Source organism: Dermacentor albipictus, chromosome 6 (assembly GCF_038994185.2).
Source record: "Dermacentor albipictus isolate Rhodes 1998 colony chromosome 6, USDA_Dalb.pri_finalv2, whole genome shotgun sequence".
NCBI lineage: Eukaryota > Metazoa > Arthropoda > Arachnida > Ixodida > Ixodidae > Dermacentor > Dermacentor albipictus.
The window spans coordinates 100,031,561-101,184,993 of record NC_091826.1 but is presented as its reverse complement, the minus strand read 5'-3'; the positions used below and the strand labels follow the sequence as shown (position 1 = coordinate 101,184,993).

The 1,153,433-nt window shown below is 46.2% G+C and overlaps 7 protein-coding genes and 1 non-coding gene across 47 annotated transcripts; 2 read left to right on the top strand and 6 right to left on the bottom strand.

Moving 5' to 3' along the window:
* Positions 1 to 5,633: 5,633 nt before the first annotated feature.
* Positions 5,634 to 157,161, bottom strand: LOC135913672 (sodium- and chloride-dependent glycine transporter 2-like). Of its 2 annotated transcripts, none has more exons than XM_065446245.2 (13): positions 157,098 to 157,161; positions 39,100 to 39,370; positions 23,105 to 23,236; positions 21,440 to 21,609; positions 20,668 to 20,720; positions 19,224 to 19,595; positions 17,682 to 17,809; positions 16,911 to 17,023; positions 16,293 to 16,421; positions 15,787 to 15,886; positions 14,706 to 14,806; positions 13,964 to 14,137; positions 5,634 to 11,527 (listed from the first exon to the last, which is right to left on the bottom strand). In XM_065446245.2, exons 1-13 carry the CDS (start codon positions 157,104 to 157,106, stop codon positions 11,318 to 11,320), a joined length of 1,962 nt encoding a protein of 653 aa, XP_065302317.2. In that variant the 5' UTR covers positions 157,107 to 157,161; the 3' UTR covers positions 5,634 to 11,317. The 2 variants fall into 2 exon arrangements, with proteins under 2 accessions (XP_065302317.2, XP_065302318.2); XM_065446246.2 differs by lacking the exon at positions 157,098 to 157,161 and adding an exon at positions 87,325 to 87,457.
* Positions 157,162 to 211,610: 54,449 nt separating this feature from the next.
* LOC135913675 (uncharacterized) lies at positions 211,611 to 331,531 on the bottom strand. 6 transcript variants are annotated; one of them, XM_070541115.1, is made up of 15 exons: positions 331,415 to 331,531; positions 309,129 to 309,302; positions 300,705 to 300,856; positions 299,055 to 299,310; positions 297,565 to 297,712; positions 297,412 to 297,477; positions 292,160 to 292,251; positions 286,185 to 286,343; positions 279,483 to 279,552; positions 236,705 to 236,960; positions 235,183 to 235,346; positions 227,672 to 227,763; positions 220,559 to 220,717; positions 219,395 to 219,464; positions 211,611 to 212,174 (listed from the first exon to the last, which is right to left on the bottom strand). In XM_070541115.1, the coding sequence occupies exons 1-15, from the start codon at positions 331,451 to 331,453 to the stop codon at positions 212,092 to 212,094; spliced, it is 1,980 nt and encodes a 659-aa protein (XP_070397216.1). In that variant the 5' UTR covers positions 331,454 to 331,531; the 3' UTR covers positions 211,611 to 212,091. The 6 variants fall into 6 exon arrangements, 5 of the variants coding, with proteins under 5 accessions (XP_070397216.1, XP_070397217.1, XP_070397218.1 ...); XM_070541116.1 differs by lacking the exon at positions 219,395 to 219,464; XM_070541117.1 differs by lacking the exon at positions 297,412 to 297,477.
* Positions 331,532 to 331,945: 414 nt separating this feature from the next.
* LOC135913673 (uncharacterized) lies at positions 331,946 to 495,139 on the bottom strand. 19 transcript variants are annotated; one of them, XM_070541120.1, is made up of 20 exons: positions 494,768 to 494,947; positions 493,147 to 493,415; positions 492,647 to 492,676; positions 490,134 to 490,237; positions 482,273 to 482,467; positions 479,260 to 479,288; positions 477,700 to 477,799; positions 474,433 to 474,532; positions 468,470 to 468,588; positions 464,631 to 464,741; positions 459,911 to 459,940; positions 435,944 to 436,227; positions 414,812 to 414,879; positions 404,987 to 405,063; positions 402,532 to 403,958; positions 383,857 to 383,920; positions 367,891 to 367,967; positions 358,751 to 358,822; positions 347,265 to 347,332; positions 341,557 to 342,410 (listed from the first exon to the last, which is right to left on the bottom strand). In XM_070541120.1, the coding sequence occupies exons 15-20, from the start codon at positions 403,729 to 403,731 to the stop codon at positions 342,332 to 342,334; spliced, it is 1,560 nt and encodes a 519-aa protein (XP_070397221.1). In that variant the 5' UTR covers positions 403,732 to 403,958; positions 404,987 to 405,063; positions 414,812 to 414,879; positions 435,944 to 436,227; positions 459,911 to 459,940; positions 464,631 to 464,741; positions 468,470 to 468,588; positions 474,433 to 474,532; positions 477,700 to 477,799; positions 479,260 to 479,288; positions 482,273 to 482,467; positions 490,134 to 490,237; positions 492,647 to 492,676; positions 493,147 to 493,415; positions 494,768 to 494,947; the 3' UTR covers positions 341,557 to 342,331. The 19 variants fall into 19 exon arrangements, 13 of the variants coding, with proteins under 13 accessions (XP_070397225.1, XP_065302332.2, XP_070397221.1 ...); XM_070541121.1 differs by lacking the exon at positions 492,647 to 492,676 and adding an exon at positions 484,189 to 484,335; XM_065446253.2 differs by having other exon boundaries at positions 493,151 to 493,415.
* Positions 495,140 to 501,635: 6,496 nt separating this feature from the next.
* Positions 501,636 to 687,960, top strand: LOC135913647 (uncharacterized). Of its 4 annotated transcripts, XM_070541114.1 has the most exons (35): positions 501,636 to 501,810; positions 503,245 to 503,426; positions 508,129 to 508,298; positions 510,137 to 510,265; positions 514,226 to 514,332; positions 518,865 to 519,032; positions 520,877 to 521,005; positions 524,962 to 525,068; positions 529,464 to 529,633; positions 541,284 to 541,494; positions 543,365 to 543,471; positions 549,027 to 549,194; positions 550,890 to 551,018; positions 554,984 to 555,090; positions 565,972 to 566,078; positions 571,786 to 571,953; positions 573,786 to 573,914; positions 577,869 to 577,975; positions 581,983 to 582,150; positions 584,008 to 584,136; positions 601,864 to 602,075; positions 604,704 to 604,810; positions 613,304 to 613,518; positions 615,921 to 616,027; positions 620,779 to 620,885; positions 628,865 to 629,044; positions 631,293 to 631,399; positions 646,554 to 646,723; positions 654,385 to 654,491; positions 657,928 to 658,034; positions 661,675 to 661,722; positions 664,222 to 664,546; positions 666,886 to 666,992; positions 667,361 to 667,467; positions 687,799 to 687,960. In XM_070541114.1, the coding sequence occupies exons 28-32, from the start codon at positions 646,640 to 646,642 to the stop codon at positions 664,296 to 664,298; spliced, it is 423 nt and encodes a 140-aa protein (XP_070397215.1). In that variant the 5' UTR covers positions 501,636 to 501,810; positions 503,245 to 503,426; positions 508,129 to 508,298; positions 510,137 to 510,265; positions 514,226 to 514,332; positions 518,865 to 519,032; positions 520,877 to 521,005; positions 524,962 to 525,068; positions 529,464 to 529,633; positions 541,284 to 541,494; positions 543,365 to 543,471; positions 549,027 to 549,194; positions 550,890 to 551,018; positions 554,984 to 555,090; positions 565,972 to 566,078; positions 571,786 to 571,953; positions 573,786 to 573,914; positions 577,869 to 577,975; positions 581,983 to 582,150; positions 584,008 to 584,136; positions 601,864 to 602,075; positions 604,704 to 604,810; positions 613,304 to 613,518; positions 615,921 to 616,027; positions 620,779 to 620,885; positions 628,865 to 629,044; positions 631,293 to 631,399; positions 646,554 to 646,639; the 3' UTR covers positions 664,299 to 664,546; positions 666,886 to 666,992; positions 667,361 to 667,467; positions 687,799 to 687,960. The 4 variants fall into 4 exon arrangements, with proteins under 4 accessions (XP_070397215.1, XP_070397213.1, XP_070397214.1 ...); XM_070541112.1 differs by lacking the exons at positions 543,365 to 543,471; positions 549,027 to 549,194; positions 550,890 to 551,018; ... (2 more) ...; positions 613,304 to 613,518; positions 615,921 to 616,027 and adding an exon at positions 655,301 to 655,516; XM_070541113.1 differs by lacking the exons at positions 550,890 to 551,018; positions 554,984 to 555,090; positions 565,972 to 566,078; ... (18 more) ...; positions 667,361 to 667,467; positions 687,799 to 687,960 and adding an exon at positions 563,901 to 564,104.
* An 18,049-nt stretch (positions 687,961 to 706,009) lies between these two features.
* On the bottom strand, positions 706,010 to 918,368 carry LOC135913648 (calcium-activated chloride channel regulator 1-like). 2 transcript variants are annotated; one of them, XM_070520909.1, is made up of 15 exons: positions 918,214 to 918,368; positions 901,675 to 901,972; positions 893,721 to 893,830; positions 891,537 to 891,710; positions 811,166 to 811,293; positions 806,461 to 806,575; positions 781,091 to 781,318; positions 751,434 to 751,718; positions 745,712 to 746,020; positions 743,444 to 743,662; positions 727,808 to 728,078; positions 723,292 to 723,354; positions 714,280 to 714,456; positions 708,439 to 708,696; positions 706,010 to 706,766 (listed from the first exon to the last, which is right to left on the bottom strand). In XM_070520909.1, exons 4-15 carry the CDS (start codon positions 891,558 to 891,560, stop codon positions 706,120 to 706,122), a joined length of 2,724 nt encoding a protein of 907 aa, XP_070377010.1. In that variant the 5' UTR covers positions 891,561 to 891,710; positions 893,721 to 893,830; positions 901,675 to 901,972; positions 918,214 to 918,368; the 3' UTR covers positions 706,010 to 706,119. The 2 variants fall into 2 exon arrangements, with proteins under 2 accessions (XP_070377010.1, XP_070377011.1); XM_070520910.1 differs by lacking the exon at positions 723,292 to 723,354.
* TRNAW-CCA (transfer RNA tryptophan (anticodon CCA)) lies at positions 707,442 to 707,514 on the top strand. The gene has a single exon. It is a non-coding gene; the product is annotated as a tRNA-Trp (tRNA).
* Positions 870,085 to 870,801, bottom strand: LOC135913651 (uncharacterized). The gene has a single exon (XM_065446195.1). The coding sequence runs from the start codon at positions 870,799 to 870,801 to the stop codon at positions 870,085 to 870,087; it is 717 nt and encodes a 238-aa protein (XP_065302267.1).
* A 54,129-nt stretch (positions 918,369 to 972,497) lies between the features above and the next one.
* LOC135913650 (calcium-activated chloride channel regulator 1-like) lies at positions 972,498 to 1,136,687 on the bottom strand. 12 transcript variants are annotated; one of them, XM_070541101.1, is made up of 17 exons: positions 1,136,602 to 1,136,687; positions 1,136,402 to 1,136,530; positions 1,136,196 to 1,136,315; positions 1,126,111 to 1,126,277; positions 1,125,001 to 1,125,298; positions 1,111,898 to 1,112,007; positions 1,106,815 to 1,106,988; positions 1,095,643 to 1,095,770; positions 1,080,855 to 1,080,969; positions 1,068,391 to 1,068,618; positions 1,045,387 to 1,045,671; positions 1,032,571 to 1,032,879; positions 1,030,310 to 1,030,528; positions 993,714 to 993,984; positions 982,593 to 982,769; positions 978,256 to 978,522; positions 972,498 to 973,192 (listed from the first exon to the last, which is right to left on the bottom strand). In XM_070541101.1, exons 4-17 carry the CDS (start codon positions 1,126,264 to 1,126,266, stop codon positions 972,546 to 972,548), a joined length of 3,384 nt encoding a protein of 1,127 aa, XP_070397202.1. In that variant the 5' UTR covers positions 1,126,267 to 1,126,277; positions 1,136,196 to 1,136,315; positions 1,136,402 to 1,136,530; positions 1,136,602 to 1,136,687; the 3' UTR covers positions 972,498 to 972,545. The 12 variants fall into 12 exon arrangements, with proteins under 12 accessions (XP_070397202.1, XP_070397203.1, XP_070397204.1 ...); XM_070541102.1 differs by having other exon boundaries at positions 1,136,597 to 1,136,675; XM_070541103.1 differs by having other exon boundaries at positions 1,136,608 to 1,136,675.
* Between the last annotated feature and the right edge of the window lie 16,746 nt (positions 1,136,688 to 1,153,433).

Below are 1,153,433 nucleotides of genomic sequence, written 5' to 3'. Positions count from 1 at the left end.
CCTGCTATCTGCTTTTCATATTTTCAATACACTGAGTAAGAACAAATAAGTTATCATCTAAACGCCTACCTATTCTGAAGCCATTCTGAAGTTCTCCCAAAATGTCATTATTCTCTGCCCAAGCTTGAGGCTTTAATTTGATTGCCTGCATTGCTACCCTGTATATTACCAATGTAATAGTCAACGGTCTATACGAGTGAATTCTATCTTTCTCCCCCTTGCCTTTAACATTAAATTCATTCTACTTTGTCGCCAACTTTCTGGTATTCGTCTACCCTTTAAAGTTTGTTCCACTGCTTTCACCAGAGCTTCCTTACTTTTTGGTCCTAGTTCATTAAAGGAAAGCTGAAGAGTCTGTCGAATTCAATAAGACGCTCATATACGGATGCGGGAACCTTATATACCATTAAGGTAAAATTTTGGGGGAGATTTTTCACTTAGGAGCGAGGCAATCGTCAGTTAAAATTGCGCTGTAGCTCCGCCCCCAGTCGTGCGCCGCGCGCTGCTGCTGACGCTGACGATGCGAGCGGAGACCGGAAACCGCGGCTTAGTGACGTCAACACTGGTGTTGCGCTCTTCGCAGTCTCCGCGACCGTGCCTGACCGGGCTTATTTCTGCGTGCGTGCCGTCCTAATCTGCTTGCTCGACCCTACATTCCTTTATTTGTGTTTGTAATGGAGTGGTAGTTGACGTGCGCAGCATCAATTGAACTTGTAGGCCGATCATGCCAGCTTTCTATGCAGCCTACGCTTGCGCGAACACCAGCGGCCACGACGATGTTCCGATGTTCCATTAGTTCCTGCAAGACAAGAAGCTTTTAGCTAAGTGGGAGGCTGCTGTGAAGCGAAACAGCTTCAAGCGCTCAAGAATAAGTGTTGTGCTCTAACCACTTCCGTGACGATTACTACCGGAGTTTATCAATAATGCGGCCTTTGGGTTCGACTAATAAAAAAATTTTTAGCACGCTGAACGGAAGGTGCATGTTTATCGCCCATCCTTGACGCAGGTTTCATCGCCAAGTGCCACGAATTTTCTATTTGCATGTGTGTTGTGAAACAGCCTGCATGCAGCTACCATAACGCAGCGCAAGCGTAAAGTTTGCATGTGTTGGAAAGCCTGCTCACGCCAAGACGCTGCACTCCCCCTTCTCTCGCACACATAAGAAACCGACCATCTCACGTAGCCGACGGAATTCGCCGGTTACGAGTAGCGTGCGGATGGCGCGCTAATGAAGGTTCTATGCCACACGTGCTACAACAGCCGGTAAACTTTTCCCGCGTTGAAACCGTCTGTGTAGATTGCCGACAGCTTCGGGGCAGCGCACAAATGCTGAAGATCGCATCACCGCTTAAGTTCTACGAGGAGGCATGCGGGAATAAAACACTACAGTTGTTTGCCTGGAAACGTGCTCACTAGAACGCTGAATGCAGCTTAGCAAAAAGCATACTCGCCAAAGAACATTTCCTATACAAGGAGATACTAACACTTCGCCTTCGTTCGCGTGGAAAGCAGTGCTTGCACCAGCATTTCTTGCTTCTTGGAGAGGCCGGCTCTTCGCAATCGGCTCGTACATGTAGTATGTACAAGTATGTACGTACGTGTAGTATGTACAAGTATAAACCCCTTACAAGTGATCTTGCACGCGACAGCGACAGCGCTGCAAGCGAGGCGATGGCTGTCGCGTTCACTCGTCGTCTGCAAGCCGAACCATTGTTGACGTCACGAGGCGCCCGACCAATCACAGGCGGAAACGAGGCGCGCGAGCTGGGCGTGTCTGCTGCTGCACTTTTCGTCGAAATAAAATATGTTTGCGCTTTCTTTCACTCAATTCCGATGCGATATTCGAATTGAGAGGGTTGAAAACCACGGCGTACTGCTCTTCACTCATTTTTTTTCTGGAAAATCTTTCAGCTTACTTTTCATCAGCCTAACGGGAACGTCGTCTAGCCTTGTGGCTGTGCGCTTAGGAATTTGCTCTTCCGTTTACTTCCAGTTGAAATTTGCCAGCACGAGCTCCTTTTCCACTTGGGTCTCTTTCATGCTCTTTTCTTCGTCAAATACAACCTCGTCGTTGCCTTGGAAAGATTCGGCTGTTATTTTTCGGATGTAATTTATTGCCGCTTCTCCTTCCAGTCTGTTTTCATCTTCGTCTAGGATATGTCGTATTGTTGTTGACTTCGAGCCTAATAATTTTATGTGGTTCCAAAATATTCTAGGTGCGGCCTTCGTTTTCTCACGTATTTCTGACAACCAACGATCACTTTAACCTTTAAATTTTGCTTGCACCACTATTTGAACCATAGACTTTTTCTCCTGGTATATTTCCCATTTACTGGTTACTTCATCCTGCGGCAACTGCGCCTTCTTTGCCTGCCTGTGCTCTCGATATGCTTTCTGTCGTTCTGCGATCGCTTCTCGTATCTCCCTGTTCCACCAGCTTTTCGGTTGCTTTGTTCCTTTCCAACGAACATGTTGTTTCTGTTTCCGTATTTCTGTCGTTATTACATATAGAAGCTCACCATATTCCCACTCTTTACTTGGCCATTTGCCAATTTCTTCCTCAACTGTAGTGACTATATTTGCTATTTGTTCAGCCTTCAGATTTGGACTGGCCATTTTGCGCTCCTTGCTCTCTTTCTCAACTACATATCCCATTTTTAAAATGATGCGTTTATGGTCACTCCCTATGCTGCTATACCCTTCCTCATCAATGACCATTTCTCTCAGCTTATCATGAATTCCTTCTGTCATCAGACCATAATCAATGGTCGATTTCCGGTTTCCCACCTCCCACGTGATCTGTCCTTCACGCTTAGGCCCTATGTTCACGATAAGAAGGTTATGTTGCTCACAATAGTCTAGCATTGACTTCCCGTTGTTGTCGGTATAGCCATCTTAATCCCTAATCAAGCGACGAGACATGCGCGCCGCGTAGCCTGAATACGTGCAAACTTTGCATTGCAGGTGCGCTGTATTCCACCAGGTGTCCCGACATATAGCAGTTGTACGCCACAGTTGCACGTAGCTGGGCCTGATTAACTCAAGCAGGCTAGGTGACTGTCACCACCTCATATGAAAGGGAATGCCAATAAATAATTATCATCAATAACAGCATCGTATAGTGCCAAGTGATGTGACACGTGCGCCGCGCAGTCTCGACACCTGTGCTTATTCTGCGGTACACGTTATGGCGACTCCTCGAAAGGTACGAACGTGAAGAGGCCCTTCGTAGAGCCGCGCGCGCAGCTGTAACTAGGCAGCATCGGGCTCAGAAAATAGCTATGCAGAGAGCACGAGACGCCGCAGCTCGCCGACGATGCCGGGCGGACCGTTTAGATCGCTCTCGTGAAAACGACGTGACGAGACTTCGCCGCGAAGACCCTGCTGTGTGCGGTACCGAAAATGGAGCTCCGTTGGAGCAGCTGCTGCAGCTTACGCTGTGAATGTGCTGCGCATGCCGAGCGCGCTTGTAACTTTAGTTTGTTTGTTCTGGGAACATTTACCGCGGTGTGTGTGTGTGTGAAAACTTTTATTGTAATGAGGTCCGGAGGCTCGACTTCTCAAGCCAAGGCCCACGTTGGCACTGTCAGGCCAAGCCTTTCAGGGACATCATGGGCCCTCTGGACTGCCCTTAGTTGGTCCTGAAACAATGGGCTTTGAATCCTTTTCTCCCACTGTGTCCATTCTTCAACGAGGTTGGGGTGAGTCGCGGGACACCCCGCCAGCATATGTCTGATTCCAATGATGCCATTACAATCATTTCAGTCCATCTTAATCTCCCTCTCTGGATATATTTTATTAATGGTGTACGGTGTGGGATATGTGCCCGTTTGCAATAAGTGCAGTGAGACTGCCTGCGCCCTGTTCAGTTTTGAATGTGGCAATGGGAATTGTCTGCGTCCTAAATAGTAATGTTTGGTAACATCATTGTATGTTATTAAATGATCTCTAGATTCCCTGGCTTGATGGTGAACGGCTCGGTTGTGACTGTCACGGTTAGCAAGTCCTCGTGCCAAGTCATGAGCAACCTCATTGAGGTTTATCCGAGTCTCGTGCACTTTCCCCATATGCGCAGGAAACCATCGGATTTCAGTTGTCATAATCACAATGTTTTCAAAAAGTTTAGCTGCAACTCCAGGTACGTAGCCTTTATCAAAACACTTTACAGTGGATTTCGAATCACTGTAAATGGAGGCCCACTTATTACTCCTGATGGCTAGAGCAATTGCCGCTTGTTCCGCCACCGTGGGCTCTTTGGTAAAAATAGTGAGAGCGTCTTGCACTTTCCCTTGATAAATTGATACAATGGCCGTATAGGCTTCCTTACCTTTCACCCAGACAGCATCAACTATAGCTGCCAGTTGGTTCTGCTGCTCTATTTCCTTCAAGAGTGCTTTAGCTCTTGCCTTTCTCCTTTCGACATTATATTCTGGATGCATGTTTCTGGGGAGAGGGTTGGTTCTGATCTTGCTCCTAACTTCAGTCCTTAATTCTACTTCAGCCTCTATTGGGCTCCTTGATGTATTCAGTTCTGCACCTATTGCCTGTAATATGTTCCTGCCAGCTTGTGACTTTGTCAATCTTTCGTGTTGCGCTAGCTGTTGGGCCTCCGCAATTTCTTCCATTGTATTGTGCACCCCTAGACTCATGAGTTTTTCGTTTGCAGCGTTACTGGTTTTCCCTAGGGCTACTTTAACGAGCTTCCTGAGCATCACATTAAGTTTATTAAGTTCTGCCTGCTTCAATTTGAATAATCCAGCCACATAAGTGAAGTGACAGAGAGCAAAGGCATGTATTTGCCTCAAAGCGCTGTCTTCTCCTAGGCCTCTGTGTCTATTGGTAAATCTCCTTAGTAACCTAATGACTTCATCTGTTTTATTCGAGATATGTTGTATTGTTCTATAGTTAGCATTGTTTCCGTCTATGTGATACCCAAGAACCTTGATTTTTTCAACTAGCCTGATTGCGGATCCTTCATGAGTGTATAAGCACACTCTTGGCTCATCTTCCGGAATGTAACCTCTTGGTTTCCGACCTTTTCTGCAATGTTTAATGACTAAGAGTTCTGATTTGGCTGCCGAGCATTTCAATCCCATGTCTTTGAGTGTGTTCTCTACAACGTATAAACTGCAAAAACACCTTAAGTGCTACGGTGATGGCGTTTCGCAGCACATGTCTAGAGCGCATGTTTCGAAACTGCTACCACTCAGTTTCTAGCAACTAGATGGGCTTTAAATGCTGCGTGACGGTTTCTGCGCTTATAAAAAAAATGCCTGCTTGAGTCACTCACCTAATTCAATTGCTAAATACCCGCTTATTGATCATATTGCCCATTGCCGCACAAATTTTGAGGCGCTGCAATATAATGCCTGGTCAGCAAAAACTTTGTTCACACACACACAATTACGTATGTATATGCTGTTTATTAATTGTGACAGGAGAAGTATAGCTACTGAGGATCCCGGTATTGTCTGAGTGTGTTGTTGGCTTGATATGAGACTGATCACTATTTGAGAATTCTAAAAGAAATGGTACTGCCACACAATAATATGAAGGAAAGAAGCCTGCTTACACTTACCATGTGAAACTTTCAAGCAATAGCAAGACAACACGCACCACGTCGGACCACCAGCTTAGTTTCGACATATTTTTTTTCTTTATTTCTTCCTTGCAATAGACGCAAGTGTGCACATTGGGGCCACACAATAAAACGCCACCCGTAAACATTGATGTCAATCTCCGCATAAGTACATGTGCAACCATTGCATACGTCACAAGTTGATTCACTACCACTACGTTGCTTGGTGCAGAATGGCGAATATATGTGATCCCACAGATAAACAAAACTCGGCTTCAAATAACATCGTTTGGATTCAACTATTGTTCTGTCTATAGCAAGTTTCTAGGATTTAATCATATAAAAAAATATCAATACATGTCTGCGTCACTACAAAAGAGGACATTTTCGCACAGTCGAACGTATGCGCCTGTCTGCCGATACTTCTGTACAAGATATCACAGGTGAACTTGAGTTACGTGGTCTCTTAAGGGAATGGCGACAGTCCAAGCTTCACTCTTAAACATTAAGCGCAAGCAGCACTATTACGTGAAGTATACATTCTGCACTGAGGACTTCGCCATCTCGATTATGTAGTGCAAACGCGAGAAAAGATATACAAGTCAACGGGTTATCAACCGACGATGATTGCACACTGAGAACATTAAGAACACTAAGAGCGTTGAGCAAGCATTCCTGGATTCGAATGAAGCTTGGACTGCGACCATTGTGGCTTTTGTTTAGCAAACTCTCACAAGCCGCATTCAAAGATTGTTCACGAAATCACACTTACCTAAGTATCAGAGTGTTGAATTCAAGTACTCTTATCTAACACAGACAGCAACATTAAATGTTCTAACTTACGTCGCTATGTTTCAAAGCATAGTGTACGAGAGCTGGTAAATTGTGTACCAAAGAGACGCCAGTATGAAATAATAAATTAAGCTCAATTGGTACATTCATTTTCTGCAATGCCACATAAATGAAGCCACCATAAGAGAAGGCTTAATAAATCCAGAAGGGATCTCGAAGAGGAAGGCGAGAGGTGATGCTAGCGTTCAATTTCCACACCAGCAACGCCTGACGTCATAAATTATGGTGCAGTCTGCTCGCCGCTCGTTGTGTGTTGAAAATGTTTGCGAGAACCCTGCACCGTATTCGAATGTGCGTAAAAACTAAACATGGCGTGTTATGGGGAATTTCCTTTATTCTGCGCGAAAATGGCCGAATTGTGCCATAGCACGTCAAAGCCTGCTATGCCTGCAGTGACGTCATCGGCGTCATGGATTCTGCAGGAAATTCAAAAAGCGAACTTCGGCCTACCTTATTGAAATACAGTTGAAACTCGGTTTAACGAAGTGATGACCGTGCTCGAATTATATTGTTAAACAGGGAAGTTCGTAAAATCGGGAAAGGAATTTTGCGGTCTTTCGGAATCTAAAATTGTAACTTAGTGACACGAAAAAGCTACCGCGGCATCGTATTTGCCCCGTATCCAGCCATCTGTCGCATAAACCCTGAAATAGCGAAAGCAACCACCGCCGCCCATACCGAGACTGTGTGGAGTCCGCTGTTCCGCGCATGTGTGTGGCCTACAGCCTCGTCAGACTAAAGCTAGGCCCATGACCATGGCGCCTAGATGATTTAGCGTGATAGCTCTAGAGCTATCATTAGAAAGGAATCACCGCTTTTTTTTTTTGCTCCCTTATTTCTGGAAAGACTTCGTTAAATCCAGTTCAGACAAGTTGGTGTAGGTAATTCGGGTTGATGACAACATCGAACCCTATGGGTACCTGCCTATGGGTACCTACGAACCCTATGGGTACGTGAGAATGGAAATTTTTTCGTTCCATTGGGAACTTCGTAAAATCGGGTTTCGTTAGATCCAGTTTTAACTGTAATATTGAAATATGTTTTAACTACCGAGAATGGTACAAAAGCACCGAAAGACAATCTTACCAGGTTCTTCTGATCTATTATTTCTTTTTGGTGTCTCTTTTTTATTGGTATGTACAACAACAACCCCATGGTGTTTGTAATGACCTGACCCTGTTTCAGCGTTACGCTCACGTGATCAAGAGTGACTTACTTTTTACCGTTACACACGTGCGATAACTACTTTTTATGTTTGTAACGTTTTCGCGAGCTCTTCTTGTGTAAGTTATGCAAAAAGAAGTACTACTTCAATATGATGGAAAGGTACTGTCCTTTCTCATCAATGCTTTCAGGCACTTCAAGACACCACACGCACAAAACAAAACCGAAATGTGTTTACATTTGAACCATGGAGGGTGAAAAAATGAATTAACTGCATTGCTTAATCACTAGTAGTGACCTTCAGCTGGCCAGTCATCCAATGCACAATCTCAAATGCACGCAACCTTAACTTCATGCTCCCTAGATCGCTACTAGAGGTGTTCGAATTAAGAAAAATTTCGAATTAAAGCGAATGCGCGTATGCGAGAGTGGAAAAAAATAATATGAATATCTAATCGTGTATAGCATACTTGTTTGCATAATAATGCAGAAAATATATGAATTTTGAAATTGCAAAGGAAAAGTACGACTCGCTTTTATTGCCTGCGATGCAGGTGACGCCATTCGCTAGTCTTAAACAGGCAACTCGCATGTCAGCGAAAAATAAAAATTCGTGACATGTTTTTGGTTGTCGTAAAACAAACACCTGAAGCATCAGATGCATCACCTGCATGGACATTTTTGCATCAAAGGCGGGATGCAATAATTCGTCATAATCCCGTTTGTACAGGCCCGTAATCTTATGTATATGAAAACGAATATGCATACAAAATTGCGCAATTGAATTGATGTTCTTTAGATCCTTTAGTCGATCCCTGTACACAACTAGTAAGATTCGCACATTCCTAGCAGTTTATATTTTCTAAAGTGCTTGTAATGGTGTATTCACGTTGACCTAAAGTCAGCCAAATGTGCAATCCACCGGTGATGTAGACATGTGCGCTCTTGCACTAAACGAAGTGGCGAAAATCCCCAGTACGTAAAAAAAAGGAAAAGCTGCCAGCCATGATGCTCAAGCTTCGCGAATCCCTCTATGCGCCGAATCAATGACTACCAAAAACCCTGAGCTATAGAAAGGAGTCAGTGAAGGTTGCATGCACTTGAGGTCCAATCAAAAAGGTAAGACGCCGATCACGTGATGAGCGAAAACACTGAGGAAAAAGAGTTCACGCAGCCATTGTAAGTTGACCGCAGTCATGCAGTCATTAAAGTGTGGACAGTGAAAGCAATGAAGAGCAAAACATGCAGGCGCTCAGCACGCATGACTCTAAGCGCTCGAACCGTGAGAGACTCCAGACAGATCAACGTGGCGCTGACCCTGCGATCCGTATCCGCCATTGCAACATAATTTTTCTCTGAAAGCGCAAAAGAAAACTGTAGCCCAATTTCGTCATCTTTTTCTAGGTCACATCTTCGTTACCAATATCCGCCTCAATTATCACACATGAAGCAGGAAACATCAGCTCAAGTCGTTCTGCTGCAGTGTGGCATTGCTCCTGCTGCTTAATAGGAATCTCCATTACTTACGCAGACGTAGAAAACGCAGATTCCGGGAGTCTCGAATATTTTAGAGCTTTATGAAATCAAACAACATTTGTTGCACAAGTGAACTATCACTAGGGCACCTGCAACTACGCCTCGCTTTCTTTTTTTTTGCGTCTTCGTAACGGAAGCAGTTTCGGAAATTTCCACGGATGAGAACGTGTTGAAAGTTCCGCGTTTTCTACGAATACGGGTTCACTGAAAACATTGCGCCACTCGGGCGAGCAACGAGATCGCCCACCGGCCGTATTTTCAATATTTTTCTTAGGCCGCAGCTAATCACAAGAGCTGGTACGAGCCAATTGTGATATCGCTCATATTATTAGCGGAGGGCGGCGGCCAATTACAAGCGAGTGAAAAGCTTTGGCGAATTCAGCTGCGCGACAATTGTAACTGTGCGGACACCCATGAGCCACAATTTGCATATGTCAGTTGACAGCGCTCACGTATTGGCTTCCCGTACTTCTTTCAACTGCGAACACTAGCAAGCATGACATCCTATAGGTGCCGCCAGGACACATTCCGCTCATGCTTCGCCTTTATCATTATGCAAAAAGGTAAGGCGTGCAGACAGGACACAAGAGAAGTGGACAACGCGAACACGGCGTTCGGAGAACACGAATACGGCGTTCGTGTTGTCCACTTTTCCTCTCTTAAGCGCTTACTGCGAAAGTAGGTAACAGAGGAACAACGTGTACAGTGTAGACTACAGTCTTCTGCCCACAACAAATGTTTCCTCCATTGCGTAAGTCGTAACCGAGAATGGCTTGCCTTATACCACGTAATCTGCAGTGAAAAGTGGTTCAAACATGGAACTAAATGTGCCTAGAATGTCCAATATCTTGCATCGTTCTGTTTAGTACACCCGACGCATGAAAGTGAAGTTAACGTTTAATTGAGACTGCTGTCCTGCTTCAAGTTGATGTCCGTCGCAACGCAGAAAATAAAGGATGCTGTGACGCCAATACCATGTTTTCTTTTGGTACGAAGCCTAAAAATAAGACTTCTCTGGGCCCCTCGGAAACGCCACATGTTGAAACATCCCATCGCCAACATCGCGATCTCGAAGGGACTTTTTCGAAACTCCTCGAGTTTTCCACTTCACTGGGGCCAGGTACGAGCGCAGGAATAGCAGCTTACTTCTCGAGTCTACACGGTTGAACTAGAGCAGGAGAAAGTTGACAAATGAAATAGAACCCAGGCGTTCTTGCACATTCACCGCTCACATATTTCAAAGCACTTCGACGCACACATAATGAAGTGCGGAACGCCCACAACCGAAGAATACACACAGTGGTATCTGTAACTCTCACGATTTCCCATGAAGATGTGCTCGCTCTGGTGCTTTGCTTGTTTACAAGGAACGTGCATTTTGTTGCACTCACACGCTTCCGGCACGTGTCATTGCTAAGTTCGTGTTTATCGCGATTTTTTGCGCAGCTTTTTTACGGCACAACCGCCATAACCAAACTTGCGCATAACTTCCCCATGTGTCAAGTGTGGCGGTCGAGACTGCTCCGCGCTACGCAGAGCTACTCGCTGACAGTTCTCGTGATATTGGTCATGAAGAATTGAGTTGGGGTAGCGAATTCAGGGCTGCAAAGTAGTGCGTAAATGGCGCTAACGATAACAATGATAGAGAAAGCACTCTGTCTGCGTTTCTTTTCGTGTTCCTGCGGTCAGTGCCCCTCCTGCGCTGGTTGCCTGCCACACGGGTTTTCTCTCTCGGCCAATAATTGCACTAGTTAATTCAGCACATTCAATTGGGGCTCACAGCTGATCTGCGAACGCTGAACTGCGGACCCGGCCGCCGGAAGACTGCTTGCACAGCCCTTGTTCTTAACCGGTTAAAGAGCCACGTGACCACGTAGCCACGTAGCAACACAAAGCTCTGGCACACGAATCACGTACAGAAAGAGAACAGAACTGTACACACACGAGGCACTTATGGCATCAATGACACGACGAGATAGATGGTCTGTTGTGGGGCAGCTAGTTCCACTGATTGCTGTCGCCTTCGAGTCCCACAGCACACACGCAAGTACGCACTCACACACTCACACTCCCACGCGGCGCGAACACGCACACACTCTGGACGTCGGCGTATCACCCGGAGAGGCAAGGCGGTCAGGCCACAGGCGTCACGACAGGCGCTGCGCTGGCTGCCCCCTAAACGTGCGGTCAGCGAGCGTCCCGTTCCGTGACGACGTACGCCTTGTTCTCGACGCCGTTGACGGTGTAGCAGGCGTCGGCCTGGGAGAACTTCTTGAGCTCCACCTTGACGGCCGGATGCGCCTGTCCCGCCTGTCCCGTTGCGGCCTTCCACTGCTCCTTGAGAGACACGTCGGACGGGCCCCAGTGCTTGGACGGTCGGCAGGCGTGGCGCATTTTCTGCGCCGCCAAACAAAGGAGGTGAATGAAAAGCGTGTTTACTTGTTTTTTGGAAAGAGCGGGAGGGTAGCGAGGAATCGAGAGATGACAAATTCAAAGCAGTACTGTCCTAAGATCTTTGACTATCGTTATTATTTTTCGTTGAGCGATGGTCCCGCGATGCTCGAAATCCCTAGCTAAACATACTGACATGCACCATGTTGGTTTAGGCTGGTTGGTGCATCTTGTCAAACGGCAGGTTTTCTTTTTCCTTTTTTGTATTCTTTTTTTTCTTGAACAGCGCGACACAGGACAAAAAAAGCGAACACATGACGGAGCGATGGCCCACCTGCCCCCCCCCAGGCGCAGGACGGCGCTGTATAGACTGGGCCTCTCGATCCTGTGTCGCGTTGTTTAAAAAAATATGCCGTTCCAAATAACGGCAAGCCTCCGCGCACCGCGCTAGAATCCACAGCCCCGACTCCGGAAAAAAAAAATCACGCGTAGGAGACCGGCACGTGGTTGCGATGCTACGGGGCCTCGTGAACACCCTTTCGGATATTATTCAGCAAGCTGCACACACTGCCAGCTCGAAGTGCACGGCACGTGTTGGATGCTCTTAATCCAGTGCTTCCAGGTCCCGAGTAAGGCCCATGGCTCACCTGCAGCCTCCTGTTCGCATAAGGACCACTGTCCCTGGATCGTGCCACATGACCTCAACGACCATCACCAGCTATGGGACTTTGGTGTCACGGCGCATCACCACACAGGGTGCAGTGCGCACATGGAGAGTGTTCACTCTCGCCTCTCTTTTCCTCTTTCTATTCTCCCTTTCCCTTTCGCCCAACATAATGCAGCAAACCGGACGCTGGTCGCGTTGGCCTCCCTTGCTTTCCTTTCCTCGCTTCCTCTCTCTCTCTCTCTTAGAGTACCCTAATATTTCAATATAACGTCTTTACCCGCCGCGGTGGCTTAGCGGCTGTGGCATGGTGCTGCTAAGAACGTGGTTGTGGGTTCGATTCCCTACCTTGGCGGGATTTCGAGTGGACCGAAATGCGAGAACGCTCGTGTACTTACGTTTATATGGACGGTAAAGAACTCCAGGTGATCAAAATTGTTGCAAAGAGCTCCCCGCCACCAGACACACACCCCTATGGCGTGCATCATAATGAGGGATACAATTTTTCAATCCATTCTCGATGGTTTGGGTCGTTTTTCTTTTTCTATTTGTCTCTAAGCTGTTCGCACGTTGGGAATATGATTCGCTAGAGTAAGCGCATGGCATGTCTTTCTTTGCTGTCTGCATTGGTTTGCGTAGCGCTGCTATGGCAACCATCAGCGATCTCCGACTTTTTCAGTTTTCCGACGCCACCTTCCTTCAGAGTTCTTTTTTTGCTTTCTTTTTTTAGTAATTTGTGCAGGAAATTAGCCCGACCCGTGCGACAGAGGTTTCTTCGAGACTTTCATCGTTACAGATATCACGAATGGCGTGTTTTCTTGAATTTTTGTTTGCTACTGTATCTACACAAACACTTGCATTTATTAACTTTGAAGTACATTAATGCCTTCCTAACCCGAAACTTTCGTACTTGCCTCTGTAGCCGTAGAGTCTAATACTACATAGTGTTGAAGGAAAGCTGGCACGCGATTCTGCCCGCGTTGCTAGCATGGCGGTCCAGGACTGTAACATTAGCTTGCCTAAGCTTCATTCTTCCGGCTTCAAATGACTGCGATGACCATATGAGCAAGTTAGAACAACTGACCATACTAACATTGCCGAAGCAAGTTTTTTTTTTCTCGCGGCATATTTTTATGGCATCAGCTGCTCTCATTTACCCTGAAATTTATATCATGGTTCGACAGTTGAGAACACTGCAAACAAAATAGGTGTTTACAATGATTGTGCATTGTGACACTGTGGGGCTGGCACGGCCCAGTAAGGTAAATGTTGGCCTGGAGCCGTGTATCCTCAGACAGTCTGTACTGTTGTTTAAATTATTTAATAAAAAAGAATCACCTAGATTCTGACGCACGCCTGGGCAATGCTGTCGTGACATATTCGGGTGCCGGAAGTTGCGCAATACATTAGATTATTCGTGTGCGGAAAAGACCTAAGTACTGTGCGTAAACACTGTGATATCAAGCTCGCTACACAATGGGACAAAAGAAAAAACATATGAGAGGTGGAGCACGCTACTTCGACAACTACTATCTGCCATATAACAGAGACATGCACATACTTCTGTAACATTTCTGGTAGTTGAACTACTGGAGACTCAGATTTTCCTCTAATTACCTAATTTAAAGGTTTGTCGCTCAGAGATGGCCTTCAAGGTCGAGAGCATCGCGCGGGCATCGCGACCAATCTTGGAAGCCGTGTTATTGTTTGGGTCATAGGCAGAGGAGTGAATATTGTGTCCCCATGCAGAAGATAGAGGTAGCCGACATTGAGTGTACCTGCATCAGGGTGTTCCCAGGCGCCCTGTAGACGGCGACGATGGCCCAGAAAGGTATTTGCAACATGACGAACAACGTGATGGTCCAGCCAATGCCGATGGCCCAGGGCGGGTACTCGTAGTCGCCGTACTTTACGGGTTCGTTTTGATCCAGCATCGAGAAGATGAAGATGATCTGCGAGATCAAGAAGCAAAGTTCAGTGCGATCCTTCTTATTTCTTCATTTTTCTTGCCCTGACGAAGACAAACCGCGATTACCGATCATAATACAAGTTTGTTTTTCGCAACAGGAACCCTGGGTCTATTTACCCACTGCTAATCAATGCAACTGTCCTACCTCCTGCGATCCCCCTTGTGATGTTTGCAGTTCCACAAGTCGAAGCTTCATGTACGAAGCCACCGCTGACTGTCGCTAGTTTGCTAGGCGTCAAGCGCTACAAACGCCGAGACTCGACTATAGTAAACCGTCCCCCAATCTAACATTCGTAAGCTGCGAACGATGATGCCTTGCCCACCACTTTGGCAAGAAACTTACTCTCGACAGTTTCGCTGGACATTCGCTCAGTCACCGAAGCACAGCCAACGAGCATATATTCTCCTAAGAGACTCAAGAGTACCGCCTTCAACTTTGCGTGCCAACAGATTCTGCTAGTGGGGTAAAATTACAAGGGACAGTGGGCAGTTTAACCTTCTAGTGGTAAAATATAACAGTAGTCTCCGCGCAATTACCGACTGCGTCTTACCAGGAGCACAAGTGGCGAAGTGACAGTCCACGTCACCTTCCAGTACCATCCCAGACGCCTGTTCAGCATAAAGTAGACGTCATCCGAGAACCTGGAATATCCTGCAAAACAACAGCATGCCGGGTGTGTAAACTTCAAAGGAATTGCAGACTCAGAAGCGGAAGTATTTTGCGTGTACAAATTGTCTAAATGTTGAATGTCTGCTGCAGCGCGAAGAATTGAGTCGTTCGCCAGACACTGCGTACAGCATTCAATACTGGTCACAACTGCATAATGACAATGCCCTTATACTGCCCATCTTATTATGCCTTATTACTATGCCTAATATACCATGTCATTGTCCGAGTAGCTAGCTGGAGTTCGGCTTAAGCAAACTATTGCCGAGGAAAATACGACGCGTTACAGATCACACGTTTCGATTAAAATTAAAGCTCGACTGCGCCACACCTGACAGCGCAGTCCCGTGAGTCATTAGAAATTAATTTTCCGGAAAAGAATGAAAACACGAGTATAATCTGTCGGATTGCTAAGAATAATTCTTTATGGGACATAAGTCCCTACTGTTGTCAGAGAGACAAGGGTCAATATAAATGTGTTTCCTAACAGCTGTACTCCAATAACCTTTTGTGTTGCTTGGCATGGACAAAAAACAGTTACCTTAGAGCGAAGCCTTGAGCACCCCGCAAGCACTGCCAAATTCGACTGATAGCTCATGCCAGCGTACTCACAGAAACAATTCAGATAAAAAACCGTTAAACACATTGTCAAAGCAGTCCTTCGCCTATCGCGGCACCTGTCCGTGCATCCAAGGTGCATCGCAACTGTAGCAATTTCGCTACTGGTTTTAGGGATTTAACAGAGACTCTTTAGAGGGATAAAGACTGTTTTTCTATCGTTCCCGCAATATTTAATTTTCTTTTCATTAAGGTGCGTCGATTGCAAAAAAAAACGCCCACTGTGGCATGTTCTCCGAGCGTTAATGAACTCTTCTTTAACAGCCCAACACTACAGCACTGTGAATCATGGCCTAATGTGCAGTTGTCCAGAACTACGTATAGAAAATGGCCCATGCATAACTTACCATATATGTAAATGAGTGAGATGACTTCAACAAGACCGATGAAAGTTAGCGTCGTGCTGCCTCCAAACCTGTCCACGATCTCGAATATATACTGGCCGCCCTGCGAAAAAAAATTAAAGCGATGTAAGGGCATACCCTAGCGCATTTGAGAGCGTAAGCATGACAGTTGATCTCTTTAAGATTAGGGCTGACGTCCCGATAAATGTGTGCCAACGTCGCTTCAACGTCGCGACAATACAGTGTCGTTTCTGCTAAAAGAATACGGAGGCATGGATGCGCCATAATGCAAAAAAAATGAATCTAGAGCTCGTCAATTCTCTTATGCATTTCATGCCACACCGTATCTCGATGAAAATGTCGCGTTTCTTGCACGTCGAAATCCACAGCATATAGGCATTAAGCAGTGTACAGTCTCTGGTGCAAGACAAGCTAATGATGTGGGTTTGTGGACATTGTCATTGACGGAAGTGTTCAGCACGTATAGAATAAAGAAACGACTCGCTCACCCTAGTGACCATCGGGAGACCAAGTAGGAAGCAGACGATGCCCATGACGATGGTGAATGCCCACTTGCGCTTTCGCAGAAACGGCGCCTGGTCGCAAATGCTCGTCACGAATGTCTCCAGGATGGCGAACTGTGCAACACAAAGACCACACCATCGTGTCTGATCGAACAAAACACTTAAGGTTGACCCAAATGAAACAAGCACTCAGGTAAGGTTGAAAACAAACTCATGTTGACGTTTCGGAACCGCTACGTTTTCCCTGCTCACAAGTTTATTTTCTTTCAACCGTAGGCGAGTGGTTGTTTTATTTCGGCAATGTATGACCCTCGCCAGATGAGTTTTCGTCAAACTCTGGACAACACCAAGTTTAAAGTCACCGACGCCGCACAGGAAAGGCAACAACCAACATTAACCAACTCTTCGTCTAGAGGGCTAACGAACAAAAAGGAGATAGCGGTTACTCAGGTGTCGAGATAGAGACAAGATTGAGCACAATGTTGGTACATTTATTCTTGTATCATACCTCCTGACACGTCTATTTTTAGTGACAAATAACCGAGCCATGTGACTGATCTATCGTGGTTAGGTAATTTTTCAGTGCGAAATGTTCCCGCTTACCTCCGAGTCGAGACCGAGTATGAATAGCATGAGGAAGAACAGAACGGACCACAGTTGTGGAACCGGTAACCGCGTCAGTGCCTCTGGATACGCAACGAACGCCAGGCCTGGACCTGTGAAAAGTATGCGATGACACATCACGATTCAGAGCCAGAGCTCTGAGGTGAGAATTGTTGTGCACTCGATGCTACAAGTAATGATTATTTCATTATTGTCTGTACTTTCTTTGCAATACGATTCGCTGTCACACGTAGGCGCGCACCGCTTGTGGGTGGGGCAGGAAGATCGGCGACTTTTGACTGGGACGACACAAATTGATTCTCCGGTAAATTAAAATAAAAACTTACATTAAATGTGCACAGAACGTTCGAGCAGTGGCTAAGGTTTTAGTATAGTAAATCAAAATAAAGGCCCGCATGAAGTACATGCTGATGCTAGTACAGTAATAAAAAAACCGTACGTAAGGTCCATACAAAGTATACTAAAAGGCACTAAGGATTAAGGATTTAGCAAAGAAAATTGAATAAAGGCAATGTCGGATACCTATGGAGTCCTAAAGACGTCATGTGGAATATGCAGAAAACTGAAAGGTCGGAGATGGCTGTTCTCAATTGTTATAATCTTTATGCAGTCGTAGTTTCCACAGGGTCTCCTGTACGTGATATTCGGGACCACTCCGGTAACGCTCGCAACGAATTCAGTAACTTTGCCAAAGACTGTGCATTGAAACGTTGCGGACTGTCTGCTGCAAATGGTATGACAGAGACGTACCTCCCTGCGCGACATCCTTCACATCGACGTTCCCCAGGTCGTGGGCCATGGCTCCAAGGACGGAGAAAATGACCATTCCCGATATGATGCTGGTGAACGTGTCGAGCACGCTGACTATCATGGCATCCCTGCGAGGCATCGACAAAGAAATTAGAGCTAATCAACAGTGCAGTGAAATGGACTTGAAATACCTATCAGTAGTTTAGCTCGAGTGCAGCAAGCAAAGTCTGGAGCTATAGAGAATATAGTAACAGTCAGTTCCACATTATGAGCAGGGAACCAGAGTATGATGGCCTGAAATAAACGTTTAGATGTTCCTGCAATAAAAGCAAATAGCCAAGCTTTACAATAGCCCCTCTTAAAGGGGAAAGCCTTAAGCGGCTCGTTGCAATGGCTCATACCCAAGAAAATGCGGCATCTAGTTCAGTGAAGCAAAAAATACCGTCATCAGGAATGGATGGCAAGCAAGAAAAAAAATGCAGTGGCTGAATATAAATAAAGAAAAGGAAGAACAAAGGAAAGAAAGAACGAACAAAGAAAGAAAGAACAAAAAAGAGAAAGCGAAAGAAACAAAGAAAGTAAGAAAAAAAGAAAGCGACATAAAAGATAGATAGATAGATAGATAGATAGATAGATAGATAGATAGATAGATAGATAGATAGATAGATAGATAGATAGATAGATAGATAGATAGATAGATAGATAGATAGATAGATAGATAGAAAAACAGAATGAAAGAGAACGAAATAGCGCATTAAGCGCTCACATGTGTCCTTGAGGAGGCCGACCTACAGCGCCATTTGTTCACTTCAAACTGCGGCTCGTTATGTTTTGCAAGAAGTCTGACCTCTCCGATTGTCTAACTTAATGCACTACCACGTGTGAGGCAGGCTTTCGTCTTCACGTGTTTACAGGAGTGTAACATGCTGCTAAATTTTCTTTTCCTAATTCGTTTCTATTAGAAGTCTCAATGTAGAAATAAATGTCGGTGCAAGTGTGAAGTGTGGGAAGCCGGTCACGTGGCAGAGTAGATAGTGGAGCTTAAGAGAGCGCGTGTATGGGCATATATATATATATATATATATATATATATATATATATATATATATATATATATATATATATATATATATATATTCCAACTTAGGGTGCTTTGCTCCTGACCGCCGTCGTTTGCATTTCGCTCCCTCTCGAAGACGCAGTCCATGTGCCGAGTGATCTCCTGAACAATACCTTGCAATGTGGTGAACGCAGTTTAAATCATCACTCCGGGATCTCAAAGCGGTGTGACGGATTGCTAACGCATTTCTCTGGCATTTACCGCTAAATCGCTACTGAATTGTCTCACTCTTTAGAATTTAGGCGTCTGTCGACTTATTGAGAAATAATGCCGGCACTTCTGTGGCACCGCCCATGGAAAACTACTACCCGGGGACAGCACCGCTGTCAAAAGCTCACCAGCACGGTTGGTTCGTCAAGTGTCTCACAAAATGGCGGGTTGTGAGCAGGTGCAAACAGGTAGCGGACCGCTGGATGACGCACCTGAACACGTTGTTTGAGAACTTGTTGTAGCTGCTGTACATGATGAGACCACCCATGGACAGGCTGAGCGAGAAGAACATCTGTCCCGCTGCGGCCTGCCACACCTTAATGTCCAGCAGCCGTTCGAAGGAGGGAGTGATGAAGTAGAGCACGCCGTTGATGGCGCCCGGTTGGCAGAGGCCGGTTATCATGAGCGTGATGAGGATCACGTAGGGAAAGGTGGCCGCGAAGTAGACCACCTTGCCCGAGGTCTTGATGCCCTTCACGAGGCAGGCGACCACGATGATCCAGCTGAGCAGCAGGCACAGCGCCAGGTCCCACTTGACGCCGCCCAGGTCTTCGAGGCCGTCGCTGATCTCCAGCACGTAACGCCTGTGGAATGTGCAGAACGTGGGGCAAGGCGAAAGGAAAAAAACGAACATTTTAACTGATTATTCAATGGCTGAATGAAAAAAAAAAACGTGAATTTCGTTACACATTGATTCCTTGATTAATGGCTTCGTGTGTTCTAACTCGGTGCACAAGTTGGATAGTCCATCTCTTCCTCTAATTAGCACCTTTCGATGCTGAGCTACAATCAGGAATCACTATATCTATTGGTATCAGCAAAACCAGAACAAGGTAAAAGCGGGAGCCAACGTTTAGACAAGTGTGCCTCTCTTTTCCAAGGAGACATATGCTTTCCTCCGCACTGGACATATAGGTAGGGTTCTTCTAAAGGGGACAGGGGAACGCGGGTCGCCAAAGAAACGGCTGGGGGTGTGTTAGCGGCGAGAGTGTAGAATTAAAAAGAAAGCTGTGCTATTCAACATCGCTGGAGGAATGTTTGAATAGCACACCTTTCTTTTTAATTTTATTAGTCGCCGCTAACATACCCTCAGTCGTTGCCAAGCCCATCCGGCTTACACCCTCTCCCCTTTAGAAGAACCCTGCCTATATGTACTGTGCCGAGGAAAACATATGTCACCTTGAAAAAGACCAGTCCACTTGTCGAAACATTGGCTCCCAGCTTTACCTTCGCCTCGTTTTGATCATCGCCTTGAACTTCGATCTCCCGCCTTCCCTATGCTTTCCCTACATCTATTGCTGATGGACACAGCTCGGTGAAAGTAACCGCCCAGAAATGCCCTTCGAGCAAGAAATCTCAGTTTTGCTGATGGGCATTGTTTTGTGTTTACGTAAGTCGGTCATGCAAACTTTGAAGGCTTTAATGGAACAGCAAAGGCTAGATCAAGATGGTTCCCGCAAATCCTGCATGTTCACGTGCACGGTTACGAGCTCATTTATTTGTGCGTGCTTGACACCTCACTGTGCGGCTATGCCACCCATTGGCTCAATTGCTCACTCGCAGCCGTCTCATTCCTCTACCCTAATTCTGCCACGGAGGATTTCGTTATGCGATAATATTCTCGTTGCAAATGCGGTGGTATGGTAATGTACTTACTCCCAGTAGACCTGGCTGGAAGGCTTTGTCACGTTCAGGTTAACATCCGAAGTCTGCAAAAAAAGTTGGATAATATTGAAAAGGTCTTTTAGATGAACGAACCTTTTACCTTTCCGAATTTCCTTTTACCCTACCGTTCGTGCCAATTCCGCCTATAGTTAACGTTAGTTCGTTTACCGTTCTGCTTGAGGATAATTGAGACACTTGGTCAATGTCTCTTCACCGCAGACGTGCAATTATCCGTATGCGGGCCTCTGCACCCTAGGTTTTGTAATGCTTTCGTTACTGTTTGGCGGGTACAGTGTAGGTATTACTTCCCACAGTTTCTAAAGACAAAGAAGGAACCGTTACGTTCCTCCAGTTTCTCGACGATCTCTCAGTTCACATATATCTATTCAGATAAGAGCTCCAGAACTAAAGCTTCCACAAAACCTCTTAACTTTAGAAAGAAATGAGCACAACGCGGAAGAACATGATTCGACAGAAGGATACGCTAACACGGCGTTTTTCTTCAGCCTTTGACCTCCGCTGCGCGTTTAGAACTTCCCGAGGCCTCCGCAGTTGTACTCTGTATCTTACCTTTCGACCAACGACTTAATGATGATCGTTGCGAGAAAAGTACTATACCTACGGCGACGCCGCGTACGTGTCTCGGCGGACCCCAATAACAGGTCTCGCGGTAAGCGCATGCACGACTAGTCGGTATTCTTAGGTCAAATAAGGAAACAGCGACGGCCGGGTGGAGACAACGAATAGCAGACGAGGTTCTCACGTTCTGCGACCTCACGAAGCAGGGAGTGTCGTTGGCCCACCGCGGGTCGCAGCGAGCCCACGGCACCTGCGACTGGAACGTGGAGGCAGTGTAGTAGATGGTGTAGGCCATGATGACGTTGTAGTACACCGCCACCACCATGGAGACGCACACCATGGCGAAGCCGACACCTGCGCACAGGAGAGGTACGGAGCAACGTACATACCTTCGTTACCTGCAGTATGAATTGCCTTAATTTATTTCTAGGGTTCGACGAGCCAAAACAAACAAGAAGACACGATCCGATAACGGGGCGAGCCGTAGTGGGGGATTGCGGATTCAATAAAACGCGTTGTGTTTGGTGCCTGAATAATTACTAGAATTGTGGCACCGCTGAAGACGGGTGGCGCCTGACGATGTTCCTTCTCTCGCCTTCTGAGCGTCAATTCTCGCGGTTAAAAGATTAAGGAATAATTTTGGCCACCTCAGGTTCTTCGACTCGCACCCAATTCGCGGTGCACGATGGTTCCTGCATTCTGCCTTCACCGGAATGCAGCGGTCGTAGCGGGGATCGGACCCCCTCCCCCCCCGCCCCCCCCGCCGTTAATGCTCATCTATCTTGCTCTAAATGCTTGCGCTGTCTTGTTTTGCTGTTTCTTGCTTGCTATTTTCTTTTTCTTTTTGTTTTCCTTTACTCGCGGCCATTGCTTAGCGGTTAGGGTGCTCTGCCGTCGATCGCGAATCCGACTCCCTGCCTCAGTGGCCGTGTTTCCACGGCTGCGGAATGCAGGAAAAACTCTGTACCGGTACCCCTCTGCATGCCGCGTTTCCTTGCCTATGCGTTGTTCTAGACCGTTAAGGCGCACAATTCAACACTGTCAGCGATTCCAAATTATGCTGAACAAGCTCTCGTAATGGCCTTTGCTCACGGCAATCGACACAGAAGAGAATGCACCGTGGCGGTGCAGTTCGTATGGAGGTCCGAGTTGCAGCAAAAGTGTGTGCGACTGCTATGCGCGGTATTTCATTCGGCTAACGAGTGGAATCATATCCACGGAGGCGATGATAACATCCACGCCTTATCGTGGCACTGTCGTCTATTCGATACGCAAATGAATAAATATCTAAAGCGATACGATGAACAGCCGATCGAGCATTGAGCGTGCAGACGCTACTGGAACACTGTTCTGGCCGATCCTCGGCCCAGAAAGCACTGAATTCACATTCGTGTTTTTTTAACGACTGGCTTGCGTGAGCGCCTTTGGCTACGTGGTACTGCACGCGCACGTGTGCACGTTCATCGCCTTCCTCTCCCTCTTCTTTTTTTCCCCTGATTCCCTCCCTCTGCAAAGGGTAGCCGACCAGACGCTTTCCTTGTTAACATTCCCACCTTCTCTTTCTTTTCTCTCTAAACCCCACAATTCTATCTTCGAAGTTTGCTCCAAATTGGATACCTGTAATGCATATGTATTGACACGTTGCTAGGAATCCCTTTCACAACTACTCCCAAGTTTAACGCTTAGGCGAGAATAAATTGTAACTCAATCTAAGATTTCTTATTGAGCACTGTCATACCGGCAACTCTCTCGTTGAGACCCCGTTAAGCCCTCTGCGAATTTTTTTCGCAGCTGTCACCCTTAAATGTCGCAGGGCACAGCGTGGGCGCCCGGGGCACAGGTGACGTACCTTTGCAGATGGGCGCGCAGGCCCAGATTGTGAGCGGACTCCGACCAGAGAACTGTCCGAAGGCGAGTTCCAGGAAATACATGGGCTTGCCGGCCAACGCAAGCATGATGAGATACGGGATGAGGAAGGCGCCTGCGAACAGAGACGACACAGCATGGAAGACGTGCCGACAAGTCGTCGAAGCGATGCAACACAACTGTCAAAAACACTCAAAGTTTCGCGTAGCTAAGTCATTGCAGTGATGACGATTTTCCATAGATTGTACATAAAGCGGGCCACAAAAGCTTAAATAAATCATCCGGTCTTGGTGGAGTGTCGCTACAGGAGGCTTTAACCTCGCGATCAAGGAAGGCAGTTGAGGTACTTGAGCATTTTTTTTTGTAACTCACTGGGGTGTGTCACTGCAGGTCCTGCAAACCACTCTTTCTTCGAAATGCAACTAGAAGACACGAAGTTTCCTCACGGGCTATAACGGACCGTAATGTATGCACAACACGTTGCAGACACGCGTGCGGAACATCTTTCTTATCTGGACTCTCAAGAGCTTCCATGTACTTTCTGCTTTCCGTTTCGATGTGGACACGGTGTCGGAAAACCTGCGAATCTTATTTATTTACTTATTTAATCAGTAATGCCAATCACAAGAATAGAGAGGAGATGCCCTAGTAGGGCGGCATGGAAATGAAGAGAATACAGCATACGCACAGGCAAAATGATGAATACAAAACGAAAAGCGTAATTTTCAGCTTTGCAAGGCCAAATTTAAAGCTAATCGCACGCAACTTAAGATAAGTGCGGACCAAATTCAACTTAACTGCTTTTACACTTAGAGCCTGACCTGAAGCCGTTTTATGTCGTTTACCATTGCGTGTGTAAGTGCTTCCATAACATGCCGTTTTGTTATGATTAGGCGGGGATTAGATAACCGCCGCTCGTCGTTTGTGCCTGTGCAGGCGTTTTTTAAATATCTCACTTAACACATTGCTTTCAGATCCGCCGCCATGGCAATCATGGAATGTCATTTGTTGCCAGAAAGAGAATGATTTAAAAAAAAGATCCGCCTCTTACCATCATCACAATTACGCCATTTATTCTGCCCGTGAATGTGCCTTCACTGCAAGACACGTGCACTGCAGTGCATTTTGTATAGCAGCGAATATAGACGTAAATTTCAATGTTGCAGTGTCTGGGCAGCATCAGTTCATCATTCTTGGCGCTTACGTTTTATCTGGCAATGCACTTATGTCATAAGCATTTTATATTCGGTTGATAACACGAACTTACTAAATAACCAAGTTTGGACTAATGCATGACCGCTTGCGTCTCCCATTGAAGAAAGCTACCTTAGAGATGATCTCATTTGTATGTTCTCTGATGTTTATTTCGTGCTTTCTCGTCCTTAAGGTCAATGAATTATTCCCACACACCATGATTCGGTTCAGAAGACATCTCTCCACGCAAGACGCCCTTCTGCAACTAAAGCACCAAATCATAGAGAATCCGGGGCGTTCGACGAGAGCCATCCTCGGGCTGGACCTGAAGAGGGCCTTCGATAACGTTCGCCACGATGCCATATTGCGACAAAAAGACAAGCTAAATCTCGGCTTGCGCACGTACAACTACGTCCGGGCCTTCCTCACAGGAAGAACCGCTCGCATGCGAGTGGGGCAACTACAGTCAGAGCAAATCAACATCGGCAGCTCGGGCACCCCGCAGGGCTCGGTGATCTCGCCAATGCTCTTCAACCTCGTCCTGCTGGGGTTGCCCGACCAATTGTTTTCAAATCGAAGGACTGCATCACACGCTTTACGCGGATGATATTACGATCTGGACGACAACGGGCAGCGACGGAGCGATCGAGCAACGTTTACAACAGGCCATCCAGTGCGTAGAAAACTACCTCGTGGGCACGGGACTCGCCTGCTCGGCCGAAAAATCCGAATTCCTGCTAAATAGACCAGTCAGAAAGGGGCGCCCACCTAATTTCTACACCCCCCTGGAAAAGCAAAAGATCAAATTAACGGCATCAAATGGCCTACCCATCCCGATAGTAGAGAAAATTCGGGTACTAGGAATGATGATAGAGCATAAGGGGGGCAATGTCGAAGCACTTCGCAAGATAACGGCAAAGGCCACCAGCGCAATGCAGCTCATTCGACGCATCACCAACAAACACGCGGGCATGCGCGAAGGCAGCGTCATCCAACTCATACAAGCCTTCGTCATTTCTCAGATAAGGTACACGGCAGCGTTTCACAACTGGACGGTTGCGGAAAAAAAACAAGCTCAACGCACTCATACGCAAGGCGTACAAATGTGCGTTGGGACTTGCGCCTGGAGTTAGCACCACCAAGCTCTTAGAACTAGGCCTACACAATACGCTCGAAGAACTCGTGGAGGCGCAACAAGTGTCCCAACTTGAACGCCTATCCAAGACCCGCTCGGGCAGACACGTACTTGAAAATCTCGGCATCACATACCACTCGCAACACGGCGTCAAAGTAGACATTCCAAGACCCATGTGCGAGCAACTATACGTACCCCCATTGCCTCGCAACATGTAGCCCTAACACCACACGGGGAGGCGTAAAGCCAGGGCACAACAAATGAACAAAAGTTACTCTAACGACAAGGAGGCGGTCTTCACCGACGCAGCCCGCTATCGAGACAGGAAGAGTTTCGTGGCGGCAGTTACTAGCCACCGAGGTAACCACCTCACGAGCGTCACCGTGAACACGGCACATGCCGAAGCGGCAGAGGAAGCGGCCATAGCACTAGCCCTCACACAAACCAAAGCTACATACGTGATCTGCGACTCGCAAACGCAATTCGCAATTTTGCAAATGGGCGCATCTCGCAAGAGGCGTATCAGATACTCTAGCGACATCCCATACACCAGGGAGAGGCCGACGTTGATAACCGAAGGCATTTGCTATGGATCCCGGCACACACTGGAATGAGCAGCCCCAACGAAGCGGCTCACGGCGTTGCTCGAGGCCTGACTCACCGAGCAGCATCGGAGGAAGAGCCCCCGCGGGGTACTGCCAACGTCTGGGCATTGGAGGATCGTATGACCAGTTTTCACGACATCACGGCACACTACCAATTACAAAGACGCATATACCCATTCCCTCACGCTAGGTTAGACAGGACGCAAGCAGTACACTTCAGACAATTACAGACAGACTCTTACAGAAACCCCAGACTCATGCACGCCATATATCCAGACATGTACACTACAAACAGATGCACATCGTGTGGCGAAGTTGCCACACTAAATCACATGTTATGTGAGTGTCGGGACCTAACAAAGAAGTCGGGCAGTGCCGACCCCTCCGTCTCTTCCACCGCCAGCCTCCAGTCACGCTGGATGACCGCACTGCTCAGCTCTGGCCTGACAGCACAACTCTGGGCCGTCCAGCGAGCCGAGGAAGCCGCTTCGAGACAAGGTCTCGGAACCGCGTCCGCGGCGGGTGCCCAGACCCACTAAAAAGACGCCGGACTCAAATCTTGCTGATTTGAAATAAACGTTTACGCTCTCTCTCGCCCCTAAGAACGTTATTTTCTGCATATTCAGTCTAATGTAACATTAATGATGCATCGTCAGCTTCTTTGTTGCCTTTGTCACCTAAAGGTGGCGGCAGTAGACAAGCTGCCAAAACCAAGATACCCCCCCCCCCCCCTCCCCTGTTATCCTCACCGCTAGGGTGCATTTCATTATGCACTTACGTAGTAAAATATAGCATATCAAATCAAAACCACCATAAGAATGTGTTGCAGCTACTTTCGAAAGACGAACGTTCAATTAGTAAAATGTATCCTTGGGCGAGTGTGACCTAAAAAGCAGTGCGCGAAGAGACGAGGGCACAGAGAACAGGTCAGGGGCCGGTAATGGTTTCTGTGATTCACGTTATGCGCTACTATTTTGCCAGCACGATGCCACTCCCTCGTGTCAGCGCCCCCTAATGAAATGGAAACAAGCTCCAGACCCAACAATATATAGAAGCCAAACGGCGTGACTGGTTCAGCATGAGCAATAAAGAGACCTCGATGTTCTTACCTCCGTCTGGGATGGAATGCGCGACCATGGTGCGCGTGAAAGGGGCCCTGAACCACTTTTCATCATAGTGAAGAAAGACATTTGAAGTGAAAATACTGAGGTACTTTCTGCTTTGCCGCAGAAAGTACTTCAACGCGTCCAGAACTAGAATTATTGGTAATCGAATGCGGCCTCCGCTGTGCTCCCGTTTCTTCTTCAATGCATTGCACTGCGAAGGCTACGGCGGAGCCGGGCGTGCCCACAACGCTCCGCCTTCCAGATGTCACCGTGGTGCGCAGTTCAAATTGTATTTCGGATGTTAACGTAGACGCCACAACTTCGGCCTTTGGTGCCTACGACGCGCAAAACATGGGCCAAACGCGGTTGTACTCAGCGAGCCGCAGTGCGCTTGGACTCGTGGCGGCATCCCGCGGCAGCCGCGGTATCTACGCCATGTAGCTGACCGCAGCTACCAGTAGCAGTCGCGTATGGGAATGCGCTTTGTTACGAAATGAAGAGTAAGCCTGACTGCTTTAAAAAGGTAAGCGAGCAGGCTTCTGTTGAAAAGAGAGCGTTTGAGAGACGCGGACCGCGCACGACAGCAAAACTTGGCTGAGATGTTCACAGCGGCGTATGCTACCCGCGGACTGTGTTACTCCACAAGCCCAAGGAGTGGTTCGGGCCCCTTGAAGAGCAAAATAGTATACACTCTACAAATCTGATTATGCAAGCGGGTGTCGTGACGTATGTGAATTCCGCGCTGTGCGACTGTATACTTTATTGTGCTTGCTTTCGCATGGGACGGCGTAAATATGATTCGAATGCCATTAGGAAGACCAAGTCTTCACTCGTTTTGAGTCAGCATTCACCTGTTCTGACCCATGTGAATTTCTAGCTTTGGAAACTTGACGTTAAATGGCATTGCGTTTTGCGGGCTTACTACGAGGCGTCTTGGTGAGAGTTTGTGCTCGCCTACAGGGTCGAATCCACCATGAAAGAGCCTAGACGGCAAAAAGCTAACAAACAAGATATAGACAACCAAGAAAATGAATGAATGAATGAATGAATGATGCTGATTACACTGTCAGGTCTAAAACGAGCTGTGCCCATCAGCCTCGTCTTGCCAGCCCCTCCCCCCCCTCCCCCCCACGCGCCGCAACTGAGTCGGCAGAACACAGATGAATATGTAAGGTTATAGACAGGCCCAAATAAACCAGTAAAATTATCTGGCTGTTATGCTAATGCTATGCCAAATTCTTTCCGCGTCTTAGACACACTCATGCTTGTAGACAAGTGCGCTGTGCGTTCCTTTCTTGCTGCTCCATCGCTACACTGTCGCGGAATCTTCTTCTAAACATATCAGAAAGATGTACGCCTTCCTCTGTGCTTCGTTCACGCGGAGCAAGCAACCCTGGCGACAGCACAGTCCATGTCATAGCTAATTAAGTGCAGCCTTTCAAAAGCTACATGAGTGCGTAAATTAAACGCGCAGCGCAAGAACACGGGACGGATAGCAATAGGCAAACGTAGTCCCGTGTTCGTGCAAGGTATGTATAATTCTGCGCCCCGATAAGCTCAACCTTTCACTCTTGAGGGAAGTGTAGCGGTCTTTGTCAATCAGAGGGCAAAGTGCAAGTTCGTACCCATAATAACTATGGTGGTGATGATAATGAGCATCATCACCATCTTTTGTATTCACTGCAGGAGGAACGCATCCCCTAGCAATCTCCTATAACCCTTGTCCTGAATTAGTTGATTACACCCTATGTCTTAGAATGTTTCCTCTCATAATCGCGCCTAATACCTACGCAGTCCTCAACAGTGCTGCCTTTCCATTCACCATTATCATCGTGACCACCAGCAGCAGAGTTAAAGGAACGTAGAGACTAAATTTGGAAGCTGAATTTCATATAGCATAAGCTTTGCATGCTTACGAAAAACGCTTTCACAAAGTGTGGCTTACAGCAGATGGCTAATAGGCAATTTATTACTATGTTAAAGTCGGGCAATGTAACGTGGCTTCCTTGTCCGGGCTTAACTCGATTGCCTTCATGAAAACGTCGTTGTTGAAAGCAAAGTAGTGCGAGTTAAAAGACTCTGGTGGCACCGTATTTTTAGAGCGGCTGCACGGGCAGCATTTACTCAGCATTTACATAATTTGCACCCAACATTTACCTAGTAATTCTAAAGTTATTCGCCCCTGCTGGCGCTGAGTATTGAAACGAGAAACTGTGCGGTAGAAATTGCGCGACATTTCATTACCGAGGACACGATCGTGCATCTGCCGGTCGTTATCACGGTTCCCTAGATGCGGCGCTTTACCAGAGAGTTAAAAATCGCCGCCCGAGAATTTGGTGTCTGCACTCCTTTAACCCTGTTGCAGGGAAAAGTTATTCCGTCATCCCCAGCACTGGCCAACCGACCCCGCCTTCTAAACTGGTGATCCTATTACCTTGGTCGCAATGCCGTTAGTACGTATGGCTGCTCTACTCATGCTGTAGAACAGCTCTACTGTTCTCATCCCAATCTCAATGAAGTTCTCATCTTTTGCGTTTCGTGGCTAATGCGCGCAGCTCGCATTCTGCATCATATGGCTGCTACTATTCTACACGCCATCTTTTCGCTGTGCAGTCCATCCAGTCATGCCTGAGCTACTACTGTGTAAACTGGGCCCCGTCGAATTCTTCTCTTCCTCTATTCCATACGTTTACTCCCTCCATCGCAGACGAAGGTCTTGCTTGGACTTACGCTATGCCGGTCACGCCGTTTTGTTTCGGTATGGCAGGGTTTGGTAAGGGCAGGCCACCTTCTGTGCCACTGCCCATTCTTCAACGCTCGACTATGTATCCTGAGAGCTAGTCTTAGATACTTGGATGGTCGACAGCTCACGGAGGAAATGATTCCGGGTAATCGGCGAAAGCACTCTTCGATGCGCAATGCCATAAAAGCCTGACTACTCTTCTTGAAGGTGACTGGACCGCGCCAACTCTTGCGACTGTCAGCAAACATTTCTCTCCGTGTATGTTTACGCTAACGCTTTATTAGCCATGTTAGCTTTCGTTTATCTGATTTCTCTTTTTGGCTACATCTTCCTCAAACTTAAGGCAGCCAACAGGGCACGCCATTGGTTAACCTCCTAAATTTCTTTCATTCTTTGTCTCTGTCTATTATTGCGGCATCATTGGAAATGGTGGCGCAGAAAAGGCAGCTTGGACCTTCTCTCTCCTTTCATTCGCTTGCCCTACCCCTTCCTCCGGCATAGGGTAGCCAACCAGACTCTTGACTGGTTAACATCCCTTCCCTCTTATATCCTTCTCTCTCTATCGTCTCTATCTATGTCTATCTCTTTATTTGCTATGAACAAAACATTTGTACTCACTTAACTTGCTTTCAAGTTCTTTTCGACATCCTTTCTTTTCCGTTAGGCTACCAGTCTCGTTCCCACACCATGATAGCTGTGTAAAGCAGGATGGAGTCACGTCGCAGTTAATTCAATGTGACTTTTGCACGTGAAATTCACGCCTTATCAGTTCGCGCCCATCAACCCACCTAATTGCACTGCCCTTACAGCCAACGCCCGGGCAAGCCACAAGAATTTAGCGCGGATCCTCGTGCTTGGAGAATTCGGTCCTTCTTGAGGCATTCCAGCGTCGTCTGGAAATGCGGATTCAAATCGGTGCAGTAACGAGAGCGCGCAGTGCTGCACCGATTTGAATCGGCATTTCCGGGCGACGCTGGAATGCGAATGCAAAACGCGTTCGGCGGTGAGAAGAAAGTCAACGCGAGAGAGAGAACGCGGCGAGGGACGACGACGTCGGGGTTTCCCGCGAGGGCCCTCCGCGAAGCAGCGAGCCAGACTGCGCCACTTTCGCCGACCCACTTCGGGCGACCCGCGGGAAGTGAGCAACCTCCCGGCGGGTGACTGAACCACCTCGCCCGATGGATCGGAACTGCTCCGCCGCGTCGGGATGTCGGCGCGCAAGGAAGGGTTGAGAGCTGCACGGCCCGTAATCGGCGAGAGAGCGCATGCGTAATGCCGCATTCATACGGGTCCCCGCTGTTTTCCTGTCGCCGCGGCAGACAATGCCTCGTGCTGGTGGTTGTGCTTGCGACGAGCCCCCGGAAGGCATCCTCTGTTGCGGCCCTCCTCTTGGCAATCAAATGCGCTCTGTGTTCATTGAAGCATCGGCACTATACGAATGAGGTTAGCTGTTGTCGACGCCGTCATCGTGTATTTGCGTGGACAGAATGCTTTCGAATCTTCTATTGTCAATATCTTCTATTAACCCTATTCAGTGCAGAGTAGTCAGCCGGACAGGTAATCCGGTGAGCCTCTCTGCCTTTCATCTTTTTCTCTCTCTCTCTCTCTCTCTCTCCAGTGTCGGCTTGCTACCATAAGCCAACAAGACGACAAAGCTCTCATGGAAGAGAAAATATTTACACTCTCTGGTGCACCGTCATTGGAGCGCATGCAGCCCTTTTTGAAGACGACAGGCTTACACGACAGCAAGCCTTTGGAGTCACATTGAATGCTGTTGTGTGTGCGCGTGCGTCACTTCTTATAGCTTCTTTTTTTTCCCGTCTTTCCCCCTCCGAAGATGTGGGGCGACAAACAAGATGCAACTTGATCAGCCTGCCACCAGCGAAGCAATATTTGCTATAGCCATGTAAGGAAGCGAGCGGATGGAGCGTACTTCCTGCGTAGTTTTCGCGGACGTCTTCGCAGCGTTTATCTTAGTCTGCGTAACGAGTGCGCCGTGATGCGGTCTGTAATGTGCTTCGTGTGGTTACTGCGACTACGGCAGACTGACGCTAAGCACGCACGCTGTAACCTCCGTCTTGAACCGAAGTTGTGTCATGCGAGCGTGCGTGTTCGACTGCTGGGCGTAATACTTGTGCAAAGCACCCCCTTCTTTCCACTCACCCTCCCACATCTATCCTCCCGACACTACCAAGTCGTTATCAATGCATTTATTTATATTTATTTTTATTTATAAATAATGCGTTCTTCTGCTAGACCTTAGCAGCGTGGTGGACGTGTAACTAAACAGAAAAGGGACAAGAACGGGTGAACTACATACATATTAGGACACGTTATTATGAGCGACATTAAAGGTACCACATAATTGCGGCTTCGCAAATATAAGAACATAGGTTGAAACCTTTTGCATTTTTCAACCACCCGCTGCGCTTTTACACCTCAGGGCGTGCACGAAAAAAAAAACAAAGATATTAAAATAAATAAAAGTATAATGAGAAGCAAAGCGCTCTTTCCGCCCATAAATCGATTGTCACTCCATCTCTTAGTACATTTCGAAAAATAACATGAGTATCTAGACTCGGAGGCAGGCAGACTGGATAATAAAATGCGCACAAGCGTTAGCCGGTCGTTGCCCAACTTTGTGACGTGTGGCTCTACGCGAAGGCGAATATGCAAGAACTCCGAGAAAAGCGGGGAAATCCCGGCCGCCTACGTCTGGCCCCGACGGTAGCACGCATTTTGTGCGCTACCTTCACTACCCCCTTCCCCCCTCCCTCGTGGCGACCACACATCGCAAGCCACACCCCATTGTCACCTATCTAGTCCGCTCCCAGGCTTATCGGCGGCGCATCGACAAGTTGAAAAGCATGGAACGCGATCGAAATGTACCCAAAATGTTTTTTTAGAGTGTCAAAAATATTCACAGGGTCTCTTATGTTACCCTAAGACGTCTTGAACGCGAAAGCCCAAGTGCCGATGCATTGAGAATGGACACGTGACGTACACATGCCTCTTAATTCGCTTAGTCATCCCTCTTAATTTGCTTACGCATCCTCTTATTTCGCTTAGTTTACTTCACTCAGTTATGCCTCTTAATTCGCTTAGGCATGCACTTCGTTTACTCATCCTATTAATTTAATTAGTTTAATTCTCTTAGTTCTCTTAATTTAGTGATCCGCTTAAATCGCCCAGTCATCAATCTTAATTCTATTGCTTTTACCTCGTCTGAGTCGTACGCTTAATTCGCTTAGCCATCCGCTCAATTCGTTTTATCGTCCTTCTTAATTTGCTTTATTATCCACTTTTATCAGAGTAACCAGTTGGGCTTGTTGGTTGAACATAGTAGAAGGTTACAGCGCGGGAACCGACCGAGACTGCGCTGTATCGACGGAGGCTATGGCGGAACTCCACCGAATTACGAGACTCAGTTACGAGCGACAGGCAAGCTTGTCTTCTCTGGTCTTCTCTGTGACATCGCCATCCTTTCATCGACTAGCACCATACACGTCGCCCTCGTTCTCCAGACATCGCTGCGTTGACGTCTCACAATGTGCATCCGCCTGATTTGGCAGCAGCAGTGTTCGGAAGAGCGTTTGCCTAAATGCTCCTGCATACTGTTACAGATAACCCTGGATCCTAGGACGACACCACTATAAACCGAGAAGCGCACGTTTTCTGAGGCTGCATTTCGACTCCGGTTATCAACTAAGAGTTATCAAGGACGGACGTCACCGGCTGGCATCACCTGGCGTGGCGCTTGCATCGACGCATCTGCTATAAAGCTACGGCATCGCATCCAAGACGGCACTTTGGCAGCAGCAGTGTTCGGAAGAGCGTTTGCCTAAATGCTCCTGCATACTGTTACAGATAACCCTGGATCCTAGGACGACACCACTATAAACCGAGAAGCGCACGTTTTCTGAGGCTGCATTTCGACTCCGGTTATCAACTAAGAGTTATCAAGGACGGACGTCACCGGCTGGCATCACCTGGCGTGGCGCTTGCATCGACGCATCTGCTATAAAGCTACGGCATCGCATCCAAGACGGCACTTTGGCAGCAGCAGTGTTCGGAAGAGCGTTTGCCTAAATGCTCCTGCATACTGTTACAGATAACCCTGGATCCTAGGACGACACCACTATAAACCGAGAAGCGCACGTTTTCTGAGGCTGCATTTCGACTCCGGTTATCAACTAAGAGTTATCAAGGACGGACGTCACCGGCTGGCATCACCTGGCGTGGCGCTTGCATCGACGCATCTGCTATAAAGCTACGGCATCGCATCCAAGACGGCACTTTGGCAGCAGCAGTGTTCGGAAGAGCGTTTGCCTAAATGCTCCTGCATACTGTTACAGGTTAGTGGCTTTTTTGAGGGGGGTGTTATTGTGTTGCTGCCGCTGCTGCTGCCAAAGGAGCGAACCTTGTTTATGTCAGTATGGAGTGTGTTGAGTGTGAACAAGAAATCTTGGATCCCAAAGAGAGTATATCTTGCATGACTTGTAAGCTTTCGTACCATGTAGGAAGCTGCGCAGGAGTGTCGGAGGCAACAATAAAATCTAAGAAATCAACCTACCAGAAATGGAAATGCCCGAAATGTAGGCTACCAACCTCACATGTTAACCAGGATGAGAAAGAAAAAGCACCGTTGACCGTAGAAGATATGTTGGTCGTACTTCAGGAGATTAACCGAAAACTTGATGTTTTGTTGCCACTGAAAGAAACTGTCGATGGTATTGAGCAATCGGTGCAGTTTATGTCCGAACAGATGACAGACCTGTTGACGCGCACAGAACAAAATGAGCGAGATATTAAAGCAATCCAGACTAGGCTCGCAAAAACAGAAATGAACAAAGAGCAGCTTGAATCGCTCAGTGTCCAACTCGATGACCTCGAGTGGCGCAACCGGAAACTGAACTTAGAAATTCATGGTGTACCACAAACGGAAGGCGAAAATCTTTTGTCCAAACTTAATGCTTTGGCTGGTGAAAGTGGATTGCCCCAGCTATCAGAACACGACATCACGGCAATTCATCGATTGCCGGCAAAGCGTGACAAAGTGCCTGGCATCATCTGCCGTTTCGCGAGACAGAGCATGAGGGACAAATGGTGGGCTAGCAGGCGGGAGTTGACCACTGCGGATGCCAATGTTCACATGTTGGAAAACCTGACCAGGCGAAATCGAGAACTGCTGAGGGAAGTGAAAGAATGGGCAAAAACAAATCAGTACAAGTATGTCTGGCACAGCAACGGCAAGATTCTGATAAGAAAGACTGATGGCGCGTCAGCAATGCCAGTGCAGCACTCTTGCGACCTTGGCAAGCTGCAATAAGAAGGGAGAATTGATTTTTTATTTTGTTTCCTGCCAAAAATGCAGACTGTAACAGAAAAGAATTATCTACTCCCAGAGAACTTCAAAGATTACCTTGGCCCGGTTTTCCAGACGTCATTCAAATGTCTTCATATCAATGCTCGATCTGTTAGACGTAAAGAAGCATATTTCGACACTTTCTTTCAACAACTAAATGTTCCCATTGACGCTATCATGATCAGCGAAACTTGGTCTACAAGTGATTATGATGTCTTTCGAATTCCTGGTTATGAGACATTTTTTCTGAATCGTTACGCTGGTATTGGTGGTGGCGTATCCATATCATTTAAGAAGTGGCGGCCTGAAATATTAGAGCGATTCACAGTTTCTGTGAAAGAATATGAAATCTTAACAATGTGTTTGAACAACACTATTTTTGCAGTGTGCTATCGTCCACCAAAGGGTTGCGTAGCCATATTCTTGAATTTTCTTGAAAGCCTGATTTCATTTGCAACCAGTCAGCATTTAAACATTGTCCTTGGTGGTGACCTAAACATTAATATGTTATCGGTTGATGCATCCCAAATGAGTTTAGATTTATTGATTAGAACACATGGACTTCTGAATGCAATCAAAATGCCAACGCGTGTTACGATCACATCTTCATCGCTGATCGATTTGTTTATCACTAACCATGACCCTAGTATGATCACATCTGGAGTAATAATTTCTGACATCAGCGATCACTTGCCAATATTTATGTGTGTTAAAAACATGTCTAAAAAGAAACGTAGTTCAACATATTCTTTCCAACTTATATCTGAAAAAACACTGTCGACATTTAGAAACTCGGTAGAAAAGAACAACTGGAGGCCTGTCCTTTTAGAAAATGACGCCAATAATGCTTACGAGGCATTCTTAGGTATTCTGAAGCCGATTTACGAGGCCTGTTTCCCAATATTAACAAAAAAACAAAGGCGTCACAGTCGCAAACCATGGGTCACACCGGAGTTGGTGGCAAAGATAAACACAAAGAACATCCTATATCATAAGTTTATTAAATCGAGAGCTGAATGTGATCTGACAGCGTTTAAAAAATATCGAAACCGCTTGAATACTGAGCTCAAGAAAGCCAGAAACGCCTATTACACAAATCAATTCACGTCAACTTGTGGTCGTGTCGACATTATGTGGAAGCGGCTAAACGCAATTTTGGGGAGAAATAGCAAATCAGGTGAATTAAATATGCTAAATATCGATGGTGTAAGTATAACTGGAAAAGAATTAGCAGATACGTTTAATACGCACTTTATTTGCGCTTCTAGAAATCAAGTCCCGCATAACAATCTCAGTGATGTCGTTCATATAAGCGACACTATATTTCTCAAACCGGTTGAAGAAGCAGATGTAACGGCAGCCTTCCACGAACTAAACAATAGCACATCCATTGATATTGATGGCCTCCAGATAAAGCCTATACGGTATATTTTTGACCTTATTTTACCATACATCACGCATATCTTAAACCTTTGTGTCAGTACCGCTGTATTTCCTCGTAAAATGCAGATTGCACGTGTAACAGTTATCTTTAAAAAGGGTGATAAAAACCAGCTCGGGAATTACAGGCCAATATCTATCTTACCCGTGTTTTCTAAGCTACTAGAAAAAGTAATACTTAGAAACTTTTTGCAGTTTGAAGAAAAACACAAAATTATAACAGCAGCTCAGTATGGCTTCCGTAAGCACCGCTCTACTGAACTTGCACTATTAGATCAACGAGAATATATATTGAACGAACTCGAACATAATAGGATAGTCATTGGTATTTTTCTTGATTTTTCGAAGGCATTCGACTTATTAAACCATACAATACTTCTTCGTAAACTTGAGCGTTGTGGCTTCCGCGGCCATGCACTATCGCTTGTGCAGTCATACCTCATGGATCGCAAACAGGCAGTAGCAATAAATGGTCTCCTCTCAGATATGCAATCTGTAGGCTGTGGCGTTCCACAAGGTAGCATTTTGGGTCCATTTCTGTTTAATCTTTACATCAATGACATTGTACATGCAACTCCATTCGTTAAATTTATCATCTATGCTGACGACACCAGTATTTTTCTTGCCGGAGATAATGCAGCCGAACTCACAGATACTGCAAACAATGCACTGAAGCAAATAGAAAACTGGAGTAGCAGAAATGCGTTGCGGATTAACACAGCAAAGACTAAAGTCGTTGTTTTCAGAGGTAGAAACAAGAAGGTCCGTCTCACTAAGAATATATTCCTTCAGTCCGTACCCTTAGAAGTTGTGCCTTCATTTAAAACATTAGGTATATTATTTAATGAAAGAATGTCATGGGATGATCATGTTAGCTTTGTAACAAATAAATGTTCACGTATTATTGGTCTTCTTTACAAGAACCGTGAGATACTACCGCGAAATGTAATGCTAATGCTATATAATTCATTGATACAATCGCATTTCAGCTATTGCCATTTAACCTGGGGTGCAACAACAGCAGGCAATCTTCAGAAACTACACTTGTTACAGAAAAAATTTCTAAGAATTGTTGAAAATGTTCCGCATACCTACCATACGGCCGCACTTTTCTTAAAGTATAACTTACTACCAATTACTAAACTTTACGACTATCGTCTGAGCAAGTGTGTGAAAAACGAGGTGTTGAAGAACATATCTTTTCTATCAAAATTAGCTGGTTTAGAAAAACGAGATGCAATGTACAGCACAAGAAACATAGCACAATGGAACGTAAAAACATACAGAACTTTCTATGGTAATCAAACATTAGAAAATAAACTACCACGACTTCTTAACAAACTCGCACAAAACGATATTGATCTCCAAAACACAACACGCCACAAACTGTTCGAGTATTTTTTACACTACACCTAACCTTTTTTTTTTTTTTTTTTTTCTGTGATTTGTCTACCCAATTCTTCTTTCTTTCACCATCATTGTAAGTTTTCTTTCCAGCCAGGACAATGCTGTTGATTTTATGCTGACTACTGTAACCGGATAACAACTCTGCTATATGTATTTTTTTTTTCCTTTGTTATCTGTATTTCCTGTATTTTCTTTTCTTTTTCGTGTGTGTGAAAAAAAAAGGGAAAGAAAAACAACCACTGTATTGCTGTCAAAGTGGGGGCCCGTGGCCTTGTCAAGCTGTCCAACGGCAGCTTTTACTACGGGTCCCCGCCATCATCTGTACCATGGTGGCAAAATAAAATTTGAATTTGAATTTGAATTTGGTGTTTTCCATTCCGGCATAGCTTGCGAGTGGCGCAATACATAAACATGACAAACGTACGAGAATACAGTTGTGACGTTCGCGATGAAAAAAAAAAGACATTGCATAAGGTTACAAGACGCGCAGCATTCAGTGAAAGTAACCGCAGTTGTACGCGTCGCCGTTAGTTGGGAAGTCTGTAATTACCACATATTTTAACATGCGTGTATGATCTACGTTATTTTCCTCTTGCCTTTCCGTTTCTTACGCCTGAGTAATGCACATGGGACTTTGCGATAGCCGATGCTCTTATCGAACGAGACCTTCCTTCCAATTTTTCTGTTGCATCGGGCACTTTCGATCGATTCCAATTGTGTTTGAGCGCGATCAAAAGCGCCCCGTGTAACCGGCGCACGAAACACTGAAGCGGAGGTGAACACCACGTGCTTGGTAGAACTGCCCGCGCTTCATCCACGCTTGGCAAGTCCGACGCTCTCGCTCCCATAGCGGACCTACTAGTGAAAATGGCGATATATCAGGGTACGATGTCGCAAGTCCCGAGCCGTCCCCGTGTTTTATTTTCGCCTTGATTCGTTCTCCTCGCTACCAGTTAATATGGTTTCGCAGTGCCGGCGCCCACCTCCTCCATTCTGGTAGGCGAGGTAGGGGAAGCGCCACACGTTGCCGATGCCCACGGAGAGGCCCACGCAGGAGAGCAGGAACTCCCAGCGGCTGCCCCAGTTGCCTCGCGACGTCACCGACTCCGCACGCTCCCTGGGGGGCGGGTGAGGCGCGAACTCGTCGTCGTCGCCATCTTGGCTCTTGTTCGCCGTCACCGTGGTAGGCTGCTGGTGGGCCGCCGCGTCGTAGCCGTTCAGGTGCACCGGAGTCAACGTCAGAGATCCCGAACTCTGCGTGAATGCGGAGGATGCGAAGCTCAAAGTTAGAGTGACGTAGAGGAAAAGAAAAGAACGGAGTGCTAAAGTACCCGCACTGCTAAGAACGTAAGAGCACGCGACCTTGTACAAGCCAATGATGACGAGGCTATCTTTGACAAAGAAAGGTGCCCCTATCGAGACGTCCAGCAGCCTGTCTGAGGCACTCCACCCCTATTTGTACAACTTCTATCCCACAGTGCGTTTCCACTTGTCGGCCGTTGACTTTTTTGGGGGGAATGGGGAATGGTAAAGGAATGTAAAGAAGACGGATTAAAAGACGACGTGAGATGAGCGCTGAGCGAAAAGTTTATTTTCCTGCACGTGTATGTGTTGCTGTGTCGCCATGCTTTACTATTCCTAACGCTGAACCAACAAGCCCAATCTCTATCCCCTGCAAACACGTCTTACCATACCAATTAGTAATTCATTTGCGGAACTATACACAACTGACCACTCCATCCAAAATTTCAATGACGTCAGTCTTGGCTGTGCATTGGGTTAGCAGCACTAAATCAGATTGTTGAAGCATCAAATTCAGCGTATCAGAAATAATACGTTGGGCTTTGTGGGGTTAAAACACTAAGTGGCGTTTCGATCTGTCATTGACATGGCAGAAGTTCCAGTCGAATACACGAGACAAGAATAGCCCCTCCAAACAGATGGACAGTGAGTTTGGGCCCCCTTTTTGCATTGATAGAGAGTGATTGTGGACCCCCCTGGGCCCGTGGACCACCACGTGGTCCCACGCTACGTCTAGACTCTCATGTTCTTTTTGTTCAGGATGTCGGCAGCCCGAGCCACCACAGCAAGCTACGATATGGGATCCGTACAGGAAAGCAGGACCTCCCAGTACTCCCAGCTTTAGATGGCGAAAACCGAAAAGGCCCGAAAAGCCGAAAAGGACAACCGAAAAGGCCCCTGCAAGACATGTATGCGTCGGAAGCACAGCCTACGACAGATATTGTGCAGGTCCCGACTCTTCTTGCAGGGCCTTCGGTTTGAACGACGCACAGTATGCGTGTACAATTGATATATGCCTACTTTTGAGGCAACATAGAGCGTAGCGCCATGAGTATCTGAGGCTACGAATCACTGTGTCTGCCTGGTAACGGCTACTTGGGCCTTTGTCAAGCTGTCTTCACAGATTTTAGCCCAGGTAGCCGGAACATCCGGTACTATGGGGTGAATAAGATGAAGTGGTTTGATTTGATTGAGACAGGCTCCGATAGGACTTATTTTATTGCGTAAGCATTCTTTGTCGAATACCCCACGTCCGTCGGGCGAAATTTGTAATGCCTTGTATCAGCAGAAGAAATGCGTGATTAGCGACGACCTTGATTTGTTATGATAATATAAATGTAGATTATCGGTACCTTTATACGCGATAAGCAACAAGGTAACGCATACTTGGAAAACTCAGGTGGAGTTTCTCCATTTTTTTTTCTTTTTCCGTTTTTCATAGCTTCATTGCGCAATCTTTCAGCGCGCAGGAAGCTTCATAAAAGCCTGTCTCGGACCATGCCGAATTCTTCTTCAACTGCGAATTTGTGTTTCTCACGAACCCGCGTGGGTTTCCTTTGTAGCGCCGTGCAGTGAGTTAGCTGGATGGCTGTTTTTTTTTTACCTTTTATACACCCTTCGCAATTAAATACGATTTTTTTTACGCAGGACGTGACGCAGATGTATATCTCAGTGTCGTTGAACAGCGCAGCCATTTATGAATGCCTAGTGCACGTAGCACTTCTGATGTCCACACTTTCCCGGAAGTGCTGCAATATGGAGAAAGTTCCTCGTACGTGAAGACAAATTCATGTGCAAGCCGAAGGCCACAGTGAGTGTCGAAATTTTGCAGTCAGTGCCTCCGAACCTTTGTCTAGGCTGTACCACAGTACGACAGGCCGGTTCACCCGGTGACGTGTGTGGACTTGCACCATCCATCGAAGCTACTCATCCCCGTTCGTTGAAGCTCGTCTTCATTTTTTTTTTTGCACAGCCCGCAAACTGAACGGCGAACTTGCGGTATATTTGCATTCATTTCCTTGAAGAAAGGCGACCACGGATTGAATTTAATGTGGCGGGATATCGTACAACGCTGAACTACGCACACTTCCTTCACAACGCACACCGATAAAGGACGTCGCAGAGTGGACCGCAAATGCAGTCATATCAGTGGGCGCCTGGAAGCAAGTGGTTAAACTACCTCGTAAATATGCCTGCGACTCCGATCGAGTGGGTGTTTTGCTAATATTATCAACAGAAGCTCTCTCTTCAGCACACGAGATAACTATATACATGCAAGAGAGGAACAAGGTTGGGGCGTGAGCGGAGTGCAGAAAAACAACGTCTGTGTGCATAGTTAGCTTGGCTTCGCTATATTTGACAGGCACCTTGGCACGGCCGGTTACAGGAAGTACGCCCACTATCAGACAACGGTCGTTTCCAACGTTGGTCACTGAGCTTGAACAATGACTGGCCTCAGCAAAGATATACACCCTATATTCAGACACGGTGCGTGGCTACTCCACAATCATTTTTAACCATAATAAGGATAGCGCTCTGAAGTGTGTTGTTAAGTCCTAACACGTATACCTGATAGTTCTTATAATATGATAAGTTGGTAACGCGCCTTGGGACGTTAATGTGGGCATTGATAAGAGTGCAGACATACCGTGGACGGTATAGTGGTCTATGTATACGGGAACATCAATGCTGCTTGCGACTCCTCGTGACACTGACATTAAGTACAAGTCGCCAAAATCTGTTTTCTTCTTTTTTTATGTATGAAGCGGTCTCTTTGGAGATCGAAATGCAGAAAAGCCTTCGTGATCATTGCGCAAGACTGCAAGCAAGTGCACCGCCTGCAGACAAGTGCAATGAACTTGTCTGCAGGCAGTGCAGACAAGAGGATTTTTGTTGTTGACAGGCGGTACAGACAAGCGCAGACATTTTTGATGCTGATTACTGCAACAAAAAGTCTGCCCTCCTTGTTTAAGCGCAGCATCGCAGGGTGTCCCTATGCCAGCTGCTCGCCCCCTGGCCTTCGGCTACAGCAGTAAAAGTATTCACTGGTGTAACTGACCGCCTCCGTAACTTGCTATGAATTTCAGCATCAGCAATATAACGATTTAATGAACCACGCGCGTGTAATTACTATATCTGTTCAGCAATTCAATTCAATGCGGCTTTCTGTTTTTACACGAAACATACTCGAAAGGGATATGGGCTAAAAGCTGACTCGCCAGCATGAGTAAAACCACAAATATTTACAAGGCAGTTACACACAACGCGTACGTGAACGTGAACATTTCAAAGCCACTGTACGCGTAACAATCAGAAGGTACATCGCAGATTAGACAGTTATAATTGTTATATTAACAAAGGACTGTTATAACTATACAAAGCTTATCATTCGCATATTACGCCACATATCCCAGACGATGTATGCCTAAATATGTCGAAATAATAATACAAATAATTCTTTAGGTTGTGGCAATGGGGCGCAAGCTCCTCGAGGGAGAAGCCACAGTTTTCTTCGCACCACTCAACTTCCATAGGGCTACGTAAAAACAAATCACGTACAGAAAAAAGATTTGCACTCGCGGGTGTTTAACGGCAACCAGCTACAGTATCATGTAGACAGGGTTGCATCGTTCAACGGCACGTGTTTTTCAAACGGCGCTGCATGATAATAAGATTCAAAGGACCGCATAGTCAGCTCGTAATGTACTGCCGTATCTATTCCGTAGCTGATCACCCTTCCTTGAGAGTCTATTGTTTGGCCGAGCAATCGACATTCCCGAGTGGCTTCGAGATGCGAAGCTCAGCTGTCAAACCGCAAGTCGATAAGATGATTGACGCAAATAGCGCCGATTCGTGACGCATTCGGCGGACGTGAACGCCCGAACGAAAACGGCGGTCTGCTTGAAACTCAGGGAAATCGAGAGCCCGGTACGCCGCCCTGGTTTGCTGTGGTAATAACCAGCGCCATTTCTACACTTTTTTTATAGTTAATAAAGAAAGAAGAGAGAGAGGAAAAAGGCAAAGGAAGGACAGGGAGGTTAATCAGAAGTTATCTCCGGTTGGCTACCCCGTACTGGGGGAGGGGCAAAAGAACGCAATAGGTGAAAGAGAGAAAAAGATTTTAAATAAAGAAGAAAAATAAAATAACGTACAACCTTATTGCGCTGGATGCCGCAAAATACCATGCGCGCTATTCAGGAAAGAATAAACCAGAAGAAGAAAGCGGGGAGAAACAAGCATTGCACGTTGCACAAACACAACTAACAAGCATACAAACAATGCATAGAAATACACGGTAAATTGCCGCGCGACGGGCCGGTCGAGGCACTTTGCGTGTATTCTCACGCTCGGAAAAACACTTTTATGTAGCACGTATCGAGCGACAGAAAGCTGTATCGGGAGTTCTTCTTGCTCTACAATTTTCTCATTGACACCTTTCATCTCAATATATTATTTCTGAAGTTGAATAATTAAGTAAGACTAATTATCTAGTTAGGTGGAATGAGAGGTGGAATGTGAGGTGGAATGGCTCAAGTTACGTGGGATACCCGTATACTTACATGCATGTGATTCGTAGGATGCACAATGATTGTATGAATGTTTTGCGTTTTGCTATTTCCACATGGTCTTTTTTTTTCCTTTATTACCCAAGTAGTGTTTCGAGCTTCGGAATAGCTGGTTCTAAGGAGACCTATACCTTGTCATGTTCCTTCGCTTATTAATAAATAATAGTATCGCCATGCAGGCACCGGCAGTACCCGCAGCAAGCTCCAGTGAGTAGGGCAGTCTCCTATCACACACAAAGGGTGCTCTATCCACCCAAAACATTTCAGGTGCAGCATGCGTGCTCGCCCAAAAAATTGACCACGGAAATACAGCGACATGTATGCGCTTATAAGAAATGAGTACAGCGCAGAGCCTACGCACGAGGAAAAAATCGTTCATAATTGTCAAGGGCGCCGACGGCATGTCTCTGCTAGTCAGAGCATGACAATAGCCGAAACAATTTGCTCACTGTGAGAGAACGCCTGTCAAAACGATGTGGCCAAGGTCACGCGGGTGGACCCGCCTGCTGGTGATATTCAAGGTATTGTATCATGACATGCTCCACTGCGGCGTCGGCGTTGGCCGCCGAAACTACAATCGGGAGGCTTCTTTCTCTGACGCGGCACAAAAGGTGAGGCGTGTAAGCTGCGTGTGAAATGCACGAGATGGGTAAACGTGTCGAACGTGCGGTCTGTCTTTAGCTTGGCTGGAAACCGCAGGAGCACCTCAACGCTGAGCAGCAGCGATGGCTGCCTGTTCTTGAGGCGGTATGTCAAGGGGAAAGCTTATGCCACAGTTTGCGCGAAACAATCTTTGTATCTGACACGTAAAATTGCTACGCCGCTCGTTGCGTTCTCCATACTGTCCTGAGGTTCGCCGCCTCCTTCGCCGGTGAGTTTAGCTCGCGCTTTTTTTTTCGCAATACGTCACCTTAGTACGGCGTGCGCTATTAAAAACAGACCTGATACCTGTGTTATTTATGAAGCTTCCAACCTTTTCCTATGCAGTTACAACTTCCCATTTCAGTCGCTCAGCCAGTACATTCAACACAAGACAAGCAAACGAACAGCTAGCTATTCCACAAGACGAACTTTACGAAAACAACATCCTCATCATCATCCTCATCATCACCAGCAGCAGCAGCAGTAAAAACAACTATAGCAGCGCCCTTTTAATAATAAACAGTTGTTTATAAACAAAACGGAAACAAGTAAAGGAAGGAAAAGACAGAACAAAAATTAATGTTTAGACACACCTCATTAGTCACACTTCAACCAAATGCCCAAAGACGCGACACAATCAGGTATTTATTCATTGAAAATCCGCTTCTGGGCTACACGACAATTTCCATCAAAAGTTATGTAGAAGTCACGAGCAAAACTACCGCCTTATTCGCAAGATTACTTTTTTTTTCTTGCTGTGTTTTCTTGCGATTTATCGATGCCTCGGATGGGATACTAACACTCGGTAGCGAAGAACAATGCTATCTCCGCCGACCCTCGTGAGACCCCAGTCACTGGAATCAATGGCAGGCAGAAACCAGAGCGAGATCTTGAAACCGGCTGGCCACTCGAAGAGTAGCCTAAATTGCTCTACAAATGGGAAACAAAAGACTGAACTTGGCTGGTCAAGCGGAGCAGCGCGTCATAAACGATTGCGTGTTAACAGTTGCGACATCCACCTGACGACGATAAACAATTGCCACCGTTCGTGCGATAGGCACCAGTGCCAGAAGAGATAGCGCGCGTAAAGGGGGACGCAGCTCTTCGAGACCCTCGTGACCCGCATTCCCGTGAGATACAATTTAGCGGTGAAAGTGATCGCAGCGAACCGCTGCCTCTTTGTTTCGTATTTGTTTTTGTTCTTTTGTTTTTCGACTTGTCCGCGTGAACTGAAGTACTGAAGAGTCCGCGGAAATTATGCCTCCCAGGTTACAAATAGGGCAGCCGGACGCCAGCAAAAGCATCAATTACTTGTTTAACGCTACTTTGTTTAGTTCAGTTACCTTGCTTTTGTTGTGGATTTAACTGGGTTAGTAATTGTAATATTACCCGCCGCGGTTGCTCAGTGGCTATGGTGTTAGGCTGCTGAGCACGAGGTGGCGGGATCGAATCCCGGCCGCGGCGGCCGCATTTCGATGGGGGCGAAATGCGAAAACACCCGTGTACTTAGCTTTAGGTGCACGTTAAAGAACCCCAGGTGGTCGAAATTTCCGGAGTCCTCCACTACGGCGTGCCTCATAATCAGAAAGTGGTTTTGGCACGTAAAACTCCATAATTTAATTTTTAATTGTAATATTCCTCCTGCCACCTGGTCGTGCATAGGGTAAATCATTGTCTTAGTAAATGAATCTGTTGTCGATCTCGAGCCCGCCGCAGTGGCTTAGCGGCTGTTGGTGTTGCCCTGCTATGCACGAGGTCACGGGATCGAATCCAGGCCGCGGCGGCCACATCTCAATGGGGGCGAAATGCGAAAACGCCCTTGTCCCGTGCATTGGAGGCGCGTTGTAGGTCCCCTGTTCATCAAAATTAATCCGGAGTCCCCACTAAGGCGTGCCTCGTAATCAAATCGGAGTTTTGGCACGTAACATCCCGGAATCCAATCCTACTGTTGTCGATGTTGTTTGAGTCTGCTGCCGCTGATGTTGTTGTTGATGATGATGAGACGATGCGCGTCATTTTATGCAGCTCGCAGTTACAGACGATGCTTCTGCTGATTACGTTGTTGTGTTTAATACTTCTGCCGAATGTGATCGTAATGACCTGGTTGTTTTGCGTTTATGAAGAAATTTGAAATACAAACTTTTGCCGCCCTGATGGAGATTTCCCTTTCACGACCTATGTTGATCACAAGCATGCAGTTCCCTAAGATTACAAAAAAAAAAATTCTCGGGTGTTACTTGCTAAAACCACGATCTCATTATATGAGGCACGCTGTAGCGGGGGGAACTCAGGATTATTTGTAGCCACCTGGGATTCTTTGACGCGCACCTTCAGATATATAAGTACAGGAACCTTTCTTGCATTTGGTCCCCATTAACATGCGGCGTGCCATAGCGTCTATACGACTGCGCGGGCACGTACAGTAAGGCCTACGGTTGAGGGGAACACGCAGCCATTTATTATCGCTGAGGGTTGGCACAAAGGCCCAGAGACCAGAATTTTCCTTCTATAAAATGTGCGTCCAGTTGATTACGTCCGTCATTTCGTTCAGATGAAGGCGAAGAAATATACGGGTTATATAGGCGTTTATCATCGCTTAGGTAGTCCACTTAACAGCGGGCCGTATTGTGCAGTTGTTATATTGCTGATCTAGAAAGCTATGCGCGAATGACTTACGCAAAGACACACGGAACATCTCAACGTGTCTGACCAAATAGACCAACGGTTAGTCCACCTGAAATGTATATCACTGCTTACGGCGTTAGAGCGGCGGCGAGAAGTAAAGGAAATTATCTATGTTACGTCAGCGGCCACTAAGCTGCGGACACCGCACCTAAAGATGTACGTGATTGACGTGGATGCGGGGGCAATGCGTAAAGGCACTGTCCGCTCCGCACAGCACTGGAAGAGCTCCCCGGAAGGGAAAGCGTCGGCGTCTGTACGATGATGCATTTTGTGTACACGGCGTTTTGCGCTACACAACACGAATCGTCGAGAAGGGTTTTTTCTCCCCACGACAACTCATCTTACGGGGAAGGCAGCACGCGCGAAATGTCGCAGCTGGGCCAGCATTTAACGCAATCGTTAAAGCGTATACTGAGGCGTCGATTTAAAGAAGCGAGGCGACCTTTATCCGCACTCCCAGAAGAATAAAGAAAAAACAAAAACAAAAGAGAGACCGTAATCTGCAGTTTGCGACAAGTGACTTCATTTTCCCTCTCGACAATTTGCGCTGCCTCTTAAGGAAGTCGTATGCACTGTCTTCAGTAAATAAGGTGCAGTTGGAATATATATTCAACCCCGACAATCATTCATCTGTGTTTATGGTGATCGTTCCTTATTGTGCGCACGATCTGTATGCTTCCGCTGCGCGCAACTGTGTCTCCATGAACGCCCGATGCGACTAATAGTTATGATTCAAAACTTTTCGTGCAGTGGAGAACATGCTTCCCTTCGAGATGTCCAAAGGATGTCATAAATTGCATGGAGCTTTTTAAATTAGGTGCATAACTAAATGACGTCAAAATAAGCCCCCTGGACCAGGTAAGAACAGTATACGTTATAAGCAATAAGAGGCACGCCACAAGTGTGATATCTTGGCTATTTCTTGCTAAAATCTATCACGTGGCACTCGGTCGGACATTAATGCCATTTAAGGCGAAGAACGCCGGTTAAATTCAAATTGCCGGAAGCTTCAAGGTTGGAACACTCGTGTTTTGAGGCTGCAGTTCACGTTAGGCAATCATATCAAAAGAAACAGGCATGATAAAAAACACCGATGCATCAGAATTCGAAAAAACAAGAACAATAAAAGAAAAAGAAATAAAATGTCTCGTCCCCTCAAAATCCGGTTCGCTACAAAATGCCACAGCGCTCAATGTTTTTAATCTATAGCAAGATTCACACAGATATATAAACACGCGCATGCGGTTCGTACAACGCTTCCACCTGCACGTTCAGGAAATAAGTCTGTATGAGTCGACCACAAAAAAGCAGAACATCTGCGGCACCCTCACCACGAAGCCTAGTATTCGCATTTATTTATTTATTTATTTATTTATTTATTTATTTATTTATTTATTTATTTATTCTGTTGGCCCGAGGGTCGCTACAGGGTGGGTAAACTAAACACTAGAATGTGATACAACACATGAATAAGAGACAGTATTTTAACCGAACATAATATAAGAGCAATCATAAACAGATCAAAATGTGCGAAAAGAAATCCAGTGCATAATATTCTACAGAGCAAATCCCATGCGACACCAGTCGGGAGCCAAAAAAAAAGATTAAAACATTGACAAGCTATCACATGCATAGTGCATGTGAAATCTTGTCAATTGCGCATTAGAGCAGCAATGCACGCAACAACACGCATCATCGAAACTTCAAATTCAAGAACATCCGTTGACGTTATATATGAAGAGCTGCGGGCAGTCCGACGTCGCGCCGAGAGGAAATACAGGCGAACTAAATTGACATCAGACTTGAGGACGTCACGCCGTGTGCAAAAGAAAATTCAAAGATACTTAGACAAGCTCGACAGGCAACGTTGGAGGTCATTTTGCACCAGCCTGGACCCAAGAAAACCGTTGTCCACAATATGGCATGTTGTACGAGCACTACCATCTCCTCCACAACAGCTACGTCCCTTCCGAGCTTTGGCTATCATCCAGACGCGCAGTGAGAAGGAAATCGCGGAAGATTTCTGCATACACCTCTCTGGATCTACAACATCGGTAGCTTCAGTGCTCAGGTGTGCTCCTCCAACAATGGACGATCGCCTCGACCTCCCATTCACGCTGCAAGAGCTACGTGCAGCGATTTCCTCCTCAAGACACTCAAGTGCGCCTGGTCCTGATGGCATTACCTATTCCACCTTGCGCCATCTAGGCCCTCGAGCGACTGAAGAGCTCTTGGCTTTATACAATCTCTCGTGGTCCTCGGGAACTGTGCCTACACATTGGAAGACAAGCAAAATTGTGGCATTATTGAAACCAGGCAAGACACCCCATGCTATGCTTTCCTACAGACCTGTGGCGCTTGCCAGTTGCATAGGTAAAACCATGGAACGCATCGTTTTGACGCGCCTGGAGTGGTTTTTGGAGAAGCGTAATATATATCCAGACGCAATGACAGGTTTCCGAAAGGGTAGGTCGTCAATAGACAGCGTCATTGACCTAGTAGCAACTGTTGAACATCAGAAACGTCGCCGTCGATTAACGGCGGCTGTCTTTCTAGATATCAAGGGTGCTTTTGACAACGTTCTCCATGATGCCATTTTAAATGCCCTAGAAGAATGTGGCGTCGGGGGACGTATGCATCAATGGATAGCCAGCTATCTTCAAGAGAGAACGATATTCATGACAACTCCAGACGGGGAATTAAAGAACCACCCCGTCTATCGTGCAGTGCCTCAAGGAGGTGTATTGAGCCCAACCTTATTTAATATCGTTCTCATCGGACTGATCAAAGAACACGCAGGCGCAGTCTCGGTCTCTGTGTATGCAGACGACATCTGTATATGGACCACGAGCTTAACGCGCTTACAAGTGCAAACGAAGCTGCAGCGCGCGGTGTCAATAACGTCGACATACCTAAACAGTCGCGGACTGCAGCTTTCACCGGAAAAAAGTGCAACCATGGCATTTACACGAAAGTCAATGGCCTGCTACCCCGTTATGATTGATGGGAAGATTATACCTTCAGTAACCGACTACAAGTTTCTCGGAGTCATCATCGACCGTGACTTATCTTGGTCGAAGCACCTCTCAGGATTAAGAAAAAAACTAGACAGCTTTACTCAGATCATTCGACATATGTCTGGAAAATCATGGGGGCCATCCAAGTCATCTCTTCTGCAGCTCTACCAGGCACTTTTTGTTGGCTACTTCCGCTACAGTGCGCCTGTACTTTTTCGGGTTAGTACAACTGCTGTACGCACACTTGAAAGTGCTCAGGCTCGCGCACTGAGAATTTGCCTAGGACTACCACGATGTGCATCTACTTGGGGCACTATTGCAGAGGCACGTGCATGCCCAGCTCGAGTTTATCTGCAACATGAGCCATTGCGAGTGCATCTAAGGGTACTGACTAGACACAGGAACCATCCACTCACGAACGTCACACGCGTACGGCCTGTCGCCGCCTACTCAGAAGCCGTGTTGTCGCAGCAAGACTTATTGCCGTCGGACTTCGAACCGTATGACATACCCGAAGTTCCACTCTGGACGATGGCAAAGCCAATGGTGAGGCTCTCAATCCCTGGAATAACGAAGAAGTCGAAGATGCCGCTTGCTGGCCTCAAGCATTTCGCGCTATCATACATTGCTTACATGTATGGATATTACGAACATATCTTTACAGATGGTTCGGTGACACAGACCTCATCCGCGGCGGCCTACACTGTGCCAGGAATGGGGATCGCACAACGGTTCAAGATAGGACACAGGACGTCGTCTACAGCAGCTGAGTTGACCGGAGTTCGAGAAGCAGTTCGCTGCATACTGCAACAAAGTCCCGAGAAGTGGACAGTGTTCTGCGACTCAAAACCAGCACTGCAACTCATCAGCAATTATATGAGTGACAGAACCGCATATAGTCCCCTGGTTTATGACATCATGTATCTGCTTGCTGAGGCGTCTCATTCCGGACATACCATCGTGCTGCAGTGGATTCCTGGCCATTGTGGAATAGCTGGAAACGAACAGGCTGACGCAGAAGCAAAACAGGCGCACACTGACGGAACTATTGTAAAAATTCATTTTTCCCGGTATGACATTAACGCCTTGCTCCATACCTCCCTTAAAACTTCTACGGCACAACATTGGGACAACCCCGAGTATCGACAAGAGCGCCTCCATAGACTTGACGCTGGATTACAATTCCGGCATCCACTTCGGTTGCGGAGAAGCCAAGAAACGCTCATTCATCGATTACGGCTGGGTGTGGCATACACCAACCGATACCTTCACAAGATTGGACAAACACAGGACCCTGAATGTAGCGTCTGTCACACTCTCGAGACAATAGCTCACGTACTTTGCGTGTGCCCTCAATATGCGGCCGAACGAAGAAAACTCAAATCTACAGTTGACAGCTTGGACTCCCGCCCCTTTTCAGAAGAAAAGCTTTTGGGCGCGTGGAGGAGTGTTGACTGTGCCCAACGTGCCATAAAAGCACTTTTGAACTTTTTAAGTGCGACTGGTTTAGACGATCGCCTCTAGAAGCTGTGAGAAGTGTAGTCAGTGCGAAATGTGTTTGCGCAAAACCTTTTTGTGGCAAGATTACTTTTTGTATGGACAAGATTAGTCTTAGTGTATTGCGTCTTTAGTGCGCATCCGCATATTGCATCCGCATCCGCATCCGACAACGTGTATATAGTATCTCATTGTACCATATCATAATCATCCGCCACCTACCTTTCCCTGTATTTCCCACTTCCCCATTCCCCAGTGAGGAGTAGCAGGCTAGAGACACGCTCTCCAGGCGGACCTCTCCTCCTTTCTCTCCATTAAAATTTACTCCTCCTCCTCCTCTGTCAATTTCTTTATCTTTTCCTTTTTATCTTATCTTTTTCTCTGCCAGTATATGTAAGCAACATCTTGATGTTCGGTTTCACTGACTACTGTTACAGGCTGCACAGAAACTGATCGTTTTCTGAGATCCCGTGGTGTGTATAATTTCGTGATTGACTGTACAATAACACTTCTCCACGTAAAACACTCAAAACAAAAGAATCGTATCGAAACGTAAGCGCAGTTTACAAGTGAACCTCAAAGGCGAGATGTATAACGTAAGTAAATAACACTGCGTGGTTGCGTTTTGCCAATTCGCAATAACTAGGAAAAGAGAACCACCTGCTCTGGGTTTGCCCTGCATTGAAACCGACGAGGCTCCGGCACCTCGTAGCAGAGGGACTTTCACCTCCTAATCCAACAATATTTTTCATTCATTTAATCATCCTTATTTGCCCGCATCCCATACCCCTGTATGCCCTGTTACATTCACCCTTTAAAAAAAAAGAGAGATGAAAAAAAAAACAATCAAATTGGAGGCAATATGACGCAACGATTCCGTAGATGCCGACGGGGTAACTTCGTATGCACCTTGAAAAGTGTGCACGATTCACTCCCTTCCATTACGCCAGCTACAGAGGTGCACTGATGTGGTTTTTTTTTTAAACGCGGAATATGATAGCTTAGTTTTGGAACGATGTAATTAGTACCAGACGTTTATTTTCTGTAAATTTCGTGACTTATAGCTTGGGGCGGTCACGTTTCAAAATATAGTTCTGAAAAACAAAGGTAAAATACCCGAAGGATCAGATTCTCCTTAATTGCATATGACTATCACTTACTTTTATGCGAAGCATATTACGAGAGCTCAACCCAGCTCCTTAGGCGCGGCGGTGTCGCCTTCAATGACCTTTGACCCCATGCCATACCACGTGACACCGTGACGCCACGACAGAGGAGAAACGGTGCTCCAACTCGCGCCGTCGCTCGCGGCGTCGCGGCGGTATATAAGCAGCTGCGCTTGTTTCTAGGTGGCTTTGGCTCAACTCTTGCAAGATGGGCTGGGTGGGAATCGAACCAGGGTCTTCGGAGTGTGAGACGGAGACGCTACCACTGAGCCACGAGTACGATGCTTCAAAGCGGTACAAAAGCACCTCTAGTGAATGCGGTGTTGCCTTAGAAACGAGCTGTTTCTAAGGCTCAGGCGTGCGTCGCTTGCTCAGGCGCACATATCGTTGCCGCGCCGAACGCTGCGTTGCTCGACGCTCACCGCGTCCAATGCGGGGCGCGTAGTCGCTGCGCCGTAGCCCATTGTCTTACACCCCTTGGCGAGTAGAAGAGAGTAACGCATGAGTTGTTTCTTCGTCTAGCCGAACCAAATATAGCCAAGCAACAGCAGTTCACCAGGCTAAACAGTGGTTCAACAACTAAAATAAAGGCTAGTATGCTTCGCATCCTGGGCTTAACCTTAGCTAAGCCACAGCCATTTTTTTTTTGCTTCATGAAGCTCGCAATGGTTAACACTTCCTATCTTGCTTAGCCCCACGCAGTCCAACCTATCATTCTGCATGAGCTCAATTTGGCACCTCCATACGTATTTGCGCGCGAGAAATGCAGTGCAAGGCTTATACAGTCGCTTTTATTATTTTTCTTTACATGCTGGAGCAAGTTTATTTCCAGGTACTTCAAGAAACGAAGGTAAAATAATTTGTTTATTGTACTAACTACTTTTTACGTGACAGATGTTCAAGCTTCCTTTCTTAAATAAAATTGCCCTCCATGGCCAAAACTATAGGCCAATAAGTTCTAATTTTGTACCTTGTGGTATGGTGCTGGACATTCTGGCATTAAAGAGGCAGCGTTTTCGTTATGCAAAAAAGAGGTGAGGCGTGCAGACAGGACACAAGAGTAGACAAGTGGACAACACGAACGCCGACTACCAACTGAAGAGAGCACTGAGCACTGAGCAGTCGGCGTTCGTGTTGTCCACTTCTCTACTCTTGTGTCCTGTCTGCACGCCTCATTTCTTTTTTGCATAATGAATCCTTACCAACTAGCTCAACTTTCCGTCGTTCCAGCGCTTTCGACCGCCGTGCACGTTAACACCATCGTAGAGCGAGCGCGTGCTCGAAATAGTTGGAACCCGCCGAGGTTGCTCAGTGGCTATGGTGTTAGGCTGTGAGCACAAGGTCGCGGGATCGAATCCCGGCCACGGCGGCCTCATTTCGATGGGGGCGAAATGCGAAAACACCTGTGTACTTAGATTTAGGTGCACGTTAAAGAACCCCAGGTGGTCGAAATTTCCGGAGTCCTCCACTACGGCGTGCCTCATAATCAGAAAGTGGTTTTGGCACGTAAAACCCCATAAGTTATTTTTTAAAATAGTTGGAGAGTGGTCGTCTCCCGCTAATATCGCACAGCGCAAACAGTGTTAAATTTGTTTTTCCATGCAGGACGCAGTCTCGTCCGAGTGCTCGGCAGACTGAGCCGAGCTTCGTCGTGACGCGGGCGAAGCAACACGCGACATTCACAATCGCGTTGTTGAAACACACATGGAAAGCAGGGGGTCGACGTACTGATTGCATGCCGACGCTCGGGTACAGCGGCGACGCGGGCGCAGTGCAAGGTACCGCCGTTGGGATAACAATGACGCACGACGGTCTTACGCCGGCCTTGTTTGGCAAGACATTGCTTAAGCCAGTTCTCTTTCGTAACGTTTGTACAGAAGTTTTCGCGACAACAGCGTCGCGATCTTGTATGTCTCACAACGGTTGGTAACGAGTTGCAAGGTTTAACACAGCGGCGTAGGTAGAATTATGGACTCTCACATGGCTGGGGTATTGGGGATTGGATGAGGGAGGAGTGGGCCTGGGCACGCGGCATCCTGGTACGCAGATTTTTTCGCGTTATCTTTTAGGGAGGAAGGGGGGGGGGAGCTTTATAGCATGCTGTGCATTAAAACTTGTTTAACGAAGTTGAAGCGGGAGCCACAACTATTTCGTTACATCCATCAAATCGTTATATAGGTTATTTTAGGTACCCCTATACGAATCTCTGTGATCATTTCAGCGATAATTTCACTTGCATCGTTATATCCCGTTTCGTTGTAACGAGGTTTGCGCGTTTCTTATTCATTGATAGAGTAATGGCAGTTCAGCCACCCGAGGCGCTATGAAAACGTCCTATATCGGACCGGATTCCGGGTTACTATTTATCGCCTAAGCTTCTCGTAGAACATGCTCCCAAAGCTTTCTGCACGAACGTTTCTACGTTACGCCTCCGTCGGAACACGGTGCGCGCTGCCCGTAGTCGAACCCTCGACCTCGTGCTAATAAAGCCTCACAACGGCACAGCCACCGAGGCGAGCCCGTCTCGAAGCGACGGCAAAATTGGGGCACTGCAGTGAATGCAAGCACCGCCAATTCGACACAGCGCTCAAGTACGCGCTATTTCGCAGACAATTTTGCAGTCGAGAAAACCAGAGAGGGGCACACGTACAAGGAATGTGCATGCAGGTTCACGATGAGCTCATATAAGCGCTCACGATTCCACAGGGCACGCAACATCTTTACTGCACATAATCACACATGAATGACGATTTATTCGGGGCGAATATTATTAGGTAGCCGTCTGGTTAGCTCAGATAGTAGAGCGGCTGCCTCGAAAAGGCGGTGGTCCCGGGTTTGAGTCCCTGTCCAGGAGGAACTTTTGTTCAACTGCGAAGCTTTTCTTTCGAGGATCCCGTATGGGTATCTTTTGTAGCACTTAGCTACGTTTGGGTGGATGTCTCAATTTCCCTTTATTTATTACTTCTCTCCCCCCTTGCGGGTTCCTGCATAACTATTACGTCATATAGCACAATCGCAATCCCTTGAGCTGAATTATCGACGCTCTCTGCTACGAAATTATTCAATCATTACTTCTACGAGAAATCAAAGCGATGGAGTGGTTAAATAATATGGATACACTAATTGTCTGTCTAATTAAAAGCTTCACGGCACATATCTTATTCTGAGAACTGTAGCGTTTGCAAGGAATATCTACCCAGGAAGAATTCTGAGGATGTCGCCGCTTCAGAGATACACGGCGTAACACTTGCGGTGAAGATGCACTGTTGTTCTGCTTACTTTTTTCAGAAAAGGCTGTTATATGCACTGAAGCACAAAAATTACAGGAACGCCAATGTATTTCGCCGGACAATATGAAAATTATTTGCTCGAAACTGGTGTAGTCCCGAAAATTCTTTCCAAATGGTCACGCCTTGCAACCTCACCGGCTATACTTCGTAGATTGAAATATGTGCCAAACTTTAATGATTTACGACTTAATTAGTTCAACTGTGCTAAGTATTCAATGGAGCATTTTGATTTCTTGTAGAAGTAATAGCCGCCTAAGCTTGAAATTAAGCTAGAGGGTTAGAATTGTGCTATCTGCCGCATGTAACATTTAAAATTTTTGTGCAGCAAAAAAGAAACAAGAAGCTTGGTCTACTTTTCTATGGCTAGTACTATAACGAGAAAGACATGGGCAGGTTGGACGGAGAGGAGATAACTGACAGCACATGCACTTGTCACGTTTGCGTGTTCATTACGAAAACACTTAGTTCTTCGCGTCAGCTGAAGCACATGACATTTCTTTTTCGTCGTGGTATACAATGATATTCACGCTCTTCGCCATTTCGCATGCACCTACGTAACACAGAAGCGACTGCATGTAAGCAAAGCCCACAGGACACGGTGTGTTAGCGCGACCAGACTTTCGAATAATGTGTATTAAGTGTTACTAATATCGTATAAACACTGAGCGCACTTCTATATTTGATGTGAATCTGTAGGGAACACCAGCGAAGGATTTTGCGCCGGAAAATAGCGCACCTGGCGTTGCCAGCACTCGAGATCACGAGACCCGCGCAGTCGAGGTCATAGCGTCACGCATGTAGGCCGACGTTTTCGATGACGAAATGCGATGGGACGTCAGCACAAACGCGGTGGGGTGTCGCGGCTTACTTGTCTCTGTCTTCGCTTTGTTGTAACGAGCCTTAAGCCAATTGTGTGATCTCACAATTAAGTAGTGGTGGCCGAAGGTTCGGAATTTCGAATGCGAATACAAATGGTGTGTAATATTCTATTTGTATTCCTGAAATACCTATTCAGTATTTTCGAATACTCAAAACCAACCGAATATTTTGCAACATATATTGTGAAAATCTAGGGAGTATACTCTATCTGCTAAACAAAGCATCGCGAATGACCACAAGTGAAACAAAGGCAAAAATTTTCGAAGCAGTGCGGAAACAAAATTAATAATGCAAGCTTTACTTCTGGCTTCGCGGCGGAATCACCTGTGACAGCTTGTGATTTGTGGCTTGTGGCAGTATGTAATTTATGCTGTTGGAAGTCTAGCCACGTAGTAGTTTTAACTTTTACACTGTAACCAGCCTTATTTCCCTTGCAATGGCCTCGTTTACATATGGTAACGGCATACTAGTCTCTCAGCAGCTTTTTGTTCTTTTAATTTCACACAGCTTCAAATCTTTTACCGGCAACCACTTATTTACGTTTTTTTTTGTAAAGCCAGCGGCAAGCTGCCATTCATTCTTGGAAAACTTGTTATCCTATGTGTGAAACTGAGCCTTTCTTCCTCATACTTATCTGACCTTTCTGCAATAGTCAGCGCAGCCGTGGTAACTAATTACAGCAAAATAACCATGCCTGCTGCAAATATACCCGGGTGTCTTAGACTAATCAATTCGATACAAGCTATTCGTATTCGATTCACATTCAATTCGTATTCGAAATAGTTGTGATTCTCTCGGCTTTATAATTAAGAGCTCAAAGGAGTTCCAATTAAACAACAGAAAGCCAGCAGTGAGCTCTCACTGTGACGTCAGATGGTAGGGAGACGATCACAGTAAAACGATCTTTTCGAAAAAAAGCTAATCGTGCTAAACTATCCGCCTGAGAGAGAAGTGCACGGGAATGAAAGCAGACGTTGAGCCTAATTAGAACTGCGTGATAGATTGTGAGCGTTTTATTGCCAGGGTCTTCGTAGCATTTGATAGCATTTGACTGCATAACTACTTTATACCTTCGTGTTTTTCCCATTATCTCTTATATCATCCCTAGTTCCTGCAACATAGAGTATTCGAGCAGAAAGTTACTCCGATGAGCCTCCCGGCCATTCATCTCCTTATTTTCTCTCTCCCTCTCTCTTAATGTACATGCCTCACGGGCCTTGCCTTATGACGTCACGATTAAAAGAGCCCAAGCCTCCTTTTATGTAGGAAGTGCTGCTCAGTGTCCTTGTGCATAGTAAATTGTGTCTTATTAGCCGCCGTCAGCGTTGTCCTCGAGACGACGCAGAAGACTGAAGCGCATGAAGGCGTCAGAGACTTTATAGAACGCTCAAGCTTACCCCCAAACTGGTTTTCTGTACGAGCGGCTCTCCAGTTCGGTGGAATCGATATCGAGCCGTCAAGAACGTTAGTGTCACGTGCCAGCGTCACATACTCGCCGGTATTACAGGCGCTCAGAAATAAGTAAAAAAAAAGCAATTCCTTCACGTTGCGATTAAGTGCTCCTTGGCTTTCCGGGGGTAGTTATTTTCCTTATAGGAGCGCCTGTATTATCGGCAAGTGTGTGTCGCTGGCGTGTTTCGTTTCGCTGAGCGTGCCAGTGTCCTCTGTCTCTTCGTGTTGCCGTGATTCTCGGTTTCAAAGGCCTGTCTCCCGCGTCGAATAACGAGCTCCCTTCCGAAGTCCGCGCCGTCCCCTTATTGTCTCGTTACGCCGGGCGACGCAAGAAAACTGGCGGGCGCCGATCAAATGGCAGCCTTGTCACCGTTCAGCTGTTCGACACGGGATCGCGACACGTGATGGACGACAAGAAAAAATGCCTCTCGATCGTCATCGTTGCCTAGCACCGCCCGCCCCCTAAATTTTACATCCCCCTTCTCCCTCTCTACTGACGAGCGCCCGGACACCGCGTTTTCTGTCGTCCGCAGCTCGAAGGTTGACTTTGCACCCATTTCCAGCTCCTTCTGTACGATCGTGTGACTTCGCCAAAGGGTGTGCCAACAGCAGTTTCTGAAACTGAATCTAATAAGAATAAAACAATGCCAGAGGCGAATACTCTTTAAATAGTTTTCGAATAATGAACAGCTGTCTTCACCATTGTTACGAAAGAGCACTGACATCCTAGCATTAGTAATTTTAGTAATTTTCTCTCATTACATTTCACGTTGTGAAAACTTGCTTATTAAAAGCCCAGCTGGAGCATTAGGACCAGTATGTGTGTGTGTGTGCGTACACACAAACGCACACACACACACACGCGCACACACACACACACACACACACACACACACACGACTCTTCGAGAACTCGACGCAATGATCTTTTTATTCGCACTGTGGCGTATTTGACTGCTAATACATGTCCTTGTTGTGTTTAAATATAAGAAAGACGGCTCGTCCATTGGGCTAGTGCACGGTGTTTTATTGTGCATTTAGAGGTAAAATTCATCTATCAACGAACGCTTTATCTTCCATGAAAACCAGCGCCAGGGGGACGTTCCGCTGTAATTGTAAGCTATTCTACGTTATAATGTCAATATTCGCTAAATTTGACATAAAAGCAGCTAAATCGGAAACACCCAACCGCGGTGGCTCCCGGGAATGAAACCCCGAATTCGATTTCCAACCGATTTCCAACTCTTCAATGCGACAGATACAAAACAGGACAGTGTATGGGGCGGATCCTTATTTCAGGTAGCCATGCGCTGTCTTCGATCGACTGGCCCTCTCGACCAGCAGGAAGATTACACAAACAACCGTGGGTTGAGTTTTCGTTGCACATTTACGACTCTCCGGCCTTCTATCTTGACCCGCTGTCATAGATCCGTGTGTATAACTTTGACGCATTATTTTTTTTACAGCGAAAGCTATATATGACTAAGCTTCCGTAGTTTTTTCGGAGTCCGGCAACAGGAAAAATCATCACGTAGGCCGATCCTGATGATAGTGCCAAACGGGTCCAAGCTCAATGACATATTAAAAAAAAATTAAATTATGGGATTTTACGTTCGAAAACCGCGATATCACTATGAGGCACGCCGTAGTGGGCGACTCCGGAAGTTTTGACCACACGGGGTTCTTTAACGTACACCTAAATCTAAGTACACTGGTGTTTTCGCATTTCGCCGCCATCGAAGTGCGGCCGCCGTGGCCGTGATTCGATCCCGCGACCTCATGCTTAGCAGCCCAACACCAGAGCAACTTAGCAACCATGACGGGTATGGTACACGCCCCTGTGGGCTCGGGAACCATACACACGAAAACAGGAACAGAGCTCTGCAAGGCGAGATCAGGCGTTTCGAAAATCACCACCTGCCTACGATAACCAAGACTTGCCAAGCACTACTGCAGGAACCGCATACGATCGCAGTTGCGGTATTGAGCAGTGAGAAAGATCTCTATCATGATGAAATCCCGAGCAATGTACCCATCGTGTGTCTTTCACAAACGTGGTCAGACTTGTTCGCCCAGCTCAACGGCTACACCCGACTCGTGTGAGTCGCGCGCTGCAGGTGTTGCTATATACGTAAAGAACGACATTCAGGGCCTTGGAGTTAACCGCTTCATTACATCTCATGTGGTCGCTCTGTGCGACCTTTAATTGCTGCGGGGGCCTTTCGTCTGTGGCGTAACCGCTGCGAGGCCGTTGCCGCGGGACATCGTCGCCGCGCTCTGTTAACCACTCCTAGAGAGGCTCTACTCTGAGCTACTGTCGTTTTTGTCAGAAGAGTTGTTCTTTCTACAGGAAGAGGAGTTCCCTCGACAGTGGTCATGACGTTTCCTGTCAGTGGCCGATGGACGCGTATGGCATAATTTTCAACCAGCCTGGTTTTTGTAGCCATGCCATCACATGTGTTCACTGAATGTGCATGTATGTAGGCTCCCGTGATATGTGTGCACTCGTATGGACGATCATATTTGTATATACACGTTTCATAGCATTGCTACAAAACTATGTAAAGTCCCATCATCATTGTGCATAACGATTGTGTACACTGTCTATATTGAACATCATTTTGTGTAAAGTTGCCATTAGATGTCGAACTGCGTTTCCGTGGGAGTAGTGAGTGTGGACTCTGACACTTCTTTCAACACGTACCATGTATGCAATGCTTTGTACTTTGCAGATATTATCGTCTTAGTGGAACTGTGCCGTGATAGTGCACTCGGTGTTCGTACCGTCTCTTGTTGAAATAAACGTTTTGGAAGCACAGCGCAGCCGTTCGATCTCAGGACGAACAGAATCGTCGCTGACTGTGCCGATGTTTGTGCTGTACAAACGCCAGAAGTAATCGTGATCTCGACGGTGTACATCTCGCCCGCTGCTTCCAAGTTCGAAATCAAAGCGCTTATGACAACGTATTTCCAGTGGGTTACAAAGGCTGATACCACACCTGTGATCATCAATGGAGACTTCCACGTCTACATTTCTAAGCGAGAGAACAAATGGTTCATGCAATACATGTTGGAAAAGTTTGGCATGCAGTGTTACTCTAACCCCATCATACCTACCACGCATCACCGGACTTGGATTGATTTGATTCTAGCCGCGAACCTCTCTAGGGTGGCAGTCGAACCACTGAGCGTATACCACTGTGATCATACAGTCGTGACTACCCTAACAAAATAAAGAGTCTATGTCGAACATCTGCCACTGTCTTTACTAAATCATCCATTCATACAGATCAACTCCCATCATCAGACACTTCGAACAAATGACAACCATTCCACTGCTTGGAGATGGAATGACAGCGAAAGCTGAAGACAGTCAAAGCTCTCAAACGAAAACTAAAGTGATTTCGCTGCCATTCCACCTTCATAGGCTGGAATGGTCTTGCTTTTTTTTTCGCGCCTTCACTTTATCTCTGCGCCATTTTTTCCGTCACAGTGCAGCTGGGGCAGCAAAGCAGAAGCTCCTCCGGTCAACCTCCTTGCCTTTCCCCGCCCCGTTTCTCTGTCTCTAGGCTCTTATACTTACGCGCATTTCATTATCCGCCTTTGTCCCTTTCCCCAAGCGTGGGGGCGAAATGCAAAAACGCCCGTGTCCCGAGCATCGGGGCACGTTAAAGATAGTCCGGAGGCCCAAAATTATAGCAAAGACGACCGTGTCCCGAGCATCGGGGCCCGTTAAAGATAGCCCGGTGGCCCAAAATTGATCCGGATACCCCAACTACACGGCGTGCCTGATAACCAAAATGGTGGTTTTCTGGCAAGCAAAACCTCAGAATGCAATTACGCCCCGACTAACGTCACCACTTAGTTAAACTTTCTAGGCACGATTCCAAGGGGGCACAGTAGAGAAGGGGGGGGGGGGGGGGGGGGCACAACGGGCGCAACACCGGAATCGGGCCGGACGTGCCCGAATGTCGACACGCTCGCTCGGGCCGGCACCCTCTCCATCACGCGATGCGCGCATCGAGGAGACTGGCCTTCGAGCGCGGACGCTGGGACACCTGCCGTCCGGCCTTTTGCGCGCCGTGTTTTCATTCCCACTCCGTTGTGGAACCAAACGAACAACGCACGCGGTCGAACGCTGAGCCAACACTACGCCCATGGACTCTTGCATAAAAGGCTCCCTGGTGCCGTCTCGCTCGTTATTCACCGGAAAGCGCGTACACCGGTGACCGAGCGCCCGACCCACTGCCGCCGAAGTGTATTATGGTCGTCGTTTCCTTTGCTTACGCGTTACAGCTGCTACCCCAAGCTTTAGGCCGAGCTATAGGCAGTCTTAGTCTCGCGGTTTTCTCGGAACGCAGTGACCTAAAAAAAAGACGCAGCGCGAACAACGTGTTCGCGACAGCGATCTCAATGGCGCAAAGTCACGAAAGCGACCGGCTGCTGCGGCGGCCGTGATAAGACTACGTAGCTGCGTATGCAGCTCACTGAGTCGTGTCGCTGCGATAAATCGTGCGCTTGTTATGTTGTTTGTGCGTCTGTTTATCGTGTGTTGCATGTGGTGCTTGTTCACTGTGCGTTGTTTGTGGGCTTCTTCTTCTTTATTTTTGCTCGATGAATTACAAGCGGATCGTATGTGGAAGGGGGAAACCTTTCTTCTGTGAAAGTATTTTTGTAGTTTGTGGCTGACACGGCGCGGTAGCCGCGTGGCTAAGACGTTGCGCTGGTCAGCTCGAAGTCGGCCGCGACGGCGGCATTTCGACGGGAGGTGAAATGAAAAAAACGAAAGCGGTCGTGTCCTTATATTTAGGCGCACAGTAAAGAACCCCAAGGTAGTCAAGACTAATTGCTGGTCCCCTCATACGGCAAGCGTTCCACACAATCAGAAGATTGTGGGTTCTTTTTTTTTCTTTGGAGGGGGGCTGTGGAGGGGGGTAAATTAGTTCCAGTTTGTGGTTCAGCATCCGCCGTCGCCCGTCGGAATTTGTTCTTTTTTTTTTTCAGTCGGCGTCCACACGTGAACTTGGTTGAGTCTCGGTTCAGACAGCTTATGAAGAAACCACTCAAAGCGACTGGTTCGAACGTAACCCGCATCGCAGGAAGTTTCTGATCAGCGTTCGCGATTGCCGTTTGCGCTCGCCGCCTATGCTTGCGTCATTTAGGTTGCTAAGCGCCAAAAGCACAGGAAGCAGCGAATTTTCCTTTTTTTTTTAATAAATGAATGTATGGTGTTTAGTGGCGCAAGGGCCGGGTATGGCCAAAGAGGGACATTCACTCCTATCTCTCGTCACACTCGCTACCGCAGCGACCCCGCCCAAGTAAACAAAATAACTATAGAGGACCACCTAAGCAGGACTTCGGCGGCGCCGCGCCATCAGCAGCGGTATTTTTTAGAATTCTTTTTGCGCTCGCAACGACAGGTTGTTTTCACCGCTCCCTGCTAGTCCGTGCTGTAGTCCTCGTTGCAATGTAGCAACGCTATAGGTGAAGCTTAGCAAACAGGCGGTGAAGCAACTTGCGCTGCTTTAAGGTGACGCTTAGGCCTCTGCTTCAGGGGCACTCACAACTTGCTGTCAAGAACGGTTCCAGATAGAGAGAGAGATGTTATGAGGGAAAGGAAGGAAGGTTGCGCCCGGTTGGCTACCATGCGCTGAGTATTTGTTAAAAAATTGCTTTTGTGTTCTGATTCAGAAAGGGTCGTTCGCGGGTTGGACGAGTTGGTTTCCCTTTTTACCGTACTAATTATATCTCCGCGCGTGCGTGCGTGTGTGTGTGTGTGTGTGTGTGTGTGCGAGTGTGTGTGTGTGTGTTTGTGTGTGCGAGTGTGTGTGTGTGTGCGAGTGTGTGTGTGTGTGTGTGTGTGTGTGTGTGTGTGTGTGCGAGTGTGTGTGTGCGAGTGTGTGTGTGCGAGTGTGTGTGTGTGTGTGTGTGTGTGCGAGTGTGTGTGTGTGTGCGAGTGTGTGTGTGTGTGCGAGTGTGTGTATGTGTGTGTGTGTGTGCGAGTGTGTGTGTGTGTGCGTGTGTGTGTGTGTGAGTGTGTGTGTGTGTGTGTGTGTGTGTGTGTGTGTGTGTGTGCGTGCGAGTGTGTGTGTGCGTGTGCGCGCGTCGCTTGCAGCAATAATTGTGCTCTGCAATCACCGCGAAATACCTCGTTGAAGACATTGAAAGCTTTAGAACCATTGGAAACTGGTTTACTATGACGATACTAGCTACAATATATTACGTATAAATTCCAAGTTTTGCCGATACAGCGCTATATTTGGCAAAATAAAACGCGTTTGCGCTAGTATGCTTTGTCACTTCCGTTGTTACCTCGTGACTGCTCGGTTTGTCGAAATATTCTTTGGGCAACATCCACTCAGTTTACGGAAAGAAACGCCGGTATTGGGCCCAAAGCAGGTCATGTGACTCAGCCTTGGGGGTGCACGTCGATGACTGCAAAACCGGTAACGGCTACACTGCAACTGTGCGGTGAAAGCTTACGAGTGATGCGCTGGCATGTCAATTCTTTATGATATACGAAAGTCCTCGTTCCATAATTAAAAGAGAGAACGAGAATAGAGGTGGAACGCTTGCTCGGATGTCTCAAAATGAACCCGTTATTATTATTCTCAAATTGCGGTGACGGTGAACAAACACTGCCAAGGGTGTGAGTTTTAAATCTAATACTTCGCGGCTCTAACTACTGCCCCGAAAAACAAGAGACACTTCAACCCCAACGATAGCACCTAGCACGGTCATCGAACCTCACTCAGCTCAAAGGTCAAGTCTGCCGTCGGCTGTTTTTACGTGTCTGCCAAACATTCGATAGTATAATCGCTCGCGCTAGCATGCGTTCAATAATTCAAAACACTTCTGGTGTCGCGGGCACAATCTGAGTATACAATTCTTTTTCCATATATAGAATAGACGACGAGATTAAGGGAATTCAGGATGGAGGTATGGTTGTTTGCTGCGCCGTACGATAACTTCGTAAGAGAAGTAATCAGGTAAAATACTCTCGCCGGATAACAGCTAGAACAATGCGTTGCGAACAATTGAAACGCGAACTAGAAGATGCAAAACAGAATACTTTTCTCAGGTAATAGCTCAATAACGTGTTCTGGCAGCGCTATGTACTTACTTATCCAGCCGCCTATAGGATGATACAGGTCTCACAATGAGCGCGCAAGGCAAAAGCACGCCGACAATATACGTGCTGGCAAATACGAAAGCGAAAGAATGCGTCCTAGTTAGTGCTAACTCTTTGGTGTGTCAATTGTCCGTCGCTGTATACGCGCCCCGTTACGATATTGCAGGTAGTTCACGGCTCACTCTAAGGCGGGCGCAAAGAAACAGCCACCTATGTCACTCCGGTTGATAGGGGGCACGCAACCTCTCATAGATTGCAGTCGCTGCGAAACACCGCCGCGAAACTGGAAAGCCTCGCATTATAATGCGCGACTGAAAACACGTAGAGGCCGCTTTCCATCGCTGTATATACCCTTGCAAGGAAATACACATGACATTCCATTGCGTGTCAACAGAAAGTATACAGAGGGCAACAAAACCTCAATAAAAATTCAATATGACTCGTACAGCGATTTTGGTAAGAGTGGCTTTCGCCACCTGGCCGCCACGGTTCGTGACGATGGCCCCGATACGGTGGTGGCCGCGCGTCGTGGCCGCGCTGTCTGTCCCAGCGTCGCGCGTAAGCATCACGTGACGAAAGGTCCATATAGCTCTCGCCGACGCTGCATCTCGTCCCTTCGCCACTCTGTGATCGTCGACCTCTAATTCCGTGCACCGTTGCTGTTAAAGCATGAGGACGCGTAAACCCGCGTCCAAGTTTCTAGCTCGAAAAGTAGTCATAGGCGAAATTGCTATGAGCTACGGCGAAAGTATTATAGGCTGCGTCAGAGTTGTCAACAAAGCTATCGACATTCCCTGCCACTCAACGCCAGTATCAGAGAAGCCTTCGAGTTAGGGCTCAGAAGTGAACGTGCATTGAACATGCATTGAAGTGTCTCATGGGACATTTCAATGCAGCTTCGAAGTGACACTCTATCGAGAAAACTCATGATCATCCCCCCTATTAAGGTGATAATTCTCAACCATCAACCAATAAGTTGGAGCACATCATCCCCTGTCCTAGCAAATTGTCGCGGTGCTGTGGGAACTGTACGCAGTGCATACGCAATAACACCTTGTCATCTTTGATCAGCCGCTTAGAAAAGAACATCGAGGAACAAGTAAGAAGGGAGACAGGGCACATCTTTCGCTCGTTAAGCACCTTTTCACAAATGAACCAGCACCATCTCGAGCAGTTCGCGAAGGCTATCACCGTCCTCGGCTGTTTCCCGTAACCGGTCACTCGATATGTCTCACGCAGATCCGAAACGCATAAATTACAAAAAATAATATATGGGGTTCGCCTTGACAAGTGACGTTTCCAGGAGAAAGACAGAACTAAACTTATATTTTCTGAAACGGTGATCCAAGTCAGGACCCGGTTCACCCTAGGTGGGAGGATTCCTTATTCCAGGAACCCTCTGGCTTGGCCTGCCTCCTTGGTAGTCCACGTCGTCAGAGAAAAGCTTGGCCTCCCACGTATCAGTGGTGGTATAGATCTGCGGTGAGTTGGGGCGCTCTTGTGCTTCTATTCGGCGACCTTCTTTGGAGTCGTCTTGTGGAGCTCGTCAGGTGGGGTCAGCGGATGTGTCACGAAGTGGGCAATCCTGGACCATGTGTTCCAAGGTACGTGGGACGTCGCAGCGGGCGCATGTGTATACGAGTGCGGCGTAGGATATAGTCTGTGCATGATTATCCCGTGTACGCAGCTGCTTGTCTGTAGGCGGCGGAGGATGACTTCTTCCTCTTTGCTCAGATCCCTGTGTGGTCAAGGGTACGTTCCTCTGCTCAATCAGTGATGCTGCAGAAGCTCGGAATATTTTGGGCCATGTCACCAACTTCGGTGGCCGGCCTGGTGTGGTATAACAGGAAAGCCCGGCTGGTATGTTCGCGCGCAGTGGCATGTGCCGCCTCATTCGCTGTCATGCCGTGATGGCCTGGAACCCAGTTGATCTGGGAGGAGGAGGAGGAGCAACATTAATTAAAAAGAAAGGACAAGCAGGTGTTTTTCTGCTTGTGCGGGAGGCGCCCTTAGTCCAAGGCTCCTGCGGCTCTTGCTATCTCCCGGGCCCGCCGGACAAGTTGCTGCTGGTTACGAGGGTCCGAACTAGTCAGCACGATCTGGGTGTCGGGGAGCAAGGCATGCGCGATGCGATCTCTAAGTATTTTAAGTGCGGTTTCTGGTATGCGTCCTTTTTGATAGTTCCAAACTGCTGCTTGAAAGTGTGTGAGCATTACTGCTACTTCAAGGCAAGTTGTTATTGCCAGAGCAATTGCCGTTTCCTCTGCAGTCTCGACACCAGGATTTTTCTTCTACCGGGGAGGTGGGGGGGGGAGGGGGGGGACCAACACGTGCTCGGTGTGCCGCCTCGTTGGATTACCAGAATAGCGAAAAGCGGGGCGTCCGTGACGCCTCGTGCTCGCCATCAACGGGACGCTCTGCGGAGTCCTGAACCCTCGTTACTGCTGCACGTAATTTGAGCGGCACGTGCATCCCGTCCAGCGCAGGGCTCTTAGAAGCGAGGGAGAGAGAGAGGGGGGGGGGCGAGGGAGAGTTCGCGGCGACAGGGGGGTCGTCCGGCCTCGAGGCGTCCTTGGCATCGCTCAGCGGCGTTGTCGGGATCCGGTTTTGCACCGGCGGCGGCGCGCGGGCGCGTAACATCATTATGCGGCGATGCCAGCAACGCGGCCACCGTCGTCGTAGCGCGGGCACGGAAGGGCTGCCGCTGCTGCGTCACCACTCGCCGGCGTCGTCGGAGCTGTCACCGGCATCCACAGGGCGAGAGCTTCGAAGCCGATTAGCTAGCCGTAGTAGGAAAGCGACAACAAGGGTGCTATGCAAGACTCGAATTCGGTCACATCGTCGAATTCCGCCATGTTTTTCTTTTTTTTTTTAGTTCTGACCCATTCGCACGGAAAGTAACTGCCCAGAGAGCCGATCAGGCCAGACAGGGTGCGCTATCTTGGAATGTGTCAAGCGCAGGTAACTGCGAAATAAAAGAGGTTTTACTGAAGAAAGAGAAGATCAGGGAGAGATGGGCAGCATGCTAGACTGTGATTGGTGTAGTTTTACTTGGTTAGATCAAGTAGGCTGGTTGACTATTCGTCAGCACCACGTTTCAAAGAGAACGCCAATGCACATCGTCATAATCGTCATTATCAGCGTAATCGAAATTCTGCCACAACACTTTAAGCCAACGTTTTTGTAGACCCGCCTCTAGCAGACGTCGAGTCGTCATGTGGTTCGGTACCCACGAGCTGCTTGCGCGAGCCAGTGCTGAAACGGTTAATCTAAATGAGTTTGCGTGTCGTGCAGTGCGTGGAGCATCTCACCTTTCAAGACACGTGGAAGCCAGCGGAACCAGAGGTCCGTCGTAGCCTCCAATCAGAACGGGCAAGATGGAGAATTCGAAAATACGCCCGAATTCCGAGTGCCGCGCAATTCGACAGTCAAGGCGTGTACGTGAACCCGAGAGAAGCGGGCCAGGTCGGCTTGTCGAATGCACGTAAACGCTAGCCGGTCGGGTTGAACGAGCGTCGAGTCGGGCTGAGGCAGCCCGATTGTTGGTTGACTGATGAGCGGCCCGCTTGCAGCGCGCGTGTAAACGCGCACGGGTCGGGCCTGCAGGCAGCGCCGAGGTTTCCGTGGGAGCAGCGTTCTGCGCTCCGGAAGCGGGAATGGTATCCGGACAAGGCAAGGACGAGCACTGTGCAATGCGATCCTCGTTGCAATGAAAGTAGCCACGAAACAGAGCTGTTGCAGACAGCTGCGGGAACCGGAAGCCCAGTTCGAACGCGTTGGTGTCTCGGCTCGACGCTGTGTGCCGTCGTTCGGGCACAGTCGCCAGAAGTGAGTTCGTGTACACGCGGTCATGTCGGTCAGGCCGACTCTCGCGTCGGGTTCATGCGAAAGCAGCCAGTACGTCTTCACTCGACAGTGTCTATGACAGCAGCCCCCAGTTCTGTTGACGCAGTATTTTAATGCGCGACCATTCTCTCGGCACTTCACGCACTTTCCGGGGGCGTACCTATGTGCGTATGCATGTGTCTACGCACGTTTGTATCTGGCCGCTCTCCCGCCTACCTGGGTCACAAGCGGTCCGCTGTCGAGTGTGCAGCGCGTCGGTCTGCTGCTCTGAGCGAACAGCGTTCGAAACATACAATCGGACCAACTGGAGTGACCGAGTATGCGGCAATGTGTAACACTGCGTGCTGCTGTTCAGCGAACCTCGTTGAAGCCATCATGGGTCGCTGTAGGTGCAGGGCTGGGTAAGTAGCCCTGTTCGAAGAAGCTCTTTGACGCTGACTTGGAGCGCTGGGTGTGTGCCACTCGGTCTGTTCTGGTCCTCAATTAATAATTTTCTATGCACACTTGGGTCACTGGGCAAGTGCCGGTAGGTCTGTGCCGCATTTAGGAACTTCTCGGACACTAACTTGGGTAAATAGGCATGTCTCACTGGTAATGTGCCGCTCTACAATGACGACGAAAGCTCCCTTAAAATTCTCTAGCGTTGCGCGGAATGGAACCCACGTCACAAAGATCCTCTAAGGACAGCTAGCAGCCCGACGCACTAGCACGCTACGCCAGAAATGCACTGGGTATGCATCACTTTTCATTGAACGCCAGACGCTTTAGCGACCTGCGCCATGGATGCACTGGAGGTGTGGCACTCTTCAACGAACGTCTCGTCAACCCGGGTCTCTGAGTACGTGTCACTGGGTGTTCGGCAAGCGAAGGAACTCTTATGAGCGTCCGCGCGCACCGGCACGCCACGCATTTCGAAGGCCACGCGCAGGCTTCGCGGCGGCGGCGCTAGGTGGCGCCGACTGTTCTTAGGGAAGCGCGAATGAGGTGTTCCGTGGCAGTAAACGCCTCATACGTAACTCATGTTCGACGGTGGGAATACGTTTGTCTCGCTACATTGATTCAATGCTAAATGCATTGCCGTCGACAGTCACGTTGGAATGGGTTCTTTGTTGTGCACGTGGGTTACTGTACCGGTCGTACGCCGGCGACACAATATAGAGCAAGTGCTCCCTCTAGCGATTTTTCGTAGGAAACTCTGTGGCCACAGACACGCCTCCTCGTCCCCGTGGCTGCTGCTGCTGCTGCTCTGGAGACCGACTAAATTACCAGCGGGGGTCGGCAAGGAGGCGTGCTCCGCGCGGCGCGACTCTGCAGTGATATATATAAACACCACCGTAGTTATGGGCAAAGGGTTCTCTGGTGGCCGCGCCGCTTTTATGGCCCAAAGGAACGCGGCTCATCCAGGAACGGCGTGTATACGCAAGCCTGTACAGTACCCTGTGCAGTTTACTGATCGTTTCACTAACTCCTCGCAGCGCCGCTAGAGCATACTACGTCGCGTCGGCAGCGTGTGTAGTGTGTAAACATACTGCGGAGACAAATTACGCATTTCTTGTTGTAGTGTCGTAGCATGCGTGCAAAAGTATAGATAAAAAAGTGAGCAGTCTGCACGAAGCCCTCGGGGATTAAATACGGTGATAAGTTGGTAAACGTTAGCGCATGTAAAGATAAGCAGAGAGAGATACGTCCGCTATATTGGTGCACACCCGGCAATTATCTACACGCGCAGGTAATTGCGGGGGTTTTGTAGGATAGAAGACTGCGTGATGTCTGGGAATGTCGTAATCGTGCATTTATTAAACATATGAAGCAGTTGAAATGAAAATCTTTCCAACGATGGTGAAGTTACTTAAATTGCGTATGCTGGAGAGTAGTGGCGGCACATGACAGCGCCCTCTTTCATTGGGGAATTCCCTCATCACCATCGATAGCAGCAACCAAGGTACTCAAACGAGAAGAAGGGCTTTTCTTAATCGACCACCGCTGCTCCTCCTGTGTGCTAAGCTCCATCGCGCGCCCACAATGGACAAGCCATGATCCCTCACTGATAAAGAGTCGTTTCTCGTTCCTGACGCGACTCGTAGCTATTGCTCACCGGCACGCGCTTCGAGAGACAAAGCAATGCGGCGCCTGGGACGCGTCGTATACGCAACCGCCACGATGTCGCCGCGGCTTGGGGCAACGCGCCTGCAACGCTCCTGAGCGCGCTAGTCCACGTGTCACGTGACTATCGCGGGCACAGGTGCTTCGTTGCTACCACGTTTTCATTAGAAGAGTCCGCTTTTTACGCGATACACTTGTATGTTAGTCGTGCGGATAATAGGTTTAAGTCCATCCTGTTCGTTGCGGTACGTGTGGAGCGAATGCTGCGCGGGCACTGTACGTTTTGTTGCAACGACCGCACGCGTAGAAGAGCTTTCTATATTATTATTATTATTATTATTATTATTATTATTATTATTATTATTATTATTATTAAGCCTTTCTTTGTCTATGCAAGGTTGAAGCTCCCTGAAAAAATTTGCGTCTAACGTCGATTCCCACAGTGTGTCAGATCTCCAGCGCTATATTGTTTTTTTCTTTTTCTCTCGCTTCTCTGATCAAATTACGCTCTCGTTCCTGACTCTGTATTCTAACTGCTTAACTCTTTATTTAGCCTTTTGATACATCAAAAATATCGAATGACGAAATGGCTAGAGTTGGTAGAACATGACTTCGGCATGTCGTTCACGTCTTTGTGACATCCCACAACCGCATACCGTAGTCGCATTCGACACATTTACAGGCAACTACTGAATGTATGTGCCGGTTTTCATTGCACGCGTGACCATCATTTCTGACGTTGCAGGAGGTAAAAATCGCCGTCCTCCTGAGAGAAAAACAACGAACCATGCGCAGCCGTGTGAAGCTCTAGAGACAGCGAGCGGGTTGTCTGTGCGCTTTTATGCGAAGCATATTACTAGAGCTCAACCCAGCTCCTCATGCGCGGCGGTGTCGCCTTCAATACCACGTGACACCGTGACGTCATGGCAGAGGAGAAACGGGGCTCCAACTTGCGCCGTCGTTCGCGGCGTCGCCTTCAAGGCTGACCACATGACACCATGACGTCACGACAGAGGAGAAACGGGGCTCCAACTCGCGCCGTCGCTCGCGGCGTCGCCTTCAAGGCTGACCACATGACACCATGACGTCACGAGAGAGGAGAAACGGGGCTCCAACTCGCGCCGTCGCTCGCGCCGTCGCGGCGATATATAAGCAGCTGCGCTTGCCTCTGCTAGACACTCACGAGGTGAGATGCCTCCTGGAGACAGAGCTGCTCGTTGGAATGAGAAGCGAAGGTTGTGGCGTGCTACAGAGACTGGGCGCGTTAAGTTAGCGCGCTCCGAACTCCAAAGGAGCACGCTCGAGTGCGCTCGAGTGCGACGCCTTCGGAGCTTAACTTAACGGCCATTTTCGCCGACTGTTTTCGGGTGCACGAACGTGCCGTCTGGCGAATGTTATGGTGCTTCCGCATCCGCTATTGCACTTCGCGCGCTTCTCGAAAATGGCCCCGCCGACCGTACTTCTGCAGCCCTTGTTTAGACGATGAAGAGGTAGAAGAACTTGACGCGCGGCGACGGAGGCAGCAGCAGCAGCTTACGATGCGATGCAAGCTCAATGCGCGCCAACACGTTGCCGATTTCGCCTGACAGCAGCTTCAGACGGCCGGCAGCGCGGCGGCGAGAGGAACGAGTGGGCAAGGAGAACGGACTTGCATTGGTGGAAAGAGTAGGAAAGACGTCATTTTTCCGGAAGCCGTAGCAGGTGCGCGCTCTCGCGCACCGTTTCCAGGATGGTGCGCGTAGAGCGCGCTCCGCAATCACGCACCGGAAGTCGCTTTTTAGCCGTTAAGCTTAAAAGAGCGCGCTCTGCTGGCTAGAGCGCGCTCGAGCGCCTTAACTTAACGCGCCCACTGTTTCTTGGTGGCTTTGCTACGGCGCAGCGACTACGCGCCCCGCGTCGGACACGGTGAGCGTCGAGCAACGCAGCGTTCGGCGCGACAACGAAATGTGCGCCTGAGCCGACGCCGACGACACCGGCTTTTCTGCAACACGAGCGCCTTGACGCTGTCGCGTTAAAATAAAGGCTAGTATGCTTCGCATCCTGGGCTTAACCTTAGCTAAGCCGCAGCCATTCTTTTTTTACCTACCGCGATGGATACAGCGTTGTTCACGAGTTTGCGGTTTCAGTGATGGTCAAGACTTCGCAAGGTTTAATGCTTGGCCGAGGATGCCGCGTTCCGATAGGAGACGGAAAGCAAAAGTCACCTCATACTTAAATTGAGGTATACGTTAAAGGATAGGACGTAATCAACGTGATCTCCCGCGTCCCTGTCGGCTATCAAATTTTACATCGCGTTTCTTGTCCTCCCCTATACATTCGTGTGGCAATGTGGTGCCCTTGACGCCTTTTACGCGTGGTCTTGTTTACAGCGGGTGAACGGTGATGTGCATTAGAGAGCTTTAGAACGAGGTACACGGGCCATGCCCCAACCGTTGGGAGACACAAGCTCCACCGTGGGCCCTCTGCACTCTTTTGCGCACGTTTTGCGTTAGTTCGTATACGCCAGGCGGTTGGCACCCCCCATCGCTTATGCACCATAATCTAAAACTGTTTATTAATACTCGTTTGAAGGGGCAGCGTGTGTTCTCTAAACAAATACAAGTACTTACACTTCGCTAAACATGCCTTGCAATGACTGCGGTTGTCAAGCTACTTTTATTCCCGTATAGCAATTATACGGATACTCCAAGCGAAATTTTCCCGTCGGCATAGCCGTGGGGTTCAGCATGTATTAGCGCGATAGCATTAAGGGCCCCGTGTTTTGAGGGCCCAATTGAGGCCCCTTTACAGCTGCGTCACATAGAAATGATAGCTCCACTGCAAACTCATTAACACTCGCATGGCACTCTTTGGCCATACCTGGCTATTGGACCACTAAACACCACACACTCATTCATTCATTCATACTGTCACCTCTGTGCGGGGCTATTATAGGAATAGATGCATACAGTGGTTGCGATACACTCAATATTTATGCAGGAATGAAAATATTACAAAACAATAGAAAAACATAACAGAACTTCAACATAAAATTTACAAGAGTGGATCACATTGACTTGGTTGGTTCCTCTGTGTTCTAAAAGCACCACTTGTCAAAATTTTACGATAATTTCAGTAACACGACGAGCTTAACGTTCACAATTGTAGTGTATGCTGAAAACAAAAAGAAGAGCATTTCGCCTTCTCGTTCTCTGCTGTTTTGCTTGCATTATCCCGCCGCTGTGCTTCTTACGACGACGAAATATCTCTTACGAAAAACGAACTGCGCTGCTACGCGAGCCTACACGTCGGACTGTCAACACGTGCCTCGTGCAAAGCGTTGCGCAAGCTCTGCACCCGTGGGCGTGCGTATCGATCGGGATCGAATCGTGGCAGCTTATCTCACGAGTGCTTTTGTGCGATCGCTCCTGAAGAAGCTTACGGAAGCTGTTTTTTCGTAAGATCAGCTTTATCGAACAAACACTCGAGTGGCGCTCGATTGAATGACGAACTGCGCGATAGGGAGATAACGCGACGGCGATGGACGCGCACGGTGAAGAAGTTACGTGAGAAAAGCTTTACGAAGTAGCTCATCGTTCGTAGAAATCACGGGGTTTATCCGAAGCAAAACATAGCGCACGGTTCCGTTTCTTAACACGTGAAGTAGAGAATGCGATAAGCTCTAATCTAAGGCTACCATACAATTAGTCGAATCGTGCGCTTTACCACGCCCAAACCCGCCGTGGTTGCTCAGTGGCTATGGTGTTGGGCTGCTGAGCAAAAGGTTGCGGGATCGAATCCCGTCCACGGCGGCCGCATTTCGATGGGGGCGAAATGCGAAGACACCCGCGTGCTTAGATTTAGGTGCGTGTTAAAGGAACCCAGGTGGTTGAAATTTCCGGAGTCCTCTACTACGGCATGCCTCATAATCAGAAAGTGGTTTTGGCACTTAGAACCCAATAATTTTTTTTTTACCACGCCCAACTTGCATAGGGCACTCTTTAACGTTACTATACATGGTTGTCACACTAGTATCTACAACTTTGGTGTATCTGCAGTTGCTAACGGTAAAGTTAGTAATAATAATGACTTAATAAGGTAGTGACTGTTATTAATGGGTCACCGCTACAATTCCAAAGGCAATTAGCACCACCGGATACATAGTTTCTAATCTAGAAAAAACATATCGGACCCACTCTGGAGTATTCCACAGCTGCATGCAGAAGTACCTCGCTAGGAGGCATGGTGAGATAGGTTAGAAAAAGAATATCGAAATATCGGTGCCCACTGCACTAAGTTCTCGCACTTCCTCGCCATGACGTCACATATTTCTGGCTGCCAATACGCGACTCTGGTTATTTATTAATCGTCAAAGGAATGGTATGTAGTACCCGCCTCGGTATAGGTCATTTGTGTACGAAATTTCGCTGCTAAATTCGATGCCGCGGGATCGAGCCCGGCTGGGGCGGCCCCAATTTGATGAGAACGAAATGCAAAAAAAAATAGAAAGAAGGACAGTGATGATGGGACGACGCTCTGAAAAATGCCACGTCACGCTCCCCTCCTAGTGCGTTCCCTTCCTCCGTGGTGAAGACAGAGTGGCGTGTTGGGAACTACTCTATCGGAAATATAGCATTGTTGCTATGTACGTATTTATTCCATCAGCCTTGTTTTGCTAAGTTCTATTCGTTTTGAATCTGTGGGACGAAGCCGTTTTCGGCGGTCAGCGCACGCACGTATCAAAGAGAGAGGGGCGAAAGGAGACGTTCGATATGGAAAACACACGCCTGAAAAAAAAAAAAGAAACACTCGGCAAGTACAGGAACAATCCGCTGTCCGTGGAACGGCCAATCGTCGTCGCCGACATTACCGCCGACAAGGAGACCGCGGTTGTTGTTTGCAGCTCGAACAATGGGTCGACGCGAAGCCTGGTTATCGAAAGTTGACGGCGCTGACCCCGCCTTCGTCGCGTCCTGGTATGCGGCTGTTGAGGCGAACCGTCGACGTGCCCCGGCGACGGTTTACCCTCTTATACGAATCGCATAGGTGTGCAGAGGCGATATCGCGCATTCCTGAGAATAAAAAGCTTCCGCGTTGTTTTTCTTTTCTTTTTTTGTCCATTGATGCTTGTTTACCTTACAAGGGCGTCACGGAAGGAACGGTTTTTTTCCACTTTCTCTCCGATAAACGCCAGTAGGCGCCACTTTTCTTTTTTGTGTGTATGTGTGTATTGTCCTTTGTTCACTGGGAATAAGCACTCGCGCCTTTCATTCCTACTGCTTAGCATTGTTTTGTGCTTTCCCTGCATTTCGAAGAGGCGGGGCATCAGAGCCTAATTTGACGTAATTCCTTATTCGAAAAGGCCCATATTTCCGGTACCATAATTCTGTACGGTCATATGGGTTTACATGTGTACGTACAGGTTTTCACGCAGAATTTTGTATAGTATATCGTATATGATTATGGGTACAGGGCACATGGGGGGGATACGTGATCTTTCAAAATGGGTTCACGTGTTTGTAGCAGACGTTGTCAAGTCCCGTCTGCGAACGCTGCTGTCGACTGCTCCCTACGTACAAGTACACAACATTACGAGTACGTAAACAGACAAAAAAATTATTCAATAAACAAAAGAACACGCAAAAGCAACGCGAAGTTGGAATATAAACGACGCGATGCCTGCAATCTCAGGCAAGCTGTAGCAGCGACAGCGAATGAGACGCTCACGGTCTCGTCGCCTCCATCTATTAGCTGTCTGCGTCACGGAAAAGGGGGCAATGTGTGAAGACTATCTTACGGCGCCTCCCTCCCGTCTCCCATCAATCAAAACGGAATTCTACAACTTTGTTCAAGCTTGGCCTGAAAGGGTGTCTCCAATGGGAAAGTATCAGTAGCTAATAAAAACCTCACGGCGATGGCACAAATTGGTTTCGAGTGTCCACATAATTGCTATCGCAATAAAATCGAAAGGACAATTTTTTAGAAGACCTCACTGGCAGTGTTCTCCGCTTCGTGACACGTAGCTTGCTATGAAAGAAAGAATGCCGCGGCTTGGGAGCGGAGGTGGCTGTTTAGTCCAGCCCGTCTCTTAAATGCTTGGCTATACTGCTGCTCTCAGGCTACAACTCGGTTCTCGGGCTACGCAGTTCTCGTTTTGAGAGCACGTTCCGGCAGGCCCGGCTATTCCCTTACACACATAACACTGTTTTACGCTTAACAGATTACGTTCTTTCTAGTTGGGAACTCTTTGCAGGCAAGCGAGCGCGTTGAGATGCTTGGGGAGTTTTCATTTGGGCTTACCGAGGCGCAGCTATAACGCACGCGAGTGCTTGCTCGGGTAAGGAACGCGCGGTTAGCGCGGGCTTCCGAGAGCGAGGGTGACGTGGCGTCGCGCCGATGCCCTCTCCCCTGACGCAACACCTGGCGCGCTAACGATGCAGCAGGTGCTCCCTTTCACCCGCTCGGCTCCGCCGTGGCGCGCTCGTTAGGTGGCGTCGCAGCCAGTGCGAATTTACCTGCTGTTTCGCTGCTGCAGACGACAGACACCGGCTTTTTCGCTCAATGGGCCATTTGACACTTTCGCCTCAGTAAATGCCGAGATAAGCGCAGAGCAGCACTCCGGCCAAGTTGGTAATCCATTACCTAAGTAACATTGCGCAACGAAAAACGACACGAACGTAAGAAAAGAAGACACACCAAGCTTGGTGTGTCTTCTTCTCTGACGCCCGTGTCGTTGTTTTTTTTTTTGCGCAATATTACTTGAGCCGAGACAACCACTGGTATTTCGCTGAGGCTGCACCCTAACTGGAAGCAGAGGGCGTACCTCATCGTGGCCCATTGCGGTGGGAAATAGCGCAGAAGAGAGCTGGCTCTGACAGTCATTGAAAAGGCCTTGCGACGAGGCCTGCCCCACATATAAACTATGTCCGCACTACGTTTCCTACATCTGGTACAACGCTGTGGAGGCTGGAGATAGTTTCTGCAGTGGCTGCGTTCGCGCGTGGAAATAGTTTGCCGTTCCTTGACCGACTTTTGTGAAAATTATCCTTACATAGGTCCTGCTTTGAATGAAAAGTAATAGGAATTCACTCTTAGAAAAACAAACAAGCCAGGTACTAACACTGCTGCTTTGACTGAAAAGTAGAAGGAATTCACTCTTAGAAAAACGAACAAGTCAGGTACCAACACTGCTGCTCAGACGTTATCTGAGATCAATGTGCTTCTCGTAGTTGTTTCATTTGCAGTACGTCGCGGTAGCCTCACCTGCATGCGTGCATGCTAGCGCGAGCAAACACCGCTGGCGCGCGAAGCATAGACGGCACTGGCGGAGTGAGAACTTTTTTTAGGTGACCAGTGCTTGTTGCGTAGCTTCCACAGCTTTGCTCCCGATGTACGAAATGGAGTCCAGTGGCGCGCCGTTGTCTACCGCATACCGCCGAAAGGTGCATACACTCGTCGCACGGATCGAGTGTTTGCCTGCCCGAGAAAAGCGAGCGATAAGGATTCCCGGGCTGTGAGTCAGTGCGCGCGGTCACGCTCACTGACCGGCCTTTGATGCTCGCTCGCTTTTATTTTTTTTCTAGCCTCCTCTTCCCCCCCCCCCCCCCCCCATCCGAAGACGAGGGCATGCAAACATCGCGTGCTCGCAGGCGGCGGCGGCCTGCGCGCTCTCGATTCGCGTTCCGAATGCACCGGCTGTACAGTTCTATGCAGGCGCCGCGCTGACAACCCTTTAACTAGCAAGATAACAAGTAAAAGCGCGACAATACTTCTTGCTTTTTTTTATTTGTCATTAATGCTTTTTTGTTCCTCTGTCTCTCTGTTCTGCTATAGAATCGTGCCTCGTCAATATCGAACACTTCTGTTGGCGACCACTATTGCGCATAAAGCGAGTCGCCCATTTAGTAACGTATGTTGATGGAAAAACCAGCGAACGTTTATGTAAGAAATGAAATTAGTTTGGAAGTTGCCTGTCGAAGACGTTCTGCGGAACTGCTAACTCCTCTTATCCTTCGTTTTGCGCTCTCTATTTCGAGAGCAGGGACGTTTTCTCTCTGGCCTTTCGCTGTCGATCCCGATTCACTTCTCTGTCAATTAAGGTTACCTTTCCCCCAGTTCCTAAAAATTTCATTTAGTATGAGAACTTTCTTTAGTGAATTCACTAGAAATATGGAAGATGCCCAAGGAATATCGCCCAAATGTTTCGGTGCTCCGCTCGCATTCTTCGCTTTCGTTGATACTTTACATGTACGTCATTGCTAAAGATGTGCTGCCGCTTATAAGAGGCACTTGCTACTACTTTACACAAAGACATATGCAAGAACACTAAAAAAAAAAAAAAAGCTGCACCACAATGCATGATAAGTAGCTCTTCAAACTAATTGTGCACGACGCGTCTAATATAAGTATACAGAGTTACAGCATACATATGCAAGTGGATCATACGGGACACTGTAAACAGTGATGTAAGAAAAGAAGTAATAAAAATGGAATCATGACCGAACCAGAAGGCAATGCTTCCGCAGGCTACCGTAAAACAAGCTTCGCTGGCGAGCCTGAACTCGATGTCTCCCGTGCGACTCCGCGCGTGCGTCCGCGAGGCCACCCGCTCAAGCTGTGCTGCACGAAATTAAGGGAGGCCGAGCGAAAGCGGAGCCCGCATGTGAACGGGGGAGTATTGGGGTCACTGCCTTTGCGTTGCTCAATGGACCGATTAATTCGCTGCGCGCGGTCGGTACTCTCTCGGGAGTGGACGAAACAGAAGGGTGGCCCCGTCGAGAACGTCGCACGTCGATGCCACCTTCGGCGATCGCATTTATGGGCACGCAACCATAGTTTACTGACGAGCGAGGGAGAGAGAAAAAGAAAGAATGGCACAGTTTTGACTGCACTGTGGCACAGTAGTGCGCGTTCGAAGATTTTTTAAAGATGGGGACCCGAGAGCTTTTGAAGAAGAAGGGGGGTCGGTGTCGGGGTGGCACGAGAGAACTACGAGAGGCTACAAAAGCGACTACGAGGTGTAGTGCACAGGACATCGCCGAGAGAGGCTTTCGTCCTACGGTGGATATAAAATAGTCTCACGAAGGTGATAGCGATTCAGATGGTGACAACGATGACGGCATGTCGAGAACAACACGTGATCGCCATACTTGCACTTTGCGTACGGGCGATATGTACAGCGCCAAAGTTTTCACTGGCAGTTTTTGTAGCAAATTCTATGTCCCGAATACTCTATGCCAGACACTAGCAGTGGATGTGGTGCAAAGTAAGGAGTGCATCACGCGCGGATCCTTTCACGTTCGTCGGTGTTTGCTCACGAACGAGCCAAAACGTCGCGCTTGCAAACAGCAGCCAGCGACGTCATGAAATTCCGTGCATCCGAAATGAACGCGCGCACATGAAAGTCCGCGAATAAAACTCCCCCCCCCCCCCCCCCCCCCTGTGCGCAAAAAGAGACTCCTCCCTCGGCTGCCCCAAATTCTCCGAATGCACGAATTCCTTCTGCCTGTACCACTTTGAAGAACATTTTGCATCTCGGCGCAAGAAGGAGAACAATAATACGCGCTAAATAAAAGCCAACAGTGTATACGTGCCGCCGAAATAAGGAAACTAACCGTCGCCCACCACGACATTCCTTTCCTTTTTTTTTCTTTTTTTTTGCGAGAGTAGTCGACAGACACGCGAGAGGCAATGGCCAACTCACGCGACTGCATACAAGGCACGCACGTATAAATCACGAGGGTGAAGAAAAAAAGAAAGAAGGAAAATCAAAGCCAAACAAAAGCGTGCCCGCGACGTTTCCAGGTAGACGGGTACCGTTTGCCTTTTTTTTCTTTCTTTTTCTTCAATGTCAACAAACGTCCTTCAATTCATCACACTGTCTTGAGAATGCGGGTGAGAGGGTAGCCCACGCTGTCGCGGCGTCCATTTGAGCGGCGCAAGATGAAGAACGAGGCCCCGAGTGAGACACGAGCCCGGCGCGCAGCAGACGGAGGGAGAGAGCGTGTTGACAAATCGTCGGCGAGATGGCGTGCTATTGCTCGTGAAGAGAGAAAAGAAGAAGAAAAAAAAAAAGGCGCAGCTAAGAAGATCGACTCTAGCCAAGTAAGCGTAGACGAGGCACGCCAAAGTGTCGAGAATGTCAGGCACGCCGAAGTACCGTTCGGCGAACGAGTTTTTCGCTTCTCGTACGAAGAGAGGGTCGACTCGGTTTCGCACTGTCACCGAGAGGCCATTGCGCCTGGCCTGGAAGAAAGCGGCCGAGGAAAACGAAGAACTCGCGTTGCGCGGCAACACCCGACCCCCTCCCTCGGCGCCTACATCACTCCCACCCTCACCAACTGCGACCGCGACGTAAACCAGTGACAGAGAGAGAGAAGGAAACAAAGCGAAAGAGAGAGTGAATGCGTACGAAGAGGTGCGAGGAGGAATGCGAGTGTTGTTCGTCATAACTTCGCGCAGGCGCTCGGTCGTCGACGACTGCTCGCTCTCCGGAGGGACGCGTTCGTCGCGTCGGCTGTTCTCGTTTTGTGGTCGTTGCTTCTTTCGACGCGTGTCGTGCGACCACGGTTCCCGCGTTCTTCGAACGGGCTGTCTCGTTTGCTTAGTATTCCTCTCGCTCTTTATTTGTGTTCTTGTTCTCTTTGCCGCATTCTCTAACGCGGCTGAATTTATACGCGCGCGCACGTGTGTGTGTGTGCGTGTGTGTGTGTGTGTGTGTGTGTGTGTGTGTGTGTGCGTGTGTGTGTGTGTGTGTGTGTGTGTGTGTGTGTGTGTGTAGGCGCGCGCATCAGGCCACCGTCCCCCTCGGCTCACCCTCGCGCTCGTTCCCTCGCACCCTCAGCATGCAGCGCGCGGGACGCGATAGGACCTTATCCCACTCGGACTTTATGTGGAACATCACGGCGACGGCGAAAAAGTGCCTAGAGTGTTCGTAGAACTGCTATCACGAACCCGCCGGTTGCTAAAACTCCCCACCACCAGCTGCTATCGCAGTAAAAGCTACCTCGCGCAAGAACGAGAGAAGCAAACGATCGCGGCTTAATGGTGAGGGCATCGGGCTGTTTAAATATAGGATGCTGAAGTTCAGTTCCACCACTGGACACTTGAAATCTGGTTTTATTGAAGAGGCTCGAAACGATGCGAAACGGTTAGTTGCCTGCCTGCCGCGAAGTGTGTCTTGCCCGAGCCAACGAATATTTAGCAATACTAAAGAAACGAATGCAACTGCTTTTTTTTTTCTCTAGCGCTCGCAGGACGGTTCTCTCAGCGCGGTCTATTAACGGCGGTCCAACGATACGACCGCCGTTGGAAAGATGAGGAATTCCACTTGGCATCCTGCGCCCTCGGTCCGGGGGGGCCCGCCTTCCCGAAAGCCGGCCATATAAAGGAGTGATCGTACCCTCTCAGCTGTAACGCCGAGACACGCGCGACCTGACAACGGCGACACCTATCGTCGCTGCCGGTCTGACAGCGCTCGTGATGGATGCTGCCGCGGAGATGAGCGGGGGGCGCGTTGACAAGCAAGGAAAAGGGGGGCTGGGGGGGGGGGGGAGAGAACAGCCTGCTAGTCACTTGCGCGACCGCGGAAGGCGAAACGCAAGCGCCAAGTAGCGGCCCTGTCTCTGGCTTTCGGTGGCTTCCCCTTCGAGTTGGAAGCGGCGGGTGGGTGTTTGTGGGTATCCCTTACAACAACCGATATACAGCTGATGTTGTGTCTCTGTTGACTTTCCGCTGTCTTCTATAGAACGCTCGTTGAGATGCGATCGAATGTCAAGTGATTGTTTCGGCGAGTGTGAAAAAACGGGTTTCTACGATGCCTTTTCGTGTGCTCGAGATAAAGCGAACTCTGATAACCCCATTAGCCTTTCTCCAGAACGGGGTCACTAACCGGAAATATGCACGGCTTAGCGCCACTTATTTCCCCTTTTTTCTCTTTAGGATATGGGGCATAAGCAGAGGGTTATGAGATACGCCACGAGGGGGGGGGGGGGGGACGGCACCAGACTATCGACCACCCGGGGTTCTTTAATGGGCACTTAGATCGAAGTATATGGCAATCGAACTATTGGGCCACGACGGTGAGATTTGTCTCGCTTATATATATATATATATATATATATATATATATATATATATATATATATATATATATATATATATATATATAGATATATATATATGGGTGTGCGTGTGTGTATGCGAAGCATTAAAGCATTCCCTCTGAGTGTGGTATGAATGTGGTATGAAGGTAGAGTACAATATAACGTATCGCACATGTAATACATCTACTTGCTCTTGCTATAAACAGGACAGATGAGCAAACAGAATCGTGAATGGTCTCTGTCTGACACTGGGTTTCCCTACACATAAAAACCTCATTACGGTGTGCATGCAAAAGCACCAAGTTCAACTAATGAACTTCACACAAGTTTAGAAAGAAAAGCTTCAAGTATCGTGTAGTGGCATATACCCCGTCTTGCGTAACCGCACATCTTGATCAAGCTTCGCCGAGGTTTTTTCTATAAAATACCTTTTGTGGTATTGCAAAACATGTAAATCACCGAATAATTACAGTGCATTTCTCTTTCGGCACAATGACTTTAGCCTAATTTAAGGAAATGCGAGGTATCGCGATTAATGGAACTACAACTTTTGCAGGTAAGATTATTATAGTCGCTGAAACGAATGGCTTGTCCCCGTAGCTCCTACCTGAATAAGTGAGAACGCTTCAGTTGTTTTCCGCAACAGCCGCTGCACATATCTTGGTTACATTCGTTGCATTTGAAAGAAAATGTTGTGACTGAAGGAAACAGATTGTTTATTTAGGCAGTCGATGTTTTAGCGAAATTCTGGAAAATTTCGAAACTTCAAGAAACTCGACTGTCGAGTTTACATCTCTGTAACTCAGGAACATAAAGAAAGGCTATGTGACAATTTTCTAAGCTCCCACTAATAATACGTATAAAGCGGAAAGGAATTGATACAATATGCACCGATCTGAATTGAACAATTGACACGTGAATGGGGCTCTCGCGAAACCGTCATGTACACTGTCACAACCTTACGTAAGTAGGAAATTCATGTATCAAACTTGGCTGCTTTAGGCACTCTGAAGGATATAATTCGTATATCTGCGATATCTGTTTTTGGAGCGAAGCTATGTATTTAAAAACGCTGAGGTTCAATTTTTTTTACTAACACCCAATTTTTCGCGAAACCCCGTTCTCTTTTTTTTCTAATTACATGCCCCAAATTAGAATCCTGCTTCCGAGACTCACTAGAATTAAGGTTTCTTTTTTCTCGAGCACAACGACGTTTTATTCCAATCGTCCAACTGGTTATCTCGTCAAGGCATTCCAGCGTTTAACATTTATTTCAGTAGGGTGATCGGATTCGGTTCCGAGGTAAACTGTCTTTTCTAGGGGACGCTTTGTTTCGTGAACAGACCCCCCGCGGTACCGCGGAAAATGCCACGCTTAATCACGTGGCGACGCGTACGTTGCCAGTGCCTCAAACCTGCCTCCTCCCTTTGCGGTGACGACGTATGACGTCGGTGTAGCTCACGAAGCCGCTGCAAATACAAATGTCGTACATTGACGCTTTCGAGCTCGTCGCACCTCCAGCCGCTGCAAGCTTCGCCGCACGGCACGCCTACTACGAGGCAGGGCTAGAAGCTGCTTTCCAAGGCACAGTGATGAACAGTTTTTGCCGCCGAATTAAATAAGAATTACAGGTCCTTATACTGTTCTCCGTCCGCATTTTTAAATGCGTTAGCATTAGGAGTGTCAAAGTGGAGGAAAAAATTTATCTGGGTGGAGCGAGTGTATCTGAGTGAAAGTACGCATCTATGGGTCTGCTCTGGGCCACCGTCACATGCGATTCGCTCTTCGTAGAGGGAGGACGTGTGCCCAGTGAGTTTTTGAAGAAGGCTTTCCAGTGTAGTGAATGCGGTTTAAATCACTGACCCGGGAACTTAAAGACGTGCAACTGTAATTCTAACGCATTTCTCTTCCATATATCGCTAAATTACCGCCGGACATTATTTTTTCTTTATTTGCCATTGCATTTACAGGCACAAACCACACCGTTTTTCTTTTTTTTTTTGGTCCGATGTCACTACAGGTTGCTCAGTTTCTGCCAAATTACGCGATTTGTTTTCACCACATTCGGCGATTTAGAGCATACGTGTTTTCGAGTTTTGTAGGAATTTTTAGAAATGATGTGATATCGGTCACAGAGCACATACGAACGAACAGTGCACTTTTTGTTTGAGGCAGACGATCACATAGTTTATTGGGACTTAATGTCTCAGTCAGCATCATACAGGCTATAAAACATATCGTAAGTAATGTGGGAGCCGAGGACTCATCTACACAACCTGGTGTTTTTCAATATACTCCTACATCCAAGTACACGAGCAATTTCTTTTTTTAAAATTTTCATTCCACCTTTATGGGAGTGCGACCTCAGCGATCGGGAATCTAACAGCCATTGAGGCATCGCGGGATGTCTTGAAACCAGAAATTGCTGGGCCCGTCGGAAGCGCCATCTCTGTGTAGCGAGTGAACTAGTCGGTCGTCGTTCGGCGATGCAAACATCGTCAAAACGGACATGGAAATTTGTTGACACCCACGCGCTTGCACAGTGCCTATGGTGGTGCGCTGCTCAGCACGAGGTCGCGGGATCGAATCCCGGCCACGGCGGCCGCATATCGGTGGGGGCGAAATGCGAAAACACCTGTGCGCCTTAGATTTAGGTGTACGTTAAAGAACCTGAGTTGGCAAAAATTTCCGGAGCCCTCCACTACGGCATGCCTCATAATCCGAAAGTGGTTTTTGCACGTGAAACCCCATAATTTCATTTTTTTTTATTTGTTGACTATCGCTAGCACCGGCGACCTTCGTTTGTGCTTCGCAAAAAGAAAGAAAGAAAAGAGCCCACTCGTTACCAACCTCCAGTACATAGGCCACGGCGTCGGCAACCACAATATAATTACGTATTTATAATCAGTTCTCGGGTTTTTCGTGTCGGCAGCACTATTTGATTATGAGGCATGTGGCGTAGTGGATTAACTTCTGAATTAACTTTGACCGCCTGGGGTCGTTCAACTTGCGCGTGAAAATAAATAGCGAACGCTTATTTTTTTTACCCCTTACCCGCATCGGAAGCTGGACCTCGAGTTCAGCAGCTCAATGAGATAATCACTGGCACTAACGCGGCGGGCGTGGATACCGACCGGGAGGTAAATTTTTGTCTCTTAGCGGCGAGAAAGCCCAAACTCTTATCCTGTGTCAAGGAAAATTACAACAATTCCTTTACTTATATTTCTGTGAATTGAGAGTAGATTTGTAATACCCGAATCCAAGAAAACAAATAAAGGAATACAAATAACGAAGTGCCTGTTTAGTAAACAAAAAAAAGCCTATTAAATATAGCTGTTCATCAGTAATTGCTTTTCCGAACTGTCCGCAAATGAAATTCAGCACCAACATATCGAAAACGCTGCTACGGCCCTTGCATTACCTACCTCCCGCTTAAGTCATATTTCTCAGTCATCGAACTCGGCGTGTAGTAAAATATAATACGCTGAATTTTGGGAAGCTTAAGGGAATTGAAAAGAGCCGGGCGGTACATAAACGCGGACACACATACCTGTTTCATTGTGCCGACAGACCCACTTTTCCTGGAGCCGTCTAAGGAGGGAATGAGATTCTCGTTGCGCTTGCTCGCACGGTCTGCGCGCGTGTTAAGGTGCGCCCGCTCGGGTGGCCTTTCGGGAACCGAATGCCTTCCTTTTTCACAAAAAAAAAGAAGGCAGGAAGCCGACTAGGTCGGCGCGCCCGTGTCCATAGACAATGCCCGAAAACCTCCTCCACCCCTGGCGCGCGAGCCTCAGCGCCACGATATGCAACGTCTTTCTTATCGTGACGTTCGTTGCGGGCTCGTCGAGAGGCCGTCACAGTTATCGCACCGAACGCGTAGCAAACCGTCGCGCAACGAGGCAGGCATGCGCACCCATCGGCAGGCCGTGGCGGGCCCATAGCGTCAAAGGGGAGGGAGATGGGGGAGGGGGGGCAACATATGCGCGCGTAATGGGCCTGATAACCGACCTCGCCCCCGAGCTTCCCGGTATCGAAAACAGGGCGTGCGTATGTGTCAAGGAAGAAGATAGATAAGGGAATCTGGGGATCGGGAGGGTTGACGAGAACGAACAGTATCTTTTTTTAAAAATTTTTTTTGTAAGGCGAACAGTATCTTTTTCTTTCTTTTTCACTGCTCTCGCGTTCGTCGTCGTCTTCCTTCACCGGTGGCTCCGATGCCGCTCATCATGCCAAAGAGGTAAAGGTAAAGCTAATGAAGATAGAGTTAACTCAGGCACTCGAACGCACGACCTTCGGTGGGAGTCGAACCATCGAGCTTACGTGGAAATCGGACAAACGACGTTTGGCGTTAAGGCGAAGTAACACACTTAATTATTATGGATATAATTAAACCAATCGAACCCACAATACGGGTTTTAATTAGGATAAAGATAATTAAGGCACATTTAATTAGTGTAGCGTCAATTAAGGCACTCGAAGCCACGAGCTCTGGTAGGAGAAAACAAGAAGCAACAACGCATCCGAACGAGAACGCCTAGTAATATAATGAATGTTTCTTGAGCGCGCGTACCTTCGCCTACACCATCTTTGGCCTAACTAAAGTAATGTTTGACAGTCCCGGAAGAGAACAGCAGTTTACGATAGGTAGCGAGGCATTTGAAGTGGTGAGGGAATACATCTACTTAGGGCAGGTAGTGACCGCGGATCCGGATCATCAGACTGAAGTAATAAGAAGAATAAGAATGGGCTAGGGTGCGTTTGGCAGGCATTCTCAGATCATGAACAGCAGGTTGCCATTATCCCTTAAGAGAAAAGTGCATAACAGCTGTGTCTCACTAGTACTCACGTACGGGGCAAAAACCTGGAGGATTAGGAAAAGAGTTCTACTTTAATTGAGGACGACGCAACGAGCTATGGAAAGAAGAATGATGGGTGTAACGTTAAGGGATAAGAAAAGAGCAGATTGGGCGAAGAAAAAACCCGAGTTAATGGAATCTTAGTTGAAATCAAGAAAAAAAATTGGCATGCATGGGCAGGACATTTAATGAAGGGGGAAGATAACCGATGGTCATTAAGGGTTACGCACTGTATACCAAGGGAAGGGAAGCGTAGCAGGGGGCGGCATAATGTTATGTGGGTGGATGAGATTAAGAAGTTTGCAGGGACAACATGCCCACAATTAGTACATGACCGGCGCAGTTGGAAAAGTAAGGGAGAGGCCTTTGCCCTGCAGTGGGCGTAACCAGGCTGATGATGCTGATGATCTTTGGCGTAGTTTTTATAGTTGGATATCTTTTTTTTTGCCGTGTCCCATATTCCGGTGTACGCAGTGGCGTCTGCGTATCACGGGCTTACCGCAGACGCAAACGTGAGGGCCGCGACCGTGGCGCCACCTGGTGACGCAGCGCTCCGCGAAATAAAGTGGTATCTGCAGCGCCCGACTGGTATGCAACGCCCCCAGCTAGGTGGGCTTGTCGCTTGTTCATCCGTTTCGGCATCGCGCTTGGCGTGATTGTGCAATCTGTCGTTCTTCAATCAATTCTGTCGTTCTTCGGCAGTTTTGTTGGCACGTTTCAACGCCGTGAATTCTCTTCTTTGTTGCTGCAGTAGTAGTTGTTGCCTATCACGTATGTGGGTCTCCCAACCACTATGGGGGCCCGACCAACGAATGGATGGATTATCTTGATTTATAGTGAAGAATAAAATTTCCGAATATCTACGCATTTAGGGCTGTAGAACGTGAACGTATGCGTTAAAAAGTAAAGTCAGATCGAATAAATAATAAATAATTTAAAAAACAAGAAAGAAAAGACAGAATTGAGCAGGACATTCGGTTCGATTTCAAAATACATTTTTCGACAGCGAACCAAACGTCCCTGTGGCTGAATCGCAAGGTTCCCCAAACGGAAACAATAACATGCTCTGCTGAGTCCACGCCGAGCCTTCGAAGAATTATTCCCAACCCTCTTTTTCTTGTCGCTCTAACGAGGGGACAAGACAGAAGAGAGTGGCGTATTCTTTCTTTCCCATCACGAAAAGAGCAGAGGCAATCGTTTGGCCACATTTTCTTCTTCGGTCCACTCCCGCTGTCTCTGCCGGCGAGCTCGTTGTGGTTCGCTGTGCTTGCCGCGGCGAATCTCCTCTTTACACATTTCCGACGACGATTCCCGATTCACTTTCCATATTAGGACGAGGAGGAGGAGGAGGAGGAGGAGGAGGAGGCTGTGCGCGCGGACCGCGCGTGTGAGGGAGCTTCGCACAGACAGAGGCGAAATACTGAAGGTGGGTATGCTAGCAGTGTTTTCACACACACACACACACACAAAGAAAGACAAAAGAGATGTACACAAAAATGCTACTTCAGTAATAAAAACGCAGGGATGCGGAGAGCTACGTTGCTCATAATTTATTAGCTTTACGTCAGCCCCATTCTCGAATTTTGCTGTGTTCTTTTTTCGGGAGCTGCAGCATACAACCTAAGACCTCTAATATTATACTGGAAAGCCAAGCGCTGCATGGCTGTCTTGGGCTGCCTACTTTTGTGTCTAACATTCTGGTTGATCGGGAGTCCGGAGTTATTACGCTGGAATGCAGATTTATGCAACTTAGTTTCCTGACTCCTGAAGTTTTACGATGCATCCCTCCCTCATTCGCAACCCGTTTTCATCAATTCTCCCCGCTCATTTTTCAGAACAGCTTGCGGCGTTACCGACAGCCACAAGCTGATTTTGTTCAGGCGCTGTTATTAAAACTTCGAGTTCGTCTACGTAGCCTTATTTCTCCCAAATCTAATTTGTTCAAGGTGAAACTGATTTTTGGTGATATTTTTCCTAGATACGCAAAATTTTCTGCGCGCATACTTGAAGGGCTGCTTCAAGATAATTTTAGTCAATTTCTGTCTCACTTGGTTATTTCTACGGACGCAACACAATATTTAGAGAAGGCTAGCGTTGGCATTTTTTCAAATCAGCTGAAATGGTTTTTCACAGAATTTCTGGCATTTATTCCAGCCATCCGAAAATTGAGGCCACAGAAATTTAAAATAATAGTTTTTACACATGCGCTTTCGGTGTGTGCATATTTAACTTCTACTAATCGATCACGCCTGTTGAGTATATTTTCGACTGCTGTACCAGACAATGTACAATTTGTCTAAGTCAGCCTTATCTGGGTCCCCGGACACAGTGCAAACTTTTTAAATAAATCTGATCACTCGCTCGCATCCTCGACATCACTGAATGTTCCGGTCTTAAATGTCCTTCCTGATTTCTTTTTTCTCATTTCTCTTTTATAACAGGCGCTTTAGACGTGTTTTATTGCTGAATTGTAATTAATCATCTATACTTTCCGCAGATGACTTTCGACCTCTAAAATTTTGATGGAAGAGGAGCAAAAGCCTTTCGCGCCACTTAGAGGTGACGTTATCAAGCTTCTGCTGTAGAGTTCCCCACCTAAATGTTTACCTTTATAGATCGCGTTTATCCATTACTGACTTCTGCTCCTTGAGTAATGAACCAGAAATTATTGGCTCTTTCTTTCTTCCTTGCCGGCGCTTCTCCTCCCTCCGCAGAATCTTCCTCATATGTCCAACTGGTAATCTCGGTTTCGCACTTCCAACATGAAACATTTTGTCCTTTGGTGTATGCCAATTAGGCACAAGCCATGGGTCGATAATGACTGCTCTGCAAAAGTTCATTGAAGCATCCGTAATCTTACGCTGCCCCGAGACACCTTGTTTAACTTTTTTTATCCTAAGTTTATGTCTAGGCCCTCTCCATATGTATGTTATCATTTAGTTGCCTCTAATGCTTCCGTTTGAATGTTTATCTTTACCCTTTTGTATGTTGGGTGTGCACTTGATTCATCCAGTGTAGCCATTTCTCCTCGCGGGTACGAACCATGTTTTGAGTCAACAACAACATCAACTTGTATACCTTACCCGGTGAAATCAAGAAAGCTATGGCACTAATTTGGCACCGCACCATTTGAACAGGGATGCCAGTAAGTCGTCATCATAAGCGCGAGAGATGAAGCCACCTGCAGTATACGACCCGTACATGACGTGTCCGGGTGGTGGGAGTGCGTTTTTGTCGCTACGTTGACGTTCATAGTGACAAAGTGTTGCCGGAAATGTTTGATTGCTTTCTCGGTAGATGCTCAAGTACAACGTACGCGTGTTTATAAAGGAACAGTTGATTTCAATGAAAGACGATCCGAACACCGAGTCACAATGACGGCACAATTTCCGCCAGGACGATAACATACAAAGTACGAAGCATTGTGTACCCGTCTCAAAGAAGTGTCCCAGTGCACATCCACGGAAGCGCAGAGTTACACATAAACAGTTTGTCGCATTGTATAAAATGATATATGTGTCGAAGATGATACCCAAGGTAAATATACCTGGTAGCGAAGCTTCCACAGAAGCCCATACATTCTAAACATGGCGGTTCTTCGGCGGTTCGTGGGGCTTAGCTAGCGCCATCTGTACGTGGATGGAACAAATCCGGCTGAAGAAAGAGCAATGTGACGCGATATCCATTAAAAAGAAAAGTGACGTCATCTTGTTCTCAAAGGCGTGAAACTTGTTTCCGTAACCTGCCATTAGAGCTGTGTATTCAAATACCCCGCCATTCGACCTTTCACCTTTGATACGCCTAACAAGGGTACCCCGCAGGGCTCGGTCACTTCACCAATTCTCTTTAACATCGCGATGGTCGGGCTAGCCCAGAAACTGAACGAGATCGAGGGCATCCAGCACGCCATGTATGCGGATGACATCACGGTCTGGGTAAATCAGGGATCGTTGGGCCAAAAAGAACAAAAGCTTCAGAAGGCGGCAACATGCGTCGAACGATTCGTCAAGGAGAGAGGCCTCGCGTGCTCAATTGAGAAATCAGAATTTCTGAGGATTGGAAGGAACACAACCAAGGAAAAGATAGAAGTGTATCTGAAAGGTCAAGTCATACCAGAGAAGGACATAATACGCATCCTCGGCATGTGCATCCAGAGCAGCAAACAGTGCGGACACACGCAAGGCCTGCTCAAGCAATCGACGGAGGAAGTCAGCAGGATGATCACGAGAGTGTCACAAAGACGGAGCGGCATGAAGGAAGGGGACACGATGAAGCTGGTCAGAAGCCTGGTGGTCAGCAGCGTCACGTACTCGCTCCCGTACCACAACAAGACGCAACAAGAGAGAGAACAAGCCGAGACTCTATTGAGGAAAGCGTACAGAACGGCGCTGCATCTGCCCAGAAACACGTCGAACGACAAGCTACTCAAGCTAGGTTTTCACAACACATTTGAAGAGCTGAAGGAGGCACAACCGGGTGGGCAGCTGTACAGGCTCCAGCATTCAACCACCGGCAGGGCGCTCCTTAAAAGATGAGGCTATAAAAACATAGAAGCAACGGAGGATAGAATGGCTAACATACCAGACTCTTTTCGCCAGAGACTGAAAGCTAGTCCCCTATCGAGGAATATAGAGCCGAATCCGTATGCGGCCAGAAGACAGGCGCGAGCAGAATATGTAGAAAAACACCTGGCCGCTAAAACAATGTGGTAACACGGATGCAGCCCTATACCCGTGGGACCACAACGGCAAAGATCATAGAGCTGCGCAGTGACCGTGGATCACATGGGAGAGCTGATAAGCAGCGCAACCCTAAGGAGCTGCACGGTGACAGAGGGGGAAGAAGCAGCTGTGGCTCTAGCAGCGACGGAGGGTTACCGTAGAAACAGATCCTTAATAATATTCACAGACTCCAAAGAAGCATGCAGAAACTACACGGCAGGTAGAATCAGCAAAGGGGCGCTGCGAATCCTCCTCGAGGCAGGTCTTCCGAACGAAAAGATACGGCATACGATTTTCTGGGTGCCGGGTCACACCGGTATAGGGGATAACCAGATGGCCGACAGTCTAGCTCGTGAGCTAACATACCGAGTGGGACGGTCAATGGACCCGTATACCCCTATGACGGTGGAACCAACTTACGCGGAAATACTAAACCATCACAGAGGCAAACGGATAATATGTCTACCACCCCACCCATCTTTAACACAACACGAAGCAGTCGGCTGGCGAAGGCTGCAGACAGGAACATTCTCCAATCTACACATCCTACATAAAATGTTTCCCAGTCAATACAGGGACACATCCCCATGGTGTGGGGCTATCCCAACACTATATCACATCGCATGGGAGTGCAGAAATAACTTCTCTTTCCACAAAGAAAAACATCCCAGTGGGGAACAGTGGGAGGGCCTGCCCACCAGCGGCGTGCTCACAGTCCAAAAAGGATTGGTGAAGCACGCTTTCGAAGTGGCCAGGCTCAGCGGTGCTCTGGAATAGGAGCGCCGAACACTCAAGACAACGGAGACTTCAGTAAAACATGAAGACCTCTGTTAGCCGCCCTTACTCACTCACTCACTCACTCACTCACTCACTCACTCACTCACTCACTCACTCACTCACTCACTCACTCACTCACTCACTCACTCACTCACTCACTCACTCACTCACCTTCCTTCCTTCCTTCCTTCCTTCCTTCCTTCCTTCCTTCCTTCCTTCCTTCCTTCCTTCCTTCCGTCCTTCCTTCCTTCCTTCCTTCCTTCCTTCCTTCCTTCCTTCCTTCGAGCTTTCAGCGCGGAAAGCGATGCAACAAAAGGTCCGCCTTAGGGGTGTCAGAATCGCACCCCTGAACAGAACATACTTTCTTTGGAGCCAGACAAAACCTCTAGGTGTAGAGTGCTGGTTCTATCTTCCGACATTAAGACCATTGGCCTGCGCAGTTGCACGAGAACAACCAAAGTAAGCAATTACGTGGCAGTCGTAACTCACTACTTTTGACTGAACAGGTTGAGAAACGATGAAGCTACCCACGTTGCCAAATTCAGACAAAATACGACAAGCAAAGCAGCGCAACGTGCGAGGGGGGCGTATTCTAACATGTGAACTTTACGAGTGCTCCTTCTGCACACGTCACGACCTGCATTGTTTTGCAAGCGACAGCGGCCTCAACGTCGCCTCTTACGATGGGCGCTGAAAAAGGTATTGATAATGATAAAATATAGTTGTCCTTTATTTACTCGTCACGCATATATAAAATTAATTGATTAGGAATTTTATTGTCTTTGAATAAATCTAACTGTGTCTTGCCTTAATTTTGTTTTCATTCCGAATGTACGTTCCCTCCAAACATAGTCGCGCTTCAATCGCTGCTCTCATTACCAGCCTTGCTGATGTCGGCGGCTATTTGTTCTGTACCGCTTTTTGCCCGAAGACTCGCGAGGTATTCGCATTCACTTCAAGGTACGAGGTGAGGCGCCGGAGCCGACGTCTCCACGGCGATCGCAGGCACCAGGAATATTACAGACACCTTAGAAGGCCTGGCAATCAGACTAGCATAACGAACCGTTTGGTTAAGAATTATAGAAACGCTACTCCTGAAGCAGCACTGGACAATGAACACTGGGCAGACCATATACTTGTTAGGCAAGCGTCTCGTATAAGAAGAGATTTACCGTAAATATGGGTATTTATTCTACTAATTATGTAATTCTGTTGTGATTAACGCCATTTCAAGGCCGACTCTGCGCACTACGTTAAGTCGGCCTTGGAATGGTGGAATGACACGCGGGTACCCAAGAGCCACAGAAGAGTAAAAAATAAATAAACTGGTAGGGACACATAAGGCTGCTTAGGTGCGGGAATGCGCAAACATCCTAGCGTTTGCGGATGTTGGAATGTCATGAACGCGTTCATTTTATACGCTCATTACGTGGCGCCACCTCCTAGCCATTGGCTGCGCATTCACGTGCCCAATGACGCACGCATTAGACCACGCCTTTAGTAAGCCAGAAACGTGAGCCGCCTTGGCGCCGGAGGCCCGGGTTCGATTCCCACATGGAACGAAAGTTACCAAATTTTCTTTTCAAAGCCACTAATTTACTTTGATCACAGAAACTTCCCCTAGTAATATTATGCAAATCCGAAAATTTTCTTACGTGTTTTTACTCTTTGCGCCGTTGGCCATTTTTGGTACCATCTCTCGGTCACGCAAAAGGCGACGGATTTTCGCGTAATGGGGCATATAATGTTTTCGCATTGAAAATATTTGTAGAAACCATCGAAGATTATTGTCAGTGTGAGCGAAATAGGTGAACGCTGCCAGGAATGTATTGACTGTATTGATGTTAGCGAAATAGGTGAACGCTGCCAGGAATGTATTCACTGTATTGATGCGGAAGCGTCGCATGGCTCATTGAGCGAAGAAGGTGGCATCAAGCGCCTGTGTAGCAGCGTCTACATGCCCATTGGCTGCGACGCTACGTCACGAGCCTGCCTCCACAGACCAGAGTGGACGAATGTGAGCACCTGCAGCCCCGATAGCGCGCCAGGTTTTGCACTAGGGGAGAGAGCATCGCCTCGACGCCACGTCGCCCTCTCTCTCGCTCTCGTTAAGCCTGCTTATTCGCGCAAGCTCTCGCCTGTGTCCTAACTGCGCCTTGGTAAGACCAAACGAAAACACGCGAAGCATCTCAACGACCTCGCATGCCCGCGAGTAGTTCGTAACTCGCAGGGCCGCTCAGCGGCGTTCCATTGGACACTAATGCTTTTGCATTCCCAACTCACAAGGAGTGCTTAGGTGTCCTCATATTTTTGCAGGAATGATGCGCTTGAATGCGTCTATTTGTTACAAAGGGTGCATTAATGTAGCGTTTTATTGCGATAGCAAGTATATAGACACTCCAGACGAATTTCTGCCGTCGCCGTCGCCGTAAGGTTCTGTATGAGCGAAAGCGTGTGAAGGTGAACCGCCGAACGCGGTTCAATCTCGCGTGCGCAAGCGAGGAACGCAACCCGGATGGGAGCCCTCTCCTGCGGCGCGCGAGGCAGGGGGATGAGGCGAGGGAAGATGAGCGTACTTCTCCTGCGGCTGCTACGCTGCCTCGATGTCCTCCTCACCCGCCACTCCGTACAGAGTGGACATAACCACGGCGTCTACTACGGCAATGGCCACGCGAATCACGGACGCCGCGGTCGACGCCTTTGGCGGATGCCGTAGGGACGCGTTGAGGGCGCTCGCGTGTGTTGAAATCGGTATGCGACGTCGCTAAAGTGCGCGCTCGTGCGGGCATCATCTTCAAAGCGTTCTGCGATGCTTGCAGAGTGCGCGTAATGCCGGTACCTTCGTATGCGCTGTGCTCTCGACGTTCCGCACGCTTTGAAGCGAGAGATGCACGCAGGTCAATGGGCTCGCGGCTGCTGCCGTGATTCCTAGCTCCAGCGTTTTCACAGACAGTTGCCGCTGTGATCGAGCGATGTGTGTTCATGCTGACTTGTGCACGCGTGACACCGGGCTGGTTAATTTAGTTAAAACACGTTGACGCGCTAGTTCGTTTCAATCCATGATATAATGTGTAGGCACGACTGAACAAGGACGTACAAAGAAGCAGACACAAAATCAGTGCTGCCTCCGTGTGTCTATTTCTTTCTACGTCCTCGTTCAGTCATGCTTCATATTCTATCATTGTTAATTTAGTTAGTAAGGAATGTTTACAACTTTATACGGCAGATAAATCTACTATCATTACTTCGTACAGCTATCTACTAATTTGCTATCGCAATCGGTGCTTCGCCGTTCCGGCAGAACTGCGAATTTTATTTCATCAACATCATCGTCAGCCTGGTTACGCCCACTGCAGGGCAAAGGCCACTCCCATGCTTCTCCAACTACCCCGGTCATGTACTAATTGTGGTCATCTTCCTGCAAACTTCCTAATCTTCTCCGCCCACCTAACTTTCTGCCGCCCCCTGCTACGCTTCCCTTCCCTTGGAATCCAATCCGTAACCCTTAATGACCATCGGCTATCATTCCACCTCATTACATGTCCTGCCCATGCCCGTTTCTTTTTCTTGATTTCAACTAAGATGTCATTTACTCGCGTTTGTTCCCTCACCCAATCTGCTCTTTTCTTATCCCTTGACGTTACACCCATCATTGTTCTTTCCATAGCTCGTTGCGTCATACTCAATTTAAGTAGAACCCTTTTCGTAAGCCTCCAGGTTTCTGCCCCTTACGTGAGTACTGGTATAAGACACAGCTTTTATACACTTTCCTTTTGAGGGATAATGGCAACCTGCTGCTCATGATCTGCGAATGCCTGCCAAACGCACCCCAGCCCATTCTTATTCTTCTGATCACTTCAGTCTCATGATCTGGATCCGCGGCCACTACCCGCCTTAAGTAGATGTATTCCCTTACCACTTCCAGTGGTTCGCTACCTATCGTAAACGGCTGTTCTCTCCCGAGACTGTCAAACATTACTTAAGTTTTCTGCCGATTAATTTTTAGACCCACCCTTCTGGCTTTGGCTGTCCGATGGAGTGAACATGCATTGCAATTGGTCCCCTGAGTTACTAAGCAAGGCAATATCATCAGCCAATCGCAAGTTACTAACGTATTCTCCGTTAAACCTTATCCCCAATTCTTCCCAATACAGGTCTCAGAATACCGCCTGTAAACACGCTGTGAAGAGCATTGGAGAGACCGTATCTCGCTGCCTGACGCCTTTCTTTATTGAGATTTTGTTGCTTTCTTTATGGAGGACTACGTTGGCTGTGCAGCCGCTATAGATATATTTCAGTATTTTTACATACGGCTCCTCAACACCCTGATTCCGTCATGCCTCTATGACTGCTGACGTTTCGACTGAATCAAACGCTTTCTCGTAATCACGGAAAGCTATACATTAGGGTTGATTATATTCCGCACATTTCTTTATCACCTGATTGATTGTGTGAATGTGGTCTATTGTTGAGTAGCGTTTGCGGAATCCTGCTTGGCCCATTGGTGGACAGAAGTCTAAGGTGCTGGGGATTCTATTTGCGACTACCTTAGCAAATACTTTGTAGGCAACGTACAGTAAGCTGATCGGTCTATAATTTTACAGTTCTTTGGCGTCCCCTTTTTTATATATTAGGATGATGTTAGCGTTCTTCCAAGATTCCGGTACGCTGGAGTTCATGAGGCATTGCGTATACAGGTTGTCCAGTTTTTCTAGAACAGTCTGTCCACCATCCTTCAACAAATCTGCTGTTACCTGATCCTCCCCAGCTGCCTTCCCCCTTTGCATAGCTCCCAAGGCTTTCTTTACTTCTTCCAGCGTTACTTGAGGGATTTCAAGTTCCTCTAGACTATGCTCTCTTCCATTATCGTGGTGGGTGCCACTGGTAGACTCAATTTGCATAATCCAGGCACTTTGCGGTATAGCAGTAGCTAGGTAATTCCTGTTTTACCAGACTTCGGACCTCTGTAAAAAAAAAAAACTACGGTGATGTTTCACTTCGTCAACGCTGGTTACGGGCAAGCTTATGGTTGCCATTTATTCCCTTTCTTGCATTGCGCGTGGAATGTTTGCATTGGGGCAAGCCGCCTAGCACGTGCCTTTTGCCGATCTTTTTGAGGTCGTGTCCAGCGCTTGCCGACGACTTGGGGGTCGGTCGATTCGCACTCGACCTGCCACCGCTCGCATCACTGCTCCGCCTTTCTCGCTCGATGCTCGGCCTCTCGACCACGAGACTAGTGTTGGACAAACCGGGTACGTCCTCAGCGCACGGAGAAATCGTAACAATTGACAGAGGTCAACGTAGTGCGCCTCCACCTGCCCCCCTCCTCCGCGACGCTTCGGCTCCTTTCTGCTTCCGCGCTTCGCTCAACGTCACCAAAACATTCGTGTAGGTCGCGTTGCTTTGTCGAGCGCATATTGCTACACATTTAAAGAAGATACGCGACGAACCTGCATAGCAAGCACCGTGGCGTCGAAGTGCAAACGAAAGGTCGCGAACGCGGTGGCGGTCGCTACAGTGATGTCGACGGTGCAACGCTTCGTACAGGGCGCGCGATTGTCTTCTCCACCTCGAGGCGCCTTCCTCCTCCGACGCTCGCTTCCCTCTCGGGGACAAACATAATATCGCCGGTTTCACAGATAGGACGTGTACGTAATAAAGAACACCACCTAATCACTTATTATGAGTTATGATGCGAAAGCACATCAAGTGAACGCCGCTGCGCGGTCGTTCGAGTCATGAGCTCTTCGTGGGAAAGTGAACTTGTTAAGACGCTTGGCGCATTTTTATATGGCCTTACCGAGGCGCAGTTAGAACGCAGGCGAGAACTTACGCGGACAAGGATCGTGCGGATAACACATACTTCCTTGAGCGAGCGCGAGGATGTCGTGACGTCGCGGCGACGCCCTCTCCCCTCACGCAACAACACCTGGCGCGCTATTAGGGAAACAGGTGTTCAGTTTCACCCGCTCTGCTTCGTTGAGGCGCGCTGATGTCGTCGCATTGCACCGATTGAGAACTTACCCGCCGTTTCTCTGAGAAAGACGACAGACGCCGGCTTTATCGCTCAATGGCCCATTTCATGCTTTCGCATAAACTGAAACGAATGATCGATAGTTGAATGAAACCCCTCCCTTCACGCACAGCAGGGAAATGCCACTACGCCACGGTCGCATGCATACACTCCTCTGGTGCCAAAGCCGACAATAGCTTTTACAGCGAAGCTGTTTATGCGTGCACTATGTCGTCGTTGTCGGACTTCGCTAAAATCCCGAAGATAGCGCTATAGCCGGGCCGATCCGCGGCGGGGGTGACGCAGGCGTTAAGCACTGCCCATATGTGGGCCGATCCCGAAGATAGTGCAATGACGGGCCGATCCGGTATTGCAAAAGAAAAGGAAACACTGGGACAACCACAAAAATAAAGCACTCCTAAAGCACGATCACCATGGAAAGCCCGCAAAAGCGAAAATGAGGGGGAAGAATGCCGAAACAAAACATTGACAATATAGACTGCTTGCAAAGTTTCACGTATGGTGTAACACTCGGTGTAACTAACACAGCGAACCATCTTCACGGACTGGAAGGGGCGGTGATCTTTTGAAACGTTTCACGTGCCAGTTTCTCGTCTTCTTTCGTCGTGGCACCTCGCGCTTCGAGAAGCTGTGTTAGACATCACCGTCTCCGGGATCGGCCCACATTGCCCAGTACTTTCCACGTAGCAGAAACAATGTGATGCTGTACAACCTTTAATGACGGCCCAGGTCGAACAGGTTTTAACGTCTCAATCGCCGGAGCGCAGGTACCGTCGTCGTTCAACATACCCCACATGACATCGCCGTAGGTATGCGTGAGCGTATAACACGTAACATCTGATGACGTCACAATCCGTGTTTACACCGCATATACGTTCGTCCTGCCCCTATACGCAGAACCCAACAATGGGCATTTCGTAAGCTCGCGTCAAACGGGCGGTGTGGAAATCATGAAGTTGTCGCAGACGCTTGCGTCAGACACGTAGCTGTTCGTCTTACACGAACACGTTTGTCCACATGGTAACGCTTAGCGTAATCCCAAGCGATGTTTGGTAGCCGGCTACCAGCAAAAGGCTTCGCATAACGTCGATTCCCACAGTTCGTGGGATCTGCTTCAGTTCTTGGAGCGCAGCTCTTGGGCGCCTATTCCTGACGCGAGCGTCGGCGTCGTACACCGGCGTAACCGAGCGAACGAGCACAGCGAAAGATGAAAGCGAAGGTGGATTACAGCGGGGGATGGAAGACGCGAGGAGGAAAGCGGAGAGGAGGGTGCAGCGAGACTGTGAGGCGGAAAGCGGGCGAGGGTATGGCGAAAGCGTGAGAAGAGAAGCGTAGTGCGGCGACGATGGCTACGAGATGGCGTCAGAGTGGCGCAACGTCATCTGGGAGGTCTGTCGGCGGCGACTGCTGCAAATCGTGCCCACGCGTCAACCACGCGCTGCCTCTCGCAACCTCCTGATTAGCGAGGTAGGCGCGCCGCACTTCGCTCCGTTTGCAACATGCTGCACGAGACAGACCTGCCTCACCAGGCAATATATCGCGAAATCAAAGCGCTTATATAGACCAGAATACGCTAGCCTCGCACCCAGACTAATCGAACGCATACTCTCGCACCCAGATTGCCCGGTCGACCAGCGCCATTTTGTTCTGGGCTGCCAAAGTGTGTTCGCCGGCGACCAGCAGACATGGCTAACGCTAGCTCTAGGACTCCAAAGTGAGGAAATGTGCCCGTTCACGCGGATCCAAAGTACAAGAAGTCATCTGGGCATCGTTGCGTCGTGTTTGGATGCCAAAATAACCAGCGGAAAAGGAGCAGGTTGCTTAGCGCTGTTTGCGAAGAGCACAATACACGTAGGGAATCGGGCCGGTGCGGTGTTTTCAGCCTGCACCGATTTCCATCCGCAACGAAAAATGACAAGCGGCGCCACCGGTGGATAGCTGCAGTGAATAGGAAGAACTACCAACCCAGTGAAAATGCACGAGTGAGTATTCGATCTGTGTATATTTTGGTGCCAAATTCAACTTTGCGCCCTATGAACGTAATATATGTAACACGCAGGTTTGCTCCGAGCACTTTCTGGACAACAAGCCTACAAAGCAGAATCCCGCGCCGGTGCTTCGCCTTGGCTATAACAAGAAGGCAAGCGTGTTCGTGTTTTTATTCAGGCAGAGCTCCCGACGGTTAAGCGGAACAGATGAGTTTGCGGTTAGCGATACTTGCAGCTGGTGCACGGCATGACCATTAAGCGTGAACGACAAGTTGTAGGCAATAGTGTGTTGCCCTGCTGGCGAGCGTTATTGCTAATGAAAGTAAACCGAAGTCCGCTCGTCACGTAGCATGCGTCCACAAAAACGTAGACGACTGCTCGTCGCCGAAGGTGTTCTTGCAGAGCGCCTGTCTTTACGAGCTGGTGTTGCAGGTGTCATTCGTAACGAATTCATTTGAGCCTCCTGAGCTGTAAACTGCGTGCGGGCTGTTTGGCGAGGAAAATAAGGTGCTTAATCATTGTTGTTTTTTTGTAACACTATTTTGCTCGTTCTCACCAGTTTTTTTTACTGTTTTTTCTGAGGGAACGCCAACAATCCGATATGGCCTCGCGCAAGCGAAACAGGTCTGATACCAGGTAGCTGCAGTTGGTGGGGCTAATTTTGTGGAATGCAGGTGCGCTTGTTTTCTTGTACCAAAGGGGTCCCTGATGATGCAGCTTTATTTAAGTAGGAATGGTAATTTTATGTGCCCTGTCATGGTTTGTGCAACTGTACAACACCTGCATGTGTCATGCTCGCCCTGTTAAACGGGCTTTGACTGCACATGTAGTTGAACATTATAACTACTGTAGTTCCTCATTTTCCAATGAGTGCAGGTTTAGCATCATATGCTGCTTGTTCGCGTGCTGTAGGCTTGTGTTCTGAATGTTGTACTCTTAAGTGGTTGTACGATACAACTGGCCTGGTGCATTTTCTATTTCATTTTGAGAGGACTTTATATCTTCGCAACAGTGATGACATGGGAAAGAACTACAGCCCTTCTTACTATAACACCTATTTTGTTTTCAATAGGCAGGTGGTGAAGGGGAGGCGTCTGCTAATCAGGCAGTCAAACGACCTCGCCAGTTGGTTGCCAAATGCGGCCAACCCAGTAGTGACCATGACAAACAAGACCAAACTTAAAGTGCAGAGGACAATGTTCTGCGTGCTTTAATAAAATGTGGCACCAACACAGTGCTGTAAAATCCTTCACAGATTAGGTGCCAAAAATTGGCTGAGGCTTATCTTGGTTAAGCCTAGTCAGATGCGAAGCATATTGGTGGCTAAACTTGGTAAGTAGCTTGTCGCCGAGCCGCATACTGAGCACGTTGCTTGGCCAGACGTTCTTCCCGCTCTTCATCAGTCTCTGTAGCACGCCGCAACTTTCGCTTCTCATTCCAACGAGCACCTCTGTCTCCAGGAGGCATCTCACCTCGTGAGTGTCTGGCAGAGGCAAGCGCAGCTGCTTATATAACGCCGCGACGGCGCGAGTTGGAGCCCCGTTTCTCCTCTGTCGTGACGTCACGGTGTCACGTGGTCAGCCTTGAAGGCGACGGCGCGAGTTGGAGCCCCGTTTCTCCTCTGTCGTGACGTGACGGTGTCACGTGGTATGGCATGAGTACTCAAGGTCAATGAAGGCGACACCGCCGCGCCTGAGGAGCTGGGTTGAGCTCTAGTAATATGCTTCGCATGAAAGCTCACACGTGTTCTAGCATATAGCGCGCGGTTTCTACAAACGTAATAGCGTACTTACCCGATATATTCGCTTCTGCAGTGTGCACAGCACTCAGTGTGACCATTGCGGACTTGCATGAGGTCTTGAAGTTTGATTGAATCGAGACAGCGAAAATGACAGGTTAGAAAAAACGCGAAACACGCCTTCCGCCCAGCTAAAAAGCCCAAGTTTCGCTTTCGCGCCGGGTCGCATCTCCCAGCGTGGCAGCCCAGGCCTGCTACTTCGCGGCGATTGGGATAGATGGCGCGACCGGCGCTCATCAATATGGCGGCGCGCTTAGAATTCACGGGGTTCTGGTGTATAGCTGCGCTCAAATTTCGCATTACGGAGTACCGTAATCGTCGGTGATATTTTTTTTTCATCGCCTAATCCCGCAAGCAGCAAGGTTGTTAGCCAGCACCTATGTAGCTGCGTACACATTTATTTATTTATTTATTTATTTATTTACCTATTTATTTATTAGCTGCTACCAATCCCAATGGTGACTGTTGTAGGAGGGCAAAAGAAAACGAGAAAGAAAAATAATTACAGATAAAGAAAGCGTCTATACGCGGCTACAGATTTTATACAATAATATTTGGGGTTGAGGGAGCAAAGTTGTATGGCAAATACATTACCAACAGACACACATCACATAATGATCGCATTCTGTAAAGTGCGAAGACTTACACTAGTACACAAGTGCACAAGATTTTAGCTGTGGGTGGTAGTAATGTTAAAGTAATGTTACATTTTTTCTTTCAAATTGTTGCTATTTCGTATGATATATTCCATTACCTAATTGCGTATAAGAAAGAATATATTAAACACTTTGTGTTGAAGCGGTATTCTTGTAGAGTTAGTGGATGTTTGTGGCATGATCCTCTAGTTTCAGACTTAGATAGAAGCCTTAAACTGTGGATCTTAAACTATTTACAAATAGTTCGGAACATCCTTTTCTTTTTTTTTCTTTGGCGTGCGAATTCAGCGTGATTAAGCATAATTTTAAGAGTCCAGATCCTACAATTAATTCTCGGGGTGAGTCGAATATAGCATGCTTGTTGCAGACAATCCGCATGGCTCTTTCTTTGCACACCTTCCAGCTTGTTAACGATACAAGTCACAATTCATAAATAAATATTAACATGTAAGTCAATTCGTCATGTGCGCGTTCACACCAGTGGCGCGAGCGCTAGTATGCATGGTAGTTGACGACTGCCCTCCTCCTTTCTCGCCATACCTCCTCCCCATTAGGGAAAGTGCAACGGGCACAGCAGTTGGCTGTCATTCCTTAGCGTCCCAGCAGTGATAGTAAACCTTCAGACACCGCAAAATATTTCGCATCGAAAGACGTGCTGCCTCCCGCCAGCACGTCGCACCCGCCTGTCTGTCGCACCCACCGTCGGAGGAGTTTTAGCGCAACGCTAAACCTTTGCTATCGCTGACAATGCGTCGCCCGATGGGGCGAAACTGCCAGTCTTGCGTAAAAATTTTTTAAAACCTATTATTATTTTTTAAACTTATTCACTAAGTTTGTTTTCATTATTGCAATTGCCGGCCCTTCGGTACATATACTATCTTCCCAGGTTGTCACGCTCTTGATAATGGCAGCCAATACGTAGGCTGCCATTCTTTTCGAATTCCTACGAATGCGCACAACAGCAGTGACGGAGCTTAGTAATTACAGTTCAACACTCTTGATTTTTACGTATTTATTGCTTTAAAAAAGACTCCGCGTCCATAGCGGCCATTGAAGTGACTATTCAGCTCAACCGATTCCCGCCTCTGCAGCATACCGCGTGCCGCTTCTCTGATACAGTTGGTGATAACCTCAGAATAAATGGTCACGTGTCCACTGTCCAAATGAAACACAGTTTCTCATAGCTGCGCAAGCCATTCCTGTGACGTGAAGAAGTTTCGCGTGTTCTTCTGTTTCCGAAATATTGCCCGGCATGTTTCCTGCTCAAAGCGGCTGCTCTTACCGTATAGATTCATCATTGTGTCACTGCATTTAGCACGAAACCTGAACTTGAAACAACGAGCTTTTATCTTTCTGGTCAGTCGAGTGTTTACGTTAGCAAGACAATGGCTTTTAGCTGGGAGCAGTCCCTGCAGCCGCGTCCACTCGCATTCAGAATTGAGCAGCATGTGCTTTTCTGTGTGCTTTTTTTTTGTATGGGTGCAGAGCTTGTACTGAATTCTTATGTTGTCACCGACTATAGTTCGGTTCTTCCTCCCCTTTCAATTATCTCTCTCTCTCTATCAGGTTGCATACGGACTGTGAAAGCGGAAAAAGGTTATCAACCGGTTTGAAGAACGATTTTTTTTTCTCTCCTTGCCGCAACCTTCGCGAAGCGACACGTACCGGAGCTGAATGCCAAGGTGACGCGAAGCGACGGGAGGGCACAGCCCCCCGGCTGACGGCTTTCCGCCTCGATTCACCGACAAAGCACGCTTCCTCGAGATAAACGTGACCGCTTGCCAGCGCGAGCGTCGTTCGAACGTTCAAGTGCGTCTACGCGGAAACACACTCGACTTCGCTTCGTGACCGGGAATTAGCAACAGCCGAGGCAGCGCTTTGCGGGGGAGCTGCAACCCTATAGATACAGCGCCTGCACAACATACTCTCTCCACGCGACAGCGTCGCAGAGTCGACTCGAATAGCTCTAGCCTCGTTCCGGCACTTTCACTCTTACCCCGCACCGCGCGAACGTTACTTGTACATCCTGTTCCGCATCGACTTCCTCGGGTGATCAGGAAGCGGGCAGGATATGCGCATTCCGCGCTTCGAGGAGGAAGACGCGGGAGCGACGACGAGGAGGAGTGGACGCCACCCGACGCATGCGCACCGCTATCCGCGTCCTCGTATTATTATAGGCCGTTAATGTATGCGCGCAGCCCTTTTTATATATAGCGGACTCACAGGAAGGGCCCGATCACCGAATTGGAGCGCGAACTGTGCGCATACTAACGAGAGTGGCCCGACATCAACGAGAAACCGCAATTAGTGAAAGCAGAGCTATGCGCCGGCTGCATAGGCGCCGACTACAGGGGGCCCCGGGGCCCGAGCCCCCTGCGCAATTTACAGGGGGGGGGGGGAGGTCTGGCTGGCGGTATCGAAGCCTACCCCGCGCCCACCTAACGTGTCATTGCTAGAGTTTTGTCATCCACATCATTTCAGGTTTCTTTTGACTTGCCTCTACCTTTTCACTTAAAGTTCTATTGAGGCTAATAGCTTACTGCATCATTGCTGGCGCAGACCTGCACGGACTTTAATTGACACTTTGCTTTACTTCTGCAAATCCTGACTATATGAGAACACGCGCATTGCAAGCAATGCAGCAGGCTGCCTCATCCGTATTTTCTCACTTCAACAGTGCTTTATATTTCCGCTATAAACAGCATGCACATATACAATGTCTATAAATTTAAACAGGAAAATGTTTATTTTATTTTTAAGGAGAAGGAGGTAGCTAATTAACAATCACTTCTAAAAGTATGGATACCTTATGCCTAGAGAATGAATAAGTTGATGTGTGTTCAAAAAAATTGGAGGACGCTTAAGCTTCGCCTTCAAGAGTGGGACGTGATGGCGTTATTGCACCCCGTTCGCACCACCCACTCATTCGCTCGGCATGCTCTTGAGTCACACAAAGACATAGTTTTCATATACAATAATTCTAAGTCCACAGCACAACCTTTTTCTAATTATTTTTTCCAGGTGCCCCACGCAGACGCATGACTCCTCGCCAGCAGCACGGCACACCTCGCGGGGGACGTTTTCCCACCAGACGCCCTACGGCGCAGTTATCACGTCAGAGGCGTCCCGCATCGGACGCTGCACCTAGGAATCGCGCTGTGAGCGGAAAGAGAAGCCGCGTCGCCTGAACACGAGGGTTCGAGTGACGCGCTCTGGAAGTTGGAAAGCGAGACAGCGAGAAAACCTATTAAACGCAAGGGTATTGGGGCATCCCCGCACCGGTCCCCGCACAGCCCCAATGCGCTCAAACGAGCCGAAGGGGAGATGCGGGCGAGTGGCGCGCCACCTGTCGAGGCAGCGCCGTACATTGCGAGGGGAGGGTCTTCTGTGTTTGCCGCAAGATGGCTGTGCGTGTGCGCCAATCGCAGAAGAAATGTAGCGGAAACATACTTCGCTACTCGTTTAACTGCGACTTCTGTAATTTACATGCTCATAATTACCAATATACGCCGCAGTATAACTTTCTACGGCACGTTTCTAAGGCAATACCGCATTCACTAGATGTGCTTTTGTGACGCTTTGAACCATCGAACCCATGGCTGAGTGGTAGCGTCTCCGTCTCACACTCCGGAGACTCTGTTTCGTTTCCTACCCAGCCCAACTTGCAAGCTGTTTTTATTTACGAATTGCCATCCGGGATTTCTTGCTCACGGCCAACGCCGCCAACGCCGACTTTTCTGCGACACGGTCTCCATAACGCAATCGCGTTGAAAGTTATCCGGGACCGAGCTGTTTTTCTCACCGCACGTGTTTCAGAGAAGACCCATGCGAAGCGTGTTGGTTGGTCAAAAAGGAAAAAGAAAAGGGTTACCCAGGGCTACAAAGCCTCGCGCAGATGTCCCTAAATCGGCGCTCAAGTAAGTTGTCGTAGCCTCCGATATCACACGCGGCATATTAACGCGATAGCGTTAAGGAGCTCGTGTCGCAGAAAAGCCGGTGTCGTCGGTGTCGGCGTCGGGTGTCGGCGTCGGCGTTTGCGGCGTTGACCGTGAGCGATAAATCACGGCAGGCGCTTCATAAATAAAAAGCAACTTCCAAGATTGGCCCGGTGGGAATCGAACCAGGGTCTCCGGAGTGTGAGACGGAGACGCTACCACTCAGCCACGAGTTCGATGCTTCCAAGCGGTGCAAACGCGCCTCTAGTGAATGCGGTGTTGCCTTCGAAACGAGCCGTGGAAAGTTATACTGCGGTGTATATCGGTAATTATGAACATGTAACTTACAGAAGTCACAATTACACGAGTTGCGAAGTGCGTTTCCGCTGCATTTCTTTTGGCCGGTTCGATATGGAGAAGTTGTCGAGTAAAAAAAAAAATGGCTGTGGCTTAGGTAAGATTAAGCCCAGGATGCGAAGCATACTAGCCTTTATTTTAGTTGTTGAACCACTGTTTATCCTGGTGAACTGCTGTTGCTTGGCTATATTTGGTTCGGCTAGACGAAGAAACAACTCATGCATTACTTCTTCGCCTTCAAGAGTGGAACGCGACAGCGTTCCCGTCGACCCGCCAAGGGGTGTAAGACAATGGGCTGCAGGGCAGCGACTACGCGCCCCGCATTGGACGCGGTGAGCGTCGAGCAAAGCAGCGTTCGGCGCGGCAACGAAATGTGCGCCTGAGCAAGAGACGCACGCCTTAGAAACAGCTCGTTTCTAAGGCAACACCGCATTCACTAGAGGCGCTTTTGTACCGCTTTGAAGCATCGTACTCGTGGCTCAGTGGTAGCGTCTCCGTCCCACACTCCGGAGACCCTGGTTCGATTCCCACCCAGCCCGTCTTGCAAGAGTTGAGCCAAAGCCACTTCTCCTCTGTCGTGACGTCACGGTGTCACGTGATTTCATGGCGACACCGCCGCGCCTGAGGAGCTGGGTTGAGCTCTCGTAATATGCTTCGCATAAAAAGCAAGAAGTATCGCGTAAGTATACGTCGTTTGATAACTGACTATGTGGGAACTTATTGCTTCCTTAAAGACGCCGTTGCAACCCGCAGTGGTGGCACGGTGGCTATGACATTGTGCTTCCAAGCCCGGTCGCGGGTTCGTTTGCGGGTCATACATGGCATAGCGACTTTCTGATGACGGAGGAATGCAAAAAAAAAAAAAAAAACGCTCGTGAACTTGGATTTTACGCACCCGCTAAAGAATCCCGGGTGGTCAAAAGTAAACCGGATCTTCACACGGCGTCGTCAATGAATGAATCAATCAATAAGCCCAGGCGTATTCGCTCACAGTCGGGTAATAGACAGGTTCGTGAAAACGACCACAGCTGTCGCTTCGTAGCTTGAAACCACGCGAGTCAGGCCACTGCGTCAGCAAGACGGAACCGATCAATGTGACAACGAACGCGCGCGTTCGAAAAAAAAGGCCTCCGGTGTCGCTTTACTTGAGCGAGCGCCGCGTGATACCGGATGCAGCGAGTCTCCCAAGTGCGGGAGAACACAACACGGCCGTTGATACAAGATCACCGCCGGGAAGAGTCCAGTTAGCAACCTCGCGTCGGCTGCTCGCAACTGCGAACGTCCGTCCCGCCTTGCTCTCAGCGCTTGGCTGCGTCGTGCATCCGTGCTCGGTGACATTCGCCGTGAAGTGCTTGATCTATATCGCGTTTTTTTCTTTTTTTCATTTTGTTCACGTATGGGAGTTCCCCTGATAGTTTATAACTTTGGGGCTCCCTGCGTAATTTTGTACACAATTCCTTGTAAAACCGACATCGTTGATGAACAAACATGGGGACGCGAATCGCCTCTCCGCTCTCCTCCGACTCGTGTGCGAATTTTCGGCGCCCGAGGTTGGCAGGACGTCGTCGCGTAAGGCGCGGGTCCTATCGCGGTCAGCCGTCAGTTAAGAGAAACCTTTGTTACTCACGGTGCGTTACACTATGCGTCCGGCAGGGCCGTAATGAATACAAGAGGACGTACAACGGGGCTCGAGTGGACTTAGACGAATGTCTAAGGACTACTCGTTCTTGAGCTATAGTCGGTTCGTGCTGTGAAATTGAGATCGAGTGCTAATTTGAATGTGTATGGACGGAGGTAGAAACCAGTAAATGGGAACCGTTCATTTCCGACTGCATTATTTCGAAGTGTGGGCGTCCACTAGTAACGCATGCACTTTCACCACGAGAAGCATATTGTGTTCGCATAAGGTAATAAAGAAGGAAATTCGAGATCACAGGCGACGTTAATGCAATTAGCAATATATCTTACGGCATGCAATTTCCAATTAACGATAAATAATTTTTGTAGGTTATCATGTTTATTATGAGGAGCGGCACCCTGACGACCCGAGCTAGTGTGAAAGAGGTTCAGTGTCACGTGCCCATGACCCGAGTTTGTTTCGAACCCGGATATTTCAGCACAGCAGACTGACTGGCTGATTGATTGATTGATTGACTGATTGAGTGAGTGAGTGAGTGAGTGAGTGAGTGAGTGAGTGAGTGAGTGAGTGAGTGAGTGAGTGAGTGAGTGAGTGAGTGAGTGAGTGAGTGAGTGAGTGAGTGAGTGAGCACTCGTTTACGCAAGAGACACCCAGCAGGTCTTCCTATAAGCCAGTTCCCTTCTGAGTAGGCAACTACAGACACCACGACAGATAACCGGTGCGGATAATGCTGACCCAGCCGAGCCGCACACTATCGCGCTGTTGTCAACAGATGCGGTGTGATAGCCGCCACCTTCAAGAAGAGCTTTTTCGTTTTTCTTCCAACGCGGAAAGTAGGGGGGGGGAGGGTAGTAGTCGGAGAGGGGGAGACCAACAGAGACATTGAGCAACTCAAAGAAGGTCGTTTTAGGCACAGGGCTTGTCGGTAAGCTCGGGGCGATAGAAGATTCTTTTTTTAGTTGGCAGGAGTGCTTCCGCCATTGAAGCGGAGGTCTTCTATCTGCATTCCGCAGCTGTTGGCGAAGCTTCCTTGCCGACGCGACGTCGACATGTCGTCACGAATGACGTAGTCATCCGCGTGATGAGGACAAGTTTGGGGCTTCGCTTCAGTCAACTCGATTTTTCAGATGTAACTGAGCAACGAACGTGGTCAAGAAGTGCTCAGCTCAGATTTTGCCATGAATACGCGTACAGCTTGTACCTGTATCTCTTGCCTTAGGTATTGATGTCGCAGTCTGTACTCTGTGTCGCACAGGAACGTGGTTCGGAAATAGAATCGTGCTTACAGCAAACAGCACTACAGGACGCAACAATCGAGAAGCAACATAGGCACAGCGAGCTCTGTATGTTTCCTCGCTTTCCCCGTCCCTTAGCGCTGCTTCCCCGTAAACTTGCTTAACTCGCTCGGATTCCGTCATCATTTCTGGGGTAGCTAGGAGCAGTACAGCTGATCTCAGCCAATCAGCAACACGATCACGGCCGGCGTGTCTCTTCGAGTGACGGAGTGGTCCACTCATTCTCGGTAACATAACAGACGAGTCGACGATATATTGGACTTCTTGCCAATATTTCCAATTTACGACAGATAAATAAATAAATAAATAAATAAATAAATAAATAAGTAAATAACCAGATATATAATGGAATACCCCCACCTGCCACTCCAGCCCTGCTGGCGCCACTAGACACAACACACATTTGACGAATCGACTCATACGTATGTCCACATATAATATCGTACCACTATAGAGATGTACTGGTTGACGGCCATGTTCTGTACGGAATTACGCGAGGAAAAAAAAAACGGTACCTAAATATAATCTTTGCGAAAATCCCTCTTTTTCAATTTTTATTATTTCTCAATTCCATTTTCGCCAATAAGTTGGCGAAGCAAAATGTGTCTGGATGAATTACTGCTTCGCCCTACATTTCTGCAGGGGGGGGGGGGGGGGAAGCAGTAATTCATCCACACAGATTTACTTCACACACTTATTGGCCATAAGGCAATTGAGGAATAATAGAAATTTGCGGGAAAAAAACGAGGATCCAGTAGTTATTCCAATGCTTGTAATTAAGGATGGAAAGTGAAAGTTTCACCACACATTACGCTTAACAGCGGCCTTATTTTCATCGAAGTTAGTGTTCTGTATAGTTGTTTTAGGGCACCGGAAAACGTTGCGGATAACGGCTACATAATATCGTGGAATCCTTAAAAAAGTAATTTTTGACAGAATAGTTCTGCGGAAACCCGCGAGGTGGAGGGAAGTAATTAATAAAGTGAAAATCGGGCATCCACCCGTTCATAGCAATTGCTACAAAGGAAACCCATACGGGTTCTTTCGAAGAACCCGTATGGGTTTCCTTTGTAGCAATTGCTCTGAACGGGTTGATGTGTGAAAAACTCATTTTCGACAAAAGCTGTAATATTAGCCAACTCAGAATGTACATTATCGTTCGTCACTCACAACTCCTTGAGAAGCGTGGAAACCTTGTAAGCGTTTCACACACATATATAACACCTCTGAACAGGATGAAAACAATGGTTTATCAATTCCGATTTAACCCCTAATTAACGTATATACACGCTTCAAATTTTCTTTGGAAATCGCCCCTTACGGTCCTCACATGTCCTCCAAATGTGAGCTTCTTGCATGATTTAGTTTTCCGGTATGTTTGTATACTTTTTCAGAAAACCGTGAAACAGGCATATATATAACGTGCTTCTGCTCACATTAACGGCTTTACTACGAAAGAAGAAGAAAGTGAGAACAGACACTCAAACACAACAGACGATATCCTCCTATAGGCGAACTGTCACTCGATGTGATGATGGCAGCCTGTATACCTTGGGGTCATTGGGTTACTGGGAAACTGTCCTCGACTGTCATTGATGATTGTGCAAACAGACAGCGCCGCCAAAAAAATAAAGGCGCTGCACTCTCCGCCAACCCACTCACGCCTGCTTGCTACCCTCACGCAGCTTCAGGCGCTGCAGGAAACGTGCCTCACGGGCGTCCTCGTAGGAGCATTCGTAGAGGACACGCACGTCGTGGTTTACCGCACCTGTAGTGCACGCCGAATAATCCGCGCGTCTGTGCCGAAGGCAATACTGCGCAACCACGCTCCGGTAAAACGGTGCAGCACTGCGAATATCGGCGGATCTCGTCGGCCAGTCAAGCACAAATTCGTATTGCGGCGCGCCACTCCACCATACATATATACCTGGGCAGTCCGGGACGCTCCGAATGTCCAGTCCCCACAAAACTGCGCGCATCAACACACATTGGCTCATTCCCAGCAGTCCAGGACGACAAATCGAAGCGACCCAGTCTGCGCGCGTCTGCTGCCAAAATCGGCGACGAGCAGACGACACGTGCCAAGCGCGGCGCCATATTCCGGGCATTTATGTGGACGCATGCGATGCGATGGGCATATACGAATGTGCCCACCGAATGCGAATGCACGTTCGAGGCGGCACTGTTTTCTTTCGCGCACCTGGATACGCCCCGCAGCTTCCTCAATACTGAACGAATTTAGAGGGGATAAAGGAGGGGGAGTCCTTGCGGCTCGGCCTTCTTCAGAGCTCGCGGCAAGGTTACAACCAACGAAAGGTGGAGTGCGGACACGACCCTGACTAATTACGGCCCCCAAACCGGGCGCCATAGTATGCACGTGCACGTATAGCGTATGCACGAAGTCGGGTGAAAAGATGGCGGCCCTTGGCTAATGCACCCCTGAGTAACAATCGCGAGAGAGAGTGCGGCTGGCGTGATAAGTAAACGCCTCGCCGTGAAGCGCAACGCTTGACCTCCACTCGCTCGCACACACGGCAGGCTTAAGGGGCGCAGCTTTCTATAGAGAGATGTAGCGACTCCTCGCAGGTATGGAGGGTGAGGCTGGACATCTGCCAGGCGATGACGACGACGACAACGACCAAGACGAATACCACGCACGGCTGCTGTTGCACGCGCGCATACTCTGCAGCGCCGTTTACGGCAAACCTGTTCCCTCGGCCGCGCACTGCCAAGGGCAGCGGCCCGGAGCGGATGCGAGGAGCTACGCGAAGGACCATGCCCGCGGAGCGGAAGTACCCTCTTCAGATATCCGTGCGGAATTCTTGCGGAGGCGTGCTGCTCCGTTCGCGGCACTAGAGCATCACCGCCCACTACTGTGACTATCGCTCGAATTGAGTCGATTGCAGGACAAAGGCTTCTATATCTGTCTTGCGCTTACAAATTCAGATGGGCTTCGTGAATGGACATGGATACGATACGCCGGTCGCTTTTCCTGTGAAGTGAAGGCAACTCCCTCGACTCACGACGTGCAACGTCACCCATATAGGTGTATCGTATCCGAAACAATGTGCTTGCAGCGCCAAAACACACACTACTAATTCGAAGCGATGTTTTTCGGGCACGGCTGCGCGTCCGAGCCACACCTTCTACGAATGATGGATGGTAACCTGCAGCCATGCGTTGCCTGCGTCAGTGGAAAAGTACCACCGCGAAGGCGCTTACCAGCCGAGTCCAGCTGCAACAAATAATCGTCGCGCTCGCCTTTCGTCACAGATTCGAATAGATTTTGTTTCGATAAACGGCTATGCAAGTACGCGGGCATTTCAGGGCTCCCGGTTACAAACGTATCAATTGGGCGCCGACACGGAACTAGGGCGTTTGCGTTCGGCCTATCTTTTTTGTTGCCGCAGTAGTTTCCGCTGCCTTGATAAATTGATTTTGCCTTTTTTATTAGGCGCCGCGGTTGGGGCCTGTAGCCGTCGTAACTTGGTCATTCCCGTCTGTGTGAACTAGCTTTTTGAAGCACGGAATGTCTGTACGCGTTTCCTCTTTTCATACTCTTGTTCTCGCTTTCCGCTTTGTGAATCATGTCCGGCTGAATTTCCGATTTCGAATGGCCCATACTAAATGCAGTTGGACACGGCTACCGACGCGGTACTGACGTTAACTTGTCTTCAGCGAACTGCCGAGGCGGGTCGTAAAACCGCAACGCCGAATCGTGGCTTTCTCGTTCTTGGTGCACACGCTGGATTGAGGTACACTAAACGTCGGTTTCAGTTCGCTATGATCCATTGAAAATTCTTTAATCGCTGCGAACGCGTCACCGGCACCTCGTCAGCTGGGCTGACATCCATGCAGGAAGGAAAGGATCAAGATGGGGGCATCGCGCAACGCTATTGAAGCCTAACGTATCGGCCCAACCCGTGATCGTCACGTCAGAGCACGCGGTAGGATTTAGTGGTCCCGCTTTGGAGGCAGATGTATATTGCAGGACAGCCGAACAAGTGTCCAACCACTAAACACTACCGGGGATCAAACGGTCCCGGCCAATGTGCTGTCTCTCAAAGGTCACGTGTTGGACCGATCATCATGATCATCATCATGATCATCATCATCATCATCATCATAGTTACGCCCACTGCAGGGCAAAGGCCTCTCCCATACTTCTCCAACTACCCCGGTCATGTACTAATTGTGGCCATGTTGCCCCTGCAAACGTCTTAATGTCATCCGCCCACCTAACTTTCATACTACGAGGTAAAAAAGCGACAGGAATGGCTTCGCGGAGAGTTCGCTTGCTAACGCTGGCTGCGCGGCCTTTAATGCTCTCTCCTATAGTTTATATCTTCTCTTCATGCTAACATGCATAGCAAGGAATCTTCGCCGGCAACGTTGACACCCTGTTCCAAAAACATCTTGAACCAGTACTGACATGGCACTGACACGTGTACTTGTTTATCTTCATCGCGTGAGCGTTTTTTTCCGTCTAACAAATCTTAACGCTCTGCGTGGGACGCGCCCGCATTTACCGGAAGTTTCTCGAATGCTATCGATGGTTCTGTTGTCACCCAAGTTTCTGAAACCTGATAGCATGTGCGACACGAATTGTGTACAACTTTCTCGAAGACACTCAGGGCACCACCGATGGCTCCGGAACATTCGATGACTCGTACATAAAAGCCGACGCGCCTCACCGGCACATCAATTTTTCGGCAATCGCCGACTGGTTTACGGCAGGAATCCGACAACGACGCTCGATGCCATGCTGCCGCACGCCACCGACGAAGAAAATGACGTCGCCTCCTCTCTCCAGCCCGCCGAAGAAGCCCGACAGCTCACCCGCCTGCGCATCAAGGACCAGCAGAGGCCCGACAGCCGGAACTAAAGTCTTCGAAAACGCTACGTGGTATAGTAGCCTGGCGACCGTGTTTGGACCCCGATACGCCGACGAGGACTCAGTGAGCAGCTTTTACACCGCTCTTTCGGACATTACAAGATAATCCGACGCATTGTCGTACTCGATTATCAGGTCGTCCCAGGCAGCATTTCGTTATCACAGCGGCGCCGCTCACGACCTGAAGTAGTCGATGTTGCGCGACTGAAGCCGTTCTACCAGCGCCAACGAACTTTGGGACTTTCCATAGCTGAACTTTGGAGTTTCATTTTTTTTACTGCATTTCTTTGGTCTTTTTATACTTTTTTTTAACAAATGTCCTTTTGTTTTTTGCTCCCCTGCTATATTTGTAGCATTGGGACGACACTTTCTGAGATGGGGGCTTTGGCACTTGCACTTGTTTATCTTTTTCGAGTGAGCGTTTTTCACCGTCTAACAGACGTTATCGCACAGCGTGGAGCGCGCCCGCATGTATCGGAAGTTTCTCGAACGTTATCGATGGTACTAGTGTCACCGAAACTTGTGCGATCTGATTGCATGTGCGACGCAAATCGTGTATAACTTTCTGGAACACGCGCGTGCACCACCGATTGCTCTGGAACCTTCGATGAATCGTGTCATCATTACAGCAAATTAAAATCTTAGATCTCAGTGCTCTAGAAGAATGTACTGGCAAGCCTTGGAGAGCCCTGAATGATTTATTTTCAATGATTTAGTTTCTCTACAGCCAGTTTCAGTTTCCCTTTCCATGAGGATTCTGTATAGTGACGTCACGGCATGGAAGGTGGGTCACGTGAGAGCGGGACAGAGTCTTGGGACAGAGTCTTGGCACTCTGTCCAGCTCGCTCGGTGGTCTGACATACATTGGGTGTCGAGTAGCGGCACGGGAAACGACCGAGCGTCGCTCGTGGATGGACTATTCATGCAGTGTGTAAGGAGACCGGCCAAGAACCTCGACTATGTATACAGTATGGGACATAGCTCAATGGAAATGTAGTATATTTCATGAAAACAGATAAAAGTATAATACTTAACTCAGGTACGTTTTCATTGGGGCATTTTTCTGCTGTTTACTTTATGTAAGGCTCTCGAATTTGATACATACATTCAAACGCTGTTTCTTTCAGACTGATTGTTTTGCTGTTTATGAACTTGCGTTTGTTATTAGTAGTAGTACATCTTGCATAACGTTTTCTTTTTTTTCTTTTTTATAGCGAAGCGGTTTATGGCTAGGGTGCCGTGAATTTTACAGTGAAAGCTGTGTATGACTAACGTACCGTAGCTTTATCGGCGTCCGGCAACACAACTCATGTGGGCCGATCCTGGTCATAGTGCAGAAAGGGTCCAAGCTCAATAGCACAAACCCCCGATGGCTGGGGGACCTGTGACGCGCCCTTAAACTACGCTTGTCGTGCGTGGGACCCAAAGAGGTCCCAAGCACATGGGCAAGAACGTAGTTTCTTCGGCAACGAACAGCAACGAGAATGTAAACGTTCCATCTTCACGGAGTGGAACTGTTGTCTTTTCTTTTTCTTTCGTATACGTCAACAAATGAGCGTGAGCAAAACTGTCATCATCAGTAATGGCTCGTGCCACTGCTCGCGCGTTCGTCATCGTCGTCTCCTGCCACAGCTGGCTCCGTTGCCGCTCATCATGCCAGCGTTCCCGTGCTGCCCCTCCCTACGCGAAAGAGCTGACGCTACTGGCCGGCTGCCAGTCGGTGTGGTGATTTTGGTCTCAAATTATTTGCCTCAATACATCGCGAAGTGAAAACGCGAATGTACGTAACGAATGTATAACACGAATGAACGCGGCCGGACGTATAAAAATAAATGTATGTGCGTAGCTTTCGTCACGATCACCAGCGAGGAAGACAACAAATGCGTTCGTACCTTCGTTCAAAATTCTGTCACCTGTTTGTCGTGTACTACACAGCTTCGCTGGTCATCTACCTTCACAGAGTGGAATGGTCCTGAATTTTATTTCTTCTTTTTGTGCGCAATGAGGAATATTATTCTGAAGCCTTTTTACGAAATCTCCATTGTTGAGTCGGTGACGCCTAATGAATGAGTGAGTGAATGAATGAATGAATGAATGAATGAATGAATGAATGAATGAATGAATGAATCAGAAAGCAACAAATCAAAGGAACTACGACACACCTCCAATATCAAGGCTAAAGGCTAAGACCAATGTTTCAATGAATGAAATAGCTTATAAGAACTCGAAACATAAATTCCGTCACGAAACACACCGAAAACAAAACAAACGAAAAAAATTCTAGAACAGAAGGTGCCCACATTCACGCTACCACGTCAACCGCACTCAACCACGCCTTTCCGGTGGCAACGTCTGCCGCAGCAGGCGTCATACCTTTGCATCGATAGCCGTGACACTGCAGGGCCGCCTCAATTACCCTCGTTACGCAAGCACGCTGGCTGTGGCCGTGCCGCGCGGTCGTTCCTTGCTTCCCCCTCTCGACCCCTCGCCGGTTATCATCCCCCCCCCAGCCGAACTATCGGCGGCCATGCAGACTGTAGGGCTGCACGGAGGCCGTTCGAGATCGGCGTCCGTGGATCGCGCCGCCGAGGTCGCTCAACCAGTTGCCGACGCAGGCGGCCGGGCACGTGTGCCTGATATTATACAATATCACCCTCTCTCTCTCGCCTTCTTTCTTCATTGCGCGTAACTTGTTTGTGGACATCTTTCTAGCCACGCGTCGGCACTCACTCCTTACGGAAAATAGCGCGAGATAGACGGACGAGCGAGCAGACGACGCAGGAGCTGCTACCGTCTGCTCTGTCTTGGCGCTACTTCTGTGCGATATCTAACGAGATTATGCTCTATGCGCTTTTGGTCCTGTTCTGAGTATCTTGTTAGCATTCTCCCCCCCCCCCCCTCCTCCCCGCATTATGTACAACAATCTCACCAAGTCACGTTAATGCAGATGGAGAGAAATAAGGGGGACAAGGCAGGGAGGCTAACCAGGCTGAACGCGATTGGCTACCCTGCAGCGGGTGGAGGGTAAAGAAGGCTAACATATCAGCAGAAAGAGAGAATAACAGTTGACAGCCACGCACGCAAGCAAGCCTTCATCGGTCGGTCAGTCGCAAGCGCTTGTGCAAGCTGTTGGATCTCAAAAAACACAGCACCGTATCCATGGCTTTGTATAGGCCACCGGACCATCGCATCCGCTGGCCGGACGCGCGAGGGACACGGTTCCCAGGTTCTGCTGTAAAAAAAAATCCTGTCATCTAATTTGCATAAAACAATCCGATGGGCAGGACTTTGACGTACGTATGAAGGAGAGTCACAACAGACGCTTCAAGGTTTATTCAGCGTCGCATGAGTTAACGACCTGGACGATCGAAGAAACCTGCCAGTGCGCTTCTCCACACAGCTAGCCTGACCGAACCAATAAGGCGGACCTTGGGCTAGAATCGTAATGAAGGTGTCAACACGCGAACAGGTCACACGAATAATTCCTGTCGCCCTCCGTTACCCGCACCGTCCAGGCTTTCGAAACGTGTCTCTCACATTTAACAACTCGCGCAAACACCGTCGCATTGCCTAGGGCTGGACAGACGTCTGAAAAAAAAAAAAACTGCTTCGAGAATTTTTTCATACCGTCCAAATGAACCGCCTGCAGCTGACCACCTCTCCCATTGAGCCAACACCTTGCCCACTCACTAACCTTCCTGATCCTCTCGCTTCTCTCTACAGTGGTTGTCACGAACTATGAGCCAAAGCCACGGTTCCATATAAACGTTGCTACGAGGAACCGCGAAAGCACCTCGTGATCAGCGGTGGTGCGCTTAATTCTTCATGCGTGGCGTGCGCTCTTGCCGCTGGTTAGGCAAGTGGCGCGCAAGAGGGTACGTCGTTTTGTCGGGAGGGTGTAGGTGGCGTCGAGCTGTTTGGACTGCTTTCGTTGAACACGTGTCAGAGTCGTCCGCTTGAGCGTGACTCGCTCGCCGCGCACGAGGATGGTGTCTAGACGACGCGCTGCGTCCGTGACTGAAGGCTTCGAAACGGAGTCAGTCATCCCGTGTAGTGGCACGTGGCGTTTGCGAGCACTGTGTACACAGCGTGGCGTAGGCAGAGCGAGCTCGGCGTGCGAGAGACCGGTCTGGCCAGTATTCCAGCGCTCCCAGAGCAGCCCAAGTTAAAAACATGGGATTTTTGTTCATTGTTACCTGTGCTCAAGTAGATGGTGTGTCCAGACGACGCTGACTACTCCTTCACTCTTCATCGACACATGTGCGCTAAACAATGAAAAAGAACGCTTTAAACCGAGGAAAGAGAAAATTAATGAGGACAATTCGAAATTTCACGTGCACACAAAAACAAAAGTACGCAAGCGAAAAAAAAAAAACAAGTGGTCTTGAGCGGTTCATAAAATGCGAGCGTTTTTGTCAAACCACATATGGCACCCCGTGTTGTAAATTAAAGAAAGGGGTTTAAATAATGCGTATCCGGGTGAGCCGCCTTGCGCGATGCTGTGTAGCCATAACGCGGGAAAAAAGAAAGAGAAAAAAAAACGTCTTGAGCTTGCAATGTTTTTTTTGTATATTAACGAGATGTTTTCCCAAAGAGTGGATGACCTTGTGTACACGGGCTGCCTTGAGAACGCGGTGATTGCGGATTGGAAAATGCGTTCTCCGGGCGCGACCACAGATGTCGCCACAAGCGTACGCAGAGTACATTCGAAAAAGCTTGAGCCATGCCGGTTCCTTCCGATTGCGACGGGCAAAAGGAAGCAATGCGCATTAGACGCGCTAGGTTTCGGCTCGTTCTTAGAAGGAGCACGTTATGAGGTGAACGTCCGATAACGTTACAATATTCCCTCTGCCTGCGTCTTTTCTCGGTGCTTTTTTTCTCCAGAGACGTCGTGTCGTCATCGGTTTGCGTGGCTTCAGTAATCTCGGTTCCAAGAGTATACCACAAAGGTTTTTGCCAGGAAGCGTGCCACTCGATATTCGTCGGTGCCATCTTACCCTCGGTACATCACACATGCGGATTCACGTTTTCTCGTATCTGGGTCATCATTGCCCACAGGTGCTTGAGCAGGCAATTAACAATTTTTGTTATTTATCTTTAGTTTTCTTGCCACGGAAGATACTGGTACGCGGGGAATCATATGCTCCTTTTGGTGCAGCAGGAACACTTAGGTATGTGATCAGGAACTGTCCCTCCAAGAGAAAAGTTTATAACAGCTGTGTCCTACCAGTACTCAAGTACGGGGCAGAAACCTGGAGGCTTACGAAAAGGGTTCTACTTAAATTGAGGACGACGCGACGAGCTATGGAAAGATGAATGATAGGTGTAACGTTAAGGGATAAGAAAAGAGCACATTGGGTGAGGGAACAAACGTGAGTTAATGATACCTTAGTTGAAATCAAGAAAAAGAAATGGGCGGTGGGGGCATGGGCAGGACACATAATGAGGAGGAAAGATAACCGATGGCCATTAAGAGTTACGGAATGGATTCCAAGGGAAGGGAAGCGTAGCAGAGGGCGGCAGAATGTTAGGTGGGCGGATGAGATTAAGAAGTTTGCAGGGACAACATGTCCACAATTAGTACATGACCGTGGTAGTTGGAGATATATGGGAGAGGCCTTTGCCCTGCAGTGGGCGTAACCAGGCTGATGATGATGATGATGATGATGTCCCTCCAACAGTACGCAGCGTACCGTATTTTACAGTGACTAGCCACGCACGTGCGCTTGTGCCATTGGCCGTGCGCCATAACGTGAAGCGCACAGAGCCATTGTAGGCGACGGATTCACACTGCCGATAACAGGTTTACATTCGGGTCTCATTTTGTGCAAACTTGCGGACCAGATGCCAGACGACAGGTGCCGCCCCGTATTTTTTTGACAGCTGTTAAGCATGCTCGAAATGGCGCTTCGGGGTTGTGTGAAACATTGCGCACGCCAGAATAGTGTATGAACAAAAAATCGGCGAAAAAAAAAACGTGTCACACACCTCATTAAATTAAATCCGGAGCTTTGCGGTATCCCGTCTGGTCGGGGATGATGAATAAAGGAGATTGCGAAGGAAAAACTGAAAAGGACATTTCGGCTCCCATGCAGAAGCCGAAACGTCCTTTTAATTTTTTCGCTAGTTGTTTTTCAGCTATTGTTCGGCGTCCTTTTCCATTCGTCACACCTCATTAAACGCTGATTCTGATTCTCTCTTCTCGTTGCATCTCCGCTGCTAGTCGGCATATAAATTGACTCGCCATCTTGGCCCTGCGAAAGCAGATGTCCAGCGAAGCTGTTGCAAAACCACCACTAGAACTGCTGAGTGACGTATGCAGTGCTTTATTGATGTTTTGGATGCTTGTTTTGAGCTTGTTCTTTATTGAAACGTACACTGTTCTGTACGTTGTATGGGTGATTTCAATGAATGTATGTATACTATTCGCTTGACTTTGCTGAGTGCTTGTAGCCTCTGCTACACGCACTCATTGCACCATTGCATATTGCATATTTGCTTGAACCATTGCATATTTGCTGGCTTAGGAGGGTACGAGCCATTGCTTATTATGATAATTTTTTTTTTCACGGATGGACACGAAAAATGCCGACCACCTAAAGGCTAACAACTTTGCTGTAATATATGCGTAACGTGTTTTATTAAAACGAGTTCGAAGGTACAGACGGCTTGGTGTTTGTTCTGGGTGTCAGTATGTCGTCATGCAGCGGGTTCAGTTCTTTCGTTATTTGTCACTTTTCCTTTTTTCTCTCTTTTTTTTTGAGTGGTGAAATATACGTTCTACATTAGTGCTAGCTATGGAATAACCGATATTCTCACGGGTGACGCCTCAGTGGAAAGTCCTCGCATACCCAGTCCACATTCTGCAAACTCGATAAATCTCGCTGAAGAATTCCAAATTTTCACTCCGTTAGGATATGATATGAATAATCTCTATCTGCCCGACGGTCACTGCTGTTGGTTCTGCGGCTGATTGTGATCCAATAAATGTGCACAATACTTAATCTTCAGTATACAGAATTAGGCGGCACCAAAGGGGACGTTTGACATTCGCGTTCAATGTCGTTGCGCAAACGGGTTTACGAACTCGGGGGCCGGCTCCAACACGTGCGCCCAGGCGCGGCCCAATTTAGCACGCGATTACCGCGTTCCTTTCGGCCGATTTGATAAGCGAGCGGGTCTGAGAATGCGAACACACATGTGCTCGTCCCAGTATCTCGAGTCTATCACCAACGCGAGAACAGTCGTTGTCTCGGTAAGTGCAACACGTGCACGAACAAAAGAACCACGCCTCGTTTTGTTTTTTTTTTTAATTCCAAGGCTATCGCGGCGGTCAAAGACACCGCATTTCGTTAGAGCTTTCCATTATGTAGGCACGTATGGCCTCGACCGAACGAGTGTTCGGGGAAAAAATGCGCGCGATATGTCGCCGAAACGTGTGGCAACGCTACTCTATGACACGCCCGGTATTCAAATAATCGGTAATTGCTTTGTCAGCAGGGTTCAATGGCGCAAAGACAAAAGCTGCGATGAGGAACCGAGGCTGTGAAATTAGCTGCACACGGGCATCTTGCAAAAGGTGACGAAACCCGTGCTATTTCCGAACAATAATCGGTCGTGCTGTTTATGAGGAAGCCATAGCTCGGGCCCAACTCCGACGCCACCTATTCAAACGCATGTGAAAACGCGAAAACATTTTTCTGAGATAACGCTTGCACCGATTTTAATGAAATGTGTTGCATCAGAGAGAGCAAGTTAAATTTCAGTGACTGTTGGTCGCGGAATTCCTATTTAGGTCCTGAATATTGTTAAAAAGAATTTCAAAAATTCGAAAGTTTGAAAAAAAAATATATAAGCACGAAGTTTACAGATTCATAGCTCTGCATGAAAAACAGATATCTCGGTTCTGTACACGGCATCCATTAGATCACTGAAAGCGGACAAGTTCGATACGTCATTTTATATCTTACGTGAATTTGTTACGTTGTTTACAACGGTTCTGCAAAAGCTATATTTCCACATTATTAAATTTTTTGAGATTCATGTGTAACACAAATTTTGTCCGCTTTACATGTACTAACAGATGCAAGTCACGGAATTGCATTACCAATTTTCGTTGCTTATTTACAGAGTTATAAACTTGATAGTTTCGTTTTTTGAAAATTTTCGATTTTGCCCATTTTTAATAAAAGATTGACGACCTAAATAAAAAATCCGAAAACCAACAGCCACAGATTTTTCTTTTAAGTACAACAAACCTAGTCAAATTTGGTGCAGTGGTTGCCGAGAAAAACGAGTTCTCCTTTTACGTGTATTTAGATAGGAGCACCCGAGCTAAAGCTTCCTCTTAAGAAAGAAGCAACAACAACGATTGTGTAGCAATTTTTCCCGCTCGATTCTGTGAAGGAAAAAAAAAACAAGACAAGGGGACGATTACGTAGCGATTTCTACCGCTCTTATCAACCACACTTCACGGTCGTCTGATCTCGTTGATAACGGGGGCGGAGCGTCGGTCTTACCACTGACGAAGCGCAAGAAAATAAAAGCGGGAAGAAATAGCATCTAAAAAGGCACCGCTACGAAATCACGGCCCAAGATAACTTTGGCATGTGATTTTGACGAGGCTGCGATGGGAAATGTGGATACGACGCCTAATATGTTACCGGGATAAAAGAAAGCTTAATGCATTCTAGATACACGCCGTGCAGCTTCAGTAGGAGCGGAGACCATGCACCCACCAGCGCATTACAAGTGGCATAGGAGGTGGTGGAAAAATAGATGGAATGACAGGGAGGTTAGCCACTCCTCAGACCGGCTAGCCACCCTGTGCTGGCGAAAGGGGATGAGGGAATAGAAGATAATAGAAAAGAGATGTGAGAAGTGCCATAGCCTTCCCTTAATATGAAGGGCTGAGCTGCAACCCTCGGTTGACAGAATATAAGTTGAGGATACCGTTTCAGTGCCAGACTTAGTAAAGTGGGAAGCATCGTACGTTTCAACCTTCGGAACCATCGGGCATGGACATTTGTACAGTGGCCCAGTACTGCATGCCCGACGGTACATGTAATGTCGCTCGGGAGCAAAGGGTCTGCGAATTTCGAAAATTGCGTTGCTTATCATCCAAATGTCGTTGTGGGACACGTGAACCGTTGCAGTTGGAGTTCGAGTTGACGTGGATTAAAGGGTAGAGGTGTGAGTCTTCCCATTTCGAGCTGCGCTGTTTTATTACTATTCGCCATCCTTTTCTTCCGGCAGTCATCGGCTTTTCTTCGGCTTTTGACAACAAAAAATCGACACAGCAGAACTGGCTCATCCTCCGGTACGCAGGACAGGAAACCAAACAATAAAAAAGTTAAAAGAGAAATGTGATAAGAAGACGCTAACGCTCAAGTGGTCATTTATTGTTTCTAATTGCCGAATAAACGCGTGGGATATGAAAGCAACAAGGGCAAGTTTAGAAGTAGCAATCGCGTCGACGGTCTTTTGGGACGTCGGGACACGTGTTGCGACAGTTGCGGCCGTTATTCATTCACAGTAAGCTATGGTAGAGCGTGGTAAAAAAAAAATGGTATAGTGTGGCATAGTACTATATATTACAGTATGGTCTGGTACCGTATATACGGTACAATATGGTGCAGTGTGGCATGTTGTAAGGCATGCTGTCATGCAACATATTACGAAGGGTTTGATTTGTAGAGACGGCGCCGCGCTGCTCAACACGGAGTTGCGTGTTCGTTTTTGGGGGCGCTGTTGCCGAAGGCCGACTGCGTGTAGAGCGAGAGAGAGAGAGAGAGAGAGAGAGAGAGAGAGAGAGAGAGGCTCATGCACCCAAGATGTCGGTGCACATTGAATAAACCACGACTGGTCGTAACTGAATCACTGCAGCGTCCACTATGGTGTCTCTCACAATTTGCAGCTGCGCTCAAAGACGTGATCGCTTTGGGACGTAAACCCAAGTAAGTTATGACTACTGCGAGCGTTATATTCTACCTTTATCTTCATCATCACATACTCATCATCATCATCGCCAGCGTCATCCTCTTCAGAGCGCGGCCCTGCCAAAAAAAAGGCACTGAGGTAACAGATGTTTTAGAAGTGGTAGAGATCCTGCTGACGTTCAAGGGAGCCAACTGTCTGAGCACCGTGCAAGTGGCGTTTGCAGCGAGGACACTCGGGGCTATGGCGTTACGCGCACGCACGTGGACGTGCCCTCTTTCGCAGTCGCAGCAGCGGCGTCAAGGTCCCGAAATCCCAGGAACGATGACGGCGCGTGCAATGCCGAGAACTGCTGCTGCTCGGCCGAGCCACCGAGGGGTGCACGGTGCCAACGCGCGCGCGCGAAAAACCAAACAAACGCCTTCCGCTTATACACCGTCGCCTAAAACCCCTTAAACTTCGCAAAGTAGTGACACTCTCCTCCTCTGCCTTCACTCCTCCTCGTTTCTCCTCTCTTTCACGCTCCCTCCTCGACCGTGGCGCCGCCTACAGCGCTCGAGCGTAGCAACGGCGCCAACCTGCGCTCCTCGCCACTCCGTAGACGCTTCTCGAGCAAAAATGGCGCTGATGCACAGCGCGAGGGCCCACGTGATGCTATTAGGCCAATAGCGACGTGGCGTCGGCCTCGGCCAGAGCGCGTGAGGAGGCGGCGGCATTCTTCAAAGCGTGGCAGTACTTTACGAAGTTTAAGGGGCTTTACCGTCGCCTATGATCCCGCTCGCTCGCGCTAGTGGCTCTGATGGAAAGCGCCACCACCCACTCGAATGACGCAAACCAAGCGATCAACAGCACGCAGGGCGAAGAGGCAACTTCTCACGCGATTCGTCCCTCAGGAGGGAGAGAGAGAAAGGAGAGTGAGATGGAAGTTAGTTGCTAACTGGAGAGCTTAGCCTACAGTCGCGGGGTTGGCACGCAACTGCAGGTGTACCAATCATATGGTCCAACGTATGACGAAGGATGAAGGAAACCTCCGACTTGAATGCCCATGTTTCCTGCCTCCATAGCCGCGACGCGTCGGACCGTACACTCGGCCGCTGTGCAGGAAGGCGCGGCGCTTGGCGAGGACACTTCAGTGGTCAGCGGAGAGGCCGTGCCGAGGGTCAAGGCCGGGTGCTCGCGGCGCGTCGCCGTCGCTTATTTACTACGGCCGTGTGCCCGCAGGCTTGTCAAGGACGGTCGCTCCCCAATCGCTCGCTGTCCATTCGCGTCACTTCGGAAGGATGGAGTTCACCCGACTCTCTTCGATAAGCTCGCGCGCCCGGGAATCGCTCGGCAGCACTGCCACGGCCCCCGCAGCCACCTGCACTCTCGCGATGCGAAGCCACATTTATGTGTCGCTTGAGACTTGTCGTTGGTTGCCTTCGCCAATGCTTATTTAGTAATCCCGATGGTGTCGTTCCTTCCACGCACCGAAACTGTCCGTGCTGGCATAAGACGGCTTGAGGATCTACCTCACGCAGAGAAAAATTTCGCCACACCCTCCATGGCCTCAGGCGTCGGTTATGCCGAAATCTAGATCAAAGCGCTGACAACTCTTCCTACGATTATTCTATACTGATTCGTTGGTTGACTGATTGATTCAATGAGTGAGTGAGTGAGTGAGTAAGTGAGTGAGTGAGTGAGTGAGTGAGTGAGTGAGTGAGTGAGTGAGTGAGTGAGTGAGTGAGTGAGTGAGTGAGTGAGTGAGTGAGTGAGTGAGTGAGTGAGTGAGTGAGCGAGCAAGCGAGAGAGCGAGTGAGTGGAGCGACTTTCGTCAATTTATTGAAGCGGCGCGGTAAGATGTGGCAACGCGTCGTTGGCCAGCTTGGTCACGAAAAATGGGCAGCGCGACAAGCGTGACAGCCGAAGCCGACGGCAACTACAGTCGCTTACTGGCAATTAAAATTCTGTTAGACAGAACGCGCTTCGTCAGTGCAGTCGAAACGTTTTTGCTCGCCCAGTTTCCGATCACCTATCACGCGCGAAAGCGGTCAAAGAGAGCCAACCTATATTGGCTTTAAAAGCGCAATAAAGCACGATCGAGATGCGGCGCAGACAACCTTCTTTTAGCCGTCACTCATTTTGAGTATCCCAACTGCCATTCCATCCATAGCCCTAGTAGCACGAATGCCATCTTGTATGGGGGGGGGGGGTGGGTGGTGGTGGGGAGACTGAGTAACGCGAAAGCGCGCGTGTATATGTGCACACCCTCCCTAAATCGACGGAGAGTGGCTCACGCCACGCACTGCCAGTCATGCGGACCGGCACGCCGTCCCGGTGCGGTGCCCGGCACGAGACCTTGGCGCGAAATTTGAATACGCCAACGTGAGCCAGCGTGCCTATATACACGTAATTCTCGCAAATAACGGAAAAAAAGAAAAAAAATTCCACCTACAAACTGACCAGGAAATAAATGACCTGTAAGTATCAAATCTCATTCTATGTCTACCAGATTAATTCGGGCGTACATGAAGACAGCGGACCTTCAATTAAATTCCTATAGGAGCAGCGTGTTAGCGAAATGTGTCGTTCGAGCGGAATATGTCTGAAAGTCCGCTGGTATTCGTTAGAAATATACTTTCTACTTGTTGTTTTCGGATATTTTATCCGGGGTTGCGTTTCATAAAGAGAAGAAAGCATGAAAAAGAAACCGTGAATCACCGGCAGTCATTTTTCCTTACTTCACCAGCAGGCGCTGTGCATCATTCCGCCGACCCTTGAAAATATACTTTAACGTTCGGACACGAGTCAAGGAACACTTTCACGAGCCGCAAGCAATTGCTGAGACGAGTGAGAAGCTGAGTGAAGAGTGCAGTTCCGTTGCGCACCATGTAGCCATGCGAGTAGGATACAATCGAGCATGCACGAGCATCACCGTCAGCGCCTCTGCCTCATTTCATGCCTCATTGCCTGGATGCTTTAACAGCCTGCTTCGTCGACACCTTTCACAACCATCAGCGTGAGTCATAAGAAGATAAGCTTTCCCTCCTAAAAGATTGCCGCTGTTTCGAGATCGACAATGTACAGGTTCATTTAGCGATCGTGATGCGCTTCTGTACATATATGCCGTTCCCTTTCGCGGTCGTTTGCGAATCATCTGGCGATAGCGTTCGATGGGCGGTTATGGGCGTTGCCTTTTGCCAAGTTTCCCGTCGCCGCCAAACTGCCGCCGCCCTAAGTACTCTTTCTCAATAGTGTCGCGGGCCAGTGTCGGCAGGTGCGCGCCCAAATGATGCCACGTGAAGGCGCGTGCACATAGACTGGTATGCACACGGAGGCGTGAGCGCGCGCACAGACACACACACAGACACGCACACAAGGACTGCTGGAAAGCGGCTCCCAGGCACATTACGAACGCACGTGTGAGCACATGCGCACGGCCAAAGCGCCGTTCGAAAGCGGCACAAAACCGGGGTCCCGTGATCGACGGTCCCCGACGCGCCTATTTCTATTGCTCTACAGCCGGCCTTCCGGTTCTCGCCCAGGATTGCACAGCCGTCGCTCGCGCCGGGCGTATCTTATCCGCGCGCCGCGCCGTACACACTACGTGCGCGCGTAGAGCGAGTCGTCGAGGAAGGCGTTTAAAGAAGCCCCCACCCCACTGCCCCTTTTTTTGCGCAACCACAAAGACCGCGGCGGCAGTCAGGCAGTAGCTGCTGCTGCGTTGGTGGCTTCGCGCGTGTACGCGCAGCCTGCGGTAGATTGTGCAACGCACAGCACCACTGCTGCCGTCGCCTCCGCCCGTCACGTGTGTGTGCGCGCGCGCGCGGCGCATTGTAGGCGTGACGGGCCGCTTTTCACAACACCAGCCCCAGTGACAGTTCTTTTTCTTTCTTTCTTTCTTTCTTTCTTGTTTGCAAATTCACTGTGCGCAGGACGTGAATGGATCGGCTCTTCTCTGACGACGCGACGCATTCTGGGCCCGCATTTGTCCTATAGCGCATAGCAAAATTTTCGCGGCCATTTCGGGAACGAAAGGTCGAGCGGGGGGGAGGGAGGAGCTAATTTTCACTGCCTTTGTTGATTTCTTTTAGCTGCATCTGTCGACGCGTCTGCTGTGTTCGTTGACAGTTGAGAGCTTGCTGCCCGCTTCCGCGGGTGCCGGTTGTATGCAGTGCAGACGACCTCGTTTGAAGACGGCGCTTTGCTCTCTTCCGTTAATATTCTCCGTTATTCGCTCGGAGTTGATTTATACTGTCATAAAGACGTTTGTGGTCTGGAGGCTATGGCCGTGACTGCAGTAGAACAGCTGCTTCGTGCTCGTGTCGATCTCAGTTCTGTGTTTTGTGGCCCTGATTCCCACTCTACGGAAATATACATCTTTCACGCGGACTCTGCCTTGTGTGTTCACAACGTCGGCGTACGCTGTCCCCTCAGCAGCTAATGTCTGGGTAGATATACAACACCCCATATTGACGGCGCTGAAACAAAATTTGTTGCAAGTTCGAAGTGGCCACCGTGAGCAACGCCAACCTGGAACCGGGAATTAAGTGTTTTGTCCTCGCTTATCGACCTTCCGAGGAGTCTACTAAGCCAAAGTTGTTCAAGGCAAGCCGGAACGACATCGCAGTATGCCTCATCGCAACCCAACGAACACGCGACGTGCATCTTTTGGCTTTGTGTCGGCAGTGATCTTTGGCATGCAAATCAACAAGCGTGATTTATTTTAAGACGAGCACACTTCTTTTCTTTGGCATTGAATGTCTTCATGAACGTTCTCACGCGCGCAGTCACGGCAACATTTGTGACGCCGCGAGTACGTGTGCATTGCGTGTAGGGACATGAACCTAAATTGTTGTATTCGGCGCACACTCGAGCAACGGTATATAGGCGTGTAGGAAAGCGCAAGATGCCTACAACGTTTCTCTCCCTTTCTCTGAGGCCCAGTAATAACTCGCCGAGAGGTACCACGTCAACCCGGTAGCTAACGCCACAAATGATGAGGTGTTCGTGTAGTTCACCTTTAGCACTGTATATGAATTTATGGGCGTTGAGTGTCGTCCCTCCTCCCCCTATGTAATGACCATTGGGCTGACAGCATAAGTAAATGAAATGAAATTAGTGAGAAATGAAATTAAGAAAGGAACAGCAACTAACCATACCGCTCCTTTTCTTAACACAAATAAATATCTTCCTCTCTCTCGGTCTCCATCGAGAAACGTAGTGTTAAAGTGGAAAGTGGAAAGGCTACTCATAATCATCATCATCATACTCATCATCAGTCTGGTTACGCCCACTGCAGGGCAAAGGCCTCTCCCATATTTCTCCAACGACCCCGGTCATGTACTAATTGTGGTCATGCTGTCCCTGCAAACTTCTTAATCTCATCCGCCTACCTTAGTTTCTGACGTCCCCTGCTACGCTTCCCTTCCCTTGGAATCCAGTCCGTAACCCTTAATGTCTATCGGTTATCTTCCCTCCTCATTACATGTCCTGCCCATTCCCATTTCTTTTTCTTGATTTCAAGTAAGATGTCATTAACTCGCGTTTGTTCCCTCACCCAATCTGCTCTTTTCTTATCTCTTAACGTTACACCTATCATTATTCTTTCCATAGCTCGTTGCGTCGTCCTCAATTTGAGTAAAACTCTTTTCGTAAGCCTCCAGGTTTACGCCCCGTAGGTGAGTACTGGTAAGACACAGCTATTATACAGATTTCTCTTGAGGAATAATGGCAACCCCCTGATTTACTAAGCAAGACATTATTATTAGCAAATCGCAAGTTACTAAGGTATTCTCCATTAACATTTATCCCCATTTCTTCCCAATCCAGGTCTCTGAATACCTCCTGTAAACACGCTGTGAATAGCACTGGACAGATTGTATTTCCCTGCCTGACGCCTTTCTTTTTTGGGATTTTGTTGCTTTCTTTATGGAGGACTACGGTGGCTGTGGAGCCGCTATAGATCTCTTTCAGTATTTTTACATACGGCTCGTCTACACCCTGATTCCGTAATGCCTCCATGACTGCTGAGGTTTCGACAGAATCAAATGCTTTCTCGTAATCAATGAAAGCTATATATAAGGATTGGTTATATTCCGCACATTTCTCTATCACCTGACTGATAGTGTGAATATGATCTATTGTTGAGTAGCCTTTACGGAATCCTGCCTGGTCCTTTGCTTGACAGAAGTCTAAGGTGTTCCTGATTCTATTTGCGATTACCTTAGTAAATAGTTTGTAGGCAACGGACAGTAAGTGCAGAAAAAGTGCAGCGGTGGCGTAGAGGTAGAACACCCGCCTCGCGTGCAAGAGGTCCGTGGTTGGAATGCCGGTGCCGGCAATTTTCCTCCTGAATAATATTAAATAAAGAAAAATCCGCGTGTTGATAAAATTGCATAAACAGGCCTGGAGTGTGGCCTGCTCCCGGTGACGAGAACCGGTAACGCACTCCCTCACCAGAACAGGATTGGCCACCCTGGTGCAGTACTTGGCCACAACCTCCTAAATGAACAACACAATCAAAGGCTACTCAACAATAGGCCATATTCGCACTATCAATCAGGTGATAGAGAAATGTGCGGAATATAACCAACCCTTATATATAGCTTTCATTGATTACGCGAAAGCGTTTCATGCAGTCGAAACCTCAGCAGTCATGGAGGCATTACGGAATCAGGGTGTAGACGAGCCGTATGTAAGAATACTGAAAGATATCTATAGCGGCTCCACAGCCACCGTAGTCTTCCATAAAGAAAGCAACAAAATCCCCAAAAAGAAAGGCGCCAGGCAGGGAGATACGATCTCCCTAATGCTATTCACAGCGTGTTTACAGGAGATATTCAGAGTCCTGGATTGGGAAGAATTGGGGATAAGAGTTAATGGAGAATACCTTAGTAACTTGCGATTCGCTGATGACCTTGCCTTGCTTAGTAACTCAGGGTACCAATTGCAATGCATGCTGACTGACCTGGAGATGCAAAGCAGAAGGGTGGGTCTAAAAATTAATCTGCAGAAAACTAAAGTAATGTTTAACAGTCTCGGAAGAGAACAGCAGTTTACGATAGGTAGAGAGGCCCTGGAAGTTGTAAAGGAATACATCTACTTAGGACAGGTAGTGACCGCGGATCTGGATAACGAGACTGAAATAACGAGAAGAATAAAAAGGGCTGGGATGCGTTTGGCAGGCATTCTCAGATCATGAACAGCAGGTTGCCAGTAACCTTCAAGAGAAAGGTGTATAACTGCTGCGTGCTGCCAGTACTTTCATACAGGGCAGAAACCTAAACCTGGAGACTTACTAAGGGGGTTCTACTTAAATTGAGGACGACGCAACGAGCTACTGAATTAAGAATTCTAGGTGTAACGTTAGGGGATAAGAAAAGAGCAGATTGGGCGAGAGAACAAACGCGAGTTATTCACATCTAAGTTGAAATCAAGAAAAAGAAATGGGGCATGGGCAGGACGTGTAATGAGGAGGGAAGATAAACGATGGTCATTAAGGGTTACGAACTGCATTCCAAGGGAAGGGAAGCGTAGCAGGAGACGGCAGAAAGTGAGGTGGGCCGATGGGATTAAGAAGTTTGCAGGGACAACATGGCCACAATTAGTACATGAGCGGGGTAGTTGGAGAAGAATGGGAGAGGCATTTGCCCTGCAGTGGGCGTAACCAGGCTGATGATGATGATGATGATGATGAAAGTGGTAAGGAAAACAAGCATTTAAAAACAGGCAGGCGTGCAGTGTTCCGCCAGCTATCGCTGTCACTGATTGGCGACTCGGCCAATTAACGCTACTCGCAGTTTGTTGTCCCATATTTCTTTCCCTCCTATACACCTGATATCAATATAGAGACTTCGGCCTGGGTGAAGAGGTGCACTTTATTCGAGTGGCGCGCCGGGAACGCATGCACGGAGCTAAGCGATAGAGATGCACGTTGTCCCGAGGAGAGACGCGTGACGTCATTCGCGATTAGCCGACGCGACATCGTGCCGGGCGCGGTCGTCGCCCCCGCGACAGGCATCACCGATACGGGAAGCCAGGTGAGCTGTACGCGCACGATCGGAGCCCGTGGTTACGAAACACTCGAAACTGCGAGACCGTTTCCTCATCGCGTGTGGTCTGCGTTTTAGGTGCTCGCCAATAGTTGCAGAGACCGGTGGCCTCACAACACCGTCCGCGACGCGAAATCCCGGGGCAGAGATGATCTACGTTAGGGACTTCTAGCGAATATGGGGCCCCGATCCCAACTGTGCCACTCTTTCCTTAACTGAGCACGCGTATTGACTCTATAGGTCTCATCTAGGTGATTAGGGCCTGACCTGACGGGGTGGCTCGGCGGGCTATGGCATTCTGCTGTTGAGCGCGAGGTCGCAGGTCTGATTAATGGCCGCGTTTACGCGAGAGCGAACGTGTAAAAAAAAAAGAAAGAAGAGAAACACGGGCACAATTTAAATGTACATTACATAGACAATCAAAAGGTAGTCAAATTGGTGATTGATGATGATGGCAATTTCTTGGCGCTCACCCCGAAAAAAAGGCGTGGACAAATAGTCACCTAGCCTGCGTAAGCTAATCAAGGTAACGTATGCATTCTTATATGTTTAGCATTTTCCCAAACTATCCACACTCTTTCCTCTTTCTTAAAACCTCTAACTCAACCCATTACTGTTACCCATGCCTGTAACAGATCCCGTCCTATGAGATCTCCGGCCTGTTTTTTTTTTGTTTTCATTTTTCACCAATACAACAAACGACTCTCGCTTATCTCGACTGCTGACTGGTTGATTCCCCTACCACTCTGCTGTCTGCAGTGCCGCTTCAGCCATGTGCCAGCGTTCCAAGTGTTCGTTGAGCTGCACTATGCATGCGCCTGCATAGTGAATCCCAGATCCAGCACGCCCGACGGGTGGCAGTCAACGCAAACCCGGTAACGGTGTGCTAAAACTCCCCGTTATTCCGGCGTCCTCCGTTACGGTGTCTCTCAGAGCTCGGGGTGATACCGATACCGACGGGCAGAACACGTCGATCCCAGTTTCGTTACCGCTGACGTGACCCGTTAACGTGCACTGGTTAAGGCGGTGTCCGATAAAATGTTTTATCCGGAAAACGATCTCCGCTGCTCCTATTTTCGGCTTGCAGTGTCACCTAATACAGCTTCTGGAGTGCGATGGACGCTTGTGCGTGTTTGGGAGGGGAGGGGGGGCGTATAGTGATACATTACGCATTTCAACCAGCATTAGCGGTTTCATCGTGAGTTTCCCGACCTTTGGAGCTGTTTAGGAGTGTCCTAATGACAGTTATACTCTTACATTTCTTCGTTTGCCTCGACTTTAGGGACAAATACGCTCCTTTGAATAAAACACCAAATACAGCAGACGAGTGATATTTTTCACAGCCCGATTCCTCGGGCCTTCCCGGTTATTGCGGCCAACCCGCATCTAGCGCGACGCATTCATCGAACAAACAGTCCGCATTTTTTTTTTTAAACAGGCACCGAACATCTTCAGTGATAAAGGAATGTTTAGCACGTATAACCCAGGTTTAGTTACTCTTTCCTTCTCTTTGCTTCGACCGTAGTACATCTCTCAATACTTTGTGCTATACGAGCGGTCTTTCCGCGGAACCGCCTCCTCGCTGATGTGCGACGCAAACGACAATTGTGCAGACCTAACACACGCGCTGGCATCAATGAGAAGCGAAACACTCGTGAAGCGGTTAAATGAAATGCTATGAACGCGTGCACGTCTTCCGAACCGCATTTCGCGGAACAGCGATTACGTGCCCTGCCTGGGAGATCAGCAAGACGAGGATCTCCATCCCATCCCCCCCGGCAGTTCCGAGCCCGACTCAGGTGATCAACGTGACCATGAAATACGTTGTCCCCGGGATCTCGTTCTAGTTATCGTCGTAACTATAAGACCGGCCCACACTAGTCGGGAATAAACTGGTCGAGCAAACGCGCCAAACCCCCGACAATACGCGCATGGAAAGTTTACCTTTATTAAAGGAATTATCCGCTTGATGGGATATCTCAGTGCAATGATGACGTTTAGGTATACCAGTTGTGGTTTGGTTGCGCCATACCGTGGGGAACAGTGTCACCCGCTGGCACATCCGTACGAGTAGCGGTGGGTGATGAAAGAAATAAAGGAGTACCAATGGCCATATCATTATGCTGGTGTGAGCGCTTTCCCACGTGTAAGCTGGTCAGGCAGTTGCAGCGACGCGGTCAACAGATTCCGGGAATGTTCGCAAACGGAAGTATCACCGCGGTAAGTAACTGGGGCGGCAGGCGCACGGACGACCTGTCCTCGCGGCTTGACGCTTATCAGCGGACGCCTTTCGTTTTCTCCCATTGTTGACGAGAGCGGCACTTGTTGGGCGGGATGAGGACGCTGCACTAAGTGATAAGGTTGTCCGCCGGACGGGGTGCCGTGGATGTTCCTTCGGCACATTGAGATAGATACCTACGGGGACGCAGAAAATGCGATTGGAATAGTTCGGCACGATTCTGTTTTCTTTTTCTTTCGCAGACCATTCTGTTTGTGTTTGAAAGGTTCACATTTTTTTTGACACCTTCACACTTTGGACGCATTAATATGATAACATTTTGCCACGTCCTTTCTTTATTCTTCTTTCTAGCCTTGCTTTTGTTGTTTGTGAAATTTGCTTATTTATCTGCATTGATGATTGGTCTACCACGGACTGTGATTCCATGTCAGATAGTGTGCCGATGTCGAGCACTGATTTCAAGGGCTGCAGGCTTCGAAAAGCTGCCTCCCGGCAGCTTTTTTTCTTGTTTGTTTGTTTTGCTAAACTCCGTGCCATCTGTATTGTTGTATTTGATGAGAGCTGTAATTCGGTTTTTAGAGAAAATAAAGATCCAGTGATGGAAATACGCTTGGCATCAGTTGGTGTGTACTTTGCCCAAGCAGGGCTGTATGTGAAGCAGTAAAACGACAGACGCCGACCGAAAGAAGTGCTAAAAATGAATAAATCTTTAAGACGTTTCGGCTTCGCTACGGAACCTTATTCACAATAAAGTTTATGAACAAGGCTTCCATAGCGGAGCCGACACGTCTTAAAGATTTATTATTTTTTAGCACTACTTTCGGTCGGCGTCTGCCGTTTTATCGCTTCGTGTTTCATCCCGACCAGACGGGTTTCCGTCGAGCCCTCGACTTCATCAAGGGCTGTACGTATGACAGTATCGCGATAACTACCCTTAACAAGCTTATCACTGCACAAGAAAACAACGGTATAAAAGTAAACGTGAGTCGGAATTAAAGGTTTCATTTGAACAGAGCGAATGAGCTTCGTCTCTCGTCCTCGGAGGAAAAAAACAAAAAAGTTGAAGAGGAGTCTACGGACCGGCGTCCTCGTGGTCATCGCGGTCGACGAAACATGCCTTCAGCAACATTGCTCGCGCACGATCTAGTCTTGGGGGGCAGGCGACCCGACCGGCCCTCCCCCCCTTTTTTTTTACCATTTCTCGCGTCACACGCGCTCTCCTTCGGGTATAAAAAGGAGATGCAGAGAAGGGGAGAGGAGAACCGCCACGTGAGGATCGGGTTTCAGAATGAAGCGTCGCGGTCTCCCGATAAGTGCGCCGCGCGCGCCACGAGCAATTTGCGCGCTTATCGGTCGCTTCGGGGAGTCGTGCGTAGGCCGCGGGCTCGTATAATGTGCGCCGCGTCCAGGTACGGCCGAGAGCGATCTGCCCCGGAAAATAACCCCCGAGCTGGTTCGCGGCCGCGACGAAACGGCGCATTATAGTCGAGGGGGGGGAGGGGGGTCACTCAACCACTCTGCATATCAAGAGGGGCGTCTGCTTAACCAAGTCTCCGACGCTGCCTGCTTGCGAGAGGTGGGGAAGGGGGCAGAGGCGCAGTCGTGCGCGGCTCTCAACGGCGCAGATTGTATTCTTAGCTTCTGTACGTATTACCAGCGAGCCCGCTGCCCAGACGACCTGTTGTGCGGTGTGTTTTGAGTGTGTTTTGCTTCTTCGTTGCTCTTTCTTTCTTTCTTTCTTTCTTTCTTTCTTTCTTTCTTTCTTTCTTTCTTTCTTTCTTTCTTTCTTTCTTTCTTTCTTTCTTTCTTTTTTTCTTCCTTTCTTTCTTTCTCTCTCTTTTTCTTTCTTTCTTTCTTTTTTTCTTCCTTCCTTCCTTCCTTCCTTTCTTTCTTTCTTTCTTTCTTTCTTTCTTTCTTTCTTTCTTTCTTTCTTTCTTTCTTTCTTTCTTTCTGTCCTTCTTTCGTATAGCTTCTATTAATCGCACCGTTTCAGTGGAGGTTCTTGCGTGATTCGCAACGCACTTTACGAAACGGGAGAAACCAGGAACAAGACGATGATATTCGGATCCCCCAGCTTGTAGTACATACTTGGCCGTCTTTGCTGCGAGACAAGTGAGGCCAGACATAACGCCGCTTGCTGTGGGAATTGCCCTGCATTGCATAGAATATAGTCCCCGGAAGTACGCGTGGAGACAATACCGACGCAGAAATGTCTGAAAGGTGGGTTCGGTATCTATCCATCTGAAATTCTCCCGTGGGATATTTCTGTGCACCCAGGGAGAATGATTGCATGTAACTTTCAACTACGTCTTTTTTGACACTGCATGTCTACAGTTTAAATTCCCTTGTCGTCCTCTATAATTTTTTTTTTTTTGCCAGACCCTAACGGTAGAGGCGTTACCCGCGCGACAAGCAGAAGCACTCTTCAGGGCGTAAGCATTATTTACGGCGATAGGGGGCCAAGCCGGGACCGCCAGTGCACTGCATTTTTACCGCTAGTGCCACATTCGAGGTGCGTGAACGCGCACACTACATAAGAGCACAAGCGTATCAGCCTAGGCGGAGTGCGTACCCACCTGTACGAAGTGAAAAGAACGGACAGCGAACGTCGCGCCAACGCTGTGCGATAGTTCCCTCATCGCTGACTAACGCGCGACTGTCTGCCCCGTCGTCGGTCCTGTCACGTGCTGCGTGCACCGTGGAGGCGGCGACGCCCGCAACATCACCGCTGCCTGCGCTTCCCATATCGGGCCAGCGTGGTGAGACGCGTGGTGTATGCAACTGTCGGGACAGCGTTACTCGCGTCAAACAGCAGTTGCTGTGCGCGCTACGTCGCACCAGTAAATCGCCCCCGGCGTGCGGATGCATGGAACACCGTACGAGGAGTTCTGGCGCAGAGTTGAAGCTCGCTGTCACTGCTTCGCCCTTCGAGCGAAAGCGGCAATTATTTTCATTTATATAGTCTTCTTACACCCCTGCCATTCCCTTCGCCGCTTAGGCCAACGATCAATACTTTCATAGGTATAGTCTATTAATCAATTCATTCATGCATTCAGTATATACTATATCTCTTTCTGAGCACAAGAGGGGAGCGGACCCTGTTAAATCTATGAATGCTAGCTTAAGAAAACAGGGGGAAGGTGGGAGATGGAAGTTCAAGACGACGAGCAAAACGAGAACAAGGTGAAAGCAGGAGCCAACGTTTCGACAAGTAGATTTGTTGGAACACAGAACGAAGAAGAAACCAAGTAGACTTGCCACCCTGGGGAAGACAAGTCCACTTGTCGAAACGTTGGCTCCTGCTTTCACCTCGTTCTCGTTTTGCTCACCGCTGTAGCTTGAGTAGTTCGTGCGCAAACAGAACACGACCTCGCGTCTGTAGTTGTGTCGTAGATGATTTATAGGAACAGAGGAGACACTTTGCTTTCGTACCAGGTGTTTCGAGCGTACGACGACCGAGAAACGCCCCACTGTTCTGTCACGTGCACGACTGAATCCTATTGGTCAGATTTGGCATACACAGATTTCCAGCTACGGTTTCTTCCACTGTATATAACCGAACTCGCTGTCACACACAGCAAACACAGACACACACACGCACACACACACGTATGGGTGGCGTTGTTGTAGCGATACAGGAGATATCAGTACCCTGAAGGGGTTCTTACATGTTTACTGATATGCCGTGATTTGTGCGAACGTTTAAAGCGCCTCCTCGCCAGATTTCTCCTCTATATTAATGTCAATGTGAAACTCTATGCGAGCAATACTCTTTCCTATAAGAAAATCTCTACTTTTCAGACTGTCTTAACACGTCACGCTGTGCTTCAACGCGCCATTTTGCCGGCCCGTATTGTACTCGGTCGTTGACGGCTTCCCCACGTTAATGCTGACGTCACTTCCCCCAGTCAGTCTCATGATATTATTGCCAGAAAGTTATCTGGGAGGCCGTCCGCGTAGAAGCAGCAGGAAATGGACGCGACGTTTCCGCTAGGCTTAGACGCTGCATCACGGTGCGGTGCACGACCTGTATGCCGCATATCCCTTGACCTACATCCCGTCTTGAAGCACTCGCTCGCTATTGTCTCTCCAGCGGTCGTTTAATTGCAGCGTCGCCCCCTGCCCGGTTGCTTTGTCGCAACTCTCCGCGTTGAAGCTGGGATGGCTTGCACAATTCCCAGTGGGGCAGAGCGGAACAGCTTCCGTCAGCTTTGCGCAAGTGTGCGCGCTAACTGTTGGAAATCACATCGTGGAGACCGGCCAAAAATGTGAGGAAGAACGAAGCATACGTGTGGTTTCCACGCTGTGTAATATCGCTGGCGACGATCATAAGCTAGCCCCGTCCAAAACCATGTACCCGGCAAACATTCTCGCGGTGGCTAAATTGCTCTGGATTTGTAGCGGCAGATTAAATGTGCCAGGTTTCATTTCTGGCCCCGACGATTGGATTACGGCGAAGGCCGAAGGCGAACGATCTCGCGCACGTATATAGAAGTGTCCGTCAAAACAGCCGAAATTGTCAAAATTATGTCTGAAGCCCGTACTGCAGCGTCTCGTAGTGTAGGTGTCGTCTTGGCGAAAGTATTCAATGAGTTGTGAATTGTCTACAATGAACTACTAAGGTACTGCACTACTTCAGTACTCAACCTTGTAGCAATGCATTCATCCCTAGCACAAGCAACGATTCGAACCACCTTCCTGCCACCGCAGCAGCCATCCTGGATGCCACTGTTGTTAGACTGTTACACTGTCACAACACACTGTTGTTCCACTTAGCTTTTTAAAGCAACACTCTTTCAGAATTGAAGTTGTAGAATACGTGCCAAGAGAAGGGGAGCGCAGTCGAGGACGGCAGAAAACGAGGTGGGGTGAGAAATTTGGAGGCGCAAGTTAGAATCGGCGATGATGATGATGATGCATTGAAGCAGACAACTAACTGGAACGCCCGTTTATTTAGTCCCACACTTGGGGGGAATATTTCCAAACTGGTGCCGCCCTGGGAATTCAAGTGGATTAATGCTTCGCATAACCTCGGTTCCCCCAGTGAGTGATATCAGCGCAAATATTTAAATACTCGCTCGTAGCTGATGATGAGGTTGCGACCTGATGACGACGACGCGATCACCGATTGCGGGACGGCGCCATGATAACGAGAGCGTGACGGAAAGGATAGAGGCACAGATGGTATGCAGGAAACATTAGTCACTTTCGAAATTACATCTTCATGACAACGCGGTAGAACTCTCGATGACGCTGAGACCACGTCCGAGAGAGAGAGAGAGAAAACAAGGATAAGGAAGGCAGGGAGGTCAACTAGAACAGCATCCGGTTTGCTGCCCTACACTGGGGGTGGGGGAAAGGGGAATGGAAAGAGGAAGAAAGGGAGAGAGTAAGCGCTGAGTACGTGTGGGAGGGACACGATACACAAGGACAATATAAGCGGTCTCTTAAGCCGGTGCACTTCAAGTACTGCTCTAGTGTACGAATCGCTTTTCGAGCCAGTGACTGGTGTGGCCAGGTTCCGAGTATCTTTTGACTCGGTGAACGGTCTCGAGTCTAGTCGGCGAAATGAACGCAATGCTAGGGAGGCACGTGATACGCCAACATGTATGAATATAAGGACAACGATAATGTGCCAACGCACACTCGACACTACAGCCTATGGTTTCACCATCGGTTTTACGTGTCAGAACCACGATATGATTAAGAGGCACGTCGTACAGTGGGGGACTCCGGATTAGATTTCGACCCCCTGGGTTTCCTAAAACTGCAACCAATGCGCGCAGCACACGTGCCTTTTTTTCTGTATTTCGTCCCCTTCGAAATGTGGCCACCGCGGCCGGTATATTTGCGTGGTCCCACGTCCTCCGGCGTAGTAGCCTAATGACAACGCCATCGTGACACCACGTCGGGTGCACGTAACATTGTGAACCGCTTAGCGGCGACTTGTATGGAGCTAACCGCGTGAACACGACATATTGTAGCCACTTCTCTATAGCTCACCTGCCTTGACTCGCGGCCCAAGGATTTCTTCGCCAATTTCTACAACAAGGGCGTCTTAAAATCTACGCAGAACAGATGGCATATAGCCGTGAAAGAGCGTCGCGCGGACTAAACTTCAGATACGAGGGAGGAAGCGCAAGATAAAAATTACAGCGAAGAAGCGAGCGAACAAAATAGAAAACAGGAAGGAAAGAAATTAATGGCGCCTCACTTGCACAAGGAACGACTCCGCCTTTAGCTCGATGTAACAACTCGCACTTCATTTGCGGCACGGGCTCGGACACAGAGGGATGCCACGACCGTATCCGACTATTCTCCCAGAATTTTTCTCTTTTTTTTGGCGCGTCGTAATTGGCACTCTGTCGCGAGCATCATTACTCATCGCGAGCGAATGAAAACGAGTCAGATCGCCGCACGTGTGCATCTGTATAGCGCGCACCATAATGATCCCGGGCAGGCGCATTTATCAATAACCTAATAACAAAGTCAAAATTTAAGAAATGAACAAGAAACCGGCACGTACACTAGCGAAAGCAGCTCGATCGGGGAAAGAGGAGTCGTGACCGCAACACGTTGCTTGCTTTTTTTTTTGTTTACGCATTCGCGTACGCTATATTCAGCTGGATCGCGCTTCCGTCGGTGTACACCAGGCTCATTCGTGGGACGGGGTGTTTTGGAAACCGTCCAGCTTGTCGCGAATCTCTGGTGAGCCTAAAAGAGCAAAGGTTGCAGGCGACGACTTAAGCGCCACACCGGGAATGGGCGAGCTCTGTTTGCGCCTCGCCTGCTAAGTGAGCGTTCGGGAAAGTGGTCCCCGCAAAAACCGTGGGCGCAGTTGGCGTGGCCGGAGGGCGGCCTTCACTCGTTGCACCTGTACGCCACGTGCGTGACGCGTGCATCTCATTAAGTTGCGTGCGGTGTCGTGGAAGCTCACTCGGGGAGTCCCCGCGGAGTCGTTTAATCTTGCAGGCCGTCGCGGAGGCATATGACAGTGCAGGAGGGTTAATCAGTTGGCTAACTGGTATTTCATTATTTAAGAAAAAATTGTGCGAGAGCAACGAGATGCGAATATGACACGAACAAGCACTTTAATGTTGACTGTTGGCCTGTGTAGTCGGTGTACAACTCTGGTCTCTGTCGTCTGCGTCTCTCGTCGGTTCTAGTTGCTTTCTGCTGTTTTTTTTTTGAATAAGTAGGCATATAGTAGTTATCTACAACAAATTGCGGCAGATCCAACATTGAGCCAGATTCTCGAAATCTATGACCTTGCATTTTTTTTTGAAGTGTCAACACAACGTCGTACAGTCAACAACAATGTCAACACAAGGTACTAAACCACATCATCCACGTTACAAGCCGTCCAAACGCCGCACTTTCGCATCTGCTCTGGCGAGCGCGCACGCGCTCTCGTGCAGCCGTGTCACGCCACGCCACGCGCGCGGTGATCATCTCATACAGGTAGTTGGTGTTCGAAGGGCAATGGTGTTTTGTGCGATTGTAACCTAGTGGTTAGAGCACCGGACTGCACGCAGGGGGAGACCGAAGCTAGATATCACCATCGGGCAAGTAATTCGATGTCCTTAATTATGAGCCACTCGGCAAGTGAGTGAGAGAAAAGATGCCAGAAAGGCAGGGAGGTTAACCAGAGGCACTTCGGGTTGACTACCCAGCACAGGGGGAAGAGGCAGAGAGATAGAAAGACAAGGGAAGGCAAGGGGAGCGAGAGGGAGAGACGAGCACAAAGAATCCGCGCACCCTATGCAGCGGTAGCTGGTGGCGCACCTAAAGGCTATCGTGAAGGCTCGTAGGTCACAGGAGCCCTAGTAGCGCGAACAAAGCCATGTGCGCAGAGGTACTTTGGGAGCACTGGCCGAGAGATTTCAGTTGTGATAGTGGGCGATTACCTATAGTCGGTCCATCACTCTGCACATAACTTGCCTCTCGGCACTATAGCGCGGGCAGACACAGATGATGTGTGCGAGCGTCTCAACACAGCTGCATGTGTCTCCCGTGGAGCTGTCGGCCATTTCAATAAGGAAAGCGTAAGGGTTTGTAAATTCGACACCTAGCCACAGACGGCACTGCCTGGTCTGCTTGCGTCGTGGTAACCCAGGTGGTAGATGCATCTGTATATTCGGAGACAACGAACGCAAACGACACATGGTGAAAGCGTTCCGAGTCCCACAGATGCAACATACAGGGGTGATCAAAAGCTTCCAGGCCACAGCTTGCGTGAACACGTTGACTTCGTGCCCATTTGGCGTGTAATCTATCAGATTATAAGAGCCCCAATGTTGTGAAAAGGGTAAGGGACAGTGTTTCTCACCACCCGCAGCTTCCGAGTGGCAAAATTAATTTACGAGCCCCGCCACTTGCTTGAGAGTGAGCGCTTTCGAACACGCTGTGGCTTGGGAACTTTTGACCACCCTTGTACATTGACGGGACATTAGTCGCAGCCCAGCCACAGCCGAAGCACATTGACAACTTTCATGTACTGATCGGGCGGCTTCGTCGATGTGGTAATTCCCCCTGATGTTGCAATGTCCTGGAAGCCATTGAAAGTTTAGGTTGTCATGGGTTATTTCTGAGTCCATTTGTTCACTTGGGCCCGTGGCGCATTAAGCTTTGTATGCACTGAAATCACAGCCTTGGAATCACAAAAAAACGGTACATTGATGTAGTGGTTCCTGATTAATGAAATCAAGTGCAGCACGGAGTGCAGCAAGCTCTGCACCTCTCCATGTGGTCACATAAGAACTGCTTCACTTGATTTCTTCAGATTTGGCGGGAATAATGACTGGTGCAGCAGGGCTGTTGAGATTTTCCGAACCGGCTGTCCATCTATGTTGCCGGAATCTGTGCACGTTGTAAATGTGTGCCAACGTTGCTAGCTTTAAAGCTCGTAACTGCGCTCCAGATTTTTTTTTCTTATGCCCGGCATTATCAATTGTACTTTCGGCTTGTGGAGACCCTACAATGGCACCCGCAACACATTCGTGTAGAAGGCGTGAATTGTGTTGGAAAGTAGAAATGGTGTCGTACAATACTTTTGGAAAATATAGAATGCGGCGTCTTTGTTGGCAAGCAAGCAAGATGGTGTCAGGAAATCCGAGTCAGGTGTTAGAAGTGTGCTCTCAGAACATCTGCAGCAGTGCAGACTGTCAAATGACAATCTCTGGCAATGACCTCTGTCGCAATCCATGATGTGTTTTTGGTGGGAGAGACCAAGGCACATTCTGAGTGCTTGGGCTTGCACACTGTGAAGTCTGCAAATTTTTCTCGTGCCAGTATTTCGTAGCACAGGTAAGCTGTACCACAGGAAGCCCAAGAATAGAGCTTTATACGATTGCCACATTGATGCTACTATAGCGCCCAAGGACTTCCAGCCGAGAAGCGCGAGGAGGCCAAACGCTTTTGTCATTCTTTGTCATGTCCGAAACGTGAGGACACCAAGAGAAGACGCTCTCGATGACGACGCCAAGAAGTCGGTGCAGTCGTCTGTTTGGTAGAATTTGTCTATTAATCCGCAAAGCACACGGGGCCATCGCTTTGCGGGTAAAAGCAAATAGTGCCCACTTCTCGGGTGAAAGCTCCAGGCCTTGCTTTCTTAGATATGTTGACACTGCTGCTGAAGTCTCCCGAAATCGTGCGCAGACTTGTGCAAATGTCGCTCCTGACGCACATATGCGAATGTCGTCCGCATATAAGGGGAGCTGTATAGTTTGCGGCAACGAATCGGCAAGACCGACGGGCACCAGGTAGAACAGGGTAGGGCTGAGTACGCGGCCTTGGGGTACGCTGCGGCTGGTGTAACTAAGCGGCGTTGGTCCATCTTCAGTAAGTTCTCAAGAGAGAGAAGGGAAGAAGGAAAGGCAGGAAGATTAACCAGACTGAGTCCAGTTTGCTACCCTACACGTGGGGAGGGGAATGGGGACTAAAAGAGAGAGAAAGAGGGAGAGATAACATCAGTCTATACCGCACTTTCACACGCACTGAGTTAGGTTTAGGATGTCTATAGTAGCGCACTCAAGTCTGTTGACTCCAGGTAGTGAAAAAGCGCTCGAACTGCTTTCTGGGCTAAATAACTGTGAGGCCAGGCTCCCAAGATCTTCGCTTCTGCAAATGGCCTGTCATCCAGTCTATTCAAGGCACACTGGAGAGTCGTACGTTGGTTATTAAAGCGAGAACGGTGGCACAGAAGATGACTGTTGGGCTCTTCCCATTTGCACTTAAATTCTCAAGATAGCAGCGCCGCTTCCAGGGTCCATTGTCAGGAAACTCCGAGAAGGTTCGTGGAGAAAGCTTCGCATTAAAAACACCAGAGCGAACTCTGGCGCCATAGCGTCGGGGTCGGGCCAGTTCCAGGCTGCGTTCAATCATGTACGTCCGGGCGCGGGCCGGGCCAGTGGCTTGGTATCACGGGCCCGGGTTGAATTTGGGCTTACAAAGCGCGCTCATGCAGTACTCTACTACGGGATCTGCAAGTATGGCGCTTCAGCCAGCGTGCGAATGATGGGTGGGACATAGAGTTGGTCTAAGCTTCGTCCTTCTGGCTTTGAAGGGACTTCGTGAGTTTGCAAACTGATTATTTTCGACAATTTTTTCCGCTGTAAATTACAGGATTCGCGGTCATTATGCGTGTTCGCTGAAGCCGATCACCTTATACTCTTAAAAAAATGTTTGCTTCGAAATTTGGGCCAGGCGAAGCATAGTAAACAAAGCCACAAGCACGATGAGAGTAGTCCGTGTACAAACATTCATTTCCATGGTCGAGGAATGGTCACAGCACGTGCCTTCCTCCCAGTAGTTTTAGTGTAGTGTACGAGCTGTATAACATGGGAATGATGGTTACTACATGGACGTATCCCATCTTCGTATTTGTGGCGTCAAATGTTTTTGCGACGTTATAATTACGACGCTTTAACTTTCTAAATTTTTGAGCACTGACAGTTTTGTGAACGCAGCAAGGCAGTTAGTTTCTGTTCACAAGCGGAATCATTGCGGAATCTACGCATTCATAATGTGATAGCTTATCAGAAATGAATAATTAGTAATCTAAATTCACTTTAAGATATAACCGCTATTGAAGAGAGGAGGGAATGCGACAGAATAAGATGCGCTGTACAAAGCGAGATTCAGCCGACAGTGCCGCAGTGGAGTCTTCGCAAGCTTTCACTGAAGAACGATACACAGCTTTTATGATCACCAGGGCCCATGTTCACAAAAGTTCTTACGCTGAAAGCTTTCGTGCCAGTCAACAGTGATATCGGACATATTATTATCGAAGGCAATCAGCCATGAAGAAGCAGCATTTACGAACAAACAGCGTGAATTCGGCCCCAGTAGCCTTAAAGGGACGTCACTGTAGAGGCCACCTTTACATAATGACACTTGTCTGCGTCAGGTTATAACGACTACCTCGACGAAGCCCTGTTATCAAAAAGTGGGTTCCGGTGACATCCCGTGTTCGGTAAACAGTGATCAGGCCACCAACTTCCCGTGTACTTTTGTCCCGTATGGAATACCGCCTTTACGCATCCCAGTACTGGATTAAGACAGTCTATAGATTTCTTCTAGATTGATTCGGCTCTTCTCTGGACTAGTTCATTTTTTTTATAAAACGTCCGTAGACTGTCAAAAGACAAAAGTCCATAAACTGTCTACTTCTTTATGCCTACACCCACTATATGAAGTGTCTATAGACAAAAATCAACAAGGTGTATGTTTTGCCTATTCCTAATCTACAGACTATCTATAGACAAATGTCGATATGTGTTTTATTTTAGTTCGTACTTTCTTAGTCAACAGACGAAGTCGACAAGGCATCTAGTTCTGTCTTTTCCCAGTCCTACATATAGTCCACCGACAAAAATGGTTAAGTTGTCTATTTTTCAAATGCTGATAAGGTGGTCATTTCAATTTTTTGTCAATGAATTATAAAAGCGCACGCGAATGCGCCTTACGGTTGGCTCTGGACGCTGCAGCTCTGATAATTGTGCAGCTCTGGTTGCTTCACGCGCGAGAAAGCTGAATGATGACGCTACCGTGTTCTCCGCGAGCTTACGTTCTACGAGTCGCATGTCCTGCTGCGGTGCACCGAATTATTGGGCGAGTAGTGGGCGCGATTCTCGAAACACTCCGGGAAAAGTAAGTGGAAGGATCCGCCGCGTGTAAATGGAACACGCGCGCCTACATCCGTAGCGTACGTTCTTTCTTTTTTTTTCGCTAGCACACTTTCCTCAGAAGTGTTTTGCACTATTGCGCGCCATGATGAAAGAAACATGAATTTCGTGCGGCTGGGTTTTCCCGCAGTGGTACTCGAGCTTGAATCCTTTTCGCACCTGACTCGACTCCGCCTTCGGATATTCTTACCTAGATGGGGAACACGCGATTCGGGTCGCTATCAAGTTCCTTATCACTAAGTGCAGTGTGACAGAAAGACAATAAGCGAGCGATTCTAGAGGCCATCCACCTTATCAGGAAAAACAAATGGCCAGGCTTAGCTTGGTTAAGCCAAGAAGGCGTTGCATATTGCGCGAGTTGGGGCCCAGCTTTTCCTCCGGCTGTCGTGACGTCACGTCACGTGGTTGCGCTAAAGGTCATTGGTGGCTGCCCGGCCGCGCCCAAGGGCTGAACTGAGTGATTGCATTATGCAACGGATAAAAAAAGAAGTGCGCTAGCCAGGCTTGGAATTCCTCCGATGCTGTCATAAATGGAAGGCAGGGGCTAACGAGAACGTGCAGAAAACTTAACCTTGGCCGCCATTACAAATCTTCTTTCCTCGGTGTTGACGTACGCATGCGTGGAAAGTAAAATAGCAGGGAAGAGCAGCAGAGGCGAGTGATTCGGCGGAGTCGAGGGTCACTTTATTTATTTTCTTTCATTTATTTTTTTAAACGTGCAAGTCGACGCATGGATACTAGTTTGTAGTGTAATTTTCTTCAAACGAAATTCGATTATTAACAGTGGGAATGGCGTTTCAGTACGTTGTTTCTCTGCCATCGCCGAACTGATCCATGTAGTACTTGGATTTAAGGCTGCAGTTGAAGATTATTTGTATTTCTAGCAGCTTCATTGTTTTGTTTTTACAATGCTTATCTGTTACTCTATTCCTTTTGTAAGGTCCTCAGGCCTTGAAGCTATTCAAAAAATGAAGGAGTGAATGAATGATATCGCTGCCACCACACCAAAAACATGCACCGCGTCAGTGCAGGCTATCTGAGCACTCTTCCTAAAACCTAATTGAGCTTATTTTGCGGAGAAAGCTCAATTTGGAAGCGAAAAAAGAAAACAAAAGGCGAAATTCCAGCCATCTTTGAATTCAGCACCCAAATCTGCACCGCGCACAGATAGTCGCGAGCGAGCCACGAAAATGCACGCGGCACTGCTTTCGCGTGTCACGTGCTTGCAAAAATTCCTTGGCGTCACTCTAAAAAACTCCCAACACGAGTCAACGTACACTCGACGCTCAAGGGGCATTCTATCGTGTTTGCTTTATTGCGTTTTTATGCTTTCGGCTTTCTTGCCCGTTTCGTTCTCTGGTTTGAAGCGCGGAACGCGAAAACAAGTCCACCTGCACTAGAGCTCAAGGCAAATAAAAATTTGTCATCTCGTTGGCATGCGAGTATGCAAACATTAGGCCCCTCTATGTGTGTTTTCGCTTTCTTTCTTTATCTCTTTCTTTTTATTTATTTCTTCCGGTGCTTCCGTCACCACTGCCTTCCGTTCGGGGAACGACTGCAAACGCCCGCATGACGACACAAGAGTCATTGTTCGTTCTGTAGCAGAGCGCGAACAAAAGAAAAAGAAAGAAAGCGAAAAGAAACAAGAGAAAGTGAAAACATTGTTTGCCCTGTGTTCGTGGTGAGCAGTGCTATATTGAAGCAATCGTCTACGGTAGGGCTGCGCTTTAAATCACGAGTTCTTTTTCATCACCAGGCTGCGAACGCAGAGGAAGGAAGGAAAAAGTGGAGAAGGAAAGGCGGGGAGGTTAACCAGTTTAGCTTAGCCGGTTGGCTACCCTGCACATGGGAGCAGGATGGGGGATGACAGCCACCAATGGGAGGCGAGCGACCGCCGTATCTTCGGTCGGATACCGTCACACTGGACTCCGCTTAAAGCGATCGTGAAGGCGCAGTCTCACAAGGCGCATCGCAGCTCTGTAGTTACCGCGAGGAAAGGGAAGGATAAATTTTTGCATCCTCGTTTTTTATGCGCCACTTGTCACGTGACGCGCGCGACGCAGATAGCCAAGATACGGAACACGGAGGGAAAGGAAAAAAAGATGTGGTCCATTGGTCCGAAGTTTCGATTTACGCGAAGGACACAAATCACCCGAAATCGTTATTGCCCTAAAAAACGCGCTTGGCTATTTTCGTATTAGAGTGGTAAGAAATCGGTGCTTCGCTGATTCTAGTACAGCCTGTCTTTTTATGCGCAATGCTGCGTTCATGCACGAAAGGAATCCCAACGATGTTGCGTAGTCGTCACGTTCAAGATAGTGCTGCAGGCTTTCGATTGTACTTCTCCCCGCAACTACACCTCTGGTCAGGATATTGTAACGCCCACTGGAGCAGCAGTATCGGTTTCCATCTGTAGAAATATAGTCTTCGCCACAAACTTCACCGATAGTATTGTTATCAGTCAGTGTTACGCAGAAGAAACTGTTCAACGGTCTCTCCAAAGCAGATATCGAGTGCATCGTTGTATACGGCGCTTATTGCTGGCACTTTGAACGAAGCAGTAGTGACATCTGACTAAATTGCCTGAAGATCCATGCCTAAACTGTTGTGCGCTCTTCCTCCTAAAGGATCATTACATTCTTAGCGAGGTCCACCATAATAGAAACATCACTGCAACTTTTAGACACATTACCTTCCCCGCAACTGCCCGATATCTTATTCCTTCTTTTTCTTGTTTTACAGTTTATATTATCACTATTTGGCATCCCTGTAAGACTTCGCCGTTTCTATACGCCGATAAGGTAGGTGGTATGTTTCAGTTGAAGTTCCGCTAGAGTTCGAAAAAACTTTGGTTCCGTTTAACCTAAGTTTACTAACATTGTGCCTATGGGCGGGAACCAAAATTCCTAGCATTGTTCCGTTTAAACGAGTTTCGTTAATCCAGAGTCCAACTGTATTAGGAAACTTTGGTCAAGCTCGACATATGCCTCTTGCGCGTATTCATTAGCCGCACGTTCAACCCACACGACTGAGCTAGGGGCGCCTAATTGTTCTATCAATCTGCGCAGAAACTCTAAATAGAACCTGTCTCGTTCAACAAAAATGCTTTCAGCGTAATTATTTAATTCAAGAACATGTCACGTACAGATACATCACATGCTCTTGAAATAAAGAAACGCGTTAGAAGTACGAAATGATCATGGTATGTTACAGATGGTACTGTACACAGTACGCTTGCCCCTAATAACGGGAGATGTACGGCATAATTTTTTGCTATCTCGATTGTTAAACTGAGATTTTAGTATTATTTAGAGTAGCAAACCAGAAACTTAAATCTGATTAAATTCCCTGCATCTCTCTCTCTCTCTCTCAATATTCCCATTCACCAGTGAGAGGCGAATTCCACAGACAAAAACAGAAGGCGGTGAATCCAATTTTCTGGAAATGATTCGCGAGGTTAAAGTGATTAGCAGTGTTTCTTATGATGGACATGCAATTTGTGCTCACATGTTTTATATGTTATAATGATTATTGTGACAACTGAATCCCCATACCATTCGTGAATCACGATACAGTATGGACACATGAGCATGGCACGCGAAGTGGCTCAACGAGACGCCGAACATTACCACGACACAGTACATCTTGTAGTAACCACTGTACCACCAGTTCGGGATCCCACCCCAAATCACCGGTTTCGGCAGGCCGTGCATGGTGGACGATACGAAAGGAATTGGATCGACCAAAAATCATTATTGCGTTACACTGGTGAAGTCAAGGTTAGCATGCCAGATGCCGCATGTAAGCCCAATTTACGTTGCTAGCCTTGTTGTTCGAAAGGTGATCTTTCTTTCTCAAAGTGGCAAGGTGAAATAGCATCGTCGCAAACACAGAAGTAGTTATACCTTATCGGCGAGTGACATTTTTTGTTGTTATAACAGAAATACAAAACACAAATAGAGCAGTCAGAGACAGGCAGCAACTGCCTCCGGAAAATAAACGGCTACCAACTGCATCAGAAGTGAGATGATGCGGAGAGTACGGGGAAGGAAGACAGATGAATCGCCAAGAATAAGTCCACTACGGGGGCGCTGAATAAGCACTGAACAAGCAGCGCTCGACAAACGCATGCGGCAGTGAGCAGGAAACCCAGCGTTTCCGCATAACCGAAGTCTCAATACTGCAGCAAAAAACTCGGATGTATTGAGTCCCTCAACATCGACAAAAGCAAAGATTGCAGAAGGTGTGCTGGACACAAAAGAAACGTTCTCAGTGACCGAAGCGTTAAGTTACAGGGAAAAGAAAAGCAAGAAAAAACTGGGAGACGTTCAACGATTGAGTGCGTTTCCGTTAACCGAAGACATCCGCGACGAACACGTACTAAGTCAGTATTCTGCTTTTTCATTGGTTTGTTTTGTTTCCGTCTTTTTTTTTTCGTCTGAAAGAAACATTTACACTAACCGCGATTTTGGAAGTCATTGAGAGCTTAAGAGTACGAGTTTTGTGAACATTTCTCTTAATGCGTTGTGGTAATTGGGACGCCGTGGGAAACTTCTCGCTCGCAAACGACGCCAGCTAGGACGAGCAAGCAGTCGTCCCATTCATAATATCCGAGGCTGTCCTTAATCTTTCCTTCAAATTATGAGTAACTCCTTCTTCCTTTACTATGGCACCTTGAGCGCACCCTCTTCGTATGAAAACCTCTTTCCGGAAACGTACTGGAGCGACGCTCCCTCTGCTTCCTGTTGTCACTCAACCTCGTCCTGCTTGCTGCGTCGCGGGGGTTATCGACCTCGGTCGTCCAGTGTGATGTGCCCCGCACCTCCACCAATCTTGTAACGGATAGAAAGGGTTTGCTAGCAAGATGACAGGTGCGGTGGTTAGCCTACCGAGCAGCGTGACGAAATACATAACTCCACAGGCGCGAATAACGGGTAATCAACGTGCACCCGACGTGGTCGCATGCATATTGACGTCATTGTTTCGTCATGGATTCAGGTACTGACATACAAGGGCGCTATAGAAGTACACGCGAACCAAAAGCAAATATGCGGCATATTATGGCAAAAGCCAAGCGTTGCGTACGTCGCAATGAGCGAGGCCCTCTTTAGGAGACGGAGGCCAGTATTCCCAAAAAACGGTCATACGCGAGAACCATTCGTGAGGGCATGCGGTAGCCGAGATCGTTACGTTGCACACGTTACCGAAAGCGGCCAGCTGATGACAAACATAACTTAAGGAAGAGAGGCGTGTGAACGCAGCTGCTCAGCTGGGCACCCATGACGGGCGCAAGAAGTTTCCACCCAGTTTTATAAATAGCCCGAGTGACGTCGGTACACGGCGAACCGAACGTCCAGCGGACATCCCTCCAGGAATGTCACCTGAGGGCAGTTAATGTGGGTCGACCGGACGTCCGTGCTACACTTCGGACGTGCGTGTGGATCTTAATCTTATATCCGTCGGAAATAATGTTCCGTCTTGAGTTCAATGCACTGTGCTGTCCTTTCCTGTCCGCACTACACTTACGCTGCATCGCGGCAATTGCCTACTTACCAAGCCCCTTACCGGCCTGTATACTCTGGTTTCAATCTTGCGCGAAAAGAGGCGCCCGTTATCTTGCGATAAGGAGCCTATCGCTTTCCTTGGCAATGCAGACAACGATCACACAAACACGCACGCATACACACAGCGCAATTCGCAAAGAAAAGGAGCGTTAAGACGAAAGAGAATCCCAATTTGCGGAGGCGGAACGGAGCGATTGAAAATAACCGGACAGCGAGAACTCGCTCCTATGGATGGCGAAGTTGATGTGACCACATCGCGCGCACTGTTGACGGGTAAGCGTGCCCGTGTTTTGCAAGCGTGCATAAGTTATTGCTCGAGCTTGTTTAGAATAACAACCTCAATCGAGACACGCGCTAAGATTTAGTCGAGCGTTCTTTAGTAAAAAAGGTTCGATGCGATATAAGCACCGCAATTGGGGTTAAATTGAGGATACTGTATTTCATTATTACGTAATGAGATTGGATTCCAATTCAATCGATAATCCGGTGATAAATCAAGCCTATATTCCTTATACCGCGATGTCACACGGCCACTTCCGATCGCGATCGAGTCGAATCCGGATCGAAATTCTCGAGCGCGATTGGCTCCATCCCGCAGTTCGTGCAAAGGAGCCAATCGCGACCGAGAAATTTAGTCCCGATTGGGCTCGATAGGGTTCGAAAGTACGCCGTGTGGCATCCGTATTAGCATTTGATGTAGACGATCGAGTCTCGCATACCGATAAAGAAAGGAAATGTAGAAGTAATCGTATATTCCTCAAGAAGCACAAACAGCATGAGATGTGGCGAAAGCAACAGAACGTTTCGCAGAGGAAATGTGTGCGCTTCTTTCGACATTTTTGTTCCAGCACTTGCGTCCATCTGAGCGAGCCTACTGTCCAGGAACTGGAAATCTGGCGCAACCAATAGAAATCTCCTACACTAATTGAACTTTCGTTTTGGCAAACATCCCTTGCAAATATCACGCATGATATTCAACCGAATCTCAACAATAAACCAATAAACAGTAAGAAACGAAGTAATAAGGAACACAGCGCAATTCTGATAACAATTTTTCTTTGTGACGTAAATAGTTTAGGGACCCTCCAGCGCTCTTGTTTTCGTCCCGCGACAACGTAAGCAAGGTCTCGAAGAGTTTGATGCCGAAGCAGGAAGTCCATTAGCGGGCATTAGAAACTGCGAAAGCGACAAACATCGGGCGAAAGCGATCAGCGTATCTGATCGGTTACATCCTTCGCACGTCCGAAACACAACGGCGGCCACGGCGGATATCGCATTCTCTCGCTCCTCTATCGGCAGATGCCGGAGACACCGCTGAGGCCGGTCTCGATAGGCGAGGGCAAAAAAATGAAAAACGCACAGAAAAAGCGACCTCAATTCGATCCGCCGGGTGCACTTCCTGATGCCTGGCTAACGTTACAGGGCCGGAGAGAAATAACAAAAATCGTCAAATGAGTTCGCGTGGGCAACTGCTATGAGGTGGCGAGCAACAGCTGCGCGGAGTTGTTACAGAAAGTCGCTGCTGCAGCAGACGACGCGAACCGACGGAGCACTCCAGGTTGCAGACGGCGTCGCTGCGCAGCACCTCCCGACCAGACACACACACACAAAAAAAAACTAAACCGATACGAAACGCGCGTTAGGTTATTGACAGAAGCGCGAAGAAGACGCGGTACACATGACAAACCTCAACGTTCGGATTCTGCTCGCTAAGCTAATCCATGGAAGCAATGTTTGTGAACAACTCCGTAATGCCGCTGGTTTCGATATTTCCGTCGGCAAAATATCGCGTCACCAGCGGGAACAAATAGGCGGAAGTTTTTTTTTTGTTTTTCTGTTCACCTCTCACAGTTTATAAGCCTTAAAGCGGATTAGCCAAGCATAAGGTAGATAAAGCAAGTGACCAGAAAAAAAAATAATAAACTTCACTCGCAAATTTGTGAGAAAATATTCATTACGCGTATTACGACGAATTTCTGTTATATATAAGCGAAAAGGAATCAAGAGCTGCTGAATGGAAACATTTTATCTGTACAGTTTTATGTTTTTATAACAAGTGGCACAGCTGTGTGGCTGTTCCGCAAAACAAACAAAAATTCCTGCAACAGGCCATCGGAATTGATGCAGATATTCGCAAGCTCTGCGATAACGTTTCCCCGCGCCATACTAAATGGAATGCTCAGGTGCAGACGACACTGCAGTGCTATCAATCTCGTCGCAAACGAGAAATACACCCGGGTCCTTTGCTAACACCGATGCAAAACGCCACAGGTGACACAAGTGGCACTGCCAAAACACCAAGACAACGTATTGCAAAGCTCGGCTCTACGTCAGAAACTGCGCGCGCTTTCGAGAGGTCGGTCGCGCGGCGTCGAAAAACGACGCGCGCGAGCGGGAGACGACGTTTCGGACTCACCGTAGGCATGGCGGTGGCTTCGCCGGCGAGCTGCCTGTATTCCTCGGCGGCTGTCGACGAACAAAGCGCAAAACTCCTTTCAATTTTCGTCCCCATTCGCCGGGGAAGGGTTGAGAGAGCGCGAGGGGGGCATAAGAGAGGAGGAGGTGTCATTACCTCCTTCTCCTCCTGTAACGCACATTCTCTCCCAGGCTTCTCTCTCTCTCTCTCTGGCTTCATTCCTGATGCGTCGCGCATACCCGGCACCTTGATCGCTCTTCCCGTGTTTGCTCTTGCTTCGTTATTTTCCCTTCCGTCTCGTATTTCTTTGTACCTCTCTTATTCCGTCTTGCTGTGTCCTCCATACCTTTGGAAACGCAAGCGCGCGTGTGACGTTCTTTCGTCGCAGTGTCATTTTGTTCCTGAGGTCGTCTGCTTCTTGTTTGGACGCCCCCGTCTGTTTTCACTTCGCCCTCTTCCTTCGGGCGACGGAAGAAAGAAACAAAGCGAGGAACGCGTGTTGTGCATGCGATCGCATTTGTTCGCGTATCTTTCTGCTCTCTTGTTTTGTGTTTGTCAGCGCATAGGCACGCGCTCGTTGCCGCCAACATATGCCACGCCGCGGGTGCCACTGCTAGCTGCACGGCCATTACTTAGTCACAAGAATGCGCGTCGGCTGACAGGTGCGAAATAATGGCGGAGAAACAATGCGCGTGCTTCCAGCGTCGCATGCAAAGCCTTCGGGGCCGCCGAGGAGCTGGTCGAGGTCGTCGGCGGTATGTGGCCGGGAGAGGCTGGCGGCCCGACGCGATGGTACTTCGACGGACGGCTGTTCGCATCGCTGGCTCGACATATCGCTCTACCGTACAAAACGATAAGCTCAGTAACGTCAGAGATTCACCCTAGTTGGTTCTGAGTATTTGTAAGAATCATTAGTGAAGTACTACCCTAATACTACACCAGGGAATACAATCCCTGTTCTGGTGAGCGAGTGTCTTTCTTGAAGCGCAGTGGGCCTTCCTGATTTGGTTGCACCTCCAGTAGTGTAACTCCGCTGGCTCTTAGGTCCTTCTTTTTTTTTCCGTTGTCAGCGCCACGCCAAGCCTGAAAATTGTAGTGGACTTGACGAGGATTCAAACTTGCGACCTTTAGATTCGAGGCCCGGCGTTCTACCTCTGCTCCGGTAACAATAGTAACAAGCGCAGTGACAGGAAGTGGACATTGGAAAGCCCTGATGGAGAAAGAAGAAATTAAATAGATTTCATACTCTCTACCGATTCCAGTATAGTACAGGATGTAGAAGTGTTAGGTAGGGTAAAGGGCAATGACCATAGGTATGTGAGGTCCAGTCTTGCTCTGAATTTGAAGAGAAAAAGAGAAAAATTTGTTGAGAAGAAGCAAGTTTGCAGCTTTTGAACAGGAAGGTGAAGGTAAAATTGAGATACTGACTGAAACCATAACGAGGTTCATTTCAGAAGCAGCGATGAAGTGAGAGGTGAGGCACCAAGGCAACCAGTATGTAAGAGTTCACAAGTAACAAGGGACCTAATAAACAAATGACAAAGCTTAAATGCCTAACTCAGGAGATCAGAAAGAATCCACAGCACTGTCCAATGTGATGAACAGGAGGAATGTTAGCGATATTCGAAATTATAACGTCGGAAAAATTTGATATATGCTGGTGCTATGAAACGCCTCACAGAGAACTCAATGAGCACCACAAGTTTGAAACCATAATAAATCAGACAATATGACTGCACTGAAATAAATTTCACGGATCAGTTATGCGACGTTGTTGCACGCAGCTGCCGCTGTCCAAAAAGCAGATGTTTCTGGCACTGTGAGAAAGCCAGGAATAAACATAATGCAATCCGTGTCCAAGTGTACTTTGCTCTACATTTCTAGTACGCCTTTGTCTATAGTGTCTTCGTGACTAAATAACTAAATTACCTACAGTACAAGCTTAACAAACAATGTGTCAAGTGTAGCAAACTATGCTGTCCCCAGAAAGACTTCAGTCTACACATTCTCTTATAGCTTGCCCTGTGACTTCTGCCGCTTCTGTTGCACAGCCACTTGCTTCTGTCCCCCAAAGGCGCGGAAGTGCAGCCCACGCGAGGCCTTCTGCCACTTGATGCTTGCGGCTTGCCACTTGAAACGATATTCATGCCTTCGGCGCAACATGTTGACAAAGAAACTGCATTTTTCATACCCAGGAAACGCATCAATGGCGTGATATATAAAAGATTAAAAAAATCTTGATTTTCACAACACAGCACCTCTAAGTACTAGCTGTCACGAACAATGCAAGAATTTGGCGTGTGATGCTTGCGCCAGATGTTCCAGTAAGCGACTTTGGCGTGAGAGAAGCATGCGGCGTGATAGTGGGCTAACAATTAAAGCATTAATGCTCTGATTGTTAGCTCACTATAACGCCACATCCCACGATCACAGCGCTGCACCCTAATTAGTATGCTGCGCTGGAAGGCATGTATGACTTATAAGCCTGTTATTTATGTGGCCGTTTGCATTGCTTACTTCATGCAAAGAAAATGCACTTCTTCAAGCCACACAGGTACACCTTTAGGTGGGAGCATTAGAATAGCTAGTACTTCGGACATAAAGCAACCAGATGACATCGTGATACATCTTTCATTGTTGTAAATTTGTTTAATTTCTTTAATTCAGTTAGTAAAGTACAAGTAATTTCCCGTATGCTGTCTTTGCTGTCCTTGTTTGTTGGTTTCTTGTAATGTGCCAAAGCATAACTTTGGCTTGATCGTGCAGTTGAATTCTTCGTTTTTATTGATCACCTTAGCTTCCTGCGAAATAAAAATGGCTGTGGCTTAGGTAAGGTTAAGCCCAGGATGCGAAGCATACTAGCCTTTATTTTAGTTGTTGAACCACTGTTTAGCCTGGTGAACTGCTGTTGCTTGGCTATATTTGGTTCGGCTAGACGAAGAAACAACTCATGCAATACTGCTTCGCCTTCAAGAGTGGAACGCGACAGCGTTCCCGTCGACCCGCCAAGGGGTGTAAGACAATGGGCTACAGGGCAGCGACTACGCGCCCCGCATTGGACGCGGTGAGCGTCGAGCAAAGCAGCGTTCGGCGCGGCAACGAAATGTGCGCCTGAGCAAGAGACGCACGCCTTAGAAACAGCTCGCTTCTAAGGCAACACCGCATTCACTAGAGGCGCTTTTATACCGCTTTGAAGCATCGTACTCGTGGCTCAGTGGTAGCGTCTCCGTCCCACACTCCGGAGACCCTGGTTCGATTCCCACCGTCTTGCAAGAGTTGAGCCAAAGCCACTTCTCCTCTGTCGTGACGTCACGGTGTCACGTGGTTTCATGGCGACACCGCCGCGCCTGAGGAGCTGGGTTGAGCCCTCGTAATATGCTTCGCATAAAAATGAAAGACCATATATTACTAGTACCTTTACCAATAAAATGCTTAACTTGTGCGTATTTACAAGTTTGCTCCGCACATCTAGTTGGCAGTTTTTCTATGAATGTCTAATGAAACCAATTAATTTTCATGCAACTACTTATTTATTTCAAATTTGTTGCACGATCAAGAGTGTCATAATGCAGTGAAAGTATGGAAGCAAGGCATGGAAATGTTTATTTCTGTGCCTTGTGTGAGTGCCCTACTTTGACATTCAACAGCTTTGCCTTCATCGTGCTGTTGAATTCTTCGTTTTTATTGGTCACCGTAGCGTCCTGCGAAATAAAAATTAAAGGCCATATATTCCTAGTACCTTTACCCATAAAGTGCTTAAGTTGTCGTATTTACAAGTTTGCTCCAGACATCTAGTTGGCAGTTTTTCTATGAATGTCTAATGAAACCAATTAAATTTCATGCAACTACTTATTATTTCAAATTTGTGGAACGATCGAGAATGTCATAATGCAGAGAAAGTCAGTATGGAAGTAAGGCATGGAAATGTTCATTTCTGTGCCTTGTGTGAGTGCCCTACTTTGACATTCAACAGTAACTATCGAGAAATAATTTGGTGGTATTCTTGTCCTTAATATATGTCACAGCTATTCATGCTCATTTCATATTTTGAAGCAGGTCACTCTTATAAAGCTGTTTTACAGATCATGCAACTTTCTCTGCTATACAGCATAGAAAGCGCTGTGTTCTTGTAGTAAAGCGAAATATGAACAACACTGAAATAATATTGAGACCATTTTCAGCTAACATCCAAGTGCCCGTTGCTGGAAATCAACGTAATATGCAGAAGTCTTGGGCCACAATGTCTGGGGATACCCAGAAAATAATATACAAAAACAGAACTGAATACTATTGAAAGTACAAATATTTTAGCTAAGAAGTATGTACATTGGATATGAAAATGTGATTTGAATGAGTGAAACTAGATTTATTTCTTTAAAATACGCGCTGTGTAGGTACAAGGGCCGATTGCTCCATCACTCGCGCAAGAATGAAAGCATAACTGAAAGGAGACAGTCCTTCAAGTAATTTGTTCATTGTTAAAAATTAGGTTATGGAGTTTTACGGGCCAAAACCACGATCTGATTATGAGACACACCGTACTGGGGGAACCCGGAAATTTGGGCCATCTGGGATTTTATTAATGTGCACCTGAATGTAAGTACACGGGTGTTTTCGCATTTCGACCCCATCGAAATGCGGCCGCCGTGGCCGGGATTCGATTCCGCGACCTTGTGCCTAGCAGCCCAACGCCGTAGCTACAAAGCACCCACGGCGGGTAATTTGTTCATTGTGGTTTTAAAGAAAGTTTGTTGCGAAAGAGTAATGTCTGGACTTGAGCGTTTGGCCGTTATATCGTGCTGCCCTTTATCTGTTCTTTTAAAGCTGTCGTCTGTACACTAGTGTTCATGGTTATTGAATATTGTAGGCAAAGCTATGCATCGCCTCAGATAAGAGTGTGGGATAAGCACCCGACGAAAGATGGGTGTTTAAAGGGACTTGCTGTAGATCCATTTTTGCATACATGACATGGTTAGAGAGCACAAAAATGCAGCAGGTGCAATGAGTTGGAATCTATGTACAGCGAAGTTTTGTTTGAGTGCATAAAGTCGAAACACGAGTACACACACGCACACGCACATATAAGAGCCAGAGCGTGTACAAATTATACTGAGGTTTTTCTTAAACGGAGTTGCTAACTGCTAGCAAGTACGACAGACGCCTTGAACGCATCATGGTTTAAGGTGCAGCAGACGCACAAGTGCGTAGCGCAATTAGAATCCGTCTGTGAGTGCAGAAAAACCGCACAGACACTGGTGCCTGGCGTCTACAAAAAAAAAAACATTTTTAGCCAACCCCGCTCAATCAGGCAGAAGCCTGATCCCGCGGATTCTACTACTCGCTCGCCGTCAGCGTGCTGGGCGTGTCCTCGTCGCCTTTGTGTGACCGAAACATTGTGGCACGTCGTAGTGCGCTACCGGGCTGCCCCTCTAGTGAGGAAGCCGTGAGCTGGACGAATGGCGAAGCGCGGATGGCGGTGGTGCGAAGCGCACGCGGCGGGTGGGACTGGCCTGGTCGGGAGGGTATGCGACAGCAGAAGTGGCTAAAGCGTCAGACTCCAAGTAATCATGCTTCGGACCGTCGACAGAGGCCATATTTTTTCGGCCGTTCATGAGTAATAGGAAGTGTTCAGGTGCATGCTTGAATACTGTGAACGGTCCATAATACGGGGGCCGTAAGCGAAGATGCACAGCGTCGTGGCGCACAAGGACGTGCGTGCAGTTCTCAAGGCCAGGGTTTACGTACACACGCCGGGATGAACGTCGTCGTTGGGGGGGAACGAGAGTACGCACAGCGCTGCGTAGATGGTAGGCGTAGTCGGAAATGTCAGCAGGTACGGCGGGCGAGTTTACGAGTCAGAGACTTGTAAAGTGGTGCCAAACGTAAGCACGGCGGCGCTGGTTGAAGGGTCACTGCGAAGAACGGTGTGGATGCCAAGCATAACGAAAAGAAGGCGCTCGATCCATGATGAAGGAAAATCGAAGCCATGAGTGAAGCCTTCAGTTGGAGGTGAAAACGCCTGATGATCCCATTAGAAATGGGGTGGTAAGAGGTAGTCTTGATGGGATTGACGCCGAGTAGCCGAGCTAGAGTAGCGAACAATGTGGAGTCGAGTTGGCGGCCATGGTCTGTCGTTATGGTAAAAAGGACACGGTAGTGGCTAATCCAGAGCGTGATGAATACTCGAGCTATCGACTCCATGGTTATGTCCAGTAAGGGCATCGCTTCAGGCCATCTGGTGAACCTGTCATTGCTGGTATTGTTAACAGGTAGCGAAGGTTCCCTCAGGGAAGAAGAGGGCCAACAATATAGACGGGCAGATGGCTGAAGCGGGCGTCCGGGGATGGGAATGAGTCAAAGGGAGTAGCAGTGTGGCGATGCACTTTAGACTGTTGGCAGTTGAGACAAGCGCGTGACCAGCGACAAACGTCTACGTTTATACTGGGTCACACATAACGAGAAGTCACGGGTCGCTGTGTTGCGCGAATACCAGAATCAGCCAAAGAATAGAGGGCATCAAAGACGAGGGGCGTCGCACTGTCAAGTGGCTTCTTTGCTACCTCTAAACATGCGATCAGCAGTGTCATTCCAGGCCACGGGACTATTCGGTGTATTGAGGCCTGAGAGGTCGTGGAGACGCTGCAGTATATTGGCGTAGCGACGAACGAAGAGGCGGTAATAATTGACAAGGTGAAGAAATTCGCGCAATTGTCTGGTGGTGGATGGCTGGGGAAACTCATGGATGGCTGTGACACGTGTGGGGAGTGGACGAATGCCGTGTGCGTAGACGCGATGGCCGAGGAAATCTAACGCCGTAACGCCGAACTCGCTCTTCAGACCAGTAACGACAAGCCCAAAATTACAGAGTCTGGCGAGCACTTGACGTAGATGGAGCTTATGAGCTTCGGCAGTGGTGCTGCAGACAAGAATGTCAAGATAGGCAAAGCAGCACGTTAAACCATGTAATTCCTGGTCAACGAAACGCTGAAAGGTCTGGGCCGCATCACGAAGACCGAAAGGTATACGTAGATGTTCGAACAGGCCGATGGGTGTTATAATGCTGGTCCTCGGTATATCGGAGGTTTCCACAGGAATCTGGTGGTAAGCTTTCACCAGGTCGACTTTGCTAAAAATGGTGCAGCCGTGCAATGCAATTGAGCGGCGAGGCCCAAGGACTAGAGGAGGTATGAACGAATCCAAGGTCAAGCATGTGTTCAAACTTCTTTCTGGCGACAGCTAGACAATTCGGCGCGAGGCGACGAGCCCGGGCAAACACGGGAGGACCAGTCGTAATGATAGTATGTGTCATGCTGTGAGCGACCGAATACTGAGAAGAGTGTGGTCGGAAGACGTCCGGAAACTCGGCAGGGACGGCTGACCAAGGGTCGAGAACGGCCACATGCGCCTGGAGAAGCCGGAGAGGTGGAGCGCCACAGGAAAGTCCTTGCACAGTTAAGCTCGTCTCGGAGTTGAAGATGCGGCTGTGGCACACGTCGACGACGAGTTTGTAGTTCCAAAGTCTGCTCCGATGATGGGTGCGCGCATGGCCGCGACGACAAAGATCCAGCGAAAGGTGCGTCTGAGGCCGATGTCAAGAGTCACCGACTGTTTGCCGTAGGTCCGTATGGTCGGTCCGTTGCTCGCGGTGAGAGGAAGTGAGTCGGGAGGATGGCGGCACTTCGCCAACGTAGGAAGAAGGACGCAAGCCTCGGCGCCAGTGTTGACGAAACGGCAGACTTTGGTGACACGTTCACTGACGCGGAAAAGGCGACTGGATATGGAGCCGGGAACAGCGGTCACCGTCAGTGTTCGGCCCAACCGCTAACCACGTAGGAGCAGGGCTGGTGGGACTGGTTTGCGCGAGACCCATAGCAACGGTGGTACCACCAAGGCGTAATGGGAGGAGGAGAACGGCGTCCAGAGTGACCGGGGCGGGGGCGGCGAGGTCGTGACGAGAAACGCGGCTGGCGTGTTCGCATGGCGGCGACCTCAGCTGTCAGTCGCGCTACCTGTCGTGCAAGTTTCTCATTAGCTTCGAGGGGGCGCGCATAGCTGTCGCCAGTGACTGCGCCGTGGGACAGAGGGTCAGGAGGGTGATGAACTGCGGCCCCGGAGGGGAAACCAACCTCCATAATCTTGTCGGCCAACTGAGCCAGAGATTCCACCGTCGAGGATGACGACCCGGTCTGGATCCTGCACACCTGCGATGAAAGGCGCTGCAGGAAAAGTTTTCGGAGAAGTGCGCTGTTGGTTGACGGAGCTAGGTCTCCAGCCGAGGCTTGCATGCGAGGCAATAAGTCGGTATGTTTGCAGTGGCCGAACTCCTTCATTGCAATAAGTTGCTGTAATCGATGCGGCTTTGTTTCAGTGGTGCACTGGATGAGCGTCGCCTTAAGGTGGTCATAAGGGCGGTCGACGGACAGGCAGCGTTGAACATTGCGGACAATTGCAACAGAAGTAGGGGGGAGCGCTCCAACGATGTGGTTGAACATGGTCAACTCCCAACTGAGGGGATGGTGACGGAACAAGGATTCGATGGTAAGAAACCAAAGTTCCGAGTTGCGCAACCAGGAATCCAGAAGCTTGATAGCGGAAACCTCGGGTTCGCGGCGTAGTGGCGTTGACGGCAGTACTTAATCAGGAGAATCCGAGGCCATGACTGACTGGATATAAGGCGGACTGCGAAGACAGGGGGGCTTGAGCTCCTTGCGGCAGTAGGCCCAGCGAAGCGCGACGCCCCCGTAGCTGAGAGTGGCGACGTGAAGTGCGGAGTCCCCAATTTGTCACCAAAATCAGACGCTAGTGGCTGGTGTCCACGAATTATAGTTTTAGCCGAGCCCGCTCAATCAGGGAAAAGCCTGATTGCGTCTATTCCACTGCTCACGCACCGTCGCTGTTGTTGTGGTTGCTCTAATGAGTGACTGTGGCACATACCTAAAGGGGGGGATTGGCCATGAATTGGCTAGTTAAAGTCAGTGTCTAAAAACAAGCGAGTTAAGAATTTGAACGTTGGAGCTGAAAAAGTAAAATTTTTGTGTGTGAGAAAAAGACAGTCACAAAAAACGTGCATAAAGAAATACAATAAATAAATAAATAAATAAATAAATAAATAAATAAATAAATAAATAAATAAATAAATAAATAAAGGCTATGATGAGGAGAAAGGACGATCAGTCTAACATGGTAATCGACTGGTTTAAATTAAATCATTTTGGATTGCCAAGCAAACATTTGTGTGACTGAATCCAATAATGGAGGCTCCAAAAGATAGGATCACAGCCAATATGCGAAGCAGAATTTCCAGGAGTAGTTTATGTATAAATGAAAAATGCCTGCAAGACAACAAAAACTGGTATATTGTCTCCCCTTCGCCCCAGAATGAACATAATGGTGAGGGGACCAGACCAGACCTTTGTAGATAGAAGTTCAACGTAGGTTGTTACATCCCAACACTCATCCCAACAACAAAGGCGTTAATTGGACGCTTGTCCCAAGGCAAACACGCGCCCATCAATCAGTGCCTATCCAGATGTCAATGCAGCGTAGACACCGACTCTTGACGGGTCTCAAAAAGGCTACAACCCCACCATTACCTGGCAGCCTGAGCTAAGGATGAAAGGGGAGGGGGGGCATTGGACGTTGGGTTCGAGGCAAAACACCACCCATCCATGAGCACCTATTCAGAGGTCAACGCAACGTGGTCATTGATCCTAGACGGTTGCACAAAAGGCTACCAACCCCACCATGAATAGGGGGCGGGGGGGGGGGGGGTCATCCATGGCTGTCAAGCAACGACGGTGACCCTGAATTCGCTGGTTGCTGTCCTGCCGCTTATTCCATACCATTGGGCTTTGCAGGCGGAGTTACTGCGGAGTGTTGCCAGCATGGGCGTGGTATTGCAACGGAGTCGACGATTGTGATTTGCTGCCGGACAATCTTCAGATTTCCTAGTCGACTCACCTAGGGAAGACGACAGCATTAAAAGCGGAGACTTTTGGTAGGGGACAGAAAGGCTTGATATGAACTCGGACGTTTAATTTGCTCCCTCATGGAGTGGGCTTCCGTAACTGGAGCCGTGTACCTAAGCTAATAAACCCTTTTTCCTTCATTGTTACAACCTAACGTAGCAGTCAATGCACTTGTTGGATTCCTTGCCCTATCGCCACCCTAAGCCGCAAGAGGTGTCCATCACGAGGCACCGCAGCCTCGTGATGGACACTTTATTGTTTCGTGTTTGGCAAAAATCTCTGGACCAAGGGTATAGAAGACGTAGGTAATCCGTAGAGCTGGTAGTTGCGGAGCCTGATACTGCCTGCGTAATGACACTCCTGCGAAATCTAGCAGCGGTGACTTGAGCAGTCAAATAGCAATAAGGAAAAATCGGTCCACTTATCTATGCCTTGGCTAGAGAATCTGCAATATCATTTATAATTAATCCGTTATGGCCATGCGCCCAAATTAAACGCACGCTTCTCAACTACCTAGGCGCCAATGAATGGAACGTTCTCATGATGCTAGAATCACGAGAAGCAGTAAGGGGTGAGCACAATGATAACGAATTAGTGACTATCACGGCTGACGTAATTCATGGTCCTAATTTGCGTAATGCCAGAACCACTGCTATGAGTTCGGCTAAAAAGATCGGTGTAAAATCTGGCAGTCGAAGATAGAATGTCCATTCAAGAATCAAGGAAAATATTCCTACACCTGGGTCTACTTCACATTGTGAAGCATCTGTTGCAATTACGATGTTTGTCTGAAGGTTCTGCAGATGATCTTGTTATATACCGTGTAGAATGTGATGTGGAAATAATTTTGCATCATTAGGAAAAATATCATCAAACTGACTATTCGTGTTAATAGTTCTGTCCGGAATTCGAAATACATCACATATGAGCACGTCCACAGGGTCAATTAGTTTTTGCGCGAATGTAATTTGCGGAGTATGTAATCGCGTTCAGATGACATCAAAAACAGCGCAGGCTGTGAAATAAATATTGTTTGAGAATGTCGCTGCGCTGATTCATAAATTCTCAAGCACGTCTGCACTGTCAAAAGCCGGAACCTGCGCGAAAGAGTAGGTTAAAACACGTTGGCGGGCTAGTTGGTTAGAATTCATGGTAGCGTGTATAAGCGCGACTGGACGAGGACGAAGAAAGAAACAGATACACAGACACAGCGCTTCTGTGTATCTGTTTCTTTCTTCGTCTTCGTCCAGTCGCGCTTATACAGAGTACCATGGAAAGAGTAGGAACACGGGATTCTAGATAAATAACAGAATTTGCAACAAATTTAGAAAGATATAAACAGAAACGTAATACTTCCCTTCCTGAAAGGATTAGAGGACGATACTTGTAGGCCGGCACTTCAGAGAAGAGCACGCAACCAAAGTCTAATACAGGACGAACGTACATACGATGTATTATTAGGGGTGTTTCTCTTCTCAGTCCTATTCGACGATTCCTCAGCCTACTAAATATGCCGATTACCCGGGCACTTCTTTTCAGTCAGGTGGTCTATGTGTGGGCGCCATTTGAGGGAGGCGTTATAAATGATTCCAAGGTACTTAACAGACCCTACCTGTGGTATGTCTTGAAGGTGAAAAGACAATGAGATGTGCACTATGTCACGTATTGGAAAAACGAGAAAAGCGCATTTCCTGGCATTGAGTAAAAAGTGATTAACATCTAACCCCCTCTACGGAGTAGATACGTAAGTTTGCAGTCGTTGGTATAGCGTGTGGATGTTGTCTGCGGAGGCTAAAAGGCAAGATCGTCTGCATAAACATAAGTAGTTTCTTCATGTCTTCAAGTGTCTTCATGACAGGGAAGCGTGCTCATGAGAATATTAAGAAGCACAAAGGAAAGGACTTAGTCTTGCGGTACTCCTCTCGATTGTTTATACCTAGAAGAAAACGAGCCGCCATTGTAGCAGTAGAATTCTCTTTCACATTAAGATGAGTGAATCCGTGCTACTATATATCCATGAAGACCACAGGATGTTAAATGATTTATCACTGCAGTGTGCTCCACGCTATCGTGTGCTTTAGCGATATCGAGCGCTACTAAGGCAGCGCTTTGCTTATGATGTCGAGCGAGTTGTTCTCGGCTTTTTAAGTCGACGTCGGCATGCCAGATTGAGCAGCTGGCCCCGAAATCAATGTGACAGGGACTATGAATATAATTATCAGTCATATATTTCATGATACGAAGGTCAAGAAGCTTCTCAGTTAATTTTACTACGTTTGATGTAAATGCAGTGGGCCTCGTGTTCTCCAATATATACCCTCCTCCTTGTTTCTTAAGCATCAACATTACGTTGGCAAGCTTCTACTGCAGAAGAATTCAAGCGCTTTTAATTGAATAATTTACCAGGTCTAAAAAACGTTAGGCGATTCCGGTACCCATATTTTTAACATTGCATTTGTGAATCTATCAGGGCCAGGGGCTGTGTTCGGTAAGCATAGTGCAGTCTCATTTAGCTAAAAGGGACATTGGAATGAAGCCATCCGTAGGATCTAAAGCAAAATGAGTAGCCGGAAACCGATAAAATGATATTCTACGCCTTTGGTAATCTCTTCCAGGGAGGCGCTCAATTCTTGCGGGGTCAAAACGATCGAGTCTAATGCTAAGGGCATCGGTAATACCTTCCTAGCACGAAGAAATGCGAATAGGGCATGCCTGTTTTTTTTTTTAATTTGACAGATAATCGCAATGCCTATATCACATTCATCTTTGGCTCTATTAACAGTACGATTAAATACACCAGCGTGAAACTGGCAATTTTTCCAATTTGTCGGGCACTGATCATGCAGAATCTTTTTCCAAGTGACTTTTTCTTTTTATATACTCCCGCGTACACTCATCGTTCTACCAACGACAAACGGTGCCTTTCGCCGAAGAGATGACAAATTCAGCTTGCTTCCGGAAAACCCCTAGAATTGAGCGGATGTTTGGAGCGATTCCCTTATCATTGGCACTGGCAAGTTTCGAAACGGCCGAACGCAAGGAAGTCTCAAATTTATTGTAGTTCACAAATGTGCATGCCTGATATTCGAAAGATGTTATTGGACAAATGATTTCGAATGACACTGGAACATGATCACTGTTGGTTGCGGAATCATTCGCTAATCACGACAAAACATTGATGCCAGCGCGACAACATTTTAAATCTAACTCCGAACGAAAGTGACCACTAGTAAGTGTTACTTGTCCTGTGTTCTGACATGTGACTATCAATAGTCCACTCCCATAGTTGCTTACCACACAAATTTGCTTCTAGCTCCCACGACACGTGATGTGATTTTCTACAAGCAGCCACAACCCTATCAAGTTGACGCAGACTTTGCACACCGGTGGGAAAATAAACATCTATAATTGGAAATGGTCGATACCCTGGGAGACAGAAATCTATTGCCGAAATTTCGCAGTCGGAGTCCGTAACTTGAAAATAAATTTTTGCCTTAACAATTGTGACAAATTTTACTGGAAACAAGTGTCAGTAACCCTTCACCTCGTGAGTGTCGATCCAATCGGAAACACTCAAAATCTTTCAAATGAAAATATTTCTCCGGTGAAAGCCAAGTTTCTTAAAGAAGTGTGCCATCTGGGTTAAGTTGATTATATAGGCAAGAGAAATCTGTTAAAGCTGAGAATATAGAGTGAGAGTTCCACTCAAATACCTTCAATTGTACAATGGTGTTGACCGCACAGCAGCGGCAACTGCCGCCATTAGAATACGTTCTTTAAATACAGGAGATGGTTGACTCTTTCTGATTTTGGTTTTGTAATCGCACAAATTTGGGATCACATGCTTTTGGGAGCTCGAGTGTCAAGTTCCATATCTATAGCACTAACGGTGTCTGAATAAGATGGCCCACCCTCCCATGGTTGGAATGGCGGAGTAGTGTCTGTCGAGCGATTAATGTAGAAGGTGCCTCTACCTCGTTGAGAGGCTTCGAGGTGTGGCGTTAGATCCTGAGGACTGCATCAGTGTCTTAGTGGGCCGCATTATTTATACCACCTGACTGGAAGTAATTCGCGCCCTGTGAGCATTCTGGACGTGTCCTCGTCGTCTTTTTGTGACCGGATCATTGCGGCACGTCGTAGTGGCATAGTAAAATATTTATCGCGCACAATGGACAAGGACACAGTGAAGCGGGACACTCGAGCGCTTGTGTCTCCCTTCACTGTGTCTTTGTCAATTGTGGGCGCTAAATATTTTACTATGAATTCGTACCAAACCGCCCAACTATCAGTTCTTCTGCAGTTCATTGCGTAGTAGTGCGCATACACATTCTATCCGCAAGAAGCGTTTACTTTTTCATTACCGTGCATCTGCGGATGCACGAAGGCGAGATTTCTGGTTCATTTTTGCTTTCCCCCGCGCGGCCGGCGCGCTGCCGCGGCAGCGGAGGCCAGCTCCATCTGGTGATGGTGCAAGTAACCCCGTGGTGCGCGCGGTGCGCGTGCTGCACTGTGATTGGCTGGCCTATTCGGCAAGACAACAGCCACGCCGGATCTCACAGTCACGAAACCCGACGGGGTAAGCAAAGCAAAGCTTCGCTTTTTAGAACACACACAGTTGTGTGTAGGGTAGCACATGGAAGCTTCACACATACGGTTGTGTGTAGGAGCCAACATGGAAGCAAAGTTGGGCAGAATAGCTTTTACAAAAGAACTACGGGTGCTCCTAAGCAATTCTTGTGATGGTTAAATGCGAGAGCATCATTAGTCATTAAGAGGAAGCTTTAGCTCGGGCCCAACTCCGACGCGGCCTATTCAAATACATGTAAAAACGCAAAAACGTTTTTCTGAGATAACCCCTGGACCGATTTTGATGAAATTTGTTGCATTTGAGAGAGTAAGATAAATTCTAGTGACTGTTGGAAGCAGAATTTTTATTTAGGGCTTGAATTTTTGTTAGAAAGATTTTCAAAAATTCAGCAGTTTGAAAAAAATAGAAGCATGAAGTTTACAAACTAATAGCTCTGCATCAAGAACAGATATCGCGGTTCTGTAAACAACATCCATTAGATCATTCAAAGCGGACAAATATTATACGTCATTTTACATCTTACGTGAATTTGTTACATTGTTTACAAGGGTTCTGCAAAAGTTGTAATCACATAATAATACATTTTTTTAGGTTCATGTGTAACATATCAATTTTGTCCGCTTTAGATGTGCTATCAGATACGATCCACAGAATTGCGATATCATTTTTTCTTGTTGAGTTACAGAGTTGTAAACTTGATAGTTTCGTTTTCTGAAAATTTGCAATTTTCGTCAATTTTTTATAAAAAATTGATGACCTAACTCAAGAATTCGAAACCAACAGTCACTAGATTTTAAGTTTTTCTTTTAAATGCAGCAAACCCAGTCAAATTTGGTGCAGTGGTTGCCGAGAAAAACGAATTCTCGTTTTACGTGTATTTAGATAGGAGCACCCGAGCTAAAGCTTCCTCTTAAGTTCGCCACTTGTCTGCGCGTCAGGGATGTGGTGTGTGTGTGTGTGTGGGGGGGGGGGGAGGTGCACGTTGCCTCGCTGCAGCAGCTGCAGCTAGCCGTGCTCGCTCTGCCTTTCGCGTTGTTGGATACTTGTGTGGTGAACCGTGTTTGGCTGCAGCAGCTCGCTTCGCACGTTTCGCTGCATTTCGGTGTTCTCGTACTTTGTCGGTAGTCAACTGGCGCCTCCGGCCACGTTTTGATGTCTCGCTCTATAGTGTAGACGAGAGAAGTTGAAATTCGGACGACACTCCATAGACCAAACACTGGCACCACACTTATCATGTGCCATCTAGTGAATCGCCTGCCAAACATACTCCAACCACATGCACAGCCTTGGAGCTATTCATCACTGTCTGCATGTTGTAACGGTGGCGCAATAGAACGGATGCGCAGTGGTCAACGCGCTCGGCTACGGAGCGGTAGGAGTGGCTGGGGGCAGATGATTGAATCCCAATCGTGGCCATTTCTTTAATGCAAAAGCATCAAATGGCTCACTGAACGAAAAAGCTGGCGTCTGTAGCAGAGAAACGGCACAGAAGCTCCAATTGGCTGCGGCGCCGCGTCAGGAGCATGCCTCGACGAAGCAGAGCGGGCAAAACGGAACACCTGCTGCCGCGATAGCGCGCCAGGTGTTCCGGTGCGCATTCTGTGTCTCTCCCCCCCCCCCCCCCCACTACGCTTAGCTGCTGCGCGCTGCTGCCGGCCGTCTGGTAGCTGCTGCTTCCTCGGTATCTCGTCACGCAGGACGTCAGTTGCATGCGGCGTTGGCACCACAGGCTTTTGCTGCTTGCTGGCTTGGGCAGCACGTAACGCTATGGAGTTTGAAGCATATACAACGTCAGTGGCCGCAACCTCGGCCTGAGCAGGCACAGGCGAGGTACCAGATACGTGGCCCGCAGCAAAACACGAAAACATCACTCGCAGCGCAAAACTCGATGGACCGCTCAGTGGCCTTTCATGGGACATCAATGCTTCGCATTCAAAACTCATAAGTGCTTAGGTGACATAATCAATGATACACTGGGCATTGCAGGCCAAAAATCATCTGCACATTGAGTGCCTTTTGGCTTCTGATTAATTGATTTGGCTTCTGAATGATTAATAAAGAGTTGAGGGTGTCATATTATTTGATGGCTATCATACGGCTTTAATTTAGGTGGAACTGAAACTAAATGAAAAAATAAATTAGTCATCTGTAAGTAGGAATGTCTGTTCCTGGTGACCAAGCTGGCTCAATGCTAAACTTGAGGTATTTTCCTCAAAGAAATGTCGGACCCTTTTCGCTATTTCGTGACTGTCTATAAGACCTGATAGGCTTCGACTGAAGTTACAAAAAACGGAGCAGAATCCTCTTGGGGAACTCTTTTTCTCACAAGTGTACTACACTGTCAGTTGCACTATAAACAGGCACAACCTCGGGTGCGAACTACAACCTGTAATTTGCTTTAAAATCACTTAACATCTATTTGTGAACTTCGCAGGCCACTTCATGCCTGCAAGCTGAATGTGATTTAGGCTATCTCAGGGTCATGATCCATATTTTTGTGAACACCAAGAACGCATCCTGCGACTGAAGTTCGAGCATTTCGAGCCCACCTTTTTGCAATGCTTTCAGAGCGCAGCTCATAGGCGCCCGTTCTGGCGGCGAGCATCGCCATCTTTGATAACCGAGTGAATAAGCACAGCGAAGAGTGACAGAGCGAACGCGGAGAGCAGCAAGGGATGAAAGACGGCAATAGGGAAGAGAGCGCGAGGAGAAAAGCGGATAGCGAGGGTGCAGTAGAATCATGAGGCAGATAATGAAAGAGGAAGGATATGGCGAAAGCGTGAGAAGAAAAACGTAGTGCCACGCAAGACGGGCTCTGTGGCGGCGACGGCTACGAGATGGCGCCACGGTAAGCGCGCGTCGTCTGTTTGCCTATGACGCCACCGACGCCACATATGGAAACAAAGCGCTGCATGAGCCGAGGTCTGTTCGCGGCGGATGTTCTGAAACGCGCCCACACGCCGTCCACGCGCTGCCTCTGGAGATATCCCGATTAGCGAGGAAGTCGCGCCACACTTCGCTACATTTGCAAGGGCCGCACGAGACAGATTGTCCGTGCTATCCAATATATCGTGAAACCATCGTCGGTGAATTTTTTTTATGCGCTCTCTGTAGAAGACGATTTTTCAAGCTTGTTGACATTATATACAGTCATCCTAGAGCCAACCCTTGCTGAGTTGAGTTATTGAGTTCCATTATAGTAATTTTGTATATAGCACTAATGTACTGTGGTCACTATTACGCAGCAGTGGTTAAAAGCTGGTGAGAATAAAAAGTTACTAATTTGCCATAATATAATATAGAAAAGGACATTCTGAAGTTTGAAAAGTAAAAAAAAAGAACAAGTTTGGTCTCGACATTCACAACCACTTTAGCTGCTCGTAAATAATTTAAGTGCAGGCACACAGCCTCTACATTGTGTATGTGAAAAACATTGCTGGTTTCTTCTGGAGCATTGCGCACCTTAGTTTTGCGTGCAAGCCACAGCCGTTTAAACGTACTGCACCGCAATGCATTTTGGCGATGTGGAAAAGCTGTCGTTGTTTCATCGCTGTTTACTGTTATGCATGTCAACTTTGTGGCAAAGCCACCGCAATTGCACCGTGCCGCACGACAAAGCAATTCATGTATGCGGGAAAGCACACTTACTGAGTATTGTGCCTGCTGGATCTGGGCATTTTTAACGCAAATAATTGTTTCTTCATATAAAGTACTTTGAAGTAGGCACGTTTATGTCCCAGCTCATTTAGGTCTTGTCCACTGAGAAGAAAAATACGTCTGAGAGCTCGAACCTGTCTCCCAGCACAACAACCCGACGCTCTAACCATTAGGCACGGCCGTGCACGTAATTCTCGCTCGCGAATGCATAGATAGGTGTGAGAAAGAGGCACATGCATTACGGTGCATGTTATGTGTCATGGAATGTGTGTGTGTACAAGTTGCTTATCAAAGGGAGAGCATGTCAGCCTCTGCAATTGTTCCTTTGTGGCAGCATGTTGACGTGCTTTGTTTGACTGCACCACCTTAGGCATTCGACCACATTTCTCAGTCCCCTCATTGTAGCAGCTAGCACAAAACAGAGAGGGTATGATCTTTAGAACCAGTCTAGGTTGTAATGTTTCTTCACTGGAGTACAAAAGGAAATTATGCAGCTCAAACGTACATGTTAGAATCTATGTAAAGCGGTTAATCGAAATCTATAAAACATGCATGTCTAATGCAATGTTGCGATCTATATGATGGAAAGCGTGTTTGACTTAGCAAGGAACAGTTGCGTATGTCACAAGCATGTTACGTGGGGAAGCCGTCTCATCGCCTGTGCAAATAGGACCAAGAGGATAAGTGCTTGTTGAGTGCAGAATGTTGACGAGAGGTGTATCCACAGAAAGGTACGATACTTATCTTAATGCTACTTATTATTACGGTACCTTCGATAGATGTTCGAGAGGCGAGCCGCCGCGAGAAAGACGATAATGTCTTTGGGCTTTTCGAGCGAAAAAACGCCTGTCTGTCATTCTTGTTACAGAGTAAATACCGTATACATAGTCTCTCTTGTCTTTTCGCCTTTTCACACGTAACATTTTGGTGGAGATTTGCGATCCCCGTCATGGCCGTGGAGGTCCGCAGTGGTCGCTACATCAAGCTTGTCACCATGCGCCTCGGTGAAGAGACCGCACCAGCAACAGCTGCGGCTTGTGATACTGCTCCAATCGTCACGTTTTCCCACGATCGCGACCCTGGTGTGTTCTCTGGACTGGAGGGAGATGACGTTGACGATTGAATCAAGCTCTACGAACGCTTCAGTGCTTATAAAAGGCGGTACCCAACCATAAGTTTCGCCAATGTCATCTTTTATCGCTGCGGCACCCCACGCGTGGGGCTCCAAACGCATGGAGACGAGATAACGAGCTGGGACATGTTCACAGAAAAGCTGCGCGAGCTGTTTTGAGCAAGGTTGCTCCGAGAAAGGCTATTGCGACTCGTGTTCAGAGATCTGCTGAGCTGTACGTTCCATATATCCTAGACGTCTTGGCTATTTGCCGCAAAGCTGATGACAGTATGTCCGAAACTGATGAAGCGGATAACATATTCATAGAAATTGAGGACGATGCTTTCAATTTGCTTGTTTTTGGCAACGTCTTGACTATACACGCCATCTTAAAGGAATGCCGTTGCCTTGAACAAGCTAAGAGCCACTGTATCAAACACCACAACTCGTGGCTACCCAATACTGCTGCTATGTCGACATATGAGGTTCGACCACGTCAGCCCACCACCTATTCGCCAACCTCCTCCGCGATGCCTCCCGATCCGCCAGTAGCCACGATTGCGATGATTCAGGCCGTCTTCAGACAGGAAGTTGAGAACATGAGTTTCAACTCCGTGTGTTCGTCGACCCAAACCAATGTTCCCCAGTTCTCTAGCGGTCCTCTTCGTCTCGGCCAATGCTTTTCCGTCACATATCGCAACCCGTCCAAATGGTGCACCCTTGGTGAGAAGCCTATGTGCTTCCGCTGCTGTTGCATCAGCCACATGCCTCGTTACTGCCGCAACCGATGGCCACCACCTTCTCAGACATATGCCGGCGCTTAGTCTCGCACCTTTGGACCTACTGCTCCTGCCCTGTGCCACCCGCCATGAACTCACTGCCGCTGATGCCCCAGCTCCGAACGTTCTCTAGCGCTGCTCGCCTTCACCTCGACGCCATCAGTATCGTTCGCCTAAAGCCCGTCGCTTCTCTTCGTTGCCTATCGCCGCCCACACCCTGCCAAAAAACTAGGCTCTGCAGCTTCTCGAAATAAAGCTGCGCTGTCGACCCTGCCCTCAAATCATCTGCTCACGTTACCTACAAACCAAACCTAGACGGTCACGTTGACGGCTATCCTGTCACTGCACTGATTAATACAGGAGCCCATCTTTCTCATGAGTGCTGCCCTCCGACGACTCAGTAAGCTCCTCACCCTAGCGTTGGCACCAGTCGCCCACGTTGCGGATGGCAATATCACCTCTATGTCGGCATTTGCACGCCACGTGTCAGCATCGCCACCAGGCACACTCCTGTCCTTTTACCGTGATTCCTCATTGCCCCCACGACCTACTTCTCAGACTCGGGTTTCTCTCCGCGCGTGCGGCTCTTATCGACTATTCTGAAGGCATCTTTTGCCTTGAGTTGCCGATTCTCGCAGGACCTTCTGACGCTCCCCCATACCGCTTACGGCCCACGGGCTTTATTCGACTGCCACCAGAGTCATCAGCATATATCGCCTTCCCCACCCGTTCCCGGTGACGAGTACCTCGTCACTCCTCTGCCCGACATTGCACTGCATCATGACGTCACCGTGCCTCACAGTGTTCTTAATATTACTGCTAACTGGGCTCGCCTGCCTATCTTTGGACTAACAAAGCAAATTCTACCACAAGGTATTTGCCTTAAGAACGTTGATTCTCTCGGTGACGATCAAGTGACGGCTTTATCAACCGATGATTCTTCAGACCTTAGCAGGTCCCTCACGGCAGCGTCGGGCGCCGATCCAAACATAAGCAAAATGGTTGCGGTGCGCCCATACGCAGGCTCCAGTTATACCTAGCCGTCGTATACCTTTGAGATGTTTTATTGACCTACCGAGACATTTGAAACTTCGATGATCGCCTTCTATGCCAGACACTTGCGGTCAAGCATTTAATTCACGCTGGTGATGCTAAACCTATTCGCCGACAACCGTATCGAGTTTCTGCATCGGACCGCCGTGTAAGTCGAAGTAAAGCTAACAAAATGCTGGATAAAAACATCATTGAGCCTTTTCTAGTCCCTGGCTGTCACCTGTGGTGTTGGTTAAGAGGAAAGACGGCACGTGTCAGTTACCATCTTTGGGACAAAATTACCTCAGAAAGACGTCTAGTCGCTTCCACATATACAGGCAATGCTTTTGACGTCATAGTCTCTTCGCCAACGTTCGACACTCACCTTGAGCGTCTAGCAACTATACTTGATGACCTTAAAATAGCGAAGCTGCAGCTGAACTTGCCAAATGTCGTTTTCGCAGCCGCCAAATTACTGTCCTGAAAAATCTCGTCGACTCCTCGGGGGTGCATGCAGCCTAAGCTCGACAAAACTCGCGCTGTCCCAGACTTTCCAGTTTCGAATAGAGCCGCAGACATTAGAAGTTTTGTTAGGTTATGCTCGTACTTTCGTCATTTTGTTCAAGATTTCACGGCAACCGCTAGACCCCTCACTAATCTTTTGGAGAAAGGCGTACAACTCTCGTCTCGTCACTCTTCTCCCTTCGTCAGCCATCGTCGCCCACTTGGATTCTGATGCCCCTACAGAATTGCGTACAGATGCTATCCGTCATGACGTAGGCGCTCTCCTAGTCCAGCGTCAGCATGGCGAGTATCGTAATATTGTTTATGCCAGCCGCTTCCTGACACCATCGGAGCGCAACTAATCTATTACGAAAGGGAATGCCTTGCTCTTGTCTGGGTGATTGCGAAGTTCCGTCCCTACCTCTATGGACGTTGTTTGTTCATAGTTACCGACTATCATGCTCTCTGCTGCCTCTCATCCCAAGGGATCCTACAGGCCGGCTTGGTATATGGGGTCTGAGGCTTCAAAAGTTTTCATATTCTGTGGTTTACAAGCCTGGCCGCCTGCACAAAAACGCTGACAGCTTGTCGTGTTATCCTGTTGGCGACTGTGACCCCTCAAATACTGACAGTGCTGCTTGCGTTTTCTAATTATCACAGCTGCTTCATATCGCAGACAAGCAACGCCGTGATACCAACATCACTCATTGACCGTTTTGAACATTCTCCGTCCGTAGTTACTGTACGTCTCTCCGTCCTCCGCGACGGTATTCTATACCGTCGTATACCTTCATCCGGACGGCTCTGATTTCCTGCTTGTAATATGTAAACACCTCCACTCAACCGTTCTAGAAGAGCTGCACGACGCACCAGCGGTGGAACACCTTGGCGTATCTCGAGCCTATGACAGAGTACGCCGCCGTTTCGTATTGTTTTTTCTGACCGGGCCTTACCCTTTCCGTACGACGTTACGTTGCCGCTTGAGACCTATGCCAATGACGCAAGAAACCATCCCAGCTGTCCGCTGGTTACCTGCAGCCACTCGACATCCCGGTCGAGCCCTTCCATTGTGTCGGCTTATACTTTCACGGCACTTTTCCGCAATCTACATCAGGGAAAAAGTGTGCTGCCGTCTATGAGGACTTCGCGAGCCGCTCTGCCATAACACGAGCTCTTCCGACCCAGTTGCTTAACTGATTAAAAGCACTTCTTGTTGAGCTAGTTGGTAGCTGTTCATTATAAAATATAAAGATGCCAAATAAACGGGTCACAGACAAGAGAAAAGAACGGTACAGGGCGCTGATGTTGTGGACTTCCTCCTATGCGATATCATTTTGATGTATGGTGCTCCACGCCAAATACTCGCAGACCATGGCCATACGTTTTTGTTCAGGGTCATTGACGACATAATCTATACAGTGTTTGCTCTATACAGTATAAAATTACCGCCTCCCACCATCCACAAACGAACGGCCACATTGAGCGTTTGAACTGAACCCTTACACACATGCTATCTAAATACGTTTCAGCCGGCCACTATGACTGGGGCCTTGCTCTACCTTACATTACCTTTGCTTACAACTCTTCCTGCCTCAAAACTGTTGGCTATTCGCTGCTCTACCTCTAGTATAACCGAGATCCCACGCTACCATTTTTTTTCAATTGTTTGATTTGTTGTTAGCTATGTTTTTTGCTCCTGTTTTCGACATGTTGTTTCTCTTACCCCCCTCACGCAATACTCCAGTTGGAGCCTATGAGGTATGTGTATAAATAAATAAATAAATAAATAAATAAATAAATAAATAAATAAATAAATAAATAAATAAATAAATAAATAAATACCAACAGACGCTTTTGCCCGCGCTGACCATACTCGCTAACTTGCACGCACTTATTTGTATCTCAAGATATACAGAAGCACCACTACGACCTCCATCACCATGATGGACATTTTTCGTCCGGCCAGCTCGTGTTGCTTTGGTCCCCATGTCGTAAAGTTAGCCTTCGTGAAAAACTACTCTTTTGTTGCACAGACCTATACCGCCTGCTCCGCCAAGTGACCGATGTCATAAAATCGTTCTAGCCAGACCGCTGTGAAAACCAGTGACATTGTCCACGTCACCGGACTCAAGCCTAACAACTTTCCACGAGCCATAGATATATAACAGCATCGCGACGGTGCTTTTACCAATAGGGGTTAGTATTGTTCGATACCCTCGACAGATTCTCGCGAGACGAGTCGCCGCGAGAGACGATGAAGTGTCTTAGTTTTTGCGGGAACGAGTGTCTGCCTCGTGGTCTGGCTCCAGTTTAAATACCGTGTCACCCTTGTCTGTGTCTTTTCACACATAAGAATATAACGATTACATATTCCTTGCGTCACAGTCGCGCATACCCATTCTAGTAGACGGGCAAATAATAAGGACACGCCCATTTGCGAATACCGCATAAGCCAGTTTGTCCACTCGGCAAAACAGCAGTCACTCCAAAGTAGGCGGGAAGAGGCAAAGAAACCTTCATATTGCAACGATGCCTTTGCCTTCGTACTCTTCTCACAAAGCTTGTGTCATACATACAATCACTCACCATGCACAAACACGTTGGTCAACACTGCAATGATTAGCAGAAGCCCAACCAATGCTGCCTAAAAATAACCATTTGCCTTCAATAGGCTTCCCTTAACATAAATTACCACCGTGAGTCAGATGTACTTCATTTTTTTTTCTAGTTTATCATGAATTTGTTGCTGTAGAGGCCAGTGCGTTAGATAGCAATCTTTCGAAGTGTTCAGAATGTAGTATGGGGTATATTTTTTGGCTGTAAGCTTAAGTTAAAAATTACATTAGTTGTTAAAATATAGTAGCCAGTATTGAAACTACATATGTATTCAAGGCTGAGCCACAGTTGAGAATACGGAAGCGCAGAAACACACGTTGCTCACTTGGGTAGGCATTCTGTGCATCTTTACCAACAAGCCCAGCTATATGGCTTGCGTGTACAATGAGGAATTATTCTTATGGTAACTGCAGCACCACAGTAATATCACGGCATACCGTCGACGTCGTATAAAGGAGATACAAAGTTAAAAACCTGTAACTGCCATGAATCTCGCAATCAACCTTTATCTCTTGGTTTCCAGCAGCTGCAGATCAATTGACCATTGTAGCAGTCAGACATGCTGCATAGAGAAGGGTGCCAGGATCCACGAGATCCAGACAGGCTGCCACTTGAAGTCCCTTGGGTCAAATGATACCTCAAATGACACCAAATATTTCTATATTTCTATGAACCTTTAGAGAAGGAGGAATTTTTCAAGAGTCAAGTTGGTAGTAGCGTACGGTGAGGGGCTAGTTGGTATGACATTATGAGAACAAAGAAAAACTGCGCAAAAAAGAACAAGACAGAGAAAGAACCTGTGCCTGCGTCGTGTGGTTCTTTCTCTGTCTTGTTCTTTTTTGTGCAGTTTTTCTTTGTTCTCAAGTTGGTAAACAGAATAGTAAACTATCACTAAGTGCCGACAAGTTTTGTTTAACGTAAAGCGGGTTGCATGCAGTTTAAGTTCCTTACTAACTCTTACTTATCTATTTCTCCAATACATAACCACAATAAATTTAGTATGTATATCGAGTAAAAATGCATCTAACACTGATCCGGTCAGAAATAATAGCCATTTTGCTAGCGGGTAGTAGGGAGGGCACTTTGTCATTCCTTTCTCTTCTGTGTGATCAAGCTGATCAACTTCAACACAAAAATAAACAGTACAAAGATAAACATACTGCAATTCCCCGGATTCACATATGCTTTCATATGAAACTATTGTGTGCAGTCGTGCCTGTGGTAATGCAAAGCAACATAAATGCTATGTCACATGACTATTTGGTAACATTGTCAATTTCTAGTGAGTTGTGACTAATCTTAATGCTTGGCTGCTCTTTATCATGTTCTTGGTGAGATCTTGGAAGTTCAGGTGGACAGGTAGCTTTTTCCTGCCACGTGGAGATACTTGATGAAATTTTTCTTTGAAGTTCTCTTCAAAACCCTAGCAGCTACCATCATACATACATGTGAATTCAGAGCAATTAACGCTATACAGAAGAGTTCTGTCTCACCTGCCTTCTTTTTTTCTGACTGGATTCCTTGCTAAGAAGGTAGCAATGAACAGGTCCACAGCTTCCTCCAAACAAGATGCAAAATTCAGCAAGATACAAAACGTGCTAGAACACCGCTTATTTCTTTGGCGATGTTTGCTTGAGTTTAGCATGCCTCCAAAACAAACGCGCGTCCACTTCGTATTTGTCCAAAGTAGAAAACTGACGTAGAAATGACTTAAAATTACTAGCCAGAGTAGAAACTTAACGCACACCAATGTTTTTAAAAGGCCGTCAGTATTCTAAAGTGAGCATTGCCGCAGTATAACCATGCTATGCGGCAAAGCGGACGAGTGCTACAAATGCGGCTTTAGTTTCGTTCTAACTGCACCGCACAGGCAATTTTCGGCTCAATTTTCTTCAGAAACAAAAGGCGCCCGTTAGAATCGGGTAAATATCATAGTCGAACATTGTGAGCTACCGTTATTGCTTCAAAATCTTCCTAGTGGGGAGGGGGTCGAAAATAGGCATTTTTGAGGGGAGGTGACGTTTGTTTGGTGAATTCACTGTCCCGTAAGATGCGCTGACAAACACCCAGCTGCTAAAAGGAGCCGTTACTGGGGTCAAGTGCGTGCCTGCGGTCTCGTCAACTTCAGAGTATCTGGAAAATGCCAATTTTAGGATCAAAATAACGGTTAGGCCCACAGAAATGCAAGGGCGCCGGCCGGGACCTTCTCTCGTGACCGAATTAACCGAGAACTTCAATTACGGGATTCTCAATAACTGAAGTCTGCTGCATACACTTTTCTGTTCAACGAGGTAGTGCAATTTGAAAATGTAGCTTTCTTCTAACAATGTGGAAATTTCGCTAAATTTGGCATTTGTTCAAGTTATCCATTGTTCAAATTTAAAGTACAAGTTACAAAGCAGGGGCACAATTGGAGACCTAAAACACTTGTACATATAAAGGCAGGACACATTAGAACTGCCCAGTTAACACAAATTAGCTGTATTATGCGCACAGCATGTGGTTGCTTTTGGGGAACATGGTCATTCTATAAAATTAAGTTGCATCAATATATTAAAGTTTTGCATCCATCCATCCATCAATTCAAATAAATTGTTGAATCTACTGCTTGTGCGCTTTCCTGTGGTCTCTGTTCGGCTTGTGTTTTTGAATGCGCACTGAGTGACTGCAGTGTGAAATGCACAAGGCTGCGCTTTCTCCTGCAAGGAAGCACTTTGGCTTGCTGAAGGAGCTTTAACCCCTTCCCGCCATACACTTTTTTGTGCATTAAAAATTCATACGAAAGAGACTGACTTTCCTTGTGGATTTTAGAACCTGGCAGTGTTAGAAACAAAGTGTAGCTGCGAAAATGCAATTCACTCTAGGTATTGCAGCTAAAGCCGCTTTCATGTGCATAGTAATGTGCATGTAGTGCTGGCTATATCTTGCAAGAGCTCCAAAATAGCTTTCACCACAATGCTAGCTACACCACACTGTGTGCTGTGTTTTACAGAGAAGCTATTGTGTATTTTACTTATTTATTTACATCATACTGCAGGCCCAGTGGCCCAAGTCGGAGGGGCAAGAGAACACATCAAATAATACGCGTGCAAAAGGCAGAATTGCGCAACTTAAAACTTAAGAAAGCAAGCAGAATAGTACTAAACAGCAATTTTACTTAGGGAGTACTGACAATATGAGTTTGAATAGACTCAGTGGAGTTGAGATGATGGAAAAGTATGAGACTCCATTCTTCTATAGTTCCAGGAAAGAAATAAAATTTTAAAAGGTTTGTCCGGGCAACGTGAAGGGAGAGAGTGAGGGGGTAGGAATGATAGGTATTCGTAGATGCAGAAAAAGCTATGTGTGGACTAGAATCTAAAGGTAATTTATGGTTAAGGAACTTCAATCGTATTATTTTTCGTTTCGTTTGAAGGATTCCTAGAGCATTAGTGCGCAATAATTTAATTTCGGACTCTTCTCGGCTGTATTTGGAAGAAAACTAAAACGTATGGCTCTTTTCTGTGTCCTTTCATGTTCGTTAATGTTGGGTTTGGTAAACGGGTCCCAAGTAACGCATAATTATTCCAATTTGGGTCAAGCAAAAGTGGTAGAGACTCGTGATTTCAGTTCGTAGGATGCATGTTGAAGCCTATGGCGAAGTACACATAGTTTTCTAAAGGTAGGACGGGCAGTGTTAGCAGTGTGATTATTGCAGTTCAGGTTGTTAGCGATTGCGATTCCAAGAGCCTTCTATTCGCTCACTTCGGCCAATGGGCCGAAGTGAGCGCCAATGTATTAATAAAACTTCTGGGGTATTCTTTAGTTTGTCATACATAGGAGGACAGATTTATCAGACTTGAGTATCATTACCCACTTGTTATCCCCCCTTAAGAATGTTATTTAAAGCTAAATTAAGCGATAGTCGATCCTCAATTGTGTTATTATGGTTAAAAATGACACATTTTTTAGCGAACAGACGAGCAATAACAAAGGCATCTATTGCGTTAACTGTGTCGTTACAATAAATAAGAAATAGTAGTGGACCAAGCACGCTGTCTTGAGGCAGGCCAGGCGTTACTGAAAGAGAATGGGCCGCTGCCCAACAATCACTCCATAAACCCCAAACAGGATAAAGCTAGGAAGACCAAGGAATTTCAATTTATAAATTAATTTGTCATGAGGAACTGCATCGAAAGCCTTTTGAAAATCCAAAAATATTACATTTATATTGCCAACCTTGTCAAGGACACAAGCAAACGAGTGAATGACCGTGCTTGATTGGGCGACTGTTGAGAGCGCCTTCCTGAAGCCACATTGGAAAGGAGGTAAAATGTTACGCTCGTTTAAGAAATAATTCTTGTAGTCAGCAACAATGTGCTCAATTAATTTAAAAGAGCATAATATGAAAATAGGACAGTAATTCAAGAGGGAATTTGGGTCACCCTTTTGTTTAATGTAGGGAAAATACGTGCTACTTTCCAATGCAGCGGAAGTACCACGGAATGTAGAGAGGCCTGAAAGATTACTACAAGAAATATACTTAAAGGTTCCGCATAATGCCGAAGGAGGGTGTTGGCGATGCAAACTGGTCCAACCGATGATTTCACTTTTAATCGGAGGAGCATGTTAAGTTCGCCTTGATGAGAAATATCAACCTCAGAAGAGCAGGACGGGGAAGTTTGGAAGGAGAGTTCAGTAGTCTGGGAGAAGATGCTGTGGAAGGAGTCATTTAAAAGATTAGCAATAATCTTGGGATCAGTTATTGGATTGCCAGCGTCGATAATGTTCGTTATTAATTTATTTCGTTCTTTGACAAAGTTCCAGAGCTTCTGTGGATATTCCTTTATGAAATTTGGTAAACTGATACTGAAATAATTTTTTTTGCTCGTTCATTGGAATCAGAAAAAGCGACACAAACACTGGTTAACACATCCACAGCTGGGCCTTTCTTTATTAGGCGTCTAGGTGTACGTTTTACTTGAATAGTGCGCCTCTTCATATCATGACGTATGTTTTGCTGCCTTTTTACATTTGTCAGGTATAAACTGATCAATGCAGAGTCAACACATGACTTTAAACTTTTCGCAAAGCTCCGGAACGTCATTCTGGCAAACTTCAAAAAAAAAAATGAGAGCCGACATGGTCTGTTGTTTTCACATCATAAGCCTGCGAAAAGTTTTTCCCAATCGTAAGCGTATGTGTGTTATATGCATGTTTAACATTCAACGAGAAAGATACAACAATAAGTTCATGGTCAGACAGCCCAGATTCGATAGATGAATCATAATTGGAAAAGGAGCGCTCAAGAAAGACGAGGTCAAGGAGCGAACCAAGACCGTTTACAGGTCTGGTAGGTTCATTACCTACCTGTACAAGGTTGTGGTCGAGCATCATATCCAAAAGCACATTTGCATAGAGAACAGAACCGGCACGGGACATAATTCGATTCCAATCAATGCTTGGGAGGGTAAGATCACCTGCTATTTGTAGCTTGTTTCTAATAATTTGGGCAATGTGCTCACTTTTGCTTAATAAATAATCGGGAGCAATGTCTGATGGCCTGTACAGCGCACATAAACAAAAACGTAACCATAAATAAACGTTCAGTTTTACGAACAGGCTTTCAGTATCGCTTGACTTTGCTAACAGAATGGGCTGCACTCATGACTTCAAAACAACAGCCAATCCGCCACCCCTAGAAGTTTTATCTCTACGAATTATTTTGTAGGCAGGCGAGATTAAGCGCTTGTTGCTAAGTGCGCTACGAAGCCAGGTTTTTGGTTATAACTGCAACGTGCGGTGAGTGCGATAAAATAACTGATTCCAGTTGCATTTTTTTATTCACGATGTTACATGCTTCAATGTTTAGTTTTCTAATAAACCTCTCATTTATTGGTCAAGTAGAATGCTGAACAGTACGCGAACAAAAAGCGATGTCGCGTTGGTTGGTTTCTTCATTAAGGATAAATACATCAGTGTCAATACGTAGCTTATTGTGCTGATGTGAAACTTTCTTTCCGAGCGATTATCATGCCTAGCACTTTCCCATAACATCTCACGTTTCTTTAAATTGGACTACAAATAGTCGTTTTGAACGAAAACTTTTGTTCCCTTCAGTTTTTAGATATCGCTACTTTCTCATTCTAATTTTGGAGAAACATTACAACCGGTCTTTTAGAACCCGTCCTACCAAATCGATGAATACTGCCAATGGAGACGCATTTAACATCGAGCTTAATCTCGAGCGTTTCTGTATATACTTTGCGCCTAGGATCACATTTCGTTTTATTTGGCTTTTCAGTGATACCGTGAATAAATATGGTAGAACGCCTACTATCCTCATTATGACTGAGCGGCAAGCGTGAGTGTTAGCAAACTCCTGAAACATTTTTACCGTGTTTTAATTTAGGTTCTGATATCTGAGCTTGAAGTTGTTTAAACAGCTGTCTTGTTTCAGCTATAACTTTTTCTGTTCATGTTTTTAAGTCAGCTACGTCCTCTTGCAGCAACGTTTCACATTCAAGAACTTTATTCAATAATTCGGCATTACTGGGTCCAGGATCCTTTTGGCCAACCCCACAAAGCCAGCATTTTATAATATGAAAACACTCGTGACATATTTTAGAACACTGTCGTGGGCACCGCAGGATCAGCAAAAACAGACAGTCAGTGCTAAACGCAGACTAGCGAGAACTAACCTACACAAAGAAGAAGAACGGCTTGACGAGTGAAATCCCTCGGCCAAGCCCACCTGAAGATAAATTCACTCAAGATAAATTGATATCTAGATTGTTCCATACGGGCAACACATGACGACCTCATGAATCCAGAGGGAAGGGTGTTTGACAATACTGGAGAGGGGCGGTGTTTTCTATTAACTTGACTTCGTGCCATGCTGGCGTTTCCAAATATTCATCCGGTTGACGAAAGCGTGCTTCTATTTAACCATACGGTAACCGATGAACCGACGTCCTGGCGACCCAGAGAAGCGATCCACGTACAAAGCAGAAGACCGGATTGGTGGGTGGCATTCCTAGGCTAGAATAACCGTGCTCACTGAAGATAAATTGGTGCTCAGATTGCTTTCTATGGAGTTAGATACGGACTATTAGTTAGTATTGGTCAAGTTCTCCCAGGCCAACCACTAGCCGTCGCATTACAATTATCGTGGGCCGCTGCGCGTCGACCACTGTACCGGACTCGCCAGACAGGCTGGCTGTGCACGATCGCTGTAGCGCGTGGATCGTTTGTCTCCACCTCGCCCGCCTTGTGTGACGCTTCTCGCAAGTGTACCTGAAAGCCAGCACGATTCGAGGTAGTTGTCCTTAGTTTCGAGAAAAGCTGCTTCGCAGCACTGGAAGATCGTTGAAGGACGGTCAGGCGAGGAGGCGATGCCCGATGGATGCGGTCATCCAAGGATAGAGCACAAGGAGTATCCCAATTGGCCTAACATGACGTCACTTGCACGTGCCTTGCGATTGGATGAAAATGACGACCCCTGCAGGGGCTCGATGATTGGATGAAAATGACGTGACCCGGACGCAGTGAAGGGATTATAAGCCAGAGAAGCATCGGAAAAATAGAGACGTTTTTCTTGCCACGGGCCGCTGCCTACAATTTGCTGCCGGCCGTCGATGGAATTTTACTGTTATTTTACCTGGTTCTAAACCTGTACATAATGTAAATAAACATTCATTTCTCCAAGTCGCCCTCAACGTCGGCCAACTCCCGCACTCAAAAGGCTACGTTAACATTTAGACATTGGAAATTCTTAACATTAGTCCAATCGCACAAACATTTGCCAGACGAGTCAGTGGAATCCCCGTGACACATGATATGACTTAAAGTCTCCGGCAAATAATACGTTTTTCTTTTTGCAATACGCCACTGCGACATCAAGTGAGCGCACGTCTTGCACCCCAGCGGGAAAGTAGGAGTTAATTATAGAGGGCGGGCCGCAATCCTGAAGTAGTTATTTTTATTATTAGGATTTCACATTCTGATGGTATAGTATAATGTTAAATTTGTTGCTTGATGACAGAATTTTAGAGGAAATGAAACGAAAAGATAACACACCCGATCCGGAAGGCATATCGAATCGAAAACATTCATAGTTGCTTAAATGAAAGTTTCGGTCAGCGGACAAACGAGTTTCTTTAACGTCTGCAGATGGTTGGGAGATTATAACAAATGTGTAGCTGCAGAAAGTATTCATCAGCAGTTCCACTGCAGTGTTTTTAGGCACCGTATATTGATGGTAGGCAAACAGCCACGACATCTTAGTCCATAATAGTTTCTCAGAAGGTTAGTCTTCGTAGGTGATTCTTTCGAATTGTTTTTGCTTTAGGTTTAGGACAATTACTCTGTTTATTGTTAGGCGATCTTGTGCGTTTGAGCACTCGAGCGTTACATATCCAAATATAGATTGCTTAGAGAGTCTGAACCAGAATGGCATTCATGATCAATCTGGTGTAAAGCCGAAGGTCTTGCTAAATCTACACTGTTAGAACGAAGATTTGTCTGACACTCAGCCGACATTGTAGATAAGGCGGCGGAATTTGGTACGCTGTTCGTTATTGTGTGAGACACACCAGACAATGACGGGAATATTACTGCATCCAAATAGTCAGATATGTTTAGTAGAATCTTCTCTAATGCTTTTTATCTCTTTTTCCATCACTATTGCAATTGTCTGGAAAAGTGACGAGTGCGTGCCAAGTGACTGACAGGCTGTTACACTAGCATAACCCTGAGTTCTGCTCTGAGCTTCTACAAGAGCTTCTCGAGGAGAGCACCGCCTCCTTTCAATTCTTTCGATTATCTGAATCTTTTCCGACCTTGCAGGGCGGTTGGAGTAGTCGGCAGCACGATTTGCATTGAACAGAGCAGAACGAGTCTGCGACATGTAGTCGTCGGCAATGTGGCCTTTCTTGCATAAAAGGCAACGAACACTTGATCAACAGCCATTAGCGCTGTGTCCGTACCGCCAGAACTTGAGGCACTGTAGTGGTCGTGGAGCTAAGGCTTCAGCTCTGTAGAATAATTGGCATATCTTTTTGTCTGATGGAGGAACCGTCCCTGCAAATATTGCTACGATTGTTTATATAGGAACCCTCATATCGTGTGCAAGCCTGGTACTGCAGTACATGGAAATACACCTGCTCCAGAAGATATCTCTACTATTTCTGACGTACTTAAGCTTATGTCCACACCGCGGACTACACCTTTGCAGTAAGCTACGTGAGGAAGGATGAAGCAGTTCACCGGCTGCGTGGCAAAGTTAATGCATTTAAGCAGATCATGTACAGAGGCCTGGTGCGGTGGACAAAGAGGGTCTCCCCACGTTGAAACTGTCGGACCTCGATTACATGCTGGATATGCGACGAGATTGCCCGAAGCTCTGTTTGAATGGCCTTGGGCTTCTTCATGCGAATAACTCCTACATTCGTAGGTACCAAAGCCACAGGAACGCTACTGGTTCCACTCCGAAGGAACAATTCAACTGGTAGACTTTGCGGGGAAATGGAGGCAGACCAGAGGGTTGCCCTCTGTCCCGGAGATGAAACAGACATCAGCTTATCAATAACCTCGACTTTCAATAAAAAGGATAAGAAAGAAACAATAAGGTTAAGAAAAGTAACCGCCGGCTCCTTGTCCGCACACCCGGATGAGGTCCGGACCAGAGTGCATGAGAGCGGCAGAGCAGGAGCGCTGAACTGTCGCTCGAAGCACTTCTCGCCACAGGAGGCGGGAGGTGTTCCTTACGGGGGCATGAATGATTAATGATGACAACTTTCGACATGCTGTTCGCATTGTTGTATGCGTGATTAGAAATATTGTAAGCACTGTTTGCTTCACTTTGGTATATTCTTGTAGCCTGCCTTACGGGGTCAAGAGCCATTGCATTTTTTCCTTGCTAACGGGGTATGAGCCCTTGTGATGATAGTTTTCGTTGGCGCACTTGAAAAATACGCGGAACCCCAGAAATATACAGACTCGCTCTTAAACATAAAAGAACTCTCTATCGCTTCCTGTCACCGGTTTGCTGTGATAATCTGCCTAGTTTAGTTTTCCAAGCACATAGCCCGTAATATTTAGCGAAGCTATCATATCGGTGCCAAGAAGTGCTCACGCGAGCAGCGGGTTCTACAACATGTTTTCGACTGCCACAGGTTTAGAGTTCAGGCGCTATGAGGCGAACGTTGATTTTGGCTTTGCCTTGTGCCGTCATTATCGTGTCGCCATTGAGGCTCGAACAGACTGGTCTGACACATTGCTTGGCTTCACGGTTTGCGTGATGGCTGGAACTTCGCATTCGCGTGTAAACATCGGTGGTGCAGAGGGGATCCAGTGGCCAAAGAAAATAGAATGTCCAGCATTCAACCGTGCGACTTGCACGTAGACGGCGGCGACACATATCCCCTCTGTTTTCTTTATTGTGCTGGACAAGCCAAGCCAGAATCGCTTCGACTGAATTCGATATAAATATCACATTGAAGGTAAGTGGAGAGAAGGCTCATCAAGGTGGCCAAGGATGCTGCAAGGACCCGCGAACTCCTGCCCACCGTTGAGGAAGAAGAAGGAGCGACTCTCCATCGCCCCCTTTCTTCATAACCCCACCCGGATACAATAAAAGCTTCGCCTCTTTTTCTCTCTCGCTCTAGAAGATGCAGTACAAACATGGATGTAGAAGTTTGGTATGGCCAATTTAGAGTTTCTCACTGCAAGTCTCCTCGCTCGGGCACTCCCACGGGGATGGTCGCTAAGTCGCGGACTATATCTGTCTTGATAAATTCTTAGCCCACTGTCTAACCTAAAATTAGTCTGACTAAATTCCAAAAAAAAGAATCCCTTTTAAGCAAGAAATAAACGTCTTTTTATCATTCCATCCGACTATAGGAGAGAATACCGACAAAAAAAAAAAACAAACAAGCCACACCAAGAAGCAGATGTAACTATGCATCTTTGGAAAAGAAAACAAAAACGAATACGTTTGCGAACGTCTTCTGCTGAACTGAATGACGCCGTTGTTGCCAGTCGATTCACTTACCGATGGTGCCGTTTCGCGTCAACAGAGCGTTCCGATCTGTTCAGTGTGTTCGTGGCACACAAGTTCGCATTGCTCCTTTATGAGAAGCATTCCATGCCCACTATTAATAAGCATGACGTAAGCAAGAAAACTCCAGAATGTGCAAAGTCGAGCTGTCGTGACGGTAACAGCTGCATTCAAGGACAGCTGTCTCGCTATGTTCATAGGCAGAAAGGAAACAACGCTAGTAGAACATTCGCTGTTCTACAGTTAAATTTGTTTTCGTTAGAAGGCTTTTTGCTGCCCACAGTCAAATGACAAATTCCATAGCCCCTCTACAAAAACACTTTTTATATATATGTAAGACAATGTGTTTCTTCTTTTCCGTGTCGAGTATGTTTCTAGCCTCTATCGTTGGGCCATCCCAGAGATAGTACAGTGTGCATATTTGGTCTGATATGTGCTTTTGGGGCGACCGGTGGTCGTGACGCTGTGAATAGGTACACGTGTATCTTTAAATATATAAAGCAATAAATAAATAAATAAATAAATAAATAAATAAATAAATTAATAAATAAATAAATAAATAAAATAGTTTGCCTCGCGGTCGGATTCGAATAAAATCTCGATAGTGTAATCATTACGTCCCCGACGGTTTTCCCCCTTTACAGCGTGCCTCAGAATTGGGATCGTAGTTCTGACATGGGAAAACCCAGAAATTATTTAAAATGAACGCGTCATCATACGTCACACTGTTTTCCTATCCAGAACACAGGGCAGGCAATAAATTTAGGCAGTCCATAAGTTCCATCTTGAGGCGGTACATGCTGAACGACGTAGGCAAGCTATCGACGAATAAACTCAACGATCTTGCAGCTTTCGCTGTAGGTTGAGGACATGATTGATTCGTAGCCGCGTATGCGGAGTGAGTTTGATAATTTAGGCTCAAAGATTACGAGGATTGGGAAACGGTCCCAGTATACATGCTGGCGAAAATTAGGCATCTGACATCTAAGACCACTGGCTTTCTACTGAATAATCGTGCTTCTCTGACCTCTTTGCGGAACGACTGGTGATTGTATGATTTACGTAGGTATGTCAGTGTATGGTGCTTGTATGAAGTATGTTAAATGCGCATATATAAAATACGCATGCAATCACATGAAAAATAAAAAAAAAGAACATACGCTATGTTCCTGATGAAATGTATAATATATCATGTTAACTGTTGCAGACTATATTATGGATCAGGGGGCCAGGACCTTGTCAGGCTTTTTCGCCTTTAGTCTTTGCCTGCCGCAAGAAAATATTGTATTCTTCATCTTGAAAATAAACATGATGATGATGGTGGTGATTGTCACCCATGGTTCTACTCGAGGTCTGCAAGGACTGGGATCAGTGCATACAGCCCTTGCAGGACACTTTGAGTGGTTGGAGTTGCGATACTTGTAACTCTTTGATGACATTCACTAGGGACCACAGCATCGGTATCATCTGTCGGCGAACTCTTGGTACTTCATCAACCCAAGCATGAGTAGAAGTAGAGATCAGGCGGGGAGGCCCCTTGGCAGGTTGTATGCGCGGAAGCGCAGGCCACTCATCTGCGGCGTTAGACTTCTCCGTGTCACTCCTCTTCGTGTTTACAAGCTTACTTACTGAGTTGGGTCGAGTCTGCGTATTAACAGCACCCCTTCCTGTACCCTTGCTTCGACGATTTTGCCGACGTCGTACTCTTTCAGGAGCTTCTCTGTAAGACGAGCTGTATCTAATGATCTGTTTGAGAAAGGCAATTTCTCTCTTATTTTCGGGCATTCTTTGGACGAGGCATTATGGGAGCCCTCACAGTTGCCGCACTTTAGATTTGTTGCGCGGGAAACGTCTGCAGTGTGCAACTCGGCGCAGCGAGGACAAACCGTGCTCTTTGTACAGACGCCCTTGACATGGCAAAGCTTATTTCAGTTATGGCGCTGAAGTGACTTGGGGAGGAACGGGCGAACCTCATGCCGGAAGTGTCCAACCTTGATATGTGAAGGGCTGGAATCGCCCTTGAATACCAACCTTACGGAGCGGGTGTTACCAAGGCAAAGAGCATACGTGATAAGTCCTTTCATGGCTGGTTTGATGAGAATTGGTAAATTCGATTTCGTTATGGCCAAATCAATGTCGTAGATGACGCCCACCATGCCGGCTCCGTCCAATGGTACAATCGCTTGGACATTGATTCAGTGCAAATCTGTTATTTTTTGAAGCCTGTGCAACGTGCTTCCATTTGTCGCGTACACAGTGAGGTTATTATATCGCGTATTTAATCGTACTTCCCTTATTTTAGTCCGTGCGATCCCCTCGAGAAACACGGAGAGAGCTTCCTTGTTGAAAGTTTGAAAGCTGATGGAGTGGTTCTCAGGTGCGAAGAGGATGGTGTACGGCCAGCGCTCAATTTTTATTTTCATAGTTATGTCCTCGCTGGTGAAGACATCTTGGGTATCATGCTTTTGACGTTCCTGCTCATCACAGACTGTGTCGTCGCCTGTGACCGAGTACTGTTCGGTGTCCTCACCGTTGCTGGACCAAGTACCTCGTTTCCAGTGGCTTAGCCAGAAATGTCGTTCGGGGGGAGGGGGGGCTCACATTGCAGCTCGGCCTCCTCCTAAGAGGAAACATTAGGTCGGATGCTCCTATCTAAATACATGTAGAAGGAGAATTCGTTTTTCTCGGCAACCACTACACCAAATTTGATGAGGTTTGTTGCATTTAAAATAAAAACTTAAATGCTAGTGACTGGTTCTTTCGAATTTTCGATTTAGGTCGTCAATAATTTATTGAAAAGTGGCACAAATCAAAAAGTTTCCGAAAACGAAACAATGAAGTTTATAAATCTGTAAATCAGGAATGAAAATTGATATCAGAATTCTGTGAATTGCACATAATAGTCCGTCTACAGAGGGCAAAATTGATGTGTTACACATGAGTCTCAAAAAATTAAGTATTATGGAAATACGGCTCTTGCAGAACCCTTGTACATAACATAACCAATTTACGTAAGATACAAATAGACATATCGAATTTGTCCGCTTTGAGTGGCGTAATGGATGCCGTTTACAGGACCGCGATATCTGTTCTTGATGCAGAGCTATTAGTTTGTAAACTTCGTCCTTCTACTTTTTCGAAGTTTCGAATTTTTCAAAATATTTTAAACAAAGCTCCGGCCCTAAATCGAAATTCCGCTTCCAAAAGGCACTAGAATTTACCTTCCTCTCTCAAATGCAACAAATTTCATTAAAAGCGATTCAGGCGTTATCCCAGAAAAGCCTTTCTGCGTTTTACATGTATCTGAATAGGCCGCGTCGGAGTTGTGCCCAAGATAAGCTTCCTCTTAAACAATTTGCCTAGGGATCAAATACATGAATAATAACCGCATTGCCGTTGCCAAAGATGCTGCAAACGAATTCTTGAACGCTACGCACTGTCAATACAAGTGAAATATATATTTTTGCTATTATTTAAAAGTAGCCTCCATGAACATTCATACATTTGTCTCATTGACTAATGAGTCGCGAAAAAGACGTTCTAGACAGAATCCAAAATGATTTTCTGCGCCAGGGGGTTGCTTTGGTCGGCGGTGCATGGACAGCGCGAAAAAATTACGGAGGGGGCTGAAGCCCCTTAGCCCCCCCTCCCCCCCCTCTGGTTACGCCCCCTGCTTGTTTCCTCGACGAGCTCGCTATAGTTGACTTCAGGCCTGGCGGCACCGCAGTTGCCTCCACGTTCAAAGCCACAAGGTGTGACCATCGCTGATGACCACGCTGGTGCTGGATCAAGTGCGTTGATTTCGCGGGTGCTTGCCATAGCAGACTTCAGGCTGGGCGGGCCTGTGGAAGGCTCCGCGTCCGTCGCCACGAGGCAGCTGGGTGCAGCGTGCCCGTTGCGTAATTTCATTGTATGCGTGATGCGAATAGCATTGTACTTTCTGGAAAGCACGCGGGCACCAGGGATTACTCTGGAACTTTCTATGGCTCCTGTATAAAAGCCGACACGCTTGACCATCAGATAAGATTTTGACGATCACCGAGCGTATCCGCAGGTATCGTGCTTCGAGTGTAACTAGCTTTTTTGGGCTCAGGTTCGCCGGATAAAAGGTAAATTTAATCATTCACAGCTTTGCGACCGTTTTCCTCGCCGTCCCTACCACGTGAGAATATTTTCAACTACGTGCAGACAAACGCTTCATTCGCTATAAGTAACAATACGTTGGATCCCACATTACATATATTTTTAGAGTAGGATAATGGTATATTGAATTAGGGCAAGACCAGCGAAAACTTGTGTTTAGTTCGTTAGTTCCAGTACTTTATTCAACAATGGCGTCTATTTCGAGGTCTGTGCATAGCACTGCGTAAAAATCAGCACAGCATGTCCGGTGTCGTCACTTTCCGATGCTTTTCAAGCATGCAGCATACTCCACCTTATCAAGCAACCCTCAACCCTGTAGTCCATAGTTATGAAGCATATATAAATTGATGCCGGCAGCAGTTATCGGACCGGATAAAGTCTTCTCACAGGTCCGTAATGTCGGAATGACCTAACATATAGAAAAACGAATCTTTGATTGACAAAAGGTTCGAAAAAGAAACACAAATTGTGGTGAGTTGCTGCAAGAACATCCTTTTACATTGATCATTTCGCACAATCCCTAATTCCTGGGCTGTCTAGGAAGCAGGAAAACCACAAGGATGGACATAAGCAACAAAATATATTAGCAGTTTTTTCTAATTGTTCAATAATGGGGTAGTAAGTTCTGATTACATTCGTAGCTTTATTCTGTGTTTTATGTTCAGAATAGGAGCGGCGTGTTGTTAATAGAGCTGATTTGTGTTTTACAAAGGGAAGGTGATCGTTTTCACCAGGAATGTTCGTTGCATTTTTCATTCATTATTTGCATGCAAAGATTTCAAGACATAAGCTCCACAATGGCAAAGCAAGAGCAACAGAGTAGGATAGCCCCAGTGAAATTAGTGTGGCTAGTACAATTTGTCACTTTCGCATATTCGTTTTCGGTTCTGTCTCTTAAGTTTTGAAGCTGTATATTCTAAGGTATAAATTGCCACACAACCTACTTGCTTGCTTTCTTATTGTTTAAGATAATTCTTATATAATATACGGGACACATTTTCATAAAACATATCGCTGATGCATTCTGTGTTCGCTCGCAAAAAAAAAAAGCGAAACAAGAGAAATAATACAGGAAAAACCTATGTTCTTGTCCTGTAGCCTTTCCCGGATTCGTTTTTTAATGTTCGCTGCCCAAGCAAAGTTAGGTGCCACAACGCCCCCTTTTCAATCCTTCCGCATATCGCTCTTGACTAAACACAAATTGCAGGCGCTAATTGAGAATAATATTACCTCTTACTTTTTTTATTAACTTGTATGTCGGTTAAACGGCTTCATGAAGAAATGTCCAGTTAACCCTATCTTGTTAGAGCCGAAACCGATCTGCTGTGCCTGGAAAATTCCTAATTTATTCAATATTTCTTTTCGCATGGCTATCTTCCTATCCTCCTAATATAGATTCTGTGGTCATGGTAGGGGGAAGACAAACTGTTCTGCATGTCCCGCCCAATCTGGAGGATCATAAAGGAACACCGAAGGAAGCCAATCACTTGGAATCAAGGGATGGATAGAAAATGGTAGACGTATAACTTTAAGAGACAGGAGACAGTAGCATTAGGAATACAAACAAAAACGGGTAGATAAAATTTAAAGAATGTTCATGTAGAGATTAAAGAAGAAGTCACACGAGTGCTGTGCATACGCACTACCGTCACATAATTAGCTGGAGCAGCGGCTCTTTAAGAGCTCCATTTACGGCATCGTGCACTAAAGAGTAATTGCGACAAAGTCTCTTCGAGTCGTTTTCACGAGAGCGAGCGAAGCTGCCCGCCCGGCGTCGACGGTGAGCTGCGGCTTGTGCTGCTCTCTGCCCAGCGGTCTGCTGAGCGCGAAGTTGCTTCGTTGCAGCCGCACGCGTAGCTCTGCGGTTCGCTTCATCAGCAGCGGTTCGTACTCTGCGAGGAGGCGCCATAGCATGTGCCAAAGAGAAAAGACATGTAGTTATACAATGTGGCGCACGTGACGCATCCCTCGACCCGTGGCACGGTACATTGCTGTTGATGATTATGATGGTTTATGGGCATTCCCTTCAAAACGAGGGTGGTGAAAAATAGTCACCCAGCATTCATGAGTTACCCAGCTCCAGCTACATGCAGCATGTAACTGTTGTTTACGACTGCCAGATGACGGGACACCTGGTCGAATATAACGGAACTACAGTGCAAAGTTTGTGCGCATCGATGCTAGGTGGAGCTTATGTCACATCGCATGCCAAATGGCACAATATGATGCTAATGATGATGATTTAATGGTATTCCCTTTGAAACGGGATGGAGAGAAACAGTCACCTAACGCGCTTGAATTAGTCATGTACTTCATACGTATTTTTTGTTACATCAATGTCCGGACATCTGAATAATCTTTTTTCTTCCTCATGACTACCTACCTTGCACCGCTACCTATGCTGGATGAATGGATGGATGTTATGAGCGCCCCCTTTGAAACGGGGCGGTGGGGTGCGCCACCAAGCTCTTGCTCTTATACTACCTAATGTCCTACCTAGGTTAAACAATCAATAAAAAACAGTATGAACTCCCATAACCAAATTTTCTGATCCCGTATTGAGAACTGTGCCTTTTTATGTATCTGTTTTTGGTCGTTTCTCTACTTTTATTCCAGCTCTTACTAATCCCTATTGCGGACATGTTTAGTTTTCCACCATTTTCGCTGAACCCAAGGCCTTCAAGGAGGCCAGTGGTGCCTAAATCAACTGCTGGGTACACGTCTTCAGATTGTAATAAAACATGCTCCATAGTTTCCCTAGCTTCACCGCAGCAAGCACATGCTTCTTCTTCCTTCTTATATCTCTCTTTATAGGTGCGTGTTCTAAGGCATCGCGATCTCGCTTCGAAAAGTATTGAGCCTCCGTTTAAGTTATCATAAATTGGTTCTTTCCTGATTCCCCTTTTTCCTCTTTAGTAGTTACTCACGGCAGGTTTGCTTTCCATTGCCGTGCCCCATGAGATTATTTCGGCTTCTCTGACTTTCCGCTTGACGTTCTTTGTTGCTGTGTTGCCCACCCTACAGGTCGCATACTCGCTGGTAAGCTTCCTAGTTCTTTTCCTCCACTGTGAATCAATGTTTTTGCTGTACAGATACCTCAACACTCTCCCAGCCCATTTACGTTCTTTCACATTCCTCAGTCGTTCTTCATAATCAATTTTACTGCGAGCTTCCCTCACTTCAAAACTAGTTCATACCATATCACCCTGCACAGCTTCATTTGTAGTCTTCCCGTGAGCGCCCAATGCGAGGCGACCCACTGACATTTGGTACACATCGAATCCTGATTGTATCCCTGATTCAAAGCAAACAACCGCCTTTCCAAAAGTAAGTCCTGGAACTATACACCTTTCCACATACCTCTGAGCACCTCGTACCTATTGTATCTCCATAGCGCTCTGTGCTTTATTATGACTGCATTTCTCTTCCCCTTCACTGTTGCTGTTTTTGACCTATTGGCATCTCCTTTGAAACGCGTTGGTGAGATAGACACCAAGCCACCTTGGTTTGAAAAGTGGCACAATACGATACTAGGGATGGTCATGATGATGATATATTGACATCCTCTTTGAGACGTGGCTGTGGCACAGTCTCCTCACCAGCTTGATTGAATCAGGTATACAATATACATCCTTTTTTGTACATTCTTGTATGCGTCTCCTTAAGCTTCTTTTTTTTTTTCGTCGAACCTTAACTGCTACCCGCCAAACGCTAAAATGCCAAATGTTTCATGAGCAGCGAGTGCTCGAATGCTGGCCCTTAATTGTACTGTGTTACGCAGTTTTGTTAACACGTACCCTAGTCAGCGAAGTCACAGGAATTCATGTTATAGACCGATTCACCTGTTGGGTCCGTAGTGCGGGAGTCACGTAACTGGTGAGCACCGAAACAGCCTACGTATATCCAAGGGACAGACTGAAGATGGCTGTGGAGAGATTGAACCCGAAAGTGACATGCAGTGACAGCAAACTGTTTCTACTGCTCTGTTGATCATGTGCCCTCAGGGAGCACGCCGTGGACAAGGCAGCCAAGAGGAGGTGCATACAACACATAGCAATAAATTACCGATAAATAAATATTTCCCGCCACTGCAGCTCAGAGGCTTTCGAATTTCGCCTGAGCCCAAGTTTGCATTTGTTTCTCGTGCATGGTGGCCGTATTCTGATGGTAGCGGAATGCGTCTTGCATAATGAGATGTGGTTTTAATTTTACAGAATGCCCTCATCATCAAATGTATCCTGAAGCGTACCTTTATGGCGTCATCCATGCACACTGCATCTGTGAGATGCAAAGCTAAACCACCACATTCAAGTACTCAATCTCCCCAACTGCATAGGCTTATTTGTGGTCGTAACAGTCGAAAGAAAATCGTCCGTTTTCTTAGGAGGTGGGGAGGGGCGATGTGCCTGAATATTTATTGTATTTTTCAGAGTATAACCATGCACCCTCAGTTACAGCGAACGAAAAAAAAATAATTCACGCGTTTAACCCGTGTAAATATCAGCATAAATAACATCGAAATCTTTGTGAGAGCAGTCCACGTTTGCAGATGCATGACTCGTCGACGTTGTATTTTCGCCACGTGGCTCTATTCTTTCTTTTTGGTGATGCTAATATTCTTCAGCGCAACTCATTTAATTTTGAGTTCCAACTCGCCGGTTCCTCGTTCACTATTCGTTAAATACTAAATGCAAAATAGTGACCCGAAAGACGAGGAGTACGGGCGACCATGAAAGAAGGGTGAAGGGAGCCTCAACAGGCCGGGGTGGGGAAAGGCTAGGTGTGTCTAGGAGATAACAAAACTTTGATTGGCGGCGATCTTCGTCTTCATGCGGGGTTTCAGGGCTGTACGACGTGCGCTGCTGTGAAGCTAAACCTCAAGGCACCCTTCACGGTGTTGCAAAACGGCATCTCGATGCCAATTTCGTACTAACGGGCACGCTGACTTTACCGCAATATTTTGGGCACTTTTGGCGCAGGGTGTACGCGCACAAATGGGATAAACAATTTCAACAATAGACCCTTTCATAAATGTACAGCCAGTTTTCCTGTTGGACAGTTTGCCCAAGTAATGGCGGCATAGTCAATTTTGCAAACAGCATCTATGAGCACACATTCCTAGGCTAATGTCATGGAAAACATAGACGTGGTTCCTGTGGTGAAACCATGAATGCGAGACAAGCACTAGCATGCGGACCTGACACTCCATATCCACGTTCAAAATGACTGGCGCCGTCATTTGCTAAAGGGATACCAAAGGCAAATATTAGGTCAGGCTAAAGTAATGGATTAGTGCACGAGAACTTATAATGCGTCAATATTATCGCAAACACAACCTTAGTAATAAAAAAATGAGCTAAGTGCAGAACACGATTAGAGAGGCCCCCTCCGCATTCAAGTACTAACCTTATGACGAAGGCACTCTTCATTGTAGTACTTTCACTAGGCCTCATCCACTCGAAATACAAATAGCATTGCATTGCATTAACAAGACCAAATAAAATTCTATTTGTCAACTTCTCTTTGATTTGCAGAAAAGAAAACCCATTGACTTCACCTTGACAGCGACGCAGCCGGTCGAAAGGTTTCGTTTTATCCACTCTGCGCCACCCGCATTTGCGCGTTTCAGTAGTTTCGCTATAGCGAAGTGCTGCGTTCGTTTTGCTGGCACGCGAAACCCACACAAAGTGCCAGTAGGAGAGAATGAAATGTCCATGTGATGTCGCCGGTTTTCCGTACAGTCGAGGCCGATTCACCAATAGCAGCTGCAGAGGCGAATTGAACAGACTCTCTTGGCTCGGTTCCCGTACGTTCGGGCGTTTGCGTTTTGCGATGAACACCGTAGCTGTATACTTCACACGGGCACCGTTTCACTCAACGGTAGCAGTAAAGGGCGGTGATGGCGTATGCGACGTCATCACTCCCTGCTTGGAAGCGGGCGATCCACGTGCGGCAAAGGTATGCTGACCCTTCAGCGGCAATTTTCTCGTAAACTAAGTATTTTCATGGTGCGAAACTAGCGCTGCGAGGTTTGGGGTATGGTATTATAACAGCGCACAGCAACATTATATTTGCCTTTAGTGTCCCTTTAAGTAAATGTGCTGTGCAAAAATGCCCACTTGCAAATTGAGAAAGGGTTTCTAGCGGCGGCACCTTGGTCAAGACAGCGCCATCGACGCAGAAGCAGGGACGTGCAGGCTCGCGCTGCATGCGCTCGTGCTGAGGTTCACCGGCGCTCAGGGGAACTGCTGACGCAGTGGTACTAAATCTAATTTTCATTTGGACTTCACATCTCTCCTATATGTCCCGCTCCGTCTAAGTTCCCACAGTGGGGTGACCCGAAGGCTTCCGTTACGTTGTTGCGGGGCCATGTCGACTGAGTGTTTATTTATTTATTTATTTACCCTCAGGGCTATTCGGCATTAGAGAGGGGAGTGGGTTATACAACAAATAAGAAGGAAATAAATCGTAACCTTATACACAATATTTGCTAATTATACAATGTTAGCTGAAAGTATGATAAATGCAGTAATAGAACATGACATATAAAAGTAATATTAAACAAGAAAAAGGAAAACACCAAGAGAAGTTCGTACAAATGTTTGCTATTATAAATTGTTAGCTAAAGCTTTTCGAAAATTATCATTGTTATTATCAATTATCAGTGTTAATGGAATCAATGTCAGAAGGAAGTTCATTCCAACCTTTCGACGTACGTGGCAAAAATGAGTGTAAGAAGTGTGTCGTGTTACATGCACCAATTCTAACTTTATGATGATGATCAGTACGGTGAGATAGAGAGAGAGAAAATGATAAATGAAAGGTAGGGAGGTTAACCAGGACGGAGCCCGGTTGGCTATCCTACACTGGGGAAAGGGAAAGGGGGATGGAAAGATTAGAAGAAGAGAATGTCCACTGGAGATATCAGTCGGTCACTCACTCCGGATCACAGACGCTGACTCAATCCGGTCGCTTTAAAATATCGCAGCAGCGCTTTTGTGGCCTTTTGTAGCTGCGATATGCGAGGCCATGGTCCCAAGATTTTGTTCAAGGTGAACGGCTTTCCATCTAGCTGATTAAGAGCTGTGCAGAGGTCTTGCCTTTCATGTTCAAAAGATGGGCAGTAGCACAGTAGGTGTTCTATGGCTTCCTCGACACCGCAGGGATTGCATTCGGCGCTATCAGCCATTCCAATCAGAAATGCATAAGCATTGGTGAATGCGACGCCCAAACGTAAGTGGCACAGCACTGTTTTCTCATTTCGCGGAAGACCTGGTAACAGCCGCAGTTTCATAGAGGGATCGAGGAAATGCAAGCGATGTTGAATGAATTCAGGTGTGTGCCACTTCTACAGTGTCAAAGAGTGCGCTAACTTGTCTAAGTGTTGGGCTGCGTCATTCCGCGATAAAGGTATTGAAACAAGGGTTGCTCCTTCGTGTGCTTTTCTAGCAGCTTCGTCAGCAAGGTCGTTGCCGGAGATACCGCAATGACCAGGCAGCCACTGAAACACGACGTCTTGTCCTTTCGCGATCATGTGATGGTGCATTTCTCGTATCTCCGACACGAGTTGTTCAAATGACCAGCGACGAAGAGATGCCAGAAGACATTGTAAGGCCGCCTTCGAATCGCAGAATATAGCCCACCGATTAGCCGGTTGATTATTCATATAATCAACGGCGCCTCGGAGGGCAACAAGCTCCGAACCGGTCGATGTTGTCAAGTGAGAAATCTTGTATTGGATGCTTAGTGATCGTGATGGTATAACCACTGCGCTGGTGGAGCTGGTCTGAGTGGAAGAGCCGACCGTATATATGTGGACTCGATCAAAGTAGAAAGTGTGCAGCAAACAATCCAAATCTGCGTTCTTCAAGGCCAAGGTAGGCAGGTCGGCCTTCTTTCTTATGCCTGGAACCGTAAGACGCACTTGAGGTTGTTTTAAGCACCACAGAGCTGAGGTTGAACGTGCTGAGGGTGTGAAGCCCGGTGGTAAGGAGGCACGATGGATGCTGACCTTGTTGGAGAGGGACGCCTGTGGTCGTCGTCCTGGCAGGCACGCGAGAGAGCTTGACTGCATCCGTGAAACATGACGAACATGGGCTCTTAGCGTTTCGGTGCTAATGTAAGTCGTGATCGGATGGTCTTGAGCCATTATATAGGTCCCAGCTGTTGAGGCGCTGCGCGGAAGGCCTAGGCAAACACGTAGTGCCTGCGCCTGCACACTCTGAAGTTCTCGAAGATTGCACTTGCATGTTTTATCAAGCACGGGGAGCTATAGCATAGGAATCCGATGAACAGTGCTCGATATAACTGTAGCATGACGCTGATCGTCACCCCACTGACGATCACCATGTTTTGCCGGCGATGAACCTGAAGACGTGAACAATAAATGTGAGCTTCTTCTTTAAGTGGGCAACATGAGGGCTCCAAGTGAGGTCCCGGTCTACAATGACACCCGAAAACCGGTGATTTCTCTTGTAGGAGATAGGCTGACCATTGATGCATACTGGATAAGGAGTCATCACTTTTCGCGTAAAAGCGACTAACGCACATTTTTCTGTTGAGATGGTAAGGCCTTCTGTGTGAAGGTAATCAGATGCCTGTGTTGCTGCTTTCTGTAGCCGTGCGCGAACATGCAGGCGAGTGACCGCTGATGTCCAGATGCAGATGTCGTCGGCGTAGATTGAAAAACTCCGGTAGGGATTCGGCCAGCCCAAGAAGCGCGAGGTTGAAAAGAATAGGGCATAGAACACCGCCTTGGGGAACGCCTCGGCAGATGTAGTGGTCGGTAGTCGAACCATCTTCCGTACGTACGAACAAGGACCTTTGTGTCAAGTAGTTACTGACCCATCGATATACTCGCCCTCCTAGTTCAATTGTCAAAAGTGCGTATAGAATGGTTTGATGGGAGACGTTGTCGTAAGCGCCTTTCGCGTCAAGAAAGAGTGCTACTGATAATCGCTTCCGAGATTTTTGTTGTTCCACAGATGACACTTGATCGATGACACTGTGAATCGATGAACGACCGCGTCGAAATCCCACCATAGAGTCAGGGTAAATTCTGTGGTGTTCAAGGTACCATTGGAGACGCATGAGGATTATACGTTTGATGAGCTTCCCGACGCAGCTGGCAAGAGCTATAGGCCGATAGGATGCCAGTTCGAGCGGTGACTTTCCTGCTTTTAGAAGCGGTACCAGGCGGCTGCGTTTCCATTCCTGTGGGACGACACCATCCTGACATGAACTATTAAAAAGGCTGAGGAGTTCTCTTCGTGCTTCTCTGCCTAGGTGGCGCAAAGCAGTATATGTTATGCCATCGGGCCCTGGTGAAGAACACCTGCATAGCGCCATAGCAGCTTCAAACACTTCCATAGAGAATGGAGCGTCCATACTTGTCGTCCATACTTCGTCTGTTCCTGATAAATTGGCAGACTAAGATCAACAAATCGTTGGTATGATCAGCTCTCTGGTGAGTGCTATTCGTGTTCTTCTGGGCAAGCTACAGACACCAACAGCACGAAGTGCATTTCAAGTACTGGATGCCATCAGTCCGGTTCTGGCGAGCCTTCAGAAGTCCAGTGCTTGAGAACTCCTACAGCAGAACCATGGCTCATTGACAACAACGGTCGTTCCGGGATGATGTGCAAAGGGCCTCCATATTCCAATGGAATGCGAGAGGCCTGAGGTCCCGTATTTCGGATTTTCGACAGTTCGTATGTGAAAACCATTTTCCTATACTGGTCATCTGTGAACCGAACTTATCAGCCTCCATAAGACTATCGGGGTATGAATCTTTTGTTTCAAACACGTGTGTCTGTAGTAGTAAGGTTCTGGTTTACATTCGCAAAGACTTTACATATTTTTCCCAACACGTAGCGCCACACGACGGCAACCAATACGTCTGTGTTACTGTGAAAAAGAAGAAGCTGTCTTTTACTCTCATTGGCGCCTACCTCTCCCCAACAAGTCAGTTTGATAGAAAAAGACTGGAAGATATTATGGCTACTACGCCCGGTCCTTGGATAATAACGCTAATAGCGCTCGCCACCATATATGGGGGAGCTCCAGGATAAATTCGAGGGGAAGGTCACTAATATCCTTTGCATTAGGCCACAACCTGTGTCTTCTAAATGAGGGAAGCCCGACATTTCTGCGAGGAACTACGTACAGCAGCTCCCTTGACCTGTCACGTTGCCTGACTTTGAGCGTGCAGTGGTTCACTGATATCGAAACCCATGGAAGTGATCATATTCCGACCTATGTGAGAATAGATGGACTAGACGCTGCAATACCGGTTGTCTCTCGCCAAATCGACTGGTCAGTCTTTCAAGATCGCGTAGAAGACGCATGCAAGACACATTGCACGCAGATTAGAAGACATAATTGCAGACGCTATGCAAGATTGTACACGCTGCTTCACACATCCATAAAAGCGTACAGAGAATGACATTGAGTTGGAAAGGCTTCGTGCACTACGTCGCCAAGCTGAAAGGAGGTACAGGCGCACGAAGTCAATTCTTGACCTCAGAGAAGCTCGGCGCATGCAAAGGAAGATCAAACGCCGAATGGATAAGCTAGCGGATCAAAGATGGAAATGTTTTTGCGACTCACTAGACCCCCGCAAGCCATTGTCCCGTGTGTGGCGTACCCTACGGGGTCTTTGCTCAAGTCCCCAGCAACAACACCCATTCAACGTCCTTGCTCTCTATCAAGACCGCCGTGAGATAGACGTCGCAGAGGAATTTTGTGCGAACGTCGCCGGCGGCACTGTTTTAGTCCCTCACACGGCGAAAAGGACTAATACTGGACGGCCGGGAATGGTACCACTGGCGGTGCACATTCGCGTAGCGGCTGTTGTACTGCCATTAGCTGCTCGTACGGCTGGCGACTCGGCAGGTGTCAGGACCTCACGGAGACGGCTACAAAGATCTGATCGCATAAGCGACACCGGAGCACCAGTATCGATGAGGGCTTGAACGGGTACGTCATCAACAATAATTTCAACAATGCTGGGTCGAGTAGTAGGGGTCAGTAGAGGTGCAGCAGTCCGAGTCGTCAGTGCAGCCGCACCTCCGGGGGCTTCATTGCTTAGTTTCCCGAGAAGCGGCCCACGTAGAACGGGGAGGAGGGACGATGAGGTGTAGGCGAACGGAACTGACGGCGTTGCGGGTAGGGCGAGCGGCTAGTGGTGTTTCCCCGAGGTGGAAGGCCAGCATGATATGGTTCACAGAGGGACGATAGAGGCGGAGGGTCACGGTCGAAGTGGCGATCAGCATATGGCCGAGGCGAGAAGTACCAGTGGCTACTACGCCAGTGGCGGGACACGTGACTGACCCGGGAGCAAGCAAAGCAATTTGGCCTGTCATCCGGTGTTCGCCACTCAGAGGGGTTCCGATATCAATTCGGGAACGACTGTCGAGGTGCAGCAGAGGCAATCACAGGAGCGGTAGAGGTAGGACGGGGACGGACGGCGGACTGAATGTCCACGCTTGCAATTTCTTGGCGGACAACAGCTTGAATGAGCGAGATGGTGATGTTGTCATGGGTATGGGGGCAGTGAGAACGTGGAACCATTGCCTTAAGTTCGCGAACGGTGACCTGCGTCAAGCTTGGCGTTGTAGGCAGATGTGAGGCCGGAGGGTCGTTATTAGACGCCGGAGGGTCATTGTAGGAGGAAGGGGCAGCCGTATTTGGAAGTTGGTCGAAGCGTTGTACGATGCGTTTGCTCTTCGCTTGCTCGAAATTCCGGCATTCTTTAATCATGGACTCAACTGTAGAGGAGTTCCTGCAAAGCAGGAGGTTGAGCGCATTGTCCGAGATGCCCTTCAAGATGTGTCCGGCAAGATGTGTATCGGCTTCCAGCATGTCCGCGTCCGCTTTACGGCAGAGAGCCAGAACGTCTTAAATATACGCGCCCTTCGATTCTAGCTCTTGCTTTGCCTCGATTTGACGTCCCACTGGTCTTCCGAAAAGATCGCGTAGGTTTTGCTTGCAGGAGTCCCAGCTTGTAATGTCGGCTTCATGTCTCGAACTATACCTTCGAGGTTCCTCCCAAGTAAAAGATCACGTTGGGCAGCGAAAGTGTGGCATCCCGCTTATTGTGCTTACTGAAACGTTCATGCGACGTCCGCCAGTCTTCGACGTCGACCTTGCCAGTGCCGATGAAGATTCCCGGGTGATGTAGCTGGGTTAGCATTACTTCCACTGGTGTCTGAGCGATGGAGGCAGCCTAACGGGCGGAAGCGGCGTCAGTAGCCATAACAGCGGAACTGATGTGACGCCCGCTGCGAAGATCCACGGTCGGCACGTGGTGAGAGTACCCGACACTCACACCAGAATTTTACGGGGGAATAAAATATATCTATTTAAAATATATACAGTTACGAGGTTGTAGCTCAGTAGTCATACCACCATATACCGATTGTCGAGACACTTCCACCTCCTCTTCACCACACAACGTCCTTTCATCCACAGCGACAGAAACTCGTACGTGACAATATGCATAGGTGAAGCGTGTGTGCGTGGGAAAAATAATTTTTGCTGACCATCATGGAGAACATCGGAATTTGTACAGTAATCGGCGATATAACCAATGAACTTATTTTTAGCAATTGTATCTAGTGAGTTACTCTAGGAGGCTTTTGATAAGCGCAGAAACTGTAACCCAGTATTTAAAGGCCACCTAGTTGCTAGATAGAGAGTTGTAGCAGTTTCCAAATATACGCGCTATAAATTCGCTGCAAAAGACGTTCCGCAACCCCGCTCATCTCGGGAGGACATATCCAGACATCTAATCAGACGATAACTGCACACTATGCGGCACTGCTCACGCATCTCTTAGATACATTCTCCGGGAATGTGAGGTTATAGGCAGAGATAATGCGTGAAGCTGTGCCGAAGGGGAACAACCTTGCAGCGCAGCTCAAACCTCCAAGATAAACTATGGGCCGTCCAGCAAGCCCGTGCGGCGGCGAGAAGACAGGACCGGGGGGGGGGGGGGGCACCTAGGCTGGGCCGCGAATTTCCGTGTTTTCAATAAAGTTGTTACCACCACGCCATTTCCGCAGCACTTAACGTGTTTTCGCACCGCGGTGAATGTTACCAGGATAAATTGTAGCACCATTGGGTGGGCTACTGCAGGGTGGGAAGGTACACGAGAATGTACAAAGAAAAGAACGGCCGCCTTGGTGCCTTCTTTATGTTCTTGTGCCACTGTACTGTACCTAAAGCGCCCCATAAATGTTAAGTAGTAAAGGAATGCAGTTCTCGGAGAATTACTTCCTTAGCATTGGCCCATAAGTAATTAAACCTAAAACTTGACGGGTTGAGCTTGAATACTTTGTGGAAATAGAAATGTTTCGCAAAAACAAGTTCTCGCTCCTGTTCAACAACTTCTGTGGCCTCTGTTTTCCTGAAGGATTTTCCACTTCTTGTTTAGCAATTGCAAGCGTGTAGTACACACAATCGCAGGCTCGTAAAACATGAAGTCGTATTTCGCCATCGCCTACTGAGCGCAACATAAAGGTTTTCTTATCTGGTACATTCAGGCTTCTCGACAACCTCTTTCATTTGCCTGACCACTCGTATAAGGCAGCTCAGGCTCAGGAGCGTGCGGTTCGCCTACTAGAAAGAGTCGCGCACGCATAAAACACAGCCAGGAACACTTCAGCGATATCGATGGGCTGGAGTGCTTGATGCGTTACCTATTGAAATGTGCCTCGTGAAAGGTTCTGATTCTTCTTAAAAGCCAGAGGAATGCTGAATTTCTGTAGCACACATTATCAAGAGTAGCATTTCGGTAAGAAATATTTTATATACCGTTAATGCCACTAAAAAAAAAGAAACTATTTGGGGCTCGATCTTTCGGTACTGTCGCAGTTTGTCGCGTCGATCATCGAGTCCCTTCACATGCTGGAAAATTACTGGAACTTTTTGGCCTGAACAAGCTAGCATTCTAAATACGAAAGCGCCTTCACCCGACCACTTGCCTTTAGTAACGCTGAGGTCCGCTCCACTTGAATATAAAGATTTCAGCCATTATTGCATACTATGGAACTAACAGTTTGCGGAAAATCTTTTTAAGGCAGAAATATAATCCTTGCTATTGGTATGGCGTGTTAATGGAGTACTTACTTGTGACTTGTGTTATCAGAGTCCTCTGATAGGTTTTCAGATGAGCAGTAAAAGTCCTTGATGTTAGGCCTAGGGTTTCTCACTATATTACCTAGAGGGAAATCTGGCGCTCCGGCGCTGTGGTATCCGTGGGAATGCCGGTATATTGTGACTTCGGATTGGCATCGTTCTCGGAAAGCCTGGCAAGCACCGTTCTGTCTGACACAATGATTAATTTTCTACTAAACCAGAACGTAAAAAGCTGTATTAGCTTTATTATTACACATAAACATGTTTTGTTTAACTATGAGAACTTGTTATTGCAGGTAAAGTTATATGAAACGTAAAAAGTATCAGCCGGCCGCTAAAGTTCGAGGACAGACGACAAGATTCGTGCTCGCATTGAAACAGTTTGTCGTCGGTTATTGCTTCTCTTCGCTGCGTTATGCATTGTAGGTGAGTGAAGTGAATGAAAACACTTTATGATGACTCTAATTTAACATTGCGTTATTTGTGTAGCAATATCCACATTTTAGACGAAGCCTCTTACAACACCAGCCAACGCAAGCCTCGCAGACACATATACCGTCATTCCCATGACGCAACAGCGCCCCTTAGTAAGCTCCCATAGATGGTGGCGCCAGATTTCCCTCTAGGTGTTACAGTGAGAACCTCTATGATGTTAGGTATACAATCGTTGCGAAAGTTGGCGGTCGTTGACCATATTTAGGCAGAGCGTTGAATGTCATTTTGCTACTGGCTCATTGGCACTGCACCATTCGAACATTCTACGCTGGCGAACATGTCATTGGATATGAGTGAGAACAATTTGCACTGCACTTCAATGGAAGGCAAAGAAAACAAATTTCACGGATACCAATTTATCTGTACATTATTAGCATGATTTACATTCTGTGCAGGCAAACATCGCCCTTTTGAGCACTTCATACGCATTATTATCCCTGGAATTTACACATCTAGAATACCTACGTTAAGTGAGCTTTGAACTGGTCGCTGCAATGAAGATGTTTTAGCCAATGAACGTCAAGCATCCATTGCTCAAGGAACTGAACATTCGTGCAATTTCGTTATTCCGATTTCGCTGGTACTAAAACCGGCGAGGATCTTATACGAGCGTTCTTTATGCAGAAAACTCGAGTACACATTCTCTTAACCGAGAGGTTCAGGTATCGTAGATTACAAATGTTGGCAAGTACGAAATCTCTGCAAGTTTATGTTTTTCTGCACATTGCTCAACAAAAGTGCATAAAGAGTCAGAGACAGAAAGAATGTGAGAGGAATATCACATAGTCTTTCATCAGGGCAACTATTAACATCCACTAACAATTAAAGCAGTACGTCCGGGTCATCTCGTTCCGATGGCTTCCAAATCTGCAGCGCATACACCACCGCCCCACTGATCAGGCCCGGCAATCATGTCTTACTCGCTTATAGGGTAGATCGAAATGGTCGCGAACAGTGATTCTTCGTGATGAGGAATTCTTCGCACAGGTCCGCAATATCCGAACAACCTACGATGGAAGCAAAAAAAGAAAGCACATACTCGGCGTTTTGAATGAAGAAAACAGAGTTAAACTAATTAAGTACCGAGACATCCCTACAGTTAATCTTTATACGTTGGCTTGCCGTCTAGGAGTAGGAGGCGGCGGACAGAAATAGAGAAGGCAAAGATGTTAAGCAGGAAAGCGTCTGGTTAGTTACCCTATGCTGGGGGACGGAAATGGGGCAATAAAATGATGAGAGAGAGGGGAAGAAAAGTGTACGTTTTTAGCCATGACAGCAATAGGTCCAAGGCGTTCACACAGGTCAGTCTACCTAAGAAAATTGGCGGCGGTTTAGCTCAGCTAACTGTGAACTTGCAAAGCGAAAGCTAAGTTTACCCTGGTTAAGCTTTGGTTTCACTTGCTTAACCTTATATTTAGCTGTGATTATTACACTTAGGTATACAATAATCATTAAGACAGGTGTGACGGCTGTGCCTAGGTCGGTGGGTAGATATGTCTGCGATTAGGCTGGGGTAGACATGCATCGCTCGATGGTGCGACGCCTGTTCTGCCTCAAGGAAAGCGCAAGTGCTTGACATGCAAAAAGGCGCTGCGAACCTGCGCAGCGTCGGAGCGCAAACGGGCAGGGCGCGATCGCGGCCGCTACATTGATCTCGACGTAACGACGCCTGTTGTATTCAGGACCCTCTCCAGTGAAGCAGCTCGCCTGGCGATATCCGCGGGGTGGTGAGACGCCGCTTGGCTAAGGCGACTCAAAGCATAGAGTTTTATATTAGTATAACTAGAGGGAAATCTACCTCTGCGATTGTTCAAACATCACGGGAATGATGGGAAGTACAGGCTACGGATTGGCGTTATGTTGGCTGGCAATATAGTCTACAAGTATTTTTCGGCAGTTTTGGTTTCGCTCCAAGGGCTGTTGCTATAATCTGCAGTGGGACAGTGCAACGCAAAGCTCTCTGCCTTTGTTCTGTTGCTTAAAGTGGCGATAGCGCACTGGGCCAGCTGCTATCTATTGGATGATGTTTGTGTCGCGGTTAGAAAGGGATGGCATCGTAAACGTTGAAAGAACATGTTTTGACTGTTTGGACCTTGGTTTGTTAAGTGTGTTAGGTTGGCGCTGTAGCGTTACGTGCTTTATAAAACTTGAGAATAGGAAAAGGAAGGCACTGCTGATACAAGACATAGACACTTGCACTTCTAGTGGCTTGAGAATCAAATTTTATTGACAGATTCACTGCGCATTGCTCATTTATGTGCTCATTGAAATGCATGTTCAAGGACTTTGAGAACAAAAACCTACTTGTGGTAGGAAATGTTGCTGCTTCCTGGCTGTAGTATAGTATCGCAAAATGGGTAAGTGCAAAGCCGCGCCCTAACACTTGGGAAATGGTATGTAAATATAAAATAAAATGAAGCATACTCGTAGGAGGCCTCAAGCATCCCCACTAGCAGTCTAGCAGATCTGCTTAAATATACTTGAAGACGTTCAGCAATTGCGTCAGCCGACGCAACCTTTTGAAAGAGCGAGACAGCTCGCAAGTGCCGGTCGCCTGCGACAAAAATTGGAGGACGCTTAAGCTTCGCCTTCAAGAGTGGAACGCGATAGCGTTCCCGTCGACCCGCCAATGGGTGTAAGACAATGCGCTACGGCGCAGCGATCACTTACGAGGCGCCCCGCATCGGACGCGGTGAGCGTCGAGCAACGCAATGTTCGGCGCGGCAACGAAATGTGCGCCTGAGCAAACGGAACTAACCAAAGAACTCGGTGTCTCGGAGGAGGAAACGATCTACGCCAGCCGAACGTCGTGATCGGCACGGGCAGAGAGATAGATAGATAGTAATCTAAAGAAAGGAACGGTGCTTGAGCCTGCAACCCGTGTGGGAGAACGGCGAAGCATCGTCAGGGGAGAGGGAGTCGGGGCCGCGACGCGCCTGGCACCGGTCCGCACACAGCCGTGGCGCGCCACCTGTCGGGGCAGCGCCGACAGAGGAAGGGGTCTTCTGTGTTTGCCGCAAGATGGCTCTGCGTGTGCGGTAAGCACAGAAGAAATGTTGCGGAAACGTACTGCGCTACTCATGTAAATGCTACTTCTGCAAGTTACATGCTCATAATTACCGATATACACCGCAGTATAACTTTCTACGGCACGTTTCTAAGGCAACACCGCATTCACTAGAAGCGCTTTTGTACTTCTTTGAAGCATCGAACTCGTGGCAGAGTGGTAGCGTCTCCGTCTCACACTCCGCAGACCCTGGTTCGATTCCCACCCAGCCCATCTTCGAAGTTGCTTTGTATTTATGAAGTGCCTCCCGTGATTTATCGCTCACGGCCAACGCCGCGGACACCGATGACACCAGCTTTTCTGCAACACGAGCTCCTTAACGCTATCGGGTTAAAAGTCTCGTTTTCGCAGCGAACAGGCGTCGTAGCAGATGGCACTTACAGCATTCCTCTCAAGGGTGCAACACTTTCTCACAATAGAAAGTTTTCGTTTCCATAAATACTTGTAAACATTTTGTATAAGTACATGCACGGTTGTTGTTCCTGTTGTAAAAATAAATAATTATTCTCTGGTGTAAAATCGGGAACAGAATTGCACAAGAATGCGTGTCCTGGTGTAAACCATGCTTCAATCTCAAAGCCATGCAAAAATTATGTAACGTGTTGTGCATTATGTAAGACACTGCAGAAATAAAATCTCATTTTACGCGATGATATTTCAGTATAGCTTTGTTTATTGCGCCACAAGCAAACGGCGCTAGTTTAAAGATCGAAGTCAATCCGAAGCCTGCACTGCCCATCATTTCCACGTAGGTTGAGGCAATGCTCAGGAGAAACCCTGTAGACCCTAGTGCCACATTTACTTCTGGGGTATTTATTTAGAAATTATTGACTCCCAGCTTCCCACTCCTGCGCACGCTCAGAGAAGACGGCCCGGCCTCGCTGTCATCTGTGGCCAAGCTGGCACTGACTAGGCAAGCGCGGCGCTCCACTTAGCAAGGCGCGCTGCGAGTCACGTTGTCAGGCGGCGAGCCAGCTACCGAGAGCGCATGCGCCAAGCCTCCGGCGGCGGCGGAGCTCGACGCGTCGAATCACGTGATGCGGTGCCAAGGCTACGGCACAGTTTCGGTCAAATGAAGGTCAAAGTGCTGGCAACGGCGAAACTCAGCTCGACTAGATTAGTGAAGCTTTCGCTTTAAAACACCAAAGCGCCTTCGCACTCTCGTGGGCCGACGAGCGATAGGGGTGCTGTTCAACTAGCGCCTGCAAAGACAGCGTTCCTTCGTCCAGACGTCACAATGCGCTGGAAAGGTAGCACACAGAGAAACTACACGAAAGGAAAGGAAAGCCAGAAAGGAAAACGCAATTTTAAAGGTAAGCTTTTTTTCGTGGTTCTGACGAGTTCAGGACCTTGTTTGGTTGCGGTGGTGGCTGCACACTGGATTGATCATTAACCCTTTACTGCACAATTTTTTGCTTCCTCAAAATATTATTCATGGAGTTGTAGGGAAGCATAACAGTACCTGTACTCCCATGGAAACTTACTTTAGCGAATGTCTGTGGTTTCAATTTGCAGAAAAAGGGTATGTTGCACATTTGCAACAATGTGCAAGTAAAGAAGAAGTTGAAAGTAAAAGATACATTTAGTGCGATTCCTACTCAGATGCTTCTTTGCACGAGACAATCATTGGTGCACCTATGATTTAGTGTGGAACAAAGAGAAGCACTTGTACATGCTTTTGCAGCACAGGTGGTTCCCACACTTCGTGCAGTACGTCATGCAGATTCCCGTCCAGCCAGGAAACAATGCAGTGTTTTCGGGTTATTGTCAAAATGTAGAACATCGAAGCACAGACGTAAAGCTGTGCCCGTGACGACGTGATATGGCAACGTGCGGAGGCACAGCGTACTTTTGAAAAGAAAAAAGGAAATTCGACCAGAGAACATCTTGTCCACATATTGAATCGAAACGGACTTACACTCGTGGCTGTCGTGACTAATTGAATAGTCACTGCCTTCACTATCAGGAGGAATTGCTGGGCCATACCTGCGTTTCGGAGCCATTTCACTATTCCGAAGAAAATAAACCATGTACACGTTGTTGCATTTGTGCAACATAGCAACGTTCTGTCGCCAGGAACAAACTATTCCTAAATTACGATGTTTTTTTGAACCTACAGAGTCAGAAGGATGTGGAGCATAGCGTAAGAATTTTTTTTGTGCTTTGTCTTATGGAGAAATACATTTACAGTTTGTAAAACTTACCTATATCACTGCTCGCGGGCGCGCGCAGCCTCCGCCACGTTTGTTTTGGTAGAAGATGCGAAGAATTAGCACAGATTGCAGCACAAGGTGCCGCGTTTTACAGACCAATGTTGCGGATATGCGACAACGTGTACAGGCAGCTCCAAACTGACTTTGCTTCGGTTTTTAACGCCGTTCATCAGAATGTTGCGTAAATGCAACAAGGTGCAGTAAAGGGTTAAGCATCGCGCTCCGTATCGTCTATTCATTCTTCATTCCCACTTAGTTCGCTACGAACATCTTTTTGGTCAGCAGGTATAAACCTTTTCATCGGGCGAGGGGGATAGGGCGCGCGGCGAGCCTTTCCCTCTTCTGGCTTGGGTGATCCGGCGAGGCGCGGCTTCAAAGTACTGCTGGCGCTTGCTGCGGAACGATTTCGAGATGTTTTAGACCAAACTTTGTGAAATTTAAATTTGCGCCATGGCCGTTCATATAAGGTCGCCAGGGAAGCCTTTCGGTGCATTGGTAACTACAGTAGGTAGAAATATGTCTTGGGGGCACAAACATGTGACGCGTATAATCAGCCATTGTGTACACGCATTATCAGTCGCGGTGTGTGTATATGTTTTGAACTGTTTTGCTTATATCGGTTTTAATTCAACAAAGAAAAATGGTGCCTCTGCATTGCCACCATCAAATGGTAAATCAGCTCACTGATCGCTTGGCGTAGGGAGTAAAACATAAAACATAAGAGCGCATGCTCGTGCACGGCTAACCTAAGGCAACCAGGAAACATCTAAACGGCAGGCGTCCTTCACCGACATCGTTCTCACGCATCTCAAGTCTAGTAGGCTTCAAGTTACTATATGTCTACGCTAGCCTTCCTGCATGAGGCCGATGGCGCTGCTCAACACTGCGATCACTGCGGTTGGTGAAGCATCACGATACATATATAAGCTGTGTGCTTCGGCATTGCCTTTTTGGCCTGTATACAGTCATAATATATGAGAGGGATCGCATAAAAAGAATGCGATGGCTATTTTTGAGTACAAAATTTCTGTAATACGTGTGAGTGGGCCTAGAGAACGGTATGCACACAACCGAAAAAAATTTTGGTTATCATCCTCTTTCTCGAAAAAGCAAGAAAAAACAGGCTAACGCCGCAGTACAACCTCGAAAAGTGACGCCGCGCTAGGTTTATAGATATATAATCGCTGATACCGTATCTTTGGACCACGCACAATACAGAACAAAGATATCTGTAATCCAGCTCCTACCACTGCTTAGGAGGCTCGCGCAGTTCGTAAGCTGTCCCTTTGCTGGAGAGGCTTAATTCAGTCTTTAAGGTGTGCTGCTATTATTACCAAAACTGTTTTATTCATGCTTTGAAACATTATCCATCGAACCAAGTAGTCACGCAATGTAACCTTCAGCGGAAAGTTTGAACGCTTCTCAAAGTATAACAGCACAGTTCCTAGCAGAACGGCAGCCGCGCTGTTACGATTGTCGCGTATGTTTCATTTCTCCGAAACCGCAGCTCAGAACTAGAGGATAATACTGCAATAAAGTCACTTTAGTGAATGAAACATGCAAAAATACACAATTGATCTCCGAGGCTAATTGTAGGCTCGAAAGTATTCGCGCGCACTTCGCGCTGCATGCTTCATCCGCCTCAATGCCAGCAGAAAGTCCGGCCATGCGGGCTTAAACCACTTCAGTACGTCTCACAGTACCGTTCAGCGCGTAAAAGACGCACGTCATGCTAAATAGACCATGCGAGCGCGAAAACAAACACCAGAAACTATTGCAAAACGTATGCATGCCATGCGAAACGGAGCGCTCACCCAAACCAGTAATATGGTGGCACCCATGAAAAAACGGTGCATAGAGGTGGCAATATTGGCTGGCGCAAGTAGCGTCATCATAAGGTGAGGGAGCTGAGACTAGGATCGGTTGGTATAAGAGATGGTGTCATCAGATAGCGGCAGTGAAGTGGTCACGCACACAGGGATTGGTATGATGAACCAGTGTTCAGTCGGCTGGGGCGGCTGATCTAACGCGAAAGCTTCACTTAGTGCATGGGAACTGCGTATTTTTAGAACGCAGGTCATGGGTGCCCATTCCTGCCGGGAGCGTCGGCTTTCATTGTAACCGAGTGAACGAACACAGCGAAGGATAGCGAAGTGCAGCTGGAGATGAAAGACAGCGCGAGGAGGGAAGTGGAGGAGGGGCTGCTGTGGAACCAAATGTCGGAAAGTGGAGAAGGAAGGCATACCTGTCAAAATACCGCGATGAACGGGCGCGCCCTATTTCCGAAGCTTTCCACATCCATGTTAGCGGCGAAGCATGGGTAAGCCTGCCCTATATACCTTCTTCCGAAGGAGATTGACTTCTTATCGCATTAATTGCAAATCCCCACTGCGCATGCTGAATTCTGTTGATTTTGTGGTTTGAGATAACGGCGGAGTATATATATACTGGCTGAAATAAAGGCCCTTGGTTGTTAGCGCTGTTGTCTGTGTCCCTCTGCTCATCTTGTTGTTTAGCACTGTTCTTACTGCTCGTAATCATGAACCAACCAGCCCGAATGCGTACTCTTCTGTACGTTAACGGAATTACAGGAGGGCAAATTCCTGACGGGATCTTCCGCTACAGCATCGTATACCTCACTGGTTAGCTACAGGGCGTAAGATCTTACCGTCGAAGGGGATTGTTTTTAATGTTTTTATTATAGTTGGCTCGTTGTTGTGTCCTTTTATCCCAAGCCCACACTTTCATTGAAAGCAACAAGAAATACTACAATTCACAAAATTTAACGCTCATTTAGAGCCGGGCGTTTTAAGCAAACCATATGTACTCCTTTGTGAGGAAGGGGGGAGGGGAAAGGGCGAGGTTGTGTTGGCTTATTTTACTTCAAAAACGCAAGATCTATCGAGTAGACAGTCAATAGAAGAAAAAAAAAGTGCGACTGGCTCACCAAGGAGTCGTAAAGTACGCTCAAGTTCCTCTCTGAATATGTGCAACACTCTGGCGACACCTTGCTTGCCCTGCGCAGAGAAAAACTGCGTTGGAAAGAAAACGCCGCCATAAAATGCACACTTTCCAAGCACTTGGTAGAGTGCAAGCTGAGCACGCACGTGACAAACGTTCAAGTATAGTCAACGTTCAATGCACTGTCACAATCAGTGACCATTGCGCGTTTTCCCTCATGTGGAGAGTACTGTGCTAGGTTGGAGAAGCAAATCATAAATAGCATGCATAAATATTAAGCGAAGACTTCGCGCTGTGAGAACCTTTTCCGACATGCAACATTTCGTGTTTGCTAAAAGTCTTATACTTGTCAAGCAAACATTTTCATGTACACGCCACACGACGCAGTTGGACACGATTCCGACAGGAAACGTCCCGTGCAACGCAAGCTTGCACGTGGCAGTCCAGCACCACAGACATCACCTGTTACTGCAAACTAACTCGAACTCGTCTTGTATGAAGTGCTTTTCAGAAAATTTGTCTGTTCCCGTAAGAACGACACGTGCGGTCGGCGTACATTGCTGTTTCGTCGCAGCGTGCCTATGCTATACCCAGCTTCACTGCGAACGTGAGCACTCGCATTTCAAGCCGCCTTTCTGATGCATCTCAAGGCTGATTCGCTTCACGTTTCTAGGCGAAATGTCCGCCGCGTTCCTCTGCACTAGTCCCCGCCACTCGATGCTGCTTAACGTGGTTTTTATGAGCCACAAGGCACTCGTGTTCCAAACTAGGCTTCTATGCGCATCGAGGAAGTTTATGCTCCGCTCAACGCTTCTTCCGAGTCTGTCTCCTCAGCGCCCTATACACGCTTTGCCCACTCTTGTATGTTCTGGAAATCTTCGACTGGCAGCGAAGGATGGTTTAGAACGTGAATGCAGAATTGCTCGTAAATGCGAAACCAGGTCTCGTCATCATATGGAGTGATGTGACAGCTGCGAAATGGGACCATGCCACTTGCGACTGCGAACACGTGCTCGTAGGAACATTTCTTGCCGGACAAACTGACTAAAGTGACGTGCACAACTTATGTGCACGAGCCACCCTTGAACATGCCCCGAACGATCGGTGCAACGCTCCCGTAAGTTATCGAAAAAGAAGAAAACTGGCTTACGTCGTATGCGAGTCCCCACAGCACAGGTCGTCCCACGAATACCGCCCGAGCTCCCAGCGCGAGCGCCTTGACCACGTCCGCACCTGTTCGCACTCCGCTGTCCAAATACACTTCCATCTTGTCACCAACGGCGGCGACGATCTCGGGCAGGACGTCAATCTGAAATAATCGTATGCGGCTTCTAAAACGTATAGACGGTATGCAGGACGGTATGCACAGTTTCCGGCACGACCAATAAATACAATGACATTTGTTTATTTTCACAAAAGGAAATCCCGGCTCACTTCATAGAACGGACGTCCGGCGTAAGAAGCTTTCGACTGCTTTCGACACAGCACATGTGTCAGGCGGGAAAGCGATAACATGATAGCTGGATGAATATGATCACAGGGAAAATATACGACAGACGCGTGACCACTGTCGATTTGTGCATTCTCTATTCGGGCTATCGGTGCCACGCGACAGATCCTGCACTTTCGTTCTTTTAGTTAGAACAGTTTTGTTTTTAAGAACACCTGTGAAGGTTAAATTTCTCGCCTTTGATGTGGTATGATGTGGACGATGTGGCGTACAAATAACTTGGCCGCTTCATACGAGTTTGCTTGCGGAATAGCTTCGGTTTCGGCGTACCGGGTTAAGTAGTCGGTAGCAACGACTATCCATTTGTTGCGCGACGAGGTCACTGGGAATGGCCCAAGTATGGTATGGTATGAATAACTTTATTTAGGTCCAGAGGGATCAGTCTGGGACTGATGCGGGCCGCTCCCAAGTAGATCCTTTCCTATTTCTTGGAACGGTGCATGAGGAGGTTCCACATGGTGAGGAAAGCCAGCTGGTTTAACTGGTGGTCTCTTGTGGCACTGACAATCACGGCAGGTCTTCACGTACCGTTGCACAGAAGAAAAAAGCCGGGGCCAGTAATATTTCTGACGTATCCTTGCTAATGTCTTAGCGAATCCCAGGTGTCCTGCGCAGGGCCCATCATCGGAGGCTTGCTAGATGTCTTGGCGCAGCGCCGACGGCCCGACAAGGAGGTGCGCATTTGGACCGCTTCCACAGTTTTTCCTCTAAAGGACGTTGTTGTGCAAAGAGTACGATGATAATCCGCGCACGAGCAAGCGGGTTAAGACAGCTTCAACTCTTTGAAGGTGCTCGATCAGCGGCAGCAGCTCAGGGTCAGCGCACTGGTGCTCAGCCATCTTAATGGCGTCGATAATACCGACAAATGGCAAGTCATGGTCAGGATCAGATGACGTGGTAGGGAGTAGTGCGCGTGGCAAACAGTCAGCGTCGCTGTGCTTCCTTCCAGATCGGTAGACAACTGTAATATCGTACTCTTGTAAGCACAGGCTCCAACGGGGTAGTCTGCCTGAAGGATCCGTGAAGTTGGCAAGCCAGCACAGAGCGCGGTGATCGCTGACAGCCGTAAAGCGTCTACCGTGCAAGTAGGGTTGAAATTTACTAATTGTCCACACAACCGCTAAGCAATATTTTTCAGTGGTGGAGTAGTTTTTCTCAGTATTCGTGAGACTGCGGTTTGCATAAGCAATGAGGCGTTCCCCACCAGCTTGCCACTGCACGAGAACTGCACCGATACCGTTTTGCTGGCGCCAGTACGAATTGCAGTGTCAGCGTCTTCATTGAAATGAGCAAGTATTGGGGCCGCTTGCAAGTGCTTGCGCAATTCATTGAACGGCTGCTGCTGCTCGTCCGCCCAAATCAAAGGCACATCGTCGCGTGTGAGCCGTGTCAGAGGCTTATCAATTCTCGAGTATCCCTCGACGAAGCGCCTACAATATGCGCACAAACCAAGGAAGCGTTGGAGAGCCTTCTTGCCTGTGGGTGGCGAAAACTCGGCTACGGCAGCTAACTTGATGGGTTCTGGTCGGACGCCTTTAATGCTAACGACATGGCCAGGGAATTTGAGCTCTTGGAACCCGAAGTAGCATTTTTCAGGCTTGATCGTGTGGCTGGCAGCCCGGATCGCCGCGAGGACACTCTCGAGTCATGCGAGATGTTCGTCAAACGTGCTCGAAAACAAGACGACGTCGTCCAGGTACACGAGGCAGGTTTGCTATTTGAGTTCAGCAAGCACGGTATCTATCATCCGCCGAAAGGTGGCAGGTGCCGAACAGAGACCGGAGGGGAGAACTTTGAACTCATAAATTCTGTCAGGTGTCACAAACGCTGTTTTTTCACGGTCCTATTTATCAACTTCGATTTGCCAATACCCTGATTTGAGATCCAACGGAGAAAAAAATTTGGCATGTTGCAGACGATCCAATGCGTCGTCGATGCGTGGCAGTGGATAATCATCGCGCTTGGTGACACGGTTCAACTTTTTATAATCTACACAGAAGCGTAGTATGTTGTCTTTCTTTCTGACGGACGGAACGCAGAGGGAACGTAGCGGTAGTGCCCTACCTGCGTAGAACGGCACATAGTCTTAAGAAAATGGCTAGCCGGCTGGACACAAAAGTTATCTTTTCGGCACCACAAAAGCTGGCAAAAATATGTCGATTCATGGACCCGTACTGTAAGCCAGCTGCCGGATGCTCTACGAATAATCGAAAAGCACCAGTGGGTTGCGCAGAAGCTGTTGTTTATCAGCTTCCGCTGTCCTGTGGGAAAAGATAATACATCGGACAGGCAGGGTGATGTCTTAATGACCGATTATAGGAACATAGCTTAAATGTGAAAATGAGCAGTATGGTCATCTCTCAACTCACTGTCAGGAACGCGGCTGTGCGCCGGTGTATGGATCCTGCCGGCTTCTAGCGAAGCACAAAGATGAAGATGTGCGAGAGATTATTGAGGCTCAGGCTATCTGTCGTTATAGTGATACGTGTGTTAGTGCCCCTTAGGCCGACTTGTTAGATAAGGAGACGGTTTTTTTGATGGTTAAGATTTAGATGAGGTGGCGCCACTGTGCATGGCTTATATAGGTGCAGTTTCTGAAAATCAAGTTGTTGAAGTTAGCGCATTGTGGTGTCGTCTCCCTTCCGTCCTTGTTTCCTAACGCTAAAAATGCGTTTGAAGCTCTTCTCGCACAACAAGCCTAACGAGCTCCCGCAAGGCGTCGGTATTGTCCAAGGGCATAGCGAGAGGGTCACAGGATAGGCTCGGCACATCGCGGTTGTACTGCCTTGTTCGCTGCTGCAGTGCCTTTTTCATTGACATGGCTTCCGCGAGAAACTCTGCAATGGTCTTTCGGGGGTTGCGTCTTAGGCCACCGAATAACTCTTGCTTGACGCCGGGCATCAAGTTCCCGAGCTTCTTTTCTTCCGGTATGGATGAATCCGTGCGTCGGAAAAGTCGGCACATATCTTCGACATATATTGCGACGCTTTCATTCGGCAGCTATACTCTCGCCTGAATTGCAGATTCAGCTCGCTCCTTGCGATCGAAGCTGGCTTACGTGCTGATTAGCTGCCGTCGGAATTCGTCCCATGTCAATAGAGCCGCCTCACGGCCCTCAAACCATGTCCGCGCATAGTCCTCGAGGGCAAAGTAGGCGTTGCGTAGCTTGCGCTCTGGAGTCCAGCCGTTGAATTCCGCGACACGCTGAAAGTGATCAAGCCAGTCCTCAACATCCTCGAAGGTGTCCCCATGGAAGGATGTGGGGATTCGCGGCTGGTAAAGGACGGGCTTGGTCGATGCCGTTGAGGAAGAAGACGGAACTGATGTACTCATCCTTCTTACTGGATTGGGTAGAGGCTCGTGCTGAGGTGGCAGTCCTTGAAGTCGATGCTTGATGCGTACGTGAACTGGAGTCAGCTAGACCGGACTTCGTACTGGGCTTGTAGGCGGTGTTCGGTGTGGGAGTGCATGGTAGCATGTACCGCGCACCTCTAACAGAAAAATGTAGCGTAGATTGAAGACGGAGTCTTACAAAATAGGCTCTTCTCTTTAATGACGGGCCAGAAGAAGAACGTGCCGCTAACGCGCTTCATCGTTTTTCATGGCGCCGACTTACATGCGTGCGCCGTCCCGCGGCGCGGGAGCCCCACATCATTGTGGCAATTTGTATCTTTATTACAGTGTAGGAAAGAAGGGACACATTGGCACAACATATGGTTGTTTCTGCACCTTAGTTAAACGTTTGAGCAGTGAGTTTCTCCATGTCATAAATGGTTTCGATAATACTTCTTACTTCATGTTAAAATGAAGGCTCACTGAGAAAGTGAAGATGGGATAGAGATTCTACATTAAGGCAATTATTTCCTAACATGGTTTGCCATTGTTGTAGGCTATGGTTAACCATGGGAGCTTCTAACTTCTCCGGCAAACGTGGACACTAGGCCTCTTTCAGGGGACATTATTTTTGTTTCTGTACAATAGAAACTAGAGAAAGTTGGTGACTGCCATCGTACCGTGTGGGTGAAACAGTGCACTGAACGGGAATAAGCGGAGGGAATACGAGCAGCGAGTGACGTGTTTCCTTGTGTGCTCTCCGCAATGTCCAGTTCATTGCGTTGATTGATTCATGTGCTGTGATGTTAATTTCGGGTCCTTGGGCCCGTCCGAGATGTACTACAATCGCAGTAGGGGTCACGCTTCAACTTTTCCATGGCCCTAGACTATTGGGGTGGCACGGCACGAGACATACGGTGGCGCAACCTTCGGGTGGGACAAGGTGATAGGGATGAAGGGCGCGTTCCTCAAATTGGTTGCCGACTCTCAAACGAAGGACTGCGTTGGCGCCCTCCTGGACTGTTATGTAAGCTCCTTCGAAGTAAGGCAAGCTGGTAACTGCAGCATGACTGGTCCTGGGCACCCGCCGTGGTTGCTTAGTGGCTATGATGTTTGGCAGCTAAACACGAAGTCATGGTATGGAATCTCAACTGCGGCGGCCGCATTTCGATGGGGGAGTAATGCGAAAACACCGGTGTTATTAGATTTAGGTGCACGTTAAAGAAGTCCAGGTGGTGCGAATTTACGGAGTCCACATCTACGGCGTGCCTCATAATCAGGTCTTGAATTTGCCACGTAAAACGCTATAGTGGCTGTGACACACTCAGTAGGGGGTGTGAGAGAAAATCTGCGAACTTTGCGCCTTTAATATCTAACGTAACGTAGGCGGTATCGAAAAGAAGTTTCCTTGCCCATGTTAAGTGCGTTTGTCCCCTAGGCGTGCCGGCATTGAGGAGTAGGTTCGAGCTTGTTTACGCTCCGACGCTGGCTGCCAGCGCGGTGAAGCAAATGAAGCCTTGGGTACACACGCCCCATTTGGTGATCGCTGGCTCTAAAGGTGCGTCGGACGTATGCGATTCCGAAAAGCTAAAGGTATGTCGGACAGACTTCCTCGCGCCTGTGGCGCTGGTGCTGAGTTAGTCATGCCGGACTCAACCTTTCTCACGCCTTAGAAATTAAACACTCAACCCCACTCTGCAATGCCTGCACGCATAGGGACAAACGCCTAAAACACGAGCAAAGCAACTTCTCCTCCGTAGTACCTAGGCAGAGTTAAATATTAAATGAGGAAAAGCTGCTACAATTTTCTCCCGCACCCGCTCTTACTAGAGCATGCGCCGAAACGTCCGGTGTGTCAGCAAACGCAACGTTCCGCTATAGTTGATAGCCATTGTTCAGTCAACACCCGGCCGTTTTGCCATATCTGGAAAAGCATCTGCGTCGGCTACAGAGTTTGTGCTGCACTGTGTTTTCATGTCGTAGTTCGTGCTTAAGCGAGCGGCTGCGGGAAGGTCGATTTGGTCACTGCTGCTGCAGTGTTTCCTCACTGCAGTGTCTTGATAACGAGTTTCCTCGGTCATCGAGTGAGGTGTATTCATGCAGACTTGTGCATGCGTGGCACCATGCTTGTTGGAAAACTTTTTGTGTCTATGAAGGGAAGCTACGGGGGCAAAGCGCGCACAAGTGAAAGCGCTCCTGAAAAGAGTCCCGCGTTTTAATCTACGTTAGTTTAGGCTGGGGAAGACAAAGATAAACAACGTATTAGAAAGAGTTCAATAAGAGACAACACCCCACTGAGTGTAAAGTTTTTTTTTTTATTTGCAGTATTTGACTTCAGCGTCAGCTGGTACAACGGAAGACTGTGCGCTTTGCTCGATCGCCACGTTCACCGCGTTCGCCGCCTAAACTTTTGTCGAAACGACATCATAACGGCCGATACAGAGTCCGATACAGAGGCTTACAGCTTGGCAGTGCGTTTTTGCGCACTGCCGGTGCCACGATCGTCGCGACGGGAGGAGTACGTGCCGCTGGCACGTCGTATGCGCCGTTCCTGAACAAGAACCTAATTATAATCTGCAGAATATTTACTAATAAAACGAATTCGCAGTAACAACGTGCCTATAAGCATTGGTCTGCGGCATCTGTCTAACCGCAGCCCCCTCCCCACCAACCAACCCCGCAATTCTCTCCCCTTGGCAGGAACCTTCCGTGTCAGGCCTTCTAGTGAAGTATACGTAAAAGACAACTACTGCAGAAGTCAAAAAGGGATAGGATCTAATAGTCCCGAAACTAAAAAAAGCCAAGCTTCTTGAAAACTGCGATTCGAACAGAAGACCTGCCAGTAACAATTCGAACGCCTTGGCGCGGCACCACAAAAGCCGAAAGGAGAGCAAGCTTAACCCGAAGTATTTAACCACTGCCGCGTTCTTCTGCTCGGCTAGGGAGAAATGGAGCAAAGCGACGTCCTCTTCAGTGGGAGTGTGGTACCTAGGGAAAGGCAGATTCCGAGAAGCGAAAGCACCGAGTCGTCTCACTCGCAACCTATGCGTGGGCAAGACATTCGGTAAAATACGAAAAAAAAGGCATTCATCAACACAACAATAGCCTAGTGATCGTCATCGTCATCGTCCATCTTGCTTCTTTCTTTTGCCAGTTGAGGATAGTAGGCTTCAGCGGCCAAGGTTGGACCGAGCTCTCCGCTCGTATGTAAATAAATTATTGTACTTATACTACTCGCTCTTTTGTAGATACAAATATTGTCAAGCAATACGTGCGTTTCTTCTTCCTTTGTTTTTTTTAATGAGGGGGAAGGAGGACTGTACAAGTATTTCACCAAGTTCTAAGACCCTGGAATTTCTTTTTTTTTTACGCTCTTTGGTTTCATTGGTCACTGAGGTATTTTAAGCTTGATTCACGTACCGTGGCTGGAGTTCCATCCAGCTGGCGGCCTCCGTGGTTGGACACGATGACGGCCGCGGCGCCGTGGCTGTATGCTTGGAGCGCCGCTTCGGCTGGAATGCAAAGAACCAGTGTATAATTGCATCAGCTTAAGCGATTTTTTAGTTCGCGCCGATACAAAAAACGTTGCTTGCGATAAAGACGAGACTGGACGTCCCGTATCCGCTTTGCATGAGTTCGCGTTTGCTCTCATTATACAATACCCGATTTTTGTACTATACATACAGACACCTAGGAAACACATGCTACAGCAGTGCTCCGTATTTAGGCGCGTCAACTTGATTATAATAATGCCACCTGGGGTCTCTAGGCTAGCTCACAAACGATAAAGAAGTGAGCACGGACCAAGCGCTAGCCATCTTTTGTTTTACATCGAAGCTGTTAGCCTCTGGTTGGTCCGGACTTTTTTTGTCCGCTTGCGCGGTGCTCACTCAAAAATGTGTGTCGATCCCGGAGACGATGCAAAGAAGCGAAAAGCGCACAGTGTACTGCCTCTCCAAGAGGCATGACATGACATCATCAGGGGACATCATCACTTGGCGAAGACTTCATCGCGTGACGTCAAGTTTGACGTGATTGTGGTACCAGATCACTAGGTGATACTATCACGTGACGATTCCGGTATTCTCGTATATTCGAATTACATTCCCAGGCTATAATGTCTACAGCTTGTGTGTAAGTTGTTCTTTACGAATACTCTGACGCAATTTACTTTGAGGAATTCAGTTAGTTCAATAACGTACTTGCGCTTTCCGGAGGGCCTGTAAGAATGAGCATGTGTGCTTTAATCCAGCACACTTGGGCGCGTGCATGACGCACATGTGCACACAATGTATCTGTCTTAGAACGACAGTAAGCTGAGCTAGTTGGTAAGGATTCATTATGCAAAATAGAAGTGAAGCGTGCAGAGAGGACACAAAAGTAGAGAAGTGGACAATGCGAACGAAGAGATTAAGAAATTAAGTGCCTTCACAGTTCTTTCTCACGTAGAACGGCACGTGTACCCGATTGACACGTGGTGTTGCCATTCCTGAGCATGCGCAGATGAGTTTTCTGTCTTCTTTCTTTTTTCGCCTCAGTGCTCTCTTCAGTTAATAGTTGGCGTTCGTGTTGTCCACTTCTCTACTCTTGTGTCCTGTCTGCACGCCTCACTTTTATTTTGCATAATGTATCTGTCCTTCATGGATGTGCGCTGGGCCCGTCGCATCGGTCCCACAGCATGTGATGCGACTGCTCTCGACGTTATGGCAAATACTGTCAAAAAATCGTACTTGTCGCCAACCTCGCAGTGTGCATCGCAGTGGCCAACCTCGCAGTGTGCATGCATCGCCGCTATAACCTAATACAAAATATCCAAAGTTGTTAACCACACCAAGCTAATCCTTGCAACCCAGAAATTTGGAAGTGAGATGTGAAAAGCAAACAGGCAATATGAAAAGATGAGAGGAAAATAAGAAAGACGAGGCCTGGAAAGGACCACTGGGGGGCCCTTTGCTGCCAGGTGGCTCAAACTGTCGCAGGAGACGAAGGATCTGATCAAGAAACGCCAAGATATGAAAGCATCTAACCCTACAGCTAGAACAGAACTGGCCGAACTTTCGAAGTTAATCAACAAGCGTAAGTCTGCTGACATAAGGAAGTATATTATGGGTAGAATTCAGCATGCTCTCAGGAACGGAGGAAGCCTAAAAGCAGTGAAGAAAAAACTAGGAATTGGCAAGAATCCGATGTATGCGTTAAGAGACAAAGCCGGCAATATCATTACTAATATGGATGAGATAGTTCAAGTGGCTGAGTATTTCTATAGAGATTTTTACAGTACCAGTGGCACCCACGACGATAAAGGAAGATATAATAGTATAGAGGCATTCGAAATCCCAAAGGCAACGCCGGAAGCAGTAAAGGAAGCCTTGGCAGATATGCAAAGGGGGAAGGCAGCTGGAGAGGATCAGGTAAGAGCAGATTTGTTGAAGGATGGTGGACAGATTGTTCTAGAGAAACTGGCCACCCTGTATACGCAATGCCTCATGACCTCGAGCGTACCGGAATCTTGGAAGAACGCTAACATAATCCTAATCCATAAGAAAAAGGGACACCAAAGGCTTGAAAAATTATCGACCGATCAGCTTACTGTCCATTGCCTACAAACTATTTATTAAGGTAATCGCAAATAGAATCAGGAACACCTTAGACTTCTGTCAAGCAAAGGACCAGGCATGATTCCGTATAGGCTACTCAACAATAGATCACATTCACACTATCAATCAGGTGATAGAGAAATGTGCGGAATATAACCAACCCTTATATATAGCTTTCATTGATTACGAGAAAGCGTTTGATTCTGTCGAAACCTCAGCAGTCATGGAGGCATTACGGAATCTGGGTGTAGACGAGCCATATGTAAAAATACTGAAAGATATCTATAGCGGCTCCACAGCCACCGTAGTCCTCCATAAAGCAAGCAACAAAATCCCAATAAGGAAAGGCGTCAGGCAGGGAGATACGATATCTCCAATGCTATTCACAGCGTGTTGAGAGGAGGTATTCAGAGACCTTAATTGGGAAGAATTGGGGATAAAAGTTAATGGAGAATACCTTAGTAACTTGCGATTCGCTGATGATATTGCCTTACTTAGTAACTCAGGGGACCAATTGCAATGCATGCTCACTGACCTGGAGAGGCAAAGCAGAAGAGTGGGTCTAAAAATTATTCTGCAGAAAACTAAAGTAATGCTTAACAGTCTCGATCGGAAGAGCACAGCAATTTACAATAGGCAGCGAGGCACTGGAAGTCATAAGGGAATACATCTACTTAGGGCAGGTTGTGACAGCGGAACCGGATCATGAGACGGAAATAATTGGAAGAATAAGAATAGGCTGGGGTGCGTTTGGCAGGCATTCTCAGATCATGAACAGCAGGTTGCCATTATCCCTCAAGAGAAAAGTATATAATAGCTGTGTCTTACCAGTACTCACCTACGGGGCAGAAAGCTGGAGGCTTACGAAAAGGGTTCTACTCAAATTGAGGACGACGCAACGAGCTATGGAAAGAAGAATGATAGGTGTAACGTTAAGGGATAAGAAAAGAGCAGATTGGGTGAGGGAACAAACGCGAGTTAATGACATCTTAGTTGAAATCAAGAAAACGAAATGCGCATGGGCCGGACATGTAATGAGGGGGGAAGATAACCGATAGTCATTAAGGGCTACGGACTGGATTCCAAGGGAAGGGAAGCGTAGCAGGGGGTGGCAGAAAGTTGGGTGGGCGGATGAGATTAAGAAGTTTGCAGTGACGACATGGCCACAATTAGTACATGACCGGGGTTGTTGGAGAAGTATGGGAGAGGCCTTTGCCCTGCAGTGGGCGTAACCAGGCTGATGATGATGATAATAATATTCCACAACCATTTTGGTTTACTTTCGCAGGAGATCCACCTGGCATAACATCATGACGTAAATGGTGGTTACATCGGAGCAAAGCACTGAGACATCGTCAGATTTGCTTCAACTTGATCAGGGGTTTGCTATAGTGCTACGTAATGAACAGCACCATAGCAGATGATCTAGGAATCTACAGTGAATGCCAAGCTGTCAAGAAGCTATACTGCCATGTCATCTCCCTTCGTATCATCATGTCCTGCTACACACTTCTCCTAGGAAACGGAGCTGATGGTGGAAAAGCTTCTGAAGTAAATTATTTACAGTACTCTGAGGATCGTTAATATATTTTGTGAGGTTTGGAGCTCGAATACCTTCATTTAAAGCAAACAATGAAGAGTCAAATGTCTTCTCACAATTCCTGCAGAGCACCAAATGGCGGTAGAGCTGTTATTTCGAAAGCAGCCCCACCGGTCAACAAGTGGAGGTGCATTAGCGTGGCTGACAGTGGCGGCGAGTGCAGAATTTCAAAAGCGACGAGACATCATATATTCTGATGAAAATGACCAAGAATTATATATTTGAATTGCAATGGTGTTGGAGAGATTGCAAACTATTTGAATAGCGGGAGACGTGTATCACAAAATTTCCCCAGAGTGTCTTCAATTGTGCAGACTCTTTCGTAGGCCATACGGAAGAAAATTAATGAAAGGACAATCGGTACAGCTGGTCCCGTTTTTCAAGAGCCTAAGACGTGCCTAAAGGCAGAGGAATTGGCAATATTTTTTTTTGCTGCACTGAAATATGACGATATTTGGCGGGTATCATTGATGTGCTGCTTTGCACTGCCTTGTGCATGATCATTTAAATGGAAATACCAAAATGAAATAAAGTGGGAACAAGTTCCTAAAGTAATATATAAAGCGCTAAGAAATAAATACTGGAAAATTCATTAACATTCTTTTTGTGTGACAAGGCACAGTGCAACACGTTACTGGTTTCCATTATCGGTCTTCATTATTTGTTCAAATTGCATATTCTGTACTTGTTTATCACACCATTAGGTGAAATACCAATAAATGTGTACTTTCATGTGTCAATGGGTAGATAAATGCTCGAAGCCTACGCGGATATTGCAAGATTTTGCTACATTGGGGAGAGATATGTCAAAAAAGGAAACAGAACACACAAAATTTTATTTTCTGAGTGAATTTCTTAAAATCCTGTTCTGAGACGTTAAATGGCGCAACCATCGTGTTCGTAACCTTCAATATATTTTTGTGGCACCGGGCGCGAACCCCTAGAACTTGCGTGAACAAATGAGCATATCACATCCCATTCTGACGAAAAAAAAAGTTCTGTATTGCCTACGTTGTGCGTACCTTGTGCTTAACACCCTGCGTGATGAAACAAAACTAGACACGCTCCACGTTTGCCTAACGGCAAGCAAAGATTCCTAAATTGTCCCGTGGAAAGTTTATACCTTTATAATAAAACCGGCTAAAGCAATGAAGATGACATGCTCAGCGTCTCAATGTTTGCACATTATCGTTACCCTTGCGAGCTACATTTTACGTTGAATAAAAAAAACAGCTTCCAGTGGCCGTGTAATATGAAATGTCTGAAATCCACTAGACCAGCGTTTTCAAACTTGGATTTGCACCAAATGTGTTGGCTAGATTTAACCACTGTACATCGGTATGGCTATATGAGATTCAAGTATGAGATGAAATGGTTAGCGGTGCGTATAAGAGTGTTCACATATTTCACCACTATATCTTGCGCCATAGGTAACATCAGGCAAGTTGTTTAAAGAAAAGGAAATATTAAGAAATCACGGTGCCAAATACTATCGTAAGACTTGCGACGGTATGTTGTCAGAGGCCTGACGATCGAACACCGCGGGCTTTGAAGTCTTATCCTGTACCACGGTTTATAAGTATTTCCTTTTTTAACGGCTTGGCTAACGTTAGCTCAGAAATCTTGTAATCAGTTGCAGCACAACTGTTTGGGAAGTATAGTATCATATCACTCTGTAAAAAACTTACGTGGTGACCAAAGCATGTGCATACATCTTGTCTACAACATCAACTTTTTGCATAAAACAGGATGCAGTCAAATCTACCTCTTGCAAATATTCTTCAACTTCTTTATCCGTGTGATCCTTCCTAAAGAGTAAGCACTCGGAATTCCACTCTCAGTGGCACTTACCATCCCCATTCCTCTCTATTTTCTCTTCTTTCAACATTATATGTGTCTTTTCATGTGGATTAATCGAGCAATAATAAGTGCATGTTGGGCTAGTATTGACATAAAATGAAATGAAAATAATATTTCTTTCTTTCACAATTACAGAGTAGCCTGGATGAGCAGATGCAGGGCAAAACGCTGCGTCACGCAGCTTTAAGGCCATCATCGCAGATTTAAGGGCGCAACACATTACCTCACAATAAGCAATAAGACGAGTTTCATATATGCTCATTGGCTCATGGGCCGAATCGAACCGGACTGGGTCGCATTTTTAAATTGCTAGTAGGTACAGCGGGGTGTGGCGCTTTTGATGGCACTCGACGTTTCTGCGTCGGCTCGAGTAAGAGCGGGTGCGACAGAGAAAATCTGGGGGCGTTTGCTGATTGAATATGTGACTCTGCCTAGGCACTACGGAGGAGGTTTCTTAACGCGTGTTGTATGCGTTTGTCCTCTAGGCATACTGCCGTGGCGGAGTGCGGTCCAGTTTGTTTACGCTCCACTGCTGGCTGCCCGCACGTTGAGGAAGTGGGCACGGACGCCACATTTGGTGATCGCTGAGTCTCAAGGCGCCAGGTTGTTGTATAAGTCGCGGGTCGCTTTTTTCGTCGTGACTATGGATTCAGTTTTTTGCAAGCACTGCTCCAGGAGGGCACATGTAACCGGCACACGGAGGTCTCAGGAGAGCCTCTGATGTTATATTAAAGCAGATGGCGCAGGATCTCCGGGACACCCAAGTGGTAGCGGGGGGATCAAAGCTGGAAGCAGGGCGGCCCGTGGGTTGGGGCCGCGAAGGCCGAAGCGAGCCCCAACCCGCGGACTGGTCCGGGTTCTAGCTTTGATGTCCCCGTTGTCGCTTTGGTGTCCTGGAGGCGCCACCAATCATGCAAAATAATGACACGTTCTTTTAATTAGTCAGAAACACGATTGCATAAAAATAATTACGTCAAGCCGCCAACTTTCGATGACAAGTTCAGCACTACCCCGCCCCGCGACTTCTGCCGGCACGCCTAGGGACAAACACACACAACGTGCGCTAAGAAACTACTCCGTAGTGCCTAGGCACAGTCATGTATTCAAGGAGAAAAAGTCCCCACGTTTCCTCTGTCGCAGCGACTCTTACTCGTGCATGCGCGCAAACGTCCGTCGTCTCCGCAAGTGCCACGCCCCGTTGCACCTACTAGCAATTGGAAATACGCGGCCGGGTTGGGCCGAGCATTATTCTTTAGGACCAAGGCTGAATACGATCCAGGTTTCAAATCACCAGACCGCTCCTAGGCGATCCAACACACGGCACTTTCGGGCTCGGGCTGGGCCTGAATAAACAACCCCTCCAGTCCTCCAAGTTCGGGAGCACTGGAGTCCAAGTTCAAGACAGTCCAAGTCCAAGACAGTCATTATTCCTGCAAATCTTCACCGGCTGTAGTTGATTAGGGCTTTGCATTTGCACTGGTAAGCACGAGGCCGACGGATCACATTGCGGCCACAGCGGCCGCGTGTAAATGGGGGCGAAATGCGAAAGAAACCGTGTACTTAGCTTTAGGTGCACGTTAACTAAAGTTATACCCGTGTCCCCCCAATGGCGTGCCATCACATCGTGCCATCACATCGTTGTGATGGCACGTAAATCCTCTTCATTTAATTAATATGCAACGTTTCCCACTTGCAGATAGGAACTATCTGATCAGTCCTACGCCGTACGTCTGAGCAAGACTTCCAACAAATCCCGTTCAAGCAGTCATCGTTCATCGGTTGACGGGCTGCGTGGTTTGAAGCACACGTGTTCACCGTTTTACGGCTGCACACTACACAGAATTCGCAGCGCTGTTGAGAAACGATGGGCTTACCGGTGAGGACGCCCTTGACGACTACAGGCAACTTCGAGAGCCCGCGTAGCCATTCGATGTCGTTCAACGTGGCCGAAACCAAAGCATCCATGTCGGTGGAATACGTGTCTTGGAGCTTGCATCCTTGAAGCTCATCTGTAAATGCTGCCTGCATATTGGCGAAACTGCGAGAATACCACAGTTGTATACGGGAAGCAATATTTGTAATCCTTAATAAATATCCTAAATAAAGTAACTCTATTATTTGGTGGAAGATAACAAAACGTAGAAACCACTGATCAATGAGTGTCGCCGCGTTATCGAGAGATCCGTATTAGGTTAACGTTGTCTCCCTATTTTTATCTGTCTCTGAATTTCAGTTCGCCGCTTCACTTTGGTGATGAGGCGAGTTGATTGTGGGCAACGTGTTCTAAACTATCTGCCTCGATGTTGCCTGGAATGCCATAATGACTAGGAATCTACTGAAATGAAAATTAAGGTTGCAAGACTATCGCTGTTGCACATATCTTTTGTAGAGTAGAGCATAACCATTTTTGTTTAAGCTTGAAAAAAGAATGTTCATCAACAACAATTGAAAGTCGTAGGATCATGCATTTGACTGGGTGCGGTTGTGAGCAAATGAAGGCCAAGGTAGACATAACGGCGTAATATCTTGATGTAGTAGCAGTGGTAGCAATATTTGATTGTTTGAACGTTGTGTGTTGTTTCTTAAAGGGTATATGGAATGCAGACGTTGAACTTCAATTTGTAGCAAGCCGTTTGTGATTTGAGTGTAATCTCCGTAGGGCATACCAGATATGCCACATTGTTATTTGTTTCACAGCTCATTGCGGCACGTCATATTTCCGAAAGATACCCTGATGTTTGGTCAAAACTACTTCAATTGATAGAAGTCATGGAAGATAGTCAGCTTCTGTTGTTCAAAACATGCTCTGCTGATTGTTCTCTTCGTCTTTTGGTGTCGGCCTTCTCTTTTACCCTTCCGCCTAATTTACTTTTGTTTGGCCATTCGACTGCTCCGGCGTTCACCAGCAGGTGGCACAGTTGCGAAGCCACACACTCACCTTATCCCTTTCTTTCTCGCTAATCAATATCAAGACGCCATATTAAACCAATCAAACAACAACCCCGTTGTACGAGCGTTAGTGGAAGCGCACAAGCATTTTCTACCGCTTACCCTGCAAAGAATAATTGAGTAGGATATAAATTATGTCACGCATAAAAAGCACAATATTCCGCCTTATATCCCAACAAAAATGGTTACGCCTTAGTCTTTATGTGGTTCCCAAAATCATTGTCATCTCTATTGCGTGCGTGTTTCCATTTACCACTTTTCGTTTGCGGTATTTTCCTGTCAAGAGCGCTATGTCTGCTGTCATACCGTTCGTGAGCTGTAAGTACCGAGAGTACAAATAGCGCAAAAGATAAATGGCGAATATTGTTTAGGGACCAATTATAGAAACCTCAAATGAAGCAGGCTTTTCGGAAAAGTGAACGTGCGTTTGAAGAAACCCACAGATACCTGAGGCCGTGCGGCAGTTGTGCCAGATACGCGAGGTGGCACACGCCATCTCCAGGCACGGGAGAGTCAGCGGTGACCACAATGGCCGCGAAGCCGCGAGCAGCTGCCCTCTTGACCAGCGACTCGGTGATTGACCGGTTGCGGAAGATGTACGTCTGCTGCCAGAGAAGACATCCCGGCGCAGCGGCCCTCACGTCCTCCAGCGCCACAGTGCTGAAGCTGCTCAATATCATCACTGTACCTGCGCCCTGCGCCGCTGTTTGGATTTCAAAATCAACCGTAGAAGACGTGTTCGCTTTTGGAAGGGCAGCTGTGTGCTAAACATCTGTGAAGCGATTGATTAAAAAAAGCTTGTTAGGACAAGGACAAAGGTATTTGCTGAGCGCGCCGTATAATTAGAGTAATGATATAATCAGCGCGATAGCAGACACGCAACACAAAAAGAAGCGACAATTAAGAATAAGCGCTGACTTCCAACTGATGCTTAATAGAAAGAAGCTTGTAGATCTTTCTAATAAACGCCAGGTGGAAGTCACCGCTTGTCCTTGTCGCTTCTTGTGTTTCGTATCTACTTTCGCCCTGGTTATATCATTATGGAATATGAACTAGCCCGCTTGACACCTTGCTTCAGTATATTTAGAGTTCTGAAACTGCCTCCTACGCTACGCTCATCGGCTTTTCAAACGCGAACTGCGTTATTTGTGCGTGTTGGTAGCAAATATACCTTCCCACGTAGGAATCGAAGGAAATGAAGAGGGTGATCGGCTCACTTCATATTGCGCTCCTAACAACTGTGACTGCCCAGAAACCTTGTGCAGCTTGATGACAAGCTGCTGATTCGTCGCCACGTACTCAAGCAGAATCCAGACCAGCGCGTCGCAAATGGAACGGTCCCGCCCCTTGTTCGCGGTCGAGGCATTCATCGTCACGCTAGAGCACAACTACTCAAGCTGAGGGTTGGCTGCGTGAACGTGCACGAAGGCTTATACAGACAAGGACGTGTGGCAAGTCCGTCGTGTACGTTTTGTGGCTGCTGCGAGACCCTTCAACACCTTATATTTGAGTGGCCCCCTTTCAGTGCGCCGCTCATGTCGCTAGTGAGAGACTATCATCTCCTTGGCCTGCGGTGTATGACACTCGTAGAATGTTTGCAACCCAGTGGTTGTGCGTCTAAACGTGACCAGGCTCATCGCGCCCTACGTACGTTTCTAGAGTCAACTAAATTAGGTTCACGTTTGTAGCACCGAAACTATTCTATTCAACATTTTGTAGTAGCGTGACCTTCAGTTACCGACCCTACTGTGTGTGATCTGTACTGTGTTCTACTTTAATCTTTAGATTTATCCTGTTGCTCTTCCTTTTCCTCTTTCCTCCCCTCCTTCTTATCTTCCATTTTTGTGTGGCTGTCACCTCCCTTCTGAAGAGTAGGCAGGCGTTGTGCCCCTGCCGGTGGCAGTTGCCAGCCTGCTCTTCGGTTCCCCTATCCTGTTAAATGTATGTATGTGTTCAAAACAAGTAATAATAATAAAGAGTACCAGACTTTTACTCTAGCCCATGGTGAAGTGTCCTTTAAAATAGGCTTCAAGTAAAGCGCATTAGGCAATGAACAGGCTTCCCGACTCGTCAAACTTTCTTCAACAAAGTGGTGACGGCGAATGAACGTCTCTTGATTCGCAATGCGACCTCTTCCCTGCGAGCACGGGGCTTTTGGCCTGAAAAATAGGTACACACACGCATTGCGGAAAATTGATTAGATCAGAATTAGAGAGCTAGTTTGTATATTGTAACACAGATGCGGTGTCTTACTTGAATGCGCCGAGGCGCTGCTGGGACGCTAAAGTCAACGCAAGTTTTTTAAGTATATAGATAAATCACCTAGCGAGCACTGAATTTTTAACTTTCATGTAGCAAACGAAAGTGTCCACCACAAAAAAAAAAAAACATATGTTCGCCGTGATTAAGGACGACGTGTATCGTTCTTGTGGTACAAATCGTTTGTTTAACGAGGAAGAAAATGTCGTTGCACTCCTGAGCGAGGCACACGATTAAAAGCAACGTCATGTTCGGGGCAAACCTGTCCCTACCCTTCAGAGAAGGATGTGCCAGTAGTGCACATGGAGTTGTGCGCGATGCAATTCCTTTACTTTAAACACCACTAGCCGAAAGATCTCAGCATGGTAAAGCGGAAGCCTTCATCGAAAAAGTGAGAATTCTAGAGGCGTACAATACACAATGGGAGGTCTTGCCTTGAGCAGAGCCGATCTCTCCCGCAGGGTTCACCAACTTGTGAGCCGCTGATGGCGCTAGCCCCACTGGGAAGGATACTGGACGGCCCAGCACGGTGGTCGTGGTGTTCACCTTTTCCACGTCCACAAGAATACGCGGCCGTAAACGCAGCCTGCGCACACGTCCTAGATATCACTGTGGCTGAGTCTGAAGGTCTTTCCTGAGCTTAAAGGGCGACAGCATGCCGGGCTTGACAATAGGAAAAATGACCGTGGTCAGTTTCCATAAAAAAAAGATCAGTAACGTTTCTACAAAGACCAATTTCCCCACAAGGCAGCACCATTACTCGGATCGCAGTACAACCTCTACAGCGCACAAAACTACATGAGATATCTACATAGCAGGCATGATCGTTCCAATTAGCTCCAAATACCAGCAGGCTTGCCGCACTACGATTCAATCTCTTCACAGTTTCCCAGGGGGAAGGTGAAGGCGAAGGAATAGGGAAGTAACCTGGAGGGTGTGGTCATTCGCCACTGCAATGATATGCTATGGGCTTTGCTCCTCAGTAGGAACAGTATGAGGGATAATGTGTGGGGCGGAAGAGGTGAGGAAAAAAGCGACAGGGAAACGAATTAGCTTGAAGCTGTCGCCACACGACGGCACCTTCTTGGTTGAAGGAATCATGTGGTGGGGCCAGCGTCTCCTGCTATCTGTGTAATGTTGCAGAGTTTCAGTGTCGCTCAGTGGTTTTGTCGGTGTGTCGTTTGGGTTTATCTGGGTGGTTGGGTCGGCTGATCCCTGGGGCACGTGCAGTGGTGCGAGTCAATGGGGCGCTGAACCTTATGAGGAAGCCTCCCCACCTCACTAAAAATAAATGTTTCCCTTTCTGTCTCACTCTCTCTTCCAATCTCCTCATGTACGAAGTGTCACAGCATTCGAAAATGCTTATTCCTTTGCTAAAATAAAACTAAAAAAATCATGTTAAACAACGGGCGTTCTATGGTGACCATTGAACGCCCGCCCTCGCTAAACGCATCCTATCGCCAAGAATTGCAACATTAATGGTTGTAACAACACGTAAGGTATAAAACCATTGCTCTGTGAGTCTGCACATTTGGCCAATCTGAGTGCAAGCCACCTTAGGGTGCCGAGGGGCTTTCTTGTGAAGGAGAATAATTCGTAGACTTTTTCGATGACAAATTCATGCAAGTTTTATTCCAGAGACGTAGCACAATGTAAATTCATTCCTAAAAACAATTTTTAATGTAGCATGTTCTTAGTCACATGCCTACAAACAGATGTAATCTGTACGACATTCAGCTGCTGAACACTAAAGCACAAGTTCGAATTTCTGTCTGGAATACTAGCATTTGGTTGATATGAAACCGTCTTGTTCATCGTTTTGCGGTGTAGGTCGAAGAATTCAAGGTAGGCAAAATTGATTCAGAACTTCTACAACGGTATTTCTTGTAGCCTGGCTACTGCTTTCGGGGATGTTAAAGGCCACCAACCAATCAATAGCTGCATCAAGGGGCCAGGGTTGTGTAGTTCCTTCTCGATGCTTGCGCCTGATTCTAGGGTCGCTAGTCTCGGCATAGGTTTTCCACGTGGTGCGCTTACCCTGACTCCCCTATGCAGTCTGGAGGAACTCATACATTGTTGAACATGCACTACTCAGTATAACAGATGGTCCTTTTCTAATTATCTCTGCCAGGTGGAAGCCACATTTTTTACTCCTTCGTTGTAGACGAGTAGAGCTGATGAGTTTGTTTTCTTGATATGTGAGCCATTCTCCCTTTATAGTCTTGTAGCGAAATTGCATTCTGTCGTTCACCTCTTCTTCTGGAGCGGAGATGGTGCACTCTCTCCTTTCCATTCGCTGCTGCTGCAATTGGCGGGCTTCGGTTTCAAACCAAATCTTCCGGTCCAAGAACGCAGGACTAGACTTCTTTATTACGAAGCATTCCTCTCTTATTCAAATTGTTTTTTGTTGTGTATCTCGGCGCCTTCGTGGACCTATCCAGAACCAAGTCGCGCACATAAAAATATGCCCAGCATGGGCCAATGGCTCTTTATTGCTGTGTTTTTGCCCCTGCAGCCATTGGGTATTAGCCGCTTGGTGTGTGCCCTGGTGCCAATGCGTATGTGCCTTTCGTACATGCACAAGGATCGACCGCGGGGTGCGTGCCACTAGGTACTTGGTAATGATAACTAGCGTAATTGCATTCGATATTCAATTTGTCATGGGTTGCAGCGGTGGCGTAGAGGTAGAACACCCGCCTCGCGTGCAAGAGGTCCGTGGTTCGAATCCCGGTGCCGGCAATTTTCCACCGGATTTAAAAAAAAGAAAAAAAATCCGCGTGTTGACAAAATTGCATAAACAGGCCTGGAGTGTGGCCTGATCCCGGTGACCAGAACCGGTAACGCACTCCCTCACCAGAGCAGGATTGGCCACCCTGGTGCAGTACTTGGCCACAACCTCCTATATGAACAACACAATCAAACCCCGGCCCTCAGTCCCCAGCAGCTGCGAAGCAACTGACCACGGCGGCGGTCAGATCTGCGACGCTGCAGAGGGTGCTGAGAATCACTGGCTCCGGACAGGCCGCCATTGGAATATGAACCTGGCTACGTTTAACGCTAGAACGTTATCTAGTGAGGCGAGTTTAGCAGTGCTATTGGAGGAATTAGAGGGCAGTAAATGGGATATAATAGGGCTCAGCGTAGTTAGGAGGCCAAAAGAAGCATATACAGTGCTAAGAAGCGGGCACGTCCTGTGCTACCGGGGCTTAGCAGAGAGGAGGGAACTAGGCGTCAGATTCCTGATTAATAAGAATATAGCTGGTAACATACAGGAATTCTATAGCATTAACGAGAGGGTGGCAGGTCTTGTTGTGAAACTTAATAAGAGGTACAAAATGAAGATTGTACAGGTCTACGCCCCTACATCCAGTCATGATGACCAGGAAGTCGAAAGCTTCTATGAAGACGTGGAATCGGCGATGGGTAGAGTGAAAACTAAATACACTATACTAATGGGTGACTTTAATGCCAAGGTAGGCAAAAAGGAGGCTGGAGACAAGGCAGTGGGGGAATATGGCATAGGCACTAGGAATATCAGGGGGGAGTTATTGGTAGAGTTTGCGGAACAGAATAATATGAGGATAATGAATACCTTCTTCCGCAAACGGGATAGCCGAAAGTGGACGTGGAGGGGCCCGAACGGTGAGACTAGAAATGAAATAGACTTCATACTCTGCGCTAACCCTGGCATCATAAAAGATGTGGACGTGCTCGGCAAGGTGCGCTGCAGTGACCACAGGATGGTAAGAACTCGAATTAGCCTAGACCTGAGAAGGGAACGGAAGAAACTGGTACATAAGAAGCCGATCAATGAGTTAGCGGTAAGAGGGAAAATAGAGCAATTCCAGATCAAGCTACAGAACAGGTATTCGGCTTTAACTCAGGAAGAGGACCTTAGTGTTGAAGCAATGAACGACAATCTTGTGGACATCATTAGGGAGTGTGCAATGGAAGTCGGTGGTAAGGCCGGTAGGCAGGATACCAGTAAACTATCGCAGGAGACGAAAGATCTGATCAAGAAACGCCAATGTATGAAAGCCTCTAACCCTACAGCTAGAATAGAACTGGCAGAACTTTCGAAGTTAATCAACAAGCGTAAGACAGCTGACATAAGGAAGTATAATATGGATAGAATTGAACACGCCCTCAGGAACGGAGGAAGCCTAAAAACAGTGAAGAAGAAACTAGGAATTGGCAAGAATCAGATGTATGCGTTAAGAGACAAAGCCGGCAATATCATTACTAATATGGATGAGATAGTACAAGTGGCTGAGGAGTTCTATAGAGATTTGTACAGTACCAGTGCCACCCACGACGATAATGGAAGAAAAAGTAGTCTAGAGGAATTCGAAATCCCACAGGTAACGCCGGAAGAAGTAAAGAAAGCCTTGGGAGATATGCAAAGGGGGAAGGCAGCTGGGGAGGATCAGGTAACAGCAGATTTGTTGAAGGATGGTGGGCAGATTGTTCTAGAGAAACTGGCCACCCTGTATACGCAATGCCTCATAACGTCGAGCGTACCGGAATCTTGGAAAAACGCTAACATAATTCTAATCCATAAGAAAGGGGACGCCAAAGACTTGAAAAATTATAGACCAATCAGCTTACTGTCCGTTGCCTACAAACTATTTACTAAGGTAATCGCAAATAGAATCAGGAACACCTTAGACTTCTGTCAAGCAAAGGACCAGGCAGGATTCCGTAAAGGCTACTCGACAATAGATCATATTCACACTATCAATCAGGTGATAGAAAAATGTGCGGAATATAACCAACCCTTATATATAGCTTTCATTGATTACGAGAAAGCATTTGATTCTGTCGAAACCTCAGCAGTCATGGAGGCATTACGGAATGAGGGTGTAGAGGAGCCATATGTAAAAATACTGAAAAATATCTATAGCGATTCCACAGCCACCGTAGTCCTCCATAAAGAAAGCAACAAAATCCCAATAAAGAAAGGCGTCAGGCAGGGAGATACGATCTCTTCAATGCTATTCACAGCGTGTTTACAGGAGGTATTCAGAAACCTGGATTGGGAAGAGATGGGGATAAAAGTTAATGGAGAATACCTTAGTAACTTGCGATTCGCTGATGATATCGCCTTGCTTAGTAACTCAGGGGACCAACTGCAATGCATGCTCACTGACCTGGAGAGGCAAAGTAGAAGAGTGGGTCTAAAAATTAATCTGCAGAAAACTAAAGTAATGTTTAACAGTCTCGGAAGAGAACGGCAGTTTACAATAGGCAGCGAGGCACTGGAAGTCGTAAGGGAATACATCTACTTAGGGCAGGTAGTGACTGCAGATCCGGATCATGAGACAGAAATAATCAAAAGAATAAGAATGGGCTGGGGTGCGTTTGGCAGGCATTCTCAGATCATGAACAGCAGGTTGCCATTATCCCTCAAGAGAAAAGTGTATAATAGCTGTGTCTTACCAGTACTCACCTACGGGGCAGAAACCTGGAGGCTTACGAAAAGGGTTCTACTCAAATTGAGGACGACGCAACGAGCTATGGAAAGAAGAATGATAGGTGTAACGTTAAGGGTTAAGAAAAGAGCAGATTGGGTGAGGGAACAAACGCGAGTTAATGACATCTTAGTTGAAATCAAGAAAAAGAAATGGGCATGGGCAGGACATGTAATGAGGAGGGAAGATAACCGGTGGTCATTAAGGGTTACGGACTGGATTCCAAGGGAAGGGAAGCATAGCAGGGGACGGCAGAAAGTTAGGTGGGCGGATGAGATTAAGAAGTTTGCAGGGACGGCATGGCCACAATTAGTACATGACCGGGGTTGTTGGAGAAATATGGGAGAGGCCTTTGCCCTGCAGTAGGCGTAACCAGGCTGATGATGATGATGATTCAATTAGGCATTTCGATTTCTCTTTGAAGTAACGGCTGCCTCATTAAGCAATCTAGATTAAGGGTTAGAATTCTGCTATCTACAAGAATCAATCTTCTATAACTTAGTGCAGCTAAAGAAAGTCCTATGTATGCATATATTACCATAACAATGATATCACAGGCATCGTTACTTTCTAACTTTGCAACGCTTCGACGTGTGTATATAATGCACGATAATTGTTCGCTTTTATGAAATTTTTAAACATATCCTAGAATAGATAATACAATTTTAGTCCACGAGTACCATTATTCGGAGAGGCGTACGTTACTTGCACGGGAAATGGAAGCACATATTCCCCTAATTAACAAACACTGCTAATTATATTCTCCAATAATTATTTGATGGCACATATTGCAATTGATGAATTGTAGCTGGTGAGCTTGCAAGGACTATGCTCTGTTGAATGAATTTTCAGGATAACAGCAATTTGCAAACATGCGTTATCAAAGACCTGTAAAAATGCAGTGTTGTTCAGCTAACTTTTTTTAAGGAAACGCTATTTATGCATTGAAACCCAAAAGTAACTGGAATCCCCCTGTACATCATCCCGCACTTTGGAAAACATGTCTCGAACCTGGTGTCACCTTGGTAATTAATTTCAAACGTATAAGTCTCAGCAGCTACAATAGGGAAATTGCAGTATGCGCCGTAAAGTAATTAGTAAAGAAAGTTATTAGTGAATTTTTCGTTAGTTCATTTCATATATGCCTCAGTTTCTGCTGCCAGTAATTTCGGCCTCATTGAATAATCCAGGTCAACGGCAATAATATTGCTATCTGCCACTGGTGATTTCTAAAAACTCCACTACGCTTAAAAATGATCACCCTGTATCCTGCATAACCACCCCACGAATAATCTTTCGGGAGCCTTGGGCGATTGTGGATAAATTTAAACCTTGTTCTAAAGGAAATAATCACCCTTACAGGGGATAAAGCTGCGTCACCCTATCCTGGACATCTCATCCTCCCTCACGGCAGACATTCGCCCCATACGGCAGTTGCTCCTACGAAAGCTGGAGGGAGCTTTTACTTTCTCGACCGCATACGATTACGTAGAGATCTTTTTTTTTCTCTCTCTCTATCATGCATGGATGCAAGGAAGCCTCTGTACACCTGTGTGCGTAAAAATGCGACAATCACCGACCTCTTGAAGGCTTCGACGTTCTCTTTGAGGGTCTGTCCATCGCCTGCCCCGATGGCGATGTAGGCCCTTAGGCGTTCCTCCATCTTGGCCATGGCCAGGCGCTCGATATCTGCCACTGTGGTCACTGCCATTTGACCTGCTGTCGCAGTTGCTTGATACTTTGTCTGGCTGCAGTTGAAAGCAATTTACAGCTGCAATGTTGCCTAAGCCTTCATTGGCACGACCCGCTAATGTATGTCTCAGGCTACGCATTTCACTTTTGTTATCAGACAGGATGTTTAGTTTTATAGGAGTACGAATGTAGAGTTCGTAAATTATGACGAAAATGAGCTTGAAAATTACTGCTAGCAGGTGAATAATAGGCAGGAAGATCTTGGGACGTTGAGACATCCTGAAATTACTGTAGTACAAAACAGCACTCGAAAAGTCATGCCCAAAATAGGTAATTTGCATCAAAACACAAGTACAGCATGTGGAGGCGCTTCATGATTTGGCAAAAGTATCTGCGCTAACGCCCGTGTGCTTCGGGCCAAACTATAGCCTTTTAAATCGCGAAATATTTCACAGAAAGGCACTGTTGGCGAAGAAATTACCTTGCGCAGCAGAATTGCGGAGCACCATACAACCATAAACTGAAGCGTTTGCTGTCATTTATTTCAAACGGCTTGTTTGTTAACTACGTAAGCCCACACACAAAATTGAACTTTCTCAAAAATAACTGGTCTAACAAGGGGTGTCTCAGAAAGGAGCCTGACGTCTTCCGCAGTAGTCAAGCTGGAGCTCAAGACAAGAGGGCAACTGTTTCCTTTTAGACCCTCGTTTAGGTTTATCTCCCTTATCCCTAATAGAAGAGGAGAATGAGAGGGTGTGTTAAGTAGGGTGTTCAATGCAGTTCCTTGTAACGCGGGGGTAAGATGTGGGAAGTTGAATTGTTCTGTGCGGGAGTACTGTGACAGCTTGAAAACGATCGAGGGGAACATAAGGGGTTGTGCTGCCGGTGCTTTCCATAAGTAGGGGCGAACTAGTAATTATGGAGGATAAGTTCTACTTACCCCTTAAGCAGACCTGTAATGACGAAGGTCTAGAGACACATTTCTTTAACCATTGTATGCCTTATGTCCTGTCGTGTGGTTAAAAAGCTAATGCAGGGGCGTTAAAAATTGAAGAGCTATTCCTCTCTGTGAAGATATATGATCAGCGAAGCTGTAGCTCATCACACAGGGTTAGACAAGTGTAAAGTATTTATTTTCCTCATTTGGTAATAGCTTTGTCATCACCTTGACATACACTGATTCGTTCGGTTACTACCTTAGACAGAGTCTTCTGTCTAAGATCCACGATCATTGCTGAGTTGTTGAGTAATTTGGATTGGTGTGGCACTTCCAACCAAACTTTTCTAGCACAGACTGAGTGAACTATCACTTGTTTGCTTTTGAAATGTCCGCACTGACGTCCCCAACGATTATCACAAGTAAGCGTCATCGCGGATAACCCATGCGAAGTGCGTGTTCATGAACTTCTCGATATCACACTTCGGTGGGCCTGGAGATATATGCGCCGTGGATTTCACAATTCCGTCTTTCGTTTGTACGGCATAGACATCCCTCTGCACAGCCGCTGGCATTGTCCTCTTGGCATGGTCAAAATGTACTTACAATGTGCAGCCATGAACCTTACGGGGCTATGAGCCATCACATTTTTTTTGCTTACTTGCGGGAGCATGAAGCGTTCCTTGCTCGCTTCTCACTTGTAGCGCTTACACACTATTGGGGATTGACCAAGAAGTTGGCGGTTAAGGTTAGGGGAAGGGGAGAGAGAAATCCTGAACGGATAAGTAAGTCAGGGTGAAGTGTAACGTTCAAGATTTACGTTGCAGATGCAGAAATAAAGATATTTGTAAATACATTTGAATAGCAAATTTTCAAGTTTTTTTTTTGGGGGGGTGGCATTATTTATTTTATTTATTTATACATACTGTCGATATCCCAGTAGGGCTTCTAACACGAGGGAAGTTACAAGGCAATAAAATAGAAATAAAAAGACATAAAACATTATACCAAATGTCGCGCAATTGACGACTGTAAGGCATACAACAATGTCTACAAAAGTCACTTGCACAGACAAATGACATTGACACTTCCTTTGCATGAGGACAAAGGCAAAAAGAAAGCACTGTTTCAAAATTGCGAGGCTAGAATATCGCTTTTAATGAGTTTAGGAAAACGAGCTGAAGACGTGCTACTGGTAATGGAGGGGGTCAAGTTATTCCATTCTCCGATCACCATGGGAGAAAACGAGAATTTGAGGGCCTCTGTATGGAGATATTAAAACGTAAAGATGTGGCATTGTTTCTGGCGGGTAGTTGTTGCTGTGAATTGCTTAGTATAAACGGACATGTCTATATTTAGGTGTTTGTGTAACAGTTGCTGCATTACCTTTAAGCGCGCCGATTTCACGCGGTAATGGTTAGTAACGCAGATTTTTAAGCATTTCTGTGGTTGAATCTGTTCGGTTAAATTTGTTAAAAATGACCCTAAGCGCTTTTCTTTGAACTTATTCAAATTTTTTGTTAGTTTTTTGTGTTCGGAAACCAAGCAATGTTTGCGTACTCAAGGATGGGTCTGATAAGTGAATTGTAGGCAGTAATTTGTGTCTGGTGGCATTAGCTGTAATTGTTTTCTTTAGAAAAAGCAGTCTTTTCAATCCACTTGATGTGATGTATTGTATATGAGAATCCCATCGTAGATATTGTCGCAATGTGACACCTAGGTATTTATACTCCCTAACTTTAGGCATGTTAGTTGAATTATAGGCATGATTAAGGCTGGATGAATGTTTTATTCTAGTTATGGAAAACAGAGGGAAATTGTTTTTCGTTAATGTGCATTTTCCAGTCACTGCACCACTCTAAAACTTTCTCCAAGGCTCTATTTAAGGTGATGTGGTCATCATGGGAACTGATTTCTTTATACAGAATACAGTGGTCTGCAAACAACTTGCATCCGACATTAACAGATGAAGGCAGATCATTCACAAAAAGTAAGAATAATACCGGCGCCAAAAACTACACTGCGGTACACCAGAGGTCACCGGTATGACTAATGATTTCACATGATTGTGTTCTACGAATTGCGTTCTGTCTTTGAGGAAGTTAGTTATCCAGTGAAAAATTTGTCCCTTGGGAATGGTAAATTGGAGTTCCAGAATTATGTTGTTATGCGACACCCGGTCAAATGCTTTAGAGAAATCCAGCAGAATGAAAGCGATTTGTTTTTGATGATCGATGCTTGAGGAGACATCATGGACTAATTAGATCAGTTAGGTTACCATGGACATTTTCTGGCATAAACCGTCTTGAAAAGGTGATAAAATTTCGCATTCTTCTGGGTCATTAGTAAGGTGTTTTAGGGTTATGTGCTCGAACAGTTTGCGAACTGTACATGTTAAGAAGATTGGCCTCGAATTAGATGGTTCGCTCATATTTCCACACTTATGTATAGGGATTACTTTTGAAATTTTCCCATTTTCGTGATGGTGCGCAACGACATTGATCGGTTAAAGAGACATGACATGACAAGAAATTTGAGTCCTGAGGGACCGAGATCTTGGGGAGCCAAAACTGAAGGCTCCCGAAGATAAGGTCGGTGGCTCCGCCCACGATGGGACCGGGTGATGAAGTCCCGTCGCAATGTCGCGGGCCCACTGGACAGCCTGAAGTTGAATGTCGAGATTGCTGCTCTTGCGAGATTTCTGCCATGGTTCTTTCGTGATGGGTGGAGAAACGTTAAGGTCTGGGAGCAACCAGAGCATGTGTTCAAAAGAGCATGAGTGATGACCCATTTGGGGCACGACTGTGAGTGGTCAGGATATATACTGTTAACCCTTTTATGACGAGACATGTAAATAGCGAGAAAACATGTTTATTGTTCTATCTAAATATGCAAAACACGTCAAGAGTAAGCATAATCAACAAAAAGAAAAAATATTTTGCAGAAATTTTTCAGCAATAAAGGGAAAAACCCTAGGCAGGATACTGGAAGTGGGCTTCACCCCAATGAAGCGACCTAGCTTTATTTTCAATTTGTATAGACAGCTCTTATCATATGTGAACCATAGGTGCCCATTTCATTTGCTTTACATCAAATGTGCGACACCACTGCAGCTGCATATGTTGCATTGGCCTGTCTCTTATGAACTTGCTTGCACAAGACAGTGAGTCGCGTGCCAAACTTCTACTTCCTCGTCCAGTGTTCTTGCTCTAAACCAACAAATGACGCTTGCTGCCTGTCATTCAGTGTTGGCCGAAGACATTTAGCTAGAAACTTCGTACTCGGTACTTAAACTCGACAAGAAAAAAATTATTTTTTTGGTATGTTGCCTGTAGGCAACATTCGTCAATGAAGGGTTAAGAGACCGAGGAGTGGGATATGAACGGATATGGAGAAGTCTGAGTGCGCTAGCCTAAGGTTTGTTCAATTTGGGATGAGGGGTGGAAACTTCCTCCTGCCTAATCGATAATGGGAAACAATTTCGTGGAAAGTACATAATGGATCTTTGTGGATGTTGACCTCGTACCAAGCCTGGCTACACGCGACAGCGCGGTACGCTAAATTGCGTGATCTCCGGTGGGCCACCGAAGCCACCTTCTTTGTCAGATTCGATGAGCTGGAGGCCATTCTTTACGAAGAAGTCGCAAACAAAGCTTGTTGGATCTTTCTTGTAAACAGTCTTGTTCACCGATTTTGCCAAGCTGTCGACGCCGTCCAATAGGCACCTTTCCTCGTCTTCCGGACCTGCTTTCCTTGAAATTTGGCGGTTCGTGGCTAGCCATTCAGGTGGCTTCGTCGTTCTGCCCTCCGGACTTTTCAACGAAAAAGCAACTGCAGCTGTGCTCAAGAACTTTAAAAAGGTACCCGTGAAGCGTAATCGCGTAAAGCAAGCCACAATTTCTTTATGCGATAACCTAGAGCTAGCCAAACTGTCTCATGTTGTTAACAACAGCAAGAACGACAGCTTGTCTGTGTTTTTTTCCGCTAAAACGCACAAGGCTGATGTACCCTTCAGAGCCTTTGTTAGCGAGAAAGGCACATGGCAACAAGAAATTAGTATTTTTCTGCAGAAGCATTTGAACATGTTGCATATTGATGATCCTTTTGCCACGAAGAATTCGGAAGATGTTTTTTTGCTTCTGCAAACAGTTGACTCAATCGGTTCTGGGTTCTCAGTTGATGTAGAAGATTTATTCTACTCCATACCTCACCAGCCACTTTTTGAATCAGTGCGTAGCTGCATTGAAGCTAACGATGTCATTGGTTTCCAAAACTCAGCAGGCGTTTCGGTAGACAGTTTCCTGGCCCTTTTAGGATTTTATCTCAGTGCTATTTTTATCACCTTTGACAACCAAACCTTTTTGCAGCGACAGGGAGTGTGCATTGGGTCGTGCGTAGCACCAGTTTTATGCAATATCTTTTTATCGAGTATTGACCGCACCTTGTTTGGTGTACTTGACAAAGACAAAGTAGCACACGGTTTCATGTATGTTGACGATTTTCTTGTACTGCTGAAAGTACGAAATGATTTTATGTATGACGATGCTATTGCAGACATTTTAAATCTCTTTGAGAATAATGCCTTAGGTCTAACCTTTACACATGAGCTCCCTGTCAATAACACTCTGCAGTTCCTTGACCTCAAACTTACCTTTGGAAAAGAGCACGTTTGTAGCTGTTTCTGCCCTCGCACACAAAAACAACTATTACCATATGATTCAGCTCACTCTAAAATAACCAAAAGGCCCATTGCTGAACAAATTATTGAGCAGTCTTTGAAGAAGTCATGTACGCATGCCATGCAGGCTAGCTTCGACATGCAAATTTCCAGGCTGAAAGAGGCTGGCTTCCCTGATGTGGTTGTGCTGGCAGTAGTTGAAACGCTCGAAAAGAGGCTAAAAGCACCCCAAAATGTAAACTCTGATGTTGTCAACAAAGCTTCAAAGCCAGTTGTAATTCCTCATGTCCACAGAACAGCACATAATTTGAAGAAGATAGCAACCAAGCACGGTGTCCCACTGGTTTTCTCGGCTCCCTGCAAGCTGAGTCACTTTTGCGCCCGCATTGGGAGACATCACGCCAGAAAGAAGCAAGGTGGCCGTGGCACGAAACACAGGAACACCTATTTAGATTGCCAAGTTGGCGTTGTATATCACATTCCCCTGACATGCGGCAAAACCTACATAGGCCAGATGGGCCGTTGTTTGAACGTGCGAATCCGAGAACACGAAAGATCAATTATAAACCGGGAGCAACGTCATTTACCCATGCATTGCTTAGACCACAAATGCCGGCCTCTGCTCGACCAAGTTAAGATCCTGCGCAAGTGCCATAATGAAAAATCACGAAAACTTCTTGAATCATACTATATAAAAAAGAAGGGACAAGCATGTATCAGTGACACATCGGTCATGCTGTACAATAGGGAGGCACGCTGCTTAATATGTTTAGGTAAGGCACGCCATTGGTTTTTTCTTATTATGGGTTTTTTCTTCTGTTATGCTGCTGATACCCTGAAGCGCCTGCGCTGGCGTGGTGTGATATATAAGTGTTTTTTCTCGAATAAACCTCAGTTGTTAGTTTGCGCCTGTCCTGTCTTCTTACATGTGATTGTCTAGTAAGCGCAGCCAATGTTCCTAAATACAACTCCCAAAGAGTATTAGAAGATGTTTAAGTCTGTCTTGACTGTAATAATGCGGAAGCGACAGGGAAGTGCAGACAGTCATGCTTCTTGATATAAAGCATTGTTTGCTACAAATTTTGCTAAACCAAGACAATTCCGGAGAGCGTCTGGCTCAAGAAGAAGCAGGCCGTTTATTTTCTATGCTTACCCGAGAATACCACGCACCCAAATTCCAGTATCGGTTGAACGTACATACGAGAAAGCATTACCAGACTTTCACTGCGTAGGCCAGAGTGATGTCGGCCAAGTTTCCTTATTAAGCACCAGCGCATGTTACCCTAGATAAAATGATCAATATATGTGATTTCGCCAGCTCAGTTTTCCGTAGTGTGTTACAACTAGATTTTGGATAATGTCAACTTGCGGAATTATTTCGTGCCGGCATTGGAGAGAGATATTAACCGGTACATTCGATGAAAACACAATCAATGAACTTTTGTTGATATTATGTCACTTTCGAATATCTGCGAACGAAGATTCAAGCGTTACTAAGTATGAATGCAATGTTCTTAGTAATGAGCGAACATCACTCACAGACGCAAATGATGCTGTCATACTTGTATGGTATTTCACAATAAAATCCATTATAATAAAATGTCAACCAAAATAGCAGAAAGGACAGATCCATGGGGAACTCCTCCTAATCGACTATATTCTTGCGTCAAAAGGTGACGGTGGGAGCAATCAAATTTCCTATCCTTTAAAACTTCATTTATTCAATTTATAATATACCGAGGGAAAATCGTGCTATATAAAGCAATAAGGAGTATGACATGCTCTACGCTGTCGTATGCTTTAGCTAAATCAAGGGTCACTAAAACTGCATATTGCCGTCTGTGTCGACCAAACTTAATGCAGCCCTTTAAATCATCATGCGCGCACCATATCGAGCATCCAGGTCTAGATCCAATCTGAGATGGGCTTAATAATGCGTTATCATTTAAAACAAATATAACATGAATGTGCAATGCTTTTTCTAATAATTTCACAACATTTGAAGTTTAGACGTTTCGACTTATTAGATTCATTCCCTCTCCTTCGTTTTGAAACAGGGGAATAATTCTTGCGAGTTTCCGCTCAAGAGGTATCTATGCGTTCATGAAGGATTAATCAACTATATTGCAGAGGTCTTGCAGGGAAAGGTCAAAACATATTTCAGCATTCTTTGTGTAATGCCATCTTAACCCGGAACTGCACCAAGAGGCAGCCGAACAACGTGAGGAAACTCTTCCATTGTTACTCTAAGAAATCATCTCCTGACAGAGCCCCTATAGGAAGTTTACCTCCAGATGCGTTGTGAAGCGCTGTTCTATACCGTTAACAACTTTATCTAATGATTATAGCAGTTTTGGTGGCAGAAAAGCTGAGTCGATATTTATATGCAGGGGAATGGCCTTGCGAGAGCGAAGAATCCAACCTAAACAGTACTTTTTAATCACCACTTTTCGATGACAAATTTCACCGTTTTTCATCATAATTATCCTTCACTAATGAAATTGTTCTTTTAAACAGAGAATCAGCATACACATAATTAATCCAATTATAGCTGGGAACTGATTGAAAATAACTTTCTTCCATGCCGGTTTTCGGTGTCTACAATCTCGTGTGGAATCATTATTCCATTATGGACAATCATTACTCCCTTTTCTTGCTGAGACTACAACTAGCATGTTTAATTGTATCTTTCAATATTGCACAAACGCTCATTGCTTTAATATCGCTTTGCTTACCTGTCAAAGAAGATAAATTTGACTCTAAATTCTTTTTAAAATTTTGAATAGTCCACAAATGTCTGCGCAGGTATATTCAAAAAGAGGGGGGTTCTTAATATCAATGACAATCGGGCGGTGTTCCCAAATAGTGGTGACATCGAACACAGTCCGAGAAGATATGCACACACCTGAGGTAACAAATACCCGATTCCCAATAGACGGCGACAGCGAACGTAGGAAAGTGGCAACTTTAGCACTGAAGCATTTGAATTTGTTAACATTCATCCAATCCAATAAGGCTTTTCCAGATGAGTCAGTGCGGAATACCGATGACCCGTGACGCGAGTTGGTCCCCAATAAATATTATGTTCTTTTTGCAATAGGTCCCTGTGATAACAAGTGAGCATACGTCTTTCTCCCCAGCGGGAATGTAGAAGGTAATTATAGAGAGCGTGACGCAAGCCGGAATAGTTTTTCCCAATGTTAAGATTTCACATTCGGATGGTAAAGCGTGATGTGAACTGTTTTCTTTATCATAGCATTGACATGAAATGAAAAAAACCTTATCAATGCACCACCCCGGGAAGGTCTTTCCTTTCGAAAACACTTGTAGTTGTTTAAAGGAAAGTCTTGGTCAGTGGACAAGCAAGTTTCTTGTAATAGTAGAACGCCGGGAGATTGTTAGAAAATTAAATAGAATAAGTATATAGCTGCAGAAATTATTTATCGGCAATTCCACTGGAGTATTCTCTGTTAACGGTAGACAAGCAGCCGCAACTGCTTGGTCCCCAATACTGTTTTTCAGATAGTCAGTCCTGGTAAATAATCATTTCGCCCACTTTTTTGTTTTAGAGATTGGACAATTACGCTGTTGGTTGTTACGCGATCTTGTGCGTTTAAGAACTCGAATCGTCCGTATCCAAAACTCGATTGCCTTGAGACTCAGAATCAGAATTATATTAATGATGAACCGGATGTGAAATCGAAGCTCTTGCTAAACCTTCACTGTTAGAGGGAAGGTGTGTGTGACGCTTAGGTGACATTGTAACCAAGGTGGCAGAATTTTTCACACTGTTTGTTATTATCTGAGACATACCAGACAATTGCGTGGATATTACTGTAGCCAAACTGTCATATAAGTTAAGTAGAATTTGTTCTAATGCTTTTTCCATCGCTATTGCTATTACTGTTGTAATTGTCTCTGAATATGACGAGTTCATGCCAGATGACTGGTGTGCTGTTACACCACCATAACCATGGGCCCTGCTCTGTACTTCTGCGAGACTTTCTCGAAGGTAGCACCGCCTCTTCTCAATTATTTGAAAGACATGGACTTCTTTCGATCTTGCAGGGAGTAGTGCATGAAAGAGCGTGTCTGAGCCTGAGAGGTGCAATCGTTGACAGTGCTCGCTGCCAACGATTGTAGGGCTCAAATGGCAGTGCTCGTTGCAGTTTATGCCTTCCCCGCATAAACCGCAACGCGCACTACAACGACAGCCATTAGCGCTGTGTCCGTGCCGCCAGCCCCAGGCATTGCAGTGGTCGTGAAGCTAAGCGTTCATGGTCATGCCCTCATGTCTGATAGGGGAACCGTTCCTGCAAATGTTGGTATGCTTGTTTACGTGGGGACCCCCTCATTGTCTACAAGCCTGGTACAGCGGTTCACGGAAAGTACACGTGCTCGAGAAGACATCTCTAGGATTTCTGATCGAGTTAAGCTTACGTCAACTTCGAGCACTAGGCCTTAGCAGCAAGCTTGGTTAAGAGGGATGAAGGAGCCCACCGGCTGCGTGGCAAATTTATGGCATTTCAGCAGATCATGTACACAGGCCTGGTTTGGTGAACAACAGAGCATCCCCGACGCCCAAACTGTCGGACCTCAGATAGATGCTGGAAGTGCAATAGGATTCCCTGAAGCTTTGATTGAAAGTCTTTGGGGCTCTTCATACGAATGACTCCTCTATTCGTAGGTAACAAAGCCACAGTAACGCGACAAGTTCCACCCCGAATGAAGAATTCCACTGGTAGACCCTGCAGTGGGGGAATGGAAGCAGAGTAGAGAGTGGCTCTCCCTCCCAGATATAACAGAGGCACCCCTTTTTCAATAAACGCCACTTTCAATCAAAGGAATAAGGAAAAAAACAATAAAGTTAAGAAGAGCACCCGCCGGATACTTGTCAGCAAACCCTGATGAGTTCCGAGCCAAGGCCCACCAGAGCAACAGAGAAGGAGCGTTGAATGGTCGCTCGAACCGCTTATGGCCACAGGAGGCGGGAGGCACTCCTTACGGGGGTATGAGTCAGTGCTTACAGGGGTATGAGCCATTGATTATAACAGTTTCCAACATGCCGTTCCCTTTGTTGTATGCGTGATTAGAAATAATGTAAGCACTGTTCGCTTCACATTGCTCAATTGTTGTAGCCTGCGTTACGGGGCTATGGGCCATTGCATTTTTTTCCTTCCTTACGCGGTATGACCCGTTGATGGTGATAGTTTTGTTGACGCACAGGAAAAATGTACGGAACCCTAGCCATATACAGATTCGCTGTAAAACATAAAAGAACTGTTTATCGCTTCAAGTCACCGTTTTCCTGTAATCCTCTGCGTAGTTTAGTTCTATAAGCACAAAGCACGTATTGTTGAACGAAACTATCATATCGGTGCCAATAAGCACTCACGCGAGCCTCGGTCCTTACGACATCTATTCGAGTGCCACATGTTTACAGTTGTGGCGCTATGAGGGGAACGCTGATTTTGCCACTGTGTTGTATCGTCACTACCGCATCGCCGATTAGGTTCATGCACACAGGCCTGACACACCGTTTCATGGTTTGCGACATGGCTGTAATTTCTCCTCTGCGAGTGGACAACTGTGGCGCAAAGGGGACCCAGTGGCCAGATTAAATAAGAAGTCCAGCATTCATCCGTGTGACTGACGCGTTGACTGCAACGACACATGTCCCCTCTCTTCATCGTGCTGGACTAGCCACGCCAAGATTGGTTGGACTGAATTGCATATGAATAAGTATCACACAAAATGTAACTGAAGAGAAGGCTCCTATGCGTGGTCGAGGACGCTGCCAGGACCCACGGATTCCTGGCCGCCGCTAGAGAAGGAAGCCGGAACGACCCTCCCTCGCTCCCTTTCTCCCTAACCCCATCCGGACACAATGAGTGAGTGAAATAACTTTATTTCGGTCAAGAGAAGACGCAGGGAAGACCCCGCGCCACCCGTCTAGTCCCACGTAGGGACCGCCAAGCCGAGCTTGACGGCCCGATCGCGGGCACTCTGGACGGCCAGGGTTTGGTCGTGGAGTTCGGTGCTGCCCAAGAGCGCAGCCCACCTATCCTCGCTGACACTCCCACAACACATGGCCCAATGTTGCCCTCAGTCCACAGGCAGGGCAGTCCGCACTAAATGAAAGATTTATGCACATATTTGTATATATATAGATTGTAGTGAAGGCACTGGGCACTGGGCATAGTGCTTCTGAAAGTGAAGACGTTGAGAATAGCTGGCTTCCTCGTTTCGCCATAGTTCCGACCTCTTTAAACCTACCGCTACAACCTAGAACTAGTGCTGCTAGGCAAACGACCCCGTTGTAATATATATATATATATATATATATATATATATATATATATATATATATACATATATATATATATATAAATATATAATAAAGTGCCACATCCAGTACGCGGCACGTAGAGGCATACGAAGATCTCGCGCATTGCGGAAGAAAAGCAGAGGTCCCTGAGAGATCGCCTTCCAATTGGCCTGTAGTTAAAGTGCCCTGCCCTTTTTTGTTATCAGTTCCTGCTGCTCGTGAATTGTGACACTGGTGGAGGTGCTGGGTAAATGTTTGGGACGCCTGCCAACAGCCCTACATCAAGCCCAGGACGTTTTCCGCTTGTCGAAACACCCGTTTAATGATCTCCGACAGCGCCTGTAAATATCTCCTGTACTGGCTCACTTTGACGATGACGCTCCTACCATGATTCATACGGACGCTAGCAACATAGGTCTAGGCACAATGCTCGTGCAGTGGGAAGAGACAGCCGAGAGAGTCATTGCATGCGCAAGCAGGACGCTCTCACGTGCTGAGTCTAATTAATCAACCAAAGGAAAAAAATGCCTTGCGCTGGTATGGGCAGGTATGAAGTTTCGCGCGTATCTCTAAGGCCGTTCCTTCAGTGTTGTGAGCGATCATCACTCACTTTGCTGGCTGACGAAGTCAAAAGATCCGTCCGGTCGACTAGCACGTTGGAGCCTAAGGCTTCTAGAATTCGATATGACAGTGGTGTACAAGTCCCGATGAAAGCACTCCTACGCCCACTGCCTTTTAATGTCACCGATTGAGCAGGAAGTCCCAGCAAATGACGAAGACAAGGCTTTTATAGGTATTCTAGACGCGGCTACGACTGCTCATCAGCAGCGGGAAGACAGCGAACTGATTCCGCTTAGTAAAGTTTTAGAAGGCCGGATTACAAGCGCGCCCAAAACATTTGAAAGGAGCTTGCCATCATTCTGCATCCCTAATGATGTTCTTTACAAGAAAACTTCTCTCTAAGCGGAAACAGCCGCCTAGTGTCGCCCCAACGTGCCTCCGTCATGAGGTCGTGCAAGCCTGCCACGATGAACCGACATCTGGCCACCTCGGCTACACGCGCACAATGGCCCGAGTCAAAGAGAAATATTACTGGACAAGGATTGCCAGCTTTGTTTAACGTTACGTGCGCACGTACTTCGATTGTCAGCAACGCAAATCACCATATATGAAACCAAGCGGTTACTACAACCAGTCTAGGTGCCCACAACCCCATTTGCACAAATCAGGATGGCCCTTCTTGGACCATTCCCGACTTCCAATACTGGCAATAAGTGGGTAATAGTTGCCCCCGATTACCTGACACGCTATGCCGAAACCAAGGCCCTTCTAAGTGGCACCGCAGTAGAAGCAGCGCGATTCTTTATTAAAAACGTGGTTCTAAGGCATGGTGCACCAGCGGTGATATTAACGGACTTTACGGCTACATAATAATAATTTATGGCTACACTTCTAACGACAGTGCTTAGCCTAAGCGGCACGGCTCAGCGAATGACAACAGCCTATCACCCGCAAACGACCGGCCTAACAGAACGCTTGAACAAGACTATCGCCGACATGCTGAGTAGGTACGTAGACGTGGAGTACAAAAATTGGGATGACATTCTACCGTACATCCCATTCGCGTACAACACTGCTTAACAGGAAATAACGCGAAAGACACCATTTAGCCTTCTTCATGGCCGCGATGTGTCACCGACGCTCGATGCGTTGTTGCCACGTGAGTGCGGTGATATAGGCATGGACGCTGAAGCTTTCGCTCAACGTTCTGAAGAAGCGAGACAACTGAGCCGCATCAGAATCGCCCGACAACAGGACTACTACGCTCGACGCTACAATCTACAGCGCCGCTACATCACAGCCAGGTGACAAAGTGTGGGCTTAGAGTCCCATTCGTCTGCGAGGGCGTTCAGAAAAGCTACTCAGGTGGTACTTTGGTCCCTACAAGGTTTTACGGCGACTCAGCGACCTGAACTATGACGTCATCCCTGACAGTCGTGCTTCTTCCAGGGCGAGGAAACGCCCATCAGAAGTTATACACACTGTGCGCATGAAGCCCTATTGTTCGGAATGAAGTGCCCACACGTCGTCTGACACAGCATCCTGCCGCTAGGTGAGCATCGGGATGATGCTGTTTCTGGAGGAAGGCAAATGCCACATCCAGCACGCGGCACGTAGAGGAAGGCGAAGATCTCGCGCATTGCGGAAGAGACGAAAAGGTCCCTGCGCGATCGTTCTTCAGTTGGCCTGCAAATGAAGTATCCTGCCCTTTTTTTTTATCAGTTCCTGCGGCTGAGTCGTGACAATATATATATATATATATATATATATATATATATATATATATATATATATATATATATATATATATATATATATATATATAATGAAACAGTAGGAACATCAAATTAAAAGCACGGTTACGTCAATTTAGGGTTAATTTTTCTATTCCGGACATTCTCTCTCTGCAATTATCCTCCCTCGGACATTCTCACGGGGATGATCGCTGAATCGCCGAGTGTTTTCGTCATATTTCAAGATGATTATATTGATAAATTGTTAGTATACTGTGTTAGCTTTAATTTGCCTGATTATTCTCGAAAGAAGAAGCCACTCTCAACAAGAATTAAACGCCCTTTCATCATTCCATACGACTATAGGCTGGAATACCAATACAAAAGAAAAAGCTAGAACAAGAAGCAGAATTAAAGATGCATCTTTGTAAAAGAAAACAAAAACGTATAGTTTTACTAACGCTTTCTGCTGAACCGAATGACACCATCGTTGCGCATCCATTCACTTACCGTTGATGCTGTTTCGCGTCAACAGAGCGTTCTGATCCGTTCATGGGGTTTGTGACACGGAAGTTCACATTTCTTTGTTATGAGTGGAAGCTTTCCATGCCTGCTCTAAATACACATCACTTTTTTTAAATGTAAGCTATAAAGAAAACTCAGCTTGGGCAAATTCGAGCTCTCGCTACGGCAACAGCTGCATTCAAGGACAGCTGTCTCGCTGTGTTAGGCAGACAGGAAACAGCACTAGTGAAATATTCGCCATACCACAGGTTTATTTGTTTTCGTTAGTAGGTTTTGTTTCAAACTGAGTCAAAGGACTAAGTCATAAGCCCATAAAGAAAATAACTGCTGCGGTTTCGACAGAATCAAATGCTTTCTCGTAATCAATGAAAGTTATATATAAGGGTTGGTTATATTCCGCACATTTCGCTATCACCTGATTGATAGTGTGAATATGATCTATTGTTGAGTAGCCTTTACGGAATCTTGCCTGGTCCTTTGCTTGACAGAAGTCTAAGGTGTTCCTGATTCTATTTGCGATTACCTTAGTAAATAGTTTGTAGGCAACGGACAGTAAGCTAATCGGTCTATAATTTTTGAAGTCTTTGGCGTCCCCTTTCTTATGGATTAGAATTATGTTAGCGTTTTTCCAAGATTCCGGTACACTCCACGTTATGAGGCATTGCGTATACAGGGTGGCCAGTTTCTCTAGAACAATCTGCCCACCATCCTTCAACAAATCTGCTGTTACCTGATCCTCCCCAGCTGCCTTCCCCCTTTGCATATCTCCCAAGGCTTTCTTTACTTCTTACGGCGTTACCTGTGGGAATTCGAATTCCTCTGGACTATTTTCTCTTCCATTATCGTCGTGGGTGCCACTCGTACTGTATAAATCTCTATAGAACTGCTCAGCCACTTGAACTATCTCATCCATATTAGTAATGATATTGCCGGCTTTGTCTCTTAACGCATACAGCTGATTCTTGCCAATTCCTAGTTTCTTCTTCACTGTTTTTAGGCTTCCTCCGTTCCTGAGAGCATGTTCAATTCTATCCATATTATACTTCCTCATGTCAGCTGTCTTGCGCTTATTGATTAACATCGAAAGTTCTGCCAGTTCTATTCTAGCTGTAGGGTTAGAGGCTTTCATACATTGGCGGTTCTTGAAGAGATCTTTCGTCTCCTGCGATAGTTTACTGGTATCCTGCCTAACGGAGTTGACACCGACTTCCATTGCACACTCCTTAATGATGCCCACAAGATTGTCGTTCATTGCTTCAACAGTAAGGTCCTCTTCCTGAGTTAAAGCCGAATACCTGTCCTCTAGCTTAATCCGGAATTCCCCTATTTTCCCTCTTACCGCTAACTCATTGGTCGGCTTCTTATGTACCTGTTTCTTCCGTTCCCTTCTCAGGTCTAGGCTAATTAGAGTTCTTACCATCGTGTGGTCACTGCAGCGCACCTAGCCGAGCACGTCCACATCTTGTATGATGCCAGGGTTAGCGCAGAGTATGAAGTGTATTTCATTTCTAGTCTCGCCATTCCGGCTCCTCCACGTCCACTTTCGGCTATCCCGCTTGCGGAAGAAGGTATTCATTATCCTCATATTATTCTGTTGCGCAAACTCTACTAATAACTCTCTCCTGATATTCCTAGTGCCTATGCCATATTCCCCCACAGCCTTGTCACCAGCCTGCTTCTTGCCTACCTTGGCATTAAAGTCGCCCATTAGTATAGTGTATTTAGTTTTCACTCTACCCATCGACGATTGCACGTCTTCATAGAAGCTTTCGACTTCCTGGTCATCATGACTGGATGTAGGGGCGTAGACCTGTACAATCTTCATTTTGTACCTCTTATTGAGTTTCACAAGAAGACTTGCCACCCTCTCGTTAATGCTATAGAATTCTTATATGTTGCCAGCTATATTCTTATTAATCAGAAATCCGACGCCTAGTTCTTTTCTGTCCACTAAGCCACGGTAGCGCAGGAAGTGCCCGCTGTTTAGCACTGTATATGCTTCTTTTGGCCTCCTAGCTTCACTGAGCCCCATTGTATCCCATTTACTGCCCTCTAATTCTTCCAATTTTGTTCACTTCGCTTTGAATTACTTAGCGTTCCGATACAGAAACTCGGTACGGTCGTCGGTGAATAGGAGTAGCATCGCCAGGAAGAATCTGACGCTTGACCGCTAGCGTCTGGCCTAAAGGGCTATCTTCGAAGTCAAAAATATCTCTGTAGGATGATAATACTTGATAAAGGTCTTCAGCCTGCGCAGAAGACAGATCCGTCGCAACCATTTTCTGTATCTTCGGATCGGCGGCCGAGGCTGGCACGATGGGCCTGCTAAGCTCGCAAGAAGCATCGGTCGATAAAGATGCCACGTGATGGTTGCCGAGACAATCAACGTTGGTAAGGCAAATACCTGGTGGTAGAATTTGCTTTGCCAATCTAAACTTAAAGATAGGCATGAAAGTGCTGTCCGCAGTAATAGTAAGTATACTGTGAGGCACGGTAACGTCATACTGTAGTGGAATGTCGGACAGAGGAGTGAGGAGGTACTCGCCATCAGGAACTGGTGGGGAAGAGAAGAGTTCCATATAGGCTATCGATTTTGGCGGCAGGCGAATAAAGCCTGTGGGGCGTAGGCGGAACTGGGGTGCATCAGAAGGTTCTGCGAGAATCGGCAACTCAAGGCGAAGGGTGCTGGAAGAGCAGTCAATAAGAGCAGAATGCGCAGAGAGAAAATCGGGGCCGAGAATGAGGTCCTGGGAGCAATGAGCAATCTCGGTGAAGAGGACAAGAGTGTGGCGGTCGGCGATGCTAACACGTGCCGTACACATGCCGATGATAGGCTCAATACCGCCACCCGCAACGCGGACAACGCGTGCCGACGGCGGGGTGAGGAGCTTGTTCAGTCGTCGTCGGAAGGCAGCGCTCATAATGAAAGATATGCTCCTTTGTCGAAGAGTGCCGTGACAGGATATCCATCAACGTCAACGTCAAGAAGATTTTGGTTCGTGTTTAACGTGAGCAGAGGATTTGAGGGCACTGTCGACAAAGCAGCTTCACCTCCAGAAGCTGCAGTGCCTAGTTTTCCGGCTGGGCCCGGGAGGTGATAGGCGGCGAAGAGAAGTGGCAGGGTTGGGACGAACGAGACTGACGGCGTCGAGGTGACGGCGAGCGGCTGTAGTGAAGGTTCGGAGCAGGAGCATCAGCGGCAGTGGGTTCACGGCGGGTGGCATAGGGAACAGAAAGTCCTTAGGTGCGGGAATAAGTGGCGGCGTATTCCAAGGAGGTGGAGGCCATCGGTTGCGGCCGTGACGAGCGACGTGGTCGATGCGACAGCAGTGAAAGCAGATCGGCCTGTCATCAAGGGTACGCCATTCGTACGGGTTGCGGTGAGGTATGACAGAAAGGGACTGTCGGGGAGGAGGAGGGCCGGTATAGAACTGGGGAACACTGTCTTGAGATGTGGAACACACGGAGTTCAGACCCATGTTATCAAATTCCTGTCGGACTACGGCCTGAATCATGGCAATCGTTGTTGCTAGTGGATCGGGAGGCGTCGTGGAGGAAGCTGGCGAACAGGCGGCCTCGAGCTCGCGGTGAACAATACGCGTGACGTCGTCACAGGTGGTGGCCTGACGTGATCGACCCTCACATGTCGACGTAGCAGCGGTGTTAGGGAGCCGCGTGATGTGGTGTGTGATACGGCGTCTCTTGGCTTGTTCAAGGCGACGTCATTCTTTAATGATGGCATCGATTTTCGAGACATTGCCCAAAACGAGCAAATTGAAAGCGTCGTCGGCGATGCCTTTTAGGACATGTGACACTTTATCTGATTCAGACATACCATCGTCAGCTTTGCGGCATAGAGCCAAGATGTCGAAGATGTACGAAACGTACGGCTCTGTAGATGAGTAAACAGGAGACGCAAGAGCCCTTCTCGCGGGAACCTTGCTGCCAATGGAGTCGCCGAACAGTCCCGTAGCTTTTCTTCAAAAGAGTCCCAACTGCTTATCTCGTCGTCATGCGTCTGGTAACACACGCGTGGGGTGCCGCCAAGATAAAAGATGACATTGGCGAGCATAATGGTTGGGTCCCACCTGTTATTAGCGCTGTAATGTTCATATAGCTAGAGCCATTCGTCTATTTTTGGTGCAATTTTAGTAGCTATCCTTGGTGCAATTTTAGTAGCACACTTATAATGGACTGCTACGTACAAAATTCGTGTTCCACCTCTCCTTTGGTATTCTACCCTCTGGCACAAAAGTACCGACTGGACTTTTTGTTTAGGTCGATGTTCAAAAGGCAAACAGGTTTTCGGCACGACACATCTCCATCTTCCACACATGGCACTCATTCCATGCTCTGAATGTGCATTCATTGCCACTTCATCTTCTTATCTGAAAATAATTTGTACGACGTAGTTTTACATGTATATTTTCTAACTTACCCACAAGCTCTCTCACCTCATCCCGTACAGATACGTCTGTCAGTATTGGTCCCTGTGCTGTGCCTTCATTAGCGCAGTCATTGTTATGAAAGCTTTGAATTCATGAAATCGAAAGCCTATCCAATGCAAACAAGATACTTGCAGACAAGGGCATCTTGACAAACGAGATGAGAAGGTGGCACTATTCTACTTGTTTTCAGTTGTAATAGCACAAGCGGGAACACTTGTGCTGCCGCATGCTTCACGTATGTTTGAGAAATTCACATTTCAAGAGATGAGTGACGGCTGCACACCAGCAACATCTTCCTCAATCAATGACTTAACTACGTGTAGCAGGTCCAGCTCTGTGATAATCGGTATCGCTGAAGTGATGTATCATGCATAGTATCTGCAAACAATCTGATTGGCGAAAAGCATGCAGGACTTGGTTTTTGAGCTATTGGTTCAGTGGTGGCTTTCCAATAAATTGATTGTCAAAGAGGCAGATTTCACTTCATCGAAAGGTCCAAGTGAAAAGGAGCCTCGAACTAATGACACCAAATGATGTTGCCATGCATGACTGAAGAGCAACACGCAACAGAGCGATTACAGTGGAATTCATCTCACTGGTGTACAAAGAGGTGAAGCTGCGTTCAGTAGTTCAGTGTTGGTATACTAAACACAACCCTTTATATGAGTTGTTTGGATCGCGTAATCAATAAGGCCCCTCTAATATGTGATTGAAAAGGCTAAACATAAAGCTGCTGCCTCAGGTACTCTCATTGGTCTAAATTATGCATTCTCACATTCATCCCATAGTCCATAAATTTGTTTACATACAGGTTTGACATATTGTAACTGCAAATTGTGATAAAATTTGAATAAAATCAGCTGAATACCTTATAAAACACACTTGATTCGGTCTAGTTGTTGCGAGATGCCTTGATGTTCGAATATGTGCAGTTTTATTCACAGACACATGCACGTAAAGGCAAGGTACGCACACGTTTCTATTTACGTGTTACTGTGCGCATCAAATGAAGAGCGCAACATATATAACAAGACAAAGACAAATAATTTTTTACCGATCTAACTCTTATTAGTTACGCAATGATTACATTTTCCCACATCATGATCACCACCAGCCTGCCTACGGCCCCTGCAGGGCAAAGGCCTCTCCCATATTGCTCCAGCTACCGCGGTCATGTGCTAATTGTGGCTCTGTTGTCCCTGCAAACTTCTCAATCTCATCCGTCCACCTAACATTCTGCCGCCCCTTGCTACGCTTACATTATCCAGTCCGTAACCCGTAACGACCACTGGGTATCTTCCCTCCTCATTACACGCCCTGCCCATGCCAATTTCATTTTCTTGATTTCAACTGAGATGTAATTAATTCGCGTTTGTTTCCTCAACTAATCCACTCTCTTCTACCCCCCCCCCCCCTTCACGTTACACCCATCATTCTTCTTTCCATAGCTCGTTGCGTCTTCCTCAGTTTAAGTAGAACCATTTTCGCGAGCCTCCTGGTTTCTGCCCCGTTGGTGGCTATTGGTAAGATACAGTTCTTATACACTTTTCTCTTGAGGGATAATAGCAAGCTGCTGTTCATGATCTGAGAATGCCTGCCAAACGCCGCCCAGCCCATTTTCATTCTTGTTATTATCTCAGTCTGATGATCCGGATCCGCGGTGACTACCTACCCTAAGTAGATGTATTCTCTTACAACTTCCGGTGCCTGGCAGCCTGTCATAAACTGCTGTTCTATTCCGAGGCTGTTAAACATTTCTTTAGTTTTCTGGAGATTAATTTTTAGACCCACGCTTCTGCTTTGCCTGTCCAGGTCAGTGAGCATACATTGCACTTGGTCCCCTGACTTACTAAACAAGGCAATATCATCAGCGAATCGCAAGTTGATATAGTATTCTTCATTAACCCTTATCCACAATTCTTCCCAATCCTCGTCTCTGAATGCATCCTGTAAACACGCTATGAATAGCATTGGAGAGATCGTATTTCCCTGCCTGAGGCCTGTTTTTATTGGGATTTGGCTGCTTTCTTTATGGAGGATTACGGTGTCTGTGGAGCCGCTATAGATATCTTTCAGTACTTTTCCATACGGCTCGTCTACACCCTGATTCCGTAATGCCTCCATGACTGCTGCGGTTTCGACAGAATCAAATGCTTTCTCGTAATCAATGAAAGCTATATATAAGGGTTGGTTATATTCCGCACATTTCGCTATCACCTGATTGATAGTGTGAATATGATCTATTGTTGAGTAGCCTTTACGGAATCTTGCCTGGTCCTTTGCTTGACAGAAGTCTAAGGTGTTCCTGATTCTATTTGCGATTACCTTAGTAAATACTTTGTACGCAATGGACAGTAAGCTGATCGGTCTGCAATGTTTCAAGTCTTTGGCGTCGCCTTTCTTATGGATTAGGATTATGTTAGCGTTCTTCCAAGCTTCCGTACGCTCGAGGTCAATGAGGCATTGCGTATACAGGGTGGCCAGTTTTTATAGAACAATCTGCCCACCATCCTTCAAATTTGTTGTCACCTGATCCTCGTCAGCTGCCTTCGTCCCTTGCATAGCACCCAAGGCTTTCTTTACTTCTTCCGGTGTTACTTGTGGGATTTCAAATCCCTCTAGACTATCCCTCTAGACTACCATTATCGTGGTGGGCTCCACTGGTACTGTTTAAATCTCTGTAATACTCCTGAGCCACTTGAACTATCTCATGCATATTAGTAATGGCATTTTCGCTTTGTCTCCTAACGCATACATCTCATGCTTGCCTATTCCTAGTTTCTTCTTCACTGTTTTTAGGCTTCCTCCGTTCGTGAGAGCATGTTCAATTCTATCCATAATATACTTCCTTATGTCAGCAGTCTCACGCTTGTCGAATAACTTGGAAAGTTCGGCCAGTTTTATTCTAGCTGTAGGGTAAGAAGCTTGCACACATTGCCGTTTCTTGATCAGATCTCTCGTATCGTGCGATAGCTTACTGGTATCCTGTCTAGCGAAGCTACCACCGAGTTCTATTGCACACACCTTAATCATACCCATGAGATTGTCATTCATTGCTTCAACACTAAGGTCTCCTCCTGAGATAAACCGAATACTTGCTCTGTAGCTTGATACGGAATTCCACTATTTTCCTTCTTAACGCTAACTCAATGATCGGCTTCTTATGTACCAGTTTCTTCCGCTCCCTTCTCAAGTCAAGGATAATTCATTATCTGACCATCCTATGGTCACTGCAACGCACCTTGCCGAACACATCCACATTTTGTATGATGCCTGAGTTAGCACAGAGCATTAGGTCCATTTCATTGCTAGTCTCGCCATTTGGGTTGCTCCACGGCCACTTTCGGCTATCCCGCTTGGGGAAGAAGGTATTCATTATCCGCATGTTATTCTGTTCTGCAACCTCTACTAATGACTCTTTCCTCCTATTCCTACAGCCTTTGCCAAATTTGCCCACTGACTTGTCTCCAGCCTGCTTCTTGCCTACTCTGGCATTTAAGTCGCCCATCAGTATAGTGTATTTTGTTTTGACTTTACCCATCGCCGATTCCACGTCTTCGTAGAAGCTTTCGACTTTCTGGTCATCATGACTGGATGCAGGGGCGTAGACCTGTTCAACCTTCAATTTGTACCTTTTAATAAAATGCACAACAAGACCTGCCTCCGTCTCGTTAATGCTACAGAATTCTGGTATGTTACCAGCTATATCCTTTTTATTCAGGAATCCGACTCCAAGCTCTAGTCTCTCCGCTAAGCCCCGGTAGCACCGGACGTGCTCGGCTTTTAACACTGTATGTGCTTCTTTTGTCCTCCTAACCTCACTGAGCCCTATTATATCCTATTTACTGCCCTCTATTTCCTCCAATAGCATTGCTGGACTCGCCTCATTAAATATCGTTCTAGCGTTAAACGTTGCCAGGTTTAGATTGCAATGGCGGCCTTTTCGCTGAATTTCACTGCGAGAGACCTTCTCCAACCGCGTCCATCTCAGGAGGATATATCCAGGCATCTATTCAGACGATAACTGCAAACTATATGGCAGGGCTCACGCACCTCTTAGACACATTCTCGTGAATAAGAGGCAGAGAAAATGCGGTCTCCCCAGATGAAACTGACGCTCGGTGGACCACCCTCCTTAGTTACTCAAACCTACACGATCAATAACAGGCCATCCAGCAAGCCCGTGTGGCGGCGAGGAAACATGATCTGCAGACCTCCTCGGGGGCGGCCTAGGCCCAGGCAACGAATCTGCCGGATTTTCAGTAAAGTTGTTACCACCACCAACACGCCATCGTCGTAGCACTTAACGTGTTTTCACACCCCGGTAAACGTTTCCAGGATAAAAAAAATTTGCTCCATTGGTTTAGCTGCTACAGCGGGGAAAGGTACACAAGAACGGACAAAAGATACAACGGTCGCCTTGGTGCGTTTTTCATGTTCTTGTGCCAGTTTACTGGGCCTAAATCCTCCCCCCTCCCCCGAAAAAAAAAAGAAAATGTTACCTAGTACAGCAATGCACTTCTCGGAGAAAATCATTATTGACGTTCCCCCACAAGTAATTAAAGCTTCACTTGACAGGACACGCTTGAAATTTTTCTGAAGACAGAAATTTTCCGCAGCAACAAGTTCTCGCTCCTGTTCAACCACTTCTGTGGCGCCTATTTTCCAGAGCGATCTTCAACTCCATGTTTAACAATTATAAGCACGTAGTACATACAATAGCAGGTTCGTAATACATGCAGTCGTATTTCGCCATCGCCTATTGGGCACAATACCAAGACTCTCTCATGATGTACATTAGGGATTCTCGACAGCATCTCTAATTTGTCTTACCACTCGTATAGGCCGCTCACGATCAGGAGCGGGTGGTTCGCCTACCAGAAAGGGTCGAGCATACAAAAAACACAGCCGAGAACACTTCAGCGATGTCGATATGGTTAGCGTGTTTAATGCGTTACGTATCGAAATGTGCCACAGGAGAGGTTCTGATTCTTGTTGTAAACCACAGAAATGATGATGTTGTGTATTACACGTTATCAAGAACAGCATTCGGTAAACAAATTTTTCATATGCCGCTAACGCCACTAGAAAGAAGAAACTGTTCGGGGCTCGCTCTAGCGGTACAGGCGCAGTTTCTCGCGTCGATAATCCAGTCTCTTCACATGCTGAAATATTATTGTAACTTTATTGGCCTGGGAAAGATAACATTGTAAATCCCAAAGTACATTTACCCTACCATTTACCTTTAGTGACGGTGATGGCTCCGCCGCTTGAACATGAGCATTCGGCCATTATTGCATACTATGCAACTTACAGTTTGTAAAAAAATTTGCTCAAGCTGGAATATCATCTCTGCTATCGGTATGGGGTGATAATGGAGTATTACATGCGAGTTGTCTTGTCCCAGTCCTTTGATAGCTTTTTAGAAGAGCACTAAAGGTGTCTACTGCTAGGTATACACTCGGTGCCCAAGTTGGTGGTGGGTGCTCATATTTATGCACAGCGTTGGGTGTGATTTTTGTATTGGCTCATAGGCACTGCACCATTCGAATATTCCACGCTGGCGAACATGTCAATCGCTATGAGGGAAAATAATTTGGAGCACAGTTGGATGAAAAGCAACAAAATCAATTTCGACAAATTCCAAATTGTGTGTATATCCTTACTCTGATTTCCGCTTTTGCCTCATAATCAGAAAGTGGTTTTGGCAAGTAAAACCCTATAATATAATTTTAATTTTTGTGCAGGAAAACGTTGCTCTCTTCACGAGTTCATACACATTATGTGAGACGATATGGTTTATGCTTTCGATCAAACGACCCATTTCTGCTATTGCTGCCGTGCCCACGGTCTCTCCTTTCCGCTGACTCGGTCGGTTGTATTTTGATTTGCATCGACATCACATTGTATTTGAGAGAACTGCTATTGTTGTGCGGTGATATAGAATCCAACCCGGGACCTGACATAAACCAGATTGCCAAACAACTTAAGGACATAGCCGCCGACATTAAAGATATTAAAGAGGGACGCCTTGTTCAGATGGATCAAAAGTTAGACGTATTAACAGCAATCGAGGCAAAGGTGTCATTCTTTGAATGTGAGATAACAGATATGAAGGTGCGCTTGCAAAGACTTGAAGAGAGAGCCGAAGACTTAGAAAATCGGAGCAGACGAGCAAACCTATTAGTATATGGCCTCCCTGAAACAGAGGGAGAAAGCAGTGAAAGCCTAGAAACGGCTGTGAACGACAACATAATTAAGAACACCCTTGGTCTGGAACCCGTTGGTATTGAGCGCATCCACCGTTTAGGTAGATATTCAAGAAATAAAACCAGACCAATCATATTCAGGCTTCTCGACACTAGACATAAGACTCAAATATTGCGAAAAGGCTACAAGCTCAAAGGCTCCAACCTGTCTATCGGAGAGGATTTCAGCCGCAAAATGCGGGAGACTAGAAAAAAACTCTGGGATAGTGCAAAACCCAATCGGGAAAAACACGAAAAGGTCTCTTTATCCTATGATAAACTCTACATTAATGATCGCGTATTCGTTTGGGATCACGAAAAAAATGAAAGGGTGTCCCTACAAAAAAACATAGAAAGAAATCGTCCATCAACCCGAAGTCAAACAAATTTAAGACCCTAACAAAGAAACTTGAGACCCTAACAGTGCTTAACATAAATGCGAGAAGCATAGTAAACAAGGTAGAACTCCTGGAAGGACTGTTACTTGAACACAATCCGGATATAGTGGCCATCACTGAAACCTGGCTATCCCCAGATATCTTCAATCATGAGATATCTCCACCAGGTTACTCTGTTATCCGTAAAGATAGGCTGTCTCGTGGTGGTGGCGTGGCCCTACTTCTTAAGAATGATATTCCATTCGTTCCACTCCCGGAAGTCTCCAACGCGGAGGCTGTATTTTGTAAAATATTGTACAATGATACCGGCATATTTACTGGTTGCGTCTATCGAAGCCCTACTAGTGGATCCGAAGGCGTGCTTGCTTTACAGGAGTATATGCAATTTCATGTTCGTACTAGTAGAGTGATCCTCATGGGGGACTTCAATTTACCTGATCTGAACTGGAGTACCATGCACTACACTTCAGCCACATCCGCAGCACTTACCGATTTAATGCTAAACTGCAACCTCAACCAGGTAGTCGACCAGCCAACTCGCTCACAAGGCTCTACGAATAGCATACTTGATCTCATACTCATAAGTAACCATTTCCCACTTCACGCAATTGAGAGGACAATAGTCGGTGGTATATCGGACCACGACATACCTAAATGTAAGCTCTCGCTTGAAGGCGACATAAAGAAGCTAAACCTGGAGCGTGCTGTACTAGATTTTCGCAGAGCAGCTCATGACTGCATCGTCACTCACCTGGCACACGAGTTTGATGCTTTTCTCCAAGCAGCTTCAGAACCGTGTTGTGACGTCAACACTTTGTGGCATCAATTTAAGTCAGTCGTGCTACACTGCACAACAAACTTCATCCCGATGAAGCGTTGCAAACCACAAAAGAAAAACCCATGGATATCGCGTGAGGTCCTTCAAGCGAAGCGTAAAGTAAAAAGACTTAGACATACTATTAAAAGAAAAGGGCCGAATCAATCTCTGAAAGACAATCTGACCTCCGCTCTCGCTGACTTCAAAGGAAAGTTAAAAAATGCAAAACATCACTATTTCAGCACAACATTCCCCGACTTCATTACCAACAATCCACACAGGTTTTGGAAATACTTTCGCCCGTGTTTAGGTGTGTCACCCGAACGGTCTCTAGAACAGAAAACAGCTCGCGCAAACACATTCAACGAATTTTTCTTCTCGGTTTTCACTTCAGACAATGGCTTACTTCCCTCCCTACCCTGCCCACCTAAAACCATCGATTCATTGAGCATTACGAATGCCGGTATTCTTAATCTGTTGCTTAATATCGATATCAAGAAAGCTAACGGGCCAGATGATATCCCGAACGAATTTTTAAAAACGTATGCAGAACGGTGTAGCCAATACCTTGCCATTATATACCGCAAATCACTCGAGTCCGCACAGCTACCAGATGACTGGAAAAAAGCGAAGGTAATTCCAATACATAAATCCGGCGACAGCAACGAACCTTCCAACTACCGGCCAATCTCACTTATCAGCACATCTTGTAAAATATTGGAACATATTATCTTCAAACACATCACTACATTTCTCGAGCAAGAACATATATTAATACCTCAACAACACGGCTTTAGAAGTGGCCTCTCAACAGTAACACAACTAACCGAAGTGGTCCATGACCTTGCGCTCAGCCTAAACAACCGAAGCCAGACAGACATGATCCTCCTCGACTTCAGTAAAGCGTTTGATTGTGTAAGCCATGTAAAATTAGTTGCAAAACTGGAGGCTGCAATCGGAGGCGGTCAGATTACTGCATGGATAAAAAACTTCTTATCACATCGAACACAATATGTTATTATAGATAACACCCCTTCCAGGTCTGTAGCTGTCACCTCCGGTGTTCCCCAAGGGTCAGTACTGGGCCCATTGCTATTTTTGATCTTTATTAACGACATTGCTGCTAACATTGAATGTGACATCAAGCTCTTCGCGGACGATTGTATTATTTATAAAGAAATTCTCAGTTACGCAGACCACTTATTATTAAACAGAGCACTAGATTTGGTGTGCAATTGGTGTAAAGAGTGGCAAATGTCAATTAACACCACTAAATCTGTATGCATGTCCTTTACAACAAAAAAGAAGCCTTCAGAATTTTCTTACGCCCTCGGTGGCACTTGCCTGAATAAAGTAAATAACCACAAATACCTAGGTTTGACATTCTCTTCTACCCTTTCTTGGAACTTACATATTGACAATATTACCTCAGTCGCATTACGCAAGCTTTTCTTCCTTAGACGATGTTTACGCCTTGCACCGAAACACACCAGACTACTAGCCTATACAACTTTTGTTCGCCCCGTCTTAGAATACGCTAACATCATCTGGTTTCCACACACATCAACTAACATATCAAAACTAGAAAAGGTGCAAAGAAAAGCTGTGAGGTTCATTTTTAACAAATACAGTCCCTATGACTCCCCTACAAGCCTCTTAGCTGATGCAGGTCTTAAAACACTATCTGTTAGGGCCAGACAGGCCCGCTTAAAATTCATCTACCAACTAATGCACGACAGTTATAAGATAGACCGAACTAAGTACGTTACTTTGTCTACATCACGCCTGTCGCGAAAAAATCACCCATTTACACTAAACCAGTACAGTATTCGCAATGACACGTTCAAGTTTTCACTTTTCCCACGTGCGATCAGAGAATGGAATCTCCTCCACTCAGACATAGTTTCCTCTCCGTCGCTTTCATCGTTCATCAACCTACTGGAGACATCAAACAGAGAAGACGCCACTTAACACACCCACATATCTTAATCCTAACCCACATATCAGTAATACTTATTTCTGTGCGTGGAATTTATGCATTTCAAACCCCAAACTCGCCGCTTCTGCGCGGTTGTCTGTTGGCTGTATAAGTTCTGATCTTACAAGTGTCTTTCATTCGTTATTTTTTATATAAATTCTAGTAATACAATATTGTTATATTGTCATACTAACTACATTGTTATATTGTTATGGCCATATTGTTATACCAGCGAAAAGTATTGTACTAATGATGATTTCTGCAGTAGTTAAGGAAGCGTTTTTCCTTTTTTTTCTTTTTTGTACCATGTAACATGACCTGTTTGTTTCTTTCTGTAAAATTGTGCCCACCTGCTTTGGTCTCAACTGAGACTGGCAGTATTACAAATAAAAATAAATAAAAAAAATAAAATTATTATCCCTGGAATTTACACATCTAGAATATACACGTTAAGTGAGATTTGAATTCGTTGCCGCAGTATAAGGTGTTTTAGCTACTGAAGCATACTACTCTTCATCAAGCGTCTATTGCTCAAGAAACTGAGCTTTCGTGCGATTTCGTTATTCCGATTCCGCTCGTAGTAAAATAAACGAGGATTCAATATGCGTGTTGTTTATCCAACACACTCGAGTACACATTCTCTTGAACAAGAGGTTCAGGTACCATCGATTACAAATGTTGGCAAGTACTAAATCTCTGGAAGTTTCTGTTTTTCTGCACATTGCTCAATAAAAATGCATAAAGAGCCAGAGACTGAAAGCATGTGACAGGAAAATAACATAGGCATTCGTAAGGGCAACTATTAACATCCACTAACAATCACTGCAGCACCTCCGGGTCAGTTCGTTCAGATGGCTCCCAAATTTGCAGCTCATACATCACCATCCCCCTGAACAGGCCCTGCAACCATGTCTTCATCGCCTATAGGATAGATCGAAATGGTCGCGAACAGTGGTTCTTGCTGATGAGAAATTCTTCGCACAGGTTCCTAATGTCCGAACAACCTAGAATGCAAGTAAAAAAGAAAGCCCATACTCTGTGTTTTTAATGAAGAAAACAGAGTTAAACTAATTATGGACCGAGGCTTGACTACTGTTTTTCCTTCTACATTCTCGTGCGTATAAGAGGAGGAAATGGCGGACAGAATTAGAGCAGGCAAGTATCTTAAGCACGAAAGGTCTGGTTCGCTATCTTACGCTATGGGACAGGAATAGGGCGATAGAAAGATGGGAGAAAGGGGAAAAAGTGGCGGTAATTGAGCCATGGCAGCAATAGGTCCAAGGCGTTCACACAGGTCAGTCGACCTCAAAAAACTAGCTGGGGCTTAGCTCAGCTAACTCTGGATATGCAAAGCGAAAGCTTGGTTTAGCCTCGTTAAGTCTTGGTTTCACTTGGTTAAACTTATATTTAGCTGTAATTATTATACTTAGGTATACAGTCATCGTTAAGCGCAGTATGACGGCTGTGCCTAGGTAGGTAGGTAGATATGACTGCGATTAGGCTGGGGTAGACACTCATCGTTCGATGTGCGGCGCCTGTTGCGCCACAGAGAAAGCGGAAGTGATAGATGTGTAAAAATATACCGCGAACATGCGCAGCGTCGAAGCACAAACGGACAGGGCGCAAACGTGGCCACTACAATGATCTCGACGTAGCGACACCTGTTGTATTCCAGACCCTCCTCTCCAGTGAAGCAGTTCGCCGGGCGATATGCGCTGTATGGCTACACGCTCAAAACGCCTCAAAGCTTCCCACTCCTTCGGAACGCTCAGAGAAGACGGTCAGCCCTCGCTGTCATCTATGCCCAAGCTCGCACTGATTAGGCGAGCGCAGCGCTCCTCTCTGCTAGGCGCATGGCGAGTCACGTGGTGAGGCGGCGATGCAGTGCGGAGAGCATGCGGCGGAGCTCAGAGTGGCGAGTCACGTGATACGTTGCCACGGCTGCGGCACAGCAGTGGTCAAATGAAGGTCATATTGCTGGTAGCGACGAAACTCCGTTGGACTAGGTTAGTAAAGATTTAGCTTTAAAACACTGAAAGGCCTTCACACTCTCGTGGGTCGAGGAGCGATAGGCGTGTTGTTCGACTAGCGCCTGCCAGGACACCGGTCCCTCGTCTAGACGTTACAATACGCTGGATAGTTAGAACACTGGGGCGGTATAACGTAAAACTATTCCAAACTTTTCTATTCCAATTCTGCTATCGGCCCTCCACGATTGGTCAAAAAGTTTTTTCGACCGCACCCACTTTACCTGTCTGTCACGCGACGTCACAAAACCGCGATACCTCCCCATCTGATATGATGTGTAAACTCTGATTATGCATGATTTGACAGAAAAAAGAAAAACAGTTCTTTCTGATTTGACCCTTTTTCGCCATTAGCCCTCGGCTATTGGTAAAAAGTTTTCGGGCTGCACCCACTTCACCTGCCTGTCACGCGACGTCACAAAACCGCACAACATCACCGCGTCAAAGTGACGTGTACGCGATAAAGATGGATTAATATGCCGAACAAAACTGAATTTTCTTTGGAATAGCCTCAGGCTGCCCCGTTCCGAAAGGAATAAAAGATGGCTGCCGCCGATCGCTGAGGCACTGGCTACTCGCACCTGCCGGAGAGCGTGGGTGTATTTGCGTATCATAAAACTTCTTGCGTGGCCATGTAACGTTTTCGAGCCCTTTCATCACGTTTACCACCTCATTTTGCCAACTCTTCTTTGCTGAGGGTCAGTTTTAGAGTCATTCTTAAGCTTAAGCATAAGCCACCACAAGCTAAGTAAGGAAAAGCCGCCCAATCGCAGACGCCGGCTGCACCCTTTTGATCCGGTTATCGATTTTCAGTGCACAGGCTCTGCCCCAATGAATCTCTCTCTACTTGAGATTTCTCCTCGCTTCTTGTCAGCCAATTAGATACGACAAGCCGCTCAGTGTAGGCAATGTTATTCGTTTTTCAAGCAAACAAAAGTGACCTCCTATGAACGAGGAGAGCGTTTGATTGGTCTGTTCAGACAACCCTGCGGGTGACCGCCCGGTGCTTGCGTTGGTGGTTACGCAAATTTGACCGTCAGGAGATTGGAATAGAAACATATTGGAATAGTTTTACGGTATAGGGCCCCTGGGAAACTACAAGTGCAGCCAGGAAGAAAAAACGGACTTTTGCGTGGTTCTGACAATTTTACGATTGTGTTTGGTTGCGATGGTAGTGATTGCACAGTGGAGTGATCGTTACACATCGCGATCCGTATGGTGTATTCATTCTTCATTCCCACTTAATTGCGGTACGGACACAATTTCGGTGGGTAATTATAGATGTGGGGTGGCGATGGGAAGAAGGGCGGAGAGGCAATGAGCGCAGCCATTGGCTGGCACAAGTAGTGACGTCATGTGGTGAGGGAGGGTATTGGTTGGTAGAAGAGATGGTGTCATCCGATCGCGGCAGTGAAGTGGAGAGGTGACGTGCACCAGGATTGACATGATCCAGCAGCGCTCGATCTGTCGCGGCTGCTGATTGGACGCGCAAACTTCAGTTAGTGCATGTGAAATGCGTACTTTTAGCACGCAGTTCTTAGGCACCCGTACCTGCCAGGAGCGTCGGCGTCCATTGTAACCGAGCGAACGAGTACAGCACAGGATGCAATACCAAAAGTGAAGCGCTGTGGGAGATAAAGGACGACAAAATAATGCAAGGGGGAAAGTTGAGGAGGGGTGCACTGGAACCATGTGGCGGAAAGCGGAGTAGGAAGGTATGGGCGAAAGAGTGAGAAGAAAAGCATAGTGCCACACAAGGTGGGCTCTATGGCGACGATGGCTACGAGGCGGCACCAGAGTAGCGGACATCGTCCGCTCACCAATTACGCCACCGGTACCATATGTGGAAACAAACCGCAGCATGAGCGGAGGTCTGTCAGCGGCGGCTGCTGTGAACCACGCCCACGCGCTGGCTCAGGGTCTCCTGACTTGCGAGGCCGTCGCGGTAGTGTTCGCTCCGTTTGCAACGTGCAGCAGGAAACAGATTGTCAGCGGCAACCAATAAATCACGAAATGAAAGGACGTATAAAGCTGCGGCCATATTTTGCATTAGCTAGTATCGTAATCATCGGTCAATTTTTACTGCCTTTTTTGATCGTTAGCTAGTCGATAATAGCGCTCTGAGTTTGCTTACTTTGTCAGTTCAGTGCTCAATGTCAAAAGTACTTGAGGTTGTAAGACTTAGTGATAGCGTTTGTTTTGCAAGTCATTGCGGCAATTGCTTTCACCTGAAGTATTATTCTTTGATTCAGGATGTAGGGTTCACAACGGCGATAGGAGTGCGCGAGCGCCACAGGGTGGTGCCCCTAGATGCGGGTCTCCAGGAACGGGAAGGGAGGGCTAGTAACCCACAGGTACCACTGCAGGCCAGCAACCCCCCCCCCCCAGAAAAAAAAAAACAGCACCCAGTTGCTAAGGGCCGCCTCACTTTGAACATAGTAAAATAGTTCTTTTAATGAGAATAACAAAAATATTGGCACTCAAGCTGCAGTTCCGGAGCCTGGGCAACGGCGAACTCACTACGTACAGTTAAATTTGAGGTTTGCGATGAGTCCTCGGGAGTCGATCCCGCTGTCACGCCGATTGCTGCATTTACGCGGCACCGGATGAAAGGCACAAGAAAATCACGCCCAGCTTTTGCTATGGCTTTCTGCCACTGAACCCAATGGTTCTTTCCTCGTAGCTGTCAGCCGTATTCTCATGAAGGTGGAACGCGAAACTACTTGTTTGACAAGATTTCCGCTTAAGTTAACGGAATTGCAAGAGGTGAAATTCATGACGGAGCCATTTGCTGCAGCACCGCATACATTCCACTGTGCAGCTGTAGGGCGTAAAATTCTACCGCCCAAGGGGATCGTTTCTCGTGCTTTAGGTATAGCTGGCTCTTTGTTGCGTCTTAGTATCCCAAGGACACTCAATTTATTGAAAGTAACAAGAAATAGTGCAATTCTCTAAATGGGAACGCTCATTTGCAGCCGGCCGTTCTAAGCAAACCCTATGTACTCCTTTCTTATGAGAAGGGGGGAGGGCAGAGGGCGAGGTTGTGTAGGCTTATTTTACTTCACAAACGCAAGATATACGGAGCGGACAGTCAATAGAACAAGAAAAAAGTACAAGTAGCTCACCGAGGAGTCGCATAGTGCACTCAAGTTCCTCTCTGAATATGTGCAACACTCTGTCGACACCTTGCTTGCCCTGCATAAAGGAAAACTGCATTGGAGAGAAAACTTCGCGATAAAACCCACACATTCCAAGAATTTGGTAGAGCTCAAGCTGAGCATGCCCGTCACAAACGTTTACGTATAGTCCCCACTCAATGCAGTGTCATATTTAGTGACCATTGCGCGTTTTCAGTTCATGTGGAAAGTACCGTATTCGATTGGAGAAGCAGATCATGAATATAATGCATAAATATTAAGCGAAGACCACGCGCGGTGAAAACCTTTTCAGACACGCAACATTTGATTTTTGCGAAAGGTGCTATTCTTCTAAAGCGGCCATTCTCAAGTATAGGCCCCACCAACGAAGTTCGACAAGATTGCGGCAGGAAACGCCCCGTAAGACGTAAGCTTGCATGTGGCAGTCCCACACCACAGACATTGCCTATTACTGCGAAAGAACCCGGACTTGTCTTGTATGAAGTCCTTTCCAGAAAAGTTGTCTGCTCCGGTGATGATGGAAGAAGAAGAAGTCGACTATTGCGGACGCTTTGACATCGGCTCCAGCTTTCATCAACGTTCTCGAGTGGGTCTCCCTGCGATAACGGGCGAGTTATGCCTTAATCGACGTGGCGCGTCAAGAGGACCCTGCCGATACCGGATTTTCGTCGGTGGGAGGACATTTTGCCGTTCTGCGAGTGTTTGAAACACGGTGAGGGTAGGCTTAGGCCTACTCCCGCGCATGTGGGACTTTGAATCCAGGATGGACGTTGTGGAAGGAGAAGAGATTACTCAGGAAGAGGCATGCGACGCGGGATGGAAGTTGGTGTACGGCCGCCGGCCCGGCAGGCGCAGGGAACAATATTCTTCGGGTCAAGACGGTGGCAATACAAGTGGCAGACGCAGGGATGGCGGCCGCACCGCCGCACCACGCGACGCGATTCGACGCGTCACCGCTGCTTCGAGGCTGCCTCGACTGCCGAGGGACACTTTTCGCATCATTGTCAGACCACGCGACGGCCTCAATGTCAACAAGGTCAGTAAAATACGCTTTGAGCAGGCCTTGGCCATGGCGGCATCCTTGGCTCCAGCCGCTATCGAAGAGACACGATGTGTCCCAACGGAGTTCAGAACATTTTTGTCGTGTGTACTCCTCACGAGAAAAACGCGGACGCGTACGCCCGAGTGCAGCAAATCAGGCTCGGTGAAGGCACGTTTAGGGTGGCGGCGTACCTGGCCCCACCCGAGAATACGTGTAGAGGAGTCATAAGAGGAGTCGACGTGGAAGTCAGCGAGGCTCAACTCAGAGCGAGAATTGTAAATAATCGGAATCCGGGCGGTTTGGAGGTCAGGCGGATCAAGAACACTACAGCGGTGGTGGTACTTTTCGAGGGAATGAGGGTGCCCAACTACGTGGCATGCGGCGCGAGCATGTTTCGCTGTACCAACGCCACACGGAAGTCTGCTATGGTTGCGGAGGACTGGACACCGGGCTGACGTGTGTCCCAACCCGGGAAGCAACTGGTGTCGCACCTGCGGCAAACGATCGCCGGCGGAAGATCATCAGTGCGATCCGCAATGCACGTTGTGCGGTGGCCCGCACCCCACAGCGGCGAAAGAGTGTAGGGACAAATTTCAAGTACCATATATCGTCAGAAGAAGACGGCGGCAGCGGCGTCGACGCGCCGAGCAGCTGAAACTGGGAACCGACGTCATCACGGCGGGCGGCAGGAGCCGCTCGCGTACGCCAGCTATGCAGGAGCGCAGCACCGAAAGAAGCCGCTCTCGCACGCCAGCTGCGCAGAAGCGCGGTGCAATCACGGAGCGCTCCAGATCAAGAGGGCGCTCTGTGTCCAGCGTGCGGATCCAGGAGGAGCTTACCTGGGCGGATCGTGTCAAAGGGAAGAAGAAGAAGGAGCCACAGAGACCCATGGAGGTAACGTGGTCGGCTTCGCCAGAGCATGGTAGTAGGTCGGAGGTGGACGCATTACTTAAGGAAGTTAGGGAGCTTAGAGAGGAGGTACGCCGACTCAAAGCCGCCAAGGCCAACCCAAAGTCCATTGAAATAGAGGCGAGCGACCAGACGCCACAGGTAGTCGAACATATACCCCGCGTAGGACTCACTAAAGCAAAGCGTAAGGCCCCCCTTCCTAACGACGAGAGCGACTCGGACACGTCTGAGGGAGAGGTCCAGCAAAGAAAGATGTTGGAAGAACTACTTAGGATAAGTAGAGAAAATCAGGAAAGCGTAAAGCTTTTGATCCAAAGAGTGACCGTACTAAAAAAAAAGGCGGCGATTAAGGCCAAAGCCAAGGTCCGAGCGCAAAGTAAGGCAGTGAATCACTCCGAGGTTGCTCCGGCTGTGGAGCAAGGTATGTTGTTGTAGCATCATGGCGGGCGATCACAAAGAGCTGGTAATATGACAGTGGAACTGCGCTAGTTTTCAAAGGCGCAAGGCTCCGCTACGGCAACTTTTGGCGAATGAGGTGGAAAAACCGCAGATTTTGTTATTACAGGAGACACTATGTGACGATCCTACCCTCTCTGGCTTCAACACTGTGTCGGTCAGGAACGAGGGAGGCAGAGGACTAGCTACGATGATAAAAAAAATCTAGCCTTTATTGAACATACAATCCAATCTGGACGGTGTAAGATGGAGGCCCTTTTCGTGGAGGTTATACCACACGGGCGTCTCAAGCAGAGCGTCTTTGTGCTTAATGTCTATAGCCCGCCGTCAGACCAGAGACAGACGTTTAACTCCCTGCTTAGGAAGGCCACGTCGATAGCCAAACCCTCTCCTCTGATAGTTGCTGGGGACTTTAACGCCCCTCATAATGCATGGGGCTACGTCAGACGGACTGCGAAAGGAGAGAACCTGGCGAGGATCCTGGATGATCTGGTGTTTTCGGTAATCACGGACCCAGGGTTCCCAACTATGCTGGGCACGTCAGTTGCGCGAGACACAACGCCTGATTTGGCCTGTGTGAGGAACGTAGGTAACGTAACGTGGGACAATAAGCAGGAGAACCTGGGCAGTGACCACTTCATATTAGCGGTAAGATTAACGGTGGACGCCCTACCGGCGAGGGTATTTTGAGTCGCGGACTGGGACGAGTTCAGGAAACTTAGGAAGGAGCGAACGAGTACATTTTCCTCGTTTGACGAGGCTATCGAATCGCTAACGGAGGACGTCGAGAGGGCTACTAAGGTAGTAGAAACAGAAGCGGAGGTCGCAAGAATGGATCCGCACCTAGCGCATCTGTTGGAGGCGAAATCGTCAATTCTGATGAGGTGGAAAAAAAAAAGGTTAAATCGTAGGCTGAGGAAAAAGGTTGCGGAGCTTAATAGAGAGATCGAGAGATATTGCGCGGAGCTCAATAGGCTACAATGGGACGAGGTCTGCGCGGCAGTAGACGGGTCTATGCGCTCAGGAGGGAAGTGGAACCTCCTCAAGCACCTCCTGGGCGACGCACAGACAAAGCTTAATCAAAGGCAAACACTTAGTAAAGTCATACACCGGCACAAACAGGAGGGAGGTACTGAAGAGTCACTTTTAAATGCGATCGCGGATAGATACCTTCGTATAGGGCCGACGGAGGAAGAGGATTATCCGCAGATCGAGTGCGCGACGGTAGAGGAACTGGACGCGCCTTTCACAGAATCGGAGATCAGGCCGGTGATCTACAATTTAAGCAGCAGATCGGCTCCGGGTCCGGATAAAATTTCTAACAGGCTATTACGAAACCTGGACGATAAAGCAGTGGAACTATTAACTAAGGAGGTAAACAGGGTATGGGAGACAGGACAGGTGCCTGACGGATGGCGGTCGGCTATAGTGACACTCATCCCTAAACCAGGAAAACCCCTTGGACAACATGAGGCCTATATCGCTAACCTCGTGCATAGGCAAGGTAGCGGAGCATGTGATCTTGAACACGGTTTCCGGGTACATAGAGCGCAGAAACCTCTTCCCACATAATATGGTTGGTTTTCGGCCCGGCCTCTCGACGCAGGAGGTTATGCTAATGCTAAGGAAGCAAATCTTTGATAGCGGCACCCAGGACGTGAGAGGGATTCTCGCCCTGGATTTCACTAAGGCGTTCGACACAGTGTTTCATAGATACATTCTGCAAGCCACGGCCGGGATAGGTCTAGGTGTAAAATTCCAGGCCTTTGTAAGGTCCTTTCTCATGAATAGAACTGCTACTATTCAGGTGGGGCAGATTCAGTCGAGCGTGTACGGATTGGGAGCTCGGGGTACCCCTCAAGGATCAGTTATCTCGCCGCTGCTCTTCAATATAGTCATGAAGGGTCTATCAGATAGGCTGGGCGGCCTCCAGGGCATAGGTCACGCACTTTACGCAGATGACATCACGATCTGGTGCCCAGGCGGCTCGCTAGCTGAATTGGAGCAAGCTCTACAAGCGGCCTTGGACGAGACGGAGGCTTACCTCGCGGACACGGGTCTCAAGCTGTCTACGAGTAAATCGGAGCTGTTGCTTTACAGACCCGCAAGGCAAGGGGTTCGGGGTCTGACAACCCTCAACCAGCTACCCGTGGCATTATACGCGAATAATGGGGAGAAAATTCCTAGAGTCGACTCAGTTAAGATACTAGGCCTGCTCATAGACGCGAGGGGCTGTAATGCCAGAAGAATTACCCACGTTACAGCAAAAACGGAGAATATGTTGCGGCTAATTGCTAGGGTGTCCAACCGAAAGATGGGGCTAGGTGAAGACAACCTCCTTCGGATGTACAACGTGTTCCTCATGAGCCATATTAACTATGTGGCGTCAGCTCTACTGTGGACAAAAACGGAAAAGACCAAATTAAATACACTCATGCGCAAGAGCATCAAGAAAGTGCTGGGCTTGCCTATTGCCACGAGCTCCGACAGGCTAGATCAACTCGGTATGCACAATAGCATAGACGAGATTATAGAGGCACAGGCCACTACTCAGGTGGTTAGGCTATCGTCGACCCAAGCTGGCAGGCGAATTCTCGACGAGCATGGCTCCTAGGATAATGGAGGACCGGCGTATTACATTGACACGAGAAACGAGGGCAACCTACCTAGTGAGGCCCTTCCCGCGGAACGTACATCCGCAGCATAACGAGGGTAGACGTAAAGCCCGTGCTCGAGCCATATTGCAGAAAGTTAGAGATGAAAGAGACTCCGCGGTCTTTGTCGATGCGGCGCAGTACGGGAACAGGAGAGTGTTCGCGTTGTCGGTTATAGACGGGCGGGGGCGGCTTCGCTCCTCGGCCTCGGTCAGAGCGGCCACCGCGAGTATCGCAGAGCAAATTGCGGTTGCGCTGGCCTTGTGTGACCCAGAGCGTTCCTACAATTGCACTGACTCGAGAGACGCAATCAGAGCTTTTGAGTCGGGTAACCACGCACGAGAAGCGGCCTCTATTTTAGAGAAATGGACTTGCCCCGGTTTTCATTATATCACTAGGTTCCCCGCACACATGGGGACGAACGTTCTCGAGGGCTTCCCAAACCTCAACGAGCTTGCCCACGACCGTGCGCGAGAACTGAGGCGCCGCGACGGTCTGGAGGCTCCGGAGGGGCAGGAAGGGACTCAGCAGAACGATCCGCTCCTCACATTTAATGAAATTGCTAAACATTACCAACTTGGTCGGAGAATTTATCCTCTGCCTCATCCGAAGCTCAGTAGAGGTCAGTCAGCAACACTTAGAATGCTGCAGACGGGATCTTTCCCGTCGCGGGGATTCATTAGTAGGATGTACTCGGATGTGGACCCTAGTTGTCCCGACTGCACTGAAACCTTTTGCTCAATGGCTCACATGCTCTGGCGATGTCCCACGTTGCCTAACGACTTCCTCTCCAGCGAAGCCGGATGGGAGGAGGCCATCAGAAGCACAGTACTGCGTAAGCAAGCCCAGGCTATCCAGAGGGCCCAGGAAAGAGCGGAGCGTCACGGCGTTCTGTCCTTTACGTGGGCGCGGCCAGCGGCTACAATGGCCTCCCGTTAGGAGGTCCTGACAGTAGCTCCTCAGGATTAATTAAAGTTCGTTGTCTGTCTGTCTGTCCCGTAAGAATGACGCGTGCGGTATCCGTACAGTGCTATTTCGTCGCAGCCTACCGATGCTATACCCGGATTCACCGCGCAAGTGAGCCCTTGAAGCCGCCTTTCTGATGCATATCGACGCTGATCCGCTACGCGTGCACTAGTTCCGCTACTCGACGCTGCTTAATTTCGTTTTTGTGGGCCAACAGGCGCTCACATTCCAAACCAGGCTTCTCTGCGCATTGAAGAAGCTTGTGCTCCGCTCAATGCTTCTTCGGAATATCTGTCTTCTCGGCGCTCTATACTTGCTTTGCCCTCTTGTTTAAGTTCTGAAAATCGTCGATGCGCAGCGAAAGATGGTTCAGAACCGGAATGCAGAATTTCTCGTCAATGCGAAACCAGGTCTCGTCGTCATGCGGAGTGATGTGAAAGCAGCGAGACGGGACCACGCTGCTTGCGACTTCAAAAGCATGCTCGGAGAAGCACTTCTTTCCTGACAGGCTGAATGAAGTGATGTTCATAACAGTATAAGTACAAGAAGCGCTGCATGTTGAAGGCCACCCATGTTGAAAATGCCCCGAAGGCTCGGCGTAACGCTCCCGTAAAATATCGAAACAGAAATAAACCGGCTTACGTCGTATGCGAGTCCCCACAGCACAGGTCGTCCCACGAACACCGCCCGAGCTCCGAGCGCGAGCGCCTTGACCACGTCCGCACCTGTTCGCACTCCGCTGTCCAGGTACACTTCCATCTTGTCACCAACGGCGGCGACGATCTCGGGGAGGACGTCAATCTGAATCAGGTGCATGCGACTTCTAAACAGAATAGAATCATTGCAGGCGGATATGCATGGTTTCCGGTGCGGCAGAGAAATGGAATGACTGTTGAAAACTTTCACGAAGAAGATTCTGGCTTAGTTCATGGAACTGAAGTGCGGCGAAAAATAGTTTTCAACTACTTTCGACACAGCATGCCTGTGCGGTGCGAAAGCGATAACATGATAGCTGGATGAAAATGACCACACGCAAAATATACAACAGGTGCCGTGACAACTGTCGATTCACGCTTTGTCTATTCGGGCTATTGGTGCCGCCTGACAGCTCCTTTCCTTTTTTTCTTTTCGTCAGAACAGTTTATTTTTTATGAACACGAGTGAGTGGTTAATTTCTTTCGCCTTTTCTTTTGGGTTACCTGAAGAGGCGGACATGCTTCACTTGCACGTACGAAACGCAACGTCCATGCAGTTAATTAAAAAATTACTTTGCACTTTGGGGGCGTTCAAGACTATATTTGAATTTTTTAAGATAAGATATACGAACACTTTGATTCCAGACTCAATTCCAGCACAATTAAATATGTATTTTTATTACAATATAGAAAAGAGGGGACACATTGGCGCAACATATGATTATTTCTTGACCTTAGTTAATTAAACGTTTGAGGAGTGAGTTTCTCAAGAACATAAATGCTTTCAACATTACTTCTTACTACACGTTTATAGTGATAGTTCACTGGTAAATGAAGGTGTGATAGAAATTATAGATTAAGCAATAATTTCCTAGCTTGGTTGGCCCTTGTTTCTTGCTATCTTTAACTATGCGAGCTTCTAGCTTCTCCGGCAAGCGTCGACACTAGTCCACTTTTGGCGGACTTCATTTTGAGGTCTGTAATATGGAAAGTAGGGCGAGTTGGTTACTATCGTCATGCCGCGCGGGTGAGAGAATACGATGAGAAAACACAAGCAGCGAGTGACGTGTTTCCATGTGTGCTCTACGCAATCTGTGCTCTATCACGTTTTTGCTTAGTGGCTATGATATTGGGCTGCTAAGTACGAGGTTGGCGAATCAAATCCCAACGACGGCGGCCACATTTCGATGGGCGACTAATGCGGAAGCACCTGTGTTCTTACATTGAGGTTCACGTTAAAGAAGTCCAGGTAGTCAAAATTTCCGGAGTCCCCACCAACGGCGTGCCTCGTAATCAGGACCTGGATTTGGCACGTAACACCCCATAGTGGTTGTAAAACGACCAATAGCGGGTGTGAGAGAAAAAAAAAATCTGTGGTCTTTTGTGTCTTGAATAACTGACTTTACGTAGGCCCTACGCAGAAGTTTCTTTGCACATGTGTGCGCTTGTGCCCTAGGCATGCCGGCATTGCGAAGTGGGGTCGAGCTTGTTTACGCTGCGAAGCAGGTGAAGCAGTGGGTACGGACGCCCCATTTGGTGATCGCATTTGGTAAAGCTCCAAAGGTACGTCGGACGTTCAGGACCCTGAAAACCTTAAGGTATGTCGGACAGGCTTTCTCGCACCTGCGGCGCTGATGCTTAGTTAGTCATGCCGGATTAAACCTTTCTCACGCCTTACAGGTTCAAACCTCAACCTCACTCGAGCACGCTAAGCCCCACTCGACCCCACTCCGCAATGCCGGCACGCATAGGGACAAGCGCCTGCAACACGAGCAAAGAAGCTTCTCCTCCGTAGTGCCTAGGCAGAGTTAAAGATTCAACGAGAAAAAGCTCCTACATTCTCCCTCCCACACCCGCTGTTACCCGCGCATGCGCAGAAACCTCCGGTGCGTACACAAACGCCACGTTCCGCTATACTTTCTAGCAATTGTACAGTCAACACCTGGCCGTTCCGCCATATCTTGAAAACCATCTGAGACGGCTAAAGAGTTGGTGTTGCGCTGTGTTTTCAAGTCATAGTTCGCAGCTGTGCGAGCGGCCACACGAAGGTCAATTCGGTCAGTGTTGCTGCCGCATTTCCTTACTGCAGCGTGTAGACAGCAAGTTTCCGCAGTCATTGAGTGAGGTACGTTCATGTAGGCTTGTGCACACGTGACACTATAGTTGTCAATTCCCCGAAAACATTCTGCGCCTATGAAGGAAAGCTACGGGGACTATTTAGGACGCAGACAATTCCCATTGCCACATTCAAAACTGAACAGGGCTGAGGCAGTCTCACTGCGCTTATTGCAAACGGATACATATCCCACACCGTACACCATTAATAAAATATATCCAGAGAGGGAGATTAAGATGGAATGCAATGATTGTAATGGCATCATTGGAATTAGACATATGCTGGCGGGGTGTCCTGCGACTCTCCCCAACCTCGTTGAAGAATGGACACAGTGGGAGAAAAGGATTCAAAGCCCATTGTTTCAGGACCAACTAAGGGCAGTCCAGAGGGCCCATGATGTGGCTGAAAGGCTTGGCCTGACAGTGCCAACGTGGGAGTGGCCCGCCTTGGCTTGAGAAGTCGAGCCTCCGGACCTCAGTACAATAAAAGTTTTCACACACACACACGGGGACAAAGCGCGCAAAGTGAGAGCGCTCCTGAAAAGAGTCCCGCGTTTTAATGTACGTTAGTTTAGGCTGGGGAAGAGAAACATCAACAATATAATAGATTGGGCTACATACGACAGAACACACCACTGAGTGTAAAGCTTTACTCGTTTTGCAGCTTTTCCCTCCGGCGCCTGGAGAAACGCGAAACCGCCGCACGTCGTAGTTGCGTCGATTAAGGGTCTGCTTCGAGCATCCGCCGTGGTTGCTCAGAGGCTATGGTTTTGGGCGGCTGAGCAGCAGGTTGCGGGATTGAATCCCGGCGACGGCAGCCGCATTTCGATGGGAGCGAAATGCGAAGACACCCATGTACTTCGATTTACTTCCACGTAAAATAACCCCAGGTGGTTAGAATTCCCGCAGTTCACTACTAAGCCGTGCCTCATAATGACATGGTGGTTTTCGAGCGTAAAACCCGAAAACTTTGCGTCTGTTCCAAGCAACCAAAAGCACTGTGAAACGCTGACGAACATGCTGGCGCGGTCACACATGTGCACCAATCACGCACCCATTGCTTTCTCTGCGTAGCCACAGAAAGTTCTCCGCGAGAATAGTACAACTATGCTTACAAGTTTATAAGGCCGATAAAACTACTATTTAATATTTCGTAGAGCTGTCCTCTAATTCACTATCGCAATCGACGTTTCGCCTTTCGGGCGGAACTGCGAGTTCTTTCTGGGCACTCTAGCTTCTGGGCGCTTTGCTCGATCGCCAGCCCGCCGCTTAAACTTCTGTCCAAACGACATCATAACGGCTGATACAGAGTCCGTAATAGCGAAGCGCCAGTTGTTGTCAGTGGGCAATCTATGTCAATGTGGCGCATGTAGCATAAGGCTTACAGCTTGGCAGTGCGTCTTCGGCGCACTGCCGGTGCCATGATGTCGCGACGGGAGGAGTGCGTACCGCTGGGACGTCGTATGCGCATCCCATAACCAAGACCCTAATTATAATCTGCAGAGTGTTTAACAATAAAGCGAATTCGCAGGAACAACGTGCCTACAAGCTTGGTCTGCGGCAGCTGCCTAACCAGAACCCCTTCCCCAAATCACCCCCGCGATTCTCTCCCCTTGGCAAGAACCCTCCGTGTCATGACTTATAGTGAAATATACGCCAAGAACAACTACTGCAGAAGTCAAAAGGGGTTGTGATCTAATATTCCAGAAATAAAAAAAATGAAGTACAAAGCTTTTTGAGACCGGCGATTCGAACAGAAGGCCTGCCAGTCGCATTTCGAATTCATTGGGGCGGCATCACGGAGCCGAAAGGGGAGCAAGCTTAACCCGGCGTATTTAACCACTGTGGCGTTGTTCAGCTCGGCTCGGGACAAATGGAGCGAAGGGTCGTCTCTTCCGTTGGAGTGTGGTACCTAGGGAAAGGCAGATTCCGAGAAGCGAAAGTTCCGAGACTTCTCACTCGTAACCTATGCGTGGGCGCAACATTCGGAAAAATACGAAAAAGAAGGCATTCATCAACACAACAATAGCCTAGTGATCATTATCCTGATCGTCCACCTTCCTTCTTTTGTTTGCCAGTGCAGAATAGTAGGCTTCAGCGGCCAGTCTTGTACCAAGCTCTCCGCTGAAGCCAACACAAGATCAAGCCAACACAGCAGATTAGTATTCTCGGCCTACTACTTCACAGCGACGGAAAGGCACACGCCGCCATCACGAAGATCAAGACTACAACCGGACAGATACTTGGTATGATTCGGAGGGTATCAAACAGAAACCGAGGGTTTAAAGAGGACGATGCCATGCGCCTGGTACGCGCGTTAGTCGTGTCGCGGGTTACCTACTCCGCCCCGTATTTTCAGCTGACGAAGGCGAATAGGGACATCCTAAACACGATGCTTCGTAAGGCAACGAAACAAGCACTGGGCATGCCCATGTACTCGTCGACGCTAAAACTGCTAGACATGGGCGCCCGCAACACAGTGGAGGAGCTCATCGAAGCCCCCCTCCCTAATCAGAGAATCCGGCTCAGTCACACGGAACACGGACGAGCCGTCCTACGCAAGATAGGATGGCAGATCGAGCCAGTACCCATGAAGACGGCCCTTCCGGAAGACTGGAAAACGATCATTCAGACAAAACCCCTTCCCTGGAACGTGAGGCCGGGCAAGGACGACGAGAGGCGCACCGCGCGAGCCAAAGCCCTAGCCCGGAAGCTGGAAGAGAACCCCAGGGTCCTCTACGCGGACGCCTCACTCCAAAAACACAGTGACCGTGCAGCGGTGGTGGTTACATCAAAAGACAGGCTGATCGTCAGCGCGTCCCTGAAGACAACAGACCCCGCAGTTGCCGAAGAAGCGGCCGTGGCCCTCGGCCTCGCACAGCCTAGCGTGGACACCGTAGTCACCGACTCTAAGACAGCCTACAGAAGCTTCCGCAGGGGGGTAATCACCTCCGCGACCCGAGCCATTCTAGCCAAGCACAAGCCTCAGGGAAGAGCCATAGAGCTCGTGTGGGTCCCGGCTCACTCGCAGGTAGCAGGCAACACCATCACCGACTACCATGCCCGAGAAATGTCAATCCGGGCCGAGCACGAGCCGGAAGAGCTACCGCACCCGGTTACCAGCTTTCGGGACATTACCCGGATGTACCGAGAGGAAAGGTGCAGACTGCCAGAACCGCACCCCAAACTCACCAGGCAACAACAGACGATCCTGCGTCGAGCGCAGGCGGCATCGCTTGCGCATCCCGTATTGATGAACCGCATGTACCCTGCGGAATACGATATGCTCTGTCCTTTTTGCAGAAGAGAAAAGGGCACCCTGCCGCACGTCTTGGCAGAGTGCACAGAACTCAAGACCCCCCTCCTCCCCGTCTCACCAACTCCCCCAATCCCCAATTCCTTGAGCGATGGCAGACCTTGTTATCCAGCCCCGCCTTACGCATTCAGCTCGCACTGACGGACAGGGGCCAGGAGCTGCTGGAAACATATGGGTCCCGTAACTAGTGAACCACGCCATCTGGTGCCTGCGTGCACCACCGATTTATTTCGGGCCCAGTAGAATTTGCTTCATCATCATCATCTCCGCTCTTATATAAATAAATTATTGTACTTATACTACTCGCTCTTTTGTAGATACAAATATTGTCAAGTATCATGTGCTTTTCTTTTCCATTTGTTTTTTGAAACTGCGGTGCAAGGAGGGCTGTACAAGTATTCGCCTGAGTTTTCAGAATTCCGAAGTGTTTTTTTTTGCACGCTTTTTCGCCTTCATGGGACACTGAGGTATTTCAAGTTTCATTCACGCACCGTGGCTGGGGTTCCATCCAGCTGGCGGCCTCCGTGGTTGGACTCGATGACGGCCGCGGCACCGTGGCGGTATGCTTGGAGCGCCGCTTCGGCTGGAATGCAAAGAACCAGTGTATAATTGCAGCAGCTTAAGCAATTTGTTAGTTCGCGCTGATACAAAAAACGACGCTTGCGATAAAGACGAGACTGGGCGTGCCGTATGTGCTTTGCATGAGTTCGCGTTTGCTCTCATTATACAATACCCGATTTTTGTACTATACTGACACCTTGGAAACACATGCTACAGCAGTGCTACGTATTTAGGCGCGTCAACTTGATTATAATGCCACCTGAGGTCTCTAGGCTAGTTCACAAACCACAAAGAAGTGAGCACAGGCCACGCGCTAGCCATCTTATGTTTTACATCGAAGCTGTTAGCCTCTGGTTGGTCCGGACATTTTTTGTCCGCTTGCGCGGTGCTCACACAAAAATGTTGGCTCGATCCCGGAGGCGATGCAAAGAAGCGAAAAGTGCACAGTGCACTGCCTCTCCAAGAGGCATGGCATGACATCATCAGGGGACATCATCACTTGACGAAGACTTCATCGCGTGACGTCAGGTTTGACGTGATTGCGGTATGAGGTTACGTCACTAGGTGATACTAACACGTGACGATGCCGTTATTCTCATATAATCAAATTACACTCCAAAGCTATAATATATGCAGCTTGTGTCTAAGTGGATTTTTTACGAATATTCTGACGCAATTTACTTCGAGGGATTCAGTTAGTCCAGTAACGCACTTGCGCTTTGAGGAGGGCAGAGAAGAATGAGCATGCGTGCTCATTCTCTTTATTGAACACACCTGGGTGCGTGCACGACGCACGTGTGCACAGAATGTATCTGTCCTTGATGGATGGGCGGTCGGCCCGTCGCATGGGTCACACAGCGTGTGGTGCGAGTGTAACGGACGTTACGGCACACACTCTCGAAAAACCGCACTAGAGGCCGCGGCCACTCATATAGACCTCAAACGGCAGTTGGGAAAGGGTTTGTTCTTGAGTTTCCACGTGGTATGAATCCGTTTATTAGCAAATTCGAGTTAGAAACCAAAGCTATCGTGTTTGCAGCTTGTGCATAAGTCGTACTTTACCAATTCTCTGACGGAATTTACTTTGAAAAGTTGAATTAGTCCAAGAAGGCACTTGCGCTTGGTGGAGGGCCTAGAGCAATGAGCACACGTGCGTGAGCACGTGACGTATGACTGTTGAGGTGGTGGTGCTTGTGTACCGCGGTCAACATCAGCAACAGCTTCGCTGTACATCCGCTTTCACAGGGGAGGAATAAAGGCACATTTTTTAGGCTAACTGACGAACGAAGAAGAGGACCTAGCTGGGCCACGCGCCATTTCAAGATTGGGTCTTCGTGTCCTGCAGCCGTCAAAGTAAAGCTGTTGTTTCAATTTGGTGCGCGATAATATATCGGAAGGTGGTGTCTCCCATAAAAAAGGAAGCTGTTGTACGATGAATCATACACAATATTTCCTTTTCTCTCTCGCACACGCACGGATGATCATGCGTACAAAAATGAGGAGCGCAGGTTCCTGTAAGATTGCCCGCTTGGCCAGAAATGCGATGACGTCTCTGCTGAAAATGCAACTCTTCTATAAGGAGAACTTGAATGACGACATATGTGCGTTATGTTCGACTAGCAAGGCACAACAGAAGATGTGTTGTGTCAGTGGCCAAGTCAAGACGGGCTCCGCAAGCATATTGAAAATGCAATACGAGAGATTGGGAAAACATTGTTTTGAAGATTGCACACATTGTTGAAGCTCCGGAAAGAAATAACATTCTTCTTGCTGTCAAAGCTATCGGCTATACTGGCACTATAAGCTATAGTGCCAGTGGTAATTCCACAGTGCTGGAACAAGCTTGTAAGATGGATCCCCTCTTTGATATTTCTTTGGTGTAAGGGCATAATAAATGAAATATCCCCCGTGCAAACGAGAGGTGGCTTCGATGCGCAAAAGCGGATTGAAAGATGGCGGACCTATGCCCAAATCTGCCTCCGTTCAAGCATCAGATTCAATGGCTAGCGGCGTGTTCAGCTATACCATCGCTATATCGTGTGTCGAAAGAAATAATGCGAAAGTTGTTTAAAGAAAAGTAAATATTAATAAATCACGGTGCCAAACACTATCATCAGACTTGCGACGTTAAGTGGTCAGAGGCCTGAGGACTGAACAGTGTGGGCTTTAAAGTCGTAGCTTGCACCATGGTTTGTAAGTCTTTTTTTTATTTCAGCGGCTTGGCTAAGGTAAGCTCGGAAACCCTGTGCGTTACCGCGCAGCTGTTTAGAAACTATAGTATCACATCACACTGTAAAGTACATGCATGGTTATTAAAGCATGTACGTCATTTCTTCAGCATCAATTTTTGACGAAAACCTGACGCAGTCAAACCTGCCTGATGCAAATATTCTACAACTTCTTTATATGTATGATAAGACTAAGCACTCGGTGTGTCACTCTCGGTGGCACTTACCATCCCCATTCCCACCTATTTTCTCTGCTTTTAATAGTAGATGCGTATATTTATATGGACTAATCGAGCAATAATAAGTGAAGGTTGGGCTATTGTTGAAATAAAATGAAATGAAACTAAATATTTCTTTCTTTCACTATTACAAATTAGCCCGAAACACGGCCTGGTCGGGCTGGTCTTTAATCTTTAGGGCCAAGGCTGAATTCGAACCAGGTTTGAAATCACGGGGACGGTCTTAGGTAGTCCAATACAAGACATTTTCAGGCTCGAACTCGGGCTGGGCCTGCATAAACAGCCCCTCGAGTTCTCTGAGTTTGGGAACCTTTAAGCAAGACAGGGCAGCAATAGTACAAATTGAAGGTCGTACAGGTCTACGCCCCTACATCCAGTCATGATGACCAGGAAGTCGAAAACTTCTATGAAGACGTGGAATCGGCGATGGGTAAAGTCAAAACAAAACACACTATAATGACTGGCGACTTCAATGCCAGGGTAGGCAAGAAGCAGGCTGGAGGGAAGTCAGTGAGGGAATATGGCATAGGTTCTAGGAAAAGCAGGGGAGAGTTATTAGTAGAGTTTGCAGAACAGAATAATATGCGGATAACGCATACCTTCTTCCCCAAGCGGGATAGCCGAAAGCGGACGGGGAGGAGCCCAAATGGCGAGACTAGAAGTGAAATGGACCTCTTGCTTTGCGCTAACTCTAGCATCTTAGAAGATGTGGAAGTGCTCGGCAAGGTGCGCTGCAGTGACCATAGGATGGTAAGAACTACAATTAGCCTTGACTTGAGGAGGGAACGGAAAAAACTGGTACATAAGAAGCCGATCAATGAGTTAGCGGTAAGAGGGAAAATAGAGGAATTCCGGATCAAGCTAGAGAACAGGTATTCGGCTTTGACTCAGGAAGAGGACCTTAGTGTTGAAGCAATGAACGACAATCTCATGGGCTTCATTAAGGAGTGCGCAATAGAAGTCGGTTGTAACGCCGTTAGACAGGAAACCAGTAAGCTATCGCAGGAGACGAAACATCTGATCAAGAAACGCCAATGTATGAAAGCCTCTATCTCTACAGCTAGAATAGAACTGGCAGAACTTTCTAAGTTAATCAACAAGCGTAAGACAGCGGACATCAGGAACTATAATATGGATAGAATTGAACAGGCTCTCAGGAACGGAGGAAGCCTCAAAACAGCGAAGAAAAAACTAGGAGTATGCAAGAATCAGATGTGTGCGATTAGAGACAGAGCCGACAATATCGTTACTAATATGGATGAGATAGTTCATGTGGCTGAGGAGTTCTATAGAGATTTATACAGTACCAGTGGCACGCACGAAGATAGTGGAAGAGAGAATAGCCTAGAGGAATTCGAAATCCCACAGGTAACGCCAGAAGAAGCAAAGAATGTCTTAGGAGCTATGCAAAGGGGGAAGGCAGCTGGGGAGGAGCAGTTAACAGCAGATTTGTTGAAAGATGGTTGTCAGATTGCTCTAGAGAAACTGGCCACCCTGCATACGCAATGCCTCATAACCTCGAGCGTACCGGAATCTTGGAAGAACGCTAACCTAATCCTAATCCATAAGAAAGGGGACGCCAAAAACTTCAAAGTTATAGACCGATCAGCTTACTGTCCGTTGCCTACAAAGTATTTACTAAGGTAATCGCAAATAAAACCAGGAACACCTTAGACTTCTGTCAACCAAATGATCAGGCAGGATTCCGTAATGGCTACTAAATATAGATCATATTCACACAATCAATCTGGTGATAGAGTAATGTACAGAATATAACCAACCCTTATATAGAGCTTTCATTGACTACGAGAAAGCGTTTGATTCAGTCGAAGCCTCCGCAGTCATGGAGGCATTACAGAATCAAGGTGTAGACGAGCCGTATGTAAACATATTGAAATATATCTATAGCGGCTCCACAGCCACCGCAGTTCACATAAAGAAATCAACAAAAGCCCAGTAAAGAAAGGCATCAGGCAGTGAGATACGATTTCTCGAATGCTTTTCACAGCGCGTTTACAGGATGTAATAAGAGACCTGGATTGCGAAGAATTGGGGATAAGAGTTAATGCAGAATACCTCAGTAATTTGCGATTCGCTGATGATATTGCCTTGCTTAGTAACTCAGGGGGAACAATTGCAACGCATGATCACTGACCTGGAGGGGCAAAGTAGAAGGGGGGGTCTAAAAATTAATCTGCAGAAAACTAAAGTAATGTTTAACAGTCTCTCGAAGAGAACGACAGTTTACGATAGGCAGAGAGGAACTGGAAGTGGTAAGGGAATGCGTCTACTTAGGGCAGGTAGTGACCGGGGATCCGGATCATGAGACTGAAATAATCAGAAGAAGAAGAAGAATGGGCTGGGGTGCGTTTTGCAGGCATTACCAGATCATGAACAGCATGTTACCATTAGCCCTCAAAAGAAAGTACATAACAGCTGCGTCTTACCAGTATTCACGTACGGTGCAGAAACCTGGAGGCTGCTAAGCACAAGGTCGCCTGATCGAATCCCATCCACAGCGGCCGCATTTCAATGGGGCGAAATGCGAAAACATCCGTGTACACAGATTCAGGTGCACGGTAATTAAAATTAATCCAGAGTCTCCCACTACGGCATGCCTCATAATCACATTGCAGTTTTGGCACGTAAACCCCCATACGTCAGTTACCATGCAACATTGCCCACTTACGTGTAGGACTATCTGATCAGTCTTACGTCTTACGTTTGAGCAAGACTTCCCACAAAACCACGTCAAGCAGCCATCCTTCATCGGTTGACGGGCTGCATGGTTTGAAGCACATGTGTTCACTCTTTTGCGGCTGCACGCAGCAGAGGGTTCACAGCCCCGTTGAGAAACTATGCACTTACCAGTAAGGACGCCCTTGACGACTACAGGCAGCTTCGAGACCCTGCATATCCATTTGATGTCGTTCAACGTGGCCGAAGCCCCAACATCCATGTCGCTCGAATACGTGTCTTGGAGCTTGCAACCATGGACCTCGTCGGTAAACGCTGCCTTTAAATTGGCGAAACAGCGAAAATGCCACAGTCGGATATGGGAGACAGTCATTGTAATCCTTAATAAAGTTTCTAAACAACGTAACCGAGCTATTTGTTGGGAGATAATGAACTATAGAAACAGCTAATCCATGAGTCGTCACCTTATCTAGGCATCGGGATTAGGTTTAACGTTGTTTCCCGATATTTATTGGTTTCCAAATTTCAATTCGCCGCTTTAATTTCGGGATGAGGTAAAGGGAGTGTGGCCAGTGTGTTCTAAACTATCTTCCTCTGTGTTGCCTACAATGCCACTGTAACAAGGAATCCATTAAATAGAAGATTCACGTTGCAAGACTATCACTGTTGTATACATATTTTGTACAGTAGAGCATTACCATCTTTGTTTATGCTTCTGGAAATAATGCTTATTAACAACAATTCAAAGTCTCAGGATGACACTTTTGAGTGGCTGCGATTATGAGCAAATGCAGGTTAAAACAGATGTCATGGCGTAATACTTTGCTTCAGTAGTAGTGGTGGTGACGTTTGATAGTTCGAACGCTCTCTGTTCTTTTGTAGAGGATGTGTGGATTGCAGACGTTGAACTTCAATTTGTGACGAGCCTTTTGTGATTTGAGGGTAATCTCCGTAGGCATAGTAGATATGCCACGGTGTTATTTGTTTCACAGCTGATAGCAGCAGGTAATATTTACAAAAAATGCCCTAATTTGCGGTCCAAGCTATTTGAATTGATAGAAGTCATATGGGTAGTCATCCGCTGCTGGTCAAAACATACTCTGCTGTTTGTTCTATTGGTCTTTTGGTGTCAACCTTCTTTGTTACCCTTCCTCCAAATTTACTTGTCCTTGGCCGCTGGACTGCTCCGGCGTTGACCGACAGATGGCGCATTTGCGAGGCCGCCGACCTACTTTAACGTATTCTTTCTCGATAATCGTCATAATGAAACAATGAAACAACTGCCCTGTTGTTTTCGATCTTTTTCCACTGCCTACCGAGCAGAGAATAAAAGAGTAAAATATAAATTATGTCACGCATAAAAAACACAATATACTATCTTATATCTTAACAAAAATGTTTAAGCCTTAGAGTTTATGCTGTCCGCAAACAATTATTATCATCTCTATTGCGTGGGTTACCTCAATTTAACAATTTGTGTTCGCTGTAGATTACTGTCAAGAACATTATGTCCACTGACATACCGTTCGTGTCCTGAAAGTACAGGTAGCACCAATACCACGAAACATAAATTTCAAATATTGTTTAGGGGCAAATTAATTAAACCTCACATGATGCAGCCTTTTCTGAAGTGTGCACGAGCGTTTTAGGAGACCCGGTACCTGAGGCCATGCGGCAGTTGCGAGAGATACTCGTGACACAAAACGCCATCTCAAGGCACGGGGGAGTCCGCGGTGACCACAATAGCGGCGAAGCCTTGGGAATCTGCCCTCTTGACCAGCAACTCGGTGAGCGACCGGTTGCGGAAGATGTACGTCTGCTGCCAGAGAAGACAGCCGGGCGCACCGGCCCTGACGTCTTCGAGCGTCACGGTGCTTTGGCTGCTCAATATCATCACCGTACCTGCACCCTGCGCCGCTGTTTGGATGACAAAATCAAACCATAGAAGACACGTTCGCTTTTGAAAGAGGTGCTGTGTCCTAGACATCTGTAAAATTATTAGTCAAACAAGCTCGTTAAGAGAAGACCAAGGTTCCCGCTGTATATATGAAGTTCTGAAGCAGACTGGTACGCCGGGCTGGTTACAGTAGTCGACGGGCATTGTCTTCAAAGACACGAACTGCGTTTTTTCTGGGCGTTGGTACTAGAAATACCAGGATTTTCAGCTATCCCGTAGTGAAGCGTCCTTCAAAATAAACTTCAACTAATGCATATTAGGCAATGAACCCTCTTCACGTCTAGCCAAAATTACGTAATAAAGTGGTAACAGAGAAAGAACGCTTGCTGATTCACAATGCAACTTGTGGTCTGTGGGCACGTGGCTTTTGACAATAACTGTGCAAACACATTGCGTAAAGTGGATAACAAGGCAAATGGTTAGCTAGTTAGGTTTTGGTTACTCAAATGCAAGCCTTACGGTTATGCGTCGACGTTTTGCTTGGACACTAAAGTTAGTGGAAGGTAGCGTTAATATATCAATTAATCATGCCATTAGCACTGAGTTTTAATGGTCATGTAGCAAATCAAAGAGTCAGTGCTAAAACATTTCTTTACCATGCTTGTGCATGACCTGACACGTTTTTTGTGAGATTAATCGTTTGCTAAAAGGGCAAAAAAGCCGTTTCATTCCCGAGAGAGGCACGCGATAAAAAGCGGCGTCCAGTTAGTGGGAAATCTGGCCGTACCTTCCAGAGAAGAATGTGCCAATGCTGCACGTAGAGTTGGTTTCGACATGAATCATTCGACATGATTCATAAACTTACAACCTTTCACGAAATTACGTCACATTACAGACACAGCAGGAGAAAATTCCCTCCCCCCAGTCCGAAACTGAACAGGGCTCAGGATGTTACTTTCAGGCTTTTACAGACGAGATCATACCTCACCCCGAGAGCGCTTAGTTGGATAGACCCGAACTTTCCGCAATCGTGCTCCAAATGCGGTCACGCGTGCTGCTCCTTCGACCACATGCTCTGGCTGTGCCCGTACAACGCAGGCCCCGACTTTCATAACGAGTCCAAGTGGGACGCCTTGCTCAAGAGCTCGGATTTCACAAGCCAACTACAGGCCATCCAGAGGGCCCGCGACGTCGCGGAGAGTCACCATCTCCCTGTCCCGTCGTGGGTGGAGCCACCAACTTGATCGGGGAGCCTTCGGTTGCCCCCTAATCAAGTTCCTCAGGACATTCTAATAAAGTTATTGTCACTGTCACCGGGAATCGAAAGATCGTAGCATGGTCAAGCAGTTATAAGAAGCCTTCATAGCAAAACTGACAACTCTTGGGGCGTAGAAGACACGATGGAAGGCCTTGCCTTGAGCAGAGCCGATTTCTCCTGCAGGGTCTGCCATCTTGTGACCCACTGATGGAGACAGCCCCACTGGGAAGGATATTGCACGGCCCAGGACGGTGGTCGCGGTGTTCACCTTTTCCACGTCCACGAGAATCCGCGGTCGGAAACGCAGCCTGCGCACATGTACCGAATATTACTCTGGCTGAGCCTGATGGTCTTTCGCGAGTTTAAAGAGGGACAACATATCGGGCCAGCCCACAGAAAAGACGGCTCCGATTTGTTTCCGCGGAAGAGATTACACAAATTCTGACTTAGGCACGAGCTTTACCGTGTGCGAAACTACATGAACTATCGACAGAGAAGGCACGATCGTTCACATCAGTGGCAGTGCTCGGCTGCCACCACCGAGAGCTTTACAAGGTCGGCGCACCGCCTCCTTTTCCACCAGCCCACATCACGACTGAGGGAGGGGAGCTGTAGGGTTGGCCGACGAATGTCAATGTCGGGCTGCGCCGTGGAGACGGGCAACGTGTCGATTCGCTCCTCCGCCTTTTTTAAGGGCATTTTGGCTTGACTAGTAGTGTCTGTATTCTTGGCTTTAACCACTCTGGCTAGTCAGCGTAAAATTGCAGCACAAAAAATGGTTTCTGCATTGTTTTATTCAGCAGAGTTATTATTTCTGCGCAAAAATGCTTACCAGCTATACATCACATTATAAGTCACTAGTGAGTGACTATTTCTTGCAAGGAAAGTAATTTTATCCTAGCATTTGCTTCTTTTGTCGCATTGAAGTATGTGTCTGTTGGCAAAATTCAGTCAGTCACCATCTGCGCGGGGAATATGCGGCCGCGTGGTTGCCGTGTTGGTGCACAGTTTTCATCAGTTTCTGTTGTATCTGTTGCCAATTATGAGGGAGCAAAGCTCTTGGTTATAGTAACAGTGTGCTGCCACACTTCAGAATGCCTGGCTCTTGTGCTCCGAACTGCAAGTCTAACTATGACGCGAAGTTTTCAAGTGTACGCGGCTACAGGTTCCCGACTGATCAGCAGCAGACAGCGGCGTGCACAAACGCCGTTTGTCGTGAAAATTTTAAACCTTTGAAACATACAGTGATAAGCGTCGATCTTTCAGTTATGCTAGAAGTGTTTGTAAAATATTATTACGAGTTTGTCACGATGTTTGCTCTTAACTGCAGCGCACTAGCTCTCTCGTTTGCAGGGATTAGCATGGTCTAGCTTTCTTCGTGCTCGCTTCGAATTCTTCATTTATTATTGGGCCATGGAAGTATGTTCTTTACATTTTCAGCTCCGCGAGAAACATTTTGCTCCTGCAGACTCTGTAAAAACCGCAACATGAAGGAACGCGCAGAACAGCAAGGTCCTTGAAGGGCCTCTGGAGCACGTTCGCCTTAAAGAAACCGCAGTCTCCAGCATGTTCGTCAACTGCCCCGAGTATAAATCACATTCTGCATCTTCCGCTCGAGAGACACCAGAAGAAAAGGTCGATTAGAAACGGCATGTTTGGGAAAAGCTATTGAGCTTTCTGTTGCCGCATAAGAAGAAGGCTGGAAGAATAAAGTCGGTAGTTTCGCGGAGTTTTCCCGGGCTCTTTTAAACTTTTGGCAGACAGACTTGTGGACTCTGATCCTCAAGGAGTCAAAGGTCGTGTTTTTGGTACTAGCACTTCACCGTGCGCTAGCTGTGCATAGTTCAGTGACGGTGTCAGTTGACTTGGACATTGACATGTTTATCAGACAAACGGACATCGAGAACTTTCTCATTGTGAACGTGCCTTCAAGATAAAAGACTTCAGGTAATCAAGTAAAGTATTGCACTCTGCTAAGCAGCTGCAGATCAGTTCATCTGCGGATGGCAACCACGAAGAAATACACAGTCATTTCTTGCCTTGTCTCTTGCCTCTTTATTTGGTCTTTACCTGGTCACGCAAGTGATAATGGCCTTGTGGTCACTGAAATACGCCCCCAATGGGCGTCTGACGACACCGGTTAGGTATTTGGCTAGCGTGAAATCTATACACGAGCCTTGACGCGTCGTCGTGGCCATTTTGGGGTTGCTGTAACACAGCAGACTGAACTGTTCAAGCACAAAAAAGCCACCAGATTGTGCCCCTCATAGAGATCTCAATGTCGCCGAAAGGCTTTTACGACGCCGCTCTTAAGATGCAGGTATTGTCGATTCAGCTGCGACGCAGCGCCGTTTAGACACGCTGAATTCACTAATGTTCGATCAGCTTGAGTTGAGAAAGCGCTGTACTGTTTCATTTTTTTGTTCTCTCTTTCAAGCTGGGTCAGTGTGTGGCCACACCGGCTCACTGAGCTGTTCCTAGTTTTGCGTACCCAGACATCTAACCTTTTTGATGGGACGATCCGCAGTATAGCGCAGTCTAAAAATTTGGACCTATATCCTGAAAATAGTGCAGCCAAGAAAATGTGAGCCGATTCCGAACGTGGTGCAGTCAAAAATTCTTGAAAATTTATCTGGCGCTGGATAGAACTGGAGCTGTGTCACACGGGTTCAGTAAGCACAACAGCATGACACTGTAGGCTGCTGCTCCACTAATACTCAAGAGGAGGAATGCAGTAACTCTTGGAGTATGCACGCAACGGCAAGCCACACATCTTAGAGGCCACGCCACGACTTCGCGGAAGCGCCACTAGATGGCGCAGCATGTAGAGGGGAAGTGCGGGAGAGAAGCCTGGCTGCAGTACATGCCTCAAACAACATGAGTTACAGCTATTGCCGATCTTGGATATTATTAAAAATAAATCCTGAGGTACGCGACTATGCATGATCACATCGACACGATTACAATTCATGATGACAGCATGAATACGAACTAATGAAGAAGAAAAACTACGTCGATTAAGCGACAAAGGCGATATGGTGATGACGGTGAAACGACTACTTTATTTCGCAGGTGGAATGACAATAACATCATGATAATAGCTGAACGATGAAGCTGGAAATACAATGTAATGAACATCACGGTAACACGACGATGCCATGTCAACGAATGCAGGAAGATGACGCCTTACGAACGACGCAACGACGACGATGGCATAATCACGACTGAATGAGAAGGGCTTGGTCACGGAATCGTGGTGATGACGACATGGCCATATCTACAGACAACTGAAAAATATTTTGCTATGGTTTTGCATGCCAAAGCTTCGGTCTGATAAAAAGGAATGCCATGGAGGGGGGATTATGGCTGAACTTTGACCACGTCGGAATCATTAGCGTGCAGTCAGTGCATGGCACAAAGTCGTTTCTGCATTTCACCCTCATCAAAATGCGGCTGTAGCGACTGGGATTTGAACCCGCGACAGCGTGTTATACAGCGCAATGCCATAACCGCTAAATTACCATGGCGGCTGGCTTGCCTAGTTATCAGAGATTAATTCTGCCTGGTATTTTGGAACATCATATATTTACAAACAGCACTAGAAGCCAAGGCATATTTGGGAATCACAAGCGGTCAGGCTCACTAGAGCACAGGCAACCTCCGTGACGTCATCGCAGCTGTCTCCCGCCTCATTTCTCATGGCCTGTCGGTCAAGTCATCCCCTTCGTGGAAAGTAGGTTAGGGGCTGCCCACAATTTTATTCGTCTGATTCAGTTGTCTTTGCTTTGTATCTTCCTACTCGAAGGATGTAAAGGGTTGAATATACGACGTAAGCGTGCGCAGGGTAACTTGCTTCGGCGTATTTATTTTGTCCCCCTTGTTTGGCATTCCCGGTGACCAGTTCCACACCGCACATTATATTTGAATTATTTGTTTCATGTTCCTTTCCAGCCTCTATATGTACGCCTTATATGTGTACCATGATCATCATTGGTATGCATAGTATGACAAAGGGTGCTTTTTTCAAGCGAAGGCTGTATTCGCTCACAGGTTTTGGTGGCGATATGTTCGTGCAAAAACAAAGTTGCTCCCTGACTAGAGCAGCTTCGGGAAAGGGCACTTTGATAAGTATACAGCTGCACCGACACCGCAGCGTGAGTCACTAGCAAGAATTCCAGCTGCATAGGTGCACGCTCACGCCAAGCGCGCAACCAGTCAGAGCCGTTCCGCCGGGGAGGGAAAGGGAAGGAAAAGATTTCGCACGCGCTGTGCCGCCTTCCTTTTGTTCAGTGCATTCTTGGACAAAAGGCTGACGTGGTCACGCGTTCTGCGTTCAACTGAGGAACTGGCAGCCTTCGGCGAGCGGCAGCAAGAAGTCACCCGTGAAAGGGCTCGCCGTTGACGCGCACATCTAGCGGTTAAGGCTAAAATATAGCCCGACGTAGAGTGAGCGCGCACACAAGTTACATCTCGTTGGTGAGGGCAACAGCGTTTATTGTTCGACCGGTGGTTCGAGTCACTGGCGTCGCCTGCACGCCGATACTATAAACGCACCTTTAGAGCCGCCCGAGCCCAGGCAATCCGACAGCAATGAGAAGATCACGAGCTGTGGGAGAAGGAGGCTGAAGCAATCCGGCACCATTACCTGTCGGTTACTTAAACGTGACGAAGGTCAGGTGCAAGCACGACAAGCTTCGCTTACCCTCATTTTTTGGTAGGTGAAGGGGTGGTCATTTTCTTTAGTTGCCTGTGGCAGATAGCACTATTCTAGCACTTAATCTAAATTACTCGATCAGGCGGCCACATTTTCTATGAAAAAGTATTATGCTAGATTGAATAGGTATTAAAATCATAGTTATTCACTGTTTCAGATAATTACTTTACGGTACATATTTCAATATGAGAATTGTAGCTCGTGACCATGCAAGGCATATCGACTTCTAACGAATTCTGAAGATTGAGCCAATTTCGCGATAATAATTTTGAAAGCGTGTCAAGAAATACATGAGCAATCCAGTTACTTAGAACCCGCGACCTCATTTTGAGCAGCGCAACATAATACTAAGCTACCATGGCAGGGGCGCTATAACGTAAAGCTATTCCAAACTTTTCTATTGCAATTCTGCAATCAGCCCTCCGTGACTGGTCAAATATACTTTGGACCATCCCCCTTTCACCTGTTTGTCACGCGACGTCACGAAAACCGCGATAGCTCCCCATCTGATGTAACGTGTACACACAGATTATGCATGATTTGACCGAACAAAAGAAAAATAGTTAATTCTGATTCAACGCCTCTTCGCCATTAGCCCTCGGCTATTGGTCAAGAGCTTCCGGGCTGCAGCCATTTCACCTGCCTCTCACGCAATGTCGCAAAAGCGCAAAAACTCACCGCGTGAAAGTGACGTGTACGCGATAAAGATGCATTAATATTCCGAACAAAATTGAATTTTCTTCTGAATAGCCGCAGGCTGCCTCGTTCCGAAAGGAATAAAAGATGGCTGCCGCCGATCGCTCAGGCGCTGGCTACTCGCACCTCTCGAAGAGCATTGGTTTATTGCATGTAAAACAAATTTTGTGTCCCCGTGTAACATTTTCGAGCACTTTCGGCATGTTTACGACCTCGTTCTGCCAATTCTTCTTTGCTGAGAATCCGTTTTAGCGTCATTCTTAAGCTTCCGTTGCATGCCGCCGCGATTGTCGACGAGCCCCAGCAAGCTAAGTAAGGGGAAGCGGACCAATCGCAGACGCCGGCACCACCCTCTTCATCCGGTTATCGATTTTCAGTAAAGTGGCTCGGCCCTATCAAATCCCTCTCCACTTGAGCGTGATCCTCGCTTCTTTTGAGCCAATTAGATAAGACAAGCCACTCAGGGTAGGCAATGTTATTTGTTTTTCAAGCAAACAAATGTTACCTCCTATAAACGAGGAGAGTGTTTGATTGATCTGTTCAGCCAACCCGGTGGGTGAACGCCCGATGCTTGCGTCGGCTGTTCCGCAAATTTGACGTCGGGAGATTCGAATAAACAAATATTGGAATAGCTGAGAAAATGTTCCAAAAGCCAGGGGAACTCATGCTTCAAAGTGTTGTTTACACTGGCTTTACTCAACAAAGTATAACAAAAACATAGACGTTTCGCCACCTATGCGGGTGGCATCGTCAGTACACAATGGCAACAAATGAGCCACTCAGGGTGCTGGTACAACGTGCTGGTACAACGGAGCGAAGGAGGTTCGGTGGAGACAGCCGTATATCGCAAATCTTGCGATAGCGGGAGTGTGCTGAGTTTTGACTCTCACCACCCTATAGAACACAAACATGCCGTGGTACGCACTCTCCTGTCTCGTTGCGATGCGCTCTCGTCAACGCAAACTTTGAGGGAGCAAGAATTAACGAATGTGGCCACTCTTTTGCATAAGCGGAGTTACCCTGAGCACTTTGTCAATAATACGCAGCGCCGCATGCAAAAACCTCGTGAGAGCAAGGCCGAAAGGCCAGCTTCCTTTATTTGCATTCCGTATGTCCGCGGTGTATCAGAAGCAGTGCGCAGGGCTTTACGGCCTTTAGGTGTTCGAACTGTGTTTAAACCCTCGTACACGTTGGCAAACGTGTTCCCGAAGCCAAAGGACCGCACACCTCCGGACGAACAAAGTGGTGTCGTCTACAAGGTCAACTGCTCGGACTGTGATGCCAGCTACATTGGCGAGACAGGGCGGCGACGTCGCACCCGTATCAAGGAACATCTAAGAGATGCTACGAAAGCCACCCATGCTACACGTGCCAAGACAGAATTGGTTGATCATTGTTTATCAAAGGGACACATGTTTGATTTTAACAATGTAACCACACTAGCACGGGAACAGCGATGGGGCCCAAGAAAGTTCGTAGAATCATGGCTCATCCGTCGTAATCAATCTTCATGTAACTCTAACCGTGGCCCCCTGCCGGATGTTTACGGCACTTTCATAGATAAATAGGATGTATTTCTCATTTGTTGCCATTGTGTACTGACGATGCCACCCGCATAGGTGGCGAAACGTCTATGTTTTTGTTATACTTTGTTGAGTAAAGCCAGTGTAAACAACACTTTGAAGCATTAGAATAGCTTTACGTTATAGGGCCCCATGTCGCTTTGATACGTCATCAGATAATAATTCTGCCAGATTTGTTAAAAGTAATGTATTTACAACTATAGCATTAAAAGCAAAGGCATATTTAAAAGTGACGGATTACAAAACGACCGGAATCACTAGAGCAGGGCCAATCTGCGTGACATCATCACTGCACTCTCCCGCTTCGTTTTTCCCGATCTGTCGGTCAAGGCGTCCCTCTAGCAACAAGCAGGTTGGGGGCCGGCCACCGTTTTATTCGACTTATTCACTGTTCTTCGCCTTGTATCTAGCCGCTCCAAGACAACCGGAAGTGGACAACATGACGTTGCATCATGACGCAGAACCAGTAAAGGCGTAACGTAAACCCGATCATTCGGGGAATCTAGGAGAAAATGCTAGCTAATTAAGAGAGTGACATCAAATCGTCCATAGCTCTCCTACTATGAGACGATTCACACAAATTGTGTTGTGAATGATTACGATTTACTGAAGCTGTTTCAGGGACAATTCAGGGAACCGTTTCAGGGACCCTTTATACGAAAAAAAGATATATTAAAAGGTAATCCCAGTCTTGTTCCGGGCTAGGTGCCTGGATTAGGTGAATTGTTTCCCTCCATAATAGGTGCAGCGTAGCTGTAGCATATAACTCTGCAGTGTTCAGGGTTCTGCCTTAGAAGGAATAATTCGTTTAGTGAACCGAAGTTTAATAACAGTGAATGTTTTGCAAAAGCTCGACGGAGCATCTGCCGACACCCGTGCCGTCCTCAGAATTCGTTTTAAGTCGACATACCTCACATACTCACTAGCTACTATTCATACCTTGAAATATCTGCCATGAAGTAATTATTGTAACGGAATTGTTCTTGCGTTCTCACTACCTATTATTCGTAGCATAAAATATCTGCCACAAAGTAATTATTAGAACGAAATAGTATAAATATGTTTATTACTCAATCAAGCATTTCGATTTCTCGCTGAAATAATGACCAGCTCATTAAGTAAGTTAGATAGATGCTTAGAACTATATTATCTGCAATAGACAACTTTTATAAATTTGGGACAGCTCAAAAAACGCCCTCTTATGTATATGCTATAGTAATCATGCTTATGAATGTGCAGGCCTCATTACTTTCCAGCTTTACGACGCTTCCGAGTGTAATTATAAACTGTATAATTGCCCTACTAAAAAGCTTTCGGGAACTTGGTATCATTGTAGATAAATATTCGCCTTATTCGAAATGAAAATGATCACATTTGCAAGCGCAGAGAGCTGCGTCATCCCACCCGGGAGATATTATCCTCCCACACGGCGCACATTCACCAATGTGCCAAGTGCTCCTACCAAAGCTGGAGGAGTAGACACTTTCTCGACCACATACGATTCGGTATAGATCTTTTTCTCTCTCATGCATAGCTGCAAGCAAGCCTCTGTACAGATGTGTGCGTAACAACGTGACAGTCACCAACCTCTTGAAGGCTTCGATGTTCTCCCTGAGGGTCTGTCCATCGCCTGCCCCCATGGCGATGTAGGTCCTCGTGTCTTCTTCCATCTTCTCCTCGACCAGGCGCTGGATATCTGCCACTGTGGTGACTGCCATTGCCCAAGCTGTCGCAATTTCTTGATAGTTTGTCTTGCTGCAGCTGAAACCAATTTACCGCTGCAATGTTGCCTAAGGCAGCGGCCTTCATTGGTGGAACCCACTTATGTCATTCTCGGGCTGCACGTTTCCCTCTTGCTGCCACGCAGGAGTTTGTTAGATTGGAGTATAAGTGCTGAGTTTGTAAATTTTGAGGGGAATAGGCCTTAAACGTATTAGTACTAAGCAGGCGAATAATTGACAGAAGATTCTTGAGGACGTCAGAGGCCTCCAGAAATTCATACAGTATCAAACAGACTTCGAATAGTCGCGCACAAAGTAGAAAATTTGCGTACGAGCACGCGCATAGCATGTGTCGACGCTTCATTATCTGGCTGAATTTCCTGCGCTAACACCCGAATATTCCGGACCAAACTATAGTGTTTTGAAATCGCCAACATTTCCAGAGAGCGGCATTGTTGGCAAAGAATGTATTTTGCGAAGTTCAACAGCAAAGCACCCATACAACCACAAATAAAGCGGTTGTTTTCGTTTATTTCAAACAGCATGTTTGTAAACTACGTAAGCGCACTTGCCAAATTGAAGTTTTTGAAAAATAACTGGTCTAACTAAGTATAACTTCCTTGATTTTGGTCTTGCAAGGTGTTTCTCAGGCCAGAGCATCACGTCTCCTGCTGTAGCCAAGCTGGAGCTTAAGGGAAGAGGGTAACTGTTTCCTTCGCAACCATTATATAGCTTGGTTTTCCTTACCCCAAATGGAGGAGGACAATAAACGTTTGGTGGAGTAGGGGGTTCCCTGCAGTTCCCTGTAACGTGGGAGTAAGGTGAAAGAAGTGAAATAATATTTTCTGTTCGGGTATGCTGTGACAGCGAGAAAATGATACGGCGAAAGATAAGGGGTTGTGTTGTTGCTAGAAGTATGAGTGAACTGTTAATTACGGACAATAAGTTCTACATATCGCTTACGCAGATACGTCACGAAGAACGACTACATGCATTTGTTTACCCGTAATATGCCGTATATCCAACCGTGCTGCTAAAAAGAAAATGCAGGGCGGCAAGAACAGAAAAGAACTGGTTATCGCTTCCAGTCACCGTCTTCCTCTGGTCCTCTGCCTTGCTTAGTCTCCTAAGCACTCAACTCATGATACTTATCGCGACTATCAAATCGGTGCCAAGAAGCGCTCACGCAAGTGGCCCTGTCTACCACACATTTGCGACCACCACAGGTTTACTGTTCTGGCGCTATTGATTTTGGCACTGTCTTGTGACGTCATTATCGCGTCGCCACTGAGGTTCGTACCGACTTGTGTGTTACATTGCCTCGCTTCACGGTTTGCGCATTTACTGGAATTTCGAATTCACCGGATAACATCGGTGGTGCACAGTGGGGGACCGAGTGGCCAGTTTAAACAGTTTAAACAAGATGTCCAACATTCATCCGTGTGATTTGCGCGTTGACGGCAACGACGCATGTCCCCTCTCTCTTCTTTATCGGGCTGGTCTAGCAACGCCAGGACCGGTCCGGCTGAAGTGGTTACAGATAGGTATCGCCCGAAATGTAACTGAAGAAAATAGTGAAAATAAATGTACTAACGGGTAAAACGACCAATTTCAATCGTGGTTGAAATATAAAGTTTATTTTTCTATTCAGGACATACTAGCTGTTTCTGCAAGTCTCCTCCCTTGGAAATTCTCACGGGACTGCTCGCTGAGTCCTGGAGTGTTTCCTGCTTGTTTCGAGGTGACTATCTTGATAAATTTTAGCATGTTGTGCTAAGTTTAATTCGTCTGACTCCTGAAAAATGTTTTAAGCAAGAACTAAACGTCGTTTTATCATTCCATCTGGCAATAGGACAATGCCCCCACAGTGGATATATATACGCTGTCGTGCAAAAAAACAGAACAAGAACAGAACTAAAGATGCATTGTTGTAGAAGAAAATGAAAACGAATGCGCTTACAAACGTTTTCTGCTCAACTGAATGACGCCGTTCATGCAAGTCGATTCACTTACCGATGGTGCCGTTTTGCGGGAACAAAGCGTTCTGATATGTTCAGTGGGTTTGTGGGACACAAGTGCGCATTGCTCGGTTATGAGCCAAAGCTTTACGTCCCCGCTCTCAATACGCCTGACTTTTTAAACGCAAGCTATATGGAATACTCAGCATGTACAAAGCCGAGCTATCGCCATGGTAGCAGCTGCATTTAAGGAGAGCTGTCTCGCTATGTTCATAGCCAGACAGGAAAGAATGCCAGGAGAATTTTCGCCTTTTTACAGGCTAGTAGGTTCTCGTTCGTAGGCTTTGGGCAACACACAGTGAAATGACAAAGCAATAAGCCCATAAACAAAGTACATTTTCATAAGACCAGGTCTTTATTCTTCTCCGTGTCGAGTGCGTTCCTAGCCTCTAACGTGTGCCGGTCCCGGAAAAAGCAGCCTGCATAGTTGGGCGGATATATGCTGCTGGGGCCATTGGCGGCCGTGATGTTGTGAATACTTATGTGTCTGTTTAAATAATTGAGCTTGTTGAACTTCTCTTGCTATTGAATTCTCTTGCTAAATTGAACTTCTCTTGCTGGATAGGAGTTGAGTCACATTGCAGAAAAAGTGCAGAACTAGTAAATAATTAGAAAAATTGGCCTGAAAATTATTGCTAACAGGCGAAAAAAATTGGCAGAACATTCTTAGGGATGTCGAGGCCTCCAGAAATTTCTACAGCACCAAAGAGCACTCAAATAGCTGTGCGCGTAATGGATAATTTGAGCACGAGCACACGCAAAGCAGCTGGCGACGCTTTGTGATCAGGCTGAAGTCCCTGCGCTAACGACCGAGTACTTCGGACCAAACTATAGCCTTTCGAAATCGACAAAATGTTCATAGACAGGCACTGTTGGCGAAGAAAGTACCTTCTACAGCTGAATGTCAGAGTCCACATACAACCGTACACTAAGGCGTCTGCCTTCGTTTATTTGAAACAGAGTGTTTGTAGACTGTGTAAGCACACTTACCGAATCCAAGTTTCTCAAAAAATAATTGATCTAACCTGGTGTATGTAGAGCAGAGCCTAACGCCTCCCGCTGTAGCCAAGCTGGAGGTCGGAGCAAGAGAGTAAATTGCTGTCTTTGGCAACCCTTATATAGCTCGCTTTCCGTTACCGCTAATGGAGGGGGAGAGTAAGTGCCTGCGTGAAGTAGGGTGTTCCCTGCAGTTCTTTGTAGGGGGGGGGGGGGTAACATGTGGGAAGTTGAAATTATTTCTGTGCGCTGGCGCTGTGACAGCGAGAACACGATCGGGGGGAAGGTTAGGAGTAGTGTTGTGGGTTGTTCCTAGAAGTAGGGCTGAACTGTTAATTATGGACGATAAGTTCCACGTACCGCTTATGCAGATGCATTACGAAGAACGACTACACTCACTTGTTTAACCATAGAAAGCCGTACGTCCAACCGTGCGGCGAAAGAGAATATGCAGAGGCGGCAACAACAAAAAAGAACCGTTTAACGCTTTCAGTTACCATCTTCCTGTGATTATCTTTCTAGTTTAGATTTCCAAGCACACAGCTCATATGAATTAGGATAATTATCACATCGGTGCCAAAAAGCGCTGATGCAAGCGGTGGTCTTTAGCACATATTTTTTACTGCCGCAGATTTACAGTTCCGGCGCTGTGAGGCGACCGTAGGTTTTGGCACTGTCTTTATTTATTTATTTATTTATTAGTTACCTGCATCGCCCCGTAGGGCATTACAGCAGGGAGGTTACAAACTTGAATCAATACATCAACAAATTAGTTCAATGCGTGGTAAAAAGCATCATTTTCTGTAATATATACAATGGTCGATGGCAAACTGTTCCAATCTCGAACAGTCCTAACAAAAAAAGAATAACGGAAGACGTCACCCCTACAAGAAAATTCCCTGATCTTCAAACAGTGGTCAAGTCGCCTAGATATATAGTGTGGTGCCTGGATATATTTATCGCGGATTATGCCTGTTTTAGAATAATAAATATCGTGGAAAAATTTTAATCTAATATGCCTTCTACGATCCTTCAGCTCTTGCCATTTAGGTTTAAGTTTGCTTTCTGTCATGCTAAGCTGCCGGCTATAATTACCAGGAACAAATCTAATTGCCCTATTCTGGATTTTTTCTAATTTGTTTATAAGCTCAGATGTGTGTGGGTCCCAACAAACACATCCATATTCAAGTATTGAACGTACATGACTAAAGTACAACTGCGTCTTCAAGTTACTCGGTAAATGACTAAAATTGCGCCGCAAGAATCCCAAAACTGATGCTGCCTTATTTCCAATATAGTTAACATGCTTGTTCCATCGTAAATCAGAAGTAAAAAACACACCTAGATATTTAAATTCCTTGCTTACTTTTAGAGTTGAATCATGAATTCTATACCTATAGGGATGATTAGCTCGTTTTCTTGTAAAGGTGACGTGAACAGTCTTATTTATATTTAACGACATATCCCAACGCACACACCAGTCTGCGATAGTGTTTAGGTCAACTTGCAGGATTTGTGAATCGGAAATGGCATCTATGACTCTATAAACGACTATATGACTCTATGACGTAATTACTAGATTGGCAGTTAGGCTCGTATAGATTGGTCTGGCGCGCTGCTTCGCTTCACAGTTTCGATCGTTGCTATGATTTCGCTTTCACCTGGGGGATCGAGTGCGGGACCGAGCGGCCAGTTCAAACAAGATGTCTAGCGTTCGTACGTGCGACTTGCGTGTTCACCGCCATGACACACGTTCCCTCTCTCTCTTTTTTGTCGTGCTGGACTAGCAGTGCCAGGATTGGTCCGATTGAAGTCGTTACAAATAGGAATCGCTCGATAGGTAACTGAACAGAAGGAGACAGAGAAATAAAGATTTAGACAATTTAGAGTAACAATTTAGAGTAATTTTTTTGGTTCCGAACATTCTCTCTGCAAGTCTGCTCCCTGGGACACGGGAACACTGGCTATGTCGCGGAGTGCTTTTCTGGTTGTTTCGGAATGTTTACCTTGATAAATTCTCAGCATACTGTGTTACTTTGAATCGCGTGATTCATGTCCAAAAATGAACCCGTTTTAAGCAAGAAATAAGCGTCTTTTTATTATTCCATCCGAATATGCGATGGAATAGCAATACAACAAAAAGCCAAACCATGAAGCAGAATTAAGGATGCATCTTTGTAAAACAAATGAACATGTTAACTAACGTTTCCTGTTTAACTGAATGACGCCGTTGTAGCAAGTCGATCCACTTACCAATGGTGCCGTTTCGCGTGAACAGAGTGTTCTGATCTGTTGAGTGCGTTTGTGGCACACAAGTTCGCATTGCTCTGTTATGAGCGAAAGCTTTCCGCACCCGCTCTAAATACGCCTGAATTTTTTAAAGGTAAGCCATAAGGAAACCTCAGCATGTGCAAAGTCGAGCTGTCGCAATGTAACAGCCGCTATGTCATTTCTGGTCTCGCCGTTCAGGCTCCTCCGTGTCCACTTTCGGCTATACCGCTTGCGGAAGGAGGTATTCATTATCCGCATATTACGCTGTTCCGCAAACACTACCAATAACTCTCCCCTGCTATTCCTATGCCTATGCCATGTTACCCCGCTGCCTTGTCTCCAGCCTGCTTCTTGCCTACGTCGGCATTGAAGTAGCCCATTAGTATAGTGTATGTAGTTTTCACTCAACCCATCGCCGATTCCACGTCTTCATAGAAGCTTTCGACTTCCTGGTCATCATGACTGGATGGAGGGGCGTAGGCCTGTACAACTTTCATTTTGTACCTCTTATTAAGTTTCACAACAAGACCTGCCACCCTCTCGCTAATGCTATACAATTCCTGTATGTTACCAGCTATATTCTTATTAATCAGGAATCCGACTCCTAGTTCTCTCCGCTAAGCCCCGGTGGCGCAGCACGTGCCCGTTTTTTAGCACTGTATATGCTTCTTTTGGCCTCCTGATTTCGCTGAGCCCTATTATATCCCATTTACTGCCCTCTAATTTCTCCAATAGCCCTGCTAGACTCGCCTCACTAGATAACGTTCTAGTGTTGAACGTTGCCAGGTTGATATTCCAATGGCGACCTGCTCGGCGCCAGTGATTCTTAGCACCCTCTGCTGCGTCGCAGGTCTGACCGCCGCCGTGGTCAGTTGCTTCGCAGCTGCTGGGGAATGAGGGCCGGGGTTTGATTGTTGCGTTCATATAGGAGGTTGTGGCCATGTACTGCACCAGGGTGGCGAATCCTGCTCGGGTGAGGGAGTGCGTTACCCGTTCTGGTCACCGGGATCAGGCCACACTCCAGGCCTGTTTATGCGATTTTATAACACGTGATTTTTTTTATTCCGGTGGAAAATTGCCGGCACCTGGATTCGATCCACGGACCTCTTGCACGCGAGGCGGGTGGTCTACCCGTGAGCCACGTTCACCACATTGCGAATAGTTCAGGAGCTCACTCGGCACACGACCTGCCTCTTCGAGGAGCCAAGTGGAACTGATGGTGGTCCAGAGCAGATCACGATCAGCTGCACTAGTGTGTGCGTGTATATATATATATATATATATATATATATATATATATATATATATATATATATATATATATATGTGTGTGTGTGTGTGTGTGTGTGTGTGTGTGTGTGTGTGTGTGTGTCTGTGTCCATGCGCGTTGTGTTGTCACACACATGCGTGCACCTCTACCACTTCCCTGGCATCCCAAACTTTGCACATTTAAAGCATAAGCATTATACGCCCCATTACGCGAAAATCTTTCGTAGACGGCGTGACCGAAAGGAAGTATCAGAAATGGCCGACGGCACAAAGAATGAAAACCTGCCAAGTTATTCTCTGATTGACATCAAATTGACTCCCCCAATAAATCTTCTCTCCTTTCCGCCCGTCAGACATCGTAGGAGGAGTGGAACGAACCTCATGGGTGCCACTGCTATCAAGCCATGCACAACTCCATAAAGCCATCCGTCATTTCTGGATAGCCCTCTCGAATATGCTACAACACATACAGTACATGCATAATATGTGAGTGCTCGGAGTGAGTTTAAAGGGAGTCATGACAGTGCGTGTTTTCGGATGTGTCACACCCGAGATAAAGACTCCACCCCCTGGAATCTTTCTGGAGGTGATACCACCACACTTGAGAAGGCGAATAGCCGATTGCGCACTTTAGCTAAACAAGCATTTCGGGACAATTTAGACCCGAGACAAGCCAAAGCGTGAAAGAACACTGTCCCATACGCATCCCTCGCATATGAGCCGCAGGCGTCCAAAAATTGTATTGCTCAGTCAGATTGGTTGTGGAGTAAGCATTCCGTGTTACGGGTGATTTATTGCAAGTATACCAGCCAGAGACTAAGGGCACCGCAAGAAGACGTTAGCCGAGCTGAGCTCGGGTCGGCGATATTTGACTACTCTTGGCTTTAAAAGCGCAGAAAAATTGGGAAGACGCTTAAGCTTCGCCATTAAGAGTGGAACGCGACAGCGTTCAAAGACCCCTTACAGCTTTTCATGTTTCCCGACAACTGCAGGTTACGTAACCGTAATGTTTACCGGGAAGCACTGGTTGCGAATGCTGTGCACGAAGGCAAGCTTTCTGGAGAAACGTGGCCTCTTGCGTGGGTCGATCTTCTGGTATTATTTCGCATTTTGAATATTTCAGTCTCAGAAAAGCTAACATAAGGGACATGCGCTGTCAGTGTATGTTTATTTCATCAGATTTATTTAGGGGCAGCCGTTCTCAAAATTACCAGGAATAAATTTGTAAAGAATGAAAGAGAAGGTATGAGCAAATTTGATGGTAGAGATTAAGTGGTTGGGTATGCGTGGGTCGCAATTTAGTATGATCTTGTTTCAAGAGGGGACGTCCGACGCCGGAAGCGGGGCGCTGCTATCGTCGCTCGACTTGGCCGTGTGCGCCAGTCGATCCAGGGAGTTTTGTTTGGCGCAGCGGAACACAGAGCCAGAATCAGTCGTGGCGCACCTTCGTGTGGTCACGCTGCACTGCGGATGGCTTTGGTCTCCATGGCTGTACGCTTTGACCCCCTTTGTGTCAAGGTAGTCCGAGGGTTAGTCAGGCTCACGTCCTGTAAGACCGACATCGCTCTATGTTGAGCGCAGTAACTCAGTTGCGGCGCACCACAGCAGCCCCCTTGTCCGGGATGGACCGTTGGTCTGAACCAAAGGCCTCCACCAATCAGCCCGTGTAGATGGGAGCGCCGGGATCAATGTACCGAATTATGCTGGGTTGATGAGTACATGTAAGCTCTGGGACGCGGCACCTCCGGCTGCCGAGTTCTCATCTGACAACGGCTCGCCGGACGCCAACACCGGATTTTCTGCGACCCGGGCTCTTTAACGCTATCCCGTTAATAAGTCGTGCAAATACTAATAGAGCGATTCATTTTGCTACCATCTATTTCAAACCGCCCTCTCTTCTTTTTTTCTTAAGAATGCATTCCTTTGGGCATCTCTTGTAAAATGACTTAGGAGCACCTTGCATATTCACCACTGCGGCATCCCGAGCGCGCAACCCGACGCTGCTGCTCTAGCATTCGGGTAATTCTGGTAATCTGATTATGATGCTCTTACAAACCGAACAGCGATCAATAGAATGCACCTTGAGCCCCTAAGTCTTCAGGCCCAAGTTCTGAAACTGTAAAAACGCGATCCGGATTGTTGGACAGTGTAGCAGTGACATAGTTGTTCGCGATTAAGAAATCTCGCAACTGATCGCGATCACTAGTATACGTGTGACAGCAGTGTATTACAGTGTATCACAGCCACTCCTCAACCTAGGATAGCAGTTTGCCACGCGCTTGCGTGTTGCAGCTCAAACTGACTGCGATAGTATGTGCGGCCTGAAGAACATGTACCCTTACTTTTTCAATGCCCTTTGGCAGTAGCGTAAGAGTTTGTGCAATATAAATGGATGCTGCTTATATGTAACTATTCTTCGGCTAGATGAATTAACCGGAACTGGTGCAAACTGGTTGGAACCATTATTTTCTCGCTCTGGAGTTGAACTTGAACTAAACCGTTCCCATTGGACGGCAGTGAACACTGTAAAAAAGATAGACCTTCGCTAAAAATGTGTGACGTTCTAGAGCTGCTGTTCTGCGTGAAACATCACGTTTGCTTCGAGTACCGCCATAGTTTTAATCGGTTTACGATTGTGGCATGCTCGCCAGTTACATGCGCAACCTCCTACGTAGGTAGGCAGGTGCTGGGAAGTGAAGGGTTCTCTCCTTTGCGGATGGTTCAAGTAGTCCAGGTTGATCGCTACGTTTCCCGACATGGCGCGCAACGGCAATGCGGCATAGTTGTGGTCAGCAAGCACAAAATGCATCCGCAGTCCTGTTACGTAGACGCGGAGTATCTGTAGTGTCTTCAAACTTGCCGATGGTTTGAAGGTGTTACTTAGCTGAGTGCCTAACACTGGCATCAGGACAGGTTCCCTACGTTCAGGGCGCAGTGCGGGCCCTTAGCGTCTGTATTACGCCAAGACGATTTAGATGTCTGGAGGCAACATGTGGAGCCATACTTAGCCATTTGTCTCTAAACGGCACAGCTTTGCTTCCGAATTGACAGTTTAGGGAGGCTCATTTGAGAAGGGGAAGGTTTGCGGACGCGTTCCTAATGGGAGTAAAATAGGCTTGGTTTTTTGATTGAGTAAGCTCTAAACCACATTTCGGAATCTATGTAAAGCGATGCTTTCGCAAAGTGGTAATGAAGTGCTATAAATTTCGCCATTTCATGCCTGCGTCTTTGGCGTCAAGAGATCTGGTGCGCCCGTGTGCTCTTCCGCACCTGTGCTAGGTGATGTAACGCGTAATGTAGAGGCTTGTGTGTTTTCTTTAAATTTTAAGCATCGTAGCTGTTCTAAGTGAAGTCTTCGGCGTCCAGCGTCCGCTGTCTCGCAGGAAACCAGGTTCTGCAAAATCTATCAAAACGACGGCAACAAGACACCCATTGTGGGTACATAATAAGGTATGAAAATCAAAATCGCCACCAACACCTGGCAACCACATTACAGGTCTACTTGGCGTTGACACGACATACCTCCCGCTTATTGGCCAATCAAAATTGAGGGTAAGGGCCCTAGTGTGGAAATCATAATATCAGCCCACAGTGATTATAACAAAGCTAGTTGGCGTTGGCGCGATGTGTACCACCCCCTTTTTGAGCAACCGCCATCGTGCTATGTGCCATGGTATGACAATGATTATCATATTCAACACATGGGCATGCTTACGTGGCCAAATCCCCCCTTCTGGGCTTGCGCCATCATTGTGGGTATGTGCCATAGTATCGGAATTATAATCATTGACATGCTGCAATCATCAGAAATAGCCAGTTCGTGTTAGCAAGAGACATGTAGGCGCGTGAACTTGCGGTTGTGGCCTAATGCCCAACCTGGTAGTTCCGTCCGAAAATACTGCGAGTCCTTGCTTGTGGGGTTTTATGTGTTACGTATCGCTGTGCAATGCCCCTTGGTTCGGCTTCCTACTTATTACCCGAACACAGTGGCCAGAAATAAAACTGTGTAATGATTTAAGAGCTACGATCCACACCTTCACTTAACCGCTTGCGTTATCTAGTCTGGAAGACGTACTTCAGTTTGCAGAGCGCCCTTATCCCCATTTACAAAAAAATCATTTTACAGCATTAGATTTCTTCGCGTACTTCAAGCGCTTTCCGGGGGGGTTATGTCTCAGCAAGGCCAAGGGAATTATTTGACGTTTACCAGGAGGCAACTTCCCCGCCCTCTCCCCGTTCATCAGCGCCTGTCAAGAAGTCACGCAACGTTGACGCCGACTGTTGACAGGTCAACAAGGGCTCCTCTTCCTGAACCTCGTAATCTGAACTAATTATGAAAGGGGCGAACGTAGAATGCTACCGCGGGAACGGCTTCGACCTCGGATTTGAGGATCGCAACGTGCTTCCGCCGTATGCAGGGGCGAAATTGCAACAGAGGAAGCGGAGTTGGGCGGAACGGTGCGGTGGCATGGGTGCGATTTTGCGACTGTTTCGAAGATTTTGATTGAATGCGATGGCGTCATCAGATTGCCTCGTCTGGTCACCTATGGAAAATGGCGGCATTAAAAGAGGAGACCTTTGGTGCAGTGACATGTTCCTGGCGTGTCCTAATGAGAACTCAGGCGTTTATTATGCTCCTACCTTGAGTGGACTTTCATCTTGGAGTCGACACCGGGCTTGGTGGAATGTTGGCCTAAACACCAGCTCGGGCCGGAACTAACTGTATGACAGCCGTGAGATCAAGGAGGCACTCCTCACGTCTGGGATCGACAGACCTGGGAGCCTTCGCAAGCTCGAGGTAAACTGCGGGAGAAAGAGCGACTTCAGTGGATGCGGGATGAGAAGAGCTCGTCGTCGCGGCTCGAGGGAACTTGAAGGAAGAGCAGCAGTCCACTCCTCACGATCTGGAGTCGGCGGACCTGCGAACGTGACTCCTGGAAATAGGACCTTCCAAAGGTCGAGGTTCAGTGAGCGCTAGAAGGACTATATTTTGCCAGATAATAATGAGAGCGTTTTATCGGGCAATTACCTCGCCACCTGGTGTGCGTGCAATACAGAGTAGGTTGTATAGTCGGAGCGGCAGCTTTTGGTAGCTACCCTTAGGTTGAGGAAGCGAGAATGTCGGACGGCGATTGAGGAAGCGCTTTTCAATAAGGATGAGCTCACGAATGCCTGGCAAAGGATATGTCGCCAGAAGGAAGAAAGGGGAAGAGAGAAGGAGCGCGAGCGAGAAGGAAGAGAAAAGCAGGCAGGGTGAAATCAAGCTGGCGAAACTAAGAGTAGAGGAAGCCAGATTAGTGCGTGGGGCGGAAGTGCACCTGCCACAAAGGGAAAGCGAGCAAATGGCGAGTTCGCTTTTGCCGTACAAAATAGGCGATGAAATCATGTGGCGAGGTACCCACACTTAATCACATGTTATGGGAGTGTCAGGACATAACGAACAATTCGGCCAGTGCCGACCCCTCCGTCTCTTCCATCGCCAGCCTCCCCTTGTGCTGGAAGACCACACTGCTCTGCTCGAACCTGAGAGCACATCTATGGGCCAGTCGAGGAAGCCGCTAAGAGACAACGTCTTGGAACCACGTCGGCGGCGGGTGCCCAGACGAAGTAAAAAGTTGCCGTAGTCGAAAGTCATTGATTTGAAAATAAAATCTATGTTCCCCATCTTCTTCGGTCTCTACCTGATTACTTTTAATGGATTTTTCAGAAGCAATTAGTTCGCCAAGGCACAAGGCGTTAGCGGTTGCTAGCCTTGCTGCCGCGAAAAGCCTCGCAAGTCGTAGCCGACTGAGTGGAGCCGAGGCAGACGCATGCAATTTTGTGAAGACGATATTAGAAAGTGCCATATATATATATATATATATATATATATATATATATATATATATATATATATATATATATATATATATTGCTTGCACTTGAGGAAATTTCGAGTGACCTCACAGAATTGAGCGCTGAAATGACGGCGTTATGTGAGTGTATACGGGACCTCATAATTGGAGATGGTTCGATTTCACAACCTGAGTCCTCTCGGTGGTGTAATTGTGGCATACTTGGCTATAAGTAATACTGCTTTCACCTTTAGGGTGAAAATGTAGCCTCTCTCTCACTCTCTTTTTGTGAGTCCGTGTACAAGCGCTGCTGCGCATGACTGCTGTTGACTCTGATCTCGGGTGAATCCGTCTTCGGCTCATTTTGGTTACTGAGTGAATTATACAGTGTTCCCCGATTATCATGCACCAAGACTAAAAGAAAGAGCAATTGTGTTACTCGAAGAAAACCTAGTGCATCTTGCTTCCAGTACTGTGGAGTAGCCGCCACTAATTCTTTCGTCATTGAGATTTAATTTAGTAATTGCAAATAATTATCAAACACGAAAGTACAATCCTAATTTTCAAAGTGTCCATGAGGCATTTGTAGGCACCAGAAGATGACATCTAAATGTAGTCTTTTCAATGACGTACTAATTGCATAGTTTTTCCGACTGGCAAAGAAACCTCACGAAGTATGAAAAATACCACGTGAGTGCGCTCCCACCCGCATGATAAAGCAGCGCCCTCAAATGAGCTGATTGAAAGGAACAGCATTACCTGTCGCAAGCCCGAAGAGTCAGCGCATCACATTGATGACGGTATGGAAGGAGCACCAACAGCAGGTTTCGCAGCTTCGCAGCTATTCCTTCCTCTCATTCCTACGTCACACTTATTATCCATCTCTCAAAGCCAACTGATCACATTGATAAAGAAATCCTCTTGATGATGCGGCCGAAGTGCCGCTCTGACCACGCACGAAATGCGAAAAGCAATGGGATAGGCAATGCTTCTGAATCCCGGCATGCATTGGTCGCTGCGCATCGAAAGAGTGTGCGTGACGCTATATTCCGCGCCAAAAACTTGCTTTGGAGCACAGTCAAATGAAAGTGACCGTTTTACTTTTCGTAAAATTTTGTACGTGCTGCAAAAACAGGTTCGTCTCAAAACATAAAAGCGAAAAAAGACAAAAAAAAGACCGGGAAGCAAGCAATATGCAGGAAAAGGGCGTTCAAGAAAGTAATATACCACGTCTAAATGAGCCGAATTGGCAATCAGGATGTCTACACAAGAAAAAAGAAAAGGGAGGAAGATTAAAAAAAAAATCAGATCGCAAGGTGCCCTTAATATCAATGAATTCGTAAGCTCCGTTGAAAACCAGCCTAGAAGACTTCTTCAAATAGGCCTCTTCGCAGTTACGTGGCACTGTGTCCGCTTTGTCACAGCTTCAGTGGCTTTCTTGATGACCGACGCCGGAATTCAGCGGCAGGCGTTCCTTATCCTTCCCTCGAACTAATGTTACGTATGTCCCGATCATGTATGCATGATCTCTCACACAACTGCAAAGAAAGAATTCGAGCGGAGAGAGGTCAGGTGACCTAGCCAGCCAATTTACAGGCCCGTGCCTTCCAATGTATTGCACATGAAAAGTCGCGTCCAGCCAGTTTTGTGCTCGGCTGAAGCTTTGTGCTAGCGCCGCATCTTGCTGATATGTCACTGAAGTGGAAGACCTGACAGCGGTACTTCGCTGAGGAACTGATCAACTGCTCCTTGAAAGATATCGTTCAAGTAACATTGTCGAGTTCAGTGCGTAATCGAAGAAGATGGGACCGATTACAGCACCGGCGCAAATTCCGAACAGCGCATTGAGCGGCCACTGGTACTGGTACCAAGTGCACTTTACCAAGTGTACAGTGGAGTCCCTCTAATTGTGTGCAATATGCAAATATACTTAGGCGTTTCTGCGAAAATTGGCTTCATCTGTGCACATGATCTTGGTCAAAAAGTCTGGTGACTCATCGCCTTTTCTGAGGACCCAATTCGAGAAATACAGACGATTCTACAGGTCCCTATCTTTTTGAGTATTGGTGTTGGTTAAGGTGGTACGGGTGAAATGCCGGCATTTAGATTCCTCAGAACTGATGTCTTGGATATTGTTTCCTGTGCGGCCACGTAGAGCATGCAACAATGAGGGTTTGAGGCCATAAATAGAAGAATATCCGTGCGCAGGCTAGGAGTCAAAGATAGAGTCCTTCGTCGATGTTTCTTGACTGTGCTTATTTTTTTAGGTTTTAATAATTTCTGGTGACAGTCGATGTGCCTGGTCTGCCCACACACTGCCCACACACACCCACACACACCGTCTGCCCACACTCACCGGGTGCAGAAAAGAACCACGTTCGCTAAGCTGCCTCAGGACCGCTCTCGCAAACGCGTCTATCAGCCAGATTCATCTGGTTCTGCATTAAACACCTTGTGTGCTAGATTTGGTGCAGCTGCGCTGGGCAACTCCTACAACCTACAACGAAGGAATCAGCACATGGACTGCGCCGAAGTCGTCGCCTCGTCGCACTTTATCAGTCGTGCTCAGTCATGGCCACAGAGCAATATAACCTCACCAGCAGTGCCTTGGCGAGCCCAGCCCCCATCCAGCACTACCGAGAGCCACGCACGTTCTCGGCAAAGGCAGACGAAGATGTGGATGAGTGGCTAACACATTAGAAAAGGGTAAGCCAATACAACGACTAGAACGCTGCCAACCAGCTTAGGAACGTTGTTTTATTCTTGGACGGCACGGCGTTATTATGGTACGACAAGCACGTGAGCATGCTAACTACGTGGACACGCTTCGTTGAGGAGATCAAGAAGTGTTTGTGTGACTCGGAAGCAAAGAAGAAACGTGTGGAATTCACATAAGTCCAGAAGGCTCAGGTGCCCGGCTAGACTTGCAGTACCTATATCGAAGCAACATTGAAGCTGTGTCAAACCGTCAACCCTTTAATGACCGAGAAAGATAAAGCGGGGCACGCCGCAAGAGGAATAGCGGAAGACATGTACAACTTCCTCATTGGTAAAGAGAATTTGAACACTGTATCAGAACTGACAGGCACTGCCGTACGTTCGAGGCGCTGAAGACTCGCCGAATTACAGCAACGTTTGGACGGCTGGCTAATGTAACCACCATTGCAAGTGTTGACACGAGTCCTCCACACTCAGACGTTTCGTCCGCCATCCGCCAGATAGTCCGCGAGGAGCTCCAACGGAATGAAGAACCGGCACGTTCTGCGGCGCCACGTTGCAGCTATTCCGTTTTCCGAGACATTCAGGAACCCCCTTCAGCTACTTGGAACTACTCGGTGAACGTCGCGGATCTTAAGGCCTCTAGAGACGAACCGCATTGTCGTACGACCGAACCACCACGCAATGATTCGCACCCTCAACTGTTTGATCCATGCGCACGTAGCGTTTGTCCACGAAGACTTGCCGCTACTTACGACTTTCAAGGGGAAGAGCCTGGCTACCATCAACCGATGTCTTCGGCCGAATACTTCAGTCCGCATTCTTGAATTCGCCCTTTACCAGTGTGGTAGTTCTGCAGGATGCCTGGCCATATAGCTAGGTAATATACCCGACGCCGAGCATCGAACTACGCACCGTATGCGCCGACTATGTGGTCTAGCGGTCGTACACTGCGCACTCAGTGGCCAGCAGACTCCACTTCAGGAAGCCACTTCTGAGAAGACTGATGCACCACCCAGGCGACCTACAGTGGAGAAGAATGAACCCGGAACCTCTACCGCTCTGCTGTCTCCGACCGTATTCTGACGCCACCACCAGCCTTCCGAGCATCTCGATCACCATACCCTTGGCCTCGATTTACGTGACCATCGCCTCGGCGCCGTTTTGCGTCGCCCCCGCCGAGAACCTAGCCAGCGCGGCAGGTGGAAGTGAGGTCGCTGGAAAATGTGCGCTGCCGACTGAACTGCCTCCAGCTATATGCATACTGAAGAATAAGGTTCATGTACTGAATGATGGGGTCTCTTTAATGGACATGTTCCTGTGGGTGGGCAGCGCAACCTTGTGTACTTCCTTTCGTCCTTCGTCCGGATTGCGCTGCCCACCCACAGGAACATGTTCAATCACCAACTCACCCAGCTTGCCGTCTTCACTCTATAATGGCTTCAGTCGACACGGGAGCAACTGTCTCGGTCATGAGTGTGGGGTTTAAAGGCCTTCTGGGCCGCAACATTGTGTTTCGTTGGGACCAGTGCCCAAGTTTCAATGCAGACAGTAGTTAATCATTATACCCGGTTGGTGTGTGTAACGTGGATGGCTCTTTGGGTGGGAAAGTTTTTAATGCAGGGTTTACAGTTCTTCCTCGCTCCTCCCATGAAGTGATTCTGGGGATTGACTTCTTGCAATTGTGTGGTGCCAATGCTGACTGCCGGACGGGATACCTCAGTGTCGACACCAGTGCTTCGCCTGTGCTCTTTGAAGGTGCAGTCTCCCGGGGAGTGTGTTGTCCCTGTCTGAAGATACAGTTGTGCCCGCCTTATCCGTGATGCATGTTGCCGTCGCGTGTTCATCTCCGACTCCTATCTCGTTCGATGCTGTAGTGGAATCTGTACAACGAAACGGCCTCAGGAAAAACGTGTTAGTTCCGCACAGCATGGTCTTAGTGAACAATGGATGCTCGGGGCTGTGGGCGCTAATGTGTTCCACTGAAGCGGGAGTGCTACCTCAAGGCCTCGATGATTGCAATGTTTCAGGAAGACTCGCCCGTATCGGTGGCAGTATTTACAGAGCTACCCGATGGAGGAGCAACCAGTGTCTCGAGCCCCATTAGCTAGAAGATGCTCTCTATGATTGATAAATAACTCAGTGATCACGAGTGTCGAGTGTTGATGGCCCTGTTTACGAAACAGACCTCGGTATTTGACTTTGCACAGCACGATGCCCGGCCATCAATTCCTACGTCCAGAACTCGTCATCGCGTGAACACAGGAGCCACCCACGCAAACCGAGAAAACACCTATCGCGTGTCCACGTCAGAACGCAAGATAATCAGCGAACAAGCCGAAGAAATTGCTATGCAAAGGCGTCATTCGGGAATCATCTAGTCCCCTGGCAGCCGCCGTGGTATTGCTGAAGAAGGAAGATAACGTGGTGGTTGTGCTTTGATTATCGTCGCCTAAACGCCGCCGATAAGAAAGATGTATACCAGCTCCCACGAATTGACGACGCCCTCGCCTGTCTATTTAAGGCATCCTACTTTTCCTCTATTGATTTAGAATCAGGTTATTGGGAAATTCCTATACACAAGGACGACAGAGAAAATACAGCATTTGTAAAGCACGACAGAATATGTGAGTTAAACGTGATGCCTTTCGGGTTGCGTAACGCGCCCGAAACTTTCGAACGGTTTATGGACACGATATTACGCGGCTTAAATTGGGAAGTTCGCATGTGCTACTTAGATAACATTGTGATCTTTGGCGAACATTCAGAGCGAACAAACGTTTGGACTCTGTCTTGAACTGCTTGGAAAAAGCGGGTCTTGTGCCGGTTAAAAAAATGCTGTTTCCCGGAATAGACAAAATCTTGAGCTAGGACGTATGATCCCCGCTCAGTCAAGCCGTTAAGAAGTTTTTTGGACTTCCATCGATTCATTCCCGGTTTTCTGACATGACTCGTCCCCTTCTGCAAAAATGCGTACCCTTTCAATCGACTGCAGATTGCGACTCTTCGTTTCGCCAGCTCAAGTCCCGGCTGACGTTCGAATCAATTATTCGCCACAGTGATACTTCATCAGCAACTGAGATTCACACAAATGCCACTGGCGGAGGCATTCGTGCTGTGCTAGTTCAATGTGTTGGTTAAACGGAGGACGTCATTTCGTACGCTAGCCGGTCCTTGAGCCACTCCGAGCTCCACTACACCATCACCAAATAAAAGCGTCTGGCGGTCATCTTCGCAGTGCAATAGTTTCGTTCGTAGCTGTACGGGCACCAATTCACTGTGATAACAGATCATCATTCGCTATGCTGGCTTGTGAATCTGCGGGATCCCTCAGGACGACTTGCATTCTGCGTCTTCAGTCTACAGATATACGATTTCGTGATTTGCTACAAAAGTGGCCGGCGACATGCTGAGGCTGATTGCCTCCACCCGGATGCCACTGTAAACAACTGAATGTGACGCAGACAACTTTCATGAATACATTGGTTTTGTGTCCCCGGAATTTCCGGATATCGGTACCGTCATATCCGAGCAGGACAAGGACGAGAGCTTACAACCGCTCTTCGTGGCAGCACAGGAGTATCCTGCAGGCAGTCGGTTTCGCCCACGTGATGGAGGTGCGCTGTACAAGCAAAGCTACTCGACAACAGGTGCATGCTACCCTTTAGTTGTTCCCAACATCCTTCGCAACGAAGTATTATACGCCATGGACGATGACCCAACTTCTGGTCATCTTGGTTTCACATGGACGCTCTACCGGGCTGAAGCCGTTTTTATCGGCCTAAGATGCGAAGGATATCGAACGGTACGTCACCAGCTGCTCTCAATGCCACAAGCGCCACACGGCCTGCTTCAAGAAGTTGCCCCTTCTAGCATCCCCTTTGAGCAAGTGGGTATAGATCTTCTGGGCCCATTCCCGCAATCCTCCAAGGGCAATCATTGGGTTATCATTTGCGTAGATCACCTTACCTGCTATTGTGAGACCTCCGCGTTGCCATCGGCCACAACTACAGAAGTTTCTATCTTCTTGCTGGCTCACGTTATACTCCGACATGGACCTCCTCGCATAGTAATCAGCGATCGCGGGCGACAGTTTACAGCTTGACGTAGCTGAATCCCTTCGTCTGTGTTCATGTAGCTTCCGCCATTCTCAGCCCTACCATCCACAAACTAATGGTCTGGTCGAGCGCACAAACAGAACGCTTGCCAACATGGTGTCCGTGTACGTCAATTCAGCACAAAAAAATTGGGACAGTATCTTGCGTTCATTACCTATGCCTTCAATACCGTGAGACATGTGACTACTGGTTACTCACCATTTTTCCTTCTTTATGCTCGTCCGCCGTGCTACACCCTCTGCACAATATTTCGCTACTTCGCTCATGACAATAAAACAATTGATGAGATCCTCGGTCGAGCAGAACAAGCGCGACGCCTCACTAGGCTACGCACCCAGCCATCGCAGGACCGGTCCCAGATACGCTGTGACAGGCGTCACCGCCACGTTTACTTAGATCCTTGTGACCTTGTTTGCCTCTGCACGCCGTTGCGGAAACGGGGCTTGTGCCAGAAATTTCTCGCACAATGTGTCGGCCTCTACGTTATTCTGGAGCGCCTTAGCGAAGTGAACCATTGCATTGCGCGTCTCACAAGCAGGGGACGACGCTCGGTCAAGGCTGACGTGGCACACGTCGCGCGTCTGAAGCGTTACGATTCACGAGATGAGTGACTGGCCCAGCGGGCTTCGTCTGCCAGCGGGGAAATGTCATGAGCTCGGTCAGGAACCACGGCTGACGCTCAGGCAACCAGGTGGAGAAACGAAGAGGACGACGTTAGCCAAGCTGATATATACAGGAGGAGGTCCATTTCTTTTCGTCACCGAAAAAACTTTTTCATGCGAGTGAGACGGTCGCATTTAGCATGGGAAGCAATCGACACAATGATGTGGGGCTCCCCTACAGCGGGACTGCGAGCGCAAGGGCCGGCGCCATGAAAGATCACGATGCCCGTAACCTGCGCGCTCTTCTTCTGGGCCGCGATAAGAGAGAAGCATCTATATTGTAACACTCGGTCTTCAATCTACATTACAATATAGTTTACGGTGTGCGGCGAAAGAGAGAAGAGAAAACTGAAGTGCAATGACGAAAACCCGCCTTGCGTCTTGTTTGCTAACCTACACAGAATAAAGGAGGTTAAGGGATCAAAAGAGGAAAAAGGAGAGAGAACGGCGTAGTCAATTCGTTTAAGCTGATGTGTGGCATATGCCGATAGGGAGCAACCAGGAGATGACGCATGACGGCAAACTTGTGGGCTTGCAAACTGCCAGTCTGTGTTATTTTCGTTATTGATAACCTCTGTACGGCACCAGCAGCGCACCCTAAAATTAGGGGAAGAAAGAGTATATCCGTGATTATGTGCCTATGCTGTTGACCGTGTGTTGAGGAGTCTTCACTGCAATAGCAGAGCCTATAAGAGGAAGCCAACTTTAATTCTCTTCCTTCCTAAATGCACAAAAGACCAAAATTATTTCACTTGGATTAGTAAATTACCCTTCTATGACGTGAAGAACACCACCCATTTTACGAGAAGCTTGGTAAGCCAGAACAGGTGCAAGAAAGAAAGACGGGTGGTCGCTTTGAAGTCCCCATACGATCTTGCTGCGACACCATGGATTTCGACGGCATTTGCTAATGCCTAGTTAATTGATTATTTGTTAAAAATGAACTACGTTGTGTTCTATCTAGAGGAGCCAGAAATTTGGTATAAATTTCGGGAAGTTTCACTCCCCTCCCCTCCCCGCATGTGACCTTCAAGTTTAGCTTCAAGTTTATTCATTTTCTCAATTTCTTATGCAGCAACCAAACATACATCACAACACAGGAGGGAGGCTAAAGGCTGTGTATGCCTAACGAGGCCTACCCTCCTGGCAGTGACAAACAGTGCATTTGTACGACAACAAGATTTCTTCTAAGGTAACATTAAAACCACACAAAGAATGTACATCCACAATTCTGTACAGTATCTCAATGCAAAAGTTGATATCTGTAACGTTACACTTAAGTACCGCCACTCGTCCTAATTGAAACATTGACCTTGATTCCCGCTTCTATTAATAAGCCTATTATTAATACATTAACGAAAATTGTTTTCAAAAGATAATTTAACAGTCTAAGCTGATTTCGTGTTTCTCTTTGAGTCTCTCTAAGCAATAAATTTTCTCTGCAGTAAGAATCTCTACGAGGAGAAGCCTGGTTCAAATGATTTCCACGTTTTGAACTGACTACCATATTTGCATGTGTCAAAGCGTGCCTTTTTTCTTTAGTTCTTTTAGGCTGTACACGAGGCAGGTTCATGGCTACTCACCGAAGCATCGAACTGTGCCCCAACTGCAATGCCTAATTCCGAGAATGACTCCCCTTGACTACGCCTCGTGTTACGAAACTTCATCCTCAAGGCTTCTGTAGACAAGCTGTACCTTCATCTCAGCTGAAGCTTTACTTTACTGTAGTCGCGCGCATCTTCCTCTGGCATTCTCGCGATTACGTCCGCTGCTTCGTTTGGAAGCAATGTCAAGAGGTGTTGCGACCAAGTTTCTTCTGTGAGTGCTGCTCTAGACACGTCCTCTCAAAGTTGACGAGGTACAAAGTGATGTCGCTACCAACCCTTAAAGGTTGCATGCGACCGTGCATGTCGAAACTGTCAGTTCGTTTAAGGCTATGCAGCTTCATCTCCTTTAACCCAGTTCTATCTCTCTTTCCTTTAGCTGCTGTGAAATTGTCTTCCAACATTCCACGACTTCGTCGTCTTTCGCTCCGCATTTGGATATTGCTTCAATAATTGCAGGTTTACGCATCGACTTCTGCACAGGGATACCAAACTCTTCTGCTAGCAACACTAGGTTGGCTTTCGTTAACGATGCGAGGTTCATGACTGCTGACAACAAGTGCTACTCTTACACGTACTAAAATTTAGCAAAGCCAAAAGCCTCGACTACCAAGTAAATGCCGCTAATGCTCCCAATGAAGTCAAGTAAGCCGTGCTCTCACCAAACCGGACGCCAAGGCCACCGCCGACGTGCGCTCCATCCGCTGTCCGCAGTCCGCTGGGACTAGCTGTTACGTATTCGACGGCTAGACGCCGAGCGCGGCAGGACGACCGGCCCAGGGAACAGACGACCAATGCAGCGCCAGGAAGACATTCACGTTTATTCGGGCAGCGACGCGCTTTTTGAGCGCTAAGCAGCCAATCTGGGAGTGGCAAAAGAAAGGAAGATATCGTGGCAAGCGGGGAAATCTGATCTGTAGATTGCAACGGATTGGATTGGATTAGAGGAACTTTATTTATGCCTGCAGTTGGGCGCTCGCGCGCCCCGACGAGGGCCTACGTCATCCTCGAAGTTGCCGTTACTCGGCGCGTGTCGCCGCTCGCCGTTGCCGGCTCGCTCGGTCCGTGCCTTTCGAGCGCCTCGAGGACCTGCTGGACGGCCCAGAGCTGACCGTCTTGGTCGTAGCTCTTAGCGGCTGCCTCGAGCAGCGGTGGCAGTGTTCTTGGTTTAGCGTCTTCTGGATATTTAATGCAGTGCCACAAGGTGTGCGTGTAGTCTGCGGTCTCCCTTCGGCAGACTCTGCACATATCTGTCGGAGAATGCAACCAGCACCGCGGATGTTACAACCTCCAGGCTGATTTGTTCCTTCGCTGCGTCTGTCATCTGCAAAGAACAAAAGCAGCAGTTTAGCTCTTATTCATTTACAATATTCATTTACAATTTAAAGGAAAATTAGAAATTAGCAGCCGTTAGAAGCATGGGCAAGAGGCAGAGATAGGTCGGGCTTTCCGTTGCAGCGGGGATGCCTGCGGCCTCAAAAGCAATCAGTTCTCTCCCGCTGACGGTATTCCTCCTCTTGGCGTGTTTACACTAGCAGCCGGTGAGGTGCTGCTCCGAGGGAACAGAACATTTCAACCCCTCTACACCTGTTCGCTCACCCCCTGACTCTTCCCATCATTTATATCCCTCTACCTACCTTCTCGCTCTTCCTTTCATTTCCGCTGGCTGCAGCTCGGGTGCCTCTAGCTGCCTTCTTAGTACGTTTTTTTTATATATAAAGCGCGACCGTGGCAGCAATCAAGCGTTCCTCCTCGTTTCTGATGTTGAGTACTCATTCCATTTCGCCTGCACAGGCGTACGTGATTACACAAGCATCAATCCTCAAGAGCAATGTCAGCCCCCAAATGTACAACGTTGCGGAGGCGGAGGGAACTCCGTTTTAAAGGAAAATTAGAAATTTTGAAGAAAGTGGATGAGGAACCAAGAAAGAAGTGTGCAGACCTCGCCAAAGAGTTAGGCCTGTGCCGTACACTTTACCAACGCATGTTAGTGAGCAAGACCAAATCATGCTCAATGTGCAGTGCTTTGGCATCAACAAAAAGAAGATAAAACTTGTCGTCACGTCAAGTTAAAAGAGGTTCTGCTGACGTGGTTTAAAGAAGTGACAGCAGCTGGCATTTAGCGTTGACGGTAAAGTCCTAGATGACAAAAGCCGCAAATGTAGCACTTCTGCTTGCCATAGAAGATTTTAAGGCCTCCGCGGGATGGATGCACCGGTTTAAAGCCAGGCATAGCCTTGCCTAGAAGACCATTTGCGGCGAACTAAGAAGATGAACGCCTTTGCTGTTGAAGATTCGATGGAAGCAACACTGCCAGCGTTAATTGAGGGTTACGAAGCTCAAGACATTTTCAACGTGCACGAGGCTGGACTTTTTTATAACCTGCAGCCCGAGATGAGTCTGCAATTTAAAGGTGAAGCCTGCCAGGGCAGGCTTCATGATTGTGCTGTTCTGCTGTTATGCCGAGGGTTTGGAGAAGATGCAGCTGACAGTCATAGACAAATCACAGAAGCCGTGATTCTTTAATGTAGCCGGCTGGTTACCTTGCATCTATAAAGATGACAAAAAGGCGTGGTTGATGTCATTGTTTTTGGAGTTTGCTACCTACCTGGATAGGAAGATGCCTAGTCAAAACAGGAAGAATGTTTAGAGTTTAAAGCAACGCCCAGCACACCCTAAAGAGATGATGCTGAAGAACGTGGAAGTTGTACTTTTGCCAGCGAATGCCTCCAGTCACTTGTAGCTGCTTGATGCTGGTATTATCAAGAATTTCAAGCATCATTAGGAAAACTTGTTGGTGCGACGTTTTCTGGCGAAAACTGACTGCACGAATGCAAGCTTGCAGATGAACCTTCTGGATGCCCTACGCTTTATTGCAGTGCCTTTGCATCGTGTGCCGCCTATGGCAATTGCGAAGTATTTCAGCAAGTATGGCATATTCAAAGCCAGTGTGACCACCTGTGCGCAAGAGCCGGATTCGGTCCAGATTGAAAATTAGGACCTGCTTGGGGTTGTATGTTCTGCCAACAACTCTGTGACCTTGTAACTGGCAGTGTGCAAAGTGTTGCGGACATTGTGGATGATGTTAACACATCGCAAGTTTAAATCGTGAGCCGCGATGACGAAGATAACTACAACAGCTCTGATGATCAGCCGTTGACCGCAGCGGAAACAATGCACGCACTTTACATTCTGCGGCATGCGGTTGCATCGGAGACTGCGCAAAAACGCATTCTTTGCTGGCTGACTTGGATGAAAAGAAGAAAACGAAGACGCAGATGGACCATCTGGCACTTCTTTCCACGGAAATAAATCCCCTGTACATGGACCTCTGGTCTACAACTTATTTTTTCTTATTTTTTGGAGATACAAATCTTCAGGTGACCCAAATATTTTCGCCGCCCCTTGAGATTCGTATCATCGAGATTCCCTTCGTGTGTTGCGAAGACAAGCAACGGGCATATCACGACCTACGGCAACGGCTGCAGACGTCTCCCATGCTCTCACACTTCGATGACGACGTTCCTACGATTCTTCATAACGACGCTAGTAATGTCGGCTTTGGCGCAGTGCTTGTACAGCGGCAGGACTCCACCGAAAGAGTGATTGCTTACGCCAGCTGGACGCTATCAACGACGGAGACTAACTATTCCACTACAGAAAAAACTGGCTGTGGCTTAGCTAAGGTTAAGCCCAGGATGCGAAGCATACTAGCCTTTATTTTAACGCGACAGCGTTAAGGAGCTCGTGTCGCAGAAAAGCCGGTGTCGTCGGCTCAGGCGTGCGGCGCTTGCTCAGGCGCACATTTCGTTGTCGCGCGGAACGCTTCGTTGCTCGACGCTCACCGCGTCCGATGCGGGGCGCGTAGTCGCTGCGCCGTAGCAAAGCCACCTAGAAACAGTCTCTGTAGCACGCCGCAACCTTCGCTTCTCATTCCAGCGAGCAGCTTTGTCTCCAGGAGGCATCTCACCTAGTGAGTGTGTAGCAGAGGCAAGCGCAGCTGCTTATATACCGCCGCGAAGCCGCGAGCGACGGCGCGAGTTGGAGCCCCGTTTCTTCTCTGTCGTGATGTCACGGTGTCACGTGGTCAGCCTTGAAGGCGACGCCGCGAGCGACGGCGCGATTTGGAGCCCCGTTTCTCCTCTGTTATGACGTCATGGTGTCACGTGGTATTGAAGGTGACACCGCCGCGCCTGAGGAGCTGGGTTGAGCTCTAGTAGTATGTTTCGCATGAAAGAATGCCTCGCACTGGTGTGGGCCGCCCTGAAATTTCGGCCACATATATATGGTCGGTGTTTCACCATTGTCAGTGATCATCATGCACTGTGCTGGCTGGCTAATTTAAAAGATCCTGCTGGTCGAATTGTGCGCTAGAGTCTTCGGCACCAAAAGTTCGACTTCACGGTTGTCTACAAATCAGGGAAACGACACACCGACGCCGACTGCCTTTCTCGGTCTCCTGTTGAGACGGCCGTGCACGACGATGATGACGCGGCTTTTCTAGGCGTGGTAGATACTGCCGCCGTTTCACGCCACCAACACGAGCACGCACAACTGGTTCCTCTTTTCGATTACTTGGAGAGAAAAAGGAGGAGGAGGAAGGAATAAACATTTATTGATGAGGCAAAAAAAATGGTGGAAGGGAGCGGTGCAGGGTGGGTCCCTATTCCAAGACTCCAGTGGCCATCGCGACCCGCCCAGCTTGGTCCAAGAGGCCCTTCTGGGCCTCAAGGTCAGCAAGAGCGAGGATGGCCTCCCAGGGCTCCCTTAGCAAGGTGAGTACCAAAGGTGAATTAATGGCATGAGGTCTTTTGGCGCACTCCCTTGTTACGTGAGACAATGAAGGCCACGACCCGCACTACGGGCAAGAGTTAGTGTACAAGGTTGGGTTTATTTTATGGTATCTACCCAAATGTGGGTAGGTATCCGTCTGTATTCTTCTATATTTCTGCGCCTCCTCTACATTGAGTAGTTTGTGGGGTGGGGCGTACTGTTGCCGGGTTCTTCGCTGGTGCTCCAGTATATCGCGGACCAGTAGACGATCGTCTTTTTCATCGTTGTGCGTATCTCCAGCTCGGTTAGTAAAGCCTCGAGCTAGAGTGTGTGCCTGTTCGTTTCCCGAGATACCCTCGTGGCCAGGACACCATAATATTGCATGATCTTCTTTCAATGTGTCGCCTATGATCTTAAGGGCGACTTGTGGTATGTTGCCTTGTAGGTACATTCTGCATGCCACTTGTGAATCGGACATTGTTAAAGCTGAGCTGCTTTGCTTTTCCTTGTATGCGATAGCGAGAGCAATCGCCGCTGCTTCCGCTGTAGCAGTGCACCTAGTACGTATCGAGGCTGATGTGTGAAGCGTTCCCTGGCGTGTGGGTTGAACTGCCACTATTACATGTCCTTTGCTAAATCTAGCTGCATCAGTATACATTACATCTTGATTACTGCCGAAGGTTTTCTGAAGATGTTTAGCTCTCGCTTGTCTTCTCGCTGTGTGATCATGTTGCGTGGGATTGGGGAGACCACTATGCGCTCGCGTATTGGATCCGGCATTGCGGTCGTTTGTTCCCTGGAGTACTGCGGTCGCAATGGGTAACCTAAACGCGACAGAACGTTTTTACCTGTGCTTGTGAGGCATAGTCGTTCTCTTTGTGTCATGAGAACGGCTGCTCTTAACTCTTCAAATGTGTTGTATATGCCTAGAGCTTGCACCCTCTCGTTTGCCGCATTCTTAGGAAGCCCAAGCGCTACCTTATACGCGCCACGTATTAGTAGGTCGATTTCTTTGATTTCCGACGGGGTTAGCTCTTGATATGGTAGTCCGTATGTTATTTTGCTAAGAATAAAAGCCTGGACTAGTGTTATGGTTTCGTTTTCGTGGAGCCCTTTACCTTTCTTTGTAATTCTGCTAATTAGTCTAGCGATGCTCCTCGTGCTTGATTTTAGAGTCGCAATGGTGTGAGTGGCTCTTTTGTTGCTTTGTAACCATAGTCCTAGTATTCTGATCATATTTCTTTCTGGTAACGTCTGGTCACCCATAGTTAGGTGGATGTCCGGTTTGTTTCTGTAGTTACGCCCGTGGATCCGGATAAACTCAGATTTTTCCGGAGCGCATTGCATACCGTTTTGTTCTGCGAAGTCCTTCACCGAGTCGATAGCCTCCTGGATAGTTTGTTCTTTTTGCCCTAACGAGCCTTTGCAGGCCCATAACGTGATGTCGTCTGCGTAAAACGCGAAGTTGAAGTCGTTAATTTTCTCTAGTTGTCGTGCCAAGCGGTTCATTGCGACATTAAATAGAAGTGGTGAGAGGATGGCACCCTGTGGTGTGCCTCTGTTAGGCATTGGGAGTTTGGAAGATCGAATATTTTCCATACCTATTGTGGCTTTACGTTCAGCAAGGAAAGAGCGGATGTAATTGTGTATCTTAATTCCACAGCCCATTCTTTCGAGCTCTTCAAGTATGAGGGTATGGGAGATCGTATCAAAAGCGCTTTTTAAGTCAAGCGCTGCTATGATGTTCTCTCCCCCTGTAGGTACATTTTGCAGCACGTCATCTCGTAGCCTTGCGAATATGTCTTGTGTAGAAAGATGTTGTCTGAAGCCGTACATGTTGTGCGAGAGAAGTTCGTGTCCTTCAATATAGCTGGTAAGCCTGATATGAAGGACCTTTTCGAAAAGTTTGCCTAAGCAGGAGGTTAGCGATACTGGCCTGAGATTCTGCAATGTTCTTGCTTTCCCCGGTTTAGGTATTAATATGATGGTCGCTTCTTTCCATTGATTAGGAAGCTCTCCCGTTTCCCAGATTTTCTCATTGAAGTACCGGGTTAGGCGTTCCAGTTGCTGATCACTCATATTTCTTAACATAGCATTCGTGATGCCGTCCTCGCCTGGGGCTGAGTTACGTTTTAATGCTAGAGCGGCGGCATATACTTCTTGTTTCGTTATGGGTGCATCAAGCTTGGGATTATCCATGCCTTTGTACTCTCTCTTATCGATGTTATCTCCTCCTGTCCCGATGTATCTGTCTGCCAGGGTTTGGATCAAGGATGCGTCATCCCCCTTAAACTCTCCTACCAATGTGCGTAATGCTCTAGTAGTGACTGTTTTTGTATTGTATGGATCAAGCATGCTCCGTAAAATTGCCCATGTTTTGGTTGTTGAGAGCGTTCCCCGTAACGAGTCACAAAATTGTATCCAGTTGTTCGCTTGTAGTTGCCTAGCATACTCATTTGCTTGTTCTGTCAGTTGTTCTATTCTAGCTCTGAGCTTTCTGTTTAAGCGCTGTCTCTTCCATCGTTTAGTAAGACTTCGCCTGCCTTCCCACATATGGACGAGGTGGGGATCCACTACCGGTGTTTTTTCGCTTAGCGCGACGTGCTTTGTGTTAGTTTGGTATGCCTGCATCATTTCGTCTACCCATTCTTCTATTGAATCTATTGGATGCTGAGGGGTCGGGTAATGTCTATATGCAGTCCAGTCTGTAAGTTTCGCGTTTCTGAAAGGCTTTCTTAATTTGGGAGTCGTAGTGGAGTAACTAATAATATAATGGTCACTTCCCAGATTATCATCCAGGTTCCTCCACTGTCCCTCTTTTACGTTAAATGTAAAGGTGAGGTCTGGGTACGTGTCTCCGCAGACGCTATTTCCAAGTCTCGTGGGGGCGAGGGGTAAGGTCTCTAGTTGCATGTTATATTTGTCTACTGCTTCTACTAGGTTTCTGCCCTTTTTTGTATTTGTCCTATAACCCCAATTGGTGTGGGGAGCATTAAAATCCCCGACTAAAATAAACCTGTCTTTTTTTTCCAGATGTCCAAGCGCCCATTCAAGTATCTCGGGAAACGCAGTCTGCCGTTCTTTCGGTGGGCTGTACACGTTGCCAATAATCGTTTTGGTTTTACTCCTTTTTGTAGTGTGTAATTCGATCAATTGGTGCTCCGTTGAGCATTGGGGATAATAGTGTTCACTGGCCGCGATATTCTTGTGCACCAGCGTCGCCACTCTAGGATACATGGGATTTTGAAAGGTGTAGTAGTCTCTAAGCTTAACTACTCCCTTTCCAACTTCCTGAAGACAGATGACGTCCGGTTGAATAATGGCGACGAAGTCGTACATGTCTGTCACAACTAGCCGACCACTGGTCACTTGGGTTACACCCGCACATTGGCAAGGATTAGGCTTAAGTACCATTGGCCAAGACTTGCGTCGATCGTGAAACGTTACATAAAGACATGCTTGGATTGCCAGTGCCACAAAGGCCTACGCAACACCTCCACCAGTGTCACAGCCTAGTAGGAGAGGGGAAAGCCGGTGTCGAGGACGTGTAAAAGCACTTTATCAGCGCAGTCAACGTGACGTCGTTGTCGTCACTTTTTCTACTCGCGCGCTACTTCAGCGTCGTTTTCATCACCTGGCACATATCCGCGGCGACCATAGAGGATGTGGCAATACAGTGTAATGAATGACGTAAACTTAGTTTCACATATAAAACAGCTTAAGGGCATGACTAAATGTATGAAAAGATGAAGATTTATTGCTAACGGGTAAACCATCCCACAGTTTTAAAGCAGTAAATGATCATGCCATTTTTCAATGGTAGTGGTGCTGTCAGGGCAAGACGCTATCTGCAAACGTACAACCCTATTCTAAAACTCTTCACTCCTGCGTGCCCCAACGCTAACACCCGCAAAGCTCTTTAGGGCCCTAAACTATTGGGACCAATATTCTAAAACTCTGTATTGAGAAATAGCTAGGAGCATCGCTTTCGATGATACCTGTAATCAAAGATTTTCGTATTTTACAGACTCCCTAATCAACCAAATGTTAGTCAAATCTGACGAATAGCGAAAGTGCAGTAGCGATATCAGACAGTGCACGATGGTGCTCGCAGAAGAGTTACAACGGGAAGGTTTACCAGCACGTAGAAAAGTTATCGATCAAATTTACCAATTTCTATAGACGCGGTAATGAAAGGGATAAGACTCGAATTCTTAATGGGTTAACTTGTTCCTAGAAGCATAACCGCATCACAACAAAAGTGGGAAGCACAGTTGGGGACTTTGATCTCACGAGTCAAATGCATTCGCTATTTATACATGCCTCACCATACGTTCCATTGTAGTTGTTGGTGCTTGCATGCATTTGAGAATGTACCATACCATTCCCGTTGCACAAGCAATCTGGTGAGGCATGTATGTCTCTTTCGCTATAGAATTGACTACAACATTCAAGAAATGTTAGATCAGTGACCACGCCATGGAAAATGTCACTGGCAATAACTAAAACCATGTGCACATGGCAACGATTGGCTCTGCCATAATATTCACCATCAATGTCAACACCCTATTTATCTGCAATTTTGGGGGAACGCCTCACCAGGTGATCTCTAGTCACCCCTGTCTTGCATGAGCTGACTCCAACCTATGCCTGAAAATTTCTTCATTTTCTCACTCCAGCTAATGCTCTGCTACCCTCGACTCTTTTTTCCGTCCCTAAGCTTTCATTCTATTACTATAATTGGCCAGCAGTGAGGCAGCAATTGTTTACACTTCCGGAGCTAAGCTGCATATCAAGCCCCCTGCCCAAGACCGGCACAACAACACTTCGTCCTAATCTCAAACAAAATACCACCTACCCACATTTGTGCCACTAAAGTTTGTTCACCCCTTTACTTTTGCTTCTCAAGTCATCATAACCACCTTAACTGGGGCAGAAGCTTCACCTGCTGCCAGTACCTTCATTGTTTCTTGCACTGAGGTATCAACAGATGCTTTAAACTTAAAAACATAGGGACCTTATGTGCAGAGTATTTACGGGCAGCTGTTTACATCAGAACTGATGCATTAAACTTGGCAAAGCCAAAATTGCAGAACATCGCTCCTACATCTGGAACCTTCATGAGGGGTCGCGAGTTGTGTTTCAACTACTTGGTTGCACCTCCCGAACCAACTCGCGACACACCAGCGACCAAATTGGAGAAGCTGGAATTTTACATGCACCTAGCCATTTCCCTCTGTCTCAGCATTGTCCAGAACACAGACAGAAAACAAAAGGAGGAGGATGCGCAAGGCCTCCACCTTTCACACCATATAACACATTGCCATTCGTGTTATACCGTTTGCACAATCTTCAAAGCTGAGCTAGCGCATGGCATTGTACGTGCGCATGTGAAACACTTCCATTATCTATGCTACACCATTTTCTGAAGCACAGACGGGCAAAGTGGAAACAGGGGCTGGACAACATGGAGTGCACAACCACATAACAGCGATTATGGTTAATAATGCAGCGACCTAACTGGAATACACATTGTGCCCACTGATGCAACCAGCACCAGGGTGATGCATTGCAGTGTCCAACAATGGCCTTGCCACCTTCCAATGGGGTTCCTTCTCAGGGTGGTTTTGAGGCAGCAATTGTTTACACTTCCGGAGCTAAGCTGCATTTCAAGCCCCCTGCCTCACGTAACCATCATTTACAGCTATCTAACCTGTTCTGCCGTCCGCCACACTATTGCTGGTCAAAACACAGGCTCAAGGAAGTCCATGCTGCACAAACAAACGCACCTCGTATGGTGACCAAAGCTCAGGCGGCACCTTGGTGAACAGGAAATGCAGAATCAGTGAGTGAGGCACCACGTCACCCAGCATGGGGGACTGGGCCAGGTGCTAGGGACTCTGCAAGAGCACTGGCCGCAGCGCCCGCAGTACCTGCTGTTGTATCTGAAGGACAATCCCAATTGCTGTCCCCCAGGTTTAGGACCTTGCCGTTGGGTGCGGAAGTTGGCCGAGGTTGAGAGGACTTTAAGATGAAAACTGGAGGTTTATTTACATTATTTACAGTGAGAGTACAAAAAAATTAACAGTCAAAGTCATTACTGGCCGGCAGCAACTCGGACGCTGCGGCCCGTGGCAAGAAGCTCGAAAGAGATGAATGAAGGAATGTTCTCTTGTTGCTCCCGGTCTCTGGCTTTTAACCCCTTCGGGGTCTCGAAGTCAAATCACGTTCGGCCAATCGGCGAGCCTGTTCAGGTGGCGTCATTGTTGGCCAATGGTAGGCGCCCGTGCTAATGTAAGTCATACCCGGCACAGAGAGTCGCTCTATTGTCTCCAACTGTTCGAGGGAGTACTTCTCTGCGGTATTGCCTTCCTCGTCTTCAACTGCCGTCACAAAGGCGGATGGGGGGTGGGGAGTTGCTGCCAGGGCTTCACGGTGCGTTACAGCCGTCTTGCCTGGCGGCTTGCAAACCCAGAGCAGGGGCATGCGGTTCGTTCTCGAGCGACCTTTCAGAGCCGCAAAGCAGGTTTGCTGGGGATCCACGTTACCTGGAACAGTACCAGGCTCCCGCTACACTTTCGGGAAGAGTCCAGCAGTGGAACAACAGCTCCACATGTTGCGCACGAGGTGGGGACGCCAACTTGTTTGGACGTGCCGCGCCTCGGGAACCTTGTAGATGTGCTTCTGCGCTCCTTAATTAAGGTGCCGCGATTCGATGTGGTCTGGTGAACTCGAAGGACGCTCAGGAAAAGGTCCCGTATCTAACAGCTCCTCCTCGCCCCGGAAGTTCGGAATGGCCGGCGAAATCAAATCGCTGGCCATGAGGAACGCTGAAAGAACATGTACGGTACTGGTGCCGAGCCTCGTGTGACGAACTTCGGAATCCTGGGCCACGGAGAACGTACGTCAAAGAGACAAAACAACATAGCGCTGCAATACATGTAAGCGCACGCTCTTCTCCCTTGACTCGCCAGGCTATGACTAAGTCAAAATGAACCCTGATCTTTCTTTCCCCAGTTTGGAGGTAAACAATTAATGAAAACAGCGGAACATAGCTGAAGTGGCCTAACTTCACGAACAGCCTGTTCATACCCTATTGCAATGGCGTACCCATCGCACGTGTTGCTGCCACAGTCCGGTCATCTCCACAAGTACGTAATCACAAGCGCTCTAGCTTTGTGGTCAATATTCAGAACGCGTACTTGCGTCTTAGGCAAACGTTTCATCACGCTTACTCACGTTTCTTCCTCTTGTCCTTACAGGACACATACCTAAAAGGAACAATTAAACCTGCGGGACGTGCGCACTCTGTAGAACCCTCAAAATAATGCGTCTTTTAGTAACTAGTTCTATGCACGCTAACAGAGAAGTCAGAACACGGCCGCCCTAAACACACACGAGCCACCCAGTCATAAACCTTGTGCTTGTAGCCGACTTTCATTGACGGCTAGCAAATTTATTGAAGAACCCCTGCGTTACGCTGAGGCGACAATTAAAAAAAACATTATGTTGCAAATGAACTCTTCTTGCGGTGTCTCTCTTGCTGGGGGTGGCAGCACATGCCTGTAATTGTTTAAGATGGGGTAAGATTGATTCAATACCAGACCAACGAAATGCGGACGTCAACTATTACCCGTCTATTCAGCATGGTTCGTCTCCGGGACTATTTTACCACACCAAGCTGACAACGCCGCAACGGACAAGTGCAAGCCATCACAGTGCACATGCTTTCATGTTGACGGAACAGACAAAATCAGCATGTTGATCATAGATTCACCAATCCCCGTGCAATCGGCCGCCGAACCAATGACGTGATTGACAGAGCATCTTCACTTGTATATATAACTGCTCGCGCTCAATATGAATTCAAACATGCTTTCGAAGTCGATATGCCCAAACTTCAGTCTTCCGTAGGGCTGTGAGACTGAGCCAATGTTGATCCTATTCAGCGAAGGTTAGCCAGGCGAAGCTGTACAGTTAGGAAGAAGGTAACTACTTTTATAGTTCAGTTCTAACCCAAGCATTTAAAATCAACTACTCTTCACTTCGCACAGCAGACACATAATAAGAAGAAAGTGGAGACACAGCGCTGTGACAACATTTGTATGTCAATAATTCCAAAAGCTGCCCGTCAGATTCAGTAGGTATATGAGTGGGTCAGCATGTGTTGTTATACTGACGCATTCCTTAAATACAGAGATACTCTGTTTACCAGTAAATAAAATGAGAAGCGACATGGTGCATTTAGTACGGCAGCATAAACAACCATCTCCCTCAGTTACTAACAATACGAGCGATGTCATCCGTGTTTTCACGAGACGATTAAACAGCCTATAGGTGAGTGCTCACACGAACGCACTTTTCTCTCACAATACTTTGTGGAATACACAAACGGTAAATATGATGAAAAAAGCGAGAATCAGAAATACCGGCCCGTAATATCTGTATTTAGTTCACATTTGTCATTTAAAGGGGTCCTGAACCACCCCTCGGGCTTGGTGAAAAAGCATAGTCCACAGATAGCGTAGGCTGCTGCGAACATCCCAGCCAAGGTTTGGAGTCATGCGCAGCGCATGGAGCTTGGAAGTAGAGCACGAAGCCACCCTTATTCTAAAACACACTTTTCAGCAGAGCCTGCTTTTCACTTTTTTGTGGAGGCTTTATTTCACAATATAGCAGACTCTGGTACGTGTCTACTACTGGCCAATAGCAGACATCAATCAAGAAGGACTTTGGGTGAGTGCGGTTCTTCCTACTATTACTATGTATATTTATTGACGAAGCTTAGTAAGCAGGCTGAAGCAAAAATCTGCTTTCGAATTTCAATAATATTTATGTACTTCCCGAGGAATCGAACTAAGGTCTGTTCACACTAGGCCTCAGCCGTCCGCGTAGGAATTACACTTTGGCCACCCTGATTATTGCGGTTGTAACCGTCGGGTTTCGCTAATTTTGACTAGTTTTGAACCGTCAACTAGCCTCAAACCACGCGATACTTAAGGTGAGACCACACATACACTTGCCAGCGCACGCTCACTCTTGGCGCTCCTGGTTAGACACCTTGGCAGACTATTGGCAGCATGTCAAAATGTGTAAGCTGGATGAGTCTACTATCTGTCGATCAAGCTGATGAAGGAAAAAGCAAGTCCGCACCATGTAGCACGGTCAGACTAGAGCGTATGGACGCAAGCATGCACTCAAGCCCTGTCCTGCACGTAGCAAGCGCTGTACATATATGCACTACAGTTACACACAGGCGCGGTCTGCTATGTAGCGTGGATACCGTGGCCGCCACAGGGTGCCACAATGAGTCGCCTGGCTCAGCGTACGGGGCTCGCTGAGGACAATCGCGTTTGCCTTAGGTTTGTTGCGTCGTAGGTACCAAAACTGGAAGTAGTGGTATCTACGTTAACATCCAAAATCAAGTTTGGACTGCGTACGACGGTGGCAATCAATAGGCGCAGTGTTGTGGGCACGCCCCGTTCTGCCACAGCCTTCATAGTGCAAGACATTGAAGAAGGAAGGGGAGCGTGGCGGAGGCCGTGTTCGGTTGCCAATAACTGCGCTTCTGCTGAATGCATCTAAGTACTTCTTGCGGCAATCTATTTCCGAAATACCCTATTTCACCTTCAAATGCATGTCAACACTTTGATAAAAAGTGGTTCGGGGCCCCTTTAAGGCATTAATTCGCTTATATTGATTTGTCTTTTAGGTGGAACAGTGTAGCTCATACGCACAGATGTGTATCTTTTGCTATGTTTTAACATTATCTTATATTAGCGATGCCCTGTTTCGACAATATTTGAAGCTAACAGATCTGTAACTGTACAAGTAGATGCAAGCAAATTCACCACTTTGGTAAATCCGTCAAGTAAGGCAGCGCTTAAAGGCTGCGTCAATATGCGACATGTTTAAAGAATGTGTAAAATGAATACAACATGCAACATGCAAGTGCAAAAATTAGCGACAACAAATTAAAAGGCGTCGGCAAACAGAACTCCATATGCCTTTATCGGGTGCACTGTTAGCACAACAGCGCACTCAGTCCTTCACAACCAGTCGTCGACGCGTGCTACATGGGCTCCAGAAAAGACATGCTGCCCTAGAGAAGCCAAAAATTAATTAATCACTATGCACGAAGCACGCAACTGACGCACACTAAATATGGGTGCAGGTACACAAATTAACAGGTGAAAGCATCGGCAGTCTTCTAACACGTTTCTAACGGCCCACGCCAGAGGGCAGCACAGGTAAGTGAAGAAATATTGAGCTGCATCAATTACCCTGATGAAAAACTAGAAAGGTCAGTGTCACCGTAAGCACATGCGTGGTAAGTGAGAAAGGATGTAAAAAAGAATACGGGTAGCAATGCCACCTTGAATTTCTCACAATAGTTCCCATGAATTTTCCAGCGTGTGGATTTAGTTATTTATTGATTGATAAACACAGCATTTGCAGCTCTACACCAATTACTATGCTAAGGAGCCCGCAATATCATGCACCCCTGAACATGACCTACAAAGCCCAGTCATCACTGACATCATGCTATTTATGTCCACTGCAGGACAAAGGCCTCTCGCAGCAATTTTAATCCTAGCTAACATATTTTTATGTCTGCAAATTTCCTAATTTCATCACACTACCTAATTCTTTACCATCCTCGACTACCATCCTCTCTAGCATCCTTCAAGGCAAATATTATTTCAGTACGCACAGCATGGAACATATAATTTCACTCAAGCCTTGCTCTTTGCCCCAACTTCCCTAGGTCCCGACCACATTTTGCATATTTGCTACATGCTCATGAGTGTCATGGCCACTGGCCAATTTTCTTTGGGTGTTGTTAGTAAACAGTGGCTCTGAAAGAAACAACAACAGAAATTTAATTCCTGATAAGACCGTGGCGCCATCTGGTGGAAGAAGACAATATCACTCTACTGATACCGCAACTTTCAAGATTAGGCTAAAGAACAGAGGGCTGTGTCATCAATTTTACTAGGTACCTTTTTTTCTTGTTACTCGCAGCAAGACTGTGTTGTGTAGATTTAATTCCATGCGCCAAAGTTTACACCAATTGGAAATTGCAATACCTGACTTCTGAAAGCATGCGTGATCATTTCGTGAAGCCATTTTTTTTAAATATGACACAGTCATCCGCAAATATATTAACATGAACATCAATCATCGGGGATTTCGTCTAGTATATCATTACAATAGATCACAAATAAAAGCGGTCCTAATACGCTGCCGTGCGGTACGCCCTAGATTACCTGACGTACAATTGAGGAACATTTAATTTCTACGAACTGCTGACCGTGTCGGAGATAGGCCTGGATCCATGATTTAATATTTCATAGAAGAGCAATGCCCTCGAGTTTGTAGATTAATTTTCCGTGGGGTAACTTATCGAACGCTTTGCTAAAATCTTAAAAGAACATGTCAACTTGTCCCGTCGAGTGAAGTGATTCAGATATATTGAGTTGTTTTGAGATTTGAGTTGTTGTTTTGTTGTTTTGTGTTTGTTATTTATTGAAACATATGTTGTTCGGTGCATTGTATGGGTGATTCCAATGAATGTATGCACTGTTCGCTTCACTTTGCTGAGCGCTTGTAGGCTATGGCTTACGTGGGTGGGAGCTATTGCATTTTTTGCTTGCTTACGGGGTGATCACCCATTCGTTCTCTCACGCGACTGACAAATTGTTCGTTCGAAGGGCATAGAAAAGATTGGATACTTACTCACTGCGCCTTGTTGCCGTTGAGCAGCAGCCACAGAATAATTGCCAGGAGCAGGCAGAGGGCGATGACTGCACATGAGAGAAAAAGCATTACGTCGACAAGGTCAGCATTCTCAAATCGAAGCTGTATGAACGTAACAATTACGAAGCGTCACCTATATTATATTCTATCTCTGTCGAGTGCCAAATGACATTCGTAGAAATCCCGCAAGGTATGTTTCATGCAAAGATGTGGCTTTATTCGAGACAAAATTGGGAATGAGAGGTGCTCACAATATTTTCACTAATTTAGGTTGTTTGTCTTCGGCTTAATTAAATAATACGTGCTGCATCGGTGATCTCGACGCTCGAGATCTTCCTGTCACTATCACGCTCTTGAGTCCGAGGGCCACTTTGCGAAATCGTGAGGATTCTGGAAATAATAGGGTACCTTTATACTAGCGTGCAGGTATATAAGATTTCTACTGATAGTGTCGACAGCAATACGGACAGACTTGGCTATTTATTTCATTCAATACTTTGTCACATAACAAATCTACAGTGCATTTCGTTAACCATTCATAAATAATTTGGAAATGATATTTTGTTCAGTGGCCTATTATATTGATATATATGTATGCATATATTGAACTCAAATAGAAGCGATGCATTATCACAATATTAAGGCACAATACATGCAAGTCACTTATATGACCAATGACAAGCTCTTCAGCACGCATGTACAGGGTTTCGCGGCGATGATCTGGTAGTGCACTGAGCGGCATGCTTATTAATGGAGCGATTTACATCCGCACTGGTCCATATGGACGCTACCCAGCGTGAAAAAGAAAACCGGCTCAATGATACACGACAGACAGCGAAAGCCGCCAGGGCGACAGGGTGTACTGCCCAGGTAGAAGAAGAATGTATTCTCTATTCCTACGCGCCAAACCATGATTTTATTATGAGGCACGCCGTAGTGGGGGACTCCGGAATAATTTTGACCACCAGGAGATGTTGAACGTACCCCCATTGCACGTGGCACGAGTGTTTTTTGCATTTCGCCACCATTGAAATGCCGTCACCGCGGCCAGCACCTGATATCGCCACCACGTGCTTCGCAGCACAGCACTAGAACCGCAAAGCCATCGCTCCATGCAGAAGCGCCTGAACGAAACGCCACACAGCGTGGCACCATCTCTTGAGGTAATGCAGAACCCGCGCCGCGGAGCTAGCGCGCTGCTGGCGTTCACCACTCATCGCCGAAAGATGACAAGGAACTGTGTATATGGTGCTCTGTAGCTGCCCTGTGAACGCTGCCATTGGAAATGACAAATAACAGTTCCGCACACTAGGACTTACAGCTTGAGCGATAGTGTGGACAAACATTAAGAACTCGGAAGCAATATTTATAATATTCTGTTTGGGCAGTAACTAGCGTATGTAATGGGGTCCTGTATGAAGGATTGGGGGCCAGAGGCTGCATATTTAATGATTTGATTGGTCACCCGGATGATCTCGTTTTGTTTTCGTTTGAATGCCCGGATATTCCCGTTTGAGTGGACTGATAACAGCTCTGGCTTTTGGCTCAATGTTACTCGAAGGCCACCAATAAAGGCAGCCTAAAGCATATCGTGCTTTGAAAGACAACAATGCAAAAGCTGCACTGCTCCACCCCGAGACGTCGTATATCCTGTTGCGAGTCTGGATTTCTCCTGTTTCCATCAAAACTTAAGAGGAAATTCTAGCTCTGGGCCAACTTGAATTTACCTACTAAAATGTAGGCATAACCCATAAATTTTCCTTGACAAGAAAACGGCATGAATGAAATAGAAGTTGCTGAATATAAGAGTCATTCTTAAATTCAAGGAAATGTAGCACGCCGTATTTTTGTTAAGCATCCCAAATCTTTTATTTGGAATGCCGATCATTTGGAATATTCCGTTATCAGGGCTATTTGGTGCGTGGTATCTGCTAATTCTTCGAAAGCCTGCAAGAAAGCGTACGTTCCACTATGAAAAAGTGGCATGGAATTCGCGAATTTATTTACGTATACATCTCTAAGTACACTGATGGCCACACTTATTCCCCGAACGAGCATCATACATTGCCTTCACCCATCGTAGTGACATAGTGGCTGTAGTGTTGCGCTGCTAAGCCCGACGGCATGCACTCAATCGTGGCCACAGTGGATGCGATCTGCTGGGGCTAAACTGCCAAAATGCCAGTGTACCGTGCGTTGGGGGCACGCTGAATAGCTCGAGGTAGTCAAAATAATTGTGAGCACACCACCACGGCGTACCTCATAATCCTATTGCAGTTGTGGCACGTAAAACTCGAGAATGCAACTGACATCTTGGCACAGTTGCACCCACCACAACGCTGCTTGTTTGTGTGATTTGGTGTTTTGATTTCGGCGTAGCGTGGGGGCACTCCAGCTTGGAAGCATCAAAATTGCACGAAAATATTGTCACTTTCGTAGAAGATGAACAAAGACTACATGATATTACACACTGCACCAGCTAAAGTTAACACAATTTAACGGATCGAATTGAGTTGTGCATGATGTTCCTGACTTCTGTCTTCGTTATATTGCACTGCCCCTTCACGATGTTCAACCAGTACCAACTCGCCCAAATGTCGATCCTTCTAAAGATTCATGTATTTGCTTCACGAGAACATGGCTTGAGATCAATTTGCATGTTAGCATACATCTGCACATGCCTGAACCTCGATGTCTGCTTTAAAAAAATGTATTAGGTTTTACGCGCGAAAACCCCAATCTGATTATGAGGCACGCCATAGTAGTGGACTCCAATTGCCTTGTACCACTTGGGGTTCTTAACGTGCGCATAAATATATGTACAAGGTTTTCTTTGAACTTCGCCCCCATAACAATGCGGCCGCTGTGGCCAGGATTTGATCCTGCAATGTCGTACTTAGCGGCCCAACACCATATCAACTAAGCAACCACAGCCAGTTCTAAATATCTGTCTTTGTTGTACATTGTCAATATCTCAATTGAAAACGTGTAATACCCTCGCGCCAGCAATGGTACACCTGAAATACTAAAGCCACGGTTACTGAAAGTGATGCGTAGAACACTTATAACATTAGGCTAGTTATTTAGCGGTCATTGTTTTGTTCCACTAACCGTAGCCAGCTTCAGAATTGAGTGCATAAACAAAATATATCTTATTTGCAATAACTACTGCGATCAGAAAGAGCTCGTGTGTTGCACTGAAAAGAAAGAGAAAAGCGGTGCCATGACGGGAAAGCAAAACATTTTCTTCCTATTTAAGGTCTTATGGATTGCATGTACTGATATGAGAGAATAGAAGGTCTCGTATTGACTTTAACTCCCAAAAGATCACCCATTCACCCTGACTGCCCGGCCAGACCTAAGCTGGGCTTTAAAAGCTGTGCTCAGCAAGTAAAACTTCATTTTAATATCTCTTTTTGTTACCATTGTCCAGCAGCTAGCTGTGATCTGAAGGATCCCGCTGTTTCTGTTCAGCAAGTGACAGCGACAATTTCTTAGCTGTCATGAGCTGTCATTCTTTAGTCAGTTATTGGTATTCATTTGTATATTTTACGTATACTTCCTCTTGTTTGCATCTATCACCGTAACACCATTGCAGAAGCAGCCTTATTTTCTCTCATGATGAAACAAGTTAGTGGACGCTACCAAGCGAGGATGCACCCGATGATTCTCACTTCCATCTTCTGATGTTCCTTCCCTATGCAAAAACAAAATATACGAAGATTAACTCATTACTACGGAAACTGAAACAAAATTACAGAACTGTTCAGTGACCGTAACGGCTACCGGCACACTGCATAAAACGCTTTATGCGGCCGCATGGACACGTAATTTGAGCCTTACGCCACACATAAATATAGCATCTTGTATAATACATTGCAAACCGCCCTCAGCAGATGTGGTGGTTTTAAACAGCTTCGCTGGACATCCAATTTTTGCCAGGCCGGAATAGCGATTCAGTATTTTGTACCCACAAAGATATCCGCCGTAGAAACAGTAGTGAACGCGAAATCATGCCCTCCCGCTGCATCGAGACATGGCAACAACCCAAGTGCGCGGCTGCACTAAGCCTGTTCCCAAGCTGCACTGCGCACGTCCTCATTTTACCGCCCGCATCTAATCGAGAGGCATAATTGCCCTTTCCCCAACTCTGCCATATAAAGCCGATAGGCTCCCGCGTGGCCTTTCATGGGTTTCGCAGAACCACAACAATGGCGACAAATGCTAACCTACGACTTTGCTCGTCGCGCAGGTAAACTACCACTATACCTTACTTATGCCTCCACGTGCTCGCTATGCTGCTTTACTGGTGGAGCCAAGCCCAAGCTGCTGTTATGCAACCTTTTTCGACTGTTTTCGTGCACTTCGGCAACTACTTATTTTTTTCCGCTGACATTGAGCGTAACCACGGCCCTATAGTTCCTGTGCCACACCTGCATTCTTAGCCCTCATTTCTTCGAGACGTGCTGCAATATCAAGTACCCTTGCCGCCATTCGTTTGTTTTTCTGACTTAGGGAGCGCGCTTTTGTGGAGGCCTCGTTTCTTTGTGCCTTGCGTTTCAGTATGACTTTTCTCAGGTACTTGCATGACATGCACGCAGAACCTGGAAGGTAAACATGGGTGCATAAGCGCGTACATAGGTACTCGTGCTCACTGGTACTCATGCTCATAGGCACTCCTACTCACTGTCTAGAGGCAAGCCATGTGCTTTCGAAGTAGTTTTTTCTGGGAGAGTTGGTGCATGGCTGTTGGGAAGAGCTGATTGTATGAAAGGATGAACACAGGATATGACACACACACACACACACACATTTTAATATATATATATATATATATATATATATATATATATATATATATATATATATATATATATATATATATATATATATATATATATATATATATATATATATATATATGTATATATATATATATATATATATATATATATATATATATATACCGCTTAGAAAACGATAAAACCAGTTGATAATTGAATTGCGGTCTTTCCATCTACCTAGTTCCTTCCCTGTGTTCGTCCTCTTACACGTGCAACTGTCCCGAACATAGCCATGCACTATTCGTGAATAGTCGCATTGAGGGTCATACGAACTCATTCTTTGGCTAGATCTTGCCGACGATTAGCTAATTTCAAAATATACGCGCAAGCAACATCTCAAACAACTTCTGTATACATTCACCTTCTTGAATCTGCTGAACGTTTTCCGTCGCCTACGAAGTTTGGTTGCATTTGCATCACTGCATAGGAATTTGTTTTCACATTTTTTGCCGTACCACTGCTGCCAAATCATAATGCCAACGTGTGCTGAGTTATCTAGAGAGATGGATTCGTTGCGAAAAGAAGTTGAGGAATTGCGTAACAGCATCGCCCTATTTAATCCAACATTTGAAACGATGAAGACAAAGATGGAAGGCCTGGTCAAAGAAAATAAGAAGCTCTCGCGAACGAACGAGCAGCTAACAAAACAGTTTGCTGAGTTGCAGCAACACTCCCGCATCAGCAATGTGGAAATCAAAGGTGCACCAGAAACAAAGGGCGAAAGCTGTGAAGCAATTCTGCAACATATCGCAGAAAAAATTGGTTGTCCTTTGAGCCCTGCAGAGATTGATGTTGTGCACAGGATCCCTGCTAAAGGTGGTCCGAACAACTGCGCGTTTTTGTTCTCGTCAAAAGAAGACCGAGTTCACTACAAAGGCTAGGAAGGCGCGTCTGTCAACCAGGTCCATTTTCATAGCGAATCAGGATAAGCCCATATTCGTCAACGATCACCTGACTCCGGAGAACAAGCGGCTGTTTGCTGAAGCATTGGCTCTTAAAAGGGAAAATCAGTGGCAGTACCTTTGGGTCAACAACTGCCGTATCAAAGCAAGAAAGTCTACAGACAGTAGGGTGTACCGCATCCCTGGAGTAGATGATCTAGCCATTTTTCCTGAAAAGCACTATTCCTGTGCCTTAATGACTGGGAACCACTATGGCGTCACAAAGTGTTCATGAGCTCAAGCAACTACTTAGTTCTTCGTCCACTTCACAGATTTCTATCATAGATTTTAACGTCCGAAGCTTACCCAAAACCTTTGATCATATGGTTAACTTTCTTACTTTAACCAATCACGACTTTCCGCTCATATGTCTATCGGAAACACGGCTATCTGCAGCAGACGATACCTTATTTTCCATGCCGGGTTACGATTCCGAATATTTTCATCGTCTGGCTGATCGCCACGGTGGATCGGGAATACTTATTTTCAACACATTATCTTATAAACGGCGTGCAGATATCTCATTTTCCATGGCCAAATGCTAATTAGTTTGGCTTGAATTTGACAATCACTTTCTACCAACCAACAAAAGAACTATCATTGGTTCAATTTACCGTTCCCCATCGTCATCTTACGATGATTTTTGTGGTGAACTTGATAGTTAATTAAATTCGTTCATTACCAAAAAATATAATGTAATCATTGTCGGCGACATTAACATTAACATTACAAATATCAACGATAGTTCTTGTGTCCAGTACTCCAAGTGCTTCATTGGACATGGTTTGGAAGCTTTACTAGATTCTCCAACACGATGTGCTTCTTCCGGTCAAAATACACTTATTGGTCATGTACTCATTAATATCATGACTAATCAAAAAACTGGTGTGGTCAATTTTAATCTGACAGACCATTATGCATTTTTTTCTCGTACTAAATATTCAAACTACTTATAAAAATAAAATGGTTATTAAGAGTTCTTTCCATTCAGGGAAATTCGTGGATGTGGTGTCCGGCTCTAACTGGGGCCTATTATCCGAGGAATTTTGTGTTAACAAAGCATTCAGCGCTTGAAGTGAGAAACTAACAGAGATTATAAATACTTGTGCCTCTGTATCCTCCATATCACGTTGGTACTCCACCCCCAGGCACCCGTGGATCACAAGAGGACTACTGTACTCTATAAATAAAAAAGATAACCTCTTCAAAAAATTAAAACTCCAGCCATTTAACCTCGCCCATAAGGCTCGATTCAAAATATATTCACAAACTCTCACCGTCTTACCTAAACTGGCTAAAAGAACTTACTATGAAAATAAAGTGCTCGAAAATGGTAATGACTGGAGAAAGAATTGGAATGTAATTAAAGAATTTTTAAATCTTAATCAACAGGATACACCTGTGACAGAGTTTACGGATGGCACCAGCTCTGCAGCCGGTGTCCCTAACTTTCCCAAGTTACCCCGCGTGTCTTACTCCTTTTTCTTAAAACCCACTTAGCGAAATAACGATCATCGCGATATAATAGGGCTCAAGACCACAGCTTGTGGCCTAGATTCAATTCATCCATCAAAAATCTAACTTGTTGCTCGTGAGTTATCTTTTGTCCTCTCTGATATTATTAACACTGCATTTCGTACCGGCGTTTTTCCAACGAGTCTCCAACAAGGAAAACTTACTCCAGTATTTAAAATGGTGATCGGAATATCTTTTCTCATTATCGCCCTGTGAAGATACTGCCATTTTTTTAGTAATTCAATTGAGAAGCTCCTTGTTAATCGCCTAACGAACCACCTAACAAAATTTAACCTTTTCACTTCTAAGCAGTTTGGTTTATCAACTGAATTAGCACTGAAAAAACTACCTGGCAGCCTAAAGCAGTTTATCGACAATGGGCTATGGGCTGCAGCGGTATTTGTTGATTTACCTAAAGCTTTTCACACTATTAACCACTCCATTTTGTACACTAAACTTGAATCATTTGGAATTTGCGGACCTGCTTTAGCTATTTTGCAAAGCTACCTTACTAACAGAACCCAGGTTGTTAGATATGGAAGCGTTTTATCCACTCCATTCGAACCAGGGCGTTCCACTAAGGATCAATTTTGGGTCCTCTGTTATTCCTCATATAAATAATGACTTACCATCATCGCTTAACAGTTCTGAGTGCATCTTCTATGCTGATGATACAATGTTTTCTTTAAAACTGATGGTAGCGCTAAAAAGGAACGGACACACGAAGAAAAGACGACACGACGACAAAGAAACGCTACTGACAACTGGTTTATTTTTCGCAAGAATTCTATATTTAAAAGAACCACAACCCATGCGCACAACCGAACTAAACCAGCCTTCTTTATCACCATATCAAAAACAATGTTGTCCGTTCCTTTTTAGCGCTACCATCAGTTTTAAAGAATGCATCACCAACTAGCCCAGCACCAAGTTTTATTGATGATACAATGATATTCACTAGTGATAAAGACATTAACAATCTACTTAGAAAGTTAAACGCCGATATCACGAATCATGTGTCTTGGTGTAAAATTACCTTGCTAAACTTTAACCCAGGTAAAACAAACTTTATGTTATTTCACTCGTCCCGAAAAACGCCTACAAGAACCCCTGAACTATTCATCGATAACTACGTCATTACCCCATCTAATTTTATTGCTTTCGTTGGTATTACATTAGACTCCCAACTTAAGTATAACATTCACGTAAACTCTGTCACTAAGACTGCTTTCGGCATCCGCGTGCTCACTCGAACAAGACAGTTTCCAGCAATATATACTAAAATCCCTTTACTACGATTCCATTATCCATCACCTTACACACTGCATTTCATCATCGGGCAGTACATATCCTGCCAATCTGACAACCCTCATTCCCCTTCAGAACCGGGCTGTCGGAATAATTACGCACAGTTCATACATCGCATCAGCTGCGCCCATTTTTCGCACTCTTGAAATTCTACTCTTAACTTGCACATTTCAACTGAAGCTAGTTCTTATATGGTATAGAAGTGGAAACAGTGACATTCCAATTGAGTTACTTCACCCAACCCAACTTTTCCATACCAATAACACGCGGTTTTCTGAACATAATAATCTCTTGCTTCCTAAAGTCAACACTGACTACGGTAATATGACAGCCTTCTTTTCCGCAATTTCATTTTGGAATTCACTGCCATCAAATTTTAAATCATGCTCTTCATTACACTGTTTCCGGCAGCTTCTAAAACAGTTCTTAATAACAGCATACATTACCTGATTATTAGACAAGTGTACATACGTTTATATGTGTGTCTATATATTGGTGTCTATCTATGTACGCGTGTGTGTATACATTTATTACTGTGTAGCAACGTTTCATTATTTTTCCCAATTTATGTTCATAGATGATCAGCCGTTTGTAAATTAATTTTGTTGCACTGTTAGATTGCGCACTTTTGTTGATAATCATTATACTTCTACTCAATTACTGTAATGTCAGTACCTTCCTGTGTATATTAGGATGGAATTATTCTTGCTAATTTTTGTGTAATCTTCAACTACCCGATGTTTCAGTAATTAATTCTGATATGTTGATTGTATTTTCACGGTGTTCTTACCCTTGTTGCTAATCCTATATTACATATTTTGTACATGTTGTAACAGCAGGTCCCCCTGACAGTTTTTACTTTCGGACCTCCTACTGTATTACATTTTCTTTGTAATTGTATTGTCTAATAATAATTAATACTCTTAAAAACTCTTCAACTCTTAACCTTACACCCATCATTATAATTTCCATAGCTCGTTGCGACCTCCTGAATTTCAGTAGAACCCTTTTCGTAAGCCTCCAGGTTTCTGCCCCGTAGGTGAGTACTGGTAAGACACAGCTATTATACACTTTTCTCTTAATAATATATTAATAATTATGTGGTTTTACGTGCCAAAACCACTGTCTGATTATGAGGCAAGCCGTAGTGGAGGACTCCGGAAATTTGGACCACCTGGAGTTCTTTAACGTGCACCTAAATCTAAGTACGCGGGTGTTTTCGCATTTCGCCCCCATCGAAATGCGGCCGCCGTGGCCGGGATTCGATCCCGCGACGTCCTGCTTAGCAGCCCAACACCATTGCCACTAAGCAACCATGGCGGGTACTTTTCTCTTGAGGGATAATGGCAACTTTGAACTTATAATGGCAACAATTCTTATTCTTCTGATTATTTTCGTCTCATGATCCGGATCCGCCGTCACTACCTGCCCTAAGTAGATGTATTCCTTTACCACTTCCAGTTCCTCGCTACCTATTGTAAATTGCTGTTCTCTTCAGAGACTGTTAAACGCTACTCTAGTTTTCTGCAGAATAATTTTTAGACCCACTCTTCTGCTTTGCCTCTTCAGGTCAGTGAGGATGCATTACAATTGGTCCCCTGAGTTACTAAGCAAGGCAATATCATCAGCAAATGGAAAGTTACTAAGGTATTCTCGATTACCTTTTATCCCCAATTCTCGCCAATCAGAATATCTGAATACCTCCTGTAAACACGCTGTGAATAGCCTTGGAGAGATCGTATCTCCCTGCCTGACGCCTTTCTTTATTGGGATTTTGTTGCTTTCTTTATGGAGGACTACGGTGGCTGTGGAGCCGGTATATATATGTCTCAGTATTCTTACATACGGCTCGTCTACACCTTGTTTCTGTAATGCCTCCAAGACTGCTGAGGTTTCGACAGAATGAAACACTTTCTCGTAATGCATTATTCGTAACGTGAAACAAATGTAGATAAAATTGCCGATTGGTTATCCTCACGTTGAAGGTAAAGACATTTTAGAACTACGGTGGATATTGGTGAAAAAATTGTAGGCGACCCTAATCCTTGATTTGGGTGCCTTTTAGCGGCACTCGCACCTCGGCGTTGGTGTTCTTTAGTTTAACTTTAGGCGAACGCAACGCATGAACCTATCTCGGAGACAACTGTTTTCCATTAATTAGGCAGGTAAATGTCATGCCGAGTTCTGTGTGAAATTATTAGTGTCGCCATTACTACCGCTTCCTATCTCGAGGCTTCCAGGAATAATTGTCTTCTTCCAGAGCACCGTCTTCTTCCAACCAGGATCAAAACATCTTCGTCAGCGTGTAACATGACCCCGGCGGCTGAAGCACCGGCTCGGTGCTGGTTAGGAGGCGGGAGAGTGATACATCTTAAAACGCGCGACGTGGGCCACGTCGGAGCTTTGCTGAGCCACGGTTGGCTCAAGAAGGGCGATTTCGTACGTGAAGCCAGTTGCTTGATGCAAGACACGGCAAGGGCCAGAGTAGCGTGAAAGTAACTTCGCCGAGAGGCCAACGCGTCACCACGGCGACCAAAGGAGAACGAGGGCACCCGGTGTGTAATGGACGTCACGATGGCGGGCTCCATATAAGCGGCGCTGATTGCCCTGCCACTTCACAAGTCGACGTTGGGCAATATGGCGTGCTTCTTGTGCTTTGACTATGGCTTCATGGGCGTATACGGATGTGCACTTAAGACTATCAGGCAGAACGGTGTCGAAAGGTAGCGTAGGCTTGCGGCCAAACAAAAGGAAAAAAGAAATGACCAAGAGTGTAATCTATGAACTTCAACTTTACTCACAGGTTACTGCTACGGTCCCTGATTTTTTCAGTGACAGAACCACGCCATGCACATACCTGCAGTTTGTGTGGTGAACGGTCTCTCTCTATGTGCAAGCTCCATGGACCTCGACGTGGCACAGGACACGGCTGCATCAGAAATGCTGTAGTAAACAAATGGAGAGAAAAAATACGTAAGGAATTTCAATACAATTCTTTCGATTGCCGCCTAATTGTAGAGTCGCGATAGAATGTTTGGAGACCAATATTGCCCCGGAGTAGTAGCGCCTATGTGCCAGTTTTTCACCCATGGAGTGCACTTAACCAATTACACTTTGCGGAGCTGCGCTAAAAAAAGAAGAAACATTAAATTCTTCGCTGACACCATGGCCTTTTCCTCGCGGGTGTACATCAGGTGTTTAGGAGTCGCTATTTATTCAGACGGAACTTCGCATGGAAGTATTGAAGACAAGAATTTGTATTCCTAAATTGTGCTGAAATAAATGTTGACGCTATTCTGCACGATGTTGGCTAGGGAGCAGTAAGTAAGCAAGTTCTCTGAATCCGTCTAATGAGGCCAAATAGAAGTAATGTTAACTTTTATTCCACCCTATCAGATACGTGGTACAAATACTCGTTTACTCATGCTTTATGAAAGGTGCTTAGAATTGCGTTTGAGGCGAAAATGTTAAACAGGACGCGTGCGCCGATTCTATAGCTAAGTGATCGATCTAAATGAGAAGTGGAAATTAATGTGCTTCTTTTTATTGTGGTTTCTTTAGTTGTGCGTCATTTGTGCGTTAACCACAATTTTTAGAACGAAAAATTATCAAGCTTAAAACTCTAACTCGACAATGAAAACAGAGGCCACGATTCTAAATACTGAATCGAATAGCACATCTAAAGTGGATCAATATGATATAATATACGCGGTTCTTAAGTACAGCACTAGTCAGTGAGTAGCGCTTTGTCAAAACCTTAAACATAGTAACAAATGTGCGTTGGATGCCGAATATTATATCATATCTGCCTCCTTTCGGTGTTCTGACCTATGCAGTTCACACAACTGCGATTATCTGTTCTGGATACCGGGATGCGCATTTGTAAACTTCGTGCTTCAATTCTGTGTCTCCAAACTTAGGAATTCTCGGCATTTTTATAAACAACTTGACTCCATAAATCAATATTACGCTTCAGCAGTCACTATAATTTATATTTTTTCTCTCAACTGCAGCCGATTTCGTTAAAGCGGGCCAAATCATCGTCTCAGAAAATCACTTCTCTGTTTTACATGTATTAGAATAGGCGGCGTTGGAGTTGGAGTTGAGCTTAACCTTCCCAAATATACGCGTAGGCAGATAACATTGGAGGTGGGGCACTCGTTGCATGATACCTACGTGTGCACAACCGTTTTAGTGGCTATGATGGGTGCGAAGACAAAGAAAAAACAAAATCAGACGAATAGAGTATATCAGTGATATTTCTGTCGTATCTTTATTCCTGAGTCGAACACCTTCAGCATTTTGTGCTTCTTGGTACTGTTCTAGCTGTACAGAGTGGGTTGCGTGGACTTGGAGCGGTCGTGATGATGCCTAGTTCATCTCGTAGTCATAGGGCTTGGGTAAAGCTCGTGGTATTAAGACGCGAAACCTTGCTCTAAATGTTGCGCCTTGTTTGGAGCTTTGGGAGGCCGTGCTCTTTAGTTAGTGGTGCGGGACACCTCTTGATACTTGATATTTTGATGAGAGGAACAACGTTGCGCCTGTATCATCCCGAACGCGTCAATGTTTGTTTTTGTGTAAGGATCCCAAAAGTGCGCGCATATTACAATTTAGGTCTGGGGATGGAAGAATCAGCTAAAGGTTCAGTTTTGCTGTAACGTGCTTTAGTTTATGCTTTAGAAGACTAAATTTACGTAACGCTGAGTCACAAATGTTAGGCATATGCGAGTTTGAACTGAGTTTCTGGTTAAATTTACACTTTGATAACTTGTGTTCGTCAGCCTGATTGAGTTCAAGACACGGAAGGCTGTACTAAAAGTAAACTGTTCATTGGTGGCAGTGATTTCTTGTGAACACAACATAATCATCCGCAAGCATCCTGTATGAAATTTTGATGTGAAAGTGCTCAACTAAGGTAATAATGTTATAAATAAAAAGTTAAAATAGTATAAGGATCGGAAAAGGCTCATTACCCGTTAGGCACGGAAAACTGTGGAACGATAACAACAAACTGCAATCGTTTAGTTAAATACGCTGTAGCTCAATTAAGCAGCATAGGGGGAGGACATTAACCCTTCTGGTAAGCTTAGAATTTGAAACAAGGTAGAAATTTCGCTAAAATCGAGGAATATAAATCAACCTGTCCTGCTTTACCCCGTATACTCGCAAAGGTGTGAACGACCGTTACGAACTGCGTAGCTGCGGAAAACCGTTTCGCAAAACAGCGCTGGAGAGGGGAGTGTATGTCTTTGCCTTTAAATGCCGAGTTAAAAATTTGCGACAGTGTACTCAGGCATTTTAGAATGAATACATAAAGATAAACTTGAAAATCAGGCACTCGACTAAGGTGCCTACGCATGGCCACTCCCGTTGAAGCGTCTATGATCAGTGTGGAGATAACGTCAAAAAGATAAAAAAGAGCAATCTCAGTGGTGATTCTCGCATATCGTAATTCCTGAGTCGGATATATTCGGGTCGTTGTGCTTCTGTATACCATTCTAGCTGTCTCAGACAGCGCTATAATCACATCGGGATGGTTTGATCCTGCAATCACTTATGACAACCGACTGTGCAAGATATCAGCATATTTAAATGAGAGAACGAACTGCATTGCTCGTGCTAAATGCCCTCTGCAAAGAAACACCTCGGCACAGAGCATTCTTTTCAATCTCAATAAAGCCTAATGAATTACTTGATTTCGACTAGTAGAAAAAAAAAGTATTAGTTTAAGTAAAAACAGTGAGTGAAGCGTGTTTCTTTTTTTTTTGACTTGAACATATTTTTAAGAGACTAAGAAATTTTCTCCAATTACATCACACGGAAAACATCATATGTCTAACCGGGCATCACCTACGACAACAATGGTTTAATTCATTGCATCAAAAGAGGAATTCCAATATTTTCTCTATATTTAGGATTGTTTCTATACACTCGCTCCTACATTATTCGTTCAGATGAAGTGATTACAGCAGACGGCCCAGATAGGTGTGCTTTGCCATCACTGACACCTGCAGCATAGATGGGCGGCTCAGCAGGACGCTCGGAGTGACGTCCCCTATTCCCCGAAGCTTATGCCAGTGGGAGCTTCACGCAGCTTCCCTATTGGATGCACAGTCGCTGCAGCATACGGAGTGCCTTGTTCCATATGGCAGTGCATTTTGCAGTGGTCCGCCCTTCGTCCCATCTAGGTGGATTGCACTTGCAGCCGCTGTTCGTGGTTCTGCTAGCGATATACCACCAAAGCATCCGGCGTACATGGTAATGTTCAACTAAGTAGTGAATAGAATAATAGTGTGTGTTCTTTTAATGGCGTTACGCATCTGCAGTCTACACATCAGTAGTGACGCAAGTGCACCAAGTGCTCCAGCGTTTTGGGAATGATAGCAGCCATCATTGAAAAGCGAAACGAAACAACATACTTTACGAACCGCAGTGTGACTTGCAATTGTCACTACGCCTTTCCTTTGTAAAGACATCTTGAAACTGACCTATCATTATTAGTTCTTCGGTGATCTGCAAAATCTTGTTTCGGCACATTTCGGTCCAGTTATCGCTACCTTGGGATGTTCGAAGCGTGCCCGTAGTACAGGCAACGCCTACCTGTGTTTGAATGACATTCGACAAAAATTCCTTGAAAACGTTAGCTTGGTGCTTACTGTTCATTCCGCTAATACCAGGGCGTACACAGGAATGCGCACAGGAAGCTAAGCAGGAATCTGCTTATACTGCTCGGGGTGAATTGTGGTCGTGCAAGCAAAGGAAGCATGCAAACTGTTCGGGCTTAGACACCGAGGACGTAGCGCGTACCGTCGATGGTGCGTCCACTTCGCTTCGTCACTTTTGCACCCAAACTAACTACACGTTTCGGGACATTTTGTAACCCTTCGCGTTCGGTCCGCGCATGCGCTTTCCATAAACAGCGCACGACAACGCCGACGCCAACGGCGGAGTTGTGAACGTGCCTGCAAGGCCATATAGTTTTTGTCGCAATAAAATACACAAGCATGCTCGCCCAAGCCGAATGGACGCAATATAAACGCATTGCGGGAAACACCGCGGCTGAAAATGTGCAATAACTGCGGGCATCACAATGTAAACATGACGCGCACACACCGGCAAGATTCAAAGGATTATAACATCCGAGGTAACATACACTTAGTAAAGGGGCTTCTTAACTCTCTTTCGGCACGGCAGGACAACGTTCGCGATTTTCAGAGAAAGTTCCCCGAACATTCGAGCCGAATAATAACCAGTAACGTGCAGGAGCCCGCAATCTCGTATATCGTATCACTCATATACATAAAAGAAAGGAATGCACGCACAAACGAAGGTTTACGCACTAAGCGAAGTGAGCCACGTTTGTACCTGCAGTTTATGTAGCGAAGGTTCCTGTGGATAAGATGTTCAGCTCTGCGCCATACAGAACTCAAATGTAGTGTCCTTGCTCTTTGCGTAATGCAATAAAATGAAAAATAGAGGGTCCAATCACCAAAGTACTCAATAATTTTTAATAACATGCGTTAGTGAATTGTATGCGCCATTTATTAAACCCTCGACTGGCACACGGTGTAATGCAAATAAAGATGTTTCTCGATAGCCACCGCTCGAGCCTGTAGTGACGTTATTATTTTCTAAAATAGGACTATAATGGCAGCCGTAATGTAAAAAAAGCTACTTTTCTGCGGTTAGGACGTACATTTGTTTCGAAGTTTTGTAAGTTTACTGGGGAACACTAATTATGCAACACTTGCTGAAAGAAATTGGCTGCAGTTTGCCGGCTGCGCTTAGCGACGCTTTCTTTGTAACGTGCGGAACTACACACTGTGTGTTCTGTGTTGGCGGTGTGGGGCATACGTCTATCTAGAAGCGTAGGTAACGGTACAATACAGTGATATATGTTTTAAATACAAGAGCTAGGATCGAGGCCATTGTGAGAATAGGTTTGATGTCAATATATGTAGTAAAACGTGAATAAATCAACCACGCTCGTTGATTACTTGTCTCCACCTGGTTTAAAGGGAGATGCCTGTAAACATCATAACGTATTATTGATATTACTATTCTTAGCCGTATTCACCCGCTATAGATTGCAATAGTTATAGCTATCTATCTGCCCTCTATCTATCTGCCCTCTATCTATCTATCTATCTATCGCTATAGCTATCTGCCCTCATTTCTAAAGTCGACGACTTAGAAAATAGGAGTCGCAGAAACAACTTGGTTATATACGGGCTACCTGACGATGACGAAGAGACAGCAGCTGGGCTTGAAAGTAAGGTAGTGACTGAGGTCTTTCAGGACAAACTAGGATTAACTGTTTCTGGAATTGAGAGGTGTCATAGAATTGGTCGCAAATTTAAAGATAAGCAACGCCCCGTAATACTCAAATTTTTGGACTACCGAGAAAAGGTGTCAGCATTGAAATCCGCGCACAAACTAAAGGGTACCGAAATATCAATCTCTGAAGACTTTTCCATCAGAACGCGAGAAATACGAAAGCGCCTGTGGAAGAGTGCCGCGCAAGAAAAGGCTAATGGAGCCAAGGTGAAACTAATGCACAATAAATTGTCCGTTGACAATGTAATGTACGGCTGGGATGAAGTTAAAGGTGCCCGTTATAAGCTGAGTAATAAAAATAACTGACAGCACAAGCCCATTCCTAAATCACTGAAAATACTAAATGTAAATTGTAGAAGCTTATTAAACAAAATCAGTGATTTGGAAGGAATTATACTTTGCGAAGATCCTGACATCGTGGTCTTAACCGAGACATGGTTAAATGATACCATTTACGACAGTGAATTTGTGCCGGCTTCCTACAGTGTACTTCGGAAAGACCGTGGTGGTAAAGGTGGAGGAGTTGCCATACTCTTTAAAGAATATTTAAATATATTGAGCATGCCTGAATTGCCTAATATTGAATGCATTTTCTGTATGGCATACCATAACAATGTCCGGTATATTGTGGGAGCACTGTATAGGCCGCCTGGATCGCCTGTCGTGGTCTTGGATAACCTTAAAGATTATATGACAACCTTTATTAAGCTAAATGATCGCATTATTTTAGCAGGTGACTTCAATTTGCCGGATATTGACTGGTCAACATTCGCACTCAAAACACATAATGACGAATCAAGTGAGACAATGCTTGATCTAGCTTTCTCGTTTGACTTGACGCAAACTGTAGAGCACCCCACCCGAATACAAGGGAATTCAAAATCTATTTTAGACCTCTTCTTTGTTTCTGGAACAATCCTCGATGCAACTAATTGTGTAGTGATGCCTGGTATCTCCGATCACCAGGCTGTTCTCCTAACCCTTTACGGTATGACTCTTGATAAAGTTTGCCCTAAGATGCATTTTAGAAACTTCTCCCGTGCTGACGATGTTTCCATTATTGATGTTCTTTCCTTTAATTTTGATGCATTTTGTAATAACACTGTAAGTGTTCAAGAACTCTGGGACCAGTTCAAGGCCATGGTACATGAATGTATTGAATGTCACGTGCCAGTTATTGTTAAAAAGAAAACAAAAAACCCATGGATTTCTCGGGCGACACTGCTGCTAAAAAGAAAACTGAAGCGCATGAAACAGAAAAGAAAAGCAAACATTTTTTCTCCGCAATTGGAACAAAATATAGCTTCCCTTAATTCTCAGCTCAAAAAGCAAACGGCCATTGACAAACAGCATTACTTCGAAAAATTTTTGCCCAAATTTATATCAGAGTCTCCTGAGAAATTCTGGCGTTCGGTTTCCCCAACCTCAAAGACCCATGATCAGTTTGAAATCCAAGGTGTTCTGGTCAGTGATGCACACGAACTATCTAATGCCTTCAATGAACATTTTAAATCCGTATTTACTAACGACAATAACATCTTTCCAAAATTTGAAGCCTCACTACCACCTTTGGAGGATCTTGTCATTAGTGAGCATGGTATCTTAAGTATGCTGCTTAACCTTGAGGTAAAGAAATCACCTGGACCTGACAATATACCTAATGCCTTTTTGAAAAGATATGCACAATGGACATCTAAATATTTGTTTGTTTTATTTACAAGGTCCCTGTGTGAAAGTCAAATCCCAAGAGACTGGGGGACTGCCAGAGTGAAACCGCTTCACAAAAGTGGAGACAAGCAGTTGATCAAGAACTACCGCCCAATTTCGCTAACATCGACTGCTTGTAAACTACTTGAACACATAATTCACAATCACATATCAAACTTCCTCGAAGCTAACAATTTCTTTACTAAATATCAGCATGGATTCAGGAGGGGTTACTCAACTTGTACACAGCTAGTAGAAACTATACATGATTTTTCCTCTTCAATTAACAATGGAACACAGATTGACGCCGTATTTATGGATTTCTCGAAAGCTTTTGACAGGGTCACTCACGAAAAGTTAATTTATAAGTTAGACACAATACTTCATAACAAACAATTAGTAAAGTGGATTTCAGCCTACCTTTTAAACAGGGAACAATTCGTTGTTTTTAACAATAATTGTTCTGACAAACTTACAGTTCACTCTGGCGTCCCTCAGGGCTCTGTTCTTGGGCCTCTATTGTTTTTGATATATATTAATGATATTGCGTCTAACATTCCTGTGAAAATTAGGCTTTACGCTGATGATTGTGTCATTTACACAGAAGTAAGAAGTGTCTCAGACCAATTACTACTAAATAGCGCGTTGCAAAAAGTTTCTGCATGGTGTGAATCATGGCAAATGTCCATTAATTTTGAAAAAACTGTATTGATGAGGATTACTCACAAAAAGAATGCCTTACCGTTTGATTACAGTATTAATGATGTGACACTTGCAGAAGTAACAGAATACAAATATCTAGGGCTATGGGTCACTAACAATCTCAGCTGGAACAAACATATTGATTTCATAACGTGTAACGCTTTTCGTAAACTGTTTTTCTTAAGACGGGCATTGCGGTTATCCACTCCATCTGTGCGCCTACTTGCTTACAGATGTATTGTCTTGCCTACCTTAGATTATGCTGCTATCATTTGGGACCCATTCACTAAGACTAACATAAACAAAGTAGAGAGGGTTCAAAGGAGGGCTGCTCGGTACATATATAATTATTACCGACGTACATCAGTAACACAACTTTTAATCAAAGCTGGTCTGCCGACAATGAATGAGCGATATCGTTCTGCAAGACTTAAATTCATGTACCAATTAATTAAAGGACACTACAGAACCCAACTCACCCATTTAATTCATTTTTCGTCTGGGTATGCGACCCGACAACGACATCAACTAACTTTAACTCCTTTTCGCATCCGTAATAACTGTTTTAAATACTCATTTCTTCCACGAACTATTACCGATTGGAATAACCTCACTAACAATGAAGTGTTGCAACCGTCACTGACATTATTCGCTCAACATATTGCCTAGTGTGTGTTACTTCATTTCATCACTTTACTGTTCTATTGTGTATTTTCTTTTTTTTACTGTTTGATATCTTGTTGAAATGTATTCATGATGCTGGCTGCAGAGCTTCAACCTGCACCCTTATTTCCCTTATTTCTTTTGTTTTGCCATTTTTGTGAAAGTGCTTAATTCTTTTCCCACCCTGCTATGATCCCGATACCGGGATTGCAGTATCAATAAATAAATAAATAAATAAATAAAGAATGGTGTCTGCGGGAAGATGGTCTGTCGTTAAGCTGGTCAAATACAAATAGCATTAACGGCAAGAGATATTATGGGGTTTTTAAAAGGCAAAATCGCGATGCGATTATTGGGTATACGCTATACTGAAGGGCTCCAGAATAATTTCGACCAATCTTTAAAGCGCTCTTAATGCTCAGTACACAGGCGTTCTTGCGTTTAGCCCCCATCGAGATACGACCATCGTCACAGGGATTTGATCGCGCGACCTCGTGCTTATAAGCGCAACGCTATAGCCGTTAAGCGTAAATAGTGCACAGAAAAAAAGATTATTCGCGCAATCAGCAGAACACGATGTGCACGCACCTGTAGTTCGTGTGGCGAATACGCCCGCGTACGAGCGTTCCTGTAGTGTTCGCTGGGCTCAACGTTGTCCAGCACACCTGCGTGTAAGAATAGAGGTAATGCACAGAAATATTGCACATTTGGTCCAGTTATCGCTACCTTGGGATGTTCGAAGCGTGCCAGTAGTACAGGCAACGCCTACCTGTGTTTGAATGACATTCGACAAAAATTACTTGAAAACGCTAGCTTGGCACTTAATAATAATAATAATATTTGGGGTTTTACGTGCCAAAACCACTTTCTGATTATGAGGCACGCCGTAGTGGAGGACTCCGGAAATTTGGACCACCTGGGGTTCTTTAACGTGCACCTAAATCTAAGCACACGGGTGTTTTCGCATTTCGCCCCCATCTAAATGCGGCCGCCGTGGCCGGGATTCGATCCCGCGACCTCGTGCTCAGCAGCTTGGTGCTTACTGTTCATTCCGCTAATACCAGGGCGTACACAGGAATGCAAAAGTGACGAAGCGAAGTGGACGCACCATCGACGGTTCTTCATATGTGGCGCATTTCGCAGATTTTCATGCCTCAAAAGTTCACGTGGCTTGATTAAGGACGCTACATCTGTCTTTATCTTGATGAATTACGAAGCAATATTATATCTTAGCTGAGGAAGAAAGCGCTTCGCGCAATGTAGAATAAATTGAACTACTAAAAGATTATAAAACATTATCATGCAATATTTTAGCCGAGACATCGTCGGCTGAAAGCAAACGATTTTCTGTGGTGAGCAGAGGGGTTAGATGCACTTAGTTTTCGTTTTGCTTCCTCATTCTCACGACGTAGTACTCGCGTGACCCTCACGCTCACGTTGAAAAATTTGGAAGATATCCCACAATGTCGTCCTCAGTTATAAAAAAAATATATCCGCCCTCACTCACCCTCACGCTGAAAAGGCTACCACCCTTTTCTTACGTTCCGTTTTCTACAATTTCGAAGGAACCATTAGTTCAACCCGCGCGCTTCGTTAAAACACCGATTGTCTAGTGTCATTCCTATTGTCAAGTCGTGCCATACGTCTTTGCTTTTAGGTCGACGCTCGACCACGGCTCGGCAAAGTATACGGAATTCACAAACTCAGTCACAAATGATATTTTTTGCTTAGGGCTCGCTCGCAATCAGACCCACGTAAAATCTGCTCAGACGCACCCGTTCGCGCTCACTCAATTTACACCCAGAAAGGCATTCTTGGCCCACAGATCTCACGAACTGAGTCGTTCGCTCGAATTCAGAATGTCAATGACAAAAATACCTTCATACCAGACCGCGGGATATGAAACGCAAAAAAATGGGTAATCACGTAATTTTTACTTTACATAATACGTGGCGTCATACATTGTCTCGTGTTCTTCACAACTCTACCTAAAACCAACTTTGACTAATTTGTGCATGCCTTAATCTCTTTTAATACACATTATTCCACTTGAATCGCCCTTGTTCCACTTCACTTCAACCTTATTGAAAGAAGCTGCAGATTTACGCGCTCAAATCACTAACTGAGTATTAGGCAAGCCGTAGTGGGGGGACTCAGGAAATTCGAGCAAAGTGGGGTTCTTTAACGTCCACATAAATAAGTGTTCGCATTTCACCACCATCGAAATGCGGTCGTCGTGGCCAGGATTCGACCCCGTGACCTCGGGTTCGGCAGCCCAACACTATACCCACGAAGCAACTGCAGCGTGTAACCCTTATCCAATTACGTTTTCCTGAATGCACTGCTGCCAGAAGCAGCTCTCTCTGCGCTGTGCTGTACGCTGTTTCGTGGAAACAAGCCTTACGATAACATGCCATTTCAGACTCTCGGCCAACGTCGAAACGTGGTGTTCCTCGAGCCATTTTGCGAGCGCGAAATACTCCATGCACAAGGCAGAGGCGCAGAAACAAGAAACACCTGACTTCTAGTGCAATTTGCTCCCCACAAGGTTACTCGAGCAGGAGTCATTAAACGTAAAGCAATAATGCCGCTCTCGTGTGGAAGATGCTGCCTTGGTGAGATCAGAAGATGCCTAAACTATATCGCAAGGGAACATCGCGCGCATGTGCATGCAACAGGCCCAGGAGATTTTGCTAAAGGCTGTCGAAGATGTCAGTGCAGCCTTAGTTTTACAGCAGTGTAAAACTGTATTAGCACCTTTTCTGTTTTTATCACGCAAAGAAATTAACGAGGAGACAGGGGTTAGCCGAGGGGCCCGATTTTTATTCATCGTATCGTGAGAAGTCAACAAACAAATGGACAAGCAAAAACAGGGCAAATTAGTTGTACTTACTGACTGAATTCAATAAATGATAAAACAATGGCAATGAAAGTGGATGCAAAAACAATTTACCGCAGGTGGGGAATGATCCCACGTCTTCGCATTACGTGTGTTATGCTCTAAGCAACCGAGCTCTCGCCGGCGCCGTTTCCCCATTCACTTTCTTGAGGAATTCTCTTGAGTATGTATGTGTTACTACCAGAAATAAACTTGGGAGTATTAGCCAGCGCCACCACTCACTAACCTCTGTGGCGGATGTGGAACATCCTTTCTGCTGCAGCCGTCACGAGTACGTTATTTTCCTGGGTGAAGGCAACTGATCGATAACCCCACACATGGTACCTGAAGGCATCAATGTGGCCGCATTCGAGATCCTCGATACGTAAGGACGAGAAGTAGGCGGTTTACCGAGGGCCCCGATTTTTATAAATCGTATCATGGGAGGCCAAGAAACAAAGACCCCAAGGAAAACAGGGCAAATTGTCTTTCTAATTGAATTAAAGAAATGATTAATAAATGGCAATGAAAGTGAATGAAAAAACAACGTGCCGCACGTGAGGAAAGATCACCCGTCTTCGCGATGCTCCAACCAATTGAGCTACATTTACGAAACATTTACGAAAAATTCACACGCGAGAAGCCGGTTCAATGGCAATAGTTTGTGACACATTTCGGGAGAAGCGGTGATCGCTTTGGTATAGGACAACCATAACAAGGCACGTATCGTTGTGTTCCCATATGGGGTATTGCTTTCTTTTTGTCATATCTCAAAACAGTAACCAAACAGGTGCGACGATTGTCTTTTAAAAATGATTGACTCCGTATGACCGTGAAGGTTTGAAATATTTGTTAGCGCTGTTCACTGCCAACGGCCGCCTTTCGAAAACAGCGTACACGTTGGAGGTAACTTTTGCACTGAAAAGCCGGCTCGATGTGTCGAACTAGATATTTGCTGAGCAAGAGGTCCCGGGTTCAAATCCCGGCCATGGCGGTCGCATATGGATGGGGGTGAAATGAGAAAACACCTGTGTGCTTAGTTTTAGGTACACGTTGAGGAACCCCAGGTGGTCGAAATTTCCGGAGTCCTCCACTACGGCGTGTCTAATAATCGGAAAGTGCTTTTGGCACGCAACACCCCATAATTTAATTTTATCTAGTGAGAAAATACGGCGGAAATATTGACAAAAATACGTCAGAAATAGTGACACATGTATTTGTCTTTATCGGGTGACACGTTTCACCGCCTAACAAATGTTATCGCACAGCGCGTGACGCCCTTCCATGTATCGGAAGTTTCTGGAATGTTATCGATAAGTTTCATCCGTTGTTCATGACCGAACCTTATGTAATCTGATTACATTTGTGTGAGACGCGAATTATGTAGAACTATGTGGAAGGCACGCGGGCCCCAGCGATTACTCTGGATTATTCGACGACTGATGCATATGACCCGACGAGCGTGACTCACTCATCAGATTTTCGACGATCGCCGATTGTATTCGCCGTTATCGTTCTTTGAGTGTAGCCTGCTTTGAGGGCACAAGTTATTCCAAGAAACCGCTAGTTCCTTTATTCAAAGTTTGGCTGCCTTCTTCGCCGTCACTGCCACGTGGCATCTGGTGGAGGTGCTTTACGTTCATGTATGGTACGTCCCGTCAAGTGGTAATCCAAGGCCCGACCGCAAAGACAACACCAACGCGTCCCAAAACATCAAGCAAACCGGCGGCAACAGGAGCTGCCCCGGGAACACGGTCATTTACCAAAAACAACCAAGAAGAAAGTCCAAGAAGATCGTACAGAGACTACCAAGAAGACATCCCCAATGCCGCCGCAGCGGCCTAAATTATTCTTCAGCAGCCCAGGCAACAACCGACGTTTCCACATTTGAGGACCCGGAAAGGTGGCGGCAGACGTATGAGAGTTTCGCTACGTTTAAAAGCTTGGAGAGTGACGACAAGCTGCGACATGTCTATTTCGCATTGGAGGACGCCGCCAGGAATTGGTTCGAGAATCGAGAAGCTACCTTGGCGACGTGGGACCTGTTCCGAAGCGGCTTCCTGCAAATATTTACAAGCGTCGTCCGAAAAGAGCGAGCTCAAGCTCTACTGGAGGCCTGAGCGCAGCTGCCACATGAGACGATCGCGATACTCACGGAGGAAATGAGCCGTCTGTTTCGTCAAGCCGACACGGAAATGTCCGAGGCGAAGAAAATACGCCTACTGATGCGTGGTGTAAAGGAGGAATCTGTCGGTGGAATGGAAAGAAGCCCACCGAAAAACGTCGTCGAGTTTCTTCGTGAGGCGACGAGCATCGAGAAGACACTGGAAATGTGGAACCGGAAGTTCAACCACCGAACCAAGTCAACAAACTACGCCGGAGTTCAATCACTGGCCACCGACGACCTGCGCGAAACTATTAGGGCAGTCCAACGAGAGGAGTTTCAGATCTTTCCTTCATCGCAACCTCAAATGGCCTCAATCGCCGAAATCGTGAAAGAATAATTCCAGTGATCGCTAGGAGTTCCCGAGGTGCAGCCAAAATCATCGCAGCCCCAGCCAGAAGTGATGAACTAGGCCGCTTTCGCCAGCCGTCAAGGTACCCCTACACCACCACGCCAGGGCCCTGTAACGCCGCAATGCCGTCGACCACTGCCGCCAGCACGCGCACCCGTCGACCAGCGCAGCTACCCGAGGAAGACAGACATTTGGCGCGCCCCTGACTACCGTCCGCTACGCTACCACTGCGGAGAAGCGGGTCACGTCTACCGACAATGCCCATAGCGCGAGATGGGAATACGAGGCTTCACCATCAACGCTCCACGCCCTGCAGCAAGCTGAACGCCCTCTCAATATCGTGGACTACATCGCCGCTACTCGGTGGAGCTATCGACGGCCGTCCCGTTCGCCATCACCAGGGCGCTACCTGTCACAGCAGCGGCGACAACACACTGGCGCAAACCCGGGGCAAGTCAGTGAGTCCAGGTCCGGAATACTGAAAGACGCATCCGATGGAGGTGCGGTTGCTGGTTTTAGTTGCCTAGTTTTTTTGCCTCCGCCGCCGAAGAAACAACCTCGACGACATAACCACATGCCATGACCCTACGATGTCTGGAAGGAAAGAGTACGATGACGAAAGGGGACATGACAACGTCACATACCAGTCACATGTCAGCGCGACGCAGCCGTTATGCGACGCCAAGAGCGAAGAGTAATGCAAGACAAAGAACCACCGACCTCGACTTGCTTCTCGACGGCCACGCAGTCACCGCCTTAGTCGACGCAGGGTCCGATTAGTCTGTCATGAGTGGACACATCGCCCCCAAGTTGAAGAAAGTAAAGCCTACATGAGAAAGCCCTCAAATTCGGACCACTGGAGGACACCTCATAACACCGACTGGAATGTGCACTGCAAGAAGTACCATTCAAAACCGGACTTGTTTTGCCACCTCCGTTATCCTTCAACAGTGTTCACGAGACGTCATTCTCGGCACGGACTTCCTGAACCAACATGGCGCAATCATCGACCTGAAGTCAAAGTCAATAACGCTATCGGAAAATCAACCAATACCGCAGGAGAGCCTTCCTAGTCACCGCGCCTTGAGTGTCCTCGAAGAGCAAGTGAGCATCCCGCCTCGCCCCAGCATTGTTATATAGGTCCGCACCGAAACACCCGCTCACGTAGAAGGCGTCATCGAAGGCGACCAAAGTATTCTGCTCGACCGGGAAATTTCCGTCACAAGAGGGATCTCTCCATTGCACGGAGGAAACACTAAGGTGTTGCGGACAAACGTAAGCCAGGAGTTCAAGCACATCAACAACGGCACGATGATCGCGAACATCAAGGAAATTCTCGAAACCAGCAATGCGTTTGTTCTCTCTGATTCTGTCGCATCTACACTGAAAACCGTAGTTCCCGAGGCAGCCTTGGACATAAATTCAATTCTACCCGTGGTTAAGCAGCAACAGCTCAGAAGTCTGCTTCGACGATACAAAGAGTGCTTTTCGAGGTCCTCAAGGATTCGACCTACACCAGTCGAAAAACATCGCATAATAACCGAAGAGCACACTCGAGCACTCAGCCAGAGCCCTTACAGAGTTTCGACGCGAGAACGTGAAACTACAAGACACGATGTCGACGAAATGCTGCGCGACGACATCATCCAGCCGTCGAAAAGGCCGTGTGCATCTACTGTAGCCTTGGTGAAGAAAAAGGACGGAACCCTACGTGTCTGCGTCGCCTATCGTCGTTTGAACAAAATCATGAAAAAGAATGTATACCCACTGCCACGAATAGACGACGCATTAGATGGGCTCTGCAGCGCTAAATACTTCTCGTCGATGGACCTCAAGTCGGGTTATTGGCAAATAGAAGGTGACGAAAGAGATCGCGAAAAGACAGCATTCGTGACCCCAGACGGCCTCTGCGAGTTCTAGGTTCAACCATTCAGACTGTTTTCGACGCCTGCAACGTTCCAACGCATGATGGACACGGTTTTACCAGGATTCAAGTGGCAGACCTGTCTTGTTTACTTGGATGACGTCGTCGTCTTCGCCGCAAATATCGACGATCACCTCAGGCGGCTAGGGACAGTACTAGATGCCATCAAGTATACAGGGCTCATTCTGAAACCTGAAAAGTGCCGCTTCGCTTACGATTAGCTTCTGTTCCTAGGCCACGTAATCAGTAAATCTGGTGTCCACCCAGACACGCAAAACAAAGCTGCAATCACACAGTTCCTTCAACCCATCCACAAGAAGGCAGTGCGTAGATTCCTTGGCAGGTATGCCTACTACAGGCGCTTTGTCAAGGACTTTCTCAGTCGCTTTTTCAAGGACACTGGGAGCTATCGCAGATCTAGTAGCGTCGCAGAAATGTAAATACGCCTAGCGCTTAGGACGTTAGCCGAACGCCGGCGCTGCTTGCGTCTCAAATTTTTTTCATAAGATCTTTTACAACAATACTGGCATTAATAAATCAAAATACATGCTTAACCCGCATTACACATCCCATCGCCGTGAACACCCATTAAACGTAAGGCCAATGAAGTCAAAAACGAACGTTTTTAAGTATTCTTTTTTTTTCCAAAACCCTCAATGAATGGAATGTTCTGCCTCAGGATACCGTTTCCAAACCTTCAAATTCAGCCTTTTTCAATGAATTGCTTGATATGGGACCATTTCGCGTGTTTCGATGTTTTCTCTCTTTTCTTTCTCTTTTTATTTTTTGCGTTTGCTTGCCTACTATATGTATTTGTGAGTGTAGATGTGTTCATATGTTCTTGTATGCCCATGTATGTGTGTGTGTATTTACATATAATCCATTTCTTCTTTCTTCTTTTTGTTTTGGGATAGTTATACTGCCTGCACTGCATTATTCATCACCGTGTTTTTTGTTTTGTAATGTAACCATAATTACAACTCTTTACCATATGTATTACTTCCCCCCACTGTATTGCTCTCTGAGCGATTGTCGGACTGTATAATAAATGAATAAATATATAAATTACTGAGCCGTTGGCTCGTCTAACTAATCGTGACGTTGAGTTCAAGTGGGAAACGTCGCATGCCGAGGCATCTGAAGAACTCAAACGACGCATCCAGTCGCCACCGGTACTTGCGCACTTCAACGAGTAAGCCGATACAGAAATCTATACTGACACCAGTAGCCTAGGCCTCGGTGCCATTCTAGTCCAGAGGAGAAACGGAGTCGAACAGGTGATAGATTACGCTAGCCGGCCTATGTCAAACGCGGAAGGCAACTGTTCTGCGGCCGAAAACCAATGCTTCGTCATTGTTTTCGCTACAGCTAAATTTCGCCCTTATCTATATGGCAGGCCATTCAAAGCCGTCAACGACCCTCACGCGTTGTGTTGGCTAGCGAATTTAAAGGATCCTTCAGGACGACTGGCGCGGTGGAGCCTCCGACTACAACAATACGACATCACTAACCTACAAGTCCGGACGAAAACACACTTATGCCGATGGACTATCACAGGCCCCTATTGCCCCGCCGCCGCAAGATGACGAGAATGACGACGCACTACTTGGAGTAATAAGCGCGGAATACTTCGCTGAACAGCAACGCGGAGACCCGGAGCTAAAATGCCTCTTTGAGTATATGGAAGGGCGCATTTAGGCGCGGGTTATCTTCGTTCAAGCTTAAAAACAATCTACTCGTGAAGAAGAACTTCTCACCAGTGCGGGCCAACTACTTTCTTTTGTTCCTTCGGGGCTGCGCTCAGAATCCTGCGCACCGTACATAACGATCTCATCGCCGGGCACCTCGGTTCCTCACGGACGCTATCGAGGATACAAGAAAGGTATTATTGGCCGCGCCTAACTGCCCACGTCGCCCGTTACGTCAAGACATGCCGAGACTGTCAGCGACGCAGGACACCGAACACAAGGCCAGCGGGATTACTACAGCCGATCAAACCTCCTTGCCGAGCTTTTTAGCAGACGGGGATGGACTTGTTGGAACCGCTTTCGACGTGAACATACGGAAATAAGTGGATCGTCGTGGCGACGGACTACCTCACCCACTTCGCTGAAACTAAAGCTCTGCCGAAAGGTAGCGCAGCCGAAGTGGCAAAAAGTTTCGTCGAAGGCATCCTGCTGCGACATGGTGCCCAGGAAGTCCTCATCACCGACACAGCAACGGCCTTTACAGTGGAGCTCATTTACCATATTTATCTGCAATATAGGGGAAACGCCTCACCAGGTGATCTCTATTCACCCCTGTCTTGCATGAGCTGACTCCAACCTATGCCTGAAAATTTCTTCCTTTTCTCACTGCAGCTAATCCTCTGCCACCCTCGACTTTTTTTTCCTTCCCTAAGCTTTCGTTCTAATACTATAATTGGCCAGCAGTTCTGTTGTTTACATTACAAGACTGGCACAGCAACACTCCTTCCTCCTAATCTCAAACAAAATACCACCTAACCACATTTGTGCCACTAAAGTTTGTTCACCCCTTTATGTTTTCTTCTCAAGACAACATAACCACATTAACTGGGGCAGAAACTTCACCTGCTGCCAGTACATTCGTTGTTTCTTGCCATCAGATATCCACAGATGCTTTAAACTTAAATAACAATGGGACTTTATGTGCAGAGTATTTACGGGCAGCTGTTTACATCAGAACTGATGCATTAAAATTGGCAGAGCCAAAAGTGCAGAACACCACTCCTACATATAGAACCTTCATGAGGGGTAGGGAGTCGGGTTTTAACTCCTTGGTTGCACCTCCCGAACCAACTCGCGACACACCAGCGACCCAATTCGACAAGCTGGAATTTTACATGCATCTGACCATTTCCCTCTGTCTCCGCATTGTCCAGAACACAGACAGAAAACAAAAAGAGGAGGATGCCCAAGGCCTCCGCTTAATACGTTGCCATTCGTGTCATGCCGTTTGCACAATCTTCAAAGGTGAGCTAGCTGATGGCATTGTACGTGAGCATGTGAAACACTTCCACTATCTGTGCTCCACCATTTTCAGAAACGCACACGGGCAAAGTGGAAACAGGTGCTGGACAACATCGAGTGCACAACCACATAAACACAATTATGGTTAATAATGCAGCGGCCTAACAATGGCCACGCCACCATCCAATGAAGTTCTTTCTCAGGGAGTTGTGAGGCAGCAACTGTTTACACTTCCGGAGCTAAGCAGCATTTCAAGCCCCCTGCCTCACGCCACCATCCTTTGCAGCTATCTAACCTGTTCTGCCGTCCGCCACAGTATTCCTGGTCAAAACAAAAGCTTGAGGAAGTCCATCCTGCAATAAGAAACGCCCCTCGCATGGTGACCAAAGCTCATGCGGTGCCTTGGGAAACAGGAAATGCAGCATCTGTGAGTGAGGCACATCGTCACCCAGGATGGGAGACTGGGCCAGGTGCTAGGAACTCTCGAAGAGCAGTGGTGGACCTTGCCGTTAGGTACGGAAGTTGGCCGAGGCTGAGGAGGATCTTGAGATGAAAACTGGAGGTTTATTTACATTATTTACAGTGCGAGTACAAAGAAATTAGGTCATAAAGACATTCCGGGTCGGCAGCAACTCGGACGCTGCGGCCCGTGGCAAGAAGCTCGAAAGAGATGAATGAAGGAATGCACACTTGCGGCTCCCGATCTCTGGCTCTTAATCTCTTCGGTGTCTCGAAGTCACATAACGTTCGGCCAATCGGCGAGCCTGCTCAGGTGGCCTCATTTTTGGCCATTCGTAGGCGCCCGTGCGAATGTACGTCACACCCGGCGCAGAGGGTCGCTGTATTGCCTTCACCTGTCCGAGGGAGTACTTCTCTGCGGTATTGCCTTCCTGGTCTGCAGCTGCCATCACAAAGGCGGTTGGGGGGGGGGGTGGCTGCCAGGGCTTCACGGTGCATTACAGCCGTCTTGCCTCGCGGCTTGCAAGCCCACAGCGGGGGCAGGAAGTTTGTTCTCGAGTGATTTTTCAGAGCAGAAAAGCAGCTTTGCTCTCAACCCACGTTACCTGGAACTGTGCGAGGCTCCCGCTACACTTTCGGGAAGAGTCAAGCAGTAAGACAGGAGCTCCACATGCGGTGCACGAGGCGGGGGACGCCAACTTGTCTGGACGTGCCGCGCCTCGGGAACGTGGTAGATGTGCTTCTACGCTCCTTAATTAAGTGTGATGCGATTCGACGTGGTCTGGTGTACTCGAAGGAAGCTGAGGAAAGGGTCCCGTTTCTAACCGCTCCTCCTTGCCCCGGAAGTTTGGAATGGCCGGTGAAATCAAATCGCTGGCCATGAGGAACGCTGACAGAAGATGTAGGGTACCGGTGTCGAGCCTCGTGTGACCAACTTTGGGATACTGGGCCCTGGAGAACGTACGTGACACAAACAAAACAACATAGCGCTGCACCACGTCCTAGCGCAGGCTCTTCACCTTTGACTCACCAGGCTATTACTAAGTTAAAATAAACCCTGATCTTTTTTCCCCAATTTTGAGGTAAACAATTAACGAAAACAGCCGAACATAGCTTAAGTGGCCTAACTTCATGAACAGCCTGTCCTTACTCTATTGCGGTGGCGTACTTATCGCACGTGTTGGCGCCACAGTCCGGTCATCTCCACAAGTACGTAATCACAAGCGCTCTAGCTTTGTGGTCACTTATCAGAACGCGTACTTGCGTCTTAGGCAAACGTTTCATTACGCATACTCGCGTTTCTTCCTCTTGTACATACAGGACACGTACCTTAAACGAACAATTAAGCTTGAGGGAGTTACGCACTCCATAGAACCCTTAAAATAATGCATCTTTTAGTAACTAGTTCTATGCACGCTAAGTAGAGAAGTCAGAGCTCGGCCGCCCTAAACACACTGAGCAACCCAGTCATAAACCTTCTGCTTGTAGCCGACTTTCATTGATGGCTAGCAAATTTATCGAAGAACCCCTGCGTTACACTGAAGCGACAGTTAAAAACCATTACATTGCTGATGAAGTCTTCTTGCAGTGTCTCTCTTGCGGGTGGTGGCAGCACAAGCCTGTACTTGTTTAAGCTGGGGTAAGATTCATTCATTACGAGACCAACGAAATGCCGACGTAAACAATTACCTGACTATTCAGCATGGTGTGTCTCCGGGACTATTTTATCACACCAAGCTGACAACGCCGCAACGTTGAAGTGCAAACCATCATAGTGAACATGCTTTCATGTTGACGAAACAGACAAAATCAGCATGTTGATCATAGATTCACCAATCCCAGTGCAATCGTCCGCCGAACCAATAACGTCATTGACAGAGCACCTTCACTTGTATACATAAGTGATCGCGCGCAATGTGAATCAAAAACATGCTTTCGAAGTCGAAATGCCTAAACTTCAGTCCTCCGAAGGGCTGAAGACTGAGCCAATGTTGATCCTGTTCAGTGAAGGTTAGGCCTGGCGAAGCTGTAGAGTTCACAGTAACCAGTTAGGAAGAAGGTAACTACTTTTATAGTTCAGTTCTAACCTTAGCATTTGAAATCAACTACTCTTCACTTCGCACAGCAGACACATAATAAGAAGAAAGCGGAGACACAGCGCTGTGAGAACAATTGTACGTCAGTAATTCCAAAAACTGCCCGTCCGATTCACTAGGCATATGAGTGGGTCAGCATGTGTTGTTATACTGACAGATTTCTTTATTCCAGAGATACCCTGTTTACCAACAAATAAAATGAGAAGCGACATGGTGCATTTTGTACGGCAGCAGTTACTCACGATACCAGCGTTGTCATCCGTGTTTTTACGAGAGGACTACACGGCCTATAAGTGAGTGCTCACACGAACCCAGTTTTCTCTCACAATATAGTGTGGAATACACAAACGGTCAATAAGAAGAAGTGAGAATCAGAAATATCAGCCAGTAATATCTGTATTTAGTTCACATTTGTCATTTAAATGGGTCCTGAACCACCCCTCGGGTTTGGTGAAGTCCACGGATAGCGTATGCTGCTGTGAACATCTGAGCCAAGTTTTGGAGTCGTGCGCAGGGTCTGGAGCTTGGAAGTGCAGCACGAAGCCACCTTTATTCTCAAACACACTTTTCAGTAGAGCCTTCTTTTCACTCTTTCGTGGAGGCTTTATTTCATAATATGGCAGATTCTGGTACGTGTCTGCTACTGGCCAATAGCAGACATCAATCAAGAAGGAGGTTGGGTCAGTGCGGTTCTTCCTACCATTACAATGTATATTTATTGACGAAGTTTAATAAACAGGCTGAAGCAAAAATCTGCTTTAGAATTTCCATGATAATTATGTACTTCCCGAAGAATTTGACAATCGTCTGTTCACAATAGGCCACAGCCGTCCGCGTAGTGATTATACTTTGGCCACCCTGATTATTGGTGTTGTAACCGTCGGGTTTTGCTAATTTCGACTAGTTCTGAGTCGTCAACTAGCCTCCAACCACGCGATACTTAAGGTGAGACCACACAACATACACTTGCCAGCGCACGCTCACTCTTCGCGCTCCTGGTTATACACCTTGGCAGACTATTGGCAGCATGTCAAAATCTGTAAGCTGGATGTGTCTACTATCTGTCGTTCAACATGATGAAGAAAAACACCAGTCCGCACCATGTCGCACGGTCAGACTAGAGCGTATGAGCGCAAGCATGAACTCAAGCCCTGTCCTGCACGTAGCGAGCGCTCCACATATGCACTACAGTTACACGCAGGTGCGGTCTGCTATGTAGCGTGGATACCGTGGCCGCCACAGGGTGCCACAATGAGTCCCCTGGCTCAGCACAATGGGGCACGCTGAGGACAATCCCGTTTGTCTTAGCTTTGTTGCGTCGTAGGTTTGTGTCAAAACTGGAAGTAATGGCATCTACGTTAACATCCAAAATCAAGTTTGAACGGCGCACCACGGAGACAATCAATAGGCGCAGTATTGTGGGCACGCCCCGTTCTGCCACAGCCTTCACAGTGCAAGGCATTGAAGAAGGAACGGGGGCGTGGCGGAGGCCGTGTTCGGTTGCCAATAACTGCGCTTCTGCTGAATGCATCTAAGTACTTCTTGTGACAAGCTATTTCCGAAATTCCCTATTTAAACTTCAAATGCATGTCCCCACTTTGATAAAATGTGGTTCAGGGCCGCATTAAGGCAATCATTCGCTTATATTGATTTGTCTTTTAAGTGGAACAGTGTAGGTCATACGCACAGATATGTATGTTTTGCTATGTTTTAACATTATCTAATATTAGCGATGCCCTGTTTCGACAGTATTTGAAGCTAACAGATCTGTAACTGTACAAGTAGATGCAAACAAATTGACCACCTTGGTAAGTCCGTCAAGTAAGGCAGCGCCTAAAGGCTGCGCCAATATGCGACATGTTTGAAGAATGTGTAAAATGAATACAAAAAGCAAGCTGCAAGTGCAAAAATTAGCGACAACGAATTAAAAGGCGTCGTCAGACAGGACTCCATATGCCTTTATCGGGTGCACTGTAAGCACAACAGCGCACTCAGTCTTTCACAACCAGTAGTCGGCGCGTGCTACATGGGCTCCAGAAAAGACATGCTGCCCCAGAGAAGCCAAAAATTATTTAATCACTATTGCCGAAGCACGCAACCGACGCACACTAAATATGGGTGCAGGTACACAAATTAACAGGTGAAAGCATCGGCAGTCTTCCAACACGTTTCTAACGGCACACGCCAGAGGGCAGCACAGGTAAATGAAGAAATATTGAGCTGCATCAACTACCCTGATGAAAAACTAGAAAGGTCAGTATCACCATAAGCACATGCTTGGTAAGTGAGAAAGGATGAAAAAAAATACGGATAGCAATGGCACCTTGAAGTTCTCACAACAGTTCCCCTGAATTTTCCAGCATGTGCTAGTGTTTAGTTATTTATTGAGTGATAAACACAGCATTTGCAGCTCTACACCAATTACCATGCTAAGCAGCCCGCAATATCATGCACCCCTGAACATGACCTACAAAGCCCAGTCATCACTGACATCATGTTATTTATGTCCACTGCAGCACAAAGGCCTCTCGCAGCAAATTTAATCCTAGCTAACATCATTTTACGCCGGCAAATTTCCTAATTTCATCACACTACGTAATTCTTTACCATCCTCGACTACCATCCTCTCAAGCATCCTTCAAGGCAAATATTTCAGTACGCACAGCATGGAACATGTAATTTCACTCAAGCCTCGCTCTTTGCCGCAACTTCCTTAGGTCCCCACCATATTTAGCATATTTGCTACATGCTCATGTATGTCATGGCCACTGGCCAATTTTCTTTGGGTGTTGTAAGTTAACAGTGGCTCTGAAACAAACAACAACAGAAATCTTATTGCTGATAAGAACATGGCACCATCTGGTGGAAGAAGACAATATCCCTCTACTGATACCGCAACTTTCAAGATTAGGCTAAAGAACAGAGGGCTGTGTCATCAATTTTACTAGGTACCTTTTTTTCGTGTTACTCGCAGCAAGACTGTCTTGTGTAGATTTAATTCCACGCGCCAAAGTTTACACCAATTGGAAATTGCAATACCTGACTCCTGAAAGCATGCGTGATCATTTCGTGAAGCTATTTTTTTAAATATGACACAGTCATCCGCAAATATATTAACATGAACATCAATCATCGGGGATTTCGTCTACTATATCATTACTATAGATCAAAAATGAAAGCGGTCCTAATACGCTGCCTTGCGGTACGCCCTAGATTACCTGACGTACAATTGAGGAACATTTAATTTCTACGAACTGCTGACCGTGTCGGAGATAGGCTTGGATCCATGATTTAATATTTCATAGAAGAGCAATGCACTCGAGCTTGTAGATTAATTTTCCGTGGGGTAACTTATCGAACGCTTTGCTAAAATCTTAAAAGAACATGTCAACTTGTCCCGTCGAGTCAAGTGATTCAGATATATTGAGTTGTTTTGAGATTTGAGTTGTTGTTTTGTTGTTTTGTGTTTGTTATTTATTGAAACATATGTTGTTCGGTGCATTGTATGGGTGATTCCAATGAATGTATGCACTGTTCGCTTCACTTTGCTGAGCGCTTGTAGGCTCTGGCTTACGTGGGTGGGAGCTATTGCATTTTTTGCTTGCTTACGGGGCGATCACCCATTCGTTCTCTCACGCGACTGACAAAGTTTTCGTTCGAAAGGCATAGAAAAGATTGGATACTTACTCACTGCAAGTTGTTGTTATTGAACAGCCACCACAGAATAATTGCCAGGAGCAGGCAGAGGGCGGCGACTGCACATGAGAGAAAAAGCATTACGTCAACAAGGTCAGCATTCTCAAATCGAAGCTGTATGAACGTAACAATTACGAAGCGTCACCTATATTATATTCTATCTCTGTCGAGTGCCAAATGACCTTTGTAGAAATCCCGCAAGGTATGTTTCATGCAAAGATGTGGCTTTATTCGAGACAAAATTGGGAATGAGAGGTGCTCACAATATTTTCTCTAATTTAGGTTGTTTGTCTGCGGCTTAATTAAATATTACGTGCTGCATCGGTGATCTCGACGCTCGAGATCTTCCTGTCACTATCACGCTCTTGAGTCCGAGGGCCACTTTGCGAAATCGTGATGATTCTGGAAATAATAGGGTACATTTATACTAGCGTGTAGGCATATAATATTTCTACTGATAGTGTCGACAGCAATACGGACAGACTTGACTATTTATTTCCTTCAATACTTTTTCACATAACAAATCTACAGTGCATTTCGTTAACCATTGATAAATAATTTGGAAATGATATTTTTTTCAGGTGCCTATTATATTTATATATATGTATGCACATATTGAACTCAAATAGAAGCGATGCATTATCACAATATTAAGGCATAATACATGCAAGCCACTTATATGACCAACGACAAGCTCTTCAGCACGCATGTACAGGGTTTCGCGGCGATGCCGATCTGGTAGTGCAGTGAGTGGCATGCTTATTAATGGAGCGTTCTACATCCGCACTGGTCCATATGGACGCTACCCAGCGAGAAAAAAAACGGCTCAACGATACACGACAGACAGCGAAAGCCGCCAGGGCGACAGGGTGTACTGCCCAGGTAGAAGAAGAATGTTTTCTCTAGTCCTACGCGCCAAAACCATGATTTTATTATGAGGCACGCCGTAGTGGGGGACTCCGGAATAATTTTGAACACCAGGAGATGTTGAACGTACCCCCATTGCACGTGGCACGAGTGTTTTTTGCATTTCGCCACCATTGAAATGCCGTCACCGCGGCCAGCACCTGATATCGCCACCTCGTGCTTCGCAGCACAGCACTAGAACCGCAAAGCCATCGCTCCATGCAGAAGCGCCTGAACGAAACGCCACACAGCGTGGCACCATCTCTTGAGGTAATGCAGAACCCGCGCCGCGGAGCTCGCGCGCTGCTGGCGTTCACCACTGATCGCCGAAAGATGACAAGGAACTGTGTATATGGTGCTCTGTAGCTGCCCTGTGAACGCTGCCATTGGAAATGACAAATAACAGTTCCGCACACTAGGACTTACAGCTTGAGCGATAGTGTGGACAAACACTAAGAACTCGGAAGCAATATTTATAATATTCTGTTTGGGCAGTAACTAGCGTATGTAATGGGGTACTGTATAAAGGGTTGGGGGCCAGAGACTGCATATTTAATGATTTGATTGGTCACCCGGATGATCTCGTTTTGTTTTCGTTTGAATGCCCGGATATTCCCGTTTGAGTGGACTGATAACAGCTCTGGCTTTTGGCTCAAAGTTACTCGAAGGCCACCAATAAAGGCAGCCTAAAGCATATCGTGCTTTGAAAGACAACAATGCAAAAGCTCCACTGCTCCACCCCGAGACGTCGTATATCCTGTTGCGAGTCTGGATTTCTACTGTTGCCATCAACACTTAAGAGGAAGTTCTAGCTCAGGGCCAACTTGAATTTACCTACTAAAATGCAGGCATAACCCATAAATTTTCCTTGACAAGCAAACGGCATGAATGAAATAGAAGTCGCTCAATATAAGAGTCATTCTTAAATTCCAGGAAATGTAGCACGCCGTATTTTTGTTAAGCATCCCAAATCTTTTATTTGGAATGTGGAATATTTGGAATATTCCGTTATCAGGGTTATTTGGTACGTGGTATCTGGTAATTCTTCAAACGTCTACAGGAAAGCATATCTTCCCCTATGAAAAACGTGGTATGGAATTCGTGAATTTATTTACATATACATCTCTAAGTACACTGATGGCCACACTTATTCCCTGAACGAGCATCATATATTGCCTTCACCCATCGTGGTGACATAGTGGCTGTAGTGTTGCGCTGCTAAGCCCGACGGCACGCACTCAATCGTGACCACAGTGGATGGCTATGGCTATGGCTATGGTTATGGCTATGGATGGCTATGGATGGTTCTGCTGGGGGTAAAATGCCAAAATGCCCGTGTACCGTGCTTTGGGGGCACGCTGAATAGCTTGAGGTAGTCAAAAGTAATCGTGAGCATACCACCACGGCGTACCTCATAATCATATTGCAGTTCTGGCACGTAAAACCCGAGAATGCAACTAACATCTTGGCACAGTTGCACACACCACAACGCTGCATGTTTGTGTGATTTGGTGTTTTGATTTCGGCGTAGCGTGTGAGCACTTCAGCTAGGAAGCATCAAAATTGCACGAAAATATTGTCACTTTCGTAGAAGATGAACAAAGACTACATGACATTACACACTGCACCAGGTAAAGTTAACACAATTTAACGGATCGAACTGAGTTGTGCATGATTTTCCTGACTTCTGTCTTCGTTATATTGCACTGCCCCTTCAAGATGTCCAACCAGTACCAACTCACCCAAATGTCGATCCTTCTAAAGATTTATGTATTTGCTTCACGAGAACATGGCTTGAGATCAATTTGCAGGTTAGCATACATCTGCACATGCCTGAATCTCGATGTCTACTTAAAAAAAATTGTAGGTTTTACGTGCAAAAACCACAATCTGTTTATGAGGCACGCCATAGTGGTGGACTCCAGATCGCCTTGTACCACTTGGGGTTCTTTAGTGCACATAAATATATGTTCAAGCGTTTCTTTGCACTTTGCTGCCATCAAAATGCGGCCGCTGTGGCCAGGATTTGATCCTGCAATGTCGTACTTAGCGGCCCAACACCATATCAACTAAGCAACCACAGCCAGTTCTAAATATCTGTCTTTGTTGTACATTGTCAATATCTCAACTGAAAACATGTAATACCCTCCCCCCAGCAATGGTACACCTGAAGTACTAAAGCCACGGTTACTGAAAGCGATGCGTAGAACACTTATAACATTAGGCTAGTTATTTAACGGTCATTGTTTTGTTCCACTAACCATAGCCAAATACACAAATGAGTGCATAAACAAAATTCATCTTATGGGCGACCACCAGGGTGAGGAAGAATAGCTCAATCGCTGTGCTGAAAAGAAAGCAAAAGCGGTGTCATGACGAAAAAGCAAAACATTTTCTTCTTATTCAAGGTCTTGTGGATTGCATGTACTTATACGCGATAAGAGAAGGTCTCGTATTGACTTTAACTCCGGCAAGATCACCCCTTCACCCTGACTGCCCGGCCAGACTTAAACTGGGCTTTAAAAGCTGTGCTCAACAAGTAAAACTTCATTTTAATGTCTCTTTTTGTTACCATTGTCCAACAACTAGCTGTGATCTGAAGGATCCCGCTGTTTCTGTTGAAAATGTATTTCCGAAGTTTCATGCAGTCGGTAAAACGAATATTGCCACGGATCAGCACTATTTATGATGAAGAGGCCAATCTGTTCTGCAAGTGACGGCGACAATTTCTTAGCTGTCATGAGCTTCCGTTCTTTAGTCAGTTATTGGTAATCATTTGTATATTTTACGTATACTTCCTCTTGTTTGCATCTATCACCGTAACATCTTTGCAGAAGCAGCCTTTTTTTCTCTCATGATGAAACAAGTTAGTGGACGCTACCAAGTGAGGATGCACCCGATGATTCTCACTTCCATGCTCTGATGTTCCTTCCCTCTGCAAAAACAAAATATACGAACATTAACTCATTACTACGGAAACTGGAACAAAGTTACAGAACTGTTCAGTGACCGTAACGGCTACCGGCACACTGCATAAAACGCTTTATGCGGCCGCATTGACTTGAGCCTTACGCCACACATAAATATAGCATCTGGTATAATACATTGCAAACCGCCCTCAGCAGATGTGGTGGTTTTAAACAGCTTCGCTGGACATCCAATTTTGCCAGGCTGGAATAGCGATTCAATTTTTTGTACCCACAAAGATATCCGCCGTAGAAACAGTAGTGAACGCCAAATCATGCCCTCCCGCTGCATCGAGACATGGCAACAATCCAAGTGCGCGGCTGCACTAAGCCTGTTCGCGCGCTGCACTGCGCATGTCCTCATTTTACCGCCTGTATCTAATCGAGAGGCATATTTGCCCTTTACTTGAAGCCGATCGGCTCCCACGTGGCCTTTCATGGGTTTCGCAGCACCACAACAATGGCGACAAATGCTAACCCACGACTTTCTTTGTCGCGCAGGTAAACTACCATTATACCTTACTTACGCCTCCACGTGCTCGCTATGCTGCTTTACTGGTGGAGCCAAACCCAAGCTGCTGTTATGCAACCTTTTTCGACTGTTTTCGTGCTCTTCGGCAACTACTAATTTTTTCCGCTGACATTGAGCTTAACCACGGCCCTATATTTCCTGCGCCACACGCGCATTCTTAGCCCTCATTTCTTCGAGACGTCCTGCAATATCATGTGCTTTAGCAGCAGTTTTTTCTGGGAGAGTTGGTGCATGGCTGTTGGGAAGAGCCCTCCCAGAAAAAACTACTGCGAAAGCACATGGCTTGCCTCTAGACAGTGAGTAGGAGTACCTATGAGCATGAGTACAAGTGAGCACGAGTACCTATAGTATATACGCGCTTATGCACCCATGTTTAACTTCCAGGTTCTGCGTGCATGTCATGCGTACACTGCGCCTCGCACTTGCCACGGCCCTCTCTTCGTGGCCCGGTGTATCAGCCGTTCGTGTCAACCACAGGCCCAACATCGTGGCCGCCGACACTACCACTTAGGAGTGCCTAGAGGGGTTGCACATGCTCACCGAGCTGCACGCAATCCCTGTGAATGCCTGACTACCGGCCGAGCGTGGCAAGAGCACCGGCTTCCTGCACGGTGTGAGCGGGCTGCCTGCAGGCATGGACTTACTGGGAGCCCTTGAGTCCAGTATCCCTTTGCTGTCGGCAACGATGGACGGGAGCACCGTCACCATACGTTTCGCGGGACCGGTCCCCTCGGAGCACGTAAGCCTTTGCAAGCTCGGCTTCAAGGTGAGGCCAGCTAGGCCCCGCCCAGTACAGTGTCGACAGTGCGGCCGCTTTCGGCACGTCCTGGAGTCCTGTCAGTGGCCGACCGACTGCATCTCCCATGACAAAAGTCACGCAGCGAACATGTCATGTCAGGCCGTACGCTGCAGGAACTGCAGGGGCTCCCACAGGGCGGACACTCCTGCTTGCCCCAAGTGGCAGGAAGAACGCAAGGTAGCCACAATCATGGTTTCCTCCATCTCGCCATTGTCGAGGCGCGTGGCAAGGCGGTAGTCCGCGAGGAGCAGCGGCCACAGCAGTCATACCTCCGGCGAGGTCCTATGCCAGCACGCTGAAGGGCCCCAGCCCGGCACACAGGCCTCCGGTGCCAGCCCCTCGTGCCTCCCGCAGCTAGGAGACACAGGACACTGCCACTTCTCTTGCCCAGACCACCGTGGATCAGCTGGTACCGAATTTGCTGCTCATCATGGAAGCAGTCAGCACAATGCTGCCAGCTGACCACCCACTCCGACCCATCTGCCTGCAGGCAGTGGCTTGCCATCAGCCATCCAACCAGCATGGCTGATCAGCCAACAGCAAGGAAATGTCGCCGCCGCCCGAGTGTTCTCCAGTGGTAGACTAACTCTCTGCGGCGGCGACACGCTGACCTTTCCCTGCATCTCCTGCAGAGCGACTACGACGTGCTTGCTCTCTCGGAGGTGTACGCGATGGCCGAGGACCTGCGAATCCCGGGATACACCAGGTACTCAGGCGCCACCACCTGCACGACACGCGGCTGCACGGACGCGCCATGCCTGGACGACGCCCACCAGCCTGGCAAGCCATGCACATCCATCTACGTTAGGTGCAATCATGCTGTGGTTCCAGTGGCCGAGGTCGTAGGAGGCCCTCTGGAGTGTTGTGCTGTCACGGTGCGTCTCGGCAGCCAAGAGACAGCCGTGGCGCGCATGTACATACGACCAGGAAAGACATGGGACTCCTCCATCCTTGACCAGCTGGCTTTACGTCTCGGGAGGCAGGCAGTCCCGTGTGGCGATTTCAACGCCCATCACACAGACTGGGGAAGTCGCCGCTGCTCCAGCCGAGGCCGAAGCCTCCTCGACGCCATCAGCACAGCCGGACGGGTGATCTTGAACTGCGGAAGACCCACATATGTCCGCCGAGGGGCGAACTCAGCGATCGATCTCTGCCTCACCACAGAACTGTGCTCCTACTCCTGGGACACAACTCCGGACACTTGGGGTTCGGACCACTTCCCCATTGTGATCACCGCTGTACATAGGCAGGTTGCGAACGTAGTTCCCGCGCCTACAAGGACGCCCCTCGCGGCGGCGAGCGCGGAACTGGCAGGATACGACCGGCCCGCTTGCGTTCGGGAAGCCTGTCTGCGCATTGTTTCGCGCGTAGCTGTTGCCTTTTCTGAGCAATGGCGAAGTGCAATACGAGCTGCTGCGTAGTGTGCTGAACAGCACGTACACCAACTCACTAGGAGCAAAGTTTTACAGGTTTCCAAGCCGACCGTATAAAGCAGAACGGCGTCAACACTGGATAGCGCTCGTCCGACTGCATAAGCTGTTTTATGTTCCGGCGTTATGCCAAGCGCGTTAACGCTGAATTCCTTGCTTTTACAGCAATGATGGCAGCAACGGGACACCTGCAGTGCGTACCAGGATATGCAGCAAACAAAGTAATTCGCTCCCACACTGTACCGCAGTAAAGCAGTGGAACTCTTTCCCAATCCTCTCCTATTCAAAGAGCGCTAGGGCTTGCTGAGAGATTTGAGGAGGGGTTGCAGCTGTTTGAGCTGGCATACACCCTTCTGCGCCCAGCATATTAACTAAGGGGCAGTTGAGATCACCAAAATTTTTGACGGCGTAGTCTATTGGAACCTTCTTTGCACGCACTGGAAAATCGCAACATAAAAGTATCGCACTTCCAGTAAATTGGGCGAAAATATTTTCCCAGCGTAGTCTAACACAATTGGTAAGCTCCTCCCTTTTTATTGTGTTTGGGGACAGCAGCATTAGAATACCTCGGGTAGGTCTAACGAGTCGTTCGTACGCCCCATGTTCTTGGAAGAGATGTTTTGGATTCGTATTTGCCGTCCTGTATGTACAGGGAAACTACCACGGCGTCCTTGCACTTCCCTGAGATGCCAGCACGGCAATCGCAGCTCCCCTCTAGGATTCGTCTGCTGTCACTGATCTTCAAGAATTAATGTCGCCTATAATTTCATGCGTCCACACCGTAGATAACGAAGTAACTTACGCTGAGCTTCACGCATCTCGCTGGTGCGTTATTTTTCGTTTGCGGAATACACCTAGCAGTCGCTTCCGATCAGTGCGAGTTCAACACTTCCCTCACGTCGTAGACGTGCCCCAAATCAAAAAGACGACTTCCTTTCTCTAAATTCTTTTCACGAAAAAAGCTGTGGAGATCTTGTAATTCCTGAAACCCGGTTAAAATTAAAATCGGCACGCTGTTTCGCGCCATCGCTACCATTTGACAGGACGCCAAACACGCAGCGCGGGCTGCTGACGCCGTGAGTAATCCTACCGCATTCGCGCAACTATTCGTCAGATGGCGCTAGGGGTCGGAAAAACAGGGCGCCGCCTAGCACTTGCAACGTGCCCATGGAAGGAAGCCAAAGACCTGAACTTTGCACGTCATAGACTGGCCTCTGTTTAGGAAGCATTGCAGCGAAGCGGCCGATCGCTGTGACTTTCTAGATGTCATCGCAGAGTGCGCCCAGGCGGCTACCATTCAGTCCTCTGAGCCACCGGACACCCCTGAACCGGATCTCTGCCTAATCAATATCTGCGCCTCCAGGCGTCGCACGGAGCGCAGAGCAATTCGGACAGGGAAGGCCGAGCACTGGGCTTAATACAGACGGGTGGATGCTTGCTGTAGAAGACCGGCCCGGCGCACGAGGAATCAGAGCTGGGTGAGCCTGTGCTGCAGCATTAAGAACCGTTCAAGGGGTCCCCTTGCCTGGCGACTACTCAAGTCACTCACCGGCAAGAGGACGAGCCGTCAACCCGCCCTCGCTGTGGCCATCTCGCTAGCAATCAGTGAAGGGGCCCTTGCGGAACTTCTGGCGGACCGCTTTGCCCCTCCCGTGCCACAGTTTGCAGCGATCTTACCGGTCGGACACCCCCCTGCCCAGCTACCCACCTGTCTACACAGCATCCACCCTGCTTGGACGTCCAACCAGGTCGCAGCCCTCTGCCAAGTGCCACTTGCCCTGCACGAGCTTCAGGCAGCTCTGAGGAGAGGGAAACGCCGCAGCGCACCAGGAGCAGACGGTGTAACGCCACAGATGCTCCGTAACCTGGGCACTAGCGAGCAGGAGCGCCTGCTCGAGTGCTCCCATGAGATGTGGCAGTCAGGGTAGGTGCCAGAGGCATGGCGCACAGCCATTGTGGCACCCATCCTTAAGGCCAAAAAACCGGCTAGGGAACCTCCGCTGCCTGCAAGGTGATGGAGGTCATGGCCCTGGCACGACTGGACTGGGTGACCCGTGCTCGCAGCTTCCTGGCAGACCAACACACGGGCTTCCGGCGGCGGCGGTGCACTGCGGACTCCATCGCTGGCATGATGTCACCCCTGGAAGGCGCCAAGGCCTGCGGGGTCCTCGTGATGCTCTTGCTGATCGACGTACAGGGTGCCTTCGGCAGCCTCACTCACACAGTTGTCCAGCAGAGCCTGGACCTCCTCGGCATCTGCGGCGACCTGCGGGAGTTCCTTTCGTCGTTCCTGCACAACCGCACTCTCAGGGTACCTGTGGGTCAATCGAAGATCACCCCCCGTCCAGTCGCTGCAGGCGTGCCACAGGAGTCAGTGTGAGCCCCTTCCTTTTCGACCTGGCCATGGCATGGTTGCTTGCTGCCCTGCCAATCGACCATCACTTCCCCGTGCAGCCCTCAATATATGCGGACGATATCGCCCTATGGGTGCGGGGACCACCGCAACACATCCGCAAGGCACGTGCGGCACTACAGAGAGCCCTGGACACTGGGGCTGCCTACTTGTGCAGCATCGGCCTTGCCATCTCGGTCAGGAAGACCGAGTTCTTGCTACTGCACCCAAGAGCATCAGCCCACCGCTCAGCTGGCCGGCTGCGGTCAGAGGGCGTCCAGATCCCATGGAACAAGGTAGTCTCCTACCTAGGGCTGCGCATAGACCATCGGCTGAACTGGCTGCCGGCTACCAAGGCCCTGTGCGCCCAGGCGCTTCGGGTCCACAAGGCTATCTATCTTCCTTGCCCGTGGACAGGGCTGTACCACCAGGTGGGCCCTGCAGCTATTTGAAGCTGCAGTCACTTCGCCGCTACTGTATGTCCTCCCTCTTGTGGCGCTGCCCCCACCCCGCCTGCGGAAACTGGAGCTACAGCATCGATCAGCAATACGGCTCTGTCTTGGCGTTCCCCGATCCTCACAAGTGGCCGCCACTTTGGCTGAGGGAGGTGCCTTGCCCCTGTCATTACTCTTCCTGCAACAGGGGCTACGACACATTGATCGCCTACACCATGCCGCAGATGGTCAAGCACTCCTGACCCGCCTACGCTCCCGGCCCGCATCACACATGGGACGGCTCTCTGGCCGCTATAAGGAGGTCATAGGGGACACGCCTGCTCCATCAGTGGCAGTTCCTTTGGGTCAACAACTGCCGTATCAAAGCAAGAAAGTCTACAGGCAGTAGGGTGTACCGCATCTCTGGAGTCGATGATCTAGCCATTTTTACCTGAAAAGCACTATTCCTGTTCCTTAATGACTGGGAATCACCATGACGTCACAGAGTGTTCATGAGCTGAAGCAACTACATTGTTCTCCGTCCACTTCTCGGATTCTATCATACAAGTGCTTCATTGGACATGGTTTGGAATCTTTACTAGATTATCCAACACGATGTGCTTCTTCCGGTCAAAATACGCCTATTGACCTTGTACTTAGCAATATCATGACTAATCAAAAAGCTGGTGTGGTCAATTTTAATCTGACAGACCATTATCCAATTTTTCTCTTACTAACTATTCAAACTTCTTATAAAAATAACATGGTTATTAAGAGTTCTTTTGATTCTGGAAATTTTGTGGATTTGGTGTCCGGCTCTGACTGGGGCCTTTCATCCGAGGAATCTTGTGTTAACAAAGCGTTCAGCAATTTAAATGAGAAACTAACAGATATTATAAATACTTGTACGTCTGTATCCTCCATTTCACGTTGGTACTCCACCACCAGGCACCTGCGGATCACTAGAGGACTACTGTGCTCTATAAATAAAAAAGATAACCTCTTCAAAAAAATTAAACTCCAACCATTTAACCTCGTCCTTAAAGCTCGAATAAAATTATATTCACAAAGTCTCACTATCTTACATAAACAAGCTAGAAGAACCTACTATGAAAATAAAGTGCTCGAAATTGGTAATGACTGGAGAAAAAATGGGAATTGGAAGAAAGAATTTTTAAACCTTAATCAACAGGACACACCTGTGACAGAGTTTACGGACGGCACCAGCACTCTAACTCATCCTATAGATGTCGCAAATTCATTTAATGAATTATTCTTCAAGAGCTCTGCAGGCGGTTTCCCTAACTTGCCCAAGTTGTCCCGCGTGCCTCACTCCTTTTTCTTAAAACCAACTTCGCGAAATGAACTTCATCGCACTATATAATAGGCCTCAAGACCACAGGTTCTGGCCTAGATTCAATTCATCCGTCAAAAATCAAACTTGTTGCTCGTGAGTTATCTTTTGTCCTCTCAGATAATATTAACACTTCGTTTCGGACCAGCGTTTTTCCAACGAGTCTCAAACAAGGAAAAGTAACTCCAGTATTTAATCATGGTGATCGGAATATCTTTTTTAATTATCGCCCTATAACGTTACTGCCATTCTTTAGTAAAGTAACTGAGAAGCTCCTTGTTAATCGCCTAACGAACTACCAAACAAATTTAACCTTTTGACTTCTAAGCAGTTTGGTTTTCGTGCTAACTTATCAACAGAATTAGCACTGATAAAACTAACTGACAGCCTAAAGCAGTTTATCGACAATGGGCTATGGGCGGGAGCGGTATTTGTTGATTTAACTAAAGCTTTTGACACTATTAGCCACTCCATTTTGTATGCTAAACTTGAATCATTTGGAATTTGTGGACCTGCTTTAGCTCTTTTGCAAAGCTACCTCACTAACAGAACCCACGTTGTTAGATGTGGAAGCATTTTATCCACTCAAATAACAACGAACCAGGGCGTTCCGCTAAGGATCAATTTTGGGTCCTCTGTTATTCCTCATTTACATTAATGACTTACCATCATCGATTACCAGTTCTGAGTGCATCCTCTATGCTGACGATACAACGATATTCACTAGTGATAAATCCATTAACAGTCTACTTAGAAAGTTAAACGCCGATATCACGAATATTGTGTCTTGGTGTAAAAATAACTTTCTAAACTTTAACCCTGTTAAAACAAATTTTATGTTATTTCAATCGTCCCAAAAACGCCTACAAGAACCCCTGTACTATACATTGATAACTACGTCATTGCCCCATCTAATGTTATTACATTCGTTGTTGTTCCATTAGATCCCCAACTTAAGTATAACATTCACGTAAACTCTGTCACTAAGAAGACTGCTTTCGGCATCCGCATGCTCATTCTAATAAGGCACTGTTTTTAGCAATATATACTAAAATCACTTTACTACGCTTTCATTAACCGTCACCTTACACACTGCATTTCATGATGGGGCAGTACATATCCTGCCAATCTGATAACCCTCATTCACCTTCCGAACCGGGCGGTCCGAATAATTACCCACAGTTAATATATCGCATCAGCAGCGCCCATTTTTCGCACTTTTGAAATTCTACCTTTACCTTGCACATTTCAAGTGAAATTAGTTCTTATATGGTATAGAAGTGGAAACATTGACATTCCAACTGAGTTACTTCCCCCAACGCAACTTTTCCATACAAATACCACGCGGTTTTCTGTAAATAATAATTTCTTGCTTCCTAAAGTCAGCACTAACTACGGTAAAATGACAGCCTTGTTTTCCGCAATTTCATTTTGGAAGTCACTGCCATCAAATGTTAAATCATGCTCTTCATTACACTGTTTCCGGCGGCTACTAAAACAGTTCTTATTAATACCATACCTTACCTGATTTTTTGACAAGTGTACATACGTTTACATGTGTGTCTATATATAGGTGTGTATCTACGTACGCGTGTGTGTATACATTTATTACTGTGTAGCCACGTTTCATTGTTTTTCGCGATTTATGTTCATAGATTATCAGCCGTTTGTCAATTAATTTTGTTGCACTGTTGGATTGCGCACTTTTGTTCATAATCATTATACATCTATTCAACTAATGTAATGTTAGTACCTTCATGTGTATTTCAAGATGGAATTATTCTTGCTAATTTTTGTGTAATCTACAACTACCCGATGTTTCAGTAATTACTTCTAATATGTTGATTGTATTTTCATGCTGTTCTCACCCTCGTTGCTAATCCTATATTACTTATTTTGTACATGTTGTAACAGCAGGTCCCCGTGACAGTTTTTACTTTGGGACCTCCTTCTGTATTACATTTTCTTTGTAATTGTATTGTCTAATAATAATAAAAACTCTTAATAACTCTTAAACTCTTAAAGTTACACCCATCATTATACTTTCCATAGCTCTTTGCGTAGTCCTCAATTTAAGTAGAACCCTTTTCGTAAGCCTCCAGGTTTCTGCCCCGTAGGTGAGTACTGGTAAGACACAGCAATTATACACTTTTCTCTTGAGGGATAATGGCAACCTGCTGTTCATGATCTGAGAATGCCTGCCAAGGGCACCCCAGCCAATTCCTATTCTTCCGATTATTTTAGTCTTGTAGCGTTCCTAACTAGAACGGCAACAGAAATGACATCATCTAAGTGAGACGGGTGTCGTCCGCCATTTTATTCCAACTTCTTCCTTCTCACTTCTCCCCTAGCACCTTCCTTCGTCTTTTTTCATGCGTCCAGCGCAGACCGCTTCACTCTTCCGGATTTCTTTTAATTACACCTCCTGGGGTAATACTTGAATACGTTTCCAATAGCGGCGCACTCTGTTTGGCCCGAGGCTCCGGCGTACCAGACATTCTTCAATATTCCATGCTGGCATGCAGTCTTAATAACTTGAAATGGTCCGCAATATTTTGAATTTGAGGGCACAGCTCCTTTCCTTACAAGGACATAGTCTCCAGGCTGTATGTCCGGTATCTCACTACTGTGCCTTTTATCAAAGTTTCGCTTCATGCGGCACTTGGAGATCTCCTGTTCTTTGACAGTTTTCCTTACTTCCGCAAGTTCGAGGTTCTCTAGGAGACCTAGCTCACGATCTGCAGGAAGTATGGGCGCTGTACCTGAAGTTACAAAATGAGGGCTGCAGCCTAAACTCGTGGTGTATGATCTGTTGTGATGCTTCACAGCGGCCTCGAGACAGCACTTCCAGCCACCGGCAAAGTCTGGATACATCTTCAGATACTGTTTGATGTCTCGTATGGCACGTTCCGCTAGGCCGTTTGCTGCCGGGTGGTATGGAGAAGAATACTTTATCATGATGCCGTGCTCCTGGGCCCACTTTGACAATTTGGCACTCCGAAAAGCCGGCCCGTTGTCGCAGACGAGCGTCTTTGTGTGTTTAAAACACTCAGCTTTGAGTAGGTCTATTACGCTGTTTGCGTCTTCTTTGCCAGCTTTAGCCTTGATACACTAGGTTCTTCACCAGGGTCTTCTGTTCTTATCGTGTCTTCGGCCATTACCTTGTCATCCCAATAGAGGTTCATCTTAAGTTTTTTCATGTCTGGACGGGACAAAAGAAAATCGTAGGTGACATTGGGGATGGCCAATACGTCACTGGTAATAGCATTTCCTTGAAATTCAATAGCCAGGGTTACCCATTCGCTATGCATGGTCACTGACCCATCGTAGGCTTGGACACGCAATGTTCTACCAGCGTGCAGACGATTGGCATCCACTCGAGTCTTGTTGATAATAGATACCGAAGCTCCACTGTCAACGAGAGCCTTCACTTCAATGCCATCTACCCTAATGGGGGCGTACAATAAGCTTGACGACACCAAATATACTGTCTCACTGAAGCTCTTTTTCTGGGGCTTGTGATGCACGGTAGACAGATTATGTGGAAGTAGGTTGCCGTGAACTGCGGTAATTGGTTCTTCACCATCCTCACAGTCATGATTTACGCTTCCCAGAGATTCGTTTATGAAGCTGTGTTCACATTCAGTTGACGGCAACGACTCTAGATCGGAATCAAGTTGCTCTGTTCTACCATCTGGCTGTCTTCTCGATGTAATTCTTGGCACTGAGGTCTGTAGAAAGTTCAGAAGGTCATCAAACGTTCTTGGACCTTTGAGCTGGACATGACAACGGATCTCGATACACAACCCTTGCGTTATCAAAGCTACAACAGCAGAAGACGAGAGCTTTGGTTCTGCAGAATACAACAGGCGACGCTTCTCAAGACAGTACTCAAGCAGAGATGATTGTGGGGGAGGGTTACCCTCGCATCCCCAGAGAATGTGTGCCCGAGTGGCGAACACTCCATGGTCGCACTTAGTGCAGACGGGGTCATAATCCCCTCCAGTGTATAAATAAAGTCTAGAATGACTGAGTATTGAATCGGTCTGCAGTCTGCGAAGCATGGTGGCTTGCGCTCGTTCGAGGTCGGGGTGGGGAGGCGGGTACACGCGTCTCGTCTCCTTATAGAAGTTTGTAATTTCAGCGTAGGATTTGGGGGCCTCTGCGAGCGCATCTGGGTTCGAGGGGCCGGCCGCCCGGTTAGTTAGGCCTCGGGCTAAACGGTCGACCCCTTCGTTCCCAGAGTTCCCCGCGTGAGCAGGTACCCACACTAAGCTTATAGTTCTGTCGAGAGTGCAACCGCGGAGGATGTGTGCGGCGGGGAGACAGAGTGAGTTTTTTGAGAAATTTTGGATGGCTTGTTTAGAGTCATTGAGAACCGTGCTTGTGCGGGGATCCGCGATGGCTAGCGCGATCGCAACCTCTTCGGCAGCGGTGGAGGAGTGTGTGCGCACTGTAGCGGCACTGATGAGAGTGGTGGTTGGCGTCGCTACGCAGGCTACGTATGTGTTACAGTCGCATTTCGCCGCGTCCACGTACATGGCATGTTCGTCGGCGGAGTAGGTGACGTCTAAGGCTTGTGCCTTCAGTTGGCGGCGCCTATCGTGACGGCCGGGTAGCATGTTCTTGGCCATGGGTCTGATGACTAGCCGACTGAAGACTCCAGTCGGGAGGGGAGCAGTGGGGTGGATGTCACCTGTAGGGTTGATATTAAGACGATTAAGAATGTAACGACCGTGTTCGGCGCGAGAAAGACGGTGTACCTGTGCAGTCTTGTGTGCCTCTATCAGCTCTGTGAGGGTGTTGTATACTCCAAGCTGGAGGAGACGCTGTGTGCTGGCGGACTGGGGCAGTCCCATTGCCGCCTTGTACGCCGAGCGGATGATGCTATTTACTGCCTCTTCGTCTTTGCGGCGGAGGTGGTAATAAGGGTATGTGTAGACAATCCTACTAATGAGGTAGGCTTGTGTGAGGCGGCAGAGGTCGGTTTCCCGCATTCCCCTGCGGCGAGTGGCAATGCGGCGGATTAGGCCGTTGATTTGGTGGGCTGTGGTTCGGAGGCGTTGGATGGCTTCCGAGTTCTGCGTGTTGTTCTGAACCAGCATGCCTAACACGCGGATGGTCTGTACGGGGTCTATGGGGTGGGTGGCAATGTGAAGCGTGATTGGCTCTTGAGGGTCGGGGACGGGTCGGCGAACACGTCTGTCTCGTATAACTAACAGTTCAGATTTGGTGGGCGAACAAACGAGACCGTTTGCCTGTACGTAAGTGTGGACGGTGTCGATTGCCTGTTGAAGTGAATCTTGTATCTCCCCGTCCGAGCCAGTGTTTGTCCAGAGGGTAATATCGTCGGCGTATATTGAGTGCTTAATGTGGGGTATGGTGTCGAGAAGTGTGGGAAGACCCCGCATAGTAATGTTGAATAGGAACGGGGACAAAACAGCTCCCTGTGGTGTTCCCCGGGTGCCCATGGTGACTTTGTCACTGCAGAGGTCTCCAATGTGGAGTTCAGCAGTGCGGTTGTAAAGAAACTTGGCAATGTAGTTGTAGGTGCGAGTGCCTACATTCATCTGTGAGAGGTTGGTCAGTATAGAAGCGTGCGACACGTTGTCGAACGCTTTACTGACGTCGAGGCCGAGAATGGTGCGTGTCGCCCGGATGGGACCCGGGTCGAGTATGTCGTGTTGTATCTGCCACATGATGTCTTGGGCAGAGAGTCCAGCCCGGAACCCAAACATCGTGGGGGGGAGGAGATTCTCCTTGTCTGCGTGAGTGTGGAGTCTGTTCAGAACTACGTGCTCCATAACCTTCCCCAGGCAAGACGTGAGCGAGATGGGCCGCAGGTTGCCCATATCGAGTCGTTTGCCTGGTTTGGGTATGAAGATTACCTTGGCATGCTTCCAGGAGTCTGGAAGGCGACCTTCATGCCAGTGGTGGTTGAAAAGGTCCGCAAGTGCTGCGACCGACTGGTCGTCCAGGTTGCGGAGCATTTTGTTGGTAATATGGTCATCGCCGGCGGCCGCAGTGGTCTTGATGCGGTTGAGAGCGGCGCGGACTTCCGACGCCGTGATGTCTCTGTCCATGTCTGGGTTCTGGGAGCCTTTGTAATTTAAGGGGGTGGGAATGTCGGTGGAGGTGTTTATGTATTTGTCTTTCAAGGTAGCGAGGAGTTCCTGGTTCGTGCCTGGAAACGCGTGTATGACGCGGTTGAGATTCTTTTGTGATGCTGACTTGGTGTGGGTCGGATCAAGTAAGTGCTTGAGCAGAAACCATGTGTTCTTGCATCCCAACTGCCCATCGAGTCGGTCGCAAGTCTGATACCACTGTTCCTGACTAAGTTTGGTGGAGTAGGCTTCGATCTCTCGTTCTAGGCGAGCGAGGCGAAGCTTGAGAGGGCGGTTGTGTTTGCGTCGGAGCCAGCGAACGTGGAGGCTGCGCTGGGCCTCCCACATATGCATGAGTTTAGCATCTGGGGTGGGGCCATCCTCCTCCTGCGTGACTGTGGAGGTGGCGTTGGCTGCGTCGCGGAGCAGAGTATCTGTCCATGTGTTGAGGTCGTCTATGGGGCTTTGCGGACGCTGAGTTCGTACGTACCGGAAAGCATCCCAGTTGGTGTGTTTGAATGTGCGGCGAGGGCCCTTGCTGTGTGTGGCTGTGAACGTAGTGCTGAGAACATAGTGATCGCTACCTATGTTCATACCGAGATTGTCCCAGCGCGCATCTGGGATGTTGCGGGCGAAAGTGAGGTCGGGGCAGCTGTCTTTCGTGGTGCTGTTACCGATACGGGTGGGCCGTTCGGGGTCGAGGAGGAGCGTCAGAGCCAGTGTCTGGGCAGTGTCCCAAACCTTGGCTCCTTTACGACCGCAGGCTCTGCTGGGGTAGCCCCACTCGGCGTGTGGTGCGTTAAAGTCACCCACTATAAGTAGCATCTCGTTCCGCGCGATCGCACACGCCTTGCGGAGGAGAGTGGCTACATTAGTGCTCTTGTCACTTGGGGGGCTGTACACGTTTAAGATGTTGAGTGGGGATTCGGTTCGGCTGTTTGGAAGGACCTGCACGAAAGTGTGTGGGACTTCGGGGTAGTCAAGATCGAGTTGATTGGCGGTGAGGTTGCGGTGTACAAGGATGGCGGTGCTCGGGCGGAGATCCGGCGCCACCGATTGGTTGTAAGCAGTATAGCTGGCTAGTTTTGTGTCGGTGTATGTTTCCTGGAGGGCTATAATGTGGGGTGTAAATGGCTGGGCCTGCAGGGTATACTCCAAGGCTCTCCGCTTTGCCTTGAAGCCCCTGCAGTTCCACTGCCATACTGTGATGGGCGCGCTAGCCATCGCGTTTCCTGTAGGGTTCGGGACGCTGCGGAAACGCTACGTCGGTTTTGATAATACCGCCAGCAGACGCACGCGCGGCTGCACTCTCGGTAGAGGGAAGCGCACCAGGCGACTGAGTGGGCTTTGATGTCGTGAGGGCGTCAGTTTGCGGAGGGCCCGCGAGGTGGTCGAGGCGTGCGGTTAGGGTTTGAATATTGGTTGCCATTTTACTGCAGCCTTCAATGAGCTGGTCGATAGTGGGGGTCAGCCGTTTTAGGACGTCCTCTATTTTAGATAAGCGGGCGTCAAAAGTTTCGAATTTTGCGTCAAGGTCAGAGGTAGAGGAGGGGGGAGGTGCCTTGCGCTTATTGCACTTGGGCTGGTCGGTGTCCATGTTGGGGTCATTGGTGGAGTCGGAGGTGGGAGCGCGAGCCACCTGCTGCGGCCGCGGTTGTGGGTGCGCCTGTGCAGACTCAAGGCTATGAATTTTAGCATTTGCCTGTGCTAACTGTAGCTGTAGTTGCTTAACCATTTCTGCCAGTTCCCTTACCTGGGGGTCGGGCAGTTGGCTTGTGGCTGGTGGAGGGCTCTTCCACGCGACCTGTTTGGTGGACTTGGTATCCGGCCCGACCTGGGAGGTTGCCCGGGAGTCCCGAGAGCGCGATGGGGAGCGGCTAGGGCTGTTGTGAATGGAGCCGCTGCTTCGCAGTGGTGGGAAAGCGTCATTTCCTGGGGGTCGTTGTTGGCGGTCGCGGCTCCGAGAGCGAGACTGATGGCCACGTGACAAGGTGCCGGGGTCAGTTTCAGTGTCCGTGGAGGATTTGGAAGATTTAGCTCGGCTGGTTGGCACGAAACGGTATTTACAGCTTCTACTGCCGGTGGGATGTGGGCCTTTGCATACGATGCACGTGGCTTGACAAGTGGGTGGTTGGCCGACTGGTTGAGGTTCGTGGGCCACACCGCAGCAGCGGCAAATGGGTTGGCGCGGTTGTGGGCACACATCTGTTCTGTGACCTAGCTTGCGACAGTTGAAACAAGCCTCCGGGCGCCCCTTGTAAGGGAAGACCTCGAAAGTGAACCCCAAATACCGCATGTATCGGGGCAGCTTGGTGTTGGCAAACGTGACGACAAAGTGTCGTGTCTGGCCCATACGCCGCGCAGCAACGATAGGGATGTCGGGATTGCGAGCCCGAAGCTCGGCGAAGATTTCGGCGTCGCTTTCATAGCTGTAAGCCCGGTACAGAATCCCTCGCACGGAGTTGTCTGGGGCTGGGGCGTAGGCGGCAACAGGGACTTCTGTGGTGTCGATGGTGATGGCGCGGACCTTGGCGTATGACACTGCACGAGCACTGTCAGGCGTGCTCACTGTCACTGTGTTGTTAGTGGGGTGCATTCTAACCTGGTCGGCAGTAACTGCCAGGCGTTGGTCGACGTTGGCTGCTGCGTAAATGGCAACAGCCAGCCGGGCGGGGCCGACGGTGTGGAGGTTGAGTGTGCCCTGCGGGCGAAGGACTATCTTGAGGTCGTCCGAGGGCAGGCGGGGAAGCGGGCGCTTTTTGGTCGGCGGTGGAGGGCGTCCGCGTTGCCGCGCATTCGGGGCAGACAGCGTCGTGGCCGGCGTCTGGGCTCCGGCAGGTTGTTGTTCAGGAGGAGATGGGCGTCGGTAGCGGCGTTGCATCTCGAACGCCGTCCATGTGCCGTCGGATAACTCCCCGGCGGTGATATCGGAGCCTTCTACGGTGTAAGGCATCTTCCATGCGGCGTTGGGCGCGGCAGGCGGAGCTGGGGAGTCGGAGTCGCCGGGGTTTCGAGGCCAGCCGTGCCGCTCACGGTGCCTCGGGGGCCCCCGGCTGGGGGCGGCGGTTGGGGCCGAAGTACGTGCCGTGGAGCGGTGTTTAGGCACGTCTGACCTCGACAAGCGCTTGTCTGGATCTCCAGTTTATGTAGCGAAGGCTCCTGTGGATAAGATGTTCAGCTCTGCGCCATACAGAACTCAAATGTAGTGTCCTTGCTCTTTGCGTAATGCAATAAAATGAAAAATAGAGGGTCCAATCACCAAAGTACTCAATAATTGTTACTAACATGCATTAATGAATTGTATGAGCCATTTATTAAACCCTCGACTGGCACACGGTGTAGTGCAAATAAAGATGTTTCTCGATAGCCACCGCTCGAGCCTGTAGTGACGTTATTATTTTCTAAAATAGGACTATAATGGCAGCCGTAATGTAAAAAAAGCTACTTTTCTGCGGTTAGGACGTACATTTGTTTCGAAGTTGTGTAAGTTTACTGGGGAACACTAATTATGCAACACTTGCTGAAAGAAATTGGCTGCAGTTTGCCGGCTGCGCTTAGCGAAGCTTTCTTTGTAACGTGCGGAACTACACACTGCGTGTTCTGTGTTGGCGGTGTGGGGCATACGTCTATCTAGAAGCGTAAGTAACGGTACAATACAGTGATAGATGTTTTAAATACAAGAGCTAGGATCGAGGCCATTGTGAGAATAGGTTTGATGTCAATATATGTAGTAAAACGTGAATAAATCAACCACGCTCGTTGATTACTTGTCTCCACCTGGTTTAAAGGGAGATGCCTGTAAACATCATAACGTATTATTGATATTACTATTGTTAGCCGTATTCACCCGCTATAGATTGCAAAGAATGGTGTCTGCGGGAAGATGGTCTGTCGTTAAGCTGGTCAAATACAAATAGTATTAACGGCAAGAGATATTATGGGGTTTTAAAAGGCAAAATCGCGATGCGATTATTGGGTATACGCTATACTGAAGGGCTCCAGAATAATTTCGACCAATCTTTAAAGCGCTCTTAATGCTCAGTACACAGGCGTTCTTGCGTTTAGCCCCCATCGAGATACGACCATCGTCACAGGGATTCGATCGCGCGACCTCGTGCTTATAAGCGCAACGCTATAGCCGTTAAGCGTAAATAGTGCACAGAAAAAAAGATTATCCGCGCAATCAGCAGAACACGATGTGCACGCACCTGTAGTTCGTGTGGCGAATACGCCCGCATACGAGCGTTCCTGTAGTGTTCGCTGGGCTCAACGTTGTCCAGCACACCTGCGTGTAAGAATAGAGGTAATGCACAGAAATATTGCACATTTGGTCCAGTTATCGCTACCTTGGGATGTTCGAAGCGTACCAGTAGTACAGGCAACGCCTACCTGTGTTTGAATGACATTCGACAAAAATTACTTGAAAACGCTAGCTTGGTGCTTACTGTTCATTCCGCTAATACCAGGGCGTACACAGGAATGCAAAAGTGACGAAGCGAAGTGGACGCACCATCGACGGTTCTTCATATGTAGCGCATTTCGCAGATTTTCATGCCTCAAAAGTTCACGTGGCTTGATTAAGGACGCTACATCTGTCTTTATCTTGATGAATTACGAAGCAATATTATATCTTAGCTGAGGAAGAAAGCGCTTCGCGCAATGTAGAATAAATTGAACTACTAAAAGATTATAAAACATTATCATGCAATATTTTACCCGAGACATCGTCGGCTGAAAGCAAACGATTTTCTGTGGTGAGCAGAGGGGTTAGATGCACTTATTTTTCGTTTTGCTTCCTCATTCTCACGACGTAGTACTCGCGTGACCCTCACGCTCACATTGAAAAATTTGGAAGATATCCCACACTGTCGTCCTCAGTTATAAAAAAATATATCCGCCCTCACTCACCCTCACGCTGAAAAGGCTGCCACCCTTTTCTTACGTTCCGTTTTCTACAATTTCGAAGGAACCATTAGTTCAACCCGCGCGCTTCGTTAAAACACCGATTGTCTAGTGTCATTCCTATTGTCAAGTCGTGCCATACGTCTTTGCTTTTAGGTCGACGCTCGACCACGGCTCGGCAAAGTATACGGAATTCACAAACTCAGTCACAAATGATATTTTTTGCTTAGGGCTCGCTCGCAATCAGACCCACGTAAAATCTGCTCAGACGCACCCGCTCGCGCTCACTCAATTTACACCCAGAAAGGCATTCTTGGCCCACAGATCTCACGAACTGAGTCGTTCGCTCGAATTCAGAATGTCAATGACAAAAATACCTTCATACCAGACCGCGGGATATGAAACGCAAAAAAATGGGCAATCACGTAATTTTTACTTTACATAATACGTGGCGTCATACATTGTCTCGTGTTCTTCACAACTCTACCTAAAACCAACTTTGACTAATTTGTGCATGCCTTAATCTCTTTTAATACACATTACTCCACTTGAATCGCCCTTGTTCCACTTCACTTCAACCTTATTGAAAGAAGCTGCAGATTTACGCGCTCAAATCACTAACTGAGTATGAGGCAAGCCGTAGTGGGGGGACTCAGGAAATTCGAGCAAAGTTGGGTTCTTTAACGTCCACATAAATAAGTGTTCGCATTTCACCACCATCGAAATGCGGTCGTCGTGGCCGGGATTCGACCCCGTGACCTCGGGTTCGGCAGCCCAACACTATACGCACTAAGCAACTGCAGCGGGTCACCGTTATCCAATTACGTTTACTTGAATGCACTGCTGCCAGAAGCAACTCTCTCTGCGCTGTGCTGTACGCTGTTTCGTGGAAACAAGCCTTACGATAACATGCCATTTCAGACTCTCGGCGAACGTCGAAACGTGGTGTTCCTCGAGCCGTTTTGCGAGCGCGAAATACTCCATGCAAAGGGCAGAGGCGCAGAAACAAGAAACACCTGTCTACAAGTGCAATTTCCTCCACACAAGGTTACTCGAGCAGGAGTCATTAAACGTAAAGCTATAATGCCGCTCTCGTGTGGAAGATGCTGCCTTGGTGAGATCAGAAGATGCCTAAACTATATCGCAAGGGAACATCGCGCGCATGTGCATGCAACAGGCCCAGGAGATTTTGCTAAAGGCTGTCGAAGATGTCAGCGCAGCCTTAGTTTTACAGCAGTGTAAAACTGTATTAGCACCTTTTCTGTTTTTATCACGCAAAGAAATTAACGAGGAGACAGGGATTAGCCGAGGGGCCCGATTTTTATTCATCGTATCGTGAGAAGTCAACAAACAAATAGACAAACAAAAACAGGGCAAATTAGTAGTACTTAGTGACTGAATTCAATAAATGATAAAACAATGGCAATGAAAGTGGATGCAAAAACAATTTACCGCAGGTGGGGAATGATCCCACGTCTTCGCATTACGTGTGTTATGCTCTAAGCAACCGAGCTCTCGCCGGCGCCGTTTCCCCATTCACTTTCTTGAGGAATTCTCTTGAGTATGTATGTGTTACTACCAGAACTAAACTTGGGAGTGTTAGCCAGCGCCACCACTCACTAACCTCTGTGGCGGATGTGGAACATCCTTTCTGCTGCAGCCGTCACGAGTACGTTATTTTCCTGGGTGAAGGCAACTGATCGATAACCCCACACATGATATCTCAAGGCATCAATGTGGCCGCATTCGAGATCCTCGATATGTAAGGACGAGAAGTAAGCGGTTTACCGAGGGGCCCGATTTTTATAAATCGTATCATGGGAGGCCAACAAACAAAGACCCCAAGGAAAACAGGGCAAATTGTCTTTCTAATTGAATAAAAGAATTAAATGATTAATAAATGGCAATGAAAGTGAATGAAAAAACAACTTGCCGCACGTGAGGAAAGATCGCCCGTCTTCGCGATGCTCCAACCAATTGAGCTACATTTACGAAACATTTACGAAAAATTCACACGCGAGGAGCCGGTTCAATGGCAATAGTTTGAGACACATATCGGGAGAAGCGGTAATCCCTTTGGCCTAGGACAACCATATCCTGGCACGTATCGTCATGTTCCCATATGGGGTATTGCTTTCTTTTTGTCATATCTCAAAGGAGTAACCAAACAGGTGCGACGATTGCCTTTTAAACAAGATTGACTCCGTATGACCGTGAAGGTTTGAAATATTTGTTAGCGCTGTTCACTGCCAACGGCCGCCTTTCGAAAACAGCGTACACGTTGGAGGTAACTTTTGCACTGAAAAGCCGGCTCGATGTGTCGAACTAGATATTAGCTGAGCAAGAGGTCCCGGGTTCAAATCCCGGCCATGGCGGTCGCATATAGATGGGGGTGAAATGAGAAAACACCTGTGTGCTTAGATTAAGGTACACGTTGAGGAACCCCAGGTGGTCGAAATTTCCGGAGTCCTCCACTACGGCGTGTCTAATAATCGGAAAGTGCTTTTGGCACGCAACACCCCATAATTTAATTTTATCTAGTGAGAAAATACGGCGGAAATATTGACAAAAATACGTCAGAAATAGTGACACATGTATTTGTCTGTATCGGGTGACACGTTTCACCGCCTAACAAATGTTATCCCACAGCGCGTGACGCCCTTCCATGTATCGGAAGTTTCTCGAATGTTATCGATATGTTTCATCCGTTGTTCATGACCGAACCTTATGTAATCTGATTACATGTGTGTGAGACGCGAATTATGTAGAACTATGTGGAAGGCACGCGGGCCCCAGCGATTACTCTGGATTATTCGACGACTGATGCATATGAGCCGACGAGCGTGACTCACACATCAGATTTTCGACGATCGCCGATTGCATACGCCGTTACCGTTCTTTGAGTGTAGCCTGCTTTGAGGGCACAATTATTCCAACAAACCGCTAGTTCCTTTATTCAAAGTTTGGCTGCCTTTTTCGCCGTCACTGCCACGTGGCATCTGGTGGAGGTGCTTTAGGTTCATGTATGGTACGTCCCGTCAAGTGGTAATCCAAGGCCCGACTGCAAAGACAACACCAACGCGTCCCAAGACATCAAGCAAACCGGCGGCAACAGGAGCTGCCCCGGGAACACGGTCATTTACCAAAAACAACCAAGAAGAAAGTCCAAGAAGATCGTACAGAGACGACCAAGAAGACATCCCCAATGCCGCCGCAGCGGCCTCAATAATTCTTCAGCAGCCCAGGCAACAACCGACGTTTCCACATTTGAGGACCCGGAAAGGTGGCGGCAGACGTATGAGAGTTTCGCTACGTTTAAAAGCTTGGAGAGTGACGACAAGCTGCGACATGTCTATTTCGCATTGGAGGACGCCGCCAGGACTTGGTTCGAGAATCGAGAAGCTACCTTGGCGACGTGGGACCTGTTCCGAAGCGGCTTCCTGCAAATATTTACAAGCGTCGTCCGAAAAGAGCGAGCTCAAGCTCTACTGGAGGCCTGAGCGCAGCTGCCACATGAGACGATCGCGATACTCACGGAGGAAATGAGCCGTCTGTTTCGTCAAGCCGACACGGAAATGTCCGAGGCGAAGAAACTACGCCTACTGATGCGTGGTGTAAAGGAGGAATCTGTCGGTGGAATGGAAAGAAGCCCACCGAAAAACGTCGTCGAGTTTCTTCGTGAGGCGACGAGCATCGAGAAGACACTGGAAATGTGGAACCGGAAGTTCAACCACCGAACCAAGTCAACAAACTACGCCGGAGTTCAATCACTGGCCACCGACGACGTGCGCGAAACTATTAGGGCAGTCCAACGAGAGGAGTTTCAGATCTTCCCTTGATCGCAACCTCAAGTGGCCTCAATCGCCGAAATCGTGAAAGAATAATTCCAGTGATCGCTAGGAGTTCCCGAGGTGCAGCCAAAATCATCGCAGCCCCAGCCAGAAGTGATGAACTAGGCCGCTTTCGCCAGCCGTCAAGGTACCCCTACACGACCGCGCCAGTGCCCTGTAACGCCGCAATGCCGTCGACCACTGCCGCCAGCACGCGCACCCGTCGACCAGCGCAGCTACCCGAGGAAGACAGACATTTGGCGCGCCCCTGACTACCGTCCGCTCCGCTACCACTGCGGAGAAGCGGGTCACGTCTACCGACAATGCCCATAGCGCGAGTTTGGAATACGAGGCTTCACCATCAACGCTCCACGCCCTGCAGCAAGCTGAACGCCCTCTCAATATCGTGGACTACATCGCCGCTACTCGGTGGAGCTATCGACGACCGTCCCGTTCGCCATCACCAGGGCGCTACCTGTCACAGCAGCGGCGACAACACACTGGCGCAGCCCGGGGCCAGTCAGTGAGCCCAGGTCCGGAATACTAAAAGCAGCAACCGATGGAGGTGCGGTTGCTGCTTTTAGTTGCCTAGCTTTTTTGCCTCCGCCGCCGAAGAAACAACCTCGACGACATAACGACATGCCATGACCCTACGATGTCTGGAAGGAAAGAATACGATGACGAAAGGCGACATGACAACGTCACATACCAGTCACATGTCAGCGCGACGCAGCCGTTATGCGACGCCAAGAGCGAAGAGTAATGCAAGACAAAGAACCACCGACCTCGACTTGCTTCTCGACTGCCACGCAGTCACCGCCTTAGTCGACGGAGGGTCCGATTAGTCTGTCATGAGTGGACACATCGCCCCCAAGTTGAAGAAAGTAAAGGCTACATGAGAAAGCCCTCAAATTCGGACCACTGTAGGACACCTCATAACACCGACTGGAATGTGCACTGCAAGAAGTACCATTCAAAACCGGACTTGTTTTGCCACCTCCGTTATGCTTCAACAGTGTTCACGAGACGTAATTCTCGGCACGGACTTCCTGAACCAACATGGCGCAATCATTGACCTGAAGTGAAAGTCAATAACGCTATCGGAAAATCAACCAATACCGCAGGAGAGCCTTCCTAGTCACCGCGCCTTGAGTGTCCTCGAAGAGCAAGTGAGCATCCCGCCTCGCTCCAGCATTGTTATATAGGTCCGCACCGAAACACCCGGCGTCATCGAAGGCGACCAAAGTATTCTGCTCGACCGGGAAATTTGCGTCACAAGAGGGATCGCTCCATTGCACGGAGGAAACACTAAAGTGTTGCGGACAAACGTGAGCCAGGAGTTCAAGCACATCAACAACGGCACGATGATCGCGAACATCAAGGAAATTCTGGAAACCAGCAATGCGTTTGTGTTCTCTGATTCTGTCGCATCTACACTGAAAACCGTAGTTCCCGAGGCAGCCTTCGACATAAATTCAATTCTACCCGTGGTTAAGCAGCAACAGCTCAGAAGTCTGCTTCGACGATACAAAGAGTGCTTTTCGAGGTCCTCAAGGATTCGACCTACACCAGTCGCAAAGCATCGCATAATAACCGAAGAGCACACTTGAGCACTCAGCCAGAGCCCTTACAGAGTTTCGACGCGAGAACGTGAAACTACAAGACACGATGTCGACGAAATGCTGCGCGACGACATCATCCAGCCGTCGAAAAGGCCGTGTGCATCTACTGTAGCCTTGGTGAAGAAAAAGGACGGAACCCTACGTTTCTGCGTCGCCTATCGTCGTTTGAACAAAATCATGAAGAAGAATGTATACCCACTCCCACGAATAGACGACGCATTGGATGGGCTCTGCAGCGCTGAATACTTCTCGTCGATGGACCTCAAGTCGGGCTATTGGCAAATAGAAGGTGACGAAAGAGATCGCGAAAAGACAGCATTCGTGACCCCAGACGGCCTCTGCGAGTTCTAGGTTCAACCATTCAGACTGTTTTCGACGCCTGCAACGTTCCAACGCATGATGGACACGGTTTTACCAGGATTGAAGTGCCAGACCTGTCTTGTTTACTTGGATGACGTCGTCGTCTTCGCCGCAAATATCGACGATCACCTCAGGCGGCTTGGGACAGTACTAGAGGCCATCAAGTATACAAGGCTCATTCTGAAACCTGAAAAGTGCCGCTTCGCCTACGATTAGCTTCTGTTCCTAGGCCACGTAATCAGTAAATCTGGTGTCCACCCAGACACGCAAAACAAAGCTGCAATCGCACAGTTCCTTCAACCCATCCACAAGAAGGCAGTGCGTAGATTCCTTAGCAGGTATGCCTACTACAGGCGCTTTGTCAAGGACTTTCTCAGTCGCTTTGTCAAGGACACTGGGAGCTATCGCAGATCTAGTAGCGTCGCAGAAATGAAAATACGCCTAGCGCTTACGACGTTAGCCGAACGCCGGCGCTGCTTGCGTCTCAAATTTTTTTCATATGATCTTTTACAACAATACTGGCATTAATAAATCTAAATACATGCTTAACCCGCATTACACATCCGGTCGCCGTGAACACCCAATAAACATAAGGCCAATGAAGTCAACACCTTGACAGACTATTGGCAGCATGTCAAAATGTGTAAGCTGGATGTCTCTACTATCTGTCGATCAAGCTGATGAAGGACAAAGCAAGTCCGCACCTCGTAGCACGGTCAGACTAGAGCGTATGGACGCAAGCATGCACTTAAGTCCTGTCCTGCACGTAGCGAGTGCTCCACATATGCACTACAGTTACACGCAGGTGCGGTCTGCTATGTAGCGTGGATACCGTGGCCGCCACAGGGTGCCACAATGAGTCCCCTCGCTCAGCACAATGGGACACGCTGAGGACAATCCCGTTTGTCTTAGCTTTGTTGCGTCGTAGGTTTGTGTCAAAACTGGAAGTAGTGGCATCTACGTTAACATCCGAAATCAAGTTTGGACTGCGCACCACGGTGACAATCAATAGGCGCAGTATTGCGGGCACGCCCCGTTCTGCCACAGCCTTCACAGTGCAAGGCATTGAAGAAGGAACGGGAGCGTGGCGGAGACCGTGTTCGGTTGCCAATACCTGCGCTTCTGCTGAATGCATCTAAGTACTTCTTGCGGCAAGCTATTTCTGAAACGCGCTATTTTAACTTCAAATGCATGTCCCCACTTTGATAAAATGTGGTTCAGGGCCCCTTTAAGGCACTTATTCGTTTATATTAATTCGTCTTTTAGGTGGAACAGTGTAGCTCATGCGCACAGATATGTATGTTGTGCTATGTTTTAACATTATCTAATATTAGCGATGCCCTGTTTCGACAATATTTGAAGCTAACAGATCTGTAACTGTAGAAGTCGATGCAAAGAAATTGACCACTTTGGTAAATCCGTCAAGTAAGGCAGCGCTTAAAGGCTGCGCCAATATGCGACATGTTTGAAGAATGTGTAAAATGAATACAAAAAGCAAGCTGCAAGTGCGAAAATTAACGACAACGAATTAAAAGGCGTCGGCAGACAGGACTCCATATGCCTTTATCGGGTGCAGTGTAAGCACAACAGCGCACTCAGTCTTTCACAACCAGTAGTCGGCGCGTGCTACATGGGCTCCAGAAAAGACATGCTGCCCCAGAGAAGCCAAAAATTAAATAATCACTATTGCCGAAGCACGCAACCGACGCACACTAAATATGGGTGCAGGTACACAAATTAACAGGTGAAAGCATCGGCAGTCTTCCAACACGTTTCTAACGGCACACGCCAGAGGGCAGCGCAGGTAAATGAAGAAATATTGAGCTGCATCAACTACCCTGATGAAAAACTAGAAAGGTCAGTATCACCATAAGCACATGCTTGGTAAGTGAGAAAGGATGAAAAAAAAATACGGGTAGCAATGGCACCTTGAAGTTCTCACAACAGTTCCCATGAAGTTTCCAGCATGTGCTAGCATTTAGTTATTTATGGATTGATAAACACAGCATTTGCAGCTCTACACCAATTACCATGCTAAGCAGCCCGCAATATCATGCACCCCTGAACATGACCTACAAAGCCCAGTCATCACTGACATCATGCTATTTATGTCCTCTGCAGGACAAAGGCCTCTCGCAGCAATTTTAATCCTAGCTAGCATCATTTTATGCCTGCAAATTTCCTAATTTCATCACACTACCTAATTCTTTACCATCCTCGACTACCGTCCTCTCTAGCATCCTTCAAGGCAAATATTATTTCAGTACGCACAGCATGGAACATACAATTTCACTCAAGCCTTACTCTATGCCGGAACTTCCCTAGGTCCCCACCACCTTTTGCATATTTGCTACATGCTCATGAATATCGTGGCCACTGGCCAATTTTCTTTGGGTGTTGTAAGTAAACAGTGGCTCTGAAAGAAACAACACCAGAAATTTTATCGCTGATAAGACCATGGCATCATCTGGTGGGAGAAGACAATATCAATCTACTGATACCGCAACTTTCAAGATTAGGCTAAAGAACGGAAGGCTGTGTCATCAATTTTACTAGGTACCTTTTTTTCGTGTTACTCACAGCAAGACTGTCTTGTATAGATTAATTTCCATGCGCGAAATTTTACACCAATTGGAAATTGCAATACCTGACTTCTGAACGCATGCGTGATCATTTCGTGAAGCTATTTTTTTAAATATGACACAGTCATTCGCAAATATATTAACATGAACATCAGTCATCGGGGAGTTCGTCTACTATATCATTACCATAGATCAAAAATAAAAGCGGTCCTAATACGCTGCCTTGAGGTACGCCCGAGATTACCTGACGTACAATTGAGGAACATTTAATTTCTACGAACTGCTGACCGTGTCGGAGATAGGCTTGGATCCATGATTTAATATTTCATAGAAGAGCAATGCCCTCGAGCTTGTAGATTAATTTTCCGTGGGGTAACTTATCGAACCCTTTGCTAAAATCTTAAAAGAACATGTCAACTTGTCCCGTCGAGTCAAGTGATTCAGATATATTGAGTTGTTTTGAGATTTGAGTTGTTTTGTTGTTTTGTGTTTGTTATTTATTGAAACATATGTTGTTCGGTGCATTGTATGGGTGATTCCACTTAATGCACTGTTAATTCCACTGTTAATGCACTTAATGCACTGTTCGCTTCACTTTGCTGAGTGCTTGTAGGCTCTGGCTTACGTGGGTGAGAGCTATTGCATTTTTGCTTGCTTATGGGGTGATCACCCATTCGTTCTTTCACACGACTGACAAATTTTTCGTTCGAAGTGCATAGAAAAGATTCGATACTTACTGACTGCGCGTTGTTGTTGTTGAGCAGCCACCACAGAATAATCGCCAGTAGCAGGCAGAGGGCGGTGACTGCATATGAGAGAAAAAGCATTACGTCAACAAGGTCAGCATTCTCAAATCGAAGCTGTATGAACGTAACAATTACGAAGAGTCACCTATATTTTATTCTATCTCTGTCGAGTGCCAAATGGCCTTTCTAGAAATCCCGCAAGGTATGTTTCATGCAAAGATGTGGCTTTATTCGAGACAAAATTGGGAATGAGAGGTGCTCACAATATTTTCACTAATTTAGGTTGTTAGTCTGCGGCCCAATTAAATAATACGTGCTGCATCGGTGATCTCGACGCTCGAGATCTTCCTGTCACTTTCACGCTCTTGAGTCCGAGGGCCACATTGCGAAATCGTGATGATTCTGGAAATAATAGGGTACCTTTACACTAGCGTGTAGGCATATAAGATTTCTACTGATAGTGTCGACAGCAATACGGACAGACTTGGCTATTTATTTCCTTCAATACTTTGTCACATAAATCTACAGTGCATTTTGTTAAGCATTCATAAATAATTTGGAAATGATATTTTGTTCAGGTGCCTATTATATTTATATATATGCATGCATATATTGAACTCAAATAGAAGCGATGCATTATCACAATATTAAGGCATAGTACATGCAAGCCACTTATATGACCAACGACATCCTCTTCAGCACGCAATTACAGGGTTTCGCGGCGATGCCGATCTGGTAGTGCACTGAGCGGCACGCTTATTTATGGAGCGATCTACATCCGCAGTGGTCCATATGGACGCTACCCAGCGAGAAAAAGAAAACCGGCTCAACGATACACGACAGACAGCGAAAGCCGCCAGGGCGACAGGGTGTACTGCCCAGATAGAAGAAGAATGTATTCTCTAGTCCTACGCGCCAAAACCATGATTTTATTATGAGGGACGCCATAGTGGGGTACTCCGGAATAATTTTGACCACCAGGTGATGTACCCCCCCATTGCACGTGGCGCCAGTGTTTTTTGCATTTCGCCACCACTGAAATGCCGTCACCGCGGCCAGCACCTGATATCGCCACCTCGTGCTTCGCAGCACAGCACTAGAACCGCAAAGCCATCGCTCCATGCAGAAGCGCCTGAACGAAACGCCACACAGCGTGGCACCATCTCTTGAGGTAATGCAGAACCCGCGCCGCGGAGCTCGCGCGCTGCTGGCGTTCACCACTCATCGCCGAAAGATGACAAGGAACTGTGTATATGGTGCTCTGTAGCTGCCCTGTGAACGCTGCCATTGGAAATGACAAATAACAGTTCCGCACACTAGGACTTACAGCTTGAGCGATAGTGTGGACAAACACTAAGAACTCGGAAGCAATATTTATAATATTCTGTTTGGGCAGTAACTAGCGTATGTAATGGGGACATGTATAAAGGGTTGGGGGCCAGAGACTGCATATTTAATGATTTGATTGGTCGCCCGAATGATCTCGTTTTGTTGTCGTTTGAATGCCCGGAAATTCCCGTTTGAGTGGACTGATAACAGCTCTGGCTTTTGGCTCAAAGTTACTCGAAGGCCACCAATAAAGGCAGCCTAAAGCATACCGTGCTTTGAAAGACAACAATGCAAAAGCTGCACTGCTCCACCCCGAGATGTCGTATATCCTGTTGCGAGTCTGGATTTCTCCTGTTGCCATCAAAACTTAAGAGGAAATTCTAGCTCTGGGCCAACCTGAATTTACCTACTAAAATGCAGGCATAACCCATAAATTTTCCTTGACAAGCAAACGGCATGAATGAAATAGAAGTCGCTGAATATAAGAGTCATTCTTAAATTCAAGGAAATGTAGCACGCCGTATTTTTGTTAAGCATCCCAAATCTTTTATTTGGAATGCCGAACATTTGGAATATTCCGTTATCAGGGCAATTTGGTGCGTGGTATCTGCTCATTCTTCAAAAGTCTGCAAGAAAGCGTACGTTCCACTATGAAAAAAGTGGCATGGAATTCGTGACTTTATTTACATATACATCTCTAAATACACTGATGGCCACAATTATTCCCCCAACGAGCATCATACATTGCCTTCACCCATCGTGGTGACATAGTGGCTGTGTGTTGCGCTGCTAAGCCCGACGGCATGTACTCAATTGTGACCGCAGTTGATGCGTTCTGCTTGGGGTAAAATGTCAAAATGCCCGTCTACCGTGCTTTGGGGGCAGGCTGAATAGCTCGAGGTAGTCAAAATTAATCGTGAGCACACCACCACGGCGTACCTCATAATCCTATTGCAGTCCTGGCACGTAAAATCCGAGAATGCAACTAACATCTTGGCACAGTTGCACACACCACAACGCTGCTTGTTTGTGTGATTTGGTATTTTGATTTCGGCGTAGCGTGTGAGCACTCGAGCTAGAAAGCATCAAAATTGCACGAAAATATTGTCACTTTCGTAGAAGATGACCAAAGACTACATGACATTACACACTGCACAAGTTGACACAATTTAAGGTATCAAACTGAGTTGTGCAAGATGTTCCTGCCTTCTGTCTTCGTTATATTGCACTGCCCCTTCAAGATTCAATTACGCAGCTCGATCCGCAAACAAAAATTCACCGAAAACATCAGAGAGAAGGCACACCACCGTCCCGCAATGACAGCCCTCGCCCACGCGACCACTACCAACAGAGAAGCTTAACATGGCCAGAAAAACCTTAAGCAAACAAGAAAATCTAGACATATGGCAATGGAACTGCAGAGGCTACCGAAGGAAGCAGGGCCTACTTCAAAAATATATTCACACACAACAAACGGCACCCGACATTATCGCGCTTCAGGAAACGGGCACCACACCAACTCTAGGAGGATACACGTGCTACGAAACCCAGGAAAAAGGAAGGAAGGCAATCTTAGTCAGCAAAGCGATCATCGCCATAAGCCACAATAGGATAGCCGGAACAGATATAGAGCACGTGATCGTAGAAATTATCCCAAAAAAAGAAGAAAGGGGGCAGCATCTTCATCGTAAATACCTACAGCCCGCCGAAACAAAAGAAAGCCAAATTCCAAGAGCTCTTCCAAGGCGCCAGCAAACTGGCGAAGGGCAACACGCTAGTCGTCTTAGGCGATTTTAATGCCAGGGACAAGAGCTGGGGATACAAGAATTTCAACGTAAAGGAAAGACACTAGCGGAAGCGGCAGATAATGCAGGCTACATCCTCCTCAAAGACCCAGAAACTCCTACCAGAATAGGCAACAGCGTCAGTACCGACACTTGTCCGGACCTCACCTTCATCAAAGGACCATGGCAGGCGCAATGGAAAAACCTGATGGAAAATCTGGGGAGCAACCACTACATACTCAAAACCCAAGTGACTTCAGACAGACTTAAACGGCAGCTAGGAACAGTCAAAATCACTGATTGGAACGCATTTAGGGAAGCATGTGATGGACACCTCAGCGAGGGAGGAATCCAATCAATTGAAGAATGGGGAAACACACTCAAGCAGAGAGAAGGCGAGCACACCAAAGAGGTCAAAAGAACAACGCAGACACCCGAGGTGGATGCCAGGCTTCTTAGCCTATGGGAAGCCAGACGCGGCTTAACCAAGAGGTGGAAGAGGCAGAAACACAACAGGAAGCTCAGACTTAAAATAGCAGAAATTACAACGAAAGCAGAGAAGTACGCAGCACAGTTGGCGAGAACGAACTGGCAACACTTCAGCGACTCCCTGAACGGAACCCTGAGCACAGCTAGTACGTGGCATATCCTGAAAGCGCTCATCGATCCGACTAAAACCAAGGCAGAGGATAACAAATCAATATACCGGCTAATCCACCAGTTCGAGGGAACCGACGAGGAACTCTTGGACAAAGTGCGTTTCAAATGCTTCGGGGACACGAACCCGGCGGCATATACAGGGGATTACCGGGGAAGAGAAAATTCAAGCTTAGACAGACCCATCACTCGTGCAGAGGTCTATGCAGCAATCAGAAGCACAACTAGAAACACGGCAACGGGTGCGGACAAAATCAACAACGCACTCATCCGCAATCTCAGTGACCAGCTGGTCGCAGAACTAACCGACTTTCTCAATAAGCACTGGGCAGCGGAGACCGTCCCCGAGGATTGGAAACATGCAGAGGTAGTTATACCAAAACCGGGCAAAAAGCTACAAATCGAAAACCTAAGACCTATCTCCCTCACATCATGCCTTGGCAAGTTGTACGAGAGAGTGGTCACGATAAGGCTACAACATTACATAGAGGATCATGAATTATACCCCCAGAGTATGTTCGGATTCAGGGCGAAGCTGTCGACCCAAGACGTACTATTACAAATCAAGGAAGAAGTCTTAAGCAACGTTCACAGGAACGGAGAGAATGTGATAATGGCATTGGACATTAAAGGAGCCTTTGACAACGTGAGCCATGAAGCCATCCTAGCGGGCCTGGACGACCTAAACTGCGGCAGGAGGGTTTTCGGCTACGTCAAAGCTTTCATGTCCAACAGAACAGCCACGATAGGGCTAGGAGAAGTCCGCTCGGAGAAGTTCCATACCCCCAACAAAGGAACCCCCAGGGATCGGTCATTTCACCAACGCTATTTAACATAGCAATGATCGGCCTTGCGAAACAACTCAAAGAGATCGAGGGCATACACCATGCCATGTACGCCGACGACATAGCCATTTGGACCAACACGGGATCACTTACAGAAAAAGAAGAAAGGCTGCAAGAGGCTGCGACCTGCGTGGAGAACTACGTGAGGGCAAGAGGGCTAGCCTGCTCCACCGAGAAATCTGAGCTGCTCAGAGTCTGGAGAGGGAAACAGAATCGCACGGTCCCGACTAGCGACGAGCTCAAGCTTGGCGTCTACCTCAAGGGAAAACTAATACCGGAGAAAACGCTCATAAGAATTTTGGGCATGTGGATACAGTCCAATCAACGCTGCTCACACATTCTCGCTCTACTAAAGACATCAACTCTTCAGGTCGCTCGCATGATAACGCGCGTCTCCCACAGACGCTCAGGCATGCGAGAGGAAGACACGCTAAAGCTGGTTAGGAGTCTGGGGATCAGCCGAGTTACCTACAGTCTCCCGCACTACAACCCAATCAAGAGCGAGGTTCAGCAGATAGACGCGATCATACGCAAATCATACAAAACCGCGCTCCACCTACCACAATGCACATCAACGGAGAAGCTCTTGACACTAGGAATTCATAACACATTCGAAGAACTCAGAGAGGCACAACATGTTGCTCAGCTGCGCAGACTTCAACAGACTGCCTCTGGCAGGGAACTTCTGCAGAAGCTGGGATGCAGCGAACAGATACAAGAAACCCAAAGAACCACGACTATCCCGGACAATATACGAAAAACAATCAAGGCGGCTCCCATTCCCAAGAACATGGACCCCAACCTACACGAAGAACGCAGGAAGGCGAGAGCCGAATACATCCAAAAGTCCCTAGCTTCCCAGGCAACAACGGTATACGTGGACGCAGCCATATACACCAGAAGGGCGAGACAGACGAACCCCAACGCAGTAGCGGTGGCGATAAACTCGGATATGCGAGAAATCGTCAGCGCATCTCTACGGGACTGCGCGGTAGTCGAGGCTGAAGAAGCGGCCGTCGCTCTAGCGGCAGCGGAGGGCTATCGGACTAGGCGGTCCTTAACAATACTAACCGACTCTCAAACAGCATGCCGAAACTACATGTTTGGCAGAATAGGTCACAGGGCGCTCCGCATACTCCGCTCAGAAGATCCCCACACAAAAACACCAGAAAAAAAGAACCAATTAGACACGCGATAATGTGGACGCCGGGTCACACGGACATGGAAGGCAACCGTGAAGTGGACAGGGTAGCTCGAAGATACACTGCATACCGAGCACTCTCCGCCAATGACCTCGAGGAAACCCAGCCAGTCCCCAGAGAATACTCGGCTATCCTGAATCACTATAAGGGCAGCAGGAAGCGGTACCCCTCGCCGCATAGGTCTCTCACTAGAGAGGACTCCGTAGCTTGGAGGCTGCTACAGACGGGTGCATATCCGAACCTAAACACCCTCAGCAAAATACAACCCAAACAATACAGTGACAAATGGCCATGGTACCAGGACACACCCACGCTCTACCATATAACGTGGGCCTGCCAGAAAACAAATGCGGCACCAATAATACCAAACCCGAGTGCGGAGCAATGGGAAGGAATGCTCTCCAGCGACCGTCAGGACGTCCAACTAGGGCTGATCCGACGGGCCCAGCTGGCAGCGGAATCCAGCGGAGCCCTGGACTAGGGGCAGACGGCCATTGCCAAGAAGATGGAAGACACCATCTGACTCCGCGAAATTGATAGAATTTTCTAGAGCTAAATAGACGTTTTTCCTCCTCCTCCTTCCCTCTGCAAAAACAAAATATACGAAGATTAACTCATTACTACGGAAACTGAAACAAAATACAAAACTGTTCAGTGACCGCAACGGCTACCGGCACACTGCATACAAAAGCTTTATGCGGCCGCATTGACAGGTAATTTGAGCCTTACGCCACACATAAATATGGCATCTGGTATAATACATTGCCAACCACCCTCAGCAGTTGTGAAAACATTTATATTTGAAAAAATTTTATTTGCGGCGGCGCTGCAAATAAAATTTTCTTCTGACGTTCCGGCCAATCCGGTGCCTCGGCGGCCCGGCGGAACCATGCCTAACCATGCCTACCGACGGTGGTTACCGCGGCGCCCAGCTGTCGTCTGTTGGGTGCACCGCCGTCTCCTGAACACGCCGTCGTGCTTGTGTTTATTTCGTCATTTTCTCTATATTTGATTTGTGTACCTAGTACGTAAAATAAGAGAATACAATAAAATTAGTGCTTTGCCATGACTGGAGGCTCGTCGCTTCTGTCAAACGATGCCGTCTGCACGATGTAGACGCGCGCATGTCTATGTTTTATCTGGTAACTCGGCAGAGTGAAAAATGAGAGGACGACCACACCTAGCACATCCCGGTGAAAGAACTACTGTTGCGTAGCGGGTTGTGAATCCACATACAGTAGGTTGTAGGTGAGGTCAAGCCATCGCTTTTTGGCGTCCCGAAAGATGAAGAAAGGTGCCGAGTGTGGGAGCGCAATCTTCACGCCACCAACCAGCCCTTGGAAGCTACCGGCGCACTTTGAGGCATAGTACATACTGAGACATTATGTGCATATCATTGACGGCCAAGAAGTATCTGCGCAGCGTTGAAAGCCTGCACTGCGGTCTGATGCCGTACCCACAATCTTGCCGTCTCTTTCAGAGTGTCACTACGAGCAGCCCCCACACAAACAGGCCATGCGAAAGAGACCGGCCTCAAACACAATAGATGAAGCCCTACCAACAAAGAGAACGCCCCAGCTAAGAGCTGAACCGTCACTTACATTGGAGTCATATGAAAATGGAAAGCTGCGCGAGCTCAAAGACAAGGCATTTGAGCTCGGGGATGTCCTCCCGCCAACCGAGCACTGGGCAATCTACTAGTTTTGTAATTACGACGGAATGCTTATGTTTTGGCCTCCCTCAGCCGTGAGACTAAACCAGTCGTCAGCATTGAAAAGACCGTGCTCATGAATTACGGGCCTGATTCAAGTGTGGTCATTTTTCGGACATATATTCGGAAGAAACAAGTGTCCGAAACAGTATGCGACAATGTTGATGATGCAAAGAAAGTCCTGTACGCCGCAGACTCCCTCCATCCTTGTAGAGGTGCAGGGAAGCCGGACGATTTCACAAAGGTAGCCCTTACGAAGACACTCCAGCAGCAAATCTCCCATTCAGATGACCTTGTCTTCAGTACCATGTGCACAGGAGCAGTAAATCAAAAAGGTGAATGTATACAGAAGTTGTTTGAGATGTTGCTTGCACGTATATCTTAAAATTGGCTAATCGTTCGCAAGATCTAGCCAAAGAACGAGTTCCTATGACCCTCAATGCGACTATTCATGAATAGTACATGGCTATGTTCGGGACAGTTGAGCGTCTAAGAAGACGAACACATGGAAGGAACAAGGGAGATGGAAAGAGCGGAATTATCGACTGGTGTTATTGTTTTCTAAGCGGTTCATATATATATATATATATATATATATATATATATATATATATATATGACAGAAGGTATACGTAAGGTATAGTGGTAGTTTACCTGCGCGACCAGCAAAGTCGTGGGTTAGCATTTGTCGCCATTGTTGTGGTGCTGCGAAACCCATGGAAGGCCACGCGGGAGCCTATATGTATATATATATATATATATATATCTATATATATATCGGCTCCCGCGTGGCCTTCCAGGGTAGAGACATTGCGGTGTCTACAACGGGACGCAGAGTCTCCTGCATAGAATGCAGAGCTTGCTGTTTTGGACTCAGACGATCATCGCTTTTTTTCGCTGTTTCTTGTCCTTGTACCCCTGCGCGAGAAGAGGTTCTCGCAGCACAAGATGGTTTTCGCCCCGCCCGGAGAGCGCCCGCCGCGCATTCGCCACCGTCGCCACGCCAGTCTGAGCCTGGTGACACGCGGCCCCGCGTCCCTCGACGAACTCCGGGCAAGGGAGGACCTGGAACTCCGTGCCATTCGCATGCTGGGCGAGTGGCTCAGTCAACGGGCCACCTCTGTCGATCTGGCTGTGGTCCCGCCCCCCCTCCCCAGCCTGCGCAAACCCCAGGAGACCCCACGAAGCTGGCAGCCTCCGAGGAAGCCTAGGAGCCCCTCGAGGATGGTTGCCCAGCACATGAGGAGCCCCATGCTTCAATCCCGCGCCCTCTCTCTGACGACGAGGACATGGACCTGTCCAGTTCCAGAAAATGCGCTCGCGAAACAGAGAGTGATGAAGAGGAGGCGGCCGTGCGTCGCAAGCAGCCGTCGAGCACTGCCCCTTGCTCGGAGCAGCACGTGGTAGCCAGCGACCCCATGGAGCCAGCCCTTCCGGTAAGGGCGACAGCCACCTCGTTCGCGCCTCCTCCGAGTGAGGACGCACCTGGCACCACCCGCATAGCGCCGTCTGCTCCCGATGGCGGCGCGTCCCCCGCAGCGTCGTCTGCACGCAGTCCGGCTGCACACAAGAACGCTACCGACGCGATGGAGCTGGCAGAGGAGACAACCACCGTTTCGTCGCCGCAGGGCCCCGTGCACACCGCGGCGCGGTTCTTGAAGGACCCGCCACGCCAGACTGCTCCGTGGCTGAAGCCAAGAGGGAAGAAGAAGAAGAAGCAGAGAAAGGAGACTGCCGATGTCTCGCCTTCGTCTCCCGAGGCAACGGACGACTCGCGGCGCCGACCTGATACCCCGGTCACCTCAAGCGCGCCTGCAGCGGCAGTACAAAGGGGGACACCACCTGCCCATGAGCCAACGCCAGAGGGCTTCACTCTGGTGCAGTCGAAGGGGGACAGGCAGCCTGCACGGACCCTGGTGAACTCTGCGCTCCCGGTAGACCCTGCAGTCATCGGCACGGTGCTCTTCCGTCGCGCGGCGCCTGGCGGAGCCTTCCGAGGAGAATGCGCCTCGCACTTGCCGCGGCTCTCTCTTCGCGGCCCGGTCTATCAGCCGTTCGCGTCAACCACAGGCGCAACATCGTGTCCGCCGACACTACCACTTAGGAGTGCCTAGAGGGGTTGCTCAAGCTCACCGAGCTGCACGCAATCCCTGTGACAGCCCGACTACCGGCCGAGCGCGGCAAGAGCACCGGCTTCCTGCACGGTGTGAGCGGGCGGCCTGCAGGCACGGACCTACTGGGACCCCTTGAGTCCAGTATCCCTTTGCTGTCGGCAACGATGGACGGGAGCACCGTCACCATACGTTTCGCGGGACCGGTCCCCTCGGAGCACGTACGCCTTTGCAAGCTCGGCTTCAGGGTGAGGCCAGCCATGCCCCGCCCAGTACAGTGTCGTCAGTGCGGCCGCTTTGGGCACGTCCTGGAGTCCTGTCAGTGGCCGAGCGACTGCATCTCCTATGGCAAAAGTCACGCAGCGAACATCTCATGTCAGGCCGTACGCTGCAGGAACTGCAGGGGCTCCCACAGGGCGGACACTCCTGCTTGCCCCAAGTGGCAGGAAGAATGCAAGGTAGCCACAATCATGGTTTCCTCCACCTCGCCATTGTCGAGGTGCGCTGTCAGGGCGGCAGTCCGCGAGGAGCAGCGGCCGCAGCATTCCTCGCCTCCGGCGAGATCCTATGCCAGCACGCTGAAGGGCCCAGCCCGGCACCCAGGACTCTGGTGCCAGCCCCTCGTGCCTCCCGCAGCCAGGAGACACAGGACACTGCCCCTTCTCCTGCCCAGACTACCGTGGATCAGCTGGTACCAAATCTGCTACTCATCATGGAAGCAGTCAGCACAATGCTGCCAGCTGACCACCCACTCCGACCCATCTGCCTGCAGGTAGTGGCTTGCCATCAGCCATCCAACCACCATGGCTGATCAGCCAACAGCAAGGAAATGTCGCCGCCGCCCGAGTGTTCTCCAGTGGAACACTAACTCTCTGCGGCGGCGACACGCTGACCTTTCCCTGCATCTCCTGCAGAGCGACTACGACGTGCTTGCTCTGAAGGAGGTGTACGCGATGGCCGAGGACCTGCGACTCCTGGGATACACCAGGTACTCAGGCGCCACCACCTGCACGACACGCGGCTGCACGGACGCGCCTTGCCTGGACGACGCCCACCAGCCTGGCAAGCGATGGACAGCCATCTACGTTCGGTGAAATCTGGCACATGCTGTGGTTCCAGTGGCCGACGTCGTAGGAGGCCCTCTGGAGTGTTGTGCTCTCATGGTGCGTCTCGTCAGCCAAGACACAACCGTGGCGAGCATATACATACGACCAGGAAAGACATGGGACTCCTCCATCCCTGACCAGCTGGCTTTACGCCTCAGGAGGCAGGCAGTCACTTGTGGCGATTTCAACGCCCATCACACAGACTGGGGAAGTCGCCGCTGCTCCAGCCGAGGCCGAAGCCTCTGCGACGCCATCAGTACAGCCGGACTGGTGATCTTGAGCAGCGGAGGACCCACATATGTCCGCCAAGGGGCGAACTCAGGCATCGATCTCTCCCTCACCACAGAACAGTGCTCCTACTCCTGGGACACAACTCCGGACACTTGGGGTTCGGACCACTTCCCCATTGAGATCACCGCTGTACATGGAAGCAAGCCAAAGACCAGAACTTTCCACGTCATTGACTGGCCTCTGTTTAGGAAGCATTGCAGTGAGACGGCCGATCGCTGTGACTTTCTAGATGTCATCGCGGAGTGCGCCCAGGCGGCTACCATTCAGTCCTCTGTGCCACCGGACACCCCTGCCCCGGATCTCCACCCAATCAATATCTGCACCTCTAGGCATCGCACGTAGCGCAAAGCAATTCGGACAGGGAAGGCAGAGCACTGGACTGAATACAGACGGGTGGATGCTTGCTGTAGAAGACAGGCCCAGCGCAGGAGGAATCACAGCTGGGTGAGCCTGTGCTGCAGCATCAAGGACCGTTCAAGGGGTCCCCTTGCCTGGCGACTACTCAAGTCGTTCACCGGCAAGAGGACGAGCCGTCAACCCGTCCTCGCTGTGGCCATCTCGCTAGCAATCAGTGAAGAGGCCCTTGCCTCTTCCAGGCGTCGCACGGATGGCAGAGCAATTCAGACAGGGAAGGCAGAGCACTGGACGGAATACAGACGGGTGGATGCTTGCTGTAGAAGACAGCCCCGGCGCAGGAGGAATCAGAGCTGGGTGAGCCTGTGCTCCAGCATCAAGGACTGTTCAATGGGCCCCCTTGCCTGGCGACTACTCAAGTCACTCACCGGCAAGAGGACGAGCCGTCAACCCGTCCTCGCTGTGGCCATCTCGCTAGCAATCAGTGAAGAGGCCCTTGCGGAACTTCTGGCGGACCGGTTCCCACCTCCCGTGCCAAAGAGTGCAGCGACCTTACCGGTCGGACATCCCCTGCTCAGCTACCCACCTGTCTACACAGCATCCACCCTGCTTGGACATCCAACCAGGTCGCAGCCCTCTGCCAAGTGCCACTTGCCCTGCACGAGCTCCAGGCCGCTCTAAGGAGAGGGAAACGCTGCAGCGCACCAGGGGCAGACGGCGTAACGCCACAGATGCTCCGTAACCTGGGCGCTAGCGAGCAGAAGCGCCTGCTCGATTGCTTCAATGAGATCTGGCAGTCAGGGCAGGTGCTAGAGGGATGGCGCACAGCCATTGTGGCACCCATCCTTAAGGCCAAAAACCGGCTAGGGAACCTCCGCTGCCTCCAAGGTGATGGAAGCCATGGCCCTGGCACGACTGGACTGGGTGGCCCGCGCTCGCAGCTTCCTGGCAGACCAACACACGGGCTTGCGGCGGCGGCGGTGCACTGCGGACTCCATCGCTGGGATGATGTCCCCCCTGGAAGACGCCAAGGCCGGCGGGCACCTCGTGATGCTCTTGCTGATCGACGTACAGGGTGCCTACGACAGCCTCACTCACGCAGTTGTCCAGCAGGGCCTGCACCTCCTCGGCATCTGTGGCGGCCTGCGGGAGTTCCTCTCGTCGTTCCTGCACAACCGCACCCTCAGGGTACGTGTGGGTCAATAGAAGAGCACCCCCGTACAGTCGCAGCAGGCCTGCCACAGGGGTCAGTGATGAGTCCTATCCTTTTCGACGTGGCCATGGCACGGTTGCCTGCTGCCCTGCCAATCGACCATCACTTCCCCGTGCAGCAGCCCTCAATATACGCGGACGATATCGCCCTATGGGTGTGGGGACCACCGCAACACATCCGCAAGGCACGTGTGGCCCTACAGAGAGCCCTGGACACTGCGACTGCCTACTTGTGCTGCATCGGCCTTACCATCTCGGCCAGGAAGACCGAGGTCTTGCTACTGCACCCAAGAGCATCAGCCCACCGCTCAGCTGGCCGGCTGCGGTCAGAGGGCGTCCAGATCCCATGGAACAAGGTAGTCACCTACCTAGGGCTGCGCATAGACCATCGGCTGAACTGGCTGGCGGCTACAAAGGCCCTGTGCGCCCAGGCGCTTCGGGTCCGCAAGGCTATCTCTGTTCTTTGCCCGTGGACAGGGCTGTACCACCAGGTGGGCCCTGCAGCTATTTGAAGCTGCAGTCACTTCACCGCTACTGTATGCCCTCCCTGTTGTGGCGCTGCCCCCACCCCGCCTGCGGAAACTGGAGCTACAGCGTCGATCAGCAATACGGCTCTGTCTTGGCGTTCCCCGAACCTCACAAGTGGACGCCACTTTGGCTGAGGCAGGTGCCTTGCCCCTGTCATTTCTCTTCCTGCAACAGGGGCTACGACACATTGATCGCCTACACCATGCCGCAGATGGTCAAGCACTCCTGACCCGCCTACGCGCCCGGCCAGCATAACACGTGGGACGGCTCTCTGGCCTCTATAAGGAGGTCATAGGGGACACGCCTGCTCCATCAGTGGCAGTTCCTTTGGGTCAACAACTGCCGTATCAAAGCAACAAAATCTACACACAGTACGGTGTACCGCATCTCTGGAGTCGATGATCTAGCCATTTTTACCTGAAAAGCACTATTCCTGTACCTTAATGACTGGGAATCACCATGGCGTCACACAGTGTTCATGAGGTGAAGCAACTACTTATTTCTTCGTCCACTTCTCGGATTCTATCATACATTTTAACGTCCGAAGCTTAGCCAAAAACTTTGATCATATGGTGAACTTCCTTACTTTAACCAATCACGACTTTTCGCACATATGTCTATCGTAAACATGGCTATCTGCACCTGACGATACCTTATTTTCCATACCGGGCTATCATTCTGAATATTTTCATCGTCTGGCTGATCGCCATGGTGGATCGGGAATATTTATTTCCAACACATTATCTTATAAACGGCGTGCAGATATCTCATTTTCCATGGCCAAATGCGAATTAGTTTTGCGTGAATTTGGCAATCACTTTATACCAACGAAGAAAAGAACTATCATTGGTTTAATTTACCGTTCCCCATCGTCATCTTACGATGATTTTTGTGGTGAACTTTATAGTTTATTAAACTCGTTCATAAACAAAAATTATAATGTAATCATTGTCGGCGACATTAACATTAACATTGCAAATATTACCGATAGTTGTGTCCAGTACTCCAAGTGCTTCATTAGACATGGTTTGGAATCTTTACTAGATTCTCCAACACGATGTGCTTCTTCCGGTCAAAATACGCTTATTGACGATGTACTCAGTAATATCATGACTAATCAAAAAGCTGGTGTGGTCAATTTTAATCTGACAGACCATTATCCAATTTTTCTCTTACTAACTATTCAAACTTCTTATAAAAATAACATGTTATTAAGAGTTCTTTCAATTCAGGAAAATTCGTGGATTTGGTGTCTGGCTCTGACTGCGGCCTTTCATCCGAGGAATCTTGTGTTAACAAAGCGTTCAGCAATTTAAATGAGAAACTAACAGATATTATAAATACTTGTACGTCTGTATCCTCCATATCACGTTGGTACTCCACCCCCAGGCACCCGTGGATCACAAGAGGACTACTGTACTCTATAAATAAAAAAGATAACCTCTTCAAAAAATTAAAACTCCAACCATTTAACGTCGCCCTTAAAGCTCGATTCAAATTATATTCACAAAGTCTCACTATCTTACTTAAACAGGCTAGAAGAACCTACTATGAAAATAAAGTGCTCGAAATTGGTAATGACTGGAGAAAGAATTGGAATGTAATTAAAGAATTTTTAAATCTTAATCAACAGGACACACCTGTGACAGAGTTTACGGACGGCACCAGCACTCTAACTGATCCTATAGATGTCGCAAATTCATTTATTGAATCATTCTTCAAGAGCTCTGCAGCCGGTTTCCCTAACTTGCCCAAGTTGCCCCGCGTGCCTCACTCCTTTTTCTTAAAACCCACTTCGCGAAATGAACTTCATAGCACTATATAATAGGGCTCAAGGCCACAGGTTGTGGCCTAGATTCAATTCATCCATCAAAAATCAAACTTGTTGCTCGTGAGTTATCTTTTGTCCTCTCTGATATTAGTAACACTGCATTTCGTACCAGCGTTTTTCCAACGAGTCTCAAAGAAGGAAAAGTAACTCCGGTATTTAAAAGTGGTGATCGGAATATCTTTTCTAATTATCGCCCTATAACGATACTGCCATTCCTTAGTAAAGTAATTGAGAAGCTCCTTGTTAATAGCCTAACGGACTGCCTAACAAAATTTAGCCTTTTGACTTCTAAGCAGTTTGGTTTTCGTGCTAACTTATCAACCGAATTAGCACTGGTAAAACTAACTGACAGCCTAAAGCAGTTTATCGACAATGGGCTATGGGCGGGAGCGGTATTTGCTGATTTAACTAAAGCTTTTGACACTATTAGCCACTCCATTTTGTACGCTAAACTTGAATCATTTGAAATTTGTGGACCTGTTTTAGCTCTTTTGCAAAGCTACCTCACTAACAGAACCCAGGTTGTTAGATATGGAAGCGTTTTATCCACTCAAATAACAACGAACCAGGGCGTTCCACTAAGGATCAATTTTGGGTCCTCTGTTATTCCTCATTTACATTAATGACTTACCATCATCGATTAACAGTTCTGAGTGGATCCTCTATGCTGACGATACAACGATATTCACTAGTGATAAAGCCATTAACAGTCTACTTAGAAAGCTAAACGCCGATATCACGAATCTTGTGTCTTGGTGTAAAAATACCTTTCTAAACTTTAACCCTGTTAAAACAAATTTTATGTTACAAGGACCCCTGTACTATACCTTGATAACTACGTCATTACCCCATCTAATGTTATTACTTTCGTTGGTGTTCCATTAGACCCCCAACTTAAGCATAACATTCACGTAAACTCTGTCACTAAGAAGACTGCTTTCGGCATCCGGGTGCTCATTCGAATAAGACACTGTTTTTAGCAATATATACTAAAATCACTTTACGACGCTTTCATTAACCGTCACCTTACACACTGCATTTCATCACGGGGGCAACACATATCCTGCCAATCTGACAACCCTCATTCACCTTCCGAACCGGGCGGTCCGAATAATTACCCACAGTTAATACATCGCATCAGCAGCGCCCATTTTTCGCACTCTTGAAATTCTACCTTTAACTTGCACATTTCAACTGAAACTAGTTCTAATATGGTATAGAAGTGGAAACATTGACATTCCAACTCAGTTACTTCCCCCAACGTAACTTTTCCATACAAATAATACGCGGTTTTCTGTAAATAATAATGTCTTGCTTCCTAAAGTCAACACTAACTACGGTAAAATGACAGCCTTCTTTTCCGCAATTTCATTTTGGAAGTCACTGCCAAGAAATGTTAAATCATGCTCTTCATTACACTGTTTCCGGCGGCTTCTAAAACAGTTCTTATTAATAACATACCTTACCTGATTATTTGACAAGTGTACATACGTTTATATGTGTGCCTATATATAGGTGTGTATCTATGTAGGCGCGTGTGTATACATTTATCACTGTGAAGCCACGTTTCATTGTTTTTCCCGATTTATGTTCATAGATTATCAGCCGCTTGTCAATTAATTTTGTTTCACTGTTGGATTGCGCACTTTTGTTCATAATCATTATACATCTATTCAACTACTGTAATGTTAGTACCTTCATGTGTATTTCAAGATGGAATTATTCTTGCTAATTATTGTGTTCTCTTCAACTACCCGATGTTTCAGTAATTACTTCTAATATGTTGATTGTATTTTCATGCTGTTCTCACCCTCGTTGCTAATCCTATATTACTTATTTTGTACATGTTGTAACAGCAGGTCCCCGTGACAGTTTTTACTTTGGGACCTCCTTCTGTATTACATTTTCTTTGTAATTGTATTGTCTAATAATAATAAAAACTCTTAATAACTCTTAAACTCTTAAAGTTACACCCATCATTATACTTTCCATAGCTCTTTGCGTAGTCCTTAATTTAAGTAGAACCCTTTTCGTAAGCCTCCAGGTTTCTGCCCCGTATGTGAGTACTGGTAAGACACAGCTATTATACACTTTTCACTTGAGGGATAATGGCAACCTGCTGTTCATGATCTGAGAATGCCTGCCAAGGGCACCGCAGCCCATTCTTTTTCTTCTGATTATTTCCGTCTCATGATCCGGATCCGCCGTCACTACCTGGCCTAAGTAGACGTATTCCTTTACCACTTCCAGTGCCTCGCTAGCTATTGTAAATTGCTGTTCTCTTCCGAGACTGTTAAACATCACTTTAGTTTTATGCAGATTAATTTTAGACCCACTCTTCTGCTTTGCCTCTCCAGGACGGTGAGCATGCATTGCAAATTGTCCCCTGAGTTACTAATCAAGGCGATATCATCAGCGAATCCCATGTTACTAACGTATTCTCTATTAACTCTTATCCCCAATATTTACCAATCATTTTCGCTGAACACCTCCTGTAAACACGCTGTCTGACGCCCAGCCTGACGCCCAGCCTGACGCCCAGCCTGACGCCTTTGTTTATACGGATTTCGTTGCTTTCTTTATGGAGGAATACGGGGGCTGTGGAACAGCTATAGATATCTTTCAGTATTTTTACATATGGCTCGTCTACACCCTGGTTCCGTAATGCCTCCGTGACTGCTGAGGTTTCGACAGAATCAAACGCTTTCTCGTAATCAATGAAAGCTATATATAAGGGTTGGTTATATTCCGCACACTTCTCTATCAGCTCATTGATAGTGTGAATATGGTCTATTGTTGAGTAGCCTTTACGGAATCCTGCAGGGTCCTTTGGTTGAGAGAAGTCTAAGGTGTTCCTGATTCTATTTGTGATTACCTTAGTAAATACTTTGTAGGCAACTGACAGTAAGCTGATCGGTCTATAATTTTTCAAGTCTTTGGCGTCACCTTTCTTATGGATTAGGATTATGTTAGCGTTCTGCCAAGATTCCAGTACGCTCGAGGTAATGAGGCATTGCACATACAGGGTGGCCAGTTTCTCTAGTACAATCTGTCAACCATCCTTCAACAAATCTGCTGTTACCTGATCCTCCCCAGCTGCCTTCCCCCTTTGCACATCTCCCAGGGCTTTCTTTACTTCTTCCGGTGTTACTTGTGGGATTTCAAATTCCTCTAGACTATTTTCTCTTCCATTATCGTAGTGGGTGCCACTGGTATTGTATAAATCTCAATGGAACTTCTCAGCCACTTGAACTATCTCATCCATATTAGCAGTGATATTGCCGGCTTTGTCTCTGAACGCATACATCTGATTCTCACCAATTCCTAGTTTCTTCTTCACTGTTTTTAGGCTTCCTCCGTTCCTGAGAGTATGTTCAATTTTATCCATATTATACTTCCTTATGTCAGCTGTCTTACGCTTGGAGGCGCAAAATAACACGCCTCCATAGAATCGTGCGGCCCGTCCGCGGGAACTCAGGAGGAAATGCGCGCCGTGCCCAGCCGGGTCTCAGCTCGTGCGCTTGGAGGCGCAAAATAACACGCCTCCATAGAATCGTGCGGCCCGTCCGCGGGAACTCAGGAGGAAATGCGCGCCGTGCCCAGCCGGGTCTCAGCTCGTGCGCTCGGCTGCATGAGTTGTTTCTTCGTCTAGCCCAACCAAATATAGCCAAGCAACAGCAGTTCACCAGGCTAAACAGTGGTTCAACAACTAAAATAAAGGCTAGTATGCTTCGCATCCTGGGCTTAACCTTAGCTAAGCCACAGCCATTTTTTTATTCCAAATCGGCCAGAGCCCTCCCTGATGGGTCAAAATGGCTCAGGCTCTGGCCATGTGGCCGTGGCGGCCGCCCACGTGGGCTGGACAGGTTCGTCACGTTACGGTGGCGAGAAAACCGAAAACCCTATGTTTACCTACAGTCCATCGCGTACACCGCGCCGGGTAGCTAGACGCATGTGCATTTTACACTAAAGTATGTGTTTCAGGATGATAAGCCACCGCGAGCTCGCTGCAATGTGCAGAGAGAAAGTGATGTCAAAGAAGGAAATATTGCTATAGATAGTGCGCAATGTGCAGGGGAACGCGCCATCACCAGCGGCGAGACCATTTTCCTTCTTCCACTTTGTGAGACGCGGACGCGGTGCATTCTAGGTGATGAGGCCGGTGCGGAATGCAGCCTGCCGCATGTCGCGAACGCCGACGGACGCCGGATTAACGTACGCCGGATACGTCGGCCACGCGTCGCGTCGGACTTTAGAGCGCGGCGCTTTCACTGGCGTGGCGTCTACATGCCGATAGTGGATGCGTGTGAACGCTGTATTATCTAAACGTCGAGCTGTAAACTGGCCTTAACAGTCCCCTATCATACGAAACATAGAACACGAACACTTACAAGTGCGTAACGGAGTACCATTCAAAATGGAAATTTTTTTTAAGAGTATTTTCTAGATCGACTAAAGGTAACAAACGTGATGTGTTAGTTACATCTCACGAAGAGCTATTCCTACAAGTTAAATCTCTTTTAGAGCGGCCCAAAATTTCTGTGTTATCTACTTTAGATATACTGTTCCGTAGATGCGACAAAGCTGGTCATCTCATGTTAATGGTGCTTCATATATTCAGATAAGAAAAAAAAGAAAAAAAATGATGTCTTTGCAGCGTTACGGGGTGAACAAAATTATGGGGGAGAGTCGAGTGCAGTTGACTCTAAGATAATGCGAACCATTTATCGTTTGTAGACAACGGTTCTATGCATAATGAAATTATTGTATTGAACGATCAGGCCAGGACTATATGCTGTAGTTTTTATGTTTACAATAAAAAACAGAACATTTACAATGAGAGGATAAAAGAAGATTGAAAGCAAATTAAAGCCATGTGGCACTTATCCACTGGCAGCATTTCAGATACGCAACCATCCATTTGGCACCCTATTTTTGAGGGCTCTAATAGCAGAATCGTTCAAAAAAAAGGTAGCTGCACTATCAGCGAGATTCGTGTAGTTAGGCAGCGCGACACCCGCAAGAAAAGGGAGTGCATCCGGAGAAGAATGCATTACATTAAGAACATATATTCTTACGAGGACAAGCAAAAGCGAAGCATAGAACGCAAACAAGAATAACCCAGCCCTTTGCGACAATGCCCTGGGGAATTTATCACTGCCATTGGAGAGACTTTGCCTGGTAATGCGACGAGGAGGAAGACCTGTGTTCGCCTTGCGCAGTAGAGGATAAAAATTGTCGAAGCTGATCTGCAGCTTTTACCGCTCAGTTTAATCCAAACGCCATTGAAAATAATCCAGGTGCCAGCCAATTTAATCTGAGCGCCAGCATTTTTAATCAAAGCGCCAATAATTTAATCCAGGCGCCACCACATTTTATCCCAGCGCCATCCGAATTAATCAGCGTGCCAACTCATCTAATCCTTGCGCCAGCCATTTTATTCGAAGTGCCCCACATTTTAATCCCAGTCAGTGTCAGTCAATTTATTCCTGTTGGAAATTGATTGAGAAACAAATAATTCTAGCAGAAGAGGTCGTAGGCGTCATGAATACCGTCAATTCATTGATGTGACCACTATATTGACGTCAGTACTATGGGAGCACAGTTTCCGCGATAGCGGTGTCGTCATGGCTGCTTCAGAAACACTTCCGTGTGTTATACCGCTTGCTCATTTCCTCCTTTTTGAGTCGCATTTCCGATTGAGAAAAGGGACCCACATAAGTGAGGCAGAATCGTGACGGATATTACGCGAATTGGGTTGAGATCATGACATGCGATTTTCTTCCCTATCGTCCTGCATATCGATCACATCGTTCGCAACGGTAAAAACTAGCTCACCAATACTGAAGCACTTGACATAGCCACTAAGCGATTCAATGTAGCTCATTAGGCTGTTGTCTTGCATACACTCTTATGCTTCCAACATGCATATCAAACGATATGGTTCTGAGAATGTAACAGCTTATTCTTTAGTGACATTATTAGGTCACTAGTGACCTAGTCAACGTCACCGCCATCGCACATCTTCTAACCTGCCTACTAACATATGGAAGGAAATCGCTTTCGAAGCTTAAAAACCTGCTCCCTATCATTGACTCAAGTGACGCGATCACTAGTGACTCTCGTGACGTCACCACGGAAGGAAACACCTAGATCTGGTACCTGGATGGTGGAGCCGGCTCGGTGTGCGGGGTGGGCCAGCGGTAGCAGCTCCCACGGTCACACCGGCCGCCAGGATCTCGTTCTGGTCTTTGGAATACTGTCACGCGCACCTTCCTCGCTCAGATCGGCATGAGCTGCACCGCCCTGAATTCCTGCTTCGTCGTCGTCATCTCTGTGCAATGGCTGAGCGGCTGGGCCTTTTTGCTTCTGCGTACGAGGTTGCCAGCTCACATCCCAGGGAACAGCACTTCGGTTGCGCCAAAGTGGAAGCATACAAAACTTTCCTGCACATAAGAGGATGGATGGATGAGCCTCCCCTTTGGAATGGGGCGGTGAGCTACGCCACCAAGCTCTTGCTATTATACTGCGTAATGTCCTACCTAGGTAAAAAAAGAAAAAAAGAGCCACGGCGAATTTCCATAACCAAATGTTCAGACCCCCCTTTGTGAACTTTCTTTTTGTACGTCTCCATAGCAGATATGTTTACTTTCCCCCTGCTCTCGCTGAACCCAAGGGCTTCAGGAGGCCAGTGGTGGCTAAATCGACCACTGGGCACACATCTTCACATTCCAATAAAACATGCTCCATCATTTCCCTAGCTTTACCGCCGCTAGCACATACTTCTCCTTCCTTCTTATATCTGGCTTTACAGGGGCGTGTTCTAAGGCATCCTGATCTTGCTTCGAAAAGTAATGAGCTTGCCTTTGAGTTATCGTAGTTGTTTCTTTAATTATTTCATTTTTTCATCATGATTACTTACTCATGGCAGGTTTCTTTTCCATTGTCCCCACCCATGAGATTAACTACGCCTCTCTTACTTTCCGCTTGACGTCCTTTGTTGCTGTGTTGCTCACCATAGAGGCGGCATACGTGATGGTAAGCTTTGTAGTTCTTTTCCTCTACTGTCAATCAGTGTTACTCATGTACAAATACCTCAACACTCTCCCAGCCCATTTACTTTCTTCCTTATTCCTCAGTCGTTCTTCATACTCAATTTTGCTGTGAGCTTCGCTCACTTCAATACTTGTACAGACCATATCACCTTGCACAGCTTCATTTGTAGTCTTCCCGTGAGCGCCCAATCCGAGGCGTCCCACTGACCTTTTTTTTTCCATTGGTCCTGATTGTACCTCTGATTTCAAGTGAACAACCGCATTTCCCAATGTAAGTCCCGAAACCATTACACCTTCCCCCATACGCCGGAGCGCCACATACCTATTGTAATCCCCATAGCGCTCTGTGTTTCACTATGGCCGCATTTCTCTCCCCCTTTACTTTTATTGTTTTTTCCTGTGTTTCCCCATATCCATTGCCTTCATTAATCCATGTACCAAGGTATTTATATCCTTTTACGCGAGGTATTTCCTGGCCCTTTATTGTCACTCTATTCGCTGTTTTCATTGAATACCGTAACACCTGATTTTTAAAGTTAAATTTCAGAACTAACTTATCGCCTTCCTGCCCCCAGATATTAACCAGGCGTTGCACATCAGTTTGCTTGTCAGCTGGCAACACAATGTCGTCCGCATAAAACAAAACCTGGAAGCAGCTGCTTTGCTTCTGTACCCGCCTGTTTGTATGAAAGATTAAACTCGACATTACTTACTTCCAGCGCCATTTTCCTGCACTCATGCACATCATAAGCAGCAGTGGGTATAAAGGGCGCCCCTGCCTCAGTCCCTTCTTGATAACAACTTTCTCCTCGCTCCTCATCCCTTCCCATTCAACGCAAACTGTATTTTCTAGGTAAATATATCTCAAAATCTGTAGGCGATCGTCGCCTATGTCTTCCCATTCCAGAATAGCCGACAAAATGCGCGGTCAACGTTGTCATACGCCCCTGTAATGTCTAAAAGGGCCAGATATAATGGTCTCCTTTCTACTCTTGATATTTTAATACACTGAGTGAGGACAAATAAGTTACCATCCAAACACCTGCCTATTCGGAAGCCATTCGGAAGTTCTCGCAAAACGGCATTATTCTCTGCCCATGCTTGCAGCTTTAGCTTAACTGCCTGCACTGCTAACCTCTATATTACCGATGTATTATCGATGGTCTACACAAGTGAATTCTTTGTCCCTGTTACCTCTATAAATTAAATTCCTTCTACTCTGTCGCCAACTTTCAGGTATTCGTCTATCTTCTTGAATTTTTTCTACTGATTTCAACGTTGCTTCCTTACTTTTTGGACCTAGTTCATCAATCGGCCCTAACGAGAACCTCGTCTTGCCCTGGGGCTCTGCGCTTCGGAACATTCTGTTCGACTTTCTTCCAGTTTAGTTCACGCTTCCCGCAATGACGCTGTCATGACGTTAAAAGGAAGTTATGGCAGAACACAGCTCGCGATGGCTGTTTACGATAAAGCGGATAGCAAACGGGCAATGTAGCGACGGACCACATTTCTGGAGTGACGTTTTTTATCCACACGCAGTAGCAATTCTTAGCCCTTCATTCATCATCATCAGCCTTGTTACGCCCACTGCAGGGCAAAGGCCTCTCCCATACTTCTCCAACTACACCAGTCATGTACTAAATGTGGCCATGTCCCTGCAAACGTCTTAATGTCATCCGCCCACCTAACTTTCTGCCGCCCCCTGCTACGCTTCCCTTCCCTTGGAATCCAGTCCGTAACCCTTAATGACCATCGGTTATCTCCCCTCCTCATTACATGTCCGGCCCATGTCCATTTCTTTTTCATTATTTCATCTAAGATGTCATTTACCCGCGTTTGTTGCCTCACCCAATCTGCTCTTTTCTTATCCCTTAACGTTACACCGATCATTCTTCTTTCCATAGCTCGTTGCGTCGTCCTCAATTTCAGCAGAACCCTTTTCGTAAGCCTCTAGGTTTCTGCCCATATGTGAGTACTGGTAGCACACAGCTGTTATACACTTTCCTTTTGAGGGATAGTGGCAACCTGCTATTCATGATCTGAGAATGCCTGCCAAACGCACCCCAGCCCATTCTTATTCTTCTGGTTATTTCAGTCTCATGATCCGGATCCGTGGTCACTACCTGCCCTAAGTAGATGTATTCCCTTACCACATCCAGTGTCTCGCTACCTATCGTAAACTGCTGTTCTCTTCCGAGACTGTTAAACATTATTTTAGTTTTCTGCAGATTAATTTTCAGACCCACCCTTCTGCTTTGCCTCTCCAGGTCAGTGAGCATGCATTGCAATTGGTCTCCTGAGTTACTAAGCAAGGCAATATCATCAGCGAATCGCAAGTTGCTAAGGTATTCTCCATCAACTTTTATCCCCCATTCTTCCCTCTCCGGGACTCTGAATACCTCCTGTAAACATGCGGTGAATAGCATTGGAGACATCGTATCTCCCTGTCTGACGCCTTTCTTTATTGGGATTTTGTTGCTTTCTTTGTGGAGGACTACGGCGGCTGTCGAGCCGCTATAGATATCTTCCAGTATTTTTACGTATGGCTCATCTACACCCTGATTCCGTAATGCCTCCATGACTGCTGAGGTTTTGACTGAATCAAAGGCTTTCTCGTAATGAATGAAAGCTATATATGAGGGTTGGTTATATTCTGCACATTTTTCTATCACCTGATTGATAGCGTGAATATGGTCTATTGTTGAGTAGCCTTTACGGAATCCTGCCTGGTCCTTTGGTTCACAGAAGTCTAAGGTGTTCCTGATTCTATTTGCGATTACCTTAGAAATACTTTGTAGGCGACGGACAGTAAGCTGATCGGTCTATAATTTTTCAAGTCCTTGGCATCCCCTTTCTTATGGATTAGGATTATGTTAGCGCTCTTCCAAGATTCCGGTACGCTCGAGGTTATGAGGCATTGCGTATACCGGGTGGCCAGTTTCTCTAGAACAATCTGACCACCATCCTTCAAAAAATCTGCTGTTACCTGATCCTCCCCAGCTGCCTTCCCCCTTTGCATAGATCCTAAGGCTTTCTTTACTTCTTCTGGCGTTACCTGTGGGATTTCGAATTCCTCTAGGCTATTTTCGCTTCCACGATCGTCGTGGGTGCCACTGGTACTGTATAAATCTCTGTAGAACTTTTCAGCCACTTGAACTATCTCATCCATATTAGTAACGATATTGCCGGCTTTGTCTCTCCACGCACACATCTGATTCTTGCCTATTCCTAGTTTCTTCTTCACTGTTTTTAGGCTTCCTCCGTTCCTGAGAGCCTGTTCAATTCTATCCATATTATAGTTTCTGATGTCCGCTGTCTTACGCTTGTTGATTAACTTAGAAAGTTCTGCCAGTTCTATTCTAGCTGTAGGGTTAGAGGCTTTCATACAATGGCGTTTCTTGATCAGATCTTTTGTCTCCTGCGATAGCTTACTGGTTTCCTGTCTAACGGCTTTACCGCCGACTTCTATTGCGCACTCCTTAATGATGCCCATGAGAATGTCGTTCATTGCTTCAACACTAAGGTCCTCTTCCTGAGTTAAAGCCGAATACCTGTTCTGTAGCTTGATGCGGAATTCCTCTAGTTTTCCTCTTACCGCTAACTCATTGATTGGCTTCTTGTGTACCAGTTTCTTCCGTTGACTCCTCAAGTCTAGGCTAATTCGAGTTCTTACCATCCTATGGTCACTACAGCGTACCTTGCCGAGCACGTCTACATCTTGTATGATGCCAGGGTTCGCGCAGAGTATGAAGTCGATTTCATTTCTAGTCTCTCCATTCGGGCTCCTCCACTTCCACTTTCGACTAACCCGCTTGCGGAAAAAGGTATTCATTATCCGCATATTATTCTGTTCTGCAAACTCTACTAATAACTGTCCTCTGCTATTCCTAGAGCCTACACCATATTCCCCCATTGACTTGTCTCCAGCTTGCTTTTTGCCTACCCTGGCATTGAAGTCGCCCATCAGTATAGTGTATTTTGTTTTGACTTTACCCATCGCCAATTCCACGTCTTCATAAAAGCTTTCGACTTCCTGGTCATCATGACTGCATGTAGGGGCATAGACTTGTACCACCTTCAATTTGTACCTCTTATTAGGTTTCACAACAAGACCTGCTACCCTCTCGTTAATGCTATAGAACTCCTGTATGTTACTAGCTATTTCCTTATTAATCAGGAATCCGACTCCTAGTTCTCGTCTCTCAGCTAAGCCCCGGTAGCTCAGTACGTGCCCGCTTTTTAGCACTGTATATGCTTCTTTTGTCCTCCTAACCTCACTGAGCCCTATTATATCCCATTTACTACCCTCTAATTCCTCTAATAACACTGCTAGACTCGCCTTACTAGATAACGTTCTAACGTTAAACGTTGCCAGGTTCAGATTCCAATGGCGGCCTTTCCGGAGCCAGGTATTCTTAGCACCCTCTGCAGCGTCACAGATCTGACCGCCGCCGTGGTCAGTTGCTTCGCGGCTGCTGGGGACTGAGGGCCGGGGTATGATTGTTGTGTTCATATGGGAGGTTGTGGCCAAGTACTGCACCAGGGTGGCCAATCCTGCTCTGGTGAGAGAGTGCGTTACCGGTTCTGGTCGCCGGGATCAGGCCGCACTCCAGGCCTGTTTGTGCGATTTTCTCAACACACGTTTAATTTTTTTGTATTTTCCGGTGAAGAATAGCGCGGCACCGGGATTTGAACCACGGTCCTCTTGCACGGGAGACAGATACTCTACCGTCCTCGCAGTAGGTAAATTAAAGAATTTAATTATGGGGTTTTATGTGACAAAACCACTTTCGGATTATACGGCACGCCGTAGTGGGGGACTCCGGAAATTTCGACCACCTGGGGTTCTTTAACGTGCACCTAATTCTAAGTACACGGGTGTTTTCGCATTTCGCCCCCATCGAAATGCAGCCGCCGTGGCCGGGATCCGATCCCGCGCCCTCGTGCTCTGCAGTCTAACACCATAGCCACTGAGCAACCACGGCGGGTCCCGCAGGAGTTGTACGCCTCATTTAACCTACAGTGGTGCCCTATTTGATCAGTCAAGGTTGACCAATCTGAGATCGGTTATACCACACGGAGGGCACTCGACTAGAGAACCTGGTATTTATGACTTGCACATGTGTCGTCATACCTAATTGAAGATGTATATATATATATATATATATATATATATATATATATATATATATATATATATATATATACATTGCCACGACAACCTTGGTGACATTCAAGTTGCGCGCCCTTTGCATTGGGCACTGTGCATGCCGTACAGTGGCGTTGTTCAGCAGCAACAGGCAGCGATCTTCGTGGCACGGGCAGCCAGTTGGACCCGGCTCGCACGCGCCACGCGCACGAGGTGTCACGCGAGGAGAAGAGGAAGACGGTTCGAGCCCAGCTTGAGAACGCGACTGCCGCGGATTTCTGCACGACCTCAGTGACTTTTACTTGTGGGCACAAGTTCGCCTTTGATAAATATCCTTGTTTTACTAACATCGTTACATTTCTGGTGGAGGTGCGGGGTATGAGTCGAAGCCCCACGAACGGAAGTCAGCGTAGCCCCGACAACCCGCGAGTCCATACCGTGGAACTGACACCTGTACACCAGCGGACCAGCCGCCGTCTTCAAGGTGACTCGCCCGAATTCGGCCCTCTTCTCTTCTTGCCAAGAGAAACTCCCACAACGGACGCCGCCACAATGACTACCCAGATAACACCGGCACAGCTAGTCGTAAGCCAACCTCGCAAGCCGCCAACATTCCATGGTGAATCGTTCGAAGACGTGGAAGATTGGTTGGAACTGTTCGAGAGAGTGGCGAGCTTTAATGAATGGAATGAAAGACAGAAGCTCCGTAACGTATATTTCGCGTTGGAAGACTTCGCAAAAACGTGGTATGAAAACCACGAACCCTCTTTGACCTCTTGGGAGGAATTTCGACGACAACTGCTGGCAACGTACGCCAGCACGGATCGTAAAGAAAAGGCGGAAATCGCACTTCAAGCCAGGAACCAGCTCACAAACGAGAACGTGGCGATGTACATCGAGGACATGTCCCGCCTGTTCAAGCGTGCTGATCCCACCATGAGTGAAGATAAGAAGCTGCGCCATCTCATGCGTGGAGTAAAGCAGGAACTCTTCGCAGTTCTCGTCCGCAACCCACCGCGCACGGTCGCCGAGTTCAGATGTGAAGCAACGACCATCGAAAAGACTCTGGAACAGCGGGCTCGGCAATACAACCGCGAGGCAAGCTGCGCACCTGTCCATGTCTTCCCTGGAGGCCTGCCAAACGACCTGGAAGCCCTGCGGGAGCTTGTCCGGTCGGTGATCAGGGAAGAGCTCAACAAGTTGCAGATACCTCAGGCTCCAGCTGCGCTATCTATCGTCGACGTTGTCCGGGACGAACTCAGGAACGTCATACGGGATCCAGAGCGTGAGCCACAGCCGACGCGGCGCACCCCAACGTACGGCGACGTACTCAGGCAACCCGCGGTACACAGTAGTGGAGCAGTTGCGACGACCGTTCCCTACCCGTCGACAGTACGCCGTGCTCCTCGTCTACTGGAACCACCGGCTGCCTATCACCCTTTAGCACGCAGTGCACCTCGTTTCGAGGAACAAAGGCCCCGCAAAAGTGACGTCTGGCGTGACCACGAGCGCAGGCCTCTGTGTTTCCACTGCGGAGAAGCGGGTCACCTGTATCCTCTTCAGACCCCACGTCCCTGTACGGGGACATTGGTTCTCAGACTGTGACTTAAGACTGAGCTTTTATAGAACAGAGAACTGGTGTCCCTGTCGGAGGACAAGCATTGTAGCGCCATCTGTGAAGAGCGGGGAGAGTTTGTTCGCTTCGTCGAGAAGACAGCATGGCTGCAATCTGCACGAGCACGTTTTACTCACGACGGCGACTTAAGAACATTTTGATCATTGATAACACGCCTTATGGACGCCTTATGCTATGTTTTTAGAATTTTTATGGTTGAGAGAACATTTTAAGTGGTGTTCCTTGCGAAAATACATTGTTTTCTGTCCCGCGCTTCGCACTTAATGAAATGTCCCTGTACAGGGACGCTGGGTCTCAGTGCTGACAGTTCTTGATTGGTTTCGTGTACTAAGATCTTTTCACTACACGTCCGGAAGCTAAAATATAAGTCAGTATTCTTGTTTATCAAAAATTACAATGACAAAATGGGAGGAGTCGACCTAGCTGATAGTATGCTAGCTCTGTACGCGCAGAGAAGCCGAACGAATCGGTGGACGCTTCGTACCATTTTGCACATGTCAGACCTTGCTTGCGTCTACGGGTGGCTTCAGTACAGAGTGGACAAAAACGCCATGGGGCTGCCGAGCAAGAATATCTTGGACTACCTTGATTTCAAGGTGTATGCTGCGGAGGCGCTGATTTGTGGAAACATGGAACAAGTACATTTGGATGAAGACGAAATGGACATCCAACCCAGAAAGCGACCAAATGCTCTTCCCTCGCAAATATACCGAAAACAAGGGGCTCTTCGCCTACTACTCAAAGATGATCTCGCAAGCGGACAAAGACGCCGCAACGCAGGTTGCGGGATGAAAACACGCCACCTATGCACCCAGTGCAACGTCTACCTCTGCATTGAAGTTGGGAAAAATTGTTTCTACAATTTTCACGCCTGACTTCACAGTTGCATTTTACTGCTCATTTCTAAATATCAATAGAGTTTTGCAGTTTCTTCCTCCTCTGAGTGGTGTCCCAGTGCACAGCCAATATATATATAGAGACCCAGATGTCCCTGTAGGGGGACATGCATTATCACATAGCTCGAGGTCGCTATGACTGAAATTGCTGTTAATTTGTGTTCTGGGGGTTACAACTGGAAACATCATATAGGAAATAAACACTTTCTAACCGAACTTTCTTCTCGGGTCTGAGGAGGCTATAGGTTCTGCCCGTACCGTCAAGTTGCGTTAAGGGGTTTTCCCTTAAGCGCACCATGCCCCCGAAACGGTGAACGGCCAGCGGAGATCGAAGAATACTTCTCGACGCGCCAAAGCGCCGTTACTCCTCGCCAACATCAACCACGGGCACCGTCGCCCATGCGCTACCGATCGCCTAGCCCACGCGCGTCTCCAAGATTGCCTAGGCGTCATTCACCAAGCCCGCACCAGGAAAACTGAAGCAAGCGACCTGTGGAGGTGAGGCCGCTGATAACCAGAGTTTCGAAGATCCTCCAACGCGATTCCAGTGCGGTGACGAGATAATTCCAGTCTACAGGTGCAGGAACGAAACGATTGCGTCAGATTTGCGGTTGATAATAGACGGATGCGAGCTGAATGCCTTAGTCGACACGGGCGCTGATTATTCAGTAGTAAGCTTCAAGATGGCGAAGCACCTTAAAAAAGTTGTGACGAAGTGGACTGGTCCGCAGATATGCACGGCAGGCGGCCATCTTATTACGCCCCTTGGCCGATGCACCGCAAGACTTACGATAAAAGGCTTCACATACGTTTCTGACTTTATTGTACTGCCAGAATGTTCACGGGAACTTATATTGGGAATGGATTTTCTACAAGCTAACGGCGCCATAATTAACCTACGTAGGTCCAGTGTATCTTTCTCGACAAAACAAGCTATACCTGTGGAAGAATCGGAGGAGCGACGTCTCGCTGCACTGCGCGTCGTCGACGATGACGTAACTGTGCCGCCACGCTGCAGTATAATGGTTCTTGTGGAGAATGAAAGATTTTCTGACCGCGAAGGCATAGCAGATGGAAACATAGAGCTCCTTTTCAACAAAGGCATTTGTGTGGCTCGGGGCCTTGTTCAGTTAAGCGATGGCCGTGCAAATGTCGCACTTACAAATTTCGGTAATGAATTCCAACACATCGCACAAGGAACAGCTATTGCCTATTTCCACGAGTTCTGTGAAGCGACCGAATTATGCAGCCTAACTACGTCAACTGCCCTTCCAGGAACCTGCAGTGTCGACAGATCAATTACCGTCAACCCGAGACTCCCTGAAGCCCAAAAGAAACAGATATATGCCCTGATAAAGGATTTTTCTGACTGCTTCTCCACGTCCTCGAAGGTACGGCGCACGTCTGTTACGAAGCACAGAATCATAACAGAGGACACCACAAGACCGGTATGCCAGCACCCGTATCGAGTGTCACCAAAAGAAAGAGAGATCATCAAGAAGCAAGTAGAGGAGATGCTTTCAGATGACGTTATTCAGCCTTCCAGCAGTCCATGGGCGTCTCCGGTAGTGCTGGTTAAGAAAAAAGATAACACGCTTCGATTCTGCGTCGACTACCGTAAACTGAACAGCGTAACCAAGCGGGATGTGTACCCCCTTCCACGTATCGACGATACGTTAGATCGGCTCCGATGTGCAAAGTTTTTCTCCTCCCTGGATCTCAAGAGTGGATATTGGCAAATAGAGGTGGATGAACGGGACCGTGAAAAGACAGCATTCGTAACCCCTGATGGCCTCTACGAATTTAAAGCACTTCCATTCGGCCTCTGTTCCGCACCGGCAACTTTCCAGCGAATGATGGACTCTGTGCTTGCAGGATTGAAATGGCAGTCATGCTGAGTGTATTTGGATGATGTGGTCGTATTTTCCACCACATTTGACCAACATCGAGAGCGCCTGCGACTAGTGTTAGAAGCTATTCGCGCAGCAGACTTGACAATTAAGCCGGAAAAATGTCAATTCGGCTTCGATGAACTTCGGTTTCTCGGACACGTCCTCAGTGCTGAAGGCGTTCGGCCAGATCCCGAAAAGACAGCAGCTGTTGCAAGGTTCCCGACTCCCACAGACAAAATGTCAGTGTGACGTTTCTTGGGTTTATGCGCACACTACAGAAGATTTGTGGAAAACTTTTCAAACATTGCTGAGCCCCTTACAATACTGACAAGAGAAGATCAATCTTTTATGTGGACAAGCGAACAACAAGACGCCTTTGACGAGTTAAGGAAACGCCTGCAAGCTTCTCCAATCCTTGCCCATTTTGATGAGACAGCCGACACTGAAGTTCATACCGATGCGAGTAACGTCGGCCTCGGTGCCATACTAGTGCAGTGGAATAACGGCCAGGAGAAAGTAATTGCTTATGCCAGCCGTAAGCTCTCGAAAGCAGAGGCCAAATACTCCGCAACCGAGAAAGAGTGCCTTTCAATCATTTGGGCAATATGTAAATTTCGGCCCTACCTCTATGGTAGACCATTCCGAGCAGTCAGCGATCACCATTCGCTTTGCTGGCTGGCGAATCTCAAGGATCCATCCGGACGACTAGCAAGATGGAGCCTCAGGCTTCAAGAGTATGACATTACTGTCGTATACCGATCCGGGAGGAAACACAGCGATGCCAACTGCTTGTCACGCGCACCCGTCGAGACAACTGTGCCAGAAGAAGAGGATTTCCCGTTCCTTGGCATTGTTGACGCGTCACAAATTGCTCAACAGCAACGAGATGACCCGGAATTGCTTCCACTTATACAGCGCCTGGAGGGACTCGCCGTTCAACTGCCGCGTATTTTCTCTAGGGGGCTATCCTCGTTCTGTCTGCGAGGAAGTGTACTCTACAAGAGAAACTTCGAGAACAGCGAGACAAAGTTTTTACTTGTCGTACCTACATCTATGCGAGAAGAAATTTTGCATGCCTGTCACGATGAGCCGACGTCTGTACACATGGGCGTGAGCCGTACAGTCGCCAGGATTCGTCTGAAATACTACTGGCGCAAGTTATTAGCATCAGTGCAGCACTACGTCAAGACTTGTCGCGAGTGTCAAAGGCGCAAGACTCCATCCGTAAAACCGGCCGGCCTCCTCCAGCCAATAGAGCCACCAAAAGCCCCATTCCAACAAGTCGGTATGGACCTCCTTGGATCCTTCCCAACATCATCTTTAGGCAAAAAGTGGATAGTTGTGGTCACGGACTATCTGACCCGTTACGCAGAAACTGATTCCCTGTACAATGCAACGGCTGGCGAAGTAGCAAAATTCTTTGTCCACAATATCGTACTCAGGCATGGCGCTCCCACAGTTGTCATTACCGATCGTGGAACGGCCTTTACTGCGGACCTAATGAAATGTTTGTTGCGAATGACACATATTGATCATAGGAAAACTACTGCGTACTACCCTCAGACAAACGGTTTAACTGAACGCCATAACAGAACACTGACCGACATGCTTTCGATGTATGTCGACGTTGAACATAGGCTGTGGGACGAAATTTTGCCATACATCACCTTCGCATATAATACGGCCGTTCAGGAAACAACACGAGTCACCCCGTTTGAACTTGTATTCGGCCGAGTAGTATCCACAACTTTGGATGCTATGTTGCCGTTAGATGAAGAAACCCATAACTCATCTGACCTGGATGATTTCTTGCAACGAGCCGAGGAGGCACGACAGCTGGCAAGGTACCGAATACGCCGCCAACAACGCATCGACTCCAGCCGGTACAACCAGCGCCGTCGTGAAGCTCATAACCAGCCCGGTGACAAGGTGTGGGTATGGACCCCAGTGCGACACCGTGGACTGTCTGAAAAGCTTCTGTGCAGATACTTCGGCCCTTACAAAATACTTCGTCGTATAAGCGACGTCACTTACGAAGTGAAATCCGCTGGACACGAGAGCCCAAGACGGCGCAACTCCACGGAAGTTGTACATGTTGTCCGCATGAAACCCTACCAGGAGAGGTCATGAACAACAGCAACAACAACAAAAACCGTGAGCGCCCACAGGAACCCCTACTTCCTCTCACGCATCGGGCCGATGCGGTAAGGAGGGGGATAATGCCACGACAAACTTGGTGACATTCAAGTTGCGCGCCCTTTGCATTGGGCACTGTGCACGCCCTACAGTGGCGTTGTTCAGCAACAACAGGCAGCGATCTTCGTGGCACGGGCAGCCAGTTGGACCCGGCTCGCACGCGCCACGCGCACGAGGTGTCACGCGAGGAGAAGAGGAAGACGGTTCGAGCCCAGCTTGAGAACGCGACTGCCGCGGATTTCTGCACGACCTCAGTGACTTTTACTTGTGGGCACAAGTTCGCCTTTAATAAATATCCTTGTTTTACTAACATCGTTACAATATATATATTTAAGAGGGTTCCCGTGCAGTCACAAAATAAAGGAAAAAGAGAATAAAAAGAAAGAAAAAAATAGAAAAAAAGGCGAGAAAAGGAACATGACAGGTGATTTGAACTCATGACCCTTGGATGTTGCCCGGAAAGATAGCTCAGTGGTTTGGTTCGTCAGGCCCCGGGTTACTTTCAAGCGCCATAGCTCCTGCTCCGAGCCTCATAGTTACGTGGAAAGGGACTGATGTTGTCCGCGACAGTGGTTGGATTCTGAGTGGTTGAAAGGCATAATTTCTTAGGAAAAAAAGGGGGGGAAATATGAGGGGGGAAATATGCGCTCACCGAGAGGTCATCGTCAGCACGGGACCACCACCAGGCACCTAACTGAGATGTGGGGGTACTTCGCGGCCGGAACGAAGCCTCCCTTCTCCGCCGGCCCAGAGCGGGAAACGCACTTTCCGCTCGCTCAAGGTTGCGAGGCCACAATAGTATAGCTCTAGCGTCTAGGAAAAGCTTAAAAAGGTGCGAGGGCGGCACGCATAGCGTGGGGAGCTAGCCGCCATAATAGCTATCTCAAGGACTGCTGCTGACGAGGGCGAAATACCTTCGTGTAATTATAATAACCCTAATAGGACTACTTTCGAAAGAACAAAAAAAAGAAAGGAAACGGCCCAGAGGGCTATACTACGAGAGCTATGACTGATAATTTTCCATATATATATATGTATTTATCTCATCTATGGGATCGCATGCGCGCGTTTTTGCTGTGTCTCTAAGAATCAAGGAAAAGAAAGCAAAATTGCAGCGCCGTGGTTTTAAAGTGCACCCGTGGTAGAGAAACGGAAGGCGATATAAGCGTGCGTGGCTATGATACGCACACGAAAAACTGCCTCAAACAGCAATTAATGTCTGCCGTTTCGAGTAATATTTTACGTTTAAAATATTCATCATCATCAACATTACCATTTGAATAATGTGCGCTACATTACGGTTAGTGGTCTGCCATAGCGTTTCCCGATTCTAAGGCGAAGCGCATTACAAAAAACCACACCTAGAAGCCACGAAGCGAGTGAGTGAGTGAGTGAGTGAGTGAGTGAGTGAGTGAGTGAGTGAGTGAGTGAGTGAGTGAGTGAGTGAGTGTGTGAGTGAGTGAGTGAGTGAGTGAGTGAGGAAACTTCATTGCAGATCCGGCGAGGACGCCAACTCGTCGCGCAACCCTAGAGAAACAAATTTCAACAAGAGCGGACACTCCCATAGAGCCCAGCGGCCTAATTGACTGTAGCACACCAAGCGGATGTTGTTGACTCTTTCCGGTTTCGGTTTTGGGCGCGCGCGTTTTGAACACCAGTTGGTACATGCCGCACCGGCTCCGCTGCTCGGCGCGGCATTCATTTTTTTTTCCGCTTCTGCTGAACCTCGCGTGGCCTTGGCGTGGAATCGTTTCATTATTAAGTAGAAATGACTGCGATTGACCTTTACTAGACTGCACCGAATCTGTCAGGTGCAATTTCACAAAGAAAACAAAAAACGTCTTCTGAAATGATTAAATGTTTATTTTGCTCTATATAAATGCTCGTTCCGGGCTTCTTCTGCATTCATCCAAAGTTGTGGCACTAGGTAAGCAGCAGTTGTTGCCGTACGATGCTCCACCGGATGCCATCAGCTGAAAGAAAGTAAATTACAAGCATGTATCATTTTGGTATATTGACCTAACAAGAGTATTTCGTGTAGAGGCGAAACGTGCGTAAGTGGTGAATGAGCGGCATTACAGATAAATTCACTTATACGTAGATTTCGCAGCAGACTCCTCCCAAACAATGCCATAAAATGTGAACATCCGATTTTCAAGCACACCTGTTTTCCCGGGCATTATTTCCTGCACTCTAAGTGCACAAATTCACGGGTGACTGCGCGTTTCCAAAACAACTTGGCCTCTGTCGACACGATGGTACGCCAAGTACACACACAGGCTCAGCCAGACCATGTTACACGCTCGCAGAATGCCTTCTAATCGCACTCAAGTCAGACTCGTGGGTGCAAAGCCTGTTTTCAGTCGCTCAGAATACGTAAATATCATGTTCTTGAGCTCCTCCGTGTTATCTTTTACGCGTCCTGCCGGCGCATGCAACACTCCCGTGTTATCACTCTCTGCAATCGCTCGTCGCGTTTTCGAGAAGCGTGAGTACCGAAATAAGGTATATGTTGTTGCAGGGCTATAAAATGCGTCACAAACTTGTCCCACCAAAATTAAGTACACGCAAAACTAACTCACTATGGACGGCTTGCTTTTTTGCTAACACCTTCACAACCCCAGGCGCGGCGAGCAAGCCTCAAGATATCCCAAAAGGTTACCAAATAAGTTACAATACTTTTTCGGGTCAGAGAATGCGTCACGAACTTCTACCAGTAAGATTCAGCACACGCGAAACTAACTGCGGCACACAGCCGAGCTGCTTTTCGCTAACTGCGTCAATAAGCCGGGCGCGGCAACCGGCTTCTAAACTACCCCAAATATAACGACGCTAGTTACAATAATGTTGGGGGCCACAGAATGCGCGAAAACTTCTGTCTTAGGCGCTACGACGTAGTACGCGCATGTAAGTATACATACACGCGCAAATGCGTCACACGGCCGAGCCGGTTTTCGCTTACTGCGTCAATAAGCCGGGCGCGGCAAGCGTGTCCAAAAACTACCGAAATAAGTTACAGTAATGTTGGGGCTCATAGAAAGCGTCGCAAACATCTCCCAGGACGAGGAATTAACTCAAATTAACTGTGCCAGGACGGCGGCGCTGTTTTTCGCTAACTGCGCCGCTCAAACTAAGCCTAAAAGTGCTTAAAATGCGCCGCACACTGTCAAACACAATTTCTCACCTTGCCGTAGTCCAGTAGTGCAGTGGTGCTGTGTCGAAATGCAGACGATACGCAAGAAAAGCGTAGAGAAGGCCGGGAGCCCCCAAAAATGGGCTATATCCAAAACAGACGGGTCGCCGAGCACGCGAGCTTCGCACGTACAACCGGCCTCGCTCACTCATGCGGTTTGTCTGGCGCATGACGTATGCACACGCGTCTGGCGTGCCGCTAGCTTGTTGCTAGGCAACGCAAGAAAAAGTTGCAAAGTATAAGTTCATTTACATGCAGAACTCTTTCACTTTTAGTGGGAAGGAATAAAAAAAAAATAAAACGTTGTCTGGAAGTTTATTTCACATTCTTTTTTTTCTGATGCTCGCGTCAACTAACGCATAGAGTTTCTCAATATAACACCTAGAGGGTAATCTGGCGCCACCGTCTATGGGAGTTTCTTTAGGGGGCACCGTGCCGCCATGGGAATGACGGTATATGTGTCTGCGAGGCTCGTATTGGCTGGTGTTGTAAGAGGCTTCGTCTAAAACGTGGATATGGCTACGCAAATAACGCGTTCTCAAAGTAAAATCTTCATAAGATGTTTCCATTCACGCATATTACATCTTTACTCAGCCACGATGCATGACCAAGCGAAGAAAAGCAAGAACAGACGACCAACTGTTTCAAAGCGAGCGCGAACCTTGTCGTCTGTCGTCCAACATTAGCGGCCCGCTGATACTTTTTACGTAACATGTAGTCGTGCACACAATAACAAGTTCTCATAGTTTAACGAAACATGTTCTCGCGTAATAATAAAGCTAAACAGCTTTTCACGTGCTGTTCTAGTAGAAAATGAATCATTGTGACAGACGGAACGGTACTTGCCAAGCGCGTCTTCAAGGCGTCCTGTCTCTACGAGAACGATGCCAATCCGAATCCACAACATACCGGCATTCCCATGCATACCACAGCGCAGCAGCGCCAGATTTCCCTCTAGGTAATGTAGTGAGAAACTCTATGAACTAACGGATGTTGTTGAAACTAGGTGTGACGTGTTTCCTGTTGCCAGTTTTTGAAGAGTGTCCCCTCTTGTTGAATTTCTTTCTCTATGGCGCACCCGGCTAGTCCCACGTCGGGACCGGCAGGTCTAGTCCACTGGCCCTGCCGCCGGCACGCCGGACAGCCAGGATCCGCTTGGAGCGTGGTGGCAAGAGCAAGGCTACGCAGAAGCGAATCCCACTCCTCCTTGATGAACTTGGGGTATGTCGACCCGCACTCCCACAACATATGCGCTAGAGTGGAGGTCTGCCCGCAGGACGAGCAGGCGTCTTCGCGATATACGTCGGGGTGAGCCTCGTAGAGAACCGACAGACACGGATACGTGCTTGTCTGTAGAAGTCTAAACGGCTTGCGTCCTATTCACCTTGGGGTGAGGGGGTGGTAAGACCCTTCGAGATATGTAGAAGAATTTAACCTTGTTGCGAGTAGCGGGAGCGCCCCTGTGGCCGTAGGGAGGAGGGGAGTCAGCGCTTTACAAAGGAAGCGGGGTCGGTGAGGTCACGCGCAGCCTCGTCAGCAGACTCACTGAGGTTCGGGGGAGCACCGTCGATCGACCTTGCGTTAGCGGGAAATAAGTGAATTGAGTGATGCGTGAGAGCATACGGATACGAGGCGCTAAGAAGATGAGCAGCGTGCATGGCGATGTAACCTTTCTGAAAAGCCCTAATGGCGGCTTGCTCGGCGACTCCGGCGTCTGAAGTGCGAATAGAGGCGCTATCGGAAATCTTGCCGCTGGAGTCGATGAAAACGACGGCAAACATCTTCCCATCGCTGAACTCCGCGGCGTCGACGAATCTTGCTCTGATTTCTTGTTGCTTGAACTGTTTGAGGATGGCTGCTGCTCTGGCCTTGCGTCTGCCCTCGTTAAAGATGCGATGGACGTTTGGGGGCACAGGGGCCACTTCGAACTTGTCTCGAATGCACCTAGGGATCGGGGTACTGAGCAGTGGAGAATCCCTCAGTGTCGTAACCCAGCTGTTCGAGGATGCGTTTACCTGTCGCTGTGGTGGCCAGACCAGTGAGTTGCGCGGGTTGTTCGGCTTCGGTAATCTCCTCGGCTGTGTTGTGCGTGTGGAGTAAGCTTCTTAACAGCTGTTTACTGTGTGTTTGACACGACGGGTGCTAAACACATAGCACACACCACGTATCCACAATGGTATATGTTTTGAGGCACGAATAAGTAGAATGAATTATGGCAGAAATAAGACTACCGCATAAACCAAGAGGCGAAGAATGTCTGGTGCCTAATTGAGACAATAAGAATGCGTAATTAAATGATATATGAAAGCAACAGAAGATTCATTGAATGATACTAATTACAGTGCTAATGTTCCGCAGTGGATATTAGCCAATTTGCATAAGGGCAGAAGCAGCAACTGTTATAGAGTGCACTACACTGTTACCGTGGCGCGATTTGCTGCCACAGAGTTGTGTTTAAAACGCAGCAACGTCACTGCGACGCCCGGCCTCGCAGGCTGCTGCTTCGCAGTGCATTTGCAGACGCGGCGAAGTTGCTTGAATAAAACACTAAAATGCGTGTTTCAGAATTGAGCGATGCATATTACCGACCCGACTATCTGTCAGTGTTTTTGAGGGGGGTATTCTTGCGTAATGTCAAGAGGGCTAATCAAGAACGTGCACGCATCTGGCAGCTCGGAGAGGTTTTCTATAGCTAATGTGGCCAGCAAGGGTGAAGCGCGAGGGTAAGGCTGTTAGGCTGTTCTAAAATACCATACTGTGGAGCTGTACAATTAGTAGACGCGAAGCAAGGGGGCGCTATAGGTCAGGCGTACAACAAAACGACGCCAAGAAACAAGACACTAGGAATACACGCCTAATGGATATAAGGGAGTTTGAATTTACGCGTACGCAAAGCGACGCCGGGACGCTACTTCTAAGTTTTCCTAATAATGGCCTGCTGCATAGGAGATGAATGCAGACCGAACGGAACGTCACTATTTAGGCATTGCGATTGCGTCTTAAAACTTATTTGCTTGTCTATTAGTGTACAAGCTTCGTATAAACAAAAGCACATTCAGCGGCACGTACAAGAGGTATTCCATTCCTTGTGTTTTTACTTGTGAATTGCAATTGCAGCTCTGCCGCAGGCTAGTGAGGTACATTGGCTATTATTACTCTCATAACTGCACTTAAAGGGAAGCTTTACCACATCACATCTTGTATAAATCATGGAAACGAATAAATCGTGTTGCCCGGCAATCAGCGCACTGATTATGAAGAGGCTTGCGCCTTCCGCATACTAATGGCCGAAACATCAGCCTCTCACCACTTCTTGAAACTACACTCTTTAATAAGTTTGTACCCTTTGGGGCTCACCTTGTCCCCCCAAAATAATCATCGGCCTTGCTTGCGTGTCCTTTCTTAAAACGTGGGCCGCTAAGCAAGAGCTCGCGGGATTAAATCTCGGCTGCGGAGGCTACGGAGAACCCCAGGTGGTCCATATTTCCGGAGTCCCCCACTACGGCGTGCCTCATAATGACATCGTGGCTTTCGCACAGAGTTAATTTTATTTTTTTTTGCGTGAAAACGTAGCGCTCACTACTTTTCTGTCGAGAATGTTGTGTCACACTTATAACGCGCAAGCCGTTCGTGGCTTAGAAGTGCCGGGCTGGTAGCTTTAATGGAAGAAAATGACGGCAAAACAAATGACGATGATTGCTGTAGTGCAAGGTAAACCTCAAGGGGTGCAAACATGTTTATGAGTATAGAAATCGTCAGCTACATTCTGTACCAGTGTCCGCAGTATATTGTACACGCAATACTCACTTCTTTCATTGCTCAACAGGTTCGACGGCCCACGTCTGTCCAAAGCAACAATCCTGCAACGTAAAACTGACTCTATGACTTACAAGGCGAGAGTTAAAACTTTGTTGTTCTTTTTGCGACCCGGATGACTCAGCGAACACCCTTAGTCCTTTTTATATGCATAATTACTTCTATCCTTACCCAACGAGAAAAAACGTCCGCCCGTCCGTAGGTCCTGTAAGACAATCGCGTTCCAGATAGAGCCCCGACCAGAGAGTAGGTTTAGCTTGGCGCTGCCTGTCGCTTCCACGCGAACGAAGCACCGAGATCACAGCGGTCACGAAGCTCTCAGCACGGGACGCACACAGCCCCTTTTGCAGATCGTTTTCTAGAAATGGGCCCGCGCACTTCTCCTCGACGCATCGCGCAAAGCTAGCAGCAGTCGGCACTTACTGTCCGCATCGCAGAACACTTCTAAGGCATGGTTCGTGTGGCCACGCCATACGCTGACGCCGCCAGAGGTACGTAAAGGAAAGGTGCTACACAAAACGTACCCGTGGGTGTTTATATTGTGTTTCTGTTGTCTGACTTCACGAAAACGATTGAATGGAAAACTATGTGTTACCAAGGTATACTTGATTGATGCACTAGACAAAGAGGAAAGGCAACGATAGCTTGAGGACTGTGTGTTGTACGCTATGTTCGTACCTGCAGTTTATGTGTCGAATACATCTATGTAAGAGCTTCTCCGGTGCTCTTATGAGCTCGACGTCCCACAGTGCACAATTGTGGGAGCCATGTCGTTTTGTGCAGTGGGCCTAAGAAGGATGAACGGGGGCGTTATATCGTACTGCTATTTCAAACTTTTTCATTCCAGTTCTGCAATCAGCCCTCCATGACTGGTCAAAAAACATTTCGGACCACCCCCGCTTCGCGTCTGTCATGCGACGTCCCGAAAACCACGAAAACGCCCCCTTTTATGTTCACACTTTCTATGCATGATAATACCAAACGAAACAAATATAAATATATTTGAATCGACGCCTTTTTCGTCATTAGCCCACTACTATCGGTCAAGTGTTTTCGGCTGCGCTCACTGCACCTGTGTGTCACAAAAAACATTTTTTTTCCTCACTAGCCAGGCAGTGCCCCGTTCCAAAATGAATAGAAGATCGCTGCCCGCTGATTGCTCTGGTACTGGCAAGTGGGAGCTGCCTATGAGCTTGGGGGTATTTTAGTAGAATAGAAGATTTTTGCTTGGCAATATAACATTATCAAGCCCTTTAGGCACTTACACGGCGTTGCTATGGCAACTCTTTTTTGCTGAGTATATGCTTTAGCGGCATTTTTAACCTTCCGTTGCATGCTGCCGCGATTTTCGACTAGCCGTCGCAAGCTATAGTTCATTCCATACGTAGCAGTCAACGCTGAGGAAGTCACGCAAGAAGTTCTGTCAAGTCACCACCCCGCGCGTTCCGTCCGTGCTTCGATGCGCGCCAACAGCGTTCACTCGCGCCAGCATGCACGTGAGGTTCCCCGCGACGGGTTGCAAATATAAAACCCGAGAAGAACAACAAAAATAAAAGTGATCTAAAACAACGCATTAGGAGCCGTATACCCCAGTGTGTTTGTCTCTGAGGAACGAGATTTCTTTCATCCAATACTGAGCCCATACAGAAACCAGTCGCGCACAATTGCGGTGAAAAGACATCGAACTACATTCAAGTGTGAACGAAGCCACTGCAAGAAGTCTGTCTGGCCTCCACAACATTGACTGCTATGTATGAAACGGAGTGTAAGTAATTGTTAACCGACAAATCCCAGACGTCGGCAGCACCATTCTCACCCGGTTATCTACTTTCACTGTGCTGGCTGGGCCCCATCCAAACCCCCTCCACTTTAGCGTGCTCCTCGCCTTGTCAGCCAATTAGATCTATTTGAAATCTGTGGGCGCAGTGTTATACATGGATGCAAACTTTGTTGCTCAAGATCTATTTGTTCAAATATTGTATTGATTTGCATTAACACAGATGCGCCTTTTTTGTAGGTATGAACACGATGACGCAAAATGTATTTTTGTTTAGAATAACCAGAGCATTCAGGGCTTCTGCTGTGCAACTGTTCTTCTTGAATATCAATCGGTATAGTTATCTCGTAAAAGCTTTTCCTGGTACCGCGCCTTTCAGGGCTTCTTCCTATATGCACCTATAGCGTCGCTACTTTGTTAGCGGTGACTACCTAAACATGTACCGCGCCTCCTTTTTAGTTGTCCTTTATAATGAAAGCCAACAAAAAGATTTGGGTCTTGAGAACAGCAATATTAATGAGATAAAATAGGTCTTGCTCGCATAGTTTTAAACACTTCCGAAAGCATCAATTGCGAAGCAGTAGCGGATAAATGCTGAACTAAACGCGTCAATGCATATTCAAGAGTAGAGAAAATGGAATGATAAATAAAGGTACTAGAATAGTAGATCCGAGGGGCTTCCCATAACCGACGATTTCTATAGAGGTGATGAATATGATGAAATCTGAGCTTAATGCCAGCTCTGACTGTAGGTTTGCCTTTGTAGTAGGTTACATGGCGTGATCGAAATGTTTAGGTGGAGATAAACACAATAAAAAATATAAACATGTACACACAACCGTTTGAGATTTTTTGGAATACTTGTTCAGCGTTGCTATAGCACCACTACTTTCGTGGCTTGAATTGTGTCCGCATTTGCGTCCCACAAGCACACGAAACTTGCGGGTGCATTTCTCCTCATGACGTCACGCGATGCTGTTTCTTCTGACCACGATGAGCATGCTATGGTGTTGCACTTAGCAGCGCAACAATATAGCCTGCTAAATTGCAATGCTAAAAACGAGGTGGCGGGATCAAATCCCGGGTGCAGCGACCGCATTTCGATGTAGGCGAAATGCAAAGGAACCCGTGTTGTGAGCTTCACTGCAACGTTGAAGATCCCGTGGTGGTCCAAATTAATTTGGGGTTCCCCCCTACGAGATTCGTCATAATTAGGTCGCGGTTTTGGCAAGTAATACCCAAGAATTAAAGCGGATGCCTTAACATGCAAAAACATTCGTTATATCTTGTTCTTCCCCATGACTCGTGAAGAACCAGATAATTGCGCGTGACGCTGGACATTGGCTGTGCTGGATTTATTGCACTCGAAGGTAAAATGTGCAAAAAACCATCTTCGCAGAATCTGCTAATTCTTATTTGTTTGCGGATGCGTTCTTGCGGCCGCCGCGCGCACGCTTTTGTTTCTGAGGTGCATGTGCATTTTTGACAGTTTGGGGTAGACCACAGTCATTTGTTTCTAGCGAACGGCTGCGTCTATAGAGTTCCAAACGCCGATGAACGCGACATGTCGCTTTCCGTATATAATATTTCGCTTGTGTCGCTCCGCATATTATGTGGAACTGCAGGGTCGCAGTGTAAAATAATGCGAAAAACGAAAAGGAAGTCGCTCTATACAGTTCTTTAATATACCGCGAAACTGATACGGGGATTCCCCGTACCTAAATGAAGTACATGCGAGGGTATCAAGCAGTCCAGCTGATAGGCATCTCGTGCAGTGCTTCTTGACATTCTCGTATTTCTCACTGCATGGTTGTCGCGTTCTTGTGGAAGCGCCGCGTGACAATATCAAGAGGCTTGGCTCTTGCTTTCGTCGTGGTAAATCATACGACGGCGATGTTAAACTTGTAGAAATGCGAGAAGGAACTTAGCATGTAAACGTGTCATCAAAGCTGAATTTTCTTCAGTGCATGGCAATTGTGATTGCCCAGAAAATTATGCCGTTTCTGCGTTTGGATATTGCCAGTGGGAAAAGGCAAAAAAAAAGCTTGAGGAGTATTTACTACAGTTCGATTGCAATCAAATATGCCTATGCCAATGCACTGAAATACCGAAGCAAATATTTTTGACTTCCGGGAGCATCAATTGCGAAGCAGTAGCGGATAAATGCCGAACTAAACGCGTTGAAAGGCTTCGACGCACATCTCCCTGCCAATGCACTTCCTGCCTGAAACTTCCAGCCAGTGCACTTCAAAACGTTTTGTTTGAAACCTGCCGCGCATACAATCTTAGTGAATGTTCTGAAATTCAACAATGTGAATCGCCCTTTTCTCATTTATAAACACATCGTCACCGCACCGTCCATCGCCTTCACCTGACAACGGCCGCCTTCCCTCATCTCACCCTAACCACGTCACCTGAGGGTGAGGCCAGATGAGGGTGTGGGAGGCCCTCGTGAGGGTGCAAATGTCTCGGTGGTGACAGCAGACATGAAGGGACAAGCAAACCGCAGTATGACTTACGGTTCGCAGCTTCCCCTTGTAATGCAGCCTCTGAAAAAAAAACATTGTGGTCAAGTAGATTTATACGTCTGGTCAAGAAGACATAGTGTATAAAACAAGAAAATTACGGTCCAGTATCTTGGGAATGGTAGCAAACTTTGAGATTAATAGGACAGGGTTGCAGCGCAAATGGACGGAACAACCGGCATCTCAGGCATATATGTCGGCATCATGAATGGCATATGAGGGACGTACCTACATAAACTGGGCTTTTCTAGTACCATCTAGTCGGAGTGAAACTTTCAATATAATGGTGTGCATTCAAAAGTTGAGGAAACGGGAAAGGTTGAGCGATGCAAAGACACTGATATCATGCAGATCCAACCCACATGATGGCGTCTGTGTAAAGCAAAGCTTTTGTGAAGCGTTTGAGCGAAGTTTGCTATATAATACTAAATAAAGAAATAAATAAATGAATAATGAATAAAAATGCTGGACAACTGTTATCAATGTAGATAACTATTTTTAAATAATTACGGATATTGATCCCCACATTCAATATATTTACGGCCGTGCGAAAACAGATTCGCATGCAAATAATTTCAGAGGATATATCAAATATATATGTAAAAGAAACACTAATATCTGGCGGAAATCATGTCCCCATGATTGTCTGATTAGGAGTGAAGCAGTGCTGCGACAAACGGCATTGCCACCGGTGAAAGCGTTATGCATGAACCTTGTACTGCCACCGGGTTCAGCGAAAGCAGGGGGAAAGTAAGCATGTCTACAATAGAGATTAATAAGAGGCCATCGGAAGATTGGTGAAATGACAAACAGCGTAGGCGCGCAAAAAGAAATTCCCAATAGCCGCCCAGAAAGCCCGGTGAAGGAAAATTGTTTTTTTGTTTTCATTCCCTTTTCTTTCTATTTTAACATATGTAGGTTATTAGGCAATATAATGAGTAGAGTTGATGCAATACATTGCCCAGTTTCAAAGGGACGACCCTGGAATCCATACATGCTAATTCCTGGTCATGTTATCGAGCAAGTATGGGCCATAGTTTGGTGCTCCATCCTGGTGTTAACAGCGGAAAACTTAGATGGGGACACGTGACAAGCCGATGACAAACCGCAGCGCTTGAGGTGCCGTCTTCTCGTCTCCTGTCCCCGTCTACGTTTTGCGCTGTTAACCCTAGGGTTGACAACATTCTTCCACTCTGTTGAGTAAACCAAGTCGAACGACTCTAAAATAAACGAAATCAGCTGTGCAACAAAGAATTTCATACGGTCCTGCCGATTTGAAATCTTTTATACCTATTGTGAACGCCTGTGCAACGAAAAACTTAGGGCAGCTTGGATGGCAGATTTGTTGTTTTACAACTCACTCACCTCACCTGTGTAACACACACATAAGTGTGACATTTGAAATGTGAATTTTTTCTGGGCACACACAAACACACACACAAGCACATCAAACACAAAAACCAGCACAAATACTGACAGACAGATCTACTTGGGCTACGTGGCCACTGTATGATTTTGTACCTTTAGGACCAGTTGGATGCAAAATTTCTCCGAAATTCTGAATAAGTATAAAGCAATTTATTGCAGAGAAAAAAACCGTTTATTAAGATATTTGTACAGTTTGTCTTTGTCTACATGTCAAGCTTCTGCTCTTGCTCTGCTGATGAGACTGGCGTCCTTTCAAAAATGAGGTCGTGATCTTGAATAAGTACATGCCCAAAAAATAATTTTCCTGTGAATCTGGCTCCCCATGATTTACTTAGCCCAGCTTGCTAAATAAAATTTTGGCATGCCATTGACGTCAAGAGGAGCTCCTCTATTTAGCTGTGTATGCGACTGCTATTGGCGGCGAGGAGTTACGGAGTCGCCCTCTATCGGAAGCGCCTCGCTGGCGTAGTATGAGGGATCACGTGGCGCGCTCCTCATAGGTTTTGCTGTCAGCGCTCACTGAAAACACCACGCGCGAGCTCTCCCGGACATTTCTGTAAGTACTTTCGAAACGAGAGAAGTTTCTTACTGTCTAAATAATAATCTTTGGCAAACTGAAAGCACACAATCGTTTACAGACGCTATCTCTTTACCGAATACGTACAGTGAACGTCACTGCGCGCGGTCGCCGTGATGGAGTCTCCCGAACCGGCTTCTTGCGTGAAAGGTAGGTAAACGCTGAGAACAAACTATGTGAAATATGTTCTTATAGTGTTTGTATAACTAAATGGAGCGTAATAAAATGAAGCCTCAATGTAGCGATCGCGCAGATTCGCCGCGACTGACTGCGCGTCTGCATGCTTGTCCGCGCACTGTTTCTCTTTCACCGCGCGCGCGTTTTCGCACCGTGCCATGAGCTTAAGGCCGCAGAATATGAACATTTGACAGTATACAAGCAACCATTGTTGCGTGGGCGCTATCAGAGCTGTTCAAAAATAATTTCATTGTAGAGACTTGACGCCTACGGGACTGTGATGTGCCGTCGCGACGATTCAATCTTTTTTTTTCTTCTAAATTCTTTGACCTTTCAATACTATTTCTCGAGTTGCGTCGCACTGTATGTTTATCGGCGTTCTCAGCGTGCAATTTCCCGCTGCTCCTTTTTTGTAATCCAATGTATTAATTCATAACACAAACATGACCATATGCCATGTTTTCTTTAAATGTGCTTCTTACCGCTGCCTTTCCACTCCACTGAACTTGCCAGTATCTATAGTATCACAGGTTCATAGACTACACCATCATGACATTAGTCGGGCAGCAGACTCGCGCGAGCGTCTCAGTGCGCGTTTTGAGAACATCGCAGACCGGGCGCCGTAGCAGAAATCTTCCTCGCGTCTGTGCTTGCTGCATACCCGAGTTGTAGCCGATGACTGTTTGCCGGTTTTGTTTCGCGAGCCAAGCTTCACACAGCTTCTTGTCCTGCGGCTACGTGCGAATAAGGCTGACACCGGCCTCCGTTACGTGCGTCCGGCCCTGCGGCACCGAGCAGTAGTCTACCATGTCGCGCGCCTTCACTACCTATTGTAGTGCTTTCAAGCGTTGTAAAGGAGACACTCGAAGCGGGAAAATTTCGCCACTAAATGAAAACAGCAGCGTACGAGGTAATTTAAGCTCGTTTTCAGCTCGCTTCGGCGCGCCCGAAGCAGCCGACGCGGCCGCTATGTCCACGTGATCCCTCCAAACACGTCACGCCGACGGTGGCGCCAGCTTTTCCAGTGGTGGAGCTCGAGGCCAATATTGTTTCTCGGCGAGAATTATTGCAACACACTAATGGGAATGCTCAGTGGGATCAGTCAGATGATGCACAGTGTGAATGATGCATGATGTGCAGGTGTGAATGAAATGAAAAAAAGAAGTTGGGTTTCTGTGCCAAAACCACGACGTAGCTATAGTAGTGGGGGACCCCGGGATTATTTTAACTTCCAGGGATTCTTCAACTTGCGCTCAATTGCTGGCAATAGCTGGCAATAGCCAAGGAGCACCCGCTGCGTAAATCCGTGTTGTTAGTGATCCTGCAACTTCCACCAAAAATGTTACTGGGTTAAAAACAGTCAGACGTGTATTTTCAAAATATTTACAATAATTGTATCAGCTGACAAGATGGTAGCGAGCACACGAAGCCCAGAACATCGTCTTCTTCCGACGATTAAAACATCTTCTTCGTCAGCGTGTCACAATATTTTGCGAGATGTTGATCACAAGTCATTGCGTGACTTGGCAATGCGCTAGGTGCGGTGTCTCACATTTTACTCGTGACTAAACTGCCTAGGCTTTGTACTCACACCAGCAGCACGCACTACACTGAATGCTCTCCTTTAAATTCTTCAATATCTTCCGGTCCTATGCGGCATGAACATGATTATTAGAAAGTTCTTCAAGAGTCTTTTGCCCTAAAATGGTTTAGGTAATTTTTTTTAATTGAATGGAAACGATTACGTGCGCAGCACCGGAAAGTGGAGATCTGTCCAACCGCTCTGTGTCGCAAAAACCTAAAGTAACGCTGTTGTCGTATTTCCTTTCCTCGGACTGATGCCGAGCGGCGAATTGTGGAAGTCGCCTTTTGACGCAGTGTCATTCCAGTAGCATGGGCGAGGTAGACCACACTACCACGGGATGTGGGACGGCAATGTACGCAGTAAAAGGATAAATAAGTAAGTTATACTGTTGCGTTATGTAGAAGTACGAGGGTGAACGTGCATACGACTTCAACAAAAAGAATTCCATGCAGTCAGGATACTTTTTGCTGCTTATAAGAGGAAGCACTGTGCGCTGCTTTATGTTAAACATTATGAAAAGAAGGCTTCCTCTCGAGCAATATAAAAAGAGGAAAAAAGTTATTTTCAAAGCGCTGGATATGCTAAACAAACATTTCTAATGCAAAAGTCTTCAGTGCCACTGAACATCACAGGGAGAGTTCCGTTTTGAGTAAAATACGCTTTCGTTGAACTTTGCACATCACGAGTAAATATTTCTTCGAAATTAATCGGTGTTTCCCCTTATGTGCTCAAGGCTATGCGCTGGACGAAATTCTAAAACGGAAGGTGCTATACAAGATGCACGAGTGTGCGATTGTACGTTAATAGTATTTCTTTCTGTTGTGCCGCTTCACGAAGATGAGCGAATGGAAAACTATGCGTCAACAAAGTAACCTTTACTGGTCAACTAAGCTAATCGAGTAGGCGACGATAACTTGAGCATTGAGCTTAATACACGATGTTCGTACCTGCAGTTTATTTGGCGAATACTTCTTTGTAGAAGCTTCTCCGGTGCTCTGTTTAGCTCGGCGTCACACAGTGCACGAGTGTAGGAGCGACGCTGTTTGTTGCAGTTGTGCCTAAGAAAGAAGAATAGCACACAATGTTATTGGGCCTTGGTTTTCGTTACTTCCGACTAGCCCACGTTGGCTTGTTGCAGTCGATGTAATTCATTGAGATCCCAACTGACACATAATACCACGAAAAAAAATTGCAAAAGTTTTAGGATCTTGTATGCGCTTGAACTCGAGACAGCAGACATTCCCCAGTTTGGGTACCAGTTGGGAATGTATTCTTATAAAACAGTTTTTTTTTCTACGGGGAGCTTGTGTAGTATAACCAAATTGATTTTACACCAAATAAGACATATCTCTAATGTGTTCATAAGTGCAATCCAGATGCCACTTCTTACGGCGCATTTTGTTTTGAAATTCATTTTTTTATGTTGTGGAAACTGCGGGTGCCTTGTTAATCATGGATGGAAACCTTACTGCCGGCAATCTCTTTGTTCACATATGGTTATGAATTTCATTAACATAGATGAGGTTTTTTTTAGATGTGTACGCGGTGGCGAAAAATGCATTTGCTTGAACAATGACTAAAGCCTTAAGGGCGTTAACTGTGCGACGCGTCTTCTTGGATGTCAATTGTTATAGTTCGTGAAAGACTTTACTGGTTGCGCGTGGTTCACGGCTTCTTCATGAAAGCATGCAAAGAGTCGTTGCCTTGCTTCATTGACAGCGACTGCCTGAATATGTACCCCGCAACCTTTTTAACGTTCTCTTTTACAATGAAAGCCAATGAAAACACAGTTCGGCACTGAGACCAGCAGTAGTGCAGGGAAAAAATAATTTTTGCTCGCATACTCTAACAACCCTCGAGTGAATCAACTGTGGAGCAGTAACGCATAAATGCTCAATTAAACGTGGTGATGCAGATTCAAGAGCTGAGAAAATGGAATGATAAATAAAGAAACTAGCATCATAGATGGAAGGGGCCTTCATAACAGACGGTTTCTACAGGCATAACGAATATGTCGAAATGTTAGCTTAACGCAAGCTGCGGCTGCATCCTTGCCTTGGTAGTAGCTTATATCGCGTGACAGAACTACATAGGCGGAGAAAAACACAATGAAAATGTGATACTTTTAAACACGGATACACAACCGTCTACGAAGATTTAGAACACCTGTCTTGCTTTGGTAAATTACGAGCACCTTCGTGGCTTAGAAGGTGTGCGGAATTGCTTCCCAAGTAAAGACGAAATTATGAGTGTGCATTTCTCGGCACAACCTCAAGCGATGTCGTTTCATTTTACGACAACCTTGTTTGGCGCCGCTAATGAGAAAGTGGTCAGATTACAGAGGTATATAGGCAGTGTTTAGGGAGCGGCGATAGAATGAAATCGCCCTATTTAAAAGAAAGTGTTCCGGTATAAGACGTGCCAAATGGTACGCGAGGCCCGACGCCCTCCCTTTATTTGAAGAGTCCCGCGGCCTCGAGACTAAACCAATGCCAGCACCTGCTAATCCCACACTGCTTGTTTGCTGTGAAGTTCTATAATATTCGTTTTCCAGAAATAGGGAGTTTTCTGTTATTAGCGGATTCTTGTAGCGGAAACGATGGCGTCGGTGTAGCTATTGGTGGATTTGTCCGTGAGCGAATATTTCTTTATAAATTGAGGCATATGTATAAGCTAGGTCTTGCTATATGTCATGCGATATATGCAGCTCGTATTGCCCCACCATTCTAGCAGGAATGTTAAAGTTACCTTGTCCTACATAATGTAGGACAAGGTAACTTTGACAAGGACAAGGACCTTGACACCCTGACCAACCTTGACAAGGACAATGACAGTAACCTTGACAAGGACAAGGTGAATGTAGGCTACATTGTTGACAAACTAATTCCTTAGAATTTTTAGAATGCTAGCCCTGAAACAAACGCCATGAACACCGCCAGCCTGTGCCTTCTGTCTTGAATCTTCTTAGGCTTAACTATTAAAAGTGCGAAACAGTAACAGAGATCGACCCACGCAAGAGGCCCCGTTTCTATCGGAAAGCTCGCATTCGTGCACAGCGCTCCCCGGTAGCGCTTCCCGGAAAAAAAATAAACTGGCGTTGGCGGGAAGCGCGAGAGGCTGTCATAGATCATTTACTGCTATCGAGCTCCACTCTTAAAAGACGAGCCTAAGCATTCTCCATTTTTTTTGTGCAGATACAATTCATTACACTTTTCGCCGGTAGTTTGGCCTGGCAGAGTTGGAGTACTCCCCAACGAATGCTTGCGCATTCAAAATTGTAAGATCTACAGAAGTTTGGCATAAGTTATAAATATTATAATGTTAACCATACGTTGACGTGGAAAGAAATCAAAAAGTATGTAGCTGTGAATAGCTTTTTTCTCCAGTGAATTCAAATTTCACAAATCCGCCAGCCTAAACAGTTGATTGGAAATGTTAACGTAGCATACTCAACGTGCAAAGCGCAACATTATGCGAGTACCTGAACGGGGACATTTGGTGGGCACTCAGTGGCTATCAAACGTTCAGACTGCTCCATTAAGTATCCCGCGTACTATTGCTAAATAAGGTCGCTCGTTCGATTCCTGATGGTAGTTTTTTGCGGTTATTTAACGTTCACCCACCCAACATACGTGAGCATTTGTGTATTCCTATGGGCGCTGAATAAAGGAAAGAGGTGTGCCATCTTTTAGGCGCACGTTGCATAAACCATGATAATGTGTTGGTGGATGACTTCACGTCATTTACCTAATTATACCATGGCTCCTTAACATACGCAGTAAAACACGCTCGTGTAACATTACAGCTAGCAAATGCTGCAGGAAAAGCTATGTGATGTCTGCTAAAAACCATGGCAGGTTTAATTTTACATATGCACTATTGCTGATGGGGTGGTTATGGAATAGCATTTTAAAGGCTTGCAGGACGACCTGCTTTGGGGTCCCATCTGAAAGCGCACAAAATACGGGCAGGACTACGTAATATAAGAGGGGAGCGAGAGAAATTGAAGCCTTCACACATATTGTGGCAGGCCACTCTAACCACTCGGTCAAGATGTGTGGTTGAGAGAAGTGCCTCATTAGGATATATTATGGTTAGACGCACTGGTCTAGTAAGTGCTCTGTATGGGCACCTTCTTTTACGCCATCGAATAAAGGACAGACAGACTATCCTTTCTGTCAGCCTAGATGATGTTTTTTGAATTTTTGCCGCAACCATAGGTGTGAGCGCGAGCCCTTGCCGGAAGGGGAAATGAAACTGTGACATTATTTTTTTTTCGCTTGTGGTAGAATGTTTTTTGCCACTACAGACATCTTTGCTGCACCTGGCGTAAATTCCTGGGAAAAATCACGTTACTACGACTCGCCGCAAGCATCACAAAGGAAGCAAATGGTGGGTCACTATCCGAAAATGGTGCGCTTAGATTTTTATGCACTTTTGACGTCGGGAGACGGCAGAATTTTCTGTTGAGACAATACTCTCATAAAAAATATAAAATTACCTAGCAGTGCGGCCACAATGCTACTGTGTACTGTTCTGCGTGGCTGTTTGTCAGCTCTGTTACACAAGCATGGTTCTTATATGTACTGACGCTCCAAGATGGCACAATAATCTTGTCTAGGTATTAGACCCTGTTCTTGAGCGTGTTATGTACATATTGCAATGCGGGCTCAGTGAACGTTTAAGAAGATATACCGCGTCAACATTTCTAATATAATTCTGCCGACTAATGCAAAATTCGTGAGGGCTACTGTTACCAAAGAGCGCAAAAAGAAGAAACACTTACTCGCATACTGAGGGAGACGTCCAGGGCTGGGAAAGATTTTTTGAGCGTTTCAGGTTATTGCTGAATTTCTACAATTTCCACCTGGATGGGCTTATGCCTGTTGAGAGCAGGCGGCTTGGCTGCAAAGTTGGACACAGAACAAAGTGGTCAGTTACTAAGAAATAGATCCGTAAGGTAGACTATCGGAACGTGCGAACACAGGCGAAGACATCTGAGTACACTGGGAACTAGAAGAGCATAGTTGCTTGAATTTTTCAACGCGAAAACTAAAAAAAACAGGTAAATAAGCCTAGCAAAGGGCAATTACTAAATGACGCCACGTTTGCATAAATTATTACACTATTGATCGCACGCTTACTAAGGGGCATTATTCGCAGATGTCTGGAATTTTTACAGGGGTGGGATATTTCAGATGGCTTTCTCAAGCTATCGCTCTTTCTTTTTTGTACCTTACCTACTTGTTTTGCGTCTATGATAGAAAACCGTAGATTCATTGTTTTTCTTGTGTAGCAGTAGCACACTTTTATTTCTGTCGTAGAAGGTAACATAGAAACTATACTTTGCCGCTGCCTATCTTTATATCTTCGTCTCAGCAATGAGCAACATGCGCAGAACATAATCGACGTTGTCAAAGATGTGCCCTTGCACGAATCGGAAAAGATAATTCTCCATGACAGCGTGAAGCAGGAAAAATTATTAAAATGAAAAATATCACGTTGGAAAACCAATCCAAGAAGAGACTTTAGATTGAGACAACATACATGCATGAGATGCAGGGCCTTGGCTCCAACTACAATGGTGTATATCATACAGAGCATCAATGCGAGTCTCATTCCCATGACTGGCCATATTTTTTGCAGATGCACCTACTCGTGTCGTCGCAGTGCTCATATGATTAGAGGTATATCCTAAATGTTGGCGCTGTGAGCCAGCAAAGAAGGTGCCGAGGGGGCACCAGCGCTGCTCTTTCCGCTAAAGAACCCTTTTGGACACTAGTAGGGAGCACGTGGCTGTATGACAACGTGGAATTGCATGCGTGCACTCTTAGTGTAACCAAGACTTTGTATGTAAAGTGAGTGGGTGAAAAGGCGGAACAAAAAATCCAATCAAATTTCCTAGGTAATCGTGCAAGATAGTGCAGAAATTTATGAAATACGGCGAAATTCCTACGAAATGGATGGCCGTAAAGATCGGCATTGAAATGAGTCCAGCGTTTTCAAAACTTGTAGAGGCCCCAAGAATGATGCGAGATCAGGGCACCCCTCAACTTCGTATTTAGATAAAATTAATTTTGCCTAATTGGGAGTATTTTTAATGTGACGACACAGGTTACCTAAATTCTTCTGAACGCTCTTAGTAAATTTACTACGGCATTCAATATAAGCTCCAGCACGTGAGCCAAGGCCTCAGCACCAAAAAAAAAAGTCAGTGCCTTTCCACTCTGTGAAGAAGGAAGACTAGTGAAGCTGGGTCTGGTTTCCTGAATAGGCAACTACACCACCACCGCGGGTCGACCCCCTATTGCACTAAGTTGGGGATCGGCCCAGGTATGAAAAATTGTTGGTCAATGCGCAGACGCAATCCGCCAGATCCTATCGTTTCTCCATTTTAGATATGCGCATACCCTTGTTTTGACGTTGTGTGCTTTCTTCCCAGAGTGATAATACAGTGACCCGCAGAGCAGCCCTAAAGCCTCGATTGCTTAGCGCTGCTTGTTTCGTAAAGGTGCATGCTGCCGTAGCTTGACGTAGCTCTTCTTGTTTTTTCTTGTTTTTTTTATTTCCGATGGAGCGGTAGCTGCTCAGTAGGCTAAGCTATTATCTCTCCGCGAAGAAAGCAGACGATGGAAATAGGGGGTAGGCGCATTGATCAAATGACGACACCCACTTCAACTGTTTATTGATAGCGTCCTGGAAGCAAGGGATCGTGTGTTCCAACTTACATTGAACGTCATAGCACGCGTGCAAACATTTGTGGCAGATTTCGTCGCATCTATCATGTCTTTAACATTTCGGAATACATTGAATCCACTATGAGGAGAGTCGTGGAGTCGTACCGTGACTTGTATTCAGTGACCACAGTGGGCCAATGAATTTGAAACATCTAATTGCATTTAATATCAGTGTAAGCTGTCCTACACTTGTCTGCTCATCTTCCGTTGAGGATGATGGACCAGTGAGGCACTAATATACCAAGATGTGGCAATGACACAGGCCTGTGTGAAAGGGGTTGTCCTTGATAATTTTCTGTTCCGTATAACCTGCATCCATGTTTTCAGGACGCATCCATGCAAGTTCCTTTATTTCATATGGGTGCAACTTGAAAGCTGCAACAGTTGTTTGCGTGCTTGAATTACTGCGCTTAATATAACATGCGCTTTCGCGTAATGTGGTAGTTCGCTGTAAAGTAGTTGTAGGTGGATTACCTTATGGCGACGGTGAATTGCACACGTAGAACAGCAACTGAAGTTATATTTGTCCACGTTTTGTTGACTCATTTGACAATCATATGAACTGAAGTCTACGATCTGGTACCACCCGAAATACTTGTATCATACAGGGAACGTTTGCACCACACTGAAAGTTCGCTGGAGTAAAAGAAGAATGTAACCAGTGGAGTTGTGTAAGTACGCGGAAGCGTACGCCCTCATTGCAGTTTGGCCGCCCCTAAATTCAATTTTGTCCACCACAAGTTTAAGTTCCCCCGCTATTTATTTCATTTTGGCGCAGCACTAAATTTTTCTTGGCCCATCCCTAAATTCGCCACCCCAAAATTTGAAGCTGGCCCACCTCCAAATAGAGAGTGGGCCCACACATAATTTTGAATTGGACTCACCCCTAAATTTTAATTTGGCATACACCCCCAAATTTGAAAATGGCCCACCCCGAATAGCAATTGGCCCACCCCCAACTTTCAATTTGACCAAACCCTAAATTTAATTCGGCCCAGCCCCTAAATTTAGGTAGGCCCACGTCCCAGTTTCAAATTAGCCAGCCCCCATGTTTCAAGTTCTCCTGTCCCCAGTTTTCAAGGAGACCGACCCCTAAATTACAGTTGGCCTACTCCCGAATTTCAAGTGGGGAATTCTTTAAATTTCAAGTTGGCCAAACCCCCAATTTAAATTGGCCCGCCACGAAATTTAGGCAAGCCCCACCACAATTTTAGTCAACCCGCCGCCACGCCCAAATTTCAAGTTGACCCAGCCGTAAAATTAGGTTGGCCCGCCCTCAAATTTAAGGTGGACTGACACGTAACTTAAAGGTGCCCCACCAAGAAATTTCAAGTTGACTCACCGCAATATAGGTTGGCCCAAACACAAATTTTTATTGGCCGAACTGCAAGTTTCAGTTGGCCCATCTGCAAATTTCGGGTGAACCCACTAAAAGATTTCAACTGGATCCAAACCAAAATTTTATTTCACCCATGCCTGCTGTAATGTTTCTCATGCATTCTAAATGGAACCTCCCATGTCACTGTGGGTATTCTCTGATAATTTTTGGAATTGTTCGTCATCGCGTATAATGCTATAAATCATCTACATAGGCACTATCATAGCGATTAAAAGTCAGAACGTTCCAAATAACGCAATTTTGTGCAGATACTAAGAATTGCGGTTTTAGTGTGCATTTTAGCATGGCGGACCAGGGTGCTCGCCAAAGAATGCTTACGCAATAAAAACAAAGCTTAATCTAGCGGACAAGCCCATGTGTAATGCGAGCTTTCTTTGGATCTATTCACATGGCCTCCTATTTATCGGTGTGTCGAGGGCTACATGAGCGCACATGCATGAAAAGTACACGTGCTCAGGAATAAAAGGATTTTCAAAAGATGCAACCGCCTTAATAAATCTAACCGCCTCTATAAACTTGAAAGCATTGGCAAGCACAGAAGGTTTCAGTGCCATCCACTCAATTTAGTACATTATTGCGGCATAAGGTCATTTGTACATGTCTTCCAAGCGACACATTGTATTTGTAGTGCCTGAAGCGGAACCTCCATGAAGATGAGGAAGAAGACGACCGAGACAGAGGGTGTGGAAAGAGATAAAGAGGAAGTTCATGAAAAGGCGAACTAAACAGGTCGCCTCATTCTCATTTCCTTACAACATAGCTTGAAGTTTCGCACGAGGAGCAGCAGGGCCATGACAAAGAGCCAGACTACCGTAATCCCTACTTAGTCTGATCGATTGGTGCTAAGCCATTTATTTCAAAAGTAATAGGTCAATTAAGTTGCAAGATTTCTACAGGAAATGCCTTATCCTGCACATATCGGCGTCTTAAATCTGGCCCGTACCTCTCATATACCTACTGCATTATTTCGGTACAATAAATCACAGAAACTGATCACCAGAGTTTGGGAAGATAGGAAGTAGCGATGCCATTCGTAAGGAATTTGTCATGATTCTTGATGGTATCTGTGGAAGTAGCGCCAAGACTGTGGTGACGACCTGTCAATGGTGCATGAACTGAGTTTCGAAAGGGTGATATAACATGGGTGTAAAGAGACCTGAATATACCCGCTGTAAAGGACGTAAAATATATGTGTAATAAAACCACTACTATGACGCGTAAGATCTGAGATGCGCGATGTAAATAAGGATTTGCAACTAGACGACCATTTAATGAAAGCTATGAGTATCAGTAGTACGGCTGTTAAAAGTATGGGCATGGAGGAATACGCTCTACAAAAGCGTTATATCGTAACAGTGGCCATCAATGAGAGGATATGTTTGGAATCTTTCGGCTTTACCACTTGCAAAATGGTAGCAGCCTGTGGAAACTTCGAAACGGTTTTGCGGTCGAAACAGCTGTTCTGCGCCCAGAAGCACTGTCGGATGTAGTGGGATTTGCTATGAACAGGCAAAATGACAGTCATTTTTTCTCTCATTCCTTGTTTCCCCATAGCCCAACAAGACGCGTGGGAACGTCCGCGTGTCGCTACAATTGCCAAAGATAGGAGGTTCATTACCATTCATCTGGTAAGGGTGCCGTATGCATGGACTATTCTATGTCGACAAGAAATGTTCTTAGTTTGCCGTATTTTCTGTCTTTAAGGCCCATTTCCCAAACGCCACTGAATGCAGCATATTTCAGGTTGCAACGTCCGAGGTTTGTTTTCAATACTTGCGCAGATTATCGCGCGAAAATGGCTTCAGGTCCATGGCAGGAGCAACTGTCAGCTGTCACGCCTCTATTCTTTACAAAGATTACGCAAGTCGTTGTTAGGTGTTTACGTAAACTCATTTTATTTGACCATTTGACAATTTAGGTAAACTAAGGCACACCTGTCGCGTGCAGATGGCAATATTACATGATTTGAAACCTACTTGTACATAAAACATCGTTTCCGGAATGACTGTATCAAGTGAATTCCATTTTTTTAAAGAAAAAAAGAGTGTACAACTACGCATTCCTCATCGGGGAACACCAGTCGCTTGGATGAATAGCCCAGAAGAAGCATCGCCAGGTTTTACGCGGAATGTGCAATGAAAGAGGGAGCTTTCAATCGGGTTCAACATGCTACCTCGGACACACTGAGCCAACAGATTTCGCAAAATTTCGAAGCACCATTATGTATCGTAGCCTTTTTCTGTGTCTCAAATACCGAAGAACATTGTTTATGAATGAAGGCGTCCTCAATATTTTCCCTATAGCGGAGTTGATAGCCATTTGTCGATGCGCCCACCCTGAGAGTGCATTGAAATGGGTTGAGTAGCTTCATGGTCCCCATAAAATGCAGTGAACACCACATAAATCTGCAAAGACTACTTTGGTTACAGGCAGATCATCGACTAGCGCCCGACATTTTCCTTTATGAAGCGAGAATGTCGGGTGTATGTAGAGAAAGCAGACACTGAGGAATTTTTCTAAAAGCACAGCTAGCGCTGCATGTTCTTCAGGGCTGTTTGGAGTCCAACAGAACGAGTATCCTCGCAATCAGCCATGCATACGACATGTCCGTACCTGCAGTTTGTGTGGCGAATGCTCCTGCGTAGAAGCTCTTGCGTGACGGTCAACTGAGCTCGGCGTTGACCAGTACGCAACCCTTCGATGTCTTGCAGGCCTGAACGGCGAAAGAAGGACGACAGTCGAAATTATTATGCGTTGGATGATGCTGCGAGTACAGTAGCTCGTTTCAGACAGCTTTAATTGAGAACTCACTGCCGACAATGAATTGAAATCTTTTGTTATTGGTCTTAAAGGTCACTAGAGACACTGATCGCGCCAATAGTTTGGGTAGATGTTGAACATGCACTACTAATAACTAAATTTATCACATGAATGCTCATGGTATTCTAGCGTCAGCAAATTGAAATACGTGCCTAATTAAAAGATGTGCGATTTTCATGTACACGCGTATTTTACAAATCAAACACATGTCTCACATTTAGCGCTACGTTTACGCGAGCGTCCTTGCTAAATATGTGCGGCAGCAATATCAGCGATTGTACATCCAAATTAATTCGAGCAATCTATTTAAATAATTAGCCAACTTATTTGACACATTACATCTTCGGTCTTGTCGGATTTCGAGATGATGGAGAAACGAGTAAATAAACCAGTGGTTTTATTCCTACACAATATTTTATAAAGCAATTAATTTCTGTAGCTGTGTGTTGAATTGTAACATCTACAAGCAAAAATTATCTCGTAAAGACAATTTCTCAAGATTCAGAGTACGCGCATAGTTGACAATTAGGCACGAAAATGCAAGTTTTTATTTGCTTGTTTCGCCTGTGATGACCACCGCATCTCCTACCCGCAGTCAATTTATTATGTCCATGTTCACGGGAGCTTGGAAACACGTTCTTGGCCTAAGTTTAGATTTTAAAAACAAAGGAACAAACAAATGAAAAAAATACCTGAGGGTTTTTTCAGTGAGAGCCATTTTCGGGCAGAAGCTAAGATAAGCAAAATAAATGTTGACTTAAGGACTATGTGGTGGCTGAGTTGACTTAGGTTGAAGGGTACAGAACTTTGGAAAGAGGATAATTTATGTTGAAGTAATAATGCAGGTAATTATACTTTAATGTCAGACACATCCTGACAGCAATTTACAATAGGTAGCGAGGCCCTGGAAGTGGGAAGGGAATACAACTACTTAGGGCAGGTAGTGACGGCGGATCCCGATCATGAGACGCAAAATAATACCGCAGAATGTGGCCAAAAGCAGTTTCAAGCATACATTGTCTATGAGGATTCCGTCCTCAGATAATTGGGACATTGGGAAACGGTGACCTTCGATTGTCAAATGATTCCTAAGAACTTATGCACGCTGCTCACAGAGAGCTTCTTCGCCACTGATTGCATTATTTTTTTGGACTGCCGTTGCACCCCTCTTCTTTGGAAAGAGTACGCAAGTGCTTTTCTAGGTGTTTAAGGAAACCAATTTTATTTGACTCTTTAGACAATTTATGTAAACTAAGCTGTACCTGTCGTTTTGCAAATAGCAATATTGAATAATTTAAAACATACTCTTACATAAAACATTTAGCCTGGAATGACTATAATTTAGTCATTTTTACAACAAAGGGCGTACAGCTAAGCATTCCTCATTGCGGTACACCAGTCCGTTGGGTGCCCAGAAGCATCGACAGGTGTTACGCGGAATGTGCAGTGAGACAGGTAGCTTTAAATGGTGCTCAACGTACTGGCAAGGACAAATTGAGCCGGCAGAACACGTAAAATTCTGAAGCACCATAAAGTATAGGTGTTATATATGTCTAAAAATACAGATAAGCATTGTTTATGAATGAAAGCGTCCCTAATATTTTCCTTATAGCGGAGTAGGTAGCAATTAGTCCATCCACCCACTCTAAAAGTTCATTGGAATGGGTTCAGTAGCTACTGGTCTACCTAAAAAGCAGCATACGCCAACATGCTGTTTTCTTTTTCCAATAACCTGCAAATGCAGATAGTCAATGCTACAAGCCTAGCACTGGTGGAGAAAGACTAATCCTTGCCCTCTTTGAGAAGTTGGTTCCTTACTGCCTCTTTCCAAGCACGTGGGATATACTTTGACGAAAATATGGCATTGATTATAGACAGGAGAACGTTCTGTGTTTGGGTGTTATCATTCCATAAATGGTTTTAGCAAATGCTACATCATAGTTATTTCAGCAGTGCTCTCCCTGGTGCTCTGCTAAGTTCAACGGACGATTGTATGCTTGATTTGTTACGCAATCTTATTTAAAGGCCATTGTTCTGCTCTTTCCTTCTATCTAAGTTCGAGAAATGTGCATGGAGCAGCATAACCTGCTGCAATTTGACACACAGAAATTTTGCTTGGTCGTCGAGGCTGCCTATTTGTGAAAGGTAATAACTTTGACTGCTAGCCATTTATTCTAATATCTCTATTAAACACATCTCGCTCATCTGTATAAAAGGTAGTACCGGAGACAATTTCGCTAACTATCGTTTTTAGCCTGTCAAGGCGACTTTATTTCTTGCGATTTTACATGCTCAAAATGTCAATAAGTCATCAGCTGTTTCCAAATCCCGAAGGAGCCCGCACACCTTATTTTGCAATTTACGTGCTGTACTGAATTCTTCATTCTAACATAGAACTCGTCGTTAGTCGCCACAACTTTTGTTTGTGGGATCCATTTGAATGGACCGCCGATAAGAAAAGCTATGAATTACGTAAAAAAAAGATCAATGCTTAAGGTGCAGTGGTGATCCGGTGACACATGTGTGGGTTCACGTAGGAGCTGCCGGTCAGCTTACGAGACCTTCCACCAAGGAGGTATGGCCAGCGTTTATCCTATAATTTTTTTCTGTTCAGCACCATAGGAAAGTGGCCGCTGCCGTAACGATCTTTATAAGATTCAAATGGAGGCACGGTAATAATGTTGGCGATGCGAAGCTTAAATCTATTGAAGAGTGTCTTGTAAGCGCTATTCGAAAACGCTGGTTTATTCCTTTTGAGCAGCAAGCCCGCATGTGAAAACGCGAATTTTCAGTTAACTGGTCTCTCGATTTGCACAGAGAGTATGCCAAGAAGAGTTGAGAGCATTTAAATCTGCAAGGACTACTTAGAATTTAGGCAGATCGACGATTAAAGCCTTCATTATTTGTTTATGGAGCGAGAAATGAGGGTGTAGGTAAAGAAAGACGACGCTATGAAGTTTATTTAATAGCACAGCTAGAACTGCAACTGCGTCAAGGCTGTTTTGGACTCGAACGCCAAAAGTATTCTCTCAATCAGCTGTGTATACACAATGTCCATACCTGCAGTTTGTGTGGTGAATGCTTCTGCGCAGAAGCTCTTGCATGTCAGTTAGCCGAGCTCGGCGTTGATCAGTACGCAGCCCTTCGAAGTTCTGCTTGCCTGGACGGTGAAAGAAGGGTGATGTTTGAAATTATTATTTGCCGAATTTGAGCGCGAAAATAGAAGTAAGCGTGTTACACATGTCTTTAACTGAGAACTCATTGTCGCAGAAGACATTGAAAGCTTTGATTAATGGTCTTTAAAGTCGCTCGAGACAACGGTCGCGCCAATATTTTGGGTACCAGGAGAGCGATCGGAGATGGTTGTTCGGCGCGTTCGTTTGGTTGCCAGCGCGCGCGATTGGCCTACTCCGCGCCGACGTCGCCAGCCACGGGGCGCCGCCCCGTTTTTGGTGACGTCAAAATGACGACACGCTCCTGTCATTCATCCGCCCACCGAGCATTTCGTCCGAACGCGACGGAAGTTGAGAAGTTTCGAGCGATCATACGGCTTCGCATGGCGCGTCTGGTGGATTGGATTCGACCCAACAGGCGGCCTTTTCGGCTGCGGAATGGCACGTTTGAATCCAATCCATAGTTTAATTCTAGAAAATGGCGCTTCCGTCGGAAACTTAGGTTGTTGCGCTGGCGTATCTAGAGGAAGGAGGAGAGCGGGTGGCGGTGCGAAACGCGTTTGAAGAAATGACAGAAAGTGAATTCCGGCGTCGTTCTTGTTTCTCGGAACAAATAATTCGTTATTTGTACAGAGAAATTGACAAGATCATCGGTGCCAGCGAGCCACTGGGATGTTGTCGCTGCCTCTTGACAAGTGCGCCACTATTCCCGTCGTTTTTTTTTTCTTTTTCCTTCTCGCTGTGCGCGAGACCACCTTGGGACGACGCAAAGAACCTGACAGTTATAAATTGCAGTAGTCACCCGTACTACTATTTGAAAACGTGTTCAGGCTTGAGAAGAAAAAATACATTTTTTTTAGATAAAGATTTTATTCAATTGGAAGACGAGAAACACTTGGCTTTGTAGTTTACTGTTTGCAAGCAGACGACAAACGACGGACGTAAACTTCCGGGGAGGTCACCGCTTCCTGATTGGCTGCTCTCTCCGCCCCGCTGTCACAAATTTCGCATACTGCAAGTTCAGCAACTGAACAGAACGCGTATCGAACAAAATATCTCCGATCGCGCCCCAGTTGAGCATGTACTATATATCAGTTAATTTATCACTTGAATGTTCATGGTGCAGTACCGCAAGTAAAACGCTTTTCTGCAATCTAAGAAAACACGTGTGATTTATGATATACGTGCATACAGAAGAAATGAGCGCCGTGTTTCGCACTTAATGCTAGTTTTTCGCGACAGTTTTAGCTTTTCACGTGCGGAAGTGATGTCAGCGATTTCCGATGCGAATGACTTAACGCAATCTGTTTATTACTTTCATGAGTATATTCATATGATAACACGTTTTTTGTCGTTTCACCCCTCATTACGAGATTTATATAGATAAATAGATTCTATATTCATATAGATTATATATTTCGATATGGAGTAATACGCTGCTTCATACCTGTGTAGCGGGCTCTTGAATGTGAACAACTGCAAATAAAATAATATATCTCTTAAGGACAATTTGTGAAGATTCTGAGTATGCGTACTCTTTGGCAAATAAGCATGAAAATGCAAGTTCCTCACTGCCTTGTTTTACCTGCTATGACCACCTCAACGCCTAACCGCTGCCGATTGATTATGTCCTTGTCTATCGGAGCTAAGGAACACGCTCTGTGCCTTGATTTGAGATTGTAAAAAAGTGAAATGTTAGAAAGAGAGAACCTGGACAGTTTGTCTAGTGAGATCAATTCTCGAGCAGAAGCCAAGAGAAAAACAAGAAAGGAAAAGGTAATTTAAAGATTTTGTGATGGCTTAGTTGATGTATGTTATGCCCAAGAATAAAAAAGTTCGCTAACAGGGAGCGAAACAGTTTGACTAAAGCAAGCATGTCATGCCGATAACGAGCGGCACTCAATACATCAGATGGCGTGATTCGAAGAATGCCAAGAGGAGACAAATATTAAAACACTAATTAAATACCAACTACTGAGCCACAGCTATTCGAAGGTCAAAGAGCGTCTATATATATATTAATTCTGGCGTGAGTAAAACAGTTCAGCTTTCGTGGCTTGAATTGCTGCCTAATGTCAATGTAAGGGGACTGCACAAGCTATTTGTCTGCGTCTTCCGGCGTTACGTCGAGAAACGGCGTTGCTGTCGGCATTAAACTCCGAGATAGAAGCGTAACTCTGATCACCTGCCTTATGCAGACACTTCGTGAGATATTCAATGCGTGTCCACCAAGTGGATACGCTTATTTAATACACAGCTCAAGTTCTGAATGGTTGGCTGCGCTGGGCTGGAGTAATTGCGAGAACACAGACAACTTCAGCAGTCAGCGCTACAACAGCCGAAGAAAGGGACATGTCCCCTAGGTGGACACTTGGTGAATAACGCCCTGCGTTCTTGTTGTGTAGTATGTACTACTAGAGCACGAAGTGTCACTATCAAAATTTATGTGACCAAAAAAAGCAATTATTCATTGTCAGCGAAAGAATATTGGGCATATGAACGCACCGTGATTATTTTAAGTTTGGCATGCCACCTCCTCCGTTGTAGAGTAGCAGGATATATCAGGCGCAGGGATGCTACTGCGCCAGCCAATCACAGAAGCAGTCAAAATAGTCGTCATGCGACGATATCAAAATGCATTCGTACTTGATACCTCCGGAGTAACTGCTGTTCTCGAAGGTTCTTTTCATCGGCGATGAGATGTGCAGGAGACACAGACAAAGTGTATGGAGTCTGAGCATTTCAGTCTTCAAAAGTCCTCATTAGAGTTCATTTCACTGCAGACCCCGTTCTACTCAGGACACTTCACTATCAAATGAAGTGAAACTTCACAATACACAGTTGCAGCGATGCAAGCGTTTTATTTCAGGTAAATAAAGAATTTGGCTTTCACCGTTCCACTATCACAGACGAATGAAAACGTACAAGATTACGCGCTTATTATCTTATTTTATGGTTACCACCTTATTGAGGTAACAGGGAAAGCTTGAAGTAAGAACTATTTGCAGCCTCGCGATGAACAGTGGCGGGCTGTTATTCAATAAGCTTAGCTTTATGTTGAACAAAATCTTTAGTGACGCACGTGGTAAACATGCGCGTTACTCGTCAGTTTTTATTTTACTTGCCATGGTGGAGCAGTGATCATGAAGTAGAATTTTTATTGATGGTTAATTACAGTCATATAAATTTTGTTAATGGACGTGGCGTGCTACTGCTTTCCAGCAGAGCACAGCGACGCGTCTTTCAAAGATGTCACTGTCTTCATTACGCAGGAATGTTTGCGCATATTCCGTTGGTGCTCATCTTTGCTCAAATGACTGCAAAATCTTAGGTGGGAGAGCAACATGTAGAGAACCAAATGCAGCAGCGTCAACAAATTTTCAACGAACTAGAGAATTTTAGGCGTAATGTTTGCGAAAACGTTTAAAGTATAGTGACATTAGGTGGCTTTGTACACTGTTAATAAATTCATGTCTTGCGACTTACCCGTTTTGCACTAAGGGTGTAATTATAGCCCAGGTAACCTAACAAAAGCGTTAGGCCGTTGCCATTACAGAATTCGCGCTGTAATGGGGACAGGGCCGGCGAAAGGTGACATGCTGAGAATATTATTACACTTCGCTTAGGAATCATTTTGATTCAATCTCAAGCGCTCGTCAAACAGGCCCGAAGCCCCGAGGGAATGGAACGCGAAGCAGAGTTTACACTTGGGGAAAGTAGTGGAATCTTACGGAATAAATACTGGCTAAGCTTCAATAGTGGCAGGTTATTTACGGTTATTGCGAAGTAATACTCTAGAAAGAGCGTGAGTGCGTTTTGGAGCAGATATAGGCAATACCCCATAGGGTCAGGATAGAACTATATCTGGCATATCGTGGGAATGAGACACACGTTATGCGCGACATGCAGGTAAAGTGCAAGTTTCGAGGCTAGTTATAAGCTTTACAGCTGTTTAGTAAACACAGTTGAACACCTCTTCCATGAACCAAATCACCCGTGAAACAAAGAATTGCATAGGCTTCTGGCGATTTTTAATCCTTCATGCGTATTGTTAACGCCTCTACAACGAAGAAATTTAGGGACTCTTGACGACACATTTGTTGTTTTACGAAGAACGCTCGTGGAGATAAGTGGCGCCACTGCACTGTGCATTATCTATCCCGAATAATTTGAGTCGGACTAGTATTGTGTGCGCATTGGTGAAGTAATAACATTACAGAGGTAACAGTTTTCGCTGAGACCCAAACAAACACAAGGACAGACGCTAAAACACACACACACACAAAGAAAGAAAGCAACATCACAGTAGCGAATATTTTGGCGCTCCCATTTGTTGGCTCGGGCGATAAGTGTACCTAGCTGTAAGAACTGCCAATGTAAAAAAAACGGCGAACATGTAACGACAAGCACAGGTACATACCGCTTGAGTGCTTCTGTGTAGGGGCACTTGATACACTTACCTTGTCAGCTTGACGGGCGCGCCTAGAAGACCCCTTTTCAGTTTCTATGACGCTGTTGAGCATTTTGTCGAATATTCCCACTGTCGTGCTTAAGCGAATTTCAATTATTCAATATTTGCAGCCCGCTCGTCTCCATATCTTCACCAGTTTATGGAGGCCTCTAACATGTAGAGGGCCTCTACGGTTGCCCGTTTCCTGCATTCCAAAAGAAATACCATCAGCCATTTCTTCAATCTATCCGCTTCCAAGCATGGACAGACAGCGCGAAATCACCATTACATGAATGAATCTAAATTCCACAAAGGCAATTCAAACTAGCATTGATGTTAACTTATGTAGATTTTTGTTATGCTTATATCTGTAAATTCTCCATACAGTTACCTATACCGAAATATATCGCACAGTCTAGTAGAGTAGAGAACATGAATCGGGAGTAGAGAACGTGAAGCACACTTCATTTATTCAACGACAAATTTCTCGAACTACTGTGATCTTGTTTCTGCAACAATGCAGCTACCGGGCAAAGTGGCCACTGTATTATTTTGTGGCAATAACACTACTACTGCCGAAAATTCTTCGAAATGTAGAATTGTCATTAAATAATATATTGCGGAATAAACATCAGTTAACAAACATTGAGTACAATCTGTCTGTGTCTACATGCCAAGCTTCTATTCTGAGACTGTCGCCGTTTTAAAGGCAAAGTCACGATTTTGATCAATAAGTACAATCCCGCAAAATAAATTTCCAATAAATCTGGCTCGCCATGATTTACTTAGCCCACACTGCTAATTAAAAATTGGGTCAAATGCTGGCGTCAGGAGGTGCTCCTCCATTTATGTGTGGATGCGAATGGAATGCCCTTTCCCTGCAAGAACTGCTGCGACACGCTGATAGAAATGCTCATGGGATCACTCCGCTGATTCACAGTGTGAATGTTGTGTCTCGTGCAAGTGTGGCGAAAATTATTAATAAAAGAAGTGTGGGTTTACGGTGTCTGTTTGCAGTGATCCTTTGAGTATCAAAGCTCACGCAAGTTGACGACATGGAAGTGGCCTGCTTCTTCTTGTGGGAACAAACGCTGTTTGTTGCCTAGAGTGTTCTTTTTTTCAGCTAATCGCTTCAGTGAAGCCTCGGACATCCTAGCAGATTTATTTATAATACCCTTGCATGCTCTACATTATAGAGGGTAGGGGCTAAGTAACATTGACAGAATACAACATAAAAGAACACGGGAGTACAAAGTTGAAAGGCTATGATGAGACAAGCAGCCTTAAGTTTTCGAATATAAGCTTGCTAAAGACAAGAGCGATCTGCAAAAGGAGTGAATGTGTTAGGCAGTATTTGTACAGTTACAATAAAGCAAAGTAACAACACTAGTTCAAGTTAACCAAAGCGCTTTTAAAGAGAACCAAATCGGGAGTACTTGCTAATGATACAAGAAGGTTATTCGGTTTGGCGGAAGATTTGGCTAGAAGTGATGGTGAGTGCATGACAGTGTTACAGCAGAATGCCCTGACTTTATGGTGATTATCTTAATGATGAAAGATGGCTGAAGAGTGTGCAGGGCGCTGTGCTCGTAGGGCTGTGCCGCCCGGAAATGACACATTTAATGTGCCGAATGAAGTGTTTTGAGCACTAATTTCTTTCTTTGTACAATAATTTATTGGAATAATCTGATGATGCCATGCTGTGGCACAGGGTACATGCTCATTGTTAAAAAGCCACCACACTTGGTATCACTTTGTACTGATGTAAAATTTGTGCCTGTTTTATTTTTGGGTTTTCTTTCAAAGCTCCTTTAAGTGTCCACCAGCTATGATTTTGTATCCGTAAATAAATTAATGAATTTTGAAGGGACGTTCACTAATTTTCTCAATGACAGCTATGACAAATACACTCTTAGAGAAACTTACACCCTTTGGGGCTTATCTTGTCCCACAACAGTCGTCATCTGCCTTGCTTGCATTTCCTTTCTTGAAAGCTCGTCGCTCGCTGCTTTCCTGTCAAGAATGCTGTGTCACGCTGATAACACACAAGCCATTCGTGACTTGGCAGCAGTACTGGGCTCGCAGCGTTAGAGTGACGGAAAGAAAGGGGGAAAAAAACGCTAAGCAACCAAACGAAGTATTGTTGCCTATAGCTTGAAATTTAGCATAGCAAATAGATTCTCGTTTTGCTCATCATTTTGAATTTCCATCTCCCACCTTCCCCCCATTTTCCAAACTTTGTCCACGAGATTATAAGTTATTAAACAACAGTACTACCATGTTTATCTGGGAATTTCTGTAAAAAAAGTGCATCTTGGCACCATATATACTTCTAGAACTGTTTAATTTCTATTTTTTGTTGTCTGTTTCGAGTGAGTAAATTGGTAGTGTGGATTAAAAAGCAAACAGGGGCAGGTAGTTTTCTAGCAGAGATAAAAGAGCAGGTCATGTGCATAATGCATAGGGCAGAAGGCGTAGGGTGGCTATTAGAGTTACAGAAGGGGTGCCAAGGGAACGGAAGCGGCCAGTTGAGGATGGCCAACAACTAGGTGGTTTGAGAAAATTAGGAAAACTGCAGGCATGCGATAGGATCAGTTGATGCAACACAGCGGTAATTGGAGATCACTGAGAGAAACCCTCATCCTGCAGGGGACAAAAATTAGGTTCATGATGATGATGATGACCAAGATGAATCTTGCAGATGTAAATGTTCCTGCTAGAAACACATGATTGACTTTTCACAAGCAGGCAGTGATATTAGGAGAGGAATGTGTATCCCTGTATTTTCAATGTGGGTTAAGTGTATTACAGTTCAAAATTCAGTGGTTTTATGTGCCAAAACCAGTGTGTGATAATGAGGCAGACCATAGTGGGGGACTCCAGAAATCTAGCACACCTGGTGATAGTTAAAGGGGCCCCAAAACACTGTTAAGACATAGTAAGCAAACATTGCCGATCTGTTGACGAGGCTCCTGTGAACACGTGAGACAAACATTATTGCACTCTATGCAGCAGCGAATTTACGCTCTTTGGTCAAAAGCAGTAAAATGCCACTCGATTTCGCTTCCCTAATGTCGTCATGCAGCATGATCATAAGCAGCTGGAGCTACAACAACAAGTGGCAGATTTCGTGATCGTCAAAACGTTCTCAGTAATGCAATTATTGCTTGTTTGAGTTAAATAAATGAAAAACATATATATCTATGCAATCTCAGAAATACAGGACAACCATTTCATCTTTGCACTGCTGGTGTAAACACGACAGTTGCACATTGCTGTGTGCAACTGTGCTCGAATACGTGCAGCGGTGGCGTAGAGGTAGAACACCCGCCTCGCGTGCAAGAGGTCCGTGGTTCGAATCCCGGTGCCGGAAATTTTCCACCGGATTAAAAAAAACATCCGCGTGTTGATAAAATTGCACAAACAGGCCTGGAGTGTGGCCTGATCCCGGTGACCAGAACCGGTAACGCATTCCCTCACCAGAGCAGGATTGGCCACCCTGGTGCAGTACTTGGCCACAACATCCTATATGAACAACAACAATCAAACCCCGGCCATCAGTCCCCAGCAGCTGCGCAGCAACTGACCGCGGCGGCGGTCAGACCTGCGACGCAGCAGAGGGTGCTAAGAATCACTGGCTCCGGAGAGGCCGCCATTGGAATATGAACCTGGCAACGTTTAACGCTAGAACGTTATCTAGTGAAGCAAGTCTAGCAGTGCTATTGGAGGAATTAGAGGGCAGTAAATGGGATATAATAGGGCTCAGTGAAGTTAGGAGGACAAAAGAAGCATATACAGTGCTAAAAAGTGGGCACGTCGTGTGCTACCGGGGCTTAGCGGAGAGAAGAGAACTAGGAGTTGGATTCCTGATTCATAAGAATATAGCTGGTAACATACAGGAATTCTATAGTATTAACGAGAGGGTGGCAGGTCTTGTTGTGAAACTTAATAAGAGGTACAAAATGAAGATTTTACAGGTCTACGCCCCTACATCCAGTCATGATGACCAGGTAGTCGAAAGCTTCTATGAAGACGTGGAATCGGTGGTGGGTAGAGTGAAAACCAAATACACTATACTAATGGGCGACTTTAATGCCAAGGTAGGCAAGAAGCAGGCTGGAGACAAAGCAGTGGGGGAATATGGCATAAGCACTAGGAATAGCAGGGGAGAGTTATCAGTAGAGTTTGCGGAACAGAATAATATGAGGATAATGAATACCTTCTTCCGCAAGCGGGATAGACGAAAGTGGACGTGGAGAAGCCCGAACGGCGAGACTAGAAATGAAATAGACTTCATACTCTGCGCTAACCCCGGCATCTTACACGATGTGGACGTGCTCGGCAAGGTGCGCTGCAGTGACCACAGGATGGTAAGAACTCGAATTAGCCTACACCTGAGAAGGGAACGGAAGAAACTGGTACATAAGAAGCCGATCAATCAGTTAGCGGTAAGAGGGAAAATACAGGAATTCCAGATCAAGCTACAGAACAGGTACTCGGCTTTAACTCAGGAAGAGGACCTTAGTGTTGAAGCAATGAACGACAATCTTGTGGGCATCATTAGGGAGTGTGCAGTGGAAGTCGGTGACAACTCCGTTAGGCAGGATACCAGTAAACTGTCACAGGAGACGAAAGATCTGATCCAGAAACGCCAATGTATGAAAGCCTCTAACCCTACAGCTAGAATAGAACTGGCAGAACTTTCGAAGTTAATCAACAAGCGTAAGACAGCTGACATCAGGAAGTATAATATGGATAGAATTGAACATGCTCTCAGGAACGGAGGAAGCCTGAAAACAGCGAAGAAGAAACTAGGAATTGGCAAGAATCAGACGTATGCGTTAAGAGACAAAGCCGGCAATATCATAACTAATATGGATGAGATTCATAGAGATTTATACAGTACTAGTGGCACCCACGACGATAATGGAAGAGAAAATAGTCTAGAGGAATTCGAAATTCCAAAGGTAACGCCGGAAGAAGTAAAGAAAGCCTTAGGAGATATGCAAAGGGGGAAGGCAGCTGGGGAGGATCAGGTAACATCAGATTTGTTGAAGGATGGTGGGCAGATTGTTCTAGAGAAACTGGCCACGCTGTATACGCAATGCCTCATGACCTCGAGCGTACCGGAATCATGGAAGAACGCTAACATTATCCTAATCCATAAGAAAGGGGACGCCAAAGACATGAAAAATTATAGACCGATCAGCTTACTGTGCGTTGCCTACAAAGTATTTACTAAGGTAATCGCAAATAGAGTCACAAACACCTTAGACTTCTGTCAATCAAAGGACCAGGCAGGATTCCGTAAAGGCTACTCAACAATAGATCATATTCACACTATCAATCAGGTGATAGAGAAATGTGCGGAATATAACCAACCCTTATATATAGCTTTCATTGATTACGAGAAAGCGTTTGATTCTCTCGAAACCTCAGCAGTCATGGAGGCATTACGGAATCAGGGTGTAGATGAGCCATATGTGAAAATACTGTAAGATATCTATAGCGGCTCCACAGCCGCCGTAGTCCTCCATAAAGAAAGCAACAAAATCCCAATAAAGAAAGGCGTCAGACAGGGAGATACGATTTCTCCAATGCTATTCACAGCGTGTTTACAGGAGGTATTCAGAGACCTGGATTGGGAAGAATTGGGGATAAAAGTTAATGGAGAATACCTTAGTAACTTGCGATTCGCTGATGATATTGCCTTGCTTAGCAACTCAGGGGACCAATTGCAATGCATGCTCACTGACCTGGAGAGGCAAAGCAGAAGAGTGGGTTTAAAAATTAATCTGCAGAAAATTAAAGTAATGTTTAACAGTCTCGGAAGAGAACAGCAATTTACAATAGGCAGCGAGGCCCTGGAAGTAGTAAGGGAATACATCTACTTAGGGCAGGTAGTGACGGCAGATCCGGATCATGAGACAGAAATAATCAGAAGAATAAGAATGGGCTGGGGTGCGTTTGGCAGGCATTCTCAGATCATGAACAGCAGGTTGCCATTATTCCTCAAGAGGAAAGTGTATAATAGCTGCGTCTTACCAGTACTCACCTACGGGGCAGAAACCTGGAGGCTTACGAAAAGGGTTCTACTCAAATTGAGGACGACGCCACGAGCTACGGAAAGAAGAATGATAGGTGTAACGTTAAGGGATAAGAAAAGAGCAGAGTGGGTGAGGGAACAAACGCGAGTGAATGACATCTTAGTTGAAATCAAGAAAAAGAAATGGGCATGGGCAGGACATGTAATGAGGAGGGAGGATAACCGATGGTCATTAAGGGTTACGGACTGGATCCCAAGGGAAGGGAAGCGTAGCAGGGGGGCGGCAGAAAGTTAGGTGGGCGGATGAGATTAAGAAGTTTGCAGGGACAGCATGGCAACAATTAGTACATGACCGGGGTTGTTGGAGAAGTATGAGAGAGGCCTTTGCCCTGCAGTGGGCGTAACCAGGCTGATGATGATGATGATGGGTTTACGGTGTGAAACCATGATATAATTATGCGGCACACCCTAAATGAGGACTCCGGAATTATTTTAAGCTCTTGGGGTATTTTAACGTATGCTCATTAGATGGTGCACGGGTGCTCTTTTGCATTTCGCGCTAATCGAAATGCAGAAGTCGCGGCCGGATTTGATCTCGTCTCCTCTGACTTAGCGCGCCATCAAATCGACTACGCCGGTGCAGCATGTGGATTAGACTAACGCAACTATTTTTTAGCAAGTACCACGGCTGATCCGACTGCCTTTCGGGAAGGGATTACGTCCCAGCATTTGACGAGTTCTATATTCTGCCATCCGACTGGAAAGCAGAGAACGTGGTTGTCTAGCGCAAGGAAGGTGACACTCAAAACTATCATTTAATTACTGGCCTATATTCCATGCAATTAAACCAAGTCAAATTGTTGAATATGCCATTAATTTACATGCAGATACTGAAGTCCGATTGGCAATTTGTAACGCGCCTTCACGTATTCAGTGATAAATTGCTAAGGCGATGTTCAACTTTGGCCGTGGTAGCTGATATTTCATGGGGGCGAAGTGTAGAAAAACGCCTGTCCACTACGATTCAGATCCACATTGAAGAACCCTAAGTCGTCAAAATAAATCGGTATTCCTCCACTACGGCGTGCCTCGCAATAAGTCCCTTGTTTTCGCACCTTAAACCCAATAGTAATAATAATAATAATAGTAATAATAACAGCAACAATAATATAATACAAAAACTCGCGCGAGCCCAATTTCCTGTGTCTTTTCCTTTGTCTTTCAGCGGACGCATTGTCGTTGCAGCAGGAAAGGTGGAACAGAGCGCATCATCCCGCGATTTGGGACTACAATGGATTTAGCAAAACAGTAACTAAGTGAGTGCCGAAAATGTGCGACTGCACATGAGCATACGACTTCACCGAAAATAATTTCACTTGGTCAACGACTTTTATTCTTAAGAACGGATACATCCTACCCTCCTTTAAATGGAACAATGTTCAAAACAGGCACTGCGTCGAGCTATATGAAAATGAAAAAAATTATTTTCAAAGGGCTCTAGTGGCTAAACGCACATTTGCAGCACTGAAGTGCTCCATGGCTCTAAACAGTCGAGGGAGAACTACCCGTTGCGTATGAAAAATGTCACATTAAGCTTTGCATATCATGAGTAATTGTTTTAGAACAAATTCTACAACCAAAGGTGCAACACATGAGGCAGCAAGGATGAAGTCTACGTGTATAGTATTTGTACCGGTTGTCTTATATAAAATAAAATGACTGAATGGAAAGCTATACGTCAACAAAGTCAACCTGACTGGTATTCTAAAGAAATCGAGGAAGCGACGATAATTTGTGCGGTCGGCGTAATAAGCCATGTTCGTACCTGCAGTTTATGTGGCGAATACTTCTGTGTAGATGCTTCTCCGGTGCTTTGTTGAACTCGACGTCACACAGGGCACATTAGCGGGAGCCACACTGTTTCGTGCACTGTGCATAAGAAAAAAGAAGAGCAGATGAATGCGTTACGCCTGGGTTTTTTCTTGCTTCCTTTTAACGCACATTGGTTTGTTGCAGTCGATGTAATTCATTGAGCCCGGAACTCGCACAATACACAATCAGAAAAAGAAAAGGTGTAAGAACACATAGGAACTTCAGCTGGTTTCAGCAGTCACTGCGGTAGTTTGGGTACAAGTTAAGCACCCACACTTATAAAACTCTTTTTCTACAGGTAGTTTAGAAAGCATAAGCGAAAGGATTGTGCACAGAGCAAAATATATCTCTAATGTGCTATTACGTGTTACGCAGAGTTCGGATAATTTGTGCCGCTTTTTGTGCAACCTTTATCGTTCGAAGTTACTTTTTTTAAAGCTTCTGCTACTTTAATCGTGGATACAATTGCTTACAATATATTTGTTGAAATATGCTGTTTAGTTCTTCCGCACATAATCATTTTTTAGGTATGTAGACGATGGCGAACGATGTCCTTGCTTGTAGAATGGCCAGAGCCTTCATGGCTTCATCTTGGCGTTGCTTTTTGTGGAATGTCAATCGCTCTAGTTATCTAGTAAGTGATTTTCATGGCACCACGTGGTTCGCATCTCCAAGAAATCACGTAAGGAGTCGTTGCTTTGCTGTGTTTGGGATGTCTACCTTAGCCTTTACGGTACAGCTTTCTTAACATTCTCATTTATAAAGAAAGCCGACAAAAAGACATTCGTGCGTTGAGACCATCAATAATAATGAGACAAAGAATTATTGCTCACATGGTCTAATTCTTAGAGCATCAACTGCAAAGCAATGCCGAATAAATGCCCATCGTGTTGAAGCAGACTTAGCAGCCGTTAACAACAACTGATAAATAAAGGGACAATAATCATAGATGTGAGGGGCCTCTTTAACATAGACAATTTCTACAGTGATAATTAATATGATAGAATCTGAATTTAAAGCCCGTTCTGGCTGCATGCTTGGCTTTGGAGAAGCTAGGTGGGTTGAATAAATATAGAAGTGTGCAGGTAAATGTTGGGATCGGTTGGCGGAGGGCAGGAGTAATCAGGAATTGCAGGGAGAGGCCTTCGTCCTCTAGTGGACATAAAAAGGCGGATGATGGTGATGCCAATGATAATATTTCGACATACACGCCTATACAGCGATCAACCCAACAGCACCCAGAATTAAGCACTCAGGCCAAACCCGAATTGCGGCAAAATATAAAGCTTCAATTTAGAAACTAGGCAGAGATCTTGACGTCGCACAACTACCATCGGCAAGTCGGCCTACCCTGAATCTGTTCGGTGACTCTTGTTCAAGTGACTCTTGTTGAAGTGATTAGTTGGTTCGCGGAGACTCTCAGTGGCGCCTGTCGTTACACTAACAGGCATGCAAAAATGAACAGATGGTTTTACTGTAACCGAGCGTGTAGCACTGCGCTTCAAGCGTGCTCCTTTGAGTAATGGATGAAACCTAGCACGCTTGGCTCATGACCATTCAGATTCCAAGGCGTCACCTACGCTTATCGCCATTATTAGGGGCTTTGCCAGTGTTCCACAGCAAAGCCCGCATGGAACGCCAGCCCATGGCCTAAATTTACCATGCACTACATAAGGTTCTTCCTGTTAACCACGACGAACCTTAAATGGCGGTCATGATTAAACTGAAGTCTTCTTTGGATATTCTACCGTGTTTGCTTGGTGACGGTGGTCTGGCGTCTCGAGAACAGCGCATGCATTGCACCGAAACAAAGAATTCAATCACAAACGCATCAATCATGCCAAGCAACGCGCTCACATGAAAGCATTTACGGGTAATCTTCCGATATAAAACAGTGCTGGTGAGACGAGAGCACCAGAGATGCGTAGGCAGAACTCCGAAGAAGCGGAAAAGCCAAAAGATAACGTAAGGCGCAATTCAGCAAACAATGTCCGACATCAGCGTAGCGATGGGAAACAACGCCAGCGCAAAGGCCTCGAAATCTACGCGTTCCCACTGTTACCTTACTGGGGTACAGGCCGGAGCACTTTTCTTTTGTATTTCTGTTTTAGCTCCCAAATAATATATATGTTACCTTACTGGACCCATGCCTCTTGCTGGGAAGTTGGTGAGTTCGTAACGCAGGAACGCAGAAACCATGATTTTGTAGCGATGCCTTTTGCGACGCCATTCCGTTTCGCGCTGTTCGCGCCACATCAGTGCTCAAAGTGACGCTCCGCCCACTTTACCAATCGGATGGATGGGCAGGGACCGATGGATAATAAAAACGGCATAGAATTGAGCCGATGACATCGCTACAAAATCATGGCCCATTTTTTTGTATTGCTGAAGCTACGAATGCAAATGATACATTCCCTGCAGGCTCTGCGGCTTACAGCGGCTTAAAGATACCAAGATTGCGCTCACCGGTGGCCGGCTTGTCAAGCTTTATGTAATCTGAAAAATAAAAATGTATGGACTGATTTTGCTTTGTTGAAACACCTTGCAGCATGATTTTCTGCGGTTCCCCGTTGCAGAATTCAATAGGCTTCCCCATGCACCGTTAAGCGATGCGGAAACTGTCTCAACGTAGGAGCAAAGAAATAATACGCTTTTTGCCGCCAAAGTTTTGGTGGACGAATCTCGGTTAACAAGACTGATTCAGTACATGACATCGTTCGTAGCAGCTTTACGTTTAGCGTAACATGAGGAATATAATGGGAGAGGGAGGGTGCATCTGTCCGTTCCACTGCTATTCTTCTGCCGTGGACCTCTCGCACTGGCTAAGCCCGGTGTGGCGTCGATGCAGGCAGGCTAGGAAATGACGCAGCGATAGCGTCAATGCAGGCAGAAATTAAGAAATAATGCAAAGGAAGACTGTAGCACAAGTAGGGGCGGCAGTGAAGAGGAAAGCCAGGCGTACTCACTCACATGTGGCCACGATGCAAAACGATTCCTCGTCGCCAAGATGCCCTCGTAATGGCGACGGAACGCGTTGCTCAGCAAGACGTGGCGCTGACGCGAACGCTAGTAGCGTCCTGTCAGAATCCGGCGTCAGCAGCAGCAAAGCGGTTCCTCAGGAATCGTGAAGGCATCGTAGTACGTTCTGGATGGTCCATCTCCGTCGCGAAAATGTGATCTCGGCGTGGACTCCACAAACGCCACGCCGGGCACGCTGGACACGCTGGGACGCGTCCTGGAGACAGACACGAAGGTGAAGGCGGCCACCGAGAAGAACGTTTTCATTCAGCGTGCAGCTACCTAAATAAGTCCTGAAGAACCACATCAGCGTCCCTCCGGGCGAAAGGGCTTGTTTTCAAACGCTATACCTCGATATCACGCCAGGTAGGGCAACAAAAAATAAAAAAAGCAGGGTACATAATGCCAGCGTGCAGGCAACGCCTAAGTTTTCGTGGCGCCTACATTAACATGTCCTTCGTAGGCCGACGATGGAACAACTAGTTCACCGCGAACACCAAGCACCGTGCTTGAAACAAAAGAATAACCCCCGTATTCAGAAATGCATCTTGCCGTGAAGCCCATGCTTGGATCCAATATAAACGCCGCCTGGTGCGAACGCGCCCAAGACGCGTATTGCGTTTCGTCTAGCGCGTTCACGAAAGGCGTCATTTAAATCATGCTTGGGCTTCAAGTTAAGATGCATTTCTGAATACGGCGGCAAGTCTAGCGACCACAAAAAGAAAGGAAAAAGAAAGAATAAAAGAACCGGCTCTTCGAGAGATGAAAGTTGCTTCCAACGCCAACGTTCCAATTTCATAGTGCCTTCACACAGCAATGTTCCCTGGGGGGGGGGGGGGGGGGGTCAACGCCGAACGCGTCTAGTAGCCTCAGACTAGGCAGACCATTATATCTACACATATATATATATATATATAACTATTAGTAAAGAACGCGTATAAGGCATGCATCTTTCCACTCTGGAGTCATTTATTCTTATTCTTTTATGAAGTTGTGACGTTTGCAAGTGCCGCCGCATGGTAAACAGGAATTTCACAATATTTGAAATTACAATGTGCACTACGTAAGTATGAAAGGTATATGAACCTCGGCGTAATGTTGCAGTCACCTTAACCGCAAATTGTCATAGAATTTTGCGGGACAGTTTTCGTAAAACAAGAGTTACACCCATCTTTTTGACAATACTCCCTCCGTAGACGACCAGGTATTGACAGCGGACGGGAATTGCGAAACGTTTATAACTTCACTGTGACCTAATAATGGCAAGCAAATGAAACTCTCCCTAATGATTGAGTCGTTTTAGTGGCCAATTCAGGTAAATTTTTTCCAAGTTACCTATATTGAACTGAGAGCCACAGAGCATGGCCGAGAAACTGGAGATGAAAGCGCGGCTGGCGTCTGACGCCGGAGGTGAAGGCTGGCATTTCGACACACGCGCTCGATCCTGGAGTAAGTAGCCCTTAACAGCTTCGCCCTAAATCATTTGCATCCCCACGGTGGTAAAGCTTACATCTGAGCAACATATGCCAATAGTTGAAGAGCGAGTGACCGTAACTACAGCGCACCCACCTGAACGCTGAAGCGGCGCAAAACGCTCAACGCAAGGAAATACCAACGCTTGCTTCGCGTCAGCCCCTTGCTGAACTAGAATGCCGCTGGTTCGCCCGCTGGCTCGACCGCTGGTTCACCGGTAACCGACAAACAGACAGCGAATAGATTCCCAAGGGCTAAGAAGAGAAAAATAACAGAGGCGTGCTTACGTGGAAGCGGCTGGTTCTGAGCATCGTTGCACGAGACCGTCGTACGAGACGCGAGAGCGCACAGTCATAGCACAGTGCTGCTCCTTTCCACGATAACGATGGCGATGATGTTGATAATGACGCCAAGGACCGTTGTGTGCGCCCTTAGAGGATTCTGTTAAAATTACTGGCTGAGCACCGTGCCGCAATTGTAGTAAGTTGTGCAAAATGAAAAAAAAATTTCACGTTCTGCTAATTGTTGATTTTCAGAAATAAGTTGCTCGCAGAATGGACGCCCAGTGTGCATATAATTGCTATCGAAGTAAAAGGGCGCCATCAGCTCTGAGAGCTTGCTGTTTCCATAGCAATTAGTTCATAGCCGGAGAAATCGATTAGGCTCTAAGATTCTTCATATTTTTTTAGCCACACGCATCACGCGGCGGAGGAACAATTTCAGTGCGTATGGCTTCACGTGTTTTAAAATGTTTTATACACGTTTTTGATTTGTGTTGGGCCTTGACTGAAGACCGAGTGCGTTTTGAAACGTGTGCGCGTTATGTTGCCTGCCGCAGCGTTTTCATTCGTCAGCATTCTTTGGGGAGTGCCCCAGCAAATTCAGTGCGTCCAATGAGGCCTCGTAAATGCATAATAAATGCATAATTGGTCCACTTAACACATGTAATAGTCATAATAGCGTAACAATAGCTGATTGGTAGCGTTAGAATAAAAAGTAGTTCTGACCGGGATTCGAACCCCACACCACAGCGTGGCGCGCTGATGCCTGTGTGAGCAACATTGATCGGTAGCGTTAGGAAAAAGTTAAAACTGGTTGCGTCGCCATCGGCGCGGCGCGTCAAGGTCATAGCAAAAAAATACAAAATAAAAAATAAAAATTATGCAAAGAGAATCTAATGTGTGGCAGAAACACCTGTTGTGACGCCGTTTCATCTCAGTCGACACAATACGGCTGCATAATATGTACAGAATTGGTTAATTAAGCACATATAATTGTTATAATAATGTAATAGTCGATGATTGGTAGCTATAGGTGGACATCACTGAGCTGGCTAAATTAGTAAGCTCTAGGAAAGTGGCAGCCTAGCCAAAGAATACTGCCTTTAATTACACCAGCGTAGCTCCACACACCGTATTATTTCGTGGGCGCGGCACAGGACCTTCATAGCCGACGTCACATCTCTTTCGCCACTATGACTATCGACGCGGTTTCGTCTACGCAGGCTTCATCACCAGCGGTTTTGATGCACCGCCGTGACCCCGGTAACATACGCCCGCACATACAGCGTAGTGAGAGCAGCAGTCCGGGCAAGTTGGTAATCCATTACTTAAATGATATTGCGCGACAAAAAAACGACACGGACGTGAGGGAAGACGACACACCAAGCGCAAACTTTCAACTAAGTTTATTGCGCCACTGCATTCGTGGATTTTATACATGGGAGGCAGCGTATACCGCACATGCGCTTACAAGAAAATGAAGTGCCAATTCATGTAACATAGTTACCAGTCATGTGATGCCGCGTGCAAGAAACTTATTTTTCTATGAGAGCCAGAGACGGCAAGCTAACACAATTATCACCCAATTTCGCGATCATCTCCACTCGAGATATTTCACGGATGAGCTGCGTGCTGCCACGGGAAACAACCGTGCATTGATCCTCAAGAGGTTGGCATCCATGATCGCGACAGTGGGTCACCAAGAAACCACCAAAGCCGTTTTTTACAATGTTGCTGTGTTTGCAGAGCCGACCATTGAGGCAACGCCAGTTTCTCCGATATGCTTCTTCTCGCATGAAAGCGGGAGGTTGTACACCACCCGATGGACACACTCGACAAACTTTTTGTGGTGATGCTTTCTGCACTTATCGGAAGGGACGGCATTTGGATACGGCAGCCTGCAAAGCCTGCCGAGCTTGTTTGCAGCAGAAAAAACTTTTACATTCACCCTTTGGGCCATCTTTTTCAAGTTATGGGATATCCCGTGCATGTAAGGTATGACACTGACTTTAGGGCGTATGCCAGGAGGGGCATCGGTAACTGACTTCTGCGTGCTGGATCGCGCTTCTCTTAAAATGCGTTCCGCGACAGACACTAGTACCCCTAGGATATCCAGCCGAGGACAAACGTAGAGTTTGCTTTTCAAAGCTTACGTCCACTACATGACAGCAAGACTTGCTAAGGGCATTCTTGAAGCACAAACTGATAATGGCCCGCTTACCAAGCTTAGAATGTGCGGACGTATACGGCAGAAGTGGGTTTTTGGCTCGCGGCTCACACGACCAACACCTGTAATGTCTTTTAGAACTGTTCGGAAAATACGGCAAATGTAAGAGCTGCTTTTTCTGCTCCCCACAAGCTCGGCAGGCTTGGCAGGCTGACGGATCCAAATGCCGTCCCTTCCGAATTCTGCAGAAAGCATCACCGCAAAAAGTTTGTCGAGTGTGTCCACCAGGTGGTGTACAACCTCCCGCTTTCATGTGGGAAGAAATATATCGGACAAACTGGGCGTTGCCTCAATGATCGGCTCCGCGAACACAGCAACATTGTAAAAAACGGCTTTGGTGGTTTCTTGGCGATCCACTGTCGCGATCATGGATGCAAACCTCTTGAGGATCAATGCACGGTTGTTTCCCGTGACAGCACGCAGCTCATCCGTGAAATATCTCGAGTGGAGATGATCGCGAAATTGGGTGATAATTGTGTTAGCTTGCCGTCTCTGGCTCTCATAGAAAAATAAGTTTCTTGCACGCGGCATCACATGACTGGTAACTATGTTACATGAATTGGCACTTCATTTTCTTGTAAGCGCATGTGCGGTATACGCTGCCTCCCATGTATAAAATCCACGAATGCAGTGGCGCAATAAACTTAGTTGAAAGTTTGCGCTTGGTGTATCGTCTTCCCTCATGTCCGTGTCGTTTTTCGTCGCGCAATATCATTTAAGTAATATAGCGTAGATGTTGAAGTTCGGCTCGCGTTGTACGAGGCCGTCAGTCAGCGGCCATAACCGGTCGCACGCTAAGCTTATGCACGCCGACGTAGTCTTGTACGCTCAAAGTAGGACTCGCGTGTGGTGTTGGAAGCACGAAGGCAACTTGCCGATTTGGGAGTTTCGAAAAGAAAAGCTGCGTGAACTGTTCGGAAAACATTCCGGGCGTCAGCTCGCCGCGAAATAAAGGGCTTGCGACAGGGGCCCTAGACGTCCTCGGAATATTATATTTTACGCATATTCAGGAAGCTATGGCATTTCACAAATAGGTAGAAAAAGGCTTGTTAGCGGATAAAGTCAGCGATGTTCCAAAGGACATTACCGAGGACGCATTTAGTTTGTTTTTGGGTAAGTATTTCTCAACATCTGAATCCGCCTCTTAGTATTGCCAAATCACTGAACAAGCTAAACCTCGCTGGGGCGTCTGCGAAAGCAGGCCTTTGGTGTGGTGCGGCGCAACTGACCTGAGCACATGGAGGTTGGCACCTCCTGAATGTAGCCGCACGCGCCGTAGGCGTGTTCAGGAAGAAGATGATCGTGGGGGTATAGCCGGCGCCAAGTGTTTGGGACTTTAGGCCCACTCAGAGGAGGCCACACACCATTTTTGCTCCCGCTTCAGGTAGGAGGCATCCCTGGATTGACCTTCCCGGGGGAAATTGGCAGTCGCCTTTTGCCGTCTTCCTCCCGAACCTTCGTGTTTCTCCTCTACTTTCAAATCTCCTTTCCTCGCTTCTCTTTCCTTTTACTCCCAATTATCCAGGCCGAAAGGAAAACCCTGCTGTCGAACAAGCAAGCTTACTTGCATGTACTAGGTTATTGTAGTAAAGAACAGTTGGCATCTACCGGACCTGCCTTCACACATTCTGTAGCGTCCACTTGTGGACCTCCATGGTGGCTTGCTGCCATTACCGCCAAATTAGAAATACCTTTGTGACTAGCGCATTCGCCGCACTTCCTGATCGGCGCCAGGCGAGGAGGCACGCTGAAGAAATACCTAAAAGATTTACCCAAGAGGCTTAAAACTTCCCACGTTAGCATGTAGCCCACAGTAAGAAACCGGAACTGACAGTGTTAGCGATCTCACCCTCCCGCGCCTCAAAATGTATGAGAACTCTACGCACAGATTATCAAGCTAAAATGCTTGCCAACGGCGCTCTTGTAACTCCGCGATAAGCAACGGCCTGGAGATATACAGAATCTAGTATAATTTGGCGACATTCTTGCAATAGTGACTCTTTTCCGTACCCTGAACACCATCGGTGGTGTCATCTCTGATTATGATCTCATGAAAGTGAGTGAGGCTGAGCTCTTGAAGTGCTGGAAAGAGCGAAATGCGATCAATATCAGAATGACTAAGATGACACGTGATGGCGAGTAGATTGAAACGAGGCATATAAATTTCGAATCGAAGGTCCTTTCCGAGACTATCGAAGGAGGGTAGTTGGTTCGGGTCAGGACGTACATTCCAGCAGGCCCCCAAACCACTCCGATCCTTCAAACCCCAAAGACATGACCACCGTTCTGAGAACTGTGGGGGGCTACCGAGCTGTACTGAATGCACTTCACATGAACATTCATCTGACACTTGCGAACATTTGAAGGGGAGCATGTCGCGCACTCATGATCCTGCCTGTTCTAGAAGAAATAGGGAGAAATCGTAACTGTTATTGTGAAGAGAACCTTTTCTTTAAATAGGAACGAAAGCGGTTGTCCTACCTGCCGATGAACAGCTTTACCGAAGTGGCTGGCAAGGAGGCAGCGCCTGAATGGCTCCCAGCGACCATCTGACCCACGCGACGTAAGCCGGCGTTGATGGTATCTGTATCAACAGTGGAATAAATTACTTTCTGAAGCTGCAATTAAACTGTAGACGTCCTTCTTATTATTCTAAACTTAACGATACCTCATGTGGCACACTAATTCGCAACACACCAGATGTGCGACAGTCTTTGTCAGTGCGTGTAAAGAACTAGAGCGAGGAAATGCTTGTTCCGCACTTTACACATTGAATAATGGCTCCAGTGAAGTCAATGCCAGCATGGCGGTGGCAGCAGGTAAATATAACACTTGTCTAAATAAAAAAAACTTGCTATACAGGCACACATTTGTATACAATTCCTTTAAATTCAGTTCGGATAACAGTGCCCATAGTTTTACGCGGAATGTATTGAAGTCCCATGCTGATGTTTCTCATGCAGAAGTAGGCCCATCCTTTTAGAATTTGAATGCATGTAATTCGGAAACAACCATTTTTATATCAGAGGAGTAGGCAGTGCTGTCTGCTGAAAAACACATAAGGAAATCAAAACTACATAACGCAGTTCTACTCAGGGGCTCCTTTACTGTCGTGAATGCTTCAATCTCACCACGAAAGAAAACAAATACCTCTTCTCAATTGGTTTTATTCAGTTCTTTGCACAATATAGGTCTAAACAGAGTGTCCTAATAAGTTGGGTGCCAGGCCATAGAGGCATTGAGGGCAACATGCTCGCATATGAAAACGCAACATTAGTAGGAAGAAAAACTAAGCGCATCAATGCCTGTTGCTGTCCTAGACTTGAAGTGCGACTTGAGAAAAATACTTCCAACTTTTTTGGAACACATCCGGGACATTGAAACAATTCATAAGCTCCATGTAGTTAAACCACATTTAGGTAGTTGGACATCACTAACAAGGTCACGATGAAGTGATGTTCTCTTCTGTCACCTGAGAAGAGGGCATGTGTATGGTACACGCAGGTACTTTTCGCCTTCTGGTGAAGCACCCGCCTCTGCCAGATGTGGTGAGAGTGTGACCACCCTCAGCGTTTTGCTTGAGTGTCAAGAACTAGACACGGAAAGGTAAGGAAGGCATTTCTGTGCAGGCCTACTAACGGCCGTGTACCTCTCCATGCTGTATTGTTTTTATTAGTAGAACAGGTCTTCGACACCATAGCAGCTTATACAACTTGCGCGATGTTAGAATAACTGTTATCAGCTCAAGAATTTGTGCCCCTTGCGCAAAAATATGACTTATCATAATCGCGAACAAGCTAGAGGTGGATGAATTTTCTAGCGCTTCGATGGCTTGCCAAACGCTCCTGCTATTTCGTGCGGAGTGCTATAAAAGCCTAAATATTCGCTGCTTCATTATTTACTATCCTGCGTGAGCATTGGACGCCAGCGAGTAAGCTCCAAGTAGATGCCGGGCAGACGCCGGGCCGTAATTATATATTTGTAAGGGCATTCGCCCGTACTGCTTGCTAAGCAATTTCCAAGGTAACTGCTGGGAAAGCGTACGGGTAAAGCGAAGCCCTGCTGTCGCATGTATATCCATGCTGCTTATGGTTACGGTGCCGAACATTTTTTGCATCAATCCATCAACAATGCAGCATGTAACGGGTTGGTAAGCGCACGCTGAGCAGACGATGTGGCGTGGGTGAGCACATCTCGAGGCGCATTCGGCTTTTCTATTGGCTAAGAATGCGTGTAGCCTCCTGGATGCTGCAAGGAGCTTTTCAGGTGGAGTAAATTATTAATGCGGAATTGTTATATGGCTCATGGTGCGGAAAATCCGGTGGAGCCCTTGTCCTAGCTGCAGATGATACAAAAAAGTCAAGTGATCGCAGAGACGCGCTCGTGTCACTGCTCGCGCGTTCGTCGTCGTCTTCTATAGCTGGCCTCGATGCCGCTCATCATGCCAGCGTTCGAATTCTGCCCCTCCCTCTGCGAAGGCGCTGACCGCACTGGTCCATTGCCAGTCGCTTCGGTGATTTCGGTGAGTTTAGTCGTGCGTTTCGATGGACGAACCATTGTCTTTGGCTTCTCAGACAGCATCTGCACCCAGCTCCATTGGACGTCCACGCAGGTATGCGAACGAGGCCGAGGTACGTCATGCGAGAAATGATACAAGGCGACGTGGAAACTATACTACTTCTATTTTTGTAAAATGAGTCGTCATCCGGAAGATGTCGCCATGATTTCGCATTCAACCGCGTAGGGATACCTAAGAGCCCATAGCTTTTTTTTGCTATACGAAATATACAGAGTTTAAAAGCGCGTTCGTGTCATTACCATTGTCGGCATCGTCATGTTGCCCTGCTATCGACGGCGAACGCGCTTATTGCACGCGAAGGATTAGAGCGTCTGCAAAGACTGGGAGTGTGTTTGGATGCAAAAAAAAAACATAACGTCAAAGGGGACGCATCGTATAAACGCTGCACTCGGTCGGCTCGGCGGTGGAGCCAGGTTCAAGACGATCCAACGTAATGGAAAGAAGACTAATTTGTTTGGTCAGTCTCTCGGCGGGAGGCCTTCTCAGCGTTATCTGACCACAGCAGTGTTGCTTTCCTTATGGGGCATATGCCCTTAGAAACACTTCATAACTTCCGTGCGTCGTTTCCCGAGTGTAGTTCACATTAAATATTTGATAGAACTGATCAGTTCGAATGATAGTAATGAATTACATATTGTTCTGAGAGGCATGTTGAAGATGTTGATGCTGACGACGATTATAAAGATAACAATAATAACGACGACGACGACAACGACGACGACGATGATGATGATGATGATGATGACAACTGATTACAAAAAAATGGCAGTCGGTTCAATCTGCAGCTGACATCGATCAAGCGATGTCGTTCCCGCGAGGGCCCCGCAATAATGTACACTGTACATACGCCATACGCTCACTTCGAACTCGCCGAGGAAGACGTTCTCTTTCATTGACTTCGATAGGACGTTGTATCAACTTTTAACCTTTTATACTTGTTTTCATTTCTTCTGTTATTTCTTCAAGGTTGACATGCACATCGCATTCTTTTATTTCATTTATGTTTTTGTACATTTATCTTTATTTTTCTTCTCGTAATACCATCTCACCCTTAAATTAGACCTTGCAGTGGGTGTATGCCATTTTTCGAGAAAGTTATGAGCCATCACTGTTCCACGAGGACCACGCGCCCGGTCGCATCGGGTGTTCCGTGCCTGCATAAAAAGGAACGCTCGTCAGTCTGCCTGCGGTCTTACATTTATGCTGCAGCGTTCCTCGTTCGGGCTGAGTACTTTTCGACCTTCTAATTTTTTTTTGTCCTTTTTTTCTGGAGCCCTCTTCCGCAGGGCCTTTCTGTGGTAGATAGGGTAGATTGTGTTACATTTTCTTCATTTGTTTCACGCGGGCGTCAACGCTCTCGATAGATTGCGTTCCCTAACTTGTGAATCGGCATTCGAGCTTTATGATATTTATATGTTTTAGTTTTCCACGTGCTGATCTCAACTTCACTGTGGTGTCCACTAATTGAAGTATTATTCGGATGCAGAACACGAAGAGGCCACATCTGTGGGCATACCAAGGTGGCCACTACCTCCTCTGGCCGAACGAAGGTCACCACCGAGGGTGACCGAGGGTCACCAATTTATTTGACGTGGAATTGCGTACTCAGCGCCAGCCGAAGCCAGTATTCAAGCATCATCCTCGGGATCGTTGACTGCTTCGAAAGCGGTGAGACACTTCGCTGCTTCAGACTAACCTAATGGGAAAGCCTACTGTGCGGGATTACTACTACTACTACTACTACTACTACTACTACTACTACTACTACTACTACTACTACTACTACTACCACTACTACTACTACTACTACTACTACTACTACTACTACTGCTACTACTACTACTACTACTACTACTGCTATAATATTATTATTAATATTATTATTATTAACTAATCAATCCAATGCTTATTATAGGGCCCAAGAACAGCTACACAGCCTTCGTTCCGGTGTCCTTAATTATTCCGCGATATGAAATGTAAATAACACATGTCCAGATTAAGAAATGGGAGAGATATAAACATTTAGGGAAACTGAAAATGAGGAGGCCCACGTGAAAAGGAGCTAATCACACAGGATTATCTACATTCCTATAAAACACAGGAAATGAACACACATATTTTGATGGAGGTAGAACGCTTATTACATGTGTTTTTTGAGTCGAGCCGTAGGACACTGTAAAGCAACAAAGCCGGCCAGAAAATGTGGAATGTTGCCTGGTATTCTTCTGCAATACCAAAAATTGCACACGGTTAAGAAGCATTGGGCCATGCATAATGTATTGGCCAACTTCATACTGGAACAAAGGATTTGATTTCTTAGATCCTAATTTTAGAGAGGTGATTTGTAGTATAGGTGAGAGGCGGCTGGAGATATGGTCACAATAGCGGTGCTTGAATATAGCTATAAATTTTTTAGGCGGATTCAGTGAGGTAAGAATGGGATTTGCGCGTTCCGCCCCATACTGAAGAGGTGTACTCTAGGAGTCGCAGGCACACAGTAGAATCAAACACCAGAAAGGCAACATGGGAGGGCAAGTTCTGCAATATACGGCAAACAATACTAGCAGCGCCAATGTCACGTTGTTTCGCATTTTGTAGCATGGGACGAGAATCATTGCGTTCTGTCTGAGTACACACCAAGATCTTTCATTTCATCGACCCTGGGCAGTGCCGCATCCCGAAGGACGTAAGGAAATTGCGCATGGTGTGTTTTCCGGGTATAACTTAATACCCCAGTTTTGAAAGAATTTTGGATAACTCATTGTTTGTGTGCCAGGTTTAGAGTAAAAGAAATGTCTTTTTGGAGGTCAATGCAGCCCTAAACGCTGTTGAGAGTTTTAAATAGCTTTGAGTGGTGAGGAGATGGGAGGAATGAAAAGGAGATAGGAGGAATGAAAAGTGTCGAATATTACTCACGAAATGTCATTTATGAACGGTAGGAAGAGAAGACGGCTATGAACGGATCCCTATGTGGCTCGACTAGTGACCTCGTAGCGAATAGAACTCTGTCTAGCGATCCAATAGAAGCGCGTTCTATTGCTTAGGTAATTCGATACGAAGGCACTGATGGAAGAAGGAAGGTCCATTTGCGTGAGCTTTGTAATAAGGAGATCATGGCAAACTACATCGAACGCTTAGCTTAGGTTAAATCAAAATGCGTGTAATTGTCCCTTATTGGGTGCCGCACTCAAAGCACGGGTCATAAAGTGACTAGTTCGTTGTCGTGGAGCGCCTCGCTGGAAAGCCCATGCTGCTCATTCATTAAAATGTTCTTAGCATATACAGAAAGCAGAGAATGCAACTCAGATAGAAGGACTTTTGACGCAGCGCAGAGGATAAATATGGGCTGGTATTTAGTAATTGCACTTCCAGACCCTATAGGTGAACGAGAACTATTTATCGTACCTTGCAAACGCTAGTAAACGTACTAGACTTTAGGGAACTGTTGAAGAGGCTTGTAAAAATAAGGACTTCAATCCGACGGCCCTTTGACTGCACACGTATTTTTTGTGAGCAGTAATTGCGAGATTCTTGCTGACACACTTTCTCTCTTTCACGTTTTCGGTGATTTTGAATACTACGACATCTATGGATGTTATGCATAAATTTCTGCACCAACGTTGTCAATATGTTCGTTGTCAAGCTGTAAAGCAGGCTCATGGTCGTTGTCATTTATTTGTCGTTGTCATGGTCGTTGTCAGCTATTTTGTACTCGTTTAAATGCAATAGGCTGGATTTGTTAGAAAGCCACTATAACAGCACTTTAGATTCCACACAGTTTCTTCCCTGATTGATTAAAAAAATCTGCAAAACGTGTACTTAATTCTTCAACGGCAAAGCAAACCATTGTTGTGCCGCCTTAGCAACTTTTTTCAGTGTTTTGTCAAGTGAGTTGTCAACCGAAATAAGATGTTTCGCTTACGGAAGCAAACTAGTTCTGTAAAGTGCCCCAGTAGGCTTGTAGGTACAGAAACTGTGAGTTGTGATGTGTTTCATATTTCGAGAAATATGTGTCCCATGTACGTTCAGAGGTTTATTCACACATTGTAAAATGTTGCCCCTTTATTACTGGTCCAATGGAAACAGTTAGGTTACCAAACAATGCTTCAAGATGAGTTGAAAACAGCCAAACCACCAGACCAATCCGGAAGTGAAACCAACGTGTCGTCGGAGTGCCGGTAGAATCTGTCTCTGCTCGGCGGATAAATGAGGAGCGCTCCGTCGCGAAGCCGGTCGATAACAATCGATCCGTGGTAAACGAAAACTTGCTCTAGATCCACCAGTCGATTTCTATTTCATTGCTACAGAGCAAAAAAGCGGGCTCCAGATCGATCAGTGGAATTCACAATAAGGCATAGTTGATACATGGTTGCATGTTTGCCTATAGCTATGTTACCTGTTCACAACACATATTCTTCCCCTTTACCTGCTGTAAGGTTGTGTTCATCGCATAGATAGAGCGCGTAAGAACCCTTGTAACCAATATATCCGTTACAGAACCACAATGTGTGCATTCATACCTCCCACTAATATCACCTCGCCCAATTTCCTGTACCCATTATTATCGCTTCTAATACAATCAATCAATCAATCAATCAATCAATCAATCAATCAATCAATCAATCAATCAATCAATCAATCAATCAATCAATCGTTTATTTCATTGAGGATATAAATACCTTTACATAGGTAACCAGAGAAAAGATGCGGAATGCGGGAGATGGAAATTCAAGACGATGAGCAAAACGTGAACAAGGTGAATGCAGGAGCCAACGTTTCGACAAGTGGACTTGTCCTCTTCGAGGCGACATATGCTTATGTCGGCATATGCTATGCCGTTATGCCGGCATATGCTATGCCGTCATGCCGCTATGTTATGCCAGCATATGTCGCCTTGAAGAAGACAAGTTCAATTGTCGAAACGTTGGAGCCTGCATTTACCTTGTTCACGTTTTGCTCATCATCTATATAGGTAAGTCACTTCCAAGCACGTCTTCCTCCTTCGCACGTGCATCTAAATTCTAACGGCTCCTCACCTAGGTTTATTGCCCTCTGCCACTTTATACTTCGCTTAATTCGCATGCCTGGACCTCCATCTCTTCTCAATACGCACATTCTGTTGCACCCATCCGGGATAAAATTGCCATTACCAGGCGGCTGCTTCAAGTGTCGTAGATGCGTTTCGGTCAGGGCGCACACGGGAGCAACTTCGTCATTCAGCTGCCTTTGAATTTCGAGCTATGTATCCAGCTTGCCACTAGCCTGCCGGTTGATGTAACGAATGTTACCTTCTTTAAACTTATCCCTTGTGCGCCTTCCCTAAACTCATATTGCTTTTATCCAGCTCCTTGCTTGTTCGTCGCTACGTTCAATACCTAATCTACACAAGTGATTGCTGCATCTTAGTGCATTCGCTGCTCCCTTGACGTTGTTCAAGTCCTTATTCTTCGTCTTCCTGACAGCATGTTACGTGTTTCTTTAATACAAACTCTTCTTTTGAAAATTCGTTTCTAGTTTCAGATTTTTTTAGTTATGCGGAATATTTTTCCCTTCTATATATTTTCCGGCATTTCTGCTTACATTCTGGTGTTTTTCACTCAGTTTCGTTTAGTGTAGTTATGCATTCGTACATTAGGGTTGCCTTTTCGCACGTCAGACAAAAATTTCAGTTTTCGTATTTCACGAAGCCTGCTTCTGTTTCCTGTCACTGCGCATACACGATTTTCGGCACATATTTTTTTTATACACTCCATGCGCATGGATGATCGCCCATAGCCATTCCATATCTCATCTGTGTTTCGTGCCCATAGTGTCCACGTGTTGACTTCTTTCCTATGCTCGCGCAGAATCTTCCTTTAACTGCGCGAAGCCACTAGATGAATTCTGTTTGGCCGGATTTGAGCATTTAAAATACGGACCGGCGCATCACTGATTCAATCAATGCACCAAATTTCATTGTGCTTGCCACGCTGGCTGCCAGCAGGCTTGTTATCTATTCGAAGGCATAGGAATTTGTCGAATAGCTAGTAGCTGCCGGAATACGTGCGCCGTAATTTTTATATCTGACAGAGTAATCAATTTTTTTTATTGCGCATATTTTGGCAATATAGATACATTTACAAGCAGAGAAGTTTCATCGAGCTACTAATCGTCGGATTCTGTTTGTCGCCTAATAAATAATTACTATGTGTGCGTTTTTTCGCTAAGTATACCAGGAGTTGACAACTATGCTTTGTCCCTGAACAGTTGTTACAGATAAAACTGCAGCTGTGTGATTAGTGTGCAAAGGATGAAGCTAAGGGTTTTATGGTGAAAAATGCTTGCTAAATCCAGGAGGAAGATGTAGTTACGTATTTTTCGTTCCTTACAGAGGCCGAAATTGTCAGGTATGAGCGTCAACTTCCCGCAACGGCCTTCTTTCATCTCCTCTGCAACGTGAATGCAATTCGAATCGATGAAACGGATGGAGCATATATAGACCTTCTTCTCATAAACCATCTAGACATTCCATCAAGTGAACTTACTGGCGATAACTTAAAGGTACGTACGACATTACGAGCTGTGTTTAACGCTAATCGTAAAACATCAGACGCAGCACACAAACACCGCTCGACCCTAAATTACAAGGTGCGTTTATTTGTTTTTCGTACCGTCCTCTTCTTCGTGTGACATTTATGTACCCTGTTTATGGGACTGCTGTTACCCAGAATTTGGTATTATCTTATGGTTTGGTTTTTTCTTTAGGGCCTAGTGTCCATTTAGAAAATGTCTTGACAGCTTAGAGAAAACAATGAGGCAAAAAATTCATGGTACATTTGCCCGACCACTGCAGATGCACAGCACCAATACCTGCGACGCCATGTCTTTCTAGCAGTCTGTTTATTATTCTTACGTGCCTTCAACTTCCCCAATCCTTTTCAAACAATGCCCGTGTAAGACCCTGGATGCATCAGCTGACATCTGTGAGCAAGCGGAGCAGCAGAAGCGTGCGAAGCGTCCTTCGCGCAGTCTATCGATTCACTCAGAAGTGGCGAGAACAGAGAGCGCACAAAAGTATGACCTGTCCTCATGCGCCTTACAAAATGCGGCGTGCGCCACAGCGCGCTGCCGTGAAAAGTACGCACTTGTTAGCGCAGTCTAAGCAACCCCCCCCCCCCCCGTCCCTCCCGCGCTGCCTTTACCTGCTTACCTTCATATATGCAGTGAGCGACTATGCCGCCGTCATCAGTTCCCCTTGCTCCAGGTCATGCGAAACACGCAGTTGTTGCCGTAACACTGCATTGCCTCCCACTCCCTGCCTCCCATCCCTTCACGGCCTTTCGCGAGATGGAGGACGGCGCTCTTGCTCTTCACTTTCTTTCTTTGCGCGCGCCAGATTGAGCTGCCATTGTTGGCTTCCCTCGCGTGCTTCACTCGCACATACAGCATACGACGTGCGGTGGCGATGTTAGCATTTTGGACTTTATACGGAACACCACGCCGACGGTGACGGCAAAAACGCGCTTACAGTTTTCATATAGTTCTTATCGCAATAAAACGACACAACTGCGATGTCGCTGATTAGTCTTTAGTTAGCTATGCCAGTCATATCTCTGTTTTTGAATATCGGTATTATTTTACACATACCAAATTCTTCTGGAAAGGGGTGTGTGTTGTGCTTAGTGTATGCGTACGCAGCATAAATAATGTTACCCAACGTTCATTCAGCCTAATTGACCCTGTGTTGGTGCGGTGCGCCTAAACACCTTGCTTTTCGTCTCCATGGTATAGGGCGTGACCAGTGCATCATTTTCTTCAGCCTGCGATCGTTCCAAATGTGTTGGGCCTAATAATTCCACCCCTCTGTAATCACAATACAGTCCTCGTACACGTTAGTTTTTCAGGCGCGATCCAGCTACAAGCTTGTACCTATAATTGTTTTTTTGATATTGCGCCTTTCAGTTGTCACTTGTTGATGGCAATAGTATACGAGGGAGTTCACGGTGCACTGCAGTTTATAATTCAGTCAAGGGCACAGCAATTAGACCGATAAATAGTGCGGCTGGAATCCCTGCGTCACCGTTTCTATATATAACAGTATCCTTACATTTGTTTATGGCACGCGTTTTCGCAAAATTGATACATTTACAACTAGTGCTATGTTTTCGAGCTATACATTGTCGCATTGTCGGAATACGCTTGTCTCTTAGGGAATAATTTTTCCTTGCGCATTCTTTTACTAAATACCTCAACGCTTCGGAATTCTTTATCCGCAAGTATCATTACAAATAAAACTGCAGCGGTGCGACAAGCGAGCAGCGCAGGAAGATTAAGGGTTTCTGGTGAAAAATGTTTGGTAAATCTACGAGACAAATATCGTTTACTTATGTTTTCTACAGAGGCAAAGGTTTTCATGTATGAGCGTCTACTTCTCGGAAATCGAAGGAACGGATGGGGGATATGTCGATGTTCTTGCCATAATCCATCCCGACGTTCCTCCAAATGACGTTGCTGACAATAACGTAAAGGTAAGTGCTACATTCCAAGCTTTATATTACGGTAGTCGTAAAACATTGTTCCCAGATGCAGTACACCACCACCGTTCGACCGCAGATGACAAGGTGCTTTCATTTGTTTTTGGTGTCATCCTGGTACTCGTGTGGCTTTTTTATCATTCTAATGGTATCATTGTTACACAGCATTTCGCCTTATCCGATCGTATGGTTTAGTGGTCAGTGCCCATTTGCAAAATGCTAGCACACCTAGAAAAAAACAAAGACATGAAAGCACTGTAAACTTGAGCGACCTTTCAGGGGCACAGCACAACTTCCTGCGAAACCATGATTTTCTACGAGCCTTCTTATTAATTATCAGTCCCTATAACTTCCACACTAATCTTCAAACAATGCCCGCGGAAGGCACTGCATTCATCAGCAGACATCATGAGTGTACAATCGTAAGCAAAAGCAATGCACTCGTGCTAGGATATCGGATGAGTGGATGGATGGAGGGATGCTGTGAGTTTCTGCTTTGAAACGAGGCGGTGGGTTGCGCCGTCAAGCTTTTTTTTTTATTTTGCGGGATGTATCACCTATCTTATTTTTTGACAGAGAAAGTTTTCCTAGAACCAAGCGCTCTTAATGACTATGGGGACGTATGTTATTGTAAGCCTCCTTCGATCGTTTGTTGTTTGCATATTTCGCTGCCACCAAACCTCACACAGCCTTCTACTAATCACTCTTGCGAATGTACGTACTTCCCCACTGCTATCTCCAAACGCAAGCACTTCAAAGAAGCAAGGGGAGCCTAAAGCAACTCGTGGGCAGATATCTTCACATACTAATAAAATATGCTCGATCGTTTCACTAGCTTCATGGCAGCAAGCACATGCATCTTCTTTGGTGTTTCTCACTTTCAAACCACGCGTTCTAAGGCATCACAACGCAGTCTGATTTCGCTTCGAAAAGTAAACAGCTTCCATTTGAATAATCCCAAAATGTATCTTTCTTAATCTCTTTGTTACCTTTCCAGTAGTTACTCATAACCGGTTTCTTTTTCATTGCTGCCACCCATGAAATTATGTCAGGCTCTCTGACTTTCCCTTTGATGTTCTTTGCTGCCATGCTGCTTATCATACCTGTCGCATATTTGATGCTAAGCTTCCTAGCTTTTAAATCTACGTGTGAATAAATAATAATTTCCTGTACAAATATTTTAACACTCTCCTAACACGTTTGTGTCCTATCATAATCGTCACTCGTTCTCCGAAATCAATTTTACTCTGAGCTTCACAAATTTCAAATCTTGTCCAGCCTATATAACCCTGCAGTACGACTTCATTAGACGTCTTGTCATGTGCGCCCAATGCGAGGCGTCCTACTGACCGTTAGTTACCATCAAGTTGTGATAGTTCCTCAGACTCGAAGTAAACAAACGGATTTCCAAATGCAAGTTCTGGAACAACCATACCTTTCCACATACCACGGAGCACCTCGCCCCTATTCAATTCCCGGTGCGGCCGCATTCTATTCCCATCGTGGCCGCATTTCCCTTCGCTTTCGCAGTGATTGTTTTTTTCTTTGTTTCCTTACCTATAGCCATCGTTAGGGTACGCATCCAGGTCTCCGTATTCCTTTGCCCGAGGCATAACCCAGTCCTGTTTTGGCACAGCTTGTTCACCTTTCTCAGGAAATGACAGGCTATTTACCTATTTTATTAACGCTAAAATTCAATCCGAATATTCCACTTTTCTGTCGACAGATGTTTGCCGGACATTGCGTATTAGTTTGCCTGTCAGCGAGCAACACAATGTCGTCGGTACAAAACAAAACTTGGGAGCTGCTGCTCTATTATCGTGCCCGTCTGTATGTACGAGAGGTCAAACACGATGTTCACTCTTCTAGCGCGCTTTCCATCCTTACCAAGCGCATCATAAACAAGAACGGGGATAAGCTCAAGCTTTTTTTAAATTTTATGCAGTAAGCGAACGGAACGCATATTTTTTCACATCTCTCCATGCAGGAGTGAGCTAAGTTCATAGTAATCGGGTTAAAATCCTGCCATCACTCTGTTCACGGAACGCGAGGTGTCCTCATGAACGCAAGCCGACGAAGTTAGAGCCCCCTGAAGCTTAGATGAATGAAGTTAATGCTTCAAACAATTCGCGACGACGTTTTGCGGAAAGAATTCGGTTCAATATGCTACTTTTGATACATCAAACATTCATAGATATTATAATACATGGCTGATTGCTTGAAAAATATTCTAAATGCCTTTGAGGAATTGATCATGCGTGACGTTTAGAGGTTATCGGCAGCTGTACCCTTCACGACTATATTCGCGGGCCAGTAGAGAACACATAAAAGCTTGCCCACTCGAAATTACTTACGATTGCGAGAATTTACTTGAAACTTCACTGACCCATTATGAAAATGTCCAGTCGATTTAGATTGAAGCATGGTGCTTCCCTAGTTACAAATTTGTCATTAGTGGTGAAAAGTAAGCTCTCGTGAGTAAAATAGAAACACGAAAACATAAAATCGGAGTGGCGGCACCTGTTGTGGAACGCGTTATGTCACCTGGGTAGTTAGTACTCACTGATTTATCATAGCGGGCGAGGTCGCGTGGATGTTACGAGAACTCGTCCGTTTTTACTTGGGTTGTTGAAGGAGCAGCGGGACGTTCGACCGTAATTTTCTACGCAGTATAGCGATATTTTTTCGCCACACTGAAAAAATTAACGGTTCTTTAGACGCAAAACGTGCTTAAAAAATGTATGGGGGATCATGTGCAACTGTGGGAATCGGTGCTGGACGAAGCTTTCTTAGATGATTACGTAAATGTGCTTACGTTTAGACTCATACGTCGGCATAATTTTGAAGTCTTAGGGCACTAAAAATGAAAACGTCCTGAAATTTTTAATTAGTTCTGTTATAGCATATATTGCAATTCAAGAATTATAGCCGGTGAGATTGCAAGGCATATCCTATTGGAATTATTTTCCGAATTGGCTCCCTTTTGAAGATATGCGCCACCAAAGTCACCGTAATAATGGAGTGTTTTTCCCATTACTTTTTCTAAAACCATTCTTTTATCCATTGAAGCAAAAATGCCACCGATTGCTCCCCTTGCTTTTGTGTTCGAAATTCTACGGGCGTCCATCGGGCTGACGACCATGCTTTCATTTGCTTTTGAGCGAGTTCTGCTGGTGATTAAAGCACCATGTCATCAATGAGCAGCAAGCATCTCAGTTGCCCATGTGTCACGGATCGTTCAAAGTTGCCGTCAAGAAAACGAGTCTCATCTACCTCCATTCAAGTGGCGCTCTGCGGCGTTGGCTTTTAAAATCCAGGGAGAACACGGGGAATGCGTGAGATGGAAACTCAAGGCGATGAGGAAAACGAGGACAAAGTGAAAGCAGGGGAAAACGTTTTAGCTAGTCGACTTGTCTTTGTCGAATAACACGTAGGCTCATCGCACACGTATTGCACGAATCCTTGCTTGAGGTGTAGTGAAGGTTCGTATAAGCCACCTTGCTTGACTGAGTGATCGTAGGAAAACCTACGCTCTGGTGTGAATCAGATGGCTCGTTAAGGGTCACAAAAAGTAAGCATGACAAAGTAAAATGAGAAGTGGTACCGTTGTCAAGTGAACGCTGAGGCAATGTCCCGCAAGAACATTTCCGGCTACGTATAAGGCTAACAGCGAAATTTCAACGTTTGCCCTAGCGCACTGATCTCTCATAGCATTCACAGCTTACGCTTGCGTTTCCTCTGCTCACTTATTCGTTCCCATTTATTCTTAATTTCCTGTAGCTCCAGATATTCTCATTTCATTTAGACAAGTGTTGTCAAACAGCTTTCAATTTTAGTTTCGGGTGGTGCAGTTTCTGTGTACGTATTGCTGTTTGTAAACATGCATCGGAGTGCAGAAATAAAAGTGTGCTTTAATGCATGCGTTCATTGCATGACTTTATTTTTTTCTTCCAGCCTACAATTTCGTATACACGAATGGGCACACTTACGGTATTGTGTATTCGAAGAGTATGTCACACGTGGAGACTCAATTTCCGGAGACCTACTCCACGGCAGGCACGGTGAGCAGCACGACTTGAACGTCTTTTTGCAGAGTGTCCTTGATATTTTGCATATGCAACTCACTCTCAGAATTCCGTAACAGCAACACTGATGTGATGCACTAATCTGCGCTCTGGTTGCCCTCATTGGTTGTGTTATTCTTTGTTGCCGACTATACGACCCACCATGCTTTAGGCACACTTCACTGATGGTCGGGTTTGAAAAAAAATGACATGGCTAATGAGGTAGATTATCATACTTGTTTTCCTCAGAGTCCTCAGGAGACCGCTCGCCAAAGAAATTTTTGTTGTACTAGCGCGATAACAATTCTAGCTTTGTAAAATAGTCCCTTCAGCTGATAGTACACAGCTGCAACATTTCTGCAAATCACGGAAAAAAATAAAGAATTCACCTGGGATGGGCTACATGAGGCTATTCACAAAAGTTTGGAACAAGGCCCCATCCTCGTGGCGCGCTCCTCTTATGGGCAACTGCACACGGAGAAATTAAAACATTATGGCGAGCGCCAGGGTCAATTTAGAGCGCGCGATAGGGCGCATGTATAGTGGTCGAGCTAGTATTCCAGGATGTATACGCTAGAATGCGGCCTTGCGATGTTATGCATCAATAATAACTGCCCAAGACATGAAAACTGCTGATCGCACTGCCGAATGCTTTGGCGCAAACATTATAGGTCGTCACCCTTTATTGTTTTAGCTTTAGTCACGTAATGATGGCGCGCCGACGCTGTAGCACAATAAGGAAAGGCCTGTCAACCATACTTACGCAATAGCTGCTGAGAGCATACGTAACCTTGTTGACGTTCCGATGAACTTGATACAAGCGACGGGTGTGCATCGCCATTTGAAAATCACCTGCGCGGGCAAGCCAGGTTGTCAGGGTTGCAGTAGGATTCTCCTTATTTGCATTTCTGTTATGCTAGAGGCATGTTTATCATATATGATACGTCATGCACTAAAACATAATGCGGTGCAGTACACGCACAACCAATGCACAATCAAAATCGCCGAACGCACATACATCCGCTGTCGAAATCCTCGGCCGCCACCTGAAATGTCTTCAGCGTTGTAGAGCGGAATACTAATTAACGAATATTTCTAATTAGAGCACGTAACACCAATTACAAATGCTGCCAATTCCAGGTCACTGTTTAAAAACTCGGGCCTAATTCATACAGCTTGTTCTTGTCCTGTTAGTCCCGTCAGAGACAATGTAACCATCAATAAGTCAAGGTTTAATTGTGGTACAAAAAGTAACTGCAGCAAACTTACGCCATCTTTCTTTTAGTCATAAATATTGAGAGCTATGAAAATGGTTAGCACATCATTGTACAATGTCTCTTATGGGGAAGTTGCAACATGCTTTTCACGACATTCTTTTGTATGCCTTCCATCTACATTTACAAATCTTTTAGGTGTTCTGTACTTTGGTTTACCGGGGAAACTGAACGCTTGTTCAAAACTCTGCTTTTCACCCCTTCACAAAAGGCAGTTCGGTATGCGATATGGATGTCGAGTGTGACTATCATGAACAGGGCATCGTGTCGCTCTACATTGGCTTTAAAAATACAGCAGACAGCGGTATCATGTTCATACCGTATTCGATAAACGCAAGAATCCCTGGCTTTACGTCCTCGCATCAATTGCGTCAATTGCATTAATTGAATCAATTTCTGCACCAACGTTGTCTATGTCAAGCTGTAAAGCAGGCTCATTGTCGTTGTCATAAAAAAAATCTTATACAATCGGGTGTTCCGGTGTGAAGATCTTGCATTGTTTTCCTGTTAACAATGAGAAAAAAAAACTTTTCATCTCATATACAACAGGCCACACATAAAGGTGTAAAGCTATCAAACTCGTTCAATTCAAGAGTCTATTACCCAGCATTCCATCACTGTACAATGGCACACAAATGTCCCTATGCGGCTTTCTTGGTAAAAAGCTATTTTGTACTTGTTTTGTATTATTTGTACTATCACAGCACTTTATGACACATTATCTTCCTTCACGGTTTAAAAAAATCTGGAAAACGTGTACTTAATTCGTCGACGGCAAAGCAAGCTATTATTGCGCCACCTTACCAACTTTTTGTCAGTGTTTTGTCATTGAGTTGTCAACCGAAAGATGCTTCGCTTACGGAAGCAAACTAGTTCAGTAAAAAGCCCCAGTAGACTAGTAGGTACAAAAACTCTGCGTTGTAATGTGTTCCATATATGGGCAAACATTTCTCCCATGTACGTTAGGGGGTTTAGTCACACATTGTAAAATGTTTCCCTGCTCTAACGTGTCCGTTGGAAACATTTAGGTTACCAAACAAGGTTTGAAAATGAGCTGAAAACGGTCAAACCACCAAACCAATCCGGAAGTGACGCCAACTTATCGTCGGAGTACTGGTGAAATCCGTCCCTACTCGGCGGATAAACGAGGAGCGCTCCATCGAGAAGCCGGTCGATAACAATCGATCAGTGGTAAACGACAACGTGCTCTAGATACACCAGTCGACTTCAATTTCTTTGCTACGGAGCAAAAAAGGGCTCCAGATCGATCAGTGGAACTCACAATAAGGCATAGTTGAAACATGGTTGCATGTTTGCCTATAGCTATGTTACTTGTTCACAACACATATTCTTCCCTTTTACCTGCTGTAAGGTTGTGTTCATCGCATAGATAGAGCGCGTAAGAACCCTTGTAACCAATATATCCGTTACAGAACCACTATGTGTGCATTCATACCTCCCACTAATATCACCTCGCCCAATTTCCTGTACCCATTATTATCGCTTCTAATACAATCAATCAATCAATCAATCAATCAATCAATCAATCAATCAATCAATCAATCAATCAATCAATCAATCGTTCATTTCATTCCGGTTATAAATACGTCTACATGGGTATGTCACTTCCAAGCACGTCTTTATCCTTCGCATGTGCATCTAAATTATAACGGCTCCTCACCTATGTTTCTTGCCCTCTGCTACTTGATACTTCACTTAATTCGCATGCCTGGACATCTAACTTTTCTGGATACGCGCATTCTGTTGTCCCCATCCGAGACAAAATTGCCATTACCAGGCGGCTGCTTCAAGTGTCTTAGATGCGTTTCGGTGAGGGTGCATACGGGAGTAACTTCTTCATTCGGCTGCCTTTGAATTTCGAGCTATTTATCCAGCTCTCCACTAGCCTGCCGGTTGATGTAAGAAATGTTACCTTCTTTATACTTATCCCTTTAGCGCCTTTTCTAAACTCCTGTTGCTTTTATTCAGCTCCTTCCTTGTTCGTCGGTTTGTTCAAAACCTAATGCACAACTGATTGCTGCATCTGTTTGCATTCGCAACCTCCTTGACGTTGTTCCAGTCCTTATTCTTCGTCTTTCTGACAGCATGTCACGTGTTTCTTTAATACCAAATCTTCTTTTGAAAATTACTTTCTAGTTTTTTTTTGTTATGCTGAATAATATTAACTTGTATATATTTTCCGGCATTCCTACTTACATTCTGTTGTTTTTCACTTAGTTTCGTTTAGTGTAGTGATGCATTCGTACATAAGGGTTGTCTTTTGGCATGTGAAACAAAAAGTTCAGTTTTGGTATTGCACGAAGCCTGCTGCTGTTTCCTGTCATTGCGCATGCACGATTCTCCGCTCATATTTTTTTTATACACTGCTTGCGCATGGATGATCGCTCATAGCCATTGCGTATCTAATCTGTGTTTTGTGCCCATATTGTCCACGTGTGGACTTATTTTTTATGCTCGCGCAGAATCTTTCTTAAACTGTGCCAATCCGCTACACTAATTCTGTTTTGCCGGATTTAAGCGTTTAAAATACGGACCGCCGCATCGCTGATTCAATCAATGCGCCTAATTTCACAAAGCTTGCCACGCTGGCCGCCAGCTAGCTTGTTATCTATTCGAAGGCATAGGAATTTGTCCAATAGATAGTAGGTGCCGGAAAACGTACGTCGTAATTTTATATCTGAAAGAATAAACAATTTTCTTATTGCGCATATTTTAGCAAAATAGATACATTTACAACCAGAGCAGTTTCATCGAGCTACTAATTCTCGGATTCTCTTTGTCGCCTAATAAATAATTAATATGTGTGCGTTCTATTCGCTAAGTACAGCAGGAGTTGACAACTACGCTCTTTACCCCAACAGTTGTTGCAGATAAACCTGCAGCTGTGTAATTACTAATAATAATATTTGGGGTTAAACGTGCGAAAACCACTTTCTGATTATGAGGCACGCCGTAGTGGAGGACTCCGAAAATTTTGACCACCTGGGGTTCTTTCACGTGCACCTAAATCTAAGCACACAGGTGTTTTCGCATTTCGCCCCCATCGAAATGCGGCCGCCGTGGCCGGGATTCGATCCCGCGACCTCGTGCTCAGCAGCCCAACACCATAGCCACTGAGAAACCACGGCGGGTTGTGTAATTAGCGTGCAAAGCATGAAGCTAAGAGGTTTGTCGTGAAAACTGCTTGGCAAATCCACGAGGCAAATGTAGTTACGTATTTTTCATTCCTTACAGAGGTTGAATGTCAGGTATGAGAATGTACTTCTCGCAACGGCCTCCTTTTATCTCCTCTGCAACGCGAATGCAATTCGAATCGATGAAACCGATGGAGCATATGTGGATCTTTTTCTCATAAACCATCTAGACATTCCATCAAGTGAAGTTACTGGCGATGACTGAAAGGTACGTGCCACATTTGAGCTGTGTTTAATGCTACTCGTAAAATATCAGACGCAGCGCACAAACACCGCTCGACCCCAATTGACAAGGTGCATTTATTTGATTTTCGTACCGTCCTCTTGTTCGTGTGACATTTATGTACAATATTTACGGGACAGCTATTACTCAGAATTTCGTATTTTCTCATGGTGTGGTTTTATATTTAGGGCGAAGTGTCCATTTAAAAAATGTCTTGACAGCTTAGAGAAAACAGTGAGGCAAAAAATGCATTGCAGACCATTGCAGATGCACTGCACAAATTCCTGCGACGCCATGTCTTTCTAGCAGTCTCATTATTATTCTATCGTGCCTTCAATTTCCCCAATCTTTTTCAAACAATGTCCGTGTAATACCTGCATGCATCAGCTGACATCTGTGAGCAAGCACGCAGCAGCAGCAGCGAGCGAAGTGTCCTTCACGGAAGTCTATCGATTCGCTCAGAAGTGTCGAGAACACAGAGCGCACAAAAGCATGAGCTGTCCTCAGGCGCCTTTCAAAATGCGGCGTGCGCCACAGCGCGCGGCCGTGAAAAGTACGCACTTGTTGGCGCCGTCGAAACTCCCCCCGCCCCCGTCCCTCCCGCGCTGCCTTTACCTGCTTTCCTTCATATATGCAGTGAGCGATTATGCCGCGGTCATCAGTTCCCCTTGCGCCAGGTCGTGCGAAATACGCGGTCACTGCCGTAACACAACGCCGCCTCCCACTCCCTGCCTCCCATCCCTTCACGGCCTTTCCCGCGATGGAGGACGGCGCTCTTGCTCTTCACTTTCTTTCTTTGCGCGCGCCAGATTGAGCTGCCATTGTTGGCTTCCCTCGCGTGCTTCAGTCGCACATACAGCATATCACGTGCGGCGGGGAGGTTATCGTTTTTGGACCTTGGACTTTATACGGAACACCACGGCGACTGCGACGGTGACCGCAAGAACGCGCTTACAGTTTTCATATAGTTCTTATCGCAATAAAGCGACACAACTGCGATGTCGCCGATTGGTCTTTCGTTAGCGATGCCAGTCATATCTCTGTTTTTGAATATCGGTATTATTTTACACATACCCAATTCTTTTGGAAGAGGGTGTGTGTTGTGTGTGAATGTATGCGTGCGCAGCATAGATATTGTTACCCAGCGTTCGTTCAGCATAATTAGCCCTGTGTTGGTGCGGTGCGCCTAAACACCTTGCTCTTCATCTCCATATAGTATGGGGCGCGACCAGTGCATCATGTTCTTCAGGCTGCGATCGTTCCAAATGTGTCGGGCCTAATCATTCCACCCCTCTATAATCACAATACAGTCCTCGTACACGTTAGTTTTTCAGGCGCGATCCAGCTACAAGCTTGTACCTATAATTGTTTTTTTGATATTGCGCCTTTCAGTTGTCACTTGTTGATGGCAATAGTATACGAGGGAGTTCACGGTGCACTGCAGTTTATAATTCAGTCAAGGGCACAGCAATTAGACCAATAAATAGTGCGGCTGGAATCCCTGCGTCACCGTTTGTACATATGACAACATCCTTACCTTTGTTTATGGCACGCGTTTTCGCAAAATGTATACATTTACAACTAGTGCAATTTTGTCGAGCTGTACAATGTCGCATTGTCAGAATACGCTTGTCTCTTAGGGAATAATTTTTACTTGCGCATTCTTTTACTAAATACCTCAACGCTCCGGAATTCTTTATCCGCAAGAATCATTACAAATAAAACTGCAGCGGTGTGACTAGCGAGCAGCGCAGGAAGATTAAAGGTTTCTGGCGAAAACTGTTTGGTAAATCTACGAGACAAATATCGTTTACCTATGTTTTCTACAGAGGCAAAGGTTTTCATGTACGAGCGTCTACTTCTCGGAAATCGAAGGAACGGATGGGGGATATGCCGATGTTCTTGCCATAATCCATCCCGACGTTCCTCCAAATGAAGTTGCTGACAATAACGTAAAGGTAAGTGCTACATTCCAAGCTTTATTTAAGGTACTCGTAAAACATTGTTCTCAGATGCAGTACACCGCCACCGTTCGACCGCGGATGACAACGTGCTTTCATTTGTTTTAGATGTCGTGCTGGTACTCGTATGATTTTTTTATCATTCTAATGGTATCATTGCTACACAGCATTTCGCATTATCCCATCGTATGGTTTAGTGGTCAGTGCCCATTTGCAAAATGTCGGCACACCTAGAAAAAAACAAAGACATGAAAGCACTGTACACTTGCGCGAACTTTCAGAGGCACAGCACAAATTCCTGCGAAAGCATGAATTCCTACCAGTCTTCTTATTAATTATCAGTCCCTATAACTTCCACACTAATCATCAAACAATGCCCGCGGAAGGCACTGGATTCATCAGCTGACATGATGAGTGTACAATCGCCAGCAAAAGCAATGCGCTCGTGCTAGGATATGGGATGAGTGGATGGATGGATGTATGTTCTGAGTTTCTGCTTTGAAATGAGGCGGTGGGTTCCGCCGTCAAGTTTTTTTCTAATTTTGTAGGAATGTGTCACCTATCTTATTTTTTCAAAGAGAAAGTTTCCCCAGAATCAAGCGCTCCTAATGATTATGGGGCCATATTGTATTGTAGGCGTCCTTCGATCGTTTGTTGTCTGCATATTTTGGTGCCACGAAACCTCAAACAGCCTTTTAATATTCACTGTTGCGAACGTATGTACTTTTCCTCTGCTATCTCCGAACGCAAGCCCTTCAAAGAGGCAAGGGGAGCCTAAAGCAACTCGTGGGCAATGTTCACATACTCATAAAATGTGTTCGATTGTTTCACTAGTTTCATCGCAGCAAGCATATGCATCTTCTTTGGTGTTTCTCACTTTTGAACCACGCCTTCTAAGGCATCATAACGCAGTCTGATCTCGCTTCGAAAAGTAAACAGCTTCCATTTGAGTTACCCCAAATGTTTCTTTCTTAACCTCTTTGTTACCTTTCCTGTAGTTACTCATAACCTGTTTGATTCCCAATACCGCCGCCGATGAAGTTATGTCAGGCTCTCTGACTTTCCCTTTCATGTTCTATTTTGCCGTGTTGCTTATCATACCGGTCGCATACTTGATGGTAAGCGTCCTAGCTTTTAAATCTACATGTGAGTAAATAATACTTTCCAGTACAATTATTTTAACGCTCTCCAAACACGTTCATGTTCTATCATATTCGTCAGTCGTTCTCCGATATCAATTTTGCTCTGAGCTTTCCATATTTCAAATCTTGTCCAGCCTATATGACACTGCAGTACGACTTCATTAGAGGTCTTCCCATGAGCGCCCAATGCGGGGCGCCCTACTGACCGTTAGTTACCATCAAGTTGTGATAGTTCCTCAGACTCGAAGTAAAGAAACCGATTTCCACATGTAAGTCCTGGAACAAGTATACCTTCCCACATACCACGGAGCACCTCGCCTTTATTCAATTCCCGTTGCGGCCACATTCCATTCCCATCGTGGCCGCATTTCCCTTCCTTTTCGCAGTGATTGTTTTTTTCTTTGTTTCCTTACCTATAGCCATCGTTAGGGTACGCATCCAGGTCTCCGTATTCCTTTGCCCGAGGCATAACCAAGTCCTCTTTTGGCACAGTCTGTTCACCTTTCTCAGCAAATGACAGGCTATTTACCAATTTTATTAACGCTAAAATTCACTCCGAATATTCCACTTTTCTGTCGACAGATGTTTGCCGGACGTTGCGTATTAGTTTGCCTGTCAGCGAGCAACACAATGTCGTCGGCACAAAACAAAACTTGGGAGCTGCTGCTCTATTATCGCGCCCGTCTGTATATACGAGAGGTCAAGCCCGATGTTCACTCCTTCTAGCGTGCTTTCCATCCTTACCGTGCGCATCACAAACAAGAGCGGGTATAAGTTCAAGCTTTCTTTAAACTTGATGCATCAAGCGAATGGAACGCACATTTTTTTTGACATCTTTGCATGCAGGAGTGAGCTAAGTTCATAGTAATCGGGTTAAAATCCTGCCACCACTCTGTTCCCGGAACGCGAGGTGTCCTCATGAATCCAAGCCGACGAAGGTAGAGCCCCTTGAAGCTTAGATGAATGAAGTTAATGCTTCAAACAATTCGCGACGACGTATTGTGGAAAGAATTTGGTTCAATATGCTACTTTTGATACATCAAACATTCATAGATAATATAGGAGATGGCTGATTGCTTGAAAAATATTCTAAATGCTTTTGAGGAATTGATCATGCGTGACGTTTATAGGTCATCGGCAGCTGTACCCTTCACGACTATATTCATGGGCCAGTAGAGGACACATAAAAGCTTGCCCCTTCTAAACTACTTACGATTGCGAGAATTTACTTGAAACTTCACTGACCCATTATAAAAATGTTCAGTCGATTTACATTGAAGCACGGAGCTTCCCTAATTACAAATTTGTTATTAGTGGTGAAAAGTAAGCTTTCGCGTGTATCAAAGAAACACGAAAACATAAAATCGGAGTGGCGGCACCTGTTGTGCAACGCGTTATGTCACCTGGGTAGTTAGTACTCGCTGATTTATCATAGAGGGCGAGGTCACGTGGATGTTACGTGAACTCGTCCGTTTTTACTCGGTTGGTTGAAGGCGCAGCGGGAACTTCGACCTCAATTTTCCACGCAGTGTAGTGATATTTTTTCGGCACCCCGAAAACATTAACGATTCATTAGACGCTTTACGTGCTTAAAAAATTTATAGGGGATCGCGCGCACCTGGGGGAACCGGTGCTGGACAAAGCTTTCGTAGATAATCACGTAAATGTGTTTACGTTTAGACTCATACGAGGGCATAATTTTTAAGTTTTCGGGCACTTAAAAAAGAAAACGACCTGAATTTTCTAATTGGTTCCTTTATAGCATATATTACAATTCACGAATTGTAGCCGTTGAGATTGCAAGGCATATCCACTTGGAATTATTTTCCGAATTGGCTCCCTTTTGAAGATATGCGCCACCAAAGTCACCGTAATAATGGAGTGTTTTTCCCATTACTTTTTCTAAAACCATTCTTTTATCCATTGAAGCAAAACGGCCACCGATTGCTCCCCTAGCTTCTGTATTCGAAATTCTACGGGCGTCCATCGGGCTGACCATGCTTTCATTTGCTTTTGACCGAGTCCTGCTGGTGATTAAAGCACCATGCCATCAATGAGCTGCAAGCATCTCAATTGCCCATGTGTCACGGATCGTTCAAAGTTGCCGTCAAGAAAACGAGTCTCATCTACCTCCATTCAAGTGGCGCTCTGCTGCGTTGGCTTTTCAAATCCAGGGAGAACACGGGGAATGCGTGAGATGGAAACTCAAGGCGATGAGGAAAACGAGGACAAAGTGAAAGCAGGAGAAAACGTTTTAGCTAGTCGACTTGCCTTTGTCGAATAACACGTAGGCTCATCGCACACGTATTGCACGAATCCTTGCCTGAGGCGTAGTGAAGGTTCGTATAAGCCACCTTGCTTGACTGAGTGATCCCAGGAAAAGCTACGCTCTGGTGTGAATCAGACGACTCGTTAAGGGCCACAAAAAGTAAGCATGACAAAGTAAAATGAGAAGTGGTACCGTTGTCAAGTGAACGCTGAGGAAAGGTCCCGCAAGAACATTTCCGGCTTCGTATAATGCTAACAGCGAAATTTCAACGTTTGCCCAAGCGCACTGATCTCTCGTAGCATCCACGGCTTACGCTTGCGTTTCCTCTGCTCACTTATTCGTTCCCATTTATTCTTAATTTCCTGCAGCTCCAGATATTCTCATTTCATTTAGACAAGTGTTGTCAAACAGCTTACAATTTTAGTTTCGGGTGGTGCAGTTTCTGTGTACGTATTGCTGTTTGTAAACATGCATCGGAGTGCAGAAATAAAAGTGTGCTTTAATGCATGCGTTCATTGCATGACTTTATTTTTTTCTTCCAGCCTACACTTTCGTATACACGAATAGGCACACTTACGGTACGGTGTATTCGAAGAGTATGTCACGCGTGGAGACTCAATTTCCGGAGACCTACTCCACGGCAGGCACGGTGAGCAGCACGACTTGAACGTCTTTTCGCAGAGTGTCCTTGATATTTTGCATATGCAACTCACTCTCAGAATTCCGTAATAGCAACACTGATGTGATGCAGTATTCTGTGCTCTGGTTGCCCTCATTGGTTGTGTTATTCTTTGTTGCCGACAATACGACCCACCATGCTTTAGGCACACTTCACTGATGCTCGGGTGTGGAAAAAAATGACATGGCAAATGAGATACAATATCATACTTCTTTTCCTCAGAGTCCTCAGGAGACCGCTCGCCAAAGAAATTTTTGTTGTACTAGCGCGATAACAATTCTAGCTTTGTAAAATAGTCCCTTCAGCGGATAGTACACAGCTGCAGCATTTCTGCGAATCACGGGAAAAAGTAAAGAATTCACCTGGGATGGGCTACATGAGGCTATTCACAAAAGTTTGGAACATGGCCCCATCCTCGTGTCGCGTTCCTCTTATGGGCAACTACACACGGAGAAATTAAAACATTAAGGCGAGCGCTAGGGCGAATATAGAACGTGCGATAGAGCGCATGTATAGTGGTCGAGCTAGTATTCCAGGATGTATGCGCTAGAATGCGGCCTTGCGATGTTATGCATCAATAATAACTGCCCAAGACATGAAAACTGCTGATTGCGTGGCCGAATGCTTTGGCGCTAACATTATAGGTCGTCACCCTTTATTGTTTATGCTTTAGCCACGTAATGATGGCGCGCCGACGCTGTAGCACAATAAGAAAAGTCGTGTCAACCATACTTATGCAATAGCTGCTGAGAGTACACGTAACCTAGTTGGCGTTCCGATGACACTGATACAGCCGAAGGGTGTGCATCACCATTTGAGAATCACCTGCGCGGGCAAGCCACATGGTCAGGGTGGCAGTAGGATTCTCCTTATTTTCATTTCTGTTATGCTAGAGGGATGTCTATAATGTATGATACGCCATGCACTAAGACATAATGCAATGCAGTACACGGACAACCAATGCACAATCAACATCGCCGAGCGCACATACATCCGCTGTCGAAATTATCGGCCGCCGCATGAAATGTCTTCAGCGTTGTAGAGCGGAATACTAAGTAACGAATAATAATAATTACAGCACGTAACACCAATTGCTTGTTGCAAACGCTTCCAATTGCAGGTCACTCTTAGAAACTCGGGCCTAATTATTACAGCGTGGTCTTGTCCTGTTAGTCCCGTCAGAGACAATGTAACCATCAATAAGTCAAGGTTTAATTGTGGTACAAAAGATAACTGCAGCAAACTTACCCCATCTTTCTTTTAGCCATAAATATTGAGAGCTATGAAAATGGTTAGCACATCATTGTACAGTGTGTCTCATGACGAAGTTGCAACCCGCTTTTCACAACATTCTTTTCTATGCCTTCCATCTTCATTTCCAAATCCTTTAGGTGTTCCGTACTTTAGTTTACAGGTGAAACTGAACGCTTGATCAAATCTCTGGTTTTCAGGAGTTAGTTCGGTATGCGGTAGGGATGTCGAGTGTGACTATCATGAACAGGGCATCGTGTCTCCATACATTGGCTTTATAAATACAGCCGACAGCTGTATCATGTTCATGCCATATTCGATAAACGCAAGAATCCCTGGTTTTACTACCTCGCATCAATTGGGTCAATTGCATCAGTTGCATCACTTTCTGCACCAACGTTGTCTACGTCAAGCTGTAAGGAAGGCTCATTGTCGTTGTCATCAAAGAAAATCTCTTACAATCTGGTGTTCCGGTACGAAGAACTTGCGTCATTTTCCTGTTACCAATGAGAAAAAAATAAAAGCTTTCATCTCAAATAAAGTACGCCACACTTTCATGCATAAAGCAATCAAACGCGTTCAAATAAAGCGTTTATTACCCAGCATTCCCTCCCGGTACACTGGCACACAAATGTCCCAATGCCGCTTTCTTGGTATAAAGCTATTTTGTACTCGTTTAAATGCAATATTCTGGATTTGTTAAGAACCCGCTATCACAGCACTTTATATTCCACACATTATCTTCCTTCGCTGATTAAAAGAAATCTGCAAAAGGTGTACTTAATTCGTCGACGGCAAAGCACGCCATTGTTGCGCCACCTTACGAACTTTTTTTCAATGCTTTGTCATTGAGTTGTCAACCGAAAGAAGAGGTTTCGGTTACGCAAAAAAACTAGTTCCGTAAAGTGCCCCAGTAGGCTAGTAGCTACAAAAACTCTGCGTTATAATGTGTTTCATACATGGGGAAACGTATGTCCCATGTACGTTAAGGGCTTTCGTCACACATTCCAAAATGTTTCCCCGCTATTACTGGTCCGTTGGAAACATTTAGGCTACCAAACAATGTTTCAAATTGAGCTTAAAACAGTCAAACCACCAGACCAATCCGGAAGTGAAACCAACGTGTTGTCGGAGTGCTAGTGAAATCCGTCTCTGCTCTGCGGATAAACGAGCAGTGCTCCGTTGCGAAGCCGGTGGATAACAATCGATCAGTGGTAAACGAGAACTTGCTCTAGATCCACCAGTCGATTTCTATTTCTTTGCTACGGATCAAACAAGCGTGCTCCAGATCAGTCAGTGAAACTCACAATGAGGCATAGTTGATACATGGCTGCATGTTTGCCTATAGCCATGTTACCTGTTCAGAAGGCATATTTTTCCCTTTAAACTGCTGTAAGGTTGTGTTGATCGCATAGATATGGCACGTAGGAACCATTCTAACCAGTATATCTGTTACAGAACCACTATGTGTGCATTCATACCTCCCACTAATATCGCCTGGCCCAATTTTAATTACCCGTCATTATCGCTGCTAATACAATCAATCAATCAATCAATCAATCAATCAATCAATCAATCAATCAATCAATCAATCAATCATTCATTCATTCATTCATTCATTCATTCAATCAATCAATCAATCAATCAATCAATCAATCAAATCAGTGAATCAATCATTGAATCGTTTATTTTATTGTGGCTATAAATACCTCTCTATAGGTTAAGTCACATCCAAGCACGTCTTTCTCCTTCGCATGTACATCTCAATTGCAACGGCTCCTCGCCTATGTTTCTTGCCCTCTGCTACTTTATACTTCACTTAATTCGCATGCCTGGACCTCCAACTTTCTGGATAGGCACATTCTGTTGCACAATCCGAGACAAAATTGCCATTACCTGGCGGCTGCTTCAAGTGTCGTAGAAGCGTTTCGTTCAGGGAGCAAACGTGAGTAACTTGTCATTCGGCTGCCTTTGAATTTCGAGCTATTTATCCATCGTGCCACTAGGCTGCCGGTTGATGTAACAAATGTTACCTTCTTTATACTTAGCCCTTGTGCGCCTTTCCTAAACTCATGTTGCTTTTATTCAGCTCCTTGCTTGTTCGTCGCTACGTTCAATACCTAATCTACACAACTGATTGCTGCATCTTAGTGCATTTGCTACTCCCTTGACGTTGTTCAAGCCCTTATTCTTCGTCTTTCTGACAGCATGTCACGTGTTTCTTTTACACCAAATCTTCTTGTAAATTCCTTTCTAGTTTTTTTTGTGTTATGCGGAATAATTTCAACTTGTATAAATTTTCCGGCATTCCTAGTTACATTCTTTTGTTTTTCACTTAGGTTCGTTTAGTGTAGTGATGCATTCGTACATAAGGGTTGTCTTTTCGCACGTCAGACAAAAATTTCAGTTCTAGTATTGCACGAAGCCTGCTGCTGTTTCCTGTCATTGCGCATACACTATTCTCCGCTCATATTTTTTTTTACACGCTGCATGCGCATGGATGATCGTTCATAGCCATTGCGTATCTCATCTGTGTTTTGTGCCCATAGTGTCCACGTGTTGACTTCTTTTATATGCTCGCGCAGAATCTTCCTTTAACTGCGCAAAGCCGCTACACGAATTCTGTTTAGCCGGATTTGAGCATTTAAAGTACTGACCGGCACATCATCGATTCAATCAATGCACCAAATTTCACGGTGCTTGCCACGCTGGCCGCCAGCAAGCTTGTTATCTAGTCGAATGCATATGATTTTGTCCAATGGACAGTAGCTGCCGAAATAGGTGCGTCCTAATTCTTATATCTGAGAGAATAATCAATTTTCCTATTGCGCATATTTTAGCAAAATAGACAGATTTGCAACCAGAGCAGTTTTGGCGAGCTACGCATTGTCGTATTCGGTTTGTCGCCTAATAAATAATTATTATGTGTGCGTTTTTTCTCGCTAAGTACACCAGGAGTTGACAACTATATGCTTTGCCCACCAACAGTTGTTGCAGATGAAACTGCAACTGTGTGCTAAGCGCGCAAAGGATTAATCTAAGGATTTCATGAAAAAAAAGCTGCTTGGTAAATCCACGAGGAAAATCTAATTACCTATATTTCATTCCTTACAGAGACCGAAATTGTCATGTATGAGCGTCTACTTCTCGCAACGGCCTTCTTTCATCTCCTCTGCAACGCGAATGCAATTCGAATCGATGAAACGGATGGAGCGTATGTGGATCTTCTTTTCATAAACCACCTTCACATTCCATCAAGTGAAGTTACTGGCCATAACGTAAAGGTACGTGCGACATTACGAGCTGTATTTAGCGCTACTAGTAAAATATCAGACGCAGCACACAAACATCGCTCGACCCTAAATGACAAGGTTCATTTATTTGTTTCTCGTACCGTCGTGTGACGTGTGACATTTGTGTACAATATTTACGGGACAGCTGTTACTCAAAATCTCGTATTATCTTATGGTTTGGTTGTTTATTTATTGTCAAGTGTCCATTCACAAAATGTATTGACAGCTTAGAGAAAATAATGACGCAAAAATGCATGGTACACTTGCGCGACCATTGCAGATGTACTGCACAAATTCCTGCGACGCCATGTCTTTCTAGCAGTCTCTATTATTCTTACTTGCCTTCAACTTCCCCAATCCTATTCAAACAATGTCCGTGTAAGACCCTGGTTGCATCAGCTGACATCTGTGAGCAAGCACGCAGCAGCAGCGATCGAAGTGTCTTTCGCCCAGTCTATCGATTCACTCAGAAGTGGCGAGAACAGAGAGCGCACAAAAGTATGAGCTGTCCTCAGGCGCCTTTCAAAATGCGGTAGGTACCACAGCGCGTGGCCGTGAAAAGTAAGCACTTGTTGGCGCAGGCTGGCCCATCCCTTCACGGCCTTTCCCGCGATGGAGGATGGCGCTCTGGCTCTTCCCTTTCTTTCTTTGCGCTCGCCAGATTCAGCTGTGATCGTTGGCTTCCCTCGCGTGCTTCACTCGCACATGCAGCATACGACGTGCGGCGGCGATGTTATCGTTTTGCACCTTGGACTTTATACGGAACACCACGGCGACGACGACGACAAGAACGTGCCTACGGTTTTCATATTTTTCTCATGGCAATAAAGCGGCACAACTGCGATGTCACCGATTAGTCTTTAGTTAGCTATGCCAGTCGTATCTCTCTTTATGAATATCGGTATTATTTTACACATACCCAATTCTTCTGGAAAAGGGTGTGTGTTGTGTGTGAATGTATACGTACGCAGTATAGATAATGTTACCGTACGTTCATTCAGCATAATTAACCCTGTGTTGGTTCAGTGCGCCTAAACACCTTGCTCTTCGTCTCCATAGTGTGGGGCGCGACCAGTGCATCATCTTCTTCAGGCTGCGATTGTTCCAAATGTGTCGGGCCTAATAATTCCACCCCTCGGTAATCACAATACAGTCCTCGTACTCGTTAGTTTTTCAGGCGCGATCCTGCTAAAACCTTACACCTATTCTTGTTTGATTGCTATTGTACCTTTCAGTTGTCACTTGCGGATGGAAATAGTATACGATCCTGTTCACGGTGCATTGCATTTTATTATTTAGTCAAGGGAGCAGCAATTCGCCCAACAAATAGTGCTGCCGGAATCACTGCGTCACCGTTTCTACATCTCACAGTGTCCTTACCTTTGTTTACTGCACGCGTTTTCGCAAAATTGATACATTTACAACCAGTGCAATTTTTGTCGACCTATACATTGTCGCATTGTCGGATTCCGCTTGTCTCTTAAGGAATAATTTTTCCTTGTGCATTATTTTACTGAATACCCTAAGGCTTCGCAATTCCTTTATTCGCAAGAATCCTTACAAATGAAACTGCAGCGGTGTGACTACCGAGCAGTGGACGAAGATTAGGCGTTTCTGGGCAAGACTGTTTGGGAAATCTACGATGAAAGTATTGTTCACTTATGTTTTCTACGGAGGCAGACATTGTCATGTATGAGCGTCTACTTCTCGGAAATCGAAGAAACGGACGGAGGATATGCTGATCTACTTTCCATAATCCATCCAGACGTTCGTCGACTCGTCGTTCGCTAGATTCCGAGAGGTTTATTTTATGCTACTCATAAAACATTGTTCTCAGATGCAGTACACCACCACTTTTCGACCGTAGATGAGAAGGTGCTTTCATTTGTTTTTGTTAGGGTCTTGGTCTTCGTATGATTTTTTTTATCATTCTAATGGTACCATTGTTACACGGCATTTCGCATTATCCGATCATATGGTTTAGTGGTCAGTGCCCATTTACAATATGTCTGCATACCTAGAAAAGAACAAAGACATGAAAGCACTGTACACATGTGCGATCTTTCAGAGGCGCAGCACAAATTCCTGCGAAACCATGATTTTCTAGGAGTCTTCTTATGAATTATCAGTCCCTATAACTTCCACTATAATTTTAAGACAATGCCCCCGGAAGGCACTGGATTCATCAGCTGACATAATCAGTGTACAATCGTAAGCAAAAGCAATGCACTCGTGCTAGGATATGAGATGAGTGGATGGATGGATGGATGCTGTGAGGTTCTGCTTTGAAACGAGGCGGTCGCTTCCGCCATGAAGCTTTTTTATTATTTTGCAGAATGTGTCACCTGTCTTAATTTTTTACACAGAACGTTTTCCCAGAATCAAGCGCTCTTAATGACTATGGGGACATTTGTTATTGTAGGCCTTCTTCGATGGTTTGTTGTCTGCATATTTCGCTGCCACAAAACCTCAAACAGCCTTTTAATAATCACTGTTGCGAACGTATGTATTTTCCCTCTACTATCTCCGAACGCAAGCCCTTCATAGAGGCAAGGGGAGCCTAAAGCAACTCGTGGGCAGATACCTTCACATACTAATAAAATATGTTCGATCGTTTCACTAGCTTCATGGCAGCAAGCACATGCATCTTCTTTGGTGTTTCTGACTTTCAAACCACTCGTTCTAAGGCATCATAACGCAGTCTGATCTCGCTTCGAAAAGCAAACAGCTTCCGTTTGAATTATCCCAAAATGTTTCTTTTTTAATCTCTTTGTTTCCTTTCCTGTAGTTACTCATAATCGGTTTCTTTTCCATTGCCGCCACCCATGAAATTATCTTAGGCTCTCTGACTACCCCTTTGATGTTCTATGTTGCCATGTTGCTTATCATACCGGTTGCATATTTGATGGTAAGCTTCGTAGCTTTTAAATCTACATGTTAGTAAATAATATTTCCCTGTACAAATATTTGAACACTCTCATAACACGTTTATGTTCTATCACATTCGTCACTGGTTCTCCGATATCAATTTTGCTCTGAGCTTCCCAAATTTCAAATCTTGTCCAGCCTATATTTCTTTATTTATTTATTCATACTGTCGATTCCATCAGGGATCATAACAGGAAGGGCATACATAGTTATCCTGCAGTGTAACAATAATAATTAGCGCAATAATAAGGTTAGACATATTAAACATGCAGTTTGCAGAGGCAGGCAATGTAGTAGGCATAAAAGTAACGTTATACACTGTAATAATGTTGATAAAAAAAGCAACAGGTAATCAAAGCCAGAAAATATACAAAGGTGAACAAAATGGTATGCATAAATTACACAATACATAGCATTAAATTTAAGAGTAACAAGGGGTAATGAGGTAGTCTGTCAAACACCAATGGTGGTAAGCAATAATTACAACAAGAAGGAAGTAAACAATTTGCATAAATCAACAATAGTACTCAGTAATGGCAAGTAATACAAGTTATAAAATTGAGGTATACACAAGAGGTAGTAATCCATAAGATACGGTTAAGGTGTCGTTAAAGAAATTGTGATTATGTACACAATCTAATGAAATAAAATGGCACAAGAATTGATGGTGACACAAGTACATCATAATTGCGAAGCGCGTAATTACTTTTCGGCTAATGTCAAAAAAGTAGTTAACGATGGGCTGTCTGTAATATTAGGCTCCAGCTTGTTCCATTCACGTGTCATTAAAGGGAAAAACGAATGCTTATGGCTTTCCGTATGAAATGGGTGTTGGTTTAATGATAGTGAATGTTTATGTCGGGTGAGTCGTGTTTGTGCTAAAGATATGTATTTGGAACTTTCTATTTTCAATTCATTATGAATAAGTTGATACATAAATTTTAATCGTGCAAGCTTGGCTAGTTTTTGTAAGGTCAGTATACCGGCCTGTTTTAGCAATACTGTAGGTGAGTCTGTTAACCTATGTTTGTTGTAAATATATCTGAGTGCCTTCCTTTGAATTGCTCCTAGTTTGTTAATGAGTTCTTTGGGGAAAGGAAACCAAACAACGTTAGCATACTCTAATACAGATCTGACATATGTGTTATATGCTAGTAGTTTTGTGTATGGGGGTGCTAGTCTAAGACATCTGTTCAGGAAAAACAATTTTTTTTGTGCGGTCGAGGTAACGTTGTTAACATGGCGCTCCCATCTGAAATCGTGTGTTAATGTTAAGCCAAGGTACTTGTACTCCTTCACTTTGTTAAGTGTGGCGTTATTTATAGTGTAATTAAAATCTGATGTGAGCTTTTTTCTAGTAATTGATAAAATAGCTGATTTTTTAATATTTAAAGTCATTTGCCATTCGATACACCATTTGTACACAAGTGACAAAGCGTCGTTCAAGGCCACATGGTCATTATGAGAATTGATTACCTGATACAAAACACAATCGCCAGCAAAAAGTCTAACATTGACTGGAATATTAGAAGGCAGATCATTAATGTAAATGAGAAATAAAACTGGAGCCAGAACACTTCCTTGGGGAACTCCGGATCTTACGCTAGATTTCATGGAATATTGCTGGTTAACTTCTACAAATTGAGTGCGATTAGTAAGGTAGTCTTTGATCCAGTTCAGAATAGGGCCCTTTCCCAACGTAAGTTCGAGTTTATAAATTAATTTCTTATGTGTTACGCGATCGAAAGCTTTTGAAAAATCTAGAAAGATTAGATCGATTTGTTTCTGTTGGTCAATACTTAACGATACATTGTGGACAAGCTCAATTAGTTGTGTGACTGTGGAAACTCCTGTACGAAAACCATGCTGACAATCCGTTAGTATTTCTTCCTGTTCAAGGTGTTTGGTTATGTGCTTTAAGATAATGTGCTCTAGTAGTTTGCAAACAGTGCATGTTAGTGAGATTGGTCTGTAGTTAGCGGGTTCTGTTTTACTTCCCGATTTATGAATTGGTTTCACTTTAGCTGTTTTCCAGTCCTTAGGGAGGGTACCTGAGGAGATTGATTTGTTAAAAATTATTAATAAGTACTTGGCCATCCACTCAGCGTATCTGCGAAGGAATGCATTTGGAATATTATCAGGTCCTGGTGATTTCTTTGGGTCTAAATTAAGCAGTAGGTTAAGTATGCCTGCTTCGGTTAATGTGAGTGGCTCTAGTGGCTTATTTCTAGAGAAGCCTGCTTGTGGTAGTGTGCCGTTGTCCTCAGTGAAAACAGAGCAGAAGTAGTCATTAAGCAAGTTAGCAGAGTTCCTGTTATCTTCATTATAGGCTTCGTTGTCGTTACGATTCTTTTGGTTAATGTAGCTCCAGAACTTTGTGGGAGCAGTTTTCAAAAAGTTTGTGAATGTATTAGTAAAGTAGAACTATTTGGCTGTCTTAATTTTTGATTTCATAAGTTGGATAGCTGGGATGAGATTTTCATGCGTAAATTTTAATGGGTTAGTTATCAGCAACTTTCGCATTCGGTTTACTTTTCGTTTCGCGTGTATAACGTCACGCGTTATCCATGGATTACGTGTAGTAAGTTTCTTTTTTCTAGTTGGTATGTAATTGGTTATACAATGAGATATAATGGCGGAAAATGCGAGCCACAGTGTATCGATGTCTGTAGTGCTGTTATGGGAAAGTTGTAAAAACGTGTCGTATTCATTACTCAGGTAATCAAGTATACTAGTGTCGTTAGCTTTACTATAGTCTGGGTAAGCAATGATTTGCTGAGGGGTAACGCTGTCGTGAAGGGGTATAGTGCAATGGGTAATTTTGTAATCCGAAATACCATCTAGTAAGCTTAATGTTGTTTCGTCATTTATGAAGTGATTGCTGAGGAATATTAGATCTAGTATGGAACAGCTGGATCCCTGTACACGTGTAGGTTCAGTTACAATTTGTGTAAGGTTGAACGATAACATAAAGTCAAGTAACACATCCGCACAGGGTGAATGATGCTGCATTGTTTGCCAATTCACTTCAGGAACGTAAAAATCACCTGCGATTATTATTCTGGACCCTGATGCATATTGCTCGGTATATTCATGCAATCGGCGCACATTGTCGAGGCCGGAAGAAGGACTGCGATAGACGCAGCCTACGACAACAGTGTAAGATGCGAAGCGCAGTTTACAAAAGATGGCCTCAACGCCCTCAACATCCGGTAACATTAAAAACGGGATTTCTTTCTTTACTAGAATGGCCACGCCACCGCCTCGTGTTGTCTGTCTTTCCGGATGATAGCGTAGTTGGCAGGGGCTATCTCAACGTCTTTAATATCAGCTGTTAGCCAGGTTTCTGTTAGTGTTAGAAAGTCAGGTTCATATGCAAGAATCAAGGCTTCAAGGGAATCCGTTTTTTTTTAATATGCTACGGGCATTTATGTTCAAGAAGGATAAGTCGGATATCAAGTTCGGCGTGAACGTAGGCTTCGAGGGCCGTGTTGTTGTTTTTTTTGGATCAGGATTAACGGAACCTGCTTTCAAAGGAGCTATATTATTATTTTCTTCGTCCCAGTAGAACATTTCGCCATTGATTCGTAGTTTGTCATAAATTAGATTAATTTTATCTCCCGATTCTTTCCTTGGTTTGGAAGAATTCCATAACTTCCTTCTTAAGTCTCTTACGCGAGGCGAAAAATCTTCGGAAATAGAAAAACTTGACCCCTTTAGCTTGAAACAGTTTCTCAAGATTTTAGTTTTGTCTCTAAAGTCGAGAAGTTTAAAAATTATTGGTCTTGTTTTAGTGGTATCCGGCCTGCCTAATCTATGAATACGTTCGATACTTACAGCTTCGAGTTTCAGGACACTTTTGACATTTTTATCATTTACTGTAAGCTGTAATGTGTCTTCATTTTCCTTTTCCTCTTCTGGCACACCATACACAACTAGATTAGACCGTCAGGAGCGGTTTTCAAGGTCATCTAGTCTTAGTTCCAGCGTTGAAACGACTTTCTCTAGTTTAGTTACCTTCTCCGTGCAAGACGAAATCTTTTTGTCTAGGGTTGTAAGTTGCTCTAGTTTCTTGACACTATGACACTGCAGTACGACTTCATTAGAGGTCTTCCCATGAGCGCCCAATGCGAGGCACCCTACTGACCGTTATTTACCATCAAGTTGTGATAGTTCCTCATACTCGAAGTAAACACACGGATTGCCAAATGTAAGTCCTGGAACAACTATACGTTTCCAAATATTACGGAGCACCTCGCACCTAATCAATTCCTGTTGCGGCCGCATTCTATTCCCATCGTGGCCACATTTCCCTTCGCTTTCGCAGTGATTGTTTTTTTCTTTGTTTCCTTACCTATAGCCATCGTTAAGGTACGCATCCAGGTCTCTGTATTCCTTTGCCCGAGGCATAACCCAGTCCTGCTTTGACACAGTCTGTTCACTTTTCTAAACAAATGAAATAACATTTACCTAATTTATTAACGCTAAAATTCAATCCGAATATTCCACTTTCCTGTCGACAGATATTTGCCAGACGTTGCGTATTAGTTTGCTTGTCAGCGAGGAACACAATGTCGTCAGCACAAAACTAAACTTGGGAGCTGCTGCTCTATTATCGTGCCCGTCTGTATGTGCGAGAGAGCAAACCCGATGTTCACTCCTTCTAGCGTGCTTTCCATCCTTACCATGCGCATCAAAAACAAGAGTGGGGATAAATTCAAGCTTTCTTTAAACTTGATGCATTAAGCGAATGGAACGCATATTTTTTTGACATCTTTGCATGCAGGAGTGAGCTAAGTTCATAGTAGTCGGGTTAAAATCCTGCCATCACTCTGTTCCCGCAACGCGTGGTGTCCTCATGAATCCAAGCCGACGAAGGTAGAGCCCCTTGAAGCTTAGATGAATGAAGTTAATGCTTCAAACAATTCGCGACGACGTATTGTGGAAAGAATTTGGTTCAATATGCTACTTTTGATACATCAGACATTCATAGATAATATAGGAGATGGCTGATTGCTTGAAAAATATTCTAAATGCCTTTGAGGAATTGATCATGCGTGACGTTTAGAGGTCATCGGCAGCTGTACCCTTCACGACGATATTCGTGGGCCAGTCAAGGACACATAAAAGCTTGCCCACTCGAAATTACTTACGATTGCGGGAATTTACTTGAAACTTCACTGACCCATAATGAAAATGTCCAGTCGAATTAGATTGAAGCATGGAGCTTCCCTAATGCCAAATTCGTCATTAGTAGTGATAAGGAAGCTTTCGTGAGTACAAAAGAAAGACGAAAACATAAAATCGGAGTGGCGGCACCTGTTGTGGACTGCGTTATGTGTCCTAGGTTGTCAGTACTCGCTGATTTACAGAGATCGTCATAGAGGGCGAGGTCACGTGGATGTTACCTGAACTCGTCCGCTTTTACTCGGGTGGTTGAAAGAGCAGCGGCACGTTCGACGGCAGTTTTCTACGCAATGTAGAGATATTTTTTCGGCACACCGAAAAGAGTAAGGATTCTTTAGACGCTTTACGTGCTTAAAAAAATTTTAGGGGATCGCGCGCACCTGTGGGAATCGGCGCTGGCCGAACTTTTCTTAGAGGATTACGTAAATGTTCTTACGTTTAGACTCATACGACGGCATAACTCCGGGCACCTAAAAAAGAAAACGTCGCAAATTTTTGAATGACTTACTTTATAGCATATATTACAATTCACGAATTGTAGCCGGTGAGTTTGCAAGGCCTATCCACTTTGAATTATTTTCCAAATTGACACCCTTTTGAAAATATCTGCCATCAAAGTCAGCGTAAAAATGAAGTGTTTTTCCAATTACTTTCTTGTAAAACCATTCTCTTTTCCAACGAACCAAAATGCCAACTGGAACACCTACGTATTTCGTCCCAGATTTTTGTATTTAATGCATAGAAATTTGTGTCATCCTGGAGTTTCAAGTCAATACGTGTTAGAAAATCGCAGGCTACGATTCCTAAATTGTACTATGCGCGATAAATAATTCACACACACGCACGCGCGCACCCGCACGCACGCACACACGCACGCACCCGCACGCACACACGCACGCACGCACACACACACGCACGCACACACGACCACACACACACACACACAAACACGCACGCACACGCACACACACACACACACACACAAACACACGCACGCGCCCACACACACACACACACACACACAGAGAGAGAGAGAGAGAGATCCATGATTGCGAGACGTGAAACTTGAGCTTTCTGTGGGCCTATATCTAACATTCTATAAGAGTTATTGGCGATAAAAATATGCCGTGAAATGAAGAAAAGACCACGAAATGCAACTGCAGGCTGCACATGTTTCCTGTCTAATCATTCCGATGGGAATATTTCAGCGTATCTCAATCAATTCCAGGTTTATTAAGATTGCCACGAACAATTACCGCGTACTTGTTTTGGAAACTTGTTAGGCTTCCAATAGAAGAGATGACCTCATCAAACAAAACATGGGAAAAATTAGCCAGTATAGAGAAATATTTAATTCATAAATTGTCCTGGCATGCTACGATGATTCCCAGAGAATCTTCTCTTGCATATTTACAATGTCTTTGCTTCGAACATATTTCATTTACCAGCCCTAATTGCATTGAGTAACCACAACCATGGTTACGCGCATTTTTCTTGCACGTGAAAACACCACCCACCCCTCCTGCGCGTACAGCTAGCGAGGTTTTAGTGTGGATGTTTTAGAAGAAAACGGGTGAGCAATGACGGACGGAAAATTTTTAAAGCAATCGTTAGTGGATTAGAGAATGTTCTAATGACTGAAGAGTATGCACTGGACCGTCGTGCCAGCATATTGTACTTAGTGTATTTGAGGAATGTTAAAAAAGAATGGGAAGACATCAACGTAAAAGTAGTCATTACATTTTATTAATTACTCATTTATTCTTGTGAGGCAGCAACTGGTCCGTGGCACCAGTTACATCTTTGAATTAAGCAGCACTACTGGTCATCAGCTACATTGTTTTTTTTATATATAACCAATACAAGTCTGTTATGTATAGCATGGTGCGATGTCACGTTGTTGGTTACCGATGCCGTCGTAGCTACATTTCAAGTATTTTTGATGCTAAAGCTTCATGGAGCTAAACGAGACTGAGTATGCTGAGTGATCTTTAGGGAGGCTCGTCACGATGTTAGAGCACGTCATATATTTTCCAAGGCTGGTTTTGCGTGCAGTGTAATGCGGCATTTTGATGCGCATACACACCAGCTGCACATGCACTTACCATAATTGGGAACAAACCTGTGAGAAAAGACGTCACAAGCTTCAGTACACGCATAGCGCATCTCGTGAGAGTTGAAGTAGAGGGGGGGGGGGAAGAGGCAGTAGACAATGCCTCAGGCGCAAAGAAAACTTCGATGTGAATGCGCCTGTTTGTGTGGCCAACGTGTTCGCCGCCTAGATGGCGGCCAGAAGCCCTTGAGCTCTATCGGCATCCTCGGCCTGCTGGACAGCCAGAAGTTGGTCTTCGGAGGCCGAGCTGAGCAACACGGTCTCCCACTGCTTCCGATCCTGAATTTTGTGGCACTGTCGGGGCGCCCGAGGGCAGGCCCAGATAATGTGATCCAGGTCCGCCCTTTCTTGAGAAAATTTGCAATTGGCCGAATATTGTTCTGGGTAATAATGATTATAAGTCACCAGATTTGGATATGTATTTGTTTGAAGGATGCGCCATGCCACCGCCTGCTGCTTATTAAGTGATGCGTGTGCGGGAGGAAAACGCACCCTCCCCAATCTGTAACGATTAGTTATCTCTCTGTAGCCAACCATCCGCTCCCCTGTCAGCCCCAGCCGCGACGCCCCGGTGGCTCGGATTGTGAGTCCTCGAGCCACGGTGTCGGCCGCCTCATTGCCGGGGAGGGAGGAGTGCGCAGGGGCCCAGATGGTATGGACAACCCGCTCACCGCGGTAGTTTGCCAGGATACGTTGTGATTCCGGCGAAATGCGCCCCTTTGCGTAATTTAAAATGGCGGTTTTAGAATCACAGACCATTATCGTGGCCAGTGTGGAAGCCATTGCGAAAGCAATGGCCGTTTCCTCAGCCACCTTGGCTCTGTTGGTTTTAATAGATCCGCTGACTTTAGGCTCACCTTCCGAGTTGACTGCAACAATACACATATTCTGATTAGTCGTGTACTCTGCCGCGTCGACGTACACCATGTCCTGAGAGCGTTGGAATCTCCTATGTGTAGCCCTTGCCCTTTCCTCCCGCCTTTCCCTGTGGTTTTCGGGATGCATGTTTTTGGGTAGCGGTGGGATAATAAGCTTCTTCCTTATGTCCTGGGGAATGTCTACTTGAGTGCCATATTGTGATGCGTATGTTACTCTAAGCTTGTTAAGTATGTGTCTGCCAGTAGGTGTTTGCGAGAGTCTTTCATATTGCGCTATCGTATGGGCTTCTATGAGTTCGTCGAGCGTGTTGAGGACACCTAAGGCTAGGAGCCATTCATTCGATGTGTTTATCGGCAAACCTATGGCTTGTTTGAATGATCGTCTAATGATGCCTTCGATTTTTTGATGTTATGGAACATTTCTTTTTTCTTCCCTTCAAGAAATAATGGCGGTGCATGCACTTATGCTTGCGGTGGAACATAGCCGCTATCTCTCAAAACCTACGAGGACTAAGTGACACCTTCGAACATGCAGGTCATGCTTGGAACAGAATACCGGTTCTTACACACAGCTGCTAGCGGATGAGTTCACTTCGAGAAGTTCATCACTGAATCTCCGAAAGCGTGGCCTAAGAGAAAGAAAAAACGAACTGCGAATAGGGAATTCCTCATTTTGTGGAGACGATCAACGCTGCACGGTGACGTCAAAAGGCTGCGGGGAAAAGGAGACTACATTCCTCTTCAAGGCGAGTATGTCGTAAACCGCAGTTCCCTGTTGACGGAAAAATAGAAACCGCTGGTACGCAGCTTCTTTGTTGCTGTTAAAACATGAAAACAACAAAAAACAATCTGCCTTAACCCATCTCATCATGAATGTCGACGCTGACGCGATTATTATCGAATCAACATAGCGACACACCGTATTGTCGCCACCGATATTCGTCACGTGTCAAGCGTGTCTGTCTCCAACGTCCTCTCCCTCGCGCCTTCTGGAAGCGCCGGGTGTAGCAGCCTCGCTGCGATGTCCTCACCTGACGCGCCTATCTTGTGTGAATGTCTATGAAAGCATCCTGTCTGAATGTGTACCATGTGGTATTCCCGCACCGGAAAAAATCATTGAAACACTTTTTTTTTCTCCTGGAGCAGCGACGCATGCCCAGTATATGCAGCGGTGCATACGCATATATATATGGCAATGGGCTACGTTGGCGCGAAAGATGTTTGCAGGTGGCCGATTGATGCTGGCGCCAGTGTGTATTTCATGGTGAGCGGAGATGATTACGAGAGGTGGCTGGCCAGCCGTGCTTTAGGCTACTGCTTGTGATCTGTAGCCTGGAAGGTTCTCTCCGTATCTCACGACTTGTCGATCATGTTCGTTCCTTGGCGGACATTGTGAGCCTCCGATAATATAGCACTGTTGCAGGTTCGTCGAAGAGCCGCACATGCCCTGTGGCGCAAGTGGGTGTGTTAGAGGTTTATTCAACTGTGGCACACACTGATCGTCACCTACAACACAGAAGCTGAGTAAATCGTTCGCTTCAAACTGGCTTATATCAACGCGCTAGCCCAATGCCCGACCTGTTAGACCATGCACTTCCCAGTAACCCAAGTTGGCGCGAAAACTGTTAGGGACGTTAAAGATAAAATAATGAGCGTCTTACAAGAAGAAGGTTAGCTAGCCCGCTTTTTCGACGTTGCCTTTGCTGAGTAATCCAAAAGCGCTCAGCAAGACCTGGTAAGTAAGCAGAGTATTTAGGAGAGTGTTGTTCGTAACTTTGTCGATGGTTCCGCAGTGTTACTGCACAGGTTTTCCATAGCCTTAAACAAGTTGGGAAACTGAGTGGTCGATGATAACTAACCAGTAAGCGCAAAAACACTCCTGCGGATGTCGTCCTCACAACGAACGATGGCTCTTAAATTGGCAATATATGTCGCAGAAAATAGCTGGATATGGAATTTGATTATCTACCAATACAAGCCATCGCAATAGAGGCGTCTCGAGATCACCACATAGTGCACCCCAGAACAACACTGTTTCGCATGAGATTGTCCTGTCGCGCACTACATGTTAAGAGTGGCCATCACTGAAGGCACCTAATTTCACAGTGGATACGAAGCTTAAAAACATTACCGTTGTACTTGCAAGGGCTACTGAACCATCCACATGGTATTATGGAAACGGAAGGCGTGCGAAATAAAAAGAAAAATGCCCAATCGGACTGCATAAAACCAAAAGGTGAGCATGACAAAGTAAAATGAGAAGTGGTTGCGTTGCCAAATAAAGGCTGAGGCAATATTCTGCAAGAATATTCCCGGCCACGTATAGGGCTAACAGCGAAATTTTAACGGGTGCCATAGAACATTGGTGTCTGGTAGTTTCCACTGCTTACGCTTGCATTTACTGTGCTCACTTACTCGTACCCTGTTATGCTTCGTCTCCTGTAGCTCTAAACATTTTCATTTCAGTTAGACAACTGTTGTCAAAGAGCTTTCAATTTCACTTTCGGGTGGTGCAGTTTCTGCGCACGTATTGCTGTTTATGAAAGTGCATTGGAGAGCAGAAAATAAAGGTGTTCTTTGTAGCAAGCGTTTATTGTACGACTTTTTTTCTTCCAGCCTACACTTTCGTATACAAGAGTGGGCGCACTACCGGTACGGTGTATTCGACGAGTACGGCACACGTGGAGACTCAATTTCAGGAGGCCTACTCCGCGGCAGGCACGGTGAGCAGCAGGACTTCAACGTATTTTCGCGGAGTGTCCTCGATACTTACCATCACCATTTCACTCTCGGAATTCTGCAATACCAACACTAAAGTGATGCAGTGTTCTGCGCTCTGGTTGCCCGCATTCGTTGTGTTATTCTTTGCTGCCGACCATACGACGCACCATGTTTTAGGCACACATCACTTATTGCCAGGTTGGAAAAAAATGACATGGCAAATGAAACATTATCATACTTGTTTTCCTCAGAGTCCTCAGGAGACTGCTATCCAAAGAAATTTTTGTTGTACTTGCGCTTTAACAATTCTAGGGCGCTATAACGTAAAAGTATTCCAAACTTTCCTATTCCAATTCTGCTATCAGCCCTCCACGATTGGTCAAAAACTTTTTTTCGACCACGCCAACTTCGCCTGTCTGTCACGCGACGTCACGAAAACTGCGATACCTCCCTATCTGATATGATGTGTACACACTGATTATGCATGATTTGACAGAAAAAAGAAAAACAGTTATTTCTGATTCGACCACTTTTCGCCATTAGCCCTCGGCTATTGGTAAAAAGTTTTCGGACTACACCCACTTCACCTGCCTGTCAAGCGACGTCACAAAACCGCACAAACTCACCGCGTCAAAGTGACGTGTACGCCATAAAGATGCATTAATATGCCGAACAAAACTGAATTTTCTTCGGAATAGCCGCAGGCTGCCCCGTTCTGAAAGGAATAAAAGATAGCTGTCGCCGATCGCTGAGACGCTGGCTACTCGCACCTGCCGGAGAGCATGGGTGTATTTGCGTATAATAAAGCTTCTTGCGTGACCGTGTGACGTTTTCGAGCCCTTTAGGCACGTTTACCATCTCATTCTCCCAACTCTTCTTTGCTGAGGGTCAGTTTTAGCGTGATTCTTAAGTTCCATGGCATGCCGCCGTGATTTTCGACCAGCCACCACAAGCTAAGTAAGGGAAAGCCGACCACTCGCAGACGCCGGCACCACCCTCTTCATCCTGTTATCGATTTTCAGTGTACTGGCTCTGCCCCAGTGAATCCCTGTCCACTTGAGCGTTCTCCTCGCCTCTTGTCAGCCAATTAGATACGACAAGCCGCTCAGTGTAGGCAATGTTATTCGTTTTTCAAGCAAACAAAAGTGACCTCCTATGAACGAGGGGAGCGTTTGATTTGTCTGCTCAGACAACCCTGCGGGTGACCGCCCGGTGCTTGCGTCGGTGGTTACTCAAATTTGACGTCAGGAAATTGGAATAGAAATATATTGGAATAGTTTTACGTTATAGGGCCCCTAGCTTTGTAGAATAGTCCCTTCTGCTCATTGTACACAGCTGCACCATTTCTGCAAATCACGGGGAAAAAAAAATTCACCTGCGATTTGCTACATCAGGCTGTTCACAAAAGTTTGGAACATGGCCCAATCCTCGCGGCGCGTTCCCCTTATTCGAAACTGCACACGGAGGAAGTAAAACATTATGGCGAGCGCCAGGGTCAATTTAGAACGCGCGATAGGGTGCATGTATAGTGGCCGAGCTAGTATTCCAGGATGTATGCGCTAGTATGCGGCCTTGCGATGTTGTGCATCAATAATAACTGCCCAAAACATGAAATCTGCTGATTGCGCTGCCGAATGCCTTGACGCTAACATTATAGGTCGTCCCTGTTTATTGTTTCTGCTTTAGCCACGTAACAATGGCCCGCCGACGCTGTAGCACAATAAGGAAAGGAGTGTCAACCATACTTATGCAATAGCTGCTGAGAGTATACGTAACCTAGTTGACGTTCCAATGAATCTGATACAGGCGACGGGTGTGCATCGCCATTTGAAAATCACCTGCGTGGGCAAGCCACGTTGTCAGCGTTGCAGTAGGATTCTCCTTATTTTCATTTCTGTTATGCGAGAGGCATATTTATCATATATGATACGCCATGCACTAAGACATGTAGCAATGCAGTACACGCACAACCAATGCACAATCAACATCGCCGAACGCACATACATCCGCTGTCGAAATCATCCGCCGCCGCCTGAAATGTCGTCAGCGTTGTAGAGCGGAATACTATTTAACGAATAATTATAATTAGAGCACGTAACACCAATTACCTGTTCCAAATGCTGCCAATTTCAGGTCACTTTTTAAAACTCGGGCCTAATTCATACAGCGTGTTCTTGTCCTGTTAGTCCCGTCAGAGACAATGTAACCATCAATAAGTCAAGGTTTAATTGTGGTACAAAAAGTAACTGCAGCAAACTTACCCCATCTTTCTTTTAGTCATAAATATTGAGAGCTATGAAAATGGTTAGCACATCATTGTACAATGTCTCTTATGGGGAAGTTGCAACCCGCTTTTCACAATAATATTTTCTATGCCTTCCATCTACATTTACAAATCTTTTAGGTATTCTGTACTTTGGTTTACCGGTGAAACTGAACGCTTGTTCAAAACTCTGCTTTTCACCCCTTTACAAAAGACAGTTCGGTATGCGATATGTATGTCGAGTGTGACTATCATGAAGAGGGCATCGTGTGACTCTACATTGGCTTTAAAAAAACAGCAGACAGCGGTATCATGTTCATACCGTATTCGATAAACGCAAGAATCTTTGGCTTTACTGCCTAGCATCAACTGCGTCAATTGCATCAATTGCATCAGTTTCTGCACCATCATTGTCTATGTCAAGCTCTAAAGCAGGCTCATTGTCGTTGTCATCAAAAAAAATGTTATACAATCGGGTGTTCCGGTGCGAAGAACTTGTATTGTTTTCCTGTTAACAATGAGAAAAAAGAAACTTTCATCTCTGCGGAGCGCCGTCCTCGACGACCAAACCTGGGCCACCCAGCCCGCCCGCGAGGCGGCGGCAAGGCAAGCCCTCGACGTCCCTTCGTGGGAGGCCTAGGCCCGGCCATCATAAAGTGCTGAGCAGGATGCGTTGTTGAGCAAGTTGGTTCATTGTAACTGGAAACATTGGTTGCGCTTTCTTGACTTCTTACACGTGATTGTCAAGAAAGCGCAACCAATGTTTCCAGTTATAAAGTACTGGTTCTATAATAAAAGTTTATTCCTCCTCCTCATATAAAACAGGCCACACATAAAGGTATAAAGCAATCTAACTCGTTCAATTCGAGAGTCTATTACCCAGCATTCCATCACGGTACAATGGCACACAAATGTCCCTATGCGGCTTTCTTGGTAAAAAGCTATTTTGTACTTGTTTCGTACAATTTGTACAATCACAGCACTTTATCACACATTATCTTCCTTCACTGTTTCAAAAAATCTGCAAAACGTGTTCTTAATTCGTCGACGGCCATTGTTGCGCCACCTTACCAACTTTTTGTCAGTGTTTTGTCATTGAGTTGTCAACCGAAGGATGTTTCGCTTACGCAAGCAAGCTAGTTCAGTAATGTGCCCCAGTAGACCAGTACGTACAAAAACCCTGCGTTGTAATGTGTTTCATATATGGGGAAACATGTGTCCCATGTACGTTAGGGGGTTTAGTCACACATTGTAAAATGTTTCCCTGCTCTAACTGGTCCGTTGGAAACATTTAGGTTACCAAACAAAGTTTCAAAATGAGCTGAAAGCGGTCAAACCACCAGACCAATCCGGAGTGACACCAACTTTTCGTCAGAGTACTGGTGAAATCCGTCTCTACTCGGCGGATAAACGAGGAGCGCTCCGTCGCGAAGCCACTCGATAACAATCGATCATTGGTAAACGAAAACTTGCTCTGGATCCACCAGTCGACTTCTATTTCTTTGCTACAGAGCAAAAAATCGTGCTCCCGGTCGATCAGTGGATTTCACAATAAGCATAGTTGATACATGGCTGCATGTTTCCCTATGGTTATGCTACCTGTCCACAAGACATATTCTTCCCTTTTACCTGTTTTAAGGTTGTGTTGATCGCTTAGATAGAGCACGTAAGAACCCTTGTAACCAGCATATCCGTTACAGAACCACTATGTGTGCATTCATACCTCCCATTAATATCGCCTGGCCCAATTTTCTGTATCCATCATTATCGCTGCTAATACAATCAATCAATCAATCAATCAATCAATCAATCAATCAATCAATCAATCAATCAATCAATCAATCAATCAATCAATCAATCAATCGTTTATTTCATTCCGGCTATAAATACCTCTATATGGGTAAGTCACTTCCAAGCACGTATTTCTCCTTCGCATGTGCATCTAAAATATAACGGCTCCTCACCTATGTTTCTTGCCCTCTGCTACTTTATACTTCACTTAATTCGCATGCCTGGACATCCATCTTTTCTAGATACGCACATTCTGTTGCCCCCATCCGAGACAAAATTGTCATTACCAGGCGGCTGCTTCAAGTGTCGTGGATGCGTTTCGGTCAGGGTGCACATGGGAGTAACTTCGTCATTCGGCTGCCTTTTAATTTCGAGCTATTTATCCAGCTCACCACTAGCCTGCCGGTTGATGTAAGAAATGTTACCTTCTTTACACTTATCCTTTGAGCGCCTTTTCTAAACTCCTGTTGCTTTTATTGAGCTCCTTCCTTGCTGGTCGGTTTGTTCAATACCTAATCTGCACAACTGATTGCTGCTTCTTTTTGCATTCGCTACTCCCTTGACGTTGTTCCAGTCCTTATTCTTCGTCTTTCTGACAGCATGTCACGTGTTTCTTTAATACGAAATCTTCTTTTGAAAATTCCTTTCTAGTTTTTTTTTGTTATGCGGAATAATTTTAACTTGTATATATTTTTCCGCATTCGTACTTACATTCTGTTGTTTTTCACTTAGTTTCGTTTAGTGTAGTTATGCATTCGTACATAAGGGTTGTCTTTTCGCATGTCAGACAAAAATTTCAGTTTTGGTATTGCACGAAGCCTGCTGCTGTTTCCTGTCATTGCGCATACACGATTCTCCGCTCATATTTTTTCATACACTGCATGCGCACGGATGATCGTTCATAGCCATTGCGTATCTCATCTGTGTTTTGTGCCCATAGTGTCCAGGTGTTGACTTCTTTTCTATGCTCGCACAGAATCTTTCTTTAACTGCGCCAATCCGCTACACTAGTTCTGTTTTGCCGGATTTGAGCGTTTAAAATACGGACCGGCGCATCGCTGATTCAATCAATGCACCAAATTTCACAGTGCTTGCCACGCTGGCGGCCAGCTAGCTTGTTATCTATTCGAAGGCATAGGAATTTGTCCAATAGCTAGTAGCTGCCGGAATACGTGCGCCGTAATTTTTATATCTGACAGAGTAATCAATTTTTTTATTGCGCATATTTTAGCAAAATCGATAAATTTTCAACCAGAGCAGTTTCGTCGAGCTACGCATTGTCGTATTCGGGTAATGATAAGATAATAAGTAATTAATATGTGTGCGTTTCTTTCGCTAAGTACACCAGAAGTTGACAACTACGCTTTGTCGCCCAACAGTTGTTGCAGATAGAACTGCAGCTGTGTAATTAGCGTGCAAAGGATGAAGCTGAGGGCTTTGTGGTGAAAACTGCTTGGTAAATCTACGAGTAAAATGTAGTTACGTATTTTTCATTCCTTACAGAAACCGAATTTCAGGTATAAGAGTCAACTTCCCGCACCGGCCTTCTTTCATCTCCTCTGCAACGCGAATGCAATTCGAATCGATGAAACGGATGGAGCATATGTGGATCTTCTTCTCATAAACCATCTAGACATTCCTTCAAGTGAAGTTACTGGCGATAACTGAAAGGTACGTGCGACATTTGAGCGGTGTTTAACGCTACTCGTAAAACATCATACGCAGCACACAAATACCGCTCGACCCTAAAGGACAAGGTGCATTTATTTGTTTTTCGTACTGTCCTGTTCTTCGTGTGACATTCCTGTACAATATTTGCGGGGCAGCTGTTACTCAGAATTTCGTATTATATTATGGTTGGTATTTTATTTAGGGCCAAGTGTCCATTTACAAGATGTCTTGACAGCTTAGAGAAAACAATGAGGCAAAAGATTCATGGCACATTTGCGCGACCATTGCAGATGCACAGCACAAACACCTGCGACGCCATGTCTTTCTAGCAGTCTCTTTATTATTCTTACGTGCCTTCAACTTCCCCAATCCTTTTCAAAAAGTGTCCGTGTAAGACCCCGGATGTATCAGCTGACATCTGTGAGTACGCGCAGCAGCAGCAGCGAGTGAATTGTCCTTAGCGCAGTCTATCGATTCACTCAGGAGTGGCGAGAACACACAGCACACAAAAGTATGAGCCGTGCTCATGCGCCTATCAAAATGCGGCGTGCGCCACAGCGCGTGGCCGTGAAAAGTACGCACTTGTTGGCGCAGGTTGGCCCATCCCTTCACGGCCTTTCCCGCGATGGAGGGCGGCGCTCTTGCTCTTCACTTTCTTTCTTTGCTCGCGCCAGATTGAGCTGTGATTGTTGGCTTCCCTCGCGTGCTTCAGTCGCACATACAGCATATCACGTGCGGCGGCGATGTTATCGTTTTTGGACCTTGGACTTTATACGGAACACCACGGCGACTGCGACGGTGACGGCAAGAACGCGCTTACAGTTTTCATATAGTTCTTATCGCAATAAAGCGGCACAACTGCGATGTCGCCGATTAGTCTTTCGTTAGCCATGCCAGTCATATCTCTGTTTTTGAATATCGGTATTATTTTACACATACCCAATTCTTCTGGAAAGGGGTGTGTGTTGTGTGTGAATGTATGCGTACGCAGCATAAACAATGGTACCCAACGTTCGTTCAGCCTAATTAACCCTGTGTTGGTGCGGTTCGCCTAAACACCTTGCTTTTCGTCTCCATGGTATAGGGCGCGACCAGTGCATCATTTTCTTCAGGCTGCGATCGTTCCAAACTTGTCGGGCCTTATGATTCCACCCCTCTATAATCACAATACAGTCCTCGTCGACGTTAGCTTTTTAGGCGCGATCCAGCTACAAGCTTGTACCTATTATTGTTTTTTTTTTGATATTGCGCTTTTCAGTTGTCACTTGTTGATGGCAATAGTATACGAGGGAGTTCACGGTGGACTGCAGTTTATAATTCAGTCAAGGGCACAGCAATTCGACCAATAAATAGTGCTGCCGGAATCCCTGCGTCACCGTTTTTATATATAACAGTTTCCGTACATTTGTTTATGGCACGCGTTTTCGCAAAATTGATACATTTACAACTAGTGCTATGTTGCCGAGCTATACATTGTCGCATTGTCGGAATACGCTTGTCTCTTAGGGAATAATTTTTCCTTGCGCATTCTTTTACTAAATACCTCAACGCTTCGGAATTCTTTATCCGCAAGAATCATTACAAATAAAACTGCAGCGGTGTGACTAGCGAGCAGCGCAGGAAGATTAAAGGTTTCTGGCGAAAACTGTTTGGTAAATCTACGAGACAAATATCGTTTACTTTTGTTTTCTACAGAGGCAAAGGTTTTCATGTACGAGCGTCTACTTCTCGGAAATCGAAGGAACGGATGGGGGATATGCCGATGTTCTTGCCATAATCCATCCCGACGTTCCTCCAAATGAAGTTGCTGACAACAACGCAAAGGTAAGTGCTACATTCCAAGCTTTATTTTACGGTACTCATAAAACATTGTTCCCAGATGCAGTACACCACCACCGTTCGACCGCAGATGACAAGGTGCTTTCATTTGTTTTTGGTGTCGTCCTGGTACTCGTATGATTTTTTTATCATGCTAAGGGTATCATTGTTACATAGCATTTCGCATTATCTGATCGTATGGTTTAGTGGTCAGTGCCCATCTGCAAAATGTCGGCACACCTAGGAAAAAAAGAGACATGAAAGCAGTGTACACTTGCGCGACCTTTCAGAGGCAGAGCACAAATTCCTGCGAAACCATGATTTTCTACGAGTCATCTTATTATCAATAATAATCATTATTAATTATTAATTATCAGTCCCTATAACTTCCACACTAATCTTCAAACGATGCTCGCGGAAAGCACTGGATTCATCAGCTGACATCATTAGTGTACAATCGTATGCAAAAGCACTGCATTCGTGCTAGGATAAGGGATGAGTGGATGGATGGATGGATGCTGTGAGGTTCTGCTTTGAAACGAGGCGGTGGGTTGTGCCGTCAAGTTTTTTATTATTTTGTGGAATGTGTCAACTATCTTATTTTTTGACAGAGAAACTTTTCCCAGAATCAAGCGCTCTTAAAGACTGTGGGGACATTTGTTATTGTAGGCCTTCTTCGATGGTTTGTTGTCTGCATATTTTGCTGCCACCAAACCTCAAACAGCCCTTTACTAATCACTGTTGCGAACGTATATACTTTGCCCCTGCTGTATCCGAACGCAAGCGCTTCAAAGAGGCAAGCGGAGCCTAAAGTAACTCGTGGGCAGATATCTTCACATACTAATAAGATATCTTCGATCGTTTCACTAGTTTCATCGCAGCAAGCACATGCATCTTCTTTGGTGTTTCTCACATTTAAACCACGCGTTCTAAGGCAACATAACGCAATCTCATCTCCCTTCGAAAAGTAAACAGTTTCCATTTGAGTTACCCCAAATGTTTCTTTCTTAACCTCTTTGTTACCTTTCCTGTAGTTACTCATAACCGGTTTCTTTCCCATTGCCGCCACCTATGAAATTATGTCAGGCTCTCTGACTTTCCCTTTGATGTTCTATGTTGCCATGTTGCTCATCATACCGGTCCCATACTTGATGGTAAGCGTGCTAGCTTTAAAATCTACATGTTAGTAAATATTATTTTCCTGTACAAATATTTTAACGCTCTCCTAACTCGTTCATGTTCTATCATAATCGTCAGTCATTCTCCGATATCAATTTTGCTCTGAGCTTCCCAAATTTCAAATCTTGTCCAGCCTATATGACACTGCAGTACGACTTCATTAGAGGTCTTCCCATGAGCGCCCAATGTGGGGCGCCCTACTGACCGTTAGTTACCATCAAGTTGTGGTAGTTCCTCATACTCGAAGTAAACAAACGGATTTCCAAATGTAAGTCCTGGAACAACTATACCTTTCCACATACCACGGAGCACCTCACACCTATTCAATTCCCGTTGCGGCCGCAATCTATTCCCATCGTGGCCGCATTTCCCTTTGCTTTCGCAGTGCTTGTTTTTTTCTTTGTTTCCTTAGCTATAGCCATCGTTAAGTTACGCATCCAGGTCTCTGTATTCCTTTGCCCGAGGCATAACCCAGTCCTGTTTTGGCACAGTCTCTTCACTTTTCTCAGCAAATGACAGGCTATTTACCTAATTTCTTAACGATGAAATTCCATCCGAATATTCCACTTTCCTGTCGACAGATATCATTCAGACGTTGCGTATTAGTTTGCCTCTCAGCGAGCAACACAATGCCGTCGGCACAAAACAAAACTTGGGAGCTGCTGCTCTATTATCGTGCCCGTCTGTATGTACGAGAGATAAAACCTGATGTTCACTCCTTCTAGCACGCTTTCCATCCTTACCATGGGCATCATAAACATGAGCGGGGATAAGCTCAAGCTTTCTTTAAATTTGAAGCATTAAGCGAACGGAACGCATATTTTTTTAACATCTTTGCATGCAGGAGTGAGCTAAGTTCATAGTAATCGGTTAAAATCCTGCCATCACTCTGTTCCCGGAACGCGAGGTGTCCTCATGAATCCAAGGCGACGAAGGTAGAGCCCCCTGAATCTTAGATGAATGAAGTTAATGCTTCAAACAATTCGCGACGACGTTTTGTGGAAAGAATTTGGTTCAATATGCTACTTTTGATACATCAAACATTCATAGATAATATAGTAGATGGCTGATTGCTTGAAAAATATTCTACATGCCTTTCAGGAATTGATCATGCGTGACGTTTAGAGGTTATCGGCAGCTGTACCCTTCACGACTATATTCGTGGGCCAGTAGAGGACACATAAAAGCTTGCCCACTCCAAATTACTTACGATTGCGAGCATTTACTTGAAACTTCACTGACCCATTATGATTTAGATTGAAGCATGGAGCTTCCATAATTACAAATTTGTCATTAGTGGTGAAAAGTAAGCTTTCGTGAGTAAAAAAGAAACCCCAAAACATAAAATCGGAGTGGCGGCACCTGTTGTGCAACGCGTTAGGTCACCTAGGTAATTAGTACTCGCTGATTTATCACAGAGGGCGAGGTCGCGTGGATGTTACGAGAACTCGTCCGTTTTTACTTGGGTTGTTGAAGGAGCAGCGGGACGTTCGACCGTAATTTTCTACGCAGTATAGCGATATTTTTTCGCCACACCGAAAAAAGTAACGATTCTTTAGACGCAAAACGTGCTTAAAAAATGTATGGGGGATCGCGTGCAACTGTGGGAATTGGTGCTGGATGAAGCTTTCTTAAATGATTACGTAAATGTGCTTACGTTTAGACTCATACGACGGTAATTTTGAAGTCTTAGAGCACTTAAAAATGAAAACGTCCTGAATATTTTAATTTGTTACCTTATAGCATATATTGCAATTCAAGAATTGTAGCCGGTGAGATTGCAAGGAATATCCTATTGGAATTATTTTCCGAATTAGCTCCCTTTTGAAGATATGCGCCACCAAAGTCACCGTAATAATGGAGTGTTTTTCCCATTACTTTTTCTAAAACCATTCTTTTATCAATTGAAGTAAAAATGCCACGAATTGCTCCCTTGCTTCTGTATTCGAAATTCTACGGGCGTCCATCCGGCTGACCATGTTTTCGTTTGCTTTTGAGCGATTGCTGCTGGTGATTAAAGCACCATGCCATCAATGAGCACCAAGCATCTCAGTTGCCTATGTGTCACGGATCGTTCAAAGTTGCCGTCAAGAAAACGAGTCTCATCTACCTCCATTCAAGTGGCGCTCTGTGGCGTTGGCTTTTCAAATCCAGGGAGAACACGGGGAATGCGTGAGATGGAAACTCAAGGCGATGAGGAAAACGAGGTCAAAGTGAAAGCAGGAGAAAACGTTTTAGCTAGTCGACTTGTCTTTGTCGAATAACACGTAGGCTCATCGCACACGTATTGCACGAATCCTTGCCTGAGGTGTAGTGAAGGTTCGTATAAGCCACATTGCTTGACTGAGTGATCGCAGGAAAAGCTACACTCTGGTGTGAATCAGACGACTCGTTAAGGGCCACAAAAAGTAAGCATGACGAAGTAAAATGAGAAGTGGTACCGTTGTCAAGTGAACGCTGAGGCAATGTGCCGCAAGAACATTTCCGGCTACGTATAAGGCTAACAGCGAAATTTCAACGTTTGCCCTAGCGCACTGATCTCTCGTAGCATCCACGGCTTACGCTTGCGTTTCCTCTGCTCACTTGTTCGTTCCCATTTATTCTTAATTTTCCTGTAGCTCCAGATAATCTCATTTCATTTAGACAAGTGTTGGCAAACAGCTTTCAATTTTAGTTTCGGGTGGTGCAGTTTCTGTGTACGTATTGCTGTTTGTAAACATGCATCGGAGTGCAGAAATAAAAGTGTGCTTTAATGCATGCGTTCATTGCATGACTTTATTTTTTTCTTCCAGCCTACACTTTCGTATACACGAATGGGCACACTTACGGTACGGTGTATTCGAAGAGTATGTCACACGTGGAGACTAAATTTCCGGAGACCTATTGCAAGGCAGGCACGGTGAGCAGCACGACTTGAACGTCTTTTTGCAGAGTGTCCTTGATATTTTGCATATGCAACTCACTCTCAGAATTCCGTAACAGCAACACTGATGTGATGCACTATTCTGCGCTCTGGGTGCCCTCATTGGTTCTGTTATTCTTTGTTGCCGACTATACGACCCACCATGCTTTAGGCACACTTCACTGATGGTCGGGTTTGAAAAAAAATGACATGGCTAATGAGATAGATTATCATACCTGTTTTTCCTCAGAGTCCTCAGGAGACCGCTCGCCAAAGAAATTTTTGTTGTACTAGCGCGATAACAATTCTAGCTTTGTAAAATAGTCCCTTCAGCTGATAGTACACAGATGCAACATTTCTGCAAATCACGGGAAAAAATAAAGAATTCACGTGGGATGGGCTACATGAGGCTATTCACAAAGGTTTGGAACAAGGCCCCATCCTCGTGGCGCGCTCCTCTTATGGTTAACTGCACACGGAGAAATTAAAACATTATGGCGAGCGCCAGGGTGAATATAGGACGTGAGATAGAGCGCATGTATAGTGGTCGAGCTAGTATTCCAGGATGTATGCGCTAGAATGCGGCCTTGCGATGTTATGCATCAATAATAACTGCCCAAGACATGAAAACTGCTGATCGCACTGCCGAATGCTTTGGCGCAAACATTATAGGTCGTCACCCTTTATTGTTTCAGCTTTAGTCACGTAATGATGGCGCGCCGACGCTGTAGCACAATAAGGAAAGGCGTGTAAACCATACTTACGCAATAGCTGCTGAGAGCATACGTAACCTTGTTGACGTTCCGATGAACTTGATACAAGCGACGGGTGTGCATCGCCATTTGAAAGTCACCTGCGCGGGCAAGCCAGGTTATCAGGGTTGCAGTGGGATTCTCCTCATTTGCATTTCTGTTATGCTAGAGGCATGTTTATCATATATGATACGCCATGCACTAAAACCTAATGCAGTGCAGTACACGCACAACCAATGCACAATCAAAATCGCCGAACGCTCATACATCCGCTGTCGAAATCCTCGGCCGCCGCCTGAAATGTCTTCAGCGTTGTAGAGCGGAATACTAATTAACGAATATTTATAATTAGAGCACGTAACACCAATTACAAAATGCTGCCAATTCCAGGTCACTGTTTAAAAACTCGGGCCTAATTCATACAGCTTGTTCTTGTCCTGTTAGTCCCGTCAGAGACAATGTAACCATCAATAAGTCAAGGTTTATATGTGGTACAAAAAGTAACTGCAGCAAACTTACGCCATCTTTCTTTTAGTCATAAATATTGAGAGCTATTAAAATGGTTAGCACATCATTGTACAATGTCTCTTATGGGGAAGTTGCAACCTGCTTTTCACAATATTCTTTTGTATGCCTTCCATCTACATTTACAAATCTTTTAGGTGTTCTGTACTTTGGTTTACCGGGGAAACTGAACGCTTGTTCAAAACTCTGCTTTTCACCCCTTCACAAAAGACAGTTCGGTTTGCGATATGGATGTCGAGTGTGACTATCATGAACAGGGCATCGTGTCGCTCTACATTGGCTTTAAAAATACAGCAGACAGCGGTATCATGTTCATACCGTATTCGATAAACGCAAGAATCCCTGGCTTTACTGCCTCGCATCAATTGCGTCAATTGCATCAATTGAATCAATTTCTGCACCAACGTTGTCTATGTCAAGCTGTAAAGCAGGCTCATTGTCGTTGTCATAAAAAAAATCTTATACAATCGGGTGTTCCGGTGTGAAGATCTTGCATTGTTTTCCTGTTAACAATGAGAAAAAAAAAACTTTTCATCTCATATAAAACAGGCCATACATAAAGGTATAAAGCTATCAAACTCGTTCAATTCAAGAGTCTATTACCCAGCATTCCATCACTGTACAATGGCACACAAATGTCCCTATGCGGCTTTCTTGGTAAAAAGCTATTTTGTACTTGTTTTGTATTATTTGTACTATCACAGCACTTTATGACACATTATCTTCCTTCACTGTTTAAAAAAATCTGGAAAACGTGTACTTAATTCGTCGACGGCAAAGCAAGCTATTATTGCGCAACCTTACCAACTTTTTGGCACTGTTTTGTCATTAGGTTGTCAACCGAAAAATGCTTCGCTTACGGAAGCAAACTAGTTCAGTAAAAAGCCCCAGTAGGCTAGTAGGTACAAAAATTCTGCGTTGTAATGTGTTTCATATATGGGCAAACATTTGTCCCATATACGTTAGGGGGTTTAGTCACACATTGTAAAATGTTTCCCTGCTCTAACGTGTCCGTTGGAAACATTTAGGTTACCAAACAAGGTTTCAAAATGAGCTGAAAACGGTCAAACCACCAGACCAATCCGGAAGTGACGCCAACTTATCGTCGGAGTACTGGTGAAATCCGTCTCTACTCGGCGGATAAACGAGGAGCGCTCCGTCGCGAAGCCGGTCGATAACAATCGATCCGTGGTAAACGAAAACGTGCTCTAGATACACCAGTCGACTTCAATTTCTTTGCTACGGAGCAAAAAAGCGGGCTCCAGATCGATCAGTGGAACTCACAATAAGGCATAGTTCATACATGGTTGCATGTTTGCCTATAGCTATGTTACTTGTTCACAACACATATTCTTCCCTTTTACCTGCTGTAAGGTTGTGTTCATCGCATAGATAGAGCGCGTAAGAACCCTTGTAACCAATATATCCGTTACAGAACCACTATGTGTGCATTCATACCTCCCACTAATATCACCTCGCCCAATTTCCTGTACCCATTATTATCGCTTCTAATACAATCAATCAATCAATCAATCAATCAATCAATCAATCAATCGTTCATTTCATTCCGGTTATAAATACGTCTATATGGGTATGTCACTTCCAAGCACGTCTTTATCCTTCGCATGTGCATCTAAATTATAACGGCTCCTCACCTATGTTTCTTGCCCTCTGCTACTTGATACTTCACTTAATTCGCATGCCTGGACATCTAACTTTTCTGGATACGCGCATTCTGTTGCCCCCATCCGAGACAAAATTGCCATTACCAGGCGGCTGCTTCAAGTGTCGTAGATGCGTTTCGGTGAGGGTGCATACGGGAGTAACTTCTTCATTCGGCTGCCTTTGAATTTCGAGCTATTTATCCAGCTCTCCACTAGCCTGCCGGTTGATGTAAGAAATGTTACCTTCTTTATACTTATCCCTTTAGCGCATTTTCTAAACTCCTGTTGCTTTTATTCAGCTCCTTCCTTGTTCGTCGGTTTGTTCAAAACCTAATGCACAACTGATTGCTGCATCTTTTTGCATTCGCAACCTCCTTGACGTTGTTCCAGTCCTTATTCTTCGTCTTTCTGACAGCATGTCACGTGTTTCTTTAATACCAAATCTTCTTTTGAAAATTCCTTTCTAGTTTTTTTTTGTTATGCTGAATAATATTAACTTGCATATATTTTCCGGCATTCCTGCTTACATTCTGTTGTTTTTCACTTAGTTTCGTTTAGTGTAGTGATGCATTCGTACATAAGGGTTGTCTTTTGGCATGTCAGACAAAAATTTCAGTTTTGGTATTGCACGAAGCCTGCTGCTGTTTTCTGTCATTGCGCATGCACGATTCTCCGCTCATATTTTTTTTATACACTGCATGCGCCTGGATGATCGCTCATAGCCATTGCGTATCTAATCTGTGTTTTGTGCCCATAGTGTCCACGTGTTGACTCATTTTTTATGCTCGCGCAGAATCTTTCTTAAACTGTGCCAATCCGCTACACTAATTCTGTTTTGTCGGATTTAAGCGTTTAAAATACGGACCGCCGCATCATTGATTCAATCAATGCACCTAATTTCACATTGCTTGCCACGCTGGCCGCCAGCTAGCTTGTTATCTATTCGAAGGCATAGGAATTTGTCCAATAGATAGTAGGTGCCGGAAAACGTACGTCGTAATTATATATCTGACAGAATAAACAATTTTGTTATTGCGCATATTTTAGCAAAATAGATACATTTACAACCAGAGCAGTTTCATCGAGCTACTAATTGTCGGATTCTGTTTGTCGCCTAATAAATAATTAATATGTGTGCGTTTCTTTCCCTAAGTACAGCAGGAGTTGACAACTACGCTTTGTCCCCCAACAGTTGTTGCAGATAAACCTGCAGCTGTGTAATTAATAATAATAATATTTGGGGTTTTACGTGCCAAAACCACTTTCTGATTATGAGGCACGCCGTAGTGGAGGACTCCGGAAATTTTGACCACCTGGGGTTCTTTAACGTGCAGCTAAATCTAAGCACACAGGTGTTTTCGCATTTCGCCCCCATCGAAATGCGGCCGCCGTGGCCGGGATTCGATCCCGCGACCTCGTGCTCAGCAGCCCAACACCATAGCCACTGAGCAACCACGGCGGGTTGTGTAATTAGCGTGCAAAGCATCAAGCTAAGAGGTTTGTCGTGAAAACTGCTTGGCAAATCCACGAGGCAAATGTAGTTACGTATTTTTCATTCCTTACAGAGGCTGAATGTCAGGTATGAGCGTCTACTTCTCGCAACGTACGGCCTCCTTTTATCTCCTCTGCAACGCGAATGCAATTCGAATCGATGAAACCGATGGAGCATATGTGGATCTTCTTCTCATAAACCATCTAGACATTCCATCAAGTGAAGTTACTGGCGATGACTCATTATTAGTCTCATTATTATTCTAACGTGCCTTCAACTTCCCCAATCCTTTTCAAACAATGTCCGTGTAATACCTGCATGCATCAGCTGACATCTGTGAGCAAGCACGCAGCAGCAGCAGCGAGCGAAGTGTCCTTCGCGGAAGTCTGTCGATTCGCTCAGAATTGTCGAGAACACAGAGCGCACAAAAGCATGAGCTGTCCTCAGGCGCCTTTCAAAATGCGGCGTGCGCCACAGCGCGCGGCCGTGAAAAGTACGCACTTGTTGGCGCAGTCGAAGTCCCTCCCGCGCTGCCTTTGCCTGCTTTCCTTCATATATGCAGTGAGCGATTATGCCGCGGTCATCAGTTCCCCTTGCGCCAGGTCGTGCGAAATACGCGGTCACTGCCGTAACACAACGCCGCCTCCCACTCCCTGCCTCCCATCCTTTCACGGCCTTTCCCGCGCTCTTCACGGCGGCGCTCCACGGCGCTCCCTTCACGGCGCTCTTGCTCTTCACTTTCTTTCTTTGCTCGCGCCAGATTGAGCTGTGATTGTTGGCTTCCCTCGCGTGCTTCAGTCGCACATACAGCATATCACGTGCGGCGGCGATGTTATCGTTTTTGGACCTTGGACTTTATACGGAACACCACGGCGACTGCGACGGTGACGGCAAGAACGCGCTTACAGTTTTCATATAGTTCTTATCGCAATAAAGCGACACAACTGCGATGTTGCCGATTGGTCTTTCGTTAGCCATGCCAGTCATATCTCTGTTTTTGAATATCGGTATTATTTTACACATACCCAATTTTTTTGGAAGAGGGTGTCTGTTGTGTGTGAATGTATGCGTGCGCAGCATAGATAATGTTACCCAGCGTTCGTTCAGCATAATTAGCCCTGTGTTGATGCGGTGCGCCTAAACACCTTGCTCTTCGTCTCCATATAGTGTGGGGCGCGACCAGTGCATCATGTTCTTCAGGCTGCGATGGTTCCAAATGTGTCGGGCCGAATCATTCCACCCCTCTGTAATCACCTTACAGTCCTCGTAGACGTTAGCTTTTTAGGCTCGATCAAGCTAGAAGCTTGTACGTATTATTGTTTTTTTGATATTGCGCCTTTCAGTTGTCACCTATTGATGGCAATAGTATACGAGCCAGTTCACGGTGCACTACAGTTTATGATTCAGTGAAGGGCACAGGAATTCGCCCAATAAATAATACTGCCGGAATCCCTGCGTCACCGTTTGCTTCCTTTATAGCATATATTACAATTCACGAATTGTAGCCGGTGAGTTTGCAAGGCGTATCCACTTGGAATTATTTTCCAAATTATCTCCCTTTTGAAGCTATGCGCCATCAAAGTGACCGTAAAAATGGGGTGTTTTTCCAATGACTTTTTGTAAAACTATGCTTTTATCCATTGAGTCATAATGGCAAATGGAATATTTATGTATTTCGTCCCAAATTTTTGTAAATAATGCATCGAAACTAATGTCATCCTGGAGTTTGAAGTCAATACGTGTTGCCAAATCGCAGGCTACGATTCATAAATTGTATTATGCGCGATAAATATTACACACACACACACACACACACACACACACACACACACACACACACACACACACACACACACACGCACGCACGCACGCACGCACGCACGCACGCACGCACGCACGCACACGCACACACACACACACACACACACACACACACACACACACAAACACAAACACACACACACACACACACACACACACAGAGAGAGAGAGAGAGAGAGACCGCCTACACCGGCTACAATTCGTGAATTGTAATATATGCTATAAAGGAACCAATTAAACAATTCAGGTCGTTTTGTTTTTTAAGTGCCCGAAAACGTAAAAATTATGCCGTCGTATGAGCCTAACGTAAACACATTTACGTAATCATCTACGAAAGCTCTCTCTCTCACACACACACACGCACACATACAGAGAGAGAGAGAGGGAGAGAGCTACAGACGATTGCGAGACATCTGAAACTTGAGCATTCTGTAGGCCTATGTCTAACATTCTATAAGAGCAATTGGCGATAAAAATATGCCGTGAAATGAAGAGAAGCCCAGAAAATGCAACTGCAGGCTACACATGTTTCCTGTGTAATCATTCCAATAAGAATATTTCAGCGTATTTCATTCAATTCTAGGTTTATTATGATTGCCAAGAACAATTACCGTGCACTTGTTTTGGGAACTTTTTTGGCTTCCAAGAGAAGAGATGACCTCATGAAACAAAACATGGGAAATATGAGCCAGTATACAGAAATATTTAATTTATAATTTGTTCCGGGGTGCTACGATGATTCCAAGAGAATCTTGTCTTGCATATTTGATTCCAAGAGAATCTTGTGTTTCATATTTGCAATGTCTATGCTTCGAACATATTTCATTTACCAGCTTAATGGCATTGAGTAACCACAACCATGGTTGGGCGCATTTTGCTTGCACGTTAAAACACCACTTTTCCCTCCTGCGCGCACAGCGAGCGAGGTTTGAGTGTTGCTGCTGATGTTTTTAGAAGAAAACGAAGGAATGGTGACGAACGGAGAATTATTAAACCGATCGTTAGCGAATTAGACAATGTGCGAATGGCTGAGGAGGACGCACGGGATGGTCGTGCCAGCACGTTTTATTTAGTGCACTTGAGCAATGTTAAAAAAGAATGGGAAGACATCAACGTAAAAGTGGTCATTACATTTCATTTATTGCTCATTTTCTCTTGTGAGGCAGCAACTGGTCATTGGCACCAATTACATCTTTGAATTACGCAGCAGTACTTCTCATCGGCAACATTGTTTTTTTCTACAACCAATAGAAGTCTGCTATGTATAGCATTGTGCGATGACGTTGTTGTTGGTTACAGATGCCGTCGTAGCTACGTTTCGAGTGTTTTCGATGCTAAAGCGTCATGGAGCTATACGAGCCTGAGTGTGGTGAGTTATATTTAGGGAACCTCGTCACGGTAATAGTGCACGTAATATGTTGTCCAATGCTGCTTGTGCGTTCAGTGTATTTCGGCTTTTTGATGCGCGTACACACCAAATGCTCTTGCACATACCATAATTGGGAACAAACCTGTGACAAATGACGTAACAAGCTTCAGTACACGCAGAGCGCATCTCGTCAGAGTTGAGGTAGAGGGGGGGAAGAGGCAGTAGACAATGCGTCAGGCACAAAGAGAACTCCGATGTCAATGCGCCTGTTTGTGTCGCCAACGGGTTCTGCCTAGACGCGCTTTGTAAAGCTCTCCAGTGTGAGTGCGCCTTCATGAAGCGAAGCCTCCGTTCCACATTCTGCCGTGTTTGCGAGGCTGCTGGCTGCTGCTGCTGCGCGGGTCGTTATCTGGACGGAAATGAAATATCGAAGATGGTATGGGTGACGTGCGCCACACCCTCGTAGCGCACACAACTTGCTGGGATGCACTCGGCCTCGTCAAGTGGGAGCGAGCACCCCACCCAGCTTAAACAAGGCGGATGCGTGGTGACGTCGACATCGACGCCAATAATAATAATAATAATAATAATAATAATAATAATAATAATAATAATAATAATAATAATAATAATAATAATAATAATAATAATAATAATAATAATAATAATAATAAACAGCATCACCATCCATTATTTATTTTTCTCGCCATACCCCTTTCTGTTCATAAATATAAATGCCTCTGGAACTCCAATCAACGATTACGAACATTGTAACACATGGGAGGACGGGTAATGTAAAGGAAGTGAAGACGTTTATTAATCATCTTTGTCCCATTGAAATGATCGCCCAACTTCGGCGAAACATTTGATTTATTATTTGACGTTTGCTGATCGCGATACCTCTGGATAGGCGTTGCGCTCCAATCGCATAGCTAAGCTTATATTATGATTCAATTTTATTTTACATGTACGTCGTTGATGTAGCCAAGTTGCTTCTAATATGAACAGAAGTTCGCGTAAAAATCAAGAAAACGTTAGATTACCAGGAAATCGCAAATGTTACGGAACATTTTTTTTTCTTCTCTTCAAGAAAATATGGTGGCGCGTGCACTTATACTTGCGTTGGAACGTAGCCGCTATCCCTCAAAACCTACGAGGACTGAGTGACACCTTTGAACATGCAGGTCACGCTTCGATCAGAATACCGGTTCTTGCACACAGCTGCTAGCGGCTGAGTTCACTTCGAGAAGTTCATCACTGAATTTCCGAAAGCGTGGCCTAAGAGAAAGGAAAAACGAAGTGCGAATCGCGAATTCCTCATTTTGTGGAGACGATCAACGCTGCACGGTGACGTCAAAAGGCTGCGGGGAAAAGGAGACTACATTCCTCTTCAATGCGAGTATGTCGTAAACCACAGTTCCCTGATGACGAAAAAATAGAAACCGCTGGTACGCAGCTTCTTTGTTGCTGTTAAAAGATGAAAACAACAAAAAATAATCTGCCAAAACCCATCTCAACATAAATGTCGGCGCTGACGCGATTACAATTGAATCAACATAGCGACACACCGTATTGTCGCCACCGATATTCGTCACGTGTCAAGCGTGTCGGTCTCCAACGTCCTCTCGCTCGCGCCTTCTGGAAGCGCCGGGTGTAGCAGCCTCGCTGCGAAGTCTTCACGTGACGCGCATATCTTGTGTGAATGTCTATGAAAGCATCCTGTCTGAATGTGTACCATGTGATAATCCAGCACCGGAAAAAATCATTTTAAGCACTTTTTTTTCTCCTGCAGCAGCGACGCATGCCCAGTATATGCAGCGGTGCATATGCATATATATGGCAATGGGCTAAGTTGGCACGAAAGATGTTTGCAAGCGGACGATTGATGCCGGCGCCAGTGTGTATTTCGTTGTGATCGGAGATGATTACGAGAGGTGGCTGGCCAGCCGTGCTTTAGGCTATTGTTTGTGCTCCGTAGCCTGGAAGGTTCTCTCCGTAGCTCATGACTTGTCGATCGTGTTCGTTCCTTGGCGGACATTGTGAGCCTCCGCTACTATAGCACTGTTGCAGGTTCGTCGAAGAGCCGGACATGCCCTGTGGCGCAAGTGGGCGTGTTATAGGTTTATTCAACTGTGGCACACACTGATCGTCCCCTACAAGACAGAAGCTGAATAAATGGTTCGCTTCAAACTGGCTTATATCAACGCGCTAGCCCAATGCCCGACCTGTTAGACCATGCACTTCCCAGTAAGCCAGGTTGCCATGAGAACTGTTATGAACGTTAATGAGCGTCTTACAAGAAAAAGGTTAGCTAGCCCGCTTTTTCGACGTTGCCTTTGCTGAGTATTCCAAAAGCGCTCAGCATGACCTGGTAAGTAAGCAGAATATTTAGGAGAGTGTTGTTCTTAATTTTGTCGATGGTTCCGCAGTCTCACCGCACAGATTTTTCATAGCCTTAAACAGGTTCGGAAACTGAGTGGTCGATGATAACTAACCAGCAAGCGTAAATTACACTCCGCAGATGTCGTTCTCACAACGAACGATGGCTTTTAAATTGTCAATATATGTCGCAGAAATTTGCTGGATATGGAATTCGATTATCTACCAATACAAGCCATCCCAATGAGCCGGTTTCGAAATCACCACATAGCGCACCCGAGAACAATACTGTTTCGCATGAGCTAGTCCTGCCGCGCACTACATGTTAAGAGTGGCCATCACTGAAGGCACCTAATTTCACAGTGGATACGAAGCTTAAAAACATTACCGTCCTGCTTGCAAGGGCTACTGAATCTTCCACATGGTGCTATTGAAAACGAAAGGCATGCAAAATAAAAAGAAAAATGCCCAATTGGACTGCGTAATAACAAAAGGTGAGCATGACAAAGTAAAATGAGAAGTGGTTGCGTTGCCAAATAAAGGCTGAGGGAATATCAGGCAAGAATATTCCCGGCCACGTATAAGGCTAACACCGAAATTTTAACGGGTGGCATAGAGCATTGGTATCTCGTAGTTTCCACAGCTTACGCTTGCATTTACTGTGCTCACTTAGTCGCACCCTGTTATGCTTCGTCTGCTGTAGCTCTAGATATTTTCATTTCAGTTAGTCAAGTGTTGTCAAAGAGCTTTCAATTTTACTTTCGGGTGGTGCAGTTTCTGTGTACGTATTGCTGTTTATGAACGTGCATTGGATAGCAGAAAATGAAGGTGTGCTTTAATGCATGCGCTCATTGCACGACCTCATTTTTCTTCCAGCCTACGCTTTCGTATACACGAGTGGGCCCACTACCGGTACGGTGTATTCAACGAGTACGGCACACATGGAGACCCAATTTCCGGAGGCCTACTCCACGGCAGGCACGGTGAACAGCACGACTTGAACGTCTTTTTGCAGAGTGTCCTTGATACTTACCATCACCATTTCACTCTCGAAATTCCGTAATAGCAACACTGAAATGTTGCAGTATTCTGCGCTCTGGTTGCCCGCATTCGTTGTGTTATTCTTTGCTGCCGACCATACGACGCACCATGTTTTAGGCACAATTCACTTATGGTCGGGTTGGAAAAAAAATTTCATAGCAAATGAGGCATTATCATGCTTGTTTTCCTCAGAGCCCTCAGGAGACTGCTCCCCAAGGAAATTTTTATTGTACTTCCGCGATAACAATTCTAGCTTTGTCAAATAGTCGCTTCTGCTGATAGTACACAGCTTCACCATTTCTGCAAATCACGGGAAAAAATAAAAAAATTCTCCTGGGATTTGCTAGTATTTCCAGGATGTATGCGCTAGTATGCGGCCTTGCGATGTTGTGCATCAATAATAACTGCCCAAGACATGAAAACTGCTGATCACGCTGCCCAATGCTTTGGCGCTAACATTATTGTTCGTCACCCTTTATTGTTTCTGCTTTAGCCACGTAATAATGGCACGACGACGCTGTAGCACAATAAGAAAAGGCGTGTCAACCATACTTATGCAATAGCTGCTGAGAGTTTACGTAACTTAGTTGACGTTCCGATGACCCTGATAAGGGCGACGGGTGTGCATCGCCATTTGAGAATCACCTGCGCGGGCAAGCCACGTGGTCAGGGTGGCATTAGGATTCTCATTATTTTCATTTCTGTTACGCTAGAGGCATGTTTATGATATATGATATGCCATGCACTAACACATAATGGAATGCAGTACACGCACAACCAATGCACAATCAATATCGCCGAACGCACATCCATCCGCTGTCGAAATTCTCGGCCGCCGCCTGAAATGTCTTCAGCGTTGTAGAGCGGAATACTATTTAACGAATAATAATAATTACAGCACGTAACACCAATTACCTTTCCAAATGCTTTCAATTCCAGGTCACTCTTTAGAAACTCAGGCCTAATTCATACAGCGTGCTCTTGTCTTATAGTCCCGTCGGAGACAATGTAACCATCAATGGGTGAATGTTTAATTGTGGTACAAAAAGTAACTGCAGCAAACTTACCCCCATCTTTCTTTTAGCGATAAATATTGAGAGCTATGAAACCGGTTAGCACATCAATCTACAATGTCTCTTATGAGGAAGTTGCAACCGGCTTTTCACAATATTTTCTATGCCTTCCATCTGCATTTCCAAATCCCTTAGGTGTTCTGTACTTTGGTTTACAGGTGGAACTGTTTTTCACCCCTTTACAAAGGACAGTTCGGTATGCGATATGGATGTCGAGTGTGATTATCATGAACAGGGCATCGTGTCACTCTACATTGGCTTTAAAAATACAGCAGACAGCGGTATCATGTTCATACCGTATTCGATAAACGCACGAATCCCTTACTTTACTGCCTCGCATCAATTGCGTCAATTGCATCAATTGAATCAATTTCTGCACCAACGTTGTCTATGTCGAGCTGTAAAGCAGGCTCATTGTCGTTGTGATAAAAAAAAAATCTCATACAATCATGTGTTCCGGTGCGAAAAACTTGCATTGTTTACCTGTTAACAATGAGAAAAAGAAACTTTCATCTCATATAAAACAGGCCACACATAAAGGTATAAAGCAATCAAACTCGTTAAAATCGAGAGTCTATTACCCAGAATTCCATCTTTGTATAATGGCACACAAATGTCCCTATGCGGCTTTCTTGGCAAAAAGCTATTTTGTACTTGTTTTGTACTATTTGTACTATCACAGCACTTTATCACACATTATCTTCCTTCACTGTTTAAAAAAATCTGGAAAACGTGTACTTAATTCATCGACGGCAAAGCAAGCCATTGTTGCGCCACCTTACCAACTCTTTGTCAGTGTTTTGTCATTGAGTTGTCAACCGAAAGATGTTTCGCTTACGGAAGCAAACTAGTTCAGTAAAAAGCCCCGGTAGGCTAGTAGGTACAAAAACGCTGTGTTGTAATGTGTTTCATATATGGATAAACATTTGTCCCATGTACGTTAGGGGGTTTAGTCATGCATTCTAAAATGTTTCCCTGCTCTAACTGGTCCGTTGGAAACATTTACGTTACCAAACAAGGTTTCAAAATGAGCCGAAAACGGTAAAACCACCAGACCAATCCGGAAGTGACACCGACTTATCGTCGGAGTACTGGTGAAATCCGTCTCTACTCGGCGGACAAACGAGGAGCGCTACGTCGCGAAGCCGGTCGATAACGATCGATCCGTGGTAAACGGAAACTTGCTCGAGATCCACCAGTCGATTTCTATTTCTTTGCTCCAAAGCAAAAAAACATGCTCCAGATCGATCAGTGGAATTCACAATAAGGCATAGTTGATACATGGCTGCATGTTTGCCTACAGCTAGGTTACCTGTCCACAACACATATTCTTCCCTTTTACCTGCTGTAAGTTTGTGTTCATCGCATAGATAGAGCAGGTAAGAACCCTTGTAACCAGTATATCCGTTACAGAACCACTATGTGTGCATTCATACCTCCCATTAATATCGCCTGGCCCAATTTCCTGTACCCATTATCATCGCTGCTAATAAAATCAACCAATCAATCAATCGATCGATCAATCAATCGATCAATCAATCAATCAATCAATCAATCAATCAATCAATCAATCAATCAATCAATCGTTTATTTCATTCCGGCTGTAAATACCTCCCTATGGGTATGTCACTTCAAAGCACCTCTTTTCCTTCGCATGTGCATCTAAATTATAATGGCTCCTCACCTTAGTTTCTTGCCCTCTGCTACTTTATACTTCCCTTAATTCGCATGCCTGGACATCCATCTTTTCTGGATATGCACATTCTGTTGCTCCCATCCGAGAGAAAATTGCCATTACCAGGCGGCTGCTTCAAGTGTCGTAGATGCGTTTCGGTAAGGGTGCATACGGGAGTAACTTCGTCATTCGGCTGCCTTTGAATTTCGAGCTATTTATCCAGCTCTCCACTAGCCTGCCGGTTGATGTAAGATATGTTATCTTCTTTATACTTATCCCTTGAGAGCCTTTTCAAAACTCCTGTTGCTTTTACTCAGCTCCTTCCTTGTTCGTCGGTTTGTTCAATACCTAATCTGCACAACTGATTGCTGCATCTTTTTGCATTGGCTACTCCCTTGACGTTGTTCGAGTCCTTATTCTTCGTCGTTCTGACAGCATGTCACGTGCTTCTTTAATACCAAATCTTCTTTTGAAAATTTCTTTCGAGTTTTTTTGTTCTGCGGAATAATTTTAACTTGTATATATTTTCCGTCATTCCTACTCACATTCTGCTGTTTTTCACTTAGTTTCGTTCAGTGTAGTTATGCATTCGTACACAAAGGTTGTCTTTTCGCATGTCAGACAAGAATTTCAGTTTGGTATTGCACGAAGCCTGCTGCTATTTCCTGTCATTGCGCATGCATCATTCTCCGCTCATATTTTTTCATACACTGCATGCGCATGGATGATCGTTCATAGCCATTGCGTATCTCATCTGTGTTTTGTGCCCATAGTGTCCACGTTTTGACTTATTTTCTATGCTCGCGCAGAATCTTTCTTTAACTGCGCCGATTCGCTACACCAAGTCTGTTTTCCCGGATTTGAGCCTTTAAAATAGGGACCGGCGCATCGCTGATTCAATCAATGCACCAAATTTCACAGTGCTTGCCACGCTGGCTGCCAGCTAGCTTGTTATCTATTCGGAGGCATAGGAATCAGTCCAATAGATAGTAGCTGCCGGAAAACGTACGTCGTAATTTTATATCTGTCAGAAAAATCAATTTTCTTATTGCGCATATTTTAGCAAAATATATACATTTACAACCAGAGCTGTTTCTTCGAGCAACGCATTGTCGTATTCGGTTAATAATAAGATAATAAATAATTATTATGTGTGCGTTTTATTCGCTAAGTACACCAGCAGTTGACAACTACGCTTTGTCGCCCAACAGTTGCAGATAAAACTGCAGCTGTGTAATTAGCGTGCAAAGGATGAAGCTAAGGGCTTTGTGGTGAAAACTGGGGCCCTATAACGTAAAACTATTCCAATAAGTTTCTATTCCAATTTCCTGACGTCAAATTTGCGTAATCACTGACGCAAGCACCGGGCGGTCACCCGCAGGGTTGTCTGAACAGACCAATCAAACGCTCTCCTCGTTCATAGGAGGTCACTTTTGTTTGCTTGAAAAACGAATAACTTATCCTACACTGAGCGGTTTGTCCTATCTAATTGGCTCACAAGAGGCGAGGAGAACGCTCAAGTGAGAGAGGGATACACTGGGACAGAGCCAGTGCACTGAAAATCGATAACCGGTTAAAGAGGGTGGTGCCGGCGTCTACAATTGGTCGGCTTTCCCTTACTTAGCTTGTGGTGCCTGGCCGAAAATCGCGGTGGCATGCAACGGAAGCTTAAGGATGGCGCTAAAACTGACCCTCAGCAAAGAAGAGTTGGCATAATGAGGTAGTAAACGTGCCGAAAGTGCTTGAAAATGTTACACGGTCAAGCAAGAAGTTTTATTATACGCAAATACACGCACGCTCTCCGGCAGATGCGACTAGCCAGCGTCTCAGCGATCAGCGGCAGCCATCTTTTATTACTTTTGGAACGGGGCAGCCTGCGGCTATTTCGAAAAAAATTCAATTTTGTTCGGCATATTAATGCATCTTTATCGCGGGCACGTCAATTTGACGTGGTGAGTTCGTGCGGTTTTGTGACGTCGCGTGACAGGCAGGTGAAGTGGGTGCAGCCGAAAACTTTTTACCAATAGCCGAGCGCTAATGGCGAAAAGGGGTCGAATCAGAAATAACTGTTTTATGCGAAGCATATTACGAGGGCTCAACCCAGCTCCTCAGGCGCGGCGGTGACCATGAAATCACGTGACACCGTGACGTCACGACAGAGGAGAAGTGGCTTTGGCTCAACTCTTGCAAGACGGGCTGGGTGGGAATCGAACCAGGGTCTCCGGAGTGTGGGACGGAGACGCTACCACTGAGCCACGAGTACAACGCTTCAAAGCGGTACAAAAGCGCCTCTAGTGAATGCGGTGTTGCCTTAGAAACGCGCTGTTTCTAAGGCGTGCGTCTCTTGCTCAGGCGCACATTTCGTTGCCGCGCCGAACGCTGCTTTGCTCGACGCTCACCGCGTCCAATGCGGGGCGCGTAGTCGCTGCCCTGTAGCCCATTGTCTTACACCCCTTGGCGGGTCGACGGGAACGCTGTCGCGTTCCACTCTTGAAGGCGAAGAAGTAATGCATGAGTTGTTTCTTCGTCTAGCCGAACCAAATATAGCCAAGCAACAGCAGTTCACCAGGCTAAACAGTGGTTCAACAACTAAAATAAAGGCTAGTATGCTTCGCATCCTGGGCTTAACCTTACCTAAGCCACAGCCATTTTTTTCTTTATTCTGTCAAATCATGCATAATCAGTGTGTACACATCATATCAGATGGGGAGGTATTGCGGTTTTCGTGACGTCGCGTGACAGACAGGTGAAGTGTGGCGTGGTTGAAAAAAGTTTTTGACCAATCGCGGAGGGCTGATAGCAGAATTGGAACAGAAAAGTTTGGAATAGTTTTACGTTATAGCGCCCCTGCTTTGTAAAGCCACGAGGAAAATGTAGTTACGTATTTTTCATTCCTTACAGAAGCCGAATGTCAGGTATGAACGTCTACTTCTCGCAACGGCCTCCTTTTATCTCCTCTGCGACGCGAATGCAATTCGAATTGATGAAACGGATGGAGAATATGTCGGTTTTCTAGTCATAAACCATCTACACATTCCATCAAGCGAAGTTACTGGCGATAACTGAAAGGTACGTGCGACATTTGAGCTGTGTTTAACGCTACTCGTAAAACATCAGACGCAGCACACAAACACCGCTCGGCCGGAAATGAGAAGGTGCATTTATTTGTTTTTCCTACCGTCCTGTTCTTCATGTGAATTTTATGCACAATATTTACGGGACAGCTGTTACTCAGAATTTCGTATTATCTTATGGCTTGGTTTTATATTTAGGGCCAAGTGTCCATTTACAAGATGTCTTGACAGCTTAGAGAAAAGAATGAAGCAAAAAATTTATGGTACATTTGCGCGACCATTGCAGATGCACAGCGCAAATACCTGCGACGCCATGTCTTTCTAGCAGTCTCTTTATTATTCTTACGTGCCGTCAACTTCCTCAATCCTTTTCAAACAATGTCCGCGTAAGACCCTGGATGCATAAGCTGACATCTGTGAGCAAGCGCAGCAGCAGAAGCGAGCGAAGTGTCCTTCGCGCAGTCTATCAATTCACTCAGAAGTGGCGAGAACACAGAGCGCATAAAGGTACGAGCTGTCCTCAGGTGCCTTTCAATATGCGGCGGGTGCCACAGCGCGCGGCCGTGAAAACTAGGCACCTGTTGGCGCAGTCGAACACCCCCCCCCCTCTGCCGTCCCTCCCGCGCTGCCTTTACCTGTGCTCCTCCATATACGCAGTGAGCGATTATGCCGCCGTCATCAGTTCCCCATGCTCCAGGTCGTGCGAAATACGCAGTTGCTGCCGTAACACAACGCCGCCTCCCACTCCCTGCCTCCCATCCCTTCACGCCCTTTCCCGCGATGGAGGACGGCGCTCTTGCTCTTCACTTTCTTTGCGCGCGCCAGATTGAGCTGCGATTGTTGGCTTCCTTCGCGTGCTTCACTCGCACATGCAGCATACGACGTGCGGTGGCGATGTTAGCATTTTGGACTTTATACGGAACACCACGCCGACGGTGACGGCAAAAACGCGCTTACAGTTTTCATATAGTTCTTATCGCAATAAAACGACACAACTGCGATGTCGCTGATTGGTCTTTCGTTAGCTATGCCAGTAGTATCTTTCTTTCTGAATATCGGTATTATTTTACACATTCCCAGTTCTTCTGGAAACGGGTGTGTTGTTTGTTAATGTATGCGTACGCAGCATAGATAATGTTACCTAACGTTCGTTAAGCATAATTAACCCTGTGTTCGTGCGGTGCATCTAAACACCTTGCTCTTCGTCTCCATGGTATGGGGTGTGACCAGTGCATCATATTGTTCAGGCTGCGATCTTTCCAAATGTGTCGGGTTTAATCATTCCACCCCACGCTAATCACAGTGCAGTCGTCGTAGACATTAGTTTTTTAGGCTCGATCCAGCTACAAGCTTGTACCTATTCTTGTTTTTTCGTTATTGCCCATTTCAGTTGTCACTTGTTGACTACAATAGTATACGAGGCAGTTCACGGTGCACTGCAGTTTATGATTCAGTCAAGGGCACAGCAATTCGACCAATAAATACTGCTGCCGGAATCCCTGCGTCACCGTTTCTACATATGACAACATCCTTACCTTTGTTTATGGCAAGCGTTTTCGCAAAATTTATACATTTACAACTAGCGCAATTTTGTCGAGCTATACATTGTCCCACTGTCGGATTACGCTTGTCTCTTTGGGAATAATTTTTCCTTGTGCATTCTTTTACTAAATACCTCAACGCTTCGGAATTCTTTATCCGCAAGAATCTTTACAAACAAAACTGTAGCGGAGTGACTAGCGAGCAGCGCAGGAAGATAAAGGGTTTCTGGTGAAAACTGTTTGGTAAATCTACGAGACAAATATCGTTTACTTATGCTTTCTACAGAGGCAAAGGTTTTCATGTATGAGTGTCTACTTCTCGGAAATTGAAGGAATGGATGGAGGATGTGCCGATGTTCTTGCCATAATCCATCCCGACGTTCCTCAAAATGAAGTTGCTGACTATAACGTAAAGGTAAGTGCTAGATTTCAAGCTTTATTTTACGGTACTCGTAAAATATTGTTCTCAGATGCAGTGCACCACCACCGTTAGACCGCAGATGACAAGGTGCTTTCATTTGTTTTTGGTATCGTCCTGGTACTCGTATGATTTTTTTTATCATTCTAATGGTACCATTGTTACACAGCATTTCGCATTATCCGATCGTATGGTTTAGTGGTCAGTGCCCATTTGCAAAATGTCGGCACACCTAGAAAAAAAAAACAAAGAAATGAAAGCACTGTACACTTGCGCGACCATTCAGAGGCACAGCACAAATTCCTGCGAAACCATGATTTTCTACGAGTCTTCTTATTAATTATCAGTCCCTTTAACGTCCACACTAATCTTCAAACAATGCCGCAGAAGGCACTGGATTCATCAGCTGACATCATGAGTGTACAATCGTAAGCAAAAGCAATGCACTCGTGCTAGGATATGGGATGAGTGGATGGATGGATGCATGCTGTGAGGTTCTGCTTTGAAACGAGGCGGTGGGTTGTGCCGTCAAGCTTTTTTATTATTTTGTGGAATGTGTCACCTTTCTTATTTTGTGACAGATAAACTTTACCCAGAATCAAGCGCTCTTAATGACTATGGGGACATATGTTATTGTAGGCCTCCTTCGAACGTTTGTTGTCTGCATATCTTGCTGCCACCAAACCTTAAACAGCCCTTTACTAATCACTGTTGCGAACGTATATACTTTGCCCCTGCTATATCCGAACGCAAGCGCTTCAAAGAGGCAAGCGGAGCCTAAAGTAACTCGTGGGCAGATATCTTCACATACTAATAAGATATGTTCGATCGTTTCACTAGTTTCATCGCAGCAAGCACATGCATCTTCTTTGGTGTTTCTCACTTTTAAACCACGCGTTCTAAGGCAACATAACGCAATCTGATCTCGCTTCGAAAAGTAAACAGCTTCCATTTGAGTTACCCCAAATGTTTCTTTCTTAACCTCTTTGTTACCTTTCCTGTAGTTACTCATAACCGGTTTCTTTCCCTTTGCCGCCACCCATGAAATTATGTCAGGCTCTCTGACTTTCCATTTGATGTTCTATTTTGCCGTGTTGCTTATCATACCGGTCGCATACTTGATGGTAAGCGTGCTAGCTTTTAAATCTACATGTGGGTAAATATTTTCCTGTACAAATATTTTAACGCTCTCCTAACTCGTTCATGTTCTATCATAATCGTCAGTCATTCTCCGATATCAATTTTGCTCTGAGCTTCCCAAATTTCAAATCTTGTCCAGCCTATATGACACTGCAGTACGACTTCATTAGAGGTCTTCCCATGAGCGCCCAATGTGGGGCGCCCTACTGATCGTTAGTTACCATCAAGTTGTGATAGTTCCTCAGACTTGAAGTAAACAAACGGATTTCCAAATGTAAGTCCTGGAACAACTATACCTTTCCACACACCACGGAGCACCTCACACCAATTCAATTCCCGTTGCGGCCGCAATCTATTCCCATCGTGGCCGCATTTCCCTTGGCTTTCGCAGTGCTTGTTTTTTTCTTTGTTTCCTTAGCTATAGCCATCGTTAAGTTACGCATCCAGGTCTCTGTGTTCCTTTGCCGGAGGCATAACCCAGTCCTGCTTTGACACAGTCTGTTCACTTTCTCAACAAATGAAATGCCATTTACCTAATTTCTTAACGCTAAAATTCCATCCGAATATTCCACTTTCCTGTCGACAGATATTATTCAGACGTTGCGTATTAGTTTGCCTCTCAGCGAGCAACACAATGCCGTCGGCACAAAACAAAACTTGGGAGCTGCTGCTCTATTATCGTGCCCGTCTGTATGTACGAGAGATAAAACCTGATGTTCACTCCTTCTAGCGCGCTTTCCATCCTTACCATGCGCATCATAAACAAGAGCGGGGATAAGCTCAAGCTTTCTTTAAATTTGAAGCATTAAGCGAACGTAACGCATATTTTTTTAACATCTTTGCATGCAGGAGTGAGCTAAGTTCATAGTAATCGGTTAAAATCCTGCCACCACTCTGTTCCCGGAACGCGAGGTGTCCTCATGAATCCAAGGCGACGAAGTTAGAGCCCCCTGAAGCTTAGATGAATGAAGTTAATGCTTCAAACAATTCGCGACGACGTTTTGTGGAAAGAATTTGGTTCAATATGCTACTTTTGATACATCAAACATTCATAGATAATATAATAGATGGCTGATTGCTTGAAAAATATTCTAAATGCCTTTCAGGAATTGATCATGCGTGACGTTTAGAGGTTATCGGCAGCTGTACCCTTCACGAATATATTCGTGGGCCAGTAGAGGACACATAAAAGCTTGCCCACTCGAAATTACTTACGATTGCGAGAATTTACTTGAAACTTCACTGACCCATTATGAAAATGTCCAGTCGATTTAACTTGAAGCATGGAGCTTCCATAATTACAAATTTGTCATGAGTGGTGAAAAGTAAGCTTTCGTGAGTAAAAAAGAAACACGAAAACATAAAATCGGAGTGGCGGCACCTGTTGTGCAACGCGTTAGGTCACCTAGGTAGTTAGTACTCGCTGATTTATCATAGAGGGCGAGGTCGCGTGGATGTTACGAGAACTCGTCCGTTTTTACTTGCGTTGTTGAAGGAGCAGCGGGACGTTCGTCCGTAATTTTCTACGCAGTATAGCGATATTTTTTCGCCACACTGAAAAAAGTAACGATTCTTTAGACGTAAAACGTGCTTAAAAAATGTATGGGGGATCGCGTGCAACTGTGGGAATTGGTGCTGGATGAAGCTTACTTAGATGATTACGTAAATGTGCTTACGTTTAGACTCATACGACGGTAATTTTGAAGTCTTAGGGCACTTAAAAATGAAAACGTCCTGAATTATTTAATTAGTTACCTTATAGCATATATTGCAATTCAAGAATTGTAGCCGGTGAGATTGCAAGGCATATCCTATTGGAATTATTTTCCGAATTGGCTCCCTTTTGACGATATGCACCACCAAAGTCACCGTAATAATGGAGTGTTTTTCCCATTACTTTTTCTAAAACCATTCTTTTATCCATTGAAGCAAAAATGCCACCGATTGCTCCCCTTGCTTCTGTATTCGAAATTATACGGGCGTCCATCGGTCTGACCATGCTTTCATTTGCTTTTGAGCGAGTGCTGCTGGTGATTAAAGCACCATGCCATCAATGAGCAGCAAGCATCTCAGTTGCCCATGTGTCACGGATCGTTCAAAGTTGCCGTCAAGAAAACGAGTCTCATCTACCTCCATTCAAGTGGCGCTTTGCGGCGTTGGCTTTTCAAATCCAGGGAGAACACGGGGAATGCGTGAGATGGAAACTCAATGCGATGAGGAAAACGAGGACAAAGTGAAAGCAGGAGAAAACGTTTTAGCTAGTCGACTTGTCTTTGTCGAATAACACGTAGGCTCATCGCACACGTATTGCACGAATCCTTGCCTGAGGTGTAGTGAAGGTTCGTATAAGCCACCTTGCTTGACTGAGTGATCGCAGGAAAAGCTACGCTCTGGTGTGAATCAGACGACTCGTTAAGGGCCACAAAAAGTAAGCATGACAAAGTAAAATGAGAAGTGGTACCGTTGTCAAGTGAACGCTGAGGCAATGTCCCGCAAGAACATTTCCGGCTACGTATAAGGCTAACAGCGAAATTTCAACGTTTGCCCTAGCGCACTGATCTCTCGTAGCATCCACGGCTTACGCTTGCGTTTCCTCTGCTCACTTATTCGTTCCCATTTATTCTTAATTTCCTGTAGCTCCAGATATTCTCATTTCATTTAGACAAGTGTTGTCAAACAGCTTTCAATTTTAGTTTCGGGTGGTGCAGTTTCTGTGTCCGTATTGCTGTTTGTAAACATGCATCGGAGTGCAGAAATAAAAGTGTGCTTTAATGCATGCGTTCATTGCATGACTTTATTTTTTTCTTCCAGCCTACACTTTCGTATACACGAATGGGCACACTTATGGTACGGTGTATTCGAAGAGTATGTCACACGTGGAGACTCAATTTCCGGAGACCTACTCCACGGCAGGCACGGTGAGCAGCGCGACTTGAACGTCTTTTCGCAGAGTGTCATTGATAATTTGCATATGCAACTCACTCTCAGAATTCCGTAACAGCAACACTGATGTGATGCACTATTCTGCGCTCTGGTTGCCCTGATTGGTTGTGTTATTCTTTGTTGCCGACCATACGACCCACCATGCTTTAGGCACCCTTCACTGATGGTCGGGTGTGAAAAAAAAATGACATGGCAAATGAGATACAATATCATACTTGTTTTCCTCAGAGTCCTCAGGAGACCACTCGCCAAAGAAATTTTTGTTCTACTAGCGCGATAACAATTCTAGCTTTGTAAAATAGTCCCTTCAGCGGATAGTACACAGCTGCAGCATTTCTGCGAATCACGGGAAAAAATAAAGACTTCACCTGGGATGGGCTACATGAGGCTATTCACAAAAGTTTGGAACATGGCCCAATCCTCGCGGCGCGTTCCCCTTATTCGAAACTGCACACGGAGGAAGTAAAACATTATGGCGAGCGCCAGGGTCAATATAGAACGTGCGATAGAGCGCATGTATAGCGGTCGAGCTAGTATTCCAGGTTGTATGCGCTAGAATGCGGCCTTGCGATGTTATGCATCAATAATAACTGCCCAAGACACGAGAACTGCTGATTGCGCTGCCGAATGCTTTGGCGCTAACATTATAGGTCGTCACCCTTTATTGTTTCAGCTTTAGACACGTAATGATGGCGCGCCGACGCTGCAGCACAACAAGAAATGGCGTGTCAGCCATACTTATGCAATAGCTGCTGAGAGTATACGTAACCAAGTTGGCGTTCCGATGAACCTGATACAGGCGACGGGTGTTAATCGCCATTTGAGAATCACCTCCGCGGGCAAGCCACATGGTCAGGGTGGCAGTAGGATTCTCCTTATTTTCATTTCTGTTATGCAAGAGGGATGTCTGTCATATATGATACGCCATGCACTAAGACATAATGCAATACAGTACACGCACAACCAATGCACAATCAACATAGCCGAACGCACATACATCTACTGTCGAAATCCTTGGCCGCCGCCTGAAATGTCTTCAGCGTTGTAGAGCGGAATACTAACGACCGAATAATAATAATTACTGCACGTAACACCAATCACCTGTTCCAAATGCTGCCAATTCCAGGTCACTTTTTAGAAACTCGGGCCTAATTCATACAGCTTGTTCTTGTCCTGTTAGTCCCGTCAGAGAGAATGTAACCATCAATAAGTGAAGGTTAATTTGTGGTACAAAAAGTAACTGCAGCAAACTTACCCTATCTTTCTTTTAGTCATAAATATTGAGAGCTATGAAAATGGTTAGCACATCATTGTACAATGTCTCTTATGGGGACGTTGCAACCCGCTTTTCACAATATTCTTTTCTATGCGTTCCATCTACATTGACAAATCTTTTAGGTGTTCTGTAGTTTGGTTTACAGGTGAAACTGAACGCTTGTTCAAAACTCTGCTTTTCACCCCTTTGCAAAAGACAGTTCGATATGCGATATCGATGTCGAGTGTGATTATCATGAACAGGGCATCGTGTGGCTCTACATTGGCTTTAAAAATACAGCAGACAGCGGTATCATGTTCATACCGTATTCGATAAACGCACGAATCCCTGGCTTTAGTGCCTCGCATCAATTGCGTCAATTGCATCAATTGAATCAATTTCTGCACCAACGTTGTCTATGTAAAGCTGTAATGCAGGCTCATTGTCGTTGTCATAAAAAAAAATCTCATACAATCGGGTGTTCCGGTGAGAAGAACTTGCATCGTTTTCCTGTTAACAATCTGGAAAACGTGTGCTTAATTCGTCGACAACAAAGCAAGCCATGGTTGCGCCACCTTACCAACTTTTTCTCAGTGTTTTTTCATTGAGTTGTCAACCGAAAGATGTTTCGCTTACGAAAGCAAACTAGTTCAGTAAAAAGCCCCAGTAGGCTAGTAGGTACAAAAACTCTGTGTTGTAATGTGTTGCAATTATGGGTAAACATTTGTCCCATGTACTTTAGGGGGTTTAGTCACACATCGTAAAATGTTTCCCTGCTGTCTCTGGCCCATTGGAAACATTTAGGTTACCAAACAAGGTTTCAAAATGAGCTGAAAACGGTCAAACCACCAGACCAATGCGGAAGTGACGCCAACTTATAGTCGGAGTGCTGGTGAAATCCGTCTCTACTCGGCGGATAAACGAGGAGCGCTCCGTCGCGAAGCCGGTCGATAACAATCGATCAGTGGTAAACGACAACGTGCTCTAGATACACCAGTCGACTTCAATTTCTTTGCTACGGAGCAAAAAAGCGCGCTCCAGATCGATCAGTGGAACTCACAATAAGGCATAGTTGATACATGGTTGCATGTTTGCCTATAGCTATGTTACTTGTTCACAACACATATTCTTCCCTTTTACCTGCTGTAAGGTTGTGTTCATCGCATAAATAGAGCGCGTAAGAACCCTTGTAACCAATATATCCGTTACAGAACCACTATGTGTGCATTCATACCTCCCACTAATATCACCTCGCCCAATTTCCTGTACCCACTATTATCGCTTCTAATACAATCAATCATTCGTTCATTTCATTCCGGTTATAAATACGTATATATGGGTATGTCACTTCCAAGCACGTCTTTATCCTTCGCATGTGCATCTAAATTATAACGGCTCCTCACCTATGTTTCTTGCCCTCTGCTACTTGATATTTCACTTAATTCGCATGCCTGGACATCTATCTTTTCTGGGTACGCACATTCTGTTGCCCCCATCCGAGACAAAATTGCCATTACCAGGCGGCTGCTTCAAGTGTCGTAGATGCGTTTCGGTCAGGGTGCATACGGGAGTAACTTCTTCATTCGGCTGCCTTTGAATTTCGAGCTATTTATCCAGCTCTCCACTAGCCTGCCGGTTGATGTAAGAAATGTTACCTTCTTTATACTTATCCCTTTAGCGCCTTTTCTAAACTCCTGTTGCTTTTATTCAGCTCCTTCCTTGTTCGTCGGTTTGTTCAAAACCTAATGCACAACTGATTGCTGCATCTTTTTGCATTCGCAACTCCCTTGACGTTGTTCCAGTCCTTATTCTTCCTCTTTCTGGCAGCATGTCACGTGTTTCTTTAATACCAAATCTTCTTTTGAAAATTCCTTTCTAGTTTTTTTTGTTATGCTGAATAATATTAACTTCTATATATTTTCCGGCATTCCTACTTACATTCTGTTGTTTTTCACTTAGTTTCGTTTAGTGTAGTGATGCATTCGTACATAAGGGTTGTCTTTTGGCATGTCAGGCAAAATTTTCAGTTTTGGTATTGCACGAATCCTGCTGCTGTTTCCTGTCATTGCGCATGCACGATTCTCCGCTCATATTTTTTTTATACACTGCATGCGCATGGATGACCGCTCATAGCCATTGCGTATCTAATCTGTGTTTTGTGCCCATAGTGTCCACGTGTTCACTTATTTTTTATGCTCACGCAGAATCTTTCTTAAACTGTGCCAATCCGCTACACTAATTCTGTTTTGCCGGATTTAAGCGTTTAAAATACGGACCGCCGCATCACTGATTCAATCAATGCACCTAATTTCACATTGCTTGCCACGCTGGCCGCCAGCTAGCTTGTTATCTATTCGAAGGCATAGGAATTTGCCCAATAGATAGTAAGTGCCGGAAAACGTACGTCGTAATTTTATATCTGACAGAATAAACAATTTTCTTATTGCGCATATTTTAGCAAAATAGATACATTTACAACCAGAGCAGTTTCATCGAGCTACTAATTGTCGGATTCTGTTTGTCGCCTAATAAATAATTAATATGTGCGCGTTTCTTTCGCTAAGTACAGCAGGAGTTGACAACTACGCTTTGTCCCCCAACAGTTGTTGCAGATAAACCTGCAGCTGTGTAATTAGCGTGCAAAGCATGAAGCTAAGAGGTTTGTCGTGAAAACTGCTTGGCAAATCCACGAGGCAAATGTAGTTACGAATTTTTCATTCCTTACAGAGGCTGAATGTCAGGTATGAGCGTCTACTTCTCGCAACGGCCTCCTTTTATCTCCTCTGCAACGCGAATGCAATTCGAATCGATGAAACGGATGGAGGATATGTGGATCTTCTTCTCATAAACCATCTAGACATTCCATCAAGTGAAGTTACTGGCGATGACTGAAAGGTACGTGCGACATTTGAGCTGTGTTTAACGCTACTCGTAAAACATCAGACGCAGCACACAAACACCGCTCGACCCCAAATGACAAGGTGCATTTATTTGATTTTCGTACCGTCCTCTTGTTCGTGTGACAATAATGTACAATATTTACGGGACAGCTATTACTCAGAATTTCGTATTTTCTCATGGTGTGGTTTTATATTTAGGGCGAAGTGTCCATTTACAAAATGTCTTGACAGCTTGGAGAAAACAGTGAGGCAAAAAATGCATTGAAGACCATTGCAGATGCACTGCACAAATTCCTGCGACGCCATGTCTTTCTAGCAGTCTCATTATTATTCTATCGTGCCTTCAATTTCCCCAATCTTTTTCAAACAATGTCCGTGTAATACCTGCATGCATCCACTGACATCTGTGAGCAACCACGCAGCAGCAGCAGCGAGCGAAGTGTCATTCGCGCAGTCTATCAATTCACTCAGAAGTGGCGAGAACACAGAGCGCACAAAAGTATGAGCTGTCCTCAGGCGCCTTTCAAAATTCGGCGTGCGCCACAGCGCGCGGCCGTGAAAGGTACGCACTTGCTGGCGCAGTCGAAAGCACCCCCCCCCCCCCCCTCTTCCCTCCGGCGCTGCCTTTACCTGCTTTCCTTCATATATGCAGTGAGCGATTATGCCGCGGTCATCAGTTCCCCTTGCGCCAGGTCGTGCGAAATACGCGGTCACTGCCGTAACACTACGCTGCCTCCCACTCCCTGCCTCCCATCCCTTCACGGCCTTTCCCGCGATGGAGGACGGCGCTCTTGCTCTTCACTTTCTTTCTTTGCGCGCGCCAGATTGAGCTGCCATTGTTGGCTTCCCTCGCGTGCTTCAGTCGCACATACAGCATATCACGTGCGGCGGCGATGTTATCGTTTTTGGACCTCGGACTTTATACGGAACACCACGGCGACTGCGACGGTGACCACGGTGACCGCAAGAACGCGCTTACAGTTTTCATATAGTTCTTATCGCACTAAAGCGACACAACTGCGATGTCGCCGATTGGTCTTTCGTTAGCCATGCCAGTCATATCTCTGTTTTTGAATATCGGTATTATTTTACACATACCCAATTCTTTTGGAAGAGGGTGTGTGTTGTGTGTGAATGTATGCGTGCGCAGCATAGATAATGTTACCCAGCGTTCGTTCAGCATAATTAGCCCTGTGTTGGTGCGGTGCGCCTAAACACCTTGCTCTTCGTCTCCATATAGTTGGGGCGCGACCAGTGCATCATGTTCTTCAGGCTGCGATCGTTCCAAATGTGTCGGGCCTAATCATTCCACCCCTCTATAATCACAATACAGTCCTCGTACACGTTAGTTTTTCAGGTGCGATCCAGCTACAAGCTTGTACCTATAATTGTTTTTTTGATATTGCGCCTTTCAGTTGTCACTTGTTGATGGCAATAGTATACGAGGGAGTTCACGGTGCACTGCAGTTTATAATTCAGTCAAGGGCACAGCAATTAGACCAATAAATAGTGCGGCTGGAATCCCTGCGTCACCGTTTCTATATATAATAGTATCCTTACATTTGTTTATGGCACGCGTTTTCGCAAAATTGATACATTTACAACTAGTGCTATGTTGTCGAGCTATACATTGTCGCATTGTCGGAATACGCTTGTCTCTTAGGGAATAATTTTTCCTTGCGCATTCTTTTACTAAATACCTCAACGCTTCGGAATTCTTTATCCGCAAGTATCATTACAAATAAAACTGCAGCGGTGCGACAAGCGAGCAGCGCAGGAAGATTAAGGGTTTCTGGTGAAAACTGTTTGGTAAATCTACGAGACAAATATCGTTTGCCTATGTTTTCTACAGAGGCAAAGGTTTTCATGTATGAGCGTCTACTTCTCGGAAATCGAAGGAACGGATGGGGGATACGTCGATGTTCTTGCCATAATCCATCCCGACGTTCCTCCAAATGAAGTTGCTGACAATAACGTAAAGGTAAGTGCTACATTCCAAGCTTTATTTTACGGTAGTCGTAAAACATTGTTCCCAGATGCAGTACACCACCACCGTTCGACCGCAGATGACAAGGTGCTTTCATTTGTTTTTGGTGTCATCCTGCTACTCGTATGGCTTTTTTATCATTCTAATGGTATCATTGTTACACAGCATTTCGCCTTATCCGATCGTATGGTTTAGTGGTCAGTGCCCATTTGCAAAATGTTAGCACACCTAGAAAAAAACAAAGACATGAAAGCACTGTACACTTGAGCGACCTTTCGGGGGCACAGCACAACTTCCTGCGAAACCATGATTTTCTACGAGTCTTCTTATTAATTATCAGTCCCTATAACTTCCACACTAATCTTCAAACAATGCCCGCGGAAGACACTGCATTCATCAGCAGACATCATGAGTGTACAATCGTAAGCAAAAGCAATGCACTCGTGCTAGGATATGGGATGAGTGGATGGATGGAGGGATGCTGTGAGTTTCTGCTTTGAAACGAGGCGGTGGGTTGCGCCGTCAAGCTTTTTTTTTTATTTTGCGGGATGTATCACCTATCTTATTTTTTGACAGAGAAACCTTCCCCAGAATCAAGCGCTCTTAATGACTATGGGGACATATGTTATTGTAGGCCTCCTTCGATATCTTGCTGCCACCAAACCTCAAACAGCCCTTTACTAATCACTGTTGCGAACGTATGTACTTTGCCCCTGCTATCTCCGAACGCAAGCGCTTCAAAGAGGCAAGCGGAGCCTAAAGCAACTCGTGGGCAGATATCTTCACATACCAATAAAATATGTTTGATCGTTTCACTAGCTTCATCGCAGCAAGCATATGCATCTTCTTTGGTGTTTCTCACTTTTAAACCACACGTTCTAAGGCATCATTACGCAGTCTGACCTCGCTTCGAAAAGTAAACAGCTTCCGTTTGAGTTACCCCAAATGTTTCTTTCTTAACCTCTTTGTTACCTTTCCTGCAGTTAGTCATAACTGGTTTATTTTCCATTGCCGCTACCCATGAAATTATGTCAGGCTCTCTGACTTTCCCTTTGATTTTTTTTTTGCCGTGTTGCTTATCATACCGGTCGCATACTTGATGGTAAGCGTCTAATCTTTTAAGTTTTCATGTGAGTAAATAATATTTTCCTGCACAAATATTTAAAGCTCTCCTAACTCGTTCATGTTCTATCCTAATCGTCAGTCGTTCCCCGATATCAATTTTGCTCTGAGCTTCCCAAATTTCAAATCTTGTCCATCCTATATGACACTGCAGTACGACTTCATTAGAGGTCTTCCCATGAGCGCCCAATGCAGTGCGCCCTACTGACCGTTAGTTACCATCAAGTTTTTATAGTTCCTCAGACTCGAAGTAAACAAACGGATTTCCAAATGTAAGTCCTGAAACAGCTATACCTTTCCACATACCACGGAGCACCTCGCACATGTTGAACTTCCGTTGCGGCCGTATTCTATTCCCATCGTGGCCGCATTTTCCTTCGCTTTCGCAGTGATTGTTTTTTTCTTTGTTTCCTTACATATAGCCATCGTTAAGGTACGCATCCAGGTCTCTGTATTCCTTTGCCCGAGGCATAACCCAGTCCCGCTTTGGCACAGTCTGTTCACATTTCTCAACAAATGAAATGTCATTTACCTAATTAATTAAAGCTAACATTCAATCCGAATATTCCACTTTCTTGTCGACAGATATTTGCCAGACGTTGCGTATTAGTTTGCCTGTCAGCGAGCAACACAATGTCGTCGGCACAAAACAAAACTTGGGATCTGCTGCTCTATCATCGTGCCCGTCTGTATGTGCGAGAGATCAAACCCGATGTGCACTCCTTCTAGCGCGCTTTCCATCCTTACCAAGCGCATCATAAACAAGAACGGGGATGAGCTCAAGCTTTCCTTAAATGTGATGCAATAAGCGAACGGAACACATGTTTTTTTTTACATCTTTGCTTGTAGGAGTGGGCTACGTTCATAGTAATCGCGTTACAATCCTGCCATCAATCTGTTCACGGAACGCGAGGTGTCCTCATGAATCCAAGCCGACGAAGGTAGAGCCCCCTGAAGCTTGGATGAATGAAGTTAATGCTTGAAACAATTCGCGACGACGTCTTGTGGAAAGAATTTGTTCAATATGCTACTTTTGATACATCAAACATTCATAGATAATATATTAGATGGCTGATTGCTTGAAAAATATTCTAAATGCCTTTGAGTCATTGATCATGCGTGATGCTTAGAGGTTATCGGCAGCTGTACCCTTCACGACTATATTCGTGGGCCAGTCAAGGACACATAAAAGCTTGCCCACTCGAAATTGCTTACGATTGCGAGACTTTACTTCAAACTTCACTGACCCATTATGAAAATGTCCTGTCGAATTAGATTGAAGCATGGAGCTTCCCTAATAAAGAAATTGTTATTAGTAGTGAAAAGGAAGCTTTCGTTAGTAAAAAAGAAATACGAAAACATATACTCTGAGTGGCGGCAGCTGTTCTGGACTGCGTTATGTCTCCTAGGTTATTAGTACTCGCTGATTTATCATAGAGGGCGAGGTGACGTGGATGTTACGTGAACTCGTCCGTTTTTACTCGGTTGGTTGAAGGAGCAGCGGCACATTCGACCTCAATTTTCTACGCAGTGTAGTGATATTTTTTCGGCGCACCGAAAACATTAACGATTCATTAGACGCTTTGTGTGCTTAAAAAATTTATAGGGGATTGCGCGCACCTGGGGGAACCGGTGCTGGACAATGCTTTCGTAGATGATTACGTAAATGTGTTTACGTTTAGACTCATACGACGGCATGATTTTTAAGTTTTCGGGCACTTAAAAAGAAAACGACCTGAATTTTTTAATTGGTTCCTTTATAGCGTATATTACAATTCATGAATTGCTGCCGGTGAGTTTGCAAGTCGTATCCACTTGGAAATATTTTCCAAATTGTCTCCCTTTTGAGGCTATGCGCCATCAAAGTCACCGTAAAAATGGAGTGCTTTTCCAATGACTTTTTGTAAAACCATGCTTTCATCCATTGAGCCATAATGGTAACGGGAATACCTATGTATTTGGTCCCAAATTTTTGTAAATCATGCATCGAAACTGGCGTCATCCTGGAGTTTGAAGTCAATCATCATCATCATCATCATCATCATCATCATCATCTTCATCATCAGCCTAGTTACGCCCACTGCAGGGAAAAGGCCTCTCCCACACTTCTACAGCTACCCCGGTCATGTACTAATTGTGGCCATATTGTGCCTGCAAACGTCTTAATGTCATCCGCCCACCTAACTTTCTGCCGCCCCCTGCTACGCTTCCCTTCCCATGGAATCCAGTCCGTAACCCTTAGTGACCATCGGTTATCTTCCCTCCTCATTACATGTCCAGCCCATGCCCATTTTTTTTTCTTGATTTCAACTAAGATGTCGTTTACCCGCGTTTGTTGCCTCACCCAATCTGCTCTTTTCTTATCCCTTAACGTTACACCCATCATTCTTCTTTCCATAGCTCGTTGCGTCGTCCTCAATTTCAGCAGAACCCTTTTCGTAAGCCTCCAGGTTTCTGCCCCGTATGTGAGTACTGGTAACACACAGCTGTTATACACTTTCCTTTTGAGGGATAGTGGCAACCTGCTGTTCATGATTTTAGAATGCCTGCCAAACGCACCCCAGCCCATTCTTATTCTTCTGGTTATTTCAGTCTCATGATCCGGATCCGTGGTCACTACCTGCCCTAAGTAGATGTATACCCTTACCACTTCCAGTGGTTCGCTACCTATCGTAAACTGCTGTTCTCTTCCGAGACTGTTAAACAATAGTTTAGTTTCCTGCAGATTAATTTTCAGAACCACCCTTCTGCTTTGCCTCTCCAGGTCAGTGAGCATGCATTGCAATTGGTCTCCTGAGTTACTAAGCAAGGCAATATCATCAGCGAATCGCAAGTTGCTAAGGTATTCTCCATCAAATTTTATCCCCAATTCTTCCCACTCCAGGCCTCTGAGTACCTCCTGTAAACATGCTGTGAATAGCATTGGAGATATCGTATCTCCCTGTCCGACGCCTTTCTTTATAGGGATTTTGTTGCTGCTTTTTTGTGGAGGACTACGGTGGCTGTGGAGCCGCTATAGATATCTTCCAGTATTTTTACATGTGGCTCATCTACACCCTGATTCCGTAATGCCTCCATGACTGCTGAGGTTTCGACTGAATCAAACGCTTTCTCGTAATCAATGAAAGCTATATATAAGGGATGGTTATATTCTGCACATTTCTCTATCACTTGATTTATAGTGTGAATATGGTCTATTGTTGAGTAGCCTTTACGGAATCCTGCCTGGTCCTTTGGTTGACAGAAGTCTAAGGTGTTCCTGATTCTATTTGCGATTACCTTAGTAAATACTTTGTAGGCAACGGACAGTAAGCTGGTCGGTCTATAATTTTTCAAGTCTTTGGCGTCCCCTTTCTTATGGATTAGGATTATGTTAGCGTTCTTCCAGGATTCCGGTATGCTCGAGGTTATGAGGCATTGCGTATACAGGGTGGCCAGTTTCCCTAGAATAATCTGACCACCATTCAATTCAATTCAATTTTTATTTTTCCAGAAATAATAGGTCCTGGAAAGGGTCAAGAGCTAAAAGCTGTCTCGACAGCTTGACTAGGCCCATGATCCCCTCTACAAGGCAGTATTGATGTACAGAAACAGGTAGTGTCCATGACATCAAGAAATGCGAAGAACAATGTATTATACAGTAGCATAATAAGGATAATTAACAAATCTACAGCATATGATTTCAAAATGTCTGTAATAACTTTATAGTTGTGAACATATGACAATACGAACAAAAAGAAGTTTAAAACACCAGAGTATAAAGAAAATAGAATACATACATGTTCATGTGAAACAGTACTTGCAAAACAAAAGGCAAAGATACATAGCCATTCATTCTTTAGATACAAAATACATTCTCAGTCCTTTTACGCCGTAACTGATCACACATTTATGCTCATATAGAATAAATGGAAGATTATGCTGTAATGACTGAACTTTATAATTATTTCGAAATTTCGGTTGAAACCAAACGTCATCATTACGCGTGGATAGTGTAATATGTCTTTTTCTTAGTGATGCTAGATCCATTAGAAAATCTTTGGAAGCTACAGTGGAAAAGTAAAAGGAGCGGAGCAAGCGATACGGATACATATATTCCGCCCTAATTATATTGTAGCTTATAAAAGCACTTCGCGCGGGAGACTGGTGATCAAGGTTTGCAATATGTCGCACGATCCTCCTTTGAAGCGCACCTATCTTTGCAACGTTTCCCTTTGTCGTTGTAGCCCATACAAGACCACAGTAATTAATATATGAAGCAAACAGTGCATGATAAATTTGGATTTTAGCCTGTGTTGGAAGAAGATGTCGGCAACGAGATAAGATTCCTGTCACTGCGACTAGTTTACTACAAACATATTCTATGTGTTTATCCCATCTTAAGATTGAAGAAAACGTAACCCCGAGAATTTTGTGTTCGTTCACTACTTTACCTTCTTGGCCTTGGCATTTGACAGCATGGCATGTTTTGACTATCTTATTTTTAGCTCTAAATATTACTACTTTCGTCTTCTTTGGATTTATTCTAATGCAATTCAAATTGGACCAGAGGTGTAATTTGTCAAGTATTTGATTACATTTGATAATTAGATCGTCTGCATTAGGACCCGAAATTAATATGCTGCTGTCGTCCGCATATATGATAAATTTTACGGTTGAATCAATGCTCACAATATCATTAGTATATATATATTAAAAAGCAAAGGCCCTAACACGCTGCCTTGTGGTTCACCGTGACAAACAAATCTGCTGTTACCTGATCCTCCCCAGCTGCCTTCCCCCTTTGCATAGCTCCTAAGGCTTTCTTTACTTCTTCTGGCGTTACCTGTGGGATTTCGAATTCTTCTAGGCTATTCTCTCTTCCACTATCGACGTGGGTGCCACTGGTACTGTGTAAATCTCTATAGAACTCCTCAGCCACTTGAACTATCTCATCCATATTAGTAACGATATTGCCGGCTTTGTCTCTTAACGCACAAATCTTATTCTTGCCTATTCCTAATTTCTTCACTGTTTTTAGGCTTCCTCCGTTCCTGAGAGCCTGTTCAATTCTATCCATATTATATTGCCTGATGTCCGCGGTCTTACGCTTGTTGATTAACTTGAAAAGTTCTGCCAGTTCTATTCTAGCTGTAGGGTTAGAGGCTTTCATACATTGGGGTTTCTTGATCTGATCTTTTGTCTGCTGCGATAGCTTACTGGTTTCCTGTCTAATGGCGTTACCACCGACTTCTAGTGCGCACTCCTTAATGATGCCCATGAGATTGTCCTTCATTGCTTCAACACTAAGGTCCTCTTCCTGAGTTAAAGCCGAATACCTGTTCTGTAGCTTGATCCGGAATTCCTCTAGTTTCCCTCTTACCGCTAACTCATTTATTGGCTTCTTGTGTACCAGTTTCTTCCGTTTCCTCCTCAAGTCTAGGCTAATTCGAGTTCTTACCATCCTATGGTCACTGCAGCGTACCTTCCCGAGCACGTCTACATCTTGTATGATGCCAGGGTTCGCGCAGAGTGTGAAGTCGATTTCATTTCTAGTCTCACCATTCGGGCTCCTCCACGTCCACTTTCGACTAACCCGTTTGCGGAAAAAGGTATTCATTATCCGCATATTATTCTGTTCTGCAAACTCTACTAATAATTCTCCTCTGCTATTCATAGGGCCTATGCCATATTCCCCAACTGACTTGTCTCCAGCCTGCTTCTTGCCTACCCTATCATTGAAGTCGCCCATCAGTATAGTGTATTTTGTTTTGACTTTACCCATCGCCGATTCTACGTCTTCATAAAAGCTTTCGACTTCCTGGTCATCATGACTGAATGTAGGGGCATAGACTTTACCACCTTCAGTTTGTTCCTCTTATTAAGTTTCACAAAAAGACCTGCCACCCTCTCGTTAACGCTATAGAATTCCTGTATGTTACCAGCTATTTCCTTATTAATCAAGAATCCGACTCCTGGTCCTCGTCTCTCCGCTGAGCCCCGGTAACACAGTACATGCCCGCTTTTTAGCACTGTATATAAGTGTAAGTGTAAGTGTTTTTATTTACAGTAAGCAGTATACAAAGCTTACTGCAGGGGCAGGGGCTAAAGGCAATCAAGCCTGACAAAGGTCCCTGTCCCTCCGCAGTTCGTGGCAGCTCACACGATTCGAGTTCAACAGAGTTAAAAAAAAAGAAAAGATTGTAGTACATCAGTTTCAGGAAAATAGACAACTAGCTACTTTCAAGAGTACACATAACAAATCACATGAACAAGAGAAAAATTTACATAACATCTCTAAACAATCATACAGAAGGGGTCGCGCGCACGCCATAATATACAGCTACACAAAATAAATTCAAGAAATTTGAAATTAAGAATGCATGAGGATACGATGAAATTACATTATACATGGAAACACTCAAAATACTAATTCTTGAATGATTAAGGCATTGGTCGAGGCATGAAAATTCACAAGCTAATGAATATACTGTATACATGTGGTAATTAATAAGTTCTTTGCTTGTTTTTTAAACGCAGCACTACTACCTGTAAAGTTCAATCTATCTGCAAGAATATTCAGAACATGATGTGTCTGGTACGCAGCACTTTGTTTTCCGTAATTAGTTCTTACTTTAGGTGCTCGAATCCTTTGTTCTCGTAAACAGTAGTATAGTTTTTCAGTGCGGCTTTGTTCATATAATTTATTTTCTTGAATTACTTGGAGCAATTTAAAATAGTATAACTGATCAACCCTGAGCATGGAATGTTTTATGAACAGTGGAGCAATTGGCAGGTCTTGTAATTTTTCCCTGTACTTTTCGAAACAGCGCAATATTTTCTTCTGCATAGTAACAAGTCTATGGTAATTTCTTTGCGATGTTGTTCCCCAGACTAATATCCCATAAGTTACCTTAGAATGAAAGAGTGCATTGTACATATTTAGTTTTAACCTTAATGGGATTAAGTGTACTGTTTTGTGAAAACTACCAACTATTCGCGCTAATGCGGTAATCAGGTGATTTACATGTGTATTCGAGTTTAATTCCTCCTGAAACCACACACCTAAGAAATTTTTGTTCCCTAACGTGTGTAATACAATTTCCTTCAAATGTGACACGTATTTTACTTATAGGCTTGTTTATAGGTCGGAATATCATATAGGTTGTTTTTTTGGCATTTAAGCGTAGCTTACTTTGCCTTAACAATCCTGAAAGATGCCCTAAATAGTTATTTACATTGACTTCAAGTGATAGTAAACTGTCTGATGAAAATAAAACGTTTGTATCATTAGCGTACATAATAAGTTCAGGGGAATCAGAAATTTCTACAATATCATTTATATAACAATAGTGGCCCCAATATGGACCCTTGGGGGACTCCTTGGTTTAATTTTATCGTTTTAGACATTGTGTTAATAATTTGCATGAATTGATAGCGATCTTCAAGATAACTTTTGAAGAGTATAAGTGCGACTCCACGCACTCCATACCTCGATAATTTCTGAATTAACAATTGGAATTGTATGGAGTCAAATGCTTTTTGAAGATCAAGAAAGAGCCCAAGTGTGTATTTTTTCTTTTCCATATGGTCGATTATCTTATCCTTAATATAATATAGAGCTTGCTCCGTTGACTTATTTTTTTGAAACCCATATTGACTCTTTGTTATTATTTGATGTTTATCAAAAAAGGATGCAAGTCTACTGTAAATTACTCCTTCAAATATTTTTGATATTGTTGGAAGCAGAGATATTGGTCGATAATTTGCTAAACTATTGATATCACCACCTTTGTGTACTGCAGTGACTTTTGCCACCTTTAACTGTTCCGGAAATACACCGGCAGTGAGGGTGAGGTTGATAATATAGGACAATACATCACATATCAATGGTGATATCAATTTCAACTCAGCAGAACCTATTTCATCAATACCTGATGCAACATTATTTTTAAGCTTTCTGATTAAGTTTTCTACTTCAACCGGATCTGTGGGAATCAAAAAGATAGAATAAGGTACAGTAGACGTATCAGCAGTTGGGGCACTTTCCGTATTTGCATCGGTTGCAACATAGGAGCCCGCGTTTATGAAGTGTTCGTTCATGACATTGGCCAAACTTTCGCCGCTGAGTGTTTCGCCACTAATTCTTAGGTCTTGTGTCCTATGACAGCCTTTATTCCTGTTCGTAAGCCCATTTATAACTTCCCATAATTTTCTCTGATTGTTGTAAATTTTTCAAATAACTTTTCATAGTAGTTCGTTTTAGCCTGCCTTATATCTGAAGTTAAAACATTTCTATATGCCTTATATTTAGTGAACGCGTCAGTATCTCTCGAGTGGATGAAATCGTGGTACAACTTATTCTTTATTTGAATGCGCCTGTAAAGATCAGAATTTATCCAAGGCTTTCTGCATTTTTTATTTATATCACGTGAGAACTCATGAAGTGGAAATGCTGCATCATAACTAGCACGCAACAGCTTTAGGAAGGCGTTATACGCTTCATCAGGGTTATTTTGCCTATAAACAGTGCTCCAATCTAGGTTCTGAACTAAGTGAAAAAAAAATTTTCCCGAGTTTTGCTGTTTTTAGTTCGATGTAGAAATGTCTGGGTTTTTGGTATGCAAAGGCGAGACGTAGATAATACCAGAAAGAAGATGGGCATATGATCACTGATGTCATACGAAAAAACCCCGGTTTTTATATTCTGCGAACTTAAATTTGAAGCACATATATCAAGCAGCGTAGCGCTTACTGGTGTAATCCTAGTAGGTGATGTTATAAAATTTGCACTTCCATATGTAAGCAAAAGCGTTTCAAATTCTTTCGCATAGGGATCATTGGAGCAGAGGTCGATATTTATATCGCCCATAATTATGCAAGGAGTATTCCAGAGAACAGTTGATGATAACACAACGTCAAGGAACTGAATAAATTTCTTTTTGTGGCCACGGGGTGGCCTATATACACCAACTACTAAATATGGCCCAATACACATAGTCATGCATTCAATATCATCATTCATGACAGAATATTTATCAAGCAGTTCACAAGAAAGCGCAGCCTTAAAATAAATAGCAAGACCTCCACCTTTTTGTTGTTCACGACAAAGGATTTCATTTCGATAACCTGGAAGGAACGGTGCATCTTCTTTACAAGTGATCCATGTTTCTGAGAAAACCAGCACATCAAACCCAATTGATAGAGACTGTAGAAAAACAGCAATATTATCCACTTTTCTTTTTATACTTCTACAATTTATATGTCATGTCGAAAACAAGTTCTTGCTAGAGCGGAATTCGCTATTAAATTCTGCAACGTCATAATACTTTCGGTTATTAAAAAGATCAGACATAATAAACCGTCTTCAATTTCGTATTTCACATTGCATGTTCAATTCCCTATTTTAGTCAGGCTTGCCTCATCCGCAATGTGTATCACTCGTGAACCTTCATCTTTGCGTGCTAGCACTTTGCCACCAGATGTCCAGACAAATTTCCAGCCAGTTTCTTTCTTTTTCTGTATTGCCGCTGCAAGCAAAGCCTTGCTCCTCTGAGTCAAATGCTCATTTACAAAAATGGGCATTTTCTTCTTATCCCCAAACACAGAGCTATCCAGCCTTTTCTTTCTACACTTCGCCAGAATATCGTCACGTTTTGTTCTTTTGACAAAACGAACGATTATCTTCTGCACGCCTGGTTTAGGAGTGTGAATCCAGTGGCATGTGTCGATGTCAGCCGGATCAATCGTCGTGCCGACAGCTTCCCCTATCTTTGTTACAACTGCCACTGGATCATTTCCCACCGGGGCACCTTTTATCTCAAGATTGTTTAGGCGCTGATACTGCTCTAGCTCATCGCATTCTTGTGCCAGTTTCTTGTTTTCTGCTTTTAGTTCCATGTTTTGCCTGATACGTTCTTGCATTTCAGCTCTCATATTCTTAATATCAATGGCTGCATCTTTCACCTCACTGCAAGTATCAGAGCAAAATGTTATGCTGTCTTTAATTTCCTTCATTTGAATTCTAAAATCACGTTTGAAGTTTTCAAACGCCTTTGACAGCTCTGCAAGATCTTTTGTGTCAGTTGTGTCCTTCTCTGCATCTTTTCCGGCATTCTTTGCGGAGTCTTTCCCCATTAGCAAAGCAAATACACTTCACGCAAAACAAATACACTTCACGCTGTGTTCGGAAGCAGTGCACAAGAACAGAAGCAAACTTAAAAACAAGTAACACCAATTCTCACCTGCAAAGGCAGAAGGTGTGTCACGATTTGCACTGTTCGTGCACCGTCGCCGAACTGCGTGGCCCACTCGGTGAAGCCGTCCTTTTATGGGTCTTTCACAACCAGCTGGCGTTGCGGCCACGTGAAGATCCAAGCGCAGGCGCAGGACCACGGTGACCAAGCTTGCAGCGGAGCATCCGTCCACGAGGTTGATAAGGGCGGTCTTCCGTGAGCCAAGGACAACGAGCTGCAAAGGCAGAAGGTGTGTTACGATTTGCACTGTTCGTGCACCGCCACCGAACTGCGTGGCCCACTCGGTGAAGCCGTCCTTTTATGCGTCTTTCACAACCAGCTGGCGTTGCGGCCACGTTAAGATCCAAGCGCATGCGCAGGACCACGGTGACCAAGCTTGCAGCGGAGCGTCCGTCCACGAGGTTGATAAGGGCTTCTTTTGCTTCTTATGTTTCTTTTGTCCTCCTAACCTCACTGAGCCCTATTATATCCCATTTACTACCCTCTAATTCCTCCAATAACACTGCTAGACTCGCCTCACTACATAGCGTTCTAACGTTAAACGTTGCCAGGTTCAGATTCCAATGGCGGCCTGTCCGGAGCCAGGTATTCTTAGCACCAGGGTGGTTGCTTGGGCTAGTTGGTAATTCATGATCAAAAATAACGTACAGCGCAAAGGACCATGAATTGAATTTTTGATCTTGAATTACCAACAAGCCCAAGCAACCACCCTAGTTTACTTCATTTCTAGTACAATGGGCCCTTTCCCTTCATCTTTCCCCTGCCCCTCAGCAAGTCCTAGTGTTTTGGTCAGCGCTGTGTATGTCGTCTATCGCTGTCCTTGTCTTTTGCGCTGTACGTTATCTTTGATCATGAATTACCAACTAGCCCAAGCAACCACCCTAGTTCACTTCATTTCTAGTACAATGGGCCCTTTCCCTTCATCTTTCCCCTGCTCCTCAGCAAGTGCTAGTGTTTTGGTCAGCGCTGTGTATGTCGTCTATCGCTGTCCTTGTCCTTTGCGCTGTACGTTATTTTTCATCATGAATTACCAAGTAGCCCAAGCAACCACCCTCGTTCACTTCATTTCTAGTACAATGGGCCCTTTCCCTTCATCTTTCCCCTGCTCCTCAGCAAGTCCTAGTGTTTTGGTCAGCGCTGTGTATGTCGTCTATCGCTGTCCTTGTCCTTTGCGCTGTACGTTATTTTTGATCATGAATTACCAACTAGCCCAAGCAACCACCCTCGTTCACTTCATTTCTAGTACAATGGGCCCTTTCCCTTCATCTTTCCCCTGCTCCTCAGCAAGTCCTAGTGTTTTGGTCAGCGCTGTGTATGTCGTCTATCGCTGTCCTTGTCCTTTGCGCTGTACGTTATTTTTGATTCTTAGCACCCTCTGCAGCGTCACAGATCTGACCGCTGCCGTGGTCAGTTGCTTCGCGGCTGCTGGGGACTGAGGGCCGGGGTTTGATTGTTGTATTCATATAGGAGGTTGTGGCCAAGTACTGCACCAGGGTGGCCAATCCTGCTCTGGTGAGAGAGTGCGTTACCGGTTCTGGTCACCGGGATCAGGCTGCACTCCAGGCCTGTTTGTGCAATTTTCTCAACACACGTTTTTTTTTGTATTTTCCGGTGGAGAATTGCGCGGCACCGGGATTTGAATCACGGTCCTCTTGCACTGGAGACGGATACTCTACCGTCCCCGCAGGAGTTAAATTAAAAATTAAATTATGGGGTTTTACGTGACAAAACCACTTTCTGATTATGCACGCCGTAGTGGAGGACTCCGAAAATTTCGACCACCTGGGGTTCTTTAACGTGCACCTAATTCTATGTACACGGGTGTTTTCGCATTTCGCCCCCATCGAAATGCGGCCACCATGGCTGGGGTCCGATCCCGCGACCTCGTGCTCGGCAGCCTAACACCATAGACACTGAGCAACCACGGCGGTTCCCGCAGGAGTTGTACGTCTCATTTAACCTACAGTGGTGCCCTACTTGATCAGGCAAGGTGGACCAATCTGAGCTTGGTTATACCGCATGGATGGCACTCGGCTAGAGAACCTGGTATTTATGACCTGCACATGTGTGGCCACACATAATTGAGGATATATAATTTTTTTAGGAGGGTTTCCATACAGTGATAAAATGAAGGAAAAAACATTTAAAAAAAAGAAAAAAAAGAAACGTAACATGTGATTTGAACTCGTGACCCTTCAATGTTACCCGGAAAAGTAGCTCAGTCGGTTGGTTCGTCAAGCCACCGGTTACTTTCAAGCGCCATAGCTCCTGCTCCGAGCCTCATACTTATGTGGAAAGGGACTGATGTCCGCGACAGTCGACAGTCGACTTTTGAGTGGTTGGAAGGCATAATTTTTCGGAAAAATGGCCGCCAGAGGAGCAGCGTGAACGCGAGCGGCTTTAGAGACTAGGAAAACTGCCTTAAAATACGAATACGACGAGAGAAATTATTGAGACGTGGAAAATTCTCTTGAAATAAATCTGGTTTGCGAGACAAATATTTGTATGTATTGAACCTCTTAAAAGATGAGGGGGGAAATATGCGCTCACCGAGAGGGCATCGTCAGCCCGAGACCACCACCAGGCAGGCACCTTAGAGAGATGTGGAGAGCTTCGCGGCAGGAACGAAGCCTCCCCTCTCCGCCGGCCAAGAGTGGAAAACGTGCTTTCCGATCGCTGAAGGTTGCACGGGCATAGTATAGCTCTAGCGTCTAGGAAAAGCGTAAACAGGCGCGAGGGTGGTACGCATAGCGTGGGAAGCTAGCCGCCAGAATAGCTATCTCAAGTACTGCTGCTAAAGAGGGCGTAAATATAATGACGCTAATACAACTTCTTTCAAAGAAAAAAAAGAAAAAAAAAAGAAAGGAAACGGCTCAGAAGGCTATACTATGAGAGCTATGACTGATACGTTTCTATATATATGTATTCATCTCATCTATGGGATCGCATGCACGCGCTGTTGCTTTGTCTCTGCGTGTAGTAGTTAAGAGAGCCAGTTTAAGGGCGGAGAAGAAGGAAGGAGAGGAAAGCAATATTACAGCGCCGTGGATTTAAAGCGCAACCGTGGTAGGGAAACGGAAGGCGATATGAGCATGCGTGTCCATGATACGCACACGACAAACTGCCTTACAAATTTAGACTTGAGGGGAAACTTCGTTAACGAACCATAACACGGCAATCAGCACTCGAATATATTTATAACTCTAATAATAATTGTAAATATTCATCTCATCTATAGGATCTAATGCGCGCGCTGTTGCTTTGTCTCTGCGTGTAGTAGTTAAGAGAGCCAGTTTAAGGCCTTGGAGCGCCGTGGTTTTAAAGCGCAACCGTGGTAGGGAAACGGAAGGCGATATAAGCGTGCGTGGCCATGATACGCACACGACAAACTGCCTTAAAATATTCAGACTTGAGGGAAAGCTTCGTTAACAAACTATAACACGGCAAGCAGCACTCGAATACGACGTGAGAAATTATTGAGACATGGAAAATTCCATTGAAATAAATCTGGTTTGCGAGACAAATGTTTGTATGTATTGAACCTCTTAAAAGATGAGGGGGGAAATATGCGCTCGCCGAGAGGGCATCGTCAGCACGAGACCACCACCAGACAGGCACCTTACAGAGATGTGGAGAGCTTCGCGGCCGGAACGAAGCCTCCCCTCTCCGCGGACCAAGAGTGGAAAACGCGCTTTCCGATCGCTCAAGGTTGCACGGGCATAGTATAGCTCTAGCGTGTAGGAAAAGCGTAAACAGGTGCGAGGGCGGCACGCATAGCGTGGGAAGCTAGCCGCCAGAATAGCTATCTCAAGTACTGCTGCTGGTGAGGGCAAAATACCTTCGTGTAATTATAATAACCCTAATAGGACTTCTTTCAAAGAAAAAAAAGAAAGGAAATGGCTCAGAAGGCTATACTACGAGAGCTATGACTTTCCAATGACTTTTCCAATGACTTTTGTAAAACAATGCTTTTATCCATTGAGCCATAATGGTAACGGGAATACCTATATATTTCGTCCCAAATTTTTCTATATAATGCATCGAAACTGGTGTCATCCTGGAGTTTGAAGTCAATACGTGTTGCCAAATCGCAGGCTACGATTCATAAATTGTAATATGCGCGATAAATATTACACACACACGCACGCACACGCACGCACACGCACGCACACGCACGCACACACAGAGAGAGAGAGAGAGAGAGGAGAGAGCTACAGACACGATTGCCAGACATCTGAAACTTCCGCATTCTTTAGGCCTATGTCTAACATTCTATAAGAGCAATTGGCGATAAAGATATGCCGTGAAATGAAGAGAAGCGCAGAAAATGCAACTGCAGGCTACACATGTTTCCTGTGTAATCATTCCAATAAGAATATTTCAGCGTATTTCATTAAATTCCAGGTTTATTAAGATTTCAAGGAACAATTACCGCGTACTTGTTTTGGGAACTTGTTTGGCTTCCAATAGAAGAGATGACCTCATGAAACAAATGATGGGAAATATTAGCCAGTATACACAAATATTTCATTTATAATTTGTTCTGGCGGGCTACGATGATTCCAAGAGAATCTTGTCTTGCATATTTGATTCCAATAGATTCTTGTGTTGCATATTTGCAATGTCTATGCTTCGAACATATTTCATTTACCAGCTTAATGGCATTGAGTAACTACAACCATGGTTAGGCGCATTTTGCATGGACGTTAAAATACCACTTCTCCCTCCTGCGCGCACAGCGAGCGAAGTTTGAGTGTTGCTGCTGATGTTTCTAGAAGAAAACGAAGGAACGGTGACGAACGGAGAATTATTAAACCGATCGTTAGCAAATTAGACAATGTGCGAATGGCTGAAGAGGACACACTGGACGGTCGTGCCAGCACATTTTATTTAGTGTATTTGAGCAAAGTTAAAAAAGAATGGGAAGACATCAACGTAAAAGTGGTCATTACATTTCATTTATTGCTCATTTTCTCTTGTGAGGCAGCAACTGGTCACTGGCCCCAATTACATCTTTGAATTACGCAGCAGTACTTGTCATTGGCTACATTGTTTTTTCTACAACCAATAGAAATCTGCTGTGTATAGCATGGTGCGATGTCACGTTGTTGGCTACCAATGCCGTCGTAACTACGTTTCGAGTGTTTTCGATGCTAAAGCGTCATGGAGCTATACGAGACTGAGTGTGGTGAGTTATATTTAGGGAACCTCGTCACGGTATTAGTGCACGTAATATGTTGTCCAATGCTGCTTGTGCGTTCAGTGTATTTCGGCTTCTTGATACGCGTACACACCAACTGCTCTTGCACATACCATAATTGGGAATTAACCTGTGACAAATGACGTAAGAAGCTTCAGTACACGCATAGCGCATCTCGTCAGAGTTGAGGTAGAGGGGGGGAAGAGGCTGTAGACAATGCGTCAGGCACAAAGAGAACTCCGATGTCAATGCGCCTCTTTGTGTCGCCAACGGGTTCTGCCTAGACGCGCTTTGTAAAGCTCCCCATTGTGAGTGCGCCTTCATGAAGCGAAGCCTCCGTTACACATTCTGCCGCGTTTGCGAGGCTGCTGGCTGCTGCTGCTGCTGCTGCTGCGCGGGTCGTTACCTGGACTGAAATGAAATATCGAAGATGGTGTGGGTGACGTGCGGCACACCCTCGCAGCGCACACAATTTGCTGGGATGCACTCGGCCTCGTCAAGTGGTAGCGAGCATTCCACCCAGCGTAAACAAGGCGGATGCGTGGTGACGTCGACATCGACACCAATAATAATAATAATAATAATAATAATAATAATAATAATAATAATAATAATAATAATAATAATAATAATAATAATAATAATAATAATAATAAACAGCGTCACCATTCATTATTTATTTTTCTCGCCATACCTTTTTGTTCATACATATAAATGCCTCTGGAACTCCAATCAGCGATTACGAGCATTGTAACACATGGGAGGACGGGTAATGTAAATGAAGTGAGGACGTTTAATATTCATCTTTGTCCCGTTGAAATGATCGCCCAACTTCGGCGAAACATTTGATTTATTATTTGACGTTTGCTGATCGCGATACCTCTGGATAGTCCTTGCGCTCCAATTGCATAGCTAAGTTTATAATATGATTCAATATTATTTTACATGTACGTCGTTATTGCAGCCAAGTTGCTTCTAATATGAAAAGAAGTTCGTGTAAAAATGAAGAAAACGTTCGATTACCAGGAAATCGAAAATGTTGTGGAACATTTCGTTTTCTTCTCTTCAAAAAAATATGGTGGCGCGTGCACTTATACTTGCGTTGGAACATAGCCGCTATCTCTCAAAACCTACGAGGACTGAGTGACACCTTTGAACATGCAGGTCACGCTTCGATCAGAATACCGGTTCTTGCACACCGCTGCTAGCGGCTGAGTTCACTTCGAGAAGTCCATCACTGAATTTCCGAAAGCGTGGCCTAAGAGAAAGGAAAAACGAAGTGCGAATCGGGAATTCCTCATTTTGTGGAGACGATCAACCTTGCACGGTGACGTCAAAAGGCTGCGAGGAAAAGGGAGACTACATTCCTATTCAAGGCGAGTATGTCCTAAACCACAGTTCCCTGATGACGGAAAAATAGAAAGCGCTGGTACGCAGCTTCTTTGTTGCTGTTAAAAGATGAAAACAACAAAAAATAATCTGCCATAACCCATCTCATCATGAATGTCGACGCTGACGCGATTAGTATTTAATCAACATTGCGACACACCGTATTGTCGCCACCGATATTCGTCACGTGTCAAGCATGTCTGTCTCCAACGTCCTCTCCCTCGTGCCTTCTGGAAGCGCCGGGTGTAGCAGCTTCGCTGCGAAGTCTTCACGTGACGCGCCTATCTTGTGTGAATGTCTATGAAAGCATCCTGTCTGAATGTATACCACGTGGTATTTCAGCACCGGAAAGAAATATTTTAAGCACTTTTTTTCTTTTGGAGCACCGACGCATGCCCAGTATATGCAGTGGTGCATACGTATACAGTGAAAGCTCGTTAATTCGAACTTCAATAATTCGAATTTATGGATAATTCGAACTGTACGATTTGGTCCGGCCAAGCTCCACAGAAGTCTATGTATAAAAAAGTCCGTTAATTCGAACGCGAGAAGGTTCCCTCACGGATAATTCGAACTACGCTCGCCTGGCACACGGCTAGAGAAACGCGCCTACTGCCTACACGCAAGGCTGCATTGCCTCCTAAACGGAGAGAACGGCGAGAGAAGGCAAAATCGGAAAAAAATCTAACCGACGCGGGGTCAGCCAGAAGGCAACGGCGGCTGCCGCCTCTCCGTTCTACGTAACCTTCGAGACTTCTTGCCCGTTGCGAATCTCGGAGGCTTTCCAAATCTTGTACAGCTGCTAATGTTGTGCGGAAATGGCACGGCAAGCGCCAAAACGCAGCTAATCAAGTACGTCGCAGCTGCGCTTGCAATCAAGAACCAACGAATCAGGGCCTTCGCCACCTTCACATGTTCAGCGTCTTTGTCCTGGCAGTCTTCATCGGTTGTGTACCTCTGTTTTCAGCTTAGGAGGTATCGGCCGTCGCGATTCATTGTGATGGTGTTAAGCCTCGGCTAACGTTCGTTTCTGTGGACATCGGTGATGGCGTGTGCCCGCGGCACACGCCATCACTTTCTGACACGCCAAATTTCTGACATTCCCTACTGCTTCCAAATCGCAGTGTACTGTTGCTCTCCTTCACTTTCGTTAGTTCGAACTTTCGTTAATTCGAACTGAAGCGGCTTCCCCTTGCGGTTCGAATTAACGAGCTTTTACTGTATATATAGCAATGGGCTAAGTTGGCGCGAAAGATGTTTGCAGGCGGCAGATTGATGACGGTGCCAGTGTGTATTCCATTGTGAGCGGAGATGATTACGAGAGGCGGCTGGCCAGCCGTGCTTTAGGCTACTGTTTGTGCTCGGTAGCCTGGAAGGTTCTCTCCGTAGCTCACGACTTGTCGATTGTGCTCATTCCTTGGCGCACATTATAGCACTGTTGCAGGTTCGTCGAAGAGCCGCGTGTTAGAGATTTATTCAACTGTCGCACACACCGATCGTCACCGACAAGACAGAAGCTGAATAAAGGGGTCAGTTCAACCTGGCTTATACCAGCGCGCAAGCCCAATGCCCGACCTGTTAGGTCATACACTTCCAAGTAAGCCAAGTTGGCGTGAGAACTGTTAGGGACGTTGAAGATAATATAATGAGAGTCTTACGAGAAAAAGGTTAGCTAGCCCGCTTTTTCGACGTTGCCTTTGCTGAGTAATCCCAAATCACTCAGCATGACCCGGTAAGTAAGCAGAATATTTAGGAGAGTGTTGTTCTTAATTTTGTCGAAGGTTCGGCAGTCTTACTGCACAGATTTCACATACCTTTAAACAACTTGGGAAACTGAGTGGTCGATGATAACTAACCAGCACGCGCAAAATACACTCCCGTGGATGTCGTCCTCACAACGAACGATGGCTTTTAAATTGTCAATATATGTCGCAGAAAATAGCTGGATGTAGAATTTGATTATCTACCAATACAAGCCATCACAATGAGAGCGTTTCGAGATCACCACTTAGTGCACCTGAGAACAATACTGTTTCGCATGACCTAGTCCTGTCGCGCACTACATGTTAAGAGTGGCCATCACTGAAGGCACCAGATTTCACAGTGGATACGAAGCTTAAAAACATTGTTGTGCTTGCAAGGGCTACTGAATCTTCCACATGGCGCTATTGAAAACGAAGGGCATGCAAAATAAAAAGAAAAATGCCCAATTGGACTGCGTAATAACAAAAGTTCTGCATGACAATGTAAAATGAGAACTGGTTGCGTTGCCAAATAAAGGCTGAGGCAATTTCACGCAAGAATATTCGCCGGCACGTATAATGCTAACAGCGAAATTTTAACGGGTGCCATAGAGCATTGGTATCTGGTAGTTTCCAGAGCTTACGCTTGCATTTGCTGTGCTCACTTAGTCGTACCCTGTTATGCTTCGTCTCCTTTAGCTCTAAATATTTTCATTTCAGTTAGACAGGTGCTGTCAAAGAGCTTTCAATTTTACTTTCGGGTGGTGCAGTTTCTGTGTACGTATTGCTGTTTATGAACGCGCATTGGAGAGCAGAAATTGAAGGTGTGCTTTAATGCATGCGTTCACTTCACGACCTCATTTTTTCTTCCAGCCTACGCTTTTGTATACACGAGTGGGCCCACTACCGGTGCGGTGTATTCGAAGAGTATGGCAGACATGGAGACTCAATTTCCGGAGACCTACTTATCGGCAGGCACGGTGAGCAGCACGACTTCAACGTCTTTCTGTGGAGTGTCCTCAACATTTTGCATCCGAAACTCACTCTCGGAATGCCGTAAAAGCAACACTGAAATGATGCAGTATTCTGCGCTCTGGTTGCCCTTATTCGTTGTGTTATTCTTTGCTGCCGATCATACGACGCGCCATGTTTTAGGCACACTTCACTGATAGTCGGGTTGGAAAAAGATGCCATGGCAAAAGAGATACGCTATCATACTTGTTTTCATCAGAGTCCTCAAAAGACTGTTCGCCAAAGGAATTTTTGTTGTACTTGCGTGATAACGATTCTAGCTTTATAAAATGCTCCCTTCAGCTGATCGTACACAGCTGCACCGTTTCTGCGAATCACGGAAAAAATTAGAGAAGTTCACGTGGGATGGGCAATATGAGGTTATTCACAAAAATTTGGAAGTCGGCCCCATCCTCGTGGCGCGTTCCTCTTATGGGCAACTGCACACGGAGAAATTAAAACATTATGGCGAGCGCCCGGGTGAACATAGAACGTGTGATAGGGCGCATGTATAGTGGTCCAGGTAGTATTCGAGGATCTATGGGAAAATATGGGAGTTTCTCTTCACATGACTTAGCTAGTATACCGACTTCAGAATGTTCAATATTGATTTGCCGCACTGGAAAATACACCATATATTGGTTTCCAAGCTGGAAGACGCAAGCAAAAGTAAGCGAAGTAGTGCATGTAGAAAGTAAATTTATTGCATAAACGCATAGGCAAAGAATAAATGGACGACACAATCACAAGCTCTCACCTGGTTTTTGAATATTTCTTGCCATGTGTTATTTGCACAAACCATACAGTAAGAACAGAAAGCAACTGATCGAATTGCGATTTAAGCCAAGACCATATGAAATACATGGAAACCTGCTACAAGTGCCCAAACAACGTGCGTTGCAGTAATTGTGGAAATAACTTAGTTAAAGCAGATCATTATCTGACAAACCTAGACACTGTGGTTTTACAAAAGGTAAAGGAAAGAGTAAGCAGGACATGATTTCTCATTGATGTGGACTTGTGCAAAAGTTTAAGCACCAAAACTGGGGAATAAGGCAATACACTTATTGCAATTATAAACTAAATGATTAGGAGAACGAAAGTTCTGGTAGGCAAATCAAGTGCGAGTTTTACAGTAACAAGCTGACAGAGGCTACTAAATAAACAGAGTCCAGCTTTGCTTTGTTCCGCATACCACCTAAATGCAAACATGGTGGCTCAGAGAGTCATCGGGGCTGGTAAAGTGTTCATTGTATTGTGCCCCGATATTAAGAGCGGGTGAAAGTGCGCGCACCTAGTAGCAGCACCCCGTCACAATTCCTTGCACATACTGACTTTAGTCTGTAGGGTGCACATTGCAGCCTGTGGGCCCCTTAGCTCCGAGCACACATCATGCCTAAATTTCTTAACGCAATAACAGGGAAAGAAAAAGCAGTCTTCCAAAAAGCAACAAAAGTTCCAGAATAAGGACAAGTTTCTGGCTGCTATCATCCAAGCTTCCTTTCTCATGTTCCTCCTGGACAATGCTGCTGGTGCAAGAAGGCTTACAGAGCCTTAGAAACGCCGTCTGGGTCCAGTTCTGACGATTAAAAACAAAAAAAACAAGGCAGCGCTGAAGGCTGTATTATGAAAAACCATGTGGACTAGTAGAGATGACAACTTCTGGAAGCTTCGTTGCATAGCATCTCAGGAAGAATAAAAAGTAAAAAACCTTTCAGGGAAGTGTGCCAATCTGACAACGACACTGTTATAAGGGATTACTCACACCCTTTAGAACAAGGGATCTAATTGCTCGCTGCCAGCCTTGCTTTCCCACAGCAAGTGCTGCTGCGCTCGAGCATGGTGAAGGCTCGTTGTTTTAGTGGCTAGTAGCAGGCTAGTAGCATCTTGGTATCTGCTTTTACCGCAGCAACCGCACAAGGTTCTTGCTGACTTTAAACACCAAGCTAGTATAATGAAATGCGAAGAACATTGGTTATGAATTATTACGAAAACAAGGTGCAAATCGGATATTTATTTAAAGAAGGTATCTGCAGGTAACTTATATTTTTTAATTGTTGATAATTAAGTTTCTAAACAAAGGCAAGGCTCCAAACCAATGTTGCATTTGCATTTATTGTAGCCGTCACCACAGCGTAACTCCCCTTAACAGAATCGCTGTAAGATCGTGGAAGCCTAAATGGCCTTGCATATATTGCACATAAAAAAACATAGATTTAATATAAACTGCAGCCATTGTGAAACACCTTGTAACAGGTTCGCTGTAATACAAGGAAGCCTCATGATACTGCCGATATTTTCCATATATACCTAAATAAGTAAGTCAATAAAAGGTACACACAAGCATTGAAGTGAAATATTTACTAGTAGCACAGAAAGGTGTCATGTAAAACATCACATTAAAATGGCATCAGACATTAGTGTGACCATAATGTTGAGAACATTGCTATACTTGTGGTTTTCGAGAATCATCAAGAGAACTATGCAGAAATGTATTGGCATATTCCACGGCCTTCAAGGCCTACAATTTCATAAACTAGAGTGTCTCAAGGTGTACACTCATGGCGCTTTCTTTAATTGAAGTCGACTCATTTTTCCTCAATTCAAGCCAGGGTATCTATCTCTTTTCCTGTTTGCACTTCACTATTTTTATATGGTAATTACTTAGAATCTTCTCCCCCTTCTGCGCGCCTCGTGATCAGATCATAGTTTTTATGCGTAAAGCACCAAATTTCATGTACTTTTATTTACTGTGGAGAGGCCAGACATGTTTAGTAATTATTAACGAGAACCTGATAGCACCTAAAAAACAACATCATCAATATATATAATCATTTCACAGGCAGACTTATTATTATTTGACTCATTCGATGGAATTAAGGACGCATCGGTGTTGTTACGCGTTTTGCAGGTGACCGCGAAATACAAAACCCCATACCACGCGACATGTCCGCTTGAGCGCCGTGATCTCAGGGCTTCCAAATGTTCCGCGTATAAACTAGCAAAACATTTAGCCTGTTGTGCTGCCGCTGAGCCTTCGTATCGCTATCGTGAACCACTGTGACTGAAGCTCAACGCCTGCGCCACCGACCTATCACCTTGTAAGTGGCAGCGCAACCTGCGGACTTCGGAAAATTGTCGAATGTAGAATGGCGCTCACCACTATTTGGAGAGTTCCGGGCAGCAGAAAGAGGAAGAGAAAGATAGTGCCGACCAATTATAGGCGCAAGAGAAGACAAGGTCAACGAACACGGGGCTAGCATGGGGGTTCTAAGGATTCCTTCGGTAAGTGTTGATTACATCCATACATTCTGTATCTTTCCCTCTCGCTTTCATGTTCATTACTCACTCGTTTGATGTCTTATTAGTATCTTATTTAACCCTCAATTATTTCGGCCTTGTTTTGCATACGTTGCCCTTGTCTTCTTCGATAAATGACTTTACCTGACCAAGATGCCAAGTGGTAAAACTCGAAGACGGTGTGTTCTATGGTGCAAAGTGGTTGATCTTCGTCGATTGAAGCTCCTTACCGCAGGAACAATAATTTTACCTACTGTGGCACTAATTCTCTCTTCTCGTGCACACGACTCAAGGTGCCGTCCGGGCTCCATTGCCTTGCGCGAGCGCTGTTTAATCCTAAAAACTAACTCCATTTTCAAATTGTCTACTGTGGGGTGAGTTTGCTTCTGCACAAGACTATTCACGGTGGTGAACCCTTAACAGGGTTAAAAACACATTGGCACTAATTTTCGACTGTATTGGTGGTAATTACTACCACAGCCTCAATTTTGCTTACATTGCTGTAAATTTTTCCGTTTTCGGGAAACTGCTTTTCTGACGTTATCTCGCTCGAGCCCTGCTTATTCCGAGCGATCTAACTCCGTTAGTCAGGCGGGTGTGGTATGGCGGCTTTACGTCTTCACGCATATATCTGCTGTGGTGCACCCTGGGCATGGGGCTAGGGCAATGTGGTAGATGTTTTGGCTATATTACCGTTAGTTACGCCCTTACGACTAATTTTACCTTCTTTACTGCTAATTTCTGCATATTGTCTTGTTGGGACCTACAATTTGACATCTCTTGTGACTCGATAGAACGCTCTGGAGGAGGGAATAGGCCGTCGTGTTTTTTCCAGGATGTGGATACGAGATACCCAGGTCGCAGACTCGCAAAAGTAACTTGAACGCCCATGTATTTCCCCCCACACTTTTGTAAAGTATTCATCGAAACTAGTGTGATCCTGTAGTTTTTCTTCAAGTCGATACGTATTGCAAACTCGCCGGCTAGAATTCGTAAATTGTAATACGCGCAGTACATAATTAATTATAACGTTCATTCGCGTATCTTAATAAGTAAATTATGCATTTCGATTTCCCGTCTGACTAATGTCCGCCGATCCGAGTAATCCAACTCATGAGCGAGAAATATGCTATCTCTCATAAGCGATTTCTAAAAATTCTGGAAAAAATAGAATAATTAACCGGTATGTAATTACACGCCAGTCTTTCGGTGATTCATTCAATGGACGCACACACAAACACACACACGCATGCACCCAGGCACACAGAAATAGAGAGCGAGAGAGTGACAGACTGCGAGGATGTAAAGCTTGAGCGCTGTATCGTCGGTTGTCTAAGATTCTATAAGAGCAATTGGCTACAGCTGTGTTTCAAAAAAATTGGATAATCGTATGCTGTGAATATAAGAAAAGGCCAGAAAATGCAACTGCAGGCTGCACTTAGTTTCTGTGTAATCATTGCAAAACAAACATTCCAGCGTGTTTCAATCGATTCCAGGTTTAGTAAGATTGCCAAGGAAAATTACGGTGTACTTGCTGTGGGAAAATATTAGACTTTCATTAGAAGCGATGACCTCTTGAAAGAAAATAGGGGAGATATTAGGCAGTATACAGAAATATTCATTTGATAATTGTTCCTGGCCTGCTACCATGATTCCTAGCCAATCTTGTTTTGCATTTCTATAATTTATTTCCCTCGAGCGCATCTCAGTAAGCAGTTAACAGCAATCCGTACACCGCGATCCTTTGGCGAGGTCCACTGAAATCCCGCTCACTGCGGGAGATGAAGATGGGCTGCTACCTTAATAATGGCGGCTTATTATTTTCCTTAAATCATCAGCATTTTTGGGTGCTTTGGTACTTAATTATTGACATTTTCTTACTTGGCGACGCTCACAGTAGTTCAATTGTGTTTGTTAGAGGGGAACCAATTACATTTAATTGGTTCTCTATTGACGAGTCAAACTGTAACAGGCGTCGCAGATTTGACTGTTTCAAGTTGTCGGGTACTGCTCCAGAATACTGGCGGTCACACCACGCAGTAGCCTCACGCATGCGCCGTGTAGGAAAGGCAAACGCCCAAGTATCTCAGTATTTGTTTCCTCCTCTTAACCTTCTGGCGAGTGTTAGCTGACGAAATAAACTGACGCTCTCTGGGACCAATTACGATGGCCACTAGAGACGTTGACGCCAGGAAATCGCCTGCAAAAATTTTTTTTCAGCTTTTCAATGGCCCTGCAGCGACCGCCTTCTTCGAGCACCGGCAACAAAAGAGGGCTGTGCTTTAAAGAGGAGCCAGACGCGCACTTAACGCCGCTGATTAACCACAACCATGGTTTGGCGCAACGTGCTTGCAAGTTAAAATACTGCCCTTCCCTACTGCGCGCACAGTGAGCGAGGTTTGAGTGTTGCGGCTGATGTGCTTTGAAGAAAATGAGGGAACAATGACATAGGGAAAATTGTTAAAGCAATTGTTAGTGGATTGTTCGAATTGTTAGAAGAATGTTCGATTGGCTGAACAGGATGCAGTGAACGATCGTGCCAGCACGTTCTATTTACTGTTTTTGGGCAGTGTTAGTAAAGAATGGTAAGACAGCAACGTAAAAGAAGTGATTACATTTCAGTAATTGCGCACTTTTGTTTCGCAGGAAGGAATTGATCAGTGTCGCCAATAGCATTTTTGAAATAATCAGCAGTACTTGTTATTGGGTACATTTTTTTTCGGTAACCAGGGGCCGTATACCCGAAAATTATTCCAATATGCTTTTATTCCAATCTCCTAACGTCAAATTTGTGCAACCACAGACGCAACCATAAGGCGGTGACCCGCACGCTTGTCTGACCAAACCAATCAAATGCTACCCTCATTCATAGAAGGTCACTTTTGTTTGCTTGAAAAACGAATAACATTGCTGCACAGAGCGGCTTGTCTTATCTAATTTGCTCACAAGAGGCGAGGAGCATGCTCAAGTGGAGAAGGATTCGATGGGGCCGAGCTACTGCACTGAATGTCGATAACCAGATGAAGAAGGTGGTGCTGGCGTCTGCGATTGGTCCGCTTTCTCGTATTTAGCTTGAGGTGGCTCATCGACAATCGTGGTGGCATGCCACGGAAGCTTAAGGATGACGCTAAGACGGATACTCAGCAAAGAAGAGTTCGCGGAATGAGGTTGTAAACGTGCCTAATGTTCTCGAAAATGTTACATGCCACGGGAAATGTTTTATTGCACGCAAATGAACCCCGTGCTCTCCGGCAGGGGCAAGCATCCAGTGCCGGAGCGATCGGCGGCAGCTGTCTTTTCTTCCTTTCGGAACGGGGCAGCCTACGGCTATTCCGAGGAAAATTCCGTTTTGTCAGGCATAATAATGCATCTTTAACGCGTACGCGTTACCTTGACGTGGTTAGTTCTTGCGGTTTTGTGAAGTCGCGTGAGAGGCAGGTGAAGTGGGTGGAGCCCGAAAGCATTTAGCCAATAGCCAAGGGCTAATGGCAAGAAGACGTCGAATAGGAAACCAGTATTTTTGTTTTGCGCAGTCATATTATGCATAATCAACGTGTACACATCATATCAGATGGGGAGCTCTCGCGGTTTTCGTGAAGCCTCGTGACAGACAGGGGAAGTGGGGATGGTCCAAGCAAGTTTTGGACCAATCGGGGTGGGCTGCTTGCAGAATTGGAATAGAAAAGGGTGAAATAGGTTTAGGTTATAGCGCCCTAATACAAGTCTGATATGTATAGCACGGTGCGATGTCATGTTTTTAGGGAAGGTCGTCACGTGTTAGAGCCCGTCATATATTTTCGAAGCGTATTTCGGATTTGTGATGGGCGTACACACCAACTGCTCCTGCATTTACCATGAATAGGGAACAAACCTGCGAGAAACGACGTCGGAAGCTTCAGTACACGCATAGCGCATATCGTGAGAGTTGAGGTAGGGAAGGTGCGGAAGAGTCATGGGAAAATGCGTCACACGTGATGAGAACTCCGATGTGAACGCGCCTGTTTGTGTCGCCAATGGGTTCCGCCTAAACTCGCGCTCTATAAAGCTCCCCCCTGTGAAGGGGCCTTGATAACGCGAAGGCTTCGTTCCACATTCTGCCACGTTTTCGAGGCCGCTGTCTGCTGTTGCTGCGTCGCTCGTTACCTCGACTGAAATCAAAACTCGCAGATGGTGTGGGCGACGTGCACCACACGCTCGTGGCGCGCACTATTTGCTGGGATGCACTCGGCTTTGTCACGTGGTTGCGATCACTTCACCCAGCGTACACGAGAGGGATGCGGGGTGAAGTCTACCTAGACGCCATTGGCAACAAGAGACTGGATAAAGCGTGAGGCCGAGCTTGCTTTGGGCCACTCGACTGTGCACATGACTCTAGAGAGTAACGTGGTGGTCTTGTATGTGCGCACCTGCTTGTTTAATAATAATAATAATAATAATAATTATTATTATTATTATTATTATTATTATTATTATTATTATTATTATTATTATTATTATTATTATTATTATTATTATTATTATTGCCTTCTGATGTACGATTATTGTAAGATGGCAACAATAAATATTATTATTATTATTATTATTATTATTATTATAAACATTATAACCAGTCATTATGTCTTTTCCTCACCATTCCTATTTCCCAATGTAAATAGCAGGTCGAAGCAATCTATACCTCAGGTCGACCTCTCCGCTTAAATGTTAATAAATTTAAATGTCTCTGGAACGCCCACTTGTGATTACGAGCACTGTAGCAGGTGGTATGATGGTAATGCATAGAAAGTGAGGACGTTTATTGTTGACCTTTGTTTCATTGAAATGATGGCCCGACTTCAGTGAAACATTTTCTTTATTATTTTACGTTAGCTGATCGCGATACGTCTGGATAGACGTTGTACTGCAATTGCATGGCTAACCTTAAATTATGATTTAATTTTATGTTAATTGTAGGTCGTTAATGTAGCCCGGTTACATCTAATAGGAAAAGAACTTCGTGTAAAAGTGAAGAAAGCGTTTGATTACCAGGGAATTGCAAATGTTAGGCAATTTTTTTTTTCTTCTCTTCAAGAAAATATGGTGGCACGTGCGCTTATACTTGCGGTGGAACGTAGCCGCTATCTATGAAAACCTACGAGGACTAAGTGACGCCTTTGAACATGCAGGTCACGCTTGGAACAGAGTGCCGGTTCTTGCACACAGCTGCGAGCGGCTGAGTTCACATCGAGAATTTCATCAATGAATTTCCGAAATCGTGGCCTAAGAGCAAGGAAAAACGAAGTGCGAATCAGGAATTCCTCATTTGTGGAGACGGTCAACGCTACACGGTGACATCAAGAGGCTGCGGTGAAAAGGGAGACTACATTCCTCTTCAAAGCGAGTATGTCCTAAACAGCAGATCTATGACAACGAAAAAAAAAAGAAAGCGCTGGTATGAAGCCTATTTGTTGCTGTTGAAAGATGAAAACAACAAGACATAATCTGCCATAACCCATCTCATAATGAATGTCGACGCTGACGCGACTAGTATTGAATCAACATAGCGACACACCATAGTGTCGCCACCGATATTCGTTACGTGTCAAGCGTGTCTGTCTCCAACGTCCTCTCCCTCGCGCCTTCTTGAAGCGCCAGGTCTAGTAGCATCGCTGCGAAGTCTTCACGTGACGCGCCTATGTTGTGAGAATGTCTATGAAAGCTTCCTCTCTGAATCCATACCATGTGCTATTCCAGCACCGGAAAAATTGATGTTAAGCACTGTTTGTTTTCTCCTGGAGCACCGACGCATGCCCAGTATATGCAGCGGTGCATACGCAAATATATGACAATGGCGTAAGTTGGCGCGAAAGATGTTTGCAGGCGGCCGATTGATGCCGGCGCCAGCGTGTATTTCACTGTGAGCGAGGATGATTAAGAGGCTGCTGGCCAGCCGGGCGATAGGCTTCCGTTTGTGATTGGTTGCCTGGAAGGTTCTCTCCGTAGCTCATGACTTGTCGATCATGTTCGTTCCTTGGCGGACATTGTGAGCCTCCGCTACTATAGCGCCATTGCTGGTTCGTTGAACAGCCGCACATGCCCTGTGGTGCAAGTGGGCGAGTTAGAGGTTTGTTCAACTGTGACACCGATCGTCACCGACAAGACAGAAGCTGAATAAGTGGTTCGCTTCACACTTGCTTATATCAACGCGCTAGCCCATTGCCCGACCTGCTAGTAAGCCAAGTTGGCATGAGAACTATTAGGGCCGTTGAAGATAAAAGGATGAGCGTCTTACAAAAAAAAAGGTTAGGTAGCCCCGTTTTTCGACGTTGCCTTCGCTGAGTACTTCAAAAGCGCTCAACATGACCTGGGAAGTAAGTAGAATATTTAGGAGAGTGTTGTTCTTAATTTTGCCGATGGATCCGCATTCTTACTGCACAGATTTTTCAAAGCCTTAAACAACCTGGCAAACTGAGTGGTCGATGATAAATAGCCAGCAAGCGCAAATTACACTCCTCCGGATGTCGTTCTCACAACAAACGATGCGTTTTAACTTGCCAGTATATGTCGCAGAAAAAAGCTATATATGGGATTTGATTATCTACCAATACAAGCCATCACAATGAAAGCGTTTCGAGATCACCACTTAGTGCACCCGAGAACAATACTGTTTCGCATGAGCTAGTCCTGCCACGCACTACGTGTTAAGAGGGGCCATCACTGAAGGAACTTGATTTCACAGTGCATACGAAGCTTAAAAACATTAGCGTTGTGCATGCAGCGGCTACTGAATCTTCCACGTGGTGCTGCTGAAAATGAAAGGCATGCAAAATGAAAAGAAAAATACCCAATTGAACTGCGTAACCCTCGCCACTTGTGTCTTCAGGAAATTTCACAGAACTCCGGTCTTGGCATATTGTATTTTGGAGGCCACCGATTGCTCCCCTAGCTTCTGTATTCGAAATTGCACGGGCGTCCATCGGGCTGACCACGCTTTTTATTTGCGTTTGAGTGAGTGATGCTGGTGCTGAAAGCACTACGTCATCAATGAGCAGCAAGCATCTCAGTTGCCCATGTGTCACGGATCGTTCAAGGTTGCCGTCAAGAAAACGAGTCTCATCTACCTCCATTGTAGTGGCGCTCTGTGCCGCTGGCTTTTCAAATCCAGGGAGAACACGAGGAATGTGTGAGATGGAAATTCAAGACGATGAGAAAAACGAGGACAAGGTGAAAGCAGGAGAAAACGTTTTGCCTAGTGGACTTGTCTTTGTCAAATAACAGGTAGGTTCATCGCACACGTATTACACGAAATCCTGCCTGAGGTGTAGTGAAGGTTCGTATCAGCCACCTTGCTTGATTGAGTGATAGCAGGAAAAGGTACGCTTTGGTGTGAATGAGACGACTCAGTGAGGGCACCAAAAATTGAGCATAACAAAGTAGAATGAGAAGTGGTCGCGTAGTCGAATAAATGCTGAGGCACTATCACGCAGCAATGTTCCCGGCCACGTATACGGCTAACAGCGAAATTTCGACGGGTGCCATAGCGCATGGATGTCTCGTAGTGTCCACAGCTTACGCTTGCGTTTTCTGTGCTCACGTATTGGTTCGCTGGTATTCTTCATTTCCTGTAGCTGATTTTTTTTTAAATTTCAGTTAGACAAGTGTTGTCAAAGAGCTTTCAATTTTACTTTCTGGCGGTGCACTTTCTGTGTACCTATTGCTGTTTATAAACATGCATCGGAGAGCAGAAAATAAAAGTGTACTTTAATGCATTCGTTGATTGCACGACAATTTTTTTTCTTCCAGCCTACACTTTCGTATACACGAGTGGGCCCACTTTCGGTACTGTGTATTCGACGAGTACGGCACACGGGGAGACTCCATTTCCGGAGACCTGCTTCTCGGCAGGCATGGTGAGCAGCACGAGTTCAACATATTTTTGTGGCTTGTCCTCGATGCTCGATATTTTCCATCCGCAATTCACTCTCAGAATTCTGTAGTAGCAACGCAGAAGTGATGCACTGTTCTGCGCTCTGGTTGCCCTCATTCGTTGTGTTATTCTTTGCTCCCGACCATACAACGCACCTTGTTTTAGGCACACTTCACTGATATTCTCTTACTTAGCTTGAGGTGGCTCATCGACATTCGTGCCGGCATGCCAGGGAAGCTTAAGAATGACGCTAAAACAGATCCTCAGCCAAAAAGAGTTGGTGGGGCGGGGATTTACACGTGCCGAATGTTCTCGAAAACGTTACACACCACGGAAAATGTTTTATTGCACGCAAATGAACCCATGCTCTCCAGCAGGGTCAAGCAGCCACTGTTGGAGCAATCGGCGGTAGTTATCTTTTATTCCTTTCGGAACGGGGCAGCCTGCGGCAATTCCGAGGAAAATTCCGTTTTGTTAGGCATAATAATGCATCTTTAACGAGTACGCGTCACCTTGACGTGGTTAGTTTTTGCGGTTTTGTGAAGTCGCGTGAGAGGGAGATGAAGTGGGTGGAGCCCGAAAGCTTTTAGACAATAGCCAAGGGCTAATGGCAAGAAGGCGTCGAATAAGAAATCAGTATTTTTGTTTTGCGCAGTCATATTATGCATAATCGATGTGTACACATCATATCAGATGGGGAGATCTCTCGGTTTTTGTGACGTCTCGTGACAGACAGGAGAAGTGGGGATGGTCCAAGAAAGTCTTGGAGCAATCGCGGTGGGCTACTTTCAGAATTGGAATAGAAAAGTTTGAAATAGTTTTAGGTTATAGCGCCCCAATACAATTCGGATATGTATAGCACGGTGCGATGTCGTGTTTTTAGGGAAGCTCGTCTCGGTGTTAGAGCACGTCATATATTTTGCAAGCGTATTTCGGATTTTTGAAGGGCGTACACACCAACTGCTCTTGCACTTACCATGAATTTGGAACAAACCTGGGAAAAACGACGTCGCAAGCTTCAGTACCCGCAGAGCGCCTCTCGTTAGAGTTGAGGTAGAGACGGTGTGGAAGAGTCAGAGGACAATGCGTTGCGCGCTCTGAGAACTCCGATGTCAGCACACCTGTTTCTGTTGCCAATGGCTTCAGTCTAAACTCGCGCTCTATAAAGCTGCCCCTTGTGAAGGGGCCTTGATAACGCGAAGCCTTCGTTCCAGATTCTGCCGCGTTTGCGAGGCCACTGTCTGCTGTTGCTGCGTACCTCGTTACCTCGACTGAAATCAAAACTCGCAGATGGTGTGGGCGACGTGCAACACACGCTCGTCGCGCACACTGTTTGCTGGGATGCGCTCGGCCTTGTCACGTGGTAGTGAGCACTTCCACCAGCGTACACCAGGTGGAGGCGGGGTGAAGTCGACATGGACGCCATTGGCAACAACAGACTGGATAAGGCGTTTTTGGGCCCCTCGACTGTTCACGTGAATCTAGAGAGTATCGTGGTGGAATTGTATGTGCGCACCTGCTTGTTCTATAATAATAATAATAATAATAATAATAATAATAATAATAATAATAATAATAATAATAATAATAATAATAATAATAATAATAATAATAAACATCCTAACCGCTCACTATTTCTTTTCCCCGCCATTCCTATTTCCCAATGTAAATAGCAGGCCAGAGCAGTTTATACCTCAGATGGACGTCTCCGCTTAACTGTTAATAAATATATATTTCTCTGGAACCCCCACTTGTGATTACGAGCACTCTAGCACGTGGTTGATGGCAATGTACAGAGAGTGAGGACGTTTAATGTTGACCTTTGTCCCGTTGAAATGATGGCCCAACTTGAGCGAAACATTTGCTTTATTATTTTACGTTTGCAGATCGCGGTGCGTCTGGGTAGACGTTGCATTGGAATTGCATGGCTAACCTTATATTGTGATTAAATTTTATTTTACTTGTACGTCGTGAATGTTGCAGTCACATCTGATAAGAAACAAAATTTACGTAAAAATCAAGAAAACATTCCCTTACAGGGAATCGCAAATAAGCATGTTATAGAATTATTTTTTTTATTCCCTTCAAAAAAATATGGCGGCGCATGCACTTCTAGCTGCGGTCAAACATTGCCACTAGCTCTCAGGACCTACGAGGACTATGTCACACCTTCGAACATGCAGGTCATGCTTGGAACAGAGAGCCGGTTCTCGCACACAGCTGCGAGCGGCAGAGTTTACTTCGAGAATTTCATCATTGAATCTCCGAAATCGTGGCCTAAGAGACAGGAACAGCGAAGTGCGAATTAGAAATTCCTAGTTTTGTGGAGACAACGCTACACGGTGACATCGAGATGCTTCGGTGAAAAGGGAGACTACGTTTCTCTTCAAACCGAATACATCCTAAACCGCAATTCCGTGATGACGGGAAATAAAAAAGCGCTGGTACGCAACTTCTTTTTTGCTGTTAAAAGATGAAGACAACAAAAATATTCTGGAAAGGCCCATTACACGATGAACATCGGTGCTCACGCGATTAGAATTGAACGTATTGCCGCCATCGATATTCGTCACCTGTGAAGCGCGTCCGCCTCCAAGGTCCTCCCCCTCGCGCCTTCCGGAAGCGCCGCGTCCATTAGCGTCGCTGCGAAGTCCTCACGTGACGCGCCTATGTTGTACGAAAATTTATGAAAGCGTCCTATCTGAATGTATACCACGCGGGAATATTTAATTGCAGCGCCGGAAAAAATATTTTAAGCCTCTTCTTTCTTCCGGTGCAGTGGCGTGTGCCCAGTATTGGGAATGGTTCATAGGCATATGGCGGTCGCCTAAGTTGGCACGAAAGAAGTTTCCAGGCGGTTGATTGATGCCGGGGCCAGTGTGCATTCATTGTGAGCGGGAGTGATTAAGAGAAATGGTGGTGGAGGTGGTGGTGCTAGTTCCTTGGCGGACATTGTGAGCGTCCGCTACTAGAGCGATGTTGCAAGGTCGTTGAAGAGCCGCATATGGCATGTGGCCCAAGTTGGCGTCAAAGATGTTTATTCAACTGTGGCACACACCGATTGTCACATACAAGACAGAAGTTGATTCGATGGTTCGCTTCGAACAGGGTTACTTCAACGCCTCAGCCCGATTCCCGATCTGTTAGACCGTGTGCTTCCCAGTAAACTAAGTTGGCGTGAGCACTGCTAGGGACTTTGAAGATAAAATGATGAGCTTCTTAGAAGAGAAAAGTTAGGCAGCCCGCTTTTTCGACGTCGCCTTCGCTGAGTAGTTGAAAAGTGCTCAGCATGACCTCATATGGGAACACAATATTTGGGAGAGTGTTGTCCTTAATTTTGTCGACGGTTCCGCACTCTTAGAGCACCGATTTTCAAGAGCGTAAAACAACTTGCGAAACTGAGCAGTCAGTGATAAATAGCCCGCAATCACCAATTACACTGTCGTGGATCACATTCTCACAATAAAGGGATGCCTTTTAAATAGTCAATATATGTCGCAGAAAATAGCTAGATATGGAATTTTGATATCTACCAATACGAGCGATCGCAATCAGACCGTTTCAAGAAGACCATATGGTGTACACAAGAACAGTACTGTTTCGCATGAGCTAGTCCAGCCACGCCCTACATATTTAAAGGGGTCATCAATGAAGGAACCTAATGTCATAGTGCATACGAAGCTTAAGAAGCGTTGTCGTTGTACATGCAAGGGCTACTCAATCTTCCACATGGTGCAGTTGAAAATGGAAGGCATGCAAAATAAAAAGAAAAATGCCCAGTTGGACTGCATAATCCTCGGCTCTTGTGTCTTCAGCAAATTTCACTGAAATAGGGTCTTGGCATGTTGTGCTTTGGATGCCACCGATTGTTCCGCTAACTTCTGTATTCGAAATTCGATGGGCCTCTGTCGGTGTTGACCACGCGCTCATTAGCGTTTGAGCGAGGGCCACTGGTGGTGAAAGCACTATCTCATCGATGAGCAGCAAGCATCACAGATTCCCATGTCTCCCGGATCATTAAACTTCACCGTCAATAAAGCGAGTCTCATCTACCTACGTTCAAGTAAGGCTCCGTGCCGCTCGCTTTGCACATCCAGGGAAAACACTGGGAATGCACGCGATGGAAATTCAAGACGATGGGCTAAACGAGAACAAGGTGAAAGCAGGAGCCATCGTATCGGCTAGTGGACCTGTCTTTCTCAAGGCACACGTAGGCTCATCGCACATGTATTGCACGAATCCCTGCCTTAGGTGTAGTGAAGGCTCGTACAAGCCACCTTGCTTGATTGAGTGGTCGCAGGGAAAGTTATGCTCTGGTGGGAATGAGACGACTCGTTAAGGGCAACAAAAAGTCGGCATGACAAATTAAAATGAGAAGTGGTTGCGTTTTCAAATGAACGCTCTGGCAATATCACGCAAGAATATTCCCGGCCAGGTATACGGCTAACAGCGAAATTTCAACGGGTGCCATAGCGCATTGGGATCTCGTAGTTTCCACAGCTTACGCTTGCATTTACTGTGCTCACTTAGTCGTACCCTGTTATGCTTCATCTCCTGTAGCTCTAATATTTTCATTTCAGTTAGACATGTGTTGTCAATGAGCTTTCAATTTTGCTTTCGGACGGTGCAGTTTCTGTGTACGTGTTGCTATTTATGAACATGCATCGGAGAACAGAAAATTAAAGTGTACTCTAATGCGTGCGTTCATTGCGAAACTTTATTTTTTTCTTCCAGCCTACGCTTTCGTATACACGAATGGGCCCACTTTCGGTACGGTGTATTCGAAGAGTACGGTACCCGGGGAGACTCAATTTCCGGACGCCTACTCCTCCGCAGGCACGGTGAGTAGTACGACATCAACATCTTTTTGTAGAGTGTCCTCGATTATTTGTATCCTTAAGCCACTCTCGTCATTCTGTAATTGCAACACTGAAGTGATGCAGTATTCGGCGCTCTGGCTGCCCCCATTAGTTGTGTTATTCTTTGCTCCCGACCATACGATGCACCTTGTATTAGGCACACTTCACTGATGGCGGGTTGGAAAACAATGGCATGCAAATTAGAGACATTATCATGCTTGTTTTTCTAACAGTCCTCGGGAAAGCGCTCGCAAAACAAACATTCGTTGGACTTGCGCAATTATGATTCTTGCTTTGTAAAATAGTCTTTTCAGCTGATGTTACACAGCTGCACCATTTTTTACGAGTCACGGAAATAATTAGAAAAGTACACCTGGTATGCGCTTTATGACGTTATTCACAATCTGCCCCATCCTCGTGGCGCGTGCGACTTATGGACAACTGCACACAGGGAAATTGAAACATTATGCCGAGCTGCCGGGTTACTATAGAACACCCGATGGAGCCCATTTAAGGGTCGACGTATATTCCAGAACTTATGCACTAGCATGCTGCCTTGCGATGTCATGCATCAATAATAGCTGTCGAAAAGATTAAAATTGGTTATCGCGCAGCCTAATGGTTTGGCGCAAAAGTTTTAGCATGTCAGAGTTGATTGTTTCTCTGTTAGTCACATAACAATGGCGTGCCATGGGTATAGCACATGGAAGAAAGGCGTGTCAACCATACTTATGCAATGCCTGGTGAGACTACACGTAACCTTGGTTAGCGTTCCGACGACCCAGAGACGGGCGACGGGTGTGCATCGCCATTTGGGAATCACCTCCGCCGGCAAGCCATGTGGTCAGGGTGGCATTCGGATTCCTCTTATTTTCATTTCTGTTATGCTAGGGGCATGTTTATCACATATGATACGCCATGCACTAAGGCATAATGCAATACAGAAAAGGAAAATCAATACATAATCAACATCGCCGAACGCACATACATCCGGTGACGAAATCCTCGGCCGCCGCCTGAAACGCCTTCAGTGTTGTAGAGCGGAATACTAATTACCGAATAATACTAATTAGAGCACTTAACACCAATTACCTTTTCCAAATGCTGCGAATTCCAGGTCACTGTACAGAAACTCAGGCACATTTCTCGTGCTAGTGTACTGTTTCTCCCGTGAGAGAAAATGTACCCACCAATAAGTCAAGGTTTACTTGTGGTCTAGACGTTAAGTGTAACAAACTCGCCCCATTTTCTTCTAGCCATAAACATTGACGGCTATGGAATTGGTTAACATATCATTGTACAATGTCTCTTATGAGGAAGTTGCAACCCGATTTTCACAATATCCTTTTCTACGGCTTCCGTCTCCATTTCTAAATCCTTTAGGTGTTCTGTCCTTTTGTGTTCAGGTGATGCTGAACGCTTGTTCAAAACCCTGGTTTTCACCACTGTATGACAAGAGAGTTCGGTATGCGATATGAATGTCGAATGTGGGTATCTTGAGCAAGGCATCGTGTCGCCCTACATTGGCTTTAAAAACTGAGCAGAAAGCTGTGTCATGTTCATGCCGTATTCGTTAAACACAAGAATCCCTGCCTCTTTTCCGAAGTATTGCGCAGACAGAAAATTTCAAATAAACAAAACCGTCTTACGTAATGCCTGCATCTCATGGGCTGTGAACCACTCATAAATTTATGTAACTAAACACGCGTGCATTCTGCAGATAGACCATGGAGCAGCTAACTGCCAACCTGTGATCCAAGTTCGTAATCATACGTGCCGAAACTCCTCGCAAATTCACAAGCGGAACATAGCAGTGCTTCCGCGTTTTGCGATGATCGAGGGAACTTCTCGTCATTTCTGGAGCTGCCGCCGAAGGTCAGGTGACGGCAGCCAACCCGTCGTCACTCATTGTACGGACACGCTCGTTCGGGCACCTGCGTCCTTTCAGGCATCAGCTATTCCCGTGTTTCTTGCCAAACACGGAAGCGCGTTTGTGAGCACATCGTGAATATTCTCTCAGCGCTGGGTTGCCGCGTTTGGATGGCCTCGTTAGAGCAGGAGCTGGCTTGAAAGATTTTCGATAACGTTGAGCAGAAGTAACCTCTAATCTTTCGTAAAATTTGGGCGTGCTCACAATCTTGTTTGTGTCGGTAAAACAATATACCCCTTACCAAAAAATAAAAGATACTGCACGTAACTACAAGGTCGCAATACTGACCCAAGTGAAAAAGCTGCTCTGTTCTGTGTTTCGTCTGCGTCTTGCCATCGTGTTCACCCTGCGCCGTGTTTATCGAACATGTTTAGTGAGCGAACACAATTCTCAACGTCTCAATGTAGCTTCGGGTTGGTAACAAAAAAATATAAAAGAGGGCGCATTCAAACTGACTGACGCATATACGATGGGTGTCCTTTACTGCACTGAAGCGGGTGAGCTATAGTAATGCAGATTATTAGGCTCTTTTCGTAGTCGCAGTAACCCACTTGTTCCATTAAATGAAACAGCGCATGCGTTTGGCAGTGCTCGGGGGGGGGGGGGGTTCAAGGGGAGTCAGTTTGGTTATGCGTAATTTAGTTGCTTTCATTCATGTAAGCTAAGCAGCGCTCCGCCGCTCAGTGTGCTCAGAGGAAAGAAGAGCGTAGAACGGGCCTGTCCGTAAGAGTTGTTTTTTATTCGTGTGCAAGTGAAAATGCAGCGCTTGTTAGAACGAAGATTTGCGAGCACGTTTTGCGTGAAACTTCGCAAGACCACTGCGGAAACTGTTACTATGCTCAAGACTGTTCACAAAAAAACATGCCCTGCCAAATCGGCAAATATTTCCGTGGCACCGGGCCTTTTTGGAAGACCGGGAAGATGGCGACGACGAGGACCGCGCCGAACGGCCATCCACGACCTCCACGGCTGACAATGTGACGCGAGTGAGGAAACTGTTGAGCTCAGACCAACAATTAAGTGTTCGTTGAATGGCCGACATGTTAAACATTCCGACAACTTCAGTTCACAGACTCGTTACAAACGATATCAGCAGGTGGAAGGTGGGAGCAAAAATGGTTCCAAAAGTGCTCACTGATGCCTAAAGGTCACGTCATACTGAAACGTGGCAAGAAAACCTGTACATGTGCAAACGTGTGCGAAAATTTTTGACAACGTCATCACAGGTGACGAGACTTAGGTATTTCAAATGACCAGGCGACCAAATGCCATTCATCGGAGTAGCAGACGGACTCGTCCCCTCGCCAGGAGAAAGTGAGGATGAGCAAATCACAGATCAAAATCTTGCTCTTCATATTTTTTTACATCCACGGACTGGCTGATTGAACTCCTAATTTTATAAGCGATTCCTCAAAAGACTGAAATGCAGGTTACAACGCATCCGGCCGGACATTGCAGACAACTGGAAGTTGCACCAGGATAACGCGCCGGTACACAGTGCCTTCATCGTCGCCGACTACCTGGTTAAAAGCAGGGGTGTGAACAATCCTCCAGCCCCCATACATTCCATACCTGGCTCCCTCCGACTTTTTTCTGTTTCCACGCTTCAAAACACCCCTGAAAGGCCAACATTTTGGGACAGTGGAGGGGATCAAAGCAGCTCGCACCGCCGCATTAAATACCATTCCGGAGCAGGACTACAACAACTCATTCGAGAGCTGGAATTCTTGCTGGAGCCGATGTATCGATGTAAAAGGAGAGTATTTTGAAGATTTTTAAACATACGTAATGATAAATTCAATAAATGATTTTTCATGACCTTGCTGACATTACTTTTATGACAGAGCTTGTAGGAGGGGAGAAAGTTCATTGTAATCGTGCTATTATCCTGCCATCACTGTGCTCCCAGTACGCGAGGTGTCCTAATGAATTCAGGCTGACAGAGTGATATAGCCCCCTGAAGCTGAGAGGAATGACGTTGATCGCCCAAACAATATGCGATGATGCTTCGTAGCAAGAATTTGGTTTAAAATACTGATTTTGATACATTAAACCTTCATACATAGTATGGGTGATGGCTGATTGCTTCAAAAGTATTCTAAAGCCTGTGAGGCATTGACCATGCGCGACGACCTTTACAAGGTTATGGCAACTGTACCCTGGTGGCTGTACCGATGCCGGTAGAGAACACACTTGCACACTCTAAACTACTTACGATCGCGAGAATTTACAGAGATCATCAAAGACGGTGAGGTAACCTGTATGTTACTTGAACTCGTTCGTTTTTACTCGGGTGGTAGAAGTAGCAGCGGGACCTTCGGCCGCAATTTTCTACGCAATGAAGTGATATCATTTCCGTACATGAAAAACAATAACGATTCTTTAGACGCACTACGTGCTTAAAATATATTTAGGGGGTCGCGCGCACCTGTGGGAATCGGTGCTGGACGAAGTTTTCATAGATGATTAGGTAAATGTGTTTACGTTTAGACCTACACGACGGCAGAATTTTTAAGTTTTCCAGCACTTGAAAAGAAACCTTCCTAATTTTTTTAAATAGTTACTTTATGACATATATTACAATTCAAGAATGGTAGCCGTTGAGGTTGCGAGGCGTACCCAATTGAAATTATTTTCAATATCGGCTCCACTTTGAAGGTTTGCGCCATCATAGTGACCGTAAAAATGGGGTGTGTTCCAATGACATTTTGCCAAGCTGTTCTTCTAGGCATTGAATAAAAAAAGTAACTGGAATAGCCATGCCATTAGTCCCACAGTTCTGTAAGTAATACATCCAAACTGGTGTCATCCTGGAGTTTCTTTTCAAGTCGATACGCATTGCAAACACACAGGCTGGAATTCGTAAAGTCTAATATACGCGATACATAAATAACTAGAACCGTAATTAACGTTTTTAATAAGTAAATTATGCATGTCGACTTCACGCCTGATTAATGTCCGCCGCTCAGAGTAATCCAACTCATGGGTGAAATTTATGCTATCTGTCACAAGCGATTTATAAAAATTTCCGAAGACTAATAATTAATTACGCGGTACACACTCACGCATGCACGCACGCGCACAGAAACACAGACCGAGAGAGAGACAGACTACGAGTATCGAAAGCTTGAGCGCTCGATAGGTGGATGTCTAAGATCCTATAACAGCAATAGGCTAAAAGTGGATAAAAAAGATTCGATAAAAGCGTGCTTTGAATATAAGAAAAGGCCAGGAAATGCAACTACAGGCTGCATTTAGTTTCTGTGTATTCATTACAACAAGAACATTAAAGTATGTTTCAATCGATTCCAGGTTTATTAAAATTGGCAAGAACAATTACCGCGCACTTGCCGTGGGAAAATGTAAGATTTTCAGTAGAAGAGAGGACTCCTCAAACAAAATAGGTGAAATATTATGCAGTGTGCAGAAATATAGATTTGATAATTGTTCCTGGCGTGCTACAATGATTCCTAGCTAATCTGGCCTTGCGTATTTTCAATTTCCTTGCTTCGAGCACATCTCAGTGAGGAGTCAACAGAAATAAGTACGCCTCGATCCTTTGGATGACGTCCACTGAAATCCTGCTCACTGCTGGAGACGAAGTCGGGCTGTTACCTAAGGAATTGCATCTAAAAATTTACGTTAATGATCTACATTTCTTGGCGCTTTGATACTTCATTACTGGCATTTTATTACTCTGTGACGCTCACAGTACTTCAAATATTTTTGTTTGTCAGTAACCATATACATGTAATTGGTTTTTTATTGATGAGTCGAGCTGTAACATGTGGCGCAGATTTGAGGCTTTCGAGTTGCCGGTAACTGTTCTAGAATACCGGCGGTCATGCCGCGCAGTAGCCTGGCGCATGCGCAGTGCTGGAGACGCAAACACGGGTGTCTCAGTGTATGTTTCCCCATCTTAAACCTTCTGCTGCGTGTTAGCCGACGAAATAAACTGACGCCGCAGGGGATCAATTACGACGGCCACTTGAAACTTTGACGCTAAGGAATGACCTACCTGCACATTTGTCAGCTATGCATTTGGCCTGCACCGAGCACCATCTGCGAGCACCAGAAACAACAGAGGGCTGTGCTTCAAAGAGGAGCCAGACGAGTGCTTAAGGGCATTGAGTAACCTCAGCCATGAATAGGCGGGACGTGGTTGCACGTTAAAGCACACCGAGCGAGCTTTCAGTGTTGCTGCTAATGTGTTGAAAAGAAAAGAAGGGAACAATTAAAGAAGCAACATTCTTAAAGCGATTGTTAGTGGATTAAAGAATCTGAGAATGGGTGAAGAGGATGCCGTGAACAATGCTGCCAGCACGTTCTATTTGCTGTATTTGAGCAATGTTATTAAAGAATGGGAAGACAGCAACCTACAATAGCAATTACTTGTCAGTAATTACTGATTTAATTTTGTGAGGCAGTAACTCGTGAGTGCCACCAATTACATCTTTGAATTAGGCAGCAGTACTTATTATCGGCTACGTTTTTTTCTGTAACCAATACAAGTCTGATATGGACAGCATGGTGCGATGTCGCTTTTTTGGCCAGCAATAGCGTTGTAGCTACATTTCGAGTGTTTTCGATGCTGATGCGTCATGGAGCTAAACAAGACTGAGTGTGGTGAGTGATATTCAAGGAAGCATGTCACGGTATTAGTGCACGTCATATGTTGTCCAAGGCTAGTTGTGCGTGCAGCGTATTTTGGATATTGGATGCCCGTATACACCAACCACTCTTGCACTTACCATTAATTGGGAACAAACCTGTGAGAAACGACGTCGCAAGTTTCAGTAAACGCATAGCGAATCTCGTGTGAGGCGGAGGATGGGTGGGAGGTGGGGAGGTAACGAACAATGTGTGAGGCACAATGAGATCTCCAATGTCAACGCGCCTGTCTGTCGCTGATGGGTTCCGCCTACACTCGGGCTCTAGAAAGCTCCCCACTGTTAAGAGGCCTTCATGGAGGAAAGCCTTTGTTCCACATTCTCCCGCGTTTGGAAGGCTGCTGTCTGCTGCTGCTTCGTCGGTCGTTATCTGGACGCAAACGAAACCTTGAAGATGGTTTGGGCGAAGTGTGCCACGTGCTCGTAGCGCACAATATTTCCCTAGATGCACTGGGCGTTGTCATGTGGTAGCGAGAAGTTCACTCAGCGGACACCAGGTGGATGTGTCCGAATGGCGAATGGCGACAATAGACTGGATAGGGGGCAAGGCCGAGCTGGTTATTGTGCCACTGAACTGTGTGCGTGACTCTAGACAAGGTGTAACCTCGTGGACTTGTATATGCCCGCCTGCTTGTTTTACAACAACAACAACAACAACAACCATTATCATCGTCATTATTAATATTATTATTATTATTATTATTATTATTTCTTTTCCTCGTCATTCCTATTTTCCAGTGTAAAGTAGAAGGTCGGAGCAATAGAAACCTCAGGTTTACCCCACTGCCTTTCTATAAATAAATTCAAATGTCTTTGGAATGCGCATCTGTGATTAGGAGCACTCTAACACATGGGACGATGGTTAGTGTAAAGAAAGTGAGGAGGTTTGTTGTTCACCCTTGTCCGGTGGAAATGACGGCCAAACTTAACCGAAACCTTTGCTTCATTATTTCACGTTTGCTGATCACAAAACTTCTGGATAGGCATTGCATTGCATTTGCTTCGCTGAACTTACATTATGATAAATTGCTATTTTACTTCACTTCTACATCTTGGAGATTGCGGTTGCATGCGATATGAAACGAAGTTCACGTAAAAATAAAAAAAAAACATTCGTTTGCCAGGGAATTGCAAATAAGCATGTTATCGAACCATTTTTGTTATTCAAGAAGTTATGGTGGCGCGTCCACCTATACTTGCGGTCAAACATCGCTGCTACCTCCCAGAACCTATGAGGACTAAGTGAGACTTTTGAACATGCAGGTCATGCTTCTATCAGATTACCGGTTTAGTTTACTTCAAGAAGTTCATCATTCAATTTCCAAAATGATGGTCTAATAGAAAGGATCCACGCATCCTAGGGACAACGTGTTTCCCGAGAAGCGAAGTGCGAATCGGGAATTCCTCATTTTCCGGAGACTGTCAACGCTACAAGGTGACTTCGAGAGGCTGCGGAGAAAGGGCGACTCCATTCCTCTGCATACTGCATACTGCCTAAAGCTGAATCCTCCGTGGACGGAAAAAAAAAGAAGAAAGTGCTGGTACGGAAGTGTTTTGTTGCTGTTTAGAGGTGGAAACGAAAAAAGAAATATTCTGGCATATCCCATCTCACAATGAATGTCGACGCTGACGCCGTTAGTATCGATTGAAATTATTGATAATGACACCGTATTGCCGCCACCAGAATTCGTCACGTGTGAAGCGTGTCTCGCTCCAACTTCCTCGCCTCGCGCCTTCTGGAAGCGCAGCGTCCAGTAGCATCGCTGTGAAGTCCTCACGTGACGCGCCTCTGTCATATCAATGTCTATGAAAGCAACTTCTCTAAATGTATACCACGCGGGTAGAATTTATTCCAGCACCAGAAGCATTCATTTTAAGCACTTTTTTTTTTCTCCTGGTCCAGCGGCTTATGCCCAGTATATGCAGCGGTACATATGCATATGACGGTGGCCTACTAAGTTGGAGTGAAAGATGCTTGCAGGTGGGCGATTGATGCCGGGGCCAGTGTGCATTCATTGTGAGCGGGGGTGATTAAGAAAGGCGGCTGGCGAGAAGAGCGATAGGCTGCCGTTTGGGCTCGGTAGCATGGAGGGTTCTCTCCGTAGCTCGCGACTTGTCGATGGCGTTCGTTCCTTGGCGGACCTCGTGAGCATCGTCTACTGTAGCGCTGTTGGTGGTTCGTTGGAAAGCCGCTAGGACCCTGTTGCCCAAGTTGGCGTTTAAGAGGTTTATTCAACTGTAGCACACACCAATCGTCACAGACAAGACAGAAGCTGAATAAATGGTTCCTTTCGAACTGGCTTATATCTACGCGGTAGCCGCACCTGTTAGGCCGTGCATTTCCTAGTGCGCCAAGTTTGCGTGACGTGTGTTAAAGATGGTGAAGATAAAATGATGCGCGTCTTAGAAGAAAAACGTTAAGTAACAAGTTGCCTTTGCTGAGTAAATCATAAGCGCTCAGCACGACCTCGTCGGAAAATAGAACATTTAAGCGAGTGTTCTTCTAAAGTTTTTTCCGCACTAAGTGCACAGATTTTCAAAAGCGTAAAACGACTTGCGAAACTGAGCTGTCGATGATAAATGGCTCGCAATTGCCAATAAACACTACCGCGGATTTCGTTCTCGCAACGCACGGATGCCTTTAAATTGTCAGCATATCTCGCAGAAAATAGCTAGGTGTAGGATTTTGATATCTACCAATACGAACCATCGCAATCGGAGCGTTTTGAGAAGACCACATAGTGCGCACAAGTACAATACTGTTTTGCATGAGCTAGTCCTGTCGGGCAGTACGTATTGAAAGGGCCATCACTGCAGGAAGCTAATTAAAGAGTGCATGCAAAGCGCAAAAATCTTAATCGTTCGGTAACCAAGGGCTACTCAATGTTCCACATTGTGCTGTTGAAAATGAAAGATATGCAAAATATCACGAAAAATGCCCTATTGGACTGCGTAATCCTCGCCACTTGTGTCTTAAGCAAATTTCCTTGAATAAGGTATTGGCATTTTGTGTTTTGGAGGCCACCGAGCGTTCCCCAAGCTTCTGTATTCGAAATTCGATGGGCGCGCATTGGGCTCACCACGCGCTAATTTGTTTGAACGACTGCTACTGGTGGTGAAATCGCCACGTCATCAATGAGCAGCAATCATCTCAGTTGCCAAAGTGTCCCGGATTGTTCAAATTCACCGTCAACAAAGCGAATCTCATCTACCCCCGTTCAAGCGGCGCTCTGTGCCGCTGGCTTTGACCAACCAGGGAAAACACGGGGAATGAGTGAGATGGAAATTCAAGACGATGAGCTAAAGGAGATCAAGGTGAAAGCTGGAGCCAACGTATCGGCTAGTGGACTTTTCTTTGTCAAGGCATAAATAAAAAAAAATTACCGAATAAAGAATAAAAATAAAAGTGAGCATGAGAAAGTAAAATGAGAAGTGGTGGCGTTGTCAAATAAACGCTGAGGCAATATCACGCAAGAATATTCCCAGCCTCGTATACGGACAACAGCGAAATTTCTACGGGTGCCAAAGCACATTGATCTCTCGTAGTATCCACAGCTTTCGCTTGCCTTTCTTGTGCTCACTTATTCGTTCCCTGTCGTTCTTCATTTTCTGCAGCTCTAAATATTTTCATTTTATTTAGACCTGTGTTGTCAAAGACATTTCACATTTTCTTTACGGTGGTGCAGTTTGTGTGTACGTATCGCTACTTATGAACATGCATCGGAGAGCAGAAAGGAAAGTGTACTTTATGTCGTGTGTTCATTGCACAAACTTATTTTTGTCTTCTAGCCTATACTTTCGTATACACGAATGGGCCCATTATCGGTACGGTCTATTCGACGAGTACGGCACACGTGGAGACTCAATTTCGGGAGACGTACTCCTCGGCAGGCATGGTGAGCATCAGGACTTCAACTTCTTTTTGCGAAGCATCGTCGACATTTCCCATCCGCAACTCTTTCTCGGAATTCTGTAATAACAACACTAAAGTGATGCAGTGTTCTGCGCTCTGGTTGCCCTCATTCGTTGTGTTTTTCTTTGCTGCCGACCATACGACGCACCATGTTTTAGGCACACTTTATTTTACTTTACCGGTTGGTAAAGTGATATGGCGAACTGGAGACTTTATCGTACTTGCTTTCCTAGGAGTCGTCTGGACAGCGCTCGCGAGGCACATTTTTGTGGTGCTGGACCAATTATTTTTCTATCTTTTTAAAATTGTCCCTTCAGTTCATATTACACAGCGGCACCATTTCTGGGTTTCACGGAAAAAATTAGAGATCTTTATTTTGGATGCGCTATATGAGGCTATTCACAAAAGTTTGGAAGTCTGCCCCATCCTTGTAGCGCGTTCGTCTTACGGGCAACTGCACTGGTGGAAATTAAAACAATATCGCGAGCGCCCGGATGAATATAGAACGTGCAATGGAGAGCAGGTATAGCGGTCGACCAGATATTCCAAGACCTATGCACTAGTATGCGGCCTTGCGATGTGGTACATGAAGAATACCTGTCCAAAAGATGAAAACTGCTGATCGCGTGGCCGAATGCTTCGGCGCCAACATTTTACCATGTCACCCTTTAATGTTTCTCCTTTAGTCACATAATGATCGGGCGCCGAAGCTATAGCACAACAAAGAAAAGCCTGTGCACTATGCTTATGCAATGCCTCCTGAGAGTATGCGTAAACACTTGGCGTTCCGATGACCCAGAGACGTATCACGGGTGTGCATCACCATTTGGGAATCACCTCAGCCGGCAAGCCCCGTGGTCAAGGTGGCAGTTGGATTCTCCTTATTTTTGGTTCATTTATGCTAGGTGCATGTTTATTATAAATGATACGCCAAGCACTAAGGCATACTGCAATGCAGCAAACGCACAATAAATGCACAATCAACATCGTCGAACGCACATACATCCACTGACGAAATCCTCAGCCACCTCCTGAAACGCCTTTAGCACTGTAGAGCGCAATGCAAATTACCGAATAAAAATAATTAGAGGACGGAACACCAATTACCCGTCCCAATGTGGCCAATACCAGGTCACTTCATAGAAACTCGGGCACATCTTTCGTGCTAGTGTCCTGTTCGTCCCGTCAGAGAAAATGTAGCCACCAATAGGTGTAGGTTTAATTGTGGTGCAAAAGTTAAATGTAATGAACTCACCCCATTTGCTTCTAGCCATAAACATTGAAACCTATGCAATTGGTTATCACATCATTGTACAATGTCTCTTATGAGGAGGTTGTAACCCGCTTTTCACAATATTTTTTCTTCACCTTCCCTCGGCATTTCCAAATCATTTAGGTATTCTGTCCATTTGTTTACAACTGAAACTGAAAGCTTGTTTAAAACTCTGATTTTCACCACTTTTCGAAAAGATAGTTCGGTTTGCGATAGGGATGTCGCGTGTGACTATCATGAACAGGGCATCTTGTGGCCCTACATTGGATTTAAAAACACACTAGAAAGCTGTATCATGTCATGCCGTATTCGATAAACGGAGAATCCGTGGCTTTACTGCCTCTCTTCTGAAGTATTATGCAGACGGAAAATTTCAATAAACAAAACCACCTTGCGCAATGCCTGTATCTCACGGGTCGCGAACCACCTGTAAATTTAACTCCTCTCAAATAAAAGATTCAGAAGCGTACCATAAAGTTGCTTCCACGTTTTGCGGCCAGCGAGGGAGCTACTCATCATTTCTGCACCTGCCGGCAAAGATCGACTGACGGCAACCAACCAATCGTCGTCTGGTTGTACGGACACGCTCGCACTGGCATCCGCGCACTTTCAGGCATCAGCTATTCCAGTTTTTATTTCAAAAGAAGGAAGCGCGTTTGTAAACACTTCGTGAATATTCACTCAGCGCTGCGTTGCCACTTTCTGATGACCTCACTGGAGCAGGAGTCAGCTTGAAAGGCTTTCGATAACTTTGAGCACAAGTGACCTCCAATCTTCGGTTAAAATTTGGGCGTGCTCACAATGTTTTTTATGCCTGTAGAACAAAATGCCCGTCACCAAAAAATAAGATACTGCGTGTAACTACAAGGCCACAACATAGAGCCTGGTGAAAAAGAGCTCTGTGCTGTGTTTCGGCCGCGTCTTGCCATCGTGTTCACCTAGCCCCATGCTCATCGAACATGTTTAGTGAGCGAACACGTTGCTCAACGTTTCAACGTTGCTTCGTGTTGGTAAGAAAACAAAGAAAAATTGACGTATTCATACTGATTGACATATCCACGATAGGTGCCCGAATTGATACGGTTGAGCTAGAGTAAAGCAGGTTATTAGGCCCTTTGCCAAGATGCAGTAGGCTAATTGCTCTTTTAAATACAATGGCGCATTCCTTTGCAAGTGTTCGGCGGTTTATAGAAAAAAAAGCACGAAGAGATCACTTTTGTTACGCGCGATTTAGTTCCTTTAATTGATATACAGGCCATACCTTAGAGGGCCCACGGCAGGTTTAGCCATATGAAAAAACAAGTGCAGGGCATACTTCAGGCGCTCGCATTCGTACTTGCAAAATACTGCAGCACGCTGCATCTGGGAAGACAACTGGGGTCTAAGGCCAAACGCCGCACGTCTTCCATATCAAAGAAGGGTCACCTGCAGCTGGTAAATCGAAGCAACGCGCACAACCACCGTGGCGTAAAAGCGCAGTTTCACACTCTAGTCACACGGGCGGGCTATCCCCAGCTAAAACGTACACCCGTGAGAAAAATTATGCCATCCATAGATCGTGCGATAAAACTAACTTTCTCTTTTGTCTGGAGTCCCAAGGCAGCGTTACGAAATTTTCTAGTGCACTCATCCGTTTTCGTTTATGCATGCTAATCACGAAGAAATTCAGTTTTTTCGACGACCCTGTGGTCCGTATACTTTTGCTAACAGGTATGCCTGTGTCACCAGACAGAACTATGGTTACCGGTAGCTAAAGTGTAAGCAGAATCATCCGAGATGGGAGTAAATGACTTGTCTAGCGCATTGCGCGATAGGAGGTTAATATACTCCGGTTAGGCGGAGTAAAACTTTTACTCCACTTTGGTACGGAGGTTTTGGATGTACATATGGGAGTAAGTACTTACATCTAATGCGGAGCTTTTGCAGGAAGCTATGGGAGTATATGTTTACCTCCATCGAGGATATTTTGCAGGGAACTACGGGTGTATATGTTTAGCTCCATCAAGGAGCATATGCAGGGATTTATGGTAGGATATGTTTGCATCAACCGAGCAGATTTTCAAGTAACTATGTGAGTGTATGTTGAGATCCATTGAGAAGCTTTTGTGAGGACCTAGGAGAGCATATGTTTACATCCAAAGAGTAGCTTTTCCAGGTAACCATGGGAGTATATGTCTAAATTCACTATGAGATTTTGCAGGGAACTATGTGAGTATACGTTAGCATCCAAGGAGGCATTTGCAGCGAACTATGAGACTACTTTTTTACGTTCGAGAGAGGTTTTGCAGGGTACCATAGGAGTATTTTTTACATAGATCAGGGAGGTTTCACAGGAAGATATGGGAGTATCTCTTCACATGACTGAGCTAGTACGCCGAATTCACAATCTTCAATATTGATTTTCCGCACTCGCAAATACACGATATATTTCTTTCCAAGCCAGAAGATGCAAACAAATGTAAGCGAAGTAGTGCATTGCAGAAAATAAATATATTGCATAAGCACCTAGGCAAGGAAGAAATGAACGTAGCATGCAAAAGCTCTCAACTCTTTTTTGATTACTTCTTGTCCATGTGTTATTTGCACAAACCACACAGTAAGCATAGAAAACAACTGATCCAGCTGCAGGCTGAAGCTAAAATCATATGAAATACAAGAAAAAATACGTGGGAACCTGCCGCCAGTACCTAAAGAAGGTGCAACGCTGTAATTGTGGAAAGAACATAGTTAAAGCAGGCCGTTATCTGACAAACATCGATGTTGGTACTACAAACGGTAAAGCAAAGATTTGAGAGGACATTTCTCATTGATATTGACTTGTGCAAGAGTTCAAGCAGGAAAGACTGGGGATTCTGGCAAAACACTTTTTACACTTCAACATTAGGTGAGTAGGTAAACGAAAGTTCTCGTAGGCAGTAACAGTGCCATTTTTAAAGTAACAAGCTGACAGACTGCACAAAATAAAGCAGAGTTCAACTTTGATTTTTTTCCCCATACCACTTAAAAGCAAACATGGTAGCTCAGAGAGTCATGAGGGCCGGGAAAGTGTTCATTGTATTGTACCCCGATTTTAATACGTGGTGAAAGTGCATTCCCGTATTAGCAGCAGCACATCACAATTCCTTGCACAGACTGATTTAGGCTGCAGGGAGCACTTTGCAGCCTGTGGGTGAAGCCCTCACCTCCGAGCACACATCATGCTTAGATTACCTAGCGCAATAACACTGAAAGAAACAGCAGTCTGCCGAAAAGCACCAAAAGTCCCAGAATAGTGACAAGCTTCTGACAGCCATCATCCAAACTTCGTTCCTTATGTTCAACGTGGACAATGCTGCTGGTGCAAAAACGCTTACAGAGCCTTGGAACCACTTTCTGGGCGCACTTCTGACGATTAAAATAGGCAAAAAGCAGAGAGTGCTAATGACTGCAATATGAAAGACCATGTGGAGTAGTTGAAATGACAAGTTTTTGAAGCTTCGTGCCACAACTTCTCGGGAACAATACAAAGTAAAAAAACAAATTCAGAGAAGTGTGCAATCTGACAACACTGTTATAAGGGATGTCTCATACCCTTTAGAAGAACAAGGAATTTTATTGCTTGCTGCCAACCTTGCTCGCACACAGCAAAGGCTGTTGCTGTTGCAAGGCTGGTTGTTCTAGTGGCTAGAAGCAGGCTAGCAGCATCTTGACATCTGCTTTTACCGCAGCAACCACACAAGGTTTTTGCTGACTGTTAACACAAAGCCAGTATTATGAAATGTGACTAACAAAAGTTATGAATTACTTACTCAAACACTGTGCAAATGGGTTATTTATTCAAACAAGGTATATGCAGGTAATTTTTTAATTGTTCATAATAGCGTTTCAAAACAAATTCAAGGCTCCGAACAAGTGTTGCGTTTGCATTTAATGTAGACGCCAGTACAGCGTAACTCGCCTTAAGAGCATCGCTGTAAGATGGTGGAAGCCTAAATGGCACTGCGTATATTGCACATAAAAAACATAGATTTATTATAGACTGCAACCACTGTGGAACAACTAGTAACAGTGTCGCTGTAAGACAATGAAGTCTCATGGCATTGCAGATTTCGCACATATATAAGTAAATTAATAAGTAAATAACAGGTACATATAAGCAATGAAATAAAAGATTTGCTAGTAGCAGACAAATCAGTCATGTTAAACATCACATTAAAACGGCATCAGGCAATATTGTGAACATAATGCTGAGAGCATTGCTGAACTTGTGGCTTTCGAGAATCATCAAGTGAAGCATGCTGAAAAGTATTAGCCAATTCCACGGCCTCCAAGACCTACAATTCAATAAATTAGGGTGTCTCAAGGTGTACACTACAGGCGGTTTCTTTTATCGAAGTCGACATAGTATTCTTCCATACAAGCCAGCCTATCAAGCTCTTTTCTTGTATGCATTGCACTCTTTTCACATGTTCATTACTAACGACCGTCTCCCGCTTGTGGCATGCCTCATGATGAGATCATGTTTTTACGTGTAAAGCACCAAATTTAACTTACTTTATTTACTGCGGAGAGGCCACACATGTTTAGTAATTATTGACGCGGACATGCCCGCTTGTAAAAATATCATCATCATTATAAATAGTAATTTCAATGGCAGACCTATTATTATTAGACTCGTTCGATGAAATTTAGGACACATCAGTGTTTTTTTGCGTTCTGCAGATGCCCACGAAATACAAAACCAAATACCATGCGACATGCCCGCTTGTGCGCGTGATATCAGGCCTCCCAAACGTTCCGCGTACAAACGAGCCTACCATTTAGCCGGCTGTGCTGCCGCTGCGCCTTCTTATCGCTGTCATGAACCGCCGAGTGGGGAGCACATCACTGGCGTAAATCGCACAGCCAACGCCTTCGTCACCGCCCTATGACCTTTTAGGCGGCAGGGCAGCCTGCTGACTTCGGGAAGTTCTCGAATGTAGAACGGCGTATACCACGATTGGGAGAGCGTCGGGCAGCAAAAAGAGGAACAAAAAGATAATGCCAACCTAATTTAGGCGCTAAACAAGATAAGGTTGACGAACACGGGGCAAGCATGGGGGTTCTAATGATTCGTTGGGTGAATGCTGATTACATCCCTGTATTCTGTATCTTTTCCTCTCACTTTCTTGTTCATTACTCAGTAAATTCATATATTATTATTAACGAATTTAACGCGCAATTACGTCGGCCTTGTTTTGCATACGTTGACCCTGTCTTCTCCGATACATGGCTGAGCCTTGTCTTTGCTTGACCAAGATGCCAGGGGGTAAAAATCTGAGACGGTGCGGTCTACAATACAATGTGGTGGATCTTCGTCGATTGGAGCTACTTACAGCCATAAGAGTAATTTTACCTACTGTGGCACTAATTCTAGCTTCTCTTGGACACGACTGAAGCTGCTTCCGGGCTCCATTGCATTCCGCGATCGCTGTTTAATCTTAGAAAACTAGGTCCTTTTTCCAAATACGTGCCCGCGGTGGCTTTGCCTCAGCAGACTACTATCTACAGTGGTGCATGCTTCACAGGGGTAAAAGACATTTCGAATAATTTTCGATTGTATTGGCGGCAATTACGCTCGGGGCGTCAATTTTACTTACATTACTCTACATTGTTGCTTCTTCGGGGAGCCACCGACACTTCCTTTCAGAATACATTGCCACGCACGAGTCCTGCTTTTTCCAAGCGATCTCGCTCCATCACTAAGGAGGGTGTCGTACGGCGGCTTTACGTCACCAGGCCAATATCTATAGTACTGTTCCTTGTGCACGGTTTTGTCCAATGTGATTAGTTTCTTTCGCTGCATTAGCGTTAATTTTACCTACTTAACCAATAATTCTGGAATTTTGTCTTGTTGAGACCTAGACTTTGGCACCTCTTGCGACTCGATACAGCAATCTGGATGAGTGAAAGCCCCATCTTTTTTTTCTAGAAGTGCGAGCGAGATAGCCAGGTTCCAGACACGCGACACCTGTGAGAATGCTGCTAATAAAACCGCCTTACCAAAAGAGAATTGCAGTTCCTTCGAAAAGGCGCAACACCGATTGCAATAGCAAATTAGAAGTCTGCTTACAAAGTAACGATAGTAACTGTATCGGCCCTATCAACTTGTAGACATTGCCTTACTAGCTAAATTAACATGCATGGTGTCATGCGTGCACAAGGAAACACGGACGCATCTCACGCGTTTACCGCGGAATCTCGCCATCAAAACGCTGGAATTGAGGAAGCACGGCAGGAGCAGCGAGCGAATTGACCTTCCTGCTACTTCTCGCTTCAACGAGAACTAAACGGTGAAAACGCAGCGCACGAAACAGTACGTTCCCGCCGCAGAACGCTTTCAAGATATAACCCATGCAGCCTCACGGGTCCTATCTTAAGTGATCAATTGTTTCTGGTTGCCCGCAGTGTATAAACAAAGCGGCTGCCTCCAAACGAACCCTGCGTGCACAGAAATTCAGTGTCATGGTGCGGCAGCGCACCATTGTTAATGTAATCTCTAAGTTGCTTGTTGGGCAGAATTTAGGGCTCCTAGGGAATATGAGGTGGTGGTAGTCAGAATGCGATGTCACACTAAATTTATATAGCTCATTCATCATAATTTATTTTATAAACCTAGCAGCCGTGATGTAGGCGGATGGGAGAAAGGCACAAACGAGAAGGCCAGCAAGGGAAGCCTTTGCTCAGGAGTCTGTAGATTTATTGAAAGGTAAACCTTTCTTGCTGGGCACCAAATAAGCGAACGTAGTTGACGCGGAGGCAAGAGTTCTAATGCTTGCAAAATATTTGAATCATAACACGTTGTAAGCAATGAACCTAGAAAGTGTGTTTCGTTGATTGTAGCTACTGATGAATGGAAGGGGTTCAATTCGCGCAGTGCTAAAACTATAGCTAAGAGTTCTGCTGTGTACATAGGAGTAAACTCAGGCTGTCTAATCAAATCGGACCATTCTAGGAAATGAGCCAAAATTCCTACCCCGTCTTTTTGGTTGCTCTCTGAGGAATCTGTAGTTCTTATGGCGTTGGTCTAAATATGACTCAAGTGAACACCCAGGAAGTCGTTGAGAATTTGTGGAGATAAAGAGTTTGCAATATTTGGTAGATGTTATCAAAAATAGTATCTAACTAGATGGCAGTAGCTTTTCCTGCATTTATCCTATGTTGTTTAACGCTCAAGGGCTCGAGTAGTGGCTGCACAAAAACCACCTGTGGCGTATGAAAAGGGGCCAATGTAAATTAAAAATAAAATGGGATATTACATACTGTCTGGTGTATTCTAGGGCCTTGTTCGTGAAGTTGCAGAAAGGTTTTCACCCTTAGAAGTCGAAACACAGCCATTGACCAAGGGAGCACAGAATAGTCTTGTGTTCTGTTGATCATACCCTTAGAATAGTCGTGTTCTGGATGTGTTGATCATACCCTTCATGGGAGATCGGTCAATGTTGCAGAGGAAGGTGGCTTCAAAGATATGATTGATGCAGTCGTCGAAAAGTTTGGACTGTAAGCAGCTGAAACCTAGCCATTTATTTATTTATTTATTTATGTATTTATTTATTTATTATAACCTCAAGGTACGGTTGTACGATGCAGAGGGGAGGGGCAAGGAAAAGGAATGTATATGAAATGCCGACGGTGTTGCAGCGCGGAATGTTTACCTTTTGGCGGTCGTCAAAGCGAGATGAAATCTAAGACTACGGATCAACAAAGTTAGAACATAGATATGCGTTTTGGTAGTAGCTTTTATGGAAAAGACATTGGCGAGATAGTTTTCCGCAGATTGATAACAGCGGGAGGTGTAGGAGAGAGTCATGTTAGTGACACTCGCAGTTCTGTGGTAGTTGGTGAGAAAGAAACGGGTTGAGCGATCCTGCATTGCCTCTAGAGACTGTATGAGGGTGCCATGACCAGGGTCCTGTACTGATGATGCATACTCAAGCTGGGGACGAATGAAAGTTGTGTACAATAAGAGTTTTAGCGATGATGGTGCTAGCGAAAATTTCCGACAAAGGTATCCCTGTGTACGAGTGGCCTTTGAGGTTAAGTGAACAATATGACTTTTCCAGAATAGACTGCTAGCAATGTGAACCCGCAATTATCGGTATGGCGTTACACATTCCAGTGGAATGTTATTTAGCGTATAGGTGGGGCAGATCATGTTAGTACGAGAAATTATTTTTTTATTTATTTATTTATTTTACAATACTGCCGCTCTCAGCCGAGAGCCTAGCAGACGGGCATGAACACTTTCTTTTCCCGACATAAATACATTGCGAGTTACACAAAGAATGAAAAAGCAACAATATTCAACAAAATACAAAGGATAAGGTAGATAAGCTATACAACAGAACACTAAACAAAGCAGAACAAAAATGAACAACAACCGGGGCATATCATAGTCAAAGCAAAAAACGTGAAGTATTGGAAACAAAGAAGTGTATACATTTTTTTCTAAGCACTGTTAGTTTAGCATAAAGAGAACAGGGAACAAACATGAGAAATCATTAATAATCTCTTTTGATGAGCTCCAGTTGTGAAACAAACAGGGATAAAGAATTTGTTGCTGTTAATGATGAGTTAAGTTCATTCCATTCTCTGATTACTCGAGGAAAAAATGAGTACCTGAATGCGTCATTAGAAAAGGAATATTCAGTTAGCGTATGTTCGTGTTAATGCCGTGTTATTCTAGATTGCGAATATGAAATGTATCGGGTGATATCAATTTTATAGTAATGGTGCAGCATTTGAAACAGAAATTTTAATCGACCTTGTTTCGCTCTCGTCGATAATGTGTTGAGGCCTGAGGAAGCTAAGAGACGTGAAGGTGAGTCAGTAGAACGATATTTACTATGAATGAACCTTGCAGCTTTTCTTTGTACAGCTTCAAGTTTAGCTATGTTAGTTGCTGTGTAAGGAAACCAAACTGTGTTAGCGTATTCTAAAATAGGTCTCACAAATGTTTTGTAGGCCAGAAGCTTAATGTTCGTTGGAGCGATCTTTAGGCGTCTTTTTAGATAAAATAGCTTTCGTAGTGCAGTAGTTGTAATATTAGTTATGTGTGTTTCCCAAGTGAGGTTTGATGTCAGCGTTATTCCTATATATTTATGTTGCTCAACCATGGAAAGAGGCGTGCCATTAACGACATAGGTGAAATGAGAGGGTTGCTTTTTTCTTGTTATTGTCATTGCCACTGATTTATTGACGTTAATAGACATTTGCCACTGGGAACACCACTCGGCTAGCGTGTTAAGGGAATCAGAAAGATCGAGATGGTCGTTATGGCTGTTAATTTCCTTATATATCACGCAGTCATCCGCGAAGAGTTTGATTTTATACCCTATATTATCGGTTATATCGTTAATAAAGATTAGAAATAATAGCGGCCCTAGTACCGAGCCTTGTGGTACTCCAGATGTGACAGGAACGACATCAGATGGCATGTGGTCAAACATAACAAATTGTGAGCGGTGTGTTAGAAAAGCTGTTATCCAAGCAGAAACTTCTCCTTTCTCGATGGCATGCTCCACTTTTGCAATTAGTTTAGTGTGACTCACGCAATCAAAAGCTTTAGTTAAGTCAAGTAAAATCATGTCAATTTGAGAACGATTATTAATACTAAGAGCGAGGTCATGAACTACCTCTGTTAGTTGAGTGATGGTTGATAAGCCAGATCGAAAACCATGCTGGTGAGGCGATAGGATGTTTTCACGTTCTAGAAATACTGTCATGTGTTTTAGAATGATGTGTTCTAGTATTTTGCATGAAGTGCTGGTGAGAGATATGGGTCTGAAATTGGCAACATTATTTTTGTCTCCTTTCTTGTGGATCGGTATTATTTTAGCCTTTTTCCAGTCATGTGGTAGATTAGAAGTTGCTTGTGATTTACGAAAAATGTGTCCCAGATATCTACTGCACCACTCAGCATATTTTTTTAGGAATTCGTTTGGAATTTCGTCAGGCCCGGTTGATTTCTTAGGGTCAATGTTGAGGAGAAGATTGTGGATGCCGGCATCCGTTATTATTAACCGATCAAGCACTGACGTACAGGATGGTGGAAGAGGGGGGAGTGTACCATTGTCTTCCGTGAAGACTGATTTGAAGAAATTGTTATATTTGTTTGCCGTTGCACTTTTTTCTTCTTCAGTTAGTTTGGTTTTTGTCTGCTCGGTACTGCGCAGATGTTTCCAGAATCTTTGTGGGTTATCTTTTAGGAAGTTAACAAGAGTGACACTGTAATAATATTGTTTCGAATCTTTTAGTTTCTGCTTGAAATGCATAACTGCAGATTTTAACTTCAAGGTTGTAGATGGTTTTGGGTTATTCTTGTTAGCCTTACGAAGCCGATTTGCGCGCCGTTTAGCATGGATTATTTCGCGCGTGATCCATGGATTCTTAAGGTGCTGTTTTTTCTTTTGCATTGGAATATAATTAGTTATACAGAGCAGGACGATGGTTTTAAAATGTAGCCACAATGCATCTACATCAGTAGATTCCTGAGATGCTTTTTCCGAAAAGGAATAAAATTCATGCGACAGATAAGTTAGTATGCTTGCTTCATCTGCTTTATGAAAGTTAAGAAAGCTTTTTACTGTTGACTGGGTAGTAATACAATGATCAAGCTGGAATGTACACATAGGTATACTATGATCAGATATTCCTTCAATAATGTCTATTTGTGCTTGACTTGTAGTAAAATGGTTGCTAAGAAATATGAGGTCGAGGATATTTTTCGTTGAGCCTTGAACGCGGGTAGGACGAGTGACAAGTTGATGTAGGTTAAAATTTAGCATTAAGTCTATTAGCACTTCAGAGGCTTCTGACGTATGATGCATTGTGGACCAGTCTATGTCAGCTAGGTTAAAGTCGCCCGCAAGAATAATCCTGGATTGATGGACATGACGCTGCATATATTTTTGAATTGCTGAAAGGCATGCACTGTGAGAGGAAGGGCTCCGATAAACGCAACAGGTTACGATTGACGTCCCGTCGCACAAAAGCTTGCAGAAAACGGCTTCAGCGTTGTCCACCTCGGGAAGAAGGACAAAGCGAAGACAGTTTTTTATCAGTAAGGCCACTCCTCCACCTCGTGAATGTCGGTCTTTCCGGATGATTGTGTAGTTTGGAGGGGCAATCTCGTGGTCGAATATAGCGGGTGATAGCCATGTTTCCGTGATGGCCACAATATCGGGCTCGTAATCGACTAGAAGGCTTTCCAAGGCTTCTGTTTTATTTAGGACACTGCGGGCGTTTACATTTATCAATGTTAATCTTTTGATTGTGCGGCTTGTGCCGCTTGTGCGGCTCTGCGGGTTATTCGGCGGTTTGTTTCTGCGTCGTTTTTTTGCATCGGTACTTTGTCCTTCTTCTCTTCATCCCAAATATATGCGCGTTTGTTAATGTAAAGTTTGTCAAAAGAAAGTGATACTTTTTCCTTTCTTTCACGGTTTGGTTTTGCACTATCCCAAAGTTTCTTCCGTATGTCTCTTATTCTTTTAGAGAAGTCTTCACCAATTGAGTAGTCAGTTGTTTTTAGTTTGAAACCACGGCTTAAGATTGCCACTTTTTGTCTGTAGTCAAGTAACTTCATTATTACCGGTCGAGTTTTATCTGTGGCTCGTTTCCCCAACCTATGTATACGCTCGATGGCAACTTTTTCTAGTCCCAGGGTGTATTCGATAATGTCTTTTTTTACAGTTTGCTCTAACGACTGGGTAGTTTCATCGTTTTTTTTTCCTTCAGGCCATAAATAATTAGGTTAGATCGCCTACTGCGGTTTTCAAGGTCGTCAATTTTATGTTGAAGAATGTCTATTACTTCGCTCATACAGGCGATTTCTTGTTGACAGGATTCGACTCTATTTTCAAGGACTGCAAGGAGGTCAAGCTTGTTTTCCATATCTACTAAACGTTTTTCTTTAATATCTTTGATGTCAGTTGCAATATCCTTCAGCTGTTTTGAAATTTGGGTTAGATTGGGGCCAGGGTTAGTTTCAATATCACCACCTCATGTTCTCATACTCATGTTACTCAAAAAAATTACTCATGTTCCTATACTTTTGAACCTTTAATTATATGCGCCACGTACGACACCACTCATTTATGTTATTGAGATCCTCCTGAATTGCTAGAATATCTGAGGAATTAGGTATTTTACGATAAAAGATGCAGTCATCTGCAAATAGACAAATTTTGGAGGAGACGTGAGTGGGCAAGTCATTATTAGAAATTATTAATAAGAAAGGTTGCCTTGGAAAACTTATGCTCGGCCTCACGCTCTGCGTGATAGTCTGCTTCGAAACGTTGTCATTAATTAGATGCGACACGAATGTATGAAATTTCATGCATAATTTGATAAGGGAAAGAAGAATATGCCATACGAATTTTCTCAGATTTTTTCTATATATTATTGACCATCGATACTATTGGTAACTGTTCTCTAACACATCAGTAAAATACATATTAACATATTTCAGTCAACCGACTTTCAATAGTATGAGTACTCACTGATGTGTACATTATTTTTTATCGGTTTCTCTTTATTAACGCATTTAGGTGTCACTTATTTCTTTTGATGCTAATACTTTCCGATTCATGGCGTATTCCTTGTATAGGGAAAAATTCATTACAACGGAGCTCAACTAATCAACATTGGTTGAGAAAACAAATACAGACATCAACCTCAACCATGATGCGTAATTTCGTGGCGCGGTTTCCTTCCACTATGTTGCAGTATTGGAATATTGCCCCCTTATCCACATCAGCATTCTGTGTGAAACGTAGCCTTAGGTCGTGCATCGTTTTCTATGCTTCTTCGAAAAAGGATCTCCATGTGCATCTGCGTTTATTTCCGCGTCTCAAGAAGCAGCGGCTATGGACGCCAACCGACCATACATTCGTGTCGTGGGAGTACTCCGAACAGATTTACATTCGAAAAATAACAGTAAACAAACTCAATAATCGCTTACGCTAGCCGCTTCAGGAGGCCCATGAATTCATTTTCTTGATACCACCTAATATGAACAGAAGCGCAGGAGTATAGAATGAGTACTGCTGGATTTTTTGCAATAGCTATGGCGTAACTTGAGAGTTCTCGCCACGTTGTGATTTCTTGTTACTCTAAACTGGGAAGGAAAAACGAATCAATCGCAAAAATCCGACTTTTTAAAAGAAAGGAAAAACTTGGAGGGTGTGAGATTGGAGAGTCCACGAACCCTGTAAAAGGTCTATTTCTCTGCCTATGCAACAGGCGAGTCCCACCGAGGAGTTACAACACGTGTTTTCCACGTTGCAGAGAAGGAAAACATGTGTACATGTGGCGGTGGGGTGCGGGTCATGAACATGTTAAAGTTTACTAGGAAAATACATGAATTAAGCATGCGTTGTCACGTTTCCCTCAGGGGTAATGGGGAGGTTGGGAAACAATAATATAGAGAAAATATATCTGCAGAATAGTTTTTGGTTCATAAAGATTGAGGATTGCCAACTTAAGGACTCTTGTAAATGGGTTTTTGCTGAATGAGCACCCCAACCAAGAGGAGTACGTTGTGAATGCAGTTTGTAAAGAACGGAACAGGGCTACAGTCTTCTTTATTCAGCAACCGCACAAGCCAAGTAACTGCACCATGGGAACGCGCTCAACGACATTAAAAGCGCACTAGTTTCTTTGGCTGTTAGAGCGCATACAGCACGGAAAGTTTGTCTTCCGACCACGTGGCTTCATACTGGTACTGACGCTAGAAATCGCAAGGAATTTTGAAAGTGGTCCCCTTACAATAAGTTCTAAACCACTTCGTGTGTGCGTGTTGAGTCATTATGCTTATACGTCCTGTCTCATTCCTTTCATTTCATAGTCGGATGGCGTTTCTGAGAGCGTCACTCGCTCTTACACCGTGGTTATTCTGCTTGGTGAACGTTCGCTCTGGAACTACGGACGAAAATGACGGTGCCTACACCAATATCATGGTATCGATACACCCGGATGGTATCCGACGAAGACAGTGTGCGGAATCTGGAGGCACGGGTGAGTATTCAATCTTTCTTTAAGTTTGATGCAATAAGTGAATGGAACAAATGTTTTCTTGATATCTGTGTATTCACGAGTGGGCCAAGTTCATAGTAATCGTGTTACTATCCTGCCATCACTCTGTTCCCGGAACGCGAGGTGTCCTCATGAATGCAAGCCGACGAAGGGAGACCGCCCTGAAGGTTAGATGAATGAAGTTAATGCTTCAAACCATACGCGACGACGTTTAGAGGAAAACATTTGGCCCAATATGCCACTTTTGATGCTTCAAACATTCATAGATAATATTGCTATGGAACAATATTTGCAATGAAGAAGCGAGCAGTGATAAGACGACGACGACCTTTGGAGGCTAGCGCGGGCTGTTGCTTCTTGGCCATGTGCGGCGTATTCCCTTGTCAATATACTTGTATATAGCTTTTTGCCTGCGTCTTCCTACGTAACATATCTTGTAGAGGTGGGCGTTCCCGTACCTCGTCCCGGAGCTTCGCAATAGATGGTACGCCGAGCCTTCTTTCATGACTGCCGGCGATGACAACTCGACTCAGCCACCTCCGATACCTCCTGCCACTTCGACGACCAACATCACTCACCCGCTCCCCGTGATCCTGTCGTATTCTCAGGCAAAGATCGGGAAGATGTCAAAAACTGGGTCAGCCTGTACGAGCACATCAGCCGGAATAACCAGTGGGAACCTACTATCATGCTCGCCAACACAGCCTTTTACCTCGGTGGCACACCTATAGTTTGCTTTCGGACGCACGAAGATGAGCTCACCAGTTGGGATTCACCTAAGCAAAAGCTCCGAGACTTGTTCGACAACCAATACGGTCACCAGCTCCTCACGCAGAAGGCGTTATCCAGCCGTGTACAGACGTCATCAGAGCCATACATCACGTACATTCAGCACATCTTGGCTCTGCACCGCAAAGTTGACGCACATATGACTGAGTCCGACAAGGTTTCGCACATCCTCAAGGCATTGCCGATGACGGCTTCAACTTACTCGTTTTCAACAACGTCGCGACGGTGGATGCAGTTATAAAAGAGTGCCGCCGCCTGGAACTCGCTAAAAGCCGACGTATCGACCAGCAGTTTGCCCATCTACCAAACACCCCAGCGACATCTACCTGTGCCGACGCTCCTCGTCCCAACAATGGCGATGTTACCAGGATCGTCCAACGTGAGCTCGAGGCCGCCTATTTGGCTGCCTTCGACTCCAGCTCCTCCAACGCACCTGCAGTTACGGTTTCCCTGATCCAGGCAGTTGTCCGCCAGGAGTTCGCAAACATAGGTCTTCACACCCTCTACTCAGCCCATCACCCTAATACCCACCCGGCTTTTTCGATTCCGCCCCGTCCCGCATCTTCTTACCCACCACGTTTCGGCAACCCATCTGAATGGCGCACTGCTGATGACAAGCCCGCTTGTTTTCATTGCCATCGAATCGCGCACATTTCTCGGCACTGTCGCAGTCGCTAGAGTTCCCTTACCCGGTCTACTTATACTGCCTGCTCTCGCCCCCCAGGTGGCCCTTCTCGTCCCTATGTGGCGTGCTCCGATAATGTCGCCACTGACTCTCCTGCGCCGAACCGCCCTATTCTCGTTCGCCTTCGCTCCAACGACGACAATCTCGCTCTCCCCAGCCCAGTCGCTCCTTTGCACCGACTCCCTTGGGGCGCCACTCCCTGCGGGAAAACTTGACGATGCAGTGCCTTGAGGTGACGCTGCATTGCTCCCTACACAGCCAAATCCTCTACTGTCGCCGCCCGCTCATTTGAAATTTGTTGACGTGAAAGTCAACGGTGTTTCTGTATCTGCTCTTATAGACACTGGGGCGCATTTGTCGGTAATGCCTGAACCACCTGAACCGCGTAACCGCCTGAAGAATATAATCACACCTGCCACTACGCCTGGTGTCTGTGTCGTCGATGGCTAAACAGGCCTCGTAATTGGTATATGTGCCGCCCACGTCTCCTTCACCGATCGCTCTACTATCATGCTATTCACAGTCATCGCCCGCTGTCCCCACGACATCATCCTCGGCTTAGACTTCCTCTCCGCACATTCTGCTCTCATCGATTGTCCCGCCAGTACTCTCCGCCTTGACCTGCCTGTTCTGGATCACGCTGAACCACACCCCAGTCGCCACAGTTCCTTCGACTTCATTCGCTTGCGACCTTGGGCACTGACTTACGTCGACTTAGTGTCATCCCCACCAGTGCCCGAGGGTCACTACATCGCGGCTCCTATGCAAGACGTCTTACTTACACGGGGTCACAGTACCTTTTACAGTTTTATCTATTACGGCGAATCGCGTCTGCCTGCCAGTGGTAAATTTTGGCTTGACGACACAAATGCTGCCACGCGAGATGTCTCTGGCCGAGCTTTTCTCATTCAAGGGTCACTCAGTAGCATCTATTGCAGTCGAAGACAATTCGGCTGATCTACCTCTACCATCGCAGTCGGCAACTTGTACCATTGCCGACTTACAGAAAATGATTGCGCCCGACATGCCGTCCGAGCACGCTCGTGTGCTCTCCCGCGTTCTGTTTTGCTACTACGATATTTTTTTCCTTCGCGATTTAAACATCGCATAATAATGCGATGTTTAAAAGACAGTTTTTAAACATCGCATTATTACCGGCGATGCCCCTCCTATTCATCGCCGGTAATAATCGCCGCCCATATCGAGTGTCACCTGCTCAGCGTCAAGATATTCACGCAGAAGTTCGCAAAATGCTTGCCAAGAACATTGTTATAAGACAGTCATGTAGTCCATGGGCATCACCTGTTGTGCTGGTAAAAAAGAAGGATAGCTCATGGCGTTTTACGTGTATTATCGGCACCTTAACACCAAAAAGGACGTGTATGCCCTGCCTCGGATTGATGACGCCCTTGACTGTCTCCATGGCGCTGGCTACTTCTCCTCTATTGACCTTCGCTCCGGCTATTGTACAATTGCCGTGGACGATCTCGACCACGAGAAGACTGCTTTTGTAACACCAGCCGGTCTTTATCAATTCAAAGTGATCCCGTTCGGTGTATGTAACGCTCCTGCCACTTTTGAACGCATGATGGACTCCATTTTTCGCGGTTTGAAATAGTCCACTTGCCTGTGCTACTTGGACGACGTTACAGTATTCTTTCCAGCGTTCCCTACGCACCTCGAGCGCTTCTCAGCAGTCCTGGACGTTTTTCGACCAGCCGGTCTGGAGCTGAATGCATCGAAGTGCCAATTCGGCCATCGCCAGATTACCATCATTGGGCATATCGTTGACGCGAACGGAGTGCGACCGGACCCAGGCAAGATCCATGCACTTACGCACTCCCCTGTTCCGAAGTGTGTCAAGGATGTGCACAGCTTCATCAGCCTTTGTTCATGCTTCCGCCGTTTGGAGAAATATTTCGCAGCCACAACACGACCACTAACCGAGCTTTTGAAAAAAGTCGCCTCTTTCTGCTGGGGCGATAACAAGGCCTATGTATTCTCGAATATAATCGACCTTCTCACAACGCCTCCCGTTCTGGCCCATTTCGATCCTTCTGCGCCTACCGAAGTCGTGCTGATGCCAGCGCTCACGGAATTGGCGCAGTACTGCCACAACGCCAGTGCGGGAACCACCGTGTTATCGCTTACGCCAGCAGGCTCCTCTCACCCTCGGAGCGCAACTATTCCATCACTGAGCGTCTGGGACAGTCTCTTGCTTACGTCACATTTGCCAATAATTGTTCCCGGCATGACGCCGCCGGATTCGGTCGCGAACCGACCTTGCCACTTGACGTGGCACTTCTTCCTGCTGCGATCTCAACAAGCGAGTATGCCCGCGACGCCATCGCCATCGCCGACCACGCATGCCAGCTTGCCCATGCTCACCTGATGGCCTCGCAAACCACTCGGCAACGTCAGCACAGCGCCCGCCACCGTGCCGTACAGTTTTCACCTAGTGCGTTCATGCTCCTGTGGTCTCCTTCTCGTCACGTCGGACTTTCAGAAAAGCTCGTTTCGCGATACACAGGGCACTACCGCGTGCTGTGCCAGGTGACGCCTGGGACGTACGAAATTGCTCCTGTAGGTTGATCTTCGTCCTCTCCTCTGGCATCTAGGGACGTCGCGCACGTCAGTAGACTCAAGGCCTTCTATACTGCTTCCGAGTCCGGACTTTAGTCGCTCCGGGACGGCGCTTTTTCCGCCGGTGGTAGTACTACGCAACAGTATTTGCAATGACGAAGAGGCGAGCAGTGAGTAGACGGCAACGATGACAGGATGCTAGCGCGGGCTGTTGCATCTTGGCCAAGTGCCACGTATTCCCTTGTACATATACATGTGTATAGCTTTTCGTCTGCGTCTTCCCACTTAACAATATGGTAGATGGCCGATTGCTTGAAAAATATTCTAGGTGCCTTTGAGGCATTGATCTTGCGTTATGTTTAGAGCTTATGTTTGATGTCTTTAGAAGAAAATGAGGGAACAGTGACAGACGGAAAATTCTTAAAGCTCTCCTTAGTGGATTACAGAATGTTAAAAAAGAATGGTAAGACAACAACGTAAAAGTGGTCATTACATTTCAGTAATTACTCATTGATTTGCTGTGAGACAGCAACTGGTCAGTGGCACCAATTACATATTTGGATTAAGCAGCAGTACTTGTCATCGGCTACATTGCTTTTTTTTCTATAACCAATACAAGTATGCTATGTATAGCATGGTGCGATGTCACGTTGTTGGCTATCAATCCCATCGTAGCTACATTTCGAGTGTTTTCGATGCTAAAGTTTCATGGAGCTAAACGAGACTGAGTGTGGTGAGAGATATTTAGGGAGGCTCGTCACGGTGTTAGAGCACGTCATATATTTTCCAAGGCGATACACAGGCGATACACAGTTGTGCATGCATTGTATTGCGGCTTCTTGATGCATGTACAGAACAACTGCTCTTGCACTTACCATGAATTTGGAACAAACCTGTGTGAAACGACGTCGCATGCTTCAGTACACCCATAGCGCATCTTATGAGAGTTGAGGTGGAGGGGAGGAGGGGAAGAGGCAGTAGACAATGCGTCAGCCGCGATGAGAACTCCGATGTGAACGCGCCTGCTTGTGTCGCCAATGGGTTCTGGCTAGACGCGCTTTGTAAAGCTCTCCATTGTGCGTTGGCCTTCATAAAGCGAAGCCTTCGTTCCACATTGTGCCGTGTTTGCGAGGCTGCTGTTTGCTGCTGTTGCGTGGGTCGTTACCTGGACTGGAATGAAATATCTAAGATGGTGTGGGCGACGTACGCCACACGCTCATAGCGCTCACAATTTGCTGGGATGCACTCAGCCTTGTGATGTGGTAGCCAGCACTTCACCCAGTGCACACCAGGCAGAGGCATGGTGACGTCGACATCGACACCAATGGCAACAACAGAGTGGATAAGGCGTGAGGTCGAGCTGCTTACTGTGCCACTGGACTGCGCACGTGACTCTATAGACTAACTTGATGGACTTGTTTGTGCGCACGTGCTTGTTCTATAATAATAATAATAATAATAATAATAATAATAATAATAATAATATAAACACCATAACCATTAATTACTTCTTTTCCTCGCCATTCTTAATTTCCAACGTTAACTAGCAGGTCAGAGCAATTTAAACCTCTGGTTCACCTCTCTGTCTCTCTGGTAATAAACAGAAATGCCTCTGAAACTCCAATCTGTGATTATGAGTATTGTAACACATGGTAGGATGGTTAATGTAAAGGAAGTGAGGATGTTTAATATTCATCTTTGTCCCGTTGAAATGATAGTCCAACTTCACGGAAACATGTGCTTTATTTGACGTTTGCTAATTGCGAGGCATCTGGATAGGCGTTGCGCTCCAATTGCATGGCTAACCTTATATTATGATTAGATTTTATTTAACTTGTACGTTGTTAATGTAGCGGTTGCTTCTAATATGAAAAGATGTTCGCGTGAAAATCAAGAAAACGTTCGCTTACCAGGCAATCGCAAATGTTATCGAGCATTTTTTTTCTTCCCTTCAAGAAAATATGGCGACGCGTTCACTTATACTTGCGGTGGAACATAGACGCGCTCTTTTAACCATGAGGCCTAAGTGACACCTTTGAACATGCAGGTCACGCTTCGATCAGAATACCGGTTCTTATACACTGAGTTTACTTCGAAAAATTCATCTTTGAATTTCCGAAATCGTGGCCTAACAAAAAGATCCATGCATCAGATCGATAACAGATCCACGCATCCTACTTGCGTGTTTCCCGAAAAGTGAAGTGCGAATCGGGAATTCCTCGATTTTTTCCTCGATTCCTCGACATCGAGAGGCTGAGCGTAAAAGGCAGACTACAGTCCTCTTCAAGGAGAACATATACTTAACAGGAATCCCCTGGCCACAGAAAAAAAGAAAGTGCTGGAACGCAAGTTTTTTGTTGCTGTTAAAAATGAAAACAGAAATAAAATATTGGGGCATAGCCAACTTCACAATGAATGTCCACGATGACGCGACTAGTATTGAATCAACACAGCGACACACCGTATTGTGGCCACCGATATTCGTCACGTGTGAGGCGTGTCTACTTCCAACGTCCTCTCGCTCGCGCCTTCTGGAAGCGCCGCGTCCAGTCGCGGCACCACGAAGTCCTCACGTGACGCGCCTACGTTGTACGAATCCCTATGAAAGTATCCAGTCTGAGTGTATACCACGCGGGTTCAATTTATTACAACACCGGAAAAATTTATTTCAAGGACTTTCTTTCTCCTGGTGCAGCAGTGCACACGCATATGGCAGTGCCCTAATCTGGCGTGAAATATGTTTGCAGGTGGCCGATTGGTGCCCATGTCAGTGTGCATTCATTATTAGCAGGGGTGATTAAGAGAGGCAGCTGGCAAGCCGGGCGGTAGGCTGCTGTTTGGGCTCGGTAGCATGGATGGTTCTCTCCGTAGCTCGCGACTTGTCGATCGTGCTCGTACCTTAGCGGACATCATGAGCGTCCACTACAATGGCTTTGCCCAACCAGGGAAAACATGGGTAATACTTGAGATGGAAATTTAAGACGATGAGCTAAACGAGAACAAGGTCAAAGCAGGAGCCAGCGTATCGGCTAGTGGACCTGTCTTTGGCAAGGCACACGTAGGCTCATCGCACATGTGGTGCACGAATCCCCCCTGCCTTAGCTGTAGTGACGGTTCGTACAAGCCACCTTGCTTGATTGAGTGGACGCAGGAAAAGGTATGCTCTGGTGCGAATGAGACGACTCGTTAAGGGCCACAAAAAGTGACCATGACAAAGCAAAATGGGAAGTGGTTGCGTTTTCAGATAAACACTCAGGCAATATCGCGCAAGGATATTCCCGGTCACGTGTACGGCTAGCAGCGAAATTCCAACGGGTGCCATAGCTCATTGAACTTTCTTAGTATCCACAGCTTACGCTTGCGTTTCCTGTGCGCACTTATTCGTACTCTGTTATTCTTCATTTGCTGTAGTTACAAATATTTTCATTTCAGTTAGACAAGTGTTGTCAAAGAGGTTTCAATTTTTCTTTCTGGCGGTGCAATTTAGGTGTACGTATTGCTATTTAGAAACATGCATCGGAGAGCAGGAAATGGAAGTGTGCTTTAATGCGTGCGTTGATTGTACGACGTCATTTTTTTCTTCCAGCCTACACTTTCGTATACACGAATGGGCGCATTTACGGTACGGTGTATTCGACGAGTACGGCACACCTGGAGACTCAATTTCCGGAGACGTACTCCTCGAGAAGCACGGTGAGCATCAGGACTTGAACTTCTTCTTGTGGAGTGTCCTCGATCCTCGATATTTTCCATCCGCAACTCACTCTCGGAATTCTGTAATAGCAACACTGAAGTGATGCAGTGTTCTTGTGGCTGAACGAGGAAGTACATAACGGACATGTTTTCTAAGCTCTCTTGCGGCAGCACTTTTTTGTTTGAAAGCAGGATTCCAGAAATGTTTAACGACAACTCTTTCTATAAGTAGTGAAAGGAAGTTTGGTAGACCAAGTTCACGGAAGATGTTTGCAGATGTTACTATTGGGGAATTGTACGCAACGTCTTTAAGAACCCTGCATCTCCAATCATCCGAACAAAAGCCAACGACTGTAATAATAAAAATAACCATCATATAAATAATATAATACTATGGTGATAATAATGATAATATTATTATTAATAATAAATGAACATCATCACCATTCATTTTTATCCCGTTGAAGTCACGGCCCCATTTCATCGAAACATTTGCTTTATTATTTGACGTTTGCTTATCGCGATACGTCTGGATAAATGTTCAATTGCATGGCTAACCTTATATTATGATTAAATTTTATTTTGCTTGTATGTCATTAGTGTTGCCCGGTCGCCTCTAATATGAAACGAAGTTCGCGTAAAAATTAAGAAAACATTCCCTTGCCAAGGAATTGCAAATGAGCATGTTATCGAACCAATTTTTTCTTCCCTTCAAAAAGTATGGCGGTGCGTGCACTTATACTAGCGGTAGAACATTGCTGCTATCTCCTAGAACCTACGAGGACTAAGTGATACCTTTGAACTTGCAGGTCATGCTTGGATCGCAATGCCGGTTCTTGCACACAGCTGCGCGCGGCTGAGTTTACTTCATGAACTTCGTCGTTTAATTTCCGAAATTGTGGCCTAAGAGAAAAGAAAAGGGAAGTGCGAATCTGGAATTTCTCATTTTGGGGAGACGATCAACGCTACTCGGTGACATCAAGAGGCTGTGGGGAAAAGGCAGACAACATTCCTCTTCAAAGCGAGTATGTCCTAAACCGCAATTCTGTACCGGCGGAAAAACAAAGAAAGCGCTGGAACTCAAGCGGTTTGTTGCTGTTAAAAGGTGACAACAACAAAAAAATGTTCTGGCATAACCCATCTCACAATGAATATCGACGCTGACGCGACTAGTATTGAATAAACATAGCGACACACCGTATTGTCGCCACCGATATTCGGCACGTGTGAAGCCTGTCTGCCTCCAACATCCTCTCCTTCGCGCCTTTCGGAAGCGCCTCGTCCAGTAGCATCGCTGCGAAGTCCTCACGGGACGTGACTATGTTGCACGAATGTCTGTGACGGCATCCTGCCTGAATGTGTAGTATGCGGGTATCATTTGTTCCAGCACAGGAAAAATTCATTTTAAGCACTTTTTTCTCCCCTGCAGCAGCGGCGCCCAGTATATGCAGCGGTGCGTACGCATATGGCAGTGGCCTAAGTTGGCGCGAAAGATGTTTGCAGGCGGCCGATTGATGCCGGGGTCAGTGTGAGTTCATTGTGAGCGGGGGTGATTAAGGCTGGCCAGCCGGGTGCTAGGCTGCCGTTTGGGCTCGGTACCATGCAGGGTTCTCTCCGTAGTTCGCGACTTGTCGGTTGGGCTCGTTGCTTGGCGGAAATCGTGAGCCTCCGCTACTATAGCGCTGCTGCAGGTTCGTTGAAGAGCCGCACATGTCCTGTGGCGCAAGTAGGCGTCTAAACTGTGGCATTCAACTGTGGCGCATAGCGATCGTCCGACAAGACAGAAGGTGATTCCATGGTTCGCTTCGAACAGGGTTACCTCAACACGTCAGCCCAATGCCCGACCTGTTACGCCATGGTCTTCCCAATAAGCCAAGTCGGCGTGAGTACTGTTAAGGACGTTGAAGATAACATGATGCGCTTTAGCTTAGGTAACTAGCCCGCTTTTTCGATGTTGCCTTCTCTGAGTAGTTCAAAAGCGCTCAGCACGACCTCGTAGGGAAACATAATATTTAGGAGAATGTTCTTCATTTTGTCGAAGGTTCCGGACTGTTAAGGCACAGATTTGCAAAAGCGTATGGCAACCTACGAAACTAAGTGGTCGATGATAAATAGCGGGCAAGCGCCAATGATACTCCCGCGGATATCTTTCTTGATACACACGCATGCCTTACAGATTGTGAATAATTGTCACAGAAAATGGCTACATTTGGAATTTTAATATCTACAAATAGGAGCCATCGCAATCGGAGAATTTTGAATAGACCACATAGTGCAAACAACAGCAATACTATTTCGCTCGAGCTAGTCCGGTTGCATCTACACATTGAAAGGGACCTTCATTGAGGGGACCTGACTGTACAGGGCATACGAAGCTTACAAGACATTATTGTTGTGCAAGCAACGGCTGCTCAATCTTCCACCTGAATCTGTTGAATATGAAAGGCATGCAAAATGAAAAGAAGAATGCCCAATCGGACTGCGTAAGCTTCCGTACTTCTGTCTTGAGAAAATTTCACTGAAATAGGGTCTTGGCATCTTGTGTTTTGGAGGCCACCGATTGCTCCCCTAGCTGCTGTAGGGACATCTGCCGGACTGACCATACGTGCGTTTGCGTTTGAGTGCGTGCTACTGGTGGTCAAAGCACCACGTCAACAACGGGCAGCAAGCAGGAGACACACTGTGAGCGTCACAGTCGCCCATGTCTCCCTGATCGATGAATTTCGCCGTCGACAAAGCGAGTGTGATCTACCACCGTTCAAATGACGAACTGTGCGGCTGGCTTTGCACATCTATGAAAAACACTTGGAATGCGGGTGATAGAAATTCAAGATGATGAACAAAACGAGGACTAGGTGAAAGCAGGAGCCAACGTTTCGGCTAGTGGATTTTTGTTTGTCAAGGCACATGTAGGCTCATCGCACAGGTATTGCACGAGTCCCTTCCCGCGGTGTAGTAAAGGTTCGTATAAGTCACCTTGATGGATTGACCACAGGGGGAGTTACGGTGCGATGTGAATGAGACGACTCGGTAAGAGCAACCAAAAGTGAGCCTGATAAAGTAAAAAGAGAGCTAGTTGTGTTGTCCAATAAACGCTGAGGCTAATAATAGTAGGCAAGAATATTGCCGGCCACGTGTACGGCTAACAGCGAAATTTTAAGGGGTGCCATAGCACATTGATCCCTCGTAGTATCCACAGCTTACGCTTTGCATCTCCTGTGCCTTCTTATTCGTTCCATGTTATTCTTTCTTTGCCTGTAGCCCTAAATATTTTCATTTCAGTTAGACAAGTGTTGTCAAAGAGGTTGCAATTTTTCTTTCTGGCGGTGCAATTTAGGTGTACGTATTGCTATTTAGAAACATGCATCGGAGAGCAGGAAATGAAAGTGTACTTTAATGCATGCGGTTATTGCAGGACTTCATTTTTTTCTTCCAGCCTACACTTTCATATACACGAGTGGGCCCATTATCGGTACGGCGTATTTGACGAGTACGGCACACGTGGAGACTCAATTTCCGGAGACCTGCTTCTCGGCAGGAACGGTGAGTAGCAGGACTTCAACTTGTTTTTGTGAAGTTTCCTCGATGTTTTCTATCCGTAAGCCACTCTCGGAATACTGTAATAGCAACACTGAAGTGATGCAATCTTCTGCGCTCTGGTTGCGCTTCTGCGCTTTTGTTCACGGGTGTATCTCCGTTACCAGGCTGAACTATGGTTACCGGTAACTACACTGTGAGCAAAAGTTATCCGAGATGGCAGTAAATGACTTCTCCTCTTGCGCATACCCCAATGGGAGGTTAATATAGTCCGGTTAGACGGAGTAAAAATATTACTCCGCTGCTGAAAGGAGGTTTTCGATGTACTGATGGGAGTATGTGCTTGTATCCATCGGCGAGCTTTTGCTGAACGCTATGGGAGTATGCGCTTACATCCATCGAGCAGCTTTTGTAGGGAACTAGGGGAGTATATGTTCACCTTTATCAAGGAGCATATGTTTACGTCCGTCGAGCAGCTTTTTCAGGGAACTATGGGAGTACATGTTCACATCCATTGAGGAGCGTTTGCAGAAAACTATGGGAGTATATGTTTAGATCCATTAAGGATAATTTGCGGGGACCTATGGGAGCATATGTTTACATCCATTGAGGAGCTTTTGCAGGTAACCGTGGGAGTTTATGTCTGCATCCATTGGGAAATATTGCAGGCAACTATGTGAGTATACGTTTACATCCATCGAGGAGCTTTTGCAGCGAGCTTTAAGAATATGTTTTTACATTCGAGGGAGGTTTTGCAGGGTGCCACAGGTGTATTTCTTTACATTGACAATGGAGGTCTCACAGGAATATATGGGAGTATCTCTTCACATGAATCAGCTATTATGCCGAATTCAGAATCTTCAATATAGATTTTGCGAACTGGAATATGCGCGATATATTGGTGTCCATGCTGGAAAACGCAAACATTAGTAAGCGAAGTACCGCTTTGAAGAAAGTAAATTTATTACATAAACACATAGGCAATGAAGAAATGAACAACACAAGTACCATATCTCAATTGGTTTTTGACTATTTCATTCCGAAACATTCCGCGCCAGTAGCATCTTTGCCGTAAGCGTTCATAGGCCTTGAAGACACCGCCGTGAGCACACTGCGGGTCGGAATGAAAGGACGCTCAGATTGTGGAACGTAGCGTTTGGGGGATAACTAGGAGCCACTTCCTACCATCTGGGGAGTAGTTGCGCCAGTACAAGAGGCCGTCGTGGATGTTGAAGTTCGATGTTTGGCATCGCAATGTTCGAGTGGTCAGACCGGTGGGTGCCTCGGATAAAACATCAAGAAGCGAAGTGATCCAGGGGTCGTGGCGCTGTCCAGTGCAGACGGTGCTGACCTGAAAATCTGACAATGGGTGGTCTATAGTGCATATTGACGCAGTTTCATTGGATAGGGTGACCGCGACAGTGCATTAGCATCGGCATGCTTGCGTCCGGCACGATATATAACGCGGATGTCAAACTCTTGAAGTCAAAGAGCACAGCGGGCAAGGCGACCTGACGAATCCTTCAGCGAAGACAATCAACATAGTCATGATGATCTGTAACTACATCAAACGTGCGGTCATATAAGTAAGGGTGGAACTTGACAAGCGCCCAGACTATTGTCAAGCATTCTTTCTCGCTGGCGCTATAATTTGACTCGGCTATGGTGAGCATTCTGCTGGCATATGCGACGACATACTCTGCGAACTCATGCTATCGTTGTGCGAGAACAGCACAGAGGTTGACACTGCAGGCGTCTGCGCGAACCTCCGTTGCGGCCGTAGGATCGTAGTGGCGCAGTATAGGTGGTGACCTCAGAAGACGGCGAAGGGTGGAGAAGGCTTCATCACACTGAGAAGACCATGATGAGAGATTCGAGGTGCTGCTTAAAGTTGGGTCATAGGCGCAATTATATAGGCGAAGTTGCACACAAACCGGCGAAAGTAGGAGCATAACCCTATGAAGCTTAGTAATTGTTTTGGAGTCATCGGTTTGGGGAAGTCGGTCACGGTGCGCAGTTTAGCCGGGTCCAGAAGCATGCCGTCCTTTGATACGACGTGACCGAGAATTGTAAGTTTTCGCCCAGCAAAGCGGCATTTCTTGTGATTTAGTTGGAGCTGAGCAGTCTTCAGACACTTCGGGACTTGGTTGAGGCATTCGAGATGGGTTGCGTAATCTGGAGCAAAGACAACAATGTCGTCGAGGTAGCAGAGACATATGCGCCTCTTCAAACCCCGCAGAGTGCAGTCCATCATGCGCTAGAAGGTGGCAGGCGCATCGCACAGGCCGAAGGGCATGACATTGAATTCATACAGACCGTCAGGCGTGACGAAGGCGGTCTTTGAACGGTCAGCCTATCCTAAAGGCACCTGACAATACCCGAAACGTAAATCTAACAGCGAAAAAAACTTGGCACCTTGTAGGAAATCAAGGGCATCGCTAATTCTGGGTAAAGGGTGCATGTCTAAAGAGTGTAAAGGTGTAAAGAGTGTAAAGGTGTGTAAAGAGTGACCTTGTTGAGGCGCTGATAATCCACGCAGAAGCGAATCGATCCATCCTTTCTTTTAACGAAAACCACAGGGGATGCCCACGGACTTTTTGTAGGGCGAATAACGTCACGTTTAGCATATCGTCAATATGGTCAGCAATAATTTGAAGTTTTGCGGTGGAGACACGGTAAGGGCGTTGTCGCACTGGCGAGTTGTAGCCAGTGCCGATGTAGTAAACAATGGTAAAAGTTCGGCCAAGGACACGTTGGGCAACATCAAAAGAGTCGCGGAACTGGTAGAGCAGCTTGAGAAGAGCAGAGCGTTGAAATGGCGACAGTCCGTCTGCGATCGACGAATCGAATAAGTCGGCATTTGCTGCATCAGAAGGATTAAGAGCACGGACGATGTCGAGGTTGCGTCGAGCTGCATCTTACTGCACGGAAAAAATTTGGTTGATAGCACTGAGTTGCACGCATCCAAGAGATTCACCTTTAAGCAATTGATGGAATACAGAAGAGGATTAGTGAGGCAGAGAGCGCTTGTTCCATTTGAAATAGAGAAAGTCGAATAACCCAAAAGAAGTGGCTTAGAAGGCGGCGTGATGGTTCAAAGATTGTAGCTTCATCACATATGCTGTTTCAGAACACGGGGAGCTAAACAGCTGCTGTCGGCAGAATTTCTGCCTTCTGTTACGACTATATTGTGTGCGGTTTGATGAGCGGGGTTGTAAGACGGGTCACACAACGGGAAGGGCTCAAGTTCAGATCTGGCATCGTCAATTATGGCGTGATTATGCGATAAAAATTCCCAGCCAAGTATGATGTCATGCGATCAGGATGAAATGACAATAAACTCAACAATGTAGTGCTCTTTAGCCATAATAAGTCGAGCAGTGCAGGCACCTATAGGCCGAACAAGGTCTGCATTTGCTGTACATAAGGGCATCATATCTCAAGAGGCGTGGTCGCCTTTCGAAGAATGCGGAAAAGTGTGACATCTATAACAGAAACGGCAGCACCAGTATAGACAAAAACATATGCGTGAGTGCCACCTACAAAAACTTCGACAATATTCGACGGCAAAGTTCGAGGACTTGAGCACATCCACCACGCAGTTCTTGCCTCACAAAGTATGGCGACTACTTTCCCTCTTTTTCAGAGGCTGGTCGACGACGCAAGGGCGACAAGGAGCGGCGACGGGGTGAAGGTGAGCCACGAGACGTGGGTTGTGAATAGCCACGTGCAGACGTGCTTATTTGTGGAACCGGACTTTCATAACGAGAGCGGGGACGATCCATGGTGTTCGGCGAACGGGTGTCTGAGTATTCTAGCACGTGATGGCGGCAGATTCGGGCAATATGACCATGGCCGCCGCATGCAAAACAGATCGGCCGGTTGTCGAGCGTTCGCCATCGATTTGCAGTGATGGCAGCAGCCCAGGTCACGGACGGCCGAATCGGGGCTGCAGCATACGACACACCATGGGACGGTGAGGGCTGTTGAACCTGCTGCTGCTTTACTGCCTCAACGTAACTAAGAGGCGCGGTGACAGCTTGCTGTTGAATAGGCACCGGCATGGGCTCGGAAGTATGTTCTTGAATGACGTGTCAAAGCACGGGAGCCAACGGGATTGGTCGCTGCAGTTGCTGCTGCTGTGGGAGCTCCTGACGCTGAGCAAATGGCTGACAACTGATGGGTGACCTCCACACGCACAAAATTCTTTCATTTGTGCGAGAAGGTATGGCTGGTCAGGCATTCAGGTCAGTCAGTGCAGCGATTGGTTGGTTGTACGTTTGAGATGAACGTCGGGTGAGAGCCCGCTGCCTTGTGAATTCGTCATATCTGTGGCATGTTGTTACCACTTAAGACACAGTGCCAGGAGACTTCGCAAGAAGCATGTGAAAGACATTGTCATCGACACCCTTCATAATGTGCTGTATTTTGGCACTTTCGCTAATTGAGGCATCGGCGCGCCTGCAGAGATTGATTATGTCCTCAATATAGGCGGTAGAAGTTTAATTTGGTTCCTGTGCGCAAGTGTGCAGCCCTTGTTCGGCGCATAACTTCCGTACGGCAGGTTGACCGAAAACGGCAGATATTGCCGCCTTGAAAGCGGACCAGATCACAAATTAACATTCGTAGTTCATATACCACAGCTTCGCCACGCCAGCCAGGTAAATGTACGCGGTACTTAGCAGCGTCATCCCTCTTGTTGGGTACACTAAGTTTTGTGTAGCACGACAGGCAGTCCTCAACGTACTGGTCTTCCGTACCCGAAAATAGCGGGGGGTCCCGCTGGCGAACCAGGCCGGGAGAGGTGGCGGTGGTTGGGCAGTGTCAGCTTGCATTGTCGAGTGCAACGTGCGGGATCGGAGTTCCAGGATCAGTATCGGAGTTCCGGGATCCAGCACGATCCACCAAATGTAAAGAGGTGTATTGGACGAGTCCAACAAACAGGCGGTAGCTTGGAACAGGATGCAGGGAGAACAAGATGGGGGTGATCGAGCGCTGATCTCGTGCCGTTCGCTCATGATGATGATCGCTGAGCCTGGGATCTCATTCTCTTTCTCCGTTACCTAATAACAATTATTATTATAATAATAATTATATTACAACATTCTGTCCATTATTATTTGTCCTGTTGAAATGACGGCCCAACTTTAGCGATACATTTGCTTTATTATTTGACGTTTGCTGATCGCGATACGTTTGGACAGACGTTACATTGCAATTTTATCGCTAACCTTATAATATCAATAAATTTTAGTTTACTTGCGTGTCCTTAATGTTACGGTTGCAACTAATATAAAACGAAGTGCGCGTAAAAATTAAGAAAACATGCAAATATACAATGATTGACATTCGCAGATAACGCCATTTTTTTGCTGCCACACGGTAACACCTAATGACATTGGTCGAAAATGTCGTTTACAAATGAATGAGTTCGCCAAACTCATTCGCATTCGTTTGGAAACGAATGTGTATCCTCGACACCGCGTGTGTGCCAGTGTTTCGCAAACAGTACATGCTTCTTTCTTGTTTGAACAAAAATAACTATTATTCTATGAATTTTATTACCTAATTATTCCTTTAATGACATACATGTCTATCAAGCGCGTAAATACAGAAAACTAATCTTAGTCCAGTGACCAGACAACCGTCTTTAGCTTTCGCTGCAGCAGTCGTGTGGGTTCGCACCGTAGCGTGCACCGCGGCCGCTTCAATTGACTTGCCGCGAAAGCATGCACGTGTTTTCCTGTGGCACGCTCCAAGAATCAGGATAATAGGAGCCCGCATGCACATCAGAAGGGTGATGGCATGCAACTGCCCTTCTCGTACTACTTTAACAGATGTAGTGGACGCGTCTATCGTTCTCTTCACCCTGTTGCTTGCCTTAGCTTTGGCTTGGCTTGACTCGACTTCGTTGGCAATGTCGACAAGTTAGCGATCGAATGCTATGGTTTGAAAGCAATGATCACATATTCTAGTGGAATTTAGTATATTCGAAAATAATAATTCGACCAAGTGGGTTAGAGGTGTGCATTTTTTTTACCATCGTCATTGTCATAATTTTCAAATGACATTAGTTTTCGCCGCGTGACAGCGCGCTGTGATAACGACATTATTCGCAACAATTATCGTTTGTTGGAAATGACATTAGATTTGCAGTGTGACAGGGGTATAAGTGACACCTTTGAACATGCAGGTCTTGCTTGGATCAGCATGCTAGTTCTTGCACACAGCTGCGAGTGGCTGAGTTTACTTCGAGAAGTTCATCGCTGAATTTCCAAAATCATGGCCTATGAGAAAGGATCCACAAGTCCTATGGAAAACGTGTTTCCCGAAAAGCGAAGTGCGAATCGGGAATTCCTTCTTTAGGGAGACGCTCAACGCTACACGGTGACATCGAGAGGCTGTGCAGGAAAGGGAGACTACATTCCTCTTCAAACCGAGTATGTCCTAAGCCGGAATTCTGTGCCGACGAAGAAGAAGATAGCGTGGGTACGCAAGTTACTTGTTGCTGTTAAAAGGTAAAAACAACAAAAATATTCTGGCATATTCCATCTCACAGTGAACGTTGACGTTGACGTGATTAGTATTGAATCAACATAGCGACACGCCGTATTGTCGCCACCGATATTCGTCGCGTCTGAAGTGTGTCTGCCTCCAACATCCTTTCCCTCGCGCCTTCTGGATGCGCCGCGTGCAGTAGCGTCACTGCAAGCTCCTCACGCGACGCGCCTATCTTGTACGAATGTCTATGAAAGCATTCCGTCTGAATGTATACCACGCGTGTTTAATTTATTCCAACAAAGGAAAAACTTTTCAACACTTCTTTTTTTCCCTGGAGCAGCATCGCATGCCCAGTATATGGAGCGCTGCATACGCATAAGGCAGTGGCCTAAGTTGGCGTGAAAGATGTTTGCATGCGGTCGATTGATGACGGGGCCACTGTGTATTGATTGTGAGCGCAGGCGATTAAGAGAGTCGGCTGGCCAGCCAGGCGATAGGCTCCAGTTTGGGCTTGGTAGCACGGGCGGTTCTCTCCGTAGCTCGCGACTTGTCGATCGTGCTCATTCCTTGGCTGACATCGTGATCCTCCGCTGCTATGGCGCTGCCACAGGTTCGTTGAAGGGCCGCGCATGCCTTGTGGCGAAAGTCGGCGTCTGAGAGGTTTCTTCAACTGTGGCACACACCGATGGTCACATACAAGAGAGAGGCTGATTCAATGGTTCGCTTAGTACAGGGTGGCCTCAACGTGGCAGCCCAATGTCCGACCTATTATACCGTGCACTTCCCAGTAAGCCAAGTTGCCGTGAGAACTGTTAGGGGCGTTGAAGATAAGATAATGCGCGTCTTAGAAGAAAAAAAGTTTAGGTAGGCCGCTTTTTCGACGTTGCCTTAGCGGAGTAGTTAAAAGCGCTGAGCCAAACCTCGACGGGAAATAGAATATCTAGGAGAGTGTTGTTCTTAATTTTGTCGATGGCTCGACACTCTTAGTGCACAGATTTGCAAAAGCGTTTGATAACTTGCGAAAATGAGTGGTTGATGAGAAATAGCGCACAAGCTCCATTTACACTCCCACGGATGTCGTTCTCACAACACACGGATGCCTTTCATATTGTGAATATATTTCACAGAATATAGCTAGATATAGAATTTTAATATCTACCAATGCAAGCCATCACAATCAGAGCGTTTCGAGAACACCACATAGTACACACAAGAACAATACTGTTTCGCATGAGGTAGTCCTGCTGCGCACTACATGTTAAAAGAGGCCATCACTCAAGGAACCTAATTTCATTGTGCATACGAAGCTTAAAAAGCATTATCGTTGTCCATGCAAGGGCTTCTCAGCCTTCCACATGGTGCTCTTGAAAATAAGACATGCAATTTAAAAAAAAAGCCCAATTGGACTACGTAATCCTCGGATCTTGTGTCTTTTGCAAATTTGATTGAAATAGGGTCCTGGCATGTTGTGTTTTGGATGCCACCGATTGTTCCCCTAGCTTCTGTATTCGAAATTGGACGGGCGTCCATCGGCGTTGACGACGCGGTAATTTGTGCTTGAGCGAGTGCTACTGGTGGTGAAAGCACCAAGCCATCAATGAGCAGCAAGCATCTCAATTGCCCATGTGTTCCGGATCGTTCAACATCGCCGTTAACAAAGCGAGTCTCATCTACCTCCGTTCAAGTCACGCTCTGTGCCACTGGCTTTGCACTTCCATGAAAAACACGGGGAATGCATGAGATGAAAATTCAAGACGGTGAGAAAAACGAGGACTTGGTGAAAGCAGGAGCCTACGTTTTGACTAGGCTATGTCTCTTTGTGAAGGCACACGTAGGCTTATCGCACATGTTTTGCACGAATCCCTGCCTGAAGTGTAGTGAAGATTCCTATAAGCCACCTTGCTTGAATGAGTGAGCGCACTGAAAGTAACGCTGTGGTGTCAATGAGACGATTCGTTAAGGGCAGCAAAAAGTGAGCACGACAAAGTAAAATGAGAGGTGGTTGCCTTGTCAAATAAACGCTGAGGCAATATCACGCAAGAATATTCGCGGTCACGTATATGGCTAACAGAGAAATTTCAACGGGTGCCATGGCGCATTCATCTCTCGTAGTATCGACAGCTTACCCTTGCGTTTCCTGGGCTCACTTTGTCTATCCCGGTTATTCTTCCTTTCCTGTAGCTGTAAATATATTCATTTCTGTTAGACAAGTGTTGTCAAAGAGCTTTCAATTTTTCTTCCGGGCGGTGCAGTGTCTGTGTGCGTACTGCTATTTATGAACATGCATCGGAGAGCAGAAAAGGAAAGTGTGCATTAATGCGTGCGTTCATTGCACGACTTCATTTTTTTCTTCCAGCCTGTACTTTCGTATACATGAATGGGCCCACTTACGGTACGACGTATTCGACGAGTACGGCAAACGGGAAGACTCAATTTCCGGAGGCCTACTCCTCCGCAGGCACGGTAAGCAGCACGACTTCAACGTCGTTTAGCGGAGTGTTGATATTTTGCATTCGCTTGTCCGCATATTTTCGCATCCGCGTCCGCATATTTTGCATCCGCAACTCACTGGCGGAATTCCGTAATACCAACACTGAAGTGATGCTGTGTTCTGCGCCCTGGTTGCCCACATTCGTTGTGTTATTCTTTGCTCCCGACCATATGACGCACCTTGTTTTCGGCACACTTCACTGATCACTGGTTGGAAAAATGACATGGCAAATTAGAGACATTACCATACTTGTCTTCGTAAGGGTCGTCGGGACAGCGCCACCGTTCATTGTTCACGCGTTCACGCGTTCATTGCACCACCCTATTTTTTTTTCTTCTAGCTTACACTTTCGTTTACACGAGTGGGCCCACTTTCGCTACGGCGTATTCGACGAGTGCCGTACACGGGGAGACTCACTTTCCGCACGCCTACTCCTCGGGAGGCACGGTGAGGAGCAGGACTTCAACGTCTTTTCGCGGAGCGTCCTCGACATTTTCCATCACCATCTCAGTATCGCAGTTCTGTAATAGCAACATTGAAGTGATGCAGTGTTCTGCGCCGTGGTTGCCCTGATTCATTGTGTTATTTTTTGCTCTAGACCATACAACGCAGCATGGTTTAGGCACACTTCACTGATGACGGCTTGCAAAAAAAAAAAGACGTGGCAAATTATATACATTATCATACTTCTTTTCGTGACAGTCTTCGGGGCAATGCTCGCAAAGCACATTTTTGTATTAATGGCGCAATAATGATTCTAGCTTTGTTTAATGGTCCCTTCAACTGATATTACGCAACTTCACTACTTCTGCGAATCACGGAAAAAATTAGAGAATTTCACCTGGGATGCGCTTTATCAGGTTGTTCACAAATGTTTGGAGGTCTGCCCCATCCTCGTGGCGCGTGCCTCTTGCGGACAACTGCACACGGTAAAATTAAAACATTAGGGTGAGCGGCCGGTTGAATATAGGATGTGCGATAGAGCGCGTGTATAGTGGTCTGCCTGGTATTCCAGGAATTGAGCACTTTTTATTTATTTACAGTACACCCTGCAGCGTCGAGGCATTATAGCACGGAAGTTGGTACAACATGAAGTGACTAGCATGAGAATATAATCACGCAAAAGGGAGGGATGACAAAGGAGAGAGAAGCATCAAGACAACAAATAAACTAGTACATGAATAAAGTACATGAAGAAAGTAAAAGGAAAAGTATATGAATAACAATCGAAGAAAAAAAATTCACTCAGCCTGCATTCATTGTTTTGGAAGAACAGTGCAATTACAAATCATACAATACATCCCGAGGAGCGCTCACAACTTCAACTGGCAACTTATTCCATTCAGAAATACTGCGGGAAAAAACAAATGCTTCATATAGGGCGTTTTGCAGGACATTTCACGTATTTTCAAACTGTGGTCTCCTCTGTTTGAGATAGAGTGGGGGGCTTTAAAGTGCATGACCTAGTCAATGCCTGTCGCTTTAGTGTATATTGCGTGCAGAAGTTTCATTCTGTGCTTCTGGCGTCTTATCTTTAATGGTTCTATTCCGACGTGTTTCTTTATTGCTCTTATGCTTGCATCTCTGTAGTATTGCCTTGATATAAACCTCGCAGCGCGATTTTGTATGCCTTCTAACTTATCAATTAGGTAGCGTGCGGGGGGGGGGGGGGAGGTGATCCCACAAGGCGGTGGCATATTCCAATTGTGGCCTTACCAGCGACTTATATGCTATGGTTTCACGAATGTGAATGGCAGGTCTAATGGTTCGTATAAGTAGCCTTAGCATTTTTCCTGCTTTCCTGACGGTCATATAACTATGGCTAGAAAAGGACAGATCAGCAGTTAGATCAACCCCTAAATATTTAACTCTGTTAGCCTTCCGCAGTCTGCAATATCCCACTTTATAAGTAAATTCATTAGTAATTTTAGATTTAGTGTATGTTACCTTTTAACCCTAATCAGTATTCTGGCTAGGTTCGCAGTTTTGACACCAGGAGGCTATGCTGTTGAGTTCCTGCTGGAGTGCGTCTACATCATGTTGATCGCACATGGATCTGTGAACGACGCAGTCATCTGCGAAAAGTATAATTTGTGAGGAAATGTTTCAAGCGATGTCATTGATGTAAATTAAAAAGAGCAGTGGCCCCAGCACCGAGCCTTCCGGCTCTCCAAAGTGACTTGGACAAAGCTAGAATTCTTGCCTCCTATAACTGCGCATTGTATTCTGTCGTTCAGATCATCTTCAATAACCATCCTGACTTTCGCATCCAAATTCACAGTGCTCATTTTATGTAATAACAGGTCATGTGATACGGAATCAAAGGCTTTGCGATAATAAAAAAAAACTGCATCTGTGCGCATTCATGTTTAAGCAGTATCTGCAAGCTCATAAAGTAGTTCTATCAGCTGAGCGGTGCAGCTCACGCTTTTGGCAAACCGTGCTGATTTGGAAAGAAAAAATTTCTTACTTCTAAGTTCTTTATTATATTGCTATAAAAATGTGCTTAAAAACTTTACAACGTATGCAACAAAGGGAAATTGGCCTATAAGTGAAATTGTCCTATTGACCTATCGTGTATGCGGCCTTGCGATGTCGCGCATCAATAATAACTTCCCAAAAGTTGAAAACTGCTGATCGCGCTGCCGAACGCTTCGGCGCAAACATTTTAGCACTTCGCCCTTGATTGTTTCGCCTTTGGTCACATAAGAATGGCACGACAAAACTATAGCACAAGAAAGAAATGCTTGTCAACCATACTTAAGCAATACCTGCTGAGAGTATACCTAACCTAGTTGGCGTTCCGATTACCAGAGAGGGGCGACGGGTGTGCATCGCCATTTGGGAATCACCTCCACCGGCAAGCCACTGGGTCAGGGTGGCAGTCGAAGTCTCCTTACTTTCATTTCTGTTATGCTAGTGGCATGTTTGTCATATGCGATACGACATGCAATAAAGCTTTGTGTAATGCAGCAAACGCAGAACACACACACAATCAAAATAGCCGAACGCACATGTATCTGCTGATGCAATCTTAGTGACCCGCCTGAAACTTCTTCAGCGCTGTAGAGCGGAATATTATTTAACGAATAATAAGAATTAGAGCACGTAACACCAATTACTTGCTCCAAATGCTCGCAGTTCCAGGTCACTTTCTAGAAACTCGGGCAGATCTGTCGTTCTAGTGTCCTGTCACTCCCGTCAGAGAAAATGTAGCCACCACGAAGTCAAGGTTTAATTGGGGTGCAAAAGTTGGGTGCCACAAACTGAACCCATTTTCTTCTAGGCAAAGACATTTACAGCTATGCAACTGGTTAGCAGATAATTGCACAATGTCTCTTATGAGGAAGCTGCAAGCCGCTTTTCACAATATGAAATTGTTTTTCATACCTTCCGCCTCCATTTTCAATTCCTTCGGTGTTCTGCTCATTGGTTTACAGGTCAACCTGAACGCTTGTTCAAAACCCAGGTTTTCACCGCTTTACAAAAGGACGGTTAAGTGTGCGGTATCGATGTCGAGTGTGACGATCATGAAGAGTGCATCTAAGGTATTATGCAGATATAAAATTTCAAATAAAAAAGGAATTGTGTTACGCAATGCCTGTATTTCAGGGGTCGCGAACCAACCATAAATTTAAGTAACTAAACAGACGTGCGTTCTGCAGATCGACTGCCGAGCTAACTGCCAACCTGTGACCCGAGTTCGTAATCATGCGTGTCGAAGCTTATCTCACATACAAGATTCACAAGCGGAACATAGCAGTACTTCCGCATTTTGCGGTGATCGGAAAGCGTTTTATCATTTCTGGAGCTGCCGGCGAAGATCGGATAACGCCAGCCAACCAATCGCCGGCTGGCTATAAGGACCTCGTCGCTCTGGCACCGGCCCCGTTTCAGGCATCAGCTATTCCCGTGTATATCGCATAACAAGGAAGCGCGTTTGTGAACACATCTTGAATATTCTTTCAGCGTTGGTTTCCGCATTCGGATGGCCTCGTTAGAGCTGGAGCTGGCTTGAAAGGTTTTCGATAACTTTGAGGAGCAGTGACCTGCAATCTTCAGTTACAATTTCGGCGCGTTCACAATGTTTTTATGTCCGTAGAACAAGATGCAAATTTCGAAAAAATGAAAGATACTACATGTAAATACAGGAACACAATACACAGCCAGGTGAAAATGCGCTCTCTGCTGTGTTTCGTCCGCGTCTTGCCACCGTGTTCACCCTGCGCCTTGCTCATTGAACATGTTTAGTGAGCGAACACGTTGCTTCGGGTCGGTAAAATAAAACATAAAAGATAGACGTATTCAAACTGACTGACGCAGCCTCGATAGGTGTCCGTTGCCAAATTGAAGCGGGTGAGCTGGATTAATACAGGTTAGGTCATTTTATTAGGCCGTTTTCCAAGATGCAGTTGCCTAATTGTTCTTTCAAATACAACAGCGCATGCATTTGGAAGTGTTCGGGGGGGAGGGGGGGGGGGGGGCTTTAAGGGGAGTCAATTTTGTTCCGCGCAATTTAGTTCCTTTATTTGATATAGAGCGCACACCATAAAGGGTACGTCGCCAGGTTTAGCCATTTAAAGAAAGCACAGCGCATATTTCAGACTCTCATTATCGTGTCTGCAAAATACTGCACCGCGCAGCACCTGCGCACACAACGGCAGTTTAAGACCGAACGCCGCACGTCTTTTATATCAAAGAAGCGTCAGCCGCAGCTGGAAAGTCGAAGCAACGCACACAACCGCAGTGGCGTAAAAGCGCATTCTACCCTTGTTACACGGCCGGGCTAAGCACAGTTAAGACGTACACCCATCAGAAAAATTATACAGACCAGGGATTGTGCGATAAAACTAATTTTCTCCTTTGTATCTGAATGCAACTCGTAATTAAAGACTGCAGTCCCAGCTTGGAATTACGAATTTTCCAGTGCATTCGCCAATTTTCGTTTATGCATGCTAATCACGAAGAAATTCAGTTTTTCGATGACCCTGTGGTCTGTATACGTTTGCTCACTGGTGTACCTCCGTTACCAGACTCAACTATGGTTACCGGTAACTACACTGCAAGCAAATATGATTCGAGATGGGAGTAAAGGACTTGTTTTGAGCGTACTTGTGGGACTATGTGCTTACATCCATCGGGGAACTTTCGCAGGAAGATATGGGAGTATAAGTTTACATCCATCGAGGAGCTTTTGCAGGTAACTATAGGAGTATATTTTTATCTCCATCAAGAAGTATATGCAGGGATTTATGGGAGCATATGTTTACAGCCGTCGAGGAGATTTCGCAAGGAACTATGGGAATTTATGTTCACATCCATCGAGGAGCTTTCGCAGATACCTATGCGAGTATATGTTCATATATATTGTGCAGCTTTTGCGGGGACCGATGGGAGCATATGTTTTCATGTATCGACGAGCTTTTGCAGAAAGCCGTGGGTGTATATGTCAACATCCATTAAGAGGTTTTGCAGGGAACTATGTTAGGATATGTTTACATCCTTAGAGGAGCTTTTGGAGCGAACTATGAGAATACATTTTTACATTCGAGAGAGTTTTTGCAGGCTACCACAGGAGTATTTCATTATATTGATCACGGAGGGTTTACAGGAGGGTATGGGAGCATGTCTTCACATGACTCAGCTAGTATGCCGACTTCAGAGTCTTCAATATTGATTTTCCGCACTTGGAAATACACGATATATTGGTTTCCAAGCTGGACGGCGCAAACAAAATTAAGCGCATTAGTGCTTTGTAGAAAGTACATTTATTGCATAGGCACATAGGCAAGGAATAAATGGACGACACAAGCACACGCTCTCAGCAGGTTTTCTACTATTTCTTACCCATGTGTTATTTGCACAAACCACACAGTAAGAATACAAAGCAACTGATCCAGCTGCAGCTTTAAGCCAATGCCATATGAAATACATGGAAACCAGCCACAAGTGCCTAAACAAGGTACAATGCAGTAATTGTGGAAATAACGTTATTAACGGAATAATAAAGAAATACATAACGGAAAAGCAGAGCATTCTCTGACAACCCTCGACTTTGTGGTACTACAAAAGGTAAAGCAAAGCGTAAAGAGGACATAATTTCTTATGGTTATTAGCTTGTGCAAGATTCAAAGCAGCAAAAACTGGGGAATACGCAAAACACTTAACGCACTTCAAAACTAAATGATTAGGAAAACGAAAGTTCTGGTAGGCAAATCCAGTGCCATTTTGACAGTAACAAGCTGACAGAGGGGACTAAAATTGGCAGTTGCTTAGCTCGGCTGTGCCAGGATATACGTAGCGAAAGCTGAGGTATAGCAGGGTTAGTCTTGGTTAATCTTGATTGCAAGTCCAGGTTAGTCTGGTTGTCTAGCTATGTTGCGGCGTTTAGCCAGTCGTTCGGCGCGCTGCTCCTCTGTTTCCTGGGAGAATCGTTTCCTCTTCATCTCGTTCCGATGTCGATTCGAGGCCTCATCGCGCTTATCAGAATTGTCGCCATACATACTGCCGCCTCAACTGTGGTTGCGGCGCACTCGAGCTCCCCTTTTCAACCCGCTGACATGTTATCAGGCATGCGACACAGCTGGTGAAGCGAGCGCAGCCGAGCGCAACGACGAGGAACGTGGTGTGACGAGGAGTGCTGTGTGATGAGGAGCGCGGTGTGACGTCATGTGGCTCCTCGGAGCCTGGCCATGGCGAAATCGCAAAATCGGGGCCAGTTTTATGAAAGCAGAGTTCAGCTTTGCGTTTTCCCCATACCACCTAAAGGCAAACATGGTGGCTCAGAGAGTCATCAGGGCAAGTAAAGTGTTGATTGTATTGTACCCAGATATTAAGAGCGGCTTAAAGTGCGTGCCCGTAATAGCAGTAACCCATCCCAATTCCTTGCACAGACTGACTTTCGGATGTAGGGTGCACTTTGCAGCCTGTATGTCAAGCCCTTAGCTCCGAGCAGACATCATGCTTCAATTTTTTTACGCAAAACACTGAAAGAAAAAGCAGTCTGCCAAAAAGCAACAAAGTGCCAGAATAATGACAAGCCTCTGACAGCCATCATCCAAGCTTGCTTTCTGAAGTTACACCTGGACAATGCTGCTGGTGCAAAAAGGCTTACAGAGCCTTAGAACCACCGTCTTGGCCCAAATATGACGATTAAAAACGGCAATAACGAGGCAGTGCTGAAGACTGCAATATGAAAGACCATGTGGACTAGTTAAAATTACAACTTCTCGAAGCTTCGTTTCATACCATCTCGCGAAGAATAAAAAGTAAAAAACTTATTTCAGAGGAGTGTGTCAATCTGTCAACAAAACAGTTATACGGGATTACTCACACCCCTTAGAACAAGGGATCTAATTGCTGGCGGCCAGCCTTCCTTGCCCACAGCAAATGCTGCTGAACTCGAGCATGGTCAAGGCTGCTTGTTTTAGTGCGTAGTAGCAGGCTAGTAGTATCTTGGCACCTGCTTTTACCGTAGCAACCTCACACGGTTTTTGCTGACATTAAACACAAAGCCAGTATAATGAAATGCGAGAAACAAAAGTTCTGGATTACTTACTAAAACACTGTGCAAATGGGTAATTTATTCAGACAAGGTATATGGAGGCAACCCATATATTTAATTGTTGATAATTACGTTTCAATAGAAATGAAAGGCTTGGAACCAGCGCTGCATTTGCATTTAACGAAGACGCCACCACAACGTAACTCCCATTATCAGCATCGCTATAACATGGTGGAAGCCTAATTGGCACTGCATATATTGCACATATAAAAATATAGATTTAATATAGACTGCAACCACTGTGGAACACCTATAACAGGGTCACCGTAAGACAATGACGACTCATGGTACTGCATATATTCCCTGCAGAAGACCTAGAACCAACGAAATAAAATGTTTACTAGTAGCAGAGACAGGAGGCATATTGAACATCACAATATAATGGCATCAGGCATTGGTGTCAACATAATGCTGAGAACATTGCGGCAGTTGTGGTTTTCAAGAATCATCAAGCGAAGCATGCAGAAATGTATTACCCAATTCCACGGCATCGAAGACCTAAAATTCCATAAGCTAGGGTGTCAAGCTGTACACTCCAGGCGGTTTCTTTAATTGAAGTCGACATAGTATTCTTCCATACCAGCCAGGGTATTTATCTATTTTCCTGTTTTCACTGCTCTCTTTTCACATGTTCATTACTGACTACCTTCTCCCCCTTCGGCGTAGCTCATGATGAGATCGTGGTTTTTACGCAAAAGCCACCAAATTTCATCTATTTCATTTAGTGTTGAGAGGCCAGAGGTGTTTACTAATTATCGACGAGAACTTGCCAGCACGTAAAACATCATCATTATAAATAATTATTTCAAAGGCAGACCTATTAATATTAGACTCATTGCATGGAATTAAGCTACGATGCTGTTCAACTGGAAGGCTATACTTCATTTTACATGAACCATCAGAATAGGCGAGGAGGCGGTGTCGCCCTTCATGCTAAAAATAATTGTGATTATGAAATTGCGCCAGAATTTTCATTCATAAGTCATGAATGCGAAATGCTAACTGTCAAAAAGACGAAGAAGGTGTTGTCAGTAATATACCACCCTCCGAATGGCAGTGTCGATAATTCTTTAGGTTGTCTTAGTAAACTTTTGGAATTCAGGTTAGTTGAAAATGTTCACTTTGCTATGGAGGTGATTTCAACATAAATATTTTGGAGGACAATAAGTATGTACACGGCATAAACAGCCAACTACTTTCTTCTGGCTCTAATAATGTCATTACTATGCGAACCAGGGTTACTTTTTCCACTTCATCTGCCATCGACCTTCTCGTTACAAATACGTACACCTGTATGTGCTACGGGTCCAATTTCCTATATTAGTGATCATTGTCCAGTTTTTGTAGTGTATTCTAAGAGTAATAAACAACACAACGAATTAATTACTTATCAACATATATCCAATGACGCACTGTATTCATTTGGCCAGGCTGTAATCACGTACGACTGGAATTTCGTGTTAAGAAAAAAAGAACCTAAACAAAGCATATGACAGGTTTCTTGAAGATTTTGAGCGCATTTTCATTTTCCTTTCAGACTGGTCAAATGTTCAAAAAAGGTACGAAAACCGTGGATCACCAACGAGCATGTCAAGCTGATAAAAAACAATAACCGTCTTTATCATACTTTCCTTCACTCGAGATCAGAAATTAAACTTAAGGAATTTAAGAGAGGAAGAAATAGATTGAACATAATACAAAGGCAAGCGAAAATAGATTACTATCAACGTGTTTTTTCTCAAATTAACAACAAGCATCCGGATGTGGTTTGGAACGTAATAAATAGCGGCTGAGGTCATGAAACTAAAAGCGAAATACCCAAATCGATAACAGATAATGATCTTGAACCTAGTGGTAAAGCGCTGGCTGACCACTTTAATACTAATTTTGTGAACGCAGGCCTAACGTTCAGCCATGACCCCCAAGTTGCTTATTCATTGAATAATAGTATTCCTAATAATATATTTATGAAACCAACAAATTAACATGATGTGTTTACAACAATAATGAATTTAAATTACAGCAACGCTTTAGATATCGATAATTTGCAAATCAAGCCGGTGAAATATGTTATGAAACACTCGCCCTCCACTCCTGCGTTGGTTCACATATTCAATTTATCAATAGAGTCGGCTACTTTCCCAGATCGTATGAAACGAGCCAGAATTTCGGTGTTATTCAAATACGGTGATGTAAATAAAGCATCCAATTACCGACCAATACCTGTTCTACCAATTTTTTCCAAAGCACAAGAAAAAATTAGTTCTACACGCCTAACAAAGTTTCTCGTTAAGCATGACCTTACAACAAATTCGTAATTTGGCTTTAGGAAGGGAAGAATAACGGAGACAGCTATTTTATCCTTGAAAGAAAATATTGTGTTAGCTATAGACGAAGCGAATTTCGCCCTAGGCATCTTCTTTGACTTCAGCAAGGCGTTTGATTGCCTCAATCATGACATTCTTATATCTAAACTTTCTATGTATGGAGTTCGCGGCGGTGCCCTCACCTTGATGAGGTCATACTTAAAAAAAAGTACTGAATGTGCATGTATCAATTATGTCCAATATTCTTTCTTGTCAATTAAAAACGGGTTGCCACAAGGAAGTGTTTTGGGCCCACTATTATTTATATTAGTAAATATTATATTATATTAGTAAATATATTTATATTAGTAAATATTGATGCTACAGTTGATTTCTTAGATGATAGTAATTTGGCTTTAGGAAGGGAAGAATAACGGAGACAGCTATTTTATCCTTCAAAGAAAATATTGTGTTAGCTATAGACGAAGCGAATTTCGCCCTAGGCATCTTCTTTGACTTCAGCAAGGCGTTTGATTGCCTCAATCATGACATTCTTACATCTAAACTTTCTATGTATGGAGTTCGCGGCGGTGCCCTCACCTTGATGAGGTCATACTTAAAAAAAAAGTACTGAATGTGCATGTATCAATTATGTCCAATATTCTTTCTTGTCAATTAAAAACGGGTTGCCACAAGGAAGTGTTTTGGGCCCACTATTATTTATATTAGTAAATATTATATTATATTAGTAAATATATTTATATTAGTAAATATTGATGCTACAGTTGATTTCTTAGATGATAGTACTTTAGTCTTTACTGGGAAGGATGCGAACTAATTATTGGATGTAATGTGCTGCTACGTAATCTGTCTGAGTGGTCACAGTTAAACGGAATCAGAATTAATCCTGCTAAGACGAAAGCTGTTTTTTTTAGAGCAAGAAAAAAAATGTTTGAACTGCAACATTCGATAACTTATTTAGATAACAATATTGAGCTAGTGAAACAAAATAAAATACTTGGTATAATCTTTTCCGGTCATCTAATTTGGTATGCTCATTTTAATCAACTTCACAGTAAATTTTCTGCAGTAGCCGGGGTGCTGGCTTGTTGTAGAGCACTCACGCCGATAAAAACAAAGTTGCCAATTTATCATGCATTGTTTACCTGCCCATTGAATTATTGTAGTTTAATTTGGGGGACCGCAACACTAACAAACATGCATAAAATTATTACATTACAAAAGGCACTCCTCCGGCACATTGCCAGTACCAATCCCCTATCGACGACAAAAACTTGGTCAGAGAAATACCAAGTTATATGGGTAGACTGCTACTACGAATATCGCGTTTTACATATGTTTTTGCAATATAATTAATTGGCTTACATACATAGCGGCCTTGACGCGCCATAATATACCAGTACATCTAAGAAACCCTGATCCTTGGTATGTACCACGTTTCCACACTGAATACAGATTGCCATATAAACACAGTTTACCAAAAATCCTTAATAATTACACTGACACTTCTAGTTTTTCTCGCAGGGAATTGAAGATGTGTTTTGTTCACATGTAAACATATATATTTCATGTATAATGATTCTAGTTATGTGGTGCCCTTTGATGATTCCTTTTCTTAAGCTTATCCAATATCCTTGAATGTTGTTTGTTTCTGTGTCGCAAGATAATTATCCTGTCAGAGGCTTATATTTGAAAATGTTACAATTGTTTTTGTTTGATGTTTTCATATGTTTGACGTTTTAAAGTACTCTCTGTTCTCGTCCTGCCATGTACAACGTCTCTTGGGTCCAATCAAGCTGCTTATGGCAGCTTTTAGCCCAGGAGGACATTTCTAGTGTGTACAAGAAGAAATAATAAAGTTAAAGTTGTAGTTGAAGTTGAAGGACGCATGAGTCTTCTTGCACGTTCTGCAGATGTCCATTAAATACAAAACTAAATACCACGTGATATAAAAAAATGCTATGCTATTGTGATATCTTTAAGCTGCTGCCTTTGTTCACAAAGGGGGCGGAGCATCCCTCACGCCGTCATTTGAATGGCTTTTCCTTCAGCCTCCTGTTACACATTACCGTGGCGAAGCAAATAAAAAAAAATCAAATGAATCACATGCCCTTTTGGAAGCCCTGATATCCCAGGACTTACAAACGTTCCGCATACGAACGAGCACAACATTTAGCTGGTTGTGCTGCCGCTGCGCCTTGTTATCGCTATCATGAACCACCGAGAGTGAAGCGTATCGCTGGCGTAAATCGCATGGCCAACGCCTGCACATCTGCCCTATCAGCTTTTAAGCGGCTGCACAACCTTCTGACTTCGAAAAATTGGCAAATCTGGAACGGCGTGCAGCACCATTGGGAGAGCGCCGGGCTGCAAAAAGAGGACGAAAAGGGTAGTGCCAAGCAATTGTAGACCCTAAAAAGATAAGGGCGATGAGCACGGGCTAAACAGTGGGGTTCTAATGATTCGCTGGGTAAATGTTGATTACATTCCTGTAATCTGTATCTTTCCTGTCTCGTTTTCATATTCATGACTCACTCATTTCATATCTTATAAACATCGAAATTAACGCGCAGGTATGTCGGCCTTATTTTGCATATTTTGACCTTGTCTTTTGCGACTCAGGACTGAGGCTTCTCTTTTCTTGACCAAGAGGCCATGGGGTAAAATTAGGAGAGTGCGGTCTATGGGACACTGCGGCTGATATTCCTCAAGTGCTGCGATTAGTGCTGCTTACGTCCGTAACATTAATTTTACCTACTGTGGTATTAATTCCTTCTTCTCGGGGACATGGCTCAAGCTGCCTTTCGGGCACCATTTTCTTACGCGAGCACTATTTAATCCTAGAAAACTAGCTCCATTTTCCAAATGTGTGCCGTGCGGCGGCTTCGCCTCGGCGTAACACTATAAGTGGCAGTGCACCCTTTACAGGGGTAAAACACGTTGCGTTTAATTTTCAACTGTATTGGCGGCAAGTACTCCCGCAGCTTCAATTTTAACGCGATAGCGTTAAGGAGCTCGTGCCGCAGAAAAGCCGGTGTCGTCGGCGTCGGTGTCGGCGTCCGCGGCGTTGACCGTGAGCGATAAATCACGGCAGGCACTTCATAAATAAAAAGCAACTTCCAAGATGGGCCAGGTGGGAATCGAACCAGGGTCTCCGCAGTGTGAGACGGAGACGCTACCACTCAGCCACGAGTTCGATGCTTGAAAGTGGTACAAACGCGCTTCTAGTGAGCGCGGTGTTGCCTTAAAACGTGCCGTAGAAAGTTATACTGCGGTGTATATCGGTAATTATGAGCATGTAACTTACAGAAGTCGCATTTACACGAGTAGCGAAGTACGTTTCCGCTAGATTTCTTCTGCGCTTACCGCACACGCAGCCATCTTGCGCAGCACACGCAGCCATCTTGCGGCAAACACAGAAGACCCCCTCCTCTCAGTGTACGGGGCTGCCCCGACAGGTGGCACGCTGTGCGCGGACCGGGGCCAGGCGCGTCGTTGCCTCGACTCCCTCTCCCCTGACGACGCTTCGCCGTGCTCCCACGCGGGTTGCAAAATCAAGCGCCGTTCCTTTCTTTAGATTACTATCTATCTATGTCTCTGCCCGTGCTGATCACGACGTTTGGCTGGCGTAGATCGTTTCCCCCTCCGAGACACCGAGTTCTTTGGTTCGTACCGTTTGCTCAGGCGCACGTTTCGTTGCCGCGCCGAACGCTGCGTTGCTCGACGCTCTCCGTGTGATAGGTGGCCGCAAAGTCCGATGCGGGGCGCCTCGTAAGTGATCCCTGCGCCGTAGCGCATTGTCTTACACCCCTTGGCGGGTCGATGGGAACGCTGTCGCGTTCCACTCTTGAAGGCGAAGCTTAAGCGTCCTCCAATTTTTACATACTTTACTCTACATTATTGCTTCTTCGGGGAGCCACCAAAACTGCCTTACAGAGATAATTGCCTCGCTCGAGCCTTGCTTATTCTAAGCGATCGAGCTCAATTACTCAGGACGGTGTCGTACGGCGGCATTACATCACCATGCCTATATCATAGTGGTGTACCCTGTGTACGGGGCTACTGCAGTGAGGTTAGTTTCTTTCGCTATGTTCGCGTTATATACTGGCACACGATCATATTTGCCTACTGTACTTAAAATATGGCATCATGTCTTGTTGAGATCTCCATTGTGACCCCTCTTGCGACCCGATACAACGCTCTGGAGGAGTGAAAGGCCCGTCGTTTTTTTTTTCTAGAAGTGCGAACTAGAGAGCCAGATTCCAGACACGCCTTACCGGTGGGAACCGTGCTAATAAAACCAGCTCACCAAAAATAAATCGCAGTTCCTTCCAAACGGCGCAACACCAATTGCAATACCAAATTAGGGGACTTCTATACAAAGTAACGATGGTAAAAGTATCGGCCGTATCAAATTCTCAACATTCCCTGACTAACTAAATTAACATGCATCGTGTCACGCCTGCACAAGGAAACACGGATACATCACACAATTACCGCGGAATCTCGCTGTCAAAGCTCTGGAATTGAGGAAGGAAGGGAGCAGCAGTGAGCGAATTGACCTTCATGCTACTTCTCGCTTACACGAGAACTAAAGGCGACAATGCAGCGCACGACACAATATGTCCCCGCCGCCGACAGTTTTCAAGATAGAACCCGTGCAGCCGAATGGGTCCTATCTTGAGTGATAACTGTTCCTGGTTACCCGCACTGTGTAAACAAAGCGGCAGCCGCCAAACCAGCCTTGTTTCCACAAAAATTTAGTGTCCTGGTGCGGCAGCGTAGAATTGGTAATGTATTCACTAATTTGCTTGTTGGGCAGAATTGAGGTCTCCAATGGCATATGAGGTGCTGGTAGTCAGATATCTTATAGAGGTTCGCATCAAGGGCTCGAGTATTGCCTGCGCAAAAAGCACCTGTGGCGTATGAAAAGGGGCCAAAGGACATCAAAAATAAAATTAGCTGAGCAATAAATACTGTCTGATGTCTTCTAAGATGTGATTCACGCAGTCGCCGGAAGGTTTGGTCTGTTAGTAGTTGAAACCTAGCAACTGACCAAAGGACCGCGGAATTGTTCTTTTCGTGTTCGGGATCTGTGGATTATACCCACTTATAGGGGCTCGTCAATGCTCCGGAGGACAAACCAAAATGAATATGGAATGTAAACTTCACTTTCAAGTTTGCGACAACTCAATAATTCCATGAGACAGATGCAACGAAACCAATGACGTCATCTAGATTGAAATTGTAATTTTTACTGAAGTAGGTTCGGTTTGACTCCTTGCCTTCAAGAGAGAGAGCTTATAGGATGAAAGGGAGAGAGTTTGGCCTGAGCTAGTATGGGCTGAGCTTCCACTTTTCTCAGAGGAGAAATGAAGGAAGACAAAAAGGAGTGATGAAAGACGAGAGTGAGAAAGGAGGAGCAGATGACCCATATATGCGATAAAATCGTAACACAGTGATTTCCTCAAGGTCTCGAGTCTAATGCGGTGCTCTAGAACTATTCCAGCACAGCCCTTGTAGTTTTTGCAACTGTACGCGGTCACAGACGATTGTGACAAAACAATACATTCAGACAATGTTTCCTTGCCAATGCTTGCAAGCGTAGAAGTTCGGCTCTTTTATATTAAAGCGAAGCCTTCTTGGCCTCTTATTTCAACTTTCCCACTGCTGCGGTCGCACACACCGCGTCGGCGGGTGGTTCAGAGCGTGTACATGGATGAAAAGCGCGAGTCAGAGAGGAAACGCGACAGGAGAAACGCATTCTCGTCCCACTGCGTCGAATGTGCACAATACCCTCTGGAGCTCCCTGGCTGTAATTATTCGTGAATCCTCTCAGAATCATTGCAGCAACTGCAGCTCTTCCCTTTCTACAAAGGTGCGAGGCCAGAGGGGACGCAGATAGAACTGTAGAGAAGTGAAGAATAGCAGAAACAGAGGGAGGAGAAGAGGCAGTTCCCGTAAAAGAGAGGGGGGCAGATGACGTGAGGAAGGCAAGGAAACCCTACTACTATAAAATAGTGGTTGCAGGGAAACAGGATAAGCTTAAGTTAAACATACGGTGCAGTACGTTGCTGCTATTTCTGAAATATAAACGTCATGCAAATGTGTCAAGCGGGCGATATACGCAGAGGGTGCAGAAACACAGCCGCATTAATTAAAGCGCACCGCAGGGTCTAGGAGACACTACGTAATCAGTCGACCGTCAAAGCTACATTTATATGCCGCTGCGTTAGCGTTGCGGCTGTGGCTTTGCTAAAGGTCATGGATTTAATCCCAGTCGCGGCAGCCGCATTTTTGACCAGGGCAAAATAGTAGATGCACATGCACTTAAATTTTCGAGACCTTAAAGAACTTCACGGTGTATAAATTAATACGGAGTCCGCCATGACCACTACCGCCTCGTAATCCGAGTGTCGTTTCGGAACGCACAGCCCCATAATCTAATTCAACTCTAATCCTCCCGCCATAATGCGATGTGCCATGTGAGGCGATGACAATGCTGAACCTTCACAGATGTTTTAAATATGGTGCACAACAAGGCATCAAGCAAACACGCTATGTAATAAGGAACAAAGACAGAGCGCCTTGCACTCTCTTTCCTCCTTCTTAGTGGGTGGTCATTGTTGGCGTTTCATCATTTGAACAAAAAATGAAAACACATCTCCCTGTGTGTTCTGTGTGCTACGCAGACAAACAGCAGTGGTGCATGCAAGGTAATGTTGAACATCAACTCACCACTTTCGTATTAGCGTAAACGTTGACAGCTTTAACTATCAACATCACCACTAATTATCATGAATCAAAGCATTCAGCACTGAAACTTCGCTTCCATCGATTCCCACAGTGCATGGGATCTACATAATTTTTGCCTCAACCTGATTCGCTAAAGGCGCGATCTTGCAAGGTTTCAGTCTTATCGCACTTACCCTCAATGTTATCACAGTGGCATTCAAACCACGGTACATATATTTTGGAGTGTCGTGGGATTGAAGTTCACATGAAGCGACTTTTGGAAAGTTGCTTTGGAAAACTTAGGCTTAGCTTCACGCTCTCCGTGATAGTCTCCTTCGAAGCGTTGCACATGAACGTACGTTGTGCCATGTCTAATTTCATAAGAGTGCAAGAAGATGCCAAACGAATTTTCTCACGTTTGTTGTTATTATTGGCCAACAATACGACTGGCAACTATTCCCTAATATGGCCCTAAAATACATATTAACAGAGTTCAATGACCCGAGCTTCCGTACTACGAGTGCTCAATAAAGTGTCTATTATTTTTTGTCAGGTTCTCCTTATTTACCTATTCACTCTCAGTTTTTCCTTTTTATCCTAATACTTTGCGGTTCATGAATTCTACCTTGTATATTGTAAAATCCATAACCACTGAGATCAACCAAATAACCTTGCATGAGACAACAAATACACAGACATCAACCACAACCTTTGCGCATAATTTAGGGGCGCGGTTTCCGTCAGGTGTATTACAATATTGAAAAATTGCACCAACATCCACATCAGGATTTTGGGTGAAACACAGACTTCGGTCATGCATCGTACTCCATTTTTATTCCAAGAAGGATCTCCAACGGCATCTGCGTTCATTTCCGAGTCTCAATAACCAGCGGCTATGGACGCCGCGCCGAGCGCTCGCTCGCGACGGGAGTACCCCGAAGAGATGTACTCTCGAAAATAAATCTAAACCAACTGATCCCTCACTTAGGCTAACCGCTTCAGGAGACCCACGATATAATTTTCCTGCCACCAGCTAATATTAATAGAAGCGCATCAGAATAAATACTGCTGGATTTTCTGAAATGGATGTGGCGTAACTTGAGACTTTTCGTCATCCTGTGATTTCTTGTTACTCTGAAGTGGGACGGAAAAACGAATTAATCGCGAAAGTGATTATTACTGAACAGGCAACGAAGACATCGTTGAACAGATATTATTAGTGCCGCTATAGTGCAGAGGAAACAAAAACTTCATTGACTTTTTCGCTACTGCTACCTTTCCCCCAGCTCACGGTAGGCAATCGGAATGTCTTCAAGTTAACCTGTGTGCCTTTTCCATCTCATTTCTTTGCCTCTCGGTGAACGTTATCAGGGCTTTAGACGACGAAATACACTATGACAGATGTTAGTTATTATCATGCCCACCATCATCCTCATGGTACGGGTGTTTCAGGCGCATGTTGGGTACATGCCATGCCTTGGGAAGTATCCGCCATATTAAGGGAATCATCATCATCGTCATCATCGTCATCATCACGCGCCTGCTTTTGACGCTATTGTTTTCTGCGGAATCCTGTAACGGTGGGGCAAGCAAGTGTACATTAATGCTGTGCTTTTCGCTTGTCCTTTTTGACCGTTCCTGAAGTTTGCAACCTGCGGTGTGTTTTCGACCGAAGCAGGCTAGCTTGGAGACGTACTTTTATTCTGGCATAACGGGCATTTGCCCTAGGCAGTTTGCATTACTTTTCTTGGTATACTGTTGAGCGTGCTTTTTGTCCATTTGTACCGGCTGCGCCTCTGTGGTACTGTTATAAAGTCAATCATTGCAATAAATAAGGCCAGGAAGGTGACAGGGACGTAATCTTGAGACGGCTGATGGCTTCTCTTCCTGAAATTCAATAACCGTGGTCATTTCTGCCTTAATTGTATTCGGTGTGGTGAACCATCGGACGCGTGCGCTCAATGCAATTACAAAGGTTCTGCTTTTGCTTGTTGTCTGGTATGCGGCTGATAATCTGACTTACCTTCAGAGAAATACGTAGTTGACGGAGTTGAAAAAGTCTACGTCCCGAAAGGATGGTACGTGCGTTTACAACGGTACACCCGGTTTCGGTGTGCATGCTAGCGTTTTTTGTTTTCTTCTCGTTCCATTGAAAAAATGTTACGATGTGTTTTCCTAAAAGCTCTCTGGGGCTGTGCCGTAAATATTCACATAAGTTGCGGTTCTTATGGTTCTGCTTTTACCACTGTAATTTTTTTTTATTTTTAGAGCTGTGATCTTCCTCCCACGAGTAAAAATCCGTCGATGCACTAGGTACTAGCCTCCTATCAATAGTCTGAATACGGTACTTCTTGACCATTCGCATGACTAAAAAATGATAGGAGATACACGGCGCTTCTTTTGAACATATGTCATTGTTTTCTCCCTAGGAAGTCAGCTCTTAAGCGTACCTGTTGGAGGTACGTTTAAGCGGACTCTCCAACACCAACATTCTTAAAAGAAAGAAAGGGAGGGAGTGAGAGTAGGGAGAGTCCTCGAACCCTGCAAATGCTCTATTTCTCTGCCTGTACAAAAGGCGGGACCTAACATAAAGGATACAAAAACCTGCTTTCTGCGTTTCATAGAGAGAAATTAAATGTGCTTGTGTCGGTGGGGTACGTGTCATGAATACGCGAAAATTTCGTAGGAGAAAGCTTGAATAAGCAAGCGCTCTCGTGTTTCCCTCTGGGTTATATCTCAGGAGAATAGTTTTTGGTTCATAATGTTTGAGGATTGGAAACTTACGGAGTCTTGGAAATGATTTTTTGCTGAATAAGCACCCTAACGAAAAGTAAGTTGTCAATGCCGTTTGTAAAAAAAACTAAACGGGGCTAGAGTCTTCCTTATTCAGCAAACGCACAAGTCAAATAACTCAACCATGTGAACGCGCTCAACGACATTATAAGCGCACTAGTTTTTTTCTCTATTAGAGCGCATACAGCAAGGAATATTTGTCTTCTCACCACGTGGCTAGGTACTGCCACTGACGCTAGAAATCGCTAGGAATTTTGCAAGTGGTCCCCTTACCCACTCTAACCCACTTCGTATGTGCATGATGACTCATTCGGCGTACGCATTCTGTCTCATTGCTTCCATTGCAGTGGGAACATGCCTTTGCTGAGAGCGTCACTCGCTCTTACATTATCCACGATATTCACGGAGGTCACGCCGATATCATGGTATCGATACACCCTTAGTAAAGCATTGAAGGGGGCTAGTTGGTGAACGTTCATGGTTATATTGCACTCAGTTTTACACAGACGATATTAAGAAAGGACAGGACCTGGACGGACGTAGCGCAAACTACCAACTGTTTAATAATGTTAAATAACGCGCTTATATACAAGGAGATATGGCGCGAGGGGGGGGGGGAGTATACAAGATATGACAAGTTCACGGAATGTGATCATAGTTCGGGTAAGGCATACATGGTTCACTGGCACCCGTTCGCCCTGGCAACTCAACCTCAGCTTTGATAAGCGCGATGGACGGAGTGCTTACGCACATTTCTTTTTCCTTTGCTATCGTAAGCGCCTCCCATATTTCTCGCTCCGTTTTTGTTTTTGATGTGCCAATGACTGTGGCGCTTTCTAGAAGCGGAGAGCATTTGCATTGTTTGCAATGTGCAGCCAGGTTGCTGGGTGCTGTCAGAAGCTGGCACGTGTATTTGTGCTCCCGTAACCTATCATTTAGACAGCGTCCAGTTTGCCCGATGTATACTTTCCCGCAATCTAGTGGGATTTGGTAAACAACTGCAGTTGCACATTCCACGTACTTTGTCACGTGCTTAGTTTGACAGATCGTAGCACTAGTGTTTGCCTCTTTGGATCCTGCATTAAACAGTTGGTAGTTTGCGCTACGTCCGTCCACGTCCTGTCCTTTCTTAATATCGTCTGTGTAAAACTGAGCGCAATATAACCATGATCGATACATCCTTACGTTGTCTCCAATGAAGACGCTGTGCGAAATCTGAAGGCATGGGCGAGTACTCAAGTTTCCTTTAAATTTTGATGCTATAAGCGAATGGAACGTATGTTTATTGATATCTTTGCATATAGGGGTGGACTGAGTTCATTGTAAGCATACTAATATCCTGCCATCGCTCTTTTCCAGAAACGCGAGGTGTCCTAATGGATTGAAGCCGACGAATGGAGAGCCCCCTGAAGCTCAAATGAATGAAGTAATTGTCGAACCAATAGGCGACGACGTTTCATAGAAAGAATTTGGTTGAAATTGCTTCTTTTCATACATTAAACATTCTTACATAATATGGGAGATGGCTCCATTGCTTGAAAATATTCTAAAGCATCTGAGTCATCGACCATGCGTGACGCTGTCTACAAGTTATTGGCAACTGTACCCTAGCAGCTGTAACCTGGCCAGTAGCAAACACGCTTGCCCACCCGAAGCCACTTACGATTGCGAGAATCTACATGAAACTGCACTGTCTCATAGTGAACGAAACACTTAAGAAAAATGTTCAGTCGAAATAGATTGAAACATACAGCTTCCCTATAACATAATTTGTCATTCGTTGCGAAAAGGAATCTTTCGTGAGTAAAAAAAGCTGAAAACAAAGTCGGAGCTCCGGCACATGTTGTGAACTGCGTTATGTCTCCTGCGCTGTAAGCATTCGCTGATTTACAGAAATTATTTGCAGAGTATTACGTGTTTAAAAAAGTTACAAGGGACCGCGCCCACCTGTGGGAATCGGTGCTGGACGGACAATTTCGTAGATGATTACATAAATGTGCTTGCTTATACGACGACATAATTTTTAAGTTTTCCGGCACCTAAAAAAGAAAATGTCCTAATTTTTTAATTAGTTACTTTGTGGCATATATTAAAATTCATGAATTCTAGCCGGAGAGTTTGCAAGGCGTATGCACTTGAAATTATTTTCCAAATTGGCTCTACTTTGAAGATATGCGCCATCAAGTCATCAAAGACAAACTGCCGCGACGGAAGCACATCGCTGGCTTAAATCGCGCGGCCATAGGCTGCGTCACCGCCCTATCACCTTTTAAGTGGCTGAACAACCTGCTGACCTAGGAAAATTGTCCAATGTAGAGTGCCGTGTACAATCATTTGCAGACCGCCGGGCAGCAAAAAAGAGGAAGAAAAAGAGTGCCCGCCAATTGTAGACGCTAAACAAGACAAGGTCGACGGAGACGAGGCGAGCATGGGGATTCTAACGATTCGTTGAGTAAAGGTTGATTACATCCCTGTATTCTGCATCTTTCCATCTCGCTTTCATGCTCCCTACTGACTGATATCAATATCTTATTAGCATCGTATTTAGCGCAATATTACGTCGGCCTTGTCTTGCACACGTTCACCTTGTCTTTTCCAACAAATGGCGGAGCCTTCTGTTTGCTTGACCAAGGGACCATGGGGTAAAAATCGGAGACGGTGTGGTCTGTGGTGCAATTTGGTTGATTTGTGTCGCGTGGAGCTACTTACGCCCGTATTATTTATTGTACGGACTGTGGGACTAATTGTATCTACTCGTGGACACGGCTCCAGTTGCTATTCGGGGCACCAGAATATAATGCGAGCGGTGAATGCGGTGGCTTTGCCTCAGCAGAACCGTATCTACGGCAGTGCACCCTTCACAGGGGTAAAAACACATGGCGGTTAGTTTTCGCCTGTATCGGCGGCAATTACTCCCGCAGCGTCAATTTTACTTATAATACTCTACATTCTTGCTTCTTCGGGGAGCCACCGAAACTGCCTTTTAGACAACATTGCCTCGCTCGAGCCCTGCTTATACAAAGTAATCTAGCTCCGTTACTCAGGAGCGTGTCGTACGGCGGCTTTACGTCGTCGTGCCTATATCTATAGTGGTGTACCCTGTGCACGGGGCTAGTGAAATGTGGTTAGTTTCTTTTGCTAGATGAGCGTTAATTACGCCAATACCATAAAGTGTACCCACTGTACATATAATTACGGCATCTTGTCTTGTTGAGACCTACACTTTGACATCTCTCGACTCTATGCGACGCTCTGGAGGAGTAAAAGGACCTTCAGGCTTTTTTGAAGGACGTGCATACGAGATACCCAGGTCGAAGACTCGCAAAAGTAACTGGAACGCGTATGTATATCGTCCCACACTTTTGTATATAATACATCGAAACTGATGTTATCCTGGAGTTTCTCTTCAAGTCGACACGTGTTGCAAACACACAGGCTAGAATTCGTAAATTGTAATACGCGCGTTACATAATTATTTATAAAGTTAATTGGCGTTAAAATGCATTTCGCTTTAACGACTGACTAATGCCTGTCACTCCGAGTAATCCATCTCACGGGAAAGAATGATACAGTCTCTCACAAGTGATTTCTAGAAATTCCGGAAATCTAAAAATAATTAGCTGGTATGTAATTACACGCGATCCTTTCGGTGAATCAATCAATGGACACGCACAAACACACACACGCATGCACGCAGGTACACCGAAAGAGAGAGCGAGAGAGAGGCAGACTGGGAGGATGTAGAGTTTTGAGTGCTCTATAGGCATACGTCTAAGATTTGTATAACGGCAATTGGCTAAAATTAGATAAACAATTGGATAAATGAATGCTTTGGATATAAGAAAAGGCCAGAAAATAAAACTGGCAGGCTGCGCCTAATTTCTTTGTAACCATTGCAACACGAACATTCCCGCGTGTTTCAATCGATTCCAGATTTATTAATATTGCCAAAAAATATTTTCGTGTACTTACTTAGGGAAAGTGTTAGATTTTCAGAAGAGATGACCTCGTCAAACAAAATAGGGAAATATTAGGCAGTTTACAGCAGTATTCATTTGATGATTGTTCCTGGCGTACTACGATGATTGCTAGCCAATCTTGTACTGTGTATTTTCATTTTTTTTTTGCTTCGAGCACATTTCAGTAAGCAGTCATCAGCAATCAGTGTGCCGCGATCCTTTGTGTGTGGTCTATTGAAATCCTGCTCACTGCAGCAGATGAAGTCAGGCTGCTACCCTAAGAATTGCGTCTAAACATTTTCTTTAATCATCTATATTTTTTTGGTGCTTTGATACTTAATTATTGACATTTTCTTACTCGGTGACACTCACAGTAGTTCAATTGTTTTTGTTTGTCCGTAACCAATTACATGTACTGGGTTCTCTATTTAGGACTCGAGCTGTAACAGGTGACACATATTTTAGGCTTTCGAGCTGCCGGTTACTGCACCAGAATACCGGTGGTTCCGCTACGCTGTAGCCTCGCGCATGCGAAGTGCTGGAGAGACAAGCGCTGGTGTCTCAGTATTTATTTTCCCATCTTAACATTCTGCCGGGTGTTCGCGGACAAATTTAACTGACGCTACCCGAGATGAATTACGATAGCCACTTCCGACGTTGACGACAGGAGATCACCTACGTACATATATGAGGTTTTCACTGGCCCTGCAGCGAGCGCTTTCTGCGAGCAACGGCACCAATAAAGGGCTGTGTTTCATAGCGGAGGCAGACGCGAACTTAACGGCATTGATTAAACACGTGATGCCGGGCAACGTGCTTGCACCCTAAAACGCCACCTGCGCGTAAACCCAGCGAGCTTTGAGTGTTGCTACTAATGTGTTAATGTGTTGAAAAGAAAACAAGGGAACAATGGCGGACGGAAACTTCTTACAGCCGTTGTTTTTCAGCTTTTTTCAGCTTTTCCAGCGAACTATGAGAATAGGTTTTCACATTCGAGTGAGGTTTCGCAGGGTACGACAGTAGTATATCTTCACATTGAGTGATTTTCGGGAAAGCTTGTCTCGGTATTAGTGCACAACATATGTTGTCCAGGGCTGGTTGTGCGCCCAGTGTATTTCGGCTTTGGGATGCGCTTATACTCCTACTCCTTTGGCACTTACCATGGATAGGGAACAAACCTGGGAGAAACGATGTCGCAAGCCTCAATACACGCATAGCGCATCTCATGAGCGTTGGTGTGGGGGGGGGGGGGGGGGGGGAGAAAGTGGACGATGCGTCGCGCGCGACGACAACTGTGATGTGAACGCGCCTGTTTCTGTCGCCAATGGGTTCTGCTTACACTCGCGCTTTGTAAAGCTCTCAAATGTGAGTGGGCCTTCGTAAAGCGAAGCCTTCGTTCCACATTTTTCCGCGTATGCGAGGCCGCTGTCTGCTGCAGCTACGTCGGGTATTATCTATGACAAATGAAATCTCGCAGATGGTGTGGCTGACGGCGCCACATGCTTGTGGCGCGCTATTTGCCTAAATGCACTAGGCCTTGTCAGGTGGTAGCGAGAACTTCATCCAGCGGACACCAGGCGGGTGCATGGTTACGTCGACACCGACACCAATGACAACAACAGAATGGATAAGGCGGGAAGTCGAGCTCGTTTTTGTTCCACTGGACTGTGCACGTGACTAGAGAGTAACCTTCTGGACTTATATTATTATTATTATTATTATTATTATTATTATTATTATTATTATTATTATTATTATTCATTTCGTATCGAGAGAACTTGTGGAAACGCTGCAAAAAAAATCCCAGAAACCAAAGACTGCGATTAGAATACAAGTCAGCAAGAAATAGAGTTGTTGCTCTTCTGCGTGGCGCCAAACGCCGTTACTTTTTTTATAAATTCCAACAATCTTCAAATAATGTAAGCAAAACTTGGTCTTTGGTTAATCATCTCAGGGGAATGTGTTCCAATAGCCGTTCTATTTTCGGTGTTTTTCACAACCTCCCACAGAAATGGCTGATGCTTTCAACAGGCACTTTGTTAAAGCGTCCCAAAGGGCCGTCTCTCCATGTGCAAGCACTTCACCGTTAGGGCATTCCGTATGTGCGTCGGCTTTTCTTCCGAAAATTTTGAAGGGTGATCTGGAAGCAATTATTTTCAGTTTCCGTCCTAACAAGCCCACTGGATATGATGGAATTTCTTTACACACCATCAGGAGGAATTTCAATGCGCTGTCAGATATTATCCTGCATATACTGAATGGTTTTTTGAAAGGCGACGAAATTCCAGAATGCTTAAAAACTGCAGTTATTGTACCACTACACAAGTCAGGGAAGAAAGATAGTATTGAAAACTATCGGCCAATTTCAATATTGCCGATTATTGTCTAGCCAGTTTGCTATGAGGGGGAGGATAAGTCCTCCTGCCCAGGTGATCGTGAGTAGTGATTTCGCTGAAAGTGGTCAGAGTGTCCTGAAACTCGAGATCCCCGCAGTCTGTGCTCGACCCTGCTCCCGCCTGGTGGGTGAGTGCGCACGCTTGGGAGTGGGCAATTCATTGAGATTGGGAAAGGAGTCAAGCTGGGAGTCGAGGTGTGTCGGATACCACGTGATGGTGTGCGGATAGATTATATTGTTCTTGAGAATCTTGCGAGCCTCCTCAGTGATGGATCCTGAAGCGAAAGCCCTGACCGCCGACCTCGAATCAGTGAAGAGTTGTGATCTTCTGTTATCTAGGAGTGATAAGCAACTGCGACCTGCTCCGCTCTGGTTGGTGCTGAGCACTTTAGGGAAGCCGCATTCACTATCTGTCCGTTGTGATCTACGAGGTTAATATTGAAGTTAGACGACTCTCCATATTGGGCTGCTTCGACAAAACATGCCGAGTAGGGATCGTCCTTGGTAAGCTTGAGGAGGGCGAGGGCTCTTGTCCTGCGTCTGCCAACGTTGCGTTGAGAATGAACATTACGGGGAAACGGTGCGACTCGTATGTTGTTCCTTTGATCTTCCGAAATTTCATATTTCCGCTCTTTTATGAGGATATGATTGATCCGAAGAACTGCTAGGATCTTCTTTCCAGCCGGGGTACAGGATAGACGGGCCAGTTGGGCGGACTCCTGGGCCTCGATTACCTCGTGCAATGTGTTGTGCACTCCTAGTTGCGTAAGGAGGTCTGTGCTCGCCCGTAACGAAATGCCCAGCACTTTTTTGTACTTTTTCGGATAAGCGTGTTTAATCGTTTCTTCTCGGAGTTATACCAATTGTGCATGGCTGCCACATAAACTATATGACTCATGACGAAGGCGTGGAACAACTTGAGGAGGTTGTCGTCCTTTAGGCCTCGACGCCTATTCGAGAGACAGTTGATTAGTCTTATCATGTTCTCAGTCTTTGCTGTGAGCTAGCTGAGCGTCGTATTGTTACTGCCAGCGGATTCAATGAACATGCCAAGGACCCGAATGGTGTCTACTCTGGGGATGGTACAGCTGCTTTTAGTGTGGAGTTTGATGCTTATTTCAGACAACGGTTTCCACTCTCTAGGTTTGCGACCTCTCCTGACTGGCCTGTAGAGGAGTAGCTCAGACATGCTCGGGGAGCATCTAAGCCCTGTATTTTCCAGATACATCTCTGTTTGTTCCTGTGGGCCTAATTCAACAGCTCCTTCGCTTCCTCCGGGGCATCAGATTGTGATGTCATCAGCGTAGAGTGTATGTTGGAGAGCCTTTGGGATAGTTTCTTCATGTCGATGTTAAAAATCAGTGGTTCGACTACCGCTCCTTGTGACGTACCTCAGGGGCACTAACTGAAATTGTTGGACTTGAGGTCACCAATGTTTAGCGTGGTCTTGCGATTCCTGAGGAATGAGCTTATGTATCTGTGGAAGGCGTCTTCCAAATTGCGCTCCGAGATGGAATTCAGAATGTGAGCATGTGATACATGGTAAAAGGCCTTCTCCAGGTCTAAGCCTCAGATGCCTCTTATATCTCTTGTGGTGTTGTCAATAATTTGACACTTGATGAGATTCATCAAGAAGTGCAGGTGGCTCCTAATGAAAAGAAATAGATTACCTCCGCTTTACGATTTGGGGCACATATCGGACTCCAGCGTTAGCCTTTCCGTAGGTAAGGTCGATGTTTTTGCGTACACTCTTTATTTATTTATTTATTTCAAAATACTGCAGGCCAATGTGGTGGCCCAAGCAGGTGTGGGTTACATCCAACATGAATGTGCAAAGCAACAGACAACAAAAAAGCAAGCAAGAAAGAAATAAAGCTTAAGAGAAAAGGTAACACTCCAACTCAGCGAGAAAATTATTGGAACCAAAAATATCAGACGGCAAAGAATTACATTCTTCCACAGTTCTTGGAAAATAACTGAATTTGAAAGCTTTTGATCGGGCAAAGATTGGGGTTAGTGCAAATTCATGGCCATGGCGTTCATCATAAGACAATAATAAACAATAAGTAGTGCTGCAATTCGCGCTTTCTTCTGCAATGACCACCGAGAGGGTACTTTCCCACTTTGAAATAAGCACAAGAACAAAGGGAGTTTCCACTTTACCGACACCAGATTGCAGAGCGCATTCAGCAATGATAATCTTGCAAGCTCGGTTTAGCGGAAACAATTCATTCACGTTTTGACAGGTTGAGAACGGAGAGTCGACTGGCTTTATTCCACAGTAAAAACAGGTTTGCCGAGTGGCTGTGGTGGCGCCCCTGTCGGGCAACCACCTCACTTCTATGAACGCAGCAGGGAGCAATGGAACCGACGTGGAGGCCGGGCGAGGCAACTGGATTTACCAGATGCGGGGACAACGCGTAGTGACGGATGGTCACTGCAATCCTACACGACATCTGGTTCGACGCCACCTTATTGCGAACAAACGCTTAAACATGTCGACTTTCAGATCATCATGCGCTGTGTCGCAGTCCGAGAAGGGCTTTTACCTTCGGCGCCATATGCAGCAGGTCGTTCAACTACTCTTGGAACACCTTCAGCTTCTGCTCTCGAAATACCGTGTCACAGCGATACAATTGGTCCGCTTGTGGCAGTCACATGGAAAGAACAATGTGGCATCGTAGTGCTTATCGCCCGCCTAGTCGTAGAGGATTAAAATGGGAAGGAAGTGTTAGGAAACGTAGCGCTGTTTACTTTTTCCGCTCGCATAGGACGGAAAACGCAGCTGCGTAATGGACGCATTGCCGCTAGTGACCCTGAAGTTAGAACGCCAGCTGGTCACACAGCACGACCGCTGCAGCTTATAGTATTACGAGGTCGCTAAATAAAGCTCTACAGTTTTCGCGAGCGCTGGAAAGTACAGGTGTTGAAAATAAAAAAAATGAAATGTTGGCTGCCACTAACGTGAGTAATAGCGGCAGCTGGTTGGCGAGGTTTCCCTTTGGTCACTGCTGGCGCCATGGTACGGCCATGTCAGGCAGCAAACCAACCACTCTAATAGCAATTAGCCGGGAACCACGACAAGTAAAAATATGCAACATACTACAAGTGACATGACGGCACTACGTCACTCCTCAAAGAACCAAAAGTACCAGTTATATGACCATGCTCCATGTAGACTATTTAGCTGGATGACTAGCTTTGAAAGTAGACGAAACAGCATGAAATCATGAGTGTGTGCTGAAAATGACGAACATGTGCTTGTAAACGTATGCACAAACGAGACGTCTTATACGACGACGCCCTGGAGTTGCCACCAAATGCGAAGTTTTTATTAGTCGTTTTTATGATGTTATGAATAAAGCAGAGCTTGGTGCTTGAAGGCACTGCTTGTGTACGACAAAGTGAACGGTACAACAAGGTTCCGTCGCTGCCTTCGCGAAAGGCAACACAAGGCGACTTGAAGAACAGCTAGGGAAGTGAGTGGTGCTGCGAAGAGATGCCTTCCTGTTTCTCAGGTTCCTAACTTTTCTATTATTTTTAATTGTGCTTTAGAAATCGACATTTCCGTAATTGCGACATATCAGAACCAAACAGCTGCACACGGTAGCTGCTTATCGCTAGCGGAGCACAATTGTATCAGTGCTCCATTTGCCACGACTACACATTGTCACAGTATCGCGTCGAGAAGTTCCATATTGAATCCGTTTTGTGTTTAACACCGTCAAAAGCGGGATTTAGCCTCATGGCAGCAGATGCGGCAGTTGCTGCAGCCGTAATGAGCGTCCGGCCGGCCCTTTAACATTAGTGATCCACCTCAACACACCACAGCAGGAACTTTGGCGCAACGGAATCACATAGTGAGGTGTTAGGCGTGCTAACTGCTGATGTATGCTCACATCTAACATTTCAGTGTCAAACACATACGTCTGGCGTGCTTACATAAATTCCTGTAACGAATTTGAAGAAATATGTCCATCGTTTATTTAATTTGTTTAATCATAATTGGATGATTGTTGAGTTACACGCGCCAAGGAATCACACTGCTGACGTGTTGCTGATGCTGGGCATCGTGGCCGCATTTTCAATACTGACCGAGGTCTTTGCATTGACCGCCTTGCAACGGACGTTCCATGCAAAGACGGTCACCATCTGAAGAGCGTTTCAAGTTATTTTGAAGTCAACACCATGAAGGCTGGGGCTAGTCGGTACATACTCGACGGCGTAACAGCGCGAACAGACGAAGGGCAAGGAGGGAATTGCTAGTGTGTGATCATCTTCTTGTCGTTCGTCTTCTCTTGCGGTCCCCTCATCTAGTTTCAAGGCCTGCGCTGCATCACCAGTATATAGTTTTCCTTTTAATTCAAACACTTTTCTTCCTAAAGACACGCGAAAGTTATACGAATCGTGTCGCTGTACAATTAAGTGCCCAGAGCGACATCGTTTGCTAGAAAAACTTAATATAGCTATTCCTTAAATGAACTAATTACATTACTGAGCTACATACCTACAAATTTTATGGCACATTTTTATATGTGAATGTTGCAGGGAATCCTCCAAAATGTCTTCTTCTGCGCTTGAACGGTAAAAAACAGCCATGTAAGCCGACATGATCGGTCGCAAATTATTCATGCGATTTCCCTGCACAAGCAGACAGTACTGCAGAGCGGTTATCGCGGTGCAATGCTCCGACGACGTGGCACAAAACGAGTCTGCCATCGCACTTCCCCCATCTAGCGAGTCCATTAACGCGATAACGTTAAGGTGCGCGTGTCGCAGAAAGACCAGCGTTGGTGTCAGACGTGGGGTCAGGAAAAAGATTTTCGAAGAACACATGCATCGGCCTTCCATATGACGCAAAACGTGGACTGAAATAAATGAATTTCTCAAGCTAAAATACGTAGAAAAAAATAAACGTATGCTACGACTTGCACACAACCCACAGAAATGATAGCTCTGATACTGTAATTTGACATTACGAAAAAACATAGTTCTTTTACGCGAAAAGTCAAAGAAACCCCTCCACAAACACAAACCGCCCGCGGCATTCACATACTGGCCGCGGCGCCTGCCATATTTCGCGCGCCAGTGCAATGGATGTCTTGGGGGCCACGGAGCGACGCGCGCGGTTCCTTACAATAAATCCAGCTGGCGCTGGCCTCCGCCGCATCGCGGCCCACGCAAGAGACCGTGGTTGCACCACAAAGCACGCCTTCGCGCATAGCCTTCGCGGCTACGTTTCTAGGTAAACAGAACGGTTACATACGCTGCAGTTTGCCGGGAAGCGTGAGAAGCCGTCGGGAATCTTTGGATGCTATCGCATTCCACTCTTAACGGCGAAGGTTAAGCGTCCCTTAAGTTTTCCGATTGGTGCTGTGTAAAACTCCTGACCGCGCGCACACTCACTTCCGCCGCATATGCGAGCCGGACTTGGACGGACCACTTTTTGGAGCGGTATAGACTGTTTTATCGGGTGAGGAGGAACGCAGCCTCGAACCAGTGTACAGCGCCGCTCCTCTCCTCGCACTGGTATGTGCGGATTCCGTATTCTCCCAGCGGCAGCTTGGAAAGGTAGCGGTTGAATTGCGAATTAGTGCTATTCTAACGTGTTCTGTCTTGGATTTCTGCGATGTCAGGTTAATCAAGGTCGACGGACTACCACTGTGCTGTATTCAGATGAAAAAATAACTTTCGGAAGCAAGCGTAAAGTGCATCTTCAGCTGCGGCGATTTCGTGGACACCGCCATTTCGATCACCGAGAAACGTCCGCTTCGTACTGCCAGCATAAACAGAAAGGGCTTGATGCCATCACGTGTATGTACGGAAGGTTTTGTTTCGAGTGAGCGCTCTGCGACAAACTCGGAACTCGGCAACCATGATCAAACTGGTATATGAAAAAAAACGTGCGTATTCTAGTCGGTCAACTATTGCGAATGGATGAAGTTGACCATTTGTTCGTGCAGACACATTAACATTATTCTGTTCGAACGCGTTCAAACTTCTAAGATTCTCATGCATGACAAACAACGTTCTGGCGGAAGTTGACCGAGAACGTATTACGGAAAGAGTGCGCGCCGACTAAGAGGGTGTGTTCGTTTGAATTTTGTAACCAAAGCTAAACCTGCCGTGTGCTGGCTGGCCCTATTTCAGGTGGGCTTTCCCATGCTTCCGAATCTCGACGCCGCACATCGTACTCTCTATTACTCCACAAAATAAAGTGGCTGTTGCACATAGTATCTGTTCATCTTTCAGCACTCACGAGCAGGCGACGTGCCCTTGCACGCACAGGCACCATTCGAGACCTAAGAGTGCGCATAACCTTTCACCGCGTCATGTGCGTCTGGTTGATTGTGGCGTATTCCTGGCCACCATCATGAGCTCAATTTATCCATGTTGATGGCGCTTTCGATCAAATCATTTGACAGTTCTTTACCTTGTAATGATTGATGCCCGGGTGCAAGATGAACAATGTTTAGAAAATCGCACCGTGAAAATTTTAGGAGCACAAAAGCTTGCTAAAGGTGTTTCATCGGAGCATCGCAGTTACCTGAATTGGGATGTACGCAGGTGCGCCATACCGTATGACACATGGAGACGCCTCTGACTGCTGTCGCCCGAGTGCTACTTTAACAGAGTTCAAGGCTAGACACACAGTAATGATACATTGCATGTATACGTTACATGTCTACAATGACTTGACTCGCCTGCTCTTTCGATCATGGGAAGAGCTGCGGGAGCGCCTCAAGGCCTGTCGCCGTTCGATATTGCGGCTATATCGAAGTTAAAAGATTAGTTTAGTTTAGCTTCGCTTCCCGATCCAAACACTTGTTGACGCCTCTCGTGAAAGCGCGAAAATTTGCCACACGTCGTCCACCGCACGTTCATCATGCCCCCTGCAGCGCTATCCCACATACCAGCATGGCGCCAGACGATAAACGGTGCTGTGATCGCAAAATGGCGTCGCCGTTAATTAAACGGTCTATAGCACGAAGGAAGGAAACTAAGGAGAGGCCCTGACGTCACTCTTTATGAAGCTAAAGTGTAGCCGGAAGCTGGTGTTGCTCCGCCTATCAGGCCAGCTCTCCTCTCTTGTTTACATTTCGCGCGAAACCACGCCGCGCTGCGTGCAACCGTGCTGCTCGTACCTGCGCGCTGCGCAGAAATACTAAGCAATAGTTCGCACGTTAGTATGGTGCCGCCAAAGAGGGCAAAACTTCCCGCGGATTTTCCTTTGTCCGTAGCCATTCCCGTGGCGCGGTACATTGCGTGCAGCGTTGCATGCGCGCTCATTTCACGAACTTTAGTTCCTCTTGTCCCACCTGGCCACAGCAACATCCGGTGGAGCACGTTCCAGATAACGCGATAGCGCCTTTGCCACGGTATGAAACCTACTGATCAACAGGTGTGAGTGCACAGAACCATAACAAACCAGCCATTGTGGCCTGAAAGGCGTGGCCGCTACAGCAAAGAAATAAAAAGAACAGCAAAAAAGATGAGAGCTTACTACGTTTTCCTCCACACTTTTCTCCTAGCGCGCAGAAGGGGTAGGGCCTCTCCTCAGTTTCCTTCCTCCATGGTCTATAGTATAGTGCCTGGAACATTGGCTTGTGTGCCGTCCGCGGCACATTAGCCATGCCGGCGGCTGCCTCAAGGAGCGCTGCAGTGCAGGTGGGTGCCGCGGAACCATCCGGTCTTCGTTAACCGCCTTGTTTCCACTGCATCGGCAAGCGGGCTGCTGCGATTGTGCGCTTGTGCTTGTGCTTGTGCTAGCTCAGCTGTGCTTCAAACAGGGAATTAACCTTATGTGTTTCTATGCTGGCGAAGAGAAAACGTAATTTCCAAGGCAGAAGCCATAGATCTCCATTTTTCAAGGTCGTGTTGTGAGGCACAGAACATATCACGTGACCCAAGTAAGGCCTGAAGCGAACCAAAGCATGTCCAGCTGTGTATAACAGATTAATAATGATTAGCAAATTTATTTATTGATTATTAATTTGATTAAGGTGAATTGGGGGGATAAAGGTGGATTAGAGCGGATGAAGGAGGATCAGGGTGGATTACAGTAGGCTTTACAAGGCGTCCGCCTTCGTGTCTTTTGGGCGATAGGTAAGGACACTTGTTTTTTATTCGAGCGATGATGGCAGCGTAACTTTTTTAAGGGTGGCATTTCTTATTCTAATAAAGTAAATGAATTTTAAGGTTACGTTACTGTTCTACTAATCTTATATTATTGCATAACCATTCAAGGCTGTTGTAACCGATCATCTTTGGAAATGACTGGAATTTCACTGTTCGTTTTGTTTTGTTTGCTGCGGTTTCTGCCTATTTATCTTACTGTTGTCCTCATAGGCTTGAATGTTTTTGATTGTGAACCATGTACCCATGCCGTCATCATGCCCATTGGGCCCCGAGGCTATGATATTGAGTAAATAAAGTAGCCTGTAAAATGAACTGTGGTGGTCTGTGTACTATACATTTCTTTATACTAGGTAAGTACGTGCAGATTTCTCTTTATTTCTCATATACGTGAACGAAAATAATGAACATATCTTTTATTTGAGCGTACAAAAAAAATTAGTAAAGCGTAACAACAGCCAAACGCAGGCACAAGACAGCACTAGATATGACATAATGTACACATACATGAAGAAGATAGATCTAGTGGCAGTGACGCAGTTTAAGGAGCTTCTGCCGTTGCCTTTGCGCTTCCTTCTCTTTGTTGATGCCTTTTACAAAAACCGAAACCTGAGGAAAACAGAACTTTAGAACTGCTGTCAAAGCTGGTTTTTCATGCTCTGTAAACCCTAGTCGTGGAGAGGCCAATGTCCGGAGCTGGCCTGAAAAATCAGCTAGACTCGCTACATTTAAATTGTTTTTGCTAAATAACGCAGAAAAACATCTTCCATGGCCTTCACAGTGGTTCACAATGTCTGACTAAGATAGACAAGGCCTCGATTCATTGTCAAAACAGATAGTGCTATATGAAGCAGCGTCGGCCCTACCTTCCGCTTTACTTACGCAAAGAAATTAAGCCTGCACAACATGGTCGAGAATGTTTGGCAGTGATCTTTCGTGCAACATAACCTACAGTACAGAAGTTCAAAGCAATACGGCTCCTGGTTTTTATTTTTCCTCGCACTCACAAGGTACATGCTTGGGATACTCGTGAAATATATTTGGCATGGCGTAGGGTTTCAGGCGTGTTTTATCGCGGGGAATCTCGTAGCCAACACCGCTCACGGTGATAGAAAACGCCCGCTGTACTCAACTATTTTCTAAATGTTTTTCACCAACCACAGCAGTTGGTGCCAGCCTTCTGTCCGTTCTCCTGGTCATTCTTGCCCATTCTGCTACCGCTTCGTATCAGATGGTGGAGTGAACAAGGATACACGACCTTTGTTCGAGCGGTGACCGCTTCTACAAAACGGCACAAAGCAGGTCCTCTCCCTGAACTCTAGATTCGGCATTTTTTTCACCACCGCCGCATAGTTCTCGTAATGACAAGCACATGAACACAGTAGCGACGCACTCACTCTTTCACAACACCAAGAACAAACACCCAATGCTCAAATGAGAGAGAAAATTCGAAAATAGAAACTGACGCAACCGCTGCAAAACTGATGTGCGAAGCAGACGACACGTGCAGTCTGCACCCACCCATACGGCGGTGACCTCTCACGGCACCGTAGGCATTCATAGGAGGCGGCGCCACGCTCCTCGATTGAAAAGAGCGTGTGCACGGCACATTAGCCAGTACATTCTAGACATTACAGTCTATAGCCCAGCTCCATTTTTAACTCCTCTGGTACAACGCAGGCGGGCTGCCCCGCGAGACGCGTTTCGCAGTCTTGCGTGCGCAATGTGGTGAATACCACAAATTCTTTCGATTAACGGAGGTCAACCCTTTCGGTTAACGTGGTTATTTCAATACGTTGAAGCACGCGAACTAGACTTTTATGACAATTTCCTTCAACTTTCAGATAAACACATTTGCGGTACACTTTCAAACTAGGCGTTTCCCTTATTACATTTTGTGAAATCATTGGTTTTGATTTTTTGACCCGCCGTCGTTCCTCGGTGGTTATGGTGTTGGGCTGTTGAGCACGAGGTCGCGGAATCGAATCCAGGCCACAGCGGCCACATTTATATGGGGGCGAGAACACTCGTGAACTAACGTTTACGTGCACGGTAAAGAACCCCAGGTGGTCTAAATTTGCGGGGTCCTCCACTACGGCGTGTCTCATAATCAGAAAGTAGTTTTGTAACGTAAAACCCTATCATTTTTTTGCTTTTTTGTTGCAAGTGATGTGCGCCTAAAGTAACTAAAGTAATGTTTAACAGTCTCGGAACAAAACAGCAATTTACAATAGGTAGCGAGGCACTGGAAGTGGTAAGGGAATACATCTACTTAGGGCAGGTTGTGACGGCGGATCCGGATCATGAGACGGAAATAATCACAAGAATGGGCTGGGGCGCGTTTGGCAGGCATTTTCAGATCATGAACAGCAGGTTGCCAATATCCCTCAAGAGAAAAGTATACAGTAGCTGTGTCTTACTAGTACTCACCTACGGGTAAGAGACCTGGAGGTTTACGAAAAGGTTTCTACTTAAATTGAGGACGACGCAACGAGCTATGGAAAGACGAATGATGGGTGTAACGTCAAGGGATAACAGCAGATTGGGTGAGGGAACAAACGCGAGGTAATGGCATCTTAGTTGAAGTCAACAAAAAGAAATGGGCACGGGCAGGACATGTAATCAGGAGGAAAGATAACCGATGGTCATTAAGGGTTACGAACTGGATTCCAAGGGAAGGGAAGCGTAGCAGGGGGCGGCAGAAAGTTAGGTGGGCGGATGAGATTAAGAAGTTTGCAGTTACGACATTGCCACAATTAGTACATGACCGGGGTTGTTGGAGAAGTAGGGGAGAGGCCTTTGCCCTGCAGTGGGCGTAACCAGGCTGATGATGATGATGATGATGATGGGCGCCTAGGTGCATACTTAGTAAGTAGTGACATATTTGCAGTTACTTACGGGGAATTTTCGACACAAAGTGTTGGCAGGAAGGAAAAGAAAAGCACTGTATATTCTTATGTGCAGTTCTTTGTCACAATACCATACACATTATTATGTTTGCAGAATTTTATAGAGGCACGTCATTACGCTTTCCACTCTATCGGCAGCCACATGGTGACTCGTGCACTCACTGACGTAAGAATGAACGCTAGTGCAGCACATACAAAACGGCACGTGCCCCGGAGTCCGGCTCTGTTTTTCCCCACCCACTGCCTTCCTTACGCTCCACTAGACTCTCATTACTGCAAAGACGTCGAAATGGCATCACATTGGAGACTGCCTCCTCTAACCCTTTCAGTCGCGGTGTCTCCATAGGAAGACGCGACCTTCTTCGTTGCCTTTCTTCATCCAAAGCCGAAGGATTCATTCTGCATACAGGTGCTGCTAATATTCGAGATATAGACGTAATGAACGCCATCTGATATGAAGAGGTGACACACAATTGAAAAAAAAGAAAGATTGTTCTGTACGAACGAGTCAACGTTTTACTGAAGGTATGGTTTGTCGCTGCTCAAACTACTCGTTTACAGCAGCCTTAGCCATTCAGAACAGTTACATTTTATGGAAAAGAGTTACTCAGTACAAGGGGCTTTGTTACTAAATGGTGTTGGCCATGTATTCAACCACGTCTGCACACGGAGACACTGTGACACTTTCTTTACCACACTGGCGAACCATAGGCACCACTCGAAGATTTAATCTACCGAAACTCCTTGGACTTGTTACGCCGTTATAGTTCACTATAAAAACGTAAATCTAGTTTTTTACTGTTCCGTTAAATTTCTAGTTGCGGCAATTTTTCAACTTCCTACAACGATCGCAGTTCGCACTTTTTAATCGTGAAGATGGTAGACGATGACGTCTCTGGATGATCAAGTGAACGACATCGGGCTGGCAATTATGTCGACTCCTCGAGTGGTTGTCCGGATACCACTGACTGGTGGTTCGAGGCCAGATCAATAGAATATCGTTCGAGAGAAGCGGACCCGCAAAAGCAGAACGAACAGAGTTTTGCTTTTTATATTAGAGAATGTTGTTTACGCTTACATGTAGCATTGTTTCTTTTGTTTAGCTTGTTGGTTTCTTTTCTTTAGCGTTGCCTCTCTTTCGGTTCTGATGTTTGGAAGGGAGAAAATGAAACAAGAGAAAACATTGCTGTTCATGGCGAGTATTGTCTCACAGTGCGCCGAAACCATAAGTGCCATCGGCGTCAAAATGAAACGCGAACAGCGGTGAGCGTGGTGCGGTTTGCACCATCGTAGAGACTAATTCGCCCATGCGGTTTGCGGCTTCTGCGCCAAATTCATTCTTTCGGTCGGCAAACTTGCGGAGTGCAAGTAAACCGGATGTATGCGACTGTAAATAATGGTGATGATTAAACGGCACGCACTATGTCTTCCACTTATGCTTGGGCCGCGCGCTCCACTGTTCACATTTCATTTGACGCTGATAGTACACGTGTAACTATAAGCCTAATGCGACTTTGTGAGGTATGATGCGAAGGACCACTGGCATCAACACGTCCTGTCACCATTTCCGTAGCTCTGCAAGGATGAGAACTGTGTGGCGAAAACCAGGGTCACTGCGGGTTTTCATCTGCATTGCCGCTGAGGACTTCTTCAAGTAATACAACCAGTGAACCCATTAATGCTCTACTCACACAATCGTGAATAAATAATTTCCCACTTTTCCGCAAACTGCCACAGCGTACTTGCAAAAAAAAAGCAGAGTTGAGCCACGATATCTCCTTTGAGGACACGACCGAATGTGCATAACAATGGTCCGAGAGAGGAGCATTGTTTTCTTCGCACTCAGGACACCTAAAATATTATTACCTACAAGTTTTAAAGTTTTTCCTGCAAAGTATCATAATTCATCACTCAAGGAGCTAATTATGTATCTGCAAAATCTACGGTATGAGTGATGCGTTGGAGTCGATCACCTGGCCATCTTGAGCGAAGCCATTGAGGTGGAAGCGGCAATGGACATCACTTTCTTGGCACTGTAGGATTTATACAGTTATTTGTTCTGACGGTTTGCAGAGAAGAGCAGCACAAGGAATACCACTGTACATTTGCTTCAGATTTGCTATAGATTTAAAACATTCTGTGAAAGGATATAATCAAATGGCTCATGCAAATAAAGGAGTAGTTGGGTGAATTTTAAAAGAAAGAAACATGCACCAGCTAGCCAGAAGTTCAAATAATGCCACGCATTGGTGGAGCCCAAAACGCTTTATACCACGTGGCTTCACATAGTTGTCATTGTTGCCGTGCTTGTGGCGGTAGCCTGATCTTCGGCAATGAGGCTGGACTGCGCCCTGAGCTGCAGTATAATTGTGATGGCTGCCACGACGCCTCCGACAACTAGCGCCAGCAGAATCCAATTTATGACGGATGTATGGTCATTTTTTCCCCCATGCCCCGCCTCTGGTGTGGTTGTTTCCGACGGATCACGAGCTGGTTCCCCTGTGGCCGGGGGTGTTGAGGTCGTTCCTTGGATTGTTTTGGTGAACGGCTTTTCCGGCGCTCTCGTGGTTCTTGCTGGTCCAGGCTTTGTCTGCCGCATTGCCCGCGTGGTGATGGACGCTCCTGTCGTGAGTGATTTGGCGGTAAAGTTTTCGACTAGGAACGACAATAAAAGGCTCCTGGACAGCTTCCCCTTGAGTCCATCTGCGTTGATAACACGCGCCGCTATGTACCCTTTCAGCGTGAAGTCCCTGTCGCCTGGTGTCGACGTTTCCCACTCGCGAGGAAGTGCGATCGATACGTTGTGCTTCGAACCGGCGGGGAGGGGGTCAAGGTTGCCTTTCACGACATTGGACATAAGCTGCTGGCTGTCGAAGTCCTTTTGAAGGTTGGTTTTATTATTGCTGCCTCGGATCTCCACTTCCACCGCTGTAAATGAAAGAGATGGAACCTCTGCACTCTGTTGGCAATCTCCCCTACCCCTGTTTTGTTTAAATTCTATTTACAGCTTTCTTGTTGCCGTCTATTTCGGCAATGTTTCACAAAGACGCTACCAGAAGTGGGTAATAACTGGTCCGTTACGTCTGTAAAATAACATTGATCAACTTGGTCCCCGGCAGAAACGTCAAAAATAAATTGGACGCGTTGATCAGGTTTTTTTCTTCTAATACGTATATTTAGGCTGTCCCATCTATAGTGATCAAAGGTGCTGAAAAAATAAAGAGAACACACTGTGCGAGATATGATTTTAGGGCCTACGTCATGCCGTCTTCAGAAGCCTGACTATCGAACACTGTAGGTGTTCTATCATGCCCTTTGTTCATTAATAATTCTTTTTCTTTTAACTGCAGGGCTAATGTTAGGTCTCGAACGCAGCAACATAACGTAACGAGGGTCCCAAATCCGGCAACATTGATGCCCTCGGGTAGCATGTAAGGGTTTATTGACCAGTCCTTCACCAGAAAAGGTCGCGTTCTCGTGACGCCTGCGGCAAAAAGGCCATTCCACGACCTCCGCCAAAGTCTGTGAGTCGTGGCAGTGGCTAACACTCCCAAGGTTCTACTAGGAAACATAAATACCCAGGAAAATGGATGGGGAAACAGCGCCGTGGTAGCTCAATTGGTAGAGCATCGCACGCCAAATGCGAAGGTTGTGGGTTCGGTTCCCGCCTGCGGAAGTTCCTTTTTTGTCCACTTTAATTTCCATTACTTTATCGTTTCTTAATTTCATTTATTAAGCACAAGTAATTTCCCCTATGTTGTCATTGGTGTCAGTGATTGTTGGCTTCTTATGATATGACTAATAAAAATCGGGCCCCTTGGTTAACCCCTTACTTCTCGTTTAACACTTAGTGCTGAGCATTTGTGTTTCATTGTTCTGTCATTTTTTTTTCTTCCATATGTAATGAATTCACAAATCAGCTGCTGCAAGTTATCATTGCTACTTTCCATGTATTACAAACCCATTAACTATGAAATATGAGAAAAATACCGTTGCATACAAATAAACCTTCGTTAATTCACTCTACTTACTAGTGCACCAGGTACGTAAAGGGAAGCCGAGAATTTCTTTCTGTGGCAAAGTTTTGTCGGCAACAGCGGGAGTCTAATCAGTGTAACGAATAAAAAAAGAAAAAAAAAACCCATCAACTTCTCCCATGGGCTGGCGTACATTGTTTTTAAACTTTTGAGAGGCGGTTTGCTGAACATTGAGTTTTTCAGAAGTGTTCCTAATCATCGCTAGTAACGTAAGCAATAAAGATGTTAAACTCTATGAAACGCCTTGAAAGAATAAATTCATATAAATTTATTCTTTCAAGGCGTTTCATAGAGTTTAACATCTTTATTGCTTACGCTACTAGCGATGATTAGGAACACTTCTGAAAGACGCAATGCGACACTTGACTGACTGGCGACTGAAATATTTGCGCGTTCTCGATAGCAAAAAAGTTACCTTGCATCCACAGTGAATTGTACGTAAGAATGCGGTGCTCCAAACACTAATTACAATAAAAAGAAATAAATCTCTCCTCACTCGTATAAGAAGTCATACTGCTCTTGTTGGGTTTTCTGAGGTAATCTACGCATAGGTAAATACGCACCCTTTCCGTGTGTCATGTGTGCGCCAGGCCAAGTCCAAGTAAGTATGACGACGGCTGTTCTGTCGCTCTCGACGTAACCGTCGAAATTATTTAGGTCGCTGATTCTACCAGGAGGAACATCAGTCTGCCGCATGTCCCTGCTGACCTTAAAGTAGCCGCAGTAGGCGACTCTTTCGAATGGGACCGCCGGCGTCTTGTTTCCTAGGAGGGTATCCACGAATGTGTAGTTGCCTGGCGCACGTAGGGTTGGTCCATTCGCTGCACAACACATAGCGATAGTATTACTACCACGACCATTTTAAGCACAGCAATCTAGCGAGGATTGGCGGAAGAGGAGGATTTCCAGGGAAATAACATTTAAGGGTTCATTTAACGCCGACTCTGCACGTGGCATTGAATGTTCTTGCATTACCTGCACACAACTGCAGTAATATCAGACTGAGATGTGTTTCAGGTATACGTTGGCTATTTCAGTAATACCTGCTTGAAATAGAGTGGTAATTTACGCACTTTGTTTGTGTAATACGACAAGCTTCGGCCTTACATTATTTGAGAACACTCAGAATGTATTTCAAGACTCACAGTTCCAATCTATTACATTGCTAATTAAGGCATCAATTTCCGGTATCCATACCAGTGTTTTTAGGGTTCTATTGAGATTGAAGCAGTTGTTATGTGTCTGTCATACATGATAGCATATACCTTGCATTGAGGGGTCAAGGTTTATGAATTGCCGGCGGTCGAAAACTCATTTGTAAAACTGTGTTTTTTTAGCGCACGAAAAGGGATGAGAGACAGTGGCAAGACGCGGACACAGCGCTAACTTCCAACAATTTGTTTTATTCCACGAAGCGGTACACACATATATATAGGTAGCTGACAGCTTTCCTGCTATGATGTCTCACATGCGAAAGTGAAATCAGAAGTTAAGAAGCTTTTGCCGAAATTAAACCTGAGTAAACTGGTCCGCGAATTCGAAAGTGAAAAATCTGGGAGTCTTGAAATGTGGATTTTTTTTTCGTTCAAAACACATAAACCAGAATGGCCACAGCGTATTATAGTGTCGGAAGGCGGAACTTGGCAAAAGTCCGTAGGTTCTTTTATTCAACGGAAGTTGAAATTGCTAGAAGTCAATGGATCCTTTTCTGACCAAGAACTCAGAAGAAGTAATAGGTTACCTGAACACGCATGTAGGCAGTAATTTGAAAGCTTTCTCTTTAGGTGTAAAATATCTATATTACTCACTACCACATGATGAGTTATTACTATGTGTTCAAGAGGCTATTGATGCTTACGACGAACTGATGTTTGTAAACACCATCTGCATATATACACAGGGTTTTCTTGAAATATTGTCCATGTATCTGCGCTCGACGTTCTCCGAGTGTGATGCGAGTGTTTATCATACAAAACAAGGAATTCACATTGGCTCCCTGTATTGCGCCAATCATAAGTGACATTTATCTTGCTCGTGTAAACAGGATACTGGATGCCAAATTAGAAAACTCAAATGTAAAAAAGGTGTATAGGTACGTTGACGACTACCTTGTGCTTCTCGATCCAACTCCTAGCGGGGATGTCACGCAAGTGAAGATGTCACGCACTGTAACGCTTGAAACGCCACAGGATGGTACTTTGCGAGTCCTCGATATAAGCATGCTTTTTAAGGACACCAGGTGTGCTGGACATATGAACCAAGGGCGAACAGGCCGCTACTGTCATTTTCATCGGGCCACTCTAAGTTAGTTAAGGGCATCGCGAAGTCAACCCTAATGAATGCGCTTCGCCGCTGATGTCAACACAAGTGTCTCTCCAGTTTTCTGGCGCAAGTGGATCGCCTGAAACAGGCCGGTGTACCGCAGCATATCATCACAGCTGTGGCCGAAGCTGTTCTTAAGACCGCAAAACGCGGGCGACAGGATGAGCAGTGTACTTCACTGGAAAATGCGTGAGTGAAGCAGAAACGCGCAATCATACCGTACAGTCGCGATGAAATTGAAGGTGATCGCGCGAGCACCGACCGGTGGGCCTTCCAAGCAGCATGGCGGCCGATTTCGGAACTGAGAAGATAAAAATTGCCCTGCCTTCTTCCTCTATTATGCCCTTCCAGGCTGCAACCATCAACCCCAAGACCAAGTCGCCACATTTTTTGTGTTTGTTTCCCCTTCATGGCAATGATCTGTGTGCGTCGCTTCCTCATGCATGTCTTGGCTAACATTGACGCCTCCATGCAAAGGCTCATAACGCAATCGAAATGAATTCGCAGGTTATGCCGTGAACGGTGACGGGAGTGACAGCTTTTCGGGGAACATGAAAACAGAGAGAGGGGGGAACTATCCGATGTTTCCCTCGCGACCGACGGTGATGACGTAACGTGGCGCTGCCCCTTGTTTCGGTCGCCGCTCGAGCGATCACTTTCAAATTGATCGCGACTGTACATCCACGATATCTCGCAGAGACTGAAGAAGATTGGCAATAACGCAAATGTAAAAGTCATCTTCTCAGCGCCATTGAAGCTGTCCAACTTGTGCAAGGCCAGCTACTGTGGTCCTAGAAGCCCAGTTGCCAGACAAATGACAAGGCATGCTACGTTCTTTGTGACAACAACATCATGTATGAACTACCCCTGTCGTGCGGCAAAAAATACATCGGCCAAACGGGAAGGTACGTAAATGATAGGATGCGTGAACACGCAAATATTGTGCGAACTGGAGGAATGGAGCATTTGGCTTTTCACTGCAGAAAGCATGGGTGCACTACCGTTTCTAAACAGTGCACGGTGATAGGAAGAATCCCAACGCAAACAACACGTGAGATTATTCAAGCGGCGAAGATCGCTAGTTTGGGGAGCGCTTGTGTTAGCGCGCCTTCAATCGATCTTTAAAAAAAAGAACACGGTTTTTTAAACGTGACACAAAGGGTGGCCTGATGGAGATGACATTTTATTCTTGCAATTACATATTTTTTTTCGCTAAGCACGCTCGTTTGCTCATCTTCGATATCAACTTAACTTACCATTACACATGTCTCGTTTCTGTCTCACTTGATTAGAAATCAGAACATACGCGCATGCGTACGGTGGTGTCTGTTATATATATATATATATATATATATATATATATATATATATATATATATATATATATATATATATATATATATATATATATGTATATATATATATGTGTGTGTGTGTGTGTGCGTGTGTGTGTACCGATTCGTGGAATAAAACAGATTGTTGGAAGTTAGCGCTGTGTCCGCGTCTTGCCACTGTTTATCGTCCCTTTTCGTGCGCTAAAAAACCTCAGTTATGGAGTACCAACACGCCCTAACCTACGCTCTTTTATGTGTAAAAGTTACGCCGCTCTCCACCAAATAGAAAAGTGCTATGTTGAAAGACATCATTACTATAAAAGAACCTAAAAATCCAAACATTGTCAACTTATTGATATGCACAAAGCACTTTCACTAGGCAAATCAATTTACAGGTCACGCTCAATGGTAGACGTAAACGTTGCAGTGCAATCGACGTGCAACACACACTGCTATGCATGCGCCACCACGCTGCACATCGAATCGTTCATTGACATGCTTGAAGATAAACAGTACTAAAAACACAACGTCGAAAAGACGAACATGTATGATGGACAGGCGCTATAACAGGAACAAGAATGAGCCGAAAGTAAAGTTATTCATGGAGACATAAATCTATGAAGTAATACTGCGATTTTGTTTTGTCATTCTAAAGCACATTCCTAATATGTACTTCCTAACAACCACAGATTCTTTGCGCAAAATAAAATAACTCTATATGGTTTTCACGGATTATGAGAAACCATTTTATCCAACCACTCGAGTCACGGAGGTTTTGCGTAATCACCTGAAACAGGCCGGTTTTCCGCAGCATATCATCACAGCAAAATGCAAAACTGCAAGACTGCAAGACTGCAAAATGCGGGCGACAGGATGAGCAGTGTACTTCACCGGAAAATGTGCGAGTGAAGCAGCAACGCGCAATCATACGGTACATCCACGATATCTCGCACAGACTGAAGAAGATTGGCGATAATTCATTAACCTTGCATTGAGGGGTCAAAGATTATGAATTGTAGGCGGTCATCATCCGCAAACTCACTTGTAAAACTGAGATTTTACGTGCAGATCTTGGCAAATATTTATAAAGATTCCACAGCTGAATTGGTTCCGCTCAAGCAAACTAGAATGTTACATGTCAAGAAAGGGGCCAGGAAATGAGATACAATCTCTTCAGTGCTAATCGCTGCTTGCTTAAAAAGTATTCAACCAGTATACTGGGAAGGCTCGGGAGAGAGAATCAACGGCGAGGATCTATCAACCTTCAGTTTGCAGATGGCATTGTCCTGTTCAGCAACGATGGGGACGAATTAGAAAAAAATGATAGAGTACATTAAGAGAGAGAGTGAGAGTATAAAAACGCGGATAAGTATTAAATGCAGAACACAATGATAACGTTCAACAGCCTGGTAAGTGTACGATTCAGGATCGCCAGTCAGCCTCTAAGAGTGTGTATAGGAGTACAGGAGTATTTAACTATGTAAATTACACACAGGAGACCCTGGTCATGTGGAGCACATATGCAGCAGGGTAGAAATTGGTTGGTGTGCATACGGCAGGCATTGTAAAATCCTGATTTGGAGCTTACCACTGTCGTCGAAAAGAAAAGAATATAATCACTGCATTCTACCGGTGCTAATACACGGGACAGAAGCATATACGTTAAAAAAGAAGCTCGAGAACAAGTTAAATACCGCACAAAGAGCAACAGAAAGAAAAATGTATGGCGCAGTGTTAAGGGACAGGAATAGATCGGTGTGGATCAGAGAGCAAACGGGGATTGCACATATTCTAATTATTATGAAGAGAAAAAAAATTGACTTGGGAAGGTCATGAAGTGCGCAGGTAGATAATGGGTGGACGATTAGATATACAGATTCAAAGCGGTAAATTTGCAGGCGAAAATTCGAATGAGCTAGGGCAAGACAGCGGTAACTGGAGATCGCATGGACAGGCCTCCATCCTGAAGTGGACATGAATATATGCTGCTGATGAAGATGAATAAGATAACTCTAACCTTGGATGCCTATTGAAAGTGCAGTAGCAGTGAGCGCATTGAGCGTCTTGTATGTCTTGCTTCAACGGGAAGAAAATGCCGAAAGTGCAGCGCAGAAGAAGCTGCCGGCACTACGCGCACCCTGCAAACATCGCAGATCGCTTTGAACATGAGGCTTGCGCGGGCGCACACTTTGGCCACGTCGCAGAACCCTTTGAAGATACGGCACCCGCAGAGCTGCGCTGTAAGCAGCAGCGGCCGGCGAAGAACCATCCCACCCTCGCCTCACTCCCGAGCTTCGCGCGCGACAGATAAGGGCGCGCTTCTCTCGCTCCAGCAAGATTGGGTCGCATTCGCCGGCTTCCCTCGCACTCTATTCACTGGAACACACACCATACGGCACGCGACAACAATTTCATCGCACTTCCACTTTATTCGGAAGCTCACGAAGACGCAACACCAGAGAGACGCCTATATATGGTGTCGCAATAAAAGATGAACACGGCAAGTTCCAGGCATTATGTGCCGTTGTCCTGCTCACACGAATTTCTATTTTGAACAATTCTTGTTATCGAACTTCAACAGCAACACATTTGCTTTCCTTAGGCTCCGTACTGCACAAAGACTCTTCCGAAATAAAATCACCTACATTTATGTTGATGTCTCAGTAGTCATTTTACCATTTATGGCTAAATAAAGGCACGGCGAGTGAGACGGCGCATTGCACGGTAATGCACGATTGATCAACTCACGAGGAAGCGCTACACCCGCCACGGAAATGGAGATGTCATGAGGGAATCCCGGTGTACGGTACGCATGGCTGGTCTTGTTGTCCCCGTATACATAAGCCCTGACGGCGTACCTTCCTTTGCCCGTGAACTGGGTGAAGTAGCCGGTGTACCAACCATCGTTGGCCGAGGTATCAGGAGCTGCAACATTAGTACCAAGGGCTGTTGAAAACGCAATCAATTACGGACACATTTGAATGAGTCAGTTTCTTGTGGTTTAATTGCTCTAGAGATGAGCCTAAGTGACGTGAAAGAATTTTTTTTTCAGTTGTCACGTAATATGGCTGATTTGGAAATTTCTGAATTTTATATTTGTTTTCATTTTGTAAAATTATTAGGAATGCTCTTTACCTGTTAAAATTCTGTATCCCGTAAGTGACGATTGCGCTATTTTTTGCATCGAAGATTTTATGCTTGCCAAATGTTTTACTGATGCCTACCACTGTCCCACTGTAATTCAGTGTCGGCGATAGTGCGAAAAGCTGCGCATTTTAAAACCTTTTTGAGTGGGTACGCATACCTGTCACCTTCCGTCGAGAAAACCTTAAAGGACTGCAATGACCCCGTTCCTGTATTAAAACAGAAAAAAATTGTTTCGGTGTCTAAACATAAATGCTCGGAGCATAGCAAACAATATCGCCGAATTAGAGAGTGTAGTAACTGCCAACAAACCTCATGTTCTAGTAACAGAAACCTGCTTGTATAATGATATCACCGACTCTGAAGTAACACCTCGTGGTTACGGAATCTACAGACATGAGAGGGAATCCCATGGCGGCGGCGTTGCAATTCACTTCCAAAAAACATTGAATGTTTCTAGGATGCCTGATAACACAGGAATTGGATGTGTTGTCGTGAAAGGTTTTCTTCACGAGTGTAATGTAATCATAGGAGGGTTCTATCGACCTCCAAATTGCGACACCACCTTCTTTCAAAATCTTAACGATTTCTTGAGCTCCTATAAGAATAAGCGCTGCAGTATGCTACTTGTGAGTGATTTTATTGTTACTTCTGTAAACTGGAAAAACGATTTCCCTGAGCCCCTCTTAAGTGCTTCTTAACCTTTCGTAGATATTGTAGTGCTTCCCAACCTTTCGCAGCTTGTCAAAGAACCTCCCTGTATTCAAAACAACACACAATCAATTCTGGACCTTTTACTTACATATACTGCCGTAGTCCGCCGCAGCCCACAAATTCAGGTTTTCGAAGGTATATCGAATCACAAAATTGTATACCTTACGTTGGAAGTGAATTTTGCTCCATAGAATAAAAAACAAGAAAGAATTGTCCCAGATGTCTCCCGTGCCAGTGATATTGATGTATCGGACGCCCTACATGGCGCTTTTCCGGATTTTCATGCCATGTGTGAATCAAAGGAACATTCTATTGATGATATATGGGGATACTTCAAGTTCCTGGTTCTGAAGTGTATCCGTGATTTTGTATGTGTGAAACGAAAAGTGCTGCGGAAGCGCCATCCTTGGGTAACAAAAGAAATAGTACGAGTAGAGCGGAAACTGAAAGAGGCAAGAAAACAACTCAAGCAGCACCCGACTGTTCCCGCAAGCGATCGGCTTCTTCGCTTGCGTACATTATTAGCTGATAAAATAAAAAAGCAAAAGAATACTATCAAAAAATAATACAAAAATTTTCTATTCTCATCCGCAGGAATGTTCTGGCAGCACTTATCGCCAAAAAAATAAAGCTGCACCCATACACTGTATCAGTGATACCTTTTTAACCGACAATGCCGAAACTGGAGATGCGCTCAACCGATATTTCTGCTCAGCGTTTACGCGTGACGACGGCATCAGCCTGCAGTTCCCTAGCTATGAACACATTCTGCCGATTGGTGATGCCACAATTACTGAGGAAGGTGTGTTAGCACATATGCTTAACCTCGACACTAAAATATCGACCGGATGTGATGGAATCCCGAATGCGTTTCTTTCCCCGTGCGCCGAAGGGTGTTCGTAGCATTTAACCTTAATATTCGAGAAATCACTGTCATGCGCGGAAATTCCAACCGACTGGAAGTACGCGAAAGTACCAAAACAGCGAACACCAAAACAGCGAATACGTCCCTGCTCACATCATACAGGCCAATATCTTTACTATGCACATGCGCAAAAACCCTCGAACACATAATTTTCAAGCACATTTCCGCCTTTCTTAACGACAACGCTATAATTGACGCAAGACAACATGGTTTCCGGCGAGGTTTGTTTACTGTAACTCAGCTCGTAGAAATAGTTCACGATTAAGCGACAGCTTTAGATAGACAAGGCCAAATAGACTTAATATTTCTCGATTTTGAAAAAGCATTTGAACACGTCTCTCATTCCAAAATACTTCGTAAACTAAAACCCATTTTAAAGAACGCCGCCTTAGTTAACTGGATTACAGCATGCCTTTCATTACGGAAACAAGTGTTCAGGTCAACGATGCAGCTTCGACAGCCGCAACTGTAGACTCAGACATTTCACAGAGATCAGTGTTAGGGCTGCTCCTCTTATCTTTATCAACGACGTCATCAGTGACATACGCGTCAAGATAAAGCTTTTTGAAGATGACTGCATTTTGTACAACTAAATACGCAGTTCAAATGATCAGGAAGCTTTAAACACCGTGCTATCTACAATACAAACATGGTGCTCGAAATAGCAGATGAGTATTAACCTTAAAAAGACTGTTGCAATGACCATTCCTCGCAAAAAAAATCCCTTAACCCCTACCTATTGCATTAACAACCAGTCTTTATCAGTCGTAGCTACGTACAAATACTTGGGAGTAGTAATAACATCAGATCTTAGGTGGAATGAACATGTAACATACGTTTATAATAAAGCAATGAAGAAACTAGGTTTTTTAAGGCGATCAATGGGAAACGCTTCACCTGAAATAAAACTCTCAGCACATAAAACTTTCATTCGACCCATTCTAGTATACGCTGCGATTGTTTGGGATCCGCACACACAAAGCAACATCACTAAAATTGAGAAAGTCCAAAGAAAATCCGCCAGGTTTGTTTTCAATTCGTGCAGCTGGCGCACATCCCAATCATCTCTTCAAGAAGCTGCAGAACTGTAAAACCTTGCAATGAGGTGTTCTCGGGACAGAATAAAATTTTTCTTCTTACTCTATAACAATCAATTAGGAAAAGATAAAATAGCATATATTTTACCAGCTAATCACCGCTGCACGCGCTCTTATCACAACAGAAAGGTTAGAGACTTTTTCTGAAGTACGAACGTATTTAAAAATTCTCTTTTCCCGTGCACGATTTTCGAATGGAAGGCACTAGCTGCCACGATTGTCGAATGTCCAATGGTTTCATCCTTTCTTTCAGCACTTTGTGAAAAAAAAATAGCGTTAATCCCTCGTTTTTACCAGTCAAATTATGATTGTGAAAGGTGTCCTTTATGTTGTTTGTCATGCAGATTCTTGTTCAGTGTCTGTTATCTTGTTTGATCCAATTTATTAGTTCTTTTTTCAAATGCCTACTCCTGCCTAAGGCCTGGTAACAAGGCTGGCAGTACTTGTAAAATAAATAAATCCCTTCTCCTTACACATGTCGTATTCGAAGTGCAGAATATATATTTAAACAAAATTGATGCGGCAACCCCAGAGTTGAGGAAAACACCGTATTTATAGGATGCCGTTTCCGGCACAAAGACTACTCATCTACTCTGAACATCCAGGGGAAAATTCTTGATCAGTTTTCTTTTTAAATTTTACTTCTCCACCAATCTCAGAGGTATTATAGCCATATTCATTCCCTTTACACTTCCATCGCTGCCAGCCGCGGTAATCTTTTTGGTATCGAGGGCATACCAGCGGCCAGCGAACCAACAAATTGGGGTAATGTGATATGCTATGCATGGGCGAGATAGAGAAGTTAAGGAGGTCAGGTGAAGAAAGGAGGTTTGTAGTTTACAAAGCAGCTTACTTTAAATGCCTTCTGGGACACCAGCGACAAGCATTCCCACAGAGTTTCCTATAGACACTACAACACAAAACTGGGGTAGCATTCCTTACGGGAGAGCTGAAAGCATGGCCGTTGAGTCAGCATGCGAATGGTGTTTGTGGCACTTGAACGTGCCCCCTTGCTTCGATCCGCTTTGTGATTTGTAAAAATCATTTATAGCAAAATATTGCTGCATAAATGCAGCAGTTCGCAATCATTACCCACTATCGTAAAGGCTGCAAATAGCTCATTCATACTGGTGAATCGCAGAGGTCATGTGGCGTAATCGCAAAACGACCCGTATTCCATTACATCACCACAAATAATCTCTTTGGTCGCAAAGGGCATGCCCTGAGTCACTCACTCGCCGCTCGATGACTGGAGTAAAGGAGCTATCATCACGATGCCTTGCGCTATCCACAGAGCTACAACTCTTTGGAAATTCAGTAAAAATATACAATGTCAGATTAACGTTTGAAGCAAAAATTTTGAAAAAAATTCTATCGTGGCCTGTCGGTAGCAGCACCGGAGCTCCAAAGTGGCTTGGTGGCAGGAATTTCGGGAAGAACTACTTGGCCGCAAATAGAGGAGGAGGCGCACGCAGCCTCTTGTCGCCTCGGCAGTGGAGCCAAGGCAGCCTTCGTCTTTCTGTTACTCCTATGAACATCGTCGACACGCGAACTATAGCGTTGCAGATTCGTAGTGCACATAGGTTGGTGGCACTGGAACAGGCACAAAAACAGAGGCAATTTTACCTGAAGGACGAACAGTGATAGCACAGTTTAGAGTTGATCTATGCATGGTATACAAAAGCATACGAGGGTGCGACTTAGTGGAGCGACTCTGCACGCCGTTCAACACCTGCTGGGCTAATGCCCCTAGTTAAAATATTGACGGGATTTATGGTGGGCTGTAGGAAGAAAGCCCTGTCGGCTGCGATATGTCTGACGACACTAGCATGATGAAGAAGGCCGACAGTTATGTTTCAGGAGTCCCACTTTGACATTGCACAAGATGAGACAGAGGGGAAGCCATAGGCGATTGGAAAACTAATCTCAACTGTTTCGCCTACGTAGGCGTGAAGGTTTTAAGGTTGCGCTATTTTGCCCGAAACGTGGACGTCATTGATGTTAGAAATTAGTGTTTTTTCACGTGGCAAGACCACGATATGACACGAGGCAGGCAGTACGTGGGGGACTCCGGATTAATTTTGATTACCTTGCTTTCTACTGCCTGCACCCAATGCACGGCACGGGGCCATTTTTGCATTTCGCCCCCATCGACGGACGGGATTCGATGCGGCACGCTCACAAATCGCAGTGCAACGCCAAAGCCAGTGCTCGACTAAAGCGAGTGTCGTTCAGGTGCATGGGAGGCTCTTCACGATGGCTCCGTGTTGGAGGACGCAGTCTACCAAATTTCTGCCCATCGAGAAACGAAAAATTTACTACAGGATGGATATCAAAGAGAACAGTCCGTTGTTACCATTGTATCGACTGTGAGTGCCTTGCATTTGGTTTTCTCAGTCTTTAGGTTTTCCACTGGAGACCATCCAGCGGAGCTTAACACAAATTCCGTCGCTCATCGATGGGCAGCTATAGACGGGACTCGCCATGCCAAGGCAAAGCTAGGCTGAGTTACGACATCAGACAGAAATCGACACTGAAGAAAAACCTTTTTTTTCCACAAGGGGAGCAGCACCAGCAGCCGGAACGGCTACCGAACCCAAGTGAATATATGTTTAAGAATGCTCTTGTACAGAAGAATGAGGCGGTATTGCATTGCCACAACAATATCCTAGAGAACACTCGCGATAAGATGACTACCGATAGAAGTAGAGCGCCCAAGCCTCGACCAGAGCGAGAGATACTTTATCGTAGTGTTCAGACCGTAGATTGGACTGGAGGTAAATAAACTAAGCCCACATCAGGGACCAAGGCCAGCGCCTATGCTTGCGGGAAGACTTACGTATAAGACTCAGGAACTGGTTGAACTTCATAGTAGCTTACACGCCGAGCCTTCGCTATTCAAGGCATTGCCTTACTGCACTTCGGCGACAAGGACTACGAAGTGGCCATCCAGGTGGCGGCATCCGACGACGCCTGCCGCGGACCGGAACATAGCATTGTCACCGGCACTCATTCTCACTGAACGGATGACACACATCAGTGCGTCAGCAGCACGTGAACATCGGTAAACGCGCATGATTGGAAAGCCTACAAGCACGGTGATCACTTTCACAGGGAAAACGGGAACATGGTTCATTCACTTTTACGCTGTTGAAGTGGTTCGGATTTGCCTCTCGACACGCCACTTGTGCTACATCTGCTACCAGCCAGGCCACTACGCCAACGTGTGCCTCACGTAGGACGCTTAGGCCTGTCCGAACTATGCAGAAGCGGCCATTGCACATTTCCGTGCATGTGATCCCGAGTTTATGCTGTGTGGAGCTCGATCGGATCTCACGAGTACAGGGGTTAAACTCAAGACAGCTGAAGATGACCCTCGCCGCGTCGCTATGATGCGCGATGCTATTTTGGTACTGCTAGGCTCCACCCACCCTCGCCGCGTCGCTATGCTGCGCGATTCTATTTCTATGCTCCCTAGGCCCCATCCGCCCTCGCCCCTTCAATATGCTTCATGATTCTATTTTTATACCTCTAGGCTCCAACCACATTAGCCCCGTCGTTATGCTGCTAGATCGTATAACCCACTAGGTTCCACCCGCCATCTCCGCATCGCTATGTTGGCCGATGCTATTTCTATGCCCCCTAGGCATAGAGACAGAAAAAAAAAAGTTAAGGGTGGACACTCCCATACACCCTAGCGGCCCAATCGACCCTAGCGCGTCTGCCGGTTGATGAGAGTAACTGGCCTGTACTTCCTGTTTCGGTTTCGCTGGCGCGAAATTTGGATGACCCCTTGTAACCGACGTTGGGCTGTAGCGGAAGCTTGTCATTTCGGACCACTTTTCGTCACCCAAATTGCAACGCTTTTATATGTAGTTTTGATTTAGCGATTCACTATTTTGTCTAGTTCAATATTTGGTATGAATTGAGGTCGTGACGCCATTTTTCTATCGATTCAGTTATAACAAATGGAGATAGATGTAATTATAATTCACTACGGCTTTATCCATCGCGCTTGTCTTCTGGGTTTTGGTACAAATGCTCATATGTATCAAAGAGACAGAGTTTCCGCAATGTTCTTATTCCAAGTCAAGATAGGCTTTTTCTGGGTTCGATCGTTGTCCAAGCACCACGACACACACAAGTAGCTGCCGTAGCTTGGACCACCGGACGGCATGGCACCAGCACGGTCTGAAAATGTCAATAAGTGCACGCTTCGTTAATTACCAAAAACATATGTACACGTCATAACTGTACAAGGAAAGCGCTTTGAATGAATAGCGAACCGATGCACAATATAATATCACCGACACATCCTGACCTCTGACCCATATAACTCGGAGTTACAAGGAGAAATGTTAAGACCCCGTACAAGGGTGTTCAAAAGTTCTCAGGCCGCCATCCTATGCAATCCCATGGCATCGCGGCCTGTGAACTTTTGGACACCCCTGTACGTACTCACTATAAGGAGTGCAATGGTAGGCAAATTAGCAGTTCACATACGCGTGTTATGAAACGTCGTTCCAGCGCACAGTTGAACACGGACTAGAAGAGAAAGACAACATGAACGCTGGACTGCTAAAAGGTTTACAAGGGTCGAGGAAGGGGAAGGGGTCGAGGAAGCACAATGGGCCCTTTCGGCCCTCCTCCTTTATGTGCAAACCCTCCCTCAACCCTTGTCAACCTTGCTGCAGTCCAGCATTCGTGTTGTCTTTCTCTTCTCATGCGTGTTCAGTTGTGCGCTCGAACGATGTTTCATACTGCTAATCATAACCAAGTAGCCCAGCTGTCCATACTTATCGATACACATAAGCGTGATAAAGATACATTCGAAACATCCAAATACAAGGCCTTTGTTCAAATGCGCGCCACGCCACGCCTAGGCGACAATATGTTGTGCAATGTTTTCCGCCACAAAAAAATGACAAGGAACCGAAGATTACTAGAATGCGCAGTACTTCCCAGCACAGCCGCCGCAATAAGTACATGCAGTGGTCATTGGTGACTTTTCCCCACCCTTACTTTTCTGTATAAACAATCCGCGCGGACGAATACACCAGCGTCCGTCCGTGCACCGTAGATACACACCTCGCTGCAGCACAAAACGCAATGAGCTATGCTCGCTGTTTATGTCAGATGACAATATTTGCAAGAAATATTATTGAAATATTCAGGAGCCCTTACTCTATAAGGGAAACGAGCAAGCAAAGCTTTGCCACAGCGTGCCTAACGTCCTGCTTTTCTTTGTTTAGGTAGCGCCCGTCCCCGGAAAGCCGTTTGCGGTCTGAATCGGCGTGGCGTCTTTTATGTTCTTTCCAGCGTTCGTCAGCCTATAGAACGGGCCTACGAAAAGACCGTCAACCGTCACGCGATCATTTAAACGCCGGTTAGGAATTCAATTTTCTCGAAACCGGAATTTTCCTGAAATGTGCAATTCACGATATTGACCCTAAGTGCTGTTCAACGGATCGTTTTTAGTCCGCTAACACGAACTATTTCAATGGAACGCCGATACCGTGGTTATCGCAAACAGTGCTGGGCAAAAACGGCTTACCCTCGCAAACCGAGACGCAGCGTCTCGATAGTGTCTGACAAGCTGAGAGTCAGTGCAGTGCACAGCCGTGAACCGGTGCCACTTAATGGCAGTTTAGCGTTATGATTTTCACGGAACGCAACCAACAAAGATTATTCCGTTCTCGGCAGCGGTAGCAAGAAAGTACATAGTACAGCCCTCTCGCTAAGCGTTTCTTGAGGGGGCATGCTTTTCGCATTGTTCGCGTCTAGCCGCCTCATTTAGTGCCGCAAACTGTTTTTTTTTTAGCGAACCTCATCGCCCTCACAAGTCAGTTACTCCAGGCTTCGCTTGAAAACGTGACTCACCTGTCTCACACATGAAAACACCGCCGCAGCCGACGTTCACGAAACCTTCCTGCTGGCACGCCACTGGAACACGAATCGTTGATTTTTTCTCGATGGACGAATGGTGATTGGTGTTGATTGCAGTACGGATGAAGAACAAAAAGCACGGTAGGTGTCTTGGATAAATTCTGTTTTTATGCATAAGAAACACGCCAAATTTGGGCGTATAAATATTATTTTGTAAAACGATTGAGCAGAATTCATTACAACATTTTCGTTTTATTGCGCCTGCGTCCTCTGGCGTTTGGTGAGAGCACTAGTTCGTTAGGTAGCCGTGACGTAGTTCCTGAGGCCAGATTTCTCGGAGTGTCCGCACTTAGTCTTTTCCTTTCTCTATGCTTTAGGCTCCACCCACCCTCGCTGCGTCGCTATGCTGTGCGATGCTATTTTTATTTTCCTAGGCTCCGCCCACCCCCGCTGGGTTCCTCTGTTGCGCGATGCGATATCTGCACTCCCTAGGCTCCACCTGTCCTCGCAGCTTCGCTATGCTGCACGATGCTGTTGTTATCCTGCCAGGCTCAACCCACACTCACCGCGTTGCTATGCTTTGCAATGCTATCTTTATGCTGTGCTTAATTTTTCACTCTCTCAGCAATATCTCCCTCTGCTCGGCGATGCTGCGGACGTCAAGAGAAATCTAGCGAGGTTCCAACAGCTCCTCTGTAATATAAATGAAACAGTACTGTGGCAATCACAACACTTTTTGAAATTTAAACCAACAGAAAGCTGAGCTAGTTGGTAAGGATTCATTATGCAAAAAAGAGGTGAAACGTGCAGAGAGCACACAAGAGTAGAGAAGTGGACAACACGAACGCCGACTATAAACAGAAGGGAGCACTGAGGCCAAAAGGAAAGAAGACACAAAACTCATCTGCGCAAGATCGGGAATGTTATGATCACGTGTCAGTCAGGTACATGTGTCGGTCTTCGTGAGAGATAACTGTTAAGGTCCTTAATCGCTTCCGTATGTAAGGTAATCGAAGGCTGACTCACGCGCGCACTTCCACCGTTATAGATATACCATGCCTCTACCGCAAAACGCGTATCTTCATTCTTATGCCTGTACAATATCGCTAATTTAACTCTGGCGTGCACTGACACTCTTGGCAGTGCAGGGAAAGATTAGAAGGTGATCCACTGGTTAACGACCTTTTAGGCTGCATTAGCCTTTGACGGATACACCGCCTCCTTTGCCCTACGTAGAACTGGCCACAGGTAAGGGGAATTTTATAAAATATGCCCATACGGCAGTCAGTAACCTGGTGTTCTTATTGTGTTTCACTGGACAAATATCTGTTCTTTTTTGCCTTTTACCTGCTCCTTTTTCCTCTGCACGGCAGCGCATATCTTCACTAGCTTAATGGGAGCAGTGAAAGCAACATCAACATCATATCTACTTGCAACTTATTTAAGCCTGTGCGACACTGAATGAATGTACGGAATAGCCACTCCTGTTTTTTTTTGCTATTACTGCTTTCTGCAATCACGTCCGTCATTCTCGAAACTGACTTCTTTAGGGGCTCAGCCACAGTGGCCACTGCTACACTAGCATAACCAGCTTCTAATCGGCACCGTACCTGCGCAATAAAACCTCGACAGTTCCTATCTCGTGTTGTCCACGACCTCCTTCGCTCTTGTGCCACTGGTCACAAGCTGTCCTCCACCTTCTACCCACAAACGAGTGGTCTTACGGAACGTCTCAACCGTACAATCACAGAGATGCTGTTGATGTACGTCTCCAACGCTCACCGCAACAGGAACAGCCTCGTAGCTTACGTGACGTTCCTGTATAATTCGTCCCGATAGGACACCGCAAAATGTTCGCACTTTTATATCTTGTATGGTCGCGACGCCACGTTGCCGTTTGACACCATCCTTCCTTCTGTGCTGCATGTTCCACAGAATACACGCACGTGAAGTAATCGATCGCGCTTACGTGGCGACTCATGTCGCCCGATTTCGTTTATTAGCCTCGCAGCATATACAAGAGCGTTACGACCACTGCCATCGTGATGTTATATTTGTGCCAGGTGGTTGGGTGCTCCTTTGGTCACCATGTCGTAGGGTTGGCCTCTCCCAGAAGCTTCCCTCTCGCTGCACAGGGCCTTATAAATTCCTAAGCGTAGTTAATGACGTAAATACGAGACTTCGCTACTACACTTTGATACATCCTCTAGTCGAACGCCTGTTGATGTCGTGCGCGTTTTAGAGCTGAAGCCATTATTCGCCTATCATGCGCCGAGATGGCGCTTTACCCTACAGGGGTCCTGTTACGGAAGGATGAAAGAAGAGACAGGAAGAAGAAGATCGTAGACGCGGGCTGCTGCGTGTTGTTGTTGTTGGTCAGCCATCTTAACTACTCTGACTCATCTTTTATATATACTTTCTATACCCGCAACATCACCGTAACATTAGGCTTGCTAGCGCTATAGAAAATATGTTTTAATTCGATAGCATTCAGGAGCTCGTGTCGCAGAAAAGCCGGTGTGGTGGGTGACAGCGTTGGCGGAATTGGTCATGAGCGATAAATACCGGGAGGCACTTCATGAATAAAAAGCAACTTGCAAGATGGGCTGGGTGGGAATCGAACCAGTGTCTCCGGAGTGTGGGACGGAGACGCTACCACTCAGCCACGAGTTCGATGCTTCAAAGCGGTACAAAAGCGCGTCTAATGAATGCAGTGTATCCTTCGAAACGAGCCGTAGAAAGTTATACTGCGGTGTATATCGGTAATTATGAACATGTAACTTACAGAAGTCGCACTTACACGAATAATGAAGTGCGTTTCCGCTACATTTCTTCTGCGCTTTCCGCACACGCAGAGCCATCTTGCGGCAAACACAGAAGACCCCCTCCTCTCAATGTACGGCGCTGCCCCGACAGGTGGCGCGCCACGTGCGCATTGGTGCTGTGCTAGGATTGGTGCGAGGCGTGTCGCGGCCCGGATTCCCTCTCCCCTGAACCACGCTTCGCCGTGCTCCCTCACGGGTCGCAGAATCAAGCGTCCTTCCTTTCTTTAGGTCACTAGCTTTCCATCTCTCTGCCTGTGCCGATCACGTCGTTTGGCTGGCGTGCATCGTTTCCCCCTCCGAGACACCAAGTTCTTTGGTTCGTTCCGCTTGCTCAGGCGCACGTTTCGTTGCCGCGCCTAACGCTGTGCTGCTCGACGCTCACCGCGTGGTTGGTGGTTGCAAAGTCCGATGCGGGGCGCCTCGTAAGTGATCGCTGCGCCGTAGCGCATTGTCTTACACCCATTGGCGGGTTGATGGGAACGCTGTCGCATTCCACTGTTGAAGGCGAAGCTTAACCGTACTCCAATTTTTGTTTTCCGGCAATGAGTCCGTTCTTGTTTTTTATTCTTAGCACTGGTATAAAATTTATACGTTGGCAATGTACTACACTGAAGGTCTTTTATTTTAAAGGCATAATTCAATGCTGCGCTCTAGAAATTAAAGATGGAAATAACTAAAAGGAGTCACTAGGAGCCAGGATGCTTTGTTTCGATACAGAGATTGCAATGAGAAGTAAGAGAGAAACATTTCGGCAAATGTGCGAGACATGAAAATAAAAATTATTTTTCGCTGCATACGTGCTTCAACAAAGACTCGAATATGATACGCACCATATTCGACCAATCTTTTTTGCCACCTGCGGTTCTTACCATGCACCTTAATCTGAGTACATCAGTGTTGTTTAAACGCGTAAGCATTCATACGTTTACCCAACAAGAAAACCGTCCACGCGGTCGTGTCATATGCAGCCGCCGGTGGAGTAAGCTTGGTCTAGTTGCAAAATAGTTTGACGCGGATATATAAGGTGCTAAAAAGTGATATGTTTTACAATGATCGGGAAAGTCGTCAGCGCAGCTGGCCCCGCCACGTGCAGTACGTTGCTTGCCTCGGCATCCCACCTTGAACCGCCGTGCGCAGTGGTTCGTGCCTCCGCAGCGCTGCCGTTTGTACCGGCCGGATCAAGCGTCACAAAATCGGCAATGAAACCTGGCTGCGGGGAGATGAGCAAGCGGCACTGCGCTTACGCATGCTTAGACAACTCCCACAGGAGTTTCTACGTAATTGCTTTCTCTTTATTGCACTTCGCCCATAGTAAAATGCGGCCGCCGTTGCCCGGATTGAACCAACAACCTCGATCTCAGAAGCGCAAAGCCATATACTGCGCTACCGTGCCGGGTTTGCGAAATGTTAGTTTAAATGCACGATGCCGCACTACTGCATTCCTTGATAATTTCGTTTAGCACAATCAATGTTCTCCATTATCCGCGCCGATTAGCGCTGGAGATTTCTAAGGGCGCTGGAAGTAATTGAATGGGCTCCTACGTGTACGTGCTCCTTTCCTTTTAACAATACTAGTTGCATTTTACGTTTACTGAACGACCTGTATTATACCATAGCCACGTTTAAAATGTATGACGCTTTCCATCGAATCAAAACGGAACAATCATTTGCCGAAATGTCCTTACCTATGCCATTGTCACGCAGTCGGACAGGGCAACTAAGTCCCTCTGTGTTAAGGACCACCGCTGTTACAGTTGCGTCCAGGACAATTTGGCCTCCTTTGCCAACAGCAGCGTATATGACTGCATCCTCTGGTTGCCAGACCGTCTCCTTCGGCGCCTCACACATAGTCGCTATAGGCCTATTGTTGACATCTCTGAATTGGGACGTGACCTCCATGGTGATAACGACTCGACCCTTCCTTGAACACTCCACTTGAAGCGTCCACGTGCCGGGCTTAAAACGTAGATCAATCAACCAGTCAGTAAATCATGGAATCAATCAATCAATAAATTTATCAGTAAGTGGAATAGGGAGAGAAAAGCATTACGGCCTTCGCAATTCGCGAACTCAATTTCCCACACGCAGCTCCTCAGCGGGAGTGCACCGTTCGGCCCTCTCGACTATTATCTAGTACACTCTAGTGGTAAGTTCATAAGTAGCTCGTTTCTTGCATCACCTTCTATTGAAAGCAAAGATTCTGGGCCTATCTTGGGGCTGTGGCTGCGTGTTGCTGCTGCTCGTGCGTCATGTCCGAATAGTTCATACTCAGTGGCAGGACACCGACGCCATTTAGGAGGACTGCCTCACACTACTTCACCCGCGCCAGCGGAACATAAAGAGGGAAGCAGGCCTGCCTATAGGCCTGCGCATGTGGGTCGTTGGCCGATGATGGGGAGGGCAAGGAGGCCGCGACGCAAGGACTCGCGATGAGACGGGAAAGATTGCATTGAAAGAGATGTCCTTACGTTGCGCATGTGCTCTACCATCCGGATAACCGCGCTAAAACAATCTCACCCACTTACTGGAGACCAGGTGTACCTAACAATTGGCGCAGAAAGCCAGCTCGCCTCTTTTACCTCTCATAACACTGTTTACGTTCAAAGGTGTATTGCACTTCTAGTCAACTGGAATAACTCGTCAGATTTTAATTTGCAGTCCCATTGAATAAACACAAACCATCAGCACTCCTTACGCATTTACGGAAAGCTTCGCTGCATATGGGTTCCAATAGGGCACATCGGGCCTGCTGAATGTTTTCTTTACTTAAGTAAGTATACCGTGTTGCATAGCTCAATTGAAGGTATTCATGGCAAGTTGAGAGGCCGGTGCACTTAACATGAAGTTCTCTTGGAAAAACCCGGGTTCACATCTCAGCATTCAATTTTTCCAAAGGGAAACATTAATAAATAAACGCTCAATTCACTATTCTGCGAAAGGCTCTGCAGTAGCTGCGTCAGCAGAGGTAAAAAAAAATATTTTTAGAGCCAAAAATTGTACAGCATTTCAAAGTCTTAACTATTGCATCATCGACATAAAAGAAAATATTTACTTGCTTCCTTACATCGAAAAGCGTTACCCAAACAAAAACTCTAGAAAAACGATGATACGATGAATAATGAAAGTAAAATCGAACAATACGATGATCGAGTTATTCCACTAAAAGCTGTTACGTAAAATACCAAACTGCGTATGTTGCTTTTTCTATGCACGGAAAGTCCGAGTATTGGAACTAGGAAAGCTGAGTTTATTACCAAGTAAATTCAGCGTATAGTATTTCAGAACGGGTGCACAAATTACACTACGTGCTCGCTAGTAGTTGCAATTCCTGAAAAGGACAATATCGAATGTTGTTTGCCGCCTGTTCAGAAAAGGATTTCCTTCCTTGCAGGATGTTCTCACGCGGTATACTGTTATCGCAAGCCTTGTTCGGAGAGCGATAATACACGACAAAGCAATCACGCCTAGAGACGCGATTACTAAAATTGAGCGTGTCGGGGAAATAGTGCATCTTAGCGGAACGCGACCAAAGATTGCGAGGCACTGATCAACCATGGCTAATACACTGCGGCCATACGTGAGACCGGTTGTAGGTTTAGTTTCTTATTTTCAGGTCACAACATCGGTCTCGATCGTCTTCTCTTGTTTTATTTTTTATAAGCAAAGAACTTGTCTCTAACACATTACATTTTAATTAATCATTTTAATCAATTACTTTCTTCCTTGTGATATTTCACTTCGTCAATTATTTTCCTTTGCCTCGAAACGCTAACTGCTTTGAAATTAGATTGTGCAGTACTAAAATGCATATAATAAAGTGCATTTTGGCGCACCTAGCCACAATAAGTGTATCAACTTTGCGCACATACATTTGGTGCGAAGTATATAGTCAGTAGGAAGAATATCATATGGATAAATAGGTTACCTCTCTTTTGTTCCGCGTCCAACAGTTACTTCCGGGTCACCTGAACGTGAAAGGATTGCACATTTCCACACTTATCTTCGAAACTGGGCATCTTAGCCTTCCTCTTACCATACGTTTATCTCCTCATCACCGGGCAGCGCCATCACAGGTGGGGAGAGCTGTTGCTGAATGCTGCATAGCTATGTTCAGTCTGTATCAATTATCTCATATCGAGAGATGTTCGGTCATATTAAACCAAGGTTTGTTTCTCTTTGACTTATGCGTCAGACCTATTTTGGAGATTGTAACACATGGACAGTATCTCTACAGCTGAATAGTATGCAGTTTTACATAACAATTACGTAGCACATTTCTGCACCTTTTCAAGGAACGCGAGAATTCGCTGGTGGCTGTTACAGTCAGACGTTTACGTGGAAATCACTAAATGGAGTAAAAATTTTAATCAGATTTTACGGTTTTACGTGCAGAAACCAAGATTGCACGAAATTTCCGGGAATTCCTGAAATTAGGACCACGTGGAGTTCATTAACGTGCACCTAAATCTAAGTAAACGCCCGTTTTTGCATTAGGTCCCAATTGAAATGCGCCATCATGGCCTGGATAAAGCTAAATGTCTACCAGATAAAGGCGAGAAAACGGAAACGACGCTTCTGAAGCTTGATAGCGACGGATACTTAGGACGTTAAAGGCAAGGAATCCCCTATGGATAATTTTTTCAGGTTTGACATGCCCTATCCGGAGGGTCTTCTCCTAGCCCCAATCACCACGAAACAATATTCTTCATCGAGGTCCCAGGCCCAAGGATCGCGACATTCCGTAACGACATTATTGCCAGAGAGGTGAGAGTACTTTACAACGCAGTTATTTTCTCCAGAACACACCCCGAGATAACTTTAGTGCCGCTGCAGATGTAATAACAAAACAAACGAAGAGAACACCAAAAAATATTTCAGCAGCATTCCTTAGTGAAGATGAGCAATGCGTGAAACTCTGCAGGTGATTCGTTGTCCGGGTAACCACTAACTCTAGGAACCACCAAGCACAGCTAAGAGCACAGCGGCTTTTTGAGGATGTCCTTTCATTTGATCTATTCCATCCTTGAACTCCTCTTCCTCATCTTTTTAGGCATTCCTCAATACTCGCTCATGTCTAAAATCGGTGAAGCGCCAGCAGAAGAAAAGTTTGCCGTTGCGGAAACGGGCGCACATTCAAATGCAACCGGGTGGTATACTAGAATTGTGTGGTGGTGGTGGAAAAACTTTATTATTTATTGAGAGGGAAGAGGGGAGTAAGGAAAAGGGTAGGGTGGGAGAGAAGCGGTTGGGTGGGTCCCTATTCCAGTACACCAGTGATCCTGGCTGCTTTCTCCGCCAGGTCCAAGAGGCCATTTTGGGTCCCCAGCCCCGACCGGGCGAGGAGGATCTCCCACGGCTCCCTATTGTAGGCAAGCATCTCAGGCGAGTTCGCTTCTCGTGGTCTTTTTGTACATTCCCACGTCACATATGGCAGCGACGGCCACGCACCGCACCATGGACAAGCGCTGGCATGTAGTGTGGGAATTATGTGGTGCGCTCTTCCCAAGTGGGGATAGGTGAGCGTATGTATTCGTCTGTATGCGCGGGCTTCTTGTACCCCCAGTTGCCGATGCGGGGGGGGGGGGGGGGGGGCACGGCGCTCTCTCGTGCGACGTTGTTGTTCGAGAATGTCTCGGGCTGTAAGTGGACTGTCTTGGAAAGGGCTGTGGTTCCCCGCTCGGTTTGTGAGTTCTCGAGCTAGGGAGTGTGCCCTCTCATTGCCTGGGATGCCCTCGTGTCCTGGACACCATATGATTGAATGTTCTTCTTGGCGCGCGTCGCCTAAGATTCTCAGCGCAATTCGTGGCAATCTGCCTTGCACCTACATTCTGCATGCTGCTTGAGAGTCGGAGATAACCAGTGCCGAGTGCCCGGTGCTGTCGCTGTGTTTGATTGCCATCGCGATTGCTGAAGCTTCAGCAGTGGCTGTGCATGTTGTATTTATTGAGGCCGTTATTTCGGCTCTTTTCCGCTGCGTGTTGCGAACTGCTACAATGACGTGTCCTCTAGCAGTCCGAGCGGCGTCCGTGTATTGCACTTCTTGATTATTCCCAAAGCTTTTGATAAGTTGCTTGGCTCTGGCTTGTCTTCGGCCTTTGTGGTATTTGGGATTCATGTTCTTTGGTATCGGTGTGGCTTGTATTTGCTTCCTGATGTGGCCTGGTATCTGATGGATTTGGTCACTGCAATATTGCGGTTTCACCGAATATCTTAGTTCAGTCAGTAGTTGTTGTCCGGCTTGTGTGAGACACAGGCGCTCTGTCTGATTTATCATAACCGCTGCCTTGAGCTCTTCAAAGGTGTTGTAAACTCCTGTGTCGTGTAGTCTTTCATTTCCGGTGTTCACCGGTAATCCTAGCGCCACCTTGTACGCGCACCGTATGATCTGGTCCACCATCTTGATTTCTCTGCGATTTAAGTTTTGATAGAGAAGAGCATATGTTATCCGGCTGATGACAAAAGCTTGAACGAGTCGTATCGTTTCGTTTTCGTATAGGGCTCTCCCTTTCTTCGTGATTCGTCCTATTAGTCTTGCTATTTGCTTCATTGTCGCTTTCAGGGTCGCATTGTGTGATCCGCTCGCCTGGTGCTTTGGATCCAGAGGCCCAACACACGAACCTTGGTCTTTTCTGGAAGCATTCGGTTCTCTAGTTGGAGGTGTAGGTTTGGCCTGTTACGGTAGTTTCGTCCATGGACTCTGACCCATTCCGACTTTTCTGGTGCACAGGCCATGCCGTGTTCTGCCACGAAGTTTTGAACGGTGTTGATGGCTTCTTGTAGGGTGCTTTCTTTGAGGCCTAACGATCCCTTGTGCATCCATAAGGTGATATCATATGCATAGAGCGCGAATTTGAGATCTTGGATTTGATGCAACCTTCTTGCTAAATTGTTCATGCCAATGTTAAGCAATAATGGTGAGAGTATAGCTCCCTGTGGAGTTCCTTTGTTGGGGAGATTGAGCTTGGGTGATCGCATATCTTCTAAACCTATCGTGGCAGTCCTACCAGTTAAGAAGGATTTGACGTAGTCAAAAATTCTCTTGCCGCATCCCATTTTTTTAGTTCCTCCATGATGAGCTTATGGGACATAGTGTCGAATGCGCTCTTTAGGTCCAACGCCACCACTATGTTTTTTTGACCAGTCGCCACGTTGTTTATAACTTCGTCTCTTAGCCTAACGAAAACATCCTGTGTTGACAGATGTTTGCGGAAACCATACATGTACACCGATAGGAGGTTGTGACTTTCGATATAATCCGTTAACCTGGAGAGTATCACTTTTTCAAACAGCTTCCCGAGACATGACGTTAGTGAGATTGGTCTCAAGTTCTGAATAGTTTTCTGTTTTCCCGGTTTAGGGATTAGGACTATGGTGGCTTCCTTCCACTGCTGGGGAATGGTACCAGTTTCCCATATGCCCTTGTTGAAGTAGTCGACTAGTCGTCCGAGTTGCTCATTGCTGAGGTTGCGCAGCATTGCATTGGTGATGCCGTCCGCTCCGGGTGCTATGTTTCGCCTGATATCCTGCGCCGCTGCATACAATTCGGCAACCGTAACGGGCTCATCTAGAGGTTTGTTTGCCGGCCCTTTGTAGCTGAGAGATTCGACACTATCGCCCCCTGTGTTAATGTATTTCTCCTTGAGCGTTTGGATAAGTTTATCGGTGTGACCTTGTATTCACGTACTAGGGTGCGTATCGTTCTCGCTGTTGCCGTCTTTGTAGAGTCCGGGTCTGTCATGCTACGTAAGATAGCCCATGTCTTAGCGGTGGACAGCGTCCCTCTCAGTGAATCACAAAATTGGAGCCAATTTTCCGCTTGCAGCTCTCTGGCATACTCATTTGCTTGTTCTGTAAGCGTTGCTATCCTTGCCCTAAGTTTTCCGTTCAGTCTTTGAGTCTTCCAGCGCTTGGTTAAGCTGCGCCGGCCCTGCCACAGGTGCAGCAGATGTGGGTCTACTGCAGGTGTTTTCGCGTTAATGGATATGTTTCGTGTTGTGGCTTCGTGCGCGACTTTGAGTTCCCTTGCCCAGTCCTCAGCTGTGTTGGGGGGTGTTGTGGATATTGGATATTTCCTGTATGCCGTCCAGTTTGGGATTCTGGCCTGCTTTGGTAGAAGTTTGAACCGGGGTGTGGTCATTGAATAGCTAATAATATAGTGGTCACTTCCCAGATTTTCGTCTAAATTTCTCCATTGCCCATTTTTAGCGTGAAGGTCAGGTCGGGGTAGGCGTCCCCGCACACGCTATTTCCTAATCTAGTGGGTGTGAGCGGGAGAGTTACTAGTTCTAGATCATATTTGTCTGTAATTTCTACCAGGCTTCTGCCTTTGGGGGTATCTCCTCGGTATCCCCAATGGGTGTGGGGAGCGTTGAAGTCGCCTAGGAGTACAAATTTGTCTTTTCCTTTAAGGTGGCCTAATGCGTATTCTATAATTGCCGCAAAGTCCGGTCGACGTTCTTTGGGATGACTGTATACGTTACAAATAAAGGTCTTTGCTCTCCCTTTCTTCGATGTGTGTATTTCAATGATTTGGTGCTCGGTTGCGCATTGAGTGACATAGTGTGAGCTCACCACCTTTCCTTTATGCACTAATGTAGCAACCCGCGGGTACTGCTGATTCGTAACTGTGTAGTAATCCCTTAGCTTGACTGTACCCTTTCCTACTTCTTGGAGGCATATAATATCAGGTTTGCTGATGGCCGAATCGATGAAAGTCTGTAGCGCTGCCGCTCTTCTTTGGAAAGAGCGGCAGTTCCAATGCCATATCTCAGCGGTGTCTACGATTCTGGGCGTTTTACTGGGCATTGTTGATCACGCTTTCGACGTCCGTCGAATCCGAGATTATGCCATTCTTGGCTTTTCTAGCCGACGGTGCGCTGGGGTTGCTATTTGCTCTTTTACGCAGTGGTTTTTGTCGGGACAGCGTTTCTTCCACGTATCGTTTAAGTCCCTGTAAATCAGCGTATAGTTGTTCTTGGAAGTTTAGGATGCTTTGCACCTGTTGCACTAGGAGTTGTAGTGTTTTGTCCATAGTGGGTGTCGTTTTCGTGTGTTCTTGTTGTGCCACATGTGTGGGTTTTGCTTGTTCCGCCTTAGCTGTGAGTTGGCTTTGAAGTGCGGCGATTTCCAGCCTAAGTTCTTCTAAGCTTCGCTTGAGTTGCCTATTTTCTAATACAATTTTTTGGTATTCTGGGTTCGATGTTATGGGAGCCGTGGTACGAACCATCCCAGCCCAGCTCACCTTGTTGTCGGTGGGTTCGTTCTTCCTTGTTGGAGCGGGAGATCTTTGCCTGGACCCTATAAGAATGGGCTGGCGGTGGGAAGCGGGGTGGGCTGAAGAGTCAGAGTCCTTATGTCGCCTTCGTCGTCCTCTTGATCGGGATCGCTGTCGTCGTGGCGACGCCGCTGGTAGGTCTTCTTGTCGCTTTAATGGTGGCCATCCGTCGTCGTCCGTTTCATCCGTGTCGTACCACCGTGGCCTTGGTACAGACTCCTTGATTGTAGTTTTGATTAGTCTGGAGGAAGACTTCCTATGCGTTTTGTTGTTCTGCCGTGGCTGTTTGTACCGTTTCTTGCAGTCCTTCGAACCGGCAAGATGCTCCACTCCACAGGTGGAGCAGGTGGGTTTACATTCGTGCTCTGGCTGTGGCTCCTTAGTGCCACATTTGCTGCTTACTGAGGTATGGGGTTGAGGGCACACGTCCGTTCTGTGGCCTGTTTGCATGCAGGCGTTGCAGAATTGTACGGTGTTCTTGAATGGGTAACAGGGCATTTCTCCTCCCATGTAGTAGACAAAGCGTGGTATTATGGGGCCATAGAAAGTAATGACCGCTGTCTTTGTTTCCCCAAGCATGCGCGCTCGTAGTATCTCCACTCCTTGCGTTCTGATGCGCAGGTTGGCTTGGAGTGTTTCCAGACTCGTGTGCGGTGAAAATCTGTGCACTACACCTTTCTTTGTGTCTTCTCCGGCCGTCACGTAAGCGTTCACTTCATGTTGTTTGCCGTTGATAACGAGCGTCGTTATCTTCCTGACTATGTCTGCTACCTCTTGTTTGGGGGTAGATATGATAAAGATGTTTGATCCGGGCCTTAGCCGTAAAAGGAAGTGTTCTCCTCTCGCCTTCCTTGGTGTGGCCATGATGACCGCTTCGGAAATCTGCGGAGCCGTCAAGTCTTTAATTGGTAGCCCTTGATGTGGTCGGACTATTATTTTGAAGTCTTCCTTTGGTAACGGAGGTAGTCGGTTGACTCGTGGCTTTTTCTTCATCGGCGGCTTCTTGGCTGGTCTGAGGTGCTGGCTCGACGAGTCGTGGGCACCCCCTGCTCGCATGGTTTTTCTTCCAACTCTAGCGAGAGCCTTCTTCTGGCGAACAGTTAACACCGTTTGCCAGTCTCCTTTGTCCTCCTCCTGCCCGACGCGTGTGACGGGCATATCGGTGTCTTGTAGGATGATACTATCCCCTTCGTCGGTGTCTTGGTACTCCATTTGTTCCCGGTCCAGGTCCGAGAGCGTCGCTCGTACTTTATGTGGTTCGTGCGAGCTTGAAGCTTCAATGTAGTTTGGTTTAGGCGTGCTCGTTGTAGCGTTCGTCGCCCCCGTGGGCGTCGCAGCTCCGGACGCAGCCGGCGTTGCCATCTGTTGCGGCAGCGCGCACGGCGTCTCCCTCGCAGCAGCCACCGCCGCCCTAGTCGGCGTTAGTGTTAGCAATCCGCAGACGTGTGGCGGGCACGTCCTGGCCCGTGTTTACGAAAATACGAAGGGCTCACCGATAACACTGCTGTGTGCAGAGTCCTTAGATGTTCCCGAGTCACGTATTGCACACGAAATTCAGCACATCGTAGGAAAAACTGGTCAAAAGATAGAAAATCACGGAGCTCCATGCAGATCCAACCACTCCACTCGGCTCCACCTCGGCGTCCTCCTAGCATCTCCGTCTCACACTCCGGAGACCCTGGTTCGATCTAGAATTCTGTCAATCGCATGCAACGCGCGCCGGCTGTACACTAAAAAAAAGGTAAAAAGCAGGTGGTGCTTTGAGTAGCGGTGCTGTACGCATATGTTACGAAGGGGAGAATGACGTCGCAATTTGTGTGGTCGGAGGCGACGTATATTGCAAGCATGTCGCCAAGCGTGCGGTTGAAGCATTCTGTAAGGCTATTGGTTTGAGGATGGTACGCTGTAGTTGTACGATGAACATGGTGGCATTCTTTAAGAGTGGATTCAACTACTTCTGATAGGAATACCCGTCCGACATTACTGAGCAGTTCCTGAGGTGGCACATGATGCAGGATGAATCGAAGAACCAGGAAGGACGTAACATCGCTCTCGCGCGCTGCTATTTCGGCCTATCGCGTGATGTGATAAACTGCCACAATGCCCCAGTGGTTTCCAGCCGATGTTAGTGGAACAGGCTCATACAGATTGATGCCGACACGCCCAAACGGCCATGCAGGGCAAAGTCTGCAGACTGGCTGGCGAGGGGAGTTGTGGAGATTTCCGGCGCTTAGCATCGAGGCAACGGCGTACGAACTTCTGAACGAAGTTGCAAATCCCTTGCCATTACTATCGCTGTTGAAGGCGCTGTAAAGTTTTGAAAACTCCTGAGCGTGCACACTGTGGATCGGTGTAGAATGCTGCGTTTATGTAGGAACGGAGGCTGTGAGGTATAACTGATAGCCCGTGGTGTCCGTCGGGGCTATAAATGGTCGGGGAAGGCGTTTGTCCCGAATGGTGAAATGGTGAGCTTGACGACGCAACGTGTGAGATGGCTGTGCTGGTGGACCAGAAAGCAAGTCTATAAGGGATGTAATGGAATGGTATTTGCGCTGCTCAGACGTGACAGCAGTAAGGTCGAGCGAAGAAATGGCATAGTGGGATAGTGAGCAGCAGGCATTGTCGTCAGGCAAGGGTGAGGCTGAGAAGGCTTCAGCCCAAGAATGCTGGCATCCGTTGTGGCACAGCACACGGATATGGTAGTCCTGCAGCAGGCGAAGTGCCCATCGGGCGAAGTGCTTCAGGGATCGCTCAAGGACGACAGCCAAAACAGTGCATGGTGGTACATTATTACATCAAATTGAGGGTCATATACATGAGGCCTGAACTTTGTGAGAAGCCAGATGAGGTGACAAGGCATTATTATTCTATCACAGTGTGCTTTATCTCAGCTTTTGCAAGCGTACGACTTGCATCAAGCACTACATTTAAGGAAACCCCTATTTTGTGCTGGGTGACAACAGAGGCGGGACAGACAACACTGACATCTATGTGCACTTCGGCAGAAGCTGTCGGAGAGTTATGGCGTAATATCCACGGATACGTTACCAAACGACTGAGCATTCTGAAGACTTCATCGCACTTGGAAGACAATAAAGTGAGAGACCCGTTGCTTTTAAGTAGCTTTGTCAGGGACGATGTGATGGCGGCGAAATCGCGAATCAAGCGTCTGAAGAGCACAGACCGACGAACCTGCGTATCTTTTTAAGGACTTTGGTTGAGTAATTCGGTGATGGACAGAAGTTTGGCTGCATCAGGGAGAATTCCCTCCTTGGATACGATATAACCAAGCATTGTCCACTACCGAGTGGCAAATTGGCACTTCTTGAGGTTTAGCTGCAGCCAAGTGTTTTTAGACACCTTAACAGACCTGATCCGTCAGAGAGTGCGTGATGTAATGAGCCAAAACAAAAACGTAAGCGAGAAAGCGCAAGCACGTGTGCCACACCATGTCATGCAGATTTGTGTCCATCATGCGCTGAAAGTTTCCGGACGCATTACGAACTCCCAGAGGCATTACTCGCTAAATTTGTATAAGCATTCTGTGTTCGGCCGATCGGCGTCTACCATGGGTACTCACCGATACACTGAGTGCAAATCTAGAAATGAAAAAAAAAACTTGGTGCCATGTAGACGGTCACTCATGTCTACTCGCAGGAGATGGTGGCTGTCGTTGTGAGTGATCTTTTTTTTTAGGCGGCGGTATTCGGAACAGAACCGCATGGGACCATCGTTCTTCGTAATTGGGGTGACAACAGATGCGCTGAAACAGTTAGAATGTCGTACCACCTTGATTCGCAGCATGCCTTTAACTTGTTCCTTCAATAGACGGCGTTCTGCAGGCTATACATGATAAGGACGTTGCTGCAATGGCGGTTGCGGGCCAGTAACTATGCAATGTGTAACCGCCAGTGTCCAACCATGGGAAGATTGCCCTACATCAAAAGCAAAATGAAATTATTCTAAAAGGCACAAAAGCTGAGACAGTTGGGCCAGTGTAAGGTCATCGGCAATCGGAAAAATCGAACACATCGCTGGACGACAGGGACACATAGAAACAGCACTGAGCATACTGGAACTAGTATAGTCATTGTCGTCAGACAGGTCTATAGCTCAAACATCGTCGATCGTTTCTACATTGCCAAGACATTCCCCTCGGAGCAGCAATACAGAGTATGAAAACAGGCCGCAAAGGAAAATTTTGCTGTAATCCCTGTGTGATGTCCAATGTGGCAAAAAATTGCTGCAGACGTTTACAGTTACAAAGTCCTCAGATGGAGAATGTAGTGTAACAACGTCTGAGTCTCCGCTGCAGGACGTGGGCAGGGGTGTCGACGCGTTCGGAGGATCATGGATGTCTACTTCGTCAAGTATTTTGCCAGAACGCGAGGAATTATGAGTGAGGGACAAATCCAAGGATGGCGATAATTTTAGTTCGGCCCGTGTGCAACGAATAACGGCATTCTGGTGCGAGAGAAAATCCCAGCTGAGGATAATGTCAACCGATGATAACGCTGCAGTCCGGGCCTAGCCACGAAGTCGGCATAACGGAGAGCCATGCTTAGAGAGAGTGGTTGAGTCCTCGGGACGACTTCAGCGAATCTGAGTGGTGCTGCCGAAAGGATCTGTTGGGGGGCGCAAAGACGTCCGCGTATAGCATAGTCGAACAGCCGCAAGAAGATGTTGGCGATGGTCTGGCACGACCTTGGTAATTTTTTCTCGATCGTGCGATGGAACGGAGGCAGAAAATGCGATCCAGGTTGTCGTAGATGAGGCGGCTGAGCCAAGGACATCAAGGAGAGCTAGCGTGCAAATTCCGCCCGAACTAGCGCGTTCATTTCAGCAAACAATGCTGACTGGCGGAAGATGATAGCCAAACCAGCCACGAGGTCGTCGAACGAAAAAGGGCGACGTGGCAGCTAGCACTGCATACGCAGCTTCTCGTAGCTTTGGCATAAAGTGACGATATCGGCCACGTACTGAGGATTCTTGCCCAGTAGCATGTTGTATGCAGCGTCCTCTATCTAGTTCATGACATTTCTGATTCAGTTGGTCTCCGATTTCGTTGCGTTGACTTTCTTACCCAAGTTCAATACATCATCAATTTACCCGGTAAATGATTCACCCGGCTACTGTGCAGGTTTTCGCAAACACGACTCCGCTGACTGCTTGCGCAAAGCAGGGCGACCAAACACAGTCCCTAAAAAGGTCTTCAACGAGGGACACGTCGGAAAAGCAGTCTCACGGTTGTTGTACTGGAAACTGGGGACACCCGCGAGATGGAAGAGCACGTTGCTCATCTTGGCCCGATCGTCCCATTTCTTCTGGGTGCCTACCCTAGCAGATATCGTAAGCCAGTTCTCGACGTTGGTGTCGTGCGCGCCACTGAATATGGCAGGGTCTTTCTGGCGAGCCACACCGCAGCACATGACCGACTGTGGAGGTGCTGGCTGGGATGCGTCTTCAGGCATGGTTGAGCGTAGGGCATGGAATAGAAGTTCGAGGATTTACATTGTAGGCCGAAACAAGCTCCACTACTTCTAAAGGTGTTGATTAGCCGCCAGCGGTTGGGCCGATCGTCAGACCACGGCCTGGGCTTTCAGTACGAGTGGTGTTTCCCGAACAAAGCGCTGGAGATATTAACCCACTAGAAAGCGCTGGAGAAGATGGCCCACTATGGCCTACCTCGTCTTCGCTACAGTTATTGTAATCAGGTAATTTTTTTGTCATTTTCAAACCTGGTAGACTCTAACGAGTTGTAATGCTGCGAACTGCCCGTTACCAGGTGTGGGAGCAAAATTCAGTCTGCCTCGAACCATACCAAGCAGTTCATGTCGTGCACTATTTCATACACAGAGCATTTATGCGCTGAACGAGAAACGCCAATACATGAAACCCTCTAACCCTAGAGCTGGAATAGAGTTGGCAGATATTTCCCAGTTAATCAACACGCGTAAGATAGCTGAGATAAGGAAGTAGAATATGGATAGAATTGAGCATTCTCTCAGGAACGGAGGAAGTCTAAAAGCAGTGAAGAAGAAACTAGAAATAGGCAAGGATCCGATGTGTGCGTTAGGAGACAACGCCAGGAATATTATTACTAACATGGATAAGGTAGTTCAAGTGGCTGATGAGTTCTATAAAGATTTATACAGTATCAGTGGCACAGACGACGATAATGAAAGAGAGAATAGTGTAGAGGAATTTGACATCCCCATGAGTGACGAAGAAAGAAGTAAAGAGAGCCTTAGGAGCTATGCAAAGGGTGAAGGCAGCTGGAGAGGATCAGGTATCAGTAGATTTGTTTAAGGATGGGGGGCAGATTGGTCAAGAGAAACTGGTTACCCTGTACACGCAACGCCGCATGATCTCGAGCGTACCGGAATCGTTGAAAGACGCCAAAATAATCGTTTTCCATAAAAAAGGGGATGTTAAAGACTTGAAAAACCATAGACCGATCAGCTTCCGTTGCCCACAAAGTATTTACTAAGGTAATCCCAAATACAGTCAGGAACACTTTGGAATTCTGTCAACAAAAGGGCCAGGGATGATTTCGTAAAGGCTACTCAATAATAGACCATATTCAAACTGGCAATGTGTAGATAGAGAAATGTCCGGAATATAACCAACCCTTACATATAGCTTTCATTGATTACGAGAAAGCGGTTTAATCAGTCGGAATATCAACAGTCATGCAGACATTAAGCAATAAGGGTGTAGATGAGCCATATGTAAAAACGCTGAAAGATATCTATAGTGGCTCCACAGTCACCGTAGTCCTGCTAAAGAAAGCAACAAAATCCCAAAACGACTCAGTCAGGGAGATACGATCTCTCCATTGCTATTCACAGCGTGTTTAGAAGAGGTATTCAGAGACCTGGATTGTAAAGAATTCGAGTAATAGGTAATGGAGAATACTTTACTGACTTGCGATTCGCTGATGATATTGCCTTGCTTAGTAACTCAGGGTAACAATTCCAATGGATGCTCGCTGACCTGGATAGCCACAGCAGAAGGGTGGGTATAAGCATTGTTCTGCAAAATACTAAAGTAATGTTTAACAGTACCTGAATAGAACAGCAGTTAGCGATAACTAGCGAGACACTAGAAGTGGTAAGGGAGTACATCTACTTAGGGCAGATAGTGACCGTGTATCTGGATCATGAGACTGAAATAATCAGAAGAATAAGAATGGGCTGGGGTGCATTTGGCAGGCATTCTCAGATCATAAACAGCAGGTTGCCATTATCTCTCAAGAGAAAAGTGTACAACAGCTATGTCTTAATAGTACTCACGTACAGTGCAGCAACCGGGAGGATTACGAAAATGGTCTTACTTAAATTGAGGACAACACAACGAGCTATAGAAAGACGAATGATGGGTGTAACGTTAAGATGACATGGAGAGAGCAGACTGCGTGAGGGAACAAACGCGAGTTAACTGCATCTCAGTGCGAATCAAGAAAAAGAAATGGGCATGGGCATGGCGTGTAATGAGGAGGGACGATAACCGGTGGTCATTAAGGGTTACGGACTGGATTCCAAGAGAAGAGAAACGAAGCAGGGGGTGGCAGACAGTTAGTTGGGCGGATGAAGCTAAGAAGTTTGCAGGGACAACATGGCCACAATTAGCACATGGCCGGGGTAGTTGGATAAGTATGGGAAGATCTTTGCCTAGCAGTGGGCGTAGCCCCGCTGATGATGATGATGAGTAAGGGGTATTTATGAGAGAGAGAAATAAAGAAATAGAAGGCAGGGAAAACAGTGATAGAGATACTAAACAAATTAGGAGCTCAGTTTAGGACAGACATTCAAAGAGAGATGTTTAAACTGAACTGCTACTCGACGCGGACTGGGGCATTGAAACTTCTATCGGTCCTCTTCCAGCAAGTGTAAAAAGACCTCATTCAGTTATTTAAAGGCCACTGCCTCTACAGTATTTTCATGATTGGTAGGTGATGAGAAGTGGCTGGTGAAAAAAAAAAAACAGTCGAACAAGAGTAATCCGCATATTCTATAAATCCTGGTTTCTAAGGATTAAGTCATACCGTGGCAGGGCTTGGTATGGTGAGTGATTTTTCCGTGCCGTTCTCCACTTCCTCACAATTCTGACACCTCTTTCCTGTGGGGTCCACCAGCCAGGCCATGAGGGAGTAATTTTCAGCAGGTTGACGGATGATTGTAACAACCGTGTTGTTTCCCAGGCCTTCATCAAGTATAAATGTTTCTTGGACAGTTCCGTTGAAGCCTTTCGTTATGTACATAATCTGCGAAATGAAGAAATGCTCGTTTACTTATTGCACAGTGCGATGAAAACAGATCTAATTGTCAAAGAGATGGAAGAGTTGGTCGCTAAAATCCGCTCAACAGATTCGTTTGACAGGAGCACATGCTACAGCCACCTCTGTACAAAGGGTTCGGTGATGCCAGCAAGCGAGCCACAATACTAAAAAAGGAAAAACACATGAGATAAAATATTTCTATAATAAAAGTGCGCTGGTAACAGATGATGTGAGGGGTACATAATTAAAAAAAATATTTGTTCGGAAAGAAGTAAGTTTTCAAGGCACAGTTCTGTTATTATATGATAAACTTCTACGTTCACCTCTAAAAGTGGGTACTGTAGCTCAAAGTTTTTTTGCGTAGTAGTTTGCTTAGGTAATAGTAAGTGATCGATTTATTTTTTCTCGCGACTGACGCGATCTAGTCATTCCGGAAAATGTGCATACCTAGTTCTGGCGATGGCTCAAGAACACTGCCGTGGGTACTGTATAAAGCAGAGGACAACATTGGGTAGCCAGTCTTTAGAAATATTACACCGTATTGTCTATCCTTGTTATCACCTGGCAAACACCTTCTCAATGTTTGCCAAGGAATTGTTAACTCGAATTCACCACGAACTTAACACCTCCCCCATACTTGCAAGGACAAACACCTTCAAATTGAGCTTCCTTTTAAGGACAGTTCAGCTACGGAACTCTTTAGGTGGCGGTGCTCATTGTGTGCCACTCGATAAGAATGTGTCTACACTTACCGACGGCAAGCATGTGTTTACATAATTTATTTTGCTGTACTTGTTCCAGTCTTGATAGATTTCTTTATTTATAACTTTATGTATTTCTTTCATTTTGTCGTTTATCTATACCCACTCTGCAATAGTCCTTACGGTGCTGAAGTATGCTTAAATGTTTTAAGAATAAAAGAAATAAAAGGACTTACTGGAACGTTACGTGCAAGTGTTTCCATGCGTGCTACACCGAACGGAAGGAGTTCATGCACCCAAGCACAGTGTGCGAAGTGCCAGTCTTATATTTCTGTTCTAGGGATTCACCTACCTAAGCCGCGTATTTATTTAGCATTATTTATTATACTTTAGAAACCAACCGTGTTGCTATTGGGAGTGCTTATGAAGAATCAACAAGAAACGACGAAAAATACTACGTGTACCTCGTAATTTGTGCCACATTTTAAAAATATGCAAGTGCCCCGTAGAAGGACAGAACTAAAGTCACTCTGTTTGCTCTGGCTTGCAGCAACTCAGATTATTCGATTACGTATCACTGATTATTCATTTAATATTAATATGCTTGTCACATATTATGCTCAGAGTGAAAGTATTATTGAGAAAGCAGTCGGCAATACTGAATAGTTATCGATCTAGCGTTCCGATCCACGATACATCGTATATACACGTTTTTTCCACGCGTGAAAGAAAGCAAAAAAAGAAAAATAGGAAAACTTGGAGAGGAACTATATGACCACCTGGGTAGTACATACAAAGCAGACAAAATTGTTGTGTTACGCACCTATTTGCATTACACGCTAATTTGCGAGTAGGGCTTTCGGAAAACGTTCCTAAGCATAGTACCTACTTCACGTGTATATTAGGCTAATATAAGATGTTTTCCTATGAGAATAACCGTCGCTATTTACAGAATAGCGATATTTGTTTTCTGTCCAGTTTAGGAATTATAACTTTTAACATGCTTCGGTTGTTGTTAAAGACACCAATTATTACCAATATTGAAAACATGGGAACTCATATATGAGTTTTTGTAGAGTGACTGGAATTTCGCTTTCTCTCCTCAATGCAATAAAGATAGGTGAAATGGGTCGAGTAATTGTTTCAAAAGTGCATTTTACGTGCATTTGAATAGGTCGATCGAGGATGACTCCGAGCTAAACCTTTCTGTAAGTTCTCCAATGCGCGGTATCGCACTTTTTGGTGGCGGGAATAACCAGGATGCTAAATAGGTGCAGAAACTCTGTCTGCCTCTAGGAATATTCTTAGTTGAACGCTGCAAATTTGTACCTACATACATAGGTTCCTTGGAGCGCTCGCCCCAGCTGAGATAATCCTTCAAGGCACTCCTAATGTCGAGTCTGGGATTGTATCCATCCTTTGGAAAGCACTCGCCGTCAGCAGACTGGGAGATGGCCAATCCTGTAGCTTTAGCGAGGCTCCTGAGCTCGTTTGTCGCCTCACGATGAGATCTTTCCGCATCTTCTTTGAATGCTGCTATTTGTGGTGCCAATTCATAGCGATTGGGCAGCGTAGTACCCTGGCCAGAAACCAGTGGTTCAGTGGCATTACCTTTTGCAGTTTCACTGGTTGTAATGAGCCCCTGAAAGCGATAGGTATCACCAGAAGTAAACTTTATTACTGAGCTCTGATCTGCGCTTCATATGACGTGAGCAGACGCTGGTGGCGAGCAATCAATGGACACATACGCTCCTATGTTTGCATATCAAATGAAATTACTGCAATAATAATAGCATTAGGCAGTGGCGTACGGAAAACCATCCCGTGCCTTTGAGCAGCAGCTGAAAAGTACTCGAACCAATATTTTTTGCAAACCCCGCAAATGTTCTTGACCACAACTGACCCTTTGTAATTTCACAAACCCGTTTTCCCTGTTTATAGCGTTGTGAAAAACGATTACGAACTTCCACGCACAAAATGACAGAAGTACATGAATAATATTCGCTTCTCAGTTGCAACCCTTATTTTCGACAGAAATGATGCGGGAACATGAACCGTGTTCAAACAGTTGGCGCTGTCATCCCACCGTCGTGCTGTCGCGGTACCAATGACGGCACATGCGTCCTTCGCGTGTGGCTGGTTAGAAGGTTGCGAGAAGAGCACAGCCAATTAATGCTTTCAAGCGCCTCTCCTCCAGAAACAAAGGCGAAAAAAAATTTAGCTGTGCTAATAATTCCCCTTCCAAAATGTTTGCTACCGAACAATCCACTGTCACTTCGAGAATAGCTTGGTAGGCGAGAAACCACGCTACAACATAGAGTTAACGACACCATCAAAGAATTCCTGCGCAAGCTACCCGAAGTGCCAGGATCTGGTTATGCAAAAAAAGGGTGAGGCGTGAAGACAGGAAACAAGAGTAGAGAAGTGTTGTACACTTCTCTACTGTTGTGTCCTGTCTTCATGCCTCACCTCTTTTGCATATTGAATCCTTACCAACCATCTCAGCTTTCTGTTGTGCGAAGATCTTGTTTGTGCATATTCGGACCCTTTTACAATTTTAACAGGGAAGATGTACTTCACTGAACAATAAATTATCCACAGATGTAACTTGCAAAGTTTTCGAACATTTGAGAACCGGAGAGCACAAAGAGCACCTTCGCGTCCTATTTGCGCGGCTGGATGAACACGGCCTGATCCGAAAGACCAAGAAATTGATTTTCGGAATTGGAGCCTGGGATTTACTCGGCCATCGTATTTCACGCCAAAGCATCAAGCCACTGGAATTACAGCTGCGGGCAATCGAGCACTTCCCTTGTCCAACCTCGTTCCGAAAGTTGCGCGAGTTTCTCGGGCTCACAAATTTTCACAGGAACTTCATACCATCATGTGAACGAGTTCTTCCGCCGCTTACCGACTTGCTGCCTTGCGACTCTTAGAAACCGCCTACCATTCACTGCTCCTAGGAGCGTGAACAGTTCTTCCAGCAAGTGAAAATGCAGTCGAGGAATGCAGTGTTGCTGATTCATCCGTTGCTCGACGCGCCACTCCCCTTATGGTTGACGTGTCGACCATTTCGGTGGGTGCAGCACTGCAGCAGCACGAGAGCACTGACTGGCAGCTCGCGACAGCACCTTCGCGAAGGAGATGTTGGCTATCTATTGCGGTGTCACACATTTTTGTTCTTTTTCTTGAAGGCTCTACATTTACATTCTGACTGACCACAAGCCGTTAGCCTTCGTCTTAAATAACAACAGTTCGTCGTACTCAGAACATCTGGTTCAACTACTTTCCTTTTTTCCCAATTTTCTGCTGACATATGCCACATCTCTGGGTCATAAAATCTGGCAGGGTATGCACTTATCGTGCATCAGCACTGTGCCGGCTGGCCGTTTGAATTTCCAAGCTCCTGCCGCTTCCCAGCAAAACGGCCCTGAGTTCCACCAATTGTGGGAAGAAATCTCGCCACTCCAGCATGCGAAGTTGCCGCTTCCCTACAGAAGAACATTTGTCATGTACGACACACCACACGCAGCTCCTAGCCTACTTGCGCTCCTACACTTTCGGCGGCCAATATTCGATTGACTGCACGGGCTAAGCCATCTCGCCATCACAGCAAGACAGACTTATCGCAGAGTGATTCATCCGGCCAAGGTTCAACAGCGATGTTCGAAGTTGGGCAATAGGCTGCAAGCCTGTCATGCTGTGAAAGTGACTTGACACGTGTGCTCAGCGGCGAAACCGTTTCGACCATAATAGAGCCGTTTCAATCACGTGCGTTAAGAGTTGGTGGGATCTCTTCCGCCTTACCAAGTTTTCAAGTACCTCCTCATGTGTGTCGGCTAGTGTTTTTGGTGGCCTGAGGCGACACCTCTACAAGACGTCAAGGGCGAAACAGTGGCGCAAGCATTTATTGCCACGTGGGCACTGTGGTTCAGTTGCGCTGTGCGCATAACTACTGACGGAGGCTGGTAATTCCAAAGCACCTTTCTTTTGAGCCCTGGCGGGACAGCTGGGTACGCGCCTTCATAACACCACGGCTTACCACCCACAGAGCATTGTCATGGTCCAGCATCTACACCGACAACTGAAGGCGTCATTGACCGTCACGCTGAATAGAAAGCACTGGGATGAAAGGCTACGATATACAAAGGATCCAACTACTCCTTCATCAGTGGCGTAGCTAAAATGTCGTTCGGGGAGGGGGGGGGGCAGTGTTGAGGGGTCTCACGTTTCACCTTGGCCTCCTTCTTATAAAATTCATTCCTGGATCAAATACATGAACGATAACTGCATTGTCATTGCCAAAGTTGCAGCAAACAAATTCGTGAACGCTACGCACTATAAAGACAAGTAAAATACGTATTTTGTTATAAAAGCATATGCTTGTGGGTCCCCAAAATTGTATCAGTAATAAATGATATCAATGCTTCTATGTTGTTTTGTCTACTTAATAAGTAAAGCAAATATCATACGAACTGTTGAAACATATTGTTCCGAAACCAGCGAAGCAGTGTATGCTGCGGATATAAAAAAATGGCTGTGGCTTAGGTAAGGTTAAGCCCAGGATGCGAAGCATACTAGCCTTTATTTTAGTTGTTGAACCACTGTTTAGCCTGGTGAACTGCTGTTGCTTGGCTATATTTGGTTCGGCTAGACGAAGAAACAACTCATGCATTACTTCTTCGCCTTCAAGAGTGGAACGCGACAGCGTTCCCGTCGACCCGCCAAGGGGTGTAAGACAATGGGCTACAGGGCAGCGACTACGCGCCCCGCATTGGACGCGGTGAGCGTCGAGCAAAGCAGCGTTCGGCGCGGCAACGAAATGTGCGCCTGAGCAAGAGACGCACGCCTTAGAAACAGCGCGTTTCTAAGGCAACACCGCATTCACTAGAGGCGCTTTTGTACCGCTTTGAAGCGTTGTACTCGTGGCTCAGTGGTAGCGTCTCCGTCCCACACTCCGGAGACCCTGGTTCGATTCCCACCCAGCCCGTCTTGCAAGCGTTGAGCCAAAGCCACTTCTCCTCTGTCGTGACGTCACGGTGTCACGTGATTTCATGGTCACCGCCGCGCCTGAGGAGCTGGGTTGAGCCCTCGTAATATGCTTCGCATAAAAATGTAAATGCCATGAAATAAACAAGGTCAAATATTTTAAATGAAACTATCATTCAAGAACCTTATTTACATTTTTGTACATATGCTATAGCCAGAGAAAGTATCTCAATAACGCTGTCCTTTGTTCGAATATATTGTGCAGGCGCTGTGAGCGGTCGTGTATTGTAACTGCACCGAAATTATAGTCTCAACTCACAGAATATATAAAAAGCAGTAGTTGTGCAAAATATACGAGGGCGAAGCAAATGAAAACCAGCCAACGCGAATCCCTAACAAATGGTGTGCTTTATTTAAAAGTAGCCTCCATGAGCAGTTAGACATTTGTCCCACTAACTAATGCGAAACGTGATGCCCGTGTGATAAAACTCCTTGGGTTGCTGCTTATTAAGTCTCTAACTGACCATTTCACGTCACCATCCGGCACTAATCAGGTTCCCTTCTGCTGTTTCTTCAATGGCCCAAAAATGCGGAAGTACCAGGGACACAGGTATGTGCGTTATGGCAGATGTTACTGCGTTTCCAACTTGAACTTTGCCAGTTTTGTGCGAACCACATCAGCGATGTGGGGAAGGGCACTGTCCGGGAGCAACATGAATCCATTCGTCAATTTTTCACGTCGTTTGTTCTTGATTGCCCCACGCAGCCGATCAGGCATTTCACAATACCAGCAACAATTTATAGACTCTCCAGGTTTAGCCAATTCGATCGAAGAATGCACTTACACCATGTTGAAAGAGGTGCAATTAGCAAAGAGTTTTTCATGGCAGTTACGTTTGGCGTGCGGTTGTAATTGCTGTAAATGAAAAGTGCGGCATTCGTTTGGATTAGTTCATATGATTGAATAAGGGTTTCGAGGAGCTGGTCCTACATGGATGATCAATACTCCATTTTACTCCTAATAAGCATTTTGTATAGGAATAATTTTAATGATGTAGGAGCAGAAGAAAAATTTCGGCGAAGGTAACCTAGCATGTGCCTAGTATTGTTATTTGACTTATCGATGTGCAACGACCTGGAAAGTGACGAGGTTATGTGGACGCCTAGGTATTTATGGGCATCTGCATATTTCGTAAACTGTGTTTCCACCATATTTCATCTAGCATTAATCATAGCCATAAGGTTGGAATCATTCAATGCCGCACCAGAACCTGCAACGAATCAATTATTCGTAGGACCTCTCAGAAATGGAACCACCGTCCCAGCGCAGTTGTCGCAATCAAGGATAACTCAGTTTCGTTCAGCCTTATCAGACATCATCACTCCAGGATACAAGTGATTAATCAATTTTGCTGTAATAACTAACCATCTTTGCCGCTTCGTTATTTACATGCATATGCTTTTACTCACTCCCTTCGGCGATATTTCAGTCTTGAGGGTACAAACAAAAAATAAAAAAAAGAGCGCTAGTATCGTCCCTCATAGTTCGTTGCTTTCCTCCCCGTCACTACTGCGCGACAATAATCTCACGATACCGTAAAAAGTACGCATTTCGTTTCACCCTGCCGGGGCTGAAATGAAAACGAACAATTTGTAATTATTTGTTAACCGATAAATAACTTGTACACTCCACGGCACGCGTTCATCTTCATACGTATACATTCTTTGTCATAATTGCTTCTGCAACGGGAGTTGGCATGGCATAAGACTGTAGACAGAGAGAACAAGGGGATTTATCAGTATTAACTTAGCGCTCTGATTTACCGAACACTAGAATCATTGCCCCTCTCCACATCTATAGCATCCTTAACTCCCCTTGTTACATTACCTGGTGTAGCTTTATGCTTCATTTGTACACAAAGAGAACTATTATAAGGAGGGTGACAGCTTCTGTGAACATATATGACTATCCCTTTACAGAATACATATCCCGAAGGCTATGAAGCGTGAGGACATGCTATATTTTTTTCGTTGTACAGGGTACTCGTAGATAACAGGATACTGACCAATCGATGATGTGTGAGCTCATGCGCCGAGCTGTTGGCTTCGATGTAGGCGCTCGACAGGTTTTCAAGGCGGTCAGGAAAAAAGTAACTTTGCCCTTTCGTTTCCGTGGCCAGCTTCTCAAGTTTCTCTTCAGCTTTGTCGCCCATCGTCATTGCCACAACTTCGACCTTTGCCGCTAATAGTTGAGGCCAGACGTCATGAATGTAGGGCTGCTCATTCTCCACACCATCAGTCAAAAGAACAATACTTGCTCCTTCAGGACTCTCACTGTGAGTATTCAGAACCTGCGCGTAATAAATACAGCTTAAACATTCTCTGGGTGTAATAATAACACACGTTTTACCACTAATAAAAAATTAGTATCGACATTGTGGGTGTGGGGAAACACTATGTTGGTATTTCTGCCGGCTAAATTGCCACCAGACAAAAAAAGCTATTTCAAAATTTTTTCAACATCATTTTCAGCATTTGCCATGCAGTGTTGTGTGCGTTGCATGAATTTTGTCACATGCTTTTTTTTTCTCTTTCTTCTCATAATAAATGTTTGCCTATGCTTGAAGGCATGCTATGGTTCGTGCGTATATATCTCCTTGACTGAATGGGTGGTTATCGCGGGAATGAAGGTAATGCAGCTGAGTACTTCTAAGGGTCATTGATTACGTTAAGCTTCGCTCATGGCGTGGTCCAAGTGTTACCTGAGCGTAGACAGGAAAGAGTGTCTTTGTGATGTGCTATATTTGTGCAAAACGCATAGATGGTTTTGTCTACTTATCCTGACTAATAGTCGCAAAGAATATTTGATGCATCAAAGCCGAATTAAAAACTTTGGTTCTAACTAAATCTGTGCGCTGCGGTTTTGACTTTTTGTGTTACCACGAGAAGTAACATTTCTGCCATGCCTGCCACACCTTGTCGGGAGGAAGTGCTAGCGAGACTTCTGTGAAGCTTTTTGGTGGCTACCATTATAACGCGAGTTGGTCAGAAACTTGTCAATCAAGAGAACACTTTTCGCAAAACAGAGAAAGAATGTGCAGGTAAATCATTACGTGCACGCCTTATAGCTGTCATTTGGACTACGGACACACACGACCTATTGTCCGCGATAACACTTGGCGCGCCTTTGAAACAGATCCTACAATCCCGTTGATTTCGCCCTTTCACATGCGCCATACGTAGAAACAAGAAAGTAGGCGTTAAACCTAGAAGAAAAATGCCTAAGCCGGTACCGGAAGGGCGATAGCAAGCAGATGGAACGCTACGGCAAATAGCCTGCTAGTGAGCGTGAAAGGCGACTAAGCGGGACCCAAGACGAGAGGATGCTTTACACCGGGGCAAATCTATGTTCGGCAATCTAATTATGCCTATTTCCCTGCTGGTGTTTCTCACGTGTGTATGAAAATGATACCCAACGTGGTGGCGTAATGGCTACGGTGTTGCAGTGACCGGCATGAGGGTGCAGCATAATATGCAGGCCAGGCGGCCGCATATGGATGGGGGCGAAGTGAAAGAACACGCGTGCATCGGGTGCCTACTTAAGAATCCGAGGTCGTCAAAATTGATTCGGAGTCTCATCACTTCGGTGCGCCTCATCATCATATTGTGGCGTGAAATTGCTCATCGTTCTCCAACGACCGCATATAGCCGGCTTACAAATGCAAAACACAGTTGGTAGGCCCAGGACGCGCCTCATGTGTTGGAAGTTTCCCGAATGTTTTTGGTAGCCCTATCCATTGTCTGTCGTAAGCGAGCCTTGTGTAATCTGATTTCTTGTGCAACGCGAATTGCCAAATATTTGGCAAATATTGACAAAGCACACGAGTATCAGCGGTTATGCTGGAATGTTCGACAGGTAATGTATAAAAGCTGACGTGCTTCACCCTCTGATGAGACTTCGACAATCGCTGACTGTGCTGGTCGCTGTCGTTGTACTTTCATTTCCGCTGGTTTTGTGGGTACAGGTTCGCCCAATAACGAGTACGTTTTGTGATTCGCAGTTTTCCTTCTGTGTTCTTAACCTTCACTACAACGTGGCATATGTTGGAGTCGCTTTTGCTTTCATGTGCCCGACTTCTCCACAAAGGCATGATCCAAGCCAGAACCCATTAGGCAGAGCCGACGTTGCCCTCGACCAACGAGCTAGCCCCATAGTACAAAACCTGCCCATCGGAGTACGGGCTCCTGCCCGTTACGACCAGAACGGCCAAGACTAAGTTCAGAGCTTTGACGGCGGATCGAGGATCGTCTTCGTAATTCAACGGCAAAGCGAGAGACTGACATACGGTACATCATCGAGTGAACACTGAATTCGGAGTGGAGGCGAAGGAGAGGATCACGACGTTCAACAACTGTAGCAGCGAGGACAAGCTGTGCCGTCCCTAGTTTGCTCCGGATAACGCTGCTCGGACTGCGTGGGACTGGTTTGGCGAAAAATTCTTGATGGTCTTCGTGTCTTATGGAAGGAAATGCCTTATGTTCTATTGGAAAGCGAGTTGAGCTACCGAAGAAGACCAGACCATCGTTATCTACACGGAATAGATTAGCGGCCTCTTCCGCCGCGCGGACCCCGGCATGCCTGAGGACAAGAAAATTCGGTTCGCCATGCCAAGGGCAAAGCAAGAACACTGCGTCTGACACGCTTTCGACTTTTGTGAAACCCTCCCAAGACCACGTGAGAATTTACGATAGAGGCAACCATAATTGACAAGAATCTACAAATTCATTCTATACAGTGAAATTGTTGCCTCATACCAATAGCAAAGCCATTCCATCATTCTGCTTCAATGAGCTGCGCGAGAAAATAAGAGCAGTTGTGCGAGAAGAACTACGACAGATGTTCCCAACGTCGCAGGCCCAATTGAATTTAATTGCTGACGTAGTCGGAGAGGAACTCCAACAGTCTCAACAGAGCCGCAGTCTAATCAGGAAACAATGACCTATGCGGCCTTTGCCTGCGGTGATGTCCTTCAGCCACGCTCACGTCAAAGCTTCATGACGGCACAGTTCCACAACTAAACGCCACCCCCCCCACCCCCCCTTCCACCCGTCCTCTCGGGTAACGTCCCGAGGAAGACGGACGTTTTCGCTCATGCCCGATCATCGACCGCTGTGCTACTACTGCGGAGAAGTGCCCATACCGGTGACCGGTGCCCATACCGAGAGATGGAACCATGAGGATTTGACGTCGACGTACCACGTCCACAACAAGAGCATGACCTTGTGATATCGCCGAATACCTCACCGCAATGCTGTGGAGGCCGCGACGATTTAACCATCGCCTTCACCAGGACGCTACCCGTCACCTGAGTGCCGACCAAGTGCTGGCCCAGTCTGAAGCCGGTCAGCTAACACATAACTGGAAAACTTCAAGTAGCAACCGGAAGGGGTGTAGCTGCTCTCCCTCAAAATGCTTAAGATTCTCCTCCGCCTAAGACGACGCTATGATTTCCTACTCGACGACGTAGCAATGAAACGCCGCCGTCATCAGGAAGCCTCGCATTGAAGACTACTGCACAAAGAGAAGACCTCATGACGAGACGTAACAGCAAATAGACAAAGCCGCGCAGCTGTTATCCGACGCCGCGACCTAACCGTAACGCAAGACCACAAACTACTATCCTCGATGTGCTTCTCGATGGCCATGCCATTACCGCGGTAGTGGACGCAGGAGCTGATTACTCCGTCATGAGTGGACGCATCGCCACCCAGTTGAAGAAGGTTAAGAATGCGTGGGATGGCCCTCAATTCCAGTCAGCTGGATGGCACCCGATAACGCACACTGGAATCTGCAAGGCAAGGATTACAGTGCATAACCAAACATACCATGCGACGATTATTACCATGCACAGTGCTTAATGGCCGTAACCCTCAACGTGGTCTTCATAGGCCCACACGACGCAGTCATCGAATTAAGATCCAAGTCAATAACGCCATTCAACGACCATTTGATATCGCCGCTGAGATGTTTGAGTCACTAGGTCTTGAGTGTGCATGATGGTCCAGTCAGCATTCCGTCTCGCTCCAGCATCATAATTTCCGTCAGCGCCAAAATACAGACAGGCGTAGAATGCATCTTCGAGGGTGACAAAAATCCAGCGGTAGACCGGTAATTCATGTCGCAAGACAAATCGCTCGACTGTATGGAGAAAAAATCGAAGCTATTGCTGACAAACTTTAACCACGGGTACAGAGACCTCAGGAAGCAAACGATGGCCGCGTAAATCGAGCAAATGGCGGAAACGAGCAATCTGCTTGTTCTTTCGGATTCTTCTGCATCGGGCTCAACAGCCATATTTCATGAACCGGCATTCGAGATCAATCCGAGTTTCCCATGAGTAAGCCACAACTGCTCAAAAGTCTTCTCTGGCGATAAAAAGAATGCTCTTCGATGTCACCAAGCATTCGACAAACTCCGGTTGATAAACATCGCATTATAAGGAAAGAATGTGCTCGGTCACTCTGTCAACACTCTTACCGGGATGATACGCGGGAACGAGAAGTCATAAAGCAGCATGATGAAATGCGACGCGAGGAAATGATCCAGCCTTCGGAAGACCAGCGTGCATCTGCTGTGGTCTTGCTGAAGAAAAAGGGCGGAGGCCTGCAACTCTGTGTTCATTATCGAAGGCTAAACAAAATTACGAAGCAGGACGTATATTCGCTCCGACGGATAGATGATGCATAGCACCAGCTCTGCGGTGATTTTTATTTCGCATTCCTAAAGGCAAAAGCTGGCAATTACCAAATAGAAGTGGATGAGAGGGACCGCCAGAAAGCCACCTTCACCACGTCGGATGACCTCTTCGAGTTCAAGGTCATGCCATTGGGATGTATCTCGGCAGTGGCAACGTTTCAGCGTGTGGTGGACATGGTACTGACAGGGTTGAAAAGTAGCACACCTGTTTCGTCTAGTTGGATGACATCGTTCTCTTCTCAGGGAACGCCTACAAACAACTTGGGTGGCTTGGTACTAGGCGTCATCCAATAATCAGGACTTTCAATGAAGCTGGAAAAGTGTCCCTTCGCACGCTCTGAGCTGTCCCTTCGCATGGTCTACAGTCTGCACTTATCAGCAGAAGACATCATCCGTGGCTGACTTCCCAGAGCCCGCCGACAAGAAAGGACTGAGCTGATTTCTTGGCATGTGTGCCTATATAAGAGGCGCTTAGTCAGGCTTTTGACGCCTCGCGAGTCATTCAAATAGGTAAAAAAATACGACGTCACTTTCAAGTGAGAAACGCCGCGAAGCATTCGAAGAGCGAAAGCGACAACTGGCGTCACGGTCAGTGCTCACCCAAATCGATCGAACACCGACGTCCTTAGCGTTAAGTCACTCCGTCAAGACTGTTACCGGGTTTCGACGCCGGAACGAGAAGCGATAAAGCAACATGTCTCGGCGCCGTCCAAGTCGAATGGAAAAAAGGAGTTGAAAGGGTCACTGCTTGGCCTAGCCGCTCAGTCTCGAAGGCCGAAGCCACTCATTCAGCGAGGGGAAAAGAATGCCCTTCCGTCATCTGGGCGACCACGAAATTTCGTCCTTAGCTTTTTTTAGTCATACGTGACCACCATGCCACGTGTTCCCTGGAAAATGTAAGGAACCCTCAAGACACGTCTCTCGGACGGAGTCTCTAACTCCAGGAATTTAACACCACCCTCGTCTGCAAGGGCGGACGGAAACACTTTTCCACCTACTGTTGTTCATGCGTCCCCATTGATCCACCACTGGAAGACAACGATGATGACGGCAATTTTCTGGGAACAATCAGTGCCGAAGATTTCGCTGGAGAGCAGCTAGCAGGCCTGGAGCTAAAGAGCCTGCCTGAGTACTTGGAACGAAACAGCAACGTTGCCCCTAGGCTACTTTGGCGAAGATAGTCTTTGTTTTCGCTGCAAAGACAACCTTTCATAAAGACTGAATTTCGACCAAACTGCACCAACCACCTTCTTCGGTCCTAAGCGTCGCATCCTGAGGTTCTGCACGCCCGACATGCTGATGCAAGCGCTGAACATCTTTCATTCTATTGTACGCTATCGAGGATACAATAAACAATATTTCTGATCGCGTATGAGCGGAGACATTGCCCGCTACCGAAGGACATACCAAGACTAATCAACTACGGAAGATGCCACAAACAAGGGCAGCGGGTTCACTGCAGCCAATCCAGCCATCTTGCGACCAACTTAGTAGACCGGAATCATGATGATGGGGCTATTTCCGGTGTCAACAACTGGGAATAAGTGAATAATCATGGCTAACGACTACGTTACCTACTACGCTGAAACAAGAGCGCTATCCTAAGGTAGAATTCTTTTGTCGAGAACACGCTGCTACCACATGGTGTCCCAGAAGTCGTGATCACCGACATAAGAACTGCTGTTAGGGCGAAGCTTACACAAGCCATCCTGCAGTGCAATCAAATCGCTACAGCACAACCGCTTACGATCGTCCGAAGAATGGTCCTATGGAACGTCAGATTAAGACCCTCGCCGACATGTTATCCATGCACTTTGACGTCCGCCATAAAATCTGCGACAGCGTCTTTCCGTATGTAACCATCGCTTACCATAAGGCGATCCAACAAACAGTGCAGATCACGCTGCCTAAGCTAGGTCAATGAAGGAATCCGACGAGGAGCGTCGATGTCATGCTCCCACACGTTACCTACAAAGAGAATCTCGACGTCACCGCCTTTCTGCAACGCGCCGAAGATGCATGGCAAATTGCGTGCCTGCGCATGAAGAGCCAGCAAAGGCCGCATAGCGAACGCTACAATGTTCGACGACGCTGCATGGAACACAAGCCCAGTATCCGTGTTGGGGTTTAGACTCCGCTACGCGAAAGAGGCCATTGAGGGAACCTTTTGTTACGCTGTGTCGGCCCCTTAAAGATCATCCGACGTATTGGCACACTGACATTGAGGTTGTGCCAGATGCCATGTAGCAATCAAAGCGGGGACGTGCATGAGCTAAAGTCATCCCCTAGGTATGACCTAAGCCATCGTACTCCCCTTCACAAACTTTGCGACTTTGTTTCATGGGTGTTTTCTTGTTTTTCTTCACTACGGGTGCCTATGTTTTCGGCTCTTCTGCTTGTTTGCAGCATCGGCACGATGCCTAATTAAGAGGATGGCATTGACACGTGAAGTTGATTATCTTTCTCCAGAAACCACTTTTCACCGTCTAAGAAATGTTAAACGTATTCGATCGGCGCAGGGCGTATCTGCACGTATTGGAATTTCTTCGAACTTTCTTAATATTTTTATGCATTGTCTCTTCCGAGCAAGCCTTGCGGTTTCTCACGGTTTGCTTAACGCAAATCGAGACGTACTTCCTAAAAGCATGCGGGCATCTGCGATTACATTAGAAGCTTTGACGAATCATGCATAAAATCCGCCGCTTAACCCACTGAACAGATTTTTCCGACCGGCGTTTGCGATTGCCGCTGTCGCTGAGCTTTGAGTGCCACTTACTTTCGTGGGCACAAGTTCGCCCAACAAGGAATTTCGTTCGCGATTCACCGTTTTGCTATTGTGTTCTTCACCGTCAACACAACTGAATATATTGCGGTTTTGGGACGTGATGCCCCAGAAAGAATAATATAAATAAATATTGCATAAAGCAATTGCATAACCGCTGCACACATAATTGCTATACATAATATATTTCGCACCAAGACGACTGCCATGCATATAATTCTCCGAATATTTAGGAGAATACGCGTATAGTAATAGTCTGCTTCGTCCGGTCCTTTTTAACGCAATAATAGGTAGTATACCTCAATAAGCAGTTTCTCTATCGCACTCTCTACTAATATTCAGACTGAATATCAATGTAGGTTGCTGAAGGGATAACATGCAGCAAATAGCAAATTAACCTCAGCTTCTACAGCTATTCTGCGAATAAAAGATGAATTTTGAGGAAAAAAATACCTGAGGTGAAGAAAAAGCACAGGGAGAGCATGGACACAAAATAAAGCTGTTATCCCACGAGATGTGCATCAGACCTCCTTCGGCAGAATGGGTGACGTTGAGCGTCCGACCACAGGCGCCTAACTTTTTCGAAGTAATACTTCTGAGCTTACACAGCACTCCCACGCATTTGGTATGTGTGTTCAAAGTTTCCACGGGAGATGCATTTTATAGAGAAACCATTAGAAAACGGGGTTGCCTGCTAAACTGCGAGAGTGGCAGTTTGGAAACTTTAGCTCTGCACCTGATAAGCCGACACTTTCAAAACTTACCCGGCTGTCTTTTTTTCAAAAGGCGCTTTTTATAAAGCTGCGTCTTGACAAGTTCGATAGGGATAATTGCTATGGCAAGGCCACTGTGTTAGCAAATACATGCAAGAATTAACGAAGACAAACACCGCTTATCGACGGAAAGGCCGCATAGATGCGGCATCGAAGCAACACGCAAAACTTATCTGCGCGTGCTCAAAACGGTCAGCTACTGGCACGCGCGCCTACTCGTGAAAGATAAGCGTTTAAGTATATTATGTCCAATTTGTTACTGCTACTGATAATTGCGAAGCCTCAACATTAGGGCAAATCTTTTCTGTGTTACTACTCAAGAAAGCTGCAACGCCTTCAATAATAAGAGAACGCCTGCAGTCGCGGCAGATCGCTAGAGCTTACTCGGTGTTCCACTGGTCAGCAAGAGTTTATTATAAATATTCTCATTCTTTCCTTCACCTGTTTAGCTAGCAAACAGTTGCGACCGTCGTTCGTCGCCGTGCAAAGAAAGACAATTCAGATGAACTGCTCGACCAACCAATGTACTAAGAACCGGCTTTCATAGAGTAGCGAACAGAAAGCAGCAATATTTCTAATTTTCGTCATGAAAGGTGAACTGCTGAGAATGTTCGTGCTACGCTTTGCTGGACCGCTAGCATAGGGTAATTGTTCCCCGATCCCGCACTGCCATCGTTCCTTATGAATGTATCAGAATTGAGCGAATTTTAGAATCTATCAGAAGAAACCGTTGTATTGAGGAGTATTGAATGGGTATATATATATATATATATATATATATATATATATATATATATGTATATCTTTACATATATATCTATATATATATGTAAAGATCACGTTCTCGTGACGCCTGCGGCAAAAAAAGACGTTCCACGTCCGCCGCCAAGGTCTGTGAGTGGGGGCGCTGGCTAACACTCCCAGGGTTCTACTAGTACACATAAATACCCAAGAAAGTGGATGGGGAAACGCCGCCGCGGTAGCTCAATTGGTAGAGCATCGCACGCGACATGCGAAGGTTGTGGGTTCGGTTCCCACCTGCGGCAAGTTGTTTTTTCATCCACTTTAATTTCCATTAATTTACTATACTTTATTTCATTTATTAAGCACATGCAATTTCCCCTATGTTGTACTTGGTGTCAGTGTTTGTTGGCTTCTCATTACATGACTAATAATTATCGGGTCCCTCGGTTAACCCCCTTTTCTTCTCGTTTATGTATATATATATATATATATATATCATCATCATCAGTCTAGTTACGCCCACTGCAGAGCAAAGGCCTCTCCCATACTTCAACTACCCCGGTCATGTACTAATTGTGGCCATGTTGTCCCTGCAAAGGTCTTAATGTCATACGCCCACCTAACTTTCTGCCGCCCCCTGCTACGCTTCCCTTCACTTGAGAGCCAGTCCGTAATCCTTAATGACCATCGGTTATCTTCCCTCCTCATTACATGTCCGGCCAATACCCATTTCTTTTTCTTGATTTCAACTAAGATGTCTTTACCCGCGTTTGTTGCCTCACCCAATCTGCCCGTTTTCTTATCCCTTAACGTTACACCGATCATTCTTCTTTTCATAGCTCGTTGCGTCGTCCTCAATTTCAGCAGAACCCTTATCGTAAGCCTCCAGGTTTCTGCCCCATATGTGAGTACTGGTAACACACAGCTGTTATACACTTTCCTTTTGAGGGATAGTGACTACCTGCTGTTCATGATTTGAGAATGCCTGCCAAACGCACCCCAGCCCATTCTTATTCTTCTGGTTATTTCAGTCTCATGATCCGGATCTGTGGTCACTACCTGCTCTAAGTAGATGTATTCCCTTACCACTTCCAGTCCTCGCTACCTATCGTAAACTGCTGTTCTCTTCCAAGGCTGTTAAACATTACTTTAGTTTTCTGCAGATTAATTTTCAGACCCACCCTTCTGCTTTGCCTCTGCAGGTCAGTGAGCATGCAGTGCAATTGGTCTCCTGAGTTACTAAGCAAGGCAATATCATCAGCGAATCGCAACTTGCTAAGGTATTCTCCATCAACTTTTATCCCGCATTCTTCCCACTCCAGGTCTCTGAACACCTCCTGTAAACATGCTGTGAATAGCATTGGAGAGGTCGTATCTCCCTGTCTGACGCCTTTCTTTATTGGGGCTTGTTCCTTTCTTTGTGGAGGACTACGGTGGCTGTGGAGCCGCTATAGATATCTTCCACTATTTTTACATATGGCTCATCTACACCCTGATTCCGTAATGCCTCTATGACTGCTGAGGTTTCGACTGAATCAAACGCTTTCTCGTAATCAATGAAAGCTATATATAAGGGTTGGTTATATTCTGCACATTTCTCTATCGCTTGATTTATAGTGTGAATATGGTCTATTGTTGAGTAGCCTTTACGGAATTTTGCCTGGTCCTTTGGTTGACAGAAGTCTAAGGTGTTCCTGATTCTATTTGCGATTACCTTAGTAAATACTTTGTAGGCAACGGACAGTAAGCTGATCGGTCTATATTTTTTCAAGTCTTTGGCGTCCCCTTCTTTATGGATTAGGATTATGTTAGCGTTCTTCGAAGATTCCGGAACGCTCGAGGTTATGAGGCATTGGGTATACAGGGTGGCCAGTTTCTTTAGAACAATCTGAGCACCATCCTTCAACAAATCTGCTGTTACCTGATCCTCCCCAGCTGCCTTCCCCCTTTGCATAGCTCCTAAGGCTTTCGTTACTTCTTCTTGCGTTACCTGTGGGATTTCGAATTCCTCTAGGCTATTCTCTCTTCCAGGATCGTCGTGGGTGCCACTGGTACTGTATAAATCTCTATAGAACTCCTCAGCCACTTGAACTGTCTTATCCATATTAGTAATAATATTGCCGGCTTTGCATCTCAACGCACACATATGATTCTTCCCTATTCCTAGTTTCTTCATCACTGTTTTTAGGCTTCCTCCGTTCCTGAGAGCCTGTTCAATTCTATCCATATTATAGTTCCTGATGTCCACTGTCTTACGCTTGTTGATTAACTTAGAAAGTTCTGCCAGTTCTATTCCAGCTGTAGGGTTAGAGGCTTTTATACATTGGCGTTTCTTGATCAAATCCTTCGTCTCCTGCGATAGCTTACTGGTTTCCTGCCTAACGGAGTTACCACCGACTTCCATTGCACACTCCTTAATGATGCCCATGAGATTGTCGTTCCTTGCTTCAACACAAGGTCTTCTTCTTGAGTGAAAGCCAAAAACCTGTTCTGTAGCTTGATCCGGAATTCCTCTATTTTCCCCCTTACCGCTAACTCATTGATTGGCTTCTTGTGTGCCAGTTTCTTCCGTTCCCTCCTTAAGTCTAGGCTAATTCGAGTTCTTACCATCCTATGGTCATTGCAGCGTACCTTGCCGAGCACGTCTACATCTTGTATGATGCCAGGGTTCGCGCAGAGTACGAAGTCGATTTCATTTCTAGTCTCACCATTCGGGATCCTCCACGTCCACTTTCGACTAACCCACTTGCGGAAAAAGGTATTCATTATCAGCATATCATTCTGTTCTGCAAACTCTACTAATACCTCTCCTCTGCTATTCCTAGAGCCTCTGCCATATTCCCCCACTGACTTGTCTCCATCCTGCTACTTGCCTACCCTGGCATTGAAGTCGCCCATCAGTATAGTGTATTTTGTGTTGACTTTACCCAGCGCCGATTTAACGACTTCATAAAAGCTCTCGACTTCCTGGTAATCATAACCGCATGTAGGGGCATAGACTTGTACCACCTTCAATTTGTACCTCTTATTAAGTTTGACAACATGACCTGCCACCCTCTCGTTAATGGTATAGAATTCCTGTATGTTACCAGCTATTTCCTTAATAATCAGGAATCCGACTCCTAGTTCTCGTCTCTCTGCTAAGCCCTGGTAGCACAGTACGTGCCCGCTTTTTAGCACTGTATGTGCTTCTTTTGTCCTCCTAACCTCACTGAGCCCTATTATATTCCATTTACTACCCTCTAATTCCTCCAATAACACTGCTAGACTCGCCTCACTAGATAACGTTCTAACGTTAAACGTTGCCAGGTTCAGATTCCCATGGCGGCCTGTCCGGAGCCAGGTATTCTTAGCACCCTCTGCAGCGTCACAGATCTAACCGCCGCCGTGGTCAGTTGCTTCGCAGCTGCTGGGGACTGAGGGCCGGGGTTTGATTGTTGTATTCATATAGGAGGTTGTGACCAAGTACTGCACCAGGGTGGCCAATCCTGCTCTGGTGAGAGAGTGCGTTACCGGTTCTGGTCACCGGGATCAGGCCGCACTCCAGGCCTGTTTGTGCAGTTTTCTCAACACACGTTTTTTTTTTATTTTCCGGTGGAGAATTGCGCGGCACCGGGGTTTGAACAACGGTCCTCTTGCACGGGAGACGGATACTGTACCATCCCCGCAGGAGTTATATAAAAAAATTCATATGGGGTTGTACGTGACAAAACCACTTTCTGATTATGAGGCACGCCGTAGTGGAGGACTCCGGAAATGTCGACCACCTGGGGTTCTTTAACGTGCACCTAATTCTAAGTACACGGGTCTTTTCGCATTTCGCCCCCATCGAAATGCGGCCGCCGTGGCCGGGATCCGATCCCGCGACCTCGTGCTCAGCAGTCTAACACCATAGCCACTGAGCAACCGCGGCGGGTCCCGCAGGAGTTGTATGCCTCATTTAACCTACAGTGGTGCCCTATTTGATCAGTCAAGGTTGACCAATCTGAGCTCTGTTATACGGCATGGATGGCACTCGGCTAGAGAACCTGGTATTTATGACCAGCACATGTGTGGCCATACCTAATTGAGGATATCTATAATTTTAGGAGGGTTCCCGTACAGTGATAAAATAAAGGAAAGGATGTCAAAAATAAAGAAAAAAAAAGAAAAAAAGGGGGATAAAAAAAAGGAACATGACAGGTGATTTGAACTCGTGACCCTTGGATGTTGCCTGGAAAGATAGCTCAGTCGGTTGGTTCGTCAGGCCCCAGATTACTTTCAAGCGCCATAGCTCCTGCTCCGAGCCTCATACTTACGTGGAAAGGGATGAATGTTGTCCGCGAGTAGTTGGGAGGCATAATTTCTTGGAACAAATGGCCGCTCGAGGCTATATATATATATATATATATATATATATATATATATATATATATATATATATATATATATCCTCCGCCGGCCTCTTTCTCTTCTGCTCGCGTACAGTATATATATATATATATATATATATATATATATATATATATATATATATATATTCCTACGGCATGAGCTGGGCGAGCAGAAGAGCAAGAAGACGTTAGCGTGTGCAGCTTCGGGACGCCATCTTGACTTCAAGATCAATCTCGTCCCTTAAATAAAGCCGGTTTAACAATAACCGTAACAGTTTTGTGGTGGAGGTGCGGGGTACTTCGACCAAGACGACGGAGCTGCTGCAGCAAACACCACGCCGGAGCCGACGCCTCGCTCGACTGCCCCCAACGCCACTTGAGATCCCGATGTCCCACAGCGGTGACCAACAGCCTTCTCTGGCAGCTCCAGTTCAAACAACCGGCGCCTGGATTCATCAGGTGGACCCCCGCCCTTTCTCAGGAAAATTCGGCGAGGACGTGGAGGAATGGCTCACCCACTAGAAGCGTGTGAGCAAGTACAACGGCTGGAACCCCATGGCTCAGCTCGACAACCTGGTTCTGTTCCTCACATACAATGCGCTAGTGTGGTTCGAGAACCATGAAGATATCTGCACAACGTGGGACAGCTTCTTTACTCACCTTACCGAGTGCTTCGGCGATTCCACCACGAAAAGGAAGCGGGCGGAGCAGACATTGCTTCAGCGCGCTCAAGTCCCAGGTGAGACCTGTACTACGTACATTGAGGCAATCCTGAAGCTTTGCAGAACGGTCAATCCTCGAATGTCCGAAGAGGACAAGGTTGGACACCTTCTCAAAAGGCATAGCCGAGGATGTGTACAATTATTTAATCGGAAAGGAGAGTCTCGCCTCGGTCGCCGACCTCATCAAGCATTGCCGCACATTTGAGGCCTTGAAGCTGCGCCGTCTCACGCCTAAGTTCGGCAGGTTAGCAAATGTCACAACGGTGGCAAGCGTTGAAGACAATGACAACTACAGTTTTCAATTTGCGGCAACTATAAGGCAAGGTTCGCTAAGAACTTGAAAGACACACCAAAGGGGCGGATGTCGAACAGCTTGGGTGGGCTCCCAACCAACCTCAAGAACATGCATCTGCTGTGTGCGCTTTGTCTGCCATGCCTGGCGTTGCCGAGTGTCGAGTCGATCAGCTGCGACAGCACCGACGTTCCTTTCCCGATGACGTGACGCACGATCAACGAACTCGTCGAGCTACCACCACGAATCGGAATTCGGAAGATCGCATTTATTATGCACAGCGTCCCAGGGTTGACCCCGAGGTTTACAACGTCGGTCGCGCATCGCCTGTGTGTTACAGCTGTGGCGCCTCGGGACACATTCCTCGTTTTTGTCGCGGGCGTCGACAGACAAGATATGGCCCACCACCAACTTGGCCTAATTTTGAACGTGACAGTTATGACGACCGTTGGCCGACAGACCCTGATAGTGCAAACACCACAGGTGCGCTACCCCGGAATACCTTCCGACAATATAGCAGAAGGAGTGGCTCGCCAGCTTCAGACCGCAGCCTGACACCCCCAACTAGTTGCCAACGCCGTTCACCGTCACCACGGCGACGTGCTGCGTCACCGCCGCCGTCGCGAAACTAGCCGGCGCGACCGATGGAGGTAAGGTCGCCGGACAGTCTGCGTCTCTGCCAAATGCTCCTCTGCCTATTATGATGGTGAAGAACAAAGTGCGTGTGTTAATTGATAGTATACCTGCAACAGCATTAGTGGATACTGGTGCTACCGTTTCCGTCATGATTGTGACATTCAAAGAGAGGCTGGGTCGGAAAGTTATGTTCCCGTGGAATGGTGGTGTGACGTTTCGTGGTGTCAGTGGAGAGTGCCTAGTTCCGCTTGGTATTCGTGTTGCAAGTGTTTTGTTCGGAGGGGAAGATCTTAAAACATAACTTCTCGTACTACCGCGGTGCACTCACGACGTGATTCTCGGGATTGACTTTCTTCAGGATTGTGGTGCATCCGTTAACTGTGGCACAGGTGAAATTACTTTTAATAGCGCGCTTCTCGCGACCCTTGCCGATACATCCTTACCAGTGAAAAACTATTGTGTTGTTTCGAAAGATTTGCTGGTGCCGCCTTCGTCGCTGTCACGTATCCCTGTCAACTTCGCTGCTGCCGACCTTTCATCGTTTGACGTGCAAGTCCAGCCACTTACGTCGAGCTGCACAAAGAAAGATGTACTCGTACCGCGCTCTGTCGTGACAGTAATGAATGGCGTCTCAAATTTCTGGGCTTTCAATTGTTTTTGCGTCCCTGCTGTTCTTCCGCATGATAGGAAGCTCGCTGAATTTGACGAGATTACTTACAGCTCCATAACAGTTCTAAGCGAGGAGGAGCAGTCTCGTACTAGCGATCCTCACCAAAGCACTTTTCAAGAGCAGATCCTATGGATGATCAACAAGGCGCTGCCCTCACATGAGCGCCACGCTCTCGCAGAAGTTTTGTGGGCACATCTTTCTGTATTCGATTTCGCACAAGGCGACAAGCAGGCTTCACTCGCTCGTTCTCGTGCTCGCCACAGAATTGACACCGGATCTGCGCATCCCATTCGGCAAAAGCCTTACCGCGTTTCTGCAACAGAGAGGACAGTTATTGCTGAACAGGTGAAAGACATCCTGCGGAAAAGGGTTGTTCAAGAGTCCTCTAGTCCGTGGGCAGCACCAGTAATCTTAGTAAAGAAGAAGGATGGATCGTGGCGGTTTTGAGTAGATTACAGGAAACTGAATGCAGTCACCAAAAAGGATGTGTATCCACTTCCTAGAATTGATGATGCCATCGATTGTTCACATTGCGCTGCCTACTTTCATCACTGGATTTGCGATCAGGGTATTGGCAGATACCTATGCACCCAGACGATAAGGAGAAAACGGCCTTCGTGACACCAGATCGTATTTATGAATTTAATGTTATGCCGTTCGGCCTTTGTAACGTGCCAGCAACATTCGAACGATTCATGGAAACTATCCTCGGAGGACTTAAATGGGAAATTTGTTTGTGCTACCTCGTTGATGTGGTGATTTTTGGCAGCACATTAGTGAGCATAACAGCCGTCTCAGTCTTGTTCTGGATTGTGTCAAACAAGCCGGCTTGATCCTAAATTCCAAGAAATGTTTCGGGGAAACGGAGACGTTAGTACTTGGGCATCTGGTCGACAAAAACGGTGTGAGGCCAGATCCACGGAAGATTCAGGCAGTCAGCTCCATCGAAGCACCGATGTAAGTGCGGAGTTGAGGAGTTTGTTGGGCCTGTGCTCGTATTTTCGGCGCTTCGTCCCAAGGTTCACTCACGTGGTGTACCCCCTAACATGTCTTCTCCCAAAAGCCGTCCCTTTCAACTGGGCATCGACTTGCGACGACGCGTTCCGCCAGCTAAAATTTCTACTAACGTCAGGGCCCATATTGCGTCACTTCGATGCATCCGCACCTACGGAAGTGCACGCTGATGCCAGTGGCATCGGCATCGGCGCCGTACTAGTGCAACTACATGACGGAGCTGACCACGTTGTGGCTTATGCTAGTCGCTCTTTGACTAAGGCGGAACGCAATTACACTGTGGACGAGCAAGAATGCTTGGCAGCTGTTTTCGCTGTCCACAAATTTCGGCCCTATATCTACGGACGCCCGTTCACTATCGTTACTCACCATCACGCGTTATGCTGGTTGGTGAATCTCCGTGACCCGAGTGGACGACTGGCACGTTGGGCTCTTCGACTGCAGGAGTACGACTTCGTTATTTTCTATAAGTCCGGGCGTCACCGCGCAGATGCGGACTGTCTCTCCCGCCTTCCTCTGACGACGACGGAGTGTGACGCAGACAATTTTGATGACTGTTTTGCTCCCATTTTTTCTACAATCCCAGACTCGACGACTTTCAAAGCAGAGCAGGAAAATGATATTAGTTTGGAACCTCTATTTGTAGCCGCATCGCGCCCTGGAGCCACCGGTCGATTTTGTGTCCGCGACGGCCTGCTTTATAAGACCAATTATTCAGCTAAAGGCGCACGCTTCCTTCTGGTGCTGCCGCAGAGTCTGTGAACGGACATAATGAGAGCCATGCACGACGATTTGAGCTCTGGCCATCTAGGATTGATCAGAACTTTGAACCGGACGCAGGAGCGTTTTTACTGGCCCAAAATGCGGGACAGTCAAGCACTACGTCGCCAGTTGCGAGCAATGTCAACGCTACAAGCGCCCTACGACCGCTCCGCCAGGTCTTCTCCAACCTCTGCCGCCGCCTCGCCTGCCATTTGTACAAGTGGGTATCGATCTTCTGGGCCCATTTCCCCGATCATCTAATGACAACCGATGGTTGATCGTATGTGCCGACCATCTGACCCGTTACGCGGGAACGGCGGCCGTACCATCTTCAACAGCTGTGACCGTTGCAACGTTTTTGCTTCGATTCATTATTCTTCGACATGGTTCCCCTCGTGTCATCATTAGCAACCGCGGTCGTCAGTTTGTTGCGGACGCTGTGGAAGAACTGCTTCGTCTCTGCAGTTCACAGTTCCGTCATTCAACGCCTTATCACCCTCAGACATATGGGCTTGTGGAACGTACGAACAGAACTCTAACTAAGATGCTGGCCATGTATGTATCTTCCGATCACAAGGACTGGGATGACGTACTCCCCTTCATCACCTATCCTTATAATACTGCAAAGCATGAGACGACCGATTACAGTCCTGTTTATCTCCTTTACGCACGTTCACCGCTAAGCTGTATTGACACTATACTACCGTTTGACTTTCACAACGAGTACTCTGTTGCCAAGACGCTCTGTCTTGCCGAAGAAGCCCGGCGTATCGCTCGCCTTCGTACTGTGGCATCGCAACACCGATCGAAAGAGCGCTATGACAGCCGCACCAGTCTGTCTCGTACGCTAAAGGAGACTTTGTGTGCTGGTGGACTCCGGAACGTAAATGTGGCTTATGCGCAAAGTTTTTGCCCCAGTACATGGGCCCATTCATCATTGTAGATCGCTTGAGTGACTTGATGTACGTGGTAGCACGCTTGACGTCCGCTGGTCGTCGGTCTAGCCGGACCCAGTTAGTACCTGTTGCCCGTCTTAAGCGGTTTCACCCTACGCTTTCCGAGTGATTTGGACTTGCCCAGCGGGCTTCGTCTGGCAACCGGGGATTGCTACAGCATGAGCTGGGTGAGCATAAGAGGAAGAAGACGTTAGCGTGTGCAGCCTCGGGATGCCATCTTGACTTCACCATCAATCTCGTCCCTTAAATACAGCCGGTTTAACATTAACCATAACAATATATATATATATATATATATATATATATATATATATATATATATATATATATATATATATATTTTTTTTTTTTGTTGCGTGTGAAGGAGACCGTTTGTAACCCTTACGGATGCAGGGGACCGTTTACTTTAAGTCGCGAAGGTGAGCGCAAGAGCGGTCGGCTGGTTTATCAACTGAGCGTCGTCCTCTTCTTCCTTCCTCTACTCGGGCCCGCAAGCACGTTCACTGGTCTTCGTTTTCTTCATGCGTAACATTCCTCTCGTCGCAGACGAAGCCCGCCGGGCGAGTTAATCCATGTGTCTTGACGTGAACAATTTCAAGAGGGCGACATGGACCACTTGTGTCTTGGCAGCTCTTCTACCACTCGCCGTGAGGCGAGCTATGTTATACGTGACTTCCGTGAGTCTGTTAATAATCACAAACGGTCCATCATAGGTGGCCAAAAGTTTTTGGCATAACCCGCGTTTCCGTACTGGAGTCCACAGCCAGACTAAATCACCAGGGCGATAGGCTACCGGACGGTGGCGAATGTCGTAGCGTGCTTTTGATCTGTCCTACGATGCCAAAGTGCGCAAACGAGCAATACGACGACCTTCTTCGGCGAGGCAGAGTCTCGGCGACAGTGGGATTTTCGTGACAGCAGAAGAGGAAAACAGTGTCGATTTTGTACCGGGGTGGCCGTGCGTACAGCGGGAAGAAAGGGCTATAGCCGGTGGTCTCGTGCTTGGTGTTGAACGCGTACGTGATAAAAGGCAGTACGTCATCCCAGTTCTTGCGGTCGGATGTACATAGATAGCATGTTTACAATTGTTCGGTTAGTGCGCTTCGTAAGCCCATTCGTTTTTGGATGGTATGGTGTCAAGTGACGCAAGTGGGAACCACACATACGAAGCAGCTCCTGTACGACGTCTGCTGTGAATTGTCGTCCACGGTCGCTGATGATCACGCGAGGCGGACCATGTCGCAGGATCACATATTGCAGCAGGAATGTTGAAACGTCAGTGGCAGTTGCGGAGGGCACTGCCGCCGTCTCGCAGTAGCGTGTGAGGTAGTCGACGCAAACAACTATCCAACGGTTTCCCTTGGCTGATTTTGGAAATGGGCCTACGAAGTCAATGCCCACTTGTTGGAAAGGCGTGCTTGGAGGCGGGATCGGCTGCAGAAGACCTGCTGGAGCAGTAGATGGCCGTTTGTGGCGCTGACACTGCATGCAGCTGGCCACATACGTCTCAACAGATTGTCGCATTCCAGGCCCATAAAAGCGTTCCTGAATCCGGTAGAGCGTCCTCGCCGAACCTAGATGGCCAGACGTAGGGTCGTCGTGCATAGCACTCGGAATCGCGGTGCGAAGGCTCTCCGGCGCCACTAGGAGAAAACGTGCGCCAGTGCTGGAAAAGTTCTTCTTATAGAGGAGTCCATCACGTACACAGAAATGGTTTGCTGTCGTCGAGGCGGTCGTAGCGGTGAAGAGCGGTGTTAATTTACCGTCTTTTCGCTGTTCGGTTTTGAAGCAGTCGACGTCTGGAAAACGCGGCGACAAAGAAGCCACGAGGTGATCGAAGTCGTCGGCTTCACAGTCCGTAGTACTAAGTGGCATACCCTAGAGACAGTCCGCATCAGCGTGTCGTCGACCACTCTTATAAGAGACGGTGAAGCTGTATTCTTGCAGTCGGAGTGCCCAGCGCGCAAGGCGGCCACAAGGGTCACGAAGATTCACAAGCCGACACAATGAGTGGTGGTCGGTGACCACTGTAAAGGGGCGTCCATACAGGTAAGAACAAAACCGCTGAACCGCAAATATTACCGCGACGCATTCTTGTTCCGTCACAGTGTAATTATGCTCGGGCCTACTTAATGAGCGGCTTGCATATGCGATCACGTGTTCGCGGTCACCGTAGCGTTGAACTAGGACGGCACCAATACCTATGCCACTGGCATCTGTATGGAGTTCTGTCGGAGCTGAAGGACTGAAGTGTTGAAGAACCGGTCGTGACGTCAGCAGGAACTTCAACTGATGAAAAGAATAGTGACACTCCGGAGTCCACTCAAAGGGGGTGTCCTTCCGTAGCAGGCATGTCAGCGGATACACAACGTCGGCGAATTTAGGAATAAATCGGCGGAAATAGGAACAAAGCCCCAGAAAACTACGGAGCTCCTTGACAGAGCGCGGTGCAGTGAACGCTTGAACGGCTGCTGTTTTCTGGGGATCAGGGCGGATGCCATCCTTGTCGACGAGGTGCCCAAGCACAAGGGTTTGGCGGTCTCCGAAGTGGCATTTCTTAGAGTTTAACACTAGACCAGCGTTTCTGATGCAGTTCAGGACAATATCCAGACGCGAGTTGTGTTCGCTGAAGGTGCGGCCAAAGATGACGACGTCGTCGAGGTAGCACAGGCAGACGTTCCACTTCAGGCCACGCAATACAGTGTCCATAAATCTCTCGAAAGTTGCCGGAGCGTTGCACAATCCAAATGGCATCACATTAAATTCGAAGAGCCTGTCAGGGGTTACAAAGGCAGTCTTCTCTTTGTCGTCAGGATGCATCGGAATTTGCCAATAGCCGGATCGTAAATCTACTGAGGAAACGTAAGAGGCGGAATGAAGGCAGTCTATTGCGTCATCAATACGTGGGAGTGGGTACACGTCCTTTTTTGTTACAGCATTCAAACGGCGATAGTCGACGCAAAATCTCCAAGATCCGTCTTTATTTTTTAACAAGAATCACTGGAGCTGCCCACGGACTTGCTGACTCTTGTACGATTCCCTTTTTCATCATTTCGTGCACTTGTTCGTTCATAATCTGGCGCTCTGATGGTGAAATACGATATGGCTTTTGTCTAATCGGATTTGCCGAACCCGTGTTGATGGTATGGCGCGTTCGAGACGCAGGGATTGCAGGTATATTGTCCTTCTGCGCAAAGTCGAATACCGAAACGTGCTTCGAAAGCACACCCACTAACGTTCGGCGTTCACTCTTGCTGAGCGATTTATTTACCATCGACAAAAGGGCCGTTTCCGAACTGTGGCCATGAGGTTCTTTCGGCACATCCGTAAGTTCAGCCACTGATAAGGACGCGTGTTCCCTGGCGAAGGCTAATTTCATGCCATCTGATAGTATAACGGGCTCCTTAGAACAGTTTACGGTCCATAAGCCAGTCCGTCCACCTTTGATCGACACCACACAATGTGGCACCAACACATTCTTTTTCATACAGTTAAAGTGCATCGGTTCTACGGTAGCTTCGAAGCAGTCGGAATCGGCGCCGCAACAGACAACGGGAACGCAAACGGTAGATGATGCAGGTATGACCGTATCACCACAAACACACAGTGTAGTTTCGCGATCTACAGGGTTCTCCAGGAGTCCTGATGGAATCCTACCACTTAAGAATACATTTCCTGTGCGGCAGTCGACAGTAGCACCACACTCCCGCAAGAAGTCCATGCCGAGAATAACTTCATGAGCCGACCGAGGAATAATTACAAACTCTGTCGTAATAACATGGCCTCCCAAAAATACGTCAGCACTACACACACCAATAGGTCGCAATGGCTCACCACTCACTCCTCAGAACTTTGAATCTTCGTCCCATTTAAACAAAACCTTTCGCCCTAACACGTGCTTAAAAGAGACACTCATGACGGAAATTGTTGCGCCTGTGTCCATCAGAGCCATCTTAGGGACATTATCTACAAGCACGCGCACTTTGTTTTTCAGCATCAACACAGGAGGTATTTCTGTCAGTAGCACGTCTCCAGCGACCTCACCTCCATCGGCCGCGCTAGCTAGTTTTCCGGTGACGAAGGGGACGTGGTGCGATGCCGCGGTGAGGGAGAACGGGGAGCACGACGTTGCGGTGGGGGTGTCAAACTCCTGTCAGATGACGGGGAGCGATTCCGGGAGCCGCTGAGCCAATACTCGTCGCCAGATGATACGTGTGCTGGCCACGGGGCAGCGTGTGACCGTTCGGAGGGCCGAGAAAACTCTGAGGGCTGGCCATACCACGTGGTCATACGCTGGTTGCAAAACCGCGATATATGACCCGGGACGCCACAGGAATAACACACCGGGAGAGGTCGAAACCTTGGTTGTTCGTCGATGAAGCGGATATTATCATTTTCCCGAGTGTAGTGGGTTGGTTCCTGGCGTGTGTCACGACGATACATCGGGCGTCGAGTAGGCGTGCGTTGAGCGCGTTGGTCATAGCGCGGAGTCGGAGGGCGTGTTGTCAGCCTCGGCTGTGGGGCTGCGCTGTACTCTACAGCCGCTGCGGTAACCATCGGTTGCCAAGGGGCCGAATGTGGCGTCATCATAGCCTCACGTGACGTGTACACGCCATGGTGGTCAGCAGTTGAATGCAACTCCTCGCGGCGCGAAAGTTCCTCGCGGACGATCTGTCGGATGGTGGAAGGAAGGTCGAGGCAAGGACTCGTGTCCACACTGGCAACCGTCGTAACGTTTGCCAATCGACCAAACTTTGGCGCAATCCGACGCATCTTGAGCGTTTCAAAAGTTCTGCAGTGCCGAATGACGTCAGACACAGAACAGAGGCTCTCCTTTCCAATTAGAAAATTGCACACATCCTCAGCCGCTCCTTTCAGCAAGTGTCCGACTTTATCTTCTTCCGACATGCGAGCACTTACCACCTTGCACAGCTTTAATACTTCTTCGATGTATGTTGTGCATGTCTCACCTGGTAGCTGCGCCCGTTGAGACAGTGTCTGCTCCGCACGCTTCTTTTTGGCGACTGAGTCCCGAAAACAAGTCTTTAGCTCGTCAACAATATGTTCCCACGTCGTAAGCGCGTCCTCGTGGTTCTCATACCACACGAGGGCGGTATCGGTCAAGGACAACACCACATTGGTGAGCTGAGCGGTTGCATCCCACCCGTTGGATTTGCTCACTCGTTTGTAGTGGACGAGCCACTCGTGGGCATCTTCCCCCGCTTTGCCTCCGAAGGTGGGTGGAACTCGGTAGTATGGCAGTGGACTGCTAGGCGCTGCCCTCGGAGTGGCTTCTTCTTCTGGCATGTCGAAGATGGTCACGGCTGATGGCGGGAGGCCGGCAAGTCGACGGCTTCGACGAAGCTGCGGCAGTGATGGTTCCGTTGTTGTGAGCGGTACCCAGCACCTCCACCACTTTGTTGCGTGCGAAGGAGACCTTTGTAACCCTTACGGATGAAGGCGACCGTTTACTTTAAGTCGCGAAGGTGAGCGCAAGAGCGGTCAGCTGGTTTATCAACTGAGCATCGTCCCCTTCTTCCTTCTTCTACTCGGGACAGCAAGCACGTTCACTGGTCTTCGTTTTCTTCATGCGTAACACTATATATATATATATATATATATATATATATATATATATATATATATATATATATATATTTGTTTATCACCAGCCTCTTTTATGTCCACTGCGATCTCCAATTAATCTGTCCTGCGTGAACCGATTCCCACTAGCACCCACGAATGTCCTAATTTGGTTGCACCACCTAGTTCTATGCTGTCCTCTGCTGCTCGTCCCTTCTCTGACACTCTAATGGACTTATGTTTATCTAATCTGCGTATTTACATGGCATGCACAACGCCACATTTTTTCTCCTAATGTCAATTGCAATATCGTCTATACCCGTTTGCTCTCTGATCCAAACCACCTTCTTTCCATCTGTTAGAGTTATGCCTAGCATTCTACATTCCATCGCTCTTAGGGCCGTCCTTAACTTGTTCTCAAGCTTCTTTGTCAGTCTCCAAGTCTTTGCCTGATATTTCAGCACTGGTAAAATGCACTCACTGTACACCTTTCTTTTCAATGGTAACGGTAAGCTTCCAGTTGGGAGCTCACGATATCTGTCATATGGGATCCAGCAAATTTTTATTCTTCTGTTAATTTCCTTCTCGTGATCAGGGTTCCCTGTGATGATTTGACTTTGGTAAAGGTACTTCTTCACAGACTCTATGGGCAGACTGGCTATCCTGAACTCTTCCCTTGCCTAGTTTTTCATCATTATCTTTGTCTTCTGCTTATTATTCAACCCCACTCTTACACTCTCTCTGTTAAAGTCCTCAATCATTTTTTGTAACTCGTCTGCAGTGTTGCTGAATAGAAAATGGCATCGGCAAGCCTATGGTTGCTGAGGTATTGGCCATTGATCCTTACTCCTAAGTCTTCCCAGTTTAATAGCTTCAATACTTCTTCCAAGCATGCAGTAAATAGCATTGGATAGACTGTGTTTCCTTGCCTGACCCTTTTATTTGAAGGTATCTTCCTACTTTTCTTATGTAGAATTATTGTGGCTGTGGAATCTTTGTAGATATTTTCCAAAGAACTTGCGTAAGTGGCCTGTACTCCTCGATTACGCAATGCTTCTAAGAATGCTGGTATCTGTACTGAATCCAATGCCTTTTCGTAATCAATGAAATCGATATATAGACATCGGCTATATATAGCTGATTGTACCCTGCTGATTTCTCGATTACCTGATTGACGACCTGGATGTCATCCATTGTCGAGTATCTCTTCCTCAAGCTTACCTGTTCCCTTGGTTGACTAAAGTCCAGTGTGCCACGATCCACGCGGGTTCATAAACAAGGGAGGCATCGAAAAAAAAATTAAATTATGGGGCTTTACGTGCCAAAACCACTTTCTGATTATGAGGCACGCCGTAGTGGAGGACTCCGGAAATTTTGACCACCTGGGGTTTTTTAACGTGCACCTAAATCTAAGCCCACGGGTGTTTTCGCTTTTCGCCCCCATCGAAATGCGGCCGCCGTGGCCGGGATTCGATCTCGCGACCTCGTGCTCAGCAGCCCAACACCATAGCCACTGAGCAACCAGGGCGGGTGGAGGCATCGAGGCACCCTCCGTGTGACAGGCACCCCGCAGCGTGGTGGTGATGTAGGATGGTTGCCCACAGAGCAGCTTTGCTGGTCGGTGTTTATTGGGTGCAGTGACCAATGTTGCCGACCGAGCTTGGCAGGCCACCAAGCCTGACGGGCCAACAAAGATTATGCCTGAGGAGGCGTCAGATGCTTGTCACACCCCCTTAATGCCGATTTGTTTGTCGACAACAAAAAAGGTCCCCGTTCAAAGTACGAGGCTCCGCCTCCGTCCTAGCCAAGTCGATGGAGCCTGCTACACAGGCGAGTAATGGTCCGGTGGCCTCCGCTGTCGAGTACTCCGCCTGGGCACCGGTGTTGACGGGCAAGGTGTGGCAACGCCAGGTCCTGCCTGAGCCATCCTCACCCCATCCGGAGGGTCCGCAGTGGTCGGCATTGTGAGTGGTGCCGGGATGGTAACCACGCAACACTGTCAACGCTTGCCCTCTCTGAGTTGGGTGGTGCTCCGCTTGAAGCGACAGGTGTCGCCGCTAGTCCTCCTGTTGGCTGGAACTCTGAAGTGGGAGTCGAGGGTGCTGGCGAGGTCCCGAGGCGAGGCCTAACGTGGTCGGCGTGTCTCTGCCACGTGGCCACATCTGGCATGCGCATGAGCAGCGATGAGGCGCTGACAGGAGGCACCACCTGTCCGGTGGACCAGGGCGGGCCAAGACAAAAGTTCGTGGCAAAGCTGGAGCTCCCAACTCCGGCAAAGGCCCGGGACGGCTCCTTCGGTCAGCAGCCAGCTTCTGCTTCAGCAGATTCAGGAGCACTGTGGATCGGATGTCCGGATACAAGATGCCCAAGGGTGTCTTGGCCATCCCACCCAGCAGGAGCAAACAGGGGGCACGGCCAGTGACATCGTGGGGCGTGCTCCTGTACTGGAACATAATCTAGGCAATCTACGTCCGTTCTTGAGCTTGTTCTTGATCGTTTGTACCACTCCCTCGGCTGAACCGTTTGAAGCAGGGTGGTACGGCGGAACCATCACCCGGCGGATTCTTTCTTCGTCAGCCAGGCCAGGTACTCTGTGCTGACGAAAGCAGGACCATTGTCACGACACGATGACGTACGGTAACCCTTGGGCGGCGAAGACATGTCGCAGCGCTGCAATCGTCGCGCCTGGTGATGGAGGAGGGACAAGTAAAACCTCCACCCACTTCGAAAAGGCGTCCACTACTACCAGGAAATAATGGCGCTTGAAGGGCCCCCCAACATCCATATGTAGGCGGGACCAGGGCCTCTGTGGGAACGGACAGGGGGTGGTTTCCACATGACCTGAGGCCCGCTGAAGCTCCTGGCAGGAGTAGCAGCTCTGCACAATGTGAACGGTGTCCTGGTCCAGGCCAGGCCACTAAACATGGGACCGGGCCACAATTTTGGTCATTTCCATGCCAGGGTGACCCGTGCGTATCAACTGAACAACTGCAAGACCATTGACCAGAGATTTGTGGGATCATCACCCTCGAACCCCACCGTACCCAGCCCTGCTGCAAGCTCAGCTCAGCGGCCTTGTGGCTATAAGCCTGCTGAACCAATTCCTCCCCACGGGACACGACTTTGACCAACTCAGAACGGACTGGGTTTCGGCTGGTCGCTTGGGATACTGCAGGTCTGTGGTGCACCTCCGGCTACGCGTGCTTAAGCATGAACATGTCAGCAGGTTCCGGAACAGCATCAAGCACCTCTGGCAGGGGCAGGCGGCTCAGGGCATCAGCAGGTCTCAGGTCTTTTTTCGGAGAGTAAATAAGCTTGTAACTGTGAGCTGCCAGCCTCAACGCCCAGGCTACCACTTTATGAGATGCCTGCACTGGAGCTGTCTAGTCAGACCCCAGCAGCCCCAACAGCGACTTGTGGTTAGTGACCACCTCGAACTTCCGGCCTCACAGCTCGACACCGAACATCAGGCGCTCGACACCGAACATCAGGCGCAGGCATGCCTTGTCCAGGTGGCTGTATCAGTGCTCGGCAGCATGGCCGACGTGAAGGAAATGACACAGGGCGTTCCCGGCCATACTTGTCCCGGTGGGCGGGGACGGCTCCCACGCCTTACGGCGACCCATCTACGGTTAGCACGACTGGCTTGGCAGGATCGAATCGCACCAGCACTGGAGCCTTGGGGATTCGCTCCTTGCTGCGCTGGAAAGCCTTGTCCTGCTTCTTCATCCAGACCCATTGCTGACCATCTCGAAGCAGATGGAGTTTCTGTAGATGCTCCATCTGCTCCAGTAGGCTAGTGCTTGGGGAGGAGGCTGGGGTCGTATTTAACGGCATTTAGGGTGGCTTCCTGGTACTCTGGCAGACAAACGTCCAGTATATGAATCCAATTTCGGCCCCGCAGCCTCACGACCCCTAGGTTAAGTAATGTGGAATGGCTGCCTCCCTGCCACCAAAGCGAACGCTGAGCTGTTCCTGACCCTTCACCTGGGAGAGCTGCCCGGAGTAGCTGCGCAGCATCATGCCCGAAGCATCGACGGACACGCCGGGGAAAATACGCTTGAAGAGTTTCCCGGCCATGGCCGACACGCTGGCCCCTGTGTCCAGCTCCATGGAAATGGGGTGCCCGCAGATTTCGATGGTCAGCATGTATGGTGGTACAGACGGCGGTACAAGGCCTGTATGCCACATGTCGAAAATCGGTGGGCCCTTGGCCACGACGTGGGGCCTGGCCGCGGAGCAAACCGAGCCAGCTTCCGCACGCCTTCCGCACGCCGTCCCAGCGTCCCTTGTGGGTTCACTTGCACAAAATAGGTGCGCCGTCGTAAACTGCGCCATGGGGTTCCCATTATGCTGACTCTTGCCAACCGCTGGCTACAGCAATTCATCCCCACCTGCTGATTTTTTGTGGCCATTTTTGACACCAATTCAGTGAACGTTAGAAGACTGCAATGGTACTGCACTTTTTCTTACATAAACAATCGTCACAGTTATCATGTTTTAGTTATAGAATGGGTTTTTTATGACACCGTTATATACACCGTTTTTTCGGAAACATCATGTATTCAGATATTTTTACAGATATATACACCCGCGAGCAAAAGTATACGGCTCACAAGCTCGCCGTAAAGGTTGAATGTCATCGTAATTTACAAGCATAGACAGGAATTAACGAGTCCACAGTAAAGTTCGCAGTACCATGTCTGGACTGCAGTACTCAAATTCAAGTTGTGTTCTCAGTCAGATTAAATAACTTGGTTTTATCACGCTACCCCTGGTCTGTATACTTTTGCTGACGGGTGTGCATGCTTCATTCGTATTTTAATAAATAAAGCACAATTCAGGCATCTGCCCGCGTTCTATGCTCTCAAAATAAGACTGGTAATGTTATAAATAATAAACATAATCGCTACATTGTAGAAAGTTATGCTACTCCGGGGATACGTTGATTTAAACTTTTGCGCTGCAAAGTGAGATGGCAAGGATGATAAGTTATGGTCGCATGATGACCATATAAAAAAACAAAACTCGCAGTGAAGGAAGAAACAAATACTAACAACACGTAGTGCGCCCTCCGAAACGTAAGATTAGAATTATGAAATCTGGAGTTAATATCCACCCAAATGATGCAGAAAGCAATTACTGTTGCGTATTTTGTAATACAAGGCATTGCAATTGGAACACATGCACAACACGTTCCAAGAATAGAACGAGGGGCTGTCCTTCGAATCAGAAGATCTACAAACTGAGGAGGAGATTCGACTGTTGGCATCGGGACCGAATGGTACATAAATAATAGTGCAGAGGTCCTACCTAACTAAACAATTGACAATTCCGCCTGGTGTAGCCGGGTTTTTCGGACAGCACTTTTCACATAACTATCACGAAATCCAAAGTAACCCAATGAGGCTTTCTCTGTGTGTACTGTTACTTCAGGCTAGCTATTGCACGCGCTGCATAGAGGAAGCACGTCCTTTCTTCTTCAGTATTTGGAATTAAAGCGTCTAAGAAACTAATATTAGAAGTTATCGCTAGAAGCGCAAGCGATGTAGAAGCGACCTATAAAACGACACGCGATATATAGAAATGGTTAAGGAACACGTTCAAAGTGGACAAAAAAATTTTTTTATAGCCAATCCATGTACGCAAAAATACGCACCTCTAGAGCGCACTGAAGGCCACAGCCAATGCACGTACGGCGATCCGGCGTCAACTTATTGAGAGCTTCCCGAAAGCCTTTTACGGTTCGTTGACTGACTGCCATCATCGGGTGCTGCACTTTTGCGGTGGTGCTGAATGTGACGATGGCGAGCTGTACCATGTTGTCGAGCGAACGCAGAAGGAAGCCGTCAAGCGCCTCTTTTAGTGTTTCTAGTCGCTTATGTTCCTGAAATACAGAAGACATGACATGAAGAAATGATCTAAAATAGGCTGTGCTCTAGAAATGCAGAAGTAATTAATCACTGAGTCCTGCTGGATTTCTTTATTGCAATGCCAAGTTCGAAAACATACGCGAAAGCTGCGATAACCCATGTGGCTTAACGAGATTATCTTAGTTTTGGGTACACAGTAAGAGGAGGGTCCAAATCGAGTTCTTAAAATAGCTCCAGTAGAAACAAAATGAGACAAAGAAATCTGACTAATCTTTAGAACGCAATATGCTTTTATGTGAGTAGATGAACAAAAATGTTAAGGCAGACCGAATGCAGGACCACATATACAATTTCCAGTTCACTATATATGTTGTTTACAAAAACTGAAATAATTTTCTAAGGTTGCTTTCTGCAACAAGAACACAGCGCTCGATAGTGAACCTCTGATTTTTCTTTGATACCGCGGGCTGCAGTAACCAGTGAGGGTGTCTAGGTCTGGCTGCTCTCTGGAAGTTCCCTCGCCAGGAGGCGACAAAATGAAATGATGAGCGCTGGCCGCCACATATTTGGGGACTTGACGGATTGCAAGGCTGGCTCTTGAGAACTTTTACCTCGCTCGGCCAACTGGCTACGGTGATAATCGGACTGCGTCACTTCTAGCTTTATGGATATAACGTTATAACGTACGCACGTATGTACCTAATGCGTGCATACGTGTGATGGTATTTGCGGCGTTTGTGAAAAACGCTAAACATCGTTCTTCTGCTTTTTTTTATAGCGATACCGTTGACGTCGTTGCTGAACCTGTTGGGACCTCGGGCCACGAGCTTCGTACTGCGGCTGTGATCTACGCATCGTAAACCACGGTGCATCGACGCAGCTGTCAACTGTGATCGCTACGGACGGTGCTTGCGTCGGCGTCTGGGTCACGTGATACCTGATTCGGTACCCGCTGGCGGCTATCAGCTGTAAAAGGGCCCTGTGGATCGTGACTCGTTGGGATTTGCGGCGTTTGTGAAAAGCGCTGAACATCGTCATTTTGCCTTTTATAGGTGAGTGCAGGTTCATAGCATTGCAAGCTGTACCTCAGTGCACGCCGCAAATCCCAAGCCCAGTGCCTATGGTTATATGCGTACAGTATGCGTGTTGACATTGTCACATATCGACCGCGTATAGTTAGCTATACCCAACGACTACAGTGTAGCTGCTGTGAGAGGCTTCGTTTAAAAGCCGCTGCTGGTTTCTTTGCTACATGGTGCCCGAGAGGGCGACTGATTGATATGTTTTCTGTGGTTCATCTCCTAATCTGCTGCCGCGCCATTGAAGTCAATCGCGGCCCTGAAAAGATAGACAGGGCTCTTGATGCCCTAAAGAGTGCCGAATGTGCGCGTGAAAAATTTCAAAAGGAAATTAGCCGTAAGATGAAGGACATTTTATGAGGTATAACTGACCTTAAGAAAGGCCTTTCGAAAGTGGCAGCTTCGCTAGACAATTCTTTGGAAAATGCCACAGTGTTATTCGAAGTAAAAAAAGGTGTCGATGACATCAAAACCGATCTTTCATCCTTTTCTGATAGGCGGGATTCTGAACCTAAAATAGTTAAACTCGCTGATGACATCAATAAACGCAAGCGCAGAAAAAAATGATATTCAAAGGCTTGCTTGAGGCGGAGAAAGAAGACTACGAGGCTTCTCGAGTTGTCATTCAAAGCTTCTGCAGAGCTCACCTTGGCCTCGAGGTAGCGGATATTGACCGTGCGCATCGCATTGGATCTCACAGGCAAGGGCAGCACCGGTCAGTAATAGTGAGGTTTCTACACTACAAGACAAAATCCAGTATTTTGGCTCATTCGTACAAGCTAATTAATTTGAAATTAAAGGTTTGGATAGATTATGACTTTTCAGCTGGAATACAATTCATGCGCAAAATACTTCGCGACTTTGCTAGAGCGAATTGTCAAGCCAATGAAAAGTTTAAGCTATCTTTCGCTAAGCTACAGATACGCAGGAAATTATATCGGTGCCAGCATTCAGAGGGTAGGGTCATGGAATGTGTGCATCGAAATGCAAACCCATGACGCAGTCGCCAAGCGCAGAAAGACAGTGGGACACCTACATTTTCTACAATTTCCGCTAACTTTCGTAGCACCCTTGACAAACAAGCTGAGCTTACTTCCCTCATTCACGCTTGTGATGCAGATGTTATAATTGGAACCGCAACGTAGTAACTCCGGAAGTTAGCAATCTGAGTTACAAATTTCAAATTTATTCACTGCTTTCGTAAAGACCGTGTGTATAGAAAAGGAGGCGGTGTCGTTGTAGCAATAAGAAAGCATATACAGGTAAAACACATACCTACTGACAGTATCCTTGGAACTATTTGGGTTACATGCTATTTACCAGCTATAACTTTGTTTATTGGAGCTTGCTATAGGCCACCTGACTTTCTACAATTTTTTTCGGAGGAACTGCAGTCCGTATTAGGCTCCATTTTATTCGAATATCTTAACTCTCCCTTAATTTTGGCCTGTGATTTTAACTTTTCAGTCATAGAGTGCTCAACCTTAAAGCCCCTAGCACACGCCACACACCCGATCCTGCAGATTTTGTTGACCTTTAGAATATTTTGAGTTGTCTCAACTTATCGTAATCCCTACGCGGCACAATGCTGTTTTTGATCTGATTCTAACAACACATCCCAAACGTGCTACCGTGGATGTACTAGAGTATATCAGTGACCATCGTGTCATACATTGTACTTTAAAACGTAAACTGTGAAGAAACCAGGACAAAAAAAGATCTATGACTATTCTAAAGCAGATCCCGAAGGCTTCAACACTGAGCTTTTTGAATTTTACTGTCATTTACGCAAACGTATGAAAACTGTTCGTTGCAAGATAACTGGATTCGTTTTCATGCCGAGTTGTTAAGTCTCCGGAAGTGATAAACGCCAAAAAGATGGATCTACGATACAGCAGACAAGCCATGGTATACTATTGAGATTAAGCGATATTTGAATAAAAAGAAACGTTTGTTTCGAAAAGCAAGAAGCCCCAAATCTGTTGAAGCTACGTCAGAATATTTATCCTTTTCTAAAGAATGTGTATTACATATTGAGGCTGCCATATATAAGTTTTTCAACCAGGATATTTGGCAATTTCTAAAAACTTATCCAAACATTTTGTAAGGTCATTTCTCCCGCATCTGCAAAAGAGTTACCTGTATTTCCACTGAGTCTGGTGCTGCAATTGATGTCATGGATGTTGCTCAATGGTTTATTTATTCGCTTGTGGTGTAATTAATGACGAAGAGCCCCTAGATAAGTCAAGCCAGTTTTCTGATAGTTCTCCTCTTATGAAATGTATAACTATGACAAGTGGCGTTATTGTGAAAGCTGTTGAGCATTTACCATCGTTTTTTAGTCTTGGCCTTGACGGTGTTTTTACTAAGCTACTAAACATGACAAAGCACAATTCTGCTCTTATACTTACACTATTGTTTCAACAGTCTCTCGACACTGCCGAAATTCCAGACCACTGGAAATTGGCACATGCGATACCAATATATAAAACCGGCGACAGAAACAAGCTAACAAACTATAGGCGTATATCTCTCATGTCTGTTGTATGCAAACTATATGAGCACGTGTTATCTTCTCAAATTGAGCAGTACATGGCTAGAAACCACACTAAATTTGCAAACCAGCGTGGTTTTAACGAGGCCAGCCATCTGAATCCCAGCTTCTTGAACTTACTACAGACATTCACCTTAACCTTCACGAACTTACACAAACTGACGTCACCATTATAGATTTTGCTAAAGCTTTTGACCGTGTGGCTCATAACCGCCTCATATATAAAATGAAGCTGATTAAAGTTGACGAAAAAGTAATAAACTGGGTTAAAGAATATTTAAGTAACAGACGACAAGCTGTCGTAATCAATAATGCCCGTCCACCATTTGAACATGTTCAGTCCGGTGTACCTCAAGGTTCCATTTTGGGACCCACTCTATCTTTAATTTATACAAATGATATTCATCAGGGTATAGACTCCGAAATCCGTTTATATGCCGACCACTGCGTTCTGTATCGGCCATTAAAATGTAAGGCTGACTGTGATAAATTACAAAATCACTTGAAAAGGTTTAAAAGATGGTGCTCAGAATGGCAAATGAGCATAAATACCTCTAAAACTAAACTTATGAGATTTACTACTTGCAATGAAATTATGCAACACCCATACTTTCTTAATGGTGACGCTCTAGAAAGTGCCGAATCATTTAAATATCTAGGTGTTCATCTTTTTCCGACTTTGTCTTGGCACAATCATGTGGGTTGTATTGTTTCCGCTGCATGCAAATCTCATGGCTTCATTCGTCGAACGCTTCGTCAGGCTAATAGTGATACCAAGCTTCTCGCACATACCACTGTACTTCGTTCAAAGCTTGAGTATGCGTCATTTATATGGAACCCGCACCAAACGCATCTTATGAACAAATTAGGGCCTTTACAGAACAAGGGAGCGTGATTTATTACAGGTAACTATTTGCAACATTCAAGTATCACCAAAATAAGACATGACCTAGGACTCATCCCGTTGCAGACTAGAAGAAAGATACCTCGGCTAACTTTCTTCCATCAGCTATATCACCACCCAAATATCTTCTCTCAGGCCACATCTTGCCAACCAAAAGGAAATTCTCAAGAATTGATCACGTATTTAAGGTTGAACAACCATTTGCACGTACTAAACTATTCTAGTTTTCATGTCTGCACTTAGCCATTCCGGAATGAAATCATCTCTCAGGTAATATAGCCGACATAATTGACATATTATATTCAAACAAGCACTTAATAAAATATTCGGAAATAATACCATTAACATTTCCTCCTGCATTTCTTCAGATGTGAGATTATTGCTTGTATATTGTAGGAATTTTTCGCTTATGATGTAGTTGAATTAGAAGTGACGCAAAGGTTGCATAGCATGTACGCCTTCATATAAGGATATTCGATTTATATTGTATATCAATTGTCCCTCCCCGCCCCCATGTAATGCCCAAGCTTAGTCTTTATGGTAAATAAATAAAAAAATATGTATGTGCATGTGTGGGGAAGAGAGAAAGAGATAGTGTTAGACGGTGTGTCGAGCTCTCAATCATGCGTGCATGTTATTTGCGTTGTGTTCCGCGCAAGTTTAGTCCACGAAGTTGTGCCTATTTGGTTGATCTGTCTCTGGTTTTAACTGATGTGTGCTAAATATAGGCCGTGTATGTTAAAGGAATGGTTGAGAAATGGCCACGCATACAGTGCTTAGCAAATGAAACGCGATACCCGGAGCGCATGGCTGCGGCGGTTGTTGTGCCACTGGTGAAGTCACGCGAAGCCGGGTTGGTGCATTGTGGTATACGCTGACGGTGAAAGGGTTCGTGACGGAGGTAAGCTGTTCCGGCGGAAAGTAGTTCTGTGTGTTTCACGGTGGCGCCGCCCATGGCGCAACAAGCCGTGGTTTCTGCACAAGGCTAACGTCGTGACAGGAACTCACAGCGCACGCGTTTCACAGCACTTCGTTGACTATTTGGCAATGTGCTAGCACGGCTCATGGTATAAAACTAGGGCCAAGGTGCTTGAGGCGTACTGCGCGCTCCCTAAACAAAGTGATGAACGAGCTCTGAAAATATTTCATCAGCCTTTCTACTCTGTGAGGAAGGAGGAGCAGCGAAGCTGTGTGGTGTTTTACCTTAATCAACGAATTTATGTATAGATAGCTACTACTCTCAACACACGTTTGGCCCGTGCGCAGGCTCTGTAGAACCTGCCGATAAGGTCGCCTAGATGACGATGACGTAACCACAACACAGAACGCCCACGTGAGCGACGATATGTGTTGACCGGGGCGCGGTGAAAGGAGCGCACGAAACAAAACACGTCCCTTTGTCATTTGCGATTGAGCATACTTCCTAGTTAATTTGCAGAATGAAACTCGGACGGACTAGACTTTTACTCTACAAATATGTGGCTGTCCATTTCCCTACCGGACATACCCATGCATTGACAACAGACGGGGATCGCACAGTATTTACAATTTCACTGCGAACTACACAATCAAGAAACGAAAATGAAACTCGGAGTAATGTTGTAGTTGTATTAGCAGCTCAATGTCACTTAATTTCTTTCAATATAATTTCGTTAAAACAACACTTAATTTTTTTATATAATATGGGGTTTTACGTGCCAAAACAACTTTCTGATTATGAGGCACGCCGTAGTGGAGGACTCCGGAAATTTCGACCACCTGGGGATCTTTAACGTGCACCTAAATCTAAGTACACGGGTGTTTTCGCATTTCGGCCCCATCGAAATGCGGCCGCCGTGGCCGGGATGCGATCCGGCGACCTCGTGCTCAGCAAAACAACACTTAGAGCCGCCCCTTCTGTAACCATACTCACTCCGTAGACTTGCATGTATTGAGGGACGAAGCTTCGGGCCACGACACTGCCACAATGGTTCGGCGCTCACCAACTGCTTTTCTACAGATGCTGCAGCTGCTGGTCCTGGGACAGTTGCTGTCGCTGCCTACAGTACAGCTGACTGATACCCGTGCCGACGAACAGCGAAGGAGTACTGTGCATTGCATGGCGAGCCCGCCAATCTGCTATGATTTTTCGAGTCTGCTGCATCACCCGCTGCCGATTCTGGACAATTACATGCTGCTCATCGGACAACATGGGACGGCAATATCTACACCGCCTCCTCAAAAGCGCGCATTTCGACGAAGCTTCGGGGCACGACACTGCCACAATGGTTCGGCGCTCACCAACTGCTTTTCTACATAAGCTGCAGCTACCGGTCCTGGGACAGTTGCTGTCGCTGCCTGCAGTACAGCTGACTGATACCCGTGCCGACGAACAGCGAAGGAGTACTGTGCATTGCATGGCGAGCCCGCCAACCTGCTATGATTTTTCGAGTCTGCTGCATCACCCGCTGCCGATTCTGGACAATTACATGCTGCTCGTCGCACAACATGGGACGGAAATATCTAAACCGCCTCCTCAAAAGCGCGCATTTCGACGAAGCTTCGGGCCACGACACTGCCACAATGTTTCTGCAGTCAGCAACTGCTTTTCTAGAGGTATGTTACTATCAAACTCACTGTTACCGTATCACTAATGTTTGCCTTCTAGCGGTGTGGCGGCCACTCAACTATTTAAAACGGTCTTGCACTTCTCGTATGTTTTGCGACTGTTGCTTTTGAGTGGGGATGTTGAGGAAAGCCCCGGACCTATGATAAAGGCTCAAGTAGACAAGTTAGATGGTGTGGCTGAAGATGTAAAGCGCCTTGAAGCCACCAATGCAAGTCATCTCGAATCAATGATGAAAGTTCTAAATATGCACGCAGAACTTAAAACGGACCTCGAAAGCCTAAGCAAACGTGTATAGGAACTAGAAAACAAATTAGAATCTGCTTCATCTGTTCATGCCCCAACAGCTCTGGAAAGTGGACTTTCTAGAATCATTATCGAAATTGATAATCTAGAAAGCCAGTTACGTAGATCAAATGTTTTGTTTTATGGTGTTACCGATACTAACGAATCCTAAAGCTGGGAAAGTTCAGAGTAACTTGCGCATGAGTTCTGCGGTGATAAGTTTGGTGTCACTGTAACTTCCAGAGCTAAGGCACCCCATGTGGGCCGTATTTCAGCTGTGAAAAAACGCCCTATTATAGGTAAGTTCTTCAACAATAAAGGACTTGAGGCGTTTTTATGCAAAGGCAGCAAGGTGAGGAAAACAGGTTTCAGCATAGGACGTGACGATTCCCAAGCCGTTTGTGATAAACGCTGGAAATTTCTGCAGTTCTCTCGATCAAATAAAAAGAATAAGGTGACCGCGTGCGTCTAACGTTCGACAAGCTGCATATCAATAACGATACCTATATGTGGGATGTCGCGGGTAGCCGTGCTGTGCCAGTTCATTATCCCACCACAGTATGACACGTGCCGACTGTTAAGTCACCTTCAAAGAGTGCGTCATTTTTGACTAATGTGTGTCCTAATTTAAAGAGTAATACCAATTTCCTTTTCACAAACATTAGAGGTGTTCTTTCCAAAACTGTCGCCCTTTCTTCGCTCGTAGATTCTACGGCCGCTTCACTTCTAGTATTGCCTGAAACTTGGCTGGACGATACCATTCCGGCTGAAAACATTCTTCTCAGTGAATCGAAATTTAGCTTTTTCCGCTGTGACAGAAAAAAACAGAAAAGGGAGTGGTGTCCTTATAGCCACAAACAAACAATTATCTCCTGTTCCCCTCGCTGTTAATACTTTCCTCGAATGTGTATGGATATGGTGTAAATTCGGAGTTACTGCTGTTATTATTGGTGCTTTCTACCGGCCGACCGATATGTCTGATACATCCTCAGGTGAATTCTATAGAATACTCAGCGACTCTCATATGCGTTTTCCTAACTCAATTTTCTCGTATTTGGCGATTTTAATCTTTCAAACTTTGAATGGCCCACTCTCTGTGTTAATTCCAGAGATAAAGAAGGCCACACCGTTTTTCATTCCTGCTTCGATTTTTCTCTTGCTCAACTTACTAACCGTCTTACCCGTCACTCGGCTACCACGGCAAATATCCTTGATCTTGTCGTTACAAATAACCCGGACGTTCTTATTGATTGTTGCATTTAAATGGTTTATCCGATAACGACATTATCACCGGGTTCATCACGCATCCATTTACTGAAAAGAAAACTACCATTAAGCTAATCCATTGCTACAATCGCGCAAATTTTCACGAATAACTAGGAACTATATGCCTCTGAGAACTTCCTGGCTCAGTGTTCATCACGCACAATTGAACTGAACTGGCTGTCCTTCAAAACCACCTTGTCTAACCTTGTTGATAAGTATGTGCCAATCGTCACTATCTGACTATAAAAAATTCACCTTGGTTCACACACTGTCCTCGTCATCTTAATAATAAGACAAAGCGTTTGTATCGCCAACCAATGACCACACGTCTCCTGACATCACGGCACAAGTACAAGCATTGCGATAAAGAGTATCAGTCCCTGCTTGGAACAACCCGTCCTAACTTCCTCAGTCACGACCTCTCTACTATCTTAACCAATAATTCTCATAGATTCTGGCGCATTATCAATCCGAATTCCTGTCCTGATATAGTACTAAATAATGCTGACGGACAACGAGTCACTGAAACTGAGTGTTCGCAGCTTCTGAACGATGCATTTTCATTAGTGTTCCCCAATGAAGATATAACCTCTTCGCCAATATTAGAGCCATTGCCTAATTTTTCCATGGCAGAAATTGTTATCAGTAAATCTGCTATTCTTGCCCTGTTGAATAACCTCAAAAGTACTAACAGCTCTGATCACCTTCGTTTCAATAATTAGATACATAAAAATGCTTCTTTAAACATTTTTTGTAGTGTTATAAGCCCTGTATTCACATTCATCATCATCTGGCACTATTCCTTACGCCTGACAAATAGCCAAAGTTATACCAATTTTTAAATCGGGTGATCGCTCTGTCCCACTTAACTATCGTCCTATGTCATTAACTTCAACACATGTAAACTTCTCGAGCGCGTCATGCAAACACAAGTCATCAACTACCTAGTAGACCATGATATCAGCTTCAAGTACCAGCACTATTTCCGTAGGGGTTATTTATGCGACACTCAGTTCGCCGGATTTACTAACGATATATTTTCCGCATTTAACGAAGGATGCCAAGTTGACGGAGCGTTTCTGGATTTCTCTAAAGCTTTTGACCACCTTCCTCATCACAGGCTGCTAACCAAATTAACACAAACATTCTCCCAAACGTTCTTGCATGGATTAAAGATTTCCTCTCCAGCAGACAACAATTCACCTGTCCTAAAAGCTGTAACTCTTCTTCTGTTCCTTTAACCTCTTGAGTCCTCCAGGGCCACATTCTCGGTCCTCTACTTTTCTTAATTTTTATTAATGATCTGCCCAAATGTGTCTCATATCGAATTCGATTATTCGCTGATGATTGTGTTATGTATCGTAATATTAATAATGACACTGACCGACTTTCCTTACAAACTGATCTTGATGCGGTGACCGCTTTGTGCTCGTCGTGGTTAATGTCTTTAAGTACGTCTAAAAGCAAGCTAAAGTCATTTACCAACCATTCCACGCGGCTTCCTACCGCCTACTTTCTCAATAATGCTAGAGTAGAACTTGCGTCAACTTACAAGTATCCAGGCTTTAATCTTCAGTCTGACTTACCTTCACATTACCATATTAACACCGTCTTAGCATCAGCTAACCGAGCAGTCGGTCTTCTTGAGCGTAATCTCAAGCACGCGCTTTAAACTTAAAGAAACTTGCTTATATCCTGCTGATCCACCCAAAAAGTAAGATGCTTCTGCCATATGGGATCACGGTCAAGCATACATAATCAACAACATTGAATCTCTGCAAAACCATGCTGTTCGCTTCGTCTTTTCCGTATGTTCACGCTTCGCCAGCGTCACATCGTGAAAACATGCCGTGTTGGAATCACTATCACGTCGACGCCAGTTACTCTCGCCTAACCTTATTTCACATACTTCATCACCATGCCACGCTTCGCGATGGCTTTCGTTCGAAATCCCCTGCAGCTTTCCCGCGCCGTGACCAGGCTAACAAAGTAAAACGCGTAGCGTGCCGCTCATCGCTCTACGCAAAATCATTTAGTCCTCGCACAATATTAGAATGGACTAACTTACCATCACGCAATGCTACTGAAGATAACTTACCATCTTTCCAAACCTTGCTGCAAGGAAACGGTTAGTGGTAGCAGATTAGTTATTATTTATCGTTGTATGTACTTATTACATATGGGCTAGGCGGCAGCAATCCCGGCAACATGCTGAACAATCCATTTTGCTTCATGCTACAGGTTACGCTGCTTACTCTCGGAAACCAAGCTTCGACTAGCGCCTGTGCTGCTTCGACAACGTTGGTGGGCATGGACCAAGACGCTGGCGTGCATTCATCGACACGTGGTGAATGCGGCATCATGAATCGGCAAAGTTTTCCATCCGTCACAAGTGCGGGTATCGCCTCCACAACAGTGACGTCAAGTCACATGCCCCATCGGACAGCTATAAAGGCGCCGGACGAGCTGTGCTTCACCAGTGGGCTAGGCGGCAGCAATCCCGGCAACATGCTGAACAATCCATTTTGCTTCATGCTACAGGTTAGTAGATATATGCCAACTCGTGGTTATCGATCGGATAACCGGTTTTTGCTGCTGCTGCCCTGCCCACTGCGTGTTAATTATTTTTTGTCTAGTATTATTAGCTCATTAATTAGAGATCTTCTGGTTTGCGGAGACGTAGAAGAAAATCCATGTCCAACAGAAAAAGATCTCTTTTTAGAACTGTTAAATGGGCAAAGTAAAATTCTTTCAACTAAACATGATATGCAAGCAACACAGAATGAAATCCAAAGGAACCTATCAAAATTAACAGAAAGAACTGATGACATCGTGCGACGATTGGGTGGTTTAAGTGCACTGAACTCTAACGCAGAAAGCATCAAAACAACAATAATGAACCTCGAGGAAGAACTCGCTAACATTAGGGAACATGTTGATGATCTAGAAAACAGAAGTAGGAGAAATAACTTAATAATTTATGGCTTACATGAACCTAGAGTTGAAACTTCAGAAGACTTAGAACGAAATGTGAAAGATGAAGTCTTTAGTAAAAAACTAGGCACTAACGTAACAGGCATAGAAAGGTGTCACAGACTTGGAAGAAAAGACGAAAATAAAACCCGTCCAGTGATTCTAAAGTTTCTTGACTACCGAGAGAAGAATGCCCTGCTTAGAGCATCCCATAAACTAAAGGGCAGTGAACTGTCACTATCTGAACACTTTTCTAAGCGAGTACGTGACACACGGAGGCTTTTATGCGAGAGTTCTAAGGAAGAAAGGCAGAAAAACATGAAAGTAAACCTGCATTACGATAAGTTGAGCATCAACGGGACTTTGTTTGGTTGGGATGCTGAAAAAAAAATGCCGTTATAAGCTGAAGAAATAAAGTTCTCAAAATTGACAGACTAAGCGCAGGCGTGGCTCTTTAGGAATACTTAACGTAAATTGTAGGAGCATTATAAATAAGCGTACAGAGTTAGAGGGAATTCTTTTGTCGTATAACCCAGATATCGTTGTATTGACGGAGGCATGGTTAAATGAAGAAATATATGATAGCGAGTTCATTCCACTTGGGTATAGCGCATTCAGAAAAGACAGAGGTAGCCGGGGCGGAGGTGTAGCCATCCTTTTCAAGGATAACATTAAGCTCTTAAAGACGCCTGATTTATCAGATGTTCAATGCATATTTTGCAAGGCCTACCATGAAAATATTCGATATGTCATAGCTGCTCTGTACCGACCTCCTAATTCTGGTGTTGAAGTTTTGGATTCTTTGAAGCTATACATGAGCGAGCATGTGAAACCCGCTGACCGCATTATTCTCTCGGGAGATTTTAACTTGCCCAACATTTATTGGGAAACGATGTCTGTCAAAAGTGATAACGACAACTTAGGGGAGGCCATGCTGGACATTGTCTTTTCTTTTATTACAGTTAGTGGATACCTGTACTAGAACACAGGGTAATTCTGAAACAATCCTGGACCTCTTTTTTGTAAGTGGGACTATAAGTAGTCACACTAAGTGCGATGTATTTCCCGGTATATCGGATCACGAGGCTGTGTTACTAACCATAAATAATATGAATTGGAAAGACAGCTTTAGCGCTGTCCGATTCCGCAATCTCTCCCGAGCTGATGATGTTTCGATTATAGATACGCTTTCGTTTTACTTAGATTCATTTTCAGAGAATATTGTAGATGTGCAGGAACTATGGGAACGCTTTAAGAGTATTGGTAATATACGCATTGAAAAATATGTACCAACTATTGTGAAGAAAAAAAAAAGAATCCCTGGATTTCTCGGGAGACGCTGAGATTGAAAAGGCAGCTCAAGAGGTTAAAAGATAAAATGAAAAAATCAAGCAGTGCTTCACCAGATCAACGGCAGAAATTTCTCTCTCTTTCATCTAAACTTCGGATCCAATTGTCTACTGAGAAACAACGTTACTATGAAGAATCATTGCCTAAATTCATCACAGCGTCTCCAGATAGATTTTGGCGGGAGGTGTCACCGAAAAATTACCAATGCGATGTTTTTGAAGTTGATGGCATTCACTTGAATGATGAAGAAAAGATTGCTAACTTATTTAATGAGCATTTCCACTCAGTTTTTACTAGTGATGATGGTGTCTTACCTATGTTTGAGAATCGTTTGCCCCCTATTTCTGATGTATCAATAAGCGAACAGGGTATATCCCACATGCTTTTAAAACTTGATGAAAAGAAAAGTTCAGGCCCAGACGATATACCCAACACTTTCCTAAAAAGGTATGGCCAATGTGTTTCGAAATATTTGTACATTGTGTTTTTACGTTCCTTGGAAGAAGGTCAACTCCCGAATGACTGGAGAACAGCCCGAGTAACACCACTTCATAAACAAGGTGCCAAACAGTCTATAAAGAATTACCGTCCCGTATCTTTAACCTCTAACACTTGCAAATTATTAGAGCACATAATACATAAACATATCGTGGATTTTTTAGATACACATAACATCTTAACAAAATGCCAGCATGGATTTCGGAAAGGGAACTCAACTTGTACACAGCTAGTTGCTACCATCCATGATTTTGCCGTATCTGTAAATAACGTAAAACAAATTGATGCACTTTTTATGGTCTTCTCCAAAGCTTTCGATAAAGTAACACACAGTAAATTGTTATTTAAATTAAATAGTCTGCTTAAAAACTCTCAACTTGTTAATTGGATATCAGCGTATTTGAACAATCGCCATCAGTTTGTGGCGTTCAAAGGACATCGATCTAACCAGTTACCAGTAAAATCAGGTGTCCCGCAGGGCTCGGTCCCAGGGCCAATCCTTTTTCTTATGTATGTAAACGACATGGTAGAAGGCATCTCTGTCAAAATAAAATTATACGCGGACGATTGTGTTCTATATACGGAGGTTAATGATCAATCTGATCATACATTGTTAAACAATGATTTTCAGCGTGTTGCTTCTTGGTGTAAGCGGTGGCAGATGTGTATAAACTTCGACAAGACCATTTTCATGCGGATCATTCGTAAGAAGAGGCCCTTATCGTTTCCGTATAATTTTAACAATGTGCTTTTGTGTGAAGTGTCTGAATACAAATATCTTGGGCTATGGATTTCAAACAATCTTAGGTGGAACAAACATATTCACTACGTTACAGCGAATACTTATAGAAAGTTATTCTTTTTAAGAAGAACATTAACATTGGCTACTCCTGCTGTAAGAAGATTAGCATACACATCCATTGTCCTCCCAGTCTTAGACTATGCGGCTATAATATGGGACCCCTATACAAAAGGTAATATTCTGAAACTAATGTCCAAAAGAAAGCCGTACAGTTCATTTATAACAACTTTCGACGTAGCTCAATCACTGAACTACAAGCTCGCGCTAACCTAATCCCGTTATCCGATAGAAACCGCTCATCGCGACTAAAAGTTTTGTATCAGTTAGTTAAGGGGCACTCTAAAGTCGACGTTAGCGAATGGATTACATTTTCTTCCGGTTATTCGACACGCCAAAGACATGAGCTAACAATAACACCTTTTCGTTCTCATAATGACTCTTTCAAGTATTCATTTTTTTCCACGAACAGTCAGAGACTGGAATAATCTCAGCAGCTGTATCGTTCAAGCAGACTCTTTGTCAGCTTTCGCATCCTTTCTTGATGGCTGAAACATAATTGGTTATATTATAGTGATTGTCTATATGATTTATATGTTGAGTGTTCATCTATTTCATTTGCACATTTGATAAATGTTTTGCTTAATTTTCCTTTTACTCTTTCTTGACTGTGACCTAGGCATGTACATATATTTCGTTTGCCATTATGTTGTATTTTCTCTCATGTATTGTAACCCACCCTGCTAAAATTCCGGTGGGGATTGCAGTATCAATAAATAAATAAATATAATGTAAAAAATTATTGTTTCCTTGACTAAGTGCACATACCCCTTGTAAATATCTATTTATATTATGTTCCTTGTGTGTGGTGTTTATTTCATGTAGTTTTATTTCTTTTGTGTATTTCATGTTTTTGTCCCCCGCAATGTAATACCCCCGCATGATGGCCCTTAGGGGTAATGTAAATAAATTATTAAATGCATAGCAGATGTGAATTCTGTAACGTTTGGAACTTCACTCTGAATTTATAATTATAACAAGCAAATGAAGCTTGGCGTAATGATAGATATGTCTTTGCAAACAATTGCGGTAAGATCTTTCTTTCAAAATACGTAAATTTGATTGAGAGCTAAAGGCCATTCGCGAGAAACAGGAGACAAAAAAATTTTTGGGTTAACGTGACGCCTAGGCGGACGTACATCGACCACCGCCAGAGTGTAGCTATACACAGCTTCGCTGTAAGATTTCCCTCAGCTGAGGCTATATGCACGCTAGATCTGTCCAATTGGCTTTGGCCTTATGGTATGCTGGGACTTCATAATGCCAGCTCAAGCAGCCACGACGGCCACCTTCCGGCGGGACAAGCTGCGGAACAGGCGGACGGCGAGGTCAGTACGCGCCAGACGATTTCTCTCTGCGTCAATGGCTGCCGAAAATTGATCTACGGAGGCTCCGTGACGCGGTCTAAAAGACCGAGACCATTTATGGCTCCGCATACATTTTCCATCACATTCATGTAGGCGCCTTGCGGTTGCCAGTGTAGTGCCATTATACATCTTTGCTCCAGAAAATGTGTCACCGACACTGCCACATGGACCGGGCTTCAGTTTAGCCTATTCCGTCTACTCTACAGCTCGAGTGCGCCCTCTATATGTCTCTCCAAACGCTGATGGAAAACCGTCTGGTCATATCCACTCGCTGAATATTTCCTCCTTCACGTCTATGAAAATGAAGTTACGTTTGTCACTGATACGTTTGTCACGGGAATGAGGGGAGCGGAGCTTCGAAGCCAACAGCGCAACGCCACAGCCTCCTCGTTCACCAGCGTTTCTGTTTAGAGTCCTGCCTCGGCGGATGTTGGCCGTGGTGAGCGCTCGATCCGACCTAATGAAGTATTCAGCCACCGACAAAGTGGCAAGCAACAAAACCGTGGGCAAAAGGGCGCATGCTTAAAGCGCTCACCGTCTCGTGTTTACCTATTCCATTCGTTTTGTGCTTTTCCTCTGCGTTGCTTCTGTTTATTTTTTATTTGAAGTCCCTCAAATGGTTATATGCGCCAATTGTTATCGTTATCCTCAGAACGCGTTATGCTGTGACCACCTTAACGCTGCTCTGAAACATGACGCCATGGTAGCATATCCCGTACACGGGCATTAAAATCATTCGTAAGGCGCGCACAACCACCCTTTCGCCAAAGTACGACAGCGGCATATCCTCTTTGAGCGCCATGGAAGACCAGCGCGCCATATAAACCATATAAACCATGGCTCCCAGCGCTCCGGTGAAGCTAACGCGAAGTCCAGACCAAACGACTGTCAGCCGGACGCAGATTTCCTGTGACACCAACCCTGTCAGCCTCAGCGTATACCGCAATGCACCAGCTCGCGTCCATGAGACCTCACGGGTGGCGCAAGAAGCGCCGTCTGCCTTGCACTCGGAGTATCGCGTTTCATTTACTCAGCACTGTTATCAAATATCTTGCTGCTATGATGTTCAACCGATACTATTTGTTGTGTGAAACGTTTTGACGGTGATAGGCAGCGTGAAGTTTCCTGTGCGAACCGCAGCCCCAGCTCCTCAGCAGAGGAAATCAAGAGAAGCGCCATCAGCCGAAAAAGAAAACTTTCTGAATACGAATTCAAACAGGCCGCCAAGAAGGTTTGTGCTTTTCAGACCTACCTACTTTATATCCTTCTTTTCCGCGTCTTGCCCGTTGATGACCAGATGCCAGTTCATCAGTGTCACCGGTAGCGGAGGTTATGGCTGCGAGCAGGCATCCACGACGAATCGCTTACGTGCGATTTCTCGTCTTGGCATCGGACGCGTCGGAGGGCGCTTGTTGCCCTGTGCAAGCTGACGCGCCCTGTGCGCGTCTTGTACCTAGTCGTGCGAAATCTCGCAGAAGTTATTGTAATCCCGAAAGCCACTATATATATTAGAGCCGGCAATTAAAAGGGCTGACAACGGCGAGCATGCGCAGGCCAGGCCGGACACTGCCAGGGCTGATAGCTTGTTTACGTTTATGTCGCAGCCATCTGTCCCGGCGTTTGAATTTGCAAATATTGTGCAGCTTCGGGTTGATATGGAATCCCAACCCACGTAACTTCTTATCAGGACAGGAATGGCAGCGGTCTGGCTGCCACCATGCTGCGACAACTCCAAAATTCGAAGAGGTCCAGTGTGAGCCTCCTACATTTGGACCAAACAGCTCATTCGTTAGGTTCGCATAATGTAACGTCACGCATATTCCGCAACATTGTGAGAACGCGATACCGAACACCGGCGCTGTAGCTCGTAGCCATGACATTGAAATCAGCACAAAATGAAGTCGTGTCTATGATGCCAGGTGGTTGTTGTCATTTACCATGTACCCACAGAGCTGTATTCGAACAAGTTTCCATAAAAAAGTGCCAATAAGGCTTCTCTGGCAATCACAAAGGTGTGCCATCAATCATGTGGACGTGAATCGTGTGATGTGAATCACAGCTGGCAAAATATTTGCAGAGACCTCCACTACGATGCCTAACTAAATGACGAAATATTAAATTTTACCAATAAATTATGCTTGCCCACGCAGCTGACCAGACTACAAAGAATAATTCAGACCTACATAGAAACGTGCTCAATTCTCTGTGAATACCGTGACACAATATGCATGGGCGCTACCTTCTACTGGTGTCTATAAACAGCAGTTCGTTCTTCATCAGCATTAGTTACAATACCATGGAATTGTTTTCGAGCTTTTATAAATTCATAACAACTGCCTCAATAATAGTAAAGCCTTGTTCTTCGTAATCTCAATCTAAACACAAAGCCTGCAGGCTACATCCGCTTCCGGCACAGCAAGAGTCCTGTGACCACGCTTATCATGTACCACTAAAAAGAACTAAAATGGGAACAGAAAAATTCAGTGATAATTTACGTAAAGAACGGGAGTGACATGCAGGCATATGGGTGCCATAGCGCACACTAAGCGGTTGGCCCTCGATGCGCTCAGACACGAAGACTGACCGCATCGCTGATCGCTTTCAAGATGGTGCTATCCCGGCCACGCAATACCCAACAGCCGTCGGAGCAGAACGCCCAAACCTGCTACTTTCCTGGGGGACGCCTCCTCCCAGCTTTCCTCCCTTGCACGCGCGAGACCCTCGCAGGCTTTCACTGACCATACAGCTCACAGCACCCGTAGAAACTGGGAGAGGAGGTTAACCCGGCGCGCGTCCGCCCACCTTCCTCCCCCGCGACGCTTCTGCTCTTTTTCCTTCCCGCTTTGCTTCTCTCCACCTACAGACACCTTCCTCCTCCGGCGCTAGCTATCTTCGCGGCTTCAAACATCCCGTGGCCTTTTTCACTGACGTGCTATATAGGCTTGCGCGTAAAAATTTAAGCTCTCTTACGTAGCAATAAGTAAATACGAGGTATTCTGTCTCTTCGTGTCTTATCGTGAAACCAGCCGCCAACCCTTCACTTTTACACACAAGACAAATGACGCATTCTGTGCTACCACTCATCTAATGTAGATTGGTTGCGTCTCTTAAAGATTGCTGGCATTTGGGTAATGCTGACAACAGCTGTTTTCGGAGGAATATTAGACGAGTAAGCGAAATGTGTACTCGAGACAGGTGTATTCGGGCGTCTTTGTTTCAGGGGCACATCTAAGGGCCCCGTGTTGCAAAAGATACGATGTCGGCGTCGGACGTCGCTTGGCGAAACGTTATTCCGAACATCCACGCAGGCTCTCCGCGTGTCGCGGAGGGTTACTGAAATAATCGAAATGCTCAAAGTAACATGCGTCAGAAAATCGTCAAGTACTGTCTTAATACAACATAAAGACAGGATATTGTCGGATTCTATTTTGAATATACAAGAAAATGTAATTTTGTTACGCGGAAACTCAAACACAAGCCCCTTTTCCAGTGTTTCTACAATTCATAGGGCGCTGATTGCTTCAGCGCGCTCAAATCGCGGAAGCCACGGAACGGCGCACCCACTTCCTTGCAACAACTTCAGATGACGCTCGCCACCGCCGCATCGCGGCGCAAGCAGGAGGTCGCGATTTTAATTGAAAATTCGCCTTCTTTCAAAGCTTTTGGCACCAGCGTATTCCTGCAAACGTGACGGCTACATAAGCTGCAGTCCACGGGAAGCGTCGAAACTAGTCGGGGATTTTGGAATTCTATCACGTTCCACACATAAAGAGGCCCTGAGTCACTTGGTATCAAAGTGGAGAAGGAAAGGTGTCACAGTCCTGCTGTTCGCCGATTCGCAGACGCGCAAGCTGCCTAGCTGCCTCTGCTCGGTGTGTTATCTCTTCAGCACCCGCCCCCTTGTCGTCAAATTATTCATGAGGGAGCATTGCGTCTAAAGTTGTAACCTCACGGCCGTATACGAGACTGAAGGGCGTCTTGCGAGTGGTCTCTTGACGAGCCGTATTGTACGCGAAGGTGACATAACGTAAAACCTCGTCCCAGTTCCTATGCTCTAAATGTCCTATTGTCCAATTTCCAATGTTCTATTGAGTCGTTCTGTCAGTCCGTTTCTTTGAGGGTGATACGCTGTTGTCTTCCCGTGGGCGGTACTACTTAGACGTAGAACGATATCGAAAAAGTGGGCCATGAACGCAGTATCTCTGTCCGTGACGACTACTGTGGGAGCGCCATGCCTTAGAAGGATGGATTCCAGAAGAAATCGTGCCGCTTCATCTGCTGTTGCCCGTTGCAGAGCACTTGTCTCGGCACATCTAGTGAGATAATTCGTGGCGACGATTATCCACCTATTACCAGTAGTAGACGTTGGGAAGGGGCCCAGAAAGTCCATGCCTACTTGTGCAAATGGTGTGGCCGGTACGTCAACAGGGTGCAGTAAGCCGGCTGGTTTGACGAATGGCGGTTTACGACGTTGGTAATCCAGACATGTCTGAACGTAACGTTTAACGACCGGAGTAAGCCTCGGCCAGTAGTAATTCTGCCAAATCTGTGCCAATGTGCAAGTGCAGCAGAAGTGCCCAGCAGTCGGCTCGTTGTGGCAGGCGTGTAAGATTTCACGTCAAAGCGGTGATGGAACAAGAAGGAAGTAGTTGCTGCCGCTAGGCGAGAAGTTCTTCTTATAAAGGACGTTGCGACGCAAGCAGTATGATGCCACCCCTCTTGCAAAGGGTCTCGGCACACTGTTGGTTCGTCCTTCGAGGTAATAAATAAGCGGCAGCAATTCAATGTCATCCCGTTGCTGGCGTGAAAGATCGGCAGTATCCACGAGTCCCAGAAAAGCCGTGTCGTCATCATCTTGTGCTGCCGGCTCAACAGGAGACCGAGAAAGGCAGTCGGCGTCTGCATGCCGCTTTCCCGACTTGTATGGAACAACAAAGTCGAACTCTTGGAGTCGAATACTCCAGCTTGCGAGCTGGCCGGAAGGATCTTTCAAATCATTGAGCCAGCAGAGGGAATGGTGATCACTAACGACGGTGAAAGACCGACCATACAAATACGGACGAAATTTCAGAACTGCCCATACCATTCCGAGGCATTCTTTTTCAGTGATGGAGTAGTTAGATTCGGCCCGGGATAGTGTCCTACTGGCGTAAGCAATCACGTTTTCGCTGTCGCCCTGCCATTGTACTAGCACCGCCCCTAGACCGACATTACTAGCGTCTGTATGCAATATCGTCGGGACTTCCTCATCGAAGTGTGCTAATATGGGAGGCGATTGCATGCGTTTCCGCAGCTCGTGGTATGCCCGCGGCTGGTCTTCGCCCCAAGTAAAAGGCATATCTTCTCGGGTGAGCTGTGTTAACGGCCATGCGATACGCGAGAAATTCGCAATAAATCGCCGGTAATATGCACAGAGTCCTAGAAAACGTCGCACGGCTTTTTTGTCTGATGGAATCGGAAAATTAGTGACAGCGGCAATATTATCCGGATAAGGTCGGACTCCTCGGCTACTGACGACGTGACCCAGGAACTGGAGCTCATGAAAAATAAAATGGCACTTCTCAGGCTTCAAAGTGAGACCGGCAGAGCATATCGCTTCAAAAACAGTTTTCAGCCTTCGTAAGTGTTCTTCGAACGTTGCGGAAAAAACAATCACGTCATCCAAGTACACCAGGCATGTTTGCCATTTAGGTCTGGAGAGCACAGTGTCCATTAGACGCTGAATTGTTGCTGGCACCGAACACAAACCGAAAGGAAGTACCTGAAATTCATAAAGTCCGTCAGGCGTCACAAAGGCTGTTTTCTCACGGTCTCTCTCATCCACTTCGATCTGCCAATAACTACTTTCCAAGTCCATTTAGGAAAAGTAGCGCGCGTTTCGCAACCTATCCAAGGAATCATCAATACGTGGCAGTGGATAAACGTCCTTTTTTTGTGACCTGATTGAGCTTCCGATAGTCGACGCAGAAGCGCAGGCTACCGTGCTTCTTCTTGACTAAAACTACAGGTGATGCCTAAGGACTATTAGATGGTCGAATAATGCCATCTTCCAGCATCGTCTTCACTAGTTTTTGTATTGCTTCGCGTTCCTTTGGGGCAACACGATAAGGGTTTTGTCGGATGGGCCTTGCGTCGACATCAGTAATGATGCGGTTTTTGGTAAGTGGCGTTTGACCAACTCTTGACGCAGAGGAGAACAGCCCTGGTACTGATTTATGAGATCAAGAAGACGGTTCCGCTCAACGGCGGTTAACGTCGGATTAACGTCGACAATAGGCGCAGATGTGTGGATTGTAGAGGCCGACACCTGCGCAAACTGACAGTCTTGTATTTCTGTCACTTCGTCGAAATAGGCGACAGCAGTGCCTCTAACGATGTGTCGGCGCTCCTTACTAAAATTCGTCAGCAAGAGTTCGGCGCCTCCGTCGATTACATTGATAAGTGCTCTGGCAATGGAGACACCGCAATTCAGTGCTAGCGCACTGATTTGTTCAGCTACTCCAGTCCCATTTTGCAGACTGTCACAGCGCACCTGTACGAGAGAGCAACTCCGCGGCAAAAGTATGACGCCGTCCGCGGCAATACGTAAGCGAGGTTGTTGTGGCTTCTTGTAGGTGACATTATCCGAACTCGCGGCAAATGTAACGCTTCTGTGATGGATGTTAATCACGGTACAGTACTCCCATAGGAAATCCATGCCCAATAAAGGTTCTTCACAACACTCAGTAAGGATGAATAGGGTGACGACGAAGGTTGAACCGGCGAGTAAAAGTCGGATTTCCCGACAGGTGTCATCAACTGACCTCCGGCGGTTCTTGTGTTGGGCCCGTGCCATGGTGTCTTCACCTTCCTTAGTTTGACAGCGACCTGTAAGCTTAGGATTGAAAAATGAGAGCCAGTGTCAACCAGAGCGGCTATTTCGTGGCCGTCAATGCATACGATGAGCTCGGCGCTGACGATGTCAGTTACGTCTTTCGTACTTCTATCCGTCTTATTCGTCGTTGTGCTGGGCATCTTCTTCGTCAATGTAGTTTTCACGTCGTCGTTCGTCGATAACGGGGGATGTGCAGCAGTTCGAGTATTGGCAACCTCACCCCCGGAGGTCGCTGCGGCTAGTTTCCCCGTCGAGGGCTAAGGGATCTGCCCCTAGTGACGTAGGCGAAACTGCGAATTGTAGTGCGCCGGAGATGGAGAAGAAGAACATGGTCGGGGAGTCGTCGTATTTTGTGGCTGACTGTTCACAGGACCGTCGTTGTAAGCGCGTCGACCGTCGTACGGAGAATAAGCATAGTTAGCAGAAAAGCTTGGATGTTGAGCTACACGATAGATGTTTCATTTGTGGCAAACTCTATAGACGTGTCCAGCTTAACTACAATGGTAGCACACTGGTCGACGGTCGCACGTGCGCCACAAATCGGTTTTCCGACACTGATAGTTCGGCGGCAACTCTCCACAGAGCCAAGGAGTGGTGTGCGCATGTCGAAAATATGGCGTTGTTTGTGCTGGCATGATCGGCAGTGTCGGTTAGCGGGTAGTTATCGGTGTCAACGGCGTTGAAGTTGCGTTGAGTGGACGGCGAACAGCCTCCACATAAGTGAGGCGCCGCGGAACGTTCCCACAGTCTGGCGCTCAAAAAGCTTGCCGGACTTCCTCCTGGACTACATCAGCAACAAAAGATAACGCTGGCGTTGGTTGCGTAGGCGCAACTACAAAGCCGAGCTCCCGAAGCTCTTCTCGCACCACCTTTCGCACTTCATACAGAGACATGTCGTTACTCGCAGCCAGTACGGAAGTGTTCGCCACGGAGTTGCTCATGTCATGCTGGCGGTATTGTTGCTGCAAGGCCCGTTCAATGACTGTAGCCTCTTTTGTGAACTGGGCCCACTGTTGTCGGTGGATTTCTCACAAGGCCGGCAAACAGTTGCTCCGTCACTCCTCGCAAGACATATCGCAGCTTTTTTTTCCTCTGGCTTGTCTGGGTCTGCCAAATATAGTTGTGTCATTTGTATAGTTGCGAGAGGTACTGGGATCGATACCCCACACCTGCACCAGTGTAACGACGTCGGATCGACGAGTATGCATAGCAGCACCACCAAGAAACGCACTCTCACAGTCGTCCAAGGGAAAAACAACAACGTCTTCTTCGTATTCCCCGCTTCACCTAAAAATCCGCGCTACTTCAGCGTCGTCCCCACAGGCGTATACCCGTTGCAATATGGTTTTGCTAAATATAGTTGTGTCAATATGTACATGGTTCATAATAGAGCCAACACGCTGTGAGTCGCACTCTTTTTTTCATACAGACGACGCGTTCATCAGGGGGGAAATCGTGCTACCATGTGTCAGCGGCGACAACACCGTCGGGAATGCCATGCCGAGCCTTTCTCGTAGCCGCTCGCCATCGCCCCTTGCTGGAGCTGTGATCCTCGTTCACACGCTAGTACTTCGGCCTGACCTGAGCAGCTGACGCCGTGGACAAGCGTAGCCTTCCCCACCGCACGCCACCCTGGCGCTCCCTCCCAAGCGCAGATGGGTTCACCCACGTGGCGGTGGATGCCTTGGACGCCGGCCACTCAGCTCCTGCGTAGGCTATTTTCCCTCCGCTCGTCCTCCACTTTAAGCTTCTTGCTTTCACCATACCCTCCTCCCCCACTTTTCTCTCTGCACTCATGCTCAACGCTACGCTCTGCGTTCGCTTTCACGTTTCGCTCTGCTCGTTCGCTCGGTTACGAGGTATAACGCCGACGGGGCACGCTGTCGCTCAACGCAAGCACAGGCGCATAGGAGCTGTGCTCTAATACCTTTCCGTCAGCTCCGAGAAGGTTTGTGAACTTTCTGAAACTTTAGGCAAGGGCGCAATCTCACGTCGAAGTACATGGACGCATTTCGTTTTCTTCCCTCGGAATGGAATAATTAGCCTAGAATTGCTCCACTATTGAAGCCGGCGCTACAGAGATTAAGGTCGTAGGCAAGATCACGTGACCACGGCTCACCGCGCTTGTTGCAGTGGTTTAAAGTGGTAGGCTGGCTGCCGGAAAACTTTGGACCCACTGCTTTACGTATTCTTGGTACCGATGAGTGCGGTTGATTTGTCTGCGTAGACGTTATTGTGATAGCTATAGAAAGAAGAAGTTGTCTGACAGCGCGTATGACTTCGTAGTGTATTGCACAGAGCAATAATCTATGAGGTAGGTTTGTAAAGCCTCCACTTTACATATTCTCACAAAAGAAGATTGCCCAATAAACTGCGCTGTTCAAAGTTGCATATAAGTAGAACATTGCATGACGTGAAATTACCGCTCCGTCATCGCTTACCCATGTATGTCAGTTATGAGGTTCGAACGCAATTCTTTCCATTCGCGTAATATTTCGGCCGGTTAGAATTATGAAACTGCACAAGAAGCAGAGGCTCTTACCTTCATACTCCTGGAAACGTCAAGAACAAGAACAGTTCGCATGCTTTTGCCAGGTTTCTGCTGAATTTCATTAAACTCCACCAGTATGGGCTTGGTCAGGTCGGGCGGAGGAAGTCTGAAGGGAAGGTTGCAGACACAGCGCACTTGTCACTTCCAAAGAAATATATGGAAATTGTTAAGGAATTTCACATGCAAATACAGGTGAAGACAGGGCGGGTATATGGAGAGCCCCACGGGCATAATTTCTCCGTTTGTAGAGAACTTTTTCTTATCTACGGAATTACGCAGCGACAAAAAATCATTCCTACACATCCTCAGTGCAATGAATGTACGTCATTAAGAGCGCAATTCCTTTAATAAAGAACGCTTTCCTATGCCTACTTTCTTAAGGTTTAGGGTTTTGTGCATTTCCTTGGTTTATGTTTACATTTTCTATGGTTTCAGCTTTTTGGAATGTGCTTAGTTTTTTGGCGAGTAAAGAGGTGTAGCGTAGTATTGTACTATTTCAAGGATAAGCATGACCTATGCTTCGCACCATCCCTGGATACAACAAAGAGCCTACATGCTACTCTTGAGATTGCAATTAGACTCCCGAGCATAGTGTCATAGCAAAGGGGCCGATCGAGGAGACGGTATAATGCGTGGTCACATGGGTCACGTGGTAGAGGTCTCTGCCTCTGGCCGTCTTCACAGATAGGCAGTTACTCGCGATGGTGCAAATCATTGGGCAGATTTTTAATCTGTTCTATTGTGGTTAATAAATTGCTTCATAAAAGCGTGGGGTTTCGGATATTTCAACATATTAAAGTTATTTTCGCTCTATTATTATTTTATTACAATTGGGGAGCGAGTGCATAGAAGTATAGTTCAATAAGCAACTTGACAAAGGCGGCCGACATGTTCTTTGGAAGCAATATAGAGCTTAACGTTGAAAACATGCTTCGGACACGCATCTATTAACGAATACTGCACTCATACATGTAAGCATAAAAATTAGATACAGACCTTTAGGTTACCAATTAGTGAGAAAAAATAATAACCGTGTACACATATTACCACAATAGGATTGCTTTTAAACATAACCTCTACAGAGTGTACAATGCGTTAAATGTTCAGTCATATGAAGGAAAACTACAGGTAAGATTCATTGTAATAAAGCAATGAAACAACACAGACTAAATTATGGCTGGGGTTCATGCTGTCTATCTCAAGAAAATACCATTTCATTGCGCACAGGAAGTGCCAGCAATATCAATGGCATACTTATATGTATATATACGGGTGTTCAATTTATGTGGGAGAAGGTGTATTTGAAGCATTTATTTCACATAGTTTGTGTGGCAGAAGCGTGCATTATAATGCTCAAGATTTCTCATCTCTTAAACACTCTTATTAAATTCATGTTTCGTCAATTAAGATACAGGTTGGATGTGCATAATTTATTTCGCATTACTTTGACCGACGAACCGTGCATTCGCTTAAAGAAATGCTGGCTCTCCCGTAATCGAGAGTAGATGTAAGCATGAAGTGGCAATCGGCAAAGCAAATTGTTGGGATGACACTTGCCACCATCTTAAAATGGGTGTAGAGCACGTTCTCAACGACACGCCTACCATAACGCGCTGCACCTATCTACACTGCCCACTGGTCCGTGTGGACGCTAGCAGATAAGCGCCTGAAGGATGAATGGATGGATGTTATGAGCGTCCCCTTTGGAACGGGGTGGTGGGTGGCACTTGCTAGCTCTTGCTATTATAATGTCCTACCGAGGATAAACAATAAAAAAACAAGAGAAAGAAAAAAAGAAGGAAAAGACAAAAAGAGGAATGCGCCACACAACGTGGCGCCATCTTTGGACGCGATGCAGAAACTGCGCCGCGGAACTCGCAAACCGTTGGCATTCAATGGAACAGAGAATGACAATGAGCAAAGAGATTGCAATGAAGTGTATGGTTCTATCTACGTGCTTCTTGAATGTCGCTATTGGAAATGACAAGTAAAACATCAGCTTTTTTAGAACGTACACCTCAATCGATATTGTCCACAAACATTAGGAAGAACTCAGAAGTAATATATTTTTCTACCTCAACCTCATTTGTGCAGCAGCTAGGGCATGTAATGTGCTCCTGTAATAAGGAATGGTTGCTTGAATTCTCGTTTTCTTTTCACTGGTTGCTGAATCACCGCTGTTCTTGCAACTTGCCCGGATAACGGCTCTGGTTTATGGCTCAAGGTCTATTAAAGGTCGCCGACAGCGGCATCTACAAACAAGTAATGCTTATAAAGTGAAAATAATATAAGGTACTGTCCTTGCATAAGATATTGGTTTTGTAGTGTGAGCTACACTGGCCGAGCTTGAGCGGCTTCGCGTGGCTCCTGGAGAGCCGTGCGGCGCATGTGCGAGGAGCTGTGACGTCACACGGCGCGCAGATGATGCTCCTGAGCCGCCGCCGCCACGGCCGCCTCGCCGGTCTGCGCATTCCTAAGACGTCATAGCCACGGCCGACGCACTGGCGCCGGCGAGTGCCCAGCTGTGCGCCTCCATTGCGCAGTATACAAGTCTGATTCTGCACCGGAGCCACTTGTTAGCGCCTCCCATTTTATGCGCTTGCGCAGAGGTACCAGTGGGGTACACATATAGCGGGGCGTTTACCCGTGTGGTATAGGCATGGAGAAGGAGAGCGAAATTGCTGCTCAGCGGCGCAGGAACGCGGAGAATCCTAACTAATCGGATCCCGAAGTAGTTGCCTGGCAATTAGCGATTGAGCGTAGGAAGAACGACCAGAAGAAGGCTAAACGTGCTGCGGATACACCGGAGCAAAGGGAGGAACGTCTAGCAAAGCGGCGTCGCCAGGAGGCTGGGCGACCTGCCTCAGCTCACGCTACGTATGTCCTGGCACAGCCAAGGTAAGCCACTGCCATTTCGTACACGTTTGGTAAACGGTGTCTTAACACTTGTGCGAAATTCTTGCGACAGCGAGAACCTTTCTTGGTGTCAAAGTGGAAATTATACAGCAACAAAAAAATTCGCGATACAGCTTTCTGTTGTCTCAGCACGGGTAACACAAGTGTTTTTCCGAGCTTGAATGAAGCCCGCATATACACGCAAAATGTCTTGACCGGCCAGTCGCGCTTCAATATTGTGTGCATTTGCGGGTTTCTTTCATGCTCAAAAAAATTTTTATGTCGGAGGTATTGTGCGACGTAAAGCTGTATCGGGAATTTCGGATGTCACCCTACAATTTTCTATTTGACACTTCTTATCTAATGTCAATATTTGGGAAGATGATTAACTAATTCGGACTATAGATCTAATTAGGCGGAATGAAAAAAAAATAATTTGAGTACCTCCAAGCGACCGCAAACAACATTACCTTGGTTTTGTCTAGCTAAAGGTGGGATTCGCATATTTTTAAACTCTGGCTAAAATTAGCTAGGGCACGCTGTATATATACAATGTGCACTTTTTCGACCACGTTAAATATTCACGGGGTGAAAGCGTTAGGCAAGTATGTAATTTTTACGTCTGTTACAAGTGTGAACTTCCTAAATCACATCTTAAGAATCGGAACAAATAGGTCTGCTAATTACTTCAAATTGCATGTCTTGTTAGATATGGCGCCATTTCCTGAGGCTTCTTCGAGTTCCCCAAACCGCTTCGAGTGGCAGCACAGATAATTGAGGAATGCAGAAGCAGGAAAGCGCATTCCAGAGAAGCGGCCGAGCAAACAAGTTTAAGGCAACAAGTTCGTGCGTCGCCGGGATTAGAAGGGGGCCTGGGACAATGGAGCTCAATCGACCCCCTTCGTCTTTGAAGAAGGCATTTGCCACCGCTGCGGAGCCGAGTCACCGGGAGCAGGTGGGCATCCGACAATGAAGCAGGTGCAGCCCTCCCCTTCTCATTGTTCGAAGTGCATTGCCAGTCTGCGAGGCAAGACTGCAGCAAGCCGCCAGGTGTGACCCCACGACACGGGCGCCTACCATTGGCTGAAAGTGGCGTCATCGGAGTGGACTCTCCCATTGGTCAAACATGACGTGACTTGCAGTGCTCGAAGGGTTATAAGAAGCCTTCCAGAGAGACCTGAGGATTCTGGGACATGCCCTGATTCCCTGATTCACCTCTCTCGAACTCCTTGCCGCGGGCCGCAGCGTCCGAGTTGCTGCCGGCCCGTAATGTCTGCACGACTGTACATTGACGTCTCACGTCCCCTGTATATAATGTAGAATAAATCCTTCCCAAGTTTTGGGTTTCCATCCCGAAGTCCCGTACTCCAAACCCCTACAGTCTGAAGCTGGAAACTACGGTGGCACCTCAACTTTGCTCCAAGTATTATAGACTTGCTCGTTTTCGCGAGTGAAAATGAGTCCTTTCCTAAATGTTTGAGGTTGATACCTAGGGCACCTAAAAATGCAATCAATAGCAATTTCTGCTCGCTGTGATAAACTCGCACGAGTATAAATTTGCAGTTATACTAAAGTTCGACACCACGAGGTCACAACAACCACTGTGCTGAAGCTGGATTTGCGTGGGCGTCCAAGGTTTATTTTTGAATGAGCACAAAAAGGACCACAGGAGGAGCACCTTGTCGTTTTTGTGTTGACGTGGCTTGCCCCGCTGATAAAAAAAGAATACGCCAATTCCAACGCGGCCAGTTTCCACGTTGCTGCTTCAGTGATCATTTCAGCAAAAAAGAAGGGTGCGTACCCGATGAAGTCTTTGTTCCTTCTGATGACGTCCCATGTAGACTCGCCGTTGCAGATGTCATTGTGCATGTTAGGAGCTAAGTTGTTGTGTCTGTGACTTCCCTGCGCCCAGTTGCAAAAATGATTCACCTATAAACGAGGGAAACCATTTTAAGAAAGAGACATCACAATTGTTTATAAAATACCGCCTCCAAAGTGATGACCATTCGCTTATTTCCGATGCTTTCTTTACATGAACACAAATACGAGTATTTTGTTTTGTTGCCCGGCATGAACAACTGCATAGAAAGCATCGTTCATGATTGTCTTTCTACACAAACTGAGGAACGCCTATAAAATGTTAGTATTGAAAATATATATAAAAAGAATAATGCTCGTGGTTGGTGATGCTTGAAGAGCGTTTATATTACTGTGCAATTCTTATAGGTGAGGCAGCCTGTAAACAGCACATCTTTAGCCGCAGTATAACTTCCTATATGTATAATTTGCTTTGTCGCTGATGTGTTGAGTCCAGTGGCGCAAGCGCTTTAAAGACGCCTACCACCCTTATTTCCTACTGCCACAGCCATCTGGTGCAGCCGCGACAAGTAAAAAGGCCGGTGCGAGAAGTTCAGGGGCGCTGTATTTCCCTAGCGCTACACCAAAGCGTGTGAGCTTCAGACGCCTCAAAGCAGTCATACGGTGGCATGCGCAACTCTATGACCTCATCATCATCATCATCATCATCATCATCATCATCATCAGCCTGGTTACGCCCATTGCAGGGCAAAGGCCTCTCCCATGCTTCTCCAACGACCCCGGTCATGTACTAATTGTGGCCATGCCGTGCCTGCAAACTTCTTAATCTCATCCGCACACCTAACTTTCTGCCGCCCCCTGCTACGCTTCCCTTCCCTTGGGATCCAGTCCGTAACCCTTAATGACCATCGGTTATCTTCCCTCCTCATTACATGTCCTGCCCATGCCCATTTCTTTTTCTTGATTTCAACTAAGATGTCATTAACTCGCGTTTGTTCCCTCACCCAATCTGCTCTTTTCTTGTCCCTTAACGTTACACCTATCATTCTTCTTTCCATAGCTCGTTGTGTCGTCCTCAATTTGAGTAGAACCCTTTTCGTAAGCCTCCAGGTTTCTGCCCCGTAGGTGAGTACTGGTAAGACACAGCTATTATATACTTTTCTCTTGAGGGATAATGGCAACCTGCTGTTCATGATTTCGGAATGCCTGCCAAACGCACCCCAGCCCATTCTTATTCTTCTGATTATTTCCGTCTCATGATCCGGATCCGCCGTCACTACCTGACCTAAGTAGATGTATTCCCTTACGACTTCCAGTGCCTCGCTGCCTATTGTAAATTGCTGTTCTCTCCCGAGACTGTTAAGCATTACTTTAGTTTTCTGAAGATTAATTTTTAGACCCACTCTTCTGCTTTGCCTCTCCAGGTCAGTGAGCATGCATTGCAATTGGTCCCCTGAGTTACTAAGCAAGGCAATATCATCAGCGAATCGCAAGTTATTAAGGTATTCTCCATTAACTTTTATCCCCAATTCTTCCCAATCCAGGTCTCTGAATACCTCCTGTAAACACGCTGTGAATAGCATTGGAGATATCGTATCTCCCTGCCTGACGCCTTTCTTTATTGGGATTTTGTTGCTTGCTTTATGGAGGACTACGGTGGCTGTGGAGCCGCTATACATATCTTCCAGTATTTTTACATATGGCTCATCTACACCCTGATTCCTTAATGCCTCCATGACTGCTGAGGTTTCGACTGAATCCAACGCTTTCTCGTAATCAATGAAAGCTATATATAAGGGTTGATTATATTCTGCACATTTCTCTATCACTTGATTGATAGTGTGAATATGGTCTATTGTTGAGTAGCCTTTACGGAATCCTGCCTGGTCCTTTGGTTGACAGAAGTCTATGGTGTTCCTGATTCTATTTGCAATTACCTTAGTAAATACTTTGTAGGCAACGGACAGTAAGCTGATCGGTCTATAATTTTTCAAGTCTTTGGCGTCCCCTTTCTTATGGATTAGAATTATGTTAGCGTTCTTCCATGATTCCGGTACGCTCGAGGTCATGAGGCATTGCGTATACAGGGTGACCAGTTTCTCTAGAACAATCTGTCCACCATCCTTCAACAATTCTGCTGTTGCCTGATCCTCCCGAGCTGCCTTCCCCCTTTGCATATCTCCTAAGGCTTTCTTTACTTCTTCCGGCGTTACCTTCGGTATTTCGAATTCCTCTAGACTATTTTCTCTTCCGTTATCGTCGTTGGTGCCGCTGGTACTGTATAAATCTCTATAGAACTCCTCAGCCACTTGAACTATCTCATCCATATTCGTAATGATATTGCCGGCTTTGTCTCTTAACGCATACATCTGATTCTTGCCAATTCCTAGTTTCTTCTTCACTGTTTTTAGGCTTCCTCCATTCCTGAGAGCATGTTCAATTCTATCCATATTATACTTCCTTATGTCAGCTGTCTTACGCTTGTTGATTAACTTCGAAAGTTCTGCCAGTTCTATTCTAGCAGTAGGGTTAGATGCTTTCATACATTGGCGTTTCTTGATCAGATCTTTCGTCTCCTGCGATAGTTTGCTGGTATCCTGCCTAACGGAGTTACCACCGACTTCCATTGCACACTCCTTAATGATGCCCACAAGATTGTCGTTCATTGCTTCAACACTAAGGTCCTCTTCCTGAATTAAAGCTGAATACCTGTTCTGTAGCTTGATCTGGAATTCCTCTATTTTCCCTCTTACCGCTAACTCAATAATCGGCTTCTTATGTACCAGTTTCTTCCGTTCCCTCCTCAGGTCTAGGCTAATTCGAGTTCTTACCATCCTGTGGTCACTGCAGCGCACCTTGCCGAGCACGTCCGCATCTTGTATGATGCCAGTGTTAGCGCAGAGTTTGAAGTCTATTTCATTTCTAGTCTCGCCTTTCGGGCTCCTCCACGTCCACTTTCGGCTATCCCGCTTGCGGAAGAAGGTATTCATTATCCTCATATTATTCTGTTCCGCAAACTCTACTAATAACTCTCCCCTGCTATTCCTAGTGCCTATGCCATATTCGCCCACTGCCTTGTCTCCAGCCTGCTTCTTGCCTACCTTGGCATTAAAGTCGCCCATTAGTATAGTGTATTTAGTTTTCACTCTACCCATCGCCGATTCCACGTCTTCATAGAAGCTTTCGACTTCCTGGTCATCATAATGGGATGTAGGGGCGTAGAGCTGTACAATCTTCATTTTGTACCTCTTATTAAGTTTCACAACAAGACTTGCAACCCTCTCGTTAATGCTATAGAATTCTTGTATGTTACCAGCTATATTCTTATTAACCAGGAATCCGACTCCTAGTTCTCTTCTCTCTGCTAAGCCCCGGTAGCACAGGACGTGCCCGCTTTTCAACACTGTATATGCTTCTTTTGGCCTCCTAACTTCACTGAGCCCTATTATATCCCATTTACTTCCCTCTAATTCCTCCAATAGCACTGCTAGACTCGCCTCACTAGATAACGTGCTAGCGTTAAACGTTGCCAGGTTCATATTCCAATGGCGGCCTGTCCGGCCTGTCCAATGGCGACCTGTTATCACCGTAACCTTTATATTCCACATTGGCACTATTATATATATATATATATATATATATATATATATATATATATATATATATATATATATATATATATATATATATATATATAAATATATATATATATATATATATATATATATATATATATATATATGAGCTTTTGGTGACGAATGCATCCAGCCACTCAGGTGCGAGTGGACTCGCCCTTTGATTCAGCGTCGTTGTACGCGGTTACAAAGAAACCTCAGTGCTGCTCATGGTTACAGAGAAAATTCTGTGCAATTGATGGTTGTAAGCAAAATTGAGTGCTATTCGTGGCTACAAGAAAACCTCACTGGTATCCATGGTTACAAGGGAAAGTCAATGTTGTTGATGGCTAAAAGCCAAACTAAGGACTGTTCAGCTTACAAGAAAAACTCAGTGTTGTTCTTGGTTACAAACAAAACTTGTTGTTGAGAATGATCACAAGCAAAACTTGTTGTTGATGATGATTACAAGCAAAACTTGTTGAGGATGATTACAAGCAAAAGTTGTTTTTGAGAATGATTACAAGCAAAACTTATTGTTGTAAATAGTTAGAAGTGAAACTCAGTACTGTTCCTTGAAAAACTATGTGTTGTTCAAAGTTACGAGCAATACTCAGCGATATCTCTATTTGCAAGCGAAACTGAATGCTGTCCATTGTTACCAGCGAAACACAGCGCTGTCTATCTGTACAAGGAAAACGAAGTGTTGTTCATGCTCAGAAAAAAAAACCAGTGTTCCTGGTTACAAGCGACACTCCTGCAGCGCGGGTAACTACAACAGAATCGGTAGGTGCAAGCGATGGAATATTTTATTGAAGATAGTGTGGCTGCATTTATTCTGCGCGAATCACCCGGAGCATGCGCATTTCATTATAGGATGAAAGTGCTTGCCTTGACAGTGCTTGCCTTGCCTTGAGCACAATAAAAATTTCAGCTAGGTTAACGATGTTGGCTTCGGCGCAACCAATATCGCCTCGATGTTATGCCACAGTGGATAAACACCGTTGGCAACGATGTGTTGGCCCAGAAAAGACATGGGCAAAAGACAGAAAGACAGAAAAGACGTGAGCCAGAAAAGACTTGGGCAAAAGTGAGTGCTGCTCGTGGTTGCAATCAAAAGACAGTGCTGTTTAGGGCCGCCTGCAAAACTGAGTAATATTCGTCGCGACAAGCAAAACTCAGCGCTCTTATTGTTACAAGCGAAACCCAGAATTGTTCAGGGTTACGGGAAAATCTCAGTGCTGCTCAAGGTAACAAGCCAAACTCAGCGCTGTTCATAGTACAAGAAAAACTGAGCGCTGTTCATGATCATCACTCACTGTTGTTTAAGGTTACAATTAAAATGAGTGCTATTCGTGGTTACAAGGAAAACTCCGCGCTCTTCACGGTTGCAAGCGAAAATGAGTCGTATTCGTGGCTGCAACCAAAACACAGTGCTGTTCATGGTTTCAAGCAAAATTGAGTCCTGTTCATGGCTACAAGCCAAACTGAGTGCTGTGCATGGTTGCAAGCAAGACATAGTGCTGGTAAGGATTACAAGCAAAACTGAGTGTTGTATATGGGTGCATGCAATATTCAATGCTCTTCATGGTTGCAAGCCAAACTTAGCGCTGCTCATGGTTTCGTGCAAAACTCAGTGCTGTTTATGATTCAAAGGAAACGTCAGTGTTTTTCGTAGTTGCAAGCAAAACTGAGTGCTGTTCGTGGAAACTAGCAAAAGTCAGTGGCTTCATGGTTACGAGGAAAACTCAGTGCCGTTCATAGTTAGAAGCAAACCTAGGTGCTTTTCAAGGTTACAAGAAACCGAGACTGCGGTTCGTGGTTACAACAAAATCTCAGTGCTTTTCATGGCTACAAGCTAAACTCAGCGTTGCTCATGGAATAATGGAAAGCTCAGTGCTGTTCCTTGTTACAAGGCAAACTCGGCGCTGTTCAATGTTACAAGAAAAAGTGAGTGTAGTTCGAGATTACTAGGAAAACTTAGTGCCATTCATTGCTACAAGCCGAACTGAGCGCGGCTCATGGTTTCAAGCAAAACTCAGTGCTTTTTATGGTTACAAGCAAGACTCAGTGCTGTTCAAGGTTACAAGGAAGGGTGGGTGCGGTTCATGGTTAAAAGCAATACTCATTGTGTTGATGGTTACAAATCAAACTACGCGGTCTTCATGGTTACAAGCAAAACTCAAAGCTGTTAATCATTACAAGCAAACCCAGTATTCGTCATCGTTACAAGCAAAACTCAGTGCTAATCATGGCTACAATCCAAACTCAGCGATGTTCGTAATCACAAGAAAAACCGAGTGTTCTTCATGGTTAGAAGCAAAACTCACGTGTTCATGGTTGCGCGGGAAACTCGGTGCGGTGACACAAATGAACCAAGATTGAAGTGCAGTACGACGCTACCAGTTTCCCGAACCTAGCACTCTCACATCTACTCGGGTGCGCCCATGCCCGCTCACGCGCACCTGTGCGAGGCAGTGTGAAACACGTGGCGTCCATTTCAAATAGGCAGTTCGTGTTGGTACGATGAAAGTGCAGGTGTGGTTGTGACGCAGTTCTTGGGGTATCTGGCACCTCTGTTTCTGAGCGAGGTTTAATCTCACCATCGGGAACATAAATGTTTGTAGTTCTGGAGTTTGTGCTCTTTGCCAAGGCACCAAAATCAGCCTCTGTCAGTGAAATCCGTCAGAGTTCCGAAACAGGGTTTGCTCTAAAATTGTCAGAAGTCGTGTGGGTTGAGTGTAAATGCCATGGTGGTTTTCTTTTCTAACCCTGTTGCCTATATCTAATTTCTTGATCTAGTCTGAACCTAAGGGCGCATCAACTGGCAAAAAAGATTTCAGCGCATATCTGTGTACTTAAGATCTCTAGAGCGCTTTAAACACTATGTAGCTTTGACACACATCCTTTATATTTGAAGGCGGTTCCGAAGTAGTGCTATGCAAGGGCTCGTGATTTCTCCAAATGTATGAATGCGCACTGGATGTGCTTGCACTTTTCCGGCTATCTTCTCGCTGCATGTGTGCCTGTGCATCCTTTTTAGTCTTTTACTCTCGTACGCCATGCGTCATGTTGTCCTTTCTTTCTACCATCCAAGAAGCAATAACTCTCCGTAGTGGTTAAGGTGTGCTTACTGCAAGACAGTTATATTAATTTGCCAAGTATGTCTTCGTTTTTCATTTTGTTTGCCGAATATATCGGTGCTTTGTGTTATAAAGCGGTGTGATTTATGTATGCGTAAGCCACAGTGTTATGCGGAGAATACATCGCGTGTTCTTTTTTTTAGAGTACAAGAAACTAAGTTTTGCCGCATTCGGAAAGACATCGAACCTTGTATTAAGCGTTCAGTGTCCATTGCCTGAGATCTTAGTCCCTAGGGCAAGCCGCGTAGGAAGCGCAGCGGCAGCAGCAGGGTAGCAGCAATGAATGCCAGCAGCCTGGTCCAAGTGATATATACCCCGTTTCATACACAGCAGTCAATGCTGCTGAAGTTCCGGGGAATGTTCAGTGAGAAAATTTATCACTCCGCGCGTTTATGCTTCGTTAGGCGTTCCGCCCATTATTCGCTGCACGCCAACAGCATTCACCTTGGCTACTTGCGACGGGTTTCACAAGAAAAAGCCGAAAAAACAAACAAAATAAAAAAGGTCTCACAAGCACATTAGCAGCCGCATCTCATAATGTTGTAGTTTCTAAGCACTAAAACTTTTTTCATTTAATAATGAAGCTATATAAGCAACTGTTGCGTGCAATTGCGGTCAAAAAACACCGAACTATATCCAAGTGCCAACGAAGCCACTGAAAGAAGTCTGTCTAGTCTCCCCTTCGTTGACTTCCATGTATAGGACGTAGTACAGGTGCCTCCCTTATTACTAGCACTATAGTTGGTTATGATAGTTTAGTTCTGATTTTTAAAATTTGAAAGACACAGACATAGCTAAGTGGTGCCAACGCTTTCGTTAACTTGCGGCGTCTGAGCTATACCCGTTACAAAAGCATCACTTCGTTGCCATCATCACAAGCTTCATGATGTCGCAGAGATCGCTGCACTTTCGGTCTCTGGTCGCCAATCAGCCTTTTATCTAGAAATTATCAGTAGCAATAGAAAAACATCAAAACATAAGCAGACACGACATCTGTAGATGCCCATGAAAGGCCAATCATGCCTCGTTGCGCAGAAAATGGTGAAAGTGTCCAAACATTTGAATATCGCTATTTTTCGTACGCTTTTCAAATACCTCCTGCACCATGCACCGCAATTGTACTGCTTAAGTGATGCCAGACTTATTGGAGGCCATTATTTGCACGAACAGTCCTGATAAATATGTTTTTAATTACCACTTACAGTGAGTACTTCACACATATTGCAAATTACGGTTTGTAGTGTACTTCGTGGTTCATAGATAGTAGGGCGGGGGGGAGGAATTCTGAGGATGGCGCCAATTTCTGGTTGTGCGCTTGGAAACTGGACGATGTGAGGCATTGGTGTTCCAATAATTTCAGAACGTCAATGCACAAATCGTTATTTTGGTAAAAACGTAGGTAGAACAATCCTGCAATTTAGCCACAAGCTTGAGGAACACTAGCTTCAATACTTATGTCGGTAGCTCAATTGGTAGAGCATCGCACGCCTAATGCGAAATACGTCGGATTATTCCCCATCTGGTGCAAGTTCCTTATTCATCCATTTTCAATTCCGTTATTTTATCATTTCTTTAATTCATTAAGTTAGTACAAGTAATTTCCCCTGTCTTTTTCTTGATGTCTATGTTTGTCAGCTTCTTAGGATATTGCCGCAAGGTGTCACGAGCCAGCGCTGAAAAAAGAAGTTGGGACTGGAACGTGCGCTAAGCAAGAGACGGGCGCTGGAGTATAAGAAGTAGAAGCTGAGGACACCGGCTTGAATTTATTGCCCGCCATCTTGTACAACTGTCTGCCTCGCTCACGCCAGGCACATCTTACATTGTCTTTTCGTGACATAACTGGTGGAGGTGCGTGGTACGGTTCATCCGATGCCACAAACCCCTCCTGGTAGCAGGAGTACCAGCCCAATTGGCCTCGAGCTCAACCACTGGAAAAGCTAGCGCCACTGTCGGCGTGACGTGCTAGGAGGGATCTCGTGGACATAGCGGCCGCGTCAGCTGCTTCGGGCGCGTCGAAGCGAGCTGAAAACGAGTTTAAATTCCCTTGTACGCTGCTGTCCTCGTTTAGTGGCGAAATTTTCTCGCTTCGAGTGTCTCCTTTAAAACGCTTGAAAGCACTACAATAGGTAGTGGCTGCCTTTGAAGGCGCGCAACATGGTAGGCTACTGCTCGGTGCCGCAGGGGCGGACGCAAGTAACGGAGGCCGGTGTCAGCTTTATTCACACGTAGCCGCAGGACAAGAAGCTGCGTAAAGCTTGGGTCGCGAAACATAAAACCGGCAAACAGTCGTCGGCTACAACTCGAGTATGTAGCAAGCACAGACGCGAGGAAGATTTCTGCTACGGCGTCTGGTCTGCGATGTTCTGAAAACGCGCACTGAGACGCTCGGCCGAGTCCGCTGCCCGACTAATGTCATGACGGTTTGGTCTTTGAACTTGTCGATGCTATATTTACTGGCAAGTTCATTGGAGTGGAAAGGCAGCGGTAAGAAGCACATTTTAAAGGAGCATGGCATATGGTCATGTTTGTGTTATGAAATAATGCACTGGATTACAAAAAGTGGATGTGGCTTAGCTAAGGTTAAGCCCAGGATGCGAAGCATTCTTTTTATTTTAACGCGACAGCGTTAAGGAGCTCGTGTCGCAGAAAACCGGTGTCCTCGGCGTCGGTTCAGGCGTGCGGCGCTTGCTCAGGCGCACATTTCGTTGTCGCGCCGAACGCTGCGTTGCTCGACGCTCACCGCGTCCAATGCGGGGCACGTAGTCGCTGCACCGTAGCAAAGCCACCTAGAAACAGTCTCTGTAGCATGCCGCAGCCTTCGCTTCTCATTCCAACGAGCAGCTCTGTCTCCAGGAGGCATCTCACCTCGTGAGTGTCTAGCAGAGCCAAGCGCAGCTTCTTTTATACCACCGCGACGCTGCGAGCGACGGCGCGAGTTGGAGCCCCGTTTCTCCTCTGTCATGACGGCACGGTGTCACGTGGTGAGCCTTCAAGGCGACGCCGCGAGCGACGGCGCGATTTGGAGCACCGTTTCTCCTCTGCGTGACGTCACGGTGTCACGTGGTATTGAAGGCGACACCGCCGCGCTTGAGGAGCTGGGTTGAGCTCTAGTAATATGCTTCGCATAAAAAAAGAGCAGCGGGAAATTGCGCGCTGAGAACACCGATAAACATACAGTGCGACGCAACTTGAGAAATAATATTGAAAGGTCAAAGAATTTAGAAGAAAAAAAAAACATTGAATCGTCGCGACGGCACGTCACAGTCCCCGTAGGCATCGAAGTCTCTATAAAGAAATAATTTTAAACAGCTCTGATAGCGCCCACGCAACAATGGTTGCTTGTATACTGTCAAATGCTCATATTCTGCGGCCTAAAGCTCATGGCACGGTGCGAAAACGCGCGAGCGGAGAAAGTGAACAGTGCGCGGACAAGCATGCAGATGCGCAGTCGGTCGCTGCGAATCTGCGCGATCGCTGCATTGAGGCTTCGTTCTATTACACTCCATCTGGTTATACAAACACTATAATAACATATTTCACATAGTTTGATCTCAGCGTTTACCTACCTTTCACGCAAGAAGCCGGTTCGGGAGACTCCATCGCGGCGACCGCGCACAATGGCGTTCACTGTACGTACGTATTCGGTAAAGATATAGCGTCTGTAAAGGATTGTGTGCGTTCAGTTTGCCCAAGATTATTATTTAGATAGTAAGAAACTTCTCTCGTTTCGAAAGTACTTACAGAACTGTCCGGGAGAGCTCGCGCGTGGTGTTTTCAGTGAGTGCTGACAGCGAAACCTATGAGAAGCACGCCACGTGGCCTCTCATACTATGCCAGCGAGGCGCTTCCGATAGATGGCGTCTCCTTAACTCCTCGCCCCCAATACTAGTGGACACCCCTGTTCACCGTGCAAGAAGGAGAATCCGAGGATTGCCTCCGGAGCTTGATCCTCTCTACGCAACAACATCGACGCCAGCACACACCGGTATGGAAGGAACATCGACGTCCCTACCGACCACTAGGCAAGGTACGGCGACAACGGCAACTCAGTATCTCCGGCAGAATCTCCGAGAGCCGAAAGTGTTCCACGGGGATATCTTCGAGGATTTATAAGACTGGTTAGTCCAGTTTGAGCGCGTTGCCGAGGTAAACGAATGGAGCGACGCGGCGAAGTTAAGGAACGTCTACTTCAGCTTGGAGGACGGTGCGCGCACTTGGTTCGAGAACCGAGAAGGGCTCATCAAATCGTGGCTCGAGTTCCGTCGTGCCTTGCTGGAGACCTACACCAATGCTGATCGCCACGAACGAGCCGAATGGGCGCTCCAATCCCGCATTCATCTGCCGAACGAGAGCGTGACGTCGTACCTCGAGGACTTGACGCGCCTTTTCCGTCGGGTGGACCCAACCATGTCCGAGGAAAAGAAGCTGCGCCATCTAATGCGGTAGTTAAGGAACAGCTATTTGCTGGCCTTGTTTGAAGCCCGCCAAAGACCATGGCTGAATTCTTAACCGAAGCCACCACGATGGAAAAGATGTTACACCAGCGCTCAGCTTTCTATGAAAGGCAATTGAACGCAGCTTCACCTTCGGTCCAGCGCTCAGCTCCGTATGACAGGCACGCGAACGCTGCTTCACTGACGGGCGCGATGGCCTTTGGCAACGTGGACGTTCTCCGAGACCTTATCCGCTCTGTGGTGCGTGATGAACTTCAACGGCTCACCTGCCCGCCTCAGCCCACGCTATGTTCCATTTCTGCCCTTGTTAGGAACGAAGTGCAGCAAGCGATCCAAGGTCCCGTTCCAAGCAGCAATGCGCGGTATGTGACAGCACAGTTGCAGCGGCCGTCGTATGCGGAAGTTTTGCGGCGAGTCCCTGTCCCCGTTCCGACCCATTTTGACCCCGCCACGTCTTACGCCGCGTCATACGTCCCACCGCTCTCATAAGTGCAACCTATCCAACGTATGGAGGATCGGCGCCCACTCGAACGGAAGTCTGACGTCTGGCGTACCCCGGACAGAAGGCATCTGTGCTATCATTGTGGAGAAGCCGGTCACGTATACCGCGAGTGCCCATACCACCGCCTCGGACTGCAAGGTTTTGCCGCGGATTCACCAAGGCCCAGACATAGCGAAAGGCCTAGGGCGATTAAAGAATACTGGACCCAACAGAGTATGCCACTGTTCCCGCGGTGGCAGTCGCACTCGCCGTCCCCCAGGCGTTGTTATCCCGCTCCTAGAAGCCCTCCAATGGCAGCGCAGGGATGATCGCCAAGCCCTCGCCGGGAAAACTGAGAACGACGACCTTCGGGGGCGAGGCTGCCGATAATCGCCCTTCCGAAGACCTCCCATGGACGCGAGCACTGTCTATTCAGCACGACTCACCGACCACAGCAACCGAACTCAGCGACAGACTGTCGCTAGACATACCTGTTGTGCTCGGCGGCCGCCACATGAGTGCGTTATCGGACACGGGTGCCGACTACTCAATCTTGTGCGAAAATCTAGCGAAGGAACGAAGGAACTTTGAAAAGTCATCACGCCTTTGGGGGTCTGGAACGTAAATTCGTACTGCTGGCGGGTACATCGTAACACCATTGGGCATGTGCACGGTCAGAGTACAAATTCGTGGGTCCACGTTTCCAGCCAGCTGCCATATAGTCCGCGATTGTTCTCGGGACCTCATCTTGGGCGTCGACTTTCTGCGAGAGTATGGTGCCATTATAGACCTCCGGGAGCGCACAGTGACTTTTCGACGGAAAGAGCAACGAACAACTGCGGCAATTACCGACGCAACGCGCTTCGAGTTTGCGCCGACAGTGTAACTGTACCACCACGTGCAAGTGTCCTGATAACGCTCGTATGCGACGATCTGCGTGACGGCGAAGCTGTTGCAGAGGGCAATTCCTCTCTTATGCTTACTCATGGTGTATGTGCAGCCCGCAGTCTCATTATGCTTCGAAGTGGACTTTCGGTGCTCCTCGTGACGAATTTCAGCCAGGAACGTCGGCACCTATTTCGTCGTACTACTATCGCTTTCGCTGAGCCCATAGCCGACGTCGCTGAATGCTTTGCGTCTATGGCGAAGGAGAACCCAGGTCAGACACTCAGCAATATCGACATCAATTCAGACCTTTCGGAGGAAAAGCTGAAAGCGCTGCGCGAGTTGCTCCTTCGGTTCAAGGAGTGCTTCGCATCTTCCTCCAAGGTACGCCAGACGCCCATTACGAGGCACCGCATAATCACGTATGACGATTCTCGTCCCATACGACAAATGCCTTATCGCGTATCGGCGAAAGAGCGCAACGTGATTAATGCACACATGACATAAATGCTTCACGATGACGTCATACAACCATCCCAAAGCCCTTGGTCATCGCCGGTGGTCCTCGTCTAAAAGAAAGACGGAACGCTTAGGTTCTGCGTTGATTATAGAAAGTAAATAACGTAAAAAAATAAACGTTTATCCGCTTCCGCGGATCGATGAATTGTTAGATCGACTGCGGCGAACCAGGTATTTTTCATTCATAGATCTTAAGAGTGGATATTGGCAAATCGAAGTTGGCGAAAGACATCGCGAAAAAACTGCCTTTGTTACCCCGGATGGACTGTACGAATTTAAAGTACTTTCATTCGGCCTTTGTTCTGCACCGGCCCCATTCCAGCGAATGATGGACACTGTTCTGACGGGTCTGAACTGGCACAGTTGTTTAGTCTACTTAGATGGCATCGTCGTGTTTGCGGCGACCTTCGAAGAACGTCTGAAGCTTTTAGAGGCGGTACTTCAGGCGCTCCGCTCCGCTAATCTCACACTAAAGCCAGAAAAGTGTCACTTTGGTTACGAAGAGCTGAAGTTTCTCGGGAATGTCGTGAACGGCGATGGCGTCCAGCCTGACCCAGACTAAACATCTGCTGTTGGTGCTTTTCTGACTCCTCGTGACAAAAAAGCAGTACGCCGCTTTCTCGATCTGTGTGCGTCCTATCGTCGCTTCATCGCTAATTTTTCGCGCATCGCCGAACCACTCATACGCCTCACGCGAGAAGACACACCCTTCGTTTGGACGGATGAGCAGGACGCAGCTTTCACCGAGTTACGGCAACGCCTGCAGGAATCACCCGTCCTCGCTCACTTTGATGAGGACGCTGACACCGAGGTGCATACCGATGCAAGTAACATCGGTCTTGGCGCTGTACTCGTTCAACACCAGGAAGGCGTCGAGCGAGTCATCGTTTACGCCAGTCGCACGCTTTTACGCGCCGAAATCAACTAAGCCACCTCCAAGAAAGAGTGTCTAGCGGTTGTGTGGGCCATCATGAAATTTCGGCCTCATCTGTACGGTCACTCTTAATTAAATTAAAATTAAAATAACTAAAAATCCAGCCTCTCAGATAACTCCCTTTCTTCTACATTAGATACGGGTATTTTAATAATATCTCTGATCATTAGTTACTAAGATGCATAGTAGCATTTAGTGAGTTATGCATTTTGATTTCTTGTTTAAGTAAGGCCTGCCTCTTCGATAAAATAGTTAAATATCGGGATACGTGACTCAAGAAAGCTGGCCCACCTACATTGCGGTAGGACGACTGGTGTTCCGCAATAAGAGCCTTGTCATTCTCGGCTTTTGCCTCACCTGCCTAGGATGACAAGGCCGGTTTTCACGAAAAGGTACTCCGAATATATATCTATATATGTGCGCCCAGGGAAAATACGGGGAAGGCGGGAGATGGAAACTCAAGACGTTGAGCAAAATGAGAACAACATGAAGCAGGACCGAACGTTTCGACAAGTGGACTTTTCTTCAAGGCAACATATTCTTTCTCAGCCACAGTATATAGGTGCGGTTCTTCTAAAGGGAAGAGGGTGTATGGCGGGTGGGTGAGACAATGTGCAAAGGTGTCAGCGTGTCGAATTGAGAATAAAGGACAGCTGAGCACAAGGCCAGTGACCCGGCCAAACGTCAAGCACGTGTCAACGCCGACGTGTTAGCCAGCGTGTCAACGGCGCCTGACATGCCAGCTGAGAAAAAACGAAAAAAATGAAAAAAGAAAAGATCAAAAAAGTTACGAAACCAAACTAAGTGTTGTTGTCTATAGTTTGCAATTTACCATGGCGAATAGATTCTAAAGCTCCCTTTGAAACGTTTATGCCTATTGGTTGCAATGTTTTATTATATGGATAAGTTATGATTCTCTGTATGTTCTCTTTCGTTCATAATTCAAATTTGTCTGCACGATGCACAGTTTAAGTTTATCAAAGCTATGATTTCGTTGGTTGAAATGCTCGGTGACAGATTTGGGAAGCTTTTTAGCTGTGTCCGCACGATGTCCGTTTAGCCTGACGTTCATTGATTGTCCTGTTTCACTGACATATTGTTTCTTACAGAAGGAACATTCAAGAAAATAAATAACATCCGAATTTGTACAAGTGAAGCTAGATTTGACTTCGTGTGTATAACTTTTTGCGCTGCTTTTAATTTTAATGTCACTTTGACGGTGCAACAGGTTTTGCACCTGGGGCGACAGCATGCTTTTATTACAGGGGGACGCGGTCGGCTGACTTTTGCGTGCACTAACATGTCTTTAATGTTCCTTTTTGCGGCGATAGGTAATCCTAGGTACTTCCAGGAACGCTTTCCTCAGACGCTCGTTACTTGATGATATTGTGCGGTATTTTCGTAGGATGTCGTTTATTTCTGGTAGCGCATTAATATATTTTGGTATAAAGCCGGCGGTCTGTCAGATTTTGGTGTGGCCTGTTTCGTCACCAGTTCCGACTATCGCTCCAATTTTGACGCAGCACCATAAGCTTTGTCGAAGGCAACTTGGGGGTTGTTCCTTTCTTCGTTTCACTTGTCCGACAAAACCTCCTTGCTTGCAGTGTCGCAGGTGATGACTGCTGTAGTCTAAATATTGCTGGCTATCCGTACGCTTCCGGTAAAGTGTCGTTCTCAGTTTTCGGCTTTCTATGTACACCGTCATGTACAGGAAGTTGATCTGACTAGGAGAGTGTTGAGCAGTAAATTTATTACTCGGGTGAAATTGATTGAAATGGCTAATTATGTCCGTTAAGACGCTTGCGCCATGTTCCCATATTATAAATACGCCGTCAATGTAACGAATATAGGTGGGGGGTTTTAAAGGGTAGGATTGCAACAGGTCTGCTTCAAGCTGTCCCATGAAAATGTTCGCATACCTTGGAGCGAATCCTTTACCTATGCTAGTGCCGAAAGTCTGCAGGTAGCGAATAGAATTGAATCGAAGTAGTTGAGCCTAAAAACTAACCTAAGGAGTGATAAGTAAACTTCAGGAGCCTGCGCTTGCGAATTTATTGCGAGGGATTTAGAAACGGCTTCAATTCCTTCACTCATGGGAATGTTGGCTTAAAGGGCAGAAACATCCAAAGTGACTAGAATAGTGCGATCGGAAAAGATTTGGTTGGCGTTGATGCCGACGATAATTCGAAGGAAGTGCCGAATATCTTGAACGAAACATGGGAGGGGTGCGGGGATGTTTGACAGGTGTTGAGTCAAGAATTTAGACAGTGACTCAGTAGGTGCGTTGTTATTAGTTACAATAGGCCGAAATGGGATTTATGCTGTTTATATTTCTTCGACAGAAACTTTATGTATTTTAGGAAGAAAAAAAGCGGCCTGCTTTTTTGTTCTTGGGCATCATGAAGCGATAGTCAGATTGCGTGATTAGTTCCCTGGACAGGAGCTCCGCTGTTGTGTTTATCACAGTATGACTGTAATCTAAATTTGGGTTACTGTCGAGCTTGTAATAGTTTTGTAAAGGGTGTGGTTGCTCAGTTGTCTAGAGGCCTCATTATTGTATTTTTCTATAGGGCAGATTACGATACTGCCACCTTTGTCTGCTGGTTTTAATACAATATAATTCCTTTACGCATGTACATTAAGAATTTCGTGTTTGGCGGGGGACAAATGCTTGTGTTTCCGGCAATGCCGCGCTCACTCTATAATTTTCTTTGATATCACCTTTATGTATATACCCACGTCTGGGCACTGTTCAGTTTCCGGTTTGCACGTGCAAGGTGGTCTAAGAGGGTCGCTATCTTGCTTTCCTACATGTGGTATATCGAAAAAGAACTTCTTGATGCGCATGCGTCTTGAAAACCGTTATATCTTTGTGGAGTTCGAATTCATTTCCAGCGTTGTTCGTTGGACAGAACATTAGACCACGTTTCAGGAGATCAACTTCCTCGCGGTTTATAGTCTGGGATATGTCGACTACATTGCTGCAGTGTTCTGGATGCTCGCCTGTATGACTATTGGTGGAGCTACGTGCTGCCGGGGTTGCATTGGTTTCTTTGGGAGGATCTGCATCTGTAAAACTTTGCGCTAGTAATTATCTAGTACTTTTTCCTCCCTTCTTTAGAAAAATTCGCCAAGTTCTCTTCTTTCCGCTTCAGATAACTTTATTCTGTCGAGTTGATCAGCAATTATCATATGTTCCTTGCAGTGTTCTTCAATAATAACAACAAGAGAGAGCAACGAATTTTCTAGGAGAGCATTCCACTGTAATAATAGCCGGGAGGAAAAGGACCAAGGGCGCATCTATCCTTAATTCTGATATCTTTTGGGATTTTTCTCTGTTTAAGTTTTTAGGTGAAATACGTAATTTGTTTGTTTGGTGGCGAGTTTGCGAGATTGGAGGAAAGGGCGAGATTTGTTGTTGCGTGTGCTATCCCTAGTGCGTGGTAATCATTTCTGTTTGGTTCGGGCAGACCTCCAGGGCGAAAAATCTTCAGGTGGTGTCTTTTTACGCTTAATTTTCTTATCGAGGCCTGTATCGATGTTTGTCTGTGTATCTGTCTGCGTATCGATCTGCTTATTACTGTATGTAGCTGTTTGCCTGAAGGATTCGCGGGTGCTTGTAGCCTTTAATATGACCGGGTACTGTAAGGGCGGTGTTGGTTCTGTGTCCACCGTCTGTGTAGATGGTTCTTGGGCTCTAGCTTTGGTGGAACGTGCATGCGAGCTGCTGTTGAAAATTTCAGTCGTATGTTTCTGTGTTGAAGCTAACTGGGGTGAAGGATTTATTGGTGTTGTTGGTTGCGTCGATTTAAAAGAGTTCCTGAGCCTGTACTTGAGGTTGTTAGCCATTACCATGACGCCAAAAAAATGGGGTGTAGTCCGTCCCGGCCGAGCAGAATGTCGGGGTCCTAGTGTATTTCAGCGTGGTGGATGAAATCGATGTTTTCATCTTGGTTTCCAATGTCAAGAACAAAAACATTGAGCTTACGTGGCCCTAGTGCGTGAGCTAGGAGCGTCGCGGATTGATGAATAAGTGGCCTGTGTTTGTTCGCGATCCTGGGAAGTACTTTTGTCAGGCTGATTGCTGCTTTTGGTCTTTTGGTGAGCAAATCGTTTATGAGCGTTTTCATGGCCTCAACTGTGTAGTCACCGGTGTCGTAGGCCATTAGTCTCGCAGTAAATGACGAAATGTGAGATGTGCTGTGGTGCTGCAGCAATGAGGTCTCGGATGGTGTGTGTTGTGGCGCCGCTCTTAAAGCTAATGTGTGGAGAGCATTGGCCTGGTGGGAAGTATTCCTGCATGTACTTGCAGTGACTGTCTCCAATTAGTGCTACGTGTGCCAAGGAAACTATAGGGTGCTCACGTTGTTCCTTTATCTTCCGTCAGTAGAAATCCAGAGAAAACACCATTCAGGCATACACCACCCAGGGATAGGTTACCTAGGGTTATCTACTGCCGCAACAGGAACATTAAAGACATGTAGTCGCACGCAAAATTAGCCAACAGCATTCCCCCGTTAAAAAAGCATGTAGTTGCCCCAGGTGCAAAACCCGTACGTACCATAAATGTGATAATAAAACTAAAAGCACCGCAAATAGTTACACACACGAAGTCAAATCTACCTTCACTTGTACAGGTTCGGATGTGATTTATAGTCTTGAATGTTCCTTTTTGTAAGAAACAATACATCGGTGAAACAGGGCATTCAATCAAAGTAAGATTAAACGGACATCACGCGGACGCAACTAAAAAGCTTCCGAAAGCCGTTGCCGAACATTTCAACCAACCAGGTCATAACTTTGATGAACTTAACTGTACAGCTTACCAATTTTCCCTTTGAACCAGAAAGAAAATACAGGAATCATACCTTATCCATAATCAAGACATTGCAACCAACAGGCATAAACGTTTCAAAGGAAGATTTAGAATCTATGCGCAGTACTAAATTTCAAGCTATAGACAACAACACTTAGTTTGGTTTCTTAGCTTTTTTTTCATCCTCGTTTCATTTTTTGCTTTCTTTTTCCAGGAGGCGTGTCAGACGCCGTTGACAAGCTGGCTAATACGCGGGCGTTGACACGTGCTTGACATTCGGCCGGGTCACTGGCCTTGTGAACAGCGCTCCTTTATTCTCAATTCAACACGCTGACACACCTTCGCTCTTTGTCGCACGACCAGCCTTACACCCTCTGCCCTTTAGAAGAACACCACCTTTATATAATGTGGCGAGGAAAGCATATGTCGCCTTGAAGAAGACAATTCCATCTGTGGAAACATTGGCTCCTGCTTTCACCTTGTTCTCGTTTTGCTCATCCTCTATATATATTTGTGTGAGTGCGCGCGCGCGCGTGTGTAATGAACCGTAGAAGGAACAGTGGAGAAAGAAGCAGACAGGAAATAAAAGGGAGTGTTCGGGTGACCATGCTAGTCTCCGTCCGCAAACTCCTGCTCGCGTCTCACAAGTCAACAGAATAAAGATTTAGCAGCCCCCTTATCCGCCGCACATCAACACGCAAGTATTCAACTCTGAACCTGAAAAGCAGAGATCTACCCCTGACACCAACCAGCTTCATCACTGCTTCACCACAAGCCTTGGACATACCCAAGTACACCGGATCAGCGGACGATGTTCCCGTGGAAGATTGGTTTCGCCTCTGAGTTCCACAATTCCGCTGCATCATGGTCCCAATGGGATATGGTCGCAATTTTCAGTGATTACATCGCAGGTGAGGCATTTTGCTTCTACCTCATGCACACATTTGAAAACGAAGAATCATGGAATAAAATCAAAGACGAAATGATCAGCCAGTTTAAAGTTAACGACCACTCCATTATCACGAAGCTGAAGACATTTCAACTGACTCGCCACGGTCACACAGTTCCCAACGACGCCCCATATTAGCACATTCTCTGCGAATTTTTCTTGCCATGACTTTCCACTTTCCCACGAAAAGTACGCGCAATCGCACGCTGAGCATGAACTTGACATTCCCAATAAAAGAAAAGCCACTGCGCACTGAACGATCCGCACGCCTATTCGTTCCTGCGATACCAAACGTTAAACTAGTTGTGACCTTCGCACATCCGTCAACAATATATACTTGAGCAAGATGCAGCGCTGATGTCGTCGTTGAAGCTTCTGACGAGCTCCATCGCTTGTCTAGAAAGCGCGGGCCGCAACGCGCTTTCACGTCACCCTAGTTACGGCGCAGCGCATGCTTTACACGGTTGTGCATGACGCCACGGCATCGCAGATAGACGAGCTTTCTTTGAAGAAACATGATCGAGCCGCATCCGCTGCGACATCTTCCAGCGCTCGATTACCAGGAGTTCGAAACACCAATTGACACAAAAGTCTTTATCAGCAAAACAAATCGAAGAAATACCACAACAGTCAATTGTTCTCGTGCAACGAAGCCAAATCGCTTACTGCCAAGACGAAACCAGAATACGAGTACCAGCACCAACGGACGTAACTATCAAAGCGAAGACAATTTTCAGGAACGTACATATAGAGGTCAAGGTGCTGCGCGACTCTTAGGCTTTCTACTACGTGCTACAGCTCAACTAGCTGCTGCACCTTAATAAACTTGACGCGAGCCGATCAACATCGTACACCGCCAAATGACATAAGCGTGCATGCTGAATGACGTCGCAGTAGCCTCTGAAGAGACTTTTGAGACGCCTGGCACACTGCACTCGTCACCAGACAAGACTTACAACAGGGAGCAGTGTACAAGCTACGCAATCATCTATACGTCAATTTGCGCAAGCAATCAACGCCATATTTCAACAGATGCGCTACATCAACAACTGTCGCAACAACATCACAAAGATCATAATCAACAACCTCAAGCATACTTGCGACAAGAAAAACGTCAGTGCGCAATGGAACTAAACGCAAAGCTGACTCAAAAAACATGACCTTTTGCAAGCAAGAAACATCACGGAGTACATCAGCACCACGTATGAGGACTGATCCTACCGCAAGGATTCCTGCGGCAACGACGAGAACAACACGGGTACTTCCCTGGTATACCGGAGAAACTAAGATTTCGCCTCCACCACCCAGACCACCGAACGTTCGGATGAAGACTCCGCGTGTCCACAGCTCGCGAATAGTAAGCCGACGCCTACTACATCCGAATATCCGCGTCTGCCATGTGTTTAAAGCTTCCTTCATCGGGGTAACCATATGTCGTCCGGAGTGCAACAGCTTGCCTCGGCCACCTGAGCTCTATTGGACGTCATCGGACTGCCAGACTCGCATTACGACAGTATTATATGGTCCCTGTAGTTAGGACTCTCTCCGTAGGGAGGGAAACATGTGACGAACCACACAACCACGGTGCGTGTACTAGCGGAGAAAGCAGCAGGCGAAGAATAAAAAGCAGTGTGCGGGCGACCATGTTTGTCTCTGTTGGAAACCGCCTGCTCGCGTCACAGACATGCACTCACATTTTACACACACATACATACACGCATGCACATACACACACGCACACACACGCACGCACACACACATACATACATACATACATACGTGTGTGTGTGTGTGTATACAATGCGTGTGACGCGAGCAGGTGGTTATATATATATATATATATATATATACATTGTCCAGGTGTTTATTGACAGGGTACGTCAGGAGTCAAAGGTCGTACTCGGTGCGATAGGCAAAACCCTGTGAGCCGTCAGAAGCAGCCCCGAACGCAAAGCGCTGGTGATGTGCCTGACTGACTGTCACTTCCTCTTTACATTTCATACGCTGCAGATGCGCCAGGCTAACTGGCGCTTCTTCCTCGTTCCATTTGTGCCCCGGAGAAATAGGCGCCATCCTGGCGGTCTAAGCATAAGGTAGCATAGAGGGATCGTAGAATGGCTTGAGCCGATCTACATGAACAGTTTCGCGACCGTGACGGCCCTGATGAGAAGACGGCAACACAGGCTCAACGACATAGTTCACGGGGGAAGTTTCTGCAATAACACGGTAAGGTCCATGACATCGTAAGATCCGCTTAGAAGAAAGGCCGCGAGCTAAAGGCGGAACCCACAGCCAAACCAATAAATCGGAAGGGAAGCTTGGGGAGTCAGAGCCACCACGGCGAAGCTTCTGGTGTGTCTGATCTGCGGTGGTAAGACAGTGGGCGAGTTTTCTGTATTCTTCAGCATGCTGAGCAGCTTAAAAGACAGGAAGACATTCTGATGAATCAGGCTGGTAGGGTAAAATGGCATCGATGGCGCAGGAAGGCTCGCAGCCGTACACCAAGAAAAACGGAGAAAAAGCAGTGGTGGCTTGAGTGGCAGTATTATACGTGAACGTGACGAATGGATGCATAGCGTCCCAGTTGCAATGGTCGCACACGACGTACATGGCGAGAATATCGCACAGGGGACTGGTTGAAACGCTCCGTCCACCCATTAGTTTGTGAAAGATATGCGCTAGCGGTCCTGTGGTTGATGTGACATTCCTTCAGAAGCGACGTCACAACTTCAGATAGAAAAGCGTGGCCTCGGTCACTAAGATTTTCCTGAGGTGCTCCGTGACGAACAAAATGCCGCAGTGTCAATGATCCAACGTCTTTGGCAGTGGCAGATGGAAGTGCAGCAGTTTCCGCACAGCGTGTGAGATGATCCACCGCAACAATACTCCAGCTGTTCCCGGCCGCGATACAAGGAAGTGGACCGTAAGGGTTCATTGCGACGCGCTCCAAAGGACGGGATGGACAAGGAAGGTCTCTGCTTCCACTGCTGCACAGGTGCGTCAGTGGAAGTAGAGACCGACTTTCCGCGCTGGCAGTCCAGGCAGCAGCGGGCGTGCATGCGTACGAACTTGTACATGCCTGGCCAGCAATACCGGAGTCAAAGATGGGTGTAGGTCTTTATTACGCCACCACGTGCACAATGGGGATCAGTGTGAAACGATGCGCATTAATCAGCCCGTAGATGACGCGATATTAGGAGCAGCCATCGCCGACCCTCGAAAAGATAGTTGTGACGGTAGAGGAGTTGGTCGCGAACAACAAAGTGATGCGGCGGCCATTGTAGCGTCCTAGAGGCTGCCACAGTGGCAGGATCAGGAGAAACTCCAAAAGCGATGGAATTCACGCGTATGTGCACTGCTCAGAGCGCATGCCATCGAAGATAAGTTCTGGCAGGACGAAGTTGAGTGGGCAAAGACTGTGTGCGTCAGGTGAAACAGGCGAGCGGAAATGAGCGTTGGCGCTCACGCTTGCGTCAAGAGCGGTAGAAGACCCGGATGTTGTATTCATGCAAACAGTGCGCCCAGCGTGTGAGGCAGCCAGAGGGGTCTTTCAATGAGGAGAGCCAGCACAGCGCATGGTGGTCCGTTATTACATCCAATTGGCGGCCGTATAAGTAAGGTCGAAATTTCGCAAGGATGCAGAGTATGGCTAAACACTCCTTTTCTGTCACAGATTTGTTTAGCTCCGACTTTGTCAGCGTGTGGTTAGCATAAGCAACGATAGTTTCCTCAGGACCACGTTTGCGTTACGCACGAACCGCCCCATGGCGGACTCCACTAGCATCTGCCTGGACCTCAGATGGGGAAGCTGGGTCAAAATGTCGTAAAATAGGAGGAGAGGTGAGCAGACGGCGAAGGGTCGTGCACGCGCCATCACATGTTTTCGACCAGGCGGATAGGGCGTTGTCTCCAGCCAGCAGTTGATTCAAAGGGGCGATGATCATAGCGAAGTTCTTCATAAAGCGGCGAAAATAGGAGCAAAGGCCGACGAAACTATGTAGTGTCTTCAGGCTGGAGGTTTGGGGAACTCCGCAACTGCACGAAGTTTCATAGGTTCTGGATGCACGCCTTCTTTGGATACGGTGTGGCCTAAACTGGTAAGCTTAAGGGCAGCAAAGAGGCATTTTTTGATGTTAGGCTGTAGGCCAGCCTTAGTAGGGCAGCTTAATACCTCTCTGAGTAGTTGGAGGCGAGTCGGAAAATCAGTTGAGAAGACACCGACATCATCTGAGTAGAACAAACACGTGTGCCACAAGAGATCGCGTACGATGCTCTATATTATACGCTCGAAAGTTGCAGGCGCATGTTAGGCCGAATAGCATGACATTAAATTCGTATAGTCCATCCGGTGTGACGAAGGCGGTTTTCACGCAGTCAGCCTCTGAAATGGGGACTTGCCAATTTCCAGACCGCAAATCCTAAGAAGTAAAGAACTCGACACCTTGCAAAGAGCCAAGAGGATCGTCTGGGCGCGGTAGGGGATATACGTGTCTGCGCGTAATTTTTTTTACGGCGTCTGTAATCTACGCAAAAGCGAATAGAACCGTCTTTCTTTTTTACGAGGACAATTGGTGACGCCCACGGGCTACGGGATGGCTGAATCACGACACGCCGAAGCAGATCGCTCACTTCTTCGTCACCGACACGCCGTTCAGAAGCTGAGACACGGTAAAGACGCTGACAGAGTGGGGCGTGTGAGTGGGGCGTGTGAAGAAAATTACTATATTGAGCTTTCCCGTGTCGATGCTGTGCGATCTGTAGTGGTGCGGCCGAGAAAATGTTGATGGCAGTCGAAGGAGGCGGTAAATTTCCATAAGAAGTTGCGTAAGAAATTTTAATAAGTTGCCTGCGCTGTCTGGTTGTGAAATGACCGGAGATTGACGGATAGAAGAACTCCAATGGCGGTCGATTGGCACTGTCGGGGGCGGTGATGCACGTCGAATGTGCGTCGTCGGGAGCATCGAAGAGCATTGAAGAATCCACAGTTTGCACGAAACGGAGGCAGTCTCCGCTATGTAAAGTAGTCAGCAGAAACGACACATTGCACACACACACACATTACACCACGGCCAGCACTGAGGGAGACGGCGGCGAAGGGCAACGGAAGGGAATGGCGACATACGAACACGTCACATGGCGCGAATATAACGGTTGCGTCACGTGCTGATCCGCAAAACACGGAGACGATGGCGGCTGAATGAGGAGGGATATCATTAACTTTGGCGACAAGCATTTTTGTAGATGCCACAGGATCTTCGTCCATAGCAGCATCGGCAAGACTACATCATCTCGGCGCCGGCTCAGGCAATGATGGCATTGTTTGAGGAAAGAAAACCTCAGCGTAACATAACATCGGGGGAGCAGGTGGGCAGCACAACGAATTCAATGATAGGAAACTACTCCCCGATGACAGCACGTGTGGTGCAGGCTGCCAACGGTTCGACATGCTGTGCGCTCGCGGTACTCAAATACACTCCACAAAGTGACAACGTCAATTTTCCTATTCGTCGGCAAAGTCCTGCGCGTAACACGGAAATTGCTGCGCCCGTATCAACTAGTGCAAATGTTCGAATCGCTTCGACCTACAGCGCAATGACGTAGCAGGGGTCATTTCGAGGCCTTTGGCAAATCGAAAGGGACGAAGTTCTCGCCTCGGGAACTGCGGCACTTAATTTCCCTGAGGTTGAGGGCTTGGCCAGCGTCTCATCGGTGAGATGGAGCGGCAGCGTGGGCATGGGGAACGAGGAGCATGGTTGAAAACAGGGGTTTCATCCAGCGGCACAGGAGATTGTAGCTGTCCAGGGGAGTATGTGCTCTTGGGCCGGCGGTTGTCATAAATGTGCAGCATACGGCGTCGACAAAAGCGGGAAACGTGTCCCCGAATACCACAGGGGTAACGAATTGGGTTGTTATCAGTGGTGCCCAAATAATTTGGCTGACGTGGTAGCTGTAGTGCAGGCGGTGAGAAGGGATTTGGGGGTGGCCGCGCAACAGCTTAGAGAGGTGAACGTGAAGCGAAGGGTCAGCAGCAACGTCAGCGTACGTGAGGGGCGCCGCGATGGTAAGCGGTTGAATAACAGCTAGCAGGCACTCGGCGACTTGCTCCTTGATGACGCTCTCTGACACCAGTGTCAATGGAGAGTGTAGTTGCGCGTTTGTAAAGGGCATCACGGAAAGCTGCCGAGCAACTTCTTCTCGAACGAATTCCTTTATCTGGAGCATTAGATGTGACTCGTCAACGTCTAGCGTCATACCTGAGAGAGTGTGAAGGACTTCTGACTGAGACAGACTTCCAAGTTTGCCTTAACCTTGACACAGTGCAATGACAGCAGGCGCTGTGGTCGAGGTTCGAGCGACCCACATTTGAAAGGCATCGTCCTCTATTTCCTTGAAACTATGCCTGATCTTGTCAGCTGCTGGCATCGTTGCGTCGACTCTGTTGCACAGATAAACGGCGTCTTCGATGTAGCTTGTGAAATTCTCACCTGGTTGCTGGGCGCGTACGCACAGACGTTGTTCGGCCTGGAGTTTGCGGACAGCAGGACGACCAAAGACGTTCGTGAAGTTGGTCTTGAAGACAGACCATGTCACGATGTCGGAATCCTGGCTACAATACCACAAATGGGCAATGTTGCTCAAGAAGAAAATTACATTCTTTAGCTTTGCCGTATGGTCTCAGTGGGTTGTGCGCGCTGACTCTATCGTACCAGGCAAGTCTGTCCTCGACGTCATGATCACCGGCACCCTCAAAAATAGAAGAATCCCGCTGACGCTGCACGCCAGGACAGATGACAGTTGGTGCTGTGAGTGCAGCTTCTTGAGTTGGATCTTGAGGCATGGTTTGGAAGGCTGGGCAGGAGCGTCCGGCTTGGGCCGAGATTGTTGTAGGGTTCTGTTTCGAAGTTCCGGCGTTGATGGAGTCGTGCTCGACATTCTCCACCAAATGTCAAGGTGTTTGAAATGATACGTAAGGAGTGAGAGGTCAAAATTGGTGCGGCAGGCTGCACCCTGCGAGCAGTCATAGGTCACAAGCGGCTTCGAGCGTAAAGCGCTGGTGATGCGCCTCGTATTACATATCACAACATATATAGATATATATATATATATATATATATATATATATATATATATATATATATATATATATATATATATATTGGGCGAACCTGTGCCCACAAAACAGGCTACACTTATAGCACAACGATAGCGGCGAACACGGTCGGCGATCGTCGAAAATCTGATCAGCGGTTCAAGCGCGTCGGCTTTTATACACAATCGTCGAATGTTCCAGACTAATCGTTGGGACCCGCGTGCCTTCCATAAAGTTCTACATCATTCACGTCAGCGACTACATCAGATAACACAAGGTTCGGCAACAACAGACTGCGCATAGAAGCATCGATAACTTTCCAGGAACTTCGAGTACATGCAAGCGCGTCCCGTGCTGTGCGATAAGATTTCCTAGGCGGTGAAACCTGGTCGCCCGATAAATATAAATGCACGTGCCAATATATATATATATATATATATATATATATATATATATATATATATATATATATATATATATATATATATATATATATATATATGATTGAGAAACTTATACTCCCGAAGACTGCGCGCTACGCCAACAATGCAGTCGCGGTTCTGGTGATAGGTGCAGATACGATGATGACATGAATCGATGATATGTACAGATGAGGAAGATGACATGCGAATACTTTGCTCACACTAAAATCCCTCCATAGCGGAAGCGCCGAGCCTGGCCACAGAAGTGCGCTACAAAACGCGCCGTGCATAGCGCTTCGAACGAAACACGTGCTCATTCTCGGTGCCGCGACAACGACGGCCAGAGGAAGTGCAAACAGGCGAAATGCGGTAACTAACAATCGAAGTTCGCTCAAGAATCCGGTAGGGTCCAAGAAAACGATTGTTGAATGTGTCACAGAAACTTGGGCACGTACAGGTGTGAGAGTAGAACTTCGTCGCCAGAGCAGAAAAGTAAACTGCGGCGGTGGATTTGTGGCGGTCCTTGCAAACATCTTGGGAGATGTCGGTGTTAAGGCACGGAAGGTTGCGGCAGTGGGCGAAGTGGGAAACACACTGTTCGGAAAAAAGCATCACATATGAGACAGGGGCCGAAGAGAAAGATGCATAAAGGGTGAAAGTTGGTGAGCGGCCTTAGACCAGGAAGAATGCGCAAATGGTGGTACGTTGGGGGGAGGTGCAATATTACAGGCAGAAGTCACCATGTATAAAATTGCATTCCAGTTTGTGTGTTCGGGGCTCATGCACATTGAGGTCATGTCGGAGAGTGTTCGATCGAAACGCTCGGTCAAGCCATTGGTCAGTGGTTGGTAGCTGGAAGTCGTCTTATGAAGAGTGCTGCTAGCTCGCCGAGGTTCCTCATGAATAGAAGAGAGGAACATTTTTTCGCGATCGCTGGGGAGAACGCAAGGTGCACCATGACGTAAAATTTTTTATTTTATTTTATTTATTTATTAATACTGTCAGCCCATGAAGGCCGTTACAGGAGGGGAAAATACAAACACATACAAGGATACAGTATGACAACAAAAGCAAGTAAATGAACAGCAGCAGACATTTCAGCAGGGACGCAAATCGGTTCGGATTTTATGCACCTACAAACTTCCCCAAAATAAGAAACAAAATGAACAGATACACCTTTGACAAAGTTATGATATACATATTAGTTAGCGGCAAAAAGAATAACGTGTACAGATTGCAAAAACTCCTCAACGCATGAGGCCGACATGACAGAGTCGGGGAGCGCATTCCATTCCGTAATGCCTCTCGAGATAAAGCTGTACTTAAAACAGTCATTTCTGACCTGAGGGGGTGTGATGTACTGGCTATGACGATGTCTGGATATTTCATTTGTCGAGATTTTGAAGAAGTTGTGTTTGTCGACAAGCAAGTGACCATTAATGATAAGGTAAATTAGTTTCAGTCGCTCATACTTGGTACGCAAGTCTAGCGGAGGTAAGTCGGCAAGCTCACAAAGTTCAGTGGGGGATTGGCAGTAGCGATACTTGTTAAAAATGAACCTTGATGCTAACCTCTGGATTCTGTCAATCTTTTGTTGGTTGGATTTAGTGTAGGGATCCCATACAGCTTTAGCATACTCCAAGATAGGACGTATTAAGGATTTATAGGCTAAAATTTTGACCTCAGGTGTCGACGCACTTATATTCCGTCTTAGGCTCCAGAGCGCTTTGCTGGCCTTACCACATACAGCATCAATGTGTTGATTCCATCTGTGGTCAGAAGTGAGCGTTACTCCTAGATACTTATGTTTATCGACTCTCCTAATTGTTATACTATTTATATTGTAAGGGTAACGCAAAATTTTTTTCTTTCTCGTTATGGACATAACAACAGACTTAGCTGCGTTTAGTTCCATCTGCCAGTCGTCACACCATTTTTTAATTATTTGCAGACTAGACTGTAAATTGGCCTGATCATTACTATCCTGAATTTTATTATACATCACACAATCATCAGCAAACAGTCTGACAGGGACACTAATATTACTGGGCAAGTCATTTATAAAGATCAGAAATAAAAGAGGACCTAGGACACTTCCTTGCGGAACTCCGGGCACAACACGGGAAGGGCGTGATGTGCACCCCCTGAATTCAACGTATTGTTCTCTAGAAGAAAGGTAAGATAAAAAGCACTGAGTGATTGCGGGGCTCTGAAATACAGAATCAATTTTTATGATTAACTTAGGATGGGACACTTTGTCGAATGCTTTCGCAAAGTCGAGGAAGATTATGTCTGTTTGACCACGGGAGTTTCACGTTTCAGAGAGGTCATGTACGATTTATTTATTTATTTATTTATTTATTTCAATATTACTGCCAGCCTCTGGTTAGAGGCCTTAAGCAGGAGTGGTTACATACATGACGAGTAAGACCCAGTACAAGGTGTGAAGCGTGAGCATAATGAAATAGCACTGAATTTGAAATCATAAGCAGCGTGTCATTTGCGAGAACGTAGCAATTAGCGCTAACAATGTGAAATTATTCCAGAAGAAAATGTGAAATGCTCTTAGCGCCAAGCTGACAAACACTTAGGAGACAGAAAAACTAAAATAGAACAATATATGCATACCACGCATATATTTCAATGAGTTGGGTGGCTGTTGAGAGCCGTTTTCGGAAACCGTGCTGTCCGGGAAAAAACAAGTTGTATTTGTCCAAGTAAGAAACTAATTGTTTATTAACGATGTGCTCAAGGAGCTTAGAACACGCGCTTGTAATAGAAATTGGTCTGTAATTTGCCACTTCCGCTGTACTGCCACTTTTGTATGATTTTTGCGCGTTTCCATGCTACCGGGAAGCAACCACTATCAACAGAGGACTGAAAAATTTTAGTTAGGTATTTAGAGTTCCATTCTGCATATCTACGTAAAAATTCATTTGGAATGCCGTCAGGACCAGGGCTCTTCTTAACATCAATATTCAGTAGAAGATTTAAAACGCCTTGTTCATTGATTTCAATGTGTGCAATGAGTGGTCTAGCAGCTGTGTATGCTACATGAGCTGTATGACCATTATCTTTAGTAAAAACGGATGCAAAGTAAGCATTAAAATTATCAGCTTGCATTGCAGCAGTACTGCAGGATTCTACCACCGTACCACCAGAACTTCTTCGGTTCCTCATTTAGAAACTTCGTAAGTTTCACATTATAAAACTTGTCTTTAGATTGTTTTATAAGGCATTTCAGGTCATGGCTCATGTGTTGAATTGAGATTTTCTTATCGGGGGTTGGATTCCTCGAACAGTCCCCACGTTTTCGCCTTAATGTTCTCTTTAGATGTATAACTTCCCTTGTAATCCAAGGATTTTTCCTTTTAATTCTTTTATAGAACTTTGGTATGTAGTTTTTAATACAATCCATGACCGTTGCAAAGTAGTAGTCCCATAAATTATCTGTACTGGTATTTGACTCAAAGAGATGAACAAAATGGTAGAAAGAACGCTCTAAAAGGTCTAACACACCAACATCATTGGCAGAGGAAAACTACAAAAATGTCTTATGAAGAGCAGACGGGTATGGTACAGGTCCTAAGTTTAGAAATGCTTGCACCATTTTATGGTCTGAAAGACTATCCTTCGTTTTACATATTTCTAGATATGGTACTAAAGAATTTGACAGAAAAATTAAATCAAGTATTGATGACTTAGTCTCACATATTCTTGTATAATCTGTCACTACCTGGGTTAGGCCTAAACTGAAAGCTAGCTCCAAAAGCTGGTCACAACTTGAAACCTCAGTCTGTCCCGGTGAAAGTGACGGCCAATCAATGCCGGCCAAGTTAAAATCACCTAAAAATATAATGTTATTGCCTTGATGCATGTTCGACTCCATAAATTTTCTTAAATGCAAAATAACATCTACGGGTGAGCTAGGAGCCCTGTAAATACAAGCAATAAAGACTTGAAGTTCACCCAACTTTGTTTTGATCCAGACCGTTTCCATCGCTTTCTCGGTCTCGAGAATATCATATGGTATACCGTTCTTTATCAAGAATGCTACGCCACCACCTCGACCTTCCCGATCTCTTCTGACAATTGAATACCCAGCGGGTGTGACCTCCGAATCATTTACATCCTTACGTAGCCATGTCTCTGTAATACCCATAACATCTGGTTCATGCTCCAAGACAATGCTCTCTAGGGATTCCAACTTATTTAGGATACTTCGGGCGTTGACATTAATAATACTAAACATTGCCTCTTTTGTACGGGGATGGCAGATGTTTTTTGCGCGGAGTGGTTGCACAACTTTGACCCTTTCATGTTTATCTTCATCCCAACTGAACATCACATTATTAACTTTCAATTTATCGAAGATCAATGCCACTTTTGCTCCACCTTTCCTTTCCTCAGAGCTAGAATTCCACAGCTTCTTTCGTAATTCAACAATCCTTTTAGAGTAATCTTCGCTAATACTAATCTAGGTGCCTTTGAGTTTGGAACAATTTTGTAGTATTATTTTCTTATCCCTGAAATCTACGAGCTTTAGTATGATCGGGCGGTTCACACCAGGAATCCTCTTTCCGACCCTGTGAATCCTCTCGATGGAGCCTAACTTGAGCTTGAGTATACCTTCGAATATGTCGTCGTTTACTTTTTTCATTAGCATTTCCTCATTTTCTTGCTCTTCTACCACAACTCTGCGTACAATTATGTTATTTCGTCGAGATCGGTTTTCTAAATCATCAACTTTACGGCCGAGCTCAGCCAAATTAGCATCATTCCTGATAACTAAATTCCAATTTTAGTGAGCCTGTCACGTGTTTCATCTAGAGACAGCAATTTATTTTCTATCGTTGATAGCCTGTTTTCAACAAGCTGCAAACTAGCATCAGAGGAAGCTTGCTTTTTTGTATGTCATTAAGCTTAAGCAGGATTTTCTTCTGCGTTTCAAGTAGTTGCTTAAGCATCTCGTCAGACAGAGGACCAGGGTTTTCTTCGACGTCTCCGGGTATCAACAGCAACATCCTCACCACTGACAAACAATCACATAAGCAATTCCAAAGGATGTGTGGACACGGCAGCATGACCAAACAGAGCAAATTGCTACGGAAACCAATATTTTTTTTTACTAACCTGCAGGAACAATGGTATGTCAGTCGACATAGTCACGGCCGGGCTGCCGTGTCCACTGAAGGAAAGAGCCGGTGAAGATCCTTGTATAAGCGGTGAGCGTGTGCCGACGTCAGAGTCCATTGGCGTCATCGTGCGCCCAAATGCTGCGCGGTAGTTGATGTACACGTGCGACAGCAGCGGTACCATCCAGATATCAGGATCCGGACAGGATCCGCCGTCTTCACTTTCCAAAGCAGGGAAGCACGGTGCTTGGACGGACGCAAACTCCAGCGGGCAGGAGCCATGGTCCGCGCGATGTAGATGGCCAGCTGTGCTCAAGAGCACGCAGGCCGAAAGGACCTGCAGGAACAATGGTATTTCAGTCGACATAGTCACGGCCGGGCTGCCGTGTCCACGATGCTTCCCAAGAAAAAGTCCGCAACTTCAGCAGCTGTGCGAGAATGTAGAGAAGCTGTCTCAGAATAAGGAATGAGATTATCAACATTTGTCACGATCAAGCGATTAGAGTTGACGGTCAGAGTAAGAGGCATGCACAAGTCCATTCCGACAACCTCAAAGGAGAGCAGGATAAGGGAGAAGTTGCAGCGGCCCAGCGGGTGCAGATATATGTGCGTTGGCGGCGTTGAAAAGGCACGCAATAGGCGATATACTTGGCTATGGAGGAGAAGAGGTCAGGCCAAGAGAAGCGGCTTCGGATGCGGTCGTAAGTCTTGTGATATCCTGATATCCAAGGCGCTCTACTGTTGGATCTTCGTGAAAAGTTTTTAGAACAACGCTTTCCAGACAACGGGGAATGACGCGGACCGATTTTTTGCCATCTGGGTGATAATTGTAGCAGCATCGGGCACGGTTGTGCAACTGGAATCGTTCAAGACGGTGACGCAGACAGTAGTTTAGAGGCCAGGAGGTACCGCTAAGGCGGTAAAGACTTGTCCGCCAGTACGGGTATGTATGCTAGTGCGTACTAAAAACGTGATGACAGTCAGCGCCTTGCCAGTCCGGTGTTTGTAAAGGGGATGATGATGGTTCGCGAAACGGGCTATTTGGTGGAGGCGTGGGTGAATGATGCGAGAGCGGAACGGGGCAACGGGAGGCAGCTTCGGCGCCTTGGTGCTTCTTTCCAGACCTGTACATTATGTCGAAGGCGTACTGCTGTATGCGAATCACCCAGCGCCAAAGACGACCCGATAAATTTTTCAGCGAGGAGAGCCAGCACAACGCGTGATGGTCTGTAACGACCGTGAAACGGCGGCCGTGTATAAACGGCCAGAATTTCTGCACAGCCCAAACAACAGCGAGGCATTCCTGTGCAGTAATTGTACCACGTTTATCTGCTGCGGTCATGCAGTGACTGGCATAGGCAATGACTTGCTAACGAGAGGTATTGCCATGTTGTAATAAAACAGCGCCTTTGCCATGACCGCTAGCCTAAGTGTGCACGAAAGTCGGTGCAACCGAGTCGAACTGGTGTAATACCGGCTCGCACATGAGCGCTTGCTTTAGAGCCTGAAAAGCCGCTTCGCAGGGCTCTGTCAAAACGAAAGGTATGGCAACCCGAAGAAGTTGATGGAGCGGAGATGCAAGCGTTGCGAAGTTGCGTATAAAACGGCGGAAGTACGAGATGAGGCCGAGAAGCCTGCGCAACTGTTTTTGAAATTTTGACCCCAGAAAGTTATAGACTGCAACAATCCTCGCCGGGTCCGGACAAATCCCTTCTTTACTAATTGTCTCATAACATTGATAGTCTTGATCGCGAAGTGGCATTTTTGGGGGGTTAAGCTGCAGTGCAGCCTTAGGAATAGAGGTTAAAGCTTCACTAAGGCACTCGAGATGTGGCGATAATGTCGGACAACTATATCGTCGAGATAGCATAAGCAAGCCTTCCATTTGAGACCACGTAAGACACTGTCGATCATGCGCTCGGATGTGGCAGGTGCGTTGATGAGTCCGAATGGCATCACGATGAATTCGTAGAGTCCGTCCGGAGTGGCAAATGTTGTTTTCTCCTTGTCAGGCTCGTACATTTATATTTGCTAGTAACCACCCTTGTTCTGTACAAGGACCACAGCAGAAGACCAGGGACTTGAAGAGTGGCTGTCACGCGTATGTTAACGCCTGGTACGCTTGCTTGAGCGAGCGGAAGGAACACACGAACGCAAGATGCAGCACACACGTAACATTCATTCAATAGGCTATTTTAGCAACAGGAACACACGGTAAGATTCAACACATTCGACTTATCGCACACGGCATGCGTCCTTCCTTACTAAGCTTACCGCGCACACCACCGCGTTTACAAACGTCTGTGCGGCGATTGTCTATTCACTGTAGTAGGAGCGCTTACGGTACCGGTACTGTTCGGCGCGAGTATCGGCGTTCCCCCGGCCTGTGGTCTGTCGATGCGATCTGGTTGTCGTCAGGCGTTGTTAGTGTCCGGCGTCACCGACGCCCCGGCCGACGTGACGACGGCACGGTCGCTGAGGGGTTGTCGCGCTCCGGCAGAGCGGGGCTCGTTCCGGCTGGCGCTCCCGGTGCGCGCCGGCCCAGCTTGGTCCTCCGGACGGGATGGTGACTGGCTGTAGCCAGCCTCCGCGCGTCTACGTTCAGCGGCAGAAACGCTGACGTGTCTTAGCAGGTAGGTCCGGGCCAGCGATGGTTCCAGGGACGTCGGACATCTGCTCGCCGAGCCTGGTACTCGGGCGGGACGTCGATGTGCCGCCTAAGATCTGGGGCAGGACCCAGACAGGCGATCTCCGGCCGTCTTCTCTTGAAACGCTGCGCCCGGCCACCACGTCCTTCTCTGCGCGTGCCCCTTCTCCAAGATGGCGGCTCCACGCGCTCGCTCCGCTCTTTCTTCCTCGTCTTCTTTCCTTGTCCACGCTTGTCACTCCTGACAGTGGCGTATTATATTGCTACGGAATAGTATTACCGATGACGAAGAGGCGAGCGGTACGAAGACGACGACAACGATTAGAGGCTAGCGCGGGCTGTTGCCTCTTGGCCAAGTGCGGCGTATTACGTTGTAAATATACTTGTATATAGCTTTTCATTTGCGTCTTCTTACGTAACATATCTGGTGGAGGTGGACGTTCCCTGTACCTCGTCACGGAGCTTCGCAGTGGACGGTACGTCGAGCCTAGCTTCATGGCTCCCGGCGATGACAATTCGACTCAGCCGCCTCCGACCCCTCCTGCCACTTCGACGACCTACATCTCTCTCCCTGCTCCTCGTGATCCTGGCGTATTCTCGGGCAAAGATGGGGACGACGTCGACGACTGGATCAGCCTGTACGAACACGTCAGCCGCAATAACCGGTGGGACCCTACTATCATGCTCGCCAATGTAGTCTTTTACCTCGGTGGCACACCTCGAGTTTGGTTTCGGACGCACGAAGAGGAGCTCACCAGTTGGGATTCGTTCAAACAAAAGCTCCGAGACTTGTTCGGCAACCCCTACGGTCACAAACTTGCCGCGCAGAGGGCGCTTTCCGGCCGTGTGCAGACGTCAACAGAGCCCTATGTCACCTACATTCAGGACGTCCTGGCTCTGTGCCGCAAAGTTGATGCACACATGCCTGAGTCAGACAAGGTATCCCACATCCTCAAAGGCATTGCCGATGACGCCTTCAACTTGCTCGTGTTCAACAACGTCGCGACGGTGGATGCTGTTATCAAAGAGTGCCGCCGCCTGGAACTCGCTAAAAGCAGACGTATCGATCAGCAGTTTGCCCGTTTGCCCAACACCCCAGCGACTTCTTCCTGTGCCGACGCTCCTCGTCCCAACAACACCGGCGATATTACCAAGATCGTTCGGCGTGAGATTGAGGCCGCCTATCCGGCTGCCTTCGACTCCAGCCCCACCAACGCACCGGCAGTCACGGTTTCCCTGATCCAGGCAGTTGTCCGCCAGGAGTTTGAAAACATGGGCCTTCACACCATCTGCTCGGCCCATCACCCTGATACCCATCCGGCTTCTTCGATTCCGCCCCGTCCCGCATCGTCTTACCCACCGCGTTTCCGCAACCCAGCTGAATGGCGCACTGCTGACGACAAGCCCATTTGTTTTCACTGCCGTCGCATCGGGCACATTTCTCGGCACTGTCGAAGTCGCTGGACTTCCCCGACCCGGTCTGCTTATACTGCCTATTCTCGACCCTCGGGTGGCCCTTCTCGTCCTTATGCCGCACGCTCTGATAATGCCGCCACTGACTCTCCTGCGCCGAACCGCCCCTATTCTCGTTCACCTTCGCCCCAAGGACGACAATCTCGCTCTCCCCAGCCCCGTCGCTCCTTTTCGCCGACTCCCTTCGGACGCCGCTCCCAGCCGGAAAACTGAATGATGCAGCGCCTCGAGGTGACGCTGCATTGCTCCCTACGCCGCCAAATCCTCTACTGACTTTGCCCACTCATCTGAACCTTCTTGACGTACACGTCGACGGTGTTTCCGTGTCTGCTCTCATAGACACTGGGGCGCATTTGTCCGTAATGAGCGCTGACCTTCGTAACCGGCTCAAGAAAATTATCACGCCCGCCACGACGCCTGTTGTCCGTGTCGCCGATGGCGGAACAGCCCCCGTTATTGGTATGTGTGCCGCCCGCGTCTCCTTCGCCGATCGCTCAACAGTCGTGCTATTCACGGTCATCGCCCACTGTCCCCATGACATCATCCTCGGCTTAGACTTCCTCTCCGCACATTCTGCTCTAATTGATTGTTCCGCTAGTACTCTCCGCCTTGACCTGCCTGTTCTGGATCCCGCTGAACCACACCCCAGTCGCCTCAGTTCCGTCGACTTTGTTCGCTTGCCACCTACGGCACTGACTTACGTTGACCTAGTGTCATCCCCACCAGTGCCCGACGGTCACTATATCGCGGCTCCTATACAAGACGTCCTGCTTACACACGGGATCACGGTGCCTCATACCGTTTTATCTATTACGGCTAATTGCGTCTGCCTGCCCGTGGTCAATTTTGGCTTGACGACACAAGTGCTGCCACGCGGGATGTCTCTAGCCCAGCTTTGCTCATTCGAAGATCACTCAATAGCATCTATTGAGGTAGACAGCCATTCAGCCGATCCTCCTCTACCATCTCAGTCGACAACTTGCACCATCGCCGACTTACAGAAAATGATTGCGCCCGACATGCCGTCCGAGCACGCTCGTGAGCTCTACCGCGTTCTGTTTTCCTACAACGATATTTTTTACTTTCACGATCGTCCTTTGGCCCAAACTACAACTGTTAAACATCGCATTAATACCGGCGATGCCCCTCCTATTCATCGCCGCCCGTATCGAGTGTCACCGGTTGAGCGTCAAGTTATTCACGCTGAAGTTCGCAAAATGCTTGCCAATAACATCATAGAACCGTCATGTAGTCCATGGGCGTCACCGGTTGTACTGGTAAAAAAGAAGGATGGCTCATGGCGCTTTTGCGTGGATTATCGGCACCTTAACAGGGTTACCAAAAAGGACGTGTATCCCCTACCTCGGATCGATGACGCCCTTGACTGCCTCCATGGTGCTCGCTACTTCTCTTCTATTGACCTCCGCTCCGGCTACTGGCAGATTGCTGTGGACGATCTCGACCGCGAGAAGACTGCTTTTGTAACTCCGGACGGTCTTTATCAATTCAAAGTGATGCCGTTTGGTCTATGTAACGCTCCTGCCACTTTTGAACGCATGATGGACTCCCTTCTTCACGGCTTCAAATGGTCCACATGCCTGTGCTACTTGGACGACGTCATAGTATTCTCCCCAACGTTCGCTACGCACCTCGAGCGCCTCTCGGCAGTCCTGGACGTTTTTCGTCGCGCCGGTCTGCAACTGAACGCATCGAAGTGCCAATTCGGCCGTCGCCAGATTACCGTCCTTGGGCATCTCGTTGACGCGAACGGAGTGCAACCGGACCCAGGCAAGATCCATGCTGTTACGCACTTTCCTGTTCCGAAGTGTGTCAAGGATGTGCGCAGCTTCATTGGCCTTTGCTCGTACTTCCGCCGTTTCGTCCAAAATTTCGCGGCCATAGCACGACCACTAACCGAGCTTTTGAAAAAAGACGCTCCTTTCCAGTGGGGCGATAACGAGGCCTCTGCATTCTCGCATCTAATCGACGTTCTCACAACGCCTCCCGTTCTGGCCCATTTCGATCCTTCTGCGCCTACCGAAGTTCGTACTGATGCCAGCGGTCACGGAATTGGCGCAGTACTGGCACAACGCCAGCGCGGCAACGACCGTGTTATCGCTTACGCCAGCAGGCTCCTCTCACCCGCGGAGCGCAACTATTCCATCACTGAGCGTGAGTGTTTGGCCCTAGTTTGGGCGGTTGCGAAGTTCCGCCCATACTTATATGGCCGACCCTTTTCCGTTATCACCGACCATCACGTGCTTTGTTGGTTATGCTCATTGAAAGACCCTTCAGGAAGACTTGGTCGCTGGGCCTTACGCCTCCAAGAATATTCGTTCTCTGTCACCTACAAATCTGGCCGACTACACAAGGACGCTGACTGCCTGTCTCGCTACCCGGTAGACGAGCCTGACGACGCCGACAGTAGTACCGCCGACGGCATTTTCTCTGTGTCTGCCTTCGCTAACATCGCCGATGAGCAGTACCGAGACCTATCGCTGCGAGTACTCATCGAGCGTCTGCGCTCTACACCTACCGACGCATCCGTTCGCCGATATGTCCTCCAGGGCGGCATTCTGTACCGAAGGAACTTCCTTCCTGACGGATCTGATCTTCTTCTTGTCGTGCCAAAACATCTACGACAGACTGTGCTCTTTGAGATGCATGACGCACCTACTGCAGGACATCTTGGCGTAACCCGCACGTACGACCGCGTCCGCCGCCGCTTCTATTGGCCTGGCCTCGCTCGCTCCGTCCGACAGTATGTTGCTGCCTGCGATACCTGCCAGCGTCGGAAAACACCTCAGGTGCTACCTGCCGGTCATCTCCAGCCGATCACTGTCCCTGTGGAACCGTTCTTTCGTGTTGGATTAGACCTCCTCGGTCCCTTTCCCACGTCATCCTCTGGGAACAAATGGGTAGCCGTCGCAACTGATTACGCCACCCGATACGCTATCACGCGGGCTCTCCCTACCAGTTGCGCCACTGACGTCGCGGACTTTCTCTTGCGTGACATTATCTTACTTCATGGCGCCCCGCGACAGCTGCTCACTGACCGTGGTCGTAACTTCCTCTCGAAAGTTATCGCCGACATTGTACGTTCCTGCTCCACTCAACACAAGCTGACTACCTCATACCATCCTCAAACCAATGGCCTGACAGAGGGGTTAAACCGTACTCTTACCGATATGCTGTCAAAGTACGTTTCCAAGGACCACCGCGACTAGGACATTGCCCTTCCTTACGTCACATTCGCTTATAATTCTTCCCGGCACGACACCGCCGGATTTTCTCCCTTTTATCTGCTCTACGGTCGCGAACCGACCTTGCCCCTTGACACGGCACTTCCTCCTGCTTCGATCTCAACAAGCGAGTATGCGCGCGACGCCATCGCTCTCGCCGACCATGCACGCCAGCTTGCCCGTGCTCGACTGACGGACTCGCAAACCACTCAGCAGCGTCACTACAACGCCCGCCACCGTGACGTACAGTTTTCGCCTGGTGCGCTCGTGCTCCTCTGGTCGCCCTCCCGTCACGTCGGACTTTCAGAGAAGCTCCTTTCGCGGTACACAGGGCCCTACCGCGTGCTGCGCCAGGTGACGCCTGTGACGTACGAAATTGCCCCTGTGAGCTCAACCTCGTCATCTACTGTGGCACCTAGTGATGTTGTGCACGTCAGTAGGCTCAAGGCCTACTACACTGTTTCCAAGTCCGGCCTTTAGTCGCTCCGGGACGGCGCTTTTGCCGCCGGGGGTAGTGCTACGGAATAGTATTACCGATGACGAAGAGGCGAGCGGTACGAAGACGACGACAACGATTAGAGGCTAGCGCGGGCTGTTGCCTCTTGGCCAAGTGCGGCGTATTACGTTGTAAATATACTTGTATATAGCTTTTCATTTTCGTCTTCTTACGTAACAATATTGTGGTAAAGCATGTCGCACTAATTTTTTTATGAACTTGCACTGGTTAAGAGACACTCTATATGGACGTCGGTGAACGATGCGGGAACCATTGGTCTGAATGAGATAAGTGCGGCAGGCAGTTTACCGAGGATGGTTGAACGGACATCAAATAATCCACCATGTTATTCCAAGAAAATCGTGTAAATATCGAGTCCGAGTAGGTGAAAGTTCTGGGCCGATGGAACTTGTCAGAAGAGAGCAAGAAGAGTCGAGTCGCTATTTAGAATCTCGGTGGAACGAGCGGGGATGATTAGTTCTCTAGAGGGATAAAGCACATAGTATGCGGCTGTTACGAAAGGGCTATGTGCATCACGTGTAGAATGGCATTGCTGAATGATGTCGGTGTGGGAATGGAGGCGCTCGCGGTAGCTGATAAACACGGAGGCAAATGACCAGAAGTCCCAACCCAAAATAAATTTGTTAGTGCATTCACGCACCACGGCAAATACAATGTGATGGCGTATGCCGTCGATGGAGATACGCACTGTACATTGCGCGGTAGCATAAATTCTGGCATAGTTTGCACCACACAAAGGGTCGCAGCAGTATGGCGCGGTCACTTTTCGTAGACAAGAGCATAAATCAGCACGTATGATATAAATGGCTTCACCAGTGTCAATAAGAACTACGCTAACACCTTCCACAAACACTAATGGGATTCCATGCGCACTCTATTCGCGCTTTCCAGATACGCTAGCGCCGCCGCGCGGATTTTTTCGGAACCCGGGAGGCGGTGATGGATCTCCCGCCCACGCGGTTTCTGCAGCTGTGTTGGCGTTTTGGTACTCTTTGATATGGGGAAAAAAAAAAAAACAGTCGACGAGCGAAGAGCAACCGCATGTGCAGTGTGACACAATGCACAAATCGTGAAATATTGGGAAAAGTATTGAGAAAAGCACCACTTTCCAAAAAAAAAAAAAAGACGGGAAGTTGTGGGTGATCAAGCTCCGCATCGGGAAGCAAGTGAGAGAAGAAATAGTCATATGTAGCGAGAATTTCAACAAAAACTTCTTTTGGGGCCACCTTGGTGAGTGTACTTGACTGTTGCTCAATGATTTCATTTTATTTTTGTGGCGAGCTCTTACGAAAGCGGCTGAAGAGAAACGCTGTGCCTTCGCAAAAGATCCCGCTGCGGTCCCACGAAGCAAGACTGAGATCATGGTGTAACTGAGACCTAGCGTTGGCCGAAGAAGGCCCTCTACAGATTCCCAAAGTAAATTTAAGTACACAAGTGTCACCGTTTATTAAGTTTTCTGCCTGCACTCGCGCTGTTTCGGCAAATACCCTGCGACGGTGCCTGACGCTGCGTCGCGAGCATTGCAAACTAGAGAACCTATTCCGCAACTGTTAGTAGTCGTTTTGTGTGAGAACGAAACAGGCGGTCTATGCTCAAGGCGTTCGGTGATTTTTTTTTTCTTTTGCTGTATTCAAAGGTGTGTACTGATCGGGGGTCGAGCGCACGTGTTTCTGATTTTGTAGTTTTGTTTGGTCTTAAAGTATCTCTTCTATAACAATGTTGCAAGAAACAAGGGCCAGGACTACGTACCTGAAGCGGTCATTGATGAAGAATGCGCATGCGAGCTTCCCTACAGCACGCGAAAACATTAATCGTGCTGTAAAACAGGGCGCGCTGGCACACGTCATAGTGTCACTCATATATTGTAAATCGGCACTACTGAAATGTTTACGTATTATCTGGCATCATTAACAAGCATTCCGTATATAAGCCGGAGCGTCGAGCCATTTATCTCATCGTGAATGCACCCAACGTTTACCTTATGCAGCGGCATAAAGCGCATACTGCGCTTTGTTTACATCTGAGCGCTACCGATTAACTGCTTGGTGTCAATTCTTGTACATCGCGTATAGGTTACGAAGCGTAAGGATACATAGTGACCTTTACGGGGCCGGTTACACTGCAGACTTGAACTTTTGTAGTATGCGGCGGGCCTCTCACGGCGCTTGTCTGCAGGCAGAGTTACTCGACCTGAACAGCCGCGCTTGTCGTCTTTCGTATTTCACACCATATTATATGACCAGCGTTAAACGTAGCCTCTCCCTCTACAACACCTCTCTGCGTTTCCTTAGCAATGTTAAGGATCGCGCTTAGAGATACCAGAGGCCCGTAAGCCGCCTGCTTCTGCAGATGCGCACGCTTTCGTATCGCCTCCATCACCTCTATCCCCGCCATATTGAAACGTTCTCCGCGCCACCTATAGGCGCTGGAAAGTGCGAATAGGAATTATAGGCATTCCGATGGATGCAGTTTTCCCACGTAAAACTGCCGCGTGGAGTTTTCCGCGCGGAGGTCAGGGACCTGTGAGGGAGGCCAAAGTGGGGACACTGAGCGACGGAGTAGGGAAGGCGAGCGGCGCCTAGATGAGCGATAGGTGGAAGGCATATCGTCTGCGTATGGGGCAACCTATGAACGGTGTGGCGAAGGTGGGTATGTAATCCGCTGCTAAGTCGTAGGTAGACGGGTATCGGAGCGTTCTTGGGGAACATAACCATGCCTCTCGTCCTGTTTGCGCCGTCGGCAGAACCGGGAACTTTGTCCTCGGTATTCGATGTAGAAAGAAAGAGGTCGTGCAGGACGCCAAGCAAGGGTAGCAAGGTTGAGGAGGAAAGTTGTGCAGATACTGAAGCAATGGATGTGTTTGCAGATGGCGTAGTCCCCGGCGTTCTCGTAAATGAAGTTATCGCGGTGTAGGTGGCATATGTATGTGCAGGAGGAACACCGGTAGTGTCAGAACACATGACATGGGGAGTAGACGCGAGCTCTTCTTCAATGATTGCGTCCAAGCCGGTCGCAGAAGATGAAGTCAAGGGGCCAGAAGCACAGAAAGACCATTGCGTGAGGAGTTCCTCATGCTGTATGGTACGGATCAAAGTACGCAAGTCCGTTACCTGAGGGAGACGACCGTAATACGTATCGGTGTGAGCACGAAGAGATCGCTATCCGTCAAGGCGTTGGCACGTGGTAATGGCATCTGGCACGGAGGTAGGGGTCTGTACAGCCAGGGGGTAGAAGCCAATAGTCTCTTGATTATGCGACTCATGTGGTCGCTTTCAGACATAGCAGAGTTTACACGCCAGCACATGGCGTGGATATCTTGAATATAAGGCGTGTACGACGCCCCGAATATTGAACACCCTGATCGAGCTTCTTTTTCGGTATCTCAGTGCGAATAGCAGGAAGATCAAAAATAACACGTGACGATGAAGATTGGTGGGCTGGAAAGTCCCACTGCCATCCCGTTGCTCGCACCCAGTTCGCTCTCTGGCTGCGACATACCTGCTGGTGCTGCGTTTGTCGCTGCTGCTCTGCGACCCGAATAAGCTCGCTTTAGATTTGGTGCAGGTGCAGGGCACAACAGGAATACTAAAGCTTCGCAATCGGGCACTGCAGCCCGTCCTTATTAGGCTTGAACTAGGACCACCACAACATTCTGCCCCAGTAACTACCGTGGTCTACGCAGGCTCGTTGCGTCAACGTGACCCGCCAATTTTCAGCGGCACCGAAGAACATGACGTAGAAGGCTGGCAGGCTGACTACGATTGGGTGAGCATCCACAACCACAGGGACGACACTGAATTAGGTATCGTTTTATTTGAATGGTGTCGCCAACGTGTGGCACCGCAACGACGAACGTGATCGCACGACGTGGACGGCCTTCAAAACTAACTGGACAGAGGTATTCGGGCGCCCCCATGTTGGCAAGCTTCGTGCCGAGCAACGTTTGCGTGCTCATGCGCAACAGCGCGGGGATACATTTAGCAGTTATAGAGAATATAGCCTGTTTCACATGATGCGATTTTCGTCGCACCGGAAGTGCGATTTCCGTCGTTTGCGATGAAAATCGCAGTCGCAGTGCCGACCCCCCGATTTTCGGCTGCGACCAACCGGTTGGTCGCACAGTCGCACCGTCGCACCGATCGCTGCGATTTTCCGTCGAAATTGCGCGGAGAGCTGCCAAAGCTATTTCGCTGGTTTGTTTTAGAAAATGGCGTCTCGATCGACAAGTGCAATACACGGAGACGTGGATCGTCGGATTCGGTACGTACGCGAAGGGAGAATAAAAAACTTGTACCGCAGATTGCATTCTCCGATTTCTATGCGTTTGTTGACACTCTGCACAGCAAATGAAGTGCATTTTCACGTTTTCTTCGTACGCCTTTGCGAGTTGTCAGTGCTAGGAGGTGTTCGATCCCCAGCAGACGACGAGGTCGCTACAATGTTTTGAGTAGCATGCAAAAATCGCGCTTACGGAGCAGCTTGAATTATTTCAACCTCGTCAAGGGCAAATGACAAGACAGCAAAGTACCCGAAGTTTCAACGTTGCGCTGAACGCGGTACCGTTCAGTTGTATTTTCTTGTCGGTTTTCAAGCACGAATTTCCCGATGCATCTTGAAAGCTTATCTTGCCTCTTATTAAATCTGACAGAGCAAAAGTGTAGGCTATCGTAATGAATTTGCTACGATAGCATTAAATCCGTGGCTTGAATAAAATATTACATGCACGTTTGGTTGCACCTCATCGCTGGATAATTTTTTTTTTCTTGCACAGAAACCAATAAACATTGACTATGTTGCGGACTTTGTATCCTTACTGCATCTGTATGAACACTTGCTCTGCAAGGTAACTAACTGCACAGCTAGTAGATTAAGTAAATACAGTGACAACGTACCCTCCTGCACAATTATGTAGAACTCGTGCAACAATGCGAAAAGCAGGCAAACACCCTGTTCTTGTGTGGATAAAACAGTATAAAACGACACGCTGAAGAAAAGTAAATCTAAACTGTGCAGTGAAGTCAGCCAGTACAAGCAGTTCTTGCACGTTCACAGCTGATCAAGTGTGCAGCTGTGAACATTCATGCCTTACATGTTTCTAGTAAGTTTCTAATAAGTTTGTGATCACATATATTAGTGCGTAAACCCATATAACGATATCCGCTGCGATTACTATCTTTGTAGGTAATGAAATACCATGCTACTTGCAAGAACATATATCACCTGAGGATTTTAGAACAAATTTCTGCATTTCAACTATACACAATATGTGGTTTATTCAATAAAAGAACACAAACTGGGCTTTTTTGCAATGACAAACTTATTCCAAACTTTACTTACATACAGGCAAGAAAAAAAATTATAGACAGAAATATTGTTCTTCAATTTGTTCACCTGCCACTGTGGCTATAGCATTCTGCTGCTAACACAAGGGATTGATTTGCCAGCCGTGGAAGTCGCATTTCGATGGGAGTCATAGGTGCGAAAAAAAGCTCTTGCACTTAAATTTAGTTCATCACCTTTTATTGAACCCTTACACTTCAAAATGCTATTGCACGGGGGGCATGCTTATGCAAAATCTAACACCAATAGAAAGCAAAGCGCAGAATTGTAAAACAACCATCTTTCGTGATAATTCAAGTGTGTAAATATTCATTGCATCAATATGTATTGTTCAACAGCACTGCACATTGCAAGTAAGCATGATCAGGTATAGCAAGTACTCTGTCAAGAAGCTGGTTATACAGATGTATAAATGTCAAGGCATGAATGCTCATACTACGTCGCACACATAGCACAAAGAAAACCTTTTTCAAGAGTTGTCCCTTCTGGCAGATATGAGTGGGCCATAAGCAGCAGAAACTTTATTGCAGGACATTGTGTAATACCGCTTATGAAAAAATGAACAGAGTGAAGAGGCTTTTAACAGCAGTACCTCATGCTGCTCTAATAAGAGGAACGATGTGCAAAAACATTTCTGGTAGAACACTTAAACTAACTTTCTGAAAGACAGAAAATTCCAGGTGAGAGTTGGAGGTACATTTAGCCCACACACACCAACAACACGGGCATACTACAAGAAACACTACAGCCTATGGTGTATTACAGTCTGTGGGAAAGCTATCTTATACAGAAATATAAAATGATGCAACAAGCCCTCGACAACACTGCAGACTTTCTTGGCTAGTCTGGCCTCTCGCTTTCTGATAAGTCAGCTCATATCGACGTCAGAAAAAAAGAAAGACTAGAATCAAGAACTACCCCAGATAGCACATAGTGATCCACACAGCTGGACAAATATGCCCGCAAGTCAACATCCACAAATCCTCAGCTAGTGTAAGCCCATGACGGCAGAGCCAGCATGTGGGTGAAACAATTATGCAATGCCTGGACGCAACTTCCACACCTGGTGAAAAGAATAATCTCGAAATAACGGGGGTGGGCGAGCGGATACTATAGAAAATCGCAGATGCTGTGCTTGTGTCCAAGGTATGGTACGGTATGAATTACCAACAGCACACAAAAAAGACAACTCATCGAATACAGGCATCGGGTAGTAATAACAGGTCTTTCCAACTGTACCATGCTTGAAGACCTCTATGAGAAAGAGCTAACGAACAAGCACCTAGACAGAGTAGAGTTGCAGCCTGCAGCACAAATTCTTTGTCTCAAGAGCTCAGAACCTCGTCCCAAGATACTATGCCAGTTAGCATATGAGATGCAAGCACCCCTCCCTTCAGAAAGGCAACCTCGGGAGTACGTGAAGTTGAAACACAACAGGCCCATACCGTGAAATATGGGGACAAACAATTAGGCCAGGAGATTATATGCAGCTGCCAAACCAACACAGGAGGTTGCTAATCACGAAGATGCAAGCAAACATAAGGCACATATAGTACACTGATCTGGCAATAGCAGTGTAACAGAAGTATGACACTACATAAAACTAAACCCCATATAAGTGAGTACCATTTTAGGTCATCTTACACCTAGCAAAGCTGAACGGAAAGCAATCAAAGCAGCACTTGTAATGCAGATTACACCCTGCACAACACCCTGCATGGATTCACCAGAACCTGTCTGGGCCTGCACATCACACAAGATTGTCAGGAAAATCAAGAGATTAACACGCGACTTGCCAGCACATGGCCAGAAATTAAATTACAGGATACATGGCCATGCAGTTATTCCAGGACACAAGCGGGCTTATAAGCCTGACATAATAACTGAAAACTAGATGAGTTTGTGTGTATTCATTATTAACTAAAGTGCAACAGATAGACAACACACAAGAACGATGCGCTCTGTGTGTTCACTTCGTTCCTGTCCATTACATTTCTGTTGCAGTATAGTTAATGAATTCATAAGGCTGCACAGGAGAAGAATGATACCTCTGCCCAAGGGCCCGATCTCGCATCCAAATCCACACGTGTGCACACATACACACACAAATGTTGCAAGAGTGCATAGCATGGAGCAGTATCAACAGGATGACACTAGATATGGATGAGGACTGACTTTCAACTGAGGTTCATTTGTAAAAATGTGGCGAGTTGTAAAAGGGCGATGAGCAAAACGAGAACAAGGTGAAAGCAGGAGCCAACGTTTCCACAAGTGGACTTGTCTTCTTCAAAGTTCACGTGTGGAAACGTTGGCTCCTACTTTCACCTTGTTATCATGTTGCTCATCGTCTTGAATTTCCATCTCCTGCCTTCCCCGAATTTTCCCCACAAAAAGAAAGACATCATTGAACGAGAGATAAAAATTGGTGCTTGACGCAGCCAAACATAAATAAATATGCTACAGAAAGAAAATAGAGAAAAATTCCAAGTGCAGGAAAAAATAATTACAATTGCCAATCCTGCATGCCAGCACCTTTCAAGAAACACTGTTGTTATTCCAATAGACAGACTGACAGTTTGCTTATGCAATGCAAGCACATTCTTCCAGTTCCATGCTTTGGGGAAAAAATGAGTTTCCTGGAAGGTAGCCACTTGCACACTTGGTCATCACTGTTTTTTTTCCCTGGACTTGTATATCTATACGTATTTTCCCCCTTTCCTGCTTTTATGTTTGGTTTCATCAAGCCCTAGTCTTTATCAGGTTTTATTGCTGCACTACTTTGTGGTAACCTTTATAGATCACTGCACTTTCACAATAAACCTTTTAATTAGAAGTTAGCATACCCTGTTCTTACTGCTTCACTCTGTAAATTCTTGCTACAATGGCCAAATAAAAGATTTTGTAAGGTATCATGAGGGCTATTAAAGTGACTTGCTGCAGTCTAAAAAAAAAACGAATAGTCTGGCTGCAAATGGCACCAAAGAACACATAGGATAAACAAGAAAACCGTGATGATCTAACAATCAAAAGTTCAATGTACACACCGAGTAAATGCTCGCTGACAAGCAATAGACTGAACATACACATAAAGGAGAAGCAAAAATTCATGTGCATTTCCTGACGGGAAATGCATCCATTTTTAGCGGGGGCCGTGATGTCAAGATTAACCCAGCATTTTTAGATCTACAGCTTCCGTAATTTCTCTAGGCAGCCGATCTGCACAGAATGCTAGCTTCTTCCTCTACGATGCACGCTCAGATGTGGAGAGTGCATTGTAGAGGAAGAAGCTAGCATTCTGTGGAGATCGGCTGCCTAGAGAAATTATGGATGCTGTAGATGCGAATACACTGGGAGAATCTTGTGTCAGCATGGCCGCTGTTGCACTTTCAGAGATGGATGCGTTTCCTGTTGGGATCTGTATGGACACGCATCAGATCTTGCTTCTGCTTTTTGTGTAAATTCTATTTATTGCTTGTCGACCAGCATTTACTCGGCATGGTCAATGAACTTTCATTTGTTAGAACACCTCATGAGATTATCTTGGTATCTAGCAGAAAGGTGTTCATTCTTTTTAGAGTGAAGCTGTATATGCCTAGGCGAAACACTCATGGTCCGATCACAAGAACCCTAGCGTAGGGGTATGAGCCATTGTTTCGGGGGTTGTGAGCCATTGTTCGTCTTACATGAGGGACGGAGACATTTCTTGTTGGGTAGACATATAAATTGCTTATGCATTTAACACATAAACATTTATCTACGCATTATTCCAAGGAAGCGACACAGAGTGGGACGGGGTTAAGACAAGATCATGATGTCATAATTATCTTGCAGCAAAGGTGTGGCGGGCCAATGGCTACACCGGTAGTGACGTCATTTCTCTCTAGCAGCAGAGCGCGCGTGCAGAAGTCTCTCTCAGACTTCCCTATAGGTTCAAGAATGTGTCACTGTATTTAATTAAATGAAATGTGCAGCCCCGGTGTGTCACTTTGTAACTACAGTGCATAACTGAGTCATAAACATTATGATTAACGCATTACAAAACACAAATGCGTAACATAATTCAGAAAGACTTCGACGGACCACCTGGATTAACACAATGAACCGCTGCTCCTTGCACTTTCGAAGATGGTGATCTTGCAAAGTACAATGTGCGGCATTCCAAATAAACAATGTGATAAACCCAAGCCAAACATGTGCATAACCTCATTAAGAAACACAGACATAACCAATAATATAGAAAGACTTTAATAAGCCATTGGAATTAACCCAGTGATAAAAACCGGGGCTGCACATTTCAGCTTCGCTGGTTTACCGTCTGTACAGGGTGCATGGGCAGTAACTTTTTCTGTTATTGTTTGTTAAGTATTGTATAATGTGCCAGTAAAACACGTTGGGCTAGTTGGTGCAATGTAGTGGTACTGCTTTTTTTTGCTGTCTTTTTTTTCTTAATGTTGTGCCCTTCTTCCTTTTGTAACAACTTTTTTATTCCCCCTTGCATAATACTCCAACCTTGCAGCCTGCGAGGTATATAAATAAATAAGTTCATAAGCACGTCATTCATTTATCTGCATACACCTCACACCATTCCTTGCTCAACAAACGTCACTGTGTTGATGTCTCGCAGCGTGCATCTACATTAACTGCCGTTTGCGTTTCGGTATGGTTTGTGAACAGTGTAATGCATAAAGATTACATGACATTAAGGTTGTGACCTATGCGGTGCATAAGCAAACCTTGCAAAAGATGACAAGTTGGATTGTTGAAAATAAGACAAATGGTATATATTGCAGTTACTTTAACAGCATTTAATTGACCACTTGACAAAAACTTCACTTCGCATAGATTCCAACACGTACACTGAATCTGCAGTTTTCTTTTTTTGCTTATTAATGCAGTCGTTACTGCATGGCCACATTGTAGATTTGAAAACAAAGTGAAATAAATTTGTTTCTTGCAATATAACAATATGTGTAGATCACTGCAATTGTAACCCCAGAACTTAATACAAACATACACACTACAGGACGCAGACAAATGTTCAGGACAAATTTCAGAATGTTTGCATTCTGATACATATGAAAGTGAACGGTTTCATTCCATGGCTGTCAATGAGAGGGAGAGAGAAAATTTAAAAGTGTTCGTGGAACAAAAACGCACTGATAAGCTTAGACATATAGTCATTGCTTAACACTTTCGAAATGAATAATTATAGCTTGCTATTGACATTGAAGCAGCCATTCGACAGCAAGAAAAGGAATCAGTTTTTCCAGCTCTGAACATTGAATTGCAGGAAATGCAAGCAGGCATAAAATTCTGACAATATAATGTATAGGAATACCAAATTGGAATAGACATTGAGGCTTGCATTTGTACTTTCTCTGGCTGAGCAATCTAGTTTGAAATGACTCTCATAAACATGTCGTAACAATGTTGATCTAATATAGGTTAAATGCATGACTAGCTTAAGAAATCTGAACGATTGCAATAAACTACAGTGAAGAAACTATAATATCTAATAACATTATTAATATAATAATATTTATTTACACAAAACAGGCTAACCGTGAGAGGCGTGCGAGGCTGAGCAGAAAGCTGAAAAATTCTACGGCAAGTCCGCCTGCCGTGGGCCTACGATCCTGCATTATGAATAGCGCGTATTGATATGGTCTTCTTGTTAGAAGTTCCGAGTATACTACCAGCGCGAGACACGGGACAACAAAGTGGACGAGAAGCGTGTCTTTTAGAATGCTATGTTACAACGTACAGGTTTCTACAAAAGTGACGGTAACTGCTCGAAACATTTGATGCGTCGGCTTTTGCGCCTTTAGAAATATTGAGAGGGAGCTTCCATGTATATATTCGCAGCGCAAGCACGGCGATGGACGAACCAGGCTAGCGCTAAGGTTGAATTTCACAACAGAATTTTCATTCCACGTCGTAATCACACAGATCGTTTGAGGCTTCGTTCAGGGGCACACGCGGGCGTTCGGGTTGGTGCTTCTTGTTGCGTTTGGGGTAAGAATATGGCTAGGAGCAGGAACCACATATGCGCAATGACAGGCAATATACACGCATCATTTCTCTAGACGCTGACGCCGAGCACGGGTAGCGCGAGGATCTTGTTGGGCTGACACGACAACTTCGTGGCAGCCGAATTCCGAATACTGCATATACGGTGAGGGTAGCTATATGAACTTGTCGATAGGTCATCTTGCAGATTGTTGTAGCACAGGCAGAACAAAACGGTCATAGAAGGTAGATAAGGCAACACACACCGCTGAACCACGTACGAACAGCTGTTTACGTGCGCGATGTCGCACTGAACTACAGAAACCGCCGTCGCGCACCCCAAGACAAATCTTAACTAACGTTTTTAAATGAGTAAACGTACATATTATTTGCTTATAATCAAAAGAAGTCAATAATAATATAGTGTAAACGTTTTATTCACTACAATAAATGAATTATGCAGCGTGTGCCTCGAAACCTGGCACTAAGCAACCCTGGGCGTCGCACCAGTCGCATTGTTAAAATCGCAATCATGTGAAATGAGCCCTCTAAAAATCGCATTGCGACGCGTGCGACAGCACCGATTTTCGTCGTTGCAGTCGCATCATGTGAAACAGGCTTATGTCGACCTCTCTATCGTGTTGACGTCACAGTGGCTGATGCCGTGAAGATCCGCCATATCTTAAAAGCCAATCAAGACGACAGCTTCAAGATGCTGTTGGCGAAAAATCTGGCGACACTTTCTGAACTCGTCAGTTTCTGTCAAAGCTTCGACGAAGTACGCCAACAACGCATAGCCACCCTCCAATCTCCTGATTAGGAAATGAGCCCGTCAGCTTTCTCTTATGCCACTTTCACACGGCCAGTCTAGTTCTCCGTTGGTGCCCGCTGTGCAATGTGTCATCAACGAGCAGGTATCCGACCAAATTTCACCTCATATCCAGCAGGCTCCGACTGCCCCTCCCCTGACGTACGCCGAAGTCGCTACGGGGCCTGCACCGCATACTTCCTGTACCTTTCGCCCGCCTTTGCACCTGCCCGTATCCCTTCCAGTCCGGCCACTGGTGCAGTATGCACGACGTCAAGACCATTGGCGCACGAAGACACCAATCCGATTTGTTTTTATGGTGGCCGCGCTCGACAAGTGCCACCACACCATCGCCTGCTTACACCGAACGTCCCCGTCACGTTTCCAACAATGTCGCAACTATTGAGACACCTTTGAATCTCTTGTTGCTGTCGAGACATCATTCTCCGCTTGCCGTTTACCTGCTCCTCGTCGCTGTTCCATTTTCCCAATGCACAGTCGGTGGAGCCCTCTGCGCCAGGAAAATTAAATTGCAGTTCAGGTGGTAAGAACAGTGGTCGCAGCTAAATGTATAAACATCACACTACCCCTAGAAACGTTCTTGAAGTCGCAATAGAAGGAACGTTGACCCTTGCATTTGTCGACACGTATCGTCGACACGTTGTCGACACGTTCCCACGTATCGACGATGCGCTTGACTGTTTAAAAGCAGCAGAATTTTTTCCTCCCTAGAACTCCGCTATGGCTACTGGCAGGTGCCCATGCCTGACGCTGACTGTTCTAAAACTGCGTTTGTAACACCAGACGATTTGTATGAATTCGTAGACACGCCGTTCGGACCGTGCAACGCGCCCGCCACCTTTGAACGCATGATGGACGACATCCTGTACGGCCTGAAGTGGCATACTTGTCTCTACTGCCACGATGACATTGTCCACATTTCCCCTTCTTTTCCGACCTATCTTAGCCGTTTACATGAAGTTTTGATCGTTCTCCGGAATGCTGGTCTCTAGGTTAACCTGTAAAGGTACCCAATTGCAGCTCGAACACTCACTATATCAGGCCACATTGTCTCAAAAGAAGGCATTCTTCCTGGTCCTGCCAAACTTCGCACCGTGTCCGAATTCCCCAAGCCCACTAACTTGAGCGCACTACGCAGCTTCATTGGCCTATGCTCATATTTTCGGCGTTTGGGTCACAATTTTGCTACTATGTTCGCGCCACTAAATCAAATTCTCTAAGGCGACAATGAACCCTTTGGATCAAGTATCAGATGCACTGTTGATGCTCAACCCCTTGCCCTCGTTCCTTAGGCTGTGTCACCGACGGAATCAACTTTGCTTCCTCTCGACTCTTCGTGCGCTCTTCTGATACGTTCCATCGGCCCAGACCTTTCACCTACTCAGACTGGAGATCTACTCGATCTGTTTGAACATCATGGTGCCTTGTTCAGCGTCCATTCAGCCATCCTGGATAAAACGCCTGTCGCGACTCATCGCATTCAGACCGATCGCTGCCGCATCCCAGGCAGCACACCAGCAATGGTCCAACCATGGCCCAATGCTGGCAGAAATTGGTACCAATATTGGACGAATGTTGGCATACTGGCATAGTGCAACCCAATCCAATGTTGGCCCCACGTTAAAGCCAAGATTGGACCAATGTTATGCCAATGCAGCAGCCATCGTGCTGCCATCGTAGGACCAGCGTCAAAGCCAAGATTGGACCAATGTTATGCCAATGCAGCAGCCAGCGTAGGACCAGCGCTGAGCCATATCGTTGCCGTTATTAATGGCAGCTTTGAGCCAATGCAGCAGCGATTGCGCTGCCAGCGTAGGACCACTGTTGAACCATATCGTTGCCATTATTATTGCCACCTTCGAGCCAATGCCCTTTGCATGACGAATATTTTATATACGCTGGCTGTAGAGCACGCAGCCATTCTTACCGCAAATCTTTTGCTAGCGGCATTTTTATACATGGCTTGCACGTGACGTCACGCTTATCGGCGCGCACTGTGGCGGCCATGCTGGTGCAGTCCACGCGGAGTCAGCGCAGTGCACCAGCCCGGCCGCGCGCGTTCCTTCACAGTCGCTGACGGCGTGTTTTTTACGCGCGATATGCCGCCGCTTCTCAGTCAGCAGCCTTTGGACGCGAACTACCACCTGGATCTCACGGGGTGTGAGCGCGTGCGGTATGTGGAAAAAGTACGCATGTGTGACAACATCGACCCCTTCACGCTGCGACCGGGAACGGACACGGCTAGTGATGTCGGCATATTCCCAGAGATTTCTTATGGTGACATCATCAATTACCTTGTTTTCTCTGCAAACTTTCTGACCCTTGAGGAGATGAAGCCGTTTAAGTCGATCGAAGCGCATAATTATTTTACTAGCGGCTGGGTGAAGGGTCTGTCTGCAAAGCAGCTGCAAGGTGAAAAGTTGCTTCTGCTTGGAGAGGTAAGTAGCAAAGTTTCGTAAGCTGTTTTTTAACGAGAGAAAAGGATAAATAACGTTCATTCATTCTGGAAGTCTTTAAGTGTGAGGATTCACGTAAACAAAAGAATTATTTACAAACTGTCAAGCTAGACTCGGTTTCTTCACATATACCATGGCGATTTGAGATGACGCCTCGTTTCTTTTTTTGTTTTTTTTACGCGCATATGATAGGAACTGTTGATGCTTTGTTACGATTGGAAGCCAAACGAGTTAATGAACGAAAAATAAAGTCACGCGGGAAAAAATGTATATGGATCGCCCCCATACAATCTAAGTACCGGCTACTGCGTCACGCGATTTTTTATGGCCTGCCTTAACTGATTCGGCTTATTGCTGTTGCCGGTGCTTAGTGCGCGACAAGTTCAGCAGTGACGAAAGTTCTTGCAGAAATGTGCCCAACGTTAATTTGTACCCTGATATTTCCTTCCCATGTGAACCATTCACAAAGGATGCGAGACCAGCTGCTACATGTATGGATATTATGCAAAAAAGTGGGGTTGTGCTCACAGCCCACTGCACCTGTATGGCCGGAGCAGGAGAGGCATGCTGTCATGTCGGAGCCTGCTTGTATGCCACTGAGACTGGTGTGATAATGAAGAATGCTATCAGCTGCACCTCAAACAACAACATCTGGCTTCCTGCATACGTGGAGAAAGTAGAGTTCAGGAGGCTCAAAAATATAGATTTCACTTCGTCCAGGATGAAAAAGCGAAAGCTGGATGATGAAAACAGCAGCAGAACAGAGGTCGAACCGAAGAAACGCGTGGACATCCCACCGCCCACAGAAGAGGAACCTGGAGACCTTTATAGAGCTTTCAAAACCACCAACGTTGTACCCGCGCTATTTTCAGTGCTGCCAGAATATTGCGAGAGCTTCCAGGAGCCCGTACGATCCCAGCCTGCTCACTGAAGAAAGTTGTACAGCGAGCAGAACTTGGCTGATGACCTTGACATGCTTCTGAAGAAGGCGAATAACTTTCTGTCTGAATTTTCAATCGGAGAGGGCACAATAAAGTCAGTTGAAGCTGCCACAAGACAGCAGAGCAACTCATCGGACTGGTTTCTTTATCGGGCTGGCAGAGTAACAGCTTCAGTAATGAATAGGGTTTGTCACACAAATATCGAAAGCCCCAGCATATCACTGTTGAAGTCAGTATGCTACCCTGAAAAAAATTCCGTCAGAGTCCCTGCCGTCATGTGGGGTTTGGACCACGAACGAGATGCTTTGCGAGCTTACACAGATAAGGAAGCCATCAAACATCATGACTTCCAGTGCCGCAGGTCTGGTTTGCACCTCAGCACTGCTTACCCTTTTATCGGTGCGTCACCAGATGCCATCGTCTCGTGCAGCTGCTGTGGGAAAGGTGTCGTGGAGTTGAAGTGCCCATTTTTGCTGAAAGGTGCCGAGGAGATCACCACTCAGAATTCATGCTTGCGTGATACCGATGGAACATTTAGGCTGAAGACAGATTACGCTTACTACTATCAAATCCAGACCCAGATAACTGTGTGCAAGGTTCAATTGTGCGACTTTGTGGTGTGGGGACCAAATGTGTTGCACATTAGAAGAGTAAGACGTGACGAACAGTTTTGCATCAAGATATTTGCTCAGGCAAAGCAGTTTTTTAGAGGGTAATTTTACCCGTGCCATTTAGTCGCTACTACACGAGGCAGCAAAGCAATCTTGAAGACAAGCTGTCCGACGATGTGGAATACTGTTTCTGCCGTGGACCAGACACTGGAAAAATGGTTGCTTGTGACAGTGCATCATGCCAGTACAAGTGGTTCCACTTCTCCTGTCTTGAACTCAAGCAAAAGCCAAGAGCAAAGAAGTAGTTTTGTCCTCAGTGCAAAGGCAAGATGGATTAGTGTGTTTTCTTTTTTTTTAAAGCACACTTCAGGCTTCAACCCATGTTGCCAATCTGAGCCTGCCAGTGTGAAGAAAGTTGGTGCAAGGACCATGGAACATATGTCATGTCAGGAATAAGCAGAGGTTTCAGGATTCAGTAAAACAGTAAAACAGCATGCATCACTTTTACACACAAAAAGGTACCTAACATGTTCACTTACAACATAAGAGGCACGGCTATAATAAGATCAGATACTGTAAAATATTTGGGTGTGACATTTTCAAGCTCGCTCAAATGGGACACTCATATTGACATCACATGTGCAAAGGCATTTAAGCAGCTCAATTTATTACGTCGGAAATTGGCAACAGCATCATCCTATGTGAAATTAACTGCGTATAAAACCCTCGTTCAGCCAATACTTGAGTATGCCAGCATTGTATGGTCCCCGCAGCAGTCTTACCTCATTGATAAACTTGATAGAATACAGCGCATGGCACTTCGTTTCATTTATTCCAGATACTCTCCATACGACAGCGTCACTGCTTTACGTGAACAAGCACATATCCCGACTCTAATATCAGGACGGCGTATCGCTGCCTTGAAGTTTCTTTTCCTTCTTTATCACGGGCACATAAATATTGATAAAACAAAGTACATTAGGCCACCTTTCTAACATTCAGAAAGAACAAATCACCGTAAGTGCATCAGGCAGTTTTCTGGGCGTTGCAACACATTTAAATATTCATTCTTTCCATCTGCAATTGAAGCCTGGAACCGTCTGGCGGAACCAATTGCACATGTTGACTCCATCGAAGTATTTGAAACCAAGATACGTGCACTTTTTTATGATTAGGTCTGTTTCCGATTATGTACTGCTTCGCTACAACGTTGTGTTGCGCAACTGTGTTTTGGCCGTTTCCCGCCACATCTGAATTGTTCGTAGCTCTTACCACTTCCCTGTATTATATGCCTTGTACTAATTGCTTTGGTCTGTCGTTTTGTTTGCGTGTTATATCTTTGAATTGTAATAATTGGCGTGTTTCATTGCCTTCTATTTTGACCAACAAAGTTTCATTGTTTTGATTGAGACCCACTCCTGTATGAGCCTGTAAAAGGCTTACAGTATTGCTAAATATATAAATAAATAATAAATAAAATACACTTTATTCTTGAACCCTTCTAGGTCATGGTGTTTCGTATGTAAACACTCCACACATTACCAGCATCAGTGAGAGCCATAAACACATGCAACTGGTAATCACCAGAATACAAATACGTATTCTAGATCCAACTTGTAAAAACATTTTAATTGCTTTTCATCCACAGCACTCACTAAATTGAAATGTTCGCATCTTAAAATTTTGCATTATGCACACTGATGCAGATTAGTACCTGCAGAAGGTGTATAACCAATACGGGGCACAAAGCATGGTACATGTAAGGCATAGAGAGACAAAATATTTAAAAAAGGAACAATGTGAATCTTGCAACTTTACTGTCTCAGGTTAACCATTTCATCTTTGCCATGCGAAGAGTGCAATTTTACAGAGGAACAATGTAATTTGAAGAACAACCACAGTGAAACAATGTTCTGCATAACTTTGGAGCTATTTTAATGGCTAGCACAACACACTTATTCGAATTCACTCTTTAAGGCAACATATTCAAGTAGAGAAAAGTTCCTCAGAGGGATTGGGACCCATAACTTTCATCATCTTTGCGCAACCGAGAGACAGACCTAGTCACCGTTACACTCTCTTAGTGAAGCAACCATTGAAGGGCATAGATTGGAAAAGGCGCAACAAACCGTAACAATCTTGTCAAGAGGTGTCAAATTGTCTCCAGGTCTGCCAACAACATAGTCAATGGGCAGCGTGGCCTTCAGGATAACATACTTATTTCTGATTAGCCCGATCACCCTCTCAACGTGGATCCTTACATTTGCTAGTTTCCTAGTGCTCAGAACGTCTGCTGCGGAAAGTTGCTTCTTCCCCTTAGTGTACGCTGGTACATGAAGTTTAGCTCAGTAAAACCCAACACTTTCAGACACATTGAACCCTCGGTCTGCAAGCACTACGTCACCTGGAATAAGTTGTCTAAAAGACCACAGTGTTCGGTTATGTGCCTATCGCTAGTGCGTCCTCCCCAGCCTTCAGAAATGAAGTTGACAATACGTTGTGGTGCAATGCCAATTAAATATTTTGCCGTGTTACTACCTTTGTACTGGGACCATGTTTCACTTCTGGGCAGAAACGAAGATGGTGACTCTATCTTTATCTCAAAACAGTCAATTATGACTGCAACATTTTCTCCAAAAGAATCGTAAAATGTTTGTGGCATTGTGCGTTGCAGAGCACTGCGTTGTGGCCACACAATTTGAGACTTTAGACGGCAGTATGCAGCATGCAGCCATTTGTCAAATATGCGTGACAATGTGGCGTCTGACACATTAAACCTGAAAATGAGGTCAGTAATCTGCAAATTTAGCTTCAACTTCATGATGAAGAGCAGGAATTCCTGGAACTTTGGCAAACTGTTTTTCGCATTGTGTAGCACAAATCTCTCGATGACACCAAACAGTGCATAAAGGATTGTGAAATTTGCCATGCCAGTGCAGTATGCAACCTTTTTCTCGCTACATTTGAGGGCGTCTTCTGTCAGTTCCAGAAGCTTGTTTTCATTCCTTGGAGCGTAGAGACGCTCATTGAGTGACAATCCTTCTCCAATGCTTCGAGGTCGCCCATTGTCATGTCCGTCCGGACTACAATCCCTGAAACTTACAAAATTCATTTTATTGTGCAGTTCATCATGTGCTGCAAACAAAAATGAACACGGAGTGTGAATGGGGGAGGGGGGAGTTGCAGGAGGGCATACGATATGGGCTGGCAAAAAAAAAAACACAGGAGAGTAACATCTGGGGCGCTATAACGTAAAACTATTCCAAACTTTTCTATTCCAATTCTGCTATCAGCCCTCCGCGATTGGTCAAAAACTTTTTTCGACCACCCCCCACTTCACCTGTCTGTCACGCGACGTTACAAAAACCGCAATACCTCCCCATCTGATATGATGTGTGCACACTGATTATGCATGATTTGACAGAAAAAAGAAAAACAGTTATTTCTGATTCGACGCCTTTTCGCCATTCGCCCTCGGCTATTGGTAAAAAGTTTTCGGGCTGCACCCACTTCACCTGCCTGTCACGCGACGTCACAAAACCGCACGAACTCACCGCGTCAAAGTGACGTGTACGCGATAAAGATGCATTAATATGCCGAACAAAACTGAATTTTTTTCGGAATAGCCGCAGGCTGTCCCGTTCCGAAAGGAATAAAAGATAGCTGCCGCCGATCGCTGAGACGCTGGCTACTCGCACCTGCCGGAGAGCATGGGTGTATTTGCGTATAATAAAACTTCTAGCGTGACCGTGTAACGTTTTCAAGCACTTTCTACACGTTTACTACCTCATTCTGCCAACTCTTCTTTGCTGAGGGTCAATTTTAGCGTCAATCTTAAGCTTCCTTGATTACAAAAACGGCGCCGAATAAAACAACACACGAAGAAGGGAAACACGAGACAGCACGTAGGCTGTGCTATGTTGCTTCCGTTGCATGCCGCCGCGATTTTCGACCAGCCACCACTAGCTAAGTAAGGGAAAGCCGACCAATCGCAGACGCCGGCACCACCCTCTTTATCCGGTTATCGGTTTTCAGTGCACTGGCTCTGCCCTAGTGAATCCCTCTCCATTTGAGCGTTCTCCTCGCCTCTTGTCAGCCAATTAGATACAACAAGCCACTCAGTGTAGGCAATGTTATTCGTTTTTCAAGCAAACAAAAGGGACCTCCTATGAACGAGGAGAGCGTTTGATTGGTTTGTTCAGACAACCCTACGGGTGACGGCCCGGTGCTTGCGTCGGTGGTTACGCAAATTTGACGTCAAGAAATTGGAATAGAAACATATTGGAATAGTTTTACGTTATAGGGCCCCTGGGCTACCCCACTTTACTGAAAAAAAAAGCGTCAGCCCCCCTTCTCTCTCATTTTTTTGTCTCTGCTCCAAACGCGCAACAAAGACGCTCACCTTTTTACCGTCTTGGACGCCGACTTCGTCGTCCGTACGCGGCGCGGGCAACTGAGAAGCGGTAAGGTCGTCGGGGTTCGTCGCCTCCGCTGCCTCGGCTGCATGCCGTGCTTGAGCTGCACGCGCCCGGTTCCTCCGTTTTGCCGCGCGAGCGTGGCGTCCGGGATCTCCACGTTTTGTGCTGTAGCCGAGCAAAAGCGTAGGGGCCCAGTCTGGGTCCGCCTCCTGCCACAGTTTTGATGGTCTGCCTACGATAACAACAAAAATTTTCGTTAAAAAATCAGCCGTTCCTCTGTGCTTGTATGTACACCCTGCAGCTAAAGTAGCATTGTGCATATGCGACGGGCTTACCTTTTACGAAGTGCGCGCCACACACACGTATGCCGGTCCTTTCAGTGTTGAGGTCGGCGCGTTTTATCCGAGCCAGCCACAGACACCGTCGCTTCGCGGATAACTCTCTCGTACGGTCACCTTGATGTCCGATGATCTTTGGAAGACGAAAAAAGTTTGTATTTGTTGATTTCGGCCAACAGGTGCGGTTGGAGCATCCAACAACTGCGCAGGTAACCAATGCGACGCATCGACGAACTACCGCACACGCATCAACCGCATCAACTGCGTTGCGACTGCACCAGCATGGCGGAATAGTATCCCAGGGTTCCTAGCCGTGATGTCAATGCAAGCCATGTATAGCAATTGTCCCCATACCGTCTTCCTTAATAATAGCTAGGAAAGCTCGACAAAAAGATGTCAAGAAGCAGAATTCATCTATACTTGCAGATAATAATAAAAGAATACTGAAATTGAGTTTTATGACAGTTTATTTGCGAATAAAGTTTCACAAACAGGCATTTTCCGTGGATCTAGATGAGTGACGCTCTGTTATCTTCAGCCAGTTTATATACAGGCACTTCCCTCAGGATAGGAATCGGGCAAGGTGCCGAGTACGGTGGGCTGGCCAGGGGTTTCAGGGCACGGAGCTGACATCCGTAGGCAGGTTGGTCAGTGCTTGGATGACGGCGGGCTGATCAGGCCCCGAGGACCACGATAACGCGGTGGTTTCTTTGAAATTGCTACCACTTCCCATACCGACTTCACCATTACTTGGAGGAGATGCTTGCACTGTAAAATAAAAAGAAATATTATCAGAGATGTTGGTATGACAAATGTATGCGGCAGTGTTTTCACTTGAAAAATCGCTATACCGCAACAGTACGCTAAGTCAGAGCAGAGAGTTCGAAGGGGTGAATCAAGAAACTTTCTTGCAAGAGATTTGCCAGGTAACGCTTTTTAATATTTCGACATATATGGTATATTTCCTAGAAGGCGTAACAGAATATTTGGAACAGGATCCGTCCGCCTTGTTTACACTCCACATCTAGTCAGCGTAGCACTTTATATTTAAAAAATTGCAGCAAAACCTGCTACAGCACAAAAAGCCTAGTTTCAGACTGTGTAGACACAATGCGGCCTTCGTGCGAAATTTTTAATGTGAGAACCGAATACTTCCGTCAGGAATTAAGCACTGGCAAAAGAGGCATTTATTTTACGAAAAGAAAGACATACTACCGGTTGGAAATGATGCTTTACCTAGAACAGTGAGAAGAAGCGCGGTTCCTCGGTATGACTAGCAGGATCAGGCCGGAATCAGGCAGGATCAGGAATTTGGGTGAAATTCAGAGATTTATGTGTTCTACTCCGGGCACTATTCAAAAGCTGTGAATAAAAAATAGCTATGTAATCACAAGCACTCTACATTAGCCAGGGCTGTTTCAGTAATGTATATACCGAGACATATTGCTCCTTATGAAACTTATAACATGCGCAAAATAAATGCACTCACCATTGTAAGATCCATGCTTCTGTGTATCCGAGTTCACCCCACATCGAAGATGGCAGCCAAGAGCGCCAACTTTTTTCTAGTTGTTCTTTCGCATATATTAATTCTAACACACAAACATTCGTCGCCACTGTGCTGCGTACTTCAAGATGTAGGCTTCTCAGTAGGAATGACAATTGCAAGCAAGCATTTTTCACGATAGGAGTGCGCTGACAAAAACGGACAAGACGGCAAGCACTCGGGTGGTGTTGCACCCAGTCGGAGTGCTAGCGATGCCTAGAAAGAAGGAGTGAAAGGAAAGGGTGAATGAAGAAAACGCCGTAAACGCCAGGAGGAGGAGGAGGAGGAGGAAAAACTTTAATCTGGTCCTGTACAAGGTGTTGCCACCTGCCTGGCTAGTTCCATGTTGGGACCGGGAGGTCAAGCCTCCTAGCCCTATCACGGGCGTACTGGACAGCCAGGATTTGAGGGATATGACCAGGAGATCTGATCATTCCTAAAAACCGATTCCGGGAAATGCCAGGGCCGAGCGACCCACACTCCCAGAGCAGATGTTCAAGCGTGCATATCTCCTGTTTGCATGCTTTGCATATAATATTCATGTCTGCAATGTTATACCATTTCTTTATTTGTGCAGGTGAATAATAAGACTCTGTCTGTAATTGTCTAAGTGTAACTGCTTGTGCTCTGTTTAGCCTATAGTGAGGGGGTGGAAACTCCCTCCTTCCCATGTAGTAATGTTTTGTAATTTCATTGTATGTAATGAGCGTATCTCTATGTAAGTTCTCCAATCCAGCAGAATCAAAACCATATGTAAAAGCGGCCCGGTCTGTAAGGTCGCGGGCGACGCTGTTGGCCGATTCATTTGGATTGACGGGAATGCCATCAAGTGAACCAAGGTGCGCCGGGAACCAATAAATGTAACGTGTAACATTTGTTTGCCTTTTGTTAATTATTCTCGCAGCCTGCGGGGCAATCTTTCCCCTATTGAAAGCTCTAATAGCCGTTTTCGAGTCGCTATATATTTCGATGAATCTATCGTCTGTTAGTGCCAATGCAATAGCAACTTGTTCAGCGTCTTCAGGTTTGTTAGTGTAGACCGTGGCGCAGTTTGTGCAATTGCCCTGGTGATCCACTACCACCGCCGCGAACTTAGTTAGATCTTTGTAGGCAGCCGAATCGACAAAGCAGGCTCCTCTGCCCCCTTTATCCATTTTCTCGATTGACGCCCTGGCTCGTGCGACTCTCCTGTTGATATTATGTTTTGGGTGCATATTCCTGGGTAGAGGTGCGACAATTATGTTGTCTGCGAATTCTTCATTCATTCATTCATTCATTCTTTATTTACATCATATTTTACAAAATACGAAAGCCTTACTGGACCCATAGCCATTGGCTAGTCTCGGGTCCATAGTGAACTTAGGCTATAAAACGCAACACGCGAGCACACAAAAGCAGCAGACATAATACATAATAGTAATATAAACATAGATAACTCAGACACGAATGTAAATATAACTCAGCGTTATTAACTTGATTAACTTTAACGTACTGTGCTGAATCCGTAATGGGGTTGATCATGATCTTGTCCAGGATTGATCTTCCCGTGCTCGTTGTAGATAGTCTCGCTATTTGTGATGTTTCTTGAGCCTCCGCGATCTCCATGGTCGTGTTGTGTATTCCTAATTTGAGCAGTTTTGCAGTGCTGGTTCGAATTGGGAGCCCCAATGCGCTTTTAACCACCTTCTTGATCACTGCGTCAAGCTTTTTGAGTTGAGACTGCGTCCAATTGTACATGGCAGCGGCGTATGATATATGACAGAGTACGAATGAGTTGATTATCCTGATGAGGTTATCTTCTTTCATGCCCTTGTGTCTTCCTGCCAGGCGCCTGATCATCCTGCACGCGTTATCCGTTTTAAGGGTGATTTTCTTCACCTCGGTATGGTTTCCACCGTTTGCATCAATGAAAAAGCCTAGTACCCTGATCACGTTGACTCTGGGTATATTGGCACCTTTTTCTGTATGTAGGTGTAAACGCCACATCCCCCCCCCCCCTCCACCTGGCCTAGACCGACCGCGTTTTATGGGTGGCAGCGATGGAGGGAGACAAGGACAATAGTGACCCCGCCACTTTTGCCCGTGCTTCCGAGAGCAGCCAATTCGACACAGCAGCTTATAGCTGCCTGAGCGCTTGACTCATAGCATTGACCAGGCTCACGTGGGTGCGTGGGGGAGGGCCAAGTGTGGGCTGAAGGACGGAAAGTTAGGTCGAAAAAAAAATCCGGAATGCGCCCTGCCCAATACAGGCAATAACAAGAGGTTGTTGACACGGGAAAGCCAAAACCTGCAATTAATTTTTTTTGTCAAGGGCATTCATACAAGCAGCTTACTACACATGCACGAACAAACAAATATATTGGAATAGGAGCATGATGATTAGGCCACCGCAACATGCCATGCATGCTAAACAAACAAAAGTTTAAATATTACATATGCGCTGCATCTCGATGCAATATAAAACGGTTCCATCAGCTCTGTGGCACTGTAATCCTCGATTCTCCTCAGAATCCTGATCCTCCAAAGCCGCGGAGCGTACATGCAAAATGTGCAATGCGCAGGCAAATAAGCAATACCGTTGCTTCTTATGGAAAGCTCACGTTCCCATGCACGATCAATAAAGCAGCGGCTAATTTTATACGACTTCCCCTGCTTGCAACCTGGTGCACTGGCTTTTCCCTGTAGGGGGCGCATTTCGGTGAAGGCGAAGTGCAAAAATGGCGGTGTACCATGCATGACATGGGAGAACCACACGTGGTTCCACAGGTGGTCGCAGCTTGCAAACATATTTCTAGTTCCTGCGCAGTGTGCCTGTGATCACTGCGTTAGTTTTCAAAACACGTTTTTCAATCTCAGCGAATCGTAAAACACTAAAAACCGGCAAGGCAAAAATTGGCTTATTACGGGCCAATGCCTCCAAAGAAAGTCAACAAGTAACCCATATTGGCAAATCCGTATGAAAGTCGGTCCAATAATTCCCTCCTTGTTGAACGGCAGTGCCAATATTGTTTACTGACTGTGTAATGTGAGCCAACATTGGATCTCTATCAGAATGGCACAGCCAATATTGTTTACTGACTGTGTAATGTGGGCCGACGTTGGATCTCTATCAGAATGGCACAGCCAATATTGTTTACTGACTGTGTAATGTGGGCCAACGTTGGATCTCTATCAGAATGGCACAGCCAATATTCGCGCAACGCTGTTAATCTTAGGCCAACATTGGACCAGGAACCAGAATGGCACTGCCAATATTGGAACCACGCTGTTAATCTTAGGCCGTCATCGGGCCACGAAGTGCCGATACGTTTCCAACGTTGGCCCGACCTGACGTGCCGCCTGGGATCATTCACGGACGTCCATATAGAGTGTATCTTGACCAGAGTAAGTTCATCAAAAATGAGTGTGATATGCTTCACTGGAATATAAGTCCCTGGTCTACTCCAGTGGTCCTTGTACAGGAAAAAGACGGGTAAGTTCCCTTTTGCATCGACTACCACGCCCAGAACAAAATCACACGCAAAGACGTTATTTCCCTGCCACGAATCTATGACGCATTGGACTCACTGCAGGGGGTTGAGTACTTTTCCAGTCTTGGATCTTCCATCAGGCTACTGGCAGCTGCCAATGTACGAGTCTGAGAAGAAGGGAAAAGCATTGGCCACCCCGGAAGGGATCTAAGAATTCAACGTGATGCCACACGGACTCTGCAACGCTTCTGCCACATTTGAGCGCGTTATCGACAGTCTCTTACGTGGTCTCAAATGGAAGACCAGCCTATGCTATCTTGACGATATCGTTGTTTTATCTTCCACATTATCACAACATCTCGAGCGCCTTAGTGAAGTTTTAACCTGTCTTCCCAACGCTGGAGTGCAGCTGAATCCCGACGAAATGCAACTTTGAAAATGCAGCGATTGAATGAATCGGGAGATACGCGCTCTTGTATATGGCTACTGGCAAGCGTGTCTGTCTCAATGGTGATGTGACCTGTTGGCATGTAAATTACGGTAGAAAGGTCGACTCTCTCGTGGTAGACAACGCACTCACCAGGAAGCAATCTGAGGAAATATGGAAGCTTGTTCTATCCGTGTAGTCTCGTGACGCCGTTACGATTGCTAAAAGGGCAAAAGGTAACGAGGGAAATTTTCGGCTCAAGAACATGGCACAAGCAGGAAGAAGGGCACTTGCATGAGTGAGAATGTGGCTATACAGCTTGGTAAGGGCGGAAGAACGCTGCGGCATTTAGATGTCATTCTCAACGTCACTGTCTTCCTGAGCATCAACAAAGGGGCATGACAAAGCGCTACATGCGGCCGCAGACATGATATAGTCTGCGCTGGCAGTGCGAACTGAAACGTTTTGTGATTGCGTTGTAACATTTTGCAGCAAGTGACAAAGTGACGAATGACAAACTGCTGCACCAGTGCCGACGAGGGACTGTGCAGTGACGCGGCCCACGCGTACGTCCATCTCATCTGTAGCAGAAGGCAGAGGCATTCGACTTTTCGGTGAGGACGTAGTTCATGGGTCTGGGAACTGCGGCGATTGGTCTCCCTGTTCGAGTGCAGGAGGATGACGATGCATCGGCGTAAAAGAGCGGCGTTGAGCTGATTTAGATCGGGAGGTAGCGAGAGATCGGCGGTATAACAACGGTGATGTCTGGTCAGGTTCGCGGGGCCCAGAGGACAATAAGTGCGATGATACACGCGTGTAAGCATGATTGCTCTACTGATGTGACGTCACGCTGCGATGGCCAAATCGTGCGACGTGGCAAATAAACCACACGGAAAACAATCTGGCCGGTTTTCGAAGGTGGAGCAGCGTCCATCTATGGGTTAACTCGGCTAAATGAAGCGAAGAGCTGGATGCGGTGCTGAAGCTGTCGGCAACGGCGAGAATGTCCGAGGCAGTGGCTATGCGAAAGCCCCGGACACAGAGAGGGCCGCATATGTCAGGGCTACATTTACCTTGGTGTAGGCAACGGACATCGGCGCCGGTGGACGCTCGCAGGAAGAAGGCAATGCTTCGCAAACTTGATCCTGTATCACATGCCGAAGGTGTGGAGGCAAAGACTATGGCTTTTGCACTACAGATGATAGCAGCGAAAGTTGCTGACTGACCTCAAGGCGCTGAAACTCTTTTACCTGGGATACCAATGGGTCAAGGTAAGGACTGGTGGCTATGCTCGATAGGGCGTCGTCTGACGCAGATAGGCGTCGCGTAAGAAAAACGCTACCTGTGGAGCTTCTGAAAGTATTACAAAGGTAGATTAACTCAAAGACAGCGACTACGTTCATAGAACAAATCATATGAAAGAAATTGTTCAATATCCCTTTCGTGAGCTCGCACGTTTTGTCTGCCTCTGTGATGGTCGAGTTTATGCTTCTTCCGAGGGCGACGATGTTCCCTATGGAGCTCGTGAACACCTGACCAGTTTGCTGGGACCAGCCTCGTAGGTGCTGTTCTGCACGAAGCTTCTACAGGATGGGTTGGCCATAGACCTCAATGAATCTCGACTTGACTCCGGTCCATGAGCAAAAAATGGCTTCGTGGTTTGTAAACCAGAGAGTGGCAACACCCGTTATATAAAAGTTTACGTTGTTGAGCATCATGTGACCATTCGATTTTTTGGATGCTCGTTTCCTCATATGATGAGAACCAATCTTCGACGCCGTTGTCATGCGTGTCGCTCAAGATTGCAGCATCTCGCTGATGTAAGTAAGCCGATTCCATTCCATTACTGTTCTTGGCAAAACGGAATATTTAATGCAGTTGTTACGCTGAAGAAGACGGGTGAATGTGAGATTATGACGTTGTCTTGTAGTGTCACCTGAAGAAAGAATATTAGTCCATCAATATTACTCTTAAAATGACCCTTGATTATTGGTAACGGAAAATAAGACGGAAAACGCGATTTCTTTCAGAGACAGATGTCAAACCAGCCTTATTTAGCAGATCAGTTACTGATGTGCGTCCATAGTTATTGTAAACAAAAGGAAGTGCTTTCTTTTGTACTTTTTCAATTTTAATAGTATTAGTTTTATGAAATGGATCCCAAATTGTCGCCGCATATTCTAATATTTGAAGGATAACGATTTTTAAGCTTGGGGCCGGTCTCTGGGTGTGAAGAGCTTTAGTGTTTGCCTAAGAAAAGTTTACGGTTAGCATTGTTTATCACCTGATAAATGTGTTTAGAATAGTCAAGGGCGTTAGTAATCCATAATCCTAGATATCTGTACTGTGCAACTGCGGAAAGGATATTGTCAGCAAAAGAGTATTGGAATATGAGCAGCTTTTCCTTGCGAGTTATTCTCGTGTAAACGGTATTTTGAAAATTCATCAGCATCTACCAGACATCACACCGTTCAGCAACCTTTCGGAAGGCCTATTTCAGTGTTGTTTGATTTGATATAGCTTTAATTTCTGAGTAGGGCAGGCAATTACCCGCGTACAATTTAATATGAACTGCAATGTCTTTTACGATGTCGTTTATGTAAATGAATAGAAGCGGCCCAAGCACAGAACTCTGAGGGACGCCAGCGTCAACAGAAAAAAGCCTGAGATGAGTGATTACGAAAAGTCACATATTGTTGACGGTTAGTCAAGTATGTTGAAATCTAAATAGTTATCACGTAATTTTTGTTGTGTTATTAATTTTGGAAAGCAGCTGTTTGTGAGAAAATTCATCAAATCTTTTGCGAAATCCATAAATATGGCATCTGTTCGGTTTCTATTATTAACAGATTTAGCAAAGTCATGCACAGTTTCGACTAATTGAGTGCCTGTAGAATAACCTTTCCGGAATCCGTGCTGAATGTTTGCAATAAAATTACGTTTTCAAGAAAATCAGAGCTTTGGCTATGTATTATGTGCTCGATAATTTTGCAAGTTGTCGATGTTAGTGAGACTGGCCTATAATTATTGATGCGCTGTTTGTTACCGTTTTCAAGAGCCGGTTGATCTCTGGCCGTCCTCCAGTCATTCTGAACCTGTCCTTCGTTTAGAGATCTTGAATGTAATATAGGAGGTATGCACATGACGTCATCCGCTAGGAGCACTAGCGGCATCCGCGGAGGCCGCCATGGCTGCGGTCGCAAGTTTGCGCTCCCTACGTGAGCAGGCCTGCGTAAGTGGCCCACCGATACGCACGAACCGTCAAACGACCTCTTCAATGTGCCTTTCTGACTTGGCTATCGAGTAGTACGTCATAGGTCAACGATGGGCCTAAGCACGTACGTGCGTGGGTTGAGTGAACCAGAAAAATCGTGTTATGAAAACGAAGTGCGCTCGTGCGACTGTGTCGACCAGCTCGAACTCAAAGATCATCAGCTTCGGCGCGATGTCGGGCTACTGTCTCGCGTGAACGTCGCAGACATCAAGGATTACACTGCGAATGCCACGATCTCCGCGACCCGCGAGCAATCGAAATCCTACAAGTCGATGGAAGGCCCACAATGATCTGGCGAGCGGCTGGGTGCAGCAGCCGCGCGTCAAAGTGCTTGCGTAAGATGATCGCCTTCATTGCGGAATTTATTCCGCGTTGTCCACTTGCGTCGTGAAAGGATACAGTTAAATTTGCTTCAATGAAAAAAAGACCCCCCCCCCCCCCCGATAACTAAACACTGATTTTACACAGCCTTCGTAATTTTTATATCACGTCGATTATTCTGGTCAATTCATTATTCGTCAATTATTACGTCAATTTTTGCCCTCCCAGGTTTGTCAATGACAATCATTCGATGAAAAGCCACACGCACCATGGCTTCTCGCAAAATAAAACGGCGAGGTGCTGGCGGCACACTGCGCCTGCAAGGCAGGCCCTGCAGAGGCGTGCTCGCACATAGCTGCTGTGCTCTTTTACATTAAGGTTGCAATTAAGAAGAGAAATAGCCAGGTGTCGAGAGGAACCCAATCTGCACAACATATTCCTATCACCGAGTTTCTTTCTTGTGCGACTGCTGCATCCGAACATAGCACACTTCATCGCGACACCGAAGCTCAGTTGACGCACGGCCACGCCGGAGCGTAGTCCGGATACGTAAACATTGTACGTAGACCTGTTCGTAGACGTAGAACAGCACTGCGCACGAGACACTGAAACATCCTGCTTATATATCAGCGACTGGATAAGAAAACAAGGCGAACGACGGGCCAAGAGATAGGGATCAGATGTTCGCGCGAGTAAGACCGCTACCGTTTTTTTCGACGCTCCCCGACCGTCAACATGGCGCGGCTGCACCAGAGACACTGCCGCCGCCTCGCGGGTCGAGCTCAGTGCATACCTCCTATAAACAGCTGCTTGGCTACCCATTCTGCATACCTAGTTATGAATGCGTTTGGTATGTTATTCGCTCCGGGGGACTTTTGGTAAATCCAAATTCAAAAGCATTTTAATAATTACTTGCTCGCTAGTGACACGATCAGGCATGAAGGTAAACACGTTTCGAAAGCGGCAGTATGTCATTATCATTAGTGAAAACAGATTTGAAGTATTTCTTAAAAGCAGATGATATTTCTTTTTCGTCATGATTTAAAGTGCCGCTGACGTTATACACACGAGTCTCTAGATACTGGAGCGATTGCGCGCCAGAATTTCTCTTGCGAACTTGAAATGAAGTTAGGCAACAAGTCGCCAAAATAATTTTCTTTATCGAGTGCTATCTTACTTTTACATTGAGCGGTAATAGGAAATTTTTTTCTTGCAGACACCAGGGATGGTTTACTGCTTCCTTTTTTCTGTTTTTAATCGTTTAAATTTTTTGCGCATTTGTATTGCAGAACAAAAAATCAAGGGATTCTCACATTTTACCTTTTTAATAATGCTGGGCACAAAATGGTCGATAGACATCAATACAAGATTCTTGAAGGAAACCTACAAATCGTCTACATTTCCTGGTAACATTGAAACACTATCAAAATGAAAGTATAACACATCGATTAGTGACGTGTTATCTGCACGTGAAAAGTTAGCCAAACAAGATTGTTTTCGATTTCTGTCGATAGCAGTATCAGATAAATAAGGAGTACGGCATTTCGGATTTTGGTTTAGTACTAATAGATCCGCTCACGAAGAAACGGTCTACTATATATTTAGAACTGCCGTGTATCCTATTGTATTCGACGCAACTTGAGATAAATCAAAAGCAAATGCTATATCCAACATAGAATCGTCTGTTTTGTCGTTATGGTTTACGAGGGACATTGTGGATTACTCAATATTAGGCAGGTTGAAATCGCCAGCTAGAATGATCTGATCGCCAGGTTTTACATACGTGCTCATGCAAACTTTTCAATCATTAAAACTTGCAGGGAAGAGGAGGGCGGCCTGCGCATCACGCCTATGATGTACCTGATTCGACCACAATTGAGCTTTACTAAAAGTGCACTCGACATTTCACACATCAGGCATCCTGAAAACTTGTAATAATTTTACATAGATAATGTAATGCCAACACCTCTACATATGACGTTTTTCCTGAGTGCACTGTGCCTAGCAGGCGTGGTTTCGCTGTCAAAAATTTCATCACGTAACCAAGTTTCAGTCAGCACAGTGATGTCAGAATTGTTAGAAGGAAGAAGCCCCTCAAGCTCGGTTGCCCTATTAATTACACTTCTGCAGTTAACGCTCAGGACCATCAAGGACGTAGTGTCGTGTTGTCTCTGTACCCTATTTTTCCTTTTGGTCAATCTGATACGCTCTCTTTTCTCGGAATCCCAGACATACAGAACACCGTCTATGTTTATTTTATCGAGTACCAGCTTTACTTTAGCGCCGTTTGCTTTTTCTTCCGCTGCATTGTCCAACAAAAGTTTACGTGCCTCACGAAAGCGCTGTGAAAAGTCTTCGAATGAAGAAAGACAACGACGAACCTTTTAATTTTGAGGGATGCATGTAAAATAGAAGTCTTTTCCCTACAGTCAAGAAATTTTATAATAACCGGCCTAGATTTTCCATGATATTTACGGCCAAGCCTATGAAGTCTTTCAATACCTGTAGGCGTTATACCTATCTTCATTGTTCTTAGGCCGTCCTTTATCTTCTTTTCAATTTCTTCAAAAGTCGCGTTTCCCGATTCTTCTAAACCATAAATAATAAGGTGCTTGGACGGCTTTCATTTTCTAATTGATCTGCCTTATTTGTGAGAAGTCATAATTGACTGTCTAACTCTGTTTTGTTCATTTGATTTCACTTACTTGTTTCGGCAGTGAGCTCAAACTGCTTAACTGTCGCTCATTGTCATCTGCTCTATTGCTTAGACTCGAGATTTGCTCTTTGATTTCATTCTGTGTAACAATATTTCCTTCAATTGCCTTGGGCTTTCTTTTGGCCATCTAGTAGTTCTGAGCAGTTTGGTTTAGTAAGCGAATGTTTACAACTTTATATGGCCGATGAAACTATTATTCATAATTTGTGTAGCCGTCACGGAATTCGCTATCGAAATCAATGCCGCACTTTCAAGGCGAACGTGCGGCTTTTCTCTCAGACCTGAACGCACCTCGACAAGCGTGCGCTTCGATAACAGCGGAGCGATGGCGATATGACGTCACCACACGGCATTATATATATATATATATATATATATATATATATATGTACCCAGGCAGCACACCGGCATTGGTCCAACCATGACCCAATGCTGGCAGAAATTGGTACCAATGTTGGACCCATGTTGGCATATTGGCAAAGTGCAACCCAAGCCAATGAGGTGCTGGTATGCTGCCTGGGTATATATATATATATATATATATATATATATATATATATATATATATATATATATATATATCCCAGGCAGCACACCAGCATTGGTGCAACCATGACCCAATGCTGGCAGAAATTGGTACCAATGTTTGACCAATGTTGGCATATTGGAAAAGTGCAACACAATCCAATGCTGGCCCAGCGTTAAAGCCAAGATTGGACCAATGTTATGCCAATGCAGCACCCATCGTAGGACCAGCGTTGAAGCCAAGATTTGGCCAATGTTATGCCAATGCAGCAGCCATCGTGCTGCCAGCGTAGCACCAGCGTTAAAGCCAAGATTGGACCAATGTTATGCCAATGCAGCAGCCATCGTAGGACCAGCGTTGAAGCCAAGATTTGGCCAATGTTATGCCAAAGCAGCAGCCATCGTGCTGCCAGCGTAGCACCAGCGTTAAAGCCAAGATTGGACCAATGTTATGCCAATGCAGCAGCCATCGTAGGACCAGCGTTAAAGCCAAGATTGGGCCAATGTTATGCCAATGCAGCAGCCATCGTAGTATCAGTGTTGAGCCATATCGTTGCCATTCTTAATGCCAGCTTTGAGCCAATGCCCTTTGCATGACGGATATTCTAGGTATGCTGGCTTTAGAGCACGCATATGTTCTTACCGCAAACATTTTGCTAGCGGCATTTTTTGTAGCAATTGTCCCCTTTCCGTCTTCCTCAATAGTAGCTAGGAAAGCTCGACAAAAAGATGTCAAGATGCAGAAGTCATATATGATTGCAAATAATAATAAAAGAATACTGAATTGACGTTTATGACAGTTTATTTGCGAATAAATTTTCACAAACAGGCATTTTTCTTGGACCTAGATGGGTGACGCTCGGTTATCTTCAAACAGTTTATTTACAGGCACTGCCCTCAGGATAGAAATTGTGCAAGGTGCCGAGGACGGTGGGGTGGCCAGGGGTTTCAGGGCAGGGAGCTGACGCTGGTAGGCAGGTTTGTCAGTGCTTGGATGACAGCGGGCTTAGCAGGCCCCCGAGGACCACGATAACGCGGTGGTTTCGTTGATATTGCTACCATGTCCCATAGCGACTTCACCATTACTTGGAGGCAATGTTTGCACTGTAAAATGTAAACAGGCATTGTCAGAGATGTTGGTATGACAAATGTATGTGGGAGAGTTTTCATTTTAAAAATCGCCATACTGCCACAATATTATAAGTCTGAGCAGAGAGTTCGAAGGGGTGAATCAAGAAACTTTCATGCAAGAGACTTGTCAGGTAACACTTCTTGATATTTCGACATATATGGCATACCTTGTACAAGGTGTAACGTAATATTTAGAACAGACATAAAATGCGCAGGATCCGTCCGCTTTATTTACAGCTCACACCTAGTCAGCGTAGCACTTTAAAATTAAAAATTGCAGCAAAACCTGCTGCAGCACAAAAAGCCTAGTTTCAGACTGTGTAGACACACAGCGGCCTTCGTGCGAAATTTTTAATGTGGAAACCGAGAAGTTCCGTCAAGAAACACTAGTAAAAGAAGCATTTATTATACGAAAACAAAGAAATACTGTCAGCTGGAAATGATGCTTGACCTATACCAGTGAGAAGAAGCGCGGTTCCTCGGTATCACTAGCAGGATCAGGCCGCACGCGTGGTTTTATAAAATCATAGTCCTGGAATTTGGGTGAAATTCACAGAGATTTACACGTGGTTCTACTCCAGGCACTATTCAAAGACTGCAAATAAAAAGAGCTATTTAATTACAGGCACTCTACATTAGCCAGGCCTTTTTCAGTAATATATATACCGCGTGATATTGCTTGGGTGATATAGCTTGGGTGATATTGCTTCTGATAAAACTTATAACATGCGCAAAACAAATGCACTCACCATTGTATGATCCATGCTTCTTTGTATCCGAGTTCATCCCACATCGAAGACGGTGGCCACGAGCGCCGACTTTTTTTCTAATTGTTGTTTCGCCTATATGAATTCTAACACTCACAAAAATTCGTGGCCATATTGCTGCGTATTTCAATATGTAGGCGTCTCAGTAGGAATGACGAGCGCAAGCGAGCATTTTTCACGAGAGGAGTGCGCTGGCAAGAACGGACGGCAAGCACTCAGGCGGTGTTGCACCCAGTCGGCGTGCTAGCGACGCATAGAAGGAAAGAGAGAAAGGAAAGGGTGAACGAAGAATGCGGCGTAAACGCCACTTTCTCCCGCTGAACCTAGCCCGACCGGGTTTTGGGGTGGCAGCGATGGAGGGCGACAAGGAGGACAATAGTGACCCCGCGGCATTCCCCCATCCTTCCGAGAGCACCCAATTCGACACAGCAGCTTATGGCTGTCTGAACGCTTGACTGATAGCATTGACCAGGCTCACCTGGGTGCGTGGGGGAGAGGCAATGGGGGGCTGAAAGACGGAAAGCTAGGCCGAAAAAAAAAATCCGGAATGCGCCGTGCCTACAAAAGGCAATGCAAGAGGTTGTTGACACGCAAATGCCAAAACGTGCAATTAATTTTTTTTCTGTCAGGGGCATTCATACAAGGAGCTTACGACACATGCACGAACAAACAAATATATTAGAATAGGAGCATGGTGTCGCCGCAACACGCCATGCATGCTAAACAAACAAACAATAGTTTCACTAATGCATATGCGCTCATTCTCGATGCAATATAAAACGGTTCCATCAGCTCTGAGGCACTGTAATTCTCGATTCTCCTCAGAATCTTGACCAACTAAAGCCGCGGAGCGTACATGCAAAAAATACAATGCGCAGGCAAATTCTCAATACCGTTGGTACTTATGCTAAGCTCAAGTTCTTATTCACGATCAATAAAGCAGCGGCTAAATTTATGCGACTTCCCCTGCTTGCTACGTGGTACACTGGCTTTTCTCTTTAGGGGACACATTTCGGTAAAGGAGAAGTGCAACAATGGCGGTGTACCATTCATGGAGTAGACATGGGAGAACATATTTTTGGTTCCTGCGCAGTGTGCCTGTGATCAGTGCGTTAGTTTTCAAAACACGTTGTTCAATCTCAGCAAGTCGTAGAGCACTAAAAGCCGACAAGGCGAAAATTAGCTTATTACGGGCCAATGTCCTCCAAAGAAATCCAACTAGTAACCCATATTGGCAAATCCATACGAAAGTCAGTCCAATAATTCCCACCTTGTTGAACGGCAGTGCCAATATTGTTTACTGACTGTGTAAAGTGGGCCAACATTGGATCTCTGTCGGAATGGCACAACCAATATTATTTACTGACTGTGTAAAGTGGGCCAACATTGGATCTCTATCAGAATGGCACAGCCAATATTGTTTACTGACTGTGTAATGTGGGCCAACGTTGGATCTCTATCAGAATGGCACAGCCAATATTGACACCACGCTGTTAACCATAGGCCAACATTGGGCCAGGAACCAGAATGGCACTGCCAATATTGGAACCACGCTGTTAATCTTAGACCGTCATTGGGCCAAGAAGTGCCAATATGTTGCCAACGTTGGCCCAACCTGACGTGCCACCTGGTTATATATATATATATATATATATATATATATATATACATATATATATATATATATATATATATATATATATATATATATATATATATATATATAGTTAAGTTAAGTTTAAGTTAAGTTTTTTTCAAAAGAGACCACCATGTTATCGCTCGGAAACGCGCCAGAATTCAAGTTATTCCACTGAACAATTGTCTTGAGAATGAAAGAGTGCCTGAAGACATCAGCTCTTGGCACATGAGGCATTATAGCGTAATTGTGGTTAGTTCGTGGTGAATATATCTATATATATATATATATATATATATATATATATATCTATATATATATATATATATATATATATATATATATATATATATATATATATATATATATATATATATATATATATATATATATATATATATATAGTGTATATGTCTATATATAAAGAGAGAAAGAGAGGGCACAAGCCCTGCACCAGCGTTACGTGTATAGACTGCCAAGGGCAACCTGTGCTAAGCGGTACTGCACTCAGGAGTTCGATACTATCGCAAGTGCGACCTCAATTTAGAGCAAGCGGTGCCAGCATTGAATGGAAAACAGCTTCAGAAGGGACGCAATGGTGTAATGACTAATTTTTAATTTTGACGTAGTTTCCTTCGGTGCACAATTCTGTTAATTTTCACTCGACATGCTTCATTACTCTTAATTACGCGGTTCCTTTCTCTGTCTTAGTTGCTTTTCTTGTGCTGTACTATCTTGGGGACCAGCCCATAAATCCGGACAGAGACATGAAACAGTCAGATGATTCAGAGATAAAAGCTTGGCATTTAGGTTAAAACAAAGCATTTGTCGTCTAGTACCAGAAGCCACAGACGATTCCTGCATAGTGGTGAAAATAACGTCATACGGACGCTTTCTGTTGCTTGTGTTGTAGCCTAGTGAATCACGCTATGTTTATCTTTTCATGAAGCTGCTGTAAACTGCATGCGCCTTGGAAAACTACGGCATGCCGATGGCCACGGTTTATTTTAATGCGTAGCGTTATTTGGCCAGTAGTTCAAAAAATGCCTTGTAACGCCAGAAAACCACATTCCTATTTATTTATTTATTTATTTATTTATTTATTTATTTATTTATTTATTTATTTATTTCCATTACTGTGAGCCCTGCCGGGCTGTTACAGGGTGGGAATACAGAGCACAAAGTTCACGCAAAGAACGCAGTTAAGTTTTCTTCAAAAGAGATAACCATGTTATTGCTCGGAAACGCGCCAGAATTGAAGTTATTCCACTCAACAATTGTCTTGACAATGAAAGAGTGCCTAAAGACATCAGCTCTTGGCACATAAGGCATTATAGCGTAATTGTGGTTAGCTTGTGGTGAAACCCTTCCAGGAGGCTATAAATACAAATGAATTCACGTTCAGCTTATTGTGATAGAGTTGATATAAAAACTTCAGGCGGGCGATTTTCCTGCGCGCAGCCAATGTAGTGAGACCAGCCCTGGTGAGCATGCAGGTTACCGAGTGCGTTTTGTCATAATCAGAAAAAAATAAGCCTAACCGCCATTCCCTGAGTGCGCTCTAATTTATCTGTTAGGTATTGTTGATGAGTGTCCCAACTTGTACGAGCATACTCTAAGTTTGGTCTAACCATAGTGGTATATGCCTTAAGTTTAATATCTGGTGCAGCATCTCTCAATTTACGCCGTAACAAACCAAGCTTGCGCTGGGCTGATCCACATAAGTTTTCGATGTGTTCATTCCAGTTGAGGTTACTAGTGATTGTTACGCCAAGATATTTCAGCTTTGTGGAACGCTTAATTACAATATTATTTACAGCGTACGAAAACATCAACGGAGTTTTCTTATTCGTAACTGTCATGCAAACAGATTTATCAAATTTGATTTACATATGCCATTTTTCACAGCAGGTATAAATTCGACATAAAGCATCAGTTAGTCGTTCTTGATCAGAAACACTCTTAACGCGGCAAAACAGGAGGCAGTCATCGGCACACAACCGCACTTCAATCATAGGATGTACATCAGTTGCGATATTGTTCATATACAGTAGGAACAAAATTGGACCCGAAACCGAGCCCTGAGGTACACCTGATAATAAAGGAACGAAAGACGAGCACTCGCCATCTGTTTCAACAAATTGTTGTCTGTTGTATAAGTAAGCCTGACTCCACTTAATAATTCTTGAATATACATTATGCCCATAAAGCTTTTCAATTACCTTGCTATGGCTAACCCTATCAAATGCTTTGATAAATCCAGAGCGATGACATCAACTTGTTCGCGACAAGTTGATGGCATTGCTAATACAAGGCGAGAATACGCAGTTTACCTCCTTGTGTGTGCGGTTGGTGGCTGACATCCGGCGTAAAGTAACAAACGACCCATTTTACTCGAAAAGAACAGGCGCACCAACGCAAAAAAATTATACGAGCCCACCAAGTTTCGTCATTCCTTATATGCTAGATATAGAAAAGAAGCCTTAAACCGAGGCCAGAAATGCCTAACTTAGCACTAAAAGGAGGATAGCAAGCAGGATGGGACGCCTTGGTTAATTCCAGTGAGGATGGAAGGCTACTAAACGGTACCAAAAATGAGAGCATTTACCACTCGTGCTATAATTAGGCATGCTCAGGCAGCCGTTCACCATCCGCTGGCGATGACGGCATCAACGGGTTGGTTATGCCGGACCGGGCATCGCATAGAAAAATTAAGTAGAATATGGCGGTCGGCGTGGTACGGCATGTATATATTTGAAAATAAAAACATGTATCTCTTTTAGCTGTTATTTTAATGCCTATAAAAATCAATAGCGCCTACTACACATCACCATAAGCCCCTAAACAAAATTACCAAACAAAAATTTCCGCACTGTGCTGAGCACAACATAATGCTACGCCTATCTTACACTTCCCGTTCAGTGAGGTTACGCTTATATTTATTTATCACCATTGACGCAATACGCTTACACTAGTGAGTAGGCAGGTTAAGCATCATGCCATGGGCGGCCACTAAGCTGGCTCAGAGAATAGCCCAGCTTGACCAGTGATTTAGACATACACGTAACACGATGCACAAACCCTAAAAGCATTAAGTTCTTTCTTTTTGTTCTTGGCTGACAGCAATAAGTGTCAGAATAAAAGAAACGGGAAGATTACAGATTTTACCTTTTGCTGCTGCTTTCACGAGGAAAACAATGCTTTAATAAGCTTTTTAACCATCATTTACACTGTAATTAAGGGGTCATACATGACAGAAGTAACTTCAAAAAACTTACGTTGTCGAGGTGCGGTAGGAACATGAGCGATGATTCAATGGGGTCTTGTTCTGGTTGAGTAATCGTGACCAGGCACTTTTCGGTGGCATAACAGCCGTCGTGATACTCGCAAATGTTAGGATTAAGAATGGCATGGACAATTTTATCAGAGCACGAGTTCCAACGTACCACTTTCTGCGAGTAAAGGGAAGATGTTATGCCGGCATGTTCTAAATAACAGGCATATTTATTATCCATGGGCCTGTAAACGAATTTATGCATTGCAGTTATGCGAAAAAAATTAATCACGGGGGACAGTCTTATAAAATATTTTTTTTGCTTCTGTGGCACATAGAACCAGGTAATGACAGGAATTACAAAATAAGATTTCTGAAACAAATACCTGACCCTCTATTGGTTGACTGGAAGTTTAGTGTGTTAAAGATGGGCGTTATATTATATTATTGTGCAGTGTATAGTGGTTGCGTCACGTAATATGTGCCAATATCTTACATCGTGTCGTTGGCGAAATCCAGCAATGGCCTATAATTAAGAATTTATTTACTAAGAATATTTTGAACATTTGTTAGGGCAAAGTTTCTAGTCGCAAGTGTTTAAGATCCGTGAAGAAACAAGCAACCTAGTGTATGGAGGAATTTAGCTCTTATTCAAAAGTTTACTTCGTTTGAGAGCTCCGAAAAAAGCATAAGGGATATGAAAAATACATGGTTACTGTGTTGTAGTTACAGGGCAGTGTATCCGGGCTGATGTAGGAGGAAATGTATGCGCTCATTCGCTGCAACTGGATTCAAAATCGGGCGATTGAATTACTAACAATTATGGCGGGGGAATCCCATGCTGACAACGAGAATGTTTACATGCCTGCCTATCGCTAACACTGCACCTTAAGGATGAACGTTCTGGAGCGGTGGGGGTAGCTTACGCTGCGTAGCCCAGCTAGTTACGTGCCCTAATTTTCTTCGTTATTCTAGATTTGTTAACTTGCGACATTTCCCCACCCTTCCCCACGTTCACAACTTGGCCGTTGATCGCAAGTAGACAAGCTTTGTTCTTAATCCCTCCGCCTCTCGCTCTCTTTCTCTGCTTGTGATCCTTCAGCGACATGCGGACTTTAACTAATTGGACACATGATTGAAAGAGCTGTTATTGAAAGGTTAGAGTGCAGAGACATCACATAGCAAATGGCGTAAACCATCTCGCTGAGTAGCCTGTATGAAGGGCGTTCTGCCTTTTTGTTTATTTTTGGCGTTGTGGAAGACGGTGGTGAGGGCGCGTGGTCAACCGGTCACCTCAGATTGAGAACGCTGCTTAGCAGAAAAAAGCCCATGACGTCGCGTGGCCTTCAAACTGAGATTTAGAATAGCTTGTCAATTGCTCCGCTCACTGTACTAACGCATTCGCATTGCAGCGATTAAATATAGGAAACCGTTGTCAAGCTTGGCATACGCGCGGCAAGACAAGTATGTCTGCCATACTGTACTAAAGACTGTAAGAACAATGGTCACTTAGCAGAAATTTGCAAAAAGAAGGGAAGAAAGGGACAAGGTGAAAGCAAGTCTTACTGAGTTAGGTTTCTGCTAACGGTGGCGCTAATAAGAGTTCTTAAAGTGGTCACCTTGTCCCTTTCTCTATGAATTTTTGTCGATTTGCGCTAAGTGGTCATAGTTCCCTTAGTCCGTAGTACAATATGAACCGAGTACCCAAGTAACAAGTAATACTAGGTCTGCCACTTTTCTCTTGCTCCACGAATAACTGGAATGGAGCATAAAACACTATCGCTGAGATAGTGTTTTATCACTACGCCGTGATAAAACTACGCTGTGCCGTTGCAAGCTCCGCAAGACCATGCGTGGCAGGGAAATGGCGGCTGTGAGGATTCATTTGAGCGCTTTTTTGCATGCTTCGCCAGCAACTGCTGTGGAGAATTCGAGGCCATGGATCTGTATGCATGACAGCAAGCGTGCAGATTTAGTGGGCGATGAATGCCAAACGCCAAACGTTTGTCAGAAGGACCGTAAAAGGGCGTCAACGAATGATCTGGCTCCACTACACGGACTTATTAAGAGGTAATTCTATATAATTGATTGGGTCACCTGCTTCCTTCCCTATACTGAATATTCAAGCACACCTAATATAGAAGTAATGCAATGCGCTACACAAGCAAATCAAATGCTGGGTACCCACCTTATTGCAACACGGGCAGTAGGACAGAGGGTACTTCTTGTGTCCCAAGCGCCCGTACTCATAAAACACGCCATACCGGAAACGGACCCACTCATTCAGGAAGGCGTAGGCTGAAATGCAAAAGAATTCTAGTAAACACTACTTACCAGATGCGGCTTTGAGAGGGGGGATTTTTAAACGGAGTAGGCAGTCAGCGCAATTGCGATGAGCGCATGACCACAGCTGCATTTTTCAACTAACACATTCATTTTTCCATGCAAGACGTAACCACTTGATTAAAACAAGGGATACTCTGGTTTGCACGGTCAAAACAATATGCTGTATTTATACTCCTACGAATTCTGCAACAAACATTTCCACTCATTCTCATGGTTTAAATATGCTAGTGCACACATGTGGTTATTGTGGAGATGTCCAATTTGCCTGCTGAGAATGAGCTAAATTGTATGGCAACAATGTAGCTACGCGAAAGCAAAATGCAGATATGATGAACTTGTTTGATTTTTGGACTGCTGCGTGTTTTAAACGCACAAAAGCACGCAAAAAACAAGCACAAACCATGGCATAACAAGTTGATTTTTATTGGCTAATGATGGCTTTGCAAAGAGTTATTGAATAGCAAATACGTTCACTGTGAACCTTTGTATTTTTACGCATTCATTAGCTGTCTTGTAGAACGGTAGGGGACACTTATCTGTCCTATCTGGTTCTATAATTAAATTCTCAGGCAACCCCCTTTGACTTCTAGATAACTAGGGTATTTGGACTTCGCCTATGAAATTCCTATTTCTTTAAATGTTGTCATGTGGTACGTCTTTACCCTATTTACGAATCACTGACACAGGTACGGGAAAAATCTCTTACCGAACATAACTTTTCTTTACCGCACACTTGCTTTATAAACATGCTTGCGATTTCCTTCATTCAGAATTCAAGGCTGATCGCAAGAACCGCCATGCACTTCCAAGAACGAGACATGATAAATTACCATAATCACTTTAGCCTTAAACTACATCGCACTTTTTGCACTGAAGCACTACATTTTCTATTACCCAAAACATTTTCCCGCCCTGCATTTTTTGGATGTCCCTAGAGCCCACTGGTAACGCAATCACCGAGCGCTGTGCATTGTAAGCTGTGTCGTTAGCGGCCCGGATTTCACGAATGCGATAGCTTGAAAAAGCAGCTACCAAATCAGCCTGGAAATAAACAAATACACGCAGAAATATTTTAAGAGAAATGAGTGATGGCACCATCTGTTTTGGCTATCTGGCAAGGAAATTACATACATTTCTGCGTTTAGTTCACTCCTGCGTTATAGCCTCCATTCGACCGACCTCTGCCACCATTTTTATGTCTAACATGCATATTATGACCCTCGTGATGTGGTATACTTTTAGCGCAGGGAGAATGAAAAACCAAAAGTTCCGAGCCGAACAAATCGATTGGAAAATATCACCTCCTTTACTTCCACTGTAATTACCTGCATTAGGGGCATCACAAGTCTTATGCAGACAATTCGAGAAGAGCGCCTCTAGCCAGATGACAGAGTATTTGGCAACATCGCATGCGCTCCAGCAAATGTGGTGATTTTATCTGTCTACTCCACCCCTGCAGTGGAGAAGTGTAACCAGTCTGCTTTGCTCAATATTTCTGTATATAAACTGCCAGCTAACGGCCCTATCCACCTGCCGAGCTCTTCTGTTGGAATTTACAGCTCGGCATTCTTTAACGAATGTCTCACCATGAATGCCTGAGGCATCGGCATCCATCTTCGCCCTGCGTCCCACATGGCACCCTGCACACTATTATCAAAGCCAAAACTGTATCTTTGTACCTGTAGTGACACGAATCTTTATGAAATGTCCGGATACATTGACTTTCTCGGGCGCTCGGAAAACCAATCGTGTTTTTCCTGTCTTTAAATCCAACTACAAAACCATATTCACAAACTATCAACCCATTTCTTTCTCCAACTTCCAAGCGTTGTACATTGTTGTCAGGTGTAAATAGTGTCCTCCTTCCCAAGTAGCATGATTTTTCTTTCTGGCCGTTGTACTAACACAAATATTGTCATCTTTATTGCGCAGATTTCCTCCCCCATCACGCGAAGGGAGTGAGCTGATGCTTGTGTATTGCGGCCTTAACGAAATCGTAGGCGTAGTCTATCTTCCCCTACTGTTTTAGAACCTGGTTGTAACTCTACTACGCATATAATGCCTTCATAGGTCGTGCTTCTTGAGTGTCAATGATGAGTCCTCTTTTTTCTATTCAGTATGTAGTGGCGTTTTGGAAGGTTCCATGTCTGCTGCTCTTAAGTTTCATCAGTAAAGTTCCGTCAGCAATACAGAAGTCCTCATTCCTACTTTACGCTGAACATATAAAATACTTACGAATATAGACAATATTGATCACTTTTGAGCTCTGCGGCTTCACCCGTGCTCATTCTTTATATAGAGCTAGTTAAATGACCTAATTTTAATTTCTTTGAAACCAGATTTTGGCATGTTCGCTTAGATGAAAGCAAATGAAATTGGATAAAAAAAAACAATTGCTGCAGGAGAGGAACGATTCTACGTCTTCACATTACGCGTAATTATATCACACAGCATCCTAGAATGAAGGAGCCGTAGCGTCTGTCGCGCCTTCAGAAATTAAATGTGGATGTCAAAGCAGTGATAGAACGAGGCGAAAAACTGTTAAGCTTTCGCAGGATTTTTCGTCAGAGCGTCATGGGATGGAAAGAAATGACAGTTCAGGTCCTGAGCCTGATGTTCACAGTACGCAAAGTTTGAGGTTGTGTCCAGGCACGAGGAAACAGTAGACACCCGCTGCCCGTAGAGATTCTCAAACCCCGGGGAAAGCTGAGAAGCAAATAACCAATGGAACCAAGCTGCGTTTTTTTTTCAACATGTTTCAGAGGATTTTCGAGGGCTTTCTTTTGAGCGGTGTCACTTATATTAAATTCATGACTCGAAAATGAATCGAAGTAGTCGTAATTGAATTTAGCTCTGCGCGCAGAGTTTGAAAGCAGCGTAGCTGCGCTGGCGCCAGGTCCTAAACTCGAAATCGTGCACGAGCGCTGCTTGAGTGGCTTATAAATTTCATGCACGCAAATAAAGTCAAAACTCAGCATACCGAATGAAAAAACATATTCTGCTTAGCCGCTAAACTGAAGCATCCTATCAGAATGGTACGTCACCTCGCGGCTTAACATATGTCACGATGAACATACGCCCTTCCGATCTAGTTATCGTTCCTACTACCGGCGCCTGCGGACAAATGTACATTAGCATGCATATGCCTGCTGCTGAAAACATTATAGGAACACTTATGCAGGGGAAGAAAACAATTCTCACGAAAATCAACGCAGCTTAAGCCTACATCAGCAATTTATTAAAGCGTCTGTCTAAAGAAAGTAAACTCTGCGATTTAAAACAACCACAGAATACTTGTTCTACCTAAAAAAAAGCAGTGGCCTACTCTACGGAAATGAAGTCCTCCAAATGAAGTGTTCCGAAAAAAAGAAACTGCGTAGTATAAGTTGTATTTGCCCAGTGCGTAAGATTCTTATCCATGTCGGTCTCGGATGCGCGCCACTTGCTTCTTTAAAAAAATCGAAATTGTACGTCGCTGCCTTTCCACCGCTGTGACACGCATAAAGGTACACAGCAACATGTTTTCGACATCCACCTTCTTTTTCTTTCATTGTCGGGATTTTACGTGGTGGCATCAAGACATATTGAGGCAAAGTTGCAGCGCATGCTACAATGTGACAACCTGGGCCTGAACTTAGATGGGCTGTACTAACTCTTCTGCTTCAACAAAGAGAACTGCTGCAATGACGTTAACTGATATTTAATGCTTCCAAAACTATGGCATTAAGTTATACGCGGTTAAGACACCATGTGCAATTTCCATACATGCTTTGGTGGGCTCCAGTACCCAGAGAGGATGAAAGGAAAACTAGTCGTGCGCACTTTAACAAAGCGCTCAACTTTTTATGACAAGCTATGCATGCGATACCGCGTGCCCTTCACCATCTAGTTGTTGCTTGTCCTATATCGTATGACTTCCACTCCCCGTTTGCTTTTCTGAAATTGTATTCTAATGTGTGCCTTCCCCTACTAGAATGTAGCTCTGAAGTTTCCGGCGGAACGTGCAAATGAAATTCGAACCTAAATTTAGCCATCGAAAATAAACTCATGTCTATTCTAAAGCGGCACTTTTCCCGTTATCGTGACCATAGTCCAGCACTGTCAATTATATCTCAAATCAACCCAAAAATCACGGCCTAATAAATGAGGCCTTCTGTTCCTCTACAAAGTACTCCCTGCAAGTATACATGGCCCAAAGCTGCTTTTTTGTGTGCAATTTTCTCTGCGGCAAAAAATATAAGGCAGCATTCCGCGTTTTGTGCGTAGCCTCGCTCCATTATAGTGTCCTTTTTCTCGACTACAAAGAGGCGTAGTGATTATTTTCTCTGTATTCAGATAGTTAGCAGTTCATTTCATTTGTGTGTATGTAGATAATCGTGTTGTATGGTTATGTCGCTTTTACGTGCACCTGCGTACTTTGCGTTTCCCTTTTTGTGCTTTGTTACCTCCCTTTGTTTCGTCTACGTCATTTGTCTTTGTGTATTTTGTCTCGAGGAACATTTTTAAGCACACCAGTACGCAAGCTCCGTAGCTCTCCTTTGGCTCAATAATAAACATGATTTATTATCATTGCTAATATTATTATTAACGACACTCAACGGTTCACGGGATAGCCATTATAACGCTCATTTTCATGATTTTCATTGTTCTTTTCCGAGCTTTGCGATGTAGCGTCACAGATTGCCGTACTCTTCAACGTTCCTTTATTTTCCTTTCTACTCCCGCTCGTATCGGCAAACGAGCAGACCTGTGAAACACTATTTAGCCAGCCTGAGTTTTTCTTTCAGCAGAATAACGGGCCTCAGTTCACTAAAGCAAAATTGTGATGCTCGGCTCAATGTTTCACTGTTGTAAGCAATATTATTCAAAGTCTCCATTATTACTGGGAACAGTTTATATTCCTGGCTGAGTCTCCAACTGCCTTTGTAGAATTTTTTTTTAATAAGAGTAATCAATGTTTCCTAGGCTTGCCATGATATTTCACCTCGCATGACTTTTCCGCACATTTTGTTATACGAAATGGGGTTTGTGGGAGAAGTTCTGTACAATTCCTTCTGGTTATGCCTTCTTTGTACATGCTGAATGTATGGCTATAAAAGGTTGTAAGAGATCATTTTGCATGCGTATCTTACTTATTCAAGGACCACCCTCATGCAGCATTTCAAGTTTTCTTGCAGAGTTTGACAAAACATGCGGCAATGGTGCTCAGTGGACCAGTTGTTCGATCAGCGACTAATTATCGGCATTTTACGCCCGGAAAAGGTAACTTTGATGATCTACGTTGTCGTTTGCAGTCTAGAACGTACAAGTGGAGCTCCAACCAGAGCGGAATTATAGCGTATACTGCAGTCCTGCGTAGAACACATAGCGGTCAGAGCCTGCACTTATTGAATTAGGTCATGTAGTATTCTGCAAAGCTTAGCTGACCACAACCTTGTAGCATGCCGTCTTGTATTACCGGACGCGTGTGGAACGCCTTAGATCATAACTACATGTGGACGACGCAAATACATTCTCTCTATAGTTAAGCAATCTTTGCTTGAAAATCTTATTGTTTCATTTGACTCGACATCCTTAACCAAAGAACATCCGTCAAGCGAAGTGCATAAAAGCTTCTTTACACAACTGCAAAAATTTGAATTGCGTGACATACGCTTGGTAGCTACACCGATAAGTAACGGTCACGGCTGGATGAACACGAAAATTATAGCTGTGATTTCGTATCGAGATCTTGTGGAAACTGCAGAGCATGCTACAACCAAGAACTATGATTCGAATATAAGTCTGCAAGCAATGAAATTGTGGCTCTTATGTGGTGTGCAAAACGCCCTTATTTTTTAATAAATTCTAGTAGTCTTCAAACAGTGTAAGCCAAACTAGGTCTTTCGTAAGTCATCTCAGACGAGTGAGTTTCCGATAACGGTCTCTTTTCGACTCCGTTCAGCAATATCCCACAGCAATAGCGCGTGCTTTAAAGAAGCACTTTGTAGGAGCGCCCCAAAGAGCTTTCTCTCTAGTTCCAAACACTCGGTCGTTAACGCAATTCACATCTGCGTCAGAATTTCTTCCGAGAATTAGGAAGTGTCATCTGCAAGATTTTTTTTCACTTTCCGTCTTAACAAGCCTCCTTGCTATGATGGAGTACTATCATTACACATCACCCCAAATAATTTGAATGCACTGTCAGATGTTATTCCGGAATACCTGAAGACTACAGCTTTTATACCACTACACCAGTCAGGGAAGAAGGGAAAGTTTGAGAACTGTTGACCAATTTCTTTCTTACCAGTTATTGCTCAGATCTTAGGAAATTTCTCTTCCTGGCTATGTCTTCTTTTCTTAACAAATTTTCTATCTTTGCTTATGGAGAGTTTGGTTTTGTTTGTGGGCGCCGTAGTGTCGCACTGCTTGACGAATTTCCAGAGATGTATCCTCGGCATTCAATCAGAACATGTTCGCACGTGCCCTCTTCTTAGATGTTGCGAAAGAGTTTGACAACCCGAAGCTCGAAATCGTGTTAAGTGAACTATTTCTTGAGGTTTCGTAGGCGTTTTGACAACTTTCTCCAAAATAAATGAGCAACCGATTTGAAATTGTCTTTACCGATGATAAGGGCGTTTTCAGTTTTAAGTGTTAGCTGAATGCTGGTGTTTCTGAGGGATTATTTATATCGAAACTGTTGTTTAACATATTTGTTGTGACATCCCTTTGGTTATTTTTAAATGTTCGGTGTTCCGGCATGCTGACGACAGTGTGGTACCGGCAAAATATCTTTCTTGCACAATGTCCACTAAAATGTTACAAACTGACGTGTACATTACGATGCTTTGCTTCACTGATGATGGTATTGTTATCAGTGCTCAAAAAACAAAAACTGGGTTGTTTTAGCTGTCCCCTTACGACTACTGTGATTTTTTATTACTTCAAAACTGAAGTCAGTTGCTTGGCTGTTGTTTAATATCAAAGTTTAGCGCCCTGTCAGCGACAAAAATTATTGTACATACATTGCGTTACAATGCATTGAGGTACGGCGTTACAATCTTAGGTTTCTGTGGGATCGTTGGAGATTAAAGGTATAGAGTGTTAGAGAAAGTATAATTAAAAATATTGCTAGAATTCCGCAATAGTAACAGGTGCAAATATGTTAGGTAAGCTGGGTCTACCGAGCTTTCAATCTTTGCTAATAGAAACATTGGTCAAACATTAGTCGGCCTCCGTTTTCAACAAAAAATAGAAAATATCGCCACAAGGTAGCTTCAAAAACACGTCTGGTATGTTGTTTCTGGTTCATGAAATCTTTAACGTGGATTCGAAAAGCACGCTCACGGAAATATTGAAGCAGTTATAGTGAAATTAACTTCCAGAACACTTTGGCACTGTAATACTTACTGCTTCATTTTTTTTCTTTAGGAAAAATAAACCAATTACAATCTTGTGCTTTTCAATTTCGTGTCGTTTATGTTTTTAGTTGTTCTCCGTGTCTCATTGATGTCTGTATTTAATTTGTGATATATATCTTGTTTTTGTGCATCGTCCTGCAAGGCAACAAATTCTTAAACGGCCTTTGCATGTTGTTGTGGCTTTTTGGTGGCAATAAACGGTATTCTTGTCATTATTATTATTATTATTATTATTATTAGTAGTAGTAGTAGTAGTAGTAGTAGTAGTAGTAGTAGTAGTAGTAGTAGTAGTAGTAGTAGTAGTAGTAGTAGTAGTAGTAGTCGTCGTCGTAGTAGTAGCCTATTATATTACTACTATGACGTTGTTGTTCGAACGTGGATAGAAAAGTGCCGTACTTGCGTGGTTAAGATCCTTCTTTGTTTTGTTCAGCTCAGCCAGAACGTCGGGTGAAACACGAATGAAGTCGCCGCGTTGCCCACACCTCCTTCATAGGTTTGTACTGAAGGAATCTTCTTTGCGGCCGCTCTTTAAAGCTTCAACACGGACATCGCTCTTTGAGAACAACCATTTAGGTTGGCTTCGAGCTGTCATCCTCTGCGGCCATGTTTTCGGTAACTCCACAATGACTTCCTTGATAAAAACCAGGCCACCAGTGGCCTTGTGCAGGAGCTCCGACGATGATTGTAGGAGAGCCTGCATGGTTCAACACAGCGTTTTTTTCTGGCAAGCAGCAAATGAGTTTTGCGATTTCACGACCGCTTATGGGTACATCCACCGTAGATTTTACATTCATTAAAGAAGAACAGCCTGAAGGTATAACAGCTGCAAGACATTTTTGTAAATTCGACTGTTTGCTTGAAGTCAGAGGTAACACTTCAAATTGAGATCAACCTAAAGTGAATGGAGTGCCTCGCATTGGAAGCGCACGCGAATACTAAAGGTAAATTTGCACAGGGTGTCATAATGCCTGGAAAGTTATTGAAGTGCCGAAGTTCAGAGTTAAATTCATTTCAACGAACGACTCAAGAACATGAAATAAATGGGTTGCGAGAATGTCCATGTATTTTTAGAGCAAAATTTTATTTATGCACAGTGGAGGAAAACGGGAAACGAAACTTACCAGCACGTATGCGAGCGTTAGATAAGCAACTTGGCACCAAAGAAGGTGAAACACAAATTCAAAAATGTTGACACAATGTTCTCGATGTGGCGACAATGCAAAAGAAACCAGCTATAACTAACTAATGAAGGGGTTAAAACAAAATAATCAAGAAAACAACCTATGATAATTCAAACTGAGGCTCCCTACTTTTACAAGCGAGTTCAATGATGCCTTAGAACGCGTAGTTAGGAAATTACTTACTCTATGGAAAAAGCGACGCGTTTGCTGTGGTATAGTTAGGAAAATTATGGAACATATTTTACTAGAATGGAAAGACATCTACCCGCTAGTCAGTTTACACTCAGGTAGCCTCCTTAAATCATCTGGGTTCAGTGGTAGAAATGGCAAAGTAAACATGCCCGTAACAGAGCTTTGCAAATACCGGTCGAAGGTTTAATAGCAGAAAAGTAGGCAGAGGAGAAACAACTGTTGCCTTTAAAAACAACGCTCCTAATAGTAACTCATAATGTCTGATACTGGAAAGCTTTTCTCTGTAGAAAAAAAATAACACTTTAGGCAAAATTATAGAAACAGTGACGCCACCAAGATTTTCGTTTCGAAGGCGACGCTCATAGCGTCAATCCATACATTAATCCATTCCATGTGCGCGCAGAGGGTCCCTTTGTTTTGCTTACTTGCAAGATGTCAGTGCATGCCTTAGTGTTCTTAGGTGGGCGTTGCTCGAAAAACAGAGTAAAAGTTACCGGCATTGAGAAGAGACAAAAGACGTGCTGGAAAGACACGGATTTGTAGAAATGTGCACTGTGGTTGCGCAAAGGTCGCGTGACTGTGCTGTCTCTTTTCATTATTCTGTACAGACTTATTTCAAGTGACAATGGGCAATAAAGAGAACACGAAGCTATCAGAGTACGAAATGATGGATTACAGCTGTCCCAACACAATTTTACACAACGGTCGCACGAGGAGGAATTGGTAAAAATACAAATGAAAACAGTATGTCATTTGTGGTCGAACATTGTTGAGTATCCCATTTGACAACATTATTTAACAAGTGGCGTAGAATATTGCTCGGAATTCCGCACATGCCTTTAGGTTGTCGACAATCACTTCATTTGGTGGTGTGTCCGGGTGGATGGAGACGAGGAGATTAACGTATCCTCCGTCTGCTCTGTCGATTTCAAGTCCATCCTCGTTGCCCAGGAGACAAAACAAGGCTAGCACTAGCAGTAGACGATCGAACATGACAAGGGCTTCTTCTGCAACGGGAGTGACAAAACATAAGGAAACATTTTAACCATTGATTTACCAACAGTTTTCTCGGTTATCTCTAACCTTCATATTGACACGTGTACTTATCTTTATCGGGCGACGACGTTTCGCCGCTTAACAACTGTAATCGCACAGCGAGGGACGCGCCTGAATGTATCCGATGTTTCTGGAAAGTTATCGATGCTTCTACCTGGCTGTCTGTTGTCGCCGAACCTTGTGTTATCTGATTTCATCGCGTAACGCGAATGGTGTAGAACTTTGTGGAAGGCACACGGGTCCGAACGATTAGTCTGGAACATTCGACGACTGCTCTATAAAAGCCGACGCACTTGACCCGCTGATCAGATTTTCGACGATCGCCGAGCGTGTTCGCCGCTAGCGTTGCGCTATAAGTGTAGCCTGTTTTTGTGGGCACAGGTTCGCCCAATAAAAGTTAGTTTTCTTGTTCACAGTATTGCTACTGTGTTCTTTGACGTCACCACCACGTGACAATATTCTGCACGCTTATCCCACATCTGCCATTTGATCTCTAACTACGGACTGGGCTAATGTAGCTCCGAACTCTTATTGCATATAGGCAAGAATTCATGCAAAATAGACATTAATTAGGCTACAAACTCAATCCAAAAATGTTTAAGCTTGACCAAACTGCACTGGTTGTAAGTTCATAAATTTAGCAAAAATTGATCGTGTTAAAATATTGAGAAAATTTGTCAGGCGAGGAAATGGTGATGCAGAGATTCTGGCAGGAACTATTTATTGGGAGAATCTTTCTGCCCCCGACTAGAAAACAAACTTGGCGGCAGCCAGCTTGGCAAACACTATCAACACCGGTGCACTGAAGGAATCAGCAATGCGCCAGCCTGCATTTGATTCCCTCCAATCCGGTGAACTAGAACTGCAAGAACATCAGACCGTCCTCTTCTATCTTCGCGCAGTGAAAAAAGGACGATTCGGCCTGAGAATAGAAAAAAAAGGCATCACGGATACCGTCTGTACCCCAAGAACAGACCAGATACGGGATCGCTATCCATGAAAGCTGACAAGCAGGCAGCGAAAAAAAAAAATTTGTGCTCTCCTGCTCTGAAGAACGATTACCAGCCAAGCGATGACTAGTGGGCATGTTTATGACGAACTGCATCTCCTCCGCAGGCTGGCCCGGTATTGCACTGTATTAGGGATCGGCACACGTATGGGGAGTGATTGAAGCCTGGTTCACTTCATCGCGAGTTGGCCCTCATAGCACAACTTATGGAAAATTGTTTGGTGATGTACTCGCATAAGAGATCCATTAGAACCTAGCAAAAAAGCGCTACGCGGTAACAATCAGTGGGTAATAGCATACGCGCACGAATGAAAAACAAGAATAGAGTTCGCGAAAATACTAATATGTATGTGTTCATTTGCCGTTCCCCGGAACAACCAATATGTCTTAATACATGATACACTACTAAGTAGAACATATCTACAAGATATTGTATGTGGAGACAGCGTATAATATATAGAAGGGAAAATTATTCGGCTTATTGTTATAAAAACATATTAGAAAATTCGTGAACATGACTATTTTCTATTAAGCAATCTCATGGCTACTTGACGACGCAAGCACGATAATGACTTAAACAGTGGGAAGCGAGAGGGGGAGAAGTTTAAGATACAGCATTAGGAAACATTAAACAAAACAATGAAAACAACTTAGAAAAAATAAAAGCGAGCAATATGCGTTTTTAAAGAGTCTTTTATACGAACCATTTAATGTTGGCTGTGGCAGAAAGGAACGTAAAGATGAGAAATAGGAGAAATATAGGGGACTGAGGTGCAATGATGAGGACAGGCAGTGGCAAGCGAAACACCTGTTCACGGGCGGTGGCGGCGACGCCGCGGCTTCTTTTTTCCTATGCTAAGCCATAAAATTTTCAGTCTCTTCTTCGTGGCGATATGTGTACCTTTTTTGAAGTCTCTGCCTTGTATGTTGGTCTGGTACAGTGTAATTATGCACTTGTTTCCTAAATTAATATGGTAGGCTTCTGTTCATTACTTGTTCATACCTGCTGTATGCTGTGCAACCCAATTTTTCTTTTGTAAACTGATTTCTCACGAACACTTTACGCTGGCAACAACTTATTATGAAGAACGTGCCCTTGGACATGTTCTCGACGCTGAACACTGATCTTGAATTTTCCTTCTCTTGCCTTTCTATACTGCACATTAAGCTTGAACCCAACCCTTTCACGTCACCGTCTAAGTTCCTCAATAATTTTGTACTTTCATCCCCAGTATAGTGGGGATCATCCCCAGCAAGGTGTCTTAGATATTGCGCCTTAATTCTCACTCCATATCATTACCCGTCTAGTAGATTCGACACTTGTTCCCAGCGTACCGTGAATAGCAATAGAGATTCCGGATGATGTCTGAGCCAAATATACGTTCACTGAGGCATCGTTGTAGTAACGTGAGTGGTTCAAAGAAATGGTGTTCTTTTAAATTAGGCCAGCCCTGGAGACTGTAATGGAACCGGTGAATATACGTGGCCTTACAACACTCCACTATATGTGTCCCTCGGCTACGGTTTTAAACTTAAATATCAATTCAAATTTATTTTAGCATCAATACAAAAGAAAATGCATCAAGTCGTGAAGGCCGAACGGGGTCTGCACACTTTTTGAGAAACATGGCAGTCTTCCTCAGGCATGATAGCGCAAAATAAAAAAAATGACAGCACACGAGTAAGTTTTCTGTATTCACAAACTCATTCAAAGTAGAGCGAGGAGGACTAATAATCAGGAGAGGCAGTAGCATGCGAAAAGGCAGTAGCATCGTAGGCAACAGCAGGAGTCTATTTTCGTGTGCACTACAGGATGAAGGCCTCTCCGTGTGATCTCCAGTTTCCGCTGGCTTGCGCTAGCTTATTCCATCTTCCGCGAGCAATTATGCTAATTTCATCACCTCACCTAGCTTTTTTCTTGGCTTCCTCAGCTGCGCTTCCCGTCCGCTGGAACCCACTGAGCAACTCTACTGTTCCACCATTTTTCTATCCTGCCCACTACATGGGTGCCAGATCGATTCTTTCTTCCTATTGTCAACAAGAATATTGGCTATGCCCGTTTCATCTCTGATCCACACCGCTCTCTTCCTCTGTCTTGATATTACGGCTCACTTTTTATTCCAACACTCTTCGCACGGTACTTAAGTTGTTCTTTATGTTTCTTATTAACCTCGAAGTTACTGCACCATATTGTTACGGAAGGATGAAAGAAGAGAGAGGACGAAGAAGATCGGAGATGGTGGCTGCTGCGTGTTTTTGGTGTTCAGCCATTATAACTACTCTGACTCAGCCTGTATATATATTGTAAATATAGTGTTTCTATACTCGCAACAACCCCGTAACATATTGGTGGATGTGCAGGGAACTACGGCTGGAAACGGAGTTCCGCAGTGGACGCAGTTCCGCAGTCGCATCACCGTCCGCACCATGAATGACGGTGAGCACGTGGAATCAACGTCGCATCCGCCTGGAATGCCACCGTCCCCAGCTACATCGCTGTCAAATTTGGTTGTGGTTAGGCAACTCAAGGATCATGAAACTTTCTGCGGGACCAACGCTAATGCTAGCTAACGTGTTTTTCTACCTAAGAGGCATGACAAACGTTTCGTACAAAAACAACGAAGAGGAGCTAACCAGCTGAGACCAACGCAAACCAAGTTCACAGAGTTGTTTGGCAAACCAGCCGGCCGTAACATTGCCGCAAAGCAGCAACTGGCCTCTAGTGCCCGATTCCCCACGGAGCCCTGCGTCTCGTATACCCTGGACCTGCTGGCAGTTTGTCGTACGGCCGATTACGACATGACAGACGCTGAGGAGGTCAGTAACGTGCTTAAGGGTATTGCTGAGGACGCTTTTTTTCTGCTCATCTGCAAAAACTGCTCTACAGTTATGCTATCATTAAAGACTGCCGACAATTCAAGCAGGCCAGAAGCCGACGTGTCTTGCACACATTTGCCAGACATTCCAATACTGCGGCAACGTCGACGGGTGAAGTTCCACCCGCCCAGCAGCATGCATTGCCATCAGAAGGCGTGCTGCGAATCGGTTGCGGTGAACTGGATGCGAGGCGCCCGGAGATTTCCATTCTTGTTGCCCTTATGGTACCCGGCTTTCCCGTTGCTCTCGTACAAGCCATCGTTCGCCAGCAACTTGAAAACAATTTTTTACATTCTGTACGTGCTGTCGCCACTCCCAGAGCTAACGAGCGCCCTTTTACTATTTTCGCTCCACCGCGACGCTTCTCTCCGCGTTATCGCAATCCGGCTCAGTGGAGACATGTGGACGACCAGCCGATCTGCTTCACATGCCGCCGCATTGATTATGTCGCCCGATACTTTCTCCACTCGTGCCCCTCAATACCTCGCACGCCGACCAACTTGCGCCGTTTTGATGCAAATGCCGGCAATATTTCGCCCACCACCTAATCTAACTACGCCGACAACTCTGCTAGGAACACATGGTACAGTCGCTCACCATCGCTGTGCGGACACCATTCTCTTTACCGCAAACACGTCGCCCATCTTCCCGTTCACCGCAGCCATGTCACCTATCGTCCCCTTTGGCGTTTGGCTGTGCCCTATCGGAAAACTAAGAAATGCGGCCCTCGAAGGTGGCGCTGCATTGCCTACTACCACAGCAAATCCTCTGTCTGCGCCCACAAGGAAAAGTATAATAGACGTTAAAATAGACGGCGTACCTGTCCAAGCACTCGTCGACGCAGGGCCCCCCCTATCTGTGGTGAGTGTTTACGTACGTAAACGTTTAAAGCATGTCCTCACCCTAGCAGCCGCTCGAGTGCTTCGTGTGGCCGACAGCGGCGTGCTCGTTGTTCTCGGAATGTGTATTGTGCGTTTAGTTATAGCCGATCGCCATACTTCTGGTCTGTTTGCTGTGATCGACAACTGCAATTACGACGTTATCATTGGATTGGACCTTTTATCCCATCATTAGCTCTCATCGACTACACGACCTGTGTTCTTTAGTTGGAAATGTCTCAACTCGCCGATCCTCCGAGTACCACCCCACCGCACTTGTGCTCGCTTCACGATGTGCGTCTGTCATCTGAGGCAGCTACTTACGTCACTTTGACCACCAAGCCACAGGTTCCTGACGGCGAATGTGTGTTTCGCTCCATCATCGACGTGTTTTGAACCAGAACGCTGCTGTTCCGCATACGTTGGACATGCTTACTAATAACGACGTCGTTCTGCAGCTTCTGAATCTCAGCCTGTGCCCTAATGTGATTCCTGCCGGCATGTTCTAGGTAAGTGCTTTTAGTGGTTCCGATTTCGAAATTGAGAGTCTGAATACCGAGAGTAGCTTATAAGCACCAATTGCAGCTCACCACTCTGGTTACTTATAGGAAGGCTTAGCGAAAATATTGCACCTGACCTCACCTCTTCATAGACCACTGACATGCGGCGCCTGTTGGAATCGTACAGTGACATCTTTGATTTCGGCGACAGGTCTTTAAGCCAAACATCTGTTGTTCTGCTCCGTATAAAGACTGGAGACACGAATCCCATTTGTGGGAGTCCATATCGGGTATCGCATGCTGAACGTCGAGTCATCCAATCAGAAGTGGACAAAATAATCCGCAAAGCTTTCATCCAGCAGCCAGTTCTTTGGCTTTGGCTGTCGTCCTTGTGAAAAATAAAGATGTTACCTGGCTTTTTGCGTCGATTATCGCCACCTCAACAAGATCGCGCTTAAAGACGTCTACCCATTAGCACGCATCGATGACGCCTTGGACTGCTTGAGTAGAGCTAAATACTTCTTGTCCATTGATCTTCGATTCGGCTACTAGCAGATTTCAGTTGATGAATAGACCGCGAGCAGACGGTCTTCATCCCACCAGATGGCCTGTATCAGATCAAAGTCATGCCCTTTGGCCTATGCAATGCTCCTGCGACCTTTGAACGTATAATGGACTCTCTTCCGCGAGGCTACAAATAGACCCCATATCTTCGTTGCCTTGACGACGTTACTCTTTTTTCTCCCATGCTCGGCAGCCACGTTATTCGACTTGCTGCCATTCTTTAGGTCTTCTAAAAAGTTGGCCTTCAAATGAACTCCATGAAGTGTCACTTCGGGCTCCCTCAGACTGCCGTGTTGGGACATCTCGTTGAGGCATCCGGTTTCCAACCACATCCGGAAAAATTTCGCGCTGTACGCAGTTTCCCTGCACCAAATTATGCGTCTGACGTGCGCTGCTTCGTCGCCCTGTGTTCTTACTTTCGCCGTTTCGCCAAAACTTCGCCGACGTTGCTCGGCATATGACAGATATTCTAAAGAAAAACACGCCATTGTCATGGGCCCCGGAGTGGGCTCACGCCTTCACCACCCTCATCTGGTTTCTGACCACCCCTCCCATACTCGCCCACTCTGATCCATCTGCACCGACCAAAGTCCACACTGACGCAAGCGGCCATGGCAGCTGCGCTGTTCTCACCCGAGAGCAGGAGAAAGTTGCCCTTCAAATGAACTCTATGAAGTGTCACTTCGGGCTCCGTCAGACTGCCATGTTGGGACATTAAAAGCTTACGCCAGTCGCCTGGTGTCACCTGCCGTGAGAAATTACTCCATCGCCGAGCGGAAGTGCTTGGCTTTAGTTTGGGCTGTGGCCAAGATCGGGTCATATTTGTACGCCCGCGCGTTTTAGATTATCCCAGACCATTACGAACTCTGCTGGTTGTCTTCCCTTCGGGACCCGACTGGACAGCTTGGTCGCTGGGCTTTGTGGTTCCAGAAATCGTCATTTAGTGTCGGTTACAAGGCTGGACGCCACCACGAGAACGCTGGCTGCTTCGCCCGTCACCCCGTGGATCCTCACGATCACATTGCGCATGATCCGGTGACCTGCGTGATGGTTTTGAGTGACATGACCGACAGGCGCGCTGAAGAACAACGCGACGCATCCTTACAGTCCATCATCGCCATAGTGCAATCTGGCTACGCCGAGGGTAGGTGGCGCATGCTCGTGCTGCATGACTGCCTCCTCTACCACCGCAATATCAACCCTGACGGCCACGAGGTGATCCTTGTCTTACCTGGTCATGTGCGATCTCTCGTTCACGAACAATTTCACAATGCACCGACGGTGGGACACCTTGGAGTTTTACGTGCATACGACCGCGTATAACGCCGTGTCTTCTAGCCGGGCCTCTATCGCTCTGTGCATGGTTTTGTCGCAACTTGCGAATTGTGGCAGCGCCGAGGAAACCTCGCTTGGCGCCATTCGGTCGACTCCATCTAATTGAAGTTCCCTTTGAACCATTCTTTCGCGTAGGACTTGACCTGCAGGGCACTTTTCCGACGAAGACTAGAGAGAATAAGTGGACTGCCATCGCTACCAATTGCGCAACACGCCATGCGATAACAAAGGCGTTGCCGACTAGTTGCGCAACAGACGTCGCAAATTTTTTTCCCTGCGGTGCACCTCGACAGTTACAGACCGCTAGCGTTCGTTCTTACATCGAGTTGTCCACCACCTCCTCTGCTGTAATGCCATTGAGCATAAGCTGTCCATCGCCTACCACTCACAAGAGAACGATATTACGGTACGTCTCAACGGAACAATCATAGTTATGCTGCCGCTGTAAATTTCCAACGATCACCGCGACTGGGACGCCACACTAACTTACGTGACGTTTGCGTATAGCTCGTCTCGACATGAAACCGCAGAATATTTGCGACCGCCCATTGCCGTTTGACACCATCCTCCCTTCTGTGCCGATTGTTTTCCCGAGTACGCTCGTGAAGTCAGAGATCGCACTCACATGGCACGTCAAGCCGCCCGATATCGTCTATTAGCCTCGCAGCACATGCAAAACGAGTGTTACGAGCAATGCCATCGCGATCTTAAGTTCGCGCCAGTTGCTTGGGTGCCCCTCTAGTCAACATGACCTCGGTTTGGCCTCTCCCAGAAGCTTCTCACACAAGGCCTTTGAAGTTCTACGCCAAATTAACGACGTAAATTTCGAGATTTTGCCGCTACCCTTTGAGGTATCCTCAAGTCAGACGCCTGTTGACATCGTGCACGTTTCGCTGCTCAAGCGATACTTCGCTCGCAATTCTTCGCCTACCATGCCCCGAGACGGCGCTTCGTCACGCGGAAGTACTGTAAAGGAAGGAGGTAAGGGGATAGAGGAAGAATATCGGAGACGCTCGCTACTGCGTGTTGTTGGTGGTGAGCCATCTTATCTACTCTGAGTCAGCCTTTATATATATTTTATATATAGTCTCTCTGTGCTCGCAACATGCCCGTAACAATATGTTTGCACCTTTAGAATGCAATGAGTTCACACTTTTCTTTTCAAGAACAGTGCTGACCTTCCAGACATGATTTGGTAAGGCCTACCGTATGCACTCGAAGCTGTTTCTATTTCTCTGTAATTCTCTTTCCACGATCCGGGTCCCCTGTGAGTCAGTGACATTGATAAATGTACTGCTAGACAGACTAAGAGGCTGACTGGCAATCCTGAACTCTTCTTCCCTCGCAAGGCTATCGGGCATTATCTGTGTCTTTTGCATATTGATTTTCAACCTCATTCTTAGTTTTTCGCCTAAGGTCTTGAATCATTTGTGGAAATTCGTACTCAGTGTTGCTGGACAGGACAGTGTCATCTGCAAACTGAAGGTTGCTGAGATAAGCGCTGTTTATCCTCCCTCCGAAGCCTTCCCGGTGTAATAGCTTGATAATTGCTAAGCATGCGGTGAATATCATTCGACAGATTGTGTCTGGTTACCTGGCTTCTTTTGTAGGTAACCTTCTACTTGTGGAGAACTAAGGCGACTGTGGAATCTTTGTAGTTATTTCCCAAGATATTCACGCATGCCTCCGGCACTCTTTGATTATACCCCTGTTTAACTCAACATGATAAGATATCTTTGATGGTTTGCTTCAATTATATATCTGGTTGGCGTCCTAGTAACACTTCGTCTCTGAACAGCCCCTTGTTAACTGACACTCACGGGCAGATCAAGACCTTTCATTCGCAGTAACGCTGGGGACAATCGACAAGAATGTGTGCTGCACTGTCTCAGATATTTTGTATGCATCGCAGTTGCGATGCAACGGCAACATCCTCGCGGCAACACACACCTGGGGCCCCATCACGTAAAACTATTCCAATAAGTTTTTATTCCTAACTCCTGAAGTCAAATTTGCATAACCACCAACGCAAGCACCGGGCGGTCGCTCGCACCGTTGTCTAAACAGACCACTCCAAAGCTCTCCTTCTTCATAGAAGGAAAGTTTTGTTTGCTTGAAAAACGAATAACATTGTCTACACTCAGCGGCTTTTCTTATCTAATTGGCCGACAAGAGGCGAGGATCACGGTCAAGCGAAGGGGGATTTGATAGCGCGGAGCCACTGCACTGAAAGTCAATAACCGAATGGAGAAGGCGGTGCCAGCGTGTGCGATTGGTCCGCTTTCCTTTACTTAGCTTGCGGTGGCTAGTTGAAAATCACGGCGGAATGCAACGGAAGCTTAACAATAACGCTAAGACGGATCCTCAGCAAGGAAGATTCGGCAGAACGAGGTCGTAAACGTGCCGAAAGTGCTCAGAAACGTTGCGCGGCCACGCAAGCAGTATTATTATACGCAAATAAACCCATGCTCTCCAGCAGGTGTGTGTAGCCAGTGCCTGAGCGATCGGCGGCAGCCATCACTTATTCCTTCTGGAACGGGGCCAGCCTGCGGCTTTTGAGAATAAAATTCACTTTTGTTCGCCATAATAATCCATCTTTAACGCGCACAGGTGACTTTGACAAAGTGAGTTTTTGCGGTTTTGTGACGCCGCGTGACATAAATAAGTCGGTGGAGCCCGGAAACTTTAGACCAATAGCCGTGGGCTAATGGCGAAAAGGCGTCGAATCAGAAATATTTATTTTTCTTTTTTCAGTGAAATCATGCTTATTCAGTGTGTGCGCGTTATATCAGATGGGGAGCTCTCGCGGTTTTCGTGACTTCGCGTGACAGGTGGGTAAAGTGGGGGTGGTCAGAAAAGTTTTTGACCAATAGCAGAGGCTGATTGCAGAATTGGAATAGCATACTTTGGAATAGTCTTACGGTATAACGTCCCTAGTCTGCTCACTGGCGCAACACGCTGAAAACCGCGCTAAATGCATTGTGGCTTTAAAAATAATCAGAAAATGCTAGGCGTTTACAAATGACGGAGTATAGTTGAACCACCAATGCAAGCATGCATTGAAGAAAAGCTGCAGTAAAGGTGGCCAAGCTAAAGCGAAAACCGTTTTATCCTTTCGGTCTCGCTGCGGAATGAAAACAATATTATCTTTCTGATCATTTCTAGTTCGAGCAAAACTAGCGGGTTTCAGCGGTTTCCAGTTTTCGGTTTCCGTTTCTATGGTTTGCTGTTAACTGTGAAACGAACGATACTGCATCATCCGCCCTATTGCCTTGCAGTAGATACCTCAACATCACCGAAAGGAAATGGGTTTATAACGCCCACCATTGCTCAAACGCTCAGCTTTATATCAGAGTCACAAGCTACTCAGCGAAACAGGTGACAATAAGCGTGCGGCCAATGAACTACTTTTACACTCATCCTGAGCTCGCACTCACGGCTATACTGCACGATGGTGGTGGCAAAGGAACGTTGTCGCGTGCGCGCACATTGTTTTCAGATTCATGCGAACGGTGTAGATTTAAAGTTATTTGCAGAGAGACCAGTAAAGATCCAAATTGTTTTCCTATCCAGTAGTCATAACTTTCCTCTTCTATTTGTGGGAGAGGCATGCTATAGGCTCAGATGCTTTAGATTCGTTCAGATGTGACCCAAAGGGGATATTCAGTGTTTAGGCCTGCACAGAAGGACGTACCAAACCAAAGCACACAGAAGTACGCGAAGAAGTTTGTCTCATTGCGAATGTCAACATTAAATGAAATCAGTGCCCATTCTTTAATGCCGCTCTAATGTTACAAATGCAAATCATGCGCTGCTTGCTGCCACATTTATGCAAATAATCATCATCATCACCTTCCTGTTTTTCAATATCATCAGCCGCTTCATGTCAACTGCAGGACGGAAGCCTCCCCCAGCGATCACCAATTATTATATAATTGCTGAGACAGTATTTTATGCCTCTAATGTTCCCAACATCATCAAGCCGCGTACTTTATGCCCTTGCGAACTGAACTGTTGGTTGATTTATAGGCACCCATTCTGCGACTCTGTAACAGACCATCACTTAGCCGTTCTACGATTTCATCATACTAGTGTCAAGCAAAATATCGGCTACCCCCTTTGCTCCGTAATATATGCCGCTGTGTTTACAGCCCTTAACGTTACCCATAACACTTTTTGTTCCATTGCTCGTTGCCCCGAGCTTCACAAATCAAACATCTTTGCTAATCTCAAAGTTTCAGCGCGAAATCTTAGTGACAGTAAATAGAACGATATTGTACTTGTCTTTTCGAGGATAGCGGTGGACTGCCACACAGGGTGGTATCTGCCGTATGCAATCCAACCATGTTTATGCTCGTGTAAGTTTATTTGTAGCCACCAGGGTCTCTCATGTTTTATTTGCCTAGATAACGATGCTTTTACAGAAATGTTACACGATGAGTGCCAAAAAAGAATTGTCGTTTTTTTTGCCAGGCCATTTAACATTACCTATATTTTCTGCATAATAACCTTCTGACGTACCCTTAAACATTGTCTGCTAATTTGCTTTATCCGCCCGTGCTTGGAGAAAGTCCCGCTTCTATTTTATAATCCATGACGCCACATTGTGGCTATGTGTGAATTCACCTTACGTTGCCATACTGTTTATTTTTGCGGTTTTGTTCTGCAGGAAGCATGCGATACATCAAGCGTGTGTGACGAGCCGCAGTGACACCTGTGTTTGTGCTGGTGTCACCCGCCGTGCAGCCTTTTAGCACACGGCGTACAGTTCCATACACTGGCCCACATTTAACCACGTTTGATGTCACGGGCGGTCTAACGAAAACCTGGATTATTCTATGCATGCTGTAAAAAGTCTTTCAGGAGACACAACGTGGAGGAAGAATGAATCGGCTCCGTTTCCGAAGCGCAAGTGGAAAGGCGAAACCCACCAGTCTAACATTCTGAAAGAGTACATGCCTTCAACAGATCAGAGACAACGCGAACGTAGGTGCCGTCGCGAAAATAGTTTCGAAACATCAGAACTCTAAAGAACATGGACCTCTCTGGGCCACGTTGATGTACCTTCTTGTAAGCGAAACCAATCTCGATGCGCGCGTGCGAGGACAAAATATTGCACCGCTCTCTAACCTAACGTCTAATTCTGCACTCCCTGGGAGCGTTGCAAGTAGAGGAAATTGTTGGGGACGTGCATCGTTAATGTGTATTTGATGTAAAAAGATTCAGTGGTGACGAACGGGACCAGAACTAGCAGAGTTCATACACTGACGACCAAGTTGTGCAATTGCTGCTAGCGGTTGGCTGCGTGGTTCTCTATGGTGTCGGTGTAAACTTTCTGTGTTGTTTGTGCCACCTGCCTTCGCGAAAACTTTTGTCTCTTTCCGCCTCGCAACATTTAGGTGTGGGTGCGGCATACAAAGACAGAGCTCAGACACACACACGCCACACAACGTCCATTGCGACTGCTGATGAATCAAACCGTAAAATAAAACAAACACGAGTCCCGTACAAAAAGAAGAACAGACGTGCACCGCCTGTTTGTTGTCAGATACTAATACATTGTTTTTTCTTAGTTGCACTGAACAGGCTAAAAGCGCCTGTGGTATAAAGCACATTTCTTACCTTTGAACTAATTACTTGATGAAGTGGGCATTAGCTTTACGTAAAATAAAAAGCTCATTTGTATAAGTATAGTAATTGCCGTTAAATGCCTAATTTGATTCGTTTCGTTACCGCAAACAATGCATTTTGCGAACTATAACCGGCGAGTTCGCAAGGCTTATCTCCTTGAAGCGAATGCCTTGGATGGCACCAGTTTCTAGGGAATAATATTCTAAGTTTGGCACGTATATATAGGCGTCCCAGTACCTTTTTGACTTCAATGCAGACACGAGCGTTTTCCTAAAAAACGTAAGTGGAACTAGAGCCCATGTTTACCGCAAGTTTGACGCCGTATATATCGAAGGTGGTGCCAGTCTCAGAATTTGCTTCAAGCCGATATGCCTTGTAAACTAATTAGTTACAAATCGTAGATTGCAATATCTGGTGTAAATATTTAGCAGAGCGTCTAATTAGTGGGATTTGGTAAATTATCAATTAGGGATTAGATTGCACATAGGTCTAAGGTCCATCTGAGAGTAATTTAGCACAACATTTAGTATTGTGCTATCTACTGCAGGTGATTCTTTAAAAGTTGTTTCAGCGAAACAGAGCACCCAATGCAGCAGAAAACTGAAATTAGCAGCCGTCCGATTTGCGTACATAACAACGATGTTGACAATCTTGCTTAAGGGACCTTGAAGTAATACACCCGATTTTTATAAATGCAATGATTCGTTAGGTTAAAGCCTTCTGCCCATTCCGCAAGAAATTTGGGTGCTCAGCAGAAAGCGTATAAATTGTTACAATGTTCAAAAAGCGCGTCACAGTTGATTGCAGGTGCGCCGCTCAACTGACATTCCAGCAGCACCATCGCCATGCATCTACGTCGTAGGCGCTCGTGACGTCAGTCAGACGAGCTATCCGATTTGCTACCCACGTTGCGGCTGCGGGAACGCGTGATAAGCCACACTGCATTAAGCTTATCTTTAATAACACGTGTGGGTTTACTTGCGTAAAATAAACGCTTTTTTGTGACCGTGTAACGTTTTAAAGCCCTTTCGGCACCTCGCCCTGCCAACTCTTCTTCGCTGAGTATCCATTTTAGCGGCGTCATTAACCTCCCGTCGCTACGACATTAGACCAGCCAGCTCAAGCCAAGTAAGCGAAAGCGGACCAATCGCGCACGCCTGCACAACCCACTTTATTTGGTTACCGATCGGCGCAGCCCCATCGAATCGCTCTTCACTTGAGTGTGCTCATCGCCTCTTGTCAGCCAATTAGGTAAGAAGAGCCCCTCACTGTAGACATTGGTATTCGTTTTAAAGCAAACAAAAGTGACCTCCTATAAACGAGGAGAGCGTTTTATTGGTCTGTTCAGACAACCCTACGGGTCAACGCCCGTTGGCGGTTATGGATATTTGGCGTCAGGAGATTGGAATAAAAAGATATTGGAATTCTTTTACGTTATAGGGCCCCGGAATTTGATCTCGTGACCTCGTGCTTAACAGCTCAACACCACAGCCACTAAGAAAACACGGTGGGTTTAACTGGGACTGCCTCATTTATTATTATTATTATTATTATTATTATTATTATTATTATTATTATTGTTGTTGTTGTTGTTGTTGTTGTTGTTGTTGTTGTTGTTGTTGTTGTTGTGCGCGCGTATGTGTGACAGAGGTGCGTCAATATGGCTAACTGGTCTTTGGCATGAACAAGACTGACAGTGCAAGCTGGCTTACCGTTTTCTCAGCTGATAAGGACGTCGAGGATGCTTGAGTGCAGGCCTCGGCTGGCGCAGAGCACGCTATTCCGCCTCTGCTGAATTATTGACTCGTAGTGACGTCCAACTAGAGTAGGTAGTGGCCACCTTACTGAGACCGCAGCTCTGACGTGTCTTTGGATTCTGCAGCGAAATAATACATAAGTTAGCGGGTACCATCGTCGAGGCTATAGAGTTGAGATCAGCAAGCAAACAAGTTAAACGTATGAATATAAATAGCACGAAGCTGAACTTCCAATTCCCAAGTACGGAACACAATACATTAAGGGCCATGACGGCCCGTGCGATAGAATGAAGAAAGACCAACACCAGCTAGCGTGGCTACCAGCGTCGCCCTGCCGAAAGAAAAGCATAGAGAGAAGGACTAAAAACGAACAAGAAGCAAGAAATTCAGTGGTACTCAGCTGAAACAAAGAACGTCAGCTGATTGAGGATCCTAGCTTCTTGTGCGAGCTCGGAAAATCATGATGCTGCCGGTCGCGTGATGCTAGCGCAACGTTGACGGCCCAGAATTCTCTCAAAAAATGGCACGCACCCACTGTGGGAGCTAAGCGAAGAAAATGGTATTACGAGAACAAAAAGAAAAGTAAAAGTGAGAAAACAATATCATAAATGAAGAAATACGTTTCAATTTACATAGCAAACCTGGAAAAAATTTAAAATGAAATAAAGATAAATATAAAAATGTCGGATGATGTATTATTGTCTAGTCGATGGCGATGAAAGTATATCTTTACGTGGACGCGTTGTGAGCGAGAATGTGGTGTTTATACAAAGCTGTTTATCGCGAGGCATTCGCTCTTGCGCCAACGTTTCATTGACGTCAGCTAGAGCTTTAGTCGACTTCTAACTTTTTCTAATCTGTTATCGCCATGACAAACATCATCATCGCCCTTAAGTGTTATACTCCTTTCACTTCATCCTTCAATTTCCATACTCATAAAGTCCGTCCCTACGTTCTGTGTCGGGTTTATGTATTCTATGTGAAAAGAGCATTCCTGAATTATTCAGCGGTTGGTGATCTTGGATTTACTCAAATATTTTAGGGCTGGTGATCCGTTGGCGAGCGAAATTGTCTTCCAAACAAATGAGTGTGAATTTTTTTTTTACTGCCCATGCGAGAAAGAGGTATTCTTTCTCATCAGGAGAGTAATTCTGTTGTGCATTACGTAGCCTTAAACAATGAAACTTTCTGTTCCTTGGACCGCTTGCTAACCTTACCTGACGCCTGCGTTCAGCGAAGGACCAATGGAGGATGCCAGCCTACGCTGAAAGCTCCCTTCGCCAGTCCTCATGCAAGGAACGGTAGCCGTATACTCGGGTTCGAAGCACCTCATAAGCCTCATGCGAATACCTATACTGAATAAAAGGAAGCTGGATGGTCACATAATTGTTAAATTGAATTGCTAATGTGGAGACGCGTGAACGCTTTCTTCCAAATTTGTTCGCTGAACGCGAGATACCACCACAGTCGTCGGTACGACTTGGATACGTTCTAGCAACACTAGCCCGCCGGCGCTGCGAGACGCCCATCGTGCCGAATGTGTGAATGAAATGAACGCTGATGCCTGTAAACCTGCTCGTGCTTAACCGCAGGTGGTTAAGCGCGCATGTACAGCGCGCATGCGCAAGCTAACGTAACATGGGCCAGCAGTGAGGTGAAGCGTCGTTCTGGGCCAGGAGCATCGTAATGACGCAAGAGGGTAGCTTTGGCAGAGAAAGCACCAAAGAAGCTTTCACCGAGGACTCCTTAGTAAGGAACCTTCCAGAATGACCTAAGGTGGCCTCACGGCATTGAAGGCCTACTTACTGAGTTAAGCATGATTTCATTTTTTGAGCCATAGGGCCGCTTTCTGAAATACTCCTAAACTTACACAGTTTCCCTACCTTCCGCAAGGAATCTTCCTTCCTACATAACGTTAGGTGCCCTCCAATGTCCACCGCGAATTCTAATAGCTATCTTTCGCCTTTCCTGCGCAAGGAGCACCTTACCCAAGGAAGTGTAACATTAGAGGTTTCGGGTTTCATGTTTACTTACACAAAATGTAAAAGATTTCGAATGAATGGCCAAAGTAAAGTGCCGGCGCTGTTAAAATTTCATTTGTACTTCTTTACCAGGGCATCAATCCCATTTGTTGGGTTAATAACGTAAAAATCGTTTAAATTGATTTATACGGCAGGAAAGCCAACTCAGTCTAGCAACTGTGCCAGCTTCTGAAAGTTTGATTGATGAGGCGTCACTTTCCATTTTTTTTGCCGGCGTTTTGTTTCGTGTGTGTTTGTGTGTAGATTTGCCATGCCATGCAGAGCTTCGTTCACCAAGGAAGAAAAATACTTGTTCACAGAACATGTGCACAGGTAGAGCAATGTGACGGAAAGCTAGAAAACAGACGCTGTGTTGCCGAACGCGAAGGAGAAAGCGTGGGAGCGGCTGTGCACAGACTATAATAACATGCTGCACGTGCACCGATGCGAAGTGAAACAACTAAAAAACTGTGGGATGACCAGAAACAAAAACGAAAAAAAAGCAAAGGTGTTGTAGATCAACCGCATGACCACAGGTACGTTTACGTGTTTGTTTCCCATAAACGTTAGAAATATTCTTTTCCTTGAATGTTGCAAATATCTATCGTAACGTATTTCGGGCGGCGGGCCACCGCCAGAACCACTACACAACAAGCTTGGCTGAGTGGAGACGCTCCCCTATTGAAAAAAATATGTATGAGAATTTCACGAGAACTTCTGTACGCTATTATTGCTCCGTAGACTCAACGACGTCGTACGTCACATGTGTACGATTGGACATCGTCACTTAACGAGATCGTTCTCGTGTGGGTATATTAAACGAGATTATTCTCGCATAGCTATGCTTGATGAGATAGTTCTCGCACAGCGATGCTCAACGATATCGTTCTCGTTTGTGTATGCTACATGAAAAAGTTCTCATTCAGCTATGCAAAATGACGCTATTCTTGTTTAGCTGCATTCTAAAAGTGTTTGCATTTGTGTTGAATGAGTTCTTTTGTTCATGCAATATTTTTGGTGAAGTTCCACACAATAAAACCTCCTGCCAACATTGCAGCGATTAATTTCGGTCACGTGAGTCGGCCGATGTGCCAGCTCAGAGACAAAGAGGACACTTTTTGGGGCCCACAATGAACACAAACCATCTTTATTTTGCATCCCGAAGCATGGTGGCCAGGTGCTTGTTCAGGTCATTCAGCCTCCTTGCCTCCGTATCCACAGTGCTCGGCGTTTTTGAAACAGTGCTCGTATGCATCTGCACAAAAATGTACAAAAACATACAGCGAGCTAATAGCGTTGCACAGGCCCTAGGGCTTAGTGATCGTTAATTCACACAAAAAAGGAGCACATGTTCTCTAAGCACCGCGTAAATATGATCAAACGATCAGCAACACAGCGGCGGCCCGGCGCAACAACGTTTATATATCCTCTTTAAGCACCCCCACTCCTCGCCTATGCGCACCATGCAGCCCGCTGCCGTTCCCGCCACCGCAACACTGCCATCGACCTCCGCGCCAAGCATCCGAGCGTCGTCTGCTATAGCCTGGCACAGTTATGGTTGTTAGTCGCGGCACTCGGCATTTACATGGTGCTCGCTGAATAAAGCAGCCGTTAATTTTTCTGTTGTTGTTTAAGCTAAAGTATGATATTCTACTGACACTATACCTGAGGGTGCACGTCCGAAGAAAGGAGTGAGATGGAAAAAAAAGTGGGCCTACAAACCAAAGTGCACACGCGATGTTTACGCTCGGCGACCCACTTCCCGCCGGTACTGGCGTCTCCGTGAGCGCAAAACTTGGACCGGACGTAAAAGACCTCGACCGCCAGCCACGTGCACGAGGACAGTGACAAGGTACACGCAGTGAGAAAATAAAATCGGCTACAGCACAAGAAGCGCAAACACCCGCAAGTAACGTGCACATGTCAGCAGAGCGGCGCCGCTCACTTGGGGCAGAGCTCGACCGCAGCGCCCTCACAGTCCTAGGAATAAGTCGCGCCCTGCTCGAAAGGAAGCGTCGTGCAACTGAGAAACTACTTTAGGTCTCGGTCCGAAATGAAGGGAAATGACGTCTTTTGTTTACTTCGCCGTCTGTGGTTCCGGTAACCGTGATCGCATTGGTAACGTGGGTAGTGCAGGCGTAGTATTTCGATGTTCTTGCATGTTTTAGGCGACCTTTTTCAACAACTTTGCTGGCATTGCTTTGAACAGCGAGGACAGCCTGTGGAGCAGCCCTATCAACCAGACAGGGCCCTAAAATCTGTTTGAAGTTCGCAGCATATCGCCGTTTGGTTTGTGAATGTTAGAAGGTGTTCGTGTTTCTCAGCGGCGTAATCGACAACGGATTTGGCGTCGAGTGGTGTGCGGCTTGTTCCGGCTTGTGCGCGGTTCTACGGATGTGTACTGTTAATTGGTGGTGCTGTTTGTGCATCGGGAAATGGTGCCACGCCGGCGGTATTTGCTTTTTTGTAAAAACATCCGTGCCGTCTTTGGCGAGTGCTTCCGCAAACTGCTCGCGTTTTGTGCATGTGTGTCTTTGTGTATCTGTGTGTGTGTGTATGTGCGCGCGCGCGCGCGCGCGCTTCTGATATGCGTGGAACGCGTAGGAACGTCCGTACAGTCTTTCGCGAGTGCTTTCGGAAACTGCTCGCATTCTGTCTGTTTCATTTGCTGACTGCGTCCGCGAATGCCAGGATGTGATACACGTTCGTCATTTAGAGACCCTGCTTCAATGTAGCGTCACTTACATTTTGGTTGCTTGGAGGTCAGCTTTCAACGCATGGCAAGGCATTGCAGTGCGCTTAACCATCATTGGCACACTAACTGCTTTGTCATTTCTCCTTTAAATTCAAATTCAGTTTTGTGTAGTATGTAGGGAGATAATGGTCAGCAAGATACGACGCTCATCTCGTTTTTTGCCACTGCTGTGCACATATGAGGATTTTTTACTAGGTCAAGCTCTCTCAGCAAGTTGTGAAACACTTAGTGCAAATAGGTTTTCACAGCAGTAAGTGTGATCATTACCACAATTTATCACATTACATTTTTAGGTATAGGTATTTAATTACAATATGTTTTTATTTATTTGTGACAAAATGCGATGGACTTTGTCTGCGGCTATATGTTCACCAACCTATTTTCACTGTCTTGTGGTTCTGCTTTTTACTTTTATATGTGGGCATGCATGGCCGATCGCATGCCTGCCTTCTACAATTGGACATAAACAGGCACTAACATGCTCTTAGCAGATTTGTATTTGACAGTATTGTGATTGACGCACTTGGCTATTTGGAAAATATGCAGGTTCAAGTTTGCCCTTATACTACCTCTGACTTATATCTCTGATGCAAGCAATATTATTAGGATGTGACAAAGTGCATACATAATTTATCACTGATCAAACTGCTTGCAATAAACTTTGCCAACTCGTCCTTGTTTGAAGCATCTCCAATTTGCTATAATCAAATTGCCAGATTATTTTATTGCGTGCTCAAACAAACATGTAACATTTTAATATGAAACATTTATGGTACCTGACTCCTATATTGCAATAAAATCTTAGGCAGATCTACTCTGAACAAGGGATTCAAACTCTGATGATAGCTTTCGACAATAACATTGTGCTATCCAGTGCATACTGGCTGGTCGAGGAATGCGTCATGCAAAGGCCGTAGTATCGCCATAAGTGTTCATCCGAGAATATGTCCCCAAGTGAAAATCATTGCATCAAAAGTACCGACACCAGCTTTGATGGGGATGAAATTCCAGAAATTGAGCTCTGAACGTCTTATTTGCTCTGTAGTTTATGCTGGTATATATGTGTCACAATGATTCAATCTGAACATACAGCACATTGATCACGCTCTTGCATTTACTAGAAAAACTCATAAATCTGACTGTCATTAATGAGCTTTTGTATGCACTACTACTTAAGTGCACACACTTTTTATGCAATTCATAGTCATCTTCAAAGATCATGTTGCTCATACGACTACAGTGCGTACACATCACACGCCACCTCACACACGTCATACATAATCTCGTCAGGTCTACACAACTCATCGCACACATGTCCTACAAGTTCTATGCATTCTTGTCGCACATCGCATAAATCTCGTGCACTTCGTAAAAGTCTGCGTAGCACATCGTACAGATCTCGCCCGTTTTCTATGAGAGTTCGTCCAATACGCATTTCATATCGTTCATTTCTCGTCAAATCTGTGCGACATGCATACATCTCGTTCAATTTCTCATACAAATATTTCAATAGGGTCGGGCCACATGTGGCAGTTCGAGTGCCAAATCCATTTGGCAGCGACAGGCAGTCGCAGACACCAGCCAGCGACTGCGTTGAAGACAGCAATGCCAGCATGATGCTGAAGAACGAAGCATGGTGTCACGACAGTGACGATGGTAAGTAGAACATAGTTTATGTGACTACGACAATCGTTTCTGTAGCCTTGCTGCCACCTGAGCGCGCCTCACCCCTCAAGATGTGGATTATTTCCGGGAGTGCTGCTCACGGGCCATTTCATTGCACTAATAGCCCAAACACTTGCTGGTCTCGCTGTCTGACGTCACCGTCATGAACAAAAAGAAAATTGTGGTTGGACCACTTGCCATGCGTAATATAAGGTAATAATGAATGCCAGTGTAATTAGTTCTTTCTGCTATAATTCTGACGCATATTTTCCCCTCTAGGAGCAGGTTTTGCGCAATGAACACATGACCAGATAGTGTAAAAAAACAGCCCATTCCTTTGCACATTACGATGATATTTGGATATTTCCCCAACTGTCCCAATACCGCACTGCTTTGCTTCCAGGAACATAGACAACCGATACCCCTTTTTATGCACTACTAGTGCCACTACATGTTTCGGCAAAAACCATATGTCTATTGTGAATGCAAGTATTCAAGCTACCATTACAACAAAGCGCCGTGAGCCTGTGTTCAAGGAACTAGCTGTTGAGCATGTACCTAGTGCGCATCATACGTGATGTGCTTTGTGAAGCAGTGCACAAAGGAGGTAGAGTATAGTCGTGCAGTGCAATAATTGCTGCCATTTTTTGTTCTGGACATAGAGTGAAGTGGAATGAAGAATGTTGCTTCAGTCGTGAACAGTTTATTTGTTTTATAGGAAAACATTCTGAATCGTTCAGCAACACTGTTAGGTGCAGAGTTCGTGCGGTACAGTCACCTTAGCCCGGCAGAAAATGGATTTGCATAGGCTACAACACAGCAGAGCTCGCCACCATTTCCTCTCATTAGTGCAGGTCTGCCTTCAGAAATGGCAACCTCAAAGTCACCTTGCAGCCAAAATGCAGAAGAGGCTTTCATGGACCAAGGTTCAGAAGCTGAGTCAGTTGTCCGCCGTCACCAATGTGGCCGTCTTTGTGCTTTCGACACTGCATTGTTGACGTAGGTGGAGGCTCGCCTTCCGGTTGCAGATGGCGGCAGAAATCGAAGGTGTATTGAGGACAAGGCAAGGATAAACATGATAGAAGGGGAACGTGCCTCAAAAATGCAGCAATATGCTGATGAGCGGGGCTAACGGAGTACACTGTACAGAATGAAGGGGTGCGTTGTAAAAGCTAAGCGAGGGTCGAGCAATTCTAACAACACAGCATGAACTCCTCATGCCAGGAGCAGTGGCGTAGCCAGAAATTTCGTTCATGGGGGGCTCACTTTGCAGCCCGGCCTCCTCCTAATAGAATTAGTCGAGGGAACAATATATATATATATATATATATATATATATATATATATATATATATATGTCATTCAACAACCTTGTTTACATTTTCGTACATATGCAACCACTAGGGGAAAATCTCCATGACGCTGTCCTTTGTTTGAATGTATTGCGCAGGAGCGTCTGTCACCGGTTGTGTATCGCGAGTAATTGCTTCGAAATTATAGTCGCAACAGAGAGCACATATAAAAAGCAGGAGTTCTGCAAAATATACGAGGGCGAGTCAAATGAAAGTGAGCCAATGCGAATATATGACAAACGGGGTACGTTATTTAAAACTACTCACCATGAGTATTTAGACACTTGTCCTACTAACGAGTCAGGTAATTCCCGTCTCATAAGACTCCTTGAGTTGCTGGTTCAAAAATCTGTAAATGACTACACGTCATCTTCCGACACGAATCTGGTTCCCTTGAGTAGTTTTTTTTTCAAATTTTACCAAATGTGGAAGACGCAAGGCAACAGTTCTGGGCTGCATGAGGGATGTTGCAGCATTTCCCATTTTAACTTTGCCAGTTTTGTATTAACCACATCAGCGACGTGGGAACGGGCAACATCGTGAAGGAAGATGTTCCCAATGCTCAATTTTCCACGTCGTTTGTTCTTGATTGCGACACGCAGCCGATCCGACCTTTCACAATATCTGAAACGATTTAGAGTCTCTCCAGGTTTAGAAAATTCGAACAATAATGGCCCCTAACGATCTAAAAAGAAGTCAACACTTTTCCGGCAGAAATGACGGCCTTTGTTTTCCTTAGGAGTGGTGAATTCAAATGTTTCCACTTTAAGCTTTGCCGTAGTGTTTCAGGCCAGTAGTAGCGGCACCATGAGTCATTCCCGGTCACAATTGCAGACAAAGAGTCGTCACCCTCATCTGAGGTTCTTTGACGTGTAAGTACACGGGTGTTTTCGCCTCCATCAAAATGCAGCCGCTGTGAGCGCGATTCGATCCCGCGACCCCGTGCTCAGCAGCCCAACACCATAGCCACTGAGCGACCACGGCCTTTTCGATTGTGTTGAGGGTGATTGCATGGTGGCTGTGGCCCGGGAATGGATCGTCATTGTGACTTTCATGTCCTTTGAAAAGTTTGCTACAACGCTTCACAGTGGCCAATGAAACGCAATCTTCCCCGCATACGGCAGCCATACGGCAGCCATATGGCGAAAAATTTCTTTTGGGGAAACATCTTCTTTTGCCAAAAACCTCACGACACAGAGCTGTTCAACTTTTGGAGTGTCCGTAATGTCACGCAATCATGTTCAACCCAGTGTTTGAAAGCATTAAAGAACATTTAACCTCACCTCTGCATGCCACTTGTAAATAAGATGCGTATGTGCTACGCGCATGCCTCGAAAATAATGAACCGAACCATTGTTGCGCGGCGCGGGTTGTCTCACTTTCATTTGACCCGCCTTCGTACATTAGAAATGCGAAGATACGATGGAATATACAAATGTGAAGATACAGCTTGATACAGGGCAAAACATTGTCACTGGAAGCAAAGTTCACTGCGCATATACACAATACCTCGCAATAAGATGTTTAAATATACGTATAAGTTTCCAATAAATCTACGTACCCAATAAAAAGCCACTATATATAATGCATCAAACAAGGCAAATAAACAGGTTGCGCAACCACAGATACACAGATCACAGCACCCCCTCCCCCCTCCCTCCAATCCCAAAATGTATCGCGTGCTACGGAAGGCGGCGCGCTTCCTCCCCGGTTTTCTCCCTTGCGCACACAAGACTGAGCCACCATCATCGGCTGAACCCCTCCCCCCCACACTTTCACTCGCACATAGAGCATGCGGTCACGATGTTATCGCCCTTGGCCTTTATTTATACGGAACATGAGGGCGACGGCAGGAATGCGCCTGGAGTCTTCATATAGCTGCTATCGCAATTATATAATAGTATCCGGCAACTGAAGCGTCCCGTGGTCCATTACTTTCCGCAAAAGAAGTAACAAAATCGAACTTTCACCATGCGACAATTCGCTGCGCCACAACAATATCTTTTTTTTCTTTTGTGGGGCGCGAGGTGGCGAAATAGAATAACGCAAAGGAAAGCATGTTGGCCACAATCGAATGCCTACTTTGGGCACCTAGTGTGGCTACCGAAGGAATATCGAAGAAGAAGTGTGACGCTTGGTCCACAGAAAACCATACGCATACTGCTCGGTATCCTACACCGGCGAGACAAAATTTTCCGGAGAGGTTGCGCTCAAGCGAATGCGTTACAATCCGTCGAGTCCCCGCAGTGCTGGCGGCGAGCGACTATGCATTGTTTCTTTTTCTCGTCTGCTAGCCAGAAAGCGTCCAAAACTCTGCCAGGTGAAAATGCAGTCGGCCAGAGAAAAACGAACGCGCGTCCAAGTGCGCCGCGCGGTTGTCGATGCAGCACGAGAAAAACGCATGCGCTCTGGTTGGATCGGCAGCCCATAGGCTGCGAGAACAACAAAAAAAAAGGTAAAGAGGCTCAATGCATTCTCGCGAATAAAAGTCTAGGTAGAAAAATAAATAAGAAATTAGTTACAATGGTGGCTTTAGTGTGTTGACATGAATGCTTTGGCGCAGGTGAAAAAAAAATGTTCATATTCTTTTCTGTGACCTGACGGCACAAATGAACCACCACAACGCTTCGTCTCGTCGGACCTCGCTGCGTGCTTTGTCAACTTGTCCGATAGTATGTTGATTTTGCTTGTCTCGTTGTTTGGCCCGATGTACGACTTTGGAAAAGTCGATGCACCTTTGGCGTCAAATGTTTACAACAGCATTGAACCCACATTGTTCCGGTATTGAAAATCTTAAGCACGACTTTGGCAATGTCAATCCACTTTTCGCATCAAAATGTTATTAGAACTTTATACCCACAAAGTTTCAGTATTGAAATCCAACCGCTCCATAGATACTGCAGCCTCCGCGAGATGCCGAGACGAGCCCGCTCGCCATCATACCGCCCTTGAAATTTTGTGCTCGGTGGGGCTCCTTGCGTTACTATATGCGAGTCCCGATGCATGGGCTTTTCCGCGAAATCTAGCCCGATTTCTCAATGTTTGCGCTAAAATGTCTTTTCGAGCATGAATTAAGAACATTCTAGACAAAATCGAGCATGATTTCCGGCGCCGGGAGGTGTTTTCGTCGGCGGCGCATGAGAGCACGAAAAAATTTCGGAGGGGCGCTGAAACCCCATAAGCACCCCCCCCCCCCCCCCTGGCTACGCCCCTGGCCAGGAGGCATAACTGAACGTGGCCCCGGGCCACAAGCCGTTTTCCTCAGTGGAGGCAGCAATAATAAACCTGACCTCATGCCACATCAATTAATGAAGTCAGTTTCATTTAACGTAAAGAATCGGCCCTGCCTGGTATGCGAACACTTCTCCACTTTAATTACGCAGCATTGATCGCAGTTTTAGCTTTACACAGTGTCCGTATCACTGTAATCTTCACTTTGGGCACTTGTGAGGTGACACTGTACAAGGCGCCTTCGATGTTGGGTACCCGGTAAGCCAGAGCCTGCATCTTAAGACTCGGGCTCATTGTCATTAGGGATGGGCTCCCGCAAATTGCAAGGAATGTTGTGCAGTGCTGGACATATAATGATAAGTGTAACCGTTCGATCTGTCAGCGACCCGCCGTGGTTGCTCAGGGGCTATGGTGTCGGGCTGATAAGCAAGAGGTCGCGGGATCGAATCCCGATCCCGGCGGCCACATTTCAATGGAGGTGAAATGGGAAAACACCCGCGTACTTAGATTTAGGTGCTAGTTAAAGAACCCCAGGTGGTTTAAATTTCTGGAGTCCTCCACTACCGCGTGCCTCATAATCAGAAAGTGGTTTTGGCACGTAAAACGCCATAATGTAATTTAATTTTAAGTTGTCAGCGTTTCCAGCTTTGTCCTGAGGCATGCAGAATGGTCTCTTCCAGAGTCCAAAAGCCCGCGCAGTGGAATTACTCGTTCTAATTTCACTCCTGTTGTACCTGTCAGGATCATAGCAGAGTAATGACTTCATGCCTATTTCACATTGCTTGAGCAAAATTCTTTCTTCCTAAGCGTTCATTGCAGTCCTTTGCGAGTTCTTCAGTCAGGTCATAAGACAAAGCGAACATGCGAAAGCTTGATTGCCAAGGAGGATGCCAGTTACCGCATTCTGCTCATACATGACACTCTTCTGTTAGTAAAAATTCAACTGTCAAGAACAGTGCCAGGCGGGCTTGCCACGACTTCGAAAAACTCAAGTTCGGACCACAAGAGCGCATGCCAAAGGAAAATAATAATTTAAGACGGTACCACATGAGCTGATGTATTCCGTGTGCACAGATGCGATGTCCACACACTTGTTAACACCACTCAAAATGGGTAGACTTCCTCTGCATTTATGACGTTTGCGGTTGCCTGCTGAGCTTAAGAAATCTTGTTTAGGCATGGTTACATAGCCATGGCCATGAATGTGCACGCCTTCCAGATAAATATGTGGTTGCCAGATATAAATGTGTAGTGCGACAAGTGAACAACTTCGCTCGGGATATATACATTTGTAATGCGACGAGGTAACCATGGTTTTACCTAACAACACTTCATTTTCCCTCTGTCTGTCTGTCTGTCTGTCTGTCTGTCTGTCTGTCTGTCTGTCTGTCTGTCTGTCTGTCTGTCTGTCTGTCTGTCTGTCTGTCTGTCTGTCTGTCTGTCTGTCTGTCTGTCTGTCTGTCTGTCTGTCTGTCTGTCTGTCTGTCTGTCTGTCTGTCTGTCTGTCTGTCTGTCTGTCTGTCTGTCTGTCTGTCTGTGTGCGTGTGTACATCCGTGTACTGGGTACAGTGTCAGCACCTGTGTGGTTCATGTACGGAAGGGAAGAGAAACGCGAATTGTCTTGCATTCATCTCAAACAGGTTACGAAAGAATGGGCCACTCACCTGCACATTCATGGAGATAGTGCAGCATGTGAGAATGTTCCTGTTTCGGAAGACTTCTGCGTCATCTCCACCGGCCCTTTTAATGGGTATATGAGTACAATCGATGCAACCAGTAACCCCGGGGAATCTTCCGATCCCATAACACCTGGTCATGTCTGAACGCGCTTCGTTGGCGTTTGGCAGCCGAACGCACATGAGATACAGGCACATCAGCTGTGTCACTTTCCAAACACATCATCACATACAGGCTGAGACACAGAGACAAGGTCGCCTACAACAGTTTCCATGGCTTCCGCTCCTTAATAAACGCACTGCGATGAGAACCTTCAACAGAGTAGGTAGCGGCGCTTCTCTGTTGTCAGTGTTAGTATGCAGTTGCAACTCTGCCAGTAGAGCTTTACCAGCTCGCTTGGAAAAACGACACCGGGATAGGAAGTACGCTTTGTTGTAACATACAAGTGGATTCTGCCTGTTAATCAGATGCCGGACTGGAGGTAAAGGAGAGGGCTTGTACACAGTCCCGTAAAGAATTCCATTTGCCCCCACGTCGAAGAAACCTTGCATAGCTTTCAAAGCTATAGCATTCGGATGAATACCGCGATGATGATGATGTATAGGGTTTTGTGGCGCAAGGGCCAGTCATGGCCAAAGAGCGCCAAACAATGGTGTTATGTACTCGGTGAGAAAAGTATCAACGAAGGGTATGGTGGCTGTCTATGACGAGATAGTGTGGCTGTATAGAGGCATAAGACAAGAAACAGGTTATAAACATGTTAACATAATGACAATGGCTTGTGAGGTGTGCTGCTAACCTAAAAGTTATACCATGAAGATGTGAGATACTAAAAATGCATATATGTCAGTAGCACTACTGCCTCAAGAAGGTCCTTAACTGAAAGGGCCCGGAGGCAAGTGCTATACAAAGCGCTGCTTTCGCAGCAGGAGCCTCTGATTAGAGGCCGTGCTACGAAACTTGTGGGCCTAGTACTTGTAAAGCGTCAACATCTTGTAAATAGTTAAAAACTTTTTGGGTTAAAAGCGGGTCAGCACCAAGGAACATACATGGGTGTAAAGGGATCTGCTGTCGGTACGCTAGAGGGAAGTGCTGTTTTCTTTGAGATTCCGCTTCCCGACACTCCAGCAGGACATGGAGGACGGTCAGTGTTTCACCACATTTACAACAGGTTGGAACTTCGCTACCGGTCAATAGATAAGAGTGTGTGCCATAGGTATGGCCTATCCTGAGGCGGCAGAAAATGACTTCAGTTCGCCTTGTTTTTGTTATTGGTTTGTAATTTCCTAAGTGTGGCTTAATTAAATGGAGTTTATTGGAAGTTTCGGTATCCCACATCTGTTGCCAATGCCTTCTAAGTTTTTTGCGCAAAAATAGCTTTAGGTCTGAAGGAGCCATACCTATGGAAGAGTTGCCAGCTTTTTTTGTAATCGATTTGGCAATTTCATCAGCGAGCGTGTTGCCCTCGATGCCCGTGTGCCCAGGCACCCAACATACTATGACCTGTTTATTACACGAATATAATTTGCACAGGAGTGAATATAGATTAATGAGTATGGGATTCTTCAGGTTCTTGAGTGATATCAGAGATTTTAGGACGGATAGGGAGTCTGTAAATACAATGGCTTTCTGTAGCTTTGTTTTCTTGATTTGTTGGACAGCAGACAGTATTGCGTAAGCCTCTGCGGTGAAGATGCTTGTTTCCGGGTGCATAACGTTGGATTCGGAGAACGATGGGCCGACAGCTGCGTAGGAAACGCCAGCGTGGGACTTCGAAGCGTCAGTGTAAAATTCTGTGTACGGGTACTTGTGCTGGAGTTCTAAGAAATGCATTCTTATGTGTGCCTCTGGAGGGTGTTTTGTAACCTCTATGAAGGATGTGTCGCATTCTATGTGCTGCCACTGCCACGGTGGCAGTGGCTTTGCTGGGGCCATAAGGTTTTGCTCAAGAGCCGGAACTTCCATTTCCTCAAAAAGTTTTCTAACGCGCAGAGAAAATGGTTCTCTAGCTGCAGGTCGATAATCAAACAGCGTTGCAGATGCAAGGTTGTTTATTGTTTCATAACACGAATGGTCGCGGTTCGCGTTAACTTTCAGAAAGTAAAGGAAACTGCAGTACGACCTCTGAAGATGAAGCGACCACTCATTGGCTTCAACGTAGAGACTCTCCACAGGACTCGTCCTGAAGGCACCGGTAGCCAGGTGGATAGCTAAGTGATGAATAGGGTCAAGAATCTTTAAGGCGCTTGGGGTGGTAGACTGGTAAACCACGGCCCCGTAGTCTAGGCGTGTACGTATAAGGCTTTTGTAGACATTCATGAGGCATTTCCTGTCACTGCCCCATGTTGCATGCGACAAGATTTTTAGAATGTTCATTGTTTTTAGGCGCTTGTGCTTAAGACACCTTAGGTGCGGAATGAAAGTTAATTTTTTATCCAGAATTATGCCCAGAAATTTGTGTTCTGTGTTTACAGGTATGCGCTGTCCATTTAAGTCTACATTGGGATCTGCGGTCAGTCCTCTCTTTCGTGTGAATAACACACATGAGCTTTTTTGGGGATTGATTTTAAAGCCAGTTTCTCTGGCCCATTTAGACACTTTGTTCAGTCCAATTTGGATGTGTCGTTCACAGATTGCGAGGTTACACGACTTGAAGCCGATCTGTATATCATCTACATATAGGGAGTAGAACACGCCGGGTGGTATTACTGAACGTAAGAAGTTCATTTTTATGATGGAAAGCGTACAGCTGAGTACGCCTCCCTGCGGCACCCCAGTTTCCTGTATATGGTCTGGACAGAGCATTCCCAACTCTAACGCGGAACGTGCTATTTTTTAAGTAGCTTTCTATTATGTTGAGCATATTCCCGCGGATACCGATTTCTGAAAGATCTCGTAATATTCCAAACCGCCACGTTGTATCATATGCTTTTTCCATGTCGAAGAAGACAGACAGAAAAAACTGTTTGTGTATAAAAGCTTCGCGGATGTTTGCTTCTATGCGAACAAGGCTGTCTGTTGTAGAACGGCCTTCTCTAAAGCCGCACTGATAAGGATCGAGCAGTTTGTTTTCTTCAAGGAAATGCAAGAGCCTGCGGTTTATCATTTTTTCTTAAAATTTGCAAAGACAACTTGTTAAAGCAATGGGACGGTAACTTTCCACTGAGGATGCATCTTTGACTTGTTTTAGAATGGGTACTACGATGGCTTCTCTCCATGCCAGTGGAAGGAACCCAGTTGCCCAAATAGTGTTAAAGAGGGACAGCAGAGCCATTTGAGCGCTAGAGTCCAGATGCTTTATCATCTCATATATAATACGGTCGGCTCCGGGAGCAGAGCTTTGGCAAGTGTTTAATGATGCTCTGAATTCCATAACACTGAAGGGACTGTTGTAAGGTTCGTTTTCTCGACGCTTTCTATTTAACGGCTTGCTTTCTGCAGATTCTTTTAGTTTGTGGAAATGCTCTGAATAATGTTCGGCGCTGGACACATGTTCGAAATGCTGTCCAAGGGCGTTAGCCTGGTCTCTCTCTGTTGCTCTCTCTCTAATCTTTCTCTTTAAAACCAGCCGCCAGCGACAACACCCGCACGTGACGTCACTGCACTAACCCTTTAAAACTAACACGCCGAGGATGACGAGGCCGCCTTTGACGAAGATATATCCACCTATCGAAACGTTGGCCAGCCTGTCTGAGGTACTTCAACCCTGTTTAAAAAAAATTTTATACCACAGTGGGACTTTATGTGTTTGAAGTTAACAAGGTTCTCAGTTGTTGGAGAGCGGCGCAGCATGTCCCAGGCCTTATTCTGTTTTTTCCGTGCATTCCTGCAATCCTCGTTCCACCAGGGCACTCGCCTTTTTTTCGGCGTCCCGTTTGTTTGTGGGATGCACTCCAATGTGGCGTCAATGATAAAAGCGGTAAAATAAGCAACAGCATCGTTTATACTAAAATCGTTAAGAGCGTTTCGAGGCATATACGTCAGAGTCCTAAATTTTTCCCAGTCTGCAGATGCAATCTTCCATCGAGGGGCGTGTGGGAAAAGATCATCTTCTTTCGCAGATTGGAGGATCACAGGAAAATGGTCACTGCCATAAGGGTTTTTTTGAATAACTTTCCAATCTAAATGGGGTACTAAGGTCGGGGATACTATGCTTAAGTCTATATAACTGCATGTGTTATGTGCAAGACTGTAAAATGTTGGCTGTTTCTTATTTAGCATGCAGGCGGCTGAAGAAAACAGGATTTGTTCAAATATTCGACCTCTTGCATCGCATTGGGAATCCCCCCAAAGTGTATTGTGTGCATTGAAATCCCCATCCAGTATGTATGGTTCTGGCAGGGCATCTATTAATCCCTCCAGTTCTGCTCGAAGGAGCCGAAAGTTAGGCGTTATATAAATAGAACAGATGCTAATTAGTTTTCCCAACAATAAGGCCTGAACCGCAACTGCCTCAAGAGGTGTTTGAAGTTCCAGAGCACGGCATGCAACGGACTTATCAGCTAATATTGCTACACCACCGGGAGAGGTGTTGGCATCGTCACGGTCCTTCCGAAAAATGGCGAATTGCGTCAGAAAGGCTGACTGTGTTGGTTTTAGATGTGTTTCTTGTACACACAGCACCTTGGGATTATATTTATGTACGAGTTCTTTGACGTGCTCGAGGTTGTGGAGGAGACCTCTAACGTTCCAATGTAATATAGGTGTATCCATGTTGTTATTGATATGTGCTGTGTGTTCAGGAGAGAGAAGCTACTTTAGCCCGCAGGGCTCTTTCCAGGCCCCGTGATGGGGGTTTTGTCCTTTTTGGCGCGCTCCTGAGAACTGCGCCGAGCCATCCGCGTCTGGGACGCCGACGCACTTTGTGATGTATCCATCGCCTCCACAGAGGCGTTGGATGTCCGCTCGCGGTGTCCGCTCGCGGGTGTTTCGGGCTTCTCTACGCGTGCAGAGGCCTTTAAAGAACTAGAAACAGCAGACCCTGAGGGCTGCTGGATCTTGCTGGGCAACAGGCCAGCACTAGCTGGTCCCGCAGTTGGGGCGAGTGGCGATGCCGCCGGTCCACTCTGGGTGGTCCTAACAGCCGCCGAATACCGTTGTGGCCGTGCCCCCAGCCGTGCCACTTCGGAAAATGTAGGTCCCTGTGCAATAGAAAGACGCTTGCGCGCTTCTTTGAACGAGATATTTTCTTTTATTTTAAGTGTTATGATTTCTTTTTCCTTCTTCCATGAAGGACAGGAGTGAGAATAGGCGGCGTGTTCGCCGTCACAGTTTGCACAGTGAAGTGGGTCGTTGCAGTTGTCCGCAGGGTGGTCATGGGACGCGCACTTTGCACAGGTGGTACGGCCTCGGCAGCTCTGAGAGCCATGGCCGAATCTTTGGCATTTGAAACATCGTCGTGGATTCGGTATGTACGGTCTGACATTAATTTTCATATAGCCTGTTTCGATGCTTTCAGTGAGAGTGCTGGTACAAAAGGTAAGGATGAGGTGTTTTGTGGGTATTTCTTTGTTATCTCGGCGGATCTTGATTCGTTGCACATTAGTGACATGCTGCTCCTTCCAGCCCTCTATGAGCTCAGCCTCAGTCAGTTCTAGAAGGTCCTGCTCTGAAACTACACCTCTTGTGCTGTTGAGGGAACGGTGAGGGGTTACTGAAATTGGGGTTACACCAAATGAAACAGGATTTGGCAATTTGTCGCGTTGTATTTTGTCACGAACTTCAAGGAGAAGGTCGCCACTGGCCATTTTAGTAATTTTGTATCCAGGGCACAGTGTGTCAGTGAGGCACTTCGCAACAACAAATGGAGAAAGCGTTCTTACTGTCCTTTGGTTCGTTTCGGTATGGATCACGTGAAAATGTGGGAAAATATTTTTCCTCTTGGCGAAAAAGTTGAAGGGTTCATCGGTGCGCCCTCTTTTGAAAAGAGGTCGATCAGGTAGCTTGGGGAATGAGCTAAAAGCCATAGGAATTTCTGAAATTTCGGCAGCTGTGCCAGCCACCCACCATGGAGCCCAACACGGGGGCGTGACAAGATTCTGTATAAATGCAGCCTGCCAGCGCCAGCAGTACACAGCCACTATAACCTAATGTATATACCCGAGATTGGATACATTACTCACGGTTAACCCTTGCCGCCAGGAAATATGGAAGCAAAAGAAGTGAAGAGAAGACAGGAAAGATGCAAAAGTGGGAGAGAAAGACGAAGATTGCAGAGGAGGACAGCAAAAGGCGACTGCCGATTTCCCCCAGGTGGGTCAGCCTGGAGGTGCCGTCTATGTGAAGCCGAGGCCGAAGAGGTGTGTTGCCTCCGCCGGGGGGCCTTAAAGGTCCAAACACTCGGCATTGGCTCAACCCCCAGGATCCCCTTTTCCCCAGACAGGGCTAAGCCGCGCACGGCTACACGCGGGAGGGGCCAACCTTCGTGTGCTCGGGTCCGTGGTGTCGCAACGCACCAAACGCCTGCTTGCTCAGACGCCCCTGCGGGGTGAATACCGCGAGGTCGCCATTCTCGCTACTCGCTTTTCACAGAATCACAATAACAATAAATGGCAAAAACGCGGTCCGCGGAACCGAACTGGACGTCAATACACGGCGGCTGGCTACCACGGCCTTGGCAGCGCATGTTACCCACCCTAGCCGAAAGTACCGCGTGCAACACCCTCAGGAGAAGCATGCGATCAGGTAGAGGAGCACGGTTACGAAGCAAGAAGGTAGCATGCCAATTCACTAAACGTGAGAAGCACCAAGGAGGCCCTTACTTAGTACTGCGTTTCAGAATTGACGCCAGGTCTCCATACAGCGTGTGAGACGTCCTTAGTAAGGAAAGGAGTGTTTCAGAATATGGGCTTTAGTCTCTTACTAGTGTAGAATACCGGAGGGAGTATTTTGCCTCTTGCTGGATTATTGCTTCTGATGCCTCGTCCGGGGCACCGGTGTGTAACTCAAAGTCCTTTCGCAGCTCTGATGGCAAAAGCACCAGCGGATGTGCTAAGCTTTTCTATTGCATTTCAAACGCTCTTTCATGACTTCAATACTTGCCCCTTTTCTTGTCAAATCTATCATTGGTACAGCTATTTCCGCATACTGTGGGACAAATTCTCTATAAAACCATGCAAGCCATGAGAACGACTTTACTTGTTTTTTTCTCCTAGGCCTCCACATAGCTTGTATATATTCCATCGGTTCTACTTTAGCTCTCCCTACCCCATCATAATGCTGACATTGGTACAAAGCATGTGTCAAGGAATACCAAAGTTTACTCAAAGCCACGCACAGACAATTCTATAAAAGGGACCTGTCATCGATGTTATCAACCAACCTTCAGCGCTTTTGGCGTGTCATTAATTCCAAGCATAATCCTGACATTGTACTTACTGATCATGACGGGGCAGTCTTATCTGAGACTGCTTGTTCCCAAGTACTGTACGAAACAATTTCTTCAGTATTCATGCGTGAATGTTTAGAGCCGTTAGCCAACATGACTCGCACTGATTCGTTTATGCCAGAAATAATATTTACTGACTCTGGGATTAATTCTATCCTTACCATTCTTAAGATTTCATCTTGCACTTACAATACTGCCTAAATAAAACAGTTTTAAAAAATATAGCCCCAAGCATCTTCCCAATACAGTCCGCCTTATTTTGACAATCGCTGTCAACAGGCGTTATTCCTAACGATCGGAAGGTGGCTAATTGTGCCATTCTTCAAGTCTGGGGATCGTTCTTCACCGCTTAACTATCCACCAATTTCTTTACCAAGTAGCATTTCTAAATTAGCCGAACACATTATACACTCCCAGGTCAATAACTACCTTGAAGAACATAACCTGATATTTAAGCAAGAGCACGGTTTTCGCAGAGGCTATTCATGTGACACTGAGCTCACTGGCTATATTCATGATATACATACATCAATAGGTACCGGAATTCAACTAGATGCCGTATTTATAGATTATTCAAAAGCATGTGACCATGTCTCTCATCGTCGACTTATTCACAAGATTATACAGGTGAAAATTGACTCTACTGTCGTCACATGGATAAAAGACTTTCTAACAAGATGAAATTTACAACGGTTCACAATCACAACTCATCTCTAGTCCCCGTGACATCTGGTGTACAACAGGGAAGTGTGCTTGGGCCCCTACTTTTCCTAATTTATAATAATCATCTACCACACGCCATCAAATCCAATATCAGACTTGCTGACGACTGCGTCATATGTCGTAATCTTCACTCTGCCTGTGATCATAATATTCTTCACACTGACCTAAACGGAATAACCATACGATGTGCAATGTCGCTAATGCCTCTAAATCTTGCTGAAAATAAATTCATGTGTTTTACTAAAGAGGCACCCCACACTTCAACATCTTACATCTTAAACGACAGCCTTGTTGAACAAGTTTCCAGCTACAAATACCTTGGCGTACAACTAACATCTATCTTGATGTGGAATAATCACATTAACCACACCTTCGCATCTGAAAACCGTTCGCTTGGTTTCCTTAAACATAACCTAAAACATACTCCCGTACACTTACGCAAATTAACAGACACAACACTAATACGCCCTAAAATATAGTACGCGTCAGCCATATAGTATCCCCATCAAACATACCTAATAGCTGACTTAGAAGCCCTGCAAAACCGTGCTGTACGCTTCAGCTTATCAGCTTATTACCGAGAAATCAGTCTAACAGAATTTAATAAATCGCGCCGAGCTTGACGCTTTGTCACTTCGTCGTAATATATCTCGTTTAACACGAGATACATTACGCTTAAGCTTTACTTAAGTGTAATATATCTTTACTTTACTTTACTTTATTACCATAAGCTTTACTATCACGTATCTCTTGATAACGACTTCATGTGTGAACCCTCAGAGATTTTTCCACGTCGGGATCATTGTTGCAAAGTCAAATGCATCTTGTGTCGCTCACTCCCATTTGGTCAGACGTTTATACCTCACACCACGATAGAGTGGAATAATCTCCCATCGTACAATGTCATGGAAGCAAATGCCTCGAAATTTACAGACGTTCTACGCAGTACCATGCATACCTAATATATAACGTTTCGCTCTCTGATTTGTAAACATTTTTTTAATGCGCCGATAACCAAAGCCTCCGAGACGTCACAATAGTTTGTGCAAATCATTTAAATTTGGTGTATTCATAACTGTTTTTATTTTTTGTTTTGTTTTCTTTTCTATACATTGATGCACTAATAATGTTGTCCCAGTTTTGTTTTTGTATTGTATTTACATTTAGGCATAAAAAGGTAATTCATTATTTGAAGCATATTGCGCGGGCCTTGAGCGAGGCCAGATAGGGGAAAGGGGGCACGTACGACGAGGTGAGGTCAAGTGGATTGTTGCCGCAGCGTTGCCATGAACGACTCAACAATATTGCAGTTTACTTCATCAACCAAAAGAGCATAACATTCAGTAGCGGTGCGGGGAAAAAAGAATTTTTAAAGGCTCATGTCCTGCAAGACTACTCCCTCAATTTTATAGGACAAGAAAAAGCGTTACTTCCTACTATATGCGTATACTTGTATATATACCCCGATACTAAATACCCGTATACCCCGTATAATATACCCGTAATATATAATATATATAATATATAATATACCCCGTATACCCCGACACTAAACGCAGGCCCGCTCCCTCACAGACCACTCAGGCCACGCAGGGAACAGAAGAGGAACCCATAGAGGATGACGAGGTCGAGTTCCCCGATACCAAACGAAGACCCACTCCCACCCTTACAGAGGCAACACGACCCAAACGCACGCGCGCAGCGATACGCGACGCGCGAATAGATGCACTAGAGGCTCGCTTCAGCAATCTCGAAGAAACTATCATCGCGTCCATCACGCGTACCATCCAGCGGAGCCTGGAGAGTGTTCACCTCAGACTGTCGAGATTAGAAGCCGCAAACAGCACGATCGTACCGTCGCATAGGGAAGCGGCGCAACACAAGTAACAAGATATAAGCATGGCCCGACACTCATCGAAACAAAAACACACGATATGGCAGTGGAACTGCAGAAGTTACCAAAACAAGCGAGCGCACTTACAACAATACCTGAAAACGATCCCCGAACGCCCAGACGTCATCATACTGCAGGAAACAAATGGTCCCGCCAAACTCGCGGGGTACCAGTGTATAGCAGGCAAGGCGGAGAAACCAAACGTCACCACACTGGTCAAGCGAGCGCACACAGTTATCGAACACGATACCAAAATCAGAGACATCGAAAACGTTCTCGTAGAATTAATTCCACCACGCAAGACCCGCAATAGCATCTTCGTAATCAACGTCTACAGCAGTCCCAGATGCCGCCAGCACCGCTTCCATGTCCTCTTCAAACAGGCAATCGACATCGCCAAGGGGCAACAGCTGTTCATTGGGGGGGACTTTAACGCAGCGCACACGGCGTGGGGTTACAAGCACGATCACCCCAAAGGCACCCATCTATGGGCAACGGCGCAATACGCCGGACTCGAGCTGGTCACCGACCCCGCGGCACCAACAAGGCAGGGCAACAGCGTAAGCACTGACACGACGCCGGACCTTACTTTCACGCGCAACACACGCAAAGTCACTTGGACAAACACCATGCAAGACTTGGGGAGCGATCACTACATTATTTCCATAGAAGCAGAAGGCGGTCCACAGGAACACAATGCCGGTCGTCAAATAAAGATCACCAACTGGAATCGGCTACGCAAACATCGTGATGAGCAACAGATGGAAGACATCACAGATATAGAACAGTGGACCGACCAACTGCGGTGGGATATCGAGCGCATGACGCAAACGATCCCGTCGACAGCTGGGCTCGAGACAATAGACTCCCGGTTGCTGCACATGTGGGAAGCCAAAACTAACCTGCAGCGCAGATGGAAACAACAGAGACACAATCGGAGACTGCGTAAACGGATAGCACAGCTCAACAAAGAAATAGAAAAACACGCGCTTAACCTGCAACATCAACAATGGGAAGAGAAATGCGCGGAGATGGATGGTCAACTCACCACGCGTCGCACGTGGCAGATACTGCGGTACCTGATCGATCCCGCCAACACCAAGACCACACACATGCAAGGCATATACAAAATCATACACGCTTACGGGGGAACGGAAGAACAATTCCTACGGGATGCGGAACGCCTTTACATATCCCAAACGCAACCGCAAATATATCCAGACTACTCAGGAGAAAGCAACGCCACCCTAGACGAGGAATTCTCCGTAGCCGAAATCCAGGCGGCCCTCGTAAAGCTGAACACCAAGTCGGCCCCTGGCCCCGATCGAATACCCAATAGGGCACTACGCAATCTCGATTACGGATCGATCGAGAAACTAACAAAATACATTAATGAGTGCTGGGCACACGGCAAGCTACCCCGGCAATGGAAGGAAGCAAATATCACACTGATACCGAAACCCGGCAAGAAATTACAGCTGGAAAACCTGCGCCCCATCTCCCTCACTTCCTGCGTGGGCAAGTTAATGGAGCACGCGTTTCTCAATAGACTCACGGATTACCTCGAGGAGAACGACTTATTTCTACACACCATGATTGGGTTCAGAAGACATCTCTGCACGCAAGACGCCCTTCTGCAACTAAAACACCAAATCATAGACAATCCGGGGCGTTCGACGAGAGCCATCCTCGGGCTGGACCTGAAGAGGGCCTTCGATAACGTTCGCCACGATGCCATATTGCGACAAATACAAAATCTAAATCTCGGCCTGCGCACGTACAACTACGTCCGAGACTTCCTCACGGGAAGAACCGCTCGCATGCGAGTGGGGCAACTACAGTCCGAGCAAATCAACATCGGCAGCTCGGGCACCCCGCAAGGCTCGGTGATCTCGCCAATGCTCTTCAACCTCGTCCTGCTGGGGTTGCCCGACCGACTGTTTCAAATCGAAGGACTGCATCACACGCTATACGCGGATGATATTACGATCTGGACGACAACGGGCAGCGACGGAGCGATCGAGCAACGTTTACAACAGGCCATCCAATGCGTAGAAAACTACCTCGAGGGCACGGGACTCGCCTGCTCGGCCGAAAAATCCGAACTGCTGCTGTATAGACCAGTCAGAAAGGGGCGCCCACCTAAATGCTACACCCCCCTGGAAAAGCAAAAGATCCAATTAACGGCATCAAATGGCCTACCCATCCCGATAGTAGAGAAAATCCGGGTACTAGGAATGATGATAGAGCATAAGGGTGGCAATGGCGAAGCACTTCGCAAGATAACGGCAAAGGCCACCAGCACGATGCAGCTCATTCGACGCATCACCAACAAACACGCCGGCATGCGCGAAGGCAGCGTCATCCGACTCATACAAGCCTTCGTCATTTCCCAGATAAGGTACACGGCAGCGTTTCACAACTGGACGGTTGCGGAAAAAAACAAGCTCAACGCGCTCATACGCAAGGCGTACAAATGTGCGTTGGGACTTGCGCCTGGAGTCAGCACCACCAAGCTCTTAGAACTAGGCCTACACAATACGCTCGAAGAACTCGTGGAGGCGCAACAAGTGTCCCAACTTGAACGCCTATCCAAGACCCGCCCGGGCAGACACGTGCTTGAAAATCTCGGCATCACATACCACTCGCAACACGGCGTCAAAGTAGACATTCCAAGACCCATACGCGAGCAACTATACGTACCCCCATTGCCTCGCAACATGCACCCCCAACACCACACCGGGAGGCGTAAAGCCAGGGCACAACAGATGAACAAAAGTTACTCTAACGACAAGGATGCGGTCTTCACCGACGCAGCCCACTATCGAGACAGGAAGAGTTTCGTGGCAGCAGTTACTAGCCACCGAGGCAACCACCTCACGAGCGTCACCGTGAACACGGCACATGCCGAAGCGGCAGAGGAAGCGGCAATAGCACTGGCCCTCACACAGACCAAAGCTACATACGTGATCTGTGACTCGCAAACGGCAATTCGCAATTTTGCAAATGGGCGCATCTCGCAAGAGGCTTATCAGATACTCCAGCGACATCCCATACACCAGGGAGAGGCCGACGTTGATAACCGAAGGCATTTGCTGTGGATCCCGGCACACACTGGAATGAGCACCCCCAACGAAGCGGCTCACGGCGTTGCTCGAGGCCTGACTCACCGAGCAGCATCGGAGGAAGAGCCCCCGCGGGGTACTGCAAACGTCTGGGCATGGGAGGATCGTATGACCACTTTTCACGACATCACGGCACACTACCAATTACAAAGACGCATATACCCATTCCCTCACGCTATGTTAGACAGGACGCAAGCAGTACACTTCAGACAATTACAAACAGACTCTTACAGAAACCCCAGACTCATGCACGCCATGTATCCAGACATGTACACTACAAACAGATGCACATCGTGTGGCGAGGTTGCCACACTAAATCACATGCTATGGGAGTGTCGGGACCTAACAAACAAGTCGGGCAGTGCCGACCCCTCCGTCTCTTCCACCGCCAGCCTCCAGTCACGCTGGATGACCGCACTGCTCAGCTCTGACCTGACAACACAACTCTGGGCCGTCCAGCGAGCCGAGGAAGCCGCTTCGAGACAAGGTCTCGGAACCGCGTCCGCGGCGGGTGCCCAGACCCATTAAAAGACGCCGGACTCAAATCTTGCTGATTTGAAATTAAAGTTTAAGCCCCCCCCCTACTATATGCAAAGCAGACGGGATCATGCCTATAGGCGAAGGTGGCCATGTGCACACATATGTTTGCGCACAATACTCAAACAAGTTTGTATAACTATCAAATCATACAGGGGAGAAACTGTCGTATGAACCAGCTTGTTTTTACTTTATATTGTTACGGTGAAGGAAACGAAGAAGTTGGATTGGCCTAGACGAAGACGATGTCTGGCAGTTGCCTGAACGCCGTATACGTCAGTCGGAAATATACGTTATTTTACACTCGTGGGCCTGCTTTCTTCCTGCAACATTTTGGTGGAAGGTGCGGGGCACAATCACGGACCTTCGCAGCGGACGTCATCTACCTGCCGCCACAATGGCGCATCAACCGACAGAAGCGACAACGCCTCAGCAGCCCCTGCCAACGGTCATCCTCACTCATCCGCGGGACCCAGGGACATTTTGTGGCACGGACAACGCCGACGTCGAGGACTGGCTTACGATGTACGAACGAGTGTGCGACAACAATAGGTGGGATCCAACACTGATGCTAGTAAACGTCATATTTTACCTAAGAGGAACTGCGAGGCAATGGTACGACACACACGAAGCTGACCTAACGAGCTGGGATGTCTGCAAAGAAAAAAATGCGAGACCTGTTTGGCAGACCTGTCGGTCGTCAGCTGGGGGCAAAAAAAGAACTTGCGTGCCGCGCTCAAACGTCCAAGAATCCTATGTCGTCTACATACAGGATGTGCTGGCCCTCTGTCGCAAGGCTGATAACAACATGACCGAGGCAGACAAGATTGGTCACATATTGAAAGTATTGCAGACGATGCCTTCAATCTCCTGATGTGCAAGGATTGTGCCACTGTGGATGCAATTATAAAGGAGTGCCGGCGCTTCGAACAAGCGAAGGGCCGCCGCGTCGCTCAGACTTTCGACCGATTGCCCAATACCACCGTGACATCGTCTTGCGAAGACCCGCCGCGCTTCCTTCGGCCCACAGGACCAGACGAAATCACGCGCATCGTTCACCGTGAGCTTGAGGCCATGGCTCCGGCTCCAATCCGTTCGGACTGTCGGGAAAGCGTGCCCGCTATCTCGCTTATACAAGTGGTCGTTCGGGAGGAAATAGCAAGTTTGGGCATTCCATCTCTCTGCTCGGTCCGCCATACAAACACGTACCAGATTTCTCCGGCCGCTCGCTCCCAGACGCAAAGCTTTCGCCCCCTCGTCGCAACCCAGCTGACTGGCGCACAGCGGATGATAAACCTATCTGTTTTAATTGTTCCGGTATTAAACACATCGCCCGTAATTGCCGCAACCATGGGTCGTCGCCTCCTCGCTGGTCATCTCCGAGTCACTACCGCCAAGTACCAGACCATCGTACTTTCTCGCCCTATACGCCGACCAGGAACATCAACGCCGACAGTGCTCCACCAAGATCCAGCCGCTCCCCGTCTCCGCAAGGTAGTAGGTCCCGTTCGCCTCTCGTTCACCGCTCTTTGTACCCTTCTGCAACCGGTCGCTTCACTTCGGGAAACTAGGCGGTGCAGCTCCCGGAGGTGAAGCTGCAACTCCGACCCGGCCCACAAATCCTCTGTTGACCCTGCCTACATATGGAAACCTACTGGACATTGAAGTTGATGGCGTCCCTGTTAGATCTCTCGTTGACACAGGAGCGCATCTTTCAGTTATGAGCGCTGCTCTCCGCCGAAGGCTCAAAAAGGTTCTGACACCCGCCGTACCGTGCACTGTGCGAGTCGCCGATGGGAGTACTTCACCTGTCCTTGGAATGTGCACAGCACGTGTGACCATTGGGGGCCATTATGCCGTTGTTCTATTTATCGTCCTTGAACACAGTTCACACGACCTAATTCTCGGCCTCGACTTCCTTTCGAAACACTCTGCTCAAATTGACTGCTCTGCAGGTGTTGTACAGTTGGATCTGCCGCTTCCTGCCGACGCAACAACTTGTGTTTCACACCGCTTATGTTCTGCTGAGTTTGCAAGGCTGTCTCCACAAGCGGCTACAAATGTCCTCCTGACGTCCTGTCCTCCCGTACCTGATGGCGAGTATGTCGTGTCACCGCTTACTGACGTGTTTTTGGCGCGCAATATTGCCCTACCGAGCACCTTAATCCGGATCCGCGAAAACTGCGCTCGCGTGCCCATCCTCAATTTTGGATTTTCGTCGCATGTGCTGCAACACGGTATCGGCATAGCGCATCTCACTCCTTTGGAAGAATGTGAGATTTCTTCTTTGACCTCTGAATCCTTCGTCAGTACCAACGGACCTTTGTCACCCACTCCTCCGTACTCGACGCCTGCGGACGATGTTTCCAGGATGATCGCCCCTGACCTTCCTTCCGAACAAACAACAGCTCTTCGTCAGCTCCTGTCATCTTTTCGGGACATCTTTGATTTGGACGACCGTCCACTTGGCCAGACATCTGTTGTCACGCATCGCATCAACACCGGTGACGCAAGCCCCATTCATAGGCGGCCATATCGTGTCTCCGCAACAGAAAGGGCCATCATACAGAAAGAAGTAGACAGGATGATGGACAAGGACATCATTGAACCTTCCAGTAGCCCGTGGGCATCACCGGTTATCTTAGTCAAGAAAAAAGACAACTCGTGGCGCTTCTGCGCTGACTACCGTCACCTGAACAGGATAACAAAGAAGGATGTGTATCCCCTGCCGCGCATTGATGATGCTCTTGACTGCCTTCACGGATCCCAATACTTTTCATCAATTGATCTCCGCACCGGCCATTGGCAGATTAGCGTCGATGAGATGGACCGCGAGAAAACAGCCTTCATCACACCGGACGGTCTGTACCAATTTAAAGTCATGCCGTTTCGATTATGCAATGCGCCAGCTACATTCGAGCGCATGATGGACTCTCTCTTGCGCGGCTTGAAGTGGTCTACATGCCTTTGTTACCTCGACGATGTGATTGTGTTTTCGCCTAACTTTGAGAGCCACCTGCGGCGCCTCACAACCATACTCTCCGTGTTTCGTAGGGCTGGCCTTCAGCTAAGCTCCTCCAAGCGCCATTTCCGTCGCCGTGAAATTAACATGCTCGGCCATCTCGTAAACGCCGCCGGAGTCCAACCTGATCCACAGAAAGTTCAGGCCGTGCGAAATTTTCCTGTACCTTCTTCGACAAACGATGTCCATAGTTTTCTGGGCTTATGCTCTTATTTCCGGCGATTTGTGAGAAATTTTGCCGACATCGCTCACCCTCTCACTGACCTTCTTAAGAAAGACGTCTCTTTCTCTTGGGGACCCCTGCAGGAGAAAGCCTTTTCTACCCTGATTGAGCGGCTTACAACTTCCCCGATTCTGTCACATTTTGACCCTTCTGCACCCACTGAAGTACGCACTGACGCGAATGGTCATGGCATCAGCGCTGTCCTCGCTCAGCGTCAACAGGGCCAAGACCGTGTCATCGCTTACGCTAGCCGCCTTCTTTCCACACCCGAGCGAAACTACTCCATTACCGAGAGAGAATGTCTCGGGCTCGTATGGGCGGTCGCGAAATTCCGGCCGTACCTTTTCGGTCGGAGCTTCTGCGTCGTAACCGGTCATCACGCCCTCTGCTGGCTCTCCTCCTTGAAGGACCCAACTGGACGACTTGCACGTTGGGCGTTGCGTCTACAGGAATATACATTTTCTATTATGTATAAGTCACGGCGCCTGCTTAAAGACGCTGACTGCCTGTCCCGCAATCCCGTGGATCAACCGGACGATACCGATGCAGACTCAGACATCAATGTTCTATCCATCCCCGACTTCCTCCATATTGGCGACGAGCAGCGCAACGATCCTGTTATTCGAACACTTATAGAACGCCTAAGCTCCTCGCCCAATGACCCGTCCCTCCGCATGTTCACCTTGCGCGATGGAACTTTATACCGTCGTAGCGTTCGTCCTGACGGCCCGGAGCTCCTCCTAGTCGTTCCCAAGCACCTTCGACTAGCCGTGCTCCAGCAACTTCATGACGCTCCTACTGCTGGACATCTGGGCATCACGCGTACATACGACCGCCTGCGGCGCCGCTTCTTCTGGTCCGGCATTTATCGCTCTGTGCGCCGTTATGTCACTTCTTGCGACCTGTGTCAGCGCCGGAAGACGCCTGCTACACCTCCCGCTGGTTTGCTTCAACCAATCGATATCCCCAAAGAGCCTTTCTTTCGTGTGGGCGTCGACCGCCTGGGCCCCTTTCCAATTTCTATCAAAGGCAACAAATGGATTGCTGTAGCAACCGATTATGCCAGAGATATGCCATCGCGCGAGCGCTACCAACCAGCTGCGCTACAGATGTCGCAGACTTCTTACTATACGACGTCATCCTGCACCACGGTGCCCCTCGCCAGTTGCTGACGGATCGCCGCCGCTACTTCTTATAGAAAGTCGTCGATGACCTCCTCCGCTCCTGCGCAACAGAACACCAGGTTGCTACCGCGTACCACCCTCAAACGAACGGCCTCACCGAGCGACTCAACCTCACGCTAACTGAAATGCTGGCCATGTACGTTTCCGACGATCACCGTGACTGGGACGTCGCTTTACCATACATCACTTTCGCATACAACTCGTGCCGTTAAGACACTGCCGGATTTTCACCATTTTACCTTTTTTATGGCCGCGACCCCACCTTGCCCTTTGACACGTTGCTACCTTCCGCAGTACAATCACCCAACACTGGTTACGCTCGCGATGCTATTGACTTGGCCGCCCAGGCCCGAGATGTCGCGCGTCATCGCCTCACTGTCTCGCAAGCTTCTCAAAAGCGACGCTACGACCTTCGGCACCGAGACTATCATTTTTCACCTGGTTCCCTCGTCCTTCTCTGGACGCCTTCACGTCGCGTCGGCTTGTCGGAAAAACTACTTTCCCGGTATTCTGGTCCGTACCAGATCTTACGCCAAGTGTCCGACGTGACATACGAGATCGCCCCAGTCGGTCAGCCTTCAGTGCATCGCCACGTCACCAGCGATGTTGTTCACGTCGCCAGGCTTAAGCCCTATGTCGTCCCAATAAGTGAGGCTCTATAATTTGCACCGGAACGGAGCTACTCCACCGGGAGGGTGATGTTACGGTGACGGAAACGAAGAAGTTGGATTGGCCTAGACGAAGACGAAGTCTGGCAGTTGCCTGAACGACATATACGCCAGTCTGAAATATACGTTATTTTACACTCGTGGGCCTGCTTTCTTCCTGCAACAATATCTACAGTGCACCCAGATCGCGACGCCAGTAAACAAGCCACAAAATTGATTATTCTGGGAGATTTCAATGCGTCCCACCCAGCCTGGGGGTACCAAACAGAAACTCCAAAAGGCCGCCGTCTAGCCAACGCCATGAACATTCATCAATTCACTCTGCTGACAGAACCTGACAAACCAACCAGAACGGGTAACAGTGTAAGCAGGGATACCTGCCCTGACCTAACAATGGTCAAGGGGTTGAGTCGATGCTCCTGGAACAACCTAAGGGAGAATCTGGGCAGTGACCACAGCATTCTGGCCACAGAAGTCCTACTAGTGTCCATACGCACCCCAGAACATTCAATTACTATAATGAACTGGGACACTTTCAGGCGCAACAGAACCACATCTGAACAACACGACCCGCCATCTCTACGCGAGTGGACACAACAGCTACAAGCAGATTTTAAAGCGGCCACTAAGCAAATTACTGCAACAACGGAGACACCGGATGTGGACAGACATCTGCTCCATCTCTGGGATGCTCGAAGAGGCCTGACCAAACGATGGAAGAGGCAGAGGCACAACCTTAGGCTGAAACAAGGAATCGCCCGGATCACAGGAGAAGCTAAAGAATACAGCCGCAGCCTCACTAATAGCAAGTGGCACAACCTCTGCGACCGCTTCAATGGCACACTAAGTAGTTCCAAAAGGTGGCCCCTCCTCAGAGCACTGCTCGACCCAAAGCACACAAAAACGCACAAAACGAACATAGTCCGCACTATAATCCACAAAGAACAAATGAATGATTACGCGCTCCTCCAAACACTGCAACAAAGATACATTGCTGCAGGCCACCGACAGGAGTACAAAGACTATCCACACGAGGAAGCAACCCAATTGGACGACGATATTACAGAGACAGAAGTGAGACACGGCATAAGACGAAACACGGCGCCCGGGGCAGATGGCATTCACTATGCACTGCTACGCAACCTCGACGACCAGGCCATACGGCAACTCACTGCATGCTACAACGACAATGGGCAAAACGGAACGCTTCCACAGGAATGGCGACACGCCGATATCACCTTAATTCCGAAACCCGGGAAACTGCTGTCTCTCCAAAATCTCAGACCCATTTCCTTGACTTCGTGTATTGACAAACTTATCGAGCACGTAGTTCTAAACCGCCTCCAGCCTCACCTCGAAGTGAACCAATTCTTTCCCAATACCTTATTCGGCTATCGACCAGGTCTGTCTGCGCAGGACATACTCCTACAACTTAAGGAGAAAGTTGTGGATGGTCCAAGTGAAGCTCAAACAAGGGCCATTCTGGCGTTGGACCTCAAAGAAACCTTCGATAACGTCTCACATGACCTCATTATAAACAACCTTGCATTCTCCCGATGCGGAAAGCGCATATATGATTATGTCCGAGCCTTTTTATCTGACCGAACAGCCACCATCGGCCTAGGTGATATTCGATCAGATATCATAAATCTTTCCGGCAGAGGGACTCCCCAGGGTTCGGTTCTCTCACCCACCCTGTTCAACATGGCGATGGCAAAGCTACCAGCGCTCCTCGACAAACTTCCGAACCTGCAGCACGCCCTGTACGCCTATGATATTACAATCTGGGTGACCACAGGGTCAGACGGCGCCATTCAAGATGCACTACAGGAAGCCGCAAATATAGTTCAAGAGTATGCGACAGCCGGAGGACTCACATGCGCAGTTGAGAAGTCGGAGCTCCTGCTTGTATTCAAAAAACGGAACAAGGCTGATATTCCACCAGCCATGACATTGCATCTCAACGGCAACGTTATTCCAAGGGTAAACAGACTACGTGTACTATGACTTCACATACAACACAACAGGAAGGCCACACATACCCTACACGTGCTCCGCCAACAAGTTACCCAAATAACGCACATAAGAGAGCGCAATTCAAACCGCCGACAAGGACTGAAAGAAAAAGACGTACTCCGAATTGTGCAAGCCCTCATAATTAGCCGATTAACCTACCACCTTTCCTATCATAATCTGACTCAGACTGAGATGCACCAGATGGACACCCTCCTCCGTACGGCACTAAAGGCAGCGCTAGGACAACCCCAACATGCGTCTACGCAGCTCCTACTGCGACTGGGGGTGCTATACACCATCCCCGAACTAGTTGAAGGTCATTTTAACAGCCAATTCCAACGTCTGCAACGAACAATGCAAGGGTGCCACATACTATCCCAGCTAGGATACCAAATACCAAGAAAATTACATCAGGAAAACCGCAAACTTCTTCCGCTTAGCTTTCGCAACAAAATTCAGGTGGCCCCAATTCCCCGGAATATGCACCCTGACCATTATAAAGGTCGGCGAAAGGCAAGAGCACAAGCCCTCGCTCGCCTATTTGGCGATGACAAATCAAACACTCCGGTCCTATACACCGACGTGGCCCGCTACCCACAAAAACGTGCCCTATGTCTAGTCGTACTAGACAGTGCAGACATTCTGAGAGCTTCGGCCACGCTCAGCACTGTGGACAGTGGCACGGCGGAAGAGGCTGCTATTGCCCTAGCCATCGTACACGCTTCAACCATGCCGGCGCCGGATGGACCTATCACAGTGGTCACTGATTCTCAGACCGCCTGCAGGACTTTGGCACAAGGGAGGGTGGCACCCTACACACACCGCATCCTTACATCATTACACCCCTCAGCGTTACACAGGGTGCGTAATCGTCTGGACACCTGGACAAGCCTCTCTCCATGGTAATGAACGCGCTAATGCGGTAGCCCGAGAGCTCGCTAACCGGGCGCCATTGGAAGAGCTGTCCAACCCTGACGACGCACCGACAGAACCACTGAACTACACTGAAACTCTACAATATTACAGAGATACCAGGAGCCACTATCCTCCACCACATAATTCCCTTAATCGAGAAGATGCCATCGCGTGGCGACAGCTGCAAACTAATTCATTTCCCTGCCTCTTTTATCTTCACCTCTTCCACCTCACACAATATCCCTCATACTGTCCCTATTGTGGAGCAAAGCCCACCGTATATTATTGCACCTGGAAGTGCCCACACCCTCCGGGCTACTCCCCTATTCCTTCACATTCCTCTTCCTCCTGGGAGACTGCGCTGACCAGCTCAGGCCCGCAAGAGCAGCGACGGCTGATCCGGCGGGCACGCGGAGTGGCGCGAGCCAATGGGGCCCTGAACTAAGGGCTCCACCCTGCGAGGAAGTCGCCCAAACTCATGATAAATAAATGTTTTCTCTCTCTCTCTGTCGTCCAGTGCTATGTCAAGCCAGTCAGGTATCGTTGACATAGACGTGACGCTTCATGTTGATGAAGAAGGCCTCCTTTATTTCACATGCCATGAAAACTGCTTTTACCAAGAATGCGGATATGCAAAAGATCTGGCTCACACATGCGGGAATCAAAGTGCATAGGAAAATGTGCATTAATGTTATTCTTGACAGACAGCTCGTGTTCTCTTGCCAAATCACTGATGAAATGGCCTGTCTGGCAGATATGCACCCTGACGTGATTAAGTGGAATTTCTCACACCGCAGCGACTGGGCAAGTCATATACGGCCTTGCAAGATTTTTACCACATAGGGTCAGCTTATGTGCAGCCAAAGAATAATACGTAATTTGTACCTGCTGACCACTTTCTTTAGAGTGTGGCCCGCTTTGTGCATGTATGGAAAAACCTGCGGCCATTTTTCCAAGTGTTCTTTCTGGCGAATACGCTCGCCTCCTTAAATCATAGGTTTGCGGCACTGCAATATTTCTCACTCGGCTATTAGTCAACCAATTTGAAGTATTCATGTGGTAAGGAGTTCCAAAAAGGGCACGTAACCTTTCCCAGCGTATAACCAAATTAGCTGCGTTGCCTCGTGGGTGAGGGGCCCTTTAATTTGTTGCTCAAATACCGATATTTTAGCCTCCCAGCAGAAGGTAGATTTTAATGTTATGCAGAAATAATTCAATAGTACAGATTGCATAGGACAGGATGCATACGGCTTTTTTGATGACTCTGATGCTTCGGAGTAGGGGAAACCACTAACTTATTCAGTGCTCCATCATGCACTGTTGTGCTTTCATCCATGTCAACGTAGCACTGGAACCGCTCGTTGAAGATCAGAAAGCACACCCAGGTTCTTTATGAATACTTTTGCTCAATAGGTGCTAAGCAGTGGACAATAAACAGACATTGGTTAATTAAACAGACTGGAACAGAAACCTGGACAGAAATCTGGACTGTCGCATATGGGTTGGTTATTTAAACCAATCCCAGCATAGCGCGGCACTAATCCTGCTGCCCATATTTGAGCTAACTAAAGAACGCATTAGGCAAGCAAGTCTGCTCTCACTTTGCAATGTCAGCAGCCATCAGCGTATAAGAACGGATAATTTCACAAAGCTAGAACCATATTGCTGATTGAGCAAGGTTTTCATAGTCATATTGCTGAAAATCTCAACACACTTTTTTCCCTCAGTTCGCTCAAGTTAATTTTATTGCTGCGTGATTGCTGCAGCACACGAATCAAAGCGGACAAAGATTGAATAGGCAGACAAGTCTGTTTTCCTTGTCTTGTCTGTTAACGGGTTTAACACTGCAGAAATTTGTCGACTATGGCATACTATGACGGGTTACGCTAACTAAAGCACCATTACAATGGTAGAGGCTGCTAGTACTTCACCTTCTCCAATTAAATAGGGTAGCGATAGGAGAGCAAGAGTACTCATGAAGGTAATGCTATTTAAAATGTTTTTCATAGAGCTTGAAACACTTATTATTGAAACTGTGCTGCAATTTTGAATAACGTGCAGAATGTTCTAGCAAAATGAGTTGGAAGGTAGACGGCGGGGTGTCTTACTCTGTGTCAGTATGTTGTATGGAGCGGATAGAATTCTTTCATTGTTTTTCACAACGTCATGCACCAGGCATAATTTTGAAGTGGCTGGATAAGTTCTTTTCACGCTTTTCCAAAAAAAGAAATAGTATACGTTTGCATATTTTGTGTTCCTGTAGTGAGTTTTGGCATGGAGTCGAAATTTGGTAGACTTGACAAATCTCGATAAACCATTGAAAATTCTTCATCTTTTCTGCAGCTATACAATTTCTATCATCCTGAAGAGGCAAGAGATGTGGTGAAAGCAACTCTTCGATCAACAGTGGTAATATCAATATTAGTAGTAAACCAACCGCATAAGTTTTCAGAGGACAGAAGTCCTAGAAAAGTTGGCTTCCTTGCGACTTCACCACACGGCAAGAGTTAGAGTTGAGCAACGTTGTTTTCGTACGGGCAAGTATGCGCTACACTGTGCATTGGCCGCGACGTGACAAAAACAATTGTATTTGGCAGCACAGTGAAGTGACACAGGGCACTTCACTGTTACGAATAGCGCTGGACATTTCCGCTATGCGTGCTGTCGCTATTTTGCCCATATGAACCAGACAGAGACCAAATACTCTTTGCGCTTCATAACGCGCACAATATTTGCGCTCACCTGTATTAGAAGATCGTTGCCTGCCATCAGGTGCGCGAACCTACCTGCCCGCAGGCATCCGTGAAGGTCGGCAAGTTTGCGGGTGCCTGTGAGCGTCACTATTTTCTTTGATGGCCCGTGTGAAACGAGCAAACCGCTTCTTTCTCCTCAATCGAGGAGCGTTGAGATGAAGGTGGTTCCAACGACACCGTGTCTCCGCTGGCAGGTTTCGCAGGCACAACACAAGCAAGAGAAAAATGTCACTCGCACTTCAATAGTCATTTGTCCCCGTGGTTTCTGATTCCAAGGAGCCGTTGCAGCCATTTTTACAGTTGCGAAACCAAAGTCGAAAAAAATACGAAAGGGATAATTTAACCACCATGGAGAGAGCGTGAACTTTATTTTGAAATCAATAAGATTTGAGTCCGGCATCTTTTTAGTGGGTCTGGGCACCCGCCACGGGGGCGTTTCCGTGACCTTCTCTAGAACCGGCTTCTTCGGCTCGCTGGACGGCCCAGAGTTTTGCTGCCAGGTTTGAGCTGAGCAGTGCGGTTTTCCAGTGCGAGCGGAGGCTGGCGATGGAAGAGACGGAGGGCTCGGCACTGCCCGACTTGCCGAAGCGGCTGGGAAAACACCATGGAGGAAGAAAGCTTAAATTTGTGTCACCACCTGCAGCCAGCTGCAGAAAGCAGAGTTTGAGGGAGGACTGCCGCGTGTTGCCCACTACTGGAACAGGCGACTGCCCTCTCTGAGACGCTGCTTTCTGCAGCTGACGGCAGGTGGCAACATAAGTTTATGGTTGCCCCGCGGCAGCAGCTTGCACCCCCGTAAGCGCAAGCAAATTTACATTTTTTTAATAAACGAGGCAATCAACTATGCCAAGTGCTATACTAAACAAAGCTGACGCCAAAATGGGATTGTTCTGCAAAATGTGAGTAAGAACAGTGCAGGGGTTAGCGTAAAATCTTATTTCGAACACGCAGAGCGAAATATTTAGGACCCTGTACTATGAGCGCCTGGAATAAAAGCCCAAAACGACACTGCGAGCAATTGCAAATCTGGAAGGTTATGTTTTTTGTGTACTGCAAGCCCCTTTCAATTACTTCATGTGACCTGTCTTAAAAATAAATCTTAAAGGCTATGCTTTCGCAAGCTAGGGCGGGCCATCAATCCCGCTCAATATGTGGCTGTTTATAGTTATTTTTTACTTACAACGTTTCGAAAAAATAAAGAAACATTTGTTTGAACAATAATTACAGAAACGATCTTCACTAGTTAACTAGTATCATTTTTCCTTGCAGTGCTCCATCGTACCCATGCTGGTATTATTGACGATAGTTGAAACTACGGCGCAAAGTAGTCGTGTACAATCAGACGACAAAAATGGGCTGTGAACCTCTGCTAGGGTACGCTTCAAACGCTTCAGAGAATCATGAGTTCCGCCTGCAACGTTACGTGCCCGCGACGCCCATTTTTCTCACAGAAATTCACAAGTGTGATTTGGCAGCTAGGAGTACACTCGTCACACCCAGAAATCAGAATAACTTGTGCTATTTAAGGCTGCCAAAACACTTAGGAAATTGTTGGATGCTTTCGGAAGTGCGCCTAGCGCCAACACCAGCGATTGCTTTCAACATGTTGCAGAGATTCAGCAAAAGAAGCTTCAGAATAATTGTGTGATCTGATTGATGCCTCTGATTTAGCTTCTACAGCTTGTCCTGACGACGGCAATGTTGACAGCCCCTCTTCCTCTCGTCTGCAAAGTGAGCCACCTTCGCTACCAGGACCTCTGGCCAAGAACCGTTGGATCCGTCAACAATGCAGCGCTTCGTGGCGGCTTTACTGCGAAGCGTTGCAAACATCATTGGAATTTCTGAGAGCGGAAAAATACGATATTCAGTCAGTGACAGCTTGCTTCAGTAAATGCAATCTCTGGTGCACTCACTCTTACGACACTTCGCCGGGTACATAAAACAGGTATTCATTGAATGTGGCTGTGCTTTCCCAGAAAGTTTGACACACGTCCTGGATCCTGGACTTCAACTTTCTTGTTCGCTTGGTTGAGGCCCAGAAGCGTGCCCATCCAGGTGATGACCGAGCTTCATATCAGTACATTTCAGTTGGTAGTGTCATACGTCAGTTTGTACAATGTGAACATGTTTTTGAACATCCTATGAGGACTGAAGCTGATGAAAGTGCTACACCTCGCACTTTTCGGGACGGTTCAGGTTATAAACTGTAGGTAAACACTGTGCTTCCCAGCTCAGACACTAAGATACTTCACAAACTCCTCTACATGTATGAAATGGAAATATCTAAGCCAATCGGCTCTGCCAGGGATGTGCACAAGGTTTTGGCTGTGTACTATACGCTGCTGAATGTGCATCCAAAATACCGTTCTTAATTAAAATTTATGCACCTTGCAATTGATGCGAAGTGTGCTTATGTACAGAAATATAGTTCAAAACCTTTTCAGAAACCACAGATTCATGAACTAAAGGAGCCGCGAGAGAGGGGCATAATAGTTTAAATAGCGAAAAATGAAATTTCCTTGAGGGTTTTAGTCCCAGCATGCTGTGGAGATAACTTTTCCCTGAAGATGGCTTGGGGGCTTTACATGCTCTTTCTCACGAAGTGCAATTTGTCACTTTTGCATGGCGCAAATAAAAAATCTTGCATCTCTTACAAGAAAAGAATTATCAAATAAGAACAAAACAGCTCCATGGAAGCCACTCCTTGGCTGTTAAACTAAATGTACTTCTGTACAAGAAACTTTATGGCGTAAATGAGCCACAAGCAATGGACTGCCTTCCAAACTTTAATGTCACATCACAGCTTCCCTGATGTCACCTCACAGCGTCATTAGGTATGATATTTTTAAAGCTGCATTCCCACTTGCGATGCAGTACGTACTCAAAGGGCTGCTCCAAGGCAATAATCTTGAACTGTTGCACTTGGACGAAGTTCGCACATTCCACTATGGCCGCCATGATTGTACAAACACACCACCAAAACCCACAGAAGCCTTCCTACCAGACACGGCTATGCCGCGCTTAAAGGACCAAAACAAGGAGAAATCCGATACACCGACGCGGCAAAGTACAAGAGCAGAGCGGCCGACGCTATCAGCGTGAGCAACGCCCAAGGACAAGAGGTAGCAGCACCCTCGGTGAGCACTCCAGACATCGAGTGCGCAGAAGAAACGGCGATAGCCCAGGCGGCCACTACGGGCCAGCGAGAGGAAGATCAAATCACAATCATCACCGACTCACAAACAGCATGTAGAAATTACCAAAAGGACCGCATTTCCAAACGAGCCCTCAGCATCCTCGAAAAACGAGACAATTTTCCAGAACTGTACATTGTCTGTGCCCCGGGACACGAGTCCCTGGCGGGTAATCTAGCAGCTAGTGCTTCTGCCCGAGATCACATTCTCCGGGCTATCCCACCGGGTTCACGAGCACCGACCGGTAGACTAACAAGATAGCGCCCCGAAAAAATACGCCAATAACCTAAGCCACTACAGACTGCGTAGGAGGATCTATCCAGCCCCGCATCCCAAGCTGATAAGAGAAGAGGCGGTGGTCTTCCGAAAACTACAGACCGCCACATTCCCGCACGGCACCCTGCTACACGCCAAGTATACTACGAGCTATACTCACAAATGCGCCTTCTGTCTACGCCCAGTGCCCTCTAACACATGGTATGGGAATGTCAACAAAACCCATCGTCACCGCGCATCACCGGACCAACCGTCGAGCAGTGGGAGGCCCAGATGAAAAGCTCGAGCCCTGGAGACCAGCATCGTCTGGTGAGCAGGGCCGAGCTATCGGCTCAGGCCCACGTCATCCTGGACAAGGGACGCCGCCCACCTCGGACGATTTTACCGTCGGCTCATTTCTAGTAATAAAGTTTATTCATCGTCCTCCTCTTAGCCTTATATCATTACTCCGCGGGGTGTACTTCACAGATTCTGTTGACACTGTGTGTATATTCGTGTCATATTTTCATTCCTTTTTTTTCTATTGGATGCGTGTTCTCTCAATATTTATGTACTACCGCCCTCACTTTAATGTATTTTTATTTACAAAGTACACATTTATGTATAGCGTGTTCTATATAGATACCATCCAGTGTTTTTACTTTGGGAGTCTGGCGTTGAACCACCTGGTTTCTCCTATTTCGTACTGAATAATTAAAAAACAGCTACGTGTATTTCTCGCTTTGCTGATTATTGAGTAATGAAGCACTGCATGAAATGCATTTTACCATTTGCGGCTATATCGTTAAACTGGGGTAATTATATATATGATGTTTCCTTTGATGTATTCAATCAATTATTTCATAGTGTGAACCGATGATTCCACATTGGTTGGAACCTAGAGCATCATATGTGCCTTTCACTGACTCTCTTCAAGCAGCATGGGAGTCCTCTATTTCATGCGTCAGTCCAGACTTTGTTTTTCGAGTTCCATTCGTAAAACAGGCAGTCAGTAACTGAACAAAAAAGAGTCGAGGTAGTCATGACTCTTTTGACTCTCGTTATTTAAGAGTGTTGCCCAACTTTTCTTCCTTCTATTTCTCCCGTCTTCTGTTCATGGATTCATATATAATTCTTGTCCTTGTCACGTAGTTCCGTAAATTTGGCTGCGGTTATATTTATTGCCTTAATATTTGAAACCTGCACGGCCGTCACAACTTTGGTGTCCTTAGTTCCTGGTCGTGTTTGCACCACAGCTGCTACGTCTGCTTCCCTGCTTCTGTGTTCCTTCTCTCCCCCATCCTACCCTGTCCCTTTCCAACTTGTGTGCGGGCCAACTACCGTTCTCATCCCCAGTACAGTTCTTACTACAAAATCGCATACAAGGCCCACCACACACTTGGACGTAAGCAACCCTGTGTAAGATGGAGTCGGTACTTGGCGTAGATCATCTGGCAGTTAGTTATTGGACTTATCTACAAGGGTTACGGATTTAACGGGACTGGTCGTGCTTTCTGGTAACACTAAACTCCTCTTTCCTAGAACCGTATTGGCTCCCCTGTTTCCAAACTGTAGCTTAGCGCCCTTGTATATCACCTTCCACTGCAGGCATGTTCTTTCCTTTTTGTCCCTCTTCTCGTGACCTATTACACGTGCAGTCCTTTAACAAATCTATTTCTGTATTCGTCCGCCTTGTGACCCTTCTTATGGCACAACTGGCACATCAGCTGTGGTTCACGTGGGCCATTTCTTACCAAACGCTTCGCTGCTAAATGACCCAACTGGCTGATTAGTAAACGTCTATCTGGCGCTCTTTGAGTGTTAGTTTGGACCTGCCTCCTCACTTCTCCTACTGCTACCGTGTGCGCATATTCATCACTTTTTCCAATATTTCTTAATGCTTGCGCCTCTACAAACTGGTAGTCGTGTTCGGCCATTTCGTCCAACGTGTGTAGTTTTCTCTTTTTAATAAATATTGCCCATCTATTAGTAACCTGGCAACGAATTGATGTCCCACAAATCTGTCGCGAAGCCTTGATATGTTTCCTCTGTTTCTGATCGGCCTATCTACCTCTCGAAATAATTTGGAAGGCGGCACACGAACTGTTTTCCAGTTTCGGAATCATCAATCTTGCACAATCTAATTTTCTCACAAACACTTGAGCGCTCAGCCTGAACCTCTGAAATAAAGTTTTCTTGACTTTTTCGTAGTCTGGTGGTTTCTCCACTGACATTCAGCGAAACACACTCAATGCCATACCCACTAAACACAGGTTCAGTGCACTGGCGCACTCACTTTGCTTCCAAACTTGGCCGACTGCAATTCCCTCAAATCGATGCAAATACGCATCCAGGTCGTCTCTTCGTTCTTCATAGGGCGTCATTGGTTTCCTGGGACAAAACCGCCCCGCTCTAGGTGAGGATGCGTCGGATGATGTGAACGTTGGTGCACGAGTGTCATCACCGGAACAAACATTTATCCCCGCTAGCCGTACTTCCACTCAGGGATTTCTTTTCCCCGTTCCTACTGTTCTCACAAATGACGTACAGTTTATATGTGAGTTCGTGCTGTTTATACTGGTCCCGCTGAGCCTTCTCAAAGAACGCCATCGTCTCCTGCTTTGATAGTTTATATTCTTAGCTGTTGGGGCCGAGCGTTCCCACTCTATCTCGGCAACTCCTGAGTATCAGTGACGGGTCTGGAATGAAGTCCTCGCATGTTCCTCACCAATGTACTCACCGATCTCGGGGGCGTGCGTTCCAGAGATGAAGTTGAGTGACGCCAAGTGGCGAAACACAGAGGATTTAATCACACCAAACATCACCAAAACTAGGCGACAACTCTCAACACTTGATTAACATAAAAATGCGTGAGAAACCTTATAACATGCTGTTACGCGAAAAACCTTATAACATGCTGATATTTTTACGCGAAGGACAAGTCACTAAGACGAGTAACTATTTACAGGTTATATTTACAACAGCGGTTGCAGCGCTGGCTGGGTATATTCACACCGGGAGCTCAGTTCGTTCTCCCTCCTCTTTTCTCGAGTGCTGATGCCCACGCGCCTCATTCAAATTATGAAATATCACACGCGTGTAGCATAATCCCCGGGCGGCAGAAGCGACGTCTCGGAGCGTCTAAATGTAATCACTGGGATGGTCATACTGCTTCAGTTGTGTTACGTGCACGATATCACTGGACTGGGAAGCAGATGAGGCGTCAGGGGTAATCTCGTAGGTGACGGAAGTCACGGCTCGGACTCGTATTGGCCTGTTTAACGAGAAAGCAGTTCTTCTGACCGGCCGACCTGACGCGATGAATACCATAGAAGCACCCAAGATCCTGGCGGGAAGCGCACGTTTCGGTGTTGCCAGTCGTACAAACGTCTTCGACTCTCTCAGGATTTCAAAAGGCGATCACCGGAAATTTCTCTTGCGTGAGTACAGAGGGTGATGGTGCTAAGTGCATATTCACTGGTTGGTGCTGCGTGAACAGGGAGGGCAGTGTCGAGGGGCCGTACTAGTTGTCGGCCAAACAGGGGGGAAAATGGGGAATAACCAGCAGTGTCGTCGCGCGAGGAAACACAGGCTAATGTGGCAAAGAGTAGAGCGAGATCCCAGTCAGTGTGGTCTGAAGAAATATATTTCACGAGCACGTCTGCGAGAGTGCGATTGAGACGCTCCGTGAGGCAATTTGTTTGCGGATGGTGTGACGTGGATAGATTGTGCCTTGTGGCACAGGACTCTAGAATGTACGCTATACCTTTGGAAAGGAATGTCCGGCCACGGTCTGTGAGAAGTTGTCACGGAGCTCTGTGTGATAAAATCACGTCGCGTAGAAGAAAATTGGTGACATTTGTGGCGCAGCTTGTAGGAAGCGCTCGCGTGATGGCATAGCCCGTAGCGGTATCCATGGCCACCGCTATCTACCTGTTCCCACAGGTAAAAAGAGGAAAAGCGCCAATTAAGTCCAAACGAACGCGGAACAATGGTTCGGGGGAAGGTCGAGTGGTTGAAGGTACCCAGCCGGGAGCGTCAGTGGTGTCTTGCGTCGCTGGTACTTCTGCCACAAAGCTACGTATCTTCGAACGGAGCGAGCAAGTCCTGGCCAAAAGAAGCGTCGGCGGATCCATTCGTAGGTGCGTGACACACCCAAGTGACCTGCAGTCGTGAAGTTCGTGGAGAACAGCCGAGCGAAGGTGTTTAGGGATAACAAGGAGTAATGCAGGGCCATCGGGCTGAGCGTTGTGGTGGTACAGTACGCCGTCTTGACGTGTGAATAAGCGAAGGGAAGTGTCAGCAAGTGATGGTTCAAGGCTGTCAATGATGATAAGCAAGGGCGAGTCACGGCGCTGCTCGGCGATATTGAGCGGTGGAAGAACAGAGAACACAGGCGTCGGTGTAAGCATCAGACGTAGAAGTCGCGCATTCGACAGGGTAGAGAGAGACAATATGCGTCCTGGTGTGGGCATCCCGAATTCTAAGTCACTGTGTAGGGATACTCTTGTATTCGGAGGGCGCAACGACCGGGTCGGCCAGTAGGATCCTTGAGCGAAGTAAGCCGACAGAGCGAATGATGGTCTGTGATTACAGAGAAGGGCTTGCCATATAAGCATGGGTGGAACTTTGAAACAGCCCGGATGAGAGCAAGACATTCGCGCTCGGTAATCGAATAGCTGCGCTCTGCAAATGTCAGGAGCCGGATAGCGTAGGCTACAACGCTGCCTTGTGCGTGTTGGTGTTGCGATAAGACGGCGCCGATCCCATAAGCACTGGCATCGGTTGGGACCTCTGTAGGTGCGGACGGGTCAAAGTAGGCCAAGACCAGTGGATTGGTGAGAATCGTGGCAAGCCGTGAAAATGCGGCAGCATGAGAGGAACCCCGCGTGATAGGCACGTCTTTCTACAGACGTTGATTGAGTGGCCAAGCTATTGCTGGGAATTCTTCAGCGAACCGTCGGAAATAATAACAGAGCCCCACAAAGCTCCGGACATCTTTGACAGACTGAGGTATACGAAAAGCCGTTACTGCTCGAACCTTCTCCGGGTCGGGTTGTACTCCGGAAGCATCGACGAAATTGCCTAGCACTGTAATCTGTCGGCGCCTGAAGTGCCACTTCGATTAGATTAATTGGCGCCCAACCTTGCGGAAGACATCAAGGATAACTGCGACGCGCTCAAGGTTCATCTCAAATGTAGGAGAAAACACAAGGACATCGTTAAGGTAACAAAGGGAAGTTGGCCATTCAAGCCTTGAAGCAGAGAGTTGATCATCCGTTCGAACGTGGTGGGAGTATTGCATAAACCGAATGGCATAACCTTGAATTGGTAGAGGCCGTGTGGAGTGACGAAAGCGGTCTTTTCTCGGCCTTGCTCATCGGTAGAAATCTGCCAATAGCCACATTGAAGGTGGATAGACGAAATATATTTGTCACCGGGAAGACAATCAAGAGCGTCGTCGATTCGCGGTAAAAAGTAAACATTCTTTTTATTAATTCGGTTGAGGTGGTGGTGGTAATCGCAGAAACGCAACCAGCCCTCTATCTTATTGATGAGCCCTACCGGCGACGCCCAAGGAATCGAAGAGGGCTCAACAGTACCTCTGGCGAGGGTCTTGTTTATTCCTCCTAAATAAATTGCCGCTCTGCCGTAGACACAGATATGGTCGGCGGTGAATGGGAACTGCATCACCAGTGTTTATCCGATGCTTAACAAGGGACCTCTGGCGAAGTGGGCGATTGTCAGTGTCAAATATGTCGCGGTAGGAAAGCAAAGGCGATATAGGGCGGTTGCTTGGTCAGGTGCGAGGTCCGGAGCAATCAAGGGACGTAATGATCCGTCGAGCTTCAAGGCACCCTGCGGGTAATCACGAGGATGTGGAGACGCGTCGGGCTGCAAAAGCAGTGACGTGGTCGTTTGGCACAGACTATAACGTGGCCATCGCTATGCCTTGAAATAACACTTGCTTCGTCAAGCCGAGATTCATAACGGGGAGACAAATCCGATTAGCGGCAAGGGTTACGATGGAGTGTGGCATAGAGATGTCATGTGCCAGGAGGACATCACGAATAGGGGCGACGACATAGTTGCCATCAGGCGCGGTTGTCCTTGAGGCCGATTCGACGAAGGTTAGGGCTTTTGGAGGTAAGGGAACAAACGCTGTAGTGCAGAGGGTGTTTGGTTGTGCGTTCTTCCTATCGTTTCAGCGAAAATTGAGCGCCGAGAACACATACCACCCAGAAAGCAACGTAGAAAGACGAAAAAAAGATACGAGGAGCCGGTGTACCTAGACTTTTCCCCCAACGCCGATCACTTTGAAGATACGACCGGGCAACCGTGCTCAGCCGCCACACGTGCAGTTAGAAGGACGTAGCCCCCCTTTGTCTGCCATCCCCCCGGTGCTTCGCAACCTTGAGAGTCTCGCGTACCTATGGAGACGCCGCACTATGTGCCCGTTTTTTTCTTCACGTGGGCGACATTGATCCGCGATTGTCGGCTCCCTTGAAACGCCTTCACTCGCACATGCTGCTGCAGCGCGCAGTGACAGTGTTATTTCCCTTGTATTTTATAAAGGATCTCACGCCGACGGTGACAACGTCGACGGGAAATGCGCTTGGAGTGTCCATATAAATTATATCGCAATTAAAACAAAAACAGGCAGGCTAAACTCTAGCTGGCATCTTCGTTAAGCGAAGCATTTTTGGCGTGTGTCGCTCATCCGCCATGTGTCTCTTTGCGTGAATCGTGGTTTTCCGAGTGTAAATATTACTGTTAAATACAAGCACGTTATTAAAGAAATGATTTCTTACCAATGAAATATGGGCAAGCTGGATATTGCATACAAATATTTAAACGCAGTGCATCATATCTATTTGTTCATAATTTTAGTAGTGATCCATACCGTCAAGTTGCACTCGTAGTTTTTCTGATGCATGTGTTTCTTCTACTGTTCCTCTTTGTTACCATTTCACAAGAGTGCACCTGCCGTGCAATGGTTTCAATAGCAGGCTGGTATAAAACCCGGCTTTCGAACAATTTTAGTAATGCCTACATCATTACTTCTAACGCAGGGCTTTGTTTAAAATGATGAGTAGGCAAACTCAAAGAGCAGTTTGATGCGAAAAAGACGAAGTTCAGGCCTCTCCCGTAGGCGAGAGCGCCGCAGTTCTCTGTAGTAATTATTGTGTGAAACTGACTTGCTTGAAACGGTAAAGTCGTAAATTTCTCCTTGGCTGCACTGATGACACCATCGTACGGTTGAAGGTTCTCGGTGTTGAAGGCCTGATACCTACAAATAAGTGCCTGGACTATGCATATATATGTGCAGTATATGTGATGCATTCAAAATAGAGATAAAATCATTTCATGCTTTGCGTTGTGGCGCATGGACTCCGAGATACCAGTGGAGAGCTGCGTAGCGCCGTCTACCGCGGGGGCCACAGTTTGTGACCACACGCCCTTGGAAACTTTCAGCCACGAGATTCATGAGACGACGTCCTAAAATAATGAGGCCATTATCTTATTAGTTTCAAAAGTCTTCCAGGGCCCCTTGAAGATGAGGCACAATGAAGAATCGATAAGGAGAATGCTATTCTGGAAGCGCCTTTCGCGAAGCTCTGCAAAATTTTGAGAAGACCATAGCTTGTGGCATAATAGTACACGTGCGCTCCTTACAGCGCTTTCCCTTTCTCTCGCGTGACCCATGTCAGTACGGACGTGCCCATAAATTAAAGGTGACAACAACAAGAACCACTCATGATCGGGCAGGATAAGTGGTATGAAAGCCTGCGTGACTTTGGGGTGAACATTTCTTTTGTATCTTTTCTGCCTGTTAATATGTAATATGCGCAGTTCAGTTAGTAGCATGCAATAAACCCCGCTCCATTACCGTCTGTCCATTGACATACAGAAGCCTCAGACACAATATAATCCTCTTAGACGAAGACGAGACCTTGGTAGACAACCAAAGGATGGTTACCAGTAAATACTAACCTGGATGACGCACACAACGTACTATGTCGTCGCCCCTAGAGCAATTAGGACTCTACGATGAATTTCCACTGGACCAAGGGGATTTTCATTTCCCTTGAGGCGGCAGACTTTCAGCGGGAACAACCGAATGACCTTACCCTCGATCCGCTTTTTGTCGGCGCCCATACTTCTCAAGGCAGCGGTCGCTTTACTGTCCGTGATAAGTTGCGCTAAAAAAAAAACTAATTATTCCGGGCATGGAACGCGTGTTCTGCTTGTTGTGCACAGGAGTCTCCGTTCCGAAGTTCTACGCGCCATGCATGACGATGTGACATCCAACCATTTCGGCTTCGTACGAACGCTACACCGCATGCAGCAGTACATTTACTGCCCCGAAATGTACGAAACAACCAAGCGCTATGTCGCTTGTTGTGAAACGCGTAAATGTCACAAGCGACTGACCACCGCAGCTCCGGGTCCCCTTCGGCCATTGACACCGCTCAGTACGCCGGTCGAGCAAGTAGGCATTGACCTTTTGGGTCCATTCCTGTTACTTAACAACCAGAACCGTTGGATGCCTGTCTGCCTAGACCATCTTACACGGTATGCAGCAACTACAGCCATACCGTGTTCATGCGCCGCTTGCTTAGCGGTCTCCTTGCTGCGTTCCATGGTCTTTCGTCATAGCGTACCACATGTCATCATCAGCGAGCGTGGTCGCCAGTGCACTGCTGAGGCCATCGAAGAGTTACTTCGTTTGTGCACTTCACAGTTCCGTTATTCCATGCCGTATCCTCCACAGACCAATTGCCTCGTTGAAAGCACAAACAGAACGCTGATCAACATGCTTGTGATGAACAGCTCTTCCAATCATAAGAGCTGGGTCGACGTGCAGCCCCTCATCACTTACGCATACAACACGGCGAAACAAGAAACCACGAACTATAGCTCTTATTACGTCGTGTACGAGGCTACTGCGAAGCCCTCTGGACACTTTCTTACCCTTAGTTTAGCACAATGGTGATTCTGTATCGAAGAATTTGTCTTGCCGAAGAAGCCCGTTGAATAGCTCGTATTCGTACTTTGGCCTTGCAAAGTCGTTCGAAAGAGCGATACGATGACCGTCACGTACAAGTATCGTTCAAAAAAGGCGACTTGGTTCATCTTTGAACATTGAAATGCAAGCGCGGATTGTACCAAAAGTTCTTGTCACAATATTCAGGCCCATTTGTAGTTGTGAACCACCTGAGCGAATTCACTTACTTCATAGCTCGCCTCCTATGCAAAGGTCGGCGATCAAGCAGAACTCAGCTGACTCATATTGCTCGCCTGAAGACTTTCTATCCTGCTTGTCTATCCTGACTCGCACCACGGGCTTCATCTGCTTGCGGGGAAATGTGACGAATAGGAATGGCAAATACAATAAAAAAGAAGGGAAGACGAAGAGAACGAGGAGCTTGAGAGGCCGGACTGCGGTACGATCACGCTACAATCATCGTCCATCTGCTGTAAATAAAACCATTTCTTCGCAACGCTTCGTAACAATATATATCACATGAGTCAGAGTAGATAAAATTGCTGACGGCCAACAATACGACGCAGCCAGCGTCTTGCGATCTTCATCATCTGTCCTTTTTTCAACCTTCCGTAACAGTATTATTATTACGTTTGAATGATTTTATAGAGGCACGTCATTACGCATTCCACACTATCGGCAGCCACATGGACACCTTTGGAGTCTGGTGCGGGACTCGCGCACTCGCTGACGTAAAAATGAACGCTTGTGCAGCAGATACAAAAGGGCACACGCCCTGAAGTCCGGTTCTGTTTTTCCCCATCCAGTGCCTTTTTTAAGCTCCGCTAGACTGTTATTACTGTAAAGACTTCAAACTTGCATCACAACGGAGACGGCCCCTTCCAACCCTTTAAGTGGCGGTGCCTCCTTAAGGAGACGCAAAATTCTTCTTTGTCTTTCTTCATCCAAAAGCGAAGGAGTCACTCTGCACACAGGAGGTGCTAAAATTTGAGACATAAACGTAATGAACGCCATTTGATGTGAAGCGGTGACACACAGGTGAAAGAAAGGATGGCTAAATACGAACGAGTCTACGTACTACTGAAGCTATGGTTGGACGCTGCTAAAATTACTCATTTACAATTTACAAAATTTACAATTTACTCGTTTACAAAAGAGTTACTCCATACTAAGCGTTTTGTTGCTAACTAGTTTTGACCCTGTTTTCAACCACCTCTGCGTACGGAGACACTGTGACTCACTTCCTTTACCACATGCCATATGCACCACATAACCATATGCACCGCTTGAAGAAATAAAACTACTGACTCTCTTTGGACATGTTACGCCTGTCTAGTTCACTGCCGAAAAATGAAATTTACTTTCCTACTATTCCTTTTAATTTCTAGTTGCGTCAATTCTCCAACGTGGAACAAACATTGCAGTTCACACTTTTTATTCGTGAAGATGGTAGATGATCACGTCTCTGGACCATCAAATGAACGACGTTGGTCCGGTAGTCATGTCGCGTTCAATATTTATTTTCACCAAACAAATACAAGATGGGCATAAGTACACATTCGGAGGTCCCGAAGTAACAACTGTCGGGGGGACCTCCTAACAAAACATGAAAAGGGGATAGTAGGATCGAGGCAAACAGTGAGTCATGTCATATATTATACAGTTTCTACATCGGAAATAAACGATGAGATAGAAAAAAAATCTGTTAACAATTTCACAAGTATATTCACAGAGTTAAAAAGAAGAAAAATAATTGAAGAAATCTCAAAAATAACATGCAGCAATTCAAACGAGGATAAATGGCACGTAAAGCTAACAACGAGGAGAAGTATCAATTAAGGCAAGATTTAGTTACTCGGTAATTGAAAAGTACATTGTGTAATGGTAAAGTGAACAACATCTAATTAATTCTAGGTTTGTTAAATTATGCTACGCGTCAGATAAAGTGTTCATGAAATGCTCCTTCGTTCTACGCTTGAATGATAATAATGTAGATGTCTTCATTTTAGATGGTATAGAATTACAAACAGAAATGCCTGAAAACGCGACGGTAAATTTCCCATAGTTAGATCTTGCTTTTGGAAGAAGAAGATTGAGTTGTGCTGAAAATCTTGTGTTCTTATAATTGCTGAGGCCAGAGCGACTAAAACCTGGAATATTAAACTCGGTATTTATAAGACGAAACATAAGTAGCGACAGCTTATGATTGAATAACATGCGTAAAGGTAAAGGTAAAAAGAAATCTTTGAACAATATCACAAGTATATTCACAGAGTTAAAACAAAGAATTCAAGAAATCTAAAAAATAACATGCAACAATTCAAACGAGGATAAATGGCACGTAAAGCTAACAACGAGGAGAAGTATCAATTAGGGCAAGATTTAGTAATTCGGTAATTGAAAAGTACATTGCGTAATGGTAAAGTGAACAACATCTAATTAATTCTAGGTTTCTTAAATTATGCTACGCGTCAGATAAAGTGTTCATGAAATGCTCCTTCGTTCTACGCTTGAATGATAATAATGTAGACGCCTTCATTTCTGATGGTACAGAATTCCAAACAGAAATGCCTGAAAACGCAACGGTAAATTTCCCATAGTTAGTTCTTGCTTTTGGAAGAAGAAGATTGAGTTGTGCTGAAAATCTTGTGTTGTTATAATTGATGAGGCTAGAGCGACTAAAACCTGGAATATTAAACTCGGTATTTATAAGACGAAACATAAGTAGCGACAGCTTATGATTGAATAACATGCGTAAAGGTAAAACATTTAGGGAACAGAATATTGGAGCAGAGGGAGATGTATGCGATTGGAAAGCAATTAATCGTAATGCCTGCTTTCCAAAACTTCTGATGAAGATGTGCGGTATATGTATTACCCCAAGATGACAGGCAGTATGAGAGATGACTGTGTATATACGCGTAATATAAAGACATGAGAATGGTTTGCTGAAAAAAAGAGCGAGTTTTTGTTATGATGTGAATACCAAATGAGATTTTTTGAATAAGTGGTTTAATATGGCACTGGAACTTTAGGTTTTCATCTAGCACTACACCAAGAAATTTAGTAGAAGCGGATCTTGCAAATACATTATTATTTAGAGACACTACAATAGAGTCAATGTGCAAAGTTTTTGAAGAATGGAATACCATAAATGTTGTCTTAGATGGGTTAATGGTTAGCTTGTTTTTTACACACCATGGATGAACTTTCGTTAGGTCAGCGTTAAGTTTACCCTGCAATGCAAATAAATTTCTATCAGATGCGAAAATAGTGGTGTCATCAGCGTAAAGAAGGCAGTGCGCATGTGTCGAGTGGTTGTCCGCATATCACTGACTGGTAGTTCGAGGCCAGATCCATAGAATATCGTTCGAGAGAAGCTGAAAAGCAGAACGAACAGAGTGTTGTTGTCCGTATTTGACAAGTTTGAGCCTAAATTTAGCACAGTTTCTTTTAACGTCATTTCTCAATAGACGATTTTATGTCACCATCCGTGTTAGCGACTGTGACAAACACAGTTTAAAACTGTAAACGGCGAAGCTAAACCTTTATTGGCCGAACATGTGCCATCGAAAGCTTGTTACGCCTAAAGCACAACGATAGCGGCGAAGGCCATCATCGCCCATCGTCGGAAATCTGATCGGTGGGTCAAACGCGCCGGCTTTCAGTCATCGAACGTTCAAGAGTAATTGCTGAGACCAGCGTGTCTTCCAAAAAGTTCTACAATATTCGCGTAGCGCATACATAGAATGAGTTTGCAAAAGTGTCGGTGACTGATAGCGGGTGAAGCCATCGACAATATTCCAGAAACTTCCGACACCTGCAGGTGCGTCGTGAGCTGTGCGATAACAACTGTTAGGCGGTGAAACGCGACCGCGCGATAAGTAAGTACACGTGTAAACCTAATGCAAGTCTGCGATGTACAATGGGAAGGATCACTGGTATCAGTATTTCCTGTCGCCATTTCCGTAGTGCGGCAAAGGACGAGAATTGTGTGGCGAAAATAAGGGTCACTGCCGGCTTCTTGTTTGAATCGCAGCTAAGGACTTCTTCCAATACTACAACCCGCGAACGCGTTAATGCTCCACTTCCACAATTGCGAATAAATTGTTCCCTACTTTTATGTTAACTGCCAAAGCGTGCTTTCAAAAAAAAGAAAAGTTAGGGTTCAGCCACGATACCTTCATTGATTACGTGACCAAATTTGCATAAAAATGGTCCGAGAGAAGTCAATGGTTTTCTTCGCAGATTGGACACCTAAAATATCGATACCTGTATGTTTTAAAGTTTTTCCTGCAGAGTAGGTATTCATGCCTGAAGGAGCTAAATATTCACGTGGAAAATTTGCGGTTCGAGGGATGCGTTGGAGTTAGTCACGTGACCATCTTGAGCGAAGCCATTGTAGTGGAAGCGGCATGGACATCGCCTTCTTGGTATGTAGAAATTAAACACAATACCTTTTTCCGATGGTTTCCAGGGAAAAGCAGCACAAGAATTTTCACTGCTCTAGATTTGATATTTTTTCCCAAAGGAAATAATCACACCGTCGATGTAAATAAAGAAACCGTTAGGCAAACTGTAAAAGAAGAGAATCGTGTTCATGCTACGCAGAGGTTAAAATAATGCCACTCATTGTCGGTGCCCCTAACGTTTTATTTTGTCCAAGGATACCACGTGGCTTCACATAGTTGTCAGTGTTGCCGTGGTCGTGGTGAGGCCCTGATCTTCGGCAATAGGGTTCAACGTCGCCCTGAGTAGCAGTATAGTTGTGATGGCTGTCATAACGACTCCGGCAACTAGCGCCAGGAGAATCCAAATTATGACGGATGAATGGTCATTTTTTCTCGCATGATCCACCTCTGGTGTGGCTGTTGCCGCCGTATTGCGAACTGGCTCCGCTTTGGGCGGGGGTGTTGAGGTCGTTGCTTTAGCTGTTTTCGTGTACGGCTTAGCCAGCGTTGTTGTGGTTCTTGCTGGTCCAGGCTTCGTCTTCGGCACTGCCTGTGTGGGGATGGACGCTCCTGTTGTGAGATATTCGGCGGTAAAATTTGGGATTGTGAACAATAATGTAATGCTCCTAGACAGCTCCCCCTTTAGTCCATCTGCGTTAATAACACGCGCCGCTAGGTACGCCTCTAGCTTGTAGTCCCTGTCGCCTGGTCTCGTCATTTCCCACTCGCGAGGAAGTGCGATCGTTACGTCGTGCTTCGAACCGCCGGGGAGGGGGTCAAGGTTGCCTTTCACGACAGTGGACAGACGCTCCTGGCTGTCGAAGTCCCTTTTAAGGTTCTCTTCATTGATGCTACCTCTGATTTCCACTTCCGCAGCTGTAACGAAAACAGATGCAACCTCTGCATTGTGACGTTAATCCCCATCCCCCTGTTTTGTTTAACTTCTGTTCACAACTCAGTTGTGTAAATCTAGTTCGACAATGCTGCACAACCATGTTATCCGAAGTCTATAAGAAACGTGACGTTATGTCCGTAAAATAATCTTGATCAACTTGGTCCCTGGCCAAAACATCGACAATAAATTTATCGTGTTGATGCGGTTTATTTCTTGTAATACATATATTTACGCGCTCCGAGCTAGGATCAGCCAAGGTACTGAAATAAATAAGGAAAAGAAGCCTCTGTGCGAGGTACGATTTCGGGACCAACGGCATGCCGTCTTCAGAAGCCTATCAAACACCGTAGGTCTAGAAATCGTATTTTGACCTTTGTTTTTAATCATTATTCTTCTTTGAACTGCATGGCTAAGATTATGCAGGGCGCATGGTATTTTTATATCATAATCATCACGACCATCATCATCATCATCATCAGCCTGGCTAAACCCACTGCTGGTCAAAGGCCTCTCCCATACCTTTGCAACTGCCCCGGTCATGTGCCAATTGTGGTCATGTTGTCCATGCAAACTTCTTAATCTTACCAACCCACTTAAATTTCTGCCGCCCTCTGCTACGCTTCCCTTCTCGTGCTCTCCAGTCCGTAACCATTAAGGACGACTGCATATATATATATATATATATATATATATATATATATATATATATATATATATATATATGCACGGCGAATGCTAGCTATCACGCAGGTAATACAAAAGTACGAGTTGGAGTATTTTTCGCAGATATGAATTGAGTCCTGCAGTACATGTTTCATGTGCTGTTTATGTTTTTATGTGTTTCATTTCGATCCGATACGTCACATTTCGGATTTAAATCGAGGTCGCAGTCATAAATTTCATTTGTTCCTGGGGCGTTCTTTTCAGCACGGCTCTTTGTTGTTTTGCATGTGAAAGAAATCCCGAAAAATAATTTACATGCTTGGAGGACGCTCAAGCTTTGTGTTGAACAGTGAACACGATAGTCTTGCTCTAGCTGATTCCAACTTGAGCTTCCAAACAACCTCACGTCATCCCCCCCCCCCCTCATCAAAATTTTGTGTTCTCCTCGACATTGCCTCCTTTGCCTTGGCATCCCTTCTATAACGGTACTGAACCACCGGTTATCTGCCCTACGCATCACATAGCCTGGCCAGCTCAATTCATTTTTTCAGCGCAGCTGACTATGACTAGGATTGAGGGATCAACTCGTGGCGTAACGCCGACAGAAAACAGTGGTCAGCCGAACTTGGCGGCAGTAAAAGGCACAGCAGTGGCTCCTAGCCCCGTAAGGCAAAGGCTACAAGCAGTGACTCATTGCAAGCAAAAAGAACTTTGTGTGTTAGTTTTCGCTTACCCGAATTATCTTTCTTGTATATTGAAATTAGTATCCCACGCAGTCATGTCTGTCGGTTGTGCGTACGTATTATTTTACAACTTTTCTGACGCATTTTAATTAGAGAAATTGAATTATTTCAGTGACGCGCATGCGCCACACGTAGGGGACGCGTGTTTGTTGTTCAGGATGATTTTCACTGATGTGCAACACTGGCGACGAAAGCCGCCGACACGGGCAACGCATTTTCTGCGACACGGAGCCCCTAACGCTATCGTGTTAAAATATACCGCAAGAATATGCTGCGGTACCAACCGATGACAGCGCTTTCAAACGTGCTCAGTGTGAAGGAGATCGAATTACTTCTAGCCAACGCCACCTAGACAGCGCAAAGCATTTTTGCTCCGATCCATGACGTCATGTTACCTGGCCCGATTGACATCGAATATAATGGGAATGCTCCAGAGTAGGCAACAGTATTTTGACGCCACCGTTTCATCTCGTCAGCCTTGTTAGTAGAAATTTCTCGCCAGGTAACGTGACCTCATGGATCGGAGTAAACAGTCCTAGTGCTATCTAGATGGTGATGCTCTGGCACACCGCCCTGAAAAGCGCCTAGTGTTTGTTGTGGTTAGGAAGGCAACCGAAAGCGCTTGAAAGATACTTTTCCAGCCTTCTGGCAGGGCCATCACGGTAACCATGCAAATAATTAAACGATGTCAGTTCAAATAGCTTCCTTGACATTATCAGACCATTTTGTTTTATTCCGGCTATCTAGCTATCTCGCACTTAAGGTTGCGTAGTCAGCAAATCAATAAAAAAAAAGTGCGCTGAATCCGACATTAGTGACGCCTGAAAGGTTGGCATTTCAAGTGGGGTTGTGCAACTGGGTCCACAGGGCTTCAATGAGCCTCTCTGGCACCACTGTGTAGGCGCATACTTCACAGTGGTGCCGCCAGAAGGCGCAGCGTGTCCAGGTAGAGTAGGGTGCCTCGATAGCGCTATTCTCAGTGCAGGATGGTGATACGTCTGGTTGCGCTACGACATCCAAGTGAAAGTCAGTTCTGGCTATGCGCTCGCTGGCGGCGAAAAACTTTACATGCGACCTCGAAAACTGTAGTGGAACGCTTTGTTTATGGCAAATGGTAGAATAAGTTTTGAGCTTAGCGCGATAGCGAGCCGTTCTTCGAGCGCTTTCGGTCAAAAATTTGGTTCGAAAACAACGTTCAGCCTTACGGTGCGTATTTCATGTTCAAGAGGTTTTCTTTCAAAATGGCTGACGCAAAATGTCGCACCCCGAACATTGTGATCGTTAAACTACACGTACGTAATATGCAGCGGACACGTCGTGAAACGCCATATCACGAATCCAGGTTAGCAAATACGGTAGCGTTACCAACACGTTGAAGTTATTAAGGAAAAGTCTGAGAACCACCCCTTCGTAGTAATTCCTGCAAAGGAAACCCATACAGGTTCCTCGAAAGAACAGCCTCAGAGTTGAAGAAAAATTTGTCCTGTTCCGGCACTCGAAACCGGGACCACCGCCTTTCCGGGGCAGCGCTCTACCATCTGAGCTAATCAGGCGGCTAGCAGATGGCAGGGAGAAGTCGAATTTGTCGACAACACGAATCAACACATTTAAGGTACTGTATATTATCTAGATATAAGTCGTGCGTGTTAAAAGTCTCAATCGCAAAAAGTCCATGGCCAAAAAGAGTCCTACATTAGCAGATACAGACTTTATGAGTGAAATGCTCGGGATTATTGTTTCGAATGCGAGTGTTGTATTGAGCTCTACATTTGTCACGCGAAACCGCAGAATTTGTTTAGACACGTATAAACACCGTATTACAAGTCTTTATCACATCAATTTCTTCTTTTAAAGGATTGCTTACGCTTGTCTGTTGAACATACTCTCGCGCTTCGCCAGCGAGAAACGCTTCAGGTTCTTCCCACTAGCGTTCATCGCGATAATTAGTGATTACGTACCCGCTGCTAAAGGACGGCACGCTATCACGGCGATGATAACAAATGAACAGCTTAGAAACTGGTGCACCTTACAGCATTTTTTGCTCAGGAGAAGCTATCGGTCACAATACTTTGGCAAAATCACCACGCCGTAAATGCCAATTATAACTATGTAATCGCAAGAAATCCATGCAATAATTATAGCGCAAATATTTCTTTAGGTAATTAAAATGTGGGATTTTTCCTGCTAAAACTACGATCTGATTATGAGGCACGCCGTAGTGGGCGAGTCCATAAACTCAGTGTTCTTTAACGTGCGCCTAAATCTAAGTGCACGGGTGTTTTGGCACTTTGCCTTCGTGACCTAGTTCTTAGGAGCCCAACACCATGACCACTAAGCAGCTACATTCGGTGCTCAAATATTTCTTAACGTGAAATTTGTATACACATACTTCGCCAAAACTTCCGTACGATTGTGAAGTGAAAATGTGGTTTTCATTCGGGGTGACTGTTTGTTTTGATTTGACGCTAAAAAATCATCTTAATTTGTTGAGCGGCGGCCATGTTCCTAATTGACAGTTGATTTAAATATATATTCACTTGCTTTTTATTGTGCCAATCCTTTCTTCTCTGTTAGCTTTTAGCTTGCAAGCTGCTTACAATGAATGCAGAAAAATAATTGGTAAACGGTCCTAATTCATATTCATGTCGAACTTGGTGCTAGAGGTGCCTCTCGCAAAGTTTCAATGTGGGCTACTATTTAAATACCTAATAAACTTTTATGCGTCGTCTTTGTAGGCATCGGGGTAACAGCTAAAATGCAAGATGTGCAGTTTAAGCAATACGTCTTTAGGTTTGTAATAAACAGCGCTTTATAGTGACTGAAAACTGGCTACTTAGGTGTGAGTATTGCTGTTTCAACGTTCTGGCATATTTTTTCCCATATGTCACAGAATCACAAATTAGCTGCAGCAACTTATCGTGGCTACTTTCTATGACTTGGTCACCTAATAATAATGAAATATGACAAAAATACTGTAGCAAACAAAGAAAAGTGTTAATTCTCTCTACTCACTAATGCACCAGGTACAATAACGGAAACCGACATTTTCAATCAATGAATTGATGTTTTGATGGCTACAGCCTGAGCCTAATCAATGCAATGCATGAAAATAAAGAAAACAAATAAGATCTGTACGTGTGCGCTGACTCGGTTTTATTTTATTTATTGCATTTTCTTGCGAGGCGGTTTGCTGAGGCCCTTTGTGAATTGATTGTTTCAAGGTGTTTTGTTCGCGTTTAGCATCTTTTACAGCCTATCATACTAGCGATGATTAGGAGCCCTTCTGAAAAATGCGATGCGACACTTAACTGGGTAGGATTGATTGATTGATTGATTGAAAACTTTATTGAAAACTTTAACCTACACGTAGGAAGGGGAGGACGACGAAGCAGTCCCCGCGCGTTGAGGACGGTGAGTCTTCACGGCCTCAACGGCCAGGAACTGAAATCTACGTGTTCTGGAAAGTAAAATGTTACTTTGCATCCACTGTGCGTTGTACGTTAGAATGGGGTAGAAAGGCAATACGTTGGAAAAAATATAGCTTCACTCACTCGTATTACCTCTCATAATTCTCCTGCTGAGTGTTCATAGTTAATTGCATCCGAAATGCGAGATGTTAGCTCACAGAAAATACGCACCCTTTCCATGTGTCATGTGTGCGCCCGGCCATGTCCATGTAAGTCTGACAACGGGTGTTCTGTCGATCTCGATGTCACCGTCGACAGCTTTTAGGTCTTTCATTATGCCGGGAGGAACATCAGCCTGCCGCAGGTCATTGGTGACCTGGAAGTAGGTTCCACCTGCGACTCTTTGGAATGGCTGCGTCGGCTTCCTTTCTCCCAGGAGGGTATCCTCGAATGTGTAGTTGCCAGAGTCTTCAATCACTTCTTTGTCTGGTTCTTCCGCTGCACAAGACATAAGGACAGTATTACTACCGCGGCAATTTTAAGTACAGCAATCTAACGGATGGTGGGGGAGGAGGATTTCCCGGGAAATAACATTTAAGGATACATTTGACGCCGGCCCTGCACGCGGCATTGAACGTTCCTGCGGTACCTGCAGATGATTACGGTAATAACAGACTGAGCTGCGTCGGAGGTATGCATTGGCTATTTCAATAATACATCGTTAAAATAGACTGGTAATTTACGAACGATTTTTATGTTATATGCCAAGCATCGGCTATACATTATTTAAAAAATAACTAAGAATGTATTTAAAAACTTACGGTTCCAATGTATTGCGTTGCTAAACATGGCATCGATTTCGAGTAAACATACAGGCGTTTTTAACCTTCTGTTGGGACTGAAGCAGTCCTTTTATGTACGTCATACATGACAGCATGCACATAGCGTTAAGGAGTCATTATAACCTGCCGGTGGTTGTCGTCTGGAAACTCAAGTGCAAAAGTTACGCCGCTTCCAACCAATTTTAAAAGTGATAAGGTAAGTCGAACATTCTTATTACCATAAATGCTCGCTTTCAAACGACCAAACATTGTCAACTTATTTATATGCGGAAAGAACTCGCACTATGTAAATCAACTTCCAGGTCATTCTAAATGGTAGACGCAAAGGTGCAGTGCAATCGACGTGCAACACACGACCTGATGCATGCGCCAATACATCGCACATCAATTCGCCCCTTATCATACCTGGAGAAAAAGAGCGCTAAAAAGACGACAGCAAAACGAAGAACATGTACGACGGACAACGCCATAACAGAAACAAGAATCTTCCGAATGTAAAACTTTTGTGGAGGCATCAAACTATCAAGTAATGCTTGGGTTTTGTTTTGGGATATTAAAGCACATTCCTAATATGTAGTTCCTAACAACCACTAATCCATTTTTGCGGCAAATGTGGCGTTCACAGCTAATGAAAAAGCATTTGATTCAGTACAGATGCCACCACTTTTAGAAATTGCGCAATGGAGGAGTGCTGGAGGCATACGTCATGATCTTGGAAAATATTTACGGAGATGCCACACCTACTTGGTTCTACACAAGAAAACTAGAAAGTTGCGTATCATGAAAGGGGTCAGACAAGGAGACAAAATCGCTTCAATTCTCTTCACTGTATGCTTAGAAGAAGTATTGAAGCCATTATACATGGAAGGCTCAAGAGTAAGGGTGAACGGCGAGCAACCTCAGCAAACTCAGCAACCTTCGGCTTGCACATGATGTTGTCCTGTTCAACAACACTGCGGACGAATTACAACAAATGATTGAGTACCTTTACTGAGAAAGCATACGAATGGGGTTTAAGAATATTGTACAGAAGACAATGATAATGTCCAATAGCCTGGCAAGAAGACAACAATTCAGGATGACCAGCAAGCCTCTAGAGTATGTACAGGAGTACGGTTGTCTATGTCAATTTACTCACGGAGGATCGCGATCACGAGGAGAAAATTTACAGAAGGATAGAAATCGGTTGGGGTGCATACTGCAGGCATTGTCAAATTCTATCTGGGAGCTTACCACTGCCATTGAAAAGAAAAAGTGTACAATCATGCCACTCGACCGGTGCTAACACATGGGATGGCAACTTGGAGTTCACAGAAGCTCGAGAAAATGTTAAACACCGCTCAAAGAGCGAGGAAGAGAGCAGCGTGGATCACAGAGCAAGCGGGGATAACCGATATTCTAATTCACATGAAGAGAAAAATAAATGCAGTGGTGCCGCCTATGTAGTGTGGAGGGGGGATAACCGGTGGACCATTACAGTTACACAATGAAATGAGTAAATTTGCAGGTGAAAACTGGAATTAGCTAGCGCAAGACTTGAGTCACTGGAGATCGCATGAAGAGGCATTGGTGCTGCAGCGGACATAAATATAGCATGATGAAGAAGAATAAAATTCGGATTTTGGACATCTACTTAAAGTTAAGCGTCAATGGTTTGGTATATACGCAAAACCTTACTTCCATCCCATAGAGCATTTTTTCGTTTTAAGATATTCGTTATGCTACATGAACGGCAGGCACTCAAGATGATGAACAGCAGGTTGCCAATATCCCTCAAGAGAAAAGTGTATAACAGCTTTGTAAGGGTTATACCTAAATTGAGGGCGACGCATTGAGCTAGGTAATTCGTTGGAGGTGACATCGAGGTTTATGAAATTTGGCCACTTATTTTTTAAGGGAGTACACATTACTATGCAAAGGAGTGCTATTAAAGCTAAGCTTAATGCCACGTCATATTTCACGCATTGCCGCAGACGCAGTGTGGGTAGACAATCGGATAGCTCGTCTGACTGACGTCATGAGTGCCTGCTCCATAGATGCATGGCGATGAGGTTGCTGGAGTGTCAGTTGAGCGGCGCCGCTGCAATCGGCAGTGATGCGCTTTTTTAAACCTTGTAATAATTTACATGGACAGACGAATGATAGGTGTAACGTTAAGGGACAAGAGAAGAGGCGATTGGGCGAAGGAACAAACGTGAGGTAATGACATCTTAGTTGAAATAAAGAAAAAGAAATGGGCATGAGCAGGAGAAGTAATGAGGAGGGAAGATAACCAATGGTCATTAAGCGTTACGAAGTGGATTCCAAGAGAAGGGAAGCGTAGCAGGGGGCGGCAGAACGTCAGGTGGGCGGATGAGATTAAGAAGTTTGCAGGGACAAGATGGCCACAATTAACATACGACCGGAGTAGTTGGAGAAGTATGGCAGAGGCCGTTGCCCTGCAGTGGGCGTATTCAGGCTGGTGCTGCTGATGATGATGACATGAACGGACCTCCACTGCTGCAGTTTCAGTATTGTCGTTGTGAAACTGTACAAGTATACGTATTCCTGACGGTTCTGTTGCGTTTCTAGCGTACGAATTCTGGCCACATAAAAAGATACCATTTGTAGCTTGTGCATGTCCTGTAGGATTGTTTAAGGAGTAACCAAGAATTTAGTAGAACTTTATCGCAAAAGTACCTGGAACATCAGGCCTTACTACAACAGAAACATGGCGAAGTGGCTGATCAGCTGCCCTACTAGGAAGCGGCACCAACTAAAAAGCCGTTGTTTCGCTGAAAAGGCGAAGCAACAATTATGAAAGCAAACTAGCAGATAGCTATATGCAGTAAGGATAGTAGCTTTATCGGCCGTATAAACCCGTAAACCTGCTCCTACTAACCAAATTAACAAGTACGGTGTCACGCCAGCGCAGGTAAACCTGAACAGATCTCGCTGGATGACCGCGGAAACCCGCTAACGAAATGCTGGCGTAAGCAAACGCGGTAGCAGCAGCGAGCGAAATAAGCTTGTTGCAACACTCGCTTCAACAAAAAGAAAATGTCGAAAGGACAACGCATATGAAGCAGCCGGCACTACGCGCACCCTGCAAACATCGCAGATTGCTTTGAACGTGAGACCCGCGCTAGCGTGCACCTTGGCCACATCGCAGATCGCTTTCAAAATACGGCACCCCACGCGCCGTGATATAAGCTGCAGCCGCAGGAGAAGACCCCCCCCCCCCCTTCCTCTCGCTCTCCTTACTCCCGTGCTTCGCGGGCGACATAAGGGGGCGCGCTTCTGGCTTCATCTCTCGTGCACGCGAGATTCAGCAGCGTTTGCCACCTTCTCATAGCACTCTTTTGTTCGCACAAGCAGCATACTGCCTGCTGTGACGATTTTATCACCCTTGGTCTTTATACAGAAGCTCACGGCGAAGCCCACGACAGATATGGGCCTGGAATGTCCATACAATTGCTATCGCTATAAAAAATGAACATGGCCAGTTCACTCTAATATGCGCTTTTCTTCTGCTCACTTAAATTTCTATTTTGAACAATCTTTGTTAGCGTGCGTGAAATGTAGCAACTGTCGTTGCCTTGGACTCAGTTCTGCGCAATTACTTTCCTGAAAGAATATATTTGCACTTATGATAACGCCTCATTTGTCATTTTGATCGTTTGGCCATGGAAAAGCAGGACGAGAGAGACTACGCAATGCAGGTTAATGCGCCATTGATCAACTCACTTGGAAGTGATCCTACCTCATCCCAAGCAATAATGTTAGGAGGGAATCCCGGTGTACGATACGCATGAGTGGTCTTGTTGTTTCCGTAGACGTACGCCCTTACGGCGTACCTTCCTCTGCCCGTGAACTGCGTGAAGTAGCCGCTGTATGAACCATCGTTTGGCATGATATCAGGATCTGCAATATTAGTAGCAATAGCTGTTCAAAACGGAATCAATTACGGAAACTCTTGAATCAATCAATTTCTTCCGGCTTGTCACAGAGATGAGCTAAGGTGATCGCATAGGGAACTTCTTCTGAAGATATCACGTAAAATGGCTGATTTGGAAATTTCTGAATTGTGGTACTGGTTTTCTTTTCTTACTTAATTATGGATGCTCTTTAACACTTAACATTTTGGATTCCAGAAGTGATGATTTGTCATTTGTTTTGTATCGGAGATTGTATGCTTGTCAAATGCTTTACTTATAAATACCACTCTCACTCTGCTATTGAGTGCCTGTGATTTTACGACAACCTGCGTATTGGAAGACCTTCTTATTACGTATGTCACGTACGACGTGGAGAACATGAACTGTAACAAATAAAATTGAATCGGAAATCCCAGAGATGACAAAACAGCAGTATATCACATTTACACGATACGTTTGCGGCACAAGGACTACTCAACTGTTCCGCACACCTAGAGGAAAATTCCCCATTGCACTTTTTTATTTTATTGCTGCACGAATCGCGACAACATTCGATCCATATTCATGCCCTTTACTTCTACATCGCTGCACGGTATTGTTTATGGTATAGGGGGCACCTGAGCGGGCAGCGCACCCACAATTTCACGTAATAGTTCTAGGAATACTCGCAAGGTGGAGCTTCAGGCGATATGGTATGCATCGGAGGGACAGAGAATTTGAGGATGATAGGTGAAGAGAGGTTCGAGGTTTAATAAGCAGCTTACTTCAATGGCCTTCCGAGACGCCAGCGATGAGCATTCCCAATAGTGTACTACGGACACTATCACACAAAACGGCGGTACTATTTCTTACGGGTGAGCAGAAAGCATGAACGTTCAGTCACCGTGCCCCTATGGCGCATAAATGTCTTTAAACTCCGCCCCCCTGGTTTCGAATGGCTTTCTGATTTTGCGAAAGAATCATCCGCAGCAATATATTTCCGCATAAGTGCAGCAGTTCGCAGTCATTATGAACTATCCAAAAGGCTGAAGATGGCTCATTCACACTGGTGAATCGGGAGGGTCACGGGACAAAGTTGGTCGCAAAGCGACCGGTTGCATATTATTATCGCCGAAAATAATCGCTTTGGTTGCAAAGCGTCTTTCCTGAGCCACTCGCTCATCACTCGATGACTGCAACAAATGAGCTATAATTACAAGGTCTTGCATGATCCAGAGAGCTATTACTGTTTGGAAATTCTAAAAAAAATATACGACGTCAAAACAACAGTTGAATAAACAAAATATGAAAATATTTCTATCGTAGCCTGTCGGTAGCTGCGCCGGAGCTCCAGAGTGGCTTGGCAACAGAATTTTTCCGGAGAACCACTTGGCTGCACAGTTCAGCGTTGATACAAAAGCATACGCGGGTGCGACTTCGTAGAGCGACGCATCACGGAGTTGAACTCCTGCTGGGCTAAAGGAACAAAGCCCTGCCAGGTACTGAAAAGTCTGACAACGATAGTTTGTTGAACAACGTCGGCAATGGTGTTGCAGGCGTGCCACATTAACGTCGCACGAGATGAGACAGAGGACAAGCCATGGGTGTTTGAAAAACTCCTCTCAACATTTTCTGCATACGTGATGATTTCAAGGTTGTGCCAATACGCTTTACAGGGGGGCGTCAATGATGTTACAAATTAAAGTGTGTTTTCACGTGCCAAAACCATAATATTACACAAAGCAGTCAATCGTGGGCGACTACGGATTAATTTTGACTACCTACGCACACCGAATGCATGTCACACGGCTCTTTTAGCATTTCGCCCACGTCGAAATGCAGCCGCCATGGACGGGATTTGATCTGGCGCCCGCGGCGATAGCAACACAAATCTTACGCCACTGCGGCGCCGCGGCGAGTGCAGTTCACGTGCAGTGGACACGCTTCACGTGGGCTCTGTGTTGGAGATCCAACAGACCAGATTAACGACTCACCAAGACAAGAAAGGTGTACTAAACATGGATACTGCCGCGAACATTTCGTTGATACCGCTGTATGGACTGCAGGTGCTATCCATTTGGTTTTCTCGAAGTTTTGCTGTGCAGACCATGCAAATAAGCTTAACGCGATTCCCGCCGCTCATCTATGATAATATGTAGACGTCGCCAAGCTTAGGCAAGGTTATGCTGAGTTATGTCATTGGGCACTGACATAAATTGAAGAAAAAAAACATGTTTTCCAGAAGTTGAGCTACACCACCAACCTGAAGCGCTACCGAAGCCACGGTGATCTTTTTTTTTTTAAAATCCTCTTGTGCAGAAAAATGAGGCACGCTCAGGGAAGGAGACGACGCTACAGACAGGTGCGTGGTGCACCATACAAGATTCGCGACTCCCTACTTATCGAAATCCTGCAACCCGGACCAGGATCAAACAAAACAAGTGCGCAAATTGCATTGAATTGCGTTGTCCACTTATAACCTTGAGAAAACTAGATAGGAAGACAACACAGACAGGCAGAGTGCCTAAGCCTCGACATGAGGAGGTTAGCGCCTATACTTACGATGGACTTTATTGATCAGGCCAAAGAATGGACTCGAAGTGAAGAAACTCGGCATATCAGGGGCCAAGGCCAGCGCTTCTTCTTGCGGGAGGACTTATGAGAATGACTCACATAAAAGACTCAGGAACAGTTTTTCCTTCATAATAGCTAATATGTGAAGTCGACACTATTTAAGGCATTGCCAGACTGCGCTTTGTCGACAAGAACTACGACGTGGCTGCCTAGGTGGCGGCTTCCGAAGATGTCTGTCACTGACTAGTACATAACCTTGTCGCCGGTACTAATTCTGACTGAACTGATGGCACACGTGGGTGTGCCAGCAGGACGTAAACTACATGGGAGCCCGCATAATTGGAAAGCCAAAAACCACGGTCAAGACTTCTAGAGAGAAGACAGGCACTTGGTGTCTTCACTATTAGGCTATTGGGGTAGCTCGGATTAACCCCCCGACCCGCCAATTATGATACATCTGATACGAGCCAGGCCACTGTGCCGTCGTGTGCCCCACGCTGGACGCCTAGGCCTGCCCGAACTATAGAGAAGCCGTGACTGATCACTTCCGCGCATGTGACACCAAGTGTATGCTGTGCGGAGCTCGATCGGACCTCCCGAGTACAGGGGAGAGCTCAACAAGGGTATCATGTCCAGTTGGCAAGTATATGCTTGTTTAGCTCGGAAGCGGAAACATGAGCATCAACATCGAGGAGCAGAGCACCGTAAACCACTCGTTCTAGGATGGGGTCCCTCTTGGCTTTTGTCCTGGGACCAGTCCTGAAGCATGTGGCCGGCAAGAAAGGGTAGAAAAATCGAAAAATTTGTGGCAGAAACCAATCAGAGAACAGCTATCGGCGGTTATACTTTAAGAATGAAATAATTAGTGATACAACAGATTGCCCCTGTCGAAAAAAGTTATGTACGAGGCGTGTACTCCACCGCAACTCCTCTTTCGCGTTTCTGCGAGAACACTCGGCTCTATCTGGTGCTGCTGCCGAGAAGCCTGTGCCTGAACTTCCGAATTGCATGGCGTTTTGGTACGCGCGAACGCACAGAAACTCTTACAGCGACAATCGTGCTCCACGCTCGCGTAGCTTTCTGGACATGCTACGCATTTAGTTGCACTGCGGAGAAGTCCGCGTGTGGCCTTCGAGACGAGAAGCATGGCGCTCCGGTGCCTTCGAGAGCTGAGAACAGTTTTCTCATTTAGCCGCACACTTTGCGGCACGTACTCAGTGACCCTAGTTGGCAAGAGGTTCACTGAAGAATGGTACATACCTAGTGAAATTCATAGCGCTGCTTGAGAAAGCGTTGACGTGAAAGGCGTTCAATGAAACGTTGGCCATAACCACATCATTTGTGGTGCAGCCTGTTAATGCGCCAGGTTCTTGTTCTAGAGCAATCCTTGTGACGTTGAGTCAATTCCGCTAAGCATCGGAGATTTTAGGAACCTTCTTGATCCCATAGAGTGCCACATTCCCTGTGCCTAGTTACATGTGTTGGCGTCAAAGAGGTTCAATAAAGAGCGCCACACACCTTCTGGCATATACCCAGTGACTCAAGTATGCATCAAAGTGGTTAGTTGGAGAACAGCGAACACCGAGTGACACATACCCAGTACTCGAAGTCGGCGTAAGCTTTAAGCATGGAATCTTTTATCTTCAGTTGTCGGCGAACATCAAGTGACCTTGAGCCAGAAGCTAGAACCGTTATACTGAGACGAGAATATCCGGATATCGTTGCTAAAAGAAATCACGATAATCCTGGCAATCAGTCAAAATTTAAGAAAACATTTGGACTACACTTAACCTACACCTTTAAGAGTGGAACGCGACAGCATTCAGAGATCCCAGAGTGCTTCTCACGCTTTCCGGCACCTGCAGCTTAGGTAACGTTAATGTCCACTGGGTAACGCTGACGGCGAATACTATGCACGACGGCGAAATTTGTGGTTCTTTTTGATGGTGTGCAAGGAACCGAGAAGACTGTGCCGCTCTTACGAAGACAAACGTCGAGTGGCAGCTGGAAAACGCTGCCGCGTTAAAGGGGTATGTGTTGGAGTTTCTGCGTAACAGAATTGTGTTCTCGCATGTGTGCTTGAGAATACGACGCTACCATGCCTGTAGGTTTTAAGTAGTACGTTACCATTTTTCAGACGTGTTTTACTACGTGAAATTCAATTATTTCTGTAGCTTCTTTGTGCTGCACAGAGGATCTGCGTTGTTCAGAGTGATCTTTTGCCGATACGATGGTGGACGCCTGACACCGTTGCCGAAGTTTCTGCGACACAAGCCCCCAACGCTCTTACGTTAATAACCTTATCTGACTCCTACCCTCTGTACGGGACTACATTGCATACGCTGATAATTCCCAACCACATTACAAATATTAGTGCATGCGAGCTCTTTCTAGTATTTGTTCACAATATCATTCAAGCTGTAACTTGTAGTACGTGGAAGTTTTGTTCATTTCCAGAAGCGACGTTCAAAAAATTGGAAGACACTTAAACTTCGCCTTCAAGAGTAGAACGCGATAGCCTTATCGCATCCTGTTCGCGCCGCCTACTCAAACGCGCTACGCCAGCCAAACGTCGCGATAGGCAAAGATAGCCGGGCCCCGACGCGCCATGAAGGCGGACGCGGTCATGGGGCGAGTGCCGCGCCACGTGTCGGGGCAGCGCCGTACATTGCGAGGAGGGAGTCTTCTGTGTTTGCCGCAAGATGGCTCTGCGTGTGCGCAGAGCGCAGGAGAACTTTAGCGGAAACGTACTTACCTGCTCGTGAAACTGCGACTTCTGTAAGTTACATGGTCATAATTACCGATATTCACCGCAGCGTAACTTTCTACGGCACGTTTCTAAGGCAACACCGCATTCACTAGAGGCGATTTTGTCCCCATTTGAAGGAACGAACTCGTGGCTGAGTGGTAGCGTCTCCGTCTCACACTCCGGAGACCCTCGTTCAATTCCCACCAGCCCATCTTGCAAGATGTCTTTCATTTATTAAGAGCCTTCCGGGATTTATCGCTCACGGCCAAAACCGCTGACGCCGACGACACTGGCTTTTCTGTGACACGAGCTCCTTAACGCAGTCGCGTTAAAAGGAGGCTACAGGGGCCCATACAAGAGTTGCTGTTCAACGGCAGTGCTCCGCGAGTTCCGCGGCGCGGGTTTTGCGCCGGCTCCAGAGATGGCGCCACGCTGCTTGGCCAAGCCGGCAGCGTCCGGTGCGCCTCGGACGGCTCTTCGGCCGAAACGACGCTTGCAGTGAGATTCAGCTCGAAACCGTTTCCTGTGCTGATGTGTGGTGGAATGTGCCGTTACGAACATCCACTATACGCATTCAAAAGTTGTAGCTAATATCACCTCCAAGCAATCGGCTGTACTGGTAGGCATTTTCATGCTTACATCTATTTCCGATTACAAGAGAGCCGTGATTTTTTTTTTTCAACCAATGCTACCTAAGCAGTCGCACGTCTATTATGATCCACGTCGGTATTAAAGAGGTTCGTTGAAGAACGGCGCGTATATACACTTTGGTGACAAAAAAAAGTGACGGAAGTTCCCGTGATGGCTGCTCCCGAACATTATTACCTAAAAAAAAGCAGCTCGAAGCGCTTTTGATTCGACCACTGACTACCCAGTGACCCAGGTAGGCGGAAAAACGGGTCAATACAAACGTACCTCAACACCAACATAGGTAGGTAGGTAGGTTGGCAGATAGATAGATAGATAGATAGATAGATAGATAGATAGATAGATAGATAGATAGATAGATAGATAGATAGATAGATAGATAGATAGATAGATAGATAGATAGATAGATAGCCAGCGGAAATGGCGTCACGTACCATAAGTACGTAATGCACTAAATTTGAAGAAGAGTCCAGACAGCACGGTAACATGGACAGCGCTGCTCTTTCCTTACGATACACCCACTGCTCTTAAACCCTCACCATCCATCGCCCACAAGAGAGTGAAGGCGGAGAGGCGCCAATCTTCAGTGACGCCTGACGAAGCTGGAGATACACCGAATACAGTCATTCTAAACGTTTTGTAGCACCAAACGGCAGTTCTCTGCGCTAGCAGCCAACGACACAATGCAACCCCTTCACCTTAGAGGAGATAATAGACAAGAAGCTTGCTATTCTACAGCAGATGTTCGACTACTGCAGCAACACGGTTATGATGATTTACCAGGAGACACAACAGCAGTCTCAGTAATTGCCACAACAAAAACAACAAGCTCCACAAGATCAATAGTCCACGCAGCCAAGTGTGGAAGGAACATAACACTAAGAAAGTAAAATAGAAGGCATACAGCCTGCCATCGCTCTTTTGCAATTCATAACGTTCACAACCGCCAGCAACCAGGCAACTGAAATGGTGTGACGTCTTGTTAGCAATGACGAAGGAACTAACACACCAGAAGAACAAACTCTCCGAGCAGCCGAAGCTAAACATACCCAGTACCATGGGTGCCATCAATTAATACTGCGATATTTCCTTCATTTTCAGCAATAAAATTATGCAACCAATCGACTCCGCCTCATGAGGCATGCGCCTGAGGCCAAATGGTTAGAGCACTAAAGCTCTGTGGTGGAGGCCGGCACCATGATGAAATCCTGTCGGCTGTTATTTCTATTTGCATATACCATACACTTATACATATACTGTAATGCTGTGTTCAGGGTGAAGAATCAGACTGCACCAGAAACTGCGTATTACACAACTGGCGTTTTTTTTGCTAACATATAACAAGGCATTAAGGCATAGGCAACAAGGCAACAAGGCATATAACATGGAAATTCTCCTGGGCTGTCAATGTCATTCCCATTGCAGTAATAAACGTCAAGCAAAAGCTGTCAAATACATTTATGGAAGCTGACAAACATCAAGGGTTTTCCTGTAGTCTTAAAGATCACTGGGCTTCGACGCCTTCAACTCAACTAGTGGTACTCCTCATAGCGTCAGTGTTTCCAGGCGCGTTGTACCTTCTTGAGCACTATGTCTCCTACTCAGCAGCTGCTGCTTCTTGAGCTGCCGTGACACCATTTAAGCCATTCCAGCGTGTTCTTAAAGCACTTTCCGGTAAGCTTGAACGCAATAATAATCTGCTATGTCATGATCGTTTCACACATAAAATTCTAATAGGAGAATCTCGCAAAGGCGTCCGAGGGCTGGAAATGACAGACGAAAGGATGAGCGAGGAGTGTTACCAAGTGCCGTTTCCAATTTTCTGGGCAGTATGTTAGAACGCGCATGTGCGTACGTACTAACCGGTGTTTATAGACCGTCGCACTTGTCTATGTTCATCGCAGTTGTTGCTGTGGGCTCAAATGAAGCAGGCATCTCTGAAGTCGCAGACGAGTGTAAGCGATCTTTGGTACGAGAAAATAAGTACCCTACGCCATGCAGTAACGTAATAAGTTGCTATTCTTCTCGTTGCTTTACGGTGGTATTTTCTGCAACGTTCTTTTCTTACCAAGAATACATTTATGAAGAACTAAGCTGCATAAGGGCCTCAGAGTAGGTAAGGTTTCGTGAAGCTGGTAATAGAATGCTATGCAACTGATTCTATTTCTCCAACATTTTGTACTATTGCGATTGCCTGTAGCCCAAAGCAGAATGCAAGAAGAAGAGACCCCGAACACTCTACCTACGTGACCATGCAATATATACTCGCTGGTATAGGCTCCCTTTGCTATGACACAGTATCCCGCGATAGCTCGCCGGCTATAGAGGACGGCCTCTGGAAATAGTTGAAAGCTACACCGTACTCGGCAAAAGACTAAGCAAGCACATGCAACAAACCCCGAACTTTAGTGTGAGCATGAAAATATGCGTCTAATAAAAGAATTATGCTCTTGATGAGGTAGCTGCGTTGGTATAGGAAAACATTAGGTTTTTTTTTATTGCGAAATTATTGCGTAGAAAACAAGGCTAGCAGCCAGGAAAACTGAAATGGTTTTGAAGATAGCAGTTTAGCCCTGCGTATAAGCTAGTTTTCAGGAGAGCAGTGGCACCCACAATCACAAAGGAAAAAGCATAAGTGGGATTTATGTTCCTGGACGTTCACCGGAATACGTAAATTTCGATTGTGATTTTGCCAATTTCTTGAACTCTGCGGAAATCTAAGGTAAAAAAAATAAGGCTCACTGGTCCCCTAAAACAAGGAGCATAAAATTTAGCATGAATTTGATATCCCTAAATTAAAAATTACCAAACAGTGCTATGGCAATCACCAGATCTTGTGAAAGATCCGCACTCCCAGCGCCTTAAGGCAATGTAGTTTCCCAAAATTTGAAACAACTTTTGTACCACCGATGGACACTGTAGTCTCAGTACGGCCGTAAATATCACGTATAGAGTATCTGTACCACGTACAAACAACGCGTTTCGTGTCATTCGGTCGGCGGCTCACAACGCGCATGGTCTTCTCGCCATTAAAGCTTCTCCCAGTAACTAAAGTTACATTGTATAACCATAGAACCGGTATTTATCGTCCATTTACAAATACAAGTTTACATTACTGCATTGGCAGAAATGTTCTCACCAACCCCAGCAGTACCAGATTTTCATTCCATAATGACATTTTTCTTTTACAATCACGCAAAAACTGCAGGAAAAGAACTGCTGATTTTGCTCGTATGATAGCGTTGAATACTATAGAAGCCAATGGTAAAACCGCCAGCATTACCATTGTACATTCGTGCACGAACTTAATTTTCGACTTTGTTAACTGTATATTTACTCCGAAGTATATTTTGCCCATACTCTGTAGTTGCTAATAGAGACAGTTCTTACATTAATATTTGTCAGCTTATCTTTTATTGCTTCAGGATCGTTAAACATTTGTAACATTTGTTGGTTTTCTTGTATTCGCAATGAATGCATTGTTACATATTCTAATGTACCTAGAAATCGCAGGCACAGCTGTAGTTTTGAACCATTATACATCCTACTGCACAACAACGTCTGCATATACTTAAAGCTAATAAAGCAGGAAGATTGAATCTCGACTGCACGAGCCACACCAATCTCATCCCTTTCCACATTAGGACAGATTTGTTGCAACATCGCTTCAAGAAGTGCAACAGACCCATTATGGAAATTAAGGTAGAAATTTAGGTAAAGAAACTAGCTCAAACGTGTAGCAAAATTGATTTGTCAATATCCGCTCATTACTGACGTTCTCTTGCAGAAGCGGCTTTGGAAACTCTGAGATGTGGTTTTAAAATAATTTTCCCATAGGAGAAATTAGCACTAATTTTAACTAGCTTAGAGTGGTACCGTTCTCCGTACCTTCCAAGAGGCATCGGCCACATGTTTCATTTTTCGCCCCGGTATAAAATTTATACGTTGACAACCTAATACACTGAAGGGTTTTATGGTAATGGTATGAAAAAAATCCCTAAATGAATCGCAGGAGCTGGAATTTTTTTTTTCGATACAGAGATTACAATAAGAAGTGGCCAAATCGAAATCTTTCGGGAAACGTGTGAGACAATATGAACAATAAAATTACTCATCGGAGTTACGTGCTTCAAACAGGATACAAATATGATACGCACCGTACTCGGCAAAATGTTTTTGCCACAGAGGTTCTTAACAGGCACCTTAATCCGAGTACAAACGTGCTCACCTTAAACGCGTAAGCATTGCTATGCTTAACCAACGAGAAAACTGCCCGCCTGTCCATCCGCCATGCAAGACGATTACCTTCAAGCAAGAGCCCGCAGCAGCGAGGGACTTCGTGCTGGCTGTCGTTTTAACGCGAACAGAGCGGCGAAAATGCAGCGCTCAGCGAGCTCTCAGCAAATGCTGCGCGCTGCCTGTTTCTCCGATCGTTTTTGAGATACGAACCAGCACGTATCTCTTCAACGTTAACTAAGCAGCGTGAACACAGTGCGACAAGCTATCAGCAGTCGGAACTCCCTCTCGGCATCGCGGATCGCTTTCAAGATATGGTCCCCGTGGTCGTGCCATACGCAGACGCCAGCGTAGTAAGTTTGGTCACGCTTGACAATGCTTCGACGAGGAGGGATAAGGCGCTAAACAGCGAAAACGCCTTATTGGATGCCGGGTCTGCGAGACATTAAATACAAGATAGCACTCTACTGGATGCGTTGATCCTCTCGTTTAGCAGAATCAAAGTTGTCCGGTACTCGCGTCGATTAATGCCGAAAATTTCCAACGGTGCTGCAGGTATGTGAATGACCACCTAGATACACGTTCTCCTTTCAAAGTAAGAACACATTTTATGGGCATTTTATGGGCCTTAGTTGTCTCGTATACATTTACTGGACCACATGTATAATAACATACCCATGTTTAAAATGTGTTACGCTTGCCGTCGCGTTTAAACAGAACAAGCAATTGACAACATGTCCTTACCTTTGCCGTCGTCACGCAGTCGGGCAGGGCAACTAATTCCCTGCGTGTTGCGGACCACCGCCGTCACGTCTGCGTCCAGGACAACGTGGCCTCCTTTGGCCAAATCAACGAATATTTTTGCGTCCTCTGGTTTGATGACCTTGTCGTTCCACACGCCTGCCAGAACCACTATTGGCTTATTCTTGAGATCTCTGATTTGGGATTTGACCATCATGGTGATAAAGACTTGATCCTTCATTGAACACTCCACTTGAAGCGTCCACGTACCCGGCTAAAGGTAGATCAATCGATGAATCAATACATTATGCAGTCAATAATCCAATCAATTTATCAATAAGTTAAATAGGGAGAACAAAGCCTTGCTGCCTTGCGATACTCGCGAAATAAATAAATAAATAAATAAATAAATAAATATATATATATATATATATATATATATATATATATATATATATATATATATATATATATATATATATATATATATATATATATATATATATATATATATATATATATATAATTGAAGGAGCGCACTTACGAAAACTGGCTGTTTAATAACTCAAGGTTCACGGCCACGGCCGAACCATTCAATCATTAGACATGCGATTTTCGTGAGTGTGCCCCTTCGTTTCTTCAACTACCTATGCACCAGACCTGCAGGACATTTCTTTGAATATATATATATATATATATATATATTCAACAAGTGGAGGACAAAGTGACTCGTGTGACCGAGCGGCGGCTCGAGACTCCGCTGGGCGCTCTTGCCCGCGGCCGACCAGGACTAGGCCTACTGGTGTGGTGGGGGTACCATGGCGATTCCACATTGGTGCCCAACGTGGGACACCGGCTGCGTTCCGGGACGCACCGTGATCGTAGGGTGGCCAGCAGTGCCCGCATTCCGCGGCCAGAAGCTACGACTACCTGGCCTGGTACGTGACCATCTCCATGGTACGAGCTACAGCCCTGGTGTTCGCTGAGGCATCTTTCCCACGGCTCCCTCTGTCACCCTTCATCCGGTGTGGCTTGGGACACTGAAGTGCAGCGGTCCCCTACTGGCTACTGAAGCTCCCGGTGACACTGTTAGAGAAGGGACTTGCCGGCTCGGTTACTGCATCAACGCGACAAGCTTTCGAGGCACGGAGACCACGCGTGACTCCAAACTCGGCGGCACAACCGCGTCCAGCGACTCGGAGCCGTCTGATAGTGACGACGCGTCGCTGCGACTCCAACTGGGCAGTCGTCAACGGTCCAGTCGCGACTGGACCGTTGACGGTAGAAGAGCGGCCTAGGCACTCAAAGGCAAGCTGCCGATGAAAACGGCTCGGAAGAATCGCTCGTCGGGTAGTGAAGCCGAGTCCAAGAGTGGCGCGTTGTCCTCGTACGAGCACGAAGCGGGAGAAGCCTCGGTCTCTGACAGCGGTTCCTCGGCGCCGGCTAGCGGCAACGGCAGCGACAACGACGATGCAATTCCGAAGAAGAGGAGTTTAACGGCGGTTACGACGACACCCTCATGGGCGCTCGAGGTCAGTTGCCAATGGTCGTAGAAGCGGCACCGTTCGAGTGACGAGGATCTTTATGTGCGATCTTCCTTTCCAGTGACCTGCGTGGTTCTGTGCCGTTTGGCCTCTCTGCGGAGGAATGGCAGTGAGCGGTTAGATGGTACTTCTGGGAACTGGCTGCATGCGCTCGTCAGAACGAGGTCGAGGAAAGACCGGACCAGGTGTGCTTCCGGGAATGGTTTGGCCCCTTCTGGTTGCTGCAAGGTCTCGACAACTCGGAGTATGGACCACCTGGTCTGCCACATCTTCGCGAAGTGCACCTCCAGAAAGCCAGCTAGGTTTATGGTCTTCGGGTTCCTGGAAGAGCTTAGCAACTCGGACGTTGCCTACTGTAGGTAGCTGTAGCTGTAACGGTCCAGCGGCTGACAGCCGATGTCAGTGGAAGGTGCCAATACAACTCGATGCAGACGTGGCCAAGCCGCTGCGTGGGGCAAGGTAAAGGCTGCAGATGGGCTTGCGAGAGGAGGGATGGAGATTTCCGGCGCTGACAGTCGAGCCAAGCCCGAAAGAACTCCTCAACGTAGCAGTACATCGCTTGCCAACAGTACGAATGTCGAAGGCATGATAACTTTTGAAAACTTGCGAGTGTGCACACTGTGTATCGGCGTGAAATGCTGCGCATATGGGGGAACGGAAACTGCGAGTTTTCACTAATAGCCGCTGGCGCCCGTCGGGGTTAGAGCTGCGTCAATGAAGCAGTTTGTCGCGAATGGCGAAATGGCGAGCTTGACGACGCAACGTGCAAGTGGTTGGTAGTACTGATGACCAGAAAGCAACTCTATAATGCAGGATCTCCATAGGTCATTACGCTGCTCAGACGCGATGGTGGCAAGACCGAGCGAAGAAACGGCAAAGTTGGATAGTGAGCAGAAAGTATTGTCATCAGGCAAGGGAGAGAGCGTGAGGGGGTTGTTTATTTATTTATTTATTTATTTCACAATACTGCAGGCCAGATTTGCCCAAGCAGGAGGGGCATGAAAACACAAATCATGCCAGCACGCAAAATACAAAAAAAGGTTTCATTGCATGTAGCATACAAGAGAATAAAAAATTAAAAATGACAGAGCAGAAACTAAACAATGAGCATTGAAATTCTTTACTTTCTACTGAAGAAACAAAGTTTGAAGGGTCTGTACCATGTCAGGAGAGCGAAAAATCGATTCAGGAAGCGCGTTCCAATCAGCTATTGTTTGAGGTAAAAAACTGCGCTGAAATGTGTTTGTTTTGCAAATATAGGCTGTTATGAGTGCTCGGTATAATGTCGGCTCCTTAGAGTAGTGTACGGCCTGAGGAAGGAGGGGGAGCAATGCTAAGCTTTCCTGCCAAAATTTTATGAAAGAAAGAAATGCGGTTCAGTTTTCTACGTGTACTAAGCAACGGGATATTATTGTCCGTCAAAAGTTGTGTTGGGGAGTCTGACCTTCTGTATTTATGCAAAACGAAAGGTACTGCCTTTCTCTGAACGAGCTCTAATTGATAGATGTATTTCTTAGCGTGGGGGTCCCAAATTACGGACGAGTATTGCAGTTTTTAGACCTGATAAATGTTTTATAAGGCAAGAGCTTAATATGGCTAGGAGTATGTTTTAATTTTCGTCTCAAGAAACAGAGCTTCGACAATGCAGTTGAACAGATCTCAGAAGTATGAGTGCGCCAGGTTAATCGGTTGTTAAGAGTTACTCCTAGGTATTTATATTGTGAGACCTTGCTAATGTGACTGTTGTGGAGGCAATATTAGTAACAGCTAATATTTCTTTTTCGCGTAAGTCGCAGAAGCACACTTTTATCAATGCTTAAATCCATATTCAATTCTTCACACCAGTTACATATTTTAAACAAAGATTCTTGGAGCAATTTATGGTCTTCTATTGATTTATGTCTTTATGTACAACGCAGTCATCTGCGAACAACTTTACTGACACTGACGGTGGAATTACATTTACTAAATCATTTATATATATTAAATACAGCAAAGGTCCTAACACACTACCTTGCGGAGCACCGGAAGTAACAGCAAGCGACTCCGAAAGGGTGCCATTCCCATCAACAGACTGCGTTCTACCACTTAAATATGCTCTGACCCATTCTACAAGATAAAGCGGAAGACCAATCAACTGCCATTTATTAAGAAGCTTTGAATGCGGTACCTTGTCAAAAGCTTTCACCATATCCAGAAAAAGAACAACGATCTGTCCCGAGTTATCCAGTACGCTGAGAAAGTCATGAACCGTCGTAATTATTTGAGTAGTGGATGACATGCCCTTCCTGAAACTATGCTGAAAAAGTGATATGATGTTCTTTTCCTTTAGAAAGTCATTTATAAAGCGGGCCACGATGTGCTCTAGGAGTTTTCAGGGTGTAGAAATAATTGATACCGGTCGGTAGTTAGGCACGAGTAGCTTATCCGCTTTTTACAGGTCGGGACAACACGAGCCTTCCTCTAATCCTTAGGCAACTCACTGGTTTGCAGAGATAAAGAGAAAATTTTAGCAAGAGACGCCGAGATCTGGTCGGCATAATGCTTTAAAACAGCATTTGGAATGCCGTCAAGACCATGACCTGTCCGAATATTTATTTTAGGAAGCAAGGGCAAAACCATTTCTGTGGTAATGACAGGAACCTCACTAGGATCGAGGCATCGTTTCAGTGCATCAAAAACCATATCTGAAAGGCCATATCTGAAAGAAAAACCATATCTGAAAGAATGCTGGCGTCAGCTGCAGTGCAGCACGCGGATATCGTAGTCCTGCCCATCAGGCAAGATGGACTGAGGGGCCATTCAAATAGGACAGCCAACATTGTGCATCATGATACGTAACTCCAACAAAACGACGGTCATACATATAAGTCCTGAACTTGGTGAAAGCCTTGATGATGGCCAGGTATCCTTTTTCTGCCACAGTGCAATTTGTCTGATGTCTTGCATAAGGCGCTACATTTATGGAAATTCTCATTTGTGCTGGGTGAGAACAAAGGCGAGGCCAACACTGCTGGCATCTGTGTGCACCTCGGTTGGGACTGTCAGATTGTAATGGCGTAAAATTGATGGAGACGTTAGCAAACGACGGAGCTTTGTGAAGGCCTCATCGTACGCGGACGACCAAGAAGTGAGAAGCCCGTTGCTTCTAAGTAGCTTTGTCAGGGGTGATATGATGGCGACGAAATTGCGAATCAAACGTCCGAAGTAAGAGCACAGACCACTGAAACTGCGCAAATATTTGATGGAAGTTGGTGTTGTGAATTCAATCACGGCCTGAAGTTGGGTGGAGTCGCGGAGAATTGCTTCCTTGGATGCGCCGTAACCTAGACTTGTCAGCTGACAAGCGGCAAATCGGCACTTCTTGAGGCTCATCTGTAGCCCAGCGTTTGTTAAATGCTTTTAAACAGACCGGATTCATTGGAGGTGGGTGAGGAAGTCAGGAGCACGCATAACAACGTCGTCGAGGTAGCACGAGCACGTGTGCCACATAACGCCTCGTGTAATTGTGTAGATCATGACTCAAAAGTTGCCGGCGTATTACAAAGTCCAAAAGGGATTAAGTTAAATTCGTAAAATAAGTCAGGTGTGACAAAAGCTGTCTTCGGCCGATCGGCGTCTTGCATGAGTACTTGCCAATACCTTGAGCGCAAATATAAAATTGAAAAGAATTCTGCTCCTTGTAGGTTGTCCGCCACGTCGCCTATGCGCGGAAGAGGGTAGCCGTCCTTGTGAGCGATCACGTTGAGGAGGCGGTAGTCGGTATGGAACTGCAAGGGCTATCTTTCTTCATATCTAGGACGACAACGCATACCCCTGTACTGTTGCAAGGTGGTATATCACCTCGAGTCACGGCATGTCAACTTGTTCGTTGATTATACGGACGTTGCCGCAATGGCGGTTGCAGGCCAGTATCCATGCGATGTGTAACAGCCGGCGTCCGTCCAAGGAAAGATTGCCCTACATCAAAACAAAGGCGAAATTCTTCTAAAAGGAACAAAAGCTAAGACCATTGCGCCGTTCCAACGTCATCGGCAATCGAAGAAGCGAACACACCACTGGACGACAGGGGCACATGTAGAAGCACTGGGCGCATAGGAACTAGCACAGTGGTAGTCGTTGGTCACGTCCACAACCTGAACGTCTTGGATCGCTTCTACATTTCTAACACTTTTCTTTGGTAGCAGCAACACAGGGCACGCAAACGTGTTGCAAACCCAGATTGTGCTGTAGCCCTGTGTTATGTCCACTGTCGTAAAAGATAGCAGCAGACCTGTCCGAGCTAGAAAGCGGTCAGATGGAGGTTGTAGTGCAACAGCGTCTGAGATTCCGCTGCAGGACGTGGGCGCGAGCGCTGACACGATCGAGGCTTTTGTGTGTGTAGGATTGGACTAGTAGTGTCCCCGAAAACGCGGAATTGTCACTGAGGGACAAAACAAGAGCATAGAGAGTTCTAGATCGGCGGATGCGCAGTGAATAAAGGCATTGTAGCGCGATACTACATACTAGCGGAGGATAACGTCATGAAAACACAAGGATGATGAGTTCTATGGCACATAGGACGTCATCAATGCCAAACAAGCAAGGCAAGTCAGCTACGGTGTGAACGCGCTTAGGGCTCAAGCATGGTCAATCCACCCAAGCACGGTCAACCCGCCCGTCCGTTCCGCCCTCGCTCGCCCGCGTGTTGGATGGTTGGAAAAACTTTATTTTCGACAGAACGCATGTGCGGACTATTCCGTGCTAGATGGCCATCAGCTCATGGCTGTAGGCGACATGGGTGGCCTACTCCACGGCCCTGGTCTGGACGACCGGGTCTGAGCTGGCCAACACGGCCTCCCACTGCTCGAGAGAAGGATCACGCATAATATCCGCCGGTGGCGGCGCTATGCTACAGCTCCATAATATGTGGTCATAGGTGGCCAGTTCCTGGCACCATTTGCATTCCGGCTGAACGTCCGGGTAGACTTTGTTTAACACGTATGGGTTCTAGAAAGATCTCGTCTGCAAACTTCGCCACACGCTTTCCTGCGCCTTCACCAATTGCTTGTCCGGTGGAGGGTAAATTCTCCGCTCAAGTTTGTAATGGTTAGTAATGTCGTGAAAGGACACCAGCCCATCTCTCGTGGACCTCCTTGGAACGTCCGGCTCACCTGCTCGGCTGACGAAACCTCGAGCATTCATGTGAGCCGCCTCGTTCCCAGAGTTCCCAGAGTGGGCCGGTACCCAGACAATTTCGACCTCCGTAGTCCCTCGCCCCGTGGCTCGATTTAGTAATCCTGCCGCTGTGACAGAGGTTCTGCCCCTCGCCAAATTTCGGATGGCTGTTTTGGAGTCGCTGAAAATCAGGTCAGCTTCAGTATTACATATAGCTAGCGCTATCGCCACCTCCTCTGCAGTTTCTGAGGAGCGGGTTTTGACTAATCCAGAGGTGACTAAGCATCCCCGCCCATCCACCACCGCAACTGCAAATACGTTCTTATACTCGGCGACATCTACGTAGACCGCCCCGTTGTACTTCCCGTACTTAGCATGTAAAGCTCTGGCCCTTGCCTTCCTACGATTCTCGTGATGTATCGGATGCATAATTTTAGGTAAAGGTTTTATGCACATGCCCTTGTGCATTTCTCGCTTGACCTGAATTTTCATGTCCCCAGCTGGAGGATCAACTCCAATGCCGATCGCTTCCAATATATCCCTCCCTACTATCGTTTTGGAAAGTCTACTGAGTTGCATCGCCAAGTGTGCCTCCCGCAGTTCTTCTAAGGTGTTGTGCACCCCTAATCCCAGACCGCGTGTTGATGGCTCTCTAGTGGAGAGGGACGAGCGGTTGCAGCTTTCCCGTCCGCACACCTGCTCGTCTCTCATTGGCTGGTGTGAGGCTGATGGTGTCGGGCGTCATCACAGCAAACATGGCGCTTGCTCGAAGCGAGGCGAAGCGGGAACGCGAACCCTGAGCTAAGCTATATAAGCTAGAAACAGTCTATTTTTTTCTTGTGATTTTTACTTGAGTTATCTGGCACCTACAGAGATAGTCATCGAAGGTAGCAAGCCAGTGTACCCTTCCGCGCCTCATCAGTGCGTGCGATCGCTGATAGAAACAAATCGAGTGCAGGGAGTGTGTATTGTGTTCACGAGAGCATCGGAACAAGTATTTGAAGCCGTCTACTTCGTGACATTTTGAACCACGCTTCGCGTGTGCGTCGCGAACGAGAAGTTCATCACATACGCGTGCTGTAAAGAACGGCGAGTTGCGCAACAAGATGGCCCCCTTGCCACCCGATTACGACAAGGGGTGCAAGACGCGCACCTCCCGCTCTCCGCCGCTGCAGCTGCGAGGCGTTCAAAGAAGCGACCTTTGCGCTAGAATCCGCCGCCTTCCTCCAGCCCCTTCGACATTGTGACGGGACGAGTTTGGTGTGGGGACAATGATTCCAGAGTTCCTCAACGCGGAGCTGATCCGACACGCCTGAAGAAGCTACCGCGGGAACGTCTTATTTTTGCGCTCTCACGGTTCCGCATGTTGCAAAACAACGAGCGACCCTCGAGCGGCGTCGATTTTCCGGAACGGCACCACCTTCAACGCCGTCGCTTGGGCTTCGGAATGTGTGTGCCTTTGTGTCTGTAAACTGGTCTTCAGAGCAGCTGCGAGTTGGTGAGGTGTAAACGAACAGCCGCCGCGTCGTAGGACCAGCGGATCGAGTGTATAAAAACTGTGGTTGTGCGATTGTTGGACGCACTTCTCTTGAGCAGTCATGTTAGACTGAGTCACTTCTCTCATGCAGTCATGTTGGACTGTTACTCTGTTTCTCAAGCAGTCATGTTAGACTGAGTTAATTTCTGTAAATAAACCCCTTTTCCCCGTTCTCGATGAGAAGCAGTTCTTCACTTCCTCAACGATCTCAGCGTAAATAAGTTGGACGACGGCATGGGCCAGCTACCTTCGAATTCATGCCGTACTCCAATCTTGGCAAAGGACCACGGACGAAGGGATTGAGCCCCCAATCCTGACAACTGGCTGACAGCGGTAGGATGGACTTTACGACATGGTGCTGTATCTGCGGTGAGTGCTTGGTTTTTGCTTTGACTCTCTAGGCTTCATTTTGTGGTTGTTCTGTTTAGAACAGTAGGGAAGCTAGATTGTTGTGTGTTAGCTAGGTTGTGTTTTCCTAGCTAGATTTAGAGAGCAGAATCAAGGCAGTAAAGCAGCAGTCATGGAGTTAAGGACATTGCTGAGAGACGAGTTGTTGATTGTTGGTGAGGAACTGGGCCTAGATGTACGCAAGGAAATGCTCAAATCGGAATTATTGGAGCTAATTTCCAATCAGGCCAGTGAGCAAGATATTGAAATCGGATTGGAACTTCTCAAAAAGAGAGAGAAACGGGAAAGAGAAAGAGAAGAACGGGACCGAGAAAGAGAAGAAAGGGACAGAGAAAAACGAGAGAGAGAGGAACGGGATAGAGAGAGAGAGGAACGCGATAAAGATCGCGAGTTTCAGTTAAGGAAAATGCAACTTGAACTTGAAAGCAAACGTTTGGAGTTGCCTCAAGGAAGTGAAGGCGCTCTGGGTCGATCAAGTGAGGCAGAATCGTACCGCATGGACAGGCTATTAAAGCCATTTGAGGTCGGGACCGACATAGGCTTGTTCCTAAGCAATTTTGAAAGGACTTGCGAGAAGATGAACTTCGGCCCGAGTACATGGCCACAGCGGTTGCTGTCTATGTTGCCGTGTGAGGCGGCGGAAGTAATCGCCAGACTAAGTGTGCAGGATGCATATGATTATGCGAAAGTTAAGGCTAGTCTCCTGAAGAAATACCGCCTTTCAGCCGAAGCTTTTCGGCAAAGGTTTAGGAGCACAGGCAAGAAAGATAGCGAGGGCTATCCGGAGTTTGCATATAGCTTAAAGGCCAACCTAGTCGAGTGGCTTAAAAGCGCGGAAGCGTACGAGAGCAGAGACATGATCATTGAATGCATGTGTCTAGAGCAGTTTTACAAAACCATCCCCCAAGCTGTGAAACTGTGGGTGCAAGACAGAGGTAAGGTAAACACTGTGGAAAGGGCGGCTGAATTAGCCGAAGAGTACGCAACCCGTAGAAAGTTGAACGCCGAGGAGGGAAACTGGGACGGTCGAAATGGACCGCGGAAACCATTTCCGTTCAAAAAGGGTGCGCAAACTAGACGATCGAAGCCTGTAGACATGGCGTAAAAGCCCGCAGAAAAGAGCGAGGAGAAACTTAACGGAGAAACCGCACAAGAACAGAAAAGAAAGTTCGGATCTTTTAGACCAATTCGCTGTTACAAATGCCACAAACTGGGACATATAGCTGTAAACTGCGAGAAGCCTAGCGTAGTTTTTTCCTACGTGGAGGAAAAAGATGAGAATATGGAACTTTTAAGTCCGTATCTCCACAACCTGCAAGTTAATGGAAAACCATGCCGAGTGCTAAGGGACAGTGCCGCCACGCTGGACATTGTCCATCCGTCTTACGTGATGGTAGAGGACTTCACCGGAGAAGTAGCATGGATAAAACAGGTTGTAGAAGAACACAGCGTATGTCTGCCCATGGCCAAAGTCAAAATCAGTGGACCATTCGGGGAGCTAGAGACTGAGGCTGCAGTTTCCAAATTTTTGTCACTGCAGTATCCCTACATATTTTCGAATCGTTCGAATCAGTTACTGCGTGACAGAGGGCTCAAACTAGGAGAGAGCATAGTACAGGCATTGACCAGAGGCCAAGCTCGTAAGATCTCGGCGCTTTCGGCTGAAAATGCTCAAGCTCCTCCAGCTGAAGCAGAAAAGGGGATAGCTTCAATCCCCGAATCCGAGCTAGGCCCGAGGGACAAAAGAACAGTTGAGGAGAGCCTGCCAGTTGACCAGCTCAATGAGAGCGTAGCACTAGAGTGTCAGAGTTCTAGCCTGCAGGAAGAGCAAGCAGACGCGCTCACAAGCGAGACAGGGTCGTTGTTATCACCGGCCTCAAAGAACTTTGATCAACTCTTACGCGTGGATAGAGAGTCACTGGCAGCTGAGCAAAAGAATGATGAGAGCTTAGCTAAATTACGTGACACAGCTAAAGAAGGCATTGCTAGGCGCAACGTAACGATACATGAGAGAGGAGGATTGTTGTATCGGCATTACAGAGATCGAAAGGGTAAGGTTTTAGATCAGTTAGTCATACCTACTAAGTATAGGGAGGACCTTTTGAGTCTTTGTCATGGAAATGGGTGGACCGGCCACCTAGGCATAAACAAATCAAAGGAAAGATTGCTTATGGAATACTACTGGCCTGGCTGTTTCAAAGATGTAGAAAACTTTGTAAGATCATGCGACGCCTGCCAGCGTTCTGGTAAACCAGGAGAGACTTGGAAAGCTCCACTGAAGGTAGTAGACGCGCTTTTGACAGTGTTTGCACGAGTTGGGTTTCCAGCCGAAATTCAGGCAGATCAAGGGTCAGTATTCACGAGCGCACTGGCTTCCACATTCTTGCAAAAATGCGGGGTAAAGTTAATACACAGTTCTGTCTATCACCCTCAGTCAAACAGTGTAGAGAGGTGGCATTCGGTGCTTAAGCGAGTTTTGCGTGCGCTCTGTTACGAGCACAAGGAGGACTGGGAGAACTGTCTGCCGGCAACTTTGTTTGCTTTGCGAACGGTTCCACATGAAGCGACAGGGTTCTCACCAGCAGAACTAGTGTATGGGAGGACACTCCGATCTCCACTGAGAATGTTAAGAGAGATGTGGGAGGAAAGAGGGGAGAGTCCAACCGTGGTTGAATACGTGCTAAATTTACTGGAACGGCTAAGCGCAACCCAAGAACTAGTCGGAAAGAACATGGCACTAGCTCAAAAGAACGCCAAATTCTATTACGACAGGAATGCGAGGCTTCGTACGTTTAACGCCGGAGACCAGGTAATGATCCTCAAACCTTCAAGAAAGAACAAGCTTGAAGTTCACTGGGACGGGCCCGTTAAAGTGTTGCACAAACTTTCAGAAACTAACTATGCTTTGAGAATGCTCGGTCGCAGGAAGGAAGTGCGGATATATCACTGTAATTTGATGAAGCCGTATGTAGAGCGGAGCGGAGTCGTTAACTATACTGTCAAAGAGCCGGATGGCATTGGTACCAAGTTTAAGGAGTATAGGGCAACCTCCAACTCTGAAATCGGCCTAGAAGAAGTAGTGGAACACTCGGTAAGCTCTCATGCTCTAAGTCCCGAGCAGCTAGATGAGCTAAAAGGGGTGTTAGGGGAATATCTCGAGAGATTCAGCGATCGGCCGGGTAGAACCGAACTGATAACGCATGAAATTGAGCTGACCTCTACCGAACCAGTAAGATCAAAACCTTACAGGGTGTCTCCAAGACAGAGAGAGATTATGGAGGCAGAGATACAGCGCATGCTAGAGTTGGGAGTTATTGAGCCCGCTGAGAGTGACTACACGTCACCGCTAATACTCGTAGAAACCCCTAACAAGGACCCTCGTCCGTGTGTTGACTACAGGAAGTTAAATGCGATCACTAGGGATCAGCTGTACCCGATACCCAACATTGAGGAACGAATTGAAAGAGTTAGCGCTGCTAAATACATTTCAACTATAGATCTCGTGCGGGGGTACTGGCAAGTTCCCCTTTCAGAAAGTGCCAGCCGCTATGCCGCATTCATCTCGCCTGTAGGCACTTTTCGCCCTCTCGCACTCAGCTTCGGGCTGAAGAACGCGCCGTTTAGCTTCTCTAAGTTAATGGATATTGTCCTAAAGGACTTGCAGGAGTTCGCCTTACCTTATCTTGATGATGTGGCCATTTTTTCGGACAGCTGGGAACAACACGTATCGCACCTCAAACAGGTGTTCTCACGGTTGAGGGAAGCCGGCTTAACGATGAAAGCGGAAAAGTGTAGGTTTGGTTGTTCGCAGGTTACTTATCTGGGCCATGTTGTTGGTCAGGGCATGAGACGGCCGGCTGAGCTGAAAATAGCTACGATTGGAGATTTTTCTCAGCCGCGCACGAAAACGGACGTTCGTTCATTTTTGGGACTTGTGGGGTACTATCAACGGTACATTCCGAATTACTCGCAATTGGCAAGTCCATTAACAGACGCCCTCCGAAAGGGAGCACCGAGTAACGTACACTGGGATAAGGACAAAGAGAACGCTTTTCAAAGTTTGAAAACGCTATTGGTTTCTCGCCCTGTGCTTCGCGCGCCAGACTACACAAAGGAATTCATAGTTCAATGCGACGCAAGCGACAGAGGTATGGGCGTGGTACTTAGTCAAGTCGGCGACGATAACGAGGAGCATCCTATCCTCTACGCCAGCCGTAAACTAAATGTAAGAGAGGAAGCCTACAGCGCTTCAGAGAAGGAATGCGCTTGTTTGGTTTGGGCCGCCCAGAAGTTGTCGTGTTATTTGTACGGAGCGAAGTTCATCTTCGAGACCGACCACTGTCCTCTGACGTGGCTCAATCAAATGTCACACAAAAACGGCCGCTTGCTCCGATGGAGCCTCACTCTCCAAGAGTACAACTTCTCCGTTAGATATAAGAAGGGAAAGTTGCATAGCAATGCGGATGGTTTGAGCAGGCTAATTTGAATTCTGCGTTTGGGGGTCCCGCCTAAATTTTAGGGTTACTAGTGTTAATTTTATTAAGCGAAGAAGATCCCCTCTCATTTAGCAGGATTCCCTCCATGATTGCTGAATGTGTCAGCAGGAATTTGCTTCAGAAATTGGCATAGCGAAATGCAGCATTTTTTGTTTGCTTCTGCACTTATGTTGTTGTTGTTTATTTTGAAGCCTAGCGAGTCTAAAGTGAGAGCCAATGCACGTCATCTCGGCGCAGAGCCGTGTTGTGGGGTTCATTTTGCAGTTGCCTGTCCTTGTTGGATGTTTTGGGGCGGTGACATCAATGCACAAGTGGTCGCTGCGAGCCAAGACATCAATCCCCCCCTGACCAGCAGCCGTTCTCTTCCTGCCTAGCGGTTGTCAGCGCTAGACAGTCGAGACTTTTCGGGCCATGGAGGCGCTGTAAAGAACGGCGAGTTGCGCAACAAGATGGCCCCCTTGCCACCCGATTACGACAAGGGGTGCAAGACGCGCACCTCCCGCTCTCCGCCGCTGCAGCTGCGAGGCGTTCAAAGAAGCGACCTTTGCGCTAGAATCCGCCGCCTTCCTCCAGCCCCTTCGACATTGTGACGGGACGAGTTTGGTGTGGGGACAATGATTCCAGAGTTCCTCAACGCGGAGCTGATCCGACACGCCTGAAGAAGCTACCGCGGGAACGTCTTATTTTTGCGCTCTCACGGTTCCGCATGTTGCAAAACAACGAGCGACCCTCGAGCGGCGTCGATTTTCCGGAACGGCACCACCTTCAACGCCGTCGCTTGGGCTTCGGAATGTGTGTGCCTTTGTGTCTGTAAACTGGTCTTCAGAGCAGCTGCGAGTTGGTGAGGTGTAAACGAACAGCCGCCGCGTCGTAGGACCAGCGGATCGAGTGTATAAAAACTGTGGTTGTGCGATTGTTGGACGCACTTCTCTTGAGCAGTCATGTTAGACTGAGTCACTTCTCTCATGCAGTCATGTTGGACTGTTACTCTGTTTCTCAAGCAGTCATGTTAGACTGAGTTAATTTCTGTAAATAAACCCCTTTTCCCCGTTCTCGATGAGAAGCAGTTCTTCACTTCCTCAACGATCTCAGCGTAAATAAGTTGGACGACGGCATGGGCCAGCTACCTTCGAATTCATGCCGTACTCCAATCTTGGCAAAGGACCACGGACGAAGGGATTGAGCCCCCAATCCTGACAGTGCATTCTAAGCAGGACACATGTTCACGCTTCGCGAAATAAATAGTGCGTGATCGGCGCCCCTAGCGAACGCGATTGGTGTCTGTTTGGTGTATGCGGTTTGTTGCCGCGAAGTGGCGAACTCCAGTCCTCGCAACTTTTAGAAGTGATGATACGATCAGTAGCGATACCTTTTTATTGCCTCGTTATCGCTGCCATTGTGTGTGAGTCGTTGCACCCGCTGCGATGCGCCGTGGTGACCGCGACGTTCGAGCTGTGTTCGTGGTGTTATGAAGTGTGTTCGCAAGCTACAAGTCTTGATATACATGTTCGATGTGTGGTAGTATTACTTGGTGTAGAAGCGCTCGTTCTGCGCGATGTGTGTGTGCTCAGAAGTGAACTGTGCAGAAGTGTTGCCTATCGCGCTTTGATATGTCGTACCCTTGCGGATAAGTCCTCTCACACCCGTATTTCATGCTCCGTGCACGTATCGTTTGTTTCAGAAGTTGTTACTACACTTTCGAAGGTTGTTCTCTTGTGATGGAGTGCAGAGAACATCATAATAGTAACATGCGTCAAGACGTGCAGCGCTGTCCTGAAATGCGGACACGCCTGACAGCACTGTCATGAATGAAAATTTCTGGCAGCCTTGTTTTTTACCACGTGGACAGTTGTGCGAATAGCAAGAATTTCTAGATTTCACGAAGTAGACTGCTTTATATTTTGTGATGCAAGCGCCTTACATAGCCAAAAATTCTACTGCTTCTTTTTGACTGGTGACTAATCACAGATTGTTTGTGAAGACGTCAGTGGCATGGTAGATGAATCTGTTATAGGTAAGAACTGGATACCTCCTTCTAATTAGGTAAAAATTTGCGTTTGCTGACAAAAAGCAATATGAATGTAAAAATGAACACCTAAGACGAGTAGTAACAGGTTAGTAAATGTCACAGGTATGGCATTATATAATATTCTGCTAGCAACCAGCAGAACTGTGTGAAAAAGGTTTTGCCTAGAGCTCTTCCTCACTGGCTAGCTATGGTCACGTTGCTAATGGAGGCAGAATTGGGTGAGCGAAAGTTTGCTGTTACTTTGTATTTCCAGCCTATTTCATTATCTGGTTCGGGTCACCTGTTATGGCAGGATCCTTCAGTTTAAAGTGATCAATGGCCCAAGTACCAGCATTATGGGCCTGATAAGTGCTTTATTATCTTTCCTCGTGTTCACTCTGCCAACAGTCATCATCAAATAATGTGCACAACACTAACATCGGCCTGCAAAGTATGTCCATTAAATGTTTTTCCAGTACACTTTCATCTATCTGTAAGCTTACTGTTGCTATCATACGTGAATGCAGGATGTTGGACGCTGTAAGTGGCTATGTCACTGATCTTTATGTCGCACAGGCCACGGTTGCCATCGTTAACTGAACCGTTTTCAGCTGCGCTGCCAGACTATGGAAAGGGGCGCCTCGCCTCTTGTCATTCTTTAGCATGTTCATGGCCACAGTGCATTGCCCCAGACAAGTCAGTTGCTATTACAATATAAAACGTGCCTATTGGCTGGCATGAGTTTACCCTGAACACAAAATTTCACAATTATGTCAGGATTAGTTATGTGATCGAAGCCAGCCCATGGGGATGAAGTGCTCACAAAATTTTCAAGTGACTCTGACGGCAGAGTGTCTGCTCCCTATATTATGCTAGCCAATTTGTTGAATTTTTCTTTTGTGACATAAAATTACTACCCAGCCAGATAAGATATTGTCAAACGATCAATTTTAGGCCCATATACATAGTCACTTCTTTGTTTTATCATACTCTGGACATGACACTTATGTCTAGCTTAGATTAGCAACTTCAGCTTCACCTATGCCGGAGTTAAATTGCTGCATGTGAGGAAAAAGCACTGCGTAGCTAATAGGAATTAGACTGGTACGCCAAAAAAAATTATTTCTCTTTATGTCTTGTGGTATAAGTTGTGCCGCTCATTTGATGCACACAGTAACACGTAAACCTAAATGCCATGGGGTCAAAATTTCCGGAGTCCTCCACCACGGCATGCCTTCTAATCAGAGAGTGGCTTTCACACATAAAACCCCATATTTAAAAAACACAAATGTATGCGTACTTTGCATTCACGTTCATGTGTGTGTGAACAAAACACCACAATTTCTAATATGAAGGCATGTTGCACCAACTTTACCCCATTAAAAATGTTTTACGTGGTATTCAGCTGGTCCTACTTGAATTTTATCACATGATGCAATTAAAAAATTTCATACCTGTATGTAAACCAGTTTATGGACTGTACCCACTGCATGTGAGAATGCATATTTCAGAGAAGTGCAGCAGATTTTTAATTAGCTTCTGCCATTGCTCATTAATAAGAGGGATCCGCTTGATTATACCACCCAAACTGCTGATATAAAAGTTTGTGTTTTGTATACCAGCAGTGAAATACTGAATGCAGCTGCAGTTATTTGTGAACTAGTGAAATGAATTCCTGTGCTCATCGTTCTGTCACATCTTGTTCTTCAGTCATACATGGTGACTGTATTTAGCGTCATGCGTTCTCGGCTCAGGTTTGTATGGGTCTTTCGATGAAGTTAAATTTGCATCTTGAACAGTCAGTTTAGTGGAAAGCCGCCATGGAACCAATAGCTCAAAGACCAATTCCTGCATTTGTTTTGCCAATCGGGTAGAGGAAGTGTGCAGAAGTAGAGCAGAGAAGTTATGGGTGAGTTCTAAATTATACAAGCAAAAAATGGTACCGAAAAACTATTTTCACATTAGAAGATCTACCACCGGCAATGAATGCACATTCAAACAGATTGAAACATGCGATGCCGAAAACCTGTTCGCCTTTTTAATATTGACATGAAGAAAAATTACAGTCTGAGCTTCCGTGTCCGAGGGCAGAATATCAAAGGATAGGTGTCAAATGGATTTTGTATGTAGTAGTCCCTTATGAATATGCTACTCAAGTTGTGCCAATCGTAGTTATCTGTGTGAAAAGCTTTGCACAAGGCACCATATGTATGTTTGACATATTAAAGTCTTATTCATTGAACATTCTGTGCTGTAAATATGAAATGCATCCTGTTTTCAACTACAATTAGCACACAAATGTTTGTCACATAAGCTCTTTGTGGTGCAGGTGAAATATATATGTGTACACCTTAGTGTTATCTTGTTTTTCATGGTGTCTCAGCTAACTTATTACAGTTTTGAAATTATAGATTGCTTCACGCGTTTATAGCTAAAAACGACAGAAAACTACTTGCATTGTGACTGCGAGGTCACAACACGAGCATTTGTGTGGTGTCCTTCCTGTCCATCGATGTGGCCTTGCGCTATAAATGTAAAATATCACACCTGCAAATGTGAGTATCCACCCTTACATTTCTACAATTTTTTTATGCTCGGCAGTTATGCTTATAGGCACATTCTGACAGCAAATCTACACCAACTTAATTTAAGCGCGATGTTAAGGGATGTTTTTGCATAGCGCAGCTATACTAGTGCGTTTGCAGGAATACAGCATTGTTCAGTGGCACCGTATAGTCCAGGCATAACAGTTAACAACGAGTAAACAGAGCGACCGATAATACTAAGGTGACCCATATGTAGGTTCATTTTATTATCGAACTCTGACGCAAAGTTGCTTTGAGTGCACTGAATAACCACAGCTTTGATTTGCCAAGTAATATTACTGCACGCACTCACCGCTGAAACAAGATCTGTGCAATGGTGAACAATGAATCAAGAAATGAAAGATTACTTGTTATCTGTGGACTTGAATAGTGGATGTGAATGCATACCCAATTCCCCAGTATGCGTGCTTTCTTCTGGAACAATCTCACATTTGGCACAGAGGCTGAGCCACTGCGGCCCCTTGGCTGCAAATTTCTGCGCTCTCACAGTGCTAATGATGTTATCATTCATTTGGCTACCCAAATAGTGAATAGATAATGGAGCACAACAATCTTTCAGTTTTACGCATAACACCTTGCGCATTATTCACAAAACTGAACCTAAGAAACTATTTGCTGGTTTGTTATGCAAATAATAAATGGCAATAAATGTTTCGTCGCTTTTTGTGTGGCCCTGTCTTCCGCCATATAAGCCTTCATTTTATTGCCATGTGCCTGTTAAGACGGCTCCTAATTAAGACAGAGAAGCGCACAACTTCTAACTACATCAAACTTTTAACACCACAAGAGGTCACTGAACTCACTGCTAAGCTGCATTTGTTAATCTCGGTTTGCTTTCAAGTAAATACAGGCAGTGGCCAGCTCTTTATGTTATGCGTTTTTGTTTTCCTAAAATATGGCTGTCATGAGCTATCTAGGTTCTAACTGCATAAATGTATAAACAGCATGTAGCCCATACCCAACTAACTCAAATAACCTGAGTAGAGCTTGCAATACGTCATGGATTATGTGCATCCTATGTGAGCCTATTTTTTATATGTAGAGCAATCAAAATAGAACATGCGTGTATGATACTGACAGTATCAAACAGTCTCAAGTCGCAGATCTTTGTTTGCTGCCATGGGGGAGAGAGGGAGCATGCCTACGAGGGTACTGCTTATTTGGTGGTCTTTCGTAATGTTTTGTACATTGTTGAAGTGTTAAATTAGGTACGTTAAGTAGTAAGGTGGCAAAAGATTGGCCACCCAGGCTAGGAAGAGAGTATGCAATTGTTCGATTTCACTCAAGATAGGTTCTCTTATAGGCAATATGACTTATTTGCTTCCAAATGAATACTCCCCTTGGAAACATCTCATGAGTATATATCTGCATAAGATAATTGCTATACATACATATTACTTTTATGCCAGTCATAATGAATTGTACTCTCGCTGCTTAACCTTCCATTCTTTGCTGCATGAAGTTAACCCCTTGTGCTCACCCTTGTTGCACACAAAACATCATTCATCGTTGAGTACACCATTGTACCACCATCGTCGAGTCACCGTTGAGTACACCAAGTTATATTTTGTTTGGAAAGCTTACAAGCAGCAAGTAATAAATTTCTAATATGCATCTTTGTTGCCTCATCTTCTGTGGCTTTATACATGTAAAAAAAAAGAAAAGGCATTTCATGATCCAAGTGCAGAATGAAAAAATAACACGAGCAAGCAAATGCAAGCATACCATCAAGCTGTACTCGGAGCCTCACACACGTGCTCAGTGGTAAAGAGGGGTGTCTTGGCGACCTACGCAGCTGTATTCTGCGACCCATGTGATTGTGTTCCGTATTCTTGCAAGCTGTCACTAGCACTGCAGAAACTGTGCCATCGCGGCAAACACGGCAATTTCTGACGAATCACCTCCGGCGTGACTATCACATTCGCGTGACGTAGAACGCAGCAGGTTGGATAATTCGAGAGGTGTTGATCAACCAGCCAAGGCAGCGCGCACTGGAAGTAACCACCCGAGAATACTTTGCATGTTGTGACATGATGCGATTGCAATACATCTGTAAAAGTTGGCCCAGATAACATGACTGTGAAGTGTTTTGAAGAAGGATGACGTGGTGCCAATGCAACACATGCCGCTTCAGAACAGAATGTGGCAGCGTAGAGTGGCATTTTCACCGTGGCGCGGAAATGTGAAATCACATCTGCAAAAATATGCGAGTGTCGTCTGCTGCAGCGCCTCCTCTACGTAAAGGAAGATATGTCTACTGTCAAAAGCAGTTGCCAACGTTGAACACCTTTGCCCCGCCCAACAGTTGCCAGCTATAGGATTGCGCATGCGGACTGGACGTGGATCGACTTTTGCGACACCATCCGTCTTTTGGGCTTCAGCAAGCGGGCGGGCAAGGGCGTAACGGACGAGCAGATTGACCATGTTTTGGCCCTTAGCACTGGTTGTACGGAGGGACAGTCAAGAAAGGCGGGTCGTGACTTTCCGAAGGGGTAAAGCTTAGCGCTCTTAACACATGCGGCGACTCTTGTGCTCATCAGCGCAGATGCATCAACAGCGTTAACAAACACTTCGATTACGTTGGAGAGAACAGGTTGAGGACTTTCACATTTCGATGGTGTCGCTGTCCATACATCTCGGACTGCGACGATTACTTTTCTCCTCCTCACAAGTTACGGGGCGTGGTAGCATTGATGACTATAAGCGACGGTGTGGAGAAGGTGAACGGCGGATAGTGTTCGTCGGGCGCAATGTCGGCGACATATCCGAAGGGGGGTCGTAATATGGACAGTTGAACTGGCTGAACACGGGTGGTGGAGCGCCAGGTGGCTGCACACAACTACAACAACTTGCGATGGTATCGGTGTTGCCGCACGCAAGGACCGAATGTCGGGAGTACGTCACCGGCTTGCCGGGCCGGGTATGCGGACATCTCCCTGTGCGCCTATTGGCTCTCGCTACAAACCACTTCTGCTTGCATGGCAGCACCCAGGACCGCGGCCTCCGCCAAGATTTAAGTTCGCTTACGCTCCGACGCTGGGTTGCCGCCGCGGTGAACGCGATGCAGCAGTAGGCACTGACACCAATTTGGTGATAAGAGCACGCATCACATGCATTGTGGTGTATTCGAGGCACGCGAAGCAACGTCAAATGCTTCAAGAAACGCATGTGAAAGGTTGCGCAAGGGTTTCTTTTTCTTTCTTTATTTCCTTAAAGACCCCACCCGGGTCATTACATAAGGGGTGAGATTGCAACAATAGTTAAAACGATGTTAATGAGGGTGAGAGAATCGCTGACACTTCAGTAAATGCAGATGAACAGGTGATGGCAGCGATGTCGTAAGGTACGTCGTTCCAGTCTACAACTACACGAGTGAAAAATGAGGGCGAAAAGGTGACAGTGCGTGATTTGGGGCGGGCGACACTTCATGATTGACCAGTACGATGTGATGTTTGTCCCGGCGGTGAAATGTATGGTGCGATGGCGAGCGGACTCTAAATAAAAAAGTGAAATATTTATAAGCTGGCGATGTGACGGCGCTACGAAAGATTACAAAAGAAGGCGCCAATAAAACAACAGACGAAGGAAGGAGACACGAGACAACCATGTAGGCTCACTAACCATTGAGTGTTTTATTTCTCGACAAAAGAAATGTATAGCTGCTAACAAGGATCAAAACAACAAGTAGAACCAGGGCCGTCATCTGCATCGCACAAGGAAGCCACGATACAGAATAACCTCGGAGTGCCAATCCCATGATAAGGCAGTTTCTTTGTCGAAAGAGAAACTGAGGCTTCACTGATACAATAATCACCACGCTTCTTGATCTCAAGCGCTACCAATATCTCCCTTGTCAGTTGATCATCAGGTCTGTTTAAAACACAGGTTCTATCAAAATCTGGAATGCACTTCTCAGCATTACAATGCACACTTATATGACCGGAGAGCTGGTTTCGATCTCATATCGATGCTCATGCAATCTCTCATTCAGAAATCTGCCAGTTTGGCCTACATATGATGAACCATACGAAAAGGGAACCGAATAAGCTACTTTCTTTACACACCCGTCATGTTTCTGCCCTTGTTTTTTTTGCGCACGCCAGTTAATTTCCCGATGCCCTGCGTTCACCTTGGCACACATCAAACCAAGACGTTTCGGAGCGGAAAATGAAACCCGAACACCAGCTCTTTTACCTGCTTTTTTCGATTGTGAGATATGCCGTGAACATATGCAATGATAGCACGCCTGCTTTCAGAAAGGCGTGCTCGACCCTGGTTTACAACGTTAGGTTGCCTGAGCTGTCTGAGCATTTCTTCTGCAACAGATACGATCACATGGTGAGGATAACTTGCCTCTTTGAGGCGGCTGATCTGACAACGAAAACTGCTTTGCAGCCGATGCACACATGACTTGTTAAGTGCATTGGTTAGACATCATTGAATGATGCTTCTTTATATTGCTTTTGAATGAGCTGAATGGTAGGAGAGGATGGGGTTGCTAGCCCTTGGCTTGAACTGCCAGCAAACAAGACACGATAAGAAAGTGAACTCTAAACGTACAAATCTGAAATAGTTATCTGCCGGAAGCTCGTGAGTCATGGTTAGAGTATGCAAGGCTGTTTTGAACTCTGACACTGCTAACTGAAAATAATACTGAAATACTGAAAATAAAACTGAAAATAAACAGGTGTGCGTAAAAACATGGGAAGAAACATGTCGGATGTGTAAGGAAACTAGGTTATTCGGTTCTCTTGTCGCGTGGTTCATCATATGTAGGCCAAACAGGCCGATGTCTGAATGACATATTGCATAAGCACCAATATAAGATGAAAAACCATCTCTCCGGTCATGTAAGTTCGCATTGTAAGGCTCACAAGTGCATTCCCGATTGTGATAGAACCTGTGTTTTGAACATTGCTGATTATCAACAGACAAGGGAGATATTGGAAGCGCTTGAGATCAAGAAGCGTGGTGATGACTGTATCAGTGAAGCCTCAGTTTCTCTTTCGACGAAGGAACTGATGTATCTTGGGATTGTCGCTTAGAAGTATATTTATTTACTTATTTATTCAAATACCCTAAGGCCTTCTTGGAGAGGGTATTACATAGGGGAGCACACGAAACACACTAATAATATGCAAAAAAATAGTAAGAATAAAAAATTCAGCAAACATAGTAAGAACACCACAAAATACGCATACACGAATATTGGAAGTGGATTAAAGTTCGAATAAAGATAAGAATGAAGTGTGAAAATTGAAACACCGGGGATTCAAGGATAACACAAAAAGAGAAAAAAACTGCAATACGATGTCAAACAAGATTCAAAGGTATTAAATTTGCCCTGAAAAAAAAATAGCTAACACCAAAGACGCACAGAGACGTCAAACTCTGAAATGAGTCCACAGCATTTGATGAAATTGATCGGTGTTAACTTCAGTGGCAATATCAGATGGTAGGTTATTCCAGTCAGCTATGGTTTTGGGGATGAATGATTGTGCGTAATGGGCTGAGTGGCAAGCTGGGCGTTTGACTTTGCAGGGGTGATCACGGCGAGGAAAAATGACAGGGGGCGATTGAAAGAAGTCGTCGCGCAAACGATCGTGATGATAAAGTTTGTGAAAGAGAGATAGGCGGGCGTGTTTCCGTCGTAGTGATAGCGAAGGCAGTTCGGCACGAATTTTTGAAGATGTGACACTGGAGTACGGAGGAAAATCTGAAAAAATGAAGCGAGCAGCACGGCTTTGCAGGGATTCAATCTTACGTATAATGTCGTCTGGGCTCGGGTGCCAGATGGCACATGCATATTCAATTTTAGGCCTGATTAACGTGGTGTACGCGAGTTTCTTTGGGTGTGAACGCGCTTGCTTTAGTCTGTGTTGCATGATTCCGAAAGTACGGTTAGCAGATGCAAGAGTAACGTTGATGTGATGATGCCATGTTAGATCCCATTGCAAGTTGATTCCCAAGTACTTGTACGTGGTAGTAAGTTCGACAACATTGTTACCTTTAAAGTATGAAGTTGGAATACGGGAAGGGGAGTGCGTAAATGACATTCACTTCGTTTTAGTATGATTTAGTGTCATTTGCCAGTCTGAACACCATGTATTTATTGCGTTGAGGTCTGACTCCAATGCTTGAGGGTAAGTGTCAGTAGAAATGATACGGTAAATTACGCAGTCATCGGCGAACAGTCTTACTCTGGACGACATGTAGTTAGGCAAGTCAGTAATATGAATTAGAAAAAGCAAATGGCCGAGCACGCTCCCTTGTGGAACGCCGGACGTGACAGGAATAAAAGGGGAGTTACAATGATTAACGTTTGTGAATTGAGTTCGAAATGACAAGAAATCTTTTATCCATGCAATGACTTATGCGTCAATGTTGAAATATTTGAGTTATAGTAGTAGCCTGTGCTGAGGAACGCGGTCAAAAGCTTTGGAAAAATCTAAGAATAACGCGTCGGCTTGGTTTCCAGCGTCAATACATGAAAGGAAGTCATTAGTAAACCCTGCAAGTTGCCAATCGCATGAATATCCCTTGCGAAAGCCGTGCTGGTATTTGAAGATTATGTTATGTTCTTCTAAGTATTTTGTGATTTGAGAATGTATATGTTCGAGTAGTTTGCAAACGGTGCTAGTTAATGAAATAGGCCGGTAGTTAAGCGGTGATGAGCGATCGCAGACTTAAAAATTGGTATGAGCTTGGCTGTACGCCAGTCATTAGGAATTTGGCCGGATGACAATGACTGTGAAAAAAGAGCGCACGAGATTCCCGAAGTGCTTCGTGATGTACTTTTAAGCAACCTGTTGTTGAACCCAATGTGGTCAGATGCAGATATCTTACGATTATTAGGTAGTGATATGATACCGGACTCGGTAATATTTATATGCGGCACGATGATATCGGAAAGTGTACCTATGTTTGGGCATGAAGTGACGTCTTCGCGAGTGAACACAGACGAGAATACATTATTATTTTAGCACACTTTGACTCGGGAACAGTGGCGCCTGTGGAATCGGTAAGCACAACATTGGGGTGATTGCTTGGATTCATTACTTGCCAAAATTTACGAGGATTGTTAGTCAGCATAGATGACAGGCCGTGGTTGAAAAAGTGACGACGGCTGGATTTAAGTAACTCTTGGTATTCTTTGTCGCACTGTTTGTATTTAAGCCACGATGGTGCAAGACTGGATTTCTGGGATTGCCTGTACAATCGCTTTTTTCTGTTGTTTAGACGCCGAAGTTGCTTGTTGAACCATAGCGTAGAGCTCCTACTCCTGATTGTTATGGACGGTATGTATTTGTTAGCGACGTCACTAAACACATTTTTGAACGCGACCCAGTTTTCTTCAACTGTACGGGACAAAAAGTCATTAAGAAACTGGTCTGAAAAAAGAGATAATTGTGCATTCATACGATCAAAGCTAGCTCTGCTATAGCATTTAATTTTTTTTTCAATGATCTTCTTACTGTTATGCCGACAAACAATGTTCCCAGTAATGACGTCATGATCCGAGAGCCCATCCAGGTGACTAATGTTGGCGCAAATGTCAGGGATATTAGTAAGGATTAGGTCAAGAACACTGGAGCATGTGGCAGTGCGCCGTGTGGGTTGCATGATAAGTTGGGATAACGAAAAATCTACACATGACTGAAGAAATCCATTCGATTCTCTTTCACTCTCCGTGACAGATAGAGTTGTCCAATTGATGCGTGGACAATTAAAACACCCAAATATTAATAACACACAATTTGGAAATCGGTTACACACTTCACTCAAAATGCGATGGAACTCTTCAACAAAAGCACTTCCCATATCAGGGGGCTATAAAAAACACCAAAAAGTATGTCAGTACTGCTACCGTTTAACAACACCCATACACATTCAAGAAACGTAGAAATTATGATGGGTACACATGATAATTCTTTTTTTATTGCCAACAGAAGACCACCGCCTCTCCGACTTGACCTGTCGCAGCAAAATATGTTAAATGTCACTTCGGTAACAAAAATGCTGTCGTCGGGAACATTGTCCGTAAGCCACGTTTCCGTGAACGCGATTAAGGATGCAGAGCATGAATCGGTAGGCGAGGAAATGGGAACAGCTTTAGAGAGGATACTTCTGGTATTTGTATAGAGGAAAGTTAATGCGGTAATATGGCAAGGCTTATGAACTGACGGCAAAGAAGGGTTGATTACTTGAGCTGAGGCAGGAGAATGATTGGGTCATTTGTCAGCACTTCCGTGGGCGCCGCCCTCTACCTCTGGCGCAACATTTCCAGATGTTTGTAAACGGACTGCGCAGTTAGCATCCGTGCCCTACACGTAAGCGTCATTATTTAGAATGAGCTTGGTGAAAGCAAGGCGGGGATGATCGCCCTCCTTTTTTATTGACTTCGAGAACTGCCAAAGCATTCGGCGCTTCTCGCGCACGGCAACAGAGTCGACCCGTGTTATCTTGAAATCTGTTTCCTTCAGCTTGCTGTCATTGCTGAGCAGAGTCTCGATTTCTTTTTCATTGTAGAATTTAGCTATTATTGGCCGATTTTCCTCGGCTGAGAACCGACCCAGGCGGTGGGCCCTGGCAATAGACTGTACTGAAACCCAAGTTTATTTTTACAAAATTCTCGAACTATAGCCTCGGTACTGTCCCACGTTTCTGAATGGTCATTGTCAGCAATGCCAAAAAACAGTGCATTCGATCATCGTGAACGGTTTTTGAGGTCATCAATTTTCTCTTGGATTTTGCGAACGTTGCTGTCACAGATTTCTGGAACTTGCGTTGGAGGCATAATTACACATTCAGATTCAAGGTCATTGACGCGTTTAGTTAGCGCGTCTAAGTCATTCTTAAGGATGCTATACATTTCTAGAACTTTATTTACAGATTCTAGAAGGCTCGCGTTATTTGTCTCGAGACGCCTAATTGCATCGCACACTAATGCCGTCTTCGACTGGTCGTTTCTGAGCGCGCTCTCGCAAGCGGCGTTGTCTTCGGCTGGTTGAAAGAGGGTGCCCGCCCTGCGTTCGGCTGGTTCTTCTCGATTGCTCTCCTCCACCTTCGAGCGCTCTGAGGCGCTGCGAGCCCTGTCGTCAGAGCAGTCGTCGAAATTGAAACGTCATCGCAAAGCCGCGCTGCTGCTGTTGGCGACGGCCCACCGTAACCTAGGCAACCTAGGCCACTGCGACGAACGCTCGTTCCGCCGGCGCGTCCGCCGGTTTTCCCGGCAGCGCCGAGAGCTTTCGATAAGCGAAACATCGGACGTTGCTAGTAGTCACGTGGTTTAGCATCTGCCATTGCCTCCTCCGAGAGCGAGTCGCACGTTTGGCTTGCGCGCTCGTCCTCTACCTCTGAGCTCGGGGAACGCCGGATCTGCCCGACTCTGCTTCGGGGGATGGAAGCGACCAGCCGAAGATAGCTTAAGTCAAGCTTCTCCTCCTGCGCCTTTGTCATCGGACCAGGGTTCGAGTCAATATCACCACCTAAGAGCAAACGACGCCACAAGTACAAAGCCACGGAACGAAGACGCTTGCAGCAATCGGGTGGCCACGACACCGCAACAAGACAGACATTGTTATCACGAAAGGCGTTCTGCATCGTGGCTTCCTTGTGCGATGCAGATGATGGCCCTTTTTCTTTTTGTTGTATGATCCTTGACAGCAGCTATATATTCCTTTGTCAAGAAATAAAACATTCAGTCGTTAGTGCGCCTGCGTGGTTGTCTTGTGTCTCCTTCCTTCGTCTGTTATTTTATTTCGCACCTTCTTTTGTAATCATGCATAAGCAACTGGCCCGCCAGCACGTGCTCAGTGATACAAATGAGTTGGTAAACGGGAGTCTGCTTTTAAGTATGATGCGCTTATGTAAAAGTATGCTCAGTGAATGAACCGAGCTGTGCGATTCTGTACGGCTTCAAGGGCGTTAATAAATCTCACACGTCAGAAGCGTATTCAAGTTTAGGTCGGATGAACGATTTATATGCTAGTGGTTTTACGTGGGGAGGAGCTTTTCGCAAATAGTGTTAAAAAACCGAGCTCTCTGTTGGCAAATGTTATAACGTTATTCACATGTGAACACCTGTCAAGGTCGTGAGAAACAGTAATTCCTAAGAATTAGAAAGATTTAACTGGTTCAATACGGTTATTTTCTATTACATAAGGGAATACGAGAGGATTTTGATGGTGGGTTACTGACATTGCTTTGCATTTAGAAAGATTTAGTAGCATTAGCCAGTCATCGCACCAATTTTGAATATTGTTCGGGTCGTTCTGAAGCAATACTTGGTCACTGATGTTAGTTATGGTGCGGTAGACAACAGAATCGTCAAAAAATACGCGGATGTGACTTGAGACATTAGGTGGTAGATCATTAATATATATTATGAACAGGAGGGGCCCTACCACAGAGCCCTGTGGAACGCCTGATGTTACAGGAAGCGGGTTAGAAATACTATTATTGATTCACCCACACTGAGAGCGATTAGTAACACATTCATTTCGCTATCTTATAATGTTAGGGTGAATATTCAGCTGTGAAAGTTTTAGAAGCAGGTGTTTATGAGCTACTTTGACAATGGCTTTTGCGAAATCGAGGAAAATTGCGTCCGTCTGTGTATTAGTGTCGAGGTTTGAATGCACATCATGAAGAGAGATGGCCAACTGGTTTTCACAAAACATGCCTTGCAAATGGTGCTGTTATGAAAGAAAAAAAAACGTTTGATTCGATAAAGTCCATTAATTGTGAGAAAATGACATGTTCTACGATTTTGCAAGGGAGGCTTGTTATGGAAATCAGGCAGTAGTTTAGAGGCGATTTCCTATTACCTGATTTGTACACCGGAACGACCTTGCGAACTTTCAATTCGATGGTTAGGTTACCAGTTGTTAATGACTGGGAAAACAGCAAGGTTAAAAAAGAAACAGATATCTTTCTGTTTCTTTTTTAACCTTGCTGTTTTCCCAGTCATTAACAACTGGTAACCTAACCATCGAATTGAAAGTTCGCAAGGTCGTTCCGGTGTACAAATCAGGTAATAGGAACTCGTTTTAAAGTTTTTTTTAGTTTTAAAGTGTTTTTTAGTTTTAAAGTTTTTTTTTAAGTTTTAAAGTGATTTTGTCTGGGCGAGCAGACGATGGCATGTTGAGGTCTTCTGTTCGGCTGCAGGTACCGTTTATTTAAAAAATTATGGCCGCCAATTCTGCCATGGGAGGAGCAGAAATGCATTGAATGGGCGTATCGGATTACATGGTGAAAACTGAAGAAAATATTGTGTTACAAACGTTAGCGCAGTCAGCGTCTGATAAAGGATCACCCATTTGGTCGGGGATGCTGATAGTACTGGCTGTGTGGGGATTAATGATCTGCCAAACTTTTTTCGGGTTATCAGTTATGTGGTGAAGGTCGGTATCATAAAACGAGTGTTCATGTCTGTGGATAGTGTCCAAGTAGACACGTCGAGACTCGTAGTAGCTTTTCCAGACATCAGGGTTTAATTTTATTCTTTTGGATCGAAAAAGACGTTTCCTTGTGTTTCCGAAAGTTTTAAGCCTTTTGCTAAACCATGGCTGATGTCGGTAAGTGCGAACGGTTATAGTTACAATGTACTTCGCTGATAGGGCGTTAAGTTTATTCTGAAAGAGCGATGAGTTGTTTTCCACAGAGCGCGAATAAAAACTTGATTCGAATATTTCATAAAAGTTGGGTACTTCTTGAATTATTGCAGCCTAATTGCGTTTGTCATAGCGGCTGATGACGTTTTCGTAAGAACGGCGTAAGCTGGGAATAATGGGACGGTGACAGGGATTACGTTATAATCACTGATGTCGCGGGGGTAGGTAGTGGTTGACAGATCTACGGGATGAGTGTTTAGTAAAGATCAAAAATGTTCTGATTAGCCTATCTTACGCGTGTTGGTTTAGTTACTAATTGCATTGAGTTAAAGTTAAGGCAAACGTCAAGTAAGTCCTTAGCACCCACTGGGTTTGAACGTAGTTGCACAGAAAACCAGTCAAGTTTTGCATAGTTGAAATCTCCAAAGAACAAAATGTATGCATTCGAGTACTTATTCACTAAGTGGATCAGGATATTGTTAGACTTGAGAGTAAAATGAGCAGGACTGTCAGGGAGGCGACAACATATAGGCAGGCCTGTGTGCCTCTGACAACACCATGCTTCGCTGCCGAAATCCGCGACGCTCCGTTTATAACGACGCTTAAAAAGCATTCTTGCGGAACGTGGACACGCGCCATATCTATAAGGAAGAAGACGCCGGCGGCATGATCGTGGAGCCATGTGCTGAGGCCACAGCAATAAGGACGACGCGCTAAGTGTTTCTTCTAAAACTGGTACAGTGCAAGTACAAAGGAAAAAAAAAAAACAAGCCAGGCAGGTGTTTTGCAGTCCAGAGTGCATGGTTCTGAGAACGCTAGTACGATCAGGTAATACTTAATGCCGCAAGCGTTAGGCGGATCGTGCACTTGTTCAAAATATTTCGACGCCACCCAGTGTGACTGAATGCATGCCACGCGGAATGAGAAGCGCGCATATATTTGCAGAGGTGCGTCCATAAGCCCTTAAAGCATCCTTCAAACCAGAGTTAAGCAGCGCGCACGGCTTAACTCTGACCCCTGATTCTTTGTGGGATATTTTTTATACCGGCTATGCGTGAAGGAAGACCGCGTGGCCAAAACGTACTGGTCTCGTCTCTTATTGGAATAAAACGTAGACCAAGCGGGGAACTAATAAAACACCGAGCTTGCTTCGATTCTTAGGAAAAGTTCAAAGAAAATGGTAATTTTTAATGGCTTCAACGCACAGCACTAATGTAATGCAGCAAAGCATTCAGTGTATTGCAGCAAAACGAGTGAGAATTTGCGCGCATACGCAGTGTTAAACGTGTTATTATAATAATGTTAAACCTCACTAGGCCACGTTTCTAGTCTTTATTGTTATCGCAGGTGCTCACCTGAGGCCCCCAGGCTGAAGCTACGCTGAGTTGCAGTGAAGCAAATGGAGAATTTGTTATAAAAACTGGAAACCCCACTGGGTCAAGGCTGTAGTCTATTGTTAAATCAGAGGCCCACTTGAGCGCATAGACTGCCGCTATTTTTCTTTTCGCTTGGTATACAATGTCAACGCTGTGCACATGAGTATTTGTGGAGAAGCTTTCTGAAGCACATTCACCATCTTGAAATGCGTTTCTTCTTGCATGTATTTGTATACGTCTTTTTATGCTCTAAATCATCAAACAGGCTTGATGGCAAAATAACAGCGTTCAAGTATACTGTTGCTCGTGAGGACGACGCTCTGCAACGTTACAGGTTTATATAAAAGCATTTTCAATTACCCCACTCCTTCACGCACATATAATAAACTCAAGCTTACTTAAGCACGTCTTGAGAATTAAGAGCTAATTAAGAAGTGCTTCCCAGTAAGTACACTGTTTCTCCTAGGCTAGTTGAATGATCTCCCAGTTATAATAGGAAGTGTAGAACAACTATACTGTCATCAAGTTGATAACATCTACACTTGCTTTGTTTTGTCAGGTGGTTTCTTTGAGGTCTCTCGTTAGCGTACCAGATGTCGTTCAAGTATTTACGCTTGAGCTCTTAACCAAAGGCAATACGGCATTTTTGCACTTTTTTCAGATTATATGCCTGGTTCGAATAAGCAGTGGTTTCAAAAAATTGTATCCATACAATGCCAATAAAAAACCTAAACATGTTCGTATATATACAATATGAGGGATGATTTCTGAAGAGTAAGCTTTTGTTTCCGTTTACATTTTATTGACAAACTTTTGCGTCATTTGTGATGCAGTAGGTATTCTTCTTGCTTTTCTTGGGCGAGCGGGAGGCCTTTTGGGCATTTTATGATGGTGAACGTGCTTTAAAACTCTTCTTCTCTATACGTCTAGGTATTGCGGTGAAATTGTATACGAAGAGAAAAAAAAATACCGGCAGACGGAAGCCTCAGGTGCGCATCTGAGATAATAATATAGACTACAACCGTGGCCAAGTGGCGTTTCTAGTTTTTATAACATGTTGCATACACTTAGTAGGCACGCAAATTCTCTCCTTCCTTCTGCTGCGACTCACTGTAGGATTCAGCTTGGAGGCCTCAGAAGAGCACCTGGGATAACAAAGGCCAGAAGCGTGGCCAAGGGAAGTTTACAGTTTTTATAATAAGACGTTTTTTACACTGCGTAGGCGCGTAAATTCTCACTTGTATCACAGCATTACACTGAATGCTTCGCCGCATTTCACAAAAGCCATGCGCTGAAGCCATCAGAACTGGTAAGTTACTTTTCGTAACAGAAGGACCGTAACAAGCTCGGTGTTTTAGTAGAGTTCCATGCTTGCTCTGAGCTTTATTCCAATAAGAGACGAGACAATTACGTTTTGGCCACGCGCTTTTCGTTCACGCATAGCGGGTATAAGAAAATCTTGTGCCACGAAAAATCGGGCGTCAGAGCTAAGCCTGGCGCGTGGCAGCGGGGAAGGGCTTATGCTTTGAAGCATGGTTTGAAGGCTTATGCACGCACTTGTGCAAATATATGCGCGCTTCTCATTCTGCGTGGCATGCACTTAGTCACTCCGCGGGCGGTCGAAATATTTTGGATGAGTGCGCGCTCCGCATAACGTATGCGACGCTAAGTCTTACCTGATCGTACTAGCGTTCTCGGAAATATGCACTTTAAAGTGCAACAAAAACTTGCCATGTCGTTCTTATTGCTGTGGCCTGAACACATGCGGATGATGCCGGTGATGAAGCCGCATTTAATGGCACAAACCTCTTAAGGGGGATAGGCGACGAATCCGGTAGTAAAATGAATGAAAAATAAAATAAATTCGTTAATAAATACCTAACGCAAAAGAAGAAAATAAATGAATTATCTAAAATGAAAAAAAATAATGATTGTATTCTACGCGCCAAAACCTCTCTGTGATTATTAGGCAAGCCGAATTGGAGGACTCCGGAAACTTCGACCACCTGGTGTTATTTAACCTGCACCTAAATCGAAGTGCACAAGTGTTTTCGCCTGCATCAAAATGCGGCCGCTGTGGCCGGCATTCGATCCCGTGACCTCGTGATCAGCTGCCTAACATCATGACCACTGAGCAACCATGTCAGGTAAAATGGGAAATAAACTAATAATGAATGCGATAATGTAGTGTTTATTATAAAAGTCTGCCTTGCCTTGACAGGAAAAGTAACAAGAACTTAATACTGAAACACATAAAGTAATGGATATACATAAAAATGAACAGGTTAGGTTTTGAATAATAATATTTTACCTGTGAACGTGTTTTTACTTTTAGAAATTTCTAATATGAAGATGAAATAAATCAAATATGGAGACTAACAAATAATATGCCAGTCTTCTTGCGTCACACAAAAATTGAAATATGCCTAGGCAAACTTTCCGGTGGCTGTATACTAATACCGTTGCTCCAAGGGAGAGAATAACATTAGTGCTTAAAGGCAGTCTTAAGATTTCAAAGCGGAATTTCTAGACATCGTTTTCGATGAGCAAATAATTGCCAACGTGATAATAAACATGATCGATGGATTCAGATGCATTGCAGAGGTAGCATAAAAGGGGCACCGCCAGACCACATATCTGCATGTGTTGCAATACGGCTACGGTAGATTTGTAAATGATACTTAGAATTGCTGGTTAGGATAGCATTGTCGGTTCTAAGAATAATTTAGATAAGTGAAACCTGTAGATTTCACTAATTATAACCCTTTTTTGTCTTAGGTCAAAGAAAACTGTCTATATTTGGGTGCAGTGATGTGGGCTGTTGCCGGCAGCACACACATCAAAGGACCTTTTAAAGAAGCTCGCTCTAAGGAATCGGCTACTTCGTGGCTCCTTGATCAAATGGGGCCACCGTTTTCTTCCTTTTTGATGTGGCGCGTGTCCACGTTCTGCATGAATCCTTCTTGAGCATCGTTGAAAATGGAGTGACAAAGCTTTGGGCAGCGAGACGTGGTGCTGTCAAAGGCCTGCACGCAATCCTTACCTAACGTTGCACAACCGTTTCTTGAAGCGTTTCAAGTTTTTTCACGTGCCTCGGATGTACCACATTTCAAGTGATGCGCACTTCTATCACCAAATGGGTGTCACTGCCCACTGCTGCATCGCGTTCACTGTGGCGGAAGCCCCGCGTCGCAGCATATACAAACTTGAATCTCAGATGCAATGTCGGAGGGCGCAGCCCTCGGCGGAGACGTTCATTTGAGGGATCGCCAGCCGTTTGTGCGCAGGCGCGAGTAAGAGTGGGCGCGAGAGAGATATCTGGGAGCGTTTGCTCCTTGAATATATGAGTCTGCCTAGGCGCTATGGAGGTGTTTTCTTAGCGCATGTTGTAGTCGTTTGTCCCCTAGACATGCCGGCATTGCGGAGTGTGGTCCACTTTGTTTAGGCTCTACCGCTGGGGGCCGGTGCGGTGAGGCAGTGGGCTCAGACGCCCCACTTGATGATCGCTGTGTCTGAAGGGGCAAGATTTTACTGGTGTTGTATAATTAGCGGCTCCGTTTTTTTTCATCGCGAAAATAGATTGGATTCTTTAGAAGCACTGCACCTAGCAAATGGAGACCTAAGGAGAGTACCTGAAGTTACAATAAAGTAGGCGGTGCAGGATCTCCAGAGCACCCAAGGGCTAGCGGGGGTATCAAAGCTGGAAGCAGTGAGGTCCGTGGGTGAATGCCGCGGAGACCCAAGCGTGCCAGCATGTGTTCGCATAAAGAATTGGCTGTCCGCGATAACCGACAGCCGATCTTATACACCCCTAGCACGCGGAGGACTGGGCGAGTCCCAACTAACAGAGTAGTGCGGGTTATAGCTTTGGTTTCCCCGTTTCCGCTTTCATGTCCTGGAGGCGCTACCAATAATGCGAAATAATGACACGTTGTTACAAGTAATGAAAGATAGGATTGAATAAATATAATTACGCCCAGCCACCAACTTGTTACGCTAAGTTGAGCACTGCCACGCACCGCGACTTCTGCCGGCACGCCTAAGGACAAACGCATATAAGGTGCTCTAAGAAACTCTTCCAATGACGTAAAATCCTCACATTTCCTTTTCCGCACGGGTTCATAGTCGTGCATGCGCGCAAAGGTCCGTCGTCACCGCAAGTGGCACGCCCCGCTGTACGTACTAGCAATTCTAAGTACGCTGCCGGGGCAGGTCCCATCCATGTCACAGAACGCATTGTGCGGGGCAGCTACTGACAATACTGCATGCGGGGCTGCAGACCAGTCCTAGGCACGAACTCGGCATAACAGAGGAGCATACTTGGAGGGAATAGTTGGGTGCTCGCGACGACATCAGCGTAGCTGAGTGGTGCAGCCGCAGAGACCTGTTGTGGCGGCAAAACGATGTCCGCGTACCCTAGTGGAACAGCCGGAACAAGATGCTGGCGATGGTCTGCCGAGATGTCGGCGACTTCCTGCTCGATCGTGCGATGGAGCGGATACATAAGATGCGATGCAGGCTATTGTAGATGCGGCCGCTAAACCAAGGACATCAAGGAGAGCTGGCGTGCAACTTCCGCCCGAACGCACGCGTTCATTTCAACAAACAACGCTGACTGGTCGGAGATGGTATCCAAACCAGCAACGAGGTCGTCGAGCGAAGACGGGCAACGTGCCAACGAGCGCTGCCTGCGTAGCTCCTCGTAGCATTTGCATATAGTGACGATGTCTGTCACTGACTGAAGATTCTTGGCAAGTAATATGTTCTATGCTTTGTTCGCCATCGCCTACACGGCATTCTTGATTTAGACGAACTACGACATCGTCGCATTGACTTTGCAAAGCCCAGTACATCTTCAATGTAACCGGTAAATGATTCACCCGGCTGCGGTTCATGCTCTTGCTAACGCGATTCTGCTCGCAGTTTACGCACAGCAGGGCGACCAAACACAGCCACTAAAGAGGTCTTGAATAAGTACGGATAGCAAGATCAGCCTCGGGGTTGTTTCCAGATGCACCCGCGAGAGAGAAGGGCACGTAGCACAGCTTGGCGGGCTCGTCACATTTGATGTTGGCTCCTAACCTATCATATGTCGTGAGCCAGTTGTCGGCCTCCGTTTCGTCCGCGCCGCTGAAACTGCAAGGTCCCTGTGGCGAGGTACATCGCAGCACATGACCGACTGAGGAGGCCCTGACTGGGATTGAGGAGTGGGCGTTTGCTGCGATGTGTCTTCAGGCATGATTGAGCGTAGGGCACGGGACCGAAGTTCCAGGATTGGCGCTGTAGGCCGAAACGAACTCCATCATTTCTAAAGGTGTTTATTAGCCACTGATGGTTGGGCCGACCGTCGGAGCAGGACACGGACTCTCAGCACAGGCGGCGTTGCCTACTATGGCGTACCCCTTCTTCACTACAGGTAACGTTTTCAAACCTGATAGACTCTGACAATTTGTGTTGCTGTGAACTTCCCGTTAGCATGTGCGAGAGCGAAATCTAGGCTTCCTTGAGCTATATCAAGCTTTCCGGGTTGTGGAGTATAACATAAGTTCTGCATTCATGTTTACACTCAGAACAGTGTGAGAGACGCTAAACAAACTGGGAGCTTAGTTTAAGTAAGAAATTCAAACAGGCATGTCTGAACTGAAATGGTACTCGAACCTCGAATGGGACATTAAAATTTCTATCGGTCTTCTTCTTTTAACTGTACAACACTTATTCACTTTCCAAAGGGCACTGCGCCTACAGTATTACCACGATTGGCAAGTGATGAGCGATGACTTGTAAAAAAAATATATCCGAAGAAAAGTAATCCGCATATTCTATCAATACTGGTTTCTACGGTAAAGCCGTACCATTGCCGGGCTTGGTATGGTGAGTGATTTTTCGCCGTCGCTTTCAACTTCCTCACAGTTGTGACACCTCTTTCCCAAGGGGTCCACAAGCCAGGCCATGAGGGAGTAACTTCCAGCGGATTCACGGATGATGGAAACGATGGTGTTGTTTCCCAGGGCTTCATCAAGAATAAATGTTTCTCGGACAGTTCCGGTGAAGCGCTTCGTTTTGTACATAATCTGCGGAACGAATAAATGCTAGTTCACTTACTCTACAATGTGATGCAAACAGATATATTTGTCAAATAGATGGAAGACTTAGTGGCTAAAAGCGGTACAACGGAGCGGTGGACAGTAGCACTCGCTACAGCCACCTCTGTACAAAGGGATCGGTGATGCCAGCAAGCGAGCAACAATAATAAAAAAGGGCAAATACGTGAGGTAAAAACTTTCTAGAATACAAGTGTGCGTGTACGAGAGCATGTAAGCGTTCATAATGAAAAAAAAAACAATTATTCGTTCGGAAAGAAATGAATTTCTATGGCTTATTTCGGTAGTTACACAATAATCTTCTGCGTTCTCCTAAAGGTGTGTACTGTAGCTGATATTTTTTTTCTGCTAAGTAGTTTCTTCAGGAAATAGTGAACTACCCAATAATTTTTTTCTTGCGGGTGACGAGAACAAGGCATTCCGGGAGGTGTACATGTTAAGATGTTCAGATGTTCTCGCGACGGCTCATGAATACTGCCATTGACACGGTGTAACGCAGAGGACAACATTGGGTACCCAGTCTTTAGAAACATTACAATGTATCTTCAATTATTTCTATCGCCTTGCAAACAGCTTGTCAACGTTTATTAAATAATTGTGAACTCGAATTAACGATAAATTTTCCATTATACTGATACTGCAAGCAACACCTTCGTGTTCAGCTTCCTTCTCCGGACGATTGAACTCGAAGGCTTTTAGGCGGCGTTACTCGTTGTGTGCCTCTCGATAACAATGTGTCTACATTTAGCGACAGAAAGCTCGTGTTTACACGATTTATTTTGCTGAACTTGTATAGTTTTGATAGGTTTTCTCTGTTTATATATTTATATATTACTCTCATTTTGTCCTTTGTACGTACCCACTCCGGCAACAGTTCCTACGGGGCTGCAGTATGCTTAAAAGAAATAAAAATGACTTCCTGCAACGTTCCGTGCAGGCGTTTCCATGCGTTCTACACCGAACGCAAGGCGTTCCTGCACCTATCGAGTGTGCGAAGTGTCAGTCTTATATTTATGATCTAGGGATTGATGGGCATAACCTATGTATTCATTTATTTTTATTTATTATGCTTTCAGGACCAAACGCGTTTCAGATGGCAGTGTTTATGAACAATCAACAAAAAACCATGAAAAATACCATGAATTCCTCCTAATTTGCGCCACTTTTTAAAAATATGCAAATGCCCAAATGCCACGTAGAAGGACATGACCAAAGTGACTGTGTTTGCTCTGGCTAGCAGCAAGTCATGCTATTCTATTACGCATAAATCATTATTTCTTATTAATCACCTCGTTCCATATAATATTCAGAGCAAAAGTATTACTGAGAGAGCAGTCGGCGATAGTAAATAACACCCGATCCAGCGTTCCAATCCTCTATACGTGCTGCATAAAAGTTTTTTGCCAATCCCGAAATAAAGCGCATGAAATACGAAAAATTTGCACGTTACTATTCGACAATGCGGATAATCAAAAGTATACCAATATAATGTCTTGCTCACCGATTTGTAATACACCGCTAATTTGCGAGCAGGACTATCGGAAAACGTTCGCAATCATAGTTCCTGTTTCATGTAAATAGTAAAGTACTATGAAATATTTTCGCATGAGAATAACCGGCGCTGTTTACCAAACGCGATGTGTGTTTTCGGTCCAGGTAAATAATTTGAATGTTTAACACTATTCGAATGCTTTGGAAGACGCCAATTATTGGCCGCACTGAAAACATGTGAAGCCAGACATCAGTTTTTGTAGAATGACTAGAATTTCGCTTCCTCTCCTCAGTGCAATGAATATCGGTAAAATTGGTCGAATAAGTGTTTCAAAAGTGCATTTTTCGTGCATTTGAAGTGGTGAATAGAAGGTGGTCCGGAGCCATATCTTTCTGTTCATTCTTCAAACAGCGGCAACGAACTTTGTGGTGGCGAAAAATACTAGGATTTTAAATGGGTGCTTAAACTTGAACTGCCTGTATAAATATTCTTCTATGAGCGCTTCAAAATCCATGCTTACAGGTACAGGCTTTAGGTATCTCTTGCCCACGTTGAACGGATCTGCAAAGGCCATGTAAATGTCGAGTCTGGGATTGTATCCGTCGTTTGGAAAGCACTCGCCGTCAGCAGACTGGGAGATGATCAATCCTGTAGATTCAGCCAGGGTTGTGAGCTCGTTTGTTGCCTTACGAGGAGATAGTTCCGCATCTGCTTTAAATGGTGCTACTTGTAGAGTGAATTCATGATGAACGGCCCTCGTGGCAACCTGGCGTTGAACCATTGGTTCAGTGGCGTTAACATTTGCAGTTTCACTGGTTGTGATGAGCCCCTGAAAGCGATAGGTACCACCGGAAGGATCTTGATTACTGAGCTCTTACCTTTGCTGCATATTACGTGAGCGGACGTTGGTGGCGAATCCAGTCAACGGACACGTCCGCACTTATATTTGCATATCAAATGAGAAATTATGCAGTAATATTGGGAAGAAACATTGACCTCCAAAATACCCTTCTGTTCCTTTAACCAGCAGCTGAAAATTACTCGAACATATATTTTTTTACTAACCTCGCAAGTGTTCTTAACCTCAACTGGTTCTTTGTAATGTCCCAAACCCATAATCCCTGTCTATAGTCTCGTGAAAACGATTACGAACTTCCACGCACAAAATGAAAGACGTACATGAATAATAATCACTTCTCAGTTGCAATTCCTATTTTCGACCGAATATATGCGAACACATGAACTGTGTTCCCGCAGTTGGCGCTGTTACGTCGCTGTCCTGCTGTCGCGGTATCGATGGCGGCGCATGTGTCCTTCACGTGTGGCTGGTGAGGAGGTTGGGAGAAGAGTGCCGTGCGCTTACCTACGAAAATGACAAAGCCGAATGGCACACGCCATCCCACTGCAGTCGCTGGGCAAAGGAGCGAAGTGAGCGTAGGGCTAATCCTTCCTGTGTTTGTGCGCATCGTGAGCGATGGGAGCATTGTGCGCGCAAGCGTTCGTGCGCGTAACGTTGACACGACACGGTCTCAACTCTTGCAGCTTCAAGGTGTGACGCCCGAAAGCGGTTGTCGCCGTTCCTCATTACAAGAGCGCTGCGAATCCCCAAGTCTATAGATACAAGGATAATAAATAGCAATCATTCCTGTGTTACAAGGTATCAACGCATTCATGGCGATGTATCTCGTGCAATGTGTGTCAATGGGTGTACGGACTTCGTCAGGCAGTTGGTCTTTAGCCTTCATACTGAACGGCCGACACATGGCGCAAACATGGGTGCATGTCAAACTGATGCATGTTCCAGCTGCAAAGGAGAAGTTGCTTCCGGTATCAAAACGCATTGCGCCCGCACGTCGACCGCGCTTACCGCTGAAACACCGTCGGAGGAGCTTGCAATTTCTTTCAATTTCTTTCAAGGTTTCGCTTTATCAGCAACATTTTTTTTCAAGCGACAGTGTTTATTTGGCTCTTTCGCTCATCTTCGTGGTAGTCAGTCGTGTTTAGTTGTTAGACATTCACCGCCAATAGAAATATTCCGTCAGAATCGTGACGTGTTAATACGCAAGCAAATTGCCGGACGCGTTTGTTTGCGAAGGCATACCAATGCTGCCCTTCGAGGTGTAGATATTCTCGCGAAACTGATCTCCGCTGGTGGCCATGCCGCTACAGTCAGCGCACGCATGAAGGATCAGCTGGTATTGCCACACGGTGGTGATAGTGACGTACACAATAGGAAAACTGCAAATGGTGAAACTCACTCATATTGGGCGTACCCGTGCCCTGAAACACAGGCTACACTCAAGGAGCGGCGCCGCGGCGACATGTTCGGCGATCGTCGAAAATCTCACCAGCGGGTCAAGGGCATCCAGTTAAACATCAGTAATTGAAGGTTTCGGAGTAATCGCTGGTGTCCGCATGCATTCCAGAAACTTCTCCAGCATTCGCGTCATTCCATGAAATTGGATTACACAAGGTTCGGTGACAAGAGAGAGCAGATAGAACCATCAATAACTCTCGAGAAACTTCCGATACATGCAGGCGCGTCCTGTACTATGCGGCGGTGAACCATGGTCACTGCATAAAGATAAACTAGTACGCGTGTCAAAACCCCCCTCTTAAAAATACCATCCCCATCCTACAAACATAGGAGAGTGAAACACAAAAGGACGCTTATTAAACAAAAGTGAGAAAACAACAAAGAAACAAAGACCAATGTAACAGTCCAAAAATAGAATGTCCAGAGTTCCGCTCCGCAAAGTCCCAGAGTTCATTAACGCTAAGAGAACGGCTTAAGTCCCCCAACATGGACTATTTCAGGCCATAAGTGGCATCGATGTGATAGTCGAGTGCACCAATGCGTCGGACGATGTTGTCGGGTCAAAAATAGCCGCATAAAAGCTTCTCGCTAAGCCCTTCTCGGTTCATTGGGGTCCAAATACAAACACGGTCGCAAGGCTGGTACATAACCTAGCGTCGTTGAAGGATGAAGTGTCGGCATTCAGTCCCCTGCTACTTCTTGATCCGCAGGCGGGCGAGCTGTCGGGCTTCTTAGGCACGCTGGAGATAGGTTCGTCTCTACATCAGCGACGTCCGGCAGCATGGTGTCGAGAGTCGTCGTCGGGTTCCTTCCGTAAAGCAGCTTGAATGGCGAGATCTGCGCTGTATCTCGCACCGTTGTGCTGTAAGCGAACGCTACGTACGGTCGGACCGCATCTCAGGTCTTGTACTCAACATCGACGTACATTGGTAGCATGTCGGTGAGGGTCCTATCACAGACGCTTCGTAATACCATTCGTATGCTGGTGGTAGGCAGCTGTTCTTCTGCGGCTTGCCCGGCTGTATTGTAGAATGGCTTTTGTGAGATCCGCTGTCAAGGCCGTTGCTACGTCGGTGATGAGGACCCCTTGGGCGCCATTTCTCAGCAGTACGTTCTCGACGAAGAATTTTGCCACTTCAGCTTCGCAACCTTTGGGCAGAGCTTTTGTTTCCGCGAAGCGGATTAGGTATTCAGTCGCCCCGACGATCCATTTATTTCCAGTTCTTGACGTCGGAAGGGGCCCACACCATCCCTATCTGCTGAAATGGCCGGTATTGGGAGGCTCGATTGGTCTTAGTAATAGCGCTGGCCTTGTCAGTAGTGCCTTGCGTCCTCGACAAGCTCAGCATGTCTTCACGTAACGAGCGGCGTCGGAGGTCAGGCGTAGCCAGTAGAACATTTCTTGTATCCTCGATAGCCCTCGGAAGAATCCAAGGTGCCCAGCTGTCAGATCGCTATGTAGGGCGTGCAATACTTCTGGACGCAGCTCTGAGGGAAGAACAAGAAGGTAGTTGGGGCGGACTGGCGAGCAGTTCTTTACGAGTAGGTTGTTTTGTAGTGAGAAAGAGGACAGTCCTCGCTTAAATGCCCTAGGGATAGCATCGGTGTGTCCCTCCTAATACTCTACGAGGCTTTTTAGTTCTCGGTCTGCTCGATGCTGCTCAGCGAAATCTACCGCGATTATTATTCCAAGAAAGGCGTCGTCATGCTCGAAATCCGGCGGCGGCAGGTCAATGGAGGTCCGTGATAGGAGATCGGCATCGGAGTGTTTACCTACGAACATTTATGTGACAGGGATGTGATATTCTTGCAGTTTGAGGCTCTCCTGTGCCAGCTGTCTTGAAGGGTGCTACAAATTTGCTAGCCAACAAAAGAAGTAATGGTCGTTAACGAGTTTGAATGGCCGGCCACATAGGTAAGGGCGAAATTTTGCTGTAGTTTAAGTGGTGGGAAGGCATCGTTTTTTGGTCGCAGAATAATTGCCCTCCATTGTTGACAGCGACCTGCTAGCGTAAGCACCCGTTCAAGTCCGTCTTTCCTTTGGACTAGGACGGCACGGAGGCTTAAGTTACTGGCGTCAGTGTGGGTTTCGATATCGGCGTCCTCGTCGAAGTGCGCAACTACTGGAGATGTCTGCATGCGTCGTTTGAGTTCTTGAAATGCGTCGGACTGCGGCGTTTCCCACTTGAACGCAACATAACATTTGGTTATGTGTGTTATCGGTTCAGTGATGCATGAAAAGTCCTTGACAAAGGGTTTATAGTAGGCACATATGCCAAGGAATCTACGCACTGCCTTCTTGTCCATGGGCGGCTGGAACATTGCGGTGGCAGCTGTCTTGTGCGCGTCAGGGCGGACTGAAGATTCGCTGATGACGTGGCCGAAGAACAGAAGCTTAAGGTAAGTGTAGTGGCAATTTTCCGGCTTCAGAGTGAGGCCTGATGATTTGATTGCCTCTAGTACTGTTGCAAGCCGCCTAAGGTGTTCCTCGAAATAGCCAGCGAAGACGACGACGTCATCCAAGCAATGAAGACAGAGATGTACTCCACCAGAGCCTTAACCGAGTTCCCACGCGAGAGCGTGAAGCTATAAGGCGAAAAGACGATGAAATGAAATGCAGAGCGAAGACATCACCCAGCAGTTGAAAAGCTCGTGGCCTCCTCGTGTAGTATCGTTGAAGAAAAAGGATGGAACCCTACGTTTCAGCATCGATTATGGTTGGGTGAATAAGCTCACGAAGTGCGTTTACACCCTCCCACGGATAAAGGATGCACTAGATCGGCTCTATAGTTCTAAATGCTTTCCGTCGAAGGATATCAAAGCTGGCTACAGGTAAATAGAAGCCGATGAAACCTATCACGAAACGGTAATGTTCATTACGCTGGTTGGCCTCTATAAGTTCAATGTCATGCAATTCGGACTGTGCTCGGCGCCTGCAACGTTGGAGCTAGTGATGGACACGGTGTTAGCAGGGTTGAAGTGGCAGAACTGTCTCGTCTATATAGATGACGTATTTTCATAGCCGGGGATTTCGATGATCACCTTAGGCAGATTGGTGCAGTACTCGAAACAATCGATTAATCAGGGCTGACTCTGATGCTGGAAAAGTGCCGCTTCGCTTACGACTAGCTTTTGGTCGTGGACCTTATCAGCCGCAAATTCGGAGTATGCCATGATCCGCAAAAGGCATCTGCCATTTCTAAATTCTCACAGCCCACCGACAACAAGTATGTGCGCAGATCCCCTAACTTATGTGCCTATTACAAGGGCTCCGTCAAGAACTTTTCGCGCATCGCCAAGCCATTAATTTTCCTCACGAAATCAGGCATTGATTTCAAGTGACAAGCGCCGTAAGTCGAGCCCTTCCAAAAGCTGAAACAACGCGTGCAGTCATCACCATTTCTCGCCCACTTGGACGAAGGCGCTGAAACCGAACTCGTTCGTTTAGTGTGGGTGCCAGGTCACAAAGGTCTATCCTTAAACGAATATGTAGATTCACTCGCAGTAGCATCCCACGAAGTCTAAGCCTCGGAGCTGTCCTAGTCCAAAGGCAAGACGGATTTGAAAGGGTCACTGCTTAGGCTAGTCGCTCGCTGTGGAAAGTTGAAGCCAATTATTCGACTCCTTACGATCCTTTGGCTACCCCGAAATTCCGCCCTTATGTATACGGCAGACCCTTCAATGACCTAAGTGACCACCATGTCTTGTTCGGGCTAGCATATTTAAAAGACCCACAAGGACGCGTTGCACGATGAAGTCTGAGACTTTAGGAATTCGACCTCAGTGTTGTCTACAATTCGAGACGGAAGCCATCTGATGCCGACTGCCTATCACGCGTAACCTTTTACCCACCGGAGGAAGATCGCAAGGGTGACGACGACTTTCTCGGATTAATGAGAGCGGAAGACTTCGCCGAACAGCAACGAGCAGTCCCGGAAATAAAAAGCCGCGTCGAGTATTTCGAAGGCAACACCGACCTTGACCCTACGCTACTTCAGCGTGCTTTGTCTTCATTTTTGCTGCAAAACAACCAAATCGTAAATAAGAACTCACTCCTCCGTGCCAACCACCTTCTTGTTTCCTCAGCACCACATCGTCACGTACTGCGCAACATACAAGACAACCGACCACTGGGCACCTCCCATTATTTCCGATGTTATCGATGATACAGAAAAGGTTGCTGGCTATGCCTGCTCGCCGACGTCGCCGATTATGACAAGAAATGCCGAGACTGTCAGCGACACAAGACACCACCGACAGGGCCAACAGGATTATTACAGCCGCCCGAGCCTCCTTGCCCACCATTTCAGCAGATCAGGAAGGATATGTTGGGACCCTTCCCGCATCAAAATGCAGAAGTAAGTGCATCGTTGTGGCAACGGACTACTCTACCCGCTTCGCTAAAACGAAACTTCTGCTGAAAGGAAGCGCAGCCGTCGTTGCGAAAATTTTTCTTTGAGAACATCCTGCTGCGATATGGTGCCCTAGAAGCCCTCATCCTTGACAAAAGAACGAGCTTTACAGCGGTGCTAAGCCAAGCCATTCCATGACACAGCCACTGAAGCCACAGGAGGACAAATACCTGCCGCCCGCAGACGAATGGTCTTAAGGATCGGCTGAACAAGACCCTGGCCAATCGCAAACATGCTAGCAATGTACGTTGATGTAGAGCGCGAGACGTGGAATGAAGTCCTGCCATACATACCCTTCGCTTGTAACACGGCAGTTCAGCAAACGACTCAAATGACACCGTTCAAGCTGGTTTTAGGATAGAACCCGACGACCACTGTCGACGCACTGATGCCGCAGGTCCCTAGTGAAGAAATCTCGATGTCGCCGCCTATCTCCAGCGCCGCGAAGATCCCCGACAGCTCGCCTGCCTGCTCATCAAGAATCACCAGAGGACCAACAGCCAACGCTACACCCTTCGACGTCGCTACGTCGTGTACCAGCCCGCGGACCATGTTTCGGTATGGACCGCAATACAAGGACGAAAACTTAGCGAGAAGATTTTACGCCGCCATTTGGGACACTACAAGATCATCCGCTGCATTGGCGCACTCGACTATTGGCGCAGCCGAGCTCCGCTGGAGTCTTCCGAAGGGGCTGAGCCACCTCCCCTCCACTCCCGGCGATGCCGAAGCTTACCCCACCCTGCGCCACCTAACACGTCATTGCGAGTTTTGTCACCCACATTATTTGAAGTTTCTTTTCGCCGGCCCGGACCTTCTCGCTTAAAATTTTATTGTGGCTATTAGCTTTCTGCATCATTGTTGCAGCAGACATATACAGATTTTAATTTATATTTCTATTTATTTCTCCTAATTCTGACAATAGGAGAACAAGTACATTAGATGTACGAGCGGTGGCTGCCTCATATGGATTTCGTCACATCAACATTGTTTTATATTTTCACTGTACACACTATGCGCATAGACAATATATTTATATGTGTACATAGGACAATCTTTGTTATATAGTTACAGTGAAGGATGTAGCCAATTAACAATTATTTCTAAGGGTAAGTATAGCTTGTTCCAAGAGAGTGAATATGTTGCTGTATGTTCACCTCCCATAAAAACGCATTGTGTACTTTCTTGGCCCTCTAAAATACCGGTAGATTTAGTGACCCTTTCGGCCGTCGTTCATCAAAGGCGTGTTAAATGCACGTGAATGGCATGTGTCTCGGTATCGCTTCTCTTTCCAGTGAGGAAAGCTAATGACTCACTAAAAACACTTCTATTTATTTGCAACATTTATTAGGGAAGGAAACATCGTCACTTGCATGCTGATGCCATAAATGTGTACAGGGTGTCCCGTAGGCGTTAAGAGGTGGGGGTGGGGTGAGGGCGGGGCCCGATCACCCCGTAGAGTTTGCCGGATGGCGCAGAGCACCCTCCCTCAGGCGATGCCGAAGCATTCTCACCTCCCCCCCCCCCCCCCCGCTCTACAACACACCTGAAATGTCACTACCACAGTTTTGTCAGCTACATAATTTGAGGTTTCCTTTCAGGTATCTCGATCTTTTCATTTATTATTTTATTGTGGCTTATAGCTGCTTGCGTCATCGTTGGCGCGGACGTGAACGGCTTTTCATTCCTCATTTCGCTTCGTTTCTGCGAATCCTGACAAGAAGAGGACAGGCGCACTAGAAGCACTAGCAGCGGCTGCCTCATAATATTTACTCACTTCAGCATGGATTGCTTTAAATTTCAACTGTGAAGACCATGTGCGTATAGAGTACATTTGAATACACACGCAGAACAAAGTTTAATATATTTTTCGGAAGAGAAGGAGGTAGACAATTAAAAATTGTTTCTAAATGTACGGAGAACCTATGCTTAGAGAATGAATGTGTTGCTGTATGTTCAGCTCACTTCAATTTGTTTTGCATGCTTCGTCGACCAGCGAAAAAACCTGCAGACTTCAGTGACCCCTTAGGCAGAGTCTTTTGTCAACGGCGCATGGAATGCACGTGAATTATATGTGTTTCAGTATAGCTTGTCTTTCCGTTACGCAACACTAACGACTCAACAAAAAAGTACTTTTCATAATTTGCATTGAATAATAATGAGCACATCGACACTTGCACGCAGAGGTCATAGATATATACAAGGTGTCCCAGTCAAGTATTACCCCGTAAAAATAAGCATTTGCGTTACTCGAAGAAAACCTAGTGCATGTTGCTTCACGTACTGTAGCGTAGCTGCCAGTAGTTCTTTTCATTACTGAGACTTATCTAAGTAATTGTAATAAATTTTCCAACTCAACACGTAATGTCCTAATTATCAAAGTGTCAGTGAGGCATTTGTAGGCACAGGCTATGGTCATCTAATTGCGGTATATTTAGCGACGTACTCATAGCGTACTAGTTTTTGTGAGAATAAGTAAACCACGCGAAATATGAAAAATACCATGGGACTGCGCACCCACCCGCGTCATAAAGCAACGCACTCTAACCATCCCGTCTGAGTTAGCCAGAATGAAATAAATGAAATAGTGAAAAACATCGTGATCGAGCTAGTGCCTTTTGTGCCGCACCTCGGCCGAAGCAACACGTCGCATTTGGTGTTATTTGGAATAAGCTGCGGTTGCTGTTGTCTTAGCGTAGAGAAAGTACACGAACGGTTTTTTTTTGCCACAACACCTATCACCACAAAAGCGAAATGACAACGTCAGTGCTATTGTTTGAAGGCGTGTTTTGTGTCGCCCCAGTGACCATGCCTTTCTCTAATGACGAGGAGAGATTACCCTTCCCTTGGGAGCTGCTTATGACAGCATGATGAAGGTTGCAAGTACATATCAGTCATGGAATTGTGGTGTTAGAGAAAATGCGTCGACTATCATCAAAAATGATGAAAACCTGAGACAAACCAGCAGATTTAGTAACAGTGGCGAAGGACTCCGTATTGCGTAGTCCTGGCCCACGCATGGATTTTCTAGCATTTGTGGCCTCAAACTCTCATGCTAGCGTGCGGGACGACGCGGCCCAGGCACAAATTTGCAAGTAATCAGTTTGGAGTATTGCAACGACGGCCTTTCTCCCATACCACATTAACCAGCACCAATGCTGGGAAGGTAGGGACTTGTAGAGTCGTCTAGATTTCTCGAATTGGGTGCTCGCGAAAACAGATTAGTCAGCGGAATTTTTAGCAACATGATGTGCCCAGAAAAAGCCAATTTTCACAGAAAGGCCTATGTGAACTTGTATAATTCACGCTATTGGAGGGATTGCAAAGCACACTGGGCTTATCGCAATCGGTACCAATACGAGTGGTCGTTCAATGTGGGGTGCGGAATCCACGCCGGTGCTATAATCGGGCACATATTCTACGATCACACACTGGCTGGATAGGGTTACGTGGACGAAATCCTTGAAGGAGAGGCGGATGAGTTTCTCAGTGAAGTCCCGCTGTCACGTCTTCCACTTCTGTGGTATCATCGAAATGAGCGCCAGCATAAAGCAGCAGCCGAGCGCGAAACTGGCTGGATGCGACTTTTAACGCACAATAGATTAGAAGGCACCAGCCTGAAAATTGGCCGGCTAGGTCACCTGACCTTTGTCCACTCGATTTCTTTCTTTATGATTCTGCGAAAAATCGTGCTTACAGGATCGAGATGGACGTCATATTAGCTCTAGACAACAATAGCGGCTGCCTGCCGTACAATTCGAGCGTTGGTCACCAAGAAAGCCACTGAAGATCTGACAAAGCAAGCTCGGTACTGCGTAGCTGTGGAAGGAGACCTATTCCAACGCGTCTTTTGGGCAGCAGTTGATGTTAAACGGCGCTTACGAATTTACCGATTATAAGGGCACACTGAAATTTGATGTATATTTTTATGTTTTTTCGCAGGCGTCTCGATTGCCAATTCGGCTAATTTCGAAGTGGTTATCTACTTTGTTGAACGCATCAGTTCTGCCTCTTCTCAACTCGTGGGTCGCTTCCCGGTCTGTTTAGTGTGCTTTTATGTGATGCCTTGAACCTGTTTTTGCCGTACTTATACACTCTCGTCAAAGCTAAAACTGTCGCATTAATTTTCCTTTTGTCCGAAGGAAGTTTCTGGCGCGAGATATAGCTCCTCGCGCACTGTGTCGATGCGATGTGAGCAATGCCGGGATTTCGAAACATGACAAGCCTATTACACTGCTGCTCGCGCTTCGCGCGTTGTCAGAGCGGCGCTTCGACCGCGTTATCAAGGGGCTTCTGTTATCAATGTGATCAGTCGGCCTTGAGAGACGGATAAGTTTGACGTGTTGGCCAGCTCAGACCCGGTCGTCCAGACCAGGGCCGTGGAATGGGTCACCCAGGTCGCCGTCAGCCATGAGCTGATGGCCATCTAGCACGGAACCGTCCGCACATGCGTTCTGACGAAAATAAAGCTTATCCATCCATCCATCCATTGACATAGAGAGTACCCAATAGCTTCAAAGCCGCGAAACATGCTTCACCATTATCAAGGTGATGCGCTGAGTCTTCGGGTTTGCGACGGGTAATGCAGTTACTTTCAAACAGCTTCTTTGAGGGCACTGCTTTAGGATGCGCATGGGAACGCAGTCACGTGATAGTTTTCATATTTCATGTGGTTTGTTTGGCAGCAGGGCAAAAATTGCGCGCAATTATTACATGACTGAAAACACAGAAGCTAGACGTCATTTGAGGGTGCCAGGAGGTTCGTACAATTGCCTAATTGACAGTTTTATAGTTACGACAGCACTTCTCGAATTAGGTAATTATTGCATTTGTCAAATTAAATCTCAGGAACGAAAGAATTGCTGGCGGCTACACAACTTTAGTGGAAACAATGTGCACTAGGTTTTCTTGGAGTGAGGCAACAGGCCCTTGTGTAAGTCTGGGTGCATGATAGTCGGCGCACCCTGTATTATTCACTCAGTAACCAAAATGAGGCCAAGCCGGATCCACTCGAAGTAAGAATCCTCAGCAGTCATGCACTTTACTCGGACTGACAGAAAATCAAAAAAAATAAAGGAAGAGTCTGCAGTGCCGTTGAAAAAGCGAAGCAGTATTAGTGATAGCGAAGTATACGAACATTTCACTAAGGTAGATTACACCACCGAGGGATACCAGAATCTCCATGGTGGGGGAGAAGGCAAGCATGAAATTGAACTGTGTCCTACTCTGAGGTCTTGTAGATTCACATACAAGCCTGTCACTTCTGTTAACAATGCTTCGAGGTCAAACGAAGTTCCTTCTATGGCAATTATATATATATATATATATATATATATATATAGCAAAACTTGTCGGGCCCCAGCTTCTCCCCGTAAAAATGCCAACTTCCCGCCTGTGTCACCGGTCACTACTACGTGACACTATTGACACGTGCGCTTGTTTGTCTTTATCGGGTGACACGTTTCACCACCTAACAGATGTTATCGCACAGCGCTGGACGCGCCTGTATGCATCGGGGAGTTTCTGGATTGTTATCAATGATTCCATTAGCTGTCTGTGACCGAACCTTGTGTAATCTTATTGCATGTGTGCGCGACGCGAATAATGTATTGTGGAAGGCACGCGGATCCCAGCGATTACTGTGGAACATTCGGCGACTGATGTATAAAAGCCGACGCGCTTCACTCGCTGAATATATTTTCCATGATCGCCTACTGTATTCGCTGCTGTCACCGTCCTTAGAGTGTACGTTGTTTTTGAGGGCACAAGTTCACCCAATAAAACGCTTCTTTCATCTTTCCCAGTTTGGCTGCTTCTTTACCGTCACTACTACGTGACAATATAGTCACCTTAGGATACCCTGAAAAGTACGCGCTTAGCTTAAGGCCTAATTGAAAACAAACATTTCAGAATTATTTCCAAACCGTTAACTAACATAAACACTTCACAGCACATGTTCATCTTATTGCGTATATCTTGTTTGCCAAAATTGCTTTTGCAAGGATAGTGCGCTCAATATAAGTACTCTAGACAAAGAGTACAAGCGGATTTATCAATATTTACTCAGCACCCTGATGTACAGAAAACAACAATTATTGCCCCAGTCCTCATGTAAAACATGTCCAGGCCCCCTTTTTACTTTAGAAGTTGTGGCTTTGTGCCTCATTTAATTCTATCTGTGCACGAACAGAACTCTGATCTAAATTTATCGAACTATTATAATGAGATTGAGAACTTCTGTGAACAGATATAACTTTCCCTTCGAAGAAAACATTGCAAGAAGGCTTTTAAGCGTTAAAAAAAAAAAAACATGGGGTTTTACGTGCCAAAACCACTTTCTGATTATGAGACACGCCGTAGTGGAGGACTCCGGTAATTTCGACCACCTGGGGTTCTTTAACGTGCACCTAAATCTAAGTACACGGGTGTTTTCGCATTTTCGCCCCCATAGAAATGCAGCCGCCGTGGCCGGGATTCGATCCCGCGACCTCGTGCTCAGCAGCCCAACACCTTAGCCACTGAGCAACCGCGGCGGGTGAACTTTTGAGCGTTACGAGGCTATATTGTTTTCGTTGTACATTCTATTCGTAAATAACAGGGTACTCACCAACCGATGATATGTGAATTCATGCACCGGGTTGCTGGCTTCGATGTAGATTCTCGGCAGCTTTTGAAGGTGGTCAGGAAAAAAGTAACTTTGCCCTTTCGTTTGCGCAGCCAGATTCTCAAGCTTCTGTTCAGCTTTGTCACCCATCGCCATTGCCACAACTTCGACCTTTAGCGCTAACAGTTGAGGCCAGACGTCGTCAATGTAGGGCTGCTCATTCTCCACGCCGTCCGTTAAAAGAACAATAATTGCGCCTTCAGGACTCTCACGGGAAGTATTCAAAACCTGCGCATAATAAATATATACAATGTTCTACGGATGGTATAACAACATAAGTTTTAGCATTGTTAAAAAATCTCTTGGTACATGTGCGTTTGCGGTAGCCTAACATATATATGTTAGGTTACGCGATTTTGGGTTTACACTTGCGCAACAGCCATAAAGTAATACGAAATTTGTTCAACAACATATCCAGTACTTCCCGTGCAATGTTAATGCGCTGCATTACCTTTGTCGCAATCGTTCTTCCTTTCTTCGCATAATCAATATTTGCCTATGGTTTAAGACTTGCTATTCTTTGTTTCCTCTACGCCACCGCTGCATTATCATTATGCATTGTATATATCTCCTAGAGCGAGTGTGCGGTTGTCGCGGGAAATAACGTAATGCCGCCGAGTAATTCTAATGGTCACGGATTACCTTAAGCTTCGCTCATGGCGTGTTCGAAGTGTTACGGGAATGTTGACAGGATTGAGCATCTTTATGACGTGCTATATTCATACACTACGCATACAGGTTTTTTGTCTACCTATGCCTTACCTAATTGGCGCAGACACATTTGATGTATCGAAGCCGAATTCAATATTTTGACGTAAGTAAATATGTGCGAGCGGACTACGCGAAGGAAGACTACGATATGATGCGGAAGACAACGCGCGGGCGATACGCGCCTCGGGGCTTCTTGGTGAACGCTGAAAACTTTTTCCCATTCTTTTTTTCGCACAAGGTTCACACGCGTTCAAGGCCGCATGTGTGCGTAAGATTTGGGAATAAAGATGTTACGACTACTGAGAATTGACACTATATCCTGCAACCTAGGTCCATCTAAAACCTCCAGAAAGCGGATAAATCCACGCATCTCTTAGGCATGTAGGGCCCTTGCGGCTGTACTTTTCGGCGACGGGGTAGCCTCACCGCCTGTTTGATTATCTGACTAATCTATGTCGAATGCTCGGTTGCAGTAGCCGGAAATCCGAGTCCTCTCTCTTTTCTTTTCCTTTTTTTTTAAATGACAGAGGTGTGCCTGAATTTGACCTCCTCCGGTGCACTCTCTGTGCAGGTTTGGAGTGACGCCGGACGCCGGCAAAAGATGCAGAGAGCAAGTGGGGCTATGATAATCGATGTACAGGCGAATTAGCAAGACCCACTAAGCTTCAGCAAAGACCTTCCCTGACCAGAATAGGAATTGGACTCACTTGTTCCGTATACGGCAAACCCCCTCCCTCATGACTCCTACAATTATCCCGTGGCTCCAAGTCCGCTGCAGCTGCGGAGCGCCTGACCAAGGCGGTGTTCAGGCCTGGAACGCAGCAGACAGTGCTAAGAATCTCTGGATCCAGACAGGCCACCAATGGAAAATGAACCTTTAACACCGAAATGCCTTTAACAACTTTAACAGCCGAAATCTGTCGTTGAGGCTAGCTTAGCAGGACTCCTTGAGGAGCTATCAGATATTGTTTGGGATATGACTGGCCATAGCGATATGAGAAGAACTGGTGGGACCTATATATTACGGACTAAAAGTCATGTCCTCTGCTATACGGGACTCCCAGATAAGAAGTAATACGGGGTAGGATTAATAATTCATAAAGACATAGCCGGCAACATTGACGAATTCTACCGCATTATTGAAAGGGTAGCAGTAGTCGTAATCAAACTTAAGATGTATACATTGAAGGTAGTACAAGCCTATTCCCAAATGTCCTGTCACGACAATGATAAAGTAGATCAGTTTTACGAAGACGCTGAATAAGCGATGAAAAAACGTCTCAGTAGTCTGTAGTAATGGGCGACTTCAATGCAAAGGTGGGAAAAATGCAGGCTGGTGAACAAGCAATTGGCAGCAACGGCGTTGATTGTAGGAACACTGGAGGAGAGATGATGATAGAATTCGCAGAGAGTCTTAAGCTTCGAATAATGAACAAACTTTCCAGGAAGCGCAACAACACAGAGTGGACCTAGAAAGGCCCTAATGGTGAAACAAGAAACAAAACTGATTTTATATTTTCTGCTAATCCCAGCATAGTGCAGGATGTGGAAGTGATAGGTAAGGTAAAGGTGCAGTGATCATAGATTAGTGATGGCTAGGATTCACCTCAATTTGAAGAGAGAAAAGTAAAATTGCTCCAAAAAATATTTGAAAGTAGAGGCAGTAAAATTAAAACCAGACAACTTGATGCTGGTACTTGCAAACAAATATGTAGCATTGAAACAGAGAGATGAAGATGGCATAGATATAATGAATGCAACTGTAACTACGCTGGCTACATAGGCAGCAATTCAAGTGGGATGCAAGGCACCAAGGCAACCAGTAGGCACACTCTCTAAAGTAACAAAAGAATTAATAAAGGAAGAAGAAAGAATGAAAGTGTGGAGCTCTGGAGATAATACAGAATTCGCGGAACTGTCAAAACTGATCAAGGAAGCGAAAAGAAGTGGTATTTGAAATTATAACGTGAGAAAGACTAAAGAAGCCGTAAAAAATTGACCTAACCTGAAATCAGTGAAAAGAAAACTTGGCATAGGACCAACCAAGATGTATGCTCTGAGACATGAGCAGGGTAATATCATCAACAATCTCGAATGCATCGTAAAAGAAGCGGAAGGATTCTATATTGACCTTTAAAGTAGCCAGATGACTCAGGATAATTCCATTCGCAACAGTAATGAACTGGATACAGAAACTCCTGCTATTATCTATGAGGTCAGAAGGGCCTTCCAAGTCATGAAAATGGGAAGAGCGGCAGGAGGCGATAGGATAAACATCAATTTAGTCAGTGGTGGAGGTGACATAATGTTTCGTCGCATTCAAACACTTGACGTACCATCAGGACCATTCTCCCGTGTAGGTGGTGATCTTTTAGGCCCTTTTCCTTCGTCTGTTTCGGGAAAAAAGCGAATTTCTGTAGCAACACACTACGCCACCCAATATGCAATCACACAGGCTCTTCCGACAAGCTGTGCAACCGATGTCGCCGACTTCCTCGTAGAAAACGCCATGTTTCACCACGGCGCCCATCGAGAGCTCCTGACCGAGGCCACTACTTTCTAAAGTTGTCAATGACATTCTACACTCGTGCGCGACTAAACACAAACTTGCTACTGCTTACCATGCACAAACGAACGGTCTAACCGAGCGCCCTAACCGCAACCTTACAGACGTGCTGTATATATATATCTGCGATGACTATCGCGACTGGGACGTTGCGCTGCAGTTTGTTACTTTCGCGTATAATTCGTCTCGCCATGATACCGCAGGCGTCTCTCCATTCGTCCTCTTGTTTCGCCGCGACCCTAAGTTACCTTTCTACATCGTTCTGCCTGCTAGTCTGAATTGCACATCTGAGTACGCCCATGAAGCCATCCTCAAAGCACAAGAAGCACGCCATATTGCTCGACGTCGACTTGTGGAGTTGCAGGAAATTCAGCGGCGCTTATATGATGCCCGCCATCGTGACGTCCATTACACACCGGGCGCCCTGGTTCTCCTTTGGTCGCCGTCGCGAGGCGTTGGCCTCTCGGCGAAATTACTTTCACGCTACTCCGGCCCTTACGATGTCTTGCGTCAAGTAACTGACGTCACATACGAAATCGCCCCTCTTGAACCAACCATGGCTCAGCATCGCTCCGATGTGGTCCACGTCGCGTCTCTGAAATTGTATCACTCGGCCGCCTGTGCTGCGTGAGTTCCGTTCTGTGCTGCGTGAGTGCCTACAGCCAAGGGCACCCAACATGGCCTCGTTTTGCGCAGAATGCAGCTGTGCGAACACAGGCGGGCAAGACGATGTGATGTTTCACATGATCTCGAAGAACAAGAACCTTGTAGCGCAGTGGGTCCGTACGGTGAGGAGAGATAATTTCGTGCCGACGAAATGAACTATGCTGCGCTCGGACCATTTCCACGACAGTGATTATCATCGGAGCTTGGCAACGATGCGCGCAATCGGTATTCTAATTATATCAGCGCTACTGAAGCCCGGCGTTGTTCCGTCTATAATCTCCCTCAAGAGTAACATCTCGCCAGCTCCAAGAGCGGCCTTCGCAAAGAGTAGAAAGCATGAGGTAACGGTTTTAATGTGCACACGGGCAATGTTTTAAAAGATGATCACCTGAGTGTCGAACAAATGGCCTTACAGCGGCCTATGACGAAGCGAGGTGGAGTCACAGCCGGGAATATGCGCATGCGTGCAAAGTGCTTGCCGTTTTCGTCCTGTATTGCCACTCAGCTTTGTCACGGAACACTGTGCTACGGCTGTTTGTTCCGCGCTGTTTTGATGTGGTGAAATACCTGCCGGAGGTACGCTTGCGCTTTCAGTGATATTTGTTATTCTTCCTACCACGCTGTGCCTGCAGGTTAAACCGTTCAGCATTCGTGTTAAATCGCACGACATGAGGCAATACGGTAATATTTTTATGCTCGCGTTAGGGTAGTTGAACTTGGCGTGTAGAAACTTAATAATAATAATATTTGGAGTTTTACGTGCCAAAACCACTTTCTGATTATGAGGCGCGCCGTAGTGGAGGACTCCGGAAATTTTGACCACCTTGGGATCTTTAACGTGCACCTAAATCTAAGCACACGGGTGTTTTCGCATTTCGCCCCCATCGAAATGCTGCCGCCGTGGCCGGGATTCGATCCCGCGACCTCGTGCTCAGCAGCGTGTAGAAACTTCGTTCCGTAGATTTCGCACTCGCAGCTTGCTACCAGCAGCGAAATGCCGCAACAACGAGCGTCGGCACAGTCGCGCCCGTGGTAAGGCGAACAGGCTTAAATAATGAAGTATCGTTGTGAGGTATTGAACTTGTCAACGTTCGACGTGCTCTAGCCCAATAGAGGCATCGGCGCTGGACAAAAAATGTTTTCTTGCCATGGTACCTAGAGAACAAGCTATGTATCGCGCATGGAAAATTATTATTTGAAATAAATATACTACATTACTCGTTACTTTCCTCTTAGGCTCATTGATTTGAATTACATTAGCAATTAACACTTTCACGAAAGTAATGCTATGGCTTCAAACAGTTGTTATTGCTTCCAAACATTCAAAGTATGAAGGGACGCCAACTTTTCTTAAAGGTACCATACCATTGCCAACGTTTCATGCCCTCCCCACATGTTTCTCCACGACACCTCATCACACTACCGACGTTCTGGCGCCGTACACAGCTTACTGGTGCATATTTAACGTAATTAATAAATTACATTAGTCATGAAATTATAGACACCAAATTATTCACATTGCTAAATCAGTAGACAACTAATCCATCACATAAATTACTAAAGAAGTATTTCAATTACTGCAAGTAATCCCACTGTTGTCATATTTTCTGATATGCATGATAGGCTGAAATTCATGACATCCATGTCTTACACTCTTGCAAGTTCTAGCAGAGCTCCTTGAGAGCCGAGCCCCTGATGAACCTGTTCCACTACCATCACTAATGGAAGAGTTTGAAGCATCCAGTGTAACACAGGCAGATAATCTTGAGTTTGAAGTTGCTATACACAGCACTTATGTTCGCGGTCGTGTATCAACATGCAAAAAAACGCGGGACTTGAGACAAGCAGCGGCAAGGTGCCTGACGTCGCGGAATCGCACCCGTGTTTGCAATCTAAAGAGAAGTTAGTGCTTCAGCATTTTTCCAGCAGCAAGTTCCCAGTGACACTTTAGCACGTTTTTTTTTCTCCCGTCAATGTAACGTGCAGGTACATGAAAAAAACGTACGTGCCAGGTGAGATTTCCATCGCACGAGAAAGTGCAAACATTTCTCTCGCTGTTGGCTCACTCAAGATCGTCGTTGCCGCCGTTGCCGCCATCGTATTCTGTATCAGATGTCGGTTCGAACATGTACGGCGAAGATACAAGCTGTCCAAGCCAGCGAGAATGTTCCCTAATGCTTACAACTCAGCTGTGAAGCTAGAACAGAGCGGCGTTCTCGCTCGTAAGCGGCGGCGCTGACCGGCAATCCCCGGGAATGACGTCACAGCAGTTCCGACCAATCACGGGCAACAACGGCGTACGCGCGATGCCCTGAGGTGCTCGTGCGCGTTTTCTTGCAAAAGACAGCCGCTTGTGTTTCTTTACGCCCTTTTAAAGGATATATTCGTGTTCAATGGGCTCTAAACTGTAGAATGCCGCACAGAACCCATTTTTTCCGAAATGTGCTTCAGCTTCCCTTTAAGGGTTACGGAGTGGATTCCAAGGGAAGGGACGCGTAGCAAGAGGTGGCAGAAAGTTAGGTGGGTGCGTGAGATTGAGAGGTTTGCAGTACATGACAGGGGTGGCCGGAGAAATATGGGAGAGGCCTTTGCCCTGCAGTGGGCGTAAACAGGCCCATGATTATTATAGTGATGACGACGATGATGATGATGGTGATTACATGCCATCTAATAATCACGACTCTCGCTGAACCTGGAAAAGTGTTGGTTCGCATTCATTGATTTTGTGATCCGCGGCCGCGTCACCAACAAATCTGCAATCCATCCTGATCCGTAGACGACATCATCCATGGCTGATTCTCCACAGCCTGCCGACAAGAAGGGAGTGCGCACATTTCTTGGTGCCTATTAGAGGCGCCACGTCAAAGACTTTTCACGCATTGCCCAGACTCTGACATTCCTCAAAAATACGATGCAGTTATCAAGTGGAAAACGCTGCAAAGCATTAACACAGCCATTAACCAGTGCTCGCCCACCTTGAAGACATCAACACGGACATCCAAAACGACGCCCTTAGCGCTTGGTTACTCCGTCAAAACTCTTACCGGCATTTGACGCGCGTATGAGAAGCCACAAAGCAGCAAGTATCAGTGCCCTTCCAGTCTAAAAGGAAGACGGTGTTGATTTGGTCACTGCTTGCACTAGCCGGTCACTCTCGAAAGCGGAAGCCACTCTTTCAACGACAGGAAAAGAATGCCTTGCCATTATTCGGGCTACCACGAAATTGGGCCTTTAGTTTTATGATAGGCCCTTTAATTAATCGTAAGAGATCACGATGCCTTGTGTTGAGTGGAAAATTTAGAGGACCTTCAAGATAGTTTAATTGCGTGGACGAACGGACCACAAAGACAGTATGGAACATGGACGAGTGCAGACTTGCAACTAATGTTTATGCCACAACGACCACATATAAGTAAACTCCTGACATACACGACTGCGCGTGCACGAAAGAAAGAAAGGCAAGATGAAGGAAAAGTAAAACCTTGTATAAGGAGAACGCAACCTACTTACGCTCGTCAGTAAACCTCATCTCATTGTTATGTAAATAAACTGAGGTGTTACTGACACATTCTTGTCCCTTCTTGCTAATATGGTACGCCTCGACTAGCTCTCTGGCTCGGCTATCTCGGCTGCGGCACAAAATCTTTACTTCCGTCATGATCGGCTTGCACGTGCACGCCAAGCAATGGGCAGGCAGGTGCCCATTCGTTTTATTTCTAATTGACAATTCATGCTCACGCCAGCGCACACGCGGAGTGGTGTATGTCGGGGGTGTACTTATATGTGGTCGTTGTGGAATAAACATTAGTTGCAAGTGTGCGCCCGTCCATGCCCCATGCTGTCTTTGTGGTCTGTTTGTCCGCGCAGTTAAACAATGCTCGCTAATATCTACCTACTCGCCCAACAACAAGTTCTTCTAGACCCTCAAGACGCTTCGCACAACAGCGTCACTAACTTCTGGAATTCGACACTACTGTTGTCTGCAACTGCACACGGAAGCAACATGACGGCCACTGCTTTTCACGTGCTCCCGTTGACGCGCTGTCGCAAGACAACGATGATGACGACGCATCTCTGGGAACAATAAGTGAGAAAGAATTCGGTGGGCGCCAGTGAGCAGACTCTGAGCTAAAAAGCCTCCACTAATACTTGGAACGCAACAGCAAGGTTGTCCGTAGGGTCCTTACGGAAGATTTGTATTCGTTTTTGTTGCAAACTGTTGTCCCCATAAAGAATTCTCACCAGTCCGGGCAACTACATTCTTTTGCCCTCAGAATTGTGTGCGGAGATTCTGCATGGTTCTCATGATGATGCGACCGCTGGGCATCTTGGATTTTTTCGCATGCTATCGAGGATACAAACAAAGTAATACTGGCCACGTCTGACCACTGACATTGCCCACTACCGAAAGTCATGCCGAGACTGCCTATTACAGAAGACACCGCAAACCAGAGCAGCGGGATTTCTGCAGCCAATTCAGCAACGTTTCAACCATTTTAGCAGACCGGAATAGACTTCTTGAGGTCATTTCCGGCATCAACAACTGAGAATACGCGGTTCATCGTGGCTACGGACTACGTTATCCACTACGCCGAAACTAAAGCGCTCTGCAAAGGTAGAATTTTTTGTCGAGGACATCCTGTTATGACATGCCACTCCAAAAGTCCTTATCACGTACATGAGAACTGCTTTTACGGCCAAGCTCACGAAAAATACCAGAAAGAAGAATATAAATAAATGTCGCAAAAATCAATTGCATAAACTGTGCCCACATAATTGCTGTACATAACATATTCCGTACCAAGATGGCTGTCATGCATATAATGCTACGCCTATTTAGGAAAATACGCATATGGGAATATTTAGATTTTCCCCCTCTTTGAACACGATTATCTATTAATTACGTCAATAAGCAGTTTCCGCGCTGCCCTTTCCACAAATATTTTCACCGATTATCAACGCAGATGGCTGAAAGGATAATATGCAGCCAATGGAGAACTAAGCTCAACATCTTCAGCTACTCCGTGAATCAAAGATGAATTTTGACCTGAAAATAATAATAATAATAATAATATATGGTGTTTTACGTGCCAAATCCACTTTCTGATTATGAGGCACGCCGTAGTGGAGGACTCCGGAAATTTCGACCGCCTGGGGTTTTTTAACGTGCACCTAAATCTAAGTACCCGAGTATTTTCGCATTTCGCCCCCATCGAAATGCGGCCGCCGTGGCCGGGATTCGATCCCACCACCTCATGCTCAGCAGCCTAACACCATAGCCACTGAGCAACCACGGCGGGTCACGTGAAAATAAAGCACATGAGATGAATACACACAAACTGAGCACAGGCACAAACTGAATCTGGTATCCCACCAGATGAGCTACGCAGGAACGGGTGACCTTGAATGTCCAACAACGCTTGCCTAACGTTTTCGAAGTAACATTTCTGAGCTTAGACAGCACTCGCAAGTGTTTGGTATGTGTGTAGAAAGCTTGCAGTGGGTATGTTTTCTGAATAATACTATTACAAAACGTACTTGTCTGCTCAAATGCGTCAGCTTTGAGAGCGGAGATGAAGGTTTGGAAACTAACGTCGCGCCCAATAGGCCGACACTTTCAAAATGTGTCCAACTTGTCTGTTTCTCAACGTACATTTTTTTTCAAAGCTTCGTCTCGACTAATTTAGTAGCGATAATTGCTATTGCAAGCCCACTCTGTTAAATACATTCAAGAATCAACACTAACCCTAACAACGATTTTCGATTGAAAAGCTGCATAGATGCGGCATTGAAGGAACGCACAAAAGTTATCTGCGCATGCTCAAACCCATCACCTATGGGCCCGGGTGGCCACACGCGAAAGGCAAAGTTTAACATGACATTTCCTTTTTACCTAAGAGAATCAAGTGCCGACTTAAGCAACCACTGCTGCTGCTGCTGATAGCGAAGCCTCCACATTAGGCAAATCTTTTCTGTGTGATGCCTGAAAGAAACTGCACCGCCTTCAAAAATCAGAGAACTCTTGCAATCGCGGCAGCACGCGAAAGCTTACGTGGTGCTCCACCGGTCAGCAAGAGTTTATTATCAATAATCTCATTATTTCCTCTACCTGTCTTCCTACCAAACAGAGGCGTCTCTTGTACGTCGCCGTGCAAAGAAAGACAAGTCGGACGATATAGCTCGAGAAACCGATGTACTACGATTTGGATTAAATACAGCGGTCAACACAAAAGGTGTGATATTTAGCATTTTCGTCGGGTGAGGTTAAATGCTAGGAATTTTGATTCTGCGTTTCGTCAGACTGCTAGCCTAGGCCAATTGTCTCCTGATCACGCACTGACATTGTACTTACGCCGCATAACACGTGCATCGTACGCACACCTTGCGTATTCCAAGAGTACGTCTGAAGAAAACTGTAGTATAAACCAGTATTGAAAATACGTCATCAGTATTAAGAAAAATTGAAAGAGAAGTGGGGACCATAGCCAAGCACAAGGCTTGGCATGACACTACATGTTTCATATATATAACCAGATAGCAAAGGAAGAGAACAAAAAAAAATAACGGTATGCTTAACTTTTGTGTCAAGCTACGTTGAAGTTTATCTCCACATAGCTGGATATAATAAAACGATCTAGTCGCTGAGGTTTACGCAGGATGTTTGCAGATAAAGGTTGGCATAGCTAGAGTCGGCATACTCGTGTAGGTTTCTAGTACTTATGTTACATGGTGCGTAAATGTTGCTAATTTGATGGATGCCTGCGGGATGTAAGACCATCGCTTGGTGAGTCGCACCAGTTTTTACGGTTCTGGTTACATGATAGGTAAGCACGTTAGTAGTAAATTTCACAAACAAATGAGGCAGAAGAGCCATAGGACAGGACTACAGCCAAACGCCCAACACCGGCGAATACACCTCAGACCTAATGTTGCCGGAATGTTGAGCGAGCCGTGCTCAACAGGCGCGCGATACATAGGACACAAAGCCTGAACTTCTGGCGTGTTTGGCCCGCCAAGCACAATCACACCATTTCGTGAAAACAGATTGAGCACATCTTGAGTTCTCCTATCGGCAGACTATGATTGCCACCAAGGAGGTGCCATGAATAATGTTACACCTCATTCCTGCATCCCGAAGAAAGTGCTCTGCAAGACGATGAAGACGACTATGGAGAGCTCGTTCGTGTTTCGTGCTTCTTCTGTCATCTTGGCTGTGACTTCTGTGTAAATATACTGCAAATATAATTTTTCCTAATATTTAGCTACGTCACATTTTTGGTGGATGTGCGCGGTAAAAAATCGTTACGACGGATCTCCGCAGTGGCCGTCACTAGGATTTTTCCACAATGGCAGAAGAGGCGGCCTCTTCCTGAGCGCCGGCAACGTCAACGGTTGTCCTTGGGCAGCACTGTGATCCGCGCAAGTTTTCCGGAAACGATAACGCCGATATTTACGACTCGCTGGCCCTATACAAGCGTGCAAGGACAACCGATGGGCCGATACGGTCAAGCTGGGGGAATGTTATAGATTGCTTACGAGGAATCGCAAATATCTGGTTCGTGAATCGCAAAGCTGAAATCAGAAGTTCGGATTCCTGCAAGCAAAAGAAGCATGATCTGTTTGGAAACGCCATTGGTCGTGTGGCCACGACGAAGGAGGTGCTGGGGTTAATACCCAAACAAATACGGTGTCCGTAGACGTGCTGGCCCTTTGCCGCAAGGCGGAAGATGACTGGCAAATGATGACATGATGAAGTCGGACAAAATGGGACTTGTTTTAAAAGGGATAGCAAATGAAGCATTCAATCTGCTCATTTGGAAGGGCTGCAACACGCTCGACTCCATAATACGCTAATACAAGCGTTTCGAGAACGCCCAAAGACGACGCACCATTCAGGAGTATATGCGATTGCCTCCCACGACACCAACGTGGTCGTACGAATAGTTACCTGCCTCACTGGCACCACTCACCACCGAGCATGTCACAACGATTATCCGACGCGAAGTTTAGGCCATGTCTGCCGCTTCCAGGTGCTCCAGCACCGCTGTCTACGTCCCCGATGATACCACTTGTCGAAGCCATTGTTCGTCAGGAGCTGTCCAATGCTGGCTTGGATTATCCATGTACAGTGGCTTCTTCACCCCATGGACTGTTTGCCCATAACCATCTCCCTGAGAGCAATCCTTACCGTTACGAACCTCACTTCACTCAATCAGATACCACCATCAATGACGCTCCGACCATGTCATATCCAGGCTCACCATCCCCACGTGGACACCAGTCCCGTTCGCTGCTCTCTCATTGTCAGTCATTTGGCTTCCCTCAATTCTGCCCCAAGTAGGCTCCGATTGGACTTCCGCCTGCGGAAAACTATACGATGCAGCACCAGGAGAGCACGCTGAATGAACGATATTCCCGCAAAATCCTCTAACCAGGCTGCCGTCTAGATGTAACCTAATAGACGCAAAGGTGTACGCATTGTTGCTCTCGTTGGCACGGGCGCACAGATATCTGTAAGTGCTCAGACTTTCGTCATCGCTTGAAGAAGGGAATCGCACTGCCCACATTGTCAACCATCCATGCTGCCGATGGCAGAACGCTCCCTGTCCTAGGGATGTGCTCAAGTACGTATCAGGTTCGCCGACCGCCCCACGACAGTACTACATGCTGCGCTCATGCAGCGTTCTCATGAGCCCATCTCCGGCATAGACTTTCTATCAGTCCATCCCGCCCTGTTTGATTTTGGAAGCGGTGTGCTCCAGCTTGATCTGCCTCTTCACTCTGACGCTCCGCCCACACGTCAACTGCGTTTGTACTCTGTCGATCATGTTCGACTGGCATCACATGCTGATTTGCGTCAACTTGACTATCATACCTTCCATTTCCGACAGGGATTACTTGTTGACTCCAATATCCAAACTTCCATTTGCCGGAAATATTACCGTTCCCTACACCCTTGTTACCATCGCTAATTACTCAGTGTCACTACCTATCTTGAAGCTTAGCTTGTGCAAGCAAATTATACAGGTAAGTATGGCTCTGGCGAGCGTCTCTTCTGTCGATGAACATGCCGTTTATGCATTCTCTGGCGACGATTCTTCCTCTTCCGCTAACGTCATCTCCTAGTCCAGTTCGACCGATGTCAGTTCTCACAACGTAATAGTGCCTGGCCTGGTCGCAGCACACACTGCCATTATCTAACAGCTGTCGATGGCTTATCGCGACATATTTCATTTTGATAACCACCCGTTGCGTCAAACCTCCGTCGTAACTCATCGGATTGATACTGGAGACGCCACTCGCTTCCGACGACGTCCCTATAGCGTGTCCCATGCTCAGCGCAAAGTGTTTCAGCGCGAGGTCGACAAGATGCTCACCAAAACCATCATTTAGAACGACAGAAAGCTGAGCTAGTTCGTAAGGATGCATTATGCAATAAAGATTGGATTATCCTTTAGTTTTCGCTCACCAGATCCTGCATGCACAAAATGAGCGCCAGTTTTATTATGCAGGTCCGGCGCCTATTGGAAGCAGGTTATCCTTACTGTAGCAGTGGCCACTATGGCTGAGCGTCTAAAAAAGTCGGTTTCGAGGGGGTCGCACTTGATGACAGAAAGCAGTAATAGCAAAAAAAGAGTAGTGGCTATTCCGTACATTCATTCAGTGTCGCACAGGCTTAAAAAGTTGCAAGTAGCTATGATTTTAATGTTGCTTTAACTGCTCCCAATGAGCTAGGTAAGATATGCGCTGCCGTACAGAGGAAAAAGGAGCAGGTAAAAGGCAACAAGAAAAGAACAGATATTTGTCCAGTGAAGCACAATAAGAACAACAGTTTTACTGACTGTCATATGGGTGTGGTTTATAAAATTCCCCTTAGATGTGGCTAGTTCTGCGTAAGGCAAACGGGATGGTGTATCAATCAGAGGCTAATGGAACACAAAAGGTCGTTAACCGGTTGATCGCCGTCGAACATTTTCCTACATTGCCGAGATTGCAACTGCACTCCAGAGTTAGATAAATGGGTGATATTGTACCGGTATAAGAATGAAGATACGCGTCTTACGGTAGAGGCATGGCATATCTATAATGATGGAAGTGCATGCGTGAGTCAGCCCTCGATTACTTTGCGTGAGGAAGGTATTAAGTGCCTTAACAGTTATCTCTCACGTAGACCGGCATATGTACCCGAGTGAGACGTGGTGATATCATTCCTGAGCTTGCGCAGGTGAGTTTTGTGTCTTCCTTCTTTTTTCGCCTCAGTGCTCCCTTCAGTTGATAGTCGGCGTTAGTCTTGTCTACTTCTCTACTCTTGTGTCCTGTCTGAACGCCTCACCTTTTTGCTTTCCAAAGCCGTCACTGAACGTTCATGTAGTTTCTGGGCATCACCGGTCGACTACCGGCACTTGAACAATGTCACACGTAAGGACGTTTACCCACTGCCGCATACTTGACGCCCTCCACTTTCATAACGGGTATACCTACTTATCATCCACCGATCTCTCCTCTGTCGGTGACCTGTACCGCGAAAAGACCGCATTCGATAAATCCGCAGGTATTTTCAATTTAACGTTATGCCCTTTAGCTTATGTAAAAAGCCTCTTCTGCGTTTGAAAGAATGGACTTGCGGCTTTGTAGCTACAAATCGTTGGCATGCGTCTGTTTTCTAGATGATGTGATCATTTTTCCATTAAAATTTTCGAGCCACCTGACAAGCCTATGGGCAAAGCTTGGTGTTTTCCGACGTTCTGGCCTTCAGTTGACCTCTTCGAATGCAGTTTCGGCCATCGTGAAGTTACTGTCCTAGGCAATCTTGCGATTTCTTTCGGCGTCCAAACTCATCCAGAGAAAATTCGTGTCATGAAAGAGTTCCTTGTGCCGCGTTCAGCCAAAGAGGTCCGGAGCATTGTACGCTTGTTTTCTTACTTCTGACGTTTTGCAAAGAACTTCACCGACAATGCCCGTCAGCTAACACACCTTCTGGAGAAGAAAAGTTCATTTAATGGTGTCCTCAACATGCCACTGTATTCGAAAAGCTCACTTTATTGCTTCCTACTCCTCCCATCTTGGCGCATTTTGACCCCACACCGTGTACACATATACGAACGGGCGCCAGCGGACACGGCATCGTCGCTATCCTTGCATACCACAAACAAGGCTTAGACCGCGTAATCGCCTACCTCTCTCAACTCCACACCCCTTAGGAGTGCAGGTTCTTCATCACTGAACGCGAATGAATTTCGCTAGTTTGGGCAGCCTCAAAATAACGACAGCCCTTGTTTGGCCGTCACGTCAGCATTGGACACTACCTATATCACCGCACTAGATTCCTCACCTGCGTCATCGCCATCTCCGACTTGAGTGATATACGCAATGTCTCAGTGATGCAAACTTGCCGTTGATCATCGATCCTCTACGCTCTAATCGCTCCGACGCGTCCCTGCCCCTGTTCGTTATCCGCAACAATATGCTCTGCCATCGCAATACCCATTCCGACGTTCCCGAGCTTTGCTCGTAGTGCCTACGACCCCCCGTTCTACTCGTCTCCACCAGCTCCACGATGTCCCAACAGCTGGCCACGTCGGATTATCCCGTACATACGACCGGGTGGGGCGTTGGCTCCTTTCCCCAGGCCTTTACCGTTTAGTGTTCCGGTACGCTTCTGGTGGCGAGTTCTGCCAACGTGGCATGCGTTCGTCCTTGCACTCTGCCCACCCACTTCATCATATCGACATTCCAAGCAGTCTGTCTTACCGCATGGGCCTTGATCTCGATATGCCATTTCCAACTTCCTTTTGGGGAACAATTAGATCGCCATAACTACTGACTGCATGACACGGCACGCCATCACACGGGCACTGCCGACCAGTTGCGCCACGAACGTTGCTGACCTCCTCCTTCCCGACATAATCCTAAACCACGGCGCTCCATGGCAGCTGCGCTAAAATTGTGGTCGCTCTTTTCTTTCTGGCGTTGTCGACAGCAATATTCGCTATTGTTCCACACCTCACAAGCTAACCACCGCCTACCACCCGCTTACTAACGGACTTACAGAACGCCCTAACCGCAACCTGATCACGATGCTATCCATGTGCGTATGGGCAGACCACCGCGATTGCGACAAGGTTTCCTGTATGTGACATTCGCGTACAGCTCTTTCCGCCACGATAACGCTGGCTTTTCCCTCTTTTATCTCTTGTTTGGCGGCGTCTTCACGTTGCCCTTTGAGACACTACCGCCATCATCTCCGCAAGCTCTCACAGAATATGCTCGCGACGCTAATGCTCGTTCTCAAACGGGTCGTAACCTCGTCCGTGACCACCGCGCTGCCTGGCAGCTGACTCAAAAGGCCCGTTACGGTAGCCCGCACAAAGCCGTAGACATAAAGCCAGTGTCCTTAGTCCTTCTTTGGACCCCTTGCCGCCTTTTCAGCCTGTAATTGAAACTTCTTTCCCAATACTCCGGGCCCTCCAAGGCTTTACCTTTTAAGTTTTACTTCTCCAACTACCCCGGTCATGTACTAATTGTGGCCATGTTGTGCCTGCAAACTTCTTAATCTCATCCACCCACCTAACTTTCTGCCGCCCCCTGCTGCACTTCACTTCCCTTGGAACCCAATCCGTAACCCGTAATGACCATTGGTTATTTGCCCTCCTCATTACATCTCCTGCCCATGTCCATTTATTTTTCTTGATTCCAACTAAGATGTCATACCTCGAGTTTGTTCCATCATCCAATCTGCTCATTTTTTATCCCTTAACGTTGCATCCATCATTCTTCTTTCCATAGCTCGTGGCGTCGTCCTCAATTTAAGTGGAAGCCTTTTCGTTAACCTCTTAGGTTTCTGCCCCGTAGGTGAGTACTGGTAAGACACAGCTGTTGTACGCTTTTCGCTTGAGGGATAATGGCAACCTGCTATTCATGATCTGAGAATTCCTGCCAAACCCACCCCAGCCGATTCTTATTCTTCTGATTATTTCAGTTTCATGATCCGGATCCTCGGTCACTACCTGCCCTAAACAGATGTATTCGCTTACCACTTTCAGTGCATCGCTACCTATTATAACCTGCTTTTTTTCTTCCGAGACTGCTAAAGATTACTTTAGTTTCCTGCAGAATAATGTTTAGACCCACCCCTCTGCTTTGCCTCTCCAGGTCAATGAGCATGCATTGCAATAGGTCCCCTGAGTTACTAAGCAAAGCAATATCATCAGTGAATCTCAAGTTAATAAGGTATTCTCTGTTAACTCTTATCCGCAATTCTTCCCAATCGAGCTCTCTGTATACCTCCTGTAAATGTGCTCTGAATAGCATTGGACAGATCCTATCTCCCTACTTGATTCCTTTAATTATTTGGATTTTGTTGCTTTCTTTATGGAGGACTACGGTGGCTGTGGAGCTGCTATAGATATCCTTCAGTATTTTTACATATGTCTCGTCTACACTTTGATTCCGCACTGCCTCCATGGCTGCTGGGGTTTCGACTGAATCAAACGCTTTCACGTAATCAATGAAAACTATTTATAAGGGTTGGTTATTTTCCGCACATTTCTCTATCACCTGATTGATAGTGTAAATAGGGTCTATTGTTGAGTAGGCTTTACGAAATCCTGCTTGGTCCGTTGGTTGACACAAGTCTAACGTGTTCCTGATTCTATTTGCGATTACCTTAGTAAATACTTTGTAGGCAATGTACAGTAAGCTGATCGTTCTATAATTTTTCAAGTGTTTGGCGTCCCCTTCATTATGGATTAAGATTATCTTGGTGTTCTTCAAAGATTCTGGTGCGCTCGTGGTCATGAGGCATTGCGTATACAGGGTGGCCAGTTTTTCTAGAACAATCTACCTACCATCCTTCAAGAGACCTTCTGTTACCTGATCCTCCCCAGTTGCCTTCCCCCTTTGCATAGCTCCCAAGGCGCTCTTTACATCTGCCGGCGTCACTTGTGGGATGTCAAATTCCTGTAGACGATTCTCTTTTCCCTTATCGTCATTGGTGCCACTGGTACAAAACATCTGAACAAAAAATGCCGATGTCTAACCCTACAGATGGAATGGAACTGGTACAACTTTCCAAGTTAATCAAGAAGCGTAAGACAGCTGACAGAAGGAAGTATAGTATGGATAGAATTGAACATGCTCTCAGGAACGAAGGAAGCCTAAAAGCAGTGAAGAAGAATTTATGAATAGGCAGGAATCAAATGTATGCTTTAAGAGACAAAGCCGGCATTATCATTAGTAATATGGATGAGATAGTTCAAGTGGCTGAGGAGTTCTACAGAGATTTATACGAAGCGTGTACAGTGCGTTAAATCCGGTGCTAAGGCAACAGTATTTCTTACGTTAAATCAAATGCAACTCCTGAAGAGGGCACATGGCCAGGTCCAGTCTCTGAAAAAATAGCGGGATTGGTCACCAGCCTCAGTCGCTCCTTTGACACGTAAGACCGTAGCATACTTCCGAAATATTTCGATGCCCATCTCAGTTGTCGTATGGTGCACACCGCACTGACCTGCTGTAAGCGGCTGAATATAAGCGCGAGACACACACATGCAGCCGTCACTGCACTCATCGGTGGCGCTGGTATATGATACATGTTGAATACAGCGGCGTTTCATGGAGCTCGTACAACGGGCTTTTCACTTACTAAGGATCCTCGTCGGCAATCCACGACATTTGGGCCTAATATATGTAGGCGTTGCGAGTTTCAGATCCTTGTCCCCTTTTTTTGACACCGATGCCGTGATTACGAAACTGCAAAGCTACTGCAGACCACGTCCGCATGCGTGTCTTCGGCACTTCTGAGCAAGCTGCTTTTATTAGGGTTGACTTCCTAACTTCTAACATTGGATACAATGCTATGTCATAAAACCTTACTTCCTTTCGTGCATCAAGCATTTCGTATAATTTGTATACCCTTCCTGATAATGATGCTTGTCGACATTTGAGCCGTGTTTTAGAAGATTTTTAATTATTTATTTTTAAGCAACCTACAAAGGAAGGTTGGAAGTCATCCACAAGTTTACCTCTTTAAACGACGCACTATTCTGGCAACCCATGAGGACAATATTCTCCCTTCCCTCTCTAATTTTTAGCACGTCAGTTAATCGCTTTCGTGAAACATAAGTGTCGACGTCTAATTTTAAACTTGGTTTTTGTATATTTTACGGCACTCGTAGTCTTAGTGAGGGTGCTCGAGTATACACACTTCGAATCGTCACCATAAACGTTAGGGATTCGAGCAAAATGAGCTTGCCGAAAATTCCTACACCAACACAACGGAATAAAAACAGGCCCCTCACGGTGGGTTTCCTTTTATACATCCCGCATGGATCGTCATGGACTTGCATATAGTACACTAAATAACTTTTTTTTGCAATAACAATACATTTCAATTTTCCATCTCCCGACATGTTGTGTGCGAGTTCAACAATCTAGCTGCATTAATAACTTGCGCAGTATCGCAACCGGTTTTCAGTAGTTCTTAGAAGATGCTATAAATGCTAAAAAACATTCGCCCAATTTTCTCGCAACTATTTCTAATATAATCTACGTCAAAGGTACTGTCTTCGGGTTGTGCGCGTTCGTTTTTATAGCACTGTTAAACTGTCTTCTAACGTGCGTACAGTGTACCCAAGATGGTAACTTGCATAGTTCATTTACAGTAAATAGACAGAAACACCATATTGTATGTAATTATATATATATATATATATATATATATATATATATACATATATACACACACACACACGCTCCCCACGACATATATTAGCCCCCCCCCCCCAACTCCCCGTGAGGACGACATGACGCTGACGAATAGTAACACTGATGAAGTCCCTGGGTGCCACCCGTGGTCTTAGTCAAGAAGAAAGATGGCGGTTTGCGATTCTGCAGCGATTACCGCAAATGAAACCAGGTCACGACGAAAGACGGCTGCCCGCTGCGACGCATCGACGATTCGCTGGACAGGCTGCCGCATGCAGGTTATTTTTCATCAATGGACCAGCAAATCGTTTCTTGGCAGATCGAGGTCGATGAGAGAGATAATGAGAAAACTGCCTTCGTGACCCCCGACGGTCTTTGCAAACTTAAGGCCCTTCCTTTCGGTTTGTGCTCAGCGCCAACGCGTTTTCAACGTGTAATGGACACCGTGCTGTAAGGCCTGAAGTGGCGAACAAGCTTCGCCTATCTAGACGACGTCATATCATCCTTCATAGCTTCATTTGAGGAGCCCCTAAGGCAGTCCAAAGAAAAACCTCTGTTTTTGTGATATTAACCTCTGTTTTTCTTTGGACGAGAACGTATGCTGGCGACATCATCGCAGATCTAAGAAAACTTTGTTGCGTTACGACAGCGCACACTCTAAATTGATTAAGAGAGGCTTAGCGACAACGTGCATTAAGGCAGCACATAGTAAGTCATGTGAGCATAAGTGCGATCATAGTTTTTTAAATCAGATATCGCGACTACAGAACGCAGGCTTTCCCAGTTCTGTGATTACTTCAGTATGCGAAGCCATTTTGCAGAAAGAGAAAAGAAGTTCCAATGCTTCCCAAGAAAAAAACAAAGACAAAAGGCCAGTGAAAGTGGTGCCATACCTACACAAGCTGTCTCACAATCTGAAGAAAGTTTCTAATAGACATAACATTAATTTGGTTTTCAGTGCCCCGTGCAAGTTGTCCTCGATATGCAATCGCGTGAACAAGCGCGAAAGGCACTTGTGCACCACTAATCATAAAACACGTTTCACTGAGTGCAGGCGCAATGTCATCTATCAAATACCGCTAAGCTGTGGGAAATCTTATGTAGGTCAAACGGGACAATACTTCAATGAAAGAGCTCGTCAGCACAGCACTAACCTAAAGAATGGCTATGGGAGTCATTTAGCTGGACACTGTAACAAGTGTCAATGCACCCCCATATTTGAAAAGACTAAATTCATAGGGAAAGGAAACAGCAAGAAGGAAAGGGAGATAATAGAGGCCTTTCATATAGGAAAGGAAGGCGATAAATGTGTGAGCACTCCCTCTCTTGCCTTGTCGGGAAAAGAAATAACATTTTTGGAAGAAAGAATAAAATGATGATTTGCAGATGTTTCTGTGAATGATGTGCGCATGCCTATGCTGATAAAAGCTATAAATGTCCGGTGATTTTCGAATAAACTTCCAGTTGGCAGTCAGCGGTTGTCTGTGGTATTTGTTTCCTTGTGTCCTCGTCTTTTTCGCGCTGTTTCACCTCAGTTCTAAGTATGAACCAACTAGCCCTCATCAAGATCTTACTAATGCATACCTGGATGAACGGACTAACCGAGCATCTTAATAAGACCCTCGCAGAGACGCTATGCATGAATTTTGACGTAGAACATAGAACTGGTTCAGATTTTGCCTTGCGTAACATTCGCCTACTATACCGCTCGACAAGTAACTACTGGAATGTCAACATTTAGCTTGGTCCACGGACGGGAAGCCACGACAATGCTGGATGCCATGCTGCCGCATAATCTTGAAGATATACCTACCGACGTTGAAGTCTCTCTGCGCGCCTAAGAAGGCAGGCAGCTTGCCCGCGTACGTGTCTGCATTCAGCAAGACCAAGATGCCAAACGATAGGATCTTCGACACAGGCACGTTCTCTACACTCCGGGCAACAAAGTATGACTTTGGATACTCACGCGTGGCTGTGGACTCCTTCAGGTCCTAAGACGGTACTTTGGGCATTGCCTAGCGATACGCCGTCTGAGCGGCGTGAATTACGAGGTTGTCCCCGACAGTGACAATAGCTCCAGTCGCCGCAAGCACTTACCCGAAGTGGTGCATGTTGTACGGATGAAGCCGTGGCTGGAGAACTGACTTTTGCTTCTTGTGTTTCTTTTTTTTTAGAATGTGGGGCTCTGTCCTGTTGTGCTCTGTCCCACTGTACCGTTGTCCCCCTTAAACTGCACATTGGTTCGATGCTTCCTACGGCGCTACGGAAATGCGGCACCTGTTATCCATTAAAGAGGAGGTCCACGCGAGTATGCATGAGCGTTTTTTTTTTTGTCAAGGCGCAATGAAGAAGAAGAAATCTCTGTTGCGCTTTGTATTAAAAAGGCGCCAGCCGCTGTGCCTCCTGAACACTGCTCTTCGACACCTGTTTTCGGCGTTGCAGCAATATGTACGTGCTTCAGTGCTCATTGCATAAAGGAAACATCATGGAGTCATATGCCCGCCTGCTATGGCCTCGAAACGAGAGTGGTAGTATTGAAAATAAAGAATAAGTAAATAAAATATCGCTGCGTCGTAAGAAAGCATACTACTACGGTGACTTGGTGACATAAATCATTCCTCTACCATGTGAGCTGGCAAGGGTGATGGGTTGTCGTAGCATAATGACTGCGTAAACAACTTGAAGGGAAGGAAGGAGTGATTACTAACAGCTTGTACTGCGCCCTACAAAACGTAACAGTAGAATAATGAAATCTGAAGTTAACATCCTCCGAAACGTTGCAAAAAGCTATTGTTTCCTATTTTGCAACGCAAGGCTTTAGAATTGCAACACACGCACAACACGGGCTCAAACCAAAACGGGGCTGTACGTCGTGGCATATGGCCTACAAACTGAGCACGGGATTCTACTGCTGGGTATCGGCACGGAATAATATTACCTAAATAAAAGTGCATAGGCGCTAGTTAGCTAAAGAAATCTAACGAAACTGCGCCTGTTGTAGGCTGGGTTTCAGAAAACAACATTTGGAATAACCATGAGTAAAGCCAAAGACATCAAATGACGATTCCTTTCAGAGGACTATTGGGTCAGGCGAGCTACCGCATGCGCTGCGTAGAGGAATCACGCGCTTTCTTCTTTAGTAATTGGAATGAAAGCGCCCAAAAAACTATATATTAGGAGTTGTCGTTGGACGCACCAGCGATGTACATTTCTGTAAAGCTGAACTAAAAAAATGGTGTTTAAACTGGACATCTCCATTCTTTTTTATTATTGTTGTGCAAGTAAGCAAAAATACGTACCTCAAGAGCGCGCTGAAGACCACATCCAATGCAGGTCTTGCCGTCCGGCGACAACTTCTTCACAGCTTCCCGAAAGCCTTTTAAGGTTTGGTGATTGACTGTCATCATGCGGTGCTGCACCTTTGCGGTGGTGCCGAATGCGACGATGGCGAGCTGTACGAAGTCGTCGAGCAAGCGCAGGAGGAAGCCGTCAAGTGCCTCTTTTAGTGTTTCTAGTCGCCTATGCGCCTGAAATATAGAAGACATGACGTGCAGAAATTTTAAAAAATATGGGGGGCTCTAGAAAGGCAGGAAAAATTGAAGGAGTGGGTCCTCTTGGCTGTTTTTATTGCAGTGGCAAGTTCTAAAAATATATAGGAAAGCGCAGACAAATGCTGTGGCTCAACGAGCGAATCTTGGTTTTGGGTAATTCTGAAGAGGATGCTTCAAAAACAGCTTTGAAAAGCAGTGGTAGTAGAAACTCAACGAAAAAAAGAAATCGGACTAATCTGTATCAACACAGTATATATTGATGTGAGAAGGTGAATAGAAATGAAAAGGCAGACTTTATTCAGGCCCAAGTTAAATATTTCCTGTTTACTATATATATGCTGTGTTTGGAAAAATTGAAATATTTTTTAAGATTGCTTTTCTGCAGCAAGAACACAGTGCTCAACTGTGGGCTTCTTTGAATTTCCACTTCTAGATAGCCGCGGTCTGCCAGAACCAACCACAGTACCTTCGTCGTTTTCAGGTTGCTCCTTCCACCGCGCGACGTACTTCCGCCTCGCGTTCGTTTTATTCGTGTGGGACGGTTCTGCAAGCCGCGGGCTGTCAGAACCAGCCAGGCTAACTTTGGTCTGGCTGCTCCCGGGATGTTCTCTCTGCCCAGGAAACGTGAAAACTAGGTGGTGAGCGCTCGCCGCCATCCTTGTGAACACTTGACCGATGGCAAGGTGGGCGCTTGAGGACTTTTTCCTCGCTCAGCCAACTGGGGATGCTCACTTTCGCATTGCATTACTTCTACCGTTATCTTTCTAAGGTCATGGCGTACGCGTGTACGCACGTATGTATGTCTTTGTGCGCGTGAAAGAGAGAGAGAGAGAGAGCTAGACGGTGCGCCGCGCACTCGATTATGCGTGCATGTGATCTGCAGAGTGTTCCGCGCAAGTTGCGGTCCACAAAGTTGTGCCTTTTTGGTACATCTGTCTCTGGTTTCACTGATGTGCCCTAACTATAGGCCGCTGATGTTAAAGGAATGCACGTTTGAGTAATGACCCCGCATACAGTGCTGAGCAAAGGAAAGCGATACCCGGATTGCGTGGCTACGGCCCTTGTCGTGCCTCTGGCGAGGTCTCATGAAGGCGAGCTGGTGCATTGTGGTATACGCTGAGGGCGAGAGAGTTCGTTACGCACGTAATCTGTTTCGGCCGAAAGTCGTTCAGTCTGCGTTTCGCGGTGGCGCCTCCCAGAGCACTGCAAGACGTGGTTTCTGCAGCGTGCTAACGTGGTTACGGAAACTGACAGCGCACGCGTTTCGCAGCACTTCGTTGACTATTATTTTGCGTTGTGCTAGCACGGCTCATGATATGAAAGTAGGGCCAAGGTGCTTGACGTATACTGCGCGCTCAATAAAGGAAAGAGGTGAATGGCAGCAGAAAATAATTCATCAGCTTTTGCACTCTCTGAAGAAGGTCGAGCAGGGAGGCCGTAGTATTTTACCTCAATCGACGTATCTATGTAGATATATTTATTACGCTCAACACCCATCCGGTCCATGCCAGAGCCATGTCGACACTGTCTAAAAGGTCACCTAGGTGAATTTGACCTAACCGCAACACGCAACGCGCACTGGTGGTGACGCAGGTGGCCGTTAAACTGGCCGTTAAAAACTGTGTTTTCCGGGACGTGGTGAAAGGAATGCAAGAAAATAAAAATGTTTCTTTGTAATTTGCGATTGAGCATACTTGCTTGTTAATTACCGGAATGAAATTCGGAAGGACTACGTCTGGTTCCAGCTTACAAATCGGGGCTGTCCGTTTCCATCCCGGAGAAGCCCATTTATCCTTAGGGCCCACATAATTAAGAAAAGTAGATGGAACTCTGCATATTTTTAGAGTCGTGTGAGCCGATCAAAGTTGTATAATTTGTTTCCAGATTGTTTTGTTTAAACAAGAGTTACAGCCGGCTTCTGTAACCATGCTTCCTCCATAGATGGCCATTGACAGCAGACGGGAATTCTGTAACGTTTACAACTTCACTCTGAACTTATAATTAAGACAACTAAAGGAAACTCGGCGTAGCGACAGAGATGTCCTAGCAACCAATTTCACTATGAATGTTTTTCCTAGATGCGGAAATTCCACTGAGCTACACACCATTCGCGAGAAACTGTGGACTAATAGGTCGACGGGACGTGTAAACGGACGGACATCGACCACCGCAAGAGAGTAACTCTATAGAGCTTCGCTGTATGAAGGTTTCCCTCACTCGTGGCTTTATGCACGCTAGATCTGTCCACTTGGCTTTGGCCTTCTGTTATACTAGGACTTCGTCATGTCTGCTCGAGCAGCCACGATAGCCGCCTTCCGGCCGTAAAAGCTGTCGGAACAGGTGGAAGGCGAGGTCAGTACGAGCCAGACGATTTTGCTCGGCCTCAATGGCCACCCACAGTTAATGGACAGAGGCTCTCTGAAGCGGTTTACGAGACCCTGATGGTTTATGGCTCCGCAGGCATTTTCCATTATATTCATCTAGGCCCGCTTGCGGTGGTCACTCTAACGCCATAATGCTTCTTTGCTCCGGAAAACGAGCCACCGACACTGCCATATGGACGGGGCTTCTGTCTTGCCTATTTTGTCTCCTCGCCTGTTTGAATGCACCCTCTAATAAGGCTCCCTAGACGCTGACAGTGCAGCGTCTGGTGATGTCCATTCGCTTAAGATCTCCTACTTTAAGTGTATGAAAATGAATTTTGGTCAGTGTTATGTTGCTATTTGGGCGTGATGTGAAAACGCGAATTGCGAATATAGTGGTGCACAACGAAAGCGTTAGCTGCATGTGATACAGTATTCGAATGACAGAGCAGGCAGATGAACATCAGCGTGTTTTGGCGGTCGATAGCGGTGCACCGATAAGGTGTTCGAAGAAGCACTCAGTGAAGTCCTGCTGATTGATAGGTTTCGCAACCGCGAAGAAGGAAATGTTAACCAATAGGAAGTTTATGGCGTCTGCTCAAATTCCTCACTCTATATATATGTCACGTCAATCATCCATGAAAAACAATGCATACGTAGATTGACCAGACTTAGCAATACATAGGTAGCGACAATATCGTTGCTTAGAGATCCCTGACCCCTTCAAGTCTCATTCTCATTTTAGTTGCTAGAAAATTGTGAGGCAAGCGACCTAAGCTTGCGTCACTAGTCTCCTGGATACGCTGGTGCTGGTTCCATCGGGTCGTGAGTATAGGCTCGTTCGACAACATACCACTCCAGTACTGCGGGATAGTAGTACATTCGCTTACATCCGCTACACTACACCCCTTCCGGCGCAGCAGGAATGCTGTGAGCACGTGTGTCATGTACCACTACAAAGCACTGAAACACGAACTGAAAAAGTTCGTGATGTTCTACATAGAAAGCGCGTGTCACACACAAGCGTATGGGTGGTATAGCGCACACAAAGCTATCCACCTTTGCTGCGGCTATGCCCTCTAAGAGTTGGATGACAATACCACTGCTGTCAGTCAATTGTAAGGTTTCGACGTGGTTGAAGGGAGGAACTTGCTCTCATCGAGAACTTGGAGTACGGGATTTATTTGCAATATTTACATTACGACTGGCGATACATTTCAACAGTCTAGCGTGACTCCCAAATGAAGCACGAAAGACGAAGCACCAAGCACGAAGCACACAGCAAGAAAACCCTCGGTCCTCCCTAAATGCTGCTTAAAAACCCTCGGTCCTCCCTAAATCTCTAGGGGAGAAAAAACTGCCGTTCAACGTCCGTCCAATCGGACCATCCAAAGTTGTCGTGGGAGGCGCAGTCGAACCGTCTTTGAGGGTGAGGGCTTATACACATATATCCGCACTTTAGATTCACAGAACACACCGAGTTTAGAGGGTCCTCGTACACAGTGGTCATGCTTGACCCCAGGCGGCAATTTTTGATTGCAGAGCGGACAACTTAGGTAGCCGGCGCGACTATGAGCATACTGTGACCAGTTATGCGGCCCGTCCAAACGCACCGCAAGACAACCTTTTCCAGGAGTTCTCTTGCTCCAAGTAGACCATGAAGGCGACAGCGAATCAAGTAACAATACTAGGTCCGTCGAACGTGGGTAGCCTTCTTGCCATCGCCGACTCTCCGAAGGAGGTGCATGGTCGGTTAACTTTGCAGGCGTCGCCAGTTCTCCGAAGGAGGCGTTTCGTTGGCTCTCAAAAGCTACTTGTCCCAGCGGACCAGGAAGGGCTCGAAGATCGCTACCCCGGCGAGGACGATCGAAACAGCTGCAGTGGGTTGGGAAAGGTTCGCAGGTCAGTACCCCTGCAGGCCGATCGGAATAGCCGCTAGACGGCCCGCATCACAGATAACTTCCAAGATAGGGCTGACGCGGCCGCGCAATACGCAGCACCCGCTGGGGTAGAACGCCTTTCTCCCGCCTATTTCGTCGGGCAGAAGATTCTGCGCTTCCTCCCTGCCTTCCTCCCTTGCACGCGCGAGAAATCACGTGCGTTCACTGGCGCATACAGTACACAGCACCCGTAGTAACTGCCAGCGGAGGTAAACCCAGCGTGCCTCCACCTACCCTCCTACTACGCTACGCCTGTCTTTTCTCCTTCCCGCCGGACTTTTCTCAACCGCCAGGTGATTTCCTCTTCCGGCGCTCGCTTTTTCAAGCATCGCGTTACCGATTTCACTGGCGAGTTGAATACGCTTGCGCGAAAAAATCGAAGCTCTCCGACGTAAGAATCCGTCAGTACAAAGTATTCTGTCTTGTCATGTCTAATCATTAAACTTACCGCCAACCCTTCACTTTTACCCAGAAGATAAATGACGCATTCCATGCTACCAAGCGCACATCGAAAATAGTTTGGTGGTCTCTTAAACATAGCTCGCATTTCAATAATGCTGACAACAGGTGGCAACTTTACACTATCGTTCAGGTGCTTACGCTGGCGTTTTCATTGAAATTTGGTATCAAGTCCTGCTTTCCGACATAATCAGCAACCACACCAAAAGTGGCTCTATTCTATGGTGTAAGAGAGAAAGTAATAATGGCGCAGACTGCACAGCCATACTGGTAGGTATTTTGGATCACGAAACGAAACGCATGGTCGGGTAGGTAATGTATTCGGGCATATTCTTTTTAGGAGAACTTATAAGGGCAGCGTGTCACGAAAAGTCTGATGCCAGCGTCGGACGGGTCGGATGTCGCTTGGTGAAAAATAATTCAGAAGCATATCCGCGCAGGCAGTGGCACAGAGACGTTGCTGAACTAATTGAAATCCTCAAAGTAACATGTGCCGGATAATTGTAAAGTACAATCAAAATGCAACCTACAGACAGGATAGCGTTGGATTGTAATTTTAGTTTACGAGAAAACGTAATATTGTTACACGGAAACTCAAACACAAATCCCGTTTCTGGCGTTTCTACCATTCATAGCGCGGTCACGGCCTCCGGGATTTGGGTGCATCAGACGGCGCACGCATCGTGGCACGGCGAGTGCCGTTCCTTGCAGCCCCTAGAGATGGCGCTAGTCAACGCCGCATCGCGGCCCACACTATAGGCCGCGTTTCCACCAGAAATTTCGCCTCCGTGCATATAGCTCGATGAAAGCGTTCCTCGGTAAACAATACGGGCACATAAGCTGCAGCTGCCGGGAAGCGCCAGAAGCGGTCAGGTATCTTGAGACGCTAACGCGTCCCGCTCTTAAACCGGCCACGAATAACTTTTACTTGAACTGTAGAAATACATTTGAAATGAAATTAGTCTATTTATAAAATGCATTGTGGCAATAAGTACTTCAATGCGTTAAGCATAATTCCAGTTATTCACAAAGGCGGTTTCAGCTATGCTTCCTTTCCCTCTACAGTGCCTTGCACTGACAAAGCTATAGTGCACTCAGGCATGCCCACAACACTCCGCCTTCTAATTGTCGATGTGACCAGCGCAAGTGTGGACACGGGACAATAGTAAGGTGACAAGGTCAAGCGCTAGCTTCCAACTTACTTTTATTACAAAAGGCATGCATATGTAAGCTCTCCCACTTAATCGCAATCACATAAAATCGCGTAAGTCAACACGCTGACCACAAATAAACGAGAGCGCGCCTAGGCCTAAGGCGGCATCCCGCGTACAGAGCCCAGGTAAGCAAATTCATTAGCAGTTAACGTTATTTCATTTCATTTCATTTTTTTTTACCATAAAGGCCCCTTGATAGGGGTTTCCTAACACAGTTAGCGTCTGCGATAGGCGCTGCCTCAATGATGAGCCTTGCGTTTTCATGCGAATTTTTAGCCAGTAATTTTGTTTTACGGCATATATACCGAGGATACACATTCTCTCTTTTTGGATTTTATGATTATGCTCCTGCAGCATCACATTTGGGCACCTTCCCGTCTGTCGCACGTTTCGCTGCCCGCAGGAAAGCGGTATGCTGTACACTACTCTTTTGCAAATGACGAAACCCTTTCTGTGCGCATTGTTGCATGATTTTGATTGTCCGCTGACGGGGCGCGTTCTAGCGCATAAATAAGATAGCTTGTAAGGCGCAGAAAGAACGATGGCCTGTGGCCTGTGGCCTATCTTCTATAGTTTATGTGAGATAGCGTGAATATATTGGATAACCGCTTGATTCCTACAACCGGTATCACGTTGATCGAAAGAATTTCACAAGATTGCAAGTTCTTACGCAGCGTCTCTGAAACGGAAACACTAAGGCAGCTAGGATAGTCAATAGCCTTAAAACGAGCTGCCTGCGAGCTGAAGCTCTCTTGAACTGAGTAGTAACAGGATTTCAGAAAAGCGTTTTTCAAGCAAGCCAGCACCATGCCGAGTTTGACCAATTTACAACGGGCTCGTGCAAATGGCAGCAGGGGTTTTTTAGCGCGGGGCTCATATTTCCAGCAGAAATGTCCGCCTGAAAAGGACAAGCTCAAATCAATAAACCTTTAGGCACTATTCTCAGACGTTCGTGAGTGAGAGCCAGCGATTCCAGGCAATCGATAAACAGCGCCAGTGTTTGCTGGAGGGAAGGATCAAAACCGACATCTTTACAATTCAACATGATAAGGTAATCATCGACAAACGGAAAACACTTTACCATGTGTACTGTACTGCAAAGAGCTTAAATTTTCTTATCTGACTGCACCAAAAACAGAACACTCAGAATAGGGGCAATGCCTGAATTAATGGAAACGCCGCTTTTTTTTCAGATAAACCATTCCGTTCTAATCTGCGAAGGTGGAGTTAAGGTAGATTGTTATAACATCCAGAAAACGGTTGACTGTGATTCCAGACTAATTCTTGAACGCCACAGCTCCAAATTAAAAAAGAGACTTCTTCATCGACGCCCGTAACCGCGTTATGGGGAATCGAATAATATAAATATTTATTATCAATAGCGAAGCACTTATACGGAGCATTAGTGTTATACTTAACATACTGAATGATCTGCGATGAAATATTAACCAAAATTGGGGCACTAATTAGTAGCACTTTGAGGTGAAGCTGGAGCAAACAGATATCGACGTTTGCCACGTTCCCCTTTCGGTGACACTAACGCGAACCGGCGTAAGCCTTTTGTGCGTTTTTGCTGAGAAAAACATTTGCGGGGCTGCGTTTTCTTTTTTTTTTCAACTAACAGTGCGAGTTAGCTTACATTTAGCTTGGTTAACATACATTTTGCTCTAGAGTTGGCAAGCTTCAGGTTACCATCTGGCCGGAGGTTAAAAAGTGCCCTCACAGCAACTTCCGCTTTTCTAAGAAAGGACGCATGGCGTGTGACATTGAACAGACCTTCATTGTCTGGTGCCAAAAGACGCAGGTTGTTACTCTTTAGGTAAGATGTCCCTCGTCCAACAGGAATGTTTTCTACACGATGGGAATACTGACACACTATGTCGGCGCCTTCACAGACAGCGTTCCACTTTAACCTCCGGAACCTGCTTCCGAACGTCACGAACCAACGTGACGAGTTCCGCGGGCGAGTTGTGTATTTGGATGGCAAACTTAGGGCCTAGGGCGAGGGTCGGTCTGACAAGATCCGGTAGGGAGACGCCTTTTTCTGTGTGGACCTGTCCGGAAGACTGATTGCGAACCGGCCGGTTAGGACGCCGGAGGAAAAAAATTCGTGCCGCCATGTGCATTCCACTGAGTTGTCTATGAGAGTCTTCAATTCGGGCCTCTTCTTCATTTTGACCTGACGGCTTCCAGGAGCCCGGGCCACCTGAATGTGCAGGGACTCCCGGCATTATCGTGCTTGCCACAGCACTTTGGAGTGCAGGATGTTGGAGACCATTTTCCATGTCCGGCGGATGGCGAAAGCTACCGACGAGAACTAGGACGTGTGCGTTAGCGAACAGTCCATAGCCCTAACTGTTAAAGAATTTGATTACCTGGGATCTGTACGCAGGAGGCCGCCTTCGGCCTTGACGCGCTCTTGTAGACTTGCGGTGACAATGTTGACTTGCACGATTGTATCTGATTGTGATTAGGTGCGAAAGCGTATATAAGCACGGCCTTTTTTAATAAACGCCATTTGGAAGTTGGCGCGTGTCCTTGTCGTCGTATTACGGTCCACTGTCCACTTTTGCAATGGTTACGCCAGTATGGAATACCAACTGGCTCGGGGTCTCACAACCTACTTCTGTCACCGTGGCGCGCAAGTCAAACTTCATTTTAAACGCCACGAATCCCATGTTGATGCCTACGACGCGCTAAACGTAACAGGACACTAAAGGCAAATACTAAGTCAAGTTAAAGTGCTATATTAGAGCCCAAGGATCTTTAAGGTGTCAATATTATCACTAATAGCTTTGATAATAGAGCAATCTAGGCAACTGGAAGATTATTAAAGACTGCTCCGGGACATTCAAGTCCTTGCCAGATGACGAAAGCTCTCCTGAGTCGAATTCTGTCACTAGTACTCAACTAATTGCTGCAAGAAACATCGTCGTATTGTATTATGAGATAAAATAAAATGCTGCTTCTTCAGTTCCTTTTCATGTTTAGAAAAAAAGAAACTATTGATATTACCGTCGACAACGACGTTGGCGGTCGAAAGGTTTCGTTTTCACTGCACTATGCGCCGCCCACGCTTTCGCGTTTCAGTATCTTACTGATCGTGAAGTGCATCGCTGGTTTTGCTTGCTCGCGAAACTCGCAAAAACTTCTATGTGATGTCGCGGGATGCCCGAGCGGTCTACGCCACTTGACCTTTTAAAAAACAGCTGCAGTGGCGAATCAGCCGCTCTGTTATGGCTCGGTTCTGCCGTCTGTCGGGCGCCGCTTTTCTCACTGACGGCAGCAAAGGGCGGTGATGGGGTACCCAACGTCACCACTCCCCCAGTCAGCTGGCAGGAGATCTGAATTTCGAAAAAAAAATATTTGGACCCTTCAGATACAATTTTCCCGTAAATAAAGTTTTTTCTTGGCCCGAAACAAGCATTGCGAGGTTTCTGGAAAGCTATTTAAGCGATTCACCTCCACCCAGCATTTGCCTCTAGTGTCCCATTAAGCCAAACGCGGTTGTCCTCAGCCAGCCGCAGTGCGCTTAGCCCGTGGAGTGGTGGCGGCACTACTCGGCGGCCACGCCATCTGCGCTATGTTACCGACCGCACCTCTCAATAACAGCCGTCTAAGGGCCTGACAAATAGAGCTCCCCGTCAGGACATGAAATGTCCAGAAAAAAGTGAGGACAGGGCGTTCTCTTTAGAGAGCCTTTGAGAGAAAGGCGGCTTCGCTATCCACTTGCTAGCTCCACGCACCGCGTGTGGCAGCAACATTTGGCTCAGATGTTCGCAACAGCGTATGCAACCCGCGGATTGCGTTTTTTCAGCAAGTGCGAGGAGTTGTACAGGGCGCCTTTAAAGGCGATGCTTAAGCGTCCTGCCAAGGGTTTTTTTGTCGCACCATAGAATATTATACCGAAAAAATCACCGACGATTACGACACTCCCTAATACTAGATTTTAGCGCAATTATATACATCTTTTCATTTTGCTTGTTAATTTTTGTATTACGGTTATATAGGTACATGGTTTATATTAGAACCGGAACGCTGTGAGTAGCACGCTTTGTTTCCATACAGAAAGCCCGAGTTTCTCTGGCACCATGTCGTTGCAATAGCGTCCGAACAGCCCGCCTTGCGCGGCACTATGCTTCTCACGCCTTCCCTCCACCATTCAAGGGAGCGGCCCTTCGCAGCCGTGAAATTGTGCTACCAGTGTCAGCGGAGACAACACCCAAGGGAGCCTCACGCCAAACTTGCCTCGTAGCCATTCGCTATAGCCTCTTGCTCGAATAGTGATCCCCGTACGCTCGTACCACGGATGCTGGTACCTCAGCAGCTGACGCCGCCGATCAGCGGGGCCTCCCAACCCCACGCCATACTGGCGCCCGTCCCCCCAAGCGCAGGTGAGATCATCCACGCAGCGGGGGATGCTGTGGATGCCGGCAACTCGGCATATGGAAGGCCGTTGCCCCTCCACTTCTCCACTTTCCACCTCGTGGTTTCACTATGTCCTCCACCTCCACATTCCTCCTCGCGCTGTTTTATTTCACGCTGCGCTCAGCGTTCGCTCTCATCTTTTGCTATGCTCGTTCGCTAGGTTAGCAGGTACAACGACGGCGAGGCACGTCATCGTTCAAGGCAGGAACGGGTCTCTACGAGCTGCGCTCTAATACGTATCCCTCAGCTTGTAGAAGGTTTGTGAACGTTTCATAAACTTCTGGTCGCAGCGCAATGTAACATTGAAGCCTGCAGACATCTTTCTATTTTTCCCTTCGCAGTGGAATGTTAGCCTAGAGTTGCAACACTATGTATACGGGCGCTGCATTGATTAGCTGTCTAGGCAAGGTCTTGGACCACGCCCCACCGCGTTTGTCGGACTGGTCTTAAGTGGGAGGCTGACAGTCCGAAAACTGCACGCCCTTTCCGTTATCGATTCCTAGGATCGTTGAGTAAGGCTAATTTGCCTATGTAGACGTTATGCGGTAGCTAAAGAAAGATAAAGTTATCTAACAGCACGTATAACATGATGGTGCACGGCCTAGTGCAATAATGTATGACGAACCTTCGTAAATCTTCGGGTTTACAGATTGCCAGAAAAAAAACATTGCCTAATAAACTGGGCTGTTATAATTTTTTATCAGCAGAGTAAGGCATGATATGAAATTCATAATCATCAGCAGCAGAAGCAGCAGCCTGGTTACGCCCACGGCAGGGCAAAGCCTCTCCCATACTTCCCCAGCTACCCCGGCCATGTGCTAATTGTGGCCAGGTTGTCCCTGCAAACTTATTAATATCATCCGCCCGCCTAACGTCTTGCCGCCCGCTGCTACGCCTCCGTTCTTTTAGAATCCAATGAGTAACCCTTAATGACCATCGCTTATCTTCCCTCCTCATTACATCTCCTGCCCATGCCCATTTATTTTTCTTGAATCCAACTAAGATGTCATTACCTCGCATTTGTTCCCTCACCCAATCTGCTCTTTTCTTATCTCTTAACGTTACACCCATCATTTTTCTTCCAATAGCTCGTTGCGTCGTCCTCAATATAAGTTGAACCCTTTTCGTGAACCTCTAGGTTTCTGCTCCGTTGGTCAGTACTCCTAAGACAGAGCTGCTATACACTTTTCTCTTCAGGCAAAATCGCAAACTGCAGTTCTTGATCTGAGAACTCCGGCCAAACACACCCCAGCCGATTCTTATTCTGATTATTTCAGTTTCATGATCCGGATTCTCAGTCACTATCTGACCTAAGTAGATGTATTCCTGTACCACTTCCAGTGCATCGCTACCTATCGTAACCTACTTTTTCTTCCGAGCCTGTTAACATTACTTTAGCTGTCTGCAGATCAATTTTTAAACCTACCGTTCTTCCTTGCCCCTCCAAGTCAGTGAGCAGGCAGTGCAGTTGGTCCGCTGAGTTACTAAGCAAGTGAATATCATCAGCGTATTGCATGTTACCAGGGTATTTTTCATTAACTCTTATCCCCGATTCTTCCCACTCCAGGCCTCTGAATACATCCTGTAAACACGCTTTGAATAGCATTGCAGATATCGGTTCTCCCTGCCTGACGCCCGTCTTTATTGGGATTTTGTTGCTTTCTTTATGGAGGAGTATGGTGAAATTACCGCTTTGTAATAGTTTCCCCATGTATGTCATTTTAGAGATCCGAACGCAATTCTTCAAGTTTGCGCTATATTCCGAAAGGTTAATATTAAGGAGCAGCGCAGGAAGCAAAGGCACTTACCTTCATACTACCTGAAACGTCAAGAACAAGGACAGCCCGTAGGCTTGTGCCAGGTTTCTGCTGAATTTCATCAAACTGCACCACGATGGGCTTGGACATGTTGGGCGGAGGAAGGCTGAAGGAAAGGAGGCAGGCACGGGGCAATAGTCACTTCCCAAGAAATATATGGATATTGTTAAGGTATGGCTGTGCGAACACTGGCGAAGAGATGGCGAATATATGGAGAGCCCTACGGGTATAGTTTCTCCCTTTAAGGATAATATTTCTTTTATTTATCTACGCAATTGTGCAGCGACAAAAATGATGTAAACGCATCCTCACTGAAACAAATATATATATATGATCAAAAGCGCATTTCCTTTATTAATGCAAGCCTTTGTATGCCTACATTACCAAGCATTAGAGTTTGTTTTATCTGCTTAGTCTAGCTTTACAATGCAAAGGTTTGAGGTTTGTCGCACCTACTTAGTTTTTCGTCAATAAAGCGGTGTAGCATACTATTGCACAATTTCCACAATCAGCCCTCTCTAGGCTGGAAGCCACCCCTGGATTCGAGAGCCTACATGCTAGTCTTGTGGTTGCACACGGCCTCCAGAGCCTAAAGCTTCATAGCAAAGGGCGCCGATTCAAGCGACGGTAGAATGCGTGATCATGTGTGTCGTGTGGTAGGGGTCTATGCGTCTGGCCGTCTTCACTGGCAGCCCTGTAATCGTGATGGTGCAATACGTCGTGCATATTTTAATCTGTTGTATTGTCTTGATTACGTTGCTTCACAAAAGCGTCGCATTTCAGATATTTGAACATAATCATATTATGTTCGCTCTACATTGCTTTTATCAGAAGGAGGGAGCAACCGCTAAAATCTATAGTTAACGTAGCAGCATGACGGAGGCGGCCGGCTTCGTATTCGGAAGCAATGCACAGCTAGAGATTGCAAACATGCTTCAGACACGCAAATGTAACGAATATTGCACTCATTTATGTCTGCACAAAAATTATATACAGACCCCTAGGTTATAAATGAGTGCGAAGAAATAGTGACTACGTACATATATTTGTGCTATAGGAGCGCTTGTAGACCTAATCTATACTTAGAGAACGTAGAACCTGATAAATGCTTAGTCATATGAAGGAAACGCTGGGATGAAATATTTTATAAATACATAGGAAGTTCTACAGTATACTACCATAGGGTGGAAGATACATTGTAATAAAGCAATGAAACAACAAACGATATTTTGGAGCCTAATATATATCACAGTTCGAGTTAAACATAGAGTGAAATAAAGTTACACACACACACACACACACACACACATATATATATATATATATATATATATATATATATATATATATATATATATATATATATATATATATATATATATATATATATAATGTAACAGATACGAAAGGCACGGACAATAGAACAGCAGGGAAGACGAAGAAGACGAAGAGTTAGAGAGGCCGAGCTGCGCTGCTATCACGCTACGATCTTCATCTATCGCCTGTAAATAAAACCATTTCATCGCAACTCTTCGTAACAGATGTGGTCAAGGTGCGGGGTAATCGACACCCGAAGACGGAGGCTGAACCAGATTTTCTTCGACGGAGCCGTCGCATTGCTGGACTCCCACCGAATTCACCGGAGCTGAACATGTCCCACGATGCAGACGAACACCGGCCCATTCCAGCTGCTGCCCCGACAAGTTCTATCCTGCAACTGAGAGATGCACGTCTCTTCGCCGGAAGATCGGACGAAGACGTCGAGGAATGGCTCATCCATTATCACTGGGTGAGTGCCACCAACAAGTGGAACAGCACTGCTCAGCTTTCAAACGTCGTGTTCTTTCTGACGGATACTGCGTTGCTGTGGTTCGACAATAACAAGGAAACCTTCACAACATGGGGAAGATTTCTTTCCGAAATCGAAAAGCGATTCGGCGACTCCGCGACGAAAAGGAAAAGGGCAGAACTGACGCCACTGCAACGTGCGAAAGTGCCAGGCGAAACCTGCATGACCTATATTGAGGCGGTAATAAAACTGTGTAGGATGGTGGACTCTGGAATGTCTGAGGCAGATAAAGTCGGGCACATCCTGAAAGGAATTGCCGAAGACGTCTATAATTTCCTCATCGCAAAGGACAACCTGGCTTGCGTCACTGACATCATTCGGCACTGTCGTACTTTCGAGCAGCTGAAAACGAGGCGCATCACGCCGAAGTTTGGCAGGCTAGCCAATGTGACAACAGTTGCAAGCGTGGACAGCAACCAGTCCCTCGATATTGCATCAACGATCAGACAAATAGTTCGGGAAGAGCTCAGCCTGCACGCACAAGCGACACATTCAGGCACTCACAGCTTCCGCCTACCACCAGATTTCGAGTCAAACGTGGCATCCATCGCCCCGTATCCTGCGGTGAGGGGCGCCGACGATTATGAACTCACGCCCCGACAGCAGCCATGTCTCTACGACAGAGGCGCTACTTATGACGCTCGGCCACAACGAGAGCAGCCGCGTTTTTACCCCCGAGGCCCTGTGACTTCTTTCAGGCCACGACAAGAAGAGCCACGACCCTACTACCACGACGTGACTTATGAACGTTTCATAAACTTCTGGTCGCAGCGCAATGTAACATTGAAGCCTGCAGACATCTTTCTATTTTTCCCTTCGCAGTGGAATGTTAGCCTAGAGTTGCAACACTATGTATACGGGCGCTGCATTGATGATATAACGGATTTCAGCGAGGCGCACAGACACGTTATCCACATGACAATGAACTTTCTCGCCACCCGCAGCAGCCTAGCATCTGTTTCGAGGAAGATGCTGTGAACCGCGACCCTCCCGTGTGCTACAACTGCGGTTCCACAGGTCATATCGCACGGTATTGTCGCCAAGGCAGTCAATCACGAAGGACACCACCAATGTTCTCGCCACCCAGAACCCGTACTTCATATGACTTGCGGACGACCGATTGCCTTCAAATGGACCACTTCTCACACGAGACCAGACGCAGCGATTCACCAACTTCTGAGCGGAGTTTGACACCGCCAAATAATCGTCCCCGTCGCTCTCCGTCCCCTCGGTGCCGTTCTTCGTCACCGCCGCCGGGAAACTAGCATCCGCGGCCAATAGAGGTGAGGTCCCCGGACGGTCTTTTCCAGAAATTCCTCTGCCTGTTGTGATGCTCAAAAGCAAAGTGAATGTCTCGATTGACGGAATACCGGCCATCGCGTTATTTGATACAGGAGCGACTGTGTCTGTGATGAGTCTCGCTTTCAAGAACCGTCTACGCCACAAAGTTATGTTTTCTTGGAACGACAGTATTACCTTTCGTGGAGTAGGCGGCGAGTGGCTTCATCCCCTTGGTGTTTGTGCTGTGAGTGTTTTGTTGGCTGGGAAAGTGTTTGTGTCGGAATTCCTTGTTCTTTCTCGTTGTTCGCACGACGTTATTCTTGGTATCAATTTTCTTGAACAGTGTGGTGCTTCCACGGACTGTAATTATGGCGAAATCTCATTGAACAAGTTATTTATATCAGCACATTGCGAACAAAGCTTGGGTGGTGAAGACGGGGACACAGACACACTCAGTGTTCTTGATGAAGTGATTGCACCATCGTGGTGCCTGACGCCCGTTCGTGTTTCTACAACTACTGTCGATGCTGATTGTGTTGACCTGGTAGGTAGGCCTCTCCGCGTAAACTGTGCTAAAAAATTATACTCATACCCTGCTCTGTCGTGTGCATGACGAGAGGAGTCGCCACATTGTGGGTACTGACCTGTTCCGCCACGCCGGTTGTCCTTCCTCGCGGTATCAAAATCGCTCTTTTCAATGAAGCCATATGTAGCTCAATAGCGGCACTAACTACGGACGTCTCTACAGCTTGCTGTCCTTGCGATAATCGCCATACTGAAGAGCTAAAACTTGGCATGATCAGCAAGGCTCTCAGTACATCGGAACAACAAGCACTGGTACAAGTCCTTGCCAGGAATGAGGCTGCATTTGACTTCACGCATGGAGATGCACTCCTTCATTTACCGTCGTCCCACGCTCGTCACAGAATAGACACCGGCTCAACACACCCCATCCGCCAGAAGCCCTACCAAGTGTCATCGTCCGAGCGCAAAGTTATTGCCGAGCAAGTCAAGGAGATGATGAACAAAGGTGTCGTTCAAGAGTCATCTAGTCCATGGGCAGCCCAAGTAATCCTGGTCCGAAAAAAATATGGCTCCTGGAGATTCTGCGCAGATTACAGACACCTAAATGCAGTGACGAAGAAGGATGTCTATCCACTACCGCGAATCGATGACGTCATTGATTGCTTACACGCTGCTTCTTACTTCTCAACACTTGATTTGCGATTAGGGTATTGGCAAATACCTATGGACCCTGCCGACAAGGAAAAGACCGCTTTCGTGCCTCCAGATGGCCTATTCGAATTTAATGTTGTGCCTTTTGGCCTTTGCAATGCTCCTGCCACCTTTGAAAGATTCATGGACACAGTACTTCGTCGTTTAAAGTGGGAGATATACATGTGTTACCTCGATGATGTTGTAATCTTTGACCGCACGTTTGAAGAACATAACGAAGGCCTCAGCCTCGTTCTCTACTCCATAGAGAAAGCTCGACTGGTCCTAAACTCAAAAAAGTGTCGGTTCGGAGAACGTCAAACACTGGTCCTGGGACACTTAGTCGACAAGGATGGCGTCAGACCCGATCCTCGTAAGATTGAAGCAGTGAGCTCCTTCAAGCCAACGCAGTCAGCACGAGAACTCCGCTCATTCATTGGCCTATGTTCGTATTTTCCTCGTTTTGTTCCCCGGTTTGCCGACATCGTTTACCCGTTGACAAGTATTTTGCGACAAAATGCATCCTTCCATTGGACACAAGAGTGTGACGCATCATTCTCTCAACTGAAGTTTATACTAACGTCAGCACCCCTCTTGCGTAACTTCGATCCATCTTACCCGACTGAAGTTCACACTGATGCTAGTGGAATCGCGATAGGAGCGGTGCTTGTACAACGTCAAAGTGGCGCAGAGCATGTTGTCGCATATGCCAGCCGTTGTCTGAGCAAATCTGAACGCAATTATACGGTTACGGAACAGTAATGCCTGGCAGTCGTTTTCATCGTACAAAAGTTTCGATGTTATCTTTACGGTAGACCATTCAAGATTATCACCGACCATCATTCTTTATGCTGGCTGGTCGGTTTGCGTGATCCCTCTGGTCGCCTCGCACGTTGGGCGCTGCGCCTCCAGGCATACGACTTTGTGGTATCGTACAAGAGTGGCCGTCGTCACGCTGACGCAGACTGTTTCTCTCGGATTCCTCTTGCGACTACCGACTGCGATGCTGAGAATTTTGACGACTGTCTCGCTGCTGTTACTCCTACGTTCCCTGACGCGGCAGACTTTGGGCGAGAACAACGGGATGATGTTACCCTTGATCCGCGTTTCGTCGCCGCCCGTACTTCTAAAGGCAGCGGTCACTTTACTGTCCGTGATAAATCGCTGTACAAAACTAATTACTCCGGGCATGGAGCGCGTTTTCTGCTTGTTGTCCCCGAGAGCCTTCGCTCCGAAGTTCTACGCGCCATGCATGACGATGTGACATTCGGCCATTTCGGTTTCGTGCGAACGCTACACCGCACGCAGGAGCGCTTTTACTGACCCAAGATTTACGAAACAACCAAGCGCTATGTCGCTAGTTGTGAAACGTGCCGTCGTCACACGCGACCGACCACCGCAGCCCCGGGTCCCCTTCGGCCATTCACACCGCCCAGTACGCCGTTCGAGCAAGTAGGCATTGACGTTTTGGGTCCATTCCCGTTATCTAACAACAAGAACCGTTGGATAATTGTCTCCGTAGACCATCTTACACGGTATGCAGAAACTGCAGCCATACCGTCTTCCACCGCCGCTTGCGTGGCGGTCTTCCTGTTGCGTTCCGTGGTCCTTCGTCATGGCCCACCACGTGTCATCATAAGCGACCGTGGTCGCCAGCTCACGGCTGATGCCGTTGAAGGGTTACTTCGTTTGTGCACTTCCCAGTTCCGTAATTCCCCACCGTATCATCCACAGACCAATGGCCTAGTTGAAAGAACGAACAGAACGCTGACCAACATGATTGCCATGTACGTCTCCTCCAATTATAAGAACTGGGACGACGTGCTGCCTTTCATCCCTTACGCATACAACACGGCTAAACACGAAACCACGAACTATAGCCCATTTTATCTCCTCTATGCAAGGTTACCGCGAAGCCCTCTGGACACTTTCTTACCCTTCGTTGTGCACAGTGGTGATTCTGTATCGAAGACCTTGTGTCTCGCCGAAGAAGCCCGTCGAATAGCCCGTCTTCGTACTCTGGCCTCGCAAAATCGTTCGAAAGAGCGATACGACGACCGTCACGTACAAGTATCGTTGGAAAAAGGTGACGTGGTGCTTCTTTGGACACTGCAACGCAAGCGTGGATTGTGCCAAAAGTTCTTGTCACAATATTCAGGCCCATTTGTAGTTGTGGACCGCCTGAGCGAACTCAATTACGTAATAGCTCGCCTCCTGTGCAATGGTCGGCGATCAAGCAGAACTCAGCTGACTCATATTGCTCGCCTGAAGCCTTTCTACCCTGCTGAAGCCTTTCTACTCGCCCCACGGGCTTCGTCTGCTTGCGGGGAAATGTAACAGATACGAAAGGTATGGACAATAGAAAAGAAGGGAAGACGAAGAAGGCGAAGAGTTAGAGAGGCCGAGCTGCGCTGCTATCACGCTACGATCTTCATCCATCGCCTGTAAATAAAACCATTTCTTCGCAACTCTTCGTAACTCTTCGTAACAATATATATATATATATATATATATATATATATATATATGTGAGGTTCAGCGGTGGCGTAGAGGAAGAGAATCCGCGTCGCGTGCAAGCAGACCGTGGTTGAAATCCCGGTGCCGCGCACATTTCTACCGGACTAAAACAAATTCGCGTGTTCATAAAATTTAATAAACATGCCCGGAGTGCGGCGTGATCCCACAGACCGGAATCGGTATTGCACTCCCTCACCAGAGCAGGATTGGCCACCCTTGTGCAGTACTTCGCCCCAACCTCCTATGAATACACCAATCAAGCCCCGGCCCTCAGTCCCCAGCTGCTGCGAAGCAACTGACTACGGCGGCGCTCAGACCTGCGACGCAGTAGAGGGTGCTAAGAATCCTTGGTTCCGGACAGGGCGCCAGTGGAATCTGAACCTGGCAACGCTTAACGCTAGAACGCTATCTGGTGGGGCGAGTCTAGCAGTGATATTGGAGGAATTAGAGGGCAGTAAATGGTATATAATAGGTCTCAGTGAAGTTAGGAGGACGAAAGAAGCAAACACAATGCTAAAAGGCGGGCCCGTCCTGTGCTATCGGGGATTAGCGGAGTGATAAGAACTAGGATTCGGATTCCTGAATAATAGGGATATAGCTGGTCACATACAGGGGCTCTATAGCATTATTGAGAGGGTGGTAGGTCTGGTTGTGAAACATATAAGAGGTACAAATTGAAGGACATACAGGTTTGCGTCCCTACATCCAGTCATGATTACTGGGAAGTCAGAAGCTTCTCCGAAAATTTAGGATCGGTGATGGATGAAATAATGTTGGACACTATACCGATGGGCGACTTCAATGCCAGGGTACGCATGAAGCAGCATGCAGACAAGTCAATGGGGGAATATGCCATAGGGCCTAGAAAAAACAGGGCAGAGTTATCAGTAAGTTTCCAGAACAGAATAATATGCGGATAAAGAATACGTTCTTCCGCAAGCAAGATAGCCGAAAGTGGACGTGGAGGAGCCCTAATGGCGGGACTAGAAATGAAACACCTTTCATACTCAGTGCTAACCCTGCCCTTATACAAGGTGTGAACGTGCTCGGCAAGGTGCGCATCAGGGACCACAGGATGGTAAGTACACGAATTACCCCAGATTTCACGCGGGAACGGAAGAAACTGGTACATAAGAAGTCGATCAATAAGTTAGCGGTAAGAGGGAAAATAGAGGAATTCCGGATCAAGCTACAGAGCAGGCATTCGGCTTTAATTTACTAAGAGGACCTTAGTGTTGAAGATATGAACGGCGATCTTATGGACATCATTAGGGAGCCTGCAATAGAAGTTGGTGGTAACTCCGTTAGACAGGATGCCAGTGAGCTATTATAAGAGAAGATCTGATTAAGAAACGCCAATATATGAAAGCCTCTAACCCTACAGCTAGAATAGAACCGGCAGAACTTTGAAGATATACAACAAGCCTAAGAGAACTGACATAAGGAAGTACAACATGAATAGAATTGAACACGCTCTTAGGAACGGAGGAAGCCTAAAAGCACTCAGTAAGAAACTAGGAATAGGGAAGAATCAGATGTATGCGTTAAGAGACAATGCTGGCAATATCGTTCCTGATAGGGATGAGATAGTTCAAGTGGCTGAGGAGTTCTATAGAGATTTATACAGCACCAATAGCACGCACGACGATAATGGAAGAGAGGATAGTGTAGATGAATTTGAAATCCCATGAGTAACGCCGGAAGAAGTAAAGAAAGCCTTGGCAGCTATGCGAAGGTGGGAAGGAAGCGGGGGAGGATCAGGTGACAGCAGATTTGTTGAAGGAAGGTGGGCCGATTGTTCAAGAAAAACTGGCCACCATGTATACGCAATTGCTCATGATTTCGAGTGTACCGGAATCTTGGAAGAATGCTAGCATAATCCTAATCCTTATGAAATGGGATGCCAAAGGCTTCAAAAATTATAGACTGATCAGCTTATTGCCCATTGCCTACGAAGTATTCACTAATGTAATCGCAAATAGAGCCAGGAACACCTTAGGCTTCTGTCAACAAATGGACCAGGTAGGATTCCGTAAAGGCTACTCAACAACAGACCATATTCACACTATCAATCAGGTGATAGATAAAAGTGCGGAAAATCACCAACTCTTATATATAGCCCTCATTGATTACGAGAAAGTGTTTGATTCAGTCGAAGCTTCAGTAGTCATGGAGGCATTACGGAATCAGGGTGTAGACGAGCTGTATGTAAAAATACTGAAAGATATCTATAACGGCCCCACGGTCACCGTACACCTCCATAAATAAAGCAACAAAATCCCAATAAAGAAAGGCGTCAGACAGGGAGATACGATCTCTCCACTGCAATTCACAGCGTGTTTAGAGGAGGTATTCAGAGACCTAGATTGGGAAGAATTTGGGATAAGAGGTAATGAAGAATACCTTAGTAACTTGCAATTCGCTGAGGATGTTGCCTTGCTTAGTAACTAAGCGGACCATTTGCAATGCATGCTCACTGTCCTGGAGAAGCAAAACAGAAGGGTGGGTATAAAATTAATCTGCAGACTAAAGTAATGTTTAACAGTCTCGGAAAAGAACAGCAGTTTACGATAGGTAGCGAGGCTCTGCAAGTGGTAAAGGAATACATCTACTTAGGACAGGTAGCGACCGCGGACGCACATCAAGAGACTAGAATAATCGAAGAATAAGAATCGGCTGGGGTGCGTTTGGCAGGTATCTGGGATCATGAACAGCAGATTGCCATTATCCCCCACGAGAAAAGTGTATAGCAGGTGTGCCTTACCAGTACTCACGTATGGGGCAGAATCCTGGAGGCTTACGAAAAGAATTCTACTTAAATTGAGGACGGCGCATTGAGCTATGGAAAGAAGAATGATGAGTGTAAGGTTAGCGGAACGAAAACCGCAGATTGGGTGAGGGAACAAACGTGATTTAACGATATCTTATGTGAAATGAAGAAACAGAATAGGGCATGGCAGGACATGTAATGAGGAGGGAAGATAACCGATGGCTATTAAGGGTTACGTACTGAATTGCAAGGGAAGGGAAGCTGAGCAGGGGGTAGCAGAAAGTAAGGTGGGCGGATGACATTAAGAAGGTTGCAGGGAGAACATGGCCACAATTAGTACATGACCGGATTAGTTGGAGCAGCATTGGACAGGCGTTCGTCCTGCATTGGGTGTAGCCAGGCTAATGCATATATATATATATATATATATATATATATATATATATATATATATATATATAAGGTTCACCTCTCTTTGCGGTACGCTGGAGTTGAAGCCGCCCTTTTATATAGTTTGTGCGGCAAAACGTGTCAATCTCAGTGCTTAGGATATGCATGTTTTAAGCACTTATCCAAGTCGGGTCAAGTGACTGTAGGTTTGTTGTGCACAATTTATTTCTCTTCACTTTGAGCGACAAACTGTCTGTTAGCCTTAATAATTGCTGGCTCTCACGCAATCGAGAGTAGATGTAATAACGAAATGTGTCGGCAGAGTAGACAAATTGGAGATGATCTAGCCATCATCGTAAAGTGGGTGTAGAGCCCGTTCGCAATGGCACGCCCCACCACACCACACCGCGACCCGCCATACTGTGCACTGTTCTGTATGAACGCTGTCCAGCAAGAAGAAGGAAAGCGCCTGAAGGCGGCACGACAGGCAGCGGAAGACGTCCGGGAGACGGAGCGCACTGCCCAGCTACAACAAGAAAAGTGGCGGAAGAATGCGCCACGCAGCATGGCGCCATCTTTCAAGGCAGCTCAAAAATGGCGCCACACAGCTCAGAGACCAGTGACATTCAAAATTCCACGGAATAAAAATGAGCCAGAACATAACGATGAAGCGCAGGTTATCCTGTATCTGGCTCGAGGGCGAAGCATTTGGAGCGTTTGAAGTCTTCAGGCAGTGATCTAGATAATGTAGCGACCGGTCGGTGTATTGCAGCACTTAAAAATAACAATGTCCCGCGAAAAAGCACTAAAAAAAGAAGTTGGAGGAGAGGAAGACGCTGGGGCCATCGATTCACGATTCGAAGTTGACCGAAGTATGAAGAACCTGAAATATCTTTCGATAAACGAGACCATGTTGCTGCGCGTTGGCGTCATCGCAAAGGCTGAGAGGTCCATCTTCTCCTCTGCCATGGTTAGGGATCGGACAGCGCTACAGTTATTTCACTCATCTTTTGCGCAGAAGGCTGCATATAATAACATATGAGTTAAGTATGTTATTATATTCAGCCTTCTGCAGAAAAGATGAGCATGTAAGCGGGGTTTCTTCGGCTCGGAGAGTGGCAGCGACAAACTCAGCACCAGCAGGTAGGGCGCAGCCAGCGAACTAACTGGGTAGGAGCCAGGCGATGGCAACGGGTCTTTTCAGCCCGCCGATGTTCTTCGTCACAAGCGAAATAACTGTAGCATTGTCCGATCCGTAAACAGAAGAAATTGTTACGAAGAAATAATTCTTGAACTGCCACATAACAAGTGCAGCATCGAAGGGACAGAAAGGGAACAAGCCTTATTGGAATTCAAGAAGCGTGTGACTCCAGAACCAGTGCTTCGCATAAACGGCGCTCCAAGACCATGTATTGTATACCTCGATACATCTGGTGAAGGGATTGGTGCCGAGCGGAAGCAGCCAGATGAAAATCACCATTGATATTTTCGTAGGAAAACGTTCACTGTTGTAACGGATCATTCGGTGCTACCGTACGAGTGAGTTTGAGAGTTCTTTATTGTGGATAAACTGTGCCTGAAGAATGTCAACAATCCTCACTGTTTGCTTTTCTGGGGTCGTCGAAGTTGTGAATACATGACGGGAACAATAAACAAGCGAAAGGCGTAAGCAAAGTTGAAGCTAGCACACTTTCCCGAGCTCCTTTAGTGCACCTTCTCTCACCCATCGATTTAATTATGTAGCAACGAGCGCTCCAATGGAAGGTTATCGCTTTAAAAGGGCCGTCATCGCCCGTCTTCATCAGAAGGAAATGCCTAAGATATACGTGCCTTATTAACTGCACCCAACCTTATTTGCGAACGCTTGTCGGCATTTTGTACATGTTGGCGTGAAGAAGAGATTGTCTCTCCTATCTCTACAATGGCATCAGCCGGATAGAATACCCGGTGTCACCACCTACGTTCAACATTGTGATATCGTGCCGAAGTGCAAGAGGACCAAATCATTAAAGTGCCGGTCACTTGATTCACTCTCTGCAGCTGAATAACCTGTTTGACTCCTTGAAAATGGCAAATACATTGGATGGTTTTGTGGATACCGCTTATCAAAAAGATCCATCTATATGGTCATTGACCATGCCACTACCTATGTTACGGCGTTAGGCCACAAAAATGAAAGCAGCTACGTCTACATTTCATGCTGAAAGAATATTTTCGCTGCCGGCAAACCACGGAATTTTCTTTGAGATTGCGGTACAGGGTTCGCAACAGGAAAGCTTAAGCAGTTCCTAAAGCATAATTAAATACATATATTCTCTAAGTCCTCTCATCGTCCATAATGCAACGGTATAAATGAGCGTACAATTCAAGGCATAGTCAGCACACTTAAATTTAAAGTTAAAGATGAAACACGGAAGTCTTGCACTAAGGTCTTATCGGGTGTCATCGGCGAACATAATTGAACACCCGACAAAGTGTTTGCTTATGCACCTGCTGTATGTAATTACCTCTTACTCAGCCATAATGAAGCGGCGAGATGAAGCTATGGAGCAAGCGAGGAAAACTGCAGTTTAATAGCTTGCTCACCTACCACGATACAAACAAAGTAATCAATGACAGGAACTTTCTCCCGCTTGAGATTCAAGGCGATGACTCAGTATTTTACTAAACACCTTGTCGTCTCAATAGCCGTAAGATGAGTTCCGTCATGGAGGTTCTTGCGATATTTTAAGCAAGGTATCACCAGTGAAGTATAATATCAACCGCCCGGTGAGCTTATAGTTAGAGATATCGACACTGCTCAGGTCAGCGAATTATGGCGTTATCCTGAACCTTCTCAAGTGAGACATTCTCGAGGAAAAAGAGAACCGTGTAAACATCAAAGAACGCAATGGCTGCAGAAGCAGACGGCGAAATTCGCGGGCTTTAGAATGAAAGTACGGCATCTTAACCACGGGACGTCTCTTGCTTCTGACAACGCAGATACACACACACTATATACATAATGTAGCCTTTGTTCATCTAGTCTTTCTTTACCCCAAATATCTGGATGTCAGAGATTACGGCTGCAGCCTCAGGTACTTGGAAGGTGGAACATAGTCCAGGATTTGAACTTATTTTGCGAACTTCAAGGCTAGCCGTACAGTGAGATTGAACATTCGTGTCCAATATCCACCTGTCGTACTGTAGACGATAGTGGTGGTAGAATTAGAGTGCGAATTGCATGGCTAGTTATGGTTGATGGGCTGTTACCAGTTCACGGTAATATGAAGTGCCAGAAAGGGTAGAATAAGGCAGACTCTCGGTGGTGCGTCTGCAGGTAAAGAGTTTCATGTCAGACTACTGTTCAGGGAACACATGGTCCGAAGGTTGCTGTAATATTCATGTAGGTAGGTCACTGGGCCCAAAAGGCAGACGAAACCATGGTAGAAAGTTTGCAGCACTCCTCGAGACGCTAACTAAACGACGAACTAAAGGAAAGGTAACCAGGCTTATACGACTACGAAAACCTGAAGCTCTGCATTTTGCTCGCCTGCATCCATCCACAGGAACCATGAAGATAGTGTATGGGGTCGCGACATCGCTACCTTAATGCTTCTGGAGAATCAAAGGCTCGATTCGATGGCACGTCGGACGTGAAATGCAGACGACCCGAAGATGCCCTTATTACACAAGGGAGAATAGGAATCGTCTGTGCTGTTTATTATTATTGTGTATTGGCAGCAAATAGGATATTAGGAAGATAGTGGTTCCAAATAGTATGTTAAGCGTTCACGTAGTATGTGAAGTGAGGTTTCCAGGTATGACAAGGCCATTACACTGCCTGTGGCCCACCCCCGTTGTAGTGACATGTGCTTCACGGCCGGTCTCTAGGGCTGTGTGAAATTCTCCCTGAATAAACAAACTGCAGTGGTCTGTTAGGAAGGACTTCAGAGTGACTTGACCTGACACGAGGCTCCCCTTCAGAAATTGTACTGGACGATGTCCAGAAGTGTCTGGAACTATCTCGGCTTCGATCAACTTTGTAAACAGTTGTGGATAACAACTAAGAATTTGTGATGCGCTCTTCATTTAAGGAAGCAGCTCACCATTTCGAAGTGGGAAATCGGTGGTTCCAGACATGGTGTAGAGGTGTTTAAATTTTCTGGATAAAGTTAGCTAGGACACCGTGTTTATATGTGTTGTGCCCTTTTTTACAGGCAAAATATTCACACGGTGCAAACAGCGGTGAAAATATGTTATTTTAACGTCTGTTACCATTCTGAACTTCCTAAATCACGTCTTAAGAGCAGGAAGATATAAAAGGTCTGATAATTATTTCGAATTGTATGTCAGGAGCTGAAAACCGCTGCGGCTCCTCAACTTGGGTACAAGTTTTGTAGACTTGCTCAGTTTCCCGTACAATGATATATGTTTTTTCAAAGCTTCGAGGATGATACGTATGACCCTTTAATATGCAATCAATACCAATTTTCACTCGCTTGTATAATCATGCACGTATACAAATTTACGGTGACACTAAATGGCGACACCACTAGTACACAAACTCCACTGTGCTAAAGCTGGATTTGCGTGGGCGTCACAAATTTATTTCCAATGAATAAAAACGGAAGGACATTAGACTAGCACATTGTTCTTCCCTTTTTTGTTGCCGCGGCGTGGCCCGCTTATTCAAAAAATACGCCAATTTTAACTCACCCAATTCCCACCTTACTGCAGCATCACTGATTTCCTGAGCAATAATGACGAGCGCGTACCTCATAAGGTCCTTGTTCCGTCTGATGACGTCCCAGGTGGACTCGCCGTTGCAGATCTCGTTGTGCATGTTAGGTGCTAAATTGTTGTGTCTATGACTTTCCTGCTCCGAGTTGCAAAAGTTTTTTACCTGAGAAGCAAGGGACTGATTTTAGGAAATAAGCGTCACAATCGCCTATAAGTTATCGCCTTCACAGTGATGAGCATTGGTGTATTTTCTGTACTTTTTTCACGAACATGAAGACGTGTATTTTGTTTTGTTGCCCGATATAAAAAAACTACACAGAAGGCATAATTCATTATTGTTAATATGCACAAAAAGCCAACCTCTTTTAGCGAGCTACTGATTTTTGTACTGAAATTATCTGTAAGAAGGTTTATGTTGGCTGTTAGTGTTCCTTGAAAAGCGTTTATTTTGCTGCGCAATTCCTGCAGATAAGGCAACTTTTAACGCATGCGCCTTGACATTGGTCTTTTGCTCCAGCGGCGCGAGCGCCTCGTTGGCAGACGACTACCACTCTTATCTACCACTGCCACAGTGTTCAGGTGCAGCCGCGACAAGTGAAAAGGCGGAAGGGATAAGTTGAGGCTCGCTGTCCTTCCCGGGTGCTACATGAAAGCGTAACACTGCAGGGACCTGAAAGCAGTCAAACGGCGGCATGAGCTAATCTATTAACTATAATATCAGTTATATGACATTTGTGTGACATATTTTTAATATAATTATATATATATATATATATATATATATATATATATATATATATAGCAAGCATTTATGCGGACTTCATCTTCATCTGCACAAAGTCAACATGGCTCCTTGCAGCCACCCCCACTCTCAGCACTGTCGACAACCGGTATCGCGATCCTGAAATATACTCTGGCTTCCCGGTGAGGACGTTGAAGACTGGCTCCACAACTACGATTGTGTCAGCGAGTGCAACAATTGGAACGAGACATCGAGGTTAAACAACGTACCATTTTACGTATGTCAAGTAGCCAACACATGGTTCCTGAATCCCGAGAAATACTTCCGTGATTGGTCGTCTTTCAGGAAGCAGCTACGGCGGATTTTCGGCACACCCCTAGTTCATTCAAAACTTGCGAAAAAGAGGCTGTCTGAGCGCATCCAGTATTATGTAGAGTCGTATACCTCGTACATTGAGGACATCCTCCGGCTTTGCTGCCTCGTCGACAGTGTTGTGCAAGAAACTGACCGTGTGCGACACCTTCTTGAGGGTATAGTATCAACTCCCTTCAGCGCACTCGACACTCAAAACCCTTCATTGTGTCGGACGTCATCTCCGTCTATCAGCGCCTCCACGCCCTGCAACCAATCCGCTTGCAATAGGACTTTTCAAACAACCCCGTGGCAAACATTAATGCGCTCTGGTATATTAATCAAGCCCCAATTTGTGAGTAATTGCAAGCGCTTGGCTCACCCCCTTGCAGCAGGGCTCTGGTCCGACCTGCTTCTACTGACCTGCGCGGAATATTTACGGAGGAATTGGCCTCCTTGCAGAACGCCCGCCATGCCAACGCTTTGCCCACAACCTGCTGCTTACTCCCAAGTTGCTGCAATGCCAGCCGCACCGTTTCCAATCACACCACCTGTGCCACTTCCCGATCACCTGGCACCTTTAGTCGCCCGTGCTCGGACCCCACCTTACTGCTCTGCCTGGCGTTCGTCGAGGCCTATCTGCTATCACTGCAGCTTTCGAGGACATACCTGGTGGTTTTGGCGACGCCGCCAGCAAGGCGAACATCGTGGTTACGCCACTTTTGAAGGCAATGAGCCACCTCCTCGCGTCTGCAGCACTTATGCCGATAATCCACCCACTCGCCAGTCTCCATCTGCGGCCGATTTCTGTAACACCGGCCACAACTCACGTGTCTTGAGACGCCGCTCCCCTTCGCCGCTCCTACGTTCTGTTTCGCCACTTCGGCATGTCTCCCAACTCCAAGTGCAGCGACTGCAAAACTGACCAGAGTAGTTTTGGAGAAATAACTGCACCGCATCGAAGTGCTTCAAGCCCTCCTGAACGTCTGTCGAAGATGTTATTGGTGTCTGTGGAGGGTGTCCGCTTGTTAGTTCCGGTTGACACGGGAGCTACTATATTGGTTGTGCCTGCGGACCTGTGCTCTGGTCTAGAGAAAATGAAGACGCCTTATATTAGATCACCCTTGGTTGGGGCTAATGGAACAATCATTTGGACATCAGCCCAACGTGCAGCACGCGTCTTCATTGATGGTGTCCGTCATCACATAAAGTTCGAGATGTTATTCCCGTGCGCACATGAAGTAAATTTAGGTTGGGACTTCGTATCGATAGCGTCCACTTTAATCTCTTCTCGTCAACGTGTAGCCCATATGACCGAGGCAGTTCATTGCGGCGGGAGTGTCGATGTGCCACGACTGTCTTTTCTCCCTGCTGCCGATTCTGTGCTGCCGCCCGCCCACGAGCAAATCATAACTCTCTCTTCCACAGATATCACCAATGGCGACGTCTTCAGCACTCCTTACGGCCGCTTTCTTGACCGTGGGATTGTCTTCGCTTCCCACCTGGTACGGTTCGAGGAAAGCTATGCATTTTTCATCGCTTTAAACACGGCCACTGAGACAATCCTCCTACCTCAAGGCTCTGCGGTGACCTTTTATGTGGGCACCCAACGAATCTCCTTGCTTCCCATTGCCGCCTCACAAGCTGTTCCTCAAAAGGGTAAATCTGCTTGATCTGCCCTTGCGTCTGTGACACTGTCCTGATCTTACGGCTCATCAGAGTGAAGCATTGCTAAAGTTGCTCACGAAGCAACAGGCTTCCTTTGATATGAATAGTTCGTCACTCAAACAGATCTCCGTTGCTTCCCTGCGTATCGACACCGATAGCCAGACTATCGCACGCCGCCGCCCCTACCGAGTCTCTCTGGTCAAATGCCAAATCAAGCAGAACGTTGCCGATATGCTGAAAAAAACATCATACGTTCCTCCGCCAGTTCTTGGTCATCACCCGTCATTTTGGTGCAGAAGAAAGATGGGTCGGTACGATTTCGTGTTGACTAACGCGCGCTATACAAGATCACCCGTAATAATATATATCCTATGGCCCCTATCGATGACGCCCTTTATTCATCGCAAGGCGCGCAATACCTTTCCAGCGTTGATCTTCGCTCCGGATATCGGCGAATTAAAATCCATGAAGCGGACAAAGACCACCTTCTCTATTCCGGACGGTCTTTACGAGATTAACGTAGTGCCTTTCGGCCGATGCAATACCCCCGCCACATTTGAAAGAACGTTCGACACTGTTCGCGGTCTCAAGTGGAAAATTTGTCTGTGTGACCTCGACGACACCGTCGTGTTTTCCTCGACTTTCACTGACCATCTGCGACGCTTAGATGTAGTGCTCACATGCCTTTCTAATGCCGGACTTCAACTAAAGACGAGGAAGTGCGGTTTCGCTAGCACAACTATTAATGTCCTGGGTCATCTCGTTCGCAAAGACGGCATTCAGCCCGATCCGGAGAGGATTTCCGCAGTGCTCAACTTTCCACATCCAATTCGTGGAAAAGAACTGCGCAGCTTCCTTGGGCTCTCCTCATACTTTCGACATTTAATCCAGAACTTTGCTAGCATTGCCTCGCCCCTCCACAAGCTCCTTGCTAGTTCCAGTACCTTCGGTTGGAACCATCAGTGTCTAGCCGTGCTCCAAAAACTCAAGTGCGTACTAATATCCCCACCTGTTCGTTGTAATGTTGACGACAAGGTGACCGCATTACTGCATACCGACGCTAGTGGTTAAGAAATTGGTCCCACACTGCTGCAGTGCGACCACAAATTTTTCGAAAACGTTGTTGCATATGAAAGCCGCGTCGTCACTTCCACGGAAAAGAAATACTCGATAAGCGAACAAGAGCGTTTGGCAGTTGTGTGATCCATCCAGAAAATTCATCCATATCTGCACGGTCGACATTTCCCGCTTGTGACTGACCGCCATACCCTGTGTTGGTTGTCGACAGTCAAAAACTTGTCTGCACGCGTTGGCGGCTGTGATGACATGTTGGAAATGTGATGCACGCCCACGCGTGCCTACATCACATTTGTCGCAGAAGATCGGGCCCTTAGTCTTTTCGTCAAGGGCGCAGTTCTTGCCCCCGGAACAGTGGTAATTTATTTTCTATTTCGAGCGTAGGAGGAAGAAGACACATTGGCGAAATAGGCCGATTGCATGCCGCGGGTAGCGAGAGATCAGCGGTCCGAATGCCGTGATGGCTGGTCAGGTTTGCGGGACGCGGATGACAACAGGTACGGGGAAACACGTACGTAAGGGGCTGGAAGCTTTACCGATGTGACCTCACGCTACAACGGTAGAATCGTGCGACGTGTCCAGGTAAACCACATGGAAAATTCTTTGGCCAGTTTGCAGAGGTGCAGCATCGTCCACTGCTATGGCTTGCGTCGTCTGAATGAAGCGAAGAGCTGGATGCACTGGTGAAGGTATCGGAAACGGCTAGAATATCAGTTGTAGTGGTTGTGCGAAAGCCCCGGAGGAAGAGAGGGCCGCACAGTGTGAGGGGCGCGTTTACCTCGGCATAGGCAACGATATTGACGGCGGATGCTCGCAGGAAGAAGGCAGAGCTTCGCAAACGTGATCTTCTATCACCTGCCGAAGTTGTGCAGGCAAATACTACGGCTCTTGCGCGACAGATGATAGCAGCGATAGCTACCGACCTCCACGCGGTCAAACTCTTGTACCAGGGATACCAATGGGTCGAAGTCAGGAGCGGTGGCTATGCTCGAAACGGTTTCGTCTGACGCAGATGGGCGCCACGTCAGGATACATTACCTGTGGCGCTTCTTAAAGTTTTACAGTGCTCGATGGCCTCGACAAGAGTCACTTGGTTCTTTGAACAATTTGAAAGGCATTGTTCGAAGCACCTTTCAAGAGTTCGCACACTCTGTCTGCCCGCCGTCGTTGCTCAGTGACTATGGTGTTGGGCTGATGAGCACGAAGTCGCGGGATCGAATCCCGGCCAAGGCAGCCGCATTTCCATGGTGGCGAAATCGGAAAACACCAGTGTACTTCGAGTTAGGTTCACGTTAAAGAATTCCATGCGGTCGAAATTTCCGGAGTCCTGCTATTCGGCGTGCCTCATAATCAGAAAGTGGTTTTGGCACGTAAAATCCCATAATTTAATTTCATTCAAGAGTGGGGGAAAAGCGCAGCCACCTCCACCAAACCATAAGGCGAGGGAATGACCGATTACTGTAGCTGCAGAAGCAGCGGCAGCACCTTATGCGATACTAACTATGTGGGCATTCCTGTATCATTTCTACCGTCGGCGTCGACTGTGCCTTGAGGTTCAGTGTGAAATCCAAGGACGATGAAATTGTAGCCGCGCGCTGTATGCTGTATGTGCTTGTCAGAACTTGCAAGGCTCTACAGAACATCAAGGCTCAATGGCGCGGCGAAGGAAAAAGGTGGGGAAAACGTGCGCCATACACTTTTCCGCACGCGAGGCCATGCGGGGGCCGTATCCTGAAGTGATATACGCTCTGGACAAAGTGGGCACCCGAGCAGGCCTCATCTTCGAACCGATCTGCGATGTAGACAACGCGCATGCGCCGACTGCTGGTAGCTTCTCATGCGCTGTGCTTTCAACGCTTAGTTGGCGTTGAAGCGAGCGACGATGCGAAGGACAATTCGCTCGCTGGTGCTGCCGCGTTTCCGCACTCCACGGTTTCTACACAGCATTTCCATGCTAATTGAGCGCGATGTGCTCATGTTTACCCGTTCACGCGTGACACCGTGCTTGTTACATTAGTTAGTAAGCAAATGTTTACAACTTTATAAGACTGACAAAAGTACTAACCGTAATTCGTGTAACTGTCTCCAAATATGCTATAGAAATCGAAGTCCTACCGTTCAAGCGAAACCACGACTCCGCACGGAATGTGATAATATATGGTACGCGTGAGTTGGAAGCATAAACATATGAAGACAGTGCGCAATGCGGTGGCGAAAAGGACCATCATCATCATCGACACCGATTCGGGAGCGTCGGCATCATCATCATCATCATCAGCCTGGTTACGCCCACTGCAGGGCAAAGGCCTCTCCCATATTTCTCCAACGACCCCGGTCATGCACTAATTGTGGCCACGCCGTCCCTGCAAACTTCTTAATCTCATCCGCCCACCTAACTTTCTGCCGCCCCCTGCTACGCTTCCCTTCCCTTGGAATCCAGTCCGTAACCCTTAATGACCATCGGTTATCTTCCCTCCTCATTACATGTCCTGCCCATGCCCATTTCTTTTTCTTGATTTCAACTAAGATGTCATTAACTCGCGTTTGTTCCCTTACCCAATCTGCTCTTTTCTTATCCCTTAACGTTACACCTACCATTCTTCTTTCCATAGCTCGTTGCATCGTCCTCAATTTGAGTAGAACTCTTTTCGTAAGCCTCCAGGTTTCTGCCCCGTAGGTGAGTACTGGTAAGACACAGCTGTTGTATACTTTTCTCTTGAGGGATAATGGCAACCTGCTGTTCATGATCTGAGAATGCTTGCCAAACGCACCCCAGCCCATTCTTATTCTCCTAATTATTTCCGTCTCATGATCTAGATCCGCCGTAACTACCTGCCCCAAGTAGGTGTATTCCCTTACGACTTCCAGTGCCTCGCTGCCTATTGTAAATTGCTGTTGTTTTCCGAGACTGTTAAACATTACTTTAGTTTTCTGCAGATTAATTTTTAGACCCACTCTTCTGCTTTGCCTCTCCAGGTCAGTGAGCATGCATTGCAATTTGTCCCCTGAGTTACTAAGCAAGGCAATATCATCAGCGAATCGCAAGTTACTAAGGTACTCTCCATTAACTTTTATCCCCAATTCTTCCCAATCCAGGTCTCTGAATACCTCCTGTAAACATGCTGTGAATAGCATTGGAGAGATCGTATCTCCCTGCCTGACGCCTTTCTTTATTGGGATTTTGTTGCTTGCTTTATGGAGGACTATGGTGGCTGTGGAGCCGCGATAGATATCTCTCAGTATTTTTACATAGGGCTCGTCTACACCCTGATTCCGTAATGCCTCCATGACTGCTGAGGTTTCGACAGAATCAAACGCTTTCTCGTAATCAATGAAAGCTATATATAAGGGTTGGTTATATTCCGCACATTTCTCTATTACCTGATTGATAGTGTGAATATGATCTATTGTTGAGTAGCCTTTACGGAATCCTGCCTGGTCCTTTGCTTGACAGAAGTCTAAGGTGTTCCTGATTCTATTTGCGATTACCTTAGTAAATAGTTTGTAGGCAACGGACAGTAAGCTGATCGGTCTATAATTTTTCAAGTCTTTGGCGTCTCCTTTCTTATGAATTAGGATTATGTTAGCGTTTTTCCAAGATTCCGGTACGCTCGAGGTCATGAGGCATTGCGTATACAGGGTGGCCAGTTTCTCTAGAACAATCTGTCCACCGTCCTTCAACAAATCTGCTGTTACCTGATCCTCCCCAGCTGCCTTCCCCCTTTGCATATCTCCCAAGGCTTTCTTTACTTCTTCCGGCGTTACCTTTGGGACTTCGAATTCCTCTATACTATTTTCCCTTCCATTATCGTCGTGGTTGCCACTGGTACTGTATAAATCTCTATAGAACTCCTCAGCCACTTGAAGTATCTCATCCATATTAGTAATGATATTGCCAGCTTTGTCTCTTAACGCATACATCTGATTCTTGCCGATTCCTAGTTTCTTCTTCACTGTTTTTAGGCTTCCTCCGTTCCTGAGAGCATGTTCAATTCTATCCATATTATACTTCCTTATGTCAGCTGTCTTACGCTTGTTGACTAACTTCGAAAGTTCTACCAGTTCTATTCTAGCTGTAGTGTTAGAGGCTTTCATACATTGGCGTTTCTTGATCAGATCTTTCGTCTCCTGCGATAGTTTGCTCGTACCCTGTCTAATGGAGTTACCACCGACTACCATTGCACACTCCTTAATGATGCCCACAAGATTGTCGTTCATCGTTTCAACACTAAGGTCCTCTTCCTGAGTTAAAGCTGAATACCTGTTCTGTAGCTTGATCTGGCATTCTTCTATTTTCCCTCTTACCGCCAACTCATTAATCGGCTTCTTGTGTACTAGTTTCTTCCGTTCCCTCCTCAGGTCTAGGCTAATTCGAGTTCTTACCATCCTGTGGTCACTGCAGCGCACTTTGCTGAGCACGTCCACATCTTGTATGATGCCAGGGTTACCGCAGAGTAGAGTAGAGTCGGCATACTCTGCGTCGGCAGTGGCGCCTCAAAAACTGTAATGCAAGAGAGTGTGGCGCGTGGCCCCATGGCGTGAGCAGTGCTCGAGGTTCGGCGTTCGACAGCAAAGAGCTTCCTCGCTGGGCGTCCGGCACATAGGAGCTATCGCCGCCCGCGTCACTACGCCACCCCCGAGTCAACGCTGTCGCCCGCCGAGAGGCTTCCTCGCCCCGCTCTTCCGCTGGGCAACTGGTCCAGGAGGGCTGGTGGTACTGAACCGGGGTGATTGAGCGTTCAGGCGAGTGGCCACACTGCTACCTCGCCAGCTGTGGACGTGACCCGGTGACTGGGGCCGTGGGCTCCCGAACACAAAACCTGCCGGAGGGAACCCGGGAACGCGGACGCACCAGTATATCGACTGTTGCACAGGGCCACCTGAGCCCCTCCAGATGGTCCGACCCTGCTGTCCGACCCTGCTGTCCGACCCTGTTGTCCGACCCTGTTGTCCTACCCGGCTGTCCAAACCGGCTGCCCGACCCTGCTTGTCGATCCTGCTGGCCCACACTGCTGGCCGACACTGCTGTCCGACCCCATTGGCGGACAAAGCAGAAAGCTGGGCTGGTGGGTGTATCATCATTATTCAAAAGACTAGCGCAATATAGCAGGGACAAAGACAGAGAAGACGACAGGACGAGCGCTAATCCTGTCGCGCTCGTCCTGTCGTCTTCTCTGTCTTTGTCCCTGCTGATTGCGCTAGTCTTTTGAATAATGACCATGGGCGGACATCGGTTCCACGAGGTCTCCGACACGGTGACGTGCGCTTCCGCCTGAACTGGAGGCCAATTATAAGTGGCCGAAACATAGATATAGCTGCATGTCGTCTATGAGGTATTTTGGGGAACTGTCGCGTGTGTGTGCCGTTTTCTGTGTTATTTGTGTCAATACCAGTCTGATGAGTGTTTGTGCTTCTGCGTGCTGCTTTGGCCTCTTTCGGGAGTGATCCTGCACCCGATAACATTACCCGGAACTCCAAACGTGTGAGCTCCACTACCAGCAGGAGCGATGGCGATGTTGCTTCACCGCGTGGCCTTCGCCTGCACTGCCAATATATATATATATATATATATATATATATATATATATATACGTGTGTGTTTGTTTGTGTGTTTGCTTGTGGTGTGGGTATATATGCAGATTATATACACCGCGGTCACAAGTCTGTTATAAGCGCTATGTATGTGTAAACGTCTATGAGCTAGGTGGGTTCAGCGGGACTGCACCGAAGAATTTTATGCTATCGCAAGTGCGATCTCAATATGGAGCAAGGGATGTCAGCATTGAATGGAAAGCGGCTTTGGAAGAGAGGCAATGATGGTATGGTTCATTTTTAATTTCGACGTAGTTTGTTTCGTCACACAATTCTCTTAATTTGCTTACACTAAGTCGTGTATGATTACTCAATATAACGCGGTTCCTTTCTTTGCCTTAGTTGCTTTTCTTGTACTGTACCATTTTCGAGATCAGCTCATGAGCATAGCCAGAGACACGCAACAACACTATGTTGACTCAGAGATGAACACTTGGCAATGAAAGTAGATCCAAGCATTTGACGACATGTACGAAAAGCCACAGATGATTGCCGCGTTGTGGTGAAAACAACGTCAAATGAATTCTTTCTATTGCTCGTGTCGTAACCTAGTTAGCGCTATCCTTACCTTTTCATTCAGTAGCTGTGAACTACGTGCGCTTTGGAATAATTACCGCCCGATGGTCGCCATAGTTTTTTTTTTTGCTTAGCGTTACATGGCCAGTCGCTCTAAAAATGTCATGCAAAGCCAGAAAACCTGTTTCCAAATACAAGGTGAGAATGCGCAGTTTTTCTCCTTATGTGTGCGATTGATGGCTGACGCCTGGAGTAAAGTAACCAACGACCCATTGTACGCATAAGAATAGGCGCAAGGCAGCCAAACATTCTACCAGGCCATTTCGCCATTCCGTACATGCGATACAAAGAAAAGAGGCGTTAAACCTAAGGCAGAAATGCCTGAGCGAGTACTAAAAGGAGGATAACAAGCAGGATGGGAAGCCCTCTAAAAATCCAGTGAGCATGGAAGGCTACTAAAGGGGACGCTAAACGACACCATCCCCCACTCGTGCTATAGTTAGGCACGCACAGGCAGCAGCCGCCCCTCCGCTGGTGGCGACATTCATCAACGGGTTGGTTAGGCCCGGCCGGGCATCGTGCAAACATATTAAGCTAATCCTCTTTGAACGGGGACTGCTGAAGATTCGCATAGTATTTTTGTATAGCAGTCGGCGTTGTACGGAATGCATATGTTTACGATAAAGACATGTGCATCCTTCAGCTCTTAATTCTCGCGCCTATAAAAATGAATAGCGCCTACGACATCACCATAACCTTCAGACACACAATTACCAAGCATAACAGTTTCCGCACCGCGCTGCCCATCATATAATCTTCCGCGTACCTCAAAATTCCCGTTCAGGGCGTTTTTGATTATTTTTATTTTTCACCGGTGACGCAATGCGCAAACTATGAGTAGACACGCTAAGCCTCGTGTCATGTGTCTCCGCACCGGTCGCTCAGAGAACAGCCCACTTTGACCAGTGTTTAAAACATACACGCGACACGATGCCCAAACACTACAAGCAATACGCGTCTTGGGCGATTGCAATAAGTGTGTTCAAGACTACATGTTTTATAGGTTACTTCCACACATTCCTCCCTTAATGGCTTTATCCCAAGGTCTCAAAGGTCAAAATGGAAGAAACGCGAAGTTCAGACATCGCTTTCTGCTGCATCCTCAACGAGGGAAATTTAATTGTATAATAACCTCTCTATCCATCATTTACGCTGCTAAATAAAATTCCATACATGACAGAAGTAACCACGAAAAACTTACATTGTCGAGACGTGGTAGGAACATGATTGACGATTCAACGGGGTCTTGTTCAGGCTGAGTTATCGCGACCACGCACTCTTCGGTAGCATAACAGCCCTCGTGATATTTGCAAATATTAGGATTGAGAACGGTATGGTGAATTCTATCCGAGCACGAGTTCCAACGTACCTCTTTCTGGAAGCAAAAAAGGATTTCAAATGCCTTCGTGTTCTAAACAACAGACGGATTTTAATATCCACGGGCCGGCCTGCAAACTTATGCATTGGAGCTACTGGAAAAAATGACGTGGTACAATCCAATGAAACATTGTTTTGCTTCTATGACATATAGAACTAGGTAATGGCCGGACTTACAGAAGTAGATTTCTTAAATTTTTTTTCCCGTTATAGGTTCACTGGGAGTTTACTGCGTTAGGCATGGGCATTATAGCATAATATTGTGCAGTATATAGTGGTTGTATTGCATAACATGTAGCAATATTTCACATCGTAGGTAAACGTGAGCAATAGGCTATAATTAAAAAGTATTTTATTTACTAAGAATATTGTATTTATTTGTTTGGGCCAAGGTTCTATTCGGAAATATTTTAACACGCGTCAAGAAACAAGCAACCTAGTCGTCTGGAACAAGTTGTATTTTAGACTACCATTTTCTTGCTTTGGGAGCTCTGAAAAAAAAAACAAAGCATATGAAAAGTACATGATTACTGGTTTGTAGTCAGAGGGCAGTATTTTCAGGTGAGTGTAAAAGGAAATGTATCCGCTCATTAGCTGCAAGCCGGTTGAAATTCTGGCGATTGAATTATTTACGATTACATAGGGGGTATACCATGCTGGCAACAAGAATGCTGTTGTGCCTGCCTATCGCTAACACTGCGCTTTAGGGCTAAACCTTTTGCAGCGATGGTGGCAGCAAACGCTGCGGAAACCTGCTGGTTCCGTCCCATTTTTTTCTCTTCCTGTTGCTGCATTTGTTAACTTGCGCCACTTCGTCACCCTTCCGCAAGTTTCCGTCCTGACAGTTCATCACAAGTCGACAAGCTTCCCTCTTTTCTTTAGTCCAAAAAATCCCTCTCTTCTCGCTCTCGATTTCTCAGGCTCTAACTCATGGCAGATACGCAAGCTTCTACTAATTGGCACATCATCGAAAGCACTGTTATTGAAAGGCACGAATGCAGAGATATTTTGGAAATGTCGTAAAGCATCTCTGTATGAGCAGTCTGTACAGAGGGCGTTGTTTATTTCTTTTTTGGCGTTGGGAAGGGTAGGGGGAGGGGCAAAGTTGACCAATTGCCTGAAATTGTGAATGGTGCTCAGCAGAAAAAAGCTCACGGGGTCGCGTGGCATTAAAATTCACGACAATTAGGAGAGCTTGCGAGTTGCTCCAATCACTCTGCAAGAGCATTGGCATTGAAGCGATTACATATGAGAAACCGTTTTCTAGCTCGGCGGTAGTGCAGCAAGCCAATTAGGTCTTCCATACCATGCTAAAGGCCTTAGGAACTATGGCCACTAAGCCCAAATAAACAAAAATAAGAGGAAGGAGGGACAAGGTGAGAGCAAGTATTACTGAGGTAAATTTCTTCTACAGTGGTAACTAATGTGACTTCTGATAGCGTTCACCGTGTATTTTCCTCCCCAATTTTTTCTTGATTTGCGCTAAGTGGCCATAGTTGCTATAGTCCGTAGCTAAATATGAACCGAATACCTCAGCAACAATTGTTACTAGCTCCACAACTTTACGCTTGCTCCCCGAATTACTATCTAACCCGAATAACTATCTCTGAGATAGTATTGACAAACACTACGCCGGGCCGTTGCAAGCTTCCTAAGACCAGAGTCCTTCCATGTTTTTCTGGTCACGAAACTCCGCCGTCACGCTATGGGAGAGGTTCATATGCTGCCCAAAGGTGCCGCGACGCGGCGCCACTGTGCCACAGAGGGCATCGTTCGCGTACCGAAACGCGTGCGCAATGCGAGGCGAGCTGACTGATCGGGTGCGTTCTGTGCATGTGCTGTGCTATTTTTCGAATGTTGGGCTGTTTGGTAGAAGTGGTGGGGTGGGACAACGATGCCGAACACGTGTTGCGTGCCTGGGTGCCGTTCCGGCTACAGGGCACGACCGAAACGGTGTCGTTGTTCTGTTTGCCTAATAACAAGGAGCAGCGCGAGAAATGGAAGCGGGCCGTACCGCGGCAGGAAAGTGGCGGTTTTAATTTCGAATCAAAGTATACACGTGTGTGCGCAAAAACGTATACACGTGTGTGGCTATGTCGCAAAAGAAGTTTTCTTCATTGAGCTGCTCGTGGTGTGTAAGAGCAATGAGAAGTTTTGAACGAGCGGCAACTGGCCTGATTCTTGCCAAATCCAAAGGTGCTCTACAAGTGCCTTCCAGCCAGCTAGTCGCTCTCCTCCAAATTGTGGAAGATCATCTAGAAGTGTGCACAGTTGACAAAATTGCCTGTTCTCATGTGTACGTTAATATTGTGGAGAATGTTTTGATGGACAGTCGTACTGCTACAGCCGCTGTCGGCTGCAAATCACACTTTGTAAGCACCACTGCAGAAGTAGTTCAGTTTTTTCTTAAGACCCGCTTGAATTTTTTCACGAGGGAAAAAAACAAGCAAATGCAAGCAAAGGGCCGAGCTTCATGTCCAGCAGGGGGTGGTAGGAAACCAACCAGTTGAAGGGGTACCAGTTAAAGGGACGCAGTAGGTATCACGATTATCGTGTAAAGGTGACCACTTACAAAAAATTGCAATGCTGATGATGAAGGAGAATAAGGGTGTTGTGAGATCTGGTCAGGGCATTGATGACAAAAGACATTTGCTTTATGCTTTGTTGCAACCTCAATTTGTGTTATAGCAGGATAGAGTAGTTCACAACAATAGCGCCCTTACCCCGACCATCTATGAAAGGTATAGCATTAGAGTTCCTTTAAATGCAAGTGTTAAAACAGAATAATATGCATTGTCTTATTTTCCATTGCCCTTTAGTCTTGGCTATTAATGGGCTACAATTCTTCAGTTGCACGTACTTTTAATCCTATAAGCTGCTATGAGTAAGAAGTTTATTAGCACACTGTTAGCTACATTTGTATTGTGATTTGCTGAGCAAGTTTTGTGTGCATGTTTAAGTAACAGCTGAAGAAGTAGAAAGGTGGTATCTCTAACAAGCCATTTAAAAAAATTGCTGTATTTGTGATGTGGCTACTTGTGTTCGTTTGTGAGTTATTTAGCCGTGTGTTATGAAATGCATATGCTTTACACTTTCTTGTTTATAGAAACAATCGACTATGCATTCTGTACTTATTGCCATTCGTTTGCTGGTGTTTGTTTCCTGTCTCCCAATGCATACCTCTCCCGTTTGATCTTATTTCTTCATGCGTATTATATCAGTGTCATGCTTTTAACAAACTTCTTGCATTGTGAATGGTGGACCATTTATGACCGGGCGCCTCTGTGCTATCTGTATTTCGCTCCGCTTATTTTACATGATAAATAAATGATCGTGCTTGTATTTTGTTTTTGCACCAACACGTTTTATTTCTTTTCTTAATCGAATTATAAAGTCAATTTCGTCATTTTTCGACCATGATAAGAATGTCAGGACCGGTGATTGCAACATTTTAACACATTGTAAATAGTTGCGAATTAAGAGCCAAAATTCCTAGCCTCGTCGTTTCTGCGTCGAAACCACGAACAGCGTGAATAAGTGCTGGGCTTACTGACGCTTCTAAGCGACTGCTTGCTAAGGCAATTGCCTAATTACAGCTAGTTTCAACTATGCAGGTCCTAACACTTCAGGTTCGCCTTAATCCGTTGTTAAAAGCCGGACCGAAGACATTCAGTAGCGAAGTTCGTCTTGCATTATTTCTACCTAAATCTTATTCAGAAATGGCATCGCTTTGCATGAAATCTTAATCTCATATGGAGCAGCTCATTCTTTGTCATTAAGTATTATACGGTAGCAGCCCTTTGCAAGAGCAATTTCATTCTTTTGATCTCGTTATAAGATACTGCCCACAGAGTCCTTCTCTGCCACAGTTTAACAGAAACTGAACAGCTGTGCTCGGCGAACAATCTGGCGCTATGCACAACGGAGAATTGGCGCTTACTCATCTGGTGATAAGTGGAACCACTGGCGTTTTGTTGCGAATGCGCGGTGTTTAATTTAAGGCAAATATTGAAAAGCGGAGCCCACCGAAGCGTTGAGGCGAACGGCGATGACGAAGAAATCCGGACCGAGACCGCCCGGCCGTGTACAGCGGACGAACTTCGACGGGGGCGAAATGCAAAACACCCGTTTATTTAAATTTAGGTGCATTTTAAAGGATCCCAGGTGGTCAAAACTAATCCCGAGTCCCCCACTACGGCGTGCTTCATAATCGTATCGCGGTTCTGGCTCTTAAAATTCCAGATCTTTCTTTTTTTTCGATCTGAGACCGCCGCAAGCTCCATGTTTTGAGCGGCTTTTTTTTTCGTCCCCTGCGCTCATATCATCGCAGAAGACACGCTCAGGCAGTAATTTAATTATATTCAATGTTAAAAATAGTTACGTGAAACTAAAGCGATCGTTGAGGAAGTTGAGAAAGCTAGAATACCGTGGCTGCCCCACACACAACCACAGCGGTAGCGGCGTTCGTATGCCCTCTCATGCACGGTTGCGCCTCTAGCGGCGGGCGCTGGCGCTATATAAAACTGAGGCGGCAGTTTCGTGACCAGAAAAAACATGGAAGGACTCTGCTAAGACCATGCGCGGCAGTGAAATGGCGGTGGCGAGAAGTAAGTTGCGCAACTTTTTGAATGCTTCGCCAGCGACTGGAGTCGAGCATTCGAGGCAATGGAACTGTGTGGATGACGGCAAGCCTGCATACTTAATGGACGATGACGAATACACACCAACCATTTGTCGGAGGGAACGTGAACAGACGTCATTGAATTGATATGGTGCCAGTACACGCTTTTAATAAGAGGGAACTCTATTGAGTTGTCAGCTTTCTTCACTATACTGAATAGTCAGGCTTACTTAATAAAGAAGTAATGCAGTGCGCTACACAGAAAAATCATAGGCTGGGAGCCCACCTTATTGCAACACGGGCAGTACGACAGAGGGTACTTCTTGTGTCCCAAGCGTCCGTACTCATAAAACACGCCGTACCGGAAGTAGGCCCACTCATTCACGAATGCGTAGGCTGAAATGAAAAAGAATTATAGTGAACACTGCTTAATAGATGCGCCTTTGAAAGGGGTGCTTTCTAAACAGATTATGTGCTGAACGCGATTTTGGTGTGGGCGCGTGACCAGAGATAAATTTAAAACTAAGACATTCATTTGACCATACAAGACGTATGCACATACTTAAAAGAAGAGATATGCGGGTTTGTATGTTCCAAAACATAGGCTATAATTATACTATTACGAATTCTGAAAGCAAAAACGTGGCCACTTTTTTAAGGTGTAAGTAACACAGTGCGCACACATTTGGTTATTTCGGAGAAGTCTAATTTCCCCGCCACAAAACTATCTCTATTCGACAACAACAATTACCTACGCGAAAGAGAAATACAGATGTGATGAACTTGGTTGATTTATGCACTGCTACGGGTCATAAACGCACAAGAACATGGAGTGGGAAGCGTACCAATCGAAATTTATGGGCTAATCATGTCATTGCAGAGACTTACTCCTTATCAAACATCTTCCCTATTCACTCTTGTACTTTTACGTACTCATCAGTTGTCTTGCGGAACTGCAGAGTCCACTTATCATTCCAGTTCCACAGTTAAGTTGTTTGGGAACCCCTTTTTCTTCTGTATAACTACCGTATTTGGATTTTGCTTTTGAAATTTGTATTTATTTAGGAGACATGTGCAACGTCTTCAACCATATTTACGAAGCACTAAACACAGGGACCTGGGAAAATGATCGCTCTTAGCTTTTCTATATATCACACAGTTGCTTTGTACGGAAGCTCGCGCTTTCTTTCGTTCAGAATTCATGGCTGATCGCAACCGACGTGTGCACGTGCAACAACTAAACATCTAAAATTACCACAATCACTGTAGTCTCAAACAACATACCTCATGGGGACAGCGCTTCTTGCACTGTAGCATTGCTTTTTCCATCACCCATAACATTCGCTCGCCCTGCGATTTGTGTACGTTCCTGGAGCCCACTACCTCGCAAAAATAGGCGGGAGCCATACACTTTTGGGTATCGCGTTGTAATCGCTGAGCACTCTGCTTTGTAAGTAGGGAGGCTCACAGCCCGGTTTTTATGAATGCGATATCTTAAAACAAGGAGCTACCAAACTGTCCTGGAAATAATCGATGCACGCATAGAAATATTGGAAGACAAAACTGTCATAGCACCATCTGTTTTGCTATCTGGCAAAGAAATTACACATACGTACATTTCCACATTTACTTCGCTCCTGCGCTATACTGTCTATTCGACCGGCCTCTGCCACCATCTTTATGTCAAACATGCATTTCATGCCCCTCGTGATGTGGTATATTTACAAAGCCAAATGTTCCGAGCATAACAAAGGGATAGGAAAATTCCGCCTCCTGCAGTTCATCTGTAATTACCTACACTAGTGGCATCTCAAGTCTCATGCAGACTAATTCGAGAAGAGCGCCTCTAGCCAGCCGGCAGTCTTCTTGACAACATCGTGTGTGTTGCAGGATATGTGGTGAACGATCCGTCTACTCAAGCCCTGCGGTGGAGAAATGCAAGCAGTCCGTGTTTTTTCGCGGTACATTATTTCTCTATATTACAGTCACCTAACGGCACCGTCCACCACCAGCCGAGCTCTTCTATTGGAATTTCCAGCTCGTTATTATTTGATGAAAGTCTCATCAGGAATGCCTCAGGTGCCGGTGTCCATCTTTGGCATGCAGCCCAGATGGCATCCAGGTCGCCATTATCAAAGCCTAAGGCTGTATCTTTGTGCCTCGGCTGACATGAATTTTTATTAAATATCTAGATGCCCGCGTACTCGGAAAACCAATTGCGGTTTTCTGCCTTTAAATGCTGCCACAAAACCACAATCACATACTATCAAACGATTTCCCTTCTCCCTTCAATTTAGAAGCATTGTGCATTGTAAATAGTGCCCTCCTTCCCAAGAAGCATTATTTTCTTTATGGCCGCTGTACTACAGCACTAGTGTTGTGAGCTTCAAACCGCCGCTTTCCACTGATATTACGCAAAGGGCTACAGGTGTTGCTGTGTAATCCGAACTTAGTAAAGCCGTAGGCGTTGTCAGTCTTCCCGTAGTGTTTTAGACCCTTGTCATTGTAACTCTACTATGCATATATTCCCTCAGTAGTTCGTGCTTTGAGAGTGTAAATGATTAGTATTTCTTCGTCTATTCAGTATGTATTCATGTTACCAAAAGCACTGTGTTATGTTTGATTCTCTTCTTAATTTTCATCAGAGAAGTTTTGCTAGCAGTCCAGAAGTCTTCATTCTTTCTTTGCGCTGGAGATAGCAGAGTACTTTAGATGATATACAATATTGACGACCGTTGTGCCCCGCGGTCTGATCTATGCTTAGTCCTTAAATAGTGCCAGTTGAACGGGCTCATGTCAATTTCTTCAAAAATCAGATTGTTGTAGTATTCGCTTAGATGTAAGCGGATGAAAACACAACTTGTCGCAGGTTGGAAAACGATCCCACGTCTTCGCGTTACGCGTACTCACGCATAGCACTCGTAATGCGACGACGCGGCATCTTTCCGCACCAGCGGCAAGTTGTTGTATGATGCTCTTTCATTGCCAATGAATTTATCATTTAATTCAATTAGTCAGTACAAGTAATTTCTGCTATGTTGTGATTAGCTGACTTTATTTGTTGGCTTATCGGGATACGTTCGCGACTGCTAAATTGCTTCCCTGCAGGTTTCGCGGAAGAATGCCAAGGAACATAAGTCCTTCCACGTGAATGCCTCGTTGACCAGGGCCCTCGACAGAAGTAAACTCCTTGCAACGGGCACTTTCTCCATCTTGATATCTTCCAAGACTTTTTGTTTGCTTTCTTCAACGGGCTTCGCACTAGCTCTTGAGTTTTGTTTCCAGTAACACACCGTACCTGTTATCTCATAGTGTTTCTCGCCTTCCGTACATGTTTCCCGTCTCTGAATTGCGTGTTATTGCTTTATTGGTGCTCATTGTGTACCTATTGATCAAGTTTCTTCACCTAATAGTTTTATCCCGTAACTTTTAGGTTCTGTGTTGCAGTGGTTCGTTTCTTTTTTTTTTTTACGTGTGCATGAAAACTATGACCTGAGTGCTTTCCCTCGGGGCGTTATATAAATCACTGTATGGTTCTTCTTGTAATTATTATTATTATTATTATTATTATTATTATTATTATTATTATTATTATTATTATTATTATTAAGAATTAGAATTATTTTTGACATGACAGTATCTAATGTGGCATTGAGCGAGAAAGCCGACGGCGTCTCCAGCAGCGAAACGGGACCACTCGTGACCTTGTCTCGCGTTTGCTGGCTGGGGACTCAATGGAGCACACCGGGCGAAATGGGACACCTGCTGCGACAATAGCATGCTACATGTTGCGCATGCGCAGAGGGAATAGCCACGACGCCACGTCATCAGCGCATCTCGACGCAGCAAACACGGTGGCGCGACGTTTCAGTAACATGTGGTGCCCTTGATTTCTCAGAAATAAATTCCACATGATCCTGTCTTCAGTCAATATGCTGACGAAGAAACGGCAAGAACTGTACAAAGAGTTTACCGGCACCAGCCTAATCGCAAGACTTGATAACATACCCTGCAGCAAATCTCGAAACCCCAAAACTCGAAGGACCACTAAGTGACGGTAAATTTGGCATCAATGATGTCACATTAACATCTCAAAAGAAATCCTCAGGTGTCCTTGGATGCATTGCATCAAAAGTGTTTGAAACTCCGCTGCATTCGCTGCTTTACGTTAGTTCCAAGAACATTATAATCGAACAGAATGGCTTAGCATCACCACAGCAACAAACTTGGGTATATTTGAGACCCAAGTTTGCAGTGTGGTACATAGTCGCGGAAATAAGACGTTTCTTACATTGACCTAACTGAAATATTTGTTGTAGTTTGTCATTAGCTCCTCATTACAAACCTCTCCCAAATGGACATGCCTTTTTTCATCACTGTCCTGTCTCCGGTTTACCTGAACAAGCTATCGTGCTTCGTCTGCATAAATAAACAAGGCTCTCTATGCTAACACGTCACTAGGGCAATTCTAGAATGATCCGTTCTTGCTCCTCTTTTCTTACTAATGTTCGTAGATGTCACTTTGTCAATTATTGGCTACTGCAGAATTCGTTACATATGCAGGCAACACTGTCTATACAAACAAATATGGCTACGACATGAAGGTGCACGGCGGCTCTTTGGCGTAGCGTTGTATGTGCTTTTCTGAACTTTCTCGTTTGTAACGTAAGCTCCAGCTGCTTCGTCGAAGTGGAAAGGGTCTTTTCGGCCGATTACCTTATGATCGGCCTCTCCGATTTCTGCGACGAAGCCCCGGAAATAAGTGCCCTGTCCGTGCAAAAGTCCGGCCTGCCCAGAGCTGCATGGATCTTTTTTAACGGCTTTAAAGCAAACCGTAAGGTAAATAACATATGTGCGTTCCGAGCCGCTGAAAGGTGCAACCACTCGTTGGTGGCATTGCTCCACTGCTACGGGCACGATACTTTCCATCTTCATATAAGCAACTTGGTATTGCGATTCGTCCTGTATTATATTACATAGCATAGCAGAATACAGAGGCGGCAGCGCGCCTATCGTGTCATCAGGAGCTAAATGCGGATATTATGCAGTGAAAGAACGAGGCTAAAATCTGCTAAATTTTAGCGCCATTTTTGGTCATAGCGTCATGGGATTAAAACAAACAGCAGGTCAGTTTCTGCCTCTGGAGCTCACAGTACGCAAAGTGCAAGGTTGGGTCCAGGCATAGGAACACAGTAGACATCCACTGCCCGTAGGAATTCTCAAAGCCCGGGGAAACGCGAGAAGCAAATAACCAGTGGAACCAAGCTGCATTTCTTCCAAAAGGTTTCTGAAGATTTGCGAGGCTTTTCCTATGAGTAGCCTCACCTATATTAGATACTCAAAGCATTTGTAAATGAACTTAGCTCTGTGCACAGAGTTCGAAAGCAACATAAAGGCGCGGGGAGCAGGTACTAAACGACAAATCATGAATGAGCTCTGTTTGGAGTTGCGTATAAATCTCTTGGGAACAAAGAAACTAAAAACACACCATACTGAACGAGAAAACAGCATATTCTGTTTACACGCAAAAGTAAAACATGCTATTAGAACTGTACGTCGCGGCGTGGCTTCACATGTGTCATGATGAACTACGACCTTGCGAATTAGTTATCGTTCCTGCTATCGGTGCCTGGAGACAAAGGTACATTATTAAGCATAATGTTGTTGCCTTAGACATTATAGTAACACTAATGCAGGGAAATAAAATGAAGCTTAAACATACAACAATAAGTTATTAAAGTGCCTGCCTAAACACAGCACACTCTGGGAGTTGAAAGGACCACAACATACTGAAACTATACAAAAAGAAAGCAGTGGCCTACTCTACGGAAATAAAGAAGTCCTCCCAAATGAAATGTTGCGAACAAACCAGCGCAGTAACGCTCACCTCCTCTGAACGCGTAATATTCTTTTCCAAATGGGTATCCGATGCCCATCGTCTGTTTCTTTAGAGAAACGATGAAATTATATGTTGCTGTCTTTCCACCGCTGTGACACGAACAGAGGTGCAGAGCAAATTGATTTAGACATCCGCCTTCTTTTCCTTTCATTGTCGCGCTTTTGCGTGGCGGCATCACTGCGGGTCGAGAACTACGAGGCAACATTGGAGCGCCGGTTAAAATGTGAGAACCTGAGGCTGAAGCTAGATCGGCTCTACTAAACACTTTGCTTCCACGCCGGGAACTGGTACAAAGGTGGTACTTACTAATAATTGGTTCCAGAACTATGGTATTAAGTTATACATTAACAACAAACCATGTGCGATTGCTGTACACATTTCGGTTGGTTCCAATGCCGAGTTTGGATGAAAAGAAAAATCGTCGCGCGCACTTGAAAAAAAAGCGCTGAACTTCTCTTCACAAGCTAAGCATGCGAAGCCGCGTGCCCTTCACGCTACAGGTATTGCTTGTTGTATATTGCTTGTTGTACATCGCATGACTTCCACTCGCCGTTTGATTTTATGAAATTGTATTCTACTGTGTGTCTTCGACTACTAGAATATAGCTCTAGCTACGGGGGGGGGGGGGAACGTACAAATGAATTTTAACATGATTTTGGCTGCTAGCGCGAAGTGAAACACGGACACAGAAAGGAGCAGACAAGACGAGCGCTAGAAGACGAGCGCTCCTTTAAGTGTCCGTGTTTCACTTCGCGCTAGAAGCCAAAATCATGTTACCGTACCAACTCGCCCAACTGTCTATCCTTTTGCAGTACTAATGAAATTCAGACCTCAATGAACGCATCGTAGATAACCTTATGTCTATTGTTAACACGGCTTTTCCCGTTGTCGTGACCACGGCCCAGCTCTGTCGATATCTCTCAAATCACTTCAAAAATCAAGACGTACTAAATCGGGCCTTCTGTTCCTCTACAAAGCACTCCATGCCTCATGCATTATACTTCTTGTTTGTGTGCAATTTTTTTTCAGCCGAAGACGAATAGAAGGCAGCATTCCACGTTTTGTGCGTGGGTTTATTGCATTATACTGTCCTGTGGCTCAACTTAAAAAAAAAACACTCAATAATCGCTTCGTCTGTACTCACGCATTTAGCAGTTCATTATTTCAGCTTTTGTGTGTGTGGATAATTACGTTGTATGATTACGTCACTTTTACATGAACCTACTCACATTGTGCTTGCCGATTGGTATGTGCTTTGCTACCTCCCATTGTTTTGTCTACCATATCTGTCTTCTTTGCGTATTTTGTCTCGACATTTCTTCTTAAACACATTCGTACGCAAGCTCTGTAGCTGTTCTTCGGCTCCATAAAAACATTTTATTCATTTTCATGGCTAACATTAGTATTTTTACCGACACTGCAACCGTTCACAGGGTAGTCATTATAACGCTGATTTTTATAATTTTATTTGTTCTTTTTCGAGCTTTGCGTTGTAGTGTCGCAGTTTTTCATAGTGTACCGTCCTTCATTTTCGTTTGTACTGACCTTGCGCCGCGTTGCATGTACACTGTTTTTTTGAACAGTGGTTTGAATGTTTTCTTTTTTTTACGTATATACCGCTGACGTTTCTTTAATGTATGCGTGCGCGAGCTCTCATACCTTATGGCTTTTCCTGGGCACGGTAAAAGATTGATTGATTTATTGACTGATTGCATAACATTATTGTTAGCAGTACGTCGCTTCAGGCAAAGCGACAACACACGATGGGAATCACTGCAGCGGTCGCTGCGGGATTTGGACGGCTTCTTCACCTTGTCCTCCAGGGAGCACTCTCACCGGACAATTTCGGCAACACTCCCCTGCGAGGCTGCTACCTCCGGTCTACGCTAGTGCGCCAGTGTTGCTACTTGCTGCACCTTATCGCTTAACGCAAAAGTGTCTGCCTCGCACCCCTCCTCGTCGTGTAGTCGCTTCTGGCTTCGCTCTGTGAGGCGACGTTTTTGGTCCGTTACAGTGATGGTTACGGCAGGCCTCGGGCGACTTCTGCGCATCATGAGGAGAGCGCTACTCCCTGTTTGTTTTGGGAAGAGTTCCTTCGATGAACTGTTCTCCCGGACTAACGTAAGTTTTTTGGCTCGTTTCTCGATTACTTGTCTAATTTTCTCTCTTTAATAAGTTCGCTCTGTACAATGGGAAAAGATTACACCTGCATTGCTTGTCTTAAGACGCTGCCTACCGGTGGAAAAGTAATATGTGCTGAATCTACGTTTTCGTATCATCGCGAACAGCCATGCTCTAGTATAGCCGTTAGTACGTTTACAGTTAATCCTCGATGTAAGGTACCTCAATTTAACAAAATTCGCGATGTAAGTAACTACTTTAATTTCCCAATGTTATTTCAATTCAAAGGCGAGCATTTTTTTCGCCATTGAGCGAGGTAATCTCTTGACATGGTTTCGATTCAGCGAAGGTTTAGGCCATTTCAAGCATATACATGGGAGAGTGCATGGCTGGTAAATGGAGCAATAAAACAATGAAAATGTCGACTGAGGAAAAGTTATTTCCAAGCGTCCTTCGGCATGAAAAGCTGGAGTGGTAAAAACACTGCCGAAGAGCGCGGGCCGGGACGAAATATGCTGGAAACGGCGCTGCGCCATTTGTCGCATAACAACTTGCGGAGGCCTGGGAGCACGCGGCAGGTCAGGGCGCTAGAGGAAACACTAGAGCTGGCGATTCCTTCAGCGCTAGGTGGAAATGGAAAGAGCGCAGGGTAACGTGACCAGTCACGTGATAGAGGAGGAAGCAGGTTAAGGGACGCTCGCATATCCGCCCTCTCCCAACGGCGCATTCGCCTCCATTGCTCAAGCTGCATATCGCTACCCATACGCGGGCCACGCCTTCTATCTTGAAGGCAATCTTGGGCAAAAGTAAAGCGCGAGCCCGCGCCCCCCAACCTTCATTCCCTAGAGCAGCATAGTTAAAGTGCCCTCTATTGAGAAAGAGTTACTGCACGGCACTTTACCCTACCTTTCACAAAATCACCTAAGAACCTCACTCGGCCTTCGTGCGATTTTGGTTCTCGCGCGTCTGGTGTTTCCGGTCGCGCAATCTCATGTTTCGGAGGCGCGGTAGGAAGCGTTCGCTTGCGTTGCTGCAGCAAGTGCTCTTGCTCAACGAGTGGACTTTGCCAGAGCGCGCGTGACACCGACAAAACTACGAACGTTACTTCGTGTAGTTGTCTTTCCGCCATCGCCTTCAGTGCTCCCTCTTTCTGGATAACTACGAGGTTCGTTTTTCTCAAAGCGAATATGCTTATCTTTTCGCGCTCCTTACTTTGAGGGCGCCACGCGCGGTTGCGGGTAGCACGGGTGGTTAGCCACGCCGATTCTTTGGTCTCTGCGCGATCTGCATCGCGTGCGCTCATAACCACGCTATTATGGCCCTACCTCCTTGAAATTTATAAGTGATTGCCGACAAGATAGTATCCGCCGAGAATTTTGGGGAATTTATGAAATTATTTGATTGCTGACATTTTAAAACATCAAAATAACAAAATTTGCGATTTGACGAACCTTTCGCTGTAAGCAGAGCTCCGTTATGTCGAGGATCGACAACGTATTACGCGGGGCCAAACGAAACGAGATGCATGGGTGTGTAAAACGTGCCGAAAAAACAAGAATCTAAACACCAGCGCACAGGCTGCTCGTGAAGCAAACATGTTTCAGAGTCAGCACTCTTGGATGAACTAAATGAAATCAGAAAAAAATATATGTTTGCGATGTTAGCCGGCTCCACGAAAGAAGGTTGGTTCTCTCTTATTGCAGCAGGATGAGTCCTGGACTGTATCGAAGTCGGGTAACTCGAAAGATCGGTGTCTTTCTTGGACGAAAAGTACGATTATATTTTGAAACAGCAGCAAGATATTCTTGACCGTCAATTATCTGTGGGTGCTGAAGTGGAAGCTTCGAAAAGAATTGTGGTAATTCAGACAGGAGTAATGCAAAATCCATAAGAAAACCAAGATATATTGAGCAGTACCACAGACGAAACAATCTTGACATTCAACGTTTACAGGAGAAAATCAAGGAAAGCTTATCACAAATAATTAGGCGAATGCAGTAAAACAGAAACTTTCTGGGCTTTCATCTGACGACATTGTGGTCACTGATTGCCTGAAAGGCAATGTCGTTTGTACACCTGTGGTGCTGGTGCGCTTCACATCTTCAACTCGGAAAGAAAAATAGTTTCAAGCGCGTGGGGAAAGCTGAAGCAACTATGAAAGTGTATCACTTGTACAGAGCAACAGCAACGATAACTTGACCAAAGGAAAGCATGACCTCTCCTAAACAGCCGGAACGATGGCAAAGGAGGAAGGTTTTCTGCTTTGTTGGAAGAAAGCAGGCGATACCTCCGTGCAAAAGAAAGAAACAGCGTCGCCAGCTCGAATCCTAAACAAGCAGGCGTGGAAAACATTGTTCAGTCAACATTCCTTTTATCTTTCATCGAAACAACAAACTTCATTTCATCAAAAACGAATTTAGATGCAATTATGCTCAAAGTTGTAGTGTTGTAAGCATTATTATTCGAAGCGTCCTTAACTACTGAGTACAGTTTAAATTTCTGGCTGTTTCTGCAGCTGTCTTTGTAGACGTTTTTGTAATAACATTACTCAATGTTTCCTAGGCTTGCCTTGATATTTCAGCTCGCATGGCTTTTCAGCACATTTTGTTACAGCAAGTGGGCATCAGTGGTATTGTACAGTTCCGTCTGGTTTCTCGTTTTTCGTACGTACTGAATTTATGGCAGTGAAATGTTGTAGCAGGTCATTTTGTATGCACATCCTACTTAGCCATGGATCACCTTCATGCAGACTTTCAACTTTTCTGGCAGAGGTTGATAATAAATGCGGCAATGGGCCTCAGTGGACCAATTTTGTTCGATCGACGACTTTATCACCAACATTTTACGCCCCGAAATCGTATGTCTGATTATCTTTCTACATTGTCGTTTGTGGTGTGGATGGTGCAATTGGAACTCTAACTAGAGTTGTATTAGTAAATAATAGCGTAGGGCAGTCCTGCTTAGGACCGCAGTTCGGGCAGAACCCCCAACTATTCAATTAGGTCATGTAGCATTTTGCAAAGCTTAGTTGACAACTATCTTGTAGTATGCCGTCTTGTATTACAGGACGCGCCTGTAACGCTGTCAGTCGGAACTGCATCTGGGAAGCGCAAATACCTTGTCCCTGTAATAAGCAATCTAAGCTTGAAAATCTTATAGTTTCGTTTGACTCGGCATCTTTAACCAAAGAGCACTCTTCGGGCATAGTGTATAAAAGGTTCTCTACAAAACTGCAACATTTCGAATTATGTTGCACAGGGTGGTAGCTACACCGATCGCTAAGTGTCACTGCAAGATGAACACGGAAATGATTGCGGTGATTTCGTATCTAGATGCTTTGTGGAAACTTCATAATATGCTGCAACCAAGCAGTATGACTAGATTACAAGTAGCCTAGAAATAGAGTTGTTGCTTTTCTGCGGGGCATGCAACGCGGTTATTTTTAATAAATTCCAGCAATCTTCAACTAGTGTATGCCAAACTAGGTCTTTCATAAATTATCGCAGATGAGTGAGTTTTCCACAACGGTCTCTTTTCAAAACTTTTCAGCAACAGCGCACAGCTGTAGCTTATGCTTTCAACAAGCACTTTGTAAGAGCGTCCGTCCCAAAGAGCTTTCTCTCAATCCCCAAACTCTCAGTCGTTAACGCAATCCATATTGGCACGACATTTTCTTCAGAGAATTTCGAAGTGCCTTCTGGAAGAAATGTTTCCAGTTTCCGTCCTAACAAGCCCCCAGTGTTATAATGGAATACTATTATTACACATCATCCGAAAGAATCTGGATGCAGCGTCCGGTATTATTCCGAAATACCTCAAGACTACAATTGTTATGCCACTACGCAAGTAAGGAAAGACGGGTAAGGTCGAGAACTTTTGGCCAATTTCTGTCTCACAAGTTGCTGCTTAGGTCTTGGAAAAATATATCTTCCCGACTATGTCTTCCTTTAAAACATATTTCCCATCCTGACTGATCGACAGTTTGGTTTTGTTTGGGGGCATCATGCTATTGCACAGCTTGAGGAATTTTCAGATGAACTGTCCTCGGCATTCAATCGCTATTTTTTCATGTGTGTTCTCTTCTTAGATGTTGCGAAATAGTTTTACCACCTGAAGCTCAAAATCTTGTTAAGTGAACAATTGTTTTGAGGTCTCTAGGCCTTTTTACAACATTCTCAAAAATTACTTCAACATCTGATTTCAACTGGTCCTTACCGATGATGAGAACATTTTCATTTCTATGTTGTACCTGAATACTGGTGTTCCTCAGGTGTCAACTTTCTCGGAATCGTTGTTTAACATGTTGTTGGTAACATCTCTTTGGCAATATCGGAATCTTCGGCGTTCCGGCATGATGATGACAGTGTTATAGCAACAGTACATCTTTCTTATTAAATGTCCCGTCAAATTATGCAAATTGACGTGTACATTGCAACGCGTTGGTTCACTAATGATGAGTTGTTTATCAACGCTAAAATAACCGGATTGTTTTCGCTCTCTACTTAACACTACTGTAACATACCTCTCTGCTTGCCTAGGTCGAGCTGTGTTTCTTGTAACTGCAAACCCCTATTCCATAACTGGATTGTGGTAACTTTGTTAGAATATATTTCGATAGTCACCTATCTTTCTAAGCTCGCTTTTCACTCATTTATTCAATACAGAAGTCAGTCGCTTGGCTGTTGGTTAATATCAAAGCTCAGAGCCCCTTTTGGGAAGAGTAAATCATTGAACATGCATTGCGTTACGCGGCATTGAGGTATGGCATTACAATCCTCGTCTTCTGTGCAGAGTGTTGGAGATGAACGCTATGCAGGATTATAGAAATTACCGAATTTCCAATGCTTGCTAATAGAAGCAGTTGTCAAACCTTATTCGACTTCCGTTTAGAAACAAAAAATAGCGCCACAAAGAAACTTGGAAAACACGTCTGGTATGTCGTCTTTTGTTTATGAAATCTTTAACGCCGATTTGAAAAGCACGGTGACAGGAATATTGAAGTAATAGTAGTGAAACTAACTTTAAGAATACTTTCGTATCATAAAATTTACTGCTCCCATTTATTGCTTTAAGAAGATTAACAAACTGCAATCTTGTCCTTCTCAATATCTTGACACATTTTTTTTTCGCTGTTCTCTATATCTGATTGATGCCTGTATTTCAATCGCGATATGTATCTTGTTCCTATACATCATTCTTCAAGCTTTTGGTGGCAATTAACATTATGATTTTATTATTATTATTATTATTATTATTATTATTATTATTATTATTATTATTATTATTATTATTATTAAAAGCAGTAGTAGTAGTAGTTGTAGTAGCAGTCGATAATATTACTACTATAGCGTTGTAGAAAAGATCCGTACTTGCATCTTTTAAGGCCTCCTTTGTTGTGTTCAGCTCAGACAGTACGCGTGGCGGAACACGAATGAAGTCGCCCCGTTGCCCACACCTCCTCCGAAGCTTTGTACTGAAGGAATCGTCTTTGTGGCCGCTCTCTAAAGCTTCAACACGGACATCGCTCTTTGAGAACAACCATTTCGGTGAGCTTCGAGCTGTCGTCCTCTGCGGCCACGTTTTCGGAAACTCCATAACGACTTGCTTGATGAAAACTCGACCGCCAGTGGCCTCGTGCAGGAGCTCAGACGACGATTGAAGGAGGGCCTGCATTTTACAACACGGCGTTTCTTTTTCTGGTAAGTCGCAAATGAGTTTTGTGATTTCACGACCGGTTATGTGTAGATCCGCCGTAGGTTTTACTTTCATTAAACAGCCACAGCACAAAAGTACGATGGCTGCAGGACATATTTGTAAATTCAGTTACTTGCATGAAGTCAGAGGTACAACTGCAACTTGACATCAACCTAGGGTGAGTGGAGTGCCTCCCATTGGACGCGCACGCGAATACTAAAAATTGAATTCTCACAGGGTGTTATAATGCATGGAAAAATATTGAAGTCCGGAAGTTCAGAGTAAAAATTCATTTCGATGAACGACTGAGGAACATGAAATAAATGCGTTGCAGGAATGTTCCAGTGTCTGTATAGGAAAAAGGTTAATGATGCGTTATGCAAAATAGAAGTGAGGCGTGCAGACAGGACACAAGAGTAAAGAAGTGCACAACACGAACGCCGTTGTCCACTTCTCTACTCTTGTGTCCTGTCTGCACGCCTCACTTCTATTTTGCATAATGAATCCTTACCAACTTTCTCAGCTTTCTGTCGTTCTAAGTTAATGATGCATAGTGCAGAAAAGGACACAAAGTTTGTCAGCGCTAATTCGACCGTTATATTAGGCATCATGACAACAAAGAGCGTTAAGCACAAATTAAGAGATGCATAAAGGTCACACGAGGAGAAAGCGGCCCCAAAATAAATGAAAACAATATATCATTTGTGGTCGAACGTGGTTTGTATCCCATTAGACAACATTCTTTTATAAGAAGCGTAGAATATTGCTCAGAATTTGGCACATGCCTTTAGGTTGTCGACAACCACTTCATTTGGTAGGGTGTCCTGGTGAATCGATACTAGGAGGTTAATGTATCCTCCGTCTGCGTCGTCGATTTCAAGTCCGTTCCCGTTGCCCAGGAGGCAAAACGATGCTAGCGCTAGCAGTAGACGCTCGAACATAACGAAGTCTTCTGTGACGAAAGTGACAAAACATAAGGAAGCGTTTTAAGGATTCAATGCTTTACCAAGTGTTTTCACCGTTATCCCTTCCCTCATATTCTGCACGCTTATCGTACATCTGCAATTTTATCTCTAACTACGGTTGGCGATAATGCAGCTCCCAACTCTTATTGCATCTAGCCAAACATTTATACAAAATGGACATTTATAAGGCCACAACCGCAATTTAACAATGTGTAACATCCACCAATCTGCGAAGGTTGTAAATGCATAAATTTAGCGAATATGCACCATGGTTAAAATGTTAAGAAAAACTCTCAGTAGAGGAAATGACCATGCAGACATTCTGGCAGCAAATATCTATTTCGCGAATTTTGTGCCCTCCACTAAACAACAAACTTGGTGGCAGCCAGCTTGGCAAACACTGTCAACACCGGTGCACTGCATAAGTTACAGATGCTCCGGCTTGTATTTTATGCGATCCAATCCGGTGAACACGAATTGCAAGAACCTTGGACCATCAAACTGTATCTTCGCGCAGTTGAAAAAGGACGATTCTACGTGAGCACAAAAAAAAGGCAACACGGGGACAGTCTGCACCTCAAAAACAGACTAGATACGGGACTGCTGTGGCTAAAAACTGATAAGCAGGCAACGAAAAAAAAAATTCAGTGCCATCCTTCTCTGAAGAACGATGACCAGCCAGGCGATGGCCAGTGGGCATGTTAATGGCAAACTGCATCTGCGCCGCAGGTTGGCCCTGTATTGCACTGTCTTAGGCATCGGCACACGTATGGGGAGTGCTTGAAGCCTGATTCAGCTCCGCCGAGGGTCGGCCCTCATAGCAACATCTAACGAAAATTGTTGGTCGGTCTACACGTAGACGATATGCGCCGGAACCTAGGCATACACGGCTACGCTGTAACAATCAGTCGGCTATAGCATACGTGCAGCAATGAAAAACAAGAACACACTTCGCGAAAGTAGTAATACCTAAATGCTCATTTAACGTTCCTTGGAGCAACCCTTATGTCCTAATACACGATACACCACTAAGTGGAACACATTTACTAGGTAATGTATGTGGAATTGGTGCATAATATATAGAAAGGGAAATATCTTGGGCTTATCGTAATAAAAAGACAAAAAAAAATCTGAAAATGGCCAGTTTGTATTAAAGAAACCCATGGCTAAGACTACACAAACACCAAAATGAAAGCAACTAACAAAACAATGAAAGCAACAAGCAAAAAATCAAAGGGAACAATATCGTATTTTTTAAGTTTTCTATACGAAAATTGAATGTTGGTTATGGAAGAGAGGAAAGTATAAATGTCAGCGTTCACTGGCCTTAGGCGCAGTTTGAGGTAGGATACGAACGAGCAAGTCGATGCACATGAGGATATCAAGCTGGAGCTCGGAGCTGAAACGAGTGGTTTGTGCCTTCAGATTTACAAAAAGTAGCAGCCAGTTCTAGAACAACATCCTGCGCCATTTCTATAAAAGTGGTGATGGTATAAGCTAAGATGCATTTTTTAAAGTCGGCGTCGTATATGGAGGTGCCGTTGCAGATAATAAAGGTGAATTCATGTTAAGCGAATTTAAATGTTTTGTGCAGCTTGATGAAATCTGTAGAAGAAACAAATTTTCTTTACATTCTGCGCAGAAAACTCCTGAAGCGTGGCTTCTGCATTGCAACCTCATTAGTGTGAGCAAGAAAAAATAACGTTCTATTGAATGACATACCAATCTTACTTATTTGCACTACTCATTACACGACAGAACAAAATCAACGAAATAAAGATTATTTCTACTAATAAATTAAAGTAACAACTTTAGCCTTAGAAGCGATGCCGAAAATGCGACGTCGAAGGTTTTCTTCATTCTTCTGCGCTCAGTGATTTAATTTTAGCCTCTACACTCAACACACTTCTACAAGCGAAGTTTCAGCAGCCCTGTTGCTTGGCAGCTGTTCGGTCACATGGATCAGCCTAGTGCTTTCACCTAAGGAGAAACTCCTCGCCTGTTTGCTCGTGCAAACTCTACGACGACGCCCGAGCTAACAGCTTGAAAGGCGCTTTTGGGTTGACGAGTGAGTCAAGGTCCGGAACATCAGGCGGATATGAAATGATCCAATGTAGTGAACTCGCACATACATACCCACTTTGTACAAACTCAGTGTCACAAGTACTCGAGCTATGTTTCAGTGAATTAGTAACGATAATGGTATTATGCATGGGCCACAGGAAGACGACACTACGGCGTATCAATCACCGTTCCTGGCACCACAGCGGCAGTCCCACCCAAGCCAACCTCCTTTTATCCAAGCCATGGCTCCAGATTGCCAAGCCTTGAACGCAGATACCAACTTCGCAACACAATGGTGATCTATGTTTCTTATCCTACGAGTAGTAAACAAAGCAAATAAGGTCGCAGGGTTTTTGCCTAGCGCGACTTAAGGCAACCCTCTCCGAACTTTCGCACAAGCATGCGCCCCTATCATGGCTCGTCTGTTCCATAACGTAACTTAAGCGTTTTAAGTGCAGCGGCGCAGCGATGGCGCACCACAAATGCAGCCATTAACAACTACAGCGGCTGTGCCGAGGACATGTCTTAAATGCACCTTCGTGAGCGCTGCTGATCAGGCACACGGGCAACTTATCTGATCCGCTGTGCCAAAATCCATCTAGTGCGCAAGTTCCCTTTACTTTGTTAAATCATTTCGTGTTACCATTTAAAACTCTCGTCACATCAGACGCAGTACCTGTCCCCACTGAATTCGTTGTTATTTGAAATGAAATAAAGTAGACAGTGGTTACTGAAATGATGTTTCTTCATCTCGTTTACCACGAGTCTACACGTGCAAGCCATAGCCTCATTTCTGTTGACCAGAGTACCAAACCGAATCTTTTTTCGTTCCCGTTTTTGATTCGGTTCATCGAAAACCATGCAGTTCCGGCTCGTCTCCGGATCGGAGAAATAACGGTACGAACCTGATCGAATTGATTGGATTTCATTTGCACAACCAAACAATAATTTCTGGAAAACTGATCAAATTTATTTTCATACCAAATCTCAGTGCTACCACCAAGCTGTACTGAAAGATTACACGTGTTACTTCTTCAGGCCACAAGGAGTAGCCGAAGAATAATTCAGATCCAAGAGCTGGAATCTATGTGAACCGAAACGCTATTTCGGAATGAAGCGAATAAAAGAGAAGAACGTATTGAGAAACGGAAAGGTCCTTCAACTTGTTGCTATATTCAAGGGGAAAGGGAAAACGAAAAAAAAAAAAAACGCCGACTGGGGTGTAATGATGAGGACGTGCAGTGGCAAGCGGTATAATCGTTCACCGTTTTTTATATCATTAAGAACTGCAGCAGCCGCAGCAGCAGCAGCGGTAGGAGCACTGCCGGATGAAAACGTCTTCTTGCGTTCTCCAGTTACCTCTGTCTTGCGCAAGATGATTGCAACTTGCACCTCCAAATTTTGTAATTTCATTACCTAGCCTAACTTTATGCTACCTAGCGCGCGTTCCTTCTTTTGAGATCCATAATGTAAGTCCAATGTTCCACCGGTCATCTTTCCTACATGTTATATGTCCTGCGGGCTGAATTTTTCCCGAATAGTCTCAAGCAGGAGCTGTCCCTGATGATTGCTCAAGCATCAGCTGAAATCATTGTGGTAAGCTTCTGGTCATGGCTGGTTAATACCTGCCGTACGCACTGCAACCCCCATTTTCATTTCCCTGTAAATAGATTTCTAACGAGCAAGTTGCGCTTGCAGTAACTTACCTAGAAGGGCATGCTCTTGCACATATTCTAGACGCTGACTTCATCTCTTCCTTTCCTATCCTGCCCATTAAGCATCATTCCAACCCTTCCTAGTTACCATTCTAAGGTCCTGAGTGATTCTGGACCGCCATCACCAGCATTGTTAAGCCTCGTAACGTCACCTGAAAACCAAAGTGTCTGTGATGCTCCTTAGACTGTCACTCCTAATCATTACGTGTTTTATATATTTGACACTTCTTCCCAGCGTACCGTGAATAGCGTTAGAGATTCCGGATGATGTAAAAGCCAAATACTCGATCACTGACACTTTCTGATAGTAACGTGAATCGGTAACTGAGATCACGTTACCAAGAGGCTATAATGACAAAAGGGGAATACACGTGAGCTTACATTAAAACAGTCTACTGTATGTGTGCGCAAGATAGGGTATTAACCTAAATATTAACTCAAACTTGTTTCAGCGTCAATACGAAACGGTATATATACATATCCTGGGAGAACAGACAAAAAGCCACAAACCCTCGTTGGGGTCTGTAACCTTTTTGAGCGACATAGCTACTTTCTGCAGGAATAATAAGATAAAATAGTTATGACATGTTACTTTTATGCAGTACACGAGTAGGTTTCGTGAATGGATAGATTCGTTCAAAATATTGGACAGAGGTGTAATGATCGGTCAGGTAGTAGTCCACAAAAAGACCGTTCATTGTCTGCAATTCCATGATCATCACGATAAGCAGCTGCAGCAGCATTAGCCTAATTTCATGTAAACTGGAGGGCGAAGGACTGTCACAGTGACCTCCATTTACCGGTATCTTGCTCTGGCTGATTGCAACTTGCGCCTGAAAATTTGCTGATTTCTTCACCTCACCTTGGTTTTTGCAGTTCTCAGCTGCGTTTTCCATCCCTTGGAGCCCTTTCAGTGACTCTAATGGTTTACGAGTTGTCTACCCTGCGCATTACATGGCCTGCCTGATCTATTCTTTCCTCTTAATTTCAACTATAATATCGGCCATGCCAGTTTCAAATCTGATTCATACCACTTTATTTCTGTATTTCAATATCAGGCCTAAAATATTTCGTTCCATCGCTATTTTCGCGGTCCCTATGTTGTTTTTAGCTTATTTGTTAATCTTCAAGTTTCTGCACCGTATATGTCTGCAACTGTAGAATGCAATGATCTTGCATTTTTCTTTTGAACGAAAATGCGGGGCTCCCAGACAGGCTTTGTTAAAGCCTACCGTACGCACTCAAGCCTATTTTTCTTCCTCTGTAGATTTCCTTCCCATGATGAGGATCCCTTGTGCGTAAGTGACCTAGATAAACGTACTGGTTCACAGACTAGAGGAGCTGAATAGCGATCCTTAACTTCTGTTCCCTTGCCAGGCCACTGAAAATTATCTTTGCCTTCTGCATATTGTTCAAGCCCAATCTGACACTTTGTCGGCTAGGGAGCTCGATCATTTGCTTTAATTCGTAGCCAGTGCTGGACAGGACAGCTTCACCTGCAAACCGAAGGGGGCTGAGATAACTGCTGTTGATACCGACTCCTAAGCCTTCCCAGCGTAATATCTCGAATATTTAAATGCATTGGGTGAATAGTATTCGAGAGATTGTTTCTGCTTGCCTGACGATTTTGATACGTAATTTCTAATTGTGGAAAACCAAGGCAGCTGTGGAATCTCTGTGTGTATTTCCCAAAATATTCACGTATGCTTCCGGTAGTGCTTGAATATAGGAATCTTTATTTAAATATTACAAGATGTCCTTGATGGCTTGCTTCAGTGATATGTCCGGCCGACGTCCCAGTAACATTTCTTCTCTGAACAGCCCATTCTCAAGTGACACTCAGTATAAGATCAATACCTGCCATTCACAGTCATACTGTGGAGAAGCAATGATATGTGCAGAACTGTCGCATACTTTAAAGGAATATTTATTTCAAATATTTTAAAGCCCTTCATAAAGAAAGCAACAAAATCCCAAGAAAGAAAGGCGTCAGGCAGGGAGATACTATCTCTCCAATGCTATTCACAGCGCGTCTACAGGAGGTATTCAGACACCTGTATTGGGAAGAATTGGGATAAGAGTTAATGGAGAATGCCTTAGTAACTTGCGATTCGCTGATGATATTGCCTTGCTTAGTAACTCAGGGGACCAATTGCAATGCATGCTCAATGACCTGCAAAGGCAAAGCCGAAGGGTGGGTCTAAAAATCAATCTGCAGAAAAGTAAGGTAATGTTTAACAGTCTCGGAAGAGAACAGCAGTTTACGATAGGTAGTGAGGCACTGGAAGTGGTAAGGGAATACATCTACTTAGGTCAGGTAGTGACTGCAGATCCGGATCATGAGACGGAAATAATCAGAAGAATAAGAATGGGCTGGGGTGCGTTTGGCCGGCATTCTGAGATTATGAACAGCAGGTTGCCATAATCCCTCAAGAGAAAAGTGTATAATAGCTGTGTCTTACCAGTACTCACCTACGGTGCAGAAACCTGGAGGCTTACGAAAAGGGTTCTACTTAAATTAAGGACGATGCAACGAGCTAGGGAAAGAAGAATGATAGCTGTAACGTTAAGGGATAAGAAAAGAGCAGATTGGGTGAGGGAAGAAGCGCGAGCTAATGATTTCTTAGTTGAAATCAAGAAGAAGAAATGGGCATGGGCAGGGCACGTAATGAGGAGGGAAGATAACCGATGATCATTAAGAGTTACAGAATGGATTTCAAGAGAAGGGAAGCGTAGCAGAGGGCGGCAGAAAGTTAGGTGGGCGGATGAGATTAAGAAGTTTGCAGGGACGGCACGGTCACAATTAGTACATGACCGGGGTTGTTGGAGAAATATCGGAGAGACCTTTGCCCTTCAGTGGGCGTAACCAGACTGATGATGATGATGATGATTTGAAGCAGAAATAACGGGGTTTTCCGGTTTGCCGTTTTTTGTTTTCCGGGTTTATGCCTTTCTGTTGAATTAACGGTGGTATGAGCGATACCGTATCATCAGCTTTATTACCTTCCCGTGGATACACCTACATTTATGAAAGAAAACTGGTGTCTAATGCATACTATTGCTCAAACCAGAAGCTTTGTATTCGAATCACAAGCAACTGCGTGAAGCAGGATGCAGAGAGCGCGGGGCCCACAAACAACTCATACGCTCCCCCTGGGCTCGAACGCATGGCTACCATGCGCGATGGGGGTCGGAAACTAACGTTGTGCCACGCGCGCGCAAATTTGTTGGATTCATGCAAATCATGTAGGTGTAAAGGTATTTGCGGAGAGCCCGATAAAGCCCTTATTGTTTTTTCTACGCAATAGGCGTATTAGACCTCGGTGTTTGTTAATGCCATAGGTATGCTTCAGGCTCAGATGCTTCAGATTCGTTAAGGTGTTCCTAAAAGAGATCTTCAGTGTTCAGGAGTTCACAGTAGGAAGTAGCTAACCAAAGCACACAGAACCAATCCGTGAAGAAGATTGTTTCATTGGAAACATCAGTATTATCTGAAATCAGCTCCCATTCATCAATGACACTTTAATGCTATGAATGCAAATTGTGAGTTGTTTGCTTACATGTTTATGCAAATAATATTGATCATCACCATCCTTTTTTTTTCAACATTATGAGCCTATTCGTGTGAAATGCAGGACAAAGGCTTCCCACAGCGAACTTAAATCCCTACTAATAGAGGTGGCACACTATTTTATCCCCATAATATTGCAAGCATTTATGCGGACTTCATCTTCATCTGTACAAAGTCATCATCAATCATCGGCTCGTGTTCGTTTTTGCGTCGGCGCCATTTTTCCTTCTTGGAATAAAGCGTCGTCTCAACCGTGGTATTTCAATATTAGTAATATCATCAAGCCACCTACTTTCTGCCATTCTCAACTTTACATTTTAATTCCAGGCACCCATTGCGCAGCTCTATAATAGACCACCGCTTAACCATCCTGCGATTTCGTCATCCCAGTTTCCAGTAAAATATCGGCTACCGCCTTTGCTCCGTATCATATGGCACTGTCTTTCGAGCGCTTAAGGTTACGCATAACACTTTTTGTTCCATTGCTCGTTGCCCCGTCCTTATAATCACAAATATCTTTTCGAACGTCAAAGTCTGGGGCCAGATATTAGTGCCAGTAGAGTACAACGGTATTGTAGTTGTCTTTTCAAGGATAGCGGTAGACAGCAAGACAAGACTTGGCAATATCAGCCGTAAGCTCTCCAGCCATTTTTATGCTCTTGTCGATTTATTCGTAGTCACAAGCATCTCCCATGATTAAGTCGCATAGATGACTATGCTGTTAACAAATTTTGCACGATGAGTACGAATAAGGAATTATCGTTTTTTCGCTAGGCCGTTTAACGTTGCATATGTCGTCCGCATAACGTTTGCGCTGGTGTTGCCCGTTGTGCAGCCTTTTGCTGCATACCGCGTACATTTCCATGCATTCACCATCATTTAACCACCGTCGATGTCACAGGCGCCCTAACGATAAGCTGGTTTCACTGCGTGTGCTTTAAAGAGTCCATGAAGAGATCCAATATGAAGCAAGAAGGAATGGGCTACGTTTTCGAAGCGCAAGTGGATAGTCGAAAGCCATCGGTCCAACGTTCTAAAGGATCATTTGGTCGCGACGGATAAAAAACAACATGAACATGGGCGCATTCGCCAAAGCGGTTTCAAATGACCACAACTTTAAAGAACGATAACGTCTCTCGGCCACTTTGATGCATCCTCTCGTAAATGAAAACGATTTCGATGCTCGCATGCGGGGACAAACTTTTGCAAAGCTCTCGCGCCTAACGTCAAATTCTGCATTCCCTTTGAGCGTTTCAAGTTGAGGCAATGATTGCGAACGTGTATCATAAATGTGTATTTCATGTAAACAATTTCTTTCGTGACGGAGGGGACCTTCGTCACGAAGGGAGAGCAATGTTTACCCTTTCGAACTGGCGTTATTCAACGCTCCGAAATGAAATTCTTTGGAGAAAGCATTTCATGAAATGTACCCTCCCCATCTAGGCGTAGAAAATAAACCGCTTCAGGAACCCTGTAACACTTGAACTACGCCACATCTAACAACTATTCTACACCAAATCGAAATTTGTCCTACTTTTACTCGTCGTGAAATCATTTGTCAGGAAATTCCCTTCATTGCATTGAGGAGAGCATTTTTAAAGAGATGCTTGTCAAGAGGGGTTCACTCTAAAAAATAATAAAAAAATATTATGTGAAGAGTCACTGATAATCTACTTATCGCTATTCGGCAAGCTTAATGTGCAACCTCCGTCTGCCATCACTTTGATTGCAAGTATCTGCAAACAGTCTTGTTCTTTTTCAACATTTGCGGCGATGATACATTGAAATGCAGCAAGCCTCTAACCTAAGACTGCCATAGAAACTATACATGCGCCCCGAAACATTTCGCGCATGCAACATAGAAAGCAGGCGCTGCTGCTGTATTCCTTTAGTTTGTAAGCACTTTCGTAACGAACCTTATCTGCGTGGAAAGCGTACGCGAAGTGAAAAAGTAGTAAGAAAATCAATAAACATACAACAAGTTGACCTCCTACTTCAACCCTACATTCAGAAAACTCGCGTACTGTTGAAATTAAATAGAATTTCAGAAATACGTCTCCTTTTAGTACTTATTGCACGCAAAAAAAATTCTTTTTGTTAGCAATGGTTATCAATGGTCATTAGTGCTCCAAAAAAAAACGAGTACCAGTTTACTGGCACTAAACGAAAATAAAATAGCATGTTGGGTTTTAGGTGTGAAAACAAGGATTTCATAACGAGGCACGCCTTAGTGGGGGACTGCTCAAAGTTGGAACACCAGTGCTTCTTTACCGGGTAATTAAATCTAAGTACACAGGTGTGTTCGCATTTCGCCCCTATCGAAATACAGCAGCTGTGGCTGGGATTGCAGTCCGCGACGTCTTGCGTAGCAGCCCAACACCTTAGTCACTAATCAACTATGGCGAACTTTACTGCGACTGCCTCATATATATATATATATATATATATATATATATATATATATATATATATATATATATATATATATATATATATATATATATATCGCAGTCTTGTGTCAATGCAGCTAATAGGCAGAGCAGTAGCTGGCTTACCGTTTTATCAGCTGATAAGGACCTCAGGGATGCTTGAGTGCAGGCCTCGGCTGGCACAAAGCACGCTATTCCACCTTTTTTGAACTTATGACCCTCAGTGGCGTTCGACAAGAGGAGGTTCTGCAACGGAAGAATACTTAAGTCAGTAAGTACCATAGGGAAGGGCCTACAGTTGAGATTAGCCTGCAAACAATTTAAACATATACCTATACATAGCTCGGAGCGAAAAGGCCAATTCCAAAGTATCGGAATGGAAGCCGTCCAGAGCGATGTCGGCCCGCGTGAATGAATGAAGAAGCGCCAACACCAGCTAGCCTGTCTACCAGAGAAAAGCCCTGCGAAAAACGAAAATATGGAGGCAAGCAATAAAAATAAACATGAAGGGAGAGATTCAGTGTTACTCAGCTCAAACGGAGAACGTCGGCCGATTACGCAACCATTCTTCTTGTACTCTCACGGAAAATCCGAATGCTACCGGACGTGTTGATGATGATGATGATGACGACGATGATGATGAAGCCTCAGTTACTGGCACAAACCCACTGAGGGGGATAAGCCCCGAACAGGGTGGTAATATGATTCAAAAAATATTTGAAGTAGTCGATTAGCACAAATAAACCACAAACACAAGGAAGACAGACAAGGACAAGCGCTACTCACAAGTGTCAAACAGTTGTGAGTAGCGCTTGTCCTTGTCTGTCTTCCTTGTGTGTGTGGTTTATTTGCGCTAAGCTACTACTTCAAATATGGACGCCCAACTAGCCCAACTGTCAACTCTTCTAGAATTCAAAAAATAAAATGAAATAAATTGGTACTTAAGTAAATAACCCCAAAAAAGAAAAGAAAACAAATGATCCAAGATGAAAAATAAACTACGAATACATGAGATAAAGTATTTATCAATACTATAGTAAGCCTTGCGTTGAGAGGTACGTTTAAAAAAAAGAAAAAAAAAGGCTCTACTTGAACTTGAGTAAAGTAAATTATGAATAATATTAGTAAGATTTTTGCTCGTGCAGCCTTGATGGCCCAGAATTTCCTCAAAGAATGGCACGCACCCACTACTTGAGCTAACCAAAAAATCAAATGGTATTACGAGAAGAACAGAAAAGTAAAAGTAAAAGGTAGAATATCATAAATGAAAAACATATCAATTTACACAGTAAGCCTTAAAGAAATAGCAGAAGAAATAAAAATATTAATAAAAAGTTCGATGGCGAATGAATATCTAGTCGAAGTAGATGAAAGCAAATGCCTACCTGGGTGAGTTATGAGTAAGAATGCGGTGTTTCTACCATGCACTTTATTGCGAGGTCCTAGCTCGAGCGCCACGGTTCATCCGCGACAGCTCCAGATGAAGTCCACTTGCAACTATATCTAATCCGTTATCACCATGGCAATCATCACATCGCCCTTATATAGTGATCATTAAGATCATCTTCTGCACGCCGCATAATTCCGCGCCATGCCTCATAATCTGATTGTGGCTTTCAGAACTACAGCCCAATAATTCCACTAAAGGTAAACATTTGTACCACAATGCGATGTGCCATGTGAGGCCATGACAATACTACCCTTTTGAAAGGTTATCAACAACGTCGCACAACAACGCCTCAAATGAACACGACTAGTGGTGTGTTCTCTGTACTACCCAGTCGAATAGCCCTTACACAAGATAACGTTCAACATGAACTCGTCAATCTGCGATTGGCCTAAGCTCTGAATAATTAAAGTTTGCCGCCAACATCACTGTGTAATATTGTCAATCAAAGCAAACAGCTAAAAAAACCATCACTTGTATCGATTCACTGAGGGCGTGGGATTTGTACCGTTCTGTCTCAAATTAGCTTTAGCATTGTTTTCTCGATATCTATAATTACGTCAAACGTACGTGCGAGCAACACAGTTTGTAGCCTACAAGGGGCCCTGAAATACGCTTTTAACCTTCTAAGAACACGTTGTCCATTTGTTGTTAAGGTGCTGTGAACATGTGAGTTAAATATTACTGCACAGGATGCAACAGAGATTTATGACCTCGTGTCAGATACTACAAAAATTTGGTTTCTCGCCCTTCCGTCATGACATTATGCAGCGTTCTCCGAAGTCGTTGGCAAGCCAAAGGTACTTGCTTATTTCATGATGGCTTGGCCATGTTGGTACTATATATTCATAAATTTTTCTTGTTGTTACGCCATTTTTTACATTTCTGCAATTTTCGTGATAGTCTTTTTCATCAAGGAAGAGCAAGATGTACCCACGACCACCTGAACAAGGTGAGTCGTCTGCTTCATCGCTCATTTTTGGACGACGTGCCTCTGGTAGCTGGATTCAAGGGAGAGCTCACTGCCAGAGGCCATAGACTCTGACAGCGAATACATCTTAGCCATGGGCCGCCGTATGAAGAACATGCGCCGTATGTCGACTGAAGCGACTTCATTGAATCGGAGTGAGCAGGAAACCTTCATGGTGGCTTATGTGCCGCTCTCAACGTCACACAGCATCAATTCTCTGAGCAGGCAGTTTCTAACCGAAAATTTTGAAAGTGTCGCCACTGGGCAAATAAATAAGATCAGGATCAACGTTCGTAGGAACATCCGGACAATAGATGTGAGAAATTCCGCAATACCGTTGATGTTAAAGACCATTCCATAATAAAGCGCAATTCCCGTCCGCTCCTTTACTACTTACGGTAAGGAGACAATGACTGGTGTGATTTCCGACGTGGAGCTCATAATGAAGCATGCGGACCTCAAGAGTCTTTTGAGGTCATCGGTACGCATTCTTGAGATTCACCGCCTTGGGAACTCCCGATGTATCAAGTTAATATTTTCTTCTTCGACATTGACAGTGTTTGTTAAACTGGGCTACGTGATAGACCATGTATGACCACTCGTTCCGTGGCCTGTTCTGAGCCGAAAATGTCTAACGATAGGGCACGTCAGCACTGCTTGTAGAAGTAAAGCCGCCTACTTGCGTTACGGTGGCGAGCATGATACCACCGACTGTGATTTGTCTTCATTTAAATGTCCCAAATGCAATGGCTCTCATGAAGCAACTTCGAAGGAATGCCCAAAGGTGAAATGAGGAGTCCGTATTCTTCGGAAAATGGCAAGAAACCAACCTTAACGTAAAGAGGCTGCTCAATCTACTCCCCAAAGTGACGAACGCTCGTGGAAGACGCGTCACAAACTCACTTCCGAAGAACTACATAGCGGGGCACAGGCACCACGACCACACCTGCCTGTGCGTGCATCGATGACGGTAACGGCGTATACTAGTAATGCAAAGTCGATGACATTCATCTCCACCTGCTTATACAGACACGGAATGCCATTTGCTGCCACTGACCAAGTCTGATGAATAATTTGACCAAGTCTGACCAAGTCTGATGAATAATTTGAATTACGGTAAGTGACCGTAATTCCTTCATTTCATGCCTGACCAGACGAACTTTCGTCGAACCTTTATTTACATTTGCTACCCTCTAGGCCCGCGGCCATGCCAGCGTGCCTTAGGGGTCCTCTGCGCCATGAAGCCAAGAATGATAGGGCCAATCAAACCGATGACAATACGGGCAAGCAAAGAGATGGACACAGTGAGAAGGAAAGCATTCAGAAAATGTTGAAGCACCTGGTAGAGTGAATTGGCGTGATTATCGGTGGTCTCCAGAATCCGGCCGTTAAAAGTGCTTTGCGGGTGCTCGCCGTGCTGCAGCCGCTTATCGCAGGACTTTAATGCTATAAAGCTTTTTGTGCTACTCACGCAGGGGAGGCCCACACACCACGTTCCTCCTATATATATATATATATATATATATATATATATATATATATATATATATATATATATATATATATATATATATATATATATATATATATATATATATATATGTGTATATATATATATATATATATATGTTAGTGGTGATTAATAGTGCCGTGTTGTACTGGTGATATTTCCGATGCGCCGATATCTCAACGCCCCAAATTGTCCCAACGCGCTAGCTTGCCCACCAGAATGGCTATGTTATGCCACTTCTCGAAGCTTGGTTCTGTGGCGTAATGGCTTCAATAACAGGTTGGTGAGCTAGAAGTCCTGTGTTTAAATCCGGCCGTCTGGGAATTTTAATAATATTCAAAGAAATTGTGTTAACGCCGCATTATTGCGATATCGCATTTCAGCCGTCTCCGTCGCTGTCAGGTTCCGTATTATGTCCGATTGCGATGAAATCGTCGCCGCGCGCATTATGCTGTAGGTGCGAGTGAAAACGCGAGGGTGAGCCGAAGATCGCGGCTAAAGGTCGCACACGATAATGACATAGCGCGCCGTCTTTCCTAACGCGCAAGGCTCTGGGAGAAGGGCCGTTTTTCTTCCGTGCCTCTCGCGCGCGCGGACAGACTGCTGATCTGGAAAGCCATCTGCGAAGCGGACAACGTCCTCCGTGGGGAGGGCGCGCTCTACTCGGGGCGGTGCGCCCCCCCTTGCCGCCTTCTCTTGAAAGCCATCTGTGACGTTTGCGGAGTCCGGCGGCGCAGGGGCAACTAATGATCACAGCTAAATCTAGCGCCCTATTTGTGAAGGAACGTAGGAAGGCAGCGCGGGAGGGAGCGGTGCTACTGCGACTCCGCCACAGGGTTGCCAGGTTTGGCTATATATAGCCAATTGGGCAAAGAAAAAAAATTTTGGCATCGACTTGATTGACTCGGCTGTGTGGCTATATTTGAGCTACTGAAAATGTGCGACTTGTCTGTGTTTGGGCTATAGGTGGCGCCATAATCCACGCTCAAGAGGTGGCTCTCATCGAGTAGAAACAAATCTCGAAGGCTACGTTTTATCTGGCTAAACCGGGAGCGCGGCCGTGGGTGCACTCCCGGTGTACACACTCACCTCAGAGCCTTTTTGGCTGAGGCGACAGCATTTATCTTTGATGCGCTTAAAGTTAAACCGTGCTTCACCGTGCTATCGATTGAGTCAGCGACATTGTCTCATCTTCGTCTTGCCTGTTTCAGTCATCAGACACCCGAGCATCGGGATGAGCCAGGAAGTAGATAGAGCTTCCCAGTGCACTGTACTAACGTGGCTATGCTCAGAAGCACTCCAAAAACATTTGCCGCCTTTGGCGTGCACGTTTGACACACAACGACAATCGCCATTTGTCTTGCCTGCATTGCATTTTTCTTGAAAACGCTGCGCGCGTCTCTTTCCTGCCACTAATGCTCTGTCATGCTGTTAACGCGCGTGTCGTTCGTGGATGTACCGGGCTCGCAACCTAAAAAAAAGGAAATGCATTTCTTTTTTAAAGACGGCGGGCCCGGTACTTTTTAAGTCGCGGACGGCAAGCGCGTTATCCGCATGACAGAGCATTCTCGACAGACAGTCGATAGCGAAGCGTTTCCAAGAAAGGAAACGCAAGCCAGACAGATGACGATTATCGTTGTGCGGCCAATATGGACCCCAAAGGGTGCGACTGTTTTTCCACACAAGCATCATCATCTGTCTCGCTTGCGTGTCCATTCTTGATAACATTGCGGTCGCTACATTCCTGTCGAGAATCTTCTGTCCCGCTGATATCGCGCATGCCGTTCGTGGCTTGAAAGCACCGGGCTTCCAGCGTTAAAGAAAGCAATGCGGACAAGACCGACCACGATTATTGTTTTGTGGCAAGATAGGACGGAAATGGTGTAGAGTGAAGGGACAGCAATGAGATAGCGTAAAGCAACTGTTGCGCGGGTGTGAAATAAGGGAAGCACGGGTAGATAACACGATCCAGTGTGTTCGCTTTCATGGGTTCTGGGTGAAGTATCTCGCGGTGCACAATTTTCAAACAACTCCAACTTTCTCATGCTAAGCTTTACTGTCATTTTCCCTTGCCTTCAAGATGAATCAGAACGGGATAGCGCTAAGGGCCTCGTGTCGCAGTATGGGCAACCAGCGCTGAAGCTTCGCGTGCCGACAGCAGCGCCGTAACACACAGCCTAGCGAGCGGTAGACACAGTTTCCAGTAGCACACGCAGTGATTTCGTGTCAGCAAATTCACCGATTGTCTTGAGTCACACTTTTCACGGCTCCTCAAACGGCAGGGAACCGACGTGCTAGGACGTAGCAGCGCATGCGCTCTACGCAGCGCGCATGGCCATGGACAGAACTTGGCTGGCCGCATCGGGCTAGACAAACATTGATACAGGCGCACGTTTCTTATCGCTAAATATGTCGTGCCATCTTCGTAGCCTCCCTATCGGACGGTTTCAGCATATTTTAGTAACGCATGAAAAATGTCGTAGCGCCTCCTGGCCAGCGCTGGTTCCCCATATGCGGTATCGGCGCGCAGTGTCGCCACCATGGTCTGCATGATAAAAATGATACCGAACCACGTAGGCCCTCCGCTTAGCGCATAGGCGTTACTGAATTAATTGAATTTGTAAAAAAAAATGCCACAATGGAGTTTTACGTGCCAAAACCACTTTCTCATTATAAGGCACTCAGTAGTGGAGGACTCCAGAAATTTGGACCACCTGGGGTTCTTTAACGTGCACCTAAATCTAAGTACGCGGGTGCTTTCGCATTTCGCCCCCATCGAAATGCGGCCGCCATGGCCTGGATTCTATCCCGCGACCTCGTGCTCTCCAGCGCCACATCACGGTCACTGAGCAACCACGGCGGGTAATTTGTCAAAGTAAAATGCGTCAGAAAATTCGTAAATGCGACGTGCACATAAGTTACAGAAATGATAGCGTCATGTTATAGTTTGAATATACGGGAGAACTTATTACTGTTATTCGGAAACTCAAACACAAACCCCTTTTCCAGCTGCCGTCTGGGATTTGTCTTAATGGGAGCGGCACGCCCCGCTCGGTTCCTTGCAACTCCATCCAGATGATGCTCGCAGCCACCGGGGCATCCGCCGCGCGTGAGAAAGAAAAAAAAAACGGAGAGCTCACCTTCGGCGCAAGCGTTCGCTGCGGCTTCTGTCAATTGGCCAGGTTTTGGGTGACATTAGGCTTTACTAATCCTATTTGTTGAGCTCTCACTGATGCTAGCGCGAGCTTCATCCTAGGCTGATGTCCATAAACTCCCCCGGCAGGGGTTTTTCCCTGTGGGCGGCCTCTATTGCAACGGATGAATTACGTCTAGATTTGTTCATCCGCAGTGGTGTGAGCAGCATCCCGGTGGCTAGACGGTGGCTGCAGTTTATATTCGGAGAGCACCAGTGACGTTTTTAATTGGTTCTCAAAATTAGGCCCTTCTTCACCTGTAAAATTTAAGTGCCGGTAAGTTGAAGCAAAGCATATTGAGGTTTACAGCTGTTTGCAGCACACAGAAAGGAATGTACCAATAATTATTCCCTTTCCGTGGTACCCGTTCAACTCACTATTTACCGGTGCTTTGCGGTTGGGAAACAGACACGATGAATCTGTTTGGAGAACTGACACATGATGCTCCGGTTAAATGTTTGAGTGAAATATGCCTATTGGACCGGTTCGCTGCAGCCAGCAAGAAGCCGAAGGCCCATTCATTAGTTGTGTTGCACATATTTAAGATATTGTTTCCCAGTGGAGATCAAATAAGTGTTCATATGAGACTTCTGGTGTCTTTAAGAGACCGGTACGCGAGGGTTTCTTTTATGCACTGACGAAGCAAATAATTTTCAGTCTGTGTAATCAAACAACGCAGGATTGACACATGTTGTGGCAGGATGTACTTGCATTTTTCATTTCAACGCAGCCTAAAGTGCACTGTAGTGCCTCGAGTATGCTATAGGCATTGTAATTGGAGCTGTAAAGAGCTACTATATGGTTTCATTTCAAAGTTGTAGGGGACTGCTGGGTGTCGCGAACAAAGCGCGCCTCGCCATTACGACATTCGGTTGCTTCCGTTGCAGGATGTGTGTGCGATATCATCGATAAAAGCTACTGAGGGTCACTACGACACATTTCATCGCTTGCATTTGATTACTTTTCTATCTTAAACACGTAATTTTCTTTCATGTGATTGCTGTTACGGTATTCGTGAAGTATATGTATACTATACACGATGCGCCGTCGTGTTAACCGCCAATGCGTTTCTGTGTGCCTAGTTCAGATAACGCTGAATATACCAAACTTTATCACACAAAATTCGCACCTGCATCTTCCATTTAGGCCTTAATACAGTTGCCACATTTGATTAAAACAACTCAGCAGAGTGATAAGAAATATGATGGAAACTTCACAGGGCCTGCTCCTAACACGGATTTTTAATGTTGACACCAAATTTCAAGGTATTTCTTCCACGGAAAATGATATGTCTCTCATACTCAAGTAATAAGAAAATGTTAAGTGTTTAGAGGAGCATCATAAATAACTTCGCGTGTTGAACTCGCAGATGTTATATTTAAGTAAAATTTATGAACGGACAGGGCGCGTATATGCATTGCAAGACCAGTAGACCCCTTCAGCGCTACATAGCTTGCAATATCCAAGTCGCAAATTTTAATGACTCACGCGATTTCAAAGAAGAAACTGTGGTCCACACACTGCAACAGAAATAATCCGAAATCTCTCTGTAAGTGCGGCTCAAGCCACTAATACCCCAAGCACGCACCAAGAAAACAAGCGCGAGCGCGGCAGCCGAGCGAGCCGGAGGGAGCGGCGTCCTGGCTGTGACGTCACTCGCGAGAGGGCACCACTCCAAATTCTCACCGCTAACAGTCACGTCAATGCTAGAGAAGAACATTAGCGCCGTTCCTGACATAATCGGCCAAACGCATATGTGTAGCGTGTAATCATCCGGGCGCATATGCGTAGCGTGCCAGGCCAAGCAATTTTTCATCTCTAGCATTGACAAGGGATGTTATACCTTCGCTTCAAACACACAAGATGCTTTGTTTCACTGGACCAAGTGAAAGCTTTCGATCGTGTTGAGTGTTGGTATATATTTGGCATGCTGGAAACATTCGGTTTTCACGCCGAATTAGAAGATAAAATCGGCCTTTGTACTCGGGTTTCCGGCCAACCTGCTCGTCTACGGTTGCCTGAGCGATTCTTTCGCGGTCACACACGGGTTTAGGCAAGTTCGTTCAGTGAGCCCTCACCTGTTCGTTGTATGTATTGACCCTTTCCTGCTCAGCACTTCACTTTGCCCAGCGATACGTGTTTTTCCCTTGCCAGGCCAAGGAAACATAAAGGTTTCTACGCATACGGACGACGCGCCCCTCTTTTGAAGAAACGAATACAGCTACTATGTCTTCTTTGTTCAACGACTACTATGTATTATCCGGAGCCCTTCTGAATTAAGACAGAAGTAAGGCGATGGTATTTGGCAACATTACATGTGCCCTTGAAGATCTTGAGTGGGTAGCAGGGATTAAAGTCCTGGGGGTAGTTTTCCTCGCGTCTAGGAAAGTGGCATATTAGACCTACCTGTTCAGACCTGTGTAAGACGTCAGTGGAAGCAAAGTTCCCATTGTCGCTAGCCAAGCGCAGCTACAAAAAATCTGGCATTTACGAGGCTTTTTACTACGTTGCACGCATAGCTCGCACACCAAGCAAAGCTTCACAGACGCTAGCTGCACCCTGTGGTTTTTTCCTTCGGGAAGACAAGACAACATTGCGGACACATCAGCTCCTTCGGTTCCAACGAGCCTGGCTGGACTTAGCATCTCGAGTATCAGAACGATTAGCTCCGTCCTCGCATCGCCAGGTTTTCCCGACCTCGTAAACAGTCCTGAATACCAGGCGGGAAAGTTGTCAACTATTTCCTAGGAACGTCCAGGTAGCTCTCTTTATCAGGAGTAAGAACACAAACTACGGTGGAACAGGCACCGCGATGTTATATATATGGATGCCGAAGTCTTCAATCAATTAGACCAACTTTACCAAGTGTACATGTAGTTTACAAACCGGACACGGAGGTGTGCAAATTACTAGTAACAAAGCACTTGACACAAGAAAATATGCAGCGTTGCCGCCGCGTTGAAACCCGTTACTACGCTACTTACGCAAAAACATGTATGAACAGGCTTTCGGAGATATGATGAACCTAAGTGAAGACCAGTTCCTGCGGAAATGGTCGACAGGCTTTATGAAACTCCGCAATGGCGGCATTACTGTGCAGCCGTTGCCCTACTGACAACTTAATCCTGCCATACTTGTATGTATCATCGTAATGTGCCTTAGGTGTTGATGTAATGTGACATTGTGGTTCTTTGTTCTGCACATCAAGTGCACCTAAATTTTTCTGATTAAGCTTGTCGAAATAAACTTCTCTTCAACGGGCTAATCGACGCTATCGCCTTTATATGAACTTTTGCCCATTGACAGAGATGCATACAGTTGTGCTCGACCTCCTTGGACGGTGTTTCAGCGATACGTGGGGTCGATACGCTGGCGCAAAGTGCCTTGGCACCCGAATCAAGTGCTGCTGTGCAGCTGGAACGTGCACCAGATTTACATGGGTCTACGTATGTACCGTATATCGGTATTTTATGGGGAAGGCTAAATACCAACTGCCTGACGAAGTCCACACATCCAGTTAAACACATTACATTAGACACATCGGTATAAACACGTTGCTAATTTGTAAAAAAACCGAGCTTTCTGCGTCAACTGCGCACATTGTGCAATATTTTAGAGTTTGCAATAGCAGATTAGCAGCACAGTAATGAGCGATATTTACAAACCAGGTATCTATAGACAAGGCGACTCACGACGTTGCCGTAATGAGGAACGCCGACAGTCGCTTGCAGGAGTCATACCTTCAAGCTGCAAGATATGAGGCCGTGTCCTGTAAACATTCCGTGCATGAACGCTAATGCGCACAATGCTCGCAATGCTCACAATGCGCACAAACAGAGGATGGTTTAGGCCTGAGCTCATTCCGCTCTTTTGGCAATTGACTGCGATGGGACGGCGTGCGCACTTGGGTTTTGTCGTTTTTGCAGGCAAGTGCACTGCGCTCTTCTCGCAACCGTCTAACCAGCCACGCGCGAAGGACGCATACCGCGGTAGCGCGACAGCGCGATGACAGCGCTAATTGCGTGGACATGGTTCATGTGTCCGCATAATTTCTGTTGAAAATAACAGTTGCAACGGAGAAGTGATTATTATTTAGGTGCTTCTTTCATTTTGTGCGCGGAAGTGCATAATCGTTTTCACAAGAATATAAACATGGAAAGCCGGTTTGTGACATTACAAGGAATAATTTGGGGACAAGAACACTTGCTAGGTTAGTAAAAATATATGTTCGAGTAATTTTCAGCTGCTGGTTAAAGACAGGGGACGATATTTTTTGGGCCAAAGATTGTGCCACTATTACTGCAGAATTTTCATTTGATATGCAAACGTAACAGCGGATTAGTCCACTGATTTGTCGCGACAAGCGTCCGCACATGTGATACGTAGCTCAGGTAAGAGCTCAGTAATGAAGGTCCTTTCGATGGTACCTATCTCTTTCAGTTGCTCATCACATCAACTGAAACTGCGAAAGGTAACGCCACTGAACGATTGGTCCATGACGAGGGTACCACGGAGGCCAATCACCGTGAATTGAAACCAGAAATAGCAAAATTCCAAGCAGATGTGGAAATATCTCAACGTCAGACGATAAATGAACTCACCAACCTCGCTGAAGCGGCAGAATTGGTGACCTTTCAGTCTGCTGACAGCGAGTGCTTTCCAAATGATGGATACAATCCCAGATTCGGCATTGCGAATGCCTTTCGGGATCATCTCGACTGGAACGAGCGCTCCCAGCAGCCTATGCATGTTAGTAAAAATTTTCTAGCGCTGAACGAAGAATATTCGTGCAGGCAGTCGAAGTTTCTACACCCATTTAGCATCCTGGTTATTTTCGCCGCCACAATGTGTGGTACTGCGCTTTGGAGAAAGAATTAGATCACAGCCATCTGCGATCGACCTATTCAAATGCGCGTGAAATGCACTTTTGAAACAATCACTCGACCAATTTTAACGATGATTATTGCATTTAAGAGAGGAAGCGAAATTCTGTTCACACTACAAAAACTTATGTCCAGCTTCACATGTTTTCAATATGGGCAAACTTATGTCTTTCAAAACAATCGAAGCGTGTTAAACTATTAAAATCTGTTGCCGGTCAGCAAACAGATGTCGCTGCACTGTAAACAGTGCCTGTTAAACTTAAATGAATATGGTTTACATTAGTTTAATATTTACGTCAAACAGATACTTTGCTGGGGAACCTTTTCCTAAATTATATCTCGCAGATCAGCTGTGTCATGCAAATCTGTGGTTAACACAATAATATTGTATGCTTTAGATATAATATTTGAATGGTCAACTAGTCGCGAATTTTCTTTTTTATTTCGTGTGCTTTGTTTCACGCTTGGAAAACATATTTATGGGGTATGTATTTATGGGTACGTATTGAATTTCCTGCAACTCGCCTACTTATAGATACACTCTATGCCTTTGAAGAAACGTTCATTTTATTCTAATGACTACGCTGATGCTTCACTGGTCTGGCGTTACTGCGAGCACACCATGGCTATGCTACAAAGTGGAAAGCTCTGGTACAACATTTCATTGTTGCTTTTAAAAGATAAAAACAAATATTCTGGCATAACGCATCTCACAATGAATGTCCGCGCTGACGCGATTATTACTAAATCAACACAGCGACACATCGCATTGTCGCCACCGATATTCGTCATGTGCGAAGCGTGTCTGCCTCCAACGTGCACTCCCTCGCGCCTTCTGGATGCGCCGCGTCCAGTAGCTTCTATGGGAAGTGCTCACGTGACGCGCCCATCTTGTATGAACGTCTATGAAAGCATCCTGTCTGAATGTACACCACGCAGGTTAAGTTTCTTCCAGCACCGGAAAAAATTATTTTAAGCACTTTTTCTCCTAGAGCAGTGGGGCCCAGTATATGCAGCGGCGCATACGCATATGGCAGTGGCCTAATTTGCCGTGAAAGAGGTTTGTAGGCGGCCGATTTATGCGGGCGCCTGCGTACATTCATTGTGAGCGGGGGTGGTTAGGAGAGGCGGCTGGCCAGCCGGGAAGTAGGCTGCCGTTTGGGCTCGGTAGCATGGAGGGTTCTGTCCGTAGCTCGCGACTTGTCGATCGGGTTCCTTCCTTGGCGGACATCGCGAGCGTCTGCTACTAGAGCGCTGTCGTAGGTTCGTTAAACAGCTTGTGGCCCAAGTTGGCGTCTAAGAAGTTTATTCAACTGTGGCACACACCAATCGTCACAGATAAAACAGTAGCTGATGCAATGGTTCGGTTCGAATAGGGTTACCCCAACGCGGCAGCCCAATGCGCGACCTGTTAGACCGTGCACTTCACAGTAAGCCAAGTTGGCATGAGAACTTTTTGGGACGTTGAAGATAAGATGATGCCCGTCTTAGTAGGTAGCCCGCTCTTCCGACGTTGCCTTCGCTGAGTAGCGCAAAAGCGCTCAGCATGACCTCGTAGGAAAACAACATAATTAGGAGAGTGTTATTCTTTATTTTGCAGACGTTTACGCACTCTTAGTGCACAGATTTGCAAATGCGTATGACAACTTGCGAAACTAAGCGGTCGATGATAAATAGTGCGGTAGCGCCTATACCACCCTCGCGGATACCGTTCTCACCACACACGCATGCTTTACAGATTGTGAATGTATGTCCAACAAAATAGCCAGATCAGAAATTTGAATATCCAGCAATGCAAGTAATCGTAATCAGAGCGTCTCGAAAAGGCCACATAGTGTACACAACAACGACAGCAATGCTTCGCATGAGTGACTTTGGCTGCGCAAATATATTGAAAGAGGCCATCGTTGAGGGGACCTAATTGCACAGTGCATCCGAAACTTACAAAATATTATCGTTGTGCAAGCAAGGGCGGCTCAGTCTTCCACATGGTGCTGTTGAAATTTTAAAGCATGCAAAATAAAAAAGGAAGTAGTCCGATTGGACTGCTTAAACCTCCGAACTTTTGTGTTGAGCAAATTTCACTGAAATAGGGTCTGGGCATCTTGTGTTTTGGAGGCCGGCGATTGCTCCTCTAGCTGCTCGATTCGAAATTTGACGGGCATCTGCTGGACTGACCATACATGGGTTTGCGTTTGAGCGCATGCTACTGGTGGTCAAAGCACCACGTGAACAATGAGCAGCAAGCACGAGATTCTCTGCGAACATCACAGATGTCCATGTCTCCCGGATCGTTCAGCTTCACCGTCAACAATGCGAGTCTCATCTACCAAAGTTCAAGTGGCGCTCTGTGCCGCTGGCTTTGCACATCCACGGAAAAGACGAGGAATGTGTGAGATGGAAATTCAAGACGATGAACAAAACGAGATGAAGCTGAAAGCAGGAGCCAGGTTTTCGGCAAGTGGACTTGCCTTTGTGAAGGCAAACGTAGGCTCATCGTACATTTATTGCATCAATTCCTGCCTAAGGTGTAGGGAAGGTTCGTATACGCCGCCTTGCTAGATTGAGTGATCACAGGGGAAGTGACGCTCTGGTGTGAATGAGACGACTCGTTAAGAGCAACAAAAATTTAGCATGATCAAATAAAATGAGAAGAGGTTGCGTTGTCAATTAAACGCCGAGACTATGCACGCAAGAATATTCCCGGCCACGTCTACGGATAACAGCGAAATATCAACGGGTGCCATAACGCATTCATCCCTCGCAGTAATCATAGCTTATGGTTGCGTTTCCTGTGCTCACTTATTCGTACCCTCATAAACCTCATTTCCTGTAACCCTAAATATTCGCATTTCAATTAGACAAGTGTTGTCAAAGAGGCTCCAATTTTTCTTTGACTGGTGCCGTTTCTGTGTAAGTATTGCTATTTATAAACAAGCGACTCAGAGCCGAAAAAATAAGTGTACCTAAATGCGTGCATTGCACTACTTTATTTTTTCTTCTAGCCTACAACGTCGTATACATGAATGGGTGCATTTGTGATACGGCATATTCGACGATTACGATAAACGGGGAGACTCAATTTCCGGAGGCTTACTCGATGGGGGGCAGGGTGAGCAGCAAGACTTCAACTTCTTTTTGTGAAGTGTTCTCGAGATTTTCCATCTGCTAGTCACTCTCGGAATCCTGTAATAGCAGCACTGAAGTGATGCAGTGTTCTGCGCTGGTTGCCTTTAATATGGGCATCTTCTACTCATTCATTGTGTTATTCTTTGCTCCCCACATCCAAGGCGCGCGATAATAAATCTATTCAAGCGCTCCTAGAGTGGCTGCGATAACACATTACGCCTAAATTGTTCATTTTAGGATGGATGGATGAATAACTTTCTTGAGATCCGTCGGTACGCGTGATTAGTGCGCAGCGGGCCGCTCCCACGTCGGTACAAAGAGGACATGCCCCTCCGTCGAGTCGTGGGCCCGATGGACAGCACAAATCTGTGATTCATGGTCCGAGCTGCGCAGAGCTCAGTCCCACTTTTCATTGGTGGTCCTTGCACCCGGCGCCAACGGGCAACCCCGGAGCATGTGAGCAAGGCTAGCTATATCCTTACGGTCGCGACACGCATTTCGAGGGTGCGCGTCCGGAAATATCTTGAGCAGGAAGGCTGGGCGTGGGTAGGTGCCCGTCTGAAGCCGCCTGTGCGTGACTTCTTGTGCACTATAGAGGGCTTTGTGCGGTAGCGACACGTTTCTGTTGAGTAATTTATAATGCTGGGTGAGATTGTTGTAAGTGACGAGAGGGTACAAAAAAGAGCAACGTTTCACCATGACTTGCAATTTCCGCAAGCATTGTGAAACTTGTGTGACTGGCTGGTTGTGACGCAAGTGGTGATTGTGACGATAACAAGGCACCTAGGCGCCTTGTTATCGCTCGTCAAGAAATGCAGACAGACAGACAGACAGACAGACAGACAGACAGACAGACAGACAGACAGACAGACAGACAGACAGACAGACAGACAGACAGACAGACAGACAGACAGACAGACAGACAGACAGACAGACAGACAGACAGACAGACAGACAGACAGACAGACAGACAGACAGACAGACAGACAGACAGACAGACAGACAGACAGACAGACAGACAGACAGACAGACAGACAGACAGACAGACAGACAGACAGACAGACAGACAGACAGACAGACAGACAGACAGACAGACAGACAGACAGACAGACAGACAGACAGACAGACAGACAGACAGACAGACAGACAGACAGACAGACAGACAGACAGACAGACAGACAGCGAACTTTATTTACATCGTCGTGAGAAGCTTTGCCGGAGGCCAGAGCTGCAGGTCGCTCCCACGTGGGGACTGGTAGGCCAAGCCTAACCACCGCATCGTGGGCTCTCTGAACAGCCCAAGTTTGAATTGGAAGTTCCGAGCTCTGGATGACAGAGCTCCATTCTTCTTCCGTGATCTGATTGCGTCTCTGTAACGATGGGCATCGCAAGAGCATGTGTGCGTGGTTGCTAACAGCCCCACAGTCAGGGCAAGTCGAGCTAAAAGCTTCTGAAGTGATCGTATGGAAAAGGGCCAGATTTGGATAGCACTTAGTCTGAAGCATGCGTAAGGTGGACGCCAGGGGTCTAGCCAGCTTGCTATGAGGTGGAGTATAAGTCCTCCTGCTCAGGTGATAGTGAGTAGTGATTTCGCTCAAAGTGGTCAGAGTGTCCCGAAATTCAAGAACCCTGCAGTCTCAGCTCGACCCTGCTCCCATGCGGTGGGTGAGATCACGCGCTTGGGAGTGGGCAGTGTCATTGAGATTGGGAAAGGAGTCAAGCTGGGGGTCGAGGTGCGCCGGAAACCACGTGATGGTGTGCGGAGAGATTATCTTGTTCTTGAGAATCTTGTGAGCTTCCTCAGTGATGGATCCTGAAGCGAAAGCCCTGACCACTGACCTCGAATCAATGAAGATTTGTTATCTTCTGTTATCTAGAAGTGCTAAGCAACTGCGACCTGCTCCGCTCTGGTTGGTGTTGAGCACTTCAGGGAAGCCGCATTCACTACCTGTCCGTTGTAATCTACGAGTGCAATGGCGAAGTTAGACGACTCTTCATATTGGGCTGCGTCGACAAAACATGCGGAGTAAGGATCGTCCATGGTAAGCTTGACAAGGGCGAGGGCTCTTGTCCTGCGCCTGCAAACTTTGTTTTGAGGATGAACATTATAGGGGCGACTCGTATGTTGTTCCTTTGATCTTCTGAAATTTCATAATTCCACTCTTCCCTGAGAATAAGATCGATCCCAAGAACTGCCAGGATCTTCTGTGCAGAGGGGGTACAGGACAGAC

Excerpts from the sequence above, each read along its gene's own strand:
- LOC135913675 (XM_070541115.1), bottom strand. The coding sequence starts at position 331,453 with ATGGAGCGCACGTCGGCGGTGGCCTTGGCGTCCGGTTTG. Across the intron at positions 300,857-309,128 it reads AACATCGAAGCCTTCAAGAG|GCTGCGTTTCCGACCGCGGA; the intron begins GTTGGTGACTGT and ends ACATGTGCGCAG. Across the intron at positions 235,347-236,704 it reads CAACTGCCGCACGGCCTCAG|TTTCGCCAATATGCAGGCAG; the intron begins GTATCTGTGGGT and ends GTATTCTCGCAG.
- LOC135913651 (XM_065446195.1), bottom strand. The coding sequence starts at position 870,801 with ATGAATTTTGTAAGTTTCAGGGATTGTAGTCCGGACGGACATGACAAT.
- LOC135913672 (XM_065446245.2), bottom strand. Across the intron at positions 23,237-39,099 it reads CGCCTACCAGAATGGAGGAG|GCGCCTTCCTCATCCCGTAT; the intron begins GTGGGCGCCGGC and ends CTCTGTTCGCAG. Across the intron at positions 21,610-23,104 it reads CTGCGCGCCCATCTGCAAAG|GTGTCGGCTTCGCCATGGTG; the intron begins GTACGTCACCTG and ends TCCTGTGCGCAG.
- LOC135913648 (XM_070520909.1), bottom strand. The coding sequence starts at position 891,560 with ATGTTCCTACCGCACCTCGACAAC. Across the intron at positions 811,294-891,536 it reads TCCTACCGCACCTCGACAAC|GTGAATCATTTTTGCAACTG; the intron begins GTAAGTTTTTTG and ends CCTCGTTTATAG. Across the intron at positions 706,767-708,438 it reads ACACATGACACACGGAAAGG|CGGTGGAAGTGGAGATCCGA; the intron begins GTGCGTATTTAC and ends TTTCATTTACAG.
- LOC135913650 (XM_070541101.1), bottom strand. The coding sequence starts at position 1,126,266 with ATGTTCGAGCGTCTACTGCTAGCGCTAGCATCGTTTTGCCTCCTGGGC. Across the intron at positions 1,125,299-1,126,110 it reads TGGTTGTCGACAACCTAAAG|GCCCTCCTTCAATCGTCGTC; the intron begins GCATGTGCCAAA and ends TGTAAAATGCAG. Across the intron at positions 1,106,989-1,111,897 it reads ACTGCCCGTGTTGCAATAAG|AAAGAGGTACGTTGGAACTC; the intron begins GTGGGCTCCCAG and ends TTTTGCTTCCAG.
- LOC135913647 (XM_070541112.1), top strand. Across the intron at positions 604,811-620,778 it reads CCTACTTATCGGCAGGCACG|CCTACGCTTTCGTATACACG; the intron begins GTGAGCAGCACG and ends TTTTTCTTCCAG. Across the intron at positions 620,886-628,864 it reads CCTACTCCTCCGCAGGCACG|GGACAACGTGTTTCCCGAGA; the intron begins GTGAGTAGTACG and ends CACGCATCCTAG.
- LOC135913673 (XM_065446249.2), bottom strand. The coding sequence starts at position 403,731 with ATGCCTTACACCGTAGAAGGCTCCGATATCACCGCCGGGGAGTTATCC. Across the intron at positions 347,333-358,750 it reads GTTCACCACACAAACTGCAG|TCATCGCCCTCTGCCTGCTC; the intron begins GTATGTGCATGG and ends TCTCATGTGCAG. Across the intron at positions 342,411-347,264 it reads ACGGCAACAAGGCGCAGTGA|GATTCCGAAGTTCGTCACAC; the intron begins GTAAGTATCCAA and ends TCCGTGGCCCAG.